General features: G+C 40.3%; 32 protein-coding genes, 4 long non-coding RNA genes and 2 pseudogenes across 94 annotated transcripts; 23 read left to right on the forward strand and 15 right to left on the reverse strand.

Moving 5' to 3' along the window:
* The first annotated feature begins 81,988 nt into the window (after positions 1 to 81,988).
* Positions 81,989 to 111,372, forward strand: mtpn (myotrophin). 2 transcript variants are annotated; one of them, XR_014870158.1, is made up of 5 exons: positions 81,989 to 82,362; positions 85,542 to 85,655; positions 87,580 to 87,663; positions 99,417 to 110,678; positions 110,729 to 111,372. XR_014870158.1 is itself a non-coding variant. In XM_085137721.1 (4 exons), exons 1-4 carry the CDS (start codon positions 82,291 to 82,293, stop codon positions 99,501 to 99,503), a joined length of 357 nt encoding a protein of 118 aa, XP_084993847.1. In that variant the 5' UTR covers positions 81,989 to 82,290; the 3' UTR covers positions 99,504 to 111,372. The 2 variants fall into 2 exon arrangements, 1 of the variants encoding a protein (XP_084993847.1); XM_085137721.1 differs by having other exon boundaries at positions 99,417 to 111,372.
* A 45,070-nt stretch (positions 111,373 to 156,442) lies between these two features.
* On the forward strand, positions 156,443 to 169,532 carry fam180a (family with sequence similarity 180 member A). Its single transcript, XM_085138611.1, has 3 exons — positions 156,443 to 156,923; positions 163,491 to 163,588; positions 163,970 to 169,532. Exons 1-3 carry the CDS (start codon positions 156,848 to 156,850, stop codon positions 164,297 to 164,299), a joined length of 504 nt encoding a protein of 167 aa, XP_084994737.1. The 5' UTR covers positions 156,443 to 156,847; the 3' UTR covers positions 164,300 to 169,532.
* A 25,337-nt stretch (positions 169,533 to 194,869) lies between these two features.
* sema3c (sema domain, immunoglobulin domain (Ig), short basic domain, secreted, (semaphorin) 3C) lies at positions 194,870 to 240,175 on the forward strand. Of its 5 annotated transcripts, XM_085137475.1 has the most exons (18): positions 194,874 to 195,098; positions 199,267 to 199,442; positions 215,089 to 215,249; positions 215,906 to 215,968; positions 220,274 to 220,393; positions 222,609 to 222,699; positions 225,049 to 225,168; positions 225,258 to 225,400; positions 225,485 to 225,599; positions 226,140 to 226,209; positions 227,978 to 228,122; positions 228,499 to 228,721; positions 232,539 to 232,627; positions 234,179 to 234,220; positions 234,474 to 234,631; positions 235,421 to 235,488; positions 236,255 to 236,385; positions 238,363 to 240,175. In XM_085137475.1, exons 2-18 carry the CDS (start codon positions 199,307 to 199,309, stop codon positions 238,783 to 238,785), a joined length of 2,298 nt encoding a protein of 765 aa, XP_084993601.1. In that variant the 5' UTR covers positions 194,874 to 195,098; positions 199,267 to 199,306; the 3' UTR covers positions 238,786 to 240,175. The 5 variants fall into 5 exon arrangements, with proteins under 5 accessions (XP_084993597.1, XP_084993598.1, XP_084993601.1 ...); XM_085137471.1 differs by having other exon boundaries at positions 194,870 to 195,098; positions 225,258 to 225,599; XM_085137472.1 differs by having other exon boundaries at positions 194,870 to 195,098; positions 199,270 to 199,442; positions 225,258 to 225,599.
* On the reverse strand, positions 239,882 to 249,072 carry cd36 (CD36 molecule (CD36 blood group)). The gene is made up of 12 exons (XM_085137476.1): positions 248,765 to 249,072; positions 248,226 to 248,386; positions 247,943 to 248,087; positions 244,412 to 244,567; positions 244,237 to 244,328; positions 244,012 to 244,061; positions 243,832 to 243,901; positions 243,415 to 243,602; positions 243,183 to 243,301; positions 242,999 to 243,072; positions 242,118 to 242,172; positions 239,882 to 242,023 (listed from the first exon to the last, which is right to left on the reverse strand). Exons 1-12 carry the CDS (start codon positions 248,885 to 248,887, stop codon positions 241,850 to 241,852), a joined length of 1,407 nt encoding a protein of 468 aa, XP_084993602.1. The 5' UTR covers positions 248,888 to 249,072; the 3' UTR covers positions 239,882 to 241,849.
* A 3,481-nt stretch (positions 249,073 to 252,553) lies between these two features.
* gnai1 (guanine nucleotide binding protein (G protein), alpha inhibiting activity polypeptide 1) lies at positions 252,554 to 267,636 on the forward strand. Its single transcript, XM_085137477.1, has 9 exons — positions 252,554 to 253,014; positions 258,889 to 258,931; positions 260,763 to 260,904; positions 261,223 to 261,380; positions 262,961 to 263,089; positions 264,676 to 264,805; positions 265,009 to 265,162; positions 265,769 to 265,987; positions 266,419 to 267,636. The coding sequence occupies exons 1-8, from the start codon at positions 252,897 to 252,899 to the stop codon at positions 265,957 to 265,959; spliced, it is 1,065 nt and encodes a 354-aa protein (XP_084993603.1). The 5' UTR covers positions 252,554 to 252,896; the 3' UTR covers positions 265,960 to 265,987; positions 266,419 to 267,636.
* A 45,229-nt stretch (positions 267,637 to 312,865) lies between these two features.
* LOC146499417 (uncharacterized) lies at positions 312,866 to 313,732 on the reverse strand (annotated as a pseudogene).
* A 29,304-nt stretch (positions 313,733 to 343,036) lies between these two features.
* On the forward strand, positions 343,037 to 617,086 carry magi2a (membrane associated guanylate kinase, WW and PDZ domain containing 2a). Of its 11 annotated transcripts, none has more exons than XM_085138376.1 (24): positions 343,037 to 343,550; positions 433,370 to 433,486; positions 526,182 to 526,301; positions 531,009 to 531,224; positions 533,559 to 533,769; positions 540,569 to 540,648; positions 562,482 to 562,539; positions 563,662 to 563,783; positions 565,304 to 565,600; positions 566,450 to 566,632; positions 575,773 to 576,453; positions 588,336 to 588,367; positions 591,305 to 591,512; positions 595,240 to 595,281; positions 595,373 to 595,488; positions 595,786 to 595,978; positions 600,545 to 600,802; positions 601,279 to 601,464; positions 602,540 to 602,756; positions 603,472 to 603,697; positions 605,020 to 605,172; positions 608,940 to 609,078; positions 609,387 to 609,475; positions 612,353 to 612,544. In XM_085138376.1, exons 1-24 carry the CDS (start codon positions 343,250 to 343,252, stop codon positions 612,407 to 612,409), a joined length of 4,302 nt encoding a protein of 1,433 aa, XP_084994502.1. In that variant the 5' UTR covers positions 343,037 to 343,249; the 3' UTR covers positions 612,410 to 612,544. The 11 variants fall into 11 exon arrangements, with proteins under 11 accessions (XP_084994502.1, XP_084994493.1, XP_084994494.1 ...); XM_085138377.1 differs by having other exon boundaries at positions 343,038 to 343,550; positions 609,365 to 609,475; positions 612,353 to 612,468; XM_085138367.1 differs by lacking the exon at positions 609,387 to 609,475 and having other exon boundaries at positions 612,353 to 617,086.
* On the reverse strand, positions 394,069 to 395,375 carry LOC146499419 (paraneoplastic antigen Ma1 homolog). The gene has a single exon (XM_085138390.1). The coding sequence runs from the start codon at positions 395,364 to 395,366 to the stop codon at positions 394,335 to 394,337; it is 1,032 nt and encodes a 343-aa protein (XP_084994516.1). The 5' UTR covers positions 395,367 to 395,375; the 3' UTR covers positions 394,069 to 394,334.
* A 7,657-nt stretch (positions 617,087 to 624,743) lies between the features above and the next one.
* On the forward strand, positions 624,744 to 683,760 carry LOC146499420 (fatty acyl-CoA reductase 1). Of its 4 annotated transcripts, none has more exons than XR_014870282.1 (13): positions 624,744 to 625,028; positions 640,195 to 640,302; positions 647,698 to 647,985; positions 663,662 to 663,837; positions 668,876 to 669,055; positions 670,525 to 670,702; positions 673,195 to 673,239; positions 673,329 to 673,447; positions 674,730 to 674,797; positions 678,963 to 679,134; positions 679,224 to 679,367; positions 680,131 to 680,258; positions 680,453 to 680,591. XR_014870282.1 is itself a non-coding variant. In XM_085138381.1 (13 exons), the coding sequence occupies exons 1-13, from the start codon at positions 625,020 to 625,022 to the stop codon at positions 680,613 to 680,615; spliced, it is 1,764 nt and encodes a 587-aa protein (XP_084994507.1). In that variant the 5' UTR covers positions 624,747 to 625,019; the 3' UTR covers positions 680,616 to 683,760. The 4 variants fall into 4 exon arrangements, 3 of the variants coding, with proteins under 3 accessions (XP_084994507.1, XP_084994508.1, XP_084994509.1); XM_085138381.1 differs by having other exon boundaries at positions 624,747 to 625,028; positions 679,224 to 679,353; positions 680,453 to 683,760; XM_085138382.1 differs by lacking the exon at positions 640,195 to 640,302 and having other exon boundaries at positions 624,747 to 625,028; positions 679,224 to 679,353; positions 680,453 to 683,760.
* Positions 651,156 to 663,664, reverse strand: LOC146499421 (uncharacterized). Its single transcript, XR_014870283.1, has 2 exons — positions 654,807 to 663,664; positions 651,156 to 654,616 (listed from the first exon to the last, which is right to left on the reverse strand). It is a non-coding gene; the product is annotated as an uncharacterized LOC146499421 (long non-coding RNA).
* Positions 683,519 to 689,045, reverse strand: LOC146499422 (endoplasmic reticulum-Golgi intermediate compartment protein 2-like). 4 transcript variants are annotated; one of them, XM_085138387.1, is made up of 13 exons: positions 688,886 to 689,045; positions 687,727 to 687,857; positions 687,536 to 687,644; positions 687,384 to 687,430; positions 687,222 to 687,289; positions 687,091 to 687,131; positions 686,840 to 686,941; positions 686,598 to 686,693; positions 686,461 to 686,516; positions 685,334 to 685,432; positions 685,109 to 685,206; positions 684,860 to 685,022; positions 683,519 to 684,743 (listed from the first exon to the last, which is right to left on the reverse strand). In XM_085138387.1, exons 2-13 carry the CDS (start codon positions 687,830 to 687,832, stop codon positions 684,577 to 684,579), a joined length of 1,152 nt encoding a protein of 383 aa, XP_084994513.1. In that variant the 5' UTR covers positions 687,833 to 687,857; positions 688,886 to 689,045; the 3' UTR covers positions 683,519 to 684,576. The 4 variants fall into 4 exon arrangements, with proteins under 4 accessions (XP_084994513.1, XP_084994514.1, XP_084994511.1 ...); XM_085138388.1 differs by having other exon boundaries at positions 683,519 to 684,673; positions 687,727 to 687,860; XM_085138385.1 differs by having other exon boundaries at positions 687,727 to 687,860.
* A 3,642-nt stretch (positions 689,046 to 692,687) lies between these two features.
* Positions 692,688 to 719,767, forward strand: kdm7aa (lysine (K)-specific demethylase 7Aa). The gene is made up of 18 exons (XM_085138380.1): positions 692,688 to 692,821; positions 703,656 to 703,741; positions 705,917 to 706,034; positions 707,011 to 707,171; positions 710,473 to 710,614; positions 711,367 to 711,553; positions 711,896 to 712,058; positions 714,148 to 714,235; positions 714,323 to 714,429; positions 714,892 to 714,983; positions 715,147 to 715,233; positions 715,535 to 715,780; positions 715,998 to 716,125; positions 716,414 to 716,565; positions 716,649 to 716,743; positions 716,878 to 717,032; positions 717,207 to 717,541; positions 718,302 to 719,767. The coding sequence occupies exons 1-18, from the start codon at positions 692,724 to 692,726 to the stop codon at positions 718,388 to 718,390; spliced, it is 2,529 nt and encodes an 842-aa protein (XP_084994506.1). The 5' UTR covers positions 692,688 to 692,723; the 3' UTR covers positions 718,391 to 719,767.
* ndufb2 (NADH:ubiquinone oxidoreductase subunit B2) lies at positions 719,488 to 727,735 on the reverse strand. 3 transcript variants are annotated; one of them, XM_085138397.1, is made up of 4 exons: positions 727,477 to 727,735; positions 724,430 to 724,574; positions 722,033 to 722,108; positions 719,488 to 720,676 (listed from the first exon to the last, which is right to left on the reverse strand). In XM_085138397.1, the coding sequence occupies exons 1-3, from the start codon at positions 727,557 to 727,559 to the stop codon at positions 722,034 to 722,036; spliced, it is 303 nt and encodes a 100-aa protein (XP_084994523.1). In that variant the 5' UTR covers positions 727,560 to 727,735; the 3' UTR covers positions 719,488 to 720,676; position 722,033. The 3 variants fall into 3 exon arrangements, with proteins under 3 accessions (XP_084994523.1, XP_084994522.1, XP_084994521.1); XM_085138396.1 differs by lacking the exon at positions 727,477 to 727,735 and adding an exon at positions 724,744 to 724,965 and having other exon boundaries at positions 719,488 to 720,665; positions 722,021 to 722,108; XM_085138395.1 differs by lacking the exon at positions 727,477 to 727,735 and adding an exon at positions 724,744 to 724,963.
* A 178-nt stretch (positions 727,736 to 727,913) lies between these two features.
* Positions 727,914 to 757,553, forward strand: kmt2e (lysine (K)-specific methyltransferase 2E). Of its 8 annotated transcripts, none has more exons than XM_085138359.1 (25): positions 727,914 to 729,338; positions 738,505 to 738,689; positions 743,166 to 743,277; positions 744,124 to 744,353; positions 744,530 to 744,669; positions 745,180 to 745,361; positions 745,462 to 745,500; positions 745,598 to 745,798; positions 745,941 to 746,089; positions 746,284 to 746,401; positions 746,517 to 746,626; positions 746,742 to 746,994; positions 747,826 to 747,924; positions 749,946 to 750,017; positions 750,526 to 750,711; positions 750,908 to 751,234; positions 751,341 to 751,640; positions 752,256 to 752,406; positions 752,573 to 752,799; positions 752,891 to 752,947; positions 753,205 to 753,738; positions 754,043 to 754,299; positions 754,420 to 754,499; positions 755,146 to 755,225; positions 755,387 to 757,553. In XM_085138359.1, the coding sequence occupies exons 2-25, from the start codon at positions 738,619 to 738,621 to the stop codon at positions 756,428 to 756,430; spliced, it is 5,019 nt and encodes a 1,672-aa protein (XP_084994485.1). In that variant the 5' UTR covers positions 727,914 to 729,338; positions 738,505 to 738,618; the 3' UTR covers positions 756,431 to 757,553. The 8 variants fall into 8 exon arrangements, with proteins under 8 accessions (XP_084994485.1, XP_084994484.1, XP_084994486.1 ...); XM_085138358.1 differs by lacking the exon at positions 727,914 to 729,338 and adding an exon at positions 729,345 to 729,681; XM_085138360.1 differs by lacking the exon at positions 727,914 to 729,338 and adding an exon at positions 729,345 to 729,681 and having other exon boundaries at positions 745,959 to 746,089.
* Positions 757,381 to 817,230, reverse strand: lhfpl3 (LHFPL tetraspan subfamily member 3). Of its 2 annotated transcripts, none has more exons than XM_085138392.1 (4): positions 816,304 to 817,228; positions 772,028 to 772,258; positions 769,943 to 770,000; positions 757,381 to 762,852 (listed from the first exon to the last, which is right to left on the reverse strand). In XM_085138392.1, exons 1-3 carry the CDS (start codon positions 816,737 to 816,739, stop codon positions 769,978 to 769,980), a joined length of 690 nt encoding a protein of 229 aa, XP_084994518.1. In that variant the 5' UTR covers positions 816,740 to 817,228; the 3' UTR covers positions 757,381 to 762,852; positions 769,943 to 769,977. The 2 variants fall into 2 exon arrangements, with proteins under 2 accessions (XP_084994518.1, XP_084994519.1); XM_085138393.1 differs by lacking the exon at positions 757,381 to 762,852 and adding an exon at positions 765,916 to 767,034 and having other exon boundaries at positions 769,937 to 770,000; positions 816,304 to 817,230.
* A 717-nt stretch (positions 817,231 to 817,947) lies between these two features.
* orc5 (origin recognition complex, subunit 5) lies at positions 817,948 to 838,672 on the forward strand. Its single transcript, XM_085138384.1, has 14 exons — positions 817,948 to 818,530; positions 819,155 to 819,247; positions 828,307 to 828,492; positions 828,813 to 828,887; positions 831,875 to 831,986; positions 832,274 to 832,404; positions 832,493 to 832,541; positions 834,577 to 834,667; positions 834,770 to 834,825; positions 834,985 to 835,097; positions 835,414 to 835,461; positions 835,551 to 835,661; positions 836,779 to 836,891; positions 837,070 to 838,672. Exons 1-14 carry the CDS (start codon positions 818,417 to 818,419, stop codon positions 837,113 to 837,115), a joined length of 1,338 nt encoding a protein of 445 aa, XP_084994510.1. The 5' UTR covers positions 817,948 to 818,416; the 3' UTR covers positions 837,116 to 838,672.
* On the forward strand, positions 828,894 to 830,423 carry LOC146499428 (uncharacterized). The gene is made up of 2 exons (XR_014870284.1): positions 828,894 to 829,531; positions 829,596 to 830,423. It is a non-coding gene; the product is annotated as an uncharacterized LOC146499428 (long non-coding RNA).
* On the reverse strand, positions 838,188 to 843,598 carry guca1aa (guanylate cyclase activator 1Aa). The gene is made up of 4 exons (XM_085138394.1): positions 843,246 to 843,598; positions 841,270 to 841,419; positions 841,077 to 841,170; positions 838,188 to 839,196 (listed from the first exon to the last, which is right to left on the reverse strand). Exons 1-4 carry the CDS (start codon positions 843,441 to 843,443, stop codon positions 839,069 to 839,071), a joined length of 570 nt encoding a protein of 189 aa, XP_084994520.1. The 5' UTR covers positions 843,444 to 843,598; the 3' UTR covers positions 838,188 to 839,068.
* A 2,833-nt stretch (positions 843,599 to 846,431) lies between these two features.
* On the forward strand, positions 846,432 to 868,739 carry golgb1 (golgin B1). Of its 4 annotated transcripts, none has more exons than XM_085137695.1 (20): positions 846,433 to 846,652; positions 849,095 to 849,173; positions 849,299 to 849,490; positions 849,580 to 849,693; positions 849,892 to 850,056; positions 850,141 to 850,263; positions 850,737 to 850,850; positions 851,074 to 851,767; positions 851,847 to 851,923; positions 853,843 to 853,900; positions 855,010 to 860,020; positions 860,102 to 860,513; positions 860,592 to 860,825; positions 860,907 to 861,740; positions 861,854 to 862,047; positions 862,398 to 862,557; positions 865,723 to 865,823; positions 865,915 to 865,986; positions 866,559 to 866,649; positions 866,765 to 868,739. In XM_085137695.1, exons 2-20 carry the CDS (start codon positions 849,105 to 849,107, stop codon positions 866,900 to 866,902), a joined length of 8,853 nt encoding a protein of 2,950 aa, XP_084993821.1. In that variant the 5' UTR covers positions 846,433 to 846,652; positions 849,095 to 849,104; the 3' UTR covers positions 866,903 to 868,739. The 4 variants fall into 4 exon arrangements, with proteins under 4 accessions (XP_084993823.1, XP_084993821.1, XP_084993820.1 ...); XM_085137694.1 differs by having other exon boundaries at positions 846,436 to 846,652; positions 849,889 to 850,056; XM_085137697.1 differs by lacking the exons at positions 865,723 to 865,823; positions 865,915 to 865,986; positions 866,559 to 866,649; positions 866,765 to 868,739 and adding an exon at positions 863,727 to 865,366 and having other exon boundaries at positions 846,432 to 846,652; positions 849,889 to 850,056; positions 862,398 to 862,565.
* A 1,889-nt stretch (positions 868,740 to 870,628) lies between these two features.
* hcls1 (hematopoietic cell-specific Lyn substrate 1) lies at positions 870,629 to 882,383 on the forward strand. Its single transcript, XM_085137699.1, has 16 exons — positions 870,629 to 870,761; positions 871,526 to 871,609; positions 871,708 to 871,781; positions 872,400 to 872,523; positions 872,669 to 872,779; positions 873,929 to 873,983; positions 874,071 to 874,181; positions 874,268 to 874,378; positions 874,460 to 874,570; positions 874,655 to 874,710; positions 876,032 to 876,101; positions 876,233 to 876,384; positions 876,463 to 876,663; positions 879,975 to 880,137; positions 880,221 to 880,289; positions 880,543 to 882,383. The coding sequence occupies exons 2-16, from the start codon at positions 871,526 to 871,528 to the stop codon at positions 880,677 to 880,679; spliced, it is 1,629 nt and encodes a 542-aa protein (XP_084993825.1). The 5' UTR covers positions 870,629 to 870,761; the 3' UTR covers positions 880,680 to 882,383.
* A 97-nt stretch (positions 882,384 to 882,480) lies between these two features.
* Positions 882,481 to 884,502, reverse strand: llph (LLP homolog, long-term synaptic facilitation factor). The gene is made up of 3 exons (XM_085137705.1): positions 884,379 to 884,502; positions 883,088 to 883,315; positions 882,481 to 882,963 (listed from the first exon to the last, which is right to left on the reverse strand). The coding sequence occupies exons 2-3, from the start codon at positions 883,302 to 883,304 to the stop codon at positions 882,800 to 882,802; spliced, it is 381 nt and encodes a 126-aa protein (XP_084993831.1). The 5' UTR covers positions 883,305 to 883,315; positions 884,379 to 884,502; the 3' UTR covers positions 882,481 to 882,799.
* Positions 884,503 to 884,569: 67 nt separating this feature from the next.
* On the forward strand, positions 884,570 to 887,419 carry pex26 (peroxisomal biogenesis factor 26). Its single transcript, XM_085137704.1, has 5 exons — positions 884,570 to 884,858; positions 884,945 to 885,082; positions 886,524 to 886,849; positions 886,951 to 887,091; positions 887,198 to 887,419. The coding sequence occupies exons 1-5, from the start codon at positions 884,686 to 884,688 to the stop codon at positions 887,308 to 887,310; spliced, it is 891 nt and encodes a 296-aa protein (XP_084993830.1). The 5' UTR covers positions 884,570 to 884,685; the 3' UTR covers positions 887,311 to 887,419.
* A 1,767-nt stretch (positions 887,420 to 889,186) lies between these two features.
* usp18 (ubiquitin specific peptidase 18) lies at positions 889,187 to 899,800 on the forward strand. Of its 3 annotated transcripts, none has more exons than XM_085137702.1 (11): positions 889,187 to 889,508; positions 889,956 to 890,147; positions 891,451 to 891,547; positions 891,666 to 891,808; positions 891,886 to 891,965; positions 892,055 to 892,189; positions 892,632 to 892,727; positions 893,017 to 893,178; positions 893,259 to 893,390; positions 893,561 to 893,604; positions 896,616 to 899,800. In XM_085137702.1, the coding sequence occupies exons 2-11, from the start codon at positions 890,060 to 890,062 to the stop codon at positions 896,683 to 896,685; spliced, it is 1,047 nt and encodes a 348-aa protein (XP_084993828.1). In that variant the 5' UTR covers positions 889,187 to 889,508; positions 889,956 to 890,059; the 3' UTR covers positions 896,686 to 899,800. The 3 variants fall into 3 exon arrangements, with proteins under 3 accessions (XP_084993828.1, XP_084993826.1, XP_084993829.1); XM_085137700.1 differs by having other exon boundaries at positions 889,201 to 889,508; positions 896,613 to 899,796; XM_085137703.1 differs by lacking the exon at positions 889,956 to 890,147 and having other exon boundaries at positions 889,203 to 889,508; positions 896,613 to 899,794.
* A 38,240-nt stretch (positions 899,801 to 938,040) lies between these two features.
* Positions 938,041 to 954,134, forward strand: LOC146499435 (G1/S-specific cyclin-D2-like). The gene is made up of 5 exons (XM_085137830.1): positions 938,041 to 938,472; positions 939,394 to 939,609; positions 944,205 to 944,364; positions 947,097 to 947,245; positions 951,315 to 954,134. The coding sequence occupies exons 1-5, from the start codon at positions 938,278 to 938,280 to the stop codon at positions 951,477 to 951,479; spliced, it is 885 nt and encodes a 294-aa protein (XP_084993956.1). The 5' UTR covers positions 938,041 to 938,277; the 3' UTR covers positions 951,480 to 954,134.
* Positions 954,135 to 960,912: 6,778 nt separating this feature from the next.
* On the reverse strand, positions 960,913 to 968,684 carry LOC146499436 (uncharacterized). Of its 5 annotated transcripts, none has more exons than XR_014870185.1 (6): positions 968,271 to 968,682; positions 967,457 to 967,711; positions 966,536 to 967,027; positions 966,379 to 966,456; positions 965,827 to 965,930; positions 960,913 to 964,215 (listed from the first exon to the last, which is right to left on the reverse strand). It is a non-coding gene; the product is annotated as an uncharacterized LOC146499436 (long non-coding RNA). The 5 variants fall into 5 exon arrangements; XR_014870187.1 differs by having other exon boundaries at positions 966,536 to 966,607; positions 966,889 to 967,027; positions 967,457 to 968,674; XR_014870188.1 differs by having other exon boundaries at positions 966,375 to 966,456; positions 967,457 to 968,684.
* A 1,877-nt stretch (positions 968,685 to 970,561) lies between these two features.
* LOC146499437 (uncharacterized) lies at positions 970,562 to 978,876 on the reverse strand. The gene is made up of 2 exons (XR_014870189.1): positions 973,376 to 978,876; positions 970,562 to 971,586 (listed from the first exon to the last, which is right to left on the reverse strand). It is a non-coding gene; the product is annotated as an uncharacterized LOC146499437 (long non-coding RNA).
* Positions 978,877 to 986,583: 7,707 nt separating this feature from the next.
* Positions 986,584 to 994,156, forward strand: LOC146499438 (uncharacterized; annotated as a pseudogene). The gene is made up of 3 exons (XR_014870183.1): positions 986,584 to 987,840; positions 987,995 to 988,135; positions 988,284 to 994,156. The product of XR_014870183.1 is annotated as an uncharacterized LOC146499438 (transcript).
* A 4,913-nt stretch (positions 994,157 to 999,069) lies between these two features.
* On the forward strand, positions 999,070 to 1,005,926 carry tigarb (TP53 induced glycolysis regulatory phosphatase b). 2 transcript variants are annotated; one of them, XM_085137347.1, is made up of 7 exons: positions 999,106 to 999,198; positions 999,288 to 999,341; positions 999,470 to 999,507; positions 999,603 to 999,724; positions 1,001,760 to 1,001,837; positions 1,001,932 to 1,002,042; positions 1,004,879 to 1,005,926. In XM_085137347.1, the coding sequence occupies exons 1-7, from the start codon at positions 999,167 to 999,169 to the stop codon at positions 1,005,308 to 1,005,310; spliced, it is 867 nt and encodes a 288-aa protein (XP_084993473.1). In that variant the 5' UTR covers positions 999,106 to 999,166; the 3' UTR covers positions 1,005,311 to 1,005,926. The 2 variants fall into 2 exon arrangements, with proteins under 2 accessions (XP_084993474.1, XP_084993473.1); XM_085137348.1 differs by lacking the exon at positions 999,288 to 999,341 and having other exon boundaries at positions 999,070 to 999,198.
* Positions 1,005,927 to 1,006,035: 109 nt separating this feature from the next.
* Positions 1,006,036 to 1,010,526, reverse strand: fgf23 (fibroblast growth factor 23). Its single transcript, XM_085137349.1, has 3 exons — positions 1,010,162 to 1,010,526; positions 1,009,976 to 1,010,079; positions 1,006,036 to 1,009,404 (listed from the first exon to the last, which is right to left on the reverse strand). The coding sequence occupies exons 1-3, from the start codon at positions 1,010,394 to 1,010,396 to the stop codon at positions 1,008,976 to 1,008,978; spliced, it is 768 nt and encodes a 255-aa protein (XP_084993475.1). The 5' UTR covers positions 1,010,397 to 1,010,526; the 3' UTR covers positions 1,006,036 to 1,008,975.
* Positions 1,010,527 to 1,014,982: 4,456 nt separating this feature from the next.
* Positions 1,014,983 to 1,018,347, reverse strand: LOC146499441 (fibroblast growth factor 6-like). The gene is made up of 3 exons (XM_085137350.1): positions 1,017,558 to 1,018,347; positions 1,016,965 to 1,017,068; positions 1,014,983 to 1,015,279 (listed from the first exon to the last, which is right to left on the reverse strand). The coding sequence occupies exons 1-3, from the start codon at positions 1,017,898 to 1,017,900 to the stop codon at positions 1,015,103 to 1,015,105; spliced, it is 624 nt and encodes a 207-aa protein (XP_084993476.1). The 5' UTR covers positions 1,017,901 to 1,018,347; the 3' UTR covers positions 1,014,983 to 1,015,102.
* A 16,076-nt stretch (positions 1,018,348 to 1,034,423) lies between these two features.
* On the forward strand, positions 1,034,424 to 1,045,072 carry rad51ap1 (RAD51 associated protein 1). 2 transcript variants are annotated; one of them, XM_085137371.1, is made up of 9 exons: positions 1,034,424 to 1,034,681; positions 1,034,779 to 1,034,825; positions 1,039,007 to 1,039,136; positions 1,042,294 to 1,042,400; positions 1,042,483 to 1,042,566; positions 1,042,652 to 1,042,789; positions 1,042,876 to 1,043,061; positions 1,043,142 to 1,043,279; positions 1,043,378 to 1,045,072. In XM_085137371.1, the coding sequence occupies exons 1-9, from the start codon at positions 1,034,665 to 1,034,667 to the stop codon at positions 1,043,503 to 1,043,505; spliced, it is 975 nt and encodes a 324-aa protein (XP_084993497.1). In that variant the 5' UTR covers positions 1,034,424 to 1,034,664; the 3' UTR covers positions 1,043,506 to 1,045,072. The 2 variants fall into 2 exon arrangements, with proteins under 2 accessions (XP_084993497.1, XP_084993496.1); XM_085137370.1 differs by having other exon boundaries at positions 1,034,425 to 1,034,681; positions 1,043,139 to 1,043,279; positions 1,043,378 to 1,044,566.
* A 632-nt stretch (positions 1,045,073 to 1,045,704) lies between these two features.
* On the forward strand, positions 1,045,705 to 1,055,268 carry LOC146499443 (putative polypeptide N-acetylgalactosaminyltransferase 8). The gene is made up of 11 exons (XM_085137367.1): positions 1,045,705 to 1,046,145; positions 1,046,581 to 1,046,824; positions 1,047,751 to 1,047,917; positions 1,048,513 to 1,048,696; positions 1,048,792 to 1,048,989; positions 1,049,433 to 1,049,547; positions 1,049,878 to 1,050,063; positions 1,050,189 to 1,050,326; positions 1,052,307 to 1,052,402; positions 1,052,478 to 1,052,645; positions 1,053,684 to 1,055,268. Exons 1-11 carry the CDS (start codon positions 1,045,953 to 1,045,955, stop codon positions 1,053,816 to 1,053,818), a joined length of 1,824 nt encoding a protein of 607 aa, XP_084993493.1. The 5' UTR covers positions 1,045,705 to 1,045,952; the 3' UTR covers positions 1,053,819 to 1,055,268.
* Positions 1,053,926 to 1,063,045, reverse strand: ada2b (adenosine deaminase 2b). Of its 2 annotated transcripts, XM_085137369.1 has the most exons (10): positions 1,062,898 to 1,063,045; positions 1,062,098 to 1,062,481; positions 1,061,022 to 1,061,241; positions 1,060,719 to 1,060,929; positions 1,060,478 to 1,060,605; positions 1,056,984 to 1,057,074; positions 1,056,593 to 1,056,701; positions 1,056,335 to 1,056,492; positions 1,055,203 to 1,055,405; positions 1,053,926 to 1,054,506 (listed from the first exon to the last, which is right to left on the reverse strand). In XM_085137369.1, the coding sequence occupies exons 2-10, from the start codon at positions 1,062,396 to 1,062,398 to the stop codon at positions 1,054,419 to 1,054,421; spliced, it is 1,509 nt and encodes a 502-aa protein (XP_084993495.1). In that variant the 5' UTR covers positions 1,062,399 to 1,062,481; positions 1,062,898 to 1,063,045; the 3' UTR covers positions 1,053,926 to 1,054,418. The 2 variants fall into 2 exon arrangements, with proteins under 2 accessions (XP_084993495.1, XP_084993494.1); XM_085137368.1 differs by having other exon boundaries at positions 1,062,098 to 1,063,045.
* Positions 1,063,046 to 1,063,163: 118 nt separating this feature from the next.
* Positions 1,063,164 to 1,072,772, reverse strand: atp6v1e1b (ATPase H+ transporting V1 subunit E1b). Its single transcript, XM_085137376.1, has 10 exons — positions 1,072,650 to 1,072,772; positions 1,072,462 to 1,072,523; positions 1,070,273 to 1,070,338; positions 1,068,679 to 1,068,788; positions 1,068,362 to 1,068,428; positions 1,068,168 to 1,068,257; positions 1,066,437 to 1,066,505; positions 1,066,139 to 1,066,233; positions 1,065,939 to 1,066,026; positions 1,063,164 to 1,063,982 (listed from the first exon to the last, which is right to left on the reverse strand). Exons 2-10 carry the CDS (start codon positions 1,072,492 to 1,072,494, stop codon positions 1,063,920 to 1,063,922), a joined length of 681 nt encoding a protein of 226 aa, XP_084993502.1. The 5' UTR covers positions 1,072,495 to 1,072,523; positions 1,072,650 to 1,072,772; the 3' UTR covers positions 1,063,164 to 1,063,919.
* On the forward strand, positions 1,072,771 to 1,080,713 carry LOC146499446 (uncharacterized). Its single transcript, XM_085137374.1, has 2 exons — positions 1,072,771 to 1,072,862; positions 1,079,532 to 1,080,713. The coding sequence occupies exon 2, from the start codon at positions 1,079,691 to 1,079,693 to the stop codon at positions 1,080,408 to 1,080,410; it is 720 nt and encodes a 239-aa protein (XP_084993500.1). The 5' UTR covers positions 1,072,771 to 1,072,862; positions 1,079,532 to 1,079,690; the 3' UTR covers positions 1,080,411 to 1,080,713.
* Positions 1,080,714 to 1,085,377: 4,664 nt separating this feature from the next.
* spic (Spi-C transcription factor (Spi-1/PU.1 related)) lies at positions 1,085,378 to 1,089,116 on the forward strand. 2 transcript variants are annotated; one of them, XM_085137372.1, is made up of 5 exons: positions 1,085,378 to 1,086,796; positions 1,086,925 to 1,087,012; positions 1,087,135 to 1,087,256; positions 1,087,335 to 1,087,440; positions 1,087,534 to 1,089,116. In XM_085137372.1, exons 1-5 carry the CDS (start codon positions 1,086,764 to 1,086,766, stop codon positions 1,088,007 to 1,088,009), a joined length of 825 nt encoding a protein of 274 aa, XP_084993498.1. In that variant the 5' UTR covers positions 1,085,378 to 1,086,763; the 3' UTR covers positions 1,088,010 to 1,089,116. The 2 variants fall into 2 exon arrangements, with proteins under 2 accessions (XP_084993498.1, XP_084993499.1); XM_085137373.1 differs by having other exon boundaries at positions 1,087,338 to 1,087,440.
* A 635-nt stretch (positions 1,089,117 to 1,089,751) lies between these two features.
* On the forward strand, positions 1,089,752 to 1,091,679 carry spi2 (Spi-2 proto-oncogene). The gene is made up of 5 exons (XM_085138303.1): positions 1,089,752 to 1,089,845; positions 1,090,055 to 1,090,168; positions 1,090,253 to 1,090,338; positions 1,090,469 to 1,090,626; positions 1,090,964 to 1,091,679. Exons 1-5 carry the CDS (start codon positions 1,089,752 to 1,089,754, stop codon positions 1,091,295 to 1,091,297), a joined length of 786 nt encoding a protein of 261 aa, XP_084994429.1. The 3' UTR covers positions 1,091,298 to 1,091,679.
* Positions 1,091,680 to 1,094,697: 3,018 nt separating this feature from the next.
* On the forward strand, positions 1,094,698 to 1,133,484 carry mybpc1 (myosin binding protein C1). 14 transcript variants are annotated; one of them, XM_085137357.1, is made up of 34 exons: positions 1,094,698 to 1,094,835; positions 1,100,565 to 1,100,588; positions 1,103,024 to 1,103,095; positions 1,104,551 to 1,104,766; positions 1,106,388 to 1,106,435; positions 1,109,101 to 1,109,142; positions 1,109,519 to 1,109,560; positions 1,110,222 to 1,110,332; positions 1,111,189 to 1,111,337; positions 1,111,419 to 1,111,536; positions 1,111,625 to 1,111,676; positions 1,112,328 to 1,112,384; positions 1,116,182 to 1,116,348; positions 1,116,479 to 1,116,611; positions 1,117,825 to 1,117,833; positions 1,118,093 to 1,118,217; positions 1,118,313 to 1,118,418; positions 1,119,434 to 1,119,600; positions 1,119,699 to 1,119,864; positions 1,119,944 to 1,120,050; positions 1,120,150 to 1,120,286; positions 1,121,625 to 1,121,784; positions 1,121,876 to 1,121,980; positions 1,122,062 to 1,122,250; positions 1,122,783 to 1,122,917; positions 1,127,527 to 1,127,694; positions 1,127,821 to 1,127,909; positions 1,127,985 to 1,128,180; positions 1,128,302 to 1,128,441; positions 1,128,522 to 1,128,681; positions 1,129,110 to 1,129,246; positions 1,129,322 to 1,129,508; positions 1,131,233 to 1,131,271; positions 1,132,667 to 1,133,484. In XM_085137357.1, exons 1-33 carry the CDS (start codon positions 1,094,814 to 1,094,816, stop codon positions 1,131,250 to 1,131,252), a joined length of 3,756 nt encoding a protein of 1,251 aa, XP_084993483.1. In that variant the 5' UTR covers positions 1,094,698 to 1,094,813; the 3' UTR covers positions 1,131,253 to 1,131,271; positions 1,132,667 to 1,133,484. The 14 variants fall into 14 exon arrangements, with proteins under 14 accessions (XP_084993483.1, XP_084993477.1, XP_084993478.1 ...); XM_085137351.1 differs by lacking the exon at positions 1,131,233 to 1,131,271; XM_085137352.1 differs by lacking the exons at positions 1,117,825 to 1,117,833; positions 1,131,233 to 1,131,271.
* The last annotated feature ends 6,659 nt before the right edge of the window (positions 1,133,485 to 1,140,143 follow it).

The raw sequence follows: 1,140,143 nt of genomic DNA on the forward strand, positions 1-1,140,143 counted from the left end.
TCCTCACTATAGCAAGCCACTGTGTTCCACTCAAGGTGTTAAACTAATAACAGTAGCCAGTATCATCTCAAGTGAAGCGTCAGGAGAAGTAAATTGGAATAACAAGAACTGGAAACTAGGGACATGTCATTATTTTCGCAGCAGCAACTTTTACTCTTCTTCCTGTTATCTCTGGCCAGTTTGCATTGTCTAGCTCACAAACTTTGTGCTGCAATAAACTTCTTTTTTTAAAAAAACATTTTTACAACAACAGACCGAATCTGATATATTTTATTCTCTTCTCAGACGAACATTTCTTGAGGTATAATCAGCGAATAAAGAAAGAGCTACTTTGACTTTTATTAGCGTTAACATTTATCTCGTTTTATGACTATTATATTTCTCTTTAGGGACAGCTTCATAAAATCTTTGTCCAGCCAGCAAGCCTGTGAAGTTTTGTCTATTAAATTAAAGTTTGCACAAACATATCCCAGATTCTGTGTTAAAGGAGGTCCTATACTGATCCATATGGTGCTTTAGAGACACAACAAGATGGCCTGGCTCCTTGAATGGTACCAGCAGCTGCTTGGTTTATGGCAGTAGAGAGGTAGTGACAAATATGTGGTGGATTTGCCACAGTCATTGCAAAAGGATGATGGGAAAAGCATGGAGAATACTGCAAAAATTCCCGACTATTAGATCAACTGAGATCCAACATTTCATACAAACATTATGGTGTACGACAGGCAAAATAAAGTTTCACTCTGCCACTACAGTCTTGAATTGTGTAGTGGAAAAGTGGATGGATTTTTTCAAATGTTGTTTCAATTCTTGATGAAACAAAAATGAAGGGTGATAAGATTTGATAAGAATTGTCAAAATTTCTGTTATCTTGTAGAAATGGCCAGCATTTAGCACAAACCAAGGCCTGGTCTAGTTGCTGAAGCAATCAAAAGACAAATAAAAGACAAACTGGTAAACTTGATGATGCAGAGCGTTATTTAGTCGCACACTATCAGCCTTCCTGTCAAACAAACAGAAAGAAAAAAAAAACACACAGACAAACCCAGCTGCTGAATCTGGGCTGAAAAGACTCACACTCAGCTTGCAAGCAGCACCCATGTATAATTGATTAGGGTATTTTAGAAGAGTGGGCCAAATATGATAGATGTGCTTTATTAAATGAATTTTATATGCCCTCCTATTTTGTAAAGTTGGATAACCCCAACGTTTGCCAGAGATAAATCCATAATGTTCAATTTGATGAAGTACTCAACAGTATGTCACTCTATGTGATGTTAATGACCATTTAGAAAGTGAAAAAGTTGATTATTCAGGGTGCTAGTGTGGAAAAAACATGATTTGATTGATACAATGTTCACCACTCGTACCAAAATAATTCAGTCTTCACTGACTCGCCACTTTGGAAGTGTTGTATATGTCATGGTTTTAGAACACACATATCATCTGTGAGTACACACAAACATTCTGAGGAGAACCCTAAAATAAACCACCCTCCACTTTATTCAGGACACCCAAACTCTCAATTAAAGCTCTCTGGATGATAATTTAGACACAAACACTTCACTTCAAACACTGTTACTTCCTCAGACCCATTGTGTTTCTTCTTAGTATTTAAGTGTCCTCTAATTATCCATTACACAGAGAGCACCCACTCTCTAGCTGTAGCCATGTGACAGGTGTTAATGCGACACGTTTTTAATAATGCATTCAGAGCTCAAGTGACCCTCCTCAGGAATTTTTGGTCACATACACTCAGATGCGCGCGCCGTCCTGCATGCGACAACACCATCTGCGCCTCCTTTTCCAGCTCTCTCCTTATCGCTCTCCCTTTCCGTGCAAGATGACACGTATTAAATGGTATTTTTAGCCATTAGCACTTGAAGCAAACAATAAGGTACAATGAATTGAAATCCGGTCTCATGTTATGGTTGCTTAGTATGAGAAAATTGCTGGCATGTTATGTATTGAGTGTTTATGTACTGCGTGGAGGTTTATATATGAGTATCTCTCTCCCAGTCTGTGCTGAACTGTCTCCAACAAGCCGTCTGATTCCCAGTCTGACTGTTCTCAGCGGGTACAGCCTCAGGCTCTGCTGCCTCACACATGCACACACACAGACACGTCTGCCCGCGTTAAAGAAGGTACTGGCTTCTGCTCAGTATATACTGGCCGTACGGCAACCATACTCCTGGAATATTACCCTCCAGTGTTTCTGAGCACTCCACCTCCCTCCTCCATATATTCTTTGCCTCAGTCTCCTCTCAGCAGTGCTGTCAGCACGTCTTTGTCTCCTCATCCTCTGTCTGTCCAACTTCTCTCCCCCACCCTCCTCATTTCAGTCTCTTTTCAATATCCAGATTCACAGCGAAGCCTCGCCGTGCCGCAAGCCCTCCAGCTCAATCTCTGCTTCACAGAATCAGATACTTGCTTCCGAATCTCAAAGTGCAACCTTCTTTTTTAATGCTCCATATAAACCAGAGATTTATACTTGAATTACGCTTCTGGTGGAGTGTTCAGCTAGTGTTCACATATCGCTTATCTATCCAATATTGCTCACACACCTTTGAGTTTTGGACTTTTAGAGGCTAAGATGTTCACAGGATTTTGTTTTTAAATCATTCTTTACAAATTGTTTTGCATACACACTGAAGCTCGATGTCTAATCCCAAAGTCACCGGTTTAAATATTAAATACTTATTTATTAATAATGAACATTTATTTTCTTTTTAACAAAGTCTTCTGTCAAAACCTTTTGGGGAAATTTTGCCTGTTACAAAGTATTATATGTGGCATCTCAGGTTTTCTGGCTAAGTTTTATGAGGAAGCATCAAAACACCTGTGATGTTAAAAACCATAGTAAAGTGTAGCAAAGTGGTTTATGTAAGTCATTAGATAAGTATGCAAGGCAAACTTATCTAATGCATGATAAAAACCCTTGTGGATATTTTGGGGTTGTATGCTTTGACAACACTAAAAATGAACTGAAGGATTAATGCTAATTAGTACACTTATTGTAAATACACTAAATGCTACTAAGAGACCATTATCTTGCTAATTAGCACAACTGCATTTTCTTGCATACAGGTATAATCTAGAAACAAACTTGATTTTATCAAAGTACGTTGTTAATACATTTAAATGTTTTCTCTTTTTTGCCTAGTGTGCTGCTTAGGTAGAGATTGCAGGAAAGAGGATGCTGCAAAAATTGCCTGTGCTATTCTTGCATGGGCTCAATCGGACATCATACTGACTTTGTACCGGGGAGCTGGCAGGATAAAGACTGTTTAACTGTTCAAACTCACTGAGTCAGACATTTGCATTTTCATGTACACCTCCACTGAGTAATGCTGAGACAATTTCCAAGCTGTAAAAAAAGATTTGGTAAGTAGTGATACTAAGAAAGGATCGGTACTCGGTACCGATATCATGGATATTCTTGTTGTGCCTTTTGTCTTATGGGGCAGTCGTTAAAAAATCTTGTTTTATGCTAGTTTGAAATCACACACCAACCAGAGCACAGCCATTGGAGATCTGCTCACAACTAGGCAGCATATTGAGTCTGCAGGGCACAGCGCATGAACACACCTGACTCACCTTGTGGTCAAGCAGATGCTGTTTTGAAAGTTTGTGTATTGTGAGCATGTGCGCTTCTGTGTGCACATGAACGTGTGTGTGGGTGTGTTGTGGGCTGGTATCAGCGGCTGACCCGTGACCCTACTGGGTCATTTGAGTCCAGTACTATTTTGCATAAGAGCTAAAAGTTTAATGACAATGGTGAGACCGCCTCACAGTCGCTTCCTCAGGGACAAGCCATTGGTAACTAGATACATAGGATAAGAGGAAAGTGCCCTTGTCTGAGCAGCTAGATATCAAATGAGCTGGCAAAAAACTCTGTGAGATTATGTAATTTTCATAAAGTGTGTTTTTTTTTTTTGTGTTTGTTTCATTGTGTGAGAAACATGGTCCTCATAGAGTAGCAAGCTGGGCAGAGCTGCACATTCAAAAGTTACCTCTTCAATTTATGTTTGAAGGGTTTCTAACAATAGTGACCCCTTTGTTCCTTTAAGTATCGTGGAATCTACTATTATATGTATATATTACTATATTGTGTTATGTCCTGGCAATTTATTCTTTTGTTTTTCTAATGTCAGTGTGCCAGACAGTGTTTGTCTGATCATCTATTCCAAGTTTTCTATGAGTTCACAATAAAAACTTCTTCATGAATATGTGTTTCTGTCCATTGAAAGGTTGAAGCCTTTTTGTGTTTAGTTAGTATAAACAGTGTATTGCAGTAATTATAACACATTTGGAGCAAAAAATACTGATGGACTGTCACATGATCACGGGTTCATATAATGCCAGTCAGAAGGATTAAGAAAAGAACAGAGGCCTGTACTACAGCAAGAGCCAGGTTCCTTCAGGATTAAACCTCGATTTTTGCGGTTACAACGGTGGTTTGCTTCTTACCAAGGTACATTGCCATGGTAGCTCAGGCTGCAAATCTAATCTGCTCCAGAGTCGATTATGGATTAAATAGTTTGAAATCATTACCAACTGACCAATCATCATTCCAAGAAGATCCCTCAGACTTCTGTGTTTAAGAATGATCAATTTTTAGATCCAGCTTTATTGATTTGTTTTTCTTGTTGGTTGCAAAACATCCTACAATAATTTTATTGTTCCATAAGCATGAATATATTTGATGCTAAAACAAGGCACCAATTTGTACTTTCAGATTCTATTTTAGAATTTGGACGTTCTGAACTCTTAAACATCACTGGAGTTGCGGCTGAAAGAATAAAAACTAAACATTGATTGTCTTAATGACAGAACTGTGGCACTGACAATTATAAAATTACAGAATCTTTTTTCAAGCTTTCCTTCCTGCCTTCAAATATAGGTGAAAATGTATGAACTTTATTATTAAAGTTGGCTTTTTCCAAGCTTACCGACCAAAGCCCTTAAAGTGCAGACACTCATGCAGCAGTTTTACTTATAATAAACGAGCATTTCCTCTCACACACTGCTGCTTTGTCAGCAGCAGCTGTTCATATTATTCCCATAGTATAGTTTTACTTATCTTTGTAAAATCAGCTGCTCTGCTGCAAGCACATTTATTCATGTTTGTGATTGGTCAGGCACTGTCAGCGCCACCCTTTTCATGTGAACACACAGGGGAGACCCTGGATGAACTTAGCAAGCTGATAGTGAGCCAGCGTTGGGGTAAGTGAATCCAGATAATGGAAAAATACCCTCAATATGCTGAACTTGCTTTATATTACAAGAACTAATTCTGAGGTAAATAATGTGACTGTATGAGGAAGCATAGTGTTAATGTGAATGAAGCAATAGTGGTCCTAAGTTTGATCAGCCTTTAGCTTTTGGAGTGCTTCAAAAATTTGGGGGTAACTTTGCTGCTTTTTTTATTTTTACATGTTATTGTGTAAACCTAAGCTTTAACATTCTCCTGCATCTTACCTAATGTATAAGCTGACAGTGTGAACCTGTTAACACTTTCAGGACCAAATTTACTAAGTGGAGTAAATGACTGTGTAGAATATTAAAAACATGCTGTTGGAAGTGTAAAGTTCTGTGGGTGATCTACCAATCATGTATTAATTTATAATTATCCTGTTCATTTTAATAATGACACATTACACGTATTATAGCAAGAGCAGAGTTTGCAGGGCAAAAGGAAGCAGATCCATTAATGGAGCGAGTAATCTACTAACTAAAGTAATACAGTGAAAACAGGGGTTAAAGTAAGCCGGAACAATCCAAATGGCATTCCAGCACCTTCAGTTAATGAGCAATTAAATCCGATCCAGATTAATGGGTAACACTGTGGAATGAGTTTATTTTTTATGACCTGCGGCCTGTTGTTTCAATGACGGCATGGACATACTTGGTCAGTAATAAGAAAATAATGACACCCCACAGCCTCCTTACAATAAAAATTCTTGTGACTTATTTCCAAATAATTCTTATACCCGTGCTGCACTACGCCTAATGTTAGGGTTCCCCCACCTGCCCAAAACCACTTTACCCCAAAGTATAAGCACTGTTTTTACTCATGTGGAAACAGCAATTCAAATCAATTTGAAATCAGCAGAGAATTAATATGTTTTTGATATAAGGATGAACACATTTAGAAATAGCTGGGAACTTTGTGTAGACAAATGTGTGTGTCATCTCTGGATAAATCTAATCAGGAAGAGTGTAGGATTTATGCAGAGGAGGGCTGCATTACTGCAAACTATTCCATCATATAAATGTGAAATCTGTGTTATAAATGACTTGCAGGAGGTTCAGAAGAAGAACACAAAACATTATTTACTGTCAGATCCTGGCCCATCAGCGTTGATCCGTTATCAAGTAAATATTGCAGATACCAATACCAGTACCGATACTTTTAACCTCCTAAGACCCAAACTCTTTTATGGCATGCATTTTTAATTTTTCTTTGCTATTTGGGTTGATTGGGACCTAAAGAATGTAAAAACAAAGAATTACCAGATTTTTTTTTTTACCTCATTTTTGTTTTTTGAGAAAAATGAGATCCACATATGAGGACATTTGTTTCAAATTTTGATAGAACAGTGGCAGTATAATGTCCTCGTAAGTGGATATCAGGCCCTTGTAGAGAAAAATTAAGTATTTTGGTCTAGACGTCCCAAAACATGATGTCCACATATGTGGACGCCAGGTCCTAGGAGGTTAACTTATAAAGGCAGCTTATGTAGGGGAGAGCAGTGTGTCATGATTTGCCAAACTCTGAACACATTTTAAAGACTTTTCCTTTTCTTTCCACAGTAATTAGTTAACACAACAACAACACAGCTTTCAGCTTTTCATGTATTTTTAAAGATCTGGATTTTAAATGTTCCTGACTCTGAAGGACTAAAGGAACTGTGCTATAAGTTATAGATAAATAGACGTTACAGTCAACACAAAATGGTTCAGACACTTTTCATAATGCATGTTTGAGGTATATTTTCCTTATTTATTTTATTCCCCCCCAGATTTTTTCAATCTTATCAATAGTATCAATCCAATACTATTAATATTTGGATCGCTCCGCCTACCTCTACTAAAAAGTATTAATGAAATTTAGGGCTGCCACGACTAGTCGACTAGTCACGATTACGTCGACTATCAAAATCGTCGATGACTAATTTAATAGTCAACGTGTCATTTGAAGCTTTGTAAGATCCCAAAAGACGCAGGAATAAGTAGTAGGATTTAAGAGTGTAATAACGGACTGAAACAGAAGATGGCAGCACTGCATGTACAAGGATGACAGCTGCCGTTAAACCCCAAAGAAGAAGAATCTGTGTCCCAGAATTCATAGCGCAGCCCAGCTCAGTTTCCAACAATGGCGGCAGCTAGTTAGTTTTAATATTACTCTTATTATTCTTTCTGGGTCACAAAATAAACGTTTCAGGCGAGAATGTAGCTGTGTAAGCCTCAAATATTTGCTCAGTTTATCAAGACACCACATATTTTCAAAAGCGCTCCGACGTTTTCGGAGACGTCTGTTACCCACCAGCTCGATAGCTAGCCGGGGGCAAGGCTCACTAGAGACATTTAAAGCTGTAAGCTAATAACAGTTATATAAGAGCAGATGCTTCTGGTGCAATAAGCTGTATGTTTTACATCCAATGGATGCATGATCGGATCAGTCGACTAATCGCAAAAATAATCGGTGACTAGTCGACTATGAAAATAATCGTTTGTGGCAGCCCTAATGAAGTTAAATGGTAAATGGCCTGTATTTGTATAGCGCTTTACTAGTCCCTAAGGACCCCAAAGCGCTTTACACATCCAGTCATTCACCCATTCACACACTGGTGATGGCAAGCTACATTGTAGCCACAGCCACCCTGGGGCGCACTGACAGAGGCGAGGCTGCCGGACACTGGCGCCACCGGGCCCTCTGACCACCACCAGTAGGCAACGGGTGAAGTGTCTTGCCCAAGGACACAACGACCGAGACTGTCCAAGCCGGGGCTTGAACCAGCAACCTTCCGATTACAAGGCGAACTCCCAACTCTTGAGACACGATCGCCCGTTTAAGTTAAGAGTGCCAAGTGTGTGTTTGTATTTCTTGAATGCCATGTGATCATTCAGTTATTAATTAAAGTCAGCATTATGTATTCCTAACATTTAAACATTAACCCACTTTAGGTTTTTCTGAGTCTGATTAATTGTTGTATTTTGGTAAATATGCCATTATAGACCCATCTCTGTGTAGAAAAGTGATTAAAAGTCTGAAACATTCAGAGTAAATTGACTTGCCCGTAAGCACTTTAGGTTTATCTAATAATGTGCTGTCACCAAAACATGAAATAAACCACCGTTCCCAAAATCCTATGAGAATAGAACAATCCAGCTAAACTATTTATTACAATACCAATTATTGAAAATGCTGCATACGGTAGCAGGATGAAGACAAAGCAGGTGACATCCTCAGATTACCTTGTTGCTGAAAATAAAAGTGATTGTTTCAGACAGCGTAAACAGAGGAAATTGCCTTTGATGTCAGCATGACAGGTGAAAGAATACAATTTGCTGATTTCACTTGTGGGTGGAGAGTTTTGTCAGATCTGCAGAGGCCCCGTGCACACACCTTCAGGGCAAGTAGTTTTCGTGTAGAGTATTGGTATGCACGTCCTCTTCAATTTATACTCAACATAGTGCAGTGTGGCGGTGCACCACTTTCATGTTGGAATCGGTTTCTCGGGAAGACTGACTCAATTTATTTTATTTTCCCCGCCCCTCATTCTGTCCTTTCTGTCTTCTCCATCTTTTCAGCTGTTTCGTTTCACCTGCACAGCTCTGACTTACAAGGGCTAAAGGGTGACAGCATATTTCAGTACCAATCTGTGTTCACTGTGAGGCACATCACACACAGTTCTCCACTCTCTAACCTATAATTTTAGATTTGTTCGTCCTCAAGCTTGTCCAGCCATTCTCGTGTCTTTATTCAGGTCGTTTCTGTGCCGCTGTGTGTGCGTGCGCATGTGAGAGATAGAGAATAGGTGGCCAGCTGCTCGGCAGTGTGCTGTGAATCTGAGACAGTAGCCTCCTCTCCATCCAGCTGTCTTGCTAGTCTCCCCAGTGTTTCTCCGACACACTCTGTCAGCCAGCCTTTCCCACACACAGATCAGTCTGAATTCACTCCATACCTCGCTGTCATGGTCTGTACATTCAGTTCCTGGATGTATGGTTTTCTCTTCATATTCACCTCTTTGTCTGCATCTTTGACAAGTTCTGTAACACATCGTAAATTCCTCATTTTGGGCAGGCCGTGTCTTTTTTTGCATCACTGCAAAATTAATAACAGTGAATGGCAGCTGACACTGTTATTGTCTGTCACTTTTTTTTCAGCCAATGCTCCATAAATAAAGCAGGGTAATTAAACTTTCAAACCCATCATACAGTATGCATGTGCTGAGCAGTTTATTATTACTTTTATACTGATTCATGGGCTACTTTAGGAAACTGTGCGGGAGACACACGAACCTTAATACCACGCACACATTTGTAGAGTAGGTGGGTTCTAACAAAGTAACTGGGTTTGTATGCGTGCACGAGGTAGAGCAGGTTGGTGTCTTCAGAGTAAAGAAAGGCAGAATGCATCTGTGGCTGGGGATCCTGAGCAAACATCTGTATCTAAAAAGTTAGGAGTGAGACCTAAGCCACCACCTGGGCCTTGTGCTTCACAACAAGTAGGCCAAGAAAAAGCTTTTTGTCATCTTTCTGACACCAGCAGCTTTGAATAAATTACAGCACTTCACCCAGTTGCCCTTAGTTTAAGATATGTGGCCAAAAATAAAAAAGTAAAGCAAATTTAGGCATCATCTGCATAGCAAAATAAAATGAAGGCTAATTACCATGAGTCAAAGTTCTAGCCGTTCACTATCTTCTCACCACTCGACAAAAGTGAACATAAAAGCTAAGATGATCAGGTCAAAGATGACTTTTATCCTGTAACATAAAAATCTCACCAAATCTGTCAACAGGCCTTTTTTCTCTTTGGTCCTGTCTCTTTCACAGTTTCTCTCACTTTGTGTTTCTGGGCCTTGTACTGGCCCTGTAGTGCTGTCCTCAGATTGAACAATCGCCTGGTCTTAGAGTTTTAAAGCGAGAGGAGACATTTGTCAGCTCGAGCAACTCAAACCCTCACGCCCCCCACTTCCACCTGCCCCCCTTCAAACCGGCAAACTTGTGGGCAAAAGCCCTGCTGATGATTCACTGAATTTTCTGTGTGTGTGTTTCCATCCGTCTATGTGTAGGTGTGCACTTACATTCCCTTGAAATACACACACGCACACACACATATCCATCAGTGCAGCAGAAGAGAGTCAAGCGGGAGATTGACTTTAGCAAAAGGAGCAGACAGCCGTCGCCAGCTGAACGCTTGACATGTTTCCTTCATAGCACTCAGCTTTCACAGCAGATTACAGACACTTGCTGACTAGTCTTCAGTTTAGTGGCCAAGGACCTTTCCAGAATACTGATGACAGGCAGTATAGATCTCTATCGCTGGGTTTGCTGTATTTCTGCTCCCATTCTGGCTTTGATGGAGAAGATCTGGATATTCTATCTCTATTTAATCAAGTTTAAAAAAATATTTTGTTTTTCTACATGTATACATGTAGAATAATTCATCAGTGACCAGTGACCTGGTCATCCTTGATCAGTTTCAGCTGTGTTCCCCAAGTGTTTCCCATTTCCCCAATTACATTGTGTGTGTTTATAGCCTTTGTGTCCCCTCAGTTCTGTGTTGCATTATACTGATGGTTTGCCTGCTTGTGTGGTTTCCCCTCATGTAGCTTCAGTTTAGATTTTTAAACTTTATTTAAAGCATTGTTCTATTGTCTATAATTTGTGCTCTCCACATCTGCTTTTGAGTCCAGGAAACTAACACAATATACACATGACAGATGGTTAGGATGTTCTGAGCAAGTCTGTAAACATTAAAATAAGAATTTAATTCATTTTTAATAAATTGTTAACTCTGCAAATAATAAAGGCATTTTTCATTTATTTTCATTTATTTTATTTATTTACTTTTTGTCACATATTGGATGTGACTGTAATTCAGTCTTATCAATTGCATGACTGTGTAAAAGGACATTATTGGTGTATGACATAGAAAATATTTATTTTAGTTTTATTCTTACCATTGGTTCAGTGTATTATTCCATAAGGTCTGCTACAAGGTATCATTACAAGCAAAATATATCAATGGTTAGAGCTTCGAATAGTTGATTATACCAACAATCACAACCCAAGATCGATCGATCTATCTATCTAACGACTGATCGATCGGGAATATTTTTTACTGGCGTTTATAGATACGATATATTTGTGTCACGTCCTTCTAAGTCCTTCTGTGTGCTGGGTTAAAGGGTTACATACATGTTCTTACTCATTAACTTTATGTCAGTAGTCAATGTTTGTTTTTATATATACAGTATATATCACACATTCAATCCTCTTTTTAGGTGACTGGAAAAGAGAAACAGCAGCCCGAGTACAACATGCCATGGTATCACTGTAAGGTGAGTGTTTGGACAAACTACAAATCGAGAATAAATCTATACAGTTAAGGCATGGCAGAGTCTTTAGTAGATTTTCATCGGTGGAAAACAAAGTCTTTGGGGCACAGCTCGTCCCCACCCTCCTGTCTGCAGAGTGCAGCCCATTGATAAGGGTTTCTGTCCTTGTCACCAAGGACTGATGTCTTTCTGTCAACTCCCAGGCAGCCCTGTTCCTCATTTTGTGCTACTGTTTTGTTTCGCTTCTATACCTGACAGATTCCCTATCTCCCCTCCCTCCTCTTCCTCACTCCTCCCCCGTCCCCAACACCATTCACCGCCCTTGCCTAAGAAGCATTTTTTTTTCCTAGCACGGGTGCCAGCAGCTGCAGTTTACGAGTTATTGTCTCAATCACAGCTCCTTCTTTATACTCACATTGCCACCATCTCATAAAGCTCTGGGAGAGTGCTTATCTGGTGATTCCTTTCTCGCGCTTTCTGTCTTGAGCTCATCCATGCATTAGAGCACTAACACACTTGCATTACATTGTTCATTGTCATATCATCGAATCAGAGGAGAATGCTATTTCAGTAGGCACAAATAAGTCTTTTCTTCTTTTAAGCACACAGGAACATGCACAGCCATTTTGATTTCACCACCCACCTCCACATTACAGTGACTGAGTCCCCTGTGGCTTAACACCTCTTGTGTTCATTAGTACTGTGCAGCACCATGTCAACAGCTCTTATTTACTAATTAGTGACTGATGACAATAGCTGAGGCACACAATAGAGGACCATGGTGATCCTCATCTTTGATGCTTGTTGTCCTATGACAATATGAAGTATTAGTCATTCAACTGTGTAATAAGCTCTTCTGCTCTCAATGAAAAGTGTAAGAGCACAGCAGAATACAGTTTTGTCTTGGAATCAAAAAAGCTGATGGAAAAATTGTTGTGATTTTGGAAAGTAAAAGTTTTATTTCGGACGACTCTTCGTCCAAGGGCAGAAGCAATGCTCTGACTGCCACTTGCTGCTGGGAATGGAGATAAAAATGTCAAAGCCATTGTAAATAAGAATATAAATAATAAAGTCCCCTACCAGGCTTGTTTAAATTGAACAGCACAGGGTTGGCTTTCTCACCATCCCTTTGAGATTTTAATCTCACCCACTAAATCTTTTTCACCCTTTCTTCTTTTGTCTTACGGTTGCTCCTCGGAGAGTCGGTGCATACACAACTGCCGCATGACGCAACCCTGAAAGGACAGGCGCTCCCAGCCGACCCTGAGGGGTAGTGAGTCAGTGAGGATAGATCATGAATTTCATCAGTTCTTACAATAACTTCTAAAAACAGATGGGACGTCTGGTGATATTTATCCAGGTACAAGATTTTGTATTATCCAGGGCGGTGTTCAAAAACTAGTGCTTCTACTGATGTTCACGTTAATGAAAAGAGAGAAAGAATTATTAAAATTACTAGATGTAATTATAAGATAATAATTATTAGATTTGCCTACTACAAAAAACAAAACAAGCAAAAAATAATTAGTGTTTTAATCATCATCAAAGTAAAAATCCTTTTGAATGTGTTGGTTACTGAGGTAAGGCACAACTTTTACTTTGAAGGTGAACAGTCTAAATTTTTGTCTTATGATTAATTTTTCACAACTTCACTACTGCTCAGAGAGCAAATGGATTAAGGTCTTACTGGGCTACACACCCGGACATAGGCAGACAAATATTTTGCAGGCAGGTAGTCACTAATCTACATACCATTTACAGTTGACTGAGGAGGGATGAACTTTATAGTGACTGACTTGTTGTAATGGTACTGTATCATCCTATTAAGATACCATATGTGAATTCAGTGAGCTCATAAATGAGACTGAATGGCTAGGTGTTTAGTTTGATAACCCTGTGACAATGAGTGGGAAAACCACTGACTTCAAATGTTACCTGGTGTGGCCCAATACTTTTGTGCATGCTCCTAAAAGCTTGTTTAGTTTCCATGATGGAATCCACAACAATTAATTTTTCATCATATGCTAATAACAAAAGAAATATGCGTTTATTATAATCAGTGCTCTGAAGGTACGACAATCAACCTGTCATTTGATGGGAAGGTTAAAAACTAACTGCAGTGTTTACTCTAATAATCAAGGACTTACTTAAGTGTAGTAAAGATTCCTGACTTGTTATGTGACGGAGGAATATGTTGTCCTACAAATTAATGTGGATATTACAACAGTGATATCCTGTCTGCAAACCCCTCTTTTTGTACTACAGAGAGAGAAGTGTGGAAACAATGCAACATCTGCATCCTGGGTGGGAATTTACAGCATGCGTTTTTTTGTTTATGCACTCTCATAAACAAAAAATGAACCAGCTGCAAACTCAGATGCCAGAGAGCTCATCAGCAATGCAAATACATGAACAACACCTTATGTTTTCCTTTGACAGACTATGGATACCTAAAAGTTAAGCACCCTTCATTCATTTGGATCCTGAAGGTCGATGAAAGCATCATGATGCTCTGCATAGAGCTTGTCAGCGAGTTCTTTCTATGGAACCAACAAACTTAATTTTAATGTGACTTTTTCATCATTGTTGTGCAGCCTGACATTTTTCTCATTCAGAAACCGATAAGGCGAAAATACTAAGCAGCTTTTGGTGCATTGTGTAGTTTTTTGACAACATTCCCTCCATGTTTTCCAATCATTTTTTTCCTCTGACCTTTTCATATGTCTTGAGCCCAAATGAGTAGGCGCCAGCCACTCTGATCCTCCCTACACTTAACAACGCCTGACCCTGATGTATCACTTGCTCGTGGGCATGGAGGAGAGAAACACAGAAAGGGAGAAAATAGAAAAGAGGGGTTTTATACTTGTCTTGTAGAGTAGATCAGTAGTCTTCTGCTGCTTTCATCTCCAAACTCCAGCAATCTGCCACCTGGCCTCTGCACGAAACCTGTTCATTTGAGCCTTGGAGGTTTCTTTCTCTTTCTAAGTTCTCCTTCTCTTCTCCTGCATCTGCCCTGACTAAAGCTAAGCTAGAAAAAAAAATCAAGAGAAGTGCACATTCACCCATGGGCACACAATAACCATTGTCATAATGCCCCCTTATGAAAAAAACAGAAAAATTCTTGTGCTTTATTTCTGAAGGGAGCAACATTTTTGCCTTGGGCAAAATTCATCTGTTAAAAGTCCTGCATTGTTTCTCCAGCCTTTATTACCGCTGGCCTTGATCCACTTTTATTTGTTAAGATCGGCGATCACCCCGTTGCACATGCTAAAATTTAAATTACCGGGCCAATGATTGTAAGATAACTGTACACTTGTAAAATAGCTGGAGGTCCTGCATGATTTCCAAGTAAGTTCCTCAGAACCCAACAATCTGAGAATAGAGAGAACTGTTCATTCCATTTAGCTACTTACTTGAAGTATAATGTATCTCCCTGTTCTTCCAACCTGAAAAAACTGCCTCCTAAGCTTTTAACTGGAGAATTACCTGGGAATCGGTTACTTACCTGTGATCACTTTTTGTTGCCTTTCATTTGAGTGTCGTTAATTAAAAACTGTGTCTGAGTCCTTTAGGGGAAACTTGACATATTTTTTGTTTCTTTTCATGTCTCGGTGTCTGTATTTGTCCATGTAGCACTTAGTAGATGTCTTCCATGTTGAGACTTTTCTGTACAGAAAGTCTTTCTTACACGACCATCAAAAAGAGGTTTATCACAGTTTATTACTCAAGGATGAATGATCAAGGTAGGCAGTTTAATAATACTTTAGAATTGGCTCCGAATTTAATTTGACAATAATTTCCCTACACCTGGTGTCCGTTGCAGTGACAACACATCCTTCTGTCCCCAGGTTTTCTTGCCAAAGTCATACATAAATTTCAAACCTTAGAAAGTGATCACCTTTCATTAATCCACGGGGGTTTAAATCTTCATTTTCTCCTCATTTATCACTGGTAGTCCATCTTTGGAAGTTCTGTCTTTAACCACATTAACCTGTTTTCACTGATCATTTCTTAAGGTTAATGCCAATGGGATATTCCATGTTGTCTTAAAGAGGTGAAGTACAGCCTCCAGGGCAATGGTACAAGATTGTGTCCAGACAGGATAGGAAATCATTACTTGCTGCTGGCAGTAAAAAGCCTCTCATTTGATCTTTTTTTCCCCCCTTTTCTTCAGTGGTTGACCCTCAAACATGGTTATGAAAATGTTTTAAGGGCAGGTCACGCTCCTGACTCCAATGATTTTCATGGAAGAGACAAATAATCACTGAGTAAATGTACTGGTCACTAAAAATGATTTAATGTTATCTTCTTTTTTTTTTTAAAGTCACCTCACTGCACTTCATTGCGTCAACCAGCTGCCTCCCCTACATACTCGACTTTCAGAGCTATCATGTCCCAACCCCACCCTGTGTTCCCCCAGGCAGCTGCCTCAGGTTGTTTCTAACTCGCACTTGAACAGAAGGCCTTTGAACCGTGTTTTCCGCACACACTCTTACATTTTTTTGTGAAGAGTAGACTGGTTCATAATTTAAAAGACCCCTTTTTTTCTTTCTACTAGCATCGAGCAGATACGGTATAGTTTCACTGGTACTGAAATGTTGAAATGAAAGCATTACGACTTTAGTTTCAGTTCACTGTGACCCATGGCTTGGTCATTGAAGAAGATCAATTCAAAGATTTTGGCTGCTGAAAAAAACCCTCCTAAACCTTTTTTTTTTCTAACAGTGCTTCTTCAACACCTGAATATAAATTATAGAGCTGGTCCATGTTAGGTCCATTATGTTTTTGCAATTTTTCCTTGGTACACCACCAGTGTTGGTCAAGTTACTTGAAAAAACTAATCAGTAATTAATTACTTCCCCCAAAAAAGTAATCCCGTTACTTTACTGATTACTTATTTTCAAAGGTAATTAGTTACTTAGTTACTTAGTTACTTTAAAAAAATATTTACAACCTGAATAGGTAATAAAGCGATAGATCTTTCAGCCCAATTCTATTTTTTCTGCGTAATCCATCATATAAAATGTAATCAAATGAAAAAGTCTCTTTTTGAAACTAGTTTTATTAGTTTTAATCTTTTAACTTTATGCATCAAGCAAACATTAAGTTATATGCAACATTCTCTGACTGGAAGAAATTTGTTTAACATTTAAACCTATTTTCTGCACATTCCAGCACATAAAATAAAATATTTTTTTGTGTTTACACTCAGTTTTTCAAATAGATGCACATAAAACACAGCAGAAAATAAATAAAATCAAAGACTCAGCAGTCCTGTTGCTCTATTTTCACCTGTATAGCAGGAGTGGGGCAGGCGGAGGTTTGCCATGCATGGTGCAGGTGTGCCGCAGCGGTCAGTGGAAGGATACGGCAGTTTCTCTATGAATTTCACTTTCCCATGGCAGCGTACTCGGTGCTTGCTCGGAAGTTTAGGGTTTTTCGCTGTAAAAAGTTTTCTTCCCACGCAGTGAAGAGTGGACACTAATGTTTTTGTCACTTTTTATGGAATTAAACTCAGAGTAAGGTCAGTACTTCCACGCTTTAAACGCTGCACGGTCATACTCTCTCCCCCACTCGATATATTATCCATTGTTGATCTGCACACAGCTGTTGCCACGAACGTCGCACTCATTCACGTCATTGTCATGAGATACTCTCGCGAAAAAATTACCTTTTTTGCAATAGTAATCCCTTACTTTACTCGGTACTTTAAAAAGTAATCAGATTACAGTAACGCGTTACTTGTAACTTGTAATGTCATAAAGCCCCCTTATGAAACAAACTATAAAAATTCTTGTGCTTTATTTCTGAAGGGAGCAACATTTCTGCCTTGGGCGAAATTCATCTGTTAAAAGTCCTGCATTGTTTCTCCAGCCTTTATTACCACTGGCCCTGATCCACTTTTATTTGTTAATAAAATGGAGAATCTTGTGCAGCCTGTTAAAGTAGCTGTATACTATTTTTTTTAAATGGCATATTCAAGGAGCTTTGTTCAGTCGGTGGATTTAGCCTCACTGATAACAGGGATTATTGCCATTTAAACAATAAAGGCAACATTTTTTTAGAACAAGTTGTACAAACTGGGATTTGGTATGTGGATGTTTGATGTTTGATGGTGATCTTGGGAATGCATTCAATCACATATTGTTTTTAACTCCTTCAGCCTTCAGAACCAGATTTTTACACTGTTCATCGTTGAAATCTTTTCTTTCCCGTTGGCTTTCATTCACTGCATTAATGAACTTTCATTTATTCTATCATTTAAGTGTCCAAGTGATGCGACACCCAAATCACCACCAATCGTTGCAATGAGCACATCATTTAGATGTCAACCAGATGTCAGGCTTATTCTTCACTCCTTTACTCCTACCTGTAGCACAATCACCAAAGACTTGACATATATGTCCATCTTCATCGAATAAATGATTTTTAAAGCCCTGCTGATAAATCTTGACACAATTGGCTTTAGTGTATGCCTCTTTTATGAGCATGCAAAAAGAGGCTATTGCTTTGTGCCTGTGGCTCCATCTCCAAACACTGCTCACTGGCATTGTGCTTCTTAAAGTAGTGCTGAACAGATGTTATGTTTTGAGACATTAAGAAAGCAGCGCACAAACACAAACTGCCATATAGCTGGGAGCAGTTGTGGCATAGTTTCTGTATTTTTTGGGTTTTTGTGTCATTTGTGACTTAGGGCTATTATGTCAACTTCCTCTGCACACTTGCAAGGCTGAGGTGGCTCCTGCAAGACGGAGCTGAGCTGGCTGAGCATATGGCAAGAGGAAGCTGCCTGCGGAACCCCTCTTTTTCAAATTAAAGAGGAACACAGTACTAACAATTAGCATTTCTCCTCCTCAGTGTTGAGGAGTCAGTGTAGCATGATGATATCACTTCATGATTTGTAACACAGAACTCACCAGTCCAGTTAAAAGAACTGCACTTTTGGATATATGACTCAACTGTGTTCTGGAGAACATTCATACAATTTCATGGAAGGCAGATTTTATTTATTTTTTTTAGCTTTGGGGAAGTTTTTCATTTACCTTTTGATTTCAGAGGGACAGTACTTCAGTTTTAGACATATTTCTATTTAATTTTGTGTCTTTAGAATAATGCACAATTGCCAAATGGGTAGGGGCCAAACTATTTTGATGAAACTCTAAAGCCTGACCACCTTTCTGATCACCAAAACATGGTTAAAGACCATCAGTGGTGCAACACACAGGCTCACAACTATTACTATTATTACTACTATTTTTTCTAGAATAACCATTTTGATATTTCTTAAAGTTCATTGTTAACATTCCTAAACATCTATGCATTCCTTCTTCAGGAAAATCAAACCAGTACAGGTGAACAAACAGTGTAAGATTTTGTCCCATGTCCAAGTTAGGTAATGATCTAGCTCACCTCTACAAAATTATCTGACTCTGTCACTGGGTGAGTTCTGGAAGTAAGACTCCCATTCATATTATCCCTAGGGTTTCTGATTTTGGGCTACAATCCTGTTACCATCCAAAGAAGACTTACTCCGAGTTACAACACTGTGAAAGGATGGTATGTGCTTCAGCCTCATACCATCCATATGATATCCACAAGTCCATATGATAGCAACTCCTAATCAGTAAAAGAGTAGCCACTGTTGCGCTCTATTGCACTAATTCATATTAGTTTGCTCTTACCAGCCAAATCCCAAGCTATTATTTCCATCTTGTCAGAAGGGGTTAAATTTGTTTATATAATGTACCTGTGATGCAAAACATCGTGGGCTAAGAGTAGGTTAAGTGTCAGGCAGAAAGAGTCAGCAGGAACACAACTCCTTTTGAAAATAATGGAGTCGCAAATGAAAATATTCATCACAATGGAGATGGTATGACTTTTCAAAGCATGAAATGTCAGGTTCACTTATTCATGAGCCCCCTTATCATACTCGGTTTCACTCTTTGTGTGAAGCCAAGAGTTTGCACTGACAGATCAGCACTCACAGGGAATTTGCATTGTTAGGACAACCGTTAATGATTTAATACACAATCTCTCCCTCCAGGAGGGAGGCAAGAAAAAAAAAGAAGAAATGTGAGTGACAAAGCACCGATTCAAAAGTAAAGTGGGTCTGAATAAAGCATTATAAGGATTGCTAGGACGAGCCGATAAACTCCCTGCAGTGAGCTCAGCAGGAGAGCTAGAATGTGGGTAAGTCTGAGCCCTGCTCCTCATTTGTGATTGGTGTGTCGGCCACAAGTCTGCCTTCATCATTAGATGACCTATTAAAAGTGGAACCAGCCAAGTGAAAACAGACAGGAGGGGAAAAGTATCTGGAACAGAGTCGGGAACAGGAAGATCACTTTTATCTCTGGCACAGAGTAGTAGCCTGTCTGGAGACATTCTGTAAGGCAGTGTTACTCACTGCACCACTCACAAGCCATATGTGATCTGCCAAGCTTTAATCAGTACTCGCCAGGTATATTATAATATATGGTAATGTAACCAATGCTCACAATCTTTTTTTTTTTTAATTCAAGCACCTACAATAGGCATTTAGCAGTGTAGGCCAAAGACACAAGACATATTCTCTGCAGTGCTGGGAGCTCTGGTAGCCCTTGGGAGTAGCCCAATGGCAGAAGTGTTTCTGGATAGATAAGTACATGGAGAATAAGTGATAATTTTAAAATGACTTCTTGCGATGAAGTATCTACACAGTTTCTTGCTCAAACTTGCTTGAAAACTGACTAAATGATATAACTTAAAGACCTTACTCTCATGTAGCATTTCATTCACACTCACAGACATTTTAGAATCACCAATAAACCCCACTAACTGCATGTTTTTAGACCGTGGTAGAAAGCAACAGCACTTGGAGAGAACCCACGCAAACATTCAAACTTCACACAGAAAGGACGTGGCCAGATGGCAGACTCAAACTCAGGATCTGCTTGCTGTGAGGCAACAGTGCTAACCACTGTGCCGCCATGCTGCCCTTATTTCGGCATCCTAAGTTGCAATAAAGTTGGGGTGAAATACAGGAGGGCAGCAGGTAAAGCAAGGAAAAGGTCTAAGGAAAAATCAACTGAAACTCACTGTGAGAGAAATAGAGAGGAAACCTTGGGTGCTAACATTAATGTGAATGTTACTAAAATATGTACCACACACCCAAACATTGCTGCAGATGAAGCACACCACTCCATGGAAATAGCACTACTCCACAGCAGCAGCCTTCCTCATCAAGACAGTATTCACCCCACCATACTGCAAAAAAACTGCTCAGGAACAATACAAAGGCCTACGTTCAAAATTCCCCAGATCCTGACTGAGCATGAGAAGAAAGCAGTGGAACAAGCCTCCACAAGAGAAGCCGTTCCATGACACCAGACACCAGCATTCAGTGACTCAAGGGAGAAGTTTTAAATTTTATAGCTGATTGGTGTATAAGATGGGCATGCAGAATCTGGACAAGTCATTTTTGGTTTATCCTTCACACGTGCAGATTTAAGTCATTACATTTAATATGGAACCAACATTTCTGCTTTCCATTACCCAAAACTGTGGTTTTCTGTCACATAGCAAAAGTGTCAGTGCAGCTACATGGAGAAAAAATAGTTAAGATCACCACTGTAGGGGAATCTTGGTGACAGTACTGCCAAGTATCTGACATCTGCCTAATCAGAAAGGTAGAGCTCTTTCACTGTGGTGGTGAAAAGCAGAGCTTATAACCAGCCACCTGTCCACCTCGGCACGTAGGCACAGGTATATACAGCAGGAGATATTCTTAGTAGTTAATGGAGAATGTGCCAGAAAAGACTGGTGGAAGTGGTTTCAAAACCAGAGATGTACTTACAAAATCCATGCACACATCTCCATGGATTCTAGTGTCAGATTTTGCCACTAGACTCAGTCAAAAACTGTGCCTAATAAGCTGGACTGGTTAAGATGTGAAATATTTAAAAAAAAAAAAAAGCTTACAGCATTTCAATCTGGTTGCTTTAACGTCCAAGCCACAACTCAGAATTGTGTCTGAGGAAATGACTTGACAAACATCTCCTATCATGCCTTCCTCTTTTACAACATCCCACCAGTCTTTTTGTTCGAGCTAGTTCCTCTCGTGGGGCATCTGCAAGCCACAGCACTAGTACTGGGAGGTGTCAGTATTTGCTTTCAAGGCATTTAGCTATTGCCAACATGTCTCAGGTTGTTGAGGGGGAAAAACACTAGGTCCCTCTACATATGGGTGCATACAACAACTAAGTCACTGGCTCAAGGACACTGCCCTGAAGCTGTTCAGTGACGGCCAAAAGAGCTACTGTACTTAGAGTCAATTGGGCATGTCTGCCAATGAATCAGACAAGGCATACAATGTAATCTTTTTTAATGCATCTCAGTACCCTAGTGTTACAAAGCAACTGAAATATTAAAACATCTACAACTACATTTCTAATACACTCAATTTTGCGAATCCTCATGCTGATGCATGTGACAGCTCCTGAAGCGTTACCTGGGGATTTCATACAGATTCTACCATTACTGCATTGCACTGCTGCACTGCAGTTCAACATACCTGCTGTGTTTTACCTGCAGCATAATGGGCTTCTGATGGGTATAGGTAACTGTGGAAGCAGCACAATCTTAACATGTACAGTAAAGGAATTAAGACAATTAAGACTTACTTGACAATGACTTATGAACTCTCTTGTTAATTCTGAGTGACAATTGACCAAAAAAATGTCCATTATTCTTGAGATAATGAAAATAGTAATAACTTTATCAAAGATGCTGTTTGGGATAAAAGGCTATGGTTAAATACCCTTTGAGGCAAACCAACTATTAGCGCTGATCTGTAAATAAACACATGCTTCTTTATATTTCGTTTGTATCTTACCTTCATTGTCATTCAGCCTTTGGCTCTGCAATTACTACCGCCAATGCAAAAGGTACATTTTTGCATTAGGTAGTACAAAGACTCCTGTGAGAGTTGTGATGTACAATTGGATTACAGCTAACGAGTTTGCAATCAATTCGCTACCTAAAGGGTAGGAACAGGCATCCCACTGGAAATGTTTGTGTTTTCTGCCTGCTATAAAGCCATTATTTACTTGAGTTTTGGCCCAGTTTTGGTCAGTCATATCAAAGGACTAGAGTCCTGAATGGAGTAAAATAGTTGAAACACAATATGGTGAACATATTAAAAGAACAGAAAAAAACAGCGGTATTATTTGCATTGCTAATTACTAATAAAAAGGATTCGTCTTGGAAGGAGGCACAAACCCTTGTCGAGCTTCAAGAGGCCACTATACAAGCAAGAACTTGAATCAACTGTAACAAATAAGGCACAGTGACCACTTCTTAAAGTTAAATATCCAGTCACGATGTGAAACCTTTTGGTCAAATTAAAGAATAGAACTGTAATGCTTTCAATAGCACATAACATTAGCCTTGCAGTGCTTCACAAAACACATGGCAAGTAATAGAAACAACCTTAGATTTGTGTTTTTAACAAGTTCCAGATATATTAAGCTTCTGCAGGCAGAAAGGTCTGTTAACAGTCTATACATGTTAAATAAGCAACCTGGCACCACGCAGGAAAAAAAGCCACAAACCTTGCAGCCTTTCAGTTGAGGTACTAATCAGAAACATTAGCAGACATCTGTTTACCATCTCTTTATCCAAACAGCCATCTGATCAATAAACATACCCTTTTCTATACACTTTATTACAAGTTTAAGCCATTAAACCCACCCAAATACATTGACACATGCATGACTTGTCTAGCTATATACTTGCTATTTGCACTGAGGCAGGTGATGAGCTTAGTATAAACTACACTTGGTGCATAAATAGAGGAGCAGGTCTATTAGGCCTGACTATAGATGTCAGAGTGTGACTATGGGAGTCCCAGAGGTACTGTTATATCTCGTTTCTCAGCCATTGCTGCTCTCTTGACTTTCAATCAGAGCGTCTATTGCTTAATTAGTGATCTGATAGAGCAGAGGGAATGAAGTCAGCAATTAAATGTCTCAAAAACGGCATTTCTGTCACAGAGGTCAACTATGCAAATGTTTTTTGTTTGTTTATTTGTTTTCTCATGTTGCACTGTTTGATATAATTTATTGGTTGGAACTTAAAAGCAGCCTCTGTGCAATGCTCTGTGGATCCATACACAGACGAACTGTAGGCGTATTTATTTGTTTGTTGTTGTGTGTTGCTGAATCCATCCGCAGATGCTTTGATGCTGTATTGATGCACAGTATTGCAGAGGATCATTTGCTGTGCCTGGAACTGATTGGTGCAACAGGAGTGAGCAGGGATCACCTTTTTTACACCTACACATCTTAATGGCTCTGACCAAGCTGTGAGACTGGCTATTGATCAATAACCGCACTCAAGTGATCTCCAAGGAGAAGACAGAGAAAGACGCCAAGTGATATCAACATATAATACACAGTATTTATTTCTACTCCCAATGTGTGTTTGCCCTTTTCTTTTATTCCCACTGTAAACACTGCGTTGTTGATGGAACCAATGATAAAACGAGATGTTAAATCATATTGCCTGAATTTACTCTTTGGGCTCTTTTGTCTTGTTGTGCACAGCCACTGCGAGCATATGATGCGAGCCACTTTATAGTTGAGTTTATTCAGCCTGGCCCGATAAATCCTGAATAGAACAGTGCGTCAAGACAGCTGCAGAGATGGCATCAGCATTGGATAAGACAGCAAGAATGGAAAATGGAAATTGAGAACACTCACTTCAAAAGACGAAGGCTTGGATTCAATCTAAGTTTTATTCACTGGTCAACCGATGATAGGCGCTGGCTTATGGTAGAAAGTTAAGAGAAAAAAAGGAAACGTAGTCCTGCATAAAATATGGTGATGAGGAGGAAGGATTGTAAAGTTAGTGGAAACATGTTTTGTAAAAAAAAAAAACTAATTAGAAGGGCAGCATAATGTGTTAGTGATCCTTGATTTATTTTTAATGTGTCCTGTGCAGAATTTTAAATTCTCTCCTCAGCATTATTCCTGTTACAGTAATGACTGCTTTGCTCTAGGCCATGGCTGGTCAGGCCTGAGGGTCTTCTCATAATTTACACCTCTCCATTTGCTGTTTCTGTATTTTCACTTACTGCAAGTCAAAGAAAGCACTGTATGATATCATGGCTTGCGCTTGCTAATGCAGTCCAATTTGACCTTGCTCTTGTAGGTCCATGCAGTTTCTGAATGGTAATAGTTATTGTTTTGAAGTCGTGACCTTCTATTTAGCTGGGCCATTTTCATCCAGGCATGTGAGCGAAACTGACAAACAGCCTTGCCTGTAAGCGGTTTTCTATTCTAAACCTTTAACCTTACTGTAAATACTGTTATAGCCTGGGATCAGCGTTATTACTTTCACAGACTACTCGAGTTGTGCACACAATATACAGTATGCAGCATTGTAGAACATTCTTGAGATGCCTCATTTCGTTAGGTTTCTTAATGTTTTTCTTTGCACATTTCACTTAATTTCAGTCCAGTTCCTCTCAGTCGATTTTTACAGAAATGCTTTGTTTTTTCTTTTTATTTGTTCATCCACTTAACACTGACCTATGAATCATTCAAGCATTAAAACGGCACTTAATTCAAGGGGTGAAACAGTGTTGTGACTCCACATAACAGACAATTTAGCAAAGAACAAATTTGTATCTTTAGGCACTTGTTACTAACAGCCTGTTGAAAATCATGTAATTTGTTCCCACTTCTTTAGGTGAATCTATAAAAAATGCCAGACATACCACAGTTTGACAGGCATAAAATAGAAAGCGCCATTAGCTAAAAACTTGTTATATTTCAGATTGGTGCGCAGGGTGCCTTTAAAAAATTTGAGGAAACTGGACAATTGGAGCATAAAAGAAGAAGTGGCTGGCCTAAAAAATATATTTACATCATTTTTTAATTGCATACTTTAGCAACAGCTACAAACTTCCTCTCCATTCATTTCTACAATCAGCAAATAACATCAGTTGTAACAGTATGGGGGGGCATCCTATGACATGTGTTTCTGCGCTTCCTCCTTGGTTGTCATGTTCTACTTTGTGCGCACATTCACACGTGTACAAGCACAAGAGCACACACAAGTGAGATAACACAGCAATTTTTGTCCCACGATAGCTGCTCTCCATTCCAACCAGGCTAAGTGCTTCAGACACCTCGAGTCTTGAATTAGCAACAAGTGCACCCATCATCTATACTGAGTCCTATTATGGTAAAGCTTGTGCGTCACGTGAGACCGGCCTGTGGGAAAGAAAGTTCAGAGTGTACTCATCTTCATCTGTTTTTTATCTCTTTGCCCTCTCTTCAATGACAAAATGCAACCAGCTGTTGCGAAACAATCAGGTGCACATGAGGTGATAAGGATTAAGAGGCAATAACGAGGGGGGGGGGGGGGGGGGTATTTCATCAGTCAGATTAGTGCATTAATGGAATCAAGGTCAGATCCTGATGCTTTTAAGAGCCAAGTCACGCTTTTTACACTCTCACAAGTTCGCTGGATATATGAGAAGAGAAAGATTGTATTGTGTGGGTAACTATTAGCAAGTAATATGCCTCATTCAATAATAGGAATAAATACTGTTATCAATTAGAAAGGTAGGCTGTTCACTAAATTGGAAGAGTTGGAAGACTAAACCCTGGAAAGGATAAAAAAAAATAGTACACCTTAAAATGGGCATATAGTAATTATCAATTTCCTTATTTGGAAAGGTATTCTATATTACCAAGCACTCAAAGCACCCATTTATCTCCCACTGACAATGGAAGGATATATGATTTGTTAAAATGTAACATTGTTTCATTAATAAGGTCAGTGTATTCTTAACTAATCCCTTGCTCTCAGTGCTCAGTTTTCAGCTGTTTTTGCTTTTGTTTTTTTCAAATAAAAGGGGATATCCCTGTTCTGCTCATATCACTGAGAGATCTGGCTGTACATGAGATGATAACAGCAGTCCCACCCACCCATCTGCTGTTCAAACCATCTGTTTGCATGAGGGAGCAAATCAGAAGAAAGATGGTTTAAATGGTGAATAGCCTAAAGGGAGAGAAGCTGAAATGGCTTGTTTTGTTCATTTGATGAACTGAGAGGGTGGACATGGTCCAGTATGAGATATTTTCAGTCTTGCAAAGCTACTGAAGTAGTCCAAGGGTAATAATACAAAGACAGAAATGACCACAATATGTCTGCTTTAACATAGCTCCTAAGGCGAGAAGCAAAACTGTTAGGAGTGAAGAGGAGGATTTTTAAGAGGCTTATGAGGCTTCTTAAGCAGAGAAGAAATGGTGGAAAGACAAAGAGCTGAGAGAAATATTCTTGAAACACTATATTAAAGTGAGTCAATCAAGTGCTACAGACTAGACCATGCAAGGATTAGGTTTGTGGTCGATCTCATTAGGCATGAAGTCACGACTCCAACCAAACACATTAATGCTATGATGCCAGAAATGAGAGTGATCAGAGCAGTGGGATGCTTGGCAAACAGAAAGAAGCAGTGGAGCAGTGATGAATTTGATCTGTCACAGCCTTCTATAAAGAGAGTAATCACACAAGCAATTGCAGCACATTAGAAGTATCATTTTGTAAATGCAGTATGTTTCATTTGTTCTATGGACAAAAATACTTCTTAATACCAGCTAAGTCTACAATTAGGTCTATTTATTTTATTGTCCATTTTTTTGCCCTGTTATCCCTAAATTATAATTTTTTCCTTTTTTGAAAAGTGCAGTAAGTAATTTTTAAGGTTAATAAAAGAAAAAGAATATTGTACTGCATATAAATACACTGATTAGTTTGTAATTACATCTTCCAAAAAGTTGATGTTCTCATAAACTTAGAATTAATCAATTAAAAACATATGAGTGGGCATTGGTTTCATGGTCTCTATCTTAAATCTTTCACATTCTCCTCACTCTCTCCTCTCTCACTGCCACCTGATTCTCTTCCTCCTCACCTCGAGGTTAACCTTCTGAACTGAAATCTAGGCTCTAACATAAAAAAAGAACATGCATAAACTAGTGCTGTCAGCGACAAGCCGCTAAACAAAACCATTACCAGCTAACATTATGTCAGCTAATATTAGGCTCAAGTCTCCTAAAAAATCCCACTTTCCTCCTGATAAATAATTTGATATGCATTCGTACATCATATGAACATTTATTCGCTAAGTGACCAGGTCCAGTTAAAAGATCCAGTTAAAAGAAAGTTTCATTAACGCTAGCTAACAGCAAATAGCAGAGGCAAACACAGCAACACTTGTGGATGGAAAAGTTCAGCATATTCTCAAATGACTCACCACAGTATTGCTGTCATCAGCTAGAAGTGAGCTTTCCTAACTCATCAACTCAAATCAGACTCCTATCTATTTCTCCTAAATAGAAACAGACACCAGTTGAGGTAAAGAGTGGACAGCCTGCACTCACTACGGATGAACGGTAGCCACAGCCACATAGGCAGCGCTTAAGGTAGGAAAACATCTTCTAACATCTAGTGGTGAGATTTTACACATCATACTTTTTAACTATCCATCACATTTTGAAATGTGATTTACCCTTTCAGTTTGATAATGTTAAAGTTTTGGTCCATGCCTTGCCATGTTACTATAGCTGTCACCTCTTAGTGCCATTTTCTTTTCTTTTATTTTAGCTTGACTTCTGCTTGGCAAGCTGTAACCTGTCAATCCATTTATAATTCCTATGACGAATTAAAACTTCTTGTGCTTTGTCTTCGTTTAATTTTACACGGCCTGATTTATGACTTTGATGAATTTGAGTAAATTATACTTTAAAATAAAAGGGCAGCCATGCTTTTAACAGCAATTCAACCAGGCCCAGGTCATATGATGTATTTTATTTTATTTTTTGCTAGCAGGTGATTGTGAGTATAATTTTTAAACATTATAGACTATAGACCAATTTCTCAGACATAAAGTCACAAAGCATTGTAGAACAAAGTAACTAAGGACTAGGAATTATCAAAATAAAATAATATAGAGTATAGCCTGTATAAAGAAATTTTAAAAGGTAGTCCACAGAGTCATTTTGGTGACAGAGACCAAAAGGCTCCGTCCCCCTTAGTTTTCAATCTTGAGGAACAACTAATATTAATTTAAATCCGTTTCTGTCTTCACCCACTCCAAAGAGAGTTTTATGACCTTTGATTACAAAAGCTCCTGTCATTTTCAACTAGTCCTCCAAAGCAACACTACCAGAATACTTGCAGTCCCTTTTCAGTAATAAACTTCCTGACATATCCTTTAGCAGTATCATCCTCTACTCTCTTTCTGCTCAGTGTTAATCATGTCACCAGTATGGTCCACAGCAGCAACGCATACATTTGTCAACAGGAGAGCGCCTGTATCATGGCGTTAGAATGGATCCATCAGGAACTTGCCAAATGTATTTATATATCTATATTTAGAGATACACATGTGCTCTTGAAGTGTATGTTTACACACAGTTTACTGTTTAAAATTTAAATTACGGCCCATACCTGCCTGCCCCATGCTGGAGATGAAATGTTTGGCAGTGTGACAAGAGCAGGTGGATATTATGCTTGTGGAGCAAATGTGGCGAGCAAGGCCTGCGGGAAAGAGAGACAGAGAGTGAGGCAGGGAATATTAACGGGGGAATAAAATGATAGTGACAGCAGAAAATGGCAGCGAGCTCCAACACGGTGCTTATGGATTTATTTGCCTTGTATGTGGGGGAGAGGGGATATAGAGAGGTGGTGTTTCACTGCAACTCTTTGTATGACATTTTGTCACTGCATAGTCATGTCACTCTGTCTGGTTAGGTCTCACCAGACCTGCTTTGTGTAAAAACATAATGATCACTCTGTATGCATCGGGGGCGATTCCTGTGCACCAACATATGATTGTTCAGGGATTACATTTTCAGACTTTAGAGACGTAATTTCCTGCAGTGTACAAAAACAATTATTTATCTTCTAAAACTCCAGCCACTTGGATATTACTTTCTTTTTATCTCAAAAAACATCTGTTGGACAAAAATTTCCTCTTCTTCTCAAAAACTTTTCCCCCCTCTCCTATCAGTTTTTACCTTTTATCAGTTTATCAGTTTTATTGTTTTCTTTATACAGAGTTTAAACAAAGTTCAACTTTAAATTGACTGTCAAACCAAGTGTTTTGGAACCAAAAACAAAGGTCTTTGAGTAATTACAAGCAAAGTGAAGCCATTAGTGGACATTCACCTTGCTTCAACAGTTTTACTCTCATTTTTCAGAGATTTTAGGGAAGCAAATTCTCCATGTAATCAGTCGTTAGGCACATGAATAACCGGCAACAGACCAATCTGTTAACACGTGACTTTCAGCCAGTTACTTTTAATTGTGTAAGAGGACTGGTGTTGGTTAATAATATGTCTTGTTTGGTCTGAGATGAACACATATATGCATCAGCAAAGGCTTCACTGAAATGAATGAATAGTATACTACAGTTCCCTCTGTGGCCATCCTGCACCTGTAATATTAAATTATACATTTGTCCAGTTTCATCAAGATGATCCATGCAATGTGTTTCAGTTGCAGTGTGGAATAATAGTTCACATTATTACTTCATCACGAGCACTTTGAGACAAGAGCAAATATAAATAAATATAATGTGCAACATGATTTGCTGTCAGTCACTCTGCTCTGATTTTCTGATACCCACTCCATGTGGTGCTGATAATTCAACATGACAACGCAATGTGTTTTTTTGGAATCCCTTTTATTCATCTTGGTTTCTCTGTGAACGGCCAGTCTAAACCCAGTACTAAAAAATGTTCCTGCATTATGATGAGTATGATAAGCAAAATTATCAAAAACCTCCAAAACAACCTAAAAGGAAACATTTCTCTGAATTCCTGTACTGCAAAAAAAGGTTGCTCGCTTTTTCTGTTTCTCTGTTTTTTTAAGGTACATCTCAAGTGTTCCTATAATGATTTGAAAACAACTAGAGAGGTATTTTTCTCCGTCACCTCAATCTCTCCTTGGTAGGACATGCACACGGAGTCTGTTTCAGCTCTTTTCCCTTCAATTATCTGGTTGCTTTTCCCATGTTAAGCCCCCTGCTGCTGCTCAGTTATCCTTTCTTTCCAACATCCTTGAGGGGGGATAAGTTGAAATGCTGTATTGATTTCTATCACTTTTCACATTGTTGCATTCAGTGGTTGGCTGGCTCTGGTTGCGTTGCTTTAATGCTTTTTCAGCATCTGTCTTTCTTTTAGTCAAAGCTTCACTGTACCTTGTGAGATAAAACAGAGTCATTAAAAGACCTGGTGTAGTGAGTAACTGTAGTAGTGGTTTAAAAAATAATCAAGTGTGGTTGGCAAACAAAGATGAAGAATATGAATAAGTGAAGAGTTATAATATTCAGAGACATCAAAGATGTCTGTAAATGTATCTTCTACACCCAGAGGGATTTTTTCTTTTCTTTTCTCAACTCTCTTTGTTCACTTACATTTTACACTTTTCATCTCCATTCTCCTGGACAATAACAAGGTATCAGGTGATTTAAGTGTCAGTATGAAAGATTCTTCTGAAGGCTTTTCAGCATGCATTCATGTGCAAACTGGTAGAATCCACAGCTTACAATCTGACCACAGGTTCTTGTACTCTAGCAAGAATTTCTGTAGTTTTAGTTTTGGACCAAAATATATCCCGTGTAATAATTTTGGGAATAAAAAATACCAAATGTGTATTTTTTTAGTAAATATAATGACATATAAAGACGTAAAAAGGAGTAAGCTTCAAGCTATGCTCTTATTTTAACAGTTTCCAGATCCAAACAGAGCTACTGAAAACCAAACAAACAACAAATAGTAGAGTTTTGCTGTGAGGTGATGGTGCTAGCCACTGCACAGGGGTGCACAGCATGAGCATTCACAGCAAAGTGAGAAAAAGCAGTAACTACCAAGCTAACTGACATCTAAAGATACCTACCTGAGCCTCAGGGCTATCATTTGGAGGAATAGAAACTTTGCAGTGGTAATATCTGTTCGAGGTTTTAGCATGAGGCTTGAATTATACCTAACTGACTTATTTTCAAGTACAGCAAGAAAAGTGCAATCAAATGGAGAACACACTGAAACTGTCCAAAAATATAGATGCATTACTCCGTCCAAAGGAAGAGGCTCCTAACTTATCAGTTAGGAACTGATGTTAATGATGTTGTGGCGCGATGTATTTGCTACTGAAAGGTCATGATTTCAAACTGGAATGGTTAAAATAATGAGTCTAAAGCCTGGTCCACATATAAAACGACTGGCTCTTCATCCAGTGCTTTCTCACCCTCTTGCCCCATTGGTAGTCACTTCAGTCATGCCACTTAAAGTTTAAATTACTTTGCCAGTGGTTATTTTGGCTTTTGTTGAATTACATTGACATTCCTTGTTCTCTGGTAGGGTAGAGCGAATCTATCCACATATAGATAGTATTGATCTAATGCTGGTATCTGATCAATGCTAAACGCCTCTCGCGCAGACACACTTTGCTCCGCTCCCTCCTAGCTGCTCTGCTGTGTTCACGATCACGTGACTTAGAGACAACGAGAAGAACCATACAGGCTGCAGCGAAACAGCAGAGCAAGGTGTAGAGATACTTTACTGCTGTAAATGAAAACACTGCAAACTGCACTGCTTTTGGTGGATGATGTGGTTCTGTTGGCTTCATTGGGTGATGGCCTCCAGCTCGCTCTGGAACGGTTTGCAGCTGAGTGTGAAGCGGTGGGAATGAGAATCAGCACCTCCAAATCTGAGGCCATGGTGCTCAGCCAGAAAAGGGTGGAGTGCACCCATCAGGGTGGAAGAGTTTAAGTATCTCGGGGTCTTGTTCATGAGTGATGGGAGAAGGGAACGGGAGATTGACAGACGGATTGGTGCTGCGGCTGCAGTGATGCAGACACTGCACCGATCTGTTGTGGTGAAGAGAGTGCTGAGTATAAAAGCGAAGCTCTCAATTTACTGGTCGATCTACGTCCCTACCCCCAGCTATGGTCACAAGCTGTGGGTAGTGACCAAAAGAACGAGATCGCGGATACAAGTGGCAGAAATGGGCTTCTTCCGAAGGGTGGCTGGCCTCTCCCTTAGAGATGGGGTGAGAAGTTCAGCCATCCGGGAGGGGCTCAAAGTAGGCTGCTCCTCCACATCGAAAGGAGCCATTTGAGGTGGTTCGTGCATCTGACAAGGATGCCTCCTGGGCGCCTCCTTGGTGAGGTGTTCCGGGCATGTCCCACTGGGAGGAGGCCCCGGGGCAGACCCAGGACACGCTGGAGAGATTATATCTTTCGACAGGCCTGGTAACACCTTGTTGTTACACTGGACAAGCTGGAGGAGGTGGCCGGGGAGAGGGAGGTCTGGCGGCTGCTGCCCCCTCAACCTGGCCTCGTGGCACGGTGGTTAGCACTGTTGCTGCACAGCAAGAAGGTCCTGAGTTCAATTCCACCATCACCGGGGTCTTTCTGTGTGGAGTTTGCATGTTCTCCCCATGTTTGCGAGGGTTCCCTCCGGGTACTCCAGCCTCTTCCCACCGTCCAAAGGCATGCAGTTTGTGGGGGTAGGTTATTTGATTAATCTAAATTGCCCATAGGTGTGAATGCGGGAGTGAATGTGAGCGCGAATGGTTGTTTATCTCTGTGTGTTAGAGACAGACTGGCGACCTGTCCAGGGTGCACCCTGCCTCTTGCCCTATGACAGCTGGGATAGGCTCCAGCGACCCTGAAAAGGATAAGCAGAAGCGAATGGATGGATGGATAAAGTTAGTGGTTGGAAAAGATGAAAGTTAAGGTTAAAAGGACAATCTATGTACTTCATACTATTTCAGTCTTACTATCCATTTACTACTTACACCTACATATATTTACCTTAATAATACCTCATTTCAGTATCATTAACTTACTTTTACAAGACAGTCAAAAGACAAACCAAGACATTGTCACATTTTGCTGATTTCTCTTGTGAATTTCTTTTATGCACCCTCAGTGGAGATTGGGCCACACATATCCTCAAGCACTGACAAAAAATGAGCAACAGCAGGAAGATCTAATTCACAGGCCATGCCCCTCCCGAAAGTCTGCTTCACAGTGATGACAATACCGCTCCTTATATTACTTCCATTCTTCCCTCCAGGTGCACAAATGAAGAACAAACTCACTATACTGCTCACCGGCTTTGTTTAAAGTGCAGAACTTGAAAGGCTTTAGACTATCCCCCCTGTTAATTAGGCAATTGAGAGATCTAAGGCATAGGGGTAATTTGGGTTAAAACACCAACGTGTGTCAAGCATTTATCCAAATGGCATTTGCCATCCACAACAAAGGTAAGGGGCAGCTGTGATCTGAATGCAAGCTCTTTCAATATTTCGTCCACTTACATACGCGCCTGTGTTTATTAGTAGGTGTTGAGCGGATTGGCTGACTTGCTGCTCACTCTACTCAATATTCTCAAATAATGAATTGGATCTGAATGAAGGCTTAGTAAGATTAGTTGATTTACTTTTTCTCAGCCTCTGAGATTTTTCTCTCATCTCCTGCGCTAAAGTGTGATTGCAGGAGGGGAAAAAAAGAAAAAACCAAGACGAGAAAAAGGGGGTAAAAATTATTGATTTTAATGGATTTTGCTGGAGGAAAAATGAACCAAGTTCATTAAATAACAATGAGAGAGCATCACAATGTAACTTCAAACGATCCCTTTATGAGTAGGCTGTTTTTCTGTGGCACAGGCACAGCAGCCATTTAATAACTTGTCTGTTATTCATAAAAGAAGCCACAGTAACCTTGAACAAACCTTGTTTTCACAGAAATTAATTTATATCTCAAAATGAAGGAGGAAGAAACTCATACAGAGTATTGCTCTTACCTCTAGTATAGCTTTATTTGAGTGTTGGAATCTCTAAAGAAACTAAGTTATATCCCATTAAATTTGTTTTGACCTTTGCTCTTTTTTTAAAAAAAGTGGAGCGATCTAAAAAGCGTTTCTCAGTGGAGTTCTAAAGCCAGAGAAAGTTTAACTTCATCTCACGCTTTGGGGATTTAAGGAGTTAACTATTTAATTTTCATGTAAAATTCTCAGGTCTAATTTGATCCAATTATATTCTTGCTTTTCAAATTCACCTACAGTGACTAAATAGTGGCAGATAGTAAAGTATAAGTAGATGACTTCTAACAGAAGTGCAGTACACCTTCATTTCGGATGCTTCTTTTCCATTGCTCTTTAGTCACCTTCAAGCAACGAAACTACTTGGTTAGCTTTAAGAAAAGATGAACTGGATTCAAACAATCCCTTCTCCAAGATTAATCACACCTTACCAGGTAAATTTCTGCAACCTGAAATAAGTTTCTCCACCGTTTCTTTGGTTGCTTCTGACACCACAAGTCTTAACGGCACATTTGCCCTCAGTCCATTTTGTCTATTTCAAAGGTTAAGGGAATTCTATTCAAATATGTTTGACTTCCTGTCAAAAGAAATTGCATTATAAAGGTACACTGTGTGTTGCAGTATTACTGTTGTGATCAGGTCATAGGCTAAACAAAGAATGGACACACACTCACAAATAACACAGTTCCCGGATGTTTTGCATTTCTGACAATCTCACTAATCTCCATATAAGAACCAACACTGAGCAGCCACAGCTCTACTTCTTTATCAGCCTGCCTGAAAATCATTATTCACCTTTTACTGCTGTCAGAAATGCAGTAATTTTTTTTCTACACAAAATGTGATGATAAAGTTGTACAAGTCTGCCTATAAAAGAAACAAACAATAACAACAACAAAGAAAACACCTGATTTCCCATTCCTGGATAATCTTCCCAAGAATCTCTGTAACACTTCCAACCAGGTTTCCATCTTTCTATAGAAGTTTTGACTACTTCAGGAGGTCAGGAGCAGACCAGGAGCAAATGAACTGAACGGTCTCAGCACAAAGCAATCTAAAAAATACCAGACGCCATGCCCAAGAAGACATCCTTGAAAGGTGTCAAATTTAAATCACATATATTTTTTGATTTTTATGATTTTATATTTAGATTTATAACTATTGTTATCTGGACTGGACTGCAGGAGAGGAAGTTATTTCAGTAGATGCTAATGCACTTTATTCAACTGCAAAGCCCTGTGAGTCCTTGAGTCTTCTTTACCATTTATCTGCTCACTGAAAGCAACAGTAATATGCATAAGCTGCTTTTGTAATGTATAGACGGTGCTTAACCTTCATAATATTGGTTGACATCCACTATAACTTTGCCTGATATCCGACATTCACATCAGCCATTTTTTACCCAAAAACAGCCTATGTCCAAAGATAAAACTGAACCACTAAGGCTAACAATTCCCTCATAACAATGCAAAATCCACTCTGCATTCTGACTGAATTATACTTGGCAAAATAATGTTTTATTACACTAATCTTGTTGATGTGCTGTCCATGAGATTTTTCATAGTCAGAAAGATGTGTTCTGAACATATCTTTAATGCACCCTAATACTTTGGAAGTTTGGCAAGACATCCAGTCTTCATCTTATGCACTTTAGAGGGAAAGTGTCAAAGTGCACAGAAGAATTACCCTGATCACACTAGGGTGAGGCCCCCACAGTCCTGCTCAGTGTCAACATGAATAGGATGTTCTTTCTCTAATTAGGCGGACCCCATCACATGTCTTTTAGTACACTCAGACGCCTTGGCTCAAGAGGCAAACCCATGCCAAAAGCCCCATTTGAAGGTCTAATCTACAAAACCCAGCCATGTGAGAAGTTGTGGTCAAGAATGATTTCTCAAAAGAGCTTTTAAAAAGCTTTTATACATCATAAAAGTCTAACCTTTTTTTCAGAAAATACTCCTCATTATCTTCCTAGACCCCTTTCTCTGTGAAAACCACCCATTTGTTTTCATACCATTTGGAGATGATGTGGAAAGTCACTCCTCTTTAGGCACCTACTCTCCAGACTAGCAGTTGCCATTAATAATTACCTGCCATGCCTCGACTGAGAAACGGGCCTAATTAATTATACATGTAAACCAGACCTTATTTTAAACTGAATTTTCCACCGAATGATACAGGTGTCACTCAAAGGCACTGAGTCGCAGCCAAGTCGCTGAGCATCAGTCGCTGTCAAACTGTCCGCTGTGAGAAAAGGCGGGGGCAAGTTTGCAAGAAGGCACATTTGCACATTTGTCATGTCTGAAATTACAGTTGGATGAAGGACAACTCCCATTAGTTATCATTAGAGAAAAGAGTAGGCAGGAATATTGAAAAATGGGAAGTCCCATCATTTAGACAGTGACATAAAAACTTCAGTTCTCTTGTTGACACTTTTATGAAAAGAAAATCTGCCATCAGAGTTATTATCTAATGTCAGAAAACTTTTATTTTTCTTTTCTCTTTTTAAAAAGGATGTCAGTGTACCTCTTAAGGTAGTATTGATGGGAGTCTAATCCAAAATGTGTTTTTCTAGTTGGTTTGGACTAAAAAAAACTGTTTCTGTGCTTAACCTTAAATGCAACAATCGTTGTCTGATACGAAGCTTAAAGAAGTGTGCGTAAGCATCACACTGACTCACATTTTGCAATACATGTCTGACCATTTTAAGCATATTGTATTTAATTTCATTAAATGACATGTGTTAAGGTTATGGTTGGATCATAATGACAGAAGAATGCAAAGAAATGTCGTGTGAAATGATGTGTCATGTTATTTTTATATTATTTGACAAGGCTGCCAGTGAACAAGAACTGAGAATGGATTCTGTGGTGCAGCAGGAGACATGATTTTTGGAGAAAATTACATTTTTTTTAGTAAAGCTGCAGCACACACACACATATACATACACACACATATATATATATACATATATATATATATATATATATATATATATACATATATATATACATATATATATATACATATGTATACATATATATACATATGTATACATATGTATACATATATATGTATACATATGTATATATACATATGTATACATATGTATACATATATATATATACATATGTATACATATATATACATATGTATACATACATACATATATATACATATGTATACATATGTATACATATGTATACATATATATACATATGTATACATATATATATACATATATATATATATATATATATATATATATATATATACATACATATGTATACATATATATATATATATATATATACACATATGTATACATATATATATATATACACACATATGTATACATATATATATATATATACACACATATGTATACATATATATATATATACACACATATGTATACATATATATATATATACACACATATGTATACATATGTATACATATATATATATATATATATATATATATATATATATATATATATATATACACATATGTATACATATATATATATATACACACATATGTATACATATATATATATATATATACACATATGTATACATATATATATATATATACACACATATGTATACATATGTATACATATATATATATATATATATATATATATATACATATATATATATATATATATATATATACATATATATATATACATATATACATATGTATACATATATATATACATATATATATATACATATATAAATATGTATACATATATATATATATATATATATACACATTTATATATATACATATGTATACATATATATATATATATATACACATATGTATACATATATATATATATATATATATATATATATATATATATGTATATATATACATATGTATACATATATATACACATATATATATGTATACATATGTATACATATATATATATATATACATATATATATGTATACATATGTATACATACATACATATATATATATATATATATATATATATATATATATATATATATATATATATGTATACATACAGTGGGGCAAAAAAGTATTTAGTCAGCCACCGATTGTGCAAGTTCCCCCACTTAAAATGATGACAGAGGTCAGTAATTTGCATCAGAGGTACACTTCAACTGTGAGAGACAGAATGTGAAAAAAAAAATCCATGAATTCACATGGTAGGATTTGTAAAGAATTTATTCGTAAATCAGGGTGGAAAATAAGTATTTGGTCAATAACAAAAATACAACTCAATACTTTGTAACATAACCTTTGTTGGCAATAACAGAGGTCAAACGTTTACTATAGGTCTTTACCAGGTTTGCACACACAGTAGCTGGTATTTTGGCCCATTCCTCCATGCAGATCTTCTCAAGAGCAGTGATGTTTTGGGGCTGTCGCCGAGCAACACGGACTTTCAACTCCCGCCACAGATTTCCTATGGGGTTGAGGTCTGGAGACTGGCTAGGCCACTCCAGGACTTTCAAATGCTTCTTACGGAGCCACTCCTTTGTTGCCCGGGCGGTGTGTTTTGGATCATTGTCATGTTGGAAGACCCAGCCTCGTTTCATCTTCAAAGTTCTCACTGATGGAAGGAGGTTTTGGCTCAAAATCTCACGATACTTGGCCCCATTCATTCTGTCCTTAACACGGATCAGTCGTCCTGTCCCCTTGGCAGAAAAACAGCCCCATAGCATGATGTTTCCACCCCCATGCTTCACAGTAGGTATGGTGTTCTTGGGATGCAACTCAGTATTCTTCTTCCTCCAAACACGACGAGTTGAGTTTATACCAAAAAGTTCTACTTTGGTTTCATCTGACCACATGACATTCTCCCAATCCTCTGCTGTATCATCCATGTGCTCTCTGGCAAACTTCAGACGGGCCTGGACATGCACTGGCTTCAGCAGCGGAACACGTCTGGCACTGCGGGATTTGATTCCCTGCCGTTGTAGTGTGTTACTGATGGTGACCTTTGTTACTTTGGTCCCAGCTCTCTGCAGGTCATTCACCAGGTCCCCCCGTGTGGTTCTGGGATCTTTGCTCACCGTTCTCATGATCATTTTGACCCCACGGGATGAGATCTTGCGTGGAGCCCGAGATCGAGGGAGATTATCAGTGGTCTATATACATATATATATATATATACACATATATATATATATATATATATATATATATATATATATATATATATATATACACACACATATACATACATATATATATATATATATATATATATATATAAAATCATCTTCTTCAACTAGGCTACCACAAGCCCTGGATGACAACTGTATCCAACTGTAATGTTTGTAGGCATGCAGCAAAAGAGAATCCATAATCACAGATCCTCACAGACTACCCGGAAAGGGTCATTGTACCAAACAAAGATACTTATTATAGAATTCCTCATTCAACAATCATTTCCAAATTACAGAATGAGTGCATATATATCACCATTGCTCCAACACTGCTCAAATCCAAAGCCCTGATGGTATATACATCCTGCTCTCTCTTTCTCTTTTAAGCACCACTGTTTTGCCTAGGCTTTCTAAACTTACTTTAATGCCACTGTGCTGACAAAATACTCAATAAGACACTTGAGGAAAAGCAATTTGTTGCATCGTTGACATCGAACAGTCAAAAAATGATCGAGAACAAGGCAGGATGTACAAGTGACAGACTTCCCAGCAAGCTCATCATCATCAAAACCTTTGAGAAAGGCCCCTATTGTTATTCAGTGGAGTGTTAAATGATCAACTACATATTTGCAGATAAAATGGGACACTGTCCTGGCTGCACCACCTGAAGCTACACCTTTGAGCAGTAGAGGATGTCTGAATACAAAAATACATGGGGGTGGAGTGGGGGTAAATACTTATTAAAAGGTTATACTTTTGACCCAAACCCCAAAGAAGTACTAACTAAACAGCGAGTCAAAACAAAAGTTGAATAATGAAAGTGGAAATACTTCTAAATAGGATAGGTTGTTTCAGACAGTAGAAACAAACAGCCAACATTACTAGGACAAATTCTTTTTTGCAAGCATATACGTATTAAAAATATATTTGACGAATCATTAATAAACATTTATTGGGTTAAAAAATGTCACTTGTTATTTAAGTTAAAGCATCAAATATTGCAGTTACAGCCTTTAAAGTCACTTTTTTTCTCCTTACCAACTTTTGTTTATTGTGGGTAGCTGCATTTGGACTATGGATTGTCTATATAAAGATGTCATCATGGGCTGTGGGAGATTGCAAGCGACAACTTATTTGACTATTTTCTGACATGTACACAAACGGAAGTTCATAAACCAGAATATGATCGGCAGATTTTTTGCACATACAGAAAAGAACTCATGATTTCAGCAGTATTGCAGTTAGTTACAGCATAATGACATCTCTCTTGTCCTCCCACACTGAGCCATTGACGCTACATGGGTGACAGTGAATTCATGTAATCTTTCCTGGTTGCTTTATTCCTTTCTGGTGGCAGACTGCAGCTGCACCGGCCATCTTTGCCTCATGTTCACAAACCACTGTGTTGTTCCCACCCCGTGTTACTTTCTCCGTTCCTCACATCTGTCTGTCTAAGGGCTCTGGAGCCCCTCTCTTGATGCTTCATTATGATGGCAGACACCAGGGCTCACTGGCACACCAAGTGTGTCCAGCCAGAAAGCTCCCAGCCACCCACTTACCTCTTTGACACGCATCTTATTCTGCGACATCCTGCACTCACACACCACCCACTCTATTTCACCTGGCACCCAAATGCATCATTGTAATCAGAGGAAGCTAAAGAAACTTTGAACGCTATTTAGTCCATATCAACAACAAAGTGTAGATGTACTCTGCCAGGTGAGGCAGAGTTTGATCAGAGGAGGCAAAGAGTGTGAAGCACAGAATCTGATGCCTATTAAAATATATAAGGAAGAGTCTCCATGTTGATCCCACCACAGGAATAATTTATAAGGGGTAAATCCCTATAAATTAATAAATCAAGGAGGATTACCCCTGGAGGATTAATAGATGGGGTCTTACCACTGGTGATGAAGGAGTTCTGAAGCAGCGTACTCAGTAGGGATATGAATCAGAAAGACAAATTCAACTAGCATCTGATGAGAAAACTTGTTAGCGTGAGCTGAAGATGCAGTGTGTTCTTTGGTTAAAAAAAAGTCAAAGATGATTTATATTTTCTCAGATTCAATCAGGAATTCATGGAATTCAGAAATGAACACAGCAATCAGAGTGAGGCTTATTATCAGAAATAATTACCAATCAGACATTGCACCAAACATCAGCTTTGGTGTAATTATGTGTAGTGTTTCCAGCACACACTTTTAGCGGCATAAAATGGAAAAATGAGAGAGAAGTTTCAGAGTAACTAACTGAACTAAATTAAATTATACACTGTATTACAAAGTTAGCAAATAGCTGTAATACATACAAATTGCTCTAACTATAGATATATTACACACAATAAAAATATAGTTGGCATTGAGATGCCCTTCTTATTACATAATACTAGCCAGTTTACTGAGCTGGCTGGATTAGATTAAGTTGAATATAACCTGAATCCAGCAGCTTCCGGAATGGTAGTGTTTCACTGCTCGTATGCACTGGGTGTTTCAGTATCCTCTCACATCAAATCATATATGATCTATGTTAAAGATGTCCTGCAGATATTATGTTTCACTAAGGTGCTGTTTTTACATTAAAGCTGGTCATTTTGTATCAGAATACATGCAGATGAGTGAAATGCACTTGTCATTTACAGTAACATGAAAAACTTTCCTGTCTTAAAAGCTGGCGTAAACTCCAGTCCATTAAAATGTAGCCACAGTCCTGACATGAAAAATGTTGCAGAGGGGGAAAAAGGCAGCCTTCTTATGAGTCTCCATTGTGTGTCTTTGATGTGAGAATGTGATGCTTGCTGGATGAATTTCTCCTTGTTTCTCAGATGTGCCAAACACTCCCCAGGTTCTGCTTTTAACTAAAAAATTAAAGGCGCTGGATGTGGTGTGAACAGCAGGGGCATCAGCTTAGTTTTTGAGGAAGAAAGAAATTCCTCCAGAAAAGGTCAGTGGCTCTGCTGTCCACCATCAGGGGGTCTTTTTGTTCCCTCATTGCTCGTGTGTTCCTAACATTTATCTCTTAATTAACCGCACTTTCTGCAATTCAATTAAAGGAAGTGTAATGGTGTACAAAGTGGGGAATGGTGTTGATCCTTTAGGCAATCCACAGTCTCTCGACAGTTATCTGGCCTTGTACTAGAACTGTCTGAGAGGCCAAAGGATTATTATGTGAGGTCTTTAGGGCACAATATAGTAGCAGAGAAATAATATCAATTTGAATTTAGCTACTTTGGGTTATTGTCCAATTCAGACTGACTCAGTTGAATTGTTTCATAGCTTTATAATTGAGCTGAATATGTGCCAAAGTAGTAATTTCATTCATTTCTATATTTGAGCCTTTCTCCAGGCTAACTGGTGCACATTATGGTGCAAAGTGGAAATATTATAGATTGAAATATTTAAATGTAAAACTTGATGCTTTGTAGTTTAACATACAATCTTAAAACTAAATTTGAAAACTGTTTGTTTAGGATTTAAATGGAGTATGACTAATCTTGAAGGGTTCTGTAAAAGGCAGCGTTATCAGCCTGTGCGCACATTTACATGCAGCTAAATCTAAAAAACAGTTGTATTGCGCACATGCCTTGAAAGTTAAGGTAGAGACAGTTAAGGCGTGATCCTCTGACAAAGAGCCTAACACCTTAATTGGAAGATTTAATGCGGACAGGGTGAAGACCAGAATATGTGTTTATGTGCTTTCATCTTATGTGCGACTCTTCTGTCTAACCCTTTTTTTGGCTTTCATCATTTCACTGCATATGCAGCAAAGTTCCCCTCCCATAATGTACCTCTTCTGGAGTTAATTAATGGCCTAATTAGATGAACTCATTAGCGATGAACTGTAATTCTCTTATTTCATCTACTCATTAGCCGACAATATTCATAATTAGTGGCATTAGTGACGATTATTGCATGGCAGGTTGGCCTGCGTCAGGCTGCGTTCCCTGCTGTAGGCATCCAGCTGTGCAGACAGGGAGGCCTGATATTGGCTTCATATTTTAGAAGTATCAAAGCTTCTTTAAAAAAAAGAAAAAAGAAAAAAAAGAATGACAGCATGGGACAAAGAAAAAAATGCACTACTCCCACTAGCAATGTCATTGCAGGTCAGTTTCTTTCCCAAAATAAATAAATAAATTTCCATTATCAATAAAAATGCAGAATACAAGGGCCAGCATCTCTGGTGCTGGGTGGCTCATTATGCATTGAACAGCATTAGGTTTTTGGGGAAGTTCAATCACAGTCGTTAGCAAGCGCGCTATTGTTCAGATGTCAGCACTGCTCACCTCCACGTTGCTGTCCCATGCTTTTATCAAAAAGCTTTTTTTCTCCTTACCAAAAACACAGTCGGAGCAGTTTTTCTAATTTGTGGCATTTTTTCATTTGGGTTATTATCTTGTATTACAAACCTGTTTCCGAAACACACAGAGAGAAAGGAATGCAACTGCAAAACAATTAGGATGTGTTTATTTATTTAAATCACCATTAATCATGCACAGCTAAATAATGTGGCTGTGTGGCAAATCTGAGCTGTGCTGAAACATCCTTTCAAATGTTTGCTGCGTTTAGTGCTGTTTTAGTTATTGTAATTAGGCTCGGATCCAGTAAGAAACCAAACGTGTCTACGCAAGATGATGTGTAAGGAAACATGAATGAGTGTGTTAATTACTACACTGGACTTGGCTGACAGCTACCTGCCACGGCACATGTTTTGATTTACGACAGCAGCAAAGAAAGACACAAAACTGTTTTCCATCATCTTGAAAGAATAGGAGGTGAGTGTATGGTTCATTGCTTGATTCATTTCTCCTGCATTTGTTGCATTGGAGGGTATAAGGCGGAAAAGAATATATTCTCTTGCAAGTGTTTGCAACAAAGCCCCACAGGTCAGTTTGAAAAAAAGACACGGGATTGTGGGATGTTGTTGTTTTACAGTTCTGTTAAAAACAGGCTGAAATGGAGACAGGAGCCAGACAAGCAGGTAGTGAAAACAAAGAAAACTAAGAATAAACTGCAGGTACAGCAGGGAAGAAGCATGAAAAGTCCAACAAAAGTTCAAGCAAGGTAATCCAAACTGACAGAGATAAGATAAATCCAAAGAAACACGAGAAACCAGCCAGGTACAACGCTGGACTACATGTTATTTCCACACAAGCACACACTGCTGAAAGCTGGAGTGCTTCAACAAAGTTTTGTAGTGGTTCAACTCGCAGCCTACGGACATCTTTGCAGACTGTTTCTACATGTTGTAACTGTTTACTGTCACCAGGGGGCAGTGCCACAGACAGCCTGTCTGCAGGCTACTCTCACTTGTGCTGTTGTGGGTCCATCAACCAGCTGGAGCAAAGTTCTAACATCAGGAAAAACACCACCTCTACCACAGCCAACATCTGTGCTTCTCATGCTGTATTTTTTTTTCATTTTTAAAGTATTTTTGTGCCTCACACATTTGTGGTGCCTGCTACTGTGCCTTGCCTGGCCTGCCCCACCTTTCAGCCAATCAGCGTTCGACCTGTGCCCATCGTCAACCACATCGGGCTATGTTTGTTGGGTGTTAGGAGGACTGCACACAAGCATGTTTGTGTAGGTGGAAAAACCCCGTAGGCTCTGTGTAGAGACGACTGCTGTACCACGAAAAAAGCATAACAAGACTCAGACCAAACTAATCAAGATAGATGGAAGGTGGGGAAAGAAGTGAAACAAATGACACACAAGCACATCATTCAAATTAGGTCCATTTATAGTCTCTGACTTTTCAACCGTAGCTTTCATCTACTACATATAGCGTACTACAAGTCCCTTTGGAAGCTCAGTCTCAATCTTTAAACAATATGACCACTTTGCATTATATATTGAAGATTAGTAAATAATAGCACCGTTATAGCTGCTATCCTCAAGTGTAGGCAGATATAGTTCAAACCAAGTGTGTTGTAAATACAGTTGTGTTTAAAGATTTGTTTAACACAACTGTATTTGTAACATTGTGCTCTCCATGAACTTAAATTGGGTACAGTTTATGTGACAGACATAATTACAAATAGAGCATAATTATGTTGTAGTATTATATTCAAATGGTGTCCAGAATGTAGCTGTATGCGATCATTCCCTAGGTGGTTCTTTATGCTGCAAACACTATATAATGGATGAACAAGTAGACAATTTAACAAAGCCAAAGGAAGTACAGCAAGCAAGGCAGGAATGTGCAGGAAAGATAAAGAAAACAAAAGGGGAAAGACAAGGAAAGAAAAGAAACAGAATAAATGCTGGCGTGATTCGTGATATCATATGTAAATATATATGCATATGATTGCTGTCATTTTGTTTCCATTTGCTCATATCAAAGAGGTAAATGAATAACTTGTGCAATTTCTGTCCTGATTAGGGATGGGTACCGGTATCCGGTGCCATCATGGCACCGGTTCTGACATAAACGGTAGTAACCAGACCGAAAAGCAGCGCGCATTTCGGTGCTTTATTTCGGTGCTTTTTTTTCCTGAGCTGTGATACACTTTCTTCTTCCTTACATTTCTATTGGCGGTTGGCAAACAACTGAAAGGTGCATTACCGCCACCAACTGGTATGGAATGATACACTTTAGATTCTAGCCAATCATTTTACGTTTCGAGGATAGTAGGCGGGTCCAGGTACGTACGTTCTTTTAGAGCAGAGCTACAGATTAAAAATGCCCAAGGCAAAGCGGTCAAAAGTCTGGCTGTACTTCACAGCAAAAGATGCAAACTCAGCAGCCTGCAACAAGTGCTTTAAGCTGATACTGTCAAAGGAGGTCACACTTTAAATCCGATGAACCTAGCCCTGCCAGTGTAGCAGAAATGATGATGGCAGCAGCAGCCGTTCTTCTCTGCGTGAGTAGCTTAATGTTGTTCGTGTGTAATTTACGTTGAGTAAGCTAACCGCGTTATTAAATTAATGCATGTAACGTGAACTAGCAAACACCATCATAGCTACATGCGGCTGTCTTCTTGTTTGATGGCAGATACTCCCTTCACCCTGGCCAAAAAGGCTAAAATGACCGAAGAAAAAGTGGAAAACAGTTAAACATGAGAGGTTTTTGGACAAAGTTTGTGTTTTTTCCATTGTTTAAGCACTGCTTCCAGCCCAGAGTGATACCATATATGCCCTATACCTGCAGAAAAGACTAACATTGTTATCTTTTTACAAAAAAACAGCTGAACATGAGAGGTTTTTGGACCAATTTTGTGTTTTCCATTCTTTAAGCACCGGTTTGGGCACCGTTTAAGCACCGGCACCGTTTCAAAAGTACCGGTTTGGCACCGGTATCAGATAAAACCTAAACGATACCCATCCCTAGTCCTGATAGACTAGCACTGTATAACAATGACAAGAAAAACATACGGCTAGGCTAAATATCCACGCGATCAGCATAAAAGATTAACTGACATGAGCAAAGATGGCTATTTATAAATCTGATATTTTAAAAAAGGAATTTTCAGTTTCAAGTGTTGACATAAAAAACGTGCAAAAGTCTCGAGTTACCCATCATTATCTATATTTTGTTTACAAGGAGCCAGATAGTCTTTTTGCTGGATCGTTGCCTTGCAACAGTTAGAGCAACCTTACTCTAAACCTTGAGTTAAGGCTTCCACTTACCTGTGAATGAGAATGTTACCTGCACATTCCCTGCCCTGGAGTGGTGAGCTTTCTTTGTTTGGATTGAGAGAATCGAGAAACTGTGCAGAGCCATTGTGAAGTCTGCGACCACCACCACTATTCAGATAATTTTGTAAACTTTTATTATTCACTGTAAATAAATGCACGAGTGTATATATTTTGACTTGGAGCCCTATAAGTTCTGCCTGTGTCCAGATCGTGACATCTATAAAGATTCACTAAATCAGTGATAGCTTGACTTCCTGTTTTACTTTGGTAATCATTTGTCTCTCATGTATTGTGTTTAGTCCTACTTCCTTCCCTGCCTTATTGTATTGACTGTCTGCACCTGTGCTAGTTTCCCCCAGTTACCTTCCCTAATTATTTTGTGTGTGTGTGTGTGTCTAAGTTTTCTCAGTTTGCCTGTGTGCCCATATCATGTTTCCCTGCCTGTCTCTTTCCCTCTGTGTTTCCTGAGCTATCTGAATTGTGTTCCTCTATATTTTGGGAGATTTTCTTCTTCTGTTATGATTTTGTGTTTTAGGACTTTAACCTGCCAAATAAATGGCTTGCTTTTTGTTAATGAACTCTATCTCTTAGTGTGTCTGCATTTGGGGTGATGCAGCACCCGAGAGATGAATGTGGCACTTCGGTTCATCCAAATACTGCTCACCAAAGCCTCATTACAAATGCTTTCAATGGATGTGTGTCGTTCAAGAAGCCCTTTTTTTAAAGTAAGGAAATGGGGAAAAACGGTTAAGGTATGCCAAATCTCGCAAAAACTAAAAAACAATGGTAACAGATTTAATGCATTAAACACAAATTTTAAATATTTGGTTCATCAGTATGGACTGTCATATTTTAATCCACCATGAAATACCATCTGGAAAGGATGTAATTGGTAACTGACTCATTATTCAAAATGACAACGATCCCAAACACGCTGCCAGTGCAGTAATAGCGTACCTGGATAGAAAAGCACACAGTGGAACGCTATCAGTCATGGGCTAGCTTCGCCCAGAGCCAAAGTAGAGCTTTGAATGTCCTCCACAAAGCCTGGAGAACTATTCCCAAGACTAATGAAAGGAATTACAAGTAAGTTTGCCTAATAGAGCTCAGACTGTGTTGATGAATAAAAATGGTGATAAAAAAAACTGACTTCCAAGCTTGTGAGAATTATATGCATAAAAACAGTTTCTGCCTTGTATACTGTATATCCATGTGTATTTGCATGTTTCAATAAATCACTGCACCTTCTATTTTCATAGCGAATTATCAAGAAATGAGGAGTTGCTCAGGAATTTTGCACAGTACTGTATAGTCTAGTGGTAGCAATACTGTGTCAGTGTGCACTTTGGCTGTAATAATCAGTGGACACTAATGCATAACAAATATCTTTTGCATTATATATAACCATCTTAGTCGCTATTAATATTAATATTGATTGAGACAGCTTAAAGATTTTGCACCCACTACAAGTGGAATTTGTAAGAAATGTAGTGATGCCATATGTTGTAGGGGATCCATTTGTAAAAGGAAGCTGTAACAAAATGATTTATTAATGAAAAATACATAATTTACTAATGATTTACAGGTCAGGTAAAAGCCATTCATTAGTATAACATTTCAGTAGCCATGCTGATCCAGTATGGCATCTTCTTCATACTTTTGGACTTTATGACTCAACACTAGCCCGCTCCATTGAAAAAGGCCAGCAAGAATAGCAAAAAATAACAAATCTCAGAAAGGTTACTCCTCTCTGCTTTCCTCTGACATCCACACATATTCTCAAGCAGACATCTTTACCTTGCATTTAAGGGTTTTTCTTTTTTTTTTTTATATATAATTCAGAATAAATAAAAGGTCTGGCACTCCTCTCCTGTCACTGCCCTGGTCTTAATCAGCGTGCCTCCTGCGGTTTTACTGAGAAATCGGGCTGCCTAGGCAGGCAATGATTGGATGCTGCCATTTCGTGGTTCTGCAGTGTTGTCTGAAAGACCTCAGGCATGACGGCTTCTCACAATCTTGGAGGCAATGTCAGAAAAGCAAGCAGCAGTGAGAAAGTATTGACAGGCAGCTAAATCTTTACCAAGTTCAGTTATTTTAAAGACTACTTGTTCACAAAAATGTGTCCCTGGCAGCAGTTCAATAAAACTGTAGTAGAAATAGATGTGCTCATTCAAGTCGATGAAAGAAAGAAGGCTGTTTGCGATGCAAGCGCAACTCCCAATAAGACATCAACCTGTTCATTCTGTCCCGAGTATATATTAGAAGTTCTCAGCTGCCCCCACAGGCCATGAAATGAAAATGTGGACTCAACCAGTTAAAGCTGGACTTTTTTTGTCCCTTAGTTATTTCTCTCTTCATTGACTCTCCCCAGCTTTCATAGCCAGAAGTGCCTCTTTTTTGGATAGAGTTATTCATAAGACCTGGACCTCTTCGATTATTCTCAAGGAAAATGCAAGCATGGCCGTTAATCCGGCCTCAGACCAAGATTAACTCTGCTGCTGCCTCCAACTCTCCCTTTTGTTTGTTTGTCTATTTCACACATGCCCCCTTTGCTTATCTCCTGAAATGGTAAATGCCATTTGTTTTGTTCAAAGTAATTCGGGGTGTATTGGAGTGTGATTGTGTTCCTGAGAAGGGCTGCCAGGGCATAGATAAGCATGTCAGTACTACATCCTCTAAAATAAGGCTGGAGTCCAAGACCCTTATGTATCCCTATATTATGCATACAATCAAGAATACGGCTGTCATATAAATGCATCAGCCATACAGTAAAGCTGGAGGTTATGATTGGATACTTGGATATTGAACATCTGTGTCCTTCCTGCAAGGGTGTCTTGAGCCAGCGTATAAAGTTTTGTAAGCTCAAGGCAGGATAATAACTTTCTCCTACTACTTCAGGGCCTCTTTATCATTTATTAATTTTGCTTTTTGTTTTTTTGTTTTTGTTTTGTTTTTTGGATGATTTAATATATATTTTTCTTACATTTGATAGGCAAGTCTAAATAGCTACACTTTGTAGTTTTTGCTATTAAAAAACAAAACCCATCAGTGGTTCTCAAACTGTGGGATTGGCCCTGGTGTGGTTGGGCACAGAGGCACTTCCAGCAGGAGCAGAGGAAAAAAATGTTGAGTGAAACTGTGTTTTTTGTTTGTTTTATTTGAGCAAAAATTATACAACGAATGCTGATGCTGTCATGCTGACCTTTATTTCACTAAAGTTCAACTTGGATCCTTATTTTTTTAATGTTAATGACTGCTAAAAAAAAAGTGCTGAATTTGTAGCATGAACTTTCTTCCATTAATGTAAACAACACTCGCCTTTCTCACTGATTTTAATGTCAAATCCTGCATGTTTGGACATGTAGAAGGCATTTTACAAGTGTGAAATTATGCAGAGGGATATTTTTTTGTAGCAGTGGTAGTTACAGCAGTAGTGCAAGTGTCGCTGTTTGTTTCATTCACATCTCCTGCATGGACCCCTTACACTCACTGGTTACCCAAACTCTTGTTGTTTATGATGACTCAGGACTTAGAGGCTACTATTCACAAGGTCAGTGGTTTGATTCCAGCTGTTGCATCCATATGTTCAAGTGTCCTTAAGCAAAATATTGATCCCTATCTATCCTCCAATGCAAGCATCTGAGTTTGCGAGTTAAAAATGTGTCTGTGAATTCAGTTTAATTCAGAGCAAAAAGTGCTTGGAGTGCTACATAAGAGTGAAGAGTAAAGCCATATATAAATTGCAATCCAATCCAGATTAAACTAGAAGATGGTATTACATTAACTAACCTTATAAACTTTTAGTTAGATTAGTTATATGATTTAGTCAACAGAACAAATAGCTAGGCACGACAGCAGTGTACTGGTGACCTCGCAGCAAAAAATTGTTTGAACCTCTCCAAAGACACACTTGTGCGGTTAATTGGTGATTCTAAGGTGGCTGTTGGTGTGCTGGTGAATGGTTATCTGTCTCTCTGTGCTAACCTGTTAAAAAATTGATGGCAGGGTGTTCCAGCAAGAGAGTGCTTAGCCAAGGGTAAAGGAGTCTTCACGCGTCGAATACATGAAATTCACTGAATCGCGCAGAAACAAATTGGCACCAGATGAATAACAAATGTCTGAACCCAGCTGTATGCATCACAGTGTTAGCAGGGGGGTAGAAGGGTAATCCCTCAACCTGCACAGTATCCTGCAGATGAAACTGTCATCAGATCACTGGAGCAAAGTGTAATATATGTAATATAAGTTTTATAGTGGTAAATTGGATTTACTTATAGTCAAACATATAAATCAAGAAAAGCACCTTTGGAATTTTTCTAGTGATTCTGTACTGAAACGGCTCTTTTCTAATAGTAAAATCAAGTCGGGATTTTTCACATTGAAACTCTGAAAGGACAAACATGCTCATTTTTCCTTCACTGTAAGTACTGGGGGAAAAAAGACTGATGATTTTTTTTCTAAAGTACCTTGGATGAGAGTCACCAAAAAAATTCCTATTCCAATATCATTTCAGTCATTTGGACAATCTATTCAAAGGCATTTAACAGACCCAGTGAGTGGCATGGCATAGTATATTTAGGGAACACACTTAGTATGTCCAATTCCATCCATACTATAAAAGAAATACTTTAAAATGTTAAATGTAAGTATGCGTGAATCTAACAAATGTGTAAATGTTCACTTGCAAATATGGTGCATGCGGTGAAAATGAGCCTACATCAGGCACCATTCATTTGGCGCATCTCGACCAGAGGTTTGCTATCATTCTGATGAAAAATGACCTCATCTGTGCAAAGCCTTATCTTCCTCACTTGTGACCTGCACTTGCTCCCCAAACTCATTTACAGAAACATCCTATCATCTACCACCCGAAACCAGAGAGACAGAGAGAGACAGATGCTTGTTATAAAAGCCATAGTTATAGTTCAGTGAACTTCTATTGGCCCACTGAAGGTTTACAATTCATTTTCAACACAGAGTGAATTGTCTGTGTAGTTACATTATGATACCTATTCCTCTCATTTACTGTAGTAGCACCTACGATACAAAACTCAGCTAATGGTGCACATCCAATACAATTAAATGAGAATAAATGAACAACCCCTCCTTCTAAATGTATTCTGCAGAACTGCCTAAAGGCCTGGATTTGTATCTGACCAAATATATAATTTTTAAAGTTCACAGAAAACCATCTGTACTTATGGTGACAATAAAGTTATCTAAAAGAGTCAAATTACACATAAGTCAAATGTCACATAGAGACTCTTTTTATCCATTAGAGTACTTTATTTTGATCACCTTTGAGATGTCTCTCCTCCTTCACTGAAGTCCATCTATTGTTTAATTGGACATATGTGAAAAGGAGCACACCTGTTTATCTAAGACCACACAGCTGACAATGATGTTGTTGTAAAAAACCGAAGGTACCGTATTTAAAGCTGAGCGGTACAAACCTGGAGACGGCCATAGATAAAAAAAAAAATTTCTGGTACTGGGCTTTGATGAGCACGGAGAAGTTTGGAAGAACCAGGACCGTTATCTGATCTTGCCACATAAACAAACTGACCAGTCCAGGGATGAACTGCCATGGTCAGAGAGTGACCAAGAACCATCTGATCACCAATTTCCCTGCCTTGACCATCTGCTCAGGGTTGTTATGGTCTAAGATTCAACGACTTCTCTTGTGAAATCGGTAAAATGTCTATGTATCTATATCACTCTGGGTGAGGGTCAGATTTTCTCGGAGAAGCTTCCAGAAAAACAGTAACCACTGGGACACGTCACTGATCAGGTGCATGAAGAAAGAGTTTTATCTGGTTTTATTAAGCAAAGAACTGTAAGTGTTGTGACATGAAGAAACTACCCAATGCCATACCAAAGGTTTTTCAGGGACGGATGATCTGATATTGTCGTGTTGGTGTTGTTCCCAGATCATCATGAAAATGTTGTTCCAGGTTCAACATTGCAAGTGACCAATCACATTGTTGTGACGTTATTGTTTTGCGCACCAAGCCATTCGTGCATTTATGAAATTCCAATGTTGCAAGGACAATATCAATTCTGCTTTCCGTTTATTAAAGGGTTAGGGTCAGGGTCCATTGATCGGTGGACAGAGGCGGTTTCTTGCAGCTTAAGTACAGTTTTTTGTTTTACGGCAAAAGTATGACGTCACAACATTCTGATTGGTCACTTGCAATGTTGATCCTGGAACAACATTTAGTATGATGATCTGGGAACAACACCAACACAATGATATCAGATCGTGCTTCAGGGACAGTCAGGGTGGTCAGGGTTGAGGAAAAGTTGAACTTGACATCAGACTTGCCTCGAACAGAATAACAACCCTGAGCAGATAGTGAAGACAGCAGCTGGGCTTGTTAAGGAGCTGCCCCACGAATGTCTTCGACTGGCCCACTCAAAATCTAATCAACTTTTAGGGAGACCAAAAAGTGTCTTTTCACAGATATACTATCCAACCTGAGAGGGACTCAGACTTTCTGGAGAAAAGTGAAAATCCTATTATCCCATACCCATAAGAAGACTTGAGATAGTAATCAGACTCAGGGGTGTTACAACTAAATACAGAGTCTGAATATTTATTTTTCATTATTAATAGAATTGCAAAGATTTCAAAACAATTATTGTGTCTTATTATGTCATATAAAATAAAATAAAGTAATTAATTTAAATAATTCTAGAGCATTATAGGCTGCATTATAGCAAGACTCAAAGGGGTCTGATCATTTTATGAACACACCTGAAGTTGTGTTTTTTTATGCCTCTGTCTTGTTGTTTTTGTTCCATTCCATTTTTGTTACCTACAGTCTTTTCAAACCCCACGTTTTTCACTCTTTTGTGAATGCTCTTAACTTTGTTATTTTCAGAGACCATTGTCCACACCGGCCATCAATCCCGTATTTGCGTTTAATGCTCATCTGTGGGCTGCTTCAGGGCCAGATGTCTTCAGAACAAATGAACATGTGCAAACACAGAGAGAAGGACGATCAAAAGAAAAATAAACAGGTTTTGACCACAGAACAAAATGGAGCCACAAAAATAGCAGCATGCAGACTGAAAGAATGACGGACCTTGTTTTACTTATTCTAATAAAATAATTATTATAGTGAGAATGCGACATGATTATTTTTATTGTGAGTGTTGAAGCTCAGGGATTACATTGGCTACAATGCAGTTATAATATCGTGGCTTGAACAGTTCCGATTTTACCTAGCTGTAATAAAACATTTTTCAGTTGTTTAGGCACAAACTATATTTCCAGTGTATTTACAGCATGACGATAACTGAAAATGTCAATATGATGCAAATTTTTATCCAGTAAATACATCTTATTAAAAAGTTTGTCCAAGGTGTCTCAATATAAAGTAAATTGTGCAGCCCTGGACTTTCAAAGTAGTCACTCTGAATAATCTAAACCCCCATCCTCTTGTTTAAAAGCTGATGCATCTGATTTACATTTAATTTGCATATATCTTTGTTTTAAAACATACTCATTGTGGTTATGGGTGACCAGTCTCAGATTTTCAGTTTTTAGCTACTGTTTTCCTGACACTGTGGTCTCTTCAGCTTCAACATACTGAGTCACCTGACAATAAAACTTGGCCCTTGTAAAGGATTTTTTTTTTTAAGTGATGGGCTTCCAGGGAGAGGAGTCAACTTGAGTTCCAGATGGCAGCGCTGATATGAGAGTTAAAGACCATTTTTAGGTTGACTGCTTTCAAGAGCAAGTGACCCTAGACAGTGTTTTGCATGAAGAGATGTGCCAGGTTATGTCACATGCAACACACCAGCTGGACTGCAACCTTAATAGGACACCAAGAGGGCTCGCCATTGCCTTGAGGTCTGCCTCAGGGCATTGTCTGAGCCTAAAGGGACTTAAGCACTGCACTGACTTTTGTGGCTGTAGCTGTATTAATGCTGAACTCAACTGTTTACTTTTTCGGGCATTTTAGCATTATTTTGATCAGCTAAATTGCAAGTAGCCCCAAAGGCTTTGGACAAAGTTTTGGTTGGAAAGCACTCTTTCTGCTGCAGTTGTACAATTCAGGAAATAGGTTGTTTTTGTTTTGTTTTTTTTACACATACTGAGTCTCCTGACTGTTAAGAATTGACCTATGACAGTGCCCTTATGTGATTAATCTCACCTGTGAATACTCGATCTGCTGTTGTTGCACCAGTTGCATAAATGTCTTTGTAGGTGAAATCGCAAAGCTGTAAACACAGCTCGCTGCAACAGCACAAACCAAATTAGTTAGGGATGCAGCAGAGGAGAGGATTGGAGTTGGGGCGCGGGCTGTTTTCAGTTTAATCAATCATTCCCACTGAAATCCAAGTTTGGAAGAGGGGGAGGCGAGCAGTAGAGGCTGGGAATATGTGGTGTTTTGCTAGGAAAAGGAATCTCACTTTTTCCCCTTAAGGAGCTGCACTGAGCCAGCTCATTTTTCACCTGCATGCGGCTCATTCATTCATTAGGCAGAGAGATAGGGACGTATACAACCGATCTGTGGAGCTGCTTCATTACTCTCTGAAGCTGGGCAAGATCGGACCACGCTGTGGAATATTTAACCCCCCTCCCCCGCGTGCTTCCTCCTCTTCCTCCTCCCTGCCATGGGAACGACGTGTGTTCAACAGGGTTTGGGTCTCTGCTCATTATAGAGGCATGATCATAACTCAGTGATGGGTGCTTGCTACATGCTGAGAGAGCAGCACTTGCAAAGGCAAAGATATGCTGATCCAGTGAAGGCACTGCTGCCCTGAAGAGATAAATGAGAGATGTGGTTTTGACTGAAACGTGATCACGGAGGAAGACGGAACACCTTTCCATAACGGCATGTATCCACTGAGATGTTCTTTCCAACCCTTTAAAGAACAGATTTATTAAAGTTGGCTCCGTTCCCAGAATATCCCAGAATAAAAATAGAGGATTATTCTTTCCAATGTATTCAGTTTGTATTGATTAGCACACTGAGACTGCTTTATTACTTATACATTTGGTGGTCAAAGGTCTCTCGATTAGCCTCCAGTGCATTAGAACAATGAACATAGCTGCAATGTGGCTATTAGGCATATCCACATCCATTACAGCGGGTAATATGGATGTCTTTACTGCCTCCTTTGGGAACTTGCACTCAGATTTTATATTGCAGTTTGGTAATTGCCTACTGTTTCTAGATAATTCTTTATAAAAAGTAGGAAGCAAAATAACATGAAGTCCCTTCTAACAGGTAGAAATCTCCAGCAGAACCAGGCTCAGGGAGGGGCGGCCATCTGCCGTGATCGGTTAAGGTGAGGGGAGGCAAATGGAACAATAGACAGAGCCAGAGATTAATAATAACTAATAATTAAATACAGAGAGGTGTATAAACACAGTGAGGGAGAAAAGTGACTGAAGAAGAAATACTCAGTGCATCATGGGAATCCCTCGGCAGCCTACACTTATTGCATCGTAACCAAGGGAGGATTCAGGGTCACCTGATCCAGCCCTAACTATACGCTTTAACATAAAGCAAAGTTTTAAGTCTAATCTTAAAAGAAGAAACAGTGTCTGTCACCTGTGTAACTACAATCATCATAATTATAGTTCCTACAATTACAATAATTATATACTATAATGTGTACTAGCACATTATAAACTCATCATCAATGAATGAATGGTAAGTTTATAGTTAAGGAAATGTAACACTATAATTACAACCATATTTACTAACAGGTTTATATTTCATTTATGGTTATTATAAAATGTTTGCTTATGAAACTTTGTAAAGATTTTAGAAGTGCTGTGTAGTGCAGCCATAAACACATTCATAACCGTATCCGGCATTTAATTTAACAATAGTGCGAGTGGGCTGGTGGGGTAGCGATGGTGTAAAGCAAAAATCTGTGAACCTGTAAACTGACATTTGCTTTTGGTTTCACTGACTGTTTAGTTCTGTTTTCACTTCACAAAACTATTTAAATAGATCGAGGAAACGGCAATTTAGCTCAAATATGACAAGTTAGGAATGAGTTCAAGAGGCACTATTTGACTCACAATACTCACAGGAGTGAGGACTTCCTCACGGACGAGTTGTAAAACTCTTATATAAAAGCACAATTAGCAAATAATAAACAGTTATGCTCATGCATGCATTATTACTTAGCTCTGGCATAGTTCAAAATACAATATATAATTCATACATTATGTATTCATTAAATTAATATTTTTAATTAACCAACTAAAAACATCAATAAATTATAGTTCATGTGTAAAGCCAGCATTTTCAGTTCAGCACCCAAACTCTAAATATGAAACCATGCTGTTTTAATAGCTGCTGTATTCAAGTTTAGTTTTATCATGCTCAAATATTCAAGGTCTTTCCTGAAAAACATGCTTTCTGAATGGAAGCATATGTTGTTCTAAAACCTGTATATACCTTTCAGCATTATGTTGCCTTTCCAGATGTGCAAGCTGTCAAATTGATGAACACTCATGCAGCCTCATACTATCAGAGATGCAGGCTTTTTGAACGAAGCACTGATACCAAGTCAGATGGACCATCTCTCCTTTAGTATGGAGGACGCAGCACCCATTTTCTTTTTCTCAAAAAGAATTTCAAATTTCAGCTCGTCTGATGACAGTTTTCACTTTGCCTCGGTCTAATTTAAATGAGCATTGGCCTAGAGATTTCATGTGTTCTTCTTTGCATACGCACGCTTTAACCTGCATTTTCAAATAGTTCAGTGAACTGTGTACACAGACAGTGATTTCTGAACGATTTCTTGAGCCTGTGTAGTGATTTCCATGAAAGAATCACGCCTGTTTGTAATGCAGAGCTGTCTGAGGGCCTGAAGATCACAGGCATCCAATATTGATTTTTGGCCTTGTCCCTTGCACACATAGAATTCTCCAGATTCCCACAGTTTAGTTTTTTTTTTCTTATTTTGTTTTGCTTTTCAATGATATTATGTAATATGAATGATTAGATATCCCAAGTGTTCACAACTTTATGTCGAGGAGCATTCTGAAATGGTTGACTCAGATTTTTGCAGATCAAACTTCTGTCCATTTTCACTTCTGAGAAACTCAGAAGATATGCTCTTATTATACTTAATCATGTTATTGAGCTGTTACGAGTTAACCTACCTAATGTTTCTATAACGTCATCTAAATGTAATTTCAAAATCACTATATAAATAGCATTCATTTACTCTACATGTTAATGTAATGTTTTATTGAAAAGCACTTTGAATGACCTTGTTGTTGAATTGTGCTATACAAATAAACTTGCCTTGCCTTGCCTTTCATCCTCCAGTGCTGCAAACCCTTGGCATTATCTCAATGAACTTCTGCAACTCGTTTAGTCACCTGAAATGGTTTTCACTTCACAGGTGTGCCTTGTCAGGGCTCTTTTATCAAATTCCTTGCCGTCTTAATAGGATTTGGACCATCAGTTGTGTTTCATCTTGATGCGTGCTCAATCATCCAGGTAAGTAAAGACATCAGTTGTGTTGTGCAGAAGTCAGGTAGGTACACAGCTGACAGCCCTATTTGACAACTGTAAGAATTCATATTGTGGCAAGAACCAATCCTAAGAACCTAAGAAAAGAGAAATGACGGTCCGAGAACTAAAGGTCAGCAAGTCTGGAAAATTGCTAAAACTTTGAATGAGTCCCAAAGTACAGTTGCAAAAACCATCAAGCGCTACAACAAACCTGGCTAACATGACGACCGCCCCATGAAAGGAAGATCATGAATTTTCCCTACTTTGTTTTCTGTTATGATTAATAGACTGTGCATAAATTATACAAGTGTCTAATATTTTTTTCATGAAGTTCCCCAATAAAAGTGTTTGAGTCTTATTAGTCTCTAAAACATTAAAACTTTCTGTGTATATGTGAAAGTTTTCATATTTACTTAATTAAAGGCATATGGATAAACCACTGCAGGTGTTGGCTTAGACAGCTCCGGCATGTCTGAACACATTATTTCAAAGAACACGTTGTTGTTCAAGTAATACTGTCAAAAACTGGGAGAAAAAGTAATTTTTTCAAATTTCCACCACTTATTTCAGCAGATAATGGCCATGGAGGATCTCTGCTCTGCGGTGACTGCATATAAGCAGGATGTCATGGTGAAAGCAGGCTCGTGGCAGGACTGGCTGGTAACTTGTTGACATCTGTCATATGCATTTGTTTGTGGAACAAGGCTTTGCCACAGGAGAGACAGATACTCTCCAGAGAGTGACTGAGCACAAAGCCCACTATTTTTCTGAAGAATGAGACACAGGTCTGCTGATATACAGACTCTATACCTGCACATATGGCTGACTCGTGGACGGAAAGCGAGGGCAGTTCAGTTATACTGAGATGGTCTCTTTATCTCCAATTACTGAGTGATTTCTGGGGATTTCATTGTAAACGAAAGCACAGCAATGATTTATATCTTTAGACTGACGTGATAAATGATGCTTCGGTGTAAAAATACTATTTGTGTAATTGGATCGTTCTTTGGCCCCTGTTCCATAACTCCTCCGTCAGGCTGCTGGTAGAGTTATGTGCACTAGTGGCAGGTAATGTTTTTCATTATATGCCAGGCCAGTTTTATATATAGAAAATGGGTAGGAAGGGACTGCGTCTCGCCTGCAGACATTTGCTTGGTTAGTCCCTGTAGGTGCATTCAATATTGATTGCTTGAGAGTAGAACGCTATCCTCACAGAAAAGCTGCATATGTACTGTACGCGCAGAGTGGAGATACTTGGTGTTCTCGCTTGGCTAAATTTAGAAGGCAAAGCAATACCCAACATGACAACCTCCAAGCAGAGGTGCCATAGAGTACACTTTATAGCTATGGAGACACAAACAAACACAACTCCATCATAGGTCTTTGAACACAAAGTAAAAAAACAAACAAAGACTTGAGCTTTGCTTTCATCACACTCAGTATATATTTTAAGTCTAATTGGTTTTCAGCTGCTGTGAAGGTAATGCCCTCTGCAACTACTTCAGCGCGCATGGTGATAGGGTTGGTGAGGTGAATAAATTAAAGCATGAAGATGCACCTCCTAGGAAATGTTTGAGGCTTCCAAGGCTGTTATGTAAACAGCCTGTCGGTTGATTTCAGACGTCTGATAGCAGCTCACTTCCACAGATAAGATTTCCCCGAGCCTCAAGAGAAAATCGTACCTGCATATTTATCTGTCCATTAGTCTCTGTCTCTCACCTCATCATCTTCCATCTCCAGGTATCAGTTACACCACAGAGCATGGTAAATATTTGAGATTCCCCCCTGCCAATGAATCAAGTCTCATTTTCAGAGTAGGTGGGCATATTCTGGAGGAAAAAATGACAGTGTTTATCTCCATTTTCAGTGCTCTGCTGCATGATGGGCACACTCTATAATCTAACAGATTAATTCAAGGCAAAAGTTCCCGATTTGCATTCCTGAGGTTAACTCTCGTCTCATCCGATTTTCCCTTTGAGCTTTGATGAATCTGCGGCTGAATAGTAATATTTTTTTTTTCTTTTTTCACGCAGTTAATGTTGGATTAAATGAAAGAGTTGTCAGTTTTGAAGAGCTGGTAGTTTTTGGCTGTCAAAGTATCCTGCATGCTTACTGCCATGCTCAGCAAGCGATTTTTCTAATCAGCACATCTCACATGAAAATAATTAAACCAATCTCTTCCGTATGCACTTAATCGTGAAAAGAAAAGACATAAATGTGAAAAGCTTGCTAAGCCCGGTTGGCTCATCTGTGTTACAGAGCTTGAATGAACAATATGGAGTCTGGACAAATCACCACTGATCTCAACGCACAGTATATTTTTGTGTTGTTGTCTTAGGTGACACTAAAACAATACTTTAGAAAGGTGTTTGTAAAGACCTTCTTTGAGGTCTTAATTCTTCTGTATTTTTTCTCATCTTCAGATGAAGCCTTTGTAATATTTTTAATTCTTTTTACAGTATGAATGGTGCCATGCAAATACATTTTTGTGAACAATTTTTAGGCACCACAGCTGAATCTGGGTTTGTCCTGGCATGAGATAAGCTGGATACTTACATATAATAAGGATGCTCAGTGGAAACCCACAGAGCAGGCGGAAAAAAAAACCCTGGAGAAATGCATCAAGTCAAAGGAAAAGGTGTTTGGTCAGCAGGAATAAAAACGCCTCTGATTTTCTTCTTTTACACACTCATTTTCCTCTCCTCAAGACCCAGTTCAGGCAGCATTTAGCAAAACCTGTCATTAAGGAAAGCAGGATTTCTAAAGCTATAACTCACCCAGATTTTGAACGGTGTTTAAACTGGGCAATTTAAGTGATTCACAGTTGAACAAGGAAGATGGGAAGAAAACAGCCTTCATACCTGGGGCAGCAGCCGGTCTTCTGCCCACACAGGTAATTACAATTATGTAAATGAAGCACACAGTCGAGGCCTGGAACAAAAGCAATGCCACATATGCAAACTGAGAGCCTGACGCCGGTTCACCTGTACATGCAGAAGCAGGTACATCCATCGAGGCAGATTAATTATCATTTTGTCAGAATAAACAATTAGAACAGCCTCTGCAAAATCACGAGCCTTTCTCTGGGATCAAAAGTCACTCTGTGAATGGCTTGCAATCTTCTTATTCTTGTTTCAGTATCCGACTGCAAGATTGCTTTAGCAGGAAACTGAAGGGTGAGAGTGGTGATTAAGAGGAAAAAGAGAAACCTGGCAAGGGGTGATGAGTTTTGGACAGGAACCTGATGAGGCTCAGGTGATGAAAGGATGGTGTTCTCTCTAATTCATTAGTGGGCTAAAGCAAGATGCAATGAGGTGTTCTCTGATGGCACCATTGAGCACGAAGCGTGAACATGCGGAATACAACATTCGGTCACACTAACACTTTTCAGTGCTACATTTGAAGTCTGTTTGTAAAGCACAGCCATTAGGCCTAAATCCCTTTGTTGCATTCACTCCCGCTGAGGCCAGTGCTTATGATGTGAGGTGTGTTCACATGAATTATAAGAAGATGCATGAAGGTTGCTCTGCCTTTCCTATTGTTTTCGTATGAGTGCACCTGATTGGATGAAAGAGTCCTATGGGCCAACATATATTTTGCTTTAGAACTAATAGAGATTCTCCACCTCTGGTCAACCAGCTGGTATCTACAACTTGCATTCATTCTCTGACAGCAAAAAAATGACGTTGCCTTCCTGTTTTTACTCCAGTCTGAGTGAACCATCAAGTAGCCATAAAAATGTTTAATGTTTGGTGTTACGACCCGACTAGGTGTGGCCAATTAGCACCAGCTGAACACTCTGAGGAGATTAGGGGCTACAGAGGGACGTAACACCTCCCTCAAAAGGGTTCCTCTAGGACCCCTAAATTTCTTATATGCCCCCCTGAGGCCTTTAGGTCCTTGACCCACAAACCTGAAATAAAAGTAAAAGCTAACAGAAGCACAGTGTTCGCATTATAGTTGGCATCTTTAAGCATGGATGCCCCTGCATGAGGATTTGAAGTTGCCACAGTAAACACACACAAAAAGTAACATGTGACCAACACAAAGGAGCACAACAGTCACAAACTCAAATGATTACTTGACCTGCTACAACACAAAACCAAAAGTAGCAACAAATAACCACAACCAAGTGATCTGTTGTCTCCACCACACAAATGGTCAAATACAAGTGGCCTCATACCACAACAAGTTACTTTAATCCACAAGGTTCAGTAAAGCAAGCATACTAGTGACCAACAAAATGGAGAGCTATGGCCTCACAATGATCACATCAAGGGTGGCTCAGCACCCCTCAGTGTTATTGCCATCACCTGGCCAACAACACAAGTAGGGATGGGTATCGTTTAGGTTTTATCCGATACCGGTGCCAAACCGGTACTTTTGAAATGGTGCCGGTGCTTAAACGGTGCTCAAACCGGTGCTTAAAGAATGGAAAACACAAAATTGGTCCAAAAACCTCTCATGTTCAGCTGTTTTGGTTTTTTTTTTAAAGATAACAATGTTAGCCTTTTCTGCAGCTATAGGGCATATATGGTATCACTCTGGGCTGGAAGCAGTGCTTAATCAATGGAAAAAACACAAACTTTGTCCAAAAACCTCTCATGTTTAGCTGTTTTCCACTTTTTCTTTGGTCATTTTAGCCTTTTTGGCCAGGGTGAAGGGAGTATCTGCCATCAAACAAGAAGACAGCCGCATGTAACTATGATGATGTTTGCTAGTTCACCTTACATGCATTAATGTAATAACGTGGTTAGCTTACTCAACATAAATTACACACGAACAACGTTAAGCTACTCACGCAGAGAAGAACGGCTGCTGCTGCCATCATCATCCTTCATCACTTCTGCTACACTGGCAGGGCTAGGGGCCAGGACTCTACTCTTCGGGTTTTTGGGGGATGTTGCTAACTCCGGGTCCGATAACAGGCACCACACCCGAAGTAGATGTGCATGGTGTGAGGTCTCGCAGCAAGCTATCAAATACGGCGCATTTCTCGGCTTTAAAAAAAAACGCTATGCATCGCCAGGTGTTTCATCGGATTTGAGGTGTTACCTCCTTTGACAGTATCACAGTATCACCTTAAAGCACTTGTTGCAGGCTGCTGAGTTTGCATATTTTGCTGTGAAGTACAGCCAGACTTTTGACCGCTTTGCCTTGGGCATTTTTAATCTGTAGTAGTGATGGGTCGTTCGCGAACGAAATGGCTCTTAGAGCCGATTCGTTGAAGTGAACGACGAGAGCCGGCTCCTTATCTCGAGCCGTCACGTGGTTTGTTTGTTTGTTTTTTTCTTTCTCTCAGCCTCTCTCTCGCACTTTTTTTCTGCTTCACTCAGCACGCGAGCCTTGTGCTTTACGCTGGGCAGAGGGGGGAGGGGCGGTAGTTACACTCAGTAGCACAGGAACAGAGCCAGAGGGAGAGAGAGAAAGCCAGGGACAACAACGTCACATTAGAAAGGTATAGTAATCATCCACAACTATTTTCAGTTGCAGATGATAAAGGATTCAGAAAGTTTATTCATGCAGGTCCATATGACAGAGAATATGCATGTTCTTTTTGTTTTCATATTTTAATTTGTATTTAATTGTGTTGTGGTTTGCAGTGTTTTGTGTTGTTTCACTTTAAATTTGTAAAAGGAAAAAGCTGAAAATTTAAATAGTTAAAAGTTGAAATGTGAATAGTTGGTTTTTGTATTATATGATTTATTTATTACATTTTATGTGGAGTGAATAAATAAAAGTATATTTACGGTGGCCCCTAGAGACAAAGCACATACAAACTTCAAATCACGTACGAACCCTGAAGCACGTACAAACTCCAAAACACGTAAAAACACGTACAAACTCCAAAACACGTAAAAACTCCAAAACACGTAAAAACACGTACAAACTCCGAAGCACGTAAAAACTCAGAAGCACATAAAAACTCAAAACACGTACAAAAGTCAACAGAAGTGCTCCAGAATGCTAGGCGCAGTGTTGAGCTTTTGTTACCTAGTGGCTACACAAGCCAGCAAGTACCAACGACCGGATTTGGTGTGTGGTAGTAACAGGTAAATGAACATTGTTTTTAAATTATTTGAATATATATGAGTGCCTGTGTATAAATACACAAACAATACACACATGCTTTCAATTGTGTAATTTAAGTGATCTAGTAGCTCTGCTTTGGAAGTTCAGTTCATGCTAGAAATGTGTTTTGGAGTTTGTACGTGTTTTGTCTCTAGGGGCCACTGCATATATTTATATATAAACATATATAAATAAAACCACTTTTTTATGTTAGTAATTCCTTTTGTGCATAATTTAATATTATTGTTAATAATTAATTAATTAAAGCAACAAAACAACCTGAAGAGCCGGTTTGGAGCCGAAAGAGCCGGCTCTTTTTAGTGAGCCGAACCGAAAGAGCCGGAAATCCCATCACTAATCTGTAGCTCTGCTCTAAAAGAACGTACGTACCTGGGCCCGCCTACTATCCCCGGAAACGTAAAATGATTGGCTAGAATCTAAAGTGTATCATTCCATACCAGTTGGTGGCGGTAATGCACCTTTCAGTTGTTTGCCAACCGCCAATACAAATGTAAGGAAGAAGAAAGTGTATCACAGCTCAGGGAAAAAAAGCACCGAAATAAAGCACTGAAATGTGCGCTGCTTTTCGGTCTGGTTACTACCATTTATGTCAGAACCGGTGCCATCATGGCACCGGATACCGGTACCCATCCCTACTCACAAGTGATCCAACAAAAGTAGCCATATTCCCCACAACACTAAAGGTCACAGCACAAAACACTCACCTCATGAGGATCTCATTAGCATCCATCAACACTGACATATTAGATGCACACACAGTGTACACACTACGCCAACGTAAAAACGACCTAGCTGCCTCAGCTACAAGAGCTTAATTAACGAATGTCTTAATCCCCTGCCAAGTTTGGTGCCGCTGATTCACACGAGCAATGGCCGACCTTAAAACAACAAAGTCCTAACTTCACCTACCTAGTCTTCAGTGGTGTACCAGGCTTGAGGCAACTTTAAACGCAAACTTACACAGAAAGTGAGTGAGACGCACAGAAGTGACGGATCCTATGGACACATAACCCGATTCCTTCAGATTCGGCAACTGTTTGTCACAAACAATGCCTGTTAACTCTATTTTTGACATTAAGCTGCATAAAGAACATAAAGAGGAAAGGAAGTCACAGAAACACTGCTGGTGGTTGCTGATTTTCAAAATAAAAGACCATACACAGTGTGTGCTGTGCTTCTGAAATTCAGAGTGATTCGAAGCAGAAGGGAACAAAACTACATCAGAGATACAACATTGGAGGCATGCATCCAGTGTATTCCCACGGTAATAGAGAACATAATGTAGGCCAATTACATCCCAGCAGCTGAGGTACAATATTCCTGGAGCATCTGAAGAGGGAAAATTCATTAAATTATTGTGATATATCATTGTGATATATTATCAGCCCAGCTTTACAGTATCACAGCATTCAAAATGTAAATATGACTAAAAACAGCGTCCATGTAAGCACTAAAGCATTATAATGTGTCTATACAGTACGTATAACTTTTCACATTCATTGGAACTGAGGTGCACTGAGATGTATTAAATCTGTACTGTCACTTGTTACTATGAGACAGCAAACTCTTATACTGCAGGATCACATTTCATTTCTCTATAGATGATGCCTATTGAAGCTGTTAGGATTTATCCCAAACCAAAATGATTTCTTACACTTTTTGTCCGATGATTTTGTATCATGGTTACTTCTTTAGTGCAACTTCCTGCTGAGACTAACCCTACTGATTTACTGGGTAACAGAAATCAGACACAGGAGTTTAGGAAAAATCCCTGCATGAGCTCAAGGCACAGCTTGCTGCGCTCATTTTCAAATTCAAGCTGATGGTTACAAATTGAACATTTTTTTTTTCTCTCTTAATTGTAAGAGTTTCAAATTTAATTAAAGCATTTAAAGCAACTTCTGACAATATACTTTTTCTTAAAAATGTCACAGTTGGAAAAACAGGTATTACCATCTGACTGCCTTTCCTGTGTTGCCTATAGTACATAGATTCTTGCTGAGTATTCAGCTGACTGCTAATGAGCCCATCTCCTGTTAATTTAATTTAGAGCGTGGGCTCTTCCATGTAGCCACCACTGTTTCTGCTGCAGGGCCTTTAATCCCTGCACAATTAATCTCTGGTCTGCTGTTGGTGTGGCACCTTTGTTACATCCTGTCTTTCCTGTCTTACATCCTTGTGTTTTCTTGTAACCCAATGCATTATAATTTACACAATTAAGTGCTCAGGTAACTTCCCCAACAAATACAACAATAGATAGCAAGGATCATCAGGCAATCCACACCAAAACTGTTAAAGGAAGCACTGTGTACTACTCGGTGTGTATAATTTCCTAGGTAGAGATGCAATAGGATGTTGCGAAAGGCATTTCATGTTTTTAATGACACTGACTCTTATTGTGAAAGTAATGATCCTTATCTACTGATCATTTTCATTGTCAATGTCATTGTGTCTTCAGCATGCCTGTGGATTGTTGAATAATCAGCCAAAGTGGACTCAATGTGCATCACCTTGAAAAATAACAGCTGAGCTGGAATACGAAAAGAAGGTCAACACGCATTCTCATTTTCCTTCTCATATTAGAGTAAATGATCAAAAATGTGAAATTTAGGTAGTATTATCAATCATAATCTGTCTGCTTGAACCAGAAATCACACATCCATCCTTTTCTCCTCCTTATTTTCAAGGCAGAGCTGTCGCTTTGAAAAAAAAAAGCACAAGAATGAAAAGGCAAAATGTAACTGCGCCTTTAGAAAATCCCATTTTCTGCATCATTTCCATATATTTCCTAAAACAATCATAACTTATCACAGATATATCACAGATTTTTTCTGGCAAGGCTTTATTGTTTCCAAACAGGGCAGCTTCATATCCTGAAATTGCTACTATTTCATTTTGCTGCTACATCAGTCGCGCACTGAAAAAACTGAGTTGATATTTCTTTTTGGCGTCATATACTGTTGTGTTTGCAGCCACAAAGGGATTGATGTCTTAACTGATGTGAAACTCGTTGTTTCGTGCAATACAAAGTTCATCCGCTGTGCCGAACAGTGTGGTGGAGATGCGCTTTGTCCTCAAGTGGAGTGCATATCCTAAAGGCATGTGATAAATCTCTCTTACAAGAATCACTTGAGCCTTGGATACAATTTAGGCCTTTTTGTTTTGTTTGTTTGTTTGCTTGGTTTTTTTCTGTTTTTAGAGATCAACAATCAAATCCTAAAAATAGAAGATCCCACTTCTGTAGCTGTAGAAGCAACTTTGCCTCTTTTCAGACTTTATACATTCATTTGAATACATGCAAAGAAAAGAAGTGACTTATGGAAATTGTCCGTGCCTTCTGTCTTTCTTTTCTGCTCTCCCTTTGGGGTGGGGGACTGTTAACAAAGCCAGAATGAATGCTGCTGAAGTGAGAAGGAAATGTTAATGCATGAAATCCTTTTTTGGCTCCCCTCTCTCCATAATGCTTCTCAATTTGCCCAAACTTTTCTCAAAGAAATTGGGTGATTTTCATTTTGCTCTTGAGTGAGGAGCTTGGGGAACATGCCTGTGTTAATCTCTTCAGGATTCCCTCTGTTTAACCCCTCACTGAGACATACAGACAAATGGGTTTTTCTTCTTCCTCTGTTGCGCTGAAATAAATCATTGCACCCGAGAAAACCAGAGTGGAGTTATTATTTATCCTTGGATTAATTTATTATCTCTAAAGCCAATTGTGTTTCATTGCCTTCTCGTATATTCCTGTTTCGTGATGGCCAAAAGTATTTTACGGTGAACCGCTACAGTTAGCTGTGTACCGCATGATGTGGACAGGCTGAGCAGCTATGTCATGTGACTTAATGTGACTTGGCATTAACAATGGTCCAAAGTGACAACTGTGGTTGTTTTTGTCGTGAGCTTGATACTATTCATTAATGACAGGACCAACAATCCAAGCAACAATATGTCCCCTAAAGCTCCTGTAGTAGAGCGCTGAGGGGAGGGAATGATAAAGTGTGAGAAGGACCCAGGGGCTTTGAATAAAAAGAGATAGAGGAAAAAGTGAAAAAGAGAATTCCACCCATGATGAGAACCACAGCTTGGGGCGCACATCGCTCACATGTCCACCAGAGAATGAAAGTGCGGCCGCCTGATTTGTGCCTAATAAAGTTGTCAAATCCTATCAAGACTCACATCTACCATATAAAGCACTGGCCCCCAGTCAGAGCTAGTCAGGGGTGATCAGGGGTAGCCGGTAGTGGACAAAACCTTATAGTGATAGATGATGTGATAGCACTGCCTTATGGAAGTGGAGGCCAGATGATAGAGGGTGAAATGGGTGAACAATTGACAGCCACGGGTGTTTCTGCTCAATTTATTAGGAGCTGTAAGCATCCAAGAATTATAGTGATGATCCTAGTCTCCTGGTAGCAAATTCATCACAGACTCTGTGAAATGAACAAGTCTTGGAATATATTTTCTTCACACCTCAGTGCCTGAAAGCCCACGCTCACAGTGGCTGATAGGTTGGCATGAATGTGGTACACATCAGTGTGCCTCTGCTTGCAGACAGGTCCTGTTCTATGCCTTCCCTATTTCCTCATGCCCACACTCCCATTAAGGAAGGCTGTATCTATGGCCTGACCCCTAGGGGGAGGCAGTGCATGGTGTCAGAAGAAGCAGCACATGTCTGCCCACAGAGGACACACTGACCGCTCCCTGTAACAATGACGACTCAGCCTCAGATAGATCAGACCAAACAGGATATTTAGAGAATTAGCTACTAGTGGCCACCATTTGACCCCGAGGGCATCAGGATCTTAAAAGCTTCAGGTCCTCTTTAAGATCATTCAATCACAGTTCTAAGGAAGACTTTTTTTTAGAAAACCACTGACAGCTGAAGTGAAAATGTTGCTTTTTAATATTAACTGTAACAGTCAAATGTTTCCACAGGTTGCCTGTTGAAAAGTACAACCTAGAGCTGTTATGCTATTAACTATCTAGCATGACTACCCATTGCTCATACAGTAATATTACTTTATCTCTGCATTGCAGACTTTGACAGAGATTTAATTTCTCTTGAGATTACACTCAATAGCTCATGGGTCTATTGGATGGAAAATTATGTACTACTAATGTTTCCTCTGCCCCTAAAACACAACACGCTCTCCCGCAGTTACCAGTTTTTATTAGTCTTCCAAACTGCTTTTTTCTGCTTCACAAATTCATCCGAAAGAGTTTTGCCTGAACTCCCTTTATCAAAAGTTTTCAAATTGTGAAGCTGAAAAACCAGATGATGCTCACCCTTTCTGTCACAATACATTCCCAGTTTACAAACCCGATTTGCTCCGTGTGCAATATCTGAGAACAACAGGGCAGCTGTGATTGAGAGGGTTGTTTGAGGTCTAAATCAGTCTAGGGTGGCATGTTACAGGGAGTTAGGGAAATTGCTTTCATCTCTAACTTGGTGATGGTGTTTTTACATTAAATCTGTGATGAGACACACATATTATAACTTGAGATTCACAAAATGAAACAAAAAGTATGCTGAAGTTGGGAGAGTTGTATAAGCTACTGGATCATTATTTTTTATATATTCATATGTAATATAACTGATAATAAAAAAAATACCTGAAAGCTGTAATAAAACATATAAAAATAGTATACCCACCAGCTGAAATATGAATTTTCTGCCTAATAATGTACAGGTCCACTAGTGCTGCCTCAACATCTCTAATCTGTGTAGGCAGGGGAAAGACCTCTGGGGGGATTTCTACATCAGGAAGTCAGCAACAGATCCTTTAGGTGTAGCCCAAAAGCCCATTTGGCTTGATACGGCTTGATTTGATTAGGATATGGTTAGCTTGGAAAGCGGGATGACTTTGGTCTTTCTTTCTCAAGCCTTTCCTGAACAGTTTTTGTAATTTGATTGGGTTCAAAGTCATGGTTGAGGGACAAACTTAGGGGTTGGTCCAATGAGATTGCCATGTGGGTTTGCTTGGTAAGCTACAACGTTTACAATCAGTACCCAAGGTTACACAGATGACCGTACAGCAGCAGCTTCCAGTGCTATTTATTTCAGCTATCAGTTGTTTTACGATCTGTTTGGCGCGATGAGTAATCTGTAGATTAACCAAGGAGAATTTTCTCTGGCTCACAATTTAACTGCTTTGGCTGCCTTTTAGCACTCTCATTAACATCGTTTCTAACAGCAGCAAGTTGACTTTTTCAACAAAAACAAAAAAGATCAAATGAACCTAAATACATTTGCAGCACCAACGACCTTTAAACGTTATCATTAGCTGGTGATTGAAATCAGTGTGTGAAATTTGGCATTTTTTAGTTTTTAGTTATGTATACCTAAAGCCATCATTATTATTATATTACTATAATAAAGCATGTTGTTCATGCCTTTATATTACTATAATATATACTACATTTGTGAGGAGCATTCAACTTGCAAGGGAATTTCTCAGATCTTACAAGCTTATTCAATTCAGGTGTATTTCTGTAGTGCCAAATCACAACAAAAACCACCTCAATGCACTTTATACTTTAAGGTAAAGACCCTTCAGTATTATGGAGAAAACCCTAGCAAAAAAATGGCCGGAGCAAGCACTTTGTGATAGTGGGAAGGGAAAACTCCCTTTGAACAAGAAGAATCCTCCAGAAAAACAAGGAGCCAGCCATCTTTTACAAGTGAATGAGGATGATGATATGAAGCTGATGCCTAGTTCAAGAAGGAAGATCTGTCATCACTCATCTGCCTGCTTTCCTGAGTTTAGCCGACTATCGCTTTCCCACGCTGTCAATCTCAACACTGACATCATTACTCTAGTCCAGTCATCTTCTTGCTTGCCTTTCTTGAGCCAATCAGCCTCCACTTTGCATGGTTTAAATCTGTGCTCTCTGTCATTCTCCATTTTCAGATTCTCTTTCGTGCAACCCACTTCTTCTATTAACCACAAGTAAGCCTGCAATCTGAGAGTGAAGTGCTCTGTTAGCATAATATACTACAGTATGGTGTGGTATGGTCTTTAAGACATGATGGGGCTTGAGCCCTGAGATAGAAATAAACTCATCAATTATATACTACAAGGACTATTGAGGATGAGTGTGACCTAATGTTTAGTCATCCACATTTCATTATTTTGCTCTTTGTTACAGTTACAACATTAACAATTTTCTTCCTTTATGATTTTTTTGGTAATTCAAATTATTTTTGCTAGTATTTTGTTAATTTTTTGGTGGTTAGGGAGCAAACACAGTCTCTAGGGCAGCGGTCCCCAACCCCCGGGCCTCGGACCGGTACCGGTCCGTGAGTCGTTTGGTACCGTGCCGCGAGAGTTGAGGCTCAGGTGTGAAATGTATGGTTTTCAGGGTTTTTATCGGTTTTCAGCATTATTTTGTTATCGTTTTTATCGTTAACTCTGTTTTCCTGGGTCTTAGACAAGCTTTGTTGTAATTTCGTCCAGAGGTCTTCTGGGATGTTTTCCATGTTTGAAGAACATTCCAAAGCTCCTCTTTGTGTTTTGGTTGCCTGTATTCCAGATGATCACACGCAGCTTTGGTTATGTAGAGATCCACACTCTGGGAAGGTCAATCCATGACAAAATCTGAGGGTACCTTTCAACATTCATAGGTCCATTAGTTTTTACAAGATCCCCCAAATCACTGGCTGAAACCCAGACTTCAAACATGGCAGAGCTTCCACTATGTGGATAGATGGCTGTGGATATTCAGTGTACCTCTCTCCTGATTTCATCTGCACATACGGCAATTTAAATCAAAATGTAAAATTTGGATTCATCACTTCTTAAGACCTGTTACCACTGATTTTTTACAGTTCTTATGTAATTTGGCATGCCTCCACCCTTTTCCCTGTTACCCTACCTTAAGAAAGGCTTCTTGACAGCCAATATTTCAATAAGACGATTTGTAATGAACCGACGAGCAAACCATACATGGATGAACTGAAGGGTCACATACATTTCACAGGTCCTCTGTCAGACATTGCAGTGGAGACATTGCTATATCTTATGAACATTACCAGAGAAAGTCACAAGGAAACTCTGGCTTCTTGGAAGTAAAATATAAAGAAATGATGGGCAGCTCAAGACTTTTGCACAGAGTGAAAAAGTTATTTCATGGTTTCTAGGAGGTCTCTCAACTCACACCTTGTTGCACTGCCCCCCAGTGTCCAAAAGGTAAATAACTGCAAGCTTAAAGTAGATGTGTATATGTGGATGTAATTTTTCATTGATAGATCAAAAATACACACTAACATAAAACACAACACAAAACCCTCCATCTATTCTGATAAATATGAGGCTACTGATAGTACTGATAGTACTACTGCATTCTAAAGGTACATAAACTTGTATGACTGTGTTTCTTTTCAAATTCTAAATATTTCTCCAAGTAGTTATCTCTTTTTGCTTAAAGGGAAGAACAAAATTAAAAAGAAAAGAATATTTCAAGTGGGAGAAATTACAGTGTAAAGTGTAGAGTATTCATTTCATTTAAATTCATGGCTAATCATTACAGACCGTATTCAAGAATACGTTTGGAAATTTTCTATATTTTCAATGCTATTAAAAGATAAAAAACCTAACAATTAATTGATTCCACTTACAAGCAGTATCTGTGTATATAGGAAGATAGACATAACATCTTCATGATAAATCAGAAAAGTCCTTTAAAAAGAGCTACTCAGTGTAACTGTGTTCACTTTCACTCTGCAGAAAAAAAAGTCTTCAGTTCTGGGGTTTCTGGGGCTGTCAGAGAACTTTTTTATTTGCCGCTATCTCCAAGCTCTCTGAGCTAAGTGTACATCTTAGTACTCTTTTTTTTTGTCATGTTTTATGGCTGCAATGTAAGTTTATCTATATGAATACCAGACTGAATAATGTATTGTGGTCAGTGTCACCAAGCAAGATTTTCTAGGGCTGAAATATTAGGCTAATATGGCCAAAAGAGTGGTCACTTGAGCCTGTCTCCTAAAGAAAGTCTACCCCACAGACCTCCATGTGAAAATAACCAACGTAAAAGCAAAGACTTAAAGTTATGAGTAAAGCATGGTAACTTTTACAGTCATCTATAAACCACTTGAAAGTGATTAACAATGAGGTAACTGCATCTATGGATGTATGTTGCTAACTAAGCTTGCTAGCCCTAGCTAGATAACTCTCCATCTGATACTGTCACTTTTGGCTTCAAACCACCCAAAATGGTGCTGGCTGAAAAGTTAAGCTTAGTCTTTAAAACTCGGGGTCATAAATTAGTATGTGACATCAGAGTGACTAAATCCAATTTTTACATACAGTCTATGGGTTTTGCACATTGTCATAAATCGTGCTTGTACATATAGTGCCGTTATCTTCCTTAATAAATGAACTTTATCTGACTGAAAAGGTGTGACTTTCTAACAGCATACAGATTTGTGTACAATTGAAAGTTATTCTTTAAATTTTGAAATGTGATTGTTGTAGACTGTATCCCAAGTCCTGACAATGTTGGAGAAGCAGGTTGCTTTAGCAACTGCTGTCTTTGAAAACACACCTGACATTTGGGTGATTTTCAGTGTGTCCCCAGGATTGTGCTGAGACTTTAGTAGATACCTTGGGTGCCTGTGACAGTGACAGCGGGCCTCACTAATCACATTAGATTTGGCTATGGCAAAGACAAGGCCATGTACAACTAAGATAGATGGATTAAACCAATTTAGCAAGTATGGATTACCCTTCACTACAGTGATCAGCATGATAAGGATGGTCTCGAAGCTGGATTATCAAACTCTCCAGCTGTTAGTTTATATATATATACATATGTTTCAAAATTGGAGCAGAAAATCTTAATTCAGTTCTGCCAGTGCAATAATTTTATATGTATATATATTTATTTATTTAATACTTTATTTTTAATTTAATTTTAATTCTTCGTCCATTACATCCTGTTGATGTTAGTACCTGCACTGGCAGAACAAATTAAGATTTTCTGCTCCAATTTTGACAGGTAAGCATTTGGTTATCTGTAATATAAGGATAACTAGTGATCTGCACTACATACTGTACTAGTGCTGAGATTCATTTTTCTTCTCCAGCTTAATTGTTGTTCATGCCTTTATTTCATCTTGTGTAGATTATTTTGATTCCTTGTTCACTTGTCTCAACAAAACCTCCCTGGAATGGCTACAAGTTGTTCAGATTGCAAAGCTCCTAACTAAGCCTTCTAAGTGCTCTCATGCCACACCCTTGTTGTACTGGCACCCCATCAACTTCAGATTCTGTTTTTTGAATTTTAGAGCATTTTATGGGCAAGCACCAGCTTCCATACATCCCCAGCAGCTCCCTGAGCTCCTGTGATCAGGGGGTTTTCCACATTGGCCCCAGAATTCTAGAACTTTCTCCCTCTTAGCCTGAGATCCATGGTTTTAAACTGTTTTTTAAATTTAATTTGGGTGGGGGGGGTGTTTTTATTTTGCAGCAATTTTATTGAAACATTTTGTGACATTTCTCTTCATAGTTGCTTAATGAATAAAATGTTACTTATGTATGTAGGAACCAGTGTTCCAAAAATATTCAGTGAAACTGTTCGTCCCCCATTTCTGTCCTGTAGAGGAAGGTGCTGCCTTTATTGGATATCACTGTGGGGAATGAAACTCCAAAAGTCAGTCAGTTTTGAAGGTTCTCAGACCTTGGTATATGAGGTATGATGACAAAGTTCTAGATGGCAGTTTGGTGTGATAGCTACCACTATCTCTACAAAGCAACAATCTACCAGCCATTGACTAACCAAGTGTGTCTTTCTGTGTGGGGTTGGCATTCTTCTCCCTGTGTCTGTGTGGATTCTCCCTGGGTAATGCACCTTCCTCCCACTGTCCAGAGACACGCATGTGGTTAGGTTAACTGGTGGTTCTAAACTAGCAACAGATTGGTGACCTGTTCAGTGTATAACCTAGGCTCCAGTCCATCCATAACATGAAGGGAATAAGTGAAATAAATGTACCCCTTCCACTATGGCTGCTACTTCTAGATTGCTGCCTAGAAGCACCTCTCTCACTTCTGACCATTATCATGTTTGTTTTTGTGATTTTCAATTTCAAACTTGTGAAAAGAGCAGCCATCAACTTCTGTGTCAAATTGACCTGACTGTCATGTCAGGAGAAATCAGTCGTGATGAGAGTTGGGTCTCAGGCCATGACCCAAAGAGAGCAATTATTAGTGGAAGAGCTAATGGTGTCCGAACCTGAAGGTCATCCGACCAGGAATGCGAGCAGGATCATGGCTGTTTTTGAACAGTGAAACTTTCAATGCATATTCTACTGTAACATCCTGGGAGAACAATTGGCGCAAACAGCCTAAATTGTGGCTTTTGCCATCAAGTTTCTGCTCACAGCCCTGTGAAAATAACTTTTTTGACCACAATGGCAAATTTTGTGCTCACTACCTGATTTATTCTACTAAATATGGTTCTCTGCAATTTTATCCTCTTTATACCAAAATGAAATTCAAGGTTAAAAGTTCAGACTCAATGGATGCAGTACAACACTGGTGAAGTATCGAGGTTTGTGCAAAACAGCTGCTCAGTTGTTGGATACACTGGAAAAAGTCGATTTAATGGACTGTTTCAGAAAGATAACTTGTTAGTTTTTGCTGGAAATCAGGGACATTATTGAAAGAGTGCTAAAAAAAAGAAGTACAAGTCTTTTTTCTTCACAAGATCAAGTCTCATACCACTGAGTCCAAGGACTGGTGAGTATATTCTGTCAGATTCAGGTAAATAGATTCTGATTTCACAGGTTAAGTTCTCATTGATTTCCTCTGTTCTCCCATAGGCTTGGGTTCAGGTAAGGGGTATTTTATTTCTATTGGCATAGGCTTGGGTGAGAATTTCTCTACAGGTCAAGAGTGGGTCAAGCCAGTATGTTTGGAAAGCAGACGCACTAGAAAGGACTCTGTGCTGAAAAAAGATGGGCAAGGCAAGTTTGCAAGTTAAACTACATCACTGTTTAACTTAACAATGCAACAAGGAGTGGAATGACATGCCCGCGGTTACATACTGCATATGATTATAGAAGGTGTGCCAGTGGATCTGGGGAAGTCACACCCATTGCTGGAAAGATTTAAGCAGAGTTAGACAGAGAGACATAGTTAGGTAGGTAAAGACATAGAGAAGGTGAAACAGTACCCAAAAAGATTGGGGGGGGGGGGGGGGGGGGGGGGGGGGATAACAAAAAGACTAGTTATAAGTAGGTAAGTAGGTACCAAATTTAAATCAGGTTTTGACTTTTATGGGGACTGCACTTTATGATATCACAGTCCAGGCTTCGTTAAGCATTTGTGCAGGGAATGACACGCATTAATTTGAGACCTACATTAATAAGGTCTACACTAAACTTCTATTAAGATATTTATCATTTTGTATTGAAATTAAACTTCAGGGGACTTAGATGAGACTGAATATCTAGAACAGACAAGTGAGTGAAATATTCCTTCATCAGTATATGAGCTTCAGTTGAGTCAATGCCACATACTCTGGCCCATCTGGTGTAATTAAGACTCCACCAGATCTGTATTAATCCACAGATAAAAATAGTCCACCATTTTACAAATTTACCCCCCCCCCCCCCACACACACACACACACACACCCTTTTTTAAATTGAAACTCTATATTTATAACCTGATTTGAAAGACTCATCTTTAGGGCCAGTGTACTTAAAGCAGACACAGACAGACTGGAGTAGACAGAGACTATCCAAAGATACATTAAGCATTGCCTGTTTTTGAATTTGGAAACAATATTCCTAAACTATTTGAAATAAAGGTAGCAATCATAGAACGTGTGTTCATTTACATTTTTTTACATTTTTTAAAATAAGCATGAGCAGTAATGTTTTTCCTGCATCTTACATTTAGATTTAAGGCATTTAATGTGAACCAGTGAACAGCTGGAAACTGGTTTTATGCAACATACTGTCTGGCAGTGTGGTTAAACCTTTTTATGGTTTTATCTTAGGAGAAACATAAATGGAAAATGGGATTGAGGTAGCTGATTTACATTCACGTGGTGAGGGGATTTAAATTTGAGATGCTAATCTAGAGTGTCAGTCTGAAGTTAAGTAGAACACACTTTTTTTCCAAGCTTGATAGGCTAAAGTGTTATTATTTAAATTAAAAATGTACTTGTGGAAGTTCTTGTCTATTCTTTGCTAGATTGCGTTCAACAAAGTGTCCGTGCGCAATTAGAGACCCAAAATGTACAATTTCAACTTTAAAGCATCAATTATAATCTCTCGGTGAGGAAAATAGTCCTCATAAAATGGCAGCATTTGATCCATGAAGGAATGTCTAATTGACTTACTGCAGAGGTTATTTGAATTAATTATTATTCAAACTGACTGTAATGGCTGAGTGTTCTTGTAGTTATGGGGAGGTATATGTGCACCGTTGACTGAGTATTATCCCCATGAATTTTTTGAAAAGCTAGAGAGGAGGGAGACTGTCTGGACAGTTTAATGGACACAGTTGCATAGCGTATTTCTGCAGCCTGGGCTGCTAATAGACTGAAAAATGGAGGTGCCATACTGTCATGCCTATGGATAGAATTACTTTAACATTTCTGTCGGGTGGAAAATTCCACTCTGGTGCTTGTACATTAAGGAAATGTGCAGCATTCTCACAAATTTGGGCCTCCCTTTTGACACAGCTAGAGTATGTTTTTATGTTCTCTTTAAGTATGGTAAAAGTGTAATTTAGATCTTTATTACAAATAATGATTAATCTGAAAACCTGGAGGATTTTATTAATTTTCTATCCAGCTGTGGGTCATATGAATTGAGGATATGTGATGAAATGCTTAAGCAGTACATTCTTCAGCACCATTAGTATGCAGATGTCATCATTATAACCGTGAATACTTGCAACTGACTATAATTAATTTAGACTTCACATGAATTTGTAGCCCATTCTGGGATTAATTTTAGTCAAGCTCTGTGTGTCACATTAGCATGGCAAGCAGGGGAAATCTGGGCAATACTCATCTCTGTCCTTATTAATTATTAGGGTCTAAAATCTGTTGCATAGACTGGAAAAATCTGATTCGTATTGTCACTTAAAACTAGGGATGCAACGATACCAATTTTTTCAAACCGATACGATACCGATACTTGGATCTGAGTACTTGCTGATACCGAGTACAAAAACCGATACTTCTACCACACACACACACACACACACACACACACAAATGCAATGAATTGGAAGACAGGTATTATTTTATTCTCTGCCGATAATAAATAATATCTTAATAAAAATGACCACAAAAAAATTTCAAGTGAAAAATAAGCACTTCTCTTAAATTATTGCAGAGTCTCCACATTGTAATTTAACAAAATATCACTTAACTATTGGCACTGTCTCGAGCTTTCAGAATAATAAATAAACACTTCTGTTTGGAATAAAATAAATACAAATTAGGTTTGAAAATAAAATAATCTTTTAAATTATTGCAGAGTGTCCATATTATAAACAAACAAACAAAATAACAAAAGTATTTGGCATTGACGAACGAACTCCCCATCTGCCCGTGGATCATCAGTCCACTGTGCCGTTAAACCAAGGACTGACATCGCACACACTGCTTGTCTTTACCTCTTTAGAAAGTTTTGGCACCATTATCTCCCTGATGTGTGGGCGGCTGGGAATTTCATATCGCAGCTCGAGTATGCTGAGAAGATGGTGCGATCCTATGTTTTCCATGACCGGCATTGGCTGGTCATCCAGAGCAATAAAATGAGTCAGAGCCTCTGTTATTTTAACTATCCGTGGATTTTCTCTTGACATTTTTCATCGCATTTTCCAAAACCCGAGTTAAAGTTGGCTGTTCCGGTCCACACTGCTGACATTTTGTTTAGCCTAGCTACAGCAGTTTCTCTTTTTTTATCTGGAGCCGCCAGTCTCACTCGTCTAACCCTGTGCCTGTTTAGCGCGGGATGTCCCCCTAGTGGCCAATCTAAAAAACTACAACAAAAATGACAATCCACCCTCTGATTAATGAAATAAGTTAGTATCGGTTCGTGGTATCGGTTAAGTTTTACGAGTTAACCGATACCACATTTTACAGTATCATCCCGATACCAGTATCGGTATCGGTGCATCCCTACTTAAAACGGTTTTAATAATTGTGTTTCAGCTACTAGGTCTGTAATATATAGATGTACGTATTGGAGAGATGATGGATACTATGCGAGGTACAGTGATAAAGGAAAGAGGAAGGCAGAGCACTAAAATTTAACCAGCAGTGTTTTAATTCACTACAGCATTTTCTTAGAATTGTATCTTTTACTGTTATCTTCTTCATCTAGACTAGTTCCACGGAAGTGATTTCATCAAATGAATGTGTGACAAGACTTTTGTCCTCACCTATATTTCACAAAGATGGTGCATTGGAGATTATACACTTAGTTGGTTTCACTGGAAGAATGAAAGCAGATGTAGGTGTCTCTAGTGGCTTAATAGGCAAAGAGGTGGCTTTGAACTTATTGCTCTGACCTTGAGCCTTTATAGATTAAGGTTATGTAATGATTGATCTTTCTACCCCTTTGGAGTGTTGCTTTCTGCAGCTGACCCAATTCATCAGGAGCTGATGGAGCTGTCCTTAAATGGCATAGGTCAGAATACAGATAAATATGCAACACATGCTGCATTTGTTTTCACCACTGCCTTAAAAAGTAATCATGCACAGCCATGCTCACGTAATAGGAAACATTCCTCAGGGATTTTGATCCATATTGGCATGATAGCATCACACGGTTGCTGCAGATTTGGCTGCTGCACATCCCATTCCACAACATCCCAACGGTGCTCTATTGGAGATAGATGTGGTGACTTTGAGGCCATTTAATTAAAGTAAATTATATACTTATATACTTGAATTATTTATTTAAGCCAGGATGGGCCAGTGCGTTCCTATTATTTATGCCAAGCTGACCTGACAACGATTTTACAATCTTTTATTGTTCAGTTCTGCTGAACCCCTGTCAACTGCAGCCTCAGTTTCCTGTTCTTGTTAGCTGACGGCCAGTGTAGTTGTCTGCTCTTCTGTATACTTTGGTTTTAACAAGTAACATATGTAAGTTACGGTTGCATTTATATCAGTAGGGCCATTCTCTTGTGATCACTGGCATCAACAAGCCATTTTTGCCCAGAGAACTGCCATCCACTGGATATATTCTCTGTAAGTCCTACACATACTTAGCAATTTCTGAAATACTCACAACAGTCTGTCTGGCATTAAAAATCATGCCATGATCAAAGTCAGTCCAATCACCTTTCTTCCCTATTCTAATGCTTGATTTGAACTTCAGCAGGTCATCTTGAACAAGTCTGTATGTCTAAATGCGCTGAGCTTCTGCCATATAATTGGCAGATTTAATATTTGTGCTAGCAAGCAGATGAACAAGTATAACTAATAAAGTGGCTATTAGGTATATGTGACGTCTTTCTTTTTTATATATCTTCAGGTGTTTTTTGTGTTCTAATAATAAAACCACTTACAGGTGAAGATAGAAAAAGACTGCTTTAAAGTGGAAATAATGTAGTTCAAACCCAGGCTGTGCTCTGAATAAAAATGAAACTTATGTTGAAGGCCATGTCGGTTCACAATTTGGAGAACGAATATGGTGTTTGGTCATAGCTATTTAAAGACATGTGAAACTATGATTTTGACTTCCCTTGGTTACTGTGGCGCTATGGCTTAACATGACAATGTAAAAATAATGTAATATAGTTTGCATTTGGATTTTGTAACTAGGCATATGGGTTTGTTTTCTTACATCGTTAACTGTAGTGGAGTTGAATGTTTTTTGTCTGTTTATTATTTCTATTATTAAAAATTTTCAGTTAAACATTTCTGAAAAACAGTGAAAAGGTGTATACTCAGATGTGAAGACAAAGTGCGAAAATACATAAATGCAGAACCAGATAAGGAACGAATTTCCGTTTTACTTTACATGGTAGAAGCTTATTTAATTATACTTTTCTGTATATGTTTATTCAGGAACTGTAAATAATTGTTACAAATTAGGGATATTCAAAAACCCCAACGAGTCATGTGCGTTGCATTAAGTAACTCCTTCTTATCCTCACAGAACAGCATAAACTTCTCCATAAATATTCTCTTCCGGGTAACGGCATCGGAAATATTTCTGGATTGCAGAAAGGCGGATACCTGTTTGCTACTTTGCCGTTTAGAACTTTTCGTGAACCATTTTTCCCGTCACCCGTCGTTGAGTCGCCATATCGAACAAAAATTATTATTCTGAGTATTTTTATTTAGCTGAAACTGTATTAGCCTCGACGAGAGTAGTAGTTTTCTAGCCTCAGCTAGCTAACTTTTAACACACTAGCAGATAAGTTGTCAAACCCCCGGCAGTACAACAAGGAAGGTGCAACACCGAACCGACAACAAAAAGATGTGCGATAAAGATCTGATTTGGACACTGAAGACCGGGGACCTGGATGAGGTCAAAGCCACACTGCAAACGGTAATTTAGCTGTTATTTGACTTTCCCACTGTTGTGCATTTTTGACTACTGGCAGCATAGCTAAGGTAATCAACGCTAGTTCGTAGAGCTGCTAGCGAGCTAGCGTTAGCTGGAGTTGGGAAATTTTAAGTTAGGTAATCCAGAATTGAAAAGCTGTTGTGACATACTGGGTCTGTAACATTAACGGTAATGTGTGCAGCTTTAAACTGGCTTTAATTCGTCTTACGGGTAACGAGACGTGTTTAAAGTTAATCCATTATCACTTTCCGCTGAGAGCAACTTGTTGGTTAGCTAACCAACTATGGTACATGTTGGTTCGTGACACGGGTAACGGCTCTTGACACCAGTAACAATGTTACTGTAACTGGGTGTTTTAAGCACAGTATGTACGTTACTAGAAAACGCATATTACAGTCTTCTATAAGCGTGTTGTTAAGAGAGCTGAGGCAAATGTCTAGCTATATGCTAGCGGCTAATCGAGCAGACAGGGCCAGTGTCTAGTCAGCTTTAGTGGGCGGTGGTCTCAGCTGTAGTCTAGGAGATGGAGGCTTGGCTAATAGCAGCAGCAGCGTTCGTTAATGCCAGCATGCTCTTTTTGGAGCAGCCTGATGAGAAGGTTTCTGCCTATGCTTACCACGCAGAGATGTTTCTGTAAAACAGCTACCTTAGGAAACACGCCTGCATTCGGATTTTGTAGTTGGTAGTAGCTGGATAGTTTTACTGCCACATATGATTTACACTCAGTTGTTTCCCACAAATGACTAACTGAATCTATATTTGCTTCCTCATAAAGTATAGCTCACTAATGTGTTTAAATTGTAAAATGCTAGTTTCCAATGTAAATTTTACAATACGTAAAACTACATATAGTTTTTGATCAAACTCTTAAAGACTGATAAAATGCTCAGGATGTTGGTGACTTTTGAGAAGACGGAAGCATTTTCTTTTTTCTTAGTGTCTTGTTCTATTTGTGTCATCAACTATTAATCACGTGTTTGTATAAACTGTTTACATACACTCATCGTGATCGTCATGGTAATTTGGTACTTTAAACTATTTATTTCAACTGTTCTTTTTCCAGGGTGGAATAATTTTACAGCATACAACTTTCCACACAGGGTCAAAACTATACATACCGTCTCCAAGTATGTGACATATTTTAAGATTCTCTTACATACGCCAAAAGAACAAAAAATTTATTTATTTTTTAGGTTGTCTGGTAAGGCTATACTTGTTCAACTTGGCACCATAAAGTGCTTGCCACTGTTTCGATGTAGTCACTAATAGATTTTTTTTTTTTGGTTTTCACCTTGAGTCTGTGATGTCAAGAAAAACACAAGTTTTTAGACACAAATAACGGTCCTGTTAATAATATGTATTAATCAAAGGAGCTTGCAAAGAAAAGCGTCTGGACTTCTTTAAGTTGCTTGAAGACGTTTCACCTCTCATCCAAGAAGCTTCTTCAGTTCTAAGGTCAAATGGCAGAGAATCCCAGATTTGTCCACCATTTGACCTTAGAACTGAAGAAGCTTCTCGGATGAGAGGTGAAACGTCTTCAAGCAACTTAAAGAAGTCAAGACGCTTTTCTTTGCAAGCTCCTTTGACTACGATGACCTGGGTGACTGAGAACCTTCACAGACAATATGTATTAATGTTACAGACAGGCAGGACTGATAATTTTTGCTGCCTAGTTCCCACATTACCATTATTATTATTTTATTAGTAGCCATACCAAATAACATTCAGTATTCCTGAAAGGGCAGCTTTAGTGACCTCTTCAAATTCCTGACAAATTGTTGTTCAGTGTTGTGCAGATCAACTACTTGAGCTGCCAGTGTAGGGAGGGACTGTGTGAAGTTTTGTGTGCGTGTGTTAACTGCAGGAGGTGAAGACCGCACTATAAGAACTGTTGATATAAACCACCAATACGAATGATTGACATGAGCTCATGATTACAGTTGGTGACTTCTGAGAAGTGAGGTTTCTTGTGTTCAGCTGTAATTGTGTCATTGACGAAACATGTAGATAAAAATAACTAACCTTTTTCTATAGTATAAATGGAGCTCGTTTAATTTTATCAACCACTAAAAGTAACATTTAAACATTTTTAGAGAAGTTTGAGGTTTGATATCAATCAGCTACAGGACTTAGCAAGATGAGGTGTAAGGTGAAACATTGTGTTCAGAATGTTGAATTTGACCTACAAGGATGTTTTTGATAAGGCAGTGCTGCGGTGTGGATTCTGTTTCAGAAATATCTAGTGGTAATAAAACAGAATTTGTGTGCAACTGACCATGTTCATCTGACCCCAAGAAATGGCAGAGAGTAAAAAGAAATGTGGTGTTTTGTTTTTTTCAAAGTGCAACCTTAAGGTTTTAGGTCTACATAAAACTGGATTTATTTTATGTACAAGATTATATTGAGTCCTTTCACAACAGTTATTTCATGAAACTAAATATATATGTGACATTACTGCCATATTAATTCAATGTGTCTGCTTCGAAAAATTTATATTTGGAGATCCGTAGCAGGTTGAGTCTTCATTTTATGCTGTCATGGTAAATATTGTAGCAAATTTAATGTAGGAATTAGTCAGGAGATGACTATAATATTAATAATAATGTAAAAACCTGAGGTAATATGTAATCGCATACAGTTTTGATATCAATAATGCACAGTATTTGTCAATGCTGTTTGCCTAGTCTGTCCATTTTATTGCTATCTCATTAATTTTGATCTTAGTTGCCCCAGGAGAACCAACACCTGAGCCTTCATCCACAGCTCAGGTGTTTATAATATGAAGGTCTTGTGTAACAAGATATTAATGCATCTTCTAGGGCTTCCTATGCTTCTATATTCTCGATAGTATACCCATTTTTCTGAGCTGATGAATGCTTTTCTTGCTTCACTTCCCTTCGTCCTTATACAGGCAAGTAATTATTCATATACTTCTGGGGAAAAAGTCAGGACTGACAGCCCTCACTGGGACCGATTTGTGTTTTATTATGGGTCCGAGCAGCAAAAAATGATTTGATAGATGTTACCTTCTTTTGAAGGGCTTTGATTTGTGTTTTCTTTTTTGTTTTGTTTTTTTAAACTAAGACACACCATACTGGCTTGTGGCAATGCCAAGTTAGGCGATCTCATCCCTGTTAATGTGTACCTTTTCCCTTCTCTAGGCTGAGCATGTGAACCGGACCCTCGATGGTGGGAGGAAGCCGCTGCATTATGCTGCAGACTTCGGTCAGACAGATGTGGTGGAGTTCCTCATTTCTAAGGGGGCAGATATCAATGTAAGAGTTACAACTATCTCAGCTTCATTCTTTTTGCATTAATTTGCCTACTGCTCAGCACTACAGTGACCACAAAAATAACAGAGCCTGTGTCTCCTTCCTTTGACTGTCTAATGTCTGGTTAGAAATAAACATTGTTTGTTTAAACAAAAGCAACCTGGCTTTAATAAAACGGGGTTTATCATATACTAGGGCTGGGCGATATATATCGAGTTTTTTAAAAATATCGATATATTTTTATACGAGATATAAGATGTGACAATACCTTTTATATCGATATAGTCTATGTTACGTTATAATTTTAGTTGTGGAGCCACAAGTTTGCCTCTCTTTCGTCCGCTTTTGTCTTTACGCAACGTTACTCTGCCTCGCCTCTCCTTCACTGAACACAACTCCCCCTCCTCCCCCATTGCTTCACCTGCAGGCAGCGACAAGATGGACACGGCAAATCTCCGTTAACGAGTTACTGCGCATCGCCCCGTGCGTGGGGCTGGACGGCGTCAACGTGTTAGCGAGCTAACGAGCTAACCACGCTAACGCCATGCACGGCCTGAAATCCTTTCATTTTCTCAAAAATCGACAGCGCGCCTTATGTATGAATTCTGGTTGTGCTTGATGACCGCGAACCGATTTTATGTGGTACGCAGCGCTCAGCAATCTGTCAAAAAATGTTTTAGTTCGACTTTGGTAAGCTACGGAGCTGCACCGGCTTGATGGATTGTCGGAGCATTACGGCTACGAGGAGCCTCGCGGAGTGATACGTACTGTGCTTCAACGTAATATTGCCGTATTGTGTGTGTATAAGGACCATAAATGGCACCTGTTAAGAGACACGGTTATGAAGAGGATTTCAAACTCCAGGCTGTCAGTCACAAACTTGGGAACAGAGCAGCTGTGAAATCTGTCTATGTTATTATGCTCAGCGTCTTTAAGTTTACATTTTGACTGCACAATTGTGAGCTCTTTGTTATGCACAAAAACAACATAGTTTTCTTTTATTTATGGAGCATCATTATTTAATAAATGCTCATAATTTATTTTTGAGTAGTTTTTTTCATGTACATCTATGCTGTATGTTAATAAAAGTGCCTGTGTGACATCTGGGACACAGCTTTGACTAAGAACTCTCTTTTTGTTCTTACCTTATGGCTTAAAAAAAATATCGAGATATACATCTTATATCGCCATCCAGCTAAAAAATGTCGAGATATGAATTTTGGGTCATATCGCCCAGCCCTATCATATACCCACTGTTCATTGGCTGTTTTTTTTTTTTTTTTTTACCAGTGAGTTGGCCAGGCCTCAGCACGGGTTTTTTATGGGTCATAGTGGGCTTCTCGTGAGTGACGCACATAACCACAATTGATCCGTTTGCAGTTAGGGCAGTGAGTCTGTGTTGCCTTACTTAACAGAGGTCTATGCATTTCCTGTTATGTTTAGTAAAATAAGCCCCTCTTAAAAAAAAAAAGTTCAGTAGTAGTTCAGGTAATCTTCCTTTCGTGTGAGGCTAAAACCTCTTTGAAAGCCCCAAATTTTTTATGCTAGAAAACCCCTTCTCACATTTAACCTTGATGGCCCCTTGAAGCTTGTAGTTTCAGAAGGTGTGGTAGTGGCCTGATTCAACAAAAGTCTTTTAAATTGCTTTTTACCTTGAAAGCATCATGTGTTAGTAATTTACAATAAGACATGGATGCTTTAACTCTAATAATCAGGAGTAGGAAGTCTCTAAATCTTCCTTGCACAGGAAGACGCACATCAGCACGGTGCATCTCACCCTTTGCTTAAAATTGGTATCTGCAAATCACAAGACTTTTTTTTTTTTAAACAAGAGTTTAAAAGTGTAACAATATACAATCTTTGCTTTCCCTCCAGAGACCAAAAGTATTCTTCTCACTCATTCCTCTCTCATCCTCTTCTTCCACAGGCTCCAGACAAACATGGGTTTACTCCACTGATGACTGCCTGTTTTGAGGGTCATCTCTCATGTGTCAAGCTCCTGCTAGAAAAGGTTGGTGCCCTGATTGCGTTCATGTATGCGTATGCAAGCATCTGCACAAAGGAGTGCACTGGTGTCTTTCACCCACTAGTGCATGCTGATGTATCAGTGGTTCCATGTGAGCCATGAGTGCTGATGAGGTAACTCATTGGACAAAAAGCCCTTTAACACATTTCTATGGAGGCTGTGCTGGAATGTTCATAGAGCATCACAGACTGTCACTGCTGTGCACTTGCTTTTTTGTTGTTTGTTTCTTTCATTCATAGGAGCACTGCCGTTGGCTTTATCTAAGTCTCTGCTCCATCCCTCCACATTAGCCTCCCTAAGGTGTTTAGCTCTGGAAGTACCTTAAATGCTACTTGGGTCCAAAAAAATACATGCTGCCATGTGCAGATCTAGTCACAGCTGTGAGGAGAGGCACAGAACAGAGTCAGGCACAGCTGGCATTGGCTATAACACTACAACATAATAACAGGAATACTATAATAAACGTCCAATCTATCCAGCGTCACCTGGCCATAGAATACACATTTCTGCAGTTCCTTCACAGTTAGATAGACAGACTCATTTGTAAGTGGGGAGCTTTCTTTTACAAAGTCAGTGTTTCTTCTTGCATGCCTTACCTGAATGTTAGACTCAAAAGTGTATGCACTCCTGGCATAATGACATATCTTCTACCCATCAGGACAGCTGTAGTTACTGTTTCACTACAGTCCAAATAAGCCCGACTGCAGTTGAATTGATGGCCCTGTGGAGGATGAATGTCACACATTCATTTTAACACACACATTTCTTTTTCTGTGTACCCCTCCACTAGGGGTGGGCGATATAAACAATATACGATAGAAACGATATAAATTTGGCCAATGATAGAGATTTTGACTATACCGCTCTATCGCGATAGCGCATGTTGATGATGTCATCAAGCTGCGCCTGTTTTGGTCTAAAGCATCGCAGCGGCTACAACCATTATAATCTGCAAATTATGCCAGGCGACAGTCATAGCAAAGAGATGAAGCACTTTTGAAATATGGGGAAAGTCAGAAACTGCACTTCCTCCACTTCCGTAACATTGATTCATTAATGTTGAATTCTTTCGTAGCTGCTCTATTCCCATGTTGTTGCAGTATATTAATAACTAACCTCGTATTGTGGATGAATAATCTTAGTTGTTCTCCTGACTGACGTTTGCCCCGTGTATAGCATCCTGCTATACGATTGCATTTGTCCCTAACCACCAGAATCCCTCACGTTAACTTTTAATGAGTGGAAAAAAAGTTGGTGTTCATCCTTCAGCTTCACTGTGCTAATGTTATGCTAACATAGCTGTGTCGCTAGTAATCACGTAGCACAACATTATATACCAGGTAGTCCAACTTCAGTAACCCTACAAACGCCACTGCTGTTTAGTTTTCTGTCTTCATTTATTTTGGAAGTGGTAGCAGAGCTGTACGTTTTAATTAGTTTCAAAAATCTCTCAGTCAGAACATGGTATGTCATGTTTAGGTGGAAACTAGTGAGCTAACTTCCTTTCTAACTTCTAACTCCGTTAAATTTAATAAATTCTGTTTTCATGGACGTTAAACTTAATTGTTACACCTGATAAAGCAGCAACGCTGATGATTTTATTAAAGATTAAGGAATTTAGACCGTTTTTAACTCTTAATGTTCGTTTGACTTTGGGACCTGAAGGGGGACGGAGTTTTGGATCCAGATTACTCCGCAAAGCTCCTCACTATGGCAGCCGTAATGCACTGACAATCCATCAAGCAGTGCGGCTTACCAAAGTTGTACTAAAACATTTTTTAACAGATTTCTGCACGCCAAAATCGGTTCGAGGTCAGTAAGCACAACCAGAATTCATACATAAGGCACACTCTCGATTTTTGAGAAAATTAAAGGATTTTAAGTGTGCTTTAGTGTGGAAAATATGTTATACAGAAGAAAAGAATATATCACGATATATATCGTTACCGCACATGCTTCAAATTATCTTGCGATATGAATTTTAGGCCATATCGCCCTACCCTCCACCTTATAACACTCATGTTTAAAAAAAGCAGGTAGGTATGTAGTTGACTGGGTCCTCTATCTCGGTACATGTTTATTATTAAATTTAAGTGGGAAAAAAAGTTTATTTGAACAATGATGCAAAGAACATGGATGTTTCAGTCAGACAGCTTAGCTTTGTAAATGTGCTTCAAACAAATTTGTCAATTTTTATAGTTTGGCTTGAAATTTGGAAAATGACACAAGTACACCACCACTGATTGAGTGGAGTTTACATTGTGGAAGACTGCATCATGTCATGAAAAAGCATCATTCAAAGGCTGCTCCAGACTTATGTGTATATGGGAAGAATTCAGAGAGAGTGAGAATCAGGGGCCTGAGGGTGAGTGAGCAGCTGTCTGTTTCCAGCCAGGCTTAATGAGGCAGGGTAAATGAAAGCTCCTCTACACAGTTGTTTCACAGTAGCATCAAGTAATGGGAAGTGGGGAGGGGTCACACTACAGAATAGGGAAGTCACTTTTTGCAGTCTTTACAATCTCATTGCCAGCAGCCAGACAGACCTTTTAATAGGTTCGCAGGTTGAATGGGACTTTGAAGAAGGCATTTGAAAAGAGGAAACCATAATCTGTATATAGGGAAACAACAGTGTTTGGTTAGAGAGGCATGGTTGTGGTATGCTACACCAACTGATTTCAGTTAATCAGCTGTATTAGTCCTGCATTTTTGTCAGCGCAGCTGCAAACTCTGTCCTGCCTATCAACAAAGGCACCAGAATCTTGTAACTAGTCAGCCAAGAGCGGAAAACTGTTGTCAGCTGGCAATCAACACTAAGATAAACTGAAGGAAATATCGGACAGGAAAAAGAAACTATATACAGCAAGTCATTTGCTATAAAAATTGCTAGCATGTCAGCACGCATTTGACATTGCATGTTTCTGACTTAAGTATACATTTGACTCAGAGCTTTTTATTCCTACCATAGACCATATTTATATCCAATGAGTAGGGGTGCAACGATACTCGTATCGATATTGAACCGTTCGATACAGTGCTTTCGGTTCGGTACGCATATGTATCGAACAATACAACATTTTTAATTTATTTTATCAACTTTCCTTCTGACGGTGCTGTCTGTGTTGAGCGCTCAGTGGATCTGCGCTCGACAGTGCAGCCTAGGCGGAGTAGTCGAACACAGATTCACTGAGCGCAGGGCAAGCTAGCTAGACAGAAGTTAAGCTTGTTGCAACATGGCAAATTGAACCTCCCCCACCCTCATTCAGATCTGGCGTTTGGAACTATTTTGGTCTTCATGTGACGTATGACCCTGAAGGTAAGCGTGTCATGGACTAAAGTAAAACAGTATGTCAGATGTGCCAGGCAATGCTCAATTACATGAGTGGGAACTAGTGTGTTAGCGCAGTTAGCTCGTTAATGTGTTGACGCTGTCCAGCCCCACACACGGGGCAATCCGCGGTAGCTCTTTAACTGAGATTTGCCGTGTTGTGGCGTTAACCTCATTTCAGATTAAGGCTGACAGCACTAGTGGGAACACAACGAATATGACTGTACATTTACCCGATAGCATCCTAGTGCAAAGACAAGTGGAAGCAGACAAAAACAACAAGCACGCATACAAACTTTACCCGAGTCATTTAGACAGCCGTTAGCACATGATTCTCCTTATGGGGACCTGATATGTTTACTATGCTGCTGAGAATATAGCCCAGAAGAAGCGTATAGTATAGCTTTTATTTTGGAAAGAGCCATTTCTCTGTAATAAACTCTCTTTTCCAAAGATGAGTGATTCCTCAATCAGATACAGGGCTCGCAAAATCGCTAGCCCGACGTCCCGGGGCTAGCGATTTTTCCAGTCGGGCTGCCCTGCTCTGCTCGTCGGCCTATCATAGGAAGGAAAAATATATGTCAATGCTTTTGCATTCTTTCGGAAATGTAGCTGGGTAATTATGTCATTGGCATCGATGAGCCACTGTCAATATGTGACATATTGAAATCGCGTTTGAATTTGCGCTTGTTTTTTGCTTTCACTTTGCAAGCGCGAACTGTGTATAGAGAGCGACAGCACTGATTGGTGAGTGATGATAATTTGCGCACCAATTCCTCTGACATCGTCTTATCAATCGTTAGCTTACTATGCAAACATGACAAGTGAAATCTCCCGCAGCTTAAACATGTGAGAGGTTGATCGCGCAGAGAATCGCTGAGCGTTATGTGAATGCGTGTGTAAAAGTAGCAGGATATATATTTTAGTTCTGCTGAGCCAAATAAGACAGGTCAGGGTGAAGACGTGACAGCCAAAGAAAAGCTTACCACAAAACGGAAAAGTTATGACAAATCAGACTATAAGGCAAAAAGAAAGTGCAGCTTTATGGTTTCATGGACAAAAGAATTTCTGTGGCTGCAATATGACGAGCTAAATAACCAGGGCTATAAGTGGTCCGCAGGTGCGCATTCGCTGTCAAAATAAAAAACGTGCACAAGATATGAAGTTGCAACGCGTGTTTGCATACATAAGATTTTCAGGAGGAGGACAGACATTTGTTTAGAACTCTTAAAGATGTCGAAGAAGCTCCTTTAAGCAATTACTTTGGTGTTCCTCCACCTCCAAAGAAATGTCAGGAGTCCGAACCACAAAAGAAGCGGGTATTCTCGGAAAAGTGGTTGCAGGAGGTGAGCTGGCTTCAAACAAATGATGAACGCACAGAGAGGTGGTGCAGAATGTGCCGTGAAAATTTAATAAATGACAAATTAATAAAAAGGCATGAAAATTTTTGTGTATCGAAAAAATATCGAACCGTGACACCAAAGTATCGAACCGAACCGAACCGTGAATTTTGTGTATCGTTGCACCCCTACCAATGAGCTATTATTTAAGCATTGAAAGATGACACGTTATAGAATGATTTCTTTGCTGAAACTAAGCAGTGTACTTCAAGTTAAGATCTGAGCTGTCACTAGATGATGCATTTAATGTCCCTAAGAGTGTTAATATCACACAGCCACATTTCACTTTCACATTACAATGAAAAATTTGGGTTTTAAAAGCTCATTTTGTCTCTTTAAAAAAAGACTTCATTATTGGCATGTATTTTCCTTAATTTCTTCTGCTGCCAGTCACGGAACATCCTTCTGAGAGTCAGAAGCTCTTCTGCATTTAAAATAGGCAGCTGTATCATGTAGTGCCTCATCTTTGTAAATCAAAGACCTTTGGGTAAGTTTTGTTTTAGAGAGGGATGAAAGCACAGCAACTTAAGAAAAGGTGTGTGAGTGATTTATTACACAAGAAAAATGAGTTTTGTTATGACAAGGACTATGACGAGGAAATATGAATAATTTTACGTTGATTGTCTTGTTTTCATAGTCATTGTAGATCCCAATTGTAAATTTAAACTGAAGTCTCATGAATTATCCAGCTACTGGTAGACTTTCAAAAAGCTAGTATCATATCAGACAAGACAGGTTGTCCTAATTCATCACAGTTCTTGATTTTATAATAATTCCAACTAAGTACCATCAATAATTAACACTAGATGCTAATAGTTGCCACAGGGAGCAGGTCTCAGTATATCCATATGACAGCTTTGAAAACTTCCCATGTATCCCAACATGAGATTAATAGATATTTCAGAGCTACACCAATGATAGCGCTAGTGTAAATCCACTCTGTCTGGCAGCACCTGTAGCTGTGCACAGCTGCCACATTGCACTGGATAAAAGGAGCCCACTGAGAATACTGAATTGTGACTGTTGGACTGTCAGACATTCTTGTGTTGGCAGATTAAAAATGTCGTGGTTCCCTTGTGCATCATGGAAGCTGACCCCTGCCCCCAACTGTGTGCCGTGTTGTTGTTGTTAATGAATTATGAAAGGCCATTATTACCCCAAAGGTGACCCAGCTGTAAGATCCTGGCCAAGAGTGCTGACTACAGCCTGCAAAGACCAGCCAGTTAATTTTAGGTCAGCAATAAGAGGGCGTACACACAAATACACACACATTTTTCTTTTAATGGGAACTTGCTATTGTCTAGGAAGAAGTACAGTACTGTTTGAAGTCAGTTCCTGTTGTTTTTGTGTCTTTTACATCCCTAAAGGTTTCCTCCTTTTTTCCTCTCTGCCATTTATGCAAAGAATGGATGGAACATTTATCCTAACTGTATAGATAATATATATATACACACACTAGTATAAAACATCTTTCACTTGTCACCTGTGTGTTTTTTTGTTTTTTTTTTGAGGGGGGTGAAAGTGTACACTTGTAGTCTTTATTGCTTCATATGTTGAGATTACCATAAACTTATAAAAGGATTTTATTTCCCACCCCCCACCGTATCTAATCCAGAGCCTTTCTGGCACATCCTGTCGTAATACATGTATTGATCTTATCCTTATCGCTGGGTGTTAAAAAATTTGCCATTTTAACTGCTCAGTAATGTTTGATTGCAGACAGCAGGTCAATAGTCTGATGAAAATCTTGTGCGTCAAATAGGTTTTGAGTGAGGCTTTGGCTCAATATTTGAAGACTTATGCATTCCAGTCACAACAGTCATAATGAAAACTTAATGGACATTTTGGCATGTTGGTGGCATTATATTACTGACCCACTGCTGCTTTGTACAGCTGTATAATCCAGGGTGATGATGTATCTTATTTTGACTGGAGACACGCTGGGAGTCTATTCTTGTTCATTAGTCTGTGTCTCAATTGGCCATCAACGTCTTTGACTGGCTAGTGTTTGGACAGTGAGGTGATCATGTGGGGTCATTATTCAAGTTGAGTAAAGCTCATTACTCTAAGTGGTGTCAGGAGCGTGCCAGTGAGCTGCTTGGCTGTTGGGGTAGCGTGGTGTATCCTGAAAGGCAAAAAAAGGAAGACTGTGCCAGCACTATTACTGGAACTCGACCATAAATACGGATTTGAAGCATTATCTCTGGCATGGCTCCAGTATACACTTTTTGACAGTATGTTTGGTGACGAGAAGGTAATGATTATGAGAATGGTAGAACCTAAAATATAGTGGTACAAATTATGCAGTTGTGTTTATTATATAGAAGTAGGGCTGTGCGATATGACAAAAAATCTCATATCCCGATATAAGAATTCTATCATCCTGATAACGATATAAATCACAAAAATGTAACATTTTCTGTAAATTCTGTGAATCTCGGGCAGCTCGACTTGCGGGAAGTGTTTCCAGCTGCGTGTCATGTAGCTGGAGTCGAGTGTTTTAACCGATGCATGAAACTACATTTTTGACATAAGTTGTAAAGGCCGCCGTTTTCTTTGTGAGTATTTATTACACGGTGTGCTGCAGGAAAAAGCCTGCTCTAACGTTTGAGTCTAAGGTTTATTTTTTTAGCACCTGGCGGCTCTTTTTTTTAATTCTCATCCGTAAATAATCTGCTCTTTCACGTGATTCAGTTTATTTTGAAAAGTCTCAACAGGATCTTGAGCTTTATTGTGAAAGGTTTATGTGGAACGTAAACAAGCGGACGTGCGATGCTGTTACCTTCGTTGTTGCTAACGACAACACGTAAAAACAGGCGCTTGTCCGTCGGTAGTGTGGTTATATAAAATAACCACAATAACCACACATGGTAGTGTGGTTATATAAAATAACCACACTAGATTTTTATACGAGATATAAGATGTGACAATATCGTTTAATTCAATTCAATTCAATTTTATTTATATAGCGCCAAATCACAACAAAAGTCGCCTCAAGGCGCTTCATAGATACAGAGAAAAACCCAACAATCATATGACCCCCTATGAGCAAGCACTTTGGCGACAGTGGGAAGGAAAAACTCCCTTTTAACAGGAAGAAACCTCCGGCAGAACCAGGCTCAGGGAGGGGCGGCCATCTGCTGCGACCGGTTGGGGTGAGAGAAGGAAGACAGAATAAAAGACATGCTGTGGAAGAGAGACAGAGGTTAATAACAGATATGATTCAATACATACATGAGCGAGAAAGGTGACTGGAAAGGAAAAACTCAATGCATCATGGGAATCCCCCGGCAGCCTACATCTATTGCAGCATAACTAAGGGAGGATTCAGGGTCACCTGGTCCAGCCCTAACTATATGCTTTAGCAAAAAGGAAAGTTTTAAGCCTAATCTTAAAAGTAGAGATAGTGTCTGTCTCCCGAATCCAAACTGGAAGCTGGTTCCACAGAAGAGGGGCCTGAAAACTGAAGGCTCTCCCTCCCATTCTACTTTTAAATACTCTAGGAACAACAAGTAGGCCTGCAGAGCGGGAGCGAAGTGCTCTAATAGGGTGATATGGTACTACAAGGTCATTAAGATAAGATGGGGCCTGATTATTTAAGACCTTGTATGTGAAGAGCAGGATTTTGAATTCAATTCTGGATTTAACAGGAAGCCAGTGAAGGGAAGCCAAAACAGGAGAAATATGCTCTCTCTTTCTAGTCCCTGTCAGTACTCTTGCTGCAGCATTTTGGATTAGCTGAAGGCTTTTCAGTGAGTTTTTTGGACATCCTGATAATAATGAATTGCAGTAGTCCAGCCTGGAAGTAATAAATGCATGAACTAGTTTTTCAGCGTCACTCTGAGACAGGATATTTCTAATTTTAGAGATGTTGCGCAAATGGAAGAACGCAGTCTTACATATTTGTTTAATATGTGCGTTGAAGGACATATCCTGGTCAAAAATGACTCCAAGGTTCCTCACAGTGTTACTGGAGGCCAAGGTAATGCCATCCAGAGTAAGAATCTGGTTAGGTACCATATTTCTAAGCTTTTAGCGCCGAGTACAATGACCTCAGTTTTATCTGAGTTAAGAAGCAGAAAGTTAGTGGCCATCCAAGTCTTTATGTCTTTAAGACATTCCTGCAGTTTAACAAGTTTATATCGATATAGTCTATGTTGCGTTATAATTACACTTGTGGAGCCGCTGGTTTGCCTCTCTTTGGTCCACTTTTGTCTCTACGCAACGTTACTCTGTCCCCCCTCTCTCCTTCACTGAAAACAACTCCCCCTCCCCATCGCTTCACCTGCAGCCAGCGTCAAGATGCTGATAATTTATTTCTGAGTGATTTCTGCGACACATAGCTTTGACTAAGGACTCCCTTTTTGTTCTTACTTTATTGGTTTTAAAAAAATATTGAGGTATATATCATATATCGCCATCCAGCTAAACAATATCGAAATATGAAGTTTGGGCCATATCGCTCTACCCAGTAGCACATCAGAGTAAGAGATTATCGTAATTGGTTATCAGGTACCTGGTATGCATGAATCTGCATTTTCAGGGAAAGTTAACTGACAGAAGAACAAAAATTGTTTAACTTGTTAGAAGGAGTGGACTTCGAAACTGTGATAAATGACAAAAGATTAAAACATTATTATCAGAAAAAAAAATGTGGTTTTTGCCTGGCAAGCTTCCCTATCTCTGACAAGATGAATTACACTGAAGAAAACCTTTGTTTATTTGCAGGTAAGGTAGGGGAGGGAAGGATTTTTTTTTTTTCTTTTTTGGAAATTGAAAGATCTGGCTACCAAAACCATTGTTTTGTTTTGGGGTTTTTAACACTGCAGGATTTGATTAAAGACTCAATTTCACACAACTTCACTTAAAAAAAGTTTGTCATTGTTTATTTTGTAGTTGATAATATACAGCTTTTGTGTGAGATCAATTCTTCATTATACAATGAAGACTGGCCCCACTTAAATTTTTTTCTGCACAGACAACCAAATCAGTTATCATTTTGTTAATTAGTGAGCTTTATAGAAGCTGGTTGGCAGATTTTGTTCCCCTTGAAGAGAGCTGTTCCACTGTTTCTCCTTGCTTCCATGTTTTATGTCCCAGCTAAGACAAGTTAGCTGTCAACCATCATCATTTTTAACAGACATGGGAGTGATGTGAATTTTATTATGTAATCCTTTGCAAGAATGCTTAAAAAAAAGACAATTTCATCTCTAACAGGCATGTTTGATACCATCAGAATAATCAGATAAAATGTATAAAATTCACATTGAAAAAGTGAGAGAACAGGTCTCACTAGTCTTCATACTGCAAGTGTTGCGTAACAGAGCTCTAACATGTTTAACTAGAGTGTTGACAGGAGCATTATGCCAAGAAATGTGAAGTATGTTCCGATGGGGCAGGCCCTATCTCTCATTTTGTCTTCCATTTCCTTACCAATTAGAGCTGTAGATGTGACAGGTTACCAACTCAACCCTGGTAAATCCCCCTCCTCGCTTTATGCTCTGTTGCTCTTGTGGCATGGAATTTGCTCCCAGATAACCATCCTCCTGCTACCGGGTACTCGAACTGGGGCACATTGTTTTTGATGCCCTGCTTCTCTACGCAACAATAGCCTCTCTCTGCCTTAGTTCTGTAAGCTCTTTTGCTAAGAGGCTAAACTTGGCAAGCTAAACAAAGGGACGCGTTTCCACTGCAAGGCCTTCCACTCCTACTTTGCCATTAAATCTGTTGTCACTACAAATACATTAAAACTTGTGGCCTGTTTCTTTCTCTCTCTTTGTTTTTGTGTGTGTGTCTGTGTTTTTTGTCCGTACTAATCTAAATGGCTATGTCTTCTCCCATCTCCTTCACATTGATTCTGTTATCCCTCAAAGCTTGAATGGATTTGTGTCTCAGTGTGTGTGACTTCAGCCCCTCTTAGTCATGCACTCCTTTCCATTGATCTGATGGCCTCTGAATGTGGCAGCTTTATGTCTGAATGACCACCCTCACTTTTCTGTAAAGATCTTTCATGCCACAGCCTATATGTGTCCCTAAAGCAGTCAACCAAGGGAAAGTCTTGTCCTTGTTGTGTTCATGATTGACCTACATACCTTTCCTGTGTCCCTGAGTATGCAAGGGTTCGGCTGATGTAAAATTCATAATCGGACCGTGAATACAAGGCTTTGTTTGGACGTCGGCATCCCTGCCAGTTTGTGCTGGTTCTGCACTATAATTGAACCAAATATACATGCCTCCTCCAGGTGGACTCCCTGCAGCTTAAAGAAAAGTATAACAATAACTACACAGCCACAGTGTCAGAGTCAGAATACACATATTATCACAGCTCAAATGAGTAAGGGGCTAGTCTAAAGTAAGTCTTGTCTCTCTTCCTTTGGCAACTACCGTAACTTTTGTCTGTGAGTTTTTCACTCGTCTTTCTCAAAAAGTGAAAGATGCATTTGTACACCAGAACAATTGAACCTGTGAGATACTTTATAACTAACTTGGCCTCTTTCCAGTTGAATTTTTATCAACAGATTCCTGATTTTAATGATTTTGTTCATTAGGGATGTGTATGCAACCCCCCCCCCCCCTCCCCTCCCCCCCTCCCTCAGACTGAGCTTTTCCCATTTCTGGAACAAACCTCTTCTAATTTCGCTTTAGCTTGGCTTCCAAATGCATCTACTCAAGGCTCAGCGCTCAGCCAACACTTTTGTTTTTGAGGAGTACATAGTTCAGCTCTGAAAACTAAATCACAGCTGGTGCAATTTGTGTCCAAAAACTATGCTTCGATTTTAATCCCTTGTTTTGGTTTCCTTAATCTTCCCAGTTCTTCAGATGTGGGTAAAACAAATAAGAAGTGTGTATGAAGGAGTTTGGGTCTGACTAGTTCTGTATGGCTCTTAAGTAGCCACGCAAGCTTGGACATTGTTCACGGCGGCGTTATCAATGCAGTATTTGACTGTCACGTTTGAGCAGATGTCATTAAGTTTGAGGCACCAAGTAAACATTATGTCCCCTCTCCTCCACAGGGAGCTGACAAAGACCAAAAATCACCAGACGGCATGACTGCCCTTGAAGCTGCTGCTACTGAGCCCATAAAAGCTCTGCTCAAGTAAGACACCACAGTGTGGGAGGTGGCTGGGCAGCTGTATGAACGGGCACTCGAATGGATGCAGTGATCTCCTGAGAGAAGATGGACTTGCCCCTTTGACCCTGATCAACCTCTGTCTCAACAATGCTTTTGTCTGTTTGTTGGAGGTTCATTTTGTCTGTCTGGTGGTCTTCCTTACATTGTAATTTCTCTTTTCCCCAGGTTTTTGGGATAGGATTTTTTTCCCCTTAGTCCTCTGTTTTTAGCCATTTAACAGAAGGACTTGTCAGTTATGTCTCCCTTAGGGACCAAACACTTGGGGAGTGCTCTTGAACCTGGATCTTAACACTGCTCAGATTAGTAACAGACTTGATAACACAAACACAAAGCTTTCATATACGAGTAAATGCACATCTTTTTTGCAGTTGTGTTGTAAAAACATACTGAAATTAAATTGTAATGGATCAGTAGTGTGTTAATATTTTTACAACTTCACAGTTTAAGTATTTTATGGCCAGGATTTCTCATGAACATTACTTGCACTGTACTATACTTGATAAGACTAAAAAGATTAAGTTTAATTATGTTAACATTTCATTATGTGTGGCCTCTTCCTGTACTTTAATTTTTTTTATAGATAGATCAAATTGTCCCTCAAATCTAAGCTTAATATTTTAGAGATGTTGGTGAGGGAGGTGCAGAGGTCAGATTTTTCTTTTCTACTTGGTGATGTATCACTTACATATCAAATGGTGTTTTTTCCACAAATTTTACATCATTAAGGTATTCTCTATTCTTTGACCAATCACCATGCTGGCTAACTAGAATGACTTGAATGTTGCAATTTTCAAACGTGTTACTCAATCCCTTTTGAAGCAAGGTTAACAGCACATAATAGGATTAGATATTTTAGAACTTTCTTCATTTTGCCGCCCCTGGGTGAGAGTTCAGAGCAAAAATTCCTTTTTCCTTATTTTTTTCTTGCAGCTTCTCTTAGTATTTTGTAACTAATGGGCTCTAGGGGTTGTAAGTGATGGGTTAACGGGGGTCAGATTTGAAAGTTGTTGGTAGGGTTTTTTTTGTTTTTTTTTATTATTCCCTTGCCTTGTTCGTTTTTTCGGTTCAAAGCCCTGCCTGTTTTGCTGCATGTCAAAACTGCCTCTGCTTTTATGCTATGAAATGGTCACTGTCCTCTTGGTTGCTTTCAAACAAATTACAACAATGCAATAGACAAAAAAAAGAATGCTCTTGCTGACTTTGTTGTGACAAAAGTCTGTAAAAACAAATAAAAATATAAAAAAAACACATCTGTCATCAGTATCCATTTTCCTTGTAAACTGGAGAGGGAAAGGGCAAAGAACTGTCAAAAAGATGTTTAAGATTAATGATGGGTCAGCTGTGAGAATGCTTTCTTTATTGTCTAAAGCAGAAGCACATTTTCTGTGGCAAAACGCATTCCCTTAAATTTGTCATATTTCTGTTGTGCACTGTGGTGACCTTTAAGTTGGATTGGATGAGGGCATTGCTGTGATTTTTATGCTGAATTCACTCAAGATGGGATTTGCTGACACCACAGTGCTGCTTGTAACAAAATCTTGTTGAGGTGTTGACTTCAGCAGAATGTTTTACCAAGAGGGATGCTCTTCAGACTTGTTGATACGAACACCTCAGCAAACATCAAAGTGATACGGTTCTATATTGGTGTTTTTAGGATTTGAAAGTTAGTATTACATTAAATGCATTCTTGGGACTTGCAGAAACTTAACGTAATTTACTGATTTGTTCTATCAGCACAAAGAGCTTTCACAGTATAATGCCAAGTAATCAAACAGTCATTGATTGTCCAGGTAAAACTACCTTACCTTAAATATTACCTGCTGCATGTGTTAAAATCCTTGTGGCAGTAGAGTCAGCGCTACACAAGTAATGGCTGTAATAGAGTACAAGCACAGTAGACAGGATGGACTCTAGTTGCACTCATTTCTCTAACTTCTGATAATTGGTTAATTGAATGAATGAAGATCTGTAAACAAAGTGGGATAATTGGAAAATGAGCTAAAACTTTGAAAGAAAGAACTAGCGTGCCTCTCCTTAATAGCTAATGTTAGATTTCTCATCGTCTTAGGCAGCTACACTATATTGTGAAATCATTTATTCACTCACCCAAATCATTGAATTCAGGTGTTCCAATCACTTCCATGGCCACAGGTGTATAAAATCAAGCACCTTTGTGAAAGAGTGGATCGCTCTCATAGCCTTAATGCCAGTGTGGTACCATGATAGTATGCTACAGCTGCAACAAGTCCAGTCATGAAATTTTCTCACTACTAAGTATTCTGCAGTAGACTGTTAGTGGTATTTTGACAAACTGGAAGTGACTGGGAATGACAGCAAGTCAGCCAAGAAGTGGTTGGCCATGTAAAATAACAGTGGGGTCAGTGAATGCTGAAGTGTATAGTGCACAGAGGTCGCCAACTCAAAACTTTTGGCAGTGTTCTACTCACATGGTGCATAATGCATGTGTGGTGTTGTTGGCTTCGAATGAGGATATAGACAGGTGGTGAAAGAAATACTCCCAGGGATCTGCTGACACTCCTTTTATAGAGGAAACAAAGTCTAGGCCTAGGATGTTGTCCAAGTGTCTCGGTTGACACACGTCTGCAACACTACATGGAGATAAATGCATAACATAATTAAACAATAATTAGATCATTTCCTCAGGGATTAATAAAGTATTCTGATTCTGATCTGGGGACGGTGCTTCTGGAGTGGTGGTTCCCATCATTAAAAAGGAAGTTTGGAGGGTGTATACTGATTATAGGGCGATCACACTACTCAGCCTGCCTGGAAAGGTCTACAGTAGGGGCATCTGCCTATTAGTTGAACTTAGAGAAGGCATTCAACAGCATCCCTCAAGGTATCCGTGGGATATGTCATAGCAGTATGGGGTTTCTGGCCTGTTGCTATGAGCCTTTTGATCCCTGTACCCCACATTGAAAGGTTAGTATGCATTGCCAGCAATAGGTCAGACTTCCTGGTGGGTGTTGAACTTCACCAGGGCTGTCCTTTATCAGCAGTCTTGTACATAATTTTTATGGGTTGGTCAACAGTTTTCACTTTGGTGTTCTCAAGATCTTGTTTCTACTTTTTTTTTTTTTGCTGATGTGGTTCTGTTGGCTTCATCAGGTGGTGGCCTCCAGCTTGCACTGGAGTGGTTCGTAGACTAGTGTCAAAGGGCAGGAATGAGAATTAGCACCTCCAAGTTTGAGGCCATGGTTGTTGTGGTGAAAAGTGAGCATAAAAGCAAAGCTATTGATTTACCTGTTGATCTACACAAGTTGGTGAGGGACTCACTAGAGCCAATACTCCTCCATATGGAAGGGAGACAGCTGAGGTGGTTCCAGTTTAGAATGCCTCCTGGGCAGTGTTCCTAGTATGTCTTATTGGGAGGAGGCCCCAGGGCAGACGCATGCTGAAGAGAATATATATTTTTGCTGGCCTGAGAATACCGTGTTGTTCCCCTGGAGGAGGTGGCTGGGGAGAGGAAGGTCTGGGTTTTTCTGCTTAGATTGCTGCCCCTGCAGCCTGGCCCTGGCAGGAGATGGATTGATGGATGGCAAGCTTCATATAGGGTTATTAGGTGAGAAAAGGAGTCTTGCCATACTTTAATTTTCCTTTTTCCAGTCTATTTATTTTACATAAACTGTCATTCCACTGTTATTTAGTATAATGGGATTATATGAATAACTGCGGTAATTTTCTAGTACAAGCAATATCATGCTGTTTGACAAATTTTCCCGTTGGTTTTTCTTGTAGCCTTGGGCAATCTAATCAGTATTTGTGAACTTAAGCAACTCTGTCACAAATATAAGAAACTGCACACTCTAATCTTTGTTGCCATACCAATCTATTGCCTCGAGCAATTCCATTATGAATCATGGACGGATTTTGACTCCCACTAGATTTGTCTGAATGTCTGGATTCAAATAAACTCTTTATAATAACAGGACAGTCAGTTCTGATACAGAAAATGCACTCATCCGGTCATCCACCATCAAATTATAACAATCATACCAACTATTGTCATGGTCAGTTTCATCATTTAGTGTGACAGCCATATCACAAATTAAATTAATGTTTCATCATACCAAAGGCCAAACCATTGTACACAAATGTCAGTGAAATTACCCTTAATTATGATTGAGTACTGCTACATTATTCAGCATCTACCACTGTCTGTAAAACAAAGGTTTTTGGATCACAATCCTTACCCCAACTTGACATAAAACTACTCCAAAAAGGTACTAAGCTGTTGTTCCTACATATAAATTAAGTTCAGCTTTAGTGTGACGTGGCACTGGTGTTCATCTGCCTATCTATAAGCTACTTTCCTAACTCCTCATTATTAACAGCAACCAAAGTGCACGTCGTGGGATAAATTCCATCTAAGGTATTGTCTAAGTTTACATGTAAATGAAATTCAAACTGTTTACATTCAGTCATTCAGCCAGCAGGATCCTCATATAAAAACAGCTCCATTATGCTACTGGTATCAAAAACTCCCCGGGGTATATTCAAATTAAACATCATCGGCTCTGTATGACAATCTCTCACTCACATTTAAAAATATAGTAACTACTTTTCACAGCACTTGATGGATTTTTTTAAAGATTACTTGTAGAATAAACTTTAAACGGACATAAATTTTGAAGACGACCATCACTCATAAAAAATGGACATTTCTAGATGTCTTGTGAGTTATTTCCTACACATTTCCGTCTATATTAACGTGAAACACTTGAGCTCAAGCAGAATTGAAAAGTTATGCAAGGTTAAACACTGCTTGTTTACACGACAAAGGTTAGTAATGATGGACCTGCAGGAAAAACCTCGGGGACAGAGCAAATAAGAATGTAACTGAGTTGTATCCTGAACTGAAGAGTTACAAGAGATCGGGTCCGGTCAAATGAGCACATCTGGAGGGAAGGTGGAGACTGAGAGATGTCGCTGAAAGCTGCATTGCTTTATATAACAGGAAAGGCGCATGCCTCTGTAGGCCACTTTCCATGTTTGCATGCTCACGCCTGCGAACAAAGACAAATCAATTATTGCCGTGTGGGCAAACGTCAAGATAAAATGACTTGGCCACATTTTGACAGCCTCATCTCCATGCGTCCACCTTCCAACCCGTACCATCTTATTTCTGCTCATTTAAATCACTTTCAAAGTGAACGACCAGGAGAAACTGAGGTCCGCTCTTGGCTCTGGGCTGACAGTTACATTCTTGTAATTTAAAAGAGCCAATCTTTCCCTTTGTGTTTGTTGTGATGGCTGCAAAAGAAAGCATGCGATTCAGGCTCGCAATAAATGTCAAATGAATAAACGGCAATACGTTTTCATTTGATTTTTGAATTGTTCGCTACAGGCTGTACAAGATCCCTGGACAATCCACGGGCTTTCAAAACAACACTAATCCTGTTTAGGGTTATTAGTTTGGCCTTGTCACTCTGTATGTGGCACAGTGCTCCTGTTATGTGTTAATCTGTCACCTTCATTTCATTTTTTGTATTTCTTTATTCCACAAATGTAACTTAAAATTCACACAAGTTTTCCAAAAGTCAGAAAAATCACAAACTCACTTCTTGACCTAGGTTTTTTTAACGTAACCAATAGTGGGATTTTTTTTCCATGAATAATTATGCAACCAGTGTTTGCATTTAAATAGAAAGCAACACGTAAGAAATAATTAAAAACATTTGTGATAATGACGGATTGCCAGTCAGGGGAAATTTATACTGTATCAGTCACATACATTCAGGAATAGAACCTAATTGAAATCCGAGCGTCTTTACTGTAATTACGATAATTAGCATGTGTGCCCACGTATGCGCGTGAACAAGTACACACAAAGACACACGCAATCTCTCTGACTGTCATCTGTTTGTTTTTTTCCACACACAGAGAATTTATGCAGAGCTACCCTTGTGATCAACCAGCTCAAAATGGTGGTTAATGAAGTGGCAAATCCAAATCATTAGCATAATTAATACAGACTCTTGATTGCCTTTTGGGTACCTCTCTCTCTCTTTTTTTTATAATGTATTATTGACTCCATGCCTCATGCATTATCTTAGCTTTTAACTGATTTTCAGCAAATCTATAAGTTCTTTGTACTTTTTCAGCAGTCACATGGCCTGAAGGCAAGCCAACCATGAAATCAGCTATCAAATCAAAAGGATGCAATAACCTGATGCTCACTCACCAAATGTGTATTTTGATTAAGCAACTGAATTGGGGTGATCCAATGATGTTGTTTTCGAGAAGACTAGTCTAGCTTTAGGTGCAGTTTTTAATGGACATTTAGGCTTCATAAGGTTTTTGCACTGAGAAGCGGCTTTACCCCCTGGTTGCAAACTAAATTATATTGTAAAGCATGTCGTCTCCAGCAGCCTAAAGATAAAAAGGCAGTATTTCAATTCACGGTTCACTGTCTATTCCCTGTAGCTCCAATTTGTTCTTGTCAGCAATTTGTTGTTTTGTTTAAACAAACTCCTGATTGAAGTCACTTACTTGTTTGCCTTGAATTAAAAGTAATTTCTTAGCTAAGTTTATTAGTAACGGTGGATTCTCGAGTAAAAAAAAAACTAACAAAGAAAAGCACAAAACAGGAAATACACCAAAGATTGATTTTAATATTATGGTAAATGGTAAATGGCCTGTATTTGTATAGCGCTTTTCTAGTCCCTAAGGACCCCAAAGCGCTTTACACAACCAGTCATTCACCCATTCACACACACATTCACACACTGGTGATGGCAAGCTACATTGTAGCCACAGCCACCCTGGGGCGCACTGACAGAGGCGAGGCTGCCGGACACTGGCGCCACCGGGCCCTCTGACCACCACCAGTAGGCAACAGGTGAAGTGTCTTGCCCAAGGACACAACGACCGAGACTGACCAAGCCGGGGCTCGAACCGGCAACCTTCCGATTACAAGGTGAACTCCCAACCCTTGAGCCACGATTAGTTTGTATATATTTAGCTATTAAAAAAAAAAAAGGTAAAACTTTGCTTGGGAACAAGTTCATCATAGTTAATACAATCAGTTCAGTTGGAAAGGTGACAAAGTATAAACAAATGTGATGCATACACAGATTTTCAGCCATTTGTTAGCAGGTGTATCTTTCTAATATTTCCAAGGTGTACATTTTTCTGGAAATACTGTATGTGCAGTAGAAGGAAGACCTGCAGGGATATTCTTTCAACTTAATTTTGGGCAAAGTAAATCACTTTTTTAAAAACATTTGACTAGCAGATCTAGATCCTAAGCTGATGAATATAGCCCCATGTTTACTAGTTGGTTTTAAAGTCTTAATGCTGCATTCTGCCTGCTGCTGTGTTAGTTTTCAAAGCCAGAAATGACCACATTTGGATGAGAAGGTGGAATGCTAATCAGAGCTAATAGGGTTAGCAAAGTTGGTTAGCAAACTGTATTCACAAATTTCACTGCTGCTGAATCTTTATGGCACACAAATAAAATGTAGCAGATTATTCCAATTATTTCAGATGATCTCACTCACCAAAACTGAAGCACAAGTTAGAGACATGTGTTCAGAAAGCTCTAGTAGAAACAAGGCAGAAAGGTCAGTGACGCAAATTAGCAGATGAGTCTTAGGGCTACGTCTCCCCTTGTCTTGACAGTTGACAGTCAAAGCAGTCATACCCCTTAATTTCCACGCCCTCACTAATATTCAAATGGATGTGTTTTTAGAAGAAAGACACCGTGTTGTTAAAGAGGGAACTTTTATATAGCTGCTAAAACCATTTTTGCACCAAGCTGTACAAGCCGTCCACTCAAAATGCTCTAAAGTTGGTCATTTTGGAGTCTATGGGGACTGATTTATGTTTTGAACCTGATTCAAGTGGCCATTAGATTAAGTGCATTTTTTTTTTGGCACTAATGCATTGGCTTCATTTTTAGGCCCCAAAAGCTGTCATTTGTTCTAGACATTTAATTGTTATGTCCCAGTGACCACTGAAATTGAAGTTGAGGCTCTCCCCCTAATTCATTTAGATAGGGTCTACAAAAACTAAAACCTCCCCCAAAACGGCACTGCCTAAATGACTGCTGAGGCGAAAGACTTGTTCCTAGAAGGTGTGTGAGTAAAACGTTTAGAGGAGATTCTATTTAAAATATTTAATGCAATACAGACACATTCATATGTTTTTCTCACCATTTATTCTTCTCATTTACACTTTTTCTTTTTAATAACATCTTCTCCAACTAGGGCAGTGGAGCTCAGAGGCAAGGATACGGGTCACCAGGTCACCACAGGCCTAACAAACTGAGACAATAATTCACACTCACATCCACACCTACGACCAATTTAGAACCACCAATTAACTAACATGCCAGTCTTGGGACTGTTGGAGGAAACTGGAGCACCTGATGGAAAACCCACAGCAACAGGAAAAACCATCTTAAGCTCACCAAGTAATAGAAAACTAATCCCCCATATGTTGTTTAGGATAAATCACCCAACAAGAACCCTGTCAATTATGACAATGTGTAGCATTAAAAGCAAACAAAGCAAAACCTCTGCAGGAATGTTCTGCAGGCCTTTAGAGCCTACTGAAGGGCTGCATATTCTCTGAACTTTAAGTGGCCACAAGCTGGCAGTAAACCTACGAAACTATAAGTGCCAGCTATTTTTATATTTAGAGGAACTTAAAGGAGCTATGGATAGTGTCATGCAAATTTACTGTGTGCATTTTGTTCTTGCATCTGTATGAAGTGAAACTGAGGAGTAGAGGAACTGATGCGTGGAGGAGAATTTTGTCTTAATTAAAATTTATCTGAAGTCAACTTCTGCATTTTGAATTTTCATTTGTCAGCTGTCAAATGAAAAAGTGGCGTGGGCTTCTCCACAGAAAACCGCAATAGACGTTTAAAGCAATCAGTAGTGCTCTGATATACATTTGTATAACCATAATTTTGTTACAGACTGTTTAATTATCAGCCCTTCTTTGTTTGTACTCCTGTGAGCAATGAGCTGGATCCAAACCCCACAAGATGCCTTGTTGCATATTTTTTTTAGCTGAACAGCCATTTGCAGTAAAAATCAATGTAACCACAATGCTTGTAGGAAAGTTTTAATTGGAAATAATAGGAGAGTCATTATTATGTTTTGTCAACTGAACTGTTGATGCTGGTGTAAGTGTGTGGGACATTTACGTTTTTGGCCAATTTGAGCCAACTGAGTAGCTCTTAAATACCTACATGAGTATTGTTGCTGACCACGTCCATCCCTTTGTGACCACAGTGTACCCATCTTCTGATGGCTGCTTCCAACAGAATGTTGCACCTTGTCACAAAGCTCAAATGATCTCAGACTGGTTTCTTGAACATAATGAATTCACTGTAATCAAATGACCTACACAGTCACCATATCTAAATCCAGTGAACACTTTTGAGATGTAGTGGAACAATATATTTACAGTTTCACTACATATCCAGCCAAATGAATCTGCAATAAAGTGGCCAGTGAATGTAAAAAGGAGTGATATTGTTTTAGTCAGACAGCTTGTACAAGGTAGAGATAAAGAGTCAAGAACCTAGGACACAAGAGTATAAAACAGATCACTTTAAACAGTAAAATAAACATTAATGCATGATAACTGATACTCTTCTGTATTTCGTTTACCTCTGTTTGCAAATCCAGCTGACTCTCTCCACAGATCCAGGTAAACATTGATGCAATAAACCTCTGAAGCATTAAGATCCTGTAACAAATATAATAAGTACAGGAAAATCTTTTGCAGGGTTCATATTTCAATAAATGAGGTGGTTTAGTGTGCATGTCCCTTGCCTAGTATTCATTAAAAGCTTTAAAACTCATCTCAAACTCATCTCTTCATCAGATTACATTGGAGTTTTCTACATTTCCCTTCAGGCTTTAAAATGGCTTAAATGTAACTTTACACTTCATTAGTATGTGTGAATCATGAATATGCAAATTGATCCCCGCCTCTATCCCCACTCTCCCCTTCACCACTTACAATCAATCATACTGACTCACCTTCAATTCTGCTCAAACTGCCCTAATGCCATTTTCATACATGAACTCCGCACAATGTCATTTTAACCAGGTCACGACCAGTTGACCTTTTACAGATCCTGCACGAAGAGAAGGACATCATCAGCTTCAGTCATGTTATTGTTGCTGGGAATACCATGTAGTAGGGCATGCAGGATGCAGAGCACACTTTCACTTCCACTTGCTTGCAATGAAATGTTACATGCACTTCCTACATCAGGTCAAATCAGCACAATTTGTCATTGCATGGGTTTTGGATCAAGGAGCTGGCAGGTTCAGGATCAGTTCAAGTCCCATCAAGTCTAATTTGATAGCGTCAGACTCGGTTGGGTAGTGCCAAGAAACATTTCTGGCTGCAGTCCATGTGTTAAAATGTCACACAATAACAATGTGGAGTAATTCATCCGCACATAAGTAAAATATAAGCAAATTTATAGGTTGTGTATCTTAACTACATAATCAAACATCAGGGAATGTCTTAAATAAACATTATTTCTGATTGCAAGGTCTGACAAGGTAGGCTAACCCATTAATTTAAGGCAATTGTTTCCTTACATATGTTACTCTCATGATGTTTCTGTTTAGTCACTTCCTGTTTTATCTTGACATCTCTGTTTCTGTTTGACTTTCTGCCATATGGGTTCAGCCTGTTTATGAAAGCCCCTTGCCGACTTTGCTTGCTTCGGTTAATGACTGATAATATTTACTGTACATGTATGATTCCTGCTTGTTGTACAGTAGATTGAAGATTTAGATTTTTTTGGAACTTCCTCTGCCTGTCTGATGAAGGCGGTCGCACTTTTCTCCTCTCATCCTCTCCCTTAGCTTCCCTGCTTAGCCTCTTATGTCCTTGTCTAGTCTCGAATTATGGATTTGATCAACTGGTTCCTAAATGCAATTGACACCCCTTTCTCAACGAGAAGTTTGGGCTTGGGTGAGCCTGAGTCCTGAAGATATCTACCTATTCGGAACCATGGTAACAGGGTTCTTGCTGATCGGAGCTGGCTTGGCCCTGACTTATTAAAGAATTAAGAAAGCGGAACCGGCTGTTCAAACCCCCACAAGGCTGCCCGCTGGGATTGAAACGATGGGAAGAGGCGTGAGTTTCTCAAAATGGGCTCATTGAGTGCAGCACGGATAAGATCTTGGAGAGGCTTACGGCTGCCGTGAATACTCAGAATAAGATCTCTGAGTGCAAACTGGATTACATCTTGGAGGGGCTCACTGTGGTCGTGAGTTCTCAGAATTGGCTCTTTGAGCACACGAATGACAACATCACAGAACGCAAGTTTGAGAACATCATGGAGAAGCTAACAGCTCTCCAACGGGAGATTGAGAGACCAGTGTTGGACTGTTAAAACTACTTTTACCACTTTTTTATGTCCGATACCGATACCGATATCATAAATTTGGATAGCTGCCGATACCGATATGAATCCGATATAGTGTGTTTTTTAATCAACAAAACGTTTTTTTAATATCTTGCTGCATTTTGTATAAGTTTATACTCAAGTTTAAATAAATAACAACACTAAAGCTACTCTGTTATACCTGTATGTAAAAAATACACTGCGTCCAAAATATGTCATAGTTCAGCAACACTGATCAATCTAATAAAGTTAAACCTGCTCCATCCTCCCTATTCTGGTATTTTAAAGAGTACTTAGAAGAAATTTTAAGCAACCTAACTAATAGGGTTGCAAACTCCCAGCAAAAAAAAATAAAAAATAGGGAACCACCCTCCACCTCATGATGCTTAATCGATGTAATCAAATTTAATTTGATGCAGGGGGAAAATGCACAAAAATAAATTATTTTTCAAGAATAATTAAATAGATTCAACATCTTTCTTTAACAGAATTGCAGACTGCACAGATGGTATCTTCCCAAAGGAAAAAGTACTATAGCTTACTAGGGTATATTAGACTTAACAGTTACTATATACAGTAATGGACTTCTATATATTTTACACAAGATTAAAACTTTGGGTGTAAGAGTCAGATAATTATTTATTAAAAACTTGACATTTTAAATGAGAATAAGAAAGAAAAGTATGTCTTTGTGCCCCCTTTTCCCTGTTCATGCCCTATCGGCCCCCCTGGCTAAACTTTGCTAGATCCGCCCCTGCACAATTACCAGCCGTCAGCTACGTAGAAAAAGATCCTGGTGTAGAAAGTAATATTAAATAAATTCTAACAACAGCTTATCAAGCTTAAACGTGCTGCTGTTGTTCAGCCGCTGGTTTCCTCTTTCTGGTGAGAAGTGGGCCAAAAACTAAGAAGAGAGACGGACTCGCGACAGAAAAGCCGATCAGCTGATCATTAAGCTGTTTCACGATTGAAGCAGCAGGAGAGAGAGAGAGAGAGGCAGTCGCTCCAGGTATGGTTGTTAAGCTTAACGTGGGAACGCTTTACAGACATTCAGAGATGAACTTACACACTTGCTTTACTTCTCTCTGGGAAAACTTCCTCATAGATGAAATGCTGGTTTGCTAGCAAGGCTACAAATACACGCAGCCGCTCTATCACGTGATGCACACTGCTGCGTGCTGCGGTTATGAGTTACGCCGCTAGCAAGTTTTGTGAGGTGCTTTTTTGATATTTAATGGATCGGATTACATTTTTTATTTCTCGCCGATATCCGATCCAGTAATTTGGGTCAGTATCGGACCGATACCGATACGTAATATCGGATCGGTCCATCTCTAGTTAAAACAGCTTTGAAATTCATATGAGCTGTTCGCACTAAAGTAAAAAGCACCATCACTTCATGCAGATACCCTTTCGGCGCCAGCTGCGGTCGCAAGGCTGGAGCCGAACAAAAACACCCTGATAACGACTGTGTTTTGACTGTTCCTTCCCATTCTATGCAAGGCCACCTGGGTTGGCTGGAAGACTGTTTACTTAGCCTAGCAGGGCGAAGGACACTGTCTCAGCTGAACTCTGGACACGCACACACATACATATACACTGATATGCACACACTCATCCCCCCTCCCTTTCCAAACGCCTTCGATGCTTGTTCCCTCCTGGGAACACGGCGGGTCTGAGCTTGCGCTGGAATGGTAGCGCTGGGCAGGGCGGCTGCTGTGTTTGCTTCGGATTACTCCTCACCCCCCACCCGACCCTGTGGCCTGTCACGTGTTCCATAATGTTGTGCTGTGGACATTTATGTGCTTTTTGTGCAGTCTTTTTGTTTCCTGTTCTCATGCTGTCTTCCCAGGAGCCCAGCATGAATAGAGGTCTCCTTTTTTCTTCTTGTACTTTCCCATTGTAGTCTATATTTCAACCTGCACGTGGCGAATAAAGCATTGATTGATTGATTGATTGATTGTGTGTCCTGCATTTGGGTCCAATTCCTCTGTGATTGTCACAGAGGAGTATGAAACCTTGTCTATCTGAAAGTTAAGATAGTGTTTCACTTCCATGGAGCCTGGAGACAGGACCACAATGTTGAATTGCTGTTAAACTGCATTTTAGAATGAGCAGGGCATACGATTTATAGCAATAGTCTGAGAAAAAATAAAAAAGCATTTGCAGAAAGAAGACTCAGACAATCGAACCTTGAAGTGCAGAGGCTATACGCTATGAAAGACTGCTCTGAGTCACATTTCTGTCACGTAAAATACAAAAAAGTAAAGCCAAAGTGGGTTACCTTTATTCCTGACACCACAATTGGATAGCTAAAGATGAGGCAAAGTGCCACCTGCTCCAAATATTGGTTGCTGTTGTGACAGGTTAATGGCGGGGTGAAAATTAGTCATGAAGAGCATGAATCAATGGGTTTTCTTTGTCTGGTGCATAAACTGTATATAGAAGACAAAAGCAGCCTCTGGTCTGAAAGGATCAATGTGGATGTGCCTCAAACCTGCATTCTTTCTAATGATCAGCAGACACTGATACACAGAAGACGACACTTTGGTTCACTTGATTTATATCCTTGTGAATACTGTACTAATGAGTTTATCTTCCTGTCATATCTTATCATAATTCAGGTATTCCTTCATACAGCAAGACTTTCATATCATAAATTATGTCCCCTTTGGAGGGTAAACTAGCTGATATAATACGCTATGGCATGTGTTTTTTTTATGCTCAGTATTTTATGAAATAAATGTAAGTTTAAAGAGAAGGCCCACAGGGTCCAGAGTAAGGTAGACGCTGTACTGGCCTTCGTGAAGAAGAGAGAGCTGAGCATAAAAGCGTATCTGTCGATTTTTCTTGTTTATATATATCCAATACCCTCAACAATGGTCATGAGTTTTGGTTAGTGACCGAAAGAACGAGGTCACGGACACACAGAGCAGAAATGAGCTTTGTCTGAAGGGTGGCTGGCCTTTCCCTTAGAGAGAGGGTGAAGACTTAAGTCATTTGAGAGGGATGCTGTGGTGAGCTGCTCCACCATATCGAAAGGGGCCGTTTGAGGTGGTTCAGGTATCTGGCTAGGATGCCTCCTGGGTGCCTCTTGGGTGAGGTTTTCTTATCCAACTGGGAGAAGGCCCAGGGGTAAATCTAGGACACCAGAGAGATTACATCTCTGGGCTGGCCTGCAGAACATGGAACATGGACTTAAGCATAAGTTTCCACCTAGCTCTCAAGCTATGATTTGCTCTCACCTAATCATTTCTGTTGTTTCCTGTTTAACTTTTTAAATGTACTTTTTCGTTTCAAGGCCTCCAGGTGTTTCTTGCCAGTGTTGCACCTGTTTCATATTGTCCTGTGTGTATATTTAGTCGTCATTTTCCCTCTTTCTTTGTCAGATCATCAGCATACCATGTGTTGAGCATTTAAACCTTCTTTTCCTCTCATAAATCCTGTGCACCTGACTCTTTTTTTCCTCCTCTTGTCATAAGTTTTGACTCTGCCTCGTGACTCTGTTTCTTTGCTCTGTTCGACTGATCACCTGTGTGTCAAACTGTTTTTATCATAAGTAAAGTCTGCATTTTTGACTTTTTACCTGGTCTCTGGATTTGAGTATTTAAACCTCTTCATGCCAGCTGTTATAATAAGCCCATCATTGACCTTGATCTTAAAACATAGTTCTAGCATGAACAGGAGAACATTTTTATACATGAGGGTCCAGGTTGGGTTTTTTCCAGTCCCAAAACAGATCCTCTAGAGCACACTCATAAAAACCTCAACTCTGCTGCTGATCAGCTACTTCACTTAATGATTAAAGTCTTTGCCTTTGAAGCAAAAAATGTAACTTGCCACCACAGAAACCTCTTGGAGGTCACTGAGTGGCTGCGCAAATTGTATTCAGCTATAGCTGTTTGGCTGTGTTGGTTTTGATGACAGATATAAATGCACACTTCTGTTTCACTGTTCTCATCTGCAGGGTTTTAGACAGAAAAGCTCACGCCAAGCCTGCCAAGCACCAAACACCAGACATTTGGTGAGCTGGCTCTGCTTCTGTTGGCTTGTTTTAAAGTTTTCTACTTTCTAATGCCCAGAAATCAATAAATGAAACTTCAAAAAGTGGCCATTCCGAGTAATTTACAACGGCTGTGAACTTTCCTGGGCAACTTGCTGTACCATACTCTGTCACAAAGACTTAAGAAGGACTTCGGACTATCAGCCATTCTTCTTAGTCACAATGAGTAAGGACAATCCAGTGGAGTGCTAGTAACTGTAGCCTGTGGTACTGAGAAATCTTTGAAAGATCTTTTTTGTTTTTCCTATTGATTCATTTCTTTTCTCAGGGCGCTGGTGTCTGTCCTTGGCACAGTGTTAGAGGGAACTGAGTGACTAATAGTACAGGTAGCACTTGAGGCTGAGACCAAGTCTATAGCGACAGGGCTTATGTCTTCACTTGTGCTGTCTGGTATGACTAATGTTAGCATCTGCCATGCTCTCATCTATTATGATCGTGTCTCACCAATAGATGACAGTAAGTCTTTGTCTTCTCCCCTGTCTTACTAAGGAGCAACTAAGGAATAGAGAAACAGAATTCCCGAGGCTCTCTACTCCCTGTTATCCACTGTGTTTAATTATTAGGAATCCACACATATTCCTTCTATTTTAATAGGCGTGTCTGATGTTTGTGGTCCTCACAATGCAAAAAGCACACAAAGAAATTGCTAAGGAACAAAGAAAATACTCGTGCATCACAGAGAGAGAGAGAGAGCGCGAGACAACACTCAGGATATGCAACAATATGACAGAAAGAACTTTCTGGAGCTTAATCATCAAGGACCATTGTGGCCTCCATGGCAGAGTGCTACCTCATTAAGAGCAGCTCAGTCAGCACATTAATGTCCTTCAGACACTGATACACTTCTTAATAAAGTAGCTCAATTGCAGACTCTTGTAGTGGGACACTCTGACAAACATAACAAAAGCCTGGTCTGGATTTAATTTCTTTCTTTCTTTCTTTCTTTCTTTCTTTCTTTCTAATGAATACACAGACAACACCATGGAGAATTATCCAAAGTTATCTCAAGTTTTAAACCTTAGCAGTGGATCTTAAGTCTCAGACATCACTTCATGATCAGGTAATTCAGTTGTAAACAGAGGTTATTGTTAATTTAATTATGATTTTTTAATCATAGTTATTAATAAAGTGTTCCAATGTTTCACTTCCTTTTATACTGGCCGGATCAATTAAAGTATGGTGAACTTTGTCTTTGCAGTTGGTTCTCTTATCTTCTTGTGGTACACTCAGGTCAGTGATTTCACTTCAAGAAATACTACCAGGGGCATAATAGTGGGGAGAAAACTGACTGTCCAAGTCCCCAGTGGTGGGAGGGGTACTTGCAGGTTTGTAATGAAAAGTTTGTTTTTGCTTTCAGTTTTTTATTCATTAAAGTTAATTAAGTCATTAGTGTCACAATTAAATTGCCTAAATAAATTAGCTGGTGGCTCTCTGATGCCACTTTCACTTCTTAAAATAAAGTTAAATGGTTTAGTCCACTCTGCAGTCTGGCTCGCCTGTAAAAAGACAGCTAATTTAGTCTATATAGGTGATTGCGCTTGTCTTTGCCTTTTCCCAAGAAAGCAAACTCAGGATATCAAAACAGAAAAGAAATGAGAGGAGGGAGAAGTAAACTGAGGAAAGTCAGTGTTTAAGAAGTTCCTTTCAAAAGTAAGGTGAGCAAAGCACAGCTGACATCAAGTAGCATTATCCTTTGCTGTATGTTGCATCAACTGTTTGGTAAGAAAGGTATTTTGAAGAAGCCAGTGTGTTTGAGAGCGATAGAATAGCAATTTAAAATACCACCATGACACTGTGTCTTAATTTCAATCACCTAGGCATGCAAAGAACAGGTCACTCTCAAGACCTCAGTGAATGCCAGCATGGTACCATGATAGGATGCCACCTGTGCATCAAGTCCAGTCGTAAAATTTCCGTGATACCAAATATTCCACAGTCAAGTATTAGCTGTTTTATAAGAAAGTGGAAGCAAATTGGAAGGACAGCAACTCATCTGTGGATGCTGAGGTGCATAGTGCACAGAGATTGACAACTTTCTGAAGAGTCAGTTGCTTCAAATCTCCTAATTTTATGTGGCCTTCAGATTAACTTGAGAACAGTGCGTAGAAAGCTTCATGAGGTGGGTTTCCATGGGTGAGCAGCTGCTATATTACCAAATGCAATGCAAACTGTTGAATGAATGATGTAAAGCACGCCGCCACTGGATTCAAGAGCAGTGGAGACATGCTCTATGCAGAGATAAATCACTCGCCTCTGTCTGGCAATCTGATGGATGAGTCTGGGTTTGCCAGGAGAATGATACTTTTGTCTGACTCCACTATGCGAGGTGTAAACGTTGGTGGGGGAGGGATTATGGTTTGGGGTTGTTTTTCAGGAGTTGGGGTTGGCACCTTAGTTCCAGTGAAAGAAAAACTCTTAATGCTTCATTATACCATACGTGTTTTTGGACAATTTTATGCTCCCAACTTTGTGGGAACAGTTTGGGGATGGCTTCTTTCTGCTCCAACATGACTGCACACTAGTGCGCAACACAAGGTCCATAAAGACATGGATGAGTGGGTTTGGTGTGGAAGAACTATACTGACCTGCACAGGGTCCTGACCTCAACCCGATAGAACAGCTTTGAGATAAATTAGAGCGGAGAATGTGAGCCAGGCCTTCTCATCCAACATCAGTGTCTGACATCACAAATGTACGGTGGCCCCTAGAGACAAAGCACGTACAAACTCCAAAACACTTGCAAACTCCAAAACACTTGCAAACTCCAAAACACATGCAAACTCCAAAACACTTGCAAACTCCAAAACACATGCAAACTCCAAAACACTTGCAAACTCCAAAACACTTGCAAACTCCAAAACACATGCAAACTCCAAAACACTTGCAAACTCCAAAACACATGCAAACTCCAAAACACTTGTAAACCCCAAAGCACATGCAAATTCCAAAACACAACGGAAGTGCTCCAGGACGCTAGGGGCAGTGTTGAGCTTTTGTTACCTAGTAACTACACAAGCCAGGATGTACCAATGACCGGATTTGGGGTCTGCAGCCTTAAAGTCCGCATTTTAAGGCCGATTACGTCACAGCGACACGACGAAGGCTGTCCCAATTCAAAGGCTGCTCGAAATGCGGCCCTCAAATGCGTCCTTAATTTCCCTGAATTTTAAGAATGGGTCGCTGTAGCCTTCATGGCCCAACATATCCCAGATTTCATAGCTCGCCTGTGGTGTGGATAATTTTGCCGAAAAAAACGGCTGAAGCGGAGCCGCCAAGAGTAAACTTTCAGAAGTAAGTACTGAATATTATGTCACTTATTTATGCGCAAATGTTTTTTATAATGAAGAACATTAAAACATTACTCTTGGCCACATGTCGGGAAAGTTATGTGACATTAGCGATGTTTGTACTAACTTGGTTTTAAAGCCTTTACTCCAAAATATACGCCGTTCAATAGTTGACTTTAATCTTACAGAGAATGTGATGATTTTATGGATAATTAAAGTCAGTCATATATCCACAAACACAACAGGCTGAAAGTCAGTGATGCTGCTCGGTTTGCAGTCCTGAATATCACGGAACAAGCAGGATTCACTGCACTGTTAATGTTAGCTATGTTATATTGCTGCCACTGTTCGGTGGTGTAGAGCCAAACGGACTTTAACGTGTGTTTGAACGAGCTGACGGTTCACTCGTTAAGCTGAAAGAAAGGTGCTTTAATCACAGGAGTCACACACGTGTCCACTGTACCATCTGGGAACTCTTCTTGTTTCGTAATAACACAGTCCTCCTTCTTTTGTGCTGTTTTGTAGCAGTGTATACACCTGAGGCTGTCACCTGTCTGTCTGTCCTGCACTCTCTCTCTTTTTCTTTCTCTCTGATTGTGTAATAAAAGTATGAACATGTATTTATAAGTTACATTTGTGTTTGAATCCTGCAGCTTATCACGCATTTGATTTCCATGTGTGACAACTGCAAGTGTCCAGAGTGAGGACAGACTGAGGGACTCACTGCTGCACATCATCTGTGAGGCTTTGCACCCCTGATGATCCACCAGGACTCAGCAGTGTGTGAGGAAGAGGAGGAGGAAGAGCCAGCAGCAGCTGACAGATGGAGAGAATAGACAGACTGTTCCCTGTTTGTGAAGGACTGCTAGGAAAGTTTAACATAACTAATTGTCTGTCCTGAATCAGTCTTATTAGGTAATGTTCAAATAATTTTATCATTCCAGTGTTTGCAGTGTGGGAGAAAGTACTCAGGGCCTTCAAGTTACACACTATGAAAGGAAGAAACAAGTTTAATGTTCAGAAACCTAAAGTATGTATCAGCAGCAGAATGGACCTAAAAATAAATGTTTGTTTCAGTTCTATGAAGCTTTGAGTATTTTGGATTAGTAGCAGTGCTGTGTTTGTTGCATCATATTGCTGTAATTGTTTATATGCTTTATATATTCTGAGGTAAGTTGATCTATAGTGTTACATCATATTCTATAATGATGCTATGTGTTTGTATACTTTCTGCCCAGTTTGACCCATTTAGCAGAAGTCAGCCTGTTTAAGGCTCTGATATCTATTCTGTATGACTTAAAGCAGTTATGACATGGTCTGATTTTCTCACCCAATAAAGGAATATTCAATATATCAGTCTACTCTTCATTTTATCAGAAACAGTTATCACAGCTCATATAATTTCTTTTTACACACGTATGTAAGCAATGAGCCAAATTTAGTAATGCCAACATACTGAAGGAACAACATTTCTCTCTTATATATGATACACCTATATATGCACTGTCAAAGATACTTGTCTTTGAGTGAAGATTTAAGGTGATAAGACCTATAAATAACTGCAACTTGAATCTGTACTGAGGCTCAGTATTTGACACAGAGTTCATGTTCACTGCTGTAATAGCTAATAATGATTAATATAATAACTATAATATTGGCCATATTATATTTACATTACCAAAGTGATATGACTTTAGTCTCATGAACAACATTAGCTAATTGTTATTTACTAACTAATCTTAAATGACTGTTCAGTACAGAAATGAAGCCCAAAAATCATGTTTTACTGTCCTGTGGTCTCAACCTCAGATACTTATCAAATCACACAAAGCTCTTGTAGAAACAAACAAACAAATGAACAAAATATGTTTTCCTTCATTTCTGTCAAACAAAGTTGTATGACACGTTTCCAGCGGTTAGTATCATGGTTGCTAGGCAACCTGGGAAGCGCGACAGAGACTAGACCGTCCCATACAGACAAACTTGCCGTTTATTTTGCAAATCGAGCTCAACACTGCCCCTAGCGTCCTGGAGCACTTCCGTTGTGTTTTGGAATTTGCATGTGCTTTGGGGTTTGCATGTGTTTTGGAGTTTGCAAGTGTTTTGGAGTTTGCATGTGTTTTGGAGTTTGCATGTGTTTTGGAGTTTGCATGTGTTTTGGAGTTTGCAAGTGTTTTGGCGTTTGCATGTGTTTTGGAGTTTGCAAGTGTTTTGGAGTTTGCATGTGTTTTGGAGTTTGCAAGTGTTTTGGAGTTTGTACGTGCTTTGTCTCTAGGGGCCACCGTACAAATGCACTTCAGACATAATGGTCAAATCCACCATGAAAGCACTCTTAAATCTTGTGGAAATCCTTCCCAGAAGAGCTGAAGCTCTTTTTATTTAACACTATGGATTAAGAATGGGACATCACTCAAGTTCATATTTGTATGAAGGCAGAAGAGAGTATATTTTTGGCAACATAGTGTCTTATAAATAATATTAAATCTAATGTATTCTGCTGCTTTTAAACCTACTTAACTATGGTAATGTAATTATAGCGTAAATGTTTTATAAACCTTAAAAATGTTTGGACATGAACTTTCACAAGTATAAAGATTATTAGATTATTATTTATTTATTTTTTGGCATTTCCTTGGTGACCTGTGTTGACTTCTGATAGGCCTTAGTACCAAAAAGTTGAAAATAGTATTAAACTGTAAGCAAGAGTGTGTCTTTGTGACAGATAGTGATTAAAAACATGTGAGAGAGACTAAAAGAAGTAAAGAGAGTGAGGAAAATGAAGTTACACTGACAGTGGTGGGAAGAATGAGGAAAGCACAGGCAGTGGGAGAAAAGTGTTAGAAAACTCAGATTGGATCTTAGGCTTTTCTTCTCCACAGCGTGGGGATTATTAATTTAAAAATGACTGATGACAAAAATATGAAAATAATTCAATCTTAACCTTGATAAACAAGCAAAAGGCATTTAATATGAGAGGTGAGAGGCAGGGAACACCCTGGCTGGTTGTGAACTTAACATGCAAGCTCCACACAGCAGAGTCCTGGGAGCCTTTTTTTTTCTGTGAGGTGAAAGTGGAAACCACTACACTAGTTGGCACAGGGTGCACGACAGCTGACTAAATTAGACGTTTGCAGGAAGGGCGTGTTTATGTCAAGCTCAATCTTGGGAAGATTTCTGTCATGTGGTCCCACTGGGGCCAGTAACAGAGGCTGCTGCTTATAGTAAAATTGAAGCTAGTGTGTGTGTGTGTGTGTGTGTGTGTGTGTCAAAGGACCAAACCGTCTAAGCTTATATTATCAATTCCCATATCTTCGCTTACAAAAAAAAAAACAAAGGCATGAGGCATAGCTCTATTCCATGTGATCATGGAAACATGTAGACTTGTTGTCCTCACACTTTTGAGTTAATGCTACCTGCAACACATTAAATCACCACGATAGAAAACCTGTGAAATGCAAGATGAAATTATGAAAAAAAACCAACAACCCCAAAATAGGCCAGTATTTTGATCATAACTGCTCAGATCTCCAGTTGCTCATTGTGCTACAGCAATGAAGACTCCCTTGTGTGGCATATTTGTGTTTGTTGTGGAGTGAAAATGCTTCTAAGACTTTTTCATTTGTACTTCTTCCTTTGCAAAACATATAAAACTGTACACATCACTATCATTTCAGGGAAAGGAATGCATTTGGAGGAAAATCAAATCTGCCGCATCTTTAAGAGAAATTGTGCTTCAGGCTAACTTTCTAACTTTTCTAAACGAACAGTCTGACAGGCATATGCTTGATGCCAAGAGGTGAAAAAGTGTGCAGATCAACACACATTTTTTGACATTGGTCATTTTTCCAATGCAGCGCCATTAAAGTCCAAAAGGAGATTTTTAGTGTGCACAACCATCCCCACTTGTATGAACTATACTACCCTTCCCTTTTCTGGGAGGCAGTGGGGAGGTAGAGCGTACAACCCGATCCGGCAGGGAGGTGTGGGAAGCCAGATCGGGCGCCCCCCTTCCGGCTCTCCTCTCTGCTCTCTCCTATCTTGTCCCTTTTGTCTTACTTCTCTCTATCACTTTTTCTATCCCTTTGAAGAAGTTAGGCCCCATAAATGCTAAAGAGGTAAGTATTTCTCAGTTGTAGTGAATAGATAGAAAATAAACTTTAGGAAACTAAACATAAGAAAGAAGAAGAGAAATAACAATTTAACATAAACCAGTGACATACTCCAGGGCCTGATCAACTCTGTCAGGGCCTCCTTGGATGAGGGTGTCTAGTGATAATAGCCGAAACACCTGATGAATCCAAGGTCCACTACTGATGATGTGTCCCAAATTTAAAATGATAATCTAGATCGATCTCTAATCCCTAAACCTAACCAAGGAAGGAAAATGGCAGATTAGCCTGGGTAAAAGACCGAAAGTTGAGGCACACAATGATGTGAGCTGCTGGCAAAGTTTCTGGGCTGCCTTTCCTCATAACAGCCATTCCTCAAGAGTCTCTCCATCTAAAGCAATGCATTATCACCCACATAGCAAAATTGGTATGGCCCAGATCTGGCCCACACAATGTGCTTACACATGGCCCACATACCGCAAAGAATGACGGCCCTTTGGGGGCCCAGATCTGGTTTGCTAAAGGTGGCCCACACACAGGCCAGCACAAGGCAAGTTGCAGACACACTGGTGGCCCTTTGCTGGCCCATGTGTGGATTACCTCTGGCAAACCTGGTCTGGGCCGCCAAAGGGCCGTCATTCTTTGCGGTATGTGTGCCATGAGTAAGTTGTGTGCAGCCACGAGCCAGTTGCAAACACATTGCTGGCCCTGTGCTGGCCCAGAACAGTTTCAGCTCTGGCCCCAGATGTCAGCCTAATGTGTACCTTAATTAAGCCATGTAATAACAACATGTGTATAATAGTGCAAAAGTAACATGACAAAACTCTGTTCAGACAGTGAATGGACTGATTCTTATATAATATTTTTCAACTCTCCTAGATTACTCAAAGTGCTCCATACAACATGCCACATTCACCCAACAACACACTTTCTCTTAACTGAGTGCTTCCTAACTACTTTCATACACATTCACGACATTCAGACTGAGGGAACCAGGGATCGAACCACTAACCTTCCGATCAGTAGGTGACCTACTCTACCTCCTGAGCTACAGCCAGGCACTGGCAAAGATGAGTAAACTCTCACTAGGTTTTAGATAAAGTGTAAACTCACAAACCTGTCAAACCTGCATTTGAAACATTGGCTACCATAGCAGTATAGTATTGCAACATGAAATTTGGGTCTTCTAACTAAAAGAGGAAAATAGGAACATAAATAGTGCATCATTGCCAGACCTGGCCCACATCTGGTTGACAGTCAGAAGTGCCAGCTTGATGCCGGATCCCGGCCAGAGCTGTTTTCTATGAGCCTGGGCCACATAAACCAAAGCATAATCGGGCCAGATATGGCATACCATCGCATAAACAGTGGCATCATTGCCAGACCTGGCCCATATCTGGATGACATACGTCTTATCATGCCAGAAGTCAGCCAGCAGTGCCGGCTTGATACCAGATCCGGGCCAGACCTGCTTGCTATGTGGGCAGGGACTGTAACATCTAGTCCTTTTAACTGAACCCCTTTTGCATTATTTTTATTGGATATTTTATTTGGTGTTTGAACAGCTTTCTATTACCTAATTAGCATTCCATAACATAATGGACATTATTCAGCAGCTGAATGCTGCATTAACGTCAGAGTGACCTGCTAGTTTAAAGCAAGGAAGCTGCAGGATCTTGGGAATCACTGAGCTAACAGTGAGCCATTGTGAAGTCAGTGAGAGGGATTTTCACAGGGGCTAGTTATTAATCATTTCCTGCAGTTGTATTTGTTGAGAAAGTGGAACCAGACCTTAAAAGACGCATCGCCACCACTGCACTCCATCTTTCCCCTCAGTACTCTCAGATCACCTTTACCAGACAGCCTTTCTCTAAGTTTAGAGAACTTGTCGATTAAGCAAGTTTTAGCAAAGGCCATTAGATTTCCAAAATATACCACCTATTCCAGAGGAAGACAGTGAGGTTTCAGGCTCATATCAGGAAGATTCATCGATACAGAGGCCCAAAGGACGTCCACTCAAAGCTGTCAGACAGTTTGCAGCCAATTATAGGGCTTTTTTCAAATTATCTCTGAGTCCTAAACATCCCCATGCTCTGTCAGAGCTGGGACTAGCCGCAGTTGCTAATGGCTGCTGGCAGCTGGGGCACTTGTTTAACCCATCACCAAAAGGTTCTCAGGGGGATTGATTATGCTTGTTTGTATCTGTCTCCTTTTTCTTCTACTTGCTGGTGGAATTAGAGGGAACCGCTATGCAGACATGTCACGGGTGTTGTAGCAGACAACCAAATGGTAGATCGGAATTACAATGTCAAACCCACCCGGTTGGCTTGGGGTGCAGAAATTAAAATGGAGGAAGTAAAGTATTTACTTGCTCCAGCGGTCACTGTGCACAATGTGACAGCATTGGAAATACCTGTGCACCAGTTTTCCCTTTTGTTCGGCGCTGAGAATTGAGCTTTTCCTCCCGACTTGGGGGGGGGGGGGGGGGGGGGGGGGTAATTCAACTGCAATCTTTAGAGATGAATAGATTGCGTGCACTCTATTAACCTTTTCCTTTACCCCAGTCTCTTACCGTACACTTTATGAATATCAGTCCTGCATCTTAGCTCAGTACTAACTTTAATGCAGCTAATAGATGAAGAAAAAAGGGGAAAAATTGAGAAACTTGACATAAAAAATCACCTTTCTGTATCAATGACTAATGGAAAAAAGGTCTGCAGGTTAGGAATCTTGTGCTTAGCAATTAAAGTCAGAAGTTTTGCATGTCTGCTTCTTATAAAGCCTCAGGTTTTACGTGATTATAAAAGAGCAAATGTGTTGGTTTGGGCCATTGGATGGGTGTTTAAATTTTTTAAAAGAAATTCCTCTTTTAATCACATAATTTTGCTGTTGTTATCATCACTGAGGCTTAGGAGTGTTATTAGTGCAGGGCTGGTGCGTTACTAAACCACTAATCACTTTTTAATGGATGATATGCAAATTAGACATGGATTTCTGTGAATTTGTTTGTTCTCCTCACTACAAATATTCCTTAAATGAACCCGAAAAGGCACGCTGAAGCAAAACTGTTTCAGAACCGGAAACTACTTTGTTATAAAAAAGCAATCAAGCAAAAAAGTATGTTAAGCAAAAGTTTTTTTGGACAAACTCAGAATAGCATAAAGAAATGATCACCCAGGCGTGGCACAATATATCATCAAGAACCACAATTTAAAAAAAGACTGAAAAAAAATTTCACAGGAGCAAATAATTTATTTTCCTGTCTTAAAGTTGCTGAAACTTGATGTCATATGCAACATGAACTTCTGTGGGATCAATAGAAATTAAAGGTTTTCTTTAATGTATTCTGAATTGTTTTATGCCTAATATTCTAATCGGGTGACAAATATGACTAATAATGCACGGGTGTTTAAAACTTACCAGTTACATTACCGGATTAAGACCATTAAAAAGTAATATGTTACATTTTCTCATTACCTACTGAAGTAAAACTTTAGACTTCCTCTGCATTAGCAAAAGCAAATTAAAAAAAAGAACTGTGCATGCTTTGTTGCCCCAAGGGTGTTTCGCCTGCTGTACATCTACAGTACTTCTGAATGTATAAACTTCTAGCAAATTGCATAGCTGGTTAATATTGGTATCATCTCCTGCATCACGTAACCATCAATATGTTCATTTCCCTCAGGGTGACAGCTTTAGCCAGCCTCATTAACCTCCTCAGTGGGCCACCAGTGTGCTTAGCTTGCAGGTGCTTCTTCATATTTAAAGTAGACCTCTTAGACTTGGCAGACACACACTTGCCACCCAGGTTCGATTTGCATTTTATTGTGAAACTATTTTTGTCCTTTTCACCCGCAAATTTTAATAATGTGACTACATAGGCAATGTAAAGATTGTTGCATCTCTGCCATCTTTCTAGCTGAGGACTGACATTAATGTAGATCAGAGCAACCAGGCAAGGTATTAGAGATAATTAGAAACAAATTAGTTGGAAAATTTCTCTTTTTTGTTAGTGTTGCAAAAAAAAAAAGAGAGAGAAAGAAACTGAACTACTGTTACAACAAACCAGAATGTCAATGACGTAGTAGTTCATCTGGCTAGCAATCCATCACAATTCACAGGTTATTGTAATGTGTGAAGTACAGAAAGAAAGTGATAAGTTTTGTTGTCATTCTTTGGCTGAATTGCACAAACTAATGAAAGTTAAAATCTAATGAGAAGTCAAAGAGACTCACACACAGTCATATCCAGGAGAAATGAATGTTGTTCACCATCAAATGAAAGAGTTTGGGTTCAGGAGTATTACTACATGTCAGTATGGTCAGAGGAAGTATGAAAATATATAAATGTATCAAAGCATTGACTCTGTTTCTGATGTTTGATCTTCATAACGTGGGAGTCAAAAAAGAAAACCAGTTCCTCAAAAATCAGAATCTTGTAAACAAAGCCATGGCCCTAGAACTTGGCCAGCTCTCACCTACCGTATGACATTATTATGCGATGAATAAACCCAATGACAGCATTTAGATGGCAGAGCTGGCCTACATTAAATTCATTTTATGAACATTGAGATCCACATCAATACTCTTAGGAGTAGTGATTCTTTGAAAATGGACGTAACATTAAAAATCTGACCTCGACCTTTAGCACAGTTTGGGTGAAGAGCAATCATGTGATCATTTCGTGTAACTTTGATTAAATTCTGAGAAATTCTGCAGGAGAAGTGAACAGATGAAAGGCTCATCAGCTCAGAGCTAGATAAGTAAGAAAGTAAAATCGTTACACTATAAAATTTGGTGCTGATGACAAATTATATGAATGTCAATCACAATTTCATTCCGTTTGTGCAGCTGTGATTACCTCCTATATCTTCACTGGTGTGTTGATGTTATAAATTGTAAATTTATCACTTTAGTAAATCTTAGAGTTAATTAACCAAATTTTGAATAGAGCAAAACTGCTATCATACAGGATAACACCAGTTCAGAATGATGATGTAGAAAATGTTGCCAGTGAAGTCCGTAACTTGTTTGACATTACAACAAATTGTGTTTAACAGGCCCTCTGAAGCATCATACCAGGATAATAAAATAAGACGCAACAAGTCAAAATTATGAGTCAGTTTGCCATTTTCATCTAATCAGAGTCTTCGGGTTTGATGATCAAAAGCCTTTCTTTCAGGCCGATGAGAGTTTTGAGGAACTTTTAAACAGAGCGAACTTCTGAGCGCTGGTGACAGAAACATCTTCATTTACATTTCCTGTATTGCTATTTGAAGATGCTCCACAGAAAGTAATTGGGTATGACATTTATTTTTCTTAAAAGGACACTTCAAAGGGACTTTCTCACTGTGCTTCTCTCTCCATCCCCAACATGGTTTCCTCTTGGTGTTCTGTTAACTTTTATTCACTTTGGTGCAACGACTTTACTCTGAGTGGCACAGACAGAAGGGATGAGACACTGTTTTCCCAACCACCCTTCTCTTTTGAGATTATTAGTTTCTAAAATAACTTCACATTAATTCCTCATGGTCCTGCCATCTGGCTATTATCTTTACAAGTAGTAGACAGAACTGAACAGCAGGCATAGGTTTCTGGCAGGATTTTTTTTGTTCTCACATTTGTTATCGCTTTTGGATGCCCAGAATTGTCCTCCCATATGGAAAAGAAGTAGAAAAACCTTATAGTAAATGCTTAAGGTTTGTGTAAGACTTACATGCCTAATACTATCGTGTACTTGTGGCCCATTTGGCATTTTTTAAATAAAAAGTATTGACTCATTTTATACATAAATCTTACATTAATGTTGTATTAAAATGGATTATTAGGAAGCTTTGCACTCCATTTTAATGCAAAATGTGTGCACTGATGGGAAGATGTCAGTATTGCCCAGATTTCTGACCGCTGAGGCCATGACACGTCATCAGGTGTAATTATGGTAAGCAGGCTGTTGAATTTAACACATGATCAGCCTTCTATCCTAGCTGTAAAACTAATGGAGCGCTAATTATGGCTTATAGCCACGGTGTAGGTCTCTCTGCCCAGACATTTGCCTTACATGTGTCACATTTATCACTACAACTGGTCCATTAAGCTCCACCATTACTTCTCAACAGCTGCTATTTCATGTAAAAACAAATTACGCTAAAACCTCGGCATAACTCGGGACAAATGGCAATGGTTCTATAAAGGCAGAAAGTTCCAATGTTGACGTTTTTATTTGAGGAGTGGGTGGCACAAAGATAAATTTCACTCCTCTATCCTCGCTTCAGAAGGCAGTGCTTTTTTTTTTTTTTGACGGAAATGGGGACTGGCTTCAATCTCCTGGTGTTGATCACTGCTCTGTGCTTTCAGATGAGATAACATAAGGAAGTAAGGAGAAGAGAGCAGCAGGAGGAAGAGAAGGAGGATGTGTCTGCTAAAAATAGAATTTAAGATGACTAAATGGAGAGATAGCATCCGCTAGGAGGACTGAAATTATGGTAAATTGCACCAGTTGTAGAAAGTGATTAACTATGAGATTTCTTGTGCTGGGAAACTGCCACAATTTACTGCCCCAACATTACGAAAACATGACAATAATAACAGCAGTAGCGCATGACCTCGGTGTAGCTCTCAAGTGTACCTTGGCTGTTTGTTTTAAGTTGGGTTTTTTTCCTGAAAAGGAATTAAAGACCTGATTAAATGAAAAATACCTAATACCATTTCCTACTTGAAGCATTCCACATGCCCTGAACTGCTTTGAGGTCAGTTCTATAGCCCTGTTATTGGTATGGCTAAACATGGCTAAAGCAGAATGGACAGCTGCACCAAATTAGGCTGTGGACATCTCAGTATTGCTATTTGTGAAAAACAATATGATGCAGTTGGTATATATTTCTGCAAAAATACAAATAAAAATAGTATCTGCACTGTTTATTTAAAGCTGAACAGATTATAAAAGTATCACTATATGTTGTGACCCAATTTTTTTTTTTTTTTGCTGTAAATCTCAACTATTTACACTCCATTTATTCAAAATATGTGCCTTTTCTAGAAAGTTTTAATGGTGGGGAAGAGGTAGGAGTAGGAGTGGGGGTGAGGATGACGCACAGGTTGAAATAGTTTACTTGTACTGCCTGTCCTTGCTCTCATTATATCTGCACCTGGACCTGTCAGAGTTATTTTGCCTATGGTTTATGTTATGCCTTAAAGTTTGTTGACCTATTCAAATATTTCATTAGCAAGCTACTACCAGAACATATCACAAATATATTTACAAGCTGGGACTGCTCAACTAATGATGCAAATGTTGTTCTGGTAGTCTTTTGAATACCTATTTTTAACAGTTCTGCAGCACAGGCTTAGAGCACAACATTTTCACAGATGAGAAGTCTGAAAAGTCTTAATTAGATTTCTATTATACTCCCATCTTTCTTTGGTTAATAACAATCACAAAATGCTATTTTTTATTAACTAGAATCATTCTGACTACAAATAGTGCACTCAACTCAAATTCATAAATGTGCATTGTCTTGGTTTGTGCACAAGACAACTGCAGAACATACTGGAAAGAGTTTAGTCTTTTTTAAGGAACGCTTTCAGTTTAACAAACTGCACCAGTTTGAGAAAATACAGAGATTATTATTCAAGGAAGGGACTTCAAGTATGCTTTTAAAACGGGACCACAGATGATTTACATTACAATCCAGCACCACAGGAAGTAGACTTGATAATGATAACAATTCAATTTGATTTGATTTATATAGCACCAAATCTCAGCAACTGTCCCCTCAAGGCACTTTATGTTGCAAGGTAAAGACTCTACAATAATAAAGAGAAAACCCCAACAATCACATGACTCCCTATGGCCAAGCATTTGGTGACAGTGAGGAGGAAATACTTCCTTTAAAGAGGAAGAAACCTTCAACAGACATGGTAAATGGTAAATGGACTGATTCTTATATAGCGCTTTCCTACTCTCTCGGAGCACTCAAAGCGCTCTATACAACATGCCACATTCACCCAATCACACCCATTCTCACAAGCACTTTATCTATACTTAGTGCTATTTAACTACATTCACACACATTCATACTCCGATGGATGCATCGGAGAGCAACTTGGGGTTAGTATCTTGCCCAAGGATACTTGACATGCAGACTGGAGGAGCCAAGGATCGAACCACCAACCTTCCGATCAGTAGGTGACCTGCTCTACCTCCTGAGCTACAGCCACCCGTAAAACATGGTACTATGAGGTCATTAAGATAAGATGGGACCTGATTATTTTAAGATAAGATGGATCCTGTATGGGAGGATATATAATGCATAATAAGAATAATATCTCAGCCGTTGAGTCTCAAGATGTCTATGTATGAACTTGGGTAGGTATTCTTCAGTGGCTGAGAGTGGGACAGGCAAGATCTTCCAGAAGTGAGCCAGGTTGGCACACCTATGGCGGATTCTGCGACGAAGAAGGCCAAAGGTAAGCACACAGCTAAGGTGAGCAGGGAAATAATAAATCATCAATTGACTAAGTGGCCCAACTAATACTGCCACTTAACGCTCCAGCAAGAAGTGAAGAGTGAGCCTGACAGCATATGACTACTTGCACTCATGCTGAGTGTACTCTAATATTTCTTGATTGTCAAAATGCAAAAGGATCATCTGAATGGGAGGGTTGTGGCTCCTTGAGCAAGCTCCATGCTCCATGTTCCTATTAGCCCTCCACAGGAGTAACCTGCAAATCGTGCTGCTACTACTAGGTAGCTTCCAGGTATCAATACCTGTTAAAGTATGAGTATGATCAGGAAATTTGTTTAGCAAAACTTTACTGTAAAGAAAAAAACTAGTTAAAATATGGAATTGGCTTATGCTTTTTGCAAAAACAATATAACAGAAATAGCTGTGAATATGTAAACAAATAGGGGCAGTTATAAAACTGGCAACGTGCCTTTTTATCTCAGGATGTAAATGTTGTTTCTATGTGACATTTCATCATTTTCAGTTAATACTTTGCATACTACTGAGCTGACCACATTCACCTCTAAGACAATTTCTATTAACTCCAGAGAGCAGGTCATTGGTTGTTGTTTATTACTGCCTCTGGAGTAAACACTGCTAAACTTTCCATTTAAATTATAATAACCTCAGACTGAAGTGGTGAGATCGTCAGTGTTGCTTTGTTGTTAATGCTTTAAAAAAAACAAAAACAAAGTCACCCACTGATTAAAAACTGCATCTAACATACAGGCAATGTGTGAAAATATCAGTTGAGAGTTTTGCTTAGGGAGTGAGCTTTTAAGCTGAGCACATCATCTGTGCTCTTGTTTACAAGATTCTGAAATAGGTATGGAGAAAACAAATATGTCTTCTTTCTCTTTTTTCTTGCAAGTTTGAAAAGTCGTGACAGCTTCAGAAAAAAGGTGTAGTTCAAGAATAGAAGGCCAAATGTCAGGGGCTGGGTCTGTGAGCCAGCATTTTGAGTTTATTTTGTATTTTTTAAATCTTATGTTATATTGGAAATGTGTTAAGTTCTTGTGTTGTTATTATTAGTTAGGATTTAGTTGAGTTTTAGTATAGTTTATGTTTCACCTGTCTCTTGTTTATGAGTCTTTTCTGTTTGTCGTGTGTTTTCTCCTCATCTATGTAGGTCCCCCTTTCATTTCTCTCCTGTGTCCCTCTCTCACTCCCTCTTTCTGTCTCTTGTGTCAAGCTTGCGTGCCCCAGTTCATGTCCCTTCATGTTTCCCATTTTATTTTGAAAGTCTTGTTTCCATGTTCAGTGAGTTTAGTTTTGCTAGTTATGGCTGTCATGTTTCTCTAGTCTTGGTTTTCTCATATTTAGGTTTATGATGATCATTAGAACTTTTCCATGTCCTGCGTTAGTTTTTTCCCAGTTTAGGTTATTGTTTAGCTTTGCACCTTTGTGTGCCTTTGCTGTTGTTTTTGTGGTAGTTATTGGCCAAAATAAACAGCTCGCTTTTTGATCAGCTTTAGTCCTATCCCTCGTGTGTCTGCATTCGGGTCCACGCTCGTCAAACACCCGACGTGACACCAAGACTCCACTAAGAAACTTCCTCTGTTGATACAAATACAATAAAGCACCAGCATGCCAGATATTGCAAAACATCTTGTTTTTAATGCCTGGCTACCTTTTCATTTCATTAGCTGTTTTCCAACCCGAGCTGTAATTCCTTTTTTTATAATTAAACAAATATCATATCTGTCCAAAAGATGCCAACAAACAAATAAACTCACTAATGAAAATTCTACATTTCTTCTTTCTGCATCATGAGCCAGTTCTCAAGGGGTGAAATACTGTAATTTATATTATTTCAGGGCTGATAGTTTGGAATATTTTGACACTGCAGAAGTGATTCTGTACTAAAGTAAACAAATAGTACAAAATAGCACAAAACTTCTGGCAGAGTATCAGATATATAAACTTACATTGGGTCAGCTTAATTATAGAGCTCACTGCTCACAAACGTTTAGTTAATAAAAGCTGCCATTATTTCATCTCTCTTATATTTTCTCTTCAGTTCTAAAATATTGTTTAAGGGTTTACAGTTAAATAATTTGTAAACACTGCCCCTGCTGGCCCAAATCACCTGATTAATCTTTAACTGCGGACTCAGTGGGCAAGGCAGGGAAAAAAATGCAAAGTTTGGAATAGTTGAAAGCAGCAGTACTCAGAGCAGAGCAAGGGCTGACAATTATTGATTACATGTGATGGAGAGCTCATTTGGAAAGGTTGGAGCCACGTTGCCCACCGGGAACTTCGAGTCATTTTGTTTGTCTAACAAGCTGTGCAGCCACAAGTTGGTAATTTTTCTTCATTAAAAAACAAAAACTATATTTGTGATTTATGTTCAGTGCACAGAAGGGTTGCACATATTACCATAAAAATAGATACAGGGACATAATTAGTCAGACTTAACACACATCACATGTGACAGTTATTTTCCCCTGGCCTTGCATTCGTGCACTCAGGCTCACAGACAAACCTATGTGAGTGTTTCTTTATCTAAATAGCCCCCTAGCCAAGGGACTTTTCTATCTGCTGGTAACAAAGTCATCTGACCTGCAGAATGAATTTCACTGTCCTGCTCTTGTTTTATTAAGGAGTCGCATAAGATAGTATATAGATAGATATACTGCTTAAATGCTCTTAGTGTCTGCATTTGATCATCAAGGTATGTCCCATTACAAAGACAGAGGTTAGTAAATGGACAATTGCTACAAAATGGAGCAGAATTGGCTTACAAACAGAAAAAATTATACACTTTTTTAACTTTGTTTGGGGACCACCAATTTCCCAACTTAAGCTTTAGGTAAATGGTATCCTGTCCGTTCTCATTTTCATCCTCTAATGCCGTTTCGTGCTGGGCTGGTTGCTACAATAAGTACAATTTACAAAAAGAATAAATAAATGAAGTGGACCAGCATTTCAAATGTTACTGACGGATCCCACAGTTTGGGAGCAGGCACCTACTGTACCATCCTTCTGATATGCAGACACTCTCTAGCTTCTAAGTCACTTGGAGTGAAAGGAAAGGAAAACCAAAAAAGTGAAGTTGACCATAAACAGTGAACTGAAGGGTGGAACGTAGTTCATGGAGACTGCAGAGTTGATTGATAATTCTTTGTACTTGCTTGGGAATGAAGCTGGATTTACAGTCACCACAGTCCCAGGATACATATATTTAAGCTCACCACCCACTTTGTTGGATATACCTGCTCAACTGCTCATTAATACAGAGTAAATGGTAAATGGCCTGTATTTGTATAGCGCTTTACTTAGTCCCTAAGGACCCCAAAGCACTTTACACTACATTCAGTCATCCACCCATTCACAACCACATTCACACACTGGTGATGGCAAGCTACATTGCTGCCCTGGGGCACACTGACAGAGGCGAGGCTGCCGGACACTGGCGCCACCGGGCCCTCTGACCACCACCAGTAGGCAATGGGTGAAGTGTCTTGCCCAAGGACACAACGACCGAGACTGTCGGAGCCGGGGCTCGAACTGGCAACCTTCCAATTACAAGACGAACTGCCAGCTCTTGAGCCATGATCGCCCCATAGCCACGATCATCCCAGAGCTCTAACCAGCCAATCACATGGCAGCAACACGATGCATTTAGACATGCAGACAAGCCTAAGCATGCTATTTGAAGATTTTGAAGTGGGGAGCATCACAATTGGGGGGAAAAAAGGTTATTTAAGTGACTAAAAGTGAAATGGTTATTGGTAAGATGAGCTGGTCATAGTATTTCACAGCGATCTATTAGTTTTAGAGAGAATGGTCTGAACAGATGAGCACAGGCTCAACGCAATTATCACAATTACAGAGTAGAAGACTGAAAAATCATTGCGTGGACTCATGAGTCCTGTGAAATTCCAATGGTAGGGACAGACTTTGGTGTAAACAACACAAAACCTTTTTTATTTTCCTGGCACATTCTGGACCTTCAGGAAAAACTGAGCATTGAGAAAACACCATAGTCTACCTGGGCATTGTTGATGACCATGCAGATTCCTTTATAACCACAGTGTACCCATCCTCAGATTGCTGTTTTGAGTACATAATGCATCAAAAAACTCAAACCATCTCAAACTAGTTTCTTGAACATAACAATGAGTTCACTGTACTCAAATGGCCTCCACAGTCATTAGAACACAATCCAGTGGGGCACCTTTGGGATGTGGAAAATAAGAGATTTGCCTCATCGATGTGGAGCTAACAAATCTGCAGCAACTGTGTGATGCTATCATGTGAAGATGGACCCAAATCTCTGAAAAATATTTCTACCAGCTTTTTGAATTTGTGCCACAAAGAATTAAGACAGTTCTGAAGGCCAAAGTGAATGCAACTCTAAAAGCAAGGTGTACCTAATGAACTGTCCACTGACTGCATGTATGACATGGGTTTATTTACATGAGTGTTTGATTTTGCCCACTCCAATACTAGTGAGTTATTAGCATTTCAAAGTTCATGATCAAATGCCATTCATCTTCATGTGGTGGAGTTGTGGTCTGTCCAAGTTGACACTGGGTTTTTGACAGGTCACCAGTTCATCTTCCTGAATGAGGAAAAAACACAAACAGCTCATGTTGAAACGTCACAGTTCTTGACAATGACCTGACCTCAAGTTGCAGTAATTACAAATGGAGCTGTGTAGTGCAGTTTCCAGGCAATGCTCAATTCACAACATCAGTGCCGGAGGCCAGCATGTAAGTGAAAAATCTTAAAATGTTTGACCTAAAATTAATGAGAGGTGCCTGAATAATTCATTAGTTGAATTCTGTGAGCCTTGACCATCTGGTAATTTGAAAAGTCAATGTTTGTAGGTCATATTATACTGAATAGTGCAAAAAAAGCCAAACCATTAGAAGTTGCTATTTAAAGCCCCCCAAACTGTTCCTCACTTCATTCAGCCAGCCTCTTCTCTCAGCATATTCACAAACAAAGTTTATGGTTTATGGTATACTTTTAATGAATGGAATCTAAATAGTCTGGCAACTAACATCTGTTGCTAAGATGGTAAAACTTTTCCTTGTTTTTCATGATCCTTCCTCTATTACTGTCAGCATTGTCAAAACACTGGGACAGTTGCTATCTTTGAACACCTTTGCTGAGATCTTGACTCATCTTTGCCATGTTCCCTTAACTCAAACCCCCGTTTGTCAGCAGCCACTGGCTTTTAATTGCACAGGGCCTCAGCTTTGGTAATTATGTTGTCAAGTGCAAGAGTAGTGAGTGCAAATAATGTGAATGGTACAGTGGCTGGTCTCTCTCTCTCTCTCTCCCTCCCTCTCTCTGCAAGGCTGATCCGTCTTGATCGCAGGGAGACATCGCTGTGAGATGAGGAAAAAAGCAACCCGGGGAGCAATTGAGCATACAAAGAACACTGTCACCTCATTTGCAATCAGGAAACTGTGGAAAATAAAGAAACTATAGTTTCCTCTATGCCAGAAATAGAGCAACACAAAGAGAATGTATATTCTCTGTTGTTTTGTTTCATAACATAAAAGGTTTGCATCATGTTGTCAAGAAAACTGATAGTATACGGCTTAATTACCATATAGTTACCTTTAATTATATGGTGTTTTGTTTATGTCTAGTTTGCCTCCAATCATTCAGACAGTTTCACCTTAATGCAACTTCATCATCACGGGTGGAAGTTTTTGCTTTTGTGCTCAAGACAACTTAATATTTATGTGTTGGCATTCAAAGGAAAAACAATTCAAGCTGTCGCATAGCATCACATGGTGTCTTCCGGGATGTAATTTTCCTACTTGTAGGTATGAAGGTTCTTGAGCAATGGGTACCCAAAGGAGACGCTGTAATGTCAGCATACAGTTAGACCCATAATTTGTTAAACAAAAACAGTTTTTGTACTCTTTCCTCCATACACCACAATAGTGGATTTTAAAGCAAACAATCAATACATGATTGAAGGGCAGATTTTCATCTTTAAACAAAGAGCTTAAAAAAATAATTACATCAGCTGTTTAGGAATTACATCTATTTTTATACACAGTCCCCCATTCCCGAAGGCCCCAAAGTAATTAGACAAATATAACTTTAAATATAAGGAGTGTTTTGAGTACTTGGAGGGAAATCTCAATTCTAGCACCCATAAATAGGACCAAATGATTTTTTATGTTCTGCTAGGCCTTTACTGCAGCAGCCATTAGTTGCTGCAAGTTTGTGGGTTTTTCTGCATTTATTGAGATCAGGTGACTGACTGGGCCACTGAAAATGTTCCTGTTATGTTAGGATTTCCAAAAGACAGACGCACTGGAAAAAACACATTTCATTAAAAATTTTGCAAACACAACAGGCAAGAATATTGCTTGGAATTCTAACTCAAACCTTTCTGGATTTAACTCAGGTAGGTTGTACAGTTTCAAGTTTCAAGGGTTTATAATAAAGTCCTATGTAAAGTCCTTTCGCAGGGTGAGCTTCTCCAAAGTCTCTTTATTATACTCACGCGCTGATTCAACTCATTGATTAGTTGAGTTTCTCCAAAACTCCACAATTCCAATTCTTCAATTAGCTCAGCTCAGCTCTCAGTTTAGTCCTGATGGACCAGGATGAGATCTGTGGCAAGATGTGGAGGACACAGGATAGGGAAAGACAGATCGAGCAGGAGAGGAGAGACAGAGAGAAGGTTGGTGTGCACCTGGAGAAGAGGAGGAACCCTAACTATTCAATTTCTTTGCCTTGAGAAACTCTTAGGTTGCTTTAGTAGTATATCGAACACTAGCTAAAGTACACTTAGATGTAGCAGTTAATTTTTAAAATTTAAAAAAGTAAAGTTTTTGGTGTTTCTGCACTTGCTTGAATATAAAGACTTGTTTGAATGAGATATTCATTCTCTGTTTAAAAGATGTATAGCAGGGGTGGCCAACTCCTGGCCCCGAGAGCTGGGGTCCTGCGGGTTTTAGATGTGTCCTTGATCCATCACAGCTGATTTAAATGGCTAAATTACCTCCTAAACATTTCTTGAAGTTCTCCAGAGGCTTGGTAATGAACTAATCATTTGATTCAGGCGTGCAGACCCTGGGTGATATCTAAAACCTGCAGGACACCAGCTCTCGAGGCCTGGAGTTAGCCACCCCTGAACTAATGCATAGGGTCTGGTGGCCATTTAAGGAGCTGTAGTTTTAGCAATTCTGCATTGCATTTTTTACTAACCAGGTGTTGCCAACACCTGGGTTTGCAACACCAAAGGTCACCTGCCCAGTATCACATCACAAAGAAATAGCTTGAATGTCGTTATCAAATGATTTCTACTTTGGTCTTTTGAATCCCAAGGATTGAAGTTTTTTTCTTATTTTTGCCTTTGCCTATAAAATACTTTCAGGTATGCTTAAATGGGTATGTGAACAGTGTGAGAAGTTCAAGGCATGAAATGCAATCATTGACCCCATGGGATTCTTTGGAGAAGAGCATTAAACCCATAGGAAAAACAAATTCACATCTCCAGACACATCATTTAAAATTACCAGCATCATTGATCATAACAGAGTTTTTAATAATATATAAATAAATAAGCTACTCTATTTCTAATCCAATATCTTTTCTCATCTATTGCAAAATAATTCTTTTGGGATTCTGATACTGTGTGTGCTGTAGTCTGTGCTCATAACACCTTTGGATCTAATAAATTTTCTTCATGTGATTTATTTTATATACGATACGGTAGTAAAGTTTTATTGGCACAAAGTAAACCTCAGCCGGGTAATGCAGGATTATAGGCCCAATGTTGCCAGTCTGTGCCCTGGAGTCTGTTCTGCTCCGAGACACTGCAAGGGATGATGGGAGACTTTGTTTGTTTACTGTGTGAGAAGTGATCAATGGGAGCCTCGGCTTGCCAGCAAACTGTCAGGGTCAGGGTTCCCCTGAGCACTGGGGAGTATCAGCAGAGAAAATAAAATCTATACAACCCCATTGGTGGCCTCATTCTCTTGATTCACAAAAGCATGCATAAATTCATAGGAAATGCCACACAAGCTTGCAAATCCCTTGCCTATGGCAAGATCACACACATGTAGATGAGTTTACTGTATGAGTATGTTAGACTGTGGTGCAGTATCTGCGCCTGTTTGTTGGGGAGAGAACGGTCATTGCCATGGGTCCCCAGAACACAACCTGGAGGGCCAAGCAAGAGGCGTGACAGTAGAGGACAAATAATCAGAAACAACTGGCTGGGTCATCCCCACAATCGTCATATCTGTGAGGCATTGTCTGTGATTAGACGTGAAAACTGTCCTTGAAGCTGCAATTGAGAAACCCCGCATCCTAACACCAAGAAGAAGGATTAGAGGGATGGAAATCAACAGAAAATGAAAGAAAAGACAAAGAAAGGAAAGAGGGCAGGGAAATGCTCAGGGGGCTGGGGCGAGGAGGAAACAGAGAAACATAATGGAATAAGTTATGAGCAGTGTTGGGACTAACGCGTTATTAAGTAACGCGTTACAGTAACTACGTTATTATTGTGGTAACGAGCACGGTAACTAATTATTATGCCAAAATCAGGAACGCGTTAGTCGTTACTGGGATTTAGATAGGGTCGTTACTCGTTACTTCGTGTGGTGGCTATCGCGGAGCTTCCACGGATTCTGTAACATTAGCAAGTGGTGGAAGCAGCAGGTGGATGAGGGAAAGGGGACGCAGAAGGAAAAGAGACCCGAGGCGGCCGCCGGTCCAAGTGTGAACTGAACTTCAGGTAAGAAGTTATGACCTGCAGGCTATCCGAGTCAGATATAAACCAAGTTTAGGTGGAGTTTATTTTCGTTATTCTGACTTTTTCCGTACTGCGTACTAGCTAGCATGACGGAGTTTCTATACAGCTGGGTGGGTGCTATGAAGTTAATGATGTTGAACTTTATTTTGTTCATAAGTTATTAGAGTTGCCAACTGTCCCGTCTGGTATTCAGATAAAATTTTACGCGTTTCTTATTGAGGTGAAAAGGAACAGTTTGTCCCGTAATTCAGCTACAATGAAAAAGGCACAAAGCTGGAGTTATTCTGTGTCTTTGCTGCACAGCTGCCTCTTCTTCTTTCATTCTCTCCCCTCTCTCTCCTGTTTCTACTTCAATCATGAAAACTGATCAATGATCAGCTGATCGGCTCTCTTGTTTGTTTATCGCCCACTTTGCGCCAGAAAGAGGAAACCAGCCAATGTCACGTTAAACAACAGCAGCACGTTTAAGCTTGATCAGCAGTTGTTAGAATTTATTTAATATTAATTTCTAGTATCAGCTGATGTTTGCTGGAGCCACAGCTGCAAAAAAGCTGCTGGTCATGATGTCGGTTTGGTTATCTGGTGAGAGGGAAACATGAAGATGAAACCAGGAGACGTCCTTACTGAATCATCAGAGCTGAACAGGTGATGGAGATACAGGTTTACCTTTTAGGTGACATGAATGAGTTGAAGGGAAGTTATGAACTGTTTCTGAGAGACAGAAAACCCCAGGATCCTTTTTTAGGTAGCTGACAGCTGGTAACTGTGCAGGTGCGGATCTAGCAAAGTTTTGCCAGGGGGGCCAGGTAGGGCATTAACAGGGAGAGGTGGGCACAAAGAAATACTTTTCTTTCTTATTCTCATTTAAAATGTCTAGCTTTTAAAAAATAATTATCTGAATCTTACAACAAACGATTGATAGATTGATGCATATATACCATCAAGACAGTGAACATCACTGTCACAACAGTGTTTGTTTTCATTCAAAGGCTTTATGATTTTTCCTATAATGACGGTCTAGTCAAAACGCCCGGGCCGATTTTTTGTCCCAGTCCAGCCCTGTATGCAGCTCATCTGCAGTGTGGTGTTACTTACATCTTCCTATTCAGAAGGCAGAATTTCCGAGTTCTGAGTACAATCAAAAGCACCACGACTGCAGTTTTTGTGTTGGATGTAAAAGGTGCACATGACGCTGTGACGTAGGCTAGAATCATGGCAGCAGTCAATGATGGTCCAGGCATGGGATTTCTCTCGTGGAAATATGCACATTATCTTTTCCTTTCTATTGGTAGGTGGCACAGTGCACTTGTGGCAAGTAAGCAAGCTAGAAGACTGGCAAAGTTATGGAAGCAACACATTAACAAGAGAATTCTGAGTAAAACCAAAGTTACTTTCCCTAGTAACTAGTTACTTTGAAAGTAACGAGTAACTTGAAGTAACTGAGTTACTTTTGATAGAAGTAACTAGTTATGTAACTAAGTTACTATTTTAAAGTAACTTACCCAACACTGGTTATGAGTAGGCAAGATGGACAGATAGAGAGCAGGGAGAGATGCTGGGGAGCAGAGACACATTTAGGACAGTGCCTTTTCACTCTCTGGGTTAGTATGCAAGCGCAGAAAGATTAAAATGAATCCCAAAGATTATCCTCACAAAAAATGCATGGTTTCAATAGTTTGAGGATTTTAAGTGGAAAAAAAATCTGTGTGCAGTTCCTCGGTGTCCAGTGTCTTTGTCTTGTTGTTATTTCCTTCACCCGCCCCCGTATAGTAAGGAAACAAAGTGCTTGAAGAAAAGTCAGCTTATGTTCATGAGTACCATTAAAAACCAATGCAGATCATTTTCAGAAGAAGCAAATCTAGGAAGTAATTTCATAAAGAGGTGGGGAATGAAGATGCAGAGTTGTCATATAGTCTGATTAATAAGTTTTTCTTTTTAAAGGTAATGTCCACTATATGGCAGAATAGAAAAAACATGCAGGTATAATGACTGCAGAAATGTGGAAGACTCTATAATTAGAGGCAGTAGGCACACACCAAACAGCCACAACTTAAAAGCCATCCAGCTAATAAAGGGTAGATCCTCATGTTGCCACAACAGCTGCGACCCAATGTTGTTACAGAAATTTGTGAGAATAGGTTCACTTCTGCAGCAAGTGTATGCGGGAGAATGTCAGATGTGGGTGGTACATGTCAAAGTAGTATCCAAATGAATGGCAGTACCTAAAGTTTTCCAGCTAACATTGGAATATAACGTGACTATTGATGCGCTTCACTTCACTTGTCAATGGTTTAATGATGTGGCTTGTATATAAAAATTGGTTGGGATAATGGAGGCACATCAATATAGTTTAATTTCTTAGATAAGACGCCGTTAGCACAGTTTTTTATTAAACAGAAGTGCATCACAGTAGGAACAGCTTACTTTGCATTGTCCAAAGTTTTAAAAATGCCTACCAGCTTTTGTAAGCCTTACTAATTAACATAGTCAGCCGCATGTTGAGAGAAAGGCTTAATTAAGTCACTTTTACTGGCACTCCCCCCGTGCCCACTGAAGCCAAAACCTGTCATTTTTTTGTCTTTGTTTCATGTAGAATTAGAAAGAAAGAAAGATTTTGGCTATTTATATAAATGTCAATGATCTTCCATCATTGACATTCCAGCATAGTAAGCAATACTGTACATATCGCTGCACTATCACAGTATGTGACCATCTCCCAGCAATCCAACATAACTAACATAACCCTCTGTTTCTGTGCAACAATTGATTAGCTCTGAAGGGTAGGTCATATTAAAAAAGTGGGGATTTAAATGTGGGCTGCTGGTTTTTTTAAACAGAGAAATGTCATCTAGATGTTAATGACATCTTTTAGACCTCTAATCAATGGGAAATTGGCCATTGGAGAAGTCATTTACTTTGGAATTGCTTTCGATTTTTGGACAGTGTTTTCTCAAAATTATTCATGGGTCACACCTGGAGAAAAACAAAAGCAGCTGAAAAACATTTACTAGCCCATCACACAGACCTAGAAACCAGTCAGAGACCCTACAAAACCCCATTGCAAGGGAAAAAATATGTATTCTCCAACTAACTGGCATGTATTTGCTGGAGGTTCCCACACCAATGAAAGCAGCTTTCTAGCTGATTCCCACGGTTTCCTGCAGTTTAAAAGGAGGACACCGACCTGCGTAGAAACACTTACCATTTAAATATAGTGACAGTTACTACAAGCCTCATTCACACACATATTTATACAGTGCTCCTATTTGATCCCCAAGAGCCTTGTCTAACTGTCACAGCCCGTGGCTCGGCATCCAGGGAGCCGTGGGAGGCTGCGGTGGCCACACCTTCGGGCTGGGCCGCCTCCAAATCACCTGCGTCTCATCTGAGGCAATCACCGGAGGACTACTTCAGCCAGCTCTGACGGCTTCTCCTCGCCAGTCTGTAAGTCTCCTCCCAGTGTGACCAGCATTCGGCGTGGAAGCCTGTGGCCTGCCTGTCATCCTGCCTGACTGCCTCCCTCCCTCCCTAGGATTCCCTTCACGGGCACCTCTCCCCTCCAAGCTCCACGGTCCTGCTCTACCTGTAAGCCTCGGCAGTTTATGAAGTCTAGCTGTTCATTTTTTGACAATCTGCGTGCTGTTAACTGTGTCTCCCCTTTCTGTTGCAGTTTCCCCACGGTCCCGATTACGGTGCTCCTGGGCTCCACGCTCCTCGTTTTCCCCCGTGGCATGAGCCATAGTTTTTCATTTCCTTAACCTTGTTAAAAGATTCTTTAGTTCAATAAAAACGTGTACATAGTTCTGAGCTGCGGTGTGCTGAGTCTGCTTTGGGGTCCTGTTACCTGAACACTCCGTGTTCTGTGACAGTAACATTCATCCACATACTCTATGATGGATTCACTGGGGGCAATTTGCAGTTGAGCATCTTCCCAAGGATGCAGCATGCAGAACGAAGGAACTGCTGGTAAGCAGACGATCCCTTCTACCTCCTGAGTCATAGCCACTCTGCCAGCTGAGTTGCCACTATCACTAAGAAGCATATCAAAGATATTAAATTTGTGTAAATTAATTGCATGTTGTGTGGTTGAATGTTTGTGCATGTTGGATTTCCTCTCTTTGTTGGGTCACTACTCAAAAATGTAATGAATTACACATATTGCATAGAACACTTTTATTAAAAGTAAGTGTGTTACTTAATTACTCCAAGGAGCAAATAATTAATTATTCATAACATTACTTTCATCTTACTCTGTAAAATGACCTGCAACACATCGTCTCATAGTTACCATTTAACAGTCTACTACAATCCACACACAAATCCCTAATGAGAAGACACATATGATTTTTTTCTTAGTATTTAGTTATGAACACAAAGCCAAGAGCGCAAAGAAGAGATGAGAACCAGCACAATGAAACTACAAAGCGATTGCCACGGTGATTCTGCTGTAGAAACATTTGCAGGTAGAAACAAAGACTGCAGCCTGACTGCTCATCCATTTCTTACCTGATGAAGTTCAGTGGTCGGCTGGCTTCACTGCAGCTCACAAATAACTGCTCATTGACCCTGGTGCTGGGCTGGGATCGGCATTCACTCAGTGAATTCATTTCACTTTTTGGCTAGCTTAGCATTAGCATGCTGTTTACCTGAGTGCTTGCAATGAGCCAAATTTGTGTTAGCAAGATAAGGCAGTTGTTTCTCTCTTGGATGCAGTTTGAACATTAACATTACACTCTTGTCCTTTTGTGTAATAAAAATGAAAGCAATGCCAATATCCAGGCTGTAAATTCCACTACTTTTTCCTCCTCCGACAACTGAAATCAGCTCGTTATAGCCCAAGTACAAGAACCGATAAGCGTGATCGATAGGCAAGCAGACTAATGATTCCAAGGAATTAGACTACTAGGAATCGGTTCTTGTAGAGAACTGGGTCCCATCCCTAAGAGCCAATTTCATGCTACAGACTGACAACAGGCTTTTGCATCTGGTCACAAACTTCCTTAGCGACCTGGGGGGTACATGTCTGGTCTCAAGCCCTGCATGATTCTGGTGAGGGCAATTAATTTCACAGAAACTGCCAGCAACCTCCAGTAACCAATCACCTATTGGAAAATTTCAGAGAGTTTATTGATCCCTTTATTTGAAGCGCACTGACAGCCTTAACATGTACAAACTCAATGTAGTGCTTCCTGTTTTCCACAAGCATGTTGCTCTGTGAAAATGGAACAAGTTACGTTTGTCTTAGTGCATTTGTTTTTGTGCCCAGAGCAATCACAGTAGCTCTCTAAGGCACTGATTTGTTGGCAAAATCTGTGACTACAGATATAACCGTTAGATCATGACATCTGGACATTTTACTGCTCCACTGGGTGGTCCCAGTTCTTCCTTAACAAGCAAAAAAAAAAAATTCACCTCAAAGGGAATCAAGACCAAGACCTAACTTTGGACATAACAGTGTAATTTCTTTTTATAGCAGAGCGAGGCAGATCCCCGGCTATTTACTGTCACTGACTGCTCCTGAGGATGTGAGGGAATGAGGAAGGCAACCAGAGCAAGTCTGCTCCAGCGGAAAAGCCTTGATGGAGGAAGCTTTGAGAGCTGACTTTACAGTGGTACTGCTAATGAGACGAATGAATGAGCCGGCAGACTAGAGGAAAGGATCACATTCACAGTAAATAACCTGAAAAGAGAAACCAAAGAGAAGAGAGAAACAGCTCATGAGCACAAAATTGTAAACTAATAACCAGCTTCTTGTATTTCTGATGAGGATACATGCTCCTCCTCTGTACGTGTGCATCCAGTGCAGGCGGGCTTCAATTTTTTTTAAGCTGTTGTTCATTTTCATAATTCTGTATGTTGTTTATGCTTTGATGAAGGGCTTAAGCTTTGAAATGCAAAACTGTGGAGTTTAATTGTATAATCCAGACTTAGTAAGCTGGGGATATTGCAGGATAAGCAGCAACAGATCAGATCTAACAAGGCACTTTGCGCCGTGGTAGACAGCTTTGAGAGGATTGGAGGGAAAAGGAAGTGTGAGATTTTAACAAGGAAGAGATTTGGATTTGGTTGGCTTTGTGACTGCTTGACAGTGACATAGATGCGCGCACAATGAAGAAAGAAAAGCAGGTTCAAGCTGAGCTCCCTCCAGATGTTGTTTTGAAATCAGATAGCCTTCAGAAAATCAAAGCATGAGCATTGTCAGAGGGTGAAATGACAAAGAGAAAATCCAGTCACAAGCTGAGAGAGGAAACACATTGGAAAGATGTGTTTTTAGTTTATCAGACTTTGCATTCATAGGTTGTCACAATACCATTTTTTCAGATTTCCTTAAAAATGTCCATGTTCTCTATCAAAAATATTATCCAGGTCACTTGAAAAAGTGGCACTTAATAGATACAACTTGTGATTGTTGTTGTTTGCTCTTACTTAAAAGTAGGTTTTAGCTATGTATATGCATGCATATGGGGTGTGGAACTAGGATATATACATAAGATTTCTTCAAGCTCACTTTTAAACCCATCTTCTTTAACTTCTGTGTCAAATGGACCCAACTTCTTCTTTAAGTATAAGGATTTTGTGATTCCATCTGAGGCTGAAACCATGGGTTTCAGAGGGAATAGTCAGCATTATTCGAACATAAAAAGCACAGAATTACTCAGAAAAAACACTAAAACCTCCCTCAGCGACGCAAGAATGCCTTCAACAGGACAGTGTCCTTCTTTACAACAATGGATCTTTAATTACTCGCAAAATGTGGGAATGAATTATGAGCTCAGACCACCACTGAATCTTTTGTGTTCAAAGCAATCTGACACACGCATACAGTGTTGTGATCTCAGCAGCACAGCCTCTCTGCCTCTCCTCTGATGCAGTGTGCTTGCAGGCAAGTTTATACTAATGGATAAGTCAGAAAGAAAAAGGATGAGGAGGTCTGATATTATAATACATTTTTTCTGATTTTTATTATTTTCATTTTTGCTTGAAAAAATTCCTCTGAGATTTTGGTCGGCATCGACATGTTAGAATCACACAGTTGCTGCAGATTTGTTGGCTGCATGTCCCTGATGACAATCTCTCATTCCACCGCATCCCAAAGATGCTCTACTGGATTGACATCTGGTGACTGTGGAGGCTTTTTGAGTACAGTGAACTCACTGTCATGTCAACAAGGCAGCTTGAGAGGATTTGAGCTTTGTGACGTCCAATTTTGGTAAATGCATCAGTTTCCTGTTCCTAGCAAAGGAAAGGTTAAATAACCTAAACACTCATTCATGTTCCTCTCTGCTTTCCCAAATACTGATTTTTTTTTTCTTGTACTGCAAAGTGGTTTTACTTTTTTGTTTATGTTTTTAGTTACTGTCTGTCCTGTCATGTAAATGACAATATAGCACTATAAACACATTTTAAAGTAAAAACTTACTAAAGAATTTTCCTTGTTACGAAGCCTATGAGACATTTTGGAAAGCTGAACTTTAAAAGGATAAAATACCTTGAGCAGTACCTCACACTGTGGCTGCGCATGCTGTTTTTTCCTTGATCAAATACAAGTATTTAAGAATTCATATGTGCAAAGACTCTTTCTTTTGAATTTCTGGCATCCCAGCAGGAAGTCTGAGTCAAACCATAAACCAAGTACTTTTTGCCAAAGGCCATATAGGCTTTTGGCATTTATTGAACTTTAATTATTTTACTCTCTGTTGACCTTTTTTTACAGCTTTTTCAGCTTCTACCAGCAGTTCTGAGTGGATTTGTAGCCATTCAAAAAACCCTTTTGTTTTTCAGTCAGTCTTTGTACTATGTGTTTCCTGGTTGCTCTTCCCCACTCATCTTTTATTATTATTTTTTTCCTCACTTTACAAATTTTTTTTTTCACCTTTCTTATTTAGAGGGGTTTTTCAATTAGTCTGAGTCACTTCTTTTCTTTCACTCATCTGAGCCTGTGCTTTTATTTAATTGTATTTAAAATCATTTTTTGTGACCTCCAGGTTCAGAATCTCCCGTCCTTTACAAATCTTCTCATTAAATAAAATAGCTGTCGTGCCATAAGTTCATGTTTTCTATGACATTCAGTCTATGACCATACATCTTTTCCTTCCTCATCAGGCTTATTTAGCATCTTCCAGGTACAAGTAGCCAAAACCAGCCCCCCTAACAGTTCCCACTGGAGCAATGCATGATCATCAGAAGGCCACAGACTGCTATCGGCCATCTGGAATCTGGGCTGCACATGCTTTGATGTGTTACACAGCTTTCTATATCGGAGAAAAGAATGAACACCTCATCCCACCTCCCTATACTGACCTCCCACCTCACACTCAAAATATTAATACACACACTACACAGCCCCCTAGACCTCATTTACTGGGTTCAGTCTGTGTCTACCACTTCCCATCTTTCACTCATACACATGATGTCTCACAGGACTCCAGCTTTGTTCTGTACAGGTGGAGAAACATTTTCATCCGCTGAGGTCAAGGAAGCTGCCACAAGAGACACAGGTGTCTAATAGAGACTGATGCAGAGCCTGTCTAGCATGCTGAAAAAGACCCAAATGTAATGTTTTATTTCATGCAGATGCACACACCCTAGAAAGAACAAGAAGAAAAGTATAATACTTTTTAACTAGGTTCGCCATAATTGCAGGAAAAGCTCTGTTTTATATTGGAAGATATTACTGTTATTATGTGTTCTACTGGCAGGAAAGCAATGAGACTACTTCTACCTTGTAATAATCACCCACAGAAAAAGCAAACATGTAGTAGTGTGTTCAGGGGGAATTTTGACTGTGTGTTTTTCATGAAATTGACCACTAGACTCCTTCTGCAGTCTCTGTTTGTCTGAACAGCTCATTAGCTTGTACTCAAAGTAATATCAGAGCTCACCAGGACCTCAAGTTCTTTCTCATATTTCCCCCTAGCCTTTTCCCTCATCTCTGTCTTAACAATACACGATCATACACCTTCTGGAGTACTGAAGTGTTTGTTCAGGTTGAAATTTCTTTAACTGACATAATAGAATCTTTACTTTAGATACATAAGCCAAGCCTACAAAACGTTAAACATTTACTGAAGCATATTTTACGTACATATAAGTGGGGGACAATATTTAACTGAATCTAACTCTATTAGAACTACTTTACACTGTTTCCTATGATGAAGTTTTCTCAAGACACTGTGCAGCCCCTACATCAAGTACATCCTTATTGCTTCCACAAGAATTAAAATACACTTGATCAACTGATCATCAGCAGGTGTAACCACCAAAACAGAAGTATTGGCAGTTTGCCGGTCAGGAGCATTTAGGTAGAGTATGTGTTAACGTAATGCCACAGGAGTGGACATCTGACCAAATTCATCCCAACATCTGGGAACATCTGGATAGAGAGAGACTGCAGAAAAGTGAATGACTCTACTAGTTAAACATCTAAGCTTGTTACATGTTGAAGTTCATTAGAAACTGGGTTTACTGGAAGGACTGCCATGAGAGAACCTCTTCTCTCTAGAAGAGCATGCCATCATGGCGTAAATCTGCAGAGTTGCATCGGAACAAACCATTAAATCTACATCAGAATAGGTGAAAAAGAAAAGGATCAAGGTGTTGCAATGGCTCAGTCAAAGTCCAGACCGCGACCTAATTGAAATGCTGTGGTGGGAAATTAAAAGAGCTGTGTATTTAAAAAAAAAAAGACCACAATTGTGTCTAACGGTGGTTCTACATGTTACTGAATAATTGGCTGCACTAACTTTTCTACAGCACTCAATAGAGTCCTAAAAACAGTATCCTGTTTCCAGACAGAGATCGTTTCAGCTTTTCTCACTGTCAAAATGTTATTAATCTGGAGCATTTGTAGCTCATCAAATCAAATCGTAACAAAGAGAATACCGGGCTTCAATGAATGCAATCTGCTGTATAGTTGCCAACAAGCTTCAGCTGCAGAAGTTGGATTAATTAATTGACTTTATCCATCAACCACAGAATAGAGCTTGTATTTGAAAGCTTGCAAATTTCCCTGTTAGGTGGAACAAGAACAAGTTAGCATTAGTTGGAAGAAAGGCAGCCTGAGATCTGTTTTCATCCCTAAACCCAAGTAAATATAAGTAAAGATTCCTCCAAAATCAAATGTTGGCCATGCTTTTGCTGTGAGCACATTTTCATTTTGCCAAATGGGCTTTATTACATAAAACATATTCAGTTATCTTATTTCTATGATAACACTAGATAAGGTTGATTTATAAGACCTTTGAAGGTAAAGATTAAAATTGTATTTACAACCAAGTAAAACTTAGAAATACAAACATTAATTTGAATTATTTTTTGAAAACCATTTTAATTGAATTTCCTCATAAGTATCCACGCAAGTACTTCCTAAAAACATAACTAAATAAATAAATACGCCGGAGCATTCTCATTACCTTGTTTTATGTAAGCTTGAGTCAGTCTGTTTCTATGCTTGTGGCTCACATCGTGACTCCCCTCTCTGGAGTGTGTTAATACTGAGGCACTTATGATGAGGCCCAGAAAACTGCTTCCTCATTACTCATGACCAGTTAATAACTGTAACTGGAAATCGTGAGACCAATTCATGCATCGGTCATGATCATGGTGAGTGATGTTGCTCTGCCCATGCGTTTGTCTTTCACCATGACTCAATAAGTACCTTTCATTAACATGCTGAAATCCGCTAACGCACAAGCAAGCATGAGTGGCGCATGATTACAGGAAATGAAGTGTACACATCCATCGTTATTCGAGATACAAGCAACCAGTTGGGCAGCTGTGGGGCACGGGGAGATGGTTGGCTTTCCTTTAAATCCTGTAAACTTTCCCTGATCCTAAGATTAATGAATTATCAGCTTTGCTTTACTTTCACATGACAGAAAAGTCCTAACACCACAGTCAGATTTCCATACTATTATTCTGAAGGTGAAAACAAGCAGTTAGTGTTGCCTATTTTGCTAATTAACTTCATAATTTAAGATAAATTTAACTTAGCCCTTTGGTTGCAAAACCTAAAACATTACATTTAGAAATCTAATGGATATTAAATTTATATGATAAATTAAAGATAGCCCAGCTTTAATTCTGTTGTCATATGAACATGGATCTTTTATTTTTTCAAGAACTACAAACATGCTTAGTCAACCTATATGTTTGATTTCTGTTCTGTGAACATTTTGTTCTTTTCCTCTTGCATTCCAGAAAGTACACAAGAAGAGGGTTTTTTTCAGCGTATAACATTATTTTATGCATAGACATGATTTTTCATTAGAAACATAATCGGCCAAAGGGCCTTGGGTAAAATAAGCTGTGGGCCCCTGTTGAGCAACCGCACACATCTTCCCCGGGTTTTTTTTTTTTTCTTTCTGGGAGCCCGTTAATTTTCCCTTCAGTGGATTATTTCCCTGCCCTACTTTGAGTGCATATCAGTTAGTCAGTGATAATTTGATGAAACATATTTTTTAAAAGAATATTCACCATGTCAGCATAACACCCTCTAAAATATTAAAGGTATTAAAACTAAAGACTGGGGCTGATTTAGTAAAATACAAACGTTTTTATCTGCAATTTCAGGGGTCCACATGTTGAAGAAATTGTGCAATTATATAAATTATAACAAAGACAGTGATTGTGGCCTTCTGGGCTCATGGGGAGCCCAGAAGCATTAATAGCGTTGCCCATTTTGGTGCAGTTCCAAAGCATAGAGTGAATTAACTCTATGAAGATAATCTACACGTGAATGCACAAAACACCTTTTAGGTACCAAAAGCTGTTTGATTTAAGTTTAGCCAATTTGCAGTATCAATTTATTCAGTCACATTTCAGCAGCTTTTGGTATCATGCTGCTAATGTGGAACAAAAAAGATGAAACACATTTGCCTAAATGACTATAATCTGACACTGATCTGGCTTTATGTTAGCTTTTTGAGAGTATTGTGCAAAAGTTCTGAGTACGCCTCATTTTATTTAATATATTTTGTTTAAAGACGAATCAATTTATTCGACACACGCAAACATACATGGACACCCCGATATCACGGCAAAGCATACAATAGACACGCCAGTCCACCATGTCCATTTCACACTTTACCGTGAAATGGAGGTGCATGCACAAGTTGCGCCAAATTGCAGTACCAGCAGGGGGAGATAATATGTTTAAAGCCAAGTTGCTAGTTACCAAAGAAAGGTATGAAGTGCATGAAGTACATTCCAGTGGCATTCAGTGCTGGGATAAATTATGCTACGTAGCTAATATGTATTTCTATGTGTACGTAATGTCTCTTTAAACTATTTCCGTAATTATTTTCCTGTTGGCTTGAAATAAAATATCCCTCTCTGCAGCAACTACTGCAACTTCTGCATGTGTGTCCCCTCTAAAGCCACCTTCATTCTTCAGCACAGCCTGAACTCTTTTAATCAAGCTTTCTACTAATGTCTTTGAGTAGTTTTCAGAGATAGTTATCCAGGTTTCTCGAAGGACATCCAAACCTTTTCTTTGGATGACCGCTGCCTTTTGTTACGTTCTCTGTCCAGATGTTCCCACACTGTTTCAGTAGTGTTGAAGTCCGGGCTCTTGGTAACCCAAGACTGGTAGTGAGCCACTGTGTGCTTTTCTGTCCAGGTACGTTTTTACTGCATTGGCAACGTGTTTGGGATAATTGTCAAGCTGAAAATTGAAGTTGTTGCCAATCAGATGCTTTCCAGATGGTATTGCATGGTGGATAAAAATCTGATGCTACTTTTCTGTGTTCATAATTCCCCAACACCACTGTCTGAAAGTGGTAGCTTTTATTGAAAGAAAAAGAAAGAAAAGAATTTAAAATCTATGCTATACATCATGTTAATGAGTGTGTCTGCGGTTTTAAACTGCGAAGACAGTTATTTATGTTGTTTTGCTGTTTTACACTCGTGCATTGTAATAATGGCTGCACAGCTGACTATGAATCAGGCTATTATAAATTAATTGGTCAAACAGGAGAACATAGGAGAAAATTAGCAACATGATTTTTGCAAACACGTTCTATTAATTTCTCAAGTGTTACAAAGCTTTGTTTCCTGTCATGGCTAATTGGGATATTGTTTGGTAATAAATACTGCATGCCAAAGTAATGTGACAGGTGGCCTGTTTAGGCTAACATGCTGCTGTAGCTGTCTCCTCTCTAGTGTGTAGGATATATCAGGCAGACAAGTACCTACTTTTTAGGATTTGGAGACACCCGGCACCCACGAGGGCTGATCGTGACGTTCCAAGCTGTCCAAGACATGCTAGCTCCATTTAAAGACTCAGTGCTGTGACTGTGCTTCTGTGCTGACGAGCCCTGATGAAATTGTTTGCAGAGGTGTGATGGACAGTCGAGGTAATTATTCTGCTTGAGGTATGATGATTAGGCATTGTGGTTGAGCACTCACATGCTCGCAGTATTTTGTTGAGTTGTTTTGAAGTGTGATGTGCCTCCTGCCAGGTAGGTAGAGATTCTCTAGACAGCCCATTCTCACACTGGCCTCACTTGTTGTGACGGCTGCCATGCTGCCACTAACTATGGTCAATCAATAGATCTTGGTTTTAAACTCTAAGAGTTCATTTCTAACTGTTCTCAAACTTTTCTCACTCTTTCCCTAAAGCCTGGACTTCTAAGTTGTATTTATCCTCATGATGCACTTTTCTCTGCAACCTTGTCCCTGATATTTACTTTCAGTTCTTCTTTTATTTTAATATGGTCCTTGTGATTTTTATTTTATTTTTACCTCTTTGCAACCTTGAGCACAAAGCAAGAACAAATTGTCATTTACAGTGAAATAATTAAAAAGGAAGGAGTCTCAGCAGAGCTTTGATTGAGGATTAAAACTAAAAAGAAACACTGAACTGAACAACATTATATGCATGTATATTAACAGTACCGTATATGCTCTGGAAGCATTTTTCCCCAGGCAATGTGTTTAAACGTGTATAAGCAGTCGCTTGCTGTGGTCTCCAGGCTTTACTTGCAGCAATATGTCAAACTAAAAACTACCTACATCATAACATGACAAAATTTCGCTATTCCTCCAAACACTCCCAATGAGCCACAGTCTCTTAGCTGGGAAATGGTACCAAGCCCCAGCGGTCCGAATCTCAGCATTTTCTTTATTTGCACAATCAGATCAGGTGTTCATTTATTATCCTGACTCATTGCATTATAACATAAAACTGCAGCTGCAGACTTTTCGCGTGATAGCAATTCGACTGTTAAGCAAGCCTCATGCAAGTTCAGATGTGCAGTGGCCTCATGTAAATTTGCATATTTGAGGCATTCCACTGATTTGCAGCATAGAAGCAATTAAACTAAAGGATGTCTCGAGGGTCCCCACCTGGTTTGAACCCAAACAACCTCTTTGATCTCTCTTAAGTGGCTGCATTCACGTTGCCAGACCTTATCTGAATAGAATTCAATTATTTTGGAATTCATGCACCATCGTCAAAAGAGTTGGGGAGCAGCAGCAATCACTGCAGGATCTTGGATAAGTTGGGAAATTGTGGATCACTCAGGATCTGTGTCGTAACACTGCCCCCTCATGGTTACAAAGACAAAAGAACTGGTTCTCTTTCACACTGCACATGATCAGACTGTGTTTGTACAACCTCACGCACTCAGGGGTCATTACCATTTTTCTTGTCTTACAGTTGTTAAATCTGTGCACCTGCAGGCAAACACAGAGGACATAAGCAACAGAGAATTATGTTTTGGGCTTTTGTTTTGCCCTTCAGAACGCCATCTGCCTGCGCCTTACGTGTTACTCATGTGAATCGCATGCGAACGAGACTTACAGCTTGCCCACAGAGGCACTCTTCCAGAGTTCTCATCCTTGCAACTGTGTTTTGTGTTGAGTAGGTTAAAGAAAGCTGAGGGCATTATACCTTGGGCGCCCATCTGCTACTAGCAAAGATGCAAACATATGGTGGCAGTAAAGCAAAAGCACATAAATTCAGAGCTGTGTAGATGAATCAAATTTCTTAATATCACTAAATTACCATTTCTATGCTTTATGTCTCCTAATCAAGCAGGATGAGCTGTTTTTTTAAAAATATATTATTGTTATGCTGCATGCTGTATAATCCTTCCGTGCACATTCTTCACTTTATTTCCCATCAGATTTTTTGGGCACACTAAAATGAAATGCATGAATCCTTCACTGATTACATCATTTTTCACACTGTTAAAATCAGTTGAAAGTTTTCCCAAACGTCTCACTGACTTTTCATTTACTACTCAAATGAAATGAGAGAACTATTTGTCTTGTGCGATCATATCTAAATGCATTTGTTGACATAAACTACTGATGCTTCTGTCAAATAGTGAAACTTCAGTGGCTTGCATTCAAAAAGTGGATGTTAACTTCATGCAGATAGTAGACTTCATTGTTTGTTCAAATGGTGTAGTGTCGATAAGAAACTAGCTCTTATCACCTTTGTTTTTGTTAAAATAAGCATTTAAGTTTGATATCGTTAGACTCTATTTGAATAATTAATTATTGCTCTCTAATCTACTGCGGGGCCACAAGTGTCTGTCTTTTTAACTGCTTTTACGCAAGACCATCACTGGAATATTATCTCCTTTATTTTAGCAGACACAGCCTTAGAGAATCAGCCAAGAAAGCATACTATCTGAAATCCAAAAGCACCTACACAGGCTATTATATGCCTTGGCACAAGAAGGCGTACTGCGTGTTTATTGCACATATTCTGTGACAACAAAGAGCAGAAGGCACTGTGGAGGAGAGAATATAGACTTCGGGAGAGAGTCTTGACAGCCTTTAATCAAGATGCTCTGAGCGGTCCTCACAGCGTTGTTGATGTTGACTAGTTGTTTGTCTCCAGTCTGGTTTTCTTGATGTACTTTAAACTTTTTCAAATCCATTTTTTCACATAGTAGCAAATCACAACAACAATCATCTCAAGGTGCTTTATATTGTGAGTTAAAGACTCTACAACGATAGAGAGAAAAACCCAACAATCAAAAGACCCTCTTTGTTCAAGGACCTGGCGACAGTGGGAAGGAAAAATTCCCTTTTAGCAGGAATACACTTGCGGCAGAACTGGGGTCACTACCTGCAATTAAACAATTCTTTTAAGGCAGGGCTTTGTTTCTTGAAAGTTTAATTTGAAAAATGTAATAAAATAACCAAGAATCTAAGCATATAGCAACAACAAAAATGTTAATCTACTTAAGGGGGACCGTTTCCATTTTTAGTGAGTAAATAGAATCACTAGCATTTATTATAGATTGCAGTAATCAAATGCTGAGATTTGGGATCACAAGTACACAGGCTATAAAGTAGTAGGGCAGTAAGCAAGGGGCTTAAGGAACCCTCAGGTGACCCAGACATACTTAAAGGAAATAAAAGGCAAATACTAGAATTATTCTATTCTAAGCACCTAGCCTGGGTCATTTTCTTATGAAGCTAAAATAATCTCAAATATTGGTTTGATGTCACTTGTGGAAGATAAACTGCACTAACCTCCATCATAGTGTACAGCCAAATAGCATCTGTCACTCTCTGCTATCCAGAAGTTGGGGGTTAAAAGAGGTATTTCTTAGAATTGTTGGCTTATTTACAACTTATTTGGACTTCAGGCTGCTTCTTTCTTCAAATGTTGTGAATAAATGAAAAAAAAAAAAGCTGTTGTCCCATGTCTGACCTCTGACTAGAGTGTGATGGGATAAATGTGGTAAAATTAGTTATTATCCTGAGTAGTCCATCGCTCTCATAACTGGCTTGATTGTGGCTCAGTGGATGTGATTATGTTCAGTTAGCAATGTCGTCAGCCACTCAACCATTTGCTCAGTTGCCTGGTCAACTGAAGAGTCACTCAGTGGCTGAACCACTCAGCCAGTAAAGCAGTCATCCAGTAGCTGTAAGAAAAGTCCAGCCAAGAGGGCAGGTTTTCCCAAAATTCTGATGAATTCCAGATGAGAGCCCAGACACCCTGGCTTGAGAAGAGAACACACACATGAAAAAAAAAAGAAATGAAAGTAGATGAAGAAGGGAGGGGACAAAAGAAAAGTGAACACAGTGAAAGATGATCCTATGCACAAAGCCTATGAAGTGGAAAGGAGGGTTCTCATCCATCCTTGAGATGTTCATTTATGACTGAGAGACAGAACTCAGAAAGAAGGGAGTGTGTACTGATTTGTACGAGTGGATCTTGGTTGTGAGCATCAGCATGGCACAGTGGTGGACTTTACTCACTGTTGTTTACCTGTGCAGCTACTGTGCTGCCAGTCAGCACCACAGGAAAGGTATGTTGGCACACAAGCTCTGGTAATTAGGACTAAATGAGCAATTATTATTAGGAGTCTGATTAGTGTCTCTCTATTATGAGATAAATGGCAATTTTATCACCATCGAGTATATTTGCATCAAAAATTATTCTGTTTTCATTTGTCGGATCATTCAAAATATTACTAGAAGACAGAGACAGAGTCAAATTGTGATGGCTGAGTCCTGGTACGAGTCTGTGGTTCTAGCTGTGAAAGAATGTGTTTATCCTCTTCAGTTAGCAGGAACATTGCGGTTTGCAGGACATCAGCAGATCGCTTTCCAGCGAAAAATGACTGGCCTGTTGTTACTGGATCTACTCACTGAGGAAATTCCTTTCTCATCACTCGCAGGCCTTGAAATCTGTAGACAAGTCACATGACGCTGAAGCCAGCAAAAACAAAGAAAGTTCAGAACTGTTTACATTTTTATACCATATCACCGAAATCCAGGAAATCATTTTTTTTAATCATTGTTTTATTAAAAGTTTGTAAGACTTTTTTTTCCCTTCAGCAATAAATGAAAAATCCAAAGTGACACTGTCAATAAAAAGTTTCTGAACATGCATTAATTGTCTGTGTTGTCAACAACTGCCCACTGCTGCTGAAAAGAAGAGCAGAAAGAAAGTGGAGCTAATGTTCAGAAATGTTCCTGGAGTTGAGGGAAACAGCAGTTCTCTATTTACAATCTCACTACAAGCAGCTCAGTTCACACTGGAGTGGATAGCACAGCATAGAATCAGTCCAGGACTGCTCTGTTTACATGTACAGGCCAGCAGCCACTCTCTCAGTGATGAGGATGTGCACATTCAGGACAGTGAGGAGCGCTAATTCGGGCAGCCATCGCTGAACCAAAGAGATTCATCATCTTACAACGATGTGGTTGCAGCCATTCAGCGCTCTGTGAATAGCACTCGTGACAATCAGTCATTGGTCATGCCAGTTTGCAGTATGACACCAGTATGACAGTCTAACATTAACATACATAACTGAAAAGTATTCCCTAACTGGTTGGCAAGTTCTGTCTTTAGGTTCGTGGCTGTAGGTGAAATCAACAGCAAAGAGAGTCCTGCACCAAAAATCGCTTTGTGATTTCTTTGGTGATTAGCAGAATTTGCAGTAAAGACATCGGATTGTCTGCAAACACTAGACACAGCTTTTAACTTGAAAGTAAATGTTTCCTGCTTTTGTCTCACTTTTCACAGTTTCAGTACCGCTCAGCCAGCGTTGGTGAGTGCCAGGGACTTTCCATGCAAACTCTACAATCTCTGTCTGGCCTTCAGGTCTGGTTTGGTCTTCAACCAATTGCTAAACCACCAACAAGCCAACAAGTTTTAGGAAGTAGTGAGCAACTGATCTGCGATCCTTCTGCGAATGGTTAAACAAGTGGTCACCCGATTTTGGACCCAGGGTTTTGAATTTTCAAGTTCAGAATTCTTTGTACTTTTGAAGTTATGTGATCTTTGGATTAGGTTTCTGTTATTGTTAGTGTTTAATTTTTTTATTTGCACACTTTATTCATTAATTCCTTTGTGTTTACAAGTTTTGTCTTTCTAGCCTTGTTATTTGTTCCTTCAGTTGCTCGCTTTAGTTACTGTTAAAACAGTAACTTTAGGGTTGTTTTTAATCAGTTCCCCTTTTTCTGTTCCTCCTTCTGTCTCATCTCTGTTTGTCTTTGTCATCCATCTTCTTGTCTGTCTTTACTTTAAAAGGTTCTGTTTTTATTCATGTTGAGTGTAGCTTTTGTTCCTGTCTCTGTTCTCACTGATTCCCTGATTGGCTTCAGCTTGGTTTTGGTCCTCACCCGTCTCCTCTTCCTGCATTACCTTTTGTATATATGTTGTCTCAGTATTCCTTTGTCTTTTGTTGCATATAGTTGTGTTTCCTTAGCTTTGTGTTCTTTGTGTTGGATTCCCCAGCTAAATGCTTTGTTGACTAAAGGATTTTTGGACTTGATTTTGGACTTTCTGATTCTCTGAAATAAGAAGCATTGAAGCTGTTATTATTTAGACCTGTTTTCCTGTTTTCCTTCATCACATCTACAAAACCTTTAGACACACAGCGGTTCATGACATGACTTAAGCTTTAGTTAAGTTTGACTTAAGTTAGTAGTAGTAGCAGTTGCTGGTTGCAAACCCATCTCTAGGCTATAGTAGGGGCTTTAGTTGGAATAAGACAATAGAGCTATTGAACACTGGTACTGAGAATAGATACCCTCTCTACTTTTAAGATTAGGCTTAAAACTTTCCAATCTGATGAAGCTTAGATAGAGCTGGATCATGTGACCTTGAGTCATCTCTTCCTGCAATAGGTTTTATATGCCTCTTCACAACATTAGCATATTTTGAAAAACAATGTTAAAGGGCAGTGCATGTAAACGAGATACCAACTAATCACAGAAGAAACTAACCAAGTGATGAGTTGGGAATGTGCCCAGGCTTGTGTGGGTTATAAAAGGCTAAGCGCACACCTCCATGAGGTGGAGTGTGGGTGATGGGGAACCAGGAGAAACTGCAGATGTATAACCTTTCTCCCATATCTCCAGTTGTCACCGCTGTCCCCAGTATACTGTATATCAGCTTCCCTGGCACCACTGCATGACTTTATTGCAGCTGGGCTTTACTACTGCTGGCCTCACAGTTATTTGGAGTATTTATGATGATCTGTGTTTACATCATAAATGGTAGAATTTAAATCTGTCTCACTATAATACTGTCATGGATTGGGATTTTACCATTTTCTATTATTTGGAGATATAGTGAAATGTAGAAGATGGTCCATTGCAGGGAAGATTTCATTGTATCCTGTGTCCTTTTCACCCTCTTTTATCGTACGCTGGAGGGATGCAGACATTCATTTGTTTTTGTTTTTTTTCTGTTTTTGATTGTTTTTCCTTCTCTCTCTTTCTGTCTTCGTCAAGACATCCTTCCAGCCAGGAGTACCATTTAGCCCAGCTAATTAATGGATCTTTGTTGTTCCCTCATCTCCTTGCAAGCAGTTAGCGGGAGATTACAAGTTCCCTGCCTCTATATAATGACACTGGGGGGAAGCCTGCCCATCCAAACATTGATTGTTTGGAGCGCCGAAGGAGGGAGGGCAGCATGACGGATGAATGGGCTTAGAACAAGCAGCAGGGAAAGCTGATATGTTGTGATAAAGGACATCAGCAGTATATTAAACATTCAAGCTGAAAATGAGAAAAAAGAAAAATTTGCTCATAAGAATGAATCACCTCGTGATGGTTTGTTCGCCTGCATGTTACCCGACCCCTGCCTCCCGACCCCCCACCCACCAAAAACAACTTCATGGAAAAGCCTGAAAAATCCAGTTCTAACATATATGGACAGCCTACCTTGTGATTGTAATTGTAGTTATTAAAGCTGAGATGTCACTTTCACATTCATAAATATTGCACATTAACGTAGCATAATCAAAGACATTAGTTTTGCATAGCAGTTGGTAACCAAACATGACTAAATATCATTATTTCTCCTTCACTAGGATAAATTCCTGGATTTTATATGTTGTCACTGCAAAGTTCAGTACATTTTCTGCACCATTAATCATCTGTAGTTGTCTGCCCTTCACCAGCTGTGTCAAAATATTTCTTTCCCATTTGCTAAATGACAATAATTTATTTATTGCTTGTGACAGAATGAATAATATCTTGAATATCTATCCTGCAGTGGCCTCAATTTCTCACATCTGTTATCTCCACCTGATCTTCACAAACACCTGTGCTCCTTCATTAGCTCCTTTCTACGTATATGTGCCCTTTTTCTTTGTTATTTGCCATATTGTCAGTCACAGTGTCTCAAACTTATTAGCAAGTTCATTTTCATTGTAATCTTTAAGCATGATTCATTTAGATATCCAGTGTGTGCCCCTACCTATCTTTCCTCTAAGTCAGTATCGCCCTCACAATATTGTGCTGGGAGAAATCGAACAATTTAACGGAATGACTAGAATTACTGTTATTGCCTTTGCACATATACACTAATGCAGCTCCAACTATAACAAGCTATAATATTTTTATTCCAAAGTGCTATTGGAGCTGCTATAAACATAAAACACACACTTTCCTACATGCCAAAGGACTATTGTAGTAGTAGCAGAGCCTTTTTATGTAAATTACAGATTATTCATTTTAGATGTAAATCAGCGCTGGGTTGGCCTCCAAGCTGTCATTTCCCCGCATCGCCTCAATCCTTTAACGATATAACCCTTGTTCTAATGAGCACCCTCGGGTGTTGTATTGTTTACTTTAGCAATGGCCCGCTGAAGCTTCAGTATCTATTCGGTAACTAATATGTCTGCACAGGCATCGCTCCTCCACAATACCTGATGCATTTGGGAGCTGCATACTCAATGAGGAGTATACATTTTCACCTACAAGTTGTCATCCACTTAGAGTTGGATGTTAGTACTTGATCTGGGGAAATCTTCTCTCTACTTGTCTTTGGTGTTTTGGGATTGGAACAACTGTGCATGTTGCATATTATATTGCTTCAGAGTCACTCTTCAACAAGTTCAAACTTCTCCATTGGAGGTGTTTGAACTTTTATTGATTTCTGACATTATGATGAGCGTCGTGAACAGCATTTCATCTGCAGTTGGAATTTACAATAAGTACATATGTTTTGATCCTTGAAACCCAAATTCATATTATAGGAAAAGGTGTAGTTAGACAATGTTTATTTGAGATTTCACAACGTCTGGCTATGGCCCCTGACGGTGGGGCAGGTGGAAGGACTGAGGTAACATGCTAAAGATTGCACAGATGTGCCAGATTTTTAGAATTCATTACCCCAACATGGAAATGTGGAGCTACACATTTCTTTACATTGAGAGCGGTGGCTGTGTTGCGAAAGGGAGGCCAGAGCTGAGACTGGCAGTCGCCCAAGCAGGAAGCAGGTAAATGGGGAGCTCTGCCAGTTTGTGTGGCTTTGGCTGTCCTGACAATTGCTATAAAGCTAAATGTATCTGGCCAGCGATGCTGCAGGCAGTCAAGCTGATCATTACTGCAGAATTGGTGAAGCAGCATTCCATAGATGCCACTGTAGCAGAGAGGAAGGATGACATCCAAATTCACATGAATGCCAGTGTTTATATACTCTATACCTCATTAAGATCTCCGTGTGTTGGCTTACATGCTGAATGGAGTACTGGACGGCAACAGAATATGGGTAGCAATGGAAAAAGAGAGCTGAACAGCTGTAGAACCCCAAAGGAAGTTTTACCTTAATTCATTATACTGTGAAACCTCCTTCTGTGCAAATCAAATTTGATTTTCAGTTCCTTCTGTTGATGCTGCATTAACAAAAATGGTTCTTGGAGAGATAACAGAGATACATTAAAAAAAGTTTTCAAAGTCTGGGCAGTATTCAAAGTTATATTATTACAAACAGACCCTGCACATTCTCATGTGACTCTTAATCTTTCTTTTAGCATGGAATAAACTTGCCAGTAGGAATATCTGTTCACTGTCACACAGGACTCCTATCCAAAATATTATAATGCAAATGTGTTGCTAGATTAAGGAAGTTCACAAATCATTTCTTAGACACAGCTATGTCATTTAGACAATTTAGACCATAACGTTTTTCATTTTAGACCAGTGAACTAATTCACTTGATTTGTAACAAAAGTTGTAAATTGGGATTAACCGTATCAGTTCTTGTGTAATTTAGCTTACCCCAGCCCTTTATCTCTGTTTCCCTTCCTTCTTGAGAGCCACTCTTCCACTGAGACCATTTCTTATCAGGCTTCAGTGAACGGCAGACGGATCAACTGAAGGACCTGATGAATCTCCTCTAGATCCTGTGCTAGGCTTCTGCTGGATTTTTCTTTCCAATTTCACATCTCTATAGAGCAGCTCACTCTGGTGGTCCAGAATTATGAACTCTGAAGTTTCATCACACTGTACAATGTGCATTTAAAAAGAATTTTAAAAACCTCTGAATTGGGGTAAAAACAAAATATTCCAAAATAGCCCCGTGGTTAATTGTTAGTACATCAGATACTTAGGAAAGTATGTGAGTAATGTTAGCTGCTGTCCACCTCTAGATGTGAGGTTTAGCCTCTTGTTATCACTTCCAGGAAAATACGGATTTTGCTCAATTTTATCACAGAAATGAGGCAGCAGCAGCAACTGTTTCTAGCTGAAAGTGAGGGGTTTCATTCCAGCCGTATCACGACACCTCACATTATGGGATCCCCCGTCTGCTACACATATGGACTGACACTTTGAAGCCTGACCAAATGAGGTCAGTTACACCTGCCCTTCCACGAGTCAATAAGCAGATATCGCACCTCTGGGGGCACCAGGCCGCTGGTGCTTGTAGCAACTGTGGCTCAGGTCAAAGACCAGTTGATCTCTTCACAGCTGGAGCCCAAGTCTCACCTACATACATAATATTTGAACAGTAATGAATATGTGTTTACTCAACCTCTGGCCCTCCTGCATAAATGTCACAATAAATAATGTCCTGCCTTAATTTTTGAATAGGGAGATTCTATAATCCAATTTTTTCTTCTTGTGTGTTCTAGCGCTGTACCCATCTGCATACAGGATAAAACGGGGAACATATTCACTGATCAATCCCACATTCCAGCACTCAGTGGAGGACATCCAGCTGCTTTTTGAGGTCGGTTAAGTTCTTGCGGCCCCGAAATAGTTCATGAGCTAGTGTTTCTTTACTGGAAACCAGTATGCTTAGAATGTGCACAAGACTTCTAAAAATAACACATTTGTGGCCTCACCCTGCTGATTAGAACAAAACACTGTGTACTGCTGCTGTGCTCCTAATCATTAGCAGGAATGTGAGATATTTTGGTGACATTGATGAAAAAGATATTTTACTTTCTTATGCCATCTTAAGCTCATTTCAAAATATTTAGATGATTAGGCTCTTTGGAACAGATTGAAATAGCCGTTAACAGGACGTGACCTTGATCGCAACTCCATTTTTCAGTTAGCTGCTTATATATGTGAATGTGAATTTAGTGGATGCCTATCTATCGCCCAGATTCTGCTGGGTGGAATGCAGATACAAGGTGATGGACACACCCTGCTGATTCCAGATGAGGAGTTGGCCTCCTTGAGAAGTGTGGAAAAGCTGGAAGTCATCTGTGAGGAAGTACTGCCTAAAAGGCTCTCCGACATCAGGCGTCTGACGGCTGAGCTCACCCAGCGGCGCCAACATCTGAGCTGGCAGGACTTTGAGAGGACAGTGCTGACGTTAGTGTACACCACTCAGACCCTGGCTCGAATCACCAACAAACACCAGAAAGAGATATGGACTGACACCCTAATCCAGCTGTTCCAAGCTCTTCAAAAGGATCTCAAACCCTTTTGAGGAAAGAAGTTGTGCATTATTTTTTAGTAGTGGAGATGCCGTTTATCCATGCCATTTCCAGTGTCCTGCAAAGTTTAAAAACAAATTAGATTATTATATTGCTTTTTATATGAAACTATTTGTATATACAAATATCAAAAAAATGTATATAAAATTATATAAGCAATGTAATTTTTAAGCAAAAAATGTAACTAAACTCAGGGTCCAAACTCACTTTTATCAGTGCTTTCAAACTTGACTTCCAGTCTTAGCTGACTGGGCTAATTCCAATTAAGAGCTCAAACCACAAACTCCTGAAAAGTTATATCATGTGCTTCTGTTTTGTTTTGTTACCCTATGTGAGGTAAATAATAAAATTTTAATTCTCAACAGATCAGCGTATCTTACTTTTCTATAAACTTATTTAAGCACAAGTTTAGATCAAGCAGACCTCATGGTCCCAGTACATCAGCTCATAGCTGAGCTGTCAGATGATATGGGCTTGCAGAGATCGGCTGCTCTCACTTTCCTGGATTTTGTTTCCTATCATGTAAGTCCACGGCATCAAATGAGACTCAACCTTCACCTCTTTGCGATAACAGTAGCGCCAGAAAATCAGTGTATAGTCTATCCCTACAGTCACACCAGGTATTTTAGACATGTTTCAATGTCCAAAATTACTATGCGTTGAACCACCCCCTGAGTCTAGAATTCCCCCAAACTATTTTAGAGTGATTTACAGAATAATTAATCATAATCTGCAGCAGTTTGAGTCACAAATATTGTCACAATATAGGCTATTTAGGATAACTAGATTCCACCTACACGTGATTAATTTAAAGTCATAATACTATGACATTGTAACAAACCATCGTTCTAATATCCAAAACATAAGGTTTAAACCAAAAAAGCCAAGCATACTAATAAAGGTCAACCATTAACTACTATTAAATCTGTTTTTGAGCTAAATAATGAATTACTAGCACGTTTCTTAATGAACTAGTTCTGTTTTGTTACGTCTCAGCTCCTGAGTGTGTGTTTGTTTTACGCTCAGTAATGCATTATTTCTGAGCCCACTTATTTGTACATCGTGAGGAAATCAAATTAAATCAACAATGCTTTTGAGCCCCGCATATGCATACAAGCCAGAGGATGGCCTCATTAATCAAGTGCGTCCCGGTGTGCTCAAATAAACTTCTCAAACTTAGTTTAATGAAAATACATCACATAAGTACACACATACGCGCAATTACCTCAAAGTTTTTCCTTCTGATTTTTCTGATTATACTGATCTTTGACCTACTTTAAAAAAAAAAAAAAACTAAATCAAAGTGGTACATTAGTTTGACAACTCCACAGGAAGTCACCTCAAGCCCCCTGCCATGCCTGTGTACATGTTTGATGCCATCAGATAACTTTAGAAGGCGTAAGATGCTTTGCTCTGTCTGGAAAAGATTGCTCAGCTCATTTGATTTGCCACTAAAAGCCCTTTGAATAAAACCCACAGATTTATACTTAAGAGTCTGTGTACATCAATACGCTTGATTGCATTTCTGCAGTCTGTAAAATATCTGATGGATATGTGCTTCAGAGCTACCCATTTCCCCATTCATTATGGGAAATAGGTACTTAGGCTTTTGTGCAGTTCACTCATCAAGAAGGGGATAGAAAGCAGATATCTGGTTTGTGTTGTTTTCCCTCCAGAGTTGATTAGTGTTACATTTGCTTACACCTTACAGTATTTTGCTCAATTCATACTTTTATGTAACCGTGGAAATGTTCGTCACTCCCTGTCACCCAGATCGCATCTTCAGTTTAGCTTCTGAAAATGTATATGTTAATCGCAGCATTTTCAGTGTCTTTCTCAGCATGTCAGCATTCATTGGCACTGACTAGAGGGGGCTGATTAATGAGGAAGTCAGGAAGACTGCAGCAAGGAATTTCCTTCCAAGGCGACGGATCAACCTTCACCCTCGGCACCACTCTAACTATAATAGTGACCGATAAGTCTTGCATTTGACACGGCTTGTTTTTTGAACTCGCTTTGTCAGTTTACGTTGTTTAATGCAGATGTTATCATTTTCAAGCAGATTCCATGTTGCCAGTGACTTTCCAGACTGACTTAGAGAGGAACTGTGAGATTGTGGAATATTTGCCGAGCCTCTAATTAAATTTTGCTCTGTTATCACATTCAATATACAAAATATCGGGGACATGACGTTCCATTTGTGCAATCTAATCCTTAATTGTCATAAAGTTTTAAAATGATCTCACAAAGTGCTCTGCTAGGCTTCATTTCCTTCCCCTTTCTCTGTGATTGTGGTGCAGATTTAATAAGAAAAATCAGGCTTTTGCGTGGATTATTGACTTATCAGTCTGCTTCATGAAAAATGAGTCTGCAATATTTTATTCATTTAGAGTATTATCCCTAAATGTCAAGTGGAGCCCTCTGCATGTTGAGAGAGCATCACCAAGTGGCTGCTGACAGAACTGCTCTCCTCATCTGATACTGCATGTCTCTAAAGTGTCCATAACACCCGTATCATGTCTTCATATAGGATCATTTAGGATATTTCTATACAATCACAGCTTAATATACAAATATCTGGTGTATCATTTCTCATGTTTTAACAGTAGCTGTTTCATGTCCACAGGACATAGGATGCTGTTTAGTATAGTTTGTTCAAGCCAAAACTCATAAAAGGGTTGTAGCATAGATGGTGTTCTAAAGGAATTTAAAATTGTTTCCTATTGCCAATACATTTTCAGAAATAGCATAATGAAATCCAGTGAATCCAGTGAGTATGTCAACATTTCAACTACAGTCTTTCCTAAAATAAAGCAGAATATAACTAGATGGATGGATAGATGGTATAAAATCTTTTTGGATTTTTTAAATTATTATTGCCTCAGGATGCTCACTAGGTGGCAGCATTTCCAATCTGTTCCCCCAGATCTTGGCTCGTGGTATCTGTCACGATGTTTCCTTTTGTTGTTGACTTGTGCAGCAGATATAATGAGGAGTAATGAGTAAAAAGGGAGAACTGAACTATATAATGAAAGCAGCAGCATATCTTGTACTCTCACTTCCTCTTACTCTACAGTCAGTGTTTTGTTATGCATGCTGTAAGGCTTCTCGAAGAGTTCTCGTGTGCATTACAATAAATCTTTTTTTGTTGACACAAAGTGCAGGAGACAGAAAACGACAGCGTGGCATTTCTAATTAGATTTATTTTTCTTTGGAGGACGTGTTTTTGTTGGAGTTCGCTTAATTAGAGCTGAATCTCATCATAACTGGAATGTGTCTTTCCTGGTAGAACTATCCTCTGATCACCTCCAGATGAATACCCAGTTGTTTTAACTCAAGCTTATCAGCTGCATATGTTTCCCCGCAACTGTCAGGCATATTTTCATGCTTCAAGTCCGCAAGCAGAGCGAGATGGGACTTTACAATGTGTCACATGTATACCCACCGTGCTTTCTCCATCAACTTAAACAACTCAATACCTGAAATGAAAATAAATAAATAAATAAAAGAGCGATTCAGGATTTTCAAAACCTACATAAATTAATACAATTTTTTCTTCTTTGAAAAACAGTCCATCACTTCAAACAATCTTTGACATGTTATGTTCACGAAGACATTTTTTTTAAAGCAAACAGATTTTATTTGTTGTGCAACACATTGTCATCCCAAGTGGGAGTACAAAACACAGTGTGAGCATCCAGATGTAAGACTGCATGACGGGTGGTGATTTGTGGGCCCATGAGCCCCTGTCATGCCAGTGTCGTTGTCCCTTTTTGTATGGCTAATAGTAGTTAGATCAGCTCCACCCTGCATTGCCTCGAGTCCAAGTTTAAGGTTATGATAGTGCAGCTTCTAAGGATTTAGTATTATAGCAGCTTGTCAGCTGAAACCACGAATCTGGAAATAGGTTCGGGGCATTCTTGCAACCCTGTTATTCTCATGCGGCTAATGTTGCTGAGCATAGCGGAAAGATGGCGCCAGGGATGGATGGATAGATAGATGGATAGACAGAGGTAGGCTGCTTTATTAAGAGATACCTCACTGAGTAGGAGAGCCAATTACACTGCATGGGTGAGAGCAGGCAGCCTGCTCAAAACAACCTCCTGCTTGCTCCGGCTTCCAGTAATGAGCACAGTTTTCCACAAAATCATCACAACAGCTGGGAGAGCGTAACAAAGGAACAATGCTGCTTGGATAATCGCTGTCCTGATACATTTGAATGTTGAATTTAAACCTTTTAAAAACAAAATCCCGTTTCAGTATTCTGGTCCACAGTGTTTGATTTTATCATGTCCTTCCAATCACGAGGATCTGCCACTAAGAGCTTGCAAAGCCTTTTTAGTTGTGGGATACATTTCAGCTTTCCCACCAAATATTTTCTTGGGCATTGCGGAATCTTTGATAAGGAAATGGGAGAAAGTTGGCGGGCCTAGAGATAGAGGCTAATGCTCGCTTATCAGCCGCTGTAATGAAGAGGTCTGAGATTCACACGGGAGTTGTGGTATGCTGTGTTTCAACATGGCTCCCCAAGTCACTAATTTGATTCTGCACGGTGCAGCCCCGTCACAGGTGGAGCAGTCTCAAAGGGACTCTTCCGATGGCTCATGAGACACTAAGACTGCTGCTGTATGTGGATGAGGTCTTAGACTCTCCTAAAATATTTGTGAATTGGAGGATTTTCACATTAACAGTTACATTTAAGTATAAGTATGATGAGCCATAAAGGAGGTCAGTCACCTTACTTTTATCTGTATAAAACTGTTTGCAATTTTTAAAAAAGCACTGCACCAACAAAGCTGGTGACTAGCCTTTAGATTTTAAACCAAAAACACTTTCAGCACTTTCATCCAACAGAAGTATTTCAGATTAACACCAGTGTTACATCATATATGATACATGCTACAAAACAGTAGCTAGTAGAATTCACCACAAATGTGAAATAGTCCTCTCTTTTCATCTAGCGGTCAAAACCACTTGGCAGAGCTCCAAGACAGCAGTAAATTCACATTTTAAATCGTCACCCCGGCTGGAAATGTTGGTCATGACAAATGGCTTTTTCCATTTCATGTCCTCCACACAACTCCTTGTCTCAACATCATAGGATTAAGAGGCTCTTTTAACAAGAAAAAAATAATAATAGAAGAATGTATTTTTGATGTAATGTGAAACATATTACAACTGCCCTTCATTGCAAACTTGCTGATTATATTCTGTCAGGGCTCTGTGTGCGGGAAGGTGGAGATGTGGATCCAAGTGCAGGACGCTGAGTCGGAAATATAACTGAAAACCACAGCTTTATTGCTGGCACCAACAAAACAGAAACCAAACATGAAAACACTAACTGGAACACACAGGCAGGATCTGAGGGTACGACACGACACTGGGTTGAGGACAACACAGGGCTAATATACACAGGGTGGTAATCAGGGAATGGGTAACAGGAGGGAGACACAGCTGGGAGAGATCGGGGCTAACGAGACAGGGGGAGCTAAGATGCACACACTAACATAAGACAAAGACTTTCACAATAAAACAGGAAACCACTAAATAAAGATGCAGACACGACACTGAGAGACAGACCAGACACTGAACAGAAACTGCAATACATATGAGAACCCAAAACCAAAGAACTGATCCCTCACCAAGAACAGAAACAGATCTATAATGATAATAACAATAAACAAAGCACCAGAACATCAGAAAACAATCCATAATGCAAAAATAAACCAAAATATAAGAAACTCAAAATGCTGGGTCAACACTGACCCAGAACCGTAACATATTCTATGAATTCTCAAAAATATGACCCCACTAATGAAATGTGATTGCAAAGGAAACAGAGGGTGAGACCTAAAATAAGTGGGGCTTAAAGCGCTCTTTGACCCCAGCCACCCAGCAAAAGTCCTCTAATTTACATCACTTTCTTCTGATTCGTTGTAATGAAATCCTGTGCATTTGTGCTCTACAGCCGCATGAGCAGGCATGCTTTCAACACAAAGTGTCATTAAAGGTTTTATAGCACTCTAACGTGCAGAACTTTAGGCCTGCCCCCAAATTCCTCTTAATTGATAAGATCTGCAAGTTTTAAAACTTTGTTGATTTTTTTGAACTAACTGTAGCACAAAGTTAGACACGTGGCACGGCCCTGGAGCCTGGACTTTCTGCTTCAGCATAAACAATTTGAGGAAGCACAGTGTCAGAGAGCAGGATACAAGAGTTTGTTTCTTACAGAACAAACACTTTGTGTGTGTGTGTGTGTGTGTGTGTGTGTGTGTGTGTGTGTGTGTGTGTGCGCGCGCGCGCGCGCCCTGGACAGCTCATCAGCGGCTGCCTGCCTGCCCCATTATGTGTTTGGTGTCAAACTGACTGTGAAGAGGTGTACAGCCCCCGTGGGAGTCATATACCAAAGTTAACAATTTGCTTACACTCTCATTTCTCTTCACATCTGATTTGTATATCATCTGTGTACACTCTCGTGGCATAATAAACTGTGCTGGTAAATGTTTTTGTCCTCAGGCTGACCTCAGAAGAAGGGCCATTGCTTTGAACCCCCACACCATGCAAACTTTTAGAAGAGGCATTGTTTTCCTCTTCAGAAAGGAAACATCTTTAGGAGGAACAAATGATTAAAAAGAAGATATAAAACAATTATTCACTGACCTCAGTTGAATTTTTACAGCAATTCAATTTAAAGAAACAGATGTGTGTTTAGTCACAAAGTGGCTCAACAGATGCTTTCAGTTTGGGCAACAAAGCTCCACTCACTGCACAGACATTCGCTCTGACACGTGGGACGGTATTCTCATTGCGTTCTCCTTCTCCCCATAATCTGACTCCATTCAAATTCTTTTGTAAAATCAGATATTCTGAACTTTTAACTTGGACATGCGGGATCTTCTCTTTCAGAAAAGCTATGATGGATGTTTTATGCACAAAGAATGTGTTACTTGTTTCAGTATGCAAGCAAATCACTCCAGTCGTCTGCCCCTGCAACAAATTTAGCATTTTTCACTCAGGAAATCCTTGTCTGGTATCTGTGCCAGGAAAGCATAAAGAAGTGTGCTGACTCCAGTATATATGAACTACAAACATAAGCTTTTCATCTGTATTTTATAATAAAAAAATGTAAAAAGCATAAGGATTAAACTGTGTTAGCAGACTACACAGCTAATGCACATGTTATGGTTTGTTTTCATTATTGACCTTATAATCAATGATCATTTAGATTCTTTGTCAGTGATTTATAATATTATAAAGATATAGTCCATGACTTCTTAGTATGCCAGGAGCAATGCCTCTTATATGAAGAACTACATGAGATAATCTGCCAATATAACTCCTGCTACTATAATAATTATGCAGTCGTTGGTTTGAGGACAGCGTGCCTGTAAATAACGCTGCAATCCATTTGAGTTAATTAAATATACACTTTGTACTAAGTCAATAATGCTGCGGCTGCTGTAATGTTGGTTACTGTCGTGTGCTCTGTCAATACGTCTTCACTGTTTTATCTCCTGCAACTCTGCAAATTTACAGGAAGAGCGCACATTGTTACATACTGTTATCTTGTTTCCTCTGTGTACACGAATGAGGACATTTAAATTGTAAGATTAATATTGTAACCATTATAGACGTAATGCAAACCCATCCACTAAACATTGGGAATATACAGGAAAATGTAGGGATATACAAAAGACATTCACACAAATAAATTGCATCATCATCTTCCTTTGGCCACTGTTTAAAGGATCACTACCGTGGATCATCTGCCTCTATATCATCGCTCTTCTGTCACACCAACCCTCTGCATGTCCTCCTCCACTCCAACCTCTTCTGTGGTGTTCCTGTTTTTTTCGCCTGCCTGGCGGTTCCATCTTCAACATCTTGATTATTGATTTCATTTGGCAAACATTTTACCCCTGGTGCCCTTTGTGACGCAACAATCCCTATTTTTCCAGGCTTGAGACCAGCACGAGGAGTACACTGGCTTGTGGCCCACCCATAGCTGGGTTGTCATCATCATCATCATCATCAATGTCATCATCAAGGACGACTGCTCTGCTTCCACATTTATGTGTGCACATGATTAACTTTTTGTATTAAAGCAGCATTTAAACTTTAATACTCTGGCACACTAAATCTTCCCTTCTCCTTTCGTATGTTTCAGTTTTCCAGCTTAATTTCTAGTTAGTGGGCTTTTTCTTCACTTGTTCTCAATTTCACTCTAATATGATTTACTTATGTTGCTCAAAATCTATAGACTGTACTTAAAGGATGGATGTAGCCACGATGACCATTTAGCTAGTCTGTGGACTCTGCATTTTAAAGATTCATATTAGCATCTGTGGGTGCCAAAGATGAACAAACATGGACAATTGAGTGGGCTACTAAGTTATTGGTTAGCACTAGTATGCTTGTTTGGTCAGTTTTCACATTTCTTATAAATTGGGAAATTAAAGGTAGCAAGAAAAACCATGTTTAGTTTTGGCTAACAGCACTAAAAACCTTCTTTTTAGTGTAATTAAGGTGGGCAATTTAACAGCGAGCCAGCAGAGGGTAACTTGAGCAGGGGTAGCGCACAGGCAGTTCACGGGGAGTCACAGACTGGCCGACGTACCTGCAGAGAATGTTTGTTTTCAGATGGAGGCAGTGTCAGAAATATGTGGTACAACTGGCCTGTGAGCTGATGGACCAACCACAGCAGAAAGGAGTGAATTTATAACATACAAACAGCTGCAGTAAAACTGAGTGAAAACAATGAAAACTGCCCGCTGCTGCTACTGCCTGTGCTCTGTTTTTTTAATCTTGAACGATTCTTCCATGCTTCTCCCATTCCTGGTCAACTCTGCTGTACCTCCATTCCCTGCATAGCTGGACTGGCCATCGGGCATACCGGGCATTTGCCCGGTGGGCCGCTGGCGATTTTTTGTTTTTATGGGCCGATCGATTTGTTTTTTTTGTTTTTTTTTTTGGAAGGGTATAAATAATGAAAGGTGTCGGACAATTAGTCATGATCGACTCTGGGCTGGACCAATTACAGCCGAGGAGGTCGGATGCACCCTCCCCCTTGTTTAGCAATCTTATAGGCCATCCATCGGCTCTTTGTTACTTCGGAAACATGGCTTAAACAATTTCCACGACATAATCCGATAACAACCGATCTCTTTACCCGTCGGCTTCCCGTGGCTGTCATGCAACAGGTGTTGTGCCAAAAAGTGATTGCCTGCCAAAAACTGATTTCCAATGTTTGCGTGTATTTTTTATGTGTAATATCTATGTTGGTAAAGAGACTTCGGTGAACAGCGTTTACAAAGGGGCTATATATGGAATTAAAAAATTATCTGTTTTTTCAAGTATCTTTACAACTCTGTGTTATTGTACTTACATTATATTACATTATAACCAATCCGGTCCTTTATCCCCACTTTAAATATTTTTACAGAACTATTGTAATATTTGAGCCATTTCTGCTGTCGAACTACTTCTTACAAAAGACATTTTAATGTTAATTAGACTTTTTTTTAACGGCATAAATAAAGGTTATATAAAAGTCACTGCCAAAGACTGACTGCGGCTTCTACCTTGTTACACTAATGTTGTTTGTAGCTCAATATGACTTTATGTCATCCATGAGGGATGCATTTGACATATGTTTCACATATTATAGCCCAACAAGTTACTTATAGCAATTTAAATACAGGCAGTTAGTTTTTGGCAAATACCGGAAATCAGTTTTTGGCAGACAATCACTTTTTGGCACAACACCGGCTATTGCAGTTAATAATACAACAGTTTCTTGCCATTTTTTGTGTTTCTTTTTATCGCTGTGTAACTGAGTTCAATTGAAAGCCTGCATGCGCTAGTACCACTTGCCACAAGTTCCCAGAATCCTTTGCGGTTTTACCCCTGAATGACATCACATTTTTGGTGGGCCGGTCTCTAGTCAAAATGCCTGGGCCGATTTTTTGTCCCAGTCCAGCCCTGATTCCCTGTTCTGGCCCACTTGTCAACCAGCCCTCAACCAAAGGATAGATAATGTGCCTTGTGCAAAGTGCTGGGATTGTGGAGGACTGCACGGAACCATGTTTGATTGAAAATCTCTTTCTGAACATAAACCTGTATGCTTTGTTTTTGCAGTCAATCTCAAGTTGCCACTTGAGGAAATGCAGATTTTAGCACTTCCACAGTGGTTTCTTTTTTCAGTCCTAGAGATAATAAACTACAATAGTTAAATCCCAACTCAAGGCACAAAATTAGAGATGGAAATCCTTTGACTAAACACACAGCAACAAACGTCATGCCCAAAGGATTACTCAAAGTTAAATCTGTAGTTAAAGCAAAAACAAACAAAACAAATCATATTTTCCACTCCCTAGTATTAAGGGATCTGTCCTGGGGCCCCTTCTTTTCATTATCTACCTTCTACCACTCTGACACATTTTTCGTAAACATAATATTCAGTTTCACTGTTATGCCGATGACACCCAACTTTATCTGTCCACTAAACCTGATTCTGCTCTTCCCCTATCCTCCCTCACCCTTTGTTTAGCCGAACTAAATTCATGGTTCTCTTCAAAAAAAATTTCAAACTCAATAGTAATAAATCCGAGCTTCTCTTGGTAGGCACTAAATCAACATTATACAGAACCAACAGTTTCTCTGTTACTATCAATAACTCGCCGGTCTTCGTTTCTTCCTCTGTGAAAAGTTTGGGTGTCATCCTCAACATACTTTATCTTTCAATTCACACATTAATAATGTCACTCGGTCTGCATATTTTCAATTGCGCAACATTAATCATCTCCGTCCTTTTCTCACCCCACATGCCACTGCCATTCTTGTCCATAGCCTTGTTACTTCTCGGATTGATTATTGTAATTCAATTCTTTTTGGTCTTACTCGCGTCCAGAATTCTGCTGCCCGTATCATCTCCAGGACCCCTTCTACCCACCACATCACTCCTGTCCTGCAGCAGCTTCATTGGCTCCCGGTCAAATACCGTAGCAATTTCAAAATACTCTCGTACACATTTAAGGCTATTCATCATCTCTCTCCTCCATATCTCTCTGATCTGGTTCGGATCACCGCCCCATCTCAGTGTCTTAGATCCTCTTCTTCTCTTTCTCTCTCCGTTCCCTCCCACCGTCTTGACACCATGGGGAGCAGGGCTTTCAGCTGCTCTGCTCCTCGACTCTGGAATTCCCTACCTCCTGATTTAAGAAATATCTCTTCCTTCTCTCTCTTTAAGTCCCAACTCAAAACTCACTTGTTCAAAATAGCTTATCCCACATAACCTCTCCACTCTGCTATTTTAAATTTGCTTTATGTCTTATGCTTTTATGATTGTGTAAACTGTTTGCTTTTATGTTGCTTTTATTATTCTACCTTGTACAGTGTCCTTGAGTGTTCTGAAAGGCGCTTTCAAATAAAATGTATTATTATTACTGTTTGTGTCGGGCTCAAATTTGCACATAATATAAGCTTCCTGTCCTGCTGTCTGCAGCTACAGACCGCTGCCACTAACATGCATGTCAAAAGTGCATATCTCAGATTGGCTCTGTTGGTTTTTGTGTGCTTGGCAAATGTGAGTATAAGCTGTGAGGCTGCTGGAGACTCTAGTTTCTGCCACAGTTATGTTTGTGGGTAATTATCTTCCTTGAGAGCAAATATGATTGAAATTATGGTCACTTACTTTTCAAACTACAACTTTTACAGATGCTGTTTTTAAAATGCAGCCCACACTAATACGGTTAAAGCCAATAAGTACAACAATTTTTAGTTTTTCTCCTGGATTTTGCCACTTATAAACATCATGTTTCTTAAAAATTAGGCTCCAAGCAACTGTGATCTTTGTGATAATACCTCAAAGGGTAAACAACAAACAATTTTACTATTTCCCCCATAAAGACGACATTTGACACCTCAGTATATATCAATATAGGTGCAGTTTGACAACCTTTAGAATAGTTTCTGGGTTTTTCCAAGTGTTGTTGAATAGGCAGAGACCACCCTGACTGACTTATGGTGACCCAGTCATTTTGTCCTACATCAGCCCTGAAATATAACAGAAACCACACAGTTCAGAAAAGAGCTTCAAGGGTTATTCCCAGCAGGCGTTCAAATGGTAAAGAGTTAAAGCAAGAGAGGTTTAGTAACTATCTCAGCATAGTGCTTTTCAAGCTGAAACACGCCCAAAAAGATGGGTTTTTACATCTCTTTTCTTTTTTATCACCCCTTTGTCAAAAAAATAAAACAAACTTTTATTGCTGGCTATGAGATTTTGCTGACATGCATGCATGAAATCTTAAGCATGGTAATTCAAGAAAGTAACTGGTCTCTTTATGGGGATGGCTTCACGTGTACCAGATGGATGTCTAAACCAATCTGCAATTGAGACAAAGATCTCCGCCACACACTCCCCTGGGAAACTGGGTGTACAGGTTAATTCTGACCTAATCAATCAAAGCCTTGAATGGAATTACCTTTGAGTATTCCTGATCTTTCACTCAGCCAATTAGGACTATTCATCTGCTCGGGGTGGAGATGGTCCCGTGGCACTTGCAGGGTCGAACTAATTAAACATCTTGGCTTCTCGCTGCTGTCCTTCAGCTCATTTACTTAAAACATGGGCACTGGTTAAGCAAAACTGCTCTTTTTGTTTTAGACGTATACTGTGTTTGATTATTGATTTGGACCTGATGTCATCCCAGGTTAAGTGGAAATCTGTAAGAGGTCACACTGCAGAGGTAATCAAGAAAATGGAGAGTGACAGGCCTTATTTTAGTTGAATTGTATAGCAGACAAAATGACATGTAGGTGGAGGGACTGCTAGACTGAGGACATTTGATTAATGATCATGCTAACTTTGGCAAGCCAAACAACAACAATCTGTACTAAAATTTAATGATTGGCAAATGATAGTCTTGCTTAAGTCTGGATGCCTTTGTTTCAAAAGCTAACTTAATTTTTGCTTCCTGCTCACATATGTTCATAATTGTTTGCTGTGGTCCCTTCTCTTTAACTAAGCAGGCTTGTCCTTGGACACAACAGCTGCCTGCTGTATAAAATTAAGTCATAGCCATATCCTCCCAGCACAATATAATCTTCTCTCCATGCATTTCTAATTTAGCCAGGATTACTCAGACTAGATAAGAAAAGTGGAAAATTTCATTTCTAATGGTTGTACTAAAATACTGCATTACCTTCATGCTATAATCTCTATAACGGTAGAAAAAAAATTGGACAATTCACACTGGTACTGTGGATTTATTTTCTTGAACTGCACTATGAGCCATATTCTTTAAAGTAGGGGAAATATGTCACAGGAGATTGAGAGGCAGATCAGTACAGTCTGTAGTGAAGGCAGAGCTGAGGCTAAAGGTGAAGCTGTCAATTTACTGCTTCTTTTCTCACCTCTGACCATGAGCTGTGGATAGTGACCGAAACCATGAGATGCTGGTGACAAGCGGTGCAAATGAGTTTCCACCTAGTGGAGTCTGTACTCTGGAGATTGGGTGAGGAGCTCATTCATCAGGAGGGGCTCAGACTATGCTGTCCTGTGGAAGCCTGGCTGGAGGAATGTTTGGGGCATGACGACCCAGAAAATAAACCTGGATCGTCATCTTCCTATAAGTGACTACATATTGCAGCGACACATACCACAACAATGAAAGGTCCACTTATAAGCAGCATAATTAGAGTTCATTGTTTAGCACAAGGACAATGCCTACATCGAAAAAATGTGATAGGCTACAAGTTGCTTAACTTGCTCACATCGGTAATGCAGGAGCCTCTATTCTACCAATATAATCATATATAGCCTCTGACATTTTCTTGTGTGTATTATTTTCATATCTGTGATAAACCATGTATAGACTAAACTGATTCTGAAGTCATCTCACTTCCCTGCGCTTCAGTAAAAGTACCTTGTTCAAGTGTAGCATGATTACCTCTGCTTTGTAATGGCAGAATAATGGATAAGGATTTGTGGGATTTAGAAAAACATGATTTGATTAATTTATATAAACCAATATGACTCAAAGGAAAGCAACACTTGGCAATCGTTTTCTCTCATTTTATGCCAAAGATGCCCTGAACAGTTCCAGCAAGCAAAGCAGTAACGCTAATTAAGGCAGTTCTTCAGATGATAACGTCTTAAGACTAATCCCACGCATATTGATTAAACTGTCTGGGCCTCAATCTATGTATCACTTAGGATTTAACCCTCCTCTCGTGTTAGGGTCGTCACCGACCCATTTTAAATTTCAAATGCATAAAACAAATCACAAACATTTGTTTATTGTATCAAGGCTTTTTGACTTTGTCAGGAACCTCTATTTCTACAAAATAAAACAAAAAAAAATATTTTCACTAAATTATAAAATGCCCTAGTTGAAATTATGACATTTGTGTTGTTAGGGTCGGTTTCGACCCAGGTATAATATTATGAGTATAAAGCAATAATTAAAGCCAAAACTGAAATCATAAGTGCACTGTCAGCTAAAATATTGACAGCAAGCTCCTCTCCTAATCATATGAGATTTAGGGGATTCTTATTTTGCATGTTTTTTGCAGTATACCTGCACAAAAACAAAACAAAATAAAGACGGGACATGTCAAGACATGTGAGGTGAATTCACTCATTTGAGTGGCCATTTGACTTCCAGAGTGCACATTTACAATTTGCAGCATACAAAAATGAGAAGAAGATTCACAGTGAGCCAAGTTCTGCATCATAATTTTGGTGAAAATGAAGGAGAGGACACAGGAGCAGCATAGCGATTCAGATGGGCAGGTTTCTAGGAGGAAGACAATGTGGACTATCATGCAGAAGACACATCTGATCATTTTCTGGGCAACGATGTCACTTCACACATTTGATATCATTTTGATTCAGGAGTCCTCAGATTTGAGACCAGACCGAGGTCTGACAAGCTTGCTCCCATCAGGGATGTCTGGGAGAGATGGGTGCAGCTTCTTCCCCTGATGTTCATCCCAGGGCCAGAGGTAACAGTGGATGAACGTCTTGTCCACTTTTCGAGGAAAATGCCCCTACCGGTAATACATACCCAGTAAGCCAGGGAAATACGGCAGAAAAATCTGGGAAGCCTGTGATGCAAAAACCAACTATGGCTAGAATGTACAGATTTTCACAGTCAAAGCTGTGAGTGGCACCCCTGAGAAGAAACAATGAAAATGTGTGGTCCTTGATATGACCACTGGACTGCAGGATCACAATATCAGCTGTAATATTTTATTTTTTACCAGATATGACCTCGGACAAGAACTTCACAAAGGAAACTTCACAAAGATGTAGCTGTATCATTGGGAAGTGATAAAAAGCCCACAATTACCCACGATTATAACCAAAAGAAAGGAGGAGTGGACTTTTTCTTTTTTTTCAGTTTATATTAAAGGTCTACTGCTAAAAAACAACATTTTTTTTTTGTCTTTTCTTGATGTAAATATCTATGGGTCGAAATTGACCCGTAACACCATAGATGTCATTTTAGTAATTAATCTTAAAATGAAAAAAATCAATAAAACAGATTTATTTAAGAGATGTGTCCTATACCCCTCAGTAATAGTCAGGTAACACAAAAACGTTTTATTTATTAATATGATTCTCTTGAGGTTAATTTTACAATTTTTTTTAATCAAAATCGAGGGGTATAGTGACAAAAAAAGACCCACAGGCCCACACCAAAAGTATTAAAACCAACATTTTCATGGATAAGGAAGCCTAACAAGATAACCAAGAGATGAGAAACAAATTGGATGATCACTTATTGTTTTTAGTGTATTTTATAACTGATTTAATTCATGGGTCAAAACCGACCCGTTAACACAAGAGATGATAACAGAAAGCTAACACAAGAGGAGGGTTAAGTGGCCTTTAGAAGCCCCCACACTGAAAGCACAAACAAATAACGGGTACTAAACAGTAAACGATGTTAAGAACGCAGGTCAGCTGCCTGTATGACTTTATTCATCCACTGTAATAAAAGCCTTATTTTAGTCCTGATTAGTTAGAAACAGCAGAGGTGAAGGGTGTGTGTTTGCAAAGAGCCGACAGATATCAGCAAGACAAAGACAGTTTGGCAGTTAGATGCTTCCTAACAACAGGTAGAATTTGGAATGGTGTATTTCTTAAAGGTGATAGAAGCAGGCACCATGAGAACTTAGAGAACAGCACTTTTTACTACTCTCTACTTTTGTTTCTATCTTTATCCAAACCGCAAGTACATGCAAATATCAGCAGAAAGTGAGCACAAAGGACTGAACTGCTCCCAGATAAGATTTTATTACTCTTGTTGCAAGTGAAGTGTGTTTGCCTTTGTTGGTCCTTTTCATTAGAAACAGTTTCATGTTGTTTCAGGAATGCCTACACGGGTAGTTTGTGATGGTAAGACAAACAGCTGGTTTACACTGAAGGACTCTGTGAAAAAGATACATTTAACTTACTGATAGTTACTTAATACTTGACAGTATTTGCTCATTAGTACTAAATGCAAAGTAGTTAATGGGTCTGTCTTTTAGTTTTGTTGAGATTGGACTAACTTCAGTGACATATTTAAAAACAAAACTTTGATCTAACAATGCTCTAGCGTAAGGTGGAGTGAGGATTTTGCAATTAATTCAAAGTAAGGACAAGATTTCATTGTAATCCAATGACTAATTATTTGAGATTTCACATAGAAAACACTCACGGGCCACTTAATTCAGTTTGCCTGATGACCTCCTTGTTAATGTAAATATTTTAATAACCAACCCAATTTAAGGAACTCAATGCATTTGCACATGTAGACATAGTCACGATGAGTTGATGAAGTTCAAACTGAGAGTCAGAATGCAGAAGAAAGGCGATTTAAGTGGCTTTAAATGTGGCTGTAGGTGGCTAGTGCACATATTTCAGAGACTGATAGGAAAGCAAGAGTAAATAACCAACTGCTATAACTAAAAGATGCAGAAAAGATGCCAGTCCTGTCAACTAAGAACAGGAAACTGGGCCTTTATGACTACAGTGTACCCATCTTCTAATAGTTGCTTCTGGCATAATAATATGCCAATTCACAAAGCCCATAGCATTTCAAACTGGTTTGTTTGACCATGAAAAATGGTTCACTGTACTCAAATGGCCTCCACAGTCTCCACTTTAATGTTAATAGAGGACTTTTGGGGTGTGGTGGAACAAGAGATGTACATCTTGGGTGTGCAGTAACTGTGTAATACTATCGTGTCAACATGGACCAAAATCTGGAAGGAGTATTTCCAGCTCCTTGTTAAATCTGTGCCACAAAGAATTAAGGCAGTTCTGAAAGCAAAAGGAAGTCCAAACCAGTACTATCTAACAAAGTGACTGATGAGAGTACAGATGTCATAATGGGAAGGGATGAGAACGGCCATACCAAAATAAGAGGGACTCATGCTTCTGAGACTATAAATGCCTGAGTGGCTATGAGCAATAGCAAGTTAAGGTTTTCTCCACTTGGAAGCCAAAAACAAGCTTAAACCCCTGAAGCCTGAACCATGAACTAATTGGCAGAAAATTAAATTTGTTTTTAAATGTAAATGTCTTGTTGAACCTGCTGACATGTTGTTTAAAAAGAAATTAAATATCAGTTTACATAAATTAGTTTTAATTTGTATTTTTTTTTTTTTACTATATCTGGCTTTTTGTGCAATTTATTGGTTCAAAAAACTCCAAATATAGTTCTTTATAAGAAGAAACTAACATATAGTGCTAGAATAAAGTGCTATACGCTACAACATGCCTAAGTTCAGTTTTGTACTTGTGTTAGCCAATACACTTTGTGCAGCGTGTGCATGCAAACTCATGGTTAACAACAACATCCATCAAGATGAGTAACAACTGGGCTAATTGAGAACCTTTACAATGAATGAAAGCTAATTCAGTTCTACTGTGCCGGTGACAGAATGCTTTCAGATGCTGATTTATTTTGAAATTAGTCATGCTCGTCAGTTCACCCCTGACCTCAGGAAGCATATAAAACAGCAGGAAGTTTACACAAGGCCCAATTTATATGTGGTGGGTGACACGGGGCCAGTATATCCGCCCAGGTCCTGTCGTGCAGGCACTCTAATCTGATAAATGGACCTTGGTTTCACATGAATTTATTTATTACGTGGATTTACAGCAGGTGTGTGCAGTATTTGGTATCTATACTGAGTACATTTTCTTATTGAGAAGCATAATATGGTTGTAAAATAAAGGCATTAAAAAGTATATTGCACTATTAATCACTGAAATCAATAAAAAAAATTGACACAATTTATTTTAAACTGGAAATAAAGAAATCACTTGATGCCAGAGAGCAAAACAATATCTTGTATGGAAGTAAAATAAGCCACATTTTTACTGGAAAAAAACAATATCCAGGGCACTTGAGCCTCCAAAGGCTTCCAGTGAAATATACCGTGGTAATCATTGAGATAATAACATAACATCTGCTCAATACAAAAAGGTTTTTATCTGTTTAACTGCAACCCATAATGTAACTACTTATTGAATAATTCCTTCCATTTTACTGCTAAAGAATGAAAATGTATCCTGAAGAGATTTTGGCGGAAGGGCAAGAGTGCAGCAGTATTTTATGGGAAGTGTATCCACTAAAGGGTGTGCCTTGTGTTCAATAAATAATAAAAAAGGAGCTGCTCTGAACCAAGAGTTACAAGGCCAGGACATACAGAGAACGACGACCTACAAAATCACAGGTTGAGATATAACTTGAACCTCTTCTTGTATTATGTGCTTCCTTCCGCAGGTGAAGGGCTTTGGTGGGTGTCTGGGGGCTGGCTGGTCGGGGTAATGCAGGGTGAGGGTGAATAACGAAAGTCTATAGGTCCTTTGGGGACAGATAATTTGAGGTTGGTATCTGGCATTTTGAAGGTTCACGGTTCACAGGGGAACTGACGAGATTGCAGCTCCATGGGGAAGTCTTTGGTGTGTCAAAGGGTTTGCAGTCACCTTACCGGTCCCAACACATGGGAACTGACATCATGCATCTGTCTCTAATGCCAGGGTCGGGTAAAGGATATGTCTTGACCTTTGGCCTTTGGTGAAATTCAGCCATTCGTCACGGGTCGCTGAATCAGGAGCTCTGGCTTCTGGCACATCTGTTCATAATGCAGGTAGAGTGTGGGGGCTGCAGCTTCCATGAATCCTATCATCCCGTCTGCTGATGTATATAAAATGATCACAGTTGATGTTGATAGGGGGAATTTTTTGTGCAAAACCTTGAGATTTATTCATATTGGGGTAAAAAATATAGATAGTTAGACAGTTTAAGATACTGTTATATTTTTTTAATGCTCCATCTATCTTTACACTTCAAACAGTGTCATGCTTATATTAAAATGCCCCCTTTAGCCGTCTGCTGATGTTTTAAAGGATCATTAAGGGTCTTTAAAGGAACTTCAGCTGTTTACATTATCCAAGATGAATGGCACTAGCCCCCATTTAGTTAAACACTTTGTACATGTTATTTTTTAAATGGCTTTCTCTACATTTCCATAATCTCAGTGATGGTCACAGAACAGAATACATTTGTTACTAAGGAGACAGTTAATATGTAATAAAATATCAGATTTAAAAAATGACCATATTGGATATTGAAGCTGCAAACTTTTTCTACCAGATCACCAACTGGTTCTGTTATGAATACTGTGAGGCTAAAACAGTCGCTGAAGCAGCGTCTATTGAGTCAGTGCGAGCTGTGGCTAAAAAATTGGATTTTGAAAATGAAAAACCAAACCTGAGCTTGTAATAAAAAGGTAAGCTTAATAGACCTTTTTATCCAGCTCCTTTATCCTGCTTGAGGCTAGGACTCAAGGCTACATTGATTCCTGCCTTCACTGCTACTGGTATAGCACTCCTTGATATCTTGGATTTTAACAATGCACATGTTCTAGTTTAAACAAAATTGCATTCAAAGTATGATCTCTTTGGTTTTAATGTCCACATTTGATGATTGTTAATCTGGAAACCTAACAGTGAAGCATTTCCCTTTGACTTCCAACCATTTGTTGACCAAACTTTGGTCTGCAGTTCAATCCTGTTTTTCTCTAGCCAAACCCATTATGCACTCAATTATGATCAAAATTAGTCAGCTAGTTAACTGATAACCTTCAGTTCCACCCTCTCATCCAACTGCTACAATCTTTTTCAGAGAGCTAAGATAGAGACCTGCATGCTAATTCATGACAGACTTGCAGCAAAAGCAGAACATAAGCAGCTTCTCCCTTTTCACTAATCAGTCAGTCAATATGTGATTGACACCAGGTCAGTGATAGACAGCTGACCCCAACTATTAATTAGGGCTCGACTGGACAATCATGACTGCTGAAAATTGACACTGAGCTTAAAGCTGAGAACGCCCACAGAGTATAAATGATCGTGATCCACACTGAACTATGACAAGTATTGAGTGACGTTGTTGCTCTGAGATGATCAAGAAGAAAAATATCCTCTTTACCTGATTGAAATTCCTGTGGATGTGGTACAGAGGGCTCTGAGGTCACACCAGTGATCCGCAGTGACAGCCGAACAGCAGGAATTCAGATGAAAAAAGATAGCAGACACCCCAAGATTTTTATCTCTGTCGCCTTCCTATGTGCTGTCTGCTTAAGTCCTGAATTATGATGAATGGTTCTGGGGTGGACTGTGCTTGTTGCAACAGGCTTTACTTTCACCGTCAGAATACTTTTTTCCTTCCAGATGGTGTGTTTTATCTCATTTCTATCAGTGACTGAGGGTGTTTACTATTCAAAGTAATCACTGCAGGGTCTCGTCAAAGTTCATACCACTGGCCAAATCAGGAATACGCTGCTGATTTGAAAGTTTAAATGTAGGTTAAACCAACATGTTCCTAGCATGAGGTATTGTAAAATCAACTAACAGCCATGTACTTAGCCAATCTTACATTTATAGCTTTTAATAATTTATTTCACATATAGGTTTAAAAAATGTAGTCATCATTAAGTTGTTCTTTCAGAGAATTTGCACTTGTAGGGTGCAAGTCTGATATAATTTTACATTGTGTAAAACGAGGAAGTCTGACACAGTGACAGTTCAGGGAAATGAGTGTAGAAATCCAATAAAATGTAGCAGACGACTCGGTAATGAGATGGGAACTGCTTTGGCAAGTTAAGGAGCTTTGTTTGCTTTGAAGCTTTGAAGTTTTGTTCCATCTTCCCGTGCTCAATTTTAAAGTTTGTCTTTGTCTCACTGACGCGTTCATCATTACAATAACTTATTAAGCTAATGGCCTCGATTTGAATGAATGTGTGTTCAAACTGCAAATAGCAACCTTTCACTATAAAGGAAAAGAGCAAAAGAGGAATTCATCTATTTCGAGACAATGTCGGATTACCTGTACACGTGCAATATGTTGCCTATTTCCTTAACTTTGAATGATGGAGCACTTGTTACACTCGGTTAAAAACTAGCAACAACTGAGCCTCTTAGTGTCTCTTTAAAGACAAGCAGACATAAAGAATGAGAGTTAATATGCAGGAGGAAGCTGCAGAATCAGTTTCCAAATTTCCAAAACACAATTAAAAGCATTGACTTGGACTCTTTGTTAAAAGGTCAGTAGAAGTTCCAGCATAACTGCAAGATATATAACAGGAGCAGCTAGGTAGGGTTTAATATTCGTTGATGATTATATTTATTCGCTATCACTGCAAAGCCTTTACCTACTTTTTCTCTGTTCTTCCAACTGATACACAGTGTCAACGTCTCTAGAGAGACAGAGAAAGAGAATGTGAACCAGAAAAAAATGGCCTTCACCTAATTTTCAGTGTGTTGATGTGATGTAATTATAGCCCATCCTGGGTTTCAGCATTAGATGCATTAATAAAATGGAATATATAGCCAGTGGAAGTGAAAAGGTCAAAGGTGTATGTAATGATGAAGACTTGATTTCATTATGACTATCTACAGATCTTTTCACAGTCTATTTTTGATGAGATTCTTCAAATCAAACCGACTTTCAGACATTTAACAAAAACAAATTGGTAAACATTGCTAAACCTGCCCAAAAGAACACTTACATCAATTTGAATGCTGTCTCTCTTATTTATCACATTTGACCCACAGCCAGAGCATCTGTGTTGCCTCAGAGTGGCTTAGCTTAATATCCTCAGCACCCTCTTTATGCCGCTAGAAAGGAGTTAATGCTTCACAAGTAGGGCCAAATTTAAATGCATATCTGGGTAAATGTGTTGCCATTGAAGGATGTAGGCCATTCCACTAAACAAGCACTTTCATTTCATGTATCCAGTATGTGTGAATAATTGTTCTGACATAATAAACTCTGTCTTTCCCAAAATGTCAGCCCCAAGCTTTTTGTCAGTGTCTCTTCTTGCTTATATGTGCTGTATTTTATATTTACTGTCACCAGTTTCATTCTGGCTTTCATTATGGATACATCTCTGCTTTTTCTGTCTGGAGTCTACTGTGTATGTCCCTTACAAGCTCTAGTCTCAGCCCCTTTCTTGAGATACGCTCTTTATTCCAGAGACTGTCTCAGTGGGTATTAGACATCCAATAATCCACCACCTGAATGGTATCCAATACCATCAGCCTTCCAAATATCCAATTTATCCATCCATTTCCTCTGTACTGGCGCTGCCGCTAGTGCATCCCCAGTTCTGTGGCGAATGGCCCTCCCAAACCTATCATTCTTACAACCTCGCCACTCTCCAGTAACTCCATTATTCCAGGATCCGCTTCCAGGACTCTCCTCCCAGCAGCTGTCACTTGCACAAGTCCAAGCACTCATTCCAAACACAGAGCCTCTTGGTACAGTGTAATCCCCAAACTATCAGCCTTATACAGAATATGCGCCAGATATCCATATCACGCTGGCCTCCCACCACTGAACTCTGTTGCGGTTTATTAAAAATCCCTTCTGCTCAGAAAAGTTCTGTTATTAAACTGAACGTTGTCCAGCATTACCAGCCTGGTCTTGACAAAAAGCTGCTGCACTGGCTGTTTCAATTAATGTCACCTCATGCCACACAGATTTCCTTTAACGATGCCTTATTGTATTTTGCATTCATCAATATGTGTCGCAATCTCATGCATTTCTCACATACATTTATATGTACTGTTTTTTTTTTGTAAATAAATATATTGCTGGCTGAGTTGTCCATTTAATGTATTACATAAAAAGGGCCTGCCAAAGATTTAATCAATCTCTACAGCAGTGGGTCTATCCTTTACATCCAAGGAGCTTGATTTCCAATTTCAAGTAATACCAAATATGTCTTGCTAAACCCCAAGAGATACTGATTTGAAATGATAAACAAAAAACAGTTATTAATATTTTTTTCAGTGATGTGCATATAAAAAAGTGGCATCTTGAATTAGAATAATTCCACACATAAGAGGCATGACAGATGTGGAATGCATGCAGTCATACAGTGAGAAGATCTTTTTTTTCCTACTTGGAAGCCACTTTAGGGGAAATCTAAACCTAAATTCAAGGCAGTCTTTGTAAAATATTTTCAAATGTGATAGACTGTTTCTGTATCAGAAAATCAGAAATGATCAAAAAACGACTATTGGATGTCACTTCCAAGTCCTGATAGAGAACTTGAGAATAACCTGAAACTGGCTTACAGACGAGTAAGCGTACATCCCAGTTGAGGCTTCTCAAAGCTGCCCCTGAAAGCCACAATCACTGTAACAGAGGCTGTTCAATATGTAAGCTCATTAAGTTTATTAGAGTGATAAAGATGTGGATGTGGATGTTGTTCACTATAAAATCTATTAAGATGTGAGGATTGAACTCTGTGCTGCTGTAGAAATGTGTATCACATGCACATGTACAGCAGCTACAAGAAGCAGGAAGTGGGGATAAATCATAGCCAGATTGTATTAGTTCCTCTGTGGAAGTTAATGCCTCGAGTAGAGAACTTTTAATTTGATTCAGTGATTTCCCCTCCCACTAAGATGGAAAAGTGTGAGACAGGAAATGATGTGCAGAGATGGGAGAAGAGACATATATGAGAAATTACCCGTGTGCCAGGTAGAACTGGGACAGAGGGGCTTTAAGCTAATATACTAATAGTTTGATATTGTTGACACATCTTGACGACATTAAGTAAGGTAGAATTAAAGTCTTCCAGGCTTTGTTTGCAGGTTATTTTAAAATACTCAGTATGATGCAAAAGTCTTGAGTCACCACTCATTTCTTTATATTTTGCTTCCAAGGAGCCAGACTTTCTTATCATTTTAAAGTAGTCTTGAGCAACACTTTTCAAGGCTTTCAGAGCAAGTTTTTGTCTTTAAATATTGGTTATGTTATTGATTTTCAGTCTAGCCCATCTACATGACCAGTTGAGGCTTAGCTTAATACCCTGTGCAAACTATCTACAGCAGAAGAACAGTATCACGAAATAGGAAATAAGACACAGTCCAACAAAGACCTGACACAAGACCTAAGAGATGCATCTGACCCTTTAAGTTCATTAATTTACTGTTCACTGAAACCTCATCAGAAATAGCCTCAGTGAAAGGGTGGGGTCAAGAAGCCACTGTGGAAGGGAAACAGGCAGAAAAGGCTGAGTTATGCCAACAGGTCCGGAGTAATGGAGTAATTAATCCAAATGTGACATTTATGGTAAGTAATTGTAAGTATATATGGATGAAGTCAGGAGAGAAGTAGAACAGTGTCTGTGGCCATCTGTAAAACAAGGTGGAAGCTTTCATGGTTTAGGGTTGCAGTGTCTGATTGCCAGTGGCTTTATTTGTGAGCATAACAATGCAATAAAAGCATGCCTGGATAGTAATAACACCATGGAAAACCACCAATCATGGATCGGTCTACCCAGAGTTCAAAACGCAAAAAAGCAAAGCAGTGTGGGGTCATCTTGACAACAAACAGAGCAAAAGTAAGCCTCCAGATTTATTTCTGAAGACTAGTTGAAGAAACCGTAAGAAAGTTTGGCTAAGAGAGTTTAGGCTGTGTTTTACCTTACCTTAGCTTACCTTAAACTTCTCAGATGAGAGGTGAAACATCTTCAAGAAACTTAAAAAAGTCCAGTCGCTTTTCTTTCTAACTGACTCGGTGTAGGTTCTCTTTTTAGCCAGGTCCTAACATTCGCAAATCCCAACAAGGTATTGTGGAAAGTAACAAGTGATATCTCCAGTCAGATAAGTTAGACCCTGATCAAATATGTGGGTTTCTCACACCCTTACCATTTGATTGAACAGAGCATTGTGGGCATCACAGTAAAATCTAACAAGTTGCCAGTACTGTTTACTTAAGATAGCTAAGCTACAATTTGTTCTCTGTGAGTGGACAGTAATTAGCATATTTTTTTCCAAGTGAGCAATGGTTTATGATGGCATATATATCAGGTAAATTAATGCACTTATTTAATTCATAGATTTTACAGTGATCTCTGTTTTTCTTTGAGAAATTGTGACTTTATACTGTGAGCACATTATAACACTGGAAAAAATGTAGTGGAAAAACTGAATGAGAGCATCCAGGCAGCTTCAAGGTCAGACGGAACAAATAATTAGTCAGTGGACAAATGAGTCACTTTAATGAGCTCACTAATTGTTTCCTTTCTTTAGCTCATCACCAGTGTTTCTGTCTGTCCTCGCCGTTTTCATCTTTTCTTGTTCCCTCTTTTCTGTGTCAGTCTGTGCTGGATATTATGTTTAATTTGCAATGTGAGCCCATGCACAGCGGACATCTTTCTGTTAAAAATTACCCTCTCACAGAGAAAGTCATACTCGAGACTCCCTTTACACCACTGTACTGTAATATGTGTGTTCCAGTTGATGACTTCAGATGCTGAGAAAGAGGCACTGAGAGATTTCTCTCCAGATGTTTTGACACAGAGCGTGACTCTGGTAGAATTCCTCATCTCTTTTTGCAGGGGTGACTAAACTTCTCAATTAATCTCTCAAAGTGAGCTGTTGAACGTGAAGGACTCTGCATAGTCCTGTTTAGCATTTATCAGATCTGCCCTTTGGTGCTTAGCAGCTAATTAGTGTGCCATTATTCACATCTCTGCCTTTTGTTTTCCCTCACTTTCACAGAAGTGTCGGCCGTAAGTATGCCACAGCCCCACAGATGGAAGGAACATATGTAAACTCAGAGCAGCTGCCCTGATGGAGAAAAATAATCTGGTTTGACTTATGCAGAAAAAAATGCGTGTGGCACAGCCAACTGATCAGTTGGAGGTTCAAAAGCAGTGCACGGTATTGCTGTGCTAATGCAAGTTTAATAGGAACTTTCATTACAAGTTCTCAGACAGCATTTGAAGAATGTTGGACAAAATGTCCGAATAGACACTGAGATACTGTCAGCACTAAGAAAGGACTTTTTGTGTGAAGAGTTCTTGTGCCCAGCAGCTTTGAAATAGAAATAATTAGAATATTCATAACGTTTGTGAAAAAGTAGGTCTTTAGATGTCCCAGATATGTCTTAAAGGTAATTTTATCAAGCAGGAAAATCTGCCATGTTCACAGTTAGAACTTTATGTTAGTTGTAATTTGTGTGATTTGTGTTTATTTTTTCTTTTTACTTTAGATTAGTAATGAACTTCTCTAAATCAGCTTCCCAGAAACAGAATAAAAGAACAATCCGGGAGGAAATTATAAGCAAATACAAACAATAAAATATAATGTGATTCCAACTGTAATTATTAACTTAAAATTAACCTAAGAATTTAGAAGTTAAGGCACAAAAAATATGCACTGTTTTTTTGTTTTTTCAGCCTTTTACATCGCTTTGGAAGAATTTCTGTCCACTTGTTTTTGCAGAATAGTTTTACATTGGAGAATAACGGGCCTGCTAGAGCATCTCAATCTGAGACCTTGTGTAGGCCAGTCAAAAACCTTTGCTTAGCTTCGTGTTTTAAGTCATTCAGAGGTGGACTTGCTGGTCCGTTTTGGATAATTGTCCTGCTACATAATCCAACTCTGCTTGACCTTCAGGAGGTGAATCCATGTCCAAACATTCTCCTTCAGGATCTTATGGTAGAGAGCAGAATTCATGCTTCCATCAACTATGGCTGCTCGTGCAATCGTCATCCCACTGAATATTTTCCCAGTAGTCTCTGGGATCATCAGGATGTTTTTGTGTCAAATACGAGACATGTCTTTGTGATCTCTCTTTCTTATTGCTGAATCATGAGCCCTGACCTTAAATGAAACAAGCGAGGCCTGCAGTCCTTTAGATGTTGTTCTAGTTTCTTTTTTCCCCTCCTGGATGAATCATCAATGGGCTCCTGGAGTAGTAGTAGGAGTAATCAGGCTGGTCAAACTAAATTCAGCTTTCCAACACATTTGATTAATCACAGTTAGTACATGATTGAATACTAATTACTTTATTTTGGCCAGATAGGTTTGGATAGCTTTTTTTCCCCGTAATGAATTAAATCATCATTTAAAAACGGAATATTTACTTTTTACTTCGATTATCTTTGTGTGATATTAAAATCTACTGAAGATCGGAAACATTTGAGAGTAACATTAAAAAACAAATAGCTCAATATATGCAGGCTTTACTGTGTTCAGTTAACTGTGTTTTTTAAAGTCATCAAAAACAAACCTGTAAAAGGAAAAAAAGAAGAAGAAGCTAAAAGGATCAAATATAACACTGGTGCTGACAGTATATTATTGTGTTAGTGCCGACCATGTGAGTTGGCAAGTGTTTAAATGTGCATGTGATAAGGCAAACACCATAGGAGGTCCTCCCCTAACCTTGGTCTGTGCTTTTAACATCAGCATGACAAATGCATAACATCTGCACCGCTAACGAGGGACAGGTTTTTTTCAAAGGCACATGTGTGCATGGCCAAGAGATTAAGTGAGAAGACCATTTCACGCACAGAAACACAGCACAGCGCTTGTCAGATACAGTCTGTGTAACAGAGACTCTGACTGGACGCTAAGTGGCCAGACTCAAGACAGTTATCATAATATTTAGGAATAAAAGATAAAAACATTGGACCAAATTCATCTCTTTTACAATCACTTACTGTAATGCAAAGTCCTCTATAATCATATGTCATGTCAGACAGCACACCTGTCTGCCATTTGTCACCCTCACTTTGGCTCTCCACTCTCATCAAGTTAATTTACTGCTGCGGCTCTGTCACGGGGACCGTAAAAGATATGCCTCATCTCAATTTTGCTCTCACCCACCTCTTTCTATTCTTCTCCTTCTCCACCTATGAGGACCTTGCAATATAGTCTTCATGCACCAATGAAAAACCTGCACCCCTCTAGCGGGCCATCCTGACACTTTAATTGGAGAGGCGTAAATCTGGCTCCATTGTCAAGGAGAGGGGTAATTATTTCCTCCTGTCTGAGCCACCAGTGATCCTCTCTTTCCTCCCCTGTTTTACTTTTTCTTACCATCAGATGTATTCATCAGAGAGCTGGCTCACACACTACCTTTTATTTTCTGTCTTTCCTGTGCTCTGATTTTTAGCAATCTGCTCAAATATTTCCATGAAAACCCTGCGCTAAAGTGGAAAATCCTTAACATCCTGCCTCATATTCCTGCAATGAAGTGACATGTGACACCCAGCTAAGGGCGGAGAAAAAAAAACACCTTTTCACATGAATTTTACAAAAATCCAAACTGCATGGTATCTCTCTGCAGCTTAGTGTGGAAACAAGGTTAAAACATTACATACTGTAGCACTCGGGTTTAGGGCCAAGTCTTCCTGACGCCTTGAGTTGAAGCTGCAAAATCTGTATTGGAATAAATAATTACGTTGAAGCAGGTTTGGCAGGGTTTACTTACACAATATAGCTTTATAAGCTTCCCATGGCCAAGCTTTCCTCACTGAGCTCATTTAAAGTAACTGTGTGTTAACAGTGATTTTTTTTCAATTTATCAGAATCGCTACACATTCAAGTTCAGGTTCAGGTTACTTTATTTGCACCCGCTGGTACATCTGGTCTGCAGTAAAATGAGTCATCCATCCCGACGTGCACTTTTTCAACACAAACACAAACACAACAGACAAGCATACGCAACATAGTGAGGAATAAAAATTAATAAATAATAATGGAGAATCTGGAACAAAGCTGTTTTTAAACCTTGTTGTTCTGCACTTTGGGACTGAAAGGCTGGAAACTGGAGCTCAGTGTGAAAGTGCGAGTGATCAAATATAATAGAACCACCCTACTGCTGTGACTGTCTGGCTCTCGGGGACGCTGGGCTCAGCTGTGGCTTCTTTTAACCATTTAACAAGTTGATTTAATCTGTTTTTGTTCTTTACAGATATGTACCCAAACCATGGAACCAAGGAAGAGAATAAAACAGACTCAAAATAAAATTATCAATGTGGATTTTGGAAAGTTTCCTCAAACTCAACAGACATTGGTGCCTTTTTTTATGCACAGCTGCAGTTAAGAGATTTATAAATGTGAGAACATTCCCCTAACATCTTTCCATTAATGATTTAATCTTGTGTATGAGTATATTTTCTAAGAATCAGTGATCATATCTCTTGTCATATATGTTTAACTGAAGATCGTGATATTTAACACAGTAATCAATGACAGGCCATGGCTGGTCTCGTTATCCTGGAGCTGGACTAACAATAACAAGAGTCATCTGCACACTTTAGAGTGGTTCTGTTTTCCTGCCTGTTGTGAATCATATTTGTGTACCGGATAAATAACAAGGGTAAGAGAAAAATATCACGTTTATACTGCTCTTTGTCTTTTTAAAAACTTTGATGGAAAAAAACAAAGTAATATTCTTTCTTTTTCATCCAAGATAGTCAGTTTGCTCAGAGGGTGGCAATGCTCTTCTGAAGCATGGCACTTATATTGGCTTATAGGTGATCCCCTGATCTCCAGATTTTAGATGAAAACCCCTTAAATTTAGTAAAAACAAAGTGAAATCTTTATTGATGTTGAGATCTTTCTAAAAGTCCCACAGTTTCTTTCGTTCATGATCATAATTTTGTTAATGATCTGCAAACTCAATATGTTCCCATCACTTTCAGGCAAGTGCTAAAAGAGATCATCAATACTATTGCTATACTTATTGGGCAATGTGGATCATATTTAACATAACAGCTGACTACACAGACATCACCTGACTTTAGTGATGTCATGCATAGTGGTGAGCATGACTGTAGTTCATATTTGAACCATCTTCAGAGAGAAAATGCTTCTTATCTGACGATTATTTGATTTGCAAAGTTTCAAGTACCCAGTAATTAAAATAGTTTGTTTCCCAATGGAAAACAAAAAAGGCCCATAAAAGTGGAAATGAGCAGAAAACATCTGATTTCGTTGGTATCACTGGAGGCAATCTAACTAGTGGATCACCCACAGATTAAAAGCAATGCAATCTGTTTGTGATGCGAGTGTGCCTGACCTTTTTGGGCTTCACCCTCTTACTGTGGTGAGGTAAACGTCCTCTGCCTCTCGGATGTTTTAAGCTGTGCATGTGATCTGTTTGCTGTCTAGTTAACGGAGTGAGGGAGGACGATCGTGGAAAGGAGGGGTGGGGAGGAAGAAGAGGAGGAGGAGGAGGGGGCACTTCAGTGAAGAGTGTGTAATAGGACACCCGCTCTCTCTGTCTTTTCGTTCTCCTCCCTCTCTCCTCTCCTCTCCTCTCTCCTGTGCTCTCTCAGTCAAGTCTGCTCTCTGAGCACTTAGATGGAATAGCAGCATTTTTCTTCTTTGGTGTTATTACAGGATACTAGAAACAGGCGAGAAATACGATCCTGCCTTCCGAAACTTGGACCAGCATCGGAGGAAGCTCCTGAGAGGTGAGTCACTGGCAAAGGTCTGATGTGTTCATTTTTCTAAAGGTAGAAGGTTTACCTGCCTGTACTGCCTGTACCACGCTGTACTTTTTATGCAGTGGAGTGGATCTCGCAGTGGATGCAGAGAGGAGTTGGTAGGCAGCAGGCTAACAGGTGCAGAGTCCCACCAGTGAGAATTAGTTAAAAAAAAAAAAAAGAAGAAGAAGCTGCAAGTAAACTCAATCTGACTGTGGAAGAGTCTGCCAGATGACTTGGTGCTTCTCTGAGATCATGTGTGGTATTACATCAGACTTCTGTGTCATGCTTTATTTTCCACTCATGTGCTTGGTGAACAATTCCTTTTAAATACACTGTGACTGGTTATTACGCTGCAGCCAGTAAAATGGAAAACATGACTTTATGAACATTTTTTATTTCCTCGTTCATCTAAAAAGGCTTAAATCTTTGGTTTAAAGTCTCCACCAGCATCTGTCTATAACTATATAGATTCTTTATTTAGAGCTTTAAAAAAAAAGTTGTGGTCAGTCACATGGTTCGAAATCAGAATATTAATCTTAGTCAATGTGCTAGTGTTGAGTTTAAGAGTTGAAATATACACTTTTAGCTGTGCCTGCTGGTCATGTGTGCAGGGGAATGTGTGGCTGTAATAGAGCTGCTGACAACCGAATGACAGGGTGTGGTATGAACGCACACCGTCCTGCTAGGACAAAACTTGTTTATCATTGTGATTTTAATTCTTCCTGTATTGATCAAAATGCCAAATTGATTCCAACTGGGAGGACTCGTCCCCACTCGTCTCATAGCTGATTTGGGTTCATGTGTTTAAAGCATTAATAGGAGCAGATGGGAGCGATAATCCATGCAGTTTTCCACTTTCATCAATATTAGTTTTTGAGCCTCCAAAATGGCAAGATGGAAAATTCATTAGGCTGCCAGCCAAGCAATGAGCACAACAAACACAATTATCGTTACACCTCGCTGGAAATATAACCATTCGCTCACTTCACTGACCTGCTTTGTGGGAAGACATTTAATTGGTGTTACAGAGATTTCCTGGCACACTGATGCCAAATATATGCCGGCCGAAGAGCTCAGATAAATTAATTGGAGTATTTATTATGTTTTATTTTGTTCATGGCAACAAATAGGAAAACATCCTTTACTGTGAAACCCTTTCATCTAGGGGAGCGTTACAGTGCTCCACGAGTGTGAGGGAGAGTGAGCTCATTCATGTATTTAGTGTGGCATAGCAAAGTGTCGGAACACAACCTCTTGGGGATATCACAGTATCCGCATGAGACTACCTTGAGGATGAGTTTAGCAGCTGTGAGACCAACATTTCCATACCAGAACCTCTCCGTGGGGAGATCACCAACTCTCTGATAGGGAGCAGGGAGTGGTAGGTGTGGAAGCTTGGCAGCTCAAAAGGTCAGTCCACCTAAAAATATGGGAAAATGTAGTTCTCACTTAAAAAAAATTAGGGTTGTCTCTAAATTTTATCTTCAATGCTCTTGCTTTCTAAAATATCAACTGTAGTATGCTTTTTAATGAAAGATGGCACATGGACAAGGTTTGGTACAAAATATTTTTGCACCATCTGTATACTTACAAACATTCAAGTCATACCTAAAGGAAAACTTACCTAAAGCTGGAACGCTTTTGAAGTTTGATATTTGACCTGATGAAGTCTAGAAGCTATAAATGAAAAAGACAGGGTGCTGCAAAGTCTTGAGTCTTTAGACTTAAGTAATTTTACCAATGTTCTGCTTTTAGCACAAAGATGCATTAACTGTTTCATTTTATACTCGATATTCTAAGACTTGGAGGATTTGCAAAAACTGCTGTAATTGTATTATGACGAAGGTGGAAATCTCACTGTACAATAGAATTGGAGCACATCGATCTTTATGTACAAACCGGGTGACCAGTTTTATCAGGGACCAGATCTTTTAGGGACAGAAGCCAGAGCAGGGCAAGTTGTGTGAATGCCTGAGCTTGAAGGGGAGGGTGTGCGTGCATGTGCGAGGCTGTGTGGATGATGCAGCAGGAGAAGGGCTGCAGTTGCAGCAGCTGGGGCCGTCTGGTAATGCCCCGTGCTGGTTTATTTCTCTCAAGTGCAGCCAAAGACATCTCATCCCCCAGCAGTCCTCCATATGTTATCCTTATGCACCTGAACACCAGAATTCCACTTAAGCTGTATATCAGTCATGCTGCACTCCACCTTACACGCATATTTTAACCTATTTGTACACCACACCCACAAACTGAAATTTTCATAGCGAACTTGCAGCTTTCTTATCTCTTGGCCATCAATTTTTTATCGCACATCCATAAGGCATGACATAAGAGATTTAGTCTGTGAAATTTTTATTTTGTTTTTGCATGTGAAAGGGTCATTTTTGTTTTATGTCTAGTGCGATGTGGTTTTGCACAGCACAGGTGGTGGGGCGGCCAAATGAGTGGTTAAAAACAGCCCGGCCGTTCTCCAGCAGCAGAGTGTTTCATTGCAGGAGTTAGCGCCCCACAGGCAGTACAGTACCTGCCTCTATCAATAATTGAGCTGCTCTTGTCCCGTTATGGAAAAGGAATGAGAAGAGGCTGCGGCGAGAGTTTCTCCAGCAGCTCTTTTGTGCAGATTTCACTCATCCATATTTAAGAGCCGTACATTTGCGAGGATAAAGCAATGATGGGATTTAACTGACATGTTGTTGTTTTTTATCTCTTTCGTTATTCAGTGTTGTTTGTTCAGTGCTTCTCTCTGTAACTCAGCATTTCTAGATCAGTGAAACTGATGCATTAGCTGTTGAAATTAGCAGTGTGCTGTATTCTGTAGGGTGTTGTCATCCTGCAAAGTTAGATTTTTTAAAAAAAATCACATTTCAAATCTTGATCCCATGACTGAGTGGTACCAATTAACCAGTCTTCATATGTCATATATAGTCACTGTAATTGGACTGCATTAAGCTGAAAATTAAGAGCCATTAAATTGACTAAATTCAATTTGATGGCTTCACTGGTTGTGACAAAGTTCGATCCTGCACTGCTATGTAATCTATACGTCAAATCTGTTCCATTTTGAAATTTACTGCTTGAAATAAGCCATCAACTAACCCTCTGTTGTGCATAAACCCATAATGCATACCGAATCTCAGATAAAAGCTATAAATCATAGCTTTTATCTGAATAAATCAATCACACAGCTACTTGTATGTTTGCTGTTTAATGAGCCAAATGTTTCTGTCAGGAATTAATGAATACCAAACCAGACCTAAAACAAGACTATTGGGTTTGTAATCTCTTGTAAAACTCCAGCAACATTTTGGTAACATTGCTAAACTCCCATTCACCAAAATCATACAAATAATCATGCAACACATTCATAAGTGCTTTCTAACATTCACAAACACACTTGTACTCCAATTAATGCATCAGGGGCAACTTAAGGTTCAGTATCTTGTCCAAGAATACTTCAGCACACCGACTGGAGGAATCAGTGATCAAGCCACTGACCGACTGGCTTTACCACTGGAGCAACAGTCATCCACAGCTACTGTATTGATGAACAAGTCCACCAGTGGTTTCAATCAATTTCTTCAGTAGTACTAACTTTCTAGTAACCTTCTAGCAACAATTTTTCCATGTGTTGCAAAAAAGCCAAATGATTTATATTTTCTGTGGATAGCTATGGATTTTTATGGATTTTTTTTTTATTATACCTCTTTTATTAATTCTTAAGTATTTTCCTGGTCCTTGCATGGTGGTTTCCACTTCCACAAAGTTAGCCGAAAGTGCACATAGTTTTGTAAATCTTTATTGCATATGACCTTGTGGATAACTTGCTAACCTTTAACTTGCTACATCAAAGGTCAATTGCAATGTTCTTCAGAAGCCTCCCCCCAGTTACCACAATGAAAAGTGTTTTATTCCTAATGATTATATTTGAATATGCACTATGACTGCCCTGTTAAATCCTACTTAAAATAGCATGCAAAAAAATGCTAACTCTATGTTGAACCAGGACATCATTTGAGACATATCTTACGTATTTTTGTGGTACATAAGCCATTTTTGTTACAATACCTGTGGTGGCACATGAATGCCGTTAACTTGAAGAAGTATGAGGAAACATGTTCTCAGAATTCACTATTTTCTCTCCAAAACCTCTCTCCAGCAGCAGTGGTGACTGGCTTTGGTTCCTGAGTGGTGCAGTTATGGGCAGGCCGGAGGGGTTGGCCAGGCCACCTCTGGTGTCAGCCATGGCGTTTTCCCTCCTGGCTCTCTCTTTCCTCTGCACCGGGGTCTCCGGCCTCCCGCAGCCTCTGCCAAGAGTCTTCCTTTCCTTTGAAGGTAAGAAAAAAAAATACTCATCAACTTAATTGTAATGATTATCTTCTGGTGTAATGAAGTTAAACTGATGCTAAGTCTGTACATTATAACAGAGTGGAATAGGACTCACCTGGGATCTTTAGCTAGAGGATTTATTTAGTTGTTTAGTCTTGTTTGATGGAGTTTGAAACCTTTTCTTCTATATAATCCAATATGCCCCAGGCCTTAAATTTCCATCTTGTCTATCCATTGTCTTCCTGTGTGTCTACCAAAGGGAGGAGGTGGCACCGCCTGTCAGAACTACCCTGTATCTGTTCCTAGTTAAACTTTAATCATACCACTCTGTGCTGTGGGCATGTGGGCATTGTTGCTGCCTCTGGTTTTGATTCTCCTGTTTTATTCATTTATTTCTATGGACACAGATTATTTTGGGGATTCTTGAATTCTCTTTTGGTTGGATGGGGAGGTTTGATTTTTGTGTGTGTGTCTGTCTGCATGTTTGCGTGTATCCATGGAAGGGATAGTGGATCACTCATACCCCTGAGCTATGAGTGGTGCCGTAACCTTTTTGCAATAGAGGGATAGTGTGCAGGAGCCGAAGGATACGTTTGATCACCTTTCAGTACCTCTCGATGTGGATTAGGCAGCACAGAGCAGCTGAGGCTGTCCATCAGCAAGGTTTCTGCACTCAGATAGTGACTGAAGCCTCGCAGTGTAAGTCTAAAGCAGGTGTAGTTTTATTTTGTTCCCTTTTTCTAGATTTTTCTTAGTTTTGGCCCAGAAACACACTATTCAAAGTTAATTTCTTCTTCTCTATTTCTTTCCCTTTTATGGTTTCATGTTTTTTCCTTTTGCTTATTGCTTCATTCCAAATAAATGAACCAGTCTGTGGTCCAGGTCCAGACTGTCTCTGCTCTGCAACATCTGAGTTGTTAAATGTGACAGCCATCTTTAAGAAAAAAAGCCCAAACTAATGACACCAAAAAAGCTGACATCGCTGTCGTTCGTATCTTTGGTCACATTATTTATTCAACTCTTTTCTCGTTATTGTTTCCAAACAGCCACCTAAAAAGGTCTTAGGTGGCCATGCTGAAAATCAGTCTGCCTTGAATGACTGAGTCTCTTTCTACGTGTGGATTAGATTAGATTTGTTTTGCTTAGTGAAAGAGTTTTTCACTACAGGGAGGACCATAAATGGAGAGTTTCAAACGCGCTATCTGAAGCACATTAATTCCTAAACCAGCTCAGGACTTGATCTTTGATTAGTGCTTATCTATATAATATTCACATGTGCTGCAATTGGACACCTGTGTTCATGGCCTAATCGAGTCCTGAAGGGTCATTAAAGCTGGGCTCACATAGCATTTTTTTTTACCATTTTTCTGTGGGTACTCTTCTAATATGCTGCCATATTTTGTCTGTAACAGCGTCCAAGCTATGTTTTCCCCTACTATAACTGCCTTACATCCTTGTGTTACCTAGTTCCAAGCAAAAAAAAAAAACAAAAAAAAAAACTCTTTTTGCTTTTGCCATCCTTACTCTGTTGTATTTTCTATTAGCAAGCAACCATCTGTTTCCTGCTTACACTGGCACAAGTACGCCCTGTGTGTCATTTATGTTAGCGTATATGAACCAGAGTAGATCAGTCGCAGTCTCCCAACAATATGTGAAGAAGCTGTGCTAAAAAGTGTCCAGTGTCCTACTTTTACCTTTAGTCTCTGTGTATCGCTGCTCTTTACAAATATGCCTGGAATTGGGGGACATTCTCTGCAGTACTCAAGTGCTTGAGCAGTTATGACACTGACCTTACAAAGAGCAGCCCTGTTTGAGACAATGTATTTAATATAGGTTCACTGGGAGTGCACAGGACCAAGGTGTTTGCCAGTAATACATTAAAAATAGGATTTTGTTCCAAAGAATAACAACATGGAAGGTTTTGGTCAAAAGCAGTCATGTAAGAGTAAGTCAAGTAACAGGAACACCAAGTCAAAAGTAAACAGCTTTGTTTTTGACTCAGAAAGCATTTTGAACTCTTGGTTGCTGGAAGAAAGTTTGGCATGGCTGAACACCAGATGCAAGGAGGATCTTACAGAGAGCAAGGTGGAGGCTCATTTTTTACAAAAACACGGGGGAGGAACAAGTCAGGCAGTATGTGCTCAGTCCAAAGCAGCCAGAAAGATAAATGAATAGTCATGGAAGATGTATAGGAGACTGTTGTCCCAGCGGGGAGGACAGCACAGGTGGTTTGGCACCTGCTGGGTGTTTAAAAGGTCAGTCATTCAGTCTGGATTCTTCTGCTCCCAGATGTGAGGACCAGTTAATTACTGTGAGCTGGAGCAAACTAAACAAAAAAAATAAACCAGTGGCTAAACTGCACATAGATCATTTCACAACACTCGAATATCCCTTTCCCTTTTCCTCCTCGTGTCACTGCTGAAATCCAATCCGGGGGTAAGGCAGGTTCGTGGGACTCCCGGTGTAGCCTCACGCCCTGCAGAGAAGTTGCTGTCTCCGACATTCCTCTCTCCCGCTCTCCTTTTGCTCTTGCACTCTTCAAGCGAACGCAGCCAGACCGCAATTAAAAACGCATAATAAACAGTGAAAAATGCAGCTAACCCAAATAATAAACTCTCAAGTGGTGCTTTTCTATTCCGTGCCGCGGATAATAAACAGAGGCCTCCTTTGCTTACAGCAAAACTATTTAGGGATACCAAGTGTGATAAAAGATAATTGCTATACTCCCCTTCAATTGCTTTAAGTATCTATTGTTCTCTCAACATTTATTTTGGCCTGCTTTGTGCTATGTTTGATGCATGTGCTGTTTCAGAATCAGGCTGAAATGCTGAGAGACTACAGATTTCGAGGAGAAACTTAATTGCTCTCAGACAAAGAAATCCTCCAACTTTCAGATCAATGTCTGCAGTGTTGTTACTATAGATTTGGTCTCATCGGAACAAAGTTAAAATTGATTTTCGTTTCCAATCCATGACATTAAGTTCTTAGACTTTTTCAAGAAGCCAAGCCTTGGTGCCTCAAGGCCGCAGCTGCAGTAATGCTTGATACTGAGAGGTAAAAGTGCCCTTTCAACAAGCCACAAAGTTAAATATGCACCTTCACCACATTAACCCTGGACAGTGAGAAGTGAAAACTGCCTAGTTTATATAAAGTGCTTTTCTACTCTACCAGAGTGCTCAAACAACCTATTCTCAACCTTTATTCATTCAAGCACTTTTTTATGCTTAAGTGCTTTCTGTCTAACATTCAGATACATTCATTAGAGAGCAATTTGGAAGTTAGTACCTTGTCCAAGGATATTTGGCACGAAGCCAGTGATCTACCTCCTGAGGTACTCCCCCCTTATAATTAAAATCCATTCATTTACTAAAACTGAATGCTGAGCAAGATCAAACGTTAGCCATATCTTTAAGCTTTATTGCATTTTTAATGCCCCATACATTAAGTGAGCATCGTGATCATTCAGCAGCACAGACACCAGACATGGTTTTATGGAGGAAATTGCCTATAAAGCTACAGAGATGTTCTGTAACAGCCTAAAAACATGTTAATTTCTGCTGTAAATCTGGGCTCGTTAGCATGGATGTCTACTGGGAATGATACACTTTTTGAGTCAGCCTCAAGTGGCCGCAAGAGCAACTGTTTTTGGCACATTAATGTCCGCTTAATTTTTCAACCCCTGAGGCTGCTGCGTGGTTGAGCCTACAAAATCAACATAGGTTTGCTGTGGGTATCTCACAAAATACTACTACTACACTAAAATACTCCTGTGATTCAAAACGTGGTTTAAATATTGGGTGGTGCGCTGTAAATAGGTTTCTGCATAGTTGTGGGAGACATTATTATCCTGTATAAACTTTGAAACTGTAAGGTGTGTTATTTAAAATAAGCTACTATTCAGTAATGTGCCGCTTACTGGTTCTGCTACTGTATCAGAGGTTGGCCTAACTGGTGCCAAATGTCATTCCGGCTCATTTATCTCCCTGGTAGGCAGATGGGGCAGCGGTCTGTGTTTACGATCGGGATCATTTACCCTCATCAACAGTCTCCCGCTGTTCTGGAAAACTTCCATATTCAATACAGTATTAACTTACAATCTATACGTTTGGAATGTCAAGCCATGAAGCAATGTTTATTTGAAAGTGAATGGGCCATATGCTTTTGTGTTAAATGTAGATTTTGGCGCACACATGTTTAAGAGCCTGGCTGAGACAAAGGGGAGATTGATTAAAATGATGTCTGCAGTTAAATCACACTGGTATGAGCCACACGTGCCACGGCCTGAACCAGAACCAGGCACAGAGATCAGGAAGCAGGCGTCGACGAGCGGATACACTCCTTTTCATGAGTCATTATTGCATCCCCTCACCCCCCATTTGTTCATACAGATATAGTGCTGTTCATGCTGTCTGTTGAGGATGTTTACATGATGTGAGCGAGCGTGTGCATGTCAGTAAACCTAACAGAGTGAGTGAGTGTGTGTTAATGTTAAGTGCCTGATTGTGCATTCTTTGACTTGATTGCATTTAAGTGGCAAACGTTTCAATGAGTCATTGTTAAAGCTATGTGCTTTTCCAGCTTTCTGAACCGCATGCAGCTATGAGACACAGTCTCCAAGCTTTTTAGCTATACCTCAAAACCAAGGCTTTTTCTTGCTTGTCCCAGATGATATTACTGTACATTAACCTCTCATGTAATGTTTTAAATATGAACTTTTTTTGCCTGAGATTTAACCACTCTTGATAAACCTTTTATAAAGATTTTTACCTGTTAAGCATCATGATCATTCAGCAGCACAGACACCAGACACGGACTGAATAATGGCATGCATTTTCTCTTGGGGTCAACAAAAGATCAAAGGGTCAAAGGGCAACACTGACAAGTAGCCAGAAGCAGAACAGGATGTATTTGACTGCAACATCGCGCCAACATGCCTCAGCTTTCCTGCCTCTGCTTCACATTTCACCTGCACGTTAGTATCTTAATTTTTTGAGGAGTAAACATAATGAAGAAAAATCAGTAATGCTCTGTTGTTGGGAGGAATTCATGACAGGCCAAAGCATGAGCCTGTCAGCACACAGAGAGATACGGTACAAATAGCTATAGGTCAGTGGTGCATATATGAATACCAGCATATGTGTGGCATATTTCTTACGGGTGTATGTACGCATTCTCACACAAACCCACACGCATGTCATTAGATCTCTATGAAATTGCCTGAGTGACATTTTCTTCAGGGGTATTCGGGAATGTGGTGAGCTCCAGCTTGAGGCTGACAGCCCGTGAGATGTTTGACAGCTCCTCTGTCAGCTGGCCTTTCTCTGCCTTCCTCCGCCTGTTTTTAGCCGTTTCCAAGTCTGACCTTGCAAACCCTGTTGAATGTTTTATTATTGCCCCTCTGGAACATGTTGAAAGGTAATCAATGGCCATCAATACGAACAAAGACAGAGTCTCTTTAAGGAGAGCCAAGGTCTATGAAAAATTCTTTAGTCAAAGATTGGCATTAACACAAAGCAGTAATCCGATTTTATAAAAGGATTATGCTTGTTTGCTTCCATCACTTGTTCTGGTATGTAGTATAGTGTAAGCTCGCCTTATTGAATTGGACAATAGCTACATTCATATGCAAGTTTTTCTGTGTATATGCACAGATTTACTATCTCTGAAATAAGGTTTAAGATGCATTATTTTTACTTTACTGGAAACCCCTAAACAAGTCATTTTTTAAGTCAGCACAACAGAACCAACCCAGTTGCTTCATTCCCTCAATGATTTCTTCTGATAAGTGTTTATGCATCAAAACAAATCATTTAGTACTCATCCGGTTCTAAAATTATTTAAATGCACACACATTTAAATGAACAACAGCACAGGACATATTGCACCATGTCATTATATATTTCACAAAAATTAAGCCAACATACAGAAGCAGGGTTTGCGAGCATTCGTTTATGCACATCTTTCTTAACATCCTGCAACAGCATTTGAATCAGACTGAGTTCTGGACTGACTGGTCCATTGCTACACGATTTTCTTTTTTGGCCATTCTGTTGTATATTGGAGATTATGTATCAGAATTTCAGGAGCGGGACCACGCCTCCAAACACGGTCCTTCCGGCTGGAGCCATCGCCCGGGAGCCATCGCCCGGGAGCCATCGCCCGGGAGCCATCGCCCGGGAGCCATCGCCAGTCCCCTTCGAGGCCTTCCCCAAACCGCACCTCAATTCATGTCAAAGCTTTCACTTTTACCTACTAAAACGCTGTCAAACCTAAAATGAGGACGTGGGCCCAGCTAGTGAATTTGCTGTTGTGCTTAGGTTTATTGTCCTGTTGCATGACCTGGTTTAGAGTCAGTTTTAGCTGTTGGACTTATCACCTCACATTTGGCTCTAGACTACTTTGGTATTCTAACAAGCCCAAATAATTACTCCTTCACCACCGTACTTGAAGGCTGTGTGTATGAGATCTTTGCGCTGATATCCTGTGTTTACTTTTTGCCTTATGTGATTCTGTCTATTCTTTCCAAATATCTCCTTTTTGGACTCATCTGTTAAAGTACGTTGTTCCAGAAATCTTGTGGTTTGTTCAGATACAGCTTTGCAAACCTAAGATGTGGTGCTATGTTCTTTTTAGACAGAAGATGCTTTCACTTGGCAACCATTCCAAAAAGGTCATCATTGTTCAGTCATCTTCTAACTGTACTTTCATGAACGTTAACTTTTAACATACTAACTGTTGAGTCTGAGATGTAGCTCTTTGGTTTCTTGCAGTTTCTCTGAGCATTATACAAACTCAGGTTAGGATGACCTCAGTGGGACTTCCTCTTCTCTGAAGACTGTAAACCATTTTGAATGTTTTCTACTTGTGAAGAATTTCTCACTGCTGAATGATGGGCTGCAAACTGCTTAGAGATGGACTAGTCAACCTTTCTACCTAGACAAGCAGCAGCAATTGCTTCTTTAAGTTCACTGTGGATCTTCTTCTTCCCTGGTTGTTTTTAAATTATTTTAGAACTTGCTAAGGACCAGATGACTTTTTATGCCCTGGTGTATAATATAATTTCAATCTTGAAGATGTCTGAAGATGGTTTTCCTATATGCCTTGTAAAAACAACAGCTCTAAAAATCCTCTGACCCATATCTCCTGCAGGCCTCCCCTCCCTCTGAGACTCTCTACAAGATCCTTCCTGACAGTAAAAGCACAGAGATTTACTGTCCACTAGAAGTAACTAGGGACTCCTGATGTGGGCAGGTGAGAGGTCACAGGCTAAAAGTCATGGCGACTGCATGAGTTGATTCTGTGTGAAGGATTGACTGTTGGTGACATCTGAGGACGCTGCATAAATGCTAATTGAGGCACTGGGATTGCAAGCTAGCTGGCTTGCAGGGCGGATGATGGACAGTTTATCAGCTCAAGTTTCGTCTCTTCGAAATACTAGCTGTCACCTTAACAGGTCAACCACGCACCAGCAGTTGACATCACTCTACACAAACACACGCAGAAAGCCAAGGGAGAAAAATACACTGCGATCTCGCATGTCATGTTTAGATATGGTGTCTGCTTTTGGACGCCAGCGTGAGAGAAGGCATATATTTCAACTCACGCACTCTGTTCAGCCATGTGATTCACATTAAAAATGTCTGGATGTAGATAATTGATGACAGACAACAATCAGGAAATTAATGACACACAGCAGATATAATTCCAACAGGGCTTTTGTCCATGACCAGCAGTTGCAGTACAGTAAGGCTGAGAGTGCTGTTCGCATGCTGAGTGCAGCTTTCCTGGGAATTTGGAGTATGTCAGTTACACAGACAATCGGACGACTCTGTCAGCCAGCACAAGATGTCTTGGGTGGTCTTCTTGTACTAGATCGACACTTTAACTTCCCTTCTGCCATATTTATATGCCACCAGCCATTACTGTATACCAGAGGGTAAATCCCCAAGGAAAATGGATGGCTGAATGTTCCAGCACCAGCCATTTTGTATTTCTAAAGAGGCTTGGCAGTTGCCAGGATAAAGTCTTTTGCAGACCCAGTATGTGTGAGTTGGTCAGCACAGTGTTAGGTGAGTGCAGCCATCCAGAAGTGCACCCAAGAGCTCTTTGCATTGTTACAACAAAGAGCAATGGCATTTGGCACCAGGTTTGAAGTCAGGCCTCTGTGATGAAACCCACTCCTTCTTCTTGTGAGGAGAGATGAATGAAAAGTGGGCGGTATAAGCCCCTGCTTCAATATTTATCAAGATGAGTAATTGGGGTCCTCCCACCAGCTACCCCTGACAACCACAGAACGGCTTCTGCTTTAACTAAATGGAAAGCAAGCCTCATTAGCATGGAGTTAATATATTCATACTGGCCTTTCAGGTAAAAAGCCAATTGATGAGGGCTGATTTGCATAAGAGAAACTAAGGTTGGTTTGTAATTGGCCCACCGTTCAGCCTTGAAGTGTGTTTAATTAGGTGGATGGATGTTTTGGCTCATGTTCAGACATTAGCATTAATCAAAAAATCCAACTCTCTAAACACCTAGTCAGTTTGATTAAATCTGATCTACAAAGACTAAGTTAACATCCTGACAGAATAATCCGATATTGTTCTCTCATGCTGATTTTACCACCTTGTCGTGTGGACATAAAAGTACCTGCCGATGGATTTTTACAACGTAACTCCCTTATCTGATGACTCAAACAAGTTACAGCTGCCGCCACATTTCCTTTCGAAGTGAATCGTGACACCACACTGTTTTTATTTCCTATCAAACTGGATGAAGATCCCTAAGGCTGCATGAAGCGACACCAGCTGAGTGAGTTGGCACCAGCTCCTACAATCTGAAACCAGGCGGTCCAACATTACAAATGCCTCTCTCATAAACATCTCACATATTTTCCAGCCACTGTGAAGTTCTAATTTTTATGATGCCACATTACAACAGACCACTTCTTGTATTATTATCCGCAACCAGAACCATGGAAGCATTGTTTTCTTCTGGAGTCACTGCTTTAAAACTCGCATATCTGATATCTCACGCAAACACTTTTGGGGGGCAATTGTATCGGAAAGTCTTGTGGATTTAAAACCTGAGAGAAGATTCATGGTGGCTGTTACATTTCCTCTCCTGGATATGTAATGACAACAGAAGAAAAAAAATGAATTGTGCAGTACAACTTCCTCTTCTGGGTTTTGATTGCTGCCATACAACAAACAGGGACACAATGGCAGGTCACTTCATTTTACCCACACTTTCTTTCTATTTCTTCTACATTTTTCACCAGTCACAGAAAAAGGGATGTTCATTTCGTTACCCTGTGGGATACCTATCTGGGTTATTGCACTGGACCCTGTGCCCATGAACAATCAATTCTCTCACAGCTTAGAAGAGGCTGAATTAACTGCCACACTGATCACAGCTTGTAGTTGTTTCAGATATCCTTCAAAAAAAGGGGGGGAAAAAAGTCTTCTGGCAAGAAACAAAGTTCTCTATTTTATTTTGAACCTCCAAAAATACGAGCCATATTCTTTTTGGAGTTTCAAAATAAAATGGAGACCTTTGTTTTAGTCCACTAACTCTCTAAAGGTGATGCAAAATCAAATTCTCTTTTAAACAGATAAAGTTAAGCAGTAAAATTAAGTTAATGTAGGTTTTTTTCTTTTAATTGTAATGCATTAAACCTCATCTATCAATACATGAAGAGTATTTTCTGCTTATATGATGAGCAGAAAGTAATCTGTTGTTTAATATTGGAGGACTACTGGGGTTTCTCAACTGAACAAAAGCCTTTTGTTGGGTCTTCTTCTGCTAGGCCACTTCATGAAAAAAGAGATATCACAGAGATAGAGTCTCAGCTTTCCCAGTACTAGTTTTCCTTTTCCGCTAACCCCACTGTCCACCCGACCAATCAGGATGGATTCTATGAAAATTGGTCTTCCATCTAGGCCATAGGGCAGTATGGGTCAAAGCTCAAAGTCAAAGCCAGGACACAGGGGGCTGGTGTTACATCCATGGGGAAGTGCATAACCCACCTGCCTACATACATAATAGAAAACCCACCAGCTGTCAGTATTTCCAGACCCAGTTCCTCTGTTTTTGTTTGCTGGTGTCATCGTTGCAGATTAAGAGGAAAAGAAAAAAAAACGAGAACAAAAAAAAAGATAAAGCCATTTCATCATCCCCATTAATTTGGCTTTTTTAAATTTCTTGTCATTAAAAGCATGGTTCACACCCTTAGCCCTTTTCAAGAAATATTTAAAAATGCAGCTCCCAAATCCTTCCAATGCATTCTGTCTTTTGTGCATAAACCAGTTAGAAAATGTAAACCTTGAACCTCCAAGAAGTGTCTCGGTCATGCTTCAGTAACTGTGTAAACAACCAGTCTTGACACTCTTGCCTCTCAGCATTTGTGTGATCTCAACAACTAAGAACGCCCATAAAACCACAACAGAAGAACCACATGTGATCCAGGGGATTTCATCATCTTGGACATAGAAAACAATGCAGTTGTCCTCCAACTTCTGTTTTCTGTGTTGATTAAAACAAGAAGAGTCGTGTTGTCAAAAAAAAAAAAGAACTTGATATAATGTCTCAGTGGACTGAAAGGGTCCTTGGGAGGTCTACGGATGCCTCGTACACAGGTTATGAGCTGGTACTAATTCTGTAAACACTGGGTCCCAATGAATGTACTAAATGACTCTGGAAATCCTTGACTGTTCAGAGCAGCCCTCTCTCCCTGACAGAGCAGGTGCACCATCTGGCAATTTGAACTTTAAATGCTGGTCCATAACGCTGCAGCACTGCAGGCGTGACTCGTGTGTTTATATGAGATTGAAAGCAGAGCACAGAGAAGATACTGGATCCAAAGGTATGCAGGCTCCAGAGGGTTTCAGTTTGTCTCTAGCTGAATTGGCCGGATCCATGTGACGCACCCCTGCTGCGTCCCGTCTCAGCACCAGGCTTAACTGGTCCTCCACCTTCACGAGGGAACATGAAAGTTTCCCGTTTCCCCACACTGACAAAACACTACAAAGTTCACCATAATATTAAACAGTTGTTTTACCGAGACCCCGCCCGTCCGAACAATTCGTTCTCTTTGTGGAATGTTCTGGAAAGGTTCTGTCAGAAAGAACAGGAGTTCTTTATCTTATTAGTGTCAGTGAGACTTGAGAGTGAAGCAGTGTCAAAAACTAGTCAAACCTGGTTTTCACAGGAGACATTAATAAATAATTTTCGATTAGATGGTGAAGGCACTCAAAAAATCAACTGGAAAATATGAGAACTGGATGAGGTCCGGTTAAGTTTTCAGTTAATTCGCCTTTATTTTATGAATAATCTTTGTTTTGATGTCAATTGTATCAAGATTTGTAACACTATCAAATCTTTCAATGTAAACTTCGACTGTTCAGCAGTATTAGAATTTTTTAACTTCTGATTTTTTTTAAAGAAAAAGTATGGGATACAGTTAAATGTTCCCAAAAGCCTAGTAAGCATAGACTAGTTTGTTATTGGTGGTTTTGTTAAATGAGACCATATTTGTTCATGTTGGCTAACATTAGCTTACTTGTGTGAAAAAAAATGTGAATGCTGGTATAAATGGTGGCATGGTGGTGCAGTAGTTAGGATTCTTGTTTTTATACCATGGAGGTTGTGGGTTTGAACCTCATTCTGTGTGTGTGTTTGCTGCCATGTTCTCTCTGTGCTTCCATGTAGTCCGGCTAGCTCCCACGGTCCAAAGACATGGTTAGGTTTATTGGTGAGTCTAAATTGGTAAATTGGTAGTCTAACACATTTGTTAGCATACCAGACATGCCACACATAAGAAAATTACCTTTTGTCCTGAATAAATCAACTTCTATAGCAGTTAAATCTTGTCTTTGTTAGTTATGGCTAGTTTAAATATAATAACCCTGGATTGTCCAAACTTCATATACTTGTCTTTCTTCTTCTCCTCGCCACCTCTTCTCTTTTTAAAGGCCACAACTAACGTAACTGATCCTTTAGTTTCCACCCACTGAGGTTTAACTCAACCACTGAGATTATTCTTGCCTGGATAGGCTATAATGTATGACTGTAAAACCTAAACCCCTACTTAGTCCCTCCATTGTGAAAAGCTGCATGTTTTAAATACAGCTGCCACTTTTATGCTCCACAAAACTAAGATCTTGAAGAATATTTAGGTCTTTCTAGAATATCATCCAAGAAACTATTTTAGGAGATTAATATAATGTTGTTTTGTTTCTTTTAAATAATCTGGAACCCTGCCTGTTTTTAATTAGCTGTTAATTAGTCTTTCACCCTTGGTGGCTTGCACTGTGCCAGAGCAGAGCGTGTAACATCATTAGCTTTTTCAGCATTAGAAGAATATTACCACCGCACAGAGCTCACTCTGTGATGCTATCTACGATGCTATCCTTATGGTTGCTTTGAAGCGTGATCCTAAACGTTTTTCTTTCATTAAACACAAATCTTCTTGACAGGACACCTTCCCTCCTAAATTGGTTTCTCATAAGTCAGGTAAAAACACTGTCGTGGTCATGTGCCTGTTCTTCATTAGGCACCAGACGATGTTCTCACTCGGATGATACAATGTTTAAAAATACCCAGCTCTCTCACTTCAAGACATTAACCATGTAAGGCAATTTACCTAAACATAGTTGGAGTAGAGAGCGAAGAGTCGTGGGAAACTCGCCTGTGACTGAAGTGGTTAACTCGTCTTTATTTAAAGTTAAATACTCCAGGCTTTACGTGGCCAACGCACCAAACAACAGCCTGGGATGAGAGCGAGGGGTGCCACAGAACAGCCACTCTCCTTTGAGATGAAAGGCTCCAGCCTCAAAAGCATATGTCACACAATAATGAAAATGTGACTTTAGCCGAAGGCAATGGAGCAAAGTATAGACAACCTGTTTGTTGATTAGAAGAGGGAATGCAAAGAGAGCTCAGAAAGGGTCAATAGAAGGAAGGAAATGGAGGGTGTAGATCTACAGTGCCCCCCACCCCCACCCCCATACCCCCTGCTCTCAGTGAAGATTGAAAAAGTGATAAATATGCATGAGTTTGGCTTCGACAGTGAAGTCCTTTGATGGTATGGTTGAGAATTCTTTATCTCTGGAGCAAATAGGCTGAAAATAACTGTCTGAGAAGGTTTACTTTGTGCGTATCTGAACAATGTTCACTTTTAATGAGTAGAAAAGAGTCTGTAGGAAGACTTTTCCATACTCTATGCATTTAAATATACCCGCATGCGGCATCTGCCTTGAACATGTGCACTGTGCTCACAGCTTTCCTTTAACTGTGTTGATTAAAGTTAGGTGAAAAATTGTACATCTTTACTGATACATTATAGTGAGATTCATTTCAGTGGTCATTTGTTCTTCAGTCCTCGATGTTCAGACTAGGGGGGAAAAAAGTGATTTCAATTTTGCACCATTTTATGAGCCATAAAATCTAAAACTGTTTTAGAGGAGTGAAAGTGCCAAGTTGTGACCACAGAGTGTACATAAAAGATAGACATAGAGCTACCCTGGTTCTCTGTAGTACTAATGGCCTTCTCCATTTTAAGTGACAGTTGATGAACCAGCAAACTGGGATTGAACTTGTATACAGTAGATTTACAGCGAAACCAACCAAAGACTGCATACAAAAAATAGGAGCCAATATGGAAATGTCCAAGAGGAGGCAATTCATTTAATTGCAAAAAACATTCCTCTTGTACAATGATGATTCTACTCCTCATGGGATTTATGACCTCAATAAACACTTTCATGATGACTTCATTCATTCATTCTATTACTTTATTCAAGTTGTTTAATACAGCATCCAGCCAATTAGAGAAAGCCTTATTGTGGCTATCTGGTGATTCACCAATCCCTAATGTTTAAGCTTGCCATATCCTGGATTTGTCAATCAGATCCAGTGCTTGATTATTATTATTGGTTTCAAAACCCAATGTGCCAAATTGCTAAACTATGGGTTTCAGAATGGGTGTACATAAACTTCAGGGGTAGGCAACTCCAGGCCTCGAGTGCCGGTGTCCTGCAGGTTTTAGATCTCACCCTGGGTCAACACACCTGAATCAAATGATAAGTTCATTACCAGGCCTCTAGAGAACTTCAAGGATGTTGAGGAGGTAATTTAGCCATTTAAATCAGCTGTGTTGGATCAAGGACATCTAAAACCTGCAGGACACTGGCACTCGAGGCCTGCAGTTGCCTACCCCTGACATAAACCAACAGGTGGCATTATGGTGGCTGTGTCCACTTTGTATACGTTGTCTGTGGTTGAGGAAGTTAAGGGTTTTTTTTATTCTGATATTATGTAAAGTGAAATCAGTGTAGTGACCTTTAAAAGGAGCTGCTACTACAGATGTCAAAGGCTGTCTGTGGGGAAGGCAGCGTGTGAAAGCAGGGCTCAGGGAAAAAGGAATAAACTCTGAAAACAGCTTTAATGCTGTTAACATCATAAGGGTTAACTTGCAAGAGTACAAAAAGTTCAAAGCATCTGCAGAGCAGGAAATAAGGATATAGCAGGAAATAAGGATCTCAGGAACAGAAGCTAAGAACCAAGGACATGAAATAACAACACTAGAAGGAACTTGTATGAAGCATCAGGAAGAGATGTAAAAGAAATAACTGTGGATAGAAAGCTAAATTCCAACAATGCAGAATCCTAATCAAACCAAAAACACATAAAAAAGAACCCAAAAACTCAAAACCCAAAGCACGACAATTGTGGTTTCCCTGAGCTTAGCTTCAACCTCAGGCAGGACTGCTGAAGTAACATCTTTATTTACACCCAACCACACGAACGTTTGACATTGCTCAACACTTTTAGAGCACATACAGTTCATAAAATTAACAAATGACTAATCCTCAGTAATGCACAGGCCTGGTGTTCCCTCAGCATGGTTGGTATGTGTGGCAGCCCAAGTCCTAGCAGCCCAGCATTCGACTGGATAGATTAGCACAGCACAACAACTCAGCTCATACTGGCCCTGCTCCTTAAACACTCCTTTCCCCAGCTCCCCCTTTGCAGCTGTACAAAACCACACACTGCTCCCACATACCCTTTCAATGAATATGAACCTCTCCCCCTCTAAGTTAAATCAGTTGATATAGTCACAAAACAGCATCCGTCAGGTTTTGAGACTTCGAAATCCAAAGATCTGAGTGATTTCAGACGTCGGGTTTTGCTTCTTCAGCCTCAAGTCTGTTTGGGTCTCCACTGTAAAGTCTGGCATGTGATCTTATCTAGGCGTTACCTTGCATGGACTTTACTGCAGCCCTCTCTATATCAAGAATTGCCCCTACTGCACATGTTTCTAATACAAAGAAGAGAGATTATGAATGTTAATGTTAAGCAGTTTGATGCTTCTAGCAACCTTCTGTGCTGCTTAGAAATGCATTTGAAGCAAATATTTTGCAGCAGCTGTGGTTATCTTTTTAAGGTGTATTCAAGAAACTGATTCCAAATGTTAAAAAGTTTTCTTTTTGGATCCTTGAGGCGCCTGTGTGGACACAAGAGATCAGTGTGGGCTTGTATGTATCTGTCTCTCTCTGTGTTTAATTTAGTAGAATTGGGAAAAGCTTCTCCTATGACAGTGTTTAAACAAGCTTATTTGTATGTTATACTTAGTCAGCTTTCTCTGTGTGCCTTTTAGACCTGCAGGCCTCTGAGTCATTTGAACATTATAGTATATCAGACAAAGCCATGGACTACAGGCTGCTGCAGATGGATGAGGACCAGGACAGGATGTATGTGGGCTGCAAGGACCATGTTCTCTCCATGGACATCAACAACATCACCCATGGCACACTTAAGGTCAGCAGATGCTTATTGTTACAGTTAAACAGAAACGCTTTATGCCATTGCATCGTTGGTATCATGGTGCGCTATTTTTTTTCTCACAGGCACAAAGAAGAAAACATGAATGTTATGTAAAAACACTGTGTAAGAGACAACACAACACCACTGCTGAGGATATTATTGTAATGTGTGTGCAAATTACCATGCATTTGCTATCCTCCGTACACTGTAAGGGTTTTTCAAAATAGCCATAAAAACGCTCATGCTCACTTATAACTAATTCTGCATGCAGCGAAGGAATCATCTTCTGTGTAATTGACAGGCATGAAGTGCATAAACAGATGGGAAAGCATTTAGGTTCCCCCAGAGAGTGCTGCACCGCATCCATTTTTGTCAAGTAAATTGCTTGATATATTCATTGAGAGCGACCTTTAAGCACCTCTCCCAGGTTTGAAAACACACATTTCCACAGATGATAGCTAGTTGTAATCACTGACACCGAGACTTGTGTGGAAACTAAAAATGTCCGAGCATTCATTGTACTCATTTTGCACAGTGTTTTTTGCCCATGTACTCAGGATATAATGAAACCTCATGAGCATATTGATGTTATGCCTCTTTCAATCTGTTAGTCGCTAATTTAACTGATGTGCCTTTTTTTTAACCATCAGCTGTTTTGGCCTGCTTCAACAAGCAAAATAGAAGAATGCCAAATGGCAGGCAAGGACCCTACAGTAAGGAGAATAAACCTATTTGATTTCTTGATTTATTTTAGAGTCCCACAACTGTAATAATACATTACAGCATAGATTGCATGTTGTTCATTTACATGTTTTTAGCATTCAGCTAAACACAAAGACTCTATATAAAAGATAGTTTTGGTCACCATAACATCACCCTGTGTTTTGGAGCTTTGAGTTTAGTGTTGTGCTTATCACCATGTTGGGTTTTTTGGCGCCAGCAGTGACCAAATTTTAACAACAATACGAAGCGTTAATTTAGCCGTTAGCAACATTAAGCTTGGTTAGCAAGATGTAGCTATAGATCAAAGATGGGTCACACATTTTACTGATCTGTTAATCAGTCCTACAGTATGTAAATGAAATTAACGTTACAGCACACCGTATTATTTGCCATATTAAGAACCAACACTACAAAAACATTTAAGAACTGGAATTAGTGACCTACAAGAAGCCTAACAGTGCTAGCAGACAGCTAGTTAGTACAAGGTAGCCACACCGCTAATAATTCATAACTAAATCCCCAATACTAACTAAAAAAGGTAGCTTATTTAGAAGTTATTTAGCTTCTTTAGCACCCTTTAGCTTCTTCTTTAGCTTCTTTAGCACCACGTGCTCAGTTTTGAGTAAATCAGAGCATTTTAACATATGTGTACAGAATTTTTTGAGACAACCTCAAGTAGCCATTAAAGGTCCTGCAGTTCTTAACATTTCCATGTTTGCCATTTTTAACTCTGGACGTTGTTGCTCAAATTTAGTTATATCACTATCTAGCTAAACAATAAATGTAATATTTAGTTTTGTTTATCATAATCCCACGGTCATTTTTAAACATTTTTGGATCATTCAGCATGAAATCTGTTAGTGTCCCACAATAAGAACAGTTAAAGTATGATTAGAAAAACATACTTTTGCTTATATTTTTCATTAAAAGCTTTATTTCTTTATTTGTCAAATTGAATGTAAATGCACAAATAAAGAAAGAAGAAAGCTGCTGAATTAAGGCAAAAAAAAAGCTCCTTATTATTATATTTGGTGGACAAGAATCAATCTAGACCTCCCAAACCCCCTGTTGTCCTACTACCGCTTTGAAAAAAAAGGTTTTTTTTCTTGTTTTGTTTTGTCACTACCTGCTGATCAATTTCCTTGGTTTCCTTTGCAGTACTTCTACGTATTTTCTTTGTCTGAGTTATGATAATTACAGGACAAAATACAGATAATGAGCTATCCTATTTAACAAAGTTGGGCCCAAAGAGTCAACATGACAGGGTTTCTTTGATTTACTACAGTGTCATTAAAACTAGGACATATTACTCTTCTTTTTCTTAAGACATGTGTGGTTAAACTCCTTCACACTAAAAGAACATGAAGAATTTTATAGGTTACTGAGCAATAGTTTTGCTGGCACAGGCTACTTAAGACCAGACTGAGCTGTATGTGGCCCACAACCTAAAATGAGTTTGACACCCCTGATCTTGACTAAAGGTTTAGTCAGCTGTTCCAAGATCCGCTCCTCCAAGTGGGTCTGCAGCGGAAGTTGCCTCCTGGGATTTCCCTCTCGCATCTGTGAGTTTGCATCAGATCCAACTGTATTTCTATCAAGCAGCAGATGTCTGCAGGGTCACCGGCTGGCCTGGAGTCCTTGTGGCATCGTCACAGTTAGTCAGTGCAAGATCGAGGTGTGGAGGCGATTGAAATGCCACGGATCAGTGTAAAAAAAAAAAAAAAAAACAGACTCAAAGCTTACTGACGCAGATATTTCATAAGCCACCCGGATTCTGAGAAGCACTTGTTAGCTACAACAAGGTTTAATGAAGACATACAGCCAGAGTCGATTTATTCCTCCTCCGCATCTGTTTTCCTCTAATTGGGTTGTTCTGAAACAAGTGCACGCACAGTTGTCTGTATATACAGCAGTGCTGAGGACATGAGAATGGAAAGAGAAAAACTAACTTTATACACAAAAGAAAGGCCTGATTTTTAATGTAACTAAAAAAAAGAGTCAATCTGCTGCCAGTCCTCCATGGTTTCACACATTCTCCACCATCTCTGCATCATCTGACAGGCCCTGGGCTAACAGAGCCAGGGTTTTATTCAACATGCTGTTGCAGATATAGAAAAAAAGCTGTTTCCAGTCGTGGAGTGATTTGTGCTGCTCTGACTCATAGCAAGCCTGCTGCAGACAGGCTACCACAAATATTTGGGTGAGCCATCTCTGTGTGGAGCCACTTGATGGCCTCTTCTCCCTTCTGTTATGCCTTTTCTTATTGAATCCCTGCGAGTTTTCCTTTAAAGATTTTACTTTCTGTTTCCATCTTACCATTTTTCCTTGGTCACATTTTCCAACTCCTTTAACATCTCTCCCTTTCTTTTCTTTTTACACCACACTGCAGTTTTTTTTTTCTCTCGTACACAGTCTCCCCTCTCACAAGCTTTTTTTCTTCTTTTATCAGAGCCCTTGTACATATGTTATTGTTATAAATATAAGGTTTCTCTTCTGCAATACGATCTGTGGTCACGCATGTAGCATCATGGGGGATATTAAGTCTGTTTGCTGCTTTGTCAAATGTATCAACTTTAAAAGAAGGCTGTATTTATATCAGGAAACATGAAATCAAACATGATAGCTCATATATATTTGAGTTTGAAAGGCCTCAGAAGGATTTGATGAGACAGACAGAGAGTTAGATTTAAAAAAACAACAACAAAAAAAACAGTACGAAACATGATAGATGTGGGTGCCTGTCAGTAAAAAAGTTTAGTTACTTTGCATTGATTGCCCTCAGTGGAGCCTTGTGCAGTGACCATGCGCCGCAGCAGCTGTCATTCCAGCAGCCTTGGCCAAGTTCCTGACAGCTCCCTGGACATGTGTTCTTCTCCCCACTTCTTTCTCCTCACTTCTCCACTCATTTTCTGCAAACTCGGGCTTAATTAACCACAAAGTCCAGCACACCTACAGCTGTGGGGTTTGGAAAGTGGAAGCAGAGATGAAGAGATGAAGTGAGAGTAGTAGTCAGTCTTACCTAGATATGTCACATATACCGCTGACACGTTTTTTCCACTGCCCTTAATACCAGACCTGTGAGCTCTGGGATCCTTTTATTGTGCAGCATGTGATTTTATAACCGTCACAACAACAGTGAGATAAGTTTGAATTACTCCCGCATATGGGAATGAGATACTTCCAGAGGGATAAGCAGATTCTTTATTTGTGTGTCTCCTTGGCTATATAACACGAATTAGGTCACTCCTTAGTGGCTGGTCCGGTGCAATCTGTGGGATTAAAAAAAAAAGGCAGCAGCGATTATCTTTGTTATTTCTGTAATAACTGTAAAGATTAAATATAGCTTCAAATATGAATACCTGTGAGACTAAGTGCACCATGGCTATAAATAAAAATCAGTTAAAACATTCAACTTTTGTTATGGCACAACCAATCCTGGGCCAGTGCTGTAGGACCTAAAAACTGCAGTTCCTGTCACGGCCACTTGAGGCTACCTTTGATTAAAGAAAGTACCGTATTAAAATCTCTTTAGTCTACATACCTTTCCTCTGTTTATTGATATAATTAATATAAAATTAAGTAAAGAAGTAAAGAACAGTCTAAAGCATGAATGTCAAACTTATTTTACATCAGGGGCCACATACAGCACACTTTGATCTCAAGTTTATCTCCACATTAAAATCACTGTGACTTCTTAATATAAGGACAAGTGTGATTTCAACAGCACATCTCAGCTTTTGTACATGATAAAGAAATAATAATGGTCTATTTAATGAAATAAATTTGTCAGCATGGCTCTTTGGGCTTAAATTGGAAGAAATATGTTTTGAAATTACAGAAAAAGTTTTGATAGCTCATTTCCCAGACTGCCCTGTAATTATAAAACAAAGTTTTTGTTAAATATTTTTTTGTTTGTTCTTTATTTCACTGTGGACACATTGTAAATGCAGTAGGCAGAATTAAAGTCTTCGCCAGGCTAATTTTGGCCCTCAGGCCACATGTTTGACACCACTGGTCTAAAGAGTCAGTTCAGTTTACTTTAGTTTAGTTTATTTGAGGTCTCTCTAAGTAGAGTCATAAAGTCAGTTAGTTCACATTAGCTTACATTTAATACCAGAAAGCCCCTTCTTACTGGATCAGCAAAGGATACAGATGCTAAATCCCTGATTTCATTATAAGCAAGAGCTTATGAATTCAAAATTGAATTTTTTAGAGAAAAAGTGTCTCGTTTGTTCTCTTAAATCTACATCACTTACATTAGCATGTGCCTCTCATTGTTTATCCTTATTTTCTAGCACGGCTGTGGGAACTTCATCCGGGTGGTGCAGCCTTATAACAGAACTCATCTGTTCATGTGTGGCAGTGGAGCGTATAGTCCCGTCTGTGTGTACGTCAACAGGGGCCGCAGACCAGAGGTGGGTATAAATGAAGGAAGCACTTCATTAGAAAAGCAAACTCATGAAGGAATAAATGTTTTGGGGGAGCACCGAGTAGGTGATCATTGCAACTGGCACTGTAACAGCTGTTACAGATTAAAATTTTCATTGTGCAGAGTGATTATACACAAACATGATCTCAAGAGTGGAAAAATAAAATAAAGTCTAGCACTCTTGTAAATCTGTAAATATATTGTAAATGACTGGGTTGTAATGGTGCACAAGTGAGGCTAAGGACTCTTTGTAAAGTTTATGGAAGTTTTGGTTTCTCTGTTATTTCCAAAACAAGCTTGTGTCAACTATGTTGAGCAAATATAATTAAAATGATGTAATTTATTTAGCTCCTGAAAACTTTGGTTGACTGTTAATACAATGCGCGATGAGTGAAATTAGTGTGAGTACTACCACACAGAGAAAATAAGCAAATCGTATTCACTGTGTGGCAGTAATCATAAAAAATGCCTCAAGAGGTCTGTTTACCCCTTATGTACAATTATTTAGAGGTTTGAACCCAACATGACATGTTTTTGACTGATTGCTATAATAACATGAAAATTGAATTTTCCTTGTATTACTGACTGTTGGAATGAGAACAGCAAAATTCAGAATCGCTAAGTGCGGAAAATACATTAAGCTGATGTCAATTGGTGCTTGAGAAAAATGGCTATAATCATACCACAACATTGTTTTCGCAGATCACCTAGGAGTTGGAAGTGTCAACATATGGTTAAAAAAAACTTACACATCTCATAACTTTTTTTTTGAGCACAGTTTTCATGTAGTCAATTTGATGCCACATGAGAGCTGAGATGCTAAGGCTGAGAGAGAGAAAACTGAGGTCTAGTGTCAAGGATGGATGGCTGTTTTCTGAGCTCTAATCTGCAGCCACACAGCCCTGAAAGTAAGAGCGGGGAAGCCCTCCAGGAGAAAAGTGCTCACCGAGCGAGCAGCGTTCAGCCACAGACCGTCAGCTGCTGCCAAACACTAATAAGCAGAGCGAGAGAGCTGCAAACCAGGCTCCTTCCTCACTGCGGGGCCTTTTGTCATTTGGGGTTTTTGTTTGACAGGCAGACTGCTATGTTTGCAACTTCTGAACTCAAACATGTCAGTGTCTCAAAAAAAGTGATCTGTTAAGTGTAACAAGCTGTTGTAGTGGGAAGCTGACAGTGAGCTCTCATCGTGGACCTTTGCTCTAGGTTGTGAACGTGCTGCAGCCTGTTGAATGGACGTAACAAGATTTTTTTGCACGTGTTAGTGTTTTTCGGCCTTAGTTTTTCAAGTACTCCTAAAACACATAGTGATACTGCGATAAATGTCAGTCTTAGTAAGGGAAATAATCTTTTATTTAGTCTTTAAATCTTTAAAATTGTGTCGTAAGTCTGCTTTCTCACGAGTGCACATAGCACATTTATTTGTTGAAAATAATTACTTTATAGATCTCCTTCTAATTAAAGGAAAAAAACAATCTGAACTTAATATCAAATAATTTGTGGATGATGAACTGCATGTTTATCCCTTCATCTTTGTGCAAATTCTTGGAACAACGCTGCTTAACAAAGGTCAATGAGCCAAATGAATTACAAATAAATAAGACTTTTTTTTTCAGATGAGAGGGGCTTTAAAATTAATAAGATGGCTAATTTTTGCAGTGTAGAGGTTAATGACAGGACCTGCCAGATGGAGTCTATCGACTTCCAGAACCTCTTGGCAAACAGGCATATTTTCCTAGAATAACAGTGCTTAGCTGACGTCATCCCCATTCAAGGAAGCTGCACCATCGCCATGGGCAAGATCTAAATAAGATGGGACAGGAAGTGCTATAATTTACCTAGGTTGCTGCGGTGCTTGGACTGTCCAGTCTGCCGCAAGGAGGCTATTGAAACTTGGCAGCATTTCCGCCTGAGAAGAGGAGTTGGCTGTCCAACAAATAAGCAGGGAAATTCCTCCTCTTCTCCTCCCAAACGGAATGTTCTTTTACTATCCCACATGGAGCAGTTAAGGTAGACCAGGGCAGGACAGCCTCTGTGTCTCCTTAAAGGAGGCTCTGAGCATGAGCAGGGCTACTCTGTGGGACACAAAATACACTGTTGCACTCAAATATTCAGTTTTATAGCGGTAGAGAGCACAAGACACAAGAACGTATCATATAAAACTGTCTCCAAAATGTCTGACTTCCTCTTTTTCTCTGTGGCAGGAACAAGTATTTCACATTGACTCCAGGACAGAGTCAGGAAAAGGGAGGTGCTCCTTCAATCCACAAGTGAATACAGTCTCTGTCATGCTCAGTAGGTGCCTCAATCGCTATCTACTATTTTTTTTTTCTTGTTTTTTCTAAAACCCCTGAAAACAACATTATTTTTTACTACAAAATTACATTTCTTTTGTTTTGGAGTAAACTTTTTGAAGCAAAAACAAGAGTATGCATAAGCCATTAGATTTAAAAGATGGCCACTCTGACCTTTTGCCTGGGAAATCTTTTTCTATACCTTTGTTGTGACGTGATGACCAAAGACAGGCTCATTTCATATGCAGCCGTATGACTATGGTTTACACCCTAAGTTATAATCTGCATTGTTATTTATTTGGCTGTAAATGAAGTTCAAGAGTCCTTGATGAACAAATAGAAGTTATGGAAGGTACTTTGAAACTGGTGTCACTTTTTCAAACTGGAGGCTAGCTCATAGAGGCTAGCAAGTATTGAACAAATAATATCAACAATAGATAATTAGTCTCCAAAAGCTAATCAAGATTAGCTAATTCGTCTCCAAAGGTTGATTCTGTTCATCTGGACGTAGCGTTTTAAGTGGGGGAAATGTTTTGATCACTGGTTGTTGATCAATGGTCATGAGAATTTGCATAATTATGATGAAGGAACTGACCCCCAAGCCCATTGTTCCTTCAGTGGTGCTAGTTTCAGTCATTATGCAAATGTACTGTTTATAAGATTGGGGAAACCTGCAGTCAGCTGAGACTGAAGAAGTCACTTGGATGAGTGACAAAACGTTACTCCCACTTAAAACGCTACGTCCAGATAAACAGAATCAACTTTTGGAGCTTTATGTACCTGGATGATTGAGCATGCATCAAGACATTAGCTAATTAGCTTCCAGTTTATCATTAGCTCTTATGTAGCCAAACTTTGTCATCAGACTGTGCATACCCAACCTTTCTTTAAAGTTTGTATATACATGGCTATGTGCCATGTCACTTACACACTGCTAAAGTAAAGTTAGCAGCATGTCTTCTGACCTCAAACGTCAGTTTGCCATGGGCAGTGTTGGGGACGTTACTCAAATAAAGTAATGTATTTCGCATTACTCATCATTTTTCTTTAAAAGTAATTCAGCTGGAGGAATTAATTGTTACACTACTTGTTACATTACTTTTTTGTATTTCATAAAATGACCCAAAATGCATTATACATAATTACCAGTTAGCCTACACTCAAACACACCAAAACAAATGACTGCCCTAAAGAGGACACGCAGTTTTTTTAGTTTTTTTCCTATGAAACAAAGCGGACATCAAAAGCAAGAGGAAAACCAGCCCAAAGAGACTTTAAAATGATCACCACAGTGATTCTACTTTAGAAACATGAACAGGCAAAAACAGGTTGTTACCTGTTAAAGACAGGATGTGCCTGTATGAGGATGCTCTCTGTGCAGGTGCTTGCAAAGAGCTGATATAATGTGGTTGTTTATATCCAGAATGCAGTTTGCACAATATGAAATGCAATAAAAATAAAATAACGTTTCTCCTTTTATGAAAAATGGGCCTACAAATTCAAATAAACATTGTAGCCTACACCTTCTCACTAGAAAAGTGAAGTGAATTAAAATTGTAGTTTAATTTTAATACACAAGAAATCCCCAGGTTAATACTTCAGTCAAGTCAGGCTAAACCCATCCCTTTCTCCAGTTCTCCTTCCTTTGATCTCTGATTGGCCGAGGGGTGTTTGGTTGCTGTTGACATGTCTAAAGGCGAAACACTCCACCCTCAGCTCTGCTTTCTGACACCCGAGTATTGCCATGTCAGCAGCAGCTTTGCCAGCCAGTGAGCGATGTCAGAGATCACCGGGAGGGAGCCAGAGGGAAGGGTGCAGAATAATCCAAAGCCAGGGTCAAAGGCAGTGCTGTGAAAGCAGTGATGCAGCACGCGGAGCCCCTAAAGATCTGAGGCAGTGTCTGGGCTCAATAAAAAGCTGTGCTTCATTTCCAAATCCTCGTGTTTTGGACCCTGTGTGGCTGTCTGAGTACTGTCAACACTCACCCCTTAGCTAGCTGGCTTGGATACGGGCCACATACCTTTAATCCTCCCCTAACTTGCCCCACATCCTCCAAAACATATGGTCCGAAACTGATAGACGATTAAGTGAGAGAAAAGGAATGATAAAAAGCACGAAGCAGCTGTGAGAAACATGCTTATTAACAGCAGGACACACGCAGAGTGTAAGTGCCGTTAGTGCTATAGGCGTTTGGGTTTGAGTTCATTCTCAAAAAATAATAATGGTATAAATATATTACTAAAGCATCTGAATGTACCAAATTCATGCAAGGCTCTATGTGTATTCTGGTGATGTTTTCAGGATTGTTGTGTGGGAATGTTGTTGATTGGGCTTGTGTGCATTCTTCCAGATCAGGAGCTGTTCTCAGGCATGTACATTGACTTCATGGGGACAGATGCTGCCATCTTCAGGAGCCTAACCAAGAGAAATGCAGTGCGGACAGATCAGCACAACTCTAAGTGGCTTAGTGGTGAGCACATGTCAGAGCTTCTATGTACAGTATGAATTCACACAAATAAGATCTAGAAGGCCTCTTACCTTTTTTACTGTTTCACTCAGAGCCCATTTTCATCGACGCCCACCTCATACCAGATGGAACAGACCCCAATGACTCCAAATTGTATTTTTTCTTCCGCGAGAGGCTAACAGATAACAGTGGGAATACTAAGAATATCCACACCATGGTGGCCAGAGTGTGTCCGGTAAGTCCCTTTTGCTTTCGCCAAAATAAACCAGCACAGTTTCTTTTGTGTGTTTGCGTTGCTATGTGCGGCTTTTGTCGGCAGAATGATATTGGCGGACAGCGCAGCCTGGTCAATAAATGGACCACCTTTCTTAAAGCCAGGATGGTTTGTTCAGTTGTGGAGGAGGATGGCACGGAAACCCATTTTGATGAACTTGGTGAGTTAAACAGAAGAACATACTTGCAGCAATGCACCCTGTTATTATCAAGGTATTACTTTTGGCACATCATTTCCATGCTCGGGGTCTTCATGGTCCGCGGACCAAAAATTTTACTGTTTGAAAAATATAATGCCGAGAACCAAAGAGATTGCTAATTTCCAAAAGCTTGCTATTTATGTTCCAAGGTTTCAAACAGATTGCTTTCTCCATAAACAATCCCGGGAACGTCCCATGTTTGGTCTGGATACGAATTTCAGCCCTTTGTCCAGTTTCAAAACAATTGCTCTGTTGCTTTTGGTTACCTGGTATTCAACTATAAGCACATCCAGGACTTTCTTAGCCTTAGCCTCAAATTTCAAACATCAGCACATAGCATTTGAGACCCAGACTCCAACTGTCAACATGTACATTTATCAGGCATTCATCTCTCTTTGGCCTTTTTATCTGTAGGATGATGTGAAATGAGATTTGGGGAATTTGCTGAAGGAATTAAACTGGAAGGTGTGTGCTTTTCTCATTGTGTGTTTTCCCTTATAGAAAGTGTGTTTTTGCTGGAAACGGATCTGCCCAAGGGCCTGTTGGTGTTTGGCGTGTTCACTTCCACAAGGTAAGGCCGATGAAGCCAACTGTAACATTCCTGTAGGCCTCAGAGGTATGGTAATCATTCAGGGGATATCAGCAGATGGGGATGTGCTTGTCAAAGGGCCACTTACATATAAATATCACGTGTCATGTGGCAGAACAGCTTATTCAGATGATGAACTATCAATTACAGTGTCCTGGTGGTTTGGCCATATGGTATTCCTTGATTTTCTTTCCTCAAGATCCTCTGCAGCATTGTGCCATGTTGCAGACCAAGTGCGAGGGATACATTTATAGCACATGTTAATGTTAGAATTCATATGACATGATGTTGTTGGATGTCTTCCATAAGCATACTCTATAGGATTGTTGAGTGCACAAAAAATTTAGTTATTGCATTTTTTAAATAGCTGAAACCCAGCCATGTTTTTAGCAACTAGATAAACACACATTATTAAAAAAAATCTGAGAAAAATATTGGAAGACAATAGCCTGATATCACAGAGTATTTTTATAATATCAGAAATTTAAGAAATAACAACATAAAACAACATAAAAATGTTTAGATATTTATGTAATTTTTGAAATCCTGGAAAAAAAAAAATTTTTTCGTTTCATTTCATAGCCACAGTATGGTATATATGTCTAACATTTCAGCATTCAGGGTAGCACAGTGGTGCACTAAGCACTATTGCCTCACAGCAAGAAGATCTTGAGTTCACTTGTCCAATGTGGAGGTTATATGTATGTTTTACACTGTCAGCACCTCTGTGACCTTAAAATTGATGAGCAGAAGAAGATGGATGGATGGATGGATGGATTAAAATTCATTTAAAGCTAATTATGTAATTTTTAATGAAATACAAAGTTAAAGACCGTTTCAAATATGTACAAGGAGTTCAGGAGTGTAGGATCATTAGGTTTGTGTTTAAGTTGTTAAAATGGGCCCAAAAAGAACTAAAAAAAGAACAAAAAGAACTAAAATACACTGCAGGAAGGAAGAAAGTTGACCAACAAAAGTCAACGAAGGCAAAAACTGTGAAAATAAATTATAGAAACCAAAACAATGAACACATACATGGCCCAGGGGACCTCAGTAAGTGAAAGAGAGGAAAAGACATGGATGACATAATAGGAAAGAAAATACTAAAAAACACAAAGAAAGAGGATTAAGGAAAAAATCCATGAGCTTCTGTGGTAACTGAAAAAAATGTTCTCAACAAACTGATTACTGAAACTGCTCTCCTCCAGCAGAAAGGACAGCCAGCAGGGCAACAAGGCAAATTTGGAAGTTTGAAAAAGTGATCACTCGATACTTCTGGTCAGATCTTTAATTGGGTCTGTTTGTTTAACCAAGCGTGACACTCCCACAACCCTCGATCCACTTGTTACCTCAGGATTGTAGAAAGCTTGCAGTAGAGTCTCCTGGCTCAAAAAAAAAAACAGCCAAACTAAACACTGAGGTCTTGGAGGTCTCTGAGCTCTGTGTTATTCCTGCTTTCTTCCTCCCTCTCTCCACTTTGCACAATACGCTTCTGTTCACCTTTTCAATAAAGCCTCTTTTATGTGTTAAGCAGTGTGGTTTTAAATGGCTGAGCCAAACCACATCAGACCCTCAAGGAGGAAATAGGTGAGCTGTTGTCAGCGGAGCGTGACAGCAAGTTCACCCAGGCTCAACTCAGAAAATGAGACCTTAATAAACAACCTCAGAATATTTCATCTGGGAGGGTCTTGAGATGGTGAATACTGGTTCCTGTTGCAGTGTCTCACTCAGGTTGTGCATGTCGTTTCAGCTCCGTGTTTAAAGGCTCGGCAGTGTGCGTGTACAACATGGCGGACATTCTCACAGTCTTCAATGGGCCCTTCGCTCATAGAGAAGGGCCCAACTTTCAGTGGATTGCATTCCAGGGGCGCATCCCCTACCCAAGGCCTGGAACTGTAAGTTACATTTAGGCCACACAGTCATTTTTTATTGCTTTTTTATGATATGATAAGATAACCAATAATTAATAACATATGAGCATATGATCTACATATTGAAAAAGTGAACTCATCTCTAAGATTTCTAGAGATTGCCTCTAGAGAAGTATGAAATCTTTTGATACATTCATATTGTTTTATATTCTAAATAACATATCCAAACAATTTAAAGCCATTAAACAATAAGTAATGTATTTTCTCTGCAGCAGGACTTGCAATACTATTTTCTGTTTATTTAAATTTTCATTAATTGATAAAAAGAAACAGAACTTGTGGAAATGAATGAATGAGATTTTGTTTTTGCACTGTTCAAACCCGCCCTATGTTTCTGCAGTGTCCTGGTGGAGCCTTCACACCTGACATTCAGACAACAAAGGAGTTCCCAGATGATGTGGTGACCTTTGTCCGCAACCATCCTGTAATGTTTAACGCCATCTATCCGGTGGGGAGGAGACCCCTGGTGGTTCGTACGAATGCTGATTATAAATACACGGCAGTGGCTGTGGACCAGGTCATGGCCGCTGACGGCAACTACCAGGTGCTCTTCCTTGGCACAGGTACGCGTTCTGCAGTTCAGATACAGAAACACTTTAAATATGGTTTTTGTACATTTGTCACATTTGGAAGCAATATGACTGCATTAAACAGGCCTCAGCTTTCTGGTATTAGTTCTGGTATTTAAAAAATATCTTAGACAGGTGTCTCATGCAGAATATTTCCGATAGATGTAATTTTGTATTGAAATACGATAGAATAATCCTTTATTGTTATTGTTCGTGCAACAAAAAACAAATATTTCGTAGCTCTTCAGCTGTTTTGACAGCAAAAGACAAAAAGAGACTATACTATAAAGATAAAAGAGCTAAAGGTCAACAGAGCTTTAGGGAGGGAAGAGGGGCTTACTGGTTACTGCCAGTGGGGAGAAACTGTTTTTTTTTTTTTATCTGTTAGTTTTGGACCTGATTGAGCTTAATCTTTTCCCCAGAGGCTGATGTCTGGGGTGGGTGTGGTCCATTATAATACAACTAGCTTTCTTTTACAGTCAGCTGTTGTAAACACAACCAAAGGAAGGTCTTATTTACATTAGACGATAATACACTCTGCTGCCCTCACCACTTGTTTCAGATCTTTCCTGTTTCCTGCTGTGCAATAGCAGGTCAGAAGGTTCTCTACTGCTGACCAGTAGAAGTTCAGGTCAGCAGGTGATGAGGGAGGTGAGTGTGCTTTAACTTCCTTAAGAAGTTAAGCCCCTCTCTGGCTTTTTCCACCTGATGAGAAGATGCACGAGGTCCAAGGTCAACAAAGCCCTGATAGTACAGGCATAATAGTCCAGGTAATACAGGATGGGTGTTGGCCTCTTAAAGAGCAGTGGGATGCATTTCCTTTGTTTCTTCACACAAAAAAATATAAAAACGAACCAGCCAGACTACCAGCATCTCAATATTTTAATTTTACTACCTCATTTAAATATATTTAATAGAAATTAGATCAATGTTTGCAGTGAAAAGACACTGTGGCCCCTTCTCAATTCTCAAGTACGCGAGTACGTACTCGCGTTCTTGGCGAGTACGTACTCGCCGAGAACGCACGGGAGTACGTACTCGCCGAGAACGCGAGCACGGACTCGCGATTTGTACAATTGGAACACCAGCGTACTTGATGATGTCACAGGTCCGGAGCTTTTACTGCCGTCCCCTCTTAATTTAACTGTGAGTAATATGTTATGAAGCTTAACTTTAATCACAGCCAAACCGGTTTACTCAGGAACAAATAAAACACTGAAATAAACCAAACATTAACATTTAGAAGTGATCTAAGTGACTTATATATGATGTTTAACCTCAGTAGTGAAATCTCTATTAATAAAAATAGTGTACATGTACATACGTGTACATACCTTAATAAAAACAAGCAGGTGAGCTGTTAGAACGCTTTTATTTTTATTTTAGTGGACACTCAATACAATAGACAGCTACTGGGTTTTGGGGTTTGTTTAACCTGAGTAGCGAAAAGATTGCGGGGGGGTTGAAAACGATGTGCTGGGAGTCTGCTGTTCTCGCCGGCTGTAATAATCCTCGACCTCGCTGTCTGCTATGGAGCTGGCGGGTCACAGACGTCTCCGAAAACGTCAGAGCTCGTTTGGAAATATATGATATCTTGATAAATCGAGCAGATATTTGAAGTTTACACAGCTACATTCTCGCTTGAAAAGAACTTAAAAGTTTATTTTGTGACCCAGAAAGAGTAATATTTAAAAGTTTTTAGCCCCGCTCATCCGCCATTGCCGCGTTTGAGTTTTGGACGAAATGCATTCTGGGATATTTAGCTGTACCAAGTCCACACAAGTCACCACCGATGCATGCTCGATAAAACGGGCGGAGCGAGAACACATCCGGGACTTTTTCACGTTCTCGGCTTGATGCGTACTTCAAATTGGAACAGTACTTGGTCTCCGACTGATGACGTATCACGAGTACACGAGAACGCAAGTACGCACAAGTACGCATATTGAGAAAGGCCCTGTGTATAAAATAAATACAAACTGGATTCCATATAAGACCTACATCATGGCATCAGCACATTCAAATATAGCCATCGTCTTTGCAGTACACAGAGGCTGATAGTGACATTTTCTTTCTGAACAGGTTATTGCTTGGAAACTCAATGACACAGCTGGTTATCAGATACACAGATAAGCTGGAGTACTTGTGTTGTTGCCACTCAGCTCAAACAGGTCAACATGGCGCTGCATGCAGTATAAATCAGTGCACAGATAGATCAGAGCAAAAGATAAAGTCCATTAAGAGTAGATGTTTTTCCATTACATAAGGAAGAAGGACCTATAATGGATTGCCACTTTTTTAGAAAGTCGCTACCTCCTGAGTATAAGGTTAAATGAGGGACACCATTGTAAGACATCACTTAAATGTCAAGTCATTGAAAATGCTAGAATGACTTGCACTTGCAGAAATAATTTTTATGAACAAATTATGCTATTAAAAAAAAGGCCTGACAGAAAAAAATGTAATGCTAAAAGTTGCATGTGATCATTGAGATAAAGCAGAGTACATGTGATTGTTTTCTCATCAGCCTAAATGTATGAACAACACTTTTCTCATTTTCAACCCATTCACCCACATGATAACAGTATTATCACGGTGGTGCTACCGTTTTATGGTGCTGCGTGAGTACAAAAGGCTGAGAAAGTGGTGGGCTGATATTTACAGACGACAACATGAATGCCATAAGCAGATATACCAAAATACTGGCTGACAAGATGACACCCAGTCTCCAGAAACCTGTCATGTATCAGAAATATTCCAATGATCCAAAGCTCACTGACAAAGTAAAAAAGTGAAAATGCCAGACCCATTAAATCGTTACATCTGCATCATAAGTGCAAAACCTTCTGAAACCCTACACTGCAGCCTATACCATAATCTAACACCATGACCTGACGTGCACATCCCTGGATATTACACAATATGTGAAACATAAATTTTGGTAACAATATCAGTCACTTACATTAGCTGCATGATAGGCTCTACATAGTTTTGCTGCAGAAATATAACTTAAGCATTCGAAGTGATGCAGTTCCAAAAAGGTTCTACAGTTCTGATTTAGTTGACAGGCAATATTGTGCAACAGCTTGCTGTGTAGTGAATATTTGTCGAATATATGCCAGTGTGTTTCTGTGCTTAAAAACACCAGATTTAGATAATAGAAAAATGTGTGTTTGTTAGCAGAAGTGCGTGTGCATTCATGCTTGTAATTGTCCACGTGTGAACATTGGCATTCAGCAAACTGCTCTGGGAGTCTCTCGCCCAGCTGCCGGTGTTTATCGAGCAGCCTCTCCTTTCTGTTCCTCCTGCCTTGATTTTTGAAGAGTAGCCAGTGCCGCGTACCCATATCTGCTCCTGAAATGGCGCTTTGTCTCAAGGATGGGGGAGACGCTCTTATCAGGCATTTCCAGGAGCTGTTACTGTACCCCCCTCCTCCTCCTCCTCCTCCCTGCTCTGCTGCTCAAATTCCCAGGCCAGAAGAGCCATACCGATGAGGGTAGAGCTGCGTTTTGCCCTTTTTGTGGTCCTTGACCTGCCTTAAGAGCTTCCATTCCCACTCCTGTCACAGCTGATTTTGTTTTTGGAAACTGGTCATGGCTATCATGCCTAATTCAAAAGCAAACACAGGCAAAGAAAAACAGACTGCTGGTGGAGCTGGTGGGGTTTTTTTCCACCAGCAGTCGTGTTCTGCTTTTACTGATGCCTCACAATTCTAGATGTTCATTGCTGCGTAGCCGTATCTGTTTCACACGGTAGTTAAATGCATGTGTGGGGTTGGAACTCATGAGACGTGTGCTTTTTTGCCCTTCAGACAAAGGTACAATACAGAAAGTGATTGTGCTACCCAGCAACCATTCCCTGCATGACGATCTGATCCTGGAGGAGCTGGAAGTGTTTAAGGTCTGCTCTCTGTATTTCTCCCTTCTCTCTTTTTTTTCCTCTTTCACTTTAATCCCCTTTCTCCCCTTAAATCAAAGGCAGGGACTGGGAGGAGGGTGTGTTTGGCCACTACACAAAGACCAAGGGCAGACAGACAAAAGGCAGGGTGGCATTTGGGAGATGGATGTTCTGTAGTGCAGAGCAGTGTAGAGTGATGAGAAACATGCTAGCATACTCCAAGTCTGGAAGTCGCCCTCAAGTGAACCTTTGCATATGTTGTTTTATCTTAGGTGATAGACCTGTGATCAGAAGAAAAAGTCTCCTTTGATCTTTCTACCAAATGGTGGAACACATAGACTCCAATCTAAAGAGATTTGTTTCTTTAGAAGACATAATTTATTTCTCAGGCTACTAAAGACATCTATCCAGAGTTATTCTAGAATCTAGACTGATTTGTGCTTTTTTGCACCAGCATTGCAGTCCATGTGATTATGTTTGCTTTGCAAGCTCTTTTTCAAGATCAAGAGGTGTCTTGAAGTCTATAAAGTTAATATCATAAATATCAACATCTATAAAGTAAAGTAAATATCAGGTTATCAGGTCTTATGAAGGGATGAATTCCAATTTTAGTTTTTTTGGTTCACCCCATCATAAATATGTAGGGAAGAGGTCAGGCAAGAGGTACAACAGTTAGTCTACTTCCATTTGCAAATGAGGGTGGAGGCTCTTTCATGACCGATTGTTGGCTTCTTATCTTATCATAATTGATGGAAATATAAATGCAAAAAGTATGCATTAATAATACCATCTGGGAAGCATATGACTGGCAACAGCTTCATCTTCCAACATGACAACAATCACAAACATACTGCCAGTACAGCAAGGATACCTGGATAGAAAAACATACAATAGAAACCTATCAGTCATGGACTGGCCTCCCCAAAGCCCTGACTTCAGCATTATTGGTAAATGGTAAATGGCCTGCATTTGTATAGCGCTTTACTCAGTCCCTAAGGACCCCAAAGCGCTTTACACTACATTCAGTCACTCACCCATTCACACACACATTCACACACTGGTGACGGCAAGCTACATTGTAGCCACAGCTGCCCTGGGGCACACTGACAGAGGCGAGGCTGCCGGACACTGGCGCCACCGGGCCCTCTGACCACCACCAGTAGGCAAACACGGGGTTAGTATCTTGCCCAAGGATATTTGGGCAAGATACTGATATTGATTTCAGCAGTGTGGGATCATCATAACACAGAATAGAAACAAAAGCAGCCAACATTCAACGAAGAGCTTTGAGGTTCCTTCAAGAAGCCTGGAGAACTATTCCTGTAGAACACTCTATAGGCAATAGCTTCATAGGGCCTGATTTATTTTGGACTGTATTTCATGAAACAAGAACTCTGAGAGCGCCCATTCTTTGCTATATAATTACCATAAAGTCTGGTATTTGTTTTCTCATCTAAGTGTTATGGATTAAAATGTATATTTTCCAGAAAGTTCTACGTTTATTTCATCAACATACAAGCTCTGAACTTTGTTTTTGTCTTTGCTGTTTTTCAGAATAAGGCTCCTGTTACAAACTTAAGAATATCCTCTAAAAAAGTAAGCATTCTGAATATGTTTTGTATGCATCTGCTTATCTTAAGTGCACTTATATTGTTTAAAAACATTCACTGTCCAAGGCCACTACGTAATGCATTCAACAGTAATCTCCTGTGCGTGATAAGCCTCCCAAAGGCATGGAAATAATAAGCCGTTTTTTTTTTTTTTTCTTGCGCCCTGCCTCATTTTCCTGTCAGCCGGCCACTTATTAAGACAAACAGGGCTGCTGACATTTGAACTGTTTACTTTGCAGCAACAGCTGTACGCCAGCTCGGAGTTCGGGGTCTCGCAGGTCTCCCTGCACCGTTGTCAGGCTTACGGCTCGGCTTGCGCTGACTGCTGCCTCGCCAGAGACCCCTACTGTGCCTGGGATGGACTGAGCTGCTCCCGCTTCTATCCCACTGGCAAAAGGTAGACAAACGTTTCCAGTTTGAGGGTTTATAGCTACAGTTTTCTGCTAGTATTAAATTTAATTGTACCCAGTGAGGATTGCTTTCTTGTATTGCATGAAAAAAAATTCTGCAAGCCTCCAAACAAATTATTCAGTGGTAATAAGCACTGATAGGTGTTGACAGGAAACCCATTCATGGAGGCAAAACTTTCACGAGTCTTAAATAAACATTAGCGACTTTTACATTTTTCACAATTAAACACTATTTTTGTTCACTTTGATTATACTTAACATTTTGCAATTTGCAGTATTATTATTATAAGGCCAAAAGATCACATGACTGCAATCCATCAGTGCACACTTCTGTGTAAACCAGATTCCACTTTTGTAGTTTCTCTTCCGGCGTCTAGACATAACACAGACGAGGAGGTATGAGCGACACCTCGCCTCTGCTCCGGTGTTTCTCTGGTTCCTTTAAGGACCAGCTGCCTGTCTCCTGACAGTTCAGTCAGACGCAGGCCAAATTTAGTTTGGTCGTAGAACAAAAACTACAAAAACATTTCAGAGACCTTCTCTGTTTTTCTGCAGAGGATGTCTCTGAAATGTGTCAGCTGTTTACTTGCTTTTTCCTCAAGCTGTTATATATGAGTGTTCTCCACCGAGTGGAAGAACATGGTCAGATTTTCCTCATATTGTTTTGGCAGCGACTGCTTCTTCCACCATTTCAATATGACAGACGGACGGTTGTTATGATTGTGTATTTTATTTTGTAAGCCATCAACCGAGTTTTTTTTTCCTCCTTCTTTCAGGAGAAGCAGAAGGCAGGATATTATGCATGGAAATCCACTCACTCAGTGTAGAGGATTCAATTTAAAAGGTAATTAAAGCTCCGGAAATATCCTTTTAAAGGTAACAATGGCTCAAGGCATCATGATTAATATGAAAGATTCAAAACAGAGCTAAAAGTGGTTTAGTTATTAGACTAATATTTGTATAGGTGGCCAGAAACATGACTCTTCATGAATGCTAATGCTGTTTTGATAAACTGGATTTGTAAGTTTTCTTCCCTAATGTAAGTTCATTTGAGGTTTACACACAGCCCGTGCCTGCAGATATTTCTGTGTGTGTTCTACTAGCATTTAGGCCTATTTTTGAGTCCATACTCCAGACTTCATTCTTCATGAATATATATCCAGTCCACTAGCAGGTGCGGTTTAATGAGAGGAGAGAATCGGCTCCCCAGAGTGTTCAATTTCCATGAACAGTTTACTTTACTAAATTAACACGAGCGTGGGGAACCAGCCATATGGCCATTACCGCTAATTAGTCGCAACCCTGTCATACACCCGACTGAGTGATGAACCGTTTAGATAGAAGAAAAATGACACAGTTAATAAGTGAATTGGTTTGATACGTCAAAGTGTATATTGTTTGTGGAAAATGAAGTCTGGGGTGGGGTTCGGTTGTGCCGCAGGTGTCAGACTAAGCTTTGAGTCAACATCTCGCTCTCACTGTTGAGGCTTGAGACAGATTTGAGTCCATCTGTGCTCTTTGTGTCTGTCAGCAAATGACGTATGAATTGCCTTTCTTGACCCTGTGCATGTGTCTGCCCGTGTCTGCGTGTGTGTCTTTGTGTCTGTTAGCCTACAGGAACGCAGTGGAGATGACACAGTACGGCGTAAAAAACAACACCACTTTTCTGGAGTGTCTTCCCAAGTCTCCTCAGGCGTCTATTCGCTGGCTGATTCAGCGAGACAATGACAGAAGGAAAGAGGTCTGTTTGACATTTAAAGCACTTTAATGCATTCATAATTCCATTAACATTGACCTCTTGGAGGTCAATGTTACGGCCCACTTTAGCTGCAGAATTTAACAAGATAAACCCTACACGATGCAAGCGATTTGATTAGATGTCCCGTTGTCAGCCCGTAGGGGGTTGCTCCAGTGTTTGGTTAAATATTACAGCAAAGATTAAACATGTCGTAACAATCCAGTGAGCTCATATGAGTTATCAGGATGTGCACTGCCTGAGGAATGACACTCTTAATGCTTATTGGCAGGGGAGCATCGTAATAAGTGTTGATACAGATCAAACATGATATGGGCTTTTACTAATGGCTCGATACACTCAATGCTCAGTGGGGAAACATTTTGCAAATGTTTGACTGCACTTAACTAGAGGGAGCATTTTAAAAGGCAACGAAAGTTTAAACAAAGCTGGGCATGATGAAAACACATCTTTTATGCATTTAGCTCTCACCTCTGTCGAGCAGGGTTGCATGGGGGGGGGGGGGGGGGGGGGGGTCTTAAGATAAATCACTTCACTTTTATGATGTGTAATCACTGGAGCCTTTTCCAAACTGAGGCCAGACTGATTTGGAAGTAGTATGCTGTATGCAGTAGTAGACTGTCCTAGGCTGTAGGATGAGTCTCATGAAGCTTCAAGCGATTCAAGCACATAGACCTAAAATACCTGTCATTGCAGTGACTCCCTGGCAACCTCTAGTCCCTAGGGGAAAATGTGTGTTCCCTAATTGGTTGGCAAGTGGTTGGTGTAGGTTGCTGCCTGTCACTTGGTGAAATCGATTGCAAGGAGAGCACTGCCCCAAAAACTCCCTTATTAGTGCATTGATCGCACAGATTGCCACAGTGGCTTGTAGTTTGCATGGAAGGCCTTGTCTGCAAACACTTGCTAACTAACCTCTGAGTTATAGTGAAACTTCTAACAGTGCGAACCACATCTGAATCAGAGAATGTCCGCCTTCAAATTAAAGGTTGTTCCTTACTGCTGTAACAACACCTTTTTAAATGGAGCAGCTTTTGCTATGAAGACAAATAGTCTCTGTTTCCACTTTAAGTCACACTCTTCACAGTTTTGTTACTGCTTAGCAAGTAGTTGGCAGGGGTTTACAGACAAATTAGAAGCATTCTATATAAAGTACAGGCAATGACATCAATATTCTGGTGACCAAAGCATTTGCAATGAAGTTTAAGTCTTTAACTTTAACTTTCAGGTGGCCAAACCAACACTTAAACTTCCCACAGCTCTTAGGTTTAAATTAACATTTCAGGCATACTTTTAGTCATTATTGACTATAATTTTGAGCAGTCAACACATATAAAATTTGGGGTACTTCAATTTTTTTTAGAAAAAAAATATGCATTCACAGTTTGCCGTCTTCCGATCTTCTAATCAGTAATCATGAATAACTGAGACTTGAATGTCCTAGTCAAGTCTCGCCACTCGCCATCCCTCTTGATAGCACCAAGATATTTATTACAGGCATTTATCTATCCAGTGGATAAAAGCACATGCATAAATGAATAAACATGTTTCCTAATTTGACTTTTGAGGGTGTGACAAGTCATTCAACGGTCATCCTTGCCATTGCACAATTTTCTGACAGGCTTCTTATCAGGATTTCTTAAGAGTCTCTCTCCTATAATGTCTCCAATCATGCAATAAATCTGTGCCCTATGTTATTGAGTGACAAATTAAAGTAAAAAATAACCATACTAGAGGAATAAACAATGGTCTTACAAGCTATAGTCCCTTTATTAATGTTAAAAATGTTAGTCTTCTCATAGGTGTTCATTAGCTGATTGCAAAGAGTCCTTATCCTGGCGGTGCACCATAATTTTGCTGTACATTCTTGAATAACGACAGTAAAGAATCTTATCTTATTAATCATTAAGTGATCCCTTAAATCTGCATTTTTTTAGCCAGGTTTTTTGTTGTATATTTTTGCAGGTTAAGCTGAGTGACCGCATCCTCTCCACCGAGCACGGCCTCCTCATCCGCTCTGTGCAGCTGTCCGACCAGGGTCTTTACTACTGCCTGACCTCCGAGAATGGCTTTAAACGCACCGTCGCTAAAATCCGTTTGCATGTGCTGAGTGAAGCCATGGTGAGCATGCTGACAGACAAGCAGCAGTCGCCTTGGGCATGGGCCAGCTCTTTGCACCCCAAGGTCCTTTTGGCAGCCTTCAGTCCCGCAGAGAACCTGGCAGTGCAACAATACTGCAAAGAGAGAAAGGAGCTCAAGAACCTCCAACAGAGGCAGCAGCAGCAGCCATCGGAGCCGCCCGGACCTCTCAGAGGGGATTTGGCCAAACTGAAACCATTGCTGGACCGGAGGAAGAGCCGCAATAGACGCAATCACCCAGAGGACTGACAGAAGGAGCTTGCAGCTGCAAAAACGGACATGCACAACTTCCTATAGTTCCCACAAAACAGTTACAGATCCCCATATTCCAACTTTCATCTCAACCTCAGAGCTCCGTAGTTGATAGACATTAGAGGGAGAAGCATGGGGAAATGTTATATAGCAATATGTCCTTTTTTTTTTTGCATGAGGTACTGTGACCAGAAGGCTGTGACATGAGCCATTCTTTTTTTTTCACAGTCACAACACAAATCAAAGCAGCCCTATTATGACTGCCACTAAGAATCTGTTGTCTCTGCTGACATTGCTAACCATAATACATGTCAGGTCGCCGCTATATTTTAAAGCGGGAGTAGAATTTGAACTAGTTGGACAAAAGCTCACATTCAATTTGTGCTTCTTGAAAGAAGAGGAAAGTCATTTAAAAAGCTCGTGTTAAATGGAGCTGTTTGAAAAGGGACAAGCAATAGGCAGATGCATGTTTATTAGATGCTACTCCTTTTTGAATATTTTATTTTTTAACTAACCAAACGATTAAATTATGGGACACTCTACAGGACTTTGAGGTCATGCTAAGAGCCCACGGCAATAAAAAGTGTGGTATTGGAGGGACGAAAGTTAAAACTCCATTTGTTAAAAGGCCAAGCTTTACATCCAGTGCTGATGCTACCCAAATGGCAATTCTTGTTGCATACATGTCGTCTATATTTATTCCTACTACTCAGATGTACATGTACTGTATGAATATGTGCCTCATGTGTAATCTGCATATTGTATCACAATTCTCTCATTTCCAACACAGACGCATGTTCATAGAAGGTGTCTTAAATCCTCGCCTCGGTTAGATTTTAGCAACCAAGCTAGCAGATACGCACATTTTAATTAGTGTAAAACTACGCAGCTGCTGAAACACGACAGTATCCGTTATTGGATCCACATTTTCTGAGCTATCTCCCGCAACTTGGACATACTTTTAATTCAGAAGTAGTAATTGTCAGTGAGGTAGTCTGTGATTTAGAGCCTTCAACATATGTGAAAAGCCTATTTTTTTTTCCCTAAGCATAGTTAATGTAGATAGCGATTATTTGTTGCTTGTGTACAGAGCTTTTTGTTGTTGTTTCTCTGTTTGTTTGGATGTTTCATTCTTTTAATTTAATGTTGTGCCAGGTATTGTGTTTTAAATGTGTATATAATTTCAACATATTTCACCAACTAACTGCGACTGTGTCTGCAAATTGTAGAGGCATACAGTATTATTTTGATTTTGAGAAAAAGACTTTCTAGCGTTCTCTCGTACAGATCTCTCCAGCATCATGTCAACAGTGTAATTTTAGTCTTATGAAAAATATGTATTTCTATTTATTAATGTCATGGTAGCCTGAATAAATGTGTTCAGATCGCTCCCAGTTTTAACAACAAATCTTAGTGTTTACTGTACAACCACAGCACAAGCCAAACTTCTATTGGTGCTGTACATTTTTAATACTACAGTACTGTACAAAAGTTGGCAACGGGTCTGAATTTTACATTTTTGGTTCAAAGTGTATCAGTATGTACAGAAAAAGGTACAACAATGAGTGTGAGCAGCCATCCATTAAACATGGTGGAGGCTCTGTCATTGTTTGGGGGTCTGGATTTCAGCTGGTGGTACTGGAGGTCTTGTGAAAATTAATGGAATTATGAATGCATTAAAGTGCCATCAGATTTTGATTCACTATGCAATAGTATACCTGGATAGAAAATCACAATAAAATGCAAACAGTCATGGATAAGCAAGAAAACTTTCAAATAGGACTCCATGCTTTCTTTTTCAAAAGTTTCCACTCCTGTACCAGTACCAGTTTGGAGGCTTTGTCTGAGTGGACAAAATTGCTCGCCTGAGGATTTAGTAGGGAGATTGAGCTTAAATTTTTGTTGAGCCTCTGGTGTGTAACCCTGTGGACTCCACTGAAAACTGCAATTTAGTCCCTGGGTAGTAGCTGGATACCAAATATCATCGCCAGTATTCAGTGATGCTTATTTCAAAGATTTGGACAGCCTGACACAGACGTTAAGTTTCACTTTCAATTTAAAGTTCACAGTGAAATCACATGAAACACTCAGGCAAGTGTATATAAGAGTAGATCCAAGAGTGCTGTAAGTGTAGCAAAAGCTCTAACAGCACTGTACTTCACAAACAGACAACATTAAAAGTTGCCAAAGATTTAGATCATACCTGGACATGGAAACTTAAAAGGATTCAGACTTTCAAACAGGCCTTGTACACCAAATCTCAAATATAAGTGCAAAGAGACTTGCCTTTTTTTAATCTCAATAAAACGCCTTAAGTGACAAGCAAGACTCTTGTGGAACAGCAGACTCAAAGACACCCATAGGACCCTGCAGAGGGTCATTTAAAACTACTAAAGAGTGGCAGAAATACTGTTTTCCTACCAAGCAATCACAAGTTCCATTCACAACCAGAGTATAGTGATCCCACCAGCTTTATTTTATCACTCTGTCTGATTTATAGGCCACTCAAGGTAAAGCAAGAGATGCAGAGATTTGTTTTAGCCATGGGGGCCATGCAAGCTGTATCCTGACCAAAGGGAATATACGGCAGATCTGCTTTCATATCCTGGTAATTATAAAGAACAATACAGGAATAGGGTATTGGATAACAGTCTCTCTTTTCCAGTATTTATTTATTTTAAATACACTAGTTCAGCAAAGCATACATTCACATAATATTTAAATTCATGTACATTTCTTTCATAGATGGCAAACTATTCCACGTCTCTCTTCTCAGAGGTCTGATGCATTACCTGACAGTTAAGAGTAGTTTCCATGTGCTCTCCCTCTAGAAATCCCTGATACAGTTAATATTACAGTGTTTGCAATTAAAATGATACTTGGCAAATGAGTTCTTTACAGCTTTACAAAATCACAGTATCCCTCCCAGTTATCACAGGAGGTATAATAATTCAAAATAACGCAAAAATTTCCAAAAAAGTGCGAGTCTATATCAAAACGTTTGATGTAGCAGCTTCAATGCACTGTGCTCATACAACAAACAGTAAAATGAATGATTCATTCATCCAAGGTTTGCTTTGCTTTTCCTCCTCACACAGAAGAAGGCAATTAAACACACCAAAAAGATGATCACACCTGCAATCAGCAGGACTTGCTGTACTATCTCCAACATATCAAGGCGGGAGAGAAGTTCCCTCTTAAACATGTCAGCAGTTTTATCATCCAGCGTTGCCGTCTGGTTACACAAAGGACACAGAATATGTAAAAACGACTTATTAAAAAAAAAGTGAGCAAACAGGCTTCGTGCATATTTTTTTACTTTTACGTACCTCATTCATCCAAGCAAGAGGTAATACCGTGTGATCTTTCACTTTGTTTAGCACCCTGCAGGACAAAGAGTTAATTAATTCATATTCACTGCTCTTAAAATGTCTTTCTTCGGCTAGTTTTAAAGATTAGGAAATTTGCTTAGTCACTTTCTTATGTAAATATAAGAATATAAATAGCTCTTTCATGTAATTTCTCTAAAGCTACAGTTAGCCATAGTTAGCTTATGGCAAGAGATGCATTGAGACAGATAAAAAGCACCTAAATAACTATATTCAATTATTGCTTGGTTGAAACAGTAGCAAAATGCCTCTAACTGTCTAAAAACATTTAATTTTGCTATTTTCGTAACGCCATAAGTCAAATTAACTCCAAGATGGTTAATGCTATGTATTAGCAAACTGATGTTGTTAGCTAAGGTGCGTGTAAAAAAAATAGCCGATAGTTTTCGAAATTATTCACATTCCAGTGCAAGACAAGCTATCCAAATGCTTGAGCTTAACTTAATAATAGCCTAACACTTGCCAGGATCCCACAGTTATCCCATTTTTCCTTAGCCCAAGTCATTTTTCTCTTGATTCAGTAGCTCTATTTTTTTTTTTTTGTTTAGTTAGACTGCTTAGTCCTGTGTTCTTTACACTGTTGGTAACTCAAGCCACCACACTGTAGCCTTTTGGACATTTTTCATAATTCTTTAACTGGCATACAAGATTGCAAAAAGGCACCTTCATACTGAAAAAAGTCATGTAAGAGTTACAAATTGCTTTGGAGGGGCATAATTGTGTTCTGTCTGTCTGCATCCTTCCACAGAATTTTTGTTGAATCTACACAAACAGCAAATTTTCACCTCTTAATTCCTTTAAAAAGGTGAACCATAACTTACGTAATGTGTTTTGCTGGTCCATACATCATATTGATTTGAATTCTCTTGGCAAAATTCAGGGTAAAACCAGTAATCTAGTGGAAATATACAATAAATAAAAGTTAGCATCTACAAACTCCTGTTGTTCCTAAAATGTAAAAAAAAAAAAAAAAAAAACATAAAATAAAATAACATTGGTTCATACAGGTTCCACATCCATGAAAGTTTTATGGTGCTCTTCATCTGGGTGTAGGCCCAACACAACCTCCCGTAGATATTCACTGCCGTGAAGGAAGTGGGGCAAAGAGATGAAGATTGGTCTACCTGTTAAGATGACAAACACAGAATTAAAAGCTGTTGGGCGGACTGATAAATCCTTATAACTTTAGGATGCATGAATTTCCAATTGGATCATGATATGCTGTATGCTGACTGACTGTCTGAACAGGAACTGATGTCCAGCACTCCAGCCAAGGTGCAGTTTTTGGTGGTTTCATAATTTCTGCAGAAACATTTATTGTCTGGGTTGTCCACTGGAGAGGCTAGAGTGGATGGTAGGAGGCTGTAGCGGTAGACCTCAATACCTTTAAGATTCATAGTTGCCTCATAGCTAGCTGACACAGACCTGAAGACAAACAGATAAGAAGTCAATTCAGGTTCATCTTTGGCTCCACAGGGCAACTTTATTGACACAGGAGTATATAAGAAAGCTCTGACCCCTAGTGGTTACTGATAGAATAAAGTCCAAAGGTTACAGTAAAGCTCCAACACTTGCCTTTCCAGGAAATATCAAGAGATCTTGATATCAGGCACGATCAAATTAAATTTTACCTACAAATGAAATTATTTATCACCTGCAGATGTCTGATGAGAAGAAATAGATGGGTACATTCTTATCCATAAACGGAGCAAAGGAAGAACCATCTAAGGAAAAAAATCAGGGAAAAATCTGTTCATAAGTGTAATTCATATGCATCAGGAGCTGTAGAAATATGTTACACGTACATGAACACATGTTACTTTATCCTACGTACCTGTCCCGTTGATCATGTCACAATATGTATCATTCCAAAAGCTTAATTTCCTGTGGGACAAGATTGAATTTGTCAGAAACATTGACAATTGACAATTGGATTTAACAACAAAAATAAATAAATGATTGTAGTTAAAATACATGTAACATCTAATTATCCATTAAACTAATTTTGATCAAAGATGCGGACTTCAAATGCAGTATTTTTAGTCATAATTGTACTCACGTCTCTCCTCTCCATCTGTCAATTACAGACACTTTTGAAATGTCATCCTTTCCAGTGAAGATATTGTAGGGGCCATCAATGGTACCATTATACTGTGGAAAGCATATTTCATTCAAATTTGTTAAATAATTGATTTTTATGCTGCATTTGCCATTTGGTACAAGTGTTTACTCACAGGTGAAAATAGGCCGATGGTGTCTTTCAATATTGGGTCATGGTAACCCCACAACAGCTCCTTAACTGTACGGTGTTGGAATAGGGAAGAATTTGTGCTATTTATGACCATGTCTAGCAAGATATGTGATGCTGGAGGAAGCAATGAATAGGCCCCCTGAAAGAAAATCCAAAACACAAACCCTTACATTTGGAAAATGCTATCATCAATGAAAGTATCACAAAAAAAAAGCAATATGGTTCCATATGTACATATATTAAATGTGCAAACAAGAGCAGCTGTTGTCTCAGGAGATAAGGCAGAAAATAATCCTCTTTTATGAGAGTGATTCTTCTTAATTACTTGCAGGCACTACAAGCAAACTCACGCTCATTGTTAAAGCTTTATTAAAGTTTTGAGAGAACACTCATAAACTGTTCATAAAGAAAAATTGCCATTGACTTGCCACTTGTCTGTATGTTCCACCCTCAAACACAGTAAGAGATTTGTGTGTGTGTGTGTGTGTGTGTGTGTGTGTGTGTGTGTGTGTGTGTGTGTGTGTGTGTGTGTGTGTGTGTGAGCTGAAGCAGCATTATAAAGAAAGGTGGATCAAAAATCTCTCAACACAGCGTGACAGACTGATAAAGTCATGCAGAAAACAATTAGTTAAAGATAGTGATGATAAAGGTGATACTAGATAACACTGAGGTGTCTATAATTTTTCACAAAAGAGAATTCTTGAGAAGTTCTTTTTTTTTTTTACGCCTGTATAAAAGGAAGTACCACTAATCTCCTAAAGCTATTCTAAGCATTTCAAAATCTTTTCTCAGAGTGTGAGTGAATATGCAAACATGTTGTATTTTTTGCAAACTTCCAGGGCAACGTGGCAGTTAAGCTGCCTATTCATTAAAAGCGTTAAAGTTGTCAGAGTAAGTTGTTGGAGCTGTCAGAGAGATTAGCTTCCCATATTAGCATTTTTGGCTATACCACATATTATCTGCTGGTAAACATCTTACTAACCAACCCAAGTATATTGGGTTATATATGTATAATGTTAAAATTAAGATTAGTGTAGATTTGCTATTTTAGTGTAGCTAAATGCATTTCAAATTCAGGTCAACTTGTTTGCTAATCAAAGCCCCATTCATCTAGCAAGTAATATTCTATTTTTCATCCATTCTCTTCCATTTATCCAAGAGGCAAGGAACACCTTAGAGAGGTTGCCAACCTATCACAGGGCTAACAGAGAGACAACAACCACCGTGCTAACCACTGCACCACCATGCTGCCCTCAATATTCAGTTACCAATTTGTGCACTTGTTCCAGACCTGGAGGTCAGCACCCTGTTCCAGCAGGTGTGTTTAACGAACTCTGTCTAACCCTTAGCTCTGTGTTGATTAACTCTGATTTAGGAAACTCAGCTTTTTAGGTTCCAGAATAGCTAGTTAGTTAATTTCAGCACAGTCTGAACAGTCTCTATTTTTGTCCTGTGGACTGAAGAATGTAAATGTGGATCTGTACATCAGGGGGAAAAGAGGAATTGTAACTTTCAGCATCATCAACTCAGTCATTTTTAACCCAACTTAAATTTCCCCTAAGAGATTAAAGGCTTAAATCCTGTCAAATTTTACCTCCCAGTTTTAAATGTAATGAATAGGCTGTAAACGGAAAGATATGAAACCACCCATTGTGAGGGAAAAATGTGTATTCTCTGACTGGTTGGCAGATGGTTGCTAGCAGTTGCTGGCATTTGCTGTGAAACTAAAGATCTTGTCAAACAGGCCTGCAGATCGATCAGTGATCCCGTAGTAACAGCTGTTCTCTAGAGCCCCTTTTCCATTAGTACCTACTCGGATCACTCGCCACGGTTTTCAGAGTTTTCAATTTGATCATAGAACCTGGAATAAGGTACTAAAATGAGTACAGGTGATTTCTAGAAGTTGGTGAGAGTCGTAAGCATGAAATTGATCGCAAATATGTATACGGTACTGGACCAAAAATCACCCAGAAACTGGTTTGGTCCTAGCAAAAGTGAAGGTGAATGGGTGCAGTGGTCACCTGTAATTTTCATGGAAGACACTGACTTGGCTGCAAACATTCATTCATTCACATCCAAACTACTCAGGATGACACAAAGAACATTTGCTTTTGAGGTTAAAGTTGTGCCGACACATTTAAAAAGGTGCAACTTTGACTTTGAAGGTCATGGTCACCGTTTTTGGCTTGTGTCTACCATCTCAAGGAGGTTTTTGATGCAGCACTGCTTTACTGCTGATTTACTGCATCACCCAGAAACCACTAACCAGCCACCTGTCAGGAAATATTCATTTTTCCCCAGCGATTCGAGGTTTCCAGATGTGGTCGCTGACAATCTATGTAATCGAGGCCTTTCTTAACTACTAATTTCATTTTTCATACATCTGTCATACATTTTTAAATGTTGCTCAGCATTACTTATTGACTATATGTGTGAACATTTTCAACTTAAAATGCTAACAGACCATCTGTAGCATAGATTCAAGAATTTAGAAGTTATTAGTTATTAGCATATTGCAGGGATTGTTAGAGTAATGTACAGTGAATGTTTCAGTCTAGTGTATAGCTGATGTGCTGTCCATAAAGTCACTGTGCTAACAAAAAGTTGTAGGCTTGTCATGGTCCCTGTGTCTGCCCGGCCAGCTCCACAAGGCCACATGTGTTTTGTGTACATTCTCCCCTGCCAGGGCGGAGCTCACTGCAAGCTCCCGCCCTTGGCACACACCTGCATCTCGTCATGCTGTGATTACGGGTTGGACTCGTAAGGCCGGGATGCAGACAGCCTCACCGCTGGATGATTATGCTAGACACGTTAGTGAACCTCTGCCTCGAATCTTTAAGCCTTGTAGACTTGCTGCGATCTCCGTGTAACTTTATTTTCTCCTGTGCACAGTTTTCCCCGGACCCATGACTAACCTGTTGTTTCTACTGCTGTAAAGAAGAAGAGCCAGCGTGTTTGTGACTCCAATCCCGGACCTCCCTTTCGGACCTAGGACCCCCTAACATCTAACTGGTTAGGTTTATAGCAGCTGGACCAGAGTTTAAGACCTCTTTCTGGAATAGAAAGCTCAGGATTTCCATTATGTCAAAGTTAACAAGCTCAGAATTTGCAATAAATCCGCTTCCTTGAACAGACCCCAGATTCCTCAGTAGTATCACAAAAAAAAATATTAAATTAATTAATTAATTAGTTCATTAAATAGGAACAAAAAATACACAATTTCTGCAATACATTGATGAGCCCTTTCTTTTATCCTTGCTTTCATTCGTGATTTAAATTAACCATCCTGGAAGATAGAGTGTAACCCTTCTTTCATTATAAACAAAATGATACGGAGGGTCATAAGACAAAAAAGGTTTGGAATCTAAAATTAATGTTTGAAAAGCAAGCCAGCACAGCTTGCCTTGGCATGTGCTCGTACTGGCATTTGAAAAGAAAAAAAAAGGGTACGGAAACTGTTAAAAGCAGAGCTGACACAAGTTGGGAATCACTATGCACAGCCCCTGACACTTACGGCCACTGCCAGGTTGAGTGAGGTGACTGTGTCTTCCTCTGGTCCCACTGACATGGATGGTTCGAAGATGGCACCAATGGGCAGCACGAAGGAGGCAGTATTATTGGGGTTGAATGTGACGTTCGCTTTGGGAAGATATCTTGTCCTTAATGAGGAGAGGGTCATGAATGCATGTGGTGTGCCATGAGATAAATGTGATAAAGGACTATCAATAAACAATATTACTATACCGAATGACTTTAAAATTAAAATGATATGCAGGAGGAAAACAAATCCAACTTACTTATATGTGTACGGTCCTTTTTCCTGTACCTCTGGAAATGCACCTTCCTGCACGACCTGCTGTGGGTTTTTTACGTCAAAGAACCAGAACTGCCTGTAAATTGCGATCTCTGAAGCTGCCCAGTTGTCATAAGCTGTTGTTCCAGGCTCAATGACAGCTTCCTAAAACCCCACAGACACACACACACACAATCTATTTTTAACATGCCTCAAGACTGCCAGCAGGCCAGCAGCTCCCCTGATACATGAAAAAGGAGGATGCTCTGTTATTTTAAAAGATCGTTCAGATTTAGACCTTCTCTACAATGTCTAAAAAGAAATCACACATGCTTTTGACAGACGAAAACAAGACGGCACGCCTGGCTTTCTGCACGGCTTCTTGTTTAGTGCTTGGAGCAGCTTTCCACAACATACGCCTCTTCCCTCTCATTTCACCTGATTCACCTTGATCTCCACATACACACACACATACACATACACACACTCACGCTCTCTATCACTCCCTATCCTGATTCCAAGGGTGAAACATGAGCACCATACCTTCTTGACTGTCCTCTCAATGATCATGTCCCCCACTGGGATAAGGATGCCTCCCAGGATGGCTATCACCGCCCCAAACACAGATCCGGCTAAAAGCCCGCACTTAATGCTAAAGCAGCCCATGGTGGTGTGTGTTGCCTTCCTTCCAACCGTACGTCCGTCTGGCTGCCTGGCTGCTTGTTCTCCTTCTGTCTCTGTGTTTGTGGTGTGTGCTAGTATGTGCAGCTTGCCTGTGTATCAGGAACAGCAGCAGCACAGGCAGGCGGTACTATCAGAGGAGTTGACAGAACAGCAAAGGCCAGGTAAAGGCACACACATATCTTGCAGGTGCCAGATAAATTAAGTTATATAATGACAAGACAGGATTATGGTTCAGCTGATAGGAGTTTTAACCTGGTATGAGTAAGCACTTTCTGGCAAGGTGATAACAGTTTTGCTGAGGAGAAAGGTTGAAACAGGACATGGGGTGCGAGTATAACGTGAGCAGGTTGTTATTGTACATAATTTTGTTAGATTTTAGTTTATTCTTATTGCAAATTTTATAATAAAACCACTGACAAAGATGTATAAGAGTATATAATAGCAGTCCTTTATTATTCTGATCCTTATTTTATCCATATGTATATCTAGTTATCTCTAGCCTGTTTTACTACTTCTACTCATTTACAGTCCTGGGGAAGACCACACAAGCTCAGAAAGAAGAAACACATAAATCATTAAGAATATTCCCACTATCGCAGTGCATTTATAATGCCTTATCTGTATTTGTGTCTGTGTGGCTGAAAATGAATTGCACGTTATCTCGCAAAGATATTTCCCCCATGCTTATCATGAGTCTATGTTGAAATTATTTTTTATTGTCATTATTTGTTTTGAGCTTGCTCAGCAGCAATATAATATTGATTACAATCATGCAAGGATGGAAAAATCATTTAAAGGTTGTTGTCATCTTTTATGTTTCTTTAATTGCATAGTCTGGCATGGTGAACAGCACTAAAATTGTTCACATTTGTTTTAGTTAATAGATTAATAGATGGGTCTTTCTGGCTATACAGGACTGAAAAAGACTGCATGCCTGGTGTGCCATTTCAATATTATAAGCGGTGAAATTGAAAATTAGTGTGGATTTGTTTTGACATTCATTCCTTATGGGCCTTATTCCAAACCTACTGAATACTACACTTCCCATAATGCAACTGCCTTTAGACCCTCCCTGGGAAGCACACAGATTCTAAAAATGCTTTCTGCTATGAAGGTGACGCTTCAAGCCGAAACCATAACAGCCCCTATGACATCACCCTGACATGATGAGGTGTAATTTTGTCCGATTACAGAAAGCTCTTCCAGCTAACAGTAGTCATTATAGTACTGCTTTCTACAGGGTGTATTTTACCCAATGTGACAAGCAAATTACTCCTTAGGTGTAAATCTATTGGAGTGCCTCTTTTAAACGTTCTGAATTCGTGCAGCATGGTGCTGTGTAGAAAAATATCCACTCAGGATTTCCACCACATGCACTCTGAAATTACGTGTTATTGCCACTAGAGGGCAGCACCACCTTTGCCTCGTTACTCGACGCACGTTCAGCACAGTGGGCCTGCTTACACAATAATTCCATTACATATCTTTGCCAAAGGCCTGTCTCTGTCAGCTTAAACAAATACAGTTGTCAAACAGTATGAATCTCACCTGACTGACTTCATTGTTTATTGCAATCGTGACTCCAGGATTTCATGGGCACACACTACACCTACAGGCTTTTTCTTTTCTTTACTTTAATGTCTTTAGTTATTTCTAATTTAAAACATGTAAATTTTAATCATAAAATGTCTAAAACTAAGGAAAGAGAAAACTTACTAGCAAACTGTTTGGATGCACACAAAATTGGTCTGTATTTCTTAAAAATGTACACCTTTATAAGGGCTTTATTGATTTAAAAGCCATGTAGTGCTCCCACAGGGTTTTGAGTCTTGTGAGGAGCAGCACAACAAAACAGTAAGCAATGTTTAAAAAGAAGGGCATTAAATATATTCCGTAAGAGTGGCTTACTTTATCTCTCTCAAGAGAGATGTCACCTTCTTCAATTAAACAGAAGTGACTTTCAAAACAGAATGTAACTTTTCTAGCACTATGGTACTGCTGTTAAATATTTTATTGTTAATTCTGTTCTAGCTCCTTGACTTATGTTTGGTCACCTTACACCTACAAGCAAATTTGTTTGTTTTGTTTGTTTTTTTTAATCTGGAACAGTCAAACATTTTAAAAGTCCATCATTTATCCATCATCTTCTTCAGGGCAGTTCAGGACTGGGTGTGTCTGTTGGGACCGGTTCCCTAGTCTCATAAGGTGACATGAGGTGGGGTACACCGGTGTTAATTAACAATGCTTTTTTTTTCATTTGGCTGGTTAGAGACACATTACATTGACTTGTTGCACCATCCCGTGGTACAAACTGGTAATGCTTTACAGTAAATGTGTTCAAAGTTGTAGTTTCTTCATATTTTGATGATAATTTCAAGTAGTTTTGGAACATTTTCAGCTATTTTAAGCACAGAAAGTTACAGGATTTGTTAAACGAAGAAAAAAAATAGATACAGTGCTTATGGCTGCAAGTAAAACCCGGGAAAGTATTTTATAACTTCTTCTTTTTTAAAAACTGAGGTATATATCTTCACTATGTCTAGTCATCATGTTTTCAAAGAATATGAATGCACCACAGCCATACAGTATTTTATAGGTTAATTTATTTTAAGTCTTTTTCTTTCAAATTCTCCCTTTAGGGGTCACAAAAGTGGATCATCTGCCTCCATCTCACCCTATCCACAGCACCCCCTCTGTCACACCAGTCTTCTGTCCTCTTTCGTTACATCTATATAACTTTGTTTCTTGTATAAAATTATATCAGCTTTTAGTAGTACTAGTGGTAGTACTGCTTAGGGTGTACAACCTAAAATCTACTAGCAAACTGTATGCAGGAGATGAGCTGCATAGCCAATCTCCACATTAAACAGGACTAAAATAGAAAGGTCAGTGTTGTATATTTGCATGTACTCGTAAAAAAATCACATTTGTAAATAAAAGTTGTACAGAAAGGCAACGAAATGACGTTTGCTCCGCGGGAATGTGTGCACAAAAGTGCAGTGCTTACTTTGAATGCTCACAGGCTAAATTATTTAAGCCACAAACAATGGTTGTGACCGGCTGTGAATGGGTGGGGGATGGGACTGCTATGGTAAGAGGTGTAGTTCCCATGGGAGCAATACATGCTTGTTATGTAGCCTAACCAGTTGCAATAAGTCTAAGCAGATGTGGTGAAATATTGAACTAAAGTGAAACACTGCATAGTACTGTAAACATGTCACGGTTATTTTAAAAATTATATTTATCACATATGGTGAAATAAAAATGTTGTATACTGTTAATCAAAATAATAGTTTTAAGTTAGAAAAAAATACAATTATTTGGGCAAGCAGTTGTAAGCTATGGGTGTGCTATGGGAATGCTTTTCAATTGATCACGTTTCCAGTTGACGGTGATTGCCTTCAGAGTAAAAGTATCATACGAATCGCTTGACATTTATTCTTGCTAAAAGAAAATAATAATGAAATGATTAAAAGAAGGAAACTCTTGTAAAAATATATAATGATTGATTTTCGATGCATGGAATATGTAAAAGTATAGCATAAAGCTTATTTTAAGGGATTTTGTATGCAGTTTAAAGGTGTTTCTTTTATTGTGGAAAATTAAGCCGGAAGTGTTGATTCCGTTGCTGCTTTCGGAACACAGTACAGCGCTCACCACCAGCAACTGCACACACAGTACTAAGCGCTGCAACGAATGGAGGCGAACGGGTGGGAGAGACATCAGCAAGGAATTGTTTCGCTGTCGAAATAGCTTTCCCTCGGATTTCAACCTGAGGACATTTCAGTCGGGTGAAGAAAAACTGAGTTGTTTTTTTGTTTTTGTTTTTTTAAGAAAAGTCGAATCCCTTTCCCCCTAAAGAACTCGATTGCCAGTCATTTAAAAAAGGGCGTGTGTACGGGGTGAAGGCAGCATTAACCAATTAATGTGGGTATATATGATATTTTAGACATTCTTTTACACCAGCTGGGTCTAAAGGACACAGTCGAGGATGGGATGCACACTGAGTACCGAGGACAAGGCTGCGGTGGAGCGCAGTAAAATGATCGACAGAAATCTGCGGGACGACGGGGAGAAGGCAGCCAGGGAGGTCAAGCTTCTGCTGCTCGGTAAGGAAGATTGGGGTGGAGGGGGGCGGTGAACGAACTTCGCTGTGTGTTCGCCCGCAGAACTGCTAGTTCAAAGGACACGGTTGGGAACACACCCTGCTGTGAAACCCACGTTAACCACGCTGGTTAATGGTCAGTGTTGGGGTTGTGTTAGATTACATTAGTTGTGAAGTGTTGCTGAGTTTCCGCATCGCTAGCTTACACCCCTCCTTGCTAGCTACAGTTAACCGTCCACTCTTCTCACTTTTAACACAACCTGTCCTTTTAAAAGGAAAAACGACACCAGTGTGGCCGAAATACCAGTGATATATCATTTTGCGTTTATTTGGCTTTTTAAGGGGTTAGTTTTGTAGTTTGGTTACACATGCATGGCAGATTTTTATTTATTTATTTTGCCAGCTGTTGGCGTTACATCCTTTCAGCCCGTCTCCGTGGAGAATTTATTGACTAAATCCTTTCAACAATGGCACATTTCCTCTCGTCTGGTCCGGTTCAGTGCAGTGAAAATAGGCCTTTGGCTCATTAGGGGCCCAGGCCTGAGTCAGAGTGACTGAAAACTGTTTTTTTTTTTGTTTTGTTTTTTTTTTACTTAATTCGTTTCAGGACGTTTATAGGTTAAATTCCTATTGTTTCCTATTTTATAACAGTGTTTCCTTGTTCTCATCTGAAGACGTAAGCAGGCGTGTTGCATGCAATAGGCACAAAGCTTGTGCAACAAATGCAGAAAATTACAGTAATCGAGGCCAGAATAAAGGCTGATTCAGTTAGAAGAAGCCACATAAACATTAGCAGAACTCATTTAAACAAAGCTGTAACCGATCAACTTACAACCGAAGTTGTATGAAGTTAGATGCTGATGTAGATATAGTGGCCTCATGCCACTTCTTTGCACTGATCATTTTTGATTGATCTTCATTTGTGTACCTGAATCCACCTAGTATATGCTGTTGCTTTGTTAAATTGCCACTGACCTCAGAGATGTAATTTAAATGGCACAGCACACCCACTGATAACTATTACACTTCATAATTATAATTTGTTGCGTTTATTTTATGTGTTTTGTCCTTTCCTAGCCCCATCTGACAACCCTGCGTGTACCATTATGTGAACGGTTTCCATTTAGTAGCTAGACGTGTGTGGAGATTAAAAGTGTTGCTGAGATGTGGGGAAGCACTGTTTTGCTTGTAAACAAAGACCACTTTGGAAAAACTTTTCCATCAACCCTTTTTAGGTGGCTTACTTTGGGAAGTGTTGACATGCACACATGTGGTATGTGGGTTAGCAGGACACAAAGTCTGAGGGAAATGCCAGTAGCAGGCAAATACCTAACAGAAGGCACATAATAGGAGCTGTTGGAAGCTTTTGCACAATTCAGAAGCAGATTTTCTTCCATTACTTCTAATTTTCAAATGAAAAGAACTTTTTTTTTGTCTAACTTGATGGGACACAATTGGCTTTTAGTAAGGTATGGTTTTGTTTGTACAAGCCGGTGCATATTTTCCCATTACAGATCGGTTGCATTCCTTCGGTGTTTGGAGGCCAGATGGGGCTTGCTGAGTAAAAGCAAGCAAGTTAGGTCAAGTTTCTGCTATGTCGCTGTATGGAAGAATATTAGTTTTAGTTTGTTTTTTGTTTTTTGTTTTTTAAATATGTGTCATACACAAAAACATGTGGCACTGCTTTTGCACTTCTCAGTTTCTGATAGAATAGGTCGCGTGGCACCACTCATGGCTGCTTTGGCTCCATCGCCTGTCATCTGTGTTTGATCCATTCAGTGTGGTAGCCAGGTAACCCGCTCGGCCTCTTCAGGTTCCTGCCTGAAGTGAGACACACACACACACACACACACAGAGTTTGAGATGCCAGGAGAAAAGAAAAAGAGGACCTGTAAGACGAGAACAGTGCTAATGACGAGAGCATTAAAAATGAAAAAAGCTGCGGTGCAGTGAAGCACGGGGACCCGAGTTGGGCTTTTGAATTGTTTACCTTGCAGAAAAACAGTCACTGAGTAGACTTGAGGCTGGTGATTTGCAAGCCACTCATGAGTATACTTTTCTCTAAACACACCCTGTCAACAGTGTATTCAGGGATGCTGTTGTATACCTCTGGATGCACTGGAAGAACATTCAATCTTTTGTGCAGCTTGTGGTGGTGACCTCAACCCAGTGTCGAGATATTTGTATACAACAGGTGGCCACAGTTTGGCCACAATTTGGTGTGATGACCACCTGGTTTTCAAGTGCTGTCCTAAATGTTAATTACAGGCTCATGGTCTCTCCCTGTCAGCAGCAAAGAATAATTGCCTTGACGTAAAAGAACAAAACTCAATTTGCATGAAAAAAATGATTTGAATCTTTGTTCGGCTTTGCGCACACCGTCAAGTCCAAACCAGCTGGCAGGCTCAGGTGTCTCTCGCAGAGTGAGGAAATGTGATCTTTTCTGCGAAATATATTTTTCATTTAGCTCTAGTCTTAATATGGCTCTCATTTTATTTCCATCATCTCCAGGACCCAATTATCCTACTATTCATATCTACATGCTAAAATAGATTACAATCTCCTCAGCCTAATTACTCGTTCTATAGCTGTCGCGCAACTGTGGGAAGATTTTATTAATAAACCTCGGGCTTTTTCTGACTCATGTCATCGGTCTCTCTTTCATTTTCCCCCCCATATTTTTGTTCTTTTACTAATTATAAAACCAGTTTTGCAAGATGGCTTGAAGATGGCCCCCATCTCACAATAAACAGAGATGACAAAGTAGTTAAATAACTCTTTTATTGCTGTAAGCACATTAGACATCGAATGGGTCAGTCTGTGCCAGCGTGCGTGTGGTAAGCAATCTTTTAGTTGTCAATTTTTCTTTTTTGGCAGATCGATCTCTGTGATTTAGCGTGGTCATTTCCCGCGGCGGGTAGCACCTCTCCGAGGCTCCTGGAATCCTTCACGAGTGACTCATACTTAAATCCCTGAAAGGGGGAGGGGAAAAAAAGAGGAATTGGATAGTGAGTGAGAGGAACATTAAATCATAAAGAGAAAATGACTATAGGAGACTGGGAGAACATAAAAGAGGAAGAAGCATGCGTGCAGCTGAATAAGAGTGGAAAACTAAAAGAGGGAAGGGTTCCGTGGTGTGGGGCTCATGCTGCTAATGTGGCATCACTAATGTGTTTAGCACATTGTGCCAAACTTCATAAGCTCTCCTTGAGCCCCTGAACTGCTTAAACCCCCTGACCCACACAAATTTATCTTCATGCCATCGATCCGAGCCCAAAGCCAGCACGAATGAAGAGAATTTTTACTTCACTTTTAACTGCAATTTTGGTTTGCATGTATCGCATTACTCATTCTCCACAACATTTATCAGCAACATGTGGTTAATCTATAAATGAGACAGCCCAGGCACGGCAGCCGTTTTAATCACATTCTTCAAAAATATCCCTCCCTGTCTTCCTACTTGAGGAAAGGACCAACTAGGGTCCAGGAGGGAAGATGTGTTTGCGGTCAGTAGATAGAAACGGCTCTGTTCTCAGTGGAAGAAGTAGAGGGGGGGAAGAAAACCACAATTTTCACTGCAAGGGTTTGCTCGAATTTTCCTAAAATAGTTTGAACCACTAGAAACAGAAACCAGCTGCTCCAGTGGTTCTGACTCTAGCTGTTTTAGGGTGGGTGTATCAAAGCTGTGGGCGTGTAACATGACTCTGCATGAAGAGCGATAGGTCAGGCCCGTGGTTCTAAAGTAACCCTTAAAGGTCTGTGTGTGTGTGTGTGTGTATGTGTGAGTGAAGGAGAGAGCGAGTCGGTTCGACTTTCTCTCTGTGTTCCTCAAATAGTGAGACTTTGACGAAAGCCACACCCTGATTATGTCGCTGTTGAGACACCAGGGTCAATTCACTTGTATAAACACGTGGCTTATGTTTCATAGATGTCTTTTTTAACTTTCTTTTGTTTAATAATAAAGAAAGTTCTTCTCGTGATTTGCACTGAATTTAAGCAACAGTTCGCTCAAGAGTCACTGATAATTTGTCGTCTTGAATATGAAGGAATCCCTCTAAAAGGGTACTGAAATATGTTCATTCTTAATCCCGAATGATCAGTAATTGCTGATTTAATTAACTGATTCTTCTCAGCTCTGAACTATTTCATGCTTAGTGCAACCTTTCTGTAGGAAAGTACTCCCAGCAACATGTCTGCGGCATTGTCAAAATGGGTCTTGGGCAGGCCGAGGGGTGCAACTGTGCCAGCTCACCAGCAAGCCATGCCCAGTCAACAGCGGTTGCACCCTCAGTGCGCAAGTCCTGCAGGGCTTCACACAGCCGAGTGTTTTGGCCTCGGAGCACGGGGAGCTGCCACTGCACCGTCAACCCCCTCAGGGGCCCTCCAGCACCCGAGTGGTGACACGTAATTAAAATAATGTGTCCTCAGGTGAATTTTGTCCAATTATACTGAAGGTGAAGTGCCAGTGCTCTGCCAGCATGCAGCTGTTACTGAAGGAAAGTTTGCAGGAATGCAGTCACAAGCTGTGTATACTGCAGTAAGCATATATATAGTATTTATTTTGTTTTCAAGTTTTTATAAATAATGCTGTCTTACTGCATAAGGCAGGCTCGACAAGAAGTGGCACTAAAAAATGCAATATGTCCCGTTTTTCTTCTTCTTCTGCTTCTTCTTCGTCGTTTTGTTTTTGCAATCACAAGGAAAGTGGAACTAGATTAGGTGGGTGATTTATTATGCAAGAGCACACCATGTTGTCCCTGCTGACTCCATCACGAGGTAAAAGATAGTGGTAGATTTCATGATATGATTCCACTTCCTCTTATTCTGTTTCTAGGCTGACAGAGAGGAGCTGTGGGTGTTTACTTGGGGGAATGGCCACGCTTTAGTGGTTAGGAACACCTTCCCTACTGGCAGAGGAGTGTTACATCAACAAGAAGTGGCCAATTGCTTCACTATATATATGTAATATGAGGACATTGATTGTGCATTAGTAGTTCTGATGTAGTTTATGGTAATACCCATTAGAGCACGCAAGTCTAATGAATGTGGTTTGTGAAAATATCGCATATGGGCTTTTATCGGTGAAAGAGAAATATCAGTAAAAGGGCGCACCCACTGGACTGGTGTGGTAGAGGAAAGGGAGCAGAAGGATGTGTTATAGGTGGTGGACTTGCAGTCAAAACCCACATGTGACACACACAGAGCCACATGGTCTCTTCAGGTGACTGTGGCCCAGAAATAACGAGAGGAGTCATCATGACACTGTGAGGTTTTCGAGATCCACAAAAGCCATGCCGATGGTTGCATTCTCTTCATGAGCACCTCCTACTCCGCCACTAGTATTGTCTCATCAATCAAGGAAACTGACGTTAATCTGATTAGTGGTCAGCGCCTAGTGTCTTGCCATCCTGAAAAGGCACCTCGCTGCTGCTGTCAATAATTCCTTATCATTAGTTGTGCGCCCACGGCCGTCATACCAAGTGAACAAAATGCTGATAGAAATCCCAGATGAGCATTCAGCTTACAGAGCAAAAGATTCAGTCCCATTTTTGGGGATTTAAGAATCAGGGTATTAGAGGCTGTAACTGCCCGGAGCTGAGAGAGAATCTTTAACCTAAACGCTAAAGTCATGCACAGACCTCAAAGCGCACTCATACAATCACAGTGTTGTTTAGGAGTTGTCCTTTGGTTGACGTGATCATGTTCAGATTGCGTTTTCATGGTTTCCCGTCATGCTGTTTGGTCACACTGAATCCTCGTGTAAAGGAATAGAATTTCGTGGGCTGGTTAATATAAGGGTTGGTTTCAGATTTATCTGTCAAAAAAATTCAACTAAAGTCCAATTTTGTATTTATTTGTTTACGTTTGTCTTTTCTAGGTGCTGGCGAATCAGGGAAAAGCACAATTGTCAAGCAGATGAAGTGAGTACATTTCTCTCCTGTACTGAACGAGCAAAATGAACTCCATTCTCTCTTTTATTTTTTCTTCTTCCATTGGCTTCTCTGATGAGATGCACAACAGACACCACACTAGATTACACACTGGAAGAGTATTCATTTTCCTCAGCTAAACAGTGTCAAACACCCATCATAGTCTCTGTGGGTGGTAATACGCCCTGCGAGTTGCAGTACAAACAGGTGTCATGCATAATGGTCATGAAAACAACCCAGCAGCATACATCAGTGCGTGCGTGCGAGCGAATGTCCTGCATATGAAATACATTTTTGATAAATGTTTTTATGGCTGCATCATCAATCACCAGCCATCCACATCTCAGAAGCACAATATATTTGTACATTTTTTTGTTTGTTTTTTACAGCACCTGTCCTACTGTAATATTGCTTTATTTGTTATTGACAAGCAAGAGATCATCATTCACAGTCCCCAGACAGATTTAAACAGTGATTTAAGGAAAGTGTTTACGTTATGTTTAGTGTAGTGTTAATAGAGCTGAATTGTGTGTTTGTAGCTGGTCTAAAGAAATTCAGTTAAAAGACAATATGAATAATTACATCATCTAATAAGTAAAGCTGGAACAGTTCAAATAACTGGCTGAAGGCTCTTTAGTCACTTGATTAGTTAAATTAAAGCCTTCTAGGAACAAGTCTTGCCACTGAAGCATTCTTTGTAATGCAACCAGGCAGTTATTTTGAAGCCAGCGTCGGTTTCAGTCAGTCCCAATGTGATCGACGTCTCTGTCTCCCCCGACCTGCACTCTTTAACAAAGATCATGCTAACGATACAGTCAGAATATAATATCTACACTATAATGACCACCATCACGCAGATAAGGATGTTATGAACCTTTTCTGTGCTTATATGTCAATGCTGTAATACTATTGGTTTGTATTTTTCATGGTTCAGCAACCACCATTCTTCTCTGGGTTTTGTTCGAGGTTCAGCTCCAATTTGTGAGGGTTTGGTGGGTTAATCTGCAAAGCAAAACAAAAAAAAATGCTTTAGGAAATGACGATTATCATTTTTAACGATTTTCTATTATTTTATAGACAAAATGATAATAATAAAATTATATTTAAGAAAATAAAAGGCAGATTAATCTTTCTGCTTGTGGCTTACATCTGCACTACCATGTTTTTAAGCACTTCAAAAACAGACCAAAACACTGGAGCCACATGATTCCAGTGGGTGACATGTTTCAGTGAAAATGGGCACTTTAAGTTAACCGACATATTAAAAGAGCTCCCATCTTCAGGAGCAAAAGATGGACTCAGGGCTGAAAGCCAGCGATGGTGTAAGGAAGATGGAATTTGCCGAAAGACTGACTGACGCATTGTTGGTTTGGGGCTTTTAGTTGGCTTTGTAGACTGCCAGAAGTATGGCATAAAGCCTTTCCTTCTGAGCAGCAAAACCAAAGCTCTATTCAGAATTCTTGTGCGAAATAAACTGAAAGAACTTCAAGATATTATTTTTACGTAGCATGAATTCAGCTGATGCTTTTGTCTAGTAACCAACACTGAGTGCAACTATAAGAGGGTGAATAAAAGCTTCTTTTCCCTGGATAATCATAATTCCTGCAGCCAGAAATGAGGAGCAAAGAGTTCAGGGCCACTGTGGCCAGGCAGTATTTGTGCAGATGGGGATTTTTTTTTAAGTGGTACTAAATTTGAACTAAAGAGGAAGAATGCTTTCTAAAAATGATTAAAAAAGAATGGTACATCATTCAGCAGGAAGAATTGGTTAGGCCCACTGCTAACAGTAACCCCCCCCCCCCCCTCCCCCTCTTCTCTACAGGATCATCCATGAGGCAGGCTACTCAGAAGAGGAATGCAAGCAGTACAAGGCTGTGGTCTACAGCAACACTATCCAGTCCATAATCGCCATCATCAGAGCCATGGGGCGCCTCAAGATCGACTTCGGTGACCCAGCAAGAGCTGTGAGTAGAGAGAAGATTGTAATTTGGTCTGTTTAGAGTAGAAACCCAAAGTAAATTTGTGGCGTTGGGGAAACAAGCAGGTAGTTACATTAAGTGATCACTGTCAATAGGAACAATAGTCTCTGCTTACACGCCCTTCAACATAACATTATAAAAATAGTAGGGTCATTTATTTGAGTCTTTTAATTTGTAGCTTTCCCTGCGATGTATTTAAAATGTGACTGGTGTTTTAGCTTGATAGCTGATGTGATTCATAATGGTGGTGTAATGACTTAGATGGCTGATTTATGATATTGACACCACCCCGACTCCTCTCAGGATGATGCACGGCAACTGTTTGTGCTGGCGGGCTCAGCAGAGGAAGGCTTCATGACAGCTGAGCTGGCCGGTGTCATCAAGCGACTCTGGAAGGACGGAGGTGTTCAAGCCTGCTTCAGCCGCTCCCGCGAATATCAGCTCAACGACTCGGCAGCATAGTGAGTCACGCAGTCCAACACATAAGCAACCACGTTAATAATCGCCGGGTTCACCACAGCCGTGAGTCATCCGCAGAAAAGACTGGCGATGACGAAGTCTTTCACGTCAGATGACCAGGAGCCCATAATGAGCGCGTTTCCACTGTAAACACAGAAGCGAGACACACGCTGCCCCAACCTTCAACCATGCTCAGAGAGCTACTTGTATGGCTGATGTGTCTGGACTTTTAATCTGTCAATATTTACTTTCCTCTACCGTGCCTGAAGAGCGATGGCTGCAAAGACTGTTTAATCTTTGACCTTCTCCTTCAGCACAGGAACATTTAGCACATGCTTAAAGATTTTAAAAACTCAATAAAAAAACACAAAAATACATGTCTTTACTAGGTGGAACCTAGCATATATTGCCCCTGGCACTTCAACAAATCCTATCACAAGGCAGCTTTTTTCCTTTTATTATTTTTGGGGGTTGGAAAGCCATCTACCTTGTTTTGCTTCTATAGAGCAAACATCAGCAGTTATATTGCAGCAGTTGTCCGTTTTCTAATTAGTTCCGCTTATCCTGCTGTCCAGGGGCTTTTCGGAATTATTTTTTTTCACTCCACATAATATCCTGCAGGACAAACAGCAGGCTTGTCTGCATGAAATTGAGATTACTTTGCTTCTGCTAACAACTACAGGTTACTAATCCCCCCCCCCCCCCTTCCTTTTAAATGATCACCAGTAACCTTGAGGTATTAATTTAAAACGTAATGCATCCGAAGTGTTTTTAGTTTGTCTAATATACTTAACGGTATTGCATATTTTAAAAGATTAAAAATATTTCTACTCTGTTTGCAAAATGTCCTATCTTCATACATGTGTTGCAGCACTACAGTCGGCAGAGAATGTTGTTTTGGTTTGCACTGATGTGCAAGAATTTTGTCGAGAAAGCAAAAACCTTCTTGAAGTGATATAGAATAAATTGAATTCCACCCTTCTATTTTCAGTACACAGCTATTCCCATACAAGGTAATGAGAGTCTATCCCAGCAGGTACTTTATTTGACAAAATGTGGGACAGCACCCTGGACAGATGGCTGGTTTATTACAGGGCTAAGGCACAGAGACAATCGCACTCACACGTAGGGAGTTTCCAATTCAGCTGCAAGTTGTTAGGACTGTAGGAGGGATCCAAGCACATAGAAGGGAACCCCGCAACCAGTGAAAACAATGTACACTCCCCACTGAAAAAGAGCAGGGCTTAGATTAAAACCAAGGTCCTGTTTGCTGTGAGGCAACAGCTCTAACCACAAAACCACTGTTAAATTTAGACACAATGGCACGAAGGCAAATGCTCTATACTGTCACTAGCTTCCTCTTTTTTTTGTTGTTGTTTTGTCTCTACTGAAAAACTGAATTCAAATGTGTAAAACAGGCCTGTGTACATAAATGTGTACATAAAATGAATAGTTTTAAGATCAGAATATAGAATCTAACCTGGTTTTCACCTCCCTGCACTGGGAGCAGAGGCAGGTGACCTTGATCCATTTTCTCCAACCCTCCCCTCCTCATGTCCTTTTCTTTATGTCCTTCTCTCAGCTACTTGAACGATTTGGACAGGATATCCCAGGCCACCTACATCCCAACTCAGCAGGATGTCCTGAGGACCCGAGTGAAAACCACGGGCATTGTTGAGACGCACTTCACATTTAAGGACCTGCACTTCAAGTGAGAATTTTGTTGTAACAACTGGCTCAGAGTGTTTTACAAGATGTCTTAATTAGTTTTCCTTCCTGTTACTGACTCATTCACTCCAATAGAAATTCCCTTTATGCATTTACAGCTGTAAGTTGTGACACAGTCTGCGAAGGTGTTGCGCACATCAGCGATGACTCAGTTGTCACCCTCTTTTAATGTACACAGACAGGAAGTGAGCGCAGGAGGTTTGGTGATGTCATGATACCAGGAATGTTTTTAGCCAATTCAGTGTCACATCATTGTAATTAGCTCCATAAAAGCACACTTCACTTACAAAAGCCAAAGTAGACATTGCTTTATGTAATGTGGGAGTTTACAGGTTTTCTCAAGAACAAAGTATTTATTTAGTTTAGGTACTCATCTGGTTGAATTTGCTTCCAATTTAATCTGAACACAAAGTATGGTTTAATTTCCTTTCAAAAGCCCGCCTCCTGTTCCATCTTTAAAACTAAAGTATTTCCAGATGGGACTTGTGCAGTTTTATACACCAGTAGGAGCTATTACAGAAGCTAAATGAGGCCTTGAATGGTTCCCTTGATATTTCTTATTGCACTACAGCTGTGTGTTTTTGTACATCGGTACACAAAGGTGTCTCACGTAATGTATGCTCAGATTGATTTTCATAAAAATGTGGAAAAAACTGTAGATATAAAGTGATATCTGTGATGAGCCTTAATTCAAAATCATAGTCCTGTTCACGAATTGAAGTAATCCCAATTCAGAACCTACATTGCCCTCTCAAGTAAAACCAGTAAAGTGCTTTTCTGATAGCCTGTATTTGAAAGATGGAAGTGGCCACCATCACATCTGGCTCAAGCTTGGCATTTTGGCTTTAGCTGTCTTTTTGTTTTTTTATTTGTTTTGTTTTGTCAGCCAGATGTTACCATAAGGGTATGTCTGTGGAGTTAAATAACACTAGTCTCATGAAGCTAGCTTAGTTAGCAAGTTGAATGTGTAATTCACTGTAATATTGAATGAAATGGAAACTTTGAAAAATAGGCTTTAAAAAACTTTTAGTACAGCCAAAAGCTAGAAAAAGAAGACTCGCATGTCACTCAGAGCGGCCATGAACCAAATGATGCACACCTTCAAGACCTATAAACATTTAAATAGGTTGAGTTTTTAACCTTTAAGCCTTGTACAGGGTTTGAAAGGTGCAGGCACAATAACAGTATATTGGACCGGAATGTAAACATGTTTATTTATGCTTTAAATTTGGGCTGACGTGCAAAAATAAAGTCTATAGGGACAGAAAAGATTTTTGCAGCCAGCTTCATGTGGCCTTTCAGGAAACTAGTACGAGTTGCCTGGCTTGGTTATTCTCAAGCCCTCTTTGTGTTTATACTTGTTGTATGCCTCAGTGTTTTCTGTAGTAATGGTTTTTAAAGTTCATCTTTCATTTATAACCACAAAGTCATTTGTTTTCTGTACCTTTATCACTACTTGCCATGGTAGTCATTTATTTTTGTAAACCTCTGGATTTCATAAGCATCTCTAATGTAAGTTGTCATGTTGAGGAACATGCTCACACGATCCCACTCCTGTCTTCCACCCAGAATGTTTGATGTAGGAGGTCAGCGGTCTGAGAGGAAGAAGTGGATCCACTGCTTTGAGGGTGTGACGGCCATCATCTTCTGTGTGGCTCTCAGTGATTATGACTTGGTGCTGGCTGAGGATGAAGAGATGGTGAGTGGTTCAGCTGTGTGACTCATGGAACATGACATAATAGCAGGCACTCTATGTTCACACACAGCAGGAACTTTGTCTTTGTGTATTATAATCACGATGGTCATAGAAGTAGAAGCAAAGGATCGGTTCCGCTCGTGACGTCTTCGTGGATCACTGAGCGAAGCACAAAGACCCAGCGTCACTTTCCTTTTTCTCCCCAGAACCGAATGCACGAGAGCATGAAGCTGTTTGACAGCATCTGCAACAACAAGTGGTTCACAGACACCTCCATTATCCTCTTCCTCAATAAGAAGGACCTGTTTGAAGAGAAAATCAAGAAGAGTCCTCTTACCATCTGCTACCCAGAATACGCTGGTGAGTCTGGCAGTAAAAAGCCTTTTTCGATTCACATTGTGCTCAGCATACCCTCAGTTGGTGTTGTTATAAAACAAAGTCTTACGGCAGATTTTAAAACTGTTTACTTTCCTGCTAAATACAAAGTTATAGCTAAGAGATAATCTGCCCACCACTCGATCTTTGAAGCTCAGTAATTAGTCTTAACCCAAATGTTGTTTTTGTGTAGCATCTATGTGCCAGACTACTTGTTGGCCACCACCAGTAACCTTCTCAAATTATTTCTTCAACCCAGCATGTTCGTCTACATAAACCTGCAGAATTTTCTTTTCAATCTCTGCTTTTTATACACAATAATTCAAATGCATCCTAATTAGTGGATTATCAAAGCATTATAGCCATTAGGGATGTCCTGATCATGATGTAGGGCCATACCAGCATTTAGCATAACAATTTAGCCATTTCTTTCTTTTCCTTTTTTTTCGTACAAAGGAAGCACACTTAGCAGGATAAAGCCCAGCCATGCTATTCATTTCCTAGCGCCATACAAAAATTACGCTTTCCCTGTCCCTTCCTTACATGGTAACTTCCCGGGCTACTTCACTTCCACCTCCTCGTCTTTCTCAGGCTCCAACACGTACGAGGAAGCAGCTGCTTACATCCAGTGTCAGTTTGAGGACCTGAACAAGAGGAAGGACACCAAGGAGATTTACACCCACTTCACCTGCGCCACAGATACCAAGAACGTGCAGTTTGTCTTTGACGCTGTTACTGACGTCATTATCAAGAACAACCTGAAAGACTGTGGACTCTTCTGAAGATGACAACCTTTTTTTTTTATTATTGGTAAGTAAGCCCTCACATGTGGCGCACAGGTGTGTCATGGATGAGGGCACATATAAGGAATACAACTGCTTATGTGCTCACCAGGATGGAGTGGGAGTTGAGTAAACCACTGGAGCCTTATTTGAATATCTACATCTTTCCATGATGATTAAAAACTTACTTTTATATAAATATATATGTGTGTGTATTTTTGTTTCCAGAATATAAGTATTCAGAGCATAAAGGAGGAAAATAATCCATCATTTAATCAATGATGTGTGCAAATTTGTGCCTTCTTATTTTCAAAGGCTTGAATTCATTTTCTGCTTAATTTAGATGCATGTGAAACGATAGCGGCAAGGTCGAGGTCTGCAAAGCCTCTCCTTAAACCACCACCCCTCCTCCATCTACTCGTCTTTCATGTTTCTTTATTTCTCCCCTTGTGTCCTCAGGCAGTGGAGCCAGCTTATTGTGCATCTTTAGTGGGGAAGATGAGAAGAATCGGGAAAATCAGTCACGGACCAGTGCTGTACTATATGCCACTTTTAACAGCTTTATTTATGTTTTTCGTCTTGGAACCTTTGGAACTAGCGTTACATTTGTGTAGGATGTTTGTATCATTGTAAAGGCGTCACTGCAAAATTCTTTTTATCTTTTCATCTTTTTTGTTTTTCCATTTTTGAGAAAGAGATCTTTTTTTCTTTTTTCTTTTTTTGCTGTTCCTTCTGCCACTGTCTCTGGAAAATGAAACTTCACTGTTGATGGAAATGCTTCTTTTCTCCCTTCCCCGCAACCAAAAGGGAGGAAAAGGGGTGCAACCTTTGAGTCCAGTTTGTTGGTACTTGTGCCTTCGCATGCCTTTTACTGCGGTCGTAGTACAAATGCTTGTTCTTTTGCCTGCTGAATTGTTCTAGTCATTAAGAGGTAAACTGTTTTCATATGTTAGTGTCTCTGCTATCTTCTGTGTGCACACCACTGAGCTTTCAGGAGGATTTACCTCTAGTTTATAAGGTACATGGGTCTCCATTGTGACCAACATGTAGCCTCCACGGTCCCCTAATTCCCACCCACCCTGACAATGGAAGGCCTCGTCAGCCAATCACACAGTACAATACTGCGATCTATATTGTTACATTTACCCCACAAATATGGGGTCCTGGTTTTTAAACGATCTGTAAAATATCCATTCTTCCCAACCATTCAGAAAATGGTTTGCTGAGGCACTGAGCTTATAATATGCTTAAGTGTTTTAAGTACTAAGACCAGAGTAGGCACATTTTACTGTATATTTTAATGTATTTTTTTTGGGGGGGGGGGCAATGGAGAATTTGGTGTTGAGAAGAGAAACTAAATCTCAGAATAGATTATGAAGGTGAGGATGAGGTCTGAAATGTTTTAAAATTCAGGCGCTGTTCTTGGATCCTGCCTAATGATGATTTTTGAGAGTAGAGAGACTGCTTGAGGATCCTGGAAACTGTGATGGTCAAGGAAGCCTGGTCTGTTATCATAGATCAGCAATACTTTGGCAAGAGAGTGATGTAAAATGTGATCCTGGATCTGTTCATATAAAGAAACTGCCACAACTGTCAGTGTATGTGTATGTTCTCCGTGGAAGGAGAATCTTTGTAGACTCATCTCCCTTATTTTGCTAATAAAAACCATTTACAAACCATGTGGCTGCTGTATCGTATATAATAACTTTCTTTGACATCTGTGGGCATTTTTTTTCCTGATGAGTAAAGTTTACAGGGTTACTAAAATGATTAAAAACATAAAATCTTTTTTCTTTTCCAGTCTACCAAAGATTACATACACTCATGGGCATGAACGTCATGGTAAATTGGGCTTTTAACATGATCAAACAGCATACATCTTTAATTACTGTTAAAAAAAAAAAAGTCAAAAATGTATACATACAGGCTCAAATTTAGTTAATGTCCCTTAGCAATTTGCACCTCAACCACACGTTTGGCCAGATGTTGCCCACTCTTGGCAGAATTGGTGGAGTTAATTTAAATTGATTTGTTTCTTGCCACAGACCTTTCTTCCAGTAGGGTTGTTGGGTCTTCAGGAAGGTCATTTCAGATACTTCCCATTTCAAAAAGAGTTTGGATGTGTGTTTGGGATGATACCACCACCACCATGCTTGACAGGTGGTACTTGGGTTTGAAAGCCTCAGCTTTACTCCTCCTGAAGGCATTTGGCTTGACCAATATGTGCAGCGGCAAATTTCATTGAAGCTTGAGGGTGTCGGTTTTGGAACAGGGACTTTTTCCTTAGTCAACAAACTATCAGTCCATAAAGATCGAAAACTTTATTGTGGACAGTGATGTATTCCTGGCGTTCCAGGAATGTATTGCAGGTTTGAACCTTGGTGGTTCCTGGGTTACTCCTGAACATCCTAACTAATTTCTTCTAATCTTAGGGGAACCATTTGGGTTTTATTTCAGACCTTGGCAAAGTGGTCTGGAATAAAAGTGGTCTGTAGCCAAATAACTCGTATTATTGTGCAGTTGTTGGAACTGATCATCTTGGAACCTGCTGTTTAGAAATGGTTTTAAGAGACCTTCTACCATGTGGGAAGAACCTGACGTTTCTTGAACTTTCTTGATTGTATTGATCAGTTGTCATACAAACCCTGTTTATACTGAAAAAGAGAATCCACCAGTTGTAGTCAATCATGATCATTTATGAGAAAATTATAGGCCTTTGTCTTGTGAAGTTATATAACACTGTAGAACCACCAGCACCACTTATTAAAAGATAAAGAGTTCAAAGAAATTGTTTCAAAAAATAAATACCACAACAGTCATGCCCACGATCACTGTATGCAATCTTCTGACCCCAACCTTAGACATCACACTCAAGGACAAAAACCTAAAATGATTTTTTTGTGTTTTCTGACCAGATAAACCTTATATGTATGATCAAAAGTGCTTTAATTCATAATGTATCGAAATTGCAGCAACTCCTTGCTTAGATGATTTTCTCAGTATTTGCTCAGGCATTCATTCTTGATACTTCACTATTTCTGTAGTCTGACTGGCAGTTGGAATTTTTATGAATGGTAAGCTTGGGACACAAACTATGTGCACATATATATTCTGTGCTTTCCTTATAATGCCTGATACAAACAGCCTCCGTCTAGCACATTTGTTTTGCTCTGTGGCATTGAATGCTGCGCTACTGCAGTAGAATCTAAAGGTAAGGCTTCTTTGAATAAAAATTGATCATGCCCAGGTGTTACTACGTGAAACAGGTTGGCGTGTATTTGCTATTATATACACGCTCACTTTGATCTCATTTGCCTATTGACTTTGGTGTTGACTGGAATGTAAAGCAGCTGTAGGACTGTCTCGACACATTCGTGGCTGTATGCAATTTTCTCTTGCCTAATGTGTATCTAATTTACATTATGGCTTTTTTTAGCCACTATGGCAGGCTGTGAAGCATAGACTGTGTATTAAACATGAAGGTAGCTTCTAGGTCTAAAATGTGAGGCCTTAAACCTTCAAATTTCTTTGGAATGACTCTTCTGAATACAAACATAAGTATGACTAATTATGTGTTTATGATCTGAATGGCTGAATTGCAAGACGGACAAGTCTCTACTGTGTTAGCAGGAAGTGCTCTTGGTTTCCCAGTCAGATCCAGCTCTTTGTCAAGACATCTAAATTTAAAAGACGAAGATGGCACTGACCAAAACTTGAGGCTTTAAATTTATAGTCAGCAAACCAAAGGGTTACATCACAGTGGCTATGGTAGATTTGACTGTGAAACCGTTCACTAGCTAAGGACTTCAGTAGTTAGTCAATGACCATACCCTGGATAATGCTTGTTTCTAAGTATAATTTAAGATGACTATAATTTACAAAATTGCCTTAACGTTCTGTTAAATGTGACCCCTTGGCTTTCAGGTTAGGAAGGTTTGCTGATATAGAAGGAGGCAGTAACCAGGCACCCTGATCTCCTAATCCCATAATATACACCACTCATCTCCTTTTGAAGAATTATCAACTAAAGAAGAAGCCAGAGGGCCTCTAAGCAGAAAACTTAACGGCAGCAGACTTAAGATAAATTGAGTTATGTCCAATAGTTACTGTGTTTTTTTGTTTGTTTGTTTGTTGTCCAGTCGCCTTGACTTGTACATGCTGCCTCTGTCTCTATCGCTAGCAATGGGTTTCATGAATTGCTGCTGTCAATTGCACTCTTTTGGAGTGGCATGAGGCAGATGGGGCCACAGCCTGCCACAGCCTGGTGACTCAGGCAGGAAGAAATAGGCCACATGGAAGTCCAAAGTTGCCAGCATTTATGGAACGTCCATCTTTGTCTTTTCCAATGTTGCTGCAGGGCTCAGATCATATTCACCGATCCTCAGCATGGCCAAGGGCAAAGGGAGGTGAACTGTGTGTGCTGGGGTTTTATAAGGGACCACATGGTCTTACATCTTCATCACAGTGGTCTTTCTAAGGGCAGGGCACTTATGCAACAGAACTGACTCATCAGCTGCTAAAGATTAAAGATAAATGGTTCTAGGCTGGTAGGCCATGTTTAAAAACTATGTCCTACAGGTTATATGCTTTTAGTTAGCCCCAAGTGTTTCTAAATAGTACTGAAAATAGGTATTGGTATTAGCATTAAGTTTATTGTAGTTTTGATTATGTCATAGTTTTATGTTCGTCACATGAATGTGTCTTAAGCTAGCTTAGCTTACTGGATAGAGCCAGTGACCCACATGTTTAATGCAAAGGACCAGGTTCAAATCCTGCCCCACTCTGTCATCCCATAATCTTTTGTCCTGTTTTCACTCTATTGTCATTTTGCAATGAAGGCTAAAAAAAATGCATCTTTAATAAAACAAAATAAAATGAACTAAGAACCTATCACTGTTACAAACAACATGCTAATGGCCATAAGGCTGTAGCAGCAAACCTAAAACCTAATGAACTGAGCAATGAGGTGTGTCAGTGCTACAGTAATGAATCCAGTATGCGTAAGATGTGCAAGTTGAACAGTCTGGCATCGCAAGAGTTTTTGAAAAACAGTGCAGTGCTTCAAACATCCCTTTGCTTCTCTTGAAGTTAGGGATTCCCTTTTCAAATATGCATTTTAAGAGATCTGGGCGCCCCAAATATTTTGCATGTGTGGTTTGTTTGCACACTGATAAACACTGCTGATTTGCGTGTGTGCTGTCTCGCTCTTTAGCTGCAGTGTGGCATCCCGATGTTTAAACTTCTATTACAAGTTGGCAGAAAGGTGGAACAAGTCTGAGAGAGATAAATGAGACAAAACAGTGTGAGACTAGGCTTTGTGTTTGTGGTAGGGTGGCTCCCATGGGTGCTGCCAGTTGGAGGAGTTAGAGTGTGTTTACGTGGGTGCGGGTGCATATGCATATTTATAGCACCTTTCAAAGATGAGACGGTGAAGAAGCCAGAGTGAACAAGGGGGCAGCCATGATGAAGCAAAAAGAAAGCAACACTGTTGAGTTTTTTTTCACAGCAATAAACAGAGGGTGGGGAATGTTTGAAGTGTGTGTGAGGGAGAGGAGGGGGGTGTAAATAGACTGAACAATAGAGGCATTATTTCAGAGTTGTTCCACTGCTGTCTGCTCTCCTCCCGGTCACTTTGTCTGGGGGTAGGAGTTGGCAACAAAGATAAGACAAGCTTATCTGCTCTGCAGCCATGTCATGGACAGTGTGTAACGCCAAACTGGACACACACTCAGTCTCAGTCTGCACACATTCTTTTACCCACTGGAGTTTCCACAATACAGCAGATGTCTAGCTTGTTTGTGGTCGAGTCTTTTATCGCATAACTCTTTTATCTTTCAAGCGATTTCTATTTTCTACTGCTTTAGCCTTGCACTCTTAAGTGACCTCTCAGTAGCAGAGAGTAGGCCCACCTGTTTACAGTGGGCTGGTTAGGGATTTATAAGGTGAGTTCACTAAAATTAACATATTTTCCTACGCACACTTGGATAGTTGAAAAAACAAAAACAAGATACATTACAACTGGGACCAGTGGTGCCTTCACCTTCCACATCCTCTGGAGTTCTTCTTGATACAGTGGGTAAAATAAACATTGAACATGTCACCAATTTTCAAAGTAAATACAGTGGCTTGCAAAAGTATTCGGCCCCCTTGAACTTTTCCACATTTTGTCACATTACAGCCACAAACATGAATCAATTTTATTGGAATTCCACGTGAAAGACCAATACAAAGTGGTGTACACGTGAGAAGTGGAACAAAAATCATACATGATTCCAAACATTTTTTACAAATAAATAACTGTAAAGTGGGGTGTGCGTAATTATTCAGCCCCCTGAGTCAATACTTTGTAGAACCACCTTTTGTTGCAATTACAGCTGCCAGTCTTTTAGGGTATGTCTCTACCATCTTTGCACATCTAGAGACTGAAATTCTTGCCCATTCTTCTTTGCAAAACAGCTCCAGCTCAGTCAGATTAGATGGACAGCGTTTGTAAACAGCACTTTTCAGATCTTGCCACAGATTCTCGATTCTTTAGATCTGGACTTTGACTGGGCCATTCTAACACATGGATATGTTTTGTTTTAAACCATTCCATTGTTGCCCTGGCTTTATGTTTAGGGTCGTTGTCCTGCTGGAAGGTGAACCTCTGCCCCAGTCTCAAGTCTTTTGCAGACTCCAAGAGGTTTTCTTCCAAGATTGCCCTGTATTTGGCTCCATCCATCTTCCCATCAACTCTGACCAGCTTCCCTGTCCCTGCTGAAGAGAAGCACCCCCAGAGCATGATGCTGCCACCACCATATTTGACAGCGGGGATGGTGTGTCCAGAGTGATGTGCAGTGTTAGTTTTCCGCCACACATAGCGTTTTGCATTTTGGCCAAAAAGTTCCATTTTGGTCTCATCTGACCAGATCACCTTCTTCCACGTGTTCGCTGTGTCCCCCACATGGCTTGTGGCAAACTGCAAACAGGACTTCTTATGATTTTCTTTTAACAATGGCTTTCTTCTTGACACTCTTCGATAAAGGCCAAGCTCGTCCAGAGTCACCATGGGCCTCTTGGCTGCATTTCTGTTCAGTGCTCTCCTTGTTCGGCCTGTGAGTTTAGGTGGACGGCCTTGTCTTGGTAGGTTTACAGTTGTGCCATACTCCTTCCATTTCTGAATGATCGCTTGAACAGTGCCCCGTGTGATGTTCAAGGCTTGGGACATCTTTTTGTAGCCTAAGCCTGCTTTAAATTTCTCAATAACTTTATCCCTGACCTGTCTGGTGTCTAAATCCAATCAAGAATCTGTGGCAAGATCTGACAACTGCTGTTCACAAATGCTGTCCATCTAATCTGACTGAGCTGGAGCTGTTTTGCAAAGAAGAATGGGCAAGAATTTCAGTCTCTAGATGTGCAAAGCTGGTAGAGACATACCCTAAAAGACTGGCAGCTGTAATTGCAGCAAAAGGTGGTTCTACAAAGTATTGACTCAGGGGGCTGAATAATTATGCACACCCCACTTTTCAGTTATTTATTTGTAAAAAAATGTTTGGAATCATGTATGATTTTCGTTCCACTTCTCACGTGTACACCACTTTGTATTGGTCTTTCACGTGGAATTCCAATAAAATTTATTCATGTTTGTGGCTGTAATGTGACAAAATGTGGAAAAGTTCAAGGAGGGTGAATACTTTTGCAAGCCACTGTATATTTCTAAAGGCAATGGCATGAAATTCTCACCAGACGTTAGTAGCAACCCATCCAATCCTCACCTGCAAAGAAATCAAACCATAGATGTCTATTAATAAAGTTATGTGTGGTAAAGACAAATGACACGGGGGAAAAGTATTGAACACTTGAAGAAAGAAAGTCAGCACACCGGCTGAAACCTGGTTCAGTCCCAACTGATAGCCTATAAAAAGGTGTCTCATTACCAAGGTGTCACATGTGAAATATCTCATGATAGGTAAATCCAGTGCTCACTCTCAAGACCATCACAGCTTTATTATTGCAAAAAATACTGATGTCATTTTTTACAGTAGAATTACTAAAGAGTCTAGTTAGCAGTGTTGGGGCACTAATCTGGAAGTGGAAAGAAAATTTATTTTCCCGTTAACCAGCCACAAGCAAGAGCTCCCTGCGAGATCTGTTCATCTAAATTAAAGAACGTTTAAGGCGATCCATGCCTTAACATCCTCCAAACAATCTAGTAAAACCTTCAGAGAACTCACAGATTAACATTTCAGTGGCAGGTAAATCTGTGAGTTGTCTGCATAACAATAAAATGAGATGCCATTTAAAAAAAAAAAAAAGATCTCAGACAAACGAGTGAAAATAATTATCAGAAGAGTTGTCCAAGAGTCAAGAATTACTGGTGGAGAGCTACAGAAAGACCTGGAATCAGCAGGTATAGTTGTTTCATAGAAAACAGTAAGTAGTGCACTCAACCATGCAATGCTTGACTCCATTGCTAAAGAAAAACCACGTTCAAGCATGTTTAAAGTTTGCTGAACAACATTTAGACAAGCGTGTGAAATAGGGAGGATATAGTTTGGTCAAATTAGATCAAAACTAAACTCTTCATAATACACACTATGTTTGGAGGTCAAAAGGCACTGCATATCACACCATACCAAAAGTTAAGTTTGGAGGTGTGAACATCATGGTGTTGGGCTGTTTTTCAGCATAATTCACATAATTGAAGGAAGCACGAATGGAAAAATGTACCAATATATTCTTGATAAAAATCGGCTGATGTCTACCAGGATTGTGAAGATGAAGTGAGGGCGGATGTTTAAGCAAGACAATGATTTCAAACAAACAGCCAAGGAAACTCTCAGTTGGTTTCTGAGAAAGAAAAGAAATCTGCTAGAATGGCCCAGGCAATCACCTGATCTGAATCCAACAAAAATTCATGAAAAGATCTAAAACTCAGAGTTCATAGAAGGGGCCCACTGAACCTTTAAGACTTGAAGAATGGGCCAAAATCACACCAGAGCAAGTTTCTCCATACACGAGGCACCTTAAAGCTTTCATCACCAACAAAGGCTTTTGTATTGTGTTAGATGTATTAGGTACATCAGTAACCGTATTCAATATTTTTTTCCTATGTCATTTCTCTTTATTATACAAACCATCATTTATGGACATCTATGGCCTTTGCATATGTGGTTTGGGTGGATCGTTGCCTACATCTAGTGAGAATTTAATTAAACTGCCCCTTTAGAAATATACTTACATGTTCAATACTTATTTTACCCACTGCATTATCACATCCCAGACATGAGAGTATTTCAAATACAATAACACATATACTAACTGGACACTTTACTGGGTGCACCTTGTACTCGGTTAACCGCCCCCACCCCCACCCTATCACATTTAAACCGGCCTTAAATCTTCATTCAACAAGGTGCTGTAAACATCATCACAATGATCCTACAGATTCATCACCTGCATATCTATGATACAAATCTGCTGTTCCACCACATCCCAAAGGTGCTCTACTGTGTTGAGATCTGGTAACTGTGGAGGGCATTTCAGCACAGTGAACTCACTGTCATTTTCAAGAAACCAGGTAGAAAGCACTTGAGCTTTGTGACATAGAGAGTTAACCTGCTACAAGCAGGGCAAACTACGGTAATGCCAAAAGTGGGCCAAGAAATCAACCCCCCTAACATTACACTACCACCACCAGTCTGGACAGTTAATACAAAGCAGGGTGAATCCATGATTTGATGTTGTTTACACTAAATTCTGACTTCAGGACTCATCAGATCAGGCAACATTAAGTCACCTTCATTCCTGATGCTCAGTTTAATCTCAGGCATGTCTACTAGAGGTGGGAATCACCATACATCCCACGATACGATATTATCACAGTACTTAACGCACGATACGATATTATTGCAATTTTTAAAAATATTTTGCGATATTCAGATTCTGTACATAAAGGTAAACTTTATCAATATTAATTTTATCTAATATCAAAGTCTCACACTCAGTCTTTCTCTCATTTCAGTCAGTTTTATTGTTGACAAACTGAATGGTTTGTATTACAGTCTAGTCCAACTTAACTGAATGCAACCATCTGGTGCAATTATAGCTATGCTGAACTATGCAATTTATGAAAACTATGCAGCCCCTTCAGCAACTGAAGAATTTGAAAGTAAATTAAAACAAAATATAATTTTACATTAAATAAAAAAGTTTTAAACTTAATTAAAATAAAACATGTTTATTGCTGCCAAAAAAAAAGTTAAACACATTTGGACAGTGAAGGAATGTCAGGATTCTTGCTCAGAAAAAGGAGCTGATCAACATGCTCTGAAGTCAGAGCATGTTCCAGTCCACAAAAACTTTTTTTGTAACAAAATATCGATTTCTGCTGTCCCTGTATTGATACATTATTAGCAAACAAAATATCACGATACTACACAGTATCGATTTTTTCCCCCACCCCTAATGTCTACACGCCTAAAAGCAAAGGTTTTTGTTTGTTTGTTTGTTTATTTGTGCTGATTTTACCTGATTATATATTTGACTTAACAAGCAATTGAGTAGTCGTCCCTAATAAAATGATCATGAAGCTATGTACTATTTAAAAACATGCATAAGCATACATAAATCCAAAAAACAATTACAATGGAATAATTTAAACAGGTAATCACATAAACTGGAATTCGGGATCAGCAGAGGCTGGCTTCGAAGTAATTAAGTTAACAACGTAGTAAAATGCCCAACTTTATAGCAAAATGCATATCCTGTTACAAGCTGGTAAAACTTTATTAAGAAATCAGAGTAATACAGTTAAAACAGTAACGGTGCCACATTCTGTTTGCAGCAATGATTTTTGCCCTTCCCAAACAACATTCTATTTGAAGTTGCATATAGCTAACATAACAGTGCAGGCATTTTGAAAAGCATCAGCAGTTATCATCATTAACCCAATTAGTTTTTCTTGTCCATTTGTTTGGCTGTGTGTCACAGGGTGCGTGACAGATTGGTTGGTTGTGCGTGTGTGGGTTGGCGAGTGGGTGGGTGAAGGGCCGTATGAGCTTGGTGTGTGTGTGTGATTGTGTGCACGCTCCAGCTGGATGCCTGCTGTCTGTGCGTCTGCTCGTCACCTGATATTCGCTAGCTGTGTTCATTCAGTCTGCAGATTCCAGCTTTCATCTCCGCACACAAACACACGCGCAAGCATGCACACACTTGTGATGTCATTGATTCACAGCACCATGGCAACAGTGAGCGAGGAAGCGAGAGAGGAGAGAGGAGAAAAACAGAGAGATATTCCTTCATATGAGGGGATGAAGATGTTATAAATAGCTCCTGATGTTTCTACGTGGCCGGCGACGGGGGTGGGAGGGTCTCGGGTGACGAGGGGGACCGGGGAAAGGGGGGTTTTCAACTGGAACATTGTGTCACTGTCAAGTGGCAATTTCAGAGCCCTCAGAGTGACGACAGTCATACGTGGCCTTTAAGAGAAACTTTTTGTCAGAAATGACTCTGTTATCTCAGGGCTTTATCCAGAAAGCACTGTGAGCTTTATGGCTAAAACTAGCTTACAGGTCTTATGGATACCATTGTTCACTCATTTATTGTAATAACCTCTTTATTCTTGTTCTCATATATTCCCTTTTCTGCAGCCATGTGATTACTTTTAATTCCCTCCAACTCTCTCATCCCTGGTTTCTGTATGCACCATCATTAATTTCAATAATGGATCACTCAGTCTTGAACAAGAATTTGATTGGTGCATCCAGCTCAACTTCAGAGCAGACTTGTAAACCATATAAAACCATCAGATTTGACTGATAAAACATATAAAACTACTTCAGATATGAAGTAGTTTTACATATAAATTACTTCAGCGTTTTATATGTTTATAAAACATATAAACATATAAAACTCTGAAGTAGAAAAGAAGCGACCATGTAAACGTGATGAAACCTTTGCAGCTCAGACAGTGATGTCCTAGCCTAAGTAAGCAAATCCTCTTCATCTAACATTTGTTTTCTATCAACATAACTAAATATCACCATGCAAATCTGCTGTATAGAGGTGGCTGTAGTGCCAAGCAAAAATAGCTTTGCTTTGTATTTACCTAAAGGGCTTTTTATAACAGTACTAAAGGAGGAGATCCACCATAAAGTTAGTAAACTGGTCCAGTAAATGCCCCATGTTCCGCAAAGTCTCTAAAGCCCGCATACGAACGTGAACCAGCTGGTACCAAACCAAGAAAGCTACACGTGAAACTAGTCTTTAGAAGTGCCTTCTCATTTACCTGTGCTTGGCGTGTCCTGTAAGAGTGACTCCATAATGCAGTGGTTTACATATTTGCCCAACAAGCCAAAGGTCTACAGTTCAACCCTGGGAGGAGACACAGAAAGAGCGTCGAGAGATATCTGCTGTGGCGCTGCCTTGTGAATAAGTGAAAAGCTGAAAAGCTTCCAAAATGATGCACCAGAGTACTAAAAGAGAGTAGAAATAATAGATCATGTTTCTCCCATACTCCTTGGTGTCATTCACTGAATTCCTGTAAGATCAAGAGCTGAATTTAAAATGCTTCTCCAAACACATAAAATCGTGAATGATCAGACGCCACCAAACCTTAAAGATCTGATAGTACCCTGTTGATGCTTAGAGTGCATGGTTACTTTTCATTCCCGGAGTTTTCAAAAGTTGAATTTTTCTTTTATATAAAACCAGCTTTCTTTTTTTTTCTTGGTAGGCAGAAACCTTCACAGCTTTTAAGATTATACTTTACACTTTCTTTGATATCTCTTAGTTATGCTGCTGTAGAGTGTCTGTCACTAACTTTGTATTTTCTCTATCCAGTAGTTTGTGCTATGTCATGTTTGTTGGTTTTGTCTTCTTCTTCTTTTCCTCTCTTCTCTTTCCCCTCACCACAAATTACTGTGGCAGATGGCCACTCTCTCTTAGCATATTTATCCTAGAGGTTTCTTTCAGTTAAAAGGGGACTTCCCCGCCCCTCTGTCACTACATGCTGCCTTTATGGGATTCAAGATGTTACATTTACAAAATTAGCTTCATGACTTTAATCATCCAAGGTCAAGAGTATCATTTCTTGCTTAATTTTGATTTTACCTTTATATTTCACAAAATCACACAAAAACTGTCGATCCTGGCTCATTTGACCCAGCGTTTTGAGTTTTAATATATTTTTGATCAGTGCTGTCAGTGTTAATCTCCTTAAAATGGCATAAACGCTGGATGGCGCTAATGCATTAACGAGCTAAACGAGCTACCCACGCTGTGCAGCCCCAGCACAGGGTGATCCGCGTTAACACGCTAACGGAGATTTGCTGCGTCATTTTAACAAGATTAATGCTCCCGGCACTTATTTTGATGTTTATGGTTTATGTTGAAGTTCATTAGCTTCATTAGCTTGAGTTCATTTCTATTTTGCCTATGTTGCTCCTATAGTTCGTTGTTTATTCGATTCCTCTTGCGTCTTCACCCCTGTGTTTAAGTCTCCCTTGACCTTCATATGTTTCACGTCTGCGTGTCTTATGTTGTCAAGCTCGTGTTGTCATGTCTCTGCGTTTCATGATGTTTCCTGTTTTATTTTGAAGAGGCCTGGTGTCCCATGTTCATTGTGTTTAATTTCACTTCCCCTGTGGCATCATTATGTTCATTCTAATCAGCTGTTTCCCCACGCTTTTCCACTTCCCCTGATCACCTCCTGTGATTACAGTTAAAACCTCATTCCTTTGTGAGGTTCTTTGGTGAGTTCTTGTCATGTTTCCAGATTTTTCCATGTTCAGGATTTATCACATTCGAGGTTTTGTTTGTTGTCTGTTGTGTTTAGCATTTAGTTTTTTCCTAGTTTAGTTCTAATTAGTTTCACCTCAGTGTGCATCTTCCTTTTGTTTTGTACCTTTTCCCAGCCACAAATAAACAGTTCGCCTTTTGTTAAGTTGTAGTTTGGTTCCAAGTGTCTGCATTTTGGGTCCTCTTCCTCCCTCCACACAGTCTGCCAGTGCAAATCATGACACAAACCATCCAGTCGGAGTAGGAAATCTTGTATTAGTTTGTTTTTTTTTAATGTGAAACCTCAAACATGTTTAAAAAATAATTTCCATAGGCTGAAATGCAAATATAAACTGTAAAATCCAAAAAGGTAAGTTGAAACTTTTGCAAAACAACAATAGTTATATACAACTATTTACATTAACGTAGAGGAAATGTCTCAGGTGTTTTTGTCCACCTGGAGAAATACCGCACCGAACATGACAGCAATATTGAAGAAAAAGCATTAAAGCAGTATTAATTTACTTGGTCTTTCAACACAATTTGAAATCTACACTTTCGGCACAAGTTGAAACAGACTTCGCAATGCTGCAGCCTGCTACGTCGTCTTAAATTGGTCACGGTGCGTTTCCTGACAGCGGGTGGGAGCGATTGGGCTCATAAACTCACCAGGAGAGTATTTAGCATAAGAAGGTCCAGGGGGCTGTTTTCCTGGTGGCCATTAGAAAGGATGCAGTTTTAACACATTTAAACCTGAAGCTGTGTATATCTTTTATATGCAGTCATGGGTCAAAAAGATTGAGGACTGCTTAGAAAATGGCTGTGATCATACTTTTCTGAAAGCTTGTTGAGTTTCAGAGCAGTGCTACTTTGTTTTCAGTCTCAGTGGCCTGAACAATAGTCCAGTAAGCAGCCCTGCATCCGTGGCTGAGGATGTTTGGGATTAAACAGTGCGTTTCCTCCCTCTTAACATTCCTGCATGCCCACTGCTGAGGAACATTACAGCCCCAGTGCCAATCACATGAGCTTTTCAGCCAAAACTGTGGACGACGTCTTCCAACAAAATAAATAAATAAGAAATTACAATAGCATTACACAGAAAGTTTCCAGACTCAAATTCCAGTATCACATTGCCAGTCCTAAAATAACTTGTTACAGCTTTAATGCTGAGGACTTATCAGACTCAGTGATAATGTGTGATAATGTTTCAAGCAGTGTAAATACAAACACTGGCACGGTGATGTTCTTGCACTTACTTTACTGCAAGCTGCAGTAGCATGACTGGTAATGTTTTCACCTTTTGAGTTTGCCTGTCAGTGTTTTCGAGTGTGTTTGTCATGGGAAAATGCCTTGAAGGCAGTTACACCTTTGGTGGTTGAAGCATCACAAGCCTGTCGGCCACGACTCAGTCAGCTTTCTCATTGTAACATTAAGCTTCTAAATCTGTTGAAATGTAGGCTCAAAAAGGCACCAGGCCAGAACTGACTCTACACAGGCACCGTGTTAGTAGAAACCATGTAGTCATGTGGCGGGAAATATAGCAAGTGCAGTCTGGTGAAGTTTTCCTCCAGCCCGTCTTCCTCTTCATAGACTTTTTAATGAACTCGCATGAGTTACTTTTAGCTGTCATCTACTTTCCATGACCGAGAACTCACTGGCGTTGCGGCTGCCGTGATCCTGTCACGTGATTGTCTAGTTAATTATTTTTGTCAAATAGATGATGACAAGGACAAGGGGTAGCAATATTCAGATTTCCTAGACTTATGATTCATTTCTAGGTAATAAAAAAGTTCATGTAGTCTTGTCATACTGCCAGGCCAATCTGGTTTCTGCTAATTGGACCTCCTCCCCTGCTAACTTAGACTGCATGTGGGAAGGAGCTCCTCCTGTGAGTAAATCACACCTTATTGGTAAGATCATGCGATGCACTTATTCTTTTTGGCTGCTTTTGTCAAATAAAACAAAGTTGCATTCATTAGTATGGCCTTCTATAGTGGAACGGAGGAGGGGTTTTTTTTCAGTTTCATCCTCTCAAAAGCACAAATGCCTCTACATATGGTTAATATGCTAATAGACTGCTTTCAGCCAAACGTATGTTTTCATCTGTATTCATCAGCTGATGTAAAGACAGGTAGTTGTTGATGGAGCAGGGAGTGGGGTTTACTTGGTTTGAAGCAGAACTCATCTATATTTAATCCTGTAAATGATCATTTAGAGGCACTTTCAGAGGAATCCGATGCCTAATTACAAAGAGAAACTTTCACAGAGACAAAGCACATAATCAATCCGAGACGTAATTATCAGCCACTCTCCATCTGTGTTCTTTTTAAGCCATGACTCCTTCAGCATGTTCCATGCTATAAAGCTGGCTTTAATTATTTATCATTTTCTGTTTGTACACCCGCACATCCACATGCCCAACACCCCACCCTCGTGTTTGTATCCGGAAATTGCGGTCAGGGTGGTTAAGGTGAAGCAGGCTGTGATCTAATGGGGAGAAAGGGAGGAGAAGGAGCCGACTGTCAGCAGTAAAGAGTCAGAGTGGATGCATCTACTTAATGGCTTTTTGTGGTCCTGCTGTAATATTATCCAATTTAACCAGTCATCCAATCAGATCCTGGAATTTTTTTTCTTAGATTTTCCAATGCAGTTTTTCTCCTATATACAATACTTTCATTCTACAACTTGGAAAAATGTAAAATGTCTTTCTCTTCATACAAATAATCTTTTTCTACATCATTCTGACGTAGATCGTGCCCTTTTTCATTAAATTCAACTGAAACGTGATTAATTCAAAGACATTTTATTAAAAATCTGTGTTACATTTTTTTAATGACAAACCTTTCCTACACTGATCACCAACCTCCTGAGCATCTTTACTCATAGCACCCTCTAGAGACTTTTCAACACCACTGCAACTGTGTGTAAACTAATAGGTCACAGCGTGGTTTAGAGTTACAGCGAATTTCCTGAGCTGTAATATCATGACTGTGGTCATATTACAGAGGCGTTTGGCTCCTATTGGATTAGACCGTTGTCACTTCCTACATTTCCACTTGCTTGAAGACGCAGCTGATGTTGCCACATCTCTGTGCTGACACTGCTCTGACTGAAGCTTCCCACATGAGTCAGTCTCCACCTACAACTCACTGATAATTACGTCTGTGACTAAGCAGTGTGTGTTGCCACATCTGTCTGACGCAGAAAATAATATATGATGTACATGACAGTATTTTAATACAGGCTAATGTCTGTACTGTTCTAAAAATGTAATGTTCTGGACAACATTTTATTAGACATTTCTATAACAAATTCAAAGACAGTCTAAACTGAAAATTTATTTGATTTAGTTACATTTCATTGTATACGCTTAAAAAGGAGTTGTTCTTTATTTTGCTATCACTTCTGTGTCATATGGCAAGCTTGTCTTCATCATGGCAATATTTGTTAACAAATATAAATATACAAAAGGCATGTAGTGTTGAGATCCTCGCAGTTTTCCCCAAAACAGAGCTACCTCAGTTTGTATCCATTTGAGATCAGATTTCAAATTTGTACAATGAGTGTTTATTCAGTAATTCAAAACTATTCCTGGGGAAATAATCCATTATTTAACTGCCAAATATGGCCATATAAATACTAAAATGAATGAAGTTAATGGTGTGCAACTTTATATTTTCACTGAATAGACGCTAGCTACGTAGTGTCTGTTTGATTGTTTGACTAATTTAGGATTCAAAGTAAGACATGTCAGCAAAAACCATCGAAACACATTTTTACAGTAAATCACCAAAACTAAAAGGTAAAAATTCTGGGATAATAAAGAGAGACGAAGGCTGCTACATGGATCACATTTGCATCTTGTACGAGACACAAACCTTTTAAAGATAAAAGGCTTGAGGACATCAACAAGCTCTTTAAGAGCAAGGGACTACTCACTAGGAGACACTCTTTTAATAAACCCTCCCCCTTTCAGCGGCTTTGAAACGGGCACCAGCTGTGTTTACTCCACTTTTACACAACCAGCAGCTAGATTGGTCAAGTTTAGGGCAAAAGAAAAACTTTCTCCACCTCATTACAAAGAGACATCAGCACACACAGTTACATAACCTTCATTTATATTAGCAACCCTCTTGGGAGAAGTATGTTGAGGAAAGAGAGTGCTTCTTTGTGTGAAAATGAAAGGAATCTGCCAGAATACCCAGCAAACATTTGGAAATTGAGTAACAGCTGGCTGAGCGTTCATTCAGTGCTGGTTGAAAACTGTGAAATTTCTGTGATGTCATCCCGTCGTCACTTAAATGTTGTCTGGGTGTTTTAAGTTGTTTGGGAATTTATAGCAAGAGGTTGCATTACTCTGTTCCTCTGATTTAAAATGTTCTGGTATAATTTACAAATCTGTTGCCCTATCAGTGATGGGCAAGTCATATTGTCCCAGATGCTGTAAAACAGACCCGATCCATGATACTATCACCACCATGTTTCACACCTGAAATAAGAATCTGATGCTAAAATAAAGCATTTTCCCAAATCTCTCATTCTACCCGAAGAAAAAGTTCTATTTTGGTCTCATCTGTCCACAAACTATTGTTCCAACAGCTTCTGGCTTCTCCAAATGATCTTTAGCAAATTGCTGACAGACGGGGGAGTTCTCTTTTGAAAAAGAAGTGAATGTCGCCTTGCAATTGTGCCAAGTATACCATTGTTTAGTGTTTACTCGATCACTGGCTCATGCACATAAATGTGAAAGAGGACTTAATTGCTAAGAATTGTTCCTAGGCTCTTACACACCTCATTCCTCAAGAGATTTTCATTGGTTGACTGTTCTTGAATTTCCTTGATTTGTAAACAGTCTGACTAACTGTTCATAAGATGATTGCAAACTCATTTTCCTGAGGTCATCCAGAAATTCCATTGTGTAAAATGTGAATAACAGAATGCAACAATTGGCTTAAACCTATGCTTGAGCAGAGATCCATCAATCTGCAAAAAAAGAAAAAAAATCCAAATAGAGTTCCTCAACTTTAAATTGGGAAGACTTTCAACAGTATAATCTGAAGAAATCTCTATGAGCAATAGACAAGGCTGACAATCAATATTAGGTGCATGTAGTGTTCAGGCCCTCAGGCTGCACTGCACTAAAAAAAAAGCATGATTGCATCATAGAAATCACTGCAAGCGGTCATGAACACAGTAAACCATGCCATCCACAAATACAAGTTAAAGCTCTACAATGCATAAAAAGAAGCCACGTGTGAACATGAGACACTGTTGTCTTGTATGAATTGTATGAACTATTTTCATCGAGTTCTACTTTTAAAACCAGATCATGGCTTAGGTCGTACTTATGTAGAAATACAGAAAATCTCAACGTGAACACAAACGTTTTCACATGGCAATAACTGTTCTTATTATACTGCTTTTTAAATCTCCTGGATGCATAAGCTCCACGTGTGCAGTAGATCAACAGGAGATGTATTATTCTTTTCCCAGAGTCTGACTGCCTTCATGATCTGTAGCACATGTGTTTAAAATTAATTAGGACAGCAGTGTGCCGCTTCACACAGCATCTCTTCTGTTGTTCAGTTTTATTTTTACCTTTTTCACCTTCATTTCACATTTTTTTAACCATTTACCTTGCTGTTTCTCTTCTTCTGGTATTTTTGAAAATTGTTCTATAAATAAGTGCTATTGTTATCGTAGAGGTGAAAACACTGGCGGTTTGAGAGTTTTCAGACGTTGGCCTAATCATGTGTTGTTGTGAACTGCTGATGGCTATTTAAAGAACTCCTGCTCTGGCGTAACCCAGCTCTCTGTGTGATGACGATAAAGGCTCCATGTTGCTGTGGAAACAGCTCATCAACCAAGGCCACGTGTGGTTGGCATCCATCAGACGATGCATCTTTGTGTCGAGCCCACCCCACCTGCTTCACAAACATAATTTAATCATTGCAACAAAGAAAAAAAAACGTGCCCGGGCCAGTCAGGCTTCTCAGTGTTTTGCAGCAGAGAGAGGCAGAGAAAATGAACAGATGTCTCCTGCAACCGCTACATTGTTTGTGATGTTCCACCATTCGCCTCCTGTTTGTTAGGCGACCCCCGTTGAGCTGACTGTTTGGATAAAGTTTAATGGAGGATTCCCTGTGTCTAAAACAAGCAGTTTCACTCCTGCCCTACAGTGTGATCCAATGAAAAGCAGTGTTATCCGATTATGGCAGATCAGTAAGTCGGCGTTCAGAAATCAATATGTCATCCGTGCCTCTCATCTCAGTATGCAGCAGGGTGTCCCCTAGTGTGTTTTACTCCTCTGAGAAGGGAAATGGATTTGTGTGAGACACAGTGAAGCGGCTGATTGAATAAGTGAAAGTGTAAAATAGGGTTTGTCCCCAACTTCCTGCAGTCCGTCTCCCTTCCTGTCGGCGTGATGCACGAGCCATCAGTGTGTGGCATGGGGTGTGTTTGCTCCATTCCACCCTAAACTCCCCACTGATGTGATCCCTCAAAACAATACCCTGTTGTTTGCCCACACAGGGGGTCGTGCCTGCCGTTGCACATCATTCCAAACTGATAGGCCAGAAAGTCACTGGAAGTCTCATCACGAGAATGCCCACAGGCAGCTGCTGGGAAGGGGGGTACTCATTTTAATGTGCTAGCCACATCTGAGAGAATATGAATTAAATTATCCTGTGTTATTTTCTGACACACTCCAGTAATTAGAGGAGTAAAAGTGGATTCAGCTGTAGACTGCTCAGGGGGATATGGCTGTGAAATTTACCTTCAATACATTGCCTGTTAGGTCGATCATTGCCGCCGCTTCTGTGCGAGGACAGGGATCAATAGCAGAAACCAAGGCACGGATGACTGGCAGAGGTGAAGAGAAGCTTTTGAATCGATAGGACAGTCACTCAGCTTCAAACCATCCCTGCTGTGTGGCTGACAAATTCAGTGTACACTGTAGTGTGTGTACTTGCACTTCTGTTGATACAGCAAAAGTTGACTCATAACAATTGAGTCGTTTTCCACTGAGAGGCTCAAAGGCATCTCAAAGGGAGTTATCACAGAGTTACTCAGATGTGGTCCACCTACCCATATTTTCTGACATTAGATTTGTGGATTTACTCCTGCAGTCATCACATCGCTGAGGGTAAAACCACATGTCTTTAACTTGAGTTCATGTACGTGTATCCTGTATTTTTATTCCTCTTCAGCAGATTAGAAAACATGTCAAGTTTTTAACTGGCCTTTTCCACCAGCAGATGGCAGCATGACCACTTCACTGCACCCAAAACCCAGAGGTATTTTTCTGCTGTGCTAACAGTCACCTTAAATGTCCTCTTATTGAGGCGTTGGAGTTTGTTGTAAACTTATTTATTTATTTATCTGGTTAAAAAAAAAAAGGTGTTGCTTCTAATATATTAGACATTAGTGTTGCTGCTGCCCATGCCCAAACTTTCACACACAGCAAATGTGACTTTATCTTTATCACACCTTTCAAAACACGAGTCGCAAACTGCTTTACAAGCAGAGAAAACGACACATTTATAAAGCTTTATCGCAATCGAAAGCAAAGAAGAACTCAAGTAGTCCTGCAAGTAGACATTTTTATGTTAGTGACATAATTTTATTCTCATGTAGGAAGTGCTCTGATTCTTTGTGTTATCATGAATTCTTTGCCATACCATTGCGTATCTGCAGTGTTTTAAAATAGTTTCCTATTTATCTCTGACTTTCTTGTCACTACAAGCCTGTCAGCATCCAGCGTGTAGTCACCCTGGGTAGTTTAAATGAACCGGCCCTTTAAATAGCCCAGAAAAGGCGATAGTAGTGTTTATTTCAGAGGAAATGACTCTCCTCTTGTAATATTTAGTGAGGGCACAGTAATGAGACCATAATCACTCCTGCAAATACTGACTTTGAATTTAAAGGGGTGGGAACCTAAAAACGACTATTGCTGGCAAGTAATATAATTTTGACCTGATCACATCACACCTGTGATGTAACTTCAGTAACGAACAATAAAGAGAACCATCGTGTAACAAATGATTTCACTGCAAAACCTGGCTGTCTGATGTGGCCTTGACAGATCCTGTTTGTGTCACAACTAATTGGTAGCTTTGAATAAGTTACAGCTGTTGTGGCAAATACCAATAACATAAGCAACTTGTTACCTGTATAATAGTACTGAAGATATTAAATGTGTAATTTAATATCAGCAAATTATCTATCTATCTATCTATCTCAATCTAATGCTTAATACTATTAGGGTGCCTGGGTCGTTGACCTGGAGTTTTGATTTTGCCATTATTTGTTTCTAGTCTTTTGGTTTCTTTGTTAATGTTCTGCTCTCTGGTTTCTGTCTGTGTTCTTTAGTTGCTCTGTCTCCCCTGTCTGTTTTATCCCCTTGTTAAGTCCGCGTCTCTGTACCTTTTGTTTCCTGTTTTACTTTGAAGTCCATGTCTCAGGTTATTTTATCAGATTTTGCTTCCTTTGTCTCGTCAGCCCTGATTTTCCACAGCTGTGTTTCCCTCCTGTTTCCCATTCCCTGATTGCTGCTGACAACTCTGGTGAGTCCGGTCATCCACCACCTGCGGCTTCCACGCCCTCGACTGGTCCTGCCCCGCCTGGTCCTGCCCCGCGGCCGGCCTCCGGACCTCCTTCGCCTGCAGCGCTGCCCTGAACTGAAATGTTTTGGACTGTTGTGCTGTCGTCCTCCGGCCCGGCCCCCTGAATTTTTTATCTTTTTTGGAACTGTTTTCCTGGCCGCCTGCGCTTTTTGTTTCCTGTTTTACTTTGAAGTCCATGTCCTGGTGACCAAATTCTTCCCATGATAACAGGATTGTTGACAGAACTCTTTTTCCCTCCTTCAAGGCCACCTGGGTCCACTGGAGACTGTTGACTGACGCTTAACCGGGCGTGGTGACACTTTCTCTCAGCTGAACACAGGATACATGCACACGCACGAAGCACGTACACTGATACGCCCTCACTATCACCCTCCCTACCCCGGATCCAACGCCTCCTCCCATGCTTACCTCCCATCTGATGTGGACACCGGATCAGCTGGAGGCGCAATCGAAGATTGCAGCGGTCCCAGATCAGCTGTACATACTGGAATACTCTCCCATGTTGCTTGTCTGTGTTTTATTGTGCTATGGTGTGTTGATATCTGTGCATTCCTGTATTATCCTTTGTGTTACACATTTCAATGTTTTTTTTTTTCCTCGCTAACTAGCCTGATCTGTCTCCCTAATGTGATGTTTGTGTATTGTATGTACGGTTGGCAAGGTCTGTCATCTCGGTTGTGGGCAACTGCAACTGACAAATAAAGGCTATCTCATCATCTCTCATCATCATCATGTCTCAGGTTACTGTATCAGGTTTTGCTTCCTTTGTCCCTCTGTGTATTTAAGCCCTGTGTTTTTGTTTGTCTGTGTTGCAATCTCCATCATGCTGTGTAGCTCTTCCTGCGTCTCCCTGTGTGTTTTGTTAGATTTTGCCCAGTTTAGGTTTTGTATGGTTTTTCTGTTCAGTAATAAACTTGTTTTTGAGTTTTGTCTCCGGAGTCTGCACTGTGAGTCCTCCATACCTGCACACAGCCTACACATGACAAATACTGCAGTACAGTACTCCAGTACTTCGCTGGAGTCCTAAAGTCTCAGAAATGGCTTTATAATGCTTTCCATGACTCTGTTAACATCTGCTGTTGAGTTTCTTTAGATTGCAGCACGATGTGTTGCTTCTTTTAGCCTACTTCACTTTGTCAGACAGGTTCTATTTGTGATTTCATTATTCAGCAGGTCTGGCAGTAGTCAAACCTAGATGTGTCTATTGAAACAGAAATCAGCTTTCCAATAAATTACTTTTTCACACAGGGTCAGGTAGGTTTGGAAAGCTGTTTTGCCTTAAGAAATGGAATAGTCATTTAACATCTGGGGTTACTACTACAAGGGTTATCTTTGTTAATATTAGAATTTAAGCAACAACCTAATAAATTAGGAAGGTGGTAATTGCTTTTTCACAGCACTGTATATTTGAGCTTTGGAAATAACTTGATTTGATTTGGTGACCCTGTGCATCATGGTTTATGCCATGCTGATGATGTCATCATCAGGATGAAACATCAGACATGTAACATATTGCTTTGGCAGGATCCCAACACGAGCATGGCATTGCGTGAGTATCATCATATTGTCGTTGGTAATGTCACAACCAAAGACAAAAAGCTGATGAATTCATTTTTTTCTCCATCCCTCTGAGGTCACATCTCAAGGGAAAAAAGGGAGTTTAAAGTCTTTGTCTGGCCAACAGCGTGTGTTGATTTGGCTGCCAGCCTGCTTGTCGACAATGTTTTTCATGCTTCAGCGGAGCGTGAGAGGAACACACATTCTCCTCATTGGAGGAGCTCACTCACAAACTCGCCCTCTATCTCCCGCACAGACTTCTAGACACACACACAGAAGTCGGCGCTGCCCTGTCAAATTCACGCCACTGCGCAGTGAGACCACTGATTCTTATACTCCACACACACTTTTTTGCTTGGGCAGAGCTTGATTTTTATAATCCACCCCAGGCTGTAATGACTTTGTGATAAGCAGGACTAACGTGTAAACAGTATGGATTGCCCTGTGGAAGCAATTTAGACACCGCAGCGCCTCAACGCCCCATCCCTGCCAACTAATGGGGTGGATGCCAGTTTGAGTGCCAAGACTGAATGATTGGCAATGAATAATCACCCTTGCCTGCAGGTAGTGTTATCTAAAATGATCTCAATAAGTGTCCCACTGAAGACTGCTGAGGTCTTTTTAAACTCTGAGAAATGGTATCCCGGGCAGGAGCACAGGAAAGTTAAAGAAGCAGGTGACAGTTGATGTTCTGTAACAGTTCAAAGTTACTTATCACTATTTAATATCCAATCCAGGCTGCAAAACCACTTCTTGTGGCTATTTTTGGTACTCAGTGGCAACAGTTTATCAAAACACTTGTTAACTTGGTGAGAAGTTGTGTGTTTGTAGATAGTTGGGCTGCTTGATAACCCTTAAATGTTGAGTTGCTTCAATTTGCATCAGAATTTGTCGTGTTCAAATCTGATCACACAGACATGATGCATGATTTATTTTTCATTCAGTTATGCTTAAATTTCATCATGTTCATCTCCAATATCAATTGCAAGCCCTGCTTATAAGTAATTCACAATGCACTCTTTAAGCCATGAACAAAAAAGGGATAATTCCATGTTATTTTAATCTTTTGCTTTTTGCAAACATGCAAAGGTAAAAGACTTGGTGAGTTCACTGATAAACAGCAAAAACATAAAGGATGGCAGATGGATCCTCTACGGCCTTCCCGCTGTGCGCTATGTACACGTGAAGGGGGGGGGGGGGGGACACCAGGGTCCTGGGGATCAATAGGGGGAAAACACACTTCTTCACACTTGCTCCGCTCCTTGTCCAAACACTCCTCACACGAGCAACCCACTCACACTCACGGGGTCCAGGAATCAAAACGGGCGGGTCCAGATAAACCTATAAACATAGACAAGGGTAAGTCGGCGGCAAGCACGGGAACAACCAATTCACAATGAAGCAAGGCAATACTGACGAGGGTCACTCAATATTCCAGCGACAAATAGCTCAGAGCCCCAGTCTTAAGAAGAGCCAGAGATCAACTGCAATTCACTCGAGATCAGCTGCAGGTGCGTGGGCCAAGGGCGGGAGCCCAATTAGAGCTCCGCCCAGGCAGACAGGTAGGAGAGAGAGAGAGAGAGAGAGAGAGAGAGAGAAACAACAAACACTTGTGGCCACACTGGGCTGGCCGGGGAGGCACAGGGACCATGACAGTGGGATTCTGAAACACTTCCGGTGTTCCTGCTATTTTGATTGCTCGCTGGAAATCCTGCTGGGACTGACCACTGGGACTACTGCATCTGCACTGCTCTCTGGGTCAAATACAATTTGATATTGGAAATGAGGACAAAATATCAGGGAGCCAAATCTGGCGAGCAGGGCAAGCGGTGAGTGATGAATGTACTGGTGTGGATGAAGAAAACTGAGTTTACCATGAGCTGTGTACCTCTGCACAGTGGGATCCACCACGAGGCAGTTTGTTTCCAGTGAGAATTGAGGCCCTGGTGCTGGTGGACAAATTCATGTTTATTTGGTTAGTGGCCAGAGACACAACTCTTATCACAAGTTATGATTCTCAGAATATTGATTTGAAATGTTTTATACAGCAGCTGATGTTTGGTGTTTGCACAAAATTGAATTGGTAAAATTGCAGGTTACAGTGGTCACAGTGGAACCACATGCTGGTGGTTCCTTATCTGACTGAATGTAAATCAGATGAGGTTTTTACTCTTCAGTGTTACAAATCTATTTCATCACACCTCATCCAACCAATCTAAAGCAATTCCAAAACTGAGAGTGTTTTTATTAGATAAGTAAAAAGAAAGAGACAACACATTGTCTAGGGATCATCCTTAGCTTGCACTAAACCTGAAGCGTATTTCTTTACCTTCTGCACCCTGCACCAGCACCAGCCTGTCACAGAAGCTATTAGAAGAACAGCTTCTGTGATTTTCCAGAGGAAGAATGAGTTCACTGTGAACTATGGTCACCATCAGCAAGACTGATGGGTAATCAGCAATCGGTTCCATGCCAGGACAAAGATTCTTCTTTTCTTTTCTTTTTTAAGTGAACAATATAGAAGAAGGAATTAATAAGTTTGTCGTGCTTGTCATCAAAGTTAGTAACAAAATGAGGAAGAAAGGTGATTTAAGGGAGTTTGGATGTGATATGGTTGCTGGTGCCAGACGGGCTGGTCTGAGTATTTAATTTCAGCTGCTGATCTACTGGAATCTTGCCACACAACCATCTGTGGGGTTTTAGTACCAATAAACTACCGGAGTATTACTGACCATATCCATCTATTTATGACCAACGGTCCACGTTTCTTGAACCTGATAATGATTTCACCATACATAAATGGCTTCCACAGTCACCAAATCTCAATCCAACACTGCACCTTTGGGATGTGGTGGATTTGCATCACAGATGTGCAGCTGACAAATCAGCAGCAACTGTGTGATGATTTCATGTCAACATGGACTAAAAGCTCTAAGGAATGTTTCAACACCTTCATCAATACCATGAAGAAGTAAGGCAGTTCTGAAGGCAAAAGAGGGACCCAATCAACTAGTATCAAGGTATATCTGATAGGATGGATGGATTTTTTATTTAATACTGTCAGTGCACATTAAGCGACACACTGTTCTATAAGCTTGATTCCAGATAGTTAGTATGCTCTTTGCTTTGTATGATGTCAGAAAGAGTGGATTTTCATAATATGACCCTCTGAGACTCTGACTGCGTGCCTCTTGCTCCAAAACTTGTGTTTGTGAGAGGCAGTCAGTCAGAAGAAACCCGGCCTGTGATAAGCCATTATAACATAAATAAGTATTATTTTGAACTGTGAATCATACAAAGTTCCTCTAGAAGAGAGTGGTTTTAATAGCTCCACGTGTAAAACTATGTCTGCAAAACAAACACAAAATGACTACTGCTCTGATGTCGACCCAGCTGCGTTGCATGTCAGTGTATAACCTGATCATTATGACCTCACCAGAGTTTTCCATCTTCCAGAGTGAGTCACACTTTTAATGTCCTCTCTTCTGCGAGCTAAATCCCAAATCAGTCTGAAAACATATTTCCCAATACACGACAAAGTGAGCTTTTATTTAAATTTGACTGCATTGGCAGCAATATTTATTCAAGTTAATGAAAGAAGAAAATTGTGCCTGGAGCGTCTGGCAGGAATACAAGGACTTATGTCAACTCAGTCATCGCTATGTGTAAAATGACTCCGATTTAACAAAGAGATGAGCAGTAGGTGGGAAGTGAAAGGTGTGGGGGTGCAATCCCAATCACCATGGAACATCAAACAGTGTCACAAGACCGGGGAAAACAAGACTAGCCCGGAGCAATAATTCTCCCATTACAGCCTTTTATGACAAATTCTATGATGATGACAAAAATTTAATTTGAAGTGATCTTCAGGTCTGTCCTTCAACTTACAGCCAGAGGCCCGAAACCTACAGAGAGAGCTTAGATCCTGAAGTGACTTTAGTAGATGGAGGGAATCTTCCACTTTGCCCTTTGGGAATCATTTTAAACTTCAAAACATTATCTCATGCATATTTAAAGAAGCCCATTCGTGCTTAATCTCACCGTTAAACTGCTTTCTAAGATGTTCTCATATCTCCAGTTAATTAAGAATTCCAGTTCTCTAACTTCAATTTCTTGCCAGTTTTATTAACTTTGGCACTTCCAACAAGGTGACGATTGTTTAAAATGTAGTGAAGATTTTGAGTTTTACATGATCGCAAGCCGGTAGTAGAACCTCTGTGACTGTGGTTTAGGTTTGTCCCAGTTAAATTCTCATATTCCCAAATTGTTTTGCTTTTTTTTTTTTTTGTGGAAAGACAATGAAGCAGAAACTGTGTAGTTAAAGAAAGCACATTTCCCATGAAAGCCAGCACAGTGGTATGAAAGCTGAAATGTAGTGTAGCAGCCCACAGAGGCTGCCAGTCCTCTCCCTAATGGTCTAGTTTTGTCAAGTTAATTATAATGTGGAGGCAGAAGTGCCGTTAAGATGGAAGCTCACGTGGAGACACCAGACGCTACCAAACAACTTTTATCAAACAACTTTCTCCCAAATACTCGGCTTTTAGCTTTGATCTTTATCTCCAAGACCATTAGTGTCTAAAATTCAAAAGCTTTTCTTAGTGCATTTATCATATTTGTCTTAATTAAAGCTTTCCCTGTTAGGCACAGAATTAGTTTTTTTGTTGTTTTTTTATATTCTCAGAATATTCAACTTTAGTTGTAGCATCCAAGTGAACAGTAATGGACCTTTTTCAAAGCATCTTAGCTTGCCAGGGCTGGTAAATCAAAGGCACAATCAATCAGAGTAATGATGGCACAGTTCCATTATGTGTCCCAATAAGCAATGCCACAGAGCCAACTGGAACGAAGCCATTGTTAACACGTGCTTTTCCTGCTTTGACAAATGTCTACTGTGGCAACAGCTTATTATAAGGTTTGTACACGGTCATTCTTCCTCTTAAAGAAATTGAATTATTTTGGTGTTTGGTATTATATGTTCTCCATATTCACCTCCAAAATGATCATAACCTGCATAATCCTGTATTCTGAAGCTTGGATGAAAACATTCAGAAAATGGTCTTACTCTCTTATTTAATATGGACCTAAGTCTGAGGGTCATAGTCCCATATACTTCAATAGGACCAGAAGTCTGGTGGCCAAAGAATGTTAGCTTGAAACACTCCCATATTCACTTTGTTTATCAGAGCCAGGACCCAACATCCATCTTTTATATTATCTGTGATACTGACACTCTTTCTAGTACTTTGTAAGATCTTCCGAAAGCCACTGCTCAGTATCACTTTTAATTAATTAAGAATGTCTGGAAACAAATAGGAGCATAAGGAGTGGCCAAGGACTTTTGCACAGTGCTGTTTGAACAAACCAAAACACATTAGCAGTTATCATGGGTTGAGTTTCTAGCTAAGTAACTGAGATGGCTGTAGACACTTGCTGTTTGTGCTTCTCACCTGACCTGTCAGCTAAAAAATGTCACATTTGGATTCTGAGATCTGTTGCTGCTGATTTTCAGTCCAGTTCTTGTTAAATTTAGCATTCTTCAGCCTTTTTTCTTTGTTTCCTTTCCTTAAGAATGGCTTTTTGACAGCCACCCTCCCACTGAGACCAGTTCTGATAAAGCTTCAGTGAACAGTAGATGGATCAACTTAAGGGGCAGATGTATCTCTCTGGTCATGTCTGAGGTCTTTGATGGATTTTTTTCTGTTTTTAAGGACCTACCTTTCAGATACTGTTCACCTGCTTCAGAATTTTTTTTAGGCCTGACACTTATTCTTTATTCTTTCCACTTGTCCAGTTTCCAAAAAAAACAAAACAAAAAAAACCCACTAAGCCAAGATATGCCAAGTTTTTGGCAAATAGCCCTTTGAGATTTGCTTTACTGGAGCAAAAATACCATGTTGGTGGGGGGTTATGCATGAATGTTAAAGAGACTAAAAAGACCAAAAAATGGTCTGAAAATGGTCAGATACAAGGACTGGTCTGCAAATGACTAAAATAACAGCCAGTGTCCAAATGAAAAGTTTGAAAGGCCTTTAGAAATAACTGATGTTCAAGACTACTTGAATCTGGCTCCTTGTATAAAGAAGTGAAGGGTAGCTCAAGACTTATTTGGAGTTGTGTTTCTACCTGAGTCACTTCGTCCATGTTTCACTTGTACTGGTGTGTAGTCGTCTCCTTGGTTTAGTCATTGAAACCAAGGTTGACAAAAGTGAGAGTTAACCAAAACAGTTTTCATACTTTAAAATTAAAACAGTGAGCTGAGAGATGATTCAGTGTTAAATAAAACTGACAGCAACTCTAGCACTGATTGATGATTTTCTGTTAGTTGAGCAGCTCTCTTAACGTTCAACATCAGTCATCCAGGCTGCTCATATAAAATTATTGAGCTTCAAATACCAGTGAGATGCTGATGTAAAGCCACTTCTTAACATCCACACACGTACTTGTATAGTGTAAAGCTTCCTTTCTTTCCGAAGTTTCTTCAAAAATTATGAATCATGTGCTATTTTCTGCTTTTTTATTCTGAGCTATTTCTATTTTATTGCAGGTTTGTGTTTTCGGGAAGAAGCTGACTTCATGGTTTCTACATTGTAACCTAACCGAGTATCTGCAGGGCATCAGAACGCCACATCCTAAAGGCCACAGCTGTTTGACTGTTATGAACACTTGAGGTAGACGATAAATGCATCAATAGGTAATTAATTAGCAAGCTCCCGCGTTATCGGCCCACACAGAGACCGGAAACACTGACAGTCAAGGGGAAAGAAATCTGTCATCGTCTCCTCTCCTTATGCTTCAGGGAGAATCATAATCCTCTGCGTGCACACAGACAGAGGACAGTCGCGTGCATGTTTGTGCGTGTGTGTACACAAACCCAGTCATTCTGCTGTTCTTTTGTGATAGCCATATTGCATCTCCACTTCACCCTTGTCTGTAATTTCACTTAGAGTTCCCTCTGAAGATCAAACTTCATCAAAAACGCTGAACCAAGCTTTTGCCCCTTCTCTCTGTGCATATTACAAACAAAACCTTGATCTTTTGTGAACCCCCTGGACAACCTATTCGATTGTGAAGTGTTGGGAGGATGCGACCTTCTTTTTTTTGTTATTTTATCTCCTCAGTATTGAGGGAAAGGAGCAGAAAAACGGGAGCAATCATTCATATGCAGTTTCACATTATTTCACGAGTCATCTTTTATGCACGCTCATGTAGCTGCATCACTCTCTATATTTTCAAAAAGAGCGAGATGGCACTCAAAAGATATTGGAAAGTTGTTGCTCATTTGTTTTGGCATTCTACAGAAGACTGAAGTGGAAACTAGCGGTGGCACCCGGGCTGTGAGCATGGCGTCTCCTGACATGTCCATGTAGAATCAGCAGTGTGGTTGACCTCTTGCAGGCCAGTGATGGGGTTTGCAGAATCCTTATGATTTCCAAATGCAGTGCTGGATTTCTTGCCAAGCTTTTTACAGCAGTGGATTAACTGAAGCTACAGACATGAGGAGCTACCAGAAATTCCACAGGTAAAAATGGATGTATGCAATATACTGTATATTCATTCACACTGTTCCAAGTTAATGCCGATCAAATATATGATCAAAAATATGTCATGTCTTAAACACAAGTGTTCCCATACGTACACAGCGGGCAAGTACTAAGCTATTCTAAATGTAGGTATGTCTAAATATATTAACACCAAATAAAATAGAATACAATGAATACTCACATTTACAAATTCCTATAAATAATGTAGTGATACTCTATGTAAGTGCATATATCAGTAGTACTTTTTTACTGTGATCCCCCAGCCCATTCCAAGAGACGTTAGTCAGCTGATTGGGCTTTCCTCAATTTTTTGCCATCACAACCAGGCAACCTGCTAATGTCATGTATTAGAAAAAGAACAAAATGAATTCATAGTACAAGCTAGGATGGCAGACAGCTTTCAGCATCCTCAGCCAACTTCTGCAAACTCTCAATGTAAAATGATTTTCCAATAATGTAACCTAAAAAATAATTTTATTTATATACACCAAATCACAACAACAGTTGCCTTAACCTCCTTGAAACTGGCGTACACATATGTGGACATCACATTTTGGGTTATTTAGACCAAAATACTCAATTTTGCTCTACAAGGGCCTGATATCCACTTACGAGGAGATTATACTTCTACAGTTCTATCAAATTTTTAAACGAATATCCTCATATGTGGCTCTTTTTTTCCTTAAAAACAAATATAAGGTAAAAAAAAAAAAAAAAAAGATCTGGTAATTCTTTGTATTTACGTTCATCGGGCCCCAATATGCCCAACTATCAAAGACAAATTAAAAATGCATGCCGTGGAAGAGTTCGGGTCTTAGGAGGTTAAGGTGGGTCATATTCTAAGGTAAAGACCCTACAAAAATGCAAATAGAACAGAGAAAACCCCAACAATTAAATGACCCCCCCATGAGCAAGCACTTTGGTGACGGTGGGAAGGAAAATCTCAAGAATGGGGCGCAGGGGAGCTGCTGTCTGCCGCCATCAGTCGGGGGTGATTGCAGGAAAGCAGGGCAAAGACATGCTGTGGAAGAGAGACAGAGATTAATAATAACAAATGGATGCAGAGCGTGTATAAACACATACAATAGTGAGTGAAAAAAGTGACTGAAGACGAAGCACTAAGTGAATCATGGGAATGACCCAACAGCCTAGAAGTATTGCCGTATTACTAAGGGAGGATTCAGGGTCACCTGATCTAACCCTAACTATATGCTTTAACAAAACAGAAAGTTTTAAGCCTAACCTTAAAAGTAAACAGGGTGTCTGTCTCCCGAATTCACCTCATATTCTACTATTTTTAAATACTCTAGGAACCACAAGTAAGCCCACAGTCTGAGAGCAAAGTGCTCTAATAGGGTGATACAGTGTTATATGGATAAAATGGAGACTGATTGTTCAAGATATTGTATGTGAGGAGCAGAATTTTCAAATTTGATTCTGGATTTAACACGGAGCCAATGAGGAGAAGTCAGTATAGAAGAAATATGCTCTCTCTTTCTAGTACCTGTCAGTACTCTACAGCACTTTGGATCAACTGAAGGTTTTTCAGGGAGTTTTTAGGATATCTTGATCATAACTAATTGCCTTCGTCCACCCTAGAAGTAATAAGTGCATAAAATAGTTTTTCAGGGTAATGCTATCCAGAGTAAGCATCTGGCTAGAAACCCCATTTCTGCGATTTTCAGGGCCGAGTACAATAACCTCAGTTTTATCTGAATTTAGAAGCAGAAAGGCCATCCAGGTCTTTATGTCTTTAAGACATTCCTGCAGTGTAACTAATTGGTGTGTGTTATCTGGCTTCATGAATACAGTAAATGAAGTTGGGTGTCATCTGCATAGCAGTGAAAATGTATGCTATGCCTTCTAATGATACTGCCCAAGGCAAGCATGTATATATATGTAAACACAAGTGAGTCCTAGCACTGAACCCTGTGGAACGTGCATGCTCTAATTGCTGTAATAAAATGTTATGATCAACAGTAACAAACGTTGGACTGAGGTCTAGCAGGACAAGTACAGAGATGTTTCCACTGTCAGAAGCCATAAGATGATCATTTTTAACCTTCACAAAAGCCGTTTCTAGGCTAGGAGCTCTAAAACCTGACTGAGATTCTTCAATAAACTATTCCCATCTTGGTGTTTTGAAATCAGATATGATGAATGAAGGGAAAAACTGTCTGTGAAGGTTCTCAGTCATACAGATCATTGTAGTCTAAGGAACTTGGAAAGAAAAGCGTCTGGACTTCTTCAAGTTTCATAAAGAGCGTTTCACCTCTCATTCGAGAAGCTTCTTCGGTTCTCTGAAGAAGTTCTGAAATGAAACTTACATGGAGTAAGATGGACGGCATTGCGTCCGTCAACTTTGCCAGTCTTGTCTTGGATGATGCTGCCTCTTTTCCTTTTTATAATGTCCACAGATGTCCTAAGACTAAGGAACTTGGAAAGAAAAGCGTCTGGACTTCTTACTTCCTGAGTCACCTGTTCCAGCCTACCTGTGCCACCACCCTCAAACCTCACCATGGAAGAACCGCCCAAGAAAACAGGAAAGGCGAGCTGGTACACCCGTCAGAGTCAGGGCTTATCTTCTTGCTTCTCGTGGAACTACAGGATTGGCTGTCATTGGCTGTTTTTGAGCTGGGCTGCTCTCACACAGTGTTGTGTGCTGACTTCTTGGCTGAATGCCAAAATATGACCAGGTTCTTATTGTTGGGGATTTAAATATTCATGTGTGTTGTCCTGATATGCCCATGGCAAAGGGCTTTTTAAACCTTATTGATTCTTTTAATCTGGTGCAATGTGTGACCGGTCCCACACATGAACGTGGACACACACTTGTTTTATCTCATGTTTTTTCTATTTGTGATGCTGTGTTTTCTGACCACAGTCCTGTGATGTTTGAAGTTCCTCTTACTTGTACCTCAGTTAAACCTTGCGCTGCTGCTCGACGCTGTCTCCACTGCTGAGCAGTTTTCAGCAGTTTTTAACCAGAACTGTAAAATCCCTGAGTTTTTATGCAACCACACCGACACAACCCAAGCTGGCAGATGTGAGTGCCGTCGAGCTCAGCGGAAAAGTGGAAAAAGTTAAAACTACAAGTGTCACTCCATATGCTAAAGGACTGTTGGCGTCAATATCAAAAAAATGTAAAAGATGCCAAAAGAAAAAACTTATTTGACATTATTCTGTCAAACTGTCACAACCCGCATGTTTGGAAATGTGCTATATAAATAAACTTGACCTTGACCTTGACCTTTTATTTAGAGCACAGAAATGTTCCTTTGTGGTTTTTCCTGGCAGTCAGCTTTGCAGCGTACTCCACACTCATCCCAGGTCCCCAGCGTCACTAAAAGGAAGGAGACCTCGTTAACACAATCATCTCCACCTGCCCCATTAGCCTTCCTGGGCAGGGCCCCTTGAACCCAGTGCTACACCCTTCCACACATTTCCACGCCCTGACTGAGGCTGCCGTCACATCCGGACGAACCAACCTCCCTGTGATCTGAGCAGAGGGTGAATGAGCAACCCATGATGTAATAGCGTAGTGAATCAACCGCCCGTGGGATTGCCAGACACTCCTTCTCCATTGTACTGTACCGTGTTTCTCGGTCGGTCAGCTTGTGGCTGATGTACTCTCAGGCGTTCGACCACTCTTACCTGCTAGGACAAAACAGCAGCCCTCTCTTTGAGTCGTCCTTCTGCAGAATCAAAGGGAGGGAAAAGTTAGGTCTGTTTAATAGCGGCTCCCTATAGAGAGCTTTTTTTACCTGCACAAACATCACCTGGCACCACTCCATCCACAGGATCAGATCTGAGGCACCCTTTCGGGTGAGATCAGTCAAGGAGCTGGTCAGGTCTGCGAACCCAGACACGAATTGGCAATACTACCCAGGCAGCCCCAGGAACTGCCTCACCTCCTTTTTGGTCTTGGGACATGGGTAGGATGCAATGGCGGCCGTCTTCTTCGCTCTTGGACGCACCTGCCCCCCTCCCAAGTGGTACCCCAAATACTGTACTCCCTCCATCTAACTGCACACTTTTTCAGGTTGGCCGTGAGCCCCACCTGCCTCTGGGTCTCCAGGACAGTGGATACCTGCTGTACATCCCCACCCAGGTGTCACTATGGATGATCACATCATCGGGATAGGCGCCAGCAAATGCAGCTTGAGGACAACTGGTGCATGAGGTACGGGAAAGTGGCGGGGGCTCCGAAGAAGCTGAACGGAAGTGTGACAAATTGGCAGACAAGGGAAGCCCTTGGTTAAATACAGCGTTGTGAAAAATTAAGCAGTGCCTAAACGGTCCAAGAGGTCAATGAGCTCATCGAACCATGACACTTCGTTCACCTTGCGGTAGTCCACACAGAAACGTAAAGACCAATCTTTCTTTACGACCAGTACTATGGGGCTACACCAAGCGCTGTACAATGTCACTCCCATTTTCAGCATTTCAGCCAATTCTTTCTGAACTATTTGTTTCTTATATTCAGCCAACATGTCAGGCTGTGAACATACCGTCATGTCTGGCTGTATTTCAAAATGGTGCACTGTGAAAGTCGTTTAGCCAGCCAGGCAGGAGAACCCAACTGCAAAGCGCTGTTTCGATCCACCAACATCCGCTCTCTGGGCCTGTGTGACATGGTTATCACAGTAAGGTTGCTTCTGTTTGTTTGCTGACATTCTCAAAGACTCAGCCCAAACAGCTGATAAGTTACACACACCCGTGCACATCTAGCAAGTTAACACAGGTGGATTACACTATAGCTAGAAAAAACGTTCTAGAACAGGACTGAAAATAATTTAAAAAGCAGTCAATGTCTAAAGAATAGCTTTGAAACACCTTCATAATATATAAAAATATAGAGAAATTATCGGTTCCTCAAGACTTTTGCACCGAGAGTTTAAAGAAGTGTAAAGAAATAATGAAAATATTTACCTGCAACCTAAAAGAAAAAATGAAGGAGGACCTCAAAATTCAAACCAACAGTTCAAACAGAGGTCTGAAGAAGTAACAACCCAATAAGTTAAATGAAAAATTAAGTTCTACAAGTCTCGGAAATAGTCTCCACATCTGGTTTGGGATCTATGAGGAAACTCATGTGAAAGAATTTATTTTTTTTTTTGTATTATTATTTGTATTTATTTTTCTTTTAAATTATATCTATTTGTTAGATTGGATTCAATGTGCTTTATGTTATAAGGCAAAGATCATACAATAATGCTGAAAAAAATCATCTGTATGAACGAGCCAACTCAAAGATTTTTTGAAGAAAGTGCCATCTCTTGGGGACACTGCAATCTGGTTGTTAAGTGATGACATAAAAAATCATCTCAGTTGTTCTCCTGACTGAAGTTTGGTCTGTTTACGCCATCTTTTTCCTGCCATGCGATTCCATTTGTCCCTAACCATCAAGAACCCTCATTTTAACTTTTATTGATAGGAAAACAGTTAACCACACAGAGTTCAAGTAGCAGACGCATCTGTACGTCAACTGTTCAGAGGAGACTCCTTGAATCAGGCCTTCATGGTCAAATAGCTGCAAAGAAACCACTACTAAGGAAAAGTAACAAGCAGAAGAGATTGGTTTGGGCCAAGAACCAAAAGGAATGAACATTAGACCAGTGGAAATCTGTGCTTTGGTCTGATGAGTCCAAACTTGAGATCCTTGGTTCCACCTGCTGTGTCTTTGTGCGACGCAGAAAAGGCAAACAGATGGTCTCTATATACAGGGTTTCCACTGTGAAGCGTGGAGGAGGAGGTGGGATCAGGGTGTGTCAAGTGCTTTGCTGATGACACTGTTGGGAATTTATACATAATTGAATCAAACTGAACAGTCACATGTGGGGTGAGGGGCTTGAGCACCTGCCCATTTCTTGATGGGTGCCCCAAGTGCCCTTTTCCTGAGGCAAATTTTTATTTATTTATTTATTTTTATTTTTAATGTGTGCGTGTGGAGTCATGCCTGTGCCCCTCAACAATAACATTTAACTATTAATCACAGTTTTGCTAAATAAAAAGAGCTGGCTTGCATCAGTCACGTGACTACCATTAACCAATGATCGCCCTTGACGGAAGAGCGCGCTGGAAATGAACCGGGAACGAGAACGCGCATTTTTTGCCGTCTGAGCCGTCAGAGAAACACCGGTTAATTGGGATATGCAGATTGATGCTTCAAAAACCAGTAAGTAATAGTAAGTAGCGTAATCTGTAGTCTACAGCACACAGCAGTATTAGGCTACTATGTACATGTTAGTAAACTGTCTTGTGACAACTGACAAACTGAAACAAATGGGCGTGCTGCGTGTGTAACAGCGCGACAAACATTACCTGTCCCTTCATTAACTGCACAAGTAGTGCTGGTCATTAGCTGCTAGCTAACTGGGTAAGGGTGTCATGGTCTGTAGCTCTGTCCAGCGTTTTAGTAATATTTAGTTTAGTTTAAGTAAGTTATAGGGCTTTTTTTATATATATATAAACGATATATCTCCAAGAGATATAAAACTAGGATTTACAAATAAATAATATAAATTATGATATAAATAAAATAATATAAATAAAATTTCAGTAAAATGAAGGGATAAAAAGTTACTAATTACTAACTATACAATACAATATGAGACAGGACAGAGACAATATAAAGTGGCTTGTGCAGTAGGTATTGAATACCAGGTTCAAGTTATGGCAGATGCATAATAATAAGCTCTCTGCCTGCACAGAGTGGATAGTCAAACGAATTGAATAATCATATTTTATTGTATATTTATTACTTAATTTTTTTTTATTTTAATTATTTTATTATTTTAGCTAGGCTATATACAGTATTCTGAAGAAGGTATAAAATGTCACTGTGTGTGTGTGTATGTTCGTGTGTGTGTGTTCTATGTATATAGTTTTTTTTTTTTTTTAATTAGTACTCATAATATAACATTATCCAGACATGCCCTGTAAGGATGTGAGGAGGAAACAGTGACAAAAGGAGCAGTGTGTTGTTGCTAAAGGCAGTGGATCCCTCACCAACTTTTTCTGGTCAGGGATCCATTTATTTCTCAATTTTGTTGCCTTATGGTTGGTTGCATTTTATTATTATCTCATAACACTTGTTTAATCAGCTACCATCTCTCCTATGGACTTTTTACAGTCTACAGTCCCAGATCAACAGAGCCCTGCCCTCCAGCACTATCGGCAGCAGCAACCCCTCAACAGTGCCATTGTACTGCATCAGAAAAAACATAGGCTACATTTGCTTTGCATTGTCCCCACCTGATGACAGTGATATGGTATGATGCAATTCCATATTAGATACTTAAAGGATGTGTGTTGTTGTTCTTCAGCCTGGTTCTATGTGCCCATTTTTAACTTTGAGCACCCACCCCTTTAAACATCTCTGCACGGCACTGACACTGAACCAGTATGGCTACCAGAACTTTTGACTGGATTCCTACCCTTCTTTCATCATCTAGTTTCCTGTGCCAGGTCTTCTATTGATCCACTGAGGCAGACATGTCAGAAACATTAACTAAAGCACATTTCTGAGTATAAGCAGGACTTCAAATCTTCATCAACAGCTACTTCAGAGGAAATTCTTCAATAAACTGCAACCAAAGGCTCAACTCAGAGGACAAAACCCAACCTGTTATAAACAGTGTGACAGCAAACTTTCTCTTGTGTAAAGTTACAAATAGGAGTAATTATCCACAGGACCTTTTATACATAATGAAGTTATATTTGGTTATATTTATATTTTAAGCTATATAGATCCCCTTTGTAATAAGTCTGCTATGAATGCCTCTGAATTATTGTTTTACTTTTACAATCAGACAGCCCACTATGAGCAAACACTCAGCAACAGTGGGAAGGAAAAACTCCCTTCTAAAAGGAAAAAAATTCTGGTAGAACCAGGAAATCTGTCCAAACCAGTTGGTGTTAGGATGCCTGGGTCGTTGACCCAGAGGTTTGAGTTTATTATATTATTTGTCATTTCTAGTCTTTGGTTTTTTTGTCTGTGTTCTGTCTTATGGTTTACGTCTCGGTTCCCTCTGTTGCAGTGCCTGGGTGTGAGTCTGTCTTTAGTTCAGTCTGTGTTGTTTCCTGTTTTATTTTGAAGGTCCATGTCTGATGTTAATGTATCTGGTTTTGCTTCCCCTGTTTCATTAGGCCTGATTTGCCCCAGCTGTGTTTCCCTCCTGTTACTCATTCCCTGATTGCTGATTCTGTGTATTGAAGCCCTGTGTTTCTGTGTCTGTGTCGTGATCTACCCTTATCTAGCTGTGTGTTCTGTCTGTATAGGTTTACCTTGGAGTCTCAGTTTTGTTACTTTTTGGAGTTCAGCATTAAAGCTGTATTTAAGTTCACCTTTTGTCTCTGACTGTCTGCACTTTGGGTCCTATTCCTGCCTGCACACAGCCTTCACATAATAGAAGATCGCGACCAGAACATGGACCCAGCAGACGTTGAACCGCACGAGCGCCGGCAGGTAGCTCTCTCCCAGCTAGAGGAGGAGCTCCGGTGGAGGCCATGGTTTACCCCCGAATATGGGCACATTTTTTATGGGACTCGTTTAGCTCTGGGGGGGTCCCTGGAGATGCCATGCTGCTTCGCCTGCACTTGTGCTACCTACACTACAAGTGGGAGGTCTTTGTTTAACTTCGGACACTCATTCCTTGCTGGAGCCACAGCGTTGCTCCTCCCGAGGAAAGCGGCACCCACACCGCCGTCATATGGACAATTCTGAGCAACTTGTGGTGGTGAGTCGAAATGACTACATTTCCCACACTCCTGAGCCAATAAACAGAAGCGACTATAATCTCACCTCAGACACCTTTGGGATCTCTTTTCTCGATAATGATTTGGATTGGGAGGCCAGTTTTGGTTTAGCTCCTCACGAGCTAGTTAATGACAATATACATTCCTCTGAGATTTTTAGTCCTAAGACTGTTCATCGTGGTGGAAATAAGCTAAAACCCACTTTTGCCAAGTCTGTTTTTTTTCTAAACCTGGCCACATAAAGTCTGAGACTGTGAAAACTGTTAAATCAAAGACTGAGACTGTTAAGACTGCTAGATGTGGTGGTGGTAGGAAGCTAACAAACATTTTAGAGGAGTCTGTTTGCTGAGCCTGCTCCTTCGCCCCGTTGTGTTCCTGCTCCCAGGACAGCTCGGGCCCAGCATTCCCCTGCACCTGTTTCAGTGCTTTGGGTGAGGGAGGCTGAGGTCCAGCTGGTCCCTGCTCCAGTGTCCAGGCCGGCTGAGGCTCTGCCTGTCGCTGCACCCGTATCAGCTCCTCGGGTGGGGACAGCAGCTGCCCAGCCATTGACGGTGCCTGTCCCGGCCCCCAAGGTGAGGATGGCCGGCTCCACCACCCGTTCCTTCTCCTCGGGTGGGAGTGGCTGGTATCCGGCAGGTACCTGCACCTGTTTCTGACCTTGCTGGAGGCTCAGGTGAGCCCGTCCAGCAGTTTTCTTCAGCCTCTAGAGGCTCAGGGGAACTAGCTCAGCTTACTGCTAATGCACCATCCAACCCACCTTTGCTACCATCTTTACACCAGTCAATACATCTTAAACTTTTCTCCATAGCTCAGACTTTAGCTCAGCTATCAGCTCAGTCACCTGCTCAGTTCTCACCTGAGTTGTTTACTCAGCCATCTGTTCCCGCTGGGGGTTCTGGAGAACCGCACCAGCCTTTGTTTCTCTGTGTATTTAAGCCCTGTGTTTCTGTGTCCGTGTCGCGATCTACCCTTATCTAGCTGTGTGTTCTGTCTGTATAAGTTTACCTTGGAGTCTCAGTTTTGTTACTTTTTGGAGTTCAGCATTAAAGCTGTATTTAAGTTCACCTTTTGTCTCCGACTGTCTGCACTTTGGGTCCTATTCCTGCCTGCACATAATAGTTGGGGGTTAGAACAACGGATGACTTCAGAGCATTTGCAGTGTGACTGTCTTTGTGCCACTTTGCAGTAGACATTATTTTTGGGAATGTCTTTGATGGCAACCTAAAAGACACAGAGCATTGGTGAGCATTTCCTCAGTATGACATGATGAAAGGTGGAAACACGTCTCAGTTTATGATATTATCCATTATCTGCGTTACTGCCTGTCTTACTACCATCATCTGAACACTTACTGGAAAATGATCTTCTATCCGGTAGCCAGCAAACACTGCTCCGCAGCCTCCTTCTCCGAGCCGGTGCTCCTCCACATATCTGGCTTGGAATTCACCTGAACAGACAAAACAGCAAATCTTGTTTTATTACAGCTGTGACACAAGTTACACTCCTCTGTAGCCTTAAATGTTCCTTTTGCTCTTCCCCTGAATATAAAACCCAGGCTGCTTGCTACTTACGTTTTTGGTCAGCTACGAATTTTTTTTTTTTTTTTTTTTCTTCTCCCCCCTTCTTGGGTGACTCTGTCTCCCGCTGCCTTCCTTTTGCCATTTCACGGACACACCTGTTTGTTGTTCAAACTACAGTCTGCAGATGTGGAAAACACCAAAAGCACATCAGCTCACTGGATGATAGACACAAATATCTCCCAAACACTAATATCTTAAACCTAGCAACCACACTTAATCTACCCCTCACTCAACTAATTAGCCTACCTTTACCAGAGTCCAACAAGGAAGATGCTTGCTCCTTGTCACCACTCATATGGTCAAGAAGTTTAGCCTTCTTTGCTTGGTTCGTTGTGCCCTCTCCATCTTGCACGACCTTGCGCTTCACTCCTTTGACCACATCTGAGCTGGTGGAAGGACCAGCCTGCTCAGCAACCCTCCTTTTTATTGGGGTCTTCTTTTCAGGACTGGCCTTTCTTTTAGCAGTCCTGCTCTTATAATCTATAAACGACAACAACACAGTGGTGAAAAAGAGTCCCCGACATCAGAACTGGAAGCATTTTGATGGCAAAGAATTTGAAATTGCTATTGCTTAAATTATCACAAATTTATTCTGGGATTAAGAAACTGATTAGTGCAAGTCGATACTAGGTCTACTAAGTCTTAGATCTTGATGACACTTGTTGGTCTGTTTTTACTGTTGAGTCCAGAAATAAACTTATTACATTATTTCACCAAAAGACAAAGTGCACCTACAATCTTTCTTTGATTAGACATCTTGTATTTATTAGAGATGGACCGATCCGATATTGCGTATCGGTATGATACTGACGTAAGTTACTGGATCGGATATCGGAGAGAAATTTGCAGCACGGCGTGCTCATAACCGTAGCATGTTGCAGCAGTATGCGTCACGTGATGGAGCGGCTGTGTGTATTTGTAGCCTCGCTACCAATCCAGCATTTCATCTCCGAGGAAGTTATCCTAGAGAGAAGTAAGGCAAGTGTGTAAGTTCATCAATGTTTGTAAAGCATTCCCGCGTTAAGCTTTACAACCGATATATGGAGCGACTGCCTCTTCTCTCTCCCTCCCTCTCCTGCTGCTACTTCAATCATGAAACTGATCAATGATCGGCTTTTCTATTGCAAGTCCGTCTCTCTTGTTTATCGCCCACTTCGCGCCAGAAAGGGGAAACCAGCGGCTGAACAACAGTAGCACGTTTAAGCTTGATAAGCTGTTGTTAGAATTTATTTACGTTCTACACCAGGATCCTTTTCTATGTAGCTGACAGCGGGTAACTGTGCAGGGGTGGATCTAGCAAAGTTTAGCCAGGGGGGCCGATAGGGCATTAACAGGGAAAAGGGGGCACAAAGACATACTTTTCTTTCTTATTCTCATTTAAAATATCTACCTTTTAATAAACAATTATCAGAATCTTACACCCAAAGTTTTAATCTGATGTAAAACGTATAGAAGTCCATTACTGTATATAGTAACTGTTAAGTCTAATATACCCTAGTAAGCTATAGTACTTTTTCCTTTGGGAAGGGACCATCTGTGCGGTCTGCAGTTCTGTTGAAGAAAGATGTTGAATCTATTTAATTGTTGGAAAATTTATTTCTGTGCATTTTTTTTTTTTTCACACTGAATCAAATTAAAGTTGATTACATCAATTAAGCATCATGAGGTGGAGGGTGGGTGGTTCCCCTTTTTTTTTTTTTTTTTTTTTTTTTAAAGAATAGGAAGGATGGAGTAGGTTTAAATTTATTAGATTGATCAGTATTGCAGTAAATCCAAGAAAAGAAATGACTGTTTTGTGACAAGCTCCCAGTAAAGTTTTCTGTATGTGTAGAAAACAGTTGTTCAACTCTTGTGATAGGTGCCGTTTTTATGTTTGAATGATTCACAGAGACCTCATTAACACAATCATCTCCATTAGCCTTCCTGGCACAGCCCCTTGAGCCCAGTGCAACACCCCTGCCACACATCCCCACTGCCCGACTGAGGCTGGGGTCGCATCCAGCCTGTACATACTTATAGTTATAGAATATTCATAACATACTTCATACCGTGTACATTATAACATACCATAATAGACCCATTTCTGTAATATACTTGCATATCTATGTTATTGCTAATATATATTGTAATATATCTATATCATGGCTAAAGCACTTCTGGATGGATGTGCTTTAGCCTCCCTTACCTGCTGGGACAAAACAGCAGCCCTCTCTTTGAGGAGTCGGGTCTGCAGAATGAAAGGGAGTGAAAAGTTAGGTGTGTAACACCAGCTCCCAATAGAGAGCTTTTTTTTACCTGTACAAATGCCACCTGGCCACCGTTCCATCCACTGGACCAGATCTGGGGCACGATTTTCAGGTGAGATCAGTCGACGGGCTCGTCAGGGCGGGATCCAATGGCTGCCATCTTCTCCGCCTGTGAACGCACCTGACTGCCCCCCAAGTGATACTCAAAATACTGTATCTCCCTCCGTCTAACTGCACACTTCTTCAGGTTGGCCGTGAGCCCCACCTGCCTCAGGGTCTCAAGGACCGCAGCCTCCTACTTGACAGATGTGATCACTGTGGATGATCACATCAAGGTAGTCTGCAGATTATGCAGCACGAGGACGCAGCATCTAATGTATGAGGCGATCTGTTAGCTGTTTGACAAGTACTCTTTCAAGAATTTTTGATAGGAAAGGAAAGAGATACAGTGGGGCAAAAAAGTATTTAGTCAGCCACCGATTGTGCAAGTTCCCCCACTTAAAATGATGACAGAGGTCAGTAATTTGCACCAGAGGTACACTTCAACTGTGAGAGACAGAATGTGAAAAAAAAATCCATGAATTCACATGGTAGGATTTGTAAAGAATTTATTCGTAAATCAGGGTGGAAAATAAGTATTTGGTCAATAACAAAAATACAACTCAATACTTTGTAACATAACCTTTGTTGGCAATAACAGAGGTCAAACGTTTACTATAGGTCTTTACCAGGTTTGCACACACAGTAGCTGGTATTTTGGCCCATTCCTCCATGCAGATCTTCTCAAGAGCAGTGATTTTTTGGGGCTGTCGCCGAGCAACATGGACTCTCAACTCCCGCCACAGATTTTCTATGGGGTTGAGGTCTGGAGACTGGCTAGGCCACTCCAGGACTTTCAAATGCTTCTTACGGAGCCACTCCTTTGTTGCCCGGGCGGTGTGTTTTGGATCATTGTCATGTTGGAAGACCCAGCCTCGTTTCATCTTCAAAGTTCTCACTGATGGAAGGAGGTTTTGGCTCAAAATCTCACGATACTTGGCCCCATTCATTCTGTCCTTAACACGGATCAGTCGTCCTGTCCCCTTGGCAGAAAAACAGCCCCATAGCATGATGTTTCCACCCCCATGCTTCACAGTAGGTATGGTGTTCTTGGGATGCAACTCAGTATTCTTCTTCCTCCAAACACGACGAGTTGAGTTTATACCAAAAAGTTCTACTTTGGTTTCATCTGACCACATGACATTCTCCCAATCCTCTGCTGTATCATCCATGTGCTCTCTGGCAAACTTCAGACGGGCCTGGACATGCACTGGCTTCAGCAGCGGAACACGTCTGGCACTGCGGGATTTGATTCCCTGCCGTTGTATTGTGTTACTGATGGTGACCTTTGTTACTTTGGTCCCAGCTCTCTGCAGGTCATTCACCAGGTCCCCCCGTGTGGTTCTGGGATCTTTGCTCACCATTCTCATGATCATTTTGACCCCACGGGATGAGATCTTGCGTGGAGCCCCAGATCGAGGGAGATTATCAGTGGTCTTGTATGTCTTCCATTTTCTGATGATTGCTCCCACAGTTGATTTTTTCACACCAAGCTGCTTGCCTATTGTAGATTCACTCTTCCCAGTCTGGTGCAGGTCTACAATTCTTTTCCTGGTGTCCTTCGAAAGCCCTTTGGTCTTGGCCATGGCGGAGTTTGGAGTCTGACTGGTTGAGGCTGTGGACAGGTGTCTTTTATACAGATGATGAGGTCAAACAGGTGCCATTCATACAGGTAACGAGTGGGGGACAGAAAAGCTTCTTACAGAAGACGTTACAGGTCTGTGAGAGCCAGGGATTTTCCTTGTTTGAGGTGACCAAATACTTATTTTCCACCCTGATTTACGAATAAATTCTTTACAAATCCTACCATGTGAATTCATGGATTTTTTTTTCACATTCTGTCTCTCACAGTTGAAGTGTACCTCTGGTGCAAATTACTGACCTCTGTCATCATTTTAAGTGGGGGAACTTGCACAATCGGTGGCTGACTAAATACTTTTTTGCCCCACTGTATATAATTAACTAAGGCAGCTGGCTCTAGAGATGGCTATTTAAGTAAAGGTTTTAACTACTGCCAGCTTGAAGGCTTGCGATAAATAGCCGATTATTAGAGATAGGTTGATCACATTTAAGATTAAAGCATTAATTAATGGCAGGACCTCTTTATAGAAAGTTTTGTAGGAATGGGATCTAAAAGACACGTTGATCGTTGGAGAAAAAGAGTCCATATAATTATCAGTGGTGTTAAGAGTACTCATATATATTGTTGCATTTGTGAGATGGTCTGAAGAGAAACCTATGGTGGTTCTTATTTCCTTCAATCAGTAAATAGGAGGGTTTATATATATATATATATATGAGCAGCAAACTGGCTTTCCAGGCTATACAATGATCTTCTAAATTACTGAGATACAAGTTCCTCACCAGCATAAGAGTTATCTGCTTTAAAGTGAAAATTTTAGAATTATACTAGGGAGTCAAGTACTTCTGATTTGAGGCTTTCTTTTTCAGAGGTGCTACAGTATCCAGAGTTGTAAGCAGTGAAGAAGTAAAAATATTTACAAGATAGTCACCATCAGGTAGCTGCTCTGCACTGTGCTGGCACAAGGCATTGTGGATGATATCAGTGAATGAATTATATTCTTAAACTTTTTTACAGCACTTTCAGAAACACATCTTCTGTGATCTAATCTATTTCCCACTTCTATGAAATCAATTATTGTAAATTTAAATGTTATTACAAAAAAATCAGACAAGCGAGGACAATAGATAACAAAACAGTTTTTTGAGTTTTCCAGCTAGGCTAGGGTGGACAAGTGTCAGGCTTTCAAATGTCTTTGATTAACAAGCTGGAGTGGAAGATTGCTGATACACCCTCGCTTCTGACAATAACTCAGGAGTGTTGATCCATTTAAACTAACATAATTATCCTGCCCCCATCTAAGGGGATGGGCTTTTGAGAGAATAACAGGAGGAGAGAAGCTGAAGGCTACAACTCTGCTTCCTGGTCCCAACTCTGGATAGTCACATTTTGGGGGGTCTAATAAAATGAGAGCTGCTTCATCCAAACTTGGATGGATGTCGTCTCTCCTAACAAGACCAGATCCCCCCCTGAAAGTTACCCAATTATCTATAAAGCCCACGTCATTTTTTTGGACACCACTCAGACAGCCAGCAATTTAAGGAAAACATGCGGCTAAACATGTCACACCTGGTTCAGTTTTGGCAAATTTACACACCAATTCAATATTGACTTTAGTGACCGACTCACATAAGCTGGTGTCATTGGTGCCGACATGACTTATAATTTTACTGAATTTACGTTTAACCTTAGCCAGCAGTGTTAAATTCCCCTCAGTGTCACCTGCTCCGGCTCCTGGAAGATAATTGGTTATGGTTGCTGGTGTCTCTAGTTTCACATGTCTCAGAACAGAATTGCCAGTTACCAGAGTTTGATTCCCGGTTGGTGTGTCCCCGAAAAGGGAAAAATGGGTTGACATAGGAGCAGGTTAGTGATGTACAGGAGCTTCTGTTTAAGACTATGGTTCCTCCTCACCATACCCGGCCATCCTGTTTCCCTGGCTTTTTGCAACAATCTGCCTAGCTTTTGGTTTTTCAAGGGTGTGAAGCCAGGTCTCCAATTCAGCAATCCTGGATCATTTAGCTTGAAATAAACATACAGTATGTTTCAAAGGAACCAGTGATCACTGTTATATATACCTTAAAGGTCAGCACTTCATCTCATTTTTTTAAACTTTGCATAACATTCACCCATTTACAGATAGTCTAAACCTCATCTTTAAGGTGTAAAAAATATGTATATATATATATTACAGTATTTATCAAAGCAGTTGGGAAATTAATGCATTACAGCCAACAAGGAATTAAATATTTTAAAAAGTGATACGCTCAATAAATCACAATCTACATATGATACATTAAGTAGCTCAAATGTAAAATTAATGCAGGTTATAAATATGAGGTGTAAAGATCTGTATTTGTCCTTGAGGCAAACAGAGCTGAAACACAGAGAAATAGAGTTTATGAAAGTGTTCAGCTGTGCTCTGAAACTGGAGTCAGTTTAATTTTTTTTTTTTAATCTATTTTGGATTCTTGTTTATTTGTATTTTGAGTTTTGCATTCTTTTACCTTCAGCAGATATTTCCTATGTGGTTTGTTTATGTTTATATTCTCAGGCGGTTTTCATTTTAGTTCAGCTATCTGATTTTTGCTCATGTTTGCAATTTTAATTATTGCATTTTTTGTTTCAGTTTTTCTTGCCTTCCCTGTGTTCTTTCATGGTAAATTTTTAGATGTGTATATTTCTCCAGATGAGACTCATTGCCCCTTAGCCCTCAATGTGTGTATATTTTATATTAACCCATCTTGCATTTGGCTCCATATTCCTCACACCATGACATACAGAGGACAGTCTGGATGCATAAATTATCCACATCCATTAACCAGTCATTTGGATCACCTCACCTTCAGACTGATTTCCACCAGCAATGATTAATGTCCTTGATGAGTAAAATGAAAGCATGAAAACAGCTAGCATTTCAATATCCAGGCCACAGAAATGTTCCTTCACAATAACATGTTCAGTTTTACACCTCTATCCGGTTACAATCAGTGCAATCCCTCCTTATTTCTTCTTATTGCTCAGATTAACATCAGTGTTCAACCAAAAAGTCCTTAAATCACAGTTATCAACACATGAACTCTTTAAAAATTAAATAATGTGAGCTGCTGTAATAGGCTGTCACATACACAGCGCCAGGAAAAAAAATAATAGATGGGATGCTTCTTCTTCCAGAAATAAACAGAAATAATGTATTTCCAAAGAAAATGACCATCTGACTCCTTTTGATACAACCAGCAGTTAAACAAGACCAAACAGCACCCAGTCACTCAGAGTCAGCACACATCAAACACTGTCTACACATCTTAATACAAAATAAAAGGGTGACTTGTGTAGAAATTCACCCCTGGTTGAACAAAGGATTTTGCTGGACAGTTTAATATGGTGGTCTATGGTGTTGACTTACTTTTAAAGCCAGCCTAAAGTGGCCATTGGCCACACGTTAGCTTCTCCCAGCTGCACCTCTAAAAAGTACTTTTACTGTTTACAGCACTTAAGTTCTAAAATATTCCATTCATGTCCTATCTTATATCTTATCACACTGATAAGCACATTGCCGGGAGAAGAAAAGAGCATGAAAGAAGAATATGAAGAAGCGAGAGAAAACAAGCACTGTAGGAGAGAGACAGAGAGCGTGCAAAGGGGTCAAGCAAGGAATAAAAGGAAGTTCGAGCAGCACACATTCTGGACAAAGCAATATGGCTCCATTCAAGTGAGAAGCAGGTGAAAGGACAAAGCCCTTCAACATTTCCTTGATAATGAATTGATGCTCGCACACTCTCAAAGCTTTTATTTCTCTGGCTCTTTGCGGCCAGAGTGATACACACACTCACTGGCCTGGAAAACACCTAGTTCCTGATGCTTGACTAGAGAAAGCAGCAAAGTGCATTTCACTGCTTCCAAAAAGGTATTAGCGACAGGCGAGGCAAATAATGTGCATGAGGAAATGGGGAAACGGTAGGGTACGCAATCAGGAACAAGTGCACTGAAGCACGTTCGACCTCATTGGGTCTTTGTACTGTCAAGACCCTGTCCTATACGGGGAAACAGGATGCAGTACCTTTGCAACAGGTTATGGGAAATGTCACCAACATCTATCAAGTAAACTCAAAAACTGGCTCATGACATAGATACATGGAGTCAAGTATTTATCGAATTGCTTAATGATTATAACATTTAAAAATAGGACAGGATATTCAGTATGTCACATTTAAAACTCTTTGTACTAGTTGATCGAGAGATTTGTTATAGTGTCATTCAGTTTATTGTTTGAAGATGCAAGTTTGGCATTTTGGCTTCAGCAACTTGGGGTTTGTTTTTTTTGTGTGAGTGGTTTGGTTTGTTTGTTTTGTTTTCAGCATGAGATGGGGAGTTATCTACTAATGCTAGGACTGGCTAGCTGGCTTTCTTACCAGGGTGCATTCTGATAAAGGTACCTCTTTATTAGGTACATCTATTTGATTGCTTATTAATGCAAATATCTGATCCACCAGTCAAGTGATAGGAGTTTAGTGCATTTAGGTATGTAGACATAGTCAAGACGTTTCAATGTTGCATGTTATTTTGTGCCAGGTAGGCTGATGTGAGTAGTTCAGAAATTGCTGATCTACTGAAGAAGAGCATCTCAGGATGTACAATAAATTGAACCTCAAAGCAGATGGGCTACAAACCACACTGGGTGGCACTCCTGTCACCTAAGAACAGGAAACTGAGGCAAATTGACACTGGCATTAGGTCACCAAAATTAGAAAAAAAATTACATAATACATGTTGAAGGCAACAATAATTATTTGGGTAGTGACCGAAAGAACAAGATCGCGGATACAAGTGGCAGAAATGAGCTTCCTCCGAAGGGTGGCTGGCCTCTCCCTTAGAGATAGGGTGAGTAGAGCCGCTGCTGCTCCACATCGAAAGGAGCCAGCTGAGGTGGTTCGGGCATCTGACAAGGATGCCTCCTGGGCTCCTCCTTGGTGAGGTGTTCCGGGCATGTCCCACCAGGAGGATGCCCAGGGGTAGACCCAGGAGACGCTGGAGAGATTATATCTCTCGGCTGGCCTGGGAACGCCTTGGTGTTCCCCCGGATAAGCTGGAGGAGGTGGCTGGGGAGAGGGAGGTCTGGGCCTCTCTGCTTAGGCTGCTGCCCCCGCGACCCGGCCTCGGATAAAGCGGATGAAGATGGATGGATGGATGGAAGACTGGAAAACTTTGCCTGGTCTGATGAGCTGATTTCTGTGTGATAACTGGACATCGAGTATCATGCCTCGTATTAATGATTCAGACTGCTGCTGGTGGTGTAATGGTGTGGAGAATATTTTCTTGGCACAGTTGAACCCTTTTGCAGCAACTGAGCATCATTTAAACACCACAGCCTACTTGAGCATTGTTATGCCTGAGTATTCACTTACCATGTCCAACCCATTCTGATCAAGGTGTACCCATTTTCTGATTGCTGCACCAGCAGGATAACACGCTATGTCACTGTACCCAAACAGACTCCACAGTCACCAGATCTCAATCCAATAGAGCACCTTTGGGATGTAGTTTGTATCATAAATCTTCAGCAACAGTGTGCAACTGTCATATCAATAAGGAGGAATGTTTCCAGCAGCTTATTAAATTTATGCCATGAAAAGTTAATGCAGTTCTGAATACAAAACAGGGGTCCAATCCACTGCTGTTAAGGTGTGTCCAGTGAATGTATATTTGTGGACAGGCAAACCTTTTTCATCAGATCAATTCAGAATTTTGATTAAGATATGTAAACAATACAGAAAGGTGTGAAATAGCTTAAATGGAGTCACTTTTCCATCACCTTCACAAATGCAGAAAAAAAGAAAGTGAGGCACTGATGTGATTTAGCTGTCAATTATTGAAGCCTTGAAAGATCCTGATCAAACTTCAATCCATGCTCAGCAGTAATGCCTGTTTACAATAATGACACATTGCCAAGAAGCGCTTTTAGTCTCAAGTGCAATTTCACAGTACATCATAATCATCTCTTTGATCTTTGCCTACAGTAATATACCCACTTAACCCCCATCTACAGTCAGAGTGAGAAATGCAAAGAGGCAGTCCTCCGCTGCAGACTCTCTCTCTCAGCCCCAATACTTAATTTCAACTTCTTATTACTGCACTAAGCAGGGACATCAGAGCCCATCTAGAAAGGAGGATTTGAGAGCTTGTTTTGGCGGCGGTCCTAGTTATGAATGTCTCATTGGTATTCCTGCTTTGCAGTTTGAAGTAAAAGTAAAAGCCATTCCCACAGAGAGCCAGACTGTTCCTTAGCACTGCCGACAAGCGAGGGAGCTCACCTCTATTAGCTACAGCCACAATTCCTTCATTTAAATTTTATTCTATTTTAAATCATCACCAGGTCAGGCAGGAAACTTGTCCCCTAGGGTGAGATTGTCGGACTCCACGGTTTCCTGCCTATGCATTTTCTGCTGATTTGTGTTTGTAAAGCTCTTAATGTTGTCACAGTGTGTTTTTAATCATGAGTCGTGTTTGTCCAGACCCTGTTCAATTATTCATGTTTGCTCAAGGAGCTCCTCTGCTGCAGTGACGCAGTGGATGTGAATTACACTCCAACAAACTAAGAAATAAAAACTAGTTGTTGTCATCAATCTCAATTAGATATTCTGTGGAGAGATGTGTATTGTGTGTTGTAGTATTTTATATCACTCAGAGTTCCATCTGTCAATGACAGGACCAGCACTCAAATTAATTAGATCAATAAAACAGATTTTAGAAGCTAGGGTTCATCCTCAGGGAGAAATCAGAGGGGAAAGCAGACCAACAGAAAGAATACATGCATGAATGTGATGGTAATTTGGGGGTTTTAACCATTTCTTTGAACTTTACTTTTTCTGGGGTGGAATGATTGTACAGTATGCATCTTTAAATACGTTCTAAATGAATGACTGGGTGCACAAGTTTGAATTTATTTTGGATTTTCTCAGTTCCAGACAGGTTCTGTCATGATCCGGGTGAGGAGCTGGAATTTTCAACCAGGTCCCCCAAGTTTGGGCAGGATTGCAACCTCTCCAGCAGCTCTGTGCACCTGGAGCAATCAGGCTGAGAGATTGAAACTCCACGTTTGCTGTCTAATTCAGGGGCTGCATTATTCAGAGGACCCCATCTTCATGGTCTACGTGGGCCGGTGCCTCCGAAGGATGCAGCCCCTGATTGGGACACAGCTGTTGACTCTCCTTTACCGCCAGTTCGTCAGCTACTTCAAGTTGGGAATCGGCTCCTATGCTCCATGTTCTTGTTACTAAGTGCGTTACTTATCTTAGGTTTCCTGTGCCTTAGCTCTCCTGGACTCTCTAGGACATAGCGTTGGCTTCAGCTTCTTGTCTTGAATAATAATTTCATTCTGGAAATCTCTCTGAGCCTCACCTGCCTGCCCTCCAGCCATCTCACACACTGTCGGATCCTGCAGAACTCAGGTTAGTCATGTCGCACCATTTAACTCACCCAGACACTCACTGCCTCTCCCTCAAAGCCTGTTTCACTCCAGCTACAAGAAAGCTAAACATCCAGATATACTCACCTCCTTCAAGTGCTCCTCTCTACTCCACCGTTCTTACACCGTTCTCCTCTCTCCTCAGTACAACCTTTAGACGTACCTGTCACGCTCCAGTCGCTCCTCCAAGTCCCATTACCCTCTCTCGGCCCACAACCACGGCACCACACCATAGTTACGTTCTATGTCGCTCTGTGCCCAGTACGGTTAAGTCCAACCTGTGCTAGTTTAATAAACATTGTTAAACGTCCTAAATGGGCGTTCTTAAAGTCAGCAAAGAGGCACAGAAAAGAAGATCAGACACCAGCGAGGGAGGATAAGAAGGACAGACGCAACAACATCCCCTTTGTAGCCGGTGTATCAGAAAAACTCAGGAGAGTTTTCTCCAAGCATGACATCCCGGTGCATTTCAGACCCAGCAACACACTCAGACAAAAACTGGTTCACCCGAAAAACAAAACTCCAAAACACAGACTTAACAATGTGGTGTATGCTGTACAGTGCAGCGAGGAATGCCCAGACCTCTACACTGGAGAGACCAAACAGCCACTTCAAAAGCGCATGGCACAACATAGAAGAGCCACCTCCACAGGACAAGACTCAGCTGTCCATCTGCATCTTAAGGATAAAGGACACTCTTTCGAGGATGCCAATGTTCACATTTTGGACAGAGAGGACAGATGGTTTGAAAGAGGAGTGAAAGAAGCCATCTATGTCCACTGTGAGCAACCATCTTTGAACAGAAGTGGTGGTTTACGACACCAACTGTCTGCCATCTACAATCCAGCTTTGAGTTCCCTCCCCAGACGCCTTAACGCCCACTCACATCCTGGGCCATCTGACCTCAGGAATTTGCATGATAAGGTGGGGCCAGGTTTCACAATGAGCTCACCCAAAACTCTGGCTGATTGGGACCCACACCCAGTTTCACACCTTGGCTCAGGCGCTTAGAGGATCATCAGGGGGTCCTTTTGTCCCTCTGTGGGGGGATACTCCCACTAGGTTTATATCTGGGACTCTCCACCATTTGACCTTAGAACTGAAGAAGCTTCTCGGATGAGAGGTGAAACGTCTTCAAGCAACTTAAAGAAGTCCAGGCGCTTTTCTTTGCAAGCTGACTACGATGACCTGGATGACTGAGAACCTTCACAGACAAACATTGTTAAACGTTTTTCCGTCTCTGCCTTGGGTTTCTGCATTGGAGTCCAGTTCTGGTACTGGCCTTCGGCTATTGTGACCATTCACAAGAATTCAAAAAGGCCTAAACATACATACGCTCATTTAAATCTCTTAATGATTGTTGCTGACAGTTCGGCAGTGTCTTGTTACTTGTAAAAGCCAAGAATATTAAATTCTCATTAAACAGAATAATTTAATTTTGACTTCAACTGGTAGTTTCTCTTTCGTAGCATAAAAAGGGTTTTAGTTTGACAGCAATCAATGGATTTACAAATATACAGAACAATGGGAAAGTCCAAGAATCTCAGTGAAGATCAAAGAGCTGCAGGTTTAAAGAAGTTGGAAAAGTTTCTTGTACTATTTCTAAAGAATTCTGGACTCCAAGATCATCTGTTTAAACAATTGTCTAAAAGTTATTCAGATACATCACCACTTTGCAAGGTCTGGAAGAAGACCCAAACTGTCATCCTTTTATAAGAGTTAGGATGTTCATAAACAATCTAGGAACCACCAAGGTTTAAGCAAGCAAAGAACTGGAAACTGCTAGAACATCAGTGTCACTGTTTACAGTTTAGCAAGTGTAGCATCATAGACTGAGAGGATACAGACCAAGAAAGAAGCCCCTGGTCCAAAAATCATCATCCTCGTGTTATTTATTTTTCCAAGTCCTGACGGCTTTTTCTCTTCACTGAGAGAAGTGCAGTTTTACCCAACCCAATATCACACTAAAACATACAGGTAAGAAGTCAGTAGTGAATAAAAATGTATGAAGTACATTCATTGTCAGAAACGATTAAGCTAAGCGGTTAATATGTATATACATGTAAATGTGTTAATAATGTCGGTTTAAACATTTTACCGTGATTATTTTCAAGTTGGCTTGAAATTAAGATCTCCCTCTGCTGTTATTGTAGCTTAAAGCAGCTTTTGCACGCATGTCTATTTCACGCTTTGGAGAGTCAAAGCGTGAAATAGACACAGTGGATGTGTGTTTCCATTATTATTGAAAAGATCATAAAAGGACATAATCATGTACATATTTAAATATACGTGTTCTTCTTTGCTTAGTCTATTTTCAGTTTGATGTATTGCAACTTGTGGTTTTTAGCATCAGCCTTTCTTATTCTCTGTAAGTCACAAATGAAGTAATTCTGACTGCTTTTGATAGAAGGGGTTTTGCACAGCAGATATTCAGGCAAAGACATTTTCGTAATAATATATTCAGCCAACTAATAACGCCCACCAGGGCAGGAGGTAGTGGGGTGCTAATGCTCATAATCCCTTCAAAAATCCCTCTCATCTGCCTCCTGCATTGAGTGCCATGGGGGAAAACTTGGCATTAAATTACTTTCTGCACTTATTTGTAGCTACACAATTATTTTGAGGGCCCAGTTAGGTGTAATTATACATTTGTAAAATGAATTCTTCTTCAGTGGACACTGTAGCTTTGGCGGTAATGTAGTGTAATGTATGTGTGTATGTTCAGAAGAATAAATTCTCTTAATAATGATTTTTACTTTAAACTGCACCCACTCCACTAGACATCTTTCTTTGAAATAACTGTTCAGCCATTATGGTGTTCTGATGGTATCATGTTTAAAAGAGGCCTAAAATACTTTCCTGCTTTTTTTTTTGTCTTATATTTAAACTGTCAGAGTTTAAAAATAAGGAGCTGGTCTTAAAGCTGAGGCTCCAGACTGTTCTAAATAATTATTTCCCAACTTTTTTCTACTATTGTGTTAGCTGACATCAGCTAGACACTGATTTCCTTATACAGCATGTGGTGTAGCTTGCACTTACAAGCACTGATTTATGTTTACAGAAGCCAAGCAAGTAGCAGCCAAACAAAAAAAGGTGAGATTTTAAAGTAAGAGGAGCTAAAATAGGTAGCTTTACTGTTTATCGTGCAAAGCTAGTCTAGTAGTATCAGATAAAATCCATAAACATGATAGGTATTAATGCTACAGTCACATTATAGAAAAGAGTGGCTGCACAGCCAAAGTTTTTAACTTGCAAACTTGCCACAGTCAGTCACCATCCTCAAAGTGACTGTAGTGCATCAAGGCAACGATAAAACAGTAAAAAGATGGAATCAGCCTGTGATTGAATGGGTTGAAGCTGGCAATTCCATGATGTCTGTTTATCATACTGCATTAACTCTGGTAAATGAGCAAAAACCTCGGGTTTTTTTGCCATCTGTTGCAAATCTGTTGCTGTCAACATACAGAGAACTGTTGCAAAGAGACATGTTGCTATCCATCAGATTACCTGTGCATTCAACTATTGATCAAAAGTGGTTGTCCAAAGGTTGAGGGTTTTGCATTATCAACCTCTGAGCAGTTGGTTGCTGGTTGGTTGAAACCACCAGTTATTCCTTGTCAGGAGGTTACCATCCTATATTTACTCTGTTGTGGCTGAGCTATAAGGGTTATGCTTAAGGTTATCTTTAAACTAAATACTATGAAATACTCTGCTGACATTTTCCTTTATGTGTTTTCAGTCTGTTTGTTTTCTTGTTTGTTTTTTGCCGTCTGTCTGTGTGGGTGCTGTCACCTCATGATGCACACCTGCCTCCCATCTAAAGCAGCTCTTCATCCATTTTTCATCAGATTGTTGTTTCAACTGCAGTGGTCCTAACACTTCAAGGCCAACTAAAGATTTGTTTCTAAGGATTCTGCTCCAGTGTATCTTGTTACTAACCTAACAAGAGAAGCCTCCTGTGTCTCACACTCATTAGCCGCCTGTCCCTCTCACTGCCAGCAAGCAAACAACCTTCCAATCAGCAGCCTACCTCAGACTGACACGCTTTTCCTTCACTCCCTACTACGGAAGCTGTATCCTCCATTACCCCCCTCTTGTCCACTGTCACTGGAATTCCCATTCCGTGTGTACAACCTCTCTCCAGTCTTTTAATGGCAAAATCACTCTGTTTGTAGCCTGCATTTTAGTTATACCTGTGAGGGTTTTTGCCACAATCCTACATCACGTCTTCTCATTTTTTCCTCACGTCTTTAATATCCACCTTTTTTTAAAAAAAAAAAAAAAAACTATAAGGAAAAACAGATGATCAGAATCATCAGGTTTTCAGATGATAAAATACAGGCCACAACAGCTACGTTTACTCTGCTTGGTATCAATATAAACATAATATATTGATTTGCTTAAAGATGCTATTTATTCTAAACAAAAGAAAATGTAACATCAAATATCTTAGATATTTAATCATCCAGGTAAGGAAATCCCAGAAAGTTTATTCTGTTTATTGGGAAGCTAGTTTTTGAAAAAAATAGTTGGATGAGGAAAATTAACTTTCTGTCAACTTTCAGGGTGGCTGTAGCTCGGGAGATAGCACAGGCCACCTCCTAATGGGAAGGTTGGTGATTTAATTCCAGTCTGCATGCCAAATAACCTTTGGCATGATAGTAACCCCAAGTTGCTGAATCCTCCCCTAGTTATGCTCCAATAGGCCTAGGCTGCTGGGAGCTTTCCATGACGCGCTGAGTGGTTATCACTTTGCATTTAATCATTAGTCATTATTAATCTTTTGCCCCATGTTCCTCCCTTCACTCACATACTGTTGTGGTAGATGACTGCCCCTCCCTGAGCTGGGTGTTTTTCCTTCCCACGGTTGCCAAGTGTTTGCTCATTAGGGTTTCATCTAAATGTTGGAGTTTCTATTCTATCTGTACTATTGTAGGATCTTTACCTTTCAATATCAAGCATTTTGAGGCAACTGTTGTTGTGATTTGGCGCTATATAAATCAAACTCAATTGAATTAAATAGAGAATCTGAAATCCCTTATCTGTGTTTGGTTCCTGCCAGACCTGCAAAGAGCCTGCTCTAAGGCGCTGATCTAGGTTTTACTGAGTTAACTTGTTTTCTTATTTTGAGATTTTTGCTCATTAAACCTTTCAAACATTTTCAGTGCCACTGCACTTGACTGCTCAGTGTAAACTATGACAACAGAATATGTTGATCACTTCAACTTCAAGTGTTTACATTGTGCTCTTTGTTCCATTTATCTTCCCAAGTCTTACTTGGTTATGCTTAGCTATCTAACGTCTGTAGGAACTTTGCTGTGAGATGCATGACTCTGACATCCAGACAGATGCTCACCTTTCATGGTGTGATGAGGAGCGCGTTCATCACATTGGATACACTGCTGTGGCTGTCATGCGTGATGCTCAGTGGGCACTGACATCACTGCTTGTTTCTGTGCATTTCGCCGCTTCGCTTTGACTGCCCATCACGCTGACAGGCATCAGTTGCAGTTCAGCTGTCAGACTATGAGGCTTTTCATGTCTTTTCGGAGGCGGTTTTAGCAGGGGGGGGGGGGGGGGGTTTAGTGCCTGCAAAAGTGTGTGACGTCTGATAGAATTAGTGATGGAGCAATGAGAGACCATCACTGCTGGTGAGGAAAGCAAATCTGTCAGCATGGCATTAGGAGAAAATATTTCCCTCATAACTGAGACTGCAATAAAATCTGTTTTCTTTTATGGAGCCTGAGTCACTGCAAATAGGAGGGAGGAAAGAGAGACGCAGAGGGAGTGAGATTGTTTGTTGTATCTCCGTATAAAACAAAGCTTTATGCAAACTTCAACAAAGCAATGTCTGGATCAATATAAAGAAATTCTACATGTGTTTGCAAAGAATTAATATAAGCAGAAAACACAATATCTGTTTTTGTTCTCAGTGCCCTGCCTCCCTCTGATAACAACCACCGTTGTTCTCTGGATGCTCACCATTTAGTCTGCATTCTTCTTTTCCTTATTTTCCAGAACAATTCTGCTTTGTGTCACTAAATGGTTGGACCTCATTTTGAGATAAAACACAAAGACCCCCTAAGGTGTCGTATCTGTGCTACTGGAATTAGACTGGGTGGTTATGAGCTGGATCAGAGCTTAATCAGTGCTGTGGCACCCAGTGGAGTCGATGATATTAGCTGCTGGCTGTCAGGCCAGCTCAGGTGTTTTGAACGTGAATATGAGTCTTTTGTCTATACTAGTCTTTTGTTTCAATGTTCTTGCTGTAAATCGCTGATATTCAATTAACAATATAAATATTTGCTTTTTAGGTGCTAGGAAAGGACGTCAAATCGATTCCTAATCTATATTTTCGGTATTATCCCTACATCCAAAGACTCTAGTTTTAGAGGGATGGGACAAAGACTGCAGGTTTGCCAAGTAAACACAGTATAATTTGTATGTCCAAATCCCTTAAACATGAATTAATTTGCCATTTTGAGTCATTAGAAACAAGTTGCAAACGCCACACTGACACATAATTGGATCTCAATGTGACATGGCAAACAAGTACGCAGCTGCCTCCGCTCATCCAGCAGAACAGCATTCCCATTAATTACAAGCCACAACAATACGATTCATCAAGACCCCCAATTCCCAGAGCTGTGCCTCATCTCCCACATTCATAGTTGTTAATATATCTGTATTTCCCCATATGAGGTAGCTTTATCCTATGTACAAACAATTGCCCCAACAATCAAATTGCTGCTGCAGGTGATATGATCCATTTAACAAAGTGTTCTCTTGAGTTTCTGGCCATCTGATGCATGTAATTGCAATATTCACCCTTTGTTTTGTTTAGTTTTGCTCCGTGGAAACATCTGAGAAGCATGCCGGACCTTTAAGTTGCTCTCTGCTCCTCTTTGCCACCTATTCACTAAATCTGCGAGCTGCCTGCTGTGGCTAAAAATGACACTGATGAATGGCGTGCCAGTCCATTAAACCAGTAATGTAGCAGGCCAGAAACCAAAACAATGAGCTTAAAGGTGCCAAAAACATTGAGAAGGTACCTTAACAATTTCTCAGTCCTCACTTATCAGATGCCGACACTTGATCACCAATCCTTGTCATTACCTTTTCCATCATTTTTTTTTTAGTATGAGGGGCAATACTTCAAAAAGCCATTTTCCCAACTGAGGAAGTGTAACAGCTGACAAAAAAGTATATGAGGTGTTTCCATCTCTTCTGGTACCCCACCTTTATCTTTGGTGGAGATGAAAATCAAAAATCCTCCCTCTCTCTGATTTATAATGCTGCAAAATAGTCCACAGCATACACAACAGTCCAGTCAGACACTAAAACTACCTGAGGGAGTGAGGATCTGTGTCTTTCCAGTTGTCATTAAGCCATTATGCATCACTGTAGCTAAGTAAAAGAGACATGAATCGGATTCAGAGCGTCATATTTTACAAACTCACAACAAAAATCCCCGAAATGTTCCCACTGAGTGTCAAACACTGACATCTGAATTCCCCATGGACTGCAGCTTCATACTTGTTGAACTGCAGCTATGCACCAAGGCTGCCGTCTGTGAAATCTCACAGTTAGAAAGCTTTGCTATGAAAGTGATGGGGCATTAGAGGAGAGCAGCCCCACTCCTGTGTAAAAAGATTAATTCTGACCTGACCGTCATTCGCTGCATCATTCACAAGTTACAACCTGTGGTACATTACAAAGCTGAGTAATTTTCCCCTATTTATTGACTCTTAAACTCTGAAAGTCTGCTGCTGATCTCAATAAATGGAACAGGGAGTGCCTCAGATCCTCTACAGAGATTTGCAGATGTGGGTTAAAAGAGGCAGTCCACAGGAAAGCAGAAAAGGTCCACTACCAAAGCAAACTGTTTTCTAAGCCTGACACGTAGGAATCCATTTCTGCTGAATATACTGAGAGCTGTTTTCACTGTTGGAAATTTGAGATAATTTCATATTAAATATTGAGGTTAAAGTGGCACAGCTGGCCAAATGGTGCTACATGAAAGGGGGATTTCACTCTCCACGTTAAACTGTTTCTAGTTTGACTGGATCTCCTGCAGAGGAAGCCTGAGCACTTATTTTGCACATGTTAATTTAATTTTAAAAAAATTTAAAATATTCTTGTAAAGCCAGTGCTTAAATGTTTAAGCTCTGAACTTGTTTGGTTATATTCATAATTAGTGTGTAAGTGTTACATTCAGGATTCCATCAATTATTTTAAGTCTTCCAGGTCCTGATGCAGCAAAGCAGTCCCAGACCATCATACTACCACCACCATGCTTAGCGACTGGTCCGTTGTTCTTTCTATAAAAAGCTGTGACTCAAACTTCCACAAAGTTCACCTTTTGTCTCATCAGTCCACAGAATATTTTACCACAGGTCTTGGAAATCGTCAAGATGTTCCAAGACCTCAAAGAATCAAATCATTTCCAATAACTTTTGCCAAAAAGGCAAATGTTATTAGAAATTATTTGATTCTTTAATAGTGCCTTTCTACGCCACTCAGGCACTCAAAGCAATTTATACACCATGCCTCTTTCACCCCATTCAAGAGCTTTCTATCTAACATTTACATACTTTCATTTCTGATGAATGCATCAAAGAGCAACTTGGGGTTCAGTATCTTACACAAAGATACTAAGCCATGCAGACTGGAGACTAGAGTAGCCAAAGACTGAACCAGACCTCCACTAAAGCCACCTCAAACATAAGAGTAGCCTGTGGGTTCTTTTTGGTCAGCAGTGGTTTTCTGCTTGCAACTCTCTCGAGTATGTGATGTACTCTTGGAGTAATTTTCGTAGGCTGACTCCTCGGACGGTTCACTAATGTTCCAAAATTTTCTTTATTCATGGATAACGGCTCTCACCACGGTCCTCTGGAGTCTCAAACCCTTAGAAATGGCCGTGCAACTCTGTCCAGACTGATAGCTGTCAATGACTTTGTTTTTCAGCTTTTCTTGGGTTCCTTTGGATTGTGACATGATGCACCACTTTTTCAAATCTTTTAGTTAATGACATTTCATTATCTACTCAGATAATATTTTCTAATGTGTTTAACAACCTGAAACACGTAAGTACAACAAATGTACAAAAAACTGAGAAATCAGAAACTGGGAATAATGGTCTTTCTTGGCATTGAACATGTTCTCGTACTTGCAAAATATTTCTCACTATTTTCCTGACAAAAATGAGACACATTACAGGCTAGCCTGTACAATCAAATGTGATGCCTGAAAAAGAGAAGAAGTTGGGTGAGAATTGAGCTGCAGACTGGATTGATCATTCTTGCTGGGTTCTTTGCTACAAGGGCCCTTAAAAGCTCTTCCAGTCAGTTTGAAAAGGAAAATAACTACTGCTGGTAGTCTAACTTTACCAGAGATAGTAAAATAGATAGTATTGCTACATCTACTGCTATCTTCAAGGTAAAGTACTTAGAGTGTGTCCTCGATAGTGTTTCCTTTCCTTGTTTTCCTGCGCCTGTGATTGCCTGCTCTGGCCTAACTGCATCCTGTCACCCAATCAAGCTGTTTGTGTGAGAGTTTGTGACCGTGTCCTTTCATTTGTTCACCATCCTGTGCTCCTGCCTAACTCCCTATTTGTCCCCTGGTGTTCCTGTGTTTTACCCTCAATTGTTTTCCTGTTTTCCACTCATCTGTTCGTTTTTTCCTCTGGCAGATTATCTCTTGTTTGAACTGATGTTGGCTCGCTCTACAGAAACCTGCCTGCTTCCCTTAAAGGCATTTCATTTTATCTTAGGTAAGTTTTATTAACATTCTCCTTTATTTGCCTTACAAGCGCAGACCTGTGTTCTCCACTGGGGGACATTCTTTTTATATATATATCTGAACTAAAGTTGCCAAGTTTCACCCTTCTTTGATTGAGATATGGGAACATTAGGTCTACACTGGATAGCATAAAAATGTAGAAGTTGTGCCAAGGCCACTCTTGAAGTCAAGTCACATTAAAAAGCTGGTCAGGTACAAATAGTGCAGTCAGTGGCTGTAACACCGCCCCAATTTTCCTCCTCAATTCATGGAGGTGAAACTGGAGAAGAGAGACACAAACTGACAGGCTTGCACTGCACATCACCCGTCTGTCGACCTGGATGGCGCCATCTCCTCAACAAGCTCATTGGTAAACATAAAGTGTAAGACGATAGCCAGATGGAAAGCACAGGAGGCTATCTGCTCTTCCCCTCACTCACATATCAGCTTGACTAGATAACAGTCGGCACAGGAGCACATTTTAGGAGGGTGATAGCACTGGAGTAATGAGGATCTTTGTAGGAACCTTTCCTGCCATGTCCTCACTTCAACTAACTTTCTGCTATCTTCCTCACTCAAAGTATCACTTCCACAGCTTCACCTCTGATCTTTGAGGCTGTTTCCCACCTACTGGTTACACAGAAAAATCATCTAAAACCTGCTGGAAAGTCTTGCATTGTTTGCCGCTAACAGTTCCCCAGTGCCCACATTTTGTTTTTCTTCCTTGCTACCTTACAGGAAAAGGTTCTCTGGTCCTATGTCCTCTGCTCCAAACTGAATCTTAATTCAGTTAACACTCAAGGCTCCGGCGAGACAAGGCTATAACTCATCCTGTCTGAATGCTGATGTTAGAGTTTAGCCTTGAATGGAAACAGTATAGTTCAACTCTATCAAATGTTCAAATTATGTGCTAAGCTTTAACAACCTTCGGTCCTGGGTCATATGCAAATTTAATGATACTTTTAATGGACTTTGTAAAAGTCTGACATCTGTCTCACACCATTTCATGTCTGTGCAAGATCCTAAACTCATTTAATGCGGTGTCATTGTTTCACATGCGGATAGTGACGTATGTGAACTATCCGCATGTGGTAAAGTTCGCTGAACTTTCGAAAAAGCAATTGTCATGGCAATTTATGAAACTCCATTCAACTGTTTTTGAGAGAGTTCAAAAACATCCAGACCAAAATATTCTCGTTCTCGGGCATCAAATAATCCTTGTTGGATCCCAGTGATGTCGGAGAGAGATGCACCAAGTAGTGGCGCCCTGAATTCTAGATTTTCAGAAAACATGTCCACATTCATGAGTGTTTCTCTTACGCGATTGCAGGAAGTAGCAATGCATAAAGTTTCAGTTTCATTTTATTGTGTCTTTGTATTTCTAAAGGCAAAATATCTAAACTGAAAAAAATATTTCTTTGAATATTTGCTTTTTAGGTTCTTTGGTCCTTTTGTGCACTTTAAGTTGTTCTTATAAGGAGTTCTGGGACTAAGTACTTTGAACTCTGTCTTATCTGTCTGACATAGCCTTTAGAAAATCTTCTTTGGCTTCAGCGCCTTATTCCTAAATATATCGGCGCCTGCAGAAATTAGTCAAATCGTCCTGCTTCTTCAGCTGCTCCTCCACTTGCAGCCACGTCTACCCACAAGTCCCCGGTGTCTGTTTAAACCAACATCCTTATCATTTAACAAATTCATCTGTGAGCAAACACCATGGTGCACTCTTTTTGCTTTTTCCTCAGCTCTTTGAGAGGTCTGCATGTGCTTTAGCAGTAGAAACCCCTTTGATCTTGCCATTTCTTTTGATAAATATTCATCAAGATGGTAATCTTGTCAGCTCCTGTGTTTTTTTTGGTTGATGGATCTCTTAGTTATTTTAATTGCCTTTCATGAATATTTCCCTTTGACACGCTGATTCATAAAGCGTAATAGCAGTTAGCAGCAGGATGAGGATATGATAGGTGGATGATGTATGCTTTCCGTGGCAGCCTCCAGGCAGATGCTCTATCCTGAGTGAGTGACGGTTCAGGCTGAAGGTAAGCAGACAGCTAAATCTCCACCGCTCCTGCAGAAAGTGATTACTCTTCCCTGCAACTGGGGAGCATAAAGCATGCTGCCTGCACTGACAAGGCTGCAGCTGTGGGGACTGCTGTGACTTGGTCAGACATGGTCCCCCTGGCATGGTTTGTATGCCCTCAAATACCCCACGCTCGATCTTCCAAACTCAAGTCTTCCAGTCTTGTAAAGAAAGATTACACCTGTCGCTCAGAGGAGCGGTCAAGGTGAGGATTAGGGCAGGATTAGATGTCCCGTATGAGTGAATTTTGGGGGAAACTGCATTCCTGACATCTAAAAATAATCATACTGACAGCATTCAAAAAAATAATGTATTAAAAAAATGAATATTTAAAATTCACAAAATAGTTGTAAAAATGTTGATTAAATCTCAGAGAAACTGTGTTGTAAAAAAGTAAAGTTAGAGGAAATCTAAATTTTTCTTCTGATTCTCCAGTTCAGGGTCAGGTCGTAGCTGAAGCCTATGCCAGCTGTCATAAGGTGAGAGGGAGGGCACGTCCTGGACAGAGAAACTGCCACTCACTGTTGTATTCACACCTACAGCCAATTTAGAATCACCAGTTAATCTAACCCATGCATGGGTTAGATTAACTGGTGATTCTTTTAGGACTCGTTTTAGGACTGTGGGAGAAAGACAACCTGAACCTTGTTGCTGCAGTGCTAACCACCACCCCACCACACTTTCCTAAATATAAATATAATGAATAAAAATCCTTGTGCGCTAGGGACTCACTTCTCTTTCTATGTTACAGTATATGCACTTTACTGTGAATGGAGCTCATACTGATGTATGAACTAAGAGCAAACCCACAAAAGCTGATCATCCAGAATTGTTTTAGCTTGATTTATTGCTTCTTTAAACCAGCAAAGCAACAGTCTGCAGGTCTTGTGTATATATAAGTGGTTAAGTTGACGATTAGTGCAGAATTAGATGTCATGGATACGTGTGGTTTGGGGCAAACTCATTCCAGACATACTCTGAGGATGATCTCTGTGTGTGTGTGTGTGTGTGTGTGTGTGTGTGTGTGTGTGTGTGTGTGTGTGTGTGTGTGTGTGTGTGTGTGTGTGTGTGTGCAGTGTTATTCAAGACCTAACAAAGAAAGGAGACCGACACAGCAGGCATTTAATCTAAGTACAAATTTAAGTAATTGTAACCTAAGAAAGATAAGCCAAGCAGAACAGGTGACCAAAAATACATGTAACTTAAAAGAGGGAAGAAATTGAAATCTAAGCTGGGTGCCTGACAAACCCCAGCCATCCAGTGGGAAAGAGAGCCATCTTTGGTTGAAAGCAGCTTATATATGGTCCTGAGCAGGAGAAGTGATTTGTCCAGAGGTAGGAGGCCAAGGATTACCTGAAAGGAGAAAGCATTGAAATAATCAGTCCTGAAAAGGCACAAGGTTGTCACAGATCAGTTAAGGTATGTTTTAAAATATGTAGAAATTACATAATATTCATCGCTTAAATGCATTCAATCATTTAAAAAACAAATGTTATTAAATTGGTCATTTTTAAAGAGCCTGTTTGAAAAGCGGTGATTAAAGGTTTCTTTATAGTCGTCAGAAAAGCAACGCTGTTTGTACAGTGATTCATCAAACTCATGAAAAGGCACCCTGGGAGAAAGGTGTAAATGCATGAAACAGTTTGTGCAGCACTCAGTGAGGGTTTAGTGGTATAAAAAGATCACGTCATCCCATTTAATCCTGCAGTATTGTTTTGCTTTATAACTTTTGAGTCTGTACAATTACGTTTGAATAGTTGGATAAGGAAGGTCGCACACAGGATGATATGCTTAAAAATGTGCGGGGGTTTTTGGCATGGAGGAGATGCCGAACTAAAGGCTGGCCCCCTGAACTGAAGTGTCCTCAAAGCAGTTTGGCCTGAAGGGAGGAAAAGGCAGTCTGCACCCTACAGCAGGGGTCACTGTTGAACTGAAGCATTCATTTAAAATGGCATCCATCTGCCTCACACCCGCTCTACCTTTCTCTCTCTCTCTCTTTCCTTTCCCTTAACTGTCAGAGGAAAATGTAGCATGACAGAGCTGGAACAATAACTTGATTTAATATCTAGGTCATGCAAAAATCTTCTAATCTTAGCAAAGAGAATATTTATTGACTGAGGGTGAGTGACTTGTAGTGTAGGCTCCTGTTAAAGGATAGATTGGGGATGAATAATTAAGCCGTGGGCTGCATCTGCATGACAGAGGATGTGCACACACAGTGGAATGCAGTGATGGAGGTGCTACCTTGTCAAAAGGGCTTCGGGGAGAAAATGGGAGAAGAGTGATGAATAAAAATAAGGCATTTGATTAATGTGGAAGGTTTGGAGAAGACGTGGTTGGGAGTTTTGTAGGTCATGGTAGTTAGTCAAAAGGGGATGGGAGGGCCTTTGATGATATCAGAGGTGGAAAGGCTCATTTATGAAGGGAACGTAACCTTCAGGTGAGTTCATGAAGTGACAGGGATTGTTATATTTCATAACGATGCCTCATTCGACTGAAAATCACTCATTTATATACATGAAATACTGCTGCATAATCTGAATAATGTGTAAAAGCGGTAGATTTTTCACTTCCTTTTCTTTCTGAATTTTTCCCTCCGTGTTCAACCGTATAATCAATAGCCAGATTCAAACATCAACAGAGGAGCAAAATTCTTTCCTTGTAAATCATTCAGCATCTTAGCAGATCTACAAAGTCTTAAGCAAACCAGTCCAGTCCCACTGCTTGTATGCAATCCACTGATGGAAGGTATGTAAAGTGGCTGAGAACTATCTGTTAGGACAGTTAACCACACAGCAATCCCTTTATTATTGATCAGATATGTACATTAAAATTTCCTCAGAAAGCACCAACACCACAAACACAGTCCAGTTACTGATGCTTAGCAGACAAAGCTGCGCCCGCCTGTGGACGTGCCAAAGCCCTAAAAATGCATGTTTTTAATGCTGATCTTGTCATAAACAAGAATGTTACCTATTACTATGATAACTAATTTTATAACTTGATCAACATTTTTTAATGCTTTGGTTTTAAACTGTGGAAAATGCACACACACCAGAAACTTTTAGCCCATCCCAATTTATGTAAATTCAAAATACGTCTCAAGTTACATGAATTTATATCCAAACAAATCATCCCCTGTACTGATTTTTTTAATACTATTATTCTAGATTTCAAACGCAACAAATAAGAACATTCACATTTGTAAGATGAGAAACCGCGATCCAGACTTTTCCTCATAAATCACATGATCATTTATTCATTTTCTGTGACAGTGATGTAACAGTTACTCCTCACTAAACGAGAAAAAAGGATCTTAAGGAGCAGCTGATCAATGAGGGTCTTTGAAAAAAGGCTGTGTGAACAGAATACCGAAAAGGCCTTTGGGAAAAGCTTGCTGGGGTCGCGCAATCATTCAGCGGCAGAGACAGCCTCAGTGAGTCCGTTAGCTGGAAGCTAAGATATCTGTCTTGCAACACAAACTCCTTCATGCTGGACAAACAAGGGACTGGGGAAGGCTAAGGGGCACTACCTCGTATAGCTGCAAGCTCTGAATTTTAATTACACTGATAGTGAAAGCCACAGCTAACCTCTTTAACACGGCTCTGTTGAATTTTCAAAACATTAGGATAAACTTTGTTCTGGCATTTGGTGGTGTTGGTGTCACTGGTTGCAGGCAATGTGTAACCTTTCAGCCTGCTGCTCAAACTCTGAATGTTCCCTTTGACACAGCGACTGTAAGGGCATGTTAACTTTAATTTGGGATTATGCACTATGCAAGTGGGTCTGTTGTAGAAAACATGGTATTTAGAGAAGTAAAAAAATGCTCAAAAACAGGCCTGACTTTGTTTTACTTAACAATATTTCTGTGATTTGTCGAGATCGTTTCTGTCACGATGAGATTATTATTCCACCCATCCACCTTCTTGTCCAAATACCAGTCGTGGGAGGTGGGAATATGTTGTCAGTCCATTATAAAGCTCACACAGAGAGACACTTATCTGCACTCACGTTGACGCCTACAGACAGAATCACTGGAATTTGGGACAAAGTCAAAGTGCCAGGGCAGAACCTACTGTATACAGGCCCTTCTTCACAAGGTATGTAGAAGATGCTCTTCTGCATACCTTGGTTGTAATCAGTGATTATTTGATTTACTGTTGGCTTTCTATTAGCTCAAAGAAGTCTGCCAATTCTCCTCTGGCACCAAAAAAGACATTTTCACCCAGAGAAATGCCAATCACCTTTTTCTCTTACCCGTTCATTGTAAATAGTTATGTGGTGAAAACTTTGTGGATCAGCAGTTTCTGAAATACACAGACGAACCCATCTCACATCAATAACTCACGTTCACGCCATATTCGTTTGAATTCAGTCAGGTCTAGATGTCTACTGTACTGAATTGCTGAAATGTGATTGGCTGATTAGTGTTTGCATTGACAAACAGGTGTACCTAACAATATTTCCGGTGAGCATATATCATTTGTCAGTTTGGGTAGTTTTTCACAATTTAACATTTTTCCATGCAAGTATACTTTCACACTGACACAATTGGGCCTTATTGCAAAGTTGTCTTTAGTTTTTTCTCATGTGTTCAACTTTTGTAAAAGTCTGGCTGATCAAGGCTTCCTTTTTGCAGCATCATGTCACAGACAAAGTACAATATTCAGTCACTTACCCTACTGCCATAACGGTGGCATTGTGTGCCAGGTTTTATAATGCTAGTCGTATGTCTAACAGCATGAATGTGCCTACATGTTAGACTGTGATAAGGAACCTTATGTATAAATGTATGTGGAGACTGGACAAGGTGGAGACGGGGAAACTAAGTAAATCCAACCAGGAGCTGCATGTGATATACTTCAAAGATATGATGATTCTGCTTCAGGAAATCTTTTGAGATGGTGTTGTGTTTTTAATCAGAATGGTTGTATGTTGTAGGTGATAGGAAAGTATGGGATTATTTAAAAAAATTCCCCGGGTCTATATTAAAGCACTATTTGATCAGCCCAACTTGTAAAGTGGGTTCCCAATTTGAACCCTCTGGTTGCCTTTCTTCTACATATGGGCGTATATCTTTAAAGCTTTAAAAATCCTTAAAATTAAATGTAGCAGTCCTTTAGGAATGACAGCCATGCTATTAAAATAGCTCACCCATAGCTATTAGCTATAGCTAACAAAACGTTCACTCTCCCACTCATCCACCAATCCTTGTCATGATCCTGGGTCCTTTTGACCCAGCGTTTTGTGTTTTCTATTAGTGATTTTGGTTCTGTTGTTCCTCCTGTTTAGTGTATTCTGTTCTGCCCATCTATTCCTGTGTTAAGTCCGCGTTTCCTAGTCTGTGTCTTTGTGTGTTTGTGTTTCCTGTTTTATTGTGAAGGTCTGCGTCTTATGTGAGTGTTTTTAAGTTTGCCTCCCTAGTCTCATCACGTTAATCACTCCCAGCTGTGTCCCCCACCTGTGTGTAATCTCCCTGTGTTCTCTGAGTGTTTTTAAGTCGTGTCTTCTGGCTTAGTCATTGCTGGTTCGTCTGTGTTGTTTCCCCTCGGTCTCCCTGCGTCTCTCCATCCGTCTCTCTGTGTGTATTTCCCCGGACTTCCCTGCTTCCACGTTTCTGGTTTGTTTTGTTAGTTTGCCCAGTTTAGGTTTTCTGTTACAGCTTCACCCGCGCCATTGCTGTTGTATTCCCTTTTGTAAATAAATACTCATCTGCACCTGAGCTGCCGCTTCCGGGTCTTACATAGTTCCCACACGGCTTGCCCCGGCAGACCGTGACAATCCTAGACGTGATATGCAGACAAATAAATCTGTCATTACTTAACAAATCCGCAATTTCGTGGGAATACAAAGGTGCATTAGTACAAATGTGGATAAAGAGCTGACCAGTTCTATTTGAGAAAGTATTACACCTCATCCTTAATAGGCTGCTGTCGTCTAGTTTGATGACCTGTCTCTGCTGGTTTGTCAGATATGCTTTGTGATGGGTTATGAGAGGAGGCTTGTGAAAGTCTATAAAGCTGTCACGCTGTTGATTGCATGGCAACAGTGACACGGCTTCCCTCTCTGATGAACGATGCACCTTGTGAAGGCAGATGACTGACTGTGATAGTGTAAATGCAACTTTTCCCCTGTGAGAGGGTAGGAGAGTCTAGTGTCTACGGGGCTGAGCAATGGGACTCTTTGCAGCCCTAGAGGCAGTTTAAAGCCCTCAGTGAGGTACTTATCTGTCTGAGCTGATAGGGGAGGAGGAATGAGGGAGGAAACGCAGAGGTGGAGATGCTGGATGTTGTTGCAGAGAGCTGGATTTGTGAAGTAGCGGTCTCGTGAGAACTCAACAGTGCCAGAATGCCGCCTAAATCGCCCTGTGTGAAAGCCAAGAGAGGCCATAAATTAACAGTCAGACAGCAGGGCAGAGAACAGACCATCAAAACACCAGTCACTAGTGAAGGTAAAATACCATAAAAATTATGCAAAGGACAATCAAATCAAATGCGGTGATGGTAGAAGCCCTGAATTTCACCCTGAGGTCTTTTGATTTAGCTCTAGTGCTATTATGCATGTACTGACTAATTCATCAGCAGAAAGCAACAGAAAGCAGCTGGAGGCCCTGCAATGGAGGTGCACGGGAGAGGCCATTGCCCTGTATCGTGATTTAACAGTGGCTTTTTCACTTTGTACTGAGACGGGGCTCAGCATGCTGCAAAAATACACAAAAAAGTCACTGTGCATCTATCGTTCATGTTAAAATCCTTTGTTCCTAATCAAAGAATGTGGCTGGGGCGTGCAGGTTTTCTAGAACACCTGTGATTTAATTCCAGTGAAGGAGCGAGAGTGCAATTGTTGCTTTAATTTAGAGGAACCGGTTTCTGAGCGTCAAATATATTTCTCTAAAATCACAATGGTGCAAAAGTTCTCAATTACCAGTAAAAGTTCAACATTACTTACTTATAGTACGTAACATTATGGAGAAAGAATGGCGTCTGCCAATTTTATTATTATTATTTTATTTTGTGCTATTATCACAATTTATTATGAAGCATTAGAATGTAAAATATAAAAGAATGAAGTTGAATGAGAACAAGCTAGCTTTAACAACTTGTATTATACTCACTTGCAGTTTTTCAGTACTTTTGTTTGAAACAAACTATCTTTTTAAGCCCCCTCCTTCCTAAAAGCCCAATTCTTTTCTGACTGGCTGCCCCTCACCTGGCTTCCGCAGATAACCCATTGCTTGCTGATATCCTCTTGAGGAGAAAAAACCCATCCGGAACCAAGCGTGGAAAACAGTCGGAAGCTGCAGCTTTTAGCACACAGGAGTTACTTTAAAATACGTTGACTTCAATACATTAATTTAGCATTTTTTTTGTTTTGTTTTTAAACAATATATCATAACATACCTGATCTGGGAAATTTGCAGATGTTCTGTTTTGCCTCCACATTTTCTTGGCATTCACAGCGTTTCCCCATGACATCGGCAGTGTATGAGATTCAGCCGAACATCTCTTGGCACTTCTTTTTCAGTTGAGGTCAAGCAACAGGAGACAGAGAGTGACAGACTGAATCTTTTCTGTGCTGCGAGGTAGAACAGATGGCAGCAAAGTAAACAGGTCAGATGCCTGAGATTGACCGGGCTTGAATAAGACAAAGTGGCCACACACAGTCATTCACTCATTCCTGCATGGAGTGTGACATTGTAAAACAACCTGCCAAATCACCAAAAATGACTCAGCTGGAGCTGGAACGGCAGCGTTCGCTCGCACAGAGCGGATATTAACTTCCTCTTTCATTGGCAGTGGACGCCATCGTCAGGCAGTTTCACTTTATTCCTGACCAGCTTTAATTATCTTGCAATGAGGCCTGTTATAACCATTACATCATGTAGCAGAGCAGTGTAGCAATCCCAGGGGCAGCATCACTGGCTGAGCCAATGAACTCCCATCTGGTCGTGTAGATGTGACTGATGGCTGAACAGAATGATTTCCTGCAATCTGAATCTGTAGAAAAGGCAGGAAGTGTCTGTTTGTGTACTGTGCGTTGTGCTTCCAGGAAAACGATCACATAAACAGGAATTTTGAAAATGCTCTTCTCCAAACATATACATTATTTGTTGTAAAAACCCATTTTCCTCAATCCACTTTTAAAGGCTCAGTGTGGCAGGCGGGAGCCCACCCAGCACATCTTACACAGTTTAATCCCACACTGTTTTTCCAGTCCTTTCATTTCCTGGGCTGTTGTTCTCTTCACCTCCCTGGCACTTATTCTGCCACGCGCAGAGCATTCCTCTCCTTGTTCAAACACTGCCTCCAGAATTCCTACCCTTGTTAAAATACTCCCTTTCTCTTTTGCTTGGATTCTTTCTTCTTCTTTTTTTAATTTTCACTCAGCAGTGCTCCCGCCTCTGGAATGCAGAGGCACTTCTCCAAATCCCGCTGAGGAGACAACAGAGCATTGTCTGCTGCTTTACTGTCATCATGACTCAAGGACAGCAAATATTGTTTTGAGCAGAAATTAATTGCAAAACAATGTTGATTTGATGTCCATTGTGCAACTATATCTTCAGATGTGCATTTCCTTATTTTGCTCAACAATTTTGTTCAGCATGTTTTTGTTCTTGGACTTTGAAGCTGGGAAAGTTTAAATGTACATATTTTTACATATTTAGACGATAAAGTATGTGTTTCTGCATCCTTGCTGAAGGTAAGTTGAGTTTGCAGAATAACACATGCTTCAAGGTCTTGTGCTTGCTGCATGTGCCTTCTTGTGTGTGGAGGTACAGCTATGATGAGTGTCCATGGGTAACATAATCCATGCTAACAACCCTAGCTCAGAAATTATAATGTTATCTGTAGTTCGTTTACACCAAACAGAAAGCTGTTTTTTACAGGGAATTACTACATTTGTCTCCGACTGCTTCCAGGATAGGGATTCCAAAGTTGGCTTAGCTTTGACATGAAGATAAGAGTAGTATTAATCTTCTTAGTTACACGGGACTTATGCATCTCATATTTTACATAAAAGCACATTCATTGCACGAGTTATAACAAAGAACTTCTGGACAGCCACTATGCAAGTGTCTTGCACCATCACTCATAAAAAAGAAAATAGGTGCTGAGATTTATTGGAGGATGTGCAAACAAACATGGAAATACAAGAACAGAGTCTGTATGATTGTAATGAGCTTGAAAGTGAATATTTAGTATGCCCAGCTTTAATCTTCAACACAGCCTGAACTCTCTTAGGAAAGCTTTCTTTTATTTAAGTAGTCTTCAGGAATAGCTCTCTGGACTTCTTGAAGGACATTCAAAGGTCTTCTTTCTTTGGAGCTTGGATGCCTTTGTGTTTTTCTTCCGTTCTCTGTCAAGATGATCCCACACTCCTTCAGTAACGAGTAGATCCAGGCACTAAAGAGTCCAATCCATGACTGATAGCGGTCCATTATGTGTTTTTCTATCCAGGTATGCTTTTACTGCGCTGGCTATGTTTTTGAGGTCATGCTGAAAAAAAGGTTGATGCCAAACATGTGCTTTCTAGAAAGACTTTGATCCACCAGTACTAAGTGAGAAGATCACAAAGACTGGACTATAAATGAGTGAAAAATCAGACAATGTCCAAAGGAAAACTTTAAAAGATCTTCAGAAAGCCCAGAGAACTCAAGTATGGCTCATTGCAAGCAAATTGTAAAGAAATAAGAGAAATCTAAAAAACTTTCACACAGCACTCCTCATTTCAGTTTGACTCCTATGACCTTCATGAATTGCTCTTTGTGCAGCTTTGCACTACTTTGAGTGCTCCATCTATTTTTGTTTATTCCATGAAAGTCCCATTCTTGCACAGGACATGAGTTAATCTGCCTGCTCACGGTGCAATAAACCCCCTCCAAAAACCCCTGTTTTTGTTTTTATCACTCCCATACAGTTATTGTAGTTATTACCAGATTTGGCTCATCTTCTTTCCCCAGACTACCAGATTGATGCAGCGGACACCATGCACTGTAAGGCTGCCCTGACTCAGTATCCACTTACAGCTACCAGGGTATTCTTTTTAATTAATTTTTTAAAAACAATTAAAATTGCTTACACAACATTTTAATGATCGAGTCCTTTGCTGTCAGTATCAATATCTCCACCAGCTTTTACTGGTATTTTACAAGTAGTGGCAATATGGAGAAAATATTATTGAACAGTTAATTGAATGAATGAATTAAAAAAAAAAGTCTTAAAAACAACCTTTCCTTGAACTGGGTGGAATAAATGACATCATGACACAAGAGGAAGCCATTTTGTGTTTAAAACAGGGCACTTATCTCACGTCAGTACTGGAATGCTTCCTTATGGGGAAAAATGCTATTTTTAAGGCTTTGAAAAGGATTAAGAATGACTGATAACTCTGCATTGTAGAATAGCAATTATCTTTGCATATCTATACAGTTGTGGCAGCAAAGCGGCAAACTATCATTACTGAGAATGGGATCAGTAACTACGTGAGAAAAGGCTTCATCACCAAGCAGACTGGAGGATGTCAGTGCTGTGACGGAGAGACCCACAACACACACTTGTTTGAAGACGGATTATAGTCAGCCAATTCTCCATTTGCTTTATGTCCCTTTCCTCTAGTCGGAGATAAACACAAGGGGATTTTCACTTAAGAGCCATTTTTTTCTGGTGCATGACAGCACTATTAGGCCTACAACAAACCAACTAAGCGTTCGGATCATAAACCGTTAGAGGGAACAAATGCTTCTGAAATCTGAGTATCAATATAGAGGAGGAATTCTCGGCTGATAAATACTTGCAGCCTTTGAAAATGCTCCGTAATATAAACGTCACACAAGACCTCGAGGCTGTTCAAGTAAATACAATCTTGCCTTCAACTTCACCTGAAAATAATGTTAAAAAAATGTGTTTGGGGCTTCAATTCAAGTAACACACTGAAGTGACCCTCAAAGCCTCTTGTCAAATCAGAAGGAGACTTTAATTGAAGCAGAGTCATGTTTAAGGAGAAAGGAATCGCAATGATGCCGGGGGAGGCAAAAAGAAATTTGAGTAGACTCAGCTGATCACATCTTTAAAGTTATAGTTATGGTCTCACCGGCTACACTGTGGCAGATACTTCGCATTTATTTTAAAACTGTAGTATTAGAAGTGTCTGTAAACAAGTGTCAAACAGAAGAGACATATTTGTGGTTTGAAACCCCCTGTTATTATCGCTCCTTTGCTGCCATGCCAGTGGAAATACCACTGCTCTGCCTCCCCCTCTTTCCTTTTTCTTTTTTCTTTTTTCGTGGAAAGCTGGATTTTGGGAAAACCCTTGTCTCTCTCCTCCTCCTTCTTCAGCTTTCACTTCCGGGTCAGTTGGGTTGGTCAAAGCTGGATGTCGCTTTCAAATGGCACTGGTAATGTTGTGCATTTCGAAGTTGAGAAGTTTTAAGCGCTTTCTTCTTGGCGCTCAAGATGAACTTCCTTTTTGGAATGTGTGGAATGCAAGTAAAGGTTTTACAACAATCAAATAATGTTTTTAAAAACTGATTTGCCTCGTTAATTTATTTAATAAGATGCCGTGTTTCTATTGCACGTGTCAGCAAAGTGTTTAAAGTGAAATGATAAAAAAGTATAATCTAGTTTTATCATTAAGAACAAGTACGAGTACGATATCTCACTGCATATTATTGCATTTCTGCTGTTAGATGCAGTCAGATTGCAATTGGTTTGAGTCTTGAGTTCTACATTTTACTGGTTAATGTCCTACAACAGGAAACAAGAATACTAAACTTTTTAATTAATAATATAACTTATCACATCACCACAAAAAACCACCTATATTTCTCCAGGAGCAGGTCCTAATCATTATCTACACTGATTTTTTAAATCAAATTTTAAGTGTATGTAGTGTTTCTTACAATCACTTATTCACATAGTGTGAATTCTCCTAAACTGTGTTTTTCTTGTTCGCGATGGTGTTTGCATAAACTGCGATCGTGTGAGTTCCAATTTTTAAAATATCCCCTGAAGGCGGCACAAGTTCGGCAGCTCTCAGTTATTGCAAAGGCAGGCTGATGATCCAGCTGCTGTGCGCGTGAGTGTGTGCGAGGACATGGATACAGCTGGCGTTTACCACTGAAACCGATCACTTTACAGTGCTGCCGTGACACTGAGGTACTTCCGAGAGCGACAAAACTTCTTCCACAGCCGCACTCATGTGATTTTCCTTTTCTTCGAGCCATGTCCAAAACCCTGAAGAAGAAGAAGAACCACTGGACAAACAAAGTCCACGAGAGTGTCCTTTGCAGGAATGAGGAGGGGGAACTGGGGCTGGAGTTGAAGGGCGGCGCAGAGAATGGACAGTTCCCGGTTATCGGCGAGCTTCTCCCGGGCGGAGCGGTCTGCCATAGCGGCAAACTCTTCCAGGATGAACTCCTGCTGGAAGTCAATGATACCCCTGTGGCTGGACTCACCACCAGGGACGTCCATGCTGTGGTCAAGCACAGCAAAGACCCCCTCCGACTCAAGTGTGTCAAACAAGGTGAGGTTTGTAAGCTTTCGGGGCAACTTTCTCGCATGTCGCAGTTTTTCTTTCGGTTCTTTTTTGAAAACCGTTAGCTTTCCCCCCTCAACGCGCTTTTCTCTTTTGACAGCACCTATTGTTTCCCAAAACTGATGCGCTTACCCCTAAGGCTCCATACTTACAGTAAACCATGCAAATAAATCACATACTTGCCACATATATATTATAATTATGCCGTTATTTTGTTGCTACACTTATTAGGCGTATAGAAACGATTATTTAAGAGGTGTTTGTAGCGTGTTTTTGTGTGTGCTCCTGATGTGTTTGGCACTCGTCCGAGTTAGGGGGTGTGTTACAGTTGTGGCAGTCAGAAAACACATTCCAGTGTTATTCATAATTCATAAGAAGTCATTTACAAGTATTGCGCCAACTCCTTCAGCCTTGAACCCAGCTACTAGCTACATATATGGATTACTTTAGGCATGCTGTAGTGTAACAAAGTATTAATCCAATATATTTGGCATGATACCACAGATATAAACAGTGGATTATGTGAGATGCTGGATCAGATTGAATTGGATTGAGCCTTGCACACACATTTATTTCAGCAGAATATTACAGTCATACATGATCTTTCCTATAATTAGAAATCTAAATTACTGAGACATTTTATGTCCTGATTTAAAAACAAAAAAGAGGAAGAAAAATAAGCAATTATTTAATTGACAGAAAATTAATCAGGACTGACTTTGATAAGTTTTAGTCAGTTATTCTGTAATAGCAAGCTGTTAGGATTGTGTCACTTTTGGGGTAATTTTGCTGGCCATTTATGGACGCCTACATGGAGTTGCGGAGATGATCATAAATGAAGAGAACTGGTCATTTTTGCATTTAATGCATGTGCCATTTGCCCAAATGGAACCTCTGCTATTCTTGCCAGATTCTTAAATAAAAGAAAATTGCACTATATTTTCAGTTTAACCTTTGAATTACATATAATTTTTCTCTTGTTTTTTTTCTTCAGAGCACACATTTAAGTGTGCAATATTTATTATCCAATTTGTGCTTCACTGAGTGGACTAAATTGGATTTGGAAGGGATATTTTATAAATATTAGAGCAAATCCCAGAGTCCCTATTTCAACATTATAGTTGTGTCACAGAAAATGAAAAATATCATAAAGTATGATAAGGTCACCGTTAGCTTGGTATTCGGTGCAATGAAACAGCAAAAGCCCCCCTGCACAGGATTACTACAGAGGGCTTCTTTTTTTTCTTTTTCTTTTTTTTTTAAGTGGGAAGTGCTGTGGATTGCTTAAGTGAGTGTAGTAGCTGTGCTGGATACACATGAGGCTGTGATTATGTTGTCCAGAGGCTATATAGTTTGTTGAAGAAATGTTTGGTTTTGCAGTATATGGAGTAGCCAGAACACACATTTTAAAAAGAGCACAAGTCAAAAAGAATTTCCTAACTTGTCCCTGGTTCAGACTCATCTCATTCTTGTCAGCTTTGTCCTCCGGATGTGCAGCTCTTATGTCACGGACACACTCCTCTGGCTGTCTGTGGTTTTGATCTCGACAGCTAATGACTCTCCGTGTCTTGTGTTGTGCGCTGGGACCGGGATCTGTGGGATCTCATTTTGGGGTGAAAAATCAGCGAAACCCTGTAAGAAGCTTTGGATCAAAGTCTTAGCTTGTGTGCTTGCATAAGTGTATCAGTGTGTGTGTGTGTGTGTGTGTGTGTGTGTGTGTTCATTGTCACCCCAGGGATTTATTCAAAAGGCAGCCAAGCCTATACCAAATTAAAATGTTAACTTTTTTTTCATGAAATATTTATATCCTCCAGCAATTTTCCAAGTGATTGATATTTTCCCATAGCTGTGCTCGTGTTTGCGCGATCGGTTGTTTACAGTGTTGAGCTCTATTTATTATGATTGATATGTACATTAAGTAAATATTTTGGAGGGAAAAACAGGCTTTTGCAGTGCCCTTGCAGCTGTGTGCTCAATAACAAATATTTTCACTTTCAAGCAGACGCACATAAACTCCTATAATCTGTCTCAGTAGATTCTTTATTGAGCAAAGCGAGTCAGAGAGCACAGTTCAGTCCACTTGTTCTGATGTTATATGGTAATATTTTTTTATCTTTATGGTTAGTTGTTTGTTTATCACGTGCTGCTTGAAAGTTGGTGAACTCTAGAAATGTCTGTATTTGTGCATAGATATTAATTAAAGTAGTATTAAACAGATGAGAGACAGAAAAGAGGTCAGCTGGTCGCTTAGTCATTGAGGAAATGATTCAGTATTACAAACGTATCTGTACATCAAGATCTAACTGTAAATTTTAGAGTGAGCTTGGAGTGAGGTGTGCTCAGTCAGAATCTAGACACTGGTGGTGATGGAGATGAAGCGGGTGGAGACTTGGATGAAGATCTCTCCTTGGCCAGGATGAGATGGAGAGGGAGAGGTTCTGGCTTGCATGAATGAAAGTCTGAAAGGCAGAATGGTAGAAGAGCACTGAGATTTAAGGTGCACTGAGGAGGTTCTGATTGGCTCTCAGAGTGATGAGGACAGAATTGTGTTGGACGGCCTGAAAAAGTGGCAAGGAACAGAACTTCTTTATTGAACTTGTGCATAAGTTTGACATTATGTCAAAACTAAGAAAATACAAGAATAATAATGTCCTCTCCAGGAATGTCTAACCAATAAAGAAAAGTCCAAAAGGGAGGTGAGGAGTACTCTAGAAGGTCATGACAACCCATAAGGCTGTTCAAAGAATGTTTTTCAGGCTAAAATAGAACTGAAAGCATGGGACAAGAACCTCAGGGTTTCAACCAGGCCTGACATTCCCACTGGGTCTAAGCACTGGGATTCTTTTCTTCTTCTTTCTTCTTCTTTTTTTGTTGTTGTAAAACTTTAGCATTTTGGTCTGTCGGCCAACTTCCAGCATTTTTTTTCACACTTTGAAATCTGAGGTCATGTTTGAACATTAAAGATAAAAGCTATTAAGGATAAAAGCTTCACTGGCTTTTCTTACAAGAAAATGGAGCATCTTTCATTTTGAACTGATTTGTCAAAAATGTCTAAAATACAGAAAATAAGTTAAAGCAGTGATATGTATATATTTTATATTTCACAATAATGCAAAAAAAAATGTGTAATACTTTTTACCAAGTCACAAAAATGAAGAAAATACTGTTTTTATTCAACTTTCATGCTGGATTGAGCAAATATGACAAGGGGTATCGCGTAAACAAAAGCAAAAATGTCAGTACATAGTTTCCAGATGGTACTCTAATTATAACCGAGAAAATAACTTAATAAGTTAAATTTATGCACTCTTGTCATTTTCAAAACCTACTTTGTAGACATGCACATCAGAGGAGGTTGAGCAGCTTGAAAAAAAAAATTAAGAAGTTTAGAAATGGAATAAAGGACAAGGTAAATATTGTGAGCTTATATCTGCGCACTTACTACTTTAGAAGTGTGAACACTTCCAAAGTGCCCTGTTTCACACTACTTTCAATCAGCTAACTAATCTGCCAGGCTGGAAGCATCATTGATCAAATTTGGAGGCGTTTGAGTCAGTTAGGGACAGCAGGTCACTGAACAAACTGCTCTCCATCATGAACAACCCATGACACCCACTCCACACTTGTGAGGCAACGGGAGCTCCTTCTCCCTCAGACTGATTCAACCTCGCTGCCAAAAAGAATGCTTAAGGAAATCATTCCTACTGTTCTCTGTAAAGCTGTACAATAACTCTTCATTCTGTGACAGGTGAAGACATCTGAACTGCATCCCGCGTTGGTGGTAATGTCATGGTTTAAGACCTGTTTTGAACCCCCCTGCCATTGACTGAACCATCAATTTGGAAGACACCACTAAATACCATACTAAGACGAAATGTCAGGACACCAATCCATGAAATGAATCTCAAGACAAAGTGGGTCATGCAGGAAGACAGCTACCCTCAGTACACAGGTTGTGCTGCCAAAGAATAGTAAAAAAGAATGTTTTGGAACGACCGAATTCGGACTTTAATCGAATAGAAATGTTTTGGAACTGAAGCAAGCAGTTCATGTAAGGAAAACCAGCAATGCCCCAAAACGGAATAGATTGTGTAAGAAGTGCAGGAAAATTCTCAAAAGGTGACAGGCAAGAGTGACCAAAATCTTCTTGACCCTCACATGTGTCATTTCCATTCATTACAGCTGATAATGTTTTATGCATAAATATAAAAAAATAAATCTAAAGGCATTATGAACATTCAAGCTGCACTGTAGCTTACGTTTATTAATCTCAGAGCCAGCTTTCCTCTAGGGTCTAGAGTTTATTATATAAGACCTGTAATCATAAATGCAACCCTCTTCTTTTTATTTAGATAAATGTAGCAAATAAGGACTAGCTTTTGTGTGTGTGTGATCTGAGATTGTGGCCTTTATATTTAGTATTACAGAAACATTTCTTCTCTGCCTCTTTCTCTCTCCCTCTTTTTAAGCTGCTAAACGCATTTAACTTTGAGAAGATTTGTCTTAGTCTGTGGCGCCTCATGGTAACAATGTTTCTATGACAACAGTACATGAAAAGGCACTACTTACCCATTTAGTGTTTTGAGATTTTCACCTGAACTTGCAGGCTTTAGTGCTTCAGTGTGTAGATCTTATCCTCAGATAAAAGTGTTAAAGATGTGTAAATGTGTCTGTTTACAAATTCTTTATTCCATCCTTTCCTGGATAGGTTGCCAGTCTATCGCAGAGCCAACAGAGAGACAACTACTTTAGACGCGTTGCAGAGCGTCCTGAATGCCTCTGGATTTTCACTGACTTGGGCAAATTTTAAAGCTGGACTCTGGGAAATTTGAAGGGGTTTCCATTAGACTAAATAATGTATCAGTTGATCAAAAAGTTAACACAAGATCCATCCCGGTTATGAGTAGAATAAGCGTGAGACATTGCCTAAAGTGTTCCTTTATTACATATAGCATAGAGCAGGAGATGATCTGCTTCTAGGCACACCTGCCAGGTTTACACTGTAAACAGAACTTTTTCTCTGATGTCCTTGTTCTTAATGTAGTGTGCACCTCACATTCAGAAATGCTTGACAGATTACTTATTGGGTTCTCATTCATTATTGTGTGTTTTTATTTATTTATTAGGGTTTTTTTTTTTTTTACAAAGAAATTTGCATTTATAAACCCAAATATGATTCAAGGATGAGCAACATCCCATAATAATGGGTGGGTAGAATAAGCTTTGAAATTCTGAGTTGTTTGTTTTCGCAGTGTACTTGAGGGTAGCTGAAGGTTTTGCTCAAACCCAGCTGTAAACAAAACCTTTGCTCACAGAGAGAAACTCAGGTTTTGAACAAGGGGCAATCTCAGAAGCTGAAAAGTGAAGCCAGATCAGAAGTGCTAAAAAATTGCAGTCCCTCTAGGTGCCGCATAAAGCTAGCTCCAAAAGTGGATCAGACTCATGTTAGACCCATGAGTGGGGCTTGTATTGTAGCTCTTCCACTTAGATACTGTAGTTAAATGACAGGTGTTAAGTTGGACCTCTTTACTGTGTGCCGTTGGTGCATTTTGGAGCATTATGTCTAAAATGTTATGGACCATCCAGGTTTTTGGACGTTGCGTCAAAATTGTGGTTTGGTTTTGGCAAGGGAAAATCCAATGTGTTATTAGTCTGTTAGTTACACTCCTGTGGAAAAGTGTTAAACTAAGATGTCAGAAAGAAACTGTTGCGGGAACAGTCCCCAGATTTTATTGATGATCTTTCAAGATATCTCTTTGAACATCAGCTGGTCTGTCATTGAATTGTTTAGTCCAGTGTTTGTATATGACAGCCACTCTTTTTTTTGTTTAAGCCATTAAAACCTGCATACATCTCACCTTTTATTTGATCCATCTGTGGTTTGCTGAAGCCTCATCAGATACGGTCTCAATAGAAGAGTGACTGTCAAGAAACCATTATTAGGGGAGAGGAAACTGGGGGGAAAGGGCTGAGGTATGCCAAATTATTCAAGATCTGCACTGAAAATCAGTGGCAACAGGTATTATGGAGTGATGAATCCAAATTATGAAATTTGTGGTTCAAATCATCTTCAGCATGTACAGAGGAGATCAGGAGAGAGGTACAACAGTGTGTGCTTACAGGCATCTGTAAAGCTCTGTTACGCTTTGGGGCTGCATCTCGGTCAGTGTTGTTGGTGATCTTGTCAGAATTTAAGGAATTATAAATGCAGAAAAATACCGTCAGATTTTGATCCGCCATGCAATAACATCTAGAAGGCACCTGTTTGGCAACAGCTTCATTTTTCAGCATGACAATAATTCCAAACACTAGAGAAACATACAATGAACCCCTATCAATCATGGACTGGCCTCCCGAGCTCCGACCTCAACATTACTTTAGCAGTATGGGATCATCCAAAGGCAGCGACCATCCAAAGATGAGCTTTGAATGTCTTTCAAGGGGCCTGGAGAACTATTACTGAAGACTACTTGAAGAAATTAAAAGAAAGCCTGACCTCTTAGACAAGCTATGTTGCCTTATATACTGCATTTACTGTATGTTTGCACATGTTGCACAATTTTCCTAGCTAAATATAAAAAAATGGGAGGTGGCTCAATAATTTTGCACGATCCTGTAGCTAATTAGATGAACTCTGTCAGTATGATGAATCAGTACAGTTTATGGATGCAACTGACAAACCAAGCAATCTAGCGTTAGCGAATAACCTAGCACTACCTATTTTTTTTTAAACAGCTCCAAACATTAACAGCACAGTGGCATCTGTTACACTGACTATTTTGAACTGATAACACTACTGTGACTAGTCAAGACTCTGTGGTCTTGAAAAACAATTTTGAAATAGTGTACCTGTCCTTAAGCTCAACTAAAAACAAGCCTCTTTGGCTGACACTGATACTGATAATGGAATTTTTTGTTTTTGTGTTGAATTCTCTTTTGTTATGTAATTATTTCCCATTTGGTGCCAGAGAAACAAAAAAACCTTTGTAATGATTTTTTTTTTTAAGAACAGTTGTTAAAATCGTTCCAAACCTTCTCACACTATCTTTGAAATATTGGAAATAAGAAACACAGTATTACAACTAAGGCATTACAGCAGGTAAACACTATGCACTGCCATTAATTGATTGGCTTTTACACCCTTAAATGTAACTTTTACTGTATGCTTTAAAAAGAAGAGCAAGTTGAAGTAGACATACTGCCAGTAATTAAAGTACTTTAATGCAATGTAGCCACCTCATTGTTTTACAATGAGGCCGCTACATTCCAATAAAACAGTAATAAGCTGTGCTTTGTTTAGCTTCTTTCTGCCTCCAGTCACGGAACAGGGTCAATGACTGGCTTACATGCATGGTTGATCTCCAAAAGATGTCCATGGCCTTTCTGAATAATACATCAAGTTCTCTTTTGCAGTGTTCTGCTGCTTCACTAATGCCACAACTCTAAAGGTGTTCTCTCTTTCTCTTGGGATGTCTTGTCTGGATTGTTAGCCTTTACCGTGTTTTTCTCTGTAATTAAAAATGTGGATCTTGATTCTTTTGGCGAACATGAGTACTGTTTATGTGTTTAAGTACTTAATTTTCTACATAATGTAATGCATCTTTAATTTTTCATGTCAACTGAAATCCTTGGGTATTATCCTTTCTCTCTCTCTCTCTCTCTCTCTCTCTCTCTCTCTCTCTCTCTCACACACACACACACACACACACACACACACACACACACACACACTATAGCAGGGCTTTTATTAGTCTCTGAGGTGAGGATTAGATTAGTTTGCCATCAGCAATCAGGTGTGCCCTGTAGGACATAATTAGGATGTCCGCAAAACACAAAGAAGAATATTAGAGAAAGTACGGCACTGTTACATTCCCAGAGAAATGATGAATTGTGCTTAGAGCAGAACATTATGGATAATGTAAGAGTGGCATTAAGACTACATCATGTGGCTGTTGTGGCCCCTGTGGATTAGATGCTAGTAAAGAATAATGATGCACATTTTCAGAGTCTCTCTCCTGGGTTCAGACATTCATTATGTTGCATTCAATTGTTCACCATGAAGTTTACAGAAGAAAAGGAACGAGTATGCTGGCTGTTTACAGTACAGCTAAGTCACTGAATGAACACCCATGTCTGTCCCCGGAAGATGCACCTTGATATCAGGAAGACTAATGAGTTAATAACTGTCAGGAGTTAATAACAGGGTTGGGAGACTTGCGATGCCTTGAGCAACTGGAATTTGATTTTTGAAATGTGCATTACATGTTGGAATTTTTGCTTGCAGCTTATCAGCTTGTTGTTTCTCTTTTAACACTTCTCCTGATCCCTATTAAGATTGGTGATTTGTGTACACATTAAGTAAGAGGAAAAAATAGCAGTGATGCATGCTGAAACAGCTAGCTGTGGTGATGAGGGATTTGCCTATGCAAAGCTCTGTGTGAGAACAAGGGGCAGGATGTTAATACTTTAAATTCGCAGAATTAACACAAAGTGGCAGATGCTGTTGATGCAACTCTAGGCGAGTGTTCTGATAAGCAGAAATTAACACATTGTCGGGCTTCTCACCCCCCACGCTGTAGTTTCTGTCACAATTATGTTAACCTATTTCAGTACGTCTTTTGCTATTTGCTTCTTAGCGAGGAGCCAGGTATACGCTAAGCATGCAGAATGGTTTCTAAGCAGTCACATCCATGGGCAAAAAGAGCTGTCATGAGTGGGAAATCTGCATGAAAATAAAATCATAAATGCTCCTGCTGAAGCATCAAGGTAAATTAGCTTTATATCACATCTACTGCTGCTTTTACTCTATCCTTCCTGCACACTTAAATGTCCCAGTTCAGTTTCCTATTTCAGCTTTCACTAAGGATTAATGCAGCCAGCTATGGAGCCTGTCACTGTATCTTTCACTGCCTCTACAGTGAGAACACACTTACTGTGGCTGTACTCCAGCGTGACTGAGAACCGTATGCTGATTGAGCTTCGCTTAGTGGTGTTGGGGGTGCAGGTAAGCTTAAGCCAAACAAGTCTGCTAGCTGGTTGTCCACTTTGTGTTAGCTGGTGGCAGTGACAGTCATTACAGCAACCTGAGCTTGGGGAGCTTTAGCAAGTCAGAAATGGCAGCAGCCATGGTTCTATAGAGACAGCAGTGCTGGTCAGTCTGTCAGCCCAGCACTTTTAATACATGTCACTTTCAATACGCTTTTGCCAAAGTTGTAGCAGACCTGAGTTCCCACAGGATTGGGCACAACTGGCTTTGACGAGTCTCTGATTTTAAATGTGAACTTCTATAATTGAGAGTTAATTTTAGACGTTAGAAAAACAACAAGCAGTCTCATCTTCTTGCTCAAGTTGAGCCTCAAGCTTTGTCTCATAACTGCCGCCATTGATTAACTTTTTGGGAATTATGTATGAATGTTACAGACCAAATAAAAAACAAAAACTGCAACACCCAGTATTTACTGTAGTATAAGAGTAGTGTTGGGCCTGTATGTGCCCTAAAAGCCATCCTTTAACCTATTGCTAGGGCAATTTGGAAGTTAAAGAAAGCTAGCAGCTTGGGAAATACTGGGGCAAAGAGGGTAGAGAGAGTAGAAAGGGTTATGCTAATGTGACAAATTTCTTTAAATGACAAACCCTTCATGCTTCAAGTGCTTGCAAGGAAAAAACATTTTTCTCAGATTTGGCTTGGGGGGGGGGGGGGGGGGGGGTAGGGTAGAGTTTTCCCAATGCTGGAACCTCCCTGGGATTACCCTAAAATATTTCAAGGCTTTAGTGTTGACATTTTAACCAAACCAAAACTGGTTTCCCTGGTTGTCTGCCTGAGGATTTTTTTTTAATCTTTGGTAGTAAAGTCTGGGATTTTTATCTACACAGGAGGGGTGGCATTATGCTAGCAGAGCAGCAGCAGCTTAACTGCTCACTCTGTGACTGCATATTTTTCAGGCACTGTAGTTTTGAATAAATAGACTTTATTTGTACAAAAATAAAGTGCATTATTTGTTAGCTTTTGAGTTCTTTTTTTACCAGGATATTTTTTCAGCTGCATTTACAAGGCTACTATGTTTGGGTCACATGTTAACACCACAGCTGCGTATGGCTAATTTGCATAACGAACATGATTGCTTTGCTATTTAGCATATCATGCCCTTGATCCAAACTATTTTAACTTACGTTGAAAAAATATGTCTTCAGAAACACAAAAAGTGTAATAAGTCACACTTTCCTCGAGCATCAACATTTGTCTGACTGAGGTCTTTAGCTATAGAGATGAAGCAATCCCTCCATTTCTTGGACGTTACTGTCACATAATCCTCTTAATGTGTCTGTGTTTCTAATCATGCACTGAGGTCCTGCGCTTTCACGGTGTCTCTTCTGCTCAACACCCAGTCTTGCCTCTATTTGCAGTGTAATAATGGTTGAAATGGAGTAACACCTGTGGCGGCAGTTTGGTTCGTGTCTAGCAGGACACGAAACGCGGATTCAGCCTCAGTTTCTGAATTGTTGCAATCTGCTTTTTACTCTGCATCAGCAAAGATGATTTGTTTCTGACTGACAGCGTGAAGCCAGAGAGGCTAATTTAATAGAGATTCATAAATTAAAAGATACGCTCGTTCATTAAAATCTTGGCATGTCATTTTTTTTTCTGAACCTTCCAATTTTATTTACAAGTCTTTGGTTGCATATTGACTTCCATTATTAGGACTGCTCCTGCAATAGTTGAGTCACTGTCTTCAACTATACATATAACTGTGCACGCTGCATAGCTGACAGCTAAGCAGATTCATACAAAAAGAGCAGGTCTCAGCAGAAACTGTAGGTTAAGATAAAAATGTTTTGCAGACTTGTATCTCAAGCATGGAAATCCATACCAAAGAACAGTCTATAACATGGCACCATGCAGGCTATTCAATAGCTCAAGGGAAAAGTGGTATGTTATGACACTATCAAGTCAATGGTGCATGCCCAGCCAATGGAATGAGTGATGTGAGTGATGATGACTTTGGACTGGTGGCAGGTCTGTTGGGCTTTTGAAAGATGGGGCTGGGCAATCCCTGAGAAGTTGTGTTGAGTCAGAGACACACACTGTTGTTGGGAGGGTGGTAATGATTGTCAGTGCAGTCAGACTCATCTGTCTTGTTGTCAGAGACCCCACTGAGAGTGTAAAGCAGCACCAGCAAGTGCAACACAGACAGTGTGATACACAAACAGACACATCACATGCATGCATAAAGACCTGCTATCCTCCACTGTGTGTGTTTATGTGTTTGTGTCTATGTGTGTGTCTATATATGTATGTCTCCCTGGAGCCTTAGCACCACTTACCACATCCTGTCCAATCATGCTTGACAGAAGCTTGGTGGAGAGATGCTGTTGTTGTTGTTGCCTCTGTTACACTGTCTGACTGCCAGGCTCACCTCTAGGGACAGGTAATGATAAGGATAACATACTCACAAACTCTCACAAACACACATGCACGCACATGCGCACACATGACTGTCTTTCCCTCCTTGTCAACATCAACCATCTGTTGTGGCAAGCTGAAGAATTCCAAGGACTGAGGACTGAACACTTGTGTGTGTATAGTGTTCATATGTGGTGCTGTGCATCATTTAAATTTGGATACCAGAGTACACTGGTGTTTTTGTGTGCATTTGTGTCTTTGTGTTATTGAATTACAGTTAACTTGATTTATAGAAGAATGCGTGAAGCTGTCTCTGTGAAATTCTTATTTTCCCTTTAACTCGTGTGAGAGTGCAGGAAACTATTTAAGAGGTCATAGTGACAGTGCAGTTTAACACACTAATATGATTTTGTCAATGGACAGTGCAGGTGAGGATGATGGGAATGTAATTGGTTTTGCAGGTATTTGGTAAAAAGCCAAAGTATTGGACTCTGTAAAAACTAATGGCTTTAGATGAATCCTCAAAGTATCACAAAAATGCAATGATAATATCTGATATTCAGTCTGATATTTGAAGTGATGCTGACCTTAAAGACAAATAAGCAAACTGAGCAGCCATCATTTACCATGATCAGAGAAATGCCAGTGGCATGTCAAAATTATTTGCAGCTCTTGATTTATCCTGTTTTACTAAAAATTACAATAATGGGAGAGGTGACATTTCATGTTCCATGTTGCCCGTCTTGGGAACCAGGGATCAGACTGTTAGGGTCTCTGCTCTGGCTGCCAAATCCACAAGGCACCAAACCCCCTATGGTGCCTCCTGCAGGTGGTGGGCCCATTGGTGGTTGGGCCCATGTGGCTCCTTCTGGCTTTGCCCAGGCCTGGAGCCTGGTCTGTTTTTCCTCAAGCCACAACCCAAGTCTAACTCCCGAATGGGGTCCTGATAACTCTATCCTGAACAGTCCTGTGCCTACAAGGAACAAACTGCTCTTGGGATCACTAGTGCACAAACCCTCGACCATGGTAATGTGGTGATTTATGGAGGGAGCCGGTTTAAGTGGTTCAGGCATCTGATCAGGATGCCTTCTGGGTATCTCCTAAGTGAGGTATTTTGTCATGTCCTACTGAGAAGAGGCCCCAGGGCGGACCCAGGACATACTGGAGAGATATCTCTCAGCTGACTTGGGACCTGGATAAGCAGCAGAAGATGGATGGATGTACAATTAGTCCTAATAAAAGCAAAATATTGTAGCTTACAAGTTAATTGACTAACTTGCAAATCTGCACTTTTGTCCCTCAAAGGAGTAAAGTGGGCCCATAGCTGCAGAATAAAAGAGCACCCAGAATCCCTTTAGGGGTGACTGGTTCAGGATGGTCTCTGACTTACTGTGTTTATGGCTCCGTTACCATTGGCTGTTTCCTCATACATTTATTTAGTGGCTTCATAATAACAGTCCAAATAACTGCCTGGAGGCATTACTGAGATGGATACCAAGTGGCAAGACTTAGTTCAAGAATGACTTTAGAACTGGTGAGTTTATTAGTCCTGGTTTTCTAAATAAAGATGGGCTAAAAGTCTTGCATGTTAACACACCTACATGCTGTCTAAGTAGGATTTTTATTTATGTGAGAGACACAGGTGAAGTCTGAGCAGGAGGATATCGGTTTACCTGTGCTCATCTGGTGGGAGAGGGAGCTTGTGCAGCTTAATAATTGATGAATGATTTTGGTAATCCAGCAATTAGCAAGACTGTTTTTGCAGCAAGTCTGTGAATTTTAATGAACTGTAGACAGAGGAACTGCAACTGTCATCTGTTTCCTAGAGAGCCTGTATTGTGTAGTGGATGTTTTTTCCGGGGGTTTTTTGACAGTAAGTGTAAAAGTACAGTATTTTCAGTTCCAGACAGTGAATGGTTTATTTATTTCATACTGTATATGTACACAGATCTGCTTTGAGAGACACTAGACGTGTTGTTTGTTTGGCAGGAAGGCTCACTGATCATAAAATATCTACCTGTCTTATTGTCAAATCTCAGTGACACTTCTTTTGTCCAAAAGATGTGGCGATTCTTCTCATCTTTGCAACAAATCACAGCTGTCATATTTACACTTTTTTTCTGCATAGAGCTTATTTTCAGCCTCCTTTGGGCACTTTCTTTATCAAAAGCCACTCAAATTCTGAAAGTGGAATAGTGCAGACCCGGCAGCCCTCTAGGCAGATGATGAACCAAAAGAAAACATCAGATTTTGGTTGTGAAGCCGTGATGAATCACAAAGTTGCTGTTGTGCAACCTGCAAAATTTGACTGATGCCCCCCTGGATACCATAAGATTTTGCAGAGGGAGATATTGTAAGTTTTCATATTTCATGTAGGGAAAAGCTCACATTCGACATCCTCAAACAGCCAGTGGTATGAATATAAATGAGATCTAAATAGGATATTTTGAAGCGTAGACACTGGGGAGGGTGAAATTGGCTGACCTGCTCTCTGAGAGAAGGGAATATTAAGCAAACTCCTCAGCCCTTACCAGTTGTTGCTGATTCACCAAAAAAGGGAACAATCGATATAGAGCGATTAAAGCCTTTCTGAGTGCCTCGGTGGTCGTTCTGTCCTTCACTGCCAATCTCTTGGCGAGGATCAAATGCTCTTTTTATTTACCACAAGTGTGTGTGAGAGAGGATGGTTGCATTTGTATCCAACTGGGGTCGTTCCTTTCCCTTTTGGTTTGGGCACAATAGATTTTTTCTTTTTTTGAGGATAAGTAGCAGAACTACTTCATTTTTCTCGGAAAAACATTTTGTCAGGTTCTGTCACCCTGACTTACTATTAAACAGATGTTCATGATACATATACATATACAATATCTCCAAGAATACTTTGGCATCCAATCAGATTTTGAAAACCACCAGCGTTCTGATTAGTAGACATGCTGCTCTACCTCCTGAGCCACAGTCTCCCCGAAGTCTGTCTGTGTGTTCTTCTGCAAAAGATGACTGTGTGCAGTCCTATGAAAAGTATACACTATGATTCTTTAGCTTGCAGAATCATTTTTAACGGATTTTTTCTCTTGTGGCTTTTCTCAGTCTTCCAAATCATTATGGAAGAATTTTAGTCCGTTCTTGCTTCAGTTTATTGAGGCATTAATTTAATTTTCCTGCCACAGTATTTCAGTCAGGTTCAGTTCTAGACTTGACTGGCTCATTGCAACACCTTGATTCTTTTCTTTTAAGTCATTCTGTTGTAGATTTGCTTTTGTGTGCTTTTGGCCAAGCTTTAACTGTTGGATAGAGCCTCACATTTGACTCTAGAATACTTTGGTTTGCAGAGGAGGTCATGGTTGACTCAATGACTCCAAAGTGTCCAGGTTAGTGGCTGCAAAATAAGCTATCCAAAAGTGGCCCTGTGCATTATGGCCAGACATTGCAACTTTAGTCTTATCTGTCCAAAGGACATTTATCTGTAAGTCTTGTGTTTTGTTCGTATGCTTTTTCAAACCTAAGCTGTGCTGCCATGTCCGTTGTCCTGGTAACCCTTCTAAAACAAGCCATGCTTTAAGTATGTTTCTACTGTCATGAACTTTGACATTTAACATGCTAACTGAGGTCTTCCTCCTGAAAGTCTAAACTCATTCACTGTTCAGTTTAGCTCGAGCTGAGATGAAGAAAATGGAGCTTTTGGTCTATCTAGATATGGTAGGCATGTTTAAACTTTGGACACACCTACTGAAGCTGTATGCCAATGTTTCCAGTGGTGAAGCTAATTAAGCTTAGACATGAAAATCTGAATTATTTTCATTTGTGCACTAAATCTTGTAAAATAAATTTCATATTTTGCTGAATTATACCTTAAAATCATTTAAACCAAGGATAATGCTCATATTGTATTTTCCACTTCATATCGCTCACTGCTCACATGATGTGATGTTTGCTTGATTAGATGTATAGTTATACAGTTGCAAAAAAAGTTAGCAAAGCCTTTGGAATTACCAGAATTTCTCATTTGATTTGTTATAAAGCACGCTCTCATATTCATTCCTGTCACAATAATAGACTAATCTAAACTTAAAATACACACTGTTGCATGTTTCATGTCTTCATTTAGCACTCGTCATGTCATGTTTTGCTACCTCAGGGGCTGAATGTCTTGCAACCATTGAGGGAACAATTACTTGTAAATTGCACCCAGAACCTTTATAGAAGAATGTCAGGGTAGAAATATAAGACTTGAAGCTTAGGCAAGACAATGTCCCAAAGTACACAAATAAATCAATAAATTCTAGAAAAAGAAGAACATTCAGTAATGTAATGGCTAAGTCCTGACCTTATCCCACTTAAGATGCTCCAGCGTGGCCTTAAGAGGACTGTTCAAACAAGACATCCCAGCAGGATCGAGGAACTGACCATTTTTAGTAGGAATGGCTCAAAATTCCTTCTCCTTGTGGTCCAAGTTTCAAAAGCTGCACCCAAAAAAAAACAAGCCATGGAGATTGTTGCTCCTGAAGGAGTTTCTGTTAAATTCAAAAGTTTTCAGTGTTCCCTCAATGTGCTCAAAAAAAGCATCAAACGTACTGCTATTTGTGGATTTTTGTTTTATCAGATGGTGGTTTTACTGTAATTATGCAGAAATACTACTTATTTCTCTCTCTCGCTCTCTCTCTCACTCTCTCTCTCTCTCTATACATATATATATATATAAAAAAAACCAAAACACCCAGCACGCCCCTGCGGGCGGTTTATCCTTCAAGCTCGGGTCCTCTACCAGAGGCCTGGGAGCTTGAGGGTCCTGCGCAGTATCTTAGCTGTTCCCAGGACTGCGCTCTGTGCATCTTGCACCCTGCTGTTATGTGCTGGATTGTCTCTGGGGCATCTTTACACAGCCTGCACCTGGGGTCTTGCCTGGTGTGATAGACCCCAGCCTCTATGGATCTTGTACTCAGAGCTTGTTCTTGTGCTGCCATGATTAGTGCCTCTGTGCTATCTTTCAGTCCAGCTTTGTCCAGCCACTGGTAGGATTTCTGGATATCAGCCACCTCCTCTATCTGCCGGTGGTACATACCGTGCAGGGGCCTGTCCTTCCATGATGGTTCTTCGTCTTCCTCCTCTTTCTTGGGTTTCTGCTGCCTGAGGTATTCACTGAGCACGCTGGATGTTCGTTGTCTCATCCTGGACTGTGGTGCTGACACTCACCAGTCCCCGGCCCCCTTCCTTCCGCTTAGCGTACAGCCTCAGGGTGCTGGACTTGGGGTGAAACCCTCCATGCATGGTAAGGAGCTTTCTTGTCTTTATGTCAGTGGCTTCTATCTCCTCCTTTGGCCAGCCTATTACCCCAGCAGGGTACCTGATCACGGGCAGGGCGTACGTGTTGATGGCCCGGATCTTGTTCTTACCGTTCAACTGACTCCTCAGGACTTGCCTGACCCTCTGCAGGTACTTGGTGGTTTCAGCTTTCCTAGCAGCCTCTTCATGGTTCCCATTCGCCTGCGGGATCCCCAGGTACTTGTAACTGTCCTCTATGTCTGCAATGTTGCCTTCTGGTAGTTCAATCCCTTCAGTTCTGACTACCTTCCCTCTCTTTGTTACCATCCGACTACACTTCTCCAGCCCGAACGACATTCCAATGTCATTGCTGTATAGCCTGGTAGTGTGGATCAGTGAATCGATGTCTTGTTCACTCTTGGCATACAGCTTGATGTCATCCATGTACAGGAGGTGGCTGACAACTGCTCCGTTCCGTAGTCGGTATCCGTAGCCAGTCTTGTTAATGATCTCACTGAGGGGGTTCAGGCCTATGCAGAACAGCAGTGGGGACAGAGCATCTCCTTGGTAGATCCCGCACTTGATGGTGACTTGTGCTATGGGCTTGGAGTTGGCCTCTAGTGTTGTACGCCACATCCCCATTGAGTTCCTGATGAAGGCTCTTAGGGTCCCATTGATCTTGTACAATTCTAGGCATTCCAGTATCCAGCTGTGGGGCATTGAGTCATAGGCCTTCTTGTAATCAATCCAGGCAGTGCACAGGTTGGTCAGTCTGGTCTTGCAGTCTCGGCTGACTGTTCTGTATACCAGTAGCTGGTGTTTTGCACCTCTGGTATTCTTGCCAATTCCTTTCTGTGTCCCACTCATGTATTGACCCATGTGCCTGTTCATCTTAGCCGATATGATGCCTGACAGGAGCTTCCATGTAGTACTGAGGCAGGTTATTGGTCGGTAGTTGGAGGGGACTATATATATATATATATATATATATATATATATACACACACACACACACACACACACACACACACACTAAAATAAAATATTTTTTGTGTTTACACTCACTCTTTCAAATAGATGCAAGTAAAACACAGCAGAAAATAAATAAAATCAAACACTAGCAGTCCTGTTGCTCTATTTTCACCTGTAAAGCAGGAGTGGGGTAGGCGGAGGTTTGCCCTGGTGCAGGTGTGCTGCAGCGGTCAGTTGAAGAATCCGCGAGTTTCTCTGTGAATTTCCCATTACGTGGTAGCACACTCGGTGCTTGTTTAGGGGTTTTTTTAGCTGTAAAAAGAAGTTTTCTTCCCACGCACAGCGGACACTAATGTTTTTGCCAGTTTTTATTACTCAAAATAAGGTCAGTACTTCCACGCTTTAAACGCTGCATGGTCATACTCTCTCCCGCACTCAACATATTATCCATTGTTGATCTGCACACAGCTGTTGTCACGAATGTCGCACTCGCTTACATCACTGTCATGAGACATTCTCGCAAAAAAATCACGGTTTTAGTAACGCAGTAACACAGCGTTCCTACGGGAAAGTAACTGTAATCTAATTGACCCTGTGCACGAGAAAATGATAACTTCCTGGTTTGAGACCAGATGTGTGGTTGTACATTTCCGGTAGCTTTACTTTGCGGTCAATCGCTACTGCGAAGATTTACTCCAAAATCATGTCCAAAACTCGAAAACGGAAAGATCGAGTTAAGTTACAAAGAGCAGAAGGTGGGAACACTCACCACTGTTGTGTCATAAAAAATCTAATGATCAATTTTGACGTTTAAAGAGTTTAGATCAATCAGTTGTTTACATCACTCAACACAAGCAGAACTGCATTACTGCAGCAGAAGACACATCGTCCACATTCAGAAGCACATCTCTGTATAGTGACTGGTCTTAAACAGGCAAATGTTCAGCATTCAAACTACAGGTGAAAAATAGTCAAACCTGATGTTTCCCCGTTATGTCGATATCAGCTAGTCAAGTACACACATACACAGCATGTTAACAAACTGTGAAAAAAAGCCACACAAAAAATGAATGATTGCTGGTAAGGGTTTCTATACATTAGTATTCACAAGGGGTGTGTTGTGACTTACCTTCAAAATTACAGCGGTCCCTCGCTATAACGCGGTTCACCTTTCACCTTGCTGTTTCGCAGATTTTTTAGTGCAAGTTTGCATGCTTATATTTTTTTACGTCACATTGTGTCCTGCGTCCTGATCGTTGCAGACGATCTCCTCCGTGACGTCTCTCCTGTACAGTACAGAATCGCTGCATCGATCGCTAGCAGTGTGACTCTGAAGTGCAGTACTGTATGTCCACAATGTCCACGAAACGTTTTGCACCGTCAAAAAATAAAATTGGCTACTCGATTTCACCCATCGCTGGTTATTTTTAGAACATAACACCCGCGATAAATGAGGGACAGCTGAGAAATATAACATTTGAATCCCTTTTCTCTTTTGCTCTGAGGCGCAGGGGAAAAAATATCGACAAGTTGATGAACATCATTTACAGATATATTGGGTAAATGCCTGAGACATCTATAGAAATGTAAATCGCCGCTTGATTCATTCATTTGCTTAACTTGTTTTGGACCGTAAACAAGGCGCGAATAGGACACCGGAAACAAAGCTCCCCACAGGAGTTTCCGCACCGGAAGTAGCATATGCTAACGTGCACATAGTCAATTACCGTTTTTGCAATAGCAATCCCTTACTTTACTCGTTACCTGAAAAACGTAATCGGATTACAGTAACACGTTACTGCCCATCTCTGTGTATATATACACATATGTATATTAGGGGTGCAACAATACTCGTATCGATATTGAGCCGTTCGATACAGTGCTTTCGGTTCGGTACGCGTATGTATCGAACAATACAAAATTTTTAATTTATTTTATCAACTTTTCTTCTGACGATGCTGTCTGTGTTGAGAGCTCAGTGGATCTGCGCTCGACAGTGCAGCCTAGGCGGAGTAGTCGAACGCAGATTCACTGAGCGCAGGGCAAGCTAGCGAGACAGAAGCTAAGCTCGTTGCAACACGGCAAATTGAACCTCCCCCACCCTCATTCAGATGTGGCGTTTGGAACTATTTTGGTCTTCATGTGAAGTATGACCCTGAAGGTAAGCGAGTCATGGACAAAAGTAAAACAGTATGTCGGATGTGCCACGCAATGCTCAATTACATTGGTGGGAACTAGTGCGTTAGCGCGGTTTGCTCGTTAACGTGTTGGCCGTCCAGCCCCACGCATGGCGCGATCCGCGGTGGCTCGTTAACGGAGATTTGCCGTGTTGTGGCGTTAACGTCATTTCAGATTAACGCTGACAGCACTAGTGGGAACACAACGAATATGACTGCACATTTACGCCGACATCATCCTAGTGCAAAGACAAGTGGAAGCAGACAAAAACAACAAGCACGCATGCTACAAACTTTACCCGAGTCATTTAGACAGCCGTTAGCACATGATTCTCCTTATGGGGACCTGATATGTTGAATATGCTGCTGAGCCTGTTCTAACGTTTGAGTCTAAGGTTTATTTTTTAGCACCTGACGGCTCTTTTTTGCTTCTCATCCGTAAATACTCTAGATCTTTCACGTGATTCAGTTTATTTTGAAAAGTCTCAACAGGATCTTGAGCTTTATTGTGAAAGGTTTATGTGGAAATAACGGCAACGCATAAAAACAAGCGCTTGTCTGTCTGTAGTGTGGTTATATTAAATATAAGAGAAAGAGAGAACTTTAAGAAATTAATATAGCCACTACAGTGACCATCAAAACGATGAAAAAATATTGCCGTAAACAGTTCATTTTGCGACACCATGAAACAAACGGTAGCGTAAAATGCAACGATAGACGTTTTTATATCGTCATCCGATATATAGCGTTATATCGAACAACCCTATATATATACATACGTATTCTTTTTTTCAATTGCCAGTCTACATGTGTAATCTAGCAAAGTAGACTGTACTGTTCGATCAATGATGGCATTTAGCACATATACAATTAAGAAAACAAAAGTGTCTACCTGATATATTGATCTATCTGTGGTGTGTGCAGAAGAATTGCAGTTCAGAACTGACACAGCAGCAGTTTCTGACAACACAAGGAGTCTGCAATAAGACTGTAAACAAGACATTGATTTAATGCCCAGCTGTATAGATTGTACAAGGAGCGATGAGACACATTATTAGCATGTCCATTCAATAACTGTCTCTATGTTGCAACAAATCTGTGTGCTGACCACATCTGTCTTACTCTCCTCTTTCACACCAGTGGTTCATAAGCTTGAGACCAGAATGTAGTTTTGACTTTTTGGGATTCCTGTCAACTCTCATACTAGCCTTTAGCTTCCCTTTAGCAACATTTCTCTGCCCAACCCATGATGTTAGTTTTGCCTGAAGCGAGGTCACCTCCAGCTGCTTTAAGCCAGCTCACATCAACACTCCTGGGATGTTTTTACATATGCAGCATGGTCTCTCGCTGTCACTATTCTATCACCCATTTTCTCTGTCCCCATCCTTTGCATTCATACACTCATTTCATCCCTTTCTCCACTGGGAGCTGAGGGAGAGAAGCATGTTAAAATAGTTACAGGAGATGAAGAGGCCGTGCTGTCCCCGTGCTTGTAGACATTCATGCCTTCCACGGGTCTGCCTGAAAGACAAGGAGGCAATGAGAGAGACACAACCACCTGATGCTCAATTGATGCAGAAAAAGCACAAAAAAGAGGGAAGGAAGGAGTGTTGACAGACAGCAAGAGGAGAAGACACTCTGCACTTGTTTTTTTCTCAGCACATCTGATGACAAACACAGCTTTGACCACCAATTTTGCTTCGTTTAACACAAAATCCTTGAGCAGCTTGGGTTTTTTTTCCTTTTATTTCTTTATGAGCAAAAGAAAAACTCCAAAGGAATTAGTAATACTGCCGTCTGTTTGAGAGATGGTGCATGGTTCAGTGTGCTGAAAAAACATTAAAACTCTGCTGTTGTCTTTTTGCTTCACTACAAAAAAAAACTGCAATGAGATTAAATTGTCACCACAGTCTGTTATTGTATTTTCACAGGACACATTTAAAGGAAGCGAGGAGTTATTTTCATCAGTGGCGTCTTCCATTTTTCATTCTTGCAATAAAGTGATTTTGTGTGTCATGAGTGGCATCAATCCCAGATACTGCATATCATTTTAAACAGAGATATTTTTAATTACATCAGATTGTTTTGTACTATGCAAGGAATATAGCGTTTGGCCTTGGCTCAGCCTCAGAGAGAACATCTTTTATTATTTGGCAAGCAGCTGGATGACTAATCTTTAAATGTGTCACAGTTGTACAACAGTCAGGCCCTTTTTTCTAAATGGTAAATGGCCTGTATTTGTATAGCGCTTTACTTGCTCCTAAGGACACCAAAGCGCTTTACACTGTACACAGTCATCCACCCATTCACACACACATTCACACACTGGTGATGGCAAGCTACAGTGTAGCCACAGCCACCCTGGGGCGCACTGACAAATCTTCAGCTGTGCCCAGTTCCTCTGCACTTGGATGGCACTTAGATTAGATCGTTCATTGGCCGTCGTAGTTTTTCATAATACAAGAAAAACAAGGTGCAGGCTAATAGTAACACACACACAAGAAATTATGTTAAAAAATGCATTGTCAGTGACTCACGCTTGATTGTAATGATCTGTGCCTGAGTAGCTGCAGGATAGTTAATTGCATGCCTCTCTGTCTTCCTGCTTGTCAAGCTAAATAAGCAGCGTGGGTTAGAAAGGGCGTCTTCCATTAAACAAGCTTTATTTGACTAAACCAGCCACTTAAGTATTATCACATTCAAGTGTAAGTGTGGATGTGCAGATATCCTAGAATTTCCAAGTTAGTGAACACCCAGTTTAGTAGTCAAAAAATAAATTTACTATAATTAGGTGATTTTATACTCATTTAATAATTTTATATCATTAGAATTTCACTGTTTTTGATAGTGATGCAAAGATTGATTGGCCGAAGACCAGAGATTGCCCATTTCCAGGGTTCTTAGAATTTCACCAGCTGATCGTGTATGTCTGATTATAAGCTGGTCTGTTTCACACATGCGCAGCACGTGAGCAGACGCAGGCTAATAGTAACACACAGACACACGCTAACTTCTTAGCTTCTTAGCTTGTGGCTGTGAGTTCTTGATTGTGACCAAAGGCAGAAATTTGCCAAAATAAACTTTTTGGGAATCAGTGTGAAAACGTTGATAATTGTTATTGCTCTAAAATTTGATTGCCAATGACATGAATGTTGCATGGATTTGACAAATGTAACAGTTTACATTAACAGTCTAATCCAAAGTTACGTAAATGCAAACATGTGTGAGTACTTTGCTGTACTGCTCCAGGTATTCAGAATGTGAGAAAGCAGTCGCCAGCCCTCTGTGAAATAATGAGCTATCATAGTCTCACATGACTCCACAGTTGCCCAAGTTCTGTGTCCCTGCAAAAATACATACCTGGGTTTCATTGTCTTGAGCATGTAACAAAAGCTCTCATTTTCCAGAACGCTGTATGAATGCAGGGCTTTAGAAATCAAGGAGGTGAAGCTATTTTCTTAGCTCACGCTGAACTGGGAGCTATGTCAAACTAAGGGTGTGTCCAGTGTTGGTTGGTGTTTCATTGAGCTGATTTAGGGTTGCCTTTGCCATCGTTGGCTAATGTTAGCTCACAATGGTGCCCGGTAAGTTGACACCTCGTGTTCATGGTGTATTTATCAAGTCATAACTGTTGTCTTAGATCTGTCCTTTGCTATTCTAGTACTGAAAAGTTAAATTTGTATTTCAGTACTATTCTGTCTTTTTTTTCCCTCCTAGGGGTTGTTGGTGGAGGAAAGAGCCTGTAACTTGAACTATATTAAAAATATCAGCTGATTATTAGAAGTCAAATTCATTCGATTTTATTTGGAATGACCCAACTGTATTGGTTATTGGCCATATAGTGCTACAGCGTTCTAAATAACCCAGGGTTCTTAGCTGTTATATCCTTTTGGCACCTTTGAGTCAGACATTTGGAGCTTGGTGTTTATAATACTAAACAAAAAGTGGAAGATATCTGTTTGGCCAAAATTTCAGTTGGACTTTCTTGTTCCTACATGTTAAGCCAGTATATTTCCAGTTAGTGGAGAATGTAGAGCACAGAGATGTGCAGTCAAAACTTGCTTTCCTCACTAGTTCTCTTTGCCCCTGGGCAGCAGAGCCATGCTGTGCTGCTTTTTGAACCACAGGGAGGTACAAAGGGGGGTAGGCAGCCGTCTGGCATCACAATGTCCTCATGTCTTCGAAACTCTCTACAGAATTGTTTCCACCAAAGGGTATGCAGTAATTAGACTGAGGTCAGGGGAGTGTGTGACCTCTGTGCCTCCTGTACCAACGCAACATACTGTTTAGAAGTGCTGCCCAACTTCCTCTAACAATTAGCAAAAACACCCTAGTTCTTCACTCCTGTTACTGCTGCCCTGCTGTTTATCCTCTGCACTGATTAATATCTAGTTTTCAAACTCCCTCACCTTGTTCTGCCATTCTTTTCTTCTTCTTTTCATTATTATGTTTGTGTATAAAAGCAGAAGAGAAAACAAATTTTATTCCGATGACAATCTCATGAAGCTGAAGGACGGTTAAATGAGTCACAGCAACTTTCACCCAGAAGAGTTTTAAACTTTTTTTCCCCGACTTTTGTTTTTAGCTTCTGTTTCATTAGGACAAGACACCATAAATATTTTGGTGACTTTAGAGAATGATTATGGTGCGACATTAACCACATCTACAAAAAACTGTCCTCGTTTTTTTTATAGCCACTATAATCATGGAACATGGGCTGGCATTAGTCTGCTCTGCATGATAAATGCGATGCTGGAGGAGTATCCAGTGGATAAAAGTGAAATGGCAAAATATCTAAACCAAGTGTTAGTATGTGATTAGAGCCTGCTGTGATTATCTAAAACAAAATAATGGACACATTTAAAAATTGACTGAAATGATGATAGAGTTTACTCTGATTAAGAAGCTTTTTTATTATATATTCAGATAATAATTTTTCCTGACTCTGTTGACCTTTTTGTTAATTTTGACCAGCAAGTTTAGTTCTTGCAGTTGTGACTTTTTTACTGCCTCAAGGTCCCATGCCGTTATTTCCATACTTCATTTGCAGTGTTCATTTTCTTGGGATGACGATAATTGTTGGTATAATGCATTCTAACACCAAATTTGATGCCACAAAATAATGATTCATGCCAAATTAACATAAAATTTTATTTAAAAAAAATAAACAAAGAGTGCTATGCTAAAACACACGTACTTAGATGTAATTTTACTCTTATGGCAGTAATCAGCTAACATTATTAACATCACCTAGCTCATGTTATTAACTATTGCTATGCTAGCCTGATATTTGGTGATTTAAAAAATCTGATTTATGAGCCATTGTTAATTTTACTTTTAGACACACAAATAATTTGTTAGCATTTATAAGTCCTTATAAAGATAACAATGCAGTGTAAAAAAACAAAAAACAAAAATCAAAACAACTTATTTTGTTGCCACAAGTGCCCTCTGGTGGACAAACTATGCAGCATCAACACTTGAAGGGTGTTTCTCTTTTTACTTTCTTTAAATTGAATTTATTGGCTGATAAGTGCCCATACCCATATATTGGCAAATAGTTCATTTAAACATTGTCGATATATTGATTGGGCTTTAGCTAGCCTTCTGTGTTGGATTGCATGGAACTACATCAGCACCCAGTACTATGTACAAGCAAGTACATTTGAGTCTTTGTTTCTAAATGAACTATCAATAAATATATAAAGAAAATATTAATGAAAAAAAAACTGACAATAAAAAAAAAGAGTCCAGTTCAAACTGTTTTATACATCACTATGAAAAAGTCTGACTGCTATGATAATATTTAATGCTGAGATGCTGGCTTCTCTAAGCTCGTGTTGTGCAATTCTCCTGTAAAATTTCTTCATACAGTTTGGATTTCATACATATTCACTCTCCCATGGTATTTGAGTGTTTCCATGGATAAGCTGAGATTAGAAGTATTACTTTGTTATAAAATGCATTTTGCTTACTGACAAAATCCATTCTTCTAAAAAACAAAAAAAACCCAATGGTGTTGATTTAACTCGTATCTTAAATTAAGAACAGTCAGGTTAACACTTCTTGGGAAGCATTTAATGAACTTAGAGTAACACAGCTCACCTCAGTATAATTACATTTCACCTGTCGCTTCTCAGCCTCACACACTGTGTGTCAGGAGGTGCACTCAGAGTGAGACAAGCTGAGAGGAGAGAAAAGAGAAACTAGTGAGATTGTAAATGAGAGTGTAGTCTAATGACTCACTAACACGTAATGAGATGAGTGCAAATTTTTTTAAAATTTTATATATCCCGGTCTTATCATCTGTTATTTTTCTAATAAGTAAAAGATCATCTTGAGATGTTTTTCATTTATTTTACAAAGTTGGGGAACCACTTAAGTTGATCCTGCCATAAACATTAAAAAAATCTCTTTCTCCTCTGAGTAAAGAATACAACCTTTTAAATCTGTCACTGGTGTTCAATTCGTTCTCTGTATTGGCATCATTGCAAATATTATAGAGACACACAGCACTGGAAGGGGTAACAAAAGCATTTAAAAGATACATTTGTTCTTAAAACTTCATTAAGAGAAGTCATTACCATGTTCTGTGAACAGGTCTTTTGCAAACTTAAGATGTGTTGCAATGTGTGTGTTCTTTTTTTGTCTCCCTAACAGCATTAACACTAGAGATGGCACGATACCACTTTTTTATGTCCGATACCGATATCATAAATTTGGATATCTGCCGATACCGATATAAATCCGATATAGCGTATTTTATAATCAATAAAATGTTGTTTTTTTTTAAATATCTTGCTGCATTTTGTATAAGTACATACTCAAGTTTAAAAAACTAAACTAAAGCTATTCTGTTATACCTGTATGCAAAAAATTAGAGATGGATCGGTATCGGTCCGATACTGACCTAAATTACTGGATCGGATATTGGAGAGAAATAAAAAAATGTAATCCGATCCGAAGTATCACAAAATCACCTCACAAAACGCGCTACTTGGCTTAACCCAGCTTGGCGCATCGGAGCAGTATGTGTCACGTGATAGAGCGGCTGCTGTCTGCGAGACCTGTCGGGGGTCTGTTGGAGCATTTGGAGCCTCGCTACATGCTTCCTAACCGCGGCATTTCATCTCGGCAAAAACTATCCCAGAGAAGTAAAGCAAGTGTGTAAGTTCTTCCCTGAATGTTTGCATAGTATTTCCACGTTAAGCTTAACAACTGATATATTGAGCCACAGCTGGACTGGCCATCGGAGTTCCATATTGAGGTGAAAAGGAAGCGATTTGTCCCGTACTTCAGCTAGAATTTAAAAAATAGACACAAAGCTGGAGTTATTCTGTCTTTGCTGCGCGGTTGCATCTACTTCTCTCATTCACTCCCCCTTCCTCTCCTGTTATTACTTCAAACTCAAGCTCTGACCAGCTTTAAAGGGTTAACAGGGAAAGGGGGGCACAAAGAAATATTTTTCTTTGTTATGTCATTTAAAAACTTTGAAAACATAATGATCTGAATCTTACAACAAAAGTGGTCATCTGATTAAAAATTATAGGAATCCATTATTGTATATAGTAACTATTAAGTCTAATATACCCTAGTAAGCTATAGTACTTTTTCCTTTGGGAAGATACCATCTGTGCAGTCTGCAATTCTGTTGAAGAAAGATGTTGAATCTACTTAATTATTTTAGACAAATAATTGATTTCTGTGCATTTGTTTTACCCTTGCATTAAATTAAAGTTGATTACATCGATTAAGGGCGGGGGGTGGTTCCCTAATATTTTAGCTGGGAGTTGGCAACCCTATTAGTTAGGTTGCTTAATATTTCCACTAAGTACTCTTTAAAATACCAGAATAGGGAGGACGGTGTAGGTTTAAATTTATTAGATTGATCAGTGTTGCTAAACTATAAAATGTTTTGGGTGGAGTGTATTTTTTGCATACAGGTATAACAGAATAGCTTCAGTCGCTTGTTTTTTAAAACTTAAGTATGAACTTATACAAAATGCAGCAAGATATTTATAAAAAACTGTTTAATTGATCACAAAATACGCTATATCAGATTCATATCGGTATCGGCAGATATCCAAATTTATGATATCGGAATCGGTATCGGACATTAAAAAGTGGTATCATGCCATCTCTACAAAAAATACACTGCACCCAAAATATTTCATAGATCAGCAATACTGATCAATCTAATAAACTTAAACCTACACCATCCTCCCTATTCCGGTATTTTAAAGAGTACTTAGTGGAAATATTAAGCAACCTAACTAATAGGGTTGCCAACTGATCATTGATCAGTTTCATGATTGAAGTAGCAGCAGGAGAGGGAGAGAATGAGACGCAGTCGCTCCCAGCATTTGCTGGGAATGCTTTACAAACATTCAGAGATGAACTTACACACTTGCTTTACTTCTCTGGGATAACTTTCTCTGAGATTAAATGCGGGTTTGGAAGCACGTAGCGAGGCTCCAAATGCTCAAGCAGACCGCCGACAGGTCTCGCATGCCACAGCCGCTCTATCACGAGACGCATACTCCTCTGACATGCTAAAGTTATGAGCTGGGTTACGCTAGGTCGCAAGTTTTGTGATATTGAATAGATCGGATTACATTTTTTATTTCTCTCCGATATCCGATCCAGTAATTTAGGTCCATATCGGACCGATACGTAATATCGGATTGGTCCGGATTGGTCCGATATTAGATTTTTTGCCCTAAGGGACACATGAAGATTTTAGCAGGTTGTAGATTTCAGTAGGTATTCTGCTGTTACCCTTGGGTCCCTTTTTACCTGTTTCAGTATTGCATGTTGTGCTTTTGGTGTGATCTTTGCAGGACACGTACTTCTAGGAAGAGCACTAGCAGCAGATTTTCCTTCTTTTTTTTTAGTAGGATTTACAGCCTTTGTGCATCTCTGTGGCACTCTTTAGGACACATGAAACAAACCAGTCTTTTTGTTGAAAGTGACAGACGTTGTCAGAATCCAGACTATGTTTGCCTTTAGGGATAGGAACCTCTACGACTCACTCTTTAAATTTCATCTTCTTAATTGGACTTTAAATAGGTTTTGAAAAGTCATTAAACAAAATGTTCACTTACTTTTTGAGGCTGTCATATGAACGATTGCTCAGTCTGTTTAATAAAGACAAAACATACAGGTAATTCCAAAGGGATACGAGCCTGCCCTGATTCTTGTGCCTGACTGTATTCATGTGCCTCTGGCCAGGCCGTGCTCCTAACCATTATGATGAGCGATGGGTCTCTATTATACTAACATGAAAGCACCCATTGTTATTTTAATTAGGTGAGCCAAACGAGCACTGCATTGCAAAGCTTCCTTTCCACCTCCCCGCTCATTTTTCTACAACTACACTTTCTCATGCTTTCCTACGCTCTCTCACTTTGCTTCCCCGCCTCTCTTCCTGTGCCAGTTTGCAATGTAGGTGTCGTTGCGACACCCAGACTCCATGCAGAGAGGAGTTGTATGGTGTTTTTCTGTATCTGTGACGGAATGCTACAGGAAGGGCCTTGGTGCTGAATGTGTCCCAACTGGAAGAATGTCTTGCCAGCTTTGCCGCCCCTGAAAAGATGCTGTTCCCGACACCGTTTAGAATTACAGAATGCACTAAATAGACTGAAAAACAGCTGTGTTATGATCTAAAAGTATTCAGTTATACCACTTGCTTCCCCTGCTTTTGCACTTGTACATTTCTGTCAAGTTTTAATCCCCAGGTGAACTAAAAGATTCAGGATCTTCATAAATCAACAACTCCATTAAGAGGTGTGGAAGTGTCACTGAAATGCACACACTTTCTGTCCAGTGCAGCTCTGCTTGTAAACCTGAGTGAGCATGTTGTCATGTAATCAGTATTTTCACAGGTCCCATACTAAATCACTCACAATTCAGTTTCAGTGTTTTAACAAATTGGGTATTTTTTTCAGAACAGAAATGGGTAAAATGTTAAACCTGTTTGGTACAATATTAATTATGGACTTGGTTTAGATGCAGTTAGTAGCAGAGTAGGGTTATTATTCTGCTTAAATGCTATCAACTTAATTGGGTCCAAGAATTAAATTTAGCTCTCATTTGCTGTGCAGTGGCCTTAAATCTGCAGGTGGAACCTCCAAAGTAGCTGGGAGGATATGTACTAGAATACCAGTTGATGGTGACTGCATTGAGAATAATTCTCCAGTGCAATCGCTTGGAGCTCAGCATCACTTTACTGTTAACTCACAATACTGTAGTGGAGGTCTTTGATGTAGTTCCAGGTCCTTTACAACCATTAACATTTGGATGCAGATGAATCAGCATAGCTAATTATTCTGTGCCACTTTCAAAGAGGGTCTGTCTTGACTGCTTCATGCTCATCCACATGAAATCTGCTGTATCCATATATATGATGTATAGCAAATAATTCAGCGTTCCTTGCCTACTGTATCTTGATGCCCATTTTCTCTACAATGTCAGAACCAATTTGGCCTTCTCCGTTACTCTGACCTCTATCCAGCTGACGTCTCCACGCTGAATGTGCCCACTTTATTTAAGTTGTACATTAACTGCCTGCACAGGAAGGCATTGAGACATTTCTAAACGCTCTCTTCTCTCCGCCTTTCATGAGTGATTGTGTGTCTTGGCCTCTTGTCATCAAGCATTACAGTCTTGTGTCGAGTTTTGTGCACCTGTGCGCCTTTACAGATCCATGCTGGTGGGTGAGGGGAGGTATGGTACGTGCACAGTTTTGCATGAAAAAGAGTGGTGCATGGAAGATTTGATTTTGAGAATTTACACTAGAAGGGGAAAAAAGGAAAGAAATCTTGTCTCTGGAATAATTTGCACTTTGTGTTTTGCACTGCATGCTTTGCCCGAGCAAATTCATTTTTTATTAGTATGCTAGTGAATAACAAATAGCATCTGCATTTACATGCATGTGTGTGTGTGTGTGTGTGTGTGTGTGCGGTGTGTTTGCTTTCTCATTCTCTGCTAATATCCAAGACCTTTCATGTTACAACGTTGGTGCCCTTATCAACATGCCAACGGTGTAAGTTAATCCCTGTGCAAATAAACAAAAACACTTGTTCTCGTTTCGCAGCAGCCCGGATTCATTCCAACAAACAAGCTATCATCTAGTGTGTATAAACTAGTGGGGGGTGTAAAGACTTGGCTCATAGACTGTACAGCCTTGGCCCGTGGTACTAATGAGGTCAAACTGATACACGCATTCCCCTAAAAAAAACTGTCCAACACATTCCGGTGCAGCCACTGTGCAGCCTGGAGGCATTTCTACTTGTTGCAGAAAGCCATGTTTACTGTGGTTCAGCAAATTATCATAGCAGCTTGGCCCACAGCATGCTGAGATGTTTGCCTTAATGCTGTTAGGAAAGATGGGAATTTCATGTCATTCTGTAACTTATCAGAGCCTCCTCCCACTACATCCACGGGGTAGAGAGATGGCCACATAAAAGTCTTTATTCAAGAACCGTACAAAACTGTTTATGGTTAGCTGATGTTCACTACTGCTCCCAGTCATTTATGATCCTCAGCACTACCTTGAAAATATCTAGAGAAGCTTGCTGTTTGGCTGTATTATTTGCCACATATCTCTGTTGCCAGGTTGTCACTGTAAAATAAAAACCCTTTATACAACATAATTGGCCACAAAACCTTAAGAATTTGTGGTGCTTGTGGAATGCAAAACTAATATTCCAACATCCAACTCCCATCAAGTCAAACGTTATTTATTTACAATATTTACTGATGTTTTGGTTGGTGTTTGATGCGATGAATTTTCCAGGTAATTAATGTGTTAGAAGGCTTAATTCCAAATAAAACAGATACAGACAAGTACCAAGCCATCTTTCTAAGAGTGTAAATGATTGGGGCTAATCCCAGAATACTCTGGTTAAAATGTGAGCTATAATGTGGATAGACAACACAATCATTGGGCAGAAAACTATACAGCAACTCCACACATGGGGAAAAACATTTAAATTGGGAGTGAAAATCCTGTGCATTTACCCAGGTTATGTATGATGTGCTGACCATGCGGCTTCATGTATGTAGGTAAAGCTTTCAGAGACTTAAAACTTAGAATAACCAGACATATGAGTGTGATTCATTGAGAGGATAGAGATTATGTAGTTAGAGCCCACTTGAAAATGGGATACAGGTCAAGACTTTACTTTACAGACATTTTTATGTGATGAATGTAATGTCATAATTTTTCTTTGATTTAAATGTTCGATCATAAAATAACCAAAAATGTAATTTTAATAAAGAGAAGAAGTTTTCTGAAGGTAGTACGGGGAATTTAAATGATGCGTCTTCGAAGTCATTTAATGAACATGTTATTTACTTGTTGTGATATTTTCTTTTCATTCTTTAGCAGCTTATATACTTGTTTGGGTTGGAAATACACAAGTTTTGTGTAGCGTACTTGCTATTTTGTTTATGCTGAATATGGGATGTCTGGATAGACCAATTTAACCATTGTTCCATTTTTGACCTGTGCAAATGTTTTTGTAGAAGATAGAAACGGTTGTAAGCTTGTAAGCCATTAAGTTCTGATTGGATGATTGAAAGTAAACAGTATGGATGCGCGTGTATGTGTGTCTGTACACTTGAATATAAGGATATTCTCTGTTTACGTGGAAAAAATTCAATCAGTCTGAAACATTGTGACTTAATAAACATATTAGCGGTAAGTGAGACAGTGCGTGAGTTATATTTAAGTTCACTGTGGAACAAATACAGAGACCAATTGTGTTCGAGCATCACTGCTTCAGCTTTTTTGCAGAGATGTTATTCTTGCAACATTATGTTGGAATGAAAGGCTGATTCGCTGATGTGCCAGTTTACTTGCTTATTTGTTAATGTAGCTTATTTATTGTTTCAGAATGTTTTCATTTCAGCCAACAGCAAATTATCTACCGCAAACTTAGATGCCGAGCAAAAGATTTGTACAGTAAGCTGTGCAGCAGGTTTCTGATATTGGCACCTTTGTAACTCTTAAGTCATCCTTTTGTCATACTAATACATGCATATTTACCCTGGTCTCTAAGTTGTGATGCTACAGACACAGTGCATGCAGCACTGCAGCATGATATGGCAGTCTTCTTTATTCCTCGCCATTGTTTTGGGCGAGTTCACTCAGTGCGCAAACTCCAGCAGCAGGGTGCTAATTGCAGTTCACCTAATGGATGCTGGCATCAATACAACGCTTTTGCCTCTAGGCTCTTGGTGTCTTACTGATTAGTAGTCATCTGTGGTGCACTACACCAGTCGCACACTTAAGTCATGTAGCGACTCCTGTGCCAGCTCCGTTTGCTGAATATTGACTGATATGAAACTGACATTTCTTTTTTTTAAATTTGCCCTCTCAAAAAGTCACAAGATCAAAGACTTTAAAGTAAGAGTATCCTGCCAAGTTTAGTTTTTTGGTAAATGTGATCAAGTGACCACATCCATTTATAAATCATCTTTGTAATAACAGAAAACTGTAACCACCAGATGCCACTGCACAAAGACTTGCTAAGCGCCTTGAGGCGACTTTTGTTGTGATTTGGCGCTATATAAATAAAATTGAATTGAACTGAATTGAATTAAACTTACTAAATGACACCTTACAAGGAGTCTTGATGCGAGTTAAACAGAATGAGCCCGCAGGAGTGTCTTATCCCCTCCTCCCTCCTCTCTGGAGTCAACAGGAGGCACAACCTCGGGAATGTAAAGAATGCAGCTGGAACAAAAACAATAGAAAGTAAGGGCTTTTGACAGATGCGCAGCCTCATCTAAGCGGTAGATAAAAAGCACCAGGGCAGTATATTGTTTCAGTTGTCTTTCCAAAGAGGAGGTCTGAGGAGAATTTACATGACAGGAGCAGTGCCAAAAGTGCCCGCAGCAAAGATATCTCGAGGTTAAATGACAATTGGTCTGTAATATGTTTGAACAGACCTCCTATTCTTAGAAATAAGCAAAATCCTTCTTCCTGCTTCTAAGGCCGCGTTTATACTTACATCTCCCCGTCTTTAAGTCCTTCATTAATGAATCTCTACAATCATTTCTCTGAGCCAGGAGTTAATGATGAGTCATTTTTAAACAGAATGTTAAGATTTAAAGAGGCTTAACAGATTACACATCAAGTAAGTTTTTTAAACAAAGCCTGGTCTTTTATAGTAATAGCTCGACCCAGAAAATTACAGCAACAACTATACACACTGAGCACATTTAACTATTTATGTCAGATATCAGGACCAAATAATTAAGAGGAATATCATCATAACAAGAATAATAATAATGATGATGACGATAAGACATCTTTTAACATTGTAGTGCTGTAGTAGTTCTGTTATTGACCTTGTAAGACAAATTAGATCATGCATTTCATAATGCCGCCACATCATATATAGTGTTTTTGTCGTTTTGTTTACTCTTGGCAGACTGTCGATTCTTTTTGCAGCAGCAGCAGGAGCATTTCTTGCACAGTGTTCATAACTACTTGTATCTGCCAAAACAACAAACTTGCAATTCTCTCACATGCTGACAAAAATAATTCTGATTCAAGTCTGGATGCTTGTGGGTGATCAGGTGGCCACATGGGATAAAGCTTGCGGCTTGCTTATGACTGATTAGCTCTCCTCTGGCCCAGATGGCCTCACCAGGGCAACAAAGTGGCAGAAAGCCCTGAGACCCTAGAATGATCCATTCTGTCTCTAGTCCTCCCCAGATGGGCAGATTAATCACCACAGTCTGACAACAGACTACAAGAGGGTGTAAACTCATAAAAGTGCCGGAAACAACAGATCAGTCTCCGTATTTGCTGTCACCCTACTTTTGATGGCTTATTTGTATATTTCTGTTAAATTCGGGGACTTTGTTCCCAGAGTCTCGAAGCTCTGCAACGTTTAAGAATGACTTCATTGATTCAGACTGAGCAATTTGCGCCTTGGGAGCAGCTATGTCAAAATGAAAATCTGCTCATTCAACTTATCTCGGCTCTCGCTCTCTTTGCTATGACCTCCCTATCTGCTGTTCTCACTCAGGATCGAAACAATGAGACAGTCTCTGGGATTTAGCTGTGAGGAAATCTGTGTGAGCAGGATGGTTTGCCTTTGCCGTTTTGCCTGGGAAGCAGCACATAAGCCATTCATTCGCCGCCTTGGTTTTTCTTATTGGCTTAAAGCAATTAAAATCTCTTTGCAGCAGGGGATGCTCTCTCCAATTTAAATCTGGGAGAATAGAGACAAAGCACTTTGTCTTACTGCCTGTAGTAAATAAGGGGAATAAACCTATGCAGAAAGGTAAATAGTGTGAAGGCGCTGTAGAAAATTCTCTTTATTTCTCTTCAGAGTTGCTCACTACTTAGCTTACTTAACTTGATTTCACTTTCTCTTTATGAAATTTTGTTGCTGGTTGTTGATAATAGTTGAACATGCTGAGCCTGTTGAATACTTTGGCCTTGGCATACTGCATCCATCAGGTTATTGCTTCATTTTTCTGCTCATTAACTTACTTAATGACACAAAGTATTGTGGCCTTTTGGTTGGATATATTAATCTCAGAACAGGATAAACTGTTCCCGTCAAAAATGACTATACTTCACTGTGGGATGAGGTCAGTCTGTCACAATGTCTTTAGATTGTTAGACGTCATTCCTGTGGAGGGGCTGTACAGGCAGTGCATGAAAAAGCAACCTGACATTTTCAAAATTATGATTATTACGATGGTTCAGCCTGTTTTGGAGCTCAGTATCCAATGGAACAAAATGCAGACCGGAAATGTTTTGACCTCATGCGCTTATGTAAAAAGCGCATGAGATTTGATTCATTAGAGAGATGTGATTCATTAGAGTTTATAGATAATGGTACCAGCTGTTCCTCCTGTGCAGAAAAGCGTGCAAGTAAATAATATAATGGAAATGGTGACAGCAGAATTACTTTGTGCATTAGACACTTTCTTAAATCATATCATATATAAGGTGCACATCTTCAATCAGTATTTCAGTTTCAAGTAGTTTATGATAAATAATGGAGGTGTTTTTGATCCAGTGAGGCTCTTGATGTCTGCATGATTGTTGTCACAATATTAGCATTTAAATATTGATAAAGATGCCTCAGAAAATTCTCAATACCATTTTCAAGACCACAGAGCAAAAAATGACAAAATTAACATAAATACTTTAAGGTTGTCTTAGAGTTAAAAACAAACAAACAAACAAACAAACAAGAAACAATGTTTTCAGGTTATCTGAGGTAGTAATGTACTTCTGGTGCCTTGGCCCCATATTACACACAGACACAAGTCTATGTAGCTTCAGTCTTTAAGAGAAGCAAATAATTGTGTTAAAATCTAAAATCAACACTGTCTATTATAACGTTTCAGATTTGCAGGACAGATAGCATCTGCTTCTAAAAACTACTTAGACCCACATGGAAATATCTTAAAAACTACTGGAAGGATGGCTATTTAAATTTGCACAGACATTTGTGGTTTGGTGTGAAAGTACATTAAACCTGCATTCTTTTCTAATGGCCAGTGGGGGTGACGTTTCTGGTGATAAAACCAAGTCTGACTGTATGAGAAATGTTTTCTCTTAACCTATGAGATTAGAAAGTATGATTATAATTAGAGCTGGGCGATAGAATGATAACGATATGTATTGCAAAATAACTTTTTCTTGATAGAAAAGTTAAACTATTGCGATAGGCCTCACCACTCTTGTCCCAATCCAAATTAACTAGCGCAGAGCCGAACCAATCACAGCCGCAGCGTCACGTCAGGTGACTTGTTACGTACAGCACAAGTGCCAAGCCGCACATGTGTATTTGTTTGGGAAGCAGCCAGCCGCCGTGCCGCCCGGGTAATGGAGGAAATGAGTGTGCCGACTAGGGAAAAATCAACCGAGAGCGTGACCGAAGGTTACCGAAGACAAAACAGATGATGGTTCCAATGCCGGAGAGATTGTCGAACGGAAGAGCCATAGAAGTTCCGTAGTGTGAAGGTATTTCGGCTATTTCAAGTCTGACAAAAAACAGATTAGCGCGCACTGTAAATTGTGCCGAAAGCAAGTCTGGAAATACAGTAAATCGCTTTCTGACTGAAAGCGCTAATTCGTCATTCTGCTTTTGTCAGACTAAAGTAACTGTTAAAACTGTTTGAAAAGCTAAGCTATACAACAAGGAGAGATTGCGAATTTCCTTTTAGTTCTTAGTTTATTTGATATTGACAAAAGTTAGTCAATTTTGTCTGTTCTTCTGTAAAAACAAACTAAGATATATTTTTAGAATTAATATTTTGTTTCTAAGTGGAATTGACAATTTAGTAGTCTGTTTTGTTTGTTCTGTTTTGAAACTTAAACGCTTTAGCGGCTGCCTTTTGTGTAGTTTGCAATATTTGCCTTTATTTATCTGAAAAAGTCTCATGTTCCTTAAGTACATCTACCCTGTTGAACTTATTATGGGAAATAAATATTTAAATCAAAACAAGCTGCTGATTATTTCACGCTTTACTTGTGAGCAGCGGCACATTTAAATCTTACAAATATAGTTATTTGGCTTATATCGTGCTATATATCGTTATCGCCTGAAATGAAAAAAAAACATATCGTGATATGAAAAAATCTTACATCGCCCAGCTCTAATTATAATAGGGAATACTTTGAGTTGTGTCGGCCTTGTGACTGACAAGGTACTATTATCTTAGGATCCAGTGTATTTGATTTCCTAGACTGAGCTATAAAGCACTTAGTTTGCAGAAAACAAGAAAAATGGCCACATCAGTATTTTTCTGCAGCTTGTGATTATACCTGCAAAATTACTTTCAGTCAACCTAACCTTTGCTTTGTGTTTAGTGCTTATTATAGCATGGTGTCAGGCTAACATGCTAAACAAGGATAATAAACATTATACCCAAACAATATCCTCTCAAACAAAGATCTTTTGTGAGTCACACACAGCTGAAAGCATGGCTGGCGACTTGTTTTACCTCTGTTTATCCAAGGAATGTCAAATGAGCTTGCTCCCTTTTTTCATCAAACCCCGTTTCACATCCACACCTGGGATTTAGCCAGTAAGGCCACACACTCGGGCTGCCGGCCTCTTTCCATTTGTGGCACAGTTGTGTCCTTTGGAACAAAAAAATTTGGGTTGGGATTCAATCAAGTGGAGGTGCTGCTCTCAGCAAATCCCATTTGGAGAAAGTAGTGCATTCCAAGTTTTCTCTGACACAGAGAGAAACAGGCAAGAAGGCTGTTGCTCAGAAGAAAGTGAAAATGGAGGTAGTGCTTCTCAGAAGCTTGCAGAGAAGAAAGTTTTATGAATAATATCAAATGTTTGCAGGCTGTTATCTTTCTATGAATATTGTATTTTTCTAACCTTTGCTGTGGCTACAGTTTTGCCGGGTGGAAGTAAGGTCAAACTTCTAAAAACTCTTTTTGTGTGAACTACTTTGTGCACACACACTCACACAAGCACAGTTGCAAATATTTCCCTTGATTCCCTCTGAAACACGGCCAGGGCACCTATCTTACCATTTTTTTCTCTTTCTTTTCTACTCTTTTTACTTTTCTTTTTAAAGATGACCACACAGACATGCTTATCTTATTGTCCGGTAACTTCTGTTGCCAAAGTGCTCAAAATTTAGCCTATTGAAGAATTTTTTTCTTGATAATTCAAGGCAGCTTCTTTTAAAGGTCAGCGCAATGTTTTAAAAAGTAGTGATGGATACAAATGTCCAAGGTCCATTTGTAAGACTGCATAAGTACTTCTTGATATGATATGCATCACTGACTTTTTTCTAGGGAGCATATAAACAAGAGAAGTGAGATTAAATCAAATTATATGCCAAGTATCTATTTTTTTTTTATACTGAACCATTCACTTTCTGACTCACCATGCAGCTGGGACTATTACTCAGCTGCTTTTGGTCCATGTTACTGCATGCCAAATGGTTTTAACCCACTGGTAGTTGTAGGTTGTTTTTTTTTTTTTCTTCATGCTGCTTAAACAGATGGTTGTTAGACACATACACACACTTATATAAGGCATGTTGAATATGCAAGCTCACCCTCACCCACTCGTGCTATGTCTGAATAATCACATGGAAGACCTGGGAGCCACAACCTCAGCTCGACCTCCTCTTGACATTACTGGATGCTAGCCTCTGCTAGAACCCCTTTCACATCAACAGTGATAGGATTATAGATAATAACCTCTCTGTAAGAAAAACATCTTCTTGGTGTATATCTTGTTTTTCACTTTTTTTTTTAGAACACATACAATCCACTCATTCCTCAATCTCTTGTAAAAGCATAAAAGGGCACATTTACCTGTATGAGCACTGAAGAAATCTTTTTATGCGCTATAAAGCAATCAGTTTTTCTCAGAAACTAAATGCACTGATAGTCTGGTTTTGCACTATTTGCACTCACCTACTTGATATTCTCCACACATCAGGTTTTCAATACAAATGGAATGTATTTTCATAAGAACCATGTTTTCATATCTTCATGTTGGATATAAATCATTCATTCGCAGATAAGAAATATTGTATAAATGTGCCTTTACAAACTATCTGTATTCAAATTTTGCACTGAGCTGCCCAGAATCTATTTTATTTCCACCCCGGCTAAAGTGTTGTCATCTGTTGTGTTGCATGCAAACATAGCCAAATGCACACAGAGACATTCTTCTGTCCCTTTAGGAGACAATACGCTGACTTAGATTCATTTCATGGGACTTCTCTTAACCATGACAATAAGGCCTGCATTCCTAACCCTAAACTAATTCTGAATTCAACCTAAACCAGTAGAAAATAGTAGGATTTTCAAGCTCTTGTGCAGCCCTGTGTTTACAGATGACATTTCATTTAAAAGGGGACTTGACAAGTGCATTATAACAAATGTTTAGACCCTTTGCGTAAGTAAATATAATAATTCTACTTAGCCCCCAGTCACACAGTATTAGAGACCAGTCAGTGAACCAGTGGTAAACACTGGTTGCTAGGGAAAAGTAGGTATTTCAGGACTGGTTGGCAAGAGGTTGCAGGAAGTTGCTGGCAGTTGCTAGAAATTGGTCATAAAGAGGTATACGGTGCTGCACTGAAAACCAGTGTGATTGTTTTCGTGTCTAATAGGTTGCTGTGGTCACCAGTAGTTTGCATGATGCCGTCTTGTCTGCAAACACAGGCAAAGACAGGGAGTTGGTGAGTCCCATGCAAGCTACGGGCGACTACAGCAATCTGCTAGCAACCAAAGGAACGTTTCAGGCAGCGCACTGTATACCTCTTTGTGACTGATCTCACCTGGCAACAGCCAGTCAGCGAATACACATCTATCCCTATCAACTAGAGTTTCTAGGTCTGTGAGTAAGGCCTCAATTAATAGGCTTCAATTACACAGACTTAAACCTAACCTTAGCCCAGTTTTTCACCCTAAAATGTAATTGTAATGCCACCAACTCCCACAGACCCTCACCTCTGTCTTGAACCTTATCTTAATCTTACCCTAACCTTCAACCAAGTCTTCACCGTGAAATGTAATGATTTACTTTATCTAGAATAGCATTTTGTGCCCAAAAGAGAAACACTGTAACTGCATAGAGAGGTAAATGTCCCCACAGCAAGAGTAATACAAATACGCATAAACACACCCAAAAAAGCAACACATGCGTCTGTTAAATTACTATGCTTTCAGTCATAATGTTTTCTTGCTAAACCAACACTTCAATATTTGTTCTGCGGTGCACCATAACTGCTCCCCTGAGCTCCCCTGAGGCATCTGAATCTGAATGTATAATGTCTCACTCCTTGCTGCTGCCTCATGCATACAGCATGGTCAGTCATATCTATTTATTTCCATAATCTTCAGGCTTTGTGTGTCAGCATGTTGGTACATATAACGGCACGTCACCTGCTACAGCTGTGGGTGTTAGAAGTGATAAGCGGCTTGCTTTGCTCCATGACTCTGTAAGTAGTTTGTTACAGAGGTGGGACAAGGTGTCACTCATATGCAGTATATCTAGTGGTTATGTACTGTGTATAATATTGTTGTTCATTACAATGTGTGTTAATCTCTAACAGATGTTCCAGATATTTTTATTTGCACATTTTCTAATTGACTGTGTTTGAAAAGTAACACGAGGCTTTTAGCAGAGCCTGGTTTATATTACCGAGACATTTGATGTTCACATTTATACTCAAATTCAGTCGCTACAGTGGATGTGAATGTATAGTGTTGCACATTTTTACTGATTTACAGTTTGTGAGTTGACAGACATCATTAGCAGAAGTTGTAATTTCTTTGAAGATGGTCTGACCTTGAGGGGAATTTCCTAGGATGTCCACTTACTGGAAGATTGTTGCTATGTATCTCTTCCATGAAGAGATAGCAGGTGTCACCTTAATGCTCCAGACCATCAAACTGCCAAACCTTCTGCTTTTATAGATGTGGTCACACTTACTTTTGATGAAGTGCTTTGATTAGCAGTGATATACCTACTGAATTCATAGGACTAAGTGAAGTTTTCACATGGCTGCAGGTGCTTGCAGAAAGCCCTTGTCTCAGCAAGTAACATTTCACCTGTAGAAATGGTCAGTGAGAAGAAGAGGAAAAGAAAGAGACCGTTGGTAGATTGGAAGCTAAATGTTCAAAAATAAATCCCAGTCAGTGAGCCGGACAGTCAAAAACATGACCTTAAAGTCTAGCCTTGTACATCTGCTGTACATTACAGGGGTTAACAAATTTATTAGACAACCACTCAGTGTAAGGTTTATGTCTCAGCTGCTCCAATTGATCACTATTGGTAATTACCCAGATAATTTTTTTTATGTTTCTGTAATGGTTAATCCATCAATGAGCACAAGCTTTTTAATTGAAAATAGAATTTTTAATGGTAATAATTATTGTTATCCATGAATTTTCACTTTTTTTAAATAAAAAGGTAGAAAAAAATAGTCGTTTTTTTGTTTAAGTGCCAAATTACAGTTATTTACTGGCATTTATGAACATAAAAATTAGTTTTAGTGGTTGAATGTTATTTTTTATTAATTCCTGATTCAGTGCGCCAATTTAACTGGGTATAAAACACGAATCCAGTTTGTTATTTGCCTTATAATTATAAAGGTAGTTATAATTCTAACAATATCATTTTTACATTTAAGTTTTTTTTGACAAATTTAATGTTTTTGTTGTTGTTGTTGTTGTTGTTGTTGTTAAGCACTGTACGTTTAACTTTAAGTTTTATAAATTGGCTACTTCCTGATAAGGTCCCAATTTTTGTATTTTGTAATCCAAATACATTTCCTACCAAATGAACATAGTGGCCAATTTAGTAACTATCCTGGTAGCCTATATGAATGAGAAAATGTGGGGTTTATTTGTACAGACTGACCTGTAATAAAATCATATTTTTTCATTTCCTCCTTTAGAGTGCTGAGCAGAAGCATTTGGTGACTTGCTCATTCAAATAGAGCCATACTCTCTGACTCATGTTGAGATCAGGGAGTTTTTGCATGACACTGGTCTTATACTGTGTCATCCTGCAGAATGACGTCAAAAACAAGAAGGCGCATCTTTGATGGATAAAAGCCTGAACATCTATTTTTGCACAGTACTTCATGTTAGTTAAAAGGTCAGATTAAGACAGCTGACTGACAGTGTCAACAAGCAGCGTTTGACTGAAAAACACATGCTGTTGACAAAAGCTGTCCTGTGGGCGTTGTCTGCTGCTGCTGTTTTTTTTTTCTTTCTTTTTTTTAATAAGTAAGAGGCTTTTAATGAGTTTGTTTTAGAAATATCTTCATTCTAGTGGAAAACACACATTTCCATATTTTTATTTTTAAGGGTGATTTATGTTTTCGAGTTTTTCTTCCACCCCTCCTTTGTTTTATATCATTTTATTAACATTGTTCACAGCCCAGCAGCTTTCACAGATTACATTTTTGTTCTTTGTCTAAATGCTTCATCTCTAAGGTTTTTCAGCTTAAATTTCATTGAGGAATTCAGTTTGCATGTGGAAATGAATGAATGAAGCTTTTATAACCACTGCCTCTGTGATAAAAGACGTCGAATTGTACAGTAAAGATTCTTTGGATTTTTTTGTATGAAATCTACTTAAATCACAGGATTAGAAACCTCTTCACTGTTTTTCAAATCAAATTATGGTTTGTGTATCTAAATAAGCTCTTAATGATCGGAGGAACAGATCCACTCACCAATTATTCTCCTCCTACAGACGTGTGTTTGCACCCCTCATATTGCTATGGTTACTACCTGGGTGGTGGTGGTGGGGTTCTCATCATTTTTGTGAGTAATTAATCACCCAGTAGGATGAATCCTGGTCATCTAATTACAGACAAATTAGATGGAAGTAATGCCTGAGAGGAAATATGAAGACAGAGACTGCCCAGTATGGTTTCTTGCTATCTCTGCTGCTCCTGATTTTATGTTTTCCTGATCTCTTCTGTCTTTTAATCCAGTGAGTACAACCCGGTGTGCTTTTCCAAATATCATTTTAGAAGTAATATTGTTTCAAGTTAGAGGGAATTTTATTTTTATGTGATTCAATCAAATAAAGTGGGACCATATTTTTAGAATAATGCTTGCTATTATTGCTCCAGAAAAAAGGTTTAATAATATGGCTAAACAGTAGAGAAATGGCTCTAGGGAGACAAAATGTCATCTCTCAAATGTCTAGACCCAACAGAGGCCACCATTTGCTGCTACTTATACGTGTAAGAGGCTTGTTTTGGGCATTACTGTGGCATTAGCCATCACATTTTTGTTGTTGTTATCTGTAGGTAGTATTAAATATCGTAAACGCTGCCAAAGGAGCAAAAACAATACCCTCCCCCAACCTCACCTCCCTTCCCAGTACTAATCAGTTCTTACAGAACCCATTCCAAATTCTTATGGATACATTTCTCTCCGTTTATCCGCACAGCAAATGCTTTTAGTCATTCTAACCTTTCTGTCAAAAATGTGAGTAATTCATATTTCATTTTTGTGACATTTCAAAAGCTGCCCCTAAAATGTGCTCGGCAGTTAGGTGGAAACACAGCTGAAATATGTGAAATAAGTTCCTACTCTCCCTGCAGGTGCTTCTGCCTCGCTTGCACATTTTTCTTTCACACGTACTCGAGAACCATTCCGTTCACTAATGTTTGTTTTTCCCTTCTCTCTCAGCCATAGCTCCGGATTCTTGTTTTCTGCTTGCTTTTTGTTAATGTATGTAAAGCTGTCATCTCTCCATGCCAGTATAGAGGCTTTACTGGGAGAACTAAAGAAGGTTTAATAAACCTTTAATAAGCAAATTAGTGCACCAAGGACTAAAGACTCTTTGTGCAGAAAGGGCACCAGCAACAGTGTGTATGTGTGTGTCTGGGTTTGTGTGAATAGGTGCAATTTGCTGTGCTTTTGTTTGTAGATGTGTGTTTCTGTTAAAGTGTGTGTGTGTGTGTGTGTGTGTGTGTGTGTGTGTGTGTGTGTGTGTGTGTGTGTTCGTGTTCATCATACCAGACACACTGTGCTATGCTCATCCCGCTATGAAAGCCCTTCAGAAACAGGGCAAGACGCCCACTCTCCCACCAAGAATAGTTTGCTGCTTCAGTAATGTGACATGCATTCTGTGTACAAGTCTTTATCAGTGCACAGAGGAAAGAGGAAAAAATATCTTGGTTGGATCTAGACTGATTGGAGAGAAGGATCTTCATGTTACTGGATGCATTCTGGTTTGTCCTGTGGCTGCAGGTTGATAGTGGGATGCAAACCATGTGGCCATTTGTTGAAAAGACTGGTTTTAAATTTACAAACACAGATGTAACTTCTGTGTTTACATCTACTACTATCTGTAATAATATTTTGCAAGGTTAAAATTTATTTTCCAGGTGGGCTAATGTAACGCGGTTGAAGGACCAGGGCACCTGACTGCAGCTATATAGACAATGAGCTTTCAGAAGTAGTCTCGACTATGGAGCCTGAGTGTGTGAAGAAAACACAGGAAACCAAAAGTAGAGCTCAAAAATATATATATATTGTGTTTGTTATGATAAATATAGAGACAGATATACAAAAAAATATATATGTATAATATATCACAAACAAAATAATGCTAACAATACAAAACAGCTTATCATGTTCCAAAAGGAGGTGGGACGAGGTTTAGTCCAGCATGAGATTTGGTTCAGTTCCATGGACCTGTGATAGGTCACGTGACAACAGCTTTTGTAATTCAGTCCATAGGTTTATGATTCCTACCGCAACATAGCGGTGGTCGGGTGGCTCGCCATCCCGCGCTGATCAGGGCTGATCGCGGGGAAAAAAACCTGACCTAAACAAGGTCAAAAACATAAATTATCATTCACAGAAGAAAATGAAACAGCATTCTACTGCTGTGACAAAATAAATACATAACTCCATAAATAACAAAGTCAAGTAATTAATGCCATGTGTCATACAACAATCAATAAACCATCTTCTCTTATAACGAATCTCATTCAGAATACTATTATAGAAAAACATTATCATGGGTCCCATCAAAGTATATCAGCAATAAAGCTAATAAACATTATCCACAGTTATTCAGATATATTTACAAAACTCATTTAATCACAGATGTTGCGCAACAGATTCAATAATCTAAATGGATTTTAACTCAATGCAAAATCTCATAGGCCGTTTTGGCATTTCATCAGAAAAGTAACAAAAAACACCCAAAACGGACAAAACTACAGAAATCAAACCACTCGTTCAACTCTAGATACGTTAATTCGAAATTCGGCCATAGTAGAATAAACAAAGACAACAATATTCAATGAATAAAACCAGTAATTCAACTTACTGTCGCTAGCCTAGCGTCAGCTTACCGGCATTTTAGGATGTGCGACCGCCGCTCCGCATTTACAGTGATTGCGACCGAACAAAACAAACAAATAACTCACCGTTGAGTCGATTGTGAGGTAGTGTAAAGATGAATGAATCGGCCGGGTTATTGCACGCTGTCAACTAGTATGCAATGTAAAATTTGTCAATATCAGACAAGTACGCCAACCACAGGGACAACAGCAGCCGGGGAAGCAGGGAAGATGCAGCTGATTGACCCGGAAGTTATATGGGGTTCATTCCCGCCACAATAAAGGGACTAGCGGAAGTGGGAACAGAAGTCACCGTGGTTACACTCTCCCCTCCTAATCTCATGGACGTCCTCGTACATGGACTAGGCTGGCAGCGAATGACTGGTTGGCTGGGGTGCGAAGGCATCGTCTCCTCTTCTTCATCGTCTTGAAGAGCGAAGGAGAAGACAGAACTTAACCCATGCAGAAAGGTCTGAACGCTCTTTAACAGAGGCTTACCAGGCTTGATGTACTGCAGCCGATCAGGAGGATTCCTGGCGCGGGTTGAGTGCCTCAAGGGTGGTTCTGCCTCAGGACTGAGAGGTTCTGATTCAGTAGGTGAGTGTTGTGACAAGTTATTTCTGGATGCTTCTGAATCGGCAGACAGACTTTCTTCATCGGGAGAAGTTTCAGCAAGAGTAACTGGCACAGAGCCAGCTTCCAATGTTTCGTTATCAATGACTTGTTCCTCTTCAACAGGTACAAGTATAGGTTCCTCTGAGAGAATAGCGTTCTCTTCCTCTGTAGCCAATACTACAGGGACGTCTGGCTGGTTGATAACTGGAACAGGTTGCAGAGTATTGGGTAAGTCAATGGTTGTTGTGAAGGTAACAGGTTCAGCACAGACAGGAACAGGTAGGTATGAGATGGGTTCTTCATCGTCATTGTCATCATCATCATCATCATCAGCATGTACAGGAGACACAGGTAAGGCAGGCAATTTTCCCTTCTGCTTAGTAAGCATGTCCTTTTCAGAAGGTGGTAAATACCCACAGGGCAGTAGGAGGTCTCGATGTAAAGTTCGCAGGGGCTTGTCTTGGCCTTCGGGTCAAACTGTATACACAGGAAGAGTGCCGGCTTTCTTCACTACAATGTACACAGATGACTCCCATTTATCTGCAAGCTTGTGTTTGCCTCTTAGCCGCACATTCCTTACAAGAACTCTGTCTCCAACATTCAGCTGTGACGCAGTGACATTTTTATCAAATCTGTTTTTGTTACGTTTCATCACCTTTTCTGAGTTTTCGATGGCCAGCTTGTAACTCTCTTCCAGGTGGGACTTTAGTTTTTCCACATATTGTGTGTGGGATGTTGTTCCTTCTTTGGCATGGGGTAGTCCAAAGGCCAAGTCCACCGGTAAGCGAGGTTGGCGGCCAAACATAAGCTCATATGGTGAGAAACCTGTAACATCATTTCTTGTGCAATTGTATGCATGCACCAGGGGTTTTACGAAATCTTTCCAATGAGATTTCTGTTGAGCTGTCAGTGTTCCTAGCATATCCAGTAATGTTCGGTTAAACCGTTCAACAGGATTGCTTCTTGGATGGTATGGAGTGGTTCTTATTTTGTGGATCCCAGCCATTTCACAAAGCTCTCGGATGATTCTGGATTCAAAGCCAGGGCCTTGGTCACTGTGCAAGCGTTCTGGGATACCATAATGCACAAAAAAGTTGTCCCATAAACATTTGGCAACAGTCCTGGCTTTCTGGTTTGGTGTTGGCACAGCAATGGCATATTTTGTGAAATGGTCAGTTATGACAAGTATGTCTTTGACTCCACGATCTGGTTCCACAGAGAGAAAATCCATACACACCAGTTCCATGGGATGAGAGGTTTTGATATTGACCAGAGGTGCGGCTCGTTCAGATGGGGATTTGCGTCTCACGCATCTTTCGCAGTGTCTTATTTTATTGACCACATCACTAGTCATCTTAGGCCAATAAAACCGGGAACGGACCAAGTCCAGCGTTCTGTCAATTCCCATGTGACCCATTTGATCATGTAGGTGGTGTAGTACAACTGGTCGATATTCCTCGGGTAGCACTAGCTGGTATGTGAAGTCACTTCCCACTTGTCTCTTCCTGACGAGAAGGGTGTTATGGAGCTCCAGTTTATTTACTTCTCGCAGTAATAGAGGTAGTCCGGGAAGTTCTTCCCTCAGGAATGGCGGTGGTGACTCTCCTTGCTCGACCTGAGCTATGACATGCCGAATGACAGGGTCAAGGCGTTGTTTGGCTGCAAGGTCAGCTGTTGAGATTTGGGGGAGTACCATGGAGGTGAACTGGATGTCGTCCGTGAAACTGTCAGGCAGACTGTTGACATCGACAGACATGGATAACACCAGAGCAAGACCAGGATTAGTGCTTGAACTGTACACCAGATGACGGTCACAAACTGCGTTGATGGTATGCTGGTCAATAGAGACATGATCTGGTTCATTGAGATATTGCCATGCGAATCTCCAGATTCGCTCACGTTCTTTCTGTGACAGAGGATCATCAGACAATCCACCATGAGGTCGGCGAGACAGACCATCAGCATCCGAGTTCTGCTTTCCTGCTCTGTAGATTAATTTGAAGGTGAAAGTGGACAAAGCTGAAAGCCATCTGTAACCGGTAGCGTCAAGTTTTGCTGATGATAAGAGGTATGTTAATGGGTTGCTGTCGGTCACAACTGTAAACTGAGCACCATAAAGATAGTCGTGGAATTTTTCAGTCACCGCCCATTTCAAAGCAAGAAACTCCAATTTGTGGGCGGGATACTTTGACTCACTCTGGGAAAGACCTCTGCTGGCATATGCTACAACTCTGTTTTTTCCATCCTGCTCTTGATACAGCACCGCACCAAGACCTGTGGCACTGGCATCAGTGTGGAGTGTGTATGGTTTTCTGGGATCAGCAAATGCCAGAACTGGGGCAGAAGTTAGGTTGTCAATAATGGACTCAAAAGCTTGTTGACACATTTGCGTCCATCGTCCTCCAAATGGCTCTTTGGGGTTGAGGTAATTCTCTGGCTTTACTGTTCGTCTCAGTTTCCTCTGGGAAGGTGGATAACCAGCAGTGAGATCATGCAACGGCTTGACAATGGCTGAATACCCCTGGACAAAACGTCTGTAGTACCCAGCAAAACCAAGGAAAGATCTTAATTCCTTCAAGTTTTTCGGCACTGGCCAAGAAGTGAGTGTGGAAATCTTGTCCGGATCAGTTTCAACACCAGCCTGGGACACTACATGGCCCAGATACTTCACAGATGTCTGGAAGAACATGCATTTCTCAAGTGAAAGCTTCAAGCCAAAATCTTTCAGTCTGGTGAGAACGTTCATCAGGCGAGCTTCATGTTCCTCAAGAGTTGGTGCAAAAACAATGAGATCGTCAATGAAAACCAGGACTTCTTTTAGATTCAATTCTCCCATGCATTTTTCCATTAGCCGTTGGAATGTGCTTGGTGCATTAGTAATCCCCTGTGGCATCCGATTAAATTCCCAAAATCCTAATGGGCAGACAAAGGCAGTCTTTGCTTTATCCTTCTCCTCCATTTCAATTTGGTAGTATCCCGACTTGAGGTCTAGCACCGTGAACCACTTTGATCCTGCAAGTGCGGAGAAGGTGTCTTCCAATTTGGGCAGAGCATAAGCATCTTTGATTGTTTGCAGATTGAGTTTGCGGTAGTCAATACAAAGACGTACACTGCCGTTCTTTTTACGTGCAACCACAATTGGAGAGGCAAATGGGGAGTCTGATTCTCTGATAACGCCAGAGTCAAGAAGTTCCTGCAGGTGTTTCCTTACAGCATCAAGATCTTGAGGGTGAATTGGTCGTGGTCTTTGCTTGAAAGGAGTTGGATCAGACAATTTGATTTGGTGTTTAACTTTGTCGGTCCTGCCGAAATCCAGATCGTGTTTGGCAAATACTTCAGGAATACTGTTGAGTTTATGAACAATGCGTTCTTTCCAGTCTGGAGTTAAAGGGGAATCTCCAAAGTTGTAATTTGGTTGAGATGGAGGTAATGACTCTGTAGATGGATCTGAATAATGCATGTGTTGCTCTTTGGAGATGACTTCCTGGAGGGTGCTGATTTCTGCAATAATAGCTCGAGCTGGAATATGGATTTCATGGTCAGACTCATTACTTACTACAACAGGCAGAAAACATGGCCGACATTTAGGTAAGTCCACAAGGCAGGTTTTTACCAGGAGTCCACCAGGCAGAGAACTGGAGGTGGGGTATTCCAGAATAACCGCTTTCTCGCCTTGGAATAGCCTTGTGACCAGGGATCCCTCAAGGACAGTGGTTTGGCCGGCAGTAATGGTATGTGGTTGGTCTGACTTCAAGATCACAGGAGCATACTGGTCATCTGAATTCTGGACACGGCGACACTGGAGGATTTTATAAACTGCAATGTAACCGGAACCGGTTGGCAGGAATGACTGCTCAGAGTGGGTATCACAGTGTTTGCTGTACGCAACGTCAAGAGTGTTGGTACCAACAAGTATCATTGGGTGTGATTGCTGGACGTCAGGCACGACAAGAGCAAGTGTATCAACATTAATAGATGAACCAAGAAAATCAGCTGGGAACGTCATGTTAATCTCGATGTATCCCAGGTAAGGTACGGCTTGTCCATTTGCTCCTTCTATTTCCAACAGATCATTTAATGGTTTGATTGGATGGTCTGAAAGATAAGTATTATAGAAGAAATAAGGAATGGTAGTAACCTGAGAGCCAGAATTAAGAAGACAGCTGAAATGGTCGCCCTTGATTTGAATTTGTCCTGTGCTTTTGGTCCCCACAAGCCCTTTTGGCAGCAATGGAACTTTCTTGTGGTTTCCGGGACTGTTAGTGCACGCAGCTCCTGTGTGTCCCACCGCAGAAGCTCCTTCTAGTTTAAAGATGAAGTATTTCTAGCATCCCATTCTTGCTGTTTTTTCCTTAATTGGTTCTTTTTCTGTTCAACGAGACAGGGGTTTGCTCTGTTGTTGCAGGTGGAAGAAACATGGCCATCTTCTCCACAGTTAAAACAGTACCATGGCTTGGGTTTGGTATTTGACTGAGGTGAAGAATGACAGGTCTTGTTTTGTCATGGCTTAAACTTTGACCCGGTTGGACTTTTTCGGGACAAAAGTTGAGACATTTGCTGTTGGAGGGTTTGGAGTTGTTTTTTCATTTCTTTTAGCTCTTCATTGGCTGTAGAGTGCCCACAAGAACAAGTATTTTGGGATTGGATGTTGGCTTTTTGTTTTGATGAACCGATGTATTTTTTCATAAGTGACTCCTTAGCAATTTGTCGGTCTTCTTCTGTCCGTAACGACAACAATAAGTCAGAGAAAGGTGGTGGGTTGTCCTTTTGCTGTTCTAATTGTAATTTGGTTAGTATAGTGTTATCCCAACACCCACGACAAAACTGCTTCAGCAGATGTTTATCCATGTCAGCAGCTGCAAGTCCTCCTTGCTTTACAACAGTGCTGAGGGTTAGCTGCAGTCTTTGGAGGTAAGCGGATGGTCGTTCACCTGGATTTTGGAGAATATTTAAATATTGAGCATACAATTCTTCACCATCTTGCACTGTTCCAAAAGCTGAGTCAAGTACACTGAGTATGACTGCAGGCAATGTGTTGGGACTTAGACCCTTAACCAAATCAGCAGCAGGTGACAACAGGCTCTCTATGATACGTCTGGTGACGTATAGAGCTGACAAACTGGGGTCGGCGAGCAGTAGATCAATTTGGGAACGCCATGATTCAAAATCTGCTTCACTACTTGGCTTAGGAATCCTTCCTGAAAAAGCACGGAGACGTAGTGAAGTTGTGGCGCTTATGTCTGGGTTTCGGACCACATGCTCAACAACAACCCTTTGTATTTGTGGTGGGTTGAGATCATGTGCCGTGAGTGATACTCTTGGAGCTGGTCCAGTCTGGCTCTGACGAGGTCGTGCCCCCTGCTGGTCAGTGGAAACCTGTCTGGCAGGAGGTGAAGACAGTTTCTGCCGCTCCAGTTCCCTTTCTTCTTCCTCTACGCCAATGTCCTCGTCTGCTCCATTTTCCTCATCATATTCACTTTTTCCATCATCACCTGCTCCTGCGTCATGCAAATGTTGACCAATCTGCCCCATTACTGTCTTCAAGACAGTAATGGGCAGTGCCCGCTACGATCAGCAATATGCTTGAGCTCCTTGAGGTAATTGGGAGGGGGACTGCTGCTGTCCTCTGTGGTGGCGTACTCACAGGCCAAAGCTGTGACGCGGAAGACAAGGTCGGCAACAATTTTAGAACAGTGGGTGTAAGGCAGAAGCGGCTCTAGAGTTGTAAAAGCAGAGGTATCCACAAACTCAGCGATCAGGTTTTTAAAGAAAGTACTCGCAGGATCATTTACGTAAAAATGACGCTTAAGATTACCATAAGTACGCAAGTAATCAAGTATTTCGTTATCAGCTTTTGTGTTAGACACACCGGAAATCATCACAGACTGTGATATATTTATGCCGGAAAGTGCAACTGAATCCATTTCTGATTTTCAACTAAAATGAAGCAATTAAGTAAAGAAAAGTTGTGTTCGTGACCCCAAAATATTCACACACAAAGGCTCCTGGCTGGCTCGCCACTTGTAACGCGGTTGAAGGACCAGGGCGCCTGACTGCAGCTATATAGACAATGAGCTTTCAGAAGTAGTCTCGACTATGGAGCCTGAGTGTGTGAAGAAAGCACAGGAAACCAAAAGTAGAGCTCAAAAATATATATATATATTGTGTTTGTTATGATAAATATAGAGACAGATATACAAAAAAAAATATATGTATAATATATCACAAACAAAATAATGCTAACAATACAAAACAGCTTATCATGTTCCAAAAGGAGGTGGGACGAGGTTTAGTCCAGCATGAGATTTGGTTCAGTTCCATGGACCTGTGATAGGTCACGTGACAACAGCTTTTGTAATTCAGTCCATAGGTTTATGATTCCTACCGCAACATAGCGGTGGTCGGGTGGCTCGCCATCCCGCGCTGATCAGGGCTGATCGCGGGGAAAAAAACCTGACCTAAACAAGGTCAAAAACATAAATTATCATTCACAGAAGAAAATGAAACAGCATTCTACTGCTGTGACAAAATAAATACATAACTCCATAAATAACAAAGTCAAGTAATTAATGCCATGTGTCATACAACAATCAATAAACCATCTTCTCTTATAACGAATCTCATTCAGAATACTATTATAGAAAAACATTATCATGGGTCCCATCAAAGTATATCAGCAATAAAGCTAATAAACATTATCCACAGTTATTCAGATATATTTACAAAACTCATTTAATCACAGATGTTGCGCAACAGATTCAATAATCTAAATGGATTTTAACTCAATGCAAAATCTCATAGGCCGTTTTGGCATTTCATCAGAAAAGTAACAAAAAACATCCAAAACGGACAAAACTACAGAAATCAAACCACTCGTTCAACTCTAGATACGTTAATTCGAAATTCGGCCATAGTAGAATAAACAAAGACAACAATATTCAATGAATAAAACCAGTAATTCAACTTACTGTCGCTAGCCTAGCATCAGCTTACCGGCATTTTAGGATGTGCGACCGCCGCTCCGCATTTACAGTGATTGCGACCGAACAAAACAAACAAATAACTCACCGTTGAGTCGATTGTGAGGTAGTGTAAAGATGAATGAATCGGCCGGGTTATTGCACGCTGTCAACTAGTATGCAATGTAAAATTTGTCAATATCTGACAAGTACGCCAACCACAGGGACAACAGCAGCCGGGGAAGCAGGGAAGATGCAGCTGATTGACCCGGAAGTTATATGGGGTTCATTCCCGCCACAATAAAGGGACTAGCGGAAGTGGGAACAGAAGTCACCGTGGTTACACTAACCCTAAGGTGGGTGTTGCGGACTCCTATGAGCTCTGTTGACTATTTTTCTTTACAGACAGGCCATGTAATAATCTCGTCTGCTGCTGTGGCTCTGAGGTTTACTGCTCTTTGTGAATTTAGCCCCCTGCATGCTTTCTGATCCTTTGCCATTGTATTGATGTGGAATTAGTGAATAGCGAATAGCACTAAAAATTACAATATTAAACTTTGGACTAAAAGTGTTCAAGGATATCACAGCCTGCTCTGCACCACGCCAAACTAGTCCATTACTGTCAGGTTTATTGGATAAATGTGCTTTCTTTAGAATGTTATCAAACAGCTTCAGTATAACACAAGAATCGGGACAAGTTGTTCTGTCACCAAGCCTCTGCACTACAGTTATAGATTTCAAGCAAAATTATTATTCAGTGCTTTTACTGGGAATCATTTAGCTAGCACAGTAGTGTGGTGTTTAGTGCCACCAACTAAGAGTAAGAATTCAAAGCCATTGGCTTACAGGGGTCTTCTGTGTGAAGTTTGCATGTTGTCACTTTGCCTGTGTGGGTTCTCTTCAGGCCCTGTGGCTCCACCCCACAGTCCAAAACATATGTTTGGTAATTGGTTGTTCTAAATTGGCTCATTGTGTTAGTGTGAGCATGAATAGTTGTCTTTCTATCTGTTAGCTCTATGATTGATTAGCAGTCTGTCCGGTGTGTACCCTGCCTTCTGCCCTATGTCAGCTGAGATAGGCTTTAGTCCCCCCACAGCCATTCACCTATTGTTTAAATATCATGCCCTGGCAACCAATACTTGTTTAATGAGTTCTAAACAAGAAATTGACAGCTGTAGTCATCCTTGGTTATGCATTTTTTTTTTTTTTGCGTGTTTGTACTTTTCTATCTAATCTTACAGTGCAACACATGCCTTAGAAGTCGAGTGTCTCTTAGTTGGTAGCTGCTCTTCTTCTAGCTTTGCAGTTTAATGGCTAATTAACAAGTTGCTGGTGCATCGTTTTCTGGTGGTAGCAGGATATTGCGTGCTACTAGGCAATGGTAAAAAAGAAGGACATGCTATGTTTTAGGCCCAAAATTGTTACATAAACTATTTTATTGTATTTGTTTGTTTCCTGCTGTCAGCAGTGGTCATCATCCTTTAGCTTACCCCACTGTTGCAAATGGATTGACATTGTAACACAGTCAGCAACTTGTCTTACTTTTCTGGAAGAGTTTTTTTGGTGCCTAGCAAAATATCTGGACAATACTGCTCTGCATTGGAACTTTTGCTCCCATTGGTTTCTCTTTCCTGTCAGCAACTACACCCACATGGATGTTACGTCTTCAAAGAATTTCACCATTCTCTTGCTTTTCTTTTCTTTCTTTTTTTGGTTGGGAAAAATACTTACAAGTGCATGTAGTTGCCACTCAAAGCTTTTATTTTACTAGTGCACCCACACTTATCATTGCCTGGTGCCAGAATGCATTCAGTCAAAGTTAAACAGGTACCTCTCACAGTAAGAAAAACAGAAAATTGTTCTGGGACTAGAATCTGAAGCCTAAAACGAGTGCCTAAAATAGTATGCTAAAATCCTGTTTTGAAGCCTTTTTTTATATATTATGTCCAACAGATACATTTTATTTATATTCTAAATGCTGAATCATGATTACCAGATTTTCTTGAGAGAAAAACACAATTTTACACCCTAATGATACATATTTGTTTAAACTAGCTGTGACACATCCTCTTCCACCTTAAAGTCATAGGATCCTTAAGGTGAAAGTAATATAGTTACCTACATCAGTGAATAAACAAATTAAGAAATAAAAGAAACAACAAATTAAATGTTTAAATACCCTTTCATATCTTAGACATTGCATCACCTTGATGCTGGAAATGAACACTAATTAAATCACCTGATTAAAATTCATTATCAGTCACAACAAAGATCAAGGTAAGATTTAGAGGCAGCTTGAGTGTCTGACAAGTAGAAATTTCAAAAGCTGTGACTACAATTGTACCTAACGTCTCTGTGTTACAACATATTTGAATATTTGACTGATATAGTGAAGTAACATATTTGAATCTAGTCTTTGCTGGCGCTGGCTTCCCCCGTCCCGTTTCTCCGGTGTGGTATATAACCATGTATAGGCCACTATGCAGACTAATACGTAATTATTTTCACACCAGAATATCTGACCTCTGTGGTCTCAGCAAATCTAAATGACAAATAGAGTTCATTATTGTGGTAATGCTGTTAGAATCTGGAAAATTGTCTGTCTGAAGGCCGAGGCAGGCGTATCAATGTGTTCCATTAGTCAGGTGAATACGATGTTATGGTTGTTTTTTATTTATTTATTTCTTCTTTTAGATCTGAGAACTCCAGTTGCCTCCAGCATCTGTGTTAGCGGAAATGAATCTGATTTGTTTTTAGTAGAAGAATGCATTTCCTCACTCACTGTTGAACGAGCTTATTTTGCACTTAATGAGAGTTTCATATGAAGTGCTGTCAAACTGAATTTGAAGTGTCATTTATCTTGAATATAGACACTCCTACTTTAGCAACACAACCATAGCACAGCTACAACTCCCCCAAATCGAAAGGCGTGATCCACTCTGCTGAAAATTCTCTCAGGTGGAGACTTTTGGGCCTACAGGGACCTGCTGAAGGTGACCTAGGAATTTAGAAAAAGTACTGCTACTACAACAAAGCCAAACGGGTCGACACCCTCAGCTCAGAAATAAATGTACCTTCATGAAAAGCATATGACTCATTTGCTGTATATTTGGAATTTATTACCAGAACCTCGAAAACAGTCGCTCTAGTTTCAGCTTTCAGACACTTCTCATGAATCAAACTCTTATCTGATGATGAAAGCTACAATTAGGATTCTGTGCTGATTTCTCTGTCTTTTAAAAACAGCACGTTAAACCCCATATTAAATGTAAATACAAAGAAAACATATCAAACCTTATTTATTTTTATATGTGTTAAAAACTGTCCAGCACCTGGATTTTTATATTACACACATGCTGTTGTTTTCCTGAAACATGTATGACTGTATATGCTGCTATAAAACCAGTATAAATTGTTTTCTATTAATGTGATCTTCTCAGGTGTGCAGGATGCCCTTTAGCTCTTAAGAAAATGCATATCAACACAGATGCCAGATTTTAAACTGTGCAGTGATAAAAGGCCACACGATTCCCCTATTTTGAATTATGAATAACTGTTGGGGTAAAATAATTGCATTTTGTGCATTCACTTTGCTACAAAGCTCTATTTCTTTTTAAAATAAATCAAACACGTCTCTTTTAATTACAGCAGCATGCTTTTACCATTTACTAAAAGCTAAGACAGTTGCTGTTTAGTTCAATATGTACACAGCAAATTCAAAAGTGTTAAATGTTTTGGTGTTAGTACTCTTAGAGTTAATTTTACTCTAAGTAGAGTCACATTCTTTTAATGTAACTCTGAGGTGTAAAATGATAGTAGTTAAAATCGAGTGTTAAAAATGAGTGTTTCTATTTCAAATCTGGAGGTGTTACTGTCACTACCCGATCCGTACCGGAAACCCGATCGGTACCCCGCATGCGCAAATCTTACGTCACTTCCTCTCTTTGCCAACATTACGACATTCAATATATTTGAATGATACGGTTAGCGCCCAGTTAGCTCCTAGCATTTCTCAACAGCTCTGCCTCCTTTTCGACTGCCCGGGACATTTAAACAATGGATAATCCGTATACAAACAAATTCATGCTTTTCTCCTCAACAGAGAGTGTTCCCCGATTGAACAACAGCGCTGTAAAATAAGAAGAATGGCGCCTTATTACAGACTTAATAATATTGATTTAGCAATGTGTCACGTGAAGATTCATCAGCCAGATTAAGTGTTTACTGACAATTGACAGTGATAGCGGACATCATCAACACTATTCCAGTCAATCCTCTCAACACAGACAAGCATAAACATACTCGACTATCACTAAATCAAATTTAACACGCGTTTGTAATGACGCCAATTCAGTTTACAATAGGGTTCATTCGCTCGGTCAGCAGGTGGCAGTATCCTCATACACTGGGGAGTAAACTGCCATTAAACCAACAGAGGAAGAAGAAAACATCTGCACATGCGCGGTACGGATCGGGTAGACCCGATTTGTACGGTCCGACTTTGCACATGCGCAGTAAGGATCGGGGAGTCCCGATCCGTAACTATCTTTTTATTTTTCGTTTTTGTCTACATTGTACTGAAATGCTTCATTATTGCAAACATTTTAGGATATACTTATTATTCTTAACATCTTAACTGATACGCTGACCCATAACTATCGTAAAACGCTACGACCGGAAGTAGACACCTTTCGCGCATGTGGGGTACCGATCGGGTTTCCGGTACGGATCGGGTAGCGACAGTTACTGTCGCTAGAGGAAGTGACGTAAGATTTGCGCATGCGGGGTACCGATCGGGTTTCCGGTACGGATCGGGTAGCGACAGTTACAATGGAAACATTAACTCTTGACCTCTTAACTCTGAACTCCTACAGGGGCTATGACACCAATAGAGTAAATTCACAGACTCCGCCCCCAGCACGGCTCCAATCGAAGCTGAAGTGAAGCCGTTTCAGAACATTTTGCTCTACATATTTGAGTTGTTTGCCATGCTTGGTAAGTCATGTTTTCAAAGATTGTTTCAATTATTGTTATTAGCTTTTACTTCTGTGGCTCTTTGGAGTTGAGACAAAGCTGTGTGAAAGGCATTAGCCATGTTGCTCGGTGATAGCATAATATTCTGTTTTAGCTAGCTGAAAGGTATTGTTTGCGGGCAAATACCACAGCCTTGAAAAAAAGCTTGCATGTGAATTTTCAGTCAAATTTCTTGGTCAAATACACTTAAAACAATGTCTAGAATGTGAAATGTTGATATAATGGTGCTAATTGAAGCCTGAAAACGATCTCCCATAAAAAACGAGCAAACAGCAGTAGCAGATGTCCCGAGTCCCGACTGAGTTCTACGTTAGCACTTAGATTCCTCCAGAGTTTTGTGCACACGGTTTAGGTAAAAATGAAAAAGGTTGAGGTTTTACATTTAGTTCAGTATTACATGTTGTCTGTGTCCTTGTCTTTTGGGAAAATACTTTACACAAGTAATCGCTCAAAAAGGATTCCTTTTTTTTTTTACTGTGCTGCAATTGATTTGTGCCATTAATTAGTGTCAACTAATTTTTATTCAATCTCCACATAGGATATGCTTGTGAAGATGGAATATGGGGGAGAGCAGAAGTGCGTTGCAGTTCCACAAAGTGATGACTGAAGGACATGCATATTGTATTTTGTATTTATTGAAATAAGTGATGAGAATGCTGTTATTTGCATTTACCAGCTCACCTATGTCAGACCTTTTGATAAACGAAATTCTAATGAAAGTGAGAACATGTACACTGTTACATCTTTCAGAAAATGTTTTGAAATTGTGGTGCACAGTTCAGAATAAATGTTTTTCAAAAACCATTGCGTCTTTTTAGTAAATGTTTATTTCCAAAAGAAATTTCTAGAAGTTCAGAACAGTAAAATTCCCGCTTTTTAGAATTAATTAGAAGATAACTCTTACGTAGTTAAACTAAAATACTCTTTGAGAGTTAATATATAAACTCTTAACACCAAGTGTTAAATTATCAACTCCAGAGAGATTTGGTGTTTAACACTAAATCAGAGTTAACATACCAACTCTCCAAAAAGAGTTAAATTAACACTCTCTGGTGTGGACCCATATAGACACTTTAAAAGTGTTGAAATCAAATCTGACAGTGTTAATTTGGACATGCTGGATTTGCTGTGTATGAATAAAAGAGAGAGTTGATTTTGACAGCTAATTTTGGTTTAATTTTGTCATAGTCTTTGCTTGATGTTTATGCTAATGAATCACCATGTTAAATAATGGACATTATGATATTAAAGATAAAAATAGTCATGATTATCATTTTTATTATAATCAATTTTTACCACCGATGTTAGAAAAAAACAACAACTAATAAACAATCAATCAATAAATAATTATCAGAATATTGTTTGTCCAGGACAAAGAAACACCAAGACCCAGCAAAAGAAAATCATAAACACTACTAGATCTCGTGTTTGTATATATAACCACATTTCATCTATTATTCTATTTGTTTGTATGAGATGTGCATCATGTTGTGTGTGTAGTGTACACATGCTTGCTCAAACTCAGTGCCACACACTCTAAACTCTTTCTAAATCATGAAATCCCACTGCGTATTTTCTGGTGTTTGTTCAGGTGTGTTTTCTTCCAGGTGTGTTAACCTGTCGTGAGTCTGTGCATGCTAATGTAAAATGTGACAACCATAACAGTAGGATTTCATTTGTGTTTGTGGAGTGCAGAGGTTATATGGCTGAGGAGGTGAGTGCTCGAATCTCTCAGCTTTTCTCTGCTCCCTCTGGGAGACGAATAATCTCAATGTTGCAAGGCTACGAATATAAGCTCCTCATTTGTGAACTAATTGTGCCGTCACTGCTGAAAAGCGAGTCTGGGAGAGCCAGGCAGCGTGCGTTTATGAGTAATTAGTATACAGATGTCGCACATGCATCAGAAAGCATTCGCTTCAGGTAAAAGTAGCTGACTGGTTTGACACAAAAGGAAATGGAGACTCCAGGCTGAATAGGTATAGCTTGCAAATATTTTAAAGGTATTTGAAAGGAAGACACCTGAGATGTGTTCCAAAGAACTACAAGTTGGGAGTTCTTTCCGTTCCATATACTGCTTTTTCTCTTATATGCCTGAGCATAGCTGATATAGCTGAGAAGAGCAGTGTGGTGAGTGATTATACTACTGGAGTGGAGAAATCAATAGCAGACCTTACTTTTGTTAGAACTATTAGAGATTGACTTTTCAAATATCAGTATGAAAAAAAATCTCCTCTTTTTGGTTTGGCTAAGAAAACAACATCAAAGTCTTTTCCAGGATATAGAGGATATGATATAGATATATCATGTCTGCTATGTTTGGCTCAATAAATAATTAAGACTACCTATGGCTTGGCAGGTCATCCTGATGGGTATATCTTTATGTTGTGGTGTACAGATTCGTCATTTCAGGGTAGCTGTTGTGGTCAAATATTTTTGCAGCGCTTACTGACAGTTGCTGTGTTTATAAAGTGCGAGACGTCGTGATTACCGTCCTAAGCAATGGTCTTATTATAAAGGACTCCAGAGGAAATCTGCAAGTAATGAGAAATGGGCACAGAGCGGCTAAATAAAATGGCATCTTCAACAACATGCTCGCACATATTTAGTCATCTAAAATCAAGTCACAGCTATGATCTGCTTGCTTATGGATTCAAATAAGTTTTCATTTTTTCCAGGTAGCTGAGAAGTCTGAGAGACTTTTAGTGGGTTTTTCTTTCCCCTCTATCTTTCTTAAAAGCCTCCTGCCAGAAACCCTCATGACTTTGTACATTTGGACTTTCATGTTTGCCTTTGAAGCGCTGATTATTCCTTTCTGTGAAATTCAGGTCTAAAAACTGTATTTCAGATCATGAGGGGTCTTGCTGGACCTGACTCCGAAAGGATTATCATGAATCTTTGGCTGCAATCCCAAATTGCCATGTGAAGAGCTTAGATTTATTTGGCACTGTGCTAAAATTATTCCTTTTAGTGGTCAACTTACAAATCCAGGGAAATATTCTTTCTTATTGTAGTGGAATATTATTTTTTACAGTGCCGTGCAGAAGTTTTGATCCACTCCTCATTTCTTTATATGTTGCTTTCAAATAGGCAGACTTTTTTGTGATTTAAAAAAAATGGTCTTGAGTAATATTTCTACAGGCTTTCTGATGGTATCTTAATGTTTTTCTTTGGACATTGGCTGCTTTTTCATTCATTTTCAGCCGAATCCTTGTACCTGATCATTTTCAGAGAAATTTTCTTTTTTTAAAGACTGACCTATGACGCAAGCCTAAAAAAGCGCTTAACTTGAGGGATGAATCAATGCTGTGTCTACAAATAACAGACAACCTGGCATTGAAACAATTTTTAATTGTATTCTTGGGCACTTTGTTACTAGCAGCCTGTCACAGAAACAAATGTTCCCATTGGTTTAGCTGAGTGTACAAAAGATCCCAAAGATTACACAGTTTGACAGGCATAAAAAAATGTATTTTTTAACCAACAAGGTGATTCCCAAAGAGCTTAGCTGAAAACCTGGCATATCTCATTATCGCATGCAGTGTGTCCTTAAAAACTGTTCTTTCACCCACCTTTCTGGGACAGAAATGATACTTTTTTCCATGAGTGATTTGATAAACTCTTTAGTATTAAAACCGTTTAGTGTCAACAGCAATCTCATACACACAGACACGCACACCTTCATATATCAAGTTACTTTTTGCACAGTGCTCAGTCTTTTGCGCAATACACTGTCATTGTTGCACTTTTCCTTTGCACTCTTGTGTCTTTGTTTCATTTTTTTGCAATTTTTGCACACCTGCACTTTATGTAGTCCCGTGTTGATTGTCTGTTATATGTCATGGTCTTGGAGGAGCGTTGTCTCGCTCCACTGGGTACTGTACCACTGCACATGGTTGAAATTACAATAAAGCCACTTGACTTCAGTTGACTTGACTTGGAACAGAACTCGCAGTACCTTGTAGTTTGTTTTATCTCCAGGCCGGATCTCCAGCTCTCCATATGAGCTTGTCAGTTCCCATAGATGGCAGTATCGAGCTGTAGCCAGATCAAGGCCCCTTCACCCCTCCCCGGAAAGGAAGACACAGACATGATGTAGACTTTGAACACACAAAAAGCATGCACGCACACATTCCGTGTCTCATACTTACACAGCCCCCCTTCACACAAGCGTACACCTGCATGCAAAAATAGCATTCACCTAAAAAGACCAAGAAATGGGACGTGAAACATGAGGCAGAATATTTGCTTTGCCTCTGCTAAGTCGGTGGCCGGAGTAAAAATCAGAGCCAGAGTGCTTAAACAGAGTCTCAGTTACATAAATGTTTAATCTTGTGTGCTTACAATTTGTGTTCAGATCTGATTGGCCTCTATAAAAGGAAGTAGTGGTGACAGGCTTAATCAATCCCAGTGGGGGGGAAAGTAGGTCTGACTCAAACATACAATGGCGTTTTACAACAAGTAAATGGGTCCTCTGGATAAGAAGAGGTTACATAAATTATCATGACACCAACTAATGACCCTACAACATCTGCACCCTGCTGACTTGTCCTTGAAAATGACATTGAAGCCACAAAACTGACTCTAGGGTGCCGTTCTTCTTTAACGTCTGCTGTGAAGCTGACCAGGCAAAATAAAAGAAGACAAATCTCCTTCACCAAATCAAAAGTGTGTTGCGTTTCAGAAAAAAAAGAATTTCACAGGCTTTTTAATATTTGAAACAATTGAGTGGAATGGGTTTGAACGAGAAAAAAGAATCACATAAAAGGTGAATGTGTGGTGAAAGAGGGCATTTCAAATGTACTTTTACAAAAAGCCTTTATTATGTTCTGACCTTTTCTGAGTTTGAGAGTGTGAAGCAGCTGTAATTCAGCTCTAACAGGGAGCAAAAGCGTTTTAACAGCACAGAACAAGTTTCCATATGTGGGTTCAAGCAAAGGAAAAAGCACAAGTTAGTGATCATGTGAGTCAAACGTATAAACCTGTATATGTGAATAAATAGAACAATCTGAAAAATAAAAGGACTTTTAAAAAGATGGCAATATTTACACCTTTCTCTCTGAAGTATGAAACAGCACTTATTCCTGCACTTCCAAATCACTAACCACTAAATATGATAAACGGCACCAGTCTTTTCAGCTAGTTGCTTAGCTGTAGCAAGCTTTCATCAGTTAGCTTTCAATATAGCTAACTTGGGTAGCATTAGCTTACCTTAGTGTACTTCTGTAGTATTAACTGCTGTGTATATATACAGTCATGGATAATTGATACCCACGTTGGTCATAAAATTGAAGCCAGGATCAACTGCTCATTATTTCAGATTTAGTCTGACAAGAACTACACAAGGTGGAAACGGGTAATAACTAGGCTAAGTTAAAATGGTTGCACTACATGAATAAATTCTTGTGTAGAACTAAGTTCAGCAGGTACTCACAGTAAGTGCCAGGTGTGACTGTTGCACCGCTGACTGCACCAATTTAAAAGTAAAACATAAAATAGAAATTAAATCTATTTAAACTTGATGAAATGCAGGTGAAAATTTGCTGTTATCACAAACATCTAATTAGACAATCACATGGCAGCAACTCAGTGCATGTTGACACGTAGATATTCACAGGACGACCTGCTAAAGTTTAAACCGAGCATGGGGAAGAAAGGTGATATAAATGATGCTGAGAGTATGAGCATACCTTGATGAACTGGGGTTTCCTGCAGAGACTGGTACAAAACAACATCCAGTTAGTAGCCAAAATTCTTCGTTGATTTCAACCAACAACAAGTTATGTAGATCTGCACGTTGAACCTTGAACCAGACGGGCTATAGCAGCAGAAGCAGACGACAGTCCTGCCAAACTGAGTCCACCATTACTCACCAAAATTAGTCAGGAGAGGGTTGCCTGGGCAGAAGAAAATGTTTGGACGATAGAGGTAGTTTGGCATAAATAACATAGAAGCATGGGTCATTCTACCTTATTGTGAAATGCACTACACACAGGCACACACACGCCCAGGTCTTTGTTTTCAGATGCCAAGTTTATTTACTGTTGTTTGTTATGACCGACCACAGTCTGACAGCTGTCGGTCTCAGCTGATCTCCAGCCCCCTCCGCTCCTCTCCCGTCTCACTATAAAGGGGAAGGAAAGCATCATCAGTCCAAAACGCCATCAGCTGTTCTCACCTGCGTTTCCAGCACCGCCCCGTTGAGCTCACCGCACCACTCCTCCCCTGCAGCCGCGCCCGGGACCACACCTCCGCCACACTTATAAGAATGGTTCAGCCCGGTGGTGCATTTTCCTACCGCACTTTGGTGCCCTCACTACCAATTAAGCATCATTTAAAAGCCATTGCTTCCCACCGGATACTCCAGTATGTCACAAACCTGAAATCACTGTTCACTGTACTCAAATGGCAGTCACCTGATCTCAGTCCAATAAAGCACCTTTGGGTGTGGTGGAACAGGAGCTTTGCATCATGAATGCGCAGCAACTGTGTGATGCTATCGCAGATGACTGTTTTCAGCACATTCAGTACTGCACTAACCAGAAAGAGTTAGTGCAGTACTGAAGGAACAAAGGGTCCGGTCAAGTTGACATTGAATGTACAGTACAGTGCAAAAGTTTTAGGCAGGTGTGAAAAAATGCTGCAAACAAAGAGTGCTTTCAGAAATATAAATGATTGTTTATTGGTCCCAAATGTATTCTGCAGCAGGACAACGACCCCAAACATACAGCCATTCAGAACTATCTTCAGTGTAAAGAAGAACAAGAAGTACTAGAAGTGATGGTATGGCCCCCACAGAGCCCTGATCTCAGCATCATCAAGTGTGTCCGGGATTACATGAAGAGACAGAAGGATGTGAGGAAGCCTACATCCACAGAAGATCTGTAGTTAGTTCTCCAAGAGGTTTGGAACAACCTACCAGCCAAATTCCTTCAAAAACTGTGTGCAAGTGTACCTAGAAGAAGGCAAAGGGTGGTCACACAAAATACTTATTTGATGTAGATTTCTCTTTTGTTCATTCACTGCATTTTGTTGATTGATGAAAATAAATGATTAACATTTTTGAAAGCATTCTTTGTTTACAGCGTTTTTTCTCACCTGCCTAAAACATTTGCACAGTACTGTATGTCCAGTGACTAAATGTTATCTAGAAGCTTAAATGAGTATTTCACACTCTTAACAGCATAAAATCTCACAAGTAAATGTAATATCTTAATAAAGCCCATATGAATAAATGATAATATTTTCATTTTCAAAGAATAGGTAGCTTAATGTCTTCTTTGGGGATTTGATTGTGATATTTTTGCAGTGGATGCTGACAGGGATATTTTTGTTGTATATTAGCAACTGATTCACACATTAATGATGTGTCTACTAGTTAAGACATTTTTAATTTCTCATTATATTTTAAACAAAACAGTCTCCCAGAAAAAAAGGAGGTTGAAAGGTGTTGGGACACTGTGAGCTACAAGAGCAGTTACAGTAATCCTTGTATTGATTCTCCAAGCCTGTGGGGGTTGCGGTTGGCTTGGCTTGACAGGTGAGCAGTGGGACCATTACACCATTAATCACGAAATTATCAGCGATCAAGAAGAATCCAAAAAAGTATTTTTCAATTGTAAGTTTTTGGAGATAAATGACCATTTTACTTTTTGTTTTCTTTTTATACTCTCTTTCATTTGTCTGTCTAAAGTATTACGTGTGTGTTGTTGCATTTTTTTGACTGCTATGTTAACCTTTTGCTGCCTATTGTTTATGCCAGGGCTTTGTTAACCTTAAACACTATCAAGCCAGTGAAGTGTTATTTCCAGCTCTGTAAATGGCCAGCAGTGTTTCCCCTCTCTCTTTAGTTTCGCTTGTTGACAACATGTCTCCCAGAGAGGTGCTTGTATTCCCACTGTGGTGCCATTGCAAGCATGTGTCAATGGCATTTAGACTAATGTAATGTGATTCGTTCCTTCTGATGAGGTGAAATGAGATGACATTTCACTTGACAATCAATCACGAGCCAAATACCCATTTGTAAGGCTGCCCTGAGAGTCTGTGGGTTCATGGTTAACAACAGATGGATAATTAATGATGCAGTACACAGATGACACATTAAAAACATTTTTATACGATCTAAAAGTCAGTGCAACATAATAAATAGAAGCATTTTTTTTTTAATTAATTGCCATTGCGTGTGCTTGTTTGGCCACTTCTTATCATTTTTACTTTGCAAAAATAGCTGAGCATTGTGAAACAGTAGTTTCAGAGGTTCATGGCAACATGGCCTTCTACATAATAGGTAGTTAAAAATAAGCAGATTATTCTAGAAGAAAATAAGCAATTTTAGCATTACTCCAGAGTCTAACGTGCACTCAAAAGATAATTATTTCCTTATGTAATTATTTTTTCAGTAACATAAATCAATAATTTGTAGTAAAAGCAACTAAAATGTACAAAATTAAAGATTTATTTATTCAAATAATTAAATATTTAATCAAAAAAAAATGCTGTTATAAACTGAATGTATACCAATCATGTAAACCTTCACACCAGATTCCATTAAATTGAATGTTTTACATTGTGCTTGTGCAACAAAATACATGAAAAATTCACATGTAATCAAATTACTTAAAGTAAACATTTCAGGCATAAATATTTTTTGGGAGTGTCACTTTCGTTTGTTTACTACAACAAAGTCTTCACTGTTGTCGAGCCTCTAAATAGCATTGAAACCACCAGTTTCAGCCTTATCACTAGTTCTCTTGTTAAATTGTAATAATTAAAATTATTACTATTATTATTATTATTACACATGTGATGCCATCATCGTAAACAGCAAACCTGCAATTTTTTACTATCTTGACTCGGCTCAGTTAAAGCTTTGCTATTAAACCCATTCATCCCACGTAATGTGACCACAGTGTTAGTCACCGAAAGGTTCCTCTTTTTACATATTTTTTTAAGTCATATAGTGAGCACATTTATTAAATATATTATTTGTAGTAACATGTGGTGGGGTGGTTTTTAATTGGTTTCCCCTTTCAGTTCTGGTTTCTCCCAACATTAAAAACATAGTAAGTTCTTTCTGCTGTCAGTGTGCCCTTGACCAAGACATTGGGTTACATCTGGAGTTGGTCCCCAGGTGCTGCACTGTGGCTGGCCATTGCTCAAATACAGGGGAGGTGTTCAATCACGATGTCCTTAAACTCTTATTTTCCCTCAGTAGTATTTTTAAAACTGAAACAATTTTTTTAAAACAAATTCTCACAATTTGTTATCAATGGGTAACGTATAGCCTCTGTATTGTTCTGTTAAGAAATATGTAGATGTGCTTCATGACTATTGTTATATTATTTGTGCTGTGTAACGTTAGCCAGTTACGTTTCATATTGGCGGCACTGTAAAAAAGCCAAGTCGCGTGCTTGTGTGTTTATGTGTTTGTGTGAACTGGATCGTGTAGGGTTAAACAGGTCTGGGGTTTGATCCTGTCTGCCCTGAGTTGGCCTGGCTCTCTGCTCTCTTCTGCCTACTGAAGCTGAAAATAGGACTGGGGCTGCAGGCTCTCTCCCTCTGCACAAGTCTCTGCCGGAGAGCACAGCACTGGACAGTTCTCAACATAACAGCACTTCTACCGCTGTAGATGCACGCTATCTACGGATATCGACATTTTAGAGGTGATGCAACCGCCAAGCTCGATCTCATCAGTATGGGTGATGATCCAAGTGTCACTCATTTTTTGCTCTTATATTTAGGTTGCTCAATGTTGTTTTACATAGAATAATGTGCAAAAATAACTACCATTTTAATAAACAGGTGCGCGGCTCTATGGTCACATGACACAGCTACGTGGGTAAAGCATTGCGAGTTCATATTTAGTTTATCATGTTGACTTTTACTGACCAAAATATGTAGACAGAAGGAGTTAAGGAGGAAGATGAGTTCAAGTATTCAATAAAAAGGAATTTGCAAGTGTTTGCATAATGAAATGCATTGAAGACACTTTTCAGGTATCTCTTTTTTTTTTTTGCTTATTAAAACTTAATGAAAAACTCGACTGCCCACAAGACACCTCTGCAGGGTAATTATTAAATTTGTTCCCTGTTGATTTTCTGACAGGCTAATAATTATTGTAACAAATGTCTCATTCTGGACCGGTTTATAGATAAACAGTCGTGCGGTAGGCTCCAAACAGCCTATTAAAAATAAATGGCATTCAGCCTGCCTGGCTTATCCTCATTATGCCAGCGACTTTCACAAATAGCAGCTCTTGAGAATTTTCACATGTCAGAAGACATTTTTTGCTCATGCTGAAAAGACTTTTACAGCGGCAGAGTGTGTGGCACTGACGCAACAATATTGTGACAGCTCAGAGGACTGATCCCAATACAAAAGAAGCTCTCTCTCTATTTTGCTGTTGTTTTCTACAGCCGGCCTCTGTGCCGCTTGACTCTATGTAAAACCTCTTAATGCGTGTCTAAATGAAAGCATATATTTGCCCCCTCCACTTGAAATGTACTAACTCCATTTTCACCTGGACAGCAGCCAGCTACAGTCAAAATAATTACCTTTTTTTAAACTAGCGTGTGCTTGACAATGTTTCTTCAGGTCTGTGAGCTAATGGCAATCACCTGCAGGTTGATAGTGATTTGATCACAAGCCTAATAGCAAGCCTCATTTAAGCACAGCAGACACAGTCCATTGGTATATTAGCTAATTAGGTAATTGAGTTTAATGAAGGGTGGTAATCAAAATGATCTCCTGAAATAATAATAAAATCTGAAAGTTAATCTTCATTGTGATCATCATTTTGCATTGTAATATTTTGGAATAAGCAATGAGGCTTAAAGTATTCAGCCACAAGCTATGTGAAAGAGGTGGATGAAGCCACTTCTTAGCCACATAATCATTTCATTCATTATTTTTTGTGGGTTTGTTTTGAAATCTAAATTCTGGCTTTTTGGCTCTGAGCATTTTTTTTAAAAATATATACACAATGCTGCTCAAAAATCGTGAGCCATCCTTTATTTCTTCATGTCTTTATAAAATATAGAACATCAGAAATAGGTACAATGATTTACTTAAATGTGCAAACATACATGGAAATACAGTACATGGGGCAAAAAAATAGAATTTAAAATTCTAACAAGCTTAACAAGTCAGCATTTGGTGTGATCATCTTTATACTTCAACACAGCCAAGCTTTCTTGTTATTTAAGTAGTCTTAAGGAATAGTTCTCCAGGCTTCTTCAAGGACATTTTAAGCTCTTCTTTGGATGTTGGCTGCCTTTGTTCTCCCCTCATTGGCAAATCCACGGTAGTGTTTCACTGTGTTTTTCTGTTGAGGCACTATGCTTTTACTGCATTGGCAGTGTGTTTGGTTAAAAATGGAGCCACTGCCAGTAAGACACTTTCCAGGTGGCATTGCACTGTGGATCAAAGACTGACGGTACTTTTCTGCATTAATAATTCCATCAATTTTGACAAGATCCCCAGCACCACGGGCTCAAATGCAGCCCTAACCAAACAGAGGCTTCACCATGTTTTACAGATAGCTGTTACCAAAAATGCAATTTTATGTTGCACACTGTGCTGTCTTTAGTATTTTTTTGTAGCTTTTGTTAAAGAAATAGGAACAAATTATGTGGCAGGCTGTTCATAACAAAGTGCCTAAAGATACAATTTAAAGTCAGTTCTTTGCTTTGTCTGTTATTTGTAGACCAAACACTGGCGCATCCTTTGAGTTAGGTACTTTTTATGCTTTAGTGATTCACAGGTAAATGTTAAGTTGTTTTAAAAATGACCAGGTACAAGAACTGGACCTGAAAATGAGTGGAAAAGCCTATGTCCAAAGAAAAGACTTTCAGAAAACCTGGAGAACTGTTCCTCAAGATCACTTAAAGTGGAAGCAGAATGTAAAGGAATGAGGGGTGTCTTGAGACTGCTATATATTTGGTATAGGAGGCAAATCTTTTAGTAGGTATTTGTCCTCTCCTTATTTCCAAAAAGACCTCTGACACTGATTAAAGGTAATTAATTTAACTTATTTTAAATGAATATGTTGTTTTATTTGGTTTTCTTCATGTGAAGTTGAAATGTTTTTATGTTTTTTGTCCCATGATGTTTTTGAGCCAGCACTGGTAGCCATTTGTAAGTTTTCACTTTTGCTAACGTGCTAAATCCTCTTTCAAGAGATGGGCACATGCACATGGGTATTCTTCAGGTGTGCTGAAAAAAACAACTGTTTGGTGCATGCCAGGATTCAAACCCAACCTTTCCAGATAAAAAGGAGTGTTTCATGTCCAGTAACACCAAAAATATACCTTACTTAATTTAAGTGAAGAACTCTTGATTGTCATCAAAATGAGTGTGAATGGATCAATGAGAAGCAAGTGACCAAAAAGTATGTATTCCATTTTATTAGCAGTAAAACAAAGTATCAGGCTGATGAAGATGCTGTTAGCTTGTAGGTGGTTGGTTGCAAGTCAAAGATTGGACCTCTTGATTGATTCATCATCCAGGAGATATAAATGTTTGTTCCAAATTTCATTTGCAGTCCATAAATAAATTGTTGAGATGTCAGACAGACGTTGCCGTCTACCGAGCAAAACCGCCCTTTTTTTTTTCTGGCGCAACCAACAAAATAATGTTAAAAGTAGTCGCAGCCCTGAATGCATTCTATTATTTGTGCAATGCTTTATCTATACAGGATGGCTCGGCTTTGATTATCAGTATTCTCCACACACCCACCCATCCATGAATCATCTCAGCCAGTCTCTCTCATTCTCTCTCTCTCTCGTCTGTGTGTCACTTCACTTCATTTGTTCGCTTTGTTTCCGGGGACTGCGTAGCGCTGTCTGTCTGTCTGCTCACTTTAAGCACTTGCTCTGGCTTTGTTTTGTCTGTGACAAGTCATATCACCAAGCAAGCCTCTTGCCAAAAGACATACCTAGCACTAGTGATACAAGAAGGCTGGCATCAATTAGGCAAAACACGACAGGACGGTGGCAGCACATCAATATTTATTTCATCTACATATAAATGAGATTGGGTTTTAGGGAGCCATTTGCTGATGAACCTCTCCCTCTCCAGAGTTCTCTGCTGACACCACTTTGGTTATGACGGGTAGGGGTGGGGCGAGACAGGACGGGAGCAACAGGAGGACGAGAAAAGAGCTGCTGTGTAATAAGATTCAGGAAAGAAGAGATTTCAGGGCTGAAGGTATTTGATCTCAATGAGTAAACTCAATTTGTAGCTAAGGCTTTATTTAATTTGTAACTGCAACTGACGCCCCACCCCATCTGTAAACATATCTGGAGAAGAGGCTAATTCAGTGAGGTCAGAGGTCAATTCCTGGCAGCTCACTCCAGACAGTCAAAGTAGTCTGAGCGGTTTGACGTTGATGCTGATAAACTGTTGAGCAAGAAGGCACGCTCGTAGAGGGCTTTGAGCCGGAGACTCATTCTCATGCCATTGTGGCGTGTTCCCACTTGGCCCTCGGGGCGACTGGGACTTGGGCTGCAGCCACAGCCTGCATGGGGTGGCTTTGCAAGACTGCGTGAATTTGTGTCCCTGACTGAGACTGCAAGAGGGGTAAAAACAGTCATTTGCTCAGATGGAAATGCGGGTAAACCAGTTGATGGAGCTGTCTGAGGAGGTTCGAGTCCTCTGCAGCCTTCAGCTATTTGAACTACGTCAACCAGCATGCAACAGTGATGGGACATGACAGGTGGCGTTTCCCCTAGTGGCACCTAGAAGAAAACGAAAGAATCATTTGCACTGCAAAATATAAGTAAACATTCTTGAGCTCTTCTCAGACATGGAATATGTAGCATTGTTGGTTTCACGCATCTGTTAAAGTGACATCATTTAGTTGCTCAGACATGAACATCAGCTGTGACGTTAATGTTTCCCGTGGCTTTATGCAGACATGCCCACAGTACTTGCATGATACTGTGTACTATGTGACTTTAAGGGTCAGTGACATTTGTCTGCACACAGTGGGCCAAGAAACAGAGACTGAAGTGAGTGCCTCACAGTTTTTTCCTAAAGGCAGTCTCCAAAACAGTCATGTTTTAGAGAGCAGAGAAGCTCCAGATGCAGGATAGACACATGCACACTTTTAAAATAATATAAAGCCAACATGATCAGATGTCATTATATTGACATAAAATAATAGATCTAAAATATGATTAGTTTCATGGCTCATTGCAAGTTCCCTGACCCCATTCATTTCGAATGCGCCCTCACAGTTTCTTAAAGCTCTGCTCAGCTTATAAGTGCCCGTTTTATCTGAACAACAGTGCAAATCCAAAACACAATCACCTTAAATACACGGAGAAGCCGAAAATCCTCAAATACAGCAGCTTGGAGCTACCAAATATTTCATGATTTTCTTCAGTGATACAAGTGATGACAATTAAATGATTTTATTGTCAAAAAAGCTTCCTGTAGAATATTACCTACTGAAGTAAAGACCCTTCCACTAGTATGAAAGGAAATTATTAGACTTCCAGTTCACAAGCTTCATCAAGCTGGAGATTGATCAGAGGCGTTAAACACAAAGCCCACATATTCAGTGAGATGATTGCTCTAATCACTACAATAATCACAGGAAACAGCATTCATACTTGGCAGTGGTTATATTTGAGGAAAAACTCGCTCCACAGAAAGAGCTTCTGAATGTTTACTTTACCCAAAATCTACATTTAGTCTCATCAGTTTTTGCTTTCTACTTTCCTTTCTACTCTTAACATATCTAGCATGTTATCTGCTCATCATCTACTTGACAGCCCTTTTATTAACTTCTCCACGTTATGCTGAAAGCATTTATTTAGCTTTCACCAGGACTCCCATGTTGGGCTGCCCCCCTCCCAGTTTGTATTATACCATGTGAGTTTGAGAACATGGGAAATATTCCAGGCTCACATCAAGGAGCTTTGAAGCAGCTCTATAGAGAGGCTCTTTTTTTGTTCTCTTGAAGTTCTGAAAACCTTTATGTGTAGTGCTTTGTGCCCACACTGCTAGAACAAACATAAGCACTTAAGGTAGCTCTAGACAGTAAATGGCAAGAACCAGCACATATCAGTAGTTGAAAAGCAGAATTTCTTTTCTCATCCATTGCTCTGCTGAAGCCCTTCAAGCTGAGGTCAATTTCCTGCTAACACGTCACTGAAACTGAAATTGACCTCAGGTTTATGTGATGAACTCTTTTTTTGCATTATCCTATTCCTATGCTAACACAGACAGAGAAATAAAGGTCTGTATATGCCGCTGAATGCATGCCGTTGACCGCTGTTGAGTTTGTAATTAACCTCTCATGCAGAAAAAAATCAATGTGCTGCTTTGCACAGTCATTATTGAGAAAGCAGGCCATGCACTGGCCTGTTTAAATGTTGATTTTCTTTAGTCTGCAACACTCCATTGGAGGGCTTTACAGGTAATAGGTTGCACTTAGAATTTAAAAAGCCTTAACCAATCAAGCGGTTGGTCAGTCCTGTTTATCACTTGGATTCATCACAGATTTACAGGAATCTATAAAACGTACAAAATAAGACTTCTAATGCATCTGGCTTAATTTTCAATTGTTGAATATTTTGACTGGAAAACAGTATGATCAGAGCACGGTACATTTAGAAAGTAAACAAATGTGAGAAAAAAAATAGCAGATTTGACTATGAAAAACCACACATAGAGATTTGCAAGCTCCAGTGTCATTCCCAAAAGTAAAGGGCAGTTGACAAAAATACCAAATGGCTCTAATGAAATTATAATAAATGTCAGGTGGAGGAAGCATTGAAATGCCACAATTTAGAGAGACCGGTTAAAGAGCAATAGCTTAGAGAAGCTCTACAAAAAGGCATAAAGGGATGTGATTGTTTGTGTGAAAAAACTTTGAAGAAAAAACTTTGTAATGTTCAGCTTGTGAGAGCAACAGACAAAACTAAGAGGAATAACTGAACCGTGTGTTTGAGTTGTGAGCTGGAGCTCTTTAGCAGCCTTTTATGCGTGCAAGAACCGGTACAGTGCAGATAGCCGTGGGCAGCCTGTTACAGGGATGTTTCTGGGGGGGTGACATGGGGGAATTTGAGATGGTTGACCGGTTGCACTGTTGTGGCGGAGTTGAGAGGGCTGACCTGGATGAACCAGTAGCAGTAGAAGATTTGCTCATCGTACATCATGCATATGAAAGCTAGCACAATACAACGACAAAGGTTTGAATCTAAGCTGAGTCCCTCTGAGGGGACCACTAATCCTGGTCACATGGTTTGCTTTAAGGTTTATGATTGTAAGCTGAGATGAAAATCATAAGGTTTCAGGTCTCCTTTAGGAATAATCGAAAACATTATTTACAGTAGATTGGTTAACTGAAGGGCCAGGTGCATTTCTCAGGTCCTATGTCAGCTCTTGAGATTTTATTTTCCTGATTTTTTTCAGATACTTTTAATCTCCTGTAGACGTTTTTTTTTTTTTTTTGTCTTTTTTTGTTCGAAAAAGAACACTTTTTCTTTTGTCCTCTACTTGTCTAGATCCCTTAAACCTTTGAATGACATTCTGCAGAGCTAAAGAGCTATCAGCCGCAGCTCTGTATCACCTAATATAAGCAAAAATACTATTTTGTCTGTCAAACTGTTTTCTTTGACATTTTATAGTTTCAACCAAACAAATGGGAATAAATGATGCATTTTGCAACAGGGTGCTAGTAAAAAAAAACATGCAATTTAAATTGGTTTGTTGCTAAATTAATTCAATTAAGTGTTGAGTGGCTTAGCAAACAGAAGAACATTCTACTGAAATTGGTCAGGTACAAAGACTGAATGAAAAATCAGCTAATGTCCAAAGAAAAACATGTAAATCACCTTCAGAACGCCTGGATAACTGTTGCTCAGAACCACTTTAAAAAGCTAAGAAAGTCTGGCAGCGTGGAAGCAAAATTTCAAGACGTGAATGGTTGTGCACTTTTCCACATTACTAGACACGCTCATTGGATCCAGTGTTTATATGAGTGCAAGTATAAATGAGTGGTGCAGCAGGTTTTAATATTCACGAATGTTACTAAAAACTGTGTCCAAAACAAATCTCGAGCCAAGTTGCGACCAAAATCCAACATAGCTTCATTCGTATGCAAATGTAAAGCAGTTAATATGCATGTTGCATCTTCAAAGTATGCAGATGACCTTTTCCTCAGGACCACGTCCCAGATACTCGGTACTTAATAAGACACTGTAGGGATTCAGACTTCGAAACACATTTCCCTCCAAAAACTTCCTCTGCACACCAAAATCCAAAATACTGCTTGCTGAGTGGTCCTAGTACAACAGCGAAGAGCTGTGGAGGATTCTTGTTGAAAACCTATCGAGATCTGACCTGACAGGGGGCCCCTCTTGGAGTTTGATTACCTCAAAGGATCTACTCTTACTTCAGCTTGTAGTCTCCACTGCACACTAAATGGTCTCATCCAGATGGTGCCAACTTGTGTTGGTTGCTTGTGTATGTGCTGCTTGTATAGTATGTCTGTGAACTCCCTGGTGCATCTCCTTTTCTTTACAATGTATTGGTTTATCCATAAAAGGCATTCTGCTGGGGGACGTTAACTCCGAAACCGTTCTCCTCTTTGCTCAGTAAGCTGTGATCTGGAGCCGAACTGCCAAATGCAATTGGGCGAAAAGGGCTTTGAAGTGTGCCATGATTGGCTGTGTGTGGCGGCTATCCTGACAGCGCAGGTTGTGACGAGGAGGCGAATGTTGGAGCTACAGTAAGTGTGTAGGTCAGACTGGGCTAGCTTTCGATAAATCTCAGATGTGAACGTGCATGCGCATGTTTGTGTCAGTGAGAAAGACCTACTAAATCACTTCAAACCTATGCGAGTGTGTACAAGAGCGAGAGAGGAGAGGGAAAAGCGGCGGAGGCTTGATGGATTCCATTTTAGCTCTTGTGAAAGCAGGGTGTTTGTGGCTGTGTGTACGAAGTCAAACAGCCAACATTTCTGCATCTTTGCACAGCCCTCCTGCAGTTTCTCCTATTTAATACCCAGCAAATACTTCACCGGCATTTCCCCTCTGAGCCTCACATTGTCACAGTTCATTAAAACATAATTGAATGGAATATTCAGCAGCTCACTTTGCACATAGACCACTTTACCCCATTACACTTGCTAAAGGAACATTTACATACAGTATCGTCTCAGCTCTGTTTGCTCTCAGAAAGCTACACGAGCTGCTTACATGGCTCCCTTATCATTTCCCATAATTCAACTCTGCCAGCACAAATAAACATAGCAGGGAACGTGAGATATGCAAAGCGTGATTCAGCAGCAATATTTTTAATCTTTCTTCCATCAGCTTCTATTACCTGCACTGCCGAGCTCTGTAGACCGAAGCGCTTCTGGGCTCTGATTGTGTTAGTTCAATTAAACTGGACCCAGCAAGGTGTAATGAGAACTGTGCTGTATCAGTGACAGCGTGTTGGAATAAAGCCCAGTGGTAACCATTATAGCTTTACCTAGCTATTACCTACTGACCCATCAATACCAAAAAGCTGGTTTTATGCAGTTTAAGTTGGAGTCTTGCTGACTAAGCCAGCACTTGGGACAATCAGATGCTTCAGTTGCAGTGAGATGCTAATGTGCTGCTACATAAGCTAAGGTGCGACGGGGCTCCATTGTGTATGAGACTCGTCCTCTACTTCGTTACAATTTAGGCCTTGTTTTCAGAGAGCTGGCGTGTCACATGATCAGACAGGACATAAACAATGTGAAACCTAAGCCTGATTATTGAAACCATTTCATTTGGCGGTAAAAGGGGAGTGTACTCACATTTTATCCATAATCTCCCCATGCAAAGGAAAGCTGTGTCCACTTAATCGTGGTACAGTGTAGTTGGTCACGCTCTTCACACTGGAGACCTGTGAATACCTTGGTTTTCTCTTCTAATAAATAATTTGGCAAACTTATGATTTGTGATCATTTCCTGTCTTCTGTTTCTTCTACATCAGCACTGCTGTCATTTTGCTTGACACAATCTTTTTATTATACTATATTTAGATTTACTAAATGTAATATAAAGTATCTGCATTGTAAATTGCAAAACCCCCCCACAATGAATCTATTTTCTTAAGCCCTTCTTTAGCTCTCTTCATTGATTTTTTTTTTTTTCATTGCTCAGTAGACTTGAATGGGTCTATTATGAGAGGACCACGCCACTGATTAGTCGATGTGGGTCCTGCTTTATAATGAAAGTCCGGATAAGAAACAAATATTGATCTTTCTTGCTCCTTTCCCTTTTAGGCCTTTGCTACTCTCACTAAGGGGAGAATTCTCTAACTGCTTTATTTCTTCATCTCATCTTCGCAGCACTAATCAGAACGTCGAAGCTCCACAAGATCAGTGAAAGGCTTCTATTTTGCAGCTACATTTTCCTAATTAATACAAATATTAGAAGCTATTACTCTAATCTGTGGAGCTAGCGTGTTATAGATGACAAAACCTATCTCAAATAAATACTTTTGTGATGCCAGACTTGACCAAAAACACATCTTCTTTAGTGAGCTGAAAGCACTCTGACTTTAGCATGTTTACTCTTTATTATCTATTCAGTCAGTTGACTAAGTTGAGGTCACTTCACCCAGTTCTAAATATCATTTAAGGGCAGCTTGACTGTTTGTCAGCTGATATAAATGCCAGTAGCTATATTTAGGTAAATAGCTAATAATGGCTGATAAACTGAAGAAAGTTTTTTGAGAAATTTACAGCTATTGTCTGAAAATTGTACATCATCTTTGTAAGTCAGAATATACAGAGGAGGAAAAAATAAATAATTAATTAAACTCACAGTAAATCTTTAAATAAAGAGATGGATGGATAACCAAATCTAATTTCTTCTTCTTTTTAATGAAGGTTATCACTGAAGTGTAACTGGTCGCTGGCAAAAATCACATAAAAGTTTGCCAAAGTTGGTGCCAAATTCTCACACAGATTCATTTTTCCCCAGTGCAATAATTGTATTTTAGTGTGACATTTTGCTGTTTTTAAATAGGCTTTCTAAATGGCCTTTATCTCCTCTCACCCACGTTCCAGGCTAATGTGCCATGTGTCGAAATGAGCAACCTTTTAGCGTCGAGCATTCATCATGTGTGACAGCAGGACATTTCTCTCAGTCCTTTTAAACAAACTTTCAACAATTTAATGAGGCAAACGGCGACTTTTAGTTGCTTCTTGAAACTAGTGACCTTACTCATGAATAAATAAACAACACCATTTGAGGATTATTATGTTTCTTCTACAGATATAGAAACCTGGAAGAAAGTGGAGAAGAGAGAAAGGGGGGAGGGAGACAGAGGAATTGCCTGAAAGAGGAGAAGGTGAAGAGGGCAGGAGAATAGCAGAGGAGGACTAAAAGGAAGGAGAGAAAAGTGACACGTGAAAGTCATTATAGAGCTGTGTTCAGCTGGTGGCTGCTTTTGAAGTTTTCATTCTGTTTAATGCATCTTAAGCTGGCCACACACGAGTCATTTTTAGACTCCTGGAGACTTTAAAGCAGTTACAAGGTTGGCCTGATGTAGTTCTAAGTGATAAGAATCAGATCCAGGAATTTCTTCTGTTTCATAGTTTTGATTTCCAGAGACAATGCTTGAAGATAAAGTTATTTGTAACACTAGAGGTGATGGGGGAGGCTGGACTATTGTTGACTGGGAAGCGCCCAGTCAACAATAGTGTGAAAGGGAAAAACAACAAATTGAGAAATTGTAAGCTAGAAGTGTAGGATATGGGGATAGGCTGTATATCTGTAAAGTTTGGCTCCCATATCCTAAAAGTCATTCGATATGTGCTTGTTGTTTTCAGGCATAGTTTCTCTTTAAGGTGTGAAACAAACCTAGGAAGCAGAACAAAGTGCTTAAGTGCTTTGCAGCAGCGAGTGGTAAATCTGGGTAAATCTGGCTGTCAAGTTAATGTGGGCTGCCAAATTTAGCTCAATCTAGCAGCCTGTAGAGGCATTATTGATATGTGGTCAGTTTAATCTGCCAAATATCTCTTCTTTTTAAAGAGTGGGATTGAGAGATATAGCGGCTTAAATTGAGTGACAAGGGAGTAGTGCTACCTGTTTACTGATCTCTGATCACAGTGTGTATTGATTTACTATAATTTCTAGGACTGTTAAAAATGATTAATGAAAACACCTTTAAGGTTCTCCATACTTGTATTTATTTGCAGTTCCAATCAGTGTAAATGCAATATTTATCTAGCATTTCTAGAGTGTTTATAGAGTATTTATTTATCACACACCCTTTGGGATTGACCCTTTAGGCCTAACCGTAAACAGCACTAACACGCATTGCATGCCAATTCAGCCGTGACGTTACTCATACATGCTGCAGCTGATCAACACATTAAAACCACACCTGGTTTGTATCAAATAACATTCATGCATGCAGATAATTTGCTCAGTAGAACACTTTGTGTAATCACATCCTTTTTACGCAAAATCAGGTTTAAATGAAGCTCAGCCAAACGTTTAGTTCACCTCTGCCATACCACAAAAATCACATTCATGAATATAAGTAGCTGTCTGATGTGTTTCAGTGTATGGCAGGTTCAAAAATGTTTGTTTGCACAAGTCTGCATAAACGCCAGAATTAGGTTTGGGCTTCCATTGTCCAACTGGGTGTTGATGCAAGTGAAGGAGGCTATCATCAGGCTGACAGACCTAAATTAATCAGAGAGACAGCAAAGATTTAAGAAGTGGCATAAAACTCTCATCATTGTCAAAGTCTGTAATCAAAAGATTCCCTCATGAATGGAAATACAAACGCTCTGCAATAAGGTGCAAACCACTGGTTACACTCCAGAACTGAAAGACAACATTAGAGTTTATAAAAAAAATGTAAACATCTAAAAGGCGCTGGTAAATAAAATTCTTTGGACAAATGAAACCAAGATTAACTTGTTCCAGAAGGATGGGAAGATAAAAAGTGTGGTGAAGGAGGGAAACAGCCCGTGATCTGAAGCACACCAAATTATCTGTCAAGTTTGGTAGAAGCATGGTGTATATATCTGTCTGTGAAATCAGGCCACAAGTGTTTATTGATATTACTGCTGATAGAAGTAGCAGGATTGATTCGGAAGTATACTGACATATATATATTAAATCAATATTGATCAAAAAGTATAAATGAATACTCACCTGAAGAACACTGTAAAAGCAACCCAAGAGTTTCAAAGAGGCACCTTTGCTTGTTGCTTTAATCTGATTTAAACCCAGATTAATCCCAAATAGGTGGTTTTGTATTATGAGAAGTGAAGTTTGCTCATGATGTGATGTAAAAACATAAAAGAAGATTAGAGGGGAAAAAAGTTATGTTATTTAATAGTTTTTACCTGTTCATCTGATATCCACATGCATATATGTCCACTGCTAGAGACCCTTTCCCAGTTCTCCTCTTTAAATTTAGCTATAGGAAGGATTTTCAATCAGATCACTGATTTAAAACAAGAGTGACTTAATTAACTGATTATGCTACAAATAACAGAGGCAGTGTGTGATCATGTGGGATGATGGTTGTAGTCTGACAGTTATTTTATTCCATGTGTATTTATTTATTTATTTAACCTCTGGCAGGTCGTGTTGTTTTACAATGACAGGGGTGTTGGCACATGTTCTTCCTTTCAGCAGTTTTTGTTCTATTTGGGATTTTAGTATTGATGGCAGCAAAAAAAACTCTCTTACACTTTCAAATTGCGTTTTTTTCTTTACTTTCGATTTCATTCATGTACTGCAATGACATTAAGGAATTATCTGCATCCTTTAAAGGGTGAAGATACTGAATGGAAAGGATTCCTGTCGATAAAATGTAGCAGTTTTGGATAATTATTTTAAAAAATAAACATGTATCCACAGCGATATAAACTGGACAACAAGAATATGTATGCACATTTCTGTTAATGTGCTGAATCTATCCAGAATTTTATTCTTCTGGCTCCAGGCTTTCCTTGCCAAGAGACAGATGCTGAGCATCAGGAACGCACACAAATGCTCACATATAAGTCAGCAGCTGGTGGGTTGAATGAATTTCCGTGGCAGTGGATGAGCTGAAGTTGGTCAGCATAAAGCAATGGAAGGAAGGCATGCTGTGTAATCACCTGTGGGACTTGGTGAAACTTTGGAGCCATATTTCAGGGTCTTGTCCTGTATTTTCAGAACATGAGTTTTGGTTTTTATGACATCTGTACAAAACATATACTCGACGGTCATATAATTATTATATATATATATATATATATATATATATATATATATATATATATACTGAAATTAATATATTAAGGGTTTGTTTCATATATTCAATATGTATAAAAATATATTTAGAAAAATTAGGGCCGAGTGCCCTCTACTTTTTATTCATTTGTTATCGTACTCCATCTATACTTTATAGTAAATACTTTGTCTATGTATAAATCCTATTTTATGACCTCATAATTTGTATTAATGGTTGACTATGACAGTTTTACACCTCTTACACCCCTTAATTGATAAGATGTATGGTTAATTTTCTACATCATAAAAATGTCAGCAATATTAATTACTATACCACTATAAATCTGTCATAACAGGCCATTGCTTCTGACCATATATGCTGACATTAACCATAAACAGGTATGTAATCTGGTAACCTGGTAATGATGAGTATGTAACTGTTTTAAGATTTGGACACAAATTGGAAAATAATTGGTGCCTAAAGTTTGAAACAACCAAGATTTAAAGAGCCACTGTCACGGTCTGTGGAGACAGACCGTGCGGAGGTGTGTGTGGTGGACCCAGGTGCGAACACAGGTGAGGAGACGGGAGTGAACTTAAACTGAAAGCGAGCCTTCATTTGGGCTGATACAGAGGGGAGTAGACAAAACATAACAGGGACAGAGACCGCAACTAACCAGAAACCTAAACTGGAAAAACCCTAAAATGACTGGAACAAGGAATAACTATGATTACTGTGAACAGAATGCTGTGCAGATGCATGGAAACTGTGAACCAAATGGCGTGATGAAACAGACATGAACATGACCTGCACGGAACCTCATCGTGCGGATGCGTGAAAAACAACATAAACCAAATGGCATATTCTTGACCAGTGGGAAGGTACACAGACTGAATGAAACACAGAGACTAAATACCCACATGGATGATCAGGGGAAGTGGAAACACATGAACCTAATGACAGGACAGGGGCAGTGAAACTAAATACAATGAACAAAGAGCACCAGACTCTTTCAAAATAAAACAGGAAACATGGAGACATAGACATGACACGAATTTGACAACAAGGACCACACAGACATGAAACATAACAGATAGACAGTACAGGGGGAGATGACAACCTAGAAATTAACTAGATGAGCTAAACTAGAACACAAATGAATACAAAAGATACATAAAAACTCAAACACTGGGTCACACGACCCAGTACCGTGACAGCCATACAGGAAAAGAAGGAAGCGCCAGCAGTTCTTTTCTCAATATAAGGGGCATTAGTCACTTTCAGCCTCTGACCTGCATGTGCTTAAGGGCTACCCTCTTTCGGTGCTTCTTGCTTTCCTCTTTGTTTTTGTTGAACCTGCACCTCTGTGGGCGTCCAATAAAAAAGGCTGAATTGAATCTCCTCCCCTCCAGTGATTTTGTATTTTGTTTTAAAATATATTTTGGCTTTAAAAAGGTTCTTAAAAGTCTGACTCTACATCTCTTTGGGCCAAAGATGTTTAACAATTACTTCAAATTTGTGACCCGACTTCAGCAGAATGCTTTATAAGAAAATTCCTGTGGGAATACTTTTGTCTCCCATTTCTGATGATTGGTTTTCAAAGTACTGATCTTATAAGGGTTTTCAGTCTTGGCAGACTATTTGTCCTCCCGTAAAATATTACTTATCTTTAAGTGTTACCATGTCTGACGCTGCTATCATGTTCCTTCCAATAACGGTTCCAAATCCCTGTTGGTTTAGAAAAAACAAGGCATCAGCGATAGGCTATAAAATAAAGAGTTAGTTAAAATCGAATCATCCACCACAATTTCTCTTTATGAAAATTAGTGACTGTATAATAACATCGCACAGCTTCAACCTTTGTTCATCTAATGGGTGTTGAGAGGATTTTTTTTTTCCTAGAGCAAAAAATGATGTACGGCAGCCTGGTATCACCAAAAAAGTGAAAATATGAATTCTGAAAACCCTCACTTGAGTTTCACTTTCCAAGGGCTTTTTTAACAGTCCCAGACTTAAATCCATCCAAAGTCTTCAAGACGATATAATATATAGCACATTTTTGTCATTACGATAACGTATATCATTCATTTATTTTAATATTGAAAAGATAGCAGACTCCAAAGGCCTTTCAGCCACCTGTACAAAAAAGCCTGTGTAGAGTTTGTCTGTATAGTCATCGAATCAGACCTCCTGATATTAGATGAATGGCATTCATTAAATCATCTTAAGTAGAAACCTGTTTGAATGGAGCCACTCATTCGGCTCGAAGAAAGGAAACACGAAGGCTCATATTCCAGACGTATACTTGCTTTCATTCATTTCCTTGACTCTCGAACATTGTTCATTATGTTATCTTTTGAAAGATGAATACAACTGTTTCATGGGACAACTGTTTGTTCCAATTCTGTATTAAATTAGGAGTAAATAACAGCAGCTGTTTGACTGATGGTTAAGAAGCTACGAATTGTAAAAACAATGCTTTGTTCCTTTTACCCTAAATCATATAAATTGAGGCATAAAGAGTAATGAGGGTTGTCAGTTTTTTCTTATTTCATGTAAACCTATTTAGGTGGTAGGAGCAAAAATGTCATCCCAGAACTATTTAGATAATATTTTTGTGTGTATTTGCATGTAGCTCTATCTGAAAGCCAGTTGGCGTTTATGGATTCTAGCGATTCACCACAGAGTTGGCATCGTGCTTTCCTATTGAAGACTAATCAACAGAGCGCAGTGTGTGTCTGGTGAAACTGGCAAGGTTTTAAGCCCATCCTGATCATTTAATTAGTCTGATTATCCAAACAGCTGTCTGCTGGTGCTCTTTCTGACTTCAAGTCGCACACAAACACATGTGCACGCTGAGTGATGGTGCTACATATGCGCCTGCTCACGGATGCCCTTGGAGCGCGTGTGATAAATAGTGTCATTGAAGCTGTGATGACAGCACTCCAAGCTGACTGACTGTCAGCATGAAATCTTCCATGCTGCACTGTTCTTGACAGTGCAAAAGGTCTGTGGACAATTGGGAAGATTTTGTTGAATTCTTAAATGATCAAAAAGGGCAAAAAGTCTTGAAATGACAATAGGCTCTGCCAATAGACAATATATTGATCCTTATATGCCGGTTGTGTATTTAGTCCATCAAGATGACCATGTGAGGTGGTTTGTCTTTATTTTTACAAGCTTTAATCACTCAGACGTTTCTGACCAAGGGGTTGTTTTAGAGGTGACGACATCTTTTCAATCACAAATGCAAATTTAAGTTATGGCCATCTCTGGAGCTGAAATACGAGGCTGGTGTGAAAGTGCCGGAAACTGTAGTTCCTTAAATGGCCACTTGAGGCTGTCTCTAAAAATGGACGTCCCATTTTATCAGCAAAGACGTTTTCCAACTCAGCCTAGATTAGAAGAAAAAAGAGCTCTTCTTTCTTGGGGTAAAACTGATCTTAAAAACAAGCACTGCTTTGCTCTGATGCAGGAGTAGCTTCACTGAAGACATGGTTCAAACGTCTCTTATGTTTATGTTTTAGCTGAGTAAGGAAACCAATTATTATTAAGAATTTGTCAACAACTTATTTCCAACTGCAAGCCAAGTGCAACCAACCATGAATAATTCATTGCAAGCCTAGTTTAAATTGTTGAAGGCAAATGAACTGAAAGGGCATATGCCATATGCATTTAAAAACGGACATCTTTTTAGAGCAGACTGCTGTTCTTGAGAGCTTTTCCTCCACCTTAATATCTTGCAGTGGTAGCCAGAACTCCTCTGTGAGCTTGACTGGTTTGTGCCTAGGTATGAGGCGGTTAACTCTTATAACACCTTGATCCCCTGGAGGAACCAGCTGCTCTCTTGTTTTTTGACTCTCCACAGGCTGTTCGCTCTTTCTCTCTCTCCCAGCCTCCCAGGGGATTTACATGACACCTGCTGAGCTTAAACAGGGAATTGTCTTCTTCTGCAGAGCAACAACAATTTTCCTTCATCCATCTGTTTTAGAAACAGTAATAAAAAAAATCTGAATTTGACTCTAAACACACCAGAAGTGCTCCCTCAACTGCACGGAGGAGTCTTTTCATTTTGCATCGTGCTAAGATGCTTTTTCATGTCTTGCGTGCATGGAGCCATTTGCTCAAGGTGAAAGTGGAAGCAATAACAGGCTAATAGACGTGAATGCTTGATTCATGTTAAGCTGATAATGCATCAGCGAGTGGATTTTCCTCGGGTACTGTCAATTTGCAGTCATTTTTTTGTACTTCCTCCAGCCCTCTTGTTTTTACGCTCGCTCTGTCATTCACCTTTCCCCGTTGGCAGCTTTGTGATGTTATGAGGGCATCTCTGTCAGGAACCACCTTAACAGGAAAAAAACAACAACTTTGCATCACATTAAAAGAACTCCTTCATCCTTATACACCTCATTGACTATAGAGTTGCTGCTTGATTTGCACCGTTATGCACTCTTGCCTGCTCACATACTCACACAACCTATTTTTGGATCTGTGGCCACATATTGAGATGTATTGAGTAGAGACTCTGGTGGTGGTTGCTCTAACTGATTCTTGTTGTTTATGGACATTTTTGGCCATTCTTCCAGAAGTAGATTTGTGAGATCAGTTTCCGCTGTAATTCACCCCAAAGGTGTTCTATTGGGTTAAGGGTCAGGACTCTGTACAGGCCAGTCATGTTCTTCTACACCAAACCTGCTCATCCATGTCTTTATGGACCTTGCTCTGTGCACTAGTGGGCAACTTGCAACTCCTGAAAAAGTGGCCTACCATTTCCTAGCTGAGTGCCTTTTGTTCCCCTGTCGCTTCCACTTAGCTACCACTAACACTTGACTGTGTAATATTGACTAGTGAGGCAATGTCACGACTAGAGCTGTTGCGCAGGTGGCATCCTATCATGCCACAACGCTGGAATTCACTGAGCTCCTAAGAGCGACCCATTCTTTCACAAATGGATGTAGAAGGAGTCTGCATGCCTACAGTAGGTGCTTGATTTCATGCACCTGTGGCCATGCATGCGATTGGAACACTTGAACTCAATGATTTGGATGAGTAATTGAATACTTGGTAATATAGTGTATAATAAAAACCATTCCACTTCACGAGTAATGGAATGAGACTGATTTCTTTAGGGACAATAGCTAAACTGTATGAATATAAACTAGTACACATCTTCCCGTGTAAATCAAAACACCTAGTTTACGTGCTGCTGTATTTTATGTAATTTTCTCCCTGCTTTGCTGTCTACGCTCTCAAATAGAAGTTAAATATCTCAAAAACCATTACCTGGGTTGTCTTCCCTTCAAGGTAGTATCCTTAGACAGTGCTGCTTCCAGTATTGCTGCCATTGCAAGTGGTCCCATTCAGACCACTTGCAAGTGTTTGATCTCCGCTGTATCACAACAGTGACCCTTCAACTTGAATTTCAGTTTGGTGAAGAGGATGAAGTCACAGGGAGTCAAATCTGGCAAGCTCCAAATAGCTCCTACATTTTTTATTGCCCTGTGCACTGCAAGGTAATGGCACGATGGCACGCACAACCGTTTAGGTGATTTGGGACCAGTGTCTTACCTCCAACGCTTCAGGAAATTGCAGTAGAACTCTGCCCTGACAGTCTGATCCCGAAAGATGAATTCACAGTACACGTCCTTGTGAATGTGGAAAAGGAAAAAAAACAAAACAAGCTCACTCCTGGTCATGCTCGTGAACTCATGTGCCGTCTTCTTTCATTGAAAACTGCTGTTTAGTCTCTGGTTCATAACTAGACATCCAGCTCTGCTTCAAGAAACACATGCAAAAAGATGCATTTCTTATTGCTGATAAACCATTTAAAAAACCAAACCCTTTTTTACATTGTGGGCAGTTTTAGAAAATGGAATATTACATATGGGATTTTATATCAGTATCAACATCAGTGTGCTGTAAAGCTTTACAAAGATTCAATTTGAAACAGAGAATAAATGTCATTGCCAAGATGGCACGTATGACGTGACCAGAAATGAACAAATTGCTATGGGTTTCTAAACACAGAGTAAACAAACAGCAAATTAATTAGTAGGAATACTGTTCTGTGGGAGTGAGACAGCACTGCGTTTGGCTGAAGCATATTATTTAGTTTCGCCACATGGTTTCTGATGGTGGAAGATGGTCATTTCCAAGCCATCTGGATGCTATAAGCCAAGGAAGACGATGTGGCAGAGATTTGCTTTTAATCACTAATAGGCATATAAAAACCTATGTAGTGCACTGTACAGCAGATGGGGGGCGTTGCAGGACCTGTGAATCTGAAGGGAAAACCAGGGATTTCATTGCGATCGGTCCCCACAGCCAAAGCTGTGCTCCAACAGTCGCTCTCCCTCACTCGCAGCATCACACACTTCCCTTCCCCTCCGCTTTGCCACCGTCTCTCACACACACACACACACACTCTCTCTCTTTGCTTCAGTGTTTCTCAACCACTCATTCTGCTGCGCTCGCCCGTGTCATCTCTCCTCTGTGGAGTGCAGAGAGAGGTGATTCAGCTCGCGGGCTGACTGGCAGTTGCTGGACTGGGCAAACAGAGACAGAGTTGAGGACCTGAGGGACAGGACAGTACTGTTTGAGGGGGGGATTCCATCGGGAGAGATACAGCGCAAGATTACCTCCAGTGGAGATTATTTGCATCACAAAACCTGTGGAAAGAGGACTGTGACTCTCTCTGTGTAGTGGATGCACAGCCGCTGCCTGTGGAAGAGGTGCCATTCACTGTTTTAATTTTTGTGCTTTTGTGTGTGTGTGTGTGTGTGTGTGTGTGTGTGTCACCTTTTCAGTATGCAGATTCACCGGCTTGCCTTCTTTTCTTATGCAAATGTAAATTGGCTGGTTGTACTGCTCTACACCTTTGACAGAGACTCAGATGGAGCCAGTCTCTGTATTTCAGGTTTGCATGATTATAATGCAACGCTGCGTGAAATAGTTTGGAATTTATGCATCTTGCTGTATTTGTGTGTGTGTGTGTTTGTATTTGTGTGTGCGTGTGTGTGTGTAGTTCAAGAACACAGAAGTGAAGAACCAGAATGTGCTGAATAATTGATCCCCAGTATGACAGAAAACTTCCAAACTGGGTTATTCTTGAATTAATGTGCCACTCATTATATTTGCTGCTATTTCACCCACCTTCCCTCTGAGCTCGTTTACAGTCAATTGTGTGGATACCCCCGTCTCTACATGTGTGCACTGGTGATATGCATGCTCTCCAACATATCATGCGTGGATGTCGTTGCCTCGGGAGCACACGGGGGGAAAAGAAGGGGCAGCTAAGTGGTATGTGGCACTGTGCCAAGTTGCTGCTTCAAACTGGATGTTGAAGGTTAGTCAAATCCACTCGGTCTGCTTCTTTGCTTCTATGCAGAGGAGTAACAAACATGACAAGTATGTTGGCTAAAGCGACACCATGAGGAATCCCTTAAGTAACATCAGCCGACCATTCCCCCTCCTCTACTTAGCCGTCCTGTCTTGCCTCCATTTCAAATGTGATTATACGAGTGTGTGGCAGAGTAGATAGATGGAGAATTTGTTGCAGAAGGAGGAGGTGGAGGTAAAGCTTGTTTTAGTTTGCTACTTTCCACCCCCCACCCCTGCCACGGGATTTGCCTTTGCCTTCCTTCCCGCTTATCCCTTACCTCCATTTGTCTGTGGTCCCTTGATCACTTTTTAACCCCCTCAGTCCTGCTGAGCCAGCAGGATTCACTGGTTTTAAATTGAAGTCCATTTACAGAGCTGGGATTGCTAGAGAGACACCGAGAAAAGAAAAAGAAGGGGGAGGTAACCCAGGTGAGGGCAAATAAGAGGGAGTAAAAACAGCCCCTCGGGGAGTTGGTGGCTGATTTATGTGTAGACATATCTCCACACGTGTTTGGCCACAGCTCCAATTAATACCTCCGCCAATCCGTGGCCACGCTTGACAAATGCTGGATCTGTGAGTGCCGAGTGTGTTCATTAGTGTTTGGATTGTAGGATTTTCAGCGAATTTAAATTGTTTACTGTGGTCTTGGGAGATTCTGGGTCATTTGATGCTGCAGTGTTTGGATCTTCCTCTGCTTGTTGTTGAGGTTTGCACGAAAAGAAAAAAAAAAAACGTGTGAGGCAAGCAATTTTCCTTGCCTGGATAATTCACAAACACATCCACCTGTCCCCATTTCTGATCAAAGGCTGATTAGGCTCTTTCCTTTTATAACTTGACTGGAACAAATTTTGGTATCAGTCTTAGAGCAGTTGCATTTATTTGAATTTGATGGTTTCGATTATTGATTATTGACCTTTGTGTTCCTCCAGGGGGCGTGATAGACAAGGACCTGCGCCACTACCTCAACCTGCGTTTCCAGAAAGGCTCAGTGGACCACGAGCTGCAGCAGATCATCCGGGACAACCTCTACCTCCGCACCGTCCCCTGTGAGTTACCTTGTTCTCACATGACCTCCCTTTGTCCATCCTTGTTCCCTTCACTCACCTCCTTGAGTGAGACACTTACATTCAGTGCTTTGCCAAGGGTAGATCATCAATAAAGCCAAGTGTGCAATTTCAAAGGGGGCAGTAAAAGCTCCAGGTTCGCTCTTGTGACAGTTTGAATGTGGTAAGTTGCCAAAAAACAAGACATAAATGAGTGTTTGGCTCACATCTGCAGTTCTCTTTTGGCCACATTGGACCTTGCCTGACATAGGATGACCATAGATCCACCTTGTCGGTTCAGCTGTGTAACAGAGCTGTAAGTAGGCCTAATGTCTGCATGTGGATCTCCAGTGTCCCACGCTGTTCAATAGCATCTTTCACTGCCCTCTACATGGTGTTTAAATACCCACTTTTTGTGACGAGGTTTCAGACCACAGTGATGTCACTGATGACATCAAGGTTAAGGATGTCCTGTAAATTAAAGAGAGAAAAAAATCAGATGACAAGCAGACTAGTCTCACAATATCAAAATATTCAAAACTTGAGCCCAGGATGACGTATTTAAGAGCAATTTAAAGCCAATAATCACATTGTTCAGTGATCAAATCACATTGTAAATTTTGTTGAAAATTGTGACATATTGCATAATGTGTGCATAATATTGCAAACGTATGACGTCAGGTTGGTTTCCAAGTGTTGCTGAAATTAGCACCGCTAGCACCAGCGGCATTCTTTTCCTAATTCCTTTTTTCTTTTTCTTTTGATTGTCCACACACCTCGTCAAACCATGTTTACACGTTGCTCTCCTTCAGAGGTGTATGCCAGGTTATTTGTCAGTTGTTGTAGATTAACAAATATGAGACTACATCCACGTGTACAAACACTGGGTTTTTTTTTAAAGATGGAGATTTTCACATAAAGACACTAAGAGCATTGTCAAGAGCAACATGTGGTGATATAACCCTAACTGTATGAATTGTTAGCCAATCTGAAGGCTGGAGGTGATAGCAATGTGCACAATTTAACATTAAAAAAAGGAGATAAAGGTGCACACCTTTGACTTTGCAAGACAAAAATTCCTTTTCCTCATCAAAACACAGAAGTATTTTTTCAAAAGCTTTGATTTTAGTGGCCCGAAATACCATTTACATGTGGATGAAAGACCAGAGCACATAGAAAAGCTCACTTTACCAAAATACCTGTGCGTGTGTGTACATATGGATTGAATACTTTGTTTAGCTTGCTAACAGTTCTGTTGTCAACTAGAGACAGCAGCAATGTTTACCCTTCAAGTGGAGTGAGTGGAGCCATTTATATGCACTGTTGTGGTATTTTCAGTTACAAAAATGTTTCCTGCCATGAATTTGGCTGTCTACATTTCCTGCAACTTTAAAAAAAATATATAGGCTATGATTTTTTTTTTCTTTTTTTGCAATTTTATATTCCTAGTGACTGTATTCTAATGTGGAAAAATGTACTGCTGCAGAAGCCTTGAGGATTATCCCTAACCCTAAACCCTAAACTTTTTTGTATAAAACTCACTGAAAGCCACAACAACCAATTATATAATAACAACAGGTTTGTCTTCTCTCACTTTGCGTTAATGATTCAAAATGCTTTCACATCTTTGGCAGCTGTGCAGTCTGTTGTGTTTTTTTCAAAAGCTCAAGAGCAATGGACTGAATAGATCTAATGCTGAGGTCAAGTTCAACATATTACCACATTTTCAGGCAATTTTATACATACCCGCTGACAGAGTGCAAGCCTGAGGGCAGGCAGTACTCTTGCAGGTGGTTGGTTTCTGGAGCTGCAGAAAATGTAACAAACTAATAGGTTGTTGTGTATAGTCCGCCGCGTACGTTGTCTAGTGCTTGAATGCAGCAGAACTCATACACATGCAGAGAGGGTGGGAGGAACAGGGGGCCAACAGGGGCATCCTGACAGGTCGATCCAGCTTCTTGCTTCGCGTGAACTGTTTCCCTTCTGAGTATTTTTCAAGTATTTGCTGAATATACTGAAGTTTCCTTCTGATGTGAGTACGTGATGTGATATTTTCTTTCCCTGTTTGCCATGTCCCTTTGCTTTCAGCCCCAAATCCCCCAAATATCTATCTGTGCGGTGATCGATTGAGCTGCTGGAGTGTTAGTTTAGCTGGAATCAGCCTTGTCTGGAAGTTCGACTCTTTAAAATCAAATGTTGACTGCAGCTCTGTCTCTAATTAGCTGCATTAACTGCCTCACAAGAACACAGAGCTGCAACCAAGTGCTCTGTAGACAATCAAAGATAAGATTTGGAGGGCTTTAAGCTATTGATACTTGGTGTTCTTGGTTCAGGATATCTTTTTAAACTGAATGCTTATCTAAGTCTTAAATATTGTATGCTGGAAGACATTTTCTTTTATCAGGTTATCACATAATGTTATATGTGCTAGGGCTAAGAAAACACAATATTTAGTAAGTATTATTCTGATTCCTGTTTTCTTTTTGTTTCCTGGATGTTCAGCTGTCCATTAAAGGACTGTGATATTAAAGGGTGTTTGTCTGTAAACGCTTATCTGCGCACACTTTTTGTTAGCCTAGCTGTGCATTTAGACCCAGCTGTCTAGTGGCTAACTCCCCCCTGAATACCCTAATGGAGGTGCATTCTTCAAGCCTAGGTGCAGGCAAATATCACTGGAACCACTTTTATGTCTCCCTGACTGCACAGAATGCAGCAGGAGAAACAAAAAGAGACCTATTTATATTACAATACAAGCATCATTTTCTCTGATAACCACTCATAGAGCCACTGCCAGTGAGGCAGTGAAGATAGAGAAGAGGTGAACAGTAAAGGCTGAGAACAAATGGAGGAACAAATGGAGGGAAAGAAATACGAAAAGGAACGGGGGAAAGGGGATGAAGCTTGATGATAGGGACACGGGCTATATACACATAACCACATAGGGAAATTGACTACATATACAGGGTGAGGGAGAGAGAGGGTGGCAAAGAGAGGTTAACTGGTGCATTAATGAAGGTTTAACAATGGGCTTTAGTGCTGCTGACAGGAAGAGGGCTTAGTCATGACTGAACTAGGCCTTTTATATCTGGATGCATAGATGTGTTCTTTTTTTAGATATGGAAAACATATGTTATTGAGAAGAAACAATGCACTATGACTGCGAAGCAATCAACGTGGACAAGACACATCGGGGGTTGGTCTTCAACTGGAGTGTATTTCAACCAGATTCATTTGTACTTTATTTTCTTATGAGAAAAATCCTTCCAACAGTCTCAAATGTCCTGTGTACGCATCTGTTTAAAAAAAAAAAATGGGATGCTGTGTGAAATGGATTAGCTAAGAATAACCTAGCTAATAACATAGTTGCAAAGACTTTAGTGATATTGTCTCATACAGTCATATCATTAAACAATTCGTGAAGCCAAAGAAATCTGTAGGCAGAAGATAAGTCTGAAAACCAATACTGAAAGCCTCTCAGGTGGCACTGCATTAGAAAATCACTGCATGGGCTGAGGAACAGTTCTGAAAACTCAGTTTGTCTCAAATGTATCCTAAGTCTCTACCAAGGAAAAAAACATATGCTGTATAATATAAACTAGATCCAGAAACACTATGCCACCTTCTCTGGCCAGAGAGAGGACAACTGGAAAACTGTCATGTGGTCTGATGATTGAACGTTGTCTTCCAGTCCTCCAAGTCCAGAGTGGCTTTAATAGTAGGTTGTAACTTGCACATCTGTGAAGGCACCATTAATACTCAGTGATATCTACAAGTTTTAGAGCAACATGTGCTGCCATTCAGACAATATTTTAAGGTTAAGCAATGTAAGATTATTTTATTGGAAAAAAACAACAACAACAACAAGTGTCCCTTTGCGACTAAGCACCTGAAATCTTATCCATGGTAAAGAATAGGAAGACATTTCCCCTTCAAACAAGTTATTTCAGATTCCAAACAGCAGAAAGTTTAATGTGAAGAGATGAATCAGGCATAAATGAGCTTATTTTTCTAAAGACAAAATTTCTCTTTTATGTTTTTATACTGGCACCGTTTAGTTGCTTAGCGGTGTACTGGTTAATACAAACCCAGCCTCGGCACGTCACAAGCTAGTGTACTCCCAGTGCCAGTCCCAAGCCCAGAAAAATGAGAGGATCTTTAATCAAACAAGCAGATCCGTTCATTTTGGCAACTCCTATGGAATAACAGAGCAGCCAAAAGTTTGTTTTTCTCTTTGTGCTTGTACTATTTCTAGTAAATAATGGGATTAAAAGACAAGCAAATCATTGGTTTGTGTTTTTATTCATATTTACACACTGTGCAAACCTTTTTTTAGGATACTGATAATATGCCAGGTTTAAACTGAGCATTTGACTTAAATGAGCTAATTGTGGACAAACCACTGGGAGATTGATGAAGTAAAGCCCGCTCTCTCAAACTGATAAAAAAAAAAGAGTTGCACTGAAGACTCCCGAGATGTGTGATGAATCTAAAGGAGGTTGAGGGGTGAGAGAGAAAAGGCATGATGTGAAGTAGTTCATCATCACAATTCACACGTAACTCTTGAGTGGTAAAGAAAGGACATTTTTCGTGGGGATGGAGGCTGACGGGCAGACAGTCGGAGACTTACTGCCATTCACACCAATTGTGAGGCTTGGATGGAGTCAGCGAGGGCAGCTAAGGCTGTGCCAGCTCTTAGACAAATTGCCTGGTTGAAATCCAAGGTCAGAGCGTTAATAGCCTGAGCCCATGTGAAATCAGGCCTATCTTGTGGTAATCCATATAGATTTGATGGGAGGGATAGAAAGTGGAGTGAAGCAAGGTGTGTGCAGACTAGTCATGAGACCTAAGTGTGCTGTATTGGCTAAATTATTTAGGTAAGAGTGAATTGAAAGAACATAACAATGGAGTAAATATATATTTTTAAACAACAGAGTGACTCCTGACTGTGCTTTCATTTAATAACTGAGCTGAGCTGAGCAGAAAGTTATTTGAAAGATGCTATAAATATTTGAACTAATTTACAAGTGTTTAAATATTTAGAGTAAATAACTTGAAGGTCAACTGAAAGATTAAAAAAATACAAATGTTACTCTTGTTTCCCCATCGAATACCAAATCAAATATAAATATGCACAGTGCTTCAGTTACAAGGAAACAAAAATGTGTTAAAAATATCAAGGTCATCAGGATAATATGACTCATTTCCCAGACGCCACTGAGTCTTTCATGTACTCATTATATTTGTTCTTCTCTTGTTTTTCCTTGCCTGGCTGATTTTTCTCTTTTACTTTACTTTCTTCATACAAGAACACTTCAAGCACTCCTTTTTATCTCAGTGGACACAATAAAGCACTTAGTTATGTGGTGTCATTGATGGTCTCTGAATAATAGAGCTGATGATCAGGAGGCCATCTGGAGGTAGAAAAGGGAGGAGATGCTCAGTTTGTCACTTCCTTTCAACTTCTTAGAAATGTAAGTAACATGTCCTCTTAGAACAAGATCTAGAGTGTCTATTTGTAACAAAATGTTGGTTTAAGCCATCTATACAAAAGCTTAAAATGCCAGAAATGATTCAATAATCCACAAGAAAAAAAAGGCAAAGATCAAAATAGAGTCTGAGTAATATAATTTAATTTATCTGTTCTGTTTCCATTAATGTTAATAATCTTCCACTTTCCTTTTTTTGTTTTAAATTACTAGGCTTTGTAGGGTCCCAGCCCAGAGTCAGGAGCCAGTGGAGCAGACTATTAGTGTTTAATAGTAGGCTATTACTGAATTAATTATAGAAATAGAAAATTTGGTCCTTATAATGGAATAGACCATGATCGGTTTTGAAACCTCCTGTGGGCCCACCTGCCACAGGATGAGCCACTGGGGTTCATATGGTTTGAGGTGTTCCAGTCATTTGCTGTCTTAAGTGAGAACTGGTGGGCAGGGATTGGTATACTTGGATTCCTCTGGTTTTAATGCTTGTGCGATACCTAATGCCACGCTGGGACTTAAACACATACATATAGGATGCCTCTTTGGTGTCTCTTAAGTGAGGTGTTTCCTGTGTCCTAGACATTGTATTGATGGATGGATGGATGGATGGAAGCTGAGCATATCTGCCTCACAATTTTTTTTTAAACCTGGACATGACAAGGTTGATCTGACTACGAAAGATACTGCACTCTCACATAATGGAGACTTATCCTTGGCCTGGTAGCCATGCCAGAAGACATACCATCCTTCATTATATGTATTATTTCCCACCACTTTGAACATAAATAGGCAAAATAAACATCATGTTGTATTAAAAGACTTTATGAGGAAAAAATTTATAATCCTGAAGTGCAACGGGTAGGTAATTTCCTCCGTCCGTATGGTCGGACTTCTTTTTTACCGCTTGTTGTGGTGACTATCGCACAGTTCAAAGCAGTGATGGCCTCTAGCACTCACAGAAGTGTTAAATTGTATTAAACAGTTTAAATCAGCATGATTTAAACACATTACCTGTTAGGTAAGAATGTCGTAAGCTGCAAATAGTGACATTCTGACAACATTGCTCTATGATCGCAAAATAACCCAACCACAGACTTGGTGTACTGTATTGTTACAGTAATGTTTGAAACACTGAGCAGACGTCACCGGAGACCAACGCAAGATGCTACCGCTGAGCTGTAACACCAAAAGTTTGTTGTAAATGGGAATGACCTGTAAATACAATAGCTGTCATTAAATAGCATTTGCAGCATTATCCACAATTCAAACTAAGGGACATGTGTATACCTGTAAGCACGAAATCTATGTTAATATCCCAGCTGCTGGACAATTTTTTCCTTGTTACAGAAGCTATTGCCCAATTATAGAACCCCACACTGTGATCCTTTTGGGAACCCTGCCTTCACTGCTAACAGCTTGGCTACCTTGCAAAGAATGCGACAAGCAATTTGATAGCAGAGGTGGCCCTCTTGAAGAAAGAGCGTTTCAGCAAACATCCGCTAATGGAGACGTAAAGTTTATGAACGGTGTGATTGGATACTCCCGCATGTGTTTTTAATGCGCACAAGTTGCCTCTTATGAGTCTTTGCATTAATGTATGAATGTGTTTGTTTTCTTTGGCCTTTACATGCATGTGCAAACAACATATGCTTAAATAGCAGGAAGTAGAGATTGATACTGTGAGTTAATGGGGAGTTTGACGCCTACAGGGACACTGACTTTGCGTTAATGGCCGGGGCAGCCGTGCACAATATGGATGGTGTTTACTAATGAGAGAGAGAGCCATACTCGACGTCCATCTGCCTATCCACAGTTGTCAGTTGGATCATTCTGAAGTCTTGCAGCATAGCAGGAAATATGACTTTCTCTCCGGCTTTCCTTTCCTGCTGCTCTGCTGCTCTGCTGCTCTGTCTTTATCTTTACTTCATCCCCTCATTATTTTCTCCCTGAGTCCTGTTGTTGTTTTGTTTTGTTTTATTTGGATTTTTTGCTGTGCGTCAGTGTGTGCATTTCATTGCAAAGAAGATTTGCAAGTCCAGTATGTAACTTGTAAGATCACACAGGTATCTGTGATTGGCCCTGCTTTCTTTTTTGCAGCCTGTCACATGTCTGCGTTTCTGGTTAATAGCCTGATGTCTGATAGATGACGGCAATAATCAGGATAATAAGAACAGTCTAACGGCTCCCCAGTGTCCCGCCATTCAATATTTAGCATCTCTGTGAGAAACCCAATAAACCGTAGAAGTGTGAGCCTGAATGAGGAGCTCAGAGAGGCCTTGCTTACTCTGGAGCTCTGAGATGAGGCCCGGTGTGGAGATGAATGAAGAGTAGTTTGTGTGTTTCTTAAATTTTATTTTATTTATTTATTTTATCCTGGTCATGAAAAACAGGAAAACGTGCTGCTCGTGAGATTGTTTGCTTGCTTACATATTATTTTGTCAGTCTTTGTGAAGAAGGTTAAGCAGATCAGACAAATACCTCTAGTCAAAAGCTCACTTTCTTTCATCCATCCATTTACTCCGCTCTCCCTCTCCTCACTTACTCATTGACTCACTGGAGGCAGGGCCGGGTTTCCATGGCAACCGTTTCCACTCCCCATCTGCGTCAGAGGCTCAACTCTTCTTAAAACCTCAGCCCCCTTTCTTTTCCCTTCCTCCCTGTGCCCTTCCTGTCCCACTCCCCTCTACTTCATCCCACTTTCTCCAAGCGAAGACTGTAGGTCAGAAAACCCTGGCAACTCGGGGTCAGCACCAAGTACACCGCTTGCTGGAAATAGGATTTCAAAGTGTAAAATTGAGTGTATAATCCATATGTTAGAGAGGTGTGCGCATTTTCATCTGTGGGCTGAGGGTGAGGGAGTGTGGGAGGGGGTTGACTGACAGGGCAGGACACAGATGTAGATGTGCTGGGTGGCAAGCGTGACGCGGCACTCTCTGCTCGCTGGCAGATGCGGCTTTTAGACGCAAAGGGGAAAAGGTGTGAGATTTGCTCTCTAATTGGCCTTCATCACATAAACCTCCTCAACATCACCACGCCTCATCATCAAGCTCCTGCTGTCTCCTACCCTTGGAAGTGAAGAAACGGTGTCAGATAGACAGATCCATCAGGTGTGCCGCCTGCGGTCACCTCACCATGATGCTGTAATGAGAGCTTCCTCAGTTGTCTTTGGTATAATGATCTGGTGTCTTTGGGGGAATGACGAAGACCTTGATCCTTCTCAGGAGGTTTCACAAAAAAGTATTTACACATTTTTCTTATTCCAAAGCAGGAATTATTTTAAATGGGAGTGAAAGCATTAACAGAACGGCGGCACAATCTTAATGGGGCATACTGCAGCACATCGCTCCCATGACAGCCTGCTGGAAGCTCCTGGATTATGATTGAAAATGACTGCTTCTTTAAGTTGGACACTAGAGATAATAGAAACTGTTGGGTAAGAGAGTAAAACCTCAACTCGCATAATTGTGTCCACAAGGAGTAGTCTAAGTATGTCTTATTCACAGAGTGCTGTCAACACAGAGCCCTTAGCGCAACGTGGCAAATTTAGCACAGTCAATCAAACACAGGGCATATATTGTTAGGTGGCAGTTTGTTCTGTGAATCAGAGAATAGGCAGACAGTAATAGATTAAAGTTGGTATTATTAAGTAGTTTCACTGCAAAGATTTACTTCATCTTCTCCACATTAGCTTCAAAATTTCACACCATCATCTGATATTTAAAAAGAACAATACTATGCACCATCACAGTAAATGTGCCTCGGGACTGAACTCTTATCAGCACATATCTGGGGCACTTTTCCCGACTCTCCTGTCGACTGACTGCAGTTATTACCTCCATCCTTATTACCCACATGTGGAAAGAACTCGTTGAACCAGCAAGTGTAGAAAGCCTTTTACTTCATTCTTTCTTTCTTACAGTGCTGTGTTTTTCATCTCACCACCACATGCTCACAACCAAACCTCCCATCTATATTTTTCCAAGCCCTTCCCCTAGCACTTTTTCTACTAAATGCTTTGTACCCGTTTTGGCAGGACAGCGCAGACAGGTGCACAGCTCAAGCTGTTGTTCACCATTGAGCTGGCCTTATCGCCATAGAGGTGCACGGAACTGCAAAACTCATGCTATCATTTTGAATCCAACCCTATTGTGACAAAGGAGTTTTCTGTTCCTTTATAAAAAACAATGATGCAACATATGTGAGAAAATGGTATTGATCAGAAGTAGAACGTAACTTCTGGTACCTGTGATAAGTAAAGTTAGAAAACCAGCAGAATTGTGTGCACAGTTTTTGGGTGTTGATATGCATAAAAATGTGAAATGCAGAAAGGTTTTTTTAAAGTGTGTTTCCGATACCATTTTTGTGCCAAACCTAGAATACAGTGTGCGGGCTACACCTGAGCGATAAATGAGAAAATCTTGCAGGTTGATAACAAGGAGAGACGACGGCGTCCCTGCACCCCTCTGATTACTGTTATTATCACTGGAACAATGGGTCCTTAATTCCCAGCATAAAAATGAGCGAGCCATGTTTTTTCTGGTTAAAATGAAAACTGTCATTATCAGATTTTATCAGTGGCTAACTAATTAAACTAACATGAATTAGCATATTAAGATACCGCCATTAGTTAAAAACTGCTTTTCCAACTGACTTGTTAACATTTCTAGCTTGATTTAAACAGGAAGGTTGTCTTAGCTATGAGCTTAATGGCTCCATACAATATATATAATAGTAGATTTTTTTTAAATGGCATAAAAGAAGAGGCTTTATGCTAAGAACTACAAATTCCAGATATGTATGAGAGTAGTACTTTTTGAAACTTTGGCTGCAGTTGAGCTGCCATGGGCATTGTGGCAGCTCAAGCATTTAAACACAGTTTGACCCATAGCATTTTATCCATTAGAGGATGCTTCTCCAGAGGCACCACACCCCCATCAGACATCTGTTTATCACCCTTACTATTGCTGCGAGCTGCCAGTTTGTTTGACTGGCATACTCGAGGTAACGTGCAAATAAATTACAGAGCTGCTAATAAGTGTTACTCTAACCAAATTTGGAGTATCGAATTTGTTCAAATGTTGTGACTGGAGCTCGTAAACGTTTCTATTACGGTGCCAGATTTTGTACCAGAGAAACAGAGTGAACGGGCAGAGAAACTGACTCTGGGGTTGGGTTAAAACGCGGCGCTCTTGGTTTAATTTGTACATATTAACTGCAAATAAACCGCAAAGGTCTTCAGATTTTGATGTTTTGTGTTTCTTGTCTGGTGTAAATTGTGGTTGTTGGCTGACTTATTCAGGCAGCTCAGGGACTTGGTACCTGTATCATTTGTTTCCAGGGTTTTGCCGTTTATAAAATAATACTTTGTCAGAGATTCTGACTAGAACTCTAATTTAACTGCCTGTGCTCACCAGAGGTTACAGTTGCTAAGCTATGATTGGACAGTTGTTCTGGGGTTAGTTTTAGCTGTCACTTGAATGATGGGTCCTGAGTCAGGCCTACAAAATATTCTACTTTCTAGACTTGAACATAAAATCTTCATTCTTTTAAAAACTCAAAAGAGCAATAACTGACCATGTGTGATGTTTGAGATGTCTGTCAACTTTCTTCCACCTCTCTGACTGGTGTTTCAGGTCGCTGCCTGCAGACTGATTCGGTCTAGCGAGCAGCATGGGGATACACCGACCCGCAGTCTTAATATTCGTGGCCAGCGCCTTTGTGGCCAAAAGGGCATTTCTTTGACCAACCATAAGACAAACCCTTCCCTTCTGGAAAGAGCTGCACACGCATAAGGCTGAATAATATTTATTCCATATTTATATTTGCTCTGGTAATTTTATTATGAAAAGGGACAGTAGTAGTCTGATTACAGAGCTATATAAGGATCTTGATCATATTATCTTTGTCATTATGAGGGTACTAATTAGGGGAAGTATAACTTGATTAGAAAGTCTTTGTTTTCCACCAGTATGTACAGTAGATATACTTCTGTGAATATACAGCTCTGTTTCAATGTTGAACGAAGGAAGCATTGATGTGTAATTCGGCGTTTGAAAGAGCAACCCTTGGCTAATATCAGTACTACATCTTTTTTATGCTTATCTAACGTTTATTTTTTTCACATATAGCTTAAGGAAAGATGTCTTTATTACAAATGTTTTATCTAAAATTATCTGGCTCAAAAACGATGTTGCTGATATATTTCAATAAGGCCGATACTGAATGTTGGCTCAAACATTGGTGCATAGGGTGTAGCCCTGCCTGTCACCTTGTGACACTTGGCGTGAGCTCCAGCCTCCCCATGACCCTGAATTGGATAAGCAAAAGGAAAATATTCTTATGCATTCATATTATTATTATTTACCACTGCTATTACCAATTAATAACTGACGCTAGTCAATAACGGACTCTCATCACGTGTAAGAAGAATTAGTGATCAAGTATGTGTGTCTGTCTGTGTTTTGGCTGATTGAATTTGGCTGATTAAAATGTTGAGCGTTTGACATTCATGGACCAGTTTGTTGTGGAAACATTTTGTCCTTTTTTTCTGAACCATTCTTTCTAAATAGTCGCTTCCATGTAAACTAACTTCATAAAATTATATATTTGCGTTACTGCCTCCCACCTGTTTTTCTGCTTTTTTAACAAAAAAAAAAAATCATAGGCTTCAAAGTGACAGCTATGGTATTGTGCCACCACTCATTGTAGAGACCTGAGGAGCCAGTAAGGCCAGAGAAGAGAGAAGAAAATCCCCAAGGCCTGTCTCATTAGAGACAGCTTCTCTGTCATAATTCTCTAGTTGTAGCAGCATTAGGCTTTCCTTTCCCTCATGTTAATTACAGGGGCTGTGTAAGTAATTGGCTCTTTTTTGGATGGTAAAGCTAAGGCAGACAAAAAGAGATCATAGTGTTTTTTATTCGAAGGAAAATTCTGTGCATATTATTTTTGCTCATGAGAGCAAGTTTCATTGTTTGAGGCTAAGATTAGGGATCATTCTCCGGTATCTGGTATCCCAAATGTTCAAAAAAAAACCAACCCTTCTGTCCACCAGCTATTTCTCTTCTTTTTTGAAGTTAATGTTTTCTTCATCCGCCACCCCATGTGTTTTTCCATGAAGTGTGTAAAGTAAGTGTGACACTGCAGTTGAAAGTAAGGCGCACAGTCACCCAGGCTGATGATCCCCAGAGGGTTGTCAAAGACTTTAGCTACAGATAGCATCAGCAGGATTTTGACCATCATGTATGTGATAGTCAAGTAATAATTTCCACTGCTCTCTGTGGCTTTAGGTAATAGCAAGACAAATGCTTAGTCTGCTTAGCCTGCCTGCTCCCACAGATATATCAGAGCGGTGATTCTGTTTAGCCCAGATCCTAATGAAATATTCCATCTTTGCCACCTCAGTGGGATGGGGAATTGAATGTGCAGAGGCTGCTACACTATCTCATATTGTGACCTGCTGAATGAGGGAAAGCTATCAGAATGTCAGATTGTCTGTATCATTATTTGGTACGATCCACGCATATAAGCTTGACACTACAAGTATTCAATTTGGATGGTAATGATATTACGCCGGAAAGTGTATGCACTCAAATCATCCCTAATAGCAGCATTACAGCAGGCATTCAGTTGGACAGATTGAAACATGCTGCAGCCTATTGATGTCGAAGCTCAGGTCACAGCTGATGCAGGTAGAACTTTCATGACGTTTTATGAGAAAGCCACAGACTGTGAACATTTGCAGGTTTCATTTTGTTCCAAAGTGCATGGTGCAATGCAGCAAACGTCTCGGTCAAGCAACCCGCTAGGTGTGTACAAACACATCCCGACACAGAAAAAACGGCACGCTGGTCCCAAATTTGGGTCAATAACATACAGTCAGATAATAAAAGAGATAATAAACATTTTCATTCCCTTTGATTATTTTTTTCTTATGTTATCTCGGGCCTTTTTATTTGTCTTATTATCTAGTACATCCCTTATTTTTGTGCTGCTGCAATGGCCCACTTCCCCTCCAGGGGTGATTAAAGTTTCATCTTATCTTCAAACGAGATTACAGCATGCAGTAGCTCTCCCACAGGTTGAAGAGCTAATTCAGGTACAGCAGATTGACCAACCACAATGCTACCAGCGAAAGGGAATCCTTTTGACTTTTTTTTGGCACAGCGCAGAGTCTCCAAGGGTAGGATTAGCGTTCAGACCTTTTTACAGTATGTTTGTTTGTTTGAGTCCCGTTTTCATTTATTTATTAGAGTGACACATAACTCGAGGGATTTTGTAGATGTCCTTATCTGAACAGATGGGCTTAATATTATCACTTCTGATCCATTTCAGAGGGAAAGTGTCAGGCGGGATTTGTATTCAGATGTTTTAAGTTGTCTTTAAGACAGAGCTGTTAATAGAAATAAGGTGTTGGGGATTTTAGTTGAATCTGTTTGAGACACTTGGGGATATTGATAGAGCTTTATGTCCTGTTTTTAGTCTTACCTTGTTCTAAGTGTTGCCATAATATTTCTGAGGCTGATCTGAAGTCAGCTAGGAACATACCACAGCTGTCAAACAATAATATTTGTTGCTTCTTGATATCAAGGAGAACAAACATGAATACACAAATTGTCAAGATGTATGAAGGCTGTCCTCCAACAGAGAGTATTTACAATCAGAACCATTTCTTCAACCTGCTCTCTGCTTCCAAACAAGGCCAGAGCAATAGAGAGTACTATTCAACACATACAAATTTAAAACTTCCCTGTCTGAGGATCCATTTTTGTCTAGCATCTCATTCTTGTCAAGGCAACTGATTCTCTGGAGGAGTTTTCCAATTTCTGCTAATTATCTCCGCCAGGATGGTTATGTGATTGTTTCGGTTTGCCTCTGTTTGTTTTCATGCCTTTTAGCAGGAAAATGTTCTGGATGTATTTGCATGAACATTTTTACTAGAAGTGGGACTTGGCCTGGCATCAGATCTGGATTCAGGAATTTTTGGCAGGATTCTTTGCCATCACATATGCAAACCGAGATATGATGTGATATGTTTTCAAGAATTTTTCACAATCGATTTCTGATATTTTTCTGATCCAAGGATTTAGTTTGTGCTTCATGTCGAGGGGATTATCAGCCTTGATGGAGGAAAGGCCCCCGGGACTGGTCAATGACGCCCCCTGGCAACCTTCTGTCACTAGGGAAAGATGTGGATTCCCCGACTGACTGGGGAGTGGTTGCTTGCTGTCACTGGATGGAATAGGATACTGCACTAAACACCTCTTTGATCTTGCTTTGGTTTATAGCAGGTTGTCACACTCGCTTGTAGTTTGCCTGAAAGAACCTGATTGTGAATATTTGCTAACTAGTGCCAAACCAGAATCAAACACTATTGGCCTTCAAAGTAAAAGCTGAAAAACATATACACAGTATTAGTATATGGAGCTCAATGATATGGAAAATAATCTGATTACAATATATATTTTTTCACATCAATGAATACTGATATAAATATTGCAATATAAATAAAATCACTATTTCTCAAAAGCTTACAGCTTCTTTTGTACTCCTCAGTAAAGATGTGGGTTTAATTTCAGTTTAAATAGTGTTTCAATTCTGTCAGAAATTGTATTTTCATACTAATAAAAGTTCATCAAATTTATTGTGCAAAACTGATTCTTGGAAAATACTTTTTAACCAGTTATCCCCGGTATGCCAGCAAATCCGATCAAGAGCTCAGTGTGCTACTGGTGAGTTGAGCACTGAATACTAAATGAGCATCAAAAGCTGGGGGATCAATTTATCTTACAGGGTAAGACAAATTATCTCTCTTTTGTTTATCTTGGGTTTTTTTTCTCTCCCTCACACTGTTTCACTGGAATCCTGCCATGCCCCAGAATCGTTTTATTGTACAATATTAAAGAGAAGAAACAGTCAGCTGTTGAATTTTCATATTCTCATCCAATTCGGCAAAATGCAAGGCAGCACTTACTTGATTCCTTCTCACTCCAGAGAATCTTTTTACCTGGTTGTTCAGATAAACTGCGCTCTGTCACCACAGGCTTTTCGTTTCTTTTCTGCCGATCAGTTCACTGAAGGAAAAACAAAAATATGCATGGCCTTTTTTTTTGGCTCACTTCTCCTTTACCTCCTTCCGTTACTTACTCCACCTCTCTCTGTTTCTCAGTTGTGTTTGCTTTGTTTTGCAGTGCGCTTCAGTGCGCAGCAAGATGCTTTGGTTGCTCAAGGTTAGATTGCTACACTGATCAACAAAGAGCAAGTGCGTTTTCTTTTGTTTGACATGAGCAGTGCGCCTCCCCAGACAAACATACAATGCATTTACTCACAGACAATCACAAAAATGTGCATTAGACGCATCCACACCCAAGAGGTTGGAGTACAGGGCCAGCAGTTTCAGCACTTTGCCTGGCAAACAGCTTTGTCTTCTGTATTGTCAGATACATATTTAATTGACCTTTCATGTATTAAGCTACTTATGTATTCAGCTTAACTTGGCATTTTAATTAAACCAAGTTTTCTGTTCAGTGTATATTTTTGTGGACAGGAACAGGGTTAGGGTTTAGCATTAAAAATGTTATCGCTATGTCGCTATATTTGTTAGCGATTTTTCTCCAGTGTCAATGTTCTGGGTTATTAAATCTTACTTAACGCAGCGTCTCTCCAGCCATGCAGTATATGGGCTGTGGGAATTGCTAAAAACACATACACATCCCAATATGTGAATAGATGTTAATATTGTTTAAGTGTAAGATAACGGGACGACTATATCACCCTCTGATATCCCACACTGATGCATTGCCTCCTTGAGAACTCCACTGAGAAAAAAATCATCTTCTAAAGGACAATTGCCAAATAACACCATAATGTTGCACTTCTGACATATTTACCAGGCCAACAAGCTATCTTAAAATGTATGCCAGTGACGCTTGCTGCAACCCTAAAGTGCACACACATAAACATATAGCTAATCACCAGTTGTTTGAATGTTAGCTACTGTCCCTGTTGTCCAACATAAAATAGTAAACAGGGGTTTTTGTAATCACATTTTCTGAGTTGGTTCAATTTTAAGTGAAAAAACAAAGCCTTGTCAAATTAGTAGAGCCCTTATGTTAAGTTTACTAGCACATGCCAGTGATTTTAGGCTGTTGTTAAGAGGTTGCTAGGCATTGTGATGACATCATAAAATATGCATAATGTTTTGTGGTTCCAAATCAGATGTTGTTGACATAAAATAAAAATTATATGATACTTTTCTAAGCATAAACGCTACAGATGTTCATTTTAACCCACTGGTAGGTCGTTGCTAGACAACATGATGATGTCAGATTAGATGCAAAATGAAAGTTTACAGATAACTAATAACTTTAATTTAGATCCACAAAACTTGCTGTGAAGTAGATTCTCACTAAGTTTTTTAGGTTCAACAAATAGATCATTTTAATGAATGGTGGTTCGTAGAAAATTTAATGATAATATGTCAAGCATGATGAATATTTTGTGCATGTAAATGAGTGGTTGCTAGGCAACGTGATAATGTTATAATATCTGATATAGATAAGAACCTTCATGGTTTCTCAACTGATTACAAGTTAACAAACAGAGATTTGTGCATTTATTTTTTAAAGATCTGACTTATTCGTATTGAATAACTTTAAATTTTATTTCAGCCAGTGTTTTTTTGGGGGGGTTTTTGCCAGAATTGGGTTAATATTGCTCGTTGTTTTAGAGATGTAACAGCTTGATTGAATTCAACAAAATGTGTGTGGAGCCCACAAAAAGTGCTGCTTACTTTTAATTAGAATTTCACCAACCTTTACAAAGTTCGGTTTGTTTAATTGCTTTTGCCACAGTAGTCGGTTTCCTTTTTTTTTTTTAAGTTTACTTGACTTTAAAGACTTCAGGAACATCAGACATAAAAAATAATGTGGTTCGTCTTTCCTGACTAAAAAAAGCCTAACTCCAGATATGAAACGTAGTTTTATTTATTTATAACTTTTCCAATTCCACAAATGTTGAAAACAGATTTAAAATCTTTTTTTTTTATCATTCCAAAACAACTGCATTCTGATGTTTTGTTGTGAAACTGTAAATCCTGTGTCTTTTCTTAAGTGGCCAGCATTTCTGCCTCAGCAGCTGTGTTAGTTCTCAGAAACAGAAAGCTCTTTTCCCCAAGCCATCACACATCTGTCACAGGAGTGAGATGTTCACGTCTGGTTTCATTAGTCTTTTGTCACACACCCACCTGCTCACATGTGCCGGAACATGTGCACAGGTGATCGGCTCTGCTCATACTGCAAAGTGATTGATTTCTGTCACTGCTGCCAGTCCGCATCTCATTTTTTGGGGATATGAAGGTAGATGCCTGCTTTTGCTTTTTTGCATTGTTTACACATGGCTGTTTACTGGATAAAAGAGTGACTTTTAGTGAGGCTTGAAGATCATTATTTGTTGTCTGCACACACTGCTTCTCCAGTGTAACAGCAAAGACCAAACCTGTATCATCTCTGCAGGGAGAGGGAGCCAGTGCTTGAGATGTCTGGCAGTAATGTTGAGGCTTGACTGATGGCATCTGTAGGGACGTGATGAGAGCCAATTATGAGCCAATTATGCTGATTAATGGGATTATAGCTAGTACCTCTCCTGGTAGATAGTACTTACACATGCAAATAGAACCTTTCCTCCTCAAAGTAGAGCGGATAAATTCAATTTCTCTCACAGTTCCACCACTACTCAACAATACAGGCTTTCCTAATTGAGAAGAGATCCGTTGTGAATGAAATAAACATTTTCAGCGATTGTGCACCCATGAAGTCTTTTCCTCTGAATTCGAAAAAAGCTTAAACGATCACTGGCACCTTATGGCTGTCTTCATTGAGCCGTTTGACTTAGCGACACCTCCGCGTGCTTCAGAAATCTTCAAGGAAGTCTTTTGGTCTGATGGGCATTAGATTCTCAGCTCACGTTTGGAAGCAAAGCTCTCTGTCAGGGAAACAAGGACAGCAGAAAGTGGCCCTGTCCTCACATCTCCTCTATCCACTCCCTCTCCCCGGGGTCTGCTTGAGAGAAATGAACTCTTGATGGTGCTTTGCCTCGCTCACTCTGAGAGACCTCTAGTGGCATCTGGGTGCAGTTATGGGAGCTTTGGAGAACTCTTTGGTTAAGTCTGTGCTTCATTCATAGCGTATATGGTGTTGAACATCAAATCTCTATATAAACCCTGTTCTCCTGCAAAGCCACAGCAGCTGCCCCAACAATCATGTGACTCTCAGCTAACATCTAAAGCACTGCCTACTCCAATATTTATGAATGATAAAAGCAGCACAAAGACTAAGTAGATTACATTTGAATGGTATCTCGGTGTGCGTGTCTGAATGCTGTTGTGTTTGTGAACAAAGCTGTATACAGTATGTGCACCTATCCCTCAACAAATACGCGTAGTATCAGCATTGAAAATCTGAATTTGTAACAACCGAGCAGCTTTTTCATTTTGAGACTTTGGCATGATAACCAGGTGTGCATTTATTCCACTTTTCCCCTTAAAAGTAAACTCACAGTATTGATGGACACAGAGAACCTGTTCAATAGAGCCGCTGTTTCTCTCCCTTTTTAGTATTTGCTGCGCTGATTTGGATCATTAGTGAGGATAATATACCTATAGAATAATTTATTCTTCAGTTTAAATAAGGAAGGGTTTGTCATTACAAAGTGACTTAATAACTAACAAACGCATGTAAAGATGGACATTAATAAGATCATAGGTCTGTTTCTTTATTAATTCCTTTATTGATTTTACAATGTTGCGTGTCTAAATTACAAAGAGGTCTAAAAAGGTTTTTAATGACTGTTACGGCAGAAAACTGTGCATGCATTGGTAAAAAGAAGATTGGAGGCATTTAGTTGTAATTGATTTGATTATTAGCATTTTGATCCACTTTCTTATGGACATGGCTGTTGCACCTGTCCCGTGTCCATCTGTAATCTGATGTGTGGCATCATGATCATTTGGGTCCTGTTGGCTGTGGGGTATGGCCTTTGTGAATTAGACTTGCTTGACTGGATCATAAACAAAGGGAATCTGGAGACCAAGTCAGCTCTTTATCATGCTCCATGAGCTCTTTGTGAGTTGTGTTGTCCTTCTGGAGAGTGCTGCCAGTATGAAGGCGTGTGCTTAGCCTGCAGCAATCTTTAGGTTGAGGGTACCTGTCAAAGAAAATTCAATTCAGAAAACTTTGAGTCTGAGTACCAGTAAGAAAGCAAAGAAAGCATTGAATCATAACAGCTGAAAGGCTGAAACCAGCTAGTGTTTGACGCTTTCCCTCGATGAATAAGTTGATTAATATGAATTGATTGTCAGAATTGTTTCTGATGAATTGTGTGGTGCTTGAATTGAGCTACTGTCATTACTTTCCCACCTGCTAAGGAGCATGGATGAATATTAGTTTCAGGTTTTTGCACCATAAGACAGTTTTCCATGTGGATCAAAGACATCTGGCCAGTATCCAATTTGTTCAATAACACTGGCATAGGCACTGGTACATCACATCTGTGCTTCACTAATTGTAACTACAGTACTTTCTTTAGTTTTTTAATTAATCAGTGTCTTCTGATAAATGAAACCAAAGCTAAAAATAACTGGTTTTAAACATTGCAGATGAAGCTGGAGCAGTGGCGTGTTCGTTGGTCTTTAATGCTGCATCTTGAGCCGACAACAGAGCTGTGCAATAGTAGTGTTTCATGTAGCATTCATGAACTGTGAGTATTGTGAACAACATAACTTGAGTGTTTAGCCCCAGGCAACATTCATTATTGATATTTACATTCAGTAAAACATGCAAATTATTACTGGTTCAGTGTTAAAGACATAACACATCATAATCTATACGTGTATTTTGAGTTTTGGCGATCCTAGCTCAGTAATCTTGTGGCGAGTCCTTACTCTGTGTGTATGTGTGGGCGTGCTCCATCTATCCCTCGGAGAGACATTGTACCCACAGCATGACTCATTTAGGCGCCGGGCAGCAACGAGTACACACTCCCCCTAATCTCCACGCTCCCCAGAGCAGAGAAAATGGCTGCAGTTAGCCAATTAGAGCACTGGGACTGGATTAGGTGGACAAGCATTGTGTCTGGAAGGAAGCAACATTGATAGAAGAGGCACATCTTACAAGAAGTCTAAAAGCAGACATCTGCACAAGCTTGCTTCAACTGTGATCTAGGTAAATGCATATACCATGTGTGCACCCACACAGAGAAAAAAAAAAAAGCATAAAGCTGCCTAAAGTGCAAACAACTCTATAGAGAAGGTGTTATTTTATACAGAAAGGCTAACAAAGCAGCAGAATCAATAGCTCAGTGCTTCCCAAAGTGAACAAGCCTGCAGAGGACACTTTGATGAACCAAGCACTGAACAGAAGTGTTTGGTGTGGTAAACAGGTACAATACAGCCTCCATCTGCTGGATTCAACGCTGTCTATCAGAAATGGAAACATAATGTTCTGTGCCTCTGATTTTGTTAGCAGCCTGCTGGTATTTTCAGGCAAAAAAAGAAGAAGAAAGACCTGTTTAAAAAGAAAAAAAAAAGTAGAGAAGCAAGGGGAATTTGCTGCAGTCAAACAGTACGTGACACCACGCAGACCACCGTTTTCTGTTTGCTTTGCTTCCCTGGCTTGATCTGTGTCTTTGCTAATTAAGCTGTGCGCCTTTATTCCTTTGTCGTGTTCTCCTTGTCTCCTTATTCCCCACCTCTCTTTTTGCGGGGAGAAAACAGATTTAATTCACACTGAGCTCAACCATAAAGTACTTTGATAATTCTGCCTCCACCTCTTCTCGCCCCCCTGTCTTTCTCAATCCCACCAATGTCTGTATTTAGAGGGGTGACTTTACCAAGCAAATAGGTCAAAGCTGTTGAGAAACACACGAGAAGACAAAATTATTCGGGATTCCTCACGACTCCTACAGAGGCTTAAGCCAACCCTGAATAGATTTCTTGGTTATTAATTTGTTTTATTTGCTGCACAGACTGCGTCACGGCTGCTGTTGTGTTCACTTATCTGTTGAATCCAAGGTCCAAACATAATTCTACTTCGGCTAACGATCTGTCATAAGTTTGTATTTTATTAACAGCTGCCAAAACAAATCCAAATCCATTTAGCATCCTAGAAAAGACCCAGAGGGAAAGTCAGCAGAAGAATCTCAGCACTTCTGTACGTCCCCCTGTAATTATTGTGGTTTTCCTGCAGTTGATTAATCAGAATTGAATACCTACATAGAGATCCACTGATGTCTTTTTCTTACTTTCATGAAGTAAAACAACATTTTAATTCAGCCTACTCTGCAACAAATGACCTTTTGTTGTTGTTTTATGAGCTTATGCATAATTGAACAGTTACTAAGCCCTGATCAGTCAGTGAGTGTTACTACACCTGCCAAAGTGTCAGACTGTGATTTGAGTCTAATGTAAACCTGTTTGGACACTGAGCTTGCATACTTGGACAAGCATGACGGAGTCAAGATTTAGGCAGCAGAGAACTGCTAAACTCTACCAGCTTCTACACAGGAGAAAATAGCACGTTATGCATTGGTTACTATAAGCTCTGACCTAACAGATTGCCTTTGAAAGTGTACTGTTTAATTAATTTTTGCCAGTTTTGAGTTGAGTCTTTGGTTTTCGGAAAAAAAACGAAGGTCTCTCTAACAACAGCCCTACACTCGATCTTTTAAAGAACTCCAAGGCTTGACAACCTGCCAGCTATGGCAGGTCTGCCTGTCATGGTACTGAGGTATAGGTGCTACACTATAGGAGGAGAATACCAATTCAGCAAAGCAGTTTTGAAAATTGTCACTTATTTTGTATAAATTCAGAAAGGTGACTGTTACTTAATTGCTGACATAACTACAGCGCTAAACGTACTTTCTCTCTCTTTCTTGCTTTACATATAGTCTCCTAATTATTCAAACCAAAGGCATTATATAAATTTCAGGAAATAGAAAGTTTTCAAAAACCCTAAATCAGAACTGCAATGACCTCAAATTAAAAGTGCAATGCTACTGAATTGGTACTGAAATTCCAGGTTTGAGGAGTATAGCCAAAGTGAAAGTCAGCATTTTTTCGGCCAGCAGGGGAAAATCCTGTTTTGATTGAAAGGCAATTGCAGAGATTGCCTGGTGTGAGATAATCTCTCTACAAACTATTACAGTCTGATGTGGGCTGACTGCAATCACTGAGTCGGTGTAGCTTAATCAGTTTAACTCATCCGCAGTGCATTGTTTGAACCCAAAAAACAACCCCATTTAACTCGATTAATTCAATAACCAAAGTAGACCGATGGCAGACTGTGTCTGTTGGCTTTTTATCTCCATTTTGTTGATTGGTTTGAAGATCGCAGCTGACTACAAGCGCTTGCAGACCTGGTCCTTGGCTTGTTTCAAAGGAACAATTTCGGCTGCAAAAGTTTGATCGTGCCGAAGTCTTCTGCAACTGTTTTATGGTTTACTGTGCTCAATTTTTTGTACATGGTCCATGTGTCTGGAGAAGAGGAGAGAGACAGGTGAATTAAAGCTAACATTAGCAAAATTTCACAGTTCATCAGTTATTCATCGTGAAAAACAAGCTGCAAACTTCTCCAATAAGCAAACTTCTCCATGGAGCTAATATAAAATACCACAAAAGGGATTTGTTAGCCCTTGCAACTTTTTCAATGCTGTTGATGTCAGATGTTGTAACAATTGGACAAGATAAATTTAAATGGACAACATGGACTGACCTCGATAACGAAGACTAAGTGTTGGATCAGTGCATCCCTAGGTTACATGTTGTGGACTTCCTACATGTCAGAGTCAGACAGCCTGTATTTCAGGGCTGGATCAATATTGTGAATATTATTTAATAAAACTTAGAAGGCTGGTGTCGCTGACATTAATAAAAGAGAAAGAAACCAATATGAGTGACAGGTTTATATTGTTATGCATTTGATTTTGATATTTTTAGCATACATAAAGGTTGTGCTGCGTCAATAACACAAATCTGTCTCTTAGAGATATTAATATATTGTCAGTTACTAAAAATATAGCATCACATCAGAATCATATCACCCCGTGTTCCTTACTCTGAAGTGTCTGCATGCTGGAAGCAGATAAGAGCAGCTGCTGCTTTCCAGGACACTTCTGCCTATCTGCAGCATTTCCTGTCCTTTATGTACTCACCTCCAACCTGCATGCAGTACAGAGCATGAATCACGAGGACTTCTCAGGGCCAGGGTTATTGTTTCCAAAACTATTAGACTAAACTAATAACTTGTATAACTTATAACTAACTTATATTGAATGAGCTTGAACTTTTCCACAGAGATGAATTGACAAGATTTTCTTGCTGCATTTATGAAAGACAAAACACGGCTCTGCAAAGGCTACGGCTACACTGGCACAAAAACGTACTTTCCAATGTGAAAACATTTTCTTAATGATTGATTTTACCTAGTGGGTGGTGAAATCTAGGACACTTAAAAGGCTTTGAAGAGTTACGTGGCTCTAACAAAATAGTCACAGCCTTTCAGAGGTCTTTTTATTTCAAGGTGTGAAACTGACAGAAAGAAATACTTTATCAGAGAACAGGTTTTCATATTTATCGGTTTTTCCATTTTCTTTTGTCTTTCTTCGCTGGCTGTCGGCTCTCTGTGGAGAGAGCAGCCTGAAGCTTTAGTCCAATAGGCTTTAATATCACCGTTGGCTTTGGTGACATTTGTGCTCAAAGGCCATTTTTCACTTGATACTGTCTGACTGTTGACAAAACTGAGAGAGACCGTGTCACTGACTGGTGTGTGTGTGTGAGTTTGGGTGTGCACGTGCTTGCCTGTCCATCTATAGCCTCCTATATTAGTATTCAGAGCGGGTAGCTTCCTGACACTATGTTCCTTCACGCCTCTCCTAGAGGATTTCCGACACTCTCTTTCTCTGTCTGTCTCCCTCTATCTCTGCCTCCCTTCCTCTCCTCACTCGCGTTGCTTCCAGATACCAACAGCCTACGTTTCTTCCACATTGCCATGGAGACAGACGTGATGTCAGCGCTGGTCTGCGGAGGTTTGTCAGACTATAAACTCATTCTCCCTGTGTAATCAGCATCACCCTAAAGATTATTAAAGAGCACATTACATGCCTGCACCACCTGGCACAAAATTAAAGTGTTTTCTCAAGGACGCGCGATCGATAAACTCATGCATGGAGCAAAGGATCCTGTTTAGCTACTTTCAGCACCAGACATCGGTCACTTATTATTTGGAGACATGGTGTAAAAGGGATGATTTGCAACAAGCACAGGTGGCAGAGGGCTATTATGTTCGATTCTGAAGAACGAGAACAGAACACACACAAGATTGCACCTGCGCTGTTTGACTTTTTCATTTATTTTCATTCTAGGGTGGTGAAGCGACACACACAGCTGATAAGAAGTCGGATTTGGGACACGCACATCAATACAATAATCTTGTACTGATATGTGTGTGGGTGTGTGTTCTAAATATTACTGCTTAATATATAATATGCAAATACTTCCTCTGCCTTTACAAAAAATGCTCCCTATCCCTTCTTTAAAAAAAAACATGTTTCTGTGTGTTTATTTATAATAAAGATGATGTTCTTGTAAAGCACCATTTATTTGTGTTAGATTATATACATTAACATCTAACTCCTGGAATGCCTTCAAAGACAAATAGCTTTTCTGGTGTAAAGAATTGCTTTAATCAATTTAAAACTCTTGGCTGCATAAAGTACATTTGTAGTGATTAATAATAATGGCCAAACAGCTATAGGAGCCAAACTTTGTTTTCCCCACAGAGTCAGATTCTGTTTGCTGCTCGAGTGTCATCTTTATGATTAAGTCCAATGTCACTGTCTTAGACTGCAGCTGGCAACAGTAGTCCTTGTTCATAAATGAACAGGTTCTCCACATGCTGCTGGTTTGCCAGGCGCAGTCCCAGTCGGTGTAGTTGGAATCCAACTGACTACAGCACAAGAAACAAAGGCTACGTTCACACTGCAGGCGAAAGCGCATCAAATCCGACTTTTTGGACCCTATGCGACCCATATTCGATCATGGTATGACAGTGTGAACAACACAAATCCGATATTTTCAAATCCGACCCAGGTCACTTTCGTATGTGGTACTGAATCCGATACATATCTGATGTTTTAGAAAGCGACTGCTGTTTGAATGGTCATGTTGCATTAAATCTGCCTTTTACGTCACTGACACAAGACAGACGCCAATTATCAGTGCCGGAGAAGCGCCCGAGAAGACATCGTGAACGCTTCCTGGCCATCCAGTGTAGATGTTAGGGAAATTGTTGGGAAGACAACGTTGGAGAAACGTGAACATTTTATTTGTACTGTATAATCTGCAGATTCTGACAGAAATCTGCAACTATCCTTTGAAGCACCACTCCTCTCTAAAACAGCAATAAGGATCATTATTAGGCCATATGTAAATTACAAAATAACTTTATAACTTAAAGCAAGATTTTTGCGCATGTGGGCCGCTTTGAGGGTTCACACTAGAGCGTTTTTGCTGTCACATTTTATTTGTAGTGTGAATGAGCACACAAAAAAATCGGATTTGATCAAAAAATCGTAATTGAGCATTAAGACCTGCAGTGTGAACGTAGCCTAGAAGCTAGAAGAGTGAATGCAAGATGGAAAAGGCTATGGCTACATTGCTAGCGTTAGCAGTAATTGATTTTGGAAGAGAAAAGGAAGACTGTTGTCCACTGGAAAACTGATCACAGATTATGTAGTTCCATCAGACAGGAAATAAAATCACCATATTTTACTTTGATAAGATACCTGCTTCAAGGCAGTTTACACAATCACCCGTCCACAACTTCCAGCTCAGAGTACATAAATTACATGACTAAATAACTGGGAAAAAACAGCTACATGACTGATTTACAGTGGTCCCTCGCTTCACCAAAGGGTTGGCGTAATAAGCATATGCTTCAGCCAATACCTTTTGATTAGCCTTGTCTTGTGCTTTCTTGCTTATTCTGTATTGACTGAGATATTTGAATGCTAATCAATAAATCAAATCAACCTTTCACTGCCTCACTGTTTCACAGATTTTTATTGCTCAATTTTGCATGCTTGTTACAGCCTTGAAACATCTATAATAATAGTAAAAAATAAAGTTGGCTACTTGGCAGATTTCACCAATCGTGGGATATTTTTAGAACGTAACTACCGCGATAAACGAGGGACCACTGTAATGCAAACATTTATGTTCACCAGAGAGTTTAGTATAAAAAGACAAAAAGAAAGTATTGACACCTCAAAAGGAACTTTGTCCTTTCAACAATTTATTGTAGATAGTTGTGTTTTTACATATCATACATATACACATGCATATTACTCAATTGTAGAAATTTAATTACAGAAAATACTGTGACAAAACAGACCTTTTGTTTCAGAACTTATCTTTGTAATGAACGCACCCTTAAAGAGCTTAAACCTCTTTTAGTGTATATATACAGTGGGGCAAAAAAGTATTTAGTCAGCCACCGATTGTGCAAGTTCCCCCACTTAAAATGATGACAGAGGTCAGTAATTTGCACCAGAGGTACACTTCAACTGTGAGAGACAGAATGTGAAAAAAAAATCCATGAATTCACATGGTAGGATTTGTAAAGAATTTATTCGTAAATCAGGGTGGAAAATAAGTATTTGGTCAATAACAAAAATACAACTCAATACTTTGTAACATAACCTTTGTTGGCAATAACAGAGGTCAAACGTTTACTATAGGTCTTTACCAGGTTTGCACACACAGTAGCTGGTATTTTGGCCCATTCCTCCATGCAGATCTTCTCAAGAGCAGCGATGTTTTGGGGCTGTCGCCGAGCAACACGGACTTTCAACTCCCGCCACAGATTTTCTATGGGGTTGAGGTCTGGAGACTGGCTAGGCCACTCCAGGACTTTCAAATGCTTCTTACGGAGCCACTCCTTTGTTGCCCAGGCGGTGTGTTTTGGATCATTGTCATGTTGGAAGACCCAGCCTCGTTTCATCTTCAAAGTTCTCACTGATGGAAGGAGGTTTTGGCTCAAAATCTCACGATACTTGGCCCCATTCATTCTGTCCTTAACACGGATCAGTCGTCCTGTCCCCTTGGCAGAAAAACAGCCCCATAGCATGATGTTTCCACCCCCATGCTTCACAGTAGGTATGGTGTTCTTGGGATGCAACTCAGTATTCTTCTTCCTCCAAACACGACGAGTTGAGTTTATACCAAAAAGTTCTACTTTGGTTTCATCTGACCACATGACATTCTCCCAATCCTCTGCTGTATCATCCATGTGCTCTCTGGCAAACTTCAGACGGGCCTGGACATGCACTGGCTTCAGCAGCGGAACACGTCTGGCACTGCGGGATTTGATTCCCTGCCGTTGTAGTGTGTTACTGATGGTGACCTTTGTTACTTTGGTCCCAGCTCTCTGCAGGTCATTCACCAGGTCCCCCCGTGTGGTTCTGGGATCTTTGCTCACCGTTCTCATGATCATTTTGACCCCACGGGATGAGATCTTGCGTGGAGCCCCAGATCGAGGGAGATTATCAGTGGTCTTGTATGTCTTCCATTTTCTGATGATTGCTCCCACAGTTGATTTTTTCACACCAAGCTGCTTGCCTATTGTAGATTCACTCTTCCCAGTCTGGTGCAGGTCTACAATTCTTTTCCTGGTGTCCTTCGAAAGCTCTTTGGTCTTGGTCTTGGCCATGGCGGAGTTTGGAGTCTGACTGGTTGAGGCTGTGGACAGGTGTCTTTTATACAGATGATGAGGTCAAACAGGTGCCATTCATACAGGTAACGAGTGGGGGACAGAAAAGCTTCTTACAGAAGACGTTACAGGTCTGTGAGAGCCAGGGATTTTCCTTGTTTGAGGTGACCAAATACTTATTTTCCACCCTGATTTACGAATAAATTCTTTACAAATCCTACCATGTGAATTCATGGATTTTTTTTTCACATTCTGTCTCTCACAGTTGAAGTGTACCTCTGGTGCAAATTACTGACCTCTGTCATCATTTTAAGTGGGGGAACTTGCACAATCGGTGGCTGACTAAATACTTTTTTGCCCCACTGTATATATATATATATATATATATATATGTGTGTGTGTATATATATGTGTGTATATACATGTGTGCGTGTGTGTGTATATATATATATATATATATATATATATATATATATATTCCGAGTATAACCTGGAAGTCCCGAGGTCAAAATGGGAAATGCCCCCAAGGGTGGTGGAGAATGACCGAGCTAAGATCCTGTGGGACTTCCAGATACAGACGGACAAAATGGTGGTGGCTAACCAACCGGACATAGTGGTGGTAGACAAACAGAAGAAGACGGCCGTAGTGATCGATGTAGCGGTTCCGAATGACAGCAGTATCAGGAAGAAGGAACACGAGAAGCTGGAGAAATACCAAGGGCTCAGAGAAGAGCTCGAGAGGATGTGGAGGGTGAATGTAACGGTGGTCCCTGTGGTAATCGGAGCACTAGGTGCGGTGACTCCCAAGCTAGACGAGTGGCTCCAGCAGATCCCGGGAATAACATCGGAGATCTCTGTCCAGAAGAGCGCAGTCCTGGGAACAGCTAAGATACTGCGCAGGACCCTCAAGCTCCCAGGCCTCTGGTAGAGGACACGAGCTTGAAGGATAAACAGCCTGCAGGGGCGTGCTGGGTGTTATATATATATATATATATATATATATATATATATATATATATATATATATATATATATATATATATATATATATATATATATATATATATATATATATATAAGATGCGCATACATATATACACTTTATTTTTTAATGCAGGTTTCAGCTTGTGGCTTTCATCTGGTTTTCTTTGCAGCTTCCCTGCTGTCAGACTTTTTCAGACAACCTTTCCTATAACAGATTATTATATTATGTATTATTTAGAAGATGCTTCTGACTTGGTTACCAAGTTAGTGTCTGGGTAAAAATGCCTTGTTCATGCCAGAGGCCAGACTGATTCAATGTAGATAGTAAGGCAACTGTAATGCCTGAATTATGTATCAACTGGAAAGCCACATCCTAACTTAGGATGTAATAGAAAACCCCTCTTAATTTTACGCCGTAACCTTCCACATAACCTGGCAGCACCTCCCGAGAAATGTAACTCCATGGCGAGTCGACGCAGCCCGCAGTTACTGAACAGCATGGAAAGTTGCATGGTTGGGATAAGAAGGGTTTCCAATTATGTCATAAGTTATGACATAGATTTCCCACTGAAGCATTTTTGGGGCATAACTATAATAACCAGTCATTAAAACCAAGGTATGCAGATGATCAGATGTACTTCAGCAGCAGAAGACCACAATAGGTGTCGCTCCTTTAAACTAAGAACAAGAGATTGAGCTTACAATTTGCATAGGTTGGAAAAGATCAGTTTTTGTTCTTATACCACTAAATCACAAGTAACTGTATTGGTTGGCTTGAAGAGTAAGAGCAAGAGTTGAAGACCTTAACTTTCACACAGCTCCTATGATTCTCTGTGTCTGCTCACAAAGCTCCAACGGGTCTGTCTCATCTTGGATATAATCAGCCTAAATGTCATATAATGTCTCCCCAGCCTTAGAGGAGGTAATTGCACACTCTGCTGTTGGGTCTCAGGTGCCAAAGCAGAGATGTTGCTTCAATCAAAAACCAGACGCTCTTCACTCAAAAATAAATTGGAAGACTGCTGCCATATGTAGGGGAAAAAAACTTCAAAAGAAATGAGCTCTTCAGAAAAGAGCTAATTTTGGAAGAACTAGTTCACGTTTTGAGTCTCAATATTTAGAGATGCACCACATTTATTGCTTTTAGGTGGGGTGTTTTCTTCATTTTTAACATTTTCTTTTTAATTGTGATGCTTTTAATTTTGAAATCGCTACTTTTAGTTCATCCTGTACTGATCAACTAAACATGAATGTTACTGAAACAGGAGTAACTGGTAGTTTCTTTATCCCAGTTTTTTTAACCTCAGAACTCCAGAACAGTTTTGACCTCTGTGTGAGCCTTGAACACAATATTTATCCTACACACGCCTTTCTCTATTGAGACTGATAAAAGCCGAGCACAGTGTGAAATTGTCCTCAGTCTGCTTGGTGTCAGAGAGCTTTTAGATCAAGCTTCCCGCAACCTTTCAGAGCCCTTTGTAAATGTTTCTGAGGAAAACTAATTAGACAGCAAGTGGTATTTCACTGCTGAAGAATGCATATTGAAATTGTAAATATCCCTCCAAGACACACTTAAAATGTGCATAATATTTAAAGGCGCTGCCGCAATCAATATTAATAACATGCACGGATAATCTAGCTATGGTGTCAGAGATGCTGTTGTTTCTTGTCTTTGTTTAATGGGATCACAGGTTCAAAGCAGCAGCTGCATTGTTAACTAAACAAGGGCGTACACACAATACATACAGAGTATGAACCTGCGCTGCTCACAGTAATGGACTGTTGCTGTTTTCTCTCTGGAGAAACAAGAGCAGTAATAGCTTGTTCAAATGCTAACAATGACATATGCTTCCATTCACGAGCAAAGCTGAAAGTAGAATAGCCCCAATTTGTGCCCTTCATCTATTAATATTCAAACTAGAGCTTAGCTTTAGTTTTTATGAAAACTAGAAGGTCACTAACGGGTGTTCTGAGGCTATTTTCAGACTCTTCAAAGACACCTCGTATTATCAAGATGGGGAAAAAAACCACTCAAATTATAGCAACAATACAAAAGGTTTTATGTTAGAGATTCAAATTCTTTCTCACACCAGAGAAAGATTGTGTTATTAGTAGATTTATTCAATGTGAATTCAGATTTTTATCACTCTGCTTATTAGTTATACTCATTCACAGGAAATCCATTAGTTATAAAAGTATAACATTGAATTTAAAAATCCACATGCTTCCCTCTGTAATAAACTGATATCAGATAGTTTATTTAAAACCGAATGAACTACTAGGGTTGTACTTGAGTTAAGAAATCATCTTATTTATGCCGTAATGGAAGAACAATACATTGCTTTATGCAAAAACTAGATATTTCCACAATTAATTATCGTCTCATTAATGTAGGATGTGACCAGATGCTTAAAATACAGTTTGACACCAAAATCTTGTAAATGCCACTGTACTTGTATCATTCACAGCATTTGTACCAAGACTGCAGTTCTTCCAGGAACATCTATAAATGTTTTAGGCTATTCATACATGATAAGGAGGAAGAAGATGTCCACAGGAAAAACTACACATGCTAGATGCTGGCAAACACAGCTGCTGTGGTAGCTCAGTCTTGATTTATTTACAAGGTTCAAGGCAGAGGCAAGAGGTGATAACTCATTGACAAAACTCAAACTGCAAAAAAAAAAGTCAGGGTGCTTTTCGTGGTTAGTGGCGGATATAGAAAAATTTACGGGGGGCGGTGCAACGGAGGGGCAAGAACACTGTTGTTACCTGGTCTAGGCAGCTATGTTTTTATAGGCTAAAGTATTTACAACAAGTTATATGCTTAAGCTAATGTAACTAATGGTATACCTTGTAGTAAAGCTAGTAGGCTACTCAGCAGATATCCTAACATTTAGTGATGGTATTCGAGAATCGGTTTTATGCAACTTGGACATTGCAAGCACCTGCACAGACAACATGCTAACGCAAAGCTAGCCAAGAATCCACAGTGACGATAAGGCCGAGTGAACGTCGACCCCAACCCAGCACCCAAACCCTGAACTTGTGTCCTCATTAGGATAGGGATTTGTGTTGGTGTGTAGCATGTAGGTTTATGTTGTTAAACAGTAATTATGAGACAACGTTTTTCCCATCATTTTACAGAGAATCGCGAAAATGTATGGGTAGTTTAATGAATTACATTCTCCTGGCAGTAATTAAGTACTTTATTACATCTAAGAAACATTTTTTGTGTTATATGTGTAATACAATACTTTTTTTGAGTAACAACTCCAATACTCCTCACAACAAAGACGGGAAATGCATCCAACATGCACAAGCATTTTACCACACAGCATACAATTAATTAGTATGAATGTATTGGCTTTGATATGCTGCTTAGAGATGGTGGTGACTCTCAAAGCGAGGCTAATGAAAATCGATTAGAGAGTTGAATCAATAAGTGATATCGATAATCGCTAAATTCTTAGCAATTCCCATCCCAAAAATGGAGTCTGTGTTTTTTCAACAAAATATAACGTTACCATGTCGGGGATTTAAATTGACCTGTTAATAAATTTATATTTCAAGACGTGATAATCATCTAATTCTACTGGTATTGGTTCTAACTTCCAAGTTTCTGGTATCATTACAATCAGTATATTACAAGCCCAAAATGGCCTGCCTCTGTAGAATACAATTAAGGTATCTTTTTTTCTTTTACATATAAAACAGCTTAAAAAATCTAAGAGAGTGCTTTTTTAATTAATAAAGAAAAAAAGCTTTTACTTTTTTAGCTAATATCTGACCACTAATGTTCATTCATTGTATATTTAAGAGGAACTGTGATCTGATGTTCTCTGTCAAGTATCTGTGTTTGTTTTTTTTCTGACACACCTGCTTCGTTTCCATAGAAGTGGCGAGATCAGCTACCTTTAGGCTACCTGTGCACCTTTTCCATTTGTGCCACACAATTAGCATAATAGTAACATTAATCATGTGCAATATTCCACCTCCACCACTCATTCTCCCATCCTGTCACAGCCACCGGGCTTAACAACATTTTTGGCTGAAACTCTGGTAGTCAAGCCTGTAAATCATGAGACTGGTAGAAAAAAAAATAAAATCATTGCACAGTGGATTCAGTGAATGCAACTCCAGACTTTTGACTGCAGGTTTTACAGTCCATAAATCATTTATAAATTTATTAAAATCCAAAGATTTTTGTGAGTTTCTTCCTTATTTAAATTGGGTGAAACTTGATTTTTTTGGCCAGCTTGCGCTCTCTGTCTGTGATGACAGCTTCTAGAGTGCACACTCTAAAACAAGCTTAGCTGCCAACATGGCTAAAGGTCGCCAACTTGGTGACCTTTTAGTTACTTGTCTGACAAATCTTTGGTTCTGGCTCGCTAAGATTTGCTTTTTTTTTTCTCACTTTTTTGCACATCTCTCTCTGCATGTCTTCTCTTTAAAGACAGCAGCACGTTAAGCAGACCTACAGTTGCTGAGTTAAAATAAAATAATCATCGCGAGATGTGCCATTACAAGGCACATTTGTGAAACAGTTTGAAATTGAATTTATTTTACAGTACTGTCATGGCTTTTAAACATTCTTCCCCATCCCCTTCCAACAGTCAAGGTTGGTTTCTTTTAATCATGAAGACAATTTATTTTTAAGCTTTAATCTCACCACATTGCAGTCTTTCTTTCTATTATCCTGCCAATATAGCCTCCAGATCTGCCAGAAACTCATGTCATTTGAAAGTCACTGGCAAGCAGCCTGCAGTATATTATTCCTGTTTTAGTTGTGTGGCTTCACGTGCTTGCTTTTTACATGTTAGACATTAACAGCATTAACATTGATAAAGATAAAACAAACACACATGCATACATTTGCTCATGCTTGGAAGAATTTAGGTCATTGCCATAGAGATGTAGATGTCTAGATGACTGATGATGACTCTGAAGGGTCCGTAAGGATTACTGCTCAGAGAAGGTCTCGCCGATGACGTGAAGGAGGTTGGGTAGACGGTGGGGATGCGTGTGTTGTATATATTTGCTCGCACGCGCGTGTGTGTGTGCGCGTGCGTGTGTGTGTTTGGGGATCATCAAAGAAACAGCAGCAGGTTGAAACAACTCAGAGGAGCTATGAAGAACAGCATATCTTCATCATTAACCACCACACAGACATACACTTGCTCTCTCACCCACACACACACACACACTTACATACTTTCACTGTTTGTCTCTCCCTGAGAGCCGTTCACTCTCTTTCTCTCTCTCTCTCATTATTTAAACACTTGAAGAGCTTGCGGCACATTCAGACGTTACACACACACATTTGGCACATCTTCAGACACAGAGTAAAAATGGATGCAGACAGGTGGATGTGACAGGTGTAGAAACCCTTACAAGTAATAGAGAAGAATAAAATTGTTTTTTTATTCTACGTGTAGTGATTAACAGAATAACAACTGCGCCGCACTACAGCCGTGTGCTGTAGCAAATACCTTAACGATAGAAAAATTTATGTTGTAACACTTAAAACTGACTGAAGAATTCCTAATTTTTTACATGTAAACTGATATTTAAAAGATCCACACACTGCATTAGAAATAGCACTGCTTGATCTCCTGCATTGGGGGAATGCATCGTTCCACATAACACGAACCCAAGAGCCGGTTCTCAAGCTCTGCGAATCCTAAACCGAGCATCTGCAAGCATCTGATGGATGCACTGGAGCTACCTCAGAGTCACCACTGAGTCACCACCAATGTGCCCAAAGTGTGCAGTGCAAACATTCAGAGCCTTTTCAGCAGCACAGCCAGGTTGTTTTGATACCGAGGCGGATTCTTGCATCATGTATTCATGTTTTATATTTGCGGATTAAGATGATTTGTACAGGTAGCTAAATGTAACTTGTCAGCGGTGTAAATAAAAGACAGCTGGTGAGTGTTCAGCTCATCAAAGTCATACTGGTGAGTGATCTGATTATTAATAGACAAGCAAACTTTGCGTTACATTTCTATTTTAAATATTGGATGTACACACAAAATAATTTATTTTGTGGGAGATAATTGCAGCAGGATTTGGAATCAAAAGAACAGAAGCAGCCACAGAAAAGTATAATTTTAGTGCAACAAACGCAGCATCATGCCCTAAGTAATGATTGATTTAGTCCCTTCTCACCATCAGCGTTCAGCAGCTCTGCTTTCTTGTTGTGGAAGATCCCGGAAAACAAATTGATATCTTGATGTCCAGTGCTTTCGTCAGCCTTTTGATTGATAACATCAAAGTAGCGTGGAGCACATCTGTTCGGAGAAAACAAGCTTTTTTTTTCCTTTTTACCACATCTTCACTAAATAACTCATCAAGCATGGTGAGGAAGAAAGTTTGGAATTTCGAGATCACATCTGAGATTGAAACAGCAGCTTTTCACAACATCTATTACTGTATGTGGTGCTTTTCCTCTGAATCCCAGCCTAGTGTTTCCCTACTGGCAACATTTTAGAAATTCACTATAATTCCTGCATTAAAATTTCCCCCATCTGATGGAAAATTATTCAGCCCTGCTCTGCTTTCCTTTGCAGAGTCAAGCGTGGTTATGGTTAGGACAGTCTATAATTCAGTCTCCAATTAAAAAGCAGGCTAGCTCCACAGAAGTGATTGCATAAGCGCCTGGCTCTGCCATTATGTAATACAATGCAGATGAAACGAGGCACTTCACTGTTTGACATAATTATTGGCACAGATGTTTCACTCTATCATGGTCATGAGTCCGAGATTACACCAACTTCTCTCCTTTTTTTGTTTTAAACAGGGGTCTTTGCACAGAAAGTAATTCTGGATGGTTAAATATGTCTTTGTTTTTTGTTTTTTAAATACTCAACCTGGACGCTGCTAAATTGAGACAGAGATTCTTATAGAATCAATAAAATTTTCATTTTCTCTGCTTCTTTTTATTTCTATCACTTCTGTTGAGCATGCTGGGGTTTTTTCAGGGCGATCGATATTGCATCATGAATCCGCTTTCTAATGTTTTGACATTTGCATTCAGCGGACTTATTTTTCTGGAAAGGAACCCACTCTTTTTTGTGGTGGAAAGGTCTGCTTTGAACAGGAAACGAGGCTGAAATAATCAGTAAACCCCCTCCAGCTGCGCTTCACAGAACTGTTTGACTTTGCGGCACCTCACAGAAACCTTTAAAGAAGTCTTGGTCTTGGTGACATTAGAGGGTCCGCTCACGTTTGGTGAAGTGAAGCTCTCTGACAGAGAAACAAGGACAGCAGAGAGTGGCCCTGTCCTCACATCTCCTCTATCCACTCCTATCCTCTCCTACTCCCTGGGGTCTGCTTGAGAGAAATGAGCTCTCCACAGTGCAGCGCTTCGCTCATGCAGAGAGACCTCTAGTGGCGTCCGACCTGTCTGTTCAGTGTCTGTCTGAGTTTATGTAGGTTATGCAGACATGTTGGTCAAACCTGTCCTGAATTTCTAATGTATATCTGTGCCAGTGAGAGCATCATACCCTGATACAGACTGGTGATATGTTGCCTGTTCTCCTGCCAAGCCACAGCAGCTCTGCCAACAGTCATGTGTCTGTCAACCACCATCCACCGCTCTCCTGCTCGCACTGCCTACTCCAATATTTATCTGAAAAAGAACCCTTGTTTAAACTGTTTATATTAGCTCTGGCTTATGTGTCCTACAAAACAAAACAGATTGGAAACATTAAACACGGGAGAGCAAATATGAGCGGTCCAGTTATTATTGCAGATTTTTCTGTCTTCCACATCCAGCAATCAGGGGAAATCCTGTTTTTGTTTGCTCTCATGGAGCTGATTGCACCAGCTCTTTGTAAAAAAAGAAGCCTGTTGAATTTATTTTGTGCGGCTTAATTCTTGAGATATGATTTCCCAGAAATTGAGAATTGTTGCATAGCTAACTCATAAAAATAACTTGAAAAAGTCGAGAGAATGAGCCGTCAAAACTATTGGTACAAATTGTTTTTGTCCTATAGGAAGGAACAGGTAGAAGAAAGTTTGTTTGGTGAGTGGTAAAAATTCACATCAAATTAGTGTGATGGGGCAACATAGTAGAGAGCTGATGTAAGCGATGTCCAAAAAAAAAGATAGGAAATAGGAAAGAACCCCGAGAATTTAGACGGTGGGAGTGCAGATGGTAGGAAGACACAGGAATGATTGAACATCCAGGATGAGTTGGACAGCTGAAGGGGAGGACAGGGTTGCTCAAATGATGGTTTAAAAGGCAGAGTTTCATAACAGAAAATAGTTTTTAAAGAACAGAAAACTAATCAGAACAAAAAGATAACTGGACCAGAGTGATGACATCAGAACTGAGGATGAGGAGTCAGTAATGTCAGTAATGAAAATCATGAACAGAATACAAAATATTTCCCTTAATAGTCAATCGTAAGAGCTCATCTTCCACCTGCCAAAGACTGAAATGATTATCTGCATGTAATAAATAAATAAATGAAAATAATACACCCCATTTTTGTTGTTTTTTTCAGTTGAGGTCTATATTTCACAAAGAGGGATATTTTAGAGTCTAGTGATGATTGTGTACAGATTTGATTAGTATTTTGCAAATGAACCTATTTCATTCGGAGGAGTCTAAAGAAAAATGAATCTCTAGTTCACCAGGCAGTAGAGCGGATTGTTTTCCTTCATCAATAATGTCTCTGTTGTTTTTCTCTGACATTTCTTTCAAATGTCAGAAAATAATGAAAACAGCACATCACAACAGCACCCAAAGTTTTGGCTGGCCTATGTGATTAACTCACTAATCATTCAAGCCCTGCCTGGCATGTTTAAGGTCCCACTGACGCTATGAATCCTTTGTTGAAACTCGGTAATAAACACCTTTATTACCAGGTACGCTTAATCAAAGGCTAATGAAATCCAGCTATTTTATGACGAACAACAACCAACACTGTTGTTCCTCTTGCTTGTACTAAGCTTGTTAGGCCCTATTGTTCTGCACTCATCAACCTCATTTCCAGCAGCAGCGGCAGGCATTTGTTTTAGTGATAAATTTGTGATAAGCCTGGTGGGCACAAACCTGATTCTTACCATGCTGTTGTTCTGTATCTGGAAACGAGACTGTTTAAACCTTGATACAGACCTGTTCTCCTTTGATGGTGTTTGCTACACCCTCATTTGTGCGGCATACCCATTTGTTATTGGTCTAAATGCCAAATACCTTAATATACCAAAATCATATGGAAACAGTTCATTTCATTTCACTCTAAGGCAGTGATCTGAAGTGGTTGCACTGCAGAGTTAACATTACAAAGTTGCTTTTTTAAACTGGCCATTATTGTAGCAGTATAGAAGAAAATGCCACCCTTTTCCAGTTGAATGAATACAAGGAAAGTTATATTAGTTTTCACAGCGCGGCTGTTGATAACAAGAAGAACAGAAACAAGCTTCCGAACAAAGACCCACACCTCCCTCCACTTCCCTTTGATGTATCTAGTCGACTGAAAGCGCTCAGAAATGCTGCTGGTTATTGTCGTGATGCGGGGCTTCTTGGGTAATTTCCCATTTTATAGACAGGTGGATACTTTATTCATCATCTTCATCAGTGTTACCTGTGTTTAGTCTGTTACTTCTTGTTAGTTATTCTCAATCTTCTAGACAGATTCTCACACTTAATGTTTTGTCTGCTGTGTTCCTTGTTTTTTACCTTCATTATTTTGTAGACTTTTTAATTTTATTGCTCCTCCGTTGGGTTTTTTAGCCTTTCTGGCTGCTTCCTCATGTATGACCATTGCCTGCTTTGTGGATTCAACATTTGGATTTTAGATTTTACCTTGCCTTTGTGTGTGAGTCTTTTTTTATGGCTTGTACAACATTTGAAAACCAAATGCTGTGCCTACAATTCTCTTACACAGGAAGTCTGAACCCCCTCAGATGGTGAGTGAAAATTACATGAAATAGAGGACATTTTGGAGGATCTCTTACTAGGCAAACCATCCTCTAAGGCAGTTGCTTCCTCTGAAAGCAAACCACAACCCTGACCATAAAGGTACCTGATGGTCTGACTGTTTAATCAGCTCAACAGGCTGTATAACAAACACACGCCCTCTTGATTGGCAAGGGGCACACAGACGCCAAGGTTTTGTTGTGTGATCGTCTTGATGTGCATTTTGTTTAATACCTGGCTTGTTAAGGTCCAGCAACTGATGTCATTTTAATTATTATTATTTTTTCATAATTCAGTTGTAGTATAATAAGCTTTGTATGCCTTCATAGGCAGGATTCCTTTTAACAACTTTATGAAGCGATAGCACAAATTCATATAGAGCTTTGGTTTTTAGAAGATGGCAATAAAAAAATGAACTCTCTTTACATTTTGGGTCCTTTTATGGGGCCACATAGGAGCTAAATGACTTTTTGAGTTGAACCATTGCTGCGGTTTATTTTATGGCTGTCTTATGGTAGAGAGCCACTTGAGGAAAGAGAAACGCAGCATTGGTGGGAGCAGGTAATTATGGTGGTGGTAGGTTGAGCATCGCTGTTGTTTTGCTTCCTCTAATCATTAGATATTCTGCTCCAGACTGAGCTCAGTGACTCCCAAGGTTGGAACGGCGATGTAAAGGGACACCACTGCAAGGACTATAAATACAGTAGCATTATGCTGAAATCTTTTTCTCCTGCCTCCTCTTCATCTGCTTTCATTCTGACTTGACCTAACCATCTTTCACAGTCACACTGAAATGAGAGGAACATCAGTAATCAGGGAAACTCAGAACAAAGTGCAACATGAACATGTGTTCCTGTCCTACAGAGACAGACACACATAAGCAGACTCTCCAACCCTCTGCATCTGGTAAACAGATCTATTTAATAGCAGCTCCCAACTGAAACTCGGGCAGTGACTCATTTGTTTGAGGACCAGGTTGGCTCCCACAAGGTCAGCTGTAGTGCGTAAACCGATACAGTCTGTATTAAGGGACAAAGAACCAGAGCAGAGACACAAATGTGTCTCGATTCCCTGCTGAGGCTCAGAGCCAATAAGCTGCTGCTTGAGATGTATAGGAGCATTGCAGCTGCGCTCGGACAAAACAGAGGAGAACAGTTTGTTTGTCTTTGTAGCTCCTTAGTGGATCTATTTCTGTTCTTGTGTGTATTTGTTTGTGTGTTTGATTCTTTGATGAGAACAATACTTGCGTATTCATGAGAATCCACAAGCGGGTAATGCTACGTAATGCAAAGTAGCTGTCAGCGAATGGGTGGGGTAAGCGAGCAAAAAATAGAGAATTCATATCAGTCTGAAGCGATCAAGAAAGGAGACGGCATATCTACCATAAACAGCGGCGTTTATGTGTTTCTTCTCCAGCTATTGCTGCTGCGAAGTGTGAAAATTAAATGAGCACACTGAATAGAGTAGTTTACTATCGCTCATTCAGCTTAAAACATGGATAAATATGGAATCGCATTACGGCCTTCTTCTAATCTCTTTGATGACAAACAATATCATTTGGAATGGGATTATATGTACATGTGACAGTAGATGTATAGTGATATGGTAATTTCTGCAGAGGTGTTGACATATAGTAACCGATCTCAGCATCTCAGAAGGGAAAATTGGCAATCAGTGGTCTAATTTAAATCTCTGATATGATTTGGAAAACCTAAGCAGGCAGCATTAAAACATATAAGGAAGACTCTCTGTGTCTCCTACAAAATGTGTAATTCTGTATGCATTTTGTATGACACACATCTTGCAGACGATGTTGCACGTACATGCATGTTAGACACGTACGAGGACAGGCTTAAAAATGATCCTAAAGCAGCACTCATCAAAGTGGTAGCTAAGTGTGATGAATTATCACCCATTATCTGCAGCTCCTCGCCGCTGTAAATAACATTTTCGCATCTTTCGGCTAATTGTCTTGGTTTTACGGCCCCAGACTTTACTGCTCTTTTCATTGAAAAGCCTCGTACATTGGCAGCCCAGTGGCTAACAGTAAGCAAAGTTTGAGTGGAGCATTTAGCAGGTAAAGAATTAGATATTTCCCCTAAAGAGTGGCTGGAAACACTAGAAAAAAAGTAGATTAATGCGGGACCTGGCTTTAACTTTTTGAGCTTAAAGTATGACCGCTTATGCTAAAAAGTATGCAAGACCTAGAGAGGATGAGCAGAGAAGTGGCAGTTGTTCAGCCATCCTCAGGCTACAGGAAAATGGAAAACGACACAGAATTGCAAGTCACCTCTGCCACAGACTCCCTTTTGAGGTGAAGGGCATTGTTCCCTTCGGAAATCCCTGTAGCGGACTTTAGTGTGGTGGAAGACCATGGTGGTCCCGGGCACTATCAATTGGAGCTGCTGGCTCACGCTCCGGTAGTGCCTGAAGTTGGACCTTGCCCACTCACCATCTCTTTCTCTCGCTTGCTTTCCCTCGTTCTTTGCAATCACTTGACCACCCTGCCAACTGCAACCTTTGCAGAGCAATGAGAAGGTGTAAAGGGAATATCTGTCCCTTCAAGTCCAGTGCAAAGAAGTCTAGCCAAAAAAACAAACAAAAAAAATACTTAAGCGACACTCTTGTGAAAGATAAATACATCTCAGTTTGATTGTGGATTGCCAACCTCTGATTAGAGCTCCTGAAAAAACTGACTGGAAAAAAAGTGGACTGGTTTGAAAAAAAAAACCAAAAACTAAAATAATTACTATTATTTACAAATCCTTGCTATATTCTCTAAATACATTCAGGTAATTTTGCATATTTACATAAACTGCAGTGGGAGTGATAATATATACACGCATATTTTAGCAGGTAACTGTCATGTATGCATTGTACAGTCACCTGCTGTCAGCATGAAGGATCTGCGATAGTGCTCCGCCCTACACTGTGTTTGTAACAGTCTACTGTTGAATGAACACTATCTGTGTGTGTGTGTGTGTGTGTGTGTGTGTGTGTGTGTGTGTGTGTGTGTGTGTGTGTGTGTGTGTGTGTGTGTGTGTGTTGCCATACCGTAGAAACATGCATATTTTAGACAAAAAGAAAAATTGTTTGGATGATTACCATTTGAGCTTATACAGTGCGTTGGATTTTAAATGAGAATCCAAGATTTCCCATGTGTGTATGTCTGTGCTGGCTAAATACTGTAGATTTGTACTGTTGTTTGTGTTGGCCTAGATTCTTAAGGGAATATACAATAATGTACACAGTATGTCTAAATGAGTATGTAATTTCATTATTACAGTGTGTTTACATCACGTCATCTCAAAAATGTGTCTGTGTAGACAAAATGCTTTGTCTGGATGTGACATCATTGGCTTGTGCGTTCTCTCACTGATACTTATCAGTCCACTCACCACTCCCGAACAGCGAATGACTCTACTGCTGAGGTATGTGTCCAGATTTATACTTGTGTGTTTCTTTGGAAAAGTTAAGGGACCAATGTGAGAGAGTTGAATGGAGCTGGAAAAGCAACAAGGGAAAAACCTGATGGCAAATAAAGTGAGATAAGAGACAGATTTAGTTGGCAGCAGAGGGAACGAAAAAGGCTGAACGCCCATTGAAGATGAGGATGAAGGAAATGGCAGATGCTTTTACAGAGGTGAAGATGGCCAGAAATATAAACATTTTCAATGCTGGTTACAGGGGGATCCACAGTTAAATGCTCCTCCTTAAATGTCTTTATGGCTCCTTTACCTGCAGTAGAAGGATAAATGTGAACTCTGCCATCTACAGAGGCAGCTTGGGGATGTTGGTCATGATATACAGAAAACATTGCAGGCACTTTGGACTCTTATCCATCACACAATATTACCGCAATATCACTGTCATGCATCGGTGATCATCCCAGGTACAGTGTAATAATCTGAGATAGGTATGAAAGCACAGAAAGCTTTTTGTGTCCAAACCTTTGCCTCAGCATAGTGTGTCATAAATGCAAATACACAGCCAGCATCAATGTACCCAACCGATGCTGCTTTCAGTGGGAACGTGTGCTCTATGAAAGGAAAGAGTGGCCCAAAAGTAGAGGATAGAGGACTTGCATTATTTATTGCGAGAGCCCAGGGAACTAGGAACAGTGTGTGAAACGATGTCTAGACGTTCCATACTATAAACGAGCTTGGCCTACTGATTGGCCCAGATAAAGGTGGCTGATTAACACCAGCAGACAGTCTCGGATCAATCGGCTGCTCAGAAGAAAAAGCTGGGCACAAATTTTCTCTCTGGCTACTAGATGAAGACATTTTTCTCCAAAAGAAACGAGTCTCTGTAGACTCTGTCACTTTCTCCAGTGAAGCTTTTTAAAGAATTTTCGGTACATTTTATGTCTTTACCACACAGTGCACAGAGGAAAGAAGCAGGAGGTAGGATTGACATTCACCAAAGGTTAAATTTGGACTAGAATTGGACTTGACTTACTCAAGATTTGACTCCCTGGAGACTAGACCTGTCACAAGGTGTTATATCAAATCAACTTTTGACCTAAAAAATAGCCTTTAACAATAGACACAGCAACAGGTAGACCACACAGAATCACTTCAGAAGTTAAAGTCATATCACCAGTGCATTACCTGCAAAGACTGACTGAATCATTTGTCAAGCAACACACAATTACTGCTGTAACTGTCAGGGTCAAAAAGACAGAACAATGTGCGTGACGGTTAAACAAAAAGGTCAACTTAGGTGTTTCATGTTTTAGAGAAGGCATGACTCCTGAAATATGATTAATTATTGGGAAACAAAACTCACTTTTAAACCTTTTTCATAACTTTGTGCATCAGTTAGTGTTTTTCCAATAACAGGTGTGGAGAAAGGGAGGTCATCATATATGTAGGGCTCCCCTTTGAACTGTAATCGAGCACAATGCGGAGCTGAATCCCAATCCTATCAGATCCCCTGATCTTTCTGTCCTAATGTTTAAACCAATTTTGGCTTGTGCCTGTATGTGTTGCGTATCCATGTTCTGCTCCAATGTCTTGTTCTGTTGTTGTTCTATTGTTATAAATAAAGGTGTTTTTTTTTTTTAAAAAAAAAGGAGGAAACCACCTGAAATCAGTGCCAGCCCACATCAGTTAATGTCCCATTAGCAAATCTTATATCATGTGATTTTAAGGCTGCTGACAGTTCCTGCTGCATCTGCAAGCTGCTTTGCAACCCACCTCCATTTCAGCCTCTCCTTTATTTATAGACGTAGCAATATGTTTTAGTATCATAATCTGGTGGTTGTGTGGATTGTGGGGGTGAAGAGGAACCACGGTGCAGAACACAGAAGGCAAAGTTTAGAACAAAAAAAGTGAGCCTTTAATGCTGATGGCTAAATTCAATGGGCAGATACAACAGACACAGAACAGAGACTGAAACAATAGACCTTTACTCCATCACCATGTACAATAATGAGAAGTAGAACAACAGCAAGCCAAACAAAGAATTTTTCATAATAAACAAGAACACAACCAGTCAAGCTCCTGAGTCCACAACCAGTACCATGATAATTAGGCCTGTTATTGATATAACCCGAAAATGCTTTTAACACAGAGTGAACGTATTGACGATACTTAGCGTCCCATTAATTTTTAGGAATTTGGGGTAATGAAGCACGGAAAGACTTTAGATTAGCTGTATATTGAAAATAGAGATTTCTTTGTTTGCCTGGCACAGAAGAGGGACGAAGACAGAAAAGACATCAGTATTGACATCAGCTATCAGCCCAGCATCGGTTTTAGCCCTGAATTTCTCAGTCACCTCATCCCTGCTGAACGCGGCCTTTAAATTGTCGATTTTAAAGGTCAGAATTCAGACCAGAGACTTGTATCTACTTCAGAAAAATAACTTAAGGAAGAACATGAGGGTTTTAAAACATCAGTTTGCAATCTTATGTCTCTCATTGGAAGCACATTGTTCATGATTTTTACCTGTCTAGGCCTTTTCTGCTTGGTTTCTAATTACCTGTCTAATGACTGTTGTGCTGTTTACCTGCTGGTTTTCTCACATTTGATGCAGTGCAGCTGGTTTTGTTGAATCAGGGCTTTTGTGATGAAAGGGTTTGTGAAGTTCTTACAATCGATGTAGACCCCAGCATCTGAGCATTTCTGTCTGCAGGGAGAGGGAGAGGGCAGAAGTGAGGATTGAAAACCGCCAGAAAATAGGAAGAGAGATGAAAAAGTGAGTAAAGGAATGAGACTGAGCACGGAGAAGCGAGAGGAAGGTTATCATGGTTATTATGACAATCAGCCTTCCATTAAAACATCCAAACAACATGCTTTTGCACTGCCTTAATGTTTGTTGATACAGACGCCTGAGGGCGATCGTGGCTCATGAGTTGGGATTTCGCCTTGTAATCGGAAGGTTGCCGGTTCGAGCCCCGGCTTGGCAGTCTCGGTCATTGTGTCCTTCGCAAGACACTTCACCCGTTGCCTACTGGTGGTGGTCAGAGGGCCCGGTGGCGCCAGTGTCCGGCAGCCTCGCCTCTGTCAGTGCGCCCCAGGGTGGCTGTGGCTACAATGCAGCTTGCCATTACCAGTGTGTGAATGTGAGTGTGAATGGGTGGATGACTGGATGTGTAAAGCGCTTTGGGGTCCTTAGGGACTAGTAAAGTGCTATACAAATACAGACCATTTACCATAAAATTAGTCTTTCACAAGCAATGATGACAGGAAACCTTCATCAACACGCTACCTGAGCGTCCACCTCCTGTGCTACGCTCTGATTGCGCCCAGGATGAGAGCATTTAGCCGAGGTTTTCCATCCTGTGCAACAGCCTCCCATTCCTCTCTGCCACTACAAAATTGACACACTCCCCTTAGCTTTCCTTTTCTGCCCACATCAGGGGCAGCAGGAAGAAAAGTCAAATGTCAAGTAGTTTGTGCTTCTGTGAGAAATCCATGTCGAATCTCGCCTCTGCTGAATGCGGCACTGGCATTGGTCTCAGCTGTGTCTCCTCAAGACTGAATCTGCTGCACTCTAATGTTCTCTGACTCACGCTCTTTACTGCAGCCCAGGCTCAGTACAGTTTGTGTGTGAGCTGATCACTGAAGCACAAGAAGAGTGGAATCATGTCATAAAAACATGAAAGAGGTGGCAAGGTTTCAGGAGGAAGATAGCTTGATATGTTGGGCTAAGTTCTCCTCTCGTAAATACTCTTAGCAGGACACTGATCCTGATTAAAATTGAAATAGATTTTTGGAGCTTATTGTATGAGAGGTTATGATGCTTTTCTTGTCATATATATAACAGTGTTTGGTTTCTCATTTTTAAGCTGAATGACTGACTGTCTAAATGACTCGTTGCATTTTTTAAATAAATCATTTGTGAGGACATTGATTAAAGTAAAGCTAAGTCAGCTTGGAAACCTAAGAATATTGTCCCTGCATCTTTTTGGACACCGAACTCCATCACAATCCATCATACAAGACTCCAGTGGGAGTAGGAGGACGTCAGTGTTTGGTGCTTAAATGCAGTCACTTTAGAAGGACAGTGGTTACCTGATGTGGACTTTAGTAATGTTAACACATCTGCTTTATTATATGATTTTATCAGTGCATCTGCCACTGCTGTTACATTTCTCCAGATGCAAATATAAAAAATGCTCTTCAGGAATTTTACGAGATCGCCAGGAGCACAAAGGCTCTACCGAGGGTGACGCTAATCACCCAGAACATCTCTGAACCCTTTTTTCCTGAAGCATATAAAATGTGTTTGTTTTGTTATTTTTTATGAGTAGCAGAAATGACTACATTTAGATTTTGGCATGCATTCCTCTGCTGAAAAATGACAATAAAAAATATGTTGACTTTTGAATCTATATAAAACTGGCAGAATGACTGATTTAGAAATTCTTGTCAGCAGTTTCTACTTTCCTAGACTAGCTCATACTGAGGACTCACTAATAATGCACTCATCTGTTTCTGAGTCCTTCCCTAATGCTCTGTAGCCTTCTTCTGTTGTATATTGTTTGCCTGCGTGCCATTATGTTCCTTTTAAGTCAAACCATTTTAGATTCACCTCTTGCATGCTGTAATTTGTTGCCAGATTTTTATCTTTCAGGACAGCAGAAACTCGGCTGTCAGTCTGAGCACTGAAAAGAGTGTTCATCTCCACCACTGCCTCAGTTATTTTCTTCCTTTTAATTCTTTTTAAAAGGTGTGACACTTTTGTTTTTTTAGTTTCCTAATTTTGCTTTATTAGCATGCATAGGCAGTGTCATGTCATCTTTTTGCTTCTACTTGAATATATGTGTGATACAAGTGGGCACTGCCTTGTCTAATCATGTGAACTTGCCCTTTAATCAAAAGCAGCGTGGCCTTGCCTGTCATTCTGTCTTCTCTTTGTGTAGAGATTTAAGATCTCTTTTATCTAAAGCCCTGATGGTGTACAGTATAAGGCAGCATGTTTATCAGACCGTCACGTAACTCTTAGGAAAACATGGCTTGTTTGATCAGCACTGTTGGGAGAAAGTGAACTGCAACACACGAGCTAACCGTTCCAGCTCGTGTTGCTTTTAATGTCTGATTGTGCAGAAAGAAACTGTCTGCAGAAGAGTAATTGTGGTATTAGTTTAACAAGCACTTTTGGCTTTCATCCATTTTAACTTCTGAAGGAAAGAAAAGTGAAGGGCTAATGGAGAAGGAAGCTGTCACCAGAGACTACATTTAAAAAAAAGTTTGTTTATGAAAGACTGTTTGATCAGCTACAGCTGATTGTTTCTTTTGTTATTTAACAGGATACATGTCTATACCCCGTGGGTTTTTTTTCAGCAAACATAATATATCCTTTCTATCTGAGTTGCCCATTATGTTTTAAACCTTAATGCTGGGTCTGAGGCTGAAGTGAGGTCCACTGTTGTGCTTCATTATATTGTTTCTGGTATTCTGTCCATCTCATGAATGTAAATGGTGCCACAGACGTGTTTAACATTCTGTGCTGATCGAGCCAGCGCTGACTAAGCAAACAGTCTTGGTCTAGTCCAGCCATTCGCAAACTTAAGATTGCTACGGCTCATCGAAATCTGAAAATCGTCTGCAGACCATTCAAGCCTTTTATCCCACCTGGATCATCGCCCGAGTCTAAGATGGAGTATTTCCTTCTTTTTGTTTTCATTAATACATTTTAATCTTCTGCTGATTTGCTTCTTGATATCATGGCTCTATTAACCGCTTTCATTTCACCGTATAATTAACACTTTTCCATTTTAGTTCATTGTAATGATAAAATATAAGATGTGCTCAGAGTCAGCAGTCCGAGCAGAATTGCCTGCATCACCCTCGCCCCAGTTACCTCCTCCAGGTCTTCTGTTAGGACACTTAGGTGTTCTCAAGCCAGCTGGGAGACATACAGTATGCCTCTATTCCACTAGTACCTGCTGAACTCAGTTCTGCAAGGTTTTAGTCGTTTTTTTAATGCAGTTGAGTATCATCTCAAAGTGGGTGGGGTTGTTATAGAAACATGGCCCGAAACTCTCATGACATCATTTGTATGTGACACAAACACAACACAAGGAACATTTGCATGTAGTTGCTGGACCATGTTTTTGGTTTTTGTGTATGTTTTTGCTTTACTGGTGGATTTCAAAGATGCTGGGATTGATTCTTGTGAAGGAGTTACTGTCATGACTCCAGTGATGTCACTTCCTGGCCAGTCGGTTTGGCCAGGAAGTAAAACCAGTATGGCTTCAGTTTTATCTTTCCCACTCATATCTGAGCTAGGCTTGGTTAGCATGTGGAGGTCTAGCCTAGGGACCCTCACTGGATACAGAACCCCTGACTTCAAGTTCTAAAGGCGTGTAGTTCTACTGCAATATGTATCTTTGGTTACTGACTCACAAAATTTTATCTTGTCATCACAGACTTTAAATTCCTTGTACTATGACCAAACAGTTTCAAAACTAATAATACCCCCATTACTTTAACTTTACCGGTGACTATCTGGAGACCCTGTTCAAATCCCATGAATATCATTATACCATAATTTGTCAAAGATCCCTTTCTAGATGAGTGATTGCAGGAGGACAATTTCTCTTAGTGGCTGTACTATAGCAGGAGAGTGTGATCGTATCAAAGCAGAGGAGATGGATCTGTGTCTTGATTTCTTCTATTAAAAACAACAAACTTTGTCACGTTTGTTCACCGTGTAAATATAGCGATTTACAGATACATCTCCATAGGTGTCCTTTCATTCTGGATTATCTTACAGGTACTACCTAAGAAATAAGGACTTCTGGGAAAGCCACTGCTTTGAGGAATCCACCTATGCAAATTAAGCATTAATTCTCACCAAATAGATTCATGTTAATGGCAACAACTGTCACACAAGTAAAAATGCTTTTTTTGCAGTCACATTCACTGCAAAAAAAACTTACCCTATACCCTACTCCCAAAACATTTCACTCTGAAAGGGAAGCTACTACAAATATGTATGCCACACTTTGTAAAAAACGATGTCTTAAGCTTTCAATTACAAAACTGACGCTGGATTTTTTTATTTGTCGCCTTTTCTTTAGCACCAGAAAAGAGGTTTGCACTGGTACAGGCCATTAGTCAGTCTGGTCTTCAAAGCTGATATGTAACACTGGCTGTGGCTTAGAAAGCAGCAATGATATCTGCAAACCAGATGGGAAGTTATTTTGAGAAAAGTCATTTTTCCCCACTACACCTGAACAAACCTCTGTAAAGAAACCATCTAAATTCCATTTTAGCACTTGCGTCTGATTATTGCTTTTAAATAGACTTGGACAAATGTTAACCTGTTCTAAAACATAGCAATAACACAAAGATAAATGTCTTTTTGTTTGATTTTTGTTGTAGATTGTAAGCATGGGTTCCCAGATTAGTGTCAGTATACACTTGGTAGCACTGAATCTGGACTAAACTGTCACACTGCAATCCACTATTTTAGAGCCGCCCGTAGATAACCGTGTGCTATTGATCATTTCCAGTCTTTCAGTACACTGTATTACACATCAGGTGGACAGGGACTGGCTAATGTAGGATTTTAATAATAGCTCAACATTTACCTAAGTCCTTTGAGCAGACTGTTGTCAATCAAGCTTATATACCATATAAATAATTACATAATGTATGTAGTGATATTTATCATGTCATCTAACAAGGAACAGAAAGAGCTAAACTGACCACTTAGTTGTCAAAAATAATACATTTAATAAGGACTTTTCTTCATAATAATTTGTTGTTCTTTCAGCTTGGACCAAGCCTGGCAGAAAGATTTACTGCCTCGGGGGTGAAACCATCCATAACACGGGATATCGGTCCTGTCTGGGCTTTGTAATGGGGTAGTCATACTTCTTCTCCTGGGGTCTTTTACTTTTCTGACCAACAACTTCACTCCTGGCGATTATGATGAGACTGTTTCAGTGGCAGCGACCTAGTGACAGAGTCGGGTTATATCATACTGAGGCCAAGGGGTGAATCAGTAGCCCAGCAGGTGAATTATTCAGGTGATGAGATGTAGACCTTCAGCTCTGAGACCTGGCCAAGGCTAACATTCATTTAGACCTGTCAGGCTCTATTCAGCTTTGCAGCACTCTCACAAGTTGCTCTCTGCCACTTTTTTTCTACCTTTTTTTCCTGGGGTAGGGAGCTTATTAAATAATTTTTTGCTTTCTCACCTTCTGATCCTCCACCTTACCCCCTGTGCTGTTCTCAAGAGCTGTATTGTAAGTCTGCCAATCGTTCTCTTGAGTTTTTCACAGTAAATTTGGCTGGACTTCAACTTGGTGGATGATCAGCATAAGGAAATGCAAGCCTTCTACAGAGTTTATACTTGCTTGGACCCTGAGGATATCCCTATTACTGTGTCCACATTGCTTTAAATAAACAGACATAGCAGTTAGCTAGTTTATGGCACCAGTGGAACTCTATTTCCTTGCCAAGCCAGTTTCGACTTACTATTTCTATCATTTAATCCTCAACACTTCTATTGTATTTATATACTTTTGCACATTATCAAAATAATACAGATACTTTTAATTTTTTATAAAAAGAGCGTGTGTCCAGAAACGTTTGGTTGGATATTTAAAATCATTTGGTTTAGCACAGCAGAAATCTCATTAGTGCAGAAATTTCAATAATCATTATCAAGTTATATCTGCAGGTGCATAAGGCTGATAATTTTACTTTATCAAATCAGTCACTATTAAGCTTACAGTCCATTTGGGCAAAAGTTTTACAAAAGAGTAGTATGACAGTGTGTCTTTGAATATTGGCCACTGCTTGGTTACTCTGCAAAGCAGCTCTTATTCTTCACCAAGTTACTTTACTGTGTTACTTTGTAAAACTACTATTATTCAAGTAGTTTCGTACTTCCTTTGTCTCAGTATTTCCCTGTTCTCTTTATTGCCACAAAACAGCAACAATAAAAAATCCCCCACTTGCACTCATTCTGTCTCTCTCGTACTTCTTGGCAGGTAGCTTTGTGCTCGTGGAAGGCATCCAGTCTTTTGTTAATGACAGTGAAAGTGTGTAGAGCAGCTTGTAAGATGGTACAGAGGACATCCCGTACCTAGATGATTCACATTATTTAGAATTTATAGGGGAAATTGACAAGAGCCGCATCACTACGAACAGCTCTATTAGCTATTTATGTAATCACTTGCTCCAGCAGCTAAAGCTTCACAAAAGGAAATTAATTAGCTTGGTGCTGGTTAAATGGAGTAAGAAATACTACCAAAATCAATTTGCCGTGCAATGAGGTAGCTTCAAAATGTAAGGGTAGATGTGCAATGGGCTAAATGCCCTATCGGGAATACGACTAGCATGTGCAAGGATATATGAAAGTTTAAGGATAATCCTTTTCTGAACAGTCTGATCATTAAGAAGTGTAGATGTCTGCCTGTGGATGTTTTACCTACATACTAGGATCTTAAAATACACTATATGAAAAAAAAAAAAAACGTACTGCCATGAAGCTCCCAGCACACAGTTTTACTGCTGATGTTAATGCCAGAGGAAGCTTGAAACTCTACAGTTGATTGGTGCCACTCAACACTACGAGGTCAGGTTTTAAAACACTTCTCCTGTGCAGTAACACCACTTACAGTTGACCGTTAAATACAACAAAAAATAATCATAGTGGAAAGAGATTGGCAAAACTATCGGAGTTGACGTGAGGGGATGTACAAAGAAGTGGAAAAACTCGAGGGACAAATCCACAAAAACTGACCACAGCAAAGTGTGGGGGAAAAAAAATCCCACCATTTTATTTGCTCCTATCGGCTGGCTCCACATATACCACACCAGGATATAACCACAAAGTAATTAACACATAATTCACCGCGCACAAGCATAAATGCTGGTAATGTTGTGTCGTAGGCTCCACAAAGCTTCCCAGCAGAAATCTAAATCAGGCCATGCTGCACATGGAGCGGTGGTGCCTCTGTGTGTAGTCACTCCCAGTCGTCCATTCTGAGCCAGACAAGACTTTAGTGAGTATTAGAAACATGCTTTAATTTTGATCTAAGAACTAGGATATGCTGTCACCCTGAAGGATTGTAGGACTTATAGCTATATTTTCATTAACCTCATCCTGACTCAGTTTACTTAGCAGGTGGGCTGTGCTGCTGCTCCTGCTGCTGCTGCAGAATAAGAAAAAATAAAAACTATTTTTATCTGTCAGCTAAATAACTGCTATTGCTACTGCTCTTAATGTAACCTGCAAGGAAAGGTCTGGGATACAGAATATTAAGAGTCTGTAACGTTGTCAGTTTATTAGCTTTTTATCTATATATGATGGATTCGTACTTTAGCGGCGTTCAAAGTGAGAAAGGTTCTCCACCACTGTTCCCACAGATGTCACTTTTTGCAGTTATGTCATTGGTTTAAGGATTTCAATCAGCCTGCCATGTTTTCTAGCAGAGTTATCACCCGTTTATCACCCGGCGCTGTCACTTGGTGTTCGCTCGCTCTGTGGTATAGTATCGCTTCCTGTTCCTGCTCAAACACAGTGGTGTTTCTGAGTAGCTTATTTGCTTAGCAGTTTAATTAACAACTTTTAAATACATTCTTTTTTCACAGTATAATCTTCACGTGCTTCATCCGAAGCACACTTTCTGTGTACTCACTACCTAATTTATAGCCAAAGTATTCACTCACTGTCTCTGTACTGTTTCGCTAGCTTAGCTCGTAGCCGACCCGTTAGCACCATGGCTACTTCACCTGTCCCTTCTGCACTTTCTTGCTCATTGTGTCAGATGTTTAGTTACTCCTCGGCCTCCTTTAGCAGTAATGATATCTGTAACAAATGTAGCATATTTGCAGCTCTGGAGGCCAGGATTACTGAACTGGAGACTCGGCTTTGCACCCTGCTCTCACCCTTAGCTAGCCAGGCCCCTGTAGCCGGTGCAGCCGAAGATAGCGTAGGCCCCGCTAGCTGTTCCCCGGCAGATCCCAAGCAGCTGGGGAAAGACGGCTGGGTAACGGTGAGGAGGAAGCATAGTCCTAAACAGAAGCCCCAGGTACACCACCAACCCGTTCATGTGTCTAACCGTTTTTCCCCACTCGGTGACACACCCGCTGGGGGTCAAACTCTGGTAATTGGTGATTCTGTTCTCAGACATGTGAAGCTAGAGACACCGGCAACCATAGTCAATTGTCTTCCAGGGGCCAGAGCAGGCGACATTGAAGGAAATTTAAAACTGCTGGCTAAGGGTAAACGTAAATTCAATAAAATCATAATTCACGTCGGCAGTAATGACACCCGGTTATGCCAATCGGAGGTCACTAAAATCAATATTGAATCGGTGTGCAACTTTGCCAAAACAATGTCGGACTCTGTAGTTTTCTCTGGTCCCCTCCCCAATCAGACCAGGAGTGACATGTTTAGCCGCATGTTCTCCTTAAATTGCTGGCTGTCTGAGTGGTGTCCCAGAAACGATGTGGGCTTCATAGATAATTGGCAAACCTTCTGGAGGAAACCTGGTCTTGTTAGGAGAGATGGCATCCATCCCACTTTGGATGGAGCAGCTCTCATTTCTAGAAATATCGACAAATTTATTAAACCCCTCAAAACATGACTATCCAGAGTTGGGACCAGGAAGCAGAGTTGCAGTCTTACACGCCTCTCTGCAGCTTCTCTCCTCCTGCTACCCCCCCAAAAACCCATCTCCATAGAGACTGTGTCTGCTTCCAAAAAGACAAAAAACAAACTAAAAACCAGCAACAAACAACTTAAACATTTACAAAGAAAGAACAATACAGTATCCACATCTGAACCAAAGAGTAAAACAGTGAAATGTGGATTATTAAATATTAGGTCTCTCTCCTCCAAGTCTCTGTTAGTACATGACTTAATAATTGATCAACAAATTGATTTACTCTGCCTTACAGAAACCTGGTTGCAGCAGGATGATTATGTTAGTTTAAATGAATCAACACCCCCGAGTCATTCTAACTACCAGAAATCTCGAAGCACAGGTCGAGGGGGCGGTGTGGCAGCAATTTTTCACACCAGTCTATTAATTAATGAAAGACCAAGACAGACTGTTAATTCATTTGAAAGCCTGATGCTTAGCATTGTCCACCCCAGCTGTGAAACTCAGAAACCAGTCTTACTTGTTATCATCTATCGTCCACCTGGGCCTTACACAGAGTTTCTGTCTGATTTCTCAGACTTTATATCTAATTTAGTTCTGAGCTCAGATAAAATAATTATTGTGGGTGATTTTAACATCCATGTTGATGCTAAAAATGACAGCCTCAACATGGCATTTAATCTGTTGTTAGACTCAATTGGTTTCTCTCAAAATGTAAAAGAACCCACCCACCACTTTAATCACACTCTAGATCTTGTTTTAAAATATGGCATAGAAACTGAACATTTAACAGTGTTTCCTGAAAACCCTCTCCTGTCTGATCATTTCTTGATAACATTTACATTTACAATAATTGATTACGCAGCAGTGGAGAGTGGACTTTATCAAAGTAGATGTCTTTCTGAAAGTGCTGTAACTAAGTTTAAGAATATAATCCAGCCACTGTTATCATCGTCAATGCCCTGTACCAACACAGAGCAGAGCAGCTATCTGAACGCTACCCCAACAGAGGTCGATTATCTTGTTAATAATTTCACCTCCTCACTACGTACGACTCTGGATACTGTAGCTCCAGTGAAAACTAAGGTCTCTAATCAGAAGTACCTGACCCCGTGGTATAATTCTCAAACACGTACCCTAAAGCAGATGACTCGTAATCTGGAGAGGAAATGGCGTGTCACAAATTTAGAGGATCATCATTTAGCCTGGAGAAATAGTTTGTTGCTTTATAAGAAAGCCCTCCGCAAAGCCAGAACAGCTTACTACTCATCACTGATTGAAGAAAATAAGAACAACCCCAGGTTTCTCTTCAGCACTGTAGCCAGGCTGACAAAAAGTCAGAGCTCTTTTGAGCCAACCATCCCTTTAACGTTAACTAGTGATGACTTCATGAACTTCTTCACAAATAAAATTTTTATCATTAGAGAAAAAATTACCAATAATCATCCCACAGATGTAATATTATCTACAGCTACTCTTAGTTTCATTGATGTTAAGTTAGACTCTTTTTTTCCAATCGATCTTTCTGAGTTAACTTCAATAATTACTTCCTCCAAACCATCAACGTGTGTTTTAGACCCCATTCCTACAAAACTGCTCAAAGAAGTCCTGCCATTGATTAATTCTTCGATCTTATATATGATCAACCTGTCTCTAATAATCGGCTATGTACCACAGGCCTTCAAGGTGGCTGCAGTTAAACCTTTACTCAAAAAGCCATCTCTAGACCCAGCAGTCTTAGCTAATTATAGGCCAATCTCCAACCTTCCTTTCATATCAAAAATCCTTGAAAGAGTAGTTGACAAACAGCTAACAGATCATCTGCAGAGGAATGGTTTATTTGAAGAGTTTCAGTCAGGTTTCAGAGTTCATCACAGCACAGAAACAGCTTTAGTGAAGGTTACAAATGATCTTCTTATGGCCTCTGACAGTGGACTCATCTCTGTGCTTGTCCTTCTTGACCTTAGTGCAGCATTCGATACTGTTGACCATAATATCCTATTAGAGCGATTAGAACATGCTGTAGGTATTACAGGTATTGCACTGCAGTGGTTTGTATCATATCTATCTAATAGACTCCAATTTGTGCATGTAAATGGAGAGTCCTCTTCACACACTGAGGTTAATTATGGAGTTCCACAGGGTTCAGTGCTAGGACCAATTCTGTTTACATTATACATGCTTCCCCTAGGCAGCATCATTAGAAGACGTAGCATACATTTTCACTGCTATGCAGATGACACCCAGCTCTATCTGTCCATGAAGCCAGATAACACACACCAATTAGTTAAACTGCAGGAATGTCTTAAAGACATAAAGACTTGGATGGCCACTAACTTTCTGCTTCTTAACTCAGATAAAACTGAGGTCATTGTACTCGGCGCTGAAAAGCTTAGAAATATGGTATCTAACCAGATTCTTACTCTGGATGGCATTACCTTGGCCTCCAGTAACACTGTGAGGAACCTTGGAGTCATTTTTGACCAGGATATGTCCTTCAACGCACATATTAAACAAATATGTAAGACTGCGTTCTTCCATTTGCGCAACATCTCTAAAATTAGAAATATCCTGTCTCAGAGTGACGCTGAAAAACTAGTTCATGCATTTATTACTTCCAGGCTGGACTACTGCAATTCATTATTATCAGGATGTCCAAAAAACTCACTGAAAAGCCTTCAGTTAATCCAAAATGCTGCAGCAAGAGTACTGACAGGGACTAGAAAGAGAGAGCATATTTCTCCTGTTTTGGCTTCCCTTCATTGGCTTCCTGTTAAATCCAGAATTGAATTCAAAATCCTGCTCCTCACATACAAGGTCTTAAATAATCAGGCCCCATCTTATCTTAATGACCTTGTAGTACCATATCACCCTATTAGAGCACTTCGCTCTCGCTCTGCAGGCCTACTTGTTGTTCCTAGAGTATTTAAAAGTAGAATGGGAGGGAGAGCCTTCAGTTTTCAGGCCCCTCTTCTGTGGAACCAGCTTCCAGTTTGGATTCGGGAGACAGACACTATCTCTACTTTTAAGATTAGGCTTAAAACTTTCCTTTTTGCTAAAGCATATAGTTAGGTTGGCTGGACCAGGTGACCCTGAATCCTCCCTTAGTTATGCTGCAATAGATGTAGGCTGCCGGGGGATTCCCATGATGCATTGAGTTTTTCCTTTCCAGTCACCTTTCTCACTCACTATGTGTTAACAGACCTCTCTGTATTGAATCGTATCTGTTATTAATCTCTGTCTCTCTTCCACAGCATGTCTTTTATCCTGTCTTCCTTCTCTCACCCCAACCGGTCGCAGCAGATGGCCGCCCCTCCCTGAGCCTGGTTCTGCCGGAGGTTTCTTCCTGTTAAAAGGGAGTTTTTCCTTCCCACTGTCGCCAAAGTGCTTGCTCATAGGGGGTCATATGATTGTTGGGCTTTTCTCTGTATCTATGAAGCGCCTTGAGGCGACATTTGTTGTGATTTGGCGCTATATAAATAAAATTGAATTGAATTGAATTGAAAAAATTATATATGTAACAACAGTCTTTGCAGTGTCAGAGATAGATGCCAAAGAGACTAACTAATGCAGGGCCTGAATAAAAGATTGAGGATTCTGTAGCTGCAGAGCTTGATAAATCTGGGTACGTTAGATCCAAAATGAGACTGGATATTAAAAACCATTCCTGTCTTTTAATTTACTTCACTGTTTAAAAACCATTTCATTCTTTGCGTCGAAGCGATGATCACTAAAAGTCATGAAAGGAAGGAATCTTTTCTTTATTACACGGTAACTATGCCATTATGAGTGTGAACAGTGTGCCGCCTTTCAAATTTTCATACTCTTTTGTTTCGTCTACATCAAAAGTTGCAGTTGATGCTGTCCTCTCTCAACTTTCCCTCTATGCGTTTTTCATCCTCTTCTCCCTGACATATCTCCTGCAGAGATTGTGGGAAGCTCAGATTGATCTACGGCTCTCGCTGTGTGGTCATCCCCATAGGAAATGTTTGTGTAATGGCTTCTATATGAGCGCTGTCAAAGCAGATGAGGATCCAGTGCTCTCGGCGGCCAGTGTGAACACTGTGTCGACAAGCCCCAGCAGGAAACATTCAGCCCCCTTTTAACCCCTGCCGCTTAGTCACTTACATTGGGTTTTCTCATTAATTCGACATGACTGTCTGTTTTTTCCGACGGTGAATCATGAGATCCAAGTAGGCAAATTATGTAGTTCTTGACTTAAGCGCAGATGTGACCCATGAAATATGTATTTGAGGGTATTGGGCTCAGGCTATGGTTTATGTATGAGTGCTATGTTTGCAACCGTGTCTATGAATGATTGAGATGTAAAGCTAATAGTTTCTCAGCAGCCGCATTCTTTTCACAAATATGTTTGTTTTCTCTAAGCTGGTGTCTTCTGTTTCTCCTTCCTTCCTCTTTTTTTAACACAGTGTTCACAACTCGATTCCTTTTCCTTTCTACTCACGTCCCGTGTTCGAATTCAGAAATCTTCAACTGCCGACTGCTTGAAAAAGAGCACAAGTAAAACTGAAAATACTCATTGCAGCCAGTGTTTTCTTCTGTCATCTTCATATCTTTGGTGTTTCTCATCTGCTATGCATCTATCTCCAAGACTTTCTCTCTTTTTTGTAATTTCCTCATTGATATTTATTTTCTTCATCTCAGTCTCGTCTTCCTGTTTTCTTTCCTTTTCCTGTCTTTTCAAAGTTGTTGCTAATATGCCAGTGTAGTCTTGCCTTGGCCCTGTCCATCACTCCACATCAAAGCCTCACTTGTTCTCCAGCTCTGTCTGCTTCATGGTCTATTACTCTAGCCTCTCTTGTTGACAGAGTGTGTGTGTGTGTGTATGCGCATGTGCATACTTAAAGGGTCCTCTCCTCCTTCATTTGCATCCCCAGAAGGACTCGCCGCCGCACTCTAGAGATGTTTTACTTCTATCGCTGACTTGCAAGCATCAGTCAACCTTGCTTTTCACGCTTTCATTAACTTTTCCTCAGCTCATTCACACACATACACGCACACACACACACACACACACACGCGCACACACACACACACACACACACAAAGAGGAAAGTAATGGAAAAAGGGACAAACAAAGAAGAAGCAGGCAGGTTTAAACCAGGCTGGGGAGCGCTTTGTTGATGTCTTACTTCCAGCATAATTCATGCTTAGCAAAATCTAGGACATAATCTTTTGCTCCTTCTCAGCATCAGCCGTCCAGATAGCAGCGTATTTACAGCATTACAAAGCAGGAGTTACAACAAGGCGCTACCTCTCTGTCTCTGTCCTGGAGAAAGCAACACTTCTGTAGTCTGACACTTTTTCACGGCAGAAATAAACCTTCAGGGTGTTTTGTTTTTTTTCGTAGAGAAACTGAGCTTCATGTCACAAATTATATTATAATCACATTTTTTTCGCAGCCTTCCACACAATATCCTGACTTTGAAACACAATGACAGTTATATTTAATTCACACCGCAAGCCAGGGAGTGGTGGCACAGTGATATATACAGAATATATTATGACTAGATTTCCAATATCTCCACAAATTGTGCTTTTAACTTAATGTGGCATATCATTTGTCTCTGGTAATATATTTCTACTATATTTGTGCATATTTACACCCTGGACGTTTGCAATTTCCCACAAGGAGAAGCCAGTGTTATCTTTATTTGGTGAGACATTTTCATCACACGGCGTTGTGAATGGCACATGATGAAAAAGAGATGAAGAGATGAATAATGCGATGTGCTGCGAAGATAAGGCTAGAAATAAAACGGATTCATCCTAACAGCCCTGTGTTGTTGTTTTTTTCAGTGACTTCACAGCTAAATTTGGTCACATGGTGACTCTGGAGGAAACCTTATAGATTGTATGTGGTGTGAATTCAATTTACCTGTCAGTGTGTGTTTCAAGGTCACCATATTACCAGGTATTGTAGAACTGCAAAGAAGCTGGGATTTGTGCAGCTTCCTTTAATGCAGTCAAAAGCTCCATTGTAATCTTCCAAAAGAGCCTTGATATTGGAATATTTTACCACAGATATGTGTAGTGACAGTTATGAATAAATATACGGAAAGTTTAATATTGTCACTCTGTAGTGTTGTGTCATAAACTGTGGATGAAACCGTATTTGTCAGGTTTGCAGATCAAATATAGATGTTCAAAATGAAGTGTTGTGTTTCACAAATGTAATCTGATTTTTAAAATTAGATTCGGTGCCACATCGAGACTGATTTTGGAGTGAGTTTGTGCTGCTTTGGGATAAAACTACTCCTGTTATTGTGGTTGATTTTCAAAATAAATGTATTCTTGTTTTTTAACTAATATAGCAAATCTAATATTGTATTGATCAAACCACTACAATAGTCCACTTATTAAATATGGCTTCATTTATACAGGCCTAGAGATCAGTTGGTAAACTGTATATTCCCCAACCAGCTGGTAAGTTGCTGGCAGTTGTTGAATTTGTTTCAAAGAGGCATACGGTGTTGCATCTTCAATCACCTTCTGGTGATTGCTTTGGTCACAGTTTTCTGTAGTCACACATTTTCATGAAACACACTGACTTGTTGCAAAAACTAGTCAGTTGCTCACCCCTGAGCAGTACAAATGAAAACTGCAACGCAAAGCAGAAAGCGAGAGTTTTCACTGAACAGCCATCCAGGTCATGTTAGTCTAAGGAGCTTTGAAAGAAAGCAACTGGACTTCTTGAAGACGTTTCACCTGTCATCCGAGTAGTTTCTTCAGTTCTAAAATCAGGTATATAAACCCTAGTGGGGTTTTGTTCCTTATTGCTGCATCTAAGTTTTACTTTGAAATTTTCAGTTTCCTTTTTTGTATCACACCTTTTCAAGCTTTGCTACTCCTCAGGAAGTAGTTGGCAAATGTTAGGATACAAGTCGGTATTTTTATTGCAGACTGTGGTCATTCATGTCTTGATGACCACAGTTTGAATGACTGTTATCGGCATCTAACCAACCAGTAGAAGAATCCACATTTTACCCTAGCAACTGGTGATTTCCAGGGTTTCCTGACCTGTGTGATTAAATGGTGTCTTTTCACACACTCACACTCTGATTTATTGCACTTCAATATTGTGCCCAAGGATATATTCCTCTAGAGCCACAGCCACCCTATTGTTGGACAAGTTGCCAATCCCAAGTACCAGTTAGATTTTTTTTAAGAGCAGCTACATTATATTAAATATACACAGACAATATAAATAGCAGTTCAAGTTACATGAATTCATTTTTCATGCATTTCATGCATTTTTAACCTTTTCTGGGGCACTCTATAAAATTAATCAAGGTTTCAATGGTTAAAAGTAAAGTATGAGTCAAGACACTAAACCAGGAGAACTATTTATCAACTCCTTTCAGGTGACCACTGGGCATCTCTGATCTCATAAACATTTATTACTTAACTTCTTCTGCTAAATTCAGTCACATGAAAACCTGTGTAAGTCTTATGCATCGTATGTGATGAGAGTTTAATTTAGCTGCCAAAATGTTCACAAGGTCAAAATAGCAATTTATAGAGCTTCATAAGCAAGTGGGATTATTTTCTTTCCTTTCCTTTAATGATGAGCCTTGATATTAGAATATCTTAGAAGGTTAAGAATGAACAAATAAGAAGTTTGATATAATCGTTTTCTTGTCCATATCTTTCTGGTTTATGAATAAAATCAGTGTTACTTTGAAAATTGATTGAATGAGCCATCAATACTTATTTCGCATTGTATGTGTCTGTGCACGTATTTGTGCGTTTCAGGCCAGAATTTAAAAAATGCACTGCTCCTTTTATTTAGAGCTGGCTTTAAAAAGTAATTCAATGGTATTTGGCTTATAGTGAACACAAAAGTTGCACCCCTATTAACAGCATAATGTTCTATATATTTATTCATAGCAGGAGCAGGTTGGGGTTTATGGTACACCTGTGACTGTCTAAAATTGCCCCTCAATGACAGACAAAGCCAAATAACAGATAATGGCGATCCATCTGTCAGACTTCAGACTTTTAGCCCCCACAGAGGTAATGAGCACTTTGAATTTCAACCTAGAGGGCTATAATAAGGTTAAAAAACACGCCTTAGAAAATAACTTCACGTCATTGTCCCCTGTAGCCCACCGGCGGAAGCTAATTAGCTAATATGGGTCTATTTGCCTCCAGGGTGCATTTCTCTCTGTCTCTCTGTTCTACTGCCACAAATCTCTCTTTGTCCCCCTATAGTTTGACCCATGTGGACTGAATGGACACAGTGCTCCGTAATCGCTACTCAGTGGAGCATCAAAGATGGTCCATCAAGACATTTAAAGTGTACCGTCGTTTGTGACGGATCACAAAATAGCCAAAGCACTTTACCTGTCTCCCTCCTTGCTCTCCGCCTAATGCTATAGCAGCTGTGCAGATGCCGTGATCAGCGGTCACTCAGCCCAGTGACTTTGGAAAAATTCACCTGCACTTGATGCTGACTTCACCTGTGCGCTACTTCTTCTCAGAAAAGAAGCACTCTGGAAAATGCCATGCTGGCCCCTTGGCTCCTGGAGTGCTATTGCATAATTTGCTCTCTTCTTTGAAAGCAGATACTCATCAAAGAGAGGCAGATAATGAACAATGGCTTTGCCAACCGTCAAAGCTCAAGCCCACCCTTCTCTTTGATTCTTATTTAATATAGCACAGCAGGGTGGTATGCTGCAAGGGAAGAACATAGTTCCCATCTTCTCTTTCGCACGTAAAATACCCAACATACATTCCTTGGCAAGCTGTTGTGATCATCAGCTCACCAAATCACGTGCAGTACTACTGTTGAAGTTTAGTCTCGATATTGTAGGACAGGGGTCTGCAACCTTTAACACCCAAAGAGCCACTTGGACCCGGTTTCCACGCAAAAGAAAAGACTGGGAGCTGCAAATACTTTTTGAAATCTAAAATGAAGATAACACTGTATATATTGTTTTGTTGTTTTTTTTACCTTTATGCTTTGTGTGAACAACTAAAGTAAGTAAGTAAAGTTTATTTATTAAGCGCTTTTCACAGACAGGCAGTCACAAAGTGCTGTACAGAAATATTAAAATAAACAATACAATCAATAGACATACACAATGTAAAAGATCAAATGTAAATAATGTAAAGAATATAAAATACGTAGATCAACAAAAGGCTTGTTTGAACGGAAAAGGTTTTAACTGCTTTTTAAAAGAATCCACAGAGCAACTAGGGTGTATTGCTTATGAAATCCATGAAGTGCTACAGAGAAAATTACATTTTATTTATGTAATTAACACATTTTGAACTCTTAAAGAAATATAAGAAAAGGAAAGACACCCAGCTGAACTAAAATGATCCATGTAGCAAACAAAAACTGTTGTGAGCCGCCACCTTTATATCGCCTTTGGGCTTTTGGAGCCTTGACCTGACTTTTAAAAAATAATTGGGAAAAAAAAGCACTATGCTGCTAAAAAAAAAAAATAGATATTTGCAAAATTCTGCCTAAATATGTATTTTACCTGGTTAATGTGTGTGGCGGGGCGTGGTCTGCAGGGCTGCAGGGGAGGCGGACGCACCTGAGCGGCACCCACAATTCTGTGCTCTCTCTGCTGTTGTGTTGTCGGGCTGTGAGCTGAAAAGCTACAGCTGGCTGTATGCGTACAGCAACCGTGTGTGAAAAGCGGTCAATAAAGAGATGCTAAAAAGCATGTTCATGCAAACATCGTCGGGTCTGCCGGGTCTGTTTACAATGGGACTTCTGCTACTCAACCTCTGCGCACAGCGCCTGCAAATCAGGGCTGTACGAAGTCACTTTCATCTTCACGCAGGACTGTAAGCTGTCATCTGTGAGTCGTGAGCGGTGTTTGTTTTTAACATAGTTCACGGTGGAGAACAGCTACCGACATAATGTGGATCCGAAGATCCAGCTACCCGGGGTCGAAAGTCTCGATAAATGCGCGGCGTTTCGGCGGGTATACGTCGTCGTGTGACGCTTATTTTGAGCAATGAAAAAAATAATAAGATATAATTTTATTTTTATATTTCAAAATCACAATAATCTTCCAATTTAGAACTACAAGTTAAAAAAAAGAACTAAACACAAATAAAATACACTTCAGCTAAATACTTCTAATTTAATTTCCCAAACCACCCGGAGCCGCAAAATAAAGACTAAAGAGCCGCATGCGGCTCCGGAGCCGCGGGTTGCCGACCCCTGTTGTAGGGGAAGAAAAAACTGATTCTTATTCTCAGAATTGCTTTAATTTTCCCTGAAACTTTACAGATCCAATCTAACATTCCTATGTGATAGTAAACCAGATAGCTCCAGGTTTGAAAGTACTATTGAGATAATTGCATTGGGCAGATTCACTGATTTATTAAAGTGATTGTTAGTTCCAACTGCTGACTTTCTTAAGGCTAGTGTTTTGAGTGTGAGTGATCAAATTCTGATCATTCGAAAATCTTTGGTGAGTTTCAAACCAAGATTAAATAGGTGAACTTTGGACTTCTTATAACAGTGTTTCTAAAGTCTTTGCCACATTAGTGAGTATATGCATGTGTGGGTGGAAAATGGACACAGTTGACCTTCACTCGTACACTCCCCCTCGACCTGTGGAGGATTTTTTTAATGTGACGGCGGCATGTGAAATGCCACCATATTTCAATGTCTTTAATGAGACAGGAGCATAGCGGACAGTGGCTACTCCAGTAAATGAAGGACTTAGTGGCACAGGGACTGTTAGAGAGATGGATTAGCACGATATGATGACCGCGTAATATCAAGGTTTGTTTTTGGGCTTTGGCTAAACATTATTTACTGTATCAATAATCGGCGACATCAGTGATTACTGTAACAAATGTCACATGATAAATGAACAAACTTCCCTAATAAGTTACAGTAAACTCCTGGCTGCGACATTTACTTGAAATCTGTTATTCTACAGTGTAAAGCTCTGAGTTTAATATTATAAAATATTATGTTATTATATATAAAAAATACTGTATTCTATTTTTAGAACCGTGCATTACAGTGTTCAGCAATCTTTAAAAAGAACAGAATATTATTGTATTTTTATTAGTGAGGTGATTACAATAACCACAAAGGTGATATTTGTGAGTTATAGATTGTTGTTGCATTCAGTGGAAACCTTAATGTTGCCCTTTCAAGTACTTTGGTTTCCTTTTAACTTTTTCTTAAAGCCAGTGAAGGTCAACGTCTGCATCTCTCTCCTTGCTTAATATCTGTAATGAGCAACATCTCCATAGGCCTCAGCTTTACTTAAACAAAGTTTTCCACAGTAAACACTAAATTAAGTTTTTAAAGTTTGTAAAGTAAGTAAAGGCAGACATTTACCCCTGTTTTTCCAATAAATGTCTTCATTTTTTAGTCTGTAAAATATCCAAAAAGTGAACATTTCATATTCCAATACGTCAGCTCTGTGGTTCACGCTTTCAGTTTATGTCCTATCCAATCATCTAAACCTCTTAGATGAAACACCTTAAAAAAAAATCGAACAATGTACTCCATCCATTTTGTTCATAATTAACACTCAATAATCAACATTGTTGTCTCCCAATCAAATATATTATCGCTAAAATAAAAAGACAAAAAGAGCACATAACGTGCAGCACCGCCAAATTTAAACAATTACATTTCTAAGTTGCAACTGTGGCTCAGTGATCATGCGGCTGATATGCCTGCCAAGATGTTCCCAAATGCATACTCTGCATGCTGTTTTTTTCCCCCTAAAAATCTCATTAACACTCCCATAAAAGTACACAAAAACTCAAACACACGTTTAAGCATTTTCTTCCAAAGCTAAAGGCATCCGCACATCTATGCTGGCACACTCGACAGCAGGAGCAGAAGGATGTGAAGACTTGTTTCACTTTTCTCGAAAAAGCTGCGCAGCACGTCAGAGTGCTTGTATCATGCTTGGACATGAAAGCAGACGCACTTTACATTTGTTTCCACACACACACACGCGAGCATATGAAATAATCACGGAGAAGCAAACCCACGCTGACACTGCATGTAAAATTGTGACAGATGCCCTCCGAGGTGCAGACATCATAGTATAGTGAAAGCACAGCAGTGCCTGCATCATTCGGTTGGGTTAGGGAGTGCACTTGATCATTGTGGTAGGAAACTAGGTTGGAATTAAATGTGGGATACTTTTGGAACAGATGGGGTTTCTCTGTCTATGTATGTCTTGTTCACTTGCCCCCCTCTTCCTCGCTTAAATTCATAAACATCTTCTGTTCCATTAGAGATCAAAAAGTGGTAATAAACCAGTTCTCCTCCTCTTGTTGCCTAGTTCTCCCCCCTCTCTCTGTCTCCAAGGTTGTTTCTGAGTAGCCTCTCCCTGACACAGAATGTCTCATACAAAGTCTGGAGCAGATTAATGGAAAATAATGAGAAGGGGGTGTTGGGGGGGGGGGGGGGGTGAATATGCATCTAGCTGAGATAAGCTTGATGGTTTTTCAGTTTACTTAGGCAAACACAATAATGACCCACATACTCAACTCTAATTATGCAGTAGCTGATTCTTCACGGAAGATGTTCAAAAACTGAGTCAGAGACAGTTTTAATCAATTATTTCCCATGTTACGATCAAGAATAAATCCCAAGGTTTTGTTTATTCCAGATGCTCAGATGTGATTGTGTAAGTTAAGTACCATTTGGACTGCTGCCTTGGAGAAAAACCTCTCCTCGCGTTTCCACAATCAGGCTCTTGGAAGTGATGGGCTTTTTTCAGTATTTGCCTACATTTTACGGACCAAAGGATCATTCAATAAGAAAAAAATTCTATTCCGTATATTCCTATTTTAAATTTCAAGCCTTAATACTTTAGGAGGAATGAGGAGCTGATAATGGATTTGCAAGGTCAGTGAGATGCAGTATAAAAGTTTATAAATTAAACAGACTGATACATTTCTGGACCTCTGGATTTAAATAGTTTGAAGAAACTTCTGAAGAATTCTGTCTTAGTAGTGTGATTAAATGCCAGACACTTCCCAGTGTGTGATCCATCGTTTATCTCTTAATAATAAATGTTGAAGGGAGGTGTTTTGAGACCAGAGGTTCCAGCGGTTTTAATAAATAAACAACAACAACAACAAAAATGAAGATCGAAACGAACATGCAACTTGAACACTTGGAAGAATTCGATATTTCTCAATGCTCTGTAGCAGTCTAGCTGGTAATAAGCCAGGCCATGTGACCGCAGGACAGGCTCATTGAACACTGACAGAACCAAGTGATTTCATGACAGATTAAGTTTCTAATGGCCCAAAAATAAAACTGTGGGAGTACTAGACACAATATGCTCATACTGTTGATATAAATAGTTCAGTCTGTATACATTTATATGGTAGCCTATATAAATGCTTACACTCACCACCTGTTTGGTTAGTTATCTAATCAGCCAATCACATGGCAGCGACTCAATACATTTAGGCATGTACATAACCTGTTGAAGTTCTAACTGAGCATCAAAATTATACCATATATCCTGCTTTGTCCAGACCATGTCTTTCTCTTTATGAACGCATTATAAAGAGTTAGCTGTACTCAAATGGCCTTCACAATCACCAGATATCAATTCAACAGAGCATCTTTGGGAAGGAATGGTGTATCATGGAAGCACACGATCATGTCAGGATGGACCGAAATTTCTAAGGAATGTTTGCAGCACGTAGCAAGTAGCTGGTGAATGTGCATACAGTATTAATGATACAGCGTAATTCTGAGCCTTTGATTGTGGGTGAAATGAATTAAAACAGCTTGTTAGACATGCTTTTGTGATTTTATAAACTAAATTATAAATTAATTGGGGGAAAAAAACACATATTGATTGAAAACCATTCCTAACCCTTGCCTACATTCTGCAAACCTGCTGCACTAAAATTTATTACATCATTTGGCTCCACCGATATTGCTGCTATTTTACATTTAGCAGTTGTTCTTCGTGTTCTGTGTTTGGTTTGAATTTGCAATAACCTGAAGCCAACATTTCAGATTCACTGTGCACTTGATTGCAGTGACAGAGCAGTGACAATTTATATGAATTCGATCGGATCAGATTTAATACCCACCTCAGCATTTCCCGAGCTCTCACTTATTTCCTAAATCTCTTTCATCTGCCTTTGTGTATCCCAGAATTTGTCCTAATTAGTCTCCACTGTTATTTTGCCCTTTTGTCGTATTTTTTGTGTTGGAAAAAGATCAGTGCACCAAAGAGACTGGGAGGCACTCATGGGGAAATAGAAAGAGAGACATAGAAAAAAAACAACATCAAGGCCAAGATTTAGAACATCAAGGGCACAAAATGCTAACAGGGTGAGCACAAAATAGGCCTCATGCACGTTTTCATGAATCTGAGTACTCATCATGCATGTCGTGTCCTTCTATATAGTTCAGTTTTGTTCATTTATTTATATGAGCACCAAAAAAAACAACAAGAAATGAATTGAATAATATAGATAATTTATATATTTTTAAAGGAATTCATTATCATTATTATTAAACTCATTTCTAGCTCCAGTAATATTAGATTCACACTTCAAAATAATTCCAGTTTTGTTGGACTTTGTGGGGCCATGTTGTAATGGTTAATACTTTGGGGTTACATATTCCCAGTTCAATTCTGGGAGGAGACACAAACCCGGTGGCGCCAGTGTCCGGCAGCCTCGCCTCTGTCAGTGCACCCCAGGGCGGCTGTGGCTACAATGTAGCTTGCCATCACCAGTGTGTGAATGGGTTGATGACTGGTTGTGTAAAACACTTTGGGGTCCTTAGGGACTAGTAAAGCACTATACAAATACAGGCCATTTACCATTTACTGTACAGTACATACATTTTTAGTTGTTAGATGTTAGACCTTTTTGACGAAAGGTCACGGAAAAGTGTTGAATGTTCACACTCTGTGTTTGCAGCTGCTTGGAGATGGGTTTCTTCTCACCAGGCAACCTATGCAGTCAACTTGCATTCAAAAGAGGTTGAGGATGCTGCATGCTTAACCAACCAGTTGATTGCTACAACTACTTGCAGTTGGTTGCTGAATACATAAAAAAAAAAATATAAAAAACTTTGCAGGGGTAACCATCAATTGTTCCTACGATGACAATCTTGGGAGGGGGTTCCATTCTATTTACTCTAGTGTGGCTTAGCCATTACCAACAATGAGAAGAACTTAGAACTTAGATTTACTCCAGAAAGTCCGAGTAGTGTCGGGCCACCAAGATGATAAAGATGATGCCAACTATTCCTACTCAGATCAAGTCCAGAATTGGAAACCCAGTTATGTGTCCAGTTATGTTCTTCTGTTTCCTTACTGTTCTCATTAAGCTGCACTTGTTATTAGCTTCATTAATTAAACGTTTTTGTTAATCTCTGAATTAATAGACTTTAATTAAGTGCATCCATTACTGACATCATTTGTGATTCAAGGCCTTTTCTTATTAGATGAACAAGGAGATTTGCAGTTAACAGATCTAACACTTATCAAGTTATATTTTACCGGAACATCATTAATAAAGCTGTATTTATTACACTATATCTCAGAAGGAGGTTTAAGCATACATTTCATTTGAACTGAACTGTTGTATTTAACTAGTTTCCCTGTGCTTGTCAGCCTGCATGGTCTCTAGGGATGACTGTTCAGCTATTTTTCTCACCTATCCATCAGTTTTTTATGGCTATTCCCATCTGTCACTCAAGTAGACAACCTCCCATCATGATGTGCTGTCAGACTCCCACCAACCTGGTTTATATTCCCTGGATAATCGGGCCAGGGGTGCAGGATATATTTTCACGGCCTGCCTGCACCTCTCCATCACTCCCCTGCATCCATCACTGAAGAACTGTCTGGGAGAAGAGCATTTTAGTTCATTTTAACACATCCCAGCATCTTTTTATAGAGATTTTATGGTCTGTTGTGATACAACGAGACAATCAATCGGTTTCTTAATTATTTTTTTTCTGTCAGTAAAAGTCAGAAAAAAGTGACAAATGGTCCCAAAGTAGGTGCCTACTGATGTCTCCAGAGCAGCTTATCAGCTAACTAGAACAGCAGTTAAAGTAGCTTAAATACAAAGTTGCAGCCAGGAGATAACGTAGTTGCAGGCTGTCTAAAGGATAATATATATAGTATTGGTATGGGATCTGGACATCTTTCCTTTTGGGGAATTGCAATATGCCCAGAATACATAGTGTTTCAATGGGAAACAGTATTTTACTGCGTGATTCTTCCTGTTTTCTTGGAGTCATTTGTCATATTGTTAACTACCGCTGGTCAGAATGAGGGTAGTTGTTTCTATAAACTCTGCAATTGGTCAAGGCCAGAAAGAAATATGCTAGCTTGAATTTTGTGATCAGAGAAATTGGAGCTCCTAACCTGTGCAGCACAGAAAGTCCCTTTTGCTGTGGCTTAAATAATCACTCACTCAATCTTCAACTCAGTGTTACAGCGTCACCTTCACTGAATGTAATGAACAAGAAAATGTTTGATTCCTGTTCGTTCCTTTTTTTTAATACTCTTGAAACTCTGTTACTATTTCTTAAGCCCGGAGACCAGTCATCAAAACTAGGGGATGTTTTATGTCCATGAAATCTTCTCTACTTTTTCCTTTTCTATAATCCGAACCAGCTCTGAGGGGGAAATGAGCCGCCTGGTCTTTAGGGACTTGTGAAGAACACGTCCCATGATTCTCAGCTCTGTTCCACCTAGCCCCTGGGATTATTGGAAATATAGAAAATGCCTGGCTGACCCCTCTTTCTCTCTGATGCTCACACATGAGCAAACTGCAGTTTCATCCCTTCACAATGTTCAAAGCCCATTCTTACATGGAGACGGTCTGTGGATTTTCATTTTCCCGATGACAGACGTTTATCGCAATTTTCTTCCCCTCATTTCTATCATATGAACTTGGCTCTTTTATTCTGTGCCTTTTCAAGTTCCAACTCCTCCTTGGCTTCCAAGTACCTTCTATCACCAGCTGGTAATAACTTCATTCTATATCAAAAACCAAGACTTATTATTTCACTCCCACTGCCTCCCTCTCTTCAGCCTTTCTGTCTCTCTATAACCCTCTTTCATTTCTACCCACCCAGGACATTAAGGTCTAGGCAGACACTCTCATAAACAAACACAAATGCATGCCACATCTCTAGGGAAAAAATATCACTTTCTGAGAGGGTTTCTCTTTATTCATTTCCCCCATATTTTATTTATTTTTGCCTCTGCAGGCGGTTTTAGTTAAAGGATGAGGGGGCTCTGAGAGTCAGTGATAAGGGCCTTCCATTGACTCCATGCAGGGACAGGCTAGATAGGTGAACAGTAAGCTGCACAGTGCGTAGTTATCTGAAGACACACACAAACACATGGGCCATGTTTTCATGCACATGAACTTTGAATTTAAACAACTAACATGCTAACATGCGAACCAACATTTAACTAAAATGTGTTTCGTTAAAAACGTAACCCTTAAAGAGACCCTTGCTCGTGCAGTCAACAACAGGATATAGGATTGCTAGTAGCTAAGAAACTTTAGGCCCAGCAGCATGCTATCCCTAAATCTCAGAAAAAGCAAGCAGATAAGGGATAATTATGCATACTTTTCGATAAAAATTATTATACAGCTTCTTCTCCTTCACTATCACAGTTTTATGGGGCATTTTAAATTTTCCAGTTTATTAGTGTCTCTGGATACAAGATTCAAGAGCTTCCGTCACCTTATTTCTGTTTATATGACTATAATTCTTCTTCAGTTTAATCTCATCTGTGTTAGTGTCCATAAAGTGAAGAGTTTCCACTTCTTAATAGAGACCAAGTCAACATTAGGATTCAGGAGCGCATAATTGAGTGGCATGAATCATTTTGCCACTCACACAAGATACCAGATTTTTTTTATACTTAATAGCAGCAAAACTACATGGTTAGGGTCAGAAAGTTCAGACTCAAAAGCAAGATGCAGGCCAAAGTAGCAGCAAAAGGAAAGCAGTTATTGGATGAACAAGGTCCAAAGGGTCCAAACAAGCGATCTAAGAAATACACACATACTATAGGAAGACCATAGTCACACAGGTCTAAAGAGCAGTTGGCGACCCCTTGGCAAACACTAGTTGGTTGGGAAAAATTCTATTTCATGACTGGTTGATTGTGGTTGCTGGAGGTTTCTGGCAGTCGGTGGATGAAACTGGCCAGAAAGAGAGTTCTGCACCAAAAACAATGTTGTGAGTGCTTTGGTGTCTAGCAGCTTGCCATGGTGGTTGGCAGAAGTTTGGTAGTAGTACAATGAGATCTCTAAAAACAACTGATAATGAACCACCAAGCGCTACTGAAACTTTACTTGACTCAGAGGTTTACTACCGCTTCCCAAGCATGTACTTACAGTCTTTAGTTTTTATGGAAGTTGGCATCTTCCATAAAAATTAAAGACTGCAGCAAATCTGCTCGCAGCAAGGAGGTTTTTGGTGCAGCATCCTGCTTGCTTTGGTTGCTAATAGATTGATGTGGTCCCCTGTAGTGTGGCTAAAACATGAGAATTTGTCTGCAAAAACTTGCTAACTACTAGTCCAGCAATAAAACTTGGAGAATGCAGAGGTTGTGCCTTGTGAAACGTGTTGGCACAGTTGCATTGCCATTTAGAAAGTAGTTAAGGTGAGTGCTTGCGGAGAGGTCAGCGTCTTGCATAAATCTGTAGATGACTCTGGCAATCTGCTAGCAATCAACACAACCACAAGTAGTTGTTTAACGCTGTAATGTATACCTTTTTGTGATTAATTTCACGTGGCGACTGCCAGTAATCTTCATCAACCATTTGCCAGCTGATCAGGGAAAACACATTCTTCCCTAGCAACCACTGGTTGTTAAGTGGTCACAGACTGGCGTGGGGCATTAATGAATCACGGGTTGGAACATTTGCACACAAATGAAACCAATAAGGGTGAGGCAGATTGCAAAGAAAGAAACTGAGCAAAAACACACCGACAAGAAGCTATCCTTAAAATGAAACTGTAACTATAAAAGGCAACTAGTAAACACTGAAATATTAAGATTAACTAAATATGAAGACAGAGACAAGGGAAGACAGAAGGCAGGAGGAAAAGGTTTGGGTATATGTTGCCACTTTATCAAAAGTCCATTTTCATGGTTGCCTGGCAAAGAGACCCCCAAAGCTACTTGCTGCATGCATGACACATGCTTCACGTTGAAGTACATTCATTTCTAAATCATGATTACATTTTCATAATTACTTTACGTTTTAACCTTGACACCACATTCCACAGTTTTAACTATAAACATTTATGAATATGCGCATACCGTACATTCATTGTACTCCATTCTATTCAACAGCCGGTGTTTCACATGCTCGACATGCGTGCAGCCTGCTCTCCATTCAGCTGTCATTAACTCCAACACAAGGAGGCAGATTAATTTGTGAGGTTTTCAGCAGGTGGAAGAGGGAGAAAGGTTAACATACCAGGAGTGATGAATGAATCACTTTGAGCGCCATTGTTTCGTTATATTCCGCTATTGTGGCTGTAATGATTTTCTGAGCCACTCAGAAATTGTCCTTTAGTCTTAATCAAAATGGATTTTATTTTTGTCTTTCCCTCCCTGCTAAACTGCTGTGGCATGTGAGTGCGTTGCATATGTTCGAATGTGATTAAGTGTATTTAATTAAGCCTCAGCCAGATGGTCCTGCTGGTGATTTTACACTGCTGCATGTTTTATAGTATACATTATAAACCTATAATGCATTTCAATGTTGTGGCAGAGGGTTGAATATAAATGTTTTGTGTTGTTCAAGAAAGGGTGTAATGATGCCATTTTTTTCTTAATTTGGGCCTTCTCATCTTTCTTGTGTTCTTCCAGATTTGTTGTTCCCCCTCTATTACAATTTATTAGGTGAAGTAGACAGGTGATTAAAATTTCTAGTCTTACTTCTAGAGAGATGCATGTTTTGCCTGAGTCATGACACAGGCACCCCATTCCTTCAGTTATAGCCAAATGCTGCTTTGAAGTTTTTCTGCTTCATATTTTCTGTTTACAATTACTTTCATTTGATCTTCTTGATTATTGGTTAAGAAAATGCCCAACCCTCTTTCAGCATTTCATCGTCTTATCTCTCGTTATGTCCAATCTACAGTTGAAAGCCAAAAGATATTCACTTTACACTCATATAAGAAAGAGAAAGGCATTACAACTGGAATAAAAATGATATTTAACTGAAAAAAATCTTATTAAAATAGATTCTAGATATTTATTTTTCTTAATAGTGTTTAATCATCTGATCATCCCAGTGTTTCAGCTTATATTGCATCATGCCACATTTACCTCTAAGGGGGAAATGATCTGTGGTTACAACCTGCAGGTGCTCGTGTCATCAGGCAGCTCAGTGATTCAAAGCATTGTCATCTGAGAGTTTAAAAATACCCAGGATGCTGAATTAACCACTATATTGATGAGATTAGTGTCAAAGTACCTTGAACAAACCAGCTTACTCGGCCAATTGTGTATAATTTAAAGACCGTTTTAAAGCCTGTTTTTATTCAGCTTTAACTGTCATTGTTTTAATTGAACAACTGAAGTGCAGATTCTTCTCTTGGTCACTTGTGCTTTAGTCTGAAGTGGGGCTGACTCTGATTATTTTGTAAACTGGTGAAAAGAAGAATGCAGTTTGATTGGTGTGGTTAAAAGTGGCAATCATATAACTGTTGTTAGTAATGATACATGCAGCTTTTATGTGAGCAGTCAGTGTTGTATTGATTGCATGTGCACTATGCTGGACTATGTACTACATATCATTCATCCTGCAACTATATACAGTACATAAGTATAATGGCAACAAAGGTGACTTGGACAAAATAGAATACATAGCTTTTTACTACAAGCCCTTTTCACGCATTCACACACACATCATCCATAACACACTTCATGATGATGGCATTGTACTAAGGCCACAGCCACACGGGCTTCTGGTACCCTTTGATTGCCACAATCGGTGCATGAGGCACTCAGAAAAATGCCAACTCATCTAGAAAAGTCACTAACTACTAGCTGAGAGGTTGAAAAATTATGACAAGATGCCCAAAGTTTGAAAAAGAAAGCATTCACCTTCAAAGTAAATTTTAGCCCTTACCAAATTTCAAAAGATGTTTTATTTTGGAGGGGAAAATTCCACAATATATTTTTAAGGGCAAGATGATCAGTCTTCATGATGAAAAACAGTTTGGAATCGACTTTTGGGTGTAAACAAATGCCCTTTTTTGCCTCTGAGGTATGAACTGTCAAAACAGTCACCTAGAGTTATTGAAAGTCCTTTTTCACCTGGACAGGTGGATGACCCATCCATCTATTGTATATCCACAGTGGCTTATATAGCACCATCTCTTTTTTTCTTCTTACTTTCTCTACTTTTGCCAGTTCCTTTTCTGTCCCTGGGGGAGTGCCTCTTTGTATTTATTGTTATTAAGCTGCTTATGTTCTCCCATCATCCATTCATCCATCCATCCCTGAGACTGTGCCACTGCGTTTTGATAGAGCGCTTATACATATATTATTCATTTGATTGACTCCCTCTAATCGCCTCACAAGTGGAAGGAATTAATCATTGCAGAAATCCCATCATTTGCATCCCGTTCGGGGAGTTTTGGTGATGCCGTTTTGGGAGCGTTGCATTAGCCAGGGAAGCCAGTTTGGTAAGGTGCGAGCCAAAAAGAGAGCAAAGGAAGGCCACTTTGCTCACAGCCAAAAAAATCAATGAGGCTGGATATTCAACACTAGTCTTTTGTTTTTATGGTGGCCCATAAAAACCCCATTGAAAAAGTATATATGGCATGAGATGATTTCTCTGTGGGTGAAATTGGATTAAGTCTAGTGTAAAACGAAGAGTCTGGCCTTTTTGCCTCTCTTTCTCTGTCTCTTCCGTTCTTTCCCTCATCCACTCTCCCTCTCTCACCCATCCCACAACCATTAAACTCTATAGGATGAGAAACCTAATTACATGGCTGAAAGTGGCCATAGTGAGGACTATTAAAAGGATCCAATTAAAGTTTGTGTGACGCTGGCAGCAGCATTCTGGTGAGGGATTATTTGTGGAGGTGGAATTTGATCTGACGCATGGAGAGTTGTACATTGGCTGAGTATTCGCAGATGGATGGCGGGTGGGAGGGTCTTCGGAGCAGTCCAAGTAATTGGATCCTGTGTTAATGGACACTTGTGTCAAAGAGGGAATGAAATACAGTGACAGTGTAAGAGAGACCAGAAAGGTAAGTAAAAATAAGTGAATGGAAGAGGGAGTGCTCATGAATTCACTGAGAGGACAGAACACTACTTTGTACTTTGTTGTTTGATGTGATTTTAAGTAAGAGAATCTACGCTGTTATTGGAAAGAAAGTTACAGTATGTTTGACTGCGACTGGGTTTGTAGCAGTGCTTTTCAAAGGATTAGCACAAAAGATGATGGACAATGCAAAGCCAAAAGAAAATAGTTACTTTTGGTGGTGATTCAGACTAGGATATGATATATTATTTTTGCTTTCACCTTGCTAACAGAAGGCTGAATCTTACTGTGAGGTTGCAGGCTCCATGGCATCTTGGATAATCCTCCTTTCTAAGGCCTTCTAAGGTCACACAGGCCTACACAAAGATTGCGACTGATTGTCGCTAGGTGAAATCAGTCTACAAGAATGTATAGCAGCAAAAATCTCCATGCGATGGGTTAGGGTTCTTGCAGATTTCCATGATTACCAGCTGTGTCCAACCAGTAAGGATGTGAATATGACACTAGGCCTAACATTTCAATTGACTAAAATTTTAAAAATGCATTGTTTTATTCACCATGACCCAAAATCAGAAACTGAGCCGATAAACTCATCAGTGAAGTGTTTACAGAGGTCAAGTCCGATTACTCAATAGGAAGCTATTGACTTCAAACCAACCAACACCAACAGCTCCAACCGCAGGTGTATTCCCCTGGTGGCCATTAAAAGGATACAGGTTTAATTTCACTATGCAGGCCCGAAAGCAATGTCCACCTTTTTTACCTCTTGTGAGCCAAAATTTCTTCATGTTAGATTTGAGCTAAAAGGTCTTCTTTAATCAAATTGTCTGACATATTTTAGTTTATTCCTATAAATAGATAATAAATAAGGTGATTTGTCTGTTAGATATGAGTAAAGTCAGAAGATTGGTGCCTTATTAGAGTTCAAGCCAACATTTAAGTGCTGTTATAAAATGTTTTTGTAGCAAATATCCCACAAGGAGTTTCATATTAACCAAGTGCTTGAAAACCATCACATCAATAAAAGTCTGAAACAGGAGTGGGAGGGAAACAGCTACCCTGTGAAATGCATTTGAAAAACTGAAGTGCAGGAATGTAAAGTTTTCATGGGCTTTTTTCGAGTTTATTTCTATCCTGACAAACCTCTGATATGTTTACTGGCACCAACAGCTTCTCTTTATCCTTCAGTCCACCTTCAGAGGATCAAGATTATCGAAACACAACCTTCATTATTATTTATAGAAACATCTTCCACAAACCATTATTTATACCAAGTATAGCGCATTATTCTAGAAGCTTCCGCCAACACATTTTTTTTTAAACTGTTTTTATTTTATTTATTTTTTTGCCTTGAGCCAGTAACAGGAAGGAAGATAGAATTCATGAATAATTTTCTGTCACTTTTTTAAAACCACTATTCATTATTCATGGATTTGTATTAGCTCGGATATTTTAACAATTCTGTGAACAACTTCGGAGGAGATTTTAGTTGAGGCATAAATAAAAACACACCTGATGACTTAAATGCACCAGTGACAGAAATGTCGGTGCTTGTTTTTGAGAAGGTCAGCATTATTCCCCATGATGGCGCTTGTAATTTATCACAAGTGCTGTTATTAGAGCTTCTTTTCTAAAAATCTTCGGTGTGTTAGCACAGATCACACAAACAATAATTCCAGCCCTGGAAGGTTTCTGCAGAAAATATTTTTCACAGTGTGAGGTGCTCTTCACTGTCACAGAGTAATTGCAATGCAGGGGAAAATTTATCAGAATTTGGGTGTTTTCACTCACTTTTGCTGCTGGGTAGAAACATGTATCATAAGCTTGAGTCACTTTTAACATTTAATTTAACTGTAATTTGTACCTATAACTCAGCATAAATGACAGTACAAAGAAAATCACACACATACTGCTGTACTCGGCACAGACTAATGTGTCCACTCAATTCCAGCTCTTATAAATGTTTTCTTCTTTACTACAGTTTTATAAAATAGCAAAATTGAATGTTTTTCTACAAGCTGAAGCAACTAGAGGAATTTGTTTATTATTAATCTGCTAGCTAGTTCAGTTTTCAGTGTTTTATGAAGTTCGTGAAGGTTCATGAAGGTTTCATATTTGAAGAAACTTCCAAGCACATAGAAAAGTTTTATTTTTGTGACAGCATAGCAGTGGAAAACCTTTGGGCTTGCCATTAATCCTCATGGTCTACCAGAGGGAGAGCCAGTATTGCACATACTTAGTGAGCTTCACAACATGGACACAAACCAGCCTGTTATCATTCCTAGGGCAACAAATACCACTGTTTAGTCACAGCCAACAGTGATGGCGACACAGATTTTCACAAGTTTGCAGGAGTGTTGCGATGTGTTGGACAACATAAGTCTTCATAAGAATGCAAGAGTGCTGGCAGTGGTGTAAATCATAGTGCTGTCAGCAAACAGGCTGTGGTTTGTGTCGTAGGTGGAAGCTTTTTTCTGTCTTTTCTTTGGATTTCTCTGGGTTTCTGGGGAAATATCAAAGTTTGGATTACATTATGCCTGCCGTGACAATAAAGAATTATGCTAAGGCTGTCCAGTATGTTAAAATGTGATTCCACAGGTTCTGAAAATTTTAAGCGTGTGACGAGTTCAGACTGAGATCAGACTCAAGCGCCAGGTGTAAGGTTTTTAATGCTTTCACTTTATACATGTGTTTATTCAGCTTTGAGTATAGGATCCATCCATGAGCTACATCCAAGAAAATGGTGCACACAAATCAGCTAAAATTTAAGATAATATCCAAATGATTAACACCGCACATTGTGGGAATCAGCCTGATAGTAAAACAAAAGCCTCCGGCTCAAAAGGATTAAGCAATTTAGAAAAGTCTTGATGCGTCGTGGGGAAACGCAACCGTGGTTTCAACTTCCTGCCCTTGTAATCGTGAGCTCCTATAGCTTTAACTGAAATGCTTAGGCTTCTCCACATCTCGCTCTCACATGCTGAGCCGCTGTAGGTCCAATAGTGGGAAAGGGGCAGAGGTGACGGCAGGGTGAAACAGCTTAGCCTCCAGTATTAAGGGGTCAGGAGGTCTCCGTATGAGATGATTACCGCCATGTGGAATGTGATGATTATTCCAGCCTCTGTGGCCCATAGAGCCACTGGCTCAAATCCCTCACCTTATCCAAAGAGGTTACTGGAAACCCTCGAGTTGGCTCGCCTGTCAACGCAGCTGTTGACAGTAGAGAACTGTGAGGGGAGATGGTGTTGGCTAGCAAGCAGGGTTAAAATAGGAGCATTGATTGAAAAGTTTTTGAGCTGTTGTTCTGTTAGAAATTCATGTCTAAGTCTTATGGCTAAGCAGTCATGACAGGCTTTATTAACTGATCAAAATAGTGTGGGCCATCCTGACGAACAGGATTGTGTCATTGGATGGTAATGTGCTCGAGCCAGAGTGGCCCTTACTGGAGGATTAGCCTGACAAAACAGCACTTTCACGTCCCTGATCACTGCCTATGCACACTCTGAAAAACACCCACCCAAATGAATGACATCAGCGTTCCCTTAATCTCTATATCTCTGCCCTCTTTTTTTCCTTCATGTATTTTTCCCCTCTCTTTATACCTCCTCCTCGTCCACTGTGTGTGTGAATGTGATGCACCCGTCCTCGCCGGATTCCGAGAGATATTGAAATAGCTGCAGAGAAAATGAAACGGCCTTCTTGCGTTTTCCGTGATATTTTTGGGGGGCATCTCTCTAGATTAAAGTTCGCTGACACGAACGCTCGCTCAGCTGCTGTCTGTCAGGGGTCTCCTCCGCAGCTCTGAATAATTATAGGAGTGTTTTTTTTTCTTTTATTCTTTTTCATTTCAACTTTGCGCCTGCCGCAAACGTGATGGCTTTGATCCCTGTGGAAGTTGAGATGCTGAGCAAGACCAAAGGAGATCTCTCTTAGCCTATGGAGAAACACGAAGGCTTAGAGGAAGCTTGAGATACAGTTAAAGAATCCATTCACATCTTCTCACAAGAGAAACAGGAGCGAGAATAGAAGAGCATGCTCATCTCTCAATGATAAAAGACTTCATGATGACATCCCTGCATAGGGGTAGGTTGTTTTTATACTTTGTATATTTATCTTTTCTGCATACAGTATTACATTTGTAGGATAGATTTACAAAAAACTTCCATATGAGTTACACCCTGAATGTCAGCATTGGTACTTGTTGCTGCCAATTTTGGGGATTCACAGTCATGTCTTGCCTTAAATGAGTTTGTCACAGCACTTAATCAACACCAAGAGGTCTTTTAAATGACTGGATGATCTGTCACTAGTAATTTATCAGTTGTTTGTGTGACAGCTCTGCATGAAGAAACATCTACATTGAGTGGGTGTGGATGTGGACTAATGTGATGAGTATTACACAGTACAACTCCATGACACTCAGTTTGATTCAAGCTGCAGCCCAGAACTCAAACAAGTCCAATTTACTATCTTATAAGACAATTAAAAATAGCAGATTGTTGGAAAAAGTTAGATCATTAAAGAAGTTAGTGTTTGACATTATGGAGATGAATTTTAAGATCATTTATTAATCATTTCAACTCCAAATAGATTTGAATCCAATTGCATGCACACTTAATTTTAATCGTAAAATTGTTGACTACATTATAGTAGCTGCTGTATGTACTGCAGACAGTGCTGAGTTATGATTTGAAAATCCTATATTTATATTTAGTATATGTTTTTTTATTTTTCATTTTGCTCTATAAAAATATAATATCGGTGCGTATTGGACAATATATAAACCAATGCTTTTATACAGTCACGTGAAAATAAGAGTTTAAGGACAGCAGCCGCACTATTTCATTGATTTAACAGCTTGTAGAACCCCTTTTAGCAGAAATAACTGGTTGTAATCATTTTCTGTTTGTTTTTATCAGTTGTGGAAGACTTTTGGCCCACTATACTTTACAAAGTTGCTTCAGTTCGTTGAAGTTTGCAGGCATTTATTGATGCGCAGCTCTCTTAAGGTTCTGCCACAGCATTTCAATCAGGTTGAGGTCTGGACTTTGACTGGACCATTACCACACCTTCTTTTCTTTTTCTTTTTCAGCCAGTAGATTTGTCGTGCTTCAGGACCCAGTTTTAACCAAGCTTTAGCTGTCGGACACATGGCCTCACATTTGACTTTAGAATACTTTGGTATTCAGAGGAGTTCATATGCAACTTTGCAAATCTTATGCCCTGCTGCCATGCTCTTTTTAGAGAGAAGAAGCTTTCTCAGGGCAACTCTTCCAAACAGACCATACTTATTCAGTCTTTTTCTAATTGTGCTGTCATGAACTTTAACATTTACAATGCTAACTGAGGCTTGTAGAGTCTGAGATGTAGCGCTTGGATTCTTTGCAGTTTAGTATAGCAAGTATTGCATGGTCTGATCCTAGAGTGAATTCTACACCTAGGACAAATGCGGCCTTTTCTGTCATGCGAGTCCTTTTCACATGACAGTATACCAACCAATATGTTGGCTCATATATATTGGTGACACTCTGACTTGAACGTAGGGAAGTCAAGACAAAAATACAAAGAACCTCTCAGCTATTCAGATTGCAGGACTTTTAAATTGCAATAAAAACATTTTTAACTCACATTTTGACTTACCAATGTTTAGAAGCTCCATTTTTATTGAGTGCCAATTATTAAACTCTTTCAGATGTCAACGTGTTATGCCATAAAAAGTGAAAAACTCTGCTCAGCTTATGTGTCACATCAGTTAACTGCATTAATACGTGTTCATCCCATCTACGGAGAAATCTTGTCACATTTTGACAGGTTATTGCAGTATCAGATGCTACGACCTGTTCCAACTTCAGTAGTTTGGTAGGCTTTTCGGGGCTCTGCTCGAACTTTAAACTGACATGTGATTGAATAAATTAGATTTCAAGCAGCTCTCATTGGTCTTCACGCATGAGCTTGGAGCGACTGAGTCTCCATGAATATATAATTACTTGCATCTTTGCACCAGTAGAATAGTATTTGAAGTATTTATATACGACTTTTATTTTCCTACAATAGGATTCAGAGGAAAGTGCCCTTATGGATATGTGAGCTGTTGGGAAAATGCCCACTGAGAGTCTTTTTGGTGTACCAGAGTGTTATTTGTGCATTTGTTATGCAGCAAGCATTGGCTACTGTGAGCTGACAAACAGCAAGAAACTGATGCTGAGTAAATATCATGCAAAGTGCTTTGCATAGGAGAAAACCCAAGTGACTGTTTAGTCAGACAAAATACAAATTAAAAAGAAGTGAGCAGATCTCCTGCAATATCTCTCCTGCTGGTTTATCTCTTTAATGTCCATTAAAATTTACAATTTATTTAAGGAATGCTTGTGAATGTCTTGTAGTACTACCTTTAACATAGAAAATTCTGCTCTGCATAATTATTTTCCCTGTTAATCCCCGCTTTTCCCACCTCTTTATCTCTTTATCAGCCCTCTCTTTATCAGGAAGGAAGCAGTCATTAATATCTCTGGCTGCATTACAGGCGGTCCACCTAGCACCTCCTGGAGGGCAGAGCTATTAATGGAATTCAGGGAGGGCGGCAGAGGGCCAACAGGCAGGGGAGTGTGGTTCAGTGCTTGGCTTTCTCCAATCTATCCCACATTACTGGCTGTCAATAAGCAGGAGAGCAACACGCAGTCATTCTCACCGAGCTTGACTGAACTCGAATGAACCTAAAATTTCATTAAGAGGGCTATAGGACAAAAACATTACGTATTTTTGGTCAGGAACCAAGAGTGAGGTTTTGTATCTATGAACTAAAGCATTCAATATGATTAGATTTTAAAGGAGCAGAATTAACTTTGAACGTGAAAACAGCAGCATCCTCCACACTCCCAGTTCAGCAGACATTATTGCCACCTAAATGATACGTACTCACAGTTTATTAAGACCCTGCTCTTTATCATCGCTGGAAACAGTGAATAAGCACATTGCTACTCTTGCTGTCTATGAAGGCAAAGTGCAGTGAAAGCAGCTTTCAGTGGCGTGGTACAGCATTTCACTGTCCTCCATCAGTCCATTTGCCCACAGGCAGCTGCTGAATGGGAAACTAATCCATCTCTCTAATGCAATGGCATTACAGCTGCCCGTCACTTCCTAATTGGCTAATGGTTAGATTTGGATGGTTACAATAGGCCATGCTGACACTGTTTTAGACAGTCAAAACAAAGGGTTTTGGGGCGGTGGAGTTCAGGGTCGGCCTTAAGCACAAAACTGGTCTTTTTTGAGGTTGTAAGGTGTCTAATCCTGTCTTTGACCTCAACATCTTAACACAACTACTTTTTCTTTAATTTGAATAAACATGATGAATGTGCTACTGTAGTGTTAAACTTGTAGAGGCATTTTCTTCTTCTTTTCAGTTTCTTTAAAATTTAAAAATGAATTCATGGAGGTAAATTGCACAATGACTTTTATGCTTTGATGCGGTGAGATTATGCAGGGGAGGTTGCAACGCCGTAGCTAAATGAAAATGCTATTACTCTGCCCATAGGAGATTTGTGTGATTAGAATATGAAACATATGAGAGGGAAAATGGAAAAAGAGGAGAGACTTTAGCAAAGAGTAGTAGACATGTGGACACTATTTTTTCCTTTCCCTGCAGTCTGTCACTTCACTATGGCTGTTACCTAGACTACCTACTTTCTCACATTCACACACAGCATCATATATACGACACTAAGATGATTCAAGACGAGCATTCACTCTGTGGCTAGCGCCTGTATTTTATTGTGCATGTTTTATTTATTTAAACCAGAGAGAATGAGATGGGCACATTAAAGTAACAATACAAACAAGCTGTTATGTTATGTCCATCCAAAGCTGTTGCAATAACAATAAAATACATGTGGGGCTATCGTTGTTATATTCATTTAAGAATGTTAACAACTGCCATTATCAATTATCAGAAGAAAAGTTAAAACAGTGGGCTGCACAGAAAGCAAATAAAATAAACACAACTTGTTTCACCCTAACTGTATTGCTAAAATTCATTTCTTTTTGTTGTCAGGAATATGTAACATGTTTTCTTGTTACATATTCCTGACAACAACAATAGTAAACAATCCAAGCAATCATTTGCAGCCAATAAGAGCCAAGGTGTGTTTAGTAAGATATTTTCCTTCGACCTTGCCTGGCTACTTCACCAAGCCGACTGATTTTTCCAACACTGTGAAGGAAACAGATGTTTTTTAATTGAAGAACGGTCCAGTGAGCACCGCAGGAGAACTAACGAATAGCCAATTAGTGCTATAGATATTAACGCCACTATCCAGGGTTGTTTTAAATGACCAGAGCCTGCACCCCAAAGGGCTTGGCCACTTAATGACAAATGGAGGAACTTTGTAAACTGTTTACTTTGCTTGTTCCACCGTAAATCCACAGTGGCTATGAATCAGGATCTACTTGAAAAGATGATAGATTTAATTGAATGTACTGGTCTCCAGTGCAGTTGTAAAGGACCTGCACGTCCACAATAGCAATTGAAAAATATATAAATGTAAGAAAACTTTAGTTTTGTCGGGCATGGCAAACAGACACATAACAAAATATCTGTACAAAAGCAAATTTTTGATCTCTAAATAAATTAATTAAAAGATCATAATCTAGCAGATCATTATGGGCGTTATGCACTCATTTTACCACACACATATGCACAACCCATAAAATCCAAACAGTTCTTTATGCTTGATGAGTTTGCCGAGGTTCATGATTTTATAAGATTTTGGATCACCACTTTTGAGGAGGAGGAGCAGTTTAAATATAAATCTGGCATTTCTAAGTGACGCTCTAATGGTCATCTGTATTCAGATTGGCGCCAGTTTGGAGCAGGTTGGACAATACGTTTTTGAGTTACAGCAATTTCGTGCTTCATGGCAAAATATCAAAATGGGCCATGCTGCCAGGGTCGTGACATTTGATGAAAAGTCACAGTTTTCAAAATAAAATAACCTAAAGAGGCTGAGCAGATGGCACTGGTCATTTCCTGTTGTCACTAGGTGGTGCTGTGACTGTTATTGAAAATTGGCATAAAGAAAGGTTCGGGGGCGGACCTTTATCAAACATGATGAATCATAAATAACGTTTATGACAAACTGGACAATGTGTCAGCCAATGACAGAAATTTTAAATCCCCACTTTAGCATCAAACTCTTTAGGTTTACTGACCAAAGATTAAGCTGATCCTATTAAAGCCCTTAGGCAGATTTTGAAAAAGTACATCACCTTGAAATTGCAAAAATGAGCCTTGATTTTTTTTACCCTAATATTCTGTAAGAGAACATTACACTCAGTTTAAAGCAAAAACATCAAAGATAAACATTTGCTTTACTTTCCATATTTTTCTTTGCTTTTAGACCACACTGTGTAACTGTATGGAAATGATTTGTTTGAATTCTTATGGTACAATCTTTTCCTCAGGGCCCGTGCACACGCTTTGATTCCCTATCATAAATACACAGTACAACATCTCTCTGTCATGCTTCAGGACATTCTCTGGATATGAATCTGTTGTTTCAAAATAGAGGCCAATGTTTCTGCTTTCCAGAGACTGTCTGGGTCCCTGTTGCACTTTTTTGTATTGCCTACAGTTAAGTTCAAATTGTGCGCAGGTTACAGTGATTTTATTCTCAATGTGCAACTGTGAGGCAGAACACAGAGGTCATGCATTTCATCTGGTGTATTTGATTAACATACAGATGGGCTCAGAGCTATGTTAATGTATTCTGTAGGAGCACTAGTCCCAGTGTGAAACCACTACAGGTGTTAGCTTTGACAGGGGCATCCGATAATGGTGCTTGGCTGCACAAGTGAGGGCTGGACTCGTGGCCCGTGACTGTGGAGTTGTATCTGGCTTGAGAACTTACTTGAGAGCAGCAGGATGGCTGTAGGCTACGAGGGCCGCAGCCCACGCTACAACTTAAGCTGCTCTCTCATCCGTTCCTCTTTTTTTACACCTGTACTCACTTCTCACTCTCACTCAGCATACAAACAGCTCAGTGCGATGTTCTCATTGTTAACTTTCTGCCATTCTGTGTTTCTTGTTTTGCATCTCCAGGGAGAAAACAATAATTTATTTTCACATGCTAACAACAAGGAAATGAGCTGCTATTTGCTAAAGTACTCAATGGCATTGTCTATCTCTTCCCCTGTCTTTGAAGACTGTCCTAGACTCTAAAGATGTAAAGGTGGATTTATACATCTGTTTAAGAGCGCAACACGTCTGCTATAGATGCCTCATGTGTAGAAACGAAATGTTCTTTAGAGATGTATTTTATTTTTTCACAGTACCACCAAACTGTGTCATGCATTGTCAGGCCGGATGATTTAGTTTCAGTTTGAAGCTTGTCAGGCTTGCACAATTGCTTTCAGAAAAATAATAGCTTATAGGTTGAATTAACAACTATTAGTGATTGATTGCAGACATTGAACTACACTAGTGCCCTCTTTTTTTAGAGGCTCAGAAGTAACTGGACAATTGACCGACAAGGAGTTTACAGTCTGGGTGAGGTCTGCTGCTTTTTTATTTTATGAGCAAGTAATCAGAGAGAAGATCTGAAGTTGAACTGAAGTGTAGATGCTCAGGGAAACTCTCAGTGTGAGGTCCAAAGACGTGTTGCTGTAGAGAGAAACTAAAAAACTTTAGGAGGGGCAAAATCAACAATCTGATACATTATTCTCAAAAAGAAGGAATGTGCTGGTCAACTCAGCAACACTAAAAGGCCTGAAAGACCAGGAACACTGTTGATCAGGTGGGCGTATCATTGTCAAAGTCTAAAGAGATGCCTTCATCAATGGAAATACAGAAGGTTTACAACAAGGTGTAAACCACAGGTTACACTCAAGAACAGGAAGGCCTTAGACTTTACCAAGAAACATCTGAAAGATCTTTACCAGGATTTTATTTTGACAGATGAATGAGAAGAAGAGAAACAGCTCACAAACTGAAGCACACACACATCATCTGTGAAACACGATGGAGGAAATGTTATATATGGCTGCCAATGGAACTGGGTCACAAGTGCTTATTAATGGTGCGACTGCTGATTGAAGTAGCTGAATGAATCCTAAAGTATTCAAGGCTATACTCTGTGCTCAGACACAGCCAAATGCTGCATAAGTGATCAGTTGGTGCATCACTGTGCAAACGGATAATGACCCAAAACATTCAGCAAAAGCAACCCAAAACTGCTTTAGCTGTTTTGGCAAAAGGTGTTTACTGGTTTACTGGTGTTTGCAGTAAAGCCCTAGCAGACCATCTGAAGGGAGGATAAACACAGCACTTGGTGATGTCTATGAGTTGTAGACATTTCAACTCAAGAGTCTCAGTGCAGTTGTTTTTGTCTGCACCCACGTGAATTTACTGGGTTCGCACCTGCCCTAAATCACACCTGGACCAAGTGGGAAAACCAATCAGAGTCCAAAGTGTAAGTTGGAAGGTGTGAAAATCACTTCTGGTTATCTGTTAAGGTCTATTTCTCTTTCTCTCTATCTTCAGTCATTATTTCAAAATAAAGAAGACCGTAGCAAAAAAGGATGACTGTGATTTAAAAACACACACACACAAAAACTGAAACTGCTACAATTCTTTTGGTCAAATTGCACCTCCTGTTCACTTTTGAAATGCTAATCAAATGCTAAAAGGGAAGTCTTACTTACTTTCTTTTTCTAAACTGGTAGAATATGTTTTTTGCTGCTAGGGTAGTATTCAGTTTTTCCCACTTCAAACATCAATGAAACATGTTTGTGCTCAAAGTTTTGTCTGCTATTTTTAAGGAGAGCTTCACACACTCCTGAAACACACCTAAGGGGATTTCTTTTTAACTAAATTACGAACTAAATTATGAACAAAGTAGTAAATCTTGATAAGTGTCCAAGACTTTTATACATAATCACGACTTACCTTCCTAAAGAAGTACTGCGCACTTGAGCGGGGTGTTTCTATTTTCACAGATCAGCACTAAAGGATCATGACCCACATACAAAGGACTGAAAATCGAGAGACATTGTGGGTGCTTCCTTTTAGAAATTGTCACCCTAGAGAAGTCCTACCAGAAGATTCGGCTAAATATAGCCCCCCAACATCAAAGGTCCTCTTTGAAATTTGTGTGTATGTGTGTCTGCTGCTCAGTCAGGAGCTCTGCCTGGGAGGGAGGCTAATCTGACGGGTACACAAGCCCCCATGCAGACAGACACAATCAAGAAGCTCTTCTCCTCTGGAGGTGCAGCACAAACAGAAACACAAAAATACTTTTTTACGTAGACCACGGTGTTCCCTGCTGCTCATTTGCTCTTATCAGCTCACATGACTTACTCTCTCAGCAGGTTCCAGCTTGATGTTTTAGTTTTGACAGTAAATTTCTATTTGAGCGTCTGAAAAAGTGCATACAGGGTGCCACTTTAGTTCATGAAATAGTCATGTCAGTATCATGTGCTCGAGAAATGAAAGGGTTCCTCTGAGTGAATCTTATGCAAACAAAGTCGGGCGCTGCAGTCCCCAGGACACCAGCTGATCATTGATTCTTTTCGGGGTTTGTTCTCTCCATTTAAGCACCAATAATCAGCCTGTTAACAAGAAGAAATGAAAAGGTTTGACACAAAGGTTAACGGCATGCAGCTGGTTTGAAGTAAAGAAGATGTTTTGTTGTTCACAGCAAAAATGTTCAATTAAGTAAAAATTCTGGGATAGTTTTTGCCTTTATTTCAGAGCAAAATATTGAAAAGACAGATAATCTGACAACATAGAGACTGGGAATGACAAGAAACACACACAAAAAATGATTAAAGCGTATATATTTTCAATTGCATATTTTATTTTTGGACTCTATTACCATAGCTCTGCATGATCCACAGTTCAAAATGGTTCAGATTTATCTCATACTAGACCTTGCAGCTCCCGTTCAGTTTATCAGCATTAAAACATTTTAGCTCCTTTTCTTCTCCTGTTAAGCTAGCTTGCATCTTACTGGCTATAACTCATCAACAAAAGATTAAGCTTATTCAAACTTCATCATTGACTATGAAGAGCGTTTATACTTGTGTGTGGTGTGCCTACTATGCTCCACTGTTTCACTGTCAAAACACTAACGTTTTCTTTTTGAGAGTTCATTTCATTCATCTCATTTTGAGCCAATTGAAAAAGCAGTGGCAGAACAAACAGCCAGATTTCAATCGGAGGAAACGAAGATATGAAACAGGACACTCACAGACGATGTAGGCTAGGGAGGTGCATGTTAGGTTTCAGAAGGTCTCTAGATTTAAGGAAGAATTTTAAATTCCACCTTTCTTTTAATATATATTTGGGCCTTAATGTGATAAGGTAAGATAAAAAAGCTGGGCAAAAGAGCAGGGCTAACACACACCATGAATTTGAATCCGTGCCTTTGCCTACAATAACAACATAAGGCTGCTCAACAGAGTGAGCTAAACTTACACCCTAAATGCAGCATTTAACACTCGTGGATGGGGCATCTGTGCACTTATCCAAAGCCAGATCTGTGTGCCTGATTCACCGTGGTGCATTCATGGCCCTTTGGCTACACAAAGTGACATTTGTAGGTAAGCAAACTACAAAGATGTGGTTGTGTGCAGTCCTCCAAAACCCGACAGCATGTAGCCTACCAGGGATGATGCTATACGTAGGTTGAACGCTGACTAGTTGTAATGTGGGCTTGAACAGGGAACAGAGTGACTGACACAGACAGTAGACAGAAGTGTTGACTTTGACAACATATTTTGATTTAGTTTTAGTCCTAATTTAGGCATCTAAATTATTTTAGTCTAGTAGACTAAATCTAAAGTTGCTTTGTCATTTTTTACCAGCGAGTTGCTCCATACATTTAACAAAGCATCTCAGTTTCCTTGACAACAAAGACAAAATGTGTCTATATGTCAAATCTTCTCTTCCTCCCAAGCGCTGACATTTTGTCACGTTTTCATGAGCATCAGGAAGCATAGGAGCTAGTTGTTGTACTGTACTGCTTCCTGGTGGCAGAGAAAATGTGCCTGTCTAACCTTACAGCACCAGAAGATTACTTCTCATTGGATCGCTTCCAAACTCGTTCCGCCTTTCTCTCATCTCTCCAGAACATTTTCTTTAACTTTTTATTTGTTGATGGAAGTGTCAACACATTTCATCATAGTTTTTGTCCTCATGCATACATTTTTATTTAGTTATCGATGTCGTCGATGAAAACTGTGACGAAAAAATACTGTAACTTCAGTCTCAGATAGAAGCTGAAGGACCAGCAGCAGATCGGTGGTTTCATATATTTTGACAGTGATGACAGTAAGTGATGACACATGGCTACATGTGGATAATGGTCTGCAAAGCTGTGGGTAGGCTCTGCATAGGACCAGTGCACAACAAAGCCTTTCCTTTGACAGGACCATATTAGTGATATTGATTCTCTGAATTTATTAAGAACCAAGAGCAGAAAGAAGTGGAGTGTTTCAAACACTCTGAACATGAGCTTTTTGTTTACCTGTTTGCTTTTGTCCAAACTTCACTATTTAAAGCGGTGACCCCTTTTAACCCTTGGGTGCCCTGAAGATTAGGGGGCTTAAAAAATGTTAATTGGATTCAGATTTTTTCAGTTCCAAACTTTAAAATCTTAAGAAGTTTAAGCTCGGGCTGATGATGTTGATCACACTTTCTAAATGCTGACACATGAAAGAAGCAGACCTCAGTGAGTTCATACACCCCATGTGAGGCTCAGTCACGTCTGATGGCAAAGTTGTTTATACCTGATCCAAGTGGCTGCATTTCAAATGCGAATAGCGCATGCACTTTTTTGGATACTCTCTCCTTCAAAGCATTCAGCCTCACTCTTGTTTGTACATATGAGAAGTGATTGAAGTGATCAGACGGCTTGAGAGAAGATCAAACCCTCTTCTTGCTCTCTCACCTCCACGCGCGTTGCCAAAGAGGGCAAGATTTTCTGATTGTTGTTGCTGAAAAGTTCAAGTATAAAACACAAACCATGCAAATGTCTCTAAACTGCCCGATCTTGATGTTGGCCGACTTGCAGCCTCGAGAACCTCAAGGAGTTTTTCAGCCTTTAATGTAAACCCTTTAGGGGCAGTAAGATGAAGTAGGCTTACTGATTCTATCCCCTTTCTTCTTATTCATGAAGTGAACCAAGAAAAACTAACAATTTCATCCTCTTGGGCTCTTAAGCGTACCCATTTTCCCACTTGGTAGTTTTAAGATTAGCTCTTTAACTGATGTAGCTCTGTTTATACAGTTAAAAGTGCAGTAATCTGTGTTTATGGAAACTGAAACCTGCGTACTTTTGGCTTTTCTTGGCCCACATCTACACAACACACAAACTTTTACAGGCATTGTTTGAAACTTGTAATGCAGGAGCGATGTCATCTAGCCTCACATAAAGTCAAATCACCCCATGCTGCGTACAAGGGGCGATCGGTGGCACAACGCTCCGCCGTTAACTTTAAAACACACAGTTGGATACTTTATAGTCAGGCTTTAACAAGTGTGGTTTACAGGCTCTGCTTTAGTGTGAGTAACGCTCCCTCAGATGTGAAAACCCATTCAGCACCTCAGGGGTAGAGTGCTGCGTGTTATCACAGCTGGGATCAGTTTTAACTAGTCTAATTAGCACACAGCTATGAAAATGTATTTAGGAAGTCATTTGTACCTCATTTTAACATTGTAAACACTTTGACACACTTTGTTTTAGTAACTGGAGGAGAAATGATGGTCGTGACTTGACTTAAAATGCTGCTACCACAGGGTAAAATATTTTCACCGCACCCGTGTTCCTGTCAGCTGGCAGGACCGCTGCTCCTGTCAGGGAGTCCTCGACATGCTGTCAACTCCATGCAAATTGATTTGATTTCTCCTCTTGGTGTCCAAATTGCATCACTTAGCTCCTGAAATCATACCTTGCCACTTCTCCTCTCTGTTAAATATTCAGGCTCAGCTGTACAAAGGATGGGACAAAAAAAGGAATGTAAAGATAGGGAATTTAATGAATAGAGCTGGGCCGGGGTCAGCTTGTGTAAGCTCTGGCTTGTTCTGATCGTCTCGAAAACACTGAAAAAGACTCACCCTTAATCAAAGTCGCCCTCTCATTCAGTAGTTATTCACATTATAGCTCTTCTTGCTTATCTTCTGCAGGCACAACCAGGCAGCCCAAGGAAGGAGAGGTCCCGGGGGTGGATTATAATTTCGTGACCATTGACCGGTTTATGGAACTGGAGAAAAGTGGAGCCCTGCTAGAGAGTGGAACATATGAAGGTAAGGATTTATTTAAGACACGCTTAATAACGCGTATGATTGCGGCCATTCTTCTTTGTGATATTTCTATATTTTTTTTAAGAAATGTATGCTTCAGTGTGGCACTATGGGTAGTTTTCAGCAGCTTGAATGATTGGGGCTCATCACCTCACGTCCACACACTTCCCCCACACTTACAAGTCTGCTTCCATTTATCCATCTTTTGGCTCTATGGAGATGAGAGTGAAATCTGACACGAAGGACACTAAAATCAATCTAAAGTAAATTCTCAATGAAACACACACACAAACACATACAGTATTTTCATGCTGGCTTTTTCTTGGCTCACTTGAGTCTGAGCTGCAGTGGCTTTTCAGGCTCCTAATCCAGACAAACAGATACTCTCTTCCATCTCTTTCCTTTGGTCAGACAGGCCTGAGGCTTAGATTTTAAACCACTCAAAAAGTCCAGCGCCTAGTTTGCCTGTCCACCTCCAACTCTCAGGAGACCCCTACCATTATATAGATAACACATAGCAGCCGACTTTCTTCTCTCCCACCTGACTCCAGTCTCTGTCAGCCTGCCGCCCCTGCAGGATGGAGCAAAAAAAAAAAAAAAGGAAATTGGAGATGGCCAATTTAATGGTCGGTTGCCAGAAGCAATGTTAGATCCTTTTGGCGATGGGAGCTGCCTTCCATGGGGAGAGGGAGACAGAGTTTCTTCTTGCGCGGTCGCTCGGCCATCATACAGCCTTTTATACATTTTAATAATTTAATGGCCAATTAGATGTGGAAGAAAGGAGGAAGGCATGGATTTTAAAGCTGCCTGGTAAAAAAGGAGAGAGGTTTGACTTGTTAGTAGGGGAAAAAAATGGGAATTTCTCAGGTTCAATTCCTAGAAAACGTTTCCCGGAGAAAAACAAACATCCAAAGTCCAAACATCTTACTGTTTTGCTCTAATTTTTAGCAAATATCTTTAATCAGCTAAGTCACAAAGTGAAAGAAACTCCAGTTTTTCTTCCTCAGTTAATTTCCACTTACTTTTTCACAGTTGTTATTTTAATTAAAATGGTGTTCTTCAACTTATAAAACAGGAGTCTGGGTGGTCATTTAATGATAGCGTAAAAATATGCCATTGCCATTCGTTTTCATTATTCCAGCGTAATAAAATAATCTTTTTGTTTTTTCATGTTTTGATTGTGAGCTCTAAATATTACAATAACCGTACACCTCAGGTTATATTTGCTGTAATGATGAAGCTCGTCAGATAGATAAAGCCATCTGTTACACCATGTGAATGCCAGTTAGAGCCAACATTAACTACTAGGTAGTGAGTTCCAACCAAAACCAGCTGCAACATTTCTACATATATTGTTGCACAGAGCGATATGAAATGGACAAAGTGACTGTAATTTGAAATAGCTTTAGGGTTGGCTGTTATGGAAGCAGATGTTTACATTTACCCCTCTTCCCCATCGAGGATACCCCAGGGAGGGCCGTTACCTCTGCAGAATCTGGTGGGTACATGAAAAGTGTAGCTTAAGCTTTAAAAAATTGCAAAAACAAATGCATTGGAGTGCGCCTGAACAAGTTTTACCAAAACAGTGACAATAACTAAAAGGCAATGAAAAAGCAAAATGTTATTTGTAAATGATTGATGGGCGGGAGGAGTACTAGCGGATGATTTTGTTCAGCGGTGCAGGAGAGATCCTCACTTATCTGGATATGAACCATCTGAGACCAGAGCGATGGTGATCGACTTCACATGGACTACACAGCCCACGTCTTTTCTTGCACATGTGTGTGCACATCGACAACAGGTGGAACTTGAAAATGCTTCTTGTATATCAAGGCTGATGATTAGGCTCTACTTTCTTTCTGTCAGTTGTAGAGAGTTTGGTGTAGTCTGCTGAAGGAACAGAGATGCTGTGGTGGAGATGAGGTCTCAGAATAAACTGTTATCCATCGTTTTTTCTTTTCTATTTATTTTGCTGAGAAAAAAATCCGTAACAGTATGGATACAACATAGACATGGCTTTCAGTACCTAAAGGCTGCATTATTTTTAATCACCACCAGGGGGCTGGCTCCCCTGGTTGCACAAAGCTGTCCAGTTGTATAGAAGTCTATAGGAAAATTACTGTCAGCTGCCTTGCTGTGCTCTGTGTTCTGAGGACTTTGTTGGCTAAATCACTAGTTCCAACTCATATTCAATAAAATATGAAGTTCATTTTGTAAATTATGGTTATTATTAGAGTCAGAAAGGAGGATTATTGCCAATGAGCGTACAGTACCCTGGTTCTGTGTCAGATCCACCCCTTGCATGGCAGGTTTACATAAGGGAAAACCTTCAGTGTGAAGCTTCATAACTGGACACTACCCACTTCGATCGCTGCGTCCATCTATTTATACCGTCTCTGCTTTTATTGCATGAGTCTGTTGTGACAAAGAAATCTCAGCTCCTCGTTCCTTTTGTTTCATTTTCGATCTTTTTTTGTTAATTGAGGTGATTTCCTTCTGTTTTTTTAAGAAAAGAAGTTACTTTCAGTAACACTGTAGACTTAAATCACTGTGGCTTTTAGATGTGACAGCATTTCCACCACTTACTCAAACTTCAAAGTCCAGGTTTCTGTGATGCTTCGGGTTATTTAAGTTCACACGCGGAGTATACTTTTTCCTCAGCTTCAGCTCATTAAGGCTCCGGGAATCGTGTCTTTGGTTCAGAGGTTCTAATCCCACCAGTCTCCGTAATCTCTTTAGAACTGCTCGCTTCTATTTCTTATTGTAGCCTTTCACATTGTGAACATGATGTTTCAATAGGTGCTTCTTCATGTTTCCCTTGATATATGTGTAAAAGTTTGTCTCAGATGCTTGAGCCTAGTTAATTGCGCATAAGCCTTCATGTGCTCTAGCAGGCACACTTGAGTGGATGAGGTCACCGATTTAAAAGGAAGCCTCCAAGGAAAGTAGTGTGTGATCTTTTAAGTGACAGAAGAATCTCTCAGACTTTGGATGAATATAATCCAATGTCTCACTCCTACTCTCATCTGTTTGTTGTGCGAAAAACTCGAAAAGAAAAAGTCCGGTCAGTCACATAAAACTTGCAGTTTTTTCACTCTGCGTGAAAATGCTTTTAGAAGCTTGAGACTTTGTAACTTTGTGGTTTTATTGGTCACTTCACATCTAAAAATGCCAGCACACTTTTTTTCCCTTAGGTTTTGAGGTATTGGCTCTTCCAGTTACCCTTTGTGTGAGCATTTTATAGCATTTTCCAGCTTTTTTGAAAAAAATGATTTATCAAATCAAATCTCAACAGCACTCATTAAAATAAAAAAATATATATAAATCCATAAACATGAGGTTATGAGGTTTTCACAGTGACTGATGGAGACTGTCAACAGTACTGGACTGCTGCCAGTACTTAAACTGAATGACAGTAAAATGTAAAATCAACTTAGACGACTGTGGAAGGAGCTGTTGCATCACAGCCAAATGAAAAGCTGCAGTTCCCAGAGGTAGGGAGAGACCGAAACTAAAAGAGCGAGAGAGAGATGGTTATTATTCAGTCCAAGTCATGCAGAAACCCATAGTTATATTCCAAGGAAATCCAGGCACTGGGCTAGTAAGTGATTTATATGCAGAGGAGGTAATGAAAGAACTTCGCAATAATAAATATGCTGTTCTTTAAATGGTTGCGATTAGCTCGCAATTAGATGTGTGCAGGTCAAGATTACTTTGCAAGTGTGCACGTCTTTGTGCAGATGATGGTGAATTAGCTGGAACAACATCCAAAGTGCAGAACTCATCTGACATTACAAGGCTAACATCCTAACCCACTCTCGCTTCTCTCATCCTTACTTTCTTTATTCCACGCCCGTTCTGCTGCCTCTTTGCATCTACATTATGTACACAGGAATTATTTTTCAGTGCTGCTTTTCCTTTATTAAAATTTTATGGGAATGCAGATTTTATTTTTTTAATCTCATGTCATCTCCTGGGATTAACAGAAGCAGATATATTTACTTTTAAGACACTTAAAAAAAAAGGGGGGGGGGGGGTGTCCAACATGTTTCCTTCTGAAGAACTGAGGTTCTTTCCCGTAAAGAGGGAGAGGATAAAATGAGCCAAAATAACAGCTCTTCTAGATGCTTTCTTATATATTAGCAAACCTTTTAACTAAACATGTTCCTTTAAACACTAAGGTAAGCAATGAACCCTGAAACTGTTCAATGGGTCTGTATTTTAGAGTGTGTGTGTGGTTAGTTTAAAAGGTTTGGGGAGCTCTGAGCACCCCTGATTTGCATAAAATTGGCTAAATGTAAACTTGATTCAAATGGGGAGAAGCCAAATCAAATCCATTCAGTGAAACTGCAACACTTTGGGAACAGAACGCATTTCCCAGCTGCTGTCGTAGTCAGTGATTGGGAAGTGTGGAAATCACAGAAGCTGTGGATATATACCATCAGAGTGAGGCTGTGCTTTAGCCAAATGTTGCTTTGATCTAAAATTTGCATGTTAAGATGTCCAGAGCTTGTCAGTGATAGCCATCTTTTAGATCCCTTCATCCTGGTCTCATTTTCACAGTGAATTTGACAACTTGGTGATATTATGTAATGTATGAGAATCTAAAGTTCCTTTGCACTCTACTGTACATCTATAGCATTTGTAGAATGTCTGAAAGCGTGGCCCATAGCAAAGCTTTGATTTAAAACTCTAAACTTTGTTTTCCAGATAACTTTTACGGCACCCCAAAGCCTCCGGCTGAGCCCAGCGCTCTGCTGCTAAATGTAACGGACCAGCTGCTCCCGGGCGCCAGACCCAGCTCAGAGGGCAAGAGGAAACGCAACAAGTCAGTCAGCAACATGGAAAAAGCCAGCATCGAGCCCCCCGAGGAGGAGGAGGAGGAGAGACCCATTGTCAATGGCAACGGTGTTGCTGTCACCCCAGGTCAGTCCCGACAGCAACCTCCACAGACGCACAGGGACAAAGGTCACTTCTGCCGAAGGCTTCATCATGACAGCAGGGTCTGAGGTCACGCTTGGGCTCAGTCTGATCTGCATGTTACAGCGACAGTCTCTTTAAGGGCGGTTGCCTAGCAACAGATGCAGGAACAGATTGCTTTTACATGCATTTCTTCGAAAATGATTTTACGGCAGATTATCGCTTTTAATTGGTTACACAAATATCTTTATATGTAGTTTAATGACGTGATATATAAACAGTGAACGGCAATTCGCTCTCGCAGTGATTACCTCTGCGGCACAAACAGTTTATGATTAAAGCATTAGTGCTGCTGCTCTCTAGAATTTGATATCATTCATTAGGTACCATTTTTAAACAGTGTCTCAGAACAGATAGCCAAGGGGCAAACACATATTTTGCTCCCCAATTCAACAAAGGCCTGTAGGCTGTTTAAAAATCAACAAGGGCATTTTATTAAGTGCTTTCTCTCATTTATGAATCAGCCCTGTAGAAAGTGCTGTTATCCTCTTTGTAAATACAGAAAATTGGCAGGAAAGGGGTTTAACATTCTGTGTAACAAGGCCAAACCCCTAGAGCTTGTTGTTATCCATAAACTGATAGAGAAAGGTGCCATTCTCTGCACTGAAAGACTAGACTAAAAAGACGTATCTAAGTATACCTTCTAGTGTGTGCACTTGTTATAACAAGTAAACACACAAACACAGATACATGGAGTTGCTCCGTCACGCACTGAAACCCGTGATCACATGAATAGGCGATCATAAAAACACCATTATGAGATCAAATTTTGTGCTTCCAAATCCAGAGCCACACTTCGGTCCTGTGACTTTCTAAGATGGTTTCATGGCCTCAGGAAAAGACTTTCACTGCACAGCATCAGTCAGAGCAGCACAGAAACTGAAGGAGTCTGGGTGCTGATTTCAGCTGATCCCTGCACTTACCTTTATATAGTGCTGCAGCTGTATTTTTGGATGTAATTACGGCTATATACTATGGAGCTGTTAAGGTGATATTTTGAGAAGGGAAGTTTGGTTAAAGGATGCAATATTGGTTTCCTTTTGGCAACGAGGTCAAACAAGGTAAGATTCATGATTTGCGGAAGAAAAACAAACAGAAAATACTCAGATTAAATGTTCTAAGGGTGAAGTGATGATTTTCCTTTAAATATCATATTTGTTTTACTGGATCAGAGACATAAAATACCTGAATTGATTAAAGGAAATCAGAAGCAAAAAAAGTAAAAAAGTAGATTTTTGTGTGTTTTTTTGCATGTTATTTTACACTTTGACTTCACTTTCATTTTGTCTGGAGCCTGCCGGACATCATTGCTGTGGATGATAAAATAATATAAATCTCTGACATTGTGATCTCATTAAAACCCAGCATGTAAAAACGAAGACTTTGACACAAGCCCTACTGTATGGTAGTCAACTTTTAACGAAGCTGACATGATTTATGTTTTTACCTGCTTATGAACAGTAATCTCAATCTAATGGTAGTGGGGGTTTCTTAAAAAGGTTTTGTCATCTTTGGAGACCCCAAACTGAAACAGAGCACCACTTTTATGACCAGAATGCCATCGGTTCAAATTTGTAAATGAAGTGTTAAAAAGTTTTTATAAATCATGAGTGGAAATATCTTCAGCAATAGTGAGATGCTCAAAAACGTCATGCTGAGGCATGTTGTTTGTTAAAGTGGGCAGCTTCTCTCGGCTCAGGAGGAGTTTTGTCTCTGAAAGGGACCGAGTGTGGGCTGACCAGGAGAGCAGAAGGGGAATCAATAGAGCACAGTAGGCTCTGTGATCTAAGCAGATCACTACCTCGCGCGTTCCCTCCCATAGATTATCTCTCAATCCGCTACTTTCATTTGTCCCCTCTTCACTTCCCTCCACCAAACCTCCTCTGGGATGAGCTCACAGTTGCCATCTCTTTCTCTGTCTTCCCATTTTTCTCTCGCTAACACTTTCACACACTGCCACAACTCAAAGTAGGGCATCACCGCCTGCTACTTTCTCAATCTCTATTGTCTCCTCTGATTTATTCATCTTTCTGTCTTGTTAACCTCAATCACTCCCTCTGTTCCCTCCTGTCTTTCCCCAATGTCACCACTTCCTCTCACCTTTTTCTAATCACTCTTTCCTCTTTTTTCTGCCTCCACCCTAGCCCCTACTCTCAATCAGTCCCTTCACATTTTCCACACTTCAGCTCCCTTGTCTTTCACTCTCCTCGCCCTCCCCCGTTCCTCTCCTCTCCGATGATAATGTCATGCCTGACTCATCTTGTCCTGTTGTCACCTCAGAATCAAGTGAACATGAGGACAAGAGCACAGATGCTTCAGAGGACGTCGGCCCGCAGATCAACCCAGCAGAGGCCCCGAGCGAGGTACCCAAAGATGACGGACAGATCCCGAAGATGGCAGTGCCCAAACCAGAGGAGAACGATGAGCTAGGGCCGCTGCCAGACAACTGGGAGATGGCATACACTGAGAAAGGAGAAGTCTACTTCATAGAGTAAGTGTTTGAATGATATATGCATTCAGACTTTTCTCAGATATTCTTGAAATTGATGTTTATAAGTGATTTTTAAAGACCTCAGCGGGGTGTAAAGTGACAAAAAAAAACTTCATCTAAAAGAATTTTCTTCTTTTAAAGTAAGGTCTCTGAAAAATGAGCAAAATATAATTTTCTAGAACTTTCCTTTCCTTCACTTTTGTTTTTGCCGTTTTTGAAGTGTTATGTTTAAAAAAAAAAAAACTTATATCAAGCCTCTTTTGATGATACATGTAAACAAAAAAACTTTTAAAATTGGATTTTGAAAGTTGTTTTGCATTCCCGTAGTTATTGGAATATTTTCTTTTACCTTCAGCCATTTGTTGTGTGTAGCTGTGGAAAGAATGTATACCTGTACAAACTCACGTCACACTAATTACAGTATAAATCCTTTAATATAGCAGTCCTCAACCTTTTTTGTGCCACAGACCGGTACATGTCCGTCAATATTTTCATGGACCGGCCTTTAAGGTGTCGCGGATAAATACAATAAAATAAAACCAGTACTGGTACCAAAAAAATAAGATTTATTCATAACACACAGGAAAAGACCCAGGGAAACCAAGTTAATGATAAAAACGATTTTTTTTTTTTTTTTTTTTTTTTTTTTTTTTTTTTTTTTTTTTGCCTGTCCCGTTTGGTTCTTTTGCCATCAGAATTATTGTCTAAAGGCGAAGAAAGATGCCCAACGGATTTTCTTTACCAAATTGACCATCCCAGCTTTGCCGTAATGGTCCATTTGATTCACCTTTTATTCTTTATTTTATTTTCACTTGCTGAATACGGGACAGACTTGACTGGGGGAAAGAAAAGGGAGAAAGAAAGAGGGGAAGAAAAACAGTTGAGAAGAGGGACGGGGGAGAAGGGCAAAAAACAAAAACCAACAGAATAAGCAGAAGAAAAAAAAAAAAAAAAAAAAAAAAATACATATATCGATCACCTGGATCACCTGTTGAGAAAGAAAAAAGAAAACAAGCAGAAGAAAACGAGAGTAATACAATAAACCACATCACAATGATATATGGGAATATGACAGTAAATACTAAATATTAAACATTATTGTGCAGCACGTAAGATCGACAGCACAGTGTGCATTGAGGTAGGAGCCAAAAAGGGTGTAGTTTGTGTGTGTGATCACCCGTGTGTACACCTGTGAGCATGGACGCGCTTGTTTTCTTAAAAGGTTCCCTCATGTAATGATCTGCTAGAGGGTGTGGGGGGCCACTGCCCCGTCCTCCAGGGCATGAAGCAGGTATGGAGGAGATCAAAACCCCAGACATCCAGAGGCCCCCAGAACACAAGAGACCAAGGAAGACCAACAGAGGGGCAGCCGCGCCACTGTCCCAGAAAGAGCTGAGGAGAGTCCCAGATGAGGGGTCACCCAGCAGCCACGGAGCAGAAGCCAGGGGGGGCTGCAGTGACGTGCCCGTGAGCTCCGCCGGCAGCCAGCTGTGCCTGAGTGACCGAGCCCCAGGCCGAGAGGCCGGGGGCACCCCACCTCCGAAGTGGCCCAAGCGAGCCCCAGGCTCCAGGCCCCGATAAGCAGCCGCCAAGGAGTGAGCCGGTGTGTACCCGGACGCCCACCCCCGGACACAAAGAACCACCAACGCACCGACGTCTGAGGGAGTCCGCCCCCGGCAGGGGAAGTGGTGGGGGGAGATAGGCCTCCAAACCTTGGAGGGCCTGAGCTGTCCTCAGAGAGGTGGCATCTGATACCCAACCTGACATACAGACACAGACATACAGGCACACACAGATACAAACATCCATTCCCACCCTCATGCTCTCATATGCACTTACTCCACACTCAACCAACGTGGAGACAGACATAAAGAGACGCTGTACACACAATCACACTCCCCAAGCGTACTCTACGAACCGGGTCTAGGTACCCTTGCCCCTGGAGGGGGGAACTGCACCCAGACCCAGGTTGTGTTACCCTTTTCCCTGCAGTGGGGAGAAGCAGACCGCCCTGAAAACGATTTTTTTAAAAAAACTATAAAAATCGATAAAACCATTTCACACCTGCCTCAACAATCGCGGCCCCGTACCAAATGACTCACAACCCGGTCCGTGGCCCGGTGATTGGGGACCGCTGCTCTAATATATCAGCTGACCATTGATGTCACTTTACCAATAAAAATATCTGCTTGCCAATCATCTGTTTGTGTTGGCTGCATGTTAAAAAATATCATGGCACGAAAGGAAACCAGCAAAAATTATCGGTATCAACTATGAGACAAACTGTTGCTTTAAACATTGGTGCTGGGATTATACAAGAATTTCACTAAAGGCATCGCTCTGTATTAATAAGCAGCTTACACATTTCTTAAAAACAAACAAATTGATAATGGATTGAACTGATTGGACAGGTTGACAGGTGAAGTCAGGCATGGATTATAATGCTCAGAAACACCATTGTGATCTGTAGTGAGAGTAGGGACCAGGTGGGAGAGAGCCTGGTGAAGTGGGAGGTATGCTCTGGGGAGAAGAGGAAGGCAGGTGGAAAGGTGAAGATGCAAGGACCACAGGTAGTGAAAGTTGAAGGGGTTAAAATACTTGGGGTCATCCGTCCGAAGGAACGGGCAGTGCCAAACCGAGGTGAGGAAGAGAGCGCAGGCAGGGTGTAGCGGATAGAGACGAGCGTTAGATGATGTATGGTTTGGAAACACTAGCACTGAAATAAAGACGGGAAGCTGAGCTGGAGGCAGCAGAGGTAAAGAAGTTAAGATTTTCAATGGGAGTGACCAGGATGGACGGGATTAGAAATGAGTAAGTCAGAGGGACAGCTCTGAATCTGAGCGCCATACTCAGAGATCATGTCATTTGCCTTACATCCTAAGAAGATGTGGTGACTTTATGTTTTCAGCACTGTTTAATTGCCTCTGTGCTCAGCACACACACAGACTATATGTGATACATGGTGGTTTTAAAGATTTAAAGCTCCCCAGAAATACCTTGCTACGTAGAACTCTTATAAAAGCTCTAAAGTTTAATTCATTGGAGTTGTTAGCATTTTACAGCTGCAGTAAAACCATGGGGTGAATTTTTATTACATAAGAATAATTGAGTTGCTGTGTGTTTTTGCAGTGGTGTGGTGGGAATTGCGTGTGCATTTGAGTTCTTGTAAAACATTAACAAATGTAGATATAGCAGAGAGGGGGTTTTGCAATTGCGAAAAAGTTTGGGGGCTTTTCGGCACCAGTTGATCATTTCAGTGATTAGGAGAAATCTCTACGTAGAATCAGCTGAATCCCATCCTGCTTGAGCGCACTCTTTTAACTGCTAGAAGCTTCGCAGCAGCACCAAAGTAAGAAATGAGACAGGGTTGTCAGCCAGCCAGGCACATGTTGTCTCTTCATGTCTATTTGCCACAGATGCAAACTTTTAATTCCTATCCTCTGCAGACAACTCGCCATATGTCTCCTACCTCAAACAGAGAAACCTCATGCTCCCACATCCATCAAGCACATTACACAACTAATTCACTTAGCCTACCGCATTTGTAGCATCAAGGGTTTTTTTTCTAGGCATAAGTGATGTAGTGCCAAAATGATCTCAGTTGCCAGAAGGATGCTTGTCTTTGATTGGCCTCCATATAAGATCAATTCGTTTACCTACTGCTCTTGAAGTGAGGTGTCTGAGAAGAGGAATAGACGGAGGAAAAGGGAAGGGAAAAAAAGTGATTAAAAATAGCAAAGGCGGAAAAAAGAGAGGGTGACAGGGAGGACAAGAAAATGAGTAAGGAGGTAGTACGTTTTATATACTATAGGTAGTAATGGAGAAGAAATGACTGAAAGGCTAAAGTACAGGAAAGAAAAGAGAATAAAAAGCTCTGATGAAAAAGATTCAACATTTTTGAAACAGACTTTAACTTGCACTGAAGTTCACTTCATCCTCTTCTGTATTTGGCATGAAGCTTCTTGTTCCTCTTTTATCTGTCCATTTTTTTTCTACTCAGGTTTCTGTTTATAGCTCAAAGGACAGCAATGCACCATTCAATCAGTCTGTTACTTTGGTCCAGACTAAAATACCTCAGTACACTTTTTTACCTTGTAAATATATAAAGATCTCTGCTCTGACATGTTTTGCCTATAACTAAGTAAACAATTAATTCAAGAATTAGATCAAGATCAAGAAAATATATATTTTATATATATTTTAATAAAATGTATTTATTTATTTTATTTATTTTCAGTTATTCAATTTCAGTTATTTGTATTTAAAATAACTGATTTTATGACAGAAACGCCTTGTTCTGTACACCATTTAATACTAATCAGCAAATGTCAAAATTTTAACTCAGTTAATTAAGCTACTGAAGTTGGTGAAGATTATACCTGTCACCTTGAGATTTAGCAAAGTAATATAGCTTTTAGTTAGGATCAGTAAAGCGCAAACACAATGTTGCAGGGCTATAACAACAATCTGGTTGATCTACGTAGTTTTTTATATATATTTATTTTAATTATTCTAATATTCCAGCAATTAGTATTCTAGATAAACATTATCATCCAGCAGGTTGTTGGCTGCTGGTTGTTGGCTGGGGTTAGGATGATTTTATCCATATAAAAGCAGAAGATCTTCCCTTTCAAATAAAATTATATACTTTAACAGGTATACAAGTTAGCCTAACCCTAACCTTGTGTTAAACCCTTAATATTGAATAAATGACTAATTTGAAAAGACACCGAGAACCAACAACAATTCGGCAGCTGTATAGAAGATGTTGTTATTTTTTAGCTTATTATTTCAGTTTAATATCCTGTAAATTATGCACTTGGCTATCAGATTTACAGTCTTAGCATCGAGCTGTGTGCTGTTTTTGTGGTCTGTGGGCTTTGTTTCTGGATTTTGTTTAGTTTTTTACATCTTGGGAAGTTTTCAGTTCTCATTTAGTCCTAGTATTTTGAATCTTCTTTTCTAGTTGTATTTCATTACTATTTCTAGTATTCTCATGTGTGTCCTTTTGTCTATCCTCCCTATCTTTCCCATGTGCCAAGCTCAGTCTTGCGTCTGATTCCCTGGTTCCTGTCGCTTACTCCGTGTTTCACTTTGGCAGTTAGTTGTCTTTTGTGACTTACTTTTAGTTTTACTACCTCCCCTGTGATAGTGCTGAATCTGTGAACCCGTGTCTTCTTTCCTCCCAGCTGTGTCTTATCTCCTGATTAGCCCTCAGTGTTTTTATGTGTATAAATAGCCACAGTTTCCCTCTCTCTTTAGTGTCAGTGTCTATTAACCCTGTCGGTGTGTTTCCTGGTGTTACTCCTGTATGTATGGTACTTCACGGACTCTATGCCAATAAACAGGAGTTGTTGTTTTTTTTCTGTTTATCTTGCCTGCTTCCTGACTCTGCATTTGGGTCCTAGCCCCACATTCCTAACAGCGATAAGCTCTATGGAGGTGTTAACAGAGACTAAAGGTGTTTTCACATCTGCGCTGTTTAGTCCATTTAAATCCAACTCTGGTTCATTTGTGCTGATTTGACCAGACTTGCACTCAAGTGCATCAAGAGGAGCAGTTTAGCAGTTTGTCTCAGGTCCGTTTCTAAACGAGAATGTTTCCTTTATGTTAACATGATCTACCCATAATCTGACCTGGGTACCAGCTGCATGCTGTAAACTGTAAGAGTAAAAAAACTCTAGCCCCTGGCTGTAAAATAAGTCAGGGACTCACTTAGTTGTGTTATCCACCAGGCCAGACAAAAGCGACTACTTCTTGTATTTAATTTTGTTGCTGTGTGGTCTGAGTGTTCTCATGTGGTTTGTTGTGGCACAATTAGGTTTTCTTGGAGTCTGTTTGGAGTTTTATTTTTGTGAAAAGCAACCAAGCCACAGAGAAAAACTACTAGTTCACAAAGTCACCAGCTGATTCAGACGAGAGTGAACAAAGTGTGTCGGTGTGAAAACGCCCTAAAAGAAGCTGATTCATTGCACTTCAATGAATCAGGTGAGAGAAACACGCCAGACTACTTTTTTGCTCTGTGATTACTTTTGTGTTTTTCCCTTTGTCTTCTTGTCATCAACAGACCATCACTTAAATTAACTTTATTATCTCTATATTTTGCATTTTGCATGTTTTCAAGACTGTTGTTCCTCTCTGTAAATCTATATGTGTTTGACGCCTAGCTGCAAAGAAAATATCCTGCGGGAAAACACAAAAGTTAAAAGTATTAAAGAGAAAAAAAGATATAAGGTCTCCTCGCTGCATCCTCTTCCTTTATCTTCTCGCTTCCTTTATCTTTTTACTGTAGGCATTTTCTACACCTCCCCTGACTTTTCCCTTCCCACTATTGTTCTGTCATCATGAAGGGAGGCCATTGTGGGTCCAGAGCTTCAGACAAGCCGCGTAGATGCATTGCGCTTCCCTGGCACATCATCATATCTGATCTAGATCCAGCTCTCTGCCTGGGGCTCTGGCTGAATCTGCCAAGCCCACAGCTGTTCCTCTCCATCACTCCCCCAGTCACCCCTCTATCCATTCCTATCCCTTCTCCTCTCCTCCTCCCCCGCCCGCTAATGAGAGACAGTGAGCAAATTAAAAGTATTGATTGCCATTTTGTTAACCTAAAGCATTTTTCGTCTCTCTTGTCACCTTTTTTAGACGCAGGCACTCAAGGGAGTCTCATCTTTCCTCTCTGAAATGATTCTCTGGCTGAATTAAGAATCCACCAACCTCCTTCTCTCTCTTTGTGCCAAGTCTCCTCTCTCTCGCCATCTATCACACTGCCTCTCACGCTCTCTCTGTCTTTTCTTCACAGCCACAACACTAAGACAACATCGTGGCTGGACCCGAGGCTAGCCAAGAAAGCAAAGCCGCCCGAGGAATGCAAAGAGGATGGTGAGTACAGCAGCTCCATCGTCTATTCGTTTTTCCTCTTTTATGCTTTTCTGCCTCTTACATTCACTGATGCTAACTACACACTGGAATGTAAGTGGCTCACGGCATTAATTTCAAGAGATTAAAATCTTGCCTGTTGCTCTGATCAGCTGCATAGTGGCATGATTTCCTGCAAGTCAGTGGAAGGACATTTGCTAAATTGTGTACGCTGGTACAGGATTGGTATGTTTTAGGAGTTATGTAGAGGCAGCGCTAATGTGTGTGGCAGCCCGCGCTGCAGTTGATAGGAAGCCCCGTGATATGTGTGCTTAAAACCCAGGACCAAAGAGACTGGAGGTTACAAAGACTTCTTTATTCTCAACTGAGCGAGATCTGAAGTGTCCTTTATCCACCCACACACTCGATAAACACACAACAAAAAGAAAGGAGAGAGATGAATGTCAATGCATTTTTATAGACAAATACAAATACACAAGTGAGTTGTATCATTCTCTTTTTTTTCCCACATCCAGCCTTCCTGCTTCCCCTTTCTTTTTGTGCGTGACCAAGAGGGGGTTTATCAACTGAGTTATAGGCGCTGGGGGAACAGTGCAGTTGAATATGACTGGGGATGGACAGAGATAGAGAAGAGAAGTGACTACCTTGCTTACTTGTTTCTCTTTTCAGTGCATGCTTGTTTATGGTGGGAGGGTAGCAAGGTTTTTTCAGGATGCATATTCCTGGAAGCACATAAATACATTGTACACTGAATGAGTGTTCAGACGGCAAGTCATGTGAGCAAATGACACCTCGCCCCAGGTCAAATTTAACCTGCCCTGTGTTGCCAGTTGTATGACAGACAGTTACATATGTTGGTGTATTGTTTCGTTTTGGAAATGTGGCAAATGATAATTGGAAGTGTATTAATAAACCTTCACGAGGCTACAGTCACAATAGGGAAAACGGTAATTACAGACTTGGCACAAATTATTGCAACAGCGCACAATGAACTTGTGATCTTGTTCCCTTTTAGCTCATTGCTTTGGAAACAGCGACCAGCTTTGCGACCACTCGCAGTCAGCTGCCGTCTTTAAACTGACTTTGGTGTGTCGAAACAGCAATAACATGGAGTCAGTCTGCTATCGGTCTGTAGCTGTGATTAAATCAGCAGAAATGACAAATCTGTCACCATCTACATTCACAGAAATTCACATTAACCAGTTACTCCAGCCAGAAATGTAGATTTGAAACAGAAGTTCAGAAATTCCTCTACAAATAATGACACAGTTCCTGCAGGATAGCAAGTGACACAGACACTCAGCCAGCTTACGTTTTAATGGAAATATAACCAGAATGCAACAAGTTGGCAGGCAGTTGAGTTCCTTGTTGCAAAGAGTTATTGGCAGTTTTTCTGCATTTATAAATTCAGAGTGATTGCAGTTGGTCTTAGAGACAGAAGTTTAGAGACAGAAGGTGACATGTGCCATCATCTTTGGACCAGTTGGTCACTATAGCTACTTGCAATCAGAAGCTGAATGCGGATAGAAAATCAGTAGGCTACCACTGATGTTTTCCTAGTAGCAAGGAGGCTGCCATCCTACTTTTACTTTTTTTCTGTTGTCCCTGAGCCATAGGCAGATGAGACAACAAGCTTTTGTGAAATAAAGCTGAACAGCCACCTTAGTATAAAACATCTCAGCTATTATATAGAGTTTGAAATCATAACAGCTTTGGTGCTCATCTGCCAGCACAAGGAAACTGATATCTGAAATCAGGAAACTGTGATCTTCTTCCTCTCCTGCTGTGTTTTTGACTATACTTACGTTGCATAATTAAGTTACCTGGAATAAAATATACCTTAAGGTCGCCCAAGCCGAGATTCTACACAAGTCCATCATTTAAAAATTAGGTGAACAAATACTCAAATGGTGCAATATTCCTGCACAGCCCTAGAAATTCAATACAGACACTACTGCCTCCTCTCCACCTACAAATGAATTTCAGCGACTCTGACCTTTCATCTCGCACAAACACCTGATCAGAAATCTAATTTTCACAGCTCTTGACCTAACACCAGTCAGATTCCTTAAAAAACTAGAAAAAACGATTGATATTCATACCAGCTTGCGCTGTTTTGTCTACAACTACTTCCTGCTAAAAATGTTTTCATTTTCATAACTGCATAACTACAGTCTCGCAGAGCTGCATGGTTATTGTTTTTCAATCAACTACACATTAAATATTCCCTGGTGTGTACCATGAAGTTCAATAAAATTTACATCCTACATAAAGTACATAAGATGATGAAGGATTCCAGCATGTTTTAAGTGAAAATAGAAATATTTGTATTTGCGGTTTGGTAACATTAAACATGGAGACTCATAGCCTGTTTTAACCTTCCAAAAAAATTGCCTCTTATTCCAAAGAACCCCCATGTAGTCACAGAAACTCCCTTTTCTCTCTAAATCTTCAGACATTAAAGGGAGAATGATCTCCAAGATGATGAAATGACACAGAAACAAAGACAAAGGCGCCTGTGAGGAATTAGTCCAAATGTGATTGTGCTTTCATCTCCAAGACTTCCAATCCTATTTATCCACCAAGGACACACCACATGAGGAGATGTGCTGATATTTGCAAGGATCGCTGCTGATCTTCTCGGGGCGTCTCATTCACTTAGTTAGTCCCAGCGGTACGAATCAAAGTCAGGCAAGAGAGTCAACTGTATAGCAGTTGATAACAGTGGCTTCAGGTTGGGATCAGCTGAATGAAAAAGTTCAGTGACTGCACCTGTAAAAAAAAAAAAAAAAAAGGGAAAAAACGCACCTGTTTGAAATATAGCTGTTATCTCCTTCAAGCTTTTCTCCTTGTGCACCTTCAGCACTTATCTGCAAGTTCACTATGCGCCTTAAAGGTTTAGAGATCAAACAACTTCTGTGTTGAAATAACGCAGCTTTAATGTTTAGGATCTCTGGTCATGAGAAACGGGTCTTAGTTTATTTTAACTTCTTGAAGTTTAAGGACGGTCAACGAAGCATAAATTGTGGTTTCTGTGTCATCATCCGCCAGTACACATGATATTGAATATAAGTAGGTTTTTTCTTCCTCCCCAAAGCTAAGTCTTTGCAACTTCCTCCTCTTTCCCATATTGCAATTCACATTTAATGGAGTCCTGGGAAAACGGTGTGGCTCATCAGGGATACAATCTTGTGGGATACAACAGCCAAATTTAAATTAGTTACAGTTTTTGTTTTTTATAGCTGTAGTCATTGAACTTTGTGACTGCTCAATTCTCAAGTGGAAAACACAGGAGAATTGTTGAGCTCAGTAATAAGTTATAGCTGAATGCTGCACCTCAGCGGGTCAAAATGGGCAAATTTCCTTATAGTTTGGAATATTGAATTTCCTGAAAGAGATTTCTGATTTTGTTACGGTGTTAACTGCAAGCGCACGTTGTTATGTGGGTTAAACCTCGACTTAAAGAATCTTATTTAATTCTGGGATCTTTTTAGCCATCTCACTGCATCAACATCTCAGCCTCACACAGCTTTTGGTTCATTTGACTTTGTGTTCAGGGATTTGTTAATTCCATAATTAAGTTGTTGACCTCTGTATTTATTTAGCTTTCAGATATATTTCTTTTGACGATCCAAGACTTAAAGATCCGCCAGGGAAGATAATACAGTGGTGTGCACTTTGCTCTGCTTTGTAGACTTTAGTAACTCAAAGTGTGTTTCTGTGTCAGCAGCCATATGAGATGTATGTAGTTCAGCCAAACTTCCACAGCCTGGTGACACAAGCCACCCCTGAGAGCTGAGCTCAGTTAGGAGAGAAAAGCTGCCTCTGTAAATTCGGTATTGATTGGGAAAGGTGTGGGCGTGTGCGTGTCCATGTTTGAACCCGAGCCATGCTCTGATAAGCACTAACAGGATCGCAGGGTGGAGTATCTGAGGTGTGACGAGACAACAGGGAGAGAGAAGGAGGAAGAGGAGTACAGTATTAAGTCAGACTTTGAGTGTAGAGGAGAGGAGTGAAAGTGAAGAGCACACATGGAAGAAGTGCTTATACACTGGACTTAAACCGCAATACTTAAGGTTCTTTATTACAAATTTGATAGGAGAATTGTACTGTCACCAGAGTATACTTAAGGAGGAAAGCTTTGCTTTGTTGCAAATTATTTTCATATCTGGTGGTATCACTTCTCTAAGTCAACTGTTATCTAGCAGTTGTGATTAAACAAAAGGCTAACAAAGCAAGAAATAAGGAGCCAGATGATCGAGCTTGTTATCTCCTAATCCTGTGAGATAATCACCAACCTTAGAGGGACTTGTGTACTTGGAAAAGTGTGAATATGAAAAGAATTTTTTAAATAAATGTATACAGTGGGGCAAAAAAGTATTTAGTCAGCCACCGATTGTGCAAGTTCCCCCACTTAAAATGATGACAGAGGTCAGTAATTTGCACCAGAGGTACACTTCAACTGTGAGAGACAGAATGTGAAAAAAAAATCCATGAATTCACATGGTAGGATTTGTAAAGAATTTATTCGTAAATCAGGGTGGAAAATAAGTATTTGGTCAATAACAAAAATACAACTCAATACTTTGTAACATAACCTTTGTTGGCAATAACAGAGGTCAAACGTTTACTATAGGTCTTTACCAGGTTTGCACACACAGTAGCTGGTATTTTGGCCCATTCCTCCATGCAGATCTTCTCAAGAGCAGTGATGTTTTGGGGCTGTCGCCGAGCAACACGGACTTTCAACTCCCGCCACAGATTTTCTATGGGGTTGAGGTCTGGAGACTGGCTAGGCCACTCCAGGACTTTCAAATGCTTCTTACGGAGCCACTCCTTTGTTGCCCAGGCGGTGTGTTTTGGATCATTGTCATGTTGGAAGACCCAGCCTCGTTTCATCTTCAAAGTTCTCACTGATGGAAGGAGGTTTTGGCTCAAAATCTCACGATACTTGGCCCCATTCATTCTGTCCTTAACACGGATCAGTCGTCCTGTCCCCTTGGCAGAAAAACAGCCCCATAGCATGATGTTTCCACCCCCATGCTTCACAGTAGGTATGGTGTTCTTGGGATGCAACTCAGTATTCTTCTTCCTCCAAACACGACGAGTTGAGTTTATACCAAAAAGTTCTACTTTGGTTTCATCTGACCACATGACATTCTCCCAATCCTCTGCTGTATCATCCATGTGCTCTCTGGCAAACTTCAGACGGGCCTGGACATGCACTGGCTTCAGCAGCGGAACACGTCTGGCACTGCGGGATTTGATTCCTTGCCGTTGTAGTGTGTTACTGATGGTGACCTTTGTTACTTTGGTCCCAGCTCTCTGCAGGTCATTCACCACACGATCCCAGAACCGTGTGGTTCTGGGATCTTTGCTCACCGTTCTCATGATCATTTGACCCCACGGGATGAGATCTTGCGTGGAGCCCCAGATCGAGGGAGATTATCAGTGGTCTTGTATGTCTTCCATTTCTGATGATTGCTCCCACAGTTGATTTTTTCACACCAAGCTGCTTGCCTATTGTAGATTCACTCTTCCCAGTCTGGTGCAGGTCTACAATTCTTTTCCTGGTGTCCTTCGAAAGCTCTTTGGTCTTGGCCATGGCGGAGTTTGGAGTCTGACTGGTTGAGGCTGTGGACAGGTGTCTTTTATACAGATGATGAGGTCAAACAGGTGCCATTCATACAGGTAACGAGTGGGGGACAGAAAAGCTTCTTACAGAAGACGTTACAGGTCTGTGAGAGCCAGGGATTTTCCTTGTTTGAGGTGACCAAATACTTATTTTCCACCCTGATTTACGAATAAATTCTTTACAAATCCTACCATGTGAATTCATGGATTTTTTTTTCACATTCTGTCTCTCACAGTTGAAGTGTACCTCTGGTGCAAATTACTGACCTCTGTCATCATTTTAAGTGGGGGAACTTGCACAATCGGTGGCTGACTAAATACTTTTTTGCCCCACTGTATAAAAGAAAGTGATTAAGTGATCAACAAAGCTACTGTGGCTCTGAGGTAGGTTTCATTCTGTGGAGGGAGAATTTTCTTTGTTCACAGATGAGCCGTCAACACAAGACTAAGGAATACGAAAGCTGCCTGCATAGGTCATACATACTGAAATACGCAATTCTTGGTCACAATTTGCTTTAAGTACTAGTGACGTGTTTAATCTTAGTATAATCTTAGTATAATGTATGTATAATACATTATGTATAATAAATGTATAATATTTTAAGTGTTTTGGACGTAAAGTCTTTCATCTTTAAAGCAGCTGGTAACTGCAGCTGTCAGACAGATGTTATGGTGTTAAAATCTACAGTTTCTCTCCTAAAGTGAGGTGAAATAGAGATTTAAAAAACCCCAACTGACTGCTTAGAACCTCAGCGCTGTACCAAACAGCCATATGTGAGTAAATGTTTTCACCTCTGGTGAAGACAACTTGTTCCCTCTCATGTTTAAAGTCAGTTGCAACGCATACAACCAGATTCTGTCAAAATATGCGCAGAAATGTGTGCTTGGATTAGGGTGCTCATTCCTGCATGTTCAAAGGAGCGTCAGCTTCAGTGAAGACAGAGCAGCTGACATCACAGGCGCCTTGTAGTTACATAACTCGCTCTATATTTCTCCCTCACTCTTTCTGCCTATATTTTTTTCTCACCTCCACTCTCTACCTCTATATCTTCTATATCATCCTCTCTCCCTCGTGTCTTCGTGCCTCTTCTTTTTTGTTTTGGTTAAAAAAAAACTAGGACAGGCTTTTTACAGAACCTCCCTCTTTGCTTTTATTCCCACTCTCTCACTTAAAATTGCCTGGTTGTGTTTTTTTTTTTTCTATCCTGCCAAATATTTGTTGGCCTGGAAAAAAATAAACTGAATGGGCCATACTCTTGTCTCACCTCTTTACTTATTCAGCTGGTTTTCTCCCTTTTATTTGCCTTCACAGGTAAAGAGAAAAAGAATTCCCCCGATAAGCAAACTAAAAGCAGTTTGTTCTCACTGTTTCTTCATGTTTAATTAGCTGCCAGTTTGTCCTATCTGGAGAAGATATGCTATATATCAGGGGAAGTTATACTACATACAGTATAACGTAGTGTATGAATAGACGCATAAATTGCAGGGAGGGATTATTACTCTGATCGTGCTTAATCGTATTACAGCGCCTCTTGTCTTTTGCCTCTGTGAATCCCAAAAGACGGGGCTCGTGCATACAGAGGGCAGCAAACGCAGACAAGTAATTACATTCTGGTCATGTGAGGAGCTTCACGGCCAAACACACAAAGTTATTATCGTGTCTCACAGGCTAGCTTCGGGCTCACACTTCCTTCTCGTGCTCTCTCCGGGGGAACTAGCAGGACCAGCGTTTTACTCATTTTTTTTGCTTTTCTCACATCTGCAGTTTAAAAAAAAAAAACGCCATCCAGTGTGTGTATTTGTGTGTCCCTCCGATACTTCATCACTTCTGTCCAGATGGGACAGCGCTACTCCAGCCTGGGAAATGCCACCTCTCTTTTCGCTGTGATGTCAATTTAGCCAGCTCAGCAGGACTTTGTAGATAGATTTTGTGATTTTTGTGGGGTGCAGGGTGTTGTTTGTGAATGTGAAGACACGCTCACCCTGCAGTGAGTGTGTGTGCACTTCTACAGGTGAGTTATTACAGATGGCGAAACGCAGCGCCCTCCTTCACCTTGAGCCTTTCTGCAGCAGTCGGGAGCGTAGTCGGAGGGGTTGGGGATGGCAGGCGTAGATGTCGACAGCATGATTGATGGGTGTATTTTGAGAACATCCCCAGCAGAGCATGCCTGAGGCCTGGAGATTGGATGCAAGGAAGACTGTGTGTCAGGTGTTTGTGTGACATGCAGCTTCTGAATTAAATGTCATTGTGTGAATACCAGTGTGAATACCAGCACTGCACTTTTTTTAAATTAGCATAAATAGACCTAGATGATATATACAATACTGCATTAAGGTCATTTATGTTGATTTATGATGATTTTTAAGGATACCTTTAAGCATTATTATTTATTTTCTTTTGAAAAAATGAGACAAAAAGCTAAATGAACCTAAGACTGTGCCACAAAGCTTCCCTGGTGCCTAAAGTTATTAAAGGATAATAACAATCAAAAGGTCACACCGTTATATCCCTCCACACGGGTATTGAAGTTCAGGAAGTAGCAGAATATGACCCACATAATTCTGCTGCCCAGAATAGTCAGTAGTGCATTAAATGTGTACTACTCCACAGCAACGATCCAATGCATTATTTACTTTTGTTTGAGTAATGTTTGCTGCAAACTACACTGCCCGGCTATGATAGGAAAATACTGAGCCTTTTTTAAAAGTGGAGCTATATTTGTGTGCGTTCTATAAAAGATTTACGTCTTCAAAAGGAACTGTTGGGTTTGGATCTGAGAGCCAAAAAGAGGGTAAAGAGCTGAGAGAAAGATTCATTTATAGCCTTTTTTGAACTCCATTTTCCTTTTTAATTCAAATATTCAGAACTGATTTTAATACTTGAGATAATTTGTATGGGTTATTATTGCAGTGGTGGCACACTTTCTGTGGTCTATGAGGCAAAATAAGAGTGACACCCGTGATTTAGATGTCAAGTAAGCTCACTTTAAAGTGCTTTGTCTGTGACTTTTAAAAAAAAGAACAGTACATAATTCTGCTGATTCAGGTCTGTGTTTGTTATGTTCTTCTGTACTGAGATATCAGTGTCACAGTACTGAATCCAATCTGTTGTTTCATCTTCTGAATTCTCAGAAAATGTTTTAATACAATAATATGTCACTGATTAGGTCACTTGATTAGGAACCAGTCAGATGCTTATCAAGGGCAAATATCCAATCAGCCAATCACACAGCAGCAACTTGTTGCATTTAGTCATGAAGAAATGGTCAAGACCTGCTGAAGGTCAGACCGGCCATCAGAATGAGTAAGAATAGTTGGTCTGAGTATTTCAGAAACTGCTCATCCGCTGAGGCATTCTCAGATATTCTTAGATATCTCTAAGTCTGACAAAGAGAAAATATCCAGTACAGCAGTTTTCTAGGTGAAAATGCCTTGTTGTGTGCCAGAGATCAGAGGAGAATCCTTCAAGCTGATAGGAAGGCTACGGTAACTCAAATTATGTCTCATGACAATGAACGTATGTAGAAGTGTACAGCACATCCAGTCTTGAAGCAGATGGGCTACAGCAGCAGACAACCACACCGGATGGCACTCCTTGCAACTAAGAGCAGGAAACTGTCTTGATTTGTGCTGTAGCATTTGGTAGGTAGGATCAGAATTTTTTTATAATCAGCATAAAAACAGGGATCCATCCTGCCTTATATAAATGATTTGGGCGTAATGATGTTCTGGATATTTTTTTGGTACACTTTGAGCCCCTTAGTACCAACTGAATATCATTTTAATGCCAGAGCCTACCTGAGTATTGCTGACCAAGTGCATCCCTCTGTGACTGCCGTGTACCCATCGTCTGATGGCTGCATTCATGTCACAAAGCTCAGATCATCTCAACCTGGTTTCATAAACATGAAAGTGTAACGGCTACAGTAGCAAGGTGTGCCTAATAAATGTCTGAGTGGATCATTTGACCTAAATGGAATTAAGCATTTTTATATCAGTTAGTTTATACAAACTTGTTTACAGAGATATGTGTACTTGCATTTAAAAAAAGAAAAAAGAAAATGGACATGATAAGGAGACATTTGAGGATTTTTAGTATTCAGTTTATTTTCTTCCAAAAAATTGAAACTCCTGAGTACACTTAAGCTGAATCCTATAATTTGCTGATATTTCAATTTTATGTTTTTATTCATCTCTATGGACTCGCAGACTAAACATAGTCTACCCTAATACATTATTTTATGTTATTCACAGCATCCTGGAGGCTATAATGAAACACTATACTCTACATAATTACCTTGTTTAACACCTAACAAAAGGATTTCACAAATTTTTCTCTGACCCCAGCAGAATGAAAAAAGAGTGCTTCGGAGGGTAACGCTAGAAACAAAAAATAAAAAAAGGAGAAAGCGTGTGCTTGTCTGTTTGCAGCTGCACGCAACTGTAAGTGTTTTTCACAAAGAGTTTATCCAAATAAACCCGAACTTTGGAGACAACAGAGGAGGGGATAAGTGCCAGGTCACACTTCAGTACATCTCCTCCTGTCACTGGAATGCCCTGATAAGGTACAAGCTTGTGAATTCTGCTTTTTTTCTCACTTTTATTCTACCGCTTAACTGTTGTCTGCTTGCTTTGAGTTAGACACCAGTGAGGCACTGAAGTAGAGTGAATGAAAGGAGGGTCTCCACGCCACGCAGGTGCATTTAAAAGGAAAACAAGCTGTGGAAAAAATGGCAGCTCATTGAAATGGAGAAATATAGAGAAAAACACTGCTGCCAGCAAGTGACACAATTAACTGATTTGCTGTCAAAGCCACGGCTGTTTTTTTGACTTTTCCTGTCACGGCGCAGATGTATTGGTTTATTAATCATCTTCTGAAAGACTAAGTAAACAATCTTTGCCCAGTAGGAAAAAAATATGTGTGGTTTATATCTGTTGGACCCGCATGTGACAAATACAGCAGTAAATCGTGAGCACATCACTGTGTATCAAACCCTGTCACAGCCTGTCTGGTTTTAAATCACTGTAAGCAGATTCAGCCATATGATTAACTGACAGCTGTTAGAATGACTCAGCTTGTGCTGTTGTCCCTGGGGAGTCATAGCTTGTTGGCCATGTAGTCACAGAAACATATGCACATGCTGAACTACAAGTTTGCTGCACTGATAGTAAAGAGCCGCCAAAATTTAAACACTCCATGAAAGGCAGTATAGTTGCTGGACTTAAAGTTCATGACTGATAGCAAGGAGATTCATAGCATTTGTGATGCGAGCAGCAAATCGCTTACTTGTTTGGAGCAAAGCACAACTATCCACCAGTGTGACGCACCGACTAAAGAAAAAAGGAGGGGGCGATTTGTCAGTAGATCGGTCTTATGGTCTCAGCTGGAGCTAGGATGTCAACAGCCCCTCAGCCCAAGTGCATCATGTCAAGAGGAGTTAGCTAATGCTAACATGGTGCCAAGCAAGCTGAGGACACATTTAGAAACCAAGCATCCTTTCTGTCAGGAGCACAGGAAGCAGGAGCTTTTTCTGGACCGTGTCAGTGTGTCTGATGAGTTGATGCAGGTGATTTCTCTTGTAGTGGAGCTTATTGCAAAATTTAAGAAAAAGTCATGCAAAGTTAAAAAGCTGCAAATGGGGTATCTAAAATTATTTTGTCTTTTAGTATACTGATAAGAAGAACTGCCAACATGTTTGTTGCATTAAAATTTTATCTTACCCTTTGTTTCTTAAGCATTTAACATTTGAAAACCACAGATTAACTTCCAAAGCACAGACACTGACGCATTTCACTTAGATTTTTTTGTTAAAGAAATGAAGTCCGCACAATTATTTTCTTTCCCTATAAAACATTTGCATGAAAGTTTTTGCTAAAATCATTTAAACTTACATTGTTTAAATACATTTTTAACTTATTGAACCTAGCATTAGCCCACAATTACAGTACATTGGGTTATAAAATCTGATCTCGACCGCATCATGGGATGACCCAGCTGATACCTTCCCGTACAGGCTGTGCCTCCGCAAGCCGCTTTGTAACCCACCTCCGCCTTAGTCCTTTGCCCATGATTTTGTGTCCGAAGGAAAGTGTACCCCTCTCTTCAAGGACAGACAAAAAAAAGCATTTTTATTACTTCACCTGAAGAAAGCGTGCTTCCACATAATAACTAGGATTTCGATTTTTCTGCTTCTGTGTGCCCCTCTGACAGACAGCACGTCCCTGTCTTTGTTAATATTTTTCATATCTACTATCATCGATGCTTGTTGTTTTCCGTACTGGAGGGTCTGGTTTCTCCCCTTCCAAACAGAAGGGGAGAGCTTGTCACCAAATGTAGATTACTGCAGATGGAATAACAATTTTCGCCTTTTTCAGTTTACCACCATTTTAACAGTTTTTATCTTCCCTCTCTTTGTCGACTCATTGTTATATTCCTTGGTGTGATATTCCTACACTTCCTGATCAAGGAAGAATAAGTTAGCAGCCCCCACTTTTCCAGCCTCCTTTTTTTTAAATGCCTTCTGTTCTTCTGCTCTAGTGTGACAGAAAATGGTAAACTGCACTTGTCTTGCAGGTGAGGCTTTCTGCTACGTCTTGTTTGACCATCAACAAGCCCAGAAAATCTCAGAAATCATCTGACGGGGCCGGTGAGCAGCTCTCAAAGCGCACAGGCACCCTTTGATTGCGGTTTTGATTATGACAGACAGGATAGTCATTATCAGCACAAAACTGTAGAGTATTTTTTTTAAGTGCTGATTGGAGAGGCAGCCGAGTTCATGAATTATAGGTTAGACTGACAGAGAAAATATTGAGACTGAGTTCATCATCACTTTCAGGTCCTCTGAAAATATTCTGTTTCAGTCACAACCAAGTAGGTTTAGCTCTTTGTTGTTTGGTGGTTCCTGGGAGAAATAATGATGGCGGAGTTATGAAGAAAAAGACTTGAAGAGAGCAGGAAGACCTTCGCTTAGATATATACATTTACATAGACACGGTTCATTACATACTAATGTATGATTGTTAAATATTCCTGAATTTTCCATTCAGGCTTTTAGTACTGCAAATTTCTGCTGTACTTCACGGTGGGCCGTGGATAATCTTAAAATAAATGGCTCAGTTTTTCTGCAAACACCACTATTTATCATTTGAACAAAGTGGGTGTTGAATTCACAGGTAGTCTAGTATATTAATGTTCAACTGAGCAAGTGGGCAGCAGTTCTGTCCCTGCGACAAAAACAAATAATGCTAATACCTTATTTCATCTGCCGAGACATGCTGGCTTTAAATGTGTGCACAATGTGGTTCTTCTTTCTGCACTAGCTGATGTCTACAGTGGGATTTTTACCAGACAGGCAGAGTTTTTGCCAGGAAAGTTACAAGTCAAGTTGCAGTAGACAGATGCCAGGTAAAGGCTTAAAAAGGTTCAATAAGTTATCATTTTTTTCTTTTTTACACTTCTTTATAGGCTTTACAAGTTGCTTTTTGCTTTTATTGTGAAATAGTCACAGGAAATGCTTTTATCAACCAGGTTAGCACTCACTGTTAAAAATGCAGCTGGCTGATGAGTACTTTTACTTTGCTTTTACTCTGTAGCTCGGCGACCAAATTCATGTGTCCTGCTAAGAGGCCAATTTATTGACTGACACCTTTATTAATGTGAGGTTGTTTGTTGAGCTCCACTGCAAACACAGTTGACAAAAAGCCTTGAACGTTAGCTTTAGTATTGAATGAAAGATACAATAAAAAGTGTTGAAAAAAGAAAGTATTTTTTTACAGCTACAGTTAGGATGTGAAAATGTACAAGGCCTCTTTATCTTTAAAAAAAAAGTTATTTTATCTTAAAATAAAGCAATATGCAGACCAGTGGTTTCTTTGTATCTATAAAATGCTTTAAGGAGAAAATTATTTCTATCCATCATCCTTCTACCGCTTATCCGGGGCCAGGTTGCGGGGAGGGCAGCTTCAGGGAAGCCCAGACCTCCCTCTCCCCGGCCACCTCCTGCAGCTTGTCCGGGGGGTGGGGGGGTGAACACCAAGGCATTCCCAGGCCAGCTGAGAGATTTAATCTCTCCAGCATGTCCTGGGTCTGCCCCGGGGCCTCCTCCAGGTGTGACATGCCCGGAACACCTCACCCAGGATGCATCCTTGTCAGATGTCCGAACCACCTCAGCTGGCTCCTTTCGATGTGGAGGAGCAGCGGCTCTACTCTGAGCCCCTCCCGGATGGCTGAACTTCTCACCCTATCTCTAAGGGAGAGGCCAGCCACCCTTCGGAGGAAGCTCATTTCTGCCGCTTGTATCCGCGATCTCGTTCTTTCAGTCACTACTGTAGGCACGTAGATCGACCAGTAAATTGAGAGCTTCTGCGGCCACAGCACCGATCCGTCTGTCAATCTCACGTTCCCTTCTCCCGTCACTTGTGAACAAGACCTCAAGATACTTAAACTCCTCCACTTGGGGCAGGGACTCATCCCTGACCTCCCTGAGAAAATGATCTGATTGATTTAAATAAGTATTTTATGTGTGTCTGTCTTTAAAACAGCATGTGATTGGCTTTTTAGATGTTTTCATTAAGCATTAAGCAGTTGAACCTCCTACCTAATACAGTTACCTGTTGCTTTTTTAGCTGACAGTTGTTGATGGGTTTCAGGCTCAGTTGTGCAGTTAAACCTAATATTAGAAGTCACTCCAGTCACTGGACATAAAGTTAATTGTCTCTTCACACGTTTGCACATTTGTGACTTCTGCCTGTAATTTAAGGATCTATTACCGCTTGTTTCAGACTTCTTCTTGGTCTGACTAGATATATATATATGGGTTCACTGTTATGTTTAAGAATAAACTTGGGCTTAATCAGATGCCTCCCTTATGTAAAAAGTGTCTTGGATAATTTAGTTGTCTTATTGTGATGGATACAAATAAAAGTATTAAAAGCTTCCACAGAGCTGCAGAGAATGTGCCTCTGAATACAGACCAAGTGGCAATTCAAAAAGAAGCTGAAATAATTAAGATGGTATTGTAGTATTGAAACAGCTTCTTTGTTTGTGGCCTTTCATGCACTTTTCAGCTTAAATTTGAAGTGTAGAGAATTGATGCTGGGCTGCTACTTACAAAGAATGCAATCTGCAGTAGGTAAGTCTAAGCCTTTGCGGCAACAACGGTCCATTTATTTCTTGTTAGATCTTTATATATTGTGTATTTCATTGAATTATAGAGCTGATTTTGTGTTCTCAAATGTGTTTTTCATACTTTCTGTCAGTTAGTGGACTTTGTGCCAGTGTTGATCAGTAGAAACGTACATTAATCAGCTGAGAGAAGTTTCTCCCAGTAGGTTCAGTGATCGAGCCTGAGCCCTCGAGTGGGCTGCATTCAAAGGTGACATGATAGATGAAGCCATGTGCAGTGCACTATCCGGTAAGACAGAACTTTAACTTTTGGTGACTACAAAAGGCTCAGGGCACTGAAAAGGATTCAGTTCACCTTGTTTGCTTTTCAAAAGGTGGAAAAATGAAAGAATGGGGGGGGCGCGAGAATCAAGGTCCTGGTGAATCCCTGCGGTGTTTGAGGGCTGTGGTTCGCCACTTTCTTTGTAAGACCAAATTAGAAAAAGTAAAATAAAAAATAGACTAGTGAGCGTGAAACCTGACTTCAAAAAGTTTTGGCGAGACTGCATGTGGTAAGGTAATGTAAGATAAAAGGATACTTTTGGAAGGAAGAAAGCGAGAGAAAGAGGAAAGAGAAAGAGAGATTATGGAGCATAATAGTGGCAGAAAATATGGGAAGATGCCAGGATACCTCCTGCTGGTAGTAAGAGGCCCTCCACCTGTGACTGCAGGATGAATGTGGTGGCATGACTAGCAGTCGTAAACATTTTTCCACTTGCTTCAGGGCTTCATAATAAGAGCTCCTACCTGAAAATTCTACACTGGCTTGACATTTCCTTCCATTGATAAGAAGCATTGGTTTTATATTGCATATACACACACACACACACACACACACACACATTCGCACAGTCTCCCAACTTGTCCCTAGGAGTAAGTGCTTCATTGCAGGCTGCTGACAAAGAGGTTATAGACTACACTCGGCAGAGCCAGACAAAAGAAAGCGAGCAAAGAGACAATCCTCCTAAGTTCAGCATTTATCATCATGCTGCACAGTAACAAAAACAGTACTGCAGTGTGGGCGCATTTGTGTAAAGTATGTAAGGCACTGAGGCCATAATACCACATGAACACATTAAATGAAGACTATGTAAGTAGTGCTGAATTATAGCCAGTAATCACAAGTAGCAGCTAGCAAAGACATTAAAACGGTAAAGAAAAGTGTTTAAGTCTGCAGACTGACTTTCACTGTTTCATAAGGTTTATTCACTAAGAGAGGAGGTAAATAACTGTCATTGGAAACGCATGAATCCGTTCCCTTGAAGTAATTTGGGAGTAAAATGATTTTGCTGCAAGGAAGTCTTATCAGCAAGAAACATGAGTAATCAGGGAATCAGAGAGATATAAACATTTGTTATCAACAGTTTAGACAATCTACAACCCCAATTCCAAAAAAAATTGGGAAGTTGTGCAAAATCTAAAATAAAAACTGAACACATTGATTTGCAGCTCTCAATATTTTATTATACAATAAAACACAGAAAACATGTCACATTTTTAAACTGAGAAAATGTAGAAGTTTAATAATAAATTTGGTTATTTTGAATGCCTCACTAGTTGGTTACTTGGCTCTAAAAAGAAAAAGCTAAAGAAATCTTTTACAGCTGATTACATTAATTGGCAACATGACTGGGTACAAAAGAAGGATCTTAGAGGCAGAGGTTCACCGATCAGCAAAAGGCTGTATCTACAAATTCAGAAAAATGTTCCTCAAGAGAAAATTGTAAAGTTTGAATATCTCATAATATACAGTACATAATTTCATCAAAAGACTTGAGATTTAAGACTCTAGAGAAATCTGTGTCCAAGGGCAAGACAGAAAATCAATGTTGGATGCCTGTTTTCATCTGTCCCTCAGTGGCACTGCATTATTCTGCATGATTTTATTGCTACACGGGCTCAGGACTACTTCCAGAAATCACTGTCTGTGAAGACAGTGATTTCCATCCACAATCCATGCCATCCACAAATGCAGGTTAAATCTCTGCCATGCAAAGAAGAAGCCATATGAGAGCATCACCATCTTCTCTGAGCCAAAGCTCATTTAGAGGGGATGGAGGCAAAGTGGAAAACTGTTCCATGGTCAGACAAATCAAAATTTAAAATTCTTTCTGGAAAACATGGACAACACTAAAGAGGAACGGGACCATTTAGCTTGTTATCTGCGCTCAGTTAAAAAGCCTCCGCCCCTACGTCTAGCAGCTTGCACATCTAGAAAGGCACCATCAGTGCTGAGTGGTACACTATAGTGCCAAAAGTATTCACTCAGCCATCCAAATCATTGAATTCAGGTGAAATCACTTCCACAGGTGTATAAAATCAAGCAGCTAGTCACGCAGACTGCTTCTACAAACATTTGTGAAAGAATGGGTCGCTCTCTGGAGTTCAGTGAATTCCAACAAGTCATGAAATTTCTTCACCGCTAAATATTCCACAGTAAACTTTTAGTGGTTTTTCGCAACAGCAGTAAACATCGCCATCAGATTCAAATAGTGCTAATTTTTTCTTAACCCTCTATTGCTAAGTGTATCTCATTTTTTTTATGTTTTTGTGAGGTTTTTTGAGACCTTTACGTCATTACTGGGATTTTTCTTTCCTGAAAAAAATAATTCATGTCAATTAATAAATTAATGTAGCAGATGTAGCAAAAATATACAAATGTATATAAAATGATATTTCTTTTTTTTAAGTTTCTCAGAAGGTTCAATAAAAAAATTACATTTTCAGGCAATTATTTTGTAGTTCAGGCTTTACAGGGTTAAACTGTTTAAACATTTGATTTGTCAGTTTCATAGTTTGGATAAAATATTACTTTAGGAGAGATTTTCTTTCTATTTATATTTTCTGTGCTTTGTAGCTATCTCGTTTCCAGTGACTCCATTATTTTACTACTTGTGTATTTTTACCCTCAGACTTTAGTGCTATGCTGCTGTGTTGCCAGATTTTAGTGTTTGAGAACCGTTGTCAGAAATGACAGTCAAAAGAATAAAAATAAGAGCCAAGTTTTAATAAAATCAAACTATCCTTAACAGAGAATCAATTTGTCTTCTTCTTGTTATTGAAGCCAGGGACTGTTTTTGTTTCTGTAAATATTCTGTGGACGTTTTAATAGAAAAGCTTTTCATTAGAAGAGTGCTGGGATGCATGACTGAGTCCTTTGATCTCCTTTATTTGTCTGCGTGTGTGTGTGTGTGTGTGTTTGTGTGTGTGTGTGTGTGCATATGGAAAATAACTGAAAGGGTTATACCTCTGAATATGAGTGTAAAGTAAGTAATATAATTTGTATGTACTTTATATACAGGTGTGTAGAACTTAGCAAAGGTCTAGTTAAAAAAAACAAAAACACTAACTGTAAGATATGATGCTGTGTTCACAGAAGATATTCCCATGAGCTGTCAACCTGCTCACAGCACTGCTGTATCACTCACAACCCTCTGTGTGTGTGTGTGTGTGTGTATGTGTGTGTGTGTGTGTGTGTGTGCGTGTGCGTATGCGTGTGTGTGTGTGTGTGTATGTGCAGGAAAAAATAGTGCATCTTATGAAACTTTAATCGTTTGTTTGGAGGAGATGGGGGCATGGGTACAGAGAGGCATATGGCACGTGCACTCCTTAGCATTGGTGCAATAGTGCTGTCTGCAACAGAGGAGCAGTATGCACTCAATCGAGTCTGCTAACTAGGTCAAGGGGTGATATTTAACACACTGAACAGAGTGACCATAGATTGTATCATATCTTTGGTGAATCCCTGTTTATGTGTCTTTGTCACAAGCTGCACTCGTGCCTACAACAAGCTGCAAAGTCCAGGAGAGCCCGAGGTGCTTTAGTTCTCCCTCTGGTTGCCTCCCTTTCTGATTAGGAAGCATTTTCTCTGCTGTTATCTCTGCTCTCATCCTGATTAACTTTGCATTGTCACTAATCAAAGCTGGTCTGAATCTAAGCCGAGCAGGACCGGAACACACTGTCCCCGAGCTCCACGCTAGATTCAGCTTAGATTCTATTTCAGTACGAGCCTCTAACAGTGAGTACCCAAGCTGGTTTTGAATGATTACAATATTATGCTAAAATTCTGCAGTCTACATGTGGGAATATGTTTTAAATGCTAATTGCTCATATCCTGGAAAGCAAAGGGGGGAACTCCTTCTAGGCATTTTTTAAGAGATGTGTTCTGCCAGTGAGCTGTGGGTATAGAAAAGAGGAGACGGGGCAAAACTTTCAAAGTCCTGTCCGGTATGACTGATAACTGTCAGAGCTGGAAGGAAGATCACCTTTGATCACTGCAGCATGTTCTGCAGCACATCTCACGTATAGAAAGAGGCCAAGGTGGCAGAAACATCTGTGCACTCACTCTGTTCAAAAGTTATTCACCACTTTGTGTAAAAAAAAAAAGTAAAGCTCTCTGACCAGGTAGTCAATGCCAGCTGTTACAACTGCTATTTTAGGCATTGCCAAAATCTTGTTTTGACATTTATGGATCATTTATCAATTCTAGAAGATTAATCACAAAGGGAATTTTCAGATTTTTCTTTCCTGTGAGGTTACATTTGTTGCTTTGAGTGATATTCCCCAACATGTATTGCATGGATTTCCTCTCGTTATAAAAAGTTATACAAATTATACACTGACTTTTCATTTAGAAGTGTTAGATGAAGGTTTTTGCTTGTCATTGCAACAAGGGCCTCCAAATCGTAGCGTTTCAATTTAATTTTGCTCGTTAACTCATAATGTTCTCATTTAATTAGGTTTTTCTGTGGTAAATCCATCTAATGTTGTTCTGTGGAGGGTTTAGTGGGCATGACTCACATCTGTTGTTTTGGCCTCTGTGGCAGTTTGAGAGTTCAGGTGATTTGGGTTTTTTTTTTAGAAATGGAGATAAATTTTAGGTTCAGTTGAAATGAGATTCCTGCAAATATCATCCCAGAATACATATCATTAAATATATTTGCATATATTTTATGTGCTGTTAACTCATAGTCTGTGTTTTATGTATAGACTGTATATAAAATATGAACAACGCTACAGTGACTTACGCCACCTGGTTTGTGAACTTACATTTTGATGCTTTGACTTAATGGTCTTAATGGAGCCATTTGCCACTCTGAGATGATGGAGTGCTTAATTATCAAGCAAGCTTGGCTATCCAGGTTCATCTGTAGACTGCGAAGTTTCATCACACAGACATACATATCTGCTAATTAGATTAAGTAATGCACTAATAAAATGCTGGAATCTCCTTCACTTAAACTGGGCTGTAAATTAACACATATTACCACAAAGCTCCAGTACACCATAATAATAACAGGAAGGGAAATACAGGCATATTATCTATGGAGACCAAAGGTATTTCATTATACCTGACTTAAACACGTTTCTGTCTTTTACACAGGCATACAGGCTCTGTTATAGGCACTGAGGCAGGTATTTCTTGAGCCCTTGCCTGCTTTCATACTGGACGGGCCACAGGGCTAACACATAGAAAAAAGCAACCATTCACAACCAAATTCACACCTACGGGCGGTTTAAAATCGTCCATTAGCTTAACCCCATGCATATCTTTGGACTCTGAGGGGAAGTGGAAGTACCACCGGAGTAGTAGAGCAAAGTCCTGCTGACCTGGGGGGAAAATGCAAACTCCATACAGAGAGACTGCTGCGAGGCAACAGTGCTAACCACCGCACCACTGTGCTACCCTATCATACAGCAGCAATCACTAATATCAATAGCATCATTCCCACGTTTGATTAGCACCATGGACAGCAACTGCAGTTAGAGGTTGGGGGAATGGACACATTTAGTCAAGCTTCCCAGGCTACATTAACAGAAAGACAACTGTAATGTCTGCAAGCATGGACGAAAACAGAGAAGCCCATTAATGACAGGTCCCCAGACTGGCGAGCTAATCTGTTTATAGAATTCATGATTCAACAATCATTTCTAATGGAGCAGCTTCTACATATATCACACATATATATTACAGTATGAACGCAGCAACTGCCATGTAATCCAGAGATGCTAGTTGGATATTTATGTCAACCGGGCCTCCCCTACCTTCTGAGCCCTTGGGAAAGTTACACCCTTATGGCACATTTATCCTCCCTGCATTGGTCGCTTCGCACGCTGATGATGTCATCGTCAAGCAGCCACAATCATTTAAGCTCACCGTTATGGCGCTTTTGTCCATTTGTAATCTTCTCCAGCACTGCTGCAGAAATCTTCCTCCATGAGTTCCGTCTCATCTGGGAATACTTGTGCTTCCATATGCACATGTCATATAAATGTCAGTCACAGGGTTTGAATCAATTGTTGTGCCAGCCTCAAGTGGCCACTCATGGAACTGCAGTTTTTTATTAGTTCTGTGCTAATTTTGTTTGATCTTTAATTAATATGTCATTTAGATGCTTATCACAAGTGTTGTATTGTTTGATATGACATTTACAATATCTGTGATGTACTGTTTATTATTGGGAACTTAAGCCAGTCCCTAACTCGTGACATTTGGAGGTGAAATGAGAGTAAAACTTCACTAACATGTTGAGATATAATACCCTGACAGTTTGTGCTCATTCTAGTTTTATTCTGTTAATTTATGGAAAATGTTCCCATATTTTTAAAGTATATTTACAGCATGGTGAAGATGCAGGACATAAATATTTTACGGATTTAAATTCAGCCACTAGATCTAACAGTGTTTGGTGCAGTTTTACAACTTTTTTTCTGAAAGAAGTTTGCATTTGATGCACATCAATGTGACAAGTTGCAAAGGAAACGTAGCTAGATTTTAATCTTGTGTCTTATTGCCATAAGTTGTTTTTTTATAAAAGATGAAATTTCCAAAATATAGATGAGAAATAATCCTTCCAGTTATCATGCTAATGTACCATCAAATCACTGACAACTACCCAACAGTAAAATGGCACTGTAAACTTAATCTGCCACGGACATTTTTTCATGCAACACCAACATGCTGATGCAAGTTCACTGAATAAACAAGTCCTTCATTATCGCTTCTGTTCTTTTTTTGTTGGTGTTGTTTTTTTAACAGAGCTTCCGTACGGCTGGGAGAAAATCGATGACCCCATTTACGGCAGCTACTATGTCGAGTAAGTTCAGTACATCTTTAATACATAATGACTTGCTTTTGATTTTCAGCGTAGCCCGGTGGTGTCACATTAATCATATTTATTAGGAGCAAACTGGCGATGTAGCCAGAAAAGAGTTACTTTTAATGTCTGCTTGCTGACGGCTCACTGTTTGTTTGCAAGTTTATGTGCTTATCTGTAGCCCTGATCGTGCATCTGAATGCTACAGAGGAAGTGCTGCAGTGGCCTGTCCTCTGTATTGAACTGCACGTCCCCTCTCTGTTTCAGGGGTGCCTTTTTTTTTTTTGTGGCTGGATGCTATCCACTCTGGGGCACTGGGATGCTGCTCTATTTTTAGACTGGCAGGGGGAATTCATTTGGCTTGACTGTGCTTTAAAAAACCTGCAGAGTGACACTTGAATACACTCTGCCTTATATACTGCGTATCCCTCTCGAGATGCTCTTTTTGTCTCCCTTTGTCATCATGTAAATATCATTAAAGAAGCTGCAAGACCTTGAAATTATATAACTATATAAAAATAAAGTTAAGCTGTTTTGTAATTAGGACTGTGATACTGGGGTGTTCATTAAAAGATAAGGAGAGGATAGAATGCTGCTGTGTGTGTGTGTGTGTGTGTGTGTGTGTGTGTGTGTGTGTGTGTGTGTGTGTGTGTGCGTGTGCGTGTGTGTGCGTGCGTGTGCGTGTGTGTGTGTGTGGAGTCTTAAATATGGAGAGAAGTATCTAATGATGACTAATTATTTCACACTGGCAAATTACAGCATTTGTAGTCAGTGACTATCTCCCCCCTGTACATACTAAATTAAGATCAACGTAGGACATTAAAGGAAATCGCTGTTCCATGTGCAGGGTTACTCCCAGTCACTGATTCACATAATTCTGGTTACAAGACGAGTTGAATTATGGAAGAAATCAATCGTTTGTTCTTTTTTACTCAGCAGAACTGTTCTGTGGCTGTTACATAATCTGGGAACTGGCCATTCAATTAATCATCATAGTTATGGCTGCTGTAGTGCTACGTTTGTTAGATCTGATCTTTTCCAAGAAGGGCCTGAGATAGGTGTGCTGGTGTAGTGTGAAATCTAAAATCTCCTCTCTTTTTTTTTCTGGTGTTATCATCTCAGTCATATAAATAGAAGGACCCAGTTTGAGAACCCAGTCCTGGAAGCTAAAAGGAGACTCCAGCAGCAGCAGCAGATGCAAAGCCAGGGCCTGTCCTCACTGCCCCTTCCCACCATCTACAGAGGTAAGAACGGCCTTTGGCTTTATGGGAAATTATTAGTAGGGTATATTTATCCATTTATTAATTACTTGTGTATTAAGAGATTAATATTGCACTATAATTAAGGAACATTTATAAAGATATCTGTTAAAAATTCCATTCAGAAATGTTTTTCTGTTTATTATTGTGCTTCAGAAAGCCTCTCAGGAGCTTTAATTATAAAAGCAGATGCAAGAATATTCTCTTAATACCTTCAATTACACATGCAAATGCTGGAAGGTGCTTTAATGAATGTGATTCATTCTAATTGTACAAACTAATGATAAACAACAGGAAATAAAATAAATTCAGTATTTGAACCCTAATTCTCCTAGGTCCACTTGCATGTTAATTTTTGGAGTCCTTTGCAGGTGTTGTTCAAAGCATCTTTAAAAACAAAGCTTTGGGGTTGAGTTTTTAAGTTGATTCTGTTAATGCAATCCCAGACTAAGTCCACCATGTTCAGATCAGGGCTCTGTGAAAGCCAGATCCCCTCTTAGAGCACCCCTTGGAGACTGGAGCAGACTTTTCAGGCAATATATAAAGCTAATATATAAACAGTAATTTATCTGATCAGAACAATCTTTGTGTAAATGTAAATATAACTGACAATGACAGGCTTAAAACACCTGTCAGTAAGTGAAAATTAATTTGTGCTGGACACATAAAATACATAAAACCCAGGGTCTGAAATTCAAGTCTCTGCATAGGTGTCTCTTTCCAATGGCCAGGAGGGGGCGACTCCTTCTGGTTGCATAACCAGTCTAATATATAAAAGTCTATAAGGAATTGACCCTACTTTTAATTTAATTTATGAACTCAGTAAAGACATTTTTTGATGAGTTTATAGTCTCGATGGATATATTTAAGACCTGTTAAAAACAATGTGGAGTTTAATTTGTGAATTATCCTCCCACATACATAAATATAGATAATAATAAAGATACACACAAGGTCATATAATCAGGAAAGCTGCATGTACGAGTAAAAAGCTGTTTGGAAGAAAAAGTAAGAAAAAACATGCATGTTACCAAAAATAAATACTATTCATATAAAGGATGTTGATTTTTTCCCCCAAAGGCTTTACTCATAAAGATTATTTTTATAGTGATTGACGGTAGGATATATCAGTCAGTTCACAGCTATGCCTCATTAAAAGTGGGTGGAATGGATTTTGGTCAGACTAATAATACTTATTGGCCATATAAATAGACGTCTTCCTAAGAGAACATGTGGGTTTCAGGGTGATTCACTGTTTTGTTTAATGACTGGTTACCTGATTCTGCTCTCTATCAGTTTGTTACAGTAGGATGTGTACTGCTAGAAAAAACTGTCTGGATCCGAGAAGTGGAGGTTTGTTTCTGTAGTAATGTTGTTAGTCGCGACTCTGAGTGAAGAGCCTGTTTCTTTTGTTCAGTCCAGTGAGGCTCTTTTTCCTCCTCTCTACCCACTTCTGCCTCCTCCTTCCTTCTCCTCCTTCTTTTCCCTTCAAACTTTGACACCAGTGGAGGATGCCAGCCCCTGTGCCACCCTCCCCAGATCCCCCCACGTCCAGGTCGGCCCGGTGCCCGAGCGCTGCCATAGCCTCAGCGACCTCTCCCGCTCGCCAGCTCTGGGCTGCAGGACTGCTTCGTATACCAAATCCTCCTCCGCCGATGTCTCCCCGCTCCGGCGTGTTCTGACTCGGCGGATGAATATGTGCCCCAATCACAAGCAGAAACAGCAGCCCCTTCACACATCCGCCTGTGCTGTAGTGCTAGAGCAGCCAGTCTGTAGCCCCTACACCCTGTGGCACTTTGTCAGTAAGTAGGCCAAGAAAGATACACAGGAGGCTGACTCTTCGCTTGTTTGACGCACTGTAAGCATGGTAACTGGCAGGCAAGCTTGTTCCCTTGAGGTAGTTTTTGTGCAGTGACCATGCCCTGTCACCTGCCCTATCACCTGGGAAGAGCAGGTACAGAGGGGCATCGCTTAGTCTGGACCAGTGACTGCTTACAAAGGATTCAAAGTTGCACGCTAGCCATGTCTCTTTTCCGAGTCAAAAAGATGAGGGACTTGGTTAAGTGTGACTAAGCTTGTTGGCAGAGATCCTCTCATTCCGACTCCAGGCGCTCCTCCATCAGAAAATTTCCCAGCTCTTCCTCTTCAGAAATCTCCCAGTTCTCCCCTAACCTCCCTGAGCATCTTCTCCTGGAACTGATCCCTGATTGGCAGCATGGCATTTGCTGAATTTTGCTGCTTTCTTTGCAAATTTGGGATGGAACTGAAGAAACTGCACCACTGTGGCTGTCTGCACCTCTTCTGCCCACTGTGTCCCAGCATGGGAGGCGAGGACAGAATGTCAGTTTAGTGTATTTTAGGTGTGCCAAGAGGGACTTGGATAGCACTGGTGCCCTGCACGGGAGGCAAAACGTTTGAACCACACCTGCATCTTTCAACACCGCCTTTGTCCGAGTTTGCTGTTTTGCTACTGTGGTCATACCCTTCCAGTTTTCCTCTGGCTACACCCGTATCTTATTGAATAAGCTTTGCCCTTGCCCCCACCCTGTGAGCGCTGCCCCTGCACCAGCTTTTAGGGCCTTTTAGTGATTGCAATAAAACCTATAGGGAGAGACATTTTATTTAATTTGCTTGTTTTTATCCTTTTGTAGAGAAGCCGCTGTTCACGCGGGACCCCACCCAGCTGAAAGGCAGTTTCTTGTCCACATCACTCCAAAAGAGCAACATGGGTTTTGGCTTCACTATCATTGGAGGGGATGAGCCCGATGAATTCCTTCAGGTCAAAAGCGTTATCCCCGATGGGCCTGCCGCAGCAGATGGAAAGATGGCTACAGGTAAGCTTCAGGCATGACTGACACACAAACTGAGAGAGAGGCTATTTTCACTGAATCACTTTTCTTTACCTGTAGCTAACCAGGAGCTCTCTTGAGGCAGTGTTAAGTACGTAATCCATAGCCGTATTCACACACAGACACCAAACGATGATCTCTGCTCAATAAACTAGAAGCTGAAGGTCACGTAGATAAGTTATCCTTGCAAATTTAAAATAATGGCATTTCTCATGGCTGGCATGCATTTGCACATGATCGCGCTCACGGATTGTTGCAGAGAAGAGCAATTATATGTGGCCTTTCTGCTTGCAGTATCTATTCTATATATCAGCATGCAGTGAAAGAAATGAGGTCAGCCTTTCTTTCAGAGTGCAGCCTAAACAAAGTCAAATAAAAGCTCATTAAAGCAGCACACAGTATAGTATCTATTTCACAGCAGTGCTTACCTGAGCTCCCCTTGAGGTTTTTTGTTGTATAGAACTTTATGCTTGTAATGATATTTCAAAGGGAACGCAGCTAATTGCATGCCAGCTTCAAAAAACTAACATTAAGAAAGATACAGAATTATACTGCCAGTAAAAGGAGCTCGACCCCAGTCGGTTGCAGTTTTTGCTTCTTGCATGTCAGTGCCATTCTTTCATATTCTTCCACTTATTTGATTCAGGGTCACAAGACACACTGAAGCCCATCCCAGCTGTCACAGGGCGAGAGGCAGGGTATGCCACAGATAGGTCACCAGGCTATTGCAGGGCTAGCGGAGAGGGACATACAACCATTCAAACTCACATTCACACCTGATGCTTTATATCCATTTACACTGTTTTGGTTTGAGTTTTATAGATAGAGATATGTATGCATGTCATTAAATATAATATTATGACCCGGTTACTCGGGTCATAATAGTGGTTAGCATTGCTCCCCCTGAGTTAGACTCCACCATCTGGCCGAGGCTTTCTGTGTGGAGTTTGCATGTTCTACCCATGTTTGCGTGAGTTCTCTCCAGGTACTCTGGCTTCCTCCCAAAGAGATGCAGTTAGTGGGGTTTTGGCTAATTTGTGATTATAAATTGCCCTTAGCTGTGAATGTGAGTGCAATTGGTTACTGTCTGGTGGACACCACTACTCGCCCTGTGGTAGCTGGGATAGGCTAGAGCCCCACTCACAAGGACCCTGATAAGGACAAGTGGAAGAGAAGGGATGGACCCAGTTACTCAACAAAAAACAAAACACAAACGTGCGTACCTTTTAAGAAAGGGCAGTTTTACTTCTAGAACTAATCAAATGCAAAAACAAAACAACCTGCTCCTCCCGTTCAGCACATGAAAATCCACATCCTCAAAAAAGTGTTCACCTGAAGACAGAGGACAAGTGGAGCAATGGCAGTGTTCAAGTTCACACAAGCCCTCTCCTTTAAATTACAAAAGAAATAAATATAAAACTGCATGGTTCACAACAAACCACTAATCCAGTTGACTTTCCATTAGATTCACATCCCCTACAGACTTCCAAATAGGGTCCCCAAATCTTTTCAGACATCCTTTGTTTGTCCTTCAGTGTTTATGTTATTCATTCAAGTCTAAAGCTATTGTATTTTAAAAAGAAACTGAGGTTTAATAATTGTGTTGTGTGTTTTCTGGATCCAAGCCAAGTGTTTTGGGGGGGTTTTGTATTTTGTATTATTTACTTTTTTCCAGAATAACTTGGGTACTTTTACTCGAAACCGTCCAAGTACGTCTTCCTCCACTTCTTCACGCAGAAATATGTGGAGCTTCCTCTTCAAGAGGAAATGGCACTGGGTCCACACTCAAACACACTTACGAGGATTACCCATTTACATATATTCTTGGCTGGTGCAGCTTGCCAGGCTTGCATTGTCTTAGCTCTCTGTGTGGACATATGCACGTGCCCGTGCACCAACTGCAGTTTTGTTCTTTCATTAATCATGAAAGGGACTTTATAAGCCCCACAACGTTGGGCTGTGGCCACAGGGGGGTCGCACTGCAGCACACTTACACACATGCACACACACACAGAGGCAAACCATCTGTACTGAAAGGTCAAGGGACTAGAAGTAGCCAGCTTGTCATGCTCTCAGTATGCAGTGATGTGTCTGTCTCTATACTCTGCAGCAAATGCAGAGCTTATAGTGGTCATTTATCACACATAAAGCAAGCTGGTCAAGGTGTTTCCTCTGTAGTAATGCTCCTCTCCAAAACACCAATGTTTTAACAGATTTCTGCAGAACACTAGCTCATAATTGTTCTGTTTTCTTTTTTTCTTTTTTTTTTCAAATGTGTTGGTGCAGCAGCCCAGAATAGATCCCTTGGTGACTAATAAAGCTTGTCCTGATAGTTCTGCATATAAAGCATTTGGGTTTTGTGTCTTCTCGTCCAATCCTCCTGCTTTGTTTTACAATTCCCATTTCTTTTTTATGTATTCTTTCCCCCAAAATAACTAAAATATCCTTCCCACTTCTCTACTACTGTATCACACATCTTTTCTTCACCACTTCCTCTCGTCAGCTCATATCCTTCTGTACTCCCCTACCCATTCCCCCAACTTTGCCTCCACAGACTTTGTGTCCTACTTCTTCAGGAACAGTGCTAGCTTGCTAACTCAGAGCTTACACGGAGGAAGCCCAGGCCAGCAGAGGTGTGAAATTCCCAATTTCAGATAACTGATTCCTGCCGGTTTTTCCCTATGACACCTCCTGGCTATCTCTATCTACTGTGTGATTGTGCAGCTAGAAAAACATATGTATGATAGTTACATATATTATATTTATATATCTATATATATTACCTATAAGACCAAATGTACTGTAGATCATTTTTCCATTAAATTGCTTGACGTGTAGAGAAAATAATTCTTTTTAGCCATAATCTTTCTTTAGTGTAAAATAAAGCTAAGAGGCTTGGTTTGAATGTAGGAGGCGAGGCAGAGAGTGTTTAACAGGAAATGAAATGGGTCTGTAGGTGGAGGACAGTCAACCCTTGTTTTACAGTGTGGGGCCTATTTGGATAAGGCTGCCACATTTGCTTAGTTGTTTTTTATTTAAGAAAAAAAGGTTTATGAAAAACACGAGACAAAGACAGCAATGAAAAAAATCTTAACTAATCAGTAAGTTTCAAAAGGTTTAGCAACCTGTTGGCTAAATTCTTCCCCATACAGTGATAGATCATTAGATACACCTTGCTAGTACCAGGTTGGACTCCCCTTTTTGCCTTCAGAGCTGCATTAGTTCTTTGTGGCATTCATCAAGAGATTTTGGATCGTGTTGACAGGATAGTGTCATACAATTGCTGCAGATTTTTCAGCTGCACATCAAGATGAGAATATCCTGTTCCACCACTTCCCAAATGTGCTCTATTGGATTGAGGCTGTGGAGGAAATTGGGAAATTGGGCTCATCAGACACAAAACCTTTTTGTTCATTTGTATAATTTTGGTGAGTCCATAGGAATAATAGCCTTGCTTCCCTGTTTTCAGCTGATAGGAGAGGCACCTGATGTGGTCTTCTGCTGATGTATCCCATCTGCCTGTTTATGACCTGTTATATGTTCAGGGATGCTCTTTTGCTTACCTTGGTTGTAACAAGTGGATCCCAGCTGATCAGCAATTTCTAAGCTTGTTTGAATTTCAGTGGGTCATCTTGACCATGTTTGCATGACTAAATGCACTGTTCCTGGGTTGTTGCATTGTGATTGGTTGATTAGATATGTGAATTAATGAGCAGTTAACCAGGTGTACCTTTATTATCATTAAAGGCATTCAGTCAAAATGGCCATAGTGTGCTTAAAATCACGTGTCACCTTACACAATACAAAAATTATAACTTTAAGTTTTTCTCATGTCAAGAAATAATATTTCTCTCTTGCAGTTTCATCCTGATTTTGTGTTATATCTGTTTACAATTAATTTCAATGCATTCTTGCACAAAAAAGTAAGAAAAAGGGAAAGTACACTACCTCCATAAGATGTTTGATTTCTTTTTATTTATTTCATTTTTTTTTTTTTGTTTTTAACATTTAGCCTGACGCACACAGACACTCAGACGACCACAGTCGGTACCACGGCCCACCCTGCTGAGAGTCTTAACTGCTCTGTTATCGTGGCCTCATCTTCTCAGCAGGGCCACAGAGAACTCTCGTTATGTTGACAGACTCTTGAGCACACCATTAGATGGAGATGAATATGTCATAACGAATGTGCAAGGATGGGACAATGAAGATGAAGCAGCTGGGAGCGTGGGCCTTGGTCCCACTGAGCGTGGTGTGTACAGATTATGTCAATGTGATGTGGACTGTTTAAGGGACCTGCAGGAGCTTTTGTAATGGGCCGAGAGAACGAGGGCAGTTTTAATTAGTGTGGGCTGCTGACTGAGCTCTCATTCTTGATGATTCAATTTTTTCCTGTTTTTCCACTCTCGTGCTCGTGGCCATGTTTGTTTATTTGTCCTTGTTTCACCGAAATGGCAAAAATACATCATTTTCTTTGGATCCCCGTGAATAATTTGTTTTATCTGCTGATATTTTGACACTTTTCCCATGGATTTAATTTGTTCTGCTCATGGTGATGGAAAATTGCTCTTTTAGTAAAATGACAGTAGGCTCTTGATGTGTTTAATTAAATAGCAAAAAAAGAACAAAAATGAGTTTTGCTCCCTAAAAATGTTAAGTAAATAAATGTTCTTGTCTTTCATTTTTACTGAATGGACATTCCTCTTCAGGGATATAGCTATACAGTAATAATACTTACCGAATAATAATTCAAATTAAATATACGGAGGTTAAGTTGTGACAGAATATTTGGTTTCAAAGGTTCATTGGTTTCAGACGGATTTACACAGTGCAACTGCTTCTCATTTCACATTTCCTTTTGCAAAGTTATACTTATTTCAATACAGTAGCTAGCTTTTGTTATTTTTGTTAGCTTAATTTAAAACTGAAGCTTTGCATCTTGGCTTTTTTTGTCTCATAAACAGTCATTTCTAATTTATACCTTTATACCAACAATATACCAGTTTTTTGTTTGTCTGTGTGTGCAAAACATGGCACACATCTTAAGCCGCTAAAGGTTCTTATCTATATCAGATATTATAATGTAATCATGTTACCTAGCAACCACCAAGCAATGAGCTAAAATTACAATTTTTTATTAATAATTAAAATTAATAAAAATTATTAATTTATGTACCGACAACACCTTATGGATGCAAACTGACATTTTAATTTCTCAACAGTAACATTTGATTTATATTCACAAAAGCTTATTTGTACAGAATGTATGGTAACATCATCATGTTGCCTAGCAACCACCTAGCTATGAGCTAAAATAACCTTTTTTTATTCTTTTTTTTTATGCACGTGCAACACTTTATCACCTTATAAAAACACAAACAGGCCAATCAAGCTGTAGCATGGGCTTTTTCTACAGTAGTAGAAAAAATACATGCAGTACTTTTGGTTTTTCCATTATTTCCCAAGGGGTCACCGCAGTGGGTGGATATACATATTTGATTTGGCATAGATTTTACCCCACATGCCCTTCTGATACATCCCTCCTAATTATCCGGGCCTGGGGTGGGCAGTAGGAGTACACAGGCTGTGTCTGTTTCCTATGCTAACCGCTACTCCATGAAGCCACAAGTAGTTGATGAGTAGATCAAATAAAGCAGGTAAAAATTATTTGTAGAGCTATTTTTGCTTTGTTATCATGCCAGCCGTATCGACCTATGATTAGTGCTCACCTGTGCTTTGTGTAACTGTTTTTCTGAGTACATGAGAGTGTGCACTCTCTGTTTTTGAGAATCATTGAGTGGTTTTCATCATTTTAAAGTATAATGAGCCAAAAAGGTTTGGGGACACAGATTCAGAGTAACAGGGGAACTATTGGAGGAGTTGTTGAGTCGCTCTTATGCAATTTGTAATAAACAAAATTAATGTCACTTCTATATGGATATAGCGAAGAATTTGGCACACACGTGTCAAGTTGAAATCCATCTTTTAGGAATAAAGATTCCTGGTAAAACGTGATTATATCACAGTTCCTACCTGCCTGTGTCTGTTGATGGTTTATCTGCGTTTCATCTCTGGTTATAAAGAATGAGATACATGTGCGGTTTGAGGGCGCCATGAGGTCACAGCACCATCATTTGTTTTCTGCCAGTGTGCTCAACTATTGATTCTGACACTGATGCTCAAGGCAAATGTCGGCTACGTTTACTCGGATTAATTAAAAAGTCCCTCACGTCACATTGCCCAGAGGTGTGAGCTGGCTCTGTCAATACCAGCAGAGCGTTTAAACTCGAAAAGCTTTTGAGACATGGTTTACAAAGATAGACAGCGTTTCGGTGATATTTTAACTTCCACGTGTGCTGTCACTCAGAGGGGTTAGCTGCTCGGTTGCAGTTCCACAGCCAATCCAGAAAATCAATAAAAAAAACTGCCTTGTTTTTGTAAAAATAAATAAAAAATAAAAAAAAACTGTAATTGAACCAGCCATTAGTGCTGTTCACGTTTTATGAGAATTGGGCAGGGTGGTTAGCAAGGTGAGAGCCAATCACTAAAGCACATGCTTTGCTTATTAATCACAAAAGATCGCTGTTTTTTCACGCCTTCTCTTTACAATGCACACTGACAGTGTCACCCTGCCCTCTCTCCAAAGAGCATGACAATTATGCCTGCAATTAGAATATAATTGTTTTCATTATCAACCCAGGTAATGCTGTTTGTCAGACTTTAATGTGGATTGTGCTTCTTAGTCCCACTTGCCCAGAGTTTTAAAAAAGCTGCATGGTTCCTCCACAGTGGAGCAGAAAGCACTATATTTAGTAATCTGGTTGAGAAAAAGATAAGCCTGGATGTTGAGAGCTTTTGTGTGGGAACATTTAATTGTTGGCTTGGTTTTTATCTACAGTGCAGTACACTGCAGCAAGCAAATAAAACCACTTGGGACCATAAAAGGCAAACATTTTAGCCACTTGTCATATGCACTATTTTATACTTAAAAGGCAGCTGAGACATTATCGGTGGTAATGTTTATCTGTAGAAATGGTTTATAGCTGCAAGCCATCTGAGGAGAGACAGCGCAGATGTAGCGTACAGCTGAGAATGTGAATAGCTGTAGAGAGATGAAGTCTTGATATTAAATCCAGGCCAGCTGCTCTTCCGCATATTTGATATTCTACATAATAATGATTTCTGGAGTGACACCGTGGTAGGGTCTGTGTAGAGCGTGCCTGCTTGATTCCAAACTTCCTCTCACAGTAAAGGATATCAGGTAATGCTAAACTGGCTCTAGGAGTAAATTGTCTGGTTACCTGTCCATCCAGGGTGTAGCCTTCCTTTCTCTTTTTTACAGCTGGGATAGGCTCAAGCCCTTCCGTGATGATTGCTTTTCCCATATGTATATTATTAGCCCACAATATTTCACTATTGTAGCTGTCATTTTTCCTGCTTACCTCTTTTTTGTATCATGTTATAGTGATTTTCTCCACTATGGTAAGCTGTTTCTGTTCTGTTAAATCACCACTGCCTTTGTAGAAGTGTGACAGATTGTTAGCATTGTTAGGACAGTCTATAGTCCCTGTACATTGGCTACAATCAGCTGAATTCAGTACCAGCCAGGGTCCATTAGCTGGTGGGTGTGCTGATACTCTTCTGCACATGATATTGATAAATCTAATTTAAGCTGCTTATGCTGCCATTGAACGAGAGGACGCAGTAATTGGAGACTGTGGCGTGATGAAGGTTATTATGATCGTATGCAATGAATTTGCAGTCTTGTTGCCTTTGGTTGCTTTAAAGATGGGGACCAGTTCTACAACCACTCACACTCAGCTGACATCCTCAGGACAACTTTGGTGCATGGAGGTGGTGATAAAATGAAAATAAGATACGAGTCTCTGTGTTATCGGTTTGTGATTGAATGGGTTCAAATTGGCAATTACATGCAATTTGTTTGCAATAATACAGTGAGTAACTGTGATAAATGGGCAAATATCACAAATCTGTTGCCATCTACAGAGGTTAACCAGAAAATGACATTAACTAATTACATTCAAAGTCCGCACAAAGCCTGATTTGAAACAAAAGTTACTCCGCAAAGGGTGATGTAGTTGTTGCAGGACTGCGAATTACATGCAAAATGACACAGGTGCTTAGCAACAATGCTTTTACAGAAATATTACCAGAATGCAAACAGTTGGCAGCCAGTCGAGTCCTCTGTACCAAAGAGACACAGATGAACTGGGCTCATTGATGTAGTCTACACTCGGATTGATTTAAACATTGTTGACGACGCATCTGCATTTATAAATTAGACACTTGCTATTTGCAAACTTTTGCCAGTCTTTCTGAGAGTGGTTGCTGTCAGTCTGAGTTGGAGCGCAATTGTATGGAAATAGGTTGCCTTAAATTGCCATCACATTGCAACTGAAGGCAGTTGCCCAGCTGTTTGCCACAAGTGCTTGCCAAATGTGAAAAAAATTCAGTGCTATCAGCAGGCAGCCACCAATTTATCCTATTTACAAAGAGATTGCATCCTTTCTTTACTCTGGTGTGACTGAGCCATTAGCCCATATACAGTTGCTGGTACCCCTGCAAACTACCTCCACCCCAACACCTGCTTTTTCCTGCTGTTTCTGTTGTGTCATAATCAGTACGTCTGTTCTGTGCTGGGGGTCTTTTATTGCTCTGCAGTGAGACAACTAGGACCCAGAACACTGCTGTCAAATTTCTGCAGACTGTCTTCTTTTAAATGAATGGTTTTAACTGAAATTCCATTGGCCGAGGTTATGATGAAGAGCTTAAATTTGAATTTTAATATTTAATATTTTTTCTTTGTGATTTTTTTTTCTTTCTTTTTTTAAAGAAAAGCACTTAATACTTTGAAGTCACTCTTTAACTTTGCCCAATTAGATTTATGGCAATTTGGTTCAGTTCAGGGTCCTTTTGTTTTAGTTGTAATTTTATGTGCCATTAAAGTACAATATAAAATTAAAAAGAGCCTGAACGTGGCTTCTGTTTATTACAATTCTTGAGATTAATCGCCTTTAACCACCCACGTCTGTGCCCATTATTTCTAATGTTCCAGCTCCATTATGCCTAACCACTATATTTTTGTCCATGCTTTTTCTCTGCAGGTGATGTTATTGTCTACATCAACGATGTGTGCGTCCTGGGTACCACCCATGCTGATGTGGTGAAACTCTTCCAGTCTGTACCTATTGGCCAAAGCGTGACCCTCGTATTATGTCGCGGTTATCCTTTGCCGTATGAGCCAGAGGAAGCTGCCAACACCAACAACAACACCACCACCATCATCTCCCCACTAGGCATCATGGAGCAGCGGCCCATTATGGTGAACGGCAGGACGGGCTACGATAACTACCTAGATTATCTCACCCGCACGGCACGCTTTGTTACAGACCCCAGTCAAGACCCGGTCAGCGCCCAGCAGCAGCTGCTCACTGGTCACCCAGCGGACACCCACTTAGATGGCTCGCTTCCTCCCACCACGGGTACTACGCCACCAGACAGCGTCTCTATGGCATCATCGGGCGCGACCCAGGGGGAGCTACTAACCCTGACCATGGTGAAGGGCGTGGATGGGTTTGGCTTCACGATTGCGGACAGCGCCACAGGTCAGCGTGTTAAACAAGTCCTGGAGCCTCAGGGCTGCCCGGGCCTGTGCGAGGGCGACTTGATTGTGGAGATTAACAAGCAGCCCGTGCAGGGATTCGGTCACACACAGGTGGTGGAGCTGCTCAAGGAGTGCCCTGTGGGAGCTGAGACCTGCCTCTTGGTTCAGAGAGGTGGAACAGGTGAGAAGGTGTTAAAGGTGGTGTTGCTGGCTTTGGAGAAGAGCTTGAATCTCTGTCCTTCTTCCTGTCTGCTTGTTCATTTCTGTCGTCTTTTGCTGGTGTGTCTGCATGTGCGGTTTAGCCCAGTGACAGCAGAAATCTGTGCTACAGTCCCTCAGTGCACAGCAATGACTTACTGATCTTCAGCTGCTCTCAGGTGTCCTGCTAAGTCCGCTTTACTGTTAGCTGTTCCTTGCTCTTCATTGACAGCAGTTTCCACTCCAGCTATACCTAGGGGTCCCCTAGTATAGTCTGATTGCGTCTGAAAGCGTTATTTTGTTATTTTCAAGTCCACTTTCTGATTTTCTTTCTTTTCTTTTTTTTTTTCATTTTCACATGTATAGTGAATTTTACCTTTACTACAAGATCCAAATAAAAGCCCGCAAATCAAAGCATGTCAAAACTGGAACAGTTTTTCCTTGAAACACTGGTAAATGGCTCTGAAGTGCTTTCAACCCTGTGTTTTTCAGAATGGGAGGCCCTCTCACTCTCTCTGACAATCATAATTATGCACTGCACTTTGTCATGAGTCACACACAGGGCTGTTATTTGCCGAATCTACGTGTAGCTGAGTGTGTGTGCGGACTGATGGAGGACATTGAGTGTTAAGTGTGTACAAACGTCCGTATTCTTCTAGAAGGCCACAAACCTTTATATTGCTGTCTTTTAATGGCAATGTCTACGAGAGAGTTGCTGTCTTGTCTTTGGGAAATATACATATGACTCAAATGACAGAGCATAAGTTGTGTGTAAGCTTCCTGTGATCTGCCTACAAACTGAGATTGCCTTCTTATTGAATTGTGGCGGCGGTGCATCTGTCAGCGATGACTCAGCCGAAGCACCGTCGTTGAAGATTAAAACGTTAGAGAGTTTAATTAAATCTAGAAACAGCAACAGTGGCTCTTCATCAACCAAGCAGATAGGATCTGTCTCTGGAACCTTATTGTTAAATGTTGTTAAATGACTCCTCTCTTTGCGTTTACCTGTCCTTGATTTATCTTGGCATCCTCTAAGTGATGATGCATGAACTTTAGCACGCTCTCATTTGCAGAGCGAGCTGGAATCTGAGCCAACTCGTTTGGAAAACTGACACTGCTGTTTCTTTTTGTGTGCAACCAATTTGTAGTTCCGTGTTTTGCCTCTTTGTGTAGTGTAATGTCGCATACCAATCATAATGCCAACCGCCTGGGTGCCACAGACACCACTGAGACTCACGCGCAAAGGTCAGCAGCGGCCACTGAATAGATTTATTCCCATTTATTTCTTTATTAGGCTGCCCATGTCTCTGCCAGTGAGCAGGGAGCCAGCAAATGGGGAGGGGGAGGGGGGGGGGAGATAGAGGGATGACATGAGGTATTATCATGGAAAGATAATGTTTTGGGTTTTTTGGGGGGAAGGGGTTTGTAATCCAAAAAATCTACAAAAAACAGCATCACAAAAAAATCTGAAATCTGGTTGTGTTATGTTAGCGCCAGTAAACTGCAATACATCAGGGCGTAGTGTCGCATCTGATGGCGTTGATTGCCTGTGACATGACAAGTTGCAAATGCGAAAGGTGGAACAAATGTCAGGGCCCCCCAGCTTGCCGTTACTGTAGCACAACTACATACGGCACAAATTTGTGTCAAAGTGAGCAAAGTTAAGAAAATGTACCAGTGGGGTGGAGTTTTTAGACATCATGCATCTCCTGAGAGTATTTTTGGGATTTAAGCTGGAAAACTCTGCCAGACTTTAAGCTTGTTAAGATCAAAGACTACACACTCTTCTGAGAGTGATCACAATAAACTATTTTCAGTTTTGTTAGAAGTCCTTGTTGATAGAAATTAACACGAGAAATGGGGTTAAAGTAGAAACCTATAGATGGTGAAAAATTTGAAAATGCTTAAACCTTTGACCCCACCCCCCCACCCACCTATAAAGAGTGGGCAGTGGCTCTGTTGTGCTCCAGGGGGCATTTTGCTGGATAGTTGGTCACTGCACATTAAAACAGTTGTTCTGGGTGATCATCCCATCTTCAGGGATTACAAGGGGATAATTTCTTTTGTGTCCCTCCAAAGGTTCTATGGTGAACATACTTGTGGTTGAAATGGGACTTTAACATGGGCCTTCATTATTCTTTCGACTGAATACAGTCTGAATAAAGAAGTTGAATTTTTTTTCCCATCGAAACCCATATTTAAGGATATAGGAGCTGCGTAGGTGTTGAGGGAAAGAGACAGGATTGTGAGATCAAACGCAGAGCAAGACAGGGCTGCAGCTTCTCCTTCCATGCTTAAATCATTACCATTTCTGACTACGATGTCTGCTCCTTTGGGGTTGTGAAAGGAATACTTTGCTTATCAAGCCTGTTCACAGTGTTACATGTTTGTTCCTGTTAAGGAAAAAGATGCACTGAACTGCAGAGTAGCAACTGACTACAATGTTGCCAATTTCTGCAAATAAGTAATTGTGATTTTTATTCTTCTCATCCGTAAACTCTCTCCACACTCATTCACGTGATTCTTGGGTAGGTGGTAGAAAAGGTTTGTTATGTTTGGGGCACGAAACAAGCAATAGCGTATAATATGAAACAATAGGTGTTTTAATTTTGTCATCCAATATATTTCATCATATCACACAGCTCCATTTTTTGACACACAATTTTCAAACAAGATTTGATCAAGAATTACCAAAGTTTCTGTCCATGAAACTGAAATAATCCATGTGCACCACACCACAGTGTAGTCCACAGTGTTCAGTGTGAAGGTGGCACATCAGGTGAGGAGTGCTATCAGGAGCATGATCAACAGTGTTTATATTAGGCTTCAGTCACACAAGCCTGTAGATCATTGGGCGATGCCAACACTCCCCAACTACTACTAGGTGGATGTGAAACTGAGCAGTATGATGTAAAGCAGAAATGGAGATTTACCTTCAAGGTAAAAGTTGCGCATTCTGAAACATGTTGGATTTAGCTGCAAGAAACAACTTTTACTTTGAAGGCAAAGCCTCTGTTTCCTGTTTCCGTCAGGCCTGGGTGACTGCGATCTTACTTCTCACATAAGGGAACAGCAAAATTGTATATCTCGGTTAAAAGGTTTTATCTTTTATGGAAAGATTAGATAGCACCGATCTTAACTAACAAATACAATATTTAACAACAAGTTGGATGGCTTTCAATTTTTAGTTTTGTTAGCATTTTTAGATGGAACTACCACTTTGTTTAAGGGCAGGGAACAATTGCTTTGACTGCTGTGGCCTTAAAATAAATAAATGTTATTTTAAAAAAGACAGGGCAAAATTTGCATCAAAGGTTTAATTGCACATTCATTTGGAGAAGAACAAGCTGGATAAGCTGCACGAATACGAGCTGAAATTGTCTCCACCCAAGCACAAAAAAATAATCTGTTCATCCAGTGCTTGAATTCACACACAGCGACAGAGAGACGACTGGGGTCTCTGGTGAATTTTGATAAGAGATCAAATAATTTCTAATGATGTTAATGTTTACCCATCTTTCTACATTTGCTGAAAGCCAACTGTGAGTTGATAAAAAATTTTAAAAATCCTGCACGTGGGAGGTAAAAAAAAAAAAAAAAGATAAATGCCAAAAGGTGCACACACAGTCAACCATCTGAAACGCATTAGGCTACATTTGTTCACCATAAAAAAAGATCTCTTTAATTTTACAGTGAGAGGCTAACATTAGCCCTTCAGTTATTTAAACGAGACAATGATAGCACTAGAAATGATGGTAGAGTGTGCAAATGTTTTGGCCCTTTATAAAAATGTATGCCAGCTTCACATCAAAGCTACAGCAGAAAACCGATTCTATCCACTTCTATTGAATCAATTGTTTCATGTTGGTCTTGTGTTTTTAAAAAAATCAGCTTCATTGCAGTTGTGTGCAAAACAAAATCATTTTCTAGGTACATGATTGAATATGCGTGATATTAAAGCAGAATTTATTCAAACACGCTCGTGCAGTCACTGGGTAATCACTCCATCCCATTAAAAGCCAAATAGGAGCGCTTGATTTGTTTAAGAGGCAACCGAGGTCAGTGACTCTACTCCTCCCACAGAAAGGAAAGGGATTCAAAGCACAATATAGAGTTCAGTTGTCTAATTTTGATGGCAATAAGGCTACCATCGCATTTTCTACTTGATATAATCTCAGCATTTCGCCCTTCATGCACAATACCCCTGGCTCCCTCCCTGTGCCGATAGGAATGGATATTGATCCCTGGCGGGCACCGCCTCGGCTTTGGAACCAGTGGGGACAGAGCTGCAAGTGTGAACATGGCAGACAGACTGTGGCTTACTGGCAGAGAGCCGAACTCATCGCTCTCTTGCTCTTTCCTCCCCTTCTCTTTCTCTCTTTTGTTTCCAACTATTCCATCTTGAACACACACAGCCAATGAATCACTGTCTAGTTACACACTGATTCCCTGGGAGGCTAGAGGAGGCTCACTGAATCAAACCCTTGTTCTTTTCTTCTTTTCCTTTTCTAGAGAGCAGACCTTCACCTGAGGTCCGCACAGTTTCTAAAGCAGCTGGTGGTCACATGAGGCGAAATGTCAAACCAGGCATAATGTACAGTTTACTCATGGTACTACTAGCAAGGGGAGTTTATGTAAGTGTGCGGGGGCTTGCGTGCAAAATTTGCCTGGGGATCTGTGCGGATAAGATGAGGAAAGTGTGTGCCTGGCTGTTGTGTAGGTGTGCGCACAACCTGTGTGAATCAAACCATGTGGCTCGGCGTTTGTGCGAGTGCGTGGGCGGGCAGCAGTGAGGGAGAATGTGGCATGTTAGTGGAAGCTAAATGGTCGAGTGTACATGTGAAAGAGATGATAGTCTCGGCAGCTAATTACAGCCCTGCATCTCTGCTGGTGTTGCAACGAGGACACAGACTGTTAATGGTCTAGATCGCCACTAATGAGCCTGTCTGGCATGCACACAGATACACGTGCCACCCATACACACAGGCACAATAATTACTGGTGATGAGAGACAGAGTGGCCATTTGTTGGGCAAAAATGGCTCAGGAGTCAAACTGAAATTTAAGGGATGGATAAATATCATAACTATATTATGAGTGTTGGCTTTTTCAAGGTGATGAGGCTTAATTGACTGGAAGGTTTGATCATAAATGTCCTCATTTGGTCAACAGGCAGCGTGCTTCTATTGTCGGGATTTCAACAACGAGTTCTTTGGGAGTCATGGAAATAAAGCTTCAGTTAAAAAAGAAGAAAAACCACTAAAACAACAGATTTAACTGAACTCGAAAAGAAAATACTTTGTTATGATCGGTCACTTTTATGACAAAACTTAAACAAACAAAAGTTAAACAGCCTGCCATGCTGCAAAAACTGATCATGGATCACATTTTAGGAGCGCAGGCCTCCACAGATCCCAATCTGTTGGTGCACCTGGGAAAACAGCAGGAACAAGCTTGAATCACAGAGGGTCTACCCCACAGCCCAGAGGTAGTATCCAAGTATCATCTTAGAAATATAGGAGACCGCAGAGGTCCATGTCCCATTGGTCAGAGCTGTTTCAATGAAACAAAAGGGGTCTACTATAGTTCATTGTGTATGACCAACTTTAAACTTGAAGACAATAGTGGCAGGATGGATACAAAGGTATTTACTATCTTGCACTAGGAATCTAGCTAATCAGGTGGAGCCCAAGTTAAAGGGCAAAATACAAGAAATTGCATCCTAAATTGCCCAAGATGCAGCGATCGGAGTATAAGTGTGCATCTGATAGTGTGAATAAAAATTTTTATTAATTCTTATCATGAATGGATGAACATGTATTTTAAAAAGTGGTCCGTTTGTAAATTTAAGCACCAGTCCACTCACCATTTACTATTTAAACTGTACTGACAGCAGATCTTATCATTTCTGACCCTCGTCACTTAAATACGCAGTGTCAAGATTGCAGGAATTGCCACCTTCTCTGTGAGTAAAACTACTCTATTTCTCTGTGCGACAATGACTTTCCAAAGCCGAGAAGTCATGTGCACTTTGCATTACAGTAGTAAATGTTCGGTTCTGTGTCCATGACAACACCAAGCTGAGCAAGGCAAGGCTTGCTGAACAAAGAGCTGATCATGCTAACTCTCTTTGTTTTTAATTTTTCCTGTGAAGTCGCATTTTTCCTGTGCTCCTTCTTGTTTCTACTTCAGTGAGTTACTTTACTTCTTTCTAGTTTGTACATACAGCTATGGAACTGACACAAACAGGATGCACTGTCTGAGTGTGTGAGGGGAACCTGTAATTGAACCTTCCTCGCCTCACTAGCCATTCTTGATCTTTGATGCTGGACATTAGAAGTGTGTTGTCATAGTAACACCATCATAAAAAAGCCATAACAGTATTGTCGGATTGTGGTTGTGGGAGTTTGTGAAATATGTGGGTGTTATGAAAGCATAAAAGCTGTCAATCTCACTTCCAGTTGACTTTAAGTGTGTGTGTTTGTGCATATGTGTGTGTTCTTTGTCACAAGGTGGTAGATCTGTCTGCAGGATTAAAGAGTGGCCATTAAAAAATCCAAACATATGCACACATATACACACTATTTAAACTTAAGCTTGTGGTGCTCGTTCAGTCCTCCGCATCAGATTGCCATTTCAGTGAAAGTGATGAGCTGTGTGCCTGGCCCTGAACTGGCAAATATTTGGAGAACGTGTCAGAGACTGAAGCATGACAGTTGTTTGGTGACAGATATCAGTCAGTTCCTCTCATCTCTCTCTCTCCCACTTTCTGTTACTCTGCTGTGGGGCACAGAAAACAGCCAGCTCAATTAGAAAGTGTGGCCAGCCTCCAGTGGGCTACAGAAGCGAGCCAAATTGCTATATGTTAAGAGGTAGATCATCATTTCAGCAGCATTATGACAGTTTTATTACGATGGATAATAGCTTGGCTAATGTTTACAGCTCGTCTTTTTGAGCACGTTGGGTCAGGGAAGACCTGCAACTCAAATCTCACAGGTGGCGCTGCGAGTCTCACACCGGTCACAGTTTAATGAGCTGTAAGAGGTGATTTTATTGGCAACCACCCTGTTTTGTCTCCTTACACATCTGTGGATATCCTACAGCAATTCTTCTATTTTGAGACTTCTCCCCAGAAGTAAGGCTTCAATCGCACTGGCCAAGAGACCAGTTGGCAGCCTCTTGGCAAGCTCTGGGTCACTAGGGAAATATGTGCAATTCAGGACCGTTTGGCAAGTGGTAGCTGCAAGTTGTTGGCTGTTGCTGGCTGGGTAAAATAAGTTGGAAAGACAGTGCTTCACCAAAAAACCCCTTGTCCTTTTACTGGGTACCAGCAGATTTCATCAGTCACCCATAGTTAGTGTTAATAGCGACTGCCCAAAACCTTTAAAAACCATTCACCAATCAGTTGAAGAATACACATTTTTTCCTAGCGACCAGCAGTTGCCAGGGGATCACTGACCAGTCTCAAGGCTTGATTCAGTCACGTTTTAGGAACATATTTCATAATAACATCCAGCAACAACTCACCAACCAGTTGGGGGATGTGCATTGCAATCAGTGGTTGCCAGATAGCTGGTCTCTAGGCTTGTATGGCTAAGGCTGAATGAACTGAGAAACCGAAGACCCATCACATTCATAAAAAGTAAACAAATATTTACCAAGCCAAAATCAAGGAAGAAATAGGGTTGTTTTCTGTCAGTTTTTTTATTTAATTAGACTACTTTTGGTAACCAAAGGAGCCCCCTGATGGTCACTACGTATAATGCAGGTTTTAGGCACTCTCAATACAGAACTTTAAATACAGTCTATGTTCTGAACAAACAGTAACACATCTGCTGATATTTTTTGCTGGTTTTTTTAATGACATTCACCCATTTTTTTCCCCATTGGAAGCTAATTTTGACAGCAGCAGGTTTTAATGAGCCAACATGTAAGATTTAATTTGGCGCTTTTGAGAACCAGTGCTTTCTGTGAAGTCCCTGCCAGCTCCAGCATCTCTGGAAACATTTCCACTTCCAAACTCTTTAATTAGAGTTTTGCCCAGAAACCATAAATTGAAAATGAGGCACAACTTCAACCAAATGCCCTTCACTATTACCTGAAGCTGTGCCATGGCTGGAATGGAGTCAGACGCAGTCATTACCTGTGCACTTTTACTGATGTGTATTGCTGTTATTATACTTATATTGGAAAAGGCTGATGCATACAGTAGGACAGGACACCAGTTAGCTCAGAACTTAAGTGCAAGTTGGACGCTGCAGGGTTCATGTAGCTCTCTGCAGCTAAGCTGACAGATCTCATTAGCATTTGGGCTAAGAGCTTTCAGCACCATGGACAGCTCCTTTTGCCCTCCCTCTCTCTCTCTCGGTGTTCTCTCTCAGTCGCTCACCCCTTCTCAACTTCTAGCCATGGGGCACTTTGACACCTACGTCTGCATAAATGTCTGGTATGCCTGAGCTAACAGTGTCTTTAACCCGTGGATCACCTCCGTCAGTGATGCCAGGTAGTGCACCCTTTTTCTGTCGGTCTGGCTTATCTCAGGTTCTTTTACCCATGTGGAGGACTGCTCTGTTGTTGCCTCTTTTGCTTACTGTACCCTCCACAAAGACTCAAATCTAGGTATTCTGGAAAGCTGTTCATTGATTCACCTTCTTTGGGAATAAAAGCAAAAATCCTTCTCTGCCCCTCAAGTTATAACACTTCAAAAGTCTTTCTTGTTTTGCGCTGATAAAAATGCTCCCATGTGCATTGAAAGTGAAATTGTTATTGAGTTTTAGATAAGCTCCTTTAACTGTTTTGTTTCTAAAAATGTTATTTGGCTTGTTTTGACAGAGAAGAGCCGGCGTTCTGAAAAACATTGCTGGAGTTCTCTTTGTAGCCTTTGTTAATTTCCATGTTGTCACCATTCCACTAGTGGCTCAGTGAGACGAATGTTTTTACAGTGCGATTGGAGTCTGGCCAGGCCAAGACTGGGAAGGCTGGCGCATAATTCGAGCAGTCACCCTTTAATTTGATCCCTCAATTTGCATGTGCTTGAAGCTTCCCAGAGGGAAGACTGTGGCAGTACTACAGACAAGACAAAGAAGAAGTGAATAAAGAAGATGCAGAATGCACCTTTTCTTAATATGCTCCTGTGAATTGGACTAAAGAAAAGTGCTTCATTACTCTGTGTCTGGATGTATATGAATGCATATATACAAGTGTTTGATGATTGCTGCATGTCTTGTACTTTTTTACTGATGATTTTCTTTCATCGCTCAACTCAGAATTCTGGTTCTTGTGCTTGGGCAATGTTGTAAGCAGCTGAAATGTGTGGAATAACATTTTAAAGGTCAAAGCAAGATGAATTGGGAAGTGAAAAGAGAAAGTATGTTCTTAACTTGCTGCACTGCATTGCAAACTAAAACCACTTTATGGTCACCCTGAACTTACTTAAGTGAAAGTCAGAGTTTTATTGCTGTAGGCACTGACAGATCAGTGATATATTCACAAACGTCTCTTTGCCTAGCATAGTTGCTGTCCTGCTGAGTGCTGATATTGAATGCTTTAATGAAATGTTTGCTGAAGATTGATCAGAGGTATTGAGTGAGGTCAGCCTTTCCTCATTTCAAGTGAAAACTGAAACAATTCATGTTGAGTGTTCAGTTCTTTTATACTACCTCTGGATCCCCTAGTTAGCTTTAGATGAACAGATTTAGACCTAGGTTAATTTTTTTCATACCTTCCTGGTGTGAAACGTCACCTGGGGATAGGATATGTGATGGTTTTTATGTTTCCAAAAAGGTAAATCATTGTAGCTGGGTGGTTATGTAGTTAGACAAATTAGCAACTAGTTGCCTTTAGACATTTTAGAATTGTTAATTTATTAAGTTGAAAACAATTCATATTATTAAATGTACACCACCGTTTAAATGTTTGGTTACACAGTAGCCCAGTAGCTCACACTCACCAGTTACTTCATTGGCTACACCTTGCTAGTATTGGGTTGGGCCAACTTTTCCCTTCAGAACTGCCAGAATTATTCGTGGCATCGATTCATCAAAATGCTGGAAACATTTTTGCTTCATACTGACATGACAGCATTGCACAGCTGCTGCAGATTTGTCAGATGCACATCTACGCTCTATATGATTTAGATCCGATTACTGTGGAGACCATTTGAGTACAGCTCAAGAAACAGTTTGAGATGATTTCAGCTTTGTGACACGACATTTTAACCTGTTGGAAGCATCCATCAGAAGACTGGTACACTGCGGTCATAAAGGGAGGGACATGGTCAGAAACAGTACTGGGATCGGCTGTGATGTGCCCAAAGGGTACCAAGAAAATATCCCCTATACCATTACACCACTAGCAGCAGCTTGAATGGTTAACACAAGGCAGGATGGATGCATGTTTTTGTGTTGTTTGTAGTGAGCCCGTGTGAATTGGAGCCTAAGTTTCCTGTTCTTAGCTGTGGTCTTCTGCTGCTGTAGCGTCTCTGCTTTAAGAGTTGCGTTCAAAGATCCTCTTCTGCATACCTTGGTTGCAATGAGTTGTTTATTTGACAGCGCAAAGCAGTCTGCTCATCTCCTCTGACCACTAAAGGCCATTTTCACTCAGAACTGGCGCTCAGTGGATATTTGCTCTTTTTTTGGAGGATTTTCTGTAAACCCTGCAGATGCACATGTGGTAAAATAATCACATTGTCTGGCACCAATAGCTAACCCATATTTGAAGTCACTCAGATCACCTTTATTCCCCATTCTGATGCTCAATCTGAGCTTAATCTGAATTAAAAGTTTTATTTAATCACAAAGGAATTGACCCCCACCTTTATCTTGATTATTGTTGGATGACTTGCTGACAGCTGTCCATGTGACAGACATTGAAACACTGAAAGTCAGCGAGCTCACTGAAGACTCAGTTTGTAGGATTACATCTGTATCCATGACTTTTTCTCTTGAGGCTAAGTGTGCACATGTTCAAGTGTGTTGGCTGGTGCACATTTATCAGTGAGTCATTTTTTACCTGTCACAGCTGACTGAGCTCTGGAGCCTGTGTCACCAGTAGACTGCCCTCTAGTGGCATTTGATGTGCAGTACATGATGATATAGAACAGTTTGTCCCTGTCACATTAGTAAAACCAGAGTGTCTGTATTTGTGAGGATCGGGATTTGTAATACTACATTTTAATGTTTTTTATTCATGCAGCTGATTTGGATTTATGGCCTAAAATTTTCAGCAAGCATGCAGCTGATTTCTCTAATAATTGCACCTGCTCATAGATGAGCATTTAGCAGCTGAGGAGATTTGAATTTCCTTTAGGAATACTTGTGTAATAATGTAATAATTTGTCAGTGTTGTGTTTACAGCTTGTTTCCGCTGCCCCAAGTGGCTATAAATATAATAACGCAGGTTTAAAATGCATCAGTATAAAGTGTGGCCTCGCTTTCTATTTAACAGAATGCAAACATTATTACCTGATATCCCCAAATCAGAATAAAAATCACGTTTTATCAGTAGCAAATACTCTGTATGTGCAGCAGTGAATTTTCTCAGGTCTTATTTTAATCTCACTTTGCATTCACAGTGGGTTTCTGCCTCATAGAAATGTATTTGCCATCGCTTGCTTTGTGCTTTCATCATGTTTTAGATGTCCTTTTCTTCGTCCTTTCTACCACTTCCAAACACTGCTGTCATGTCCCATTATTGTCTTCATTTGGTTTCAATTTAATTCAGATGTTTTCTTCATTTTATTATCCTCTAAAATATACCCTGGAAACCCTGGCTTCATTGGGTAAAAATAAGCCTCACATCTCATAATCGGTTTTCATCTTTTTCCGTCTAAAACATAAGTTGTTTTTTTGTTCTCTCAACATTACAGGTCACTATTCACCCTGGAAGACCCCTAAGCAGGTAACATGCAACATCCTCAGAAATCCAGACTATCCACATTTCTGCTTTTTTATTCTGTAGATTACCACCAGTGGCCGCAGTGTGCATACGTATGTGCTAACTGGAAAAACTCTAAATTTAGCAGTGACTTGTCTGCTCTTTTGTCCGTCGCACTAACCCCCGCTGATGACTCACTATATGTCCGTGTCCCGCTTTTGATATTCAGCCCTTCTTTATCGTTATGAGATGGCAGAAAGACCAAGTAGCCCACTCATAACATCACTAGACTTGTATCCTCCAAGTCAGGCGTGATTCATAGCCTGGCTGGGTGCCATCAGGGTAATTTACACTCAGGACATTAGGACTATTATGCTACAGCTCTAGTGCTGCTATCCATCTGTGTTCGGTGCTTTGGCATGAGCCAGATATGTTTCATCCCCTTTTTAATCTTCATTTCATAACATTTGTCCATTTGGCAAAATGTTTCAAAAGCTTTTCTGCACATCTATACCCTGCTTTTCTTCCACGGTCATTTATCTTTCACCTTCTTTTTCTTTTCTTTTTTTCACCCAGTAAAGCAAAACCCGTCATGTGGCATCTCTGCAAACTTGCCTTTAGCTCCGAGTCCTGCCTCCACTGCTGTTATAAATACACTACTACACTGTCATTTGCTGTCCCTACAGGCCTCTAACAACTCTGTCCACCAAACACCCTCTCAGATCAGATTCATTTTTGCTTTATCTGTGTCACCCTCATATTCCTTTCATGCCTTGGCATCTTCCCAGCACTGCTCTGACCAGTCCCTGACCCCAGCTAATGTTGTCCCCATTCCAGTTCCCAACTAACATCAGAGGAAACCTCAGTTGTGCAGCTTTTAAGATGCTTTGTCTGCTGAAATCCCCTCATTGTTCATCGTTTCTCCTTCCATCTCAACACAATCATCGTCTTTCATCTCTCTCAGAATAATTGTAATCCTAAACTCTGAGCTTTTGTAGTGCAGCAGTCAGCATACACAACGTCTCTCTTGTCTTGTTTGTTCACCTTTTTGGATGCCCCACCTGCGCCTGCCCCTCTCTTTTAGCTGCTGAAGCCCCTGACACTAGACTTTAGTACTCGTATAATTAGGTGTAATTTGTTAAAGGAATACTTCTGCAGCAGAGAATGAAATATGGAAGAATTTGGCTAATAAGGGAAGACAGGAAATCTCCTAATTGCCATATTGACCTACAGTCCTGGAAACACTCACCCCACAACTCCCAAGAGTTTTATTTGCAAATGAGCTTATTAAGATTTGCCAATCAAACTCAGCCGATACTGTAGGTAACAGAGAACAGTGCTTAATGTGGCAACACATGCAGGTGTTTTTCATTCAGCAATGCTGTCAGCCTGCAGTGCGCTCTATTCATGTGATCAAGTAGATCATTGCCATAGTGTGCTTGCTTCAGTGTCTTAATCTCAAATAAGAAGAGACAGAGTGAAAGAGAGATCAGGATGCAGAAGTCTACTCCCCGCCTTAACAAGGTCCCCAGTCTCAGCAGCCTGCCCTATGCAGACGTGCTTCACATCAATAGCAGACGCGACTGAAAACTGCAAAGAGCTGCTTTTCATTCCTAACCAGAGCTTCCATGAAGTTGATATTTATTCTCGGTACATCTGGAACCAGATGACCTGCATTTCTCAGTATTAAAGTGTGGCACTATGCAGCCAATCTCGCTGTCTCGCTTTCAAAAGGCCTGTTGTTCCCTCCAGATCTGTCGCTCACCCTTTTTTGACATGTCAACATGTCATCTTGGCTATCTGCTTAGTGTCATGCCATGACTCAGGCGGCCCCGCTTATCTGACACATCAAGGCTGACACTTTGACTGGTGATGTCAAAACTGCCTTTGTCACCTCCAAAGCTTGAAAGCACATTTTCAGATGTCTTTCTGGATGAAAGTTATCCGATTTCTGATTATATACCACACTCTACCTTACAGATAGAGAATAACTTTTGCTCTGGCCCTTAGAATCCACTATCATTTTTTTTAAATGTCCATCTAGATGTGTCAATCACATATGTCAGATGCTTTCCTCCCTGCACACATCCCCATAAACACTGTGATCTGAATGCCAAATAGAAACAGCTGGCAGTATTTTGCTTATTTCTACTAACCTCACTAACATGCTTGAATTGACAGTTGGCAAAACACTGCCCCCTAACAGGAAATATTGAACCACATCAATTAGGGGCAGCAGGCCTGTCAAGCTTTGTTCTTTCCCAGATGTTAAAATATTTTAGCAGGGCTGCCTATTGTAGTCACATTTGGGGTATTTTCTTTAGTTGTGTCATAGTTATCTCAAAAATACAAGGCAAAGGCTGACTTTGCAAAATGCTGCATTCCTGATGGTTTCAATCAGAGATGTAAAATTATAATTCTGAATACACATCATCATTAAAATACTAAAACAGTAAACGGGGAATTCAAGTGAGTCTGTAACTGACACACTTTGGTGCTTTTTTTATGCCCAGGGCATCATCATCAGTTTCCTGAGTTGTCTTTTTGCCAAAGCTAAAAGCATCAAGTCTTTTCCATTATGTTTTTTCTTTCACCACATGTTTTAATCTTAAAATCAGAAGGAACCAGATGTTACGGTTACATAAAAACATGTAAATTGACAGGCACCTTTTTGTGAGTCGAAAGCATAATTTTCTTTGTTAAAAATGAGTAGTTTTCCTTACTTTTCTCTGAAAATAGACATGCATTATTAAGTTGTAAATATGTGCGAGCAGGCAAAGCTTGACGGGTGTAGCAGCCATAAATGGGCGTGGCAGGGTTTAGTGAACTGTCACAGCTCCTTAAACGAAACCGTGCCTAGGAGTTTACGGTTCTTACTGTGATTTAGAGGATGAAATCAAGCATCAGGAGTGGGAGAGCCGGAAGGGAAATACTGACCGCTCATGCCGCTGTGCTTTGCAGGTGCTGGAGCAGTGGGAGTCCCAGCAGGGCCAGAGCAGCCCTGCTCAGACCAGCCTGTCGGCTCCTGTTATCCCCCACAGCGCCCCCTTCCCAACACACCATCTTCACAGGGCCTCGGTCCCTGAGTCTACCTCCGAGGCCTTGGCCCTGGCAAAGCCAGACCCATATGACCTTTATGAGAAGTCCAGGGCTATCTTTGAGAGTAGGCGTAAGTACCAGCGTTGATACTGCAGGTGAAGTGCTGTGAAAACACACTCCTCTCTAGAAATCAAGCAGGCCAGCTTCTACGAGGGAAGGCAGAGGAGTGAACAGCAATCACTCTTTCTCTCAATCACAGAAGTGATTCATTGTCACTTTTGTTGCTCCACAGAAATCTGAAAAAGTCTTCTAAAATTTGCTGACCTCTTTCTTCAGAGCTGAAGATCTGTGTCTGAACTTTCCACACAATAACCATGAGAATAAAATAAAAATCAGAAGCTGTGCAGATAGCTAGAAACACTGATCTTCTTCCAGCTCACATTGTAAACTGAGAAGTGTCCCTGAATAATCAGACAGGTGCTTCTGCACAGTTATATTTCCATCCTGTGACTTGTAAAATTATAAAGTTCAACATATTATTGCAATTGGGGCGACCGGGGTGACTGTGGCTCAGGGGGTTGGGAAGCGTATCTGTAACCGGAAGGTCACGGGTTCGATCCCCGGGCTCTCTGTCCTGGTCGTTGTGTCCTTGGGCAAGACACTTTACCCTACCGCCTACTGGTGTTGGCCAGAGGGGCCAATGGCACGATATGGCAGCCTCGCTTCTGTCAGTCTGGCTGTAGCTACAACCGTAGCTTGCCTCCACCAGTGTGTGAATGCGAGAGTGAATGAATAGTGGCATTGTAAAGCGCTTTGGGTGCCTTGAAAAGCGCTGTATAAATCCAATCCATTATTATTAATTGTGCATACATCATTCTTTTGCTCAATTGAGCATTTTAATCAGTAGAAAGTAGGACATGCTTTTTATGCATGTTTGTATTTGCAGAATAAGGATCACAGATCAATGTTATCATAGCACACAGGTACTAGAATTAGTTTTTATAATAATAATAATAATAATAATAATGCATTTTATTTGAGGGTGCCTTTCAGAAACCCAAGGTCACCTTACAAAAAACACAATTAATAAAAGGAACAGTAGTCATAAAATACATAAAATAAGTTTGTTTTTTAAGACCATTTTAAAATTTATGGTCTTAAATTCTGTAAATAGACATTTACACTAAGTATTATTGTGTTTCTTTCACATTATGCTCTTAATTTTGTCATTTAGATTCCTACTTGAAAGTAAAATGTGTTTCTGGGAAACACATAGTGAAATATGGATTATGTTGAGTTGGCTTTTCCACTCTCACAGTGGTGTGTAAGCCAGTTTCTTCACTGATTCTCTTTAGATGTTAACATCTGCCTTGCATATAACTGATAACAAGTCTCATGGATTCATGGCATGACAGTATCTTTCCTCTGGTTTATTGGAGGATATTGCTATAGTAAAGTTACAGTAAAGTTTTTATTGTTAAGGCTGCTGTATATGAGGTACCCGCTATTCAAGAGGACACGGCTGTCAGAAAGTCTTCTCATCAAATCTTCCTGTTTTGCTCACTGTCGCTTCCTCCTCTTCTGTGGCGGATGCCGTGATCACTGCTGCCTTCCTCTCAGTAAAGGTCAGGGGTTGTGCCTGGTAATGCTCAGTAGGAAAAACACACCGACAGATTTTATCAGTGCTCCATTTGACCGCCTCACTGGTGTAGGTAAAGCTGGGTGTGACCTTTTATTTAGCATCACAACCTCAGGCCAGCCCAGACTCCGTCAGCTCTGGTTAAGTTCAGTCTTCTCTGACCCTTAATAAATTAATGCCAGCGATTACATAAACAGACTGAGGTATAGGATCATGTATTTCAAACTCTAGCATACATTCTCAGCTTTATGGGCCTGTATTAAAAATGGTCACAGTAGGTTTTGTGGATTATTCAGTGTGACAGGGAAAAGCAGGTGTTCCTGTTTTGTTGTGTTTTCTTAAATATAATTTGACAGTTTCATACGCATTAAAGTCAAAGACACTTCAAAGACAGACATGTGAGATCCTGAGTGAATAAATCCCAAGCAGGCTGCATTGCTAGAAACCACTCGAGATTTTGTGTGTGTGTGTTTGTATCTTTGAAGAAGATTGTTCGAAGATTGTTTAGACCAGTGCTCCCAACCTTTTTTCATCTAACTACATCTACTACTGCAGCCCTGTCAGACGGACTCTAAAAACCTGTTCACAACATTCTTGATCTTTGAATCTGTTAAACTGAGCTTATTTTAAACTGCATCTGAACACTTTTGGCATAATTTTCAATTGTAGATAGTTATCTGATCCAGATGTCCTTACCTGTTTGCGTGTTATTTTAGCCATACGTCACTACTGCCCAGTTTAACAGCTGGTGACCAATTTTACCACTTTCGAGTTTTGTGTGTACAGTTTCGACCTTTTCTTTATTTTTTCCGTTATATTGTTGGCTGCATATCCATGATGAGAATCTTCTGTTACACTATATCCTGAAGTTGCATGATTGTAGACTGTTGGAGAAATAGATCTGGTGACTGTGGGGTCCAATTGCTCAAGAAACCAATTTGAGATGATTTGAACTTGGAGGCATGCCTGGAAGCAGAAATCAGGAGATGGGCACATTATGGTCATAAAGGGATGAACATGGTCAGCAGCAGTACTCAGGTAGGCTGTCAGGTTTCACTGATAGTCAGTGGGTACAAAGGGACTGAAAAGGTACCAAGAAATTATCCTGCACATCATTACGCCACCAGCAGCAGCAGTCTGAGTTTTACGCTAAGTTTTGACCCCAACGTCTGAATGCTGCAGCAGAAATCGGGACTGATCAGACAAGGCAGCATTTTTCCAGTCTTCTATTGTCAAGTTTTGGTGAGCCCGTGTGAAATGTAGCCTCAGCGTCTGAAGCTACAAGTGGCATCAGGTACGGTCTTCTGCTGCTGTAACCCATCTCCTTAAAGGTTCACATGTTGTAGATTCTCCATGTCTACATGCCAACATGTATTGAGGTGCTGCCATGTGATTGGCTGATTAGATATTTGCAAAGTTATTCAAGTCCAGAGGAACAGGTGTACTTAATAAAGTGGCCAGTAAGTGCATTTCGATGTAAAGTTTTGTTAACAGCATTGTTTATTTGTTCATGCTATCTAGTCAGCGAGCCTGATTGACTTTTTTGGGTTTACTCCATTAATTAATTCAAGCTAACAGTGAGCTAATATTATAAACTACCCCCAAAAATACTGATATACTTGAACCTATTTCCTGAATTTGATGTTTTTGAGTGTAGAAATTGACTTTGTAATTTTGATTGTTCTTAAAATATAAAGAAAAAATATAGACATACTGAAGAAATCCACCACTTCTCTATAAACAGAACTGTATATTTTGTGGTAATAGCTGCCTCGCTCTGCTCACCTGTAGTCCTGATTCTCTTTTTCTGATCATTCCTGTGGAGTCGCAGCAGAGCGCTCACTATGATTAAAACACTTACAACTGGAATCAATTTTTCATTCACAGCCACTTGTCTGTGGTTGAGTTCATTTCACTACTTTTGCACATCATGGCGTCGTGCAAAGCTCCTGATTGTAGATCAGTGCTTGCACCCCACCTCACACTGTAAATAAGGGATGGGTATATTACACGCTGTAAGCACTTCCCGACTTTTATGGATGATGCTGAAATTCTGCAGTGACATAATGCTGAGGCAGGGCCTTTCTGCCTTGTTTCTAGCCTTTATGGGAGCATCTGTGTTTACTGGTGTACTCTTTGGATGTGTATGAGCATTTTTTTGTGCATTTTGCATTGTTTACAGGGACATCCTGTCCTTTGTCTTCATCTTTTAATCTAGATCCTGGGCAGCCAAGGACTGTTTTTCCTCTGGACTCTTCAGGTAAACACATACTCCTTACAGGGACACTGGAGCGCCGCACACTGTCAGGCCAGGATAGTAATTTAATTATTTTCCTCTTGTTTTGCCTCAGGAGGAGAGTACCAGGACATCGAGGTCCACCTGCGCCGACAGAAGTCCGGGTTCGGTTTCCGGGTGCTGGGCGGGGATGAGGCGGGGCAGCCTGTGAGTCCGGAGACGCGTGAGAAGGCTCGTATGGCAGTGGGCGTGGAACCCTGTCATTTTCTCCTCTCTTAACCCACTACACACACTGTGAACACCTAACCTGACCTTTGCCCCCTGAGAGAGTGCTGGCTGTGGCTGCTTTGGTGTTTATTGCTGTTTTTTACTGTAACACAACAATATTTTAGCCATGTAACTGAGTTTCTAATGTGTCAGTATAACAACCACTTAACACCCACTTGCATGTGACCCACACAGTCTACACTCTGGAGTCTCGGGGCTTACGAGTCCGAAATCTTTCTGACAGCCTGCGTTTAAAAACAGATTCTCATCGGGGCGATCATCGAGAAGAGTCCAGCGGATCTAGATGGACGCCTGCGGCCCGGCGATGAGCTGCTGTTTGTTGACGGAATCCCAGTGGTGGGGAAGCCACACAGATATGTCATTGACCTGATGCACGGGGCAGCGCGTACCGGCCAGGTGAATCTGGTTATCAGGAGGAGGGTTCAGGTGGCAGGTGAGGAAATGGCAAAGTCATCAATCTGGGATTCCTTCTTTATAGATTTTTTTAATCCACTGTTTAACACAGCATAAATGTACTGCTCTGGATTATAAAAGTGTGCAGCGTGCCTCTCCTCTGTCTGTTCTCGTCCTCCTCTATTACCTCTCCTGGTCTCATTCATGTCCTGTAATGATTCAGGTTTAATCAGTCAGAAAACCGAACCACTAATCTCTGAGTAATTATGCTGAAGCCTCTCTGAAAAACACATTAGCACACCTTCGCTCTCACGCACACACATTTCTCGCTCCCTTTCCTTATTTGAGTTTCTTTACCGTGAAGACTGGGCTGGCGCTTCTTCCTCTGAACTACAGCCTGTCCTGTTCTCATTATTACGCCCTCCAACACACACATGCACATGTTCCTCTCACCAATCCAATTCTTCCCACTCTAGTCCGCCCTGTCTGTCAATATATTCTCCACCAAAGGCTACTGTCTGACTCATGCCTGGCCTCTTGTGTGGCCCTTACTTCCATCCTAATTGTCTGACTCCCACTGGCACTTTACGAAGTGTCAGACTCTCTCTGCTCCGAGCTCACACTTTAGCCCGCACCCAGTGACCCACATTTTGCACAAATCATTGGCTTTTTTCACTATTTTCCTCCTCATGTCATAATAATTTGTGCACTCATTGGGTAAAGAAATACTAAATGTGGGCTCAAACCTTTTAATGATAACAAAGCTTGTCATAGCTTCACATTTACAGTTTAAATCCTGAACTGTTTATTTATTTATTTTTTTTGCCTGTCCCATTTGGTTCTTTAGCCATCAGAATTGTTGTCTGAAGACCAACAAGGATACCCAATTGGATTTATTTTGCCAAATGGATCATCATGGCCTTGCCGTATTGATCCATTTGATCGACCTTTGTTTTTATTTTTTATTTTATTTTATTTTCAGTTGTTACAGACGGGACAGACATGAGTGAGGGATAGGAAAGGGAGAAAGAAAGAGGAAGGAAAAGAAAAACAGAAGGGGAGAGGGACAGTGAGAAAGGGGGGGAAAAAATATCTCCGGGATCACCTGTTGAGAGAAAAAGAATGGAAAACAAGCAAAAAAAACAAAACAAAGCAACATACTAAACAACACCATCGCATTAATCTAGCTAAGTGTAAACAGCAGTAAATACTAAATATTGAATGTTGTTGTGCAGCACGCAGGACAGACAGCGCACAATGTGCTTTGAAATAGCAGCCAAGAAAGGTGTGATTTAAGTCTACGAACAGTGAACACCCGTGTGCACACCTGTGTGGATCGGCGCGCTTGTATTCAAATGGTTTCCCCATGTAATGGTCTGCAAGATGTAGAGAGCCATAGCCCTGTCCCCCAGGGCATGAAGCAGGCATGGAGGAGATCCAGGCCCCAGACATCCAGAGGCCCCAGAGTGCAAGAGCCCAAGGAGGACCACCGGAGGGGCATCCGTGCCACCTTCATGGGAAGGGCTGAGGATCCCCAGACGAGGGGTCACCCAGTAGCCACCGGGCAGAAGCTAGAGGGGGCTGCACCGGCGTGCCCGCCGGCTCCGCCGGCAGCCAGCTGTGCCAGAGTGAACCGAGCCGCAGGCACAGAGGCCGGAGGCCCGAGGGCCCTCCGCGCCCCGGAAGAGGCCTGACCGAGCAACAGGCGCCAGGCCCCGCCAAGTAGCCACCGGGAGTGAGCTGGTACATACCTGAGCGCCCAGCCCCGGACACCAAGAACCAACAATGCACCGACCCCTGAGGACATCAGTCACCGGCAGGGAGTGTGGTGAGGGGAGATAGGCCTCCACACTTGGAGGGCCTGGGAGTTCCCAGAGAGGTGGAGTCTAAGACCCGACCTGACATATAGACACAGACGAACAGGCACATACAGACACAGACATGCATTCCCACCCTCATGCACACATATACAAACACTTAGCACTCACCCAACGTAGGAATAAACGTAAATGGACATGTACACACAATCACACTCCTCAAACATACTCTATACCCCGGGTCCAGGTATCCTCGCCCCCAGAGGGGGAAACGGCACCCAGACCCAAGAGATGTTACCCTTCCTTCCGGGGTGGAGGCAAGCAGACCGCCCCAGGCTCCGCAGCAGCAGGGAGGCCAATCGGACAGCCAGCATCTCTTCCCAGCCCCCCCGCCCCGATGGCTAGCAGAGAACGGGGGTGTGTTAAGATCCTGAATCCTGAACTGTTTAACTACAGAAGAGCGCAGCCCCACTTACTAGTGAACTATGAAAACAACACTGGGTTCGATCAGTCAGTGTGCCAGAATGCATATGCACACTTTTGTCAGCGTATGCTAGAGGTGCTAGAAGCTACTTTAGCTGTGGTCGGATTGACATAAGGCAGCATTTTAATGATGTGTTTTACCACACTGTGACTGTTCTTTGCTTTTCCTGTTTTGAATTGCTGTCTTATGTTCGCTTCTTGATTCTTCACAGGGATGAGGTTTAGTTCCAGCTTAGGGGGAAGATGAAAAACACTTTGCTGGCAAAACTGTGTAGATTTTCCACATGCAAAATGATCTTTGGATTCTATGAAAGTAACTCCGTATCCTGCTGATATTTTTTTTCTTGATATTAGGATTTTCTTCTGATATTAGGAATCTTTAGTTTCTTTGAAGGTGACTTTTATGGTTTCACTTATTTTATGTCACTTGAACATTTCAAAACTGTGGATGATCATATTAAAGTTGGCCAAAGTTTCAAAAAATACTAGTAAATTATTTGAGGGTTTATGTAGGATGTGACGGGGGGATCCTGTGTATCAAGCAAAGCTACTCTAGTATAGTACAAAAGCAATACAGAGATGGACATTTCTGTATTGTACATGGAAAAATGTAACAGTGACACTACTTCAAAGTGTCACAACTCTGAAAAAAACACTGCTTTACCACTGGAGTGTGAGGAGAAGAATTAAGGAAGCAGGAAACAAAGCATTAAACTGTTCCAGGAGCTCCCTGGAATCCACCTGGGAATTTCTATGATCCTCCAACAGCATCTCATGGAAATATATGTAGAGATCGCTCATGCCTCCAGCCTTGTTACTATGCGCACACCTGGTTACAAAACCTGTAAGGTGCACCAGCTGTTGTAACATCATTTTTGGGATGAGATGCCGTTCTCAAGAGCAGTAGTAGCGAGCATGAACTGCACTGATAGAAGGTAACAAGAGTTTAAAGGTCCTTTAATTCATTTAAGAACTTAATATTGTATTATTCAGCGCACCACAATAATTTGACACCTGGAGTCACCTGCAGGTTTAGCAAATAAATGATTTCACGATCTTATTAAATGCAGAAAATTGTTAAGGATCAAATTACTGGAGAAAAAAATTAGTTTTGTTCTTACTGTGTTTCAGAAGTCTAAATTGTAATCTGCTAACTGCTACACTTTTCTGATGGTTTACTTAAAATAGCAATGTGAGGGCTAGAGGGTTACATCATCAAAAAAAAAAAATCCTCACACGAAAAAAGCTGCCATCTTATTTGAATGCTGCGACACAGCAGGGTTGCCGTTGTAGGGGGTCCTGAAAAAAACTCTGGCTGCAACAGTAAAATGCTCATTGTGCACTTTTGTATCATGAAGCAATGATGTATTTTTGATATGTTTTAGCTTGTGGACTTCATCTGGATCATTAATGAATACATTGTAAGTGTTAATAGGGTTTGTAAGTCCTTTCCTCTCCCATTAGGCTCCTTAAGGTCTCCGATGTCTTAAAATATCTTAAATAAACATTTACATATATATAGCTATAAAAGTCTTGACCCGCCACTAATTTCTTCAGTGTTTTGCTGGGAAGTGGGAAACAAATGAAAATACAGTATATAAGGCAAAAATAGCCCATCCATCCATCCAGCTATCATCGGGGTAGAGGCAGGGTACACCCTGGACAGGTCGCCAGTCTGTCGCAGAGGCAAAACAGAGTTTTTATAATTCTAATGAGCTTGAAAGTCATGTTTGAAATAAAGATATGACCACCTTTATTCTTCAGCACCTCCTGTAAGCCTTGGAATTCCTTTAAGTAGACTTCAGGAATAGTTCTCCAGGCTTCTTGAAGGACATCCAAAGCTCTTCTTTGGATGTTGTCTTTACTTTGTTCTGTTCTCTGTCAAGATGATCCCACACTGCGTCCTCTTCTGTCTCCGTAGAGGTCTGTCCATGACTGATAGTTTCACCTTGTGGATGGTTTAAAGCTGACAATACTTTTCGTTGTTCGTAATTTCATCAATTTTGACAAAGATTTCCTAACAGGTTTTTCTTCTTTGTTCAGGAGGTGACTTTCAGATCCTTTTCATCTGCTTTAGATAGTTTTTTTTCTTTTGTCCTCCAATTGTGCAGTTCACTCAACCTTTAAGAATTCACTTCACACCAAGCTGAGATGTGTCAGGTTTAGGGCTAACAGCTCTTTAAGAGTCACCTTGTTGGTGCAAACATACAATTTTATGCCTTTTCACATTAATCCGCACATTTGGGAAGGGTTCTCAAACTCAGCTACATACCTCTGTTCTGATTCCTCTCTGCGTCGCCCTGCAGGCGACTCTTGTCCAGAAAACGGCCGCAGCCCAGGTTCTGTCTCCACGCAGCACAGCTCCCCACGTAGTGACTTCACGTATGGCAACAGCACCAGCACACCCCAGGCTCCCAACGCTGGCATGGGCAACACCGGTGCTACTTCAGACGGGACCTCGAACACACAACCAAGCGATGTCATAATCAGCCGAAAGGAGAGCGAGGGCTTCGGCTTCGTCATTATCAGCTCGCTCAACCGGCCTGAGGCGGCCACAACTAACAGTGAGTCCAGTGATTATTAAAGAGTCAAGTAGGTGCTTAAGCATCATCAGTCATTCTCTGCTTAGCATAACAACTGCTTCGAGTGCTAAACATTGTGGCAAAGCTCATAGATGCTTGTAAATAATCAGGTAGTCTCTTTATAGTGTGAAGAAAACTTATTGGTTAGGGTAGGCAAGGTCACGGCTTGGTAAAAAGTGAAGCGCCTCTCATTCTAGCTCCTCAATTATACATGCCCTCCCACAGCACGTCAGTCACACACATATCTGGCGCACTGCTCTGAGCATCAGTGCATCGCCCACACACACATGAAGAAAAACTGGATGCCTTACGTAAGCCTGAGGTGAATAGCAAAATGAGAGAGGCAGAGACACGTTCAGTCAGGCAGTGAGTGGTGTGTGAACACAGACTAGCGTAATCCTCCAATCTGCTGCCGAGCGCGTCTTTACCCGCTGTTGCGTGTGTGAATGCTCCAACAGCTGTGCCCCACAAAATTGGCCGCATCATCGAGGGCAGCCCGGCAGACCGCTGCGGGAAGCTGAAGGTGGGAGACAGGATACTGGCGGTGAACAACCAGTCCATCGTCAACATGCCGCACGCTGACATCGTTAAGCTGATCAAAGATGCAGGCCTTAGTGTCACCCTGAGGATCATACCACAGGAAGGTGAGACATGGACACACACGCACACAAAACACCTGCTGACGGTGATTCATGACAGATATTGAATTAGCTTTGTTAAATGAAAGCTGCAAAGCTTTGTGTCACATTCACAAGCCAGTCACACTCTGTTTTTATGACACCTCTGCATGCAGATGCTTGGAACAGAAGTGTACGTCTCTAACAATAACACTAATACAGAACACACTCCGGCTGTGTCACTGAGAAATGTGTTCCCTTCTCCCATTTACCAAGTGATTCTTTTCATTTGTTGCTTTTGAGAAATATTTCAATTTAACAAGAGACTCTTAACTACTCACAATAAACTTGAATCACAGCAACCAAGGCTGCCGAGAAAGGATTTTCTTTTTGCATCACTTCCCACTGACATTTGTATTCCCATTATTTTGAGATACACTGGAGATACTTGTAGATTTTTGACCACTGTTAGTGGGCCCAATAAGGGATGCACATTACAATGAGGAGTACGCAAGACTCACTGATGATCAAAACTGGAAAAAAAAACACACTTTCACCAAATGATTACACAATAGACTTTGATAAAGCTGCAGTTGTGTTGCTAGATAGATTTAAACCCATTGTACTTCTCCACTGCTGGCTAATCACAGCAAGAAGCAGCTGAGGATATTGTGTAGCCATAGAAATTGCCAACCCTGGCAGTAGTTGTGTTTTATTTAAAGTAGAAAATAAAGGTCTACTTATCAATATTTTTTATTAAGAATTATTCAAATCAAGAACACTTTCACCACCACCCAGCTTTAATCGGCCACTTGATCTTTTTTCAGGCCATTGTTTCATTTCTGTCATAGTAAATAAAGTGAAGACTCAAATATGCCCTTAGGCATGTGGTGAAAACCTAAACAGGAATCTCCTTTTCTGTTCAGATTTAGCAGTTGAAAAGAAATAAATAGCGCCGTTACTCCAGCAGATCAACTTTATCAGAGGACAATAGGTTTGCTGTGCTGCCCTCAAGTGGCCAAGACAATCAAGTTATAGTGACAAAACAGCCTTAGCTGATACCTTATGGTTTGATTTTCTTACATCACATTCTGTTTTTCAGAGGTGAGCAATCCTCCATCAGCCCCCAGCTCAGAGAAGCAGAGCCCCATGGCTCACCAGCACAGCCCTAAGGCCCAGCTAAACACTGCAGCCTCTCTGTCTAACCAAGCAGTGACAGAACCGAGCCCCTCTGCCAGCCAGCCCAACCCCATGCCCCACCAGAGCCCTGTGACACAGCTTCCTGCCCCAACACCTCAGACCTACACCCACGAGAGCAGGTAAGAGTCGGTTTACAAGCAGCTGCCTTGATAAATTTTTTTTATGACGCAGTGAAGCATTTGTTATAGACTAGCTCTTTATCTGCCTCTGGGGTGAAACACCGTTCCTCTGGGAATAAAGGTACTCTGAGCGAGTCAGATATCTCCTTTCTCTTTCTCTTCACCTTGCGCTCGAGCCTCTCTCTTCTCCCCTTTTCAGTTTCTTTTTCCAGCTTCATCTTTGTCTGTCTTATTGTCCCTTCTCTTTGTTCATCTCTCACGCTCGCTCACTATTTTGTTGTATAACATCACTTAACTCTTATGGAGCGCTAAATTATTTACATAAATTGCTTCTTTATCGAGATGTGTTGAATATTTTACCAAGAACTACAGGGGTCCCAAAATTTACAGCCTCATTTCCTTTCCCTCTGCTTTACACAGTATTCAGATATCTTTGCGCTCATCAGCGTGAGCGAGAGTTTGTTTTCATTATAAACATTTTATGTGATGTTTAATTTCCTCATTTAAGTTGTGTTTAATGGTTGTCATTTCAAAACTAAAACAAGCCATTTCTGTCAGCGCCAGACGACCCAGCAGTTTGTTAGAGATGATTTCTTTTTTTGTTTGCTAAGCACGCTGAAAGATAACACGAGTAATGTTCCATGTCGAAAGGTGGTGATGACAGCTGTAGGAATCCCCCCTGGAAGTTCCTCCTTCATTCTCATTGGTCTGTTAGTTACAGGTCTGAGGTGAAGGCGAGGCAAGATGTTAAACCAGACATCCGACAGCCACCATTCACAGACTACCGACAGCCGCCGGTGGACTACCGGCACCCTCCCGTGGCAGACTATCGGCAGCCGCCCACGTTGGATTACAGACACCCGCCTCTGCTGGACTATCGACAGCTAGCCACAGATGCTAGACAATTTGCCATCCCAGAGTACCGAATGCCACCAGTTCAAGTAAGGAAGGACTTTGCCTTGAGGATGAGAGTGACTCATCCTTCAACAGACTCTTTTCTGAAGGTCCAATCATACAGGATTGTCAATACGAACATTGATATTTGAAATCTAGGACATAATCATATCATATCAGTCCCCTACAGCTCTACGGAGCCTTTTTAGTGTCTGTTAACTCTTTTTCTTTAAATTTTATCTCTGCTATCTGTGCACAAATCCAATTAAGAGCCAGACATGAGTTGGTGAAAACCTAAAACTGAGCACAGCGTTGGTTCAGGCAGGTCACAAAGTTGAACTCAGCCTGCAATCCTGCATGATCAGCTGATGACAGCTGAGCTCAGTGCCATCTTACAGGAGCTAATGGCTCAGCTGGTACCCTTCTACACATCCAACTGACAAATCTTAGGCCTGCCTACAGATGCAAGTCATTTTGCGGCACACTTACAACACAGCTCCTACTTTTCATGCTGCATATCGGTTCTCTGTGCTCCGTTATGTATGGACTGTCTTCCTGCTGCTGTTTGCACTAATACAAACTCCTCCATAGAAAGGAAACGGGCTCCCAGCACAGAGCTCTACCACCACTTATAAATTACTGCAGGTGTAAAGAAACCTTCCTTCTCCTTACTGAGCAGGTTAAAGGAGAGCGATAAATGGACTTAAAGTTGTATGGTGGCCATAAATATGACAAAAAATTGCCAATATTTCACCAATGATATTTTGGATGTGTAAATAAGAAACTACTTCCTAACAAGTAAACTTAAAATTTGAGCTGTATATCAACCTTGTGTTCACAGTTCAGCTGCCAGTGGCCAATAAATGTATAAATACTTCTAAATTTGGTTGGTGATCAGGGACATGTCGGTATTTGCTGAGAGGAACATTTTAAAGTTACAAATTTAGGGTCTAAAATAATGTTTTAGGGCTCACATGGTAAGAAAGCTGTTACGTGGCACTGAATTACCGCAAACATATTTTTCATTGCACAGTCTCTTGTACAATAATGTAGTAAAATATATTTCCAGAGAGATTGTTTTGCTATTATATTCTAAGCTTATTTTTAGATATTTTGAGTTTTTGTATAAATTATAAACCCTTTGTTTTTCTATTTAAAGCTGGTTTTGTCTCTCAAAGTAAATGCTGTGTTATTTCTCAAAACCTCATGTATTGAAACTAAAGTTTTGGACTTATTAGCACCTCCCCCATTGCTTTTGCTCCGTTCTCCTTCAAAAAATTTATTATTGGAGACAATTTTCTGCAATCATAGTCTGTTTTGTGCTCGAGTACGACTGCATCTGATCATGCGTGATCTCTGCTTGTCTCAGCTTACACAGGACTTCGACTTCTTCACAGTGGAGCTGGAGAAGAGCGTGAAGGGCTTCGGTTTTAGCATCCGTGGAGGGCGGGAGTACAAAATGGACCTCTTTGTCCTACGACTCGCAGAGGACGGGCCGGCCATTCGCAACGGGAGGATGAGGGTAGGGTTTGATGACATCATTTCCTTTAAGAAAGCGATTACCCCGTCGTTAAAAGTTAAGCTGCTTTCAATCTTTGCTGCATTACACGGTGTTGTCTGTTGTCTGTCCTGTTTTCTTTTTCTTGCATGTCCTCCGATTTTTATGTCTGCGGCTGATAGCCTCAGTATGCACTACAGTGCTTATCTGTAATGAACCTGTCAAAGATAATGGTGTAAAATGCCCCTGAGAGAGATATTACTTTTCCTTTTCTGTGTTGTAATCGTTGTAGTCCAGTGGCTCCAGACGGACGTGGAAAAGGAAGTAGGAATACTTGTGGAGCTTTACTTAAAATCAGTAAACAAACTGCTGTGAAGTAGTGATAGTTTCTTTTTTATGTATTTAGTAATAAACAAAGAAAGTGAGAAAGAAAAAGTCAAACTGATTACCAGTAAAGTTTCTGGACATAAAAAAACTCCTATGACAGGTTTCATGTTGTACCAATTAACTGATGTAGCAGTCTACTACAGTAAGTTACATTTTAATTTGGAAAGAGCTGCATTCAGTTCTCATTAAACATGGAAGTAACTAACACATTAGTTTAGAGTGCTTTGTTGAAGCCTCAAGTTGAGCATTTTGAAGTAGATGTGGACGAGTGACGTGTGGATCTGACAAACAAAAAAAAGGACAAGTTCACATGAATAACTGTGTGTCAGTGAGAAGGTAGGCGCGCTCTAAAGCAAACCCTGGTTTGATTGATTTTTTTGACTCTAACTGGAGCCACGCTTTGCACAATTAAATCCATTTATTAAATACTCGAAACAAAAACAATGCCATGTTCAAAGTCATTTAAATCCCCTTTCTTGTCCATTCTGATGACCATTCAAGCAGGTTGCCTTGATCGTGTCTGCATACCTCAATACACTGAGTCGGTGCCATGTGATTGGCTGATTGGATATTTTGGTTAAAAAGCAGTTGAACAGGTGTACATAATAAACTGGTGAGTTTCAGTTGTTACCAAATAAAGAAAAATATAAAATGTACAAAACAGAAGTTTTACAAACACGTGGGCACCTATGCAGTCACCCTCTCGGGTTAATTCTGAACTGTAAAGTTTTCTTTTGTGTCCAAATGACATGTACTGTGTAAAATAAGTAAATAAAGCCAATGCCTCAGGATTTTACTTAAGTAGACGCATGTACGCGCTTCAAAATTGTCACCGTTGATTGATCAAACAGTGTAAGCCGTGTGATCCCTCCTCCAGCAATCCACGATCCACACCGCTGCATGCGGCGAGGAATCAATCTGCATTTAACTTGAGCAAATGCGAGACAGTAGTTAAAAAGCATGGCTGTCACTGTGGATTTGAGTGGCGCTTTAACACATACTCAGGTGTGGAAACCAAAAAGCCCACATGCTCTGTGACTCCCTGCAGTCACTCTGACATTTTTAGTTTGAGCCAAGTAGTTTCTACTCAACAGGCTCTTGCGAACAAAATAATCAGCAACAAGGAGCGCTTACAATTTCTAACAGGTTTGTTTTTTTTAGGTTAAATGTCACTGTAGATGCTGTTAAGAAGATTGTATGAAGTGATTGATTTTTACAGATAATCATTCAGCACATTTAATTACTTCTCCGAGCTTCGCTCCCATCTCGTGCTTTTTGAGCTCACGTGCTGTCCATTCAGCTTTCTTTCCCTCTTTATTAAAGATGAAAATGGAGATCACTCTCTGCTGCTGTTAGGGGCCGAAGATTAATGAGAACAGTCTTGGCTTCCACCTCTTCAGACCACTGTAATGACACGTAATGACTCCCCCTCTCTTGACTCTAGTCCACTCCTAACTTTAAAATTACCCTCCTACCATTACTGGGAGACTTCTCCATTTGTTAGTGTAATTGGCTCAGCACGTTTTGTCCTGTTCCTCATGATTTCTCCCATTAGTGAACCTCAGGGCCCTCACATGAAGGGCTTTGAAGTGTTTCATATTTGAGCCATCCTCACATACACCAGGGAGTGGTCACATAAAGAAGGGATAGGCCTGGGAATATTGACTTTAGTTTTTAGCTGAGCTGCTGCTGTTATGATTATTTTATACACTTAACAACCAGTGTATTATGTATTCCTCTTCAACTGCTTATTAACACCTCATTAACACAGATATCTAAACAACCAATCAGATGGCAGCAGCCCAATGCATTTAGTTATATAGACATGATCAAAACAAGTCTAAAACAACCTTGGTTCTAGCTCCTGCTGCTGGTGGTGGTGGTGTAATGACCACAGTGTCCCCAGCAGTAACCAGATAACACACCATGTCACAAAGCTCAAATCATCTCAAACTGGTTTCTTGAATATGAAACTGTACTCAAATGGCCTCCACAGGCACCAGATCTCAAGCGACTATAGCACCTTTGGATGTAGTGGAACGGGAAAGTCACATAATGGATGTGCATTCAACAAACCTGCAGCAGCTGTGTGATACAGCTGTCTTAATAAGGATCAAAATCTGTGGAGAATGTTTCCAGTACCTTAAAACAGCTCTGAAGGCAAAAGTTCAGAAATCCAATCCAGTACTATTAAGGCGTAACTAATAAAGGGGCCAGTGATTGTAGATCTGTATTGATCCTTATAAACGCACAAGGAAACATTTCATACAAATAGCAAGGGTCATCTAATCATTTAGATTTATCTGCTCCATTCCTACTGCTTTGTTTTGGATTGATTGAGGGCAGTTTGGTTTTCCCTTCAGTGGTCAATGAGCTTTATTGATAGTCCATCTAATCGATGCACACAGTTTCAGACTTGTTCCAGTGGTTGCTGTATTTGGCTGTTCTGAACACAGCCAGCAAAGTATTTATCGATCACAGAACAAAGCTGCCCTAAGTTCATGGCTGAAAAAATACTTCTTTCATTCAAACAGAAGCATGTTGACAGTTTCTAGACTGCATTTGATTTATTCAATTATATTATAGGTGTAGTTGTTACCTTTGTGAGGCCTATGTCTTCTTTGTCTATTAGAAGTAGCCTAACACTGCACTGTTTGATGACTGTAACTAATTTAATGTTCTATGTAATTTTGTTACATTGGAACAATGCAAAATGGTTAATTTAATGGAATCTGATCAAATCAGATTTACTTCACTGATATACATTTAGTTTATACAAAGCACATTTTTCAATGATAAATCATTTCAATGAATGCCTTTGATTTTATATGTTTCAGTTGAATTTTACTCTAAATTACTGCTTCATGTTTGTTGATGTTGAAAAGTCATTTGAATGTCATGAAGAAAAATTAAATGACTTGTAAAAAATTGGAAGAAGACAAAAAAAGGGCATGATCTGAAAGCAAGGATGGAAAATAAATGTTGTGTATGAATGTTCTGGTGTGTTGTACAGCAAAGATGATGCAAACAATTTAATAACAAGAGACCAAGCAACCCCAAAAGTAGGAAAATAGGGCTATATATCAGACTTGCTTTTTGGTGGCTCACAGTTACATCAGTGATGTGTCATGTGTGTATCCCTAAATTGTCACTAATCAAATAAAGGCAAAAATGCCTAAAAGCACTATTTAAAAAACATCCATACGTTTAATCTAAAGCAAATAAACCCCAGTCTACAATCCAGAAAGATTTTGCTTAGGTTTGGTTTAGATTTAGCATGTGACCAAAAGCTGCAAGCATATTGTTATACCTAAAATGTCTTATTGATTTGACCTTGCAAGGAAAGTACAAACAGACTTCTCAGCTTCTTTCTTTGTTTTCTTTGCAAACTTCCTGACATGCAGGTTGGGGACCAGATCATTGAGATCAATGGAGAGAGCACTCGGGACATGACCCATGCTAGGGCTATCGAGCTCATCAAGTCTGGGGGCAGGCGGGTTCGTCTCCTCCTAAAGAGGGGTACAGGGCAGGTCCCAGAGTACGGTAAGGTTCTAAACTTTAAATTATTTGTCTCTCAGATCATTTCTTTCTTAACACGTAGTATTTTTTTCACTGTTAATCTAGTATCACATCGACTCTGAGTAGTATTAATCTGACATACATTTTTATTCATATTGTATCTTCTGCCTCTGTAGCCGTCATCCTTTTGTATTTAATCTCTTAGTTCTGTATTTCACTGTTGCTGTAAACTAATTGTCTCTTCTGTCTTAACTAACACTAGTTTATCTTCTGTCCATTTCAGTGATCTATCACTAATTGATTGGTCTAGGTTGTTACTTCCCCTTCTATAGGAATGGTATCTTCCAGTCTCTCCATGTGCATGAAAAGTGACAAGCATGGCTCCCCCTATTTCTTCCTAACGGGCCACTCTAAAGACACGGTTTGTGACCATACGAATGTTTCTTTCTCTTCACTTAACCCTGGCTTTCTGTGCTTTGGTATTGTGCATTGTTTTCACATCAAAACTTGTTTTATGACTTTGAAAAGCCCCAAACTCTTGAAGATTTTGCTTTTCTTTTCTTTTCTTTTTTTTTTTGCTCCAGGAGTAATCAACAAAAATCACACCAAGCTGCAGGAGGTTCTAAAATTAGTGAACATAACTCTGTTCCCGACTGAAAGATAAATCAGCCACCAACAGCTACCTACGGGCTCAAAAATAAAGCTATATGAGCGTGCATCCTGAGCCAGCCAGGGGAAACGAACGTGAAATATTACAGCAGATTATTTACCCAGTAAAGTTTCAGCGCAGCATGAATTGAGCCTGGAAGGGGACATTTATTTGTATGACACTGCGGGCGATAAAACTCCAATGCGTCACTCACTCCTGTGGCTTCTGCGTCAGCATGATGCTCACTTATCTGTTAACCCCCCTCTCTGTGAGGCTTATTCATCAACAACTGGCCTTGGTGGTCACCCCTGTCGCTCCCCCATGTCTGCCCTTTTCTGCTAGTCCCCTTCCAGACCAGGTTTTAATCTCTCTGTGTGGAGAGCTTTTTTTACTACTTGCCTTGAGCTACAATCTTGAAATATGCACACAAGGAGTCCCGGTGCGGTCAGCCAGACAACACAGCACCCTATCTGTAGATAGCTACTCTTATCCGAGTTCCCCTGCAGCCTAGAAGCAACATTTTTTAACCCACGTGGCCTAATCTGCGTGGGTTTGATTCAGCATTTAATCATTCCTAGTTTACAAGCACTTTATTTGCATACTGGAAGGTTATTCAAATCACGCGCAGTGATTAATTTGCCTATTTAAAGCATTAGCATACTAATGTTCAAAGGAGCAAGCTATTTTTGTTTCGGGTTGCTGTGAGATTTTTAAGGGTTATGCAAAATAAAGCACCAAAAATCAAGAGTATAAGCTGTGTGATGTAGCTGTGAGTATGAGCACAAATGTTATTTTGTGTTCATCTGCGTGGCGTTGAGATATGGAGTGCGCCCTTTCTAAGGGTGTGCGTTTATCAAATTTATCAAAACTTACACTTAAGCTTGCTACTTAGGTGGTCAAAGTTATTTGCTACTTTTAGTAAAGGAACATGAAAGCAAACTATGTAAAAACTGTAAACCCTCACACTAACTGCTCAGCACTAAACTGTAGACCTCAGCATTATATTTTGCTTCCAAGGACCCAGATGTTTAAAGTGGTCTTGAGCAGTAGTTCTCCGCTTTCTAAAGGTCTTTTTTCATTCATTTTCATTCCCGTCCTTTCGGGGGAATGTTTTATTTGTTTGTTTTGCCCTTAACACTGACTCATTCTAGCATTAAAAGGCATCTAACTCAAGGGATGAATCAGTGTTGTGTCTACACAGAACAGACTTTGTGAAGATCCAGTTTTAAATTGTAACTTTTGTTACTACCGGCCTGTCAGAAAAACATGATTTGTTGCGATTTCTTTAGCTAAATCGACCAAAACAAAAAGCCAAAATACCACAATTTCACAGGCATAAAACAGTATTACAAGGTTCAAAACTTGGCATATTTCTGCATGGTGTGCAGTGTATTCTTAAAAGATTTGAGGTCAAGTCAAGGACAAAAGAATAAATGGCACGCTTAAAAAACCGCATACAGTAGATGCACAGCATTTGAAATCATGTCCTTAAAAAAGAAGATAAAAGACCTGACACAGGACCTGACAGATGCATCTGTCCCTTCAGTTGATGGTCTTATGGAATTATAAAATTTGGGGGTTAAAATAATTGTTGACAAGTGTGGAAAATGCCACGAGAGGTATAGCAGTGAGTGTCTGCAGAAGTCATACATTGCAGGTTCTGTCATGTTTTTTTAAGTTGGTATTTTTGTATGTATTTGGTATTTCTCCATTGCATTCCTCCCCTATTTATTTCACCCCAAAATTTTTTGTAAACACATAAAATGTGTGGAAGTGAGAGTACTGTCACTGAAAGTGTTTTTAAATACAATTATTAATTAATTATAGTTTTTGTGTATTGAGTCAGAGAAGTGATCTTTGGCAGTATCTGACCTCTATCTGATTCTGCTAAAAATAAGCTTTTATAATTTCAGATGATTTTGATAAGCACAGATCTAGGTATTTATTTTGTAATGTGCTAAAGTGACTCAGCTGAAATTTAGGGAGATTAAGTGATCCGACATCATAACCAGCATACTGTAGGTAAAACACTGTGAAGCTCCAGTTTGCTCAGAAATGACCTCCTGCTCGTCCTGCATTCAAAATGCTCCAGAGCTTCTTATAATTGGGCCTCATGGCGCCGGTGTAGCAAGCCTAGCCTCTGCCCCCTGCCTAGACCACTGAAAATGACTGATGGCCCAGGGACCAAGGCTCATCGGTGCGGAAACAGAAGCTAACAGTCCGTGAGAGTGGAGAGTTGTGGAGGAATGCACCACAGATTCACTGCGGAAGCTACACCGATACAGAGTTCCTCCAGCTTTAGAGAAAAAGAGAGAGGCACTCTGCCCCTATGGTTTTCATTCTCACTAAAGCACCACCCTATTGGACACATCATCCATTTCATTAAACCTGTTTTCGATTTTCCGCCAACATTTTAGGTTGGCCAAGGCCTTTAAGAGAGTTATGGAAGGCAGATGGATGTTGTCTAAAAGTAGAGTTGCCCTGTGACACGTCTGAAAGTAGGTTATCGTCCTGTTCTGATATTTACCTCAGTGCTTCCAGCTTGTAGAATAGGCATGATTGCTGTAATGATTAGAGTTTATTTTATTTAATGTTTTTGGGTGAGTGGTGTTGTTATGTTGTTATTGACTGCATCCATATGCATTCCAGACAATGCCGCCCCATGGGATGGTCGCCCTTCAGCCTCCCCAAGCCTGTCGGAAATAGCCCCTCCCATCGAAAGCCTTTCCATGTCATTGCCTTCATCTCATCTAGCCCCAGCCCCCGACCTTCCTCATCTGCCACCTCAGGATGTCCATCGAGACCCGGTGGCACGAGACAGCAGGACGGAGCGTTCGAAGAGCCCCCAGAAAGCCGAGCTGCTAAACCCAGACCCAATCAGCCACGCAAGGAGAGCGGCTGCGACCAGCGGGAGCAGCAGAGCTAAGAAGGAGGGTGGCAGGTCCACCCACAAGGGCCTCAGGATGCAGCCAACTCCTGATGGGGAAGGGGGCAAGGACGGGCAGAGTGGAGAGTCTAAACCTTCCAGAGGCAACAGAGGAAGGTCCAAGGAGAGAAATACTAGGGACAATAGAGAGTCCACTCACTCTCCTAGCAGCTCTAAGCTCCCACACATTAACGGGAACAGCAGGGAAGATGTAGAGCGCTGGAGTGGAGCAAAGCAGGGGGAGCTGGAGCAGAGCAAGCCAAGGCCCAGGGAACTAGAAAGGGGCCAGGGAGAGAGCTGGCCTAGCCTACCCAACAAGAGCACCAGCAGCAGCAGCATCGCAGCGGGGAGGAAGGCCACAGTCTCTCCTGGACCTTGGAAGATCCCTGGATCAGACAAGCTGCCCAGCACCCTGCGCACAGGCACGTCCACTCTGAGCAGATAACCCCGCAGCTTCAGCAGAAAACAGTGGCCACACTCATCTGAACTAAACCACCCCATCTGGATGAAAGTACCATTCTCACACCCTCCTGTGCTCCTGCATCCCCTCATCGACCTGTTCTCCCATACAGTCAAAACCAAGAGGAAGGGGGCAGGGTGATCAGGACCACGTGTTTTTAAAGTTTTATTTATGGAACTGTATTTTAAATTATTTTGGAGAAACATATTTTACACCTACCACCTTAAGAACTGGAAAATCATCCAAGTTAACACACACACACAAAAGAAGAGCAAATAGAGTCTTTGTGTAGCGTGGTGGGAATCATTTGTGGAGTAAATGAATTTTGAAGACCTCTATTTTGCTGAACTGAGGGGGGGGGGTGCAAACATGCAAATATAAACAACATAGCAGGAAGTAAATGTCGGATGGATTTTTTTTATATATATCTACACAGTGGAGTCTATTTTATGAAAAGGAATGTTTAACGGATGTTTTTGAGGAGAGTGAATGGATCAAAGAGCGACCGCAGAAATGAAATCGACTCATCAGCAGAAACTTTGCCTTAACAGAGACTGTATTGGGCCTGAACCTGTCTTGAATAATCTATCAGATGATTATAGACATAGATATATTATAACAAATATGAATATGTGGGAACATTTTGTAAATAAGATCATCTTTAAGTGAACATATAGAAATTCTAGTCTACAAATAAATGAGCGAAGCAGCACGACATGCCCCGGATCTTTAGGTAGCTCCTTGTTCCTGCACACTCCTGTTCCGCCCTGCGATCACAGGTCTGGGTCTCAGCAAGCCTGCTGCAATCGACTGCACGGCCTGTTTGAATCACTCGGGCTTCAGTGGGAGTGTCTCTTCAATCTATTTTCCTTCCTTCTGTGCTTAACGATCAAAGCAATCTGCGACAGCGGTGTCCTGTCGGACACTGACAGAAGGAGCTTGCGTGATACCAACGAAGGGGCAGAGTGCCTTAGACTGAGGACAAAAGGTTCAACCGCGAAAATACTGCAGAGGGTTCAACAGAGGCTGCTATACAACACCCACTCTACAGATATAAATATAAACTGCATTTCTTTATTGTGACACGGTGAAATATATAATTTATTTCACAAGCTTATGTATGAAAATGAGTCCATTAGCGGAGGTATCCACGGTCCCTTTTTATTTGTGGTTCATCTCGGGTCATGATGCTTTTCATTACTGATTTCTTAATGAGGTCTGACACCAGTAATTTCCATGAAGAATTGCTTATATGAGATTTTGTAATCAAACGTCGCCACATGGCAGACAGAGCTTTGCACCCTAAACCAAACCAAATTAATAAAATCTGATATTAATTCAGTAGAGAATCAATCTCACCTTCTCAGAAGCTCGCTTGCGTAACAATCTGCATCTCGGAGGAAGGACTGAATGCTCATGTGAACGTGACACTTTGTCAGCTGCTGAATTAAACTTATTTTAAGAGATTCTGTCTACACTGTGTGATATTGAGACATATATATCCATGCCAAAGCTCTTTTGAGGGTTCCTGTTTTTTTTTTTAAGCATTCCTGCCCAAGAATCTGACTGACTTTGAAGTCAACGCTTGTATTTCTATACATCAAGCTCGTAACTAGCTAAGCCCTGCCGCCTTTGGTAACTGCCACAGTACCTGTCAAGCTTTCTATTCTTGCACAATGTTTGATAAAACTGTGACGCTAAGACTTCAAACGGCGCGTTCTTGATTACAGGCAGAGGTACTTGAAAGCAGCTTGACATTTAATGTCACAGGAGGGAAAGATTTTTAGGATGAAGACTGTCAGGTGAAGTTGGACAAAATGTCTCATCTGTCTCAGATAGCATTGCCCGAGGTTGCTGGAACATAAACTACACAAAAGTACAAAAGTTACGCTGATACTAATAAAGAGCGTTGGGGAAACTTAATTGAATTAGTAATTTTACAAACCAAACCTGTAAAAAGACAGAAGAGGTAACCTAGTAACCTTTGCAGCGCAGAGTCTTATAAATGCACAGCGTGCAGTGCTGCTCCTTTATGTTTGCTGACTGTCTCGGTTTTCATATAAGGTGCAATGATGAGTAAGAAAAGAATAAAATTTGATAAAAGTCAGTTAATTTTCTTTTACACAGTATTAATATTACTAAAATGTTTCAAAAGAAAAAGCTACTGTACTGAGGTCAAATATGCATATGCTATATGTGTGTGTAAATAGCTGTTTGCTAGCCTGTTAGCCACAACAGCATTAAAGTCATAATACCAGTATGTCAGTGTTATGTTCAGATAGCTGCACACTCATAAAGTGGCCAGAAAAAAAATGTACTGGAGTCTAAAAATAGGCAACGGTAGCTGGTATTCAGTAGATTACAGTAAAAAAAAAGCTAAAAAGTCCCCTCTTTCCTTTTGACAATAAAAACATCTTGGTTTATTTCCAGACTGCAATAAATTCCCGTTTTAAATTGTGCATGCATAAAAGTGTCATCCACACTTTTATAGTCTGGAGAGGTGTTCAGTGTGGGTCTTAAATGTGAGCCTAGTGCGCAGCCAAAGCCGTCACTGTTTATAACAATCCACAGTTTTATTTTTCATTTTAAGTTATAACTAAAGTAGGACTAACGTTAATCCTAATCTTGAGTTAATAAATTAATAAAATCTCAAGATACCTCCATCAAAATATTCAGAAAAGACCTTTGAATTAAAAACTCCGTAATACTAAATGAAACAGAAAAGCCCTACAAAATAACCAAAATCCCTGTGATAAACCCACAGACTGTGACAGAAAAATGGGTGGGACTATTTCATTGCATTTATGGAACATTTATTTGTAGTTTCTGTAGTGAAAAACCCAAATATATGGCAAAATAATAATTGGATTACATGAATCACTGCATCAAAACAAATGAAGTTCAACTGCCAGCAAGCTATAATAATAAAATAATGTTAAAAAAAATACTAATTTAGTTACATGTAGTTCTCTGTTCCCCAACACAGTCACCCTGCAAAGGATTACAGATAAAGCATTAATTCCTTTTGCTATTGTTTTTAGTTTTGAGGCTAAATAACTGCGCAGAGATATCATCCACCCTTAAATGTGTCAAACAGTAAGCACACCACACAGACAAGCGCATGAATCCAAAGCTTGACAGGGCTGCAGTGCATTCTTTGAGTCACTAAAATGGGACTGAATGGCTGTTGAATGGGAGGAATCTAGCAAATGGTTAATTTTGAGTATTTTCCTCTGAATGAGAATCAGAGAGCCTAAGAAAAAAACAAAAAACCTCCTTTCCTTCTTCTGCTGAGGGACATACTGATAGTGTTTGAGTGAGCAGAGGGACACAAGTCATTATGTTTGCCGTTGTAATCCGTAATTACACACGCACTAAGCAGACTGACTTAAAAACACAATCCAACACAGAGGGTTTGAAATGGGAGGAATGGAGGAATCACCAGCCGGGAGCAAACAATTGAGCTTTTCAGTCACTTGTAAAATGCCTCAGTTACACGCCGTCACATCACACCCATTTAGTTGGACTGCTCCTTTATTTTGTGACTTCAGATTTGAGCAGAAGCAGGGAAACGTGTGTCTTTTTTTGCTCTGCCTTTGCACAAATCTCTGCTTTTCACATCTGAGCTGTCTCCATCGAGTCAAACTGTAAGTAGTTTTCTAGGGAAATTTAAAAAGAAAAAAAAACCTAGGGGTGTGTTAAAGTGTGTGTTTGAGAACAACAAAGACACGCTTTCGCACCACAATATAAACCCCGACAACCTGAGCTGCTCGGTATCACTGTGTAGTGTAATAGCAGTGTGTAGACCCTGAACAAATATCTCTATAAATATGACTCGGTGTACTATTGATGGTCACAAAGACTGTAAGTGGAGCAACTATTTTTATGAAATGCAACACTATGAATATATTAACTTTTGCAAAAATCTTGTTTACCTGTATGATATTCTGAAACGCTGTCAAAATAAACAAAACTCTTGACACAAGATGGGAAATTTCTTAGGATGTGCCACTGTGTGAGTCCTTGTGGATGTATGGATGCTGGTTTTGTTTGCTCTGTTATGGCCGCAGAGGTTGCCAAATGCAAGATTTGATTAATCAACAAATAACTTTTATATGTAAAATATTTTTAAAAATTGCCCAAAAAGGAGAGGGGAGTCAAGCAGTTAAATAATGCATAAACCAAACCACTAAATAAAGGATAAAGTAGATATGAAGAGTATAAGAGATTCCACTTTGCCTTAATTCTTAATGGCATGGATTCAAGAAGGTGCTGGAAAGGTTCCTCAGAGATTTTGGTCCATGTTGACATGAAAGCATCACACAGTTGAATCTCCTGTTGCACCACATCCCAAAGGTGCCCTACCAGATTCACATCTGGTAACTATACAGGCAATTTGAGTACAATGAACTCATCACGTCATGTTCAAGAAACCATCCTCTACACCATTACGTCAGTACTGCCAGCCTGAACAGCTGATACAAGCCAAGATGTTTTCCATGTTTTTGTGTTGTTTACCCAAAATTCTCATCCTTCATCCAAATGTACCGTCTGAAATTCAAACCTGGATCAGGAAAGATTTTTCCAATCTTGCCAATTGTAGCTTGATTTCTTGTTCACCTGGTGTGATCTTCTGCTGTGGTATCCAATCTGCTTCGAGGCTCAATGTACCTTTGCTGTAATGAGTGGTTATGTGAGCTGAACTTTAGCAGGTCATCTTGACCACGTCTGCAGGACTAAATGAACTGATTTATTGCCATGTGACTGGTTGAATAGATGTTGTTAATGATCACCTGAACTTACTACTAAATACAGCGCTGAGCCCATCAGTTTACCAGAACACAAGTTCGCATGTGGAAATGTTCTTTAAAAAAAAAGAAGCTACATTTTCAATGAAAAAGCTGCAGTTAGTGAATTTAAAGTAAACTATTTGAGTCTGCCCTGGTCTAAATCAGCTGACTAAGTGATTTATTACATCGAGTTCTAACTCAAACTGTAAATATAAAACAGCAGTTACTACCTTCACAGCTCTATCTGATACACATAAAAATTGTAACTTTACAGTCTGCTATAAACCATGTATTCATTGTTTGTGTATCATTCATAAATTATTTAAGCAAACTGTTTTGTATTGATTTGCTCTATATTCTGCAGTCTGCCTCTGCTCAACTCTTGCCTATGAAGTGTCTCAGTTTGGCCACATGGAGGCGTCTGGTAACCAGATTGTAATCTAACAACAAAACTACCAAAGGAAATAGTCTGGTGTTAATGGTTTTAACTGTTCATGCTAATATTTTTGTTTTTTTAAATTAGTGATTTCCTTTCATATGCTGGAGAAAAAATGAAATGCAATCTGCTCCTTCTGTTCCCCGTGTGCACAATTGTCGTGTCTTCACTAGAGGTCAGTGTAGGCCAAGCTTTCATTTTAAATGCTGCTTGGTTTCATAATTGTAATAACTTACATAAAGTTATTAGTCAGACATCTCCTCTTATAAAATGTTTAGAGGATTTTATCACCCAGTGGGATATTATAGTTTCATAAACGACTGTCTGTCACATTATGTACCACATTCTTGGCTCAGGACAGCATTTTATGGTTTCATAAAAGCACTACACATCTTAAAACATGCACATGCACAATATTTCACTCTCATAGCTTTGCACTTTGATGTCCAAGGTATAATGATGTCACAAAAAAGTCATACTTTGGTTAATAGGGTGTCTCCAATGCATATATAGATCTTTGCATCTTGCAGGCAGGAAGAGTGTGAGATGATGCACCGCAGGGGTGGAACAATGAGCTCTCCTGCGGAGACAACGTTGGTCGGGTCTTCCTGCTGCCAGCTGGAGGCCTCTGGCTGGTGTGTGTATTCACCGCAGGAGCAAATCAATTCAGAGCTGTAGTCGTGTCTCGGCCAGGAAAACAACAAGCTTAGCACAGACCTTAACAGCCTGCTCAGCTCCATCTAAGGAGGAGGACAGAGATGAAAGACTTCCTTTTAAATGCTTTTCAAACAGTACTTAAAGTGGACCCATTAAGCATTCATTCCAACTCCATATTATTATTTTCTAAGACTATTTTTCAATGATTTACAGTTCAGAAAAACTCTACAGTTCATCCTGTCTAAGAAGAGCTGCTTCAGAGCAAATTAATGACTTTTTTAAGGGAAAATAAACAAGCAAGACTTTACTGATGCTGGGCCTTCAATGAAATTCAGTGATTTTTGTTTTGTTTTTTTGTTAATAGTAAAAAAACAAACAAAAATGGGATGTGGGGTATGAACATTTTTCAGCTTCCAAGGTGAGACATGCTGTTATAAGCCAGCTCTCCTCTAATTGGCTACCACACACAAACAAAAGGTCTGAACAGCAAGTAGGTGGAGCTTCAGACCTTTGCGCTTCAGATTACCATATAAGGGCTATCCTCTCTCTGACATCATACAGAGCCAAGAGTAGAGAAAGCCATCTGAAGCTGGAGCTTTTGATTCAATAGGATTATGTCTCCATGCGCAGACCTCATTATTTGAAATTTTGGCTCTATTTAATGTGAGCTTCCACCTTTACAACAATGCATGTATAACAGAAAAGAATAGAACAAGAAGGTCCTCTATTCAAAAGCCTTCTGAGTCCTGGGTGCGTGCACGTTCTTCCTCTGTTTAGTCACTGAGATAATCTGTGATGCTAAACTTACCACAGATGTCAGGTAGATAAAGTGTTTACAGTGCATAGACTAGAGCACCATCCAAATGCATTTACCTATGATTGCATGGGCAAATGTGTTTTATAGTGCTTTGATTGGTAGTAAGAAAAGAAAAGTGCCATTCAATTTCCTTTTAAAGGAAATCCCATCCATTTATACATGGTTAGGCTCAAATCACAGTAGAACACCTAAATTGTATAAGAAGATAATTTCATGAGTTGAAATTGTTCATTTAAAATGTGCGCGTGCACACACACACACACATACACACTAGTAACACTATGCCTCACAGACTTGGATCTCCACATGATGCCTTAATGGTATCTTTAAAACACACACTAATGCAGTTGCCAGCAGGCATGAGTCAGATATCTGCAGCAGTAGTATTTGATGGATGTCTCCGGTGTTCTCCAATCTTTCTGTAGCTTCTCACCAGTATTAAATATACTGCCGGTAAAATGACTGCAGTGCAATGATAAATCAAAAGGACTTTGTCCCTCATTAGAAGTCAGGGTTTCAGGGTGTGGCTCTCAGATTGTTTCACTATAGCCCTGAGCGTCCTAATTGATACTTAGCTGGGAGGTGTGTCAGTAATTGTTTTGGTACCTAAAAGCAAGTTATTCCTCATTTCACAGTATTCACAGAGCTCTATGTGAGATAAGCTGTGAAGCCTTCCAAAACAGAAAAGGTCTATTCCTTCCCTCCCTTAAGTGGACAGATTTTCAGAGAGTTGCAAGAAAAATAATGAAGTCATTTTAGAAAGGGAAAAAAGATGGAAAGTTCTGTGTGTGCATTATTTCATGCAATCCACCAGCACCATCTGTAAAATGTGTTTAAACCACAGCTTTATATATTGAACATCAGCAAAAATTGACTGCTGAGATCTAAACGATATGTTGCATAACCGGGATAATCTATAGAAAAGGGCTGAGGCAGAAGAAGGCTGTCGAGTTTTGTATCCCTGTTATCAAAAAGGAGAGACTGTCCTGTTACAGCCAGCTCAGCCACCACATATCCTGCCAGCGTGTGAGAGCCACTTCGAGGTTTGTGGGTCAAAGCCCAGTTTGCAGCCATTCTCTTTATGAATCCTGACACAGTGGTTTTAAGTGGATTTGACTTCACATCGTGAGGAGACACATTGGGGACAAGGGTTCCACTGAATGGAGGTTTCCACTCACAAGCGTACACATGTTCGTACATACCATACATTCTCATGAGCCAGACCTATTCAGTGTCTTAACACGAGTCACATCATCCTGCATTTACTCCAAGATGTAGGATAGGAAATGACAGTATCAGCTGGAGCTTTAAGTATCTTGCTGTGAGAGGTATTTCAGTATTGAGTGATTAGTGGGTTTGTTATGAGGGGTTTTTTTAAAGGCTCAAAATTGCTTTTTGGTCAGAAGATCACATACACTCACAACGGGTGTGAATATGATGGTAAGTTTGGAGTTTTTATTTGAACTATTCTTTAACGAGTTTAAAAAACGAAAAAAATTGGTTCGACAAGTTTGAATTTACTTTGGTTTTTCTGTCATCGACACATTGTCCAAAGTATACATACATGCTCAAATACATGTCTGCACCCCCGTTAATATTTGATGAAATCTCCATTACCAAGTTACACCTCAAACAGATGCTTTTAGTTGCCATCAACAAGGTTCTGGGATAGTTCTGGCTGGATATTTGACCGCTCTTCTTGGCAAAATAACTGGAGTTCATTTAGGCAGTTAATTGGTTTTCTGGCACACACCTGAAACTTTTAAGCATAGTCCATAAATTTCCGGATTAAAATTTAGGACTGAGGTTGGGACTTTGAGAAGGTCATTCCAGAAGCTTCATGTTATCTTGTGTTGGCATCATTCTCCTACTGGAAAACCCACTTGAGGCCAATTTTCAACCATCTAGCCCAGGAGTCCCCAATCCTAGTCCATGAGGGCCGGTGTCCCTGCAAGTTTTAGATCTCACCCTGGGTCAACACACCTGAATCACATGATTAGTTCACTACCAGGCCTCTGGAGAACTTCAAGACATGTTGAGAAGGTAATTTATCCATTTAAATCAGCTGTGATGGATCAAGGACACATCTAAAACCTGCAGGGACACTGGCCCTCGTGGACTGGGATTGGGGACCCCTGATCTAGCCGTTAAATATAAGTGAAACTGAACAATTTGGAGGTAGTCCTCCTCCTTCATTATTAGTACCAGTACCACTGGTACACAGCAAAACAGCCCCAAAGCATGATGCTACCAACACCATGCTTGACAGTTGCTGCAATGTTCTTAGTAAAGCTCTTTTCACCTTTACTCCTCCAAACACACCTCTTTTCATTGTAGCCAAATCTCTCATCTCATGTCCAGAAGGCATTTGGCTTGTCTGTGTGGGCAGCTGCAAATTTCAGTTGAGCTTGAAGGTGTTGATTTCTCATGCAGGGGCCTCTTTCTTGGTCGGCAACCTCTCAGTCCATGTCGATGAATTCCCTTTGCTGTGGACAGTGACGCTGGTGTTCCAGCAGTTTCCAGTTCATTGCATGCTTGATCTTTGCTAGAGGCGGTGGTTTACGACACCAACTGTCTGCCATCTATAATCCAGTTTTGAGTTCCCTCCCCAGACGCCTTAACGCCCACTCACATCCTGGGCCATCTGACCTCAGGAATTCGCATGACAAGGTGGGGCCAGGTTTCACAATGAGCTCACCCGAAACCCTGGCTGATTGGGGCCCACACCCATTTTCACACCTTGGCTCAGGCAATTAGAGGATCTTCAGGGGGTCCTTTCGTCCCCCACTAGGTATAAATCTGAGACTCTCCACCATTTGACCTTAGAACTGAAGAAGCTTCTCGTATGAGAGGTGAAACGTCTTCAAGCAACTTAAAGAAGTCCAGACGCTTTTCTTTGCAAGCTCCTTTGACTTTGCTAGTTCTTGCATTGTTCCCTACATCGTAACCAACTTTCAGACATTGGCAAAGTAGTGACGCATCCAAATAACTTGTACTGACATGCAAATGTTTGAACTTATGATCTTGGAATCTGCAGTATTTTAGAAATAGCTCCAACAGACCTTCCCAGCTTCTGTAAATCTACAGTTCCTTGTCTTAGATCTTTACTGAGATCCTTGGACTTTCTCATTGTAGAAAGTCAGAGTCAATATATTATAGAACCTTCAATACCACTTATTAAAAGATTTAAGTGATCGTATGTATGCATTTGAATCTGTATGTATACCTTTGACCCTATGTGGACAAGAGGGAACAAAAAATAAATTCAAAGTTGTGCACCCAATTCTTGTTTTTTAAAGTTATTAAAGATGTATGCTGGACACACAATAGAAATAATAGTTCAAAGAAATGATCAAAGATCCAAATTTGCCATAACATTCATCCCCATGATTTGTATATGTGAACTTCTGCTGACAACTGTAGTTTTTTTTCTCCACATTTTGATTTTGTAGAGATTTACTAGTCGATGGGTCAATCCTCGCAATGATTTCTAGACAAAGCAACCACTGAAATAATCTGTTTCAAAGGTTATTTGGATAAAAGCGCAGAGTAGGAAGACTATGACATCAAACTAAACTTGACGGGAGTTGGGAAGGTCATGTTCAAATAAAATATGTCCTTCACATGATTAATGCCTCTCAGCATTACTGTCCTGTATCTTTGTCCCACATTTAGTCTGCTGGGATGTGGACACTCTGCTCACATGCCATAATTTCCTTGTCTGCTATAAAACCCTGATAAGAGATATGACGCACAATCCAGTGTGTACCAAAAACACACAAGGAAGCTTAGATCTTTTAATATAATTCAGTTGTCTTTGCAGTATCAGAGCACTGAGTCACTGAGAGAAGAGTGCTGAACAACCTGAGCTCAACACAAGTGATAAAATGTCAGGTATCAGGTAGGAAAAAATTTTCTACCTACTGCAGTTAATATAAACATATAGGCTGCTGAGACCCAGAAGAACAACAACAACAACAAATTATATTTCCTGTTTTCTGTTTGATGTAATCAGAGGATCACTGATCACCCATTTGGTGGTTGTGGGCAGGGTTGTCCTGTTTTCATGTTTCATGCAAAAAAAACCCAATTTCAACACGATTTCAGTATGGTTGAAACTGAATTGATAAAAACAGGATGTGTATAGTTTAATGCACTTTTAAGCATATACATACATATCTTGAGTTGCATTAATTGACAGGATAAAACAGGAAATCAAACTCTTAGCTTTTATGTGTGGGATTGGTTGTGAATTAAATTGAAAACATTCTTATTTGTGATGGCTAAAAATGTCAGATGTAATGTAATTGCTGGGTCTTAGGAGGACATAATGATTCACCTCAGTGCACGGAGAAGACGTGTATCCTCCTGGGAACCCACGGAAAGGAATCTTTACATTGAACTTATTTTGTGATTTCCTTCCTCTTTGGTGCTGAAAGAGGCCACCCAAACACATGAGATATCAATGAAAAGTCCTGTATTTACTACATCAAGACTTAGTAACGTAGCTCAAATAAATCAACAGACATAGACCAAAAACAAATGTCCATTACAGAGGACAAAAATGCATAGGTCGGTTCTCAGGAGGATTTTGTATGCACAAAACATTACACTTCTGCGTACTTGGAGCCATCTATATTTATTATAAGTATTAACTGGTTTGTCTTTTTAGTATATAGATTCTTGCTATTACATTTTCTTGTGTTTTGCAAGCTACATTCCCTATTTCCCATAGTACTAATCTAGCCATAAAATCCGTCAAATCGTTCACAATTACTAATATCCTACTTTATTTTTGTGTCAGTCATCTTTTAAAGTTTTTAATCTGATAACTCACTACACAGCTCTCACTTTCGTTTTTCAACTACAGATGACTTGTGCATACCAAGCATGCTACGTTAACTTCCCAGTTTTTTTTTTAATGAAATCTGGTGTGGCGCTGGCTCAGCGGCTCAGCACGCAGCAGGACCGGGGAGGGTCACGGGCTGTGTGACACGCCCTGCTCACTCAGAGGCTCATGTTGGTGTAGCGGTCTGTCTCTCCGCTCTAGTCTGCAGATAGACAAGCAGGCAGTCTGTCGACTTCACAGAAACGGGCTTTTCTTACCCTGGAGGTATCCTGAAGAGCCAGAGTCAGGGGCGGCCGGTGGGAGGAGGCAAAGAGACGGCAGCTGCTGCGCCGCACAGCCTCTTTGACAGCTTCAAGAGGAAGCATCCACCAGCACCGACCGATGTCTACGGTAGGGAGCGATTTTCTTCTTCCTTTCACTCATAAGCGACCGCCTGTTCACGGTGAGTGGTTGATAATGATTTAGGGACGCGTTGGTGTGTCGTGGTACGCCGCTGGCCGAGCATCTTATACCCGTTTTGTCGGATGTGGGGTCGGGACTGAGCATCAGCACGCCGGGGCAGAAAACGCTCAGAGGGTCCGTGTGAACAGCCAGCTGCTACATTTCCCTGTGTTTTCGCTTTTTGACCGTGATGTGTTTGATTGTAGAGGTGGGGGTTGTGTAGGAAAAGAGAGAGCACACTGTTAGCACGAAGCTGTAGCCGCCTCCGAACGTCAGGGCGGCGGGTAGCGGGGCAGAGGGAGCCGCAGTCGGCGTGGAGCATCTGCGGAAAGCCGGCAGCCGGTAGCGCCAATTAGACAGGAAGTGGGAATGCTGGGTTTCATATTAAAACAATAAAAAAAACTATGGCTTTATAGCTAACCACATGAAGGATCCTGTTAAATAATTTCATTTTAATTGTTTATTTGTTGCTTTCTGCGCTTTTTATGACATTGTACTGAAGATGATCAGATTTGGCGAAAATATACCATTTGTTACAGGTAAACACTTCTTAACTAAATCTGCCTATTAAGGTTAAAATTTATAGTCAGACCACACCAGCTGATTAGAAACTGAAAAGTGATGGTTGGAAGTTTAGCTTTGTGCACTTTGAGTGGCTTCACACCACACTGGCATAAATAGTTTGGATCGACTCTTGAGTTACACTGGGGGAAAAAATAATAAATATATATATATTACATTACACACATACTAGGGGTGCAACGATACTCGTATCGATATTGAACCGTTTGATACTGCGCTTTCGGTTCCGTACGCATATGTATGAACAATACAAAATTTTTAATTTATTTTATAAACTTTTCTTCCGAAGATGCTGTCTGTGTTGAGAGCTCAGTGGATCTGCGTTTGACTACTCCGCCTAGGCTGCACTGTCGAGCTCTGGAGTGTTTGATCATCACCTTGGCCTGCCTTTCAGTCCCTTTCTTTGTTTGCTTATTTAACTTTAGTTATTTGGGTTTTGGCTTTTAAATTGTTATATTATCTGTAGTATTTGTGAGGTTAAATATTTAGAATTATACTCTTGACTGAAAGCCATGTAGTCTCAGTTGCAGACATTTGGACTAAAACTGTAGCAATTTCCTCTCCATTTTTAAAATGTTATTTTAGTTTGCAGAAGTGTGCTTAATGTTAATTTAATAATTTTAGGTTAGTTTCAGTTTACTATAATAATCTTGGGATTCATTGATTGATTAAAAACAAATAATGTTGGTACCCTACCATTTTTTTCCGTTACTTATTTTTACTTTGAAATCTTAGACAGGAAGTAAGTGCTTGTGGAGCTCGGTGTCTTGACGCAGTTGAAGTGGAGAGCGTTTGCTTGATTTGAGATGATGTAAATTCCGTTAAATTGCCTTCTAACTGTCGCAGTGATGGATATCTGTGTGTGTGTGTGTGTGTGTGGTAGCTTTGGGTACAGGTAAGAGACCCGGTGACGGTCACGTGTTTGTGTGGCGTGCCATGTGGAAGCGACCCGCTTCAGTCCCCTCCTGTCTGCTCAGGGGTCTGACTGGGATCACTCTCCACAATGCGTCAGTCAGTGGTGACCAGCTTGTGTTCAGGGCCTTGCTTTCTTTTATTATTATTATTATTATTATTATTATTATTATTATTATCATCATTTTCCGATTTTTCTGGAGCCACTTGAGCGCACATCAGAGCCCCGTGAAACTAAATAAACTGAGTACAGATTCCCTTACAGATCTGATTTTTCTGCTTTTAGGTTGGAGTACATGAGGTTTGTGAATTTTACTGTCATCACCGTAGAGAGTTAAAGGGACAGTTCACCCTGCAATAAACAAAAAGTATAATTATATAAAAGATATTTGACCTTTTGTCCCCAAACCTTTATTGATATCCGCCTTCTCTTAACTATTATTACACTAAATGGCAGTCAGTGTGTGGTATTTAAAGCTTGCACGTCATTAGTGCAATTGAAAACCTGTCTAACAGCGTCTGTTTCCAGAACTCATCACCAAGTTACTCAGAAAAAACAGCAAAGCATGTTGTTGCAGTTTCAAGTAGGAACAATTTTCTTTTTAATAAACTCACCCAGTAAATATGTCACCCTATAGCTATCTGCCATTGACTAGAGGCTCAGTCTGACCAAGGTAAACATTAGTTCAGCTGTTAAGTCAGCCAGATGCAAGTTTCTACTGCCTTTACAACTTATGTCTAAAGATGTATAGTTTTATGCATCGGTTAAAACACTCGACTCCAGGTACGCGACGCGCAGCTGGAAACACTTCCCGCAAGTCGAGCTGCCCGAGATTCAAGAATGTACAGAAAATGTTACATTTTTGTCATTTATATCGTTATCAGGACGATAGAATTCTTATATCGGGATATGAGAATTTGGTCATATCGCACAGCCCTAAGTGCATCTGTTTTTGTACTTTGAGCACTTCATGGAAAATCTAATGAAGAGGTGGGCCATCTTTAGCTGTAGTCATTATAATTTTACGTTTAAGTTGTTTTTCAGCTTTTGTGAATATAGTTTAGTTTCAGCAGGTTTCTAGAACAGTGTATTTTGCTTGTTTTACTTTAGTTTTGATTAATTTCAGTGGTAGTTTGACAGCAAAGGTAGTTGACTTGCTTTAAACTTTCCCTTATTTCTTTAGATGTTACAACCTCACACTCAGACCAGTGGTACCACATATATTTGACTCTGCCACCATCAGACAAACAGACGCTCTCTGCAGGTATGCAGACGGTCAGTAGCTGCCCACAGACTTCCCGTGTGCTAACACCTCTGAGCCATAAATTCCCCATCGTGTGCTTGTTAAAGGAGCTTTATCTGTCCATCAGGCTGCTTATTGTGTGTGAGTCAGAGAAAGGCACATAAACAGCTAAAACGGTACTAAATCATGACATCTGCCTAGCTCTTTCTTTTAATACTTATTTTTATGTGACTCACTTGCCTCTCCCTCGCTGTTCAGTATCCACTCCCCACACACAACCAACTCTTTCCATGACTGGTCAAACAAAAAGTTGAGGATGGGAGATAAAAATCAGATATATCAGATATAAACATCCTCCCGTTTGTCCTCGTTGATCATATGCAAAGCAGATTATAATACTGATTTCATGTATTATGAGAAAACCAGTTAAAATCATTCATTTTAGGGGTTGAGGGGGGCTGTCCCCTCTCCGAGTCTTGCATCTCCTCATGGGAGCGTGTTTTATTTCGTATCTTATCATAACTTTCTGGTGTAAAGGACGACATGAGAAGCTTCTTGCACTGATTTCTAAATTGGGATCACAAAATGAGTTCTAATTATCTTCAAGGGATGGCCTATATTTGGCTCTCAGATAAGTGTTAGCTGAGTGTGCACACCGTGTCCAGGAGTGTGTGTGCGTTTAGACAGTGTATGTTTATGACTGCAGAAAGGTAGGGCCCGCTGCCTTCCTGCATTTGCAGTCCAGTTTGAAATCACATGTTTGTTTTCTTTCAGCACATACTTTAAATGATCTTGATGCATTTCGTAACACAAAAAGAGAAAGTCCCTCATGTAGCTTCCGGATTGCTTCATGTGTTCTTGCAAACTTCTTTCTCAACAGCTGCTTTATACTTGCACTTCTTTTCTGCCCTCCTTTCTCAGGTATCTAATAAATCTTTAAATGCTCCGGAGATGTGTTTCTGCTCTTTCCAAAACACCTCCTCCGTCCATGTGCATACCACAGAGTAGTAGTATATGGCACACTAAGCCTACATGCATGCTGGAAGATGATTCTTTTGCTTTCTCGGCAGTTTTAAGAGGGCTTTGATATAAAGATGTGGTCTGAGGTGAGGGGATTGCGCTTCCTCTTTGGCAGATAAGCGGGTCCCGCACGGCCCCAAATCTCCTTAGTGTCGTCAGTCAGCGCTGGTGAGAGAGAGCCATATTGAACATTTGATCCTGCATTGTAACCTGCAACATATCATGCATTCACCTCTGGATATTGTGAAGTGTACCAGTTAAAGTGTGCAGGTTAATTTGTTCCAGGGGAACACTCAAGACCTTTAAATGAAGGAAGGGGTGTTCTTTCACATGGAATCAGACTCGGACACTGGCTAAAGGTTAATGGTAAATGGCCTGTATTTGTATAGCGCTTTACTTTACGTTTAAATCTCAATGAGACTGCACTGGAAATTTGCCTTCTTTATTGCATCTCTGCCATGTGATGCCCACAAAAGCTTGTGTGCAACTGAGTCATAGCAAAAAGCTACACTATGCTTTATGTCTCAGGAATGACAACAGCCTGGTTATGCATGAAAGTTCTTATGATTAATTTTCAGGGAAACAGAGCTGCATCAACTCAATTTCACTGCGTTTTCTTTAGAGGTCTTCTGAAAAGGGGAACACAGCCTCAGAGAGGTCAGTTAATTGGTCGCGGAGCCATAAATGTCCACACAGTGAAACATTTTGTGCCAATCTATCGCCTAGACTGTGAGACTCCTTGGGGTAAACAGGGAATTTAGCATTTGCTGGTGGCATTAAATAATACATTTAAAAAAGAATTGTCACTTTGTGGCAGTTCATTCTAATTAGAAAAAAAGGGTCTGCCCTGAAATGAGTGTTTTAAAAAGGCTAACAGGAAATAAAAGCTCATCCTGTTGGTGGGTGTGCCGTTTATCTCTGTCTATCTGCATTCATTCATATCCTCTGACTCATCTGACATCTTCATTTCATGGCATCAACAACAGCAGCAGCTTCATAAACACATAAGAGGCTTCATCTTTGTGGTGATTTGAATGTGTGGAAAACTACAGATTGCACTCCTTTGATTATTTGTGCCGCCTTTTCATCACAGTAGGGTTCAGAATCATGCAATCATACCAGCTAAGCCAGTGCAAGAACTGGTGAGGAGCTAAAATGCTTTTGGCTATTAAATGATAAATGCTGCAGAAGCACACTAAAAGAAGCCAAAATCCACCCATCTCAAACTGTATCTCACAGGTCAGCAGCAGCCCTCAGCAATGTACTGCGCAGCCTGCGACTGAATGAAGAAAAACTATTTTGTGTTTAATTGAGTCAAAGTTCAGTTCACAATAAAATACATCAATGCAGTATTGTAGGCATTAGTACATAGGGCAAACGGCATCGGGGAGGGCGGGTCATGTACTGCTACCAGTTAGAGAAACAGAAGAGCTCCAAGACGAGGGTAAAACACAAACTATGGGACAGTTCAGATCCATAGTCCAATCCTGCCCACAGGAGAAGGGCATGAAAGCTGAAGGCTCTGCCTCCCATACTACTACTTTCAGAAACTTCAGAAACCAAAAGTAAGCCTGCAGCCCGGGAGCAAAGTGCTCTGTTGGGGTCATTTGTATCTGCATGATGGGGAAATGAGGGCCAAGTCATACTGGACTTCCTAGTACTGTGTGTCAGGTTAGGAGTAGGGCAGCAACAAATGAATATTTATGTATTAAACTAATCAGCCAATTTTTCTTTGATTAGTCAGTGATTATTTCAGTAACTCTTATCTCTGCAGCCCTAGTTAGGAGCGTAACCGCCTTTCCGCAGGTTGTCATGGTCTCCAAAGCAAGTTCATGTTTATTAACCAAAGTACTGTTTTGGAGAATTACTTTGTTTTGCAGGCGCATTAGGTTTTTTTTTTTTTTTTTTTTCTTTTCATTATGTCATCAAAACATCTGAATCCCTGGCAAGAAACACCGAAATGTTCCCTTTAAAGATGCCAAAAGACTAAATAGTTTAAAAGTAGCACACCCCTGTGACAGGCTTAATGAAGAAGAGGTGTCCCTGGTTTGCCCTTTGTCATGGGAATACCTGAACACGTCTGAATCAGTGTTTGGTGCTTTAAGGCTGTGGATGGTGAGGATAAATGTAATTTAATTACAGTAACGCGTTACACCCAACACTGGTCCTCAGATTAGCCTTGTACTGAAAAAGAGATGTAGGACCAAAAGGGTCGAATCCTTATGTTACTAATTCTCTGTATTTTATTTTAGGTGAACTTCCTGTATGACAGTAGTTTCTTTTATTGTGTAAATGGGGAAAAATCTTGAAAATATTAAGATTTCCATACATCTTCAAGTGTTTTCTATCAGTGTATTTTTCAGACCATATCAGGTTGAAAAATCAGAGGTTACTAGTAAAGGTTTAAACATGTAATACCACCACTACCCCCCCCCCCCCCCCCCTTTTTTTTTTTTTTTAAATTGAAGGTTTGAGCAGATGTTGTAAATTAGCATGTGTCACCTTGCTACTCCCTCTCCATCTGTGGTTCCTGTGAGCATCCATGCTGTCAATAACCAGAGGGGAATATCGAAGCGTCGGTGTGACATTGAACCCCACAGGGACATGGGTGCTCATGGGTGCTCTGATGACCGCTTGTCACTGGAGGGTGATATCCACTGGAGGATTTAGAGGCTTTTTCTGTCTGTGTTGATTAATGTTGTCAATGACCAACCACAGCACAGGGGAGGATTTCTGAGCATAAGACCACTCTGAGGTTACATCTGAATTTAAATTCGGGAGATTTAAAACGGGAGCTCCAATTTGTACTCGCTTCAGAGTCATAACAAAGTCAGAGCGGAGCATGCAAGCAGATTTCACATCAGAATTTTTGGTGTATAGATGGACAGATAGATGTGTGTTGTGTATTACAAACAACTGTAGAACGTGCCAGAAAATGATTTTCTTCAGGGAAATCCAATTCTAGGTAGCACTTCTGGTTTGGTTGTAGTTATTAGGCAGTTCTTCACAGTGCATTGATGCCAATTAAATAGTGTAAATAAATGTAGGCGAGACCAGATTAGTCTTCACTTTAATCTTGTTTTATCAGTTGGCCTATTTGAACATGTTTGGTGATGGCTTGCCTCTTTCAGACTCAAGTCTTTACTTGCCCAAAGTTCAAGTTTGTGTTGCAGTGTTACTTTCTCAGTTGCATTAAACCATTGTTGCGAGCGTGACAGCTTCTCCAGAAACACGATCCTACGAGTGAAGCGGGGGTTTCACAGTTTCACTGAATGCCGCTTCACACATGGCTACAAGCATGTTGTGGCCTCAGGGATGTAATTTGGGTTTCCTGCATCTCCTAACTTTAATGTATGACCTGTGACTGTTTAAGAAGCAATTCATCGTTTGAGTAATTGAGCAGGAATGGAAAAAAAAAACAACCCAAAAAACAAAGTGAGTCATGATCAGTCATGATCTGATAAGACTTCCTGAGAAAAGACAAACACCCAAACCACCGCACAATGTCTGAACATAATTTGAGTCTTTGGCCTGTGTTGCATAATAGGTTGGACATTATCTTAGTGGGTGTGTGTTCAAAACACAGTTCAGCAAACACAAAGGCTTACAATATATTCCCACACTCCAGGTTTCAAAGAAACTTAATGTAAGAAAGGTTGGATATCAAAGGGAACTGTTTCTTTACTTCCTTTAATGTGACAGGGTTTCCTTTGAAACAGGCTGAATAAAGGGCTTCTAACCTCCGAACCAACAAGATGATGGTTTTGAAGAGTTGCTTAACTTCATAAGAAGAGAGCTACTTGGTCTTTTGCTTTATGCCTTGCCTCCACAGCATCAAGCCGTGAGATGTGTGTTATAATCATATTTTCTGGGTTTAAACTCCGTTTTATTTTGAAGGGCTCCGACAGTATGTGAGTTATACTGAAAATATAATGTAATGTTTTCAGTCATTGTTGACATTTTAAACATTTTGAGTGAGGTTGTTGTTGGGTTTTTTTTTTGTTTTTTTTAATCAGACGGTAATATCTATGATAGGATTTGTAGACTCCTTTGTGGTTTCAATGGTTTGAAAAGCATTGGGTGTCTATTGATGTTATTGTCCAATCAGACCCGTAGCTCTGGTTTTATGTCATTCTAAACAGTTTTTTTTAGTTTTTGTTTTTGCTTTGAACTGTTTGTTTGATGGGGGATTCTTGAAGCTGTTAGCCTTGATTGATTTAGCAGTCAGTGCTAATAAAAGAGGTTTAATCTGTTTCTATTGCAAATCTAGAGAAAATGAATTTATTATATAAGTCTGCAGTATTTAAGAAATGCCTAAATTGCATTGATCTGTTCATCCAGTTTGTTGCATGATAATCTTTAGAGCCTAAATGTGTCCTCCACGTGCCCTACGAAGATGGTAAAACTCGACTTTTTTATGAACTTCTAGTGTTTAAAGTTGCTGTTGTGCTTACTTGTTAAATATAACCTCAACAATGCTATACCCCAAATGGTTTTCTCATTTTAATCTTAAACTCTTCCATTGTCTTGGTTTGTATTGCCTGTCAAACAAGTACATCCTCATTCACCTCCCAAGTCTAGCAAGATTTTCCACTGAATGATGTAACAGCTGGCTGATTGACTGGACTGACAGACTGCTCATGCTGAGGCATTCAGTTAGTTTGGTTACTTGAGTGTCTTAAACTTACTACCCTAAGTCATAAAGTACAACTCCTGGATTTTGTCTTTTTATGGGAGTAAATGGAATAAGCCATCTACAGCAGAGCTCATGACGAAGGCTGCCACTCCCTGAGCTGTGAAGTTAAGCGTTGTAACAACACACATTGAAAACAGCTCATAGTTCTGATAGGGTGTGTTTAATAAAGCCTTTTAGCAAATTATTTTTGACCTTTGCGAATGTATTTACCAGCACATTAAAACCATTATATCAAGAAATGACTAGTTGAACAGCTTTGTTAATCCAGTAGTTTTTGTCATTCATCCAGCAAGCTAAGATACGCCTTGATTACTGTGACTACATCAGTCACAGCTTTCAGTTAAAAAGGAGTTTCTATTAAAAATGGTGGTAGAGCTGAAGTAAATCCAGAAATTTTAGCCTATTGTTTGTGAGAATTCCCGACTGTATTCAGAACATACAGTATGAGAAGGAGGATAAACAAGACTGACATCGACCGGGAAACTTCCAACTCAATGCGAAGAAAAGGACGGATGGCGTAGACGATCAATTTACTTTGGAAGTCTTATGTCAGAGCTGGGAGTGAGAGCACTACTGAATCGAGTCCATACCGATAGTAAAATTTGAAAACCAGGGACAACCAGGACTTGTTTGGCTCCAACTTGGTAATAATCAATCAATGCATCTCTAAGCAAGCTTTCTGTTTGTTTGGGGTTTTTTTTGCTCTTTTCGTTTTTAGCTTAAAAACGTCTCTGAAACCTATTTAAAAGACTCGTTTAGGTAGTCACACAACAGTAGTACAGGTTGCAAGTTTTACTAATGTTTACATACACTGCCACCCACTTGTCTGACTTGAGGGGGTGTTCCAGATGAATTGGAGTTGTAACATCTGCTTAGTAAGAGATGAAATATTAATGTATTTCTTACAATTTTGTTTTTGGATTTTGCAAAGACCCATCTCCAGATAAAGCCTCAGGCACGCTGTCACAACATGTGATTTAAAAGTCAAAGCTTGATGGATCTGTTGGAACGCTGACTTGTTTAAGTAATGATTTAACGAGGGGTCAAACGCTGCCTTCTATTACAGGTACTGGAGGCAGTAAAAGTTGGCACGGTTATGGCCCTAAATCAGCCCTGTTAGCTGTTTTCTGTTTATACGGGAATGTCTGTTCCAGTGGAATCGAGATTTGAGGTTGTGACGTAATAATTTTGTACCAGCTTCATGGTGTGGTGTCATTTTATCCGGCAATGTTTTTCAGCACTTAAGTAAAAAGTGATGCTAAAACCTAGTTGAGGTGTTTTTGTTTTTTTATAATGTGTGAACTGGTGCTTGAAGAGGAGTTAAAAAGGAAACTGAAGCCAACAGAATCAGCAGCATAGGAAGTATTTATACAGGTTTTCCAGAATTTTCTTGGCACTCTCAGAGCAGAGGCTTATGCCGAGCTTTTGGATAATGTGCTGATGAGTGTCAGAATATCACTGAAAATGCACTTTTTACGTTCTCATCTCAACTTTTTCCCATCAAAACTGAATGGTGTCAGCGATGAGCATGGGGGATGAACTTAATCAAGATATAAAACTGTTGAAAAACAGATATTAGGCCAAATTTAATATGAGCATGATGAGCGACTACTGTTGATTCACCCAAAGAGAAACAGATGTGCAGTATAAGCGTGAAAGCAACCTCAAACATTACTAGAGCGCTCTTCTTGTTCTATTTTGAGCTAAATTGGCAAAAACGTGCTTCTCTCATATCGTCTTCTGGTTTGGTTTCTGAATAAACACATCAGACGTTGCGTTGCTATATTGACGTGTCAAAATATCAGTGATGTGCATTCCAAAAACCAGCCTTGATTCCTAATACAAGTAAATAACAGGAATTTTTATGAATGTTACCCCCAGACCAAATTGAATTTTACATTTAATTTTAAGGCCAACCCATTTTTAGCTGAAGAGCGCCACAGTTACCCCTTCATTTTTGGAACATGTGTTATTCTGGCAGGAAGGTAGAGCTCTAAGTGGGCCCTCATGCTCCAGTCCCAGTAAGAGAGCAGCCTTTCTTCTAATCTTTCTGCCAACAGACGGCCAAAGCCGATTGCATGCTTTCTTTCCCTGAAATCAACACACTCCAGCGGCAGCAGTGGCAATAACCATGTTCTCCTGGCCCAAAGATATTTGCTTTCCATTCACAGAAGTTGACCCCAAACACTGTGTGTTTGTGTGTATGTGCCCTCTTATCAAATTTGTCACACCTTTCAGATATTATTACAACTGTGCCGGAATGATCAGAGTGATTGTGACACGAGGAACACCCTCTCTGAAATCAATCGCCAAAAATAAAAAGATTATAACTGTATAGTGGAGAGATCTCATTGCATTAATGTAACCTAATCTGTCCAGCAGCAGATGAAATAATCTGTGGGTTTTCATACCTCTCATGTTCACAACCATCTGCTTTAATCTGCATATAGGAACGGTGGATGGGTAGGTGGAGGTTTTTAGAAGGATGCATAAATGGATGAGGTACTTGGAGAGCTCTTCTGTCATTAATTACAAACCTAGCTGGCATTGACAGAAGGTGATGCTGTAGTGTGTTAAGGACTACATTACTCTGTGTTCACTGTAATCTATCTTTGCTCTGGATAGCTCATTAAATCACTTGGTCACAGATACCTGTTTCCATACAAGGGAGCTTTGTGTCATTGGTTGAAAGAATGAACTAATCATTATAAGCCAGTATTGACTATATGACACCATTAAAGCTTCAGTTTGAGACTAATAATATCCACCATGGGGTAATTGTTCTCGTGGCTTGGTTATGTCTTGATGCATGCTCGATCATCCAGGTTAGGAAATCCCAGAAAGTTGATTTTGTTCATCTGGACATCGCGTATTGAGTGGATGTATAGCATTAACTTTCCTGGACTGTTTGGTCTTGTTTGATGTGAAGAAAACATTTTGCAACAAGGGCTTTTGTTGGCGTATTAAACCTTTTCACTTCTGCTGTCTACAGTAGGAGGCGTGTTGTTAGGCAGTAGACCAAATTTGGCAAAAATCTAAAAGAACTTGGTGAAAGCATTTGGGTTGGACCAATCTCTGACTGAGCCACCAACCTTTTGCATGGATAACTGATGGCAGCTTTAAATCCTGCAAGCCTCTTTCCACATTAGAAATAACAAAGCCTGCAGGATAAGCAACAGAGCGGCTATGGCCTGTGCCACTGGTCTGTTTATGCAATTAGGTTTTTGAGACCACCTCACCCATCATCACAACATGTCTAGATACTGTATTTAAGCTTGACTGGCTATGGAAAGTGAGACTTTGGTCAGCCATTTTGCTAATGGCTCCCTCAAATAGACCATAAAACACTGGCAGGCTCTCTGCAGCCTGAGTTTGCATGGGTGTTTTTTACATTAGCTGAAAGAACTGGATACTCGTACTGCCAACAGCTTGCTCAGTGAAATCAAAGAAATATATGGCTGTCTTAAATCACTCATTACATAATGAACATGATGTAGTGAGAAGTAAATTGAAATTTTTGTACACTCGAGTGATGGATCGTGCTTTTTGCCCTACCACTAAAATGCATGATGACACAATGGGGGAACTGAATCAAATTCTTGATGCAAAGTCTGAATTTAAATTCAGCAAAAGAGGAGTGACAACTGATTACAGAGTTGGAGGACCAGGAAGGTGAATAAAAATGTCTTGAACTTGCATTCAAGACATCAAGACAAATGGGTACAAAGCCACTGTTTTGTCTTCCCTGTTTTGATAATAACCCAGTTTTCAGCTGGTCTGGTTGACGGATTGAAGACTGATCCCTGGTTGGGAATCAGTGATTTATGGCTCTGTGCAGTCCATGAATCCATTTACATCCCCGTATTTGCATTAAGGGAAAAATCAACATGATAAACAATTATTCTAATTCTAATTTCAAAGTATAACATTGCAGTTTTGGTATTATAGTGAGTGAGTTGGTGTTGATGGTTCAGGGAGAGGCCTGTTCTCCCCGTAGCCCTCAGACAATGGGACAGGTGATCGGTTTCCTCTCGGTGCATGGAAGCTGAGTTTCTAGGAATCAGAGTAATTGTGGCTTCCATGAATCTCCAGTAGTTTTTCCTCATCACCTTTTCCACTTTAATCCAGCGATGCTATTTCAGATTAAACATACAATTACACTTTTTCCCCCCTCCACTGTAACTGTTTACCATATGGAAAGTTGAATTCAAATGAACATGTGACATGTGAAGCTTGTGGCAGCATGCATACCTTTTTCAGCCTTGAAGGAAGCTGTTTAAAAAGGTGTGGATTACTGAGCCATCTGATGTAAACTCACTCTGTTGCAAAATTTTTGAACTATATATTTAAGGATACAAGCTGTGTAGGTCATTTTTCTTTCTTCCAATGCATTGCTTTGATTTATTTCTTAGTGTAACTATTTTCTGATGCCAGGTTTAGTCTTACAGAATTATTATTATTATTATTATTATTATTATTATTATTATTATTATTATTATTATTATTATTTTATTTTTTTTAAATTAGTTAAACTCAGTTTGGTACACAGGTATAACTTGCATAAGCTTCACACACACCACTGCAACTGTCCTCAAGAAAAGCTGGAGGGCAGTTTGTTCCCAAGGGTCGGTAAGAGTTGAAATCATACACAGATTACAGAAAATGAAAAGTTGTCATCAAACTCTGATGACAACTTTCCAGCCAATATTTGGAGGACAATGTGTATTACTTGAAAGTGGTGCACGGGGTTTTATACCACGTTGAACACACAATACAAGTTCCTGACCTCTTGGCCTGAGAGCTGAACTGCGGGTGCGATTGGCAGCCTGGGTCTAAGCCAGGCGTAAACAGACACCACAGCTCACGGAGGCTCTGTCACTCAGAGACAGCTGGTGTAATTACAGAATCCCTCTTTGCCATCGCATACAATGTCGACAACGCACTGACGCAAGCGTATACACGTGCACACAGAAACATTAGCTCACACACCAGCGCTCCCACGGCCAGATATCTAACAGAGAGCGCTGACCTTTGGGTTGACACTTGCTCATAGTTTAGTGAAAAGGTTGAATTAAAGAGGTGCTGCTTAAATCCTTGAAGCCCACGGCCAATATAATTAATTCTAATTAGATTAGCATTTAGCTGCCTTAGAAAAAAAATGGAGTGGGAGAGAAGACCTGCCGTTTTTATGCGATAATGCAGTCTTGGATAAGGGCCCTTTTAAAAAGTGCTGTGCAATTATGTGGGTTTGTGTAAGGGACAAAGTTACTGCCTCATACACCAGAGCGGGGGAGTTGAGCTGCAGTATCCTGAAAAAGTCTTTAATACTGTAGTGTATAACTTGTCACATTTATAGTGGGTTTATCTGATGTAACATACATTAAGCCACTGCTGGAGCACACTCGTATTCATCATGTAGGCACCATGTCCTTTATGCTGTAGTCATGCTGAAATGGCTAATGCTAGTAGCTCTGTCTTGAAGAACTTGACACTTGATTAGCCATGTGTAAGATAAGCGAGACAAAATACTGTAAGAATGAAATATTCTGATCTTTATTTATGATTTCTTTCTTGAGGATATTATTATAGATTTCCTCGCCCTCTATATTGATGTTATTTACATTTTTATTTATCTTATTTAGTATCTCAAGAAAACATCAGAACCACATTTTATTACGAAAAGAACAAAAACATATTAATGGGTGATGTTTTATTACTGTGTAGTTTCCTCTTCTTTTAACGAGACCCGTCGATGTCTATATTATGCAATGTAACAAACAATTTCACAGTTACAGCTATGTCAGTCTTAGCTAATGTTGTATAAAGGAGTTAATGGTAATGCTATTAGCAAGGCGCTAATAGCCTGTATTTGTATTTAATAGCGTCACTATTAGCCCCTTGCCATAGCATATGCTTGGCTTGTCTAACTATTAGCTGTATTTATGCCTAACAATTTAACTGTTACTCATGTTTTATACAGTTTTTATTATAATTTTAACTAGTTGCTGTAATTAAACTCTTCTTTTATGTTTATTGACAGTTCTGTTTATCTATATTGGATCATAACTTAAAACTATGAGCTATACATTTTACAAGTGAGTAATGCTAATCCATTAGCTTTAGTTAACTTTTAAGATCAAACCTATTCAAGTCCACTTAGTACTTTAGCTTGACTATTACAATAGATCTCTCCACATTCTACATTTTTCTGCTACATATGTTTCTCCAATAGCGTGTATAAAGTATGATTATAAGATTAGAGGATCATCAGGGGGTCCTTTTGTCCCTCTGTGGGGGGAAACTCCCACTAGGTTTAAATCTGGGACTCTCCACCATTTGACCTTAGAACTGAAGAAGCTTCTCGGATGAGAGGTGAAACGTCTTCAAGCAACTTAAAGAAGTCCAGACGCTTTTCTTTGCAAGCTCCTTTGACTACGATGACCTGGATGACTGAGAACCTTCACAGACATTATAAGCCTGTAATATTAGTGAGATTTTATCTGAGGCTTGTAAATTTAGCTTACTTCACTTATCACTGTAAATTGCAGGCATAATAGCAGTAACTAAAAGACTAAAGGGCTTGCCCAGTAGTCACTATTAACATGCTTTTCTCAAGTGTTACTTTTAGCAGCTAATGTGTTTTATTTAATCTTGTGGTCAGGTCATTACCCCACCCTCATCTAGTCTCTCTGGGACAGGGAAAGGAGACTCATTTCCTCTCTTCCGATTGTCATTGAGACAAGAACCAGAAACTGCCTTAAACAGCACGGTGAGCCTAACAAAACCAAATTTAGAAATGTGGACTTGTGGGTTAGGAGCTGGGATGACCACTATTGCTTCTCTGTTGATTCAAGCCTTTGATGGTGATTCCTCTGTCTCTAAATGCAGGATGTATTGACTTTTGTGGTTCTTTTGCATGGTGGATAAAGGTGTATCTCCTGGAGTCCATGTTGGCACAGCACTGTGAAAGTGCAGCCAGTAGTGGTTGTATACTTAACAGAGCTTTTCAGGATTCTTTTTTTTTCACTGCCATCACTGTGCGATAGTGAAAGGGCCTGACTGTTCCTTTGTGCTGCTTGGCACTGACTAATGCTGCTTTAATTATTGGCTGCATTTCGCATCATTTTGCTCTTTCTATTTTTCCCACACTCACTCCCCTCCTCCCGCTGCCAGCTTTTGTCCGGCTGTAATGGCTTTAGCCAGTGTGCAGCTGTGCAGCTCGATTTTTGCCTGCGTCTCCAGCTGCATTTAGCTGACCCAGTAATGGAAGGGTTGTGTGGGGAAAGGCCGGAGGCAGAAGGACTGCAGAGCTGTGGCTTAAAACAAGCTTCCTCAGACAAACGGCGTGGATTTCCTGTGGAGAGTGGCTTTTGAGGAATAATACAAAAAAAGCCCTCAGTGTGAAGAAAAGGAGACATGAAATAAGGCCAGAGTGCAGCAGCATTAGCTGCAGACAACAGTAAACCTCTGCTGCTGAGCTGTATGCCTTGAGCGTATCCCAGCTCTGTTTTTAAAGTGACCCCCGAGTGACTTTGGATGTGATGTGGTACTTTGTCAAGATGGCATCATAACCTGAGAAGCTTGTCCCTTAAGCTTTTAGGGCTTGTCCTTGCTGCCCAGCATTTCTCCTTTCAAGTCATAATATAGACTCTAAAAGAAGATGCAGTCTTATTCACCAATGACAACACAACAAGGTCACTGCTGACAGACCTCATCTCTGCTTGTCCTTCATAATCTGTGTGATTGACAAGGACAGGCTGAGGGATTTAAAAGTAAAGTTTAATTCAGTATGACAAAAATAAACCAAGAGAATATGCTGGGTGCCTGAGGAAAAAGAACTATCTATAGACCCTTCATCCATGTTGAGATCCTGAATCTCTAGTGTTACCCAGAAATTTAGGTGATTAAAAAGTTCAGACTGTGCTTATTTATTTCATGTTTTAAATTTTGAGGTTATGCACTTGAAGGTCAGCTCATTGGACATCTGTTGTATTGAAGTCTCATACTGACTGCATGTCAAACCTGGAGACGGTATAAAAGTTGTAGCCACCGTCATTGGGTTTGGCTGCATTTTGGTTGGTGCAACGTGATTTTGCACCAGTCTTTGAACATGCGTTTTAACGCTGCAAAATCTGAGATTTTAACATGAGATTCTATGAAGGTTGACTTGGGCAAACCTCCAACCTCTTCCAGTGTGTCAGAAATGTGACCCTTCACCTTAAAAGGTGAGCAAACAGGGCTGGTGGTGGGACAAATTGGATGGAGTCGTAATCACCAGTGATCGACATGAAGGTTTGTGGTCCATGATGAAATCATAGATGGACGCATGCAATTGGCCAGAATGGTGCTCCTACAAAGTAAACTAAACTTAGTAGGGATGCTGGAAGGGGGCCTGAGGTACACGAAGAGATCATCTTGAAGGCGATAGATGCAAAATTTAAATTGTAAATTTTTTTTTTCTTTCAAAATGAGCCGTCCCTGAACTTCATGATCTCACCATATGAGTTCTTGTTAACCTGCCTAAACTCTTTTAGATATAGTTTACCTCCCTTTAGTATGTGTGTGTCATTTTAAAATCAAGTGTCTTTAATTGATACTAGTTATCACAATGAACCAAAATTCAATTTATAAACTTTCAGCAAATACTTGGGATGTATGTATTCTATACTTCTTGTAGTCATCTTGTAAATGCATAATTCTGAACTAAAGGCCTGTAAAGGCCTTTCCATGTTGGCTTGTAGAGGGACACCTTCAGCTTAACTGACAGGCATTGAGAGAAGCAGGAGGTGGAGTTGTGTAACCTTGTGTTTCACAAGCATTCAGTCTCATGAATTTGATTCATGCATGCCCGTTCCAACACTCTTCCAGCTGCAGGAACATTTCCATTGTCAGGCGTTAATCTGTAGTGACTTTCAGCCCATGTGCTCTTGTCCTCTTGTCCATGGGGAATCTATGTGAAGAACAAGGCTGAAATGTCTGGGGCCTCAGCAGAGGACCTTGACTGTGACCTCTTCTTGTTGTCATCTGTGTGTACAGAGTGGTAGCTCTGGAGATACTGCCTTGTCTGAAAGTTGAAGATGGGGAATATCGAATTAAAATAATGGGACAAAATTGGGATTAAACATAGATGTCAGTAGGAGTCCCGGCGTTTAGTTTCTGGAACACATTTTTTGTTTTTCAAGTGCAGACATGTAGAAACCCAAACTGAATGCACACACCCATCTTTTTTCCTCGTGTTTGTGTGGAAAGAGAATTTTAAAATTGCATGCACAGACGGCAGAATGGAAGGAAAGCAAGTAAATACAAGATTGTTTTTGTTATCTGGGCCACGTTTGGCTCAGGAGGATTTGGTTTTTGTCTTTGGGCAGACATGCTGGGAATCTGCAGCACAGGAGAGAGGATGAACGAAGCAAAGAGAAGGAGCGTAGCTTCATCTTGTGTACAATCACAGCTCTGCTGTATCACTGAAGGTGCTGATCAAGCATCAGTCTTGGCTAAATGTTGTGCCTATTGTTGCCAAGTGAAATTTTTACAAGTCAAGTCCTGCGTTTTTATTGGCTGCTGCCAAAAAGGTGGATGAGACTGGGTGCGCTACCACTGCCACCCTCCCTCAATGACTGGTTGGTGTGGGGTGGGAATGGAGGGTGACACCCACCAGAGACAGGTAGCTGTCATCTAGTCAGAGGCGTGTGATTTATCAATGCTTAGTTGGCATGGTTGCACAAAAATGTTGGCAGTGTGCTGGTGAGCTTTTAGCCCACACAGCGCCACACAGAGGCCTCGCCTCTGTCAGTGTGCCCCAGGGCAGCTGTGGCTACAATGTAGCTTGCCATCGCCAGTGTGTGAATGTGTGTGTGAATGTGTGTGTGAATGGGTGAATGACTGAATGTAGTGTAAAGCGCTTTGGGGTCCTTAAGGACTAGAAAAGCGCTATACAAATGCAGGCCATTTACATCAACACAGTGCTTTGATCAGATGGACTCATGGCACAACCTCCCTCACTGAGTCACAAACACAGCATATTTGCGGCCATGTGAGTTCTCAGGTTGCATTCAGTTATAGTCGTCTATTGTCTACAGGAAAAAAGGGCAAAGTCCAACAGAGTCAGTGTTAGTTACAACACAGGTGTCAAATAAAACTAAAAACTGCCATAAAACCCAGTTATGTGATTTATTGCATGTGGAATACGCATAATGTCAGATGGTTAAAGATAAGCTTTAGCATTTAATTTTATTTTTTTTTATAGCTTTAGACCAAACTTGTTTGCTGGGATTGAAGGTTGCAGCTCACTTTGTCATTACTGAAATCATACCATTCACTTCAATATACCAGCAGTCTTGTACATTTAATATATGTGAGTCTTTTCAGCCTCCAAGGTCCTGGCGTAATGTAATTTCTCATTCACTTGCTCACTTCAAGTGCGTCGCCTGCTTTAGTTTTGTTCTGCATCATCATGACTAAAATTATACATTTGTTAGTTGCAGCCCAACGTTTTTGTCTTCACCTTGAAGCAAACCCAGGCAAACAATGGTCAACCTTGGATGATCTGATATCGTCGTGTTGGTGTTGTTCCCAGATCATCATGAAAATGTTGTTCCAGGTTTAACATTGCAAGTAACCAATCACATTGTTGTGACGTTATTCTTTTGCGCGCCAAGCGATTCCTCCATTTATGAAATTCCAATATTGCAAGGACAATATTAATTCTGCTTACCATTTATTAAAGGGTTAGGGTCAGGGTCCGTTGATCGGCGGACAGAGGTGGTTTCTCGCAGCTTAAGTACAGTTTTTTGTTTTACGGCGTTTTTTCCCGAAGTCGCAAAAGTATGACGTCACAACATTCTGATTGGTCACTTGCAATGTTGATCCTGGAACAACATTTAGTATGATGATCTGGGAACAACACCAACACGACGATATCAGATTGTGCGGTCAACCATAGTGATTGTTGAGTCCGTTTTCACAGGCCCCGCTAGTTTAGAGACTTATTCCTCATGAAGAACACAAGACAAAACAGAACATCTTCAACTGGTCTTTAACTTGCTAATGAGGAAAGCCTTGGTCAGAACCAGGCAGTGGAGCTTGATGCTCATCACCTGTCTCTAGCCCAAATCCTTCAAAGAGCAGGTCTCCTGGCAGCTATTTATTGACATGACAGTTACAATACACATCACAGCACAAGCACCTCCCACCGTAAACCCCCCCCCAGTGGTTCTAAGACAAGGCGGTGTGTGTGTGTGTGTGTGTGTGTGTGTGTGTGTGTGTTGTGAGTGTGTGAGAATGTTTGTGTGAGAATGTGTGCGTGACTTCCTGATCACAACATCCTTGGTCATAAGAGGGTAATCTCCCCCACACCCAATATGTGGTTCAATTCCTGTATTGGTTCACCATACACAACAGAGGTGAAGCCATAAAAGGGCAGGAAGTTTACCAAACAACAAACAGAATCTTCACAAGGGATGTGTCTGTGATTAAAAACACTACAGCCTCCCCCACAACCTCGAGAGGCTGGGGAGGGGGACAAAGGAATGCCTTTGATCCTATGGTTTTAACCAAGACTTTACAAATTAAAAAAAACACAATGACAACATTCAACATTTTGACTTAACAGTGATGTATGTGGAAGCCTGTGTTTATATTCAGACACTGATTGTCACTAATGCCTTCCCTGTTTTAGGTTTGGTTTTCCGAGATCAAAGTGGTGACATATAAATAACTGCAGCTGGGAATAATAGTCTAATTTTGATTCTAGCAATCCTCCCTGTAATTGGTTTACAATCATAAAAAGCTATTTATATGCAATATATTTGCATGTCCTCAGTTATGTATTATATATCCAAATCTGAACACAGTAGAGCAGACGTTCCCAAAGTGTGGGGCCCGCCCCCTAGGGGGGGCGCAGAGCCATTGCAGGGGGGGCGCGGCATGAAAAGGGAAAAAAAACCAAAACAACAACGCTTGGACACTGCTAGCACGGGCGCCCACGCAAACGCAAAGCAGGAAATGAAGCATAGCTGAATATGTTTCCAAACCAACTTCATTCTAAGCCAAAGACTAGAAAATATGGTGAAGCATATCTTCCCTTTGGTTTCACCTGCACAAGTGCCGAGGTAGGTCTCCCTGCAGAATTGGTTTTCCCTTCGTTGGGAGCAGCGCTGGGCTGTTTAAATCACGGACAAACAGTATCCCACATTCTTGATTTGTATTTCACAAACACTTGTTGTAATGACTAACTACTCCTGACATTTTGGAAATGTTAGCTCTTTATACAGTAAAGTTACAGCGGGATACAAATAACATCAGGTCGTTCCTGCCACAATTTGTTCTCTTGGTTCAAATCACAGACAAACAGCATCCAACAGTTGTTTATGTTTTTGAACCCATTTTGCAGAGGGATTTTTTGAAAAATGTATTGATAGCAATGTTGAATATTATTATATAGAAAAAAAAGCAACTACATGTAAAATAATTACACCGTGACGCCTCTGCCTTTCTAAATGGAGGGACAGTAACTGTGTGTATATGTAAGCGTGTAAAACCTGCAGATAGTCAGATTAACAGTATTTCGTCTCTATCTGCCATTCTGCAATTCATCTCATGTAAACAATAAGGCACATACCTTTGACGTTGCATGACGAACTCTGTATTCCTCGTCCACACGTAACCACAAAAAAGGAGTTTTAAAAAATCTCCGTTCTCGGTGATTCGAAACGCCGTTTACGTGGACGAAACAGCTGCGTGTTCAAAAATACCCGTGTAGGTGTGGACGTAGCGTAAAAGAGTTAGTAGTTTATTTTCTTACTACCTGTAATTTATTGCAGATTACTTGTATTTGCTTAATTGTTTACTAAATGTTTGAGGTGTAAAATAAACGCAATGGAGCAAAATATGGGTCTGTGTGGTTGGAGGATGTGTTCGTGCGTGCGAGGGGGGGCGCGAACATTTTTCTTGTAAAACAAGGGGGGCCCAGCAAAAAAAAGTTTGGGAACCACTGCAGTAGAGTAACATGAAAGCATTCTTCTCTACTTTGTTTCTAAACTAAGTTTGGTTTTAATTTGGATGCATGGATAAAAGGAGTTTTGGGAGTGTTTAGCAGACAGTTTGAATGTTTAGTCTGAAGTGCTTGAGCAGAAGGCAGCTGGAATTTCTTTTAGGTTCTTGAAGATGCTTTTCCTGTCATCCAAAAGGCTGCTTAAGTTCCAACTGTTGTAGGAGACTCAGATATTTAACCTATAATAGGGTTGTCACCTTGTAGATGGTCCTGAGAGTCACTGACCAACTCTCCCGTGTCATGGGAGTCATTAAGCACATGAGTCAAGGTATAAGTGGAGGTTGAATCACCTGGGAATAGATCTCTAGACTGCATCATAGGTGGCTGTTCATAGCCTCTGTTCACTGATAGTCCCTTCAAGACAGATACAGAGTCCAAACTGATATTTTCTCTTTTTTTTCCTCTATCAAACTTAATTTGAGTGAGTTGAACCTTAGTAGAATAATTTAAACTTTGATGTTTGTTTGTTTTAAACTAGTTTGCTTGTAAAATGGCTCATCTGTTAATCAATATTAAGCTACTTTTTCATGTCAGTGGTATTCAAAGAGTCCATCTATGACCAAATTATATTGTTTACTATATTTTGTACAGGTAAAAATAATTTCTGATTTGTTGCTTTTTGCATTTATGAATAAATTATAAAGGTTATTGTGGTTAGCGGTGATCAGTTGCTGCTTAAAATCTTGCTGAACCCTTGCTGGTGGACCTGACACACTCGTACCCACGCGCACACATGCAGCTGATGTCACACTGCCCCGAGCATCACCCTTCCTCCCCCTCATGGTATAAATATTCATAAAGTTTGCAGACTAGTTACATGCTTCTTCTCTGAAGGTCAAAACAGAGACGTGCAACCACTGATGCATATATTTCAATAAATTGAAAAATATGCATCGCTTGTTTTCATTTCCAGATACATGAGACTAAATCTGTCAAAGCCTGGACATTTATGCGTAACTGTGCACTTGTTGCATTAGTGCGATTCACAGTTCATATTTAGCTTCTTGCTGCATGCTTCATTGCTTAAACTGACACCAGCTTTAGAGACATTGATACAGTATTTAAAGTTTGAGGTTGCCTATCCTCATTCTTATCTTCCCGCTCGCTCTGCAGGACTTGTGTGAAGGCCGGGACCTCAACGGGTTAGGAGAGCAAGCAACAGACGCACAAACCAGACTGATAGACATCTGCGGTGGCGCAACGGGTAGCAGCATGGCGTCCGTAGTGGAATACTACGCTGGCAAGAATGTGCTGATCACGGGAGCCACGGGCTTCATGGGAAAAGTGCTGGTGGAGAAGCTGCTGAGGTCCTGCCCTGAGGTCAAAGCCCTTTACATCCTGGTCAGACCCAAAGCAGGGCAGTCCATGCAGCAGAGGGTCAGCGACATGATGAAGTGCAAGGTACGAGCTACAAGTGCATAATGTTCTGACCGAATGGGCACATATGATCTGATCTTTTACCACACATAGTATAGTAGAACTTTGGAAAGCTTTGCCACGGTTCACTGTATGTATGTATGACAAGTTCAGTAAATAACATGCTTAAAAGGTGTAGGATGAGAACTAAACAAAAGGCTAAATAAATATTATTTATGTATTTATTTTAAAGTACGAATGAAAATACATGCGCACACTGGTTTTTGTTTTGTTTTTTTTTTTGGTGGAGATATTTGGCAACTGTTGCTCTTGGAGAACCCGGCACATTTCTTCTGTGGATTTATTCTCTCTTAATGTCGTCTGTCTCTTCATATCATCTCAAATTGAATCCATGATGTAGAGATTAGGGCCCTATTGGCGGCCAAACCATCTGTTGTGGGACTTCTTGTTCTTCCTGTGACTAAAGATAGAAAAAACCCATTAAATTCAAATGTTTTTATTAAGCACCAATTTTAAGCCGTAGTTGTCTCCGGGCAGTTTAAGGTAAAGATTATAGAGAAAAACCTTATGATCCACTGATCTGTCATGAGCAGAAACACCTTGTATTGCTGATATTTCAATACACTGGACATATTTTTTTTGAACCCATGCATTTCTTTGAAGGCTTTAAAAGCTTTAAAATGAATGAAATTGATGAGGAAAGGCAGCAGTCACTTTTTAAAAGTTTGTCTGTGAAGCCATTAATTAAACCATGTGGCATTTAGTGTATATACACATTTGACACCACTTATTCATATTGCCAGCTGTAAGCATGTTTGCAGAGCGATAGAAATTTGCCTTTGAATAATAACACCAGCTTGTGTTGCCATGGCAAAATAAGATTAACGACATGAGAAATCCAGACCCTGGTCTCCAGGGTCGAGTAGTTCATCTGTGAGCTTCAGAAGAGGCACCGAGAGAATATATGGGGTCCGATCAAAAATACCAAAACGCTAATGAAATGGGCATTATTTAATTGAAAATACAGACGGCTTAAAGGGGAAACAAGAGAATAGTTAATCTATGAGAGGATCTGGATCTAGAGTTTGGTATTACTGAGATAGGTCTTGTTTATCCTCTGGTTTAAAAAAACATTTTTATTCTTATGATCATGCTCTCTTCCAGGATAACAAGGATGGGATGCTATTTGGTATAGTGTAATTTCTCTCCGGTGTGGTGTGGTGACTCCCAAAAAGATATTGTCTTGCTCTAAAGCAGACGTTCCCAAAGTGTGGGGCCCGCCCCCTAGGGGGGGGCGCAGAGCAGGGGGGGCGCGGCATGAAAAGGGAAAAAAAAACCAAAACAACAACGCTTGGACACTGCTAGCACGGGCGCCCACGCAAACGCAAAGCAGGAGATGAAGCATAGCTGAATATGTTTCCAAACCAACTTCATTCTAAGCCAAAGACTAGAAAATATGGTGAAGCATATCTTCCCTTTGGTTTCACCTGCACAAGTGCCAAGGTAGGTCTCCCTGCAGAATTGGTTTTCCCTTCGTTGGGAGCAGCGCTGGGCTGTTTAAATCACGGACAAGCAGTATCCCACATTCTTGATTTGTATTTCACAAACACTTGTTGTAATGACTAACTACTCCTGACATTTTGGAAATGTTAGCTCTTTATACAGTAAAGTTACAGCGGGATACAAATAACATCAGGTCGTTCCTGCCACAATTTGTTCTCTCGGTTCAAATCACGGACAAACAGCATCCAACAGTTGTTTATGTTTTTGAACCCATTTTGAAGAGGGATTTTTTGAAAAATGTATTGATAGCAATGTTGAATATTATTACACAGGAAAAAAAACAACTACATGTAAAATAATTACACCGTGACGCCTCTGCCTTTCTAAATGGAGGGACAGTAACTGTGTGTATATGTAAGCGTGTAAAACCTGCAGATAGTCAGATTAACAGTATTTCGTCTCTATCTGCCATTCTGCAATTCATCTCATGTAAACAATAACGTGCACACAGCGTGACGTGAAAAAAGGCACATACCTTTGACGTTGCATGATGAACTCAAAGGAGTTTTAAAAAATCTCCGTTCTCGGTGATTCGAAACGCCGTTTACGTGGACAAAACAGCTGCGTGTTCAAAAATACCCATGTAGGTGTGGACGTAGCGTAAAAGAGTTAGTAGTTTATTTTCTTACTACCTGTAATTTATTGCAGATTACTTGTATTTGCTTAATTGTTTACTAAATGTTTGAGGTGTAAAATAAACGCAATGGAGCAAAATATGGGTCTGTGTGGTTGGAGGATGTGTTCGTGCGTGCGTGCGAGGGGGGGCGCGAACATTTTTCTTGTAAAACAAGGGGGGCCCAGCAAAAAAAGTTTGGGAACCACTGCTCTAAAGGAACAGCACATGAGTTGTTTACTCAAATATGAAATGCATTTTCTTTATTAAACAGCCAGAAATATAAGAAAAAAGGTCAAACAAACTATACGACCATGCCAAATGTCTTTCGTGCATTTTCCAAAAAATACCAACTGGCGTGGAAGCCCTGTAAGACGTGATTGGTTACAGGAGTGGCTAATGCCAGATTGGATTCTGTCCATTATCACTGACAGAAAAAGGGTGGGGGGGGTCCACTTCATTATTCACCCCTGTGTGTCTGGTGTGCTTTGAGAAGTAGGAGAATATGAGTGCACTGGATGTTTAATAAAGTCGGGAGGCTTTGGGGCAAAGGATGTCCTAAGGACAAAAAGATCAGAGAGAAAAGCTGTGGGTTGAGAGGAAATGGGTGAAGGAGACAACAGCAGAGGGAAGAAAGGAGGAGAGAGGTGAGGATGAGCTCCAAATATGTGGCGTCAGCTGTATCAGCAGCAAAGCATGACTCAACAAAAACCTCCAAACTGTTTTCGACTTAATGAGGACCAAAGGATTGACGCTGGCTGTGCGTCGATGTGCTCGCTCGCATTCGATGCGTGCTCCGGCCTCTGCTCTCTGTGTACCATCAGCCTCAAACTGTCAGTACACCTAAGAAAACCTCCTCTGTATCACTCCTCCTTCCTGTGATAGCATCTATTTATACTGCTCTCATTGAACCTTGCTGCTGCATTCATTATTCTCACAGCTGCTGTGATGGCAGCGGAGCAGCAGTTTGAGAATGCGTACCTTAACGTAGCACAACTCTTATTTGGGGGGGGGGTTATTATGTTTTTTTGCTTTTATTTCTCCCTCCTCTTGTCAAGGTGACTGCGATGCCTCCGCTTCAGAGAATGCCTCTCACCATGTAATTAGTTTACTCTGACACAACAGCGCTGTAAAAGTGCCAGTTATAACACCCTGTAATTTAGGCTCAGCAGAAATGGCGAGAGTGGGCGACAAGGAGAGGAGTTTCACATGCACGGCCCTCCTCTGCTGTGGCTTTCAGGGGAGAAAAGTAATCGTTGACGATCAAACGGTTTATTTGTCGACGCTTCGGCAACAGGGCTGCATAATTTGTATACTTAGGGTTATGTTAACTTGATTTAATGCTGCAAGTCTAGAAAGCCTAAACCTGTAAGAAGTCTAAGGGTTTTGGATTAAAGAGCACTTTTAAGTTATACACTATACATACAAGTTACTAAATGAACAATGATTATGCACTAAATAAATCCAATAAAACAAAGTAAATAACACGGTGTTTGTGTAATAAAAGCCGGGGTACTCAACTCAAACAATGGGGAAACTGTAGGAGCGCTAAGCACTGACTGACAGAGAAGTCCATTTTTAGGGTTGCACGTGTCTTAGCTATTGTTTTGAAGCCACTACATTAAACTAACTCAAGCTTTCTAAATTTGGCCTCTGTGAAAGTAAAATCGTTTGAGATGGCATCAGACAGCTTCTGGGTTTGAAAAGTAAGGCCATTGTTCTTAGAGCCCATCGGGGGCGGTATCTGTGGTCTTACTGAAGTCTGTCGGAAAATGACCCGTGGTCCTGGCTCTCTTGCTCTCTTCGGGTCATATTAAAGAAAAAATGAAATCCATTTTGTACATTTTGCTTATTCCAAGTTTCTCTGGGGAGGATTATTAGGACGTGCGTTGTTAATTGTTTTGCAGTCGCAGATCCATGCCTCTCTCGTTGGCAAGATGGCAACAGCAGAAACATTCAGCTCGAGGCTTCACAAACCAATCACACTTCATCTGACATATATACACTGCTTCTGGTTAGTTACTGTGGGTTTGCTCAGACCCCTAAAGGTCATTTACTCCAGTTTACTGCAGAAGAAGTCGCTTCAGCAGTTGGGAACAGTCTGACTCAGTCAGTTACCAATTATGGTTATCAATCATTGCCTGCCATCTTTAAGGAAATGTATCTAATTTAGACTTTGGCTTTTTTTTTCTCCCCACATCTGTGTTTTGGGAAGCTGTCCAGTCATCCACCTTTTGTATACATGTTTTTTTTTTCTTTAATGAAATCTGTCAGTCATCATAATGTGCCAGTTTGATTCTTTACTGCTGCCAAATTAGCTGAATGCGAGTTTCCAAGACAATTTCAGCCTAATGAGGATTCATTAAACTGGATTAGTGAAGCCTTGTATGAAGAACAAGTCCTGGAGGAGTCACTGGGAAACCCCACAAAGCCACACCAGCAGATATCTGTGTCACACAGCAGCACCATGCAGGCAAATAAAATAAAAAAATCAATAAAAGGAAATATAATGTTGTAAATTGTTTGTGTACAATCATATTTTTTATTATTATTATTTTTAACACATCTCCCACTTGTGTTTGCAGTATTTCCCCTGCCATCAGGTTTTTCATTGGTTTTGGCATCAGTCTATTAGTGTCTGCTATCAGGTCACTGCTTGATGCTCTGCCAACCGCAGGCTCGCTCATGCTCAGTCTGCATTCAGAAGTGATGTCATTAAGTTTCCATGACCAAGCTTCAACTACTAATTGGTATTCATGCAAGTCCTCGGGTCAGTATTATTCTGTTCAGAATCGGGATAATTCATGAAGGCGAACCGCTTCGTCTCTCAAGTAGCCTCTCTTCTCCTCCTTCAAACCAGGCCAGTATCTTTTCTTACCACCTGTTGCTAGGTAACAGCCAAGAGATCTGTCCCATTGTGTTTTTCAAAGGATGCAATCAGATGAGCTGCCCCGAGCAGGAAAAGGACAAACCGATAGGAATCTCATTGTTTCTGTGCTTCTCCGCTGCTCCGACTCTGACATTTAAGCTCTGTCTCTCTCTGTTTCTGTCTGCGCTGAGGCTTCTTTGATTCACTGAAAACATTTGGATGACTGCAGCTCTTTCTGCGGTACCGGGTGCCGAATGGCATGTCAGGCACTTGATAAGTAGGCCTTTGGGTACAAAAAAGCCTCTCTCCTGCTCTGTGGCATGCTTTTCCCACCCACTAGCAGGCTGTCGAAGCCTAGTCATAGTGTTTGAGGCTTTACAGCACACTGCAGAACCAGCTCTGTAACTGTGAAGGATGTGCTGGGCTGTCAGCTGAAGAGGTGGAAAGTGGAATGCATGCGGTAGGAACTGGGGTCTTCTGGAATTTAGCCGACAAGGCAGGATCCTGTAACGGGGGCGGGGGCGGGGGCTCTGTAGTCCTGCTGGAGAGGCTGTTCACTGATCAGTGTGGCAGCTGGAGCACAGATGGCTCTAAATGATCATAAACGTTCTGCCTGCATTAGGTTCATCTGGAGGCACTTCAGGAAACAGTCGGAATGTTTAGAGATGTTGCAATTACTGCAGGCTGACTTGCGTCATTGTGGAGCTGCCCAGACTTGAACATAAAGAGAGCTATTAGTATGAATGTAGCGCATCACTGCTTGATGTATGATAACATGCCTGAAATACCTCCGCTTAAGACACGTCATGGAAATGGTCACACCCGAGTTTGCGTGGAGCGAAAAAAGTATTCGAGTATTAACACGTGCTTACGGATATGATCCATTATAGATACCAGCATAAAGATTATCATTGTCTGTGATGCCAAAGTACTGAGCTCTGTGAAACACAAGTAACAAAGGTGTGACACTATTTAGTTTTTTACAAATTAAATGTCAATGTGAAAACAGCCCTGATTTGTCCTTATGATTATGGATGGGGTCCTCTCCCTTCTCTGTGGTTTTCAGTCGTTTACCCATTATTACACTCTGATCTAATATAACTGCATTGTTGTATTGATTTCCTCTTGTTTGCATCCGCAGCCAGGTGATCTTTCCAGCAGTATAAATATTCAAGTTTCATTGATTGCTGCTGTCCCTGACAGGCAACTCTGGGCTTCACTTGTGGAGCTGGGCATGAAATTCGTGCCAGCTGCCAGCAGACCTGAAGCATCTATCTATCGCTCCCCGGGGAAACGTCAGCCTGTTCTTATCCTGTTTCCCAATGTTAATTCCTGATTTAGTGCTTATTAGCTAAATCCTTCACTTAATGTGTGCCAGTGTGCATTGCAGTGTGTTTAAGGTGTGTTGAGGTGTGTATGTTTAAACAGCAATCTAAGGATGAAGGTGCGTGCAGTGACTTGGCATTTGCTGCTCTGACTCCTGAAAAGAGATGACTATTTAGAGCACATGATATGGCAGCTAGTCTGGCCTTCAGCATGCCATTTGTTCCTCTGTGGTTGTTTGTCGTGCAATAGCATGAATTAGGCAAACAAAATGAGGTGACCTAAAGCTCTAACACTCCTCCCTCGAGAGAGAATGAAAAGGATTGCATGTAGTTAGGCCACAAATTAAGTCAGGTTTATGAAACAGACCAGCATAATAAAGGTTGCTGGTGAAGCCGTTTGGGAAGAGGGGGTGTTCTTCCGGAGATTGTTTCAGCCCTGCTCAGTGTTCCACAGATGTATGTGGAGGGAGACTACCTGACTACCTGAAACGCCATGTTTCTGTGAAGCTGAAAGTGGTGAAAACTGCAGTCCCTGGAGGTGCCACATGTGGCTGCTTCCAGACGTCTTCAGTTTCCTGTTCCTATGTCAGCTGATTGTTGGCTTAAGGCTTAAATTTAGTGGGTGTATTCTCTCAGGTGTCCCAACACCGGCTGAACCATACTTCAAGTCTCTGTTTGTAGTGTTGATGTCTTTTGGAGTATTTTTATGCAAACATCGTGTGTTTGATGCAAAACATCCAGTAAGTTTGTGCTTCAGTTTTGATGAATCAAATTCAGGTATTTTTTTAGGCTGTTATACAGCTGGTATCTGTGTCTGTTAGCCAACTTTTATGTCTGTCTGAGATAGGGCTGTGCGATATGACCAAAATCTCATATCCCGATTTAAGACATCTATCGTCTGATAACGATATAAATCACAAAAATGTTAAATTTTCTGTAAATTCTATGAATCTCGGGCAGCTCGACTTGCATGAGGTGTTTCCAGCTGGGCGTCGTGTACCTGGAGTCGAGTGTTTTAACCGATGCATGAAACGATACATTTTTAGACATAAGTTGTAACAGCCGCCGTTTTCTTTGTGAGTATTTATTACACGGCGTGCTGCGGGGAAAAGCCTGTTCTAATGTTTGAGTCGAAGGTTTATTTTTTAGCACCTGACGGCTCTTTTTTGCTTCTCATCCGTAAACACTCTACATATTCTTTCACGTGATTCCGTTTATTTTGTCTCAAGTCTCAACAGGATCTTGAGCTTTATTCTGATATGTTTATGTGGAAAATAAACAAGCGGACACGCGATGGTTTTATCGTCATTGTTGCTAAGGACAACTCATAAAAGCAGGCGCTTGTCCGTCCGTAGTGTGCTTATAATAAATATAAGAGAAAGAGAGAACTTTAAGAAATTAATATAGCCACTACAGTGACCATCAAAATGGTGAAAAAATATTGCCGTGAACAGTTTATTTTGCGACACCACGAAACAAACGATAGCGTAAAATGAAACGATAGACGTTTTTATATCGTCATCCGATATATATCGTTATATCAAACAGCCCTAGTCTGAGAATGTGTTTTAGGTTCTGTATCTCATCCTTGAAAGAAAAATAACCCTGTAGTATTTAAAGAATCAAATCATGAATCAACACGTTTTAATATTGTATGAACAGCTGGAGGCAAGTGAAGTCAACAAATGGGGCTTAACTAAAGAACGAAAACACATGGTTTCAGATTTGGTCGGGTCGAGATGAATGCAATCCTGTTTTCTGTCATTAAAGGGGCAGAGAGGGTCACACCCTGCAGCGGTTTTGTCCTCGGAAATAATAATACACAGTTGTTGGCGATCCACATTCTTCAAAAAGAATGTCTTCAAACGAAATATTTAACGTCACTTTATTGTTTGTAAGAGATTCGGCCCACTTTTCTTTCAGAACTGCCTTTTCATAGTCATGTCACAGATTCAACAAGGTGCTGGAAGTCTTCCTCAGATTCTGGTCCATGTTGACATGATAGCATCACACAGCTGCAGCAGATTTGTGTTCGATTTGTGGTCTCCCATTGCACCATCACATCCCAAAGGTGATCTACAGCAGCGGTCTCCAACCTTTTTTGCGCCACGGACTGGTTTTTGCCCGACAATATTTTCACGGACCGGCCTTTAAGGTGTGGCGGATAAATACAACAAAATAAAACTAGTACCTGTACCGAAAAAAAGAAGATTTATTCATAACACACGTGAAAAGACCCAGGAAAACCGAGTTAATGATAAAAACGATAACAAAATAACACTGAAAACTGCTAAAAATCCTGAAAACCATACATTTCACACCTGAGCCTCTACTCTCGCGGCCCGGTACCAAATGACTCACGGACCGGCACCGGTCCGAGGCCCGGGGGTTGGGGACTGCTGATCTACAGGATTGAGATCTGCTGGCTGTCGAGGCCATTTGAGAACCGTGAACTAATGGTAATGTTCAGGATTTGAGCTTTGGCATGATGGTGATGCCCAGTGGTCCCCAGGTAGTGGGTAAAGCAAGCTGATGGGAGTGGTGCTTGGGTTATTTATCACTGTGGTGATCTGTTCTCCTTTGTTTCCCATTCTGATGCTTCAGCAGGTCGACTTGACCGTGTCTGCATGCCTAAATGCACTGAGTTTCTGCCGTATGATTGGCTGATTAGATATTTGCATTAATGAGTCGCTGAGCAGGTGCACCAAATAAATCATTACTATGACTATTGACTCAAATCAGACATCATTTGTCTAATCCAGTGCATCACATGTGGTTAATGATCACATTCTTTCTGCATAAAAGCAGAGTGCAAATGGCTGTGAATGCAATGAGATTTGTTTTGAGCTAATGTCACTCTGACCTTTTACTGTCTGAGCAAAACTCTAAAAGGTCCGGAGAGGCCTTGTAGATTGGTGGCACCGGACTGCTGTAAATCCGGTACTCAAACAATGATGGGCTTTCCTGTGGCAAGCACAAAGAGTTAACGCTGACTTGGGGGAAAACTGGGGGGGAGTGCTGGAATTAATTATCAAGTGAACTTGGCATTTATAAATGGTAAGAGAGCACAGCTAATTATCTGAAGCATTTAATAAGGGCAGAAAAGCAAGCAGCGCACACAATCTTGCTTATGTCTCTCCTTTTGCTTTTGGAGGGTAATAAAATTCTCCTTCGCTCAGCAGGAGGTCATTGTCTTAAAGACTGGAAGCCAGCGGCCTCCCGAACGCCAAGCCCAGAAACTTTGCATTTGCTGTCACCGCAGACTTGATTACTGCCCTCGTATTGATCGCTTCAGTTGAGTCGTGTACGACGAAAGCACAGGCATGAGAAAACCCTCCATTTTCATTACTTTGCTTTAGTGAGCTGTTCCCCACAAATCGTGATCAGTCCTCCCCCCCAAGCTCTTGGATGAGATGGCTGAATAGAAAGAGTGGGTATTGTCTCTCTTAAGCAAGTCGTGAAATATAAAGCCATGTAAAGGCGGCATTTGCTGCCAGGTAAACCAGAACTCTCACTCCTGCATTTACCTTTTTCCACCTATTTTCATCAACTATTTTTTGGGTATCTTGTTTGTTTGTTTTTTTTGCTGGTTTTTTTTTAACTGTGAGGAGGAGAGTGCTGAAATGTGTTGTGACACAGGATGGTAAAATGTATGTTTTATATCACGGGAGAGGATTGGAAATGAACCCATTTTTTCCCTTAATATGCTGACAGTTTCAGGAGGGTTAGACACATCTTTCCTCCTTCACAGCTTCCGACGAGAGTCCTTGCATTTCTGATTTCTCCCCAGGCTCAGCGCTTCATCCTTACCGCGGGTGTTGTCACTGAGGCAGACGGGAGAGAGGGAACCTCACTGGTATCTGGAAATATAATGATGGTTATTCAGCATTCTTCACCCTATCTAGAAACTTTTGTGCTAAAGCTCCTTGTTGACAGCCCAGGAAGAGATTTGGTTTGTGCGAGTATCCTATTATTTGACTAATTTAGTCAGTGCATGCCAGGAAATGGAGGTCGGCACTGGAGGTACAGATACATTAATTGCTTCTTTCTAACACGTTGTGGTAGAGCTTCCCCGGCTAATATAAACTACCCGGTATGGTCGTCTCAGGTAGTCGGCGGGGAAAGGTGCTACAAATGAACAGATTAAAAGAGAATGTGAGTCTTGGCTCGAGGTCAAGAAACTGAATTTGTTTACTGATTAAAGATGGAGAGACATTAGGCAGTAGCTGTGTACCCGTCTTTATCTCCTTTCAAACGCACACAATCTTTTCCATTAATCTGATGACCTCTGAGTAACCTACAGGTGCAGGTTTCAAAGCAGTCAAGCTAATATCAACATATCTGCTCTATGCTTCCCATTCGTTGTCCATAGAACCAGCTGTGCAGTGCATTTTGGCATTTCAAACTTTCTTGCCGATATAAAGTTGAGGCTAAGCCAGCCGTCCTTTATTTTGCACTTTTGTGAGGATCAGAAATTAAGTAAAACTTCATTTCTGATCCTTAATTGCCACCAATTAAATTGACTTTAAAAAAGTCAATTTAATTTTAAAAAGAAAATTATCTTATGAAACTTTTATTTTGTATCAGACAGCAGCAGGATGCATCCACAGGGGGACTGTTGCATGCTGCGAGGCTGAAAAGACTGATGAAGCCAGCAAGGTTATGCAACCCTGTGTCTGACGGAAGCATTGAAAACATTCAGGGTGTTGCATGCATTTGTTGTGGAAGCTGTGCTGGAAAACGTGTTGGGGAACAAAGACAAAAGGCGGTGACAGGATGTATTGTCACCTAGGTGACCAAACAGGATGTTTTTATAAGTACTGTCACTTATTCAAAGTGCAGAAGAGCTGCATGTAAACAAAACTGAGGTGCCAGCTTTAGAAAAATTACAGAAATTAAACTCCTAGGTCTGATATAAGAAAGACAAAGAGGAAAAAAGAAAGGTGGGACTTTGTTTAAAAGCATTATGACTCTTATGGTTTGCTGCCGGGCCACCAGCCTGTCAGGAGGTCATGCTGAACCTGAAGCGTGCAAAGCATACCCATCATTGGCCCTGCTTTGTGCTGTGTCCTATTGTTACCTGACATTTTGGCAACATAACAGTCTGAGACATCGCCAACAATCTCACAGCTTTTGTGTGTTGTCTTTTTGCTCATTTTGTGCAGCTGTCTTTGAACTTTCTTGGTCCTGGAGAATTGAGAAAATGGTCTGTGTGAAGGGTCCAGTAGAAAAAAAAAAACAACAACCCAAAAAAACAAGCAAGAAGAGTGGCGTTAAAGGGCTGTTAGCGAGAAGTGAGGCTGTTCAAATGGCATCTCGGGTTGGTGGGCTGAAAGGAAAGTGCCATTAGTGTTGGGTTTCTGTGAAAGTCCACACAGTGGCTGCTTGAAGCACTCTTGATGGAGGATTTATTGCCCTTTGGGTCTACAAAATGACACTCGATTGCACTGGAAGTACAGGTAATGACCACATTCAGACCTGTGCGTTAAACTAGAGGAGTTACTTTATACTTCTGAAACTGCTGCTTGTTCAAGGCCATGACTTTGTTTCAGGATGCAGCACTGAAACACTTGGCTGTGGTGATGTTTCACCCTCCAACACCCGCACCCACCCTCACAGCATCCTCCAAACTGGTGGGCTATTGTCTTCCTGTACAAGGCGGTTTGCTCACTAACACCCGTGAGTTGGAGAAGGGTGCATTGGTAAATGCGTGCAGTGGAAGGCTGGCACAGGCCACTTATCGCCCAGAGAGCTTTTTACAAAGCAGGGCCTCAATCCCACAATGCCATTCTCTGCCTGCGCCTGTAACAAAGAGCTCTCTGAAGCTCACATTGTACGCCCTCTTTCACCCTTTTGACCCTGATGCTCTTTCTCCGTTCTGGCTTTTTCTGTAGTTTAACTTTGGGTTACAAGTGCTTCAGTGATCTGCACGTGCCATGATTTGGTGAGCTGTAGTCAGAGTGCACGACAAAATGTAATATTTATTTATTTAATCCTTTTTAAATATGCACACTCATTGTGTAGTGCATGGAGACTGCATTTCTGTGTGTAGCAGAGAGTACAGTTTCACACAACCAGATAAGAGAGAAGTGAGCAGCTGGGAGAGAAACTAGAAGCTTCTTGCTCAGAGCTGCTTGTGTACCTGCTCACCTACTACGAGTTCAAATGTAGAGGAGGCTTTCTTTGTTCCTGGCAGCTCGTTTCTCGTTTTGCCAAAGAAAATCTGAGCTATGTTTTGCAGGCGGACCTTGCCAGTAAGTTGATAAATGTATGCTGTTGAGTAAATGCTGTATTTCCCTATTTTTATTTTGTTACATGTGTTGGTAGGGTGAAGTCAGAACGGGGCTGTCGCAACAAAGTGGCACTTGTCTCTTAAGAAATCATCCAGAACATCACAGGAAGCTCTACTGCAAATCATAAACTATGGGAAGGATGGGAACTGTTACACATGAAAGCTGCACTCATTTTCTTTTAAAATAAACGTAGTTTTCAAAGAACAGTAGTATTTTAAGTATAAATATTGGAGATGCACCGATATCTGCGATAACTGTTAACCAGGAAATACTTACCTTCTTCTTCAGTAGATCATCTGCCTCCATCTCATCTTATCCCTAGTGTCCTCTCTGTGACACTCGCCCCCTGCATGTCATTTTTTCACTACCCCCATGAATCTTCTCTGTTGTCTTCCTCTTTTCCTCCTTCCTGGCAGTTCCATATTCAACATCCAATATGTCCACTCTTCTGGAAAGTGAGGTGTTCCCAAGCTAGCAGTATTAATAATCTCTCCTGTATATCCTGGAACTTCCCCCAGGGTCCCTACGTTCCTTAAAGCCCTCACCTAGGAGGTGTCCAATGAGGCATCCTAGTGAGATGCCCAGATTCCCACTTCAGCTGGCTCCTTCTGATGTGGAGAAATGGCAGCTTTACTATCATTATATAGCTTGTTATATGTTGTTTAAAGTTGGCAAGCAGTAACCTCATCAGTTTAGTTTTTCTGCACTGTCTGTGTTATATCAAGAATACCAGCTTACATACTGTTATGTTCGTCATGCTCTGCACCGTTTGTGGTCAGAGGATGGAGGAAATCGCTCACCCTTTTTCAGTTGCTGGGTTGCTAACGTGGTTTTAGCCTGACGAAATGTTGCAAATCTCATTAAGCCACAGTTGCACTGTCAAATTTTGTGTGTGCTTGGGCGGCATTTGTGAAAACACTTGTTGGAGTTTTAACACTTCATTAAGTGTCAGAGCTGTGAATACGTTGTCTTGCCAACGGAGCTCTTTTAGCTGATGACAGCTACCCTTGAGCCTCATCACATGCGAGTAGAGCAGAGCACAAGCACTTGCGGAAAGTTCAGATTTTCTTATATTTGTGTTCAAGGTAAAACAACAAAAAAAAAATAGACTTTTCTTGCTGAGCTACAACAACGTAGAGAAAGTAGAACTCGGATCCCTCCATGACATCAGCGGCTCCTTGAATCATGCAGCACAGAAAGGACAGTTTTTGCAGTGCTGATATTTTTTGGAGAAAGCTGCACACAGAATCTTTTCCTCTGCTCCTGCTCCCTGCAGCCTCTGTTACTACCAGCTGTTGGCCTCGAGCAGAGGGAGATAACGCTGTTACTTTTCATTACATAATAATAACGGCTCTACATGAGCATGGAGAAAATCCCTTACACCCCCCCAACCCCACCCCTTTCTCTTCAGATGTTATGACAGTGCATACTGTACATGCAGGCTCGTTCCTAATATGGGCAGTATGGTGTACAGTATTGGGAGCGAGTAGGGTGCCATTAAAAAGCAGGAGATTGATGAGGATACAGAGCATGACTGTAAACAGCTGTTTAAGTCGACTGTCCTCTAAGCTGACACACACAGGGTGGCACTTTCATAACAGAGCGCACGCATTTTGATGCCAATCCCTTCACTTCCCCTCTCACTCCCCTTCTTTGCTCCTTCTCATCCTTTAATATCTGTCTGTGAAAGGCCTTTTGAACACAGCTGCTCTGTGCAGCAAGGCAAAGCCAAATTTCCTGGTAGGAGCTGCACAGATAAATGCATGACATCTGACTCCGCTGCCTTTGGGAAGCATCTCCTGACTCAAACATTGGCTTGACATGCTCAGCTCTCTGCAGGGTGTCGGGCAGCGAACGGCGTGTGATACACGAGCTGGTAAATCTAGACGAGACTTCACATAATCCCCGCCTCCATGTTGGAATATTTTCTCCGGCACTAAGTTGGCGAACGGCAGCGTAAACAGGTGGAATAACACGAGTAGGGTTTGCGTTTCAGCATGAATGTACAGTAGAGCGCGGCGAACAGCGGCACAAATGGCCCTGTCAGATACAGGTCAGAGGTTTACAGCCCTGATAGTGTTTTTGTATAAAACGGGGAGTGAATTCCTTTCTTTAGAGAGGAGATTACTTTTGCAAGCTGACTCACTGACCCTTGTTTACTTTGAGACATTTATCAGGAAACACTCCACAGTGTGACTCATGGCACAGATGGATAAATCTCATTGGTCGATGGCAGGCACGCTACCTTTTTTTTTCTTTTTTCTTTTTTTTCTTCTCTGCTCTCACATCTGTAGCCTACCTGGCTTAACACCTAGTCCCATCTTCTTTTAGTTGAAGCCATTCATTAGTGAAAAAAGCCACCTTTAATTAAGACTTTATAGTCAATTCACAGAGCTCATTTATTGATTAACTGTCATGATTATAATTGGAATTAATGCTGCTTTGAAACTCAATTGGACGCATCTTTCCTTTCGTTTTAGTAGCTTTCAATAAGGTAGAGCAGCAAAATGAGAGTTACTAGGTCCACCCTGTTAAAACAAATGCACTCTAATGCAACATTACTACTCATGAGGTGAGTTTACTTTTCAGTCTGTTTGCTTTCCTTTCTATGTGCCGTTTCCACATTTGAGTTAAGTTGCGATTCTAAACAGTCCAGTCTGACCGGTCTTATCTTGTCCACGTTGACTATTGCTGCTTTGGTGAAATGAAAATGTACAGGTCATTTGCATCAGAAAAAAACTCCTCACCTGAAGCGATTATGCAAAGTACATTTGCGTTCCTTGCCATGGTGTTTTAGTGTTTGAGTCGACTGTAATAGTTCTTTCCCTGACGGCTATAAGCAAAGTTTATTTATACAGCTCACTTTGTACACAGCATCAATTCAATGCCAATGTCCACATCTTACGAGAAAGCACAGCCTTCTTCAAGTTTAAGAAAAATGTATATGGCATTTAAATGTTCGATTATTTGAATGCTGCTGATGAATTAGCTAAGACATAAATGTCTTTCCTTTAGTGACTTCTGTTTTGTCTGGCAGCTTTTCGACCGTGTGAGGGAGGAAAACCCCGATTTCCACCAGAAGATCATCCCAATCAGCAGCGAGCTGACACAGCCGGGCCTGGCCATCAGCCCAGAGGACGTGGAGAAGCTCACCGCCTGCATCAACATCGTCTTCCACTGCGCTGCCACCATCCGCTTCGATGAGCCGCTCAAGTGAGGACCACGTGCATTTCATCCACTTTTTTTTTTTTTTTTAAATTTTCCAACACAATGAACACACAGACTCCTGCTGCTTTGTTTCATTATTACACCTCATTACAATCCTGTTCCACTTTATGCAAGGTGTCTTTATTGCTGAGTAAATGTTGCTTGTAGCAGGAACTTGCTGTTGTGAGGGTGCACTCCAGAGGATGTGCAATTCAATGAGCATGACGGTAATGTTTCATTGACGTGATGCAAAGAGGAAGTGGCGCAGGATGAGGGTGTGGAGAAATCAACCGTTTCTACGAGTTTGTAAAATCACCTATAAGAAAATAGATGGTTCCTCTTTTACTTAGGGAGCCGTGGCATGTTCGGAGTGTCGGTAGGAGGCGATTCAGTCAGTATTGAGTCAGTATTAAGATAGCCGGTCAGGATTGATTGTGATGTCTTCAGAGGCTCCTGTATGCTCCAACGTCCCAGTGATGACGTCTCGCTCGTTACTGGTCTATGAGAAGTTTTGCTGAATGTAGAGTTGTTGAATCCTGATGTGAGCACTGTGATGACCTCGTTATGTTGTGCTCCTTTAGATAATGTGCTGATGTTCTCCTCCGACTAGTCATACCTGTAACTTCCTGTCATAAGATAACACAAGATAAGCGAGCGAGGCCGCCCCTTCAGTGTGTTTGCAGCCTCTGTGTGCATGGATGAGTGGAGGTAGATCATTTGTCTGACGTGGTGTAGTGCTGCTCTTTAAAAGCTCCCTGAAGATGGGTGTTCAGAGGCGGGCCAGTTTGATTGACAGCTCAGTTAGGACTGCTGCACTGCACTGAGCTGCACACAGATTCATATCGATCTCTTAGTGCTTTAGTGTCTCTCTGTGTCCTGATGTGACTTTCCTGTCTCTATCTTTCTCTCTCAGTGGCCTTTATCTTCTCTCTTCTTTTATTTCTTCATATGACTTCACTGGGTTTTTTACTCACGCCTCCCCGTTTTGTCATCTCAGAGTCATTATTCTTGTCTGGTGACCGGCAGCCTTGTAAGCAGTGCAGAGGCCATAAATCAGACGAGTCCGCTTAAGTCTCGAGAGTCAGTCCAGGGCTTTTCAGCCCGACACCTCAGCTGGTCTTCATCCTGTGCAAGTCTTTATCCACACTTAAAGGATCATTGCTATCTATTGAAAGCTGGTTTTAACTTGAAACTTATTTCTGTTCATCATAAGATTGATCAAACTAAGGTAATCTGTCAGTAAAGAGGGATTTTCACCCTATAATGTTCTGCACAGTGAGTTAAAATTTCTAGAAATCATGACCTGGTTACCAGGAACTGTGCAGAAACAAGTGCCCCTCTACCCTTGGGTAGAGGTTCTTCTTCGTAATGAGCTGTGACAGGATGTAAACATTCATGGTATCCTCCCCTCGGCTGAACTACAATGTCAGGTAGCTGCTAGCTTGCTTCCTTTTTAAATGAACTTGCAAGAAAGCCATAAGAGGAAAATATACGTTTGATTTTTGGGGTGAAGTGGCCTTTTTAAAGAAGAAAGCAGCACTGAGTGTTAATATTAGAGCTGCTAGTGATTTAATATTGATTCATCGATCTGTCACTTTATCAATATACAGTTTTGTGCTTCAGAGAAGTACTGATAAAATGTACAGTAGTAATGATAATACTTGGGGCAGTCTAAGCATTAAGCAGATATTAAACGACTCTTGAAATTTAGGAAAATTATCCGATAAACAAATTCTACAAAAACCCTTAAAGTGATTTTATTCTAAGATTATTACTTTGAAGTCTTATAACCTCCGTGGCTTCATATGAGTAAAAATCAGCAGCTGGGAGTTTCTTGTGTTTGCTAACTTGAGCTTTTCTCTAAAGGACCGTGACTCTTACAGAGAACTGTCTGAAACAGATAACATCCAGTGACCTTTGTGAAAGCTTTGTTGATGACAGAGGAGACTGGTCAGACTGCTTCAAGCGGATAGGAAGGAAATAGTAACTCAAATAACCACCAAATATGCAGAATAGCATCTCGGAACACAAAACGCATTGAACCCTGCTGCTACAGCAGCAGAAGACCATACAGTGTGCCACTCCTGTCAGCTAAGAACAGGAAACTGGGTCTACAATTCACACTGGCCCACGAAAACTGGGACAATAGAAGAAGCGTCTGAGCAGCAACATTCAGGTGTTAGGATAAGAACATGAGAGCATGAATCATCCGGCACTTTGGACCCATAGCACCAGTTATTCACTCTTCAAACACCACAGCCTGCCTGAGTATTGTCGCTGACCATGTCCACCGCTTTATGACCACATTGGACCATCTTCAGTGTCTTGAACGCTGTACTCAAATGGCCTCCACAGTCAGCAGATCTCAATAGCTGGTAGTTTCTGATGAGTGCCTATACTGGTCTGTAGTTTTTGCATCTGAGTCATAACTGCAAAGACAGATGGGTGATGAGTCAGGAGCAGGAAGGGGCGCAGTGGTGCCTCCATCGTCCCTCTGCAGTCCCGCTGGCATGACGCCCTGCATATGGTCCCAGAAGGTGGAGGGGCGATGACATGCCCCCACAGCACTCAAAAGCTCACTGGGTGATCGCCACCGCAGTCTTCATCATCCTGCCGCTGCCAACAGCCTGACCGCACCTGATTCGTGCCACTGGACCGTTCGCCCACAGCTTTCAAGGTCTGTCATCTCGGTTGTGGGCAAAAGACCTGCAACTGACAAATAAAGGCTATCTCTCTCTCTCTCTTTCTGCCTCTCGGTTCTCCCGCAACCTCGTGATCAACACCCACGCTGAGCTGGAGAATCATGCAGTGTCTGTTGAAACTGACCACAGCATTTCTCGTCTTTGCTCTTGGCAAAATGGACTCTGTATGTTGTTGTAGTTCTGCTGCAGCGCTGACGCACATCCACAGCTGAGGGCTGAGGTTTATAAAGTGAAATGTGTTGTGTGGGTGGCCTACAGGAGGATTATCAATCACATGTGGGTTCAGTTGTTTTTGTTTCTTCTTCTTCTGGCAGTTAGGATTTTGTTGTTGTCATCTCTTTAAGAACACATTTTTAAAACCATAAAGGCCAGCACCTTGATTATTCTTGCATAAGTTTGAGTCGGATACACGTGCTTCCTTTTACCAGAGATGGACAGTCTTTTTATAGAGGTGACGCAAGACAGGTGAGGACGCCAATTATAGATTTCATTGGCAGAATGAAGATGATGGCAGCGATAAACATGAGGCGTGAGAAGTCAGGGTAAGAGTGGTGATGAATGAGATGTGCCCTGGTGTTATGAGTGGCTGGCTGCTTATGTGGAGGACTACACAGGTGAGCCAGTATTCTCCTAACAAGCCTCACTGCCTCCTGCAGGAGGGAACCCTGCAGGGAGAGCAGAAAGAGAGGAGGCTGTAACAGCTTCAGACAGTATAGAGTCAGAGGATTGCTAATTACAACACTTGTCTCATCATTATAAGACCAGTATCTATTAGACTTGTATAAATAAATGGCCAGCTAGGCCCTACTTATGTTTATTTTCTACTTTATCAATGGCTTAAATTGGGAGGGGGGATTTAATCTCTTAAACTATCATGTAATTAATAACTTCATTAATCTATCTGCATTTGTTCTCATTTTGTGGTCCTCTGGATTTTTCTGTCTTCAGAGAAACACTTTTTTAAAAAAATGTTTCGGCTTTTGCACTCTTGAGGTGAAATGCTGCTGCGTCATTTATAAGGTTATAGTCTCTGTGTTTAAGAAGAGAAAAAAGTCAACAAAAGAAGGAGCAACGGGTTATCACTTTGCCAGATTTTGCAGTTGTAAAGCAGCGTGCATTAGGGCTGTGCGATATGACCAAAATCTCATATCCCAATATAAGAATTCTATCCTCCCGATAACGATATAAATCACAAAAATGTAACATTTTCTGTAAATTCTGTGAATCTTGGGCAGCTCGACTTGCGGGAAGTGTTTCCAGCTGCGCGTCATGTAGCTGGAGTCGAGTGTTTTTTAGAACACTCGACTCATTTTTAGATATAAGTTGTAACAGCCGCTGTTTTCTTTGTGAGTATTTATTACACGGCGTGCTGCGGGGAAAAGCCTGTTCTAACGTTTGAGTCTAAGGTTTATCTTTTAGCACCTGGCGGCTCTTTTTTAATTCTCATCCGTAAATAATCTGCTCTTTCACCTGATTCAGTTTACTTTGAAAAGTCTCAACAGGATCTTGAGCTTTATTGCGAAAGGTTTATGTGGAACATAAAGAAGCGGACACGCGATGGTGTTACCGTCGTTGTTGCTAACCACAACGCATAAAAACAGTCGCTTGTCCATCTGTAGTGTGGTTATAGAAAATATAAGAGAAAGAGAGAACTTTAAGAAATTAATATAGCCACTACAGTGACCATCAAATTATGAAAAAATATTGCCATAAACAGTTTATTTTGCGACACCAGGAAACAAACAATAGCATAAAATGAAACATAGACGTTTTTATATTGTCATCCGATATATATTGTTATATCGAACAGCCCTAGCGTGCATTGTTCAGGACCATTCTCTGCATTGATTCAGAGCCACAGTAGATGATGTAATGCTCAGTCTTGGCTTTATGACTGGTACTACAAGATGAAAAGAGCAAAAATGATGAGGCTTATACATTTTTTCCCTCCTTCTCATTTAGTCTTGTTCTCTCTCCCTCTCCTCTGTTTGATTTCATGCCTCTCTATCCCGCCGTGTCACTCCGCTCCGGCTTGAATTTTTTTGCAAATTCCTGCTCCTTTGCAAATTCATATTTGAATGGAACACTGAGTCGTCAGCAAACAAACGCTTATACATGCAAATACAAAGATAGTAGCAGTCTAGCAAACACAAAAACACACACACACACACACACAACGACTTTCCCTGCACACACTGAACCTGAGCATGCACACACAAACTTTTCCCTCCCACACACAGACTCATTTGCACGACCTTTCCTCCCACATCTACATACACACACTCCCAGAGACGCGCAGTTTTTTTTTAACACCATATGAATCTCTCTCTCCTCTCCTGCAGACACGCCCTGCAGCTCAATGTGATCGCCACACAGCAGCTTCTCAGCCTGGCCCAGCAGATGCATCACCTCGAGGCCTTCATTCACATCTCCACTGCCTATGCAAACTGCAATCGCAAGCACATTGATGAGGTCATCTACCCACCGCCCGTAGAGCCCAAGAAACTCATAGACTCCCTTGAGTGAGTGGATGATGTTTTTGTTCACCAGTGTCACAGAAATACTTGCACTTGGGGTTAATCCATGTGATGTGGAAATTAATCCCAAAGAAAAAGAGAAGTTGTATATTTGTGCAACAGCTGCAACCAAGAGAGAGACCGCGACTCGGCCTCCCAAATAAGGGATTGTAACAAGGTTTGTTCAAAAGATCAATAAATAGTGAGTGGATAAACTATTGCATCACCCAGAAAAGGATGCTCACTTGGCGAGTGTGTCAGAATCAAGCCCAGTAATTACGAGGAACGAACAAACAATGCAGTCATTCACAACACATCCAGCTGGGCCTAAACCACCCTGGGCACGATACCAACACAGATCCCATCCATTCACATGCATTCAGCAGTGAACCTGGACTGGGATAAAAGCAGGAATGTGGAGACACAAATTTCATGATTATCTGCCTGTTTTCACACCTGTGCACACATTTGGCCAACTGGCTGTAGAAAAAAGCGCTTTATTGTCAGATTGCTCCATGGAAGTTATTGCAAAAGTTGGGCAACATGCACACCTTTCAGTGTGAAAGGAGGTTTTCTTTGCTTTTAAACTGTTCATATTCATAATTTAGTCCAGGACTAACACCTCCACGTGCATTTGGGGAGCAGTAACAAAGACTCTCCCTACATATCAAAGGTCACAGTAATTTCAATTTGATTCATATAGCAACAAAGGACAACTACAGTTACCTCAAGGTGTTTTATTTGATACAAAGAAAACCCCAACAATCAGGTGACCCCTTATGAGCAAGCATGTGGCAAAAGTGGGAATAAAAAAACTCCCTTTTAACAGGAAGAAACTCCCAGCAGAACCAGGCTCAGGGAGGGGTGGCCATCTGCCGCGACTGGTTGGGTATGAGGGGAGGAAGACGGGACAAAAGAGACACGGGGGGGGCAGAGATGCATAACTAATGATAAAAGACAGCAGATATTACACTAATGTCTGAAACGGCATGAAAAGGAAGTGCTAGTGTTGAGATGGGTTGATAGCGGCTTGCAGGGTAACTAAAGCAGCTTAAATGCCACGTCCTACATAGATTTGTCATCAGCTCATGTGTAAGGACCAGAGGTTTGGTTTAACTTTGAGAACTTGGAGTGGTTCCGTTTCATTTTATTTCATGCATTTATTTGGCAGTGTTTATAGGTGAAGTCGCCTTAACTCCTTTTCCCATAGAAACAACATGATGACCTTTACAGCATTCACAGTGTAAAGAGTTAAAATGCTGGTCTAAATGTAGTAAGCGTACATGACCTGGGGACTGTAAATTGCTTTTTCATAAACCTGTACCTTCTAATGTCCTTTTGCTAAACAAACCTGCCACCTATGTTTTTTTTTAAAATAGTTTTTATCATAATAAATCTCAGACTGCACCAAAATAAGTGTTCAATTATGTTGTAAATGGGTGCTTAGTGCTGAAGCTTTATGTCTCTGGCTTCAGGTGGATGGACGATGGCATCGTGCGGGACATAACGCCACGGCTCATCGGCGACAGGCCCAACACGTACACCTACACCAAAGCCCTGGCTGAGTACGTGGTGCAGCAGGAGCAAGACAAGCTCAACATTGGCATCATCAGACCCTCCATAGTGGGAGCCAGTTGGCAAGAGCCCTTTCCTGTGAGTTCACTGAATACTTTGCTGTCTTTAGAAATAAGCTACTTTTGCATAATTACACTTATATATGTTCTTTTTTTAAGTATTGACAAAGTTCCATGACCTTTTCTAGTTTTAATCCTGCTGAGAGAGAACTGACACGCCCACTGTGGCTCACGTCTTTGTGAAAGAATTTCACGAGCCTATATGTCAAAGAAATATAGGACATAGTTTTTGTAAAGACATGTACAAAAACGATGGATGTAGCGACTGATGTCAGTCATTGGGTTGTGAACACCTACATTTTAATCACATAAAAAAAAATGAAATAAAACAAAGCAACAAATTAATTGTCTGATAGCTGAATCTCTACAGTTTGATCTTGTGACATCAACATTTCAGTTCTCACCCCATCATTGACACCTACACATGGTCCTTTTCTCTCGACACTGTTCCTCAAAGTCTTATGAGCTAATTGCTCCGTCATATATATTCCACTCTTTATTTTCAGCCATTTCTCTTGCGATGGTTGTACGATCCTTATTTGACGTGATTTGCCGAGTTAGTAGGGCCACCTTCATGCTTATGCTTACTTTGATTAATAAAAACAGGCTTAAAGGCTTGAGATGTCCAGATGACCAGATGTCGTTATTGGTCATTTTTCATAAAGGAACCATAGTGTTTTAGAATGAACACAAACAAGAGTTAAAACTAGAAATTCAGACCATTTTTTTTCTGCTTGCATCTTTTCTATACAGTCTGTGATGCATGTCGTAATTAAGAGCTGTGGTGCTTGGATCCTCGCAGAGTGCAAGTTGTTTGGTTTCCTTTCATCATTGGCTCATTTTCTGCTCAGAACATGCCCCCTTTTTTGACTTGGTTGTTTCTTTGTAGGTGCTTTAGTCCAAAAGATCAGCACCAGTCTGCTGTTAGAGTTGTAGTTTAGTGAGCAGTCACACTCATAGCTCAAATGTTAATCTACATGTTGGACACCCGTGAATGACGCGGACTAGTTTTTCTAGAATCCCTCCCTCATTATGTGTCCTCCTACCACAGTGACACAAATTGAAATAAGATATTGATCAACCTAATCCTGCCCGGGTCAGTGCTGCTCTCCTGTGGCTTTTATCTTAAGTGGCCCTGGATTAAAGCAAATTGGCTAATGTCGGTGCTAAAGACCGGCGTTTTCCACCCGAGTCACCTTTCATCAAGCCAAACAGCTGCTGGGATGGGAGAGGTTGGGCGGACGTCAAGGACAGAAGGGCAAATCTGAGGCTGTGGACTGAAGGCTGCTTCGCTAAGGACCCAAACATGAAAGCTGAAGAGTGCATTATTGGTTTTCACTGTCAGCCTCTGGTGGATTTCTTTACATGAAAACTTGCACCAGACTAATCAGCGTGAGCGAGATTGCTTCTCAGTAAATATTTAATTGAAATTATGTGATTTTGCTTTGAAAGAGTTCAACTTTAAACTTGCCAATAATTATTCATTTTTTAATCAAATATTTATTTACTTATTCTTTCATTTCATTTTATTTTTTTATATATATTTTTTGCTGAGTGACTTCTCGTTAAAGCTATAAATATATCTATCACCCAAGGCTGATGACTGCAGAAAAAGCCTTAGACTCGTGATGATGACATAAATGTATCGATTATTCAAAGAGATGTTCAGCAGAAATCTAACAGCCGATTCAGATTCTTCCTAATTAAAAAACATAAAAGAGTTCATCTGAAGGACTAGCTCTGAAAAGATGATGCAGCATGAAAAGAAAACAAATACCAGACCAACACAGGAAAGTCCTTGTTTATATGGAGCCAGGAAATGTAGGTCTTGTGTTTGTGCAGTGGGACTGTTGGTAGCTTCTGGCTCTGCCTGCAGTTGTAAACTCGGCCTGGCAGCAACTCTTCAAAAGACCTTACTCACGCTTGGCCCTGCAATCGCCTTGGCAGCCCGTGCCAGCAGGCGCTGTGAGGCGGGTGGGGGATGGGCAGAGCGTATTTGTGTTTGTGTCGATGTGTTGTGTACATTTATAACCCCAGTATGCGCCTGTCATTCTGGGAGTCCGTGCTTTTAGAAATGTCCCATTTAACCCAACACGTTGTGCAAAATAAAAGCTGCATCTCCGTCTTCAGCTTGCCGTGAAGCCGACAGCCGATCGCCACGCTAAAAACACCCCTGGCCCCAGTGGCCTGCTCTTCTTCTGTGCACCTTATCTGCACCAGAACATATTATTAGAGCGAGGATAAGGCTTAGCTCTGCCCACATAATGAATCCACAGCCCCGCACATTAGAGACTGTTGCAGTCTATTACCAGTGATTTCATCCATTTTTAATGGTTTCTAATTGAAGCCGACAATCCCCGCTTCTCTGTTCTCCCACCGCAGGAAGTAACATAACCCCGAACAGCTGCTTTAGCGCACAGAAACACAACCACACGTGTGCTGCTGTTAGAATTAATCAATTAATGTTGATTCAGTCTCATTGCTGTTTTTCTTCTCCGTTTCATGCCTCAGGGTTGGATCGACAACTTCAACGGGCCAAGTGGCGTCTTTATAGCTGTAAGTAAGAGATGTTACCCTTGAATCTCAAAGCTCTTGGTTGCAGTGGCAAGATTTGGAGTTTTAAGATGATGTCATCCTGTGATAAGGCGGGAAAGGGTATCCTGCGCACCATGAGGGCCAACAACGATGCAGTGGCAGATCTGATCCCTGTGGATGTGGTCATCAACCTCACTCTGGCTGCTGGCTGGTACACTGCTGTACACAGGTGAGTAAACAGACCCCAAAACTCAGTCCCTAAACTTAAAATATCCTCCATTTGCCATAATGCATAAGTTGAGGGCTTTCCATTAAAAACTTGTAGTTTCCAAGTGCACTCTTGAATGATTTGGGAGCCCTTTAGGTATAGGGACAACGGCCAACTTGTGGGGATTTCTGCTGTAACCTGCAGATGTTTGGGCTCAATACAAAAGGCAAAACAAGCAAATAAACTTAGTTATGATCATATGACAATAGCTGCTTGCCTGCTCAGGCAAGCTTGGCCAGTCAAAGCAGAAGCTAGAAAGCTTCAGAAACCCAATGTCTTGTCCCTTTTTCTAGATATTCCGCATAGTTTTATATCTAAATATGTCGTACGTCTGTATATAGAGTAAATCTCCCAGGTTACTCTGTTTTACTTGGCCTCGGTAAACTGTGACATGGACAGAAGGCGTCTGTTATGAGTGGGGGTAATACCCCATAAACACCAAATATAGTTCAGACACAAGCACCTGAATAAATGCTTTAACAGTGACTCTAAAAATAGAGTTGCATACATTCTTTGTGCAGCTATTTCCACCAGCAGCCCAACACAAACCTGTTGTTACGGTCTTCCTGTGTGTCTTGTTAGTGAGCGTCAGAGTAACAGTAATACTTCAGTACTTTTATAACAGCCTGAGGTGATAAAAGAAGCTGTAAGTGTAAATCTAAACCTGGCCCTGATGTGAAGAGAAGAATTGCACTGAGAACATGTCACAAAAAATCCAGTATGGTCTGGGAAAATCAGTTAAATGCCAGATTTTGAAATATTTTTCTGTTGATTCTTACCAAATTTATTTTGGCACTAACAAGAAGACACTAGTAAACTCAAGTGGGTCATTTCCACGCCGTGCCAGATGTTTTTCCCAGGGAGTGTCTGACTCACTGCTTCGCTGCAGTCTTACCAAAACTCAGAGGGTCAGATTTTCCATACGGGAAACAGCGTGCAGAGAAAATATGCGGCATCCACACCCATTTCAGACTGCTAAGAGAGGCTGATGAAAGCCCTTAACCTCTCAAATTTTGTAATGTACAGGCATTTGTAATGTTGTGCAATACCAGGCTTATGTACTTCTCATTTTATGCGCTGACTCCTGCACTGTAAGGGTTAAAACACTGGTGAATAACAGTTTTGAATATAAGATCAGCCTTTTATATCAACACAGTTTCACCACAGAAACAGATGAGCAGGAATTATACACCAAATGCCTTCTACAGACATCATTATGACCTTCATCTTCCACACTTTGCAGACCTAAAACGGCCCTGGTGTACAACTGCACGACCGGCGGCATCAACCCTTTTCACTGGGGAGAGATCGGTAGGTACTCTCTTTGCTGTGTGGTAACACAAACCTGTCACTGCAGGCGGATATTTATAGAGCTGTTTTTGTCTGCCTGGCGGCATCCCGCAACACTATCGTCTGTGTTCGCTTTCCTCGTCATAAATCAATACTCGGGTGTTGTGACATAATGTCTCTGTGATGTAGTTGTGATGTTTGTGGTGGAGGCTTCAAGAGGAGGGAGTCTGCCACCTGCTGGCAAGAAGCGGAAAATTAAGTTTTTGATGGATTTGGTGGCGAGTGAATGATGCAGTGTAATCTTAAAGCTTGTTTGCAATATGAAAAGTAAACACATTTAGTGTCTGAAGACGGATTAAAGTGTTTTATTTTATACTTTTTAGTTGATTTTTGTTAACGATTACTTTAAAAGTCTATGTCTCAAAATGAATTAACAGAATTTAGGAAAAAGATGATCTAAATGACTGCATCTGCTTGGATTCCATGTGAAGAGTAAAAAACTCACATCGTTGCCCTCTGGGTGTGGATATCCGGCCGGCAGGATGTCGAGTGACCCTCAGATTAACAAGCACGCTCTCTTCACCAAGGAAATCGTGACCAGATGGCTCGTGGCGGGATTAGGTCTGATCACTGCGACTCATCGCGTTATGAAAGAGGAAGTGTGGACTCTGCACTCTCACTGGGCCAGAAGAGAGCTAGAAATGAAGCCAATTTAAAACAAGAGGATCAGAAGAGCCCCAGTAACACTGGACATCCCCTCAGAGAAAACAGATTTTTTTTTTTTTTTTTTAGCTTAATATGACATTAAGAAAAGAAGTACTGTAGTGCAGCTCCGGGTTTTTTTATTATATTTATATCACAAGTGTCCCAGGTTTCTGAGAGCAGCTCAGTGCTTGCCACGGTGCTTCCAACCAGGCTGCAGGGAGCCAGGCCACAGCTGGCTGTCACCTCGGATCTGGTCATCTCGGTCCCTGGAACCACTACATTATTGTTGTCATGGAAACAAACCTTACAAGGCTTCATTTGCATGCCATGTGATGTAACGTCTGTGGTCACATGGCTGCTTCCTGCCGCTGGCCGCCGCTGGATGCTGAGAGGAGGAAGAGGAGGAGCCACCCACGCTGCCCAGTGGGGAAATCATTGAATGGTCACTTTCTGCCTGATATCCCCCAGAGAAACAGGGTCATGCCATGATTAAGGCCAGCTGAGTTTCTGGAAGTCTTGATCCTTGTATTAAAACCCTGTCCTCAAAGGACCTTTTATTTTCTTTGTTTACCTCTGAAAAGCACGCTTCCATTTGAACCATAGAGCTCGAATATGGAGGACCAAGACTGCCAAAATTAAAAACAAATGTAAAAGCAGTCAGAAAGTAAATTAATAATTCATGAAACAAATGTACAAATTAATTATTAAAATGGGATGGATGAATGAATAGAGTTAAGAACCCTTTTCCTGGCGATTCTTTAATGAGAAGGCTCATTAAAGTAAAGGATGCTGGAGAAGTGCATGGTGTGCATGCAACTGTAAACTGGAAATAAACCCTCTCCTACTTAAACCTCAGTCTGACCTGAAACTAAATTAAAATACACAGTCCAAAAGTTTCCTGCTGTCTTTTTTTATTTTTTATTTATTCTTTTAATTTTATTTTTTTATTTTTTTATTTCTGAGTTTTACAGTTTACGATGCTGGTTACAGGCATTGATTAGCAAAATTTGCAAAATACCAAACAAAAGAGAAACACTGAACAATCAGGAGTGACCAGTAGCCAGATTATTGATTTGAAAATTTGAAAATTAAATTCGCTTATGTATATTAGTGTATTGGACCCACTTATCCCAGCACGACAAAAACCAACTTACTATGTTATTCACATATGCTGTTAACTCCTCCATCCTATAAATCTCTAGTGTTATTTCCCACCACAATGATAAAGTTGGTACATCTTGTAATAGCCATTTCTTTGTTATACATTTTTTTACTTGCAACTAGCAAGGCATTTAGTAAACATTTATCTTTTTTACACCATTCCTGTGGCGTACATCCAAAAAAAATAGTTTTCATTCCAAAAGGGAATGTACAGTTGAAAATTTCTTGTAGTGTTTTGTGAATGTCTTTCCAGTAAGTCCTGATCAAAGGGCAGTCCCACATTATGTGAGCGTTGGGGAGCTCGTTGGTGTCCACATTTTCTCCAACATACAGGGGGATTCCTGTCATAATGAGTCTTTTGGCAAGGGGTGATAAAGAACCTTATCATAGTTTTCCACCCAAATTCCCTCCATCTTCGTGAGGAAGTGCATTTCCATTGTCGTTCCCATATTTGAGTCCATTCATCCTTTGTTATACACACTCCTCCCTCCTTCTCCCATAATACCTTCACATATTCAGTTGAGTGAGAAAGCTTATTTGTAAGAAATGTATACAAAAAGGAAAAGTGTTTTTATTGACGTCGCCACTATATGCCTTTTTAAGCATAGCTATCAAATCTACATTAGTGTTCGATGCCACTCTGATTGTTGTCTTTATATAATGTCTTATTTGCAAGTATAGATAAAAATCCTGCTTTTCCAGATTGTATTTTTGTTTCAATGTATCAAAACGAATTAAGTTCCCATCTTTAATCAGACTATCGAATGTAGGTAATCCTGTAGCAGACCAACTTTTAAAACGTGAGTCATACGTATACCATTTAAATAAAACCAAGTCGTGTTCCAATTTAAATTCCCTCACAACATTTCTCCATACATTAACTGTACATTTCACCCAAGGGTTGTAGACCTTGTCTATATATTTTTGAATGTTTAAGTCCATCAGGACAGCTTGTATTGGAAAAGAAAACATGCTCTCCTCAATATTTTTCCATTGTGCTTTAAAGCTTATATCACACTAGTTAATCACAGTCTTCAACTGAGCAGCCCGAAAATATTTTTTTAGTGACGGCAGCCCCCATCCTCCTGGTTTTTTTTTTTGTTTTTTTGTAATTGTAAAGTTTTAAAACAAACCCTTGGTCTCTTCCCTCACCATATCATGTTCCATCGTTTGATATCATCTACTATTCTCTTTTGCAGGGAACCAAAATTCTCCTCAAATAATTTAGTTAAGTCTTTTGGTATGACAACTTCCAAATATTTCAGTGACTTTGCTTGCCATCTCATTGGATATTGAGCAACCAAGTGAGCTGGGGGGCTATAGTTATAGTTAAGTATTTGAGTTTTGGTCATATTAATTTTATACCCAGAAAGATTCCCAAATTTTTGGCATAGATTCATCAGTTCATGTAGGGAGTTTGTGGGCTGTTCTAGGTATATTAATATGTCATCTGCATAGCAAGCAAGCTTATGTTCCCGTTCTTTAATGTTTGTTCCCTTGATGTCTTTGTTTTGTCTGATTGATTGTGCCAGAGGTTCTAAGTATAATGCGAATAAAAGTTCTTGCAGTAGGGTTAGTATATAATGCCTTCACCGTATCAATAATTCTATTATGTAAGCCTAATTTGGTCAAGACTTTGTAAAGAAAGTCCCAATTTAGTCAAAAGCTTTTTCCGCATCGATACTCATAAGCATGGCTTTACTTTTAGATGTTTGTATCTGATTTATTACGTGAAGAGTTCTGCGTATATTGTCCTGTGTCTGCTTTTTTTCTGAAAAGAGGCAAATGCTATGATCTTCCCTCTTATGACAGCTTTTAATGCATCCCATAGTATTGGGGGTGACACTTCTCCGTTATTATTTATTTCAAGGTAATCTTTGAGTTCTTTCATTACTTTCTTAAATGTTACATCTTTGAGCAAAGATGAGTTCAATTTCCAAGTTGATTTTATCCCTATCTTTTCCAAACGTCATGAAATAATCTGTTCTTGTGTAAAGGGAATGTGGAGCTGAGTAATGAGAATAATCTCTCCTTGTAGGGAAACAATTTCTCCATACGTCAATTAAATCTACCTCTTCAAAAAGTGCAGAGACTCTTTTATACAAAGTACTTGATTCTGGCATTCTTCTATTAGAGCTATCTAAATCCGGCCGCAGGCGAATATTCAGATCGCTGCCACAAATCAAGGGGCCTTGGGTTTCTGTCACCATTATATTAATTTTTTTTTTTTTTTTTAAAGAAACTCAGGTCACTTCCTGGTGGTGCGTAAACGTTCATTAATGCACTGAGACTAATCCTCCTCAATTATCTTGATTTGCAGAGCACCACGTGATGTCCTCCTTTAAGAGAAACCCCTTGGAGCAGGCTTTCCGAAGACCCAACGCCAACATCACCTCCAACTACCTGATAAACCAGTACTGGATCCTGGTCAGCCACAAGTTCCCCGCTTTCATCTACGACCTCTTCCTGCGCCTCTCCGGGCAGAAGCCGCAGTAAGACCAGCTTCCTTCTAATCCCACTTTTATCCTAAAGAGAAATTAATTTGTGCCTGTTGTAATCTGCACCTCCTCCGTCTTTGTAGGATGATGCGCATCTTCAATCGCCTGCACAAGGCCATCAGCCTGCTGGAGTATTTCAGCAGCCAGGACTGGGAGTGGAACTCTGAGAACATGAGCATGCTGATGGGCCAGCTAACCCCTGAGGACAGGAAGGTAGGGTTAACCATGTACGTGGTGCAAATTTTGGACCAATAATACACCTTTTAGGGTCACATAAAGATGCAGGTGTTGAATAATAATATTCAGAACTTACCTCACCATCTAGTTATTTTATTGGTTTAAACTTTTTGGTCTTCATTATTTTATTTTGCTTTATTACTTTTGCGGAGGATGGGGAAGTTGTCTTAATGGGTTTTTAACTTGCATGCTTGTTTTTAATTATGCTTGGATTAATATTAATGTTTTACTTTTACTTTATTAGTTTTATAGCAGCACCACCTTGAAAGAAGCATACTGTATAAATAAAGTTTAGTTCTACCTCTACGGAAGCCTTTTTATGCCACGGGGGGGGGGGGGGGGGGGGACAGTCGGGGCTTAATCAAAATTTCAAGTTATTATCTCACAAATTGAATGTCTCATTACCTAAACATTTTGAGATAATAACCCAAAACTTTGACTTTATGGATTGATTAAAAAAAAAAAACTAGTTGCAGAAAGAAGCTTCCATAAAAATTCTCCTTTTTGCAGCCGCACATGGAACCTAAATTTTATAGATAACACTGACTACTAAAATGAATCCATGAACTTCTCAGTACATAATGGTATTTCTACTTGTAAATAAGTAAACGAGCTGAGCACATCATGCACAACTGCAACAGAGCTCAAGACAGAAAACACTTGTGAACATGCCCTTTTAGTCACAAAAATGGCAGCTTTTTTATTTTCAATTTCGATTTTCAGTATTTTCAACTTCTGCCATCTTATTTGCAGACATTTAACTTTGATGTGCGCCAGCTGAACTGGCCTGAGTACATTGAGAACTACTGCATCGGCACCAAGAAGTATGTCCTGAATGAAGACATGTCTGACATTCCTGCTGCCAGGCAGCACCTGAGAAAGTAAGTCAACAATCCTTCAAAAGTACAGGATGTGTTTCCCCACCAGTTATCATTCTATTTTTGGAAGAATTTCACTGTGATAATTAATTAGGAAAACATATGCACAAGCTTCCTTGTTTATCATCTCATTTACATCTTTAAGCTTTTTAAGAACTTGTATGTTAAGTCTTTAATCTGCTTCCCTCTTCTTCCAGACTGAGAAACATTCGCTACACCTTCAACACCCTGCTGATCGTTTTCATCTGGAGGGTGTTTATCGCCCGCTCCCAGATGGCCAGAAACATCTGGTACTTTGTGGTCAGCCTCTGTTTCAAGTTCCTCTCCTACTTCCGTGCATCCAGCACCTTAACCATTTGAGTCTTCCTCACCGCCTCAAGCCAGAGTCAGCAGGCCTCGCCTTTAGCTGTCAGCAGGAGGAAAACATCCACTGTGGACACTCTAAATCCTTCTTAATGTGGACAAGCGGGGCTCTGCACACGTGGGGGTGGCAGTTATGTGAAGAAGAGGGGAAAAATGAGGTCTACTAGCCATGAATTAAGCATTCAGTTTGGATATCTGTCATCGGTTTGTGCACTCTTCAATCTCCAACCCCGTCCAAAAAGAAAAGTGTTGTCATTCATTTTGTACCTACTGTTTTCATCTCAAAGTGGCCAATTATATATGCAACAATAAGCCTTTCGTGTGATTTCCATTTTCTTTTCCACCCTCTTAAATCTCAATACATCGCCTTGCCTTGTAAGTACTTTTTTTTCATACTTGAATAATACTGGCACTGCATCATTGGAGGAAAATTTCTATGAGATCATTGTAGTTCAAGTTTTTTTTTCTCTTTTTTTTGGTTTTGTTTTTTTACTGTGGGGATCTCCAGTTCTTGTCTTTAATACATGGGTGATTCCGATATCTGTATGTCTTTGCAATGAGTGCATCTACTGCCTTTTTAACATCCCCAAAAAAACTCAACGGTGGTTTTCCATCTTAATACCGATCTGAAGTATATTAAGAAAAGTATTAAAGCTAAACTCAAACTACATGTGACACCTATGGCTACAAATACAGATGCCACCTTTCCTGTTGTTACAGTTGTCACTTATTTACGACCACAGATGTTGATGTCCGTACATCTTGTTTGAATGCTCATCCACTTTTTTGCCTGTTTGTACAGCAGTTTGTACTGAAACTAAGTTTACTACTTTTACATCTTTATACCTGCGCCAAAGGCTAGTCCGACTATATGTGGTAGACCTTGGCTGTGTAGAATTTATAAATAAGAGTAAATCAGAGTGAACTTTATTTGTATAGCCCAGTATATACTGGACATTGTTTCCCAACAGTTTCTAAGCAAACTTTGTAAGAAGACAACTCCCCAAAAGGTTAGCACGTTAGGGAAAGATATTTCACAGGCAAAGCAGGAGCAAGTGATTCAGTTAAAATGGTTCAATGCCTCATAGTATAGAAGATGAAAGTTGAAGACCATTGCAGCTACCTGCAGCAAAGGAGCCTGAATTCATGCCCTTGTTGCAAGTGCACAACACATAGGAGGTTCAAAAGGGAAAAAAAGTGGGCCTATTACTGAGCCCTGAGGGATGCCTCACCTTATAAAGTGAAGTTGGAGAGGGCAGTTTGGTGTTGTAGGAAGTCAGAGAGGTAAACATGAGTTATATTTGAACAATGGTACCCATTCAACTTATCCAGAGATGTTTTTAGTGCTCCTGAGATGCTAATTATGATTTGGTGATCAGAGTAAAGTGTCATCTGCATATGAGTGAAAAGTCATGCCCCAATTTCAAGTAATTCTTCCTAAAATATTAAATACAAAGCCATAAGAGATGCCTCACCTCACAGAATGGAGAAATAGACTGCTACGACAAACTGATCCATTTAATAATGCATATTTAAAATTATCCAATGGAAGTTGAAAGAAAATAAGTGGGCCTGGTACTGAGCCCTGAGGAATGCCACGCCTTACAGAGTGGGGTTGGAGAGGGCAGTTTAATTGCATAGGAAGTCAAGTCACCTGAAATCCTGAGGAGACCTCACCAGCCTTGTCACAGTGGTAAACATGAGTGAAATTTGAGTTGGCAGTACCCATTAGGTACCAGTAAAAATATAAACTGTCTGGAGGAAATTATTGCCTGCTGCACAACAGAGTGCACTTTTATTTACCAAACCAATGTCCGATTTTGAGGTTCCTATAAATACAGTTGTTATATCTCGAGCCCTGGTTTTTCAAACACTGCTGGAAAATTGTTTAAAAAAAGATTTTTACCACTGTGATTTTAACATTATGTTAGTGCATAAGAGACACACACTACAACTTCAGTAGATCCAAAAAAAATAGGAAAAAGGTAGTTGCTGGGATATCCAACAGCTTGCAGTTTTAAAAAAACAAAGGCCCACACCTGTGCAGATGAAGGCTCTCTTTTCTCTTCTGATTTCTTGACACAGACTAAGATATCTAAAGACTCGTGAGGTACTTTTAAATCACATACAGTGTGAATATGAGGCTTCTGCGGAATAATTAATTTAAAAGTACTGGTTAAATTACAATCTAAGCTGGCATTGTATCCCCTATGCCAGAGTACTTCGGCTTCATCGTCTTAAAGGGGCAGGGCACTGAGCAATCAGAGTTGAGCTGCATCTGCATATATGTGTGAAAGTTCATGACCCAGTTTCAAATGATTCTTCCTAAATTAAGTAAAAACTAGATAACTGGACCAAGACAGAGTCATGAGATATGAGTCCAGATTTATATTTAAAAAGTCCCATGTAAAGGGCTGGGAACACGTTAAAACTCTACTGGCATTACATCCTTTCTGCATATTTGGAATATCTGTAAATAGATGCTTGCATATTATTCTTATAGATTACCAAAAACTTTTATTTGACTGTTGATTTATTTTGGTTGAGTGTCTTCACAGAGCTTCCCACAGAGTCTACCAAAAGTGTGATGGCTGGTATGATTTTTACTGAAAGAATGAGACAGCTGTGTACAGTATTGTATATGTTGCAAGGCATTACTCTTGACAGAATTAAAAATACTTAACAGTGATGAGCCTTTATGGGAGAAAAAGGGACAAAACTAAATGTTTATGCAAAGCCCATGTCTGGTGAAATCATGATAACTGTCCTCTTAATTTCAGACCTGAAACGTCGTACAAGGCCTGCATGATGAAGCAGTTGCATCAGATTGTTCTCAAAGAGCTACAGGGCTATATTAATGATGTTGTCAGTATGGAGTTTTGCTCTTCTGTGTGTCTGTCTTGTCTTCTTCTTTTCTTTTCTTTTTTTCTTTCTTTTTTTTCAAACGCAGAGCACTGTTGGTACCATAAACCCCAGACTGGAACTACTGTTACTGTATGTAACAAACGGCATCACTTAACCAATGACTTCATGTTTCTTCTGGTGTCATTTGCAAAACGTCCGACCGCCTGTATTCCCTGCTCTGACAACACTTTCAAGTCTGCTTGGCAAAACTGAAATAAACTCGAAGAGTAAAGGTGCACATGTGCTGCAGTCTTTCATGCTCGCCTTCCAGCTCACTCGTTCATGGTTACAGGGGAGAAAATGAAAATTGAAAGATGTATTTTTCCTGGAACCACTTCAGTTCTGACCAAGCCAGCTGGCTGATGATCAGTTAATCAAGCAGGTTTGATTAGCAGCTCCTGGAAGCAGTAAGGGTCTATTTAGTGACACACTGGCTCAATTTTTGTTAAATAAAGACTCATGTCATGTGGTAGACCTGCTAAAGACATTCTTGACTTATTGAAATAAGTCTAATAAAATAAATAAGTCATCCTTATAGAGGATGGCTTAATAGGCAACATGACACTTGCTCAGTCATCCTTCTCGAACCTGACTGCCATCATTTCATGGTTTACCTGTTTAAAAACCATCTGCATGTTATTTCATTTAGGAATCAACTTTTATTTGTTTTGGGCTTCTTTTTTTCTTTTTCTTTTTTACACTTTAATGCTGTGAAACAAACGAGCGGTGCTAATGACCTCCTGGGAATTTAAACTTTAACATAATCGGAGTAACAACAAAACTGTCAGCATCACCGTTATCAAATGTGACCAGAGTCACAGGGTACACATTCTCCTACAGTGCAATAATTAGTGCTAACTCTACTATTTATTTTGGTCATTTGGAAGAAAAACATTGTGATATACAGTACGGTAATGCTGGCAATGAAAAACCTTTATAAACTCTAATAAATAAACAAATATCTGAAAATCCGAACTCAAGTTTCTGATGAGAAAGCAGCAACTGTGATCATTATTTGTCGGGTCACCCATGCGGGCCGAGGAATCGGTGGCTACTACCGAGGGGGATTGTCAGCCAGCAGAGGAGTATGGTGGTGGTTCAGATTATTCATCTGGTGCAGCTGTGCATCCTGGTTTAGCACCTCTCCGGGCCTGTAGAGTCCCAGTTTGAAGCGGCAGCAGACGACATCAAAACAGAAGCCAACGAGCCCGTGAAGCATCCCTTAAAAGTGAGAAGAGCGCAGTAAAAAAAAAAAAAAAAATGAATAAAATAACTGCATGAATTCAAAGCTAGAACCATATTTAATTGTTTTGCTCTAAATGTCCAAGCCCACTCGCCTGTGGTGGAGAATATGCCCCCGATTATACCACACAGTCGCACCAGGAATTGCCAGAGCGGCATATGCTGCTCGCTGACCGTCACCATCAGAGAGCTGGTGTCGTACTTGACGAAGATGCCCGAAACACCGTGACTGCCCGCGGCGTGGTTTATCACCCGTTCCTTGGCAGCAGACATTGTGGTGGTTAGTCTACTTGCTGTCACAACATTGGGCTGTGTTTAAAGCTCTGCGCTTAGCGGCTACTCACTCGCTCAGTCACAGAGAACTGGTGTGTGTCTGCGGATATCTTGTATGTGTTCAGTTTTGTGGGCACCACTGTAATGAAGTACTGAAACATCTGGTTATCTGGGATGCAAGCACACAGGAAAGAATAATTGAGGGGTTTATGAAAACAAATGCACTCATTCATTCAATGGGAAATCCTTTTCAAATGTTTCCTGCATGTTTTATCCTCTGAAATCATGTGACTTACTGTTATAGGTGATTTTCTCTGTACCGTCCAGAGGATTGATGATGCCTGGTAACTCCTCCCCAAAAGATAAATGGTCTATTCGATGGGAGAAATTGTACGCTGTAATGCAAAGATGAGAGAACCCTCAGATTCAATCAAGGCTGTGGACAATCATTCTAACTAGCAGCAGGACCTTATAAGCTCGATTTCCTAAGGCTCTCATCTGGTCAACTTTGGTTTCTTTTAGTAACAGAAAAACACTTTTTATCTCCAATGCCATTAAATCTGGCTCACATATTTGACATCTTTAATGTTTTCAGGGTTTTTTGTTAAATTATTCCCTATTAAATGTGTAAGAACAATGTTTAATACACTCACAGCTACTTTTTGAGGTACAGCTGTGCTTGTACCTCAAAAAGTAGTGTGTCTAAATGGGAGCATTTAGACACACTCGAGATGACCTGCTGACGTTCAAACCGAGCATCAGAATATGGAAGAAAGGTGATTTAAGTTGATCTGAGTATTCCAGAACCTGCCGATCGACTCAGGTTTTCCCACACAACCATCTCAAGAATGTTCCCAAAACTAGAAAATAAGTAGTTTGAGCCAGTTCTCAGAAGGAAATGACCAGACCACTTCACGTTGATAGGAAGGAAACTGTACGTCAAATAACCCCACGTTACAACCAAAAATTGCAGAAGAGGATCTCTGAATGTGCAACATGTTAAATCATAAAGCAGATGGGCTACAGCAGCAAAAGACCACATCAGGTGCCACTTCCTGTCAACTGGAAACTAAGGCTACGACTCACACAGGCTCACCAGAACTGGAATTTCAATTTCTGCTGCAATATTCAGCTCACAGTTTGGCACAAACAACATGAAAGCATGGATCCATACTGCCTTTTATCAAATCAGGCTGCTGTTGGTAATGTAATGGGATATTTTCTTGGCACACTTTGAGTCCCTTAGTACCATCTAAACATTGTTTAAATGCCACGGCCTTCCTCAGTATTTATTGCTGAATGCAGAAGAAGGGAGAGCTGAAGGGAGCACCGATTATGGTGACAGATAATGTTCCCTGGTCTGCTTGTAGATTATAAAAGTGTGTAATTAGAAGTGTTATTAGAAAACCAGATTTTAACTTACTCTCGTGGCTCACAAAAGCTGCAATGTGTGCATGGCCCTGAGGATGGTGAATAGGCCTTAAAAAGACCAAGAATCACTATTAGTCTGCAGCATCAGAAATGTTTGTCTCATGCTTATTACGCTACAGAGGTTCTTACTTTCCAACAGTGATGTGCAGGTTTCCTGCTACCTTGTTGACGTAGACGTGTCCATGTATCCTGCAGGCATTGAGGGGCTCCATGGAGGCATCCTCCCTACGCACATAATGTTTGAGCACATCATTTTATTATAACAGACTCTAAATCCATCACTCTAAATCCAGTGGGCACTTATGTGTTTGCCTTTTTGTAAAATGAATGGCGATGTGATTATTAAAAACTATTTCCCAAAGGAGACTGACCGTGGTGGCAGAGCAGTGGGAGCTCCTTTCAGGAGAGTTTTGTAAAGGACTTCCTGCAGAGCGTGCTCCTCTCTCAGTCTGTTCTGTATGAGAAGCAGCGTCCTGGAAAACAAACAGACTGCAGAACTAGCTAAACAAGTTTAAAAGCTTTCAAACAACAAGAAATCTCTTATAACTTGATAACCAAATTTTAGACATTACCAGAATTTTGTATTTTTTCAAACTTACTGCGCAACTGCACAAAACCTTACCTTTGCCACAGTCTTTGTTGCGGGGTCAGCTCAAAAATAACCTGCTCAAAGACACAAACAGGAGCGTTTGCTTGACAGAAGCGACACCTCAGAAATGACCTTAAGGTTTTTCAGACACATGCTTGACTTACAGGTTCATACTGCAGGCCATTAGATGTGATCATGGTTTCAGCCAGGTCCAGAATATCTGCTCCCACATCTACAATCAGAGATGAAATATGTGCGCTAATGTGATGTAAGCGCTTCAGGTAGCAACGTCTCCACATTGACGGCAAACAAGGTGGGATACTCACGCTGGCATTTCATGGCGACTGTTATGTCAATGTTTATTCTCAATTTACTGAAATCAGGATAAAAAGATTACCGTGACATCATACTGTAAAAAAGAAAAACAGACTGAAGTCACAATTAATTAACATTTAATAACCTAGTAATAACATCTCACCTGGAAAAATCCTTGTCAACCGAATATTCATACTTCATCCAAGTCTCTCGATAAACAAAGAACTCTAAGACAGCCAGAAGTGCCATGGCACTAAACGCTAAAAGTGACACTGTGGATGAGACAGATGAGCAGAGAGTGTTACTCCTCCCTTTTGCTGCTCCCGCTGTCTTGTCCTTGGAGGGACATCTCACCTGTTCCTCCTGACGCCGATGTCTCCACGTAGCTCTCTGACACTTTGGGGAAGGCGTCCAGCTCCTTCACCAGGCTCAGCGCTTTCTTTCTTGACAGACGCCTCATCTTCAGGTTCACAGCAGTTCTCCACCTCCTCCACCACAATTTAAACAAGCCTCAGATTAACACAGTACACCTGTTTAATGCAAACATGTTAAATCAATACAATCAAAATGTATAGAACAAGTGGACTGAAGGCAAAAAGGCTGAAGGAACAGATCAGGTAAAAAAAATTTTACACATGTAATAAAAATATTGAAACATTAATGAATCTTTTGGAAAGAAACTCTTGGACCAATTGCTAAACACTGGATAAACTAATAACGTCAAATTTATTTGAAACTTTTGTTACTTGTGAGTAAGTCCAAATGTCAAGACAACAAGCATAAGTTTTGAAACAATAACCTGAAGTTTTGACTTCTGGACACCTAAAAAGAATTGTGGCAGAAACAAAGTTCTATATAATTGTTATTAAAAACAATTGTTTAAAAAAACATGGTGATTATCAAAATTATCTCACTATAAAATCAAATATTTATTTAAAAAGAATTTGAAGTAATTTTTAGTAATAATCGCTAATAATAATAATATATTATTATATTATTATTATTATTATTATTATTATAAAAATCAATAAATAATAATACATTTCTTTTATTCTTTTTATTTATTCTTATTATTAATGTGTTTATTTGTTTTTTGCATAATTTGTTTAAACTAGGCTCACTTTTTCTATAATAACAATGATAATAATAACAATAAAACATCATTTATACCATTTCATTAATGATTACTTTAAATATTGGTCCATAATAATCCTTTTGAGCGAATTCTGTTTAATGAAAACTGTGAATATATCACTGATGCCGACGTTAATGTGAAAATATCTCACTCACATCACATATATTATTATATCTATTGTCGCATTACATCATCGAAGAGAAACGGCAGAGTAGTAAAATTTTTAATTGACGCTGTTTGTATGCAGAAATGTCCCGGGAAAGTATCGATAATAGATGTTTTATTAGGCGAAAGCATCACATTTAACGATCATTTGAAACCAGACGTCCATCACTAGCGTAACAACACCGTGCCGATTTTTTTTTTTTTAGATCTTACCTTTTTTGGTCATCTAGTTGGACGTTAAATCTTGACGCAGAGTCCCTGGACTCCCGTTTCCAGCAGCTGCCTACTGTTTAAATCATAACTGGCAGATTTTTCTACACCTTCATCCATGATGCTAACACACAGGGGGGCGGGGCGCGCTGGCTTCTGCCTCGTTTGTCTCGTCGTGACGTTTGCAGCGTGCGCGCGCTGCCCATTTACGCCCACACACAGTAAGTGCACTTGCGCTCTTCAATCAGGAGGTGGAGCTGTAACACCATAATACAGCATACAGTAAAATCGCATAAATGAAATACTCCAGACTTTAATAAATATTCAATATGTGTACGTGTGTATTTTTTTTTTTTACAGTTATATTAAATTATTTTAATAAATAAAAACACTAAGCCTAAAGCTAAGTAAAACTAGATTGATAGAACTACAGTGAAAATTGTTAGGTGTGTAAAAAACAAGAAAAATGACAGAAATGTGTATATTTACATACATATGCACATTGAACACATAACTAGCTAATTAAATTAAATTCCTCAGGATAACTAGCCAGCATACTGAAGCTTTTGGTACATAGACTATGCTTATTTAAAGATTTTTGCATGTCTAAATTACCACATGTTGGAATGTTTTCCCATTTTTGTCTCATATAAGATTCTTTTTTTGGATTGCATTCTTTGTTTCATGATGTTTTCAGCTGGTGACATGTCTGGACTCCTGGCAGGGCCGTTTATTACTCGGACTCTTCTACTACGAAGTCTTGCTATTGTAATACATGCAGTATGCGGCTTAGCATTGTCTTTCTAAAAAAAATGCAAGATCTTCCATGAAAAATATGTCACATTTTAGCTTCTTCTTGACATGATAAAATTTTAACTGGCATATGTGGCATAATGAACTGTGTTCACAGATGATGAGTTTAGAAAGTGTTCCCGGGACCATGCAGGGATTTTCATGACAGAAACACACCTGGTTTTAAAGCATTGCTTCCTGAGGAACCAAAGGTCATAGGCACCCAGTATTGCTTTTCAAGTGTGTCCCTTTCACAGAGATTTGTCTAGATTTGTTTTTCAGACTTTTTCAAATCTTTATTGCATTTATTATCTTCATGTATGTTCATCTGACTTAATGTAGTATTTATTCGCTTGTCCTGATAATCCTGTTCTTTAATATGCATGTTATAAAATCTATAATAATGGTAACCTATACCTCCATAACCATGTTTCCTCATAATGCCTTCAGACTGACACGTTCTTTTCCTATTTACACATTTAATGGATGTTTATGTGGTGCTCATAGTGATTGCAATGAAACTCAAAGTCAACATTTTCGTCTGTTTCAAAAAGCTGAGTACACTGATTACACCTTATTCTGCAGAAGAGCTGTTCATGTCCATCCATCAGCACCAGCCTACACTCACAAGTGTTTATTAACTTCCAGGAATAGTGTTTATGTGCATGCGGTGGATCTGCACACCAGACATGAAGCTGCTCACACCGGGGCTGACGAGAGAGAAAACCTATAATAGGAAGCACTGATAGTGATCTACTACAAACAAGGCTGTGATTATCATCCTGAAGACAAAGGAGATGTTTACACCTTGGTGCATGCTTAAAAATGCACAAAGAAGAAGAAAAAATGGGCAGAGATTAGCAGATAACCTCACATGTGTCTTCTGTGCTGTGAGCACTCTGGAGCCTCTGCATGCACCAAGGCTGCTTGACTATGCAGAGTAGCACAGATGGGCGTGTGGGGGGATGGGTGCTGTCAGCTCACAGATCAAGCTGTGGGTCGGTGGTCCCATTGCTATTCACCACAAAGCACGTAGGGCATGTCAGACACGCTCCATGGAGACATACCAGGGCTGGATGTTGTGTTTTGATTTTTTATTTAAGATGCCTCTGAGCCGTCTGCCATCAGGCTGAAAACGCCTTCTGAAGAGATCTTCACAGTGAAGACAGTGCAGGAAAGATAAAGACCGTGTGACACACTTACATTTTCTTGCCTTTGCATCTCATCAGCTGTGTTGTAGAGTTACTGTTAAGTCGGTGTTAATAGCGCATATGCATTGATATAGGTATTTAATGCTATTTGCAATCAGAAAACACTTTTTATCCAGGTATTGTGGACATTTTAATTGCATTATTTAAAGATGCAACACTCAGTATTACACAAAATAACTCCCTGTACATTTAAATGCCTTATAAGTGGCTGTGCATCAATTAAGATATAAGCATGCTCTGTGAAGCTTTAAGGGTCAGACCATCAAGTGAAGATAACTTCTCCGTGGGCCCTTTGAGCTTCTAATTCCTTCAAAAATATCTCTGCACACTTTTGTGTCTCACATCTCACATAATGGTGGCTGAAAAAACAAATATAATTTACATTCTATGGTCTAGGAAAATCTATAATTTTCTTTAATGCTAATAACCCCCCCCCCCCCCCCCAAAAAAAAAAGAAAAGAAAAGAAAATTGTATAAACATAAATATGTTTTTAACATTTTGTGGATATTTAGTTGCACAAGATACAAGACAAAGTAAATGCCCTACTTTTACATGGTTGTGAATAGAAGAGAATAGCATTAATGTACAATAAGATCCATGCCAACTGTGCAGGAAGTTTTATGCTCTGTTTCATATAGGGGGTATTGTATTCTGTAAGAGTGCTGTTGTGATTTATACAACTGAAGATTGTCTTAAAGCTATCCAAACCTACCTGTCCCAAAAAGTAATGAGCCACACCCAGGCCTAATTACTGCCAGGCTTGTTGAATCAAGAAATCATGTAAATAAAACCTGATGAAGAATCTGATGAAGGGAAGTAGGCTAAAAGATGTCAAAACGCAACACATCATTGCTGCGATCTAAAGAAATTCAACAACAACTGGGAAACATAGTCATGGAAAGGGATACAAAGCCATTTCTAAGGCTTTGGGACCCCAGCGAAACACAGTGAGAGCCATTATGCACAAATGGAGAAAACTTGGAACAGTGGTGAAGCTTCCCCTGGAGTCACTAGGATGCCAAAATTACTCAAAGAGTGTATCAATGACTCATCCAGGAGGTCCGAATAGAACCCAGAACAGCATTTAAAGAAATGCAGACCTCACTTGATTCAGTTATGGTCAGAGTTCATGATTCAACAATAAGAAAGAGACTGGGCAAAAATGGCATCCATGGGAGAGTTCCAAGGAGAAAACTACTGCTGAACAAAAAGAACACAAAGACTCGTCTCACATTTGCCAAAAAAAACATCTTGACAATCCCTGAGACTTTTGGGAAAATCTTCTGTGGCACAACTACTTATTAGGTTTAGGCGGAGATTACTTTTTCACACAGCGCCAGGTAGATGTTTCCCTTAAAATGATCATATAAAAAACTTGATCTAAAATTAGAGTTTGTTTGATCTGAAATATTTAATATTTAAATAAAATCAGGAAGGTGAAGCTCAATAAACACAATGAATATATCCATATTAAAATGTAATACGACTAAACAAACATCTTAATATGGTAAAATAATACATATCGCAGATTATGGAGATTATTTCATCAGAATAATTTAAATTACAGGCTGATTTTTCGCTTTTATTCGATTGTAGCATAACGCCTAAAACCAAGCCCTTTATGTCATTCCTTTGTTGGAAAAAAAAAAGTTTGCGTCTATTGTTGGTGTGCCCACACAACCAGATGGAAATGCATAATCTGGAAACTGACGTCAGAGGTGGGATTGCCTCAGAATGGCGGATTTCGTGCGTGCTCGGCTCTCCCCTCGGGTATTTCCGGATGTTGGGTTAAATCCCCGCCCGCTTCATTCCTGCGTTGTTTGGGGACAGTAGGAAGATGGCGGCGGCCCCGCTGTACTGTGTCTGCCGGCAGCCCTACGATGTGAGCCGGTTTATGATCGAGTGCGACATCTGTAAAGACTGGTTTCACGGCAGGTATGTAGTCTGCGACATCCTAAAGAGGTGTAGTTACATGGAGGCGAGAAACACGGGTTGTTTTTTAAGAAAAGGCGACGGTTCTCTGAGCGGTCTTGGCTAACTTAGCGTGCTAACCGTTAGCGGTGGGCGACGGGGGTTTTAAACCGTCTATTGACACGACTTTACGGGCGAAAGTGGGGGTTCGCGCCCCTAAAAACAACATTAATGAACTCCATCGTGCCGCAGATAAGTTTAAACAAAACGACACGATCCAGCTCTTTGTAGTTATTTTCACAATCAGCGGTATTTACTTAATTAGAGCCCAATAGAAAGTAGATCTTATACCGAGCTGTTTCAGTCAACACGGGTGATCAAAAGCGTACGTGACTACCTCTCCGTAGAGTTATTTAAAGGATAACTGTAATTTTGATGTCGCTGTGATTCAGTCGATTTAAATCCAGTTAAACCAGCCCTAGTGTACAAAGTGTGCCAGAGCTGGCAGGTTATTAAAGGTAACGGCAGCCTCGGGCGGCGTCTGAGTTGTATTTTAAACTTAATGATACAAGCAGATCTAATAAACAACTTCAACTTGTTTGGGCACAACCTGTACGTTAATTATATAGCAAGCTGGTAGTTTATATCTGTTATTTAATACAAATGAGCTTTGTTTTAAATGCTGTTTTGATATTGGTAGAAAGTAAGTGGGGGAAACGAGGAGATTGTTATGGTTTGGCTTTTGATTGACAGTTGGAGAAATTTAAATCCCCCACCCCCCTTTTTAGAAAGAGGAGGCACATGGCCTCGGACCCCTAGTGGCAAGCAGGGGAATTATTTAAAGGTACCAAGCAGGCACGTGTCTCGGTTTTGTGTGTGTGTGTTGTATTTGTTTTGTTTTGGGTTTTTTTTTTTTGTCTTTTCTTTATTTTTTTTTTCTATTGTGATTGCAGGTAGCAGATGTTTTTGTGATTCATGGTAGATGTAGGTGGAAGCTGTTGAAATCTTGATGGGAATCTTAATGTTGTGTAATGTGCATTGCCTAAAATGTACAAATTTCAGTCCACACCTAATATTGTGACGCACTTCTTGAGCATGAGATTTTCTCAGCATCCGACTTTCTTTTTTCTTTTTTGCAGCTTTCTCTTGTTTTTTAATGTGGCTCTAAGTCCATGGGCTGACCTAGGCAACTCTTTCCACAGTGACTGTTTAGGAATACAATAATCTGTTTTTTTTTGTTTGTTTTTTTGTTTTTAAAGTGGGGGGTTGCTCATGTTGAAATGACGGAAGCCATTGCGTAACCACCAAGTGTGCTGCCAAAAAACTCAGCAGCCAGGATTTGTGGTGTGTCAGCGCCAAAACAGACTAGCTGTGTGTCATGTGCCAGCAAGAAAAGGAACAAATGTTGGAGCTTCCCCCATTGATGACTAATAAGCAGATACACACCACACACGCACATACTCACAGCAAAGCTCCAAAAACGGCCACATTTCCAGCCTCTTTCCCACGAGGCAGGCCAGAAGGAAAGGGATATTCTCTGGCTGTGGGTGATGGCACGCCATTGGAGGGGAAAGCGGAGGAGCTCATTCTCCTAGTTCTTGTTGGTGTTTGTGTGGGAGACTTTTGTCTCAGTTGCTGGAGAGTGTCCTGTTTTCTATCACCTATGTTTCAGTAAACAAAACAAGCTGTACTTTAATGTGGTAAGGCTGTCTGAATCAGTGTCACGGTTTATCAGCATCAGATTTGTAAAGAGTGAGGTTACAGGAAAGCTGAAAAAAGTCCTGATAAACTCCCCCCACGTTTTCAGTAATCTCTTTATTACAGTTTAATGCAGTCATATTCATTTTTGTTTTTATTCAGTTGTGGTTCAGTTGGTTTCCACATTGTGTTTCTTATTCACTTCAGTTTTATTAGTTTATAGTATTTCTTTAATAATTCAAAATTTGTAATACTGCATTAAATCTACATTAACTACAGCATAGCCCTCTACTACTTCAGGAAAATAGTCAACATATTGCTTTGAGAGGAAGACAGAAATACTTTTTCCAGTTGGGAACAACTACTACTTTGATGCTAAAGTGGAAATACCTCTTTGAGGCTAAAGTAGAATACTATTTTGTGAATAAAGTCAGATGCAATGATGAGAATAAAGTTGAAATACTACTCGAAGTAGCTTCAAGATTAAAATAAAAGTACTACTTCATGGAAAAAGTTGAATACTATTTCCAGAATAAAGTTAAGTACTGTTATGAGAACAAGATAGAAGTACTACTTCAAGAATAAAGTTGAATAATTATTATTTTTTACTTTAAAGTCATAATACTACTTTCAGAGTACTGGAAAGTACTATTTCCAGAATTAAGTGGAATTAGTGCTTAGATAATAAGGTAGATTGTGTAAAGTTAAAAAAAAAAAAGACCACATTGTGTAAATCTTCTCTTTTATGTGCTAAAAGAGAAATTTTGTCTTTTATTGTAACTGCTTCTAAAAATGGTACTTTAACCTCATGGGCCAACAGAATATTTTTTGGTGCCTATTAGATATTTGATAAATACTTTAATCTAAAAGTTATACATTGCCTACAGTGGTAGACTTACACCTGAATGAGAAAAAAGCATTTGAAAAAAAATACAAAATGATTGTTTGCAGAAGAAATGTTCTAGGGGTCTCTGTTACTAATCTTCTGACCTCTTTGGTTTACTTTGCTGCCTCTTCAGGGTTTTGTCCTGACTATCTGCAGGGGTAACAGTGCCCTGAAGCAGTATAACCCACTATTAGACCCTTTGTTTTAGATTTCAGGTGTAAGTCTGAGGGCCATTCATCATTTTGAGCCTCACCTGATTGCAAGACCTGCCTCTGTAAATGGATTGCTTCATGCGTTTCTTAGATGCAAATTTGCATCAGCGTTATGGATGTAAATCCCCGGTAGGTCACATCAGATCACAGTGTAGGTGTCAGGCCCTCCGGTCTGCCCATTGTCTAATGTGCGTGTGGACAGTGGGGGCGATGATAGACCAGTGGTGCTCAATGAGATGGAGCGAATGACTGATGGGAGCTACGGCGAGCCAAGTTCAATGCGCGATCTGTCAATGTCGCACAGAGTGTGAGCACACTAAAGAGAGATGGATCACCTCTGTGGAGAGCCTTTTTGGTGTTTAGGCTAAGTGGAAGTGCCCCCCCTTTTTTTTTAAACTACTGCTGTCTGTGATGTTTCAGATCATCTGTTTAGATGTCTGATAAGTTGATTGGCTGAAGTAAAGACAGCCTCATAGCTCTTGTTTATATTCAGCTGACTCTCATTGGGGTGGAAATAACATTACATTTGGCTCAATCAAAGTCAATTAAGGGTCAAAAGCATCATGTATTGATTACTAGTCAGTTTAAATTATAACAGTAAAGAATATACCACACAGTTCAAATTAAAGGAAGTTTAGAAAACCACTTTAAATTACAATATCAAACTGATAGATCAATAATTTGTATGTTATGAACTGTGAATCGGCACAGCGAGTTCAGTCTGTGTTTGTTGTGTCGTGTCTTTCAGCAGCAAACACTCGTAAGACTGGTGACTCGTTAGGTTTTAAATGGGGCTCAGCCATGTTGAAGACATGTGTGAAAACAGAGTCCCAGTGCTTGTTGGCCTCAGGGCAGCTCAACCTGCACTGAAAACAATTAAGTTTTCAGTGCAGTGCTTTTCTTGTTGAAAATCTTTTCAACAAGAAAAGATTTTTAGAATATCAACAAATTAAATCCATAGTAAAAAAGAAATTTAACCTCAGTCAAGTTGAATTACAAACACCACCAAGTGTGGTTCAATTTCTTACTCTTAAATCCCCCAAACTATTATCTAAAATATACAGAACACTTTCTAAAATAGATGAATCAATATCCCTTCCTATTGCAAAGTGGGAAGCAGATTTATCAGTCAGCTTAGACCAAAACGTCTGGTCTCAGATTTGCTTAAAAACCTTTAAATTTATTAAAAATCCCAATCTGCAATTAATACAATACAAAATACTGCATAGAGTGCACTATACAGGTCATCGAATGTTTAAGATGGGCTTTACATCCGCCAACAACTGCTCACACTGTCAAGGCAATACACCAGACAGTTACATCCACGCTCTTTGGTTCTGTCCACCAGTGCAGAAGTTTTGGCACGAGATATGTGAGGACTTATCAAAGTGTCTGAAATGTAAAATTCCAACCTCCCCTTTAGTATGCTTGTTGGGAAATTTGGATGATGTCACTACAGAAATTAATACAGTCCACATGGTTTTTATTGCCCTATGCATCGCCAAGAAAATGGTCCTCATGAACTGGAAAAATAAAAATAATCTTAATTCTAGCCAATACAGAAACTATCTAATAGATCACATTAGTCTCGATATAGCCTCTGCCACCACATTAGATCAATCCCTCTGGGCTCCTTTGATCGGCTCCATCACCTAGCGGGGGTGGGGGGTCGTGGTTTGGTCCCGCCTTGGCTATTGTGGTTGATGTGGAGGTTGGGATGGGCTTAGGGCACCTGGAGGACCCCTAGAGACGTTATCCCTGGAGGGCTTAACCCGGGGGTTGTGTTCATAACCTGGTTAGTGGCTCTGGTCGCTCTCAGAGGTTGTTCTCCTCGTGGCCGCGTGCAGCGGGGCTGGAGGATGGTCTGTGCTGGCGGACGTAGGTTACTGGCCTGGTGGCCTGGCTGCCCCTGAGTGGATCCGGGGCGGGCGTGGGGGTTTGGGGTTCGGGGGTGCTTCGCCTCCGTGCTGGGGCTCTGGCTGGGCCTTGGGGGCTTCGGTCCTCGTCGGTGTGTCGCCGAGGTTGTGGGCGGGTGGGTGCACGGGGGCTCAGCCCTGGTGCAGGGGGCCTCTTGTGCATCGGCCTAACCGGGGGGCTCTTGAACTGGCAGGGAGGTTGTTCCATCTTTGCAGGAGTCCACTCTGCAGGTGGGGGAGAGACATAGGAGAGGTGGAGAATAAACTTAACCTGGGTGTCTGTGTCTTGTGTAGTCTGGGAGATGATTGAATGTTGGGGTGGGTACAGTTTCCTCTGCGGTGGGTAGAGTGGGCTGCCCCGGGTCCTGTGGGGCTTGGCGGTGTTGCTGCCGTAGGCCCCGGTCTGGATGGGCCTGGGCTCCCTTGCCTTGGTGGATACCAGAGGACGGGGGTGCATATTGGGGTCAGCGGGGGAGCTGGCCCTAGGGAGGGACACCCTCCCCTCCCTTCTTTTCCTCCCCATCCCCGTCTGCCTCCCTCTTCACGCTCCACCACACCCACCCACACAGGTAGGGCTTTGGGGTGCGGGTGTGTCACCAGGGTGCAGGGGAGACATTCCCCCCCCCCTCTGTCCTCTTCTGGCCACCTGTGCCTCAATTTTATCTCACAACTTAGACATCCACATTACTTACACTCTCATAACACACACATATATATATATATATATAGGGCCTTGAGGGTGGGCACGTTAACGGCGTCCAGTAGACGGTCTGTGTATTCAAACCTGCCTCTGGCGCCGGTGCCCACCTCTCAATTTTAAATCCATGTAGACATTGAGGGTTCTCGGGAGGGGCCGTGCTAACACCTGCTGCTCTCTGGCAGCAGCACCATGCTCTCCCTTGTTTTAAATACACTTTAGAGCAACACGCAGCAACACTACACTTGAGCGGGAGGAGGGAGGTATGGGGTCTTAACACACCCCTGTTCTCTGCTAGCCATCGGGGCGGGGGGGCTGGGAAGAGATGCTGGCTGTCCGATTGGCCTCCCTGCTGCTGCGGAGCCTGGGGCGGTCTGCTTGCCTCCACCCCGGAGGGAAGGGTAACATCTCTTGGGTCTGGGTGCCGTTTCCATCTCTGGGGGTGAGGATACCTGGACCCGGGATATAGAGTATGTTTGGGGAGTGTGATTGTGTGTACATGTCCATTTACGTTTATTCCTGCGTTGGGTGAGTGCTGAGTGTTTGTATATGTGTGCATGAGGGTGGGAATGCATGTCTGTGTCTGTGTGTGCCTGTTTGTCTGTGTCTATATGTCAGGTCGGGTCTTAGACTTCACCTCTCTGGGAACTCCAAGGCCCTCCAAAGTGTGGAGGCCTATCTCCCCTCACCACACTCCCTGCCGGTGACTGATGCCCTCAGGGGTCGGTGCGTTGGTGGTTCTTGGTGTCCGGGGCTGGGCGCTCAGGTATGTACCAGCTCACTCCCGGTGACTACTTGGCGGGGCCTGGCGCCTGCTGCTCGGTCAGGCCTCTTCCGGGGCGCGGGGGGCCCTCGGGCCTCCGGCCTCTGTGCCTGCGACTCGGTTCACTCTGGCACAGCTGGCTGCCGGCAGAGCCGGCGGGCACGCCGGTGCAGCCCCCTCTAGCTTCTGCCCGGTGGCTACTGGGTGACCCCTCATCTGGGGATCCTCAGCCCTTCCCATGAAGGTGGCACGGATGCCCCTCCGGTGGTCCTCCTTGGGCTCTTGCACTCTGGGGCCTCTGGATGTCTGGGGCCTGGATCTCCTCCATGCCTGCTTCATGCCCTGGGGGACGGGGCTATGGCTCTCTACATCCTCTAGCAGACCATTACATGGGGAAACCATTTGAATACAAGCGCGCCGATCCACACAGGTGTGCACATGGGTGTTCACTATTCGTAGACTTAAATCACACCTTTCTTGGCTGCTACTTCAAAGCACATTGTGCGCTGTCTGTCCTGCGTGCTGCACAACAACATTCAATATTTAGTATTTACTGCTGTTTTCACTTAGCTAGATTAATGCGATGGTGTTGTGTATAGTATGTTGCATTGTTTTGTTTTGTTTTTTGCTTGTTTTCTATTCTTTTTCTCTCAACAGGTGATCCCGGAGATATTTTTTCTTCCCCCCTTTCTCACTGTCCCTCTCCCCTTCTGTTTTTCTTTTCCTTCCTCTTTCTTTCTCCCTCTCCTATCCCTCACTCATGTCTGTCCCGTCTGTAACAACTGAAAATAAAATAAATAATAAAAACAAAGGTCGATCAAATGGACCAATACGGCAATGCCATGATGATCCATTTGGCAAAATAAATCCATTGGGTATCCTTGTTGGTCTTCAGACAACAATTCTGACGGCTAAAGAACCAAATGGGACAGGCGAAAAAAAAAAAAAAAAAAAAAAAAAAAAAGAAAACAATTAAGTTGTTTAAAACTCCCAGGGGCTCCCTGACGCACTATAAACAACAAAGTGATCCTCTTTTTGTTGTTTACCAGCTGACTACAGAAAGCCCCGCTGTGTCCTTCAAACTGTAAACAATGCACGGGTGATATGTTGCTTTTATGCCTAGCTGGCTAAAATGATTTAACCCCTGAGGGCAGAATGACAGAGCCGTATCCATCTGTCAGACCTCAGTGGCTCTTACTGCTGTCCAAGTCCGGCTCTGTTTATGTAAGCCTTGCCTGAGCGCACTCGGACGAGTCAGGTGCTCCTCTGGGGCAGATAAAGACAGCCAGGTGTGTTTAACTGCCCTCATATCCTCTCCATCTCCACCACCCATCCATTAGAGATCTGCCAGTTCCCTAATGTAGGTGTGTCGACACCCCATGCGGAGCGGTTATTTAGAGCTTAAAATAATGGCGATGCCAGCCTCCAGCCTTTGTGTTTCTGCACTGATCACTGAGGACAATGAACCCCCTCACAGTGCGTGGACTAATGAATAAACCCTCTCAGTTACACAGGAAGGAGGCCCTTGATGAGAGGAAGTGGAGGAGAGGGGCTGTTGATGGCGAGGGTTTAGCCAAGTACACACATCTCCGCTCATTCAGGAAGGGATGTTTAGCTCGGTAATCTGCTGCAGTGCTGTCAGAGGGCAGCTCTATCAGGGAATAAAGCAAGGTTTTGTGGGGTATCTGTGTTGCTCACCCTGGCTGTACTCTCTCTGACCTTTTTGTTGTCTTACAATGCATGATAACACTATCTTATGAGTTGTTGAGATGACGTATGACTGAGCAGATGAGGTTCATGTCGGTTCAAGAGCTGTTTGCACACTCACCCCGCTTTGTGGTGATGCGATGCATCATCAAGCCCGAGTAAGGCAGCAGGAAATACTTGGCCCCTTTCTTTTCTTTCCTCTCCCATTTTTACATTTGCTGTCTCAAGTCCACATAGACTCACAAGCTCGGGTTAAAGTGGTAATCATTACAGGTAACACGCGCGCTGAGTCAGGGTGGCGTATGTGGCACAGTGCCCTTATTTCCCACTGCGGTGTTATATAAAGGAAAGTAGCAAGAAGGTCACGTCAGCCCAGAGCACACGCTGTATTCACACGTCTCAGCGAACCCAGCGGCAGAGAGCTGTGACTCATGCTTTCCCCCAGCGAACGGCCACATGTTTGAACAAAGATTCCTGATACATGAGCTAGGCTTAGTCGCCAGCCAAACACTGTACACTGTTACTGCTAGTTATCCATTTGCTCACGTGCAGGAGCAGGAGTGCTTCTCTCAGCTTTTTTTGTTTTTGTCTTTTATGGATGTTGTAGGAGAGTGGAAAAGAAATAAATGTGAGTTCTTTACAGCTGAATGGATATTTAATTAGTTACTGTACTAATGCATTTGTTTGCCCTTATACCCAACCAACAAAAGTTCAGATTTTGTGTGGTATGGTTGATATCCTGTTTGTGCACCAGGGTGATGTGGGGGGTGGCAGGCATTCACACAAGCTCACCATTTCCTGATGAGTTAATGGCCCTCTGCTTTATTTCCTTTACAGTTTTCCTGCAGTTCCTTGTAGATCAAAGCTGATAGCAGGCTTCGGTCAGCTCTATCCCCCCTGCAGGCTTTCACCTTTAAAAGCAAAGGTTATATCAGCAACAAACCTGTTTATAAACCTCTTTTTGCTGTGCTGCAGGAAGGGTTTTTGTAGGCCAGTAATGAAGCTGGCGTCTGTCTGGTTCTCTCAAAAAAAAAAAAAGCAACAAGATTTCTTCATTTGTTTTTGGAGTATTGATCTCAGGGGAAGAGAATCTCCACAAATTGATGCCACGTGCAGTCAGAAGAAGTAAAACACTAATGTGGTTCTCAAACTGTGACACTATGGGCAAAATGTAGAAGGAAGCTAAATTTAAAACTAAACTGAAATTTACTTTGGTTACTTTTTTTCAGTGTTCATAGAAAACTGTGGGGGCATTGAGCCTAAGTTATTTGTTAGTTTCTAATTGCATTATTTGGGGTTTTTGAATCTGAGATGTTATAGATTTTTTCTAACTTTCATCTAGTGGCTATTGGGCAGATTTATCAGCACTGTGTATCAGTGATGAGGTCAGGTGGACAGTAGTGATTAGTCATCTAGTCGACAAATTGCAGACAATCTTAGTTTGGATGGTGCAGGCTTCAGTGGCCTGAAGTTTAAGTGTTTGCTTTTCCGTGGATGACACAGTCCTGCTTGCTTCATTGATCACCAGCTCACACTTGGCTGGTTTGGAGCTGAAAGCGAAACTGCCAGGGCTCTACTTCTAAGGCAACGATTCTCAGTCAGAAAAGGGTGGAGTCTACATGCTTGGTTGGGAATATGTTGTTGCCCCAAGTGAAGGAGTTTGAATTATGTTAGGGACTTCTCAACAAGTGAGGGTAGGAGGACACGGGAGATGGGTGCAGAGCTGAAAGCGCATGTGAGCAGTTGATTTACTGGTTGATCTGCAGTCCAACCGTCGCCTATTCCTCTTTAGAGCATTCGGGGTCTTCATTAGAAAGGTGATGACTTCAGTAGAGCCATTGCTCCTAAATATAAAAAGGGAACCAGCTGAGTCTGTTTGAGCGTCCAATAAGGATCATGGGACTTTAAGGAACAAGGTGTTTCAAGCATGTTCAGCTGAAAGGTGATCACAGGGCAGACTGAAGACATGCGGGAGAGATTCCGTCCCTCGGCTGGATGGGACTGCCTCTTTTGACCATCTGAAGAGTTGAAGGAGGTAGCTGGGTTGAGGGAGGTCTGGGTATCTCTGTTTAGGCTGCTGGCTCTGTGAGCCAGACCTGAATAAGTGGTAGAAAATGGATGGATGGTCATGTGAATTAGGATAGTTCAGTTTTAGTTTGTACTTTTTGGCTTGTGACACTATACATGTTGTCCACAATCCGAACAAAGTTGCTGTTCAACCCATGCTCCTCCGGTATGCAAGCCAGGAATGCATGTGAGTTGGTTCCTGTGGCTTGGCTGTTGCAGGATACTCAGGGGTAGCAGAAGCATGAGTGACACCACTGTACTGCAGCTCCTCTTGATAAATGCGCTGCAAATTATATGATGAGAATGCAATATTAGCAAAGAGGCCAGATCATTCAGCTTGTTTTTTTTTTTAAAAAAATATTGAAGCCATAACTGTGAAACAATAGAACATTTGTTGGAGGGGAAAAAATAAAACGGCTATGTTTGGTCTCCTGACCTAAGTGTGCGCTGCTTTTTCCTCTTCTTTGTGTTTTATCTTTGACTTGTGACCCCTGGCATCTCTGCTTGAAACACACACAGCATTTGACAGGAGTTTGGGAGCGTTTCATCTGCTTTAGTTTGTCCAGGTCAGATTGTGGTGTCCTCGTTTCATTTCTGAACGGGCTTGTAAAGCAGTAGACCTGTTCCACTCATTTCAGTTAGATTGAAAATGGTTTATATGCCACCATTTACAGGATAAGTTATCTGAAGAAACTTTAAAGTATAAGGAAAGACCATATATATTGTAAAGGCAATGAATGTCTTCAGCTGGTAGGGTTTATTATTACATACATACATACATTATTATAGTAAATGCTTTGTATATGTTTGGGCAAAATCTTGTGATGGCGTGTTTTCTTTTCCTGGCAATTTAAAAACAGTATAAACCTCTGTAGGGGACTTGCCCTAACTCTGTATCTCATTTCTTTCCAGCTGTGTACAGGTAGAAGAGCACCATGCTGTGGATATTGATGTTTACCACTGTCCCAACTGTGATGTCGTACACGGACCCTCCCTGAGTGAGTCTTTGCTGCTTCCTGAAGCCATTTTTCTCTCTCACGCACATGGGGGCGGGGATTGCTGTCTATACAGACAATATTGATTTGTAAATGATTAACTACCAATCTTGTGCTTGTGCTTAAAGTGCTTTGGCACTATTTGGCAATATTGTAGACAATGTTAAACTTAATCGTCATCTTGGCCTTCTCTGACGACCTGTTTGCTGCTGCCTGCCGCTGAAAGGCAGTGGGGAGAGGGGACACTTGGGCAGTGCATTTATCGCAGCATATAATGTGTTTTCTGGATACACAGTGCTTTTTCAAAGTTCAGAGGTTGATGGCTCCGTGTCAGAGCACTGGCTATGAATTTCAGATGGATCAGGCCTTAACTTAACCAAAAAGTTATAAATAATTATTTTCACCTTTTGTTATTACCCACAGCTACATCCACTTCTGTCGGGCCTAGGCTACTCGCTAGGGCTGGGCATCATCACTGATTTCTATAATCCATTTGATTTTGATTCGATTCAATTTTGCCTCAGACCGTCAGAAATATTATAATTCTCATCATTTATCAGTACTGACACTTATGAGACTTCATCAGAATTGTGAGCATCACAGCAGATGCCTTTGTGTCAAACTGAGAAAAAAACACAGAAAAACATGAAGGAGATTTTTTTGGCCTGGCTTTTTATAGCAGATAACCTTAAAAATATTCTGCAATATTGCATAATTTTAAAAAGTTTAAATTTCTTCAGTATTGAACAGCAGAAAATAGGCTTTCTTGTCCGAGGTCATTTAAGTAAAAAAAAAAAAAAAAAGAAAGAAAGAGCGCTGTAAATAACGGTACATTGGTGGGTAATAAGCAAATGAATAATGCAGAAAACAGAGATCTGAGATGGGAAAACTGTTCCTGAAGTACAGAGAGAGAGCTCGAGAGAGCTGTGCATAAAGTGCGATTTTATTGTGGTGGAAGCAAAACAGCAAAAGTAAGAGGGAATTCATGACAATGTTTATTAAATGTGAAGCACAGTTTGGATCTTCTTTTGCAGCTGTTTCAGTGAATTTTGGTCGGAGAGAGAGAAAACCTGCAGCTCAGAATCTAGAGCAAAAAACACAAAGAGCGGAGCCGACGCATCAGAGTCAGTGAGCTGTCGGCTTTCAGCCCCGACGCATGTCCGTGTACGGGCCGTCGGGTGAGAAAGCCGAGAATGAGAAAGCTGGTTCTCATGCGTCGGGTCCGCGCTCTGTGTTTACATCTTTGTGTGGAATCCGTTTACCTGCTCTCATTTACTGTTTGGTGGTTGTTGAAATAGTTTTGTGAGATTTAACCTGAGATTCTGGCGTTACTGGCAAAATACATTTATATTTAAAAGTCGATTCAGGATTTAATGAATGATATCGCTTTATTCAAGCTCACCTCTCTCTATCCACCTGCACTTTCAAACATGTCTCTGCTTGGTTTTAGACCACAATATGGGCATAATGCGTGTCTGTTGTTGACCACACGGAGACTTTCAGAGTTGCAGAGACTGTTGGTCGCACCGTGTGACCTAAGATTTTTTTTTTTTTAGTCGCACCACTGAAAAATTTGGTTGCATTTGCGACCAAATTGGTCACACTCTAGAGCCCTGGCCCCCTCTTGCATCTCTTATCTTGGTGGCTCTGAAGCCTAAACAGTAAAGTGTTTCCATTAGCCAGTATATCTGAAGCAAACTATTTCCTGATGTGTGCTACATGTGAGAAAGCACAACAGCGGAAAGTATGACCTAATTCTTTGAGGTGCATGTGTGAAAACAGCACCATACTCTGATTCTCTGCCTTGTCTCACCCATGTCTCTATATGCTGGACAGTCCCGGGGGGAAGGCCGCTCTCTGCAGTGTTAGTCGAGTCAGATTTTTATTATTTTTTTGGTTAAGGGGGAGGGGAATAGGTTAACCTTTGACAACCCTGAGGGCAGACATTAACAAGCTAATTGAATGGTGCTGTAAACCCTCCACTTTGATTGGACAAACCCCTCAATATCCACCCCTGGGCACAGGGGCTGAGTAGTGAATTAATGTGCTTGTGACAAGTGATTGTGATCTGCATAATTTACAATGTTGTTGTGTGAAGGTGCTTCAAGAGGGCATTATTACATTAGGACGAGACAGCCCAGTGAAACTCCAACCTACTTTTTTTTTTGCTTTCTGCAGTGAAAAAGCGCAACAACTGGCACAGGCATGACTACACAGAGCCAGACGACGGATCGAAGCCAGTGCAGGCTGGCACCTCAGTGTTTATCAAGGAGCTCCAAAACAGGACATTCCCCAGGTAGATATCAACACCCCCCCAAAGAGCCACACTTGTTAACCAAACTCTAAAGGCCTTGCCTAGTGGAATATTTTATTCAGGTAAACTAAAAGTGCGATTTTCTGATTTGTGAATCATGTCTACTTTTGAAGGCTTAAAATTGGGCTCCTGTAAAGTTGTCTATGCAGTTAAAGGCTTAAGTAAGGCTTTGCATTAGAAAGTTACAAAGAAAAAGAGAAAAACTGCAAATGTATGAGAATTTGTTTAGTGTGTTTTTTCCAGTTCTCTCTTTCATGTTTTTTCTCATGCTTAATCCTTCTGACCAACTGGATTGTTTTTCTAATTTGCTGAAAAAACTCAAAATTCTTAACTTAATGCTCATACAGGTTAAAGTGGATTTCAGAGAAGACATAAATATGTACACGCTTGCTTCTTGCAAACTGTTTTGTTCTGTGTTCTCACGTTTACAGATATCTAGTGGGAGTTTGATTGAGTCTGTTTCTATAAAAGAAAATAGTTCCAGTGTGTGGATTATTTTCATTTTCACGACCACTGATTCTGGAAAAAATGTGTAGCTTTGGAATATTTTTAGTCACACAAAACAGTGTGGCTTTAAGATAGAAAGACACATTACTGGGTCCAGAGTTTTCTTGATTGTGATCACATTTTTGTAGAAATTTTTATGAAAAGTCAGTGGCTCACCTGACTTTATCTCAGGTGAAAAACCAAGGTTGTCGTCAGAATTAAATGGGTGATATGTAGTGACCTGGGTAATCCTCTCAGTGTGCCTAATCACCTCACAGAGCAGCTTGCATGTCTGTAGGCTCTTTTTGGGTCAAAATGCTACCACCACCACAAACACAATATTTTCACCTATATTGAGTTGTGGTTAGGGTAGTAAAGTAAACAAAGCAACTCTCTGCATGGCTAAAACCATTATGGTTTTATTTTGAGAACACTGGTAGCTTGAATTAACTTATTACAATCTGGTTTTCAGTGCCGAGGAGATTCTGATACGGATGAAGGGTGAGCTGGTGACTACCAGGTACTTGGAGAGGCAAGGCTTCAACTACCCCATAGCAGTCACCGAAATGGAGGGTCTGGGTCTGAAACTACCCCCCTCTACGTTTTCTGTCAAAGATGTGGAGCAGTATGTGGGTAAGAAAACTTGGCTTTGTCGTCACATGTATGTATGTAATTTACAACAAAACATTAGTGTTTATTGTTTGGGAAGGATGTGACTTCTGTGATTGGACTACACAGCATCATTGGAAGCTGCTTAAAAGCTAATGAAATAACACTACACCAGCCAGCTAAGTGGCCATTGCTGAGCAGGCGCCATCTGTGTGTGTCAATATGAACCAGTTTCCAGGTTCATGGGTTTTAACCCACTTATCAGGCATCAGACGATGGCTGAATGCGTTCTAAATGAGCAACGGCTAAGCTTTCACTGCCCTCTCCATGACCACTGCACTTCCTTACCGAAACAGCCTGCTACTTCCCAGCTCCTATTACAAGCCCATTACCAAGCCCACCAGTGTTTTTATAATTAAGTTCAGATTACAGACTCCCTTTCTCACGTTATCTCTCTCTCCCATGCCCTATTGAGCATTAAGCCAAGGCACAGGTGTTGTGACTGGGGTCTGAGTGTGGGATTACAGTTCTTCCAGTTCGAAGACAATGGGACAACTGGAGTAAACGCCAATGCTGTCGAGCATTTCTGCTGCCAGCTCGGTGTGCGGTCAAAGATTGGTCAAAAAGTTCTACACATGATGGAAAGTCTTTAAATTGACCTATTTATTGTTTTCAATCCGAACTATATATTGTGTGTATATGTAATGAATGGAAACCAGGGCGAGGTGCCCTTCCTAGGAAGGAGTAAGGGTTTAGTCAGTAAACCTAATTATTCTTAATTTATTTAATTACCAACAAGTATTCACTCATCTCTGGACACAGGCTCTGGTTGCCTAGGTTACCTTGTTATGCATTTATTAACTTGTTATGTGCCAATCACTGGTATCAAATGCTTGCCCCAAAGTTGAGTGAAGTTTGTCTTGGCGTTGGCCCGCTCGGTGTTTTTCCTGTTTTTGGCTGTAGTTGCAGAATGTTTTTAACTTTCTCTGGTTTCCGTTTCTCTGTAAATCACTTCCTGTGTAGACGCAGCCTAAGATGTTACAATGCAACCCACCGTTAGCAACCCTCTCTCTTTCTGTGAGGGGAAGAATGCAGATGACAGCTGCAGAGACCAGCCTCTAGACCGCTTGAGTACTTTGATGTAGAAAATTAGGTTTAATGCTAGCTGTTTCAGAGTAAACTGGCATGTAAACTTTCAACTGAAGGATGACAGCCGATGTTGGCAAGGGCATTACAGTTAATTAAAACTAAAATAAAGGCTCAAACTGGGTGTGAAAAAATATTTTGGCTAACTTTAGAAAAAAATGAAACTGATTGAAATTTTAAAAAATGAGAAAATGTCTTTAGTTTTAGTCTCTGTTTGATGGAATTTGTTAGCACAGTCTGCCTGATGAACATTGTTATTTGTGTACAGAGACCCTGACAAATAACCTCTCATTTATAATAATAAAAACACCAAACCTGAAACTATTGATTCTTCAATTTTTTTCCACTTACTCATTTCAGGGCTGTAGCAGGAGCTGGAGCATGTCCCAGCTGTCATAGGAACTGAACTAATATTGAAGCTAATAAAACTAAACAGAAATGAGCAAAGCCACTTTAGAAGCTAACTACACTGAGGCCATGTCCACATTAGAAAGGTGTCTTGGAGAAGTTGGTTTTTGAATGTCTTTCGTTCACACATGAAAAGCGTTTTAGGTCACAGACATTGGAGATTTTGAAAAACTCCTTCCAGGGCAAAGCTTTTTAGAAATGGTTTCAGCATTTACATGAAACTATGCAAAACCTGACAATGAAACCAGAAAGGGAAAACCAAGTTTGTATTGCACCATCAAAGTTGTGTCTTGATGCTTGTTATTGACTAATCAGATCACATTGACAGGCTTAAACTAATATTAATGAGTTTTTCTTATGACATTTAGCACAAAATGGGTGGATACCAAATTAAACTCAGCTCAACTTTGAGGTCATCTGTTAAAGCACCCAACTGGTGCTTTGAGGAAGAGTAAAGGTTGCTGTTGACAGGCAATGGCTTATTACCAGCACTTTATTAAAAGTATATATTTTTTAAAGCCCGATTCACAAAAACCTATTATAGAAGGAGATATTCCAGTCCCTTATCCCAGTATTTAATATAACAAACCCTGCCGTGCATGTTCATAGTTACAATCATGTTAATTCCTACAAAACGGTCAAAAATACAGTAGGATTCATCTTTTGATTTCAGTGTTGAGTAAATTATTTTTACAGCATTTTGCTCCCAAAATGTTTGATTCATGAGGAAATAATTGTTTTACATTAAAATTAATGCAGTGAGTAACAAGTTTCTGGTTCCTGTCTGCTGACAAAGACATATTTGCAACAATTATCTCAGTTAATTGGCTCTTTAACATAACTGGGTGTCGTCATATATCATTGTCGTTATGGTGGGATGTCGTTAGATTGAGTGTCTCTCGAGCTGGCTCAGCGGTGCTTTAGTTTGTTGACATTAATAAAATAAATAAATAAATAAAAACATTGAATTGGGTTTGTGAACCCAGTGCTCGAGCTCGGCGTTGCAGGGTTTCCAGGCAGCTTTGTTTCGCACTGTGTGACTGACTGCTTTTCACTCCACCTGTTCTCTGTCATCAGACGCTGGCCAGCTGGGCCTTTAGAGGAGTGTGTGTGTGTGTGTGTGTGTGTGTGTGTGTGTGCGCACACAAGTATGCACAGGGGTAATAAAAAAGGTGTGTGGGAGGGGTGTGGGGAAAATACAACCACCAGCTGTCTTGCTACACACTGCACCCCAGTCTTACTTCCGGCCCTGCGTGTCACTGCGTGTGATTTGTAGCGTCCCAACTGTGAGCTGTTTGCTGTCTCTTTGACTTTTTTCTCTTTTCCTTTTTAGCATCTGTTTTCTATCCCATGAGTAAACGCACACATGCACACACATGCACACACAGCTTTTGCACACTTTTTCTCACATCTACAGACATATTTCCTTATATGCTTGAGATCTCCCACGCACACACAGCTATTAAACGTAGCAGCCCTCTCACCTCCACCCACTCCCCTTCCTCTGGGACTGGTGGTCTGGACAGATTGACAGATTGTCTCGCTTGCATCCCCTACAAACCCTCCCCATGCTGCCATATTAATGCCAGTTTTCCTCAGGAGTTGATCTCTAAAAGCACATGAAGATGCCAGCAGGCTGCTGACCCCTCTGAACCCCATCACCTACTCTACAGTCATTTAAAAAGTTTGAAGATTTTCATTCAGGAGTCTGTGACTGCAGAACATGTAATCTGATATTGCACAAACTAAAAGGCACTTTATTCCCATCTAGGTGGTAACAAAGTCATCGACGTGATAGATGTGGCACGGCAGGCGGACAGCAAGATGAAGCTCAGCGAGTTTATCAAGTATTTCACCAATCCCCATCGACCCAAAGTCCTCAACCTCATCAGCCTGGAGTTCTCTGACACGAAGTAAGCCATGCTGCAGGTCCGTCACTGTGATTTAAAAGCGAAAAAGGAATAAGTATCTTCAAGAGTCAGCAAACTAGGTTTGACAAAACTGAAGTGTTCCTGCTCACTGCTGAAGAGCTTTCAGATGTATTTTTGCCAAGGCCATCTATATCAATGTAAAGTTGAATGGAAGCTTCCAGCTGATTTAATAGTTGCCTGAGTTAATAGAAGGAAATGGAACAACATTCGATTTAAAGTCCTTCTGATGTAGCCGAAGCTGTTTTCACACGTGCACTTTAGACAGATTTGTGAGAATCAGGTTGGGATATTTTGCTCAGTTTCTCTTTAAGTGTAACACACAACAAAACAGGCATTTGCACTACTGGGAGTACTGTGAAGGTGAGGGAGCATGTAGCATGCTGGAGGCTCCTTATATGATGACAGCTTGATAATGATGAATGCCAAGAATATTATTCTGCTTTGTTCTAACACTGGTGTGTCTGACATCGTATGGACTTTGCACTATAGGCACCTAGCAGGTTAAAGACCAGCTACCATCAGATCTGATTGTGCTGGACATTTACAGTCTCACTTTCAGCTCTGTTGTCACTCAGTGCATGAGTGACAACACCTCAGTGACTTGTTATTCTGTTGAGGGTAGAGTCGAGTCTCTCTACAGTATAGGATGTGGTTGAGATTAAATCAGGGACCTACAGATATGTTTTTAAAACTTTCCTAAGCTCAGTGTGCTGCATGATTCTGATCACCCGCAGGATGGCAAAGCTGGTCGAGGTTCCTGACGTGGCTCAGACGTTGTCCTGGGTTGAGAACTACTGGCCAGACGACTCCTTCTTCCCTAAACCCTTTGTCCAGAAGTACTGCCTTATGGGGGTCAAAAACAGCTACACAGATTTCCATATAGACTTTGGAGGCACCTCTGTCTGGTATCATGTTCTCTGGGTGAGTGTGTGGATTTAAGGAGCTTTTTTCCCCCTTTAAAGAGAGGAACATGCCACCCTGATGTTCATCAAGCTCAGGGATTCAGTGTTTCTTTAAATACTGAGGTTTTTAGGTCAGATTGACTAGCACTCTCTGAAAGGTCACCCTGCTTCTCACATCCAGTTAATTCATAAAACAGCCAGCAGCACTCATCATGATGATGGTCTCACCCCTTCGCTTCTGAAAACTACAGCTAACTTTAATTTGTGATTGAATGAGAGGCAGGTGTTTAGTAGAGCAGTGCCGTCACATTCACAAGTTTAACCTCTCGTTACCTTAAATACCTTTTCTTTTGATTTTCAGGGTGAGAAAGTCTTCTACTTGATCAAGCCCACCCTCACCAATCTTGCACTATATGAGGCATGGAGCTCCTCGCCCAATCAGAGCGAACTGTTCTTTGGGGACAAAGTGGATAAGTGTTACAAGTGTATTGTACCCCAAGGAACCACGCTGCTCATCCCTACAGGTCAGTGAGGTGTTTTAATGTCACATTTGATAAGTAAAACACTTTAAGTGTACTTTCAAAACTTTCTTAAGGTCAGTTTGAACTGGGAACCTCCTGAGAAACTCTGTATTTCTATCACAGGAACTGGGTAGCACATTAAGCTCCAGGGAGATTATTTTACCCCACAAAAAGTCCCAGTTGGCAGGGGTTGTACTTTCTGAAAGTACAATGGTTGGTTGTTGGTTGGCAAACAGTTGGAAAGTTGTGACCTCGCTATCTTCTGGATGTTCAAGAACTGTTTGATAGAAGTGATGATTGTGATAAATGATGGTTTATGTTCACGCTATGATCCGTGACCATGGCAGTTATGTAGAGCTCTAGGTATTGGACATATGAAGAAATCAAATTTGGATAACTGGCAGCTTATCATCTGTGCTTTACTAATTGTCATGATTAGCTCAAAAAATCAACTATGATATGTTTTATGATGAGATGAGCAATGTTATTGTTATTATAGGGCATGTTACAGCACTATAACATCCACTCTTTAAAGATAAGACTGCATTCACAGTTGGTTTTGACTGACTGGTAAAACATGCAGGTCAGCACGAGTGCAGAGCTTTTCCCAGATCAGTCAAATGATTTGCACAAATGTATTCATAGCTTATTTGTAATATTACACGTGGGTTTAAAATCAGCTCAGCCTTTCATGCTCAGTCACGTCCGCTATCCTGACACACCTTTTTGAAAGTGATCTTTGGTCGGTACACCAGGATGTGATTGAGAGCTTTCACACCAGCCTAAACAAACATCACTGACCAGACAAACACACACACACACACACACACACACACACACACACACACACACACACACACACACACACACACACACACACACACACATACATTTTAGTTGAACCAAACTAAACACACTAGTCATCAAAGTACTTTTAAAGTCTTGGATAATGGTGTGTGGTTTCCAAGCACAATAAATTTCACACTCTCAGATGTGCAGCTGTTTGTGTCCCTGATGTTAAATCATTGTTTCTGGTGACTGCCTGACAGTTTTGCGCCAGCTTTGCTGACCTGCCTGTTTTTTGTTTTGTTTTGTTTTTTCCCATGTGCATTTAAAAGTGAAAAATAATCATGATTCCCATGGATGCTGCCAGGAAAATACAGGCTCCTTTAAGGTCCTCTATTATTGCCAAAGGAAAATAACAGAGAGGGAAATTCTTCCTGAGCAACAACCCAAACAGTTCTTAATGATCATAATTACAGGGAAAAATGAAGAGACACAGCGCTCCTATGTAATATGATGAAAGTAGCACTGAGGCGTTTTACTACACGTGACTCTGCAGCCTTGTGGTGGCGCTGCTGATGTTGCATTAAGAAGGTAGAAAGATGTTTTGATGTCATGTCACTAACTGGGCATGACACCAAAGCATGCTTTGATTCGCTGAAGTGAAGCTAATGGATCCAGTCATACCATTATTTGTCCATCAGTCTCTCAATGGACTTTTTAAGCCCATAGAGCTCCTTCACCCTTGCCCCCCTATGGCACACAGACAGACAAAGCTCAGTTCAGCCCGTCAACTGCTGGATGTCCTCAATCAGTCTTCCAGCCATGCTTTCTCAGAAAGCTCAAGCAGCATTGTGAAAGAGAGCTTTTGGCAGAAAGGCTGTGGAGAGGTGGGACTTAAGCTGGGGTCAGGAAGCACAGTAGGTCAGTCAAGCGTATTATCAGGCCTGTCTGTCAGCCTCTGTCAGTACCCCCCCCCCCCCCCCCCCCCCCCCCAAAAAGAATCTGTTTTCTCCTACTTTGTGTTGTATTAGGAGCACTGTTTATCTGGGATGGAAGCCGTTATTGACAGCATTATCTCCTGCTGCTGAGTGTGACTGTGCCTCAGCAGGATAAAAAATGTTTCTTGCAGTCTTGTTGTCACTGATTTTTTTTCTGCATGTTGAGAAAATATGATTAAGCGAAGTATAAATCCCTGTCTCCTCAGGTATTCATGTGTAATTTCTCTGCCCCACCCTAAGAATGTTATCATTCTAAGCCAGAGAGTAGATAGATTGAGTAAACGTCTGTGCTCTGCTGCCCTCTGCAGGCTGGATCCACGCTGTTCTCACCTCTCAGGATTGCATGGCATTTGGAGGGAACTTCCTTCACAACCTCAATATTGGCATGCAGCTCAGGTAAACCACTCGCCTGCCACTGGTGTGGCATCTTGATTTTTGTGTTTTCTAGAGACTTTAGCACTTAACGTTTGGTTCGTGTTGTAGGTGTTATGAGATGGAGCGTCGTCTGAAAACCCCAGACCTCTTTAAGTTTCCCTATTTTGAGGCCATCTGTTGGTATGTGGCAAAGAACCTCCTGGAAATGCTAAAAGGTGAGAGTCTAATACGACAAGCCACAGAGATGTGTATAAGAGCTGTAGCAACATAACATTTTGACATAAAAATTCAAAACAAACAAAGAAAATAATGGTGTCAGTAAGATTTATTTATGGGTCTTTCCATGAAAAATCAATGAGTTCCTCCCACCTGACCCCTCAGAATCAGTATATTTAATGAAGTCATGCAAAATTTTACCTGCATATGACAGTAAATTTCAGGGTTGCAAGTCCTTTAATACATAGTGGAGGGTCAAAGTGTGACGTGTTTTGTTTTGTTTTTTCCCCCACTATTTTTGATCCCTCAAAAGTTAAAAACACAAAATATCCGCATGAAATTTCCATTGCTGAACACCACTTTTAATGCTAACTTTTTGGAAATCCATTACTGTTTTAAAAGGTTTGAAGCTTTCTCGCTTAAAACTCATGTGACAGTTTTCCCTTCTTTGATTTTGTCAGAGCTTCGAGAGGACAACTGTCCTCCATCGACCTACCTAGTGGATGGAGTCAAGGCTTTAATCAGTGCACTGAAGACTTGGTTGAAAAGAGAGGTGAGAAACTCCGCCTGATTACACCTCACATGTCTGCAGTCCACATGGTTCTTGTGACACAGGAGTCACCGGAGGCATCCACGTTTAGTCTTATCTGTCAGCAGCAGGCGGCAGATTCTCTGCTCACTCTCTGGTTTGAATGTAAACTGTTGCGGCTTTGCAGGTGAACGAACCCACCAGCGAGGTACCAGACAATATCAGGCCGAACCATCTCATTAAAGAACTGACCAAGGAAATCCGCTACCTAGAGGTGAGGAGCTTTTTAGACTTCATGCAAATGGTGGTGTCAGCTGGGAGAAAAGCTGACGCTCTTTTGGTATTGTCAGTGATTAATAAAAGTGACCCACATTTTAGACATATACAAGCTGTAATCTCAGTGTTTACATCATTAATTTGCACCATTTCTTGACCCTTTACAGTTTTACATGTGCTTTATCTGTACATGTTATTAAATTTAAAAAAATGATCATTTGATTCTGTAGGTTTTGTTTTTATTTTTTGCACACTGTAACAACCTTCACTGCATGATTTGTTTTACATTTATTTTCTAGGAGGAACCAGTGGGTGGTAGCAAGCTAGTGAAATCTCAGGGAAGTGGAGTACCTTCGGGATCAAACGGCTGCCTGTCCACTCGAGCCACAGTGGAGAGGCTGTGCCAGGCACGGCGAGCTCGAAGGGCCGCCAGGCAACTGAGGGAGCAGGAGCGCCATGCGCCCAAGCTACCCACTAACTTGGACATCTTAGAGCAGCACACCAGGGATGTGCTGAAGAGGCTGGAGGTCGGGCCACTGGAGGAGGTGAGCTTCAAGGAGCAAACATTCAGAATGTGTGTTTAATCTACATTAAAGGAAGAAACCAAAATGCCGTTAGTTAGGCCAAATGGTGCACAATGTACTTATTATTGTAGTTGGAGTCTTCACTTAAATGCAGCTTTGCACCGATTAAAGCTTTTTGTAAATGCTTCTGTGTGTGTTGTTGATGACTGATACAATACTTTTAATATTCTGTATCCAGGATCCTGCGTTTGGTGCCAAGGTTCACGCAAAGTTCAACAAAGTGTCAACCGCATCTGCAGCTGCTGCTGCAGAGTCTTTGGAGGACAACCACATACGGCTGATGCTGGTCAACGGAAGAATCATCAGGTGGGGGAGCAAAGTGAATCAGTGTGCAGAGCCAGTCAAAGTAGTACTTTTGTTTTGGTGACAAACTCCAGAAACCAACGTAAAACCACTTTGGTGAATAAAAAAATAACATGAAGTAAAAATGAATTTAGAAAGGTTTACTAGTCAGCAACAGAAACTTCTTCTTCTGAGCTGTGACGCAGCTGTCAGGAGTTGAGGAGTCCAATTTATTTTCCTCTTCTTGTTTATTACAATATAAATTAGTCACCTGCTCTGCGGTTAACATGAACTTTATATTTGTGTGTGCAGAGATTTGAGACGACCGGGAAGCAGCAGCCCTGTAAAGTCCGAAGATGAGGGACTGTCTGTTGGCACACCCAAGGGTTGCATGGACGTGAAGTTTGAGAGGACGTATGACAGTCAGGAACAGCACAGCACAGCTGAGAAATCCGTACTCCTCAGTAAGTCTTCAGTGAATATTAAACCAACAGATGATTGTAGCCTTGCAAGCATTTAGCTGACGATGTGTTCTTTTGTGCCTCAGGAGATCTGGAGAGGATGAAGACTGAACTCAGGGAAGAAGTCTCAGGACACTCCAGTGTGTCAGATGTTGAGTCAGACAGCGACTTTCCCACAGAGGTAAACGATGTGCAGGATTTATACAAACACAGCCGGTTTAAGAGCTCAGTGTTTCTGAACAGAGTGTACTTTGGGTAATCATTTTTTACGCTGTCTTCTGAGGCATGTTTTTGAAATTTCTCTGTCCGATGTAGCATAAAGAGTCATCATCGTCGTCATCGTCTTCTGACGAAGACTCGGAGAGCTCCCAGGATGAAGAGGACGAGGATGAGCAGCAGACAGGCTCAGGGCACATAAAGCTGGACCAGTCTGGCGAGAAACTCAGGCACAAACACAAACCACTCAAACGGTGAGGAAACAGATCAAGGCAGGCCTGTGACCAGTACTATTATGCTTCTTCAAATATTCTGATTATCCGTGGGCCGTTTAACCAAATAAATAAAACAAAATCCTTGAAAGGCCCCCATGAACACGGCTCCATCGGGGCACATTTTTAAAAATGAGTCTTGTCTGCCTTCTACAGAGAATGTCCTACCTCACCCAGCACAGCAGAGGCCATTCAGGGGATGCTGTCTATGGCTGGTCTGCTGTGCTCCTCCAAGTCGGAGACGGCAGACTCGCTCCAGGAGTCCTGGTGGCCCAGCCCGCTGGAACAGGCGCAGCACCAGCGCCGACTGCAGGGGGACAAGAGCCCGATAGACAGCCAGGGCAACAGCAGCAGCGAAGCCTGGGACAATCAGGGGCTCCCCAGCCCAGAGATGGACTACCAATACTGTGACCCCTCAATGTCTCCACCTCTGCACCCCTCCAAGAGGCACGCCCCGAACCCTCCACCAATCAGCAATCAGGCCACAAAAGGTTTGAAATGTGACTTTTATCATTTCTGCTTGTTAATATGCACAAAAATGGAGAAGCTGTTTCAGTCCACACTAACTGGCACAGAAGATAAAGCATGGTTCAATACGTAATGTGCAGGATGTGGGAAGCCTGATTAGCTCTCTGACAGTGGGAGAGGCGGTATTCAGTGTTTAAAATTAAATAGAAAGTACAGGGAAAAAAAAACCTTTCCAAAATTAAGCTGATCAAAGATCAGGACAAATTTTAACCAGGACTTAACTGTCGTGTAAGAAGTGTTAGTAGTAGAAGTATATTTTACTTCGATTAATGTATACTTTATTGATTCCCGTGGGGAAATTACTCTCTACATTTAACCCATTCACTCAGTGAAGCAGTGGGCAGCCGTGTGTAGGGACAGTACCTTGCTCAGGGGTACCTCAGGGTAGCCGTTCAGTGGATTTGAACCCTCGACCTTCCGATCAGGGGGCCACCACTCGACCTACTGAGCTATCCCTGCCCCATTATCATGTTTTATTTCATTTTTGCTGTTTGACAATGTTTAGTTCAATTTGTATTAGTTTCTTTAATTATTGTAATATAAAGTAGGTGCTTTCTTTGGTGTCAGGGGCCTGTTTTAGGGGCCACTTATGGTTATCATCATGATTAGGCCACTTGATGGATTATTTGTCAGATTTGTGAGAAGATAGTTAGTTGAAATGTTACTCACTATTTGATGTTGCTATATAAATATTGCTAATATTTTCATTTTTCTCTTTTTTAGGCAAACGACCCAAAAAAGGCATGGCCACAGCCAAGCAGAGACTGGGGAAGATCCTGAAGCTCAGCAGACACAACCGCGTCTTCGTGTAACCCTCCCAGACATTGAAAGAAGGGCGAGGAGTTGGGAGCAGGGGGAGAGAAGAAGATAGTTTTGTGTATTTTTTACCAGACATTTAAATTCGGGTGGGGGGGAGGGTGGATGACACAAAAAAGAAATGAAATCACATGGACACTGCCTGGAGATGAAACAAATCTTTGACACGTAAAACACGCTCACTGTGCATGCTTAGGAGACAGGGTATCGGATTGGAAACGAGCAAGCGCACGACTTTACTACAAGCACACTAAAGACAAAAACATGAAAGGAGCATGTTGCTGCAGGGAACGGTGGACTTGAAGCTCCTGTGGGCATTTTGGACAGACAAAAAAAAGAGATGTTGGTGGGGGCGGGAAAAGAGGGTGAGGCGGCAAGACGTCCACTGCTTCTGATGCCAAGATCACCTGCGTCACATTTGCTAGTATTTCCCCCCTCTGCTGATCACCCCTCCACCTCTCCCCTGCCCTAATTTTTATTATTTTATATATATATATATATATATATATATATATATATATATATATATATATTTTTTTTTTTTTTTTTTTTTTTTTTTATTCGTGACAAACTGAACAGGACGAAGGGTCTGTTTACCTGGACGGGTGGAGGTGAAACGCGGTGCTAAAAGAGGAGGTGAAATTTCAAAATGGTGCTTATTTGTTTGTACGTCTCTCCACTCTCTCATGCTTGTGTCCACCCTTCCTCTTTATCTCAATCACACCAGCAATAACTACTTTTTTTTTTTTTTAAGGAGAGAGGTAAGGGCGAGAGGCAGCACTTTGGTGCGTTTCTTCTGCTCGCAGAATTTTAACAGGTGTAAAACTGCACCTGCTCTCACACCTGCACTGTAGTGTTGGAGGTGGGGTGGAGTCACTCAAAATGCTGCCTCTCTGTGAATTTGTTTTCCCATAGGAATTACAAGTCGTCACCTCTGAAACGACTCTGGCTTAATTTATTTCGCGTTTTATGTTAATTTTTTTTATTGTTGTTTTTATGGATTCTGAATTATGTATTTATTAATTGAACAGAGGTAATGATTTTATTATATTTTCACCCTAAAAACCTCAGTGAGCCTGAGGGTGGTTCTTCCCCCCCCCCTTCGTAGGGAGTTTTTTTTTTAACCTTTTAAAAATACGTTTTTGTAAATGTGGATGTTTTTAGAGTTCATGTGATCATCTGTTGAGTAGCTACCCATCTTTTCCCTTCCCAGCTGAGTAGAGCCTGTGTCAATCCTCGTCCTCTTTGTTCCTGTAGAGGTTTTCTTTGGTTTGTTTATGGGCTATGTGCGGATAGTCTAGGTTAAGAAACTTCCATATCTACTCCTGAGCTTTCTCTACTTAGTGCCACACCGTTTAGCAAAAAAAACAAAACAGGTATTCTGAGCCACTGTGGTCAATCCAAAGTAGATGATGTATTAAAAAGTCAGCGATTGAGGAACTGACATGTGGATGATTGAGGGTTTTTTTTTCTTTAATGTGAGGTGTGTGTGTGCAGTTCTTCACTCTCAGGGAATGATGCCATGGACATAACCTTTGATTAACCACCAGCCACACATCATGGATGCAGACACTCATGACTTCTTATTTCAGTGTTTTTCAGTTTTTATAGCTTAAAAAAAAGAAGCAACAGGTCAGATTTAACAGTCATTGTATCTTTAGGCTACTTTTACCCCTTTGGTGTTACTCCCACTCGCTGCCTCCAAACACATGTTCAGCTCATTGTTTAAGTAGAAAAACACCCTAGTTTAAGTTGACTCTGCACCCATGTAGCTTTAAGAGCGCCCTCTGAACAGTGTGAGCCTTCCTCAGGTGAGTGATGAGATCCAAAACACAGAATTAACATAAAACTGAGTGTTTCCTTTGTACCCCTCCTTTTTCTTTTACACTACACTTTAATCTTTGAAGTCTTTGCATGTTAACTCACAGAATAAAAACACGAACTGGCCCGCAGGCAGGGTTTGTAATAAGCTGTAGTATTTGTCCCCCTCCTTCTGCTTGAAATGCAGCTCTCAGCTTTTTTTTTTCTTTTTAAAATATGTGTTGGTTCTTGCAATGGTTTTTTCCAGATTTAAATGGCTTATGATTTGAAATATACAAACACTGGCTAACTGTGACACTGTTAATGCATTTCAGAAATTGCGTGTAAATAAATAAAAGTAATGAAATGACATGCTGGTCTTCCTGTTTTAATTTAAAGATAAGTTTATTAAGTCTATGTACAACAATGACTTTCAGAACAGCCCGAAGACTCGCCCAGCAAACCAAATCCCTTGTGGTGACCTGCAAAGAAGAAACAGACACTTTATTAGGTACACCAAAGTGAAGCGGTACCTTTTCAAATAAACTTTTATTACTACATTAAGTAGAATAATGGTTTACATGAATAAAACCATTTTGTCTAAAAACAGCTTACGCCCTTCATAAAGTTGCCCTGCTTGAACATAATGTGCTGACGATGCCTGCAGGCACCATGTCACTACCGTTACTACCATCAGCACCCCTCACACTGACCATGATAACCTGTAAGATTAATTACATGTATTACACTACATTAGCCTGGTGCACCTGGGGTAATTCTTTTAAGTGACCAAACGTGTCACTTAAAGGTTAATATTTATGTTTATATAGTGCTTGACAATATAAAGTAAGACAAAAAAAATACACCTGTCCTTGTAAATAACTTTGTGAGTGTAACCTCAGTTGAACCAGGTGTGCAAAAGGTTTAAGGTAAACCTTTACAACACTGCCCTCTGCAGGGTTCAGACTGAAGTACAGCTGCTTCTGAGGTTACAGCAATGGCGTTTAAGTAATCATGTGAAACTGGAGGTTTCCAGTTCCGGGAGAAGTCTGGCTGCTCCACCCATGCAGCGCTCACATAAAAAGCATTTCCAGAAAGAAGTGTGGAAAATATCCCCAAATTATCCAGAGCGCTTCACAAATCTGACTGCTTCTCCTATCATGAAAAAATTACTGTGCACCACTCTCACTTTTACAGACTTAGTTAAAACTTTACAGCTAAATACATAAATGTTTAACTATATCAGATAAGAGATGCCACCACCTTTCAAACATCCTCAAAGTGCTAAGTGCCTGCATGTGTAGGCAGATGTTACATGACAAAAAACATCAGAATCCTTCGATTTGAAGAGTCAAAGTGTTTCTTTCAGACCTTTCAGACAAGTCTGCAAATCCAAAAAAAAAAAAAAAAAAAAAAAAAAAAAAAGAGGAAATGCCCTCTCACCTTAGGCACACGTACTGAACTGAAGCCATGCAGGGAGCGGATTGTGTGCAAAGCGAGGTCAGCGGACCAATAAAGCTAAAAGTGATCTCTTTCAATCTTTTGGTGAATCTGGAGAAGCCCGTGGATCAACTAAAACTTACTTTTTACTTCATAGATTTCAAATAACGTAGAAGGACATATTTCAGAAAGGTTTGTTTAAAAACAAACAAACAAAAACACAACTTGCCAAAACCTCTACTTTTAGTTTAAAGGGCTGAAACAATTAGAGCAGATTCCAGTCATCTGTTGTGACTTTTACACCGTGAGCTGGTCGTCTACTTTACATTTGGACAGCATGTTGTGAAAGTTAACTTTGCTGTCCTGTTGGGCATTTGCTTGGAAACTGGATAAATCACCTCATTCCTCGTCATCTGGAGGGATACCAAGCTCCTCATCTGTCCATTCAGAAGCATCCGGCCAAGGGAAGTGACCCTGCAGAGGAGGGATGAATCTTAATCAATTAACTCAATCAATTTATATCAATAAAATCCTGTTCCTGGCAAGTCTGTGCACAGCAAACCCTTTATTAGGAATGCCATACTGACACAGCTGTGGTTCAACATAATTCTACTACATAACTACTGCAGATTATCAGCTGTACTTTCATGCTCCCGTAGTAAACCTTCATCTTGTGGCACGGTGCTTGGGATTACTGTAATGACTCCAATATCACTGAAAAGCACAGAACCACTGCTTTCAGAAACCATAGCACAAACCATACATTGCGCAAACCGTTCAAAAATGTTGCAAAAACCTGTCTGCAGTGATGGGTTAGGGGTAAAAGGGTTCACTAGAATGGTTTTTATATTTAGTTTAGGTTTATTTAACTATAAAATCTTCCTGCGATGAGCATAAAAACAGCCTATGGGGAAATTCATTTCAGCCGCTCATACTAGTGATTTTCTCATTACCCAGATCACATGACTTCACGTGATAGTGAGCCCCTGATGACAGTCAGCACCTCCGAGTATGGCTATGGCTCTCTCCTGGGAAACTGAGGGTTGGGCTGCTCCCTCTCGGTTGAGGGAGGGAAGTTGCTCCAAGCTGTGAGGGATTCAAGTATCTTGGGATCTTACTTACAAGTGATGGGAGGGTGCAGCATCAGCAGTAATCTATGTGCTGTACCAGACCTTCACAGTGGAGTGAGCTGAGCATCAAAACAAAGCTATCGATGTACTGGTGCACCTATATTCGCACCCTCATGGTCAGGAGATCTGAGAGTACTACAAGATTTAAACGGATCAAGTTTCACACCTTGAATATGCACAAATTTCTTCCTTGTGCTCAGAGAAAGAAAGACTTCAGACACTCCTGATGCGCCTTGAGGCAGCTGCTGTTCAGAACTGTTGGTCTACATAGATAACTAGACTGAAATGAACTTTGAGCTCTAGCCGTGGGTTCTTAAGTCCATAGGATCTTCAAACGTTGGTGATGCCATTTTCCAGAGTTAATTTGTCAGTAGGTGGTGTTTTCACTCCTGTTTATGTCTTCTCTCTAACGTAACCTACTTTGAAGCAGGTTATCATTAATGTGATAACAAAAACCTGTATCTGCATCACCTGTATGCACACTAGACTGTGGTGTCTAAGGAGACACTGTGGATGGGGCAGTTTGATCGAGGTGAAAAAAGTGACGTCAAACTAGGATGAATGAATATTTCTGAGTTTTGAATGTTTGACTGCTACTGTTGTAACTGTTTTAACTAAAATTCAACTTTGATTGCTTTTTATTGTTAGTGACTGATAAGAAGTTCAAGTGGGCTAATTTAATTACTGCATGAATAGGTAGGCATACAGTGTTGTGAAAATGTATTAGCCCCCTTCCGATTTCTTATTTTTTGCATATTTGCCAAACTAAAATGTTTCCGTTTAAATAAAATTTTATTACACAAAAATAACCAGAGTACATACAAGTTGTAGTTTTTATATTATTTCATTCCTTAAGCGAGAGAAAAACTTCATCCAGTAATACCCATCTAAACCTAATGATTGCGCCACCCTTGAGCTTTTTAAATCACTGTGAAAGCCCTCAGAGGTGGACCTGCTGGTGTGTTTTGGATAATTATCTTGATGCATAACTGGAGTATTCTTGGGCTCAGTAGAGCTCAGTTTTATGCCACACGTAACAAGGCTCAAAATTTCTAGAAGTTTAGCTTTTTCGCTTCAGTCCAAATAAATCCCCCCCCCCCCCCCCCAAAAAAAAAAAAAAAAAATCTTGGGGATGATCAAGATGGGTTTCTTTTCTTTCTTTTTTTTGCAAATGTTAGACAAGACTTCAGAATTCAGCAGTGGTTTTCACTTTGCGACTCTCCCATGGATGCCATTTTTGCACAGTCGCTTTCTTATTGGTAAATCATGAACTCTGCCATCATTGCAATGCCAAGCAAGCATGTGGTTCTTTCGATGTTGTTCTGGGTTCTTTGTTACCTCCTGGACTAGTCATTGATGTGTTCTTGGAGGAAATTTGGTATCCAAATTTGGTCCAACTGTGGATAATGGCTCTCACTGTGGTTCGCTGGAGTCCCAAAGTCTTAGAAATGGCTTTATAACCCTTTCCATCAGTTTGTTTCTCAGCTGTTCTTGTGTTACTTTAAAGCTTTTTGCTAGGAGTAACAATTGCTTTTTAACAGTACTGCGTGTATAAATACATATAGGCCTCTGTGATTCTGCCTGATTTGACCTGGTTTTGCAGTGTTATTCTGGACTACAGCCGTCCTTCATTTTCACATTACTGTTTACACTGTATCTACTCACCAGAACCGCATCAGGGTCATGCCAGCAGTGCCAAAGGATCCAGAACCACATGACGCCACTGATAAGCTCCGACTCAAACTTCTGCTTCTTCGTCAGCTGCGGGTATTGTCTGTACTGTGGCTCAATGTGCGGTCCGCCACTCGCCCTGACAAACAGATAGTGTTAAAAAAAAGGCACACATTAACTCAAGTTAAATAATGCAGAAAGCAACCTAACTACTTTGACGTGTTTCAGACTTCGCTTGTTTGAATATATCGACGTGCTAGCTACTAACCGCTGAAGCTAACAGAGTAGCTAGCGTGCTAAAGGCTTACTTTCTGCTTGTTATTCTCGCAGGTTCGCGTCGTAGCAGTCGAGCTCCGGTCCGAAGGACTCCCAATGCCCTCCCAAATGAAGACATGGCTGCTTTTGTATCAAAAATCCAGCGTTTCTGAGACTCTGTAAAGATCTAGATTAGGTGCTACTCCGCTAGCTGAGAAGTCACCTTCTCCTCTTGTCAACAAGCGACCTCCAAACAACGCCAGGTCTGATTGGACAGAAGGTTAGGGGTGTTATATTTCAGAGCGCCCCCTTTTGTTGACAAGGCAAAAGGAAGTTTTACCTTGCTGGGCTGTGACATCCTCAGATTTTATTTGCGATGTAGTAGTGTGTAAAGCTTTACATTTTAATCTAATTACAATGTATTTTTAGCGTTTGAACGACAGTGAAGAGGCACTAGACGTAGTAAAGGTGGACGAATTTAAATACCTGTGCACAAGAGAGGTGAAAAAGAGGGCGCAGGCAGGGTGAAAAGGGTGCAGGCAAGTGTCAGTGGTGATTTGTGGCAAAAGAATAGCAGCAACAGTATAAAGGGAACGTTTACAAGATAGTAGCCTGATATGGTGTATGGTTTGGGAACAGTGGTACTAACAAAAAGACAGGAGGTGGAGCTGGAGGTGGCAGAGCTGAAAACATGAACATTTTGTTGGGAGGATTAGAAATGAGTACTTCAGAGGGACAGCTGAGGATCACAAGGCTGAGATGGTTTGGACATGATTAATAATAAGAAAAACTGATATTGTATTTAGCCCAGTTTACTCTCTAGATTGTATTTGCCTAACAGCAGTGACACTAATTCCATTGTTAGCACCCAATTAGAAAATAATGCCTGGTACTGAATAAACCCCCATTTAATTTAGGTCATGAGTACACTGGTCTATTAGGCCAGATTTAATTTAATAGTTAAATAAATCAATGACCCATATAATTTATGAGGCTGAAATGATACATTTAGGAGAAAATCATAACTCTAAAAAGTGCAAGAATTATTCTGAAATTTTCTCAGATTTATATCACAATAACACATAAGAAACATAAGTTTTTTTGTTTTGTTTATTGTCAGATAAAAACAAAAAACTGGTCTCACTTTATATGGTTTGAGCCACCTCACCACACTGCAGCTAACTCGAGTAAATGAGTAATGATACGATAATCACATACCAATCGTTATCTTTCAGTTTGATATTCAATTACTTTTAGTTACTTTAGCACAAATTCACAACAATAGTCACCTCAAAATGCTTTATATTGTTGGGTAGAGACCCTACAAGATTAGAAAAAGCCCCAGCAATCCAATGATGCATATGTGCAAGCACTTGGCGACAGTAGGAAAAAAACACTCCTTTTTACCAAGAAGAAAACCCTGGCAGAACCAGGCTCAGGGAAGGCCATCCATCTGCCATGCTTGTACACTGTTGTATAATCAGGGTTAAAGATTCACTCTCCACCTCCATGAATTTCCATTTCGGGTTAATTTAATTCACCAAAAAAAAGATGCAATAAACACTCAACAAAGACTAATGTAATCATTGGCCTCACCACAACTCTTTTGACAGTTTCTCTGAACATTGCAACAATAACGCTGTTGTTATTCTTTCTTTCTTTTCTTTTTTTGGTTAATCTGATATGGTCAGTCTTACAGAAAATGCCTTTGAATAGATGAGGTTTCATCTTTTCGAAATCCAGATGCTTCTTATTATATGGTGGATCTGGGATTAAATTATAAGTGCTTCCTTTTTTAAAAACCAACTTGTAAGGATAATATCCCACAGGCTCTGATGTGAAGTGAAGCAATGAGGGTTTTTGTCACGATATGATTTTGCAGTCTTAGACAATGGAATTTATTTATATTATTTACCTTTGTCTTTATGTACATATATGACTTAGCTAAAAAATGTAACTAATACATGACAGTGATGCAAAAAGTAGGCTACTCATATTATCATTGTGTCAAACTACTGTTCTACATTAAAACTGAAATACATAAGACTATACCCAAAAAAACCAATTTCCACTTTATAGAAAGCCAGATGAAGTCCCCTGGCTGTGCCACTAGATGGGGTCAAAAGCTAAACAGATGTAGTCCGGGTGGTGTCGCTGAATGTTTTGTGTTACAAATTAAACGTATCCACTTTTGTTAAAGTTGAAGTGTTTGTTAGTGTACAAACAGAGGCAAATGAAGTGCTTGTGTAACTAAACATCACTAGCGCTGACAATGATGGACTGACTTCAAACTGAGGTTCACACAACTTTTTGTCCATTAGTCACAAACAATGTAAAACCATATGTGCACCCCTTGGTTTGCTGAGCCTGTAAATTAAACCAGAACTTGAACTTTGCAGGATACGAAAACAGGAAATAATATCACACTGGCGAGAACGCGCACGGCACCGCCGCCCAGAAGTGCTCGAACTGAACGCAAACAGAAAAAAAAAGTCATCGACGCCATCTTGTTCTCAAACGACAACGATAACCGACTTCATTTCAGGGAAGGAAGCTGCCGTTTATCGCTTGTTGTTGGTAGTCCTTTTCCACGCAATGTACACAGAAATGTCATCGCTTTTAAGTGTTAATTTGGGTGTTTTTTTACACCACACACACTTAAAACGTAATTTGACATTGTTACCTAATGGCGCCTGATAGTAGCTGCTCTCCGGTTGCGCCCCTCTCCCCTCGCAGCTCAGAGCCCGCCCACAAATACTAACTGCATGATGTCATCAGAAACCAACCATTTCTCAAAAATGACCATTTTCATCAGTTGCTTATGGACCACTGCTAATCCCCCACCAACTGTGCGCCACCGTCCTAACATAGGAGAGATTGGATCGTCTTCGGACCGACAACACGATGCTGGTGGGCACTACGGCATAAATGACATCCGCTCCAAGAAAAAAATTAAAAAGAAAACAGACAGGGGCAGATTTATCGCTGTAACCTCCACTTTAGCCGTTTACGAACATTTCCGATTGAAGCGGGTGACGATTGCTAGAATTTTCTGCCTCCGTCCTCCCCCCGAGTTTTTATCAAACGAACCCGTCTGCCCGTGCACCAGCCGTTGCAGCGGTCCTGCGAGAGGGCGCATGCGCGAATGGATGCGGTTTTAGGGTGGGGGAGGGTGGATAAATGGAAACGATGAGAACATCCTCTGTGAATATATGATGTCAAAGGGATTTCTACAGACATGTTTCTGGACAGGGGGCCGTAACAGATTCACCACAATCATAATAAAATTTGTGGGGAAACTGCTAGAATCTCCAAGTGGACTGATGACTTTTACAGCTCACACCCAATAATAAACGGGCCGTTAACTGCAGAGTCTCCTTGATAATAATTACCTGCCATAAAACGGATATCCACTACTAAATACTAAATGAAAATGAAGAGCAACTCAGATTTTTGCAAGTCTGTAAATGGGACTGAAGTGAGTTGATGTGTCCTCCAAGCCTTTAAGTCTGTATTTACTTACTGATTTCTTCCAAGTTTATTTACTATAAGGCCCTCAAAGTGTTCTCCTGCTCGCCAGGTGTTAGTTATCCATGATTAAAATCTCAGTGCGCTATGTTTCACAGGGTATTTATTCCTAATATCAGTTTAATATAGAAAATGTCTTGTGTAAGGGGTTACATAACAGCTTAGTTGCCTCCTACTGAGTTGGGGTAGCGGATTTGGGTGCTTCTTTGCAGCCAGTGCCAGTGGGTAAAATAAAGGATTTTGCAAATGCAGGTTATTTATATGTATGTTGTTTTGCTCGTGATAATAAAAACGTGGATTGACCTACTCAGACGGGACTGCTCAGCTGTTGCTTTAAATGTTTATTACAAAAACAAAACAAAACAAACAAACTCGTACATAAGCTTGTTATGTGGGCCCCGGTTAAGGTAAAATCCCCATTAACAGGCTGTGGGCTATTTATATAGTTTTTTGTAGATGAATAATAAAATTGTGGATTGATCTACTCAGACTGCTCAAGTGTTACTTTTCGTGTATTATAAACAAATATAAGAGCAAATGAAAAGCAAATTACTAGGTTATAGCTACTGTAGCATTTGCACTTGATGTAAACTTCCTATGTGGGGTCGTGTTGAGGTAAAATCCCCATTAAGAGACTGCAGGCTATCGCTTCTTCTTATCCTGAGAGGAAGAGGAGGAAACAGGAGGGGGAAAGAGCAATTAGTTTAAACAAAACCTCCAGATAACAGCATTCCCACAGCTGACTTCACTTTCAAAACATGATCTTGGAGATAGCACTGGCGTTATAAACAAGCTGTTTAAAAAATAAAAGAAAAAAGGTTCACGCGCTATCTTTCAGAATCTGCACATTTAATTTACATTTTAAAATGATTCCAGACATACTGTCCGTTTTAATTTTACGGGCATCGTCTAAATAGCGCAAGATAAATTTACTCCGTAGCGTTACCGACACAAACGGCAGCCCTCTTGAGGAATTGTCGAGGTGGACGCGCGCCGAGCACGGTCACGGCGCCCCTGTGAAATGGGGACTGTAAGCCCCGCAGTGTGTGGAGGCGGAGCTCGGGTTTAGCGATGGAGAGGGAGTGAGGAACGGAGAAGAGGCGGAGTCAAGGCAGTCCTGGTAGGGCCGCCATTTTTGCAAAGGGAAAAGAGACTGGTTTTGAGGGGATCTAATTTCTAAAAGTCTCCGTTGACTAGGGCAGTTTTAGCAGTTTCGAATTGATTTTCTAGCTACATTTGGGGTCCCCGCGTTTAAACAAGAGGCAAGGGAATCCCCCTCTCAGAAGAGGAGTCTTTAGAGGACACGTTTAAATACAAACATTTTAAACCTTGGCCAGAGATCCGCAGTGTGTGTGTGTGTACAGAAGTATTGTTTTGGTTGTGGAAACTGTGTGGAAAGCGACGGGGGTCTTACCCAGGTCCCCTTATTCGCTACTCAGATCCTCCAGAGTGGACATAAAACGGTGAGTAAACTGCATTAAGTATTAGTTAAATCCGACTTGGAAAGAGGGTATTGTTGGCTTTTAGTTAGCTGGCCAGGCACATCATGCTGATGCTGGCTAACCGTAAGCCAGTAACCAGCTGAGTTTAGCTTCCAAAGCGGACTGCTCGACACCGTTAGGTCGTAAAGTGGTTTTCGTTCATATTTACCATATTCATATTTTTTTTCAAAAACCTGATAAGTAAATGACGCAAGTGGCTGTGTGAGTATCAAATTCGCAACCCAACAGTACTTGCTAGCTAGCGCATGCTACTAGCTCAAATTAGCCTGACACTGACTATTCGCTGATAGTGAGGCAATACACTAGACGTCATACAAAGTTATCAGGTAAATATTATTTACAAGTGATCACCTTGTTTTTTTAAAAAAATTTTTTTTAAATAAATCTGCCTTAACACCAGAAACATTGAGACAAGTGTACCTCACAGCCCTTCGTCCAGTCAACAACATTCAAGGCTGCCAACCGTGAGCTGCCTTTAAAATCTTTAAAAGCAACGGTTTTACAGCCGTTTTTTGCACGTTGACTCGGAATAATTGTAGCCAGATAGGGAGTCTCTTGTCTAGTTTGACACAGTGACACTGCAGGCCATATTGCGCACACTTTCGTGCCTTTTTGTGTGTGTAAATAATACCCTTCGAATACAACCGCTTTATTCATAATCAGCTAAACTACTGCACGTACTGTCTATCAGCAGATACGATAGCTCACTGAAAACGGTATTATTTCATGAGTGTTTTTTAAAAGCTTGAATCTGTCGCAGTAGCGGCATCTCTCTTTAGCCATAGAACGGAAACATTATTTCCGTTCATGCGTTGAAAAAAGCCCCGAAAGAAAATAAAGCATTTTTACATGCAGCTACACCGATTTTTATGAAGTTGTTCTTACGCAGTAATCTCGCAGGCTTTATAAAGAAGTTGAGAGTCCGGTGTCAAACGGAGAGAAACTGGCGACTCTTCTTTTGTTACACTCTGACTTAGAAGTGCATTTCGCGATGATCACTTAATTTAGATTCAGGGTGTATTGGGTTCAAATGCTGCAAAGCGTGGGGGAGGGGATGTTCCTTTTGGGCATCTCGCCCCATCTACTCCAGCTGTACTAGCGATTCAAGCTACGCAGAATTAAACAAATGAAGGAAATTTGTCGCTTTCCCCTCACCTGGTATAACCGTGTGAATGCGCAATCAGCTTTGGTGGTGGTGTTTTTGTGTCTTAACGCGGATGTTGTCGCTCTTTCCTGTCTGACAAGCAGCGTATTAATTCGTGTCGGCTAGTTCGCTGTGCTAACTATACGCTGTTTGTCGTCGTTACATTCCGAGGCTATTTTTGGCCTCTATTCACAGCACAGATTTGAAGAGATTCCCCTTATTTTCTGCTAACATTCAAATTAAAAAGGCCTTGTAGCCTTATGTAGCCTTCTAACATTACACTTTTAGAGGCCAGTGCTAGCCGATTAGCTCGCTGGCCTCGCTTTCGACGAATTCACACAAACCCCTACTTGTAACAACACAAAAACTGTACCGACAGAGTGATACTCAAGGTAGAGTGTGTGAAAGGCGATTGAATGCATTCTTGGGGGGGTTTCTTCCCATGGCGAGGCTCCCTTGGCTACACGGTTGTCTCGCCGTCCAGAGAAAAAGCGCTATGAAAATGGCGACAGCGCCAGGGTGTTGTGGTAACATAATAGCAACGTTGTACCCTCCACACCCCTATCGACGGGGACTGACTGCAGCGCCGACGTACTCACTGAGGAGCAACTACACAACACATGCTGTTTATTTATTTTGTATTTAAGTTGGGCTTATAATAGCGTGAAAGAATCCGGATCATACATCGGCATCATTGCGCTTTTTGCCTTGCTGTGGTAATAATTGCTGGTGCTGTTTCCTGTTCCCAAAACGAATTACATAGCACCCCTGTAACGTGCGTCACTTCTTGGGCGATTTGCTTGAGTTTTAATGCTGGGGCACTATTGGTGTTACCACAGAAAATCCGACACTTTTGTTTGACATAGAAGGAGCATGTTGGTGTACTTTTCAAGTTTCAAAACGGTGCAAAAACGCAACGACATCAAAGGACATTAGATAGAAGACTTGCTCTTTTTGCCGCATCTCACCTGAGAACCGTAAACAATATTATGCAGTTTCTCCATCACCATAGTGGTTTCATTTCCTCTTCATTCGCTTTAGTGTGACAGAAGTTCACCCAGTGTTCTAAGGGTCTGAATATGTTAGCTGTGATGGATAGAATTGTAAATTTAAATACATATGCGTGAATTTTCCCAGCTCAGAAACTGTTTAGGGGAAATTGTTCTGCATGTAGTTAAGCCTCAGAGAATGTTGCCTTGGCTTTGTATTTTCCTGTCATTGAGTGTAAGTAAATTAAGCCCTACATGTTTTGTTTTTTTCTTCTTCTAATAGTCTTAGTGATTCTCCTCTGATAAGTGCAAGAGGAGAGTCACAAGAGATAGCTGTGCTTTTGCACTTTATGTTCAGATGAAATCAGTTTTATTAGATGCTGTAAAATGCTGGGTATGTCTCAGTGTGGGAGTGATATTTATGTTTTCTCACATAATACAATACCGTACAGTTGCACAACACTTAATGCCAAGTATTTGGTAGTAAGAAAAATTGCCTGGATCGTGTCACATAGCAGTCTTGCAGACTGCCTCAGTACTCTCCCGTGTAATGGGATATGTTTTAAATTAACTGTAATACTAATATGTTCTGTGTATGCTTTGTTTTTGTTTTTTTTCTCATGTCAGACAACATAATTTTGCGCATTAGTTTTCTGGCGAATTCAAAATTAAAATGTGGAGGGAAACGAGTCAAAGCCAGTTTCCGGGATACTTTTTTGAGCTCATGGCACAGCTGTCCTTTCCTCTACTTTACCCTGTGGGAAAACTCTGGCACTTTGTTCAGCTCAAATGCCTCTTCGAGACTCTTGCCAAGAAGCTTTTTTTGTGTCTTTTACCCCTGATCATTTTGTTACGATGTGTAAAGTAGAACATCTTCCATGTCAGAGAAAGCATCAGGTCTTTCTTAATAAACTATCAACCCACTTTAAACCAGGGCGACAGTGACTTAAATTGAACAAATAAAGGGCCATTCATATACTAAAGTATGAATCAAAACATAGTTAAAGGTTATAGTGAAAGTATTTACATAACAACATAAAAAACCCACCTAACTCAGCCTTTAAATGAGCCTACGCCAATTTTCTGTTATACCCCACTGCATAGGCCAGTGATGAAAGGCATAGCATTGGAAATGAGTTCAGTAGCAGTACATACCCACAGTTGTCATTCCTCAGAATAACGTTGCCTCTTATTGGATTTTTCGGCTGTGCATTGTTTTCCTTTTAGGGTCTTGCGGGTTGGATCAAAACGGCCATGTTGTATTTTGCCTGTGTGTGCACTTTTTATTGTTTTAAACCTTAATACAGACTTAAGTGTAAGGCCAGGAGGAATAATGCATGACCCAACCCCTCCAAACCTCTGGGAGTATACTATCTGATGCTGTAATGAACCCAGTTTGTCTCAAAATAAGATTAAGTGTTAAAAGATCTTCTCTGTGGAGGTGTTTTTACTACTAGATGAATTAGAAGGCACTATAATAGCTAATTAGTCTTTGCTACTTAATACACAAAATCCCAAGCCGCCTTGCTCGTTCTTGTAAAGGAGCAGAGGCCTCTATTCAAACATTCATCCTCTTTTTCTTTTTTTTTTTCCCTTTTTTTTTGTGGTGTTCCCCTCTGTCCACAGAATATCAGACCAGCCAGTGTTAAATTCCCGATTGGCTCTGTGTGTGCCTGGTGGCCTTGTGCAGGAAAGCGTGTGTTTGTTTACTGTGTTAACAGAGATGGTGAGGTGCCACTCTCGCTCTGCCATAGGGACAGAGTGCTCTGGCCGGGCAGCTTGGAGACATGGCAGTCTCAGGTGACGCACCTTTCCTCTCACCCTGACCCCCCCAAGGCAGACATGTGCCATCAAAAAGCCACACACTAAGTGGAAAACAGTTTAATTTTTTTCAGCATACTATGCAATAGCGAGAGAGAGACAGACAATAAAGAAACCAGACAAGTGCGCAGGATGTCTGTTGGTATATTGATGTATTGACAAGCCAGAAAGAAGAGCCCCTGTTGTTTTTGTGCCCTTCTTTTATCTCCAGACATTAATTCTCTGAAACAGTAGCACCTCTGTGTAGTAACTGTCTGTTCGCCATGTGGAGCTAAGCTGTGTAGCTGCTGCCTGGTCTCCAGAGATCTCACATGTGTAGTGCCCAAACACCAGAGACAAAGCTGCCTGGCTCAGGAGCCCAGCAGAGTCACATGGTATCCCAGCTGGGAGGAGAAGCCAGAGCTCAGGTGACCTGTTTTTGTGCCGCTAGCTCAGGCGTAACAGATCCCTCTTTAAACTAGCAAGCTGCCTCCCTGACAGGTGGCTTTAGGGCTAGAGCTACTGAGGCCACAGCCCCACTACACCTCCCCAACCTTCTCCTGTTGCTATGCCTGGGTTACAATAGCATTCATGGGTTGTGGAATAAAGAGGGGCCGTGTCATCGACGTTGGTGATGTAACAACACTGCGGTCCAAGCGTGAAATTGATCATCAAACACTGTTATAATGGGTCCTGAGTGGCTCTTACTGTTCTTTTGCCCTGTAGATGTTGAGTAGCCGCTCCCCATTTTCTTTGCACACACACACAGCTCACATTTTAGTTAGCTATGAAGTGCATTCTCCAAATGCTGTAATTAGGAAGCAGCTGCATATGTGCTTGCATTTCAGTCTCTAATCATGATAGCTCTCCCAAGTCCAAGGGACAAAATGAATCCTATTGGCCCTCGCACTGTTAAAGAAACCCGGTGTAAAATAATAGAAAATAATCATGAAAGCACAACCTATTTGTTTGTGTTCATGAACACAAATTTTTTTCTTTTTTTTCCTGTTGTCATCTAGCATGACTTTCAAAGTAATGTATTTTTACAGGAAGTATATTGAACTAGTGTATTTTTGCTCAGATGACTAATTTTTAGTGTTTAAAAATTAGTCATTAGTTGTTTTTGTAATGATGGTAATGTGTAACTTTGGTTTTCAATGTGAGCACTGAAACTTTTAAACACCATCACCAACCCTTCTGGCTTCCAAATGCTGACTTTTTTCACCCTTGAAAAGTAGAAAATATTCTTTTCTACTTTATGAGCAGATATGAGAATGGTCAATTTCATAAACCTACTAGTACATCAGTTTTACTTTTCAGATGTTTAAAGAGACTTGTCATTGACCATACATAGCCATACATTACTCTGACTCTGGAAGCAGCAGTGAGAGGGAGATGGCGAGATTGTGCCCCCAGGGATCTCCTGTACAGGACATTACTCAGACTACAGGAGGGCTGTCCCAGCTTTGCTGCCATACGGGCTCTAGCTCGCTGTCTGAACTTACACGCCGCTTGCTGCTACACTGCTCTCCCCTTCTAGTCAGTTATTTACTAGTTCCCATTTAGGGTACCTGAAAACAGCTGCATAAATACCTTCTCCTCATTGCCTGACATTTAAACGGACTGTTCCTAACAGTCTAATGAGCCTTTGGTTTTCACGCGTACCAACACATTTCCTATTGTTGCAGCAAAAAGTGCTTGTGTGAACGCTCACATCCATATCCCCTGCTGTATTGATGTATGACTTCACCTTCAGCGCTCGAGTGCAAAGGGAGTGTTGCTGGCAGCCATGAGCACACTGATTTATGAAGAAAAAGGCAGATCTCGTGTGTCTCCCGGTGGGTACAGGGGGAAAAAAAATCCATCTGGGTCATGCTTCCTGTTACATGAGTGTATGTGTAGGGAGTTTGTTTTATCAGTTTTCCGAGCTGAGTCATTGCAGCCAGCTATGAGGATGGTGTGAAGTCACATCTGCTTGGCAGAGAGGGCCCTGGGATTTAGTTGGAATCCCTCATTTTCCTCTTGCTCCTCCCACTTCAGGAAAAACATGATCTGCTGCAAAAACGAGAATAAAGATGCTGTTGCACATAGAGCAGTGGTGATAAACTGAGGAGAGAGAAAAGCTGCTCTCTGTGGTAGTATCATTTGAATACGATGGTGATGGTATGGGTTTTCCCTTGCCGACTTCAGTGCAGTTCTGTCTTAAAAGGATAGCTATTTCCCCCCCACACACAATGACGTGACTGTGTCCCCTCGCTGAGGGAGGGAAGGAGGAGAAAGGAGAGACTGGGTTTACGCTCTGTGCTCCACTCCGCCACCCAGAGTCCACCCAGGTCGAGGCTGTGCAGCATCACTGTCAGACATACCCCAAGTACACCTCCCCCACCCCACGCCCTCTAAGCCTTTGGTAATTTTATTTTTCTTTTTTCATTCGTTCATTCGTTCATTCTTTCATTTTTTTTTTTTTTTTTTTTTTTAAAGCTCTCAGCGGGATGAGCAAATCTATTCAGTGAGCACATTTGGAGAACTGAGACACCAAGAAAATGTAAACCACTTCCACGCTGCGGTTTCTTCTACTATTACCCACTTTTTGCCATATTTCTTTTTCACATTTGTCTGCTCGCCCTCCCCTGTGCACGTTCCTCGCTTTTCCCTCCCCACTCTCCATGTGTTTCCATAACAGCAGCGGATTTAGCCAAAAGTGGCTTTAAATGGTCTCTCCTGGCACTCGTGTAATTGGGAGCTGTGTCTGCGACACTCCCCTTTCCCTCAGCTCTGCGTTACTGTCTCAGGTTTATTTAGGAAGTGCACAGAGGAGGGAGAGAAATCCGCTTGGGCGGGGTGACTGGGCTCAGGAAGAGGGGGGGGTCTTTTCTCTCTCTCTTTGGCTGCATTTCTCCAGGGTGATGGACGGCCCTTCTAAAGGAAGTAGGAGGAGCAGGCAGAGGCAGTCACAGTGAAACGCCGATTTACTGAGGAATGTTGCTGTACTCCTGTACTGTACTTGTTTGTTTTTGTTTTTTTTTTGTCCCGCTGTTCTTTGTCAGTCTTTAGTGTGTCTGGCTGCAGCAAAGTGCACACATGTGTGCATGCTACTCTTAAAGCCTCCTTGTAGAGGTATTTTTGAAAGGACAAAGTGAGAGATTATCTGTTTATATGAGTGGAAGGGGGTTAAATGTCTGCATTCCTTAGTAGTGACAGCAAGATTCATTGCACCAAGTGGAGGCAAACATGGTGGAAGAGAGAACAAATGACTTGCTTTAGAGGGAAGCTATTTTACCCATGCTAAAACATACTGGGCCTCTCTGATAATACAAGGGGGGGGGGGATCTGTCATTTCAGTGTTTTTTGGCAAACTGCCCTATTCTTGTTGAAAGAAAGTGTTTTGGTTACATCAGCGTCTATCATGAAATGCCCCTGCCTGTGATACAGTTGTCCTGTTTAACCCAGTCGGTGCACAAAGAATCGGGAGAGGATTTAGAAGGTGATCCCGGACTTGGCCGACATGCACACTCACAGGGGTCTTCTTCCTTCTATTAATTAGGCCTGGAGCTGACAGCTGTCATGTCTGTGAGGCTCTCACCAGTCCTCCTGGCTTAAACAGTGCATTTGGGTGAATTGGTACCTGAAATTACTACCATCATCACGGCTGTCTACTTTAAAAAGCTCCTCGTGTACATATGCCTCAGTGTGAAAAATTTGAGGGTTTCCTTGATATACGCTGTGTTGTTTGAGGGGGGAGAGGGGCGGGGGCTTTTGGGAAATAAAAGCTTTCCTGGAAAGTCGTCCTGCATATGTGCAGACCTGCAGTGCTCCAGAAGGATTTAATGATCTTACCTCACAAAACCACACAGGCATGCAGAGACAGGTTTTCTTGAGAGAGTGTGTTTTTGCTTGCTAAATGTGTGAATACATTACATGTTCTGTAAACCTTCCCCCAAACGACAACCTTAGCCATGATCCGAGCCTTTGTTTGGGCCCCAGAGTGCATAAGCAGGCTGAAGGTGTGACCTCCAGCCTATTTTGTCTCAGCATCTGTCCCTCCCACTAATCCCGCTTATCAACAGAGCTCTGTATCAGGGGCAGCCACACTGACACATATGCTCCCGTCTGGATTCAAGTTCCATACAGATGCATCTTAATATTCCCATATACGCTATTTCCAGAAAAATCCTTAGTCCAGCCAGTCTCCTGCACTACATACACCTGCCTGACACCTAACAGTTAAATTATTGATTCTCAACTCGGGGAGCTTTTTCAATGTCCGTTAAAAGAGTATAACCTAAACTTTTCTACTGTGTAGGTGTGTGGACATGCAAATACAGTACACTACAGTTTTTAGATTTATTTAAAACGGAGCACTTCTATTCAGTCAAAAGGGGGTGGGGGGAATGGCCTTTATGTTGCATTTTTCTCCCTCCTTTCATGGCGGTCGACTGCTATGTGTTCTCTTGCTCCCCTTTGTGGGAGCTTTCTTGCAGTGCAGCCCTTTCCTGCATGCCTGGCAGAGAGTGTGCAGAGGTCGCTTTAGCGCAGTTCACTCAGCAGCAGCAGTTGGTGGCAGCTCAGGCTTCACCTTACAGAAACATTCCCCTCTCGCTTTTCATCAGCCACTAACCTGAGCTCGGTAACCCTGTCAGGGGGGAAATTCCTGGCAAACACTTCCCTGTGAAAAACGTTGCTCATCTGAAAGTGTGAATCATACATTTACATGTGTTGGAAATACCCCATTTTCACTATGAATTGTGATTTCAGGTTTGCTAGATCATGCAGTTTTCCTGTGTTTAAACTCACCTTCACTTTACTAATAAATTGTCTTTTTTCTTTTTTTTGTCCCCCTTCTATATTCAGGCCTTGTGGATGCACTTAGATGTCTGCAATGAGTGCTGTGGCTGGCATGCCTCAGTGTTTTGGACTCCCTTTCTCTGGACTCAGTAGGACAAGAACTGATCAGCAGAGAACGTCATGAGCATAGTCATCCCAGTAGGGGTGGACACCGCAGACACCTCATACCTGGACATGGCTGCTGGCTCAGAGTGAGTAACACCAGGCCTCTACTGTGCACATTTTTATGCCCCCTCGCTTCCTCTTATTCACTGTTGTGTACCATCTTTCGTTGTGTTGTATCACCAAAATGTCACTCTCAGTTTTGCTCTCCTTTCTTTCATCTTACATCTCACACCCCTCCTCTGTGTCGTATATAGTTTTATTTGAGCATGTCTGTCGCCTTCTCCTTTTCAGGGGCCCCAACATGCCCTCCGTAATAACTGAAGCCTCTGTAAAAAAAAAAAAAAAAAAAAATTCTCTTTCTTTCCGGACAGATCTCTTCTCGTATATTTACAAAGCTACTGTTAATGGGACAGGAATTTGCAGGAAGCAGGGCCCCTCTAGTGTGCGCTCTAATGGACTGTTCAGTGTTGTCATTGATTCCTGTAGATGTTCACATCGTTGAGCAGTTAACTACATCTACCATGTGAATCTGCACTGTATGTGTGCAGTCTGTTTATAAAGCTGACTGTGTGAAGTATACAGAGGCACCACGTATGATATTTTTTTTCCTCCTCCTTTTCCCTGATCCTTGTCTAATGCTGTAAGCTTGATGTTTGCACATGTGTGCACTGCATTCAGTCAGTGAAGCAGAAATGGTGCATGGAGCCATGGCAACAAGCTTCCTATCGCCCCTCCTCTCGGTTTCCTTATAGTCTTGTCAAGGACACTGCCGCGGCGTTTTGTGGTCAAATAAATGAAGCAAGAGGTTTGTGTACGACTAAAGAATAACACACGTCATCTGCTTATGCAGGGGATCCTGTCTCTTTAAAAACAAGGGAGAGCCCTCCCCTGCCTGCTGCTACCACCGCCGCCTTCATCAGAGCTGTTACCCAGACAGCATGTGTTGCCATGGTTTTTACCCCTCACTCCCCTCCCTTCCTCTTTCCTCTCTGCACTGCGCAGGGCCTGTTACCATGGTCACTGCCCTGAGTGACAGGTGGTCCTTGCATAGATATGGCGTCTCTCCCCCAACACCAGCCAGCTACCCCCCACCCCCCTGAGTGCTGCTGTCACCGGGGCTACGAGTAAGCCCCTCGCCTTGACTCTCTCCCTTGTTCTTTGTCCGTCAGTGCTCTGTGTCCGACTGCCTGCTGCAGATTTATTCAAAGGCTGATAACAAGCTTGAAAGGGGCTTCCACCTGCTGCTGCGCAGGTCCTGTCTGGACCAGAGGCACAGCATAGTTGGGCTCACACTGCTCTGTCGAGATGTCAGGAACATGTTTGACATAAAAGATTGATGCAGGCACTGTGCTGTCAACCACTGGTTTCTGAAACCTCGAGCTGAGTATTTTTGCCAGACGTGATGAGAGGGGTGGCTCCAACTACAAAACCACACTCTTATTGGCCTAATGACTTGTGACCGACAGTTAATTAGCCAAAGAGTGTCGTCTGGATAATCATCCTTTCCTATTCACTTCAGTATGACCTGAAACTTGCAACTGAGCCCATAAACTGGTTAGGAAATTGTTTACTGAGGACACAGAGTGCTTACTGCAACTAGAAGTCTTTATGCAACCACAGGAATCGCCCCCTAATGGCTATTAAAGAATTTAAACCCTTTTGATTTATTTTAACCTACCTCAGGTCATAATTTATATCAGATCAAGTGAGCAGTAGCATTATTTTTGCCAAGGATTCTTAAATCTTTACCTCACAAATTCCTAAATTTAAATCAGTGAGATAATTGGTGTAACCAAAATCAGAATTGCTCTAAATCATGCCTTGAAATGACCACCCAAATAAGTCCCCAGATGTATTTCAAGATGGCTGCCAAGCGGCAAGACTTCTGGAAGGACTTTGGCTGGCTACGTTCCTTATTTTATAATCAGCCTCTGCTACTCGCCCGAGAAACGGCATCACGTCTTTTCCACGTCCTCCCTCAAATCTGCAGCAGTGTCACCAGCTGTTGGCCAATGCAGTGTGTGTGTGTGTGTGTGTGTGTGTGTGTGTGTGTGTGTGTGTGTGTGTGTGTCCACGCTGACACACACAGAGCCCAGCGCACGCATACACGCTGCTGACAGAATACGTAGTGTTGCCATGGTAGCAAGCAGGAGCTCTTTAGGAGTGAAGGCGTTGCCGGTGGCGTTTCGGGGGCTGCTCTCTTTCCTCTCCCTACTGTTGAGCTCTCTCATGTTCACTCTGCTTGTCCACTCTGCCTCTTCACAGTCTCGCACCAGATGTTCATCTTCTAAATGATATTGTCTCACCGTGCTTTTATTTATTTATTTTACACTTGTGGCGTTCTTTTAGATAAAACTAGAAAATGGCTAACTGCCACCTTTAAGTTAAACTTTGTTACAAAAATTCTCTCCTCATTCCACCCTCTTTCATCTGTTCTTGTGCGCAGGCAGGCAGTCACGGATTATTGGACTGTATATCTGCAGTCCTCCCACTACATGTATGCACACAGTGCCTGTAGTCCAGCGGCGTCAAACTTGTTTTTGTTTGCAGGTTTTCATTTCTTTTAGTTTACAGAATTAGATTCATATATTTAATAACTTATCCAGAAAAACCTAATGTGACTTCAGATAAATGGCAAATCAGTTACAGAGAAGAACATATAATGGAAAATTGAAAAACCAGGTACTTTTTTGGTACTCAATTGAACACACTTTTTCTATTACCTTATCTATTGCTTATTTTGACAGGTAATTTATCTATTACCTGTGTCTCTTCAACCTGTACGACATGCCATGGGGGATGGTTTTGGTCAGGAAGAAGGTTTTCAAACTGACCATAATTCAGCCCTCTGTCCTGGAAGAAATTAACAGTTCTAATTCTCATGACATAACCCATTTTTAAGAAATAAAAACTGAAAAGTCCAAAAGGTATTCCCTACTTACTTTCAGTTTTGTTCAAGAGTAAATGTATGAATAATACAAACCCACCAGTTATGCGCATACAGAAACAAACACGCACACAAACATGCTTCCTTCCTTCCTTCCCACAGAACAGGCTCGCTCACTTGTTTGCCTTGTTTGTCATTATCTTGATATTTTTCCCCTCCCAGACTAATTTGTAACACCTGTGTCTCTCTTCAACCTGTTTAAAAAAAATTTCCTTCTTTCCGCCTCTGAGTGATACACACCCACATCTCTTTATTATAAAGTGTAGACTTTGATCTGGTTAATCATTGATGGAAGAAAGTTTGTAAACCAACTGCACCCAGGTATATATGTTCTGTCTTTCTGCAAACCTAATCTGTGGCAGTTAATCTGTTGTGTACGCATACACACCCCTCTTAAACTGGGCCCGCCTCCGTACTTGAAGCATGCACTTTACGTTTTCACTTTGACAGTGAATAGTTGAGTGGCAGTACACACAGGAAGTGCTGCACAGTGCTCTTTCGGCATGCAAAAGGAGCAATAGGGCTGAGAAGGGCTCCCACAGGTACCGTATCACCAGCTTGCCTTGGGGACTCGCTGTTTAAAGGGAACTTTAAGGGGTGGTTTTAAGTACTTGTTCAAGCTATATAATTATTCGCTGTATCTCCTAATTGCCTTGGCTCTTTCTAGTCGGCTTTTTAACCTGAGTGCAAGCTTCAAAATAACGTGGTTATAGAGTCAGAGTCTCACATGGCCTGGTCAGGGTGCTCATTGTCTTTGCTGCTAAAATAGCTCCATATGAGGCAGTTCTTTATACTTATTGAGCGTCTTTATTGTATTTTGCCTAGATATTTTTGTAGCTTGGAGAGAGCAGAGTAAAAAACTTTGTCTTTATGACCTTTGAGCAGTTTGAATTCAGAGTTGAATCAAATGTGTTTTCACATGACGGAGCCATTCACTCATGTGGATATCGAGCTGAAACAAATAGCTGCGACACCATAGCTTAAACAGTCCGTATCTCAAATGCATCTTGTTTATCCAGTATGTTGCACTCGTATTTCTCTCTTCCTCTTCTTCTTCCCTCTCTTTTTTCTTTTCTTTTACCCTCTTTCATACTGGACCGTCTTGTCTCATGTCATCCGTTTTGCCAGTTCCACTTCCCTCTTCCACAGAGCAACTGAAGAACAGATTAATCATGTCATAATAAGGGTGGGTTGGTCCTAAACGGTCAAACAGGCTCTCTCTCTTCACCACTGAACGTGGCAGAAAAGTGGATCGACTGGTTTGGTAGGAACGAACTTGTGCAAGTGTGTGTTTTGTGTGAGTGACGGATAGCATGTGTTTTCTGATGATTGTCTGACTTACAGATGTGGGTTCAGGGATTAAAACGTCAGTTATGTGTGGCTCTCAGGCCTGACGAGCATGGATAAGGTGACATTATAGCAGACACTGTGGTGGTACTTTTTTTTTCTTCTTTTTTTTTTTAGTGGCCTTTCTCTGGCAGCTGTAACCTCTGTGTCACCACCAGTAGCTACCCAGATGCAGACACATCCTTAAGACTGTTGTAAGGAAACTGTCCTTGAATTGCTTTGCTTCTCAGCTCTTAACCAAATTTTTGTTTGTGTTTCTGTCTTAAAGACCAGAGTCGGTGGAGGCCAGCCCTGTGGTGGTGGAAAAGTCGAGCTACCCACACCAGATTTACAGTAGCAGTTCGCACCATTCCCACAGTTACATAGGCCTGCCTTATGCTGTAAGCACACACAGACACACACACCTCTTTCCTCACCTTCCTCAAACTTCTACAGATAACCTGCAAACCTTGAGCTGGAGAATTACAGTGAACAAGGAAAATATTGCTTTCAGTACATGCTTTCATGCTGTTTCTTATACAACACAAGCATTAATGAGTGTAAACGCTTCTTTTTAAAAAAAAAATAAAAAATCATTGTCAGTCAAACGAACACAAATAATGGCAGCAGCTGCCAAGATAAAAGCAGACTAAAGAAAGGTGGTCATGTTAGATCACTGATGCAGCAGTGTTTGGGTTTAAAGGCAGCACAACATGCCTGTCCCGAGGATTTAAGAAACCCAGAAAACAGACCAATGACTGACTGCTTCCTTGTCTACTTTGTCATAAGGCATCAGAGGAAGGAGGACATGGCAGGCTGTTTGGATATTAGGGGGAAAATGCAATTATAACACATAAACCTCTGTCTTTTTCAGTCATTGAGTGAAACTGATTTGCTATTGATTAATTGACATTCTTAATCATTTTAGGATTTTTAAAATAGTACATAGAACTTTGTTCATTGTTTGGTCATTAAATGATCTATAGATGCTATAAAATGGAAACTGTGAAACAACTAAGTCAGGGCTGTAAAACCTTTGCTTTGGACCTTACTGTTGCTAACACATCTTGGCCTAAAAAAGACTAAACATTTAATTTGCCAAGCAGTGTGTTGGTTGTAGAGGTACTTTTCTGTTGCCAGTGATAGTGCATGCCCATTGTGGCAACATTGTTTTGTAAACTAAACTATTTTGATAAGCAACGTTTACCTATATCACATGAAAGGTACATTTTCAATTGTTCTCTCAGGACCACAACTATGGGGCGCGGCCCCCACCTACACCGCCAGCCTCCCCACCCCCCTCCATGTTGATCCGACAAGGAGAGGGGGGGCTGTTTGTTCCAGGGGGCCAGGACGAAGCATCCAGGGGCACCACACTCAGCACCTCAGAGGATGGCAGCTACGGGGCTGACATCACCCGTTGCATCTGTGGCTTCACCCATGACGATGGCTACATGATCTGTTGTGACAAGTGCAGGTGAGACACAAGTAGTCACAAGCTTTGACTAGTATTGACTCAGGCCTCTTTCATCTAGCTGCCTGTTTTTGTTCCTTGTGTTCACTAGATCAGTTTTTTGTAACTTCATGTGGTTAATGGGAACAAAAATGTGACCTGAAGGTTTATTAAAACTCCTTCTTAACGTTTCCCTTTAGTGCCTGGCAGCACATAGACTGCATGGGCATCGACAGACAGAACATTCCTGAGACCTACCTGTGTGAACGCTGCCAACCTCGACACCTCGATAGAGAGAGGGCCGTCCTGCTGCAGACCCGTAAAAGAGAGTCTTTATCTGGTAAGGGAACACATTTATAAAGCTCCCAACATTTCCCTTTACCCTTGTACTTTTTTTTTTTTTAATTTCTGTTGACAAAAATCTCAATGCAGTTGCAGTAATTCACAAAAAGAAAACCTAGAGAAACTAGATTATTTTGAGAGCTGAACTATGAGGCGTTAGAAGCAAGAACCCACAGATAGATGTTTCAGTTCTGCTTTTACTGGCTTCCTTGCTGCAGTAAATGGCCAGCTCATTACAGAGTAAAGCAGGTTGTAAGCTGTGTCAGGGTGCAGCCTCCTCCCCCTGCAGGACAGCCAGATATAATTCTGCCTGAGAGCAGGATGTACTGACACCTGCAGGTCAAGCAGAAAACTGCAATTTAGTTTGTGATGTAGCAAGCCTTGTCTTCCATTAGTATGACACGATTAGCTTTTGTTTTGCCCGAAGCAGGTGTAGCTTTTTATATCTTTGTGTGTGTCACTTTCTTTGTTCCCTGCCTGACTCCTAATAACTCGCTTGCTCATTCAGACGGGGACACCAGTGCTACAGAGAGTGGAGATGAGGTTCCGCTAGAGCTCTACTCCACCTTCCAGCACACGCCTACCACCATCACCCTCACCACTGGACGCCTTGGCAATAAGCAATCTGATAAAAAGCGCAAAAAGAGTGGTGAAAAAGAGCCTCCAGCGTCCTCTGCTCGAGCTAAAAAGGTCAACGTTTACTCATTCACTTACAAAATTAATATTTTACAAACACCTGTTTGGAATGCCGATTAACCTCACACTTTTAATTCATTTAATTACCTTACAGGCCTTTCGAGAGGGGTCCAGAAAATCCTCTAGAGTAAAGGTAAATTTACAGAACACTCTCATGTCCACCATCTCCAGAATCCAGAATGCTCCTGTTAAATCTGAGCTGTGAGTCACATTTGTACTGTTTTTCTCAGGGTGCAGCTCCCGAACAGGAGCCAACAGAGCACCCGTCTCTGTGGGAGAACAAGATCAAAACGTGGATGGAGCGTTACGAGGAGGCCAGCAGTAATCAGTACACTGAGGATGTTCAGGTCCTGTTGCGTGTTAAAGAACAAGGCGACGGCAAGAGTCTGGCATACAACACGCATCCAGCCTCTTTCAAACCCCCTGTAGAGGTACAAATATACACACTGAGTGAATCTCCACTGGTAACACAAATATGATAACACCCAAACACATTGCTTGTCTCTAGCAGCCTGCAGCACTAGCTTTCCCTCTCGGGGTTCACATGTAATTCAAGATGTTTGTTTATGTCAGGCGGTTTGTGTCTCCCAGAGTCAAGTTCAGAAGAACAAGAAGATCCTCAAGGCGGTGCGAGACTTGGCCCCAGACTCCCTCATCATTGAGTACAGGGGCAAGTTCATGCTTCGACAGCAGTTTGAGGCCAATGGATACTTCTTCAAGAGGTTAGGAAGCTTGTCACGAGTCAAAAGGGTTTTCCCTCTTGGATTTGTCTCGATCTAAATTGAGTGCAACTTCGTTTTTAGTGCAGGCCAAATAAATTAACTCTTAATGTAATGGCAGATGATTTAAGATGTTAAATTGAGGTGTTTTGTGTGCATTGATCCCACTCATCCCCTGACCTTGCTTTTCTCCTCAGGCCATACCCTTTTGTGTTATTTTATTCAAAATTTGATGGACTGGAGATGTGTGTAGACGCTCGCAGCTTTGGAAACGAAGCACGTTTCATTCGCCGCTCTTGCACTCCCAATGCTGAAGTATGTAACATTCAAAAGTGCTTAATAATTTGCTTCTTTTCACTTAATTAACCAAAACTCTTATCCATAGTTGCAAGCGCTAGTTTTTACCAATACTCTTCTGAACGTCCCTCAGGTGCGTCATGTCATTGAGGACGGCATGTTACATTTATACATCTACTCATTGCGGCCGATATCCAAGGGCACAGAGATCACAATCGGTTTTGATTTTGACTATGGCAGCTGGTAAGTGTCAAGGAGTAAAACTGGCAATTGCTTGCTAGCAAGACAAGATCGTTTCACTAAATTTCTCCTGTTTTTGTTTGTTTGTTTGCTTTGGGTTATTTGTTTGTTTTTGTAGTAAATACAAGGTGGACTGTGCCTGTGTGAAGGGGAACCAGGAGTGCCCGGTGCTCAAGCACAACCTAGAGCCCACAGAGAACCTGGGTTCTGGAGGCAGACGCAGAGGGAATCGGAAAGACAAGGAATTGGCACGGGACGACCAGGCCCAGAACCAGAACGTGGGTTTGGACGGCGAGGGGAAGGGCAAGAACATAGGCGACAGCAAGCAGAGAAAACTCTCTCCTCTCCGCCTCTCCATCTCAAACAACCAGGCAAGATTAGTTTTTAATGTACGGTGCACAAAATATGCCTGGTGTCAGTCCCCCTTTTTTAACACTTCTTAATTTAGATTTATTTTCTGTTAAAATGCACTCACCCTTATAGTCCATGCATCTGGTTTCTTTTGGTCTGTGCATGTGTTTTCCATTGTTAGTCACTCTTTGTTATTGTACATCCTGTTTAGTTCCCTCCCTTTTTTTGTTTTTTTCCTCTCCCATCATCCCTGTTATGCATCCACTTTTTTCCCCTCCCAGCTAATTTTTTTTCCTTATATAGACCATATCTTACTGCACTTTTGTGCCACTGGTCTGGCAGAGATGTGCAGTAGTAACACAAGCAGAGGCGCCGCCGATAACAAAAGTCTCATTTGTTATCGGTTGTGGAAATTATTTTAGAGTTCATGATTCAGGGAAATCTTATTTGTGACTTGAATATTTGGTTTGGAAACCGGTCCCATTTGAATTAGAAAGGACTGCCTCAGGCTTTCAGAAATGCAGAAACATGAGTAGATCTGTCCCAGTAAGACATAGGAGGTTTTAATATCATGGTGCTATGATGATACCCAATGGACATGACAATATTCAAGCTGCTACACCAATAATTTAATAAGGGGGTGCTAATAAAGTCATAACTTTCAAGAAGGCCACTTAGCAGTTGTGTAATGTGCACAGACCAACCACCTATCTAAACGTATCTTTAAAAAGTTCTTCCTCAGCCTCTCCCTCACCTCTCCTCCACTCTTACCTGTCTCCTTCTAGTCTGTAGCCAGACTGAATGATCAGCCATGATAAAGCGCCATACCCCACTCTCCCCTCCTCTTACAGGATCCTGAGTTATTTGAGGATCTAGAAGACAAAACCTCCGTTAGCAATGAAGTAGAGATGGAGTCAGAGGAGCAGATTGCAGAGAGGAGGAGGAAGATGGTAAGTGTGCCAAGCTAGGGGCTACAGCTTACCCCCCTCCCCCGCTGCCGTGCTACCGCCCAGCAGAAAGAGCAAAAATAAAAACTGTCCCCTGTTGCTCTGGGTGTGGACTTAACTATTTGTCTGCTAAGGGCTTGGATAGGAGCAGCTGTCTTCTACCTCTCCTCCATAAAACCAGCCTCCTCCTTCACAATTCATCTACTGCTAGTGCTCCCACTATTATTGGTGCCTCTGTTGCTGTTTTGTTCAAACCCGCTGTGCTTTCCCTCCTTCAGCTTTGACTTTTCCCCTTTTCTCACAGCGCTGAGGCTTTGTGCTTGTCTGTCATTACGCTTATTTTCCTCATTTGTTGCCTGTTTTTTCTTTTTTGCCCCTTCACCATGTGAGTACATGAACAGGCCTGCAGTGCCGCATGCCTGTTGACAACCTTGCCAGTGTATTGTCTCTTTATGCACACTGAAACTATCCCCCAGTGTGTATTGCAGTTTGAGTAGAGCTCTCTTCTCACCTTCATTGTAGCCATGAGATTGAAATGGCCTGTTACGGGTTCAACTACTCTCTCTGCCAAATGGTCGTATGTCCCCGAGAGATGGGATCAAACACACACACACACAGGAAATTACCCTGCAGTCAGCTCCATTTCACACGGTAGACCCAAGGTGTAAAGCGCTGACTCATCTTTGGCTAAGGTACAGTTCTTATAATTGGCCAGAGAGATGGATGGATGGATAGATGGAGGGAGTGACTGCAGAGGGTAGAGCCCTGTTGCTGGGGCCTTATTGACTCCGGGAGATCCAATAAGCTGCCTTCTATGCAACACGGCATAAGAGGGCACCCTGCTCGAGCAAAGAAGCATACATTTGCACACTGACGGTCACAAGCGTAGTAGGTGTGTGTGGACATTTTTAAATCTGTGTGGTGGAGATGCTGCATGGGAGAGAAATATCTTGCCTGCTTAAGCTCTTACTGAAAGTTCTATTGGTGGAAAGGGCATCCTGGGTTTATGTTGTGTCTTCCTGCTACCCCAGCTCTTTAGATATTTTATGTATTCTAACACTTCACCCTTGGTGTTCTGTTGCCTGTGGGAAGAGTCAAAATGCGAAATCATTGATAACATGGGCTCCCCCTTTCTTTATATTTTTGTTAGGGCTCCTTTAGCTTAGCCTCTGTGATAGAAGTCAGAATGTACAAAGAAACTGGACATTTAAAAATAACCCTTTACTACCACTGCGGTTTGTTCTTCCTCCTTGTGGGGAACTCCGCTATTGTTTCCTTTACTACTCGAGCCAAACTTCAACCGATCAATATTCTGCCTACATACAGCATCATTGCCATTGGTGCCACTGTTTGCATGCAGCCCTACAAAAAGCAAACACATGTGATTGAAGTCCAGTAATTCACAACCAGACAAGCAGGACCTTAAATCTCACTTTAAAGATCAAGATTTTAAGAATATGTCAAATGATGTGCTGTGACTCTTTGTGAGATGAGTGTAATAAGCTGCTGGTCAGTGATTGTAGTGAATGCCCAGCTTTTGGTAGAAGGAATTAAAAGACCTGTGCCTTTTTAATGTAGTGTTTTGTTTTTTGTAAAACTTAGTTCTTAGGAAATTCTGTGAAGATTTTGGTTTACAGCAGGAGTCCTGCTATGAGAGATTGTTCCTAAATTTTTGAATACTTGTCGACGCCTTGTCTTTGGAAGCCAAAGCTCCAAAGAAGCCACAAGTGGAATTGCATGACCTTGAGGTCTTAGACTATGGGTTTGGAGTGGCACCAATCTTTTTCTCACTGCTGTGAAAAGGGCCATTACATCCTGGCATTGTTAGTGCATTCCTGAAGATGCTCTATAGTTGTAAATATCCTGCATAGTGTTATTGCATATTACCAGGTAACCTTAGCGCTGGAAAAATTTCACCAGATGATTAGAGATCCTTTAGTCCAGTCATGTCCATTTTTAGTGAAGCCTTGTTTAGGTGGGACATGTCTCTTCTAAACTGGGCTGTTTCTTTATTAAACATTCAGGCCAACCCAGCGGAGCAGTCCCATCTACCTGTCGGGGCGGCTTCGTGCTGGAGGGGACTGAAAATCAAGGAGGTAAACTTGACCCATACATGGCCAACCCCACCCATCTACCAACCTCGTAGTGGTGATTGACTGAGTTAAAAGCGTACTAACAGTCCTGTCTTTACAGCAAACTTTAGCCTATGCAGGCAAAAAAAAATTTTTTTTTTTTTCCAAAGGTGTGTTTTGAGTAATGATGGAGTGCTTTGTTTTTGGTGGAGGTAGCTATGGTTTCTTTATAAGGACCTGGGGAAATTTATTTGCGTACAAGCTAAATTAAAACACCTTGTTCTCCTACATTTTTCTCTCACTCCAATCTCCTCTTTTGGTTGCTCTTATTGTGAAAGTGAAGGGACATTTTTTTTTCTACTTGGCTCTGCATATGGCACTCTGCACTCAGATAGAAATGCTTTTCGCTGCGTAGCACACATTAACCAGTTGCACCGCTACCTCTGGGGAGTAGTACTCCATGAACTAATCTATGCGCACTCTCTTCCTCTCCCTCGCCCCTCCTCCATGCCCCACATCTAACCCTCTGCAGACACGAGAGGAGAGGAAGATGGAGGCCATCCTGCAAGCCTTTGCCCGAATGGAGAAGAGAGAGAAACGACGTGAGCAGGCGCTGGAGAGAATCGGCAGCATAAAGTCCGAGGTTGGGGGCCGCAGTGACATTAAGGAGGAGCCTCCAGCCACACCAGAGACGGCAGATTCGCCAGCTGTCATCCAGGTCAGAGCACAGATAAAAAAACAAAACAAAAAACTTTACTTTTATTTATATTTTAATTGATGTTGGCACAAATGCTTCTTCTGAGCTGTACTATAAAAAATGTGTGTTTTTGTTTGGAGCGCGCTATTGTCAGATTTTTAAGAGATTTATGTATTCAAATGTGATGTTATTGAACTTGCAAATGTGTTTTTTATAGCCACTCCTGGAAGTAAAAGAGGAGCCAGGTCTAAAGCCAGCCAAAGTTAAAGGCACGAGGAACAGGAAAAGTTTCTCAAGAAATCGTACTCACATTGGGCAACAGCGGCGACGAGCTCGCACTATCAGCACTTGTTCTGACCTGCCTCCCAGCTCTCCAGCTGAGTCTGTGGAGCCTGTAACCAATGAAGCCCCTGAAGGAGAAACACCCACTGTGCCAGAGCCGGAGGCCATCTCCACACAAGCACCCGACACCAGTCCTCCGCACAGCAGCTCACCTGCACCTGACAGAAACCGAACAGGGAGCAAGAATTTCAAAACAAAAAAGGTACAGGCACATGTCTAATTCTGCATATGAAACATATTCCAGGCTTTTTAGAAAATGTTCAGGAACCCTTTAGAATTTTTACATCTTCTCAAACTCTTTTCCACAGCACTTTGTGAATGAGTGGGTAGGCGAGAAACAGCAGGACCGTGGTGCTGTACGATCACCAGAACCAGTCCCAGAAAGGCCACTGAGAATAAGCAGTGACCCTGAAGTGCTGGCCACGCAGCTCAACGCCCTGCCAGGCCTGGCCTGCTCCCAGCAGGTCTACAGCACGCCCAAACACTATGTCCGCTTTTTGTCCCCGTTCTTGGCAAACCGCAGCCCCACATCTCCCGGGGTCCCCACCGGGAGACGGCGTTCCCGAGAACTACCCGAAATGCCACCAACCACTGGGTCCTGCAAGAAGGTACAGACTTCTGCTTTTTAAAGCAATCCTGCCTTTCTTTGATGCTCATGGGAAAAAACTTAAACAGCTAGATTTGGAAAGTAGATCTTTGTTTACATAGGAAATTACTAAGTTTTCCCAAAATGCCACAGCCTTTGAATTTCTTCCATTCTTTGTTAACTCCGTCTCCATGAATGCATCAAAAAGTTTCCAGTGAGATGAACTCATTTGAAGTCGCCCAGAATATTATCGAGGGACAGGACTGTCACTGTTTAGCTGCTTTATTTAGAAGCTTCCTTTAATAAGTTGCTGAATTTATATTCTCCTTTACTAAAGTGCATCTAGAAGCAGAATTTATCATTCAGCAGCTATCTTGTTAAAACCTATAGGTACTTAATTTTGCCCCTATCTAAATGAATAGGTTGGTTTTTTTGGGGTTTTTTAAAGCTTGAAATTAGAAACTTCTCTCCTTTTACACACCGTCTAGGCAACTTGATTAAAACCATGACCATTTAGGTTAGTTTCTATATTTTTATTACAATATTAAGTAGATATACCTGCCACTAGATGTTTGAAACTGTTGTGAATGTCTCCTGTGCACTCTTTCTCTTTGTTATAATGGCTCTGTTTTTACAGCGATGGTTGAAGCAAGCTCTAGAGGAGGAAGGCTCCACCAGCCCAGGCAGACGGCCAAGTCTTCTCATGCCCGGTGAAGGCCCCCTCAGCCCCTCCATTAACGGAGACTCAGACAGCCCCCTACCCTATAATGGCACCTGCTTGCTACCAGGTAAGTCTGGGTTCGAACTGATCAATCTAATGCCACTTAAACTACAAACCTAACAAAGAAAACTGTCCATTTATTCAATGATGGTAAAGGAAACCAGTCTTAATAACAGTAAATAATCAAGCCAACTTTAAATCATAGATGCCACGCTCATTTTGACATCTTGCAGAGTTGCCCACTCCTTTGAAAAAGCGAAGGTTGAGTCCTTTGGACGCTTGTATGTCTGAGAGCTCAACGCCCTACGGTTCCCCTTGTGCCACGCCCACCCGGACAGAACAGTCGGAGACGCCGCTGACACCAGCATTAATGGCCACCCCTCCACGTCCCCGAACAGAGGAGCCAAGCACGGAGCCCTTGCCCAGCACCCCAACGCCAACGCTTAATGCCCCTCAGGAGGTAAAGCTGTGTTTATGCATAAGCCTGTAAACGTTACATGTTTGGGTGCATGAGGAAGAAAAAGTGGCTAAGTGTGTTTGTGGTTACACAGAATGAATCTTCAGGGGAGAACTCACCAGAGGTCAACCGAAAACCCTGTGTGCAGGAGGTAAGATCATACCTCTAATATATTTCATTTGGAAATGACTTTAACCATCAGTCTCCCTCAGTTCCAGTATTATACTATCTGAAAATGTGGTAGTATTGCTGTAATCGTTTTTCTATAATAAAAATGTGCAGCTACATCCAAACATAAACCAGTAATCCAAAACATAATGTCAATTTAAGTCTGTTATCCACACATGTTCTTAGTGTTATGCCTCATCGGTGTTCATGTTGTGTTTTCATCCCTTGCTTCTCACCCAGGCCGATCGTCCTCCTTCGTTAGCGTCCTCTCCCTGCATCAGGGTTCCTAGTTCAGATGGACTCCCGTCAGAAGCCAAGGTGTCAGTTCCAGAGAGTCCACAGCCTCCACCTGCTGAGTCGGTGGACTGTGGAGAGGACAGGCCTGATAGTGGGGGTGTAGAAAGCACCAGTGAGGCTCCCTTGTCTACAGAAGCATGTGCTTCCTCTTATTCTGGCTGGATAAAAAGCCCAGAGAGGGGCCCGACTGGACCAGCTGGCCTGAACTTCTCTCCAGTCAATTCAAACTTAAGGGACCTCACCCCCTCCCACACTCTGGAGCCTCTGGCAGCCCCCTTCAGGCCTGAGGCTGCAGCAGGACCCTCAGCAGGAACGGGGTCACTGGTTGGCTCCCAGCCCTCGTTTAGCGAAGGCCAAGGGCAGCTCTTTCACCCCGGCTCTGAGGAGGGAAGTTCTCTTGGCTTCTCACGCTCGCTGAATGGGGACAGCGCTAGTGACGGAGGAGGCTCTGCACAGAACCCCCCACAGAAGAAAAAGGTGAGATTACTGACCTATAGAGATGAAAAAGAAGCTATCTGAAAACACTAAATGGCCCTTAATGAGATTGTAAATGCATTTTGCCCCCAGACAGTTTAAACAAACAGTTAATTAGTCAACATTCTGAAAAAATAACTAGTTACTTATATAATCTGCAGAGAGAGTACCCAATACATTGCGAACAAATGAGGTTGGCAGCGGGACTCCAGAAGTATTGATGCTTCCAAAGGTTGAATTATTATTCTTCAAATGCTGCCCTCTACTGGTTTGACTTAATGTTTTTTGTGGTTCTGCTTCTTCCCAGGTTTCCCTGCTAGAATACCGTAAGCGTCAACGCGAAGCCCGTCGCAGCGGCTCCAAGACTGAGTGCAGCTCTCCCGTTTCCACTGTGCCGCCTCTAGCTGTGGACGCCTTCTCTGTCTCTCTAGAGACCACCAGCGAGCCTCCTCTACCTCCTGCTTCCACGGCTCTCTCCAACACCACCACCGCAGCTTTAAGAGAGCCACAGACAAACGAGGAGGCAGAGTCCACCGGAGAGAAGGAGGGAGGAGAAGGACAGTGGTGTGTGCTTTAATGTGTTGAAATGATAACTACAGAGAAATGTGTAAACAGAAAAAAAGCTCTGCATTCATGGTAGCAAACCCTAGTAAATAAAGTCTTCTTATTGATGTTTCACTTCAGGACATCGTCGACTTCTGTAGAGCAGGCCCGAGAGCGCAGCTACCACCGAGCTCTGCTGCTCAGCAAAGACAAAGACACAGGTAAGAAAACGGAAATCGTACGGTGTGAGGATGGAGAAGCAAACCCTATATGTTACAGCCTACCATGGGCAGAAACTCCTTGTGCATGTACAGAAGTGCCCTTAAGCCTTTTGTAATAGTAGTTGATCATGTTTACTGACAACATTTTTCAAGGAACCAGCACCCAAAATACCTGTAGCAGTTTGAGGGGTGCGCTGCTGTAGTACATGAACACTGTAGTTACCCTATTTCCCTATTTTTTTTTTTTTTTTTTTAGTTTGTTTGTGAGTGAAGTGGTGGTGAGTGTTTTGTTTCTTTGTGAGTAAAATGAGTTAGAATTTTTTTTTTTTTTTTTGCGATATGAAGGCAGCTGGTGTGCAGGAAATCCTGGAATAATAAAGTAATTTGTTTTCTCATAACCTGAATTAAACAATCTGGATTTAACTAAAGAACTGTGTGCCATTCTTTGTTGAATGTTTAAGTGTGTTTTGAGTGGCTTGTGGTTAAATGTATTTGTATTGAAATGCTTTTTACTATCAATGTGTTGCAAGCATTTTAAACCATGCATGAATGGTCATACAACCAGATCTGTCTCCATCAGAGCTGTTTATATTTTTCATGTTTCTTTTTTCTTTTTTTAAATGATGATCTGTTTTGTATTTTTTAGATGGTGAGACAGAAGGTGGAGATACGCCTTCGATGAGGGAGTGTGCATCTCCAAGTGTCCAGAAGACCCCGACCCACACAGTGAGTTGACGTCAGGCTATCATCACCAGTTTTATTGCCAGTTTATTTTTATTATTATTTATTTTATTAAATTTAATTTTAGTCATGTTTGCTGTTGGTTTAATTGATTAAATTGATTAATTTGACTCATCTTTGCTTACTTTTGCCCGTCTCCTCTGCAGCCCTGTTCTCCTGGCCCTCTTGTCCAACCTTCTGGTCGGCCATCGAAGGAGGAAGATGGCGATGGTCAACCACGGACGCCAAATCTGACCAGCCAGCCGACAAGCAAGCCGACAGGACCCAAATCGGCCCCGCTAACACCGACAAAGCTACACCCCACACCGTTACCCTCCTCACCAGTCCACTACCCTGGATCGTCCCTCCTCCACTCTCCAAAGCCTCAGGCTCAGGGTTCGCCCTATCGCAGCCAGAGGGCGCTGTTCTCTGCCCAAACTCAGAACCAACCACAGCCCCAGACTCAGACTGGGCCCAGTGCTTTTCCGCAGTATAATACACAGAACACTCCACCGCCACCACCACCTCCACCGCCAGCACCGCCTGTTTCCACAGCCTATTTTCCAAGCCAGAGCCCCTCACCTGCCGGACCTTTCCCTGGGTTTAAACCCTCTGTCACGCCGCCCTATCCTCCAGGCTCTCAGCCCCTGATGCAGACTCTTCCCCACAGCGTGCACTATCAGAGTTCAGCTGCTCCTCCACCGCCACCTCCTCCGCCTCCACACCCGATGCCTGGTCCCACCCTGCTACACGTCAACCTGCAGCCACCTCCCATCCAGCAACATCAGCTCATGATGACAACTGCACCTCCTCCACCTCCTCCCCCACAGGGTCAGACCTCCCAACAGCAGCAGCCGCCTCCTTCAGGAGGCACCCTGTTGTCACTTACCCCTCCGCCACCACCTCCTCCGCCTCCTCCAGCCCCCTCTACCAACACCCCAATGCAGCCCCACCACTATCAGAACTTAGGGGGGTTTCAGCCGGCACTGATGCACCCTGGTGCTGCAGCGAACTCTTCAGTACCCCCATCCTCCTACCCCCCACCCCTTCAGCAGACCGGACTGCCTCCACCTCCCCCACCTCCTCCCCAACAGACTCAACAAGGCCAGTCTCAGGCTGCTGCCTCCCAGATGCCTTCTGGGACTCGTGGAGCTCCTGCATCCTCGACCCCCTTCCACAGCTCGGGGTACCTGAGCACAGGGTGGCACTGACCCGCCCCTTCTTGCTGCCGGTGTCTGGCAGCCCCTGAGAACTCATCGTGAGGGGGCATGTACCATACTCTGTAGATACGTTTTCTATGTACCTGTACACATGGCCAGTGGAAAAACAGCTGATTGTGGGATAAAAGGGTACTTTTTAAGAAAAACAAAAAAGACATAAAATTTTAACAAAAAACGGACAGTGAAATAAATCTTCAAGACAGACTATAAAAATAAAGATAGACGATTCTCCCCGGTGCTCATAGCCCTTTTCTCTCTGGCCTCCATGTTTGTTTTTATAATATCCTTCCTGTGATGGAGAGGAAGGATCTTTGTTCTGTGTCTTGTTTGGACTCCCGTTGTAAGGCACTTTGTTTATCAATGGACATTCCAGCCTATATCCTTCCTCTTCCTTTCCCCTTTGTCAGTTAAACATTTTACTTCCTCCTCTCACTCATCTGTTGTCATCTCTATACACCATTTATTTGTTTTAATCTAGTGGTTCATTATAGCGCAGAGAAAGCTCTTTTTGTATAGAGAAGAAGAAAAAAAGACAAATATTTTTTTTATTCCTCTGTCTGACAACAAATATCTGTTCACCGCTGCAGATTCAGAAGAAGAAAAAAAAAGAGAGAAAAAAGACCAGTTTCGGGGAAACCTGCCTCACTGCCACAGGAGGCCGAACTCGTTTGTGTGTGTGAGTGTGTTTCAGTGTGTGTGGCTGCTTAGATAAGCAAAGCGTGCGTGAGATTTCATGTAAAACGAGTGTCTTCTGAGGTAGGCTGGGTGGTCTGGCCCACAGGTAGGATGTTAGCGGTTTATTTTTGAATATCAATGGTTATTTGTAGAAAATGTAATTTAATGTATAGGTGGTTACTCCAGCTTTCACCAAGAACAGGTTGTACATATTCGCTTTTTTTTTTTTTTTTCTATGCTTGTACAATTTGCTCCCATACTGTTTATTTTTTTTTGGTTTTGTTTTTTTAATATTGTTGTAAATACAAACGCTCTTCTTGGCAAAGCTGAATGTTTCTGTGACTGTAGCATTATTTTATTTTAACCCCCTCCACCCTCCCATCCTCAACTATTCAACTTGGTCTTTTTTTTTTTTTTTCTCTCTTTTTTTTTTTTTTTTTTTTTTTTTTTAAAATCATTTGTGTGTGTGAGTGTATGTTTGTGTGGAGGGGAGAGACTCACAGACACTGCACTGGTTGGCTATTTTCATGGTTCATTATAATAAATCACTGTAATGACAGTTTTACACCACTTGTCGTGACATTTGTCTGCGGGGGAACATTTGTGCCGTCGTCTTTGCTGCCGGCTGCTTTGACAAATATCCGCTCAGATTGAAATCATCCAAGGACAGCAGAAAACTGAGGCTGAGAGGTAATAATACTGCCCACCTACAGCACATTTATAATCAATATCCAAACACTGGAACATTGGAACGCACTAGGAAATCTTTAAAGTTGGACTATAGTTATAGGAATAAAAAATGATTGGGGTTAACTGTGTGCCATTATTTTCCCCAAAATGAGTTTCCTTGTAAATTAAATTTAATATATAATCTTTGGCAAGTTGTTTAATTGTGTAGATATGTTGAGAGTACATCCTTTTTCTGCAGCATAGAAAAAGGAACAATGTTAGAAGTGAAAATCAGAGGTGGAACAGAATTAATAGAAAATAACTTTTTTTTGCTAGTTAGACAAAAGGCAAATTTGAAGATGTTATTTAGTGCTTAAAGTGGACTTATAGAATAAAGGGAAGTAGGATTGTTCAAAATCATGCAATAGGTGCAGCCAACAAAACTCAGATGAGTTTGATTCCTGGTGACCTTGACCTCAAGGTCAAAAGTCAGGTTTTCTGAAAATCTTGTGACTGAGATCATTCAAACGTGGCAATGCAATTCTTTTCAAATTCATACCCCAGGTGCATCTGCGTTGGCAGTGTTGTCAACTGTACCAGTACCACTGTCAACAACCATCGTGCTTAACAGTTCATACGGTGTTTAGGTTTAAAACCCTCATCTTTAAGGTTGTTATACACGGAGCAGTGAGACAAAGATCCAAACTTGTATAATAAGTATATAAATGCAGTGGGGGCGGGCAAGTCAACATCAAGCCATTATTAGGTCTTGATGTTTCTAAGCAAGGAAAAAAACTAAGACACTGAGATTTGGGGTTTATCCTTCATCTCAGGAGAAGTCAGCAGCTGGGAGAATTTTATGATTTGATCCAGTAGTTGAAGCTGAATCGCGACCGCTTTCATACATATTTCAGCATGTCAGTGAGGTAGTCTGAGCTCATGTTGGGAGAGCGTGAACCACCAACTCCAGCTGATCCGGAGCAGCGTCTAGCTGTGTCTGAGTTTAAATGATGGTATTTTACCATTTCCAGATCACTGTATATTCAGTACTGATGCACGTTTTCATCTAAGAGTGCACTTGTTGCCAAATGCAGTGGTCCAATTGGCTTCAAATTCATCCTGCAAAATAACACAGTCTGTGTACAGCTGCATTAAGAATAGGTCTAAAGTAAAGTCCAAAATATGTGTAATGCATGAAATACCACACATCGGTGTGGAAGAGCCTTTATAGAGTAGCTGTGCATCATTCACACTTCAAATTAATCCTTATTTTTCTTGTAGTGGGCATTGTTGCATCACCCGTCCTCTCCCTGTAAGCTAACTTTCTTTTGATTGGCTGCCACTTGCAAATAAAAAGTGTGGGACAGGAGTAGATGACCTTATTGGCAATAGTGACATTTGTCAAAGAGTGGAAAAAATGTCTGATACTGAACATTTATAGCAGCCTAAAGCCTCCAGCAACATATAGATGACCAAAAGGTCTAACGAGGATTTCTTTACACACCTAATGTTAGCGGGTGGGGATGGCTTTGTCCTCCAGAGAGTAAATGTTTATTCAGCTCAAAGTAAAGTTAAGAATAAAAGAAACTGACCCAAGTGAGATCACATGGAGCTGAGATGTCATGAAAAGGTCACCGTATAGAGGATGGACCCTTCTGATTTAGGGCACAGTGTGGCTTTACTCTGAAGTCATTCTGCCCTTGTAGTGGTTCCAATAATAGCAACACTGTCTATATTCATACATCCATCCAATTTTGCCTTGAGTGCATAACGAGCATTACGGCCTATAGTGATTAGGCTTTAGTCTCTGGTTGAAACAAAATAGCCAATAATGACTCATAACGTCCTCTAACAAAGAGACTAATCTTCCCTCTAAGAGGTGTACAGCCCCCTGAAGGCTGTTAGGATTCATGTGAGCAGATGGCCGTGCACATGTCTTGATTTTAATCAAGTAGCTGGTGTGCATGCCAAAAATTATATTCCCCCCCCTTAATGATTATGATGCTGCCTCTGCCCTTCACAGTGTTTTGGAAGTGAGGGTGACAACCAGGACTCGCATGTGAGTTCTCTGTTTGCTGCACATTTAGACCTACAAGTCATTACCCATCACAAAAAAGGATATAAAAGCAGTTCTATTATTTTTTACAACTTTGTGAAAGTTTAAGATCTTTCAACAGTTATCCATCCATTTTCTCCCACTTATCTGGGCTTGGGTCATGTGGAAAGCAGCCTAAGCAGAAAAGAACAACTTCTCCCCAGCTACCTCCAGCTCATCTGGGGGGGAGGGCGGGGAAGGGACGACAGATGTTGGCTGTCTTTTGTTCCATGACAGAATCCACAGTTTTGGCACTAGATGGCTTTATTTTGCCTGAATAATTCATAGGTGTGAAGTGTGAAGAGGTTTAACCCCTTACTGCTCAGTGCATCATATTTGATACATACAGTTTTTGTGAGTTTTTAAAGAGTTTTTTTTCCCCCTCCAAAAACCAACTTAAACCAGCTCACATCTACTTCTGTGCAGAAATAATCTGAAAATTATGATCACTTAAAAATACTTAAATATAATTTGTTTCTTATTTCCTTTAAGGTCTTCGGATTGTTTTCAGGTACTGAAATGTGGGTAAATCACACTACAGGTCATCGGCTGTATTATGAAGTGCTTCTTGATTTTACTGTATGAACATAGTAGCAATTCAATATTTAATTACCTGAACTAACAATTGAAAAAAATTCTAGGAGAAGTGAGACATACGAGCTGAGGATAGTATGCACCTACAGGTGTAATGTAAAACTGATTAACTGTGTTTACTCGCTAAAGATTGTGAGAAAACCTATTATAGGGGGAGTACTTTCTTTAGGAGTGCTTTATTATGGCTTTTTACTTCACTCAGTGATCTGGAAAAAAGGCCCGTAAAGGCACACATGCAGTGGAAAAGAAGTGCATCTTGCGCAAGTGCAAAACCTATATTTTATTCAAGGAGAGAGAGGGAAAACAGAGTCCTGTTTTCCAATCTGTAAGTATTTGATAGGTGGTAAGTATGTTGATGGAAGATGATTTCTCTAAAGACATATTTAGCAGGCTGCAATGCAGGTCATGGTCAGATTATAGTTTTTTATATACAGAATAAGTGCTAGTGCTTGGTCAACAGGTGTCAAGAACAGTGAGTAAATACTTACCTCAGGTCACATAATGTCAGGGGGTCACAGAAACAGGTGTAGCACTTGTTAGCAAGCCTGGCACAGAGTAAGGGCAACAGTTTCCAGCAAACAGCAATTCTAAAAGTCCCTAATGAAGCACTTATGCAGTTGTGATCAGACAATTGCAAATACCTATCATGGGCATGAATGTCATGGTAATTTGGGGTTTTTAATGATTTACTTGAACTGCTCTTTTGCGACACTGGAAAGATTGTGCAGCATACATCTTTAATTTCTTATCTGGCCATGAAACCGTTCTCCAGACAGCATTTGGCTTGCCCGTGTGAACATCTGCAAATTTCAGTCAAGGTTGAAGTTTTTGATTTTGGAGCAGGGGCTTCCTTCTTGGTCAGGATGCTTTCAGTCCATAATGATATAGAACCTCCTTCACTGTGCACACTGATGCTGGTGTTCCAGCAGTTTCCAGTTCAAATTTGTGCACTAAGCTTAAAAGCCAGGTCTGTGCCTGTTTATGTTTTAGAGAAAATCCAAAATTATTTTAAACCTGGGGATCCAGTTCTTTCTTCTTCTTTTTTTTGGCCATTCATGCCTAAGATGACTGTACGTAAACTTCTGACCACAACTGTAAGTTATTTGTTAAACCCAATCGGTGTAGAAAAACAGATATGTGTAAGTTACGTTTTTCAGACGGGTATAAGTAGTTCGGCCTTCTGAGTAGGCCAAACCGGTAGCCTACCAGCCTGACTCTGTTAAAAGGCATCTAACCTCAGCACCAAAACAAAAACACATAACCTGTTAAGTTCTTTTGTTCTTTCCATTAACACATTTATTAAGTTAGACTCATTTCTTCCTTTCATTCTTTTCTTGTTGTGAGACAGCGAAGGATGACAGGAAACAAAAATAAGAAAGATACAACAATACAAAACCTATCCACAGTTCGAGTCAAGCACTTACTCCCTTTTTAGTTCCTCACAATACTGCCAGATTACAAGATACTCTGTGGCACATACTGTTAATGGTACAATAAAATGACATTTCAAAATGTACAATTTAAAGTTAAGACAAAGCACAGGGACACAATCAACATACAGCTATACACAGATTATAGACTTTATATAACCAATGTTTTCGCCCTTTTAGTACACTTATATTTTACTCTGTTTTTGCACAGTCCTCACCAGTAAAAACTTCTAATTACTACCATTTGATTCTATCACATCAAACATTTAATTATAAGAAAACAGCTGTGTTCTTCCTGCTCGCTTATCCAGCCTGTCATTCTCTCCAGTCCCTCACATCTCTGCAGACAATGCTCGTGTTTAAATTAAAAGGTCAAACTGTGTCAAAGCTGGAGTCCTTTGCAGGAAGTTTGTTGACGTGATAAGAAAGAAGATCTGACAGCCTTGACCTCAAGTTCGTTAAGTCCTTATTTGTGTCGGTCAAAGTCTTGTTAATGCGTTCTGATTTAATTCAATTTGAGCGGATGCCACTCTGTGGTATTTGTCCAAACTGTGTCCTGGAGCTGATGTGCCATGTCTTTCACACTTTGTTTTTTTTTTTTTTCCAGCTGAACCTCTGCACTGGCGGCCACCCTCGCTTCCAGAACAGCTCAGGTGTGATGATGAACCTACTGAGACGGGCAAAGTCTTTTAAAATATTTATCCTGCAAAAATTAGCATTTTGAGATGCAACTGAGGACTATTTTACAGAAAGAGCTTCCAGGGAGGACAAAAGGTCTCCTAGTCTCCATAATGAGGTTGTGTGGCTTCTTCCAGACTTCCTCCTGTCCTCCTCCTTCTTTGATGTTGATTCTCCACTCATCAGTTCTGCATCCAAGCTCCAAGGTCGACTAGGAGAGGAAAGCTGGATCCTGAAGTGACTTTACATCTAGGTGGTAAGACCTGCAGACACTGAGAAAAATAATGTAGAATCAGCTGACATTAACATAGTTTGGAACCATGATGATCTTTAGCTTCCAATATTAAATGCCTTGTGGTGACTGTTGCTATGGTTTCGAGATATATAAATAAAATTGCCCACATCATCTATTTATTATAGAAAATAATTTAAGCACATGATTTGATAATGCAAGAAAAATAATTGGCAACTGCTTGTAAACACAACAATTAAACTTGGCTTTCTCATCAGAAGCAGTGGGTAAGAAAGCTGGAGGGTAAATGACAGGAGGGGTTGTGATTACTAATTTTTTTGTTTATTTTGTACTGGTTGGTTTCCAGTTAAGAACCATGTGGGAAGATTTGGGTGAACTCAGCCAATTCTCATGTTATAACATTATTCTGGGCTCTGCTTTACATGTATGTGTATAGACAGTGAGTTTGTGGTGTCCAAGCCCTTAATATTTCCTATATATTGTCCATTTTGCATCAGGGTGTGCTTTACCAAATTTCTACCCAGTGAATGTGCTGTGTCCTTCAACTTCTCAGTTAGATCCACCTCTCGCTTGTGAAGTATGGTTGCAAAAACTGCCAAGATGGTGGCAGTAAAAAACATAATGCAAGTAAAGTGAATGCTTAATGTTGTTGTGGCCTCTCAGCTCTGGTGTCCATATCATGACAGAGAAGATAAACACAAGAAGAGAGAATGGAGCAACAGTTATGTGAAACGGAGGTTGGAGAACAGGGTTCATGTGAGTCTATACATCTCATTTTAGGAAAATCTGCTTTAAACTGATGTACAAAATAGTTTTTTTTAAAATTATGTATGTAAAATACATTAAATCTTATCAATAGTTCATATATTCATCAGATTATGAGACCATATCTTCCCCCTGTGAGTGAGCTTATAATAGGTCAGCTATAAATTACAGAATAAGTCCTCTCCGTGAATCGCTACCTTATCGTGGTGGAGGGGTTCGTGTGTCCCAGGGATCCCAGGTGTTATGTTGTCTGGGGGCTTTTGCCCCCTGGTAGGGTCTCCCATGGCAAATTGGTTCTGGGTGAGGGACCAGACAAAGAGCGATTCAGAAGACCCTTATGAAGAAAACATAGAGGGAACATTTACCCTGCCCCGGATAGGGGTACCGGGGCCCCGCCCTGGAGCCAGGCCCGGGGAGGGTGCCCGAGGACGAGCGTCTGGTGGCCGGGCCTTAGTCCATGGGGCCCGGCCGGGCAGAGCCCAAAGAGGGGACATGGGCCCATCCTCCCGCAGGCCCACCACCCGCAGGAGGCGCCATAGGGGTCGGGTGCATTGTGTGCCGGGTGGCGGCCAGGAGCGGAGGCCCTGGCGGACTGATCCCTGGCTGCCAAGACTGGCAATCGGGACATGGAATGTCACCTCTCTGGTGGGGAAGGAGCTGTCTCAGTCTGGAGTTGCCCCTGGTGAGAGGCGGCGGGCTGGGGTGGGTATTCTAATATCCCCTCGGCTTGCTACCGGTACGTTGCATTTTTTCCCGGTGGATGAGAGGGTTTGTTCCCTGCGCCTTAGGGTGGGGGAACGGGTCCTGACTGTCATCTGCGCTTATGCGCCGAGTGGCAGTTCAGAGTACCCAGCCTTCTTAGAGTCCCTGGGTGGGGTGCTGGAAGGTGCTCCACCTGGAGACTCTGTTGTCCTGCTGGGAGACGTCAATGCTCATGTGGGTAACGACAGAGAGACCTGGAGGGGCGTGATTGGGAGGAACGGCCTCCCTGATCTGAACCCGAGCGGTGTTTTGTTATTGGACTTCTGTGCAAATCACAGTTTGGCCATAACAAACACCTTGTTCGAACATAAGAGTGTCCATAAGTGCACGTGGCACCAGGACGCTCTAGGCCGCAGGTCGATGATCGATTTTGTAATCGTATCACCAGACCTGCGACCATATGTTCTGGACACTCGGGTAAAGAGAGGGGCTGAGCTGTCAACTGATCACCACCTGGTGGTGAGTTGGATCAGGTGGCGGGGGAGGTCGCTGGACAGACCTGGTGCACCTAAACGCGTAGTGAGGGTGTGCTGGGAACGTCTAGCAGAGGCCCCAGTCCGCAAGATCTTCAACGCACACCTTCAGCAGAGCTTCAACAGCATTCCGAGGGAGACTGGGGACATTGAGTCCGAATGGACCATGTTCAGCGTCTCCATTGCCAAAGCTGCTGCATTGAGCTGCGGCTGCAAGGTGGTTGGTGCCTGCCGTGGTGGTAATCCCCGAACCAAATGGTGGACACCAGAGGTGAAGGGAGCCACCAGGCTGAAGAAGGAGTCCTATCAGGCTTGGTTAGCCTGTGGGACTCCGGAGGCAGCCGACAGGTATCGACAGGCCAAGCGGAATGCGGCTCGGGCAGTGGCTGAAGCAAAAACTCGGGTGTGGGAGGAGTTCAGAGAGGCCATGGAAAAAGACTTTCGGACTGCCTTGAAGAGATTCTGGCAAACCGTCAGGCGTCTCAGGAGGGGAAAGCGGTGTCTACCTGCACTGTGTATAGTGCTGGCGGAACGCTGCTGACTTCGACTGAGAAAATTGTCAGGCGGTGGAAGGAATACTTCGAGGACCTCCTTAATCCCACTGACACGTCTTCCGAGGAGGAAGCAGAGTCTGGGGATGAGGGGAATGACCCGCAAATTTCCGGAGGCGAGGTCACTGAGGCAGTTAAACAACTCCTTGGTGGCAGAGCCCCTGGTGTTGATGAGGTCCGCCCCGAGTTCCTGAAGGCTCTGGACGTTGTAGGGCTGTCCAGGTTGACACGCCTCTACAATGTTGCGTGGAGATCAGGGGCAGTACCCCTGGACTGGCAGACCGGGGTGGTGGTCCCCATCTTTAAGAAGGGAGACCGGAGGGTGTGTTCCAGCTACAGGGGGATCACACTCCTCAGCCTCCCTGGGAAAGTCTATGCCAGGGTGCTGGAAAGGAGAGTTCGTCCGCTAGTCGAACCTCAGATCAGGAGGAACAATGCGGTTTTCGTCCTGGTCGCGGAACACTGGACCAGCTCTTTATCCTCTCAAGGATACTTGAGGGTGCATGGGAGTTTGCCCAACCAGTCTAAATGTGTTTTGTGGACTTGGAGAAGGCATTCGACCGTGTCCCTCGGGGTGTCCTGTGGGAGGTGATGCGGGAGTATGGGGTGTCTGGCCCATTGCTACGGGCCATTCGATCCCTATACAACCGTTGCAAGAGCTTGGTTCGCATTGCCGGCAATAAGTCGGACTCGTTCCTGGTGGGTGATGGGCTCCGCCAGGGCTGCCCTTTGTCACTGATTCTGTTCATGATTTTTATGGACAGGATTTCTAGGCGCAGCCAAGTGGCGGAGGGCTTTCACTTCAGTGGCCTCAGAATCTCATCTCTGCTTTTCGCGGATGATGTGGTTCTGTTGGCTTCATCGGGTGATGGCCTCCAGCTTGCACTTGGAACAGTTCGCAGCCGAGTGTGAAGCAGCGGGAATGAGGATCAGCACCTCCAAATCTGAGGCCATGGTTCTCAGCTGGAAAACGGTGGAGTGCCCACTCCGGGTTGGGGATGAGTTCCTGCCCCAAGTGGAGGAGTTCAAGTATCTCGGGGTCTTGTTCGCGAGTGATGGGAGAAGGGAGCCGGAGATTGACAGACAGATTGGTGCTGCGGCTGCAGTGATGCGGACGCTGCACCGGTCCGTCGTGGTGAAGAGGAAGCTGAGTGTAAAAGCGAAGCTCTCAATTTACTAGTCGATCTACGTCCCTACCCTCACCTATGGCCACGAGCTGTGGGTAGTGACCGAAAGAATGAGATCGTGGATACAAGCGGCGGAAATGAGCTTCCTCTGAAGGGTGGCTGGCCTCTCCCTTAGAGATAGGGTGAGAAGTTCGGCCATCCGGGAGGGGCTCAGAGTAGAGCCGCTGCTCATCCACATTGAAAGGAGCCAGCTGAGGTGGTTCGGGCATCTGACAAGGATGCCTCCTGGGCTCCTCCTGGGTGAGGTGTTCCGGGCATGTCCCACCGAGAGGAGGCCCCGGGGCAGACCCAGGACACGCTGGAGAGACTATATCTCTCGGCTGGCCTGGGAACACCCTGGTGTTCCCCCGGATAAGCTGGAGGAGGTGGCTGGAGAGAGGGAGGTCTCTGCTTAGGCTGCTGCCCCCGCGACCCGGCCCCGGATAAAGCGGATGAAGATGGATGGATGGATGGAAGTCAAAATCTTTCCTAACATAAGATTTGAATTGTAAAAATTAGATTCTTTTTGGCCTTTGAATATTTTAAGGACTTATTTTGCAGTATTTATTTAGACCCTTCATACTTAGATTAGATTTTTTGGGGGGGGGAAAAAATACCTCAGAAATTGCAACAAACTATAATCTGTATGTTATTTTTATCTTTATATAAATGCATAATATGCAGTTTAGACTGTATGCACACATAAAGATACTCAGGTAAATGCCCAGTGTTAAATACTAAGGTTTAAAGAGCTTCATAAACTTATTACAAGACTTATTCTTATACGAAAGAACAAACAGACTGATTATTTTCAACTGTTTTCTTTCATCTCTATTTTACAGATTTTATGCATGCTTCACATTTTGGTTTAAATAGAAGCTGACGTGACATTGTTAAAACACGCATCATTTCTCATCGTTTCCCTATTGACTTAGATTATTAAATGTGGCTTAACTCACAGTTAGTGTGGCCTTATATGATAAAAAGCACCCGTGCTCACCTGCAGTCTGAGAGTGTTGCCTGAGTTTAATTGCTGATTGTCTGCACCTGACAAGGGGTGGATAACAGCATGCCTGAGGTTGGCAAACTCTGGTGTCCTGGATTTAATGTTAACATTTGGCTCATATGCTGCAACATAAAATGGAGACAGACACCAGCGTTTTTAGAAATGTTATTTTATGAGTCAAAAAAAAGTTGATTTTTTAAGATTTTTATAGATAAACACTAGAATATATGGTCCTGTACAAAGTCTTGAGTTGCCTCAAAATTGTTGTAATTTTTTAAAAAGTGGTTCTGAGCAATAATTCTCCAAGCTTTCTGAAGGTCTTTCAAAGTTTTTAGTCCAGTGATTGTACCTCACCATATTCAGTGGAAAGTCTTTTTTTTTGTTGGTTGAAACACTCAGCATTGACTTATAAAGAATGAAGAAGCATCTTCAGTTCAGAACTGAAGAAGCTCAAAACTGAAGAAGCTTCTTGGATGAGAGGTGAAAGGTGTTCACTAAACTTGAAGAAGTCCAGTTGTTTTCTTTCCAAGCTCCATATGCATACCAGGATAGAAAAACACACGCAATGAAACACTTATTGGCCTCCCCAGAACCCAGACCTACATTGCTGAAGCAGTGTGGGATTATCTGGACAGAAAACAGAAGAAAGGGCAGCCAACATTCCAACAAGAGCTTTGAGTATCCTTCATAAAGCTTCGAGAGCTACTTAAAGAAATTACAAGAAAGAATGGCTTCAGGCTGTGTTGAAGAAAAAAGGCAGTAACACCAAATATTGACTTTCAAGCTCATTTGAGTTGTACAAACTCCACTTTTGCCTTATATACTCAGTTTCCATGCATGTCTGCACATTATTCAATAAGTTGCTGTAGAACCTAAAGAAGTGAAGGGTTGCTCACAATACTGCACATTTCTGAAGCGATATATGAGAGGTATACGCCCTATTATCTTATTCAAGTGTCAGCTGGGGCACACTTAACCTAACCAATGCCTATCTTTGAACTCTGTAAGGAAGCTAAAGTACCCATGGGTATGGCCCCAATTGACCAGTAGATTCAAACCAAGGACTTTCTCTATGTGAGGAAACAAAGCTAACTGTCTCACTGTGCTGCCCCAGCAGGAGACATATCGGGACTAAATACAGGTCAGGTAAGTGTCTGGGCATGCTCCTGATCCAGAAAGACCTTCCATGATCTGGTGCTGTGGGTGTGGGCACAGTCATGGGTAAGGTTTTGCCACAAGAATGGCAGAAGTACAGTTTGAAGTGCCTCATCTCAGCACCTCTATCCAACCACATTTCCACCAAGAACAGTCAGCTCAGAGATGGTGCTCTTGCATCAGCAAGAGCCGATGACAGAGTCATGTACACTGTTCTTTTAGTGCTCTGACACCATTGGCCTGGGAATACAGCACACTGAATCAGTTCTGAGTTGTACAAGTGACTTCATTCGTGCTCGTTAAGCAAATTACCAATCCCATCACTGACTAAAACCAATAAACCAGAACCGAAAACTACTCAGATAATCTGTTTGGGTGTTGTAGGAGATTAAAATTAGATACTGAACAATGGATTTAAAACAAAAACATAAAACTCACCTCTCTTTTTTCAGTGTACTATATTTCAAATTACTACATATGAGAAGCCAGCCTCAGGCATGCCGTTATCCACACCTTAGACAATCAGCAGTTAAACACCAAACGCTCTCACGCTCTCACAGTAAGGCAAATAGGGGTTGCAGAGGGGGGTAATGCGAGTGTTTGAACATAACGTGACAGACTGTCAAAAATATATTATTGCTTTATTGTTAATAGATTATCATTTCTTATTGCTTGTGGCGACGGTGGTGGTGGTTGTAGCTTAAAAAGTAAGACTGCTACCTTTCATGAGCTGCAGCCACTGTTTGCACTTCAATCAACTGCTTTAAACTTTCAGCTGCTTTAAACTTTAAAGCGGCCGATCGAGGAGATTGAGGTGTCTTTAAAGTTTAAAGGCACAGTCGATAGGCGAACTGACTCATGAGGCGAGAGGGACCACAGTCAGAAAATGAAGTCAGTAAATTAACTGAGTAATACAGCAACACATCTGCTGTTTCTAGACAGCTTTTTAACATTAGCCAGTACAGGCTCAAAAAACCCAAGTTTATTGACTCATTTTATTACTCAGGAATTCAGGTATTGATTTGTAAAAGAGGCAGAATGCTTTAAAGTTCATAGTCTCACTTTAATTGCCACGAAAACCTTTATTTCACCTCAATCAGTAAATTAGGCTTTTAGGTTTTAGTGGGCTTAAGAAGGGGGGAAAAAAGGGTGGGATAAAATGAGGAAGGACATTATTATTTTTATTTGAATGATTAGAGATTGTTCTTGTGCTCTACAATGACACACTTACCTGTGTGTGTGTTGCTGCAATGGCATCAGCAGACGTTATATGGCGTTATTACCGCTCTCTGTGGGAGTGGAAGAAGAAAGGGATGTGAGTGGAAAGTATGAAGAAGTTGTCATAACCAGCAGGCGGCAGTATTGCATAACATTCCTGCCCCTACAGAATCAAACATCATACAATTAGCCCACCTCCCCCTCCTCTGATTTCCTCAGGTTTCAAACTTGGACAGGTGTCACAATCTATCCTCCTGAGTGACAGGATAAGAAAAACATCCCATTTACACTTTATCTGCTGTTTGATGAATCCCCCATTTTCACTTTGGGGATCATATTTCATCTACATTTGCCTCTCTCCCTCTCATTGTCCTCCTCGCCTCATTATCCCTCTCCCTCTGTCTTGTCCTCACTCTCCGGTCTCTAGGTTGATAATGGCTTCTTCCTCTCAGTCACTTTGCTTATATGAGCTAACAGGCAACTGTGTCCCGGCTGATAGGGTGGCTGTGATTCATTTAGACAGGCTGGCAGCAAGCTGTGTAAACAGCCATTAGTAATTCATGACTCTGTCCAGCATCCCCAGGCTTCAATTAACCCTTGCTATTGGTGCATTCTTCCATTCAGTTGCCCGTCTTTCTCTTTCTGCCCATCTCCGATTGCTTTTCATCTCTGTCCTCCTTCATCTGCATTCCTGCCTCCTTCCAGCCTCCTCGCGGTTTTAAATCATCCTCTTTGGGTCCGAGCATAGTTGTCATTGAGCCCAGTCAAAGAAAGAAAAATCTCACTGGTAATAGGAGCAAACAAAACCAGCCAAGCAGGTGGTGTATAACGTCCCGTCTAATGTATGCAAATTAAGAGCTCGTGCATGTAAAATCATGCAAGCAAATAAAAGGCATTTTCTTTATTTAAAGCTGCTGCTGGGATGTGGGGAAACATGATGTCTTTGATGTGAGAAGAAAGGCCAGTTAAGCAGAAAAACACAGCAAAAGAAATGAGGACTGAAGTCATAGGTTTAATGTCTCCAGGCTTGACAAAACAAACAAAATGCTTTGACTTCACCTGAGACTTTGAATACTTATGAAACATCCCCCAGGCCAGAAGTGGAATAAAATCTTGGTGGGACCTGCTGCTTATTCTCTTAGTCCAGCAGTCAAATTGATTTTTTAATAAGTTCAGTAGCACCTCTTTTGTTTTGCTTTGAAAACAGCCCGGATCTCATTTCAGGTATAATTGCACTGCAGCCGTTATTTGTTTGCTGTATACCCAACTGCCTCAATTACTATAAAATGGGTTTGGAAAGTAATAAAGATATTTATTTATTTATATATTCTTAGAAATTGCATTTGCAATGACGACACAAATCTGACGAACAACGGGTAACGACTTTCTGCAGGACTTAGATATTCAATCACAGGAAAACTTTTCCAGCTTATTTTTGAGCAGGTTGTATAAGTGTGCCTAACAACAAGTGTTTTGATGTGATTGACTGATTCGTCTGAACCGAATTACCAGCAGGCTCATATTATCAGCCAATATTACCAATTTGTCAATTTATTGGCCTCTGCATTTATATGAAAATGTAAAAAATAAAGAGAAAGGAGAAACACCCTTTAAACATGTTATGAGTGTTTATGCTGCATAGTTTATCCACCAGAGGGCACTCTGCAGCTTCCCTGTTTGAATCATTTATTTGAAAGGACACAAACACAAACACCACAAAGTGCAGATTAAGCAGAAAAAAGCATAAATGAGTAAATAAATAACTACACATAGCAAATATTAGAGAAATTTGATTGTGTTTTTGTTTGTCTGAAAGAAAATGTAATCGGCTGACATACTGGAATGTTGGTTTTGGTATCGGTATACACATCGATATCAGTCTTAAAAATTCTACCATACCATAGGTATATATATAATTTATATTGTTAAACCTCTCTGCACCCCTTATCATCTTTGCAGACACTTCAGGCGTTGCCTAGGCTTAATTGCTAATTGACCACACCTGGTGAGGTGCAGATAAAGTTAATTTCCTGAAATATAACCATAAAACACCATAAAAACTGCCCCAAAGAGGAAGCGTGTGCAGGTGTCTTCTTACTGTCTCCTAGCAGCTCCTCAGACATCAGACTGTCCTGGCGGTTTCCTAAGACGAAGGCCAGAAAGGAGAGGATGAGAGCATCCAGGATGCCCATGATGGCCAGGATGTAGGCCCAGCGCACCGAGCAGGCGCCTAGTGTGTACTTATCCGTCTGTTCACCACACATCCTTTTCACCTCGTCGCTGTCCCAGCCATCTGGGTAGATCATGCAGCCCAGAATCAGACACGTACCTGGAGCAGGAGGACACAGTGATTGGAGTGATATTAGATGTCAGTGTTACACATTGCTGTGTAGTAATACATGTTATTCAGTGTACACTGTGGTCTGGGGAGGTGATGTAGGGCTTTATGCACATTTTAACCTTTAGGTATAGTAAATAAGCTGCATAAACTGACCTTTAAGCTGGGAAATTCAACCAGGATGTCACACTTTGATTTATAATTGGTCACATTATGAATGTCACTGACTACAATTAATGTAAAACACAGAGCACACACATTCACTTATTGTGCATTCCATGATTTCCAATCAAGTCTGCTTTGAGAAAAAACTCGCTAAACTCCACCACCTTTGTTAAGGAAGAAAATAAACAGCCAAAAAAACCCCATATTGGAACAAAATTCCTCTTTAATAATGTGAGAGACTGATAAAGTCACACAGAAACGATCACTTCCAGTTATTGATGCTAGAGGTGGATCTACAGGCTTAACTGTGACATTTTTTTTTCAAAGGTAACCTAAATAACTGACAAAGCTACTTTGCACAGAGAGGCAGTCACAAAGTGCCTTACAGGATAAAATAAGATACAACAATACACCTGGAAACAAATCCCACAACTTGGAGGCCACATCTCAAAAACACGATCTTCTTTGGTCGTTAACCTCGACTGAAGTACCTCTAAGAAGCATCGATCAGCTCACTTCATACACCCCGTAGTTAGGTATGGATGTAGGCATTTACTAATTTAGGGAAGCATCTGACCATGAAGAGCTCTGAGAGTGAAAAACCTTAAACCTAATGAGGAGCTGGTGTCAACAGGACAGAATTGGTGTCACATGGGAGGTTTTAGATGACCTGGTGAGCAGCCTCATCTGTAAGCGATCCAGGGATGATTTGCTCAGGCAGAGTAAGAATGAATTCCAGAAAGTTCTGTTTTTCTTCTATATTTAAGGACAGGTAATTGTCTGCCATCGAATTCTTTATTCAATCTTAATGCAGTCATCAAGGACAGAAATGTGGCTGCATTCTGGTATCGCATCCTCTCCTCAGCCAGTGTGGGCCAGTTTATGATGGACATTCAACTTCAACTTTGTCTATGACCTCACTAGCCTGTAGTTTAGCTTAAAGTCTCTGTGTCACACACAGTTAAGTCCAGCAGCTATTATTTTTTTTAACAAAACGTTTAATGTGAAAGCATTTTGCTATGGCAATTGTTCTCAAATATGTCTTATGGGTGTTCTCAGCATTTAAAAAAGGATAACTCACACTTATTTTGGATTAAAGTGGACTGTATACAAGAATTTGGCATATATGAGTCCTCATGGTGCATTTCTGCATGACAGTGATGCCTTCATGAGCAAATGATAGGACTGGATGACCGAAGAATGATTATACATATATATATATATATATATATATATATATATATATATATATATATATATATATATATATATATATATATATATATATATATATATATATATATATATATATCCCACAGCAATGTGCTGTTGAAAAAGGCTTCATTCCAAGAGCCATCAGCTCTCATCAGGTTGACAGATGAGAATTTTTAAGCCAATGACATTTACATTTGTTTACTTTTTATGTTGTTCTTCTTCCTGTTTGTTGAGCTGAAGAATTAATATTTATTCCCTCTTAAAAGGAGACGCATCCTCTGGAGTGCAGGGACACCAAACAAAGTTGGTGAAGGAGCCACGAAGATGCCAGCACATGTCACACGGCACCATGTGGTGACTCGGGCTGCCTTCATTAGCCGTCTGCTTGCACGGCTGACGTTGACACAGTGAGCTGTTACAGAGTAGAGTCATCTAACAACACTTGGAGTTGTTTTCACAATCGCACGCTCGCACTCACTCTCACACTCGCTCTCACAGTCAGTTGAGGCAGCGAAGTCAACGGTGAGGCGGTGAGGTCTGTAGTAATTGTGACACTGCTGCCAAAAGCTAAGTCAGAGGATCTGGGAGGGTTTGTGTGTGCATGCTTATGCTCATTTGTGTCTCATGGAGAGACAGTTTGGCCTTTTCGGAAAGGCACAAAACCTTCACGAGTAGATTTTTTTATGATGAATGATGAATTTTAATTCCTGTGCAGTTAGGCTGGGAGTCGTAGGGTTTCATTAAAGAAAACTTTGTCATGTGGGTTGAATCTGACCTTTGCTGGGCTGCATTTTGCACACTGCTGGGCTAAAGATAAAGGGGCAATCCACTGATTTTTACCTATAATTTAGCAGCCTAAGGCAGACGTATCTATGGCTTTAAATATCCCTGATCGTCACTAAAATTTTAAGTGTGAGCCAGTTTTAACAACGGAACTTTAAAAGAAAGGATTAATTGAAATTGTGGTCTGCAATTTTGCACTTTTGTCATCCATTCCTATATTTTCTACCAATGTATCCATATATTTAAATGACTTTAATAATATATTGATTGAATTCCCATTAGTCCACCCATCAATTTTCCTAACAGCCTAGCCAACAAGCATTGTGGGGGGGCTGAAGTCTATCCCAGATGACATTTGGCAAGAGGCAGGCTATCTATATATCTATCTATCCATCGCAGGGATAATAGGAAGACACAGATAACTGCTGTCACTCAAATCCACACCTACTGCCAATTTAGAATCACCAATTATCCTAACATTCATGTCTCTGCACTGGGGGAGGAAGCTGGAGAGAGCCCATGCAGGCACAGGCAGCCACCCAGAACCTTCTTGATATGAACTACATCCACTGCACACCCCAAATCCACATTACTTTATTTCAAATTTATGCTGAAGCCCTCCCTTTAAGGAAATGTGTATAACATAACACACAAAAACATGTTGAAGCAGGTTTGTTCTCCTTGTGCCTGCAGGGATTTACTAATGAAGTCCAGGAACATGCATGTTAGGTTAATTGGTGACTGTAAATTGTTGCTGATGTGAGAGTGTGTGATTGTGTGTCTCTCTGTGGTAACTAGTCCAGAGTGTGTCCTGCCTATCACCATATGACTGCTGGGATAAGCTCCCTATATCAGATAAGAGGTTAAAAAAAGATGGGTGGATGGTCTTTGGTATAAATATTTTATTTTATCATGAAGCTTCAGTGAAGAATTGGAACAGGCTGACAGAGATGATACAGTCCTGTCAGTGTATATTTATTGAAACATTTCAAACTAAATCAAAAAGAGGAAACTATGCCCAGGGGATGATATGAAGGAGCAGATATATTTATGATTTATGATGTTTAGTTATAGGAGTCCAAAGGGGAAAATAAATGCTACAGAAATTAAAATCAGTTAATGATTAACAACAAAGCATTTGATTATTTTACAAAAGAAGGCTCTGGATTAAAAAAAACATACTGGTCATTTGGGGCCTGTCTGTGTTTACTTTGCACGTTCTCCAAGTAACTGCATGGCTTCTCCTCCCACAGTCCAAACACAGGCTTGTAAGGTTAACTGGTTGCTCACTTTGGCATTTCATTAACAGAAAAACAAACAACAACAACATAAAAATGAAGAGAAAATACATTCACGGAGTCACTTACAGTGGGGCAAAAAAGTATTTAGTCAGCCACCGATTGTGCAAGTTCCCCCACTTAAAATGATGACAGAGGTCAGTAATTTGCACCAGAGGTACACTTCAACTGTGAGAGACAGAATGTGAAAAAAAGAAATCCATGAATTCACATGGTAGGATTTGTAAAGAATTTATTCGTAAATCAGGGTGGAAAATAAGTATTTGGTCAATAACAAAAATACAACTCAATACTTTGTAACATAACCTTTGTTGGCAATAACAGAGGTCAAACGTTTACTATAGGTCTTTACCAGGTTTGCACACACAGTAGCTGGTATTTTGGCCCATTCCTCCATGCAGATCTTCTCAAGAGCAGTGATGTTTTGGGGCTGTCGCCGAGCAACACGGACTTTCAACTACCGCCACAGATTTTCTATGGGGTTGAGGTCTGGAGACTGGCTAGGCCACTCCAGGACTTTCAAATGCTTCTTACGGAGCCACTCCTTTGTTGCCCGGGCGGTGTGTTTTGGATCATTGTCATGTTGGAAGACCCAGCCTCGTTTCATCTTCAAAGTTCTCACTGATGGAAGGAGGTTTTGGCTCAAAATCTCACGATACTTGGCCCCATTCATTCTGTCCTTAACACGGATCAGTCGTCCTGTCCCCTTGGCAGAAAAACAGCCCCATAGCATGATGTTTCCACCCCCATGCTTCACAGTAGGTATGGTGTTCTTGGGATGCAACTCAGTATTCTTCTTCCTCCAAACACGACGAGTTGAGTTTATACCAAAAAGTTCTACTTTGGTTTCATCTGACCACATGACATTCTCCCAATCCTCTGCTGTATCATCCATGTGCTCTCTGGCAAACTTCAGACGGGCCTGGACATGCACTGGCTTCAGCAGCGGAACACGTCTGGCACTGCGGGATTTGATTCCCTGCCGTTGTAGTGTGTTACTGATGGTGACCTTTGTTACTTTGGTCCCAGCTCCCTGCAGGTCATTCACCAGGTCCCCCCGTGTGGTTCTGGGATCTTTGCTCACCGTTCTCATGATCATTTTGACCCCCTGGGATGAGATCTTGCGTGGAGCCCCAGATCGAGGGAGATTATCAGTGGTCTTGTATGTCTTCCATTTTCTGATGATTGCTCCCACAGTTGATTTTTTCACACCAAGCTGCTTGCCTATTGTAGATTCACTCTTCCCAGTCTGGTGCAGGTCTACAATTCTTTTCCTGGTGTCCTTCGAAAGCTCTTTGGTCTTGGCCATGGCGGAGTTTGGAGTCTGACTGGTTGAGGCTGTGGACAGGTGTCTTTTATACAGATGATGAGGTCAAACAGGTGCCATTCATACAGGTAACAAGTGGGGGACAGAAAAGCTTCTTACAGAAGACGTTACAGGTCTGTGAGAGCCAGGGATTTTCCTTGTTTGAGGTGACCAAATACTTATTTTCCACCCTGATTTACGAATAAATTCTTTACAAATCCTACCATGTGAATTCATGGATTTTTTTTTCACATTCTGTCTCTCACAGTTGAAGTGTACCTCTGGTGCAAATTACTGACCTCTGTCATCATTTTAAGTGGGGGAACTTGCACAATCGGTGGCTGACTAAATACTTTTTTGCCCCACTGTATGTGCAGCTGTGCTTGCACAGTAAGATCCATTAAATTTACATTTAAAAGACCACTGCAAAATACTTTATAATTAATAAACTTATGCACTGGGTCACCTTTACAGGGCACATAACAAGCTACTTTAAACCACACAATTAAGCTTAATGTAAATTCTAAACACATTTTGTTTATAATTTTCTTTCTTATCCTGTCAAGATGACTCCACACTGTTTTGAGGTCCGGGCTCTGGGGAGGCCAGTCCATGACTGATGCGTTCCACTGTGTGTTTTTCTATCCAGGTGTGCTTTTACTGCACTGGCAGTGTGTTTGGGATCACTGTCATGCTGAAAAATGAAGCTGTTGTTTCAGATGCTTTCCAGATGGTACGGAATGATTTCATTTTGATTTCTCTTCCCTTACTTAATATTGGGTTCTTGACAGCGACCATTCCACTGAGACCATTTCTGCTGAGGCTTCAGTGATCAGTAGATGATTGGCTGAAAGGACAGATGCCTGTGTCTGGATTTTTTCCTGTTTCTCAAGGACACGACTTTCAGATAATGTTCATCTGCTGTAGACAGTTTTTTAAGCATGACACTTCTTCTTTTGTTCTCCACTTATCCAGTTTCCTCAGTTTTTTAAAGGCATACTTAACACCATGCAGAGATATGCCAATTTTTCAGCCAATAGCTCTTTGGGATCTTTGGAAACAAAATACAAAGAAATAATCGGTGACTCAAGACTTTTGCACAGGACTGTATGCGTTTTGCAAAAATGGATTCAGATTCTCGTTTCTCATCCAGCAGTTCCACATGTTTTCCCGTGATTTTAACAGACTGTTTCCTCAATTTCTTTCTTTTTGTCACAGTGTGCAGATTGCAGATTTTGTCGTTATCTCAGCTGAACTGCAGGAAGAATTAAGAAGTGATCCAACAAATAAAAAGAGGAAGAAAAAACAAGATGATGCTTCAAAACAAAAGGCAGCACATGGCTTCCACATGCTTTTCTCATCCTAGCATCAGGGTCTTGTAAGGGATATTGTTTCTAATGTGAAAGCATTATGCCATTCACTGTCCTCACAAACACAGATGCCTAAACTTGTGTGAGTGTATGCACCAAGTTAGGACACTAATGTGAGCTTGCAGTAGCTTAAAAAGATGGATGATCTCTGAAAATGTCAAAGACTCATGCCTCTCCATCCTGCTCCTTTCCCTTCATCATCTCTAAGCAGTGAACATGAGAAGTTGATGGTACAGTAGTGACATGTGCAGTCTTTGTTATTCAGAGATGAACTACACAACTGGCCTTCCTCCTCACAACAGCAACAGGCTACCGTAATGATAACCACTATTGATGTAGAAGCACTCTAATCCATTTGTAATGCCTACAATTCCCAGGAGGCAATGAGGGTATTGACTTCCCCCGCTGCCTTCCAGAGTTTGGAGATCAATTTCCTCAGTGTCAGGGAATTAAAGCAACGTTGTGTTTGTTGGCAATTCATTTCTTTATATTATCTGTATTAGGCGCAGCACAAACACAGGAACTTCAGAGTTCTGTCTTTTTCTGCAGGGTGGTTATAAAGCATTCATTAGGCATTTTTTCCTAATGAGCTTCCACTCATTTGGTGTCCGATCGCATTCACTAATATATTCCCCACTCGGCTTGTGATCGTGTCAACACAGAGTTCAGCACGTCATCCAAACAAAGACAGAAAGACAAAGATTCGAATATGTAAAGAGTGAAATTCACAAGAAAACATTTCATGTTTTTTCTACTGAGGGTGAAAAGGAGATATTTTAAGTATTTTTTTTATTTTGACATGCTCAAAGCTGCTGCTTGGTGTTTCCTTTTTTCTTTTTCCAGCAGTGTTTGTCGTGATCCAGGAGAGAGGATGCAAGAACAAACAAAATGAGCTTTAATTGGTTAGCCAAAAAAGCAAAATAATACACAAAAGTCAAAAGGAGGGTAACAAAACCAGCAAATTCCAAAACAGAAACAGGAGCTTTTCTATGTCCTTCTCCCTTTAACCCAAACATCAATCTCAATGTGTCACATTGAAGGTTGTCTCAATACCTCTGGATGACAGTGGAGGCTGGCTTTAATCGAGGATACACAGGTGTGTCCTTTACCGAGGTGTTTTTACCTTCGCTGGGCTGAATGGGATCTTTTGCAGGTTTACATCTTGGACTCATTTTAAACAGAGACATGTTGGCTTTAAATTCTGATCATCACCAAAATGTTACGCAAAAGGCAGCTGAACAGCTGACAGCTGAAGTTTAAAAGAGAGGAAGCTGTAGGATACATAATGTTGGGTGATTGAGCCCTGCTAGGGGCTGCAAGTCAAAATATCTTGATGCAACAGTTTTGCCATTCATCCGTAATCTGTCTCTTGCAGGTTTCCAGACATTTGAGTAATGCAGTACCCCTCCACAGTTATATGCTGACAGAAATCTGCCACCCTGCAGAGAGTACTTCTACACATTTCCTGCCAGTATATCTGACCATTTAACTGAAGGCTCGGAGGCAAGGATGTCTCACTTTATTACCATTTTATTGCTTTGATTCCTCTCTTCTGCCTCTTGCACAACCTTGATTCCTCCCCTCATGTCCTAGTCCCTAGTCCATGGCAAAAGCTCCGTCTAAAAAGACATCAGCTCATCATCTTAAAGTGAAGTTGGGGAAAAGGTTGTGCAAAGAGACAAATGATAAAGCAGGACATTAGGCACAAACACAGGTGTTGACAAAGGGAGGCAATGGTGGAAACGGGGCACAGGTGGCGATATTTGAGGCGGGGCAATAATTCACAGAGAAAGGAAGGCAGAGGAAAAGCAATCACCATGATACAACAAGATATCTGCATGGGGAGGCATGGTTGGATAGTCAATACTAATTCTCCAAATACTAAGGACAAGTAGTTAAGTGCTTCCTTTTTTTTTTTTCTTTTAGCGGAAAATACGATTCCCTATCCTCCCATTTTGCTCAATCCTATATTTATTGACTTGTTTTTTGTTTTTTTTGTTTTTTTCAAATTACTCATAAAATTATTTTATTAGCTTTTATTTATGCATGAGGATTATGTGCATGTGTGGCATACATTCATATAAGCTCTCTAAATCAAGATTATGAGCTATATTAATTAATCAAAGTATGTTTAAAGTTCATTATACTTCACTTTGCTTCAGTACTGGTCACAGTAATCCTAAACAAGCTACAGTTTAGGATCTCTCTCCAGCAGAGGAATCAAAATAAAATAGGATTTATATAATTTTAATAGGATCTGTACTCATTGTTCTTCAGCAAAGAAAACACAAGAACACAGGACTGTGACAGCACTTTTGTTTTTTCAAGTGAAAAACAACTTGAATACAAAAATCAAACCAAGAACACGATCGCTGAAGAGACCCAAACAAAATGTCCAAAATCTCCTCTCAACTCAAAAGAGCTTTCTATAAACGGCATTTTAGGAAATAGTTGCTGAAACTCAAACGTTTCACCATGTCTTCACCACTACATTAGTGATTACTTCTTCTTATTTATATCAGAGGATTTGGTACAGTGAACAGTCTCCTGTGTAAACAACCTGCTCCTGTAGGCTTTCAGCTGTAATATTAATAGAATAAGATGAAGCGCACGCCATCTCAACGGCAAGCCTTAAATCTCCCACAGAGCCAAATACAGAAGATCAAAGAGACACCGGGTTTGTCTTCCTGACTCTCATCTGAAAGCCTCGAGATATGCAATGTTGTTCCAGGCTCCAGCCTCTGGTAGACAGAGGTTTGATGCCACAAAAGTCAACATATATCTGAACTAAAGCCAAATACACACGGTTCAGTCTTTGCACGAGGGTACTAAAGAATTAGAATGTATGTCCCTCTTTACCTCACTAACTGATCGCACTGCTTTCCTGTTAGATGCCATCTTTAATAGTAAATACTGTTTTTTCCTGCTTTCAAACATGTTCTGAATCTGAGCTTCAGATAATGTGTAACTTCTGTCTTCTGCTGTTATCTCCAAAGCTGGAAACACTCAGACAAACATTGTTTTTTTTTCCCTTTTATCCCCAAAACTGTCTAAAAAAGAAGGCTGCGAGCAATCGTTCATCTTCATGCCACGCAGCTACAACAATCCTACAGATGGCATGCAGCTAAAACAGTAAAAACATGCAGCAACAACAGGGTCAGCCTCTTCATCTCCTGTTTGATAAAGCCCCCTCATCTCAGAGGAGAAAGTAGCTGCCTGCACACAATCGCTGTCATGAATAATGAAAAATATTATGAAATCCTCCACCGAGGACTCGTGTCAGCTCAGTTTGAGTCTTCAAATGAGTGATGTTTTGAAACGGCGCAGACTAAAAGCTGACTGTGACATTTATATTGGCAGAAAGCAGCTGAGGGATCCAGGTTTTAAAGGCTCCTGATGTTTGAGGTCGACTTACGAAAAAATTAAATAAATAATAATAAAACAAATCGAGCATGTCGGCTGTTCAGAAATGTTCCAAACAAGCTTCTTAACTGAAGGCCTCATTCAGAATGGCAGCACTCACTGCAGGGGATGATGAGTAATGAGCTAAATTTCACATTGGACTCCTGAGAGCAACTCTCCACCACGGAGAGGAGATGAGCTCGATTACTCTCATACCTCTCTGGTCACTCTGGAGACTTTACGCCTGTTTGGTCAAGACAGAATGAAAGAGATTGAATTCACAGACAGATTAATTTTGTTTTTCATACATATTGCAATGGTAATTTCATGTTTTACTGTGCTAGCAATGCAGAAATCCACTGAAGTAAAGTGGAATTAACCCTGTGAAGCCTGGCACATCAAATAATGGGCAGATAACAACAGCTAATAGAAAAAAACGAGTCATCTTATCAGGGTTAGAGACTCACTTCTTCAGAGTAGTATCTAGAGACCAGATGATACCTGATGATCTCTCTATAAATAGCCTTTTGTAATATTCAAATGGTGCTCTAGAACATCTTAAGCAGCCGTGCACGATAAATAATATACTTAAATGGAGAATTGTCCTTAGTCAACCTTCTTCCTCTCTTTTCTCTTCTTCTTCTCTCTTCTAGATTTTCTTTCTTGTAACATAAACAAAAAAAATTTTTGTCTCAAATTTCAGATATAAAGTATTTATGACTCAAAGAAGAGAAACTTTTTTAAACACTTTATTTTACCTGAAGAAATGATTTTTAAAAAAATCCCTGTGAAATATTTCTGATGATAACATATATATATGATCACAGGTTTAATTAAATGATGAGAGCACTGACTTTATAACTGTAGCATTATGAAACATAATTTTGAAAAATACCTGTCGTTTTATATTAGATACAATGTTACGACATGAGAATGTCTGGAAAGATTAATCTTATATTAAATTACTTATAATCTTACCTAAAAATGGCAGATCAGACAGCATGAAAGCAGGAAGTGGTGCCCCCACAAAGCCACCCTCAGGCATGTGTTTATCCTCACCTCCTTTACTTTCCTGCTTTCCAGCACTATATTCCTGCTAATTTGTGCTGGCGGTCCTTACTGTTACATTTATAAAAAAATTCTTTTCAAAAAACAACCAAATAACTGGACAAAATGGATAAGTTACTCCACCAGCTGACTGCAGGGGCTCATTCAGTTTCCCCCAGGCTGCGGTCTTACTTGTGGTTCTCAGGAGTTTGTCAAAGTATAATGGAGGGCAGAACCTTCAGCTTTCAGGCTCCTCTCCTCTGGAACCAGCTCCCAGTTTGGATTCGGGAGGAGACACCCTCTCTACTTTTAAGGTTAGGCTTTAAACTTTCATTTTTGATATAGCATATAGTTATAGCTGGATCAGGTGATTCTGCATTTCTTCTCTACCCTCCTCTTTTCACTAGTGTTGTAATATACGCCCCTATTTCTTGTTTCTGTTCTTTTCCCATAGTTTGTTTTGTCTTTTTCTCTCACCTCCCAACCAGCTGCGGTATATAATAGCCCCTCCCTGACATTGATTAAACCTCAGGTCTTTTCCTGTTGGAGGAGGTTCTTTCTCCCCACCATCCACAAATGCAGCTCATAAAGAACAATCTGATTGCTGAGGTTTTCACTCCAGTGCCAGAGGATCTTTACCTTGCAGTATAAATCACCCATAGGAAACTGTAGTTGTAAAATGAAGCTATATAAAATATAATATCTAATGTGTTCATGTGAGGATATAAACTTTCTAAAGGAAAACGCCAGCAGATTTGAAAGCGGACCTACTATGGTCATTTCCATCTCTGGATTTGATTCTCAGTGTCAAAAAAAGCTCCTATGGCTCCTCCCCCTTAAATCCAGCTTTCTTCTGACACTGTATCTGCAAACACAAGGTTTGAACAGCAGGCTTTAGGCTTGAGATAGCCATAGGGATGTCCACTCTTTCTGACATCACACAGTGCCAAAAGTAAAAAAAAACAAACCCTGAAGCTTGACAAGGAGTACTTTTACATTATTATTTGAAGCTTCAGTTGGATTTACAATGACAGTATATGCATGTGACAGAAAATAAGGAAAAGCAGAGTAGTTCCACTTTAAATAACTGTGACTTGACTTCCCTGGCTTAAAATATTGCATTAAGCCAACCTGGCAGGTTTCACATGTGCGTACCTAACTTTTCATTCAGGTGTGTGCGTCGCTACTGTCACACTTGTGCAGGCTCGGGAGCTGTGAGCCGCAGAGAGATCAAAAAGGACTACAGATTTCTCGTCTCCCACGGGCGCTCGCTCATCATACCACTCCTGACTCTACACACCTCTGGCTGCGCTGAGGGAAGCTGATAATGAGACAGGATGGTATGTAGTTCAACTCACTATATGATATCTAATGTTGTTAGATTATTTTCCACATACTGACACTCAGCGGGAAATCATCTCTTCTCAGTGAGGTCAGAGGTCATGTAGAAAAATAAATTTGCCGCTGAAAAAGTTTCTCAAACATCTCTTCAGTGATTACATACGACCTTGAAGTCTCTGTAACTCTCCACACACACGCACACACACGTCCTCATTGCACTTCCTCTCTCCTTGAAGGCTTTCCAGCTGACAGCTGTTGGCAGCGACACCAGGACAATCAGAGGAGGAGGTGCTGTAATCTAGACCTCAGTCCAATCACCACATGATGTTACACACACACACACACACACACTGATACACACACATATACACACTCACACACGTGTGAAGCCACTCATTGTGATGCATTTCACAGGCCCACTTCATCTGACTTCTGTGCACATATTCAGGTGAGTGTGCGCTCGTAAGGTATGCATGTGCATCAGCTTCAAGGTGGAGCATGGCAAGTGATATTAATGGGAGTTAATTGGGGCAGAAACTGGCAGATGAATGAAAGTATGGGGACTAGAATACCTCTCTCCACCTCCTCCTACCTCTCTCCACCCTATTGCCTTGAATCCTTCTGCCCTGCAGAGGGGCGAGAAAGTGCGTGTGTGTGAGAAAGAGAGCTGAGAGATAAGGCATGATTTGCAACATGAATCCTGCTGCATGCCCCCATCCTCATTAACACCTCTTGTATTACGTTCACTGCTTCACATGGCTGATGTGTGCTATCGACTGCTGGCACAGCAGATTAATGAGCTGCTTAGAAGTCGCTGCACTTCCAGGATTCATGTCTTACAGCGTCACACATTGTGTGCTACAGTAGAGTGGAAAATATGATTTCATGTGAAAAGAGGTAAATGTCAGCTAAAACAGCATTTGAATTGCAAACTCACACCTGTAACAGGTGCTACTGCAAATACTGCAAAGCCAACAACAAAATGCGGTGATGCGAATGCAACAGAGTGAGTGCCTGCATGCTCAGCCCATAAAATCTATATGATCATCATTTTATGAGTATTGGCATTACTACACACTTTGTTCAGCACTTCATATGCATCACTAAAAGATATGCATGGAGCCAGAAGTGTAACTGCTGTCATCTTAATGCTCACATAACTTAAACAGGGATCCTAACATACTGAATGCGGGACAAAATGGGATATGCTAGCAGTTCATGTCCAACTTAAAAATAAAAATGGAATGAGAAGCAGGTTTCTGGTTTTGCATTTAGCACATTAAACACAAATAAATGATGTTTGAATGTGACTTTTCCAACTCTCTTTTTCTTTTTATAAAAACAAAAAGAGTAAAGCTTGCTCTGATAGTCTCTTATTTCACTAGCAATTTTATTTTGGCCTGATACACTTATACTCTCTTACTCCTTTTGTGAAATTAAAAGGAAAAAAAACTATCCAATGAGACAAAAAATTACAGAGCCCCGCAAGGGACAAAAAAAATAAAGATGAACTTTTGCGAGATCTCGCAAAACTTCATCTTTATTTACTTCAAAAAAAGTATTTACCAGTCAAAAAAACCCACATTTTCTCTGTGCTAGTTTCCATCATATTCACCAAAAGTCTGCATTAGATTTGATAAGAATAAAATGCTTTCCTCACATGGACTGGGTAAAAGACAGACTATAGTTGAGCACACATCCTGCAGAGTCAGTCAAAGAAACATGGGAGCCTGTCTCGAGGTGTGGGACAAGGTGAGGGTTATAAATGCTGTAGTTCGACATAAAGAGGGACATCAGGTCAACATAAATTTATAATTTATTTTCTTTCGCTACAGCCAATGTCATAACGCCAACGTTTCTATTTATATTATTATTTATACCTATATTCCTTCAGGCTTCCGTTTAAGTCTCTTTGGTCTGCTTGCAAGTCTAGTAGCATCGGCATCTTCTATGTATTAGTTGAAACTGAAGTTACTTAACACTGATTTTAAGTTGGCTTGGACGGTTATAAGGAAACCTCTGCAGACTTTACTGTGTACATTATTTAATGCTCACGTAGTGTTTGAAGTTTTCCGATTGATTTCGAGAGAAGCATTTAAGCTGCGCTTCAGATGAACTATGAGGAGTCTAAAGTAGGTTTAAATTTATTCAAATATTTATAAGTCAGTGAAAAGAGTTTCGTTTTAATGGCCTCTTATTTCTTTAGAATTTAGTGAGAAAATTGGAAACAGGATTTTTTTTGAACCACTGACATGTGTGAATGTTCATGGGAATACAACATACAAAGCAAAAACAGAGTTTGTGTAATTGAATATTTGTTGTAACCACCTTCATTCTACAACACAACCTTGTTGTAATTTCTTCTTAAAGTATCTTCCTTCTTTGGATGTTGGCTCACTTTTGTTGTTCCCACACTGCTTGAATAAAACACACTTTAAAACCTATTTTTTATGTTGAGGTCCGGGCTGTTCTTAAGGACTTTCATATACTGTTCACCTGCTGCTGATAGTTTTTTGGCCTACCACTTTCTCTTTTATCTTCCACTTGTCCAGTTTCTTCAGTTTTTTTAAGGACATCATGCTGAGATTTGCTGAAATACTATTTTATGCCTGTCAAACTGTGTTATTGTTGGAATTTTCATAGACCCAACTAAAGAAATGAAAAAAAAAACAAAAAAACATGTGGGTTTTTTTTGACAGACAGCTGGTAAAAAACGTGCCTAAAGATACAATTTAAAATTGGTTCTTTGCCAATGTCTGTTATGTGCAGACACAGCCCGGGTTCATCCCTCCAGTTAGTTGCCTTTTTCATGCTTTAATGATTCATGGATCAGCGTTAAGTACCTTAACATAAAAGACATATTCCTCTGAAAATGATATGAATGAAGTACAAAATAATAAATACAGAATAATAAATAAAATGACACAATTTATAAATAAAAAATATATATAAATAAAAAATAATAAAGTAAAAGTTTTCTAGGTTTTTATAGAAATGCAAGACTAGAAACAACTGTCTGAAGCTGAGCATTTGTCTCACAGGGATTAATTGTGTGGATGGCAACCTCCTCATCTGAAACTTTAGGTGCACCCTGGGCAGGTCGCATGTCCACACCTTACAATCAATTTAGAACCCCCAGTTAATCTTTGGACTGAGGGAGACAAGCAGAGGAAACCCATGCAGTCCGTCTGGCCCCAGAAGGCCAGAAATCTTATTGATGTTGAGGTGATAGTGCTGAGTGCTTTCTGAGTAAGTGCTTTTTACTGATCATTAAAAAGAAGTTTTGTTTATATCAGCAGCAAGGCTCCCTGTCTTTGCAAGCGCACATGACACTGAAAGATGAAAACTCTCCAAACCATTCAGGATCATCTGCTGGAAACACAACAAATGCAGAAATATCAAATAACCAAATATATCTCACTTTCATCTTATGAGAACTTTAACCAGTGCAAGCCTCACAGGGGGCTGTCCCCTCCCTGTGGTGCTGAAATCTCAACCAGGGCTGACAGCTGTTTCCCGCTCCTCTGTTCTGCACTACACAGCCTGAAGATTTCTCTGATTCAGATCCTGACCAAGGTCACTTCGAGCATCTGTGTATGCACGCCAGCGTATAACCCCCCCCCCCCACACACACACTTTTTTTTTGGATTGCTCACCACCTCCAACAACAGCTAAACACCATGCTGCTGTTGTTGTTGTCGCTGCATGATAAAGCAGTAGGAGCGAGGGAAGTAAAGGTGGGGAAGAAAAAGCAAAAATAAAGAGACAGAAGTGAGGAGGAGTGACAGCGGCAGGGAAGTGGTTGATGTTCACAGCTCAGGCTTAAAATAACATTTGTGTCTGTGTGGTGTTTGCAGAAGAGAGAAGGTTAACACAAGCAGTTCAGGATGACAAAAAAACCCAAAAAACAATGAGGAAAGAAGATGTGATCATTAGGTAGGAGGACAGAAAATGAAAGCTGGATACTCGTGTCATTTTCAGGTTTGGCGAAGTAAAGACCAATGGGATACAACAGAAACAAGGGTTACAAGACTGGAATCCCAATGCACCTTATTTCTGACATGAAGGGAAGGAAAGCAGCTGCTTAAAAATGCAGCACCAGACAGGCAGAGCTGCTCCATCAGAGAATGGCACAGAAACAGCGAAACCACATTTCAAAGAGAGACTTTACTTAAAGTCAGGGAAAAAAAAGAAAAGAAATAATCTGCTCTTTATTTTACTTGCAGTAGGACCACCTCAGCCATTAGACTGCCTACATTCAATTTATGTAAAAGCAAATAAAATTTTACCCCGGGATAAAAAGAGGTCAGTTTGGGGGACGGTCTCCTGAGAGGACTATCCAATACCATTGATCAACTTTACAGTCTAATCATCTCTGAGTCGAGGGAGGTTTGTCAATGAGAGCAGGCTAATCAGAAAATTACGTTCATCATTCATTTAAGGCTAATTGACCGACTGAAAGAGAGGACAAAAAAGCTGGACAATTGTGTGTGGTCAAAACTGCTTTTGCAGCTTGAGATAGTTAATTAAACTGATTCAAACATAACTTTTATGAGTCCTGTAAAAACTTATTAAACATTAACTTGGTGGTTATGTAGTACAAGATATCATGCTGAGAGACAGCAAAGCCGAAACAGCATGTTGCAGGTGAAACGTCCCCGTCAATTTATGATCCATGCAGAGGATGTGGAAATAAAAATAGAAGAGCAAACAATGCTTTTGTTTTGCCAGAGCTTGCTCCTGCACAGTGAAAAACACTAAAGCAGACTTACATATTTCACTCTGGCATATTCTTGTTTAGGTGCTTATATGCTTGTCCTTATGTTTGGACATTCAAGACTGGGAATCATGTTAGCTCACCAAACCTCTGTACCTGTCTCCCCCTAAGCTGTCCCAATAAAATAAAAATATATATTTTCTAAATCCTGAAAACTAACCCCAGAGGACATGTAGGAGTCTCTTTTTCTTTTTCTGTTTATTATGCATACTTTTGTCCGGTGGTGCCACACACGTTTCATACTCCCAGCATTAAATGTGAAATACCTTTTAACCTTGGAAATCCCTCTACTTTGTTTTAACTGGGAAAACACAGTTTAATCCAATCTTTGTGTGTTTGCTTTTGTATTTATGGCTTAGATGGTATAAAAAATGGGTGAGATTCCCATATGATTCATGTGCAGGTTACCAGCGACAACTTTCCGTGCTGCTGGTCAACAGGGTGCCGGTGGAAATTGTGCTACTGTTGGCCAAGTGCACAGGAATAGGAGAGGGGGAAGACATGTTAGGAGGCAGAGAGAGAAGGAAAGGCAGGAGTGTGGATGGAGATTCATGGGTGTTGTGCAGTGTTTTCATTTCACTGACCAATAATTTTCATCCTCAACCTTTATTTGATCATAACTAAATAAAAACCAATGAACAGGGACTAAAATTGCCAAGAAATGTAAATTTAATTAACAAATAAAAATGTGATGAAAATATTCTGAGATCCAAACGGAACCAACTAAGTTGTGAAGAAAGTCAGGACAAGTTAGGAAGTGAAGATTTAAATGCCTAAACTATGACTAAAACAAAATCAAATTTTGGGGAGTAGTGAACGAGAACATGCAGAAGGTTGGTGTGACAGAGGAGGACGCTGGGTACCAGATGAGATGGAGGAAGATAATCTGTTGTGGCGAGGGAAGAGAGCAGCCGAAAGAAGGAGGAAGAGAAGAAGAAGAAGAAGAAAGATTCCATAGATTCAATGTTAGTGTTTTGCAGTTCTTTTGGGGTCTGAAGATACCATATTTGGATTGGAGGGTAGAGTGAGTGATAAGTTAAGGTATAAACTAACACTACCGAGCTGGGTTGGCAAGGCTCTAGTAGCACAGACATGCAGGAAAGTTTCACTTTAGTTCTCTTTCCAGCCTCCTCCCAGGATTGGACCAGGGATATGTCACTTGTTAAACACTATGCTATGAAGCCATCAACCAGAGGGATGAGTTATAAAATCATTAACTGTCGGTAGCTTTTTAATGCTGAAAACTCAGGCACCTATGGAAGCTGACTCACTGGATCCATCCTTACGTTACCAGCAGAAGAACATTTTATTTATTTATTTATTGGTTGCAGTTTGGTTTACAGTTTTGGAAGAAGCCAAATTTAGAAAAAAACCCATCTCTTTCTCCAGTCTCAGTACATGCAGAGCATCCCTCTGCTGCTGCTCAACCTGGCATGCCCTTTCACAGCTGCCACGCCACTGTGGTAAATAATGCAGTCTAATGTTTTGTAAATGGCTTGAAGCCTCTAAGGGTGATGAAAACAAAGTCAGATTTTTCCCAAGTATGTGAGGATTATTTCAAGTAACCATGCTGTTGGGGCTGCGCTGCAGAAACAAAGTTGCTTCTTTTTCTTTTAGTCATAATCTACATAGAAGTTATTATGATAATCCTCCTGGGTGCAGATATTGTTTTCCTCCTTCAGATACTCGCTCTAATGCTTGAGCCCCCCTGCTGCCTTACAGCACACAAGAGACAGTTTCTGAAGTTGCATCCAAACACTGATGCCGCCTCACATTTTGTGGCGCCTCCTGTTTGAAGTCGGTTTTTCTTGGAACAGTCTTCTCTTCAGAGTTTTAAAAATGAGTGCAATCAAAACTTCTTCTGATTTCTTTTTGGAGCACTGAACATGTTTGGGAGCGAGAGGTCGCTTCCCTGCGCCGAGGATCCAGTCGGCACTCCGATGAGTGAGATGCTGCATCGCCATGGAGACGGGCTGCCTGCCGTGGCTGCTCCAACTGATACGTGGATTTGTATGGATGAGTGTCAGGATTGCATCAACACCTCAGCACTGTGGTGTGAATGCGACACAAAAGTCGACTCTTGTTTTCTTGTTTTCTCCCCCCTCTGCTTCTCTTCTCATGATTGAAACCCACGCCATATGTCCCAGCCCTCTGGAGTAATCGGCACAAACATATGAGCAACGTAGCGACACGCTTGACCATAATCCAGAGCAGATTTTTCCCTTCGAGTAACGCAGGACCCTGCTTCCTAATCAGCAGCGTGTGTGTGTGCAGGATTCGGTGATTTAGAGCAGGTGTTCCTATTAATTAACAGCTCCCACTGCTGAACCTAAGGTGTAAATCTGCAGAACAAGGCCCGTGCTGTATCCCAGACAGAAGAGAAACATGTGTTAAGCCTTGTTTGCTGTCAGTAAAGCTGAAATCCTGCTACAGCGTTAGTGTTTTTGGAGCTCAGCATCAGCAGGCATGTGAGGTGAGAGCAGAGGAATGAAAACATTTTATTTTCTCAGCTGGATGGTCAGATTACTTTCAATCCAACGAATGTTTCACTCCTAATAAGCCAAGGTATGTTACATGTTTGATCAATCGCTGCGGCGTCTCCCTGCTCTTTGCTTCATCAGATGTTGTGACAGTATTCTTGAAGTGGCAGATGATTTTGGCAGTTCTACTGAATCTTTAACGGTTGTCCTTATTTTCTCTCCAAAACTGCCTGCCTTTGAAGTCGGACCGAGGGGGATTGCTCCTCTCCATTTCAGTAACTTCTAATGTGTCTCTGATGTGCGGTGACGGCAAGGAGTACATGTTCTCCTCCTTTTTCTTTCTTTCAAGCCCCTCCCCTTTCATTCTGTCTCTTTCTGCAGCACTAATGACTGATGATGTGGTGCAGGAAAAAAAAATCCAGAAAAATGACTGACTGAGGGAAAATCCACATGGCACAAACAAAGAAGTGCAATTTCGCCGTGTTGGAGCTCCTAAATTGCACTTCCCCAACAATGTGTCAGTCAGTACAAATCAATGTTGAGCAACCAGTCTCAAAAAATATCTCTTTATTTAGTTATTGCCAGTCAGTTTACATTCCTACCCTCACCTATGGTCACGAGCTCTGGGTGCTGTACGAAAGAATGAGATCACAAATACAGAGCAGTTGAGGCATCTTACTTAAATGCCTGGGCACCTTTTAGGTGAGGTGTTTTGAACATGTCCTCCCAAGAGAAACCCCGGAGCAGACCCAGGACATGCTGGTTTACGTCTCTTTGATGGCTTAGATCGCTGCTCCCATGACCCGAATCCAGATAAGTAGCACAAAATTTAAGGACGTGTCCTCTGTGTTGGAAGTTCGGATTCTCTTTCTGATGTCCTTCCAGGCCACTATATATATATATATATATATATATATATATATATATATATATATATATATACATATATATATATATATATAGTGGCCTATATAAAAACCTGTAGTGATCCCGTACGTGTCAGGAGTATCAGAGCAGTTGAGACACATTTTTTCTAAACATCGGGTCTCTGTGGCTTTTAAACTCCAAAATATGCTGCGCCAAAAATTGGTTCACCCCAAGGATCGGTTCCCCCGACACAAACAGAGTAACATAGCATACGCTGTTAAGTGGCAGGAGTATTGCCAGGATTTATACATCGGGGAAACCAAACAACCTCTGGCGAAGCGGATGGCACATCACAGAAGACCTCGTCAGGCCAGGACTCTGCAGTCTATTTACACCTACAGGCCAGTGGACACTCTTTCAAGGATGAGGATGTACACAACCTGGACAGGGAGGAATGCTGGTTTGAGAGCAGAGGCAAGGAGGCCATTCATGTGAAAAGGGAAAGACCATCTCTGAATCGAGGAGGGGGCCTAAGGGTACATCTTTCACCATCTTACAATGCTGTGATTGCAGCCATTCCCCAACTCTCTGTGAATGGTACTCATGACCATTGATCAGTGGCCATTGATCAGTGGGTTTTGGTCAGTAGTTGTTGATGGTCAGAACGATGGTCAGAACAATGGGCTGAAACCAGCCCAGTGTTCCTTCACTGGGCTGGTTTCAGTCATTATGCAATGTACTGTTTATAGATTGGGGAAACCTGCAGTCAGCTGAGACTGAAGAAGTCACCTGGATGAGTGATGAAACGTTTCTCCCACAAAACGCTACGTCCAGATGAACAGAATCAACTTTTGAAAAAGTGCCATGAATGTGTTTATTTCATCTTTAAACCTGTGAAAGCTTTAAACATCACTTTTGGAGCCAGCATCAAGTGGCCATTTGAGGAACTGCAGTTTTTGGCACTTTGCTTCTTGTTTGCAGACAGGTGAGTCCAAATTCTCACTGTCTTTGGTATCTAGAATTCCCGAGGACGACATCTGACTCTTTAGCTGCTGAACACTCCACTTTATCAACCAGATAATTCATAGCTTCAAATCTGGGTTGATACCAGCAGCTTCCTTTTATATACAAACAGAATCAGCTCGCGTGTACGTGGATGATGGGAGGTGAGTTATGGAGAAACTCTCTGCCCGCAGCTCCTCAAGGCCCCCACCGATCCCAAGCAGCTCGTCTCGGTCATCTCTCTGAGAGGCCTCTGGGAGTGATAGGATTCTGCCAGCAGCAGCAGCAGCACGGAGAGGCGTTTCCATGGGAACCGGCAAGCTCGAAGTGAGGAAGAGCATTAATGGTTGGCTGAGGTGGCTGCGAGCTTCACTAAAACAACACACGTACCCTCCGCTCCTCTTTCTTTCTTTCTTTCTCTTTCTTTCCGCACACAAACTCAGCCCGCGCTTGCTGATCTGTGACCTTCTGCAAAATGATGACTGTAAACAAACGCACCTGTTAACCTGCAACACACATGCACACATACACACACAAGAAAACACTTGACTCACACCTCAAAAGGTACTGTTCCTCTACTGTTTCCCCTGTGTACTCATAAGTGAGTCCACTGGGACGCAAACATACCCATCCACACACACACACACACACACACACACACACACACACACACACGCACACGCACACACACACACACTTCTTAGCTCCCACCGCCAAGTTTATCAAATAACAACCTTCTCTGCGTCGCTACTTGAGCTTTGGAGCCTTTTGATGTCCTCTCAAGCTTAAACCTCATTTGTATTCTACTTCTGCCCCCAGTTTTCACTAAGCCTGCTTTGATTCAGTGCCCCCCCACCAACATATTTTCCAGCCTTAACATTGTTAGTCCTGTTTTCCACGCAGCATGGTGCACCTCCTCATTCACAGCTCAATAAAGCTGTTATAATTGTTGACAGATGATCAGTGCAATTAGGAGCCTACCTTAGAGGGAAACCGGCAGGGAACCCATTCTCAAATGGGTTTGAACAGTTTGCTGCATTTGGTCTTTATATATAAGAGGCACTTTCAGCAGGTAAATATGAGTAAAGCATGATGGAGATATTCCATTCTATTCTAGCCGTCATGCTTCCCTTCAGTCAACCCAGTGGAGCACTTGAATCCTCTGCAGAGCCCGCGATCAGTCTAGGAGAGAAATATATTCTGGATGTCATGTCTGTAATGCTTAAAGGCTGCAGTCGTTAAACACCTTCCTCATTCTGTTTTGAGGTATTGATTGTAAAGAGCATGTGATTGTGGAAACGAAAAGTTCTGCTGACAAAGCTGTCTGTGTAAATGTAGATTTTTTGTTTTGGCTCTTTGGAGAAGAAGTGGGGCTACTGAATATGTTGCTTGAACTCTGAACTTTGGGCTGAGGATATGAGGAAAAAGCCAGGTGAAGTGCAACAGCTCTGCTGGAGAAAGGCAGATGGGGTGTGTCCAAGTAATATCCTTAAAAAAAAGTGGCTGATCGAATAAATGTCCTGTTATACTAAAATATTCAGTATACCCTCCATGCACCACATCTCATTGATAAATTCCACTCTAAAACTAAACAGCTAACAGAGACAACACCTTTTTCTGCTACTGGGGAAGCAGAAGAAGAAGAAGGGAGTGACTTGGTTTATTTATGTAAAACTTATAATTTAGGGACATTTATAAATGCTCCTCCTAAATGGCTGCATTTAGTTCATGTTTTCATGTTGTCAGATCACTTTTCCCTACAAGTGTCCCATCTTTCCTTCACTGTCTACCTCTTCTGTGTGGTTCTTGCATCTGCCATCTGTGGCTAAAGTGTGGTGGTAAAGAGGGATTGACTCAGAAAAGCTGTTTTAATGCTGAACTCAAACAAAACAAAAAACCACACAAAAGCCCAAAATCCTAGCAGCGCTGGATCAAGATGTCACCAAGGAAACTGAGAACTAACATACTACATAACTACGAGGGATGACGGATGACAATATCGGCACTCACAGGATAACTGGAGGAGAGACAACAGGTGGGACGCACGGCTGAAAACTGTAGATATAACGAGGGGGGGGGAAGTAAGCATAATACAGACGCATAAAACAACAATAACCACAAAGAAACAGGGCACAAGGATTAGTTTGACATGGGGAGAAGAGGTGGACTCGACAGGGGGGCATGGAAAGACAAAGGACAAATGTAAGGACTGACAAGGAGTTTCAACGTAAAACTCAGGGACTTAAACTAGATTAAGACTCAAGTCCACAGACTTTACATAAAGCATGGACATAGTCACCAACCCAGTCCAAGTGTAATTTTCATATTACACTGCGGTGTTTATATATTTTTCTGTCTTGTTTTCTGTCCAGTTCAGGCAAAAATGCTTAAAAAAAAAAAGAAGAAAAATAAAAGAATGAAAAGTGTCCCCGATTGCCCACTGAAAGATAAGTGGTGCACATTTTCAAGTGCAGATTAAGACCTGCAGTTTAAATGTGAGAAGAAAACTGAGCAGGTTTTAGATCCTGGTGTGGTCTGCTAAATTTGGAAAGTAGCTTTCTCAAGTGACCACCACCTGTAATATGAAAATAGAGCTGGCAGCAATTTTTCAGCATTTAAATGTGGTCTGTGTGATGTAGCCCTCACCCGGGTGCCTTTCCTATAAATTAAGGGGGATCCGAGCATCATTCAGTCTCAAACAATGACAGCCAGGTGTCAAAACAGGCCTCTCAGAGAGTTTGAAATATGAGGAAGAGCTGAGTCCGTGCATCCGTCTCCTGAGCACTGGCACCAGCATCACTCATTAGCTCAAACTGTCACCCACTGAAACGAGCATCAGTGAAACGCACACGCATGGGCACGCGGGCTTATCCGAGCTTCAGACGGGTCACGATGTCCTTGTCCTGCTGCCTCACTCAGGAGGAGGAAAATAAATCAGGTGGCTGTCTTCTCCATCCCAAGCCTGGTGATCAACAAGATAACCTCCCGTTGGGAAATCTATAAAGATGGCCAATCCTCAGGGCTCACAGACTCGTGAAAGCAAACAGCAGAGGACGGGACGTGTTGAAAACAGTTAAAACGCACTCTAAAGGAGACAACAGTAGCTACGGAGACTAATAGATTAAAGGGAAGCTTGATGTTGTCCGCTGGTCATTCATTTGTTTGCAAAAAGAGGAAACGGCCTCCAGCTTTAAGTGTAGAGAAAGATACATTGTCCCCTACAGGGATATGTAGTCGTCTCTGTTCTGCTGTAAGCATCATTTTTGATGGTTTAGATCCACTTGTGCCCACTTGTGTGGGAAAGAGACGGTTCTGTGATGGGAATGGACACATCTAGGGTGAATATGCCTCCATAAGGACATTGAATGCATTCATGGGTATGAAAATGATTCCATCCTTCAAATTAAACTGAAAGCAGGAAGTGGGCGTTTTATTGACCGCTTCTGACACTTGTCAGAATGTCAATATATATATATATATATATATATATATATATGTTACACTCCACATTCATTCAGTTTTCAAACATTTTTCTTTGGATTTTCTGTCTTCAGATGGTGGCAGACTGAAAGCTTCCATATTGGACATATCATGCATATCAGCTTTCAAATTTTGAAACTAGACTTTTGCAAACAATTTTTCTTGCCAACATGGAAACATGGAACAGCCCACGGACAGGCTGACAATTTCGAATGCATTCAGCATGAATAACTTGAAAGAAACGCATATTTATGGAGCACACTCGTGCACAACCATCTCGTTTGATGGATTAACTGGATTACCTGATGAGCCTCTTTGCAGACAAAAAAAAAACTGTTTAGCATCTTGGCACTAACACGCCTTTTGAAATTATTAAACACATCTTTTATTGGTGACGTTTCTGCAAAATTGAGAACACTTAAAAAGTTTGAAATAGAAAAGTAAGACGAGAGTAAATAAAATGGGAGAGAGGGATTGCTGCTGATTTGACCAGCTAATAAATCCCAGATATGCCAGCAGAGAGAGTAAATCTTGTGGATTTATTATGGATCTAATGTAAAATCAAATTGAAAGGGCTTGGTCTTACACCAGGCCTGCCTTGTCTCTGTTTTCTGCTTAAATACTCAACATGATACACCCTGAATTTTCCTTCTCGAAACATAAATAAACACGCTTGCACAAATGTGATGTCCTGTTCTATATAATGCATCTCAAGAAACTATAAAAATCAAAAAAGGAGTTACCTTGTCGTAGCCCTCGGGAGGCTGAGACTAATTGTGTGAAGTAGCTTTCTCTCCCTTTGCCCTCAGGTCCTAATTAAGAGGAATTCCACTTGCTTTGGCTTCATTATGTAATTATGAAGCCAGAGAAAGAGGAGCTCACTTTGGACCGAGTGTAAATACAAACAGACTGAAGAGGAGGAGGAGGAGGAAGGAGGAGACGGGCAGCACCAGGAGTTTTGATTTTTGGGTTTGTTTGGGTTTTTTTTGCTACACTTTGCAGTAGAGATGTGCAATACTGCAAGCTTTGGATCTGATGCCAAGTAAATACAGGGCCACTATTGTCAATACCAGTACCAATACTTTAAACCTAACGTAACCCTATTCGAAAAATGTAACAGATTTATTTGCATTCTTGAATGATGGTGAATTTAGACAGGCAAAGCTGCCATCTGCAGATTCATAGAGGATATTTACGTTATGAGACATATGCGTGACTGAATGTATTTAAATAAATAAATAAAAGTTGCACCACAAGAAAAGCTCATCTCACTGGGAGGCTTTCATTCATGCAGCTGCAATGATTTATCCAAAATCAAGTAGTTATGTCTGCATTCATAATTTATGCTTGCATGACCACTGCCTGACACAATGGCAGCAACAACAACAACAGCAGCAGCATCGTTTAATGTGCAAGGTCATTAGAATTGGCCAAGAAGTCCAAAATATCTCAGCTGTGAACTCAAACTGAAAGGCCAGAGGGATCAAGAAGCAACAAAGTCATTCGACAGTCAATTTGGCGTACTGTTGGTTTGGGGTCTCGTTCCTTGCATTCAGCCTGTCACATCCCATCACAGCGAGGCGGGCCTCAAAGCTCAGTCGTGTTTTTAGCACCACGGAAAAAGCTCTGGCAGAAGTCTCTGGTCGTCTGAGGCTATGATGAGTTGCTTGAGGGTGAAAAGGTTGCGACTGACCAAGGATTAAGTCGGTGACACGGTATGTAGGTCTTTAACTTGCAAGGAGATGACAGGATGGGACGCACCAAGGCTGCAGGGGCAGGTCAGCATTTCTGTTCCATCCCTCCTCCACCATCCTGGTTACGCTAATTACGTTACTCCTGGGGAGACGGTAACGCCTTAATGAGGCGTAGAAAACTTCAGTGCTGTGCTTGACATGGCAGTTTCTACCAACAGAGATGCTGAACTTTTTGCTGATTTCCACAGGAGTCTCACACTACATAATTTCTCCAGGAAGACATTGTTGGAGACATTCTGAATGTAAAAATGTTTTTTTAATGTTGTTATCTCACATATAAACTGTTACAGCAGTGGATGCTCATAATATCGTCTCTTAGGTCTGTAAGTGCAGAAGCCCCACCCAGCAGCTGTTCAATCCCATCGTTTGCAAATAACAGCCAATAAGAAAAAAGGTGTGTTACAAACAGGGTTTAGGTGGCTAAAACAGCTTGTATGAACTGAGGGTTTTCACCTCGCTCACATACAAGATAAACAGGGATTATTTTACTCTGTCAATCAAGCCAAGCTGCACTGGTAAAAGAAAACATATGGAGCTGGAAATGAGCATTATAAAGAAGACATGCAGAGCTGCGGCTGTTCACAAATTTAATTATTTTTTCCTCCATTTCATTATGGTATTTTGGCAGCTCTAAGGTAAGAAGGATTTCCTGTTCAAACTCTGCAAACTGGTCTGACTGGAAAGGACTTTTCAATTACTTACAAAGAGGAATCAATAAGGACTGAGTCCAGATGTAATTGATTAAATGGAGTTAGTCCAAAACTTTCAAATTGCTGGGATGGAAGGATTTTTGGAAAACACATTTAAAAGTATCCACTTAATCAAATATAATGAGTTAACGAATCCCATAAATTATATATTTTTTTAAATCTCTTTTCTTAATGAACATAGATAGATCCAGTATTATGATGGCCTTTGAAATGCAGAGCACATTGATATTCACATTTCTGCAGAAGAAATAGTTTATTAAAGTTATTCCGAAGCTTCCCACAAGACTTAAAAGGCGGCCAGGAAAAACAGAGAGGCAGGGTATTTTCTCCTCCTCTGGGATGAGCTTATGCTCCTCGAGATTATCACTTTCCCCTTCTGGGGGATTTGTCACTGATCCCTTGTGCAGTGGGCAGCAGGCAAACTATTTAGTGACTGTCCTTCGGGAATACATAATACAATAGGATAATACAACAGTAGACTGGGAACATTTTCTTTAGCGGGGCGGAAAATAACAATTTTGATGACTACTGCATGCAACACACTTGCACTCTCTTGCATTTCATATATATGCTGGCAATATCAGACTCAGAGCTGCCAATCACTTGGTTTCCTCTCCTAATGCCATTTAGCGCTCTCATTTCCTTCCATACCCCCCCTGCTGATAGCGCTCCTGCTGCTCCATAACAAGCACCTGATTAGGAGTCTTATTAAGGCCTATATACCTTCAGCACATCCACATCCTGCAGAGACTCCAGGGAAGACCTCGTTATCTCCCCATCAGCTCTGCTGCCACCTTCTCTCCATGTCTGGCAACTGGACACTCTCCAATCATCACCATCGCACCAATTTAAAGGGCAACGCAGCGCCGGTAAATGCCAACAGACTTCCAAAATCTGCTTTCTCTGGCCTCGGGAAAAACTTAAGAGAAGCAGGCAGAAAAATGGAATGAAAATAAAACCTACTTCTGACAAACACAGCAGAAATCAAGGCTGTAGCCTACATCTGAGAGATGCTCGTTGCTCATTAGGGATGGTGCTGCCTCATGCAAACAAATTGTGGGTGTAATTAGACATTTGACAGTTTTTAAAAGCAGCGATGCTTAAGAGAAGCCCGCAGCAGTTGTGTGCAACATGAGCATAAATCAGCTGCTTTCTAGTTGGTTTAATGATGAGAAAATGAAGCCTGTGGTGTCTCTGATGCTTGTCATCCCTAAAGCAAAGACACACATTATATATGCACAATACCTAATAACTGACTGGGACTATTAAATCTCTGTACAAGGGGGAATTTTGCAAAGATTTAAAGAGAATCCAACGCACAGTGGCTGAGTTCTGGTCAATTACATTAATCACTGAGTGGAAAAGTGCATCCTGTCATCATTTTCACAATTTGGCCAAGAGTTTGAAATTCGGCAGCCAATTGAAAAAGGATATATCATGTTGGCTAAATAGCTTCTTCTTCACCCACCTGTTTGGCTGCAAACTTTTGTAACACTGAAATGTTTTGGAGGAAAGAGAGACAAAAACAGCCATCACAGATATAAAAGTCCAATACTTCCTCATTTCATGGACAGAAGTATGAGGTTTGGTACAAAAGATAAGGATCACAGTAACACTTTATGCTGTATTCACACCAAATTGCTGGCTTGATTGGACACAACAGGGTCATTCCATCTAACATGAACCAAATCTGAAAGCCTGCACCTCATCCCCTCAGATTTGTCTGCTGCACACCAATGATGACAACTTCCCATTCGTTTATGACCCTACCACCTGAAATCTGCAACAGATATTGAGACTCATCAGACCAGGCAACTTTTTTCTAGTACTCTGTTGTCCAAATTACTCTGTGAGCCCATACAACTCGTAACCCCAGTTTCCTGTTCTTGCTGATCTTAACTGCTGTAGTCCATCTGCTTCAAGGTTTGAGGTGTTGTGCGTTCAGAAAATCTTGCATAACTTGGATATTTGTGTTACTGTTGCCTTCCTGCCAGCTCGAAGCAGTCTGGCCTTTCTCCTCCGACTTGGATTTTCTCTCTTTCACACCATTCTCTGTAAACCCTAGAGATATTTGTCTGAGAAAATCCCAGCAGCCAGTTTCTAAAACACTTAGACCAGCCTGACTAACACCAACAACAATACCACCTTCAAACTTACTTAAATCACCGTTTTTCCTCATTCTGATGCTTGGTTTGAACTTCCGCAGCTCATCTTGATCAAGTCTACATGTGGGTGGCTGTAGCTCAGGTGGCAGAGCAGGTCAGCCACTAATCAGAAGGTTGGTGATTCGATCCCAGGCTGCCTCCTGGCTGCATGCCAAATATCCTTGGGCAAGATACTAACCCCAATGTTTGCCTACTGGTGGTGGTCAGAGGGCCCGGTGGCGCCAGTGTCCGGCAGCCTCGCCTCTGTCAGTGCGCCCCAGGGCAGCTGTGGCTACAATGTAGCTTGCCATCGCCAGTGTGTGAATGGGTGAATGACTGAATGTAGTGTAAAGCACTTTGGGGTCCTTAAGGACTAGAAAATCGCTATACAAATGCAGGCCATTTACCATTTACATGATACGTACCGAACTTAAATGTGTAAATCTTATTTTCAAACTGTATGTGCACGGATCAGACTGTGCACTAAGAATACTATCTGTTGGCACGGTCATCAAAATCTGTAGAAACATTTCTGAGATATAAACAAACAGAAATGAAACCATACTCTATCCCCACCACTCAGTCAAACAACATTAGGCAGTGTTTTCATGCTCGAATCAGTTGGCCTCAGGCCATTATATTATGTTTGTCAGTAAACACGCCATCATCGCTGCTGATTTCTTTGCAAATTTAACCTGAGCACAGGAGTATCCATTTTGCGGAGCATAATTGCAGTCCCAGAGCCTTTTGAAGAAGGGGGTCTTTGGATGTCATTTTCATTCGGCTGGCAGCCCCCGACCGTCTCTCCTGCCTTTCCCCGTCTCACATAATCTCCATCTCTCTGCTCATTCCACATCCTAACTACTCTGCAATCAAAACTGTCAGTCACACTTAAGGCTCTAAATACCTCATGATTCCCCAATCAGACACACCAGTCTCGCTTTACCTCGAACCGGCTCCAGACGCTGCTGCGACCCCATCTGTCCATCACACGCCGACTCACTTTTGAAAACGTCATCAAATGACAAGTTGTTTATCAACAAGATGCAATGAATGGGAAGTGCTTTGACCTTCATGATGTCAGAGTCATGACATTTTCTGACTTTATCTCATTGTCTTTATTTGCTCGATAGCCAGTGTTGGTTGGTGGTGGGTGGATGGATTTCCATGAAATTTAGAAAGACACTGATGATCCTCAAGCTTTACTTTGGCACCAGCAGCAGTTTCATTTTCTCTGTGAAATATCTCAGCTTACTAGATGTACCGTAGTATTTTAGCTTTTTTTAAGGTTTATATAAAGATAAAAGTTTGTGAAAGCCTTCTTTTGTCCAGTTCTTTTTGTTTAGATACTCTTTATTCTGTACACATGATGTTCAGAAGTTTGGAGATCGCTTAAACTGACTGATTAAGCTAAAACTAATTGACTTCTGCTGCATAAAATAAATCTGAGTTTAAAGTTCCCTATGTCCCAAGCACACAGCAAACAGAAAACAGAAAACCTTGTGCACTCTACATATAAATATGCAGTTAGGTTTACAGAGATCAGTGCCCTCTAGTGCGTGCCTTGTGGTCACAACAAATTGGAGGTGCAAGGATGAGTAGCACATATGCCCTCTGATGATATTCAGCCATACTGAATTTGACCCTTTCTTACTCAAACATGAAGAGAGCAGAAATAAAACATCATTTGTTTTGGTGATAGTAACACCAGCTGGTTCTTTCTTGAATGTAAGACTTTATATTTATAAAAACGCTGTAACCATTTATAATTGGAGCATTATTTTCTAAAGCTCAGGATCTGATATAGCTGAGATCCAGTTAACTGTGAGAGACATTTTAATATTTGCTAGTGTAAAGGCAGTACTGATTGGCCTGTCAGCCATGAAACTGTTGGGTTTCATGGTCTTGGGCACAAATATGTGCCCAAGACCAGCGTCTTGGGCACAAAGCTCAATCTCACCACTCTCCCAAACCACACACCTCGTAAAACAGCTCACCCTCTATGACACCTTTACATCGCTGTGTTTAGATTTACTCACCGGCTGACAGCTCTATTAAGAGCAACGCTGATCATCAGGGCGGGAGCCGTTAACACTTCAAGCTTCTTTTTTAAAAATTTGTGGCTTTCGGTTTCATGAAGATATATATATTGCTTAAATTTCTCAGTTATTAAAAAAAAAAACTTTTGGCTTTATTTAGTTGTTTTCAGCTGCTTCAACCCAACTAACAAGATTTTATTGGTTTATTTTATTATTAATTATCTCTCATCAATTTAGGCTGGAGTGGATAAAGCCTTAGTCATACAAACTTAGAGACTGGTCTGCAACCATCTGGCAACCATCGGTCATCGTGAAAAACACGTTTTTCTGTAATTCCTTTGGTCACTTACGTATTGCTAGTGTTGTAGTTTGAATGGAAGTGATGGACTTATCTACAAACACTGTCTGGTTTGTCTCTGAGCTGTAGTGAAACTGAAAATTGTTGAAAATAGAGGTTCGCCTTCAAAGTAAAAGCTGTGCCTCAGAGCTGCAGACATGTTTCCAAAGGCACAACTTTTACTTTGAAGGTATTTGTTCAATGAACTTGTACCAGAAGCACACTACATCATCTGTCAAACACTCCAGGGGTTTCTTAAAGTAAAGAAACTGGATATTCTTCAATGTCAAATCATCTAAACCCAACAGAGCATCCTTTACATTAAATACAAAACTGAATGCAGAGACACCAACAAACAAGCAGCAACTGAAGTAAAGGCAGAAAAGGCCTCGCAGAGCATCTCAAGAAAGAAAACATCTTCTGATGATGTCCGTAGGCTATATTTGGCAAAGGTTTTTCATCCAAGTATTAAAATGATTAAAGTTAGGTAGTCCAATTAAATTTAATCTCTGAAAATGGGTTACTTCAAATGCCTGTAATTCCTGCACAGTTAATCCAATACTTTTGTTAACCCCCCTGAAATAAAGCTGAAAGCCTGCACTTCATTCATATATTAACTGCTTTATTTAAAACCCACTGTGATGGCGTACAGAGACAGAATTACAAAAACAGTGTTACTTTAACAGTTTGTGTTACAATTTGAACAGTTTACAGTTAAAATTACAGGAGACCGTTTACATCACTGAAGAAATTTTTTTTGCCACCCAGAAAGCAAAATTCAGGGTTAATATCTCAAAATTTCAACCTAATTACTTATATTTTCAAGTTACATTCTCAATTTAGAGTTATTTTTCCAGACGTTTGAGTTAGCACAAGTTAAGAATTTTAGATAATATCCTAAAACTTTGACTTATACATGCCAAAAAGTTTGTTTTTTTCAGTGACAGAAATAAGCTAACTGAGAAATTGTTACTTGACATATAAAAATTGTTAAATAATAGCGTGATTAATAGTTGATATAAATTATGAACTTTTCAAAGTTGTTTCTAAGCGTGCTGAATAGCTGTTAAACAGATGAGCTGAATGCAGATCTATGTGCTTCAATCATAAACTATATAAAAGTTGTGTTTTTTCCAGGACTAACACTGACTTCATGTTACAACTGATTGTAAAGACTTACAAAGCTTTAAATGGCTTTGCCCCAACCCACAGTATAATGTAGACATACTAAAACCTCATTCGCTCCTTCAGTACCCCATCACTGCTCTCGCACCGTTGCACCCGTAAAAGCGTTGGGGACACAGCCTTCTCTGCTCATGCAACCAAAAACACTTAACCATCTGAGATTACAGAGGAGCTCGGGACGCAAGTGAGCACAACATTTTTTCATTCAAATTCAAAGTAAAACAGCACTTTAGTGTATTATTAGAAATGCTTGCTGTTTTAACCTTGAGTTGAAGCCACTGTATAAAAAGCGCTTCACAAGCTGAAACGTTTAAACTGAGCCATCGCTGTCCTCTGTGTTTGTATCTCAGTTTTCAAAGTAGGACTATTTTATGTCTGTTAAGGTAACACGTGTGTGAGGCTGTAAACACAGATTTTACAGGTTGATTACTGTCTCTTTAAAATCCACTTTCTTAATCCACAGACTCAAAACGGGTCTGTGGTGGGAATCCAAAGTCTCTGAGACTTCCAGCTGACTTGGCAGCCTTTTAATTCGGTTGATACACACTGCGGCACTGTTTCTCTTTCACTTTATGCTTCTTTGGCATTTTTTTTTTTGTACTCTAGCCGCCAACCGTTCAACCGCTGTGACCTCTCTGAGCTTAAAAATGAAGTGTTTTCCGTTCCAGGCAGCACCGCTAGGGCAGGCGGGCGGGGAGGAACAGCTGAGCACTTTAGAGGGGGTAGAGGAGAAGACGGCAGAGCAGAGGGTTTCATCTAAACACCTTCAGGTGAAAGCCTCACTCACTCCTTTCTGCTAATGGACTCTTCCCTCTGTGTGCGCGCGCGTTTTCACATGTGGTCATGTTACATCACTTTAAAGCCTCTCAGACTCTTCCAGTAATTCATTATATGGATGAGAGGATAAAGATTGAGCTGTCATTAGTGTCATTAGCACTCGGGTTTATTTTGGAGTGCACATGCACACATGCACAGATTAAACTAAGGGGTTATACCTTCTCCAGAGAATAAATAAACAGAACAATAAAATTAGAGTGATCCATCTGGTGGCACTTTTTTTGGTGCTAAAATTAGCCACAAGTAGCTGCCTTTGGCCATTTTCACATCTGAAGATTGTCCTGAAGATTTTTTCCTCCACTGCCTTCCCGTTTCAACAGTCTCGTCTTTTTTAAATGCCCCAACAACATGCACTTTGAAAAGCAGTGTAGGCGTATAAATCTGTGCTGAAACGGATAGTGTGCAAAAAAAAAAGAAAAAAAAAAGAATAAGTAAAAAAGAAAAAGAAAAATCAAATGTAGAAGTTTCTAAAAATGTGCACATCGCCTTGGGTTGTATGTGGGTTGTGCAATTTTTGCAGCAAATATAAATGTACTTTCGTCCCAGTTGTAAGGCAAACAACAGAATAACATTTTCCATAAATTAATATGGAAATATGGAAATGTGCCGAGCGGCACAAAGGATTCACACACAGGACACAAGACGAGTAAATCCTTGAAGTGTTCAGCGAAAAATGGAAATTTGAACATCTACAATATGCAAAACCAACCATTTTATGCTAATCTTTGGACCTACAAACAAAGAAATACACAGCTCATGTGCAATACTCAATAATGTCAGAAATGGACATTGCATTTTTGCATATTTGGATTTACTTTTCTGAGGCTTTCAATTATCTGTGCCACCAACTGACCACAAGACACAGATGTGTTTGTGCATACAAGTGCACAATTTATTGATAATACATATTTTAATTTAGCACTTTGCTACTGAAAGGAGAACAGTTACTGAGGCAGTTGTATGTACCAACATATCACATGCAAAAGTTACGTCTGCGTGATTTCCTGTTAATATTTTAGAGGCAAAATGTGAAGTTAACATGAAGCTTTTATGAGAGAAGTGTGGTAAATTATTTTTAACTACAATATCTGATTAATTTCAAGGGAGATGTTACATTTCATGCATGTAAACAAAAACATCTCTGTAGAGATTTTTTAAACTTAATAATAATAATAATAATAATATTTGTTAAAAACCAATTTATTACAGAAAATTCAAGATTTGAAAATGGAGTTTTTATTTATTATTATTGTTATTATTGTTATTATTATTGCTATTTAATGGAGTGGTTATTGAGGTAAGTCAATATTAATTTTCATGCATGAGTTTGTATCACATTTGCTACATCAGGCTTGTTCTTTAATTTATTGCTTAAAAATGTATTGTGTAATTTATTTGGTTTTTTTAGAAGTTTAAAAAAAATCACAAAAACTCATGTATCAAATATGATACACTTGGCTTTACGGGGCTAAGGAACTTGTATCAAATCTCGCAAGGACCTTGAACTGGGGCTGACCCAGAACAAGTTGGACAGATCACATCTCTCAGCTGATTGGTGGAGGTCTGGGCACCTCTGCTTAGACTGCTGCCCAAGAAGGCATATGAGAATTAAAGGTTTAGATTAGAAAATAAACAATGAGGTACAATGACTCTAATTGGATTATTATAACACATGGACAGGAAGCACACAAGTGGCATTTTAATCGATAGATTTCATCTTCCAGACGTTTCCTGGATCTTTTCTCATTATCTGGCCTCCTCCTGTCTTACCGCCTATCTTTGCCTCTCCTTTCCTAAACACAATGTGACGGTGATAAGCAGTACGGCCCAGTTCCACTTGACATCTTTCTGAGGAGGTGTAAATTTGAATGCCACGCAGCACAACGAGCATTCACATAATAATATCAGTCAGTCAGGAGCTGTATCAAACTGTTATCATGCATGAAACACAAGGCAACCAGAGCGTGCACGACTCACACTGAGTCTCTCTGTCACTCACGCTAACACGTAACTGAAGAGCCATCAAAAAGGCCACGTGTGTAGTGGCAGCTGTGTCCTGTTACAGTGCTGCTTCCTGTTGTTCTGGAAAGCAACATTTGGATCAATAAACCTTCAGATACCAAATGGACCTTTTATTGCTACCTCTGAATGCCAGCTCCACTCTCTAGAGGACCACTTAGTACGCAGAGAGCACCATGAGGAGAGCCACTTACTGCACGGGGAGCTGCTGGTCAGGCAACCAGGAAATGGATGCTGGGTTGGAAATGCTTCAGCAGCACTTTGAGTAACCCACCTCTGATTCTATGGATTTTTATGGACTTATAGTCACAGAAAAGCAAGCAGCTGCTCATGCCAAAGGCAGTGTTCATGTATGCGCATTTGTGTGGGATCCAGATGGCCATCAAAGCTCTGGAGCCCATCCAGGTTATTGAGCATCGATGTGCATCGTCTTGTCAAGAGCTGTGTGCCTGCTGCTCCGCACTGAGCATGCTCACCTCAGCCTGCTTGCATCATCGGTGCCAGTTTATAATAAGGCATGCGTTTAAAAGTTTATAAGTTGTAACTAATGGATTTATTAATGGCAACTAAAGTGGCAGTTTACAATCTCTTTAATTCCTCTGAAACACAAAGTATGAAGTGAGCAAAAAACAGCAGATGGGCGACAAATTACCAGAGAAAACAAGTCTCTTAATGATGTGTTGGGATCACGCAGACATCCAGTACAATACTCACAGAGCCTGTCACTGTATGTGACGTCCAGAGGACACTTTCTGCTCTGATAATTAATGATAATTCTTATATATTTTGTCATCATCACCATCGCTCTGATCCACAAACCATCAGACCCCTTTGGCTCCTCCTAGAGATGGAGAGGCCACAGGAGAGTGGACCTATGTGGCTATTTTGGGCTGAACAAGACTCCAAAGGCTCCAAATGCTGTACTGGTTTGTTGTGGTAAAGAGAGAGCTTAGTGTGTCTACATTACTACCCTCAGCGATGGCCATGAACTGTGTCTACCAACAAATTTAGTCTGCAGTCATAAATTTAAGTAAATCAAATATATGACTCCATAAAGTGTCCAGTAAAGAGACCCTGCTGGGTTTTTTTTTTTTAATCTAAAGACGTGAGAAGAACTCATATAGTGTAAAAGACTATAAATAAACTGGCAGATTACTGGTATTTATCAGTTGTGGAGCATTGATTTTGTACTAAATTTGGGCTAAATACTCAAATATATTGTGTTGAAGAGCTGAAAAGCTTTTTAAAAAGAGTTATTTTTCATTGTGAAAATGTTTTTATATGGACTTGTTGGGACTTGAAAATGACATTGAGGAGGAAAGGTGAGAGAAGTGTTGATTCACTCCATTCAGATGTCTGTATGGAGGTCTTCAGATCAGATGAGTACCAGCGATCATGGTTTAAGGTCCTTGTATAGGATTTGCTGAGTTTTGGTTTCATTTTGTCTTGAGTTTCTCTTTTTTTTTCTTATCGTTATTACATTCTGTCTACATGTTAGCTGCCTCTTGCTCGTTATTTCTATTTAATGACGTTGCCTACATTCTGATTTCTTCATTGTTTTTGCTGATTCTTTGCAGTTGTGCCTACCCCACCTTACTTGTCTCCTCCTGTGCTTTATTTCTGCCTTCTGTATATATATGTATATTTTGTGTATGTATGTATTTGTATACATAAAGTCTTGTCTTTACTGTTGTTGGATCATCCACTCATTCTCTGTGACTTCTTTTTGTGTGGTTTCCTGTTTTATTTTACTTTCTAGGACTCAGTATATTTTTTGGACCAAATTCATCATAACCAGGATATCTTTCCATTATTTAGCTTCATTTAATGAGCATCAGGAATCACACTAAGAGCTTGGTAAGTCAATCCAGGGTTTATCAGTTTAGCTACAAGCACTTTCACTGGAAGGGGCATGAGTTTGAAGCTTCTGACCAATCACAAGCAGGGACATGTCTACTGGAAAACCAGCGGTGTGGGTGTGTACAACAGGAAAAAAAGCATTGTTCTGGAGTTCAGTAATCAAAGGATTGTATGAGTGTGTGTGCTTCAAGTGCTTTGGTCAGCAGGACATTAATAAAGACCCGCTACATTAATGAAGTCTACCCTATTTGAAGGTTTTCCTTTCTGTCTTTGTGTCAAGACTGTGTTTCTGTTCTTGTGTTACTTCCTGTTTTATTTTGATTTCCCCTCGTCTTGTGCATTATGTTCAGTTTTGCTTCTTTGTCATAAGTTAGATTCTGTTCAGCTGTTTTCTCCAGGCGTCTCCACTCTGACCTCATCTCCTCTTGTGTATTTAAACTCTCTGCTTTTGTTCTCTGCTTTGTTGTGTCCTCTCTCATGGCTGTGTCCTTTGTGTGTTTCTCCAAAAGTGTTATAGTTTCAGATTATTTGTAACAGGCTTGTTTTTCTTTGTTATTTATCAGCAATAAAGTCGTTTTTGAGTTTTATATCTCTTATTTCCAAGTCCCGCGTGTGGGTCAAACTCCTGCCTGCCATACAACAAGCCGTGATGCTCTGTCATTAAGACATGTTAGGATTATTATTTATTAATGTTTACAGATCAATAAATTCTTATTTTAAAAAACAGACGAAGAAGAAATCTACATCTACATTTCTTATTGAATCTTATCAGTGAAAGACAAAGACTCCAAACCTTCCTGCTACCTGAGAGATCTTCCAGGAATGGTGATTTTTCAGAGAACTCAAAAATAAAAAGATTCTTCATCGTCAGAAAACATGAAGCAATAATTCAGATTAAAATGCAATTGACATATATAAAAATACAGGTTTATTTAGTAAAATAATCAGTGGTTAAGGAACTGTGCTTATAAGATTACATTAAATTTAGCATTTTACATACTACTATTTTACATACGTAACAAAAAAAGTTTAAGAAACTGCCAGCATGGAAATGGCTTCCCGGGACATTAGCGCGTCCCTACTATTTGCCTTACGGTGCGACAACAATGTAACTGACTTGGTGAACTTAGAAGATTGCGAAACTCTTTTCTGACATTTTACGATCAGTCATTAGCCATGAAAATAATCATTAGCGAGCGCAAAAACTCTCTGTTCTCCTGACTTGGTGGGAAACCCGAGGAAGGCCGACGTGGCTCAGAGGAATAAGAAGCAGCTTTGATCTGTGAGTAAAACACCACAAAGATACCAACTGCTCCTCATTAGGAATGGCTCGTGATTGAGCTCATCATTGTGCTTTGTCTCCGAGATAATCCAACTCACAGCTGCTAGAGCTTCGGGGATTTTTAGATGAAAAGGGAACATTGTGCTGTGAGTAGGCCAACAGCTGGCCAGTGGTTCTGCTAACCTCTGCCACTTATAAATTATTAGGTATTTATTGTTTGGCCGGGTGGCCAGCAGACTTGAACCCCAAATGTGTGGGCATATTCTGTAGGCAGAAAGCAGGAGTGCAGTTTAATGTGATTGTTATTGGTTTTGACATTTAATTCCCATTTGAGAACAAGCAGTGTTTTGCTGCAAGCATTTATAAAGGTGCGCGATGCTGGCAGATTATTTATATACACAAACGTTCCTGAGCCAGAGACTCGGCGCAGAATCGCTGTCTTTATCAGTCATTACTTATCATATGTTTCGCTGCGGGGGTGTAAATTTGTGCAGCGCCGTTCATTTTCTCAAGAAATGAAATCAAATCTCTTATTTCTGGATCAAATTAAAGCTCAATGAGTCATGTAGCTGCTTCTTTCTTCCACCGCTCTCTCTAGTCAATGTTGAGTCAAGGTCAAGTGAAAGACAAATGGAAGATATCGGCTATATTCTTCTTTTTTGTTCCCAGTTGGGACTGTTGACCTTAAACCAATCTTTATGAGAATACAAATGAGCTTCCATACGTCCATCTGACTTATTTAGATAGATTTATGTTTGCATTTTTACACAAAAATCACAAGCTGAGGCAAACAAATATCAAAAGACTTTAAAAGGGAGCTCCTTCTATCCTGCACATCAAAGCCGGTTTACCGGTTTATTGGAGAACTTGTTCTATATGTGGTGAAAATGTTGTATCCAAATTGGATAAATTAAAAACTGTCAGCTGAGGACAAAGGCTACAAGCTTGAAAATGAACCCAAAAAGAGAAGCAGGTTTAGTGGACCCCTGCAGATGTTTCTCGTCTGCTCGAGGCTACACTTGCCTAAACTGTCAGAGGTTGACTCATGATGTGACTGATTAACAGGGTGAGTGTTGTGGTGCACCAGATTGAGGATCTGTGCTTGTGTTTTAATTCTATTATTTAGTCACAGGTGAAGAGGTGGGGTTGGCATTAGGTGTGGGCAGAGTCTCCTATCTGGTTGTCCTTTTCTAACCTGTCCTGGATTCCGTCATCATGTGTGGGTATTTAAGGGCCGGAGGTTGCCTCAGTTCCTTGTCAGATTGCCAAATGGAGCTTGTGACAACCCTGTTACCGGTGATTAGTGATCCTATTCACTTGTTAACCCTGGTCTCTCTTCTGTTTTCAGTTACCAGTCACATGCCCTAGTGAATCATCTGTTATCTTGGCCGAGGATGTTTGGACTAAATGGTAAATGGACTGGTTCTTATATAGCGCTTTTCTACTCTGTCCAAGCACTCAAAGCACTTTATACAGCTAATTCATCAATTCTGAGCTATAGTCACCCAAACTGAGGTATTATTAACGCTGTCTCTCTTTACTTTTTCACCAACTTATAAATAAACACTTGAAAGGCATAAACTCCTCCCTGAGTCTGCTTTCTGGGTCTGTGACAATCCTTAGATGAATATGAAATAAGATCAACTAATGTGAGACTTCAGCAATATTCAGCACTAAAATTATTGCAAGCCACACTGTGTGACACGGATCTAGTAAACTTGGTTAAAAGATCAGGTAAAATCACAGTACCTGGTGAACTGTAGAACAGGATTTATGGTCCTGTGTTATTACCCATTTACTTAGCTTGTTAGCTTTTGAGGTACTGCAGCCATGAAACTGCTAACTTATTCCCCATTTTGGAAGTATGATAATCCAGGGTCATGTGAATGGGGCATCGGTGACACACAGGTCTAGAAAACTGGTCCACAACCATCTGGAAACTGGATTTTTCACTAGAAAAAAATGTGTATCGTGCGAGTGGTTGTTCAAAACCTCCTTTCGATTGCTTTGATCACTAGCATATTGGTGCAGTTGTTGGTAGTTTTCATGGACTAATGGAAGTTGTCTGCAAAGTGTGACACAAAACAAAAAAATTCTCTGTTTGAGGTTTGCGTCACACTTTTCCAAATTTTACAGCCCCTCGGTTAGTATTTAGCAAGTCAGCGTCCTCCATGCATACAACAGGCAATCTGCTAGTGACCAAATCAATCACAAGGAGGTTTGTGGTGCAGCACTCTGTTTCTGGCAACGAGCGGCCCCCAGAAACCCAACCAGTCAGGGTATGCACATTTCTCCCTGACGTTCGGCGGTTGTGTAGCATCCATTATGGTGGACAAATCTCAAGCAATATGGACATGACGTTATTCAAGAAACCTTCAACCAACAGAGCCTAAGGAGATGCACTTTATTTGCATTTCTCCAAAAACCCAAAAGCACGAACCTAATCTCAAAGATTCCAGGTTCACATAGACCAGTTGAAAAGTTGGTGACAGGAAAGTTTATCACAAAGAGGAAAATGTAGATAAAAAGCATGCATGCAGTGGAAAGCTTTAATTGCTTTTAATGAAGAGGTTCTCTGTAGAGGACTGCTGTCTTTTCCACAGCAGAGGTTAACATAGTAGACCAGCAAACATGAACAGCAGTAGCCCACATTACCAGTGGTTCAACATACTTTTAGCACCGCTCAAAGGTGACAGTACACAGCTGTAGACACGAGCCTGTAAAGCTCAGTGTATAGCGCCTACAGACTACCACTCTAGAAGCTCAGTTTACACAGCTCTTACACCTCTGCTGTTTCTTTCGATGCTGTCCTTGGTGAATGTTCATTTCAAAAATACACTGCAGCCCTGAACTTTTCCAGACATCCTAGCTGAGGTTCGCATAAGAATGCAAATGTCCAGAAGCAGTCAGATTGGACATTAGCCAGTGTTTAATCTGCCAACTCCCTAGTACAATGTCAGAGAAACGTTCTTCTTAAGAAGAACTCAGTAAATCATCTTAAATGCTTTCAGAAAATGAACAAGGTAGGAAAAGACCATCTATTTCCTTAGCGGCTTATTCAGCTAAGCGCCATGGGGTAGCTAGACAGGTCACAGTCACAGGCCCATCACACAGAAAACAATAGAATCACCAATTAACCTTAGAAGTATGCATTTGGACTGAGGGAGGAAGCTGCAGTCCAAAGACATGCTGCCCTCTGATAAACCCACACATTTAAAATTGTCCAAACTAAAATGGACTTTCAGTAAGCACTTCATTACTTGGCCACAATGCTGCTAACAGATGTATTACAGCACATCTGGGCTCTTTGTCCATGAATTTGGGCCAACACTGTAAAAACCTGGGTGTCATATCTTGACAGCCACCTCAATTGGAATATGAATATCAGTTCAGTTGTCCAGTCATGTTCTGTTTTCTCTTGTAGACCGTTATTAAGTCCTTATACACAAAAACATCTACACAAAACTACAGCTTGTCCAAAATGCAGCAGCCAGAGAGCACATCAGTCATGTTTTAGCTTCTCTTCAGTAGTTACCTTTTCATTTGATGATTGATTTTAAGATTTGATTGATGTGTTTTAAAGCCCACTGTGGGCTCACAAACTAAGTGTATCTCAGATCTTCTGACACCTTATATGGAAGGATACAGCCTGAGATACTCAGCCAGGGTTCTGCCAGCAGTATCCCAACAATGTTAATTTGTAAATGTGTTTTAAAAGGTGTCATATAAATAAAATCTCTTACTGTTATCACAAATCAGTGTCAGCAAGCTGTGAACAAATCATAAGATAATTATAGTAATAACGCTTGATTCTTGCTTTATTGTCTCTTGGCCTAAAGTTGGCATGGGAGGGAAAAATGGCCACGGGGTACATGCTTCACTGGAGTAAATGTTTCTCATTCACATGTATATGAAAAATACTTTATTTTAAAACACTTGGTATGTGTGCAGTATTTTTGCACTGGGTGTAGGAGGTGGTGTTTGTATGTAGGATGGTAAATGGAGTGGTACTTATAGAGTGTCTTTCTACTCTCTACTACACTCTGCTACATGTCTCATCCTTCACTCTAAGCGCTTTCTAACATTCATACACACGGATGTATCAGGGTTCAGTATCTTGCCCAAGGATACGTCTACATGCGGGCTGGAAGAGTCAGGGATTGAGTCACCAACATACCCTCTGAGCCACAGCTGTATCCTGCTTGTATTCTATTGTGACTTTAATAAGGACTCTTGGGAGATATAAATCTAAAGGCGATCCAAATAAACAGAAAACAGAAAAACAATAAAATGTAGAGAAAACGCATCTGTGATAAATGAAAGGGGTAAAATAAGAAACGATTTCACTATTAAACTCTCTGCTCCTGTATGTACAGAAATAGTTTGTTTTGGATGGAACTCTCTGCAAAGAGGAGAAGAACTAAAAAATAATTAAAGGCGGGAGGAAACAGCTCACTCAGTACTATACATCATTACATTTCTTTGTGTGAGTTTTTGTTTTCCTATTATTTAACATCCTGGCTGGGATTGAAGATAAAACCTTCCCAGTGTCATTAAATGAGCAAAAGAAAAATTTGCATTTTCCAGTTTACGTTTAAGCACACCACAGGAAACACTGAGAAGTTATAAAATCAACGATATATTGAATTGAAGTGGAAGAAACTAGGAAGATATAAGCTTTTATTAAGATCTTCCATCTGTATTTTTGTACTTAAAATCGCTGTCTGTGTATGAAGAGAGTTCATTCACAGCTTCAGGTTCAGGGGGAATGAGTTCTCTGAAAGCAAAATGAAAATATTAGCATGCCTTCATTATTTCATTCTTGAGGGTTTGGTACAATGTTTGGAGCTGAAGATTTAGTCTCCTCAAGGCCGTTGCCAGCCCACCTACACCACAGACAGTTATATAATGCTTTACAAGGGCTTTATTAAACAGAGAGAGTCTCTGACAAAAGGTCTCATCAGACAAAATCTACTCAATTTGGGCTCAGTGGCTTAACCTGTTGCACATTGTGATCTTTTTTTTTTTTTCTGTTTTACAGTTCAGGGTAAACTAATTTACATCTGTAATTTGATGTAAACTACATGTTTTTACTGTTGTTTTTGAAGTGAAAAAGCACTCCAACCTCTGAATTTGTTGGTGCCTTAAAACAATGTACAGATGTTTTGTGCCAAAAACTATACAAGTCCACACCCTGACTGGGAGATGAGGGTAAAATCTGTGCCTTTAAACAGTTTTAGGTTATAACGTTTTGCTCACTGGACTCTTCTCACTCACCCCCAGAGCTCCCCTACAAGCCATCTTTCCAAACTTCCACCTGTAGTCATGCCTCTTACCTGCAGCCAGCTGCATCCAGCCGCAGATCTTGTACACGGTGCCGGTGCTACAGAAGAAGAAGAGCGCGAAGCAGGTGATGCAGGTGAGCACCAGCGCCATGGACATGCCGATGAAGAAAGAGGCAGCTTTGAACGCACCGGAGGGGATGCTGCTGAACTCGGTGAAGCTGCCCTGACAGGTCAAGTCCCGGGACAGCCCGTTTCCAATGCAGTAGTGAAACAGACCGAAGTAGCCCGCCTGCGGCGTATCCACGCCATCCCCGATCCAGTACGGCTGGATGAAGCACACCACGTTGACGATGGCGAAGAGGATGGTGAAGATGGCCCATAGGACGCCGATGGCGCGGGAGTTGCGCACGTAGTTGGTCTGGTAGATCTTGGCAGCCTCGGATGCGGGGAGCATGGTGGTGGTCGTGCTGGGGGCCCCGGGGACCATAATGTGAGGGTGGTCTGCGCGGTCCTCGGGATCTATCAACCTCCTCAGCAAACTAACATCTGCCTCATCTGACCACAATATCCCGCACAACTTCTCCCTGTCGCTGCTCGCGGATTTTTTCGCCCTCCTGTCTGTTCAGTCACAGTTATCACAGCATCACTACGCTCTCATCCGTGGCAAGGTCGGGGTTTGATTTCTTTTTGCTTTTCACTCATTAGTCGGCAGAATCAAGACATGCGCTCCAGGGAGAAAAAAAGACGAGCTCTGGAAATCCAAAATTTAGGAGATTTCTTCCATATTTGCCTTCATGTGTAGGTTATGTTAAAATGTCTCTGCCTGAATCGTATCCGCTGTTCCGATAAACCGTCTCAGCTGTGTGCACGGCTCTCCCTGAAATGGTCAGCCCGTTCTCGACGCCGACAGACCGACAGCGCAGCTGAGCTTCTATTGAATTAGAGTTGGAGGATAGCCTCGGATATTACAGGGCCAACCCACATCCCTTAATCCCACTCTGACGTACAGTCACCCGCGAAATCTTAAACAGACACTGATTTTTTTTCTTTTAGAGCGAAGCGATTTTTATGCCTGATCACTGCGACAATAATTGCATGGAAATTAGTGGATATAAACGCATCTGCTATTCAAATATTGATAATCAAATGCCAAGATGCACGGTCTTTTCTCTAATGTTTTACCTAGACTGTGTACATTCTTTAAACTGTAGCCCGTTTTCTGGTTTGTGATATTAAGCTTTTTGAGCACAAAGACTAGATCAGTAGGCTACAACAACGATTTATTATATGTATTTCTTGCAACTGGCAAAAATAAATAAATAACAAGAAAAATAATAATGATAATCTCACATCAAGAACGAAACGTGCAGAATATTACGTATTTTTCATCATTATTTTGCTAAAAATATTATATTATAATATTACATTAAGCATTACATTGATATATAAAATTATTTTTTTGTATTCCATATGGATGGATGAGTGGATAAGAATGTAGCTGAAGATTATGTATCTGAGTGAGTGATTAGCTAGAGAGAAAGAAATAACATTAAAAAAAAGCATCAAATTGACATAATATATATTTTTAATATTATGATGCGGATATACCTTCTTCTGTTTTGGTTATGTCGTGCAATGTACCAGATTACATCAGATGTCACCCATAGATTACAGTATTGCAGTATGTAATTCTTGCTTTGATCCACGTTTATTGGGAAATATCGCGAATATTTACCTCGAATCCGCAGTGAATTTATAATGTGCTTGTTTCACTCCCAAAACTACATTACCCAGAATTCGTGTCTCACTTGTGATTCGCTGCTACCGAATGACAGCATGTGACGCAATCTGAAGGCGCGCGCGAAACTCTAGCAAGTGGTCTTGACTGAGTTTAAAGTGTTTCGGACTTTAATTGAAGATTTCTTCGCATTTTAAGTCTTAAAGACATTTTATTTACCGGCATGAATGTTTCCTCAGCACCTTATGGTTTTTACAGCACATAGTTTTTGATGATATTACTCCTTTGACTCATTTTTTTTTGTCTGAACAACGGAGTTCATTCGTCGTCTGGTTGGAGTTGGACAAGCTGAAGCTAACGTCAGTCAGTTGTTTTTAGCCGCACTCTGCTGAGCTCACCTTTAAACATAAACGGTGTGGTGGTAGCATGACGGCGCTGTTGCAGCACCCGGGATACGATGAGGAGAGGTTGAAGGGGGTAGCAGAGAAGTTGCCCTGCAGAGAGGTCCAGGCTGGAATGTTGCTGTCGCTGATGGGGCAGGTAAGAAGTCTCCACTCATCTCCGTTTAATGTTTTAAAGTATACCACATTAAAAGACGCATATACACATGCTAAGTCAGTTTTTAACGTCCTAAAAACTCAGTGTTTTATGTGTTTGATTTAAAAAGTTTTATCACTGATATATGATGCATTAAAGACACCATTTTCACTCTTTTACAATTTTCTTGTATTTTTATTATTATTACTATTATATTTTTTGTTTTTATAAAAAAAAGTATAGGAAAAATAAAAATCATTTTCCTAAACCCTAAATCTCAATATCTCAGTAGCTCAATGTCAGTTTAGTAACAGTAATTGATGTCTGTCTTGGATTAAAATCATTAATAGATATGCAATTTATTTTACCCTTGTTATAAAAATTTAATTACTTGTCATTTAATCTCACTCAGGGTTTTAAATAGTTTCGTTAAGTAAGCTGAGTCCATGAGCTGTTAGCACTATGGCTGATTACTGACATTAACACTGGATTTAATCATATCAGGGCTTGGCTGTTATTACTTTGCGATGTGCTGATGAAAGCTGATAGAAGGTTTAAGTGGATAGTGGTCTTGATCGAGTGAGACAGTTCTACTGAGTGTAAAGATGCTTAATTTTGTTCTTCCAGCCGCACCAGTACAGCTACCCTTCAATCTTCATTTACGGTCATCGAGCCTCAGGGAAAAGCCACGTGATGCACGTTTTGATGAAGGAGCTGGAGGTGAGGGAGATATCTGCTATTTAGTGAACATTCTGAATAATGTTCTTATGTGTGCATGCTACAGGGCCCTGTATTTAAAACCATAAAATAAAATCTAACCTCACTCTTAATTCCCCTCATACACAGCAGGTAAAAGTGCGATAAAGGACAGACAGCTAAATATGTTTGCACTGGCAGTTACTTGACTTAGAAAAATTTGACTCATGGACTCATTTAAGCCTTTATAACTTTAATAAAAAGTTGACACTTGTGTTATTAAGAACTTTTTCTTTATTCAATCACTTAAAGAGTCCTTGGAAATACTTAGTTTTACTGAAAGTACAAAATCACACAAGAACACAAATCTTTCTTTGCATAGTTTGAGTGTGTCTAAGGTGCATTTTTCCCTTAAAATCACTGGGAAAAAACATTAGAAGAAAAGCAACAATTTTACTGCTAGCATTCTTGTATAAATTAAATTTAAAGATCAAAGACATTCAGATGTTTTTCTCTCTTTGCACACATACTTTATGCCAATGCGTTCAGTATAGATGGGTAATGGCTACCAAAGAAGTCTCTTTCTTAGAAAGCTGCTATTTTTTTTTTTAAATATCCAAATATTTTTAATATCCAAATATCCAGATAGCTCCATTGAGACTCAGCGTTTCATTTACAAGAGAGACCCGTTTCATCTGCAGTGAGTTCTACTGTAATTTTGTGCAGAGCCTGATGTTAAACATTTAAAGGAGACAACCTGAACTGTGGTGCATGCCAGCATGCTATCCTGTGCCACTGAGGGTGTCCATATCACAGCAAAATAAATGTGGGGCAAAAGGTATGTTACTCTGGACAAGGCTCGCAAAATTTCAAAATCTCTGGTAGCCCTTCGGGCAGGCATTCTTCAGTTTTTGGTAGCCCAAAATAAATTTAAGTAGCCCGAATAAAAAAAGAATTTTTTTTTACGTTTGGTTTCCTTTACAATATTATACATTAAAGTATAATATTGTAACGGAAACAAAAATTAATCAAAAAAATTGTTAAAATACAAATCACAACAACTGTATAAAAATTACAATCATCAACTCAAATACTTGGTTCTAATTGAACAGAAATTTCTATGAACTTGTAAGAACTGTGTAGAACATGAATCAGTCTGTGTCAGGTCCTGAATTTGAAATTTCCACTGAAGTCACAGGTAAGAAGTAAGTGGAACCAAGATCTAGGCCATTTGCTTTTTGAAGTTTGCAAAGACTGCTAAATTCTGCCAATGGTAGTTCACTCTTTGCAATATAGCACGCTGTTCTAAACAGCTTTTTCAGGAGTTCTTGTTGTGCTTGGTTTATTTGTAGTATGTTTTTTTGCAATTGGTGTTTGTTCTGGGAAAGATACTGCAGACTGGGCAATAATGCATTTCTTGCATTTCTCATGGGTTCTGATGGGGTCTTTCTTAAAATGACTGGTCCCAGTAACAAAGGCGCTTGTCGACTCAGAAATCTACGGTGGCCCTGAGAGGCCAAAAGCGCTGCAAAAAGAAAAACACTTGCAAAAAGAAAAAGCGCTGCAAAAAGAAAAACACTTGCAAAAAGAAAAAGCGCTGCAAAAAGAAAAACACTTGCAAAAAGAAAAAGCGCTGCAAAAAGAAAAACACTTGCAAAAAGAAAAAGCGCTGCAAAAAGAAAAACACTTGCAAAAAGAAAAAGCGCTGCAAAAAGAAAAACACTTGCAAAAAGAAAAAGCGCTGCAAAAAGAAAAAGCGCTGCAAAAAGAAAAACACTTGCAAAAAGAAAAAGCGCTGCAAAAAGAAAAAGCGCTGCAAAAAGAAAAAGCGCTGCAAAAGCACACACAACACAACGGAAATAGGAAAAAACACAACGGAAATGTTTCTGGGGAGACAATAACCGGACGGACCAGTTGACCAAAACATGCTAACAAGTGCACTGGGACTGGGAGACACTTCAACGAAGTGGAAGCAGAGCGGCCAAAGAGTAAACTTTCAAAAGTAAGTTCTGAATATTACGTCACTTATTTATGTGCAAATGTTTAATAACGAGGAACATTAAAACATTACTGTTGGCCACATACCGGCAAAGTTATGTGACATTAGCGATGTTTGTACTTTCAGCGTTTACTTTGTTTTAAAGTCTTTACTTTATACGCCGTTAGATAGTCGACCTTAATCTTAGAGAGAATGTGATGATTTTGTGGATAATTAAAGTCAGTCATATATCCACAAACACAACAGGCTGAAAGTCAGTGATGCTGCTCGGTTTGCAGTCCTGAATATCACGGCACAAGCAGGATTCACTGCACTGTTAATGTTAACTATGTTATATTGCTGCCTCTGTTCGGTGGTGTTGAGCCAAACGGACTTTAACGTGTGTTTGAACGAGCTGACGGTTCACTCATTGTAGCGACTTCCACAGTCGCTAGAGCCCGGGGATGGAGCCCGCCTATTTGCCTGACGCGCTGTCAACTTTAGCAATAATGCGAGAGGTGGAATTGTTTGCTTGTTTATTAAAGTGTTTACAGACTAATGTCATGTCGAGATTTGGACTCTTACAACGTCACAGGCTCTAATGTAACAAGACGAAACATGTTGTGCAGCGGTCAACAAAAACTACGGCTACCCAGCCCTCCTCTCTGTCAAAATCAAAACCAGTGAATGACAGACTGACAACGCCCTCTTAATGTCACCGCTAGCACCCACGTGACTCCCGTTACACATCACCATAGCAACCAAACAAATGAAAACCCAGTGATCATCAAAAAATTCAATACATTTAATTATGGTTCCTACACTCATTAAGCTGAAAGAAAGATGCTTTAATCACAGCAGTCACACATGTGTCCACTGTACCAGCTGGGAACTCTTCTTGTTTAGCACTCGTAATAACACTAAATCCTTCTGTTTGTAGCAGTGTATACACCTGAGACTGTCACCTGTATGTCTGTCCTGCACTCTGTCTCTGTTTCTTTCTCTCTGATTGTGGAATAAAAGTATGAACATGTGTTTATAAGTTACACTTGTGTTTGAATCCTGCAGCTTATCACACATTTGATTTCCATGTGTGACGACTGCAAGTGTCCAGACTGAGGACAGACTGAGGGACCCACTGCTGCACATCATCTGTGAGGCTTTGCATCCCCAATGATCCACCAGGACAAACTCTGTATGAGGAAGAGGAGGAGGAAGAGCCAGCAGCAGCTGACAGATGGAGAGAATAGACAGACTGTTCCCTGTTTGTGAAGGACTGCTAGAAAAGTTTAGAATAACTAATTGTCTGTCCTGAATCAGTCTTATTAGGTAATGTTCAAATAATGTTATCATCCCAGTGTTTGCAGTGTGGGAGAAAGTACTCAGGGCCTTCAAGTTACACACTATGAAAGGCAGCAACAAGTTTAATGTTCAGAAACCTAAAGTATGTATCAGCAGCTGAATGGAGCTAAAAATAAATGTTTGTTTCAGTTCTATGAAGCTTTGAGTATTTTGGATCAGTAGTACTGCTGTGTTTGTTGCATCATAATGCTTTAATTGTTTATATGCTTTATATATTCTGAGGTAAGTTGATCTATAGTGTTACATCATATTCTATAAGGATGTTATGTGTTTGTAGACTTTCTGCCCAGTTTGACCCATTTAGCAGAAGTCAGCCTGTTTAAGGCTCTGATATCTATTCTGTATGACTTAAAGCAGTTATGACATGGTCTGATTTTCTCACCCAATAAAGGAATATTTCATATATCAGTCTACTCTTCATTCTATCAGAAACAGTTATCACAGCTCGTACATTTGCTTCTTCCACACATATATGTAAGCATTGAGCCAAATTTACTAATGCCAACATATTAAAAGAACAATATTTGTCTCTTATATATAATACATCTATATATACACTGTCACAGATACTTGTCTTTAAGTGAAGATTTAAGGTGATAGGAAATATAAATAAATGCAACTTGAATCTTTACTGAAGCTCAGTGTTTGGCACAGAGTTCATGTTCACTGCTGTAATAACTAATAATGATTAATATAATATTGGCCATATTATATTTACATTACCAAAGTGAGATGACTTTAGTCTCATGAACAACATTAGCTATTTGTTATTTACTAGCTAATCTTAAATGACTGTTCAGTACAGAAATGAAGCCCAACAATCATGTTTTACAGTCCTGTGGTCTCAGCCTCAGATACTTATCAAATCACACAAAGCTCATGTAGAAACAAATGTGCAAAATATGTTCTTCATTTCTGTCAAACAAAGCTGTATGAAACGTTTCCAGCTGTTAGTATCATGGTTGCTAGGCAACCTGGGCAGCGCGACGGAGGCTAGACCGTCCCATTTCACAAGCCTCACACTTCCGGCCTTAGCGGTCTTTGAGTACGCGGCCCTTGAGGACCGTTGAGGCTGCGTACTTTAAGGCTGCAGGCCCTGAATTGGGATACAGCAATTCAGGGACTGTTTCCCAATTCAGGGTCTGAAATGGGACGGTCTAGCCTCCGACCCGCGCTGCCTAGGTTGCCTAGCAACCATGATAGCGGGAAACGTGTGGTTGACAGAAATGAAGGAGAACATATTTTGTTCATTTGTTTGTTTCTACACGAGCTTTGTGTGATTTGATAAGTATCTGAGGCTGAGACCACAGGACTGTAAAACATGATTGTTGGGCTTCATATCTGTACTGAACAGTCATTTAAGATTAACTAGTAAATAACAAATAGTTAATGTTGTTCATGAGACTAAAGTCAGTGTAAATATGAGATGGCCAATATTATAGTTATTATATTAATCATTATAAGTTATTACAGCAGTGAGCTTGAATTCTCAAATCAAATCACTTCTATTGTCACATCACATGTGCAGGTACACTGGTACAGCACATGTGAGTGAACTCGGTGTCAAACACTGAGCTTCAGTAAAGATTCAAGTTGCATTTATTTATATTTCCTATCACCTTAAATCTTCACTTAAAGACAAGTATCTGTGACAGTGTATATATAGATGTATTATATATAAGAGACAAATATTGTTCTTTTAATATGTTGGCATTAGTAAATTTGGCTCAATGCTTACATATATGTGTGGAAGAAGCAAATGTACGAGCTGTGATAACTGTTTCTGATAGAATGAAGAGTAGACTGATATATGAAATATTCCTTTATTGGGTGAGAAAATCAGACCATGTCATAACTGCTTTAAGTCATACAGAATAGATATCAGAGCCTTAAACAGGCTGACTTCTGCTAAATGGGTCAAACTGGGCAGAAAGTCTACAAACACATAACATCATTATAGAATATGATGTAACACTATAGATCAACTTACCTCAGAATATATAAAGCATATAAACAATTAAAGCATTATGATGCAACAAACACAGCAGTACTACTGATCCAAAATACTCAAAGCTTCATAGAACTGAAACAAACATTTATTTTTAGCTCCATTCAGCTGCTGATACATACTTTAGGTTTCTGAACATTAAACTTGTTGCTGCCTTTCATAGTGTGTAACTTGAAGGCCCTGAGTACTTTCTCCCACACTGCAAACACTGGGATGATAACATTATTTGAACATTACCTAATAAGACTGATTCAGGACAGACAATTAGTTATTCTAAACTTTTCTAGCAGTCCTTCACAAACAGGGAACAGTCTGTCTATTCTCTCCATCTGTCAGCTGCTGCTGGCTCTTCCTCCTCCTCTTCCTCATACAGAGTTTGTCCTGGTGGATCATCAGGGGTGCAAAGCCTCACAGATGATGTGCAGCAGTGGGTCCCTCAGTCTGTCCTCAGTCTGGACACTTGCAGTCGTCACACATGGAAATCAAATGTGTGATAAGCTGCAGGATTCAAACACAAGTGTAACTTATAAACACATGTTCATACTTTTATTCCACAATCAGAGAGAAAGAAACAGAGACAGAGTGCAGGACAGACATACAGGTGACAGTCTCAGGTGTATACACTGCTACAAACAGAAGGATTTAGTGTTATTACGAGTGCTGAACAAGAAGAGTTCCCAGCTGGTACAGTGGACACATGTGTGACTGCTGTGATTAAAGCATCTTTCTTTCAGCTTAATGAGTGTAGGAACCATAATTAAATGCATTGAATTTTTTGATGATCACTGGGTTTTCATTTGTTTGGTTGCTATGGTGATGTGTAACGGGAGTCACGTGGGTGCTAGCGGTGACATTAAGAGGGCGTTGTCAGTCTGTCATTCACTGGTTTTGATTTTGACAGAGAGGAGGGCTGGGTAGCCGTAGTTTTTGTTGACCGCTGCACAACATGTTTCGTCTTGTTACATTAGAGCCTGTGACGTTGTAAGAGTCCAAATCTCGACATGACATTAGTCTGTAAACACTTTAATAAACAAGCAAACAATTCCACCTCTCGCATTATTGCTAAAGTTGACAGCGCGTCAGGCAAATAGGCGGGCTCCATCCCCGGGCTCTAGCGACTGTGGAAGTCGCTACAATGAGTGAACCGTCAGCTCGTTCAAACACACGTTAAAGTCCGTTTGGCTCAACACCACCGAACAGAGGCAGCAATATAACATAGTTAACATTAACAGTGCAGTGAATCCTGCTTGTGCCGTGATATTCAGGACTGCAAACCGAGCAGCATCACTGACTTTCAGCCTGTTGTGTTTGTGGATATATGACTGACTTTAATTATCCACAAAATCATCACATTCTCTCTAAGATTAAGGTCGACTATCTAACGGCGTATAAAGTAAAGACTTTAAAACAAAGTAAACGCTGAAAGTACAAACATCGCTAATGTCACATAACTTTGCCGGTATGTGGCCAACAGTAATGTTTTAATGTTCCTCGTTATTAAACATTTGCACATAAATAAGTGACGTAATATTCAGAACTTACTTTTGAAAGTTTACTCTTTGGCCGCTCTGCTTCCACTTCGTTGAAGTGTCTCCCAGTCCCAGTGCACTTGTTAGCATGTTCTGGTCAACTGGTCCGTCCGGTTATTGTCTCCCCAGAAACATTTCCGTTGTGTTTTTTCCTATTTCCGTTGTGTTGTGTGTGCTTTTGCAGCGCTTTTTCTTTTTGCAGCGCTTTTTCTTTTTGCAGCGCTTTTTCTTTTTGCAAGTGTTTTTCTTTTTGCAGCGCTTTTTCTTTTTGCAGCGCTTTTTCTTTTTGCAAGTGTTTTTCTTTTTGCAGCGCTTTTTCTTTTTGCAAGTGTTTTTCTTTTTGCAGCGCTTTTTCTTTTTGCAGCGCTTTTTCTTTTTGCAAGTGTTTTTCTTTTTGCAGCGCTTTTTCTTTTTGCAAGTGTTTTTCTTTTTGCAGCGCTTTTTCTTTTTGCAAGTGTTTTTCTTTTTGCAGCGCTTTTTCTTTTTGCAAGTGTTTTTCTTTTTGCAGCGCTTTTTCTTTTTGCAAGTGTTTTTCTTTTTGCAGCGCTTTTGGCCTCTCAGGGCCACCGTAGAAATCAAATGAAACTCACAACACACCTGGCAGAACATCATGTTATTTAGCTCGTCATATTCCAGCCACAGAAATTCTTTTGTCCATGAAACCAAAAAAGCTGCGCTTTCTTTTTGCCTCATAGTCTTTAGGCTAGGTGACAAATCGTCAACATATTACGTTTTCGGCTACCCACCACATTCCTAAATGACGACCTCGGAAAAATGAGGAAGTATGAGAACTGTATGGACTCAATCTACACATGTTCGCTCTTTTCCTTCAAATAGCTTAGAAACACGCTATTTAACATCATTTAAGTCCTGTTTAAGGTGAGGAAAAAGGTTATGGTTAGGGCTAGGGATAAGGTTAGGTTTAGGGCTGGAATACAGGGCTGGAACGTTGGTTACCGCGGGAGCGTCATTGCACTGGATTTCAGCCATAACCCGCCGCGTACCATAAGAACGCCGAAAGTTTCCTTTCGCGTTCCTCAGGAACGCCGCGGGACGTGACAAAACGTCGCCATGTTACGCCTCGGGAGTGAGAACGGGCTCGATTTGTCATATCTTTTCCGTTTTGTGATCGGCTTTTCTTTGGCTGCCCCTTCTTCACCCTGACCTGTCTTATTTGGCTCTGCAGAACTAAAATACCAGCGTAAATCCTGCTGCTTTTACACACGTACTTACATAATGATCAGCGATTCTTTGCGCACTCAACCTCTCACATGTTTAAGCTTGCTGCGAGAGATTTCACTTGTCGCGTTTGAATAGTAAGCTAATGAGTGATAAGACGATGTCAGAGGAATTGGTGCGCAATTAATCGTCACTCACCAATCAGTGCTGCCGCTCTCTATACACCGTTCGCGCGATCGCAAAATGAAAATGAAAGCAAAAAGCAAGCGCAAATTCAAACGCGATTTCAACATGTCACATATTGACAGTGGCTCATCGATGCCAATGACATAATTACTCAGCTACATTGGCGAAAGAATGCAAAAGCACTGACATATATTTTCCTATGATAGCCCGACGGGCAGGGTTGAGTTAGATTTTGGTAGCCCGACTGGAAAAATTGCTAGCCCCGGGACGTCGGGCTAGCAATTTTGCGAGCCCTGCTGGATCAGACCTGGACTTCCAAGAAACCCTCACCACCTTCAAAGAGATGTCTGGCAAATGTAAAACTTATAGCATGCTTTGTTTTACAGTTTAATGATACTCCATTAATGATCATACCTCGCATAGCCACAAAAATGTGACTTGACAACATGGAAGTCTTCTTCTTTTTTTAAAAAAAAATTCAAATACGGAGAATTTATAGCCTTCTTAGGACTATTGTTTCTTAAATCACTTGTTCCTGATCTTTTTGGTTCCTGCAGTTTCTGAATAATGTTTTACTCCCATCGGGTGGTTTCTCACAATGTGAAAATTTAATTGCCAACTAGGGCTTCAGCCGGTAATGCAGATTAATCCCTGATTATGATTATGTTTATTATAGATGAGTCCACTGATTCATTTAACGATTAAACAATGAGTCATTTGGCTATAAAGTCCTGGGGAAAACAAGGAGTGACCTCTTAAGTTGGACCTCAAGATATTCAAAGTTATCACTCTAATGAACCCACTGATTCTCTTTCATGCTTCCTTTTCCTTCTCTCTGCAGCTTCCTCACGCCACAGTGAGCTGCGTCGAGTGTGTTTCTATTGCGTTGCTGTTTGAACAAGTGCTGCTGTCCTTCTTTGGCTGCGATGCCACCTCTCTTCTCCCCCGCAGTCCCTCCCTGTCTGACTTTGTCCGTGTCTACAGACAGCAGTGCTCCCAGTCTCCTGCCAAACAGACGCGATACATTGTGAGTGCCGTGCACTTTACACACAACTACTCCTCACTTGGCATACGAGATTATCCCTAATCCCATGGCATGTCAGATTATTTATTCCTCGCATGTGTCACCTGAATGTTTGTGTGATTATATGATTAGTAGTGATAACAAGTGCAAATAGATGCTAAACAAAGCTGCAGATGCATCAGCCTGGAGAAAACAAGTGTAATTTTCAGCCAGAACAGGAGTGGGTTTAATCAGTAATGCTCTCTGATAAAACATCCATTCACTGCCTGTATTATAAATGCTATAAAATGAGATCAAATTAACATTAACTGTGTAATTTGTAGGTAATGGAGAAAGCCGAGCTTCTGAGAGATACTGATGCCAGTCTCCTCTCTGCTCTCCTGCGTCTTCAGGAGCTGGTGAGAAAGTGCTGCATGCTCTTTGTGTTATCTATAAAGTGAGTTGCTTTATTGTTGTTGCTCTGTGCGGATGATGAAGAGGGGACTGGAGGAGCCTCATTTGTAATGGATGACCTTGAGCTGAGTGTGTGGTGCTTTTTAATGCTATTAAGGAAGGAAGGATGGCAACCACTCACAGCATTTTAATTAAAAACACCAAAAGTAAAAAGACTTATGTGATTATTTGTGTTTTATCCCAATGAAAGCTAAGTGCTTAACGGCGGATTGTGAGCGTTAAGAGGAACCTGTCTTTTTAATGGCTTGCTGCTTCAGTGCTGCCACACGGGATTTTGAAGTGATAATTAGGATGCAGATTTACACTTACGTGGAGGACGGGAGGATGATGAGGAGTTGTTTCATCTCTAAACTTTGGGGGAAAATGTAATAAACCATTAACAGGAAAGACATAAAATGTGTGTGTGTTACTGACATGCAGAAAATAATCTGGCTTAACTTTTCCTATGTTTCCTACACAAGAAAAAAAGAAGGTGACTGGTGCAGTTTTCCAGTTTCTGTCTATCGTCCATGCACCCTTTTTCTGAACTGCTTAACCAGTTCAGGGTCACAGAGTGGCTGGAGCCCATCCCATTTTTCAAAACAGGCAGGTTACAACTTGAGAAGGTTAGCAGCCCATCACAGGGCTAAAAGAAAAAGAGAAGGAAGCTGAAGTACCCAGACCAAAAACCACTACCATGCCAAACCCCGATAAACGTTCAAGAAGTGCTTCAACTCTAGATTAATGGTCTTGTGTCTAAACACATAGAAGTTATAGCGATTAAGGCTATTTCTTGCATTAGGTAACAGTGGTGGTCACAGTGGACATATTTTATTGACGTTCACAGATCCCTTTTATCTCTGCACATTATATATATGCACGTTTCAATGACGCAGCAGACTTTTAGCATTAATAGCAAATTATGTTGTCATCTCTTGGTTATAGGCCACACAGTATTAAAGGCACTGTGTGTTTTTAAATTAAGTATGCTTAACTGCAGATGGTGTTTGTAGGTATAAGAGCAGGGCGATATGACCAAAAATATTTATCACGATATACATTAGAAAATTTGCGATAACGATATAACTGACGATATAATTGATACTAGACAAAATACCTTACAACTCCACAACTTTATTAGTGCAAAAAAAAAAAATCGATGTATTTTCACTTAAACAAGCAGCTGTTTTTTATGTGCATTAAAGTTATATAAAAATTTAACAGTGCAAATGCAAATTCCTTGTTGTCAGTTTACCCAAAAGGCATTTCCAGTGGAAACTGGCCGACGCATCCTCAGCATAACCATGTATAATATCCACAAAACTTAAAAAGAGGTTAAACACACACAATGCGGTAATATTATGTTGAAGCACAGTACGTATCACTCCACGAGGCTCCTGCCTACGATAGCCGTAATGCTCCGACAATCCATCAAGCGCTGCGGGTTCGTAGCTTAGCAAAGTCGTACTGAAACATTTAACAGATTTTCGAGCGCCGTGTACCACATAAAATTGTTTCGAGGTCAGTAAACACAACCAGAATTCATACATAAGGCACACGGGATTATAAGGGGCACTGTCAATTTTCAGAAAAATCAAAGGATTGATTTTAAGTGTGCCGGTAATAACGACGGCCTGCTAGCATGCTTTACCAAAAATAGTGTTTTGTTGTGTATCTGACGGACGAAAGCTAAACCAGTTCCACACCACTGAAGCTGCAGCATTTTTAAAAAACAATTCTGGTTCATCCGTTTCATTCAACGGTCCGCTTTCATTGTTCATTCATTTTATTCTCATTCTCCGTCGCTGCCGCCATGCTTTTTCCGCCATGCTTTTTCCGCCATGCTTTTTCCGCCATGTGCGTATGAAAACAAAGGCACTGTGCATGCGCGTTTTACTCATATTCTATCACAATATTTCATTTTCTTATCGTTGCCCAACATTATACCGGTATTACCGTGAACGGTATGATATGAACCTGCATGCTTACAAATTGATTTTAATAATAAATCTTAGGCCTTAAAGGGAATCTAAGTAAATCTAAGTAAACAAATAATATGAACTGCAGGATAAATCTTGCATACAATGAGGAAACCCAAGCAGTCATAGGGAGGCTTGAAGATGCTTGAAGGGACAGCCCTAACCACACTACCACTGTGCTGTCTTTCTAACATATCCTCTGTAATCCTACCTCTGTCGCACCCTGATGGAGATGGGATTCCTTATTTACTGATGATTTAATTATGATATAGGAGGAGGCATCTGCCTAGGACGTCTCCTAGGTGAGGTGTATATGACATGGCCTACTGGAGAAGACCCTCGCGTATACTCAGGACTTCCTTGGCAGACTTTCAGAAAGTTCAGATGTACCTTTAGAAGAGCTGGAGGTAGTGGCTAGGTAGTGGGAGGTCTGGTATCTATGCTTAGACTGTTGCTCCTAAGACCCACAACTGGATAAACAGCAGAAAATGGATTGATGTTTTCAGAGTAAAGCATCTGAACTGTTGTGTATGCCATTCGTAGGTGCAGTACTTCTTCCTGTGTTGTGGCTGTTTTAGCTTTAAAGTGAATTATTTCTTTTAATTTTTCCCATATATTTAGAGACTCAAATTCAGAAGGTCTTTTATTATATGCTTATAAAATATTGTTCTCTTTAAGGAAAAACAGAACTATATTCAATTTCACATCACACGTAAGAAAAAAAACCTACAAAATGTTCACATTTTAAAAGCTGAAACCTGTGAGTGTTTGTCATTTCTGCATAATCAAAAATGCGTTCATTTGTTTTGTTTAGTCAACATGTCCAGTAAGAACTTAGTCAACCAAACAAAGCTAAACATCTAAATATATAAAACACATGAATTAACTGAGGAAAGAGGTCTGTAACTGTGAAGTTCTCAGAGTCTTCATCTCTCTGAGCTCCCTGATCCTAACTACATACATCTGTTCTTCAGGTTGGGGACAACGTTACCGTCATCTTGCTCAGTGAAATCGCCTGGGACAAGTTCAGACCAAACACAGGCTGCTTTGAGCCGCTTCTGCTGCATTTCCCTGACTACAGTAAAAGTATATAATCCTCCTCACACATGCTACGGCAGCCAGTATCACGAGCAACTCACAACACTCTGTGTATTGATGACGCACGGTCAGCATATGCAGCGTGAGATGTGACATTTGTACCTGTGATACTGTTCTCACACTCCAGGCAGCGACTCTGGGGAAAAATGTTGCGTTATTAAGAACCACTGTATAAATTCAGCACTTGGAGTGTGAATGAATCATTTTACTTTATATTGTGAGACTTGGCTGGTTTTTGGAGAAGCTTTATTTCTTGTTCCTTAAACTGTTTGTAGGTGAGCTGCAACAGATTTTGTCCCAGAACGTGCATCCTTCATATTCAGCTGGGTTTTACTCTGCGTACATCAACATCCTGATGGGAGTCTTCTACTCTGTCTGTCGAGACCTCAGAGAGCTGCGACACCTGGTCAGAAACACACATTAACAAGTCGTTGCATTGATTATTTTTAATTCTTCCACCTGTTTTCTCATTTTATTTTGTTCTTTTCTACTAGGCTGCCCTGAACTTTTCAAAGTTCTGTGAGCCTTTGGCAGAAGGGAAAGGTAATTGTGAGGAGGTCTTTTCATTCATCTGAAAAGAACACACTAAAACGCACACTACATGTATAAAGTTGTCATGGAAACTGTAATTGCAGATGTTGGCAGAATACTTACACATCCAGCAGACACCGAGGATCATTAGCTTTTAGTTGTAGATGTGTTTGTGTAAACTTGGCAGCTGTGAAGCCAGATTTCTACATAAAAGTTATTGATTTTTAGATCAGTGTTGATTTAACTTATATAGTACCTAACTGATAGCAACAAATCTTATTTTCAAGGCTCATAATGTTCAGTTCTTGTCCAATTTCATAGAAATGTGTCAATTCAGTTACATGTAGCAGCGCTGAGGTCTTCATCATTATGTTGTTCAGAGCTGTTTTGCATGAAAAAACAGCTAAAAAAAACTTTCATGCTCTAAAGCTGACATTTACAGTGGCTAGAAACAGACCTAATGCTACTAATCATTGCTTTTGTGACAACTTGCAGTCAGATGCCATCTTGAGAGAGACTTTGGGGCCTCAAGATGGAGATAAAACAGCAATAAGACAGAGTCAGACTGCTATCAGTTTGAGACTGAATGAGGTCAAGCTGGAAATTGCATTTAATCTGCGATTAACTGTGATAAATTGGCCCATATCTCAAATCTGTTGCAAAGCTTTTTCCGTCTGTGGAGACAGAAACTCTCATTGTACAGAAATTCAAACTAGTTACACTCAAAGTCCAGCCAAAACCTCATACAGCTGCTGCAGGATGGTGATTTAACTGCAGAATGACAAAGGTGCTGGACAATCTTGCTTTAATATAGGAATATAACCTGTATACAATCAGTTGGCACCTAAGTTGTTTTCTATTGAGATTAGCCTCCTATTTCTAAGAGACGCATCACAGGCAAGTTGCGCTCAACGGGGTAGATAGAGTCAAATTGAAGTGTGTTGGCAGTCTGTTTACATATTAAATTAGAAGGCAGTTTTTTTACAACCCTTTGCCAATATGTCTGAGAGTGATCACAGCCAGTCCAGTCCAGATCACCTTGCAATCTAAAAGTGGTCAACCAGAGCCTGACATTGCTGCATGCTTGGTCACTGCAACTATTTCCGATTGGTCGCCGAATGTGAAAAGTTCAATGTGATCACCTGGTAACCACTGATTCTTTATAGTCAAAAATAGTTTGCTGTCCTGTTTTAACTCAAGTGTGTCTTTATCTTTGGAAATAAAATGGTTAAAATTATATAATACAAATTACTTCCCAGTATAATGTGAAACTATGACTTTGCAGACCTGGAATTCTGCCTCTAACCAACCAAAAACATCTATTCAGATGATGTAAACACTCAGATCTAACAATGTCGCCTTAAAAATAAAAATAATAGAGCAAAACTTTTGTATTGCTTTGGGCTGCCTTCACTTGTATAGTTGTACCCAGTAAAGAGGCCACTGAGTGTATATTTCCTGAGTGTATGTTATGAGCGATGTTGTGAAGGCTCCCCTTTGTGCCATAACTGTCTTTGTGTTTATTGTCTTTGATTCAATGATGGTAATTTTCAAGCTACTTCATGTTGTCTTCAACAAGCTTCGAAGACAAAAACAAGAAGCCCACGCGGGTAAATCACAGTCCCTGCTTTCAAACCCTGTGGGGTAGCTCCACATTTCTGATATACTTTAGCTTCAGAGGCTCCTCATATTCCAGACACTAAAATGAATTTGATGTTTAGAAATCCTATCTTGTCTCTTTTTGGGTCTATTGTGAAAACAGTATGTGGATGTTTGTCCGTTTGATGCTTCGGCTTCTCTCTGGGCGCCCGCTGTGATTGGAAATGAGTGTTATGAGAGTAGAGTTTGGAGACTGTCAACACATAAAAAAATACCCAAAAAGCTTGAAGGACATCTGTGAAATAGCTGAGCCGAGTGTTCATTCTCAGCTGGTTAAAATATTGATCTGTGCTGCTTTAATTGCTTTGTTTCTACAAATGTTTTTGAGGTTTTCCTGCTGTTTTTCCACCACTTTCTGATGGTGTTTGTAATTATGCTATGTGTTTAGTGAAAGAGACTGACACCCACAAGCTGTGGAAACACATTGAGCCACATTTGAAAAAAGCCATGCAGACGGTTTACCTTCGAGAAGTGTCCAGGTCTGAACTTTTTGCATTATTTTGCTATGCGCTGCTTTTCAGACTATTAATGGGGTTTTTTTTAGCCTCATCATCCATGTGTGTTCTCTGTCCTCTGCTCAGTCTGCAGTGGGAGCAAATGCAGCAAATGGAGGAAAAGGAGGCCGGAGCCTTGCGAGGTATTTGCACTACTGATGTCAATTACAGAGCAGATGTCAAACTGTGAAACACTGGTCACTTACGCTTAAATTCTTTTCTTCTATGCAAGAAAACAGAATTTTAGTGCAGGAAAGAATATGACGACGTGGACTTATTGCATTTATTTTGTCTTCTGAAAGGTTTATCAGCTCACACTCATGTTGAATTGCCTTATTACTCCAAGTTCCTGTTGATTGCTGCCTATCTGGCTTCCTACAACCCTGCACGCACAGATAAACGCTTCTTTTTAAAGGTAAAGGAATATAATGATAATAATAATAATAATACTTTTTTTATGTTCAGCCATGTATACACTGTAATGCAAAAAATGTCTTATAATGAGGTCAGCACAAGTACAAAATTTGCAGTGAGTCAAAAGTTCTTTTTTTCTTTATTCTTGGCTGTGTGATGTTAGTGAGAATGAATATCCCAAATATGCTCATCTTTGGGAGAAAAATACTTTTATTAAGCTTTTTTGGGGGGGATTTTTTGTTTTCTTAACCTTCTCCCCTAAGTCATGGTTTTGTGAATGAATCAAATGAATCACATGTTCTGTTTCTGCTCAACAGCACCATGGTAAAATAAGAAAAACAAACTTCCTGAAGAAAAATGAAAAGGTGATTATTCTGACATAACTCTTACGTCTTCGTTGACTTCATTTGGAAACATGTAACACAATGTTTATATCGATCTGTCTGTCTTCTAGACAAGTAATCACCTTCTGGGTCCAAAGCCCTTCCCTCTGGACCGCTTGCTTGCCATCTTTTACAGTGTGGTGGACAGCAGAGTCGCCCCGACAGCGAGCATCTTCTCACAGGTCAGTCTGGTTTAAAGCAGTCGAGAGTTGCTGTTTGTGCCAACTTTCACTAAAACTTCAGACCCCTGAGAGGATTGGCAGCTGTCTTGAATCTTTAACAGTTGTGGATAATATTTCTTAATGATGGATTTTGGACTTTTTGGGAATGGTATTAAAACCCTTCCCAGATTGATGGGCAGCCACTGTTGCTTTTTTAGCTCGTTCCCCATAAAGATGACATTTGACAACAACGTCAGTAGGTACGCAAGCGGGACATAGTTGACATTTTTCCTCCTTGGCACTGTGCTGACACATCTGAATGCTTGAGACCTGAAGGCTGCCAAAACTTCTGCTTCTATGGAGGTGCCCACATTTACTGAGCACATCTGATTAGCAGCTGGCTGCTACTCATCCTCTTAATTCCTATTCCTGGCTTAATTTTTATTAAACAAATAATGGCGCTAATATGTCATGTGTTGTTGTTCATCTGTTGTGTTTAAATGATTCTATAATGTTGTATGGAACAAATAATTAGAATTTGAATTAAAGAGTTGGTGTTTTCATTTCCACTGAACTGTGTGTGAATTAAGATAACTTATCCAAAAATAATTCATCTCCTAAGAGATCTGATAATATTTCTCTTCTTGACTTGTTTAAACACCACCTTGTTATGTCAGAGCTCTGCAATAGTCTGTTTCCCCCCATTTAGTCCTGAAGTGTAGGTTTTTTTTTCCTGCGAAATCCTGAAGTTGGCCTCAGGGTACGACCCAATATAGAAAATAATTTCACACTTTTTTCCAATTTGCCTGATAAGCCACTGAACAGGAATGTACACTATTATAACAAAAGGATGGTGAAGGATTTTTTTTGTTTCCTGTGTGTAACAGTGCAGTGTTTCATGTTAAATCAAGCCTGATTTTTTATTTTTTTTGTAAACAGTTTCCTAGCCATATGGTCAAAGGCAGCTAAACACAGACCTATCTATGGACCCAAGCATGAAATGGTTTTAGGCAATTAGACTCGCCCCATATCTGTGTGACTGGCTACCATCATTTAATGGCTCTGCTTCAAAGTGGAGAAGCTGCGTTTTAAGAAGTGGAGCAGAGACTCATTTTGTTTTTCCTCTGTCCCCGTTTAGATTTCTTCGCTGGTGACCCTGCAGCTGCTGGCTCAGGTCAGTCATGACGACCAGCTCGACGCCCCGAAGTACAAATGTGCCGTTTCTCTGGACTTCATCTGTGCCATATCCAGGTATGTGTGTGTGTGTGTGTGTGTGTGTGTGTGTGTGTGTGTGTGTGTGTGTGTGCATGCTCGCTCATCCTTTTAATGCACATGAATGAGACTGACTGAATTATTCAAGTGAACTGACCTTTTACAGTTTTCCTTTTTTTTTTCACTGAAAATCTGCTTTGTGTGATTTATCTTCCAGGACGGTGAACTTTGATATTGTCAAGTATTTGTACGACTTCCTGTGAGCCTGCAGTGCATTAACAGAGAGATGACACGCAGTGACAGTCAGACAAAGGCACATTTGTTTCTGCAAGAAACTCACCTAAGGACAAGTATTTGGAAACACAAGAAGCTCCAGGAGGAAATTAATCCAATTATTTCGCTGCCCCCTTGTGGTTGATGAATGAGCTCCTCTTTTAAATGTTTGTATTTGTAGAAAATAAATCTTTGTAACTTGAAACTTTATTTTGGTTTAGTTTTGTGGTTACATTTTCAGTGTGTTCATAACAAATATACTAGAGATTTATTTTCTTTTTTAGCATATTGCAAACATCTAGTTTAGTCTTTAGTATAACAAAGAAATTAGTACATACTCTGTTTGTCACGATTTAAATAAGGAAAAGGAAAAACAAAACTGGTGTGCAGCTGTAGAAGCACTGATGCAAAGTGATCCTGGCACCATGCAGGTGAGTCATCGTCCTTGCTCAAAGGCGGGATTTTATGTCAGTAATGTGTTTTTAATCTGTTTTATGAGCGTACTAAGGTCAGGGCATATTGTTAATACAATTCATAAGTGTTTTTGGAAGATGTCTGAAAACATCCCCTAAATTCTGCTCCAGGATTCACAGTAATTTGATATTGAAAGAGCAAAGATCAGAAAAATACTAAAAATATGCGAGTCTTTAAAGTAGTTGGAGGACTCTCTAAATATAAAGATAAAGAACAAAAGCAGATATGCAGTACTATGTCTCCAGGCTGATATTATCATACTCACCCACAAACTGCTAATCTGTAAGAATATCACATAATTTATTAATATAGTTATATTATAAATATTCACTCACCAACTTTATTAGATACACCTGTTCATCTGCTTGTTAACGCTAATATCTAATCAGCCAGATGACCTGCTGAAGCTCAAACTGGGGAAGAAATGTGGTTTAAGTGGCTTTGAACATGGTTGTTGGTGTAAAACTAGGTCCAACACAAAGTTTGACTGTAACTGCAATTTCTACCTGTTAAATTAGTAAGATTATTTCTGGGATAATTTGTTCCTGGTAAATCTTCAAAACATGAAAAGTAGACAAAGTGTGTGTGTTGTTTTTTTATTGTTTATTTTTAGTGTACAAATAAGCAAAAGCTGAACTCAAACACATTCTGTAGTCTTCCAACAGAAGGCACAAGATGAGCATAGCCAACAAACATAACAAAACTAATCTGCATCAATGCTGAATAAAAAAAGCAAACCATTCAGCCAAAGAAACTCCCACACACACAGAGAAAAGCTGCAAAACCACAAGCCTGCGTTTCGCTCCAACTTAAACTTTTGTTTTCAAAAGATTAAAAAATAATAATAATAAAGTTTAAAATGTATATAAAAGGTAAACATTTGATAACTGTTTTTTCACTGTCACATCTCCCACCTGCTCCTGTTTTACAGCCACTGACTTAATCAAATTAGCATGGATGTTGAGCACACTGCAGTGTCATAGCTCCCTCCTGTAAACCCCCCAGGGCAAGAGCGGGTAAATAGAGATTTGAGTAATTTGGTGCAGAGGAACTCAGAAATATATAAAATAAAACATTTTAAAAAAAGATTTGGAAAGCCTAGTCGAGTGTATGTAATTGCCACTCTGCTACTCCACTATCTCCCTCCTTTATGCCTCAGGGTGTCTGAGGGTAAGTGGACCGTCTGAGAGATCATCCCTCATGCTGAGGTGGCCTTGGGAGCGATCGGCATCATTAAACAAGGACAATGAGCAGTCTGCAAAGGCTGACTGAGTCATCCCATTTAAAGTGCATATGTGTCACTCCTTTAGAGATCAAACATAAGATATGTGTCAGTCTCCAAGACACACTGGAATCATATTAAAGCGGATTCAATCTTAATAGAAATCTCAGTCTATAAAATGACCCGACTGACTGAGACACTCAGGTCAAATCGTGATTGAGGATGAGGTAATCGGAAGGGACGGATCCTAAACGCTTCGCCTCCGGTTGTGGATCATGGCCACGATGTGGGCGAGATCCAGACTCTTCATCATCACCTCCATGAAGTCTTCATCGCTGCGAGCGCCTGCCACAAACTCCTCCAGGGAAAGCTCCCCTGTTGGAAGAGACAGATTTTGTTTTTGGTCAGATTTGAGTGGGTTTTCAGCTAATTTGTCATTTCTCCCTGAAACAAAGTCACGTTCATAACAGACAGTTTGATATATTGATATGATATTATAATATTACTGGTGCTGTGATATTAAGTAAACAATGGAAAATGTCAGTAAATGTCACTAACTTTCCTCCAGCTATTTTCTTTTAAATTATTATCATTGGTAGCTTGCAACTACAAAGGCGATAAACATGTTTTTAGAAACGTTTGAGATTCCAAAAACACGTTTAAACACTTTTCAAGTTAAAATTTTGATTTTGTGAATATTTTCATTTTATTTATGTCATTATTTTTCTTTGTTTGCATCCCTTTAATCTCACAGTTATGGAGAACACATTCATACACTAAAACACCCACACCCAGCTAGACAGACACATAAGCTTACGAAGGTTTCAGGACTCATTTCACTCGTATTCTATAACCTATTTTGCATTTATAAATCCTCATTTAACTTCTACACTTGCAAAATTTTTCTAAATAGCTATTAATCATACGGAGGCATGCTTACAGCATGAAGTAGAACCACTTATCACAGTATTTATAACTTAAGGTAGTTTGCAACCTTGTTCCTAAATGGGTCTTTAAATATATAAAACCCAACAGTTAAAATGGACCTATCTATTGGTGGATGCTCATATTAAATATGGGGTCAGTGGATGTACCACTAAGTTCAGACTTCGGACTGCTCTAAATGCTCAGTTTAAGGCAGTTTTTTCTACTCTGTTGTCAAAGGGAGCAGATATTTACGGTGGCCCCGAGAGGTCAAACACACTGAACCTGCAACAACAGTTGCAGAAGTGACAGCAGAAACCAAAGCATGCGATTGCAATGAGACGATTAAAGAAAGCACAGAATCCATCTGTGTCGTGAAGGAAAATGAGATGCAGGTAACTGTTTTTAATCACATTGTTCATATAATACTGTAGATATATGTTTGCTACGAGTTGTTTACTGTAGCTATTCATCACATCACTTGCATTGTGTTTTATTAGCTTTTATTTTATTTTATTGTATATATTTTTGTCTTTTGCAGGATTTTTCTATCTGCTCGTGTTTTCGTGTTAAGCTGCAGTGTGTTTGACTTGTCAGGGCTACTGTAGATATTTCTCATACGGTCTGAGCGCAAGTTTGTGGAGGGGACAGCTGGCATGAAGAGAGAAAGCTAAAAGCGACAAGTTTTCTTCACCCAAAGGTGGAGTGCTGAGATTGCCTATTAAATAACCTCAAAAAATGACCAACTGTACCTTTAAGAGCATATTTTTATTTCTAATGGTGGCCTTTTAGCTCAGATTTGCTATAAAAGTACCTTTAAGTATGACAGTAGTTTCACCTGTAGTAGTAATAATATAATAATAATAATGACAGAGTAAAACTGAACTGTTAGTACTTTTTCAAATTGTAAACAAATATAGGTTAAAACACATGTTGCGGTGGCCTTTGGCTATGGTTCATTTCAGTACATGATGTTAAGTAGATATCATTTATATTCCTAAGTATACTCTATGTGATAAGAACTACTATAATTTTTACAAGTAGTATACGTCTACTGTTTCAGTACTTTGTATACATCTAACTCAGCAACATTATACTTCCTGTTTTTATTCATTATAAATGTGTATTGATAGATATTAGAAAGCTACTTTAAACCAGTAAAAAAAAAAATTGCCCTTTAAGGTTTTATGTGGACAGCAGTTGAATTTTTCATAGAATCATCAGGCTTAGTCTCTTATGTTTTGTTTTTAGAGTGAATGTCTAATCTCTGTCCACCCATGATCTATTTTGTCCTAAACCTTTTTCTCCGTACTGTGCCAGCGCACACTCACCATCTCCATTTATATCAATCCTGTCAAACACTCGGTTAGTGAACTCCTCCGCAGATGCTTCCTGATTTTCATTTCCATTGATTGCGCGGATGGCCTGGGAGAAGACGAGGAAAATCAGTATGTTTGCCAGATTAGAGGCTAAAACAAATATTCAGACATGCAGTGTGGCTGGTGCACGATGGGATGACTGTACCTTGATGATGTTCAGAAGCTCGTGGCGGTCAATGCAGCCGTTCCCATCCACATCATACAGTTTGAAATACCAGCGCAGCTTGTGCTCCATCTTTCCCCGCATCACCAGACTCAGAGCGGCCACGTACTCCATGAAGTCTATGTAGCCGTCCTGCAGAATCAAAGTGTCAACCACGACCATCCATGTTTTATATTCATTATAATCACTAAACAAATGCATCATCCCTCAGCTGAAATAGATCCCCAGCTCCAAAAACAATCCAAGGGGAAGTGAAGCACGCCAGGACGGAGGATTATCTTCTGTCTGCGTCTAAACAATCTCAGCATCAAAGCATGCATTCACAGATAATCTCACTGTCTAAATCATTCAGAGATTACCGTGGCCTTTTTTGTAAGCTGAGCAGGGTGGGGGGCTAAATATAGCATGCAGCTCCTCAGACAGACATCCTGCCATGACCCCGCTGCTACCTCAAAGATGCTCTCAATTAAACTGGGGATCAAAAGGGATACAGGGGACACACTCTCCTTATACTTAGAACATGCATTTGCAAGTCTAATATATTTTGGTATTTAAAGTCTTTCTGTTAAATTGTGTTTTTTTCCCCCCCCACATGGGTGTTCCAAACAGGCAGGAATTTCCTAGATATGTTGGTGTCTCACATTCACACTGGGTAGGAAAGGTAGATTATGCACTCCTGGCACAGACCTGTAAAAGGCCCTGCACCTACAAACCCTACACTGAAACCACACATCCAGATATGACATCATCTGTTTTGTTTCTGTTTCTGTTGATTCTGCTTCTGTTTTTTGTGTGTCTCTGTCGTTTAATGGCATCTTTGTGGTTGTTTTGCATGTACTGGTATTTTCTTTGAATGTCTTAGAGGTATTTTTATCTTTGCTTGCATCGATTTGTGCACGTTGTACCTTTTTAGTAAGCTGTGTCTTTCAGTATAAAGTTTTCAGTCTCTCTGCAGATGTTTGGACTATATTTGTGTCTTTATAGTTGCCACATCAGCCTCTGGACCAGCCTGTCTGATGCGCAGTTTATTCATATATTCAAGCTTGTTGTAAGGGAGGTTAATTTTAGAGAACTCGTGTCCTTGAATGATACAAGTATTTTTAATCTAGACATGTTTTACGTTTTTTCTCTCATTTGTTTATTTTAAATGTAACATTAAAGATTTCAGAAGCAAGGAACAGACCATCTCAATTAACAGAAAGTAACTGTCATGAAATATCAAAGTAATATTTTCAACCCGCAGATATGAGGAATCCCAAACACTTATCTGTAAAACAATTCTCATATTATTAAAGAAATTACTTTTTGCGTAGTCAACGTTCAGATAAACATGGTAAGCAGCTATTTTTTAATAAAATATTTAATGCATTCAGTCTTATTTTAACATTAAAAATAAAAAATAGATGAATTACTGGTAATATTTTGTTCCAGCTTCTACAGAAAGACTATCCTGTGCTTTTTCTGTCTTTTTCATTATTGTGAATACACTATGTTATGACTCCTGTAGTTAAAGAATAATAATTCATCACAACTTCAAAACGTCAATTACAATTATGTAAATCAACAAAAACCAGCCTAAAAGCTTTAACTTTTTCTAATTGTGTCTAATTTTAATTAAAAGTTAATGTTTTTGTCACAAATAATAACAAGATAAAAGAGAAACAGTAATAATTTGGGTTCAAAGGAAATATGCAGGTAACATAAGCTTACATTTTTATTTAACATGTACATATGACACATTATAATAAATCCCTCATGGAGACATGAGGAGACATGGAGACACACTGTTTAGACACACATGTTGAGAACTAAAGAAAATTATTTGCTCATGTTTCATTTTCAGATAATCATAGATGTATTCTTCTAGCTTCTAATCGTTATATCGTTATTTTATTCTTGAGGCATCCTGTCATCTTTGATTGTGTTTAAATGTGTGGTGAAACCCAGACTCATCTCACCTTGTTCATGTCAAACGTACGAAACATCTGCTCAATGTAGGCGTTGGCCTCTGGGTCCAAACCTCTCAGCCCGAAGAACTGCTTGAACTCGTGCAGGGTGAGCTGCCCTGAGGGGCACTCAGTCATGAACTTCTTGTACCACAGGTGCATCTCCACAGCCTGCAGGTCGTCCACGGTGCAGCCGTTTGAATTGCCCATTTTTAATTTTTCCAAAACTCAGATAAGGTAGCTGGACTCTGTTACAAGCTGGACTCAGACCTCACAGCCCAAGTGGTCTACTGTGAACTAGGCAAAGACCGTCCCTCTTCACAGTCACACAACACTGGGACTTTTAGAGTGAGAGCAGTGGCAGGATGGCCCCTTTTGTAGCTCAAGTGTGTGTGTGTAGGGGTGGGTGGGGGGGTGGGGGGTTGAGGTGATCCACGCCTCTTGGTGCTCTCCTTGTGTCTAATCACTGGCTGTAATCCTGAGAAACATGCAGATGATCATCTTAATCATCCAGCTTGAAGGGCAGCCTGGCTGTTCCACAATTACCCTGAGATGTGCTGACAGACACAAATGCAGCTTTCATCCCTCACGTGCAGTGCCTGCCTCTAAACGATGGGATACATCTGCCTCAGCATGTGGACTCGGGTATGAGCGACGCAGATTTAATGCTTTGGGTGAAGACTAAGCAAACTTCAAAACATTCTCCTAGCATTAGTATACATAGTTCTTCTGTGTACGTTCTATTTAGACCTATGATATAAGTTAATGTTGACAAATTTAAATGTTTAAAATGACCAGGGGCCGGTCTCATCAAACCCACAAAGTCCATACAATTGCAAATCAAATTTCTGGTACCTGCAACTTTTGCTAAAAACATCAATCAGCATTCTATTGATTATTAGTGTGGTTTTTCCACACTCGTTAAAGAAGTTTAGGCAGTTTGATAAATAGGAGCGTTCAGGTATGCATTAACAAAATCCAGACTACAAAAGTAGTCTGTTGTTGTAAGACCACTTTCCGACAATTTCAAATCCATCATTCTACAGCGAGAAAGATTATTTAACAACATTCAATACAGTTACCAATCTTACCAAATTTACCCCATGATCAAATCGTACAATGCTCGGAGAAACTGCAAAAAATGCAAGAACTACATCTCTGATGAATGTTAAAGTTCATGACAGTATAATTACAAAAAGACTGAACAAGCATGGTTTGTTTGTCAGGATTGCCACAAGAAAGCTTCTTCTGTCTAAAAAACAAGCAAACATGGCAGCAAAGTTGCATCTGATCAAGATTTCTAGTGGAGACGTCTGGACATAATGCACATCACCAAACACCTCATACCAGGTATCAAGCACGGGAGTGGAGGAGTGAGGATCTGGAGTTATTTTGTAGCCCAGGACCTGAGGACCTTTTCCAGCCACTGAGTCGACCATGAACTCCTCCTTATACTAAAGTGTTCTAGAGTTAGATCCGAAGCTATCTGTCTGACAGCTAAGGTTTGGGCAAAACAAGTCTTGCTTCAAGATCCTAAGCAAATCTACAACAAAAAGAAAAGAACCAAGGTGTTTCACTGACCTATTCAAAGTCCAGAACCCACCCTGATTGAAATGCGTGTGCATAAACGAATAATTGCAAACCTCGAAGAACTGAAGCAACACTGTGAAGAAGAGTGAAAAAAATATTCTTCCACAATGATGTGTGAGACTGATAAAGTTACAGAGAAGATGATTACTTCATGTTACTGCTGCTAAAGCGGGGGTGTACTCACTTTTTCACGCACTGTTTCTGCATTTCAACTTAGGGTTTTTTTTTTGTTAGATAATATGTAAGTATGTAATATGTAGCTACTCGTTTCATCAATAAAAAGGCCAAAGCAAGTTTCTTTAAGAGACCCTGTTTGGCATGCTGTTTAATAATTATCCTGTGAAACAAATATCTTTATATATCGCAGGTTATAAATACTCTGTTTATCCTTTAAGCCATTTTAATCAAAAAAAAAAAAAAAAAAGCTTCAACAGCGTCAGCTTTTCTGTGGATTTTTTAAAAAATGAACCAGAATTAGAAGGTTACTACAAATGATCTCATTAGAGAAGTTTATTTGGATACCACAGATTAATGCCAACAAGGCGTTACAGTTAAAGTTAGTGTATTATTATATCAAAACACAGAAAATAAAATTACATTTGTGTCTAAGTGCTTTCATATGAAATTAAACATCAGTGCTTTGTTACAATGATTTTGCAGTCAAACTCAAAAGCATTCATGTGTTGTGTTCTGCAGCTATGAGTGCATTTTAATTTTAACAGCATATTCTTGTAAATGTCATAAAAAGACATAACAGATATATACTCTACATGTTAGTGTTTAAACTTCTTTTAAATAAAAAAAATTATATATATATATATATATATATATATATATATATATATATATATATATATATATATATATATATATATATATATATATATATACTGTATATACTAAAATTCATTTGGGGATCATTTTAAAGCATCATTACAAGAAAGGTTAAACTAAAAAAAAAGTGTTCTTCCTGCAGATTTGCATTAGCTTTCATTACCCTGTGACAGAAGGTATAATGGATGACTGGCCTGGATATTCAGCTTCCAATAGTTTGGAAGAGCTTCTCCGAAACATGGATATTTATCCACACATACATCAACAGACGTATGTTACAAAATAAACTACATTTTAAAAGCTTAAAAAGGTAAAAAGCTTCAGTAAGGCATTATCTTCACTCTTTGTTCAGCTTCATATTCATTTACAGTGTCCTCTCTAGGTCTACTGCCCATGTAACATGGTTGGACACAGTTATAACAGACAAATAAAATCACTGTGGTGGCACATCAGAGTCCGGGCAGATCTCTCTGGCCACACCATGGATGCTTTTCCTCTTCTTCCAGTGCAAGCGTCTGTAGATGGAGTCAAAAACTGCCACCGTGTAGTGTGCAAACAGGCTTGTCCACTTCACTGCATCCACCATCCACTGCACTGAGCGTCCAGCAAATGCCACAAACACTGTGGTGTAGTGTGCCAGCAGCAGAAGGCTCCTCCCCAACTGCTTGCAATGGTTGATGAGCAGGTGGACTCTTTGATCATGCCTTACCATTATTATAATTTGCTCTGTATTGCTCTACAAACAGATATGATTATTTTTTTAAAACCAGTCTTCGTTTTCTTAGTGTATATGTTTATGTAGATACTCCCCGACGAGCAGTAAGCGCTTGTAAATTTGCACACAGTCCCTTATCACGTAGCTCTCGATCGTCCAATCAGAGCAGAGGAAGTTTTGTTTCCGGGAATGTTTGGTGATGTGGCTCTGCTCTGAAATCCATCCGAGGAAATATATCAAATAAAAACCAGACACATTTACCTGGAAAGCACTCGTACAGGTGAGTCAAAAGTGTTTTCTTTTAAAAGCCCACCCCTGCCTGGGCTACATAACAGAGCTGTCATGCACAGAGGAGAGAAACTCTGCGAAGCCGCTTTAAAAGACGCTGTCCTTATTTACCTGTTATCAGCGTCAGCTAGCCGAGAGCTCCAGCTAACTTGTTACCGTATCGTGGAAACTACGGCCGCAATAAACGGATGTTTTCACAGAGCATCCTGTTCACGGCGTCGTCTCCTCGTCTTCAGATGTATTTGCTGGTTTCTGAAAACATCAGCATCCAGCCGCTCGGAAAGTGTTCCCGTCCATTTTCGCGTTAGCTAGCTTATAATCTTTGCTGTTCTCAAAAAGAGTGACGCAGCCGCAGTGGAGCGTCCAGTAGGTTCGGAGAGATTCGGCTCTGTCCGCTCCAGCTCGGAGAACTTAGTGGGAATTTATGCTTCGGGGGGAAATATACACAGAAAAATACGTCGCAACCGCAAACTTCTGTGAAATCCAACGACCTAAACGACGACGTAACCTAGTTCTTGTTTTTCTTCTTTGGACCTCAATGGGGGTGCAGACCAACTTATACAGCGCAAATCTCCCTAGAACTAAAACTACACGACCCGTCGTCGCAGCCCGCATCTGCTGTGATTGGTCTGTTCAGTACCGTCAATTCCTCCTAAGCATTTCCGCAGTGGGAGAATAACAAACATCGCCTCTATATAAGGAATAATAATTGAGATAATAGTATAAAGATAACGACTGACCAATCTCAGCAACTTCCTGGAGGGAAATTGCTAAAACTATCGGAATGGGCGTGAGGGGGTCTACAAAGCCAAGTGGGAAAAACTTGAAAATTACCAGCATTTTGCTTCTATAAAAAACAAAACAAATTACTGACTGGCACAGCATATAAAAACACTAGGGCACCACCATATTGTCATGAAAGCATGATTTGTTGTATCTAATATGTTTGCTTATATTGGTAAATAGGCTGTAGACAACAAAATTTGTGTAGGGCTATATATATATATATATATATATATATATATATATATATAAAAAAGTTACCCGTTTTGCAAGTATCTCTATGATACTAAGTGGTGTTAAGCTAAGCTAAAAACGGAAGAGATTTTTGGCTTTTTTTGTTTGTTTGTTTGTTTTTTGGCATACATCTTTGAAAAAGTTTGATAAATCTGACAAAACAACTTGTTTGCAGTTAGTGGCACTTTAGAAAGACATTTGACCAGCTGTCAGAGTTGCAGATGATTAAATAAATTTGTCTACTTTGCTTCTGCAACAATGTGAATTTTCTCTGGGACTAATAAAGGCCATCTCATCACAATATTTTTTAAAATTTCCTGCTCGTTTTGGCTGAAAAACTCTCAGTCAAACCTCAGAACATTTTATACAATTAATGACTGCAGTGCCTTTGTGTGACGGGATAATTTGTAACCTGCTACCTCCAAGTTTTGACCTTTACTCTCAAACACGCCTCTTTCCACTGCCTGCCTGTGCACACAAAGTAAAATCAATATGTTTGTATTCATGCCTTCACATAACGTGTTATAATTTCCACCACATTTGATGGGATACATCAATTTTACAGGAATAAATAATTTTTCCAACCTTTAATGTGATCACCTGTACAATTCAAATGAAAAACAAACAAATCTGTTATAGCAACTTTAGCATCCTTCCTCACTTTTCTTTACAAAAGCACTCCAAAGGTGTCCGATTGTGAGGGCATCTCTTGTGGACAGCCCTCTTGAGGTCACCCCACAGATTTTCCTTTGGATTTAGGTCTGGGATCTAGCTGGACCATTTGAAAACTTCTATTTTCTTGTGATGAGCTCATTCTTTAGTTGACATGGATGTATGATTGTCTCCATGGTTGTGTTGAAAGTTGAAATCCCTCTTTTATCTTCAGAATTCTAGCAGACACCTGAAGGTTTTAGGGCAAAAGTGACTGGTATTTTGAACTGTTCATAATTCCCTCCACACTGACTAAAGCCCCAGTTCCAGCTGCAGAAAAGCAACCCAAAGTATGATACTGCCTCCACCATGCTTCACCATGGGTATGACATTCTGTTAGTGATACAAAGCGCTGGTTTTGCACCAAGTGTACCTTTTGGAGTTGTGGGGTTGGGGTTAAACAGGCTCTTAAATTGAAGGGAAGTGTGGACAAAAGAAGACTGAATGCTTTAACAAAATATTAGTGTGAGGGTGTGCACAGGTATGCAACCAGTTTATTCTACATTTCATTTTTTTATGGTAGTATCATATTTTTAACATCATAAAAACCTGGCATTTTGACAGGGGTTTGTGCAGTTTTTATATCTGCTGCATATAAAATTTGTCACATATCAGTACGGGACATAATTTATGCATTAGAGGTTCATCTAGACTGAAACCCGTGATTTCTTTTTCCTTTTATTTATTTATTTATTTACTTTCACAGTGCCATCTTTATGTTAAGCCGTCTGGCCACAGTCCTCCAGGAGCTCTCTGGAGAGGAGGGCCAAGATGGAGAACAGCAGGTGAGAGAGCATCAGATAAATTTTGACAGCCAATAATGAAGAGATTTTGAGCCAGCAGTGTCCCTGGTATTTAAAGGTGTGAACCTTATGTTGAAGAATCAGAGCTTTAATTACTCCTTTTACAGGGCACGCTAGTGCCTCAGCTCCCTTCTGATGACGGTCAGGCTCCAATGGGGTCAGAGGTACCTGAGGAGGCCATGGAGAGGCTGGCCCACCTGGAACAACTGGTGGTCCAACTGAAGGAGCTCATCCGAGATAAAGATACCCAGCTCCTCCAAAAGGACACTGAGCTGACCAACAAAGATGCTCAGCTTAAGGTAAGTAAACCTCTGTGTGTTTGTACTTGTGGGTGATCCTTCATACTTTGACTGTCATATTTTGAGTGTTATTTTGCTTCACGTTACAGAACGAGAGAGAAGAAGCTGAGGCCCGTTTCACCAAACTCAAGCTGCAGGCCAAAGCCAAGATGGCGTCGCTCACAAAACAGATAACTGAGCTAAAAGGACAAGAAGGCACAACAGTGAGTTTTAGTGCGGTTAAAAGTTGTGAAGAGAAGGCAGCTAACACCATTGGGTCTAATGCACTTGGCAAAAAAAAGGACAATAATTGATTTGTTGTTTGTGTAGACAAGGACACGCAGCTGGTTAACCACACACCAGCAGTAAAGCTCATGTCCTTTGATTTGATCTGACTTGAGCATCTGTTCTGTCTGCAGCAGAGTCCAGACAGCTCTTTCACTGGAGCCGGCGCTGCAGTCGAAGAGGAGCTCCAAGAGCTGAAGAAGAAGCTGAGCGAGGAGGAAGCCAGGAGCCGGGAGCTTGAAGAGCGACTTCTGGCCTCTGAGCAGCTACTACAAGAGAAGGAGGCTGCCCATGCTGAACAGGTGATGCAAAATATCTGTGGTTGTAGAGCTTTAAAATTACTACTAGTGCTATCTCTGAATGGGTTCCTTTGTTTTTATTTACAGCTGCAGAAACTGCAGGCGGTGGTCTGTGAGAAGGACGTGCGTTTCCAGGAGCAGATTCAGAAACATGAAGAGGAGCTGCTGAAGGCAACAGTGCAGTCTCAGGATGAAGGCGAGCTTCAGAAGGTAAAAGATTGTCAGTTTATTTCTCTAGCATAAGTAACAAATTAGGCTGTGGTTTCTTCATTACTAGCTGACTGATTCCACCTGTACTAGATGTACTGTTGTTTAACTTTGTATTAAGTGTTTAAAACGGTACAGAAATCCTGAAATATTGTATTTGTTCCATACAAATTGCAATACAAATAGTGGCTTATGTGAAATCTGACATAGCTGCTACTGGTTCTGAGGCCAAATTTAATTTTTGTAGCCCAAAATCACCCATGTGGCATAAGAATGATGCATCATTAAATCGTTTATCAGGGGAAAAGAGGGACCTTTGCTCCTAAAAGTGTCAATGAACTACAATCAACCTTCGGGTCATAAACACAGAAACAGTTTCAGTTTGTGAAGCAGTGAAAGTGCACCATAGTTTCCACCCTTCACATATACATTGACGGTGCATTACATGCTGCCTGTTTTTATGGTGTTTTCCTCAGGCCCTGCATGCAGCTCAGCAGCGCTGTGAGGAGCTCGAAGAGGCCCTGATGTCTCGTGCAGGAGAGCTGGAAATGCTGCAGCAGGAAGTGAGCAGTGCTGATCAGCAGAAACAGGTACAGATCCTGTTTGATTAGATAGCTGATATGATTGTTTGCCTGCTTAAAGCTTGTTGGTTTTGACGCTGTTCTACATTATAGCAGTTATTTGCGCATGATAAAAAGATGATCAAACAAAGACACGCCCTACATTTTGATGACAAGTTGTTATTATTATATGTTGTTTCTCTGAGCTAGATAAAAAAACACCCACTCATACAGTCTTTTTTGTTCTCCTCAGATCCTGACTGGTCAGTTCCGGCAGATGGAGCAGGAGCTGGCGGAGGCCGCCAAGCTGAGGGAGGAGGAGAAGCAGCAGTGGGCCGAACAGGCGAGCAGGGCTGATGCAGAACTCGCGGGCCTTCGAGCCAGCCTGGAGGCCCTGGAAAGAGAGAGAATGGAGGTGGTGAAACAGGAGAGCGAGCTGGCCTCCCTGAGAGAAGCAGAGCGAGCGAGTCAGGAGGCGCTGGAGAAGGAGAAGATGGAAGTCGCCAGATTGCAGGCAGAGCTAACTGTGATGAAAGAAGCTGAGCTTGTAGCCGCACAAACAAGTGAGAGAGACAGGGTGGAAATCGCTCGGCTTGAAGGGGAGCTTTCGTCAGTGAGAGAGGCAGAGTCTGCAGCTGTCCACGCCAGGCAGGATGCCTCGGAGAGGGAGAAATCTGAAGTGGAAAAATTGGAGAAAGAACTTGCTTCCCTCAGGGAAGAGCAGGAAGATATGCAGAAGAAGGGCGAGCTCTTCACTGAAATCTGGAAGCTTCTACATTCTCTGGCTGAAGAAAATGTGCCCGAGGAGATCCCTGTCCCTGTTGACCTGTCTCATCTCCTGGGCACCGTGCACTCCATCGAAGCACAAATGACGAGACTGAAAGACAAATGCAGTGCAAGTGAGGAACAATGTGCCCACCTCACTCACAGCATAGAAACTCTGCAGGGTATGAGTGCATTATCTTGACGTCTGTTGTGGGATTCTGTGAATGAATCTTTTTACTAATACAAACATCTTATTTTCAGAACAACTTGAAAGAAAAACTACAGAACAGGAGGAGACCAACACTAAGATACAGCAGCTGGAGCAGCAAATTGTAACGGTGAGTACAAAAGTACAGAAGCAATTTTTAAACCTGCTGAAGTCTGACAGTTGTGGCCCTGCTTGACCCTGGCTAACTTAAACCTTTGTTTGTTATTCCCACTGTTGCCTAGTTCTTGTTCATATGGCATCATAATTGATCATTGGGATTCTCTATAATATTACAGGGGGTTGACCGCTACACTTATTTTATTTATTAAGTCATTCCTTTGCTAGTTTAAGTTGTTGTGTTGTGTTTAGTTGTGCGTAGTGCCGACGTGGGACAGTTGCCAATTTTGTTGTACTATTGTACTAGGTATGACTGTGCAATGACAATAAAGAGTTGTCTTATCTTATCTAATCTTATCTTATCTTACACCAGTAAGGTGAACTCAACAATACTTCTCATTATTAATTTCATCTTTATTATCTTGAGGCTCTCCACACCAGTCCCAGTTTTTCATGAGGGAAAATTAATTTCCCACCTGCACCTGCCTGACAGCATAAATGTCATTTAGATGAGTGTTTTTGTGAAGTGGTGCTTAACTGAAAATGGAACTCAGTAGTAGTAATAGCTATAGACTGTATTTAAAAGAACGATGTAGTCACAGTGTCACTCATCTGTGCGTGGACTTTGTTAGTATTTTGTCCTTTCCCATGTTGGGAGTTTTTTTGGAGCTAGAAGTGACTATAATAGTGGAGTGCTAAACTACCAGCTAATGCTAGCTAGCTTGGTTAGGCTGTATGGGTAAGCAATTGCAGTTACCTGTTACTCCAGAGATGTTACAGTGCTTGTTGTGTCCTTTCTGAATGCATTGCAAACCGATCTCAGTATGCAAATAAATTGGTTGTGCCTCACAGCCAGCAAAATGGCACACACCCAGGAGGGAGGGACACAAGCCCAGGTGTTTTTCATTTTCAAAGGGCAAAACTTACAGCTACTACGCAGAAAGACTGGGTGGTGTAAATGGTGTCCTAAAATAGAGGGCTTAAATTTTGCAAATACTTACCTGTTTGTTTAACACAGGATATAAGCAGCCTGTTTCACTAGAGATACACATCACAAAGCAGTCTCAAATAAGCTCTGTGATGACATGAAAGCTTTATCATCTCTATGGAGCTTCAGCCTGAGTTTCTTAGTGTCTTTGTCCTGCGGTTCTTTTATGGCATCTCTGTGTTTATTATTAGAAAAAGTGTGAGACTGGTAGCTGAGTATAAGTACTTCTGCAGATGTAGACGTGTCATTTGTACGTTTTGCCATCTGTCAACAAAGTCAACCTTTGTTTTGAGATCGGGACGGTCAAACTGGTTTTATCGGCTACTACCAGTCCAGGTCACAGCTTCAGTCTGGACAGGTGATCTCTGTCAGACTCAGACAGGACAGCAGACAGACAATACTTCATGTCAGTGTTAGGAATATCGTCTAATCCCTCCTGGGCTGATCTGATGGTCAGACCGACTGACCCGACCGACATACAGCCTGCTGCTGATAGAGATTTAAACTAGACGAGCAGCCTTGGAGGGTTTCTGTATTAGTTTTTACTAATATTTTAATGTTTTATATGCTTTATATACTTTATTGGTCTGGTTTCTATTTAGTTATATTGTTGAATGGTTTTAGCTTTGTTTAAGCACCTTTCACTTTTATTTTGAAAAGATTAAAAAACATATGATCATCAAGTTCAAAGCACAACAAGAAGTTTCTTCCTGCATCCTTTCAAACTTAGTTTAAAATCACAACACTGGTAAGAGTAGTGTAAACAAAAACTGACATTTACCTGTGGACTGGGTGAATGTCAAAATCCTTATCACAAAAGGCTTTCTGCCTTTTGTGTAGTGTGAAATGTCATTGTGGTTTCTTTGTTGAAGTCCTTTTTTTGCACCGTTGTAGTTTGCAGGATGTCTTTAAACTTGTCGCTTTTTTTGTTGTTGTTCTTTTAGATGTCGGAGAGACAAGAAGCGGCTGAACCAACACAGGATTCATCTGAAGCTGAAAAAGGTACGGTATGATTCCTAAAATAAATGCACTCATTATTTGGAGACAGAATCAAACAGGAAGTTAAAATCTGTGTAAAATATTTCTTTGAGATTCCAGAGATTAACAGAAGGCTTCCATATTTGTTTGTCTTTATGAGGGCAGTCCATTTAGGAATGAGAATGACATTCAGGTCCTAATTTAAACCATTAAATAAGGTTGAATTCTGTTGCTTTTAAAATCATTTGACTAAATTAATTTTTCCTAATTTATTTAAAAAAATATAATGAAGGTGAAATCAGAGTGGATTTTCTTTAGAGTGAAGGTGTCTCTACTTTTATTCTGTGAGTCATGTTTCACTGCAAGAGTCCCACTTACAAATAGAATAAATTAATAATAAAAATATCATCCCACATTCATAAATATACATCTATAAAACTACAGTAGAACTATAGAAATACATCACAGCATTTTATTATTCAGTATACTCATTGCTTTTAGACACAAATTATCTTTATCATTATTATTATTTATTTTTGTATGCTGATTATATATGTACAGTTTTTCTTCAACCACGGTGACATCCAACACATTGTGTTTTTCACAATCAGTCTGCCATTGTGACAAATAAAACCTGCTGTTGTAAATCAAAGAAAGGCGTCAGTGCTGATCTTCTGCTTGTCCACCCTACTTTGGTGTGACAGAGCAATAAGGAATTCAGACCTCGGGTTTAACTAAATTTAAAATTCCTGACAACCGTTCTCAGAACTCGATCCATTTTTAACAACTTGCAAGACAAAGTGGAAAACATGTGTCCTCCTTTTCTGTAAGTTAAACACTCTGCACAGACATCCAGTGAACTTTCTGTTCCTTTGCCGCCAACTGTATGTTTCACACTCCTGGACCAGACAAGCTAAGATCATAAAAATGTTCTTTGGCTTTATTTGTCAGGTTATATATTCATTTTCTGAATGCCAAATTATCTATGTGAACTTTGAACAATATTGTATTGCAGCAGCACGCACCCTCTGTTGGTGTTTGTTTTTAGACTGCACTTGCATTTGTTTTTGATTTGGTACTGCTTATTTTAGATCATTCTTATCATTCGTTTCTTATTTAATTTTATCTCACAGCACACATACTGGCCCTGGAACAGCAGCTGCTGGAAAAAGACAACGAGCTGGTTGTTTTGCGAGAATCCCTCATACTTGCTAATAAGCAAGTATTAGCAAGTGAGCTTTCACCAAATGAAAACTGTGATCAGACCCCAGATCAGGTTGAGGATGCTGTTACGGCTCCCCTCGATAGCTCTGCAGCCCTTTCTGACTTCATGGCAGACACCCAAGAAGAAGAGAGCACTTTAGTTGCTGAGGACACCTCTGTTCTCTCCATTTCTGCTGAGAATCAGAGCAGTCCAGAGCTAATAGGAAACCAGTCAGATTCCCCAGAGGAATCCAAAGGCACCTCGTCGGATGAAATGGTCGCCAGTAGTGATTCAGAGGTGGCTCACAGCAGCTGGACACTCCTGGAAGCTGTGAATCAAGACGGAGGTCAAGAATGGCCCTCCATCGTCCAGGACTTTGGTCAGTCGTGGGTGGCGACAGGCATGGAGCAAGAAACCACCACAGTTCAAGTCGAGTCCTCGTCTGTCGTCATCAGAGAGACAGTTCAAGTTCATGTAAGTCAGCAGAGTTCTTCCTCCTTGTCCCATGAAGTCAATGTTCACTCCGGCCAGGTCTTCGCTCAGGCCTTAGCTGAGGAGCTCCAAAAGAGGTACAGTGAACTTCTGGCTGAGCTGCAGAGGCTCAGAGAGACAGCTGCAGAGTCACAGGAGAAAATAAAGAGTCTGGAAGAGGAAACAGAATCCCTAAGTGCTGCTAAAGAAGAGGCTGAGTCCAAGGCTGCGAGTTTAGCAGAGGAGCTCGGTTCAGCCAGAGGGGAGCTAGATAAACATTCCCAGGAAAGCAGCTCTGTAGCAAAGAAGCAGAGCATTGAATTTCAGCTTCTTGAAGAACAGATAGACATTTTAAACAGTGAAAATAAAACCAAGGAAGACCGACTTCAGGCTTTGCAGACAGCTCTGGAAACGGCCCAACATGCTCTCTCTGAGCAGGAGGGTCAGGTTAGGATGCTCAGCACTCAGCTAGAGGAAAGAGAACTCCTCGCCTCTGAGCTGGAGAGAAGGCTTCAAGACATGGAAAGCAGCATGTTGGAGTACTCCCAGACATCACATCTCAACACTGAGTCTTTGTCAAAGAAGGACTCTGAGATTAGCGAGCTACAGCTTCGTCTCAATCAGAAAGAGCAGGAGATGCTGGAGCTCAATGACAGCATGTCTACTAGACTCCTTCAAGCAGAAGAAGAGAAGTTCCAGATTGACAGCGAGATGAACAAACTGAAGGAGAAGATGGAAGAACTTCAGAAGATTAAAGAGGAGAAACGGCAAGAGACCACTGAAGACTCACCTGTCCTTGTAGACGATGAAGTTGCTTGCTTACGGCAGGAGAAAGAAGTCATGGAAAAGCAGCTGACAAACACAAAGAAGAAGCTGCAGGCAGCACTTGTGCAGAGAAAAGAGCTCATGAAGAAGGTTGCTGACTTTGAGGCAGAAGCGAAGAAATGGAGCGAGAGGGATGAGGCGGCAATGGGAGAAATTCCTGAAAAGTCAGAAGGACACAAGATTGAGGAGATGGAGGTAAAACTTGTGGAGCTCGAGCAAGCTTTAAGATCCAAAGAGGAGGCGGTTGAGAGTCTTGAGCAAAAAATAACAAAGCAGGACCAAGTTCTTGCTGAGACTCTGGCTAATAGAAAGCTAAGTGAAGAAGCTGAGATTTCTCCTGAAACAAGCGCATTACAATCTCAGGTGACGTATCTCGAAGCAGAGTGTGAAACGCTGCAGAAGAAGCTTCAAGAGGTGCAAGAGTCTCGCAAAGAAACTATCCGTAAGGCAAAGGAAAAAGACCGGCACCATCGCGAACAGCTCAAGCAGCAGAAAGAGGAATACAGTGGCCTTATGGAGCGTTTTGAGGTCCAGGGCAGTGAACAGGAAGTTCTTCTCACTAAACTGAGAGAACTAGAAGAAAAGGTGAGCGCTGAAAGAGAAGATCCAACTCCTCAAGAGCCAAAACACAGGGTGGAAAACATGGAAAAGCCTCCAGGAAATGTTTGGGTCCAGGAGGACTGGGTTGATTTTGCTTCACCTGAGACTGATTCATCACAACTGCAGTCCAGCGATCCATGTCAGCCTGCGTCTGAGGTCCTCTCTGAACAAATGGAGGATTCTCTGAAAACTCTCAGAGAGGAGATCCAGACTCTACGGACAGCAGGTGAGGAACTTGAGAGGCAGCTGCAGGAAACCCAGGCCAGCCTGTCGCAGAAGGAGACTGAGTTATTGGAAGTGGGCAAAGAGCTGCAAGCACTCAGAGAAAAGGAAAGGCAGATTGATGCACTTTCTGCAGAAGTTGATGACCTCAGAGAGAAGTATCGCCAAGCCGAGTCTCACGCTGAAGCCCTAAAAGCAGAAATGGACACTGCAGCCAAAGCAGCAGCCGCAGAGTCCTCGTCTTCAGTCGCAGCTCTTCAGGATGAAGTCGACAGCTTCAAGCAGTTTCTCGACAACAAGAATGTCGAGATAATGGAGCTCAGTCAGCAGCTGAGTGAGCAGAACACACTTATAAATTCTATGCAAGACACAGTGGCCCAGAAGGATCAGCTGATAGCTTCATTACAGGATGAGCTGAAGGCCGAAAAGGAAAAGTCACACAAGTTAGAGGTTGAGCTTCCACAGAAGCAAGAAGAGGACAAAGACAGCGAGGAGAAGATCCAGCAGCTTCAACGAAAGCTTCAGGCTGCTCTGATCTCTCGCAAAGAGGCTCTTAAAGAGAACAAAACCCAGAAGGAGCAGCTCGCTTTGACCGAGAAGGTTATAGCTGAGCTACAGCAGAAAATTGAATCTGCTGAAGATGAGCTGGAGAAGCTGAGAGCTGAAAGAGTTCGACTGATTGAAGAGGTTGACCGGACATTATTGGAGAACCAAAGTTTAGGATCCTCGTGCGAGAGCCTCAAGCTGGCAATGGAAGGTGTCCTCAATGAGAAAGATGCATGCAAGAGAGAAGTGGAGCTGGCAAAAGAAGAAGCGGCCAGAACGTGCAGAGAATGGGAGGAAAAGGTTCAAACCATGAAGGATGAGTACGAGACACTTCTCAAATCTTATGAAAATGTGAGCGATGAGGCGGAGAGAGTGAGACGAGTCCTGGAAGCTGCGAGGCAGGAGAGACAGGAGCTGGCGGCAAAAGTCAGGACTCATGAGATGGCAAGGCAGGAAGCTGAAAGACAAGTGGAGGAAGCGCAGAAGGAGGTCAGTGCAGTGAAGGATAAAATGAGAAAGTTTGCCAAAACAAAGCAGCAGAAAATTCTAGAGTTGGAGGAAGAGAACGAGAGGCTCAGAGAGATCCAAGAAAAGCCGTCAATAAAACAAGAAGACAGAGCTCCTGGGGATGAACTTGAGCAGCTTCAAGAGGAGCTGAGAGCTTTGAAAGTTGAGCTACATGCTACAGTGGCAGAAAGAGACTCTTTAGGGCAGCAGATTGAAGGTCTGAGGGAAGAACTTACCCAAATAAGAGAAAAGGAAAATGATAATGTAGAAGAGGTTGTCACTGCCCAGAAATCAGATGCAAGTACGATGACAACAGAGCCTGCTGAGATTCAGAATGAGGACAAAGACAAACCAGTAACGCCAGAAGAGATTCAAGATGACCAAATAGTGGCAGCAACTGCAAAAGAAACCCATTCACAACCTGCCGAAGAAAATGAAAAACCAGAAATGAGTGAAAAAGCTCAGATGCTACTGGAAAATAAAATGAAGGAGGTCGAGGCTGCTTTCACCACTGAGCGGGAACAATGGCAGGAGCGAGAAGCTGAGCTCAAAGCTGAACTGGCCTCTCTCGAGCGACATCTCCAGGAGAGTAAGGAGAAGGAGAGCCTCTCAGTCTCCTTAGAGAAGTGCCTTGAAGAGAGCAAAGAAAGAGAAAAGAACCTGATTGAAGAGGCTTCAAAGAGGGAAACCCAGTTCAAAGAACTCCTCAGAAGTCTTGAAGCCGAAAAAGATAATCTGGAGGAGCGTCTGATGAACCAGCTGGCTCAGCTCAATGGAAGCATCGCTGGCTACCAGCAGGAGGCAGCTGAGAACCGGGAGCACCTCACCGAGCTGCAGCGGGAGCTCGAAAGGTTAGAGAGGGAAAGAGCCGAACTCGACGCTGAGGCTCGGAGCGAGAAAGACCGAGCTGCCAGGCTGGAAGAGGACATGAGGCAGGCCCAGCGGGAAAGAGCTGAGGCCGAAGCAGAGTCTGGTAAGCAGAGGGAGCTGGAGCAACAGCTGAGGTCTGCTCAGAGGGTCAAAGAAGGCAGCCAGAGCAGAGCACGACAGCTGGAAGAACTGCTGAGGGAGAAACAGCTGGAGGTCCGTCAACTGCAGAAAGACTGCATCCAGTACCAGGAGAGGATCAGCGAATTGGGAAGAGAAGCGAAGGCACTGCAGATGGGTCACAATGAGCTCTGCAACAAACTGGAAAAGTCCCAGCTGGAGGCCTCCAAAACTCTAGAGGACCTGAAAAGAACTGAAGCAGAGGTTGCTAGTAATAAATCCCAACTAGATGATGCCCAGAAACAGGCGAGCGAGGCATTAGCTGCCAAAAAGACCATCGAACAGAGCATCCAGCAGAGAGAGGCTGCTCTAAAAGCTGAAGCAGAGGAAACCCTGGACTCTGTGAGATTCAGGCTGGGAGCTGAGCTGAAGGAGATGGAGCTGAGACTGGAGGAGGCTTATAGAGAAAGGGAGAAGGAGGAGGAAGCTACTCTGGAGGCTAGAGAGATAGCAGAAGACCTTGAGAGAAGAGCCCAGGAGACGCAGGCTCGTCTGGATGAGTCTCTGGCCAGGTTAGCTGCCTTCTCACGCTGCATGTCCTCCCTGCAAGATGACCGGGACCGAGTTGTGGACGAGGCCCGGCAGTGGGAGAGTCGCTTTAATGGTGCCCTGCAGGCTAAGGAGGCTGAAGTTCGAGAGGCTGAAACACGTGCCAAAGGCCTCGTGGAACAGCTTCAGAAAGAAACAGCACTGAAAGAGGAACTGCAAGTCACAGTTGAAAGGTAAGAATGTTCCCTTTGAATTTGTCTGTTTTACTGAGTTTTTACATTTTAGCCTATAATCCAGTTTGTTGGTCCTTTCAGGTTAGAGAAAGCAGACAAGGATTGGCAGCTAAGATTGGAAGAAAAGGGGAAGAAAATCACAGAGACCCAAACTGCTCTGGAGGAGGAGAAGAAGAAGCTTCAGCAAACCGCAGCTGAATTGGAGTCTGCACAAAGTGAAGCTCACACCTTGAAAAATGAAATGGAGAGTCTTCATCAGAGACTTCAGGCTCTGGAGGAGGCCGTGGGTAGGCTCCAGGGCGATGTCGAACAGGCCAGGTTGGAGCTACAGGAGAGGGAAGCAGAGGAGAGACGACTTTGTCTGAACGTGGAGCAGCTGGAGACGGACCTGCGATCCTCCAAAGCCCTGACAGAGACCTTACAGGCTGAGTTAAATGAGAAGGAAAGGAGAGAAGTGGAAATGCTTGGGGAGCAGGAGCAGGCTGTCGCTCAGGTATGCATGGACTTTAATTTACTGAAAAATTCAGAGAGAAATGTTGGAGATTCCTAACGTGTGTCATCTATTTCTAAGGCTGCAGACGAGGCAAGGAAAGAGGCCGACAGCAGGGCACGAGAAGCTGAGGAGGAGCTCGAGCAGAGAAGAGGAGAAGTGCGTGATCTGGAGGAAAAGCTGCGAAAAGCTGAGGAAGAGAGCAACAACAGAAAAGCCAGGCTGGACTCTTTCACAAAGGCAATGGGCTCCCTGCAGGACGACAGAGACAGAGTCCTCAACATGTACAAGCAGCTGGAAGAGAAACACTTACAGGTAATGTGTAAAAACAGTACAGACTCTAAGATGTACAGAGCTTGTTTTAGCATGCATTATAATATCTTTATTCCATTCCAGGTGATGATGGAGAAGGATGGTTTAATCCAAGAGGCGGCAGGAGAGAATAACAGCCTTAAGGAGGAGCTGCGCTCTCTGCTGGTCCAGAGAGACGACTTGTATGCTGAAAGGGCCCAGCTGTCTGCTCAGCTTTATGGATATCGTGATGAACTTAAACAGGTTTTAAGCATGAAGGACTCCCAACACAAACAGCTTTTGGCAGCCCAGAGGCAGCGTATTGTATCTTTAGAAAAGGAACGAGAGGAGTTGGAAAGTCAGTTAAAGAGCCTCAGCACAGTCAAAGAGACCGAAGTGGTGCACAAGGTCGAGAGCGAGACTCTTAGTCAGGCAGCTGAGAAGAGGCCTGCATCACAGGTGATGGATGCACCTGGTGCAGAAGTTGAGAAGCTTAGGGAGCAGCTGCAGGCAGCAAGAGAGCAGGGGGCGGCTTTGGAAGAGACTTTGCATAGAGAGAGGAAAGAGCATGAGAGCAAGAGCAAAGAGCTAGCAGAGCTGCGATGGGAGGGAGGGGTGATGCGGACAGAGTCAGAGAGTGCTCAGGAGAGGGTGGCGGAGCTGGCCCGAGACCTGCTGGCTGTTGAACAGAAGCTGCTGGAGGAGAAAGAGGTGACAGAGAAGCTGAGACAGGAGAATCAGTCGTTCTCTAAAGCCATGGCTTCCCTTCAGGACAGCAGAGACGAGGCAGTGAACAAGGTCCAAGAACTGAGCCACAAACTGGAGGAGATGAGCAAGGCAGGGGGCCACACAGCACACAGTGGCCCTGCAGGCTCCAGTGGAGAAGTGTGGGGACTGAAGAACGCACTACAGGCCCTGCAGAATGACAGGGAGAGGCTGGTGAGTAACCCCAAGTATGAGAGATATTAATAGGACATGCTTGAGTTTATATTCTGGTGACATTTACAGAATTTCAACATATTTTTCATTGATCTTTTTTTCTTTATGTGCAGCTGGAGCAGCTTAAAGCCCAGGAGTCTGAGCTGAAGAAGCAGAAGTCAGAGCTGGCTCGGCTGGGAGCAGGAGAGCTGATTAAAGTCAGCCAGGAGCTGCTTGAGGAGAAGCAGAAGAGCGAAGACATGCTGGGTGTCATAACGCAGCTGGAGAACATGGTGGAAATGGGCAAGCAGGAAATAGAAACACTCAGGTGACACGACAAAGCAGGAATAGCATTTATTCAGATTTTTGTTGATTTTAAAGAAAAGGAGACTTAATTCAACTGTAGTATATAGTTTATGCCTCTGTGCTTATATGCCCTTTAAAGCAGGTTTTGTAAACATCATTTGTAGCTTTACAAGAATCCAGTTAATGCTCATTGGTGGTTTATAAACCAATTATTAACCAATCAGTAACCACTGCTATCATTTCACTGTTTAATTAAAGTTCAAACTAAAGTTGAATTAGCTGCCAGTTTCCCATTTATTAACAACGGTTATTATAAAGTGCTCCCCAGAAAGGCACCAATCTATTTTTTTTTTCTGTGTTGTTCTTTTTCAGGCTTGAACGCAGTGATTTGATGGCTCAAGCGGAGCAGCTGAAGCAGCAGACTCTCGCCACGCTGTCAGAGAGGGACCAACAACTGAAGCAGCTCACCGCCATGCTGGAAGAGACTCGGGTGCATAAACCCAAACTCCAGCAGGAGCACTATCAGAGAGAGGTAAGCACCTAGACCAGGGGTCTGCAACCTTTTACACCCAAAGAGCCATTTGGACTCGGTTTCCACGCAAAAGAAAACACTGGGAGCCGCAAATACTTTTTGACATCTAAAATGAAGATAACACTGTATATATTGTTTTTTACCTTTATGCTTTGTGTGAACAACTAAGGTGTGTTGCTTATGAAGTGCTACAGAGAAAATTACATTTTATTTATGTAATCAACACATTTTGAACTCTTAAAGAAATATAACAAAAGGAAAGACACCCAGCTGAACTAAAATGATCCATGTAGAAAACAAAAACTGTTGTCAGCCACCACCCTTATATCGCCTTTGGGCTTTTGGAGCCTTGACCTGACTTTTAAAAAATAATTGGTAAAAAAGCACTATGCTGCTGAAAAATTAAAAATAGATATTTGCAAAATTCTGCCTAAATATGTATTTTACCAGGTTAATGCGTGCGGCGGGGCGTGGTCTGCAGCGCCGCTGCAGGGGAGGCGGACGCACCTGAGCGACACCCGCAATCATGCCTCGCTGCCTTTACGTCTGCGCTATCTGTGCTGTTGTGTTGTTGGTAGTGTATGTCGGGCTGTGAGGTGAAAAGCTACAGCCGGCTGTATGCGTACAGCAACCGTGTGTGAAAAGTGGTCAATAAAGAGATGCTGAAAAGCGTGTTCATGCAAACTTCGTCGGTCTGCCGTGATATGTTTACAATGGGACTTCTGCTCCTGAACCTCTGCGCACAGCGTCTGCTAATCGGGGCTGTACGAAGTCAGTTTACGCAGGACTGTAAGCTGTCATCTGTCAGGCGTGAGCGGTGTTTGTCTTTAACATAGTTCATGGTGGAGAATAGCTGCTGACATAATATGGATCCGAAGATCTATAATTGGCCTGCCTGGGGTTGAAAGTCTCGATAAATGCACGGCGTTTCGGCGGGTACACCGGCTTCCGCGACCGCGAGTGTGACTCTTATTTTGAGCGATGAAAAAATAATAGAATATAATTTTATTTTTATATTTCAATATCACAATAATCTTCCAATTTAGAACTACAAGTTAAAAAGAACTAACATAAATAAAATACACTTCAGCTAAATACTAATTTATTTTCCCAAACCACGCAGAGCCGCAGTATAAGGACTAAAGAGCCGCAGGTTGCCAACCCCTGACCTAGACATTTGCTTTTGACTCAAAAGGGAAAGCTATAGATTCCCGTGGGATTGTTAAAATATAAAGTGTTTAACTTGTTGCCTTTTAAATTTACATCTAGATCTGTTCATGAGGCCTTGTTATTAGTGTTTCAGCTCAGGCTGTTTTATCTTTGCCACAAATTCCCAGAAGTTGTCTTCTTGAATCATTCATGTGGCACTTTATTATTTAAAAAATGATTTATAAATTACTTTCCCTCCATGCTTCTTTACTATAAACACAGACTATACGTAAAAGCTGGCTGTAATTTCTGTGTCTGAAAAGTGAAGCCAGTTTCAAATTACCTGCTTTCTTTCTAATGATCAGCGGGAGGCGACTCCACAGGTTACGGAAAGTCAGCTTGTGTAGATATAAAATATTTTTAATAATAATATTATAAAAGGCAAATATATGTTTGGATTTGTAAAAAACCGACCACTACAAATATAAAACAAATAAGCATATAAAAAACACGACCGCAAAGGAATTAACACAAAATACACAAACATCGGCCACTTACAAAGGTAACACTCTCACCTCTGCAAAGATTGCCCATAGAAGTCTAAATCGGGCATGTGAGAAAATCACGTTATTGCTCACTTAATTATCTTACCTGTGTTTTTTTTTCTTAACTCTTGCTGACAGGTTTATGGCCCCAGTATCAAATTTTAAGACAGCAGTGCACTTATTTTGTAAATGATGATCCTTATTAAAGTCAGAAAGGAGGATAAAACAAGTTGGACCAAAGATCGACATGTCAGACTAGGGCTGCTCAATTAATCGAATTGTAATCACGATTACGATCTAGGCTTTCAACGATCATTAAAAATGACTGAGCCGATTATTAGCCCCTCCCTCGTGCTTTACTCTCGTGCTGCTCCGTGTGGCAAATCCAGCGCACCTCTCTGCATTTCGAACATGTGTCACAACAATTAAGAGCAGCGGTCTCCAACCTTTTTTGTGCCATGGACCGGTTTATGCCCGACAATATTTTCATGGACCGGCCTTTAAGGTGTCACGGATAAATACAACAAAATAAAACTAGTACCGGTACCGAAAAAAAGAAAATTTATTGATCTTTTCACATAACAAATGTGAAAAGACCAAGGAAAACCGAGTAAAGGATAAAAACGCTAACGAAATAACGCTGAAAACCGATAAAAACCCTGAAAACTATACATGTCACACCTGAGCCTCAACTCTCGCGGCCCGGTACCAAATGACTCACGGACCGGTACCGGTCCGAGGCCCGGAGGTTGGGGACCGCTGATTAAGAGGACCCGAGGGAAGCTCGGAAAGCTAAGCAGAAGTTATTTGGAGAAGAGAGTGACTGCAGTTGGTTGAAAAGAGAGGTAAAAAAACTTCAGTGGTGTGGAAACATTATGGGTTCGCGGAGTCAGACGTGGATCGAGTAGACACAGTGTGTAAACTTTGCTACGGTGTAGTAGCTGCACCACAGAGCAACACTGCAAAGTTCACTAAACATAGATGTTTACATTTTTCATTTATTTTTTATATTGCAAACATTTGCACTGTTATCAGTATTTGCACACTATTTTATATTATTTTTTGACAATCTTTAAAGTCATTATTCAATACATTGTTATTGTTAAATAAATATCGTCAAATAATCGAGATCTCAATTTCAGTGAAAATATCGTGATTATCATTTTTGCCATAATCGAGCAGCCCTATGTCAGACAAATATGTGATGTCATGAATATAAACTGTGGAAATGCCAAACCACAGGATAGAGATGTTAGACTTCATGTAAAAGTCAAGGTCAGGTTTATTTGTATAACACATTTAAAACAACAGAGCTGACCAAAGTGCTGTACATTAAAAGTGTGTAGCACCAAAAGGAAAAAAGAAACAACAACTTAAATAGAAACTGACAATAAAATGCAGTCATCTATCAGGATGTCACACTGGAGCCAAATGCCAAGGGGAATAAATGTAGATTCGTTGTCTTCTGCAGGGCGCAGAGGTGCTCTCTAGCGCTCCCGGCGCCCCTCAGGAGCGCAGCAGCCTAATCGAGAGCCACACCTACATGGCTGAGGTCAAAGAGCTACAGCGGAGGTACTGTGAGATCCAAACCTTTAAAAAATGTGAATATGGCAGGCTGGGAAGCATGAATACTGATTTTTAATTTCTGATTTTTTTAAATCAGACTGGATGAAGAGATGCAGCAGAGGATGGCTGTCGAGGAACAGCTGATGGCCACGCAAGACCAACTCAAACGGTATGAACTTCAGTAGGAGATAATCTCATACTGGGAAGTTGAAGGTGCTATAAGAACATTATGTTATATTTATACTAGATGATATGAGGATGGTCCAGTTCTCTGCAGCTCTGCGCTGCTTACTGGTGTCTCTTAGCAACTCTTGTCTTTAAGTTTCCTGTTTTGGTTTGGTGTAATCACAGGCAAGGACGGGTAAACTTACCAGCCAGCTTGTAAATATGTGGGGGCACATAGATGCTAAAGAGGGTGTCTAAATAGGCTTGTTAGAAGAAGAAGAAGGTTAACTGGTCGAGGTCATTATCAGGGATGAAGTGATTTAATTTTGGAGTCACCCCAGTGTTGATATCAAGGGAAGGATCAGGAGAGTCTTACTTATTCGCTTAGGTCAGTCCAGGTGGTTATACTCCATGTTGCCTCAGTTACATGTTTTTAATTGTGTGACGGTGTTATTAAGAATCAGCAAGCAATCAGCAAACAAGGCACATTTGCATCTGAATCTCTCCTTTTTTAGCTGCGATAAATTTGCTCCATCAACAGCGATGACAGCTAACTTCTGTTTTTCTTATTATTAGCCACGGCCAGGCTAAATGGCACTCTGCACTGGACGGGGATTCCTCGGAGACTGCCGTTTTTATCGAGCCGCCGGAAGGAGCTGTCACACGAGTAAGGCGCCGCTAATGTTCTCCCGCACCTCATCTGTCACCCTAATAACCGTAATAATAAAGACTTACGAGATCAATGTTTCCCTTCACCTTGTCTCTCTCCTCTCCTCTCGCAGACCCGGAGAGGCGGTCCCGGGTTGATGCGGATGCTCCGAGTGGCCTTCTGCTCCCGACAGCGCACGCCTCTGCTGCTCAGCCTCTACCTGCTCACTGTGCACGTCCTGCTGCTGCTGTGTCTGGGTGGATACCTCTGAAACCAGCTCCCTTTATAATAAACCTGACAGATAAGACGTGGGGAGAAACTGTAATGTGACCCGAGCCATCGCTATGATTTATATTGTTACATGAATTAATGAATTAAAGAAGGGCACAAACAAACAAACGTTGCACTTTACAGAAGTTTACCTTTTAGCCAAAGCATTTAGATTCATAAAGGGAGCGGATACCTTTGATTATAACTATTTGGTCCTAGTACATTGAGTGTGAATGGTGTCTTTTTAGCACCGAAGCAGAGGAGAAATAAAGGGACCACAGCACATAAGAGTTTTAGGGGAAGAGTAGATCCAGAGTTGTTTTAGGAGACTGTGTTCGTCTTGTGCCTTTATATGTGGATAAGCTGTGTGTAAAAGAGATGCAGTCTGTGAGTATAACCTGAAAGGGTCACTTCAAGTTAAACATTTTGGAAAGTGTGCTTTTTAGCTTTCTGGAAGAGTGTAGAGGCTCTGAAATGACTCAAATCTAATCTGAGCATTTTCGAAAGCATTATTGAGGGGCATGTCTGTCTCATCATTTATAGCATCTGTATGCAGTCTAAAATAAGGCTAACTTATAGAAAAGGTGAAATGGTTGTGGAACTTTCCTATCAGCTGATTAAAACCCCTCATATATATCTAAATCTCTGTATGTAAGTAGTAAAAACCCCACAGTGTAATGACAGCTCTCTGTTTTGTAAGCTCTGAGCTATAGCCAACCAGAGAGAAAGAAAGCTGTGACCAAGAACCAGATGTTTTTATTGATCAGATGAACCACATGTAACCTGTTAATTGCTAACTGCCTGCAGCGTAAACGCAGGGATTTTGTGGAGCTAACTCCACCAGAAAGCGTTAAGCCTCTTTCTCCAAATGCCGGCTCTTCTTTTACGATGGCTTGAGGTTCAGGGCGTGCTCTTCTAGTCCAGTTTCTTCCTTATCTGTTCGTTTCATGCACAAAAATGGAGCGCAGTGCAATTTGAGTTACTTACACATTCCTATATTATGCTGTCCTTTCTTTCCTTTTTTCCTAAATGGGACATTATATTAATATTTGTACATATGAACATGTGTTGTGTGGGGTTTTCCTCTTACATGTCCAGTATGATTCCCACTCCATGCTTCTGCTGCAGATTTAGATCGTTCACAGTTTGCTCTGTACTTTTGATGGCAGATGAAGATGAAGTTGCCTTCAGGTGCAATGTTACCACAGTGAGGAAGACTGCTGTGATTTCTAATGATATCCGTCCCATTATATTATGGACTTACCCGGATGTAGCATAACTTATATCGGAACCCTCACCCTCCTCACCCTCTGTTTAATCATTGTGTTGGTGAAACTCTTTACACTGCTTCACACCTTAAACACACACCTGTATTTGTAAATAACTGTTGAAAGGGCTGTGTAGGATAATAAAGTGTCATTAAAGTGTTGGTGGTTTAGAATCAGGTCTCTTCAAGAATGGATCCATTTTCCTGTTAGACAGTGGGCGGTTTTTAATTTACCCTGGTTTACCCTTTATTTGGGCTTTGTTAGTTTTAAATCACTTTCTTTACTTTTACATTCATAAAATGAATCTAAATAATTCGGTTATTATATTGGAAAGCCTGTTTACCCGACCATTATCATCTTCTTCTTCTTCTTCTTCTTCTGAGAGATCAAATGAAGCTCAGGTCCAGGCCAGCTGAGAGAAATGGTCGCACACTGTAACTTTTTTGAAATGCCCACATAATCTATAAAACACTAAAACTGCTTTTCTTTATGGGAGGAGGATCTGTATACACTCACTGTTACTGCTGACACAACAATCACAGCTTTTAATAAAGATATTTTTAAATGTAAGTGACGTCTGGGTGAAAGTTTTTTGCCTCTAGCATTTTTTTCTTGCAATAAGTCAGGGACTAAAAGACAAAATAAACAATAACCTGTTTCTGGTACTTAGAAATGATGCACATAGTTTATTTATAATCAGTAATTTTAAGTAATTTCTGCTTCTCTTGTAGGTCAACAGATGCTTTTGTGGATCTAACAGAATAAAGACCCAATATTTCACAGTGCTTCTTTTTTTGGACATTTTCAGACATCTGAATATTGGAGCTTTAAATAATGCATGTTTTATTAAGTTGAATTGTAAGGTGAATATATGTGTGTCAAAATGACCAACTTAAATGGAAAAATGAGCTAAAGAATTAAGAAATTAAATGATGAAACAAAACATTCTTTAAACAGGTGAATATGATGAAGACTTTAATATTTTAAAAGAAAGTAAAACACTAAAAGTAATACAATTATCCATTTAAATATGAAAAATGCTCAAACTTCAATTAGACTATATAAGGTAAAATGTGGACACTTTATTAGGCACACCTTGTTGGTACCAGTTGTCTTCAGAGCTGACCTAATTATTAATTTCACAGATTAAACAAAGTGCTGAAAACATTTCTCAAAGATTTTGGTCCACATAAACATGACTGAAACAGTTTCTGCAGAATTGTCCGCTGTACATACATTATAGACATCCCAAAGTTTCTCTTGGTTCGAGATCTGGTGACTGTGGAGACCATTTGAGTAGCGGGAACTCCCTGTCAGTGTTCAAAAACAAAGTGTGAGATGATTTGAGCTTTGTGACAATGTGTAAACATGTTGAACTCCAGTCCTCGAGGGCCAGCATCCTGCTTGTTTTTGAGATATCCCTTCTCTACCTGCTGCCGGTTACCTGGATCAGGTGTGCTTTGCCAATAAGAAGCTACAAGGGCAGGTTAGTTGGAAAACAAGCAAGACAGCGACCATTGAGGCCTATAATTCGACACCTGTGAGCTAAGATGAACTTGAATAATGGTGGCATACCTCCTGTTACACTGACTCACTGCACCATCTTGTGGTTCTCGGTGGTATTACACGAGAATACAGCCCAGTCTTAATGCGCCGTTCATGCTCATATCTGCACAATGACGCTTAGAAATCTTGCAAATAAGGTCACAGCTTTTGTTTCTTGACATTATTTTTGTAGATTTAGTTTATTTAATTTAATTTAATTTAATTACTTTTACTATGTAGGAGCGTTTTCGTTTGCTGACGTTATTTAGGGAGGTAGGCAGGAGCAGGATGCACCAGGATGCATTGCTTGCTTTTTGGTAACGGGATTGATTATTTTTCCCGAATACTTTAGGACCTACCCTCCCATGTCGCACCAGTGGCCTCCTGAGATTGGTTTTGACAAGCAGAAACTGCAAACGCTTTTAACCAACCCCATTTTTATTATTGAGGCATAGACAGACTCCAAAAGTGAGTGCTCATTATCATTTTCCCCACCTGTTTTAAGTTGTGTAAGCCCCCAAATGTTGCAACTGCACCACAGCAGCTGGTCTGTAATCACTCTACTTTTTTTTTTTTTTTTTTTAACTTTTTCTTTAAAGTCTGAAAATATAAGTACAAGTGGCATCTGTCTTTCTGTCTTAAATCGGTCTTAAACTGCTTTAGCTTGGAAACCATAAGAGGAGATTTTTATGACCTGAAACTGTTTAAGAGCGCATGTCTGGTGGACTTTCTTTGATTTCGGACGGTACTTGAATGCAGCACTTCACTATCTATATATTTTTTTAATCCCTACAATTAATTTAAACGCTTATATGTGAAAAATAAAATAAAACGGCCACGCTGCTGTCAGGTATGAACTCTTAAATCCCCAGGGCAGACAGGGGCGACACTTGTGCAGGTATTTTCACCAAAGCGCGCTCACGTGTGCTAGATCCGCGTTCACTCCTCGCCCGTTAGAGTGCGGCGACTTGTGCGAAGACCCCGCAGGACCGCTTACTGTTGCACATTATTCATCTAAACACGGGCAAACTGCGCAACAACTGAAAGGTAAAGATCTTATATTTGTATTCAAAGTGAAGCCACTAACAAGCCAGCGTCTAACTTTCCTCTGTTAATATTTCCGTTAAATTAAGGAAGTAGATGTAAGCAGTCGCAGTTTAAAGTGCTGCACAGTGAAACGTCAGTAGCGACAAATGTGACTTAACAGCCTCATGTTTTCAGATGCGAAGCATTTGGATGACATAAAAGTGATTAAATAATACGGGAATAAACTATTTTCTGCTTTTAACTCAGTGTTTACCTGAACTGTGTGTCCAATATTAAAAATAACAGGCCCAGCATTACTGAGACTGTCATTACTAGCCTAGAATTGCCATTTAAGGCAATAAAAGTGGCATAAAAATATAATTAAAGATAAATTGTAGCCAGCTACTGAAAAAGACTTCATTTTTATTAGATTATCTGCTTCCCTCACGACATAAAATCTCTTATTTCCACCTTATTAAAGATGATTTTAACATATGCAGTGCATAATGTTCTTAAATAATATATTATAATGCAGCTTTTTCAGTGTTTTAGTTACGTGTTTTATAAGATAAGTGTATGTTCTTTTTGGGGAAATGAACCATCATGTTCAGAATAACTTCCTTTTTGAGACTTGAGCAGAGTTTGGTCAGAGCTTGTGGTTGTGTGTTAGTTTATTTTTAGTGATCACCTAAACAGAGAATAATCATTTTAATGCACGAAGGGGTCGTTGATCTTAATTGCATCTGTCCTTTGTGGCTCACTGTGTTTTAATCTCCCACCCCCAGATGTGGAAGTCAGTGGTGGGCCACAATGTGAGCATGAAGGTGGCTGGAGAGGGGGATGACTGGGAGACGGACCCTGACTTTGAGGTACTGTGTACTTCCTGGAGTGAGCGTCACTGTAGGGAGGGTTGGGTAGACACCCCCGCGTCAATCATTTCTGATTTTGTGTTTATGTGTTTTTTTAGAATGACGTGTCAGAGCAGGAGCAGAGGTGGGGGGCCAAAACCATCGAGGGCTCAGGACGTAAAGAACACATCAGGTGAAAAGACGTGCAGCCTGTTCCTGGAAATATTATTTTTATAGTGCACGTAGATGAGTTCAGGACATAGTGGGTGCTGTGCAGCAACAGGAAGAGGAAGTGAGAGCAGAGCGTAAGCTGTCGAGCCGCGAGTCTTTCCTAATATGGATAATGTATGATGATGGTGATGTTGACAACTCTTTGACAGTGATATTTAAACCTCTGCTGACCGGGTGGGACAGATTTTGTATCAATCGTGGCTTATTCAGGGTCAATAATTCACTCGTTAATGAATATTTGGTAACCTTCAAAGTTGCTGTGGATCCTCATCAAGCAGAAAACTTAATTAATCTTCTAAGAGAGTGTTGTGGTTAGTTACACAGACACATGACCCACCCTATTGGGAAAACCCGCCCATTAGCAGTATCCATGTACTCAGAGCTTCTGAGCATTTGTGACCCTGAATTTGTGACTCGTAAGAGATTTTAATATTGGAACGGATTAAGAGTAAGCAGCAGAGGAACAACTACTATACTAACAGTTTAAAATTGCCATGATGAGTGTATCAGTGTTAGTGATTGAGTTCGCAATAGCATGAACTCCGTCTGTTTCACTATTCATGTGTTTTGGCCCCTGCAGTGTTGCAGAGCTCAGAAGCAAGGTCACTGAGGAGCATGAGAAGGTGAAGCAGAAGGAGAACATTCCCAAAGCATCGTACGGATATGGAGGGAAGTTTGGAGTGGAGACGGATCGAATGGACAAGGTTAACACGTTTTTCTCATTGAAATCTGAATTATGGTGATATGCTTCTATCATTTACTGCGACTCCTCTTTACCCTCGACTCTGTGCCCACCATTTCTTTAAACTGTGTCCTTTTTGTTTGAACGGATGTGTCTCTGCTGTCCAGGTGGCTCTGGGTAGCGACTATGTAGCAGAGGTGGAGAAGCACTCTTCCCAGAAAGATGCAGCGAAAGGGTTCGGAGGGAAATATGGTGTTCAGAAGGACCGCGTGGATAAGGTGAGAAGACAAGCAGACTCTTTCACAATAGGCAACAATAAGTAAAAGGGAGCACACTGCACCCACATTAACATCTTTTCTTTGATATTCTGTAACTCAGATGTAATTTAAATGACATGATGAGGTCTCCTTCTCTGCTGTGTTTCTGTCTGCTGCTCTATGCCATCAAACAACAGGATTCATTCAATTCTATTTTATTTATATAGCGCCAAATCACAACAACAGTTGCCCTAAAGGGCTTTAATTATAAGGTGAAGACCTTACAATAATACAAAGAAAACAAAGAAAATCACAACATTCATATGACCCACTGTGAGCAAGTGCTTTGGTGACAGTGGGAAGGAAGAACTCCCTTTTAACTGGAACAAACCTCCAGTAGAGACTGGCTCATGGAGGGGCGGCCATCTGCTGTGAACGGTACAGTTAAAACTGGGATCTATTATACTTTCCATTGTTTCTATTATACCTACATATACTGGTGGATACTCCTTTTAAACATGGTCAAAGTTTTAAATCCGAAGCCTATGTACAAGTACTTCCTGTAAGCCAAATACAGCTGGTTTCAGACATTTTGGCTCTGTATGACATCAGTAAGAGTGGATATGGTCATCTCAGACACACAGCTCTGGTTTCGAGCACAATAGTCCAACCGACATGATGTTCAGATCGTCTGGCGTAGCCAATCAGAAGCTGACTTTAAGGAAAGGGAAAGGGGTCAATGATAGCCTGTTTTTACAACAAATAGAGAAATGAGACTCAGTTTTTATGGGAAGAGAGGTCCAGCAGAGGCAGGTTCAGTGAGGGGCAGCCATCTGTTGTTGGGGTGTGAGGGGAAGGAGAGGAGAGGACATGGAGTAGTGACATATAAACGCATCAGCAGTGGAAAAGAAGAACTCAGTGCATCATGGGAAGTCCTACAGCATCCTGAGCCTTACAGCATCCGTGGGTGAGGCTTCAGTGTCACCTGATCCAGCTCTATTTATTAGCTTTGTCAAAAAGAAAAGTTTGAACCCTAATCTTAAAAGTAGAGAGAGTGTCTGTCTCCTTAATTCAACATTGGGAGCCTGTTCCACAGCTGAAGTTTCTTCAGTAAGAAAAGTTCCACACATACGATGCTTAATATTTATTATGATTTCAATCTTTGTGCAGTCTGCCGTCGGCTTTGAATACAAAGGAGAAGTGCAGCAGCATGGATCTCAGAAAGGTACGTCTACTGTCCTGCATCTGTCATTCACTATTCTCCTATCAGAAGTTTGTCTAAATCTTAAATTCTTATAACTTACTGCTTTAGATTACTCAAAGGGATTTGGAGGAAAGTACGGTGTCGAGAAAGACAAAGTGGACAAGGCGGCTTTGGGGTACGACTACAAGAGTCAAACTGAGAAGCATCAGTCACAGAAAGGTGAGTTCAGGTTGTAGCAACTGTCTCTTTTTATATTATGTGCTTTATATTTGCTTTTTTATGCATTTGAAATTTATTTTCACCAGACTACGCTAAGGGATTTGGAGGGAAATATGGGGTGGAGAAGGAGAAGGTAGACAAAGCTGCCATGGGGTATGACTATAAAGGAGAAACAGAGAAGCATCAGTCGCAGAAAGGTGAGTTAAAATTGCAGCTTTTGCAGGTTCGGCCACCGTTTTTTTTTTTTTCATGACACTTGATTGCTTTATTCTGTGCAGATTACTCAAAGGGATTTGGAGGAAAATTTGGTGTTGAGAAGGAGAAAGTCGACAAAGCTGCGTTGGGGTACGATTACAAAGCGGAGACGGAGAAACATCAGTCGCAAAAAGGTTAGAGGAGAGAGCCACGGATGTGTTATTTACAGGAACAGACTTCCTGTATTCATCACACTGATGAAGTGCTTCTGTGTTCAGATTATTCAGCAGGTTTCGGTGGCCGGTATGGCGTACAGGCAGACCGCATGGATAAGGTCAGCATCAAGGATGAAATTCTGTATTATTGTCTTTGGATTCATTGTTTAATCTGGAATAAAATGGAAAGTAGCCATAACATCTGGGGAATAATTAATACTTTGGAAAAAGTGAAGCACACATGCTAAATGTTGGAATTAACATCGATTATTTCTGTTTTCATTTTCATAAAATGAACTTAAAAATGTTTTAATACCTACCTAAAACCTTAAAGTCCTCCTCCACCACTGTACATCTTATTCTTAGCCTGAATAGTCTGCTTGTTCTGTATAACCAGAATAAACATTCTTATTTATGAGACCGTTGTTGGTCTGTTCCCATCTTACTCACTGATTTGACTTACTGTCAAAAAGGTAAAGGATGTTATTGTATTCACACAGTGGTGGATCTAGAAAGTTTTACATGGGGGGCAAAGGAAGGGCAAGAGGTCTAGGGTGGCACATACCTCTTCAGTGAAGTATGTAAAAATACCTTATATGTAGTTGGGCCAGTTGCCCCCTTTGCCCCCCTGTAGATCCTCCCTTGTCTTTACAGCCCAGTCTGTTTCATCTTTATCACTTTAAATTTCATACTTATTTTGGAAGGAAATTTTAAAAAAAAAACAAAAAAACAAAAAACGATGGTGACTGTTTGGGTCTTCTTCCAGACCTTTGCAAGTGGTGACATATCTAAATAACTTGTACTTGTACTTGTACAACTAGACTGATGTCTTGTCACGTTCAAAGTCATTGTAGAACCTTTGGCACAACTTGTTAAAAGATTTAAGTGAGTGGGCCTGAACCTTACTACACCCCCATCTGGCCTGAGGTGACACTGACAGTTACCGATGCTTTATTGTATAATTCTTTTGTGTATGTTGTTGCTGTGTAACCACTGTTGATTCAGCTACAGCCTATCTTAGCCAAGGAACTTCTGCAAAAAAAGATTTTTAATCTTAGGCAAAAGCATAAAAAAAAACAAAAAACCATCAAACATCTTGCTTCTTGGGACTTTGATCACATTTTTAGCTCCATTTATTTTGTGGTTTAGCCTGAGTATCAGAGGTCCCCAGTAACAGATTGGCCCAGATGTGCCCACATCATCAGCTGAAATAAGGCTGTTTCAGAGCTTGTACATCATCCTGATCTGACAGGAACAGACAAGCAGCAGATTGTCAAACCACCAGCTTTTAATTTTTAATTTTGATTTATTTCCTGCCAGTCAGTTAATCGCCTGCTTGAGTATTCTTGCAGCTGTAACCATCATTATTGAAACATGATGTCTGTAGTGACAATTCAAACTTCTGAAAAATAATTCTTTCTTTCTATTATTAACCTCTAGAGTGCAGCAGGCTTCACAGACATGGACTCCCCGACCTCTGCATATAAAAAGACACAGCCAGTAGAGGCTTGTAAGTTCATTTGTTTCTCCAACATAATCACTCACACTCTGCCATCTGTCTGGCAAGCAATTAAATCCACAACTGTTCAATGATTTCCATTATGCACTGCATTCATATTCACTTTGGATTTTATTATGCAGCGAGTGCAGGTGCAGGGAAACTGAAAGCACGCTTTGAGAATATGGCCAAGGCTTCCGATGAGGAGAACAGGAAGAAAGCAGAAGAAGAGAGAGCGAGGAGGCAAGCCAGAGAGAGCCGAGAGCGAGAGGAGGCCAAACGCAGACAGCAGCAGGTACGCTGCGCTGCAAAAATGTAAAGAGCTACAAGGTGAGCTGTTTTCAGCTCACGTGATTGATGTTCTTTCTTTTAGGAGGAAGAAAGAAGAAGAGAGGAGGAATCTCAAGTACCACCAGTTCATCATGTTGATCCAGAGGATGATATGCCAACACCAGAAATCCACCGTCGCACTCCAGAGATTCAGAAAGAGCTGGAGCCAGAGCCAGAGCCAGAGCCGGAGCTGGAGCTGGAGCCAGAGCCAGAGCCGGAGCTGGAGCCAGAGCCGGAGCCGGTGGTGAGAAACACATATGAAAAATCAGATGTACCAAATAACAACTCGTGTTTAAAACATGGGACTCATATTCACCCATCTTTCCTCCAGCATGCACATATTTATATATATTTATATGTTTTTGTATATATAGGTATACATATACCTATATATACAAAAAACTTGAATTTTACTATGTTTATTTATCGTATAAAATAAGTTAAATGTCACCGTTATTATAACAGCAGGGGTGTCCAAATTCAGAGGCTGCATTCACCTGAGGACCCGGGCTTCGTGGTCTAAGTGGCCGGGTCCTCCAAAAGCCGGGTAACTGGAAATGAGCGATGGTGAAATTGGACAGTCTAGCCTTCAGAATTACGTCACGAGCTTTCTCGGTGCAGTGAAACTCTGCCGTCTGCTCCTTGCTGTCTAAAATATAACCAGACGCTGGCATAAATTCTCTACCATCTCCCACTTCTGTTTAATCACTTTTCTGTTTGACATTTATTCAGCTGTGTGAAAACCCCGGAGGAACCCTCCCGAGGGATTAATAAAGTTTTATTTAATCTAATCTAATCTAATAACTTTAATCTCAGCCAAACCCATTTACTCACGAACAATTAAAACACTGAAAAAGGCCAAACAATAACATGTTTAAGTTATCTAAGTGACTTATATATCATGTTTAACCTGACTAGCAAAAGGCCGCGGGGATTTGAAAACAATGTGCCGGGAGTTTGTTGTTCTTGCCGGCTCAGATATTTGAAGATTACACAGCTACATTCTCGCCTGAAAATATGTTAAAAGTTTATTTTGCGACCCAGAAAGATTAATAAGAGTAATATTAAAACTAAGTAGCTGCAGTAGTAGTAGCCATTGTTGGAAACTGGCATTGGCTGGGCCAATCTGGGATATGGTTTTTCAATTTTGTTGTCCGGGTGGAAAATCAGGAGAAATTCGGAAGAATGGTGGCTCCGGGAGATTTTCGGGAGGGGCACTGAAATTCGGGATTCTCCTGGAAAAATCAGGGGGGTTGGCATGTATGCCAATCCATGACTGATAGTGTTTGGTTGTGTGCATTGTGATTTATCCAGGTATGCAGGTATTTCAGATACTGTTCATCTGCTGTAGATAGTTGTTTAGATCTGCCACTTCTTTTTGTTTGGCCTCCACTTTTCCAGTTTCCTCAAATTTGTAAGGACACATACATATACTGCCAGTGTTGGGGAGTAACGGAATACATGTACCGCCGTTACGTATTTAAAATACAAAATATGAGTAACTGTATTCCGTTACAGTTACCGTTTAAAAAGGTGGTATTTAGAATACAGTTACTTTGTTGAAATAAATGGATTACACGGCGGTACTTCCCTGTTTCATATTGTCGCGAGTCAGGACTGTTTGGGTTTTGTTTGACAGCTTCGTTCTGTTGTTCCAGGCGGCAGCGTTACGGTTGCCATGGTTACAGGGTGACGCTCTCTCTCCGTGTTTCCTGGGTGAGAGAGCGCCTGTTGTTGTTGTGCTAAGCTAATAGGCAGAATGCTACAGGTATAGCTCCAAAGAATGTAGCATCATAGGCAGTGTAGTCCGTGCTGCAGGGAGAATGGACTGCCATACACGTTATGTGTCTGTGAGCGAGGGAGGGAGAAAAAGGAAAAGTAAGAGCTGTCATCGAGCAAAAACGGGAGCTGGAAGCATGTAAATATAATAATAACCACTGCAGCCAAGAAGAGTGCCTGACGAGCCCAGTTGTAAGTAAGCTATTAAGACTCGACTGTACACCGTGTTCGTGTTTTCCTCCAAAAACAATAAGTTCAGTTGGAGCAGCCTTTCAGCGCCTCTCTGTCTCTCGCTAGCAAAGTTGACCCAGACAACAGAGTTAAGCTAGTTTTCGGCTACGAGCCCGACACAGAACCCACCGTATTAGTCAGAGGTCCCTTTACTACGGTTCGGAGCCGCGGACCTTCAGTAACAGTAATAAATCACTGCAATAGTACATTCATGTAGTTGTAAACAGCATGATACTATATTAAGTAATCCATTGTATTTAGAATACGTTACTCTCATTGAGTAACGTAACGGAATACCTTACAGAATACATTTTGGGGCATGTATTCTGTATTCTGTATTGGAATACATTTTAAAAGTAACCTTCCCAACACTGTATACTGCACACCATACTATCAAGATAATGTGTGTTTTATAGCTAAAAGCTCTATGGGAATCACCTTATTGGTACAAAGACACTATTCAAGTCTGTTAGACTGTCTTATCTTTGGAATTTTTCATAAATTCATTAAAGAAATGGAGACAAATTGTGTGTTTTTGTAACAAATGTGTTTTTAGGCAAAGTCACCATTTAAAACTGGTTCTTTGCTAAGTTGTCTTTTATGTGTAGACACCTAATTGGTGAGTTAGGAGCCTTTTTTATCCTTGGACAATTCACAGGTCAGTAGTAGCATAATTCTGCAAAATGTTTTTGGTTTGTGGATGTGGAAAAGCAGAAAGAAAATAGGTCCTATGTGAAAATGTTTACAGTAGACTTTGAGGCTATTAGGTTTTTTTTTAAACAAAAAAGGCAAAACCATGTGGTGCAAAATGCTGTAAGAAGAGAGACATCTTCACAGCTGATATCTCCAAAACTCAGCAACTAACCTAATTCAGTCTCTGAAACTGGTTCCTTTCTGATTATCCTCACCTGTGATGCTTAACTACAAATCATCTAAATCCACTTATGAGCCAAAGGTAGCAGAAGAGCATCATCACACCACGATGAAGGCCACAACCACAAGTTAGCATGTTTGATAACATGCTCATGAAATTTTAAACAAGTGCTACTTATTTACCTTTGAGTACTCAACGTCTCTCAGTACTTTGTGACTTCACTCCTTTGCCTGTTGCACACAGTCCCAGTGCTTCTCACTGAGGACATGAATGTTTAAAGGACAGCGACATGCAGACATTTGCACCTGCAGGATGGAAATTGTCATTGAAGCTAAAATAAGTAAGTTGGCCCTATGTTAGATTTTATACAGATGCCGGACATTATGGAACAAAGACATGGCTTTTTAAAGGAGGCCAAATTAAAATATAAAGGAATAAATAAAATAACAGCCTAAATCAGCACCTGGAGACATTTAAAGATGGCTGATGAACAGAAAGAGTTGGTTCCAGAAGTAAATTTAAGATTACACCATATTTTTCCCAAATTATCCCTTTGTCCATCTCAAAATTCAGATGTTTAGCTCTGAATATAATGCTGGCACGCTACTGGGACTCATCTCAGCTCACCTCCAGGATTTGAAATCGGTGACTTCGAGCATTGCTGTTTTCAGGAGGAACCAGAATACGAGGAGCCCCCGGCCTTGCCACCACGCTTGGACGATTTTGAGGAAGCGGGCGCCCCTCCTCTGCCTGAAAGGTCAATAGATGTGGATGATGATGATGGAGAGTATGAAGACATCGGTCATCCCCCTCCTCCTCCTCCTCAGCGTAAAGGTCTGCCTCTAAGCAAAGCCGTGAGTTAATCAGGACCCCTTTCGTGGCTACTGATCATTAATCTCGCATATTTTATCTCCCAGCTGACGATAATGACTATGAAGACCTGACATGTGGCCAGAAAGCAATAGCGATTTATGACTATGTGGGAGGTAAGACTCTCCATTTTCTATGTTTCATGATGAATGTGACCTTGTGCACATATAAATGTCACACCTATACATTCAGTACTCATTGTGGAATCTGATCTGTGCTATTTTGGTTTGCCTTGTTTACATACTGAAAGGGGATCGTGAGCACAGGTGTTCCTTTGGCCTTTGACGCTGTGACACAAGTGCTTTTGTTTGTATTTATTTTTCTTTTTAAATGTGAGCATAAATCCTTTGCTTTTCTTTTTTCACACAGAGGCCGATGACGAGATCTCCTTCAATCCAGACGACATGATCTACAACATAGAGATGATTGACGAGGGCTGGTGGAAGGGACAGTGTCACGGACGTACCGGTCTGTTCCCGGCCGCTTACGTTCAGCTGATCGAGTGAGCAACACGCTCCCAAAGTCTATTTTTGCACAAGCTTCACTTAAACAAACTTCAATATTGTTGAACAGGAGGAAGAATTTGTATTTAACAATCAAATCAGAGCAAATTTTTAAAATCAGTTGATTTGTATTGTATTATAATAATATTTTGCTTTGAATGTGCCGACTGAAAAAGCATCAGGCCAAACCTGATCAGAAGCAAACGTGTACACCTCTGCAAGGAACTGATGGTATATGACCTTATTCTTCATTTCTTTCACTGGATTTTTATTTTACCAATGTAATCACAGTTATGACCAGAAATGGCTCTGCTATTCTAATAAAAGCCTCCTGGCAACCTGTGCTTTGTCTTTCCTCTGATGCGGTTACAGTGACCTAAAAACACTTTTGTGGAGCACCAGCTGATCATTTTAGGCATCGCCATCTTAGTGTTTGGACACAGTGATGAACGAGGTGATGATTAATCCTTAAACATGTAACGACTCTGCAGCAGGCGTGATTTCTTGCGCACTTAAACGTTGCATGTTCATCGGTATAACACCATGTTTATGTTAGTATTACAAAAAAGAGAAGAATTATGAAGTGTGGGAAAGAAAACCCTTAATATGTATTTTACTGTGAAACAGTAGCTTCAAAGCTATGCAGGCCAAGTCATCTTCTCTATGCACAGCCACAAACCATAATGGCTGGAGAACATCTGTTTTATTATTCTACCCGTGTTTCCAAAATTTAATTATAAGAATCCAACATTGATAATAAAACATTTGGCAGTCTAACAGAAATGGTAAAAGTAGAAAACCCTCGCAAAAAGATTAGGCCAGTATCACGTTAACTATGGCTAAGGACCGGCATTAAACAGGTCACTTTATTGTGCAGCGATTTCAGGCAATTACCTGACAGGTGAAAGATCCTGGTTCGCTTTATTTTATTTTTTAATTTAAGAGCTATAACTGGGGAGACACAGGTCTGGCCTTTTATGATATACCTCCATAGCAGCCACTGCTACACAGGTATAGCAAAAATAAATCACCAGATGATAGACATAGCCTATGGTGCACATTTTAAGAAATGTTAAAGTTTTTCTTTTCAATATATTGTACGAGCCGGACCTTCTTGTAATTTTTTAAAGTGCTCTTGACTAGTTCTTCTGACCTGCTTCATAGTTTTGGACTTTGGCTGCTTTTTTTAAACTCATTTTCAGCCCAGTCATTGTACCCGACCAATTTAGAGGAATATTTGTTTGATTGTTGAAACACTTAACACTGAACTATGAATCATTCAAGTGTAACCCCCCCCCACACACACACCTAACTCAAGATAGGTGTATACACATAACAGACAACTTAGCAATGAACTAATTTTAAGTTGTGTTTACTAGTCTGTCATTTATTGTCATTTCTTTAGTTGAATGTATGAAAAACGGCAAAGATAACACAGTGTTGAAGGGCTTGAAATAGGAGTTTTGCACCAACGAGGTGATTGTCGGCATATCTCGGCATGTTGTGCATGCAGTGTGTCCATAAAAAGAGGAAACCGGTACACAATACACAATAAGTACACAATAAAAGAGGCACCATCACATCTGCATCCACCATGCACTTTTGCACAGTACTGGAATTGTAAAGAATGTGCGTAATGAATTAAAGTTATGACAAACAACAATTGAAATTATAAATCATATTAAAATACTAATAATTCTGTTTTTGACACACCTCCAGGAGCCACTGGAAGTGTGTCAAAAGAGTTGCATGATGTCAAGAAAATGAAAAGAACAAGTGAACAGAATAAATCATAGGACAGATGTTTTTATGGGAGTTTAGAGACTTTTAACTTGCGGCAGAGAATACACGTGCACCACTCACATTTCTGCAGTCAGACACACTACACACGTTTTCCGTCCTCTGATCTCAAGTCAGAGAGGGTTTTGCTGTTCCATGAGAACAAACCAGTTTCTGCAGTGAACTTCTGTACGATCTCAGGCTCTGTGGCAAAGCCCGGGAATCTTCAAATCCACCAGACACAATGAAATTTAATTAAGAAACACAACACTTATCACGAAAGGATGCTGTGTTTTAGCTTCCAGAGTCTTCAAGCTAGAATTACGGTCTTCCTGTTTAGTAGTTTACCAGGCAACATTCTTCTTCTTCTTGCCCTTGCCACCTTTCTTTCCCAATCGTTTGCCCCTCATTTTCTTGGCCTGCCGCTGGCTCATCCACGCCGGATACTGTCCATGTTCATCCAGAAGAGTTTTCTTGTTGCGCTTGCTGTCCATGTCCATCTTGCCATCTGAAACACAGACACGCACACATGATACGATACATGTGACACAGAAAAAGGTGTGACATCACCTCATAATTAAAAACAAAAAAAAATTTATAAAGGCTGCTGACTGTGGTGCTCACTGTCTTACCATCGGGCTCTGCCTCCTCCATGTTAACGTCGGCCTGCTTCTTTATCTTCTCAGCTGGCACCACTGTGGCGATCTCCTGCATGTCGGTCATGGCGACTTCTCCTTTCTTATCAAGGGTCAGAGCTTGTTTCAGACGATTCAGCTCCTTTGGAGCGTTCTTCTTTCTCTTCTCTGCCCGCATCTTTCGCTTAAATTTACTCCGAAGGCTTTTTGCCATTTTTAAAGATGCTGCGAAGACATTAACAAATCACCAGTCAAGCAAACTTGGGTTCACATTTTTTTTAGGACTTTCACATGTATCCTTACACCACACAACAGTAAAAACAAGAGAAGACAAATGGATGGTCTGAGGCGACATGTCTCGCCAATGACTGCCGATTTCTTCCACACTGCCTGAGCTGAAGCCCGGGATTCAGGAGGACGTTTGGATTTTAATTAATCTATGATTTACTTTTAAGAACCTCAAGACGATGTATATTATTTAAATATGACATGTATTTGTGTAGGTAGGTAGAATGAAAAAAAAAATCCATTTATTACGGTTTTTTTTTAGTAATACTACTAACAAAAAAAACCCAGAATGAAAATAAACTGTGCAACATCTTTACAAACTAACTAATAAAGTTAAGTAAACCTGGGAGAGAAGTCTAAATAAAACTGATTACGCATTCAGTCTTCTTCTACACCTCTATAAATATTGAGCTGGTCTTTAGTACCAAACACTGATATTAAAAATATTATAAATCCCAGCAGATCAGCATCTTCTTAAACAGTCTACTATGCCGCATTCAAACTCGCCTACATCACCTTTCTTTCACATTTCACTAAATCCACCGAGTTGCTGCCGCGTGATTGGCTGAATCGTAAACAGATGTACCTGTGTGATGTGCCACAAAGTGGCCGACAAGTGCAGTACTACAATTTTCCTTCCATGATTAATAACGTAAACCTAAGGACTTTATAGGCAAGTTAGGATTGGCGAATCCACTTAGCTGTTAAATCTCAACAAAACGGGAATGAGCAGCTTCGGTGATAAACTTTAGCGTTTGGTCTGTTGAACATTTACAGCACTACATCATCATCATCCACCCCCCTCCAAAAAGAAATGGTAAAATGCTGTTAATTCCGTTTAGTTACACGATACTGGCCGTCACAATAAGCCTAGCAAGTTAGCTACCCAACTCCTAGTGAGGCACCAGTCTTAAAAACACACAAAAATAGCCTCTTTTCATCACTAAACTCATACAGGTGTGATCATTAATCCACTATATGACATACAAGTGTGACTTACTTTTCACAGAAGCAGCAGATGAGCTTTTTGACGCTTAAACTGTGTGAACAACACACTCTTCTACTCCGCACACGTGTTTAGAAGCTTGGGGAAAAAATGTATCACGTGCTTTGGAAAGAGCTGCAATACGATTGGCTGCCTCGGCCATTCTGAAGACTGTGGCGTCTGATTGGACAGTGGGCTAATACCAGGAAGCTAAACGGAAGCTAAACAAACCGTTGTGGAGAACTTCGTGCTTAGCTGCAAGCTAAAGTGCTTTAAACCCTTTGAGTGTTTGTTGGGTTTGTTTTAAGTTCATCCGGGAGTCATGAACAGCTTCCAGGCCGCCAGCCCTCCGCTCTCTGCTGCTGTGACCCAGATGTTCAACACGCTGGAGTCGGCTGCAGAACAAATGATGGTGCACAGAGACTTCCAAGCGGCTTTTGACACATGTCTCAGCGGTCTGGAGAGTCTCGCCGGCCTGGAGCCCGAGGACAGCAGGTGAGGGTCCTGAAGCTTCACGCACATGTTTAACTGGAAGATTGGATGTTTGTGTTATAACAGAAACGTCTTTAATGTTCCTGCAGATGTGCAGAGCTCAAGGCTGGTTTCTGCATCTTAGGGATTCAGGCTCTGGCTGAGCTCAATCAGTGGCGTGATGTCCTCTGCTGGGTTCTGCAACAGTATGAGCAGGAGAAAATACCAGTGAAGATCATGCAGATGTGGTGAGGAAAGAGTTGTTGTATTATTATTATTATTATTATTATTATTATTATTATTACACACTGATCTATTGATCACCAGCCTTTGGGCAGGTGGACGCAATATGAAATAAAGTATAAAATACAAATTGTATTAGAGTTCAAATATGCAAATTCTCCAAGACATGTTTTTTCAATCAGCACATTTGATCCATCATTAATTATATAATTAATTATGAATTAAAAATGAAAATAAAATGTAATTACAAATAACAGAAATATTCAAATATGACAAACTTACTAATAACGACGTTTAAAAATAAAACTTTTAAAAGACATGAACAACTCACTGTTTTTTACTGACGGATCTCAATTTAGATTAAGAGGGTACATAGTCACAGTTTCACTCAATCAGTATAAAGTCTCTCAGATGCTGAATTTCAAAAGAATAGCTGTTTGAAATCACTTATAGGAGCTGTGTTTTTCTGCTTCATTCTGAGTGCTATTATAATCAAACCTTATATTAATGACTTCAGCCTTTTGTGATAAAGAAATGTTGTTGTAGTAAATAAAAGACATCTGTCATCACAATTATTTAGGCTTAAATGAATAAATGTGTAAAATGACAGAGCGAGTTCTGCTAGCTCATTGCCCAGACTGTCCCATAAATAGAAAACTAGAAGTTTTGACTTGATGAGCCATATTTTTTTATCCAATGAGGTCACATTTGTGAAAGCCCACACTGTTGTACAAAGTGTAAGAAAAAAACGAACTTTTATTTATTACTCAATTGCTTTGCTGAGGTCTGAATGGCTATGGAAGAGGTCTTTATCTGTAGGAAAAACTATAAAGTCTGTGAAGTCCAAAGTGTATGCCCTCCAAAGCTCTTCAGCAGGCAAAATTGGAGACTATAATCCCAAATCTATTGTGTCAGTGGGTAGGTCCAATGAAAAATGGTTGGCTTTTTGAAATATTTGGACAACGACTGGAAATGGGTGATAAACTCAAAAAAATCCTACATAAAAGTGCCCTGTTCTAGTAACGAAACAGACATTTATCACGCCTTCATATCCATAAATTTGGAGCCAAGGTTCCCAGATACTGTGCCAATACTTAGGAACGCCATGTTTCCTACTTAAACCTCTGACTTCTGGGACTGATGGTGATATGTGTGGTGCCATCATTCTCAGAATTAAAGATTGAAGGACAAGAGTGAAGGACACCCAAAATAACTTATTTCTGCTAAAAGGTGTGATGTGTTTGTTTGTGTTTTACAAAGAATTGAAAGATATACTTGAACACCACAGTGGATTTTAAGTCAGACGAACAAGATTTGACTCACGTGTAGACTTTAAGCTTTAACATAAGGGGTTTAGAAAAGTATTGCATTAACTATTTAGGATTTTTTTCTTTAAAAATGTCAATAAAATACTAACTAATGTGATTTTGTGTCTCATTTTGGCAGTATACTTCTTTACTCCAAGGTGGGTGAGCCTGCTGTAATGCAGGAGGTGACCAGAGCCTGGTTATACTACCCGTCCAACAGCAGGGCGACTAGCTTCGGGACGGTGGCAGAGCTGTACCTGCTGCATGTCCTTGTGCCGCTGGGAGAGGCAGACGAGGCTCGGGAGCTGATCAGAGGCGAGGTTTTTAGCAGCGCCTTCACAGAAGAACACAGACAGACAGCGCTGGATATCATAGAAGAAAAAGAGCGACAAAATCAAGACCCTCCTCTAAATCCCAGGATGAGTGGAAGCTCTGACGTCACCGAACATCCTGTCTCATCCCAAGGTCTGACACTTCAGCCTCAACCCTTATAAGATGCATTACACCAAGCGGCCTAAAAAAGACTGAAACTGTTAACTGTTTGTGATTTTGCTTTTGTTCTGCAGGTACTTTAGTCCATAAACTTGAGGCTGTGATCAGGTTTTTATACCGAAAACTCCTGATGATTGGCTCTGGCTCATTCCCTTTCCGGAGAATCTTTCTGACTGCCATCCTCCTCTACATGCTCTTTTTTCGGGTGGATCCAGGTTGGGTGAAATGTTCCTTAGTTCTGCTGGTACGTCATCGTCTTTTAGAAGTTAAAATAAAAGTGACTGTAAATGCGTTTCTGTTGTGCTTTTTTTTTACCTGCAGCTCTCCCGTCTGCGTTCATGTGGATTTCTAAACTTCTGCAGCTGCTCAAACAGATGTGGAACGCCATGTTTGCACCGTATTATCAGGCAGTCACTCAGAGCAAAGGACTGTAGAGGACTGAATATGCTTAGTCTATCATTTTAAATGAATTCTCTAAGGACTGTTTGTAAGACAACATGGATGATATTCACGTCAGATCTATAAAACATTTGAAGTACTCATTCCAGGAATACTTGCATTTTTTTTTAAGCTGCAGACTCTTCAGCTCACATGACAGCTTCCCATGAATTCTACCCAGCTCCTCACTAATACATCCTTTGTTTGTCCATCTCAAATCAACACATGAGTCATCAAGAGTCTGATGTGGGTTTTTTTTCGTTCCTTTTATAAGTCTGGGAAGTGACTCACTGTTCTGGTTCAGAGTACCTAGAATGATGAATAGGGGTAAGGAAACAGTTGCAGTCAGTGTATCACTGTAGGAATATGAAATTTGTTAAATGATTATAACAATAGTTATAATAGTCAGTTTAAGTTTTGTATACTGCAATGTGCTGAGGTCCTGTGGCTGCAAAACAAGCCTAAACCATGACCCCTCTGTCACTGTGCATGACACGAGGTGTTTGCCCTGATATGCTGTATCTGGTTGTCAACAAACATGGTGCTCTGCCTTACAGCCAAACATTGCCACTTTGGTCCCGTCTCTCCAAAGGACATTTCTTGAAGTGTTGCATTTGACATGCTAACTGAGGCCAGTAGAGTCTGGGATGTAGTTGTTTGCACGTCCAAGATCATGCACTGGGTGTGGAATTTGCTGGGATCTTTACTCCTGAGAAGATTGGCGACCGCTTTGAATGTTTTCCAGTTGTGAATAATTGTTCTCACTGCAAAATGATGGACTTCAGATTGTTTGGAAACGACCCTATAACCTTCCCCAGATTGATGGGAAGCCGCAGTTACTTTTTTAACTCGTTCCTCCACAATAACGACATTTGACAACAACGTTAATAGGTGTGAAAGGTGGACAGAGATGACGTTTTTCCTCCTTGGCGCTGTGTTAACACACCGGAATGCTCCATTCTAGCAAACTGCCAAAACCTTAGCTTTTATAGAAGTGGTCATGATCAATTAATCAAGTGCACTATCAACATGTTACCCTCTTAATTCAAATGGAAGCTGTCAGATTGTACTTAGTTTTTCACAGAATTGGATCTCAAGAAAATGTACTTTCAATGTCAAAGTGAAGATATTTGTTTTGCATTTAAGTGTCCCTGTGACTGTTCTTATGTATTATTTTATTGATAATTCTCATAAATGAACCTTAAAATTTTGAAGTTTAATCAATTTGGAATTATAATTTTGAATTATATGTGTGGATGTGACAGTGTGTGTAATAGGACAGAATCCAGTCACTGTATTTTAAAAAAAATGGATGGATGGGTAGTTAAGTAAGTAAGTAAAAGTTACTTAACATGCTGTCAGGCCTTTCCAAAAGTATCATCAGTAAAAATTTAAAGAGGGAAAAACTTACTTTTTTATAATCTTATATTCCTGTTGTGAAAATTTGAATTTAATTTATGTCAAGATCTATTAAGTTGAATCTTATGCAGCACTGTTAAGCAGTTATAAAATCTAAGTTGTTTTCTGAAAGCTTACAAGTAGCTAAAAAAGTGAAAAAAGTAGAATAAAAGTGTTCAGGTAAACGTACATGTCCCTCAAGTTTAGAAAAGGTGGTGCTGCAGGAAATCAGAATATATTATCTGTAATTCATACAGTTCTGCATGCATGTTTTAACAAAAGGGGGGTCTTTTTTTTAATGTAAAAGTCACATTAGTTTAATTGCAATTTTAAAGTGGGGCTGGGGTCACTCATTGTCCCCCTCTTTGGACACGCCCCTGGGTACAGGTGAGAAGTATTATTATAAAGTTGCGCACAGTGGAAATACTTAAAAATACTTAAGTATTCGAGTACAGAGTACAGCCTGTGACTGGAGATAATCTGGACCCATGTGTCACCAATGCTGTGTAGCGCCGACTTGATTGCCGTAACATGTCGACGTCATAGTTCCAGCCGGTTTGCGCATGACAGTTTATGAGTTTCGTTTCCAGCAAAGCGAAGAGAAAGCTGTAAAATGAAACTTGCTGGGAACTGTTTCTGTGGCGCTGATGTTTACAGTGGGGTGAAGTACAACAAACGCTCGACCCTCTGTTGGTTTAGTGGCCGTCCTGAGACCCTGAAGAAGAGCAGAAGGCTGCACTGATGTCTGGGATCTACCATTTCTTTTCTAGACTTACTCTGGAGAATCACTTATTTGGTAAGCGGATCATTCTCAACCCGATGGTGATGTTTTTATATTATTTCCTGTTTGCTTGAGAACTATAAATACTAGTTTAAAGGTCCTACTTCAGCGAAATGCACGAGATGCTTGTTAAATACGATTAAAGCTCCTCAACGATTCGTAGATGCACTCGTTATTAATTTCACAGTAAATAAAAACGGAACAATTTTGAAGTCAAGTTTTATTCACAGATAGGAAAAATTATTTTAGTCAGTTAACTTTCTAAAGCTGTAGTGCTTTCTCGGTCATGAACAATCATGAACAATGTAGTGCACAGTGTGCCAAAAATGCGCTCACAGCCACTTTATTAGGTACACCTTGGTGGCGCTGGAAACTTTCCTCACATGACAGCATCGCACATTTGCCCCAAATCTGTTGGCTTTGCATCCATGATGGGAATCTCTGTTCCACCACATCCCAAAGGTGCTCTACTGGATTGAGAACTGGTGACCGTGTAGGCCATTTGAGTACAGTGAACTCATCGTCACGTTCAAGAAACCAGTTTGAGATGATTTGAGCTTTGCGACATGGTGCGTTACCCTGCCCGATGCAGGTATCAGAAGATGGGTACACGGTTGTCATTAAGAGATGGACATGGTCAGCAACAACACTCAGGTAGGCTGTGGATTTAAATGATGCTCAGCTGGTGCTATAGGGCCAAAGACAATACCCCCCACATCACTCCCTCTCCACCAGCAGCCTGAACTGTTGATACAAGGCAGGCAGGATAAAGCCATGCTTTCATGCTGCAGAAATCAAGACTCATCTGACTAGAAAACGTTTTTCCAGTTATGTATTGTCCAATTTTGGTGAAGCGTGTGAAGTATAGCCTCAGTTTCATGTTGGTTACCTAATTTTAGTGAATATTTGAGTTGCTGTTTCTACTCTTCTAATCAGCTTGAAGCAGTCTGGTCGTTCTCTTATGACCTCTGACCTCAAACTTTACAGACCATTCTCTGTAAACTCTAGGGATGGCCGTGTGGGAAAATCCCAGTATATCAGCAGTTTCTGAAACACTCAGACTAACAACCATGACATGTTAAAAGTCACTAAAATCACCTTTGTTTCCCACTCTGTAACTCCGTTTCAACTTCAGCAGGTTGACTCGACCACGTCTACATGTCTAAATGCTCAGAGCTGCCGACATGTGATTGGCTGATCAGATATATGAGTTAACATGCAGTTGAAAAGTTGTACCTAATAAAGTGTCCGGTGACTGTATAATCTAATTATCTGCTGGCTGATCTGTTTAAACTGTGCTAATAGTCATATAACTGTGAAATATGACTTTAAAACTAGTTTTTGGACAAAAAACGTAATCAATATTTTTATTACATGTTGCTCCAATAACACGAGATCAAAGGACTAGAAATTCAAAAACATTCACAAAAGATCTTTATTGTGTGACTATGAATATGATCAGACAGCTATCTGATCATAATCATGTTCATATTTACTCATATTTATCATACTGGGTTGTTAAGGAGGTGGTAATGTTGTTTAACAAACCTTTTAAAGGATCTCTGCACCTCAAAAGAACTCTTTAAACCTCATAAATTTATGACTGGTTCATAAATGCTCTTTTGTCTGTTGTTGCATTTGACCCTCAGGTCAGGCTTATTTCAGTGACACAGAAACCAAAATACTGACCGTGAGTCTGTGTGAGGTGAAGTCAACTTGCTCCACATCTGCCTAACACGGGGCCTAAAACTAATAAACCGAACAAGCCTCACACTCTGTGATCTCTAAAACCACGATTTGCTATTTTAATAGAATATATATAAAAAATGTGGGGTTCTCCACAGCTGACTGTGCTTTTCCATTTTTATTTATTTTCACACATGCACACACCCGCTGGACTCTGGTGGGTTGATTCACGGTGTCACAGGCTGTTATTTAACCCTTGTTACTCTTACAGGGATGAGAGGCCTCTCCAACTATTGTCTATCATGCTGTGTGAACAGCTTGCTGCAGACTCTCTCTGCTACCTGGGAAATAGCAGAACTGCTAGAAAGGTAATCACATGAATTACTACAGCTGCTTTCATCTTGACTCAGTGATGTTGTAGTGCCACTTACTGTGGAAATCCTAAGGCTGTTTACAATATTAACAAGCTTTTATGAATTTTAAAAGGTGGGATGTAGCTGGTGCGAGAGGAGATGCTCGTAATGTCGCGCTGCATCTAAAGAGAGTTCTTGAGGCCATGCGGGGTGACCTTCCTCAGCTCTCTCCACATCGTGACTTCCTCCACTGTCTGGACCAAAACCGCTTTCGACGTAAGAGCCACGCTTTTGCAGAGAAAATACCTCCTGCCGATGTGTCTTATTTCACACCTTCTAATGATGCTTTACAGTTAATGTGCAGCATGATGCAGATGAGGTGTTCCTCTCGATTCTCAACCTCATTCACCAGCAGATGGACAACAGACTTCTGGTTGGACTGCGATCAAACTACTCTAATATTATTCATTTCTGCATGTGTTATCTACAACAGTGTTTGTTTGCATTTGCCCTCTCTGAAAGGCTGGGGAAATTCAGGATCTGTACAAGATTTCAGTGGAGACACACCTGCAGTGTTTAAAGTGCAACTCCATCCAAACTGAAACCAGCTACATGCTCAGTTTTCCGCTTTATGTAAAGGAGGATGACAACTCTCTGGTGGGTCTTCTTCTTCTTTTGCGTAAGAATACTAAAACTGTTGGGAAACACACTATCTCTGTTTGCTATTTTTCCCCTTTTATTGGAGGCCGTATCTTAAAATCTTAAATTTTTACAGTTTATTGAAGCCAAAGATTTTAGCCAATCCTGATCCAATCATATGGGTGTAATAAAACATAGCATTTTAATATGCAATACTTCCAACTGGGAAGTATTACATGGAGGTGGGGGTATAAATCCACACAACACAAAGAGGGAGAAAACGCACAAGTTTATAAGGATTACAAAAATCAGAGTCACCAGCAAATAGTCCAGCACAGAACCACTCATAAAAGATCAAATGAATGACATATGACTTGTTAGGTTACAAACCTTAGCTGTACTGCATTGTCACTGTTTATTTTACTCACTATTTATTTTGTTACATTTGTCATATTTTCAGGAGGGCTGCATGACCTCCTTCTTTGAGCATCAGGAGCTCAAGGGCATAAACTCCTGCTTTTGTGCACACTGTGGAACTAAGAATCCATCCAGACAGGTGAGACTCGGGTTTAAATCGCCCTCAAACACATTGAAAAGGCTCCGATGATATGTGAATCTGTATTTTATCATGTCAGCTCAAACAATCATTGTGAAATCGAATTGCTTGTTGTATAACAAATCTGTGTGTATCTATTTTTCTTCATTGCTTCAATCCAATAAAAATATCTTTGAGGAAAGAAAAACATATTTAAAGGGCTGAGTGGGATGAGTGGATGAGAGTGGGTGGGTGAAACATATTTGCCAGCATAATCATGAACTCAAATTCACTCATTTGTTTTGTTCAGGGTGTCAAACTCCTCTCACTGCCTCGTATCTTGTGCATGAACCTGAAGCGATTTCGGAACAGCCGTGGTTCCACACACAAACTTGACTGCAGGGTTTCTTTCCCAGAAACCTTTGATTTCTCCCAGAGTCTCCAACATGTGTTCTCCGCAAACTTTGCACAGGTACGTCTGAATTCTTTTTTACGTCAATATTGCATCTTTTGCTTGTGAATACTCTGATTATTTATTTGTTTTTCTTCCAGAATGAGTGCAGGTACACCTTGTACGCAGTGGTCGTGCACTCTGGTTATGCAATGTGTGGGCACTATACTGCTTACGTCCGCCACAGGGAGAACGAGCGCTGGTACTATGCAGATGATAGCCACGTACAGCGGGTACATCAGATCTAAAAAATAATGACAAATAATCACAGTATACAGTTTGATGTGAAAGTATCTGCAGATATCAAAGGGAGAGAGGGACTGTAACTTTTTCCCCTCTGTGCTTTTTATTGAATTGCAAATTTCTGATGAATTTTCTGTCTGATTCTCATTCAAATCCACAGACCTCCTGGGAAGAAGTGCAGAGAACATATGGAGGGAGACACAGGTAAAATGCCCAGTTTCTGACTGTACAGGGGGTCATGAAGTCCTCTCAGACGTTTTACACTCATAAACATGAAGCTGTCTACAGCAGCTGGAAATGGCTCGTCAAAGCTTAATGAGGATACATTTTAACCTAGTCAGTCTGATTCTGGTCTGAATATCTGGAGCAAGGAGGTAGTAAGACTTTGAAAACATTCGATTTTTTGCCATCCTGTCACCAGCTACTTAGTACATAAATAATAGACTGTACATAAATGATGGGCACCGAAGCACCTTAAATCTGCTTTATTTTAACTCTCCTGGTTGCAAAAAGACTTTAGAAACGCTTTCCTGGAGACGTTAGTGCTACTTTCTACTTTACTGAATAAAACAGGCTGTTGGTTAAGTTATGATCCACATTAGAGTCACAGTAAAGGCCTGCTTTATTTTAACAGGCTGTTGCCATATGACTGTGTGGTTTCTCAGTTTCTCAGTCAGATCCACCCTCAAAATGCCAAGATGACGATGGCAAAGGCTGAACAAACATCCCAGTAGCTTCTTTCAACTTTTTATATATGGCACAGACGTGAGAGTGATATCAAAAGTCTCATCTAACTCACGACTGTGTCAAAATGTTAGTGTGTTGTTCTTAAAGAGGAAGGTGTGGAGAGACCACAGGCTGAAGGATGTAGCCACGATGAAGTCAGACATTTCAAAGCATCATTTTCAGCATTTCGCTGGTCGTGGTCTTAGTTTTTCGAAAAAAAGGGGTCACTGAGGTGTGGATCGGACGTGATGTCTAGTTTTAGAATTAGAAGTCTTTTATCGTATGTTTTTGTGGGTAAATAAATTACATGGCTGCACTTACAGATGCAAAGAGAAAAAAACAAACAGTCATTTGCACAGTAAATATAAAAAGAAGGAACGAGTTCAGTGACTTCACCAATATGAGTAGAGTATTCCAAAAATGTAAGACACTGCTCACTGAGTTGGCTGATATTACACAGACGGGAAATTATTGCAGGAGTGGAAGATAAGGCGGTAGTTGCTTCAGAGTCGGCCTTTCTTTGATTTGAGGGATCTGTAGCGCCTACTAAAGGGCAAGAGGTTGTACAGGTGAGAGCCAGGAGGATGTCATGGTTTTAAAAAATGTTTCTGGCTCTGCTGAGGTAGCAGGAGGGCAGAGAGTATCCAGCGATCTCCCGAACGGCGTTAATGATCTTCTGAAGGTTCCCCCTCTCTGCACAAGCAGTGTCCACGCAGAAAGGTTTAATTCTTCAGCCAGTGGATTCAAACCAAGACCTGTTTCCTGTGAGGTGACAGAGCTAACCAGACAGCGCGTGCCGCAGAATTAACACTGTACAACCCCCCCCCCCCCCCCCCCCCAAAAAAAGCAACTTTTAGTTTTTAGTCTTCCACTTTTTGGCAAATATAAATTACGGATATATTCCAAGGATATTCATCTATTATTATCAGAGCACCTACATTTAGTTTGCAAGAAGAACCTGCAGCAGTCCATCTATTTATAACCGTCCCATTTCCTCTAGTTTATAGGTCCTTCAGTCCCCTGCAGCACTTTTTCTGTTGATCACATTGAATTTGCTATATTTATGAAAATACATCTTCTAAAGCTACCATTAAGCTTTCTTTGTTTGTTTGTTTACCTGCAGCCACGGCGATCTTTAATAGTTGTGCATCATCATTTTTTTCTTTTATCTCTTTTAAGAAGAAATGACAAATCTGCCCATAAACGTCCTTTCTGTCCAGTTCAAAGGACACAGTGTTGAAATTATTTAGTTCTTAGTTTGTTGTGATACTCCAAAATGGGATCATACCATGTATTGCCTGTTTTCATCTATCATTGAGCAGTTCTGGTTTGAAACTTGTATCTATATCTTACTCATCTTACTGCCTGCACATCTTGATTAAAAAAATCGACCGACGGGTTCTGGAGTTGAAGTTCAGCCGAGACAGCCTGACAGGAGCTGTTAAGCTGTATCGTTTAGGCCTAATTCACCTAGCCTCATATGTCAAACTGGCATCTGCGTCGTTAAATACTTTACACTTTTGGGTCCTTTTGGTCCAGATGAATCTGGATATGTGCTTATCCCTTTCCCTGATATTCCCTGTTTAGTTGGGACCTCTACTGGACCGGTCACACATCATCATAGCGACATCATTTTTCTCAAATATAAGGCCCGAGGGCCAGAATCGGCCTGGCCTGGACTCCCACAGGACAGTTTTAGAAAATGTGAAGGAGGATGTACATTTTCAGAATTTTAACTGTATTTTCACAAATTTTACAATTTTTCCTACTGAAAAAGAACTAAATGAAAAAGTATTCTCGGTGAATTAACGCAAACTTTCTGTTTCATAATTACAGGACAGTGTGAGCAATGAGCTACCAGAACTGATAGTACTGACAGATTTATTTCATGTCTTTATCACATAGAAAAATTGAGGAAATACTGTTGGAATTGCACTTCTTTTTCTTATATTGAGATATTTTAGGGATTAACTGGCTAATTAAACTTTTTTACACTGACAGTAAGGGCAGGTTCACTTCTCCGACACACTTAAGATCAATGTGGGCTGTAAAATGACACCGACAACCCTGCTCTTCTGCATCCAGAAGAGTCGCCCCTGCTGACTGTTAGAAAGAATGCAACTATAAGGTGCTTAGTGACTTCACCATTCATGTTTCCTACAGTTAAAATAATTCCGAGAAATATGAAGGAGATCTGTTCAGAGATCGTGGTCTTGATTAAAGACTAGGAGGTGATTGTGTTTTTCGCCATGAACACTCTCAAACTTTTGAACCCCTAAACAGAGGAAATCCGTCATGTCCGTCGTGTTGTCTTGTCTTTCAACAACAAGCTGGTTTCTGGAAAACACCTGGAAGTTTTAGTTTCACTTTTCCTGTCATGTGAATTGAAAATGCCATCGTGGTTTCCTTTTATTCCTTCCTTATTTATGTTGCCGTTTGCTATATAAGAATGCTTCATTGTTTTCTTTCTTCTTCTTTTGTTGCAGTAGAACGGCGTACATGTTAATGTACAGAAGAGATTCAGAAGAATGGAAGCCACGGCCTGAACTTTCTGGCTGAGTGGATGGGTGCAAAGAAATCAGGGGACATAGTGCAATAAAATATGGAATGCACTGATTTTATGGAAGTATTTCATGGGAATTTCTGACCTTTTTCTACAACGTGAAAGGTTTTATAGTCTATATTTTTTCCTGACCTCATTGAGCTCAACCAGCAAATGAATTTCTGTTAACCAGTAGGTGGCGTTGAAGACTTTATACAGGAAAGGGTTTTCCATCTCAGACCACACACACTGTGAACACACTCACTGGTACTGGGGGGTTGGTCTGAAGTGACTGCTTAGCTGAGATATTTGCTGTTTGGGGAAATACCTGCATTGAGATCTGGTGTGCATTTTCCTGATATAGTTGTTTATGAGTCATTCTTGAAGAACACTCAATGCATTTTTTTTCTCATTTGGGTGACACAATCATCTTTTATTTTATGTATTCTGTCTATTTAACCACTATTAAAACTATGCTTGGGTATTAAACCTCCCATTATGTTATGTATTTGATGCTCCAAACCACAAATGTATATATACATATATATGTGTGTGCGTGTGTGTATGTGAATTACCTGAGAGGACCAAAAACATTGCAGTTGCAGCCAGTGCTTGGTATAACTGAGCCACTAAAATTCCCATTGTGCAGGCCAAGAGGTGGTTGGGGGGGTTGACCGTGTGAAACAGTGCCTATGTGCTGCAGAGCTCTGACAGAATGGAACATGTCTACACGGTGCCAGAGGCAGCAGGCTTCATGCTTAGTCATCTCGATGCTTTCTGCATACAGGGTATACGTTCTCCTACTTGCAGCACACACCCTGGGGACAGGTCTCGAGTTGAGTCAGTGTCACAGATATGGTCAGCCGTTTATTGCTGCATTTGTGAGATCCGTATGACTCTTCCTCCGACTAAAGTGCAAAATCACCTTTAGAAATCCCGCCGCCGCAGATGATTAAAATGAGCTGAAACCATCAGCTACTTATATTTACAAGCATCACCGTGCAGGGTTTGTTTTAATCTGTTGCACAATGCCAGTGTCGGAAGAAGAACTCAGATCAGTCATTTATTAAGCTATAAATGCACCGAGTGATAAACTCAAAGAGTATTAGCCGCGGGCAAGAAATGCTTCCGGATGTATAAACAAGGCGTCTGTTTGCTGATCAGACTGAAATGGGGTTTGTCTTTGTTGTATCCATGTCCCTCAAGTAGCCATGAATCATCACTTTATCATGTCGGGGGGGATTTGTGTGCCCTAGAGCAGAAGCTCAAGGGACCAGTTCACCCTGTCCAGGATGTGGTTGCTAGGGTCCCACCCTGGAGCCAGGCCTGGGGTAGGGGTTTGATGTCTTGTGGATTGGGCTTCTCTGCTGTGACTGCTGCCCCCATAAACAAAATGGATTTATAATCTTGTGATAAATATAAAATGCAGTCGTATGATGAAGATCTCAGTTCTGTAGCTCCTCCTGCAGAACCTATTTAACTATTATCTGCTATTATTAACTATTAGCATATTAAATTGGCAGTTTAATCTATAAAATCAGAATGACATTTCATTTGTTGCCATTCAGATTGGCAAACCTAAGCTGCCAGTATCTTACAAGAAGATGAAGAAGAAAAAAAAAGACAGCACATTTCTTTCTAAAATGGAAAACCTCAACATTGCGTTAATTTACTGCAACCATACCACAGCCTTATAATAGTGTGTTGAGTAAAAGTCACATTTGGTATGTACATCCGTTTTGTTTCTCCATTTCCAGAGAACGGCTTCTTCCCTTTTGTGTTTAGGGTTTTGATTAATTATTCATGTTGTAAGACCATGTGCAAAGCGCATGTTGGATGAGCACCTGTCCGCCCCCGCCTTGACTTTGACCACATCACAGGTGCTAAAGAGTGCAACAGCATGACGCATCCAGGGCACCTTTGGGCTGTAAAGTCTGAACGACCGGACGTCTTTTTTTTTAGGCCTTTTTTTAAGCAGAAATGCGTGAGGTCTTTGGCTTTATTGTTTGCTTGAGCTTAGATCCCTGCATGCATTTACTCATACTTTTATGGCCGATTATAATCTCTGCAATTAAGTTTTTAGCCATTTATCTTGGTCAGGTGTTACCCAGGCAGCCAAGGCCATCTCATGCTGGCATATAGTTTCTGAAGGAATGACGGTGCTTGTTACACAGTGCCATTGGCACGTAGGCCAGAGCAGAAGGCACGATACTCCTCTGGGGTGGTCAGTGTTTCTTTTGGAGAATATATCGAAGTTCATTAATGCTTTTTAGTCATTGTTGATGTGTGTTTACCAGTTACTAGGTGAGCACACCACTGTGATGTGTGGAATTTGGCTATTTGAGAAGCACTCTTAAATTTTCCCTTTTTTGTGTGTGTGTGGAAGATTTCACAGGCTTAGATAAATGCATGTGACTGCTTTGATATGTGGTTATATATGCTTTTTAAAGCAAGCGCGCAAACCAATCTCACAGCATTTCTTTTGTTCGATCGCCACTTCACGTCACTTATCAAAGCACGGCGCTCATGCTTTTATGCCAAGAAAGGTCAGAGAGAGCGGTGAGGAAGCAGTTAAGCTGAACTGTGAACTGGTGGGCAAACTCTAATAGACACAAAAGCTGCAATTCCCTTTTTTTAGCCACGTTACCAACACATCTATGTCTGTCTGTCCAATATTTTCATCAAAACCGAAACTAAATTGCACAAAGGTTTCGTCTCATTTAGTGAACTGCAAACCTGGCAATCCCATAGCTTCAGCTTTAGTTTGTTGTGTTGCCAGATTATCAGTCTGTGGGGTCATTTACAATCAGTAACTCTTAAAATACTTAAATACACAATTATTTCGATATGTCATTATTGGTTTTTCATGCTAGATGGCTGATTTAGACCCTGCCTGATTATTTATTGCACCCCCTACCAATGACTCAATCATATTTCTCACATATATATACATATCATTAACCAGTGAACAGAAACATACTAGCACTAAGCATTCTAAACTGGGGTGGCACAAAAGTGGACATAATATTTGATTGTTCGTACCCCCAACACACACACACACACACACAATTTTATTTTTCTGTTTCCCTTTTATTATATACTTCCAAATGACAACAACAGTCACCTCAAGATGCTTTATGTTGTAAGGTAAACCCCACAAAATAATACATTTAAAACCCCAACAATCAAATAACACTCTTTTATCAACCACTTGGTGACAGTGGGAAGGAAAAACTTCCTTTTAACAGGAAGAAGCCCACAGCACAGGCAGCCTCAGGAAGGGATGACAATCTGCTGCAACTGGTTGGGGGTGGTAGATCTTAAATGTTCAATTTGGGAACCCAAAATTGATTGATGTGAATACAACAAGGAGGTCTTGTTCCACCATTTCTGTAAAAAACAACTCTTAGCGCTATCTGAAAAAGTATTCCCCCACCCACCCTTGACCCCAACAGTCACACAGTCACAGATGGTGGTTGTGTGGTGGGCTGGAGCTGCTTTGCTCCTTCAGGACCAACGTTGGTCAAGTTGCGTGAAAAAAGTAATCAGTAACTAATTCCTGATTACTTCTGAGAAAAAATAATTCATGTTACACAACCTGAATAGGTAATAAAGCAATAGATCTTAAGCCCTATTCTACTTTTTCTGCATAATCCATCATATAAAATGTAATCAAATTAAAAAGTCTCTTTTAAAAACTTGTTTTATTAGTTTAAACCGTTTAACTTTATGCATGTTGCATCAAGGAAAAATTAAATTATATGCAACATAATTTAATTATGCACACGTCTGTTAAAACAAAGGTTGCACGTGCTTACGTCATTGTCATGAGACACTCTTGCAAACAAAATCACGGTTTAGTAACGCACTAACGCAGCGTGCTTATGGAAAAGTAACAGTAATCTAATTACTTTTTTTGCAATAGTAATCTCTTACTTTACTTGTTACTTGAAAACAGTAATCAGATTACAGTAATGCATTACTTGTAACACATTACTGTCCATCTCTGTTCAGGACCTGGATGACTTGATTGATGGAACCATGAAGAAAACCAGAAAATCCTTAAATCTGAAAGTCCATCCATTTGTGCCCAGAAGCACAAGTTCACTTGGGTTATGCAGAAGGACAATGATCAAACCACACCAGCTAGTCCACCACTTCTTAACCCAAAAATTAAGGTTTTGAAGTGGCCTAGTCAAAGTCCTGATTTAAATCTGATTGAAATGCTTTTGCATGACCTTAAACAAGCCATTCACACTAGAAAACCCTCCAATACGACTGAATTAAATCATTCTACAATAAAAAAAAAAAGTAGCCTAGATAACTTGACAGTTAACATAAACACTTCTTTGTAATTGTTGATGCCAAGAGTGGCACAACCAGTTGTTAAGTTTAGTGGGCCATAATTCTTTTCCCCACATAGGTCCTAATAGGTTAGTTAGTTAACTCTCTTTTACTTTATCTTGGTTTTTGTGATTAGAGTCACCAAGGGGAGTTTGAAGCATAATATTTTGTCTGAGACCTTTTTGATATGTTGGTGGCATCTCTTACTTTGAAGGGGAATCCTCTCCGTTTCATTGTTGCTCAGTCAGTAGATGGCAAGCACTCAGTTGGAGTCTTACATGCCAATTAACAGTTACTGTGGCAGTCTGCTTTTGACTGAAGCAATCACAGGGAGCTTTTTTGGCTCGACACCCTCTTTGTGAATCTTTCAGCCAGCTGCTCCAGTCGAGAATACACATCTTTTCCCCCTGATTAAAGGTTGCCACTAGGCCACGTGACTGAGGCCTAGTGAGTATAAATATAACTAAAAAAAAGGCCTAGCCTTTTTTTTAGTTATATTTTAGTTCATTACAATGAGTATGGTCAGCTTAAAATAAATACAAAAAGTGCATTAGTCAAGTTAGTTTCAGTTGATCCCTGGCCATCTCACAGACTAGTTTTAACCTGTAAGTTACACACCCTTAGATGTTTTTTTTAAAAACTGTGTTTTCTAGTAATCACACATTTTGAATGCTGATTACCCATTTACCCTGACATTTTAACTGTAAGAGTAAATGGATGCAACAGGTTGACCTCTCACCAAATTTGTGACTGCATTATTTACTGAGGCTTGGCAGCTGTGCTGGAGCTGTTTTCATTCAGAATTTACATGTTTCACCATCTGGTTATATTTTTACAGCCTTAAAAAAGGAACCAATTCATGCACCGTCTCTTTGCACTTCTTCTTTTTTTGGCCCACAACAGATTGTGAATAGCGTTTGGTTAAAATTGCAGGAATACGCCCCTTTGAGATGTATTTGTTAGCAAAGACATTTCCTCCATAATGTCAACCCCGAGACCCTTTAACAAGCCTCATCATGCTCCTGTGTAACCTATCTAGCAGCAAATCTTTTGATGTTTTGGGACTGACGAGCGGGCTCGCACAGCCATTCTATGGTTATGTAATGAGGTTTCAAATAGGAAATGATAATCTTTTTTTCTCTCTCTCTCTCTCATGTTCAACTTGCAGGCCCTGGTGACCATGGTGAAGTCTGCTTTTGTAAATAGCAAACAAGAACTGAAGACAAATGTCTGCTGCATGACTTAGATTTTTTCTGTCATACAAAAAAAAGTATTAATCAGATAAAGCAGCAAAAGACTGAACTGAAAATTTGTTTGCATTCATAAAAAGAAAAGTCTGTATATAAAATGACCAAAAGCTTGACGTGAACTCTAAACGTGTTGAAGATTTGTGAATGCGCTTCAGTGAGTTCTGCTGCATGAGCGGTCATGTCAAGGAAGAGGTCTTATCTTTCCCGGTGAGTCCATAAAATTTCCTCTCAGGAGGAAGAAGGGGAGGGGGAGTCCGGTCCAGACAGCGTTTGCCTTTCTCTTCCCATGTTCAGTTGTCCTCCCCAAGATTCTTGGCAATTGAATATTGTAATAAAATGAACATCTGCTAGGTTTTCTAGGAAAAAGGGTTGTTGGACAGTCAAAGTGCTATAAGGGAGCAGCAAAGAAAAGTGCGGTTCACGGTTTGGCTTGGAGCAGAGCTGGCGCTGGGGTTGATCCGCTTTCATCTGACTCAAAATGGTAAGTGACACCAATATTTAGCGGCTATTCATTCTCAGTTATTTCTCAGGTCATTTGTATTAAGAAGTGGACTTCCAGCTGAGAGGAGCTGGCCCTAACAGGAGGTGACCCCGAGGCCCCTTGATAATTCCGGGCTCGACATATAGGGGATACATGACCTGATGGCCCACCCTTCATGAGTCTGTCGTTACCCTTCAGTTAGCACCTTATCTTGTCTCCTTATCATCAGACTCAGGATCCAGGGATGATCAGCCGTTGTCTCAGAAGTCAGACTGCTCATGTTACAGTTGAAATGGCTTTACTGATGAGTCCAGGTAACTGTCTGCGTGTGAGCGCCCCTCCTCAAAGCCAGCTTTGATCATCAAAATGAAAGTTATGTTTTTGTTTTGTGGTGCTTTACAAAAGAATTGAATATGAAAGCCAAAAGTAAAAAACAAATTCCTGTTTTGACTCGTTGACTTGAAAAAACAAAACAAAACAACTCATCTAAACATGTGATAGTATCATAATAAACCTTCATCTTCTCATGGCATCCTTCAACTTAAAATCCTCCCTCATCTGTCTCAGTCAACAGGAATGACTGGAATTGCACCTTGAGGCTAACCGCTGCTTTACCGATCCAGCTCTCAGCGAGTGATAAGGTCACAACAACCTGTTAACTGCTGCACACACACAGACACATTTCAGCTGTGTTTGTTTATTCGTTGCTCCACCAGCGTTTCAGTTAATAATTTGTCCAGCTGTTGAAAAACCTGCAGTGGAATCGATGCAGACAGCGACACTCTTTTCCCCTCTTCCATGTTTAAGGGATTTGATCCGGGTCCTGCTGCTCGCTCACTCTGCTATACGGGCTGGGCACCTTGAGAAGTGAGCTATCCATTGTCAAACCTCTTTGACCTGCTCTCTCCTTCAGCCTCTCCTATTTCCGCACAAAGACTCTCTAATGCCAGGTAGCTGGAGCTGGCATTCCTGATGCATTCCACCATGGGGAAGTTGCTGGGATCAGGATGAAAAATGCCTGAAACAAAGGCCTACTCTCATTCACAGGGTTTAGGGTTCTGTGGGAAAGTCCAGGCTGGACAGAGGTTGGATGGCAGAGGAATGCAAAGCGGGGCATAGCTCACACAGTCTCTATGACACAGGCCCAAAGACACATTGACAATGCAGAGGTCTTCTTACATGGAGGAGTCAGAAGTCAGGAAAGAGGATGATCGGACGCAGGATAAGTGCAGTATATCCCTGTTTCTCATGCTTACACATGACAGTTCAGTCGTCCATTTAGCTGGTGTGATGAGAAGGGCTTTGGTGGAGTGCCTGCGTGGGAGAAAATTTGACGGTTGACGGTTGTATTTCTTGCTACAAAAATGAAAGTAGTCCCGAAGCTGGCTCAACTTGAAAGTCGCTTGTTAGACTTTCTAGCAAGACAAAGTTTATGTGTTAAAGAAATTCTTTGTGTTATCCTTAAGTGCGGTGGTCCCGACCCCCGGTGACCTGGGGGTGGCCCCGTGTGATATTTATAGTTTTCAGGTTTTCGGTTTTCCTGGGTCTTTTCCCGTGTGTTAAGAATAAATTCTCTTTTTTTTGGTACCAGGCCGCACAGAAAAAAATAAATAACTTACATTAGTTCCATTTTATTTATTATCTGACTCTGAACAGTGTTTTATTTTGAAAATGGCTGAATTCTCTCCATTACTTCCATTTATGCCTCACTCTTGACACATGTTAAGATACATTAACCCTAATATTAACCCAGGCTAGCAAAATGAGTAAAAAAAAAAAGACATCTTTGGATGGTTTCTTTGCAAATGGAAAAATGCCCAGTGAAGAGACAGAAGAAGAGCATATGAAAACCACTAAGAAAAAGAAAGCTGCATTTAACAGACAATACCAAAATATCTACTTGAAATATGGATTTGTCTCAACAGGTGATTTCCACCCACTAAGCCCACTCTGCAATAACCGGCTCTCCAATGAGGCAATGAAGCCTTCAAAACTGCTTCGTTACTTGGAGACTAAGCACCCGACATTAAAAAGCAAGCCTTTGGAGTATTTTGAAAGAAAAAAGCGGGAACAAGAGGGACAAGAGCAATTACTGAGGGCCTCCAACAAATGCAAGTGCACTGAGAGCATCATACTTGGTGGCTAACCGTATTGCTTAGGATAAAAAGTCATTCACTATTGGTGAAGAATTGATCCTTCCCGCCAGTAAAGATATTTGCTGTGAAATTTTCGGAGAGGCGGCGGTTAAAACGATAGCATAGGTGCCTCTGTCGGCTAGCACCATCACTCGTCGCATTGAGGAAATAGTAGAGCACATTGAGACACAGTTGTGTTGTTAGAGTTATTAGCCACATTAAAGCACACGCCCTTAACTCATGCCTATTCGAGTAACTTTGTGAGGAGATGAACGCCCCGCAGAGATGCTTTGTATTACACACAGAAGCAAGGTGGTTATCTCGAGGGAGATCGCTGGCCAGAGTTTTTGAATTATGAAATTACGAATTCAGAAAAGCAGTTACCGCTCGCAGCACATTTCAGTGACAAAGGGTGGGTCGCAAAATTAGATTTCTTATTTCTTATAGTCAGCCTACTAAATGAACTCAATCTGTTCCTTCAGGGGAAAATAACAACTGTCTTCAAGTTGGCAGGTAAGGTGGCTGCATTTGAAGCCAAACTGGATTTATGGAGACAACGCGTAACAGAGGCATGCTTCAAACATAGGTGGGATTTATGAAGAGACTCAGCCTGAGGTGTCATTCTCCCAGCTAGTGCACGATCACCTGTCTTTGCATTTAAAAGAGTTTGAGCGCTACTTCCTAATCACAAAAGACGCACAAGCTGACAAGGAATTGATCTGCGACCCATTTGTCAATAAACTGGGGGAATACAGCATGTCTGTGCAAGAAGAACTGTTTGAGATCACAAATGATGGTGGTCTTAGAAGTATGTTTGAGACATCAACTTCAACAATTCTGGATGGATACTCTTGGCAGAATACTCCGAGATTGCCACAACAGCATTAAAAACCCTGTTGCCATTTCCGACATCATATCTGTGTTAAGTGGGGTTTTCTGCAGTTACAGCTACCAAAACAAGATTGCGGAGCAGACTGAGCATAAGCAACATACTTTGGGTGTCATTGTCCCCCATTACGCCCAGGTGGGACCGTCTTGTTGCAGAGAAACAAGCACAGGGTTCTCATTGATTTAGCTTCATGGTGAATTATATATTGTCATGTACTTCAGATTTGTTTTGTAGTTGTGTGTCTTATTTTGAAAGAAATATTTACACTTTACCATAGCAAACAGAGAGAATTAAGGGGCAGAGAGGAGGATGTTACTCTCAGTGTTGTTGGTGCATTTCAGGAGGTCGCTGCTAATAAAGTTACACAATTACACAGTTAATTCACTTTTATTATTATATTTACAAAATACCACAGTTTTTGTCTTGGTTGTATCATTTTATTTTGTTGTATTTATCTGCGACACCTTAATGGCTGGTCTGTGAAAATATTGTCTGACATTAAACCGGCCCATGGCACGAAAAAGGGGACCGCTGCTTTAGTGGATTAGAGAAAAATAAAATAAACATATTTGTGATTGAGAAAAGAGTTAGCATATGGTAATACTGAGTAGATGAACCAGTTAGCACTCCGCTATGCAGGTCCTGAGGGTTGGAGGGTTTGAGGAAGGTGTGAACTGCGCACCTGAGAAGGGGACTCCGATGTAGGGCAGCTAGGACACACTGGGAGTTCGGTTTTCCTCTGAGGGAAGAGTTATTGCTCGAGAGCCAACTGCCAAAAAGTGCCCGTTCTTCCTTCCAGTGGAAGTCAATCAATTGAGTCCTGTGATAAGCTGGCAACTTGACCAGGGTGTAAGCGCCTCACTGAATAAGCAGTTAAAAAAATTATTGATGAATGGTTCAGAAAATAATAAAAAACCTGGAACTTTTGTTCTAGGGCAATTTTTTAATGTCCTGCTAAACTAACTGGCTACAAGAAACTTATGTTAGGGGGCAGATCGACAATGCTTTGACAGTCAATCATGTTAAGTTGACAATGAAGTAATTCATATTTAGATGTAGATAATAATAAATGGCTTAAAAGTTTTCTTGAAATTTTGAAAAAACCTCTGGAAATGCTAACATGTACAACCGTCTTGTATATATTTTAATTCTCAAAGAAATACTGATGAATTTTTAAAAAAAGAGGAACACATGCATTTATTTTCATCTTTGCAATAATCTGATCTGTAAGTTCTTGCTTTATTTAACAGTGTAAAGGGACCTGTAGTCCGCCGTGCTCGTTACTTTGGACTACTTGCTGTCAAGCTGAAAAAGAAGACTGACATTGTTATCTGCCTTTTAAATAGGAAGCTACGGCTAGCAGCAGTTAGCTTATCTTAGCACAAAGACTAAAAACAGCGGAAACAGCAAGTCTGGCCCCTATTAAACTCACTTATCTAATAATTTTTAACTGGTTCCTCAGTATGTTTTTGTTTGTTTGTTTTTGTTTACATTGTGGGTTTTTTATCTAATAAACCAAGATGAAAGCTGTAAAAGAAATATGAATAATGAGAAAAAAATGATTTTGTGTAACTGAAATAGAAATTGGTCAGCATTTCTGCTTCTAATTTTAATCACAAGAAATTTTCAGATTATTAGACCCACAGTAAGTTCTTTTTTGTGTGTGTGTTTTTGAAAAGGTATGAAGTTAATTCCTTTAACGCCTTATGTAGAAATCAACTGCCTGGTTTTGCTTCACCCACATCTGCCATATCTGAACTGCGGCTTGTCATGATTTAGAGAGAAATTTTCTGTCAAAGCTTTTTTGCTCTCCAACCACAAATTCACTTCACCTGCTATGTGGAAAGGCAGTAGGCTGAGTATAATTCAAATTACCTGTAATTAATGACACCTGAATGCCTTTCATGTTTTGACAGAACGAATAAGTAATTATTTCCAAGCTCGGCTCAAGGCTTCGCTTCAGGGATGCTAGCGTGTCTCTGTCAGATAGTTGCTGAAATATCTCGATAGCTATCTGATGGTCTGCCATGATAATGTCCACAGCTATTTATGGTGCCCGGAGGATAAACTGTTATAATTTCACACTATTTCCTCTCCCCATGGGGTATGCAAATACATGCAAAACTAATGAGGGAGCTCCTTTTTTTGAAAGGCACTCTAATCAGATAAACTAAGATGGGAAACACAGTAAACATCATACCTGTGCAACGCAGGCATGTTTGCAGGCTGATGTTAGCTCAAAGCACTGCTGTGCCTCATTTGCTAAAACGTGCGTGTAAGGTCAGCAGGCATAATAATAATTTGGTCCCTGTCACTGTGTTACTTTAAGTATATCGTAAGTGTATCGTCAGTGTATCGCCTCAACTTCTTCTTTTTTTATTATATAATGGTTTTTTTTTTTAATTTATTGAGAAATAAAATCTTAATAAATTGTATTTTGTTGGTTGTACAAAAGTCTTTTCTTTTGACCTGTTTCTGTTTTTATTGTGATTTTCTTTTTCTCTGTGCACATAATTTGATTCAGCAGTGTATTTGTGATGTATTGACCAAATTTCCACCACAGAATTTAAAATTTTGTAAAGGAAAAACCCAAAACAATAAAAGTAAGCAGACAGACAAGGGTCTGTTTGAGAGATCAGAATATTTAATAATCAGAGATAAAATAAGGTTGAGTGAAAAGTCGAGCAAGGAGGAGAATCTAAAGCTGATTTTTTGTTTGATAATTGTTTTGCAAAGTGGTAAAAGGAAAAAGAAAAAAGAAACATAGATTAGTTGTATATTCTTGTAAATATTTCCAGGATCATATGACCTATGTTATTTCAGCTCCCGGTGATTTTAATTACTTACTGATTCCTGGTAATTTGATCTATAATAAGGCAGTTTATCTGGCAAATAATAAGTAATGAAAGCTTTAAATTAAATGGATCAATATTTCCATCCAAAATATGACGGAGTAGAAGCAGGAAGAAGCATCAGAGTACATTTAACCTGTACTTTAATGCTCACATAAATGTACTAAGTTACATTCCTACTGGTCCTATCCATGCCCTCATCCAATGTTGTTGAGCATGCTAGGTTAACAGCGCTCTAATCCAAAAACCACTGGCTGGGTAAATGGACTGATTGTTAAAGCTTTTATACTCTACTTGTGCTTTATAAGCACTTTTATCTGTATCTAAGTGCTCTCTATCTAACGTTCACACTCTGAGGGGAACCACCGGGGGTTCAGCATCTTGCCCAAGAATACTTTGGCATGCAGAGGTTCAATCCCTGCAGAGAAGCCAGGGATGGAAGTCCCAACCTTCCCCAGCTGATTAGTAGATGATGCGCTCTACTTTCTGAGCCAGACCCAAAAGGATCAGCCAATCGTACTTCAGGGCATAGGTGCCCCACCTCACCCCACCCCTCATAAACACACTCCTATTGGAGGGCAAGAATCAGCAGAAAACTCATGGACAAACATTAAATAAACTGTTCACATATCTAAATGAAGGTGAAATCAAGTTCCATGGGGCCGTGTGCATAGATAAAATATTCTTTCCTACTTAAGCCTTTCTCATTTTCTCTGACACTATTTGCTGTACGCAGGAAGACAGGAAAAATTCTTCTCCATTTGATCAAATTTAGGTTAAAAAGAAGATAAAATGTGATTGTGTTCATGTGACATTATGCATGGTGATTCAGACTCACTGCTTCTACATAATAAAATTAACAGAGCTCTTTTCGTCTCTGTGTGATAAAGCCTGCATAGATAGTGACATCCATTCCTCTTAACAAAACCAAATATCACGAAATCTTGTGGATCCGATTAAGCAGCCAAAGATATGCTGTTAAGCCAGAAGATTTCCTGCTTAATTTACATGAAAATAGCAGCTGGAATGGTTTATCTGTAGTTTCCACATTTCACACATAACTTGCGTCTTGCGTTACCTGTAAACAATGCCTTTCACGACACACAAATACATGCTGGCAGTTTCTGATAAACCTTTTTGCCTCAAAGGCTTCTGTCGAGCCAGTTTTTCACATGGAGATTAAATCGCGGCTGAGCACACCTAAACAATTAAAGCTGCCATTTGTTTATGCTCCGAGCTGCGGCCTGCTATCAGCTCAGGCACTTTATCATCTCCAGGGCCTATATGTAGCATGTGGTTGTGGCGTGTTGGAGATGGAGTATGTGGGGAAATGAAAGGAGATCTGTTGCAGGCCACAGGCCCCTACACATTCTCTGATGTGGCTTTAAGACTTCCTAGGAAATGTGAGGCCTCCTGGGATAGCGCTTAAGTGGTCTCTAGAGTTTTGCGAGCGTGAGTTGGGAGTGTGAATGAGTGCATGTGTCTGTAGCATACTGTATCTGGGTGTTTTTTGTTTTGTTTTGTTTTCTTCCTGTAGCTATATTGTTGATCTCTTTCTTCCTTTGAGGCATGAGGATCCAGTTTTCAAAGAATCAGGGGGGTGTCGCAGAAATCGAAAGAACACACCGTATCGCACAGGCGATTTGTTTCCATGGGCCGTGCCTGCTGATATGATTTTGTCTTTCAAATTTCACTTCTGCTTTACAACTGTGAAACACACGAGCTTTAAAACACACTGCTTTCTCATAGCCTGTTATCAGTCCTACTCAAACAAGGTGCTGGCTCATGAGATAAACAGTGAACTATTATCTCTGCCATCTTTAGTTCTGTGTGCTCTTGAGTGCGTTCAGTTGGAGAAAAATGTTAATGTTCATGGGTATTCAATATCATATCCCCTTTTTCTTTTTGTTAAGTGAATAAGGCTGCAAAGAGGCTCAGCCCCTCTCATCTGCAGCCTGTTATGGCGGAGCGGGAAGATGACATCATATTGGTCTCGGCAGCGGCTGGTAATTGGCTCTCTCTCCTCCTCCAGCGGTACGGGCCAAACAGAACACACAAGTGGAGCTAGGCAATGCGAGTCAGATGCTCTGGGTTTTTCCAGAGTGGCTGGTGGGGCCTCAGTGCAGACTCGAAGCCAAGAGGCCTCGCAGAAGGGGTGTGCTGGTCCAACTGTAAATGTCAGAAATGAATGAAGGGCCTCAACTCAAAATGAAATCTGATATAATGCGCCGCAGGCCCAGCCCGTTTGATCTGCTGCACAATCCGCTGCTGCTCGCCTGGATCACTGACATTTGCTGCGATATGACATCGCAAAAGCATTTTCATGTGGACGCTCTTTCGAGAGCCAGCTACAGCAAGCTCTCAGCCCACACAATGTTCCATTACAGTGAAAACTGAGCAGCTACACCTCTCTGGGCTGTAGAGGAGCTGCAGCCAGTGACTATTTGTAATATTAAAATCAGCACATGCTTTCTCAGTACTGAAGAAATTCACATGCTCTGCAATGCGGATGCATTCCTGACGACGGATGATGTAAAGCTCCACAAGGCTTTATCCTAAAATTCCCAGCACATGTCAGTAACATCTGGAAATGAGCTTAAACCTGTGCAGGTTCAGATGTGAATCCCATCAGCAGGAGAATAACACACAAAAACAAATAATCCTATTAAGTTTTTTAGGCAGCTGTTTGATGTGGCAACATGGGCAAAGTGTAATTGGTTGCAGTGAGTCTGTGAATGAGACCTGCTTCGGCCCCGAGGGCGCTCCCACACGCAGCATGTGGCCCGACCTGAGTTGTTGGATACGTCTGTTGTAATAAAGCACAGTCGTTATCTTTTATGGCGGCCGCTCAGTTGTGCCACCATGTTTCCTGCCACAGAGGCGGTTGTACGAAAAACAAAGGTGCGCTGATCATTTGATTACAGAGGATTACATAAACCTCTCTGTTATCATCTAACAGAAAAAGTTGTGAGAACATGTTGGCCGTCTTAAGCCAAGTGTGGGAAAACATGTGCTCCTGGTGTGTTTAAAAGAGGGTGCAGTGCTCAGCGTGTTGGCACGTGCCCGCCCGCCTGTCTGTTGACTATTGTTGTTTCCCCACATCAGTGGCAGATAAATGGATGTCAGTTGTGAAAGGAAGGTCACAGTGCAGTTGTAGGTGGTGAGAACATCAACAGAGTTCCTGTCAGGGCCGAGATGCAACTCAGCGTCTGTGGGCAAAACGACTGACTGAGCAAAAAGTGTCAGACAAGCTGCTCTGCTTGGAATGAGTCTGAGTGCTTTCATTCTCAGTGCTCTGTCAGGTCCTGCACTGAGCTGTGAAGAGGTGCACTGCAATAACACAGTGTAGGTGTTGTAAAAAATAAATGCTTTTTCCCCAAATTTTTTTTTGCTTCAGTAGGTTTCTGCAGAAACTCACTGGCCTTAAAGGTGATTAAAGATCGATCAGTAATCATTTCCAAAGCTGGGTTTAAAGTTTAAAGCTCTGCCTTTGTCATGTTTAAAGCGGTGTTTTATTATTCTTCACCCACAAGGGGCAGTAGAGCAGGCTTTGAAGGAAACACTGGTGCATTTTCGCTCCACTGTAGTTGTTGTGGTGAGCATATTAGCAAAAAGTTGTTATGTCCACGCCCTCTCTTTCTTTATGTCACCCCGCCTATAGCCCCATTCTCCTCCTGCGGGAAAATCAGCAGCCAGATGTTAATTAAAACAATGCACTGCAGTGGCCCTGAAAGATAGAGGACTGCTGACCTCCTCACGTACATCTATGTCGGTGAATGAATAAATAAGCTACTTCAAGAAAATAAAAACAAGGGACAGAGAAAGAGAAAAGAACGCTGAATTTGCTTGAAAAACCCTCAAACAAGTGTAACGTCGGTAAGCATAAACTGAGAGAAGTGTCTGGTAAAACTGCAGTTCTGGGTGTGAAACATTTTGCTGTAATCATGAATGGGCTTTTTCACTTCCTGCAATAAGTCATCTGAGGACAGAGAGTTCATTTTGAATGGAGTCTCGGCTCCACTTAAATTCCACAAGAATCTGGTCAGAGCTGAAACTTAAGCGGAAAAAGTCCCCGTGTAGCTTATTTTTCATTTTCTGCTGCTACTGATGCACATTTCCCAGGACATCCTCACTGCCTCTCAGCTGGTGAGCTAGCTGTCCAGGCATAAACTGTGCCTGAGGGAGGAAATGATTCTAGCATGAGGGAATGTGTTATCGTTTTCTCCTTCTTGTGCGTGCTCCTCTTAACCAGCTGAGTGTTATATGTTTATGTTGCTTATCTGCAAAAAGAGAAAGAAGCACATTTCACAGCTTTGGCGAGGGTGACTTGTGTCTTCTGCACTTCTTTTTTTTTTTTTTTTTTTAGAATTGGACATTTCCGTGTGTCTCGTCAGTGCGATTAGTCCAGACAGGACATGTGCACTGAAATATCAAATGTCTTGTAGGCTGTCGTCTGACTGCACAGTGCAGTCTATATTATGTTCCCCATCCGTGAAAGGCTGCTCTTTAAAGGAAGTAGACCAAGCTGTTGTTGGCCATTAATACCTTTGTTGTTTCTTTCTGTTAAACAGCAATATTTGCAGTCACAGCCCAGTTAGTACACTTTCATGTCATGTCTGTTTGCCCTGAGGATGCACGCCTAATTTTTTCTAACAGCAACGTTGAGCCTCTCTAGCCGACTTCGAATCAGCTCCCTGAGGTGTGTTTATATCAAAAATGCATGCTGAATGGAAGAGACAAAGCGGTTGAGAAAGAGTGTCGGTGGCAAAGTTGCAAAACCATAACTTTGTGACTTTTTTTTGCTGAGCTTAAGTAATGCTGCATTACGTAAAACATTTATGTTGTTTGGCTACAGTGTAGAAATTCTAAAGAATGTTTTAGTGTTAATTTATGAGAGCATGGTCATGCGTCTGTGCTTGAAATTTATATGGTCCAAAGAAAATTTACCAGGTATCTAAGGGTTTTTTTTTCCAGATGGCTGATCCTCATGATATCATTGACTCAGTGGAAGTAAACCTCACTTCGTGGCAGTACAAAGGGAATTCTGACAGCATTTCAGAAAGCGTCAGGCACTGTCCCAAAAGGGTATCCTACAAACTTCTGTGAGAAAGGAAATGCCAGGAGAAAAGATCCCCAGGTTGACCTTGAATGTCTTGTAGTGCCACTCCACCTGATACTCTAAGCCGGGCTTTGTTTGGAATAAAAGACAGTGCAAGCGCGTGAATGTTCTCTTTCTGTTTTCCAGATCTTAGAAATCTTAGATAATATGGAGGATTCTTGTATTTTAGTTAGGTAATAAATATATTTTGTACTCAATATAATTACTATAATCCAAGATATTTGCATTTAAAATGTGTCCCATCATTACTGGACATACTCAAAGCCAGGTTTGTTTGTGACTACTTTAATTATTGAGACGTTAAGATGCCAAATTTAACATTTGACTGCACAACAAAAAGAAAAAAGTTTTTTTGTTTTGTTTTTACATAAACAAGGCAATATGTTAAAGTCTGATTAATCCTCTGATTTCTGGCTCTTTTCCACACCGTGTATTCTGCCGTGTCTCTAGATGGCGCCCCTCCCTGAGCCTGTTTCTGTTGGAGGTTTCTTCCTTTCAAAAGGGAGTTTTTCCTTCTCACTGTTGCCAAATGCTTACTCATCGAGTGTTATCTGATCTTTGGAGTTTTCTCTCTATTATTCTGTGGTGTACCTTACAATGTAAAGCACCTTCAGACAACAGGGGGCTAGCTGTTTTCTCTATATTATTGTAGCATCTTTACCTTTCAATGTAAAACACCTAGAGGCAACCTTCATTGTGATTTGGCGCTGTACAAATCAAACTGAACTGAATTGGATTAAACACTCATTATTGATCTGCTGCTTGAGTTTTTGCTTGTCATGGTGCTGAATGCAAAGTGTGGAAATGATACCAACACACTTTATTTGTATTAGCAACAGACCGTGCGCAGGAAACCTTACACAGTGCAAACATACACACTTCCATTCACATCCGAGTACACAATCTGACAGTAGTCACTGAAAGGGTGTAGAGAAGAGCCGCACCTTGAGAGCCCCAACAACTTTTTTCATGTCTCGCAAACAGAAACAAGTCTCAAGCTTCTTCCTCCCACACAGCACATTTCACACATTCCACATGAATGTTTGCTTTTTTCTTTTTCTTTTTTACTTTTGTTTTTTTTTTTTTTTGCTTTACCAGGTCACGAGAATCAATCCAGTGCAGCATTTTGTGTCTCACCAGCTTCTGGAGATCACTCTACAAAGACTATTTATTTCATCTTGTGCAACTCCTTCTTTGCATAGTCATCGTTTTTTTTTTCTGCAGTCCAATTGAAAGTCTTGCTTCTCCCTGTGAGTATTTATGTCCTCATGGGCTAACCATAAAGATAGCTTCCCCATGCTTTCATTTCCTCACTCACAGTGGGAATCCTGACCAAGGGCTTGAGCTCTGGTCATCGCTCCAACTAAAACACATGTCTCACTGCTTCCTGTTATCGGTGATTACATAAGGTTGGGAAACAAAGACATCCTAGGTTGTCGGGGAAGCGACGAGCTTCCCTGTCGACATCCACGAGAATGGAATAATTGGACTTTTCATAGTGACGCTGATGGAAGACGCAGCCGTTGGCATTCACAAACATCCTTGTGTACGAACACAGCCTTGGAAATATGAATAAAACTCCAAATCATTCAGAATATGATGGAAACTTCTGCTGAGAAAACAAGGTGGCAGAATATTCTGAAAAACAGAACCTCAAAACAAACAAAAACTATATTTCTATCTATCTATCTATCTATCTATCTATCTATCTATCTATCTTGCACAGCAGATGTTTTTCGACTCAACTTTTTATAACGTGATAAGCAAATGCAAAACTGATTGTTTTAAAAATAGGTGACCTGTTTGTTTTGCATTTCCTCATTTTGTGTTATATAAACAATGCTGCAATGAAACGAATCAGTGTCGCCAAAATAAATAATGAGGTGAAAGTAAACCCTTTGAGGCAAAAAGCTCTTGATGCTATCACCTGCTGCAGGCACAGATTGGATCATTCGGACGACATTTGACAATTTCAGCCTCAGCATATATCAATAAAGACGTGGTCTGATGACTATTAGAACAGTTTCTGGGGTTTTTTTCGAGAGTAGCTGCATAGACAGAGATCACCCTAACTAACTTCTGACACACACCCAGTCATTTTGTTCAAATAGGAAGGTGTAGAATATGACAGAAACCACTCAGAGCTCCTGGTAAAGTAACAGAATTAAAGACTTTATTCTTTGAATCACGCAAAGCTACTCCAGTGGAGTAGATATAAATATGAAAAGCATGACTGGTCCCCTTTAAGTGGCCTAGATAGCCATCCAGGGAGTCAGCATGCACCATGAACGCAGACAATCTGACCTAAGTAACATTCAATCGGTTACTCCAATGCTTCTCCTCTTATAACATGCCAAAATTCTTTGGACTATTCCTTTGACAAGCAAAACTGTCGTCCTCGTGGAAGCACTAGACGAAAGGTCACAAGAGTAGTTTGACTGTTTGCACTAAAATTCTTGGCAATCCAACAGACAAGCAGCTACAGGTATCTCAGGCCCTGGTGTGTAACATGATGCCTTTTGTGCATATTTCTGGGGTAAATACAGTGTGTGGGTCACTGTGGACAGTGCTGAGGATGCAGAGTGATACAGCCGGAACTTCAGCAGCACTCCCCGGGGACTAGGCCTCGGTCCTGGGAAGTAGTGGCCCGAGATCAAGCAGACTATCGCGACTTGAGCCTGTTGCAGTACTGGGAACCTCCTTTCCCAGCATGGGTTGTTGGTTGACATGTGAACAGCTACTAGGATTAGCTCCTCCCAGATTTCGGTGGGAAGACTTTTCTCTTTAGTGACTGAAGGCAAAGAGGAAAAGATTTTCTCCTGGGCGGTAACTATTATTAACAAGCCTGGTGGACTGCTAAACAAGGCATTTCTTGTGGGAATGTTTAGTTGGATGAAATGTCCTGTTTCCAAGAGAGCAAAATTATTTTGTGCATGTGTAGCATGTTGTATCATGATCACTCTGATCCATCCCTCTTAGCTGAGGGGAGAGCCCTGAACTTGGTAACAAAGCCTGGTGTCTGGTTCTGTAAGCTTGCTATTTGATTAAGACTAATCTTGAGGTTTTGCTTTCAACTGCTTTTGTCTCGGGTGGAAGTACTTTTTTTTGTTGCTCTCTTTCAATGTCTAAATTAACACTCAGCCTGTTCGACTGGATTTTGAGCCCTCTGATTTAAAAACAGCTGTACCCAAGGATAATGTCTATGAGGGGGACAGACATGAGAAAATGCCAATCAAGCAGTTTACAAATTAAGGGGAGGAAAGCGTTCCTTTACTTTCTTCTTTAGAGTCTGCGTAGGACTCTTAGTTATATTTTTCAATTATTGTAATTCATGGGTTTTGGTTCCGCTTATTATATATTTAGTCCTAGGATTTTGGTTTCTGTTATTTTGCCTTTCTAATGTTCCTTGTCGTGTCATGTCTTGTCTCCTTGTTCCCTCTGTCTCCCCAGTCAGTCAGGTCTATGTTCAGTGTCAAGTCTGTGTCTCTGTGCCTGTTGTGTGCTTCCTATTTTATTTTGATAGTCCCTGTCCTGTGTGCAGTGTGTCTGGTTTTGCTGGCTCTGATTTCTCCCTGCTGTGTTTCTCTTCTGTCTCCCTTTCCCTGATTGTATTTAAGCCCTGTGTTTTTTCCTTGCTCTGTGTTGTGTTGTACCTACTCGTGTGTGTAAGTCTCGCTGCGGTCCATGTTTCTAGTTTCCTTGAGTTTCTCAGTGTTCTTTTCCTAGTTTTTTCTAGTTTTGTTTGTTTTTTGTGCTTATGTTTTGGGCATTTTTCCCAACAATAAAGCTACTGCCTTGAGTTCACCTTTTGTGTCTAAGTCCTGCATTTGGGTCCACCTCCTGCTGGACACAGCCTCACATGACAGTAGCAAAACTGCAAAACTTTTAGGCTACGTCCACACGTTACATGGGTATTTTTGAAAATGGAGATTTTCCATTTTTGTTTTTTTTTTTAAAAATCCTGTCCACACGTAAACGCAAAAACGAAGGAAAATGCTGCTAGGAACATGCCAAAGCAACAGGTGGCGATATATTCCGAACCTGTAGAAATGTTGGCCAATCAGAAGTCTAGAAGCCTGGGTGGGAAAAGTAAGTAAAGATGGCACATAGAAGCAGAACTGAGTCCTATGTGGAGGGACAGAAACTGTGTTGTATATGTAATCATGTAAACACTGCAGAGAGTCCGCCACTGTAGAAATCCATTTCACCAAAATAATAACGTGGTGCACAGTGTGACGTCAAAAAAGGCGCACACATTTGACGCTGCGTTTTCTCCATTTTCCTCGTCCACACGTAAATCCAAAAACTGAGTTTTCGAAAATATTCACCCTGGCAGGCGTTTTTATCTCAGTTTTCAGTGACCGAAAACGCCGTTTACGTGTGGACAAAAGGTGCAAACGCATAAAAAAATCTCCGTTTTCAAAAATACCTGGATACGTGTGGACGTAGCCTTAATCTGTGCTGCCACTGTTCTGTACTTGTGACTATGTGACAGGCTGTATCCATGAACATGCTGCAGCAGTGTTTTTAACAAGCACTATGATGCATAGTTAGTGATGTTTTACTTTGCTAAGATGCCAAACAAATCCTTTTTTTCTTGGTTTTTTACAACTTTACTACTGGAACAAGGTCAACTTGGCAGTGACGGCACTCCTTGTTTCCGAAGTATCTAGAGCGCGGCATATATCTTTGTGCTTTTAACCCGTTACAGAGGCCAAAGTGCAGGTTTTATTATCATTTTGTATCACCCTGCTTCTTGGTTTCCTGTGGTCACGCCTGTTTTTGTTAAACAAATGAGATGTTAACTATTAAGCTTTAGAAGTGCTCACTTTCCAATGATTTCCTCTTTGAACAGATCTGGGCTTGCTAAGTTAAGCAGGCAGATTTAAGAGTGTTATTGAGCTTTTTTCTTTTAATGCTGTTCTTTGATTGTGTGATTCACTGGAAGAGGCTTGTGATGAGATTCCATCGTCATATCTTAAGGTTGGGCAATTACCACATTGTGTCTCACACAGTCTTACACTTCACTTGGAGATTAAATGATTTCAGGAAAGTTGCCAAGTATGTGAAATCACTTGGCATTATCAGACACAGGAACGCCCTGGTGGATGCAGACTCAAGCTAATGGTCTGTGCATCATCAGGCAGGTTGGCTCCTCTGCTCCTCTGGACCTCCACTGGACCTCCCACTCACTGCAGGATCAAAGCCATGCTGGATGTCAGGGGACCGGAGGAGAATGACATTGTCATCAACCACTGACCACACCATCACTATGCTAAATCATATCACGGTATTTCCCGCTGATAGGCCTGGTATGCCCCTGTTTGTCTTATTTCTTTTATTCTCGGCCTCTCTGGAATGTCAAATTACACAATGTGCAAGAGGAAATGTCAGATTTCACCATCACCCTAAAGTGTTTTTGTTTGCTGCGCTTGTGTTGCTAGCTGCGATGGTAAGCTCAACACGGGCCTGAGATGGACTAAACAATTGCCTTGTGGTTGAAGTGAAGTGGTTGTGTCGAAACCATGTCATGCTATGTAGCCTTTGCTTCCTGCATTTCACACACTCTTCCTTTGTCTTCTGTGCATGCAAGTGGACAAATGCAGTGAGCCAAAACTGCCACAGAATGGTTTCAATTTTAAGAAGAGTTACCTCACAGAAGCAATACTCCCCAGCCCCACTTAGGTTTATTAAACTCACAGCAATTATCAGTGTGTATCAGTGTGTTTGATCTGGCTACAGTTCATGGCCTGTGTCTCTATCTGTGGGACCATTGATAACAGGTTGATCCATCCTTCTGTTTGGATTCAGGAGACACTCAGAAGTTCTGCGGTCTCCCTGCTGAATTTAATCAAGCAATGAGACCAATGAAATGAATTAAGACTGGAGCTGAGTCAGCCTCACAGAGGTCTCTTTATACTGCTGCCGAACTTGACGGGGTCCAGGGTTAGCATGCATCACACACAGGAAAACAGCAAGCAGCTTCCAGACAGTTGCAGCCACAGCAGTCCGCCTCTGAATCTCCCCCCCTACACACTCCTACTGCACGCTGTTTATAAGAAGCATATCGCCTTGCTAGAACCACTTTCAAAGAGCTTTCGTTCACATTGTGAGGCCCCCCATTTCCTCCTCTCTCTCAGGAGGGAAATGTAAGTGTGCAGGAGTGGAAATGTTGCAGAGTAGAAGGGAAGTGAGTGGACCATGTTATTTGTGGGGCTGTGAGGCCCATAGGCTTAAAATAAACTTACACAAAATGACTTACTGGAAACTGCTCAGTCTTCTGCTGCTGATTAATGCCTCATTTTTCTTTGGGCACAGAGAGTGTTTGAGAGCAGGACAGAGGGAGAAAGACTAACTTTTGTTTGATCCAAGGTCCCTGAGTGGCCAGCTGCAAGGCGCTCTATCTAGCATAGGGATCTGTCTTCCTATTGGACATCCTGTCTCTGATGAATTGTTACTTCTCTGATTTAAAATTGCACAGAGGAAGCTGGCTGCTGTCAAGACACACCCACCAGCACACATACATCAGCCAATCAGACGACTCCAGTTGTCCAGCATCCTTCGCACTCAAACAGCTGCCACAGGAGCTCCTCTACTGGAATTTTTTGTGTGTCTTTCCTTCCCTAATCTCTGACCACACACACTTGTTCAGTGTGACAGGCAGCCGCTGCCTTTTGGCTCTTACTCAGTCCTCCACCCCTCCACCGCACCCCTCCACACCCCACGTCTTCTGCACCGCCCTGAGACATGTGTGTGTTGTGAGGCAAATGAGCAGGAAAGCTGGGCAAACTTCAGAGACGGCTGTTGGAACCCAACAAAGGGGGCCCCCACATCAGAGTTATATAACAGAAATCTAACTGCATGCTCACATGAAGAATATCACTCTTTTTCGCCTGCAGATGCATGCCGTGAGCTCATGCTGTGAACACGGAGGCTGTTCCACATGCATTCTGGGTTTTTGGGGGTTTTTTTTTAGTCTTGTATACAGAGCGAGAAACAGCGTAGATGCAAATATATTATACAGATATCTAAGTGATTTCTTATAGACATCATCTGGAGGGGATGTGACTTCATCTACTTAAAATCCAACGTTTGTCATTTGTGCTAAGTGTCCCTCTCCACCCAACATATTTAAAAAAAATAATTCTGAAAATTTTTTAGCCCAATATCTAATATTTTTTTTAAATATTTTTCAATCAGTCAATTGAAGCTCAGAGGCAGGAGAATCCCCACAGTCCTCAGGGTATCACCACCCCAATCGAAGTTCATTGTCGTACAGACCCTCCTATAGTCTCCAGATTGGAACTCGGTCAAATCCAGCCAGTAGAAGTTCCCAGTCTAGAGCTTAGTCAGCCACACTCAATATTAGATTCTTGCTCAGGGCCCGGCTATTTAATATCAGCCCCTAGCTTGGAGTTTAGCCACCAGCAGCTAGCAACACATCAAAGATCAGATTCTGTGGCCCAGATCCAGTGAGAAAACAGAGTGGGAAACCATTGACTTGGAACCAGCTTTTATACTAGATTAACCAAGGATCCAGTTGAAAGGAAGTTGAAAGGAAACAGTGGAGGAGGGCCTTTGAGACAGAAATGGAGGGACTTACTGCCCTGCAGGAGTAAATAAAGCAACAACTTACTAAGCTACGAAGAGCAGAACACCAGATGACAACGTAAGAAGAAAGAACGGACAAGGACCCTTTTCTACAGCAACCCATACAGCTTTGTTAAGGGCCTTTTTGTTGAAGAGAAGAGCAGGGGTCTCAAAATGCCCATAAATGACTTGGTTGATCATCTGAGAAAAACTAACTCTGAGGATCGGAGGCATGAACCAGTTACCATTCTGAGTGATATGCCGCCTATCCAGGCACCTGAACACCAAATGAACATAAGACCACCTACATTGAGTGAAGTGGAGAAGGTAGTGAAGCAGGCAAGAGCAGCATCGGCCCCAGGACCTAATGGCATTTCATATAGGCTCTATAAAAACACCCCACGAGTCCTCAAATACCTGTGGAAACTGATGAAGGTAGCATGGCAGAAAGGAGTGATTCCAAAGGCTTGGCAAAGAGCAGGAGGTATTCTGATCCCTAAGGAGAAGAACTCCTCATCCATCAGCCAGTTTCGCCAGATCAGCCTGCTGAACGTAGAGGGAAACATCTTCTACAGTGTCTTGGCCCAAAGACTATCTACTTTCCTGCAACAAAACAACTATATTGACACATCAGTGCAGAAGGCCGGCATCCAGGGCTTCTCGGGATGTCTGGGACATGCCAGCGCCATCTGGCACCAGATTCAAACTGCCAAGAAAGAACAAAGAGACCTTCATGTGGCCTTTTTAGACCTTGCCAATGCCTTTGGGTCAGTTCCGCACAAGATCTTGTGGATAGCCTTCAACTATTTCAGCGTACCAAACCACATCACAGGTCTGGTCAAGACCTACTTTCGGGACTTACAGTTTTGTGTGATAGCTGAGAACACCACCACAGCCGGGCAGCACCTGGGAATTGTAGTTATGGTGGGCTGCACAATTTCCCTTCTGGCATTTATCATGGCAATGGAGTTGGTCATGCAGGCATCTCGGTGGGTAGTGGGAGGTGAGAGACTTGTCTTCCTCCCATTAGAGCCTACATGGATGACATGACCATCATTACAACAACAAAACCATGTATGAGGCAATTGCTACAGAAGCGCCAGGAAAACATGGGCAAGAATGGGCAAGAAAGGAGTTTAAGCCAAGTAAATTTCGCAGCATTTCCATCATAAAAGGAAAACTGACAGCTGAGCAATTCTATATCAGTGGAGAACCAATTCCAACAGTCTTAGAGAAGCCCGTAAAGAGCCTGGGACGGTGGTATAATGCAGACCTCAATGATATGAATGATACCTGAATGGCTAGAACAACTAAGGCAGAACTTGGCTAATGACCTCAAGTGGATTAACAACACAGCAGTCCCAGGGAAACTGAAGCTCTGGTGCTTCCAGTTTGGGTTATTACCAAGACTACTGTGGCCGTTGACAATGTACGAGATCTCACTCAATCATGCCAATTGACTAGAGAGGCTAGTGAGCTCCTACGTTAATAAGTGGCTCAGACTTCCCAAATGTCTCAGCAGCGTTGGACTCTATAGCGACGGGATACTGTCATGGCCTATCCCTAGCCTGGTAGAGGAGTTTAAATGTGCAAAAGTGAGGCTTGAGATGCCACACACGAACTCCCGGGACCCCATAGTGAGAGGCACTGCTCCCACCCTAGCAACAGGGATGAAGTGGACCCCAGCCACATCTGTACTTGCTTACAGGGCATTATTTGATTGATGGTGCTTCCTCTGTATTATTATATCTGTATTATTATAGGATCTCTCCATTAAATATAAAGCATCATAAGGTTACTGTATGTAATTTGGCGCTATATAAATGAAATTGAATTGAACTGAATTATTTACCATTTCAGATTATTTGGCACACTCTTTACTTAGCTCTGAGAACTAACTTCCTGGTATCTTTGCTAAAGTAATGACCATAACATAATTTCATGTTTTTTTTTTAAACACACATTAAATACACATACACACACAAAGGACACAGCAAACTGATATAATCTTAGAGTTACTGAAAGACTCGTTTTATTAGTTCTGATAGGGCTGGAAGTCGCAATTTCGAAGTTCCCCTCAACTGCCCCTTCAAGTCAGATTTCTAACTTGGAGACTCAAGTGGCCCACCAACCCCTGTTTAACTATCCAGGATGGCAGCAGTGCACATAAGCATTAGTAAAACTGTATAAGTTATAGTCAGTATTGCAACTTTTGTGGTCAGTGCGCAGAACACTGAGCAGGCATGAACATGCTGCAGCAGTGGTTTTAAGTGCAAAAAAACAAGTGTTGTTCTGCATTGCTAGTGATGCATGAATGGCTCTATCATAGTTTTCCAACTTTCCAACTGACAATCGCTTAACTCGGAAGTGACATCACTCTCAGCACTAACATCCAACTTGGTTTGTGCTAAGCCCTGGAAGCTCATTTTTCATTGACTCCTTGCTGTGTCTACAAAAAGCAGATATTAACAAGACATTTTTCAGATAATTGCTCTAATTACTCAGCATGATAGCAATGACTGTCCCTCTGCAGTGTTCTTTACAAACATTTTGCAGTAGGAATCTTTTTCTCCAGCACCTTATAGAACCTCTTTTGTTTCAAACCATACCCTCTTCCTCACCCCTCTGTTTTTCCTGAAATGATGATGGAGAATGGCCCAATGTTTCTTGAAGGCTCTGGAAGAAATGAGGGTTGCAAGCTGCTGGACATCAGACTTGCATATGGACATAAAGGAGGAAGAGGAGGAGGGACATCCAGCCATGACCGAGGCCCAAACTGTAGAAGAGAAACCCCCTTGTGTTCATGACCCAGACCAGGGCCGGATGTTGCTATCTGTTCTGCCATTGTCTCCTCAAATGTTGGCATTTGAGTTTGAAAGATGGCTTTCAGTTATGCCAAAACATTCCTAAGACACAGTGGGGTGGGTGGGGTGGGTGGGGGGGGGGGGGAACACCCTCTTTTTCCTGCGGTGATTTGACGGAGCTCCATTTGTTTTCTAATCTTGCTGCATAGTTGAGTGCAAATTAGCTGATTGCACCACAGGGTTTCCAATCACATCTGAAGGATTGATGATAGGAGTTACTCAGGCGTTAAGGAAGTGGGATTTATAAATCCCAAAAAATATAATTAACTGGGTAAAGAAAACCACAGCATTTGTTGATAGCAGCTCAAAACAGTTATTTCTCTGGCATGACTGACTTGGAGTTCTCCCGGAAAGCACCTTCTTCCACACTTTTCACCGTCAGCCACTCCATGTTGAGTGGCACTGATAGGGCAGCTTTGATGTATGACACTCCTGATAGAGGCTGCCGATAGTTTGACAAGAATAGCATGTGAAAGAGCAACAACATTCAACTGAATAATTATGTCGCCCACGTTTCATGTTTGGGAACGCTTCCAGAAGGAGCGAGTAATCGGGAGATGTGAAGGCATATAGCATTGCAACAATGTGACACACAGAAGCCACTTTATCTCCTTTACTGGCTGACATACACCAGCTATCAGTCAGCTCTGGGAGGAGTGTTCACCGCTGTTCACACCACAGCATTCCAGCCATAGCATCCTCTCCTCTACTGTCAGTAAACCCAAACAGCCAGCTTGACTCAGAGCACATGGGCAACCTGTAATCAAGCTTGGTCCCGAAACTGGCATGTAAAAGTAAATCCTGTGTTTATATCCGAGAGAGGCCTCCCTCATGGAGTGGCTTACTTGATCTTCCACAGGAAATGCATAAGATGATTTTAAGCTTCAAGCCAAGCTGTAGGATTAAAGATCTTGACTCTCACCCTGCACCTCTTCCCTTTTTCTTTGTCTCTTTCTCTTGATCTGTGGCAGTCTGCCCATCTCCGGGCCCCTGTGCTCTGGTGGGTTCAGTGGACTGGTATGCAGCAGGAATCTTTGGATCAAGGTGATTTCACGCTCCTCCACGTTTTCCCAGGGCTTTGGGCGGTCTCTGTTACCTCTGTGCAGCCTGCAGCGTGTGATAGCGCTTGACATGTGTTATCATAGGACACATGCACAAACAGCACCAACAGGGTAAGGCCATTTTATCTGTCTAACACCTCTGTTTCCCTCAAGTGTCACTGCTGTGACTGTCTGGTATAGCAGTCTCCCTTGGCATCTTGCAGGGAGACCTCCTTCAGACGAAAACATTGAAGAGGGGATTTGTCAGCCTGCCCGTGCACAGACGAGGGGATAACCCTCTGACAATGAAATCTCAATTCTGAGATGAATCCTCTCAGATACCCCTGCCCTGCCCCCTCCTTTGAAGTTGAAATAACCTCACTAACCTTTGACATTCCCTCAGAGACAGTTCCCATTCTCACTTCACAGTCTGCTCTCATAATAGCGCCACAGTGCTCCATTTTTTTTCTCAATGAAACTCCATATCTCATTCAGCTATTGGTGGCGGCAGTGAAAGGGAGAAGTTTGTGAGAAGCGGATCAGTTCAGCTACTCTCAGAAACACTTGTTGCAAATTACACTCACGCATGATCCGAAGCAGTAGATTTACGTACGTGAATATATCTTTTATTTATCCAGGAGAGATTAAAATTTTCTATAGACCTTGCCAAGAGGATAGGACAAATCCAAAACAATAGTCATAATTAGAGATGGCACGATACCACTTTTTTATGTCCGATACCGATACCGATATCATAAATTTGGATATCTGCCGATACCGATATGAATCCGATATAGTGTGTTTTTTAATCAGTAAAACTGTTTTTTTAATATCTTGCTGCTTTTTGTATAAGTTCATACTCAAGTTAAAAAACAGCAACAACACTAAAGCTATTCTGTTATACCTGTATGTAAAAAAAACACACTGCACCCAAAATATTTCATAGATCAGCAACACTGATCAATCTAATAAAGTTAAACCTACCCCCATCCTCCCTATTCTGGTATTTTAAAGAGTACTTAGCAGAAATATTAAGCAACCTAACTAATAGGGTTGCAAACTCCCAGCAAAAGAAAATAGGGAACCACCCTCTTCCTCATGATGCTTAATCAATGTAATCAACTTTAATTTGATGCAGGGTGAAAAATATTCACAGAAATAAATTATTTTTCAAGAATAATTAAATAGATTCAACATCTTTCTTCAACAGAATTGCAGACTGCACAGACGGTACCTTCCCAAAGGAAAAAGTACTACTACTAAAAAGTACTAGGGTATATTAGACTTAACAGTTACTATATACAGTAATGGACTTCTATACATTTTACATCAGATTAAAACTTTGGGTGTAAGATTCAGATAATTATTAAATAATTAAAAGCTAGATATTTTAAATGAGAATAAGAAAGAAAAGTATGTCTTTGTGCCCCCTTTTGCCTGTTCATGCCCTATCGGCCCCCCTGGCTAAACTTTGCTAGATCCGCCCCTGCACAGTTACCAGCCGTCAGCTGCATAGAAAAAGATCCTGGTCTAGAAAGTAATATTAAATAAATTCTAACAACAGCTTATCAAGCTTAATAGTGCTGCTGTTGTTCAGCCGCTGGTTTCCTCTTTCTGGTGAGAAATGGGCCAAAAACAAAGAAGAGAGACGGACTCGCGACAGAAAAGCCGATCAGCTGATCATTAAGCAGTTTCACGATTGAAGTAGCAGCAGGAGAGAGAGAGAGAAGAGGCAGTTGCTCTATATATCGGTTGTTAAGCTTAACGCGGGAATGCTTTACAAACATTCAGAGATGAACTTACACACTTGCTTTACTTCTCTCTGAGATAACTTCCTCGGAGATGAAATGTTTGCTAGCAGGCTACAAATACACACAGCCGCTCTATCACGTGACCACACTGCTCCGGCTCGCCATGTCGCCAAGTTTTGTGAGGTGCTTTTTTGATATTTAATGGATCGGATTACATTTTTTATTTCTCTCCGATATCCGATCCAGTAATTTAGGTCAGTATCGGACCGATACCGATACGTAATATCGGATCGGTCCATCTCTAGTCATAATAAAACAACAAGTAAAGAACAAAGAAGTTCACTGGACATGATTTTTACACATGTTATAAACACACAAATAAGACAATTTCATGTTTTTAATAATGAGTCATCATTCGGAACAGCACAGAGAAAACACAGACCCGCTTTGTGGCCTTCAAGTATTAAAAAGTGAAAGGAAGTCGACAATCTCATGACTTCCTCTTCTATTATAATCCTATGGTTTAACAAATTAGATCCTGTTTTAGAAGGACAAAATAACAAACACTTTTAGATATCCTGAAGATGCCACAAGGACTCTCTGCAGATTTGCATGTCCATCCTCATACTTTCATGTTTAGGCATGCCACTGCGCCAAAGGACTTCCTTTGAGGAAAACTTTGTTCTGGAAAGCCATCAACATGCCACATCCTTTGCCATAAGGATGTCAGGAATGACACACAACTCACTTTGAAGGGCTATAACCTGACTGGAGGCACCACTGGCTACCAAATATTCTCATCATCCTCTGCTGACCTTCTTCAAACTGGGATACAGGCATCAAAGAAAAAGATGTAACCAGATAGAAAGTCATCAGGAAGGCATTGCCTGTTGTTGCTGCTGCTGTCAGACTTTTTAATTCATCCACTTGTGTCAGACACATATTGAACAGGAATAAACATGACTCACTGCACTCTCTCACTTTGTATGCCACAATGTTTGCTTAGACACCTGTATGCTTATATTGTTTATTATATCCCAGAAACATTAATGTTAAAACTTGTGTTCCTATGTCTATATATAAGTTTATTTTCATATCTCTATATTAATCTATTTATAGCTCCATTCCCTCACTTCATTTTATACAATTGCTTTGTTCCTGCATGAGAGCTATTTAAAATGGTTTCACACAAAGTGCCTCCAGATGAATACAGAGTAGTTTTGGACAGCAGAGGCTGGAGAATGGTATTGCTCTCTGTGTGAAAAATAACTACTTATTTGAAATGAAGATGAATGTATGTTGTCAAGGCAAAAAAAAGATTTTTCTTTTAAACAGTACATTGCATAATGAGAGTTGGCAGTTCGTCTTGTCACCGGAAGGTTGCTGGTTCGAGCCCCAGCTCCCACAGTCTCGGTCGTTGTGTCAGAAAAGCGACAGAGCTACGCCAGAATGCTCTTTGTGGACTACAGCTCAGCCTTTAATGCAATCATCCCAGACATCCTCTGCTGACCTTCCACCACTCGCCCATTGAGAGCCTACTAACTTACTGCATCCCAGGATGGTACGGCAGCTGCACTAAGGCGGATAGCGAGTCAGTGAAGACAATCAAATATGCTGTCATGACAAAACTCTGTTCAGACAGTGAATGGACTGATTCTTATATAGCGCCTTTTTACTCACCCATATTACTCAAAGTGCTCTATACAACATGTCACATTCACCCAATCAGGCCAGATGTAGCATGCCATCACATAAACAACTACTAAGGATGATTTTTAATGAATTTTTGAAATTTGACATAATTGTAGTGTATTGACTGTATTGCATTGAATATAAGTTTCCTTTAATTTCTGAGGAATTCTACAGTAAATCTGGATGAAACTTGGCACACAGGTACAGTAGGTGTCCCAGAGGAGGGATGTGTTGAAAGTTGGACCTCAACTACTAAGGATGATTTTTAATGAATTTTTGAAATTTGACATAATTGTAGTGTATTGACTGTATTGCATTGAATATAAGTTTCCTTTAATTTCTGAGGAATTCTACAGTAAATCTGGATGAAACTTGGCACACAGGTACAGTACACAGCAAATTCAAAAGTGTTAAATGTTTTGGTGTTAGTAGTCTTAGAGTTAATTTTACTCTAAGTAGAGTCACATGCTTTTAATGTAACTCTGAGGTGTAAAATGATAGTAGTTAAAATCGAGTGTTAAAAATGAGTGTTTCTATTTCAAATCTGGAGGTGTTACAATGGAAACATTAACTCTTGACTTCTTAACTCTGAACTCCTACAGGGGCTATGACACTAATAGAGTAAATTCACAGACTCCGCCCCCAGCACGGCTCCAATCGAAGCTGAAGTGAAGCCGTTTCAGAACATTTTGCTCTACATATTTGAGTTGTTTGCCATGCTTGGTAAGTCATTTTTTCAAAGATTGTTTCAATTATTATTATTAGCTTTTACTTCTGTGGCTCTTTGGAGTTGAGACAAAGCTGTGTGAAAGGCATTAGCCGTGTTGCTCGCTGATAGCACCGCTCGCTGTTTTAGCTAGCTGAAAGGTATTGTTTTCGGCAAATACCACAGCCTTGAAAAAAAGCTTGCATGTGAATTTTCGGTTAAATTTTTTTGGTCAAATACACCTAAAACAATGTCTAGAATGTGAAATGTTGGTATAATGGTGCTACTTGAAGCCTGAAAACGATCTCCCATAAAAAACGAGCAAACAGCAGTAGCAGATGTCCTGACTGGGTTCTACGTTAGCATTTAGATTCCTCCAGAGTTTTGTGCACACGGTTTAGGTAAAAATGAAAAAGGTTGAGGTTTTACATTTAGTTCAGTATTACCTGTTGCCTGTGTCCTTATCTTTTGGGAAAATACTTTACACAAGTAATGTCTCAAAAAGGATTCCTTTTTTTTTTTTTTTTTTTTTTTTACTGTGCTGCAATTGATTTGTGCCATTAATTAGTGTCAACTAATTTTTATTCAATCTCCACATAGGATATGCTTGTGAAGATGGAATATGGGGGAGAGCAGAAGTGCGTTGAAGTTCCACAAAGTGATGAATGAAGGACATGCATATTGTATTTTGTATTTATTGAAATAAGTGATGAGAATGCTGTTATTTGCATTTACCAGCTCACCTATGTCAGACCTTTTGATAAACAAAATTCTAATGAAAGTGAGAACATGTACACTGTTACATCTTTCAGAAAATGTTTTGAAATTGTGGTGCACAGTTCAGAATAAATGTTTTTCAAAAACCATTGCGTCTTTTTAGTAAATGTTTATTTCCAAAAGAAATTTCTAGAAGTTCAGAACAGTAAAATTCCCGCTTTTTAGAATTAATTAGAAGATAACTCTTACGTAGTTAAACTAAAATACTCTTTGAGAGTTAATATATAAACTCTTAACACCAAGTGTTAAATTATCAACTCCAGAGAGATTTGGTGTTTAACACTAAATCAGAGTTAACATACCAACTCTCCAGAAAGAGTTCAATTAACACTCTCTGGTGTGGACCCATATAGACACTTTAAAAGTGTTGAAATCAAATCTGACAGTGTTAATTTGGACATGCTGGATTTGCTGTGTAGGTGTCCCAGAGGAGGGATGTGTTGAAAGTTGGACCTCAACTACTAAGGATGATTTTTAATGAATTTTTGTAATTGACATAATTGTAGTGTATTGACTGTATTGCATTGAATATAAATGTCCTTTAATTTCTGAGGAATTTTACAGTAAATCTGGATGAAACTTGGCACACAGGTACAGTAGGCTTCCCAGAGAAGGAATCTGTTGAAAGTTGGACCTCAACTACTAAGGATGATTTTTAATGAATTTTTGAAATTTGACATAATTGTAGTGTATTGACTGTATTGCATTGAATATAAATGTCCTTTAATTTCTGAGGAATTCTACAGTAAATCTGGATGAAACTTGGCACACAGGTACAGTAGGTGTCCCAGAGGAGGGATGTCTTGAAAGTTGGACCTCAACTACTAAGGATGATTTTTAATGAATTTTTGTAATAGACATAATTGTATTGACTGTATTGGACTGTTCCATCGTAATGTGTGCGCGCGCGTGCGCGCGGGTCTAGGCTCTCAATCGGGATATAAAGCGAAAAGGCGCTACCGTAAAGACTGGTGTAAAAGCGCAAGGAAATTTATGCGGCGGATAAGAGGCGGCTGGCTTGACCGCGGCTCACAAATGACGGCTCACTTGACCGCGGTTAAGTAAGCTATTAAGACTCGACTGTACACCGTGTTTGTGTTTTCCTCCGAAACAATAAGTTCTGTTGGAGCAGCCTTTCAACGCCTCTCTCTGTCTCTGGCTAGCAAAGTTGACCCAGACAACAAAGTAAAGCTAGTTTTCAGCTACGAGCCCGACACAGAACCCACCGTATTAGTCAGAGGTCCCTTTACTACGGTTCAGAGCCGCGGACCTTCAGTAACAGTAATAAATCACAGCAATAGAACATTCACTAGTTGTAAACAGCATGATAATATATTAAGTAATCCAACGTATTCAGAATACGTTACTCTCATTGAGTAACGTAACGGAATACGTTACAGAATACATTTTAGGGCATGTATTCTGTATTCTGTAATGGAATACATTTTAAAAGTAACCTTCCCAACACTGCCTATAGCGATGTTTGCATATAAAATTTGTACTGGTTTTGTCAAATGTTTTTAGATATATTTCTGGGACATTTTAGCCTACATTGTGATAGGATAGGGGAAGAAAGACTAAAGGAAGACATGGAGCAAATGGCCTCAGATCGCCTGCTCCCCCCAGTGAGCTAACCAGCATTCTCAGCATCCATCAGTTTTTAACAGCATTGTATTGAGCATCTTGGAAATCCAAAGAGACATGTTTTATTGAGTCTTTGTATGCTAATTTCCAGCTCCATTTTGTCTGTTTTAGAGCACCTTTGCATGACGTTCAGTATGAAATGATCCTTATTCTCCCCTCAAATGGAGGCATGATATAATTGGTTTGTTTTTTGTCTGTCTGTCTATTTGTTAACAGTTAGCAGATATCATGTTCAAATTTTGTGCGATGGTAGATACCAATATAAGCTCAAACTGATTTAATTTTGTTGCTGGTCAAGGACAAGCTCAACGTCATTCCGAATGTGAAAATCAGTAATAACTCTACAATTCACAATTTCCTATGGATCATCTTCAAACTTCACAAATACATACCAGGTCTTGGGGGACATGAGTATCTAGGTTGGCTAAGCATTAGGCCTTAACCTTCATTGTTAGCAGCCAAGGTCAAATTTGACCTTTAAAAATTTGGTAAAGAAACTGTTACGTAAGGCCCAAAATGGCCTCCGTACAAGAAAGTAGTAGCTCTAATATTGACCAGTAAGGTACCACCACAGACACACTGCAATGGTTTACACAAGATTTAGTTTTTTCTCAGAGTCAAACTACTGGCTGAAGACAACTCTGGCCAGGAATCCAAGGTCCAAAGCCACCGCGGTCAGGGTTGTTAGCCTGGTTACAAACAGGGGAAAGGTGGTCACTTGGAAGAACAAGCAGCCAAAAACATATCAACCCTGCATCTTCCTCAGAAAGGCTTCCCACCCACCTTTTCAGGCCTGGCGTCGTTCGAGCTTGGGTCTCTGCATCAAATCCTGGGGCTTGCACTCTCAAGCTAAAACTTCCCTAAAACTCGTCCAGTTTCCTTTTCATGGGCACAGAGAGTCTCCAATCCAGTGTTTTTTCCCCTCCCAGCAGGTCCACACAAATGCCAATTAAAATGAGTCCTCCCTCCAACATCCTCAGATTATTTTAAAAGCAAAACCAGGCCAGGTTAAAAATCTTTTCCTTTAAAATGTGCACACTTCATCCTCAAGTCTCCGAGGCTTCCCTGCTGCACGTGCAACAATATAGCACGTGAAAGGCCACGGGGAGAGGTATCCTTTTGGGGGAAGTTGGGCTCTCTGAGTGCTCTTTTTTGTCTTGCTGCGCCTTGGTACCCCCCCCCTGTTCATCCACCATCTAATTCAGTAATTTTTGCAATCTCCCTTTAAGCCAACTTTCTTCTGATTGGCCCCTCAGAAACCAAACCAAAGGCCAGTGGGAGGAGCTTGTGTTAGTCAGAGCAGGGTAATCACATTAGGTTTATCAGCTTTGACTGACATCAGACAGAGCCAAGAGGAGTAAGAAACTTCCTAAAACTGCACCTTTAGATCACAAGTATTATTTGCACATACTCTGACCTCAATTCTAGAACTTGACTATTTTTAATATAAGCATCCATCACTGTAACTGTAAATATACATGACAGAAAATAAAGAAGAGCATAATATGTTTGGGTTTTTTTTTAACATTGCAAAAGTATGTATTGAAAGGTGTACTTGAGACTACTACGCGGAAAGATCACCAGGTGCACATTTGTTCCCCAAACAGACTGGAAGCTGACTAGAAAGTAGCATAAATAAAAACAACGAAGCATCCATGATGCCTGTGCACAACCTCATCGGAGTGCTGCCTTATACCTGTCGAAACATGGTCAAAAATGATATGAGGGCAAATGGTCTTCCCCACAGAGTCTCTTGTATATCCTCAGATGATGACATTTCCTTTTTTTTTTTTTTTGCCTGTTCCATTTGGTTCTTTATCCATCAGAATTGTTGTCTGAAGACCAACAAGGATACCCAATGGATTTACTTTGCCAAATGGATCATCACGGCCTTGCCATATTGGTCCATTTGATCAACCTTTGTTGTTATTGTTTATTTTATTTTATTTTCAGTTATTACAGACGGGACAGACATGACTGAGGGATAGGAAAGGGAGAAAGAAAGATGAAGGAAAAGAAAACAGAAGGGAAGAGGGACAGTGAGAAAGGGCACTTAAAAAGAGAAAGAGAAAAAAAATCTCCTGGATCACCTGTTGAGAGAAAAAGAAGAGAAAACAAGCAAAAAAAACAGAGCAACATACTAAACACAACACCATCACATTAATCTAGCTAAGTGTAAACAGCAGTAAATACTAAATATTGAATGTTGTTGTGTAGCAAGCAGGACCGACAGTGCATAATGTGCGTGGAAATAGCAGCCAATAAAGGTGTAGTTTATGTCTATGAACAGTGAACATCCGTGTGCACACCTGTGTGGATCAGCGCGCTTGTATTCAAAAGGTTTCCCCATGTAATGGTCTGCTAGAGGATGTAGAGAGCCATAGCCCTGTCCCCCAGGGCATGAAGCAGGCATGGAGGAGATCCAGCCTCCAGACATCCAGAGGCCCCAGAGTGCGAGAGCCCAAGGAGGACCACCGGAGGGGCATCCGTGCCACCTTCCTGGGAAGAGCTGAGGAGAGCCCCAGATGAGGGGTCACCCAGTAGCCACGGAGCAGAAGCCAGAGGGGGCTGCAGTGGCGTGCCCGCCGGCTCTGCCGGCAGCCAGCTGTGCCAGAGTGAATCGAGCCTCAGGCACAGAGGCTGGAGGCCCGAGGGCCCCCTTTGCCCTTGAAGAGGCCTGACCGAGCAACAGGCACCCCGCCAAGTAGTCACTGGGAGTGAGCTGGTACATACCTGAGCGCCCAGCCCCGGACACCAAGAACCACCAACGCACCGACCCCTGAGGGCATCAGTTACTGGCAGGGAGTGTGGTGAGGGGAAATAGGCCTGGGAGGGCCTGGGAGTTCCCAGAGAGGTGAAGTGTAAGACCCGACCTGACATATAAACACAGACAAACAGGCACACACAGACACAAACATGCATTCCCACCCTCATGCACACATATACAAATACTCAGCACTCACCCAACGTAGGGATAGACATACATGGGCACTGTACACACAATCAAACTCCCCAAACAAACTCTATACCCCAGGTCAAGGTACCCTCACCCCTGGAGGGGGAAACGGCACCTAGACCCAGGAGATGTTACCCTTTCCCACGGGGTGGAGGCAAGCAGACCGCCCCAGGCTCCGCAGCAGCAGGGAGGCCCCGCATCCCAGATCCCAATCGGATGGCCAACACCTCCTCCCAGCCCCCCCGCCCCGATGGCCAGCAGAGAACAGGGGTGTGTGAAGACCCCAAACCTCCCTCCTCTCGCTCATGTGTAGTGTTGCTGCGTGTTGTTCTAAGGTGCATTTAAAACACGGGAGAGCATGGTGCTGCTGCCAGAGAGCAGCAGGTGTTAGCACAGCCCCTCCCGAGAACCCTCAATGTCTACATGGATTTAAAATTGAGAGGCGGGCACCGGCAGCAGAGGTGGGGTTGAATACACAGACCGTCCACTGGACGCCGTTAACGTGCCCACCCTCAAGGCCCTATATGTATGTGTTATGAGAGTGTGATGATGACATTTTCTTCAGTAGTTGAGAAAAGTACACTATGTTGAAACTTTCAACCATAGCAGTTACTACTTAGCAGTTTTGTGATGTATACGACATTTTGGAGGGGTTTTTTTCAGTCTTGCCAGATCATCTTACTTCTTCTTGTGTTAAAAATGACCAACAAAGTAATGATAAAAAAGAAAAATGTTTAATGAGGAGCAAAGCAGTAAGGAAATGATAAGAAATCAAATATGATAGTGATAAAATAAGCAGCAGATTACTCTAAATTGTGTGTATCTGCATTATTCTATGCACTGATGTATATACTTGTCTGACTTTTCCCTCTGTTTGCTCACTGTTCTGCTAGCTTGAGAAAATTAATAAAGAGGTTCTGTTGTATTTGCAGTCAGTCCAGTGGATTATTGCACGATCCTCAAATATGTTGGGACAGCTGGGTTGGAGAATTTCAGGCCTAACGGCAGACAGTGCTAAGTACTGATTTATACTATAAACTGCATTTAATAATTTAAACGGTCCATGATTTGTACTCTAGAAATGTGGCATCCTTTCCTTTTTTATATACAGCAGCCGTCTAGTTGATATCCACTTTAATACTGCCTTCAACTGACTTGATATCAAGTTTTTTCCCTCAACTGTAAATTATTTTGCTGTTTTAAACACCTAGCAAACTTAAACCAGATTGCATTCACAGCCGACAGCCCCTGTAACAACATCTATGTGAAATTTAGATGACTCTTTCTGCAGTTTTTGCACAAATAATTACAGGAGGAGCATATAGGACTCATAGCCACCAGCAATTTACTGAAATCTGTGAATGATTATTGTTATTATTGTTGTGCATTGTTTTTCATTTCTTTTAACATCTGCATTGCATTTCTGTCAGCAGACATTCATATACTTAAACATTTAATGTTAATGCTTTTATGTGCTTGGTCACCATCTGTTTTTCATAATTATGCAATTATATTTTGTTCTTTATTAACTGAAAAAACTTTGAGCTAAAATGTACTTTAACTATGTAAAAAATGTCCCCAGTTGTTTGGATTCTATAGTTTTACCATAAACAGCATAATGAACTTCATGTGACACACTTTTGCCAACCATAAATTAAGCAACATTATTGGGTTTTCTATGGCACACCATCTATGAATTATTTTTGAGGTGTTTAAACCTTTATTTCTATTATTTTTCTTTAATGCAAAGCTGATGAAATGTATGCTTAGTAAACTGTGTTAAAATGGACTCCCAAAGACTATCGATGGTCCAACAAAGGGTCCAGACATTAGCAATTTTAAAGTTTTTAAAAACTTGTTTTTGTTTGTTTTATTTAACACAATATAAGCCATCGGAAATCCCATTTAGTCATCATCACTATTCAACAATTAACCTTGGCTACAATTAAAGTTCCACTAGTAATAATAAACCTATAAATGTAAAACAGCCCATCCATAACAATTAACTAAACAAAATAAATAGAAATAACATATGTATATACACATACACATGTGCAAACGTATTTCAAAGTTTCCTTGAGGAAGATGCTGAAACAGAAGTTGCCGACAATGCATCCATCAACATGTAAGTGTGTAAATATTTGAGAGTGCTACACAAGTACCAGTCAAGTCTGCACCTAGGTTTAACAACTCTTTCCAACAGCTTTATGGTGTGGCTCATCAGCCTTATTGCTCTGTAGTTACTACAGGTCTGAAGATTACGTTTGTTGAAAATTGGTACCAGTACACCTCTTCTCCATTCCTCAGGCATTCTTTTAGTCTCCATCATTGTGTTAAATAATCTGGTTAAAAAGTCCACTGTCCTTTCTCCTGGACTTCTCCATACCTGCAAAGGTATTTCACTAGGTCCAACCACTTCTCCACTCTTCATCCTTTTCATAGCGGCACTGAAATGAGAGAATATAAACAAAAAATCAATCCAATACCAGTACCACCGTTGGTATCAATACTATGGATATTTGGATTGTTTGTTTTTGATATTTGGATTCTGCCCACTCTACTCACTCTCTCTCTCTCCCTCTCTCTGATTTCATTCATTCATGAGCTCCTCATAGTATTCCTACCATCTTCTCAGCATAGTCTTTTCCCTCTTTAATACATTTCCATCTCTGCCCTTAATCACTCTAATCTGCTGCACATCCTTTCTAGCCCCTTTCGTTATCTTTCAGCCTGATGTACATGATTTAGACTTTTGCTTTAAAACTATGTCATAACTTGGGTTGTAACCGGAACTTGCCTTTAACTTTATGATGGCATTCAAGCTGTTGCATTCTACATTTACCCAATGTTTAGTTACATTACTTGGGAGGGTCATGTGAGATTAAGTGGACAGCTACAACTTGGTGTTAAAAGGAATTTTCCATGATGACATAGATTTCTCCACTAAAGCATAATTCATGCATTAGCCTTTCCTTTTGCATTTGCCGCCTCTCTCTTTGGGCATAGCCTCCCAGTACAGCTGTCTAGATACACACAATTACACACATGGTCCTCTCTCCATTAACTTTGATAGGACTCTAGCCATCTCACAAGCTCACTCTTGGAATAGGGCAAAAAACATGGTATTGCTGTAATGACAATGATAATCCTTAAAATTTAAAGTAATATTATATATATTTATTTATTTTATTTTATGTTTTTGCTTGTTTGTTTTTATTAATAAGGTTTCCGGTTTGTTTTCCGCTTTCTTCCCAGACATTTATTTTGAAAGTTCGTACCGGATGTAGTGCGTGCAGTTGCGGCCCATCGACGGCAGCGAGAGGAAGCGAACCGTGAGGCAGTAGGACTGGAGCAAACCCAACAGTCTCAGCCTCATGCTTCGTCCTGGGCACTTCTCCTCCTCTTGTCCGCTGTCGAAAACACCGTAACAATATTTATTTACTTTTCCTTCATATTATTCAGTAACTAAAACAAAAGCAACAGCAAACAAAAAAACGGGGCGAAGACGGGGGCCGAGACATGGAGCTTTACTGCCTGGAGTCGGACCTAGCCGTGAGAGCCCAGCCTGACCTAAACATCCTCTGTGATGACAGAGTGTTGCAGAGTTTATTAACAATCGAGGACAGATTTTTACCTCAGTGTTCGTATTTCCAGCGGGTTCAGAAGGATATTCAGCCTTATATGAGACGAATGGTTGCAGGCTGGATGCATGAGGTTTGTGGGCATTTTATGCACTCGCGGGGCTAACCTAACCGCTTTAGCTAATTTTCAGTTTTTTGTTTTGTCTTGTTTTATTTTTGCACACTTACAAGTTATTTCTGGCTCGTTTTAGCTCGTGGAAAGTTGTCATGGATGTTAACCTGTTTGACAATTGAATAAGAATGACTCACCAAAGGCGTGGGAGAGTCGGAAATTCCACCACGAAGAAAATTCGGCTTCAAAGAAAATAGCCTAGCTGCATATTTACATTGGTTAACAGCTTCAAAGTTTGTGCTTTCTGATAATTAGTAAGCTCAGGCGACAGGGGGGGACTTATTCTTAATTTACATAATCGAAAACTCGAAAATTTCCCCTCAGAGTAATTATTATTAATTTTTTAAAAGTGACTCAGGCTCAGGGCAAGGCAGGCAGCATGAATGCTAAGCTACTTTCATTTTTTTCAGCTCAAGAAAATAAGTTGATTTTGGTAAAGTTCTTTCACAAAAACTGTCGGAAAGTGTTTGAAGAAAACATGTGGATATTTTGCACACTTTATAAAGCTTTTGGGTGGTTTATTTTATTTTATTTTTATTTTTTGATGAGTGAGGCAAGCCCCAACAAGGAAGAGAGACTGAATGGCGATGTGGGGGTTTTGCAGAACGAGTTGCTGTTGAACTAATTTGTTTCTGCCCTGCTCTGACTTTGCAGCCTTTCATGCAGGAAAAAAAAGATGTGAAAACCAGTCATTTAACCTTTAACCCGAAAACAGTACTATTTATAGCAGAATTAATAGCCACTAAAACCTGTTTTATATACAAATATATTCCTCTTTTTTTCTTTTTCTATTTTGTTATTGCAGTTGGGGTTTTTGTTTTGTTTTAGGTGTTTTGGCATAGTTTTACCTAATATATGTGTCTCCTGTTTAAACTTTTCCAGGTGTGTGAAGAGGAGAAGAGCAATGAAGACGTCTTTCCTTTAGCTATTAATTATTTGGACAGATTTTTAGCAGTGATGCCCACAAGAAAGAGTTACTTGCAGCTTCTGGGAGCTGTGTGCATGTTTCTGGCCTCCAAGCTAAAGGACTGCAGGCCCATATCAGCAGAGAAACTTTGCATGTACACAGATAATTCATTCTCACCACGGGAACTGCTGGTAAGAGCAACAGTCCCATCCATTCATCCATCCAAACATTCACTCACTCACTCATGGGAGCATGAAGATGTCGTGTCACGTTTTGTTTTGATGACTTTGATGATGCTAATGGCTGAATTGGTTTCACAGGAAGTTTCCTATTTTCCTTGTAAGTGGAGCACAATACAGCCACATCCTTTCTTTGGATCCATGTGGCCTGAAGAGACGCATGATGCCATCTAGTGGCAGTTATGCAGTTTAGGATATGGATATCATGAGGAAGCCTGCATTTCTAGTACATATTGAGTATTTCATGCTATTAAAAACCAAACCTCCAAGCTCAAGTATTATTTTCTTACTATCATACAATTTACTACACAACCGTTAACCCAGGGATGCTTTTAAAGGCAACTTTTGGCACCATGTTGGCATTTTAAAAGTCCCTTTAAGATAAATTTCTCTGTTAATCATTTGTTGTGTAAGAAAGATCTTTAAAAAAATTTAAGGATAAATAACCCACCCAACACTTATCTCCATTCATTTAGCCTCCTCTTGAGCTTTTGATACTATCACATCGTCCTCATCAGCAAAACAGTTTGCTTCTCACTTGCAGACAGTGAGATGATCACGATGCTGAATTTTTATTAATATTATAGAGCTAATTTTTTAATCCAGTTTATGTTAATTTCAGGCTCCCCTAGGTGGCTTTTTGTGACTGGAAACATTTGGCTTAGAACAGGGGTGCCAAACATAAGGCCCGGGGACCAGAATTGGCCAGCAGAGGCTCTCAATCCGGCCCATTAGATGGCTTTGGAGCAAATGAAGGACGGCATGTATTTTCATAGGTTTTACAGCTTTCTTTCCTTAGCCATTCATACTACACCAAAGTAACAAAGTAATAAACACTTAAATGTCAGAAAAGTTATTTTCTTTACTAAATGTTCCTAATTTTACACATTTATTTCTTAGGGTTAAAGCCCAAAGAGTTGTGCTGACTTATTTTTCTTATATTAAAATATACGTGTTGTTAAACTTCTTTACGCTGACAGAAGGGGGAATTTAACAGATTAAAGCGGGCCACGATGTAAAATGAGTTTGGGACCGCTGGTTTATGACTTCTACAAGCAAACAAACATTAGCTTCTGCCCTAAAAAATGTCTTGTTGGAAGTTTCCATTAAAAAAGAAATTGTCTTAAACAACTAAAAGAGTTGCAGATTTTATTTAACCACTTCAGTGCCAGAGTAATTTACATGTTGCAGTAAGATCTGCTCCTGATTTTGACCAAACTGCTGCCTAGGCTCTCTATGGCTACTTCCAACATAGATTTAAAAACGGCGTTTTCGTTTGAAACCGCTCCGCGTCCACACTAGCGTTTTCAGTTGTTTTCACAGAGTTGTGCGTCCACATTGAAACGGCCAAAAACGCTTACATTCCAGTACTGCGCAAGAAGATTTGACCCGCCTCATTTCCGTCTGCCGCTTATTTACTTTCTGGCTCTTTGAAACTTCGCGGCAAAATGTTGAGGGAAAGCACCGAGTTTTTTAAATGGACTAACAATGAGGTGGAGTTGTTGCTGCGAGTAACACAAAAGTAAAAGTTGCAAAAGTGCGTGAGAAATAAAGAATTTGAAGAAAAGCTATCTGGAGCATGTACAGACTGATTAATCTTTAATAGGGCTGTCAAAATTGAGAGCAAACAAAGTAACTGCCGTATAATGCCCTCCGCTAACTTAGTTTAATTGGTCACATGACTGAATCTTATGACTAACATGTGTCATCATTTTAGAAAGTCTTTGTTTTTGCTGTCCGCACTGCAATGCAAAAGCACCGTTTTCAAATGTATGTGTTTTCGTGAACGCTTTCAAAATGCTGCGTTTTCCATGAGTGAAAACGTCTCATTGTAAACGGGAGGCCAGAACGGAGAGAAAACAATGCATTTTCGGGTGAAAACGCATTAGTGTGGACCTAGCCTATGGGTCCTCCTGCTCGGCTGCAACTGTTTAGGGAAATGACATCCATCCGATTTGATGCTCCATATTGTTGTAAGGCTCCATATTCCTGGATATCCTCACAGGATGCAGAGAGCAGGCAGCAGGAGCCTCTGGAAAATTATTGTAGCTCCTCACTCTTACAGTAAATGTGCTACCCCTGGTGGTGGCAGTTTGCCTGTAAGAGAGAAGTTTAACAATGGTAGCGGGTGGTATTTTTCATCAGGACAGATGTCCCGGAAGTGATCATACCAGTGGCAAACCTATCCCCTATTCATCTCACAATCATTGATCTCCATTGCGGCTAAAATAGGGTGAAGAGAAGCTGGTTATGTACAGGAAACCCACGTAAATGGGATTGACGGGTGACATTTTAGATGACAGAAAAGCGTTTCGGGGTTGGGGGACTGTCCCCGCTGAGCGTTGGGGTTTCGGTGTGTACTACGGTTACTTTTTGTGTGACACAGAGTAAGTGAGAAATTAGAATCAGCTGTGTTCATTCAGTGTTAAAAGGGCATTAAAGAAAACTTCTCTCATGAGAAATATGAGCAGTTTTAATCCCTTTTAATTTCTTGCTCTTGATTGCAGTGATTTCTAACACACTCCAGTTAACCTTTCTCATATTTTTCTACCCGTAAATGAAGAAAACCAAACAATGACGTCGTTATCACAAAGGTTTTCTCATGGTTAACGGAATGGACCTTATGTTCCCACAGAAATTTATTGGTATCACCTTAAGTTAAGTTCAGCCCAGCTTGCCTCATATCAGGCTTATCTGATATAAGTCACACCACCAGTCGCCTAGACACCAGTGAAAATCCAGTGTTAGCCTCACCTGTGACATTTACTGCCAAAGTGTTAGTCTGTTCTAGTTATGATTTTCAGACCACCTCTTTATGTAAACACAACTTCTCCTGTCTCAGACTTTGTTTGCTCGATTTAATACTTCAAAGTAAGTTCCTACAGACCAATATGGCATCATCAGCCCCCCTAGCTTGCTTTTTTTGGGAGTTAGATTTTACAGTGGTGCCACAGGAGGCTTACTCTCTACTGGCACGTGCCGGGGTGCCAGTGCAGCACACATTTTGATAGATTTAAGAACGGAACGGTACACAGTGTTATTCAACAGAGGTTGAGTCGTTTTCACAACTGTAAAATCAAAGCGCGATGATCGCGTCCGTGAATCATCTGTGAATTTCTTTTAGTTAATGGGTTTTACATGGTACCGTCACTTTTTGGCATCTTATTCTGTTGAAATGTTGAGTTATTTCTAGATTAAGGGGGTGGGAAATGGTAGATTTAGATGTTAGCACCAGTGCCAGACGTGGTGGCAGTGCACTGCTTTTTTGAAAAAAATGTTTTAAATTCTTTTAAAGCCAACGATAAGCATGTTGTGAACTAAAAACTGACCTTTATGCAGCTCATTTTGATTCTATAGGGGAGCAAAACACAAGTGATTCAGATTTGATAGGTGTCACCACCTGCCTCGTCTTTTTAATCCTGCCTCAGTAAAACTGCACTATGCTGCACTTCTGTCTCACCTGCCTTCCCTTTGACATGTTCCCACTTATCGTCTGCAGGTACAATTCTTTCAGAAGTGCTTGGAGCAAAGTCTAGACATGAATCTGTTACTGAATGAAAGTGTATTGATGCTAGTGTTTAGCTATTCATAAAAGCGTTACAACAGTAATTCCCTTTGTGTCAATAACTCCATTTACAGGGACACTTCGCCACACCCTTGGATTATTTTCTCCAAATTGACAGTTATTTTAAATGGCACACCTGTGCAACTTTAAATAAAAGCTCAGGTGCAGTTTGGACCCTAAACAAAGAAAAAAGCAACACATGTAAGCGTTTTTTCAATGAATGGCTTCTGGAGGAACTTGCACACAATCACAGCTCAGAAGAACTTAAGTGAATTCAATTTATTTTAAGGCAGCAGAGCGATGCTTTGCTCTTTTAGGACTTCTGTTTTTCTTAAAAAGAAACAGTGGCAGGTAGAAATGGCTACAGCACCACATGTCAGTCTCTAAATTTCTCTCGTATGGGAGGTTAGAGAAGGTGTTATTGATTGTGTTGAAAACTTGATCATGACTAATTGTTTGTCTGAGTAAATTTTAGATGTTGAAGTCTTCATTTGATGTCTCTGCTAAATAATATTTAAAAAATATAGTAAATTGGTTTGTTTTGAATGCAGTGAGTTAAGAGTAACAGGAAATTAGATAATGCAGTGTGTGCAGTCTTCTTGCTCTTGCAGAGCCTTGCTGTATAAAGAGTGATCTCTGTGCGGCTGCCTGTGCAGCGCTAGCTCATTGTAGCGCTGTTTGAGGCTTATGACAGGAAGGAAGGGGCTAGCTGTCTCATTGGCAGGGCCTCTAAGCGGGGCAAGGCTTGTCACATGCCGGCGATATGAACACAAAAGATGCAAGGAATGAGAAAGGCATGCAGATAATAAGATACAGTGAGGATAGATAAAATGAAGAAATGTTGCTCTTCTTACAGAGCCATTTCCTCTGGGAATGGAGGCAGACTAAGATCATTTTCACGGGCGATACAGACGTGGCAGCATGCCATTTAACCCCCTGACACACACTCTTTTTTTTTTTAACCCTCATCCTTGTGCTTTAGGACTGGGAACTGGTTGTGCTGGGAAAATTGAAGTGGAACATGGCCTCCGTCATCCCCAATGATTTTGTAGAGCACATCCTACGAAGGCTGCCCCTCCCCAAAGAAAAGGTGGTGATGGTCCGCAAGCACACACAGACGTTCATCGCCCTCTGCGCCACAGGTAATGCGGGTACCTGTTGTTTTATGTGTTTTTTAAAAATTGTTATTATTATTTTTTTAATCCTTCATCTGCTCAGTGGCGTGCTTTTTTAAAAAATGTTTATTCAGACATCCACCAGAATATTCCCACACACGCAAACATTCCCCCATCGTGAGTCATCTGTGACCTCTTTCTTCTCTGCTGGCTGCCTTATCCACTTTCTACTCTTTCCACAGCCTGTAGTGAGTTTTTTTTGTCTTCACAGCTGCTAAAAGCTACTCAAAGTGGTCATGCACATTTCTCTTCTAAGTGCCTGGGAAAACTCCTATCAGTGCTGTGTTTAGATTAGCCACATACACGGGTAATGATAGCAATCCTATCACACACTCTGTGCTGAGTGACTCAGGTGCAGCTGAATTTTTCTGCGGTACTCCCCTTTCATTGTTTGTTGACAGAGAGACTTCCAGGTTTAAAAAGTCAGGGCAGTGATCCAGTGATCTTCCTTCCTCCTCCCATCGCCGCCTTGTGTCCAAAATAAACTCTGGAAAAAGCTTACATGTCCCCCTCAGGCCTCTCCTTAGGTGAATTTTCAAGGCATTCCTTTGCCTAAACTTGGAATCCCTCTAATATTTTCATATCCTGGACAGAAATACTACTGCAGGATCACCTAATGCATATAATATACAGGAAACCTGTCTCACAAGGCTGCTTTTCTTCTGCTACCTCCTTTCCTCTTTTCTAGCTAATTCAATGAAGGAAATAAAACAAAGGGAGGTCACTTTGGTGCATTGAATTCCTCACAAACGTCAGTGCGGTCATATCTGGCTGTTAAGCACTTATTTACTAGAGTTAGTTATTGGAATCAGAGGCTCCTTCGGCGAGTTTTATGCCCTGTTTAGCACAGTTTTAGTGTCACACACACACACAAAATATATATATAAATATATATATATTTGGGTGTGTTTCAGTGGTCACTTCTGCTATTCATAAACAGCTGCTTATATCCAAGCACAAAGCAGCCGCAGTGGAAAAAAAGGAGGCCTGCTGTGGTTGTGCAGTAATGTAAATGTTTGGAGTTTTATATGGAGTTGAGATGTTATTATTATATTGGAGGAGCTCCTCCTATGGACAGCTGGCCCCTGGAGGAGAAGATGGGTGTCGCACAGCTGGCTTAAAGCTATCAGGCCACTGGGACTGGTTTACACTGGCTTTTCTCTATGGGACTTAAAAAAAAAAGTGAGTACTCAAAATGTCCCCAAAAATGGCCACGTTAAAATAAACCAGCAATTGAAAGTCTTGTGAACAGTTTCAGGTAGGAACTATTTTCTTACCAGCCTGTTGTGTCGCCATCTACCTGTGACTTGCTTATCAACGACTGCTTTTAGGCAGTGGATGGTAGACCTTGGAGAGAAGGTAGCTCCTACATCCAAGTTACAAACTTCCTGGATTTTTTTTTTCCTTTTGAATAACTAGATCATGATTTCACTTTTTAAAAGAGCACCACATATTTTGTTCAAAATTGGTGCAAAACGCCGGTCCAGTAAGTTTCTTTTTAGCATGACATTGCCCATCTTTGTCGGAAATCAGGATGTTTCAGTCAATGACGCAAGAAGACAAAAAGCTGTCGGTTATGTAGAGTAATATGTTGGCACATTTGTGTTTTACTTGGTTGTACCAAAGAAAAGTCACTGAAACACTTTGTTTAAAAATGGTAAAAAACAAAAACAAAAAAGGAGCGCTAAAGCAGCAGTCCCCAACCTTTTTTGTGCCACGGACCGGATAAATACAACAAAATAAAATGATACGACCAAGACAAAAACTGGAGTGCTTTGCAAATATAATAATAAACACAAATTCACTGTGTGATTGTGTAACTTTATTAGCAGCGTTCTCCTGAAATGCACCAGCAACATTGAGAGTAACATCCTCCCCTCTGCACCTTAATCCTCTCTGGTCGCTATGGTAATGCGTAAATATTTCTTTCAAAATAAGACACAACTACAACACGGGAAAAGACAGCGTTAACAATAAAAACCCCAAAAACCATAAATTTCACACCCAAGCCTCAACTCTCGTGGCCCGATACCAAACAACTCACAGACCAGTCTGGGGGTTGGGGACTGCTGCTCTAAAATTAAAGATAAGAGAAACCTCAGCCAATCACAGGACAACGAGGGTATGAAGGAGGGATTGTTTGTTTTGGGAAGTTACTGTCCTACGTATAAAAGACAATGAGGTGGGATTGCTGAAGCTCTTTGCCGTTACTTAATTGAATAACCAAGCGGTGGAAAGGACTTCTCACAATCAGCACTTGCTGGTTTTCCTTGTTGTTCTCTCCATGTCCGCCTCCTTTTCTGCCTCCTCCCAGGCCTGTTGTCACTTAAGTCTCTGAGACTTGGATGCAGACCGAAGGGAGTCGTGCCTGGAACTCATTGCTCAGCGAGTAGGAGGATTCCTACTCTGTTTTTCTAATCACAGCTGAAGTTCCTGTGAAGGACGCCACACAGGTTCCACTGTGGAGCTTCGTCTGCTGAAATCCAGACTGTGGGAAAATCAGATTCAGCTGTAAAGCATGTATGATGGAGATGATTCAGACGTTTCACCTCTTATGCATCTGTGACACTTCCTCTGGGCGGATTTAAGTAATGTTGCTCTGTGTCACATTGAGGATGTAATTTCCATGTGTCACCGTGGCTTAAAAGCTGCTCTTGTTTCACTAATTGCACATTAACGCTCTCTCTTTCCCTCACCAGATGACCGCCTTGCTATGAACCCTCCTTCTATGATAGCCTCTGGCAGCATGGGAGCCGCTATCTGTGGCCTGCAGTTGGACCACACTGACCAGAAGCTGAGTCGAGACAACCTGACAGACCTGCTGGCCAAGATTACCAACACGGAGGTGGTGAGTACCACAGCAGGGAAATTTATACTCGACAGCAGGAATTACTCAATAGTTTCAGCGCTTCGAAACAATATGCTGTTAATAGTGATCATTGCAACATCTCACGACAGCAGCATAAAAGGCTCTTTAGTAAACAACAGTGATGACTTCAGTGGTGGCAGGCTGAAGCTATTTACTTTTCATGGAGAGAGGGAGAGCAAGCATTTGGCTGCTGGCTGGGGAGCCAGACTGCTGCTATAAAGAGCAGAGGGAATGTCTTCTTAAAACTCAGAGCCCACATTCTTGTGGTACGACACATGCAATTTCTTTGCAGGGCTCCCACTTTAGCTGTGTGCCCCTCCTGGTGGAGGAATACGTATGCACTGAAGGCAAGAAGCATCTTTTCCAGTGAAGGCTGATGCAGACACAGAGTTACCTGCAACAGACTAACTTCAGTGTGTAGTGTAACTTGCTGAGCTTTAAAATATCAGACAATACTGCACAAATCTCAAAGTGTGTGACATGCATCTGCAACTAGTTTCTATTGTTTTGAGGTTTTACAGACACCTGACCACTAACCACGTGATGCTAACTTGGTGTTCTGGATGTGTGACAGTGTAGGGTCAAGTAAAGAAGGCCCAGAGACCAGTCGCCAAAAATGTGCGCACTCTGAGTTTTAGTGAAAACTTCCTAACAGCTGCTGGATCTTTGCATGGAAGACCTGTGTACAAATACTTGCATGCTACTCTCTGAGCAGGAGTGAAACTGAAAAGTGCAACTGCAAACACGGAATGTTTACCTTCAAAGTAAAAGTTCCACTTTAAAAAAAAAAAAATCATTTTTGGGTGTTTAAGCCTTAGACAGAAGCAAGGAATGCCACTAAAGCAGCACAACTTTTTCTCTGAAGGTGAACGTACTTTCACTTCCTCAGCTAGTACAAGTGTTTGCAGACAGGTTGAGCAAACTGCAGTTGACTGCAGAAATCCTCTAGCAACCTCAATCACTCGCCAACTACGGTATTTTCCACACTATAAGGTGCACTTAAAATCCTTTAATTTTCACAAAAATTGACAGTGCGCCTTATAATCCGATACACCTATTGTATGAATTCTGGTTGTGCTTACTGACCTCGAATCGATTTTGTGTGGTACACGGTGCTCAATCTCTCAAATATGTTTTAGTACAACTTTGGTAAGCTACGAAGCCACACCGCTTAATGGATTGTGGGAGCATTACGGCTACCGTAGTCAGGTAGCCGTAATGCTCCCACAGTTTTGGGTCCAAAACTCCGTCTGCTTCAGGTCCCAAAGTCAAACTAACACTGCATCATCACTGACAGTTAAAAACTGTCTAAATTCTTTCATCTTTAATAAAATCATCAGAGTTGCTGCTTTACCAGGTGTAACAATTAAGTTTAACATTTAGGCATCAATGAAAACAGAATTGATGAAATTCAATGGAGTTAGAAATTAGCAGGAAGTTAGCTCGCTATTTTCCACCTAAACATGATATAGCATGTTCTGACTGGGAGATTTCTGAAAAAATTTAAACGTACAGCTCTGTTATCACTTCCAACATAAATGAAGACAGAAAACTAAACAGCAGTGACGTTTGTAGGGTTACTGAAGTTGGATTAGCTGCGTGATGTGCTACGTGATCACTAGCATCACAGCTATATTAGCATGACATAAACACAGTGAAGATGGAGGATGAACGCCAACTTTTTTCCTCTCAATAAAAGTTAACGTGAGGGTTCCTGATGGTTAGAGACAAATGCAATCGCATAGCAGGATGCTGTAAACGGACCAAACTTCAGTCAGGAGAACAACTGAGATAATCCTTCCACAGTACGAGATTAGTCATTAATATACTGCAACAACACGGGAGTAAAGCAGCTGCGAGAGAATTCAACATTAATTAATTAATAGTACGGAAGTGGAGGAAGCAAGAAGAATGAAATGAGTAAAGTTTGACTTATCTGACTGTTTTGTTTTGCTTAATTCTGCTTATAATCCGGTGTGCGTTATGTATGAAAACAGACCTGTTCATCGTGTGGCTTATGGTCCGAAAAATACGGTAGTTTGTAAAATCTGCTAATTAAAGTATCAGAAGCCCAGTGGTCTGCTCGGCCTAAGCACTGGGATTTGTTTTTTAATTTTTAAAAGGAGTAGTCTAAGCTAAGCTAACTAGTGTGTTTTATTAGGCCATCATTGGTTTTACACATGAATAACGGCTTGAAAAAAGTAAAGAGAAGTCTAAAAGCAAGTAAATAAAGAGCAAAATGCTACAAATTAATATTTTTTTCAATCAGTTAGGCTGACATCTGTCTAATAACTGTACATTATGGTAGGATAGATGACGGTTTCACGCCTAGACAAACACAGCTCCATTTTTGCCACATGATTACTGTTAAATGGGATCTGTAGCACTAATAAAATTCATTTTGTGCAACATGAAAGGCACCAGGGGAGAGAAAAAAAAAACCACTGTTAAGGGACTCAACTGTTCGCTGACAGCCACGCTTAATCTAAGTCGGAGAATTTCATGCATCATGCCTGTACTGAGTCCCTGGATCGTAAGAATACCAAGTCTTGGATTAGTTTGCACTTTTTTCCTTGAACGTCCAGACGGCTTCAAATAAGACGGGCAAACTTACATGACCTTATAAATGATGGCGTGCACTACCAGGGTAGATGTGCCATCATAATGCCATTTTTACAGTTCATCAGTGTGCACTAGGAGATGTTGTAAACTGTAAAGGCATACAACTGTGTGTATCTGTGGGCAAGATGTGTATATATATATATATATAGATAGATAGATAGATATATTAGTCATAGTCACTGGTATATCTTTTCTTTAAATATTGATAACTGAGAAAAAGTACTCTCAGAGGGCATCTATACTGGGTAGGTAGTTTTTTGCTGCAGCACAACAGTCACACAGATTTCAGGATAGAAATCCATAAAGGAAAGAAACGGCACTCTTAGCTTGTGGTTGCGCTGTCATGGTGATGTGGGCCCCGCGACCCAGCCGGCCGTCACAACAGGCACTCCGTCTGCAGCCCATCGGGTTCCAATTATTCGTGCATTTTAAAGGAATGTTGGCCCCTCCGCGAGCTCGGCTCATTCCTTAAGAGTCCTGCAGCCGGCTCAGAGAGGCAGACCTCCCACATCTTTCACACAGACCTGCAGGGGGGACGGAGACTGAGGGAGACGAAGAGAGGATCCCTTTTAATAAGAAAAGCCGTCCAAAAACATCCGGTCCCACTGTCCTATATTCTGTTTTACACCCTAACTCAGAGGGTTAGGGTGCAGCAGGTCAAAGCCATTTCCTCTAAGACCTCCACATGGATTGACCGTGAAGTAAACCCAAGGGAGGGTGGAGGAAGGGAGTCCAGAGTTCCCTGACACTCCCCAGAGCTCGTGTGGGAGTCCTTCAGCTTATACCACAGACATGCACATGTCCGGTGCCCGCTGTGCAGCTCGCTGCTCCGTGCCACTGGTATCGGAGTGTGCTGGCACCCATTGTTCTGGTCATGATGCAGACAGGACCACCTACCGCAGCACAACATAATTCCCCGCTGGTATTCCATGCATGTGACCAAAGCTGTTAAACAACTCGCATGTCAAATGCAGCTGAAATTCCAACATTTTGCACACTAGTGTCTGCATACAGGTGCACAGATTAAGTGAGCAGACTGCGGGGAGGATTTATAGTAACACGGCTATAGTAGAGCAGAGAGAGCCAGTTAAAGGGCATGTGTATGCCTTCAACTTTTGCTGTGGAAGCCATAAAAATCGCTTAAATGTAACATTTCTGTACTTTTATTTCTTTTTGCTTTGTTTATGTGCATGAATAGTGATACATTTTAAATCCTTCAATAGATATTTTGAGTGATGACTAAGGATTTTTCCTAAATCAAAGGCTTGACTTCAGTTGCCACTCAATATAGTGCTAAACATTGCAAACCTGCAAAAAAGAATCTTGGCTGGAGGGGATTATGTGTCTTTAAAGCACCCAGACGCTAGCAGAGGTTTGATGGAAGGGTGTGTTTAACCGCTGCTGACCCTTTTTAAAATTGTTCCAGGATTGTTTGAAGGCCTGCCAGGAACAAATAGAGCGTGTGCTGACCACCAGCCTGCAGCAGGGGCAGCAGTACCGTCAGGAGACCAGCGTCCGGGCCGGCAGCAAGGCGAGGGAGCAGCAAGACCAGTCCAGCACCCCGACAGATGTGCGCGACATCAACTTATGAGCTCCCGACGCCACCGGACTCGCACAACACTCATGTTTGCCAGCCAATGAACTGACAGGAGTGAGGGCTTGTGAGCTGCCAGTAGATCTGCATCAAGTCACCACCTACACCCCCACCCCCTGTTGAGTGATGGTGTGACAATCGATGAACTTTTAGAAGTTTCTAGTTTTTCTTTTTCCTTTTTTTTTCTTTTCTTTTTTTTTTTGCCCCATTCACACCTGGTTTGGGTGTACTTTCACCTTTTTTGTATGGGCCACATGTAATCAAACAGCTACTTTTAAAAAAAAGGAAAAAAAAGAAAGGATTAATTCTTGAAAACTTGATAGTGCCTTAGGTTTCGAGAAAGGAAACCTGAATATATTTTCATACTTGAAAAAAAAGTATAATTTTATGAAATATACATATTCCTTTTGATAATACCTAGCAAAGTGAATTTAATACTGTATATTTAGTATTTAGTTATGTTACTCTTTAAATATCTCTTAGCAGTTATCAATTAATAGTTTTAATGGGATGTTTCCTTTTCTGGAAATCCATATAGTAGTGATTCAAATGCTGATAATAAATACAAGGCATTTAAACCAAGCTGATATCCAACCAGAGGAGCTCTACTGCAGCTAGCTGCTCTGCCTACCATACTGTGCACCTGTAGTACTGCTTACTATTTATGCAGAAGCGTGCCGGCTAGGAGTGGGCTGGGCCTGCTCAACATAGGGAAGGACATGAAGATGGTTTCAGGCGTGCATTAGATGTGCTGACAGGACCGTATGTTTGTGTATTTGCATTCAGCAAAGGTATGCCGTTTGTGTGGTGTTTTTATAGGTGAAGCTTGTACATAGTGGAGGGCGCCGATGATGAAAGAGGAGATCTGGCAAGTTTCTTACCAAGTTTGAGAGAGGACTGGAGTAAGTGAAGGGTTTGTTGGTAGGTTTTTAGGATAAAAGAGAGCATGAGGAAAGTGGGTTAAAATGCAACAAGTGTGGATTGATGATTATTTTAAGCTTTATGATGTTCATGCAGCTGCACGACACTTGAGTGACACGCAGGAGGAGGAATAATAATAATCCCTGGTGATGTTCGGGTGGGTGGGGGTTGGTTCGGTGCACTGCAGTTTCTCGTGTTCAGCAGTTATACCATTTTTATTCTTTTATCCTTATTTTTTGCAGAGAGGGCGATTTGGAACAATATCGATGCACTTTTAAAAACACTCCTTAAGATTGGTAAGGGGGATCGTGGTTGAGGAGAGTTCAGAGAGGGTTTTGGGGGTCTTTTTTTCTTTTTTGGTTTTATTAGTTTTTCTTTTAAGTTATTAGGATTTTTTTCCTGGGCTGGATTCCCATGGGGGGTAACACACGTTTATCTTGAAAGCTCGACCCCTACAGGTGAGTAGTCATAGGATAATAATCGGTGTTATAGTGTAATTGTTTATAAACCAAGAAAAGCCAAGTCATGTTTAGACTTCAGTGCATTTATTTAACTCTTGAACTTGAATTTTTTTTTTTTCAAAGCAACTCCAACCCCTTTCTGCTAGTTCTTTAAAATAGTTACAGTCTGTATCCTAAATATTCTTGTTCGTGTTTTGTTTGTGTCTACACCGCTTTCTGAAGTTTTAAAACTGCCATGTGTGCGAGTTTTACATGTATTGAATTTCTCGTTAGACCAGAAATGTAGTTTCTAAATCGTACTCCTGCATGCTCAGTTTGTACAAAAAAAATCCACAAAAAATAAGCCAAATGTTCCCCCTCTGAAAGAATGCTTTAAGCTGAAAAATGTTTATGCTTTTAAAGGTTTTGTTCATGATTTTTAAAAGCAACAATTCCAAAGTAAGTAAAGATAGATTATATACATCATTCTCTTGCTGCTACGAAGCTTTTCTTCTCTAGTCTTACACAAAGATGCCTTATTGTCATTCACACGTGTGCTGCTATATTATGAAATATTGTGTATGTAACAAGTCTTTTGCTTATTTTGTGTGTGTTTGTGTTTGTATGTATATGTGCGTGTTTGTGTCATCGTACATGTACCGGAGGGAACGTAACAGTTTGGTGCGCGACTGGAAGTAATCGTGTTTGCCAATCTCTTTTGATTAGCATGTTTTATTCCTCTATTGATTTATAACTTTGTAATCTATCATATTCTTGCTGCTTCTTTGTAATGTTTGTGTACCTCAGGTTAATTTGGACGGACAGAGCGAGAACCCATCTCATTACCTCATCACACACACTCACTTCACATCACACACGTCTTTCACTTTTAATTCATCGGACGGGTTTTACTTTTATGGGGGTTTTCACCCCCTCTACCTTCCCTCCTTTCCCTCCATTCTGGGTAAGACAAATATCCACCACCAGATGTCCCTGAGCAGTTACAAGTGCCTATAGCCTACTTTAAAACCATTTCATATATCTGGTGCTAAACTAAGAACAGCCTATACTGTATGTGATGCACGTACCAGAAAGAGTTTTGATCAGTTCATTGGAATATTTTTGTTTTCCTGAGGTACCCATTTATTCAGAGTTTAAACCATCAGAATGTTTTATCTTTGTTTGGTGTGGTTGTTATTCCCAACTGCTCTCCCACTATCCCCCCTCCCCTCAAGTTCAGCCACACAATGTACCTCAACAATTTGTCCTCAATAAATTGGCTAAAAATCAACCAGCTTTTTTTGTCTTTATTTCCACTTCCACAATCTTAATTATGTGTGATGATACCACTCTATTGTCAGCAGAGGGCGACAAAACCACAAGCAACATGTAAGTAGGTGAAAATTATGGACAACAGGTAGCAGAATGTTTCTGTGTGGCATTAAAGCTAAACATGGAAACAGGAGTAAAAATACTGCATGTTATGTGAATATCATCATATCCTGCTACCTAAAATAATATATATATATTTTTTTTTATCAAAGCCAAATATAAAATGTGTAATTCACATAAAGAATAAAATACAATTTGTATGCTCAGGCAGTATTTTGTTTATATTCTAGAGTTTTCTTCTACCTCATCAGAAAGGTAACTAAGTTTTGTCACCAGGTAAATTTCAAAATAATATATGCTAGAGGGTTTTGTGTAGTCTAACATAGAAACACCACACATAATTTTAAAAACGTACTTAAAAAATGGTCTCGCTATTATTTTTCTTTGTTTTGTTTTAGCAACAAGGTGGATATGTGTATAGGAAAGGGTTACAAAAAGACTTTATAAAATATTCTCGCGCAGACACACACTCACAAGCCACTAGGTTTTGGTCAGAAAAACAGAAAATATCCAGTGAGTAAGCAGTTCTGGAAACTGCACAAGCACAGGAAACTGCAGGACCTAGGATTGAGCAGCTCTCTCTGCAGCTGGATCCTTAACTTCCTGTCTGACATTTCACTCACATGTGCTGTACCAGTGTACCAGCACAGAAAAATGAAGAAATAAGTGGCCTTTGGTAAGTAAATACTTTAACCCTTTAAAAATAAATAAAAGCAGCACTTTTAGGTGAGTTTAGTCCTTTATTTTTGTAGTCTTTAGTTTTAACTTTGTAGTACAGAGTCTGTTCTGACTTCTTCAAGATCAAATCCATCAGTCAAGGTAAAGAAGAACTTGAACCCTTGGTGAGACAGTTCCTCCTGGCATATTTCAGAGTGAATGGACTTTAGATCCTTCCAAGATGTAAGTCAGTATGTGAAGGCCACAAGTTGTACAAGTTTTAGGTTGTATGGAGAAATGTTGATCTGAGAGAACACTAAGAATGGGGCGTTTTGGCGGGTGGATGTCTACTCGATTTTACAGAGGTGAACCATCTTAAAACAACACACACACTTCCTGGGAGTCTGACACTCATTGCATTTGGGAAGTATACACCAAGATACACTGTAAACACTTTTGAGTTTCCAGAACACAGTAAACCCTCTTGTACAATGTAATTAATTGATGTTTTGGTCATCTTAGAACATTGCTGATGGTATTTCCATTTACATAAAACAAGAGAAGTTCTCCAGCTTTTTATTGGAATGCATTTGAGTGCACAGATGTTGCTGGATATTAGTGTGAATTGCTGTCTGTCTCTGTGTTTGCCCTGGAACCGACTGGCTACCTCTCCTGAGTGTACCCTGCCTCTCGCCCGATGGCAGTTAGGTTAGGCCCCAGCCCCCTGTGACCCTGCACTGGATGATCTGAGGAGGATGGATAAATAGGTATAAGTCCCTGTTCAAAAAACCTCTTCTCTTTTTTTGTTTTGTTTCTCAAATCATAAAAAATTTCCATGATAAACTTCCAAATGCACAGTGAGGTCTGCCTGGCTGCGTATTTAACCTCAAGTACCAGGAGGGGACGACATGCACATTAGAGTAGGGCTGGGTGATATGAGAAAAATCTAATATTATATTTTTCTGTTATATCACGATACACAATATATTACACAATATATCATAAAATGTTTAAATAACCTCCAAAAACAAATGTTATTTTCAACCATAATGTGTGTGTGTGTATACATATATATATATATATATATATATATATATATATATATATATGTATGTATACACACATATATATATATATATATATATATATATATATATATATATATATATATATATATATATATATATGTATAATGTTTTGTATTTTCTTCTATTTAATCTCAAAAAGCTCCTAAAACAGTCAGTGATCACTGTTGACCTCCCTCGGCTTTTATTACCGCTAATCATTTATTTAAGCTCAGTTTTTAAAACCTTAGGATGTAACTACAGCCCAGCCCATGCAGCAGTATATGAATGACTAACTTCGTATTGTGGATGGATTATCTCAGTTGTTCTCCTGGCTGAAGTTTGGTCCTTTTACAGCATCCTGCCATGCGATTACATTTGTTCCTGACCACTGACACTCACGTTAACTTTTATCGAGTGGAAAAAAGTTAGCTTGTTTATATTATGCTAACATAGCTGTGTCGCTAGCGGTCACGTAGCACATCATTATATACCAGCTAGCCAAACTTCAGTAACCCTACAAACATCACTGCTGTTTAGTTTCCTGTCTTCATTTATGTAGGAAGTGATAACAGAGCTGTACGTTTTAATTTGTTTCCAAAACCCCGCAGTCAGGACATGCTATATCATGTATTTAAATAGAAGCTAGCGAGCTAACTTCCTGCTAACTCCGTTAAATGTCATAAATTCCGTTTTTATGGATGCCTGGATGTTAAACTCAATTGTTACACCTGGTAGAGCAGAACGCTGATGATTTTATTAAAGATGAAAGACTTTAGACAGTTTTTCAACTCTCAGTAATGCCATAGTGATCATTTGATATATAGACCTGCAGCGGAGTTTAGGCCCACACGGCCAGTGACGTCAGACTTAACGACCGGATACAGTATGTCAAAATGAAAACATAACTGTAAATTCAGACACGTGAGGTTGTGCTGAAAACAATGATACCAAACAAGGCAAAGTAAATAGTTTTTAAAGGTGAAATGTAGAGGGAAAATCAAAAGTAGTTAAAAATGGCCAATTATACCCTGGACCCCATGGTTAAACTTTTTTTTTTTAAGTAATGCAATAGTTACTTTTAAAGTAATTAATTACTTTTAGATTCTTGTAACAGTTACTTTTTTGAAGAAGTAACTAGTAACTATAATTAATTACTTTTTCAAAGTAACTTGCCCAACACTGCCTGCCACACAGAATTAAAAACTCAGCAATTCAGGCCTGCTTAAAATGAGAACAGATCATCAAATTATAAATGTATGCAAAAATGACGATTACTCCGGTGGGAGGAACCTGATAGGTTCTTCTTTCTTCAAGTGCACTGTTTAAAAATAAATAAATAAATAAAAACGGGTCTGGAGAAAAAGAGAGCAAACCAAAACTGACGAGCAGGATCAGCTTTTATACTGAAAAATGCATTAGCCAGATAAATCGCAGAACAGTATTTATTTTCTGGTGAAACACGTGCTAATATGGTGTCTGGGATCCACGGGCATGGTTCCACCTGCTGGATATACAGAGAAGTTTTTGTTAGCAGCTGCACAGTTCTTACAGCACAAAATCATTTGCTGTTAGATGCTTCCTAAACACCTCATTGCAATGTTTTGCCCCTGGAATGTCAGTTTCTTCCCAGTGTCCAGACTGCTGAACACTTCATAGACACCTCACCTTCACTTACCGCAGAGGTTCCCAAACATTTTTTGCTAGGTCCCCCTTTGTTTTACAAGAAAAGCTTTGCAACCCCCGTGGCACTAACACATCCTCCAACCACACACAGCCATAGTTTATTTTCAAACTTCATTGCAGTTTATTCCACACCTCAAACATTTAGTAAGCAGTTAAACAAATAAAAGTAAACTGCAAAAAATTAGAGGATAGAAATAAAATAAACCACTAACTCTTTTACGCTACGTCCACACCTGCAGTGGTATTTTTGATAACGCAGCTGTTTCTATGCGTTTGCACTTTTCGTCCACACGTAAACGGCGTTTCTAATCGCCGAAAACTGGTTTTTTTTAAAAAAATTCTGAGGAAAAACACAGACAGAATGTTTGTGCAGTCATAGACAATAGAAAAATTCACAATCCATTGAAAAATATTTAAAAAAAAACCCAGCAGGTGTTACCAGAAATTGCTGTTAAAAAAACTGGCAGATACCAACAAAGAAAAAGTTGCCAAACAAAATCTAGAAGAAAAAAGACAATACAAAATATTGATGACAAGGAAGTGTTTGTTAATTTATTTTGATTATGTAAACAATTTGCTCATTCATTCAAAGTTCATTTAGCAAAGAAAAGAAGAAAAAAAATGCTATACAAAATAAATCTAATACATTTCAATGTTGCTTCACCTGTTCTCAGTTATATATTGAAAAAGAGCAGGAAGAAGTACACACTTGTTTAATCCCAACCCTTTGCCACAAGTTATCGGTCAATATTTAATAAGCTTCCTTACTGATATAATCTGCAGTAATAATAATAATGATATTTCTAATATAATATAAACACTACATCATAGCATTATGTTTTTGTCATTCTATAACTTTGCCTCCACACCAGTACCTCCAGTTTTGAAAAGTTAATTGTACAATCCAATAAGAATAAAATGTGCTAAACAAAGACATTCACGGAATTTCAACATTTTCCCTTTCTTTATAACTCATGAAGATCATATCTTTATAACTCTTTCAACTCCTTTATGTTTGGACATTCCTTCAACTCCATACTCAAACTGTTCCACACAGAAAAACCTTTTCTGGTAGTACATACATTCACATTTTAATTTACAAAACCCCCTTAAATTATAACTTCCTTCTCTTAAAAAACAAAACAAAAAAACAAAACCCAAAACAATACTCTGAATATTACCTGGTAGTTCTTATTTTTTTGCTTTAAACAGAATTTGTGCTGTTTGGAATTCCACTAGATCTGCAGTTATTGCCCCAGACCTCTGCAAAACAGCTTAAGTAAGGTAAAACCACTGAAAAGTAGAGAGTGACGTCCCGTCTATTACCTGCTTTGCCTTGTTTAGGATTTACAAATGTCATTGATGTGTAAGCTAAAGCAGCGGTCCCCAACCCTTCTTGCGACACGGACCAGTTTGTCCAACAATATTTTCAGAGACCGGCCTTTAAGGTGTTGCAGATAAATACAACAAAATAAAATCAGTACTGGTACCCCCCCCCCCCCCCAAAAAAGAAAAAGGATTTATTCATAACACTCAGGAAAAGACCCAGGGAAACAGAGTTAATGATAAAAAATGATTAAAAAAAAAAAAAGATTAAAAACCCTGAAAACCATAAATTTCACACCTGAGCCTCAACAAACGAATCACAGACTGGCACCGGTCTGTGGCCCGGGGGTTGGGGATGAGTTAATGAATTCTGGCCCCGAAACTGGCCCTTGGGGTACACAAGAAGCTATGTCCATACATAAGGCGCAACAACCATTTAATTTGACAAACTGCTTCCTGTCTCTTAGAACACAGAACCCAACTTAAAACTTTGACACCATGGGAGCAAAATAAGACGACAAAGTACATGATAGAGGAAACGAACTTAGAAAAGGCAGCTAAACTGCAAAAAAGAAAGGAACTTGAAGCCCAGGTTCTGGAGAAGGCTGATAAGTTGCAGTTTAACAGGAATGCCTGTGTTAAAAACTTTCACAAAGTTATCTATGGCGCTATGGTTTTAAATGAAAACGATAAGCTTATTGAGTTAAAAAAAAGAAAAAGAAATGGTGCAAGCGAGAAAAGAGCAAAAGTAAAACATTTAATAACGAGGTGGACGATAGACTTGAGGAAGCACAGAAAAGGGAGCAAGAGAAAGCCCAAGAGAAAATTCTAATAAACAGGGCTTTCAATAAGGCTCAAAGAGACCAAATATAAGATAATGAACAGAGAAGACAGTTAGAAAAACAACTCAAAAGTCAGGAGCAAGAATTAAGGCAGCAGCAGGAGGAAAAATATACTTTTTACCCAATCTGCTTTAAAACTCAAAATGTGATCAGCATTTAACCCTTTACTGTCTGATAGTGATATTCTTTCTGATTATTTTGCTTTTGCTGTATTATTATGTTTAGCTTCTGGTTCCATAATATTCTCTGAGATATTGTTTTAAATGTGTGTTTCACTGTAATTTACAAACTTTCCATTGTTGTCTTCATAGAAATGAGTGCTTCTGTGAAATCCTGTATCAGCGGGATGATGGAGATGCTGAAGGAGCAGACAGTCTCTGGATCATTTCAAGTTGTTGCTGTTTGGAGAGTGCAGAGACCCCAACACATAGCATTACCTAAACCCTATTGGGATAAAAATCAAGCCTCATTTGCTCCCAGATAAGTAGTTACATTTAAGGAAATTTACGAGATAAATTATCGTCAAGCGGAGGCAAGGGAGCAAAATAAGACGACAAAGTACATGATAGAGGAAACAAAATTAGAAAAGGCAGCTAAACTTTAACAGGAATGCCTGTGTTAAAAACTTTCACAAAGTTATCTATGGCGCTATAGTTTCAAATGAAAACGATAAGCTTATCGAGTTAAAAAAAGAAATGGCGGAAGCGAGAAAAGAGCAGGAGAAAAAAAATTAATAACGAGGTGGAAGATAGACTTGAGGAAGCACAGAAAAGGGAGCAAGAGAAAGCCCAAGAGAAAATTCTAATAAACAGGGCTTTCAATAAGGCTCAAAGAGACCAAATATAAGATAATGAACGGAGAAGGCAGTTAGAAAAACAACTCAAAAGTCAGGAGCAAGAATTAAGGCAGCAGCAGGAGGAACAATATAAACAAGACTTACAATTGCAGGCAGTAAAAATGTCACAAGCAAAAAGTAAAGTCTTGAAAGAACTGCATGAACAGCTTGAAGCTCAAAAGAAAGAAAGAAAAATGCATGAAGAGAAACTTCAAGCTGGGAAAAAACACAGACAGAATGTTTTTGCAGTCATAGATAATAGAAGAATTCATGATCCACTGAAGAATATAAAAAAACAGCAGATGTTATCAGAAATTGCTGTAAAAAACAAACAAACTGGCAGATACTAACAAAGAAAAACCTGCAAAACAAAGTCTTTTAGAAGCCAAAAGACAAAATGATTTTGATGACAAGGAAGTGGAAAATGAAAAAAAGAAAATTATCCTCAAGCAAAAACATATTGAAATGTTAAAATCTGTTGCAGAGGATAATTTGGCCATAGTTAAAGTAAAAGCGTGAGACAAACTGGAGAAAGAACAGGCTGGGAACAAATGGACAGAAGCAAATTTTGTCATTGATAATGAAAATATTTGAAAATATGAAAATATTTTTTTAATTGCACAGCGAAAGAGAAGGGAGGATGCAATTAAAAACATAAATGAAAACTTTTCTTTAGTTCAGGAAAACCAAAAAATTGCTGAACAAGAGAAACAGGCTGAGACCGAGAAGGCGGTTAAAGCCTTAAAAAACGAGAGGCTGAAAAAGGAAAGGCTTCAGCGGTATATTCTGGCAGAGCTGCCAAAAATTGATAAAAATTAATCAGCCAGTAATTTTAAGGACAAGTCTAGGAGGGCGTGGCTTCTTCCTAGATGGAGAACAATACACCCAATATCCATACAAAACGGAAAAACCACTCCTCGGCTACTCGACTGCACAGACTTGTCAGATCAAATTAAAGCAAGAGCTTGACAGTCTGGACAGCAAACCGGCAGGAATGGAAAACATTTACCTTCCAAAACTCCAAGGGCCGACTACAAGACCCTTTGCCGTAAAGGAGTTTGTTGGGGAAATAGTCACTCAATTCAAGCCTGTACCTCCCAACAAACACCAAATACCATTTCCAAATATCACTCCACTTCCACCTATTGAAAAATCAACAAAGAAAGTCCCAGAAGTATCACCACCTCTTTATAAAAATGGAAAAGTGGAAAAACCACTCCCCAGCTACTCGACTGCACAGACTCCCCAAATTAAATTAAAGCAAGAGCTTGACAGTCTGGACGGTAAATTGGCAGGAATGAAAAATATTTATTTACCAAAACTCCAGGCACAGTGTACACGACCCTGTGCCGTAAAGGAGTTTGTTGGGGAAATAGTCAATTCAAGCCCGTGCCTCCCAGCAAACATGGATCTTCAAATATCAGAAGTTGTTGCCTTTCAGGAGATTCACAAACCAAATTATCATCAAGAGCCTGCAAAAGAGCAAAATAAGAGGACACCGTACAAATACATCGCAGATCAAATGAAATGAAAAGGCAGCTAAAATGCAAAAAAGAAATGAACTTTAAGCGTTCCAAGATGCCCAGGTCCTGGAAACTAAGCGGGAACACAGAAAACAGGTGCTGGAGCAGGCAGATAGGTATTCCTGTTAAACTGCAACCTGTGTTAAAAATTTTCACAAAGCTATCTATGGCGCTATGGTTACAAACGAAAACGATAAGCTTATTCAGGTAAAAAAAAAGAAATGGCGCGAGCAAGAGAAAGCCCAAGAGAAAATTCTAATAAAGAGGGCTGTTGTTACGGTGAAAGAGCCTTTTTCTCCCTTTCCTGTGTTCCAGTTCTGCCTCATTAGCTGCAGCTGAGGTGTGTTGCGGTTTGTCAGCCACGGCATATAGACTGCTATCTCAAACCGCCACACCCCTTCCACTTCCCCCATTTGCCAGAACTGTGAGCTACAGTGGTTTGGGCAGCAGGCTGTAGCTGTGTGTGAATTTAAACTATGTGTAACTTTGGCTTTCTTTCTTTATTGTGAGTAAAGGTGTGTCTTTACAGTGTTACTGGTTAATCACAGTGGAAGCAGGTAGGGGTTCTCTGCCACTTTTGTTTCAATTGTTTTCTCCTGTTTTTTGGCTAGACAGGGAGCTCAGCCACTGTATTTTGTTTTTGACTAGAGAGTTCTTGGTTTGTTTTTCAGTTAGAAAGAGGGTGTTCTGTTTGTTGTTTTGGCCTTGGAGACCCTGAAGAAAAGAGCTTCCCTGTGTTTATTTTTACTTTAGTAGTTTTGTGTAATAAATCATGTTTTAACGACATCTACTTTGAGCCAGTTTCTTTTCTTTTTCACTTTGTGTTACCTCCCATCCCAGACAACACTTTGTTTTTAAGTGGGGCATAACAGCTTTCAAAAAGGCTTTTTAAAACAACAAAAAAATACAAAAAAGTACTGATGACAAGAAGGCAAGATGAAAAGAGGAAGCTCCTTCAGCAAAAACACTTTGAAATGTTAAGATCTACCACAGTGGATTATTTATCCACAATTTAAAAAGAGCAAGAAAAACAACAGGCTGACAAAAAATGGCAATTTTACGTCAGATAAATCGCACCAAAATAGTGTGTTAATGGCATGAGAAAAAAAGAGAGGAAGCAATTAAAACTCTGAATGAAAACTTTTCTTTGATAGAAGGAAAAACTAAAATCTGTTACTCAAAACAAAGAGGCAGAGACTGCTGAGGAGGTTAAAGCATCAACCAACGACAGGTGAAAAAAGTGGCTTCAACAGTATATCATTGCAGAGCTGTGAAAAAAAATCATCCCTCTTGACCCAAAAAATGTAACTGATCCAGTAGACCAAATAAATATACCCAAATAATCATAACTAAGACATGGAAATGTTTTTAGGTTTAGTTTGCTGAATATCATTACATTATAACAGAGTAAATCTAAAGTTAATTTAGTTCAGTAAAATATAACATCTAAAAGGTTGTTGTTTTGTATGAGAGCTGTTTTTCTATTCAGAATTTTGACTCTTGGTTTTGTTCAAGTTGGTTTTGATGTGTTGGACTGTTAGTGATTTGAAAATGTCTCTTAGGGGAAGACATGTATATCTAAACAATGTAGAAAGACGAGCTTTGGCCACCCATGTTCACAAAAGTAGGGATGCACCAACTTTAAAATCCTCACCAAATAATAATGTTGAAAATTTGGCTCATATTTTTCATTTTTCAGTTGCTTAATATGTTGAGAATATTTGATCTAAACTTGGTGGCAAAAAAAGTTTTTTTTAATGTAAAAAACAAACTTAAAAATTTGGTAGTGTCAAATTGATATGACACAAATTCAATATTGGGAACTGACAAATATTTATATTTATGGATACATTATTAATCAACAGGACTAATAATCAATAATCAGCAGATATTTTTGTGGTGCATCCCTTCTTACAAAAAACAAAAATCAATGGAGGTATTGGCATCAGCATTTCCAAAATCAACAAAAAGAAAGATGCCAGCTGAGTCCATCTACTACACTTTTGAAGGGAGTGCATTAGATCCAGGGTCATGATCCAAGACGTTGCTGTAAATATTTACATGAAAAAAGGGAAAATTAGATTAGATTAGATATATCAGGGTATTTGAACCCACATTTTTAGAATTACACCAATGCCTGTATATCCTTTGACTGATTGGTGCTTTGCAGACTATACCATTACATAACTGTCTATTCTGTACCTACTCTGTGACACATAGACCTTAACACAAGGAGAAGGCAATAACCTTAAAGAGACAGGCTTTCTTTTGTCCTTGTGATCAACCTTTTATATTAAAAAAGACATAAGCATATAATCAGTAATATCAAAAAGAAAGGGAAAAAAGTTGAGTAATAACACAGCCAAATTTAAATATAAAGGTTTTACGGCTTAAATGTTATATGCGCTGATTTACAGAAGCTTTTGATCTGTCAACAACAGTTTTATATATGCACATATTTAACTACAACTGCTCTATGTTGTCAATAAAAATGGTAAATAAACTTTTTTTTTTTTAAGTTTTGTTCTGTAATTTCATAAATGCAACAAAACCTCTCTGCCTCAACATCAAATAACTCTAAGGCACTCTCAACAACATGTGTTTATACACCACTGCATTAATTGATTAATTATTATTAATCTCCTGCTTTCTTCCACAGGGTGTCTTTTCTCCTATTTCCCATTACCCCAACTGGTCACGGCAGGTGGCTGCCCCTACATAAGCATGGTTGTGCCGGAGGTTTCTTTAACCGGTGTTAAAAGGGAGTTTTTCGTCCCCACTATCACCAAAGTGTTTGCTTATAGAGGTTCATATGACTGTTGGAGTTTTCTCTGTTTTCTTTGTAGTATTGTATATAAAACGCCTTGAGGCAACTGCTGTTCTGATTTGGCCCTACAAAAATAAAACTGAATTGAATTAAATGTTTTTAATGTCATGGCATAGTCATAAAACTCATATGAAATCTCTAACTTGTCAGGAAGATAAACAGATTTCATGGAAACAACTGTTTTCTAGCATTTACATACATGCACTCCCCATTAATAATTTGTTGATAGGTTTATACAGAGCAGATTGTGTCAACTTCAGGCTTAAATATGTTTTGATCAAAAATAGAAATGTATACATAACATCTGCGACACACCTTTTTTTCCATATAGGATCCAGCTTTGGGGATCAAAACTTCATCTTAAGATTGTATTTTTACTTTACTCAGCATCTACTAATGTAAGTGAAGGTTCTGAGATTGTCTGAATTCAACCTTTCCCGTTGAGTGAACTCTAACGTGCATGTCATCCCGTCCTGGTACTTGAGGTTGTACCAGTACTTGAGGAGACTGTTTCAGTAGCTTAACCTTCCAACTTACATGTTTCCCTTTACTTCTTGTTTAATGTTTGTTTTAAAAAAAGAAAGAAAATTGGAATTTTCTGAACTCATTCCAGGCATATTTGCATCTTCCCAGTGATCACCTACTGTACTTTGTTAATCTGAATTAACAAGGCAGATATCACCTTGCATATGGAAAGTTTCATCATGGAAAAATAAGAAATGATTTTAAAAAACAACAACACTACAATGTGTGTACTTTATAAACTATGAGTAAGTGAACTACTTTTCTTTCACAAGTCTAAAAAGAGGTTTTTAGAACAGTGACTTATACCTATTTATCCATCCTCTTCAGACCATCCAGCGTAGCTTCACAGGGGGCTGGGGCCTATCCTAATTGCCATCGGGCGAGAGGCAGGGTACACTCAGGACAGGTCGCTAGTCAGTTTCAGGGCAAACACAGAGACAGACAGCAATTCACACTAACATCCAGCAACATCTGTGCACTCAAATGCATTCCAATAAAAAGCTGGAGAACTTCTCTCATTAAATGGAAATGGAAATACCATCAGTGATGTTCTAAGATGACCAAAACATCAATTAATTACATTGTACAAGAGGGTTTTCTGTGTTCTGCTAGCTCAAAAGTGTTTACAGTGTATCTTGGTGTATACTTCCCAAATACAATGAGTGTCAGACTCCCAGGAAGTGTGCGTGCTGTTTTAAGATCTGCTTCTGAGGTTCACCTCTGTTAAATCGGGTAGACAGCCACCCGCCAAAACACCCCATTCTTAGTGTTCTCTCAGACGCCTGATGATTGATCATGACTAGTGCATTTCTCCATACAACCTAAAACATATAGAACTTGTGGCCTTCACATACTGACATCTTGGAAGGATCAGAAGTCCAACTCCATTCCACTCTGAAATATGCTGGAAGGAACTGTCTCACCAAAGGCATCATTCTAGACAAATGGTGATGAAACTCATTACTGACATCTGATTACTGACCATCTGAAAATTAAGCGTTTGGATCCCACTCACCTAAAGGTTGGTGACACTGGAATAGTTGTTCGCTCATCAGTCTTGTTGATATTTTCTTACTAAAAAATAGCTCTGAGCAAAGGAGAATAGGTTGAGTATAATCAGTGGCTGCCCACTGCTGTCTTTTGCAAAGCTATGAGATCACAACAAGGTGACTGATCACTTTCAATGACAGACCTGGAACAACATTAATTATGATGTTAATAAAATTTGAATAATTAGTCAGTTACTCGATCTGTTTGGTTCTCAGCTCATAAATTCAGAATGTTTCTCCAAGTCCTGCAAACTCTTCTGCCTAAAAGGTGTGCCTCAATTTATCTGGACATTCAGTGCTAACAAGCAAAAAATCACACCAAAATCTGTAGCAGTCACCCAGACCCTCAAACATCTGCACTCTCCAAACAGCAACAACTTGAAATGATCCAAAGACTGTCTGCTCCTTCAGCATCTCCATCATCCCGCGGATACAGGATTTCACAGAAGCACTCATTTCTATGAAGACAACAATGGAAAGTTTATAAATTACAGTGAAACACACATTTAAAACAATATCTCAGAGAATATTATGGAACCAGGAGCTAAACATAATAATACAGCAAAAGCAAAATAATCAGAAAGAATATCACTATCAGACAGTAAAGGGTTAAATGCTGATCACATTTTGAGTTTTAAAGCAGATTGGGTAAAAAGTATGTGGCTATTATCCAGAAATTAGGTCACCTGCTGTGTCTTCATGATCAGCATAGTTTAATCATGATTAACCCTTTAGTGTTTCAGATGAGAGTGAGAACACAAAATACAACAAAACCTTAAAGCTTAAAAATAATGTAGTAAAGGCATGGTCTTTATTACTGTGTTTCTTCTTTAATAAAATACTGAACTCTTTATTGCCATTCAGATGACACAGGGGTCTAGACTAACCTTTTGCAACAGTTGCACTGGTGCACAAGTTAGGTGCAGTAGTACAAAAGTTAGGTCCAACCAAAATTTTCAATCACATTGCTGAACATCTGAGCAGCTTGATATCTTATGGACTATCCTCCATTGCAGTCAGATGATCCTCAGATAGCCAACTCCTGTAATTTGGCTTTTATTTTTTCCCTCTTTTTTTCCTCAATGTGTCTGCAATGACACCTATAAACTGGGCGCACGCGACATCATTGCGACTGTAGAGCCCTGCTACACAACACGCTGACAGTTAAAAATGTTAAGCTGACTGAACTGTTTTACTTTGTTAAAACTAATTTATATGTTGTCTAAAAGTAATAATACACTGGGTGATACAATACTGTTAGTACCTGGTTAATTAGCTCAATAAGCTTGGTATGAGCATTGGCTAACATATACAAGCTATGAAGAACTAATTTTATACCATCTTCTCTATACTAATCCACAACTTGTGTTATGTGACTTAAAGCAGATTAGACAAATTATTCTCAGTTAAGAACAAAAGCCAGTCATATTTTTCTATTACCAAGCCTCTACTAGGTATGCGACTGTTGCTTAACTGACAGACGATCTAGAACCTTCGATAAATGTGAGTGAGTTGGTGGGTGAGGGGCACTGTCGTTGGACAGAAATCATGGTAGAGGCGGGAAAATCAAAGCCTAGCCTATATGTTCAGTTTATAAATGAACGAAAGTAGAACTAAGCCGAGCTCACCACCATATATCCGTGTAATAAAGAGCACAACAGCATGACTTAATACTGTAGCTTAAGCAAATTCAAACTTAACTGTTTTCTAGTGATGGCCCGCTTGAAGCTGACGCTCCGGCGCTTGTGTCCAAAAAATCAACACACTGCTTCAGAAGCACTGTGTCGAAGCTTGATTCGTTTGGCCAGAGTCACGTGATCAGTGACGTCCGAAGCTTCATTTAGAGTCTAACTGCTTCGGTGTCTGATTCAATGGTTTATAAGGAAGTGAATCATTCGCGGGATTTATGGTGTTTTGATGGTGACAGATAGCGAACCACAGATCATTCCACTGAGAGATTTGAAGCCAGCAAGAAATAGAGGAGGTTCTGTTGTGTGGGAGTATTTTGAGTTGATTTTGGTCAATCGGGTGGGTTTTACAGCTTTGTGTTCTGGCCGTTTGCTTTTGTTTTGTGCCTGTTTATTTTATCTTATAATGGGAAAAAACTTAAAATGTCAAAAAATCTGCTTTCATAATATAAATGTCATTAAATAACTTTAGACTTCCACTTGACTCTTTACATGTAATGTTATAAAAAGATATATTTTATTGTTTAATTAATCTGAAAATGTTAGTCTGCCAAATGTGCAGCAATTTAATCTATTTATTCTCTTTAGCTGATAGTTTGTGGGGCCCAGTTAGACTGTGTAACTGCATCTCTACCAGTTTCTCTGCACTCCAGCCTCCTCTGTTCCATGTGAAGGGATTTTCCTTAAGGCAGGAGAAATGATTTCCACGAAAAGGAACAGGTTCGGCCAGCGGAACAAATTTTCTTCTTTAAATACAAATGAAAAAGGACTTTAAATGCATCATGTTTTTAATTTGCAAGTTCATAAGCATTTTCCCTTTCCATTTCACAATCAATTCTACCCCCAGGTCAAAAATATGTATAGGAAAATTTTCCTAATATAATATTATTTATAAATATACCCGTCTAGCACTTGCACAAGTGCATGGAGACAGGACCTCACAGCAGAAGCATACTCCATAATGTGTTGTACATTATTATATGTATATTGTATGTAATGTGGTATTTTTCAATTATTGTATTTACCAACATCAAGAAGTCACAAGCAAAGAAAGACCAAACCATGGTGCATGTTTAAACAAGGAAAGTTTACTGGTCAAGATTATTTATTAAACAAATAAACCACTTTTTTTTTAACCCCCCCAAAAATACACCTTCAAAGCAACACAACGGCGGCCCAATATCAGACAGAATTCCACTCTGTAGAGTGGGAAGGTAACTTTTGGAAGGTAAATATTTTCCATTCCTTTTTTTTTTCTTCTTCTGCTCTGGAGTTTCAAACAAGTCAATCAGAAGGAGTGCTCCTGGGAATTAGCAGTGCAAAAGTCGATGCTGTGGGACTGGAGATAATCAATGGACAGGTGAGCAGAGATATTCCATTCTATGCATTATGTAAAAAGTAATAGGCCTACACCCCCGGGATTTAATGATCTAACTGAGCAAGTTGCCACGTTTTCACAGTATCTTTCTAATAGCTGCAGTAACATCAGAGCTTCTGTTATTCTTGTTGGTTTTTTTTGTGTGTGTGTGTCCCGTTTGGATCTTTAGCCATCAGAATTGTTGTCTTAAGGCCAAGAAAGATGCCAAGCGGATTTATTTTACCAAGTGGATCATCATGGCCTTGCCATATTGGTCCATTTGATTGACCTTTATTATAATTATGAATTTATTTTATTTTCGGTTGCTACAAACGGAACAGATATGACTGGGGGATAGGACAGGGAGAAAGAATGAAAGAAAGAGAGGGAGAGAAAGAAAACCAGAGGGGAGAAGAGATGGTGAGAAAGGGGGGAAGAAAGAAAGAAAAACAAACACAACACCTATTTTCCATTCCTGCCGGTTTGCTGTCCAGACTGTCAAGCTCTTGCTTTAATTTGATCTGATGAGTCTGTGCAGTCGAGTAGCCGAGGAGCGGTTTTTCCGTTTTGTATGGATATTGGGTGTATTCTTCTCCATCTAGGAAGAAGCCACGCCCTCCCAGACTTGTTATTAAAATAGCTGGATGATGTTTTTTATCAATTTTTGGCAGCTCTGCCATAATATACCGCTAAAGCCTTTCTTTTTTCAACCTCTCGTTTTTTAAGGCTTTAACCGCCTCCTCGGTCTCTGCCTGTTTCTTTTGTTCAGCAATTTTTTGGTTTTCCTGAACTAAAGAAAAGTTTTCATTTACGTTTTTAATTGCATCCTCCCTTCTCTTTCGCTGTGCAATTAAATAAATATTTTCATTCATTTTATCAATGGCAAAATTTGCTTCTGTCCATTTGTTCCCAGCCTGTTCTTTCTCCAGTTTGTCTCACGCTTTTACTTTAACTATGGCCAAATTATCCTCTGCAACAGATTTTAACATTTCAAGATGTTTTTGCTTGAGGATAATTTTCTTTTTTTCATTTTCCACTTCCTTGTCATCAAAATCATTTTGTCTTTTGTCTTCTAAAAGACTTTGTTTGGCAGCTTTTCCTTTGTTAGTATCTGCCAGTTTTTTTTATAGCAATTTCTGATAACATCTGCTGTTTTTTTATATTCTTCAGTGGATCGTGAATTCTTCTATTATCTATGACTGCAAAAACATTCTGTCTGTGTTTTTCCTCAGCTTGAAGTTTCTCTTCATGCATTTTTCTTTCTTTCTTTTGCGCTTCAAGCTGTTCATGCAGTTCTTTCAAGACTTTACTTTTTGCTTGTGACATTTTTACTGCCTGCAATTGTAAGTCTTGTTTACATTTTTCCTCCTGCTGCTGCCTTAATCCTTGCTCCTGACTTTTGAGTTGTTTTTCTAACTGCCTTCTCCATTCATTATCTTTTATTTGGTCTCTTTGAGCGTTATTGAAAGCCCTCTTTATTAAAATTTTATTTTGGGCTTTCTCTTGCTCCCTTTTCTGTGCTTCGTAAAGTCTATCTTCCACCTCGTTATTAATTTTTTTCTCCTGCTCTTTTCTCGCTTCCGCCATTTCTTTTTTTTAACTCGATAAGCTTATCGTTTTTATTTGAAACCATAGCGCCATAGATAACTTTGTGAAAGTTTTTAACACAGACATTCCTGTTAAAGTTTAGCTGCCTTTTCTAATTTTGTTTCCTCTATCATATACTTTGTCGTCTTATTTTGCTCCCTTGCCTCCGCTTGACGATAATTTATTTCGTAAATTACCTTAAATGTAACTACTTATCTGGGAGCAAATGAGGCTTGATTTTTATCCCAATAGGGTTTAGTTAATGGTATGTTTTGGGGTCTCTGCACTCTCCAAACAGCAACAACTTGAAATGATCCAGAGACTGTCTGCTCCTTCAGCATCTCCATCATCCCGCTGATACAGGATTTCACAGAAGCACTCATTTCTATGAAGACAACAATGGAAAGTTTGTAAATTACAGTGAAACACACATTTAAAACAATATCTCAGAGAATATTATGGCACCAGAAGCTAAACATAATAATACAGCAAAAGTAAAATAATCAGAAAGAATATCACTATCAGACAGTAAAGGGTTAAATGCTGATCACATTTTGAGTTTTAAAGCAGATTGGGTAAAAAGTATGTGGCTATTATCCAGAAATTAGGTCACCTGCTGTGTCTTCATGATCAGCATAGTTTAATCATGATTAACCCTTTAGTGTTTCAGATGAGAGTGAGAACACAAAATACAACAAAACCTTAAAGCTTAAAAATAATGTAGTAAAGGCATGGTCTTTATTACTGTGTATCTTCTTTAATAAAATATTGAACTCTTTATTGCCATTCAGATGACACAGGGGTCTAGACTAACCTTTTGCAACAGTTGCACTGGTGCACAAATTAGGTGCAGTAGTACAAAAGTTAGGTCCAACCAAAATTTTCAATCACATTGCTGAACATCTGAGCAGCTTGATATCTTATGGACTATTCTCCATTGCAGTCAGATGATCCTCAGATAGCCAACTCCTGTAATTTGGCTTTTATTTTTTCCCTCTTTTTTTCCTCAATGTGTCTGCAATGACACCTATAAACTGGGCGCACGTGACATCATTGCGAAGTTGAGCCCTGCGACCAGTGTTGCCAACTTAGCGACTTTGTCGCTATATTTAGCGAGTTTTCAGACCCCCTAAAAAAGACGTGAAAGCGCATATCGCTTTTACTCTCAACAAGCAGCGGGTGCTGTAACGCAGTCAGTTCTTCTTTTACTCTTTTACTGTTATGCTGTTTTGTGGATCACAAGGTTTAAAACGACTTATAAACACACACACACACACACACACACACACAAAGTAACTCCACCAGAGTGCCTATTTCGGGTCACTTTTGCCGGTCCAAGCCCGGATAAAGGAGCAGGATTGGAATTGTGACATTAAAAAAAACAATAATTGCTAAAATAAATTTAATTTGTAGTTCTAAATAAACTCTAAATGCATTTAGAACGTTTTTTACTCACTTTATGTCTCTTCTACGATGTTATTTCTCTCTCCAACAACATAGGTTACAATTACATTAGCATGACCAATTATGCAAATTAGGTGGTCATTTAGCGACTTCTAGCGACTTTTAGGACAGCCAATAGCGATTTTCCTTACTGAGGAGTTGGCAACACTGCCTGCGACACAACACGCTGACAGTTAAAAATGTTAAGCTGACTGAACTGTTTTACTTTGTTAAAACTAATTTATATGTTGTCTAAAAGTAATAATACACTGGGTGATACAATACTGTTAGTACCTGGTTAATTAGCTCAATAAGCTTGGTATGAGCATTGGCTAACATATACAAGCTATGAAGAACTAATTTTATACCATATTCTCTATACTAATCCACAACTTGTGTTATGTGATTTAAAGCAGATTAGACAAATTATTCTCAGTTAAGAACAAAAGCCAGTCATATTTTTCTATTACCAAGCCTCTACTAGGTATGCGACTGTTGCTTAACTGACAGACGATCTAGAACCTTCGATAAATGTGAGTGAGTTGGTGGGTTAGGGGCACTGTCGTTGGACAGAAATCATGGTAGAGGCGGGAAAATCAAAGCCTAGCCTATATGTTCAGTTTATAAATGAACGAAAGTAGAACTAAGCCGAGCTCACCACCATATATCCGTGTAATAAAGAGCACAACAGCATGACTTAATACTGTAGCTTAAGCAAATTCAAACTTAACTGTTTTCTAGTGATGGCCCGCTTGAAGCTGACGCTCCGGCGCTTGTGTCCAAAAAATCAACACACTGCTTCAGAAGCACTGTGTCGAAGCTTGATTCGTTTGGCCAGAGTCACGTGATCAGTGACGTCCGAAGCTTCATTTAGAGTCTAACTGCTTCGGTGTCTGATTCAATGGTTTATAAGGAAGTGAATCATTCGCGGGATTTGTGGTGTTTTGATGGTGACAGATAGCGAACCACAGATCATTCCACTGAGAGATTTGAAGCCAGCAAGAAATAGAGGAGGTTCTGTTGTGTGGGAGTATTTTGAGTTGATTTTGGTCAATCGGGTGGGTTTTACAGCTTTGTGTTCTGGCCGTTTGCTTTTGTTTTGTGCCTGTTTATTTTATCTTATAATGGGAAAAAACTTAAAATGTCAAAAAATCTGCTTTCATAATATAAATATCATTAAATAACTTTAGAAAACTTTAGACTTCCACTTGACTCTTTACATGTAATGTTATAAAAATATATATTTTATTCAGGAGGGGTTTCTCCAAGCATGACATCCTTCAGACCTAGCAACACACTCAGACAAAAACTGGTTCACCCGAAAGACAAAACGCCAAAACACAGACTTAACAATGTGGTGTATGCTGTACAGTGCAACGAGGAATGCCCAAACCTCTACATTGGAGAGACCAAACAGCCACTTCACAAGCGCATGGCACAACACAGAAGAGCCACCTCCACAGGACAAGATTCAGCTGTCCATCTGCATCTTAAGGATAAAGGACACTCTTTCGAGGATGCCAATTTTCACATTTTGGACAGAGAGGACAGATGGTTTGAAAGAGGAGTGAAAGAAGCCATCTATATCCACTGTGAGCGACCATCTTTGAACAGAGGCGGTGGTTTACGACACCAACTCTCTGCCATCTATAATCCAGTTTTGAGATCCCTTCCCAGACGCCTTAACGCCCACTCACACCCTGGGCCATCTGACCTCAGGAATTCGCATGATAAGGTGGGGCCAGGTTTCACAATGAACTCACCTGAAACTCTGGCTGATTGGGACCCACACCCAGTTCCACACCTTGGCTCAGGCGATTAGAGGATCATCAGGGGGTCCTTTTGTCCCTCTGTGGGGGGACACTCCCACCAGGTTTATATCTGGGACTCTCCACCATTTGACCTTAGAACTGAAGAAGCCTCTCGGATGAGAGGTGAAACGTCTTCAAGTAACTTAAAGAAGTCCAGACGCTTTTCTTTGCAAGCTCCTTTGACTACGATGACCTGGATGACTGAGAACCTTCACAGACATATATATTTTATTGTTTAATTAATCTGAAAATGTTAGTCTGCCAAATGTGCAGCAATTTAATCTATTTATTCTCTTTAGCTGATAGTTTGTGGGGCCCAGTTAGACTGTGTAACTGCATCTCTACCAGTTTCTCTGCACTCCAGCCTCCTCTGTTCCATGTGAAGGGATTTTCCTTAAGGCAGGAGAAATGATTTCCACGAAAAGGAACAGGTTCGGCCAGCGGAACAAATTTTCTTCTTTAAATACAAATGAAAAAGGACTTTAAATGCATCATGTTTTTAATTTGCAAGTTCATAAGCATTTTCCCTTTCCATTTCACAATCAATTCTACCCCCAGGTCAAAAATATGTATAGGAAAATTTCCCTAATATAATATTATTTATAAATATACCCGTCTAGCACTTGCACAAGTGCATGGAGACAGGACCTCACAGCAGAAGCATACTCCATAATGTGTTGTACATTATTATATGTATATTATATGTAATGTGGTATTTTTCAATTATTGTATTTACCAACATCAAGAAGTCACAAGCAAAGAAAGACCAAACCATGGTGCATGTTTAAACAAGGAAAGTTTACTGGTCAAGATTATTTATTAAACAAATAAACCACTTTTTTTTTTTAACCCCCCAAAAATACACCTTCAAAGCAACACAACGGCGGCCCAATATCAGACAGAATTCCACTCTGTAGAGTGGGCAATCATCAGGGCTGGACTGGGACAAAAAAATCGGCCCAGGCATTTTGACTAGAGACCGGCCTACCAGGTATTATAGGAAAAACCATAAAGCCTTTGAATGAAAACAAACGCTGTTGTCACAGTGATGTACACTGTCTTGTTGGTATATATGTATCAGTCTAATAAACTTAAACCTACACCATCCTCCCTATTCTTGTATTCTAAACAGTACCCGAAAGTAGACTGTTTGGTCAAGTTAACCTCCTGAACTATCTGCAACACATGGTGAAAACTTGAAATTAAGACAGAGAAGACTAGAGGTGAGACATGAGCATTACTGATTATACAGATTATTATAACATAAAAGAAAAAAAATGAGAGACGTCCTTATAATTCAAACAATTCTGAAGAAGTCTGAAAAGCCCAGCAAACAATAGGCTAAATGACAAATTAAGTTCTATCAGTCTCGTGGTTTGGGATCCATGAGCAAGCTCATCAGAATCACGTTTATTGGCCATGTATATGCGCAGATACATACAAGGAATTTGGTTCCAGTAGATGGTGACTCTCAAGCACAGCAATGTAAATCTCAACAATGTAAACAACACAATACACACACACACACACACACACACACACACACACACACACACACACACACACACACACAAAAGCAGTGTAAGGGGCATGAGCCTTCTCCTGAATTCACTAACTTCCTCTTTAGGAATGACATAATTTCCTATTATGGACTATACTTCCTTTATGGTGGTACCAGTGAGTCGCAATTACATTTACGTCTAAGAAATTTAAGATAGCATTAAACTGACTACTGTTGATATCCGAAAAGTGGTTATCTTAAATTACTCTAGTAAATATATGTAGTTTGTTTGGGGGGGTGTTTTGTTTTTTTGCTATATTGTAAGTGGCCAACTTTTCTAGAAAAATCTGATCATTTTATTACATTCATTTTTTCTCTATCCTCTTTCATCCTGTTTGAGGTCAATGATGGGGTTCATTCCTGTGAACTCTATAATGCAGCACATAACCCCTCAGCATCTTCAGCGTTTTGCTTTCAATAACCACTGCCTGAAAACAGCATGGGAAAAGCCTAGCCTATCGTTCGGTCAGAGGACATTAAGGCTACTTTCACACTGCAGGCCTTAATGCTCAATTCTGATTTTTTTGATCAAATCCAATTTTTTTTGGATGGTTGTTCACACTACAAATAAAATGTGACAGCAAACGCGCTCTAGTGTGAACGGTTCACAGCCTTCAAAGCGAACCGCATGCGCAAAAGAGGACGTCACACACAACACGCTCTGTTTACAGAAGTAAAAATGGCGGCAACAAAGCTAGTAGGTGTTGTTGCAGCAGTCTATCAATTTCTGCACAGTTGTAACCAACAGAATTTTGACAAATTAATTAGAGAAAGAAGGACACTGAGAAAAAAGAGAGCCCGTGCCTTCTCGTTTGTCTTCTCCGGCGTTGATAATTGGCATCTGTCTTGTGTCAGTGACGTAAAAGACAGATTTAATGCGACATGACCATTCAAACAGCAGGAGAGGAGCCAAGATGGCGACCTGTGTGGACGCTTCTCTGTAAGCTTGTGAATTTCTGATGAGTACCTAACGTTTTAAATGTTTTAAACGGACTCAGATAATTCCTTTATTAGAAGAACAAGAGATGAAAACCGCTCACGCCCCATCATCATACAGTTCACCTTCCGCACCTTCCGACACAAAGTGTGGAGAGCTTCCCTCAACTCTGATGTGATGAAGAAGAAGAATCTCAGGTTGGCTGAAGATGTCACCTACACGGAGAGACAGTGCAGAAATAAACTGTGGCCAACTGTCAAACAAGCCCGTGACGAGGGAAAAAAGACCAAATGGATTGGTCCTGTGGCCATCATTGATGGTGTAAGACACACTCCATAAATAAGAGGTTATTAAAAGATCAGCAAGATGACTGAAATACTTTAAGTCCACTCTGTAAGTTACCTAACATTAACAGGTATTTCAACTACCTCAGGCTCCCAATGTTACTGTTCAATATTTAATAATTTTGAGGCACTTGTATATTGTTTTTTTTTGTTTTTTGTTTTTTTTCTTTTGCTTGAAATATACCTCAGGTTCATTAGGTAATATGTTTACAACTATTAATATCCTCTTTAAATTTTCTATAAAAGTTTCATACCTCCAAGTTAGTTGTACTAATATTTGGCAAACATTATTATGGTTATGTTTGGACTTGCTTATGTTTTACAGTGTGAGTAGTTAAACGTCCTACTTTTATTGGTGTATAAATGTTAATTTGCTTAAGCATTTGGGTCACTTCAATGGGGAAAAGAAAAACAAACAGAGTCTGAAGACTTTTACTTAGGTACTCAACATTTAGTGTTCCCGTTTGAGAGTATCTTCTTTAGGTGTTTATACCTTAGCACCTTATAAGTTTCTAGTTAATTTAACAGACATCCAGTTCACTTTATTCATTCCCTTCTTCTCTTATGACAGACTTACATTTCAGTTCCTTAAAAATACTATCCCTTAACAGGGCCGTGCAGAGAGGTTTAAAGGGGCGGGTGCTCAAAGTTAAAAAGAGGCACATTGAACCAGGCTGAATAACAACAACACACATTCATCAAGAATCTAATATGGGCAACAAGGCAAAGCAAACGTAGCCAATGTTTTACCTGATGAGTACAATGTTGCTGTTGAGGGGTTTCTGCTGCTCCTGCTGCTGATAGTGCTGGAGGGCAGGGCTGTGTTGATCTGAGACTGTAGACATTAAAAAGTCCGTAGGAGAGATGGTAGCTGATTAAACAAGTGTCATGAGATAATAACAAAATCAAAAGATTGGTGACAGCGCTTGGAACCATAAGGCAACAAAAAACTGTGAGAAATAATTTAGGCTCTGCCTGTGAATCACTCTTTGCTTCTCTTCTTCCTTCCATCCCATCATTTCATATATCACTCTCCACTTGCTGTCTATCTGAGAACAAGGCACAACTTGCTATTGCAATAAACTATAATCTAATTATCCACACCTAACAACTCTTGCACTTAATCTATAATAAAATGATGACAGAAAAATGTTATGGCACTGCCTTTAGTAGCCTCACTCAGCTCCTACTGTTTCCTCCTCATGTCCTTACCAGGCATGTCTGGACAATGTTATATCATGAGTAATAATTAAAAATAATCCATATACATAAAACACACACATGCACGCACACACAGTGACATTTTAGACCTTCTTCAGAATACTGTATATACTACGGGCATCATGGTGCTGATCCAGAATCCTTAGATTAATATTTATTACTAGAGCTACAATAATAAAGCAATGAGGAGGGGGAAGTAATAAATATGAAATAATGTATTTATGATGATTCCATTTGTTTCACTATCCACTCTGTGCAGGGGCAAAGCTTATTACATTTTTAAACTGTAGAGATACAATAATTTTACTGCTGTAAAATCCAAATTTTGTCTTATATAAATCTAATATAATCTGCTTCTTAATGTATGTTCTTTAAAATACAGCGTGTGTTTTTTTAAATTTATAATTATAATAATGCATAATTATGTGGATATTAGATCGTTTTTTAGTGAAATATAATCCCTCCAGAAAGGCAGGAAAAGCCCGGAAACTTACTTTAAAACTAAATATGTTCTAAATACTTTAAAACTAAATATGTTCCCTAAAACGGTGGACAGAGCTACAGACCCATGGCAGCCTTACACAGGTAGCCAGCAGCTATGACCAGCACTACTTGTGCAGTTAATAAAAGGACAGGTAATGTTTGCCACGCTGTTGCACACACAGCACGCTCTTTTGTTTCAGTTCGTCAGTTGCAACAAGACAGCTTACACACGTGTACATAATAAGCTAATACTCCTGTGTGCTATACACTACAGTGTGCGCTGTACACCTACTTAATGGTTTTGTCGCATCAGTCTGTGGCTGTATCCCAATTCAGGGTCTGCAGCCTTAAAGTACGCAGCCTCAACGATCCTCAAGGGCCGCGTACTTAAAGACCGCTAAGGCCGGAAGTGCGAGGCTTGTGAAATGGGACGGTCTAGCCTCCGTTGCGCTAGCAACCATGATACTAACAGCTGGAAACGTTTCATACAGCTTTGTTTGACAGAAATGAAGGAGAAAATCTTTTGTTCATTTGTTTGTTTGTTTCTACACGAGCTTTGATCATTCTCTGATTAAGGTCAGCTATTGAACTGCGTAAATTTTAAAGTAAAGGCTTTAAAACCAAGTTAGTACAAACGTCACTAATGTCACATAACTTTGCCGACATGTGGCCAACAGGAATGTTTTAATGTTCTTCGTTATTAAACATTTGCACATAAATAAGTGACATAATATTCAGTACTTAGTTTACTAAGTTTCTCTTCTTGTCCCCCTCATCCGCTGTTTTTTTTCGGCAAAATTATCCACACCCACCGCCGCGCTATGCATTCTGGGATATGTTGGGCCACGAAGTCTACACCGCCACGTCCTTAGAATTCAGGGAAATGAAGGATGCATTTGAGGGCTGCATTTCGAGCAGCCTTCGAATTGGGACAGCCTTCGTCGCGTCGCTGTGACGTAATCGGCCTTAAAATGCGGCCTTTAAGGCTGCAGAGCCTGAATTGGGATACAGCCTGTGTCTCTGAGTTAACTTGCGTTTCTCCTACAGCTCCGGACCGCAAAAAATGCGTGTGCTCTTTGTGAGCTCGTTCCCGGCTCGTAACCAGCGCGTTCTGCCGTCAAGAGCGATCATTGGTTAAATGTGATCATGTGACTGATGCAAGCCAGATCCTGTTATTTAGCAAAACTGTGATTAATAGTTAAATATTATTGTTGAGGGGCACAGACAGGACTCCGCACGCACACACACACACACACACACATTAAAAATAATAATAATAATGTTTTTTAAAAAGTTGCCTCAACAAAAGGGCACTTTGGGCACCCATCAGGAAAGGGGCGGGTGCTCAAGCCCCTCTAGCCCCCCCCCCCCCCCCGCATGTGCCTGTCCCTTAATGTTCGAGGTATTCGTGACAGTACCAAAAGAAAGTCAATTTTCATTTTCTGTAGACAGAAGAATGCTGATTTGATTTTTCTACAAGAAACTCATTCGAGTGATAATGATGTAAAATTCTGGAAAGCACAGTGGGGTGATCAGTGTTATTTTTGCCACGCCTCTCAACATTCGGCAGGCGTAGCCATTCTCCTTAACAACTTTAAAGGTAATATTATTGAATCATTGTCTTCAGATGAAGGCAGATGGATTATTCTGGTTTTCAAATTGGACAACACCTTCTCTATAGTCTGTAATTTATACAGTCATAACAACACAACTCAGGCCAAATCTATGTGCATACAATTATCTGAGAAACTTGTTTTTTTTTAAATCAAAATATAAGGGAGCCCACATGATTCTTGGAGGAGATTATAATGATGCTCCAGACGATCTTATAGATAGAGTACCAATAAGAACATCTCAACACTCAAAATTTAAAAGCACTGCGTTTTTCTGTGAACAACTTGCAGTTATAGATGTATGGAGATTCTTCAACTCTGATACAAAAGAGTTTACCTGGAGCAATGCAAATAGAGCTCTACAATCCAGAATTGATTTGTGGTTAATGTCTTCTTCATGTTTACATTTTGTTTCAGAATCTTCTCATGATTTTTCTCCATTAACTGATCACAAATTGATCACAATTCACTTAGCTGGCAATAAACAAAGTCAAAGTAAACTACGTGGTTTTTGGAAGCTAAATAATAATTTATTGAATGATGATACATTTTGTAGTATAGTGGAAAAAACGGCAGAACAGATATTCGGGGATACCAATATGAATCACACACTAAAATGGGAATTTTTAAAATTCAAGGTAAGGGAAGCGGCAATAAGGCGAAGCAAAACATTTTTAAAAAGAAATGACACTAAAGAAATCAGTATTATGAATGAATTAAACATATTAATGAAGAAAGATGCTCTACCAGATGATGAAGAAATTAAATTGAAAAGACTAAAGGAAGAAATAGATAATGCATATATTAACATGGCTAAAGGGGCTTTTATAAGGTCCAAAGCAAAATGGCTAGAACTAGGTGAAAGAAATTTTAGTTACTTTTTTGCTCTTGAGAAACGAAACCAAAGAAGAAACAATATATCTGCTCTTAAGATTGATAATAACATAACCACTAATTATTTAGATATCTCAAAACATGTTGGTTCATTCTACAAAGATATATACAAATCAAATTGTAATATCAATGACTGTGATAGATTTATCGAGTCAGTTAAAATTTTTGCACCAACTATCTCAGAAAACTTTGAAACTAATTGTGAACGTCCCATAACAAAATCAGAAATTTCAGAGGCAATTCGATCAATGAAAAAGGGCAAATCTCCAGGTAATAATGGTTTGTCAGTGGAATTTTATTTACAGTTCTGGGATATCATTGTTGATCCTTTATTAGAATTGTTTAAGGAATGCCTTGATGGAAAAGAAATGTCCACAAGCATGAAACAGGGTATTATAACTTTAATTCCTAAACCTGATAAAGATCTTCTTGTTATAGAAAATTGGAAACCTATCACGCTTTTGAACATAGATTATAAGATTATCTCATTGGTCTATGCCAAAAGATTAAAGAAAAATCTTGATGAGATCATAGCTGAAACACAAACCGGATTTATGACCAACCGCCATATCAGTTCAAACATAAGGCTTATTTTTGACCTATTAGACTACTCTGACAATATAGATGATGATTCCCTTATTGTGTTTCTTGATTTTTATAAAGCTCTCGATACGGTAGAACATTATTTCTTATTTAAAGCACTCAAAACCTTTGGTTTTGGTCCAAACTTTGTGTCAACTATCGAAATGTTTTATAAAAATATTGACAGTTGTGTTATACTATATCCAAATACTAATAAAAGATTTCCAGTCATGAGATCAGTTTGCCAGGGTTGCCAAATTTCACCCTTTTTATTTTTGATTGTGGCTGAACTACTTTCATTACACATTTTGAATAGCCCAGTCATTAAAGGTTTATCTATTTTTGGTAAAGAAATCAGAGTGACTCAACTAGCAGATGACATCGTTTTATTCTTAAAAAACAAAGATCAGATTGAAAATGCTATTTCATTAATAAATGATTTCTCAATTGCCTCTGGATTAAAACTAAATAAATCTAAATGTGAAATTTTATGTTTGTACCAATCAAATGTCAAATCCTTATACAATATTCCTGTCAAAAACTGTGTTAGATACCTTGGTATTCATGTCTGTAAGAATGACACAGAGCGTCAACAACTCAACTTCTCTCCCAGGATGGAAAAAACTAAAACTATACTAAACTTATGGCTCCAAAGAGACCTATGAATTTTTGGTAGAATCCTTTTGACTAAAGCTGAAGGTGTTTCCAGATTTGTGTATCCAGCCCTTTCCCTTAATGTGTATGATTCCACATGTAAAAACGTTAATAACTTATTTGTTAACTTTGTATGGAAGAATAAGCACCATCATCTAAAAATATCATTGCTTTGTGGACCTAAAGATAAAGGTGGTTTTGGCCTTCTGGACTTCATGGACCTGAACTATACATTTAAGGTGAAATGGCTAAAAGAATGCTTAAAATCTCCTGGGTCATTATGGCATTTCATTCCACATAACATTTTTAGAAATGTTGGAGGTTTACAGTTCCTATTGTCTTGTAATTACAGTATATCAAAGTTACCAGTAAAAATGTCTGCATTTTATCAACAGGCATTGTTGGCTTGGAAATTATGTTATTCACACAACTTTTCTCCACATAGATCTATTATCTGGAATAACGAATGTATTACTAAGAGAAACAAATCACTATATTTGCAGAATTGGATTGATAAAAATATAATCTATTTAAAAGACTTATTTGACTCTGAAGGCCAGCTACTTAGTTACAATGACTTTATTACAGAAAAAACATTCCCTGTCAAATTTAAAGATTTTAGCTCTGTAATAAAGTCCGTTCCCAGCGGACTGACTGAGTTGATGAAAAGCTACAAAAAACAGAACACACCACATGGATCCGTTAACACTCTTTATATAAATGGTATTGATTTCTTAAACAAGAAATGCACCAATAAACATATTAGAGAATGTTTGTATAATGCAAAGAAAATAACTCCAAGAGGGAAGTTTTTTTGGAATGCTATTTTTGATAATATCAACTGGGATAAAGCGTGGCTTGTTCCTTTTAGATTTTGTATTACAAACAAAGTTAGAGAATTACATTTGAAAATATTACATAACATATATCCATCCAACACGTACATTTCAAGATTCTGTGACATTGATAGAAAATGTACCTTTTGTAAAACTGAACTTGAAATTGTTACTCGAAATCAAAATTGAAGGGAAGAACATTATCACTTATTTATGAAGTCTGTCACATTCCCCCCTTTTTTTTCTATTTTTCTCCCTTTATTTATTTATCCTTCTTATTTCATTGTACTGTATATTGTTACTCTTATTTGCCTTGTATGTCTACTGTACAAACTGAACTGGAATGGCTGACTGTACGCTTTATAATTTCAATAAAGTTTGAAAAAAAACCCCCATTCAAACAGCAGTCGCTTTCAAAAACATCAGATATGTATCGGGTTCAGTACCACATACGAAAGTGACCTGGGTCGGATTTGAAAATATCGGATTTGTGCTGTTCACACTGTCATGGTAAATGGACTTGTTCTTATATAGCGCTTTTCTACTCATTTGAGCACTCAAAGCGCTTTACACAACTTGTGCATACACCCATTCAGACCCATTCGCACAAGCATATCTTTCACACACATTCATACTCCGATGCATCGGAGAGCAATTTGGGGTTAGTATCTTGCCAAAGGATATTTGGTATGCAGACTAGGGGAAGCCAGGAATCGAACCACCAACCTTACGATCAGTAGATGACCTGCTCTACCACCTGAGCTACAGCCACCCCGGTCGCATAGGGTCAGAAAAGTTGGATTTGATGCGCTTTTGCCTACAGTTTGTGAACGTAACCTTGTACTATTATTGGAAAACAAATACTCATGTCTTTAAAGATCACAGAAAATGTGATGTTAGCTTACCAGTACTTTTGCTTGTGCTACTATAGATGAACTCAATATATACACATCTCCACCATTCTGCTCGCAACCTGAGTGCGTAATCGCAAGAGCCACTAAGCTTGCTACTTCCAAAAAAATTTATGTAGTCCAATGAAAAAACAGAAACAAACTCTCCTGCTCAGTGATTTGCCAAGGTAGAGCTCTTGTCGTTTGAAATACTAACACTTTGGGCAATAAAAAAAATTAACATTTCAGCAAATGATTAGTTTAACTTTTACTAAATCTGACTAAAATTGGTTGAATGTGGTGAAAAATTCAAAAAATGACTGACATGGAGGAGATAAGCAGCTGTCTATTTGTAGTAAACATTGTAGTTTGTATATTGTAAAAAAAAATCTGACCAATTTATTACATTCATGTTTTTCTCCATCTCCTTTCATCCTGTCTGAGGTCACCTAATAAAAAGAACAGTATCTAACACCTAAAATATAAAAAATGTCCACACTTTTGATGTTTTATTGAATTTTTTATTGTAAAAAATTATTGCCATTATAGATCCATGGATGGATGGATGGATGGATGGATGGATGAATAATGGTGTCCTTTCCTGTATTATCTTTACCATCAGGCCAATTCCTTTCCCCTACTCTTTTATTTGACAATTCTTAATCGGTCCCCTGCCCAGGGTTTCCAACTCTGGACAGGTTACCGATTAAGAATTGTCAAATGAAAGAGTAGGGGAAAGGAATTGGCCTGATGGTAAAGATGTCAGAGAGAGAACCCTAACAATCAGGTGACCCCCTCTGAGCAAGCACTAGGCGACAGTGGGGAGGAAAAACTCTCTTTTAACGGAGAGAAACCTCCAGCAAAACCAGGCTTAGGAGGGGCAGCCATTTGCCGCGGCTGGTTGGGTTGTCTCTTTCCACAACAGGCACTTACTTGATGGATGTAATTTTTCTAACAAAACATGTATTTTATTCTTTTTTTGTGTTGCATGTTATTCTTTTTATCTTATTTTAGTCCATTGTTTTTCCTAATTTCTGCTACTTTTTACTTTGCACTGTCCACTTTCTCTTCCGTGACCCAACAAATGTCCTATGTGTGGGGCTAATAAAGGTTTATCTTTTCTTAATTGGTGGAAGGACAGGAGTTTTAAGCTCGTTAATATTTTTATAAAGAGGTGGTCGTACTGCTGGGACTTTCTTTATTGATTTTTCAATAGGTGGAAGTGGAGTGATATTTGGAAATGGTATTTGGTGTTTGTTGGGAGGTACAGGCTTGAATTGAGTGACTATTTCCCCAACAAACTCCTTTACGGCAAAGGGTCTTGTAGTCGGCCCTTGGAGTTTTGGAAGGTAAATATTTTCCATTCCTGCCGGTTTGCTGTCCAGACTGTCAAGCTCTTGCTTTAATTTGATCTGACGAGTCTGTGCAGTCGAGTAGCTGAGGAGCGGTTTTTCGGTTTTGTAACGATATTGGGTGTATTCTTCTCCATCTAGGAAGAAGCCATGCCCTCCCAGACTTGTCATTAAAATAGCTGGATGATGTTTTTTATCAATTTTTGGCAGCTCTGCCATAATATACCGCTGAAGCCTTTCTTTTTTCAGCTTCTCGTTTTTTAAGGCTTTAACCGCCTCCTCGGTCTCAGCCTGTTTCTTTTGTTCAGCAATTTTTTGTTTTTTCTGAACTAAAGAAAAGTTTTCATTTACGTTTTTAATTGCATCCTCCCTTCTCTTTCGCTGTGCAATTAAAAAATTATTTTCATTCATTTTATCAATGGCAAAATTTGCTTCTGTCCATTTTTTCCCAGCCTGTTCTTTCTCCAGTTTGTCTCGGGCTTTTTCTTTAATTATGGCCAAATTATCCTCTGCAACAGATTTTAACATTTCAATATGTTTTTGCTTAAGGATAATTTTCTTTTTTTCATTTTCCACTTCCTTGTCATCAAAATCATTTTGTCTTTTGGCTTCTAAAAGACTTTGTTTGGCAGCTTTTCCTTTGTTAGTATCTGCCAGTTTTTTAATAGCAATTTCTGATAACATCTGCTGTTTTTTTATATTTTTCAGTGGATCATGAATCTTTCTATTATCTTCAAGCTGAGGAAAAACACAAACATTCTGTCTGTGTTTTTCCTCAGCTTGAAGTTTCTCTTCATGCATTTTTCTTTCTTTCATTTGAGCTTCAAGCTGTTCATGCAGTTCTTTCAAGACTTTACTTTTTGCTCGTGACATTTTTACTGCCTGCAATTGTAAGTCTTGTTTATATTTTTCCTCCTGCTGCAGCCTTAATTCTTGCTCCTGACTTTTGAGTTGTTTTTCCAACTGCATTTTCCGTTCATTATCTTTTATTTGGTTTCTTTGAGCGTTATTGAAAGCCCTCTTTATTAGAATTTTCTTTTGGACTTTCTCTTGCTCCCTTTTCTGTGTTTCTTTAAGTCTATCTTCCACCTCGTTATTAATTTTTTTCTCCTGCTCTTTTCTCGCTTGCGCCATTTCTTTTTTTAACCCGATAAGCTTACCGTTTTCATTTGAAACCATAGCGCCATAAATAACTTTGTGAAAGTTTTTAACACAGGCATTCCTGTTAAACTGCAACTTATCAGCCTTCTCCAGAACCTGGGCTTCAAGTTGCTTTCTTTTTTGCAGTTTAGCTGCCATTTCTAATTTCGTTTTCTCTATTATGTACTTTGTCGTTTTATTTTGCTCCCTTGCCTCCGCTTGACGACAATTTATCTCGTAAATTTCCTTAAATTTACGAGATAAATCTACTTCTCTGGGAGCAAATGAAGCTTGATTTTTATCCCAATAGGGTTTAGTTAATGTTATGTTTTGGGGTCTCTGTATTATAGACATCGTTTTCTTTCTAAAGATATAGCAATACTAAGAAGTGCGTTTGTGAAATTGTTTGTGTCAGTGAAACTGAGTTTTGTCTGTTACAAGCCCCATTTAAGGGTTTTTGTAGCCTTTGATCTCTGTTGACGCATTTGCCCCGCCCCCTTCGTCAGTGACGGAACGTTCCGTCTCCGAGACTTCAGAATAGGGCTTTGGAGCGTGATGTCACGGGGGTGGGCGTGGAAAGGATTTTGGCCTGATCCGCCATTTTCGGGGTCTAAGAGCAAGCGACGAAGGAGCGAAAGCACAGCCATGGTTCGTACTTGCTGTGTGGTCGGCTGCAATGTTCGATCTTACGATCGGCACGGGAATAAGCTTGGGTTGTCTTTTTATGCTTGGAACCTGGAAGCAATATCAAGGAGCTCATGTATCGGATGTTACCAAACGAAGGCGTCGAGCCTGGATAGCAGCCGTGAGACGAGCTGATATCAAGTTCTGTTCCATCTCCCCATATCACTTGGTGTGCTCCAGACATTTTCATTCCGGTAAGTGCTAGATATGTTCATATCACACTTTATAGCTGAATAATATTATCGTTGGTGGTCTCGGAAGTTATAGAAATTGCGATCAAACATGAATGGAGTGACTTTGCAGACATGTGCTATGTAAAGATTCGCTAATTCTTTTGCACAACTGTAGGGAAGCCTGCCTATGAAATGGATCAAACAAATCCAGACTGGGTACCAACGCTACACATGGGGCACTCCGAAATCCGAACATCACATTCAGACCGTCACAGGAGGCGAACACAACGGCAACAAAAAAAAGCACTAGTAGGAGGTAAACAACAACCGCACCCCCAACCACAATCTCTTATTTTAAAAGTTGATCTTAGTCAATTAGCACAAACATTTGAGTATTCATACTGCCTTAATGTATAAACCACTTTAAAATTCCCTTGTGTATTTGCACTCTTTTTATTGGACAGACTTTCACAATGGAGCTGCAGAATGTGAAGGTGAAGCCCCAGCAGAAGTTACCACAGAAGAGCAGCCAGAGATGGACACCGCAGGAGAGCAGCCAGAGATGGACACCGCAGGAGAGCAGCCAGAGATGGACACCGCAGGAGAGCAACTCCATAACAACCTTGTTCTTTTGGCTGAAGGCCAAATTTGTCTTGGACAAGTAGAAGCAGAGGTAACGGGTGCAGATGCAGAAAACAGTGATATCAGAGAGAAACAGACAGAAGATCAAAGACTGATAAATGATTGTGTGCGCTGTGTACAGAGCAGAGCAGAAATAAACCGGCTGCTGGAGGAGAACAGAAAGCTTAAATCAAAGTTGGACAAGACAGAGCTGAATGAAAACTTTTTAAAGGATGATACGGAAAAAGTGAAATATTACACTGGTTTTACTTGTTTTGCTATTTTTATGTCCATGTTCGAGAATGTAAAAGCTTTCCTACCAGCATCAAAGAAACTGTCGCATTTCCAAATGCTTTTACTCACACTTATGCGACTTAGACTTGATCTTCCTGTTCAGCATCTTTGTTATCTATTCAATGTCTCCCACAAAACTCTTTCTTCTATCTTTGCTGATACAATAGACGTTTTGTATGCTCGCTTTGGATTACTTGTACACTGGCCAGAGAGGCACTGTTTGCAAGCAACAATGCCTCCACAATTTACGGAAACTTTTGGAAATCGGGTAGCCATCATTGTAGACTGTTTTGAAATTCGTACAGAACGACCATCTAATTTAAAGGCTCGTGCTCAAATGTACTCACACTACAAGGGTACACACACCATGAAATATCTGATCGGGATTACTCCACAAGGTTCAATTCATTCATTTCTAAGGGGTGGGGGGGCCGTGCATCAGATAAACACATCACAGAGCAATGTGGAATACTTAACAAGCTGTTACCAGGGGATGTAGTTTTGGCTGACAGAGGCTTTGACATCAGAGATGCGGTGGGAATGATGTGTGCGGAGGTTAAGATCCCAGCATTTACAAGGGGCTTCTGTCAACTAGATGCCAAGGACATAGAAAATACACGAGCCATTGCACACCTAAGAATCCATGTCGAGCGAGTAATTGGCAGTTTGCGCAACAAGTTCAAAATGCTACATACCACCATGCCAATCCGTTCTCTTCTTCCATGTGAGGGTGAAGACGTTACCTTCATTGATAAAATTGTGAGGGTGTTGTGTTTTGGTTAACATGTGCCCTAGTGTGGTAGTGAAACCAGGCACACATGAGACTTGTACTTGTTAATTAATAATTGTGAAAACTCTCAGTATGTCTCTGAAGACATAGTACTAGTAAAACCTTTTTTTTTATGTGTTATTGTATGAACACACTGACATTACGTTATGTAACCATTTCTGGGTACCATTTCAAGATAACAAATAACTATTTCACTCTTTATTTTACAGTTTGACAATTGTTACATGGTAAGTGCTGCAGGTTTGAAATCAAGTTATACATATTTCAATGCACTTCTGACAGAAAACTAGACACCAGTGGTGTCCACAGTGGTGGCAAACACAGCGTGCATCATCGAAGCTGTGATTCTCCCAGCACGCCACACATACCATTCTGGGCTCTTGTGTTGCAGTCTTGTGCGTACCTCGATAGCTTCTGCCTGTTCTTCAGTAACTTTTGCTGCATTTATGTACTTTACACAGTGCAGTTGCAGCTCGGTAAGACCAAGGGACTGTGCACCTGTGTTGTGCAAACACGCCAGAGACATTGGTAATGTGGAAGATTGTACAGTGTGTGATGTGTAGTCTTTCTCCAATCCACACAAACACACTGCTTTATTGTGTTTATGAAGTGTGTCTAACACTGGTGACAACTCCTCAAACGTAGCAGAAGGAATCTTTCGTTTTGAAGGACGGCTTCTTCTGCCTTTCACCACAGACAGTCCGTTTATATTTTCATCAAGAGTCTTTTTTTGTGCTGCTGAAGATGAAAAGTCAATGTTATGGCCAACCTCTGGCTGTATCTTGGTTGTGTTCCCCGGCAAAACCCAGTAGGCTGGTTCATCTGTGACAGTCTTTGTGCCACGGATCCTCACTGTTGCCTCCACTTTAAATAGAAGTGCAGCGACATGGGTGCAGGTCTCAGCAACTCCGGCCATACAGGTGCAGTGTGCAGCTTCGACCTTCCCCGTGGTGCTTACAATTACCCATGGTCGTAATGCAGGTTCATTCAATCTTTGGGAGTGCATTACCTGTAACATACAAGGACAAGGTTGATGTAAAGACAAATGAAATGAGACAGGGAGGACACGAATTGGCGTTAATAATTTGCCCGATTATCAATGTGTTAATTTGCATCTACTTTACAATTATGGGCACATAATATGATAACGATATTTTAGCAGTTCGATGATAAATGTATAACATTAATTATGGTGGGGGGTGGAAAATGGCTATTACACTTGATGTGCTTCAGCTGACTTACCTTGGTATGAATGACGACGTACTCAGAGTTTGGCGGCTTGAAAATACCCAAATCTTGCACCCAGCCGTTGGTAAATTGGATGTGCGCCTCCAGTGACTTGTAATTTTGGAACTGGTTCTCTGTGTAGGCGCTTACTCCACAAACAAGATAGGCGAAAACATCGGGGTAGGACAGTGGCGGTAGGTCGTCTGGGTCTTTACTCCACTGCCGTATTTCGTACGGGTCCAGATTTGCGATGCACTCTATTTTTTTCAAGTAACGCTGCTTCGCCTCTGGACGTTTTCTTTTGAGCTGCTTTTAAGCATGATTCTTGTCGTCGTCGTTCCAGCAAAGTGAATAGGGCTTTGGATTCGTAGACCCCGAAAATGGCGCTGCGCTCCCATAATGCATTGCGGCGTGACGTCAACTCCAAAGCCCTATTTAGGACGGCCGTGAACGTGACGTAAAAACAAATGCGACAGAAGGAGAAGTGAAGCGCTAGCTAAACAAGATCTATATTTTCAGGTTGTTAAGTATCACTTTCGGAAAAAAGGACTGTATAACAATTCAGGGTCTGCAGCCTTAAATGACGCATTTTAAGCCCGATTAGGTCACAGCGGCGCCACGAAGGCTGTCCCGTTCAACGGCTGCTCCAAATGCGGCCCTCAAATGCGTCCTTCATTTTCCTGAATTTTAAGGATGGGTCTGTGTATCCTTCGTGGCCCAACATATCCCAGACTTGAAAGCGCGGCTGTGGGTGTGGATAATTTTGACGAAAAAAAACAGCCGACAGCTGAAGCCAGGCGGCCAAAAGGTAAACTTTTAAAAGTAAGTACTGAATATCATGTCACTTATTTATGTGCAAATGTTTAATAACGAAGAAGATTAAAACATTACTGTTGGCCACATGTCGGAAAAATTATGTGACATTAGCGATGTTTGTACTAACTTGGTTTTAAAGCCTTTACTTTAAAATATACACCGTTCAATAGTTGACCTTACAGTGAATGTGATGATTTTATGAATAATTAAAGTCAGTCATATATCCACAAACACAACAAGCTGAAAGTCAATGAATGCTGCTCGGTTTGCAGTCCTGAATATCAAGGCACAAGCAGTATTCACTGCACTGTTAATGTTAGCTATGTTATATTGCTGCCTTTGTTCGGTGGTGTCGAGCCAAATGGACGTTAACGTTTCTTTGAAAACGAGCTGACGGTTCACTCGTTAAGCTGAAAGAAAGATGCTTTAATCACAGGAGTCACACGTGTCCACTGTACCATCTGGGAACTCTTCTTGTTTAGCACTCCTAATAACACAAACACTAAATCCTCCTTCTCTTGTGCTGTTTTGTAGCAGTGTATACACCTGAGACTGTCACCTGTGTCTCTGTCCTGCACTCTCTCTCTCTTTTTCTTTCTCTCTGATTGTGTAATAAAATATGAGCATGTATTTATAAGTTACACTTGTGTTTGAATCCTGCAGATTATCACACATTTGATTTCCATGTGTGACAACTGCAAGTGTCCAGAGTGAGGACAGACTGAGGGACTGTCAGATTATAATATTATTTTATGCCATGTTAGACCCCTAATTAAAGATTGTGAATTATTATGTAGTTTTAGTTTGCATTATTCTCCTGAATTAGAAGAAGGTGATAACTATTACATTTGGTAAACTGATTTGCATTACATTAGACTGTTGATTTATTGTGAATGAATGATATTGTTTTATGATGCATTATACTGTGAGTTATAAGAAATACTGTTCCAGAAAGTCATCGCCTTATTTGTCTGGTTAGAAGAGAACAGAGCATACTGCCCCAACTCAGCAGGAGCAGATAAACAGGGAGCCAAGGTCGTAGCTTAGGCGCTGTGTGAGAGAAAGAATGTGAATGTTTAGGCTTTTATGATTAGGTGGGGGCCACTAGAGGCTATAAGAGTTTGATCAAGGCTCCACCATTTTGAGATTTGATGCTGTCTGCTGTATGGTGTCCATCTCCCACGCGTGTGTTCATTAAATCATCGTTTGACTCAACCCAGCCGGACCAGTGTGGTTATTGGGGTTTTTCCTCTTGTATCCATCCCCAATATTTGAATCCGTAACAGGACCCACTGCTGCACATCATCTGTGAGGCTTTGCACCCCTGATGATCCACCAGGACAAACTCAAATAATTGTACCATTCCAGTGTTTTCACTGTGGGAGAAAGTACTCAGGGCCTTCAAGTTACACACTATGAAAGGCAGAAACAAGTTTAATATTCAGAAACCTAAAGTATGTATCAGCAGCAGAATGGAGCTAAAAATAAATGTTTGTTTCAGTTCTATGAAGCTTTGAGTATTTTGGATTAGTAGCACCGCTGTGTTTGTTGCATCATATTGCTGTAATTGTTTATATGCTTTATATATTCTGAGGTAAGTTGATCTATAGTGTTACATCATATTCTATAAGGATGTTATGTGTTTGTATATTTTCTGCCCAGTTTGACCGGTTTTAGCAGAAGTCAGCCTGTTTAAGGCTCTGATATCTATTCTGTATGACTTAAAGCAGTTATGACATTGTATAATTTTCTCACCCAATAAATGAATATTTCATTTATCAGTCTACTCTTCATTTTATCAGAAACAATTATCACAGCTCGTAAATTTTCATTTTACACATATGTAAGCATTGAGCCAAATTTAGTAATGCCAACATAATGAAAGAACAATATTTGTCTCTTATATATGATACATCTATATACATACACTGTCAAAGATACCTGTCTTTGAGTGAAGATTTAAGGTGATAGGACATAAATAACTGCAACTTGAATCTTTACTGAAGCTCAGTATTTGACACAGAGTTCAAGCTCACTGCTGTAATAACTAATCATGATTGATATAATACTAACTTTAATATTACCATACCATACCATACCACCTTTATTTATAAAGCACTTTAACATAAAACCAGAGTTCACAAAGTGCTGTACATGCTAATAGCATAAGTAAATAAAAATTAAAATGAGATAAGATAAGATAAAATAAAAAACTAAAATAAATTGAAACATGTTAAAACAAATAGAGTCAACCCCTCTAATCAATGCCAAAGGCTTCAGCGAAAAAATATGTTTTAAGAAGACTTTTAAATTCAGAAAGACAAGAGGCCTGCCTAACATGCAAAGGTAGATCATTCCACAACTTTGGAGCAACTACAGCAAAAGCACGATCACCTTTAAATTTATACTTAGTTTTCGGTACCTTAAGGAGCTGCTGATTGGCGGACCTAAGGGAACGGGCAGGTGTATATGGTTGTAGTAGCTCTGAGAGGTGGGGGGGCAGGCCATTAAGAGATTTAAAAGCAAATAAGAGAATTTTAAAAACAATCCTAAAATGTACAGGTAGCCAGTGGAGTGAAATTAAAATTGGGGTAATGTGCTCAGACTTTTTTGTTCCAGTTAAAAGACGTGCTGCAGCATTTTGCACAACCTGCAGGCGCCTAATGGACGCATCACTAACCCCAAAATAAAGTTCATTACAATAATCCAGCCTAGAAGTAACAAAGGCATGGATTACTGTCTCAAACTGCTGTTTCGATAAGATAGTCTTTATTTTGGCTAATTTCCTCAAATGAAAAAAGCTAGATCTTACAACAGCTCTGACCTGGCTTTCAAATTTAAGATTTGCCTCCATTTTAACTCCCAGATTAGTGATGACTGGTTTAACATACTGTGCCAGCGAACCAAGATCTATAATAGTGGCCTCAGAAGCGTCACCAAAAACCATCACTTCTGTTTTCTGTTCATTAAAATGTAAAAAGTTCAAAGCCATCCAGGCCCTTATTTCATCAAGGCATCTGAGCAGCGGGTCTACTGAGAAGCCATTTATCTTTTTAAGTGGGAAATAAATCTGGGAGTCATCGGCATAGCAGTGGAAAGAAATCCCATGTTTCCTGAAAATAGACCCAAGGGGTAGGAGATATAGAGAGAAAAGAAGCGGGCCTAAAACTGAACCCTGTGGGACTCCACATTGAAGAGAAGCAGCAGAGGATACAAACTCCCCGAGTTTCACAGAGAAAGTTCGCTCTGCCAAATAGGATCTGAACCACTGCAGTGCGGTACTCCTAATACCCACCAACTGCTCTAAACGGGAAATTAAAATATTATGATCCACTGTATCAAAAGCAGCAGTTAAATCTAACAGCACGATAATAACACAGTCACCTGAGTCATTTGCCAAAAACACATCATTAAAAACTCTTAAAAGGCCAGATTCGGTACTATGTAAAGCTTTAAAACCAGATTGGAAAACTTCTAAAATACCGTGTTCTTCTAGGAAGGACATTAATTGCTTATAAACTACCTTTTCAAGAATCTTTGAGATAAAAGGCAGTTTGGAAATAGGTCTGTAATTCGCAATAATATCAGGATCAAGAGCAGGTTTCTTGAGTAGAGGCTGAATCACTGCATGTTTGAGATTGACAGGTACCACACCAGAGGACAGACTACTATTTACAATGGATTGTACAGCTGATGCTATAGTGAGAAAAACCTCTTTGAAAAATCGAGGAGGGAGAGCATCATAAGGGGAACCTGAGGGCTTCATGTGAGCAACCAACTCCTGCAGGCAGAGCAAGGAAACTGGCTCGAACCTGTCAAAGACAGCAGAACTAGGGACAGGGGTAGAAGGGTCGAGAACGGACTGGGAAGTCTGCGCTTTGACAGATAACACTTTATCAATAAAAAAGTGTAGGAAGTTTTCGCAAATTTCCTGAGAGGACTCGACACCGACAGTCTGTGGAGCATGAAGGACCATGTCAATAGTCTTAAATAAGACATGAGGCTTACGACAATTTGCCTGAATAATAGCAGCAAAATGTTTCCTCTTAGCATCTTTTACAGTTTTCTGGTAAGAATTCCAGTAATCTTGTAACATTTGGTATGACACTTGAAGTTGATCCTTCTTCCATTTACGTTCAGCTCTCCTACACTTTCTTCTGGCAGCACGGGTGTCTTCATTCAGCCAGGGTTCAGATTTGGCTTTTACTTGCCTAAGCTTAAAGGGGGCCACTGAATCTAGAACAGTTTGGCAGACAGAGTAAAACCACGTACTCAGCTCTTCTGTATCATTGCATATGAAATCAGGAAGGCCGCCACTCTGATTAAAAACAATAGAGAACTGTCCAGCAGAGGAAGGGTTAAAAATACGACAGCACCCAGCAGCAACAGGAGGAAGATTAACTTTGGTACAAGGAAGGAAAACCTCAAACAAGACAGGCCTATGGTCTGACCATACAATATCACAAACCTCTAAGTTAGAGACAGGTAAATTGTGAGTTAAAACAAGATCCAACGTGTGCCCATATTTTTGTGTAGGCACAGACACAGATTGCACAAGATCAAAAGAGTCAATAAGATTTAAAAAGTCCTTTGCCATTGCCTTGTCAGGGCAGCACACGTGAATATTGAAGTCCCCAATAATAAGGACATGATCATATTTTGGCATAATTTCAGCCAACAGATCAGAAAAGTCATTTAAGAAGTCCTTATTGTATTTTGGGGGTCTGTAAACCACAGCACAAAGCACTGTGTGAGAGCGACCTAGCTCAAACATACTCAGTTCAAAGCTACTAGGTGAGGTTGATAATGGCAGTGGTTTACAGTTATACTGCTTCTTAAAAACAACCGCTAGTCCTCCTCCTCTGCCTGATATTCGAGGAGAGTTTAAAAAGCAGCAGCCATCAGGTAAGAGATCTGTGAAAACGCTGGACTCACCGGCCCTCAGCCATGTCTCAGTTATACAGAGGAAATCCAGCCCTTGGGTCATAAATAAATCCCTTAAAATAAAAGTTTTATTACTCAGCGATCTAGTGTTCACCAATCCAAACCTGGTGGAGGTCAGCGTGTTCGTGGCTGACAGCGAGACCCGACGCAGCGGCCGCAAGTTCTGTAGGTTCGCACCGCGCCGACGAAGATGAGGGAAAATCTTTCGCGGCTGGGACATCTGATCCGAGCCAACAACGGGCACCAGCCAGGCATCGATGGGCTCCAGAAAGCACGGAGAAAAGGCATGACAAGGTACAGATCCACGTTCGTTCCAAGAAGCCGGGGAGGAGCTCACCAAGTACGCCTTAAGTTTCACGAGTAGACCGCTACGTTTGCCCCGGCTTCTGAAACGCTTTCGCCGTGAGGCTGGGGCCAGGGTCCGACAAAGGTTAGCTGGTATCCCAGACAGGAATGGAGGTAACGCCTTATGTCCATTATAAGTTGCATTGGTAAGATCACTGGCAACTAGTCGGAGGTCCAACAGTTTTTGGCGATTGTACATTAAAAGAGAGTTGACTCTAGCAATAAAAAACAACATAAGCAAACACAACAGAGGAAGAGCCAGACGGCGAGCCACACACATTGGCGCCATCTTGGTATCATCCGTATCATCTCATATTGGCCATATTATATTTACTTGTAGTGTATATACACTCCTACCCGTCTTTCATCATCTGGTTTCCCGTGCCAAATCTTCTACTGATGCACTGAGGCAGACATGTCATAAACATTAACTAAAGCCCATTTTTGTGACTAAGCAGGATTTTAAATCTTCATCAACAGCTACTTCAGAGGAAATTCTTCAATAAACTGCAACCAAAGGCTCAACTCAGGACAAAACCCAACCCTTTATAAACAGTGTGACAGCAAACTTTCTCTTGTGTAAAGTTACAAATAGGACTAATTATCCACGGGACCTTTTGATGTTTTGATGGAGCTCCTGACCCAGTCCAAGCTCTCTATGAAGACGAGGAAAGACGAGGAAAAACTCCCCATGGGGCCAGATCGATGGGAAGAAACCTTGGGAAAGCCCATTCAAAGAGAGATCCCCTTTCCTGGGATGGCTGGGGGGTACAGGAACTCCAAGAAAGCAAAATTTAGATTTTTAAAAAAATGGACCCATTCTATCTATTCCTGTCAAACAGAAAAAAAGAGTAAAAAATATAAAAAATAAATGTAAAAAATGTTTGGAATCATGTATGATTTTCGTTCCACTTCTCACGTGTACACCACTTTGTATTGGTCTTTCATGTTGAATTCCAATAAAACTGATTCATGTTTGTGGCTGTAATGTGACAAAATGTGGAAAAGTTCAAGGGGGCTGAATACTTTTGCAAGCCACTGTATCTCTATCTGACTGAGTTGGTTGAGTTGGTTCTTAATGCCATGCGGACACTCTGTGTTGAACCTACTCCTGACATTTGTGAAACCAATCTTCACTTTTGTATTGATGAGGTCACTTCTAACAGGGCTCAGATCTCAGCTTTAATGACATGTTTGAGCCTTGGACTTTAAAGTAAATTGTTAGTCATTTGAAACCCTCATTATTTCATAAAATAATGATGCTGTCCCTCCTTCTCTACTTAGAGGTTCTTCCCACTGTAGGACCTTCTATTTTAGGAATTGTTAATAGTAGTCTGTCTTCAGTCTCATAGGTTTTAAACGTAGAAAAGCCAAATGGCTGCTCTCTGGGAGTTCCAGTGTTAAACATGAAGTAGATGAACTTTGACCACTTGAAATCTGCTTTGGTTCAGTCAGGGGAGGCATTTAGGTGAGGAAGAAGAGTGTTGATCCATAAAGGTCAGTGAGGTCATGTAAATGCTACTTCTGCTGTCAGACACAGAGATTAAAAAAATGTGCATGAATCTTGCATGATTTTCATTTACACCCATCATCTTCAACACTGGGTACAACTGGGTTGACTTGGTTTCTTCACGTATCGCCTTCAGTGCAATTAAAGGCCTGTTAGAGGTAGTGTTGGATGCTGCATGACAATTCTGTACGCAAGACCTTCCAGGTCCCTTGGCTCATGTTCACACATCATAAACTAGTTTGAAGCATTTGTCATTAAAGTGGTTAAATTCTGGAAATCATCTTTAGTCAAAACACGGCTAATGCTTTACTGATGTAAAGAAAGGCATTGACAAAATGATTAGCTTAAAGTAAAATCACAGGGCAAAATAAACTGAATAAGTATATCATGAAACAATTAATTAAATATGTAGAAAATGATCAAAATCTGGAATAATTAGTTTTATCTTAACATTTTAACTATTTAATAATATATTTAATCCATTTTGTCACCCGTGGCCCTCCATAGACTCATCCTTAATTTCCTGCTAAATTATGTGCTGTGGGGGAAAATTCCGACTGGATAGCGTTTATTTTATTTTATTTTATTTTATTTTATTTTATTTTATTTTATTTTATTTTATTTCTGTTGCGCTTTTTAGAGGGGAAACGGGGACACCCATGCCTTCTCTGAGATTGCTGAGATTTTTAAAAAAATATTTACAGTTACGCAGCACTGCAATGCGTCATGACGTAGGAGGAAACGTCACGCACAACTGCAGCCGAACCAAACAGGAAGTAGTGCGAGAGCGGCTGCTGAAAATGTTTACGTTCAGTTTAACGTTCGTACGACAGTAAGTAGTAATTTAGCGGCTTAATTATGGTTTCATACTTTCACCCGACTTGAAGATGAGTGATTTGCTGATGTTGGTGTTTCCTATAGAGCCTGCGTGTCCTGTCAGGTTTTGCAGCATGCTGTGTGGCTACATGTGTGCCTGTGCGGCTGACTTTGAGCAATAGGAGACTTAGGCACCTTTAACGTTTGTGCTCTGTTCTAGTTTTTTTTTTTTAGGAGATGTTTATATGAGTCGTCTAACTCGGATTTGTTGTTCTGTTTCTACACAGTGGGGAAACGCAGTACAACAGGGAAAAGCTGCTGCAAGGTGATTCACGTTATAGCAACAGATGTAATCACGTGTTTACCTTTCACATCTAACTGCACCTGTGTGTTTGGACTGTCTGTACTTTGTGATCTCAGGTCAAGGTGTGGACACACTGCTGTCAGAGACAGGTGTGCAGCAGGCTGAGGCAGCAGGACAATACCTCAAAGACATCTCGTTTACCAAAGTGTTTGTCAGTAACCTGCAACGAGCTGTACAGGTGAGGCACTCAGGTGCACTTTTTGGGGCACCATGGGAGGAAAATGACTGTGACAGAGGTGGCGCATATCTTGCTGTAGAGATGACATCAATGAAAAATAGTCCAACACTTTAGCTACTTTTACCGATCTATTTACCATTAACTTTTAATCCACTTTGATCATTTTAACATGGCTCACAGTATTTATTTATAGCACTTTTTAAAATATAAGCCTATATTCTTTATGCAAAGAATCAAATGGATAAGAAGCAGATTTGATTACAGCAGCATAATGTTTATAGTTGAATCCATCAGCAGGTTATGGTATGAAATAGAAACTGTTCATTGACATTAATCTGTGACAGGTATGTTGGTTTTTTTTTTTTTTTAAAGATGTTTGGATGGTGTGAATTTTTGGATGGAGTTATCATCTTTCCTTTCGTAACGGCTAAAGGAAGCACTGAAGCACCTTTGCTTAGCTTTTATTAAGGTTGCCAAACAGATATATCCAGGTCAGTTCACACACTTACAAACCTTATTAGGCAAATTTTACTATTCCACTACAGCACCTGCTTTCCTGCCACTTGCACTATACTTTAAAATATTGCTGCTAGAATTATTGCAAAGCAAACAGTCCCACAGCATAGTGATATGCTGTGTTGGTTGTGGTGTTGCATTATGGCCAAAAATCTCCACATTAGTGTCATCTTTGGTTTGTTCCGATGTAACTTTTTATAGAGAGGTGCCTTTTCCCCTCACTTGTTCAGTCTTTTTTCAGTTTACCGTCATGAACTTTAACCTTTAACATGCTAAGTGAGGCCTGTAGAGTCTGAGATGTAGCTCCTGGTTTTTGAGGGTTTTTTGCAGTTTCTCTGAGCATTGCATGGTCTGATTTTGGGGTGACTTTGCTGGGACGTCCACTCCTGGGAAGATTAGCGCTGAACCGGCAACCTGCCAAAACTTGTGCTTTTGTACAGGAGAAGCATAGAAGCACCTGGTTTCTACTTACCATGTTAATTCCTATGGGACCAGTAAGGTTGTTTTTAGGGTGTATTGTCTTTCTTAAGACTGTAACTGGCACTGCTCAAGATTCAGGGGACGCCAATGGACGGGTTTCTTGACACAGGCAGCTATTCACGTTCCAAATAACTGGGATCTTCTGCAGGTTCTGAGTCCTGCTGTGAAAATGAACCATTGTCTCCATAATGCTTGTCAGCAGACGCAAGCACAAAGTGCTCTGAAATCTCCTGGTAGACGCTGCATTGACTTTGGATTTGATAAAACGCAGCGGACCAACCACCACAAAGAAAAGCAGACGCCATGTAAACCCAAATCATCACAAAGTTCAGAAACTTCACACTGGACATCAAAAACCTTTGATTCTGAGCCTCTGCTCTGCTTCCTCTAGACTCCAGGATCCTGATTTCCAAATGAAATTTATACATTTACTTAACGTTCATAAAGGATCCAGTTATCTTTCTCCTTAGCTCAAGTAAGACTCCACTGATGTCATATCTGGTTCAGGAGTGCTTGATACTAGGACTGCGACAGTTGCAGCTCCTATCCTGAAAACATCTGTGCGTGCTCGCTCTCAATGCTCTGACACTAGCCTCAGCCCACTTCTCGTGAAGTCCATAAATGGATGTTTTCCTGACAATCCACTCATGAATGTAGTCTTGTAGTTTGTTGCTTTTGTACCTTTTCCTACCATGCTTTTCTCCTCCACTCAACATGACATAAACATGCTTCAGTACAGCACTCTGATCAGACAACAGTGACCTCCATGTGGAGGCTGTCATAGGTTATCATCTGGCCACCTGCCACTTCAGCGGTTTTCCTCACAGTTAAGGTAACGACAAAGCTGTAATAACTGATGTGAACAGTTACATGACTAAGTGATGCCACACGTACTTCCCATCAGCATCAAATGTTTAACTAATGAAATGTCATCTGGTTATGGAGAAATACAACACAGGATCTGTAGAAATGGCTATGCTGAGATTCATGTCTTTTTCATTAAGAGTGTATGAGTGACTGATTGCGTTTCCTTCTTCAGACAGCAGAGATAATTCTGAGGAACAACACTCATTGCTCTGGCATGGAAATGGTTTTGGAGCCGCTACTCAGAGAGCGAGTAAGATCTGTTTACGTTCTGCTGCTTCCACATGTTAAAGTGTTACACATAGCTGTACGGGAGCCCTAAACTGGGGCTTTTTGTGTTGGCACAGGGTTTTGGTGTCGCTGAAGGGCGTCACAAAGAGTATTTGAAGAACATGGCGAATGCTGCAGGCCAGTCGTGCCGTGACTACACACCACCAGGAGGAGAGACTTTAGATCAGGTTAGTCCAAACAGCTGCCCTTAAGAGCATTACTTGTACAACAGTGCCATGCAGTGGTCATTTTAAGACATTGCAGGTTAAGTAATCCCTTCTGTTTCCATACTGATCTTTTATAAAGCTTCTTCTTCAGACCAGGGTAATGTAGAAAAGAATGTAGAAAGACTGTTTTGACATTTTACATTCAGAATTTCCATTTAACTCCCTTTATATAAGCCCCAGTGTTGTGGGTGTTGGGTCAGAGCCTATACTGGGACTCTTACTGGGGTATAAAAGAGACCAGTGTTAAGCAACATCTGTGGTTTTTCTATTGCTGCGTCTTCCTTCACTCAAATTCACACACTACCCTAATTCACTTTTTTGGGTGGTTATTTTACCCCTTTGTTAGTTTAAGTGCTCACAAGATGGGAGGGTAGAGAGTTTAATGAACATCCCTAACTCAACTTAAAATAGTAGACACTTAAATTTTCTCCTACACTTTGAAGGTAAACTTATCAACACACAAATTTATCCTCTAATTTCTCTCAAAGTTGTCCTCTTTTTGGAGGTTTAAAAAATTTCTTGATCAATCAGTTGTTATTCATATTAAAATGAATGAAATAAGTGAAATGCTTGTACAGGGTTGGCCATTTATATGGATACACCGTAATAAAATGGGAATGGTTGGTGATATTAAAGTCCTGTTTGTGGCACATTAGTATATGTGAGGGGACAAACTCCTCAAGATGGGTGGTGACCATGGTGGCCATTTAGAAGTCGGCCATCTTGGATACAACATTTGTTTTTCCAATAGGAAGAGGGCCATGTTACACATCAAACTTATTGGTAATGTCACAATGCTTGGTTTCAACTTAACTTTAATCTTTCATGAGTTATTTACAAGTTTCTAACCACTTATAAAATGTGTTCAATGTGCTGCCCATTGTGTTGGATTGTCATGCAACCCTCCTCTCCCACTCTTCACACACTGATAGCAACACCGCAGGAGAAATGCCAGCACAGGCATCCAGTATCCGTAGTTTCAGGTGCTGCACATCTCGTATCTTCACACCATAGACAATTGCCTTCAGATGACCCCAAAGATAAAAGTCTAAGGGGGTCAGATCGGGAGACCTTGGGGGCCATTCAACTGGCCCATGACGACCAATCCACTTTCCAGGAAACTGTTCATCTAGGAATGCTCGGACCTGGCACCCATAATGTGGTGGTGCACCATCTTGCTGGAAAAACTCAGGGAACGTGCCAGCTTCAGTGCATAAAGAGGGAAACACATCATCATGTAGCAATTTCAAATATCCAGTGGCCTTGAGGTTTCCATTGATGAAGAATGGACCCACTATCGTTGTACCCCATATACCACACCAAACCATCACTTTTGTTGTTCCGACAGTCTTGGAGGGATCCATCCAATGTGGGTTAGTGTCAGACCAATAGCGGTGGTTTTGTTTGTTAACTTCACCATTCACATAAAAGTTTGCCTCATCACTGAACAAAATCTTCTGCGTGAACTGAGGGTCCTGTTCCAATTTTTGTTTTTGCCCATGTTAACCTCTTCAACATGTCAATGGCTGTGAACAAAGAGAAACTTGTAAATAACTCAGTAAAGTTATGTTGAAACCAAGCACACCATTGTTTTCCTTGTGACATTACCAATAAGTTTGATGTGTCACATGGCCCTCTTCCTATTGAAAAAAACAAATGTTGTATCCAAGATGGCCGACTTCTAAATGGCCACCATGATCACCACCCATCTTGAGGAGTTTGCCCCCTCACATATACTAATGTGCCACAAACAGGACTTTAATATCACCAACCATTCCCATTTTATTATGGTGTATCCATATAAATGGCCCACCCTGTATTTTCTCTGACCAGCAGTCTAGAGCTTTTCAGGGGCCATTTTCATACATTAGCCTAAAATTTATATTATTAACCGAAATGGCAACATCAGTGGTAATAGTAAAGAAATTGAGTTAATGATAACGGAGTTACTATTTTTTTCTGTTCTATTTATCTACCTTTGTCTTAATTTTCTAATTTATTTACTTTTGATTTCATTATTCATCCTCTTTATTCAGTTATTTTTAGCTCATCCAATTGTAGAACTGATGAGCTTATCCCACAACTGTCCTGCTCTCTTACTACAGTATTTGGTCAGATTTTGGTGAAATGAACATGGTGATCACCTAATTGGTCTTCAACAAAACTGTCCTTACGGTCGAGGTCACATTTGTTGTTTTATGGGCAGTAACCTGTGAATGTGGTGGATGCATTTATTTCTGTTTCTTCATTCTCACTTTTTTCTATTCTTATGCTTTTCTGCTTCAGCATGAAAATGAGGGAGGCATCATTTAAAGTCTGTAATAGGTCAAGTTTTGGACTTCTGTTTGAGCGTGGCTGGGTTTATAGAGAATGGCTGAACAAGAAATAAATATGTTTGAGGGCAGACTAGAAAGGATGAAAGAATTAATCCATAAAAGAAAATGTGAGTTCATGCTTTATACTGAGTTGAATTTAAGAACTTCCACAGACAAAGTTGGTCTAGATTGATTGATAAATCAGTAGATACATATTAGATTTTCTGCATAAACTCAGAGTTTGAGTTTGATAAATCAAAGTCAGACTTTTTAAACCAAAGATGAAAAAAGTAAATCTCTCCAGTGGAAATGCTGCAGGAATCAAAATCTTTTTGGCCTTTTGGTTGAAGGTTGTTTTTTTTTTCTTTTTTTTTAAAATCTAGTATTCACAGCAGCTCTGATGTTTTAATATACAGTAGGTACGAGGACTGAAAATTACATGGAAAAACGAATGGCTCTCTGAGCTGTCATGTTGCTTTCAGGTGAAGCTGCGATTCAAAAAATTCCTCAAAGCTCTTTTCAAGCAAATGCTGGATGAGCACCTCTCATCAGGACCGGCTGCTTCTTCAGGAGCTTCAGCATCTGGAGATGTCGCCCAGGGGACCGCGGCCGTTGCCTCCAACACCCCTCCCCGCTGCTCAGCTGACGGCCTTCAGGGCGTGCTTGTCCACACTCTGGTGGTGAGCCACGGCGCTTACATACGTGTAGCCATCTGGCACCTTGTGGAGGACTTAAATTGCGCTCTACCTGCAGGGGCGAAAATGCAGCAAGTGTTTTCACCCTGTCCGAACACGGGCATCAGCCGCTTTATTCTCACTCTGAGTGAGTCTGAGTCTGGGCCGGTCCTCTCCGCTGCTCGCTGTGTTTTTACCAACAGGAAGGACCACCTGGAGAACCTCGCAGATGGTGAATAGCACAAAAGAAAATAAAGGGGTAGATATTCTCTGCTTGTGTGTATATATACACACTATCTGATGGATGATGGAACTATTATAAGCACTAATCTAGCACAGGTAACTGAAGGCTACGTTGCACAGGGTAATTCATGTTTTCTCAGTCGCTGTGTTTCACTGTGGATCAACGCTCAGATTCGGTGTACAGTTCTGTTTCATCATGAAACCATGTCTGTCCAGCTGTAGGCCAGTAAGGTGACCTTTCATATTTAAATTGTTTAAAAACTGATCATTAAATTGCCTCTTTTATCGTGTTACACCAAAGTTTGAAGTATTTAATGTATTGTGGCATTTCTTGTGTGGCAGTTGTGCTGCTGCTCATTTTATTGTGTGCAATATTTCGTGAGAGCACTGATACTTTGAGTTTGTGTTTAACATTTCATACAATCACAAATAATGAGGGGAAAAAACAAGTTGCACAAATCACAGAATGCTGTGAAATTACTTGCAGGACATTTGTGGATGTATTGTTTTTTTTTCTGGGTGCTACATATTCATAAGATCTTTTTATGTTGTCTGACATCATTTTATCTCCAATAAATGACTGATGCAGCTCATGATGACCTCAATCAATAAACCATGGTCTGATTTATTCCCAATAGCTGTGTATAACTGAAAAGCTGATGAAAACCAATTTAACACATAGGCATCTCTTAATGGGCTACAGCAGTAGAAGACCACACTCCAGTTCAGAACAGGATACTGAGGCTACAATTTTCACAGTTCACCAAATGAGACCAGAGAAGATTGGAAACGTGTCATCTGGTCTGATGAGTCCATTTCTGCTGCCACATTCAGATGGTGGGATCAGAATTTGATGAGAACAGCATGAAAGCATTGATCCATCTTGGCTTCTATCAACAATTCAGGCTGGTGTAGGGTTAATAGTCACCCTACATGAGTATTTTTGCTGATCATCTGTTTATGAACACGGCATCTACTGATGGCTGCTTCCAGCAGGAAAACAAAGCATGTCACAAAGGTCAAATCTCAAAATGGTTTCTTGAACAAGGCTATGAGTTCACTGAACTCAAATTATCTCCACGTATTTGTAAAATGGGAATCAAATGGTCCCCACAAAGGTTAAAGGTTATTTTACTAGACTGAACCTCAATACAAAATAGAGATGCATACTGTACTTTAGTGTTTTAGATTTCCGCTTTTCTTAATTCTGAGGGAAAGGTAAAGGAAGCACAGATACATTTAACCATGTTTAGAGATATGATTCAATCTAATGCTAATGCTAAAAGTTAGTGCACTGGATTTTATAATGTTAGAATAATAAATAAGGGGGGGGATTATGTTTTTGGGAAACTTGTCGTATTTGAGGGCAGACACAAACGGCTGCTGTTGTTTGCATTGAAGGATTTGTTGACATTACTGGTGCTACTTCCTCTGCTACGGTTACGGTGCTAAGTCAGCATTTTCAATTTCTTTTGAATCCATGTTGGATGTCTTTAAGTGCTGATGGGAGATCAGTTTTGCTGCTTCCACCTATTTTTAATATCCTGTTGTGAGTCTCTCGGTAGGTCAAAGTAACAGATATCCTTAAAAAAAAAACAACTTGCAAACTCTGACAGGGCATCATGGATACCACTCTCATGCAGTTCAGTTTATTCACAAATATATTAAAATACAAATTCCAACACAACAATATATAAAATAGGTATTTGTGAAATGGAAATCCCCCAAAACTGTTTACGGCTTTTAAAAAGAAGTCCAAATGTCACATTATACACACCAAACACAACATGGAAATTCTTAACATACGTGATCATACTGACCGAAATCACTACAGGGATCCTAACATATAAATTACATCCAATACATCTACAGTATGAACCTCATATAGAGAGTTATTACAGTTTTTAAAAGCTCATTGCCACTCAGCGTTCAAAATCAAGCATAATTTAGAAGCAACTGTTGGATTAAAGTCTGTGTGAAGGAAGAAAAAGACATGTTTAAAGTGCTTTGAAGCTCCTCCCAAAATTCTGGACCTCTTGAGGTCACACTAACACATCTACATTTAAGTTTTCTTTCCCCTGAGAAGTTTTTTTTTCTTGGTAGAGCTCACAAGGTCTTATGTTGACTCTAAATGCTACAAGCGTCATGAAAAATGTCACATTCAGTTGACTTCAGAAGTTTGAAAAGAAGATCTATAATCTGTCAAGATATGTGGGATAAGCATTGCACCATCTAACATTGCTTTACCTTAAGTGAGGTACAAACAAAGACTGGTCGATGGTCAGTAGTGCTTCACATGAAAGAAAATGGCTAGTTTTATACATAAGCTAACACATTTGGATAATTTCTTCTTGATTAGATCATCAGTCTTACATATTACATTTGCAGCTTTGTTTCAAAGATTATAAAAGAGTTAAACTGTTGTTTGCTGTTATCTAAAGTAACTGAACTTAATCAACGCAAATGGTATGAAAAATACTTTTAAAGTAAAACATTAACAGATTTACCAAAAAGAGCGCACAAAAACAACTCACAAACACAGAACGTATTTTCTTTTATTACTTTATTTTGTCCCAAATTCAAGCAACACTCCATCCAAGACCCCAGCTCATACATTCAAAGACAAACCAAGTTTCCCTTTATGTACATTTGAACTGTCTCACAAATAAATAAAACGAAGGAATGGATTTAAATAAATAAATACTCGTTGGGACTCTTTTTTTGTGTTTGCTGGTGGCACCCAGCACCTGTAAAAGTCACATAACTGGAGTTAGGAGTTGACATCTGTAAAGGTTATTTACCCTGTACATATATTCCTTCAAGACATGTATTAAAGACTGGTGGAGGATACACAAATGAGTGATGGCAGTGAAAAGTTGTGGGATTTCCCTGTTTAATTCCAATTTAAGAAGTTAAAAACCACACAGGACTTTCAAATATTTAATCTTAACCTACCAAATAAAAACTTTATAGTATGTTCGTCATATATATCGCTTTCTTTTTGTTTTAAACCATTAAATGGTGCCTTCAGTAATCCAGATGCAGGCTAAGTGGAGCTTCTGTCATGGGAAAAAACATCAGTGTCACTTTTGAAATGTGGGTTTCTCAGACCAGCTGTAAAAACCTCGTTGAGAAGAAACCACAAAATCAAAGATTGCGCACACATGTACACTGATTTGGGGGTAATTCATTTGAAGGGCTCTGGTGATTTTGTGAGAGAAACCAAATAATATTCCGAAAGAAATCCTGATCAATGCTCAGCGTGAGAGCATGCCAGCTGAAACATCTGGACACCTAAGATATTATTTTAAAGTGAATACAGGTTAAAACACACGTCCCTCGACTTAAAATCTATATTTACAACTGCGTGAAAACTAAATTAAAAGGAAAGAGAAGGCTGCAGGCGCAGGTGAGTTTAAAGACAATATAAATTGTGCAAATAGAGTTGCAAGTCAAGTTTGTACATTCAGTGTATAAACACACTGCATTGCTGAATGATGACTAAAAACGTTTTTAAGTCAGTGTGAAAAAGAGGGAACGACCTTGTTCTGCTTTCATTTTTCCATGAAGTCTCATGTTAATATTTTTTCTCTTGTATGATCTAAACTAAAACGTTAAACTATAGACTCACGTAGACTAACTGAAGGCTACCGTGGTCTTTCTCAGCCAACTGTCCCGGCGCTCCGGGGACTGGCCGGGTTGGAGAAGTGCACGTTCCAGGGGTCGTGGCTGGATGGAGCCGCGAGTTTCTCCCGGGACACGTTGCGTCCGTCATCCCCGATCTCTGTTTCTATTTCCGTCTCCATTTCCACCTCCATTTCCTCCAGCTCCTCGGGCACGGCCCGGGAGTCCGAACCCTCTTCTGTCTGCCCTCGGTTCCTCTTCTCCCTGTGCAGCAGGAGGCGCTCCAGTGGTACGGTGTTTTTCCTGGGCAAGAAGAGGGAGGTCTGCGGCAGGTTCTGACCCGCCGAGTACACCTGTCGGGAGCCCTCCAGGTTGAACAAGATGCCGGTCCGGCTGGAGTAGTACACGTCCCGGTTGTTCTCCAGGAGCTTGTGGTTGAACAGACAGTCATCCCGAAGGCAGACAGGCTGGAAAAGAGAGAGGTGAGAGGGGCAAAATGAAACAAACGGAAATAACCAACCAAATCTTTCTTTGATGCATCCCATGAAATAAATGTTTGTTTGTTTTTAAAACTGTTTAAATTTAAAAATAAATAAATAAATAAATAAAGATCCACATTTAGAAATAAATCGGATCGCATGGAAAACAAAAGTGTTTTGCGAGATTATTAAATATAAAATACACGAAAAACAAACCACACAAACACAAAAAACTCTCACATTAATTACTTCATAGCTCAGAGAAATACAAATAACTCGCTGTTTAGTCAAAGAAACGGTGAAAAACAAATATGGACTATTTTTTTTTTTTTGCATTATTTTGTGCAGAAATCATAAAAACATCATAAAAACTATAAATGTAATAAAAGTAACTGAAGGTTTGAGGTCTGAGTTTATTGACAGTGACCTTTATCGATGAATGAATATTTATTTTAGACACACTGTCTAAAACTAAGTTGCCCAAGGTTCCGACGAAATGCGTGAGGTCGATTAAATCACAAATAAACACTGAGTGAATTCAATTTAATTATTTGCTTACAGAGCTGAACGGGTTGCCCTCCAGGTCCATGCACAGGTAACGGCTGCTTTTGACGCCGAGGATGGCGACACGATCTCTTGCTTCAGATTTCAGTAAAATCACACCTGCAGGAGGAGAAAGTAATAATAATCATACGAGAATACAGACTTTCATTATACTACAGCATAAATATTAGAGTTATCTTACTACAGGTGCTCCTGGACGTAGTTTTGCGCACACTCCCATCTAATCTGATCTCCAAGTAGAAGTTATTGAGGTCTGTGGATGTCTGCAGGTGGACGTATCTCCTTGGGTTCCCCCAGGTGGATCCAACCAGAGGTGATGGGTTCGGGACCGTATCCCCGAGAGGAAATCCCTGCAAGACAGCGAGGATGAGCGCCAGCACGGTGTCTCTCATCCCCATTCGCCTGTTGACGTCCATTCTGGTTCAAACTTCGAGCTCCTGGAAGTTTTCAGATGCTCTGTTGTCGCAAAGTTTGGAGACAGTTCCTATTTAAAGCCCCCCGAGCGCCACTCCTGCTCACATCCTTTGGGTAAAAAAAGAAAAAAAGAAAAAAAGAAACTCGCCCCCAAAGCAGATGTGCGGGTTTGCTGCAGCGGAAGGGCCACTTCCACCTCTGTCTGTTTACACCGATGCTGCTGGTCAAACAGCAGAACTCTTATTTTTGGTTAGTCTTGAGTCATCCACCTTAAATTAGACCTGTTACCAAATAATTCCTGCTTTAGTTTGGTGTAAAAAGATGTGCAGGGTAAATTAAAAGAAAAAAAAACGGAACTTACATTTTATTTTCAATCAAACCAGACACGGGTCATAGTATCATTTAGCTGATTATAATTAAGACGTACATTTTAAATTAAATAACTTATTATATATATTTAACAGAACCAGTTAACCACGGTGGACTAGACTTATGTGCTGGTTCAGTTTGCCTTTGCGCACCTGCAGAGCTCAACAGTCCCTGTGTTTGACCAGCAGAGGGAGACACTTCCTTATATAGAGCAGAGAAACGAAAGGCTGATGGCAAGACTGACAGAATAGTTTCCCCAGAACATCACTCGAAACTCACGCTCTAGTTTTGTGAAAATCAGTACCATTAAGTGCAGCCAAATAGTTAAAAACTTAACAGAAATGTTAAATACCAGTGGTGGAAAGTAAGTTTATTCATTCTGTACAGCCAACAAGCCTTTAGATTTAACATGTGGCCTTCAGAGGAGGCCTTACTCCTACACTTGGACCTGCTGTACTGAATTACTACACTCTAAGACGGATGTTTGTCTGGGGTTGAAAAGTGTATTAAACTGCCTCAATTGTGCATTGTTTCCAATGGCCAGCAGGGGGCGACTCTTTAGACTGCAAAAAGGTTGTGTGGAAGTCATCTAGAAAATACTGCTCACTTGCAGGGAAGAGGATTAGCGCATTTTTATAGTAGTATTTGTAATGAACTTTTTGTGATTATTATAGAAAAGTAAGAATTCTGGAAGAAATTTTGACAACTAATTCTGGCAACAATAAAGACTGAATTCTGATTAAATCAGAATACTGAGGAAAAAAGTCTATGCGAAAATATTGTTTCCCTCACAACCAACAGGCATGCTATATATATATATATATATATATATTTCACTTCTGTTCACTTCACTTTCAAGTTTTGTTTTGCTGAATTCACTATGATTCTTTTTTATGGTCCAACTTAGAGTAAAAAAGGAGGATTAGGGAGAGTTTGCTCTACTTCGTGAAAAGTGAGCAGTGACAGTTGATTTTCTTAGTCAGATTCACCTCCAGTTTGTCAGGTAAAAGAGTTTAGAGAGATAAAGAGTTTAACCAGTGCTACACAAAGAATCACACCTTTTCAAGCAGTTTAAAAAAACCCAAAACAAACTTTTATTGGTATCTCAAGAATACAGTAGACTGCTGTGCACAGCACATACGTACAAAAATAAAAGGAAAAAACTTTAATATCATTACTTAGCATTGTCTGTTTTCAGAAACAATTAACTGAAGTTTGTTTCTTTTCATTTACAGTCATCAGCAAACCAAAACTAAGGCAGAAGGTGAGGTATATGAGAACAGAGGAGAGGAATAGAGAAGGATTTAAAAACAAAACAAAAAAACAGAGAAAAAGCACACACCCTTTCAGATTCAGAGCTCAGGCATGCTAAAGTATGTTAATCATTTTTTTTTAAAAGAAATTCCTCACCTTGACTTAATTAAATTTGACCTATGATAAGAAAATGGAAGAAAAGAAAACAGATAAATCCGGATACATTTCTTTCTTTCTTTTTTTTGGTCAAAGCTGATAGGTGAGCGTTTTGTTTTAGACACAAACTTTCCCTCTTTTAGAGATTGTTTTTCATGACAGATATTGTTTGAAAATTCACTTCCTTACACTTGTTTCTAATCAAGATGTCCTTGATAAGGGGCTGCCAGAGACATTGGACATCTTGATTAGGGTGCTGGGTGAGAGAAGTGCTCTTTGCTTTCATGTCTTGCTCAGCTGAAAATACAGATTCACAACGGTTTACTCCCGAGGAGATCAGTGATATGACACGCAGCCTCATCAATGACAACAATGAGCCTTTTTTTCCCTTTGTTCGTTTTGCTGGCATTTTGAGCTACATTTGCTTTGCTGTATATAGCCTTGGCATTTGCAAAAAAATGCCCTCAGAGCAGAAACAAGCCATTTAAGATTGGAGAAGAACACTGTTATGATTAAATGAGCAGCGTGTGATAATGTGGCATGTTCAAATTTTGGGGTGCAGATGGAGCTCAGCAGCAGCAGCAGCAACAGCAACAGCAACAGCAGCAGAGGGCACGCCCTGAGGATGGCTGGGGAGCTGTCCTAAAGGACTGGAGTGCAGCAGGAGAGGTGAGGTGAGGCTTTGCGTGACTCTGCTCCCCACACACTGCATTAACTCTGCAGATGTCCCCTCCACAGAAATATCCCTACATGACTATTTAGAAAGGAGAGCAAGTTGCAGGGCTGTATTTTAAAGAGGTGGGGCTCTAGTTTCATAGGATGTAGTGCTGTTTCAGAAAATACTGCAGGTAAAAGGAACTATTAGAAATATGTTTTTGAGGCCTTAAGACAGTCCGACCCATATAGAAGACCACCCTGGTCATTGGGGTCGGGGTCCGTAACTCTGACCTTGAACTAAAAAAGGCTGAAAGGAGAGGAGGAAGCTCCTGGGTTACAGCTAGAATCCCAAGGTCTCTTGCTACAGCAAGTAAGCTGTGGGGTGAGGGACAGGCAGAGGTGGGAGGGTGGGATAGAGCTCATGTATGTGGAAAGCTGCCTGTCATCCTGGCAGATCCGCATTCCTGCAGCAGGTTTGAAGAACAACAAAGACAGCAGGCCAGCTCTGTCACATACGTCTTTCCTAGATTTAAATAGTCCTGTTTCCTCTGTCACGGGCACAGACGGAGGCAGATGATCAAGCGTTCGTCAGTTCTGTTTTTTTTTTTAAGTAAACAGCTGCAGAAAATACAGGGGTGAATGTACTTGGGAAGACTCTCAGGAATTCTCAGAATGAGGCAAGAGAAACATCTTTGGAATATATAACAAGATATTTGTGCACACTAACAGCGGGTCTGCAAAGCTTAATACACCTCTAATAAACTTTTCTTATTAAATAATGATTTTTTGACTAGCTCAGCCATTCAGCTATAGCAAACTAAGATCAAAATCAACAGAAATACAGATGCAGAGTTAAGAATGTGGATCCAGTCCTCGAGCTGAACCGCGCTTTAGTCCTTAAAGTAATCTATAATTGCATTTCAAAACATTTACCTCCAACACCTCACTGCCACTGCAGTGCTGCTGCTGCAGGAAGCAGATTCAAGCAGGGGAATTGCCCCAGGGCATGCACATCCTCCACCAAACTCACTGATGTGAGGGAAAAAACACAAATGTGGAAGCAAAGAGAACATTGAGGCACCATTATCGATGGTCGACTGTGCAGCCTGAACTCTTAACGCCTCATCCAGGCAACTGTAACAAAGCAGCATTGTATGGTTTTTTTGTTTTTAAAAAAAGAAGAAAGAAAAAAAAGCTCCTGAATTCTTCTTCTTTTACATTTGCCAACTATTTACAAAGTTTTTTTCATTGGTTTCATGGACAGTAGACATCATTTTCAATAGCAGCTATATCTTTGCCATTCAGAAAAAAAAATAAAATAAAATAAAAACCGCATCCCAGTTTACTGTGGGAGCTCTGTCCAAGACTATGTGCTGTAACATTTCTACTGTGCGCTCTATCTGCTCAAATAAAATTTTTCTCCATGCTGGGATAAATACATATTCCACCCTGTTTATATTTCGGCAATCCCACAAAGTCAAGCTCGTGGCCTTGTGCCAGTCCACATGGCTGATGGCTCTCTGGTCTCAACCACAGATTGTTTATTACTTAATCGATCTAATTACAGAAAATAAAATAAACCAGAGATAGTCAACCCCCTCCCCCTCCCCCTTCTGAGGCCCTGTTCGGTGTGTCAGCCCTATTTCTGACTCCAGCGGGTGTCTCTTACATGCAACTTTAAGGGGGCCACAAGTGGGAACACCAAGGCACCTTTAAATCGTGCAGCAAAGGTAGTGAATTTAACCACTGCCAGCTATCGATAATCAAGCGCTTAAAGGTTTGCGGAAAAAATAAATAACAAACTTAGCAGATATTTGAGCAGAACTCCATGCATCCCTTAATCGAGTAAAGTGGTTCTTTGAGGTAACAAAAAGTATTCATTTCACTCTCCAAAAGCACTGAATACAGCTCATCCTCCATCTCAACAAAAAACAAAAGGAAGTGACATTTAGTTTAGTTGCAGCAAGCACCAAGGTAAAGTGGGACAGGCAAAGTCTTCAACTTTCCCCTGTCCATAAAAACAATAAGCAGCACAGTATGGCATACATATACAAAGATAACTATCCAAATATACATATATATGTATATATATATATATATATATATATATATATATATATATATATATATATATATATATATATATATATATCAGAATAAATATTTGTCTTTTCTTTTGCAGTCCATGGGTGTGTATATCATTACTATGCATTTCTATATTACCTGGAGGAACATCCACATGTGCAAATTGTTAAGTTATTGCCAGTTTCTCTCATAGTCGTGGGAGGAAATGTGTGACAGTCATGGCGGTGGTGGCCTTGTTGCCTCTCTTTACACGGCCATGCTTGCTGAGGGCGATGTAGAAGCCCTTGTAAACAAAAGACTCATAGGCGTTGTAGTTGTTGGGCAGCAAAGTCTCCTTGAACTTGCACTCGTCCTTGAAGACTCTCTAGAAAAAGAGAGAAGGACAGAGGGGTGGAGGCAGGGAGGGGGTGAGGGGTGTCAGTAAATCTCATGACAGACGCAGTACGAACATCACAACATATGCACGGTTTCCACATGACCTCTGCTTTGGAAAACAGCCTGCCTTAGACAGCATGCTTTGAGGGAAACAGGAGGAGCAGGCATGCTGTTGCAAAAGAAATGCCCTTTTCAAATGCAGACACCGGCCTCCTGCTTTTACTGCTAAACTCATAAAAAAAGTCTCCCGACTGGGTTCACATCCTAACACTAATCAAAAGGAGAAGTGAACGAGCTGCAATCAAAGGCTGAATAACACAGGAACACATTACAGTGTTTACTAGGACACATTATATTAGCATAAAAAACCCTCTTTTGCTACAAGTGCAGATCTGTTGTACACATATATATATGTAGAAATACTCTGTTACATGTAAATATCCTGCTTGGTTAAAGAATTAACATTAAAGCACAGTCAAAGTACGGCAAGTAGAAGCAGTGGTGCTAATTCTGACTATCTTTAATATTGTAATTTTCATCAACTAGGAGTTAGAAGCTGTCATGCCATGGAGCAAAAAAGGCTAATACAATGTTTTTACTGGCTTTGGCAATTACAGACATGTTTTTATATATTATTAATTTCTTTTAAATTAACAAAAGAAACCAAACTTCTCAAAAACCTTGAATACGGACTTAACAATCTAAACAGGGCAAAATTATGACCACAAGTGATAAGTTTGATTTTCATATTCAGCCCAAAGCCCAACACAGCAAACTGTAAATTAAAATCTAACTATCATTACCATTTTCACTGTGAGATACACGCCAGTCTGAGCTTGCAGAGTCATTGCAGATACACACTATTAGGCATCAGCACTAAGTTGTAAGGTTGGATGGGACTCAGATTTATAAAATGTCCATGTTTTAAGGATTTTTATGAGACAAATTCATAAAAATCTCATAAAAATCAATTTTTTTTTATGAGAATCAAATTTTAGTGTAAGAAGAGAGACCTGCTGTGATATTTGACATCAACTGTAGCTAAAAATACAGAAATTACACACACACACGCACGCACGCACACGCACACACACACACACACACACACACACACACTTGCCTTTTATTTGGCATCTAAGGCATTAAACAGCATGTCATAACTGACCTACTTTTACAGACTGGCTATAATTTCCCTGTCATGATTTCAGTGAAGATCGTTTGATTGTGCATAGCAGCTTCAGGAGAAATGAGAAAGAGACTCTTTTACACGCGGAATGTAACTGAAATATTATCACTGCACAGCAACTTCATAAATCACTGTTTCCGATAACAGTTACTTTTGCTGAAATACAACTGTGAGTGTGGCATTTTTTACTTGTAATGGAGTACTTCTACGTGGCACCACTGCTTCTTTTACTTGAGAACAGGATACTTAAACCACCGACAGATTCTGACACAGCAAAAGATTTGAACATTGAAGCTTTCTTGGACCCTGCTGGGAAGCCCCCCTATCATCGCGGCATATTAATAACACAACAGCGCTCATAAAGTCGTGGATACAGCAGCTATATGAACTCGTCTTACACTGAACAGGATATGTGTGTATGTGTGTGTGACAAGGAGAGAGAGAAAAAAAGGGGGTGGGGGAGCCTCTGAAGTTGCGCACAAACGTACCGTTCCGTATAACCTTCCCCTGCTGTTCATTGCGACAAACAGCCCACTCCTCACTCCGAACAGGCTGATCACTCCTCGGTCCACGGTGGAGATCTCTATCAGACCTGAACGAAACATACTGTTAGGGAAGCAAAGACACAAGTCACACTGCGACTGGGGGTAAAGTCGAGTAACTGGCCTATGCAGCAGGGATGGGTGTAACCTTGCAGGTGCATTGCGACTGGATGATGCTCTCCCTGCTCAATTAGCCCCTTTGCAGTTATCAGCTATTTGCATGTTCGACTCTGCGAGTGTAGTCGAGAGCGTGCTGAAAGGGACGGGAGGGTGCCCTGCTGTAGGGGACGGAGGGTAAAAATAAGTTAGCGTCTAAACTGGCTCAAGCATTCATGTCATGTTTTTGGTTTGGGAGGATATTTCGCACTGCACGGATGCAAAGCTCAGTACACTGGTTTTGCTTTCGGGAACTTTCAACCATGCCGACACCTCTTATTAAATATCATGCAAGATAAGTGAGCGGCTCTAACTTTTGCACAGCCCTGCGCATAGGGTTACACTCTTTTTCTGGGTCCAGTGCTTTGCCGGATGCAACTCACTGTATTGGTTCTCATTGTGTTCACCGCTTATCCTGCCATCCGGGAGCACCTGCAGGTGAAACCCAATGCCCACGTTGCAGTACAGTCGTCGCACTCTTTTGATGCCCTGCAAATAGTCACTCTCCCAGTTCAGCTCCGATTTCCCCCCAGTTATACCCAAGTAGGAGCGGGAGAAGAGGGTCTCCCACTTCTTTTCCAGTAAAGTCGCATTAGTCCTGCTCGGAATCGGATAAGATGAAACGATTCCCCAGAGAGAAGTCCACAATACAATAACTGCCGGTAGCGTCCAGTGCGTCCGGGCCCCGCTGGACATACTGTAGTGGCACCTTTGCGCAATGGCCATCCAGTTTACCTTTGGGGCACGTGGTCAAAGTTACCTGCCCTAAAAATGCAACTCTTCTTGATTTCTGTCCTTTGGCATGGTGGTGGTAAAGGTTTATTTTGGGATCAAGATAGATCAAGGCCCCATAGCCCGAGATCTGAGCAGGAGGATTGGGACAGAGCGCGTCGGAGCTTGAATTGGTGCCGGTGGCGATGATCATCTTTCGCCGCTCCGCGCCTCTGATCAGGCAACGCTGGCCGTGGAGGGGGACACCACTCACCGCAAAACCAGCTCACCTTGCCCCCGACTCTCACATCCTAAAATGACATCACTGTGACTTCACCGCTGCACCCCCCATCAAAAAGTAGGAGATGGGAGGAGGAGGAGAAGAGTTACAGGACCCTGGCAGGAGCGGCAGCTCTGATAGGAGTAATGGGGGGGGGGGGTGCTGCACCTTCAAATCAGCGTCAAATAAGCGAGACGGATTGAGAAGAAGAGCATCCTGTGGTGCATTTCAGAATAATAATAATAAAAAACTTCCCTGCATCAGCTTCTCTCCCAGACCTTCTGGTTAAAAAAAGCTGCACAGTTATATGCTGTGGCCTTTACAAAAACTCAGTCTAGCTGAATACACAGGATATTTTTTTATTACTGAAGTCAAACTTTGAGAAGCTAAAATTATTTCTAATTATCACTAAAATAAGTTTTACAATGCATCGCAGCGAAAATACAAGGTCACAAAAACAGGGGTGGACTCGCCATGTTTGTCATCATCTCGTCTTTATTGTGTTTAAGGTGACAGACGCTTGATAAAAGGCAGTGACAGCAAATAAAAACACAATCAATGCATTAATCTTGAGTTTATGCATTTAGGCATTATGAATGAAAATGACATTTTTCCTCATGTTTTCCTTTAAATTGTCACCCGTAAAAAATGGAGTTGAAAGAAATATGTGAACAGAGGTACTCAGGTTTATTTCTGTTTTTGGATGACTTTGGATATGATTTCAAACACAGTTTTTAAATGTAAGAAGACAGCTTTGATTTATAAATTGATCATTTTTCAACTAACTGAATACTTGTTTACATTAAGTATCACCAGAAAATGGTAAATAAATAAATAAATAAACATTTCCTAGAACTTATTTTGGTCGTTTATTGTGGTACAAACAACATGCAGTGGGATGTTCATACATTCTTTTCTTATTTTATTATGTCACATAATTTGTGTACATGAAATACTTATAATGACATTCTCAGTAAATACAAGTTAAAATGCTTTCACATTAAAAAACAAAACAAAAAAGTTTATATGGAAAATTACAGTAGGATCTTCAAATGTATAACAGCATAGATGACAGTATTATACTTAAAAATGTATATGTCATATAGCAGGGAAATATAATGCTTTTTACAGTTGAATACTACTGTTGTACTTTACATGAGGAGTTATAATGGTATAATGGAAAACATACATGTGGCCATATTACAGTGTAAATGCAGGACATTACTATTTGTTTTTACAGCAAATAACTGTTCTACATTACAGTATAAAATTAAAACAGTTAATAGTTAAATGCTGGCAAAATCATTTAAGTATTTTTTGATAGTTTCCAAGCTGCGACATTGTCTGATTTTATTTTGAAGGCGAGCTAACCTATTTTTCAGTCTTCCTCTAAATAATGGAGCTGACTTAACCCCACTCTTGCTCACATGGGAGACATGTGGGAGGGGAGGGTGTGTGTGTGTGTGTGTTTGACTTTCATTGGCTTTAAGCAACCATGGGATGGATGGATGGATACTGTGTCCAGGGCCCAAATCGGGACGGTGGTCATATGCCCTGGCAGCCTGCTGCCTTATTTAGAAGGAAGGTGTAAAAACAGTCGCAGCCAGTCACAGCAGACCAAATGGCAATCATGTCTGACACTTCCTTAGCTGTTTGTCCAGGAAGTTTACACAACCAAATATTCTGCCTGGTCAGATTGCGCGTTATTATTGTAAGTAACACACCCTGCAACTAACATAAAAATATAACTGGCATATATCAAATACTTGGCATTGTTTTGGGTAACCCATTAAATTCAGACCCAGAAATAAAGTTGTACTGTTGATGGAAATAATTAGGCAAAAATAATCATTTTACTTTGGATAAATATCCACATTTTGCTCTATCATCATTTAAAAGACTTCATTTCAACAAATTGACATGGTTTGTTCAATGGAAACTATTTTCACAATGAATTAATTCTTATTTACTGCTTCTTAGCAGTACATAAAATCATTCTAGTGAATGATTTAGAGCATACTATAAATCTGAGCATTTTAAGCATTTACAACATTTACTACAATTTCCCTTGTGGGTGAATGTATATAATAAAAAAACAAACACTGTCCCTGAATTATTCACAATCAATAAAAAGGTTTACATATGTGCACAACTACCTTTCATTTGATTAAATATTGGTTATAACACTGTGAAAATAAAAATAATTCTGAGTGCACTGGGTTCACCCCCTCCGCCTCGCTTTACATCCATGTTTGCATCCTGATCTGCAGGGTGCTGGTTGGAGATGAAGGCTCAGGGGAATTCCCAGATTGCCACAGACCTCTGAGGCCCCGAGGTGCTATCTGCTGCCAGGGAGCCTCAGACCCACCTTAGCAACTGTGGAGGCCTCAGTGCAGATAAACAGCACTACCAAGAGACCCCACGATGGAAAAAAAGACAACAAATAAACAAACCGTTTTAATTTAGATTCTAAACTGGGAGGATACATTTGAAAATGGCCCACAGCCAAGCTGCATTTAGACACACCGACACACTTAAAAAAAACAATCAAAGCTAAGCAGGAAATGCATGTATGTTATGAACACAACTGCACAAAAATAGTCTACATTGTCATAGTTTAAAGATCCAAACATGCAATATCATATATAGTCAAAGCAGATGCTGGGAGACATTTTCTGTGGACCTCTAGAAATACATTTACTTTTGGTATAGTTAAACCAGCTTATTGGTCACCTGGGAGACAGTGAAAAGAACTTCTGTCTCTATCTGTATCTCTTCTTCAATTGTTGCATTGGTTGCACAGTGTGAATCTTTATAGACTCTAAAAGACAAGAACTGGGTGCACAAGTTTGACTTTATTTAGGATTGTATCTAATCCACAAGGGGGCAAAAGTAAACATACAGGCTCAAATACATACGTGAACCCCAAGTAATATTTGGTCAACTGTGCCTATTTAAACACTCTTGGCAGAACTGATAGAGTTCATTTAAGCATAGTCCTGAAATTTCTAGTTGGTTTGAACTGAAAGATTTGGGAAGGCCATTCCAGAAGCTGTTATCCTGCTTCATCCATTTCAAAACCAGTTTTGATGGTGATGTTTGGGATCATTGCCTTGTCGGAACACACAACTTCGTCCAGGTTTCAATCATCTAGCAGTCTATTTGAGCTGAAGAATTTCGAGGTAGTCCTCCTCTGCCATTATTCCATTCACCTTGTGCAATGTACCAGTACCACTGGCAACAAAACAGCGCCAGAGCATGATACCACCACCACCATGCTTGACAGCTAGTACAGTGTTCTTAGGCTTGAAAGCCTCAGTTTTACTCCTCCAAATATTCCCTTTGTCATTGTGGTCAAATTGCTCAATCTCTGTCTCATCTGGCCATAAAACCTTGGTCAAGCTTTTGGCTTTGGACAGCTGCAAATGTCTATCAGGATTGAAGGTGGTGCTTTTAGACCAGGGGCTTCTTTGTTCTTTCTCAGTCCATAGAGACGTAAAGCTCTCTTTACTGTGAACAAGAATGTTCCAGCAGTTTCTAATTCATGGCAGGCTTGAGCCTTTGTGGTTCCTCGGTTGTTCCTGAACATCCTAAAAAATCTTCTCTAATCAGACGGTGACAGTTTGGTTCTTCTTCCAAAGAGGACCCAAAGTGGTGATACATCTGAATAACAGTGCTCAGACGCATTTGTTTGAACTGATGATCTTGGAATCTACAGATAATTATAAATGTTTATTTAATGAATTAAATTAAATGTATTTAATATTTATTTAGGTCAATCATGATCAATAACTAGAAGTGAGTGGGCCTCGGCCTTGTCAAGTCAAAAAACGCCTATTAAAAGATTTAAGAGCACATATGTGTATATTTGACCTTATATTTACACTTTTGACCCTGTGTGGATTAGAAAAAACATACATTGAAATTTGTGCACCCAATTCTTATTTTTAAAGTGATTAAAGATGCATGCATGTGTGAATTGTTTCATCACAGAATAAGAACACTTCAAAGAAATCTGTAAAAGCCCCAAAATTATCCTGATCATGGTAATTCTAGGGATCATATTATCAGAATAAAATAACAAAAAATTGCACTTGAAAATATCCCAGAGGGTTTTTGGATATACTTAATTCGCTGAGTAAATTAACGCTGTGTGCAGAAAATTCGGAACCAGGATAACCTTCCATGAAAACCCCCTTGATGAATTGAAGTAAAGCAAAGAATTAGGATTTTTTTAGTCCCAGTGGGACAGAAATACTGGACCAGGCTGAATAACAAATTAATGACACAGGCTCTTGATTTGCTTTGTAAGCACACGACTATGCAAACCAAGGCAACCAATACCCTGAATAGACAAAACTATTGACAGGGTGGAACTTTAATCAATGGAGAGTGGCCACCTTTAATGAGACGGTGCTGAGCTCCTGAGATTAATTCAGCTAATGCTGTTAAACTGGTGTGACGCTGAGCCTGCTCTTTAGTAAAGACACCTCTCTGAAATCCTGAAAACTTACAAACAGATGCAGTTTTGAGCAAATTATGCTTTATACCACGTTTTTGCACAGCAAAAGACTACAGTAGACAGAGTGGGTAAGGGTAGTAAACATACTTTAATCCTACCTACTTCACAGTCACTTAACATTAAGAGTGTAAATGCAGGAAAAGAGAAAAAAAATGATATTTTTATCAAGAAAAGTAGCTGATTATCATCTTTAACAAGCACATATTCATCAATAATGTAAAGTCATGCTGCAGTGATTTGTTATTGGAGTTTTGGGCCGCTAAAACGAAAAAATGGCATCAAGCCTGTGTAAGACGAGTGACACGTGCAGCAGCCTTAATTTCCTCTAACGCATTCACACCGATTACTTTAGTTTAGTTCACGCTGTCTTTAAGATTATTCTTCTTAAGTTTGGAAACTACCTCCAGGGCCATAAGAGACATGAAGATGCCACTGTTGTTACAAGCATGTTGTCTACTATGTTGGCTGGCTAGTGAGAGAGTTGAACAATACTCACCAAACTGTGGGGCAACAGGAAGGCAGAAACTTGCACACATATTGGAGCAAATTGATTTTTCCTGTAGACTCGGCTTGACTGAATAAATTAGAGCTGAAGTAGATGACAAAGAAACTGGAGACTCAAACAAACAAAAGTATCTGCATTTTACCGTCGTCATGTCAGCTGTCTTTTCTGCAATTATAGGATCTATTTAGTGCTCACACCCACACACACACGGATACACAGAGCTTAGTCGGAAAACCAGAAAGGAGCATTGGAAAGAGCTTTCCAAACAGCTTTTGTGCATATTACCAAAGTGTAAGTAACTGGATACAGGAGGACGCAAAGCTCTTTCAATCACTTTTTTATTAACAGGGGGTTTAAATGATGATATTGAAACAACAGCTGGGAGACCCTGAGACGGAGAGGGGATTTCTCTAGCATGACATCAGAGTCACTGGCAGGGATGGGAAATAATACTCAGTCCAACTGTGTGAGGACTGACAAAGCTGAAGAGGCCTTCACAGGAGTAAAACGTCACAATTGCAGCAGTTAATGTCACTAGATTTACAGGTATTTACTCATAAACCAAGGACATATTAAAACAGTGAGTGGATGATAGCGCATGGTGGAGAGTCACTGAGAAAAAAACGTCAAAGACAAGAAAAATGGCCCACAGCCATCAAAAAAGTCATTGGGATCCTGAATGCTGGCGAAAACCTTTGTGCCAGTGCATGTTGCAGTATTTTGTCTGGTTAAATATGAGCCTTAAACTGTTGGTGGGACTATATGAACGAGTTATGGGTAAACTGTCATTGAAATCCATAAGTCTCCAACTCTACACTTAAAAGTTATAATTTTCTTTGCTCAGGGAAGAAAAGCAAACTGGTGATCAATCTAAAACTACTGGCTACAATGGTAGCACCGTAAAGAAGCAAACGGGTTCAGCTTTTTGCTGAACCAGCTAATGTATAATTCAGTAGCTGGGTCACGCTTTTGTCTTTTGCAGCTTTGCCTATTTATGACACAGAGAGAAGGTGGAAATACTGTGAAAACCTTGCTAACTGACATAAAACGTATGCAGTGGCTTTAAACTACGGAATAAATCTGGTTCTTTCAATATTACTTTGTCAAGCTTAAAGCTCCACAGGGGACACAAAGAGCAGCCTGTCAGGATGGAGGGTTCCCAGTAAAAATATCTTTTCAAGGGTACAGCTTGTGCACCTTGCAGAGAAAGATGTGCTTGCTGCTAAATTAGGCGTACGGTGACTAAGGGAAAAAGAAGCCAGGCAGAGGTGACTTTTCAGGCGGTTTAAATCCCAAAGAAATGACACAGCAATTTTTATTTTCATGCCAGGAAGACATACGCAGCACACAGTTGTTAAGTACATGTGTTCAACTATGCTTATTAATAGAAATATCTAATTAGCCATCCACAGCGACTGGGTGTAGACAAGGTCAAGACGACCTGCTCAAGTTTAAACTCAGCATCAGAATGACGAGGAAAGATGATTTCAGTGACTTTGAATGTGACATGGTTGCTGGTCTGAGTATTTCAGAAACTGCTGATCAGCTGAGGTTTTTCCACACAACCATCTCTTGGGTTTGCAGAGAATCGTCAGAAAAAGAGAAAATACCCAGTAAGCAGCAGTTCCCGGGTAGAAAATGCCTTGCTGATGTCAGAGGTCAGTGGAATATGGCTTCCAACTGATGGTGAAGCAACAGTCACTTGTTACAGGTATGTAGAAGAGTAACACAGTGCATCAATCCTTGAAGGAGATGGGCTACAGCAGCAGAAGACCACGCCAGATGCCATTCCTTTCCGATAAGAATAGGAAATTGAGACTGCAATTGACACAGTGTCACCAAAACTGGAGAACATAATTGGAAAAATGTTGCCTGGGCTGATGAGTCTCAATTTCTACTTTGAGATTTAGAGAGTAAGATCAGAATTTGGCGTAAACAGCATGAAAGCACGGAACGAACAGAAGATTTATCTCCACCAAATGTGTGATGCTACCATGTCAATGTGGACCAAAACCTCTGGGGAATGTTTCCAGCACCTTGTTGAATGTATGACATGAAGAACTACGGCAATTCTAAAGAAAAGGGTGGCCCGATCTGGCACTAGTATGATGTATCCATTTCAGTGGCTGGTGAGTACAGTTCTCACACCCTTTGTAACATTAAAACTTTACACTGTTTAACAGTTATTTCTGTAAATTTTCAAAGCAAAAATCTAACTTTTTACTGCCTCCAACTTCATAAAGGTGAGGATTTGTTGTTGTCCTTTGTCACATGTAAGGATAAATTTAATATAGTAGGATTTTTCACTGTGTTACACATCCATTGTGGGACAGGTGAATTTTAATTGGAGTATTTTATCAAGCAAAAACTGTGAGAACTGCATCTTATCGACAAAGGCCCCAGGATACCGTAGAATTGCTTGTGCACTGGGAATAGTGATTGGCTCACATCATGATCATTGATCTCCCTTTAAGCTCAGTAATTGCAATCTTATCCCACGGAGCTCAAAGATGTGTAAAAATCTGCCCAACAAGCGTGCTATGTTCAGACAGTTTTGCAAGCATTACACTGGAGTAGTGTTAACCTGAAAAGTGCAAGCTCAGCAGGGCTGTCGACTCATAAAGCCTTTAGCATGTAGCACTAAGAATGTTTTACAGAGCAGTTAATATGGCATGTATCTCAATTTCTGTCATTCAATACCTACTGACTACATTTTAAATATGATAACACCTGCTGAAAAAGACAATATATCAAATAAGGATAAGTTGAGCAAAAAGTGTAATTTTTACTAGCATGACTGAGTACCTGATCCATTAAAGGATCAATCCATCTGTGGTGGTTTCTTTTAACCTCAACATTGATCTTGTCTCTTCTCAGCTCCGTACAAAATACCTGAGGTTGAAATTTGGTCACTGCCAAATCTTCGGCGTAATCAACTGATCCTTCGATGCAAAAGCTGGCAGTCTTAAAGAAGACCACGAGGAAGGCTATGTTTACGTGGCTACCATGCTGAAAAGTCAGACAGTTTGGTTTATGGCTGTAGGAAGAGATAGAGATCAGAGGAGGTGTCAGCTGCTGAGTCGGCTGCCGATTCCCCTGGCTCCTCTTCCCTCTCTCCCAGGAACCCAACACCAAACCAGGCCACCGGGACCGAGCAGGAGAATGCGAGGAATTCTCTCAGCACATTTGCTCACTGCTTTGCACGTTCTCACCCTTGCGGGATGAAAACCATGCCGCCAGCCCCGTGGATGCGACCGCCTTGCCCCTTTGTGAGCGAACTCGAGGGTGGGCAACAGGGCGGCAACGAGCGGAGGATCAAGGCAATTTTGCTGATGGGTAGAGGAGAGCGTCAGGAATGGCACACTGCTGAGAGAGTGAGTCATCCTGGATGGAGCTGCTGTCATCCTGCCAGCACAACAAAGATCAGATCATTTATTTTTGTCACGGCCCCTGCTGGATGAAATCTAAACCCATAAGGAATGGATCAAAGCTTCTGGCATGCTGCCAGTCCTGGAGAGCAACTAATAACAAATGGCACTTGAGAAAGATCCAGAAAAATAAGTAGCCAACCAGTTTTTATTTCTTTTTAAAAAAAACCAAATCACAAACAAATTTAAGTCACTGAGTAAAACTTGGAAGCAAAGTAGCAGACCACTAATTACTAGTCTTTTCTAGTTCCAAAGATAAGTTGCTGGCAATTAAAAGCAGCGATCAGAACAGAATGAGGAGGTAAAGCACCACAGATGACCTCACGCAGAGGGAAAAGGAGCAACTTTATAAGCAGGTGAGGAGGTCAGGTGGTAATGGTGACGTCTGATGGGCAGGTGTGGAATAATAAGCACAACAAGGAAGTCCTGAGAGGAAAAAATGGGTGTAAAATTTTATAGGGTATCTTTAGAATGATTTATTTCTCTCCTGTAAATGTTTATTAAGTAAATACTTGAACTATTTTAACTGTAGATTAATGTAAATAAAGACATTTCTGACAGAGCTGCCACAGCAGGTAGTGCTGCATATTCAATCTTACACCAGATACCCTTCCTGATGCAAAACCCAAGGAATTTGTGTCTCCCACAAATTCTACTTATGAATCACTTATGTGTTTAGGATGACCAATTAACCCAACCTCATGCAAGTCTTTGGACTGTGGAAGGAAGCAGGAGTACCAGAGAGAACATGCACCCTCCACACAGAAAGGTCCAAACCTGAATTTGAATCCCCAGTATAAGTTAAAAAAAAAAAAGTATACAAGAAAACCTGAATTATGGGGAACCAAAACTGCCCAAAGACAAATAGATACATACATTTTAAAACACATACAAATACAATACTATTTCTAATAAAAATAATAAATGTAACATTTGTAATGAGAAAAGAAAAGATTTATCCCGTGACACACTTATAATAACAGCTTCTTCATTTGCTTAGTAAGGCATAAAAATATGCAGATGCAAAGATGCAGAAATAAACAACAGGGACAAATTTAAATGTGGAAATAAATGGAAAAACAAAATAAAGAAAGAAAGAAAACCTCAGGATAATTAACACAGAAGCCAATAAATATAAAACTATTACTTTATGTGGCAATTATCAATGCCAACAATCATATTTCATTTTATTATATTATGGCTATTTAATACCCTATTAATCAGAGTCATTAATTATTTTTTTTATTTTGGCTTTTTTGGTCCTCCATAGGTACACCGCCTCAGAGTAAAGCCCAACAAAGACACATTAAAGAAACATATATAGGTAATAAAACATTGTGTGCTAATGAATAGAGGTACAACCTCTTAACAATTTCCTTTCTGTGTGGAAAAAATGCTCCGGCTGCACCCTTCACATGTTCACATGTGGACATCGCCCTCTGGTGTCCGACAGATCTCTGAATGCACGGGGGTGGAAGAACCTCCCCCCCCCCCCCCCCCCCCCCCCCCCCCCTGTCAGGCATGATAACTCTCTGCATTGCAGCATTGGGTCGCTGGCAAGAGGTCTGACTGGGATAACTGACACTTGAATAAACTTCTGTGAGCTTAACCGTTTGCAATATTAATTCTCTGCATTTCATGTAAGCACAGATCGACAGAGTGGGTGTTCACAAAAAGAAAATGAGTATCTCAAAATGCATAATGTGCACTTCAGGTGCTCAGCTAAACATAGTAAAAAGGAAACTGTTCCATCCCCTGCATTGCAGGTTGTGTACCTCAGTGGGATAATCAAAATAGAGTCAGGCTATAAACTACAGAGTCCAGTGAAGTTTTTTCCACTGTGTTTCAGGTCATAATTGATCACTAAAAAGTTTTAAAAAATTCCTTGTGAGCAAGCCAGTGTTCCTTTCCAGAGGCAGCCTGCTGCTTCCAGAAGTTTGTGGACACTTACTGGCTCTTAAAGATAGCCGTGTGTTTTGGTTGGCACACAAGGAGCAGTGCACTTTGTAGGAAATGCATAACAGCGAATCTGAGATAGTCGATCTATCAGTCTTTCAACAATGAGACGGGAGTGAGAGCGCTGCATCCCAGGCACGACGACACATAAGTCACTGAGATCTCATGTGCTTGTCTCCTTTTGCCTGTGACCCACCTGTTGAAAGGTCGCCCTAATGAGACTGCTCCCCGGGTGCCCTTCAAGTGCCACGGCAGAGTGCAGGAAACAATGCTGTGTTACAGATGCTATTTTGAATGCTGTCACGGTGTAAAACTGGCAGCGTTGAATTATTGCCGTCCCTTTGATGCTGTTTTTATCCCCACCATCTTGTCAGCACATGTAATCATACTGCAGATTCCTCCTCTGGGGCCTGATATCGTCAGTAACACTGCCCAAAAAACATAAGTGAAAACGTCTTGTCACAATGATTCAGCACATAAGAACTCGTAAAAAACTTTTTTTTTTTAAAAAAGAAAAAGAAATCCGCTTTTGCTCTTCTCTCTTGCAAGCACCCAGTGATTCGATACTCAGTATTAACAGAGCTGGACTCATGACATGAGTTTTTTAAAAGGTGAAAAATAAAGCGGGCTGGACAGGGGTGTTTCTATGAGTTTTTAAATGGGGTGGCACCAGGGGAAAGGGGGAGGGGGGCACAAATAAATACCAAAACACTTAATAAATAAATAGGTTAAAGCGAGGTAATGTAGCTAAGAAAATGTCGTCAATTTATAGTCATTAAAATGATTTATTGTCTTAAGTGGTGGAAGTAAAGAACAATGTCTCACACATCTTTTAAGTTAACCTTTCCAAAGTAAATTAGTTGGAGGCATGTGAAAAGGAGTTTGTTTTTCAAAACTTAAAAATTGCTTTACATCTGCAATGATTACAAGAATTTTCAGTTCATGTTATGAGATTATTTAACATTATATTACGCAGTGGACACTTTATTAGGTACACATTGGTGGTAACAATAAGCTGGATTCCTCAGAGATTTTGTTCCATATTGACATGACAGCATTATACACTGACCCGGTACCACCCTAAGGAAAACACCTTAGGGTGGTAGGTTATTGAAAGGAAGTTCACCTTCCTTTCAATAACCTGGAACCCGAATAAACCATGAGTTGGGTTGGAGATTTGAGCAGTAGTAGTAATGGCTAATGAGCAGAAATAAGAAAAAGCCCGGTTTGCTTTCCTTTCTCTAAGCTCAGTTCTTTCTGCTACAGTCAGCTACATCCGTCAAGTCACCGATCTTTCAAAAATATGTCACCATTTTCTAACCCTCAAGTAGACAAATCTAAAAAAACAAAAGCCACACTGTCTGCGATCATGTCATCTCAGCGTTGTAATTACCAGTTTCTAAATTGTCCAACTTATAATAAGTGTTCCCGTCAATATCCAAGTCATAATTACCACTATAAGTAGTTTTCCAAGAAGAGCCCAAAGAACAGACTCACATGCATGTTAGGTTAATTGGTGATTCTAAACTGGACATATAGGTGTGGATGTGAGTGTGACCAGTTTCTTTCTTGGCCATGTGCTGGACTAGTGACCATTCCAGAGTAATGAGAAATAGTCTCACAAGCATAGATGCACTGAAATATAAAAGATATGGTGTCAATTTGTGACCGGATAGTATGAAAATAAAGCATCATAAAATATACATATTTACTATATTATATTATTATTATTATTATTATCATATTATACAAATACACCTTTGTGTAGATTACAAAGGATTTATGTTGGCTTTATTTCTTTAAAGGTTTGCAAGCCTTTAACATCCTCTAACCAACACTGTCTGATCCTTTAATCCTGCAATGCTTTAAACAATCATAACTTTTAACTGGACACACTGACATGTCAGTTTGCCGTGTCAGTATGCGCAGCCTACATGTCCTAAAATCTCTTCACGATTGTACCTCGGCGGCCTCTCATCTCCCTTGCAATTAGCTTTGTGGCCGCTGCATGTGTACACCAAAAAAAAGTGAAAATTCCCGTGAAAGCATGCGGTTCAGAAGACGTGGTCTAAGACAACAAACTCCGGAAGCCACTGATTGACAGATCTGTCTGCCCACTCTGCTCCCCTGGCTAAAGCTGTGGCTGCTGTGGCAGTGCTGTGGTCGCCGCCGCTCCACGTCTGAAGATGCAAGGCCATTTCTAGGTTACAATAACAAACAGCACTCTGACACAACTGCAACGCCGGATATCCGAAACACTAAGAGCCCATCAAGACAAATTTAGTTTGAGGCTTGTAAATAATTGGTGCCCCCAACCTATGAATGTTCTCTCAGGCAGAGCATTTTGTCCCCACGAGTAGCTAAAAATATGCCTGGCTTGCAGCATAATAACACAGCTTGGAGGGACAAATAACCTCTTATGGAGTACTTCTGTTACATTAACAGCAGTACTCATTCATATTCATGCACAACACTATATTTTTTCAACGTTCCTAAAATATCTTAATAGCGCAGAAGCATTCTAGTTTCTTGTTGCCCTGTGAGGAATGTAAATAACAACACTGCAGTCTCCGCCTGCGGAACAACCATACAGGGGCATGGGTGCAGGGCTCAGAGAGCCCCACACAAACTACCACTCTGAGATGCTATAGAGCGCATAATGATGGCATTCACATCAGTGATTGAGGGGGGCGGGGAAACTGCCTCCTGACCACTTCCAACAAACAAGCTGAAATTAAGACCACTGATGACCTCACGGATGCCAACTAGGCTAGTAAACCCAACTAGATACCTTGGCCCAAAATAGCCTAGTAATGCTGCCTAGTGTTGCCAGAGAAAGAAAAAAAAAACAGTCTTTATGAATTTTTAAATATGTTACATAATCCACAAATTAAATCTAACAAGGATTAATTTGCATAAGTAAATTAGAGAAACAGTTACCCCAAATTTCCCTTGTCCCTCTGGACCTTGTTACTCATGTCTTTCATGCATAGAGCCAACTGCTGTAAAATAGTTACTCAGTTTGGGCTTTGTTACAGGGTTTGTTATGAACTAGAGCGACTATAACTGCAGTCTAAAATGCAAAATAATTATCTTTGTGTTTTACATTTTTGACATTTTAACCTTGAGATGAATTCACAGACTGTACACCACTAAAACATGCACAAATGTGCAGTATTACCTTTTTTAAAGACAAATTATCATCACATAGCTTAACAATATAAACCCATATAACTGCCACTAAACTCACTAACAGGATATTTCTACTTTTACTTTAGTTTATGTAACAGTCTTTCCCTCTTTAGCGGTCATGTGACTTTGTTTGGGAACATATAGTATTTAGACGTGGTAATTTTAACTGTAGCAGCATATATTCTAAACATTTCCTACAGTTATAAACGGATGTATACGTGTAGAAGTGCCAGAGAAACGCGACTGTCGTTTCAGGATTAACTTCGGCATTTTAAGAGAATGCAGGGGTGTGCTCAACCTGTCATTAGTAGCACCGGAATAAATACAATATAAGCATGTATATATGTGTGAATGGAAGCGTTATGTTGTGACCGCAGTGTTTGCATGACTGGATCTGATATTTTAGTCGTGGCTGTAGGCAGTGCTGGAGGAGTTCAGGAATGCGTGACCACAGGGCCTTTTGGCCCCGTGGATGCATGTTCTCCTCCCTTGTCTGGGTCCAAAGGAGTGGGCCATCACATCCCTGGTTGTTCCTCAAGGTCCACTGTGTGATAAACCGCAGCCGACAGCCACCCACTCACAAACTAGAAAATGACAACCCTCGGGACAGCTGCCCTTCTCTTGAATGTGCAGTAAAAATGGAGGGATTTTACTTTCATTGCACTTTAGAGGGAGCCGTGATTGCTTCCGCCCTGAGTGTGGGCGACTGAGTGGCTGAGGACATGTCAGGTTCATGTCAATCAGCCAGTCAAAGTCTGTACCTCTGTGAACCAAGACCAGAAGGCATTATGCTGCCATCTGCTGGTAACTTGTCTGACACAACTGATACTGTCACTGCCTGCAAATAAAGAAGCAGAAATGACTCCTCAAAGTTAACTTTCATACAAGATGATGGCTAAGATGCAATCCAGAAACCACAAGTTCCCAGAGAGATGTATTTGATCTGAAATATATTTAGTACAGATGACAGTTTAAAAACACTTTTTTAGACCATTTTAAAGATATTAGTCACATATATTTTTAAGTAAGTGATGTTTATTTCTTCATTCTAGTCCCCCACACACACCTACATCTGCACTTGTGCAAACTTAGGAGCGCTATATAAATGCAATCCATTAGTATTAACTGCAATCTTTGATTAGTTCTCGCATATCGAATTTTGCCTTTTTCTTTTAAACCAGGTATTATTTCTGACACAATCCCCAAAGGATTTATGTCTCCTCCTGTAATCTTTCACTTGTCAGGCAAATATGTAAACAACTACATAATAGAACCACAACTGCAGTCTCTGAGTTTCTTTCTATTAATCATTCCTAAAGACATAACTAGATTCCTTATTTACCCTGTGTAGAAAGTAATTTGTTAAATTACTTACTCGCTGTAGTTTGAGTTACTCCCCAGTATCAGCTGTTATTTACATGCAAGAGCAAAGATCCACCTTGTAAAAAGAAGGAAATACAAAAAAATCCTTCTTTTATCATTTAAGAATTATGACAAACAGCAGACATGATTCTTCCGATTCATTTAACTGTACACAAACTGGTTGCATTTCAACCTGTATCTGAAAGTCTCGTACTTACAAAACAAGAAAAAAATCCAGCAAAGATGAGATACGCATCTGGCCCCTCATTTGATCCACCTACTGTTCACCGAAGCCTCATCAGAAATGGTCTCAGTGGAAGGGCAGCTGTATAAGGCTATTTCAAGGAAAGGAAAGATGGAGAAAAGGCTGAGGTAGGCCAAATTACAAATAAACTGCACTAAAAATCAGTGACAACAGGCCCGATTGAGTGATGAATGCAAATGTAAAATTTTTGTCTTTTTGTCTTTTGGAACTGTTGTCAAGAGGTTAAGACTGAGGTTCAACAGTGAGTCTACATCCATCTGTAAAACATAGTGGAGGCTGTAATGGTTTAGGGCTGCATTTCAACCTGTTGGGGATCTTGTCAAAATTGATGGACTTATAATTGCAGAAAAATACTGTCAGATTTTGCAATATCATCTGGAAAGCATCTGATTGGCAACAGCTTAATGTTTCAGTATGGCAATAATCCCAATATTACCTAGATAGAAAGGTCATGGATTCCCAGAGCCCGGGCTAAAACATTAAACAGAGTGGGACCAACGAAAGATAGCCAACATCCAAAGAAGAGGTTTGAATGGCCTTCACAAAGCCTGGAGAACTATTCCCGAAGAATAAACAAGAAAGGTTGTCTAAGAGAGTTCAGGCTGTGTTGAATAATGGTGCTCATACCAAATATTGACTTTCAAACTCTGTTTTTGCCTTATATACGGCATTTGCACGTGTGTTTGCACATGTTTTAATAAACTGCTGTATCTATTCACTTTTTCATATCAAACTATAGAGAAAAAGGAGGTGGCACAAGATTTTTGCACAGTACCAAGCCATTTATAAGCATTAGACGGGCGAACTTAGCAAAGCTGCGCCAAGCTATTTGAGTGAAGCAGATTCGACACCTTAAAAAAACGAGTTAAAAAGAAAGACAGAATATTATATATTGCTTTCTGATTATTTCTGATTTTAAAGATTAAAACAGGTTGCCACAAACTGACTCTTTTTCTGTATTCTTTTGTTTTGTTTAGAAATAAACGAATCTGCTTCCGGTTTCCGGTAGATTTGTAAACAACTGACGTCACTTCCGGTCCGTTCAGGCGGGCTGTTTGAGAGCTCGGGGGGACCGACGTATCTCACGTTAAGTTTGTGTAACTAAAGTTTTATAGTTTACGGATAGTCCAGTTTACGGATAGTTCACGAAAAGTGACATCTTAACTTTGTTATCGTGTGGAGATCGAAAGCCTTCACGCAGCTGGAGGGAGTAGTAGTGTTGATTAGCCGTGTCAATGCGGTTATTGTTAGCTGACTAAAAAGCGAGCTATGGACCGACCATCTAGGTAAGCTACTGCTTTTGTCGATGCCTGGTAAACTAGATCTGGTGAGGCTAAAAACTGTTTGTTTGTTTGTTTGTTTGTTTTTATTGTTGACACACAGGAAGACAAAGACTGTGAATTACTGTGAGACCAAGGACTTCGATGATGGTGAGTTAAATTGAAAATCTGTTATCCTGGCCCATTTGATCAACAGTGTGATAAAGAAATAGCATATCATGTCATCATTTTATAATCCTACATAAAGTATTTACACAAGGACATGTAGGTTCGTTCAAAAAAGAAATTACACCGCTTTGAAATTAGTCTTTAATATCAAAATGTGTGCAATATACTAAAGATATGACTGCTATTCTATAGAAACAGAAAAATCGAGGCAGATTTACACAAGACAATTTAAAGTGCTTTACAGAGGATAGAAACAGAGAAACTGGATTAATATACAGTCATAAGAAAATGTGAGGGTAGACGAGTTTAAATACCTGGGGTCAGTTTTCTAAAGCAAAGAGAGGTGAAGAAGAGAGTGCAGGTAGGGTGGAGTGGGTGGAGACGAGTGGCTGAAAGGCAGCAGCAAGAGTGAAAGGGAAGGTTTGCGAGATGCAAGTATGGTTTTGACAGGAGGTGGAGCTGATGATGCTCAAATTTTTGTTGGTGTTACAAGGATGGATACAATTAGAAATGAGTACACTGGAGGGACGGCTCAGGTTGAGGGGTATGGAGACAAGATTGAGATGGTTTAGAAATGTGAAGGGAGGGGGTGGGGGCCACAGAGACAATTCGTGGATGTAGTGAAGGCAGACATGCAAGAGGGTTGGTGTGACAGAGGAGGATGCTGGGAATAGTGTGAGATGGGGCAGATCTGCTGTGGAGACCCTTAAAGGGAGCGACTGAAAGTAGAACTGCATACAAATTTAGATAAATAAATTAAAACTTTATGCAAGTTCTAATGACTTGCTTTATGATATATATTAAATACTAAATGTGTGTGTGTGTGTGTGTGTGTGTGTGTAAAGGTAAGGAAGGAAGGAAAAATACATAAAGAGATGTATGTATGTGTGGGCAACAGAGTGAAAAGGTGGTGGTCACCTTAAAGTCTTTAAATGTTATAATAACAGGTTGATTTTAAGTGTTCATAAAGAGGTTGTTCCACACGGAGAACCAGACTGAGACGGAGATGACACACAAATATATATCACAATGTCACCAGGAGACCAAAGCCCTGTACAGGCTCTTGGAAATGCATTGAGGAAATTAATGACTGGTTTTGCCACAATTTTCTCCAGCTAAACAAAAACAAAACTGAAGTAATAGTCTTTGGTGCCAAAGAAAAATGATTACAGGTCACCAGAGAACTTCAATCTATACACCTAAAAACTAGGGGTGCAACGATACTCGTATCGATATCGAACCGTTCGATACAGTGCTTTCGGTTCGGTACGCATATGTATCGAACGATACAACATTTTTAATTTATTTTATCAACTTTCCTTCTGATGATGCTGTCTGTGTTGAGCGCTCAGTGGATCTGCGCTCGACAGTGCAGCCTAGGCGGAGTAGTCGAACACAGATTCACTGAGCGCAGGGCAAGCTAGCGAGACAGAAGCTAGGCTAGTTGCAACATGGCAAATTGAACCTCCCCCACCCTCATTCAGATCTGGCGTTTGGAACTATTTTGGTTTTCATGTGATGTATGACCCTGAAGGTAAGCCTGTCATGGACAAAAGTAAAACAGTATGTTGGATGTGCCAGCAATGCTCAATTGGTGGGAACTAGTGTGTTAGCGCAGTTAGCTCGTTAATGTGTTGACGTCTTCCAGCCCCACTCATGAGGTGATCCGCGGTAGCTCGTTAACGGAGATTTGCCGTGTTGTGACGTTAATGTCATTTCAGATTTACGCTGACAGCACTAGTGGGAACACAACCAATATGACTGCACATTTACTCCGACATCATCCTAGTGCAAAGACAAGTGGAAGCAGAGAAAAACAACAAGCAGCATGCTACAAACTTTACCCGAGTCATTTAGACAGCCGTTAGCACACGATTCTCCTTATGGGGACCTGATATGTTTAATATGCTGCTGAGAATATAGCCCAGAAGAAGCGTATAGTATAGCTTTTATTTTGGAAAGAGACATTTCTCCATAATAAACTCTCTTTTCCAAAGATGAGTGATTCCTCAATCAGATACAGGGCTCGCAAAATCGCTAGCCCGACGGGGCTTTTTTCCAGTCGGGCTACCAAAATCTATCTCTGCCCTGCCCGTCGGCCTATCCTAGGAAGGAAAAATATATGTCAATGCTTTTGCATTCTTTTGGAAATGTAGCTGGGTAATTATGTCATTGGCATCGGCCACTGTCAATATGTGACATACTGAAATCGCGTTTGAATTTGCGCTTGTTTTTTGCTTTCACTTTGCAATCGCGTGAACTGTGTATAGAGAGCGACAGTACTGATTGGTGAGTGATGATAATTTGCGCACCAATTCCTCTGACATCGTCTTATCAATCGTTAGCTTACTATGCAAACATGACAAGTGAAATCTCCCGCAGCTTAAACATGTGAGAGGTTGATCGCGCAGAGAATCGCTGAGCGTTATGTTAGTGCGTGTGTAAAAGCAGCAGGATATATATTTTAGTTCTGCTGAGCCAAATAAGACAGGTCAGCGTGAAGAAGTGACAGCCAAAGAAAAGCTTACCACAAAACGGAAAGGTTATGACAAATCAGACTATAAGGAAAAAAGAAAGTGCAGCTTTATGGTTTCATGGACAAAAGAATTTCTGTGGCTGCAATATGACGAGCTAAATAACCAGGGCTGCACATAAGTGGTCCGCAGGTGCGCATTCGCTGTCAAAATAAAAACCCGCACAAGATAAGAAGTTGCAATGCGTGTTTGCGTACATAAGATTTTCAGGAGGACAGACATTTGTTTAGAACTCTTAAAGATGTCGAAGAAGCTCCTTTAAGCAGTTACTGTGATGTTCCTCCACCTCCAAAGAAATGTCAGAAGGAGTCCGAACCACAAAAGAAGCGCGTATTCTCTGAAAAGTGGTTGCAGGAGGTGAGCTGGCTTCAAACAAATGATGAACGCACAGAGATGTGGTGCAGAATGTGCCGTGAAAATTTAATAAATGACAAATTAATAAAAAGGCATGAACATTTTTTTTGTATCGAAAAAATATCGAACCGTGACACCAAAGTATCGAACCGAACCGAACCGTGAATTTTGTGTATCGTTGCACCCCTACTAAAAACCACCAACCAGCGAGAAATTTGGGTGTAGTGATGGATGCAGACTTGAACTTAGAAAAACACATTAAGACAATAACAAAATCAGCTTACTATCACCTCAAGAATATTTCAAGGATAAAAGATCTGATGTCTCAACAGGACCTGGAAAAACTAGTCCATTCATTCGTCTTTAGTAGACTTGATTATTGTAACAGCATCTTTACAGGTCTGCCTAAAAAATCAGTCAGACAACTACAGCTCATTCAGAACTCTGCTGCTCGAGTCCTCACTAAGACCAAAAAAGTGGACAACATCAGTCCAGCTCTGAGGTCTTTACACTGGCTGCCTGTCCGTCAGAGAATAGACTTTCAAGTTCTGATGCTGGTCTATAAAGCTCTGAATGGTTTATCACCAAAATACATCAGTGACCCCCTGACCTAGTATAAACCTTCCAGATCCCTCAGGTCATCTGGATCCGTTTTTTTTTATCAGTTCCCAGAGTCAGAACCAGACACGGAGAAGCTGCATTCAGCTTTTATGCTCCATATATCTGGAACAAACTCCCAGAAAGCCTCAGATCAGCTGAAACATTCAGTTTATTTAAATCCAGGTTGAAGACTCACCTGTTCTCAGCTGCATTTGAATAAAGCACCAAATCCGCACTATTTTACTTTTAAGCTTAAATTTCAAAATTTACATTTTAACTACTGATTTTATCTACTATTCCCTTCTTCTTCTTCATCTTCTTTTCCATTTTAAATCATCCTTTTTATTTGTTTTTTAATGTCTCTGTAAAGCACTTTGAATCACCTTGCTGTTGAATTGTGCTATATAAATAAACTTGCCTTGCCTTGCCTAGATGTCTCGTGTTAACTTGATAAATCGCAGTCACTGCAGTGGTGCTATTTCGTGCAAAACAAAGTGGTGTGATCAGGAAAAAGACATTGCAACAAAAAACGTGCTATTAGATACTGTTGCTTTGCAGAAGACTCTTAAATTCCAGGAAACCTGTAGTACAGTAGGGTGCACATGTGTAATCCAAAGGACTCCCTTTCCAGTCTTAACAATGGTATCTTTGTCCTTTGTCCTCATTTTGTGATAGATGAGGATTTTGCCTGTGTGAAGGCCCCACCCAGCAAAAAGGTCAGGGAGGATGTGAAACAAGAACAGAAGAAATCATTAAGCAAATCCTCCAGTCAAGAGGCCACCTCACAATCAAGCCAGAAGAACAGGTAGGTGGCGAGTTAATCTGACACTGGCTGTGACAATCAGGTAAGAGGGCTCATGAAACCTGCTGTGAATAAATGTTACCAGTTTTACTGCTGTTTAGTTTGTTTCCAGCAGAGGGCGCGCCACTTGTGTGTATCCTGCAATATGGGGAAGTTTTGCTTCAGTCCGTTAGGCAGCTACAGGTTACCTATCTACCTGCAGGGGGCGGGGGTGCCACCACTCTGTGGATTACTCTTGCTTGTGCTGCCCTTGGTTTATCCGCTATCCGCTAAGAATGAAGTTCTAAAGCACAAAAGAGCTGAAGTGAAGCCGAGCATTAAATATAATCAAGTGTCCACTGCAGCCACTGTCTTTGCTTTTCATCTTGTACCTTTGCTTTTCTTTTTTTGCGTTCCTTTGTCGCTCCTTTGCCTGCTTTGGCCCACTTCTCAGCTCGTCAGCATTTGGTTGATACACAGTGTCATCCACCTTGAGAAGCATGAAGTGGGCATGTATAGGAGTGCGTTTGCATTGGTTACTGTCAGTAGGCAAATATCTTTACAAATAGACACAACCACAGTACCGTAAATGTATGATAATGGCTGTACAGGGAGAGTCTGTATTAATGTATTCGCATATAAGAACTTTTTTTTTTTCCATACCGGAGAGAGTTTAAAGATAGAGTTACAGGCAGCAATGTTGAGGACAGCATTTAAAGAAGATAGCTTTATGTAACGTTTTCATCGTAATCCGAGAGTGCTTCTGTGCTGCAAACAGCCTGTTTCAAACTAACCTGCACACCGACCAAAATCATAGTTTAACATAATTCATTTTGTGTGTCATTGTCTAATGTAGCCATTCCCAAGCTTAAGATGGCTGTGGTCCATTTTGAAGCCCAAAAATGTTAAGCGGCCCACCCAAGCCTATGGTCATCACATGGCCCTGTGCAGTGTTTCCTTTTAGCTGATCCTCTGAAATTACAGCTGGTAACACTAGTATAGTTTTTGCTCACTAACAATGAACTATAAGATGCATCCAAGATCCAAAATGGGCCCAACGTTTAAGAATAACGTAGTATTTAGGTCAGATTCTTGGCTTACCTGCACTACCTTCAAGGCCCACCAGGGGGCTGCAGGCCACACTTTGGGAAACACTGGTCTTATGGTTTGAAATTCAATTCAATTCAGTTTTATTTATATAGCGCCAAATCACAACAACAGTCACCTCAAGGCGATTTATATTGTATGGTAGATCCTGCAATAATACTAATAAGCTAATGTCCACATTTGCTTATTTTAAGTCATTGTGGCCCTAGCAATGACAATATTGCACCACATGATGATTAAAAGGATTAAACTCACAGATTTTTGGTCTTTTGTTGTAGGTGTAGATATGATATGTAAAAAAAATACCAGTCCAAAAGTAAAGATACTCGGGTCTAGCGCCAATGCATTAATAGATTTTCAAAATGGGTTCATATTTTGTTGAGATGAGTAACTAAGGGTTGGAGATAAGCAGTGGAAATTATAACTTTGTTCAAAATTATGTGTTCATTTTGAGTTCATCACTGTTAGTTTAGATTGAGAGTAGGGGTGGGCGGTATAAACGGTATACGGTATAAACAATATAAATTTGGCCAACGATAGAGATTTTGACTATACTGCTCTACCACGATATCGCATGTTGATGGTGTCATCAAGCTGCGCCTTTTGTGGTCAAAAGCATTGCAGCGGCTGCAAACAATATCATCTGCAAATTATGCCAAGCGACAGTAATAGCAAAGAGACAAAGCACTTTTGGAATATGGGGAAAGCCAAAAACTGCGCTTCCTCCACTTCCGTACCATTGATTCATTAATGCTGAATTCTCTCGCAGCTGCTCTGTTCCCATGCTGTTGCAGTATATTAATGACTAACTTCGTATTGTGGATGGATTGTGGATGGACTCAGTTGTACTCCTAACTGAAGTTTGCCGTGGGCACCTCACCCGTGCCAAAGCGCTCACAGGCGGAGGATAGTCCTCCCCCAGCTGCTATCAGGGCAGGAGATGTTCACACCTATGCGTCCAAACTGCAAATGAATCGCGCATAAGCGAAGCCGCTGCTCCCGCACTGACTGTAACGCAGTCAGTTCTTCTTTTACTGTTATGCAGTTTTGTAGATCACAAGGTTTAAAACTACTAATAAACACACACCCACACACACAAAGTAACTCCACCAGAGTGCCAATTTCGGGTCACTTTTGCTGGTAAAGGAGCCCGGATAAAGGAGCAGGGTTGGAATTGTGACATTAAAAAACAATAATTCCTAAAAGAAATTTAATTTGTAGTTCTAAATAAATTCTATATGCATTTAGGACATTTTCTACTCACTTTCTCTTCCACAATGTTATTTCTCTCTCCAACAGCGTAGGTTACAATTACATTAGCATGACCTATTATGCAAATTAGGCGATGACGTCATTTAGCGACTTCTAGCGCCTCTTCATTCAGTCAATAGTGATTTTCCTTACTGAGGAGTTGGCAACACTGCGTGAGGCTCCTGACTACGGCAGCCGTAATGCTCCGGCAATCCATCAAGCGATGCGCCTTCATAGCTTACCAAAGTCGTACTAAAACATTTTTTGACCGATTTCTATGTGCCGTGTAACATAAAATCGGTTCGAGGTCAGAATTCATACATAAGGCACACCGTCGATCTTTGAGAAAATTAAAGGATTTTAAGTGTGCCTTATAGTGTGTAAAATACGTTATACAGAAGAAAAGAATATATCGCGATATATAGCGTTACCGCACATGCTTCAAATTATACCGTGATATGGATTTTAGGCCATATCGCCCAGCCCTAACTGAGAGGTGCACTGGGTGTGCAGTCAGCTTGAAAGTAAGCATTCACTTTTAAAGAATATACTGCAGACCGCGTATAAATGTTTGGGTTGAAGCCTCGCTGTGATGCTTTAACTCATTGAGGTGGTTGAATAGTAAAGCCGTTCAAAGTCACTGATAAAATGATGACTGGCTTATCAGCTAAATTAAAACAAAATGTTGATTATGCTGAGTTAAATAAAAAAAAATGTCACCGAAAAGTAGTCTTTTCTTTTACATTTTTATCAGTTGTATTCATTAGAAATGCTCAGAGGTGAAAATCTCTAACATGGCTTGAATCTTGATTCATTTGTGCAGAAAGCCACTGGACGAAAAGCTGTATGAGAGGGATCTCGAAGCAGCCATCACGCTTTCCACGCTCAATAATGCAGGTGAAGTGAGGGACCAGTCTCATGTCAGTAGAGGTATGATTTGTTCTTTAAAATGATCATTAAATTTCATGTGATTAAAAGGATGTTGGCTTAATTTCTTGATAAATTTATCCAGGAGATGTCAAATTTCCAGTAGATGAAAACACAGATCCAGCTTCTCTGCTCCTGTCCAACTGCAGTGTGGATGGTGCAGTTATGGGTAAAGTCTAGCAGGTTTATTTATTTATGTAGTTGAAGATTTGATTTCCTTCCCTCTGTTTAATATCATTATGGGTTTTCTTCAGGTTTGGACAAAATCACATCAGAGAAAGGGTCGCCTGCCCCTGCCAGGCAGAGAAAGGCTGCCTACAAAGCTACTGAGGAGCTGAAAAACAAGGATGGTGATGATGATGATGATGACTATCAACCCAAACTGACACCAGGTTACTTTGCCATAGCTTTTTAAGTAGTTGTATCCATTTTTTGTCTTTCTTTTTGTGTCTTTAAAGTAACAATAATGCTTTTGCAGATTCAGAAAGCGATGAAGATTTCAGTGAACCATCTGAGAGCGAAGATGACGAGTTCAAAGTAAAGAAAGCAAGCAAGACTAAAAAGAAAGAAAAAGCAACAAAGAGTGAAAAAAACAAACAGATTCTTGCTTCTAAAAAAGAAAAGCAACCATCAAAACCATCAAAGCCTAAATCGCAAGCAGCAGGTAAGCCCATGAGGATCATCAGCTTTTGTCTGCGAATCATAATTTCACATTTGAATGAGCGCTGTTCCTTCTCACAGCAGCTTCTACCCCAGTGACAACACCTCCAACGGCCAAACCTGCCTCTAAAAGACCTGCGTCATCCTCCACAGTCTGCACATTGAAGCCTGCAGCCTCCCTGAGCCCAGCAGCGGGAAGAATGCCCAAGTGGAACCCACCAGGTACTGAATGACTGAACAGCAGCACAGCTGGAACACATTCCTGTAAAATTAACTCCATTGAACATATTTATCAATTTATTTCTGTTTTTTCCTCCCAGCTCAAATTGGAAAAAGTCCCTCCACGTCCCAGAGTCCAGCAGTGAAGTCTCCGGGTCAGGGTCTGCGGCTCGGGCTCTCCCGCCTCGTTCGAGTCAAACCTTTGCACCCTAGTGTTGCAAGCCACTGACTGAACTGACCTCAGAGGTCAGGTCATGTTGTGTTTTTAAAGTTTTCAGTTATTTTTACGCAGAGACTTCTAAATATTAATTTCCCTTAGTGTGATACAAAATTCACAATACTGAGAGGGTCTTCACCTTGAAGCTGATGGAGCTTAAGGGTGTCCTCTTACCCCTGGATGCTGTTTGAGGTTAAATTCTGAAAGTGTGAGTTCATGTCTGAGTTGTCTTTTTTTTTTTTTTTGGTCCTGAATTGTTACCTGACATGTTACCTCCACTCAAAGCACATTTTTTGTAAATCTTGTACATACATTTAAATAAACATATAAAAACAGGTTACATGCGTTTGCTATCTTTCCACACTTGTTAACTTTTTTCCTAAAACTGCACACGATCCATAATGAAAACACATTTAGCCAAAAATGGCTGACAGAGCGCCTCATAACCTTTTACATAATCCTCTAGAAAGGCCAGTGCATCAGTCGTGCATCATTACAAGTTAGTGCCACTGTATTATTTATGGTTACAGCAAGCTGGAATATCTTTTGAAAATCAATGTCATATATTTACGATAGACACTGCCTGCATTGTGATTGAAATGTTTCTAATTCCTTAATTCCATTTGTGGTTATTTTGTTTCACTAGATGCATAAAAAGAAAGTACTTTATTGCTTTACAGGCTGCTGGATCAGCAAACTTCCAAAACCTCTTCTTTTATAGAGGTGCTTACATTAAGTGCATTTGATTAGCAGCTCCTGGCTTCTACTTTCCCTCTTACTTACTTTGAATAAATAAGAGTGTACTACTGTATGGTTTCACATGACTGTTGTTCCCAAACTGTGTATTTTATCCTCATCCTCTGCCATCCACTCACAAATGTGCTTGTTGATAATTGTCTGTGCACATGCATCATTGTTACAAAGGTCACCACAGAAAGAGCATAACTCTTCTGCTGCCAGCAAACTACTTACTAGTAGCATAAAAAACAACACTTATTTCAAGGTTTAACCCTGAAACAAAGCACAACATTATAGCTCTACTAATTGACCCAGCCCTTATACTTTGGTGGCTGATTCCCGAGTGGAGCCAGGTGAACACTGGCTCCTTGAGGAAAATGAGTGGCAGCTGAGCTCAACAGCGAGGCAACACACACTCATACAATGTGCAGGCCTGCTAGGGCCATAACAAACAGTCACGTGTCAGTGCCTCTGGGACTCTGAGAATTATGGCTGAAAAGTGAATACACAAAGGTGTATAAACTTAACACCTCCATAATCTACACACAGGATGCCTTTCCCAACCTTCCTTGTTCAATGTTTACCAAATATATTAAGAAGTCTTTAACATCCAGTATACCAACCAAACAGAAGCAGTATTGGCTTAAGTTTGAATACCAGGAATTCAAAGGCACAGTTGTAATACTGCTGTGACAACAATAATTTGTATTGTCTTGTGTGTGGCAGTTTTAACGATGAAAACTAAACCAAAAATAAAAAGAAGCAGTGTGTCGATGAAGCTAGTCACGTGCACAAGTGTATGGACAAAATCTGCAATGCAGTTAAAATGAATGAAAAGGCAGCCAATGATAATAAAATGAAAATATCCCTTTTTTTCTTATTGGATGTGATATTTTTTGACATTGTTGGATAAATCATGGTCACACAAAGAAATTTTAACTCCTTAGATTCCTAACTTGCTCTTGCTTAATTTCTTTAACTCATTTATTAGCTGGCTTTTTGGTATTTTCTTCCTTATAACTTGCAGCAGCAAGCCAGAGGCATAACAGGATATGGGTGAAACACGACATGGATTACTCAAATCCCCCCCTCCAAAATCTGACCCAGACCTGTGGAAGCTTGTTTTCACCACTGGAGAAAAAGGAAAAACATGGGATCTTTTTTGCCATTGATGTGTCCAAATTCCTCAATTTTGAGTTATTTGTTCTGAAATTTTAATTAGTAAGTTGAATTTTTTTTCTATAATAACCTGTAATTTCTAATTATTAATGGCAATTTATTTTTGTTTTTTTCCTTTCAGTGGTGAAAATGGGCTGCCAAACAGACCAAACCCTAAATACTGACCTTTTCGATGTGTTTTTACTAAACAGGCTGGACTATAGTGTTGCAGTGCCACAAGCAATTCAGTACTACTCTTTCAGTCCTGTTCCCCTTACCTGCAGAGTCGTCCTCTTTTTCTACCCTCCCAGGTAAGTGCAGTTAATAGTACACACCTGCACCTCAGGTGTAATGTAGACAGCAGAGTGGAGAATAATGCATGTCTCCAGCACACACTTCTTTGAATATGATGTAAATTTCAGGATATCAGATTACAGCTCTCGAGCAAGGGGTGGGGAGTCAGGGAAGGGAGAGCGCACCTGAAGAAGGCAGAGGAAATGTTTTTTCCACCTCTTTTCACTGTGAAGTAGAGGAGTGTACCTAGCATACATAGGAGCACCGGAATGAGAGCAAGCTGGATGAAAGCTATGCTTACGGTCCTCATTGTGGCCTTCGCATTGCTATACCTCAGCTCTATTAAGAAGGAGGTCCACACTCATTCTGAGAGACTGCAGAGGGTCCATTACAATGACTCTATCAGGGGCCAGGGAATCGTCAAGAGGATGGAAAAGATGGAAGCAGACATCAACAGGCTGCGTGAGTTAAAGTCTCAGTTCGGCAGCTGCTTATGTGTAAAGTCTGTATTTAGAGTTGAGTGAAGAAACAATGAAGGCTAGATCTGTTCATCTGAGGTGTTTCTCATCTGCTACACATGAGAATTTCCAAAACAAAACAATTAAAGTAGCAATTATTTTTGAACTAAAGTGTCAGCTTTTTTGTTTTTTATGTAGGGGCCCTTAAGATATTTAGTTTAAAGTGTAAAACCACAACTCTCATTGGATACATTTAGTTTTTATGCTTGAAAATTAAAAACACCCGCCTGCTTTATTACTCACTCATTGGAGCTTTTCAAGTTGACATTGCTAAAAAGTACCAAACTGCTCTTACCTGACTGTTACTGACTCGGTTTTCATAGGCAAAAAACAAATTAGATGGACAATGCAAACACCATGTGGTCATTTCTGTCCGCAGTCGGTTTAATGAATAAACTGGAAAAGAGTGCACCAGCAGCTGAGAGGAAGGAAGAGGTGAAGGACAAGAGGAAGATGGTGAGGAAGCTGTACCCCAACTCTGATCTGTTCAAGAAGTGGGGTGACGATCTGTCGGAGGAGGAGCAGAAGGAAGCCGAGCAGTTGTTTCAGAGATATGGATACAACGCCTTCCTCAGTGACAGGCTGCCCCTCAACAGAGAGATTCCCGACACCAGGCCTCCAAGGTGAGTGCAACACACGAATCCGAAAGAAAATCTAAAAAAACACACCGAGCTGCTTTGTGTGTGTTTTTGAGATCGATCAGCGACAATGACATTTTATTGTCTTTGTCTTAGCATGAATGCATATGAATTTAGTACATATACACACCCAATGGCTACATTATTAGGTACACGATTGCTAATGCAGATATGTAATCGGTCAGTCATTAAGGCATGTATACACGGTCAAGATGATCTTCTGCAATTAATCTTGACCCTGAGGAAAAAAGGTGATTTAACTGATGTTGGCTGTGGCATGTTGTTGGTCTAAGGATCTCAGAAACTGCTGATCTTCTGTGATTTCCTTAAACGACCATCTCTGGGGTTTTCAGAGAATGGTCAGAAAAAGAGAAAATACCCAGTGAGCGCCAGTTATCTGGGAGAAAATCCTTTGTTTGGGTAAAAGGTGAGGCTAATTTGAGTGGAAAGCAAAGAAACGGTAACTCAAATAACCACTTGCTACAACCAAAGTATGCAGAAGAGCATCTTTGAAAGCAGACCATGTTAAACCTTGAGGCAGATGGGCTACAACACCAGAAGACAATATTTGAATGAATTTTGCATCAAGAACAAGAAAGCATGCCTTTCATCAACATTATTAAAATTTAAACAACAGAGGCAACTTCACTATTGATGCTGACCGTGTCCATCTCTTCATGATCACAGTGTACCCGTCTTCTGATGGCTGCTTCCAGCAGCATAACACACCATCAGATCCTGTATGCTGGTATCTTTAACATGAAAATAAGTTGAAATGGCCTCCACAGTCGCCAGATGTCAATCCAGTAGAGAACTTTGTAATGTGGAGTGAACACTAAAGGATACAATTTCAACTTAAAAACATTTAATTTATTACTTCTTCAGGCTGCCTGCTATTTTTCTGCTCACAGGTGTGCTGTGAAAAATTATCCGAAGGATCTGCCGACCATCAGTGTTGTGTTAATCTATTTGGATGAAGCTCTTTCAATCATTAAAAGAGCCATATGCAGCATCGTGGACAAGACACCAGCTCGGCTGCTGCAAGAAATCATCCTGGTGGACGATCACAGCAGCAATGGTGAGTCAGCATGCTTCCAAAATAATTTTCAGACTGTGTACACAGGGACGGTACTCAGATATCTGACAAATCTGAAACCAAGCGAGAAAGGAAGGCGCTCACCGCAGCTTTAGTTTATACTGCAAATGATGGCAGAAACTACATCCTTTTATTACAGGCAATAAAAGACATCAGTGTAAAATATGAGATCTGGTTTGAGTAGCAAAGGCTGCACTGAAATGGGACACGGTTGCTTGCGTTTGTGGGTTGGAACTGAAAACATATATCAGGGAGTGTAATGTGTAATTGCGATGTTGCTGTGCACTGACAAAAGAACTAATAATCCTAAATAAACACGACCACGTGTGTAGAGTTCTCTGAGTAGCAGAGTGGCTTTTACAGGGATAGTACTCTGTATGTTATTTTTAATTACTATGAGTATGGCAAATAAAAAATCTTGTTTTATATTCAAAGAAGTGCCAAATCTATCAGCTGATTTGTGAAACAGTCTTTGAATTGTTTTTATTAACGATCAGAAAAAAAGATTGATTGTTAGAGGTATGAGTAGATTTAATCTGCAGCTCAGATTACTGAAACAGTTCTTTATTTTCTGCAGAGGACTTAATGGAGAAGCTGGATGATTACATCAGCTTTATCCATGAGGATCGTCCAGGCCTGGTGAAGAAAGTGCGGCACTCTGAGCAGCTGGGCCTCACCCAGGCCAGACTGTCAGGCTGGAAGGCAGCTGAGGGAGAGGTGATTGCAATCTTAGACGCTCACATAGAAGTCCACGTCCAATGGTTGGTTTAAGATCTGAGTGACTCTTTTCAGAGCTGTGGTGATAATCCTGTAATTGGCCCTCATGTTTCTTTTAAAACTGTTTGTGCGTGTCTAGGGCAGAGCCTTTACTGGCTCGGATTAAGGAGGACCGGACTGTGATACTGACGCCTGTTTTTGACAAAGTCAAATACGATGACCTGACACTGAGTCCCTACAATACTGCATCTCATGGCTTTGACTGGGCAATGTGGTGCATGTACGACTCCTTCAGACCTGAGTGGTATGCCCTGAATGATGAGACGCAGCCTGGCAAGTAAGAGTCCCATTTAAAGACATCACATTTTAACTCCCAGCATGTCAGGACAACACAGTGTGGACGTTTCAGACTCTCCGCTGAACCACGGCTTAGAAAGCTATGAAGACTGTACACATGGAGCCATTGTTGCCAAAACAAATATTCAAGGATAGTTGCAGACAAAATCTTTCACATTAAGCAATCTGCAGAGTGTAACACAGCACCCATGTGGGTGTCTAGAGGTTGCACAAAGAGCAGATTTTGCTGCTAGAATGAAAGCAGAACACCCTTGATCACACATCCTTTGTTTTTTGGTTTTTTTAATCCTTGGTTGCTTTGGTGTTTCAGGCTTTGCGGTCATAATTCTTTATAATTAGGTTTGCTTTGCTCTCTTAGTTTGAGTGCTGTATGGTAAGATTTTTTGCTTATTCAGCTTTTCCTTTGTTAAACGGTGTCACCAGGAGCCCCTCAGTCATGGGGATACTTGTGGCTGATCGCAAGTTCTTCGGAGAGATTGGAAGCCTTGATGGTGGAATGAAAATATACGGTGGGGAAAATGTGGAGCTGGGCATCCGGGTAAGTAAACTGACTGATCAAGTCCTAATGGAGACTTGGAGATTTGAAATATGTTAGTCTACCTACCTTTTATTTAGCCCCACCATATGTGCCTTTACACACTTCTTTTTGCAACCAGGCTCTGTGGCTTTAGGTGGTTTGCAACGTTATGGTTCCTAAATGCTTTCACTTTGTAATAATACCACTTGGATCTAAAGTCTTATACAAATAAATTTATTATTGACTCCAATATAACTTTATTTGGTTTTATTTGTGATCAGTTTTAATGGGTAATCTTTTTATATTAGTTGCATTAAAAGCCTCCAAACCTACTTTTATATGTTTTCACAGGTGTGGCTGTGTGGAGGAAGCATTGAAGTTGTGCCTTGCTCTAAAATTGCCCACATTGAACGAGCAGTAAAGCCTTACCTCCCAGACTTGAGTGTCATGATGAAGCGTAATGCACTGAGGGTAGCAGAGGTGTGGCTAGATGAATACAAATACAATGTCAACATTGCTTGGAATCTTCCCCTTGAGGTTAGAAGAGAGGGCACCTTCCAAGTTGCATTTAAGATCCAAATTGCACAGATGTGTGCTCTGCAGGTTGAGTAATGGTGCGAGCACTCAAACATGTCTCTGTGGTCCTATTGTTTTTCCTACAGAATCATGGGATAGACATCGGGGATGTATCGGAGAGAAAGAAGCTCAGGGAGAGGCTTAATTGTAAGCCCTTTAAGTGGTATTTAGACAATGTTTATCCCAAGCTGGACCCCCTGCATGACCTGCTCAGTTATGGAGCTGTAAGTCAAAAATAACTGTTTTGTCGGAATACATATGAGAGGTTGGATATTAAAGTGTGACCATAAAGTCTTTTTAACTCTTTAATTCTCATTAATTATATTTAAAGGGCCTCTCTGTGGAATGTTTTTAATGCTTTTCAAGGGTCTCCCCCCCCTATAAACGTATTACAGCTTTAAAAATTTCAAAATGAGACCTTCCCCAAGTTCTGAGGTTGCCTCCAATGTCCTACATGTGGACTTTTTTTTTTAATGTAAAGGTTGTATGATGGATTCTCTGCAAAAACAAATTGGTGTGATTTATGTGATGTTTATTCTCCTAAATCACAGGCTTAAAGGCTTCTTTTCTGCTGCCCCATAACATCATCCCCCCAAAAAACAGATAACAATATCTGTGAGTCAAATTTAGCCACTTACTTGCTATGTTGGATTGTAGCAAAAGAACTGACCAGAACTGTCTTCTTTTAGCTATTTTGCTAGTGATAGACTGTGCAACATATTGTCGTGAGTGGTTGAGGTTAGCTGGGCCTCCAGTGGTGTAGTGGTTAACACATTTGTTTTCACTGGTTTGTCTCAGCTGGAGAGACACGTCGTCCCCTGGGTTGTATTAGAGAGTCCATCAAATATGTGGCCAAATTTGACAACAGATGCCAAAAGTAGTTTTGGCATCTGTACAAACTCTTTGTCATACCTTTAAATGTATTTCCCTAGACTGTATATAAAAGATGGATGTAGTTATTGTGATGGTTGCGAGGTTCTGTTATAAAACCTCGACATGAGCAGTTTTGTTATCGCCATCTTTGTGTTAGGGTGGTAACAGTAAAGTAAACAGGACTTGAAACTTGTGACTGAGACCATAAACATGTTTACTGAGGTCACAGAGTGAAGGAGCCAGTTTTCAGACTCAGAAGCAAAATCCATCTTTTTTATACAGTCTGTGATTGAGGTCGCTTGCTAATAATTCTAACTTCATAGCAATGAAAATGCTACATAGATAGTCTAAAATGGTTCCAGCACACTATTAATCATGATCTATGGTGGTAGTTTTAGCCATAAATAAATTATTTAACATTACAAAGTTAATTTTTAGTTAATATTTAATTGAGGATGATGCAAGGCAAGCTTCTCTGCCTTGTCAAGTCAGCTTTGTTGGCTTTATAAAATGACTCAGGCTTATGCGCTGGCCTCTAAGGAGTCATATGTGACATAAAATGCTTACAAGATGCTGCAGCAAGTTCAAATTCACACACGTTAGTCCCTATTACATAATGAAGATCAGCACACAACATGGGCAGACGTCACCAGCAGCAAAGAACCTTTAAGCAGCTTTTGTTTTTTTTACGCTTATCATATTATTTTTTTATTTGAAGACTTTCATGGGGATACATCAAGGTGTCTCAGGGTTACAATAGATTCATTCACTGGAGAATATTATGTACTCTTACTTTGAAACACACCCTGCATAAAAACATAGTGAGAGCATCTGTAAAGCAAACTTTCCATAAATGCTCTCAAGGAACTCCCACTTAATGGTGCTTCTGCTAATATTTAATTGCACAGAATTTTGGTACAGTGGCATTGCAGTATTAGCAAACTCCCCTTTCCCACCTTTTCTAATTGAGAATTAATTTAAAGTTAGAGTTTTGTTTTTGTTCCAGAGTCAATTTACTCATTTACTTAAAAGAAATACAGTGTTGGGAGTATTTTTATTGTAGTTTAGAAAAGATATTACAATACAAACACAATACTTCATGTTATAATTTGCCTCTTAATCCTTGTTTGGTTGGTGAATTTGGCCTCACTGACAAATACTTTTTGTTAGTTTTGCAAACTCATAATGACGTTTCAGTTTGCATCTTTTTTATTTTTATATCGGTTAACTAAAATGTGTTTCTGCACCATAATAGTGGATTTGTCTGCTGGATACACATTGTGCTCTTTCTAATGAAAGCTGCTCCAGTTTATTTATGCTTTTGTTGGCAGATGATAAATGATCTGAAGCCAGAACTCTGTGTTGACCAAGGCCCGATGCCAGGAAACACACCCATCTTGTATGGATGCCACTTCTATTCGACTCAAGTATGTTTAGATATTCAATGCTTGCAAACAGGTGGTGATTTTGTTTTTGTAGGTAATTGTTGTTCTTTGATTTAGCACTGTTTTTATCGCTCTGATGGACAACTCTACATTGGCGGGATCAAATCTCATAAGTACAACAGCAACCGCTGTCTAGTGGACCCTTTCAGTGGACTCTACCCGGGGCTGTATAACTGCAAAATAGCCAAACAGAAAGACTTTAACATGCTGTGGGATTTTAAACAGGTAAATATTTCAGTTTATAAATATAGACTCAGTCAAACCTGAGGGAAGTTGCCACCCGACCCACTCTGAATCAGCTGATTTTTTTTTTTTTTTAAAACTTTTAAACTCGTCCAGCCAAAGGACTGTTGAGCTTATGCCACACTAGGCATAAGCTCAACTAATGAAACTTGATCACCTAGTAGGTGATGTTTTGCATTTTTTTTGTAACATGTTTATTGTGGTCCTCAGTTGCTCCCAAACACATTTAATAAAACAAAACAAAACACCCTCTGAGAAGTAAAACAACTCTATAAAATATTGATTAAAAATGCCTACAGTGCTGTGAGGCATCTAAATTTGATGAGACGCATGTTGGAGTCAACTAAATATCACGAGATTATAGCAGATTATTAGTAAATGGAGGTCTCGGGGCAGAGAAGTCTGGGTGTCTCGGAGCAGACACATCCATACATCCAGTCAGGTGGATATATGGATCATCATATTCAGTGATACTGATGATCAATAGAGAAGTTTTTGCAGTTGATGTAAAATTAATTTGATGGTAGTCTGTTAACTTAGCTTAAATATGTTTTTCAGTCCTGAAAATCTTAGTTGGCTATCGGATATTCTTACGAAATATCATAAACGTTGGGGGAAAAAAACCCTAATTTCAACCAAGTATTAGACTTTAAGGGCCTGTACTGCAGACAATTTTCAAAGCATGAAGGTAAATTTACAAGGCAAATAACCTTGTGTTTATGTAGCACTTTTCTACTCTGCCTGAGCACTCGAAGTACTCTATACAACATGCCTCATTCACCCAGTCACACAGCACTTTCGTATTCGAGAACCATTTGGGGTTGGTTCTGTACCTTCCCTAAGGATACTTTGGCATGCAGACTGGCTCAAACCACCACCCTGCTGAGCTACAGCCTCGCAAATATGGTGACATTATTGTATAAATTTAAAAAAAAAAATCAGCCTAATCTGAGGTCACATGGAAGCCAGTCACAAATGTCTGGAGAAGAAAAGGAGACAATAAAATGTGTTTATTTGCAGGGAGGACCGATCCAGAACAGAAAAACAAAGCGATGTCTAGAAATTGCGAAGGATGACGTTGGCTTTTACCAACTCGTCGTCCAGCAGTGCACCGGTCAGAGCTGGAATATACAAAATCTCATCAAAGACCACTAAGAGACTGCTGGGCAGGTCTCAGAAGATAATGAGCTGTTTATTGCACAAAAAGTGAACCTTGTGTCAAAGAAAGATCTTTAGTTGTCTTTCGTTACATCATTATTTAAAAAAGAAACAAGGTTTCTGAAGTGAGTCACTGAAAAAGTGAAACATTTTTTCTTCTACTTTTTGTATTTACATTAGATGTATGTATGTCTATACGTATGTATGTGCATCAACTACAAAGAAGCATTTTTCTTGTTTGTTTTGAATAGAGAAATTTCCTTGTGAACAGTTGCCCTGTACATGTTTGGTATTATGAAGACAAAAGACTAGCTGTGCATGACAAACTTGACCAAACCTCCCCCCCACTGTCAGCTGGTCTCTTGTAAAGCTTCTTTGTGATCGATCAAGGGGTGAAAAAGCTACTAAGACACTTACAGTACCAACCTGCCAATGCCGTCAAACTGTTAGTCTTACTGTTAACAGAGACTCCAATAGCCTTAATCTTTTTTTTTTTTTAAATAAAGTCTGCTAAAGGCCTATGAATATTTACCTTAGTGATATTACAAACATTCAGTCATTCATTCAAGTCAGTCAGGATCTAATATCACTCGGCTGTTATGAGTTGGCAGAAATGAAGGCATCCCACTTTTTCTGCCACATGGCACGACCTGAATCCTTCAGATGATCTGGGAGTGAGCTGTACCTGCAGGCAGAAGAAGAAATATTTAATGAGAAGAAACATACTGCAACAGGGCTTAAAATCAAAGGTTTTCTTAATATTAATATAAACATTCATGTTTTTTTTTTAAATGTGAAAATCATCTTGAAAGTTGCTTCAAAAATACAAATTCCAACATGAACATTATTGTCCTGACAAATAAATAAGAACATTATCTGAACGCTTGGCTCCATTTTTTTTTTTTTTTTTTTTTTAAATTTTACTAAACACGAGTAACTCTGTGTTAGCATAGTGCTGAACATCATTTTGGAGGATACTGTTACTGATAGCATGAGTTTAGTCATCCTTGTGCACTTAAAAACTGGTATGCTCGTAATGCTGACTTTAACTAATTATATCTACATTTTCTAAGGAAAATGTTAAATTTAATGGAATCTGGTCAGATGAAATGTACTTTATTTAAATAAATAAACCTTTGATTTGATATATTTCCAGTGCATTCCTGAGAATTGTTCTTCATGTTTATTGAGAGGTGAGAATCACTGAGTGTATGTTGGACTGAAATTCATTCATTTGTATAATTTAATTCATGCTCATTCAAAGATAGTATGATGAAAACTGGCATCAGCTGTTGGCCACCACATTTTGAGCCCATCTTGTTTTCTTTGAAGGCTTAACGTTAAAACACGAATGAAAGAAATAAAGTGAAATTATTCTGACGTGATGGAGTTTGCAGCCAGTTCTTTGAGCGTGCCCAGGTTTGCTTTCAACCCTCCGATGCCCACAAATGCTTGATAGAAGTCATAGGAGAGGCCTGTGGTGCCAAACAGGGACGGGTCATCGGCACTGATGACCATCGGGTGACCCTCTGACATCAGCACAGTAGCAGGGTGATTCCTCAGGTCTGAAACCAGCTTCAGCACCTGCAGGTCAGAAGTGAAACAAACTCAGGTAAATTATGTATAAACACATGTACATACTGTGTGTATTTTATGATGGCAGTGCTAACAGGTCATTAATGTGACGCGTATATTTCTGTTCACTTATTTATTTAATCTTTAAGCTTCTTCTAAAACACCTGCTAGATTTAGATAATCTTACAATTTTAAATCATGTTAATTTAATCGACATTTCTTGCCATTGTACCAGCTGACTTTTAGTGGTTGCAGTTTAAATTTCAATTTAATCAGGCTTAACGTTTGACACCGGTATTACCTTTTGTCTTTGGTAGCAAGATATCATTTATAAATTAAAGATTTTTATGACAAGTTAACATTTTTCTTAGTTTTACGTTTGTTCTTGACTTGGAAAGTTTATCAACCTACGTATGAGATGAGTTGTTTTTAACCATATTTCAGAAAGTGCTACAAAACTACTACCAAAGACCATACTGATGACTCATCCTGGAGGCCACCAAAGTAGTGGTTTGCTGAGGTCAGATGGCCCAGGATGTGAGTGGACGTTAAGGCGCCTGGGAAGGGATCTCAAAACTGGATTATATATGGCAGACAGTTGGTGTCATAAACCACCGCCTCAGGAAACCACATGATAGGGTGGGGCCAGGTTTCACAATGAGCTCATGAGCTCCGAAACCCTGGCTGATTGTGACCCACACCCGTTTTCACACCTTGGCTCAGGCGATTAGGTCGAGGATCATCAGGGGGTCCTTTGTTCCCTCTTTGGGGGGAAACTCCCACTGGGTTTAAATCTGGGACTCTTCACCATTTGACCCTTAGAACTGAAGAAGCTTCTCGGATGAGAGGTGAAACGTCTTCAAGCAACTTAAAAAAGTCAAGACACTTTTCTTTCCAAGCTCCTTAGACTGTCATCCAAATAGTAGTAATGAGCTTACCTGGTTTGAGATGGGACAAAGCTCCACAGCCACATTTCTTTTCCTAGAAAGTTCTTTGGCAAGCGGATGGTGCGCTAAAGCATAGCCGTGGCCAATGCGCATGGTGTTGAATAGAAGGGCATCAAGAATATTTTGATCTGTGTCTGTGCCTTCGTCATCTGTACACAAAGATACAAATACAGCGTACAGTACATTTCAAAAGAATTTTTCAAATCTTACTCATGGTATAATGAGCTTTATGCTTTTTGATCCCCCCACCTGTCTCCCCTGCATGAAAGAAGTACGGCAATCTGACACCAAGTTCAGCTGGCAGAGAGAGGGCCTCTCTGAAGAACCAAAGACTCTTCCCGCTGTCCTCCCGTCCAACCTGCAAACCATAAGGTTAACTAGTAATGCTACGCTAGGGTACACCCTGCAAGAGCTGACAGTCAGTCATATGAAGACAGACAGAAAGCCATTCATGCTCACATCTAAGGTGAATTAGGAGTTAACTTGAATTTCTTAGGATTGTAGGCACAATACAAGAAGAGCAGAAAAGTCACTCAGACATGTAAACTCCACACCACATGGTCCCCAATAAGCAGATAAATGATCTCTGGACTCAGAGCTTATAAGAAGTTGAGGCTAAAGTACACGGGTCACTTCTTACCATGTCAAATCCTGCAACGACATCTGGGAAGTCCTTTTGCAGCTGAATGGCCTCTTTTACAGCAGCTTTGACCTCAGATATAGTCAAAGCTCTGAAGAAAGGAACAACAGACATAGATGACAGTACTTTCTAAGACTCACAAACAACAAAATGTTTAATTTTACATCAAGACATAGAAGTTAAGATGCCTGCCTGAGAAAAATCTGTTTTCAATGTTGCCTTATCAGCATTTAAGCGCAGGTTTCCTAACAGAACTGTCCGGGAAAATAAACGGGGAACTTACAAGTAGATGGTCATAGCCGCTTACTCTAGTGGTACTCTGAGGCGCATGCTGAATCTAAACCAGTAAAATTAGGACACATGCACATTTTAAGATTAAATTAAATGGTTACTTTAACCCTCCTGTTATGTTGGTTTCCAGGAACACCAATTATGCTCCTGGGTTAATTTGACCCGGGGCAAATTTACTCATCCAAAAGTGTCAGAAACACTGGCATTGATTATTTTACAATTTTCTTTTCTAATTTTGATTTTTTTTTCGTTTTCTGTAGTGATGCAGATGACATGTGACATCTCTTCTGCTCTGGGTCAATCTGACCTGCAACATAACAGGAGGGTTAAAGTAAAATTTGACCTAAAAATGAATGTCTTAATAAAATTTTGCGGCAATTGGTGCTATATTGAAAAAACAAAGTCAGGGTATCACCAAATCAGGAATCAGGTTTAATCCTTTTGGAGCCCCTGAGTATCTGTACAAAGTTTAATATGTATATTTCAGTCTGCTGCCAGCAGAGCTAAAAAATAAATAAATTCAAAATCAACTTCACAGATGTTAGGATATCAGTCATGCTATCAAACTTGTCTCAGTGACTTTAGATTGCTCCCAAACTTTTCATCCCTAAATTAAATGCTAAATAACGTGCTTTCTGTCGGATTAACACAACATCAGGATTTAACAGGACTCCATCACAGCTGCAGAAATCATTATTCGTCCCTTTTTCATGTGTTTGGATTTATCAAATGAATGGACTGTCCCGTTCATAACTGGACTTTGTCGCTGCTTCCTTTGCAAGAAAACAGGAAGCCGAATGATTCGAGATAATATATTGAATTATCATTTACTTATTTTCCAAACTGGAACACAGTTCGACTTAAAGTAGAGCTTGGAGATCACAACATCTTGCCCCCATTTTATTTAACATGAGAAATGTGCTGCCAGTGGTTGGAAGTAAGTGGTGGAAAGTAATTTGGAGGTACATACATTGGTTACAAGGCTATTATCTAATAAGTTCTTTTCATGCCTAAAGATGAATAAAAATACTTAAGAAAAAAATCTTGATTGAGGTTGTCATAATTCATTTCCAGTGGAGTTACTTGAAGACCACTGAATTCTTTACATTTAACTGAAGACAGTTTTAAAAAAAACCCCACACACAATATTTCAAAGAAAACATTATGTTGCAAAATAAAAGCTAATTTTCAACTTCATTCCACGAGACAGGGTCCAAAAAAACCCTGGACAAGTTACATAATGGTAAATCATAAGAACATAAAAGAGCTAGTGTGCTGTCACACAACTCATGAGGGTAATTAGTAGCATAACTGCCTCTAAAAAGACTCATAGCTCCTTATTTCACTAGTTAAAAAGGAAAGGGGAGGGGTTCACCACTTGAAAAACGACTAGTGAAAGACTAAATGATTAAATATTCCAGTTGAAAAAAAAAAAAAAGTGTAAATATTATTAAAAGATTCAGAGAATCCAGAGAAATCTCTGTATACAACGGATAAGGCCAAAGCCTATCCTTGTCTCTCTGGGGGTAGTGTATCAACAACACTCATCACTGCTTCCACTGATCCAAAAGTCTATGATACAAGAAAAAGAAAACATTTATGAACAACATCCATAAACACCGCTGCCTTCTTTGAGCCCATGCTAATTTTAGATGGGCTAAAGGGGTGTAAAAACAGTGCTGCAGTCTGGATAATCTGAGCTTTTTTTGGAAATCACAAATGTGGCATCCTCTGGGCTGAAGAGGAAATGAACCATCTAACTACAGATCACCGTGGACCAAAAAAGCCTGCACTTTTGATATATATATATTTTTTTACGTGTAATCCAACAGCATGCCACCAAGTCCAGGTTTGTAAATCTGCCTTAGCATCTTCTTTTGTCACACCAGTTACTGGCCTGGGAGCTCCAAGTTCAATATCCTTTGTCTAATATATCCACTCCTCTGCACACGTCCAAGCCATCTCAGCCTAACCTTCTAACTTTGTCTCTAAACCACTGAGCTGTCCCTCTAATGTACTTTAATCTTTTCCATCCTCGTCACTCCCAATGAAAATTGCCTCCTTCAGCTTGGTTTCCTGTCTGCTACTTCCCTTTCACTATTGCTTCTATTCTTCTTACACTCTTTTAAACCTCTAATAGCATAGCTGACTTCAGGTATATGAACTAATCCACCTTAACTACATCTATGCCTTGTTCGCCTTCCACCTGTCTCACTGACTTTCATTCCTCTTCTTTGCAGTGCATACCCGCACCTCTCCAGGGTCTCTTCAAACTGTTCCCTACTGTCAAAACAGAGCACAATGTCATCTGGAAACATGCCTGACCTTACGTTAACCTGTCCTTCACCACTGCAAACAAGAAGGGGTTCAGAGCAGACCGCCGATGCAATCTCTCTCCAACCTTGAATATCTGTTACTCCTGAGTTCCTCATACAGTGTCACAGGTCCTCTCTTGGCACTCATCATCTGCTTTCTTTACACCCACAAAGAAACAGTGAAGCTGACCTTCAGCCTGCACTTCTGCATCAACACTCCAAGCGTCCATAGAGCTCTTTCTCAGGGTGAAGCCATACTGTTGCTCACTGATCGTCTTTTCTTAACCCAGCTTCAACAGTTCTAGCGGGACAAAGCTTTTACAATACCAAACATTTATTCCTGTATTCAGTTCAATTCACTTTTCTTTCTAGCACCAAATGACAGCCTGTCTCAAGGTTCTTTATTTTGTAAGATGAAGACCCTGAAATAATATAGAGACACCCCCAACAATCAATTAAGCCTCTATGAGTAATCTATGGAAGAGGATTAGGGCCTCTGGAAAAAAAAAGTGGGCACGTCTTTTTTTTCTTCTTTTCCAGAATTCCAGAATATTTTTAATCTCAGAATTCTGACTTTAAGAAGAAAAAAAAAGTCATGCCTACTTTTTTTCCCCCCCAGTGGCCCTAATCCTCTTCCATAGCAATCACTGGGTGACAATAGGAAGGAAAAACTCTTTAACAGGAAGATACCTCTGGCAGGACCAGGCTCAGGGACAGGCACCCCAGATTGGGGGTCAAGGGAGGAAAACAGGACATAGAAAAGGCATACATAGGCTCTGTAAACTTTTCCACAATGAAGCTAATAATTTGTGGAGTGCTTAGACAGCCTTGGTTGTCACTTAAAATGGAGCGTAATTTGAGAGAAGCCCTCTCTATGATATATTTTACCTGTGGACAGAAATTATGACACGAGCCCCGAGAAAGTCTGGATGGTCTCCAATAAATTTCTTTGTAACTTCTTGAAATGTTTTCAGAGTCCAGAACTTATCGTGAATAGTTCCATCGAGCTCGTATGTCTGCAACACAGAAAGGTTTCAGTTAGAAATGCAGAAATGTCGGATATACCGCTGCTGTAGCTGTTTAGCACAGGCTGACGCTGCAAGGATCAGGTGTAAACAAACAAACGAACCCTTGAGAGACCGCTCCTCAGTTCCAGATACAGGATGTTGTCGTGGTGAAGCTCCTCTAGGCCTTTATAAAAATAATCCTTCAGGACTGGAGCATGGGTGACTAAGCCCGCAGATGCGATGAAGGCTTTCTCAAACTTCCCCCACACAACGTCTTGGCTTGGGTATTGACCATCTGGATCCTCAGTGAACAGAGTGAGGTGCTGCATTAAACTGTAAACCACCCAAAAATGACCTTTCAGTGTTAAGTTCTCCCACTACAGCTTGACTTTACATGTTCAGGAGAGGGTTAGAGGTTAACTAACCTGTTATCAAAGCCAGTAGGATCTCCTATTTTGGCTCTCAAGGTCTCGAGCAGTTGCCAGTAAAAGCAGTCCCAGCGTGGGAAGGGCTGGCGAGCTGAGAACTGGAAGCGGACCGAGTTGTCCCAAGTGAAGCAGATGTAGCAGTTAGGTCTGTAGGTGACATTTTTCACCAGCCACTCAACACTGACCAGAGAGGAGCTGTGGATGTGGAGGGCTGCGCCTGTCACCCAAACAGCAAGATGTAACCTCAAACTTAGACAAATACTGAAAGTAATCATCGATGACTTGTAAGACAGGCCCTAGGGTTCAGGAATATTAAAGGCCTCCCACACCTGATAAATCTAAGAAAAACTAAACAACCTCACAGTTTCTAGTGATTTTGTTTAATAGTTTTCAGTCTCTGTCTGCTCATCTTTGCTTTTCTGAAAACATCTAGTGGAATAGACATCAAGCACCACATCTGCATTCCTCTTAATTTTTTCCCCAAATCATTTTTTTTTCTCTCCATTGTTAATACATACAGCTTTTACAGCCCACTACAGTATATAAAATATCAGAGAAAGCAGCCTGGGCGTGCTGCGCAGCTGTGACGTAAAGGAGACCAGAAATATGACTTGCTGCAGTGCTTTACCTTTTATTCTTTGTCTGCCAAAATCTAATCACTTTATCATTGAGTCCACATTTATCCTGTCTTCCTTCTCTCACCCCAACCGGTCGCAGCAGATGGCCGCCCCTCCCTGAGCCTGGTTCTGCCGGAGGTTTCTTCCTGTTAAAAGGGAGTTTTTCCTCCCCACTGTCGCCAAAGTGCTTGCTCATAGGGGGTCATATGATTGTTGGGTTTTTCTCTGTATCTATGAAGCGCCTTGAGGCGACTTTTGTTGTGATTTGGCGCTATATAAATAAAATTGAATTGAATTGAATTGAATTTATGACCTGAGGTCACAATGACCATGACCTTTAAATGCCAAAATAAACAATAACAGCATTAGGTTTGGTTGGGTCCCCTTGACCTTCTAAGCTCCTGCATCTGTTTCTGGTGGACTGATGCAGTAGGCCAGACAAAGCTTTAACATCACCTTTAGGCATCTTTTGCAGCAGTTTGAAGACTGGGCTCTTCTCAATGAGAGGTTTTGCTTTGAAGAAATGCAAAGCAGGAGGAAAAGGTGTGGCAGACATCTCTTGCTCCTTCAATCGATGGAGGTAAGCGTCCAGCTTCTGCTCGGCTGCTGTCAGCACCACTTGTCCTCCCGTTTGCCTGGATGCCTCCTGACGCATCAGCAGGTCCCTTTGAGCGGGGTCAGGCATCCCTTCAGTCACCCTCACAAACCACAGAAGGGGCACATAAGTGACCACAGCCCAGAGGAATGAGATCACCATGTCCTTGTGTGCCACCGGAGGGTGCTGTACGCCTACTAGAACAACATGTTCTCACTCTTGAAAGGAGCAGGCTGTATTTGGTGCTGGAAATGAGAAGATACTCCATTAAAGACACGAATACTGTCATTAAAGACGTTTTTGTAGCTTTGATAGTAACTGCATAAATTTCAAGCTTGTTACAAGTTCTTTAGGATTATAACATGCTCACACAGTGCTGATAGATTCTAGGGTGAAGCTGCACTCAACTGATTTATTTTGAGACTTGCTCAATAATCCAGGTGAGCAAATCCCAGAAAATTGATTCTGTTAATCCTGATGCTGAGAACGCTGTATCCAGATGAACAAATTCAACTTTCTAGCATAACCGTTTTACTTTCTGGACCACATTTATTATGCATAAGAGGTAACGAAAGTAGCACACAGCTCTCGGTAACAGTGACAAATGACGACAAATCTTAAAAGGCAAATCTAAGTTCTTTAAAAACAAGACCATACTTACAAGAACAGCAAGAAGCAGCGTCTTGTGTCTCTCTCCACCGTCTCCTTAAATGCTCGGCTTGTCTTCCACAAGAAACTCTTGAATGTCAGGAAAAATACTCGGAGCGACCGGATAATTGGGACATTTTTGTCTGACTAATACCATGTGATAAACTAATGAATGAAGCATGAATGGCCAGTGTTGCAAAATAAATGGGAAAGACTGGAGATCATTCAGCTACGAGAACAATGTGCAAGTCAAAAAGAAGAGAGAGGAAATACTAATGGTTCAGATTTTATACTTTATACATATTCCCACAATAAAACATTTTGAATTTGAGACAATCAAAAAACAACAAAAAGAAAAAGGATGAGAAATCAAAACAAACAACCACCAACATACATATAATTTAATCTGGAAACCTCATATACATACAGGGCACCCTCTGGAATGATATCAGCCACTCCTTTAATTCATGACAGAAGGATAAGGTACAGTTGATGTAACATGAATAAATTAACTCTAAGATCATATCCAACCTTCAGTTTTGTTTCTACGGATTCCATTTTTGTGTGTGTGCGTGAGCCTATATATGTATATATATATATATGCGTGATTGCCTGGAGCAGACACCTATTATCAACACAATGCTCCAGGCAACCAATAATGTGGTGCAGAGGGTAATGAAACTGGGAAAACCGTGACACAGATGCTATGTTTGTCATGAAACTAATCCAGTTAGAGGACAACCTGTTTAACATCCAGCCAGTCACCCGATCCCGTCTTTCCTGACTGATCAGTGTAAACTGAGGCCCATGAATGGGAGCAGCAGAGCGAACCAGTGCTTACAGCTGTACACATCTGTAATGTTGAGTTGCAGCATCTATCATGTCCCTTAATGCACAGAAAAAAATACAGCAATACATCACACAACATCTTTTTTTGCGTCAGAAATTTCACAGACAAAGGAATGACGTCTTTTATATGACAAAATAAAAAATTAAAAGGAGTGTTTCTCTCTCTCTCTCGTACAGCAGAGGTTCTCAGTCCAAAAACTTGCGGTTTGGGTTGGCACCGAAGAGAGCCACTCGGATTTCAGGCATCATCTGCAAACAGAGTGACAGGATAAGCCAACAACCATCATCTCAGAGTAACTTTCTTTATAAAAGCGAAACCCCGAGAGGAGACGTTTACATTTTTATTGAATGACCAAACATCTAAAATGAGAAGACGTTCAATTTACTCCTCGCATATTTGAGAAAGTAAAGCTAGAACTAACTACAGTACTGTGCAAAAATCTTGAGCCCCTCCTAATTTCTTTATATTGACCCAGAAAAATGGAAAAAAAATAGGTGGAAATACAGTAAATAAGGTAAAAACAGAGTTTGTACAATGAACTTGAAAGTCAGTATTTAGTGTGACAACCTTTATTCTTTTTCACAGCCTGAACTCTCTTTAAAGAAGTCTTCAAGAACAGTTCTCCAGGCCTCTTGAAGGACATTTAAAGCTCTTTTCTGGATGTTGGCTGTTAAGATGATCCTACACTGCTTTAATAACGTTGAGGTCTGGACTCTGTGGAGTCTGATCCTTGACTGAAAATGTTCCACTGTGTGCTTTTCTATCCAGGTTTGTTTTTGCTGTGTGTTTAGGATCATTGTCATGCAGAAAAATGAAGCTGTTGCCGGTCAGATGCTTCCAGATGGTACTGGATGGTGGATCAAAATCTGATTCTACTTTTCTGCATTCATAATTGCATCAATTTTAAATAGAACTCCAACACCACTGACAGAACCTTCATTGTGCTTTACAGATGGCTGTAGACACTCACTGTTGTACTTCTCTCCAGACCTCCTCCGGACATGTACGATACAATTTAAACCAAAAATTTAAAACGTGGATTCACCTCCATAAGACCTGTTGCCACTGGATTTTTAGTCCAGCTCTTGAGTAATTTGGCATAACTCAACCTTTTCTCAGTTTTCCTTTCTTAATAATAAGCATCTTGAGACAACTGTTATTTGGGACTATATAGTTTATCTGTTATATGCAGACAACACTGGTTCTTCACTTGGGTTAGGTGTCCTCCTTATGTGTGATTCACAGGTATTTGTTAAGTGGCTTAACACAAAAGAAAAGAAATTGTCAGGTGCAGGACTGGAAATGAGTGAAAAAGCTTCCAATGTCCAAAGCACAGCTTTGACAGATCTTCAGAAAGCCTGGAGAACTGTGGCTCCTTGAAAGCAAAATGTAACGAAAAATGGGTGGCTCGAGACTTTTGCACAATCCTAAAATTTTCTGTCACCTAACAAGCTGATTCAGCAAATCACTAAAATCGAAGTTAGAATATACAGAATATTCTTGAACACCCGCTAATAACTCCCTTAATATTCCATCTGTCATACCTCTGTTCTCTCCCACCTCTGTAAATGTGCAATACTAATGAAAAAGAAACACTACAAAACTCGTTTTCCTGTTTTATTTACAGTTAATAGCATAAAGTCACTAAATAAAAACCGAGTAAAAAGAAGTATGTTACTGGATGAAGTGCAAGACCATTTTCTGTGACTACAGTGTAGTTTTACTGAATTTTTAGAAAAAAAAAATATTGCTCACCTCTTTTAAACACACTGATATTAACTTTAAAATGAAAAACTAGCCTACAGCGAGACGGTAACTATCTTCATACCCTTCATATTGGTAAATATAGTGACATGTCTCAAAGTAGGTAATGTTTATTTATTAAAAGCTTCATAAATTTCTTCAAACATAAGCATTGTGTATCTTTTTAAAGTTTAAAACATAAACAGAAAAAAAATATTGCACTGAAAAATGAAGTTTGGTATTAAAGCAAAGTAATTTTTTTCAAATGCATGTTAAGAATACCGTTTTACTTTTTCTATGTTGCGTACATTTTAAGAATTGAACACCATGCCACCAGTGTGACGATGATTTAAAATGTAAGTTTGTTAAATATAAACAGAATAATGTGCAGTTAGAGTAGACCAGTGTATTTACAATGTGTGAAACAAGAAAGATAAAATGATAAGATATGCATTTCCTACCTGCTGAGCCATGAGGTCCAGTCTGCTCTCCAGAGTGTTGGACACCTTGATCTTCCCGTCTCCATTATAGATCTCAATACCTCCAGACCTGCATGCAGAAAAGTTTGACATTTTGATCTCAAATTAAGAGGTGGCTAAGTTTTCAAGAGAACTTCCCCTTAGTGATCACTGGTTTGTCTTTCAAATGTGATTCTGCTTACACGTCAGGGGAGAGGAAGTTATCCTGGTCAATGCGGACCTCAAGGTTGTTCTTCACGGCTGCTTTATATATGGGAATGTTCTTCTGGATGGATGCCTGAAGGGTACAAGGAGGTTTGGGATGAGATTTCATCTGATACAAACAACTGGATCAGCACAAAATTTCCCTTCAGTAACTGAACACGTATCATTAAACATGATAACTTTGAAACTGGGTTTTCCCCACACTGCCCACAGCAGGGCAGGTGATACTGCACTGCAGGGTAAAAAGGGTAAAGATACACCTTCTGTTTTACTCACCTGCACCAGCGGTATGTCCTGTTTACGACAGCGAATGGTGACTTTGGGCTCCAGCAGCTGGTAAAACCCCTGATGAGAGACGGTTATTATGTTATTTTAGTTTTTAAATATCTGCATAGAATGACAAATATTTGTCAAATATTTTTATATCATGAAAACCTTTCTGTATCATACAATAAAGTTTAGGATCAGCACAATGTAAATCCTCCAGAATTATCAGACAGTTGAATCTATATCAGTCTAAAACTGTTTTAGCAAAGAGTATTATTACATTCACAAAGCTTGACTTATTAAAAAAAAAAAAACTGTTTGATTACACTTATCTAGACCAGAGACTGAATATTCAAGATGGCTGTAACCACCAGGGGGACCATGTTGTACTAACTAAGACTTAAATTCATCAACTGGGTCCAGAACTTCACTAGAAACAGGCTTACTAAGCTCATAATTCAAGTAAATAGGTTAATTTTCCCATAAACGTTTATACAATCAGACTTCTTTTTTAAAAACCAGAAGAGTCGCCCCCTGGTGGTCTTCAGAAAGAAAGTATATTTAAGGCAGGTACCTAGAGGCTACCTGAATGCTTTATAAATAGTCCTGTGTCTTGTGGTACCTCACAATTAAAAGATGGGATTTAACAAGAGCAGGGGCATAATTTCCATGGGGGGGGTTTATGACCCCCCCCAATAATCAGACTCAACCAACATAACCTCCCCTATAAAATTATGAATTATCTTGCATAAATAGGCTGTTGATTTTTTTTTACTAATTTCAGGTATTACGAGCAAAATAGTTGCATGTTTAATCATCTGGGAATTTATCCAGATTTATTTATTTATTTAGACTGAGATCTTGACCCCCCCCCCCCCCCCCCCCCCCCCAATGTTCAGCACAAAGTTATGCCGATGACCAAGAGGGGGAGGTCCAGAAACTTTGGCCTGTTTTTACAGAACAAATTAAACTGGAGACAGTGTTCTTAGGGGATTATCCAGAGGAACACAACCTAATTGCATCCACATCCATTGTATTAGTGAAATACCACCGCATGTTTACTAAACGGAATATAATTAGCTTATCTAATTGGAAAGACAAGATTGATATGATCATAAAGTCTGGCTGGTCTTCTCTACAAGATCACCTCCTCAGGTATCAACTCAGCTTTCTGCACTGCTGGAATCAGAAGGAGGAGATGCTAAATCATTGTCTTTTATTTATCTATTTATTTTATGATAAACTAGCTGAAGTGACTCATTACATAAATTTGAAGTCACAAGGACAATAATTAAAAGGATCCACATGCATTGCAGTGGCAGGCAATCTGTCCAAAAATAACTGATGCAACTACGAGATAAACAGTAACTAAGTAGCTGTGTTAGGCCCGTTTTTATTTAATAACTGCTGATATTATTGAATTTAAGCAAACAAAAACAACAACAACAAAAGCTGAAAACTCTGTGAAAACAACTTAATATGTCATTAAAAGTTTTATTTTTCACGACAGAGGGAAAACACATTTGGACTTTGCTGAGAGTGTGTCTATCCTTGTGTTTACAGTGCAGTGACGTTATTATGGCAGGGTCACAGCCCCCCTCTCACATTCTGGGGACACAAATGAGGATCCTGCTGCTCTTAAATAGCTGAAATCTTTTAGTACAGATGGAACTTGTTTTACAGAGTAAATTTCATTGGTCAGTGGGATGTTAGCGGACAGGCCTCGGAGTATAAACCAACCTGTAAGATCAGTCCGTCCATTAGAGTTGAATACCTGGCCGGGTCTTTTGCAATGTTAGCGAGCCGCTGGCGAGCTTCATTCAGCATTTCCTGAGGGTACAAAAACACACCTGATCTCTTCTGTTTGTACTCTCAGCTGTGATATTTAACCAACCCATCTCTCGTATGTATATAAACTGATGACAGAGACTTACCGAGATCATATCATCACGGGCCTTCAGCACCTTCAGTCGAGCCTGGTTCATCAGGTTAGACATCTGACTGTTAAGCAGACAAATAACACACACATTGGTCCCTGCTTAAAGTGAGACTGTGTTTGCTCTTTTCTTAACCCTGCACACTGTTCGAGGCAGGTCACAGAGGAGGTACTGTTGGGTGAAGTGGCTAAATAAAATTACAGAAACTCTGTCACATGACAGCCGTTTCTTTGTTCTTAAAAAGGCCAGATTAAAAGGAGGAAGGAAAGAAGGGATGGGCACGATGTGTCCTGTGATGTCTCGCCACGACTCACATTTTCTTCTGTTGCTCAATCTGCTTCTCTTTCTTCTCATAGTACTCCATTATCTTCAGCCTCTGGGTCTGGACCAGGCGGCCCTTCTCAATGTTGAACTCTTCTTCTGCCTGCAGGAAGAGACACGGATAGCTCAGAGGAATTCATGGCAAACAAATCTTTTTCACATAAAGAATGACATTTAAAAAGAATATTTTACTCTAATAATGTAAGAGAAACATGAAAATATTTTGGGAACCTCACTAAACAACACACAACTCTTCTCATAATCAGCTTTCCTTGCTGTAAAATAGTGCCTGAGGCTGCTGGAACTTGTGGACCATCATATGTGACACAATGAGAGCAATCCATACGATCTTGTAATGCGAGCATGCAGCATCAGCACCACCTAATGGTGATTGACTGGTGTTGGAGTCTACAAGGGCTGCACTGATCACCCCTGAGGTGACCTCCAGCTTGCCCTGAAGTGGTTTACAGCAGGAACCTCCTAGCCTGGGGCCATAGCTCTCATCCGGAAAAAGGTGGAGAACCCACTCTGGGTCGGTGGAGGAGTTGGAAGAATGTCACAGTAAAGATGACTGTTGTGACAATGCTACCGATTTCCCCCTCTGTTCACGTTTCTACCCTCAGCTACATGATGCAGGTGACTTGTATGGTCACGAGCTCTGGTAGCGACTGAAAATAGAAGTTCGTAGTTACAAACTGTGGAATGAGCTTCCTCCAATGGGTCTCTCAGTTTTCCCTTACAGATAGGTTGAGAGGGGAGCGGGGGAACAACACCAACACCACAAGTAATGGGGGCTGGAAGAAAGTGTGGCTGAGGAGAGCATCTACGGGCCTGGAAAGCAGCAGAACATGGATGGATATTCTTCTACTTTGGACTTCTCCCATCATCCGCCCCCTTCTCCACCATCCTCTGTCACATCAACCCTCTACATGTCCTCCTTCACTACACCCATGAACCTCCCACGAGGTATTCCTCTTTTTCTCCTCTCAGGTCCATAATCAGCATCCTTTGTCCAATATACCCAGTATCCCTCCTGTACACATTCAAACCATCTCAGCCTTGCCTCTCTAACTTTGTCTCCAAAACACTCAACCTGAGCCGTCCTTCTGATGTACTCCGTTCTAATCTTGTGCCTTGTTGTCACTCTGGCATGTTCATCTCTGCCACCGTCTCCAAATCACACATCACAGCAGCTCTCACTACCACATTTCACTCTCTCTGCTATCTTTATGTCACAAATCACACTCGCCTCCAGACGCTCTACGTGCACCGTCCGCTGATGGATGTTGCATTTTTAAAAATAATTGATTGCATATATTAGCTGGTTTGTTGCTTTTTTGTTCTCCTCTTAAGACAAAACAATTAAATAAATCTGTGTAATGACACACAGTCTGAGGGGGGCCAGGAGGCCTGATGCTTCTAAACATTGTCTTCATGTAATTAATGAACTTAAAGTTACAGACCTTTAACGTCTGTCCACATGGTCCAATTCCCTGTCTTTCCTCAGCTTTGACTCACTAATAAAGACATAAAATCTATCCAGCCTGATATCTGTGCACAGCACTGTGTGGTGATGTGTTTTCATACCTTTGCATCAATTTCCTCCGCCTTCTCGTTTGCCTCCTGCTCGATGAAGGCCATCATGTGCTTAATCTGTGGATGGGAACAAAATATAACTAAAAACAAGCCTGTGCTGTTTTAAAAAAACTTTAAAAAACTTCTTTGATTTTTATTTTCACTTCGCTCCAAATCCGATTTTTGGAAAATCTAATACACGTTAATCTTTAAACAACATTAGATCTGATCTTTGTTGATCTGAAGATATTTTCAGAGCATTCAAAGACCCTCATGACAAATATACTTAGCTTATTTCACATTAAAAAAAGATTTGCACCTAAGTCACCCAACTTGTGACTTTCCTCTCTAATGCAATACACTGGAAATGAAACTCATCATTAAACTTTTGGTAAAACGATAGCAAAGCATTAGTCTGGTAAACATCAAGATATCCCATAAAAATTAGTACATTTTACTGTGTGAGGTTTGTCATCTCTGGTTTGAGATAGAGAAAAAGACACATTCAAAAAAAAAAAAAAGTCTAACAAATACTTCAGGATATCAGTGAGTTTTATTTTTCAGTGTACATGAAGCAAAACGTCAGCGATTTCTTATATCTTTCCTTCTTTGAATCCTATTAGGGATACCTCTTGTTTCTCTTTCCTGACATGAGCGGTTTCTGTCTTATTTCAGGCCTGCTTACTAACAAAATGACTGGGTGTACATCAGCAGTTCTAATGGTTTTCAAATCACATCCTTACAGATATGTACTGAGGTATCAAAAATTCATCATTAAGGGTAGAGAGGACGTCTTAAAATCTTTACTGGGGTGGTAAAGATGAGATTAAGGCAGGGCTGTTTCCATCACTTCAGTGAGAAATGTTTGTGAATTTTGTTGCACATCGTCATTTTACCAACTGTGCAAAGAAACCGGTGATGAGCGAGGGATGGATCTCACTGAGGAAATTAAAACTATAATTTTAAACCACGGGCTCACTGTTCAGCAACTCTATTAATTCAGATAATGAACTTCATGTATTATTCGATGTAAACTAGGAATTGAGCCCACGAGGTCATCAGGAAAGTGTCCACTGAGGTCACATAGGAGCTGTTTTCCCACAGACTTCTATACAACCATCAATCTTTTTTGGGGTTTTTTGGCAGCCAGGAGAGTCGCCCTCTGATGGCCCACTACTAGAAATTCCACAATGGCATCACACAAATTCTGTGTTTCATACAATCTAGTGCTTTAATTTTTATACTTATGGTTTTACACATTTCTAAGATATAGCGAGGGACACTCATGAGCATTTCATATTGGACAGTGTCAGTATTTACAGTGTTGACCCTCCTCTGATCGACAATGAGCAATTCTTGCCTTATCAGAGCTCAAAGTTCTGCTCGTCCTCCTGCCTTTTAGGAATCAATCCTCGATGGGATTAAGAACTGGGGAGTTTCCCTGCCACAAGATCCAAAATGTTACTATGATGACCGCTGAGCCACATAATTAGCACTTTTGCTTCATGACTTGGTGATGCACGGGAAAACGTTGGCCTTTGAGAATGTGTTATCATATTTTCTGACACCAAATAAAAGTATCACATAGAAAAACTTATTAACCATAACCCTTTATTAACCCTTTATTGCCACTTTAATTGCTGTTTCAAAACTATTTAAACAACAGCAAAATTAGCTAACATTAAGATTTGTTGAAAATTAAATATATTATTAATGTGTGTCAAACAGCCAACTGATATAGAAATCCCTCGTCATGACAGTGTACAGTGGGAACATTTTATTAGACTTATTTTCCATATTTGAGGAGATTTCCAGTGAGAACACGGTGGCTCACTCCAAGTTCCTCCTTCTTGGCATGTGTTCATCATGTGATCATGCAGAGATGCATGACCCTCAGTATCACATCCTTAAGTCCTAGCTGCAGAAATAGCTGCTTATTTGGGTCCAAGTGTCAATCTTATGTAAAAAAACAAAAAAAAGCACCCCAAATATTGTCCTCTAGGTGCCGTTTGTGTTTAATTCAGTGCTAACCCTACTGCAGCTCTCTCAATGTCATTCTCCTTTGACACACCGACTTCCTGTAAATCCTACAGCGGCTGAAAGCATTTCTCAGGTTTGTAACAGGCTAACGAGTCGCTTCTTTAACGAGCGAAAACAAGCGTTAAAATGGTGTCTTTATATAGGTGAAAATGGTTCATTACCTGCTTCTGTACGTCGGCATCGCTCAGCGCCATGGCTGCAGTTGTCAAAGATCCGCCTGGGCCTGCCGGAGAAAGTAAGAATTTAAAAAATCACGAATAATAAAACCGCTAAATGAAAACAGAGACCGCGATTACTCAGAAAATGAAATTAACCCCAACATTTAAGCTTTAAAGCGGCATTTATGTACCCGAGAACAACAGTGGAGACGGTTTGAATTAATCGCCGCAGTCGTGACTCGCAAAGATGTCTACGGAGGATCAGCTGATTTTCAGAGTCACGTGATGTTTACTTCCGGCGGAAGAGGTGGTCAAGTGCGAGGAAGGAGCGAGACGAGTGAATAATGAAAAAAGTGGCTGTTTACTCAGTTTTCAACGTGTCACGGACACAGTGAAGTATAAACGTAACTATAACTTATCAGTTTTTAAGTTAGAAAGTATAAATATATTTTTGTACATTATCTCTTAATCTTTATTGCTACAGTTTAAAAAAAGGTTTAAGGTTGAGTTGATGTAACAATTAAAATGTTATATTTGTTATATTTTATTCATATAATAATGTTTATGTATTTCATAATAATATTTTTTGTAGTTGTTTTACTACATTTACTGTGTTAATAGTAGTTTCCCTTAGGATTTTCTCAGGATAAAGTTCTTATCTGTAGTCTGGTTGTTTTTGTTTTTTATTTTATTAGCCTGCTACTACAGCTGTTTTAAATTATATGAAAAGGTTATTTAGAGTTGTTTATTTCTACAATATTACTATAACTGTATTTGTCTATGCTGAAATGAGAAAAGTAAATACCTTTATGAATATAAAGGTATTTACTTTTTCTGAGGCATGTAAGAAAACACAAATTATATAATCATATAATCTTTGAGCTTTATTTGTATCTATATCACAATATGGCATCTTCAATATTCCAAAATAGGAGTTATGTTTTCTAATATACACTACCAGTCAAAACTTTGGACAAACCTCATTTCTTTATTTTTACTACTTTCTACACTGTAGACACATACCAAAGACATCAAATAGCTAAAGCAAGATATATGGAACAATGTAGCAAAGAAAAAAAAAAAAATTATATATATATATATATATATATATATATATATATATATATATATATATATATATATATATATATATATATATATATATATATATATATATATATGTGTGTGTAACTCTAAATATGTTTTATATTTGAGAATCCTCTAAGCAGCCACCATTTGATTTGTTGCTAGTGCTGCAAACCCTTGGCCTTTTCTCAATGAATGAATTCATGATGTAGTCACAGTTTTTACTTCACAGGTGTGCTTTGTCAGGGTTGATTTGTGGAATTTCCTGACCTTTTTAATGGGGTTGGGACAGAAGTCAGGTTGGTACACAGCTGGCAGCATTATTTGAAAACTGTTAGTTGATTGATTCTTGCTATAATATAAACTAAGTTTAAAAAAAAAAAAAAAAAAAAAAAAAAAAAAAGAGAAATGACAGTCCATTGTTATTTTAAGAACTGAAGGTCAGTCAGTTTGGAAAATTGCTAAAACTCTGAATCTGTCCCCAAGTGCAGTCCCAAAGACCATCAAGTGTTCCAACGAAACTGCCTAATATGACAACAACTTTCTTCCTGCATCTAAAATCCCACCCAGTCCCACGATGCAACTGACCCACAACCCAGGATGAATGTTCCTTATGTGTTCATGAGCAGGACAGAAATTACTCTTCCAAAGCGGGGACCACGCCAGCCTCGTCCCAGGCAGACAAGGAGAAGCCTCCTATCCCCGTCTCGTCCCTCCACTTAGCTTGTCACATACCAGCCCAGCTCACACACTGTACTGGAGTCTGTCGCTCGATGCCACCGCGGCTCCCCTCGTGGATTCGCCCTTTAAGTAAACAAATACTGGCCAGAACCATTGTCCCGGAAGCTGACCTGGCTAATGGCCATGGCGACCCTCTCCCAACACGGCTGCGCCTGGTGAACAGCAGTGGAGACACTATTCACAAATGCAGGCAGAAGTGTACCTCTGCCCTGCTGTCAATGTTCCTGCTGCTGGGACCGGTCCATCTCCAAATGAGCCATCGCACGCTACGATCAGGCAGCTGGTCCCTCTTTTCCACACTGGCCTTCACGCATTCCTCTTCATATGTGGGGCCTCTCTCCATTAGTAGTCAGCCAGCTCAATTTTAATAGGTCCTTTAAACAGCTGATAGGCCACCTCGGGACACACCCATGCCTCAGCAGGTGATCGCTATCAGCCAATTTGCCTAGCCAGTCCACAGTGGATTAAAACAATGTCATATAAAAACATGGAATACAAACAGAATAAATCATGCAAATAAAAACTACACTCATAAATAAACACTAAAATCAGAATAAAACCAATTATAAAAGACGAATACAAATTCCCACTCTGTGACATAAGGGCTATTTGACCAAGAAGGAGAGTGATGGAGTGCTGCACCAGATGACCTGGCCTCCTCAGTCAACTGACTTAAACCCAATCGAGATGGTTTGGGGTGAGATGGACCGCAGAGGGAAGGCAAAAGTGCCACCAAGTGCTCAGCATCTCTGGGAACTCCTTCAAGACTGTTGGAAAACCATCTCAGGTTTTAATTGTGGTCTTCTTTGTTGGTATTCTCCTGTGCCATACTAACCCGCTTTGTTTCCTCTTTCACTGCATTCTCTGTTCTTCTTGCCTGGCAGTTCCAACTTTAACATCCTATTTCCAAACCAACTCAAACATACCTCTGTAGAATAAAATGAAGACTTTATTGTGGTATTTTGCTTTCTTTGTATAGAGTCTTGTGACAAGTTTTATAATAAATGTTTAACAGCAGAGAGAAAGCAGAAGAAATGAGAGGATGAAACAAGATAATTATAAATACAGAGCTTGAGTGCCGTTTTAAAATATAAAACTATAGTTTTCAGATTTAGATAACTGTATTTATCCCACGGGGTAATTGAGAGTGCAGAGTGGCATATACAGTTAAAAAGAATAAGTGAAAGGCAGATAAATAAATAAAACATGTTGGTGAAGTTGCTCCTTCTTTTATGAAGTGTCTTGCCAGCAGGGGGAACTAGAAGTTGGAAAGTTCTGGTTTAAAAATGGCTCTTCTCCCCATCTGACGTGCATTTTCCATTCTGTGCTCCTGCTGTGCACACTGTGAGCTGACTGATAATCTGCTGTTTGGACAGTGAACATAAAAAGTCCACAGACTGTTGACCTAAGCAAATGCTACTCACACTAACATCTGCCAACCTTTAGAGACCGCAAACACGAAGATTTACACCTTGATTAATTCAGAGTCAGCTGACTTACAACATTTATCCTGCTTCACAGTGAAGTCACTGCTGACTCCTCTTCAGCCAGCTCTTATGTGATGGATTTGGGAAGTAGGGTGGCTCAGAGAGAGAGAGAGAAAAAAGAGAGAGAGAGCTAGACAAGGAGGGAGGGGGAGAGAGAGACTTTTGCACAGCTTGCCTACCTTGTTACTCCTGTGCCAGCTCCAGCATGCATGTCTGCCTATCTGTTGATTTGTGAATTTGTGTCTGAATGCACATCACACTTTGATCTCTCATCTAGCAGCTCATCGAGAGGACACAGGTATGCTTGGATCTTTCTCTCTCTCTCTCTTGTTTTTTTAAACTTGCAGAAAATAAATCTTGGACTCCTCTACAGGATCAAACGTGAAGGAGTACTGTGCTCTGAATTAAGACTGTGATTTGATTTTGGGGGCCGAGTGCGTCTTTTACTGCTTTGAGCGTTAGAAGGATGATTGCAGGAAGGACAAATACAAGACAGAGAAATGGACAGGAGGTGTGTCTTATCAGCTCACTCTTCAACTTTGACATTGAAAGCTGACCTTTTGTGAATATGCAATATCACTCTGCCCCCATTGTGCATTAGCACAGAAAGAGTGCTCTAAATATCCCTGAGCATTTGCTTTATCACAAGTCTGTTAGAGCTAGGATAGGATCAATGGGAATCCAATTACTCAAGTAGGACAGTAAAGGTGGAGCACACAGCAGCAAGTAAGGACACAAATGAGCTTTGCTGTCTGTTTGTGTGCATGCAGGGCTTAACATTTTTGTGTGGTGAACTTTAAGGCTGCACAGGCCCGCAGAGCCACAGTGTCTGTGTGAGGAAATATGGCAACTAGGACGTCTGGATGGCGTTTGCTCTCTAAGGAAGGGGTGGAGTTGAGGGTTTGAAAGCTCACTCTTGGAACTTTTTATTATTCTTTTTTGTTCTTTAGTTCTGACTCTAACTTTTGCAGTGTTTTGTTGGTTTAGGCAGCCTCAGCAAGGTTAATAAAAAAGAATGGTGAGCTTTGCCACGGGCACCAGCTTGAATGATTTTGCCCACGTTTATCAAGTTGGACCAAACGAAGGAGCAAAGGCCATTCCGACGAGCCCTTCACAACCTTCCTTCTGACCCCATCTAACGAAGAAGAGGTGTTGTTTCCAGAGGAGAGCCAAGTCAAATAGATATTTGCTGGGGGGGGGGGGGGGGGGGGGGGGGTGTTTTGGGGTTTTTTTACAAAACAAGCTGCTGGTCTTGTTATTACAAAGATAACAAGACCTTCCACAAGGGGAAATTATGAAATTTCCCCTTGTGGGACTAATAAAGGTATATCAATATCAATATCAATACACTTTAACAATAAACTGGTTGGCTTCTAATGTTTTTAAAGCTCACTGTAGCTTTTGTTATGATAAAAACTAATGTGTGTAATACATGAATTTACAATTTTATTCATTTTATGGTGTTTATTACTACAAAGCAGACTGCCCACGAGAACAAAAAAGACAATCCAGCCCAACATAAAGGATTTTAGTCCCCAAAACCTAATAAATGCTTCAAGAAATACATCAGCAGTGAGGGTACTCCTCTAAAATGAAAAAGTTTGTCCATTGCCTAAAAGGCTCCTATTGTTTATACCCAGTCAGAGGTTTTATTGCACAAAAAAGTTACAAGCTGTTGCATAACAGACAGGAAAGGCCTTTCCTCTGTGAGGCAACACAAAAGAAACAGTGTCTTGTTTTGGAACTGCAGGTATGTGCGTTTAAAGCAGCAACAGTGAAGCAATCTTTAAATAAAACACATGTTCTTTACCAGATAGGAGGATTATTACTACAATAATACTATTTGCATTTGCAAGTAGTGTTAACCTTATTAATAATGATCATATTTGTATTTATGTTTATTTTTCATAATGTTGTTCTTTTCAGTACCTTGTTTTTTAGCAGTTGAGGGTTTTTTTGTTGTTGTTTTTACTCTCTGTGACTCCACACTGTTTGTGTTTCTGCTCTTGGTTCTATTGTTATTGACTGTAAGAATTTCCCTCAGGATTAATACTTATCTTATCTTATCTTATAATTTTATTTCTTGTACTGTGGGAGATACGTTTTACCAGCTAATGGCTGAGAAACACAATGAGACAACAACACTCAGCTGAACCACTAGACAATTTCCTTATTGAAGTCATATTATGGTATAATAAACATAACATTTGATAGGCCTCCTTTGTGAAGATATCAACTGAAGGAAATTCCTCAGCTTTTCTACTAAAACTGAATCAAATTTTAACTTCTGCATCGCTAAATACCTCTATTTGTTTTTCTCTACAGCGATCCGCAACATGTAATATTGTGTTAAGTACTAATGTAACAAATTCAAGGTGTAGAGAGACTGTTAGAGGCTCATTAAGAGGTATGTTCCGAAATCAGCGAGACACGCAGACAGGCCACATGTTGTAAATGTGATACAACATCAGACAGAAGTGCTGAAAATATCTATTCTGGGACTGGCATGAGGGTGACAAATCTGTGCAGGCGAAGCTGAGCTGGGAACAGGGGGTCACCTTCAGTCTATGTGGCACATTTGGGCTGAATGCATGCGTACACAACAGTGCTAACCATTATCAAAAATGACTATTTTCTCCAAAATTCTGATTTCATATGATTATATATTAACATTTCCTTTAAATTTAGAGGTAGACTGCGACATAATCATTTCCATTTCGTGTCACTACTCTCGCCCTATTCTCATGCCATGTGAAATCACTAAAAGAGCTGCCACTCTCGGGTGACAGATGGAGATGTATACAGTGTCTAAACATAGTAAGATATGCAGGTCGAGGCTATAGATAGCCACAGACTGCTGCAATAACGACAAGCTAGTGAGCAACTTTTTCCAATCACAACCCTCACTCATGTCAATGAGAGCACAGACATGTAAAATCTGTAACAGTAGCAGCCATGAGGGGATTCTGTGGCTGTGCTGCAGACTATCAGTAACTACATGTCTTTGTGAAGACATGAGGCTGTGTTTTCCAAAAAGTGGGACCCACTTGGAGCAGTCTGTGCTTCTCTGGCCTATAGCAGCATGCACTGTAGTCTCTCTGTAGGTGTCCTTTATCGTACCACCACCACACAGACTTTTAAGGGTGCACACAGTAGAAGAATTGTGATTCTAAATTCTAAATAAAGGCATCCAGAACAGTGAGCACAAATTTTGTGATTTAAGCTGAGACACGAGGTGCTAATCTGAAAATAACTGAGGTAATATGTAATCAGCACAGTCCACTTGGTAACATTTTGCATCACAGGCCTGAATGTGGAGGTATTTTTGTCCTTTGAAGTAAAGAAAATAAAGTTATGTCTAACATTAGCACCTTCATGACTTGTTTACAACTCAAAAAGAAAAAACTACTGTCTTGATCTCGAGTATGACTTTTGGCATATTCAGAACAAGTAAAGGTGATCAAGGTGAGATCATTTGAACCTTGTAACATGGTATCTAAGCCTGCTGGAAGCACCCATCAGAAGATGGGTATGCTGCGGGTGTAATGGGTTGAACATGGTCACCATCAATACTCAGGCTGTTATGTTTAAATGATTCTCAGTTGGTACTTTGGGGCCCAAAGTTATACCTTAAATAATATAAAAGATATAAGATATCCCTCTTTCCATGTTTATACAAAATTTTGACCCTGGTGTGATATTTTGGTGAGTCTACCTGAAACTTTGTCCCACCTGCGATCTTCTCTGTCCCTTCTGCAGCCAGCCTTCATTCTGGAGGGAAAGGCCCCACTCGAGCCCACCAGGGGGGATGGAGGAGGCAGAGAGACCCTCAGCCCTGCTTCTGCTGCACTGCTGACTCAGGCAGAAACTCCTGCATGCTGGCAGAGTGAGAGCCTGCTGGCAGAGTCCTGGTCCACAATGGGCGATGTAGACCCCGAGGACACCAAGAGCCTCGACAGCAGTGACGGGGCACTTCTGACAGGGGAGGAGAACCACTCCTCCAACTCTGACATGGTCCATCTGGAGCGGGACGAGGCTGAGATGCTTGAGGAGGCAGAGAAGAAAGGGAAGCGAGCAGAGGAAGAGGAGGAAGAAGATGAGGAGATGCAAACAAGTATGTTAAGTGTGTTGGGTGGGGAGAGGGAGCTGGTGGCACTCAGGGAAGAGGAGCAGGACCTCCAGGCCCCAGAAACTCAGGAGCTCCTGGTGTCAGCAGAGGAGCCTTATATGGAGCGTGAGCCAGGAGAGTTCAGGCACGTGGTTCCCCCGATGGCCCTGCCTCCTCTGCCTATTGTTAAGCTCGACCCCCCCTCCACAACATCCACCCCAGTCCCTTCAACCACAACATCTGAAGTAGAGGAGCTGTATTCCATTCAGGGCCTCCACCCTCCTTCTATTCTAGCACCGATTGCACCGGAGCCCCCAGCAGCAAGTGTCGAGCAACAACAGTTTTCACAGATCCCCCTCACAGACGTGGATAAACATTCAGTTAAGGAGCCTGCAGAGAAGCTGCAGCCACGGCCAACTGCTCCCAAGACCAAACCTCTGAGCTCCACCGAGCTGCTTTATGGAGGCGCTGCATTAGTAGCAGTTGTGGGAGTGGTGGCATATAGTGCAGTGGTGTACTGCAGAAAGTAGAAAACCTCTCTCTGAATCCCCCAAACCACCTTTCAGCACATTTTTTCTCTTGTTTTTAAATCTATTCCAAACTAAATATTCCACCACATCACTATCCAAATAATGGATTTTACTTTCTAACGCTGTTTGCTAATTAGACACACTGATCTGATGTTTTTTAATTCGTTTTGTGCTACCTCAGCTCACAGCAGAGCTTATGGCCTTTGTTTTTCTGTTTGATCTCTGAGGAAATGTATCCAATAAAATGTAACCTGAAATACACAAATCACTTTAAGTGCAATTTTAAACTTCCCCATACTTGAAGGGTTTCTTTGTGCGTGTGTGTCATTACTTCACCATATTAGACAAAATGCCACTTCCTCTGTAAATAGTACTGTCAGTGTTTTAGCAACACTGAAAAGCACATTATCATAAACAGTACACACTAAATGGAAAGTTTCAGAGTACAGGGCAGCAGTGATTGGACTGAACGCCCAAAAACTGCATCAGCATCTCACAAACTTTTTTGCCATAAACGTTTTTCTGCACAACATCTATAAAACCTGCAGTCAAAGCCCTCTTACTTATGTTTCTGCATGTGCCTGCACGCCATGTATCGCTCTGTCCAGGCATATGTCTATATTGAAGGCAGGTTATGATCACACCCACACCACCAGTACTCCCCACCAGAACAGTCCATGTAGAGTACTGTTAATATTTCAATCCCCAACACCACTGAATGAGAGCATGGATGCGACCATTAGGAAAAGAGATTCGTTGTATCTAAATATCACTATTTCCAGCTGTTACTCTGATAATTTTGTGTGAAAATATTGCATTTTGTACTCCATATTTACGTTATATGATGCTTACAAATAACTGAAACATGTGCAGGCACACATAGAAATACAGGATATACAGTAGTTCTAACAGTTTGTACAATGCTAACCAGCTTCAAAGTCTATATTTGGCATGACCACCTTTATTCTTCAGTATATTTTGAATGCTATTTTTTGTAATTTCTTGTTGTCCTCAGGAATAGTTCCCCAGGCTTCTTGAATTGTGACAATTTAGTCATAAAGTTCATTTACTGTAGATTTAGAGTTAGTTCTTTGCAAAGTTGTCTGTTATGTGTAGACATGCCGCTGGTTCATCCCTTTAGTTAGATTTATATGTTAGTGTTAAGTCGCTTAACAAACAAAAAACAATGTCTGAAAATAGTCACGTACAAGGACTGGACAGAAAATGAATGAATGAGAAAACAACCAGTGTCCAAAGATTTTCAGAAAACCTGAAGAACTTAAGGCCACTTAAAAAATATAGGTTAGATGGAAATGAATTATAAAGAAAAGCGGGGCTCCTCAAGACTTTTGCAGTCTGTGATAGTGATAGATGTAGCGGTTCTGAATGACAGGAAGGAGGAACACGAGAAGGTTGAGAAATACCAGAAACCTCAGAAAAGAGCGTATGTATGTTTGTATGTATGTACAGCAATAAAAATATAATATAATATTTATAAATTTATCCCAGTTTTGATCTTTTGACCCTCAAAGAACATATTGTCTATGACGTTTAAAACATTAAACCTCTTGAATGCTGGATCAACAAACAAAGAGAGAAGTTTTCCAGTTCTCCTTATGTATTTAATTTACTGCTCTATTCTGCCGTCTGCTGGCCTGTTCACACCGATGCAGACCTTTAGAAAATGAGCCACGACACAAATACCAGCCTCATTTGAGGAGAAGATATTTACGTTTATTTATGACATTTTATTCCACATTAATTCAAAGGACAGACTGTCAGTACCATAGAAGTGTGATGTTTTGTGCTTAGCCATGTAGAATCTACATCTCTTTAAGTCTTAAAGAGTTTTATCTAAACCATAATGAGCGAAAAGGTAAAGGTGCCTGTCAAAAAACAAACAAAAAGAAAAAAACATGAACCCTGTTTAAACTTTAACACTAAAAAACTAAAAGTCTCAGAACGAGCTTTGTCTGTCTGCTAATGTGTCACCCATTATACAAACATGATCGCAGTGCATAGATAATAATTACAACTCTGCGGTCACAGCAGCTTTCAGTCTAATAGTATAATTATGCATGCCTGGCTTTACCACTTCTTGATTTTCATCGAGTGCCAGTAAATAAAGAAGAACAATGGTACTGACTGTGTTGTGGTTAACCTGCCGTTCCCACACTGGTGCAGACATGCACGCAGCTATTGAATTGAGAAGGGGAAGGAAAGTGCTTCTTTGTTTGGAGAGATACAGCTGCAGCCTAGCTCTGCTCTGCCTGAAAACATACTGCAACACCTTCACAATCGAACCTCCATCTCCTCTCCCTGCCTTTGTATGTCTTTCACACTCTTCCATCCAAAAACACAGGCAACGCAACAATAACATCCACCGTTAACTGCAATTGCACAACGATAAATACATGGTAAAACATTTTGATCAGATAGAAGATTTCTGAATATCCTAAAATGGGAGCAAAATAACTATAAAACCATTATCACATTAAGAAAAAGGTTTGCATCATAAAACGGAAACATTTTGTTCAGTTTAGTATATAATAAATATTTTTTCTTTCTTTCATTTACACAGGTAAGCTGTTGCTTACACTGTCACTGTGGAGTGATTTTGTTCTGTAGAACAGAACAGAATAGATTGTGGTGGAGTGCTTTTAGCTATTTGAGCAAGAACAGCGAGTAGTGGAATAATATTTAAATTATATTTAAATTGTTGCAAATTTTCAGGATTACTGAAGCTAGAAGAATTCACAATATAAAAGGAACATTAAAAATGCACACAGATTAATCTGTAACAAGTAAAAGAAGAAGTATTATTGTGTCATTAGCACCATATTAGTATCTCACAATTCTCATGAATAACGATCTAAATATACAAATGTATGGAACAAAGCATAACGGCATACATGCACAAGTGTAAAATGTGTAAAACAAGAAAAAATGATATATATAGATATAACTGACTAGTTGATAAGTAACACAAGAAAACAATGTAAAAGACTACAGGCAGAATATAGACTAAGAAATATTGATAATAATAATGATGATAATGATGATACCTGGCAGATGACTATATAGAGAAGGTGCTGTGTTTTGGTTTAATGGACAGTCTGGAGAACTTACTTCTAACACTGGCGTTTGCAGTACTCTGCAGTGATTTAACCTCCTAGGACCTGGCGTCCACATATGTGGACATCACATTTTGGGTTATTTAGACCAAAATACTCCATTTTGCTCTACAAGGGTCTGATATCCACTTACGAGGACATTACACTGCTACTGGTCTATCAAAATTTTAAACAAATATCCTCATATGTGGCTCTTATTTTTCTTAGAAACAAAAAATCAGGTAAAAAAAAAATCTGGTAATTCTTTGTTTTTACGTTCATCGGGTCCCAATCAGCCCAAATATCAAAGAGAAATTAAAAATGCATGTCGTGGAAGAGTTTGGGTTTTCGGAAGTTAATGAAGCGTGCAGTCATATGTGGAATAACAGAATTTTTACAATTCTAACCAGCTGGAAAATCAACATAAGGTGTGACCGCCTTTGCCTAACAGAGTTCAACACAGCTTGAACTCTCTTAGTCAGCTTTCTTCTGATTTCTTTAAGTAGCCTTCAGGAACTGTTCTCCAGGCTTCTTGAAGGATATTCAAAGCTCTTCTTTGGATGTTGGCTGCTTTTTGTTCTATTCTTTGTCAAGATGATCCCACACTGCATTAATAATATTGAGATCTGGACTCTGAGGAGGCCAATCCATTAATGAGACTTTACTGCAATGGCAGCATATTTGGGATCATTGTCATTTTGAAATATGAAGCTGTTTTTAAACAGAGGCTTTCCATATTATGTTGCATTCCCAAACCATGACAGAGCTTCCACCTTGTTTTACAGACCTTATTTTGTAGATGGATCAGCTGAAAGGTCAGATCCGTCTCTCAGGCCCCGTGTCAGCGCTTTTCTTCAAATGCAAAAACAAATGTTACAGTGCGGATACAAGTTTTGTTTTTTCACATTTTTTAAGAATACATGATGATGAGATATGGCAAGTGTTTAGCTAATGGCTCTTTGAGAATCACCTTATTGACACACAGAAAATATTTTAAGCCTGTCAAACTGTGTTGCATCTAGAATTCCTCGCAGATTCACAGCAAACTGCTGGTAACAAAGTGCCTAAAGATACATTTTAAAATTGCTTCTTTGCTAAGGTTTTTTCAGTTAGGTGTAAAACCCTTAAAAGAAAGTCTGACTCCTTGGAAAAAATATACAGAGAAATGAGAGTTAGCTGAAGAGATTTGCACAGTGCTGTAGGTACATCTATTGTTTAAACATGTGATAACATGCCAGCATTATTTGCATGTATTTAAGCATAACAATAGACTGGACAGTTTTGATCTTATGATCAGACGATTAAAAACACATCAAGGGACCAACAAAAGTGTTCCACATTGTTCTCTGGGGGATGTGTTGAGCAATTTTAGTCCAGACCATCTACTACTGCAGTTATTAGCAACCCTGGAGAGGGCAATCACGGATATAGTGGAGGAATCAGACTAGGGTAAAATGAGAGTAACACAATAGCCTCCATGGTTTCAAAAAGCAGCCCATGCTACTTCCCTGTTGTTAGTGAGTGCAGTAACTGACCTCTTTAGTGATAAAGAAAGACCAAATACCAGTGTTGATATAATAATACAGGCTCTACCACTAATGAAAAAGCCAGACGAGCAACTTAATGGAGCAAGCTCCTCATCCCACACAGTCCCACACCGTGCCACAACCAGCACACAGCTGTCAGGCCTTGGCTGCACCCCGACAGGTTGTGGTCTTTAATTTATGGAGTTTCACCCTGAATGGAAGCAGGGAAAGACAAAGTGGGAGCGGGGACAAGGTTTGTGGTTCTTTGTTTTTATCAGCCTGCTGCACAGGCAGGAAACACACACATGTGCCACGCACTCACACTGACATTTGCATGCTTGTTCACACACACACACACACACACACACACACACACACACACACACACACACACACACACACACGGAAAATTAACTGTAATTTTATTGGGGGAAAATGTGTTCAAGAGTAAAAACATCTTAGAATTAAAATGCAAATCACATCATCTGAGTGAAGCTAACATAACCCTAACATAAGTTATAATCTCTGCAGGTCCACATCTTTGTTTCCATGGCGTTTCCAGCTGTGCACTCGGGCCTGACTGCCTGCAAACTTTAACTGAGCTGAAAGGGGAACTTCAGGAACTAGTCAGTTGATATTTAAAACTCCACGCCTGTGAAAAAGAACTTCTCAAAAAGCCAATGTTTATTTGAACAGGGGGGTTAGCTCTGTGGTGCGAAAAAAAGAAGAAAGAAAAAGACTCAGGCTTACTTCAACAGTGATCGCATTATTAACCATTAACCTTTACAATCCCGTTTATCTGAAGCTGCATTAAAAGCATTCTGCTCGATTGAAAATTTATATGCTTGTGGCTTTTTTATTTGGCTTCAGCTCCACACCGAGTCCTTGTACACTTGAATATGAAGCTTGTTTTCTTCTATTAATAAGTACATAACTGTAAACCGTGCCAGCTGTTTCTCTTTAATGATCATGTTTATTGTACAGAAGTAATAATGGCTGTTTTTAGTGCTTTTCTTTCCGATTTTAACTTAATGTTTTTTGTTTAATGCATCGGAAATTCTAGGATTGAACTTTTTATGCGGCGTAACGATAGAATTTCAGATTAAAGTTGCATTAGTAAACTTTGAATTGGCTAAATAAATGATCAAAAAATGACGCTACAGTGGATGTAAAAGTTAAAGTGGAAGATAAGTTAAAATCCACTTTTTGGTTCTTTTAGTGTTCTGTGAATTTATTGTAATATCTTCTAACTTTTTAGGAAAATTCTAATTTATTTATCTGCAGAAGATGAAAGCCACAATGGAAAATTTCCTGCAGCTCCACTGACTCATATTTCATTCTTCCAAAAAGCGAATAACTGGACAGCCCAGATTATAGATATGTTAGTGACATCTCGCCCAGTATGCAAATTCTTAGGTAAGGCTGAGAATTGGTGTTATCCCTGGCTGGAGCACGCAATAAAAGAGTTTTTTGTTCTTGGTAGATTGTAATCTGCGTGATTAGAGAGAGAGAGAGAAAGTGATGCTCAGAAGTCTATCTGGTCTGTGCTTCCAAAAAAGAAGAAGTGCGGTACATTAAAACATTTAAATTGACCGGCCTCTCTTTCTATTATGTGGCTGAACGGCAAACGGGTATTGGAGGTCTCCTACATATATATACCTGTCCAAAGTGTGCACCTGCACTAGTGTAGCAGCGCTCACCGGTAGGGACAGAAATGGCCTCAAGTGAGGGAAACACATACAAATTGGTGAGTTAGAATAAATGCTAATTACAAATGTTTCGATTTTTAAATAAATATTAAATGCATTTCATGCTTTATTATTATTTTACCTCTTTATATTATTTTGTATAAAATGAGGCGGATTTGTATTTCAGACATCTTTGGACAGTGACATCAATCAGCACTTTCAGGATGCAATCGATGTGATTCAGCAGCATTCGAACAATTCATACTACGATTCAGGTGAACTTTACGCATCAGTTTTCGCATCATTCTTTGTGGTGAGGTAAAAAACACAATTTGAGTCTTTATTCTTAAAGTTTGACATGATTTTTGATGTACTAAAGTTGAAATTGTCTTTTCAGATTATTCATATTACGAGAATCTGGGAAGTCACCACCAATCACTGCAGTGTCAGATCTCCTGTTGCCTCGTCACACACCAGTCTGAAGTCCCAACTCCTGTTTATGACTGGAATGACATGGCTGTAAGTGCAAAGCATTGATACGTTTGAGAACCAAGAATATAGAAATCTGGATATTTATATGAAATGTGTCTTTTACAGCAGCAGTCTTGGCCTCAGGTCATACCCGATGTCTCGTTGAGTCACTCGGTGCAAAATGAATCCCCACATTTTTACTCCATCTTACCACCACAAAGGAATGGCAAAGGTGATCAGTGTTTTAAAAACACCTGAAAATTAGTTGTTGTCACATGTTTTTGTGCAATCAAAACTGAAACGACGCTGTTGTCCGTCTCCTCAGGTCGGAAGAAGCTCAGACTTTATGAATACCTGCATGAGGCTCTGAATGACCCCAACATGGGCGACTCAATCCAGTGGACGGACAGCGGCAGCGGCACCTTCCACTTCATCTCCAAAAACAAGGAGAAGCTGGCTGAGTGCTGGGGCCAGCGTAAGGGCAACCGCAAGACTATGACCTATCAGAAAATGGCAAGAGCTCTGAGAAACTACAGCCGTACTGGGGAGATCATCAAAGTACGCCGCAAACTCACCTACCAGTTTAACCCAGACATCCTGCACAGGCTCGGCTCTGCACATGTGCCCATGCACCTGCCCCGTCACCCTCCACAGGAGGAGGCCCACACCCAGCAGCACAATCCGTCCGAGCAGAGCTACTGCAGCTCTGCGACAGCAGACTGGCACAGCTGGTACGCTCACTATCAGCCGCACGAAGATTACGACCTGGCCGCAAGCTTCACCTCACACACCAAACTCTGAGGTGGCGGAGAGCTCTCAGGATGTCAAAGTTTTCAAAGACTCAAATATTTTCGTTACATGCTGGATCCTGGTTGTAAAATGTATTAATTTACAAAAAAACTATAAAAATGTTTTTGTTTTCTTTTGTTTTTTTTTATTTCAATACCTTTACTGAACAACATACACATTTTCTGGCAGTTGCAACCAGTACTGTGTGGATTATTTAACATTGACTTCAAGGCAGCAGCAACAAAAGTTAAGAGTAAAATTAACCTCACAGAACCAAATTAAAGTGGTTTTCCTTAGAGGTTTTCTTTCTGGATCCCTATTTATTAAAAGCATGTCATTATTTGTGAATTTGGAACAGAAAAAGTAACAGACGTTGTAAATTTATTCTGTATGCTGTGATTTAGAAGTGTTTGTGTACATTATTTTAGTTGTTTTTAGTAGTATATGAAGGAGATTTCACTGTATATTACTTGTAAATAAGACTTTAATATTCTCATTTTGTAATTTATAACAAAATAAATTTAAACTGTATTGCTTTAGCAACACTTTAGTTGGATGATACAGGCACGTACTTTTAAAGAGGGGGTAAAGCTAAAATGATAGATGATCCAAAGCCATCAGTTAAAAAAATCACGGATGTAACTAAAATTTTAATTTGTATACTTGTATTTCTTTTATTGCTAATATTAAAAAAAATTGTTTTAGCAATTAGTGAACTGAAATTCATGATTACAAATCTGTTAGCGTCTGTAGTGCCTCTTTTGCTCTTCTTTTTTTTTTAACCTATGTGGATCTCGTGCATTTAGCATATTGTTTTACTTTAATATGCTCCAGTTTTCTTTTTGCCGTTTGGATTGTTTTTATGTCACTGTAAGCATTCAACAACACTGTTGTAAACATTTTTACATGTCCAAATAAATCAGAGTAAATTAAATCAAATTCAGTTCAATTAATGTTGACAGGAACCAGTAGCTGGTTAATGTTTCTTTAAAAAGAAAGATTGACTGTAGGTCTGTATAGAGCCTGAAGTAAATAAGTAAAAAACTTTAAACTTTTATAAACTTTTTTTACAGACATAGGGTCACAGAATAAAACACGAAAATATAAAATCTTTTTTTTTTTAAATTCTAATATAGCAAAAAATGAAAACCTGGAATTTAGTTACATTTTTTCAAAATATATTTTAATTTGATTAGTTTACAGCCTTCATAATTACCATCATATCGCCACTAGATTATTCAAGATTTACCACCAAACACATAAATTATACTGTAGCATGTTTGATATACTAATAAAAAGAGGTAATAATGTTTAAAATTCTAATGATCATTTTTACATGACATGTAAATATTAAGTGGAAAATATATTTCATGGTTGCACTAATCTTTATCCATAAATACTAAGATATAATAATTTAAAGTGTAAGGATTAAATCATTTTCTCAGTATTGTTCAGTTTTGCTGATATGAAAATATCATCATCTTTCAATGATTCAACATCTCTCCAAAAAAAAAAATGAAAACTCAAAATAAAGCTACAGGCTTTATTATCGTACAAAAATATATTTTTTAAAAACATGTTGAAAGATTTGGCACCGTCTCCAATGCAGTGAAATATTACAACAGGCACACAAAATATGAAATTAAGACACATCCTGTGAGGAAAAATGTGTCAGCAAGTGTGTGTTTTCCTGAATCGAGAGCATTGTGTAGAAGCTGCCTCCAGGCCAGGTCTTATCTGGTTCAGCGGGGAGGATGTGGTCAGTGCTGGGAGGCTTTGTTGATGGGTTGACTGGTGCTTGTGTCGGGGGCTTTGTGGGATGGTGGTCATTGTTCCTGCGAGCCCAGGGTAGAAAACGTTGGGTTTTATGTATGCAAAAAGCCCGCTCCCGTGGGGGGTATAATAAGAGTCCCCGAACTTGAGCGTCTCAGTGTCAGTTGTGTGTAATTCTCCCATTCTGCAAGGACTGTACAGCATTCGAATCAACCTTATCAGTGATGGTAAAGAGAAGTCTTCAGAATTTCTTGCAACATCTTTTCAATTCTGACATATTCAAGGCTGGTTTTATATTATTTACATCTATCAGAATTTTTTCCAGGAGACTCAGTCTGATTTGGAGGTTATATTAGAGTTCCTCGAGGAGTATCACAGACAAAACAATGCAGAAAATGGTAAGCGGAAACTGGAAATCTACTAATTATTCTCTGATTTTATTTCACTACAGCCTCTAAGTAATTTTCTGCTTTTTCTGACAGACAAGGTGCATTGGACGGCTATGGAGGAAAGAAATGTACCTGCAGACGAAACATGCAAGCAACGCTGGGCATACTATGAGCCACCTGTATGCATCAATAATTTGTATTTTAGCACTTGTTGTCTCTCACATATTTGAAGGCTGGTAAGCACTCTGCAATTGGAAATTCTGTTGATTCTCTTCTTTTATTTTCTTCATCTTTTTTCCCTAATTGAAGAACATCAAACCGGCACTCCAGCCATTCCTTGCACAAGATGCTCCAGCAGGACTCGGCCAAAACACAACAGCAACACTGTCTGAGCGTGGGTCAGTGCCAAGCTTCACGACAACAAGAAAATCAACCAAACACCCAGCCGCAGCAGGGGGGAGTGGTGAGTTCTGCTTTTTTTGGTCACTGGATACTGTTATTGTCTCTGTTGCTATCAGCATGAGGGAAATAATACCAAGAGAGCAAATAAGAGACCTTCCCTTTACCGTAAAAAACAATGGAGCCGTGCATCGCTTACCACAATAGCTGTTTTTACATATCTATCTGATAATCACACTGTTTACAGCTTTAGCCTCTCCACTAAGTGGAATCCCATCACTGAAGAGATTTTCTGGGAATATGTGACAATTGAGGAAACGATTAACTGTAATCTGTAGTAACTGTTTTGGCACAGCTGCCATGATTTTCGATAAGTCTTTCTTTAAATCCACCTTCATCATACAGGCCACTTACTGTTTGCATAATGGCTGCAGGTAAAAGGGTGCGACTCTTTCACTTCCTTTTTGAGATGCTGGAGAATCCAAACATGGCCCACTGTTTGTCCTGGGTGCCAGCTGCCGCCGGTGTTTTCCGCTTTTCCTCCAGGAATAAGGATCAGGTGGCTGCACTGTGGGGACAGAGAAAAGGCAACAAGAGACTCATGACCTACCAGAAGATGTCCAGGGCGCTAAGAAACTACGCCCGGTCTGGAGAGATCTTCAAGGTGAAGAAGAAGCTCACCTATCAGTTTAGCCGAGACACCCTGATGTTGCTGCAGAAATGTCATCGAGATTTGTAATGTAGGCTCGGTTTTCTGTAGCTCACATCATGTCAAGTGAACTGTGCTCTTTTTTCCCTGTTTATAAGGCCTGTTAATCTCAACTTTCATTTCCTACATTTTTCCATTATTACTCAGACTATTGATGGCTTGTGGTGTAAATATCAAAAGAATAAAGAAATATTTTACTGTTACTGTTTCTATCTTTATGGAGTTTGACTTTTAAACTTTTTTTTTAGTAAATGTCCCAATCATGTCCCAATTATTCTGGTTTATGGAGGCAAGAACGGTGCGAGTGTTCAAACAAAGATGTGCTTATTAATGTTTTTAATGCAAATTTCCAGAGACTTTATCAGGGCTGAGACAAAATGTATACATACATATGAAGTTTTGGCTTTTTACTTTCTGCCGGACCACCTCTATTTTAAATTTTTTTTTGAAAACTTTTACATAAACATGGACGTTTTACGATCCGTGTGCCACATACAGAGCTGAAATCACTCACCATTCTCCTAATTACACATTTGAAGCTTACATTTTATAAAGAACAGGTCCACATAATATTTGCATGTTTCTGATGCGGCTTCAGGAAATATTAAATGAATCAGCTGAAAGACTAGATATCTCTTTCAGGTCCTGTGTCAGGGTTTTTTCTGGATTTTTCTGCCTTTTATGGCCTTTTTTAGTAGTCTTAAGTAGCGTAAGTAGCCACTTGCAGAGGAATTTTTGTTCCTCAGGTACGAGGACTGGACTAAAAATGAGTGAAAAACGTTCAGAAAGCCCAGAGAAATGATACTTAAGACCACTTAAAAAACACAAGAAAGTCTGGCTGCTTGGAAGCAAAATACAAAGAAAGGAGAGGTGTCTTGAAACTTTTGCAGAGTACGGTATTTAATAAAAATGCGGTGAAAACCTTTTATAAGTTTTCACACTTGAGATTTTAAACTATGTGATGTGGTGAAAAAGCCATACAGAGGTGGGCTATTTGATGTTTATTTTTTTATGTTATTTATTCAGCATGTTAATGGCCCGCTTTGCAAAACAGCTATATATTTCATAACTCGACATTATACTTGTTGCCCAGCTACAGCATTGATTTAGCATGGAAAACGCACTGTTATCCTAACTGTAATCTAACGATGCAATTGAGCATCACAGTTTCAAGCCCGGAGCATATGCATACAGGTGCAGTTAATTAACTCTGCTTAGGTTTCAGGTGAATCCCCAGTCCTCAATATCTGTATACGATCTAGAATACAAAATAACCAACAGAGGGAGAGAAATGTGAATTAAGTTCCGTTCGTTGACCACTGAAGTCCTGAAATTTCAAATCCACGTGGGTAAGGTCTTTACACGGGCCGAGAGTTTGTAATTATTCCTTACTAAATATAATTTCTTCTGCAAGCATGTCTGCATGTGTCCTAAAAATGCATCTCTCCAAAATACATTTTTGGTTGTGAGTATTTTACAGGAAAAACTGTAGTTTTCAGTCACACGTCCTCTTGGAAACAAAGTTGCTTTTGTCTCTCTCAATGGACAGAAATGTGAATTTTCACTTGTGTTTTTCCTCATGTGATGGATTTGATGGCTGCTAGAAGCCAGAGGGTGTCAGTGTAGTCCTTTTCAACGCCTCCAGCTTCCATTAAACTTCATTTGTGTGACGTGACCTCACGGCTTAGCCTCCTCTGTGATGTGAAGTCTCGTCCCTCACAGGCAACTCCAAATGGTTTTGTTCTCTTTGTAGCTCACATGATACTTCCCTAAGCCCAGTATTTACTGCTGGAGCCCACTTGCAGTTATAAATGGGCTAACTGAGCTATGGTTGTCTGTTACCAAGAAAGGCCACAAACTGAACTATGAAAACAGGCGTTTAAGGCAGGAGTGTATGATAAATTGAATGCTTCCTAATCACAGGATGATAATTTGCTTTGGTTTGCACAAGGGGTCTAATTTTGTTGCTGCTCATTTAAAAAGAGCTTTGGCTGTGACTGTCTCTGTTTCTTCATAATGCTTTAAGCTGCATTCCTGCTCCACAGCCCCAAAATAGAGCTCAGCCTTGCCTTGACTGTGCAGTTGGGCCATCCACTTCCATATGAGAGAGGTCCCCAACATGCTCGTGATATTTGTCAGTAGCAGGAGAGTGACACTGTACATGTGAAGACGCTTCAGTGTGTTGGCACTCGTAAATCCATCAGCTTTCAGCCTTGTTGTTTAGTCTTCACGACCTTATTAAAGACTACGTTTGATTTATCACTTGAGTTTGACGTGCTAAAAAGATTAATTAAGACCAAAGGAACCCTTTCAGTTACATAAATCTCAATGAAACCCTCTTTTCATGTCAGATACACATGTCAAATGTCAAGGTTTATGACAGCTTTCTAAGTATAGGCCGTATAACCAGTGCCCAGGCATCTCCCCACTATTTATTTGCCAGGTCAGAAAGCCTGCTGTTCTTGGACAACATTCCCCTTGGATTAAGCTGATATCTGGCACCTGGCATTGAGCCCCTGCTTGTCAACTCTAAGTTTGTTCTTTTTTTTGAATAACGAATCCATACATTCTCTGAATATGTCATATATCATGTGAGCATAACCCAGGATTGTCAGAGAGTATTACATCAGCCTCAGGCCTGTTAACAATGATGACACCTTTTCCTTTTATATCCCACCTCCTGTTTTGCCAGTGATTACAATCTTAGTAGTAATGATATTACAAAGTAAGATAAAGGCTACAGCAAATAATTTCAAAGACTAATTAGTCAATATAATGTTGGTATTTTGGAAAATTCCAAAATCTGGAATTTCCATAATTCCACATGTAGCTGAATGCACTGTACAGCACCACAGCGACATATTTATTTGATCACAATGTATGTGTGTGGTCTATTTTTAGGTCGATCCCACATACATCATGCTGCAGCCTTAAATACAAGTTAGTAAACAATATCTAACACTGAAAATAGTCTCCACTAAATACAAAGTTTAAGCCTTTGTAAGCACAGCTTACTAAAAAAAACAAAAAAACAAAACTTAAACAATGCATCTGTTGCTCAATACTCAAACAATGATTTATTATAATATTACTACTCTAAAACATCACCCAAAATATGCTGTAAACACTGATGCAAACTTTGAGAATGAGTCAAGTTAAAAGTGTTGTGAATTTAACATCCTGATGCACTTGTAATTCATGGCCTCGCACTGGGTAGGGGACAATAATGTTACAGTAGGTGTAGGATGGAGCTGCATTGTCAACTACAGAGAGGAGGAGCATGCCACATCTCTATATAAGGCCTAAAAGCCTGTCCCTCCTTGATCTGTTATCAGTCCCCCTCTTCTCCCCACTGACTTTTCCAAACCGTATCCCTGTGCCCTCTTCATCTCCCATCACTCTGCTGCAAGGGGCCTCTGAGGGTTTGTCCTACTCACCATCAGCACCTATCTGTCCCTCCTGGACTGAGGAGGCTCCCACGCCTCATACAAGAATCCTACCTGCATCTTTTGACTCCTTGGTAGCTTCTTTGGGACGCAGCTCAAGATGCCAGAGCCCACAAAGAAAGGTAGGAGTTTTAACAGTATGTTGCCAGCATGCAGCTGGAATCCAACCACCTGTTACAGTTTATGTTTTGTTTAAAAAGGTACAAATGCTGAGAATTTACAACAGTTTAAGGTTTACAATGTGGTTCTGCTTTTGTTTTTTTTTAGTTTTTTTTTTTTTATTGAGGGCAGCACAGTTTGTTGTTACTGGCTGTGAGGAGCTCCATCACTCTATGCCTGCCAGCTTGTTCATAGGAATCCTCAAAGTGACTTTGAAAGTGGTATTGTATTACTGATGCGTGCGTGTTTCTACCATCCTTGGTACAAGAGAAGATTTGAGGCGTACAAACAGATAGTATTATTGCAAAGCTTGGCATACTGGATTGGTTTAGATTGATTTGACTGGAGAAAGACAAGATGGTGAAGCACAGGAGAGGAATGTTGATGAGTGCTCAGGAAAAACCACCCCTGAGGGATGATGGAAGCTGGATGGAAAGTGTGAGAGTTGAACCGTGTAAGGATAAATAACATCTTGATTGTAGATATCTTCTAATTGAGTTTTTGTTCAACTGCAGCTTCACCATCCCCTGTCGCGCCCTCATGTTGGATTTTTCTTTCACACTGGAGTGTCACTCATCTGTACCATCATGTCCATCAACATTCCCTTTTAATCCACTTGTGTCTGTCATTACCTTATGGTATTACTCCCACTCTACCGATTAGCTCAGCTCTCTGGGCAGCATCTGTTGTTGACCCAGACATGCCCATGTAGAGGAAATCAAACGCTTTGTTCAGCTTTTGGATGGCTTCCGAATTACAGATAATAGAACTTTCAAAATCTATGATTCTCTAGAAGAGGATTGGTGTGTCCATACCAGCTCTTGGACTGCTGTGCATTGTTTGCACATCTCTTTGTAAAGAAATACATCTCTGTATTTGATTTACCTTCCATTAAAATTTGTTTTAGGTGTTTGAAAGGACTGAGGGTTGTTGTACATCAAGCAAGCTTTGCCTTTTAGATCATAAAGCAATATAAATACCGGATTAAAGCATTAACTTGACAATCTGCAAGATACAAAACCCTAACAGTACCTTACAGTACAAATTTAGCTCCCTTTCTATTTGGGTCGTTTGCGGTTAAGAGAGCATGATGTGCGAAGTGATGTGACAATCAATACCTGTTCTTACAGAGTTCATCTGTTGCCATGACCATCCATGATCCCTCGGGAATCAAGGCTGTGGTGAATTAAAGGCAGCAGATTCCTGTCTGCTACAAACACTACCCATAAATAGCTGCACAGCCCCAAGCAGCAGATAAATAAGGGTGGAAAAGTATTGTTCTTTAAATGAGTCTGAACAGCTGAAGAGGAGGAGGGTAGGGGCTGTTGTTTTAGACACCCGGCTCTCAAGCCTTTAAAATGTCCCAACCAGAGATGACGGAGTGGTTGAGTTGTCCCTGGATCTCTGGGGAGCAGGATTCTTGTCCCTGGAATAGTTCAGAATGAGCACACTTTTAATCCCCATCCCTTGTTCACTGCCATCTCCTTTCACTGCCCCTCCTCCACGCCAAAACAGACACCTCCCTGCCACCCTGTGCTCAGGATGGATCACTCAGAGGTCAGGCAGCTCCTTATTAAATCTCCAAATCTGTGCCCAGCAATCCTCATGAACTGTGACCAAATTTCAGAGGTCGTAAAGGCCATGTCTTTACCTCGTGATATTTATTGTCACTAAGGTCCAACACTCCCCTGGGCTTTATCCTCAAACACTTTGTGTTACTGAATACTACCTAGCAAATCAAGCCCATGATGAAATACACAGGGGAAACCTGTCAGCAACTAACTGCCACTCAAGTGCTGATTCCTAAAGGGTCCTTCAGTGTAGTTGTTATCAAAGCACACTAGAAACAAGTCAAAGTAAATGGAAAAACTAAATCACCAGAAAGGGTCTGGTTGTATTAGCTTTAGCTTGAATGTCTTATCAGTGCAATAGGGTCTATATTAGGAAAAATGAAGCCTCTGGCCATTTAGCTTACATACACATATGAGCCCTTCTGTCTGCACGCCAGCAGCGGCGACAGCTGAAAATACCTGTAGCTCCGTCAGCTGCGCTGAGAGTCCTCAGAGGTAAAACAAAACCTTTCTCCACTCTCATTATCTCTACGGTGATGAGACAGAGAGCAAGGCTCGCTCTTGGGTACATGATGTGACCCTGCAGGATTCTGTCACACGAGCCAGCAACACATTGTTTTGCAGTGAGACAGAACTGTGGCTAATTTTGACAAGGAATGCTAAAAGGGAATCATTACAAATGGAGAGCTATCAGAAGCTAAGTGGCAATGGAAGAAAATGTATATATGTCAGTAGACATACTGCACAAGGAATTAGGGTTACAGTTTTCACTGATGGGCTTCAAACAGGTGGCAGTGACAAGATGGGACAATACACGGAGGAAGGAAAGTTTTTTCTACAAGGATACAGACATTTCAACAATATTCCACCCTGGGGATTCCCATATGTTCACCCACTGACATTTAATGTCATGAATATGAAGTACTAAATTCACTTTTTTTAAAATATAAATTTTTATGGCTGTAATAAGAGGTTTAAACGCTCTCCATCCACATCTCACATTTTTCTTGAATCCAAGGTTTTTTAGTGCCAAAAACCCCTCTAATAAACCTTTTATATATATATATATATATATATATATATATATATATATATATATATATATATATATATATAATTTTTCATATTTAAATTTAGAATTCTTACATGGTTTACCTTTATGTGTCTAGATATTGTAAAATGTTACCATGTATTTAACTGTTGTTTTCAATTATTTGGGGCATTAAGTATCTGACAAAGATTTCTGCAGGAGTAAATTTCAATGTACTTTGCTGCAAAAATGTAAATTTTGTAAACCTATAATGTTAAAAAGCATACACAAATTTATGGATACATAACAGTAGTGAACCAGGTCCTATACAAGACTATGAAATGTTGGGCATTATGTACCCTAACTGTCAACTTCATCCAAGCGCCGACGATATTCCTATAACTGATGACATGACATTTCGAGCTACAGATATGACAATATGCTGCACTTAAATGTGCATAAATGTGTGTTTTTAGCATGCATTGCCTTCATTCAGATGCTACTGGCTAGCATTAGACTGTATAAAAGATAGCTTTAACCAGGATGGCATCACTCATATGTTTTGGACTTAGCATTTTAAATTTTTGAGGTTAGCATTTTGGCAGTAGCCATGTTCTTGGATGAAAGTGCGGAGTGCTAATTTATTAGGTACCTATAAACTGTGTGGGTGCAACGCTTGGAGTGATATTAGCTTATTAGTGCTCAGAAACAGACTAATAAAATACTCACCAAAACTGAAGCTCAAACTTCATAGATGGTCTGTTGTTCACAGCCTACCACAATCTTAATCAGATAATCCAGGTAAATTCTCCGACATCACACAAGCACTGATTAGGTCCATTTAAATGCTGGAAGTAGTGGATGAGGCCTTCCAGACTATGACCACACCCATTACTCAATTTTCAATGTGGTTGAGTTATAAAAATTAAATTCACCCCTCTCAGAGCTGTTTTAAAGGAGGACTTTATCCACAAAAGCCAAAAATATTTTAGTACCAGTCTTTAAAATGCATTTTAATGCTGTAAAGTTGAACATTTTGACATAGGAGTGTATTGGGACTGCCTCCCATATTGATCCTGCCTCTCGTGGATCCTAGAGGAAGTTTTTGTTACTTCTACACTTACTTACTTTGCACTGGTTTTGTGTTTAAGCTTTGGAGTTGCCCTTGCTGGCTATTTGCAGACAGCAGCCCTCAGTTCCCGGTGATAAGACCACCTGTCAAAAATGATAAATGATATAAATAATAGCCTGTGACCCTGAAAGTACCTGCAGAAGAGGGCAGCAGGGGTTAGCCTACAGAGTAAGAAGTCGCCATGCTATTGCTCTGTTTATGTTTTCATAAATAGTGATGATCGATGTGAGCAGAAGGCAGTTGAGACAACTGGTGTGTGTCATTGGAAGAGAAAGGATTACCAAGTCTTTGTTCAAATGTCTACATTATATCTTTTTTTCCTCACAATTTAATTTTTTATAACCTCTATTTGTGGAAACAGTTTTGTGGAGGTGCAATTTGGCTACAGTGCTGTGAAAAAGTATTTGTCCCTTTTGTGATTTCTAAGATTTTTGGACACTGTTTTTTTCTCACACTTACGTTTCAGATAATCAAACAAATTACAATATTATGTATTATTATTGCAATTACAAAATTAAATTTTTAAATTCTTCTTTTAAAGGATATTCAAACCAAACGGGCATTTGTATTCGTGATCACTTGAAGTGTCTTTCACATCACTGGAAGAATTTTGGCCCACTCGTCTTCCAGATTTGTTTTAATTCAGCCACACCTGAGGGTTTTCCACCATGAACAGCCTATTTAAAGTAATATCAAAGGATCACAATATGATTTAATGCAGGACTTTGACTAGTCCACTTCAAAACCTTCTTTTTGTTTGAGTCACTGAGAAGTGGCAGGTGTGTTTGACAATGGTATGACGTTAGTTTTATTAAAGGTATAACCACACTTTTCCCAAAGTCTTTGGGATCATTAAGATGTTTTTTTGGCAAATATGAGATGAGTCTTTATGATTTTTTTGTTCACCAGTGATTATCTCCTTGAAACTCTTGCAATGCAATTTTTGCCCAGTCTTTGTATGTTGGTTCTGGGGTCTTTTGTGACCTCCTGAATGAGCCATTGATGCACTCTTAGAGTAATTTTGGTCAGCTGGCCACTTCTGGGAAGGTTCCCTGCTGTTTCGAGCTTTTTCAGTTTGTGGATAACAGCTGTCACTGTGGTTCACTATGGTAAATGGTAAATGGCCTGTATTTGTATAGCGCTTTTACTAGTCCCCCCTAGGGACCCCAAAGCGCTTTACACACCCAGTCATCCACCCATTCACACACACATTGGTGGAGGCAAGGTACAGTTGTAGCCACAGCTGCCCTGGGGCAGACTGACAGAAGCGAGGCTGCCATATCGCGCCATCGGCCCTTCTGGCCAACACCAGTAGGCGATAGGTGAAGTGTCTTGCCCAAGGACACAACAACCGAGACTGTCCGAGCCTGGGCTCGAACCGGCAACCTTCCGATTACAAGGCAAACTCCCAACTCTTGAGCCACAATCACCCCACCACTATAGTCCTAAAGCCTCAGAAATGGCTTTGTATCCCTTTCCAGACTCATAGATGTCAATGACTTCTGTTGCAAATGCTCTTGAGGTTCTTTAGATCCCAGCATCATGTGTTGCTTTTTAAAAAAAAACAAAAAAAAACCCCCTACCTCTCTTTGTTAGACAGGTTTTTATTTAAGTAATTTCTTGACTTAATAGCTATCAGGTTTGGGTGTAGCTAAAAAATTGAACTAAGCTTTCCAAAAAATGTGGTTGCTCAAAGTTAATTCATGATTTAATGAGAGGGGAACCTGTGTGGTTATGAAAGTTTTTTTTTTACTTAATAAATGAGCCCATCATTTAAAAACATACACTTTGTATTTAATCATGATATCTTTTGGCATAATATTAAAATTTGCTTGAATGATCTGAAATATGTAAGTATGTAATATGTAAAATCAGTGTGCTCAAACTAAAAAAAAAAGTCATAATGGAAGTAATTCTGTTGTCATGTTTCATAGTTGTATTTTCTTTTTCTTCCTGCAGATGAGCCAAATGGTCAGCCAGAGGGTGAGTGCACATGTTATCATCCTATCACCTCACAGTCCAGCAGCGTAGAGTTGCACAATACACAATTTTTTATAAAAAGTCGCTCGAAATTTGCACAAGTATGCAATTTCAGTAGAAAATACCACTGCTGACATCAAACAGCAACCCTTGTTTTCACTTGTTGTACAGGCACAAAGCAGAACAGGTCTACACATGTAATATAATGATCACAGTCCTGAACCTGGCGTGAATGTGCAAACACTGCCGCATAGGAGTGTAAATGTGGAGCCAATAGTCGGCAGTATGGATATGCTGCCGTGCTTCACAGAGATCTGTAGCAATGACCAAGCTGTCAGCATCTCTGACATTCCTCTCGTCAGCCAGCTGATCCCTCACTGTTGATTCAGCTGATGCCTCTGCCATCCCATGTGAGCAAGCTGCTGGCGTGTTATTGGCTTTTTGCCAGCGACCTTGGAGCTTCAGCATCTCAATGCTCCAGCTCAGTCGGGTGGCGGGAGAGCTCAGCTTTTTAGGGTCCAAGTGTACATGTAGAAATAAAAAGACTACATCACAACCAGGCTAACGTCAGCATTATTGAAAACGTATAGCAGCACTTCATATGAAATAGGGAGAATTATGTAAATAAGATGAAAATACAAGGAGTCTGCTCTTTTAGCTCTTTTAGTCTTTTAGTTCTGATTTCCAGGATGTCAAATACTGCCGGCTTTCACAGAAGTAAAATGCACAAGGTGTTGTTTCAATAATGATTATTGGCAAAACGGGTCACATGTGTGACATTGGTTATCCTGTACTCTTTTATTTGCAGCCACTTATACTACTAATAAGAATACACATTGAGCTTCTTCACTACCAACTTTCTGTCAGGCTGTCTTTGAAGTCCTCTATAGAGGCAACACAAAAGAATCAATAAAAAAACAGAAGATCCAGGTCATCCCGCTACAACAGAATCCACGTGGCCTGACCCCTCTAGGCATCCCCAGAATAGTCAGACCTTACTCCAAAAAAAAAAAAAGTAAGGGTTATGATCACTGTCATCATGTAGATATAAAACAGATGGGGTCTAATTTTTTTTTAAAAATCCATAAAAAGACTGAGTCATACAATCCTGTCTCACAACACAAATGTCCCAGCATTATTTAGTGTCCCTAAACACCACTTTTCATCTGTCTTATCTTGTGCCTTCTGAAAGGACATCAAAAAGGGTATTTGGTATTTAAAGAAGTTGACTTGAATTTGAAGTGAAACACTTAAATTTGAGTCATACATGTCATAGTTTTCTATTTGTATGATTTTGCTATTGCTTGCTGCCATGGTAACACTTTCCATGGTTGCTAACATATTATTGTGGTTGTAATTTGAATGGAAAGGACGGCCTTGTCTACACACACTCTGAGCTGTATGTGTGATGGTAACTGGAAATAAACTTTTAGAGTCACAAAGTTTACTATGAACCTTGAACATTTTCAGTTGGCGTCACAATTCTCTCAGTTTTTGCAACTGATTTTACCCAGTGACAGCCAGCAACCTACAGAAACCACTTACCAACCAGTCAGGGAATACACACATTTCTCTAGCAACCAATGTTTGTGTCACATCAAATAAGGCGAACATGAGAGCCCTTAAGTGGTTGACTAACTTGTGCTTTCTGCCACTGTGAACCTTCATTCAGCTGCTGTCCAAATTCAAAGTCCAGACACCAGTGGCTTCTGATAATGTGGCAGTATTTCACGCTCTGGTATGAGAACTCTGACTAAGATGCAAGACAGCAAAAAAGAAAAACAGACATTAATAAATTAATACTTTTATATAGTGCTTGTTAATGAGGAAAATCATTAAGTCAATATAATCCCATTACTGTAGCACAATATAAAATAGTGTCTCAGAGCCCAACACTCATCCTAGTGTTCAGATGTGGAAACTACACAGGGCAAAGCTAGAGTACCGGTAGTTTTATAGCTGTAACAGTAACGTGCATTCCTATCAGTTTATTGCGTAATCCCTTCGAGCACACATTCTCTGAAATGACAGGATCTAACAGTTACTGAGGAATATAATGAATGCACGACATTGCCTGACGAAGCACGACACTTCCAACCGGTGTGTTTATTAATGCGTATTAATGTGCATTTCAACATGAACGACCTTTGCACAGCCTCAAGTGTTGACATATTAACAGCACATTTTCAGTCAGAAAGCTTACTGATGAGTCTAGGAGGATGTTCTGGAAAATGATGATGTTTTGTGATAAAGTATGCATACTTGCAGGCAGGTGGGTGGATATAGCTGTGTGTCTCTGTCTGTGTGAGTGTGTGTCTGTTTGTTTAGGTGCGTGTGTGTGTGTGTGTGTGAAAGTGAGAGAGGCACTGCAGATGCTGAAGCTTTATTGCTTATCAAAAGCAGCTGTTCCTATATTCCTATATTTGTCACATGCTCAGAAAGTGTTGCCCCAGAAAGTAGCGGTGCCCCACCCCCACCTGAGATTTCCCTGGAGGTATCTCCACCCCCAGGTGGGTATAACCCTGATGCCTCCCTCTTCATTTGCTCCAGAATGTTTCGCACTTTTTGCTGGTCACACTCACATCACGTGTTCGTTTGGTGTGTGCATCACGATTTTATATTTTTTAATTCACTGCGCGAGGCCTGAAACTGCACTGTTCTTGTGGAGGTATGATCACTCAGCACACAATGTTCACACAAGAAATTAGTTTAGCTGCAGCAAACCACCCCACTCACTGTGCACACATCCACATGCCTGCACTGCTCTAGATGCACGTGCCTTGACTCATGGAGCTGTTACTAAGTCATGCTGTGGCTGTTTTTGTACTCAGCTGTATATGTTATCAAACAGGAGGTCTATGAGGGATTACAGATCCCGGGCTTTACTGACTCTGTTGGCTCCAGTCAACTGCCAACTGTCCCGATTTACTGAGTTAGTAAATCCCTGCTTCCTTGATCACTTTACAGTATAGATATGCAATGACCAGATAGCTTCGTCACTGACATTTCTGATAAAACTCCAGAATATCACTAGATTTCTTTAATGGAGATGAATTTGTGGACTTTAAAGCACTGCTCTATTCCTGGTGATTTTCTTTCAGTCTGTCAGGTCACTTCTTTAGCTCCAGATGAAATATTTCAGTGATGCATTGAATTACTTGCCACATTCATTCTGCTAAAAGGACAATCCTATTGATTCACTGCTATGCACTACTATGAGGCTGACACTTGTCCTTTGTAATAATATGACCCAAACACTAGTAGATGGATGGATATTAGATGCAAGTATTTCAGTGATCCTCAAGAAAAATGCAACTGCTTTGTTGATCTTTGCTGTCATTTGGTTGTCTTCTCATCTTCAAATACTATAAAAACGAAGCACCACCTAATGCAGTTTGGGATTTTACCCAGACTACACAATAAAACAAAGCTAACAGAGCTAACAATACCAGGCCATAGAGTATCCTGTATTAATTGAGGAAAAAGTGGCATAAAACAAAATCTACTCACCAGGAAAAACTAAACACTGAACAAGTAAGTGAGGGATGATTGAGAAGGGCCTGCTAACCCTAAAGCATACCCTGCTTTGTCATCTTTTTCTCCTAAATTGAGCCACAGTTTACAAAATAAACATCTTGCTATGCTAACCCATATTTAAAAGTGAAAGTGTTTGCTGAGGTCTTATATGAAGAATAGTAACATATTGTCGCAGACTTAGATACAGTATTGTTATAGTGTAGTTTTCTTTATTAAGGACCAGCTAATACACAATCCCAGTAGGTGTATAAGATACATATCATACATATTACTTAAGCTTTAGACTTGCCTCAAATATCGTCAATTTCAGTCTATCTGGTCATTAGCTATTTATACTCATCTCATTTGAGCAAGCATTGTCTTGCGAGGCTTCGTGTGTTTGTGCTCAATGCTTGCTGCTCCAGCCTGGCGCTTTGTCTGCTGTACAGAGGCAGTAGCAGAGGGGAAAGAACCAGTAGAGACTGATGGGAAGAAACCAGAATCCACAGAGCTTCAGCCAGTACAGGCTGTGGTGGCTCAGGAGCCGTGTCCTGCCGTGAATGGCTCAATCCAACCACAGCCTGGTGGGGTTGGGGTAAAAGAGCAAGCAGAGTCTGCTAACTCTACTTTAAAGGAAGAGGGCACTTGCTTTCCCCCACCACCTGGTAAGTATGCTTCTTTAATAGGAAACAATCCCATGTCTCTCAGTGAAAGTGCATGTTTTACCCCTCTAGCTGATCAAAGCAAACGCACTGAGCATTGAAATAGTGTCACGGTCTGTGGGGCAGACCGTGGGGATGAGGGGAATGAGGACCCAAGATGCAGGACTTTGTGATGAAGGCAGTGCGTTTATTTACAGTGGTGTAAATAGTTCACAGAATAAACCCTGTGTTTTCCCCTTGACTTCCGTGTCGTGTCTTCACCCACAAGTTCGTGCTCCGTGCTCTTCGCTCCTGTGTGTCCCCGCACCCCGTGCTCGCTGCTCTTGTCTTCCCTGCTCCTTCCTGGAGAAAAATAACAAAGAAGCAACTTGTCAGGACACTCGACTACCACGGGCATGCACTCACTGGACTTGGTACTAATAACACTAACGTGGAGTCTAACTCAATAATCCAGCGTCGGTGGAAGCTCCATCACTCTTCTAAATAGCTCCACCGACGAGCCCAGATGAGGAGCAGGTGTGCGGCAAGGACTTCGGGTGTGGCCAGCCCTCAAGTCAGGCCACGCCCCCAGGGCTGAAGGTGCCTGTAACTTGGCCCCAGAAGACAGGCAACACAGCCACCTGCCTACATACAGATGTGCACAGGGGCAGTGCAGACAACACACCAAATAATAATGATAACGATAATAATAATAACAATCCTAGTCCCCACTGCCCACGGACCCCGAGTCCCCAGAGCCGGGTCCGTGACAAATAGTCTTTTCAGTTGCACATTACAACTGCACTGCAGCATGGCAAAAGCAACCTTTAAGACAAGTTTTTTTTTCTTTTTACATAATTTTAAAAATATTTTTACTATCAACAAAAAGATAATAGATTACCTTGCTAAGTCAACATTGAACTTCACTGATTGACATCATGCACTGACTTCTCACTTGTTTCCTAAACAGTGCAACCCTAACTTTGATTGCATGCAAACTTCAAAGAAAAGACAACAACAAAATTTATGAGTTTTCAGATCCAAAGAATCCAAAAGATAAAGTACTGATTAGGTTGAGAAATGGCAAAATGAAAGTGATGCAGTTTATTTGCAAGGTGAATCATCAAACTTAGTTCTTTATAATCCAGAAACAACAAGGCAAAAACATGCAAACATTAAAGCACTGACAAACAGGCCGCTTTCCTTGGATTATTTTTCTTTATGTAGAGGAAAGATGGAGCTACTTGGCTTAGCCATGAGCTTTTTTTACCACTATGTGCTGCTTTGAGGTTGAATTTTATCTGATATACCTGTTTGTGTGTGTGTGTGTGTACACACACTTTGATGCTAGTCTGCTTGTGCTTTTGTTACGCCAGACTAAGAATCATACGGCAATACACACACAGCTATGACCTCACACTGTTTCACTCTACAGTACAGCAGTTAGGGGGTTTTGTTGTGCACAAACCAATCCATCAAACAACTTTTTCATTCATTCTGTCCAAGAATTGCATGACACAGTTGTCTCGCATGTGGTCATTGGCCTTCTTGGCCTCGTGCTTTTATGTCAAAGTTGACCTGCCAGTGATTGACCTTGAGTCTTTTGATAAGTGGGTCTATTTGTCAATGACAACCTTTATTCCAGATGATGCTAAACCTGCAGCCACTACCTCATCCCCAACACCTCAACAAGGTTGGTACCAGTAACAGACCTTTTCAAGTTCCTTATGGTTGCCATAAAGCAATCAATTAATCATAGTAAGTGCTCCCAAAATATTTCAAGCACTTTAGCAAGATGGTTGAAGGAATAGCAGTGTTAGGTAGTTTAATTATTGCTCCTGTACAGGAAGGAATGTAAGAACTACAAAGTGAAATAATAAAATCTTCCTACAGTGGTGGTCAGGCGTTTACATACACTCATCATGGGCATGAATATCTTGGTCATTTTGGGATTTTAATGTTTTGATTTTTTTTCCAGGGTGGAATCTTTAATGACTTTTAAAAAAAAAAACAATAATTAGTTACAAAAGGTTGAATTTAATTTTGATTTCATCGTATCCACACAGGGTAAAACAAACAAACAAAAAAAAACCAAGCTAAAATATATACATATGTCTCCTTCTGGCTTAATTCAGTTTGGATATTTGACTACTTTTCTTGGCAGAATTGCTAGTTGATTGTTTTTAAGCATAGTTCACAAACCTTTAATAGGGTTGAGGTCGAGGCTTTGGGAAGGCCATTCCAGAAGCATATAGCTAGCTAACTTTATCCATTTTAAAACCAGTTTTTATGTGTGTTTGGGATTATTGCCCCATTTCAATAGCCAATTGTGATCAAGTGAAGTGAAGCTGAAGAATTTGGAAGTAGTCTTTCTTCATTGTTCCACAGACTTTTTGCAATATACGAGTACGGCTGGCAGCCCCAGAGCATGATGCTACCACCACCATGCTTGAAAGGTTGTACAGTATGCTTAGGTTTGAAAGCTTATCATTTACTCTGTTATTGTGGCCGAGTAGCTCAATCAGCTACTTGTACTTATGTACAATAGCTTGAAATGGTGATCTTGGAATCTGCAATTGTTTATGATCCCAATTTGAGTTGTGGCTCTGCAATTGACCCCATGTGTACTAGAGAAATTCACAAATAAATAAATGTATTCTGTATAATCATCCCACCCTTGGAAAAGTTTTTCAAAAAAATCCTTAAATATCCTAAATTACTAGGATGTTCTTGCCTAAAATGGTTGTTTGACCAAAACTGTAATTCTCTGGTGTCTAATGTGCTTTACGGCTTTATAAGTACACATGTTTTTAAGTCTGGTTTAGGCATTGACAAAAGTACCCTTTACAATCTAAATGATGTAAATATCTAATACTGATGTGTCACATCTGTAAACTTCAGATGTATGTCTATGCTTGTTGACATACATGTAGAAAATGTGTGATTTCTACTTGCAAACTTGCACTGCATAATTTCTACCTGCACTTCAACCTTTATTTCTCTAAGATAACTAAAGATGGATGTGGTAATGATATTTTATATGCATGTATCATGCAAAATATACACCAAATAAATCACTGTATGCTTATTTTGTACATGTAATACAAATGTGCATGCCACTTATGTTATTTAATTATGTGTATAGGCTACTGGGGTTTTTTTGTTTTTATTTTTATTTTTCTTCATTTTTCTTTATTATGTTTTCAGTTAGTTATGATCCTGATATCAGTTTTATTTATGTGAACATACGATTTGGGTTAAAAGGAGCTGTGCAAACACTCAACCTGCGATTTCTGCAATTCTAAAAAAGCATATTTAGTATTTCTATGTCAAATGAATGAGATACATTTCCCCAGGCAGTGTGTCATCTCTGTTAACAACATATTAGTTATAAAAGGTGCAATCAAAAAGTTCTACACCTAATGAGCAAAATGTTAAAATTGCTGCTTTTCCTTTTTTTCCCTTGACACCTCTTCCAGTGCTCCTGCTTCACTTTATTGCGAAAAGTATCTGCTCTTTTTCCTTCACAAGCATATGAACTTGAGTGAGATCCAATTTTTAATCCATAGGGTTTAATATATATTATATATACATTTGGTTTAGGAGTGCGTTTATGGAAATTTCTGAAGTGCATTTGTACGCTTACACCACTGCATCTGACGCTTTACATTGTGATGAACGGCTTTCATGCAGCTGCTCGCCATGGAAACCCCTCTCATTAAGCTCTCTAGGCACTCATCATGACCTAATCTGAAGGCCACATTAAGTTAGGAGATCTGTAGCAACTGGCTCTGCAGAAAGTTGGCAAACTACCACTAACAGTTGACTGTGATATATTTAGTAGTGAGGAAATTTCACAACCGGGCTTGTTGCACAGGTGGCATCCTATCATGGTACCATGCTGGAATTCACTGAGCTCCTGAGAGCTTACATGTTTGCAGAAGTAGTCTGCATGCCTAGGAGCTTGATTTTATAGACCCGTGGCCATAAAAGTGATTGGAACACCTGAATTCAGTGACTTGTATAGGTGAGGAAATGCTTTTGGCAATATAGTGTATGTTTGGAGTTTGTTTTTTCTGGAAGAAGAAGGACACTAATGCAAATTACATCATGTTATGTAATTTGAAACATTACATCCATGTATTCTTTTTTGAAGCTTTTGTTTTCGGTGTCAGTATTAGTGTTGGTCAGTTGGTTTGGTACATTTTGGTTAACTTATAAATAAAAAAGAAAAACAGCTTCCCTAAACCTTTGAATGTCCAACCCACACTGTTGTAGCCACAATAATCATCAAACCACCGGCAGTAGTTATATTTATAGTGATTAATTTCGATTATAACTCTGTTTTTTTTCCACAGAGGATGCCAGTTCAACCAAGAAACTCTCAGTTGAGCTGCCTAGTAAGATCCCACCATTTTAGATCTTTGACCAAGAAGCTTATTTTAAATGATTCAGTGGCTGAGTGTGGAAAACATGTTGGAGACATGTTTATCTCTAGGTATTTTGTGTGTTTGGAAGTTAGCCTTTTAGCAGAAGAAAGTCAAAATATTCAAAACTCCCTTGCTAACGTAACTTTCAAACAGCGTTCACAATATAGTTTGAAACAAAAAAACAAAAAGAAGCACTCTGACCTTTAAACTCTGACCTTTCAGAATTCCTCACTGCTTGCATACCTTTAACTGCTTGTCATCGTTTTCTGAGTGTGTGCTTGCTTCAGTGGACTTTACAGTACTATTTCTTACAATATGCTGTAAATTTCTCTCTGTCTTTGTTTAGATGATAGCGTCCCTGTGCCAGCCATGGGGAGAAAGGACTCAGGTAATAAAGCGGTAGCCCTTACACTTCAAGAGAAACTTTGTTCGGTTTCATTTGTTTCAAGAATATTGCGCGAAATGTGAAAAAGATTGTTTTATTGAAGTCTCCCCAACTCTTTGTGTCTTCACATAACCATAAAGGACATAAAGTGGGCTTCAGAGAAATAAATCTTTTTCATTTTCATTTAGAAGGTTTAAAATTATCACAGAAAAGCTAACAAGATTTTGTCCATGGTGAAGTTTCGTAAAGTATTAACACAGTGCCCAACAGAGGTGAATCACAATCATATGGCAACAGCATTATCTTCATTCATACCTCCAGGATCCAAAGAAGACTGCAGTATCCAGAATTTTAAGAATTTATAAACCCAGTTTTTCTTTAATAATAATAATAATAAAAAGTTAGGTGCTGCTTGTTCTATTTGCATATCTTTCATGCTTTCCATGTTGCAAGCTGAGATCCTGCTGCTGTGTGAGGCGTGAGTGCTGGAAGTGATGTGTGTCTGTTAGTCTTTCTGTCTGTCTTTGTACCTCTGGACTGGTAAAAGTAAAATTTTCAGATGAGAAGTAAAAGGTGGGTGCTAAGACTCCTTGCTGTACTATTTGTAGCCTGTGGCAGAGGAGAGCTGTGTTTCACGTAGGTGATTTTTTTCCTCACTGACCAGTGTGGTCTCTGGGAGAGGGTCAGACACCAGACGACCTGGACAAGCCCGTTGACAACCCACCGCTCTCCACTCTGCTGATTGAGAGACCCCAGAGTGGTGCTGTCACTGTGGGTGAGTAATAGAATGAAGAAGAAAGAAGATCTGAGGAGGGACTTCAAAGGGAAACCTGCAAAAAAGGAAAACTGTATCCATTTGACAGATTGCAGTAGGCAGAGGATTTAGAAGAGCCAAGATATCTTTCTTTATTTCAGCCTTATTTCAGATCACTGTTGGTGATGCTAACTTTGACTTATAAGCATAAGTAGAGACACCACTAAGCTGGAAATGTTCTTATCCCTCAGTTGCTCAGGCCTGAAACTGGTTGCAACTTCCGGTCTCACATGAAAAATTTATATGCTCCAACTGTACGGCGAGTGGTTGCTGGGTGAAACTGGCTGCAAAGAGGATGGTGCACCAAAAATATCCTTGTGATTGCTTTGGTGACTGCTAGCAAATTGCAGCAGTGAATTGCCATTTTTGTGGAAAACGCACACGCCCAGCAACCAGAGCTCCCGACAGAGTGTCAACAAATATGTTAATTGATTTTTAGTTTATCATTTTAGTGTTACACCAATAGTCCCAGTACACATTTTTTTAATCAATGTACATGTTTAAAAATGCTGTATACACCAATTAACAATAGCCTTCATTTAAGCTTTCCTTTAAAAATGCATCCATTAACGAAATGTACTCACACATAGAGATCACTGCAACACATCAACTTCAACAGTTAGATGAAAGAAGACTTTTTTCTAAAAGAAGCAAAGATATGCTGTGTCCTTTTCACTGCGACACTGATATCTAAGTTAAAACAGTCTCTGCATCTGTATTTGTATACAATATATGAATGTATGCTTTTTTTATGTTAGTCTTCACTGGTACCCAATTACACTTTCTCTTTAATCATATTGAATTTTTCTGTCCAAAGGTGGTGACATCACCTTTGTTGCCAAAGTGGAGGCCAAAGATCTTCTGCGCAAACCAACTATCAAGTGGTTTAAAGGGAAATGGATGGATCTGGCCAGCAAGACAGGAAAACATCTACAGCTAAAAGAGACCTTTGACCGACTCACAAAGGTACCCATGTACCCTCACCTTCTTTAGAAGGTATGTAAGCAAATTTTGTGATAATGTTACTCTTATGCAAACTTTTCTCAGGTCCACACATTTGAGATGCACATCATCAAGGCCAAAGATAACTATGCTGGGAACTACAGGTGCGAGGTCAACTACAAGGACAAGTTTGATAGCTGTTCCTTTGACTTGGAAGTTAAAGGTTTGTCACATTGTTAAAATACTTTAGAACAAAAAAAATCCGCCACAAACATAAAAATTGCATACTATGTGCTGATACTGTTTTACAGAAGCTGAAACGGGCTCACAGAATATTGACATTCGATCCGCTTTCAAGAGAAGGTAATAAAAAGACCTTTATGAATGAGTCAGCAGGACCCTTATGGAATTTGACAGAATTTCTATGTTTTCTTTTCAAAACAAGGCATTTTTCTATTATAGGATCTCTAATATTCTATATATACTAATAAAGACACCTGAAAAAGTGAAGATAAGAAAAAGTGCCATTCATTTAGGCACACTGAACACCTCTCCATCAAGTAATGTCTCTGTATGAGATGGAAGTGTGACAAGATGGTTGTAATAATGTCATTTACCTTTCTGCAAGGTAATTACAAATCAACCAGTTCACTCACTGTGTAATTAAAGGCCAACTCTTGCACATTGATTCTTCCTCCAAACAATGTGACTGGAAAGCAACTCAAAGCATCCCTGTTGCATTGCATAATCACAATGTTGTACTTCAACATTGTGGCAATGTTGCCCGGGACAGCTCTGGATGTGTTTTACACAAATCACCTTGTTTCAAGCTTTTATCTGGGAAAAGACACAAAAAGGTCTCTGTGTAAGCACCAATCGTGAGTTAGCTTGGAGCTAATGTATCGATTGAGATCAGAGCTTTTGCTTTGTGATGCTCTTTTACCGTTGTTTTTAGTGCTTCTAGTTTTTTCAGTTCTGATTAAATCTCTATTAATCTCTCCTTGTTAACAACAGCAGTGAAGGACAAGAAGATGCAGGAGAGCTTGACTTTAGTGGCCTTCTAAAACATAGGTGAGCGTCACATCCTAATCCTGAGTGGATTTTGTTCTTTTTAGTATTTTTAAGCCCCTTTTCTGGATCTACTTTTTTTCTCTTCTTCTTTCACATCGTTTTTAATTTTAATTTGTGCACAGTTACTGTATGAGTGGAAAGCACATTTCTTCAGATCATCAAAGAAGCTATAACAGGGGTTTTCAAAGTCCGCGGGCCCCTCTCCTAGACAAATTTAGCTGTCCCCACTTTTCTTCTTCATACTAAAACACTACAATATTTTCAATATTGTATAACATGTAATAAAAGATGGACATCGTTACTGTCCGTTTAGCATCATGAACCTTGCGGTCTTGCTTTTTGCACCTAAAAATTATCATATTTGGTTGGAAAGATTAGCTTGGTTAGCTAAGTTATTAGCCAACAGTAGCAAGTTTATTCACCAAAGTGTGTCTGTAGACTGTATGGAAGCTAATCAACATACAAACAAATCTTTTTATTTTATTAACAAATTAGTAAGATTTAACCAGTGAGCAAAACATTTCTTTATCAGTAAATTGCAGTAAAATGCTAAAAATGCTAAAATGCAAACATATTTAAATGGATGAGATAGCTACATAGAGTCCTTAAAAAGGCCACAAAGACCACAAATATTTTAGAATTATTTCAAAAACTTCTTTTAAATTTTTAAATTATGTTGTTTTGTTTTTTTTAGACAAATAACAAACTTTTAACTAGGAATTTATGTTTTTCTACCCAAATTCGAGCTGGACTTCAGAAATTAATGTTCAAAATTAATTTTATGTTCAGAAATGCAAGTAAATTTAACTGTACTTTAGCATCTTAATGACAAATAATATTGTGTTTTAATATATATTTATTTGCTTATTGCTTATATCAGTATTAAAAATATTTCAAATTAAGAGTTTGCATATATTAGTGGATTGACCATTACAGACCCATAACAAATGCATATGGTAAATACCAATACTGTTAATTTAAGGCAGCCATCACATAAACCTTGTGCTGGATGGTGGCCTAATAAGTTTGTTAAGCACCATAAATCAATAAATGACAGATGTTTCTCCTACATTGGACATTTTAAAATTTACTATCAGACCTTTCTTATATCTCTCTGAAAAAGTAAAGCATGTTATTGGAGTTAACTTTCCAGATTTACAGAACAATTTGCCATTCAAAACAAGAGCGTTTAATCCATTAAAATGTCTTTTTCATTATTATTATTATTTAGTTATCTTACTTTAGTTATCTATTATCTTGGTCATCAAAAACCAACGTAGATGTTTAGTCGACATTAGAGAATGGTTTACAGAGGTTCTCACAGAGCACTGCATACACAAAAGTTTGGTCACTTGTATCCAAGCATATGTGGAAACTATAACACAGTAATTTAGTCACAGTAACCTGGTGCCAAAGTGCACCTCCTCCAGTGGGAGGTGTGCCTTACAGCTTGAAAACCTCTGTGCAATAGCAAAAGCTACTCCAGTGGTTCAAAATAAACACCATGATGCATTTTTGAAATACATTGCAGCGTGTGAGTACAAGACCTAGTCAGTGACACTGCTCACTGACAAAATTATATATTTATTTTGGGCTTGTCTCTTCTTCTCCCCTATACATTCAGAAATCAGAGGTTAGTAGAACGAAAACCATAGCTATTAAAACGATTAGACCTTACTGCGGGTGAGTACTGTAATCCTGTAGAGTCCCCAGCATGAAACGTAGCTCTAGGTATTGGACGAGCAAGAGTGTTGGCCTCCTGTAGTACGGTAACACTTCATTTGAAGGCAACATTCCTAAATGCCCCACCAGCACTCAGCAATGATGGAAATGGGTCTTGCAGCATTGACACTGAAGTGACTTGTCTTCATCAAGCTGTGAAATCAAGTCGCATCTTTATGAGGCACGAGCGCCATTTTGGATCATTAATGAAGTGCAAGTGGGCCATGGAGAAATGATGCTGTAAAATAGTGTTATCACTACATTGTCGTTTATTTCAGTCTAGAAATATAAGGCAAGCACCACCATGTTTATTTCAGCGTCTTCATAATTGCTTGAAAATAAACGAATGAGAAACACATGTAGAGAATATGATAGTATTTTACTCAATTCAGCCCCAAGCTTTCAGACATTTGGGGAAAATGTCAATGAAAGACAAGGCTGATTGAATGTTCACTATTTAAAACTAATAAATACACTCATGTCCAGGACGACATGTTTATTGACCTTAATCCCGTAACTCTAACACTCCTTCTGCCATCGTCTAACAATGTCGGAGCATCTGTGATGTGATCAAACCAACCAGCAAACAAAGGGATGGGCCATGTCAAGAGCTATATGACAATCTTTGTTGCAGGTTTCCCTTAAATGCATGCATCCTTCATATAGACAAATCGCACAAAGCTGTTAAGCATTCAATAAGCTAGCATCTCTCAAAGAAAAAAAACCCTTCCACCTGATTGATGTATAACTGTTCTTGTGTTTTAACCCTGATAAAAAGAACTCTTCCCCTTACTCTTTAAAGAAGCCTCCTCTTTAATCCTTATTTAATTGTTCATCTTCATCCTTCAAAGCATGCTATAAACTATGAAAGCAAGTTAGAAAGTCTTATTAGTTTTTTATTTGCATTTTATTCAAGACAGTTAAAACCTTTGGGGGCAAGCTGGCTCGCAACAAGGAGCTCTTTTCAAGTCTTAGCTAGCTTAGGTATAAAATAATGTACCTGAATATTAATGTAATTAACTGACAACTACACTATGTAAATATCCTTTTTTTGCACCATGAAACAACCCTCAGTCATTAAAATTAGTGACCTAATGATGATTTAATGACTGCAGAAAATTGCTAGAGACGCAGAAACAAATAACACTGTTTCATCCAGGAACAATTCAACCAAATCCCTTTGCAGGAGAAAGTGTCCATCGACAAAAGGCTTTTTGATGATATAATATAAAAGACGATGGAGTTCCGTCCAGCTGAGCTACAATCCTGTTTTTGTCTGTAGATGCAGACAGTAGAAAGAAAAAAGTATCTGCATTAAATTGCTCACAACTAGGTTTGTGGGTTTCTGTGTCACAATTGCTATAAACAGACGTTGCACAGTTTTTAGTGGTTTGAGAACTATATTCAAAAGAAAGCAGACATCACCATTGCGTCTACCCCCCAAACTGGCCAAATAAAACAATATATAGATGAACAAAATGAAGACAAATATATAAGCTGAGTATAACTACTAAAACAAGAGAAAGAGACGTGCAACAGAGGCTCCCAGCTAGACTCAAGCCAGGAGTGTTGGAGCTACTGGTCTGTGTCCCAGCTCTTAAGGCAGGCCACCCTGATATTAGGATTATTATTATTATGATCCAGATAGTTATCTGTAGTTGTAGTTGTAGTTATCTGTGATCTATATTTGTGTTTCCAGGTTCTGTCTTGAATAATTCTAAAATGGCTAGACACATGAAAAACACACAGACCTTCCACAAGTTAAAGAGCACCACTTTGTATTAACTGTGCTGCTACCCTGTTAACAAGTAACTTCAGAGCCAATGTGAGCACACAACTTGACAGCTCACCACGCCCATCCCTTTGTGTGACATGTCCTGAAGAATGCTCTGCAGAGAAATACTGTAGCATGCTTAAACCAGAAACAGGAGGAAAACTTCACAGTGACTGCTATATTTAATTAAATCTCCTGACTACATCAGTATGAGGTCATTGAGTGATTCCTCAGGACACGTTGCAAACACCAGCCAATAAATCCTGCCCTCACATCGTTCCTTCATATTCGGCACCGCTAGGGAGCACAAACAGCAAGATGACACTCCAGAAGTGGATGTGTGGGAGATCCTGAAGAACGCCCGGCCAGATCAGTATGAAAAGATTGCCTTTATGTACGGCATCACAGACCTGAGGGGTCTGCTGAAGAGGCTGAAAAAGATACCTAAAGAGGAGAAGAAGCTGGAAGGTAGATAAATCAGTGCTCGGCTGATGCATATTAATATTTATCTCTTTTCAAACATTAAGGTCTTTGTGGTGTTTTTTTTTTGTTTGTTTGTTTTTTATCCTGCTGTGACTTTAGTTTTGTCTTTTCAAAGCTTTTGCAAAGAAGCTGGACCCTGCATATCAGGTGGATAAAGGCGGAAAGATCCGCTTAGTGGTGGACCTGGCTGACCCCACAGTTGATCTGAAGTGGTACAAGAATGGACAGGAAATCAGGCCCTCGCCCAAGTATGTAACGACCTTTTCCCTTATTGATCAGTTCTTTGTCTTCTTGGGTTCAGCACTGCGCAAATAAAATGCATTTTATGTATTAAGAAATGCACTTTATTTGTGACAATTCCTTCCTTTACCAGTCCTCTGGTAAATGTTTTCATTCTGTCACCGGCCTAAAGCACAATGGTTCACACGTTTCATTGCACATTACTCCACACAAACACTGGTACAAATACCCCCAAAAGAAACAAATCAACAGTCAACAGTGGCATAGTAAGACATCTTGAAATATAACAATGCAACATATCTGCAGCCACTTTAGTCCACTGCACTGTGAACCATTGCCAGCTGACCTCCAACACACTGTAACAGTCTCAACTCTAATGTGGCTCGAATATCAAACAAACATGTTAGCATTTTTAAGAATTCAGAGCTACATTTGGGTGTACATGTAGAGTATGATTTCATATGCTGTCTGTAACTGCCATTAATTGCTGTATATGTCCTCCTCTATACAGGAAAAATGTGGTACCTCCTTCACAGGTCTTTAACAAAGTCTGGCTTTGGAACAGTTTTAGATACTGGATCACAAAGTATTACCAAAAATCATCTTTTTTGACAAGATTCTTCGTATTAAGGCTGAATACATTTGTTTTTCCAACTATAATGTTTTTGAAAGGATAGAGGGGTACTGGTTTCATTCTTTCAACAGGATATATCATATAACATATCTTGCAACAGCGCATTAACAGCAGAGTCAGAGCAATGTTTTTGCCACACTAGATATTTTTGTTTGATTTCAAAGCACAGTAAAGAGACAGAAGAAGAGGCTGAATTTTGCTTTTATTTCATGTTATCAGCCTGCAAATGGCATGTAAATGGATAAAGACATGCATATTTTTATTCAAAAGACAAGGCCTCTTGAGATTATAGATTCTTTATAGATAAGCAGTATTAAGCTAATTCTGTTCAAAGCCATCCAGCGTTAAAGCCATCTGGGAGGATATTGCTGTTTTCTGGGTTTGGTCTCCAGGTCTCCCTTCTCCAAAGACTTTCTCCCATTTGATCCTCTTTCATGTAACATTGTTGCTGTACCCCTCCAGGCATGATGTTTCTTTGTGTTTGTTGTTTGTCTGTCATATCATGGTGCTCCTTCCTGTCTACCATAATCACTTGCTCTGCACTTCCTGTGTTCCGGCCCCATTCTGGCTCCACTGGTGACCTTAAGTCAAAGAAAGTAAGTCCATTCATCCACTCTCCCTTCTCCATGTCACAGTTTTGTTGTGAGCCTCACCTTTCTGTATGTATTTTCACTTCTGGCTTTGTGCAGCATTTTTAAAGCATGTTGACTGAAAGATCACAATTAAATTTTGCAGCTACTGTACATTTGATTTTCCTAATAGTGTTTATTCTCTGTAATCACCAATTTGAAATGATATACATTCCTATCTTGGGACCACTGTATGAGCGACCTAATTAATGTTCTTCCTGTTTAGGTATATTTTTGAGCATAAGGGCACACAAAGGATTATGGTCATCAACAACTGCACCGCCAATGATGACGCAGCCTATTCGGTAGTCGCAGGAGATGAGAAATGTAGCACAGAGCTTTTTGTCAAAGGTAACGTGATTAAACTTTTGATCTTTTTAAATAGCCACTAAGAATTGTTGGCTTAAGGAGCCAATCCTTTAGTTTTCTTCCCTCTTGTCCAACAGAGTTACCAGTTAAGATAGTTAAAGATCTTGAGCCTGTGAAGACCACAGTGAACGAGAGGATTGAGCTAGAGTGTGAAGTTTCAGAGGAAGGTGCTCAAGTCAAATGGTAAGACTGAAAATGAAGCATTTAAACATGCTATGACTAATATAATAACACATGAATGCGACTTGTGCTGTAAACAAACAAGAAAATCATTCATTCTAGTTCAAAGTAAAAGCTCCTTAAGGTTTGCTTTGTTACTCAAACTATGTGTATGGTAAAATATGATTTCAACCTAAAAAAAAGTGTTTGTATTACAAAAAATAGACATTTGAAACAGCTCAGTAATCAGACAAGATATACTGTCTGGCCAAAAAAAAGTCACCGCCTGACTTAACTTAGCTGACATAACTATTATTTTATTAGAAGGCAGGGAGAGATAATTACTGCAGTCATAAATAGGCCTTGGCTGGCAATGTGTTATTTAACCCTAACTAATGCATTGAGTAAGTGGCTCCCTAATGTGGTGGTTTTGCCTAACAAACAAGAGATGCCTGGTTCAGTCCTGGAGGAAGACACAAATCCCTCTGGGAGTGTGTCAGGAAGGGCAGCTGATGCAGTGAGTAATTTCCATTTCAGAAGTGTCGGGTTATTGCCCCGCACCAAGAAAAGAAAACCTCTATGGAAATTAATAAAACTACTAAAACTGTGTGAAGAACTGTCCAACCATTATTAAAACCCAGAAGGAATCCTCTCTGTGGAAGGAATGTAGTCATGAAAAAGATATTAAATGATCATAATCAGAGATTATATAAGTCTGCGGTGTAATTCATCAACTGTAGCACTCACAGCTCCTTTTAATTGTGAAAGTAAGAGCATTTCCACTTGTGCAATGTAAAGAGAACTCAGGCTCAGATTGTGAAAGAGTGGTTCAGAGAACACGAGACATAAGACAGACCCTAACCCCACTCAGAATCTTTGAGATGTGCTAAAATCTAATAGCTCCTTCAGAAGTTGCCTCTTTGTCTCATCCAGTGTTTCAGGAAACATCAAGTGATCAAATCTTCACCATCATGTTCGGCACTTGTAAATTGTTCACTGCTTATTTGTCGGTGTGTGACCATTTCAAATGCTCTTTCAGGTTGAAGAATGGTGTTGAGGTTCCAACAGGGGTGCGATCGAGATATCGAGTTAAGTGTGAGGGAACTAAACACTTTTTGGTGATTGATGACGCCTCACGAGACGATACTGGGACATACTCCATCATGGCCTCTGGTGGCACCTCTGAGGCTCGTATACAAGTTGACTGTATGAAGCATCTTCTCTGTATTTAAATTCTTTCTATTGGTTGTATGCTTTTTTAAAGAAACAGCTTCTATCCTGGCCTTCCTCTATACTTTATTTAGTGAAACCACTGAAGGTGTACCAGGACCTGCAGGACATGACGGTGTTGCTGGGTCAGCCCATCAAGTTGCACTGTGAGATTTACCCAGGAAATGTCCCAGGCCGCTGGTACAGGAACGGACAGCTGATCCAACCTAGCGATCGGCTCAACATCATACACAGAAATAAGTATGACCTTGCTATGGAACTCTATTCAATCAAAGCTGTTTTTATTAAACGTTTGTCTCACACATTTCTGTTTTTTCAGAGTCCACCGACTTGAAATTGCAGCCAGCTCCCTTCACGATGCAGGAGATTACACTTTTGTACCTGAGGGGTATTCACAGAGCCTTTCTGCCAAAATCCACATCATTGGTACAAAAACAAAGCTTCACTGGACAAGAGCTTTTTTTCTCCTTTTTATTGTTCTTTATGCTTTCTCTCTTTCTAATGACCTCGTTTGATTTTCTGCAGACCCTCCGAGGGTACACTTGGACAGCTTGAACATCCCAGACAACACTGTAACTGTCGTGGCAGGAAATAAACTCCGCTTAGAAATCCCAATCAGTGGAGAACCAGCACCCAGAGTGGTGTGGATGAAGGGTGAAAGGGTGAGGCCCTTTGATTCTGTACTCACCCCACTACCAACACAAAAAACAACAGCGCCTTAGCCCAACTCAAAACTGCTCTGTCTGTAATAACCATATTGTTTATGCACTTTGAATCATTAAAAATTGGCTATATTACTCATGACTATATTAATTTGTTTCATTCATTATATTCAGATATCATCCTTTTGTTATTTGGTCAGAACTGACACTCTAGTGGACATTTTGCCTGTTAAAAGGAACATAGGTGTTGTGATACACTATTACTGATGATAACCGGTTTTTGTTTTTTTTAAATTAAAGAATGAAATATATATCTATGGTTATACGCGTGTGTGCTGTGCTAGAGCAACACTAGGCAAAACTGCCACTGGACACTGAGGCATGACAAATTATTTTCACCATGTGCAATGAACTTGCAATCTTGTTGTGTTTGAAATGCTTGTAGACACTTGTAGTCAGCTGGCTTTCTGAAAGTGACATTGGCGTGCCAAGATGGTGATAAAATGGCAAAAGGATGGAGTCAGTCTGCTATCAGGTTGAGATTGAATGGGGTCAGCTTGGCAATTATATGTAATCCATTTATGGTCATACACGGATTAACAGTGATGAAAAAACTTCAGATCTCTTGCTGTCTGCAGAAATTACATTCACATTAACTATTTAAATTCAGAGTTCAGCCAGAACCTCAGAGATCTGAAACAGAAATACCTCCACAAATAGTGACGTAGTTGCTGCAGGACAGAAATGTAACTGCCAAATGACAGAGGTACTCGATAACATTGCTTTTATATAGGAATACAACCAGAAGTCAGCCAGCTGAGTCAAGTCCCCTATTACAAAGACACTTTGAGTCATTGGTGCAGACTGAGTCAGACTGATTGCAAAGTGCTGTCAATCTCTCTGCATTTATAATTTTGGTTTATTTTGGTTATTTACACACCTCTAATCTCTCCAAGCAGGATTGCTGACTTTGTTGGACTGTAATTATTTGGAGACAGGTTGCCTCCCAGAATTGACCTTTGCGAAAGCAGTCACTGCAGCTCTTTGCAGTCTGTCACTAAATGTGAAAAAATTCAGTCCAACCACCGATTTCTTTTTCTAGCTGCAAGCAGGTTACCGTCTTATTTTCACCTTCTTGTGACTGAACTTTTAACGTTTGTTGTAACCTGCTTGGTAGCTAGTTAGTACCATGTCAGTGAATATCACATTTAGAGTTATAATGTAAATATTATTTTTTCATAGAAAGACTAATTTGTGAACAAAAAATCTGTTTTTTTGTCCTCATATGGTACTCACGAGGACTTCTGTGTCTTTTGCCTTTAATCTCTTTTACCTCAGGTGATTCTCGAGTCAGGTCACCGCGTCCATGCTGAGACATACAGCGACCATACGAGTCTGACAATTGAGGTCACTGAGCGGGAGGACACGGGAAACTACAAGATAGTTCTGCAGAACGAGGCTGGTGAAGCCACAGCTAGTGTCAAAATCAAGGTTGTTGGTAAGACAGTGCAGCACCTTTCAAACAAAATATAAAACACACAATTCTTAACTTGTTTTTGAATCATTTTTGAATCATGTGTTGTCTTCAGACATCCCCGACCCTCCTGAAGCTCCCTTGGTCCCAGTGGTAGGTGGTGATTGGTGTTCTATGACATGGGAACCTTCAAAATATGATGGAGGCTCGCCAATCTTAGGTAAACCTTGCAGCACACTTGTTACCAAGCTTTACATGCATACGTTGGTGTTACATAACACTTTCTGGCTGCCCTCTAAAGGCTATTACATTGAGAGAAAAAAGAAGCAGAGCTCCAGATGGATGAGACTGAACTTTGACCTGATCAAGGAGACTACATTTGAACCCAAGAAGATGATTGAAGGAGTGCCGTATGAAGTGCGGATCTTTGCAGTCAACGCCATCGGTGTGTCCAAACCCAGTGAACCTTCCAAAGCCTTTACTCCTCTCGGTGAGTCCCCCAAACATTTCTTAGTACCATAAACCTATGACCTATGATCTGCAAAAATTCTATTTAAGGAAGAATAATACAGTCTCACATAAGGCTTTATTATAATGGGCAAAATTTTAAAGTGGGGTCCTGTGATAGTACGTGTCTGATCTGCCCTTGGTACCCCAGCGACACAGCTGTTCCCCCTCATACCCACTATCCCAAGCATTTTGGCTGTGACCTCCACTGGACACGCAAGAGCTTTAGAGGATATTAAATATGTCTTTATAATGGCTGCCAAATCATCTGTGGATTAGAGGTTTAGGCGATCAGGTCTGTCAGAGGGTTCAGCAGGAGTTAAATGTGATTCAGAATACAAGAATAGATAGCAAGAGCAAGGGCTAATGGGATCTGACAGGGAGACTGATGGCATACCAGCTAAAGTGAGAGGCGCCTTGGTCACGTGTTTATGACTTGCCAAAATGGATGTTTTCTCATCTTGTTCACATTCACTGTTTAAACCCAAGTGACGAAAACATTTATCTCCACACAGCTGTTACCAGTGAACCCACCATGCTGGTCGTGGATGATGTTACTGACACCACTGTGACGGTAAAGTGGCGTCCACCTGAAACCATTGGAGCTGCTGGGCTGGACGGATACTTAGTGGAGTATTGCGTAGAAGGAAGTGAGTTAGATTTTGGTTTATTTGACTAACGAACTACATGATAGTAAGGCCCTACTATTTATTGCACTTTTTTTTTTTTTTTACCTCAGGCCTTCCTTTTACAAATTGTACAAAAGCAAATGTCATATATGCATACATACACAAAGGGGATAAACTGCAACCAAATGCAGCTGGTATTGTGATTCTGACAGAATCAGAGATTTAGGATCAGACTGACTGCAAAACAGCACAAAAATACTGAATGCAGTATTGTGAGAGTCCATACATAGACATACAGAAAATATAAACAAAGAGTAAATCCCAAGTTACTGTGTATGCATACTCGGCCACTTCATTAGGTATAATTATTCCTGCACTAGAATATCTAATCAGCCAATCACATAATTAGATTAGTTTAGATTAGATTAGATGAAACTTTATTAATCCCTCGGGTGGGTTCCTGCATGTTACAGATGCAATAAGGGGAATGAGAGTAAGGATATAAGCATAAATACACCATTTATACACATATACAAATATATAAATACAGAATATACAATATGGATAAATAGGATTGCACATTTGAGTGAGCATATTGCACAGTGATTATTGCACAGACGAATATAAGAAAAAAACAAATATTGCAAATATTGCACAGTGTAACAAAGCACTACAGCTCAGTTGTTCCCGCCCTTCCTTGTCCCCCTGTTTCCCCTCCGCCTCCCCTCCAGTGAGGAGTTAAACAGTCTGATGGCGTGTGGGACAAAGGAGTTTTTAAATCTGTTGGTTTTTGACTTTGGGAGAAGCAACCTGTCACTGAATAGGCTCCTCTGATTGTTTACGACCGTGTGCAGAGGATGCCCAGAATTGTTCATAAGGACAAGAATGCAATGCATTTAGGCATGTAGGCATGGTCAATATGACCTGCTGAAGTTCAAACTGAGCATCAAAATGGAGAAGAAAGGTGATTTACGTAACTTTGAAGGTAGGATGGTTGTTGGCACCTGACTGGCTGGTCTGAGTTTTTCAGAAACTGCTGATCTACTGGGATTTTCCTGTACAATCATCTCTAGGATTCCTTTGAGTGAGTGATATGTTTTTATTGATTAGCATTCAAATATCTCAGTGAAGACAGAACAAAGATCTACCACAAAGCAAGAAAGCATGAGACAAGGCTAATCAAAAGGTATTGGCTGAAGCATTTGCTTATTACGCCAACCCTTTTAACAAAAGATCTTTTAGCATGCAGCTCCTGTACACAGGGCTCGAAGCAAATAATAAAACAAAGCAAAAACAAAACAAACAAACAAACAAACAAGAAAAAAACAAAAAAACAAAAAACTTTCCACCTTAGATAAGTAACTACATCAAAGCAAAAGAATCAAGAGGTTTTTTTGTTTTTTGTTTTTGTTTTTTTTGCTCTTTTCATTCTTGATATATATATTTTTCTAATACTCTATTTTTAAACATATTTTTAAACAAGGAAAATGAACTACACCTTTTTAAATCACTGTCATAACTATTCCACAGGTTAACTCCTCTAACAGAAACACATCTCTGCTTTATATTTGTCCTTATCTTGTTTTTTTTTAAAGAAATCTGTTCCCCTTAAGTCATATTGACTCTCTCTGACTTTGAACAGCTTCTGAGTACTGGGGCAAAGCAAGTTATTTTGTGCTTTATACATTATCTGTGCCATTTTATATTCAACTAAATCATAAAATTTCAGGGTATTCAGATTAATAAACAAAATGTTAGTTGGTTCTATATAGTTTGATTGGTTTATAATTCTTATAGCTCTTTTTTGCAACTTGAAAATAGGAAGAGTGTTCGTTTTATATGCATTACCCCATATCTCCAGACAGTAAGTCATATATGGAAGCAACAGAGTACAATAGAGTGTGTATAATGATTTTTTGTTCAGGACATGCTTTGTTTTATAGAGAATAGCAATGGTTTTTGACATTTTTGTTTTCACATGGTTTATATGAGACTTCCAACTCAGCTTATCATCAATTATCACTCCAAGAAATTTATTTTCGTACACTCTTTCAATTTCAATTCCATTAACCCTGATTTTAGATACATTTTTCATTTGTCTAGTGCCAAAAATAATCAATTTTGTTTTCTTTATATTTAATGATAACTTATTTACATCAAACCAGTTTTTTAATATATTTAACTCCTTTTCCGCTGTAGTCAGAAGCTGTTCTAGGTTTTTACCTGAGCAATACAGAGTAGTATCATCAGCAAACAATACACATTTTAACAGTTTGGAAATGCTACATATGTCATTTATGTATAATATAAATAATTTAGGGCCCAGCACAGAGCCCTGAGGAACACCACAAGTTACCTTCAACTGCTTAGATTTTACATTATTGAATTCGACATATTGATATCTGTCATCCAGGTAACTTTTCATCCACTTGTATGCTAACCCTCTTATGCCATATCTCTCTAGTTTATTCATTAATATAGAATGATCAATCGTATCAAACGCCTTTTTTAAGTCTATAAAAACACCAACAGTATATTCCTTATTATCTATAGCATTAGATATCCCTTCTACAAGTTCCATCACTGCCATCGAAGTGGACCTTTTCACTCTAAAGCCATATTGGTTATCACTTAGGAGATTATGCTTCTCAATATATTTATCAAGTCTATTAACAAATAACTTTTCTAAAATTTTTGAGAACTGTGGGAGCAGTGATATTGGCCTATAATTGGTAAACTGACTTCTCTCTCCGTTTTTATGGATTGGAATAACTTTTGCTATTTCATTTGTGAGGGAAATACACCAGTTTGAAAGGACAGATTACAAATGTATGCGAAAGGTTGCACTATATATTCTATAATACTTTTAACTAATATCATGTCAATACCAAAACAGTCAGTGGACTTTTTATTTTTAAATGTCTTCACAATGTTAATTATTTCTCTATGAGTTACAGCACCAATAAACATGGAGGACACATTCTGAGTAATATGTATATTTAGGTCGTTATTATTTCTTGACTCTGGAATTTCTTTTGCTAAATTAAAGCCAACATTTACAAAGAAATCATTAAATTCATTTGCAATGTCTTTAGTTTTATCAAGCACAATATCTTTATCTTTTTTAAAATAATCTGGATAATTCTTATTTTTTGAGCCCTTTTTGATTATACTATTTAATATCCTCCATGTTTCTTGTGTGTTACTTCTACTTTGCTCCAATAATTTGTGGTAATATTCTTTCTTACTTGTTCTTATAATATTTATTAATCTATTTTTATATAACTTGTACTTTATTTCAGCATCTTTTGTCCTCTGTTTTATGAATCTCTTATATAGATTATTTTTCTTTTTACATGCATCTTCTATCCCCTTTGTGATCCATGGCTTATTTGATCTGTGATGCTTTCTAGTGATTTTCATTAAAGGACAATGTTTTTCATATAGTGAAATTACAGTTGATAAGAATGCATCATATGCACTATTTGAATCTTCATTTGCAAAAACCTCATTCCAATTGTGTTCCTTTAAGTCCACCTGGAGGGCAGCAATGGCTCTTGTTGTTCTAAGTCGTATCATATCAAATATTTGATTCTTTTGTTTAGTTTTAATCCCAAAATAATTTTGAAAAATTGCAAAAACAGGAAGATGATCGCTTATATCAGTTATAAGAAGTCCACCTACTATTTCATGGTCTTTTTAGAAAACAACAGAAAACAACAGATTTATGAAATCTGTTGTTTTCTGATGTCCATTTGGGTTTAGCAAATCTATATTAAAATCACCACAAATTATTTGCACTTTTTTATCATTTAGGTTGCTAAACATAGCAGCAAGTTTTTCATTGAATGTCTCAAGGCATGAACCTGGTGTCCTATAGATGCAACTTATAATTATATTGTTAGCTTTTTCAACATGGATTTCAATAGTGACACATTCCAATACGTTATCTATGGTGCTTGACATACATTCAATCAGACTACATTTCAAAACTTTATCTACATATAAGGCAACACAGCCTCCTTTTTTATTCACCCTGTTCATTGTAAATAATTCGTATCCTTCCAGTCCCATTTCACTAATTTTCTCATTATCGAGCCATGTTTCTGATATTGCAATTATATTAAACTTTTTTAACTTACTTAAACATTCTGTAATTTTAGAAAATTTTTTATACAGGCTTCTACTATTGAAATGTATGACCGACAATGCATTTGCCATTTTAATATTCATATTGAATTGGTCATCTGTATAGTACTCACAAGTATTATTGGTGTTATTGTAGAAGTCCAAACACCATTATTTAATAGCTTTAGAAGAAACTATACTATTAATATTGTAAAAGTGAAATCTGAAGCCGAAGAATAACAGCCAGTGTTTTTAAGTACACAATAAATACATAATAAAGTAGTATAAAGTATAATTTAGCAGACTTACAATAGTGCACTGGATGTGGCTGAGAAAAATTTTTTAGACCAGTAGCATGTAACCAATCTGTAAAACCAGTTTTATTAAGCACTCCAAGTTTTTAGCTTGTTTCTTCTAACCCACAAAACAGATGCACAACCAGTCAGACATGAAACCAGTTTAAATTGTATTTTTCACCATGACTGTATTTTTTTCCTTACAGCTAATGATTGGGTAATATCCAACAATGAGCTGACAGAGAAAACCAGGTACACCATCACCGGTCTGAATCCAGGGTGTAAAATTTTAGTTCGTGTCAAAGCCGTCAATGCAGCTGGAGCTAGCGCTCCACGTTCCCTGCAACATGCTATCCTGGTTAAAGAGGTTGTTGGTGAGCTCTTTAAAGTTCATTATATGTGTTCTGCTGTAACACTGCAACAAATTAAATTAATACTGACATAAAATATATCATAAAACGTTCCTTTATAACACACATTTTGGTGTAACTGCTCCACAGAACCACCCAAGATCCGCGTCCCACGTCACTTGAAGCAGACTTACACTCGCAAAGTTGGAGAAACAGTCAACCTTGTGGTGCCATTTATGGTAAATATGCCAGTTATACTGATGTTGCACATCTCTTCAACAGAATAATGAGCTCATGTTGCTTTTTGTGTGCAGGGCAAACCCCGACCGAAGGTCACCTGGCTGAAGGATGGCAACCCTATAGAGCCTTCACAAGTTAGCATCCGTAACACAGACTGTGACAGCATCATCTTCATCCGCAAAGCAGAGCGCAGCCACTCTGGGAAGTATGACATGACAGTGCAGGTTGAAAACCATGTGGACACAGCCATACTTGACATACAGATTGTAGGTGAGTGAGCAAAATCACTATAAGATCATACGAAAGATAGAAGTGCTCGTTGACATCAGAGTGGAGCTTTATAAGGAATGTCTATATTATGAGATTATATATCTTTTTCTCCTATTTTTAGATCTACCTGGACCTCCTCAGTGTGTGAATATTGAAGATGTTTGGGGTGGAAATGTAGCTCTGGTCTGGACCCCTCCAAAGGACAATGGGAACGCCCCAATAACAGGCTACACCATTCAAAAAGCAGACAAAAAGACAATGGTAGAAGATAGTCTCATACTTCAAATGAAAACCATTCTAGATACGCTATATCTTCAGCTCACATGCTTTACTATTTTTAGGAATGGTTCACATGCATTGAGCACTACCATCGCAACTGCATTACCATCACAGAACTGGTAGTTGGGAACGAGTACTTCTTCAGGATCTTCTCTGAGAATATGTGTGGCCTGAGTGAAACCGCCACCCAAACCAAAAAGAGTGCCCTCATCGTCAAAGAAGGTACAGCTGACTGTGTGTTTATGAGAGTGTAGGTGAGAGTATCAAAATATTTACTGTGAAAAACCAAATCTTCTAATTTCAGATGGAGGAAAATGCTTCCAAAGCTGAAACTCTGGAAGAAATCACATTTTACTTACATGCCGATATAAAGTTGTTGTTACTTTTTGGGTTTTTTTTTACAGCTCTTATCTGAAAGGTACTGTCAGTGATGTTTTCCACCCTAAAGTGAGCCTGATTCACAGCCTCACTTGTGAAACTCCAAGGGTTCGGTGTATGACTGACAGGCCCTTCAATGGTGTCTCAGTCTCAGCTGATGATAAATTAAAAAAAAATACTGTCTTTCCCTCATCACATAGGGAATATCCCACATGATACCGCTCAGAGCCAGTATCATGTACAACCCCATTCCTTTACCCTTACCCCCACAGGCTTGCAGATGAAAACACAAGAGTACAATGACCACGACTTCAAGGAGGCGCCGAAATTCACACAGCCACTTATCAACACTTTCGCCGTGGCCGGCTACAACACTACTCTTAACTGCAGCGTGCGTGCCAACCCAAGGGTAAGTGGAAGAACTAAAAGTAAAAGTGGTCCTATCAGCAGAGTCCTTTGCTGATGTTTCTGTATCTATGTGCAGCCCAAAGTGATCTGGATGAAGAACAAGATAACCATCATTGACGATCCGCGCTACCGTATGTTTAGCAGCCAAGGAGTCTGCAGTCTGGAGATCAGGAAGCCCAGTCCCTATGATGGTGGAATGTACACCTGCAAGGCCATCAATGAACTAGGAGAGGCTCAAGTGGACTGCAAACTGGAGGTCAAAGGTCAGTGTGGACCTTGATATGACCCCCGGCCTCCTCCTTGGATGCCTGTGTTCATCTGAGTCTGGTTTCCCAAATGTTTTTGTTGTATTTTTTAATGTTCTTTTAAGATATGTGCATCTTTAATGCAAACAGAAGCTATTAACGCATTTATGATCACAATCATCACTGAACGTACAGAGGCAGAGAGCCTTTGGGAAACCAACTCGACCTGGGTACACTAGTGTTTGAACTGTGTGTGCAGTTCAGCAAAGGGACGATATAGGCGGTGGACATGTAAGTATCTGTACTGGGTTGCACCAGCTATTCGTAAATTCATGGTAAAGTCTTCACCAAGCTCCTAGCAACTTGTTCCTGGTGATTTACAAAGTTGGATTGCACAATTAAAACTTATGAAGTGTGTTAGACTTGAGCAATGTGTAAGTATGTCATGCATGGTGTCTGGGAGAGCTCAACGCTGTAAAAGACAAACTACATGGTTGCAATGCCTTAATAGACTTAATAGAAACTTAATAGAAAGGCACCTTATAAGTAGAAAGACACATAGTAATATGTGAAGCCTGGTGTTTTTCAGAGTCACAATCTCGGTGTTTAGAAACCAGATGTGATGAGGTGGGGTGGATCTGACTGTGAATTCCACACACGCATTACCTAAAAACTGGTCAGTCACAAGTTTTTTAGCCAATGAGCATAACCTGGATAAACTCTGTATGACCAAGACTTACAAACTTGAAATAATTTTTCATTCATTCATTTAATATCATTAAAATGAATCACTTAGACTTAGTGGTTCATTTCAAACAGGAAAGTGTTTTCACAGGTCAAGTTAAAGAGCCGTTTTCCCATTGACTTTATAAGGACTGGAGGCCGTTTCCCAACACCTGTTTTCAAACAGTCACAGATTGGTGAAGGTTTCCAAATAGACACTTTCAGCTGCTCCCTTATCCACAAAGGATATCCACAGTATGTTTAATTTGGCAGATATTATACATGAATTGCTTTTCCTGATACAACCCCAAAGTGCATTATGTCTCCTTCTGTGCCTGGGGCTGAACCAAGGAACTTTGTAGGCAAATGTGCTATTTGCCAATAACTGCTAATTTATTGCCAACACTATCCAAGCAAAGCAGCTGGGTCATTTACCATTATTGGTATAACATTTTAAAGTTAAGGGTGACGTCAGCTTTATCAGTTTTTTCTGCATAAGATTTATTTTGTTTTGTGCAATCCACTTTGATAAAGTGACGTGTAAATCTGCACTTATTGACTAACTACACTTAAACTTACGAACACCTGGTGCAACCGGTCTATGGATTCCATTTTGAGAGAATATATAAATAATAATCATTTCATGTGTGTCCAGTGTACATAATATCTGGTGGCACTTTTCCATCACCACAACATGCAGACGTTGAACCCTTGTGTTGTCACACCTCTCTCTATTCAGTCCAGTCCATCCAGCCATCCTCTTCATCATCACAGCACACCACCTCAGCACCAGTCACACCACAGGAGGCAATAACATATGTAACATATGATATTTTTGTGTTTGTATTATTCAATGTTTCCATCTTAAAATATGCTCCACAGATTCCAGTGTCTTCTTTATGCTCCACGGTTAACTCCTCATATAAAAGAGTTCAGTAATAACTCAGCTGTTTTCCCTGGTGCACATATAACTCCATGTAAACATTTTAACCCCTCTTCTCTTCTCTTCTCCCTCCTAGTCCAAACTCAAGAATTGTGAATATATGTTCTCATATAAGGTAAGCTTTCATATGGTTTTGGCATATGAAGCTTATGTCATTCATTATGCGTCTTCAAGCCTGTGCAACCTCGCATTTCTCAGCTTGTGGGTCTCTGGCAGTCGTTCTTCCCCTTGAGAGGAGAACCAACAGAACATGTCACATTTGCATGATGGCTTTTGCCAGGTTTTTTCTAAACCTGGATTGCTGTACCTGGCTGACTTTAAAAGCTCCGTTTTGAGTATTTGAATTTATTGTTGGCGTGATATTGTGAGACTCTCTGTTTTGTAACCTGTAGCAGAAATTAAGTGAGTAAAAGGTTTGCAAATCTTCTAACCTTTGCTGAGATATCGAGTGCATCATCTGAAGGGACTGAGAAGCTCTATGCTATGAAGGCATTGACTGTGGCTGAACAACATCAAACACCAAAGAAAACATACTAAACTATATTTTATGTTTGGACCTGCCTGATGAGTGGTGTATGCATAAACGCAGCAGAAATTATATATACTGTACTTTGTAGGTTTTTGCTTGTTGCAGATGACTGGAGACATTATTCATTAATTTTTTTTGCAAAGATTGCAGACCTGAATTGAAACATGTTGTGGAACCAGCTGTGCTTGTGCTTGTATGCTGTGGCCCAGTTCCATACTATGCACTAATACTGGGCAAATATGCAGGGTTTACACTGCGTTCACGTGATGAAAGTGACAAAATACTCGTCTCAATTTTCAGTGCTGTATTTGAGTGTGCAGAACTATTGTGCTTGTCCCTATTTTATGCCACATACAGTGCTGTGCAAAAGTCTTGAGCCACCTGTATTTTCTTTATATTTTGCTTCCAAGGAGCCAGACTTTCATGTAATATTTTTCAAGTGGTGTTGAGCATTTGGGAGAAAACTTTTAGATCAAATTTTGTACACCTAGGTGAAGTCAGTGACTTTGCATCTTGTGTCACAGATCCCATCATTTAAAACTGCACATACTAAAAGTCATGCATAGTCCACATTTGCTCTAATTAATAATTTTCTTCACTACAAATTACCAAATAAATGGAAGAAATTCCAATCACCTGTATTTTGTGTTTAGTGATCATTATCAGAATGCAGTATCCTTTTATTGCTACTGTAATGATAGCATGCCTTTAAACTCTTGTATACTGTGCAGAAAGACATACAAAGACAGTGTATACTATGGAACTGGGACAAACTGGGTTGGCATTGCATTCAGAAGCCATCCGACCACCCTCTTCCCTCTTTAGAGCTGTGGTCTCTCCATTGAGTTTTATTTGCTTTTCTCTGCTCACCCTATTCTCTCTCTCCTCTCCTTCATCTTCCCCTCTCTATTTTTCACTCTCCACATATGTCTCTGTGCCTCACAGCAATATTCTAAGAGAGTTTTTCTCCCTGTCCCTTAGGAGGCTTCACCTTCTATGAACTCATGCAACGTGGAGTGCCCCTACATCTGATTGACAAGTATATGACCGAGTCGAAGGTTGTTGAGCAAGAGAAGTAAAAACTGAGCACAGTGCCATAAGACATTTTTGGCTTGCAAACATCTGATGCCACTAGTTACCCTGTTCTCTCAACTGCTGAGGTCAGCAGCCTGCAGGTGGATGGAGGGAAGGTGGGACAGGTGGATGGGTGTGAGGGAGGGTATACCAGTCTGGCGTGGTATGCTGTGTGCAGCTTTGGAGCTAGTTACCATAAGAAAAAAAAAGCCAGTTCATCTTCTTTATCACTCTGTTATGTTTGAAAGACTCAGCTCAGATGCATGTTGTCAGTGTTTTGGTTCTAGCTTTAATAAGGAATTGTAGTGTGAAAAAAACAAGCTCATGGTGCACAAACAGTGACACACAGCTAGAGTATTTTCATGTGGATTTTTGTCAGGAGTGCTTTTTGAAGGTGGCTGATTACTTCTGGGCTCTGAAAGATTTAGTTTGGTGTTTAAAGGGTGTCAGTGAACTAATACGTGGCAAGAAAAGTGAGAACAGACTTGAGTAATGTTGGACAAATGAATGTTTTCACTTTTCTGATATGAATCACATTAACATTTCACTTTTTCTGTTGCGTTAGTAAGACAATATAGAGATTTACACACAGTCCATACATGGCATTAAACTTTTGAATTCTTGGATTCATACTGGACTGAGGTTTGATTGGGGTTAAAACATGTGTGCATGCCTTTACCTTTGTAATTACAACCTGTGGACAACAATAAAAGACACTTTAAAAATAGTATCTCTGTTGTTGATTTGTGTACTCTTGTGTTGTAGGAATTAATCTTCTTTTCTAGTCTGTGACAGATTCACTGTGTAATTGACCTCATTAATTCATTTTAGTCATATTTATTTATTTTGCAAACCAGAAATAGAATGAGGGTTTATGGAACGAGTCATGTATGTGAGATCTGGAAAATATGCTCTGACATATGGAAGGTCTTATGTTTGAATATACTGACTTGACCATATAAACAGGGGGGTAGTTAAAGGAGACCTACTGTGGTGCTCAAAAGTTGACACAGAGTATTGACACAGGTATTGACACAGAATAACTCATTTTTTAATGGCAAATCTCATAAAACCATAGTTTATTAACAATAGAATATAGAAAACATAAAATATTTAAACTGAGAAAATGCGCCATCTGAAGACAAAAAAAACAAACACCTATTTTTATGGCAAAACAAATCTTAAAAAGCCAGGACAGGGCTATGTTTCACCCTCTGCTTTTAAGAACAGTTTGAACACTGAAGAAAACAGTTGCTGGAGTTTTTGGGAGAGGATTTATTCCCATGCATGTCTGATAAAGGCAGGCCTGGGTCTTTTCTGTTGTATTTTTCATTTCATTATGCTCCGGTTCAGCACCTGCTCTCTTCGACTACAAGCTCTGCTATTGTCTTAGATGCAGTATGTGGTTTAGCATTGTCTTGCTGAAAATGCAAGACCTTTTCTGTCTAGATGGGAGCATATGTTGTTCTAAAACCTGTATATACCTTTTCCCAGTGGAGACACCTGGGGAACACAGCTGATTAGAATCTAACTAATGAAACGAGAGAAAGCAAACTCGCCATAATGCATATGAGACAAGGGAGTCGAAGTCAAATAAAAACAAGAAGTAATGAAGACCCAGACTAAGACATTTGACCTTGACACAGGGAAAAGGTAAACAAATGCCGAGGTATGACTAACTGGGAAGACAAGGCTCACTTGACACAACAGATCAGACAACCTCAGAGACAGAGAACAGAGAGTGTACAAGTGTAGACAGACATGGACTTAGACAAAAACCCCTAGAGAAATAAAACATCCTGGGTCCCTGACACTTTTGGTAATATAGGGTCCATACCATAGATGATGAGTTATTAAAGTCTTTATGATGAGGAACATTATTATGAAACTTTGTACAGCATGTTTTGCATATTGGTAAACGTCCATCTTTACTTCTGACACACTCTACTCACTTTCATCTTACTTTGTAAGGTGCTCTTTTTATATCCATTCATGTTTACTCAACTCACCTGCTGCCACTTAACCTAATTACACCTAATGTTTCTCTAACTTTTTCTGAGATTCTGGGTTCTATATATATAAATATATATAAAAAGAGAGAGAGATCATTATTTTTGTGAATAATTTTAATAAACAAACTTCAACATCCAAATGCAAGGGAAATTTATTAGGAGATTCATTTATTGTGAACCCAAACTATCATAACAGTTACAGGAGGTATTCTTCAAATTAAGAGTATAGGTATGACACAGGTATTAGTTATACCTGTTATAGTCAGTTATAGTCATGTAACAATCCAATCTCTGTGAACATAAGGAATCAAATCCCTCTAATGCAGCAAATTAAACCCTTTAGTTAATAACTTAGAAACTATGATTATTAGCCCAAGTACCATAAACAGACCTAGAGAAAGTAGGCTAATATTTCTGATTGTTTTTATCATTTGATGTGCGATCTATTTACTACGGTGGCTGGGAAGTGCAAAGCGCAACAAATTTAAAAAACCGCAACAAATTAAAAATCCACAACAAATTAAAAATCCACAACAAATTAAAAATCCGCAACAAATTAAAAAACCGCAACAAATTAAAAATCCACAACAAATTAAAAAACCGCAACAAATTAAAAATCCACAACAAATTAAAAAACCGCAACAAATTAAAAAACCGCAACAAATTAAAAATCCTTGACGGAAAGGGATTGTCTGAAATACCGGAAGTGACACAACGATTAGCCTAATAGGGCTTTTGGAGAGTGATGTCACGAGAGGGGCGTGGCCAGGATTTTTGGTTGAGGCGCCATGTTTCTGGGCCGAACAAAGCGCTAGCGAAAGAGGAGCAAAAGTACACGGATAACACCAGCTATGGTTCGTACGTGCTGTGCGGTCGGTTGTAACGTTAGATCGCACGACCGGCAAGGGAATAAGGTTGAAATGGTTTATCTTTTCATTCTTTCCCCACCTGGAAGCAACATGAGGCAGCTCATGTATCGGATGTTACCAAAGACAGCGTCTAGTCTGGATAGCAGCTGTGAGACGAGCTGATATCCAGTTCTCTTCCATCTCCAAATATCCTTTGGTGTGCTCCAGACATTTTCATTCCGGTAAGTTATAGATATGTTCATATCACTCTTTATCCGGTCTTTTAAGTCTGACATCACTAGCCGTGTCTTGGCTCAAACTCTGCTGCAGGTCCATAAATCACACGATCACTGTGGCATCACTGAGTGTTGAAAAACTATCTAAAATCTTTCATCTGTAATAAAATGATCAGCGTTCTGCTCTACTATGTGTAATAATTGAGTTTATCATCCAGGCATCCATGAAAACGAAATTAGCAGGAAGTTAGCTCGCTAGATTCCATCTAAATACAATATAGCATGTCCTAACTGAGGGGTTTTGGAAACAAATTCAAACGTACAGCTCTGCTATCACTTCCAACATAAATGAAGACAGAAAACTAAACAGCAGTGACGTTTGTAGGGTTACTGAAGTTTGGCTAGCTGGTGTATAACGATGTGCTACGTGACCGCTAGCGACACAGCTGTGAGCATAATATAAACACTCTAACTTTTTCCACTTGATAAAAGTTATCGTGAGGATTCTCGGTGGTCAGGAACAAATGTAATCTCATGGCAGGATGCTGTAAACGGACCAAACTTCAGCCAGGAGAACAACTGAGATAATCCATCCACAAGGATGAATAGGATTAGTCATTCATATACTGCTGCATGGGTTGGGCTGTAGCTACATCGTAAGGTTTTAAAAACTGAGCTTTCAAATGATTAGTGGTGATAGAAGCCGAGGGAGGCCAACAGTGATCACTTACTGTTTTTAGGAGTTTTTTGAGATTAAATAGAAGACAATACAAAACATTAAACATGTTAACAACACAAAACCCATATTAAACGCACTACTTTAGGCCTGGAAGCAGGATTTGTCACGCCATCACTTAAAGACCAGATAGCCTATTAGTTTTCTTTTCGATGCACTCTGAGGTCACAGCAAATTAGAAAAAAACATCCTAATGAATGATTTTGCAGAACTACGTTCTATTTATAAACTTGTTAATTATTTGGCATTATTGCAGCAAACCAGCCTATGAAATGGCATGAACATCGTGACCTGGGTTCCCAGCGCTACACAAGGGACCTGCTTCAAACAAACACCATGCAATCAGATTATTTCTTCCATGTGAGGGTGAAGAGGTGACCCTTCTGGATAAGACGGTGAAGGTTTGCTGCCGTTTTGGTGAACAGTGTGGTAGTAAAACCAGGGAAAAATGAAACTTGCTCCTGTTAATATTCTTAAGTCTGTGCTGTATAGATAGCGGTAATTTTCAGAAGATAATTGAAGTAATTGATAGTAAATTAAGTAGTGTAATAGTGGGTGATATCTTGTAAATGCTGTCATGATTTTGTGTAAACATTTTGTCTTTTATAAACTATAAATGACATGGATTCTACATTGTAACTGATGTGATGTTCTATAATAAAAAAAGAGGCAAAAAAATTAGTTTGTTTCTTTAATGAACTTTTGAACAGTGGTACTCAGTCAGTACATATTCAGTAAATACAAATTATTTACATGGCAGTGCACTACAGGCATAATTCTAGACCCCTAGATAAAACATTATGGCATTATAGCAGTGACAACTCCTCCACAGTAGCAGGTGGGATTTTTCTTTTTTGAGGACGGCTCCTTTTACCTTTCAATACGGATGGTCTGTTTATGTTTTGATCCAGAGCCGTTTTTGGGCAGCTGAAGAGGAGAAGTCTATCTTATGGCCAACCTCTGGCTGTATCTTGGTCATATTACCAGGCAAAACCCAGTATGCAGGTTCATCTGTAACAGCCCTTGTGCCACAGATCCGTACTGTTGCTTCTACTTTAAAAAGAAGAACAGGCTGCAGGTCTCCACAACTCCGGCCATACAGGTGCAGTGGGCGGCTTCAACCTTCCCTGTGATGCTCACAATGACCCATGGCTGTAATGCTGGTTCATTCAGTCTTTGAGAGTGCAGGACCTGAAACACACAAAGTTAATTTAAAGACAAAGACTCTAATGAGCCAAGGCCGACATAAATGTGTTTGTTACATTTATGATAAATGGATTTGAAAGTAGATAAGTGTTTAGAAAGTTAGCACATACATGTAATTATCCATTTTTTTTCTAATGTATCCATCTATAGAACGCATGTTATATTCCAAATCTGCCTGTTCTCTTTCAGAAACCTGCCTTCAGAAAATGAAACTAAAGTATGTAATCACTTTCAAGATGGAGAAAGCATAAAGTTTGACTTTAGGTGACAATTATGGACACGTAATGTGATAAGGAGATTCTGCAGGTCATTAATCAATGTATTATAGTAAAAAATGTATTTTTTGTGACACAGGACACAAACATGGAAGCAAGATATGTAATTAGGATTATTTCTAATAAATATGAATAAATAATTGCAATTTCTTTAACCACTGAGAATAACTAAATTCTTCAGGACAATGGCACATCAATGCACTGAACTCACTATGGCTACGTTCACACTGCAGGTCTTAATGCTCAATTCCGATTTTTTGTCTGCTTGTTCACACTACAAATAAAATGTGACAGCAAACGCGCTCCTTTGTGAACCCTCAAAGTGGCCCGCATATGCAAAAGCTGGTGTCACACACAACACGCTCTGTTTAGACCCAGACCAAACAGTATTGTTTGACTGATGGCCCTTAATATAAAGACTTGTTTCAGACTTTGCTTTAAGTTATTTTGTTATTTACATATGGCCTAATAATTATCCTTATTGCCGTTTTAGAGAAGAGCGGTGCTTCAAAGGATATGCAGATTTCTGTCAGAATCTGCAGATTATACAGTATAAATAAAATGTTCATGTTGTCTTCCCAACAGTTTCACTAACATCTACACGGGATGGACACGAAGCGCTCATGTGTTCTCAATGTCTTCTCGGACGCTTCTCCAGCGCTGATAATTGGCATATGTTTGTGTCAGTGACGTAAAAGACGGATTTAATGCGACATGACCATTCAATCAGCAGTTGCTTTCTAAAAGCATACGAAAGTGACCCAGATCGGATTTGAAAATATCGGATTTGTGCTGTTTTTACACTGTCATACCATGATTGGATATGGGTCGCATACGGTCAAAAAAGTCCGATTTGATGCGCTTTCGCGTGCAGTGTGAACGTAGCCAGAGCCTCCACATGCTCTCCCTGTAATTTGTCCCTCGTGAATGAATTTATGATTGCACTAATTTGAATGTTCGGGGGAAAATCAAACGCATTTTACTCACAGTACCCTACAAACGTCACTGCTGTTTAGTTTTCTGTCTTCATTTATGTTGGAAGTGATAGCAGAGCTGTACGTTTGAATTTGTTTCCAAAACCCCTCAGTTAGGACATGCTATATTGTATTTAGATGGAATCTAGCGAGCTAACTTCCTGCTAATTTCGTTTTCATGGATGCCTGGATGATAAACTCAATTATTACACATGGTAGAGCAGACCGCTGATCATTTTATTACAGATGAAAGACTTTAGATAGTTTTTCAACACTCAGTGATGCCACAGTGATCGTGATTTATGGACCTGCAGCGGAGTTTGAGCCAAGACACGGCTAGTGATGTCAGACTTAAAAGACCGGATAAAGAGTGATATGAACATATCTATAACTTACCGGAAGGAAAATGTCTGGAGCACCAACAGATATTTGGAGATGGAAGAGAACTGGATATCAGCTCGTCTCACAGCTGCCATCCAGACTAGACGCCTTCTTTTGGTAACATGTGATACATGAGCTGCCTCATGTTGCTTCCAGGTGGGGAAAGAATGAAAAGATAAACCATTTCAACCTTATTCCCTTGCCGGTCGTGCGATCTAACTTTACAACCGACCGCACAGCAAGTACGAACCATAGCTGGTGTATCCGTGTACTTTCGCTCCTCTTCGCTAGCGCTTTGTTCTGGCCCAGAAACATGGCGCCTCAACCAAAAATCCTGGCCACGCCCCTCTCGTGACATCACTCTCCAAAAGCCCTATTAGGCTAATCGTTGTGTCACTTCCGGTATTTCAGACAATGCCTTTCCGTCAAGGATTTTTAATTTGTTGTGGTTTTTTAATTTGTTGCGCTTTGCACTTCCCAGCCACCGTAGTTTTTTCTTCTAAAATTAACTATTAACTAAATTAAACATTTTTTAAATAACTTAGTTTATAGTTTAGAATAGGGCTGGTATCGTCACTGATTCTAAGAATGATTCAATTCCGATTCACAAGGTCCAGAATCGATTCGATCCACGATTCGATTTAATTCGATTCGATTCACTTCGATTTGAATATGGGAAATTTTGACAGTCAGAAATATTATAATTCAGATTAGTA

Source organism: Neolamprologus multifasciatus, chromosome 17 (genome assembly GCF_963576455.1).
Source record: "Neolamprologus multifasciatus chromosome 17, fNeoMul1.2, whole genome shotgun sequence".
Lineage (NCBI taxonomy): Eukaryota > Metazoa > Chordata > Actinopteri > Cichliformes > Cichlidae > Neolamprologus > Neolamprologus multifasciatus.

Excerpts from the sequence above, each read along its gene's own strand:
- orc5 (XM_085138384.1), top strand. The coding sequence starts at position 818,417 with ATGACGGCGCTGTTGCAGCACCCGGGATACGATGAGGAGAGGTTGAAG. Across the intron at positions 818,531-819,154 it reads TGCTGTCGCTGATGGGGCAG|CCGCACCAGTACAGCTACCC; the intron begins GTAAGAAGTCTC and ends TTGTTCTTCCAG. Across the intron at positions 831,987-832,273 it reads TTTCCCTGACTACAGTAAAA|GTGAGCTGCAACAGATTTTG; the intron begins GTATATAATCCT and ends AACTGTTTGTAG.
- usp18 (XM_085137700.1), top strand. The coding sequence starts at position 890,060 with ATGGTGCGTTACCCTGCCCGATGCAGGTATCAGAAGATGGGTACACGG. Across the intron at positions 891,809-891,885 it reads GGACCAAAACCGCTTTCGAC|TTAATGTGCAGCATGATGCA; the intron begins GTAAGAGCCACG and ends GATGCTTTACAG. Across the intron at positions 891,966-892,054 it reads AGATGGACAACAGACTTCTG|GCTGGGGAAATTCAGGATCT; the intron begins GTTGGACTGCGA and ends CCTCTCTGAAAG.
- gnai1 (XM_085137477.1), top strand. The coding sequence starts at position 252,897 with ATGGGATGCACACTGAGTACCGAGGACAAGGCTGCGGTGGAGCGCAGT. Across the intron at positions 258,932-260,762 it reads ACAATTGTCAAGCAGATGAA|GATCATCCATGAGGCAGGCT; the intron begins GTGAGTACATTT and ends TCTTCTCTACAG. Across the intron at positions 264,806-265,008 it reads TGGCTGAGGATGAAGAGATG|AACCGAATGCACGAGAGCAT; the intron begins GTGAGTGGTTCA and ends TTTTCTCCCCAG.
- magi2a (XM_085138367.1), top strand. The coding sequence starts at position 343,250 with ATGTCCAAAACCCTGAAGAAGAAGAAGAACCACTGGACAAACAAAGTC. Across the intron at positions 588,368-591,304 it reads CCTGGAAGACCCCTAAGCAG|GTGCTGGAGCAGTGGGAGTC; the intron begins GTAACATGCAAC and ends TGTGCTTTGCAG. Across the intron at positions 602,757-603,471 it reads ACCTACACCCACGAGAGCAG|TTACAGGTCTGAGGTGAAGG; the intron begins GTAAGAGTCGGT and ends TTGGTCTGTTAG.
- LOC146499446 (XM_085137374.1), top strand. The coding sequence starts at position 1,079,691 with ATGGGCGATGTAGACCCCGAGGACACCAAGAGCCTCGACAGCAGTGAC.
- LOC146499441 (XM_085137350.1), bottom strand. The coding sequence starts at position 1,017,900 with ATGGCCATTGCGCAAAGGTGCCACTACAGTATGTCCAGCGGGGCCCGG. Across the intron at positions 1,017,069-1,017,557 it reads ACACAATGAGAACCAATACA|GTCTGATAGAGATCTCCACC; the intron begins GTGAGTTGCATC and ends TGTTTCGTTCAG. Across the intron at positions 1,015,280-1,016,964 it reads GGGGAAGGTTATACGGAACG|AGAGTCTTCAAGGACGAGTG; the intron begins GTACGTTTGTGC and ends CTCTTTTTCTAG.
- tigarb (XM_085137348.1), top strand. The coding sequence starts at position 999,086 with ATGCGTCATGACGTAGGAGGAAACGTCACGCACAACTGCAGCCGAACC. Across the intron at positions 999,725-1,001,759 it reads ACCTGCAACGAGCTGTACAG|ACAGCAGAGATAATTCTGAG; the intron begins GTGAGGCACTCA and ends TTCCTTCTTCAG. Across the intron at positions 1,002,043-1,004,878 it reads GAGGAGAGACTTTAGATCAG|GTGAAGCTGCGATTCAAAAA; the intron begins GTTAGTCCAAAC and ends TGTTGCTTTCAG.
- hcls1 (XM_085137699.1), top strand. The coding sequence starts at position 871,526 with ATGTGGAAGTCAGTGGTGGGCCACAATGTGAGCATGAAGGTGGCTGGA. Across the intron at positions 876,664-879,974 it reads AGCCAGAGCCGGAGCCGGTG|GAGGAACCAGAATACGAGGA; the intron begins GTGAGAAACACA and ends TGCTGTTTTCAG. Across the intron at positions 880,290-880,542 it reads GATTTATGACTATGTGGGAG|AGGCCGATGACGAGATCTCC; the intron begins GTAAGACTCTCC and ends TTTTTCACACAG.
- fam180a (XM_085138611.1), top strand. The coding sequence starts at position 156,848 with ATGGCACAGTGGTGGACTTTACTCACTGTTGTTTACCTGTGCAGCTAC. Across the intron at positions 156,924-163,490 it reads CAGTCAGCACCACAGGAAAG|CGCTGTACCCATCTGCATAC; the intron begins GTATGTTGGCAC and ends TGTGTGTTCTAG. Across the intron at positions 163,589-163,969 it reads ACATCCAGCTGCTTTTTGAG|ATTCTGCTGGGTGGAATGCA; the intron begins GTCGGTTAAGTT and ends TCTATCGCCCAG.
- rad51ap1 (XM_085137370.1), top strand. Across the intron at positions 1,039,137-1,042,293 it reads CAATCAAGCCAGAAGAACAG|AAAGCCACTGGACGAAAAGC; the intron begins GTAGGTGGCGAG and ends TCATTTGTGCAG. Across the intron at positions 1,042,567-1,042,651 it reads TGTGGATGGTGCAGTTATGG|GTTTGGACAAAATCACATCA; the intron begins GTAAAGTCTAGC and ends GGTTTTCTTCAG.
- kdm7aa (XM_085138380.1), top strand. The coding sequence starts at position 692,724 with ATGGCGGCGGCCCCGCTGTACTGTGTCTGCCGGCAGCCCTACGATGTG. Across the intron at positions 711,554-711,895 it reads TCTGGTATCATGTTCTCTGG|GGTGAGAAAGTCTTCTACTT; the intron begins GTGAGTGTGTGG and ends TTTGATTTTCAG. Across the intron at positions 717,542-718,301 it reads CAGCAATCAGGCCACAAAAG|GCAAACGACCCAAAAAAGGC; the intron begins GTTTGAAATGTG and ends TCTCTTTTTTAG.
- mtpn (XM_085137721.1), top strand. The coding sequence starts at position 82,291 with ATGTGCGATAAAGATCTGATTTGGACACTGAAGACCGGGGACCTGGAT. Across the intron at positions 82,363-85,541 it reads TCAAAGCCACACTGCAAACG|GCTGAGCATGTGAACCGGAC; the intron begins GTAATTTAGCTG and ends TCCCTTCTCTAG. Across the intron at positions 87,664-99,416 it reads TCAAGCTCCTGCTAGAAAAG|GGAGCTGACAAAGACCAAAA; the intron begins GTTGGTGCCCTG and ends TCTCCTCCACAG.
- llph (XM_085137705.1), bottom strand. The coding sequence starts at position 883,304 with ATGGCAAAAAGCCTTCGGAGTAAATTTAAGCGAAAGATGCGGGCAGAG. Across the intron at positions 882,964-883,087 it reads GGAGGAGGCAGAGCCCGATG|ATGGCAAGATGGACATGGAC; the intron begins GTAAGACAGTGA and ends TCTGTGTTTCAG.
- guca1aa (XM_085138394.1), bottom strand. The coding sequence starts at position 843,443 with ATGGGCAATTCAAACGGCTGCACCGTGGACGACCTGCAGGCTGTGGAG. Across the intron at positions 841,420-843,245 it reads GTACGTTTGACATGAACAAG|GACGGCTACATAGACTTCAT; the intron begins GTGAGATGAGTC and ends TTGATTCTGCAG. Across the intron at positions 839,197-841,076 it reads GATTGATATAAATGGAGATG|GGGAGCTTTCCCTGGAGGAG; the intron begins GTGAGTGTGCGC and ends CTCTTCCAACAG.
- sema3c (XM_085137471.1), top strand. The coding sequence starts at position 199,307 with ATGGGCAGGCCGGAGGGGTTGGCCAGGCCACCTCTGGTGTCAGCCATG. Across the intron at positions 222,700-225,048 it reads TACAGTCTCTGTCATGCTCA|ATCAGGAGCTGTTCTCAGGC; the intron begins GTAGGTGCCTCA and ends GCATTCTTCCAG. Across the intron at positions 228,123-228,498 it reads CCTACCCAAGGCCTGGAACT|TGTCCTGGTGGAGCCTTCAC; the intron begins GTAAGTTACATT and ends ATGTTTCTGCAG.
- lhfpl3 (XM_085138392.1), bottom strand. The coding sequence starts at position 816,739 with ATGGTCCCCGGGGCCCCCAGCACGACCACCACCATGCTCCCCGCATCC. Across the intron at positions 772,259-816,303 it reads CTGGATGCAGCTGGCTGCAG|GTACGTGTCTGATTCTGGGC; the intron begins GTAAGAGGCATG and ends CTCCTGCTCCAG. Across the intron at positions 770,001-772,027 it reads TGAGGAGCTGCTAGGAGACA|AGAGCGGTAATAACGCCATA; the intron begins GTAAGAAGACAC and ends CCACTCCCACAG.
- LOC146499419 (XM_085138390.1), bottom strand. The coding sequence starts at position 395,366 with ATGGGGCAGATTGGTCAACATTTGCATGACGCAGGAGCAGGTGATGAT.
- ndufb2 (XM_085138396.1), bottom strand. The coding sequence starts at position 724,829 with ATGTCTTCATTTGGGAGGGCATTGGGAGTCCTTCGGACCGGAGCTCGA. Across the intron at positions 724,575-724,743 it reads GCGAGAATAACAAGCAGAAA|GGCGAGTGGCGGACCGCACA; the intron begins GTAAGCCTTTAG and ends TCTGTTTGTCAG. Across the intron at positions 722,109-724,429 it reads ATGACCCTGATGCGGTTCTG|GGTCACTTCCCTTGGCCGGA; the intron begins GTGAGTAGATAC and ends CCTCCTCTGCAG.
- LOC146499435 (XM_085137830.1), top strand. The coding sequence starts at position 938,278 with ATGGAGCTTTACTGCCTGGAGTCGGACCTAGCCGTGAGAGCCCAGCCT. Across the intron at positions 944,365-947,096 it reads CATCGCCCTCTGCGCCACAG|ATGACCGCCTTGCTATGAAC; the intron begins GTAATGCGGGTA and ends TTCCCTCACCAG. Across the intron at positions 947,246-951,314 it reads AGATTACCAACACGGAGGTG|GATTGTTTGAAGGCCTGCCA; the intron begins GTGAGTACCACA and ends AAATTGTTCCAG.
- atp6v1e1b (XM_085137376.1), bottom strand. The coding sequence starts at position 1,072,494 with ATGGCGCTGAGCGATGCCGACGTACAGAAGCAG. Across the intron at positions 1,066,506-1,068,167 it reads TGGACGGACTGATCTTACAG|GGGTTTTACCAGCTGCTGGA; the intron begins GTTGGTTTATAC and ends GTCTCTCATCAG. Across the intron at positions 1,063,983-1,065,938 it reads TGGACCTCATGGCTCAGCAG|ATGATGCCTGAAATCCGAGT; the intron begins GTAGGAAATGCA and ends CTCTGTTTGCAG.
- LOC146499443 (XM_085137367.1), top strand. The coding sequence starts at position 1,045,953 with ATGAGAGCAAGCTGGATGAAAGCTATGCTTACGGTCCTCATTGTGGCC. Across the intron at positions 1,048,697-1,048,791 it reads ATAGAAGTCCACGTCCAATG|GGCAGAGCCTTTACTGGCTC; the intron begins GTTGGTTTAAGA and ends GTGCGTGTCTAG. Across the intron at positions 1,049,548-1,049,877 it reads ATGTGGAGCTGGGCATCCGG|GTGTGGCTGTGTGGAGGAAG; the intron begins GTAAGTAAACTG and ends ATGTTTTCACAG.
- fgf23 (XM_085137349.1), bottom strand. The coding sequence starts at position 1,010,396 with ATGGACGTCAACAGGCGAATGGGGATGAGAGACACCGTGCTGGCGCTC. Across the intron at positions 1,010,080-1,010,161 it reads TACGTCCAGGAGCACCTGTA|GTGTGATTTTACTGAAATCT; the intron begins GTAAGATAACTC and ends CTCCTCCTGCAG. Across the intron at positions 1,009,405-1,009,975 it reads AGGGCAACCCGTTCAGCTCT|CCTGTCTGCCTTCGGGATGA; the intron begins GTAAGCAAATAA and ends TCTCTTTTCCAG.
- cd36 (XM_085137476.1), bottom strand. The coding sequence starts at position 248,887 with ATGGGCTGCTTTAGCATTAAGTGCGGGCTTTTAGCCGGATCTGTGTTT. Across the intron at positions 243,302-243,414 it reads CATCAGTTCCTGTTCAGACA|GTAGACCAATCTTCATCTCT; the intron begins GTCAGTCAGCAT and ends TCATCTTAACAG. Across the intron at positions 243,073-243,182 it reads CTTTCATGGATGTGGAACCT|ATTACTGGTTTTACCCTGAA; the intron begins GTATGAACCAAT and ends TATTTCCACTAG.
- LOC146499420 (XM_085138381.1), top strand. Across the intron at positions 663,838-668,875 it reads CGCTTCGATGAGCCGCTCAA|ACACGCCCTGCAGCTCAATG; the intron begins GTGAGGACCACG and ends CCTCTCCTGCAG. Across the intron at positions 679,354-680,130 it reads TAACCCCTGAGGACAGGAAG|ACATTTAACTTTGATGTGCG; the intron begins GTAGGGTTAACC and ends TCTTATTTGCAG.
- ada2b (XM_085137369.1), bottom strand. The coding sequence starts at position 1,062,398 with ATGGTGATCTCATTCCTCTGGGCTGTGGTCACTTATGTGCCCCTTCTG. Across the intron at positions 1,060,930-1,061,021 it reads CCTACTGGCTTTGATAACAG|TTTAATGCAGCACCTCACTC; the intron begins GTTAGTTAACCT and ends GGTGGTTTACAG. Across the intron at positions 1,057,075-1,060,477 it reads GTCATAATTTCTGTCCACAG|AGCTTTGACTATATCTGAGG; the intron begins GTAAAATATATC and ends TCCTTTCTTCAG.
- pex26 (XM_085137704.1), top strand. The coding sequence starts at position 884,686 with ATGAACAGCTTCCAGGCCGCCAGCCCTCCGCTCTCTGCTGCTGTGACC. Across the intron at positions 884,859-884,944 it reads CTGGAGCCCGAGGACAGCAG|ATGTGCAGAGCTCAAGGCTG; the intron begins GTGAGGGTCCTG and ends ATGTTCCTGCAG. Across the intron at positions 887,092-887,197 it reads CTTTTTTCGGGTGGATCCAG|CTCTCCCGTCTGCGTTCATG; the intron begins GTTGGGTGAAAT and ends TTTTACCTGCAG.
- spic (XM_085137372.1), top strand. The coding sequence starts at position 1,086,764 with ATGGCCTCAAGTGAGGGAAACACATACAAATTG. Across the intron at positions 1,086,797-1,086,924 it reads AGGGAAACACATACAAATTG|ACATCTTTGGACAGTGACAT; the intron begins GTGAGTTAGAAT and ends TTTGTATTTCAG. Across the intron at positions 1,087,257-1,087,334 it reads ATGACTGGAATGACATGGCT|CAGCAGTCTTGGCCTCAGGT; the intron begins GTAAGTGCAAAG and ends TGTCTTTTACAG.
- kmt2e (XM_085138359.1), top strand. The coding sequence starts at position 738,619 with ATGAGCATAGTCATCCCAGTAGGGGTGGACACCGCAGACACCTCATAC. Across the intron at positions 744,670-745,179 it reads TAAAAGAGAGTCTTTATCTG|ACGGGGACACCAGTGCTACA; the intron begins GTAAGGGAACAC and ends TTGCTCATTCAG. Across the intron at positions 750,018-750,525 it reads GGGGACTGAAAATCAAGGAG|ACACGAGAGGAGAGGAAGAT; the intron begins GTAAACTTGACC and ends AACCCTCTGCAG.
- LOC146499422 (XM_085138387.1), bottom strand. The coding sequence starts at position 687,832 with ATGAGGCGTCTGTCAAGAAAGAAAGCGCTGAGCCTGGTGAAGGAGCTG. Across the intron at positions 686,694-686,839 it reads CCCACTGCTCTGCCACCACG|GGAGGATGCCTCCATGGAGC; the intron begins GTCAGTCTCCTT and ends TTATGTGCGTAG. Across the intron at positions 685,207-685,333 it reads AGAGAAAATCACCTATAACA|ATAACCAGATGTTTCAGTAC; the intron begins GTAAGTCACATG and ends CTTGCATCCCAG.
- mybpc1 (XM_085137351.1), top strand. The coding sequence starts at position 1,094,814 with ATGCCAGAGCCCACAAAGAAAG. Across the intron at positions 1,118,419-1,119,433 it reads GAAGGTGCTCAAGTCAAATG|GTTGAAGAATGGTGTTGAGG; the intron begins GTAAGACTGAAA and ends ATGCTCTTTCAG. Across the intron at positions 1,127,910-1,127,984 it reads ACCTTGTGGTGCCATTTATG|GGCAAACCCCGACCGAAGGT; the intron begins GTAAATATGCCA and ends TTTTGTGTGCAG.
- golgb1 (XM_085137694.1), top strand. The coding sequence starts at position 849,105 with ATGTTAAGCCGTCTGGCCACAGTCCTCCAGGAGCTCTCTGGAGAGGAG. Across the intron at positions 850,057-850,140 it reads AGGCTGCCCATGCTGAACAG|CTGCAGAAACTGCAGGCGGT; the intron begins GTGATGCAAAAT and ends TTTTATTTACAG. Across the intron at positions 860,826-860,906 it reads TGGAAGAGAAACACTTACAG|GTGATGATGGAGAAGGATGG; the intron begins GTAATGTGTAAA and ends ATTCCATTCCAG.
- spi2 (XM_085138303.1), top strand. The coding sequence starts at position 1,089,752 with ATGTGGTCAGTGCTGGGAGGCTTTGTTGATGGGTTGACTGGTGCTTGT. Across the intron at positions 1,089,846-1,090,054 it reads ATTGTTCCTGCGAGCCCAGG|GCTGGTTTTATATTATTTAC; the intron begins GTAGAAAACGTT and ends GACATATTCAAG. Across the intron at positions 1,090,169-1,090,252 it reads ACAAAACAATGCAGAAAATG|ACAAGGTGCATTGGACGGCT; the intron begins GTAAGCGGAAAC and ends TTTTTCTGACAG.